The sequence below is a fragment of the Pipistrellus kuhlii genome, unplaced genomic scaffold (genome assembly GCF_014108245.1).
Source record: "Pipistrellus kuhlii isolate mPipKuh1 unplaced genomic scaffold, mPipKuh1.p scaffold_m20_p_8, whole genome shotgun sequence".
In the NCBI taxonomy this organism is placed as follows: domain Eukaryota; kingdom Metazoa; phylum Chordata; class Mammalia; order Chiroptera; family Vespertilionidae; genus Pipistrellus; species Pipistrellus kuhlii.
This window is the reverse complement of record NW_023425584.1, coordinates 55,749,498-56,902,930: the sequence shown is the minus strand read 5'-3', so window position 1 is coordinate 56,902,930 and position 1,153,433 is coordinate 55,749,498. Positions and strand designations below refer to the sequence as shown.

General features: G+C 35.3%; 2 protein-coding genes, 1 non-coding gene and 2 pseudogenes across 7 annotated transcripts; 2 read left to right on the top strand and 3 right to left on the bottom strand.

Moving 5' to 3' along the window:
- Positions 1-176,939: 176,939 nt before the first annotated feature.
- On the bottom strand, positions 176,940-179,142 carry LOC118711065 (DDB1- and CUL4-associated factor 13-like). 2 transcript variants are annotated; one of them, XM_045576600.1, is made up of 2 exons: positions 177,838-179,142; positions 176,940-177,783 (listed from the first exon to the last, which is right to left on the bottom strand). In XM_045576600.1, exons 1-2 carry the CDS (start codon positions 179,089-179,091, stop codon positions 177,754-177,756), a joined length of 1,284 nt encoding a protein of 427 aa, XP_045432556.1. In that variant the 5' UTR covers positions 179,092-179,142; the 3' UTR covers positions 176,940-177,753. The 2 variants fall into 2 exon arrangements, with proteins under 2 accessions (XP_045432556.1, XP_036279885.1); XM_036423992.2 differs by having other exon boundaries at positions 176,940-179,142.
- Positions 179,143-184,680: 5,538 nt separating this feature from the next.
- On the bottom strand, positions 184,681-263,893 carry LOC118711344 (annotated as a pseudogene).
- A 311,579-nt stretch (positions 263,894-575,472) lies between these two features.
- Positions 575,473-602,393, top strand: LOC118711343 (annotated as a pseudogene).
- A 14,088-nt stretch (positions 602,394-616,481) lies between these two features.
- FSTL5 (follistatin like 5) lies at positions 616,482-1,143,559 on the bottom strand. Of its 4 annotated transcripts, none has more exons than XM_036423988.2 (16): positions 1,142,834-1,143,558; positions 1,093,321-1,093,462; positions 1,043,467-1,043,500; positions 962,189-962,437; positions 883,881-884,077; positions 868,689-868,809; positions 800,065-800,231; positions 746,524-746,644; positions 718,839-719,000; positions 713,558-713,692; positions 694,239-694,265; positions 687,476-687,594; positions 674,893-675,042; positions 664,673-664,780; positions 658,388-658,512; positions 616,482-619,019 (listed from the first exon to the last, which is right to left on the bottom strand). In XM_036423988.2, the coding sequence occupies exons 2-16, from the start codon at positions 1,093,444-1,093,446 to the stop codon at positions 618,317-618,319; spliced, it is 2,544 nt and encodes an 847-aa protein (XP_036279881.1). In that variant the 5' UTR covers positions 1,093,447-1,093,462; positions 1,142,834-1,143,558; the 3' UTR covers positions 616,482-618,316. The 4 variants fall into 4 exon arrangements, with proteins under 4 accessions (XP_036279881.1, XP_036279882.1, XP_036279883.1 ...); XM_036423989.2 differs by having other exon boundaries at positions 1,043,467-1,043,497; XM_036423990.2 differs by lacking the exon at positions 694,239-694,265 and having other exon boundaries at positions 1,142,834-1,143,559.
- On the top strand, positions 1,082,041-1,082,143 carry LOC118712004. Its single transcript, XR_004985931.1, has one exon. It is a non-coding gene; the product is annotated as a U6 spliceosomal RNA (small nuclear RNA).
- Positions 1,143,560-1,153,433: the final 9,874 nt, after the last annotated feature.

The window sequence follows — 1,153,433 nt, the reverse complement described above, 5'->3', positions numbered from 1 at the left end:
TGATAGCTTTGGGGTTTACTCTGAGTTCGGTGGGGAGCCACAAAAAGAATATTGTCTGAATTCCAGAAAACGGGGGAGAAGCTATGAGGAGATGTGGGGTCTAGAGAAAGCTCTATCAATTGAGAGTTAATAGAATATTTCTAGGTGCTTGAGTAACTGCCATTATTTTGTTGTTGTTGTTGTTTGGGTTTGTGTGTGTGTGTGTGTGTGTGTCAGTGAAATAGGAAGCAAATTTATCATTGTAAAGTAAATACATGTGAGAAATGTCAGAAGTTTAAGGAATGGAGAGTAATAAAGTTAAGTAGACCAGGAAAATTAATGGGTTGTTTAGAACAGTGTTGATATGATATAATTGTGAGAGGATATAAGTGTTTTATTGTGAGATTTGAGAATCATTTCTAGATTTCCATGTACTTGTTCACTGTCTCTTCTTTTTCTTCTTTTTTACTTTTCTCCTCCTTGCCTCTCCTGCTACTGGTATCTTATTAGATTATCTCAGGCTTGTTTGATAGCTGTAAGGAATATTTCAGATGATAAAATAACAGTATTTAAGCAATATTTTAAATATCTACATACTCTGAGTCTTTATCTATATTCTAAGTCTTAAAATTCAATGACTATTTCTGGGGACTTTTTATATTGTTGTTTGTGTTGGTGTCTGACACACATATGCTTTATCTCTGACATTTTGGGAAGGATTCCTGCTGCCTTTGTCTCAGCCCAGGTTTATGACCTCTGCTTCAGGTTGTACATTATATATTCTGTATCCTCCTCACTTGAATATTGAATTGTGTCCTAATGTGCTTTCATATGAACTATTGTACTTCTTTTTGAAAATGCTCACTGCTTTGATTTTCACTCTGAAATTCCGTCCACATGCTACTGAAAATAGAACTGACTATGCTTCATTTTTGGCTTTAAAACATGCAGTGCACTGTAAATTGTGACAAATCTAAAATATAATCTTGGTTAACCTTCCTTGTCTCCTGTTACACACTTCCTTCCTGCTCACCACACTCATCCCAAACAATTTGCTCTTTTCCAAATGCAGCCATGCTCTTTCTGCCTTCAGTCCATGCATATACTTATCTCTGGGCCCTTTCCACTTAGAGATGGACAACTCAACAAACCTAACTCAGGCATCTCTTCTAGGGCAAAGTTCCCCCAATTTTGGGGTATGCTGTTACCAGTTCTCTTATTTGTGTTCCTCTTTCCTTCCTAGAATATTAAGTCTCAGTAGAGCAGAACTTTTTGATTTACTGCTATTTCCCTCATGTCTAGAACTGTCCTTGACTTAATTTTGATACACAAAAACTATTTGTTGGATTAAAAAAAGATATCTTAACCTATATGGCTGAACCTGGAACACAGCAAGGTTTGAATTTGAGTTAAAACCCAGACTTAGCAGAGTGTTTAGAATAAGTTGGGCACCGTGTATTTATTAAGTGAATGAATGAGTATACCTGCATACTAGGCTGGGAATTTTATCTTTTCTCTATTAATTAAACCATTATTTCAGTTTTCTGCTAGGTAGTAGAATTTAGTACTGCTTATGATTAGTATTATTAAAGAGTAGGGAGAAGTAAAAAATCAACTTTTTTTGCTAGTAGGTGAATACCAGTGAATATTCATAAGAGTGAGTTCCTAGCCCATGGACTATTTTCAGTTTCAAAATGCAGCTATCTTTTACTAATTGTACTGGATCCCCCCTCTCTCCCCACCCTTTACCCCAGTGTCAAAGATTCAAAAACAGTGTTAGTTTACTTCCTCAATGTCTTGGCTATGCAATTAAGAACCAAGTTTAAGTACTAACACTGTCAAATGAAATCTTCCAAAACACTGGTGGAAATAGGCTCCCATTTTAGATGAAACCCTTGAAAATACATCTTCTTCAGCTGCCTGGATGTTTTGGTGTGCATCTCTGCCATCCCTCCCTACTTTATGAGCTACTTGAGTGCTGCTGTTTTCTGGCATTCCGTTTCTTTTTTTATGGATTCTATTAGTTGAATCGCAAACTCTACTTTGGATGAAGAAAACAGAATAAAAACACAGTTTGGTTCACTCATCTCTGTTTCTTTCTCCGGCCTCCACACCATTGCAAAGTCCCCTGCGGCTCTTCTCCCCTCCTGCAGATCAATACCTCTTGTCTTAGTTTAATGAACACTCAGACATTGATCTCTCTCAGGTGTTGTGCTGCTTTATGACAAGTTTCTTCCTTACCACCATCTCTTAGCTAACTCAGTGGTGTGCCCTGCCATTCCCTACACAAAGCAGACGGCAACAATAGGAACTTTATTCATCACACCCAGGTTAACGTGTGATATTTTTCTTCCCTTAGGAGAGGAACAAATGGATTTTTTTCCCTCCATTTAATTCTTTAACCTCATTTTTTGGTTACATTCCTCGAAGAATTGTAAAAACAGTTTAAGAGTTGTGTGAGAGAACCGCAAACAGAAGCTATGAATCTTTAAAGGCTTCTGAAACACTTTTCTAAAACCTGCAAGTCACAATGGTATTGTTGGTTATATTTATTTGCTTTATATCTTGTTATCATAGCAGCAAGCCTTTGAATAATTCCTGTTTCCAGAAAGATAAATCAGAGGTGCCTGTCCCTGACAAGTAACTCCTGTTTCCAAAGACAGTGCTCCCTTCTGCATTGTCCTACGCTGGTGCCAAGAGAGGAAATAAGAGCCTGAGGGGAAACACAATAAGGCCATGAAAAATGGCTTGACTCTTGGTATCCATTTGAACAAGTTTTAATGAGTCCTCATGCTCCTGTGACTTTTTTTTTCCCTTGCATTACATTGTGTGTGATTGATTAACAAAGTAACTGACTCTTCCTAAGAAATACCAGATCAATTTTATTTTCTGCCTCATTTACCTGGTTCAGCTCTCATTGCCTTGTGTACCTACCTCCAAAGAATGGCTGGGATCTTAAGCAAACTCTTTCCCCTTACTGTTACATAAGCTAATTGCTAACTCAGTTGTCTTAAAAAAACAACAACATAAAACCTTTTAAAAATATCAATAGATGACATTCTTTTGTTGTTAATTTTTTTTCAAAACATGAACATCAAGTTGCCAGTCTGTCACACTGCCAAAAATATGACACACTCACAATAGGGAGCAGATTCATTGTTTGGGACTGACAGGAAAATAAGGATTGACTCCAGGGTTCCAATTAAATACTGGATAGTACCAGTAAGATGTAAAACTCAGCATCAACACTGACTCCTCATTTCCCCCTGCCAGCAAATCCTTTGTATCCACTTTCAAAAATATTCAGCATCCTACCATTCCTCACTGATCTGACAACTATCACCATCCATCTCTTCTGCAGAATAGTACACAAGATTCTCAATCTATTGTAATTCCACTCCTGCCCTGGAAAAGACTAATTTATGCAAAGCAGCCAGATGATCCTTTAAAATTAAAGTTGGAAGATATTACTCCTTTCCTCAGAACAATCTATTGACTCCCCATGTCACTCACAGTAAAAGTCAGCATCTGCACAAAGGCCAGTAAATTCATACCTGGTCTGGACTGTTTGCACAGTCTGTTTGGGCTGCTATAACAAAATGCCAAATCTCGGTAGCTTATAAACAACATAAATTAATTTCTCACAGTTCTGAAGGCTGGAAATCAAAGATCAGGTTGCCAACATGGTTGGGTCAGAGTCCTCTTCTGGGTAGACTGCTCACTAGTCTCTGTATTCTCACATGGTGGAAGGGGAGATGGGGCTCTGCGGGTTATTAAAATATGAACACTGATTACATGCACAAGGGTTCAACCTTCATGACCTAATCACCCCCCAAGAGACCTGACAAGCCTATTCTAAATTATATCCATTTATAGCCCAATTTTCATCATTTGTTATCCTATTTGCTTTATTTTGTCTCCTCCAGTTATAATGTAAGCTTCTTGAAGTCAGATATTTTGTCTATGCTCTTTATATATCCTATACCCAGGATAGTCCCTGACACGACACTTAATAAATTCTATCAAATGAGTAAAATGCAATTATTAACAACTTTTTATAATGGGAAATTTTACTTTGTACATTATGCAGACAAATCCCAACTCTACCATTTGCTAGGGGGCAAAAAGCACAGTTAAGACTCTCAGGACTTCTGAGAGGATAATATCTGTATGTTGGAGGTTGTGAATTTAACGTCATAAACTCTGACATTTATGAGAAAGTAAGAGTAAGAACCAAAGATTAAATTCTACTGCTGATGTTCATTCTTGGAAAATGTCTGATGTAGATTAATTCTCTAGTTACATCTTCCCTGGGATATTTCAGATTTAGTTCTCATTCTACTTATTATCTAAAATTCTCTCTCCCACCTGCTTTTTTTTGTTAGTGAATTGTTTCCCTGTTATGTTATAATGAGATCACCAGACTGTACTGATACTCAATACATAAGTTACTGTGGAAAATAGCTAATTTCTATAAAATAACTGGTATTTTTAAAATTGTACACTCAAAAATGTCTTTGCTCTGTTTCTTAGCCAAACAAAAATCATCTTCTTATAATTCAATTTCCTCCCCCCGCTGCTCATAAATGATTATACACACACTGGAGAATTTTTTCTCCCTGACAATTCATTACATTGAATGGCACATGCAATATTCCATCTGTCCTTCTAAAGGCATATCAATAATGGGCCACTTTGATTGAACTATCTAGACCAACAATTCATTAATGTGTAACACACTAGCCTGTTGTTTCATTATTGCCCCATTTCTTCATCTCTGTTGTTCAGAGATAACATGAAGTTTCTAGTTTTTTATTTAAATATTAAGCTTCATAAAATACAATTATTTTCTCTCTTAATCCAGTGCTAGACCTATAAGACTATGGGTAAGAAAATCTGTCAGTTATTATGTGATGCTGAATAAGCATGAACCTTTTCATAAACTTTTACTTGGTCTCTATTGCACTTTGCCCTGTCTTTCTCTACATTTTAAATGATTTTTTCTATCTCTCATAGTTTATTAGATGGTGTCACAGTGGAAACCAAGAGATTATTTTCTTCTTCATCTTCTTGGTAATAATAAATTGTCTTTTTATTTTTTGGTGGTTGAAAGTGACAGTGCACTAAATCATTAGATGTTACTTGGTATTAAAGATGAATATGTAAGTAGTAACATCAGCTGATATTCCTAAATGCTACTGGCTATTCTCTACTACTTTATTCTTACTATACATCACCCCTCTCTCTCTTCTAAATCAAAACTATTTTTATATAAAATACCAATTGAGAATTGATATTCTAAGAAGCAGGAGACAAAAATAAGTAGACAGCTATTATGTCAAGTGATGAATCTGATGTCTTCATATAAGTTATGGAAACATCCCCACTGAGTGTGACATGTTGAGTTTAAACTACCCATGAGATATGCAAGACAAGATGGAAATATATGAGGGAAGTTGAAGAGAGATTTTCAATAAAGATGTAGATTTGAATTCAGTTGGTGGTAGGTGAAGCTATGAGGCTGGTTTGTCATTCAGGGAGTAAATGTCTAGAAAAAGATATAAAGATCTAAGCCAGACCATGGAAACAAACAAACAAAAAAAAGCATTTAAAACAATGTGTATAATGAGAATCTACAAAGTTCCTTGAGAAAGAGTAGTCAGGGAGAGAAAGAAGTAATGTCTTAAAAGTCAAAACAATATAGAATTTCAGAAAGCTACTGGTCAATAGCATTAGATGTTTTATAAAGGTCAAGTTAAAAATCAAAGGAGTTCTGCTTGATTGGCTTGGATGATTACTTGCTTTTAAAGAGGGAAATATGACATTTACAAAGTAATTTATATTAGCTTCATAAAAGTTGTTTTTTCCCCTATATTCAGAAGGACAGTAAAAAAAGTCTTCTGAAACTTAATTATAATTATCCGTGGAGTACACAGTTATATTCTTATGTACTAAGGCACAGCAACCTAATGTAAGTAAAGATACTTGTTGAGGGGTGTAAGATAATTCATTGTAAATATAAATAAAATAGAGTTGAATGCTAAAAATAAAAAGGTGATGAGATCAGCCAAAGAACATATATGCATAACCTATAGTCACAGATAACAGTGTGGTGATAACCAGAGGATAGAGGACCAAGTGGGGGCAGGCAAAGGGGGGAAATGAGAGTGTCCACAATAAAAATAAGGAAAAGAGAGAAAAATGAATCTTTTAACCAAATTTATTTGGACAGGAAAGAAGTAGAGATAAGTTCCGGTCATCTTGGGGATGAGTTGTTGGTAAAAGAAAACAGGGAAGGGGTTGTGGCAATGCATGATTTTGTAGAACAGGCTCTGGTCTTACTTGAGAAGTGGAAGACCTTACTGTGCTTCAGTTGCGTGTGACTTCACACTCTCAGGTGAGAGGTTGTACTCAAAGTGTCACGGTTAGAGTTATGTAAGAAGAACTTGGTCTCTTATCTTGATATAAATGGGGGAAATATTCACATTTCAGAACACATCTATTTATCTTCTCTATTATATTTCTTACTTCTGGTTTCCATTTCTAAATATAATTTTTAAGCAAGTAGTGACAGGGAGATAATAAAATATAAGTGTCTAGACTCTTAATTTAGAAGAAAGCCTTGAGAAAATCCCAAAGGTCTTGAACTAATAAAATGGATATAAAAACAGGGCCTCTGAGTACAGTTCAGAATTTTATTTTTTCCATTTTTCTGAGCAAACGGTTAAGGTAAAAAAGAATTGTCATTATTAATCAATACTGTGAAATCTCTGAGGGTTCTGATTCTATGCGAAATATTTTTTTGAGAAATATTTCCTTTATCCTTTTAAAAATATGTTTTTATTGGTTCTAAAGACAGAGGGAGGGAGAGGGAGAGAGAGAAAGAGAAGCACTGATATAAAAGAGAAACATTGTCCCATACACATAATCTTGGCACATGCCCTGATGGGAATGGAACCAGCAACCTTTTTGGTGCACAACGTTTTTGGTACTCAACCAAATGAGCCACACCAGCCAAGGTAAGAAAGATTTTCTAAGCTAGTATAAAACATCTTGAGTTGGAACAGGTTTTATTTTCTGATTTAATGTATTTTTTCTAATATTTGTTAGTAGTTCAGGAAAATGAAACAGGTTACATGCAGATAATACAGTACAGATAGATAAGCTGCCATTAATATGATATTTATACTATCTCACACTCTCAAAAATCCTTCCTTACCAGCAGAATGGATGTAGGATATATATTAATAGTTAGAACTGAACTCAAACCTGATTGTTTTATTCACACTATTGGTTAGGCATGCATAGTAATTTCTCTTAATTTAGAAAATCTGTAGTGTTGATGAAAGTATCTATAATGAACATATGCATTATATGAAAATACCTATCATAGCCCTTGAAACACGAGAGGACCTTAATGAATGCTTATATTTTCTCTTGTTACTTTTCTCTCTCATTTCTTTTGTCTTCCTCCCTCCCTTCCTTCCTCTCTTCCTCTTATCTCTAAATTATTTTTCTGAATAATTGTGAAGGTCTTACTTTACAATCAAAGTCATATTAAGTTCAATATGTCTTATTTCTAATCTTTCCGATCGTGTCAACCTCTGTTAATGAACATGAACATTTCATTTCAAGAAGAATAATTTATTCACTTCTCTCAAGCATGGTTTTCTTTTTTTATCTACATTTTTGCTCATGTAATTCCACCAATAAAAATATCCTCTCCATTGAAATCTTTTAGAATAAGCTATGTCCCTCTTTTTTAGTAAGCCTTCTAACACAACTAGCCAAAAAAAAAAAAAAAAAAAAAAAAAAAAAAGATTCCCCTGGTCTTTTTGAGCATCTATGGTTATATAACCTAAAATTCTATCTTAATCTGATTTGCATCATTATTTGATCCATCAAATGCAATTTATACATAAATTAATTTTACATCACTTCATATTTTTGAAACTAATCACTGTAGAAATAAATCATGATAGATATAAATGTGCTCAGTCTATGGCTGATGATCAAACAAGCTTAAAGAGAAGAAATATCTTGCCAAAAATTACAAAGCTTGTAGGGACAGAGCTGTACTACCAATCAGTCTTCCTGACTTCAAATCCAGTTCTTTAAACTATGCAACTGCATTTTATATGTGCTATAAATATGTTATAAGATCACAGCCAATAAATTATATGAGCCTTCGGGGGGAACTATCTATAGTTTAATATTTGTATACATTTTTTTATATTTTAATCCCATCCACTCATTCATGCATATGTCACATATAAGGACAGTGGAAAAAATAGGACCATTCTTATATATTTTAAAAATATATGTTTTTTTGTTAGAAGAAATAAAATCATACACATTATATGATTTATTCCCCTGAGAAATAAAAATCACTGTGGTCTAGAGAAAGGGAGAGAACTTCATTGCAATCATTTCTAAGTTACAGTCGTGCTGACACAATAGGTGTGAAATTGATCACAATGGTTGTGGAGATACATCTAGGACATGCCTTCAGATGATAGTAATGGGGCATCTGATTTCAGAACAGAAGCTGAGCTATCTTATGGGTATCCTCTTACTAAAATCAATACCTCATTTTTCACTAAATCCTGACTTTGCAATGTATTTGCTCATATTCCTCTGAAGTAACTTGTTGTTTATTTCATATCCCTCTGAACTAACTTGTTGATTATTTGCACAGTAGGTATATACTTCTACTTCCTTAATTAGCAAATTGATATTTTGAGTTGTAATATTTACCAGTTTATTTGGTTTATATTTTGTTAAAATAAAGATGCCTTATTTTATAGAAAATATGATTTTATAGTGCATTGCATTTCTTAGGGATTTTTGATAAACAAAGACCAAACACCAATATTTCTGTAGACAAACACACATTTAAAGCTTATAATGGGATATGATTTATAGTCAAAGGCTGCACTTTTTCTCATGTGACCAAAGTATCATTAAAGGTATACACAGATAAGATCAGAATTTGAAGAAGGCTGAATACTTATTTATAAAAGTATACTTGACTTTAGCTAGAATATAAAAGAATATTGTTTTATTAAAGTTCATTTTCAGTGTCTATTTGAAGAGTTGTTGCATAGCAACTAATTGTTCATGGAACACTAATAATACGTGACCCATGTAACATCACATCTATTATTTTTTTTAATTTAAATTCTATCTTCCAAAGAATCAAGGTAGATAATTATAGTGACTTGAACATTTTAAAGATAAAGGTTCATCCTATTAAATTGGTATCAATTAAAGATCTTAGATATGCCTGTCAGTTTAAAAGGGTTTTAATAAAGATAAATGAGACTAAAACAAATATGTTTTTCAGCTGAGATATTTAGGTCAACCCAGGGAATAAAGACATGACTGATAGCTCATCAACTGATCAACAATTTGTTAATGATATCACCCTTATAAAATGTATGCAATGGTTGATTTTTCAGTTTCACTCTGCAGGTGTTTTGGTGTTTTGAGAAACATTTTCTGTTCTATTGCACATTTCAAATTTAAAATCCTGGTTTATTTGAAATAAAATATGTAAATTTTCTTGCTGGAAAAATCTGGGTAGTATTATATTTCAAGTATGTTTATGCATAGGATTATGATAATTAGTAGAGGCCTGGTGCACAAAATTCATGCATTAGGGTGTGTCCCTTAATCCAGCCTGCACACTCTCCAACCTGGGGCCTCTTAAGGGATGTCTGACTACCCGTTTAGGCCTGATCCTACCGTATCAGGCCTAAATGGGCAGTTGGACATCCTCCTCACAATCTAGGACTGCTGGCTACCAACTGCTTGCCTGCCTGCCTTTCTGGTTGCTCCAACCATTTTTGCCTGCTAGCCTGATCACCTCCTCACCACTCCCCTGCCAGCCCGATTGCCCCTAACTGCCTTCCCCTGCAGGCCTGGTCACCCCTAACTATCCTCCTCTGCAGGCTTGATCGCCCCCAACTGCCCTCCTTTGCAGGCCTAGTCCCTCCCAACTACCCTCCCTTGCTGGCCTGATTGCCCACAACTGCCCTCCCTTGCAGATCTGGTCCCTTCCTTACTGGCCATCTTGTGGCAGCCATCTTGTGTCTACATGGGGGCAGCTTTCTTTGACTATTATGGGGGCAGCCATCTTGTGTATTGGAGTGATAGACAATTTGCATACTACTCTTTTATTAGATAGGATAGAAGTCTGGTGCACAGGTGGGGGCCAGCTGGTTTGCCCTAAAGGCTGTCCCAGATCAGGGTGGGAGTTCCCTTGGGTCATGGGGTGGCCTGGGTGAGGTTCCTGTGGTGGTTTAGAGGCTGGCTATGCCCCTGGCAACCCAAGTGGAGGCTCTGGTATCTGGGATTTATTTATCTTCCATAATTGAAACTTTGTAGCCTTGAGCAGAGGTTAGGGCAGGCCAGCATGGTGGTCAGAAAGCTTGGCTTCCTCCATCACTGGGGAAACCCAAGCCTCCTGCTCACTCAGTGGCTGCAGCCATATTTGTTGGGATTTATTTATCTTCTATAATTGAAGCTTTGTAACCTTGAGTGGAGTCCACAGCCAGCCAGGGTGTGTGGGAAGCTTGGCTTCCTCCATTGATGGGAAAACCCAAGCCTCCTGCTCACTCTGTGGCCGCAGCCATCTTGGTTGAGTTAATTTGCATACTTGCTCCTGATTGGCTGATGGGTGTGGCTTTTGGGTGTAACTGAGATATGGCCAATTTGCATATTACTCTTTTATTAGATAGGATAATAAATAAAACTTCAAAAGGGTTTGATTCCTACCTCTAGTATTTATAGCTAACTAAGTGATTGTTAGCTAGATTGTTGTCTAACTATAATTTCATATGTAAAGATAATAACTACCAAAGAGAGAAGATTTTGTGGGGATTAAACATGATAATGCATGAAAATTTATTTTTATTGTACCTGACATATGGTATATGATTAATTCATGTTACACCTCAATCCTTACATTTCATTTCAGATACATTGTTATTTTATTTGTGGAATATTTCCTGTTGATCATCATTTTTTACAGTTGGTAAATTGGGAAGTGACCTTGTACTTTTGAATTGGTTCTGGACTCATAGAATTCTGATGGAAAACAGTTAATACCCTTATATTCTTATTTTTCCCAATATTAGAATGAGAGGAGCTAGAACTCAACTCATCTGCACCACAGAGAGAAAAAATAATATAACAGTAGTTTATAGCCAAGTCCTTCATCAAAGGCAAAAAACAATTCATGCAACTGGTAGGTCATGTAAAATACACATAGATTATAGTATCATAGTTACATAACATAGGGTATGCATACTAAGTTCACAGGAGGAACAAAGTTGTTAAGGCTAGTAAGCGACATTAAAACCAGCATTTAAAATTTATTAAATAATAGAAAAATTAGATAAATCCAACCATCTACAATTTTAAAAAAGAACAATTATAATTTATTTTATGGCATTCTTAAAAATAAATTGCATAAGTACCACATGACTTAGAGACAATATAGATAAAGAAGATTTAAGAATTCTATTTAACTCCTACCAGTCATATAAAAAAAATTAACATCAATTTAGTGGCTTAAAATAACACAGATTTATTAGTTTGCCATTCTGGAGGTTCAGAAGTCTAAAAATTTCAGAGAGGAAGGGAGAGGGAGAGAGATAGAAATATCAGTGATGAGAGAGAATCACTGATTGGCTGCCTCCCACATGCCCCCTACTGGGAATCAACCCTGCAACCAGTGCATGTACCTTTATCGGAGTCCCCTTCACTCCATAGACCTATGATCTTTTCACGTTATAAGCCAAACGGTCAGGGCTAAAACTTTTTACAAAGAAGAAAAACTCATAGTGCAACATAGCAAACAAGAAATGTTGGGATGACAAAGAGACAGACTAGCCAGGTTAGGAATATATAAACACCCATTTTTCAAGAACTCACATAGAGGTTCAAAAATTGATATGATAAAAGGATGCAGCCTTACAGAGGAAATGAGTCCATGAGGTATTTCTAATGGAGAATGAAGATTTAAACTAACTTTAAAATTATAAGTCAATCATGCTTCTCTTTAAAATTTACAAAATCTCTTCAAAAATTATACTCTGTTTTTCTTTAAGAAACACTCTAAAGTGCAAACCAAGAGAAAAGCCAGATTCTGCCCAAGTCTCCCATCTATCATTCACATTCATTCTATTAACTAAATGAAAAAAGACAAACACTACCCAGTGTTAATCTAATTTACATTTGCTGAAATTAAGAATTGACTATTGCAGATAACCCTATTCTAGTATGTTTCCCTAAAAAGTCCAAAATCCGATTAGTAAACAACATGTTTTGACAATATGTTGTATGGTGGGGTATACTGTAGTGATTGAGAAATTATTCCTTTAGGTTTAAAAAAGATGTGTCATAAACTTCCTTCAGAATAATTTATGCAAATTATGTTTAACTGTGAAAAACATCTTGAAAATTGTACAGTGACGAGGATTTAAACCAGCCCTTTGGAAAAACAGTATTTTATACCACTTTAAAATATAAAACATATGGTTGATTGTAAACTTCCTTTGAAAGCATAAGCAGCATTTTTAAAATCTGATTCCCTTTGTTATCAGTGATTCAGAAACCAACTGTGCATGTACAACCTGTTCAATTTGAGGCTATGTTTGAACAAGAGGCTCAAATTATTTCTGGAGTTTGAAGGAACAGTTTGAGCACTTAACATCACACAAGAAACAATATTAAAACTGTGCAATTTATTTACCTTTAAAGTCTATCCTGGAGCAATTCGTTTTGCTGGGAACAGTTTAACCCAACCAATAACTCCAACCTCTAAATCACACGCACAAAGATGAGGTCCATAATAAATAGTTAAAAAATAAAACAAAGAACATTCTCTTAACCACATGGTTAAAGAACTACCATTCATTCCTTAGTAAGAAGAAACTGGGGTTTGTATTAGACATCATTGTAGAACCACGAGTAGTAAAAAGTTCTATTAATAGGGTCCAATCATGTTAAGTAGACTATTTTCATGAAGTTTGAGGTTGGAACTCTTCCATTACATATAGGCCTCTGTATGGAAAGCAATATGTTTGGAACTTACCTAAGTAATTACAGCCATGACATTGGGTAAATATGATGAGAATTGGATAAATATGCTGCTGAGTGGTTAAATCAGGAAATAAACCTGTTGAGAGTGTATATTTCAGTTTAAGGGTGAAAAAGTACAATATAGAGTGTTTATTAGACCTACCTATTCTAGTCCTTATCCTCAGAGATTTTTACTTCAAATTGTGAAAAATACTTTAAAAGAATGAAATCTTAAGTCTTATTTCTACCTGAATACTGTTATACATCACCTAAATTCTAGATTAAAGTTATTTCTCCACAAGCAAAGGACAGACATGGATGCAAATATGCTATGAAGATATTTCACGGGAAACAATTTGGAAACATATGTGTGGTTAACATGTGGTGCTAGCAGTTGTTATACATCTCCTCTAAATAGACTGTGGGTATGTTAGGACAACAGATGGTCTTTTCACCTAAAGACATTAATCTTAAGGAAAAGAAATCATCCATCAGTTAGACTGAACAGGTGGTACTTTCCTGATTTCTCTGCCCCCTAGATTTCCCCTAGAAAGCAAAGGCTAATTGAATTTTTCTTAAAATGCTCTTATGAAAGCAAAATGAAAACTGGTCATCCAGAACCAAATATAATAGTTAAAAAAAAAAAAAAGGTAAATTAGTACATTGCCAATTTAGCAAATTGGGTTTGGGTATTCCATCTTGTTCCCTTGCCCTAAATGGGTTATTTCAGATCTTAATTTAAAAATGAGCTAGAGTTCTTATTACATGTTTCATAGGTAAGTATACTGAAGCCAAAGCTAATTGTGGGTTAAATAAGATCATATAGAAAGTTGATAAGAGTCCAAGATGTCTAATAGTTTATCTTAATTTTTCATTTTAATAGAGGATCTAATTTTAAAGGTCATTTCCCGTAAAAACTGAAGGTTATATTCCTATGGTGGTCCAAATCACATTGTCCACTTAATCACTTTTTCCGTTAAACTTTGTTTGTCAAGATTTGGTGGAAAGACCATTGGTGTAGAAGTAAAAATACAGTCATTTTGATTCTGCTGTAGGTGAGTCTAATTGTTATTTACCTATTGACTCTCGGCTGGAGTAGGAGTCTTTCATACTAAATGTCACAAACTCTTTTGTCCAGGAAGGCATCATATATAATAAAGAAGTAATATGCAAATTGACCATAATGCCCTCATAAAGATGGCTTCCTATGACCAGGCTAGGAGGGGGATTGGTGAGGGACAACCAATGACTGAATAAGCACGCTGCATGGAGTGACTGGGCCAGTGGAGGGGCTATGAAAGGTGACCAGGCCAGTGGGGGAGGGGTCAGTTGGGGGCAATCAGGCTGGCAGCAGGTGAGCAATTAAGAGCCAGTGGTTCAGGATTGTGAGAGGGGATCAGGCCTAAACTGGCAGTCAGACATCCCCTGAGGGGTTCTGGATTGGAGAAGGTGCAAGCTGGGCTGAGGGGACCCTTCCTCCCCCTTTGCACACATTTTGTGTACCGGGTCTCTAGTTAGAGAGAAAAACCTAATGGAGGCCTTAGAGTAAATAAGAAAGTGCAAGGAAGAGAGAAAATACTTCTTATTTTCAGTTTTTAAAACCATTCTTCTAGTAAGAGCAGCTCTATGCTCCATCTACTTTGGATACTTCCAACACCAGCTATGCAGTAGCCCCTCAAAGAGACTAAGACCAGGCAGTTAAACCCCCTCCAATGGTTCTGAGCACCATTCCCATTTCCCTACCCTCTACCACTACCTAGTGGTCTAAGCATAAGCTAAGTAAAGGAGGAGTCTCCAAGCAATTACTCTATTCTACCAGCTAGAAGTAGAAGATGCTACCTCCTGTAATCAGTATATCTTGGCAACCTTACATATAGAAAAAATTAACTCAGCAGGCCTGATTGCCCAAACCCTGCACATCCACAAAAAGAGGCTTGATTTTAGGACTGGCACTTAACTATTGCCTAGGAGATAAATTCTGAGACCTTGTACTATATTGCCTGATAAGAGTAATTTTGTATGTCTGAGGCTATGGAGTTTGAGATACCAGGTTGATTAGCCTATGGTAACACTGTAATTTATAAGTTTATAAGGAATGCATGCCTACATGACTGACTCCCTAAACAACCATGTACAAGGCTTCAGTAAACTTCCTTGGCTGATACCCTTTGTATATGTTGTCATACTTCATGACTGGGAGGATGAACTGTATTCCTGTGATTTTACTGGGAGAGGACACTTAAAATCTTGTGTCTGGTTTCTCCTGGACTCCATCCAATGTATCTCTTCTCTTTGTTGATTTTAATTTGTATTCTTTTACTGTAATAAAGTGTAAGCCATGAGAATAACAGTTTTTCTGAGTCCTGTGAATTGTTCTAGCAAATTATCAGGCCTTAGCATAGCCTTGTGGAGACCTGACACAGCTCAGTTTCCTCTTGTTGGCCCTTTAAGCTTTGATAACATCTATGTAACAGAATCTTGAATTTATTAATATACACTCTTTTTGAAATACCTTGAGTATATTTTCACGTTTGGATGCTGACTGATATACTGTGTTAATTAATAGCTTCCGGGCATCATTACTCATAAGTGTAATGAATGATTTGTCAGAGATAACATTTATGATTCTGTGGTTCCTTCTCCAGAAATATTTTTGTCTTAAGCGTGAGCCAGTTATGTCTCAAAGAAATATCATTATTGATATTTTCTTATTTTATCTTTTAAGAGACAATGATGGATACAACAGACTCCATCTCTGAAGGTTGCCTTTTTATTTTGTTGATAGTTTTACTGTAAAGAGGCTTTTTAGTGTGATGCAGTTTATTTATTTTTATGTTTGGTGTTAAATCCAAAAAATTATTGCAAAGTGCAAAGTAAAAAACAAAAAAACAAAACCCTTACTTGCTATGATTTCTTCTAGGAGTTCATGACTTTAGTTCTAATGTTTGTGTCTTTAACATTTGAGTTGATTTTTGTGTATGATATAAAACAGGAGTTCAGTTTCAGTTCTCACATGTAGACTTTTCCATTGCTTTACTTGTGTGTCCTTAAATCTCAAGTGAGTTTTATGCAGACAACATATAGTTAGGTCTTGTATTTTTACCCATTCAGCCACTCTCTGTTTTTTGACTGGAAAATTTAATCTACTTACGTATCATGTAATTACTAATAAGTGAGAACTTACTAATGACATCTTACTAATTGTTTCCTGCCTGTTTTATAGTCTTTTGTTTCTTTAGTCCTCTCTTGCATTTTCCTTTGTAAATTCTTAATTTTTCATAATGTTACTCTTTGATACTCTTCTCTTTTCTTTTGCATATTTACTGTAGGTTTATGCTTTGTGGTTACTATGCGACTTCATAAAACTTCTTATAGTTATGATAGTCTAAGCTGATAAAAACTCAACTTGGATCAATAGAAAATTCTACCCTTTTACTTGCACCCTACATGCATTTTATGTAGTTGATGGAAAAATTTGTAGCTTTTTTATATTGTACTAATATCTCTATTAACAAATTATTGCAGCTAAAGTTAGTTTACTACTTTTCTCCTTTAGCCTACATAGAGGTTGGGACATTCAAGTTCATGAAACTTCATACATCCCCAAGTAGATTCAGCCCAAGGAGATGTTTTTGAAGATACAATATAATGAAATTCTAAAATCAAAGATATAAAAAGAATTTTAATAACAGTAAGAGAAAAAAAAAACAAGTAGAAGGAATTGGCATAAGGCTATCAATTTGTTCCCTCTTTGTCTCAGTTTCCTTATGTTAAAAATGGTTAAATATGTATAGCAGTATTGGGAGGATTAAATGAGATGTGTGAGAATAGCCTTTTATAAAATAGGTGCTCATAAATTAAGTTATTAACAATATATTTAGAGTAAAGATAGCACAGTTGTCAAGAATACAGGCTACAGCGTTAGATGTGTGCTTAAATTTTGGTGTAGGAATTGAATGATATCATCATAATAACTTGTCAAGCATTAGGCCATCTGTGGAGTTGCTGTTCAATAAATGTTGAATTAGATTTGACCCTGTAGGAGCATCATCCCATTCATAAAAAAAGCTGAGGATTTGATTCCTGGTCAAACCCTCAGTTATGGCTTTGATCCCTGGTTGGGGCATATATGAAAAGTAACTGATCAATGTTTCTCTCACTCCCTTTTCCCTTCCTCTCTCTAAGCATATCCTTGGGTGAGGACTAAAACAAAAGTTATCATTAGTATGTTCTTTGCCAAGTGCTTTATGTCTTACATCTTTATGTTTAGAATTGTTGTTTACTATGCTCCCTTTACAAATAAAAAATCATCTGCCTCATCTCTGACATTAGAAGATAATCTACTCATTTATAATAATTGAGGCTTTCCTTATTAACTCCAATGCTAACACTACTGAGTAATAAAAAGCTCATATTAAGATATTAAGTGTTAACTTGTATACTAAAGATAAACCATATTGACTTAAAATAGTTTCCCCTTGGGCAAACTTTAAAATTCTTGAAAATTTTGGAGAGAGAAAAATTTTTTTCCTGACAGTGAAAGATTTGCAATTTATATTTGGAAGCATGAGAGATGTTATTTTGCCAAGTTTTTCAGATAAAGTGACAAATAACAACTTTTACTGTTAGTTTATTGATTCTTCAGGTAAATTTAAAAATAATTTTCATTTTCCAGGTGGTAGTATTAACACATGAAGTGCACAATTTGTTTGTCAATGATTTAACAGCAGGTTTGTTCATAATCTATGAAAAACACAGTTGGATGTTTTCTAACATTACCTTTTGTCAGGAAACAAATATGATATATACAGTAAGGCAGATGCCCAACATGTAATTCTAGAATTGTCAGTAAACTTAGGTTAGTTTTGGTGCATTGCTATGAAATCAGTGATGTATAAAACCACCTTGGTTCTAATGAAAAGGGCAGTGGTCTATGAATATTAATGTGAAGGTTTGTTTCCAAAGAACTAAGGACTCAAAGGTGAAATCAATGTAGAAATAAAAAGAACAACAAAGAGCAATGGACAATGGGTAATATACACCAGGCATGGTTGGGTGTGCATGTTGGGGGGGTGATTATAATAATGTAGATTAGAATAAGAATATGGATGATTAAGACTAGTAGCTGAATCCATTTTGAAAGTTCAAATTGGGTTGGATGCAGATTGTCAGAAAGAGAGAAGAATCTAATATGACTGCAAGTTTTTGTTTGCACTTTAAACTGGGGGCTTGGGTTGCCATTTTCTTGAAGAAGAAAAGCCAGGAGGGAGAGCAATTTGGGAAGGGAACTAATGGTATTCTGTAAAGACTGCTGTGCAATTCATTTCCCTACTCTAATTGCCTAAGATTAAACTTACCCAGTCTTAAGCTTAGGCATCTGTTCATAACAATACCTGATTGAGTTCTTCAAGTTTGGAACTGATAAATATGAATAAGGGCAGTCATTGTTGCAAAAAATTTGATCTATCCTATATATTATAAGTTATATATTATATATAGTTAGTATACCTCAGTAACTGTCACACTGGAAAACTATACATTGGGGTTCTGTATAAATATTCAGTGCCTTTTTATTAATAACTAGTGAAAATTAGTCTACATTTTCATGAGGAGGTAATTTTTTTTTCCTTTTTAAGGTCCTCTTCCTCTTACTTAATATGTGTATAATCTGCAATTTCTTGAAATGTCTTTATTAATTGATTATACCTTTCTACCTTCAATGTGCTTTACTAGATTCTAGCTGCCTGATTTGTATTTAAATGGGTAATATATTTCTTTCTTGATATTGTAGCAAAACTATATAACCTTGTGTGTGTGCATGTTTTGTTTTGCTGTTTGTTCTTTGTTTTGGTAACTGTTTCTACATTCTGCTGGCTAGTGCTTCTTTGAGCTAAAAAACAATTTCCTGATTAGAAAGTGAGCTAAAATTAATTTCCTTCATTAGGCAGAAACTTGTTAATATATTTCCTATGTTTCAATATTAAATTTACTCCCTGTTTATATAAATTCAGTGAGTTTATAGTTTTTAAACACATCAATCTCAGTATCATGTAAAAAATACCAGACTATCAAACTGGTAAATATTGTAGAACACTATAATATAAGCAAAAACATGCCCTATACCAAACACCATGTTCTTTCTACGATGTTTCTAGGATGCATCTATCGGGCCTTTACATAGACCATAAGGAAGAAAAAGACGGGAAGATGCCCCAACCATGCTCAAGGGGTAATGATTTCAGTAAAAAATTCATCAGTTTACACTACTAAAAAAGAATGTATTAAAAGATGATTTTCTCTAATCCTGTGAGTATGAGCCTATAATCCATTTCTTATGCAATTTACATAAGAATATACTTAATTGAAGACTTTTCTTATCATTGCCATTTAACTACTAACCTGAGGCAATGCAATCATTCCTTAAATACTGCTGATACTGCTCATATAATACATGGCAATAGTCAATCTTTCTAAAGGCTAACAATTATGGTACAAGACAAAGTAAGTGAGCTTCTTTCCTAGGAGTAGGGGATTGTGAAAATTTAATTGTAGAAGAGCCAAAGATCATTTAGTCTAATATCTTCATTTAGCATCCAAGGAATTGAAATAGAGACAAACTACTCACTAAACTCAGACATTCTGACTCAGAAGTGCTTTCTTTAATTATCAACAGAGAAAAATGCTTTATGTTCATCTGATCTGCTCCACACTGCTTCTGCTGGGCCCATGGAAAACCATACTTGCTAGCTTGCTCAGAGGGTCCTATGACTATTGTGGATAAACCAGTTGTGAACTTAAAGTCCATCTGACACTCCAAGCCTGAAGTTGAGGACAATTTTTCAAATTTTCTCTTCCTTCACAGCAGGTGCCTTGGAAGAGTCTTCCGGTTGAGCTAGCAGGGCCACAGCATTGAAGCAGGGTGCATTTGTGCTGCGTGAGGGCAGCTCTGAGGGGCTTTGGTGAGTGGGAAATAAACATTGGTTGTATTAAGCCGCTGAGATTTGGGGTTGTTTGCTATCCAAGCAAAAGCCTATTCTATCCTGACTAATTGAAGTACTTAAACATGCTAAGGGAGCACTTCAAGATGCTAAATTGAAGCACTTAAAGATGCCATATCTTTGTGAACACTGGAGTCAAAAACAAACAGGGATTCATAAACTATCAAAGCACTGACTTAAAGCCAGATGCAAATAGACAACTATGCAAACTGGGGAACAGTTATTATAAATTGAAGGCATGCTATATGGGGCCTGAAGTCTCTGATTTGACATGTAATATGTTTTATTCCCTTTTAGGATTTACTCATCTTCTACTGCAACTCTACTGTCACATTTAGAAAAGGAGAAATGCATATCAGAGGCATAAAAATAGAATTCTCTCCTGGAATAGACACCACCTGCTCTGTGCGCAGTCTCTCGTTCTCTTTTTAATTTTAGTGAAGTACATTTGACAAGATTATTCTGTCTGTGGAATGCTGTCAATGAGAGAAGTAGATCTGCTTTATTCTGTGGAAATGCGATTAGTAATGATAGTCACAGATCAGCGACACTGTAACTAGGAATTAGAGGATGGTCAAATGATGCCTGTGACTAGCAGTGTGATTAAAGAATCAATCATTGGCTCTGTGAGGATTATGTTGGCCTGTTTAAAAAATAAGTTCAACTTACTGAGATATGGACTCTTATTTTGAGAACTCATGATTGTAAATAAACTGAGTATTTAAAAATGAACTAATGCCCCAACTGGTGTTGCTCAGTGGTTGAGCTTCAGACCTCTAAACCAGGAGGTCACAGTTTGATTCCCAGTCAGGGCACATGCCAGGGTTGATGGCTCAATCGCCAGTGTGGGATATGCAGGAGGCAACCAATCAATGATTCTCTCTCATCATGGATGTTTCTATCTCTCCCTTTCACTCTGAAATCAATAAAAAAAAAAAACAAAAAACATTTTTTAAGAAGAAACTCCTGCTTTAGCTGGTATTGCTCAGTGGATAGAGCATTGGCCTGTGAACCCAAGGGTCCTTATGTTGATTCTGGTCAAGGGCACATGCCTGGGTTGTGAGCTCAATTGTTATTAGTAGGCGTGCAGGAGGCAACTAATCAATGATTCTCTCTCATCATTGATATTTCTGTCTCTCTCCCTTTCCCTTCCTCTCTGAAATCAATAAAAAAATATATTTTAAAAAAGAAACCCCTTATCCTTTAAAAAAGAAGAATTAATAATTAGGCAATAGTTTAATAACACAGAAAGCAATTGGTATGTTGTGTACTTTGCAAAAAAAATATTGGTTTTAATTTACTTGGCAATGGGAACATAGATTATTAAAGAGCTGCTTTCCTTGGTATGGTGACTCTCAGTGAAGAAGACTATTTATAATACATTTAGAAGAATTAATAACTGAGTTTCACTTTTAAAAATATTTAACCATTTTATAAAATTTCTAGTTCATAACTGGAAACTATTTGCATTATATTTACTAGGCATATATGTCTTGTGAATGGTGTTAGAGTCCTCTGCATGCCAGGCATCTGAAGTATCTATACTTGTAATTGATAGTTTTTCACTAAGGAAATAGGATATAATTAACATAATGTAATTGAAATGAATATTTAATTTTACTTAGTGAATATATTTTTGTATATTTCTGCAAGATTATTATACATATATGGTTTGAATAGATAGATACATAAATGGACACCTGGAAGACTTTGAATATATATGTGTGTGTGTGTGTGTGTGTGTGTGTGTGTGTGTGTGTAATTGATAGATAGTTTCTAAATTATGACATATTTATAAAGATAATTGCTATGGTCTGAATACTTATTTGCATTTCTCCCAGTTTCACATGTTGGAATCCTAAATTCCATAGATAATAGTATTAGGATATGGGCCTTTTGGAAGTGCTTAGTGAAGGGGAAAATAAGACATTTTGAAGGGCTAGCTATCTGAATCTCTGCCAGTAACCTGCATTCAGAGGCACACTCTTGCTCGCCAATAAACTCCATTCTCATCTGTGATGCCTGCCCTGCCTTGCAGAACCTATTTCCTAGAATACTCCCATTTTACAGAGGCCATAAGCCATGAACTATATGCAACCCCCTGAGGGGTCTGGCAGCACTGGCACCAGTTAAGCCTCTGAGTGTAATCTCACTTCCCCCATCCCAACTCACAGGGGGTGGGGTGGGGGCTACAAATCCTGCAAAAGTCCAGAAGCCTGATCCATATTTGGAGGACAAAGAAACTAAAGGGAATAAAAAGAAACCTTTGCCCATATTTGTCACTCAGGATTTGGAGACTGAAGGCTACTTTTCTGAATATCCTCTGAGTGCCCAGCTGATTAATTCTCCCCTGCTGCCTAGCAGCTTATTTGTAACATAGTACTGAGAGTTAGATTAGTGTTCTTATAAAAGAGACACTGCAGAGACCGCTAGTCCCTTCCACTGTGTAAGAGCACAGCATAAAGTCTCCGGTTTCTGAACCCAGAAGAGGATTTTCACCAGAATGTAACCATATTGGTACTTTAATCTTGTACTTCCCACTACCAGAAATGAGAAGTACATTTCTGTTGTATAAGCTACTTAGTCCATGGTATTTTGTTCAAGCAGTCTAAATGGATTAAGAAAATGGTATTTTACAAAATTTCACAAACATCTTTCTTTATAAAACAGGATCTTGACACAGGCCTTATATAAAGTTGATCTTCTGCCTTTTAAAGAACAGAGATTCCATTTTAATCTTGGAACCATCTTGGATTGATAACATCCCCAAAGGATATAAAACTACAAATTCTCCCAAACTTTTTGGAGTGTCTGATAGAACTTTTTAAAACTCCCAGATATTTCTGAAGCATCCTAATTTCACTACCTGTTCTTCAACTTTGATTTCTTTAGTCATCCATACTAATAAAAGGGTATTATGCTAATTAGATTGGATAGACCGGTTATCATTCTGGATGTCCTTCCTGACAAAGCTGGGGGCATGGCCGGCCTGCAAATTGCCTGCAGCCCCTCACTCAGGACAATCCCACACCCCAGCAGGTACCCCTACCCTGATCTAGGACCCCTTTCAGGCCAGGCCAGCAGGCCTCTACCTGTGCACCGGCCTCTATCCTATATAATAAAAGGATAATATGCAAATTGGCTCTAATGGCAGAACAACCAGAAAGACCCCTGGACCATTCACTATGAGGCCCACTGACTACCTCTTGGTCCCTCCCCACAGTTATCAGGCACCGATCACCGGATGATGAATGGGAAACCAGGGGTAGTTGGTTTCAAGGGGTGGAGCCAGTTGCAGCCAGCTAGGGAAGATGGCTTTGATCACAGGCCAGGCATAGGGACCGTACCCTGTGCACGAAATTTTGTGCGCTGAGTCTCTAGTATACTATAAACTAGCTACATTCAGAGTTACCCACTGTGCTGCTATAACATAAGGTCACCAGGTAGCTCTCAGTCCTAGAATGGGCTGAAGTTGGGCATTTTCCTTCCCCCAGGTCCATTATGCTTTGGGGAGGAAAGGGTCTGGTTAATTAGTATCTCCTAAAAGACTTATGAACTAAAACAGACTGCTCTCTGGCATATTTCAAAAGTTCTTTTTCCCCTGCCACATACTCGGGGAAACTAGTCATGCTCCTTAAGGTAAGTCGTGCAACATTCGGGTGAGGAGGGGTGTCCCAATATGAGAGGGTTCCTTGGAGTTTTCAACTCTTAGATTTGTCCTCACTGTGCTTCTAGCAATTGGTTAATTACAAGTCAGGTTTTCCTACCCTGGCCCTGGTTTCCATTGCATTTCCTGCTTGTGACTCTCTGCCCTGATACCTGTGATTACAAACAGTGGTTTCCCCTGAGTCATCTGCTCTCTCATAGACCCCAGGAGAGTTGCTTTCTCAGTCTGCTTAGCTTTTTACGTGTGAGCTGGGACTCTGATACATTTTACATGTATAATCCTGTTTAGATATACTTTGAATGCAATAGGTTATTGAACTATTATATCTATACCCATGTAAGCACAAATCCTATAGGCAAAGTTTGATTTATTTTCATAAAGTGAATGCACCGGTTTAACTGGCACCCAGATCAAGAAACAAACAAACAAACAAACAAACAAAAAAACATGACTAGCATCTCAGAAATACCTCTCAATGTATCTTTTTAATAATTCAGCAACTGTATCTTCACCAAGAGTAGCCACTATAAAAAAACAAACCACCACCACCACCGCCAACAACAACAACAACAAAAATAAACAAATACCAAAGGCATTTTGAAATAAAATCTCCAGGTTTTACTTTTCCAACAACCAAGAAAACTCTGTCTTGTGGGAATGGATCAAAATGTTAGAATTTGCTAGTAAATTTTACTTTATCCCTCATCAATATTGTGGTGCAACTTTTAAAATATGCCAAAATCCTTCCATACCCCTTTCATCAAAATGTGGAAACTGTGTTTCCTCCCCTGACTCCGAATTAATTCTGATTATGGAGGGAGAGATGTTAAACACCCTTTGGGGCTACACACAATAGAGTTTCTACTTAATTATCCTGAATGGACATGGTGACCTTAAAACAGTCAACCATCTCTGAGAAAGTCAAACAGTCACATGAAGAAGTTACATGGGGATGTTCCTGCCAACAGCGCCAGATGAGGTTCCAGATGACAGCCAGCATGAAGCTCCAGGTAGGATAAGACAGGGAGCTTTGTGGTGATGCCAACCTCAACCACCAGCTCCCCATAAAAGCAGAGGAGACCCCGGGTGAAAAGCCCCTCACTGAGCCCAGTCCATTCTCCCAATCATAAAATATCATCATAAAATGACTACTCTCTTTTATGTCATTACCTTTTGAAGATGCCTTGCTACATAGTAATAGTAACAGAACCAATTTTTGTACTTGAAAGTGCCATAACAAAAAGATTACAGCATGTGTCATTGGCTTGGAGACAAGATGACAGCTGGAAGCATGTTTAAGGAGTGTTTCAGCAAAAGCTTAAAGGCCTGTGAGGAGAGGCTAAGCAGGATTTTAAAGCACATCAGGAGGGCATGGGGGCTTAAAGGAAAGTGATGAAATATTTTGTGAAGCTGGAAGAAAGAGGACCTCATTTGGCAGAAAAGGTGGTGACACTGTCGTGTGTGATAACACGAGAACTAGGAAATGCACCTAAGCAAGTTGAAAGCCTAACTAAATGGATTTCCAGGCAGAGTATTGAGTATATCATATAGCTTTTTCTAGTTGACTATAGTAAAATGTGAGGAAGAGGTGGGGATGGGGGGAGGAGGCCTGGACAGTAAAATTGAAAGCAATCTAGAAGATAGATAAGACTCTTTAAAAATAAGACAGTTACTCGTTTCTTTTCAGATGGCAAAAATTCTCTAAAAAATAAAAATAAAAAGACTTCTATGCCAAGAATACTTGTAGGGTAAGAGGATAAGATCCTTTGTGCAGAGCTCAAAGAAATATAAAATAGTAACTCATTGAAGCTTTCGGAAATAAAAAAATAAAAATACCTTAGAAGAATCATAATGCAATGTCATGCAAATCCTCTTTATTAACCAGTTAATAAGAGTTCTTTTAATAATCTCAAGGGTGTCATCGGATAGCAGTTTCATTGGGATGTCAAAGCAAAGAGCCTGGGGGCAATTACCTAGAGTGCATTTTGTCTAAAGAGTGAGCTCTAGTAAGATTTATAGAAAGCCCACAAAGATGTTAGAATGCTGTTTCTCTTGAAAGCACTGTCAGCTTGGGCAAAGAGAGAGAGAAAATACAAACTTAAACAGGTCTTTGGATCCCCAACGTTTTTGGACTGAGTAGGATGAGACTCTTTACACCTAGTTATAATATTTGTTTTGTTATGAGGAAAGGATGGATGATTCAAAAGATTAAATCAAGAGCTCAGAAAATGGAGCCAAGGTCCTTGGAGAATAATTTCTATGGAGTAGTACTAAGCGCTAAACAAACACCTGGCCATAGGTGCCCAGCGACCTTGCAGTCCCTGCACACCAGTTACTGTCCCAGGCACTGCAGCTCCCCCTTTTAACATCAGTGTTTATTACTGTAACATTTGAACACGGGTGTATTGGGTTTCTTTAGGGCAGATAACTTGTCTTTTTTAGTTCATAGATGTTTAAGTTGAGGGGAATCTTATCAGAGAAGCTGTTTACACACCAAATCCAAACCAAATCCTCATCTGAGCTTGGATTTCACTCAGATGACAAGATTTTTGGACCCCAAGCTCTTTCTCATGAAATTCAAAGAGGCATTACCAAGGGATTAAAAATTAAAATTTGCTTTGAGTGTTCTGGGAAAGTTGAGTCCAACAAGGCTATAGAAATGTAGTTGATTAAATGCCTCCTCTTCCTCAGAAGGTCACAATGCTTTCTGAGAAAAAAAGGATAATCAAATACATGAATTGATTTTGCATCATGTAAGATGGCATCACCTGTAGTCCAATTTTTTTTTTTATATATGTAAGAGGAAAGTAAACAACTCGTTTCCAGTGTGTAAACAATGGCTGATTTGTAACATAGCCCCTGAATTCTTTGACACTCCCTCCCTTCCCCCCAAGAGATTGGGATCTGTGTTCTTTCCCCTGGCATCTGGATACATTTGTGACTATGGTAAGGACGGATATAATACAGTTTCTTTCTGGTTATCTTGGGACACACACATAGACCATGCTGTAAGGAAGCCAAGCAACTTACAGGGAACTGATGCAAGCAGATGTTCTAGCTGATGACCACAGACAAAGTGCCCGCTGACAGTATCAACCACCAGGCCTGCGGGAGGAAGCTTCTAAACACCAGAGCCCCTACCTACTCCAGCGGCAGGGGGCTCCAAGTCAAGGAGCACCTGGCTGAGCCCCTGTGAATATCACAGCCGTGAGAAGTAATAATGAAATAACTACTGCTGTTTTAAGCCACTATGTTTTGTTGTACAGCAATAGTAACTAGAACACTAGTTACTAATACATAACAGTTGAGTTCAATTTAAAAGTTTTAATAACAAAACATGCTGATTGTTCTTTGCCAACAGTTCAGTTCTACAGAAAATTTATTTTATTTTCTAATGAAGTGTCATTCTGCTTTGTGTCAGGGAGCCTGTGATGATATAATGTCAGGTAACTACAGAAGTTAAAATGATTTTGGCATGGCAATTGATCATATTTGGCAACTCAGGTCTGGAAATTATTTGCCATCTTGCATGTTGAAAAATCAGTTTATATATTGAATGCTTCTTCCTTCCTAAGCAACTACTTTGAAGGATAAAATTTTATAGTATGGAGAAGATGATTATTCAGGGTGCTATTATGCTGCCAGGCTAAATTACTCCAAATCTTTGAATCTATTTATATACTAAAACCGAGGTCAGCAAACTGTGGCTTGCAAGCCACATGAGGCTCTTTGGCCCCTTGAGTGTGGCTCTTCTACAAAATACCATGCCTGGGCGAGTCTATTTTGAAGAAGTGGCATTAGAAGTTTAAGTTTAAAAAATTTGGCTCTCAAAAGAAATTTCAATCGTTGTACTGTTGATATTTGGCTCTGTTGACTGAGTTTGCCGACCACTGTACTAAAACATACTGAGTTTAAAAATGTACTTATTAACATTACATTAACATTTAGGTTCACTAAGAAATTATTTTCAGAAGTTGTTGAACTTGTATCATGTTTCTGATATATTATTTCTTTGGTTTTCACTTATTATTTGATCTCTGCCAATTAGGATACCTAACTCCAATTTGCTAGTGTGTTAAAAGGTCACCACTACTTTGTATTCAAATAACTTAGTCTGTAGTTTCAGAAAATGCTTCCTTTCTTCTGTAAATTGACTGTTAACATGTAGTTTTGAAACCATTTTAATTAATAAGCCCACTGTTTTCCTTTGTGAATTAAATATACTTTCATGTGAGTAGAGAGTGTAATTCAAAGAGGCTCAGAATTTCACCTACAAAAAGTAATCTAGTTTTAAAACCTCATTTAAGCTTTATCTGGCATTACAAAAGCTCAAAATCCTATACACTGCCTTCAAGTAGAAAGTAATAGGATTTCAATTTTGCTACATGGATTTCTTAGTGATGCTTGAAGAGTTTGATTTAACTAGATAAATGCAGTAAAGGGTTGAAAAAGTAAGTGCAAGGAATAAATGTTGTGTGTGTATGTTAGATTATTTAATAGAAAATTTTAATAGTAGTTATGTATCTCTACTAGAGATAAAAGAATTTTATTTAAATTCCAACATGAGTCATTAGATACAAAAAAAATAATAATTTGCTGACAAATGTTAAATACATTGGGAATAATTTCCTCATTATGGTTGTTAAGCAGCTTTCCGTGGAGGTCAGCATTTTCTATGGAATTATGCAGATAAAATCCTGACTGGAAATAAATATATAGCCTCAGAGATCATTTCCCCTCATATTCATTTGAAATAATGTTGAAATCTTATGACCCTTTTTATATATTTGTAAGTTTTCATCTAAAAATTTTCATTACAAGTTTAGATGGTTCCCAGAAATGTAATTTTGGGAATATTATAAATGTTGACATCCTATATAATAAAAGACTAATATGTAAATTTATCGAATGGCAGGATAACTAGTTGCTATGACATACACTGACTACCTGGGCGAAGCTCCTGCGTTGAGAGTGTGCCCCCTGGTTGTCCGTGCACACCCATATGGGGAGTACTGCTCAGCCAGAAGCCCTTAGCTAGCGCCCTAATGGTGGCAGTAGCCTCTCTCACCTCGGAGGCAGTGCGAAGGATGTCCGACTGACAGCTTAGGCCCACTTCCCAGGAGGAGTGAGCCTAAGCTGTCAGTCAGACATCCCCCAAGGCCTCCCAGACTGTGAGAGGGCACAGGCCAGGCTGAGGGGCCCCCTGAGTGCATGGATTTCATCACAGGGTCTGTTACGTCACTTTTTAAGATATAACCAAAGGGATCTAAATATCAGACTGACTTGATATCCTCCCCACTCATATTTAAAAGAAAAACATGACAGTTTATTATTAACACTCAGAATTTTACATTTTCCTCTCAGCCTGAACTATATTTCTATTCCTCTTCTTCTACAGACTAATATCCTAATAATTTACATAATTTTAAATAATTCTGCATGGGATCTCTTCATATAATAAAACAATGAGTTTAAAATGTTATAATTATTTTAACATATGTAACTAAATTTGTAATTTAAAAATTGTACAACTGAAAATCTTTAGTTGTTCATTTTATAATTCTTATATAAAACTTATATATTTGTAAATTAATATATTTATGTATATATTACTGTATAAATAGATTACAATTTTAAAGTCAGTTAATTTCCTTTGACAATGAGTTATGAAGCATTACATCTATTTTAAGGATCTAAAAAATGAACTGTTTTTAAAAATTTGCTGAGTAATTATTAAAGATAAAAGTAAAATATATTGGAAATGAATCTCATGATGGAATAAATCCTGTTCAACATTCTTCAAGTATTTAATAAAATGGAAATTTCAAATTCATTGAAACTAATTAGTTTAACATTTAAATTGTAACATTATTTTGTTTTTGTTGATAGAAAATATAAAATAATAAATATTTTAAAAGATGAAATAGGATTAGGAGTGATTTTAAAGTAATTACTTCATGATATTACTTTGTAAAATAAATCTCAATTATGTTTTGAAAGAAATTACGTAGAAGTTTTATCTGTGAGAATTATTCATTCCATCTTGAAAATGTTTGTTTTCCAGTAATATATGTTATCTATATTTAAAAGAATCAGCATCAATTATTTACACTGTTTCAGTTGTTTGGAGGTGTTTTGTTCTACAGATTTGTCCTAACAGTGGATATTAATCACATAGATCCAGAGACATTTTTGTTGGGTTAATTTGCATACTCACTCCTGATTGGTGGTGGGCATAGCTGAGATATGGTCAATTTACATGTTTGTCTATTAGGTAAGATAGCTAAGATCTGGAAGCAGCCCAAGTTCCCATCAGTAGATGAGTGGATAAAAGAAAGCTGTGGTACCTGTACACAGTGGAATATGATGCATCTGTACAAAGAAGGGATTGCTTACCCTTTGAGACAGCATGGATAGACCTGGAGACTATTATACTAAGTGAAATAAGCCAAACAGAGAAAGCCAAATATCATGTGATTTCACTTAGTTATGGAATTTAATGAACAAAATGAACTGACCAACAAAATAAGACCGAAAACATGGAGGCACAGACAGACTGACATACCTCCATGTGGAAGTGTGTGTGTGGGGGGACACGAGAAGAGATAAAAATCTTTCAGTACTAAGTATAAAATCACTGTAGGTTGGTTAATTTTCAGAAATGTGTATTTTTTTTTTTAGTTTAAATGACAACTTATAGATATGCATATTTAGCTTTCCTTATTTTCTACAATAGGAAACAAACAAAATTTACTCTTTTCTTTAGACAAACATCCCTTATAAAACAAATGCAAAAATCCACAACAAAATGTTAGCAAATTAAATCCAAAGTCTAAAAAATATATACATTATGACCAAGTATGACTTATTCAAGTTACTTAAGCCTAGTTTAACATTCAAAAGTCAAGCAATATAACTCATCACATCAACAAACTAAAAAGACAAATTATAATCATGTCAGAAAAACATTTGAAAAAAATCCAACATCTATTCATGACAAAAACTCTTAGCAAACTAGGAATAAAGAACATTCTCAACTATATAAGAAACATCTACAACATACCTTCATCTTACCATCATGCTGAATAGTGAGAAATTAGATGCTTCTCACTAAAATAGCAACAAGTGAAAGGTATCTTCTCTCACTATCCCTATTCAATGTTATACAGAAAGTCCTAGATAATGAAATAAGACAAAAATAAAATAAAAATCATACAGACTAGGAAGGAAATAATATAACTGCCTTTGCTCATAGATTACATGATTATCTACATAAAAAATCCAAAGGAATCAATAACAACAAAAACAAACTTTTAAAACTATAGCAAAGTGGCAAGTTAATATATAAAAATAAATTACTTTTCTATTACCAACAATGAACAAATGAAATTTTAATTTGAAAATATCATTTTCACTAACATCTAAAAATAAAATAGAAATAAATCTAGTAAAATATGCACAAGATTTATATGAAGAAAGTTATAAAATTCTGATGAAAAAAATTCAAGATCTAAATAATTGGTAATTCATTTCATGCTCATGGCTAGTAAGACTCATTACTGTTAAGATATCTATATAAGCAACACATTCCCAAACAAAATCTCAGCAAGTTATTTGGCTATCAACAAACTGAATCTCAAGTTTACATGGAAAGGCAAAATACCCCAAATAGCAAACAATATTGAAAGTTTATAATCAAATTGGAAAAGTGATACTATCTGATGTTAAATTTATTATAAATCTAGAGTAATTAAGACAGTATAGTATTTACATAAGAATAGACAAGCGATCAAAGGAAAAGAATAGAGAGTCCAGATATAGACCCACATAGTAATTATAAATAAACTGTTATTTGACAAGAGATCAAAGGCAGTTTCTTATATAAAGAATAGTCTTTTCAACAAATTGCATTGGAACAACTGGTCATCCCTATGCAGACACATACACACATGAAATGCCAACTCCTGCCCCCCACAAACCCAAACAATGTACATAGACACAAATCTTATAACCTTTCACAAAAACTAACTCAAGGTGTATTATAGACTTAAAGGTAAAATTAAAACTACAAAACTTCTGGAGGATAACAAGAGAAAATATAGATACATTGGTTTTGGCAATACATTTTTAGATATAATACCAAAAGCACAATTCATGAAAAAATGAGGTTAGATATTATTAAAATAAAAATATAATATTGTGTGAAAGACACTGTTATGATAATAAAATGACATACTGGAAGAGAATCTTTGCAAAACATGATAAAGAACTGGTAATCCCAAAATATACAAAGAAATCTTGTCAACAATAAGAAAACAAATAACACAATTAAAATATGAAAAAATATAAACAGACATCTCACAAAAGAAGATCTACAAATGGTAAGAAAACATACAATAAAATGCTTAACGTCATATGTTGAAAGGGAATTCCAAGTGAAAACAAATAGATACTTATTAAAACACCTGATAGAATGCCTGATATCCAAAACACTGACAATATCAAATGCTTGTAAGGATGGGGAGCAACAGAAACTTACACATTGCTGATGGAAATGCAAAATAGTACCACCAGTTTGTAAGAGTCTGGCCTTTCTTAGAAAACCAGGCATGCTCTTACCATATGATACAGCAATCCCGTTTCTCGGTACTTACCCAAATTAGTTGAAAATTCATATCTATACAAACCCTGCACACAGATGTTTACAGCAACTTTCTTCATAATTGTTAAAATCTGGGAGCAATTGAGATGTCCTTCACCAGAGAAATGGATAAACAATCCATGCTATATTTATATAATAAAATACTTCAGCGATATAGAGAAATGAGTAACAAAATGATGGAGAAATCCAAATGCAATTTACCAAGTGAAGGAAGCCAATCTGACAAGGCTACATGAAGTTTCTACTATATGACATTCTGAAAAGGCACAACAATGGAGACAATAAAAAGGTTCATGACTGACATTTTAGGAATAGAGAAGAAGAATGAATATGAAAAATTAAGGGGATTTTTATTACAGTGAAACTATTCTGCATGATACTGCAATGGTGTATATGTATCATGATTTATTTGTTAAAATCTACTGAAGGTACAACACAAACAATGGGTCCTAACATAAATTATGAACCTTAGTTCCTCATAAGGTTGTCATTAATTATAACAAGTGTACCTCACTAATGCTAGCACTCAATAATAGGGAAACTGGTGGGTGAAGACATAAAATATAGGGGGGGGGATATATGGGCACTCTTCATATTATTTTCTCAATATTTTAAACCTAAAACTGCTCTAAAAAGGTCTGTTAATTTTTAAAAAAAGTTGTTACAGATGCCCAGCTAGAAGTCTTATTAGCAAATATGACAGATTCCATTGCTAGCTAGTCTCTCAGGGACCTTACTATAACATGCATAGAAATATTCCGAGTTTGTTTTTGGATACATTCCTAGATATCCATCTGTTTTGAGCCTTTGTATCAAGACAATTAACTGTTGTAAAGATGAAGATGTATTGCTTTAAATACCATCCAGGCCAAGATTTTTATCTTGCTGATGTGAAAATACATGCAGTATCAAAGAATCAAAAACATTCAAACCATCTTACCTATTGTCTTTTTTTTTCTGTGAAAACAAATAGACAGATCATGCTTCTATTCCATATTTTATGAATGTAAGTTTAAATTGATTAATCCTGCTAAGAAGTTAGTGGAAAATTTCACTAAATTCTGTCAATAATAAGATGGAAAAAGATGTACTTTTTCTTATAATTGTTCATTATTTTTCTCCAACCCTTCATTAGAAAAATAATCTACTAGTAAAATTCAGAAGTCTGAAAAAATTGTACACATATATGTTTGCTATTGCTGCCACAAAAAAATACCCCAGCCTGGGTGGCTAAAACAATAGGTGTGGAGGCTGGAAATTCAAGATGAAGGTGTCAGAAGGTTTGGTTTCTTCTGTGGCTCCTTTCTTTGGTTTGTGGATGGTTGCTTTCTCACTGTGTTCTCATGGCCTTTTCTCTATGTACCTGCATCCCTGGTACCTTTCTCTCTTCTTATAAGAACAGCAGACTCCTTATAAAGACTCCACTTTCATGACCTCAGTTACCTTGAATTACCTCATAAAGGCCCTGCCTCCAGCTTTGTCCTTTTTTTCTCAGAATTGCTATGGCCATTCAGGGTCTTTTGTGGTTTCATACACATCTGAGAAGTTTTTTCCTATTTTTTTTTTTTAATGTCATTGAAATTTTGAGGGTGATTGCATTAAATCTGTACATTGCTTTGTGTAACATGGACATTTTAATTAGACTGATTCATCTAATCCATGAACATGGAATATCTTCCCATTTCATTGTCTTTTTCTATATTTTAATAATCCATAATTTTCAGTATATAGGTCCTTTGCATTCTTTGTTAAATTTATTTCTTTGTGACAAAAAAGAAATAAGGAGGGGATAAAGGTCTGAATTTGCAAAGCGGGATGGAGATTAGATGCACTGAAAAGAAAAATGACTATGATATATATGAAACTTTCTTTTTCATAAACCTAATAGTAATCACACACAAAATACCCTAGTTACCATTAAGTAAACCACATGAAATACCCGTAATTATAATTAGGTTCATGGTAACTACACACAAAATATTCCTGATTACCATTAGTTTTATGAAACATTCTTTTTCATAAACCTAGTGGTAACCACACACAAACTGAGACACATAATGTAAAAAAAGAGGAAACAGAGGGGAAAATATGGAATACCACCAAACAAAAACAACAGACAGAAATACAAAGGAAAAGAACCAATGGAGGCACAGAGCTATCAATATATATATATAATGCCTATCAAAAATCTTTATACATAAACAATTTACTCTGGACTTAATTCACAAGTATAAAGGCACAAGTAGCAGACTGGATCAAAAACCAAACTCAACCATTTACTGTCTTCAGAAGACATATCTAAGCTGCAAAGACAAAGATAGGCTCAAAGTAAAAGGGTAGAAAATTATTCTCCAAGCAAATAGCATCCACAGAAAAGAAGATGTAGCCATACTTATATCTGACAAAATAGACTTCAAGGTAACAAAGGAAATGAGACAAAAATTGGCATATTATAATGATAGGGGACACTACATCAATAAGACATAAAATATAAAACTTCTTGTATATGTATGCAATCAAGGAGCACAAAAGTATACAGAGCAACTACTAACAGAACTAAAGGGAAAAACTGACAGAAGCACAGTCATAGTAATACCTACATACTTCACTGATTGCTCTAGTTTGATCATCCATATAGGAAATCAAAATATATATGCCAAGCAACCAAACAATGAATGACCAGAATGACTGGTGGCTATGATGCATACTGCGGTGATCAACTGACCCTATCAGGGACAGAGTCAGCTAGCCAACCTCCCCCCAGCTGGCCCCACCCCTGATCACCACCCCTCCACAGGGCTGCATGAATTTCGTGCATCAGACCTCTAGTAAAAAAAATATTGACCTTATACATAAATCAATGCTTACAGAGCTTTTCAGCCCAGAACATCAAGTTATACATTCTTCTCCAGTGCAAATGGAACATACTCAAGAATAGACCATATGTTAAAAAGCTTAGAAACTTGAACTGACTGAAAAGTAGTAAGAAATGATAGATCTTGAAAATGACTTCAGGTTTTCTAACTGTGCAGAATATAGTCAAATACTGATGCAGTTAAATATCTTACCCTTTGTTCTCCCTGCATGATCTACAAAAATAATCTGCTTTGTGTTGGTATTTACTGCTGTGTTGCTGACAATTACCTGAAAGAGAAGTTGGGGTGCTTCACTGGGCTGGAAAAAGTTTAGCTAAATCAGAAAGCAGGTCTAATTAAGCAAGTTTATTCTATATCTAAAAAAGGCTAAGTTAACTCGTGCATGAACCATACATATAAATCTCCCTCTAGTGCCAATTACATGTGTGTGTTTCCTTGTCTATTGTGAATTTGGTTGGCACTTCTATTATAGAGGAAGGGCAAATAGGGGTATTAAAATATTTATTCTAATTAATTTCCTTTCAATGTGCATGAATTCGTGCAGCGGGCCACTACTATAACAACAAGAAATACAACACTTTTATTGAGGGGTTGCTTTTTTCAGGGACTCTGGCACTTTACATTTTCACATGCATTTTTAATATTGGTAGTTAAATAGAAATTATTATACCATTTTAAAGAAGAGTAATCTAGGTACCATGGATATCACTCTTAGAATTGATTTGGAGACTTTCAGTGTGGCTCTTGGCCATATGACTTGCTGGTGGCAAAGGAGAGCTGAAGTTACTGGGAGATAAAGTGTAATAAGTACGATAGGAACTCAAGGCAATCAGTCTGAAATCAAAGAGGAGCTGTGGAGAGATACCTCACTGAATTTTAAGGGAACTAGCTAAGATTTGAGTGGTTTTACTACTTCTTTTCCCACCTTCATTCATATGCTATTACTTTGGCAACAATAGGGGGTCTATGAGAATTGCTGAGGTTTGGACATAAAAAAAGCAAATCGGTAAGCTGGCCTCTCCATGGAGGTAGTATTTTTGCAGTGTGTAATCTGGGTGGGTAGGTTGGGAAACTCCTGGCTGATGGTATCATATGTGTACCTAGAAAAATTTGTCCTTGCAGATAAGATTGTTATTTCATGAGTGTAGGTCGCAGCCACTGGTCTAGAGAGAGGCAGGGACTCCCTGAAGATTAATTGTTAATAGAAAAATGGAATCAGTTTCACTTGGGGATAACTGCATAAAATTTTTCCTAAGATTATCCAAAGGGAAAATATGTGTGACTATAAATTACTTAACCCAGCTCAGTGATTGAGGATCAACCTATGAACCAGGAGGTCATGGCTCAATTCCTGGTCAGGGCACATGCGTGGGTTGCAGGCTCAATCCCCAGTGCTTGGTGTGCAGGAGGCAGCCAATCAATGATTCTCTCTCATCATTGATGTTTCTAATCTCTCTTTCCCTCTTCCTTTCTCTCTGAAATCAATAAAAATAAATTACTTAGCAGATCATCCTAAGGTAGAATTTTTCAAAAACCTATACGAATATTTTAATCACTTGCTTAAAATTTGGAAAAATGCTAAAATTTGGGTAAACAAGAATTGCTTAATTAATTTTATTAGGATCTCCATTTCCACACTCTTGAGTTTTCATGTCCTTTCCATTGGGGTTTCCTTGAATAGCTTATTCCTTATGTTTGAGGTCACACTATCTTTGTCATATTGGAAAAATTGCAAAATTGAATTCTGCTGCATTTTATTTATTTATTTTTAATTTTAAAATATATTTCTTTATTGATTTCAGAGAGGAAGGAAGAGGGAGAGAGAGATAGAAAAATTAATGAGGAGAGAGAATCATTGATTGGCTGCTTCCAGCAGGCCCCCTCCTGGGCATCAAGCCCACAACCCAGTTATGTGCCTTGGCAGGAATCGAACCTGGGACCCTTCAGTCTGCACACTCTATCCATTGAGCCAAAATGGCTAGGGCTCTGCTGCATTTTAAGTAGATTTTTACCTGAAGAAATACTGTGTTTTTACTCTAGCCTGTGTCAAATCTTATCATGCAATCTGTTCATCAGGTGAGTAGAGGAATCAATACTTTTTTTGCAAATGAGGAGGCATTGTCATTGTGGCAGGAGACAGACTATGATACATAGGAGAGAACAAAAAGAAATACTGCATACATTTTCAGCTTTTGTTATCCAGCTGCTTCTTTATATTTCGCATATGGGATATGAAGCAGCTTTCAGTAACCTTTTTCAGGGTTAAGAATCAAGAGTAAAAAATAGGATGAGATGTTCACATACACGTTACAATGACCCCTTCTCTCTCAGAAAGAAAAGAATAGCAAGAACCACAGAACTTTTAATAAATACTGTAAATCTCAAACTCTAGATACTTAGGAATTCAAGGTTAAAGATAGAGCTGAAAGATTCCTGTATTCTGGTTTAAAAATATATAAGGCATGATGACTCAATTAATTAAGCTAATTAAGTATATTTGTTGCTTAGCTTTGATAAAGTTTAAGGCCATTTTTGGAAAATGATTTGCCTTGGAAGAGTCTTTTTTGTTTTTTTAATCTTTTGCCCCAGGAAAATAAAGATATTAATTAAACAACTATATTCTTTAAATGACTTTAAAATTAAGATTAAGGGAGTTTAGAGGAAATATTAATAACATATAATTAAATATATTTTGGGGGAAAGCAGTGTATAAAATCTACAGGCTAAATTTAATTCAAATCATGGAACTTTGATATTGAATTAGAACCCAGAATTTCAATTTAATTTACTTTATAAGACAAGAGGTATTGAGTACTTAGAGTATCAAGTAAACATTCATACCCTATGATCATGAAAACTATGCATTGAGATAATCAATGAGATCAAAATTTGATGACAAGCTCTGATCTATTATAACATAACAAAATTAGAACCAACTATATAGTAAAAAGGCAGTATAGGAAGTGAGAAGTCTGAGGCATAAAGCTCACCTTCTCCACTGTTTTGTTTTATACAATAGGATATTATATTACACTTTTTCCCACTTGACCCTTAATTGATCTCTTTGTGTCCATTCTGGCATTCTGCCAAACACTGCCCTCAGAATGATCATTTATAAATAAAAATTCCTGGCCTGGCCGGAGTGTCTTCTGGGCACAAATGGAAGGCAACGGTTTCTCTCTTACATTGATGCCGCTTTCTCTCTCCCTCGCTCTCTTTCTTCTCTCTAAGCATGTTCTTAGGTGAGAATAATAATACTAAAAAATCCAGTAAGATTTAATTTTCTGCTGAATTTTTCTATCTCCCTTCCTCACCCTTAAAGTCCTTAAATAGGATAAATTTCCAAGTACTTATCCTGAGCTACAAGGCCCTGAATGATCTGGTCTTTGGTCCTCCATTCTCACTTCCACCTTCTTCCTTGTGCTTTCTCTACTCTAATCACCCTATGGGACTCTGATCCTCTATATGCTGTTCCCTTTGCTTGGAATATCTTCTACCTTCTTTCATAGTTAACCTGCCCACCATGTGGGGCAGGATTTGTGTTATGAAACACAAATTACACTATACTTTTCTTTTCTGCTCTTTATTGTGCTTTGAAATTGTATTTTTATTTATCTGATTATTTAACACCTTTCTTCAGAAAATGTCAGAGCTTTGGTACACAATGCATCTTTTTACATAATTAATGACATGAGGTTAAAACCTGCTTAGATAGTGTAGTAAACTGATTGAGTAGCAAACATTTTATAGACAGGCTCTTTAAATACACTTTGTTAAAATAGAGAAGATTGGCAGTTTGACTTTCTCTTATATACACTTTAAAATAAAAACGCTTTTCCAAAAGGCCAATTTCAGACTATACCTTATAAAGTCTGTAAAAAACAATTTACTAACATCTACCATAGATTCAGTAAGTTTAGAAAATGATTTTTATTCTCAAATACAGACTTACTACGTGGGGTAAAGTCCCGATATAGAAAATATTATAAGTTGTGTTCTTGCTTTTCTAATTCTGGAAAAATAAAATAAATCTTTAGATACAGGATAATTATAATGGAATATATTTTCTATGTTACTCAATCAAAATGTCAAATGTTAACAAAACAGTTTCTAAATATTTCCAGCAAGTTAATACCTCACATTATCCTTTCATGATTGCTTGTTTGTTTTTCTTTCTTTTGCTATGTTTTATTAGCAAACTGAAAATACTTGTAAAATAATGTAGGATGTTTGGATACATTTGTTAAGAAAACTATTAATCTGAGATTGTAGTTAATGTCTGCTGAGATTTCTTATTGGACCTTCTGGAATGAACTTTCTCCTCCAAACAACCTGATTGGAGTAACCCTGCATATAGACTTGTATGGATGTTAGTCACATTCTTATTGGAGCCAGTTTATCCCATCAATAATCTCAGGACTGGATAGCATATAACATAACCATAGAAAAGAGTAATCTTAGTCATGAACACAGCTCTCATATTTCCAGGATAGCGAAGCTTGGTTGAAATACTTTCTTGAACTCAAGGCTAAAATAACTATAAAATTTTTTATTATTCTTTTTTATTTTTTATTTTTATTCAAAGGTTCCTGGAAATCCTGCTAAGAATTTGTAAACTAGGTACAGGGTCTATCCAGCATTTATAAAAAAAGAATTTGCGAGATGTTAATTGAGAAGAATGTTTAAAATTAATACCATATGTTCAAGTATTCATTTAGTTTTTAATAATGCTTGTTATTATAATTATGTTATGTGGAAATATTACCAGAGTATTCATGTACTAACAATCTCACATGATGAATAGAGAAAGATTAACTTCTTCCTGCTTCAAAAATTAGTTCTAAAATTGCTCTGTCTTTTTCTAATTGAGCATCTTTTCTCAATTAGTCAAAATGCCAGTGATGGTCTTCTCACAGCCCAGCTCCTAATTTAAATTGATAAATGTATCTTAAAACCAATTTTTAGAGACATCTTTATCTCATCAATTCCCGAGTTTCACTTTGGGCTCACCAAAGTTCTGCCTTTTACTCCTTAATTGGCAATCCTGTGCTAGAAAACCATATTATTCATTTTTTTCTCTATATGACCTTAGGGTCCAATTACTGAGATTTCAAATACCTTACTAAGGAATTGCCCCAGCCTCTGTCAGTTACATAAGAAAATGAAAGTTTTTCCTAGAAATTGGCCTTGAAGTTTAAAGGTCCTTTGGCAAAATGTAAACATCAACTGAGCTATTCTGACTTTGCACCAACATCCATGACTAACTTGCTTTTTTGTCTTGCTCTTGGTTAATATTTTCATTTTACAAACTGAAGTCAACTTTTCCTATTACACAGTGTGTTTAAGATATTAATGATGACACCCCCAACCCTGTATGAAAAATACAACAGAATGGTTTGTTTATAATTCTCTGCCACCCTCCAGGAAAATCCATGGAATGTGTTATAAGGTCCATTTTGCTGAGCTTTCAAAAACTTAAACACAATAAAAGAAGCCTATGAGAATACAGCACTTGTACAACTCAGATGGTGTTAAATTTCTCTGCATGCAAAAGAGATACAAAAAGAGGCCAAGATGAAATAACCAGGGAGCTTTAAACAGAAACCTGGGAATTTAAAATCAATATGCAAGAATGAAACAGCTGGACAATAATTGAAAAGAGAAATTAAGAAACATGGTTTAATATGTTATATATTCTGTGACAAAGGAGGTCGCTTTCATTTCCCTTATGTATTCATCAGCAAAACATCTATTTTTCATTTATGCTTCATGGGATGAATTTTGTTTGGGAGGAATGATACACTCCATGAGTAGCTGGGCTATATATCCCCTCGACACAGATGGGTTTCACTGTGTGCTTACTTTATTGTTCAGGACTTTTCCCACATGTCTTTTACGCAGTAGTTTATTGCTGAAGTTTGTTGATCTAGATTACCCTTCCTCTTTACATCTACCTGAGTGCTATGAGCTGAATGTTGGTATTCTCTCAAAATACATATGTTGAAATCCAAGGTAATGAGGCGTGGGCTTTTGGGAGGTGACTAGGCCATGAGGATACAATTATCACTTAATAAAATTAGTTTTCTTCTAAGAGAGGCCACAGATAGTTCATTCACACTTTCCCTCATATTAGGTTCCAGCTAGAAGGTACCATCTATGAACCAGACAGTTCTCACAGGACACTGAATCAGCCAGCATTTTGATCTTGGACCCCACAACCATCACAATTGAGAGAAATAACTGTCTGTCGTGTTTAGCCATCAGTTTGTGGTATTTTGTTATAGCAGCCAGAAGGGACTAGGATACAAAGGTCCTCTTGACAATACCAGTATTTGTTGAACACTGATCTGTAGACCAGGGTCAAGAGAACAACATACAGACACCTGAAATGCTTGCCAAAACTCATTTCCCTGCACATCTGTCTCCAGCTTTTTAGGTTTGATAGTTCTGGATTAGGGTCAGCAATTTTATAAGCTCCCAGATTTGGAAGCTGGATTTAGGGTAAAGAACCACTCCTTTATGACTCTATCTGACCCCAGGCAAGATCACTTAGTTTTGTTAGTGACTTCAAAACCTTGTTCTCTACTAGAGTTGTGCTGTTTGAAAGAATGGGGGGAAAAAGACTTCAAGAAGAATAAGAGCCATAAGATAGTTGAGACTCAAGAAGGCAAAATTATAAGCAGTTTATAAGTTATAGTGAACTTTTTCTACTATGTCAACATGACATATTTTTGTTATATCATATTAAACAAATTGCCAATTCTCTTCCATGCAACTCCCTAAACTATATAAGCTATATAAAAATATTTTCATACCCTACCACTGCCAGTTCAAATACTGGACAGGCAATATAAGCATGTACTCTGGATTCCATCCTCTCTCTCTCTTTCTCAAGGACTTTACTTCTGCATATTCTTTCTTTATTGCATTAGAAATGTCTCTCTTTCCATTGGCTTATTCCTACACTGAGGATAGAGAGGCATGGAATATGCATCTCACATTTTAAAATAAACACAAACTATCACTTTTTTTCTGACTTCAGCTATCGTTCGGTCTGACTGATCTTTAAAACCGAACTACTTTAGCATGGTTACCTTCACTTACTTACCTCTCATTCATTCCTCATCACAATCTAATGGGCCTTGGGCTCCCCTCATCAAATGAAGTTTCCAAATTGTCATATTCAAAATTCACCTCCAAGTTCTAATTTGTCCTCTAAGCAACTACTAATGATGTTCACTTGTTTCTTTATGAAATACTCTCATCTTGGGTTTTATAACAGACTGTCCTGGTTTTCTTCCAGTTGTCCAGTCTCACTTTCTCAGGAACCTTTGCTGGCTCTTCCTCATTGACATGACATCAAAAGTCTGAGATATGGATCTCTTCTCTTCCTTATCATTCTCTTTATCCTCTCTTCTTCCCGCCCACCCCCCCCACCCCTGCACCTGGCTCCTTCCCTATCTCTCCCTCAGTCACCTTTTTTATTCCAATAACAGAAATTTATGACTATTTCTAGTTTCTAATAAAACTGTTTTTGAAGATATGATTTCTCTGAACTTTAGGTCTTTATAGACAAATCTATGTTTTAGATCTCCACGTGTGTGTCAGTTAGGCATCTCAGCTTCATATGTACACAACTCTATTTCCACCTTTCTTCAGACTTGTTTATTTCTGAGTCTTCCACATGTTATTAAGTGTAGAACCATTTGCTAATGCCAACAAAACAAAACAAAATCCTTCTTTCACCCACCCCCCACAAAAAACCCAAACGAACAAAAACAAATAAAAAACAACAACACACTATGCTACTTACTTGATATTTTTCTTTCTTTAACCCCACCTACTAGCAGATGCACATTCAGGAAGATGTTTTGATTTTAACTCTAAATTATGTCTCAATATGTTCAATATGTTAACTTCTCTGTATGTCCTGCCTTCTTAAATTAAGCTAATATTATTATACAAATTTTTTCGCCTGAACTTTTGTAGTAGGTTTCTAATTTCTATTTCTGTCTCTCTCTCTAAGCCATCCTCCACAAACAGAGATTATATATATATATATATATATATATATATATATATATATATATTTCTAAAGAAAAAAAATCATATCACATCATTCCCCAATTTAAAATCCGTCTGTTTTCCTATTGTACTAAAGATAGAATTACACCCCTTACAATGGTCTGTGAGGCCTTTTGTGCTCACAGACCTGAGTAACTCTGCAATTCCTATAACCATCTATTTGAAAGGAGTCTTAGGGATAAAGTAGGCAGGTTTAGGGAGTTTTAGGAATAAAAACAGTCCAAGGGGGAGGAATGAATAGGTGAGGGTTTAGCGCTGCCAGGAGGCATACATTAGCAGAAGGAAAACCAAAGTGCCACAGGGTAAGGAGGGAGGAAGCCATCCATTCACAGGAGATAGGAAAAAGCCAGGGGGTGTGGGGGAAGAAGAAAATAAACTTTCACAGAGGATAGATAAATGCTGGCAAATGGGAGAAAGAGGAAAACAGATTTTCAAAGGAGATAGAAAAATGCTATAAGATAAGGGGGAGAGAAAGAGCAGGGCACCACTTGGGGTTTGGGTTTTGAAGCTGATATTCTGCAAAAAGAGTGACTAATCAGAAGGGACCATCAAGAGACAAAGAACTACTAGAGCCTTTATAAACATTAGCAAAAAAGAACTTAGTGGATAACCCCCGTAGCACCCCCTCCCTAAGTGGGAGTCTGTATTTGCTTCCAATAAATTTCCACCCTTTTCATCTACCACCTTTTGTCTGTGGCTTCATTCTTCCAATCCATCTGGACAAGGACCCATGAAAGAAATCACCTTTGAATCCTGCTCAGAAAACAATGCAAATCATTCCTTCAATGCTGTTACACCATTTTCCTTCTGTTTTTGAAAATGCACAGCTCTTTCTTCCTTTAGAAACTATTCTTCCTCTTCTCTTTGTATGAAAATGTTTCTATTTAGATCTTCTTTTAACATCAAACCTAGAAAACAATTCTGTGATGCCATTCCCATATTGCTTATTTTCTTTCTTGTATATCTATTAATTTACTTGTTTATTCTCTCTCGTCATCACTACAGTTTGCACGTCTTGAGGGAAGTGTCCATCATGTTCACTCTTATATGCCCAATGTGTAGTGTGCTACCTTCTTTACTACTAGTGGAACTTAAGATTCGCTGAAAGGAATGGGTGAATGACTGGAACACAGAGATAATGTCTCCACTGCATTTCATCAGGTGTCTGTACTTTAAAAGCCTAAAAGTAAGTCAATGTATAGTTTACATATAAGTCTACATATTTTAAGGCTTCCTTACATAATTTATCATACAATTTCAAGAAATAAGTTTGTTGAATTGGTCTTCTGATAAATGTACTTTAATTCTCATCGTATTTCTGCTTACATAATTTAATAAAACCTATTTTGTAGTTTATTTTCAAACAGATTTGAGATAAATTGCAAAAAAAAAAAAAAAAAAGCTCTCATATCCTGGTAAACAGAAAGACAAATATTCTTGTCTACACTGATGACGCTGTCTTACAATCACATTTCCAAGAATACCCCAAAAAGGAAATACAATTGCTTGCCAATTTCTGTTAAGAGTAGTTCATACAAAACCAAAGTAATTGTTTTTAAAGATAGGCATTGGAGCTCCAGTGAGTAACTGTTCAAATATTATATTTATTAGATTTACTCATTCACCTATTTAAAATGCTCTTTGCAACCAACATAATCTTAGTTCTGATTAAGATGTTATTTATTTATTTTCCCTTTTTAAATTTTATTTTTGATCACAGTTTGCATTCATTATTATTTTGTATTAGTTTCATGTGTACACACAGTGAGTAGATAGACAGTTATATACTTCACAAGGGTTTCTCCCCAAATTTCTAGTACCTACCTGATACCATATATTCCCCTATGTTGTACTTTATATCCTCACAATTATTTTTTAACTGCCAATGTGTAGCTCTTAATTGATTGACATGTAATTTAATGTGTTGTTTTCAGTGGCATATGGAGGGTAGGAAGATAGTAGGCGAAGTCTATTCTGGAAGGAAAGGGTATTTTATCACGACATTATTTAGAATTCTTCCACATTTTTTATAATAACAAACAAGGTGGATTTCTAGTCAGTTTTACTACTGCTTAAAATTCTTTACAGAAAATGCACCCCATTATTGCCTGTACCCTGATGAATATAGTTCCCAAGGGACTTGCCTCCCATTAGATATGGTATAAGCTTTGGTAAGCTTTCCTTTCTCACTTACAAGAATAGATTAGACAGCATACTGTGAAAAGAGAGTGGAAGATTCTTATAGTGGGTGTCAGTTAAATTGATAATAAGCAATAACGCCCCAGGGGAGATACACAATAATAATTTCTCACAAAAATCAGCAGCAAACTGAAAGTAAAGACAATTTATAACACAAATGACTCTTTAAAAACATCAAACAAAGAAACAAAATCTAGTTATAAATTCCCAGTTAACATAACTATATGAGAATATACTATGATTTTTGAAAATAGATTTGACTTGTACTTTATGGTCATCATCAATGAATACAAAAAATAGTTTCCAAAGTAGAATTAACATGGAGAAAATGTCTTCATTATTAAATAACACACTACAAAACGAAGAGCAACTTCCAAAGTTACTTTATCATTCTCTGAAAAGAACAGTTCAATACCCTCCTCCTTAATCTCTAGCCTGCATTGCCGAAGGGAGAGACCTAATAGTTTGTTTGAGCGGCAGATCTTACAAGAAGTAAAGACACTTAAATCACTCTTCATGCTTATGAACAAAAACATCGACCATCTACACACACAGGTTAGACTTCTTATGCAGAAAATAATAAAAATTCTGCTAAAGTTTCTTCCCCCTATTTCTTTTCTCAATCTTTTTCTCTGTTCCACTTTTCATTTTATCAGTTGGATGTTGCCCACATTTACAGAAAAATCATTTTTTTGAGATTTAAATCAGAATTCAATGTAGACAATACGTTCTTGGAATTGAATCAGCCAATACATTTCAACAGTTTCAAAATGTTAATTCAGCTCTATTATGTTTTAGATATCATTTTACTTTATTTGTACTTTGTTGAACATAAAACCTCTCCTATATTTTGAAAAATGAAATAGAAAATATTAATACAAATTAGATACATATATTCAAATACCATTGAACGTGTCTAAGAAATTTGGCTCCAGGAATAAATTTTAAATAAAAGAAATCCAATTATTTGCATATTTTTAAATTTCTTTCATCAATATTTTGTAGTTCTTATTGTATATAAAAATGTCTATTTATATGTTTTTGCATGTATTTACCCTAAATCACATTAATAGGCTTTTTATTTATTTTTATTGTGGTAAGAACATGTAACATTAGATGTACTCTCTTATAAAGTTTTTAATTGTATAATGCTATATTGCTTACTAGAGGAACAATTTTGTAAAGCAGATCTCTAGAACTTAATGTTGTTGCATAACTGAAACTTTATACCCATTGAGAACAATAAATCCATATTCCCCCTTCACCAATCCCTGGCAACCATCATTCTACCCTGCTTCTATGTGCATGACTATTTTAGAAACCTCATGTACATGAAATCATGCAGTATTTGTTGTTCTGTGACCGGCTTATTTCATTCAGCATAGTATCCTCAAAGTTAACACATGTGGTCATACATGGGCAGGATTTCCTTCTTTTTATAGTTCATTGCATGTATACACCACATTTAAAAAAATATATATTTTATTGATTTTTTACAGAGAGGAAGATAGAGGGATAGAGAGCTAGAAATGTTGATGAGAGAGAAACATCGACCAGCTGCCTCTTGCACACCCCCTACCGGGGATGTGCCCGCAACCAATGTACATGCCCTTGACCGGAATCGAACCTGGGACCTTTCAGTCCGCAGACCGACGCTCTACCACTGAGCCAAACTGGCTTCGGCATATACATCACATTTTTAAAAAATATATTTTTATTGATTTTTTTATAGAGAGGAAGAGAGAGGGATAGTTATAAACATCGATGAGAAACATCGATCAGCTGCTTCCTGCACACCTCCTACTGGGGATGTGCCCACAACCAAGGTACATGCCCTTGACCAGGATCGAACCTGGGACCCTTCAGTCCGCAGACCGATGCTCTATCCACTGAGCCAAATTGGCTAGGGCATACACCGCATTTTTAAAATCTACTTATCTGTTATCAATGGACATTTAGATTGTTTCTACATCTTCATTATTATGTATAATGCTGCAATTAATATGAGAGTGCAAGTATCCCTTACAAAACCTGATTTTAATTATTTGGGTCAATATTTGAAAGCAGTATTTCTGGAGCTTATTATATTTCTATTTTTAATTTTAAAATCTTTTTATTGATTTTTAGGGAGAAAGAAAGGAAGAGGGAGAGAGAAAGAGAAACATCTATGTGAGAGAACAACATTGATATGCTGCTTCCTGCACACCCCCTCCGGGAATCCAGCTCCACAACCAGAGCATGTACCCTGACCAGGAATGGAACCAGCAGCCCCTTGTTGACTGGGTTGATGCCGATCAACTGAAACACACTGGTCAGGGCGGGCAGTATTAACATTTTAACAATATTGATTCTTCCCATATATGAATATGGATTTCTTTCCATTTGTTTGTGCATTCTTTAACTTCTTTTACCAATATTTTGTAGTTTTTATTGTACAAGTTTCACCACCTTGATTCTATTTAAATAGGAATATTTTCTTAATTTCCTTTTTTATAGTTTGTTGCTAGTATATAGAATTTCAACTAATTTTTGTACGCTGATTTTTTATTCTGTAACTTTCCCAAGTTTGTTTGTTAGCTTTAACGTATGTTTTTGTTTTGTTTTGTGGAGTCTTTAGTTATTCTACATATAAGATCAGATCATCTGCAAATATAAATTACTTCTTTTTTTCTGATTTGGCTGCCAATTATTTATTTGCTTATACACTTATTTCTTTATTTAATATTTTTTGTCTAATTGCTCTCTCTAGGAATTTCAGTGCTATTATGAGGATGCAAGTGTGGCCATTCTCAAAAGCCCAAGAACAGATGGCTTCACTGGTGAATTATACCAAACAGTTAAACAGGAATTAACAGTGCTTCTCAATTTCTTCCAAAAAAATGAAGAGCAGGGAATATTTCCAAAACTATCTTGTGAGACCTACAATACCCTGATACCAAAGCTGGATGAAGACACTACAAGAAAACTACAGGCCCCGGTCCCTGATGAACATAGATACAAAAGTATTCAACCCAATACTAGGAAACGGGATTTAACAGCACATTAAAAGGATCATACCTCTGGACTAACTGGGATTTATCTCTGGAATGCAAGGATATTTTAACATACAAAAATCAATTAATGTGATATACCACAATAACAGAATAAAGGAGGATAAAAAGAGAATATTTTCCATAGATGAAGAAAGAGTATCTGACAAAATTCAACACATTTTTCATAATAAATACCTAAACAAACTACGAATAGAAGGAAATGACCACAATATAATAAAAGCCAGCCAACATCATACTCAACAGTGAAAGATTGAAAGCTGTTTTCTTTAAGATTGGTGGGATTTTAATTTCTATTACTATAAAACATATGAGCTGAGTGACACCTTAGACAACATATAATAAAATCTTCTGTTTTGGTAGCTTTGGAAACTTAAACTAACACAAATGCAACTCATAAATAAAATATACTATTGAATTTTCACAAAAAATAATTTGTTTCTTTTCTTGGTCAACAGTTTATCTTTGTCTCAACTTTAAGTTAAAGAAAGCAACTAGTTAACTAGTTTCTACACACAAAAATAAATTTTAGGTATCAATATGTTGAATAGTATGCAATTCTTTTATTACGTCTAATTTAATCATGTGGATGTTTTGAACTCATTGTGACTAAAAGCTACACACATGCTGTGTTTTTCGTAAACTCAAAAAGCTGGAATTCTATCTGAGAAGAATCCAGGCCCAGAAAGGTAAATAAATCTTCCTTCTTATCTTAGCTCATAATAAAGGTGTTTATTGTTTAAAAAAATAAAATAAAGACATTAATAAAAATATTAAGATAAAAAATAGTTTTGTGCCAAATACCTTGGCAATACATAATAAATAACATCCACAGGTGTTCACTTCTAAGGATAGTGCAGTACTGGGAAAGAAGGGGAAAAAGGAAAGACAAATGACATTTCTGCAACAAATTTATCCAATGAACAGTTACCCACTGAGTGTTTAAGTAAAACTACTCTATCAAAACTGATGGCAACAAAACACCTTAGATACATTTGCAAAGATAATAAGAATGAGCATTTTTAGGGTTTTACAACTTATGAAGTGCATTCATTTAGAACAATTCTAACAGTATACGTAGAAGCATGTGAATGCCATCTCTTCCTCAGATCTTACTGGGCTGTACTCACCCTTCTTGTGATGATTTGAGATGATAAAATGCCTGCATTGTGACATCGCTTTAGGCTATTGTCGACCTCTTGGCAATTCAGGAGAAGGAGGATTTATCTATGAAAAGTCTTGTCCCACAAATGTAATAATGCTTTTCATGCACTGTGACTGCAACTTCTGCAGTTATGAGTTGCAACAGCAAAACTAGCTCAGATTTCTTTTTCTTTTTTTCTTCTTCACAATTTCACCAGTAGAAGCCCCCTTCTTGCTGTAGATCTTAGCCACCTCAGCATTTGAGGTTTTTCTTTCCTTAAATGAGAACACCCACCTTTTTACTTAATGATGCCCTTTATGGTTTCTCCTGGGGATATCCCAATTGGCAGCATCACTCAACCATTAGGAAGTAAAAGGAGGGCGATTGAACACAAGTGCTGCAATGCCAGGACAGTGGATGTCATCAAAGACGGCTCCTGATTGGCTAGTGGGCGGCTTCTAACTGGCCAATGGCTGGCCAGAGCCTGTCTGCAGCTTGTCCAGGGAGTGGGTGAGCTAACAGCTTGGGTGGGAGTGCTGGGCTGGGCAGGGGTTGATTCACCTTCTGGGTGGAGGGGGACTGAGCAGGACTCCCCAGATTGCATCCTGCAAACTCCCTACAGGGTGCAAGTTAAAACATAAGTTGGCTACTTCTGGAATTTTCTACTTAATTATTTTTGAACTGTGGTTGACCACAGGTAACTGAAATCAAGGAAAACAAAACTTGCGGAAAATGAAATCTCTGATAAAGGGGTGACTGCTGTATTTTAAAAGGGCTCCTTTTGTTTGTTCGTTTGTTTTTCTTCTGAAGGGAGGGTTTTTCTAATATTCACGATGAGAACCAGGGCCAGCTCTTAGAAGGAAACGCCCACAGTCGTGCCTTCCTCTAACTCCCAGCTGATGGGGTCTCCCTGGAGTTTTTGACTCTTGGTCTTGTCCACACGGAGCCTCCGGCAAGCTGTTCAGGTTTTCCTTGTCTGGCCCTGAGTCTATGGCGGGTTAAAGGTTTCTGCTCAGGTAAGTTGTGATTCTCTTTTTGCACTCTCCAATATTGCATCCTTTTGTGTCTTCCCCAAATCCAAAGGTTGAAAATCTAATGCCCAGATTGATGGTGTTAGAAAACGTTGGGGCCTTGGGGAGGTGGTTGCCTCATGAGGGCCCTCATGAATGAGATTAATACCCTTGCTAACGAGGCCCAAGAGAGGTCCCTGGCCCCTTCCACCACTTCAGGCCAGAGGGAGAAGGCAGCAGCAGCCTGCAACCCAGGCCTTCAATGAGCCCAAGCATGCTGGCTCCCTAATCTTGGACTTTTAGAACTCAGGTTGTTTGTAAGCCATCTAGTTTGTGGTATTTTGTTACAGCAGCCCAAGTAGGCTAAGTCAACCAGTTTGCCCAGTGACCTTACTACTCTTACAGATCTAAGAAGAGCTGTAACTTTTTCAATTCAGGTTTTCACTTGTTAAGACAAGATAGGTGACATAAGCTTTTTACATGTTGTACCAGAAGCCTTAACTCTGATTTAAAATTTTTTTTGAACTGCAAATTTTATCCTTCAATATATTTGATTAGAATAACCACAAACCAGGGTATATTTACTCTATACTATTCACTTTTATATTGCAGATAGTTGTCTCTATAATCTATAAAGCATTCACTAAATTTCTGCCTAGGAAAAATTGTTTTTATTCTTTTTTTAGGTATGTAAACAATTCTCTGCTTAATACCAAGATAATTTTTCTACTTCTTGCAATTAGTTATTTCAGTTTTAGGTAATACAGTGATGAATTAAAATTTCTAATTAGTATAGACTTTAAAAAATTTTAATTCTCATGGAAGTGCCATTAAATATAAGTTGTCTAGACACTTCAACATCAGTCATAGAAGTCACATTAAAGATGCTACTTACTTATTTTGAACAGCATTAAATCTTATTAACATTCCAGTTATATACTTTTAGTATTAATTACTTTGGATATTTGTGACATACCTTGTCAACATGAAGTCATTAGGGGATAAATAGCATATGACACTTTTGTACCAAGTATTTTTCAGATTGCAAGTCTTGTAAGAAAAAGATAAACTGTGAAGACTGACAGCTAACTACCTAAAAATTAATTAAATATAATACTTAGAAGAACACATTATATTTAGAATTTAGCATAGAAAGATAAGTACTATCTGGCATCATATAAAAAATAAATCATGTAATCACAGGGACATTTTTATTTTATAGTTTTGAGAATTATCTGTATTATTTATAGGATATATTCACTATGATTTATTACATGATTGTACAGATTATACTTAACAAAGCAGTAAAATAAGATAACTTAGCACTAAAGTGACCTTCACATCCAAGTGTTGCTGAACAAGTTGTTTTTGTACCATATTTATATTGATAGAATCACTTATTTTGTATAATAAATTTGATAATGACTCAAGTACTTTTCTAATAAGCTACAATATATATTGTATATTTAACTTGAAATATTAAAAGTAGGATATCTTCTTTTCCAGCTGTATTAATGTCCTTGCTGTTGTCTGAACAATTTCTTGATATTATTTCATTAAATAAGCTAAGAGGGTTGTCTCTAAATATATGACTAAAGCTAATTCAATTTTATTTCTTTAGATAATTGCTTTTCCCCAGTTTTATTTGTATCTCTATATATTTGTATCACAAAAAAATTGCAGTCATTTTTTTTTCATTAAAATACAGGTGAAAGTTCAGTAATCATGGCCATTTTTTTGCATTTGTTTTTGCTATTTCTCTTTCATGAAATGTCTTCTTCACTCCTCTCTTTCTAATTCTAGTTTCTACTTCTTGCATATTATGTTGTCTGTGGCTACTGCAGCATGCATTAGTATTGCTCTGCAATGCTAACAACTTTTGTCTGCATTATTAATGGCAATATTATGTTTTTACACTTTCCAGCACATAGTAGGCTTTCAAAAGCTAGTGATTGAAATTATATATTTCAGAATGTACAAGCTTCTGAATAGATTGTGCACTTTGTAAAGATGGGTACATCTTTAATAACATTTTTTATGTTCCTCATAATACTCCTAATTGCCAAATCAAGGCCTGCTTTTCAGTTCTCTGCAGTGAACTTTATATTTCTCTGCAGTGCTTGACAATTTTAAATACTAGTAATCCTATGATCTTAGTATCCTTTGTTCTCTGGACCACATCACTTGCTAGGCTATTTTGTTCAAATTTCTTTGGAAATTTCTTAGATTTGGGTATCCTCAATCTTTTTCCAGTTTTTACCTTGTTCTTTTTTCTTTTGTTATTTTCCTGGCCAATCTTACCTGCTCCATTACTTAAATGATTAGCTTTGCTCTGACAAGAATAATAATAAGAAATATTTATTAAATGCTTTCGTGGTTCAGCAAATTAATTTGTATCCTCTCATCTAATTTTCATCAAGTGCAATGGTATAGGTTCTCTTATTGTTTCCATATCACAGATAAGGAAAATAAGAGATTAAATTTCATGTTCAAAGTTACAAAATTTAACTGTGTTAGAGTCAGATTACAACTATAAGTTACCAGACCAGTACTCTGTATTACTTTCTAATGATGTTAAGTATTGATAGTATCTTTGTAACTCGCTGATTTCTCCTGACTCATTTTCCCTTTGTCTGTTATGAATATCCACTTGAAATGCTTTATGGACAAAGCAAACTCTACTTTTGAAGAGTTAGCATCACTTAAAGCTTCATTATGTTTCCTACTCATGTAATGTAAGCATAACCATTCAGTTGTCCAAGCTAGAGACCTCACAAGTACCTTATTAAGCTTTCTTATCCACACAGGTAAAGAACTTAAGTTCTCTCAGTTCTACTTCAGAAATATCCTTGACATGACTTCCCTTCTTATCTTCCTAAACCCTCATTGTTCCTTTTTTAACTTGAATATTACTATAGTTTTATCTTCAAATTCAACATCAATTATGCAGGTAGAGTTATTTTTGTAGAAATATAGATTTAAATTTATTTTTAATGTAAATCCTTCATTGCTTTCCCTTATTTACACAATACACTTCAACCTTTTAATGAAAATATTCACATATCCAATATCTCTTTTTGACTTGCCTCTTTTACCCCCCACTCCAGTTCCAAGAACCCAATATTCTGGGTCCCCCAAAATTCTAACACTTTAATGAATATGTCATGCTCTCTTGTTCTTCTAGGCCTTGCTTATGTTGTCTCTCTGAGTGATATATTTCCTTCCTCTTGGCCCTGTGGAATGTACCTATCCTTAAGGCATAGCTCAGATTACATCTTCTCTCTGAGACCTTTCTGCTACCAACTCTCACTCCTGCATCTTGAATAGAATCCACTACTGCTTTCTTAGGGCTTCAAATCTCTTTGTACTCATCCTTCTAGACTAGTCGAACTTATTGCAATATATTTCAGTTGTTTATTTGTATGCTGAGGCATGGCTGTATTCTCCCTTGATATTTAAAAAGGTTGGCTGTAATCAGTTTTCTGTTTTAATAATCAAAATGACTGTAAAAAGGTCAATATAAGGTAACTAACAAAAATATTTTCTATTTGTTGCACACAAAAACATATGGTTTCCTTTGTGTTTTATTTTCTTATGTTATGCTTATTAAGTTAAGCAAATTTAGGAATATTATTATGGTAACAGAACAGAAATAATTAGAATTGAAGTTCAAACATAAATATCTGTTTAACTTTATATGTATTCTAACTGTTTGTATTTGACCACAGTGGTAATAACTAAAGACATAAGGTTTAATTCATTAAAGATTTTCTAACCCTTTTTATGCAAATGAAAATATTTTTATTATTCATATACAGTCTATGACATGGACAATTTCACATCCAGTCTCCTTTGCAAATTTTTCTTTGACTTGCACACGTGTCAGTTTAATTAATAATAGTCACTAAGATTTTCTTTGCTTTAGAATTAAATTTATTTACTATTATTTAGATAGAATTAGGATGTTATTTCAGTTGTACTATTTGTTAATTTTTTATTAAAGACATATATTTAACTTCTCTGAATCTCAGTTTTGTATTTTCTAATATAGAGTAAGAATGACTACTTGGAAGTCTGTTTTGTGTATAAAAAAGGGTATATATAAGGCCCTAACCCAAGGCAATGGACATTTATTGCTATTATTGTCACTCACATTGGTATAGTGAATAAATTGTTCCTGTAGTGTTTTGATTATTTTTTTATCATCTCTAATGTCATCATGAATCCTCCAGAGTCATGGTTTAGGGGAGGATTGTCTTTAGCATTTGATTGAATTATGTCTGATGTGTCAAAATGGAAGTCACATGATGAATGTGTCAGTGGAAATGTCTGCCACACAGTTGATTTATGCATGTTCTTCTTGAATTATAAGAGCAACCTTACTTGCAGACATGTCAGAGTTTGAGTCACCTCCTTCTGATTCTCAGTTGACAAGAGATTAATCCTTAGAATGGCAACACCTAAGTTATTTTTAGAATAATTATAGAATTTGTGGCTAATGTTTACTTTTTTCTATTTCTCTACATTGAGGGTTTGCTTTGAAATGGGCTTCAGAAAATCTTTATAATACTTGTACAAAACATTTTTACATATTACTGCATTCTATCTTTATTGTATTTTTTTTAGAAAATGTCTAAAGTGGCTATTCTTCATAAATTCTATAAAGAGAACGAGATCATGTTTCTTAATGTGTAGGATAATTGCCTAGACATATAAAATGGAGATAGCCATATGTGATAGCACAGTAGAACAAAAAGAAATGGTTAAGGCTTACATTTACTTGTTAAAGTTACATTTATCCCTACTCTACTTGGCTCAGTGGATAGAGCATCAGTCTGTGGACTGAAGGGCCAGGTTCGATTCTGGCCAAGGGCACATGCCTGGGTTGCGGCTCAATCCCCAATGGGGGATGTGCAGGAGGCAGCCAATCAATGATACTCTCTCATCATTGATGTAGAGATTCTTTCTCACCTTCTGTCTTCCTCTCTGGAATCAATCAATAAGTATATTTTTTAAAAGTTCCATTTAATAGAGAAATGAAAAAATGGTGCTGGAGGAACAATTTGAGATGGGATTAGCATTAGAGCAAAGAATCACTCCTGTAGAAGAATATGGGATACAGTAGTAAAAATAATCTGGTAGGTTTACTCATATTTAGGTTATTGTTTCCATATGTGCATCTGTCCATTCCAGCTGTTCTACCTATATTTTAGAGGCTTAAAGGTTGAACACTTGAGAGAGCCATGGTATTTTTACCATAATTGTTCATTATATTCAGGTCTAACTCAACAAACAGTAATCAAACACATATCAGGTAGTGGCAGAGTTATAGGGAGAAAATACAGCAAGGCAGAAGGATAAAAATTTCCTAGTCAGGCTTTATAATAGGGTAATCAGAGAAGCCTTAATAATAAGGTGACTTTGAAGAAAGGCCTGAGAAACGAGTGAAAAATCCATGTGGACATTGGGGAAGCTTCTTAAATAGAGTGAAAGCATGTGCAAAGACCCTAAGGTGTTGTGTTCAAGCAAAATCAAGAAAGGAGAGTAAGGGGGAAAGAAATAGGAGATGGAGACAGGCCAGACCACTAGATATTTGTAGAAATTAAAAGGCTATTGTGTTTTTGCGCTGTTAGATCCAGAAAATATTAGAGGAATTTGAACATACATTGTATGAAAGGCAGGGACAGGAGGTAGACTATTAGAACTTTACCGCTTTAGTCAACTAGAAATGAGTTATTTGTGTTTCTGGGAGAGAGTGAAAAGAGATAGTCACACACTGAACATATTTGATGATGAAAAGTATAAAGGTATAGGCCAGGAACTTTTGGGAAACTCAGTGTACAAATGGAACATTAGCTTACCTATGAGCAAAGAAATTGACCTATGGGTGTAAAGATGCAGGTGAATTGATGAAGGAGACACTGGGGGCTTTGTGAAAGTTCTCTTTCAGCTAATTCTATTTCTTTCAATGAAAAATGAAGAAAAAAAAAGACATTTGCTGAAAGTGAGAAAAGGGATGGAGATTTCAGAGGCTAGAGGGGAGGAAAAGAATTGTGAAATGGGCTGGGAGAGTAGAAGGGTGAATGGACTTTGGAAAGTAATACAATTGCTAGTTAGTAATTAAGAACCACCAAGGTTACTAGCTTTGTTTGCAAATCAGATTTTTTTGCATAGTTATGTCTTTCTCTATTCATAGTCTTATGAGTGGATGAGGTACAAAACATGAGTTACATCAGATTTCATCAGTATTAGACTTTTGTCCTGGGAATGAAACAGGTGGGTGCACAACAAAGAAGGAGGGAGAAATGAGGGTCTATTCAGGGAGTGGTTTTATTTTTAAATATATTTTATTGATTTTTTTTTACAGAGAGGAAGAGAAAGTTAGAAACACTGATGAGAAAGAAACTTCAATCAGCTGCTGCCTACACACCCCAGTACTAGGGATGTGCCTGCATCCTAGGTGCACGCTCTTGACCTGAATTGAGCCTGGGACCCTTCAGTCTGCAGGCGGATGCTCTATCCATTGAGCCAAATCATTTAGGGCAGGGAGTGGTTTTAGTGTTGGGCCATGTAATGTACACGGGGACTGACGGGCTTGAGGACATGATCAGTTGAAGGATATATTGGTGTGATTGAAGCATTTTAGTGCAAAGGTACCAGAGAACATGAATTTTACACAGAAAGCATAGTAGTTGGAGAATAAGATGTTTGAAATTGAGATTGTGTAAATTATGGTCATGTGTAATGACTGGGTCAGGCATATGATTGAGGGAATGCAAGAGGTTCATTGGGATAGTATATCATTGAAAGAGGGGAGATTTAGATACTAACTGGATAGATATTAAAATCACTAAAAATAATTTTAAAAAACTAGCATAGGAAAAAATTTAGTTTCATAAATTCAGAAACTAAAATAATTGAGAAATGAGATTGGCTTAGATATCTGTAAATTGCAACACAAACAAACTAACAGTATGCTCTTACCAAGTGAGATTTAAAGATGGAGCTCTTGATTTCTCCCTTATCACAAACCATTTTACCCTGGAGAAACATAGGATTTTGCTGTCTTGTCTTTATGGTGTATCTTCTGCTTCATTCCCCACCCAGAAGAGGGCCTTTATGATGCTAATTATGTTCCTTTTAGCTTCTATTCTATCTCCAAAAAGAGGCGCCTGCTGGTGTTGCCACAGAAACATGGTGGGAATTTTACTGCCACTCTGTCTTGCTCCAGTGCTGCTTTTGCTCCCTTTCCTTGGGTTCACTGGAGAAATATTATTTCCTGAGTTTTAATAGTTTTTATTCAAATCTTATAAAGAAAGAGATAAAACTGGGTTATAACCAAATAAGTTTTGGGAAGCATTAGTTGAAATGGATCTAACTTCTCAGAGCCTTTAATAAACTGGTAGTCTTTGTGACGCTCAGAGAGCTATAATAAACTTTGTTTTTCCAGCACCTTCTATCATCTTGAGGAAACAGTGTTCCCTCAAAACTAATTTTGGTATATTCTGTACTGAAGCTGTGTCAACTTCATTTGCTTTGTGCCTTAGTTTATGAATACATGAATAATCATAATATCCAATACTTAAAAGCACTTTTGGGGTAAGGCAGACCCCCTCCCTCCCTCCCTCCGTCCCTCCCTCCCTCCCTTCCTTCCTTTTCTTCCTTCTCTCTATCTGCCTATTTAATCCACATTACAGCCCACACAATGTGCTGTTATCATTGATCATTATTTTATAGATGAATGAACTGAGGCACAGAGAAATGCAGTATTTTCCCATTCTCACACAGCTGGTAGGCAGTAGAATAAGGATTATGGTCTGACAATTTAGTTCTGGAGTCTGTAGTCAGCTCATTAAGACTGAAAATTAGGAAATTTTAACTTTTGACAAGTGATGAAGAAAATGGTGACCAGAAAAGCATAGCCGTGGAATGCGCCTGCCATGTATCTCTTAAAATATTTGTAAAACAACCATTAAAGAACAGGCAAGATAGAAAGTGTTGTTTGTGCTGATAAAATGCAGACAGACCACTGGATAATTTGTGCCTAATATATTTAAATATATATATATATATATATATATATATATATATATATATATATATATATATATATATTATTGATTTTTTATGAAGTAGAAGGGAGAAGGATAGAGAGTTAGAAACATCAATGAGAAAGAAACATCGATCATGCACACCCCCTACTGGGGATGTTCCCGCAACCAAGATCCAGGCCCTTGATTGGAATCGAATCTGGGACCCTTCAGTCCGCAGGCTGACACTCTATCCACTGAGCTAATCCAGCCAAAGCTTGCCTAATACATTTTGGTATGCTGGGCTAAAAGCCCAAAGACCTAATTGAGAAAGATTTCTGTAATGGTTTTGTCCCATTTAGGTGGAAATAGGTTAGAAATAGTAGCAACAGTACATTTGATTTATTTTTTTAATGTTAAATTTAATGAAGACTAAAAATCCTACATGGATGTGAACCTACTATGTGAATGTATGTGTGTGCTTGTATGTATGTGTATGTGTTTATTTTGTGTTCTGTGTGTGTGTGTGTGTGTGTGTGTGTGTGTATCCTCACCTGAAGATATTTTTTCCCATTGATTTTTAGAGAGAGTGAAAGGGAGGGAAGGGGAGAAACAGAGAGTGAAACATTGATGTGAGAGAGATACATTGATTGGTTGCCTCCCCACACACCCAAACTGAGGTTGGGGAACCAACCTGCAATCCAGGCTTGTGCCCTTCAGTGTGCAGTATGATGCTCTACTACTGAGCAACACTGGCCAGGGCTTGTGCTTTTAATACCTGTTGGCTAATACCAGCTGGGTTTGAAACAGCATCTCTAAACTTTAATCATTTGAGAGCTGATCTGTTTTATTTAATTATAACTGGTCATAGATAAAGATGTCAAGTTTAGAATAGGCCTCAGTAAGTCTAAACTTGTAGCTATTAAAAAGAAGGTTTATAGACACTTCCACATGCATTCAAAAGCTAAATGAAAAGTTTATTTGTATAGAAATAATTTTGCTCGATTGTTTCTTATATGGATATTTTTCTGTGGAAGATTCTATATCATTCATTAGATGACAGTCTTTACTCCTCAGGCCTCCTGAGATAACACACCTGTTTCCCTCCTAAGGTGCATGTCTGAATGTGTATGTGTGACACATGATCTTGACACATTAAAGCCACTTAAGATTTTGATATATAGTACACCATTCTGGATAAATGCAGACATTTTGACTGAGTGTCTCCTCATCTTCGGACACATTCTGCTGTCTCCAGTTTATCCTGAATTGTGCTCTTCAGAGGCATTTGACATCGACTTTGATATGTACATTACAGGCCATGGCATTTTTGTTGAACTTGTTTAAAAGAATTTGAAAATGAATTGGTTATAATTAAAATCTCACTGCTAATCAACCTCTAAAATTGGATCTTAAGTATAAACTTAGTTTTTATTGGTGGTAAAGTTGAATAGAGAGAAGTACTGAGACTAAAAGTGATCTGAGGAAGCCGACTTATTCTCACCTTTAACTGGAAAAACCCTCTAAAGAAAAGATATACATTTTATGGTTTTAAATAATAAATTTATTGGCTTCAGACTATGAGACAAATGAATGGAATTTGTTTTTACATTAGGTCTCTTCTGAGAAACCAGAGGTATCAATTATACATCTAATCTACATACCAATGATTCTTTATTCTTTTTCTGCTCAAGGCTTTTCTAAAGAAAATGCATTTGGTGTTGATAAAATCCTATTATTAGTTTTTTTTTTATAATTAATTTGATGGTAATTTTAGTACTGTTTTGATATGAAGAAAATAGTGTGAAAACTACTAAATAATCACTCTTCGGACATGTTAATCCATGTCTATAATTTTTTGGCAACTAATTTTAAAAACATGTTGACTAATGTATTAAAGATCTCAAAGTGTTAAAGTCATAGTTTTTCACTCTTTTCTCAGCCCATTATTTGTAAAATGAAAAATGTTCTGCATTTATTTATTTTATAGGTTTTATAATTTATAAGGGTAAAGCAAGTCTGCTGATACAACTTTTTAACAGATTCATTACACAAGTGTTAATTGCAACTATTGACTAATTTTGCACCTGTTTTATAGAGGGACGTACTAAAATATTGTTTACTGGCATTTTTCAGTGCTTATCATTACAACATCAGTAAGATTTATGTAGTTTTCTTCTAAGAAGCTTCATAAACCTCATCTGTTTGCATATTTTATTCTTCCATTCTGTATCTTCTAAGAGCCTTTTGCTCTTCTATATCTAGTTATAGAAATTTGGGACAATTCATCCACTTTGCATAGTACATGTACAAATAGTTTTATTCCCATGTATTTGATATTTCTGAAAAATACTTCTCTCTTGGTATATATTTAATGTTACTATTCATTTAGGAATTTTGAATCCAAAGGTTTTATGCATGTTACTTAATCATTTTAAAATATTGGTGAATTTTAAATCTTGCCAAGGGTTCTGCATTTGATTAAAAATGCTCTATTTTGGAGAGGTTAATATATGTAGATTTATATGTGCACAGAAAAAAGATAATGCTTGGAACTACATATATAAATGTGTGTGACACAATCTATATTTTCAGAATAAGATTAGTATAAAAGAATAAAAATTCCTTATTTGTCTTTTTATGTGAACAACAAAGTTGTACACTAAGCACAATCAATTACCAAATGATACTGATGAATAGAGTAAATTATAGGAAAAATTTAAACCAGCTGCTTGGCTGGTGTGTATCAGTTGCTTAAGCATCATCCCATGCATTAGGAGATTACCCATTTGATTCCTTGTTGGGGGATATATTCAGGATGTTGGCTGGATCCCCAAGGTAGAGTGTGCAGGAGGCAGCCAGTCAATGTTTCTCTCTCATTGATGTTTCTGTCTCTAACTCCATTTCCTTTCCTCTCTCTAAAACCAATAAAAACATATAGAAGTAAATTTAAACCTGCTGAAACAGGAGGCCCTGCTTGATATAGAGCTCAAGGAATCTTACCCTGGGTTCTTGGATTCGTAGGAGTGTGTGGATAGAAGTATATTTTTATATAGTTTCCACTCTAATCATATTTATTTGAAGTACTAAACACATTAAAGGAAACATTTCATTAGACTTCCAAAGGAATCCATGGCACATAAAATGTGAAAAAGCCTGAATGGAAATTGATAAACTTCATCATTATTTACAAGGTACCACCCACTATTATAAGCATTTTACTTGTCTTCATTTATGAAATTCTCTCAATCTAGGTGGTAGACACCAATAGACTTAATTTTATGGAGAGGAACTGGGTCACAAAGAAGTTTGGTAACTTGTGGAACGCACACAATCATAATAGGATTTCTGGTTACAGAGTTTGTATCTTTTAATACTTCACTGTCTTTAGATACAATAGCAGTTTGTAAGATACAATAAAATATTTATTTTTTTTTAAAAAGACTATTATAAATATTGACATTATTTGTATTTTAATGTGATTTATTTAAATACAAACTTTTGAAATAGCACATATTATCCTACATAATAAAAGCCCAGCAACTAAAATGGCAGAATGACCAAAAAGATCACAAGCCCTCACTCTGGCCATCAGCTCCCCAGCTAGCAGTTAGGGGTAATCAGGAAGGCAGGTGAGTGGTTAGGGGGTGATCAGGGAGGCAGGCAGAGTGGTTAGGGGTGATCAGGCATGCAGAGGTAGTTAGGGATGATCAGGCAGGCAAAGGTGGTTAGGGGCTATCAGGAAGATAGGCAGGCAAGCAGAGGGGTTAGTGGAAATCAGGCAGGCAGGTGAATGGTTAGGGGTGATCAGGCAGGCAGGCGAGTGGTTAGGAGCAATCAGGCAGGCAGGTAGAGTGGTTAGGGGCAGGTGAGCAGTTAGGGGTCACCAGTCCCAGATTGTGAGAGGGATGTCCAACTGCCAGTTTAGGCCTGATCCACAGATGAGGTTGGCCTAACTAACAGTTGGATATCCCCCAAGGGGTCCCAGATTTCAAGAGGGTGCAGGCTGGGCTGAGGGACACCCCCTCTACTTTGCACTAATTTCATGCACTGGGCCTCTAGTATACTTATATTTGTACATATGTATGTGTATATATATATATATTTTTTTCTTTATTGATTAAGGTATTACAATGTGTCCTTATCCCCCCATTGTCCCTGGACCCCCTGACTCATAACTCATGCCCTCACCCCACTAATGTCTGTGTCCATTGGTTATGAATATATGGATGCATACAAGTCCTTTGGTTGATCTCTCCTTTCCCCCGTTACCCCCCTTCCTCCCATGCCTTTCCTCTGAGGTTTAACAGACTGATCGATGGTTCTCTGTCTCTGGATCTGTTTTTATTCATTAGTTTATGTTGTTCATTATATTTCACAAATGAGTGCTATCATGTGATATTTACCTTTTCCCAACTGACTTATTTTGCTTAGCAAAATGCTCTCCAGGTCCATCCATGCTGTTGCAAATGGTAGGAATTCCTTCCTTTTTACAGCAGCATAGTATTCCATTGTGTAGATGTACCACAGTTTTCTAACCCATTCATCTGCTGTTTGGCACTTAGGCTGTTTCTAAATCTTAGCTATTGTAAATTGTGTTGCTATGAATCTTTTCTGATTAGTGTTTTTCTAGTTTCTTGGGATATATTCCTAGAAGTGAGATCACTGGGTCAAGTGTACAGGTATATATTTTAATTCATACTTGTCATGAAAATTTACACTCTCAGTTCAAAATATGGATTAGTTGCAACATTCAGATTTTCAGTGAACCATGGTATGGGAAGAAGCACCCAAGTGAATATCAATTACGCATAAATGCATTGTTTGTTAGGATTAAACCACAGGTCCTTACCTGATTATCTTCTAGCAATCCTCATGAATTAGTTTGCATTATTTTTACTTAATCCCTAATGAGTCTAACATAATAGTCTGCAAATTGTTCTGAGTTTATATGGCTCTTATAGTTAATGAGGTACCATGGGTTTACTAAATGAATACATCAATAAAACAACTTACATTTTTTGTGTGTGTGTGTGTGTTTTGGCAGGTAAATGATTCACCTTCCTTAACTGCTGAATTTAGGGAATAAGTTTTAAACCACCTAACTTCTAGCCATGAGAGAAATCTAGTGCTTACTGACATGATATATGTTTTATGTATAACACAGCTGGATACATTCATCTTTTGAAAAGTCTATTTTGCTAAAAGAATGTCAAGTACTTGTAGTCCTGCTATATTAGATTTAAAATGAATAAAACAATGGATTACAGTTGTTTCTTTCTTTTTTTTTCTGATTTAATTCAATGTGGCTGTCATGGCTATCAACCAGCCATGCTATTGTTTCAGTTTTACTACGTAGACTAGTTCTTGATTTATTAGCTTTCAGAGTCCAGCTTTGCTGTGTTGTTACATTCTTTTGTCTTGTACAGCTCCTGTGTAGACCTCTGATGATATAGTTTTATTTATTATTCATGCAACTTTCAGGGACAAAAAAGAGACAGACGGGTTCAGAGGTCATCACCATGATGTAAGGTCAAGCTATTTGGCTTTTGAAGATACTTTTGGTAATATTCTTTCTGATTTCCTTACACACAGGGATGGTCCAATCAGTTAAAATCTAATGTAAAATGCTGTGGCCTTTGGAAAGTGAGCCACTCAAGTGAAAAGAAAATTGTTTAAGATATGGCTTACCTGTCCATGTTAAGTCATCTTTTGTAGAATGGGTGGGCACATGGAAGCTACTGTCATCAATCTCCAGAAAGAATACTCTGAAAATAAGGGTTTTTGCCAAGCTGAATTTGATCATTTGTTATCATTAGAGAACTGTTTGTAAAAAACAGAATTTTATTCTTAGCTGACAATGCAAAAACATCTAAGACCTAAATAATCAAGGCTCAACAAAGAATTTTAGGTTCATTCATCAAAGTTTCCCTTCTAACTAGGCAACCAGTTATCATACATCAACCATTCTTTGCACATCCAGAATCAGAGTGGCATGCAACTTGAATAGAAAGTGGCTTTACAGGCAACTAATCACAATTCTTTCACTTTTAGAAGTGGGAAAATTGAATGAATGATTATGAAACAATGAATTGTATCACACTTAGGAAGAAATCAAGAGTTTAACATATTTATAAATTTGGTTCCTTAATATATGCATAAATGTCAGTAGTGACATTAAGAGAATCTCTCTGTGCAAATATTTAATTTATCTCTATATCAATAAGCATTTATTTGAGCAAAGTGCTTGGTTATTTCACTGTACAGTTGCTCTCTGAAACTTTCAACTCTATAAATTAACATAAGAGGTTAATATGCAAATAGACCAAATGGCAGAACAACTGAACAGCCTGTTGCTATGACATGTGCTGGCCACCAGAGGGCATAAACAGAACATGGCAGGTGTTGGCCGCAGCAGGATGGTGGAGCAAATGACCGAGGGCATCAGACCAAGGTGGGGCACCGGTTGTTGCCAGCAGGGCAAGCCTCTGGTGGTTACTGAAAATTCTTTACTCTTGCATGTAATGGCCCTGCTATATGCTCATATCTTCTGCTGGTGCTGGCCCTACTCACACCTGCAGCTGGTGCTGAAGCCACTGCTCTCACCCGCTGCTGGTGCCGGGTGCTGGTCTGGATCACTCAGTGCCATCTGCCAGTGTGTGCAGCAGCTGCTGTTCCTGATCACTCCTGAGGGCTTCTCCACCTCCCCCTGCTCCTGAGGGTCAATTGGGGCAGCAGCTGATGCTGGTCCCACTTGCACTTGCTGCTGACGCTGGCCCCAGTCACTTTGCACCTTCAGTGGGTGTGAGTGGGACCAGCGGTGTCATGGTGTGGGAACAGTGGCAGCAGGTGCAGGGGCTGCTGGTAGGCAGGGGATAGGAGGATATAGAGAGGGAAAAGAGGCATACTGTGGTGAGAGGGACCGGTCAGGAGCACAGAGGGTGGATCAAGATATACCCCTGTGCCTACCACAGCCTCCTAGCCCACAGTTCCTTTCAAGGTGCATGAATTCATGCACTAGGGCCCTGGTACAATCATAATCCTGGTTTCTATAGTTAAAAATAGAAAGTTCTTTCATATCCCATTCTTTGCTTTACCTTTGCCTCGCTTCCTATCTCTATCTTTGAGCTAGTCTTCTAGGTTCTAACTGAACAGGTGTGGCTAGTTTTCTATCCTAAGCGTTACCACTTGGGTGCATGCCACTGTCTCCTCCCATCTGGATGGTTGCAGTCCTAACTGCTTTCTGTAGAGCCCATTCTATACTAACTGCAGGATGAAGGGCATCAATGGCGGGGGGGGAAAGGAGACATCTATAACATTTTCAATAATAAAGATAAATTAAAAAATAAAATGAAAATTATATTATGTTCTTTCCGTGTTTTTTATATCTTCTTCTGTGCTATTTTATATGTCCTTACTCAAGTTATGGATAATTTCAAACTATTTCCTATGGCTGTCTAGAGCCTCCATGATCTTGTTTCTGCTGACATCATACTCCATCACTTCCCCACCTCATGTCCAGTGATTTATCTTACCTAATAATAGACAAACATGTAAATTGACTGTACCCCCACTACACTGCTAGCCAATCAGGAGTGATATGCAAATCAACCCAACAAAGATGGTGGCTATTTGCATGCACAGGCACTGAGTGAAGGGGTCAGGACACTGGCATTCTGCCCCACCCCTGGTCTCTCAGGGCCTCTGGGCAGCATAGGAAGGTGGGGCTGGAGCAAAAAGAGGCGGCTCTGGGGCCTGAGTGGAAAGGGGCTGGGTTGGAGTGGAAAGGCAGTGTTGGCAGCCAGAGAAAGAAAAGCTCATTCTAACATGAATCTTTGTGCATTGGACTTCTAGTATTTGTATATGATTTGTATGACTCTATTTGTATGATGTTCTAATGCTGGTAATTTTTAAGCCTTACCTCTTTCTCTTGTTCTTTAATCCAACATCTGAGCAAACTAATTAAAACGTGAGGTCAATTCACTCTTTAGTGTCAGTGAGAAGTTCAAACCACTGCTCAGATATGGCAATCTTTACCCCTGCCTAACCTCCCCAAACCCTCAGGTCAGCCTCATTTGCATGTTCTCTCCTTTCCATCGTTGCACCTTCATTACATGAGTAATTACTAAAGCTTTCATGTGCTCTTGGTATGCAGTGTCATCAATTTCAACATAGGAACCAAATTTTGAATTGTGGATGGTGTTCATCCTGGTTCTGTGGAGAAGTAAAATAATTTGTTATATTAGTTTGGGAAGAACATTATCTAAGGAAATATATTCTAAAAAATCAAGTAATATGTACAGAGGAATAATCCCCACTTCATTCTGTATATTTAGGAGGACTCTAATAGCCAGAAGGTAGTTAAAATTCAATTAATTATTCTTTGAGTATAATGTATAATCTAATAGTAGAAAAATAAGTCAGTATAGAACTACATAAATATATCTATAATTGTATAATGATAGCAACCAATGAAACATGTATTCCTTAACTAGAGGCCCAGTGCATGAAAGGGAAAGATCTGCTGAGGGCTTGGCCAGATTTATTATGGGATAGCTAGAGGGAAACAAAGGGCATTTTATTGAGATAGCTCAGTACATGAAATGCTGTTAGTTCTGTGCTACTAGACATGGCAGGGGAGCTCAAGAACAAAGTTTTCTCTTTTTAGAGAGGTTGCCAAATCTTAATACTCCAGGCCTTTTGTTATTGTGAAAGATGAGAGTACAGAGTCAGTATACTAAATTAGATATTAAATATGAAGAAGACTTGGGTTTTTTTTAATATCAGAAGATTCTTGGACTAACCACAAACCAGAGGAATCGTGTGTAGAAGAGGCAATTTGCATATTAGGCTTTTATTATATAGGATTGTTTTATGGACAAGGAAGATCAAAGTGATTTTTGACTTCTTAAAGCACCCTAATATGACTTTTGATCATTTTTCTATTACTGACCTACATTTTTTTTTTTTACTTTCCTCTCAATTGGCACAAACCTAAGTCCTGTCATTTTACAGATAAGAAAATCCAAGCACTGCTATTATTGCCTGAATTATAGTTATTTAGCAGATGCATATTTTGAATTTTCGATTCTATAGCTATATTATAGAATTTTTATTACCTTATACAGTGCAAAATAATACTTTAAAAGTAACAGAAATAGTACTTTGACTCCTTGAGCAATTTCATATGAAAAATATTATTGGCATATTGGTAGAAGCTGATAAAGACTTTAAAATGCAGCATTTAAGTAATAAATACTCTTGGTGCAAATTAGATTGTTATTAGAAAAAAAGATTAACTTATGAAGCTAGAAAAAGCTTGAAGTTTGATTATTTCTGTATCAAAATAAGAAGGAAGTCTCTACCATTTAATTATGTGCAGGAAATCTATATTTTTTTTCCTCTCTAACTTGAGAATGATCATATGGGTGCCATGTGCCAAGAGGATATCAGATGTCTTTCAAATTTATGTGTAATCTGATCCACACAAACTATTAGTATAAAATGATAATTTTCCTACTCTGAGTACAGGGATATCTGCAAGCTGATTTTGAAGCAAATCTCTGTAGGAGGTGAAGATATATTAGGTCCTCCAATTCTAAAGTGATCATCTTTATGTCAAGTTCTGACTTTTGAATTCTGAAAAGGGATCACTGTATAAACCAGCATAAACAGGCTAAATAGATTGGAATCCTTGGAGATAAGAATAAGATGGGTGGTGTTGTTGTTTTGTTTGTTTTTGTTTTTGGAGGGATGGTTGGCATGTAAGAGAATATATGCTTATTTAGATATTTCACAGCGATCATCTGTAAGGAGAGAAGGCACAACATTTGCTGAATACCTTTTAAATTCTTCTGAAATGTCATCTCCTTGGAAGCATCTCCAGATGGACCACCTCTTCTTTGTTGCACCCAGCACACCATAGAGCAGTCTCGGGAGAGGGCCTGTGGTGTGTTAAGCCAAGAGTGTAGACTTCCCGTGTTTGCATCCTATCTCTTCCTCACACCAGATGGGGGAACAGAAGCAGGTTAAGTTACTTACATTTTTTGTGCCTCAGTTTCCTTTTCTGCAAATTAGGTATGCATATTTCCTAGGTTGATGAGAAGTTTATCTGAGTTTGCACTTGTAAAAATACTTAGAACCATGCCTGATATATAGAAATCTCTTGATAATATTAGTCTAACGGCTTTTAAAAATAATAATAAAAATTGTGATATAGCATTGCATTTGTATGTCTTTCCCCTTGATTCTCTTCAATGAAACTATAGCTAAATTCACAAAATGCTTTTACAGATTATACTTGTAGGTCCAATCAAGTTGTCTGTGAGCAGTGAATGGTATCTTTGCTGATAATAATCAACACAAATCTATTTTTATTTCTTTTTTCCAGTGTAGCTTATTTATTGAAGAAATTGTATCATTTTGTTATGAAGAATTTCCTATGGTCTGGATTTTGTTAATAGCATTCCTGTAATGTTCCTCTGTCTTTCATATTTCCTGTAAATTGGTAGTTGACTATAAAGAATTGGTCAAATGTATGTTTGATTTTGTTTGCTGGCAAGAACACTTTATAGTTTATTATATCAGGAGGCACATGGTATTTGTCATTGTTTATTTTATGTTGTCAACCATTAATACCCAAATAGTGATATTCTAATTCTGTCATTCCTTGTTCATTAGCTGGAATCTATACTAATCTATACTAATAAAAGGGTAATATGCTAATTAGACCGAGAGACCTTCCGGGTCTCCTACTAGACAAAACCATGGTGGCAGGGCTAAGGCAGAGGTGGCAGGCCAGAAGGGGTGGGCAATTAGGGGTGATCAGGCTGGTGGGGCCAGCAGCGGGGGCTTTTGGGGGTGAATAGGCCAGCAGGAAGGTAGTTAGGGGTGATCAGGCCAGTGGAGGGGGGCAGTTTGGAGTGATCAGGCCAGTGGGGGGTGGTAGTTGAGGGCAAGTGGGCAGGCATGCAGAGTGGTTAGGGCCAATCAGGCAGGCAGGCAGGTGAGCAGTTAGGAGCCAGTGGTCCCAGATTGAGAAAGGGCTTAGGCCCGAACCCTGTAAACCGGCAGACATCCCCCGAGGGGTTCCAGATTGGAGAGGGTGCAGGCCGGGCTCAGGGACACCCCCTTACTAAAAGTGATCATATTGTTTGTTTTGAAATACCTGTGAGTCCTGGTGCTAGTCATGATACTAATAGGTGACACCAGGGCCTGATTTGAAGAGAACAGAAGTTGCCTGCACTAACCAGCATATATGATGATTTTCTATTGTAACGATTCCAACAGCCATGTTTCTCAGCTGCTTTTTGTCCCCTAAGAAACTCCACATTTTCTAACTGGGTTTACTTCCTGACTATTACCATTTTTTTTCCTGGGTTAGCATTTGTCTGGACCATTGGGAGGTCAATGGAGAATGCTCTTTTTCTCCTTCTCTCAGGTATGGTGCTAAGTTAGAATCAGATTATGTTACCCAGTGCCTGTACCTCCAAATGCATTAATAGATGATCTAGTTTACATATGAGACTGCTGGGATGTCCATTTGGTAAAAAAAATAGGAGCCAAGCCACTTAACCATCATATTTAATACCGAGGGGAATGTCCTCAAAAAACAATAAACTGGAATTCACTCAGTTCTTCCTAGGGAAAGGTTCGGTCTTAAAAACTCAACTTGGCTATACTGCAGTTGTCAAGAGAATGGATACCAGCCAAATAACCAAACTACTTTAGGTGGACTTAAGAGAGATGGGCTTGTGCAGGGCACCTAGATGAAGTTCTTCAAGGACATACACAAAATGTATAACCGGGTTGCCCTGCTTTAGGAAAACTATACCAATAACATCACAAAACTGGAAAATAGTTTTTCTGTGACTAGCAGAGCTTGGAATTGAGCTACGACTGTATATGGGGAGACTCAATTTGCAGGTCTGTAATTTGTTCTCAGGGAGTTGAAAAGACAGATTGGATAGCAGCTTAATGTTCTCCTAGAGGAGATAGAGGAGGATGATATAAAGCCAGTCCTCATGGACAAACATTGTGGAGAGGAATGTGCATCATGCATTGCTTTGCTGGGTGGATTGCAGCATCAAGGGCATAATCTTTAGGCAGGAGCAACTCCTACTCCTGATCATCACATTATTCATCCATGCATCCATACAGGGAAGCCAGATCACATCTATTTTATAAAATTGGTAACTAGACCTGCATTGACAGGGAAATTGGAAACACTACTATAAAACTAGAATTGTCTAAGGACTATAAAACTTATTTCACCAATTCAAATGTAAACAGAGGACATAAAAAGATAACATAAAAACAAATGGCTTAGGAATGTGTTTAATCCTGTGGTGATCTGTACAGGTTTCCAGAAAATGGTGTAGCGCGAAACATCAACAGTGATTAAATGCCTAAATGGTAACACAAAGCAGAAATGCAATTCAGTCCTCGGGGACTGTCATTGTTGCACAACAACATAATCAAATCTTCCAGTTAGGGCTGCTATTGTGGAGTTGAGTTAGTTGGCAGGCCTGTTAGACACCACTTTTCTTTTTCATAGACACCTCATTATTTATCATCCCTTCAGTCCTTTTAATTGCTCTGAGCAAAGATTTCTTTTTCCATTTAGCAATGGGGACCGAACCCATCAATACCCAATTTAAGCAAGACGCTCATAAAGACAGCAGTGAAATTACTGCTCTGCTGCTTTTCTAAATATAAAGATGGTTAGGCTTCTAAAACTAAGCCTTCTTGATTGCTGAATAATTCTTCTGATACACAGTGTTTCTAATTAGCTAAATCAAAATCTGTGAAACCACGTTTTGCATTGTTTAAGTGTGTTTGTTAAACTGCAATTCACTTTTATTCATGGATAGCACACAGATAATCTGTCCATATTTTTCAGATAGTTATAAAAATATGAACAATTGTATTGTTTATGAAATATTCAATTACTTAAATTTAATATAAAAACAGCAATTATCTCTTACAAATTAAATAATAGAGATATTTTTAACTCAAATGTTTTCCAAGTACTCAAAATAAGATCTATATAATAATCCAACAAATTCAATTAAAACAATAGGTGATTTCAATGTGGTAAATGTAATCTTGACTAAACTTTCCATAATTATATGTTATTAAGCACTGAATATTTTAATTTCTATAAGTTATAATTCATAATTTCTTATATTAATACCATTATAAAACAGTGGGAAGTAAAAGTAATTTCCCAAAATGTCTTGTCCTTTTTATTAGTGAAATAAAGTCTTAAATATTATTAAACTTAATTATAGTTTTTAATCATTATTAAATATTGAACACTTTTATATTTGTTGGTTTTCAGAAGCCAACGTTTTTACTTAAATATCCATAAGTAAACTGGGATCATACAGTGGAAATATTAAAAACTTAATCAAATAAGATTAAATAGTGCTATGTTACAATATTTTTCTTATGGTTGATAAAATTCTTAATAAATGTATTTTTCCCTCTAATTCTATTTTTGGGACAGAAAAAGGAATAATAAAAATGATGTGAAGAAAATACACTTTCTCACAAATTTACCATGGATTATATCTATGGAAAAAGATTCATTGAATATCATTATGTGAATTTGAGGAGAATTAGTGAAAGGGACAATATTGGGAACTAGATTGCACAGGAAAAGAAAACTCTGAGTGAAAATTTCAAAATAGCTTATGTTTCAATAGGTAAAATACACTTGAAATACCAGACCAGCTTAACGAAGCTTACTCTTAACAGGTCAATTATAAAGTAGTTATAGTTCTTTGAAGTTCCATGGAATGTTTTTACATCATGCCTCTAAGTTTAGCTACTCTTAATTTCCCTTGATATTTTTTATAAATTCTGTTAGTCTTGGTTTATACCTGATCAATCCAGCTAATTAATACTTAAGCATCTAAAATAGTAATATACATTTGACATATTAAACGTGATACCAGTCACTTTTATGATGTACTTTGGTTGTTTCAGGCTTTGTGCTAGATATAATCATCTTTTTAAAGAGAACTAAGACTTAGATATTTAAAGTGACTTGTCCAAGGACAGCTAATAAAGAGTAAACAAGGGCATTAAACACTCAATATAGGACTCTGGAATCCCAGTTGTTTTTTAATATATTAATATATATATATATATATATATATATATATATATATATATATATATATATATATATTTTTTTTTTTTTTTTTTTTTTTTTTTTTTACAGAGAGGAAGGGAGAGGGATAGAGAGTTATAAACATCAATGAGAGAGAAACATTGATCAGCTGTGCAGTGCACACACACCCCTACTAGAGATATGCCCCCAACCAAGGTACTGCCCTTGACCAGAATTAAACCGCAGACCCTTCAGTTCACAGACTGACGCTCTATCCACTGAACCAAACCAGCAAGGGCTCCAGTTGTTTTTTCTATACTGCTAGGTTTAGGACCACATACCAGGACTTACTACAAAGGTAGAGAGAGGCACTAGAGCTATTTTGTGAGTAACAGTTTGTGGGGGTAAAAAAACTAACGACAGGTCATGAGGTAAAGAAGACCCATACGGTTCATGGTGGGTTCCTTCTTGTGACCATTCCTCTCTATTCTTGTGGATTATCTCTTGATTGTAGGGAATAGCCCAGGGAGGGGTGAGATATGACAGAGCAAAGTTTTAGTATCCAATCATGGAGTTTGGGATCAGGTTGAATTTTCATAAGAAAGAACACTGCTTGTATGTTTAGAACCAAAGGTTCAAACAGAAAGACTGCTTCAAATAAATTGACCGATTGAGAGACCCATTGATCTGCACGTATTTAAGAAAACTCTTGAAATATGATTACATAGACAGAGTGACAAGTGCAAATCCAGACATAGCAACTATTTTAACACAGCTTTACCACCCAGAATAAATGAATAGGCCATCCTATATAGAGTGGCCAACCAGAAGAGGAAGTTATGTTTATTAATTACCATGGGATTTTCTTATATACTTGAAATTACTCTGTATGTGTGTGGGTGTGCATGCTGTGTTACAGGAGAGGGGCATTGACCTCTAATTCATTACAGATTTCAGTTTGCTATTTTTTATCACCTGCTCTTACTTAAAACTTAATGTAAAATTCTCAGCAGATAATTTTCACTTGATATTCAATGCATCAATTAATGCATGAGCCTATTAAATTATAAATATTAACATTGACAGGTGATAGACAAGTAACCTTTTTATATAAGAATTGTAGACATGTTTAGTAGTTATTTGCTGTATTTAGAAGAAAATTAACTTAGTATTTATGTAATGTATACTTTTTAAGCATATCATTTATTTTGAACTTCATATGGTACATAAAAGTGGTAAAATTATATTTGTTTTCAAATATATCCCAATAACAAACTTAGAGATCTATTTATAGATGTTAAAACTTGTAATAAATAATACTAAATGCTCCTTCCAGAGCTTAACTATTGGACTTAATAAATGTTGCATCTGAAAAAGATAAGTTGGTTGACTGAGGTTACAATAAAATTTATAAAGCAAAAAAGAAAAATAAAGGTAGAAGAAGAAATGGAGGGAAGGAAGATAGTGTGACAAAGAGAAAAGGGGAAGTAAGGAGAAAGGAGAAAGAGCAAATCTAATTTATAACATTTAAGATCTGCTTAGTTACTATTCTGTCAAAAGTACATAGTTTGTTTATTTGCATGGAATGCTAGAGAACATTGTGAATTTGCATGAATAAGATTATCTGGAAGCTCATATTAAGCTTGAGTTAAAAGTGAAGATATGACAATACTATAAAGGGACATTTCTTTGTCAGGAACTATGGAGCCTTAGAGAAACAGCTCAGGCTTATACTTGTGGGCAGATAGAATTATAGAACATAATGTTGGAACTAGCAAGTTTTGGTGTTGAATTTTAGATTGTCACTTAAAATAAAAATGTTTAGAATATATTTGTGCTTTTGAATAAACTTTATTATTTCATTAAGAAATTCAGTTTTAGAAAGAAAAAACATCTCCAGATCTGAAGGTATAATGTTAATGGATAAAAAATGTAGATTACATTTTTAAATTATTTCAAAATTTATTTAAAACTAGATTACCTAGCCGAAACCGGTTTGGCTCAGTGGTAGAGCGTTGGTCTGTGGACTGAAAGGTCCCGGGCTCAATTCCGGTGAAGGGCATGTACCTTGGTTGCGGGCACACCCCCAGTAGGGAGTGTGCAAGAGGCAGCTGGTGGATGTTTCTATCTCATCAACGTTTCTAGCTCTCTATCTCTCTCCCTTCCTCTCTGTAAAAAATCAATAAAATATATTAAAAAAAATAAAACTAGATTACCTAAACCACTCTCAGCAAGTATGTGAGAAAATTTTAACATTCTATAGATAGATTTGTATTGATATTTTAACTCTTATAGAATTAATTATTAGAATGATTCTGCCATTTGAAACTTCATGTACTAGTATTTGAAATTTTTGTCTTTATCACTACCTTTAGGCATGGCTACATATTATTTTGAAACTGTAGTAAACACAAAGTTATAGCATTGTTTTATCTTTAGACCACTGGATCTCTATTTGTCTCCCTCATAGTTCAATAATATATTAATAGAACAAAAGAATTTATGTGAACATAAAGGCCATATTCCAGATACTTTATAATTTTAAGATAAGCAAAAAGGCAAAGAGCATTTGCCTTTATAAATACTTATATATAGGATAAAACCTATTTACCTTGATTTATTTAGAGTTAATTCCAAATCAAGATAGAAAGCTACTTCCTAAATCATGTAATTTTCTCATTTCAGTCATTCAATGGTATCAAAAGCATTTTGCATTGAATTTTATCTCTGAAAATAATCCTTTATTGTATAGCTAAATATCTGAACTTTCCTTGTTCAATTTCACAGTAACAATGATACAGTTCTCCTTTTCTTTTTATCCTGAAGAAAAATAAAAGTCAACATCGTGGAAAAGTTAGGATGATAAATGTAATTCTATGTTTTTGAATACTTTCCAGAAATGGTTGGAAAATAGTGTTCTGGAGTAATAATTTCTTTTTCTAAAACCTTTAGTTTGGCCCAGCAGTGTTGATGCCTCAGGGCTTCTGAAAACACTTGTGCTAATAATTTACTTAAGGTCATTGGAGCTAAATACTCATTCTTGTGTAGAAATTATTATTTATTCAAATAAATATTATAACACATTAATAAAAACTCACCTCTCTCCTACATTAAATACAAAAAGAAATAATAATGAAAATATGTGGATTTAGCTCTATGACCAGGGTGAAAGATTCTATAACCTCTCTAAGCCACCATTCATTTAGCCATTTATTCATTTAGTTATTCAACCTATGTTTATTGAGTTTCTAATGTTTATGTAATATTTATCTTGACATCTGATGGAAGAGATGTAAAGAGACTCAACATTCCTCAATTTTGTGTTCTAGTTTTGGAAAGAAAATAAGCACAGATACATTTAATTAGTGCCAAAAACAAAGTACAAAGTGAGTAAAATAGCAATGTGTTGATGACAATATATTCAACAAATACTTGAGAATCTCCCATGTGCCAAATGCTGTTCTAGGTATTTGGGACATATCAGTTACTCAAGTAGGCAAATCACTGCTCTGAGGGGCCTACTTTTTCTAGGAAGACATACAATAGACAGTAGGCATATGTAGGGAGCACATTATGATAGCATGTGAAAAGGTGATTGGTCCTCCATGAAAAAAGTATAAATAAGTGGAACAAAAAAATACTGGAAGTGCTGGGAGAAGGATTGCATTTAAAAATATTACTGATTTAAGAGAGGAAGGGAGAAGGAGAGAGAGAGAAACAACAATGACGAAAGCGAATATTGGATTGGCTGCCTCCTGCACGGCTCCCACAGAGGATCTAGCCCACAACCCCTGCATGTGGCATGTGCCCTGATCAGAATTGAATCGTGATTTGGTTCATAGGTTGGCGCTCAACCACTGAGCCACTATGGCCGGGCATGCATTGCATTTTAAATATTGAGGTCAAGGTAGAGCCAGTTACCTTTAGGGATGGGATTCAGTTAGCCATTTATTCTGTCAGTTATTCAGCACATGTTTATTGAGTTTCTATTAGGTATGTAATATTTCTCTTGTCAGCTGACGGAGGAGATGTGAAGAGACTCAACATTCCTCAATTTTGTGTCCTAATTCTGGAAATAAAATAAGCACAGATACATTTAATGGGCATGTCAGTTATAGACTTCAGTAGTAATGCAGGGAAGGAGACAGAAAGGAAGCTGGGTAGGGTTTTGATATGTAGAGGAATATGAGCAGAGGGAGTATTAGAAATAACAACTATTCTATTTCCCCTCTTAAAATATATGAAAGCTGAGATTGTCAAATAAATTTTTAAAATTCAGCTACATGTAATAAGGCTCTTGACTTACAAATATGATAAAGTACGACTATGTTAAGTTGAACATTTCTTAGGTTATGCCCAGATCAGTATGATCCTGTAAGGATTAGGGAGCTTTCTAGATCTACAGTAATTCATCACAACTATGCTGGTTCAGGAATGATGACACTGCAGAACTACAAGACCCAAGGGTGAAGTCCTACTTCTATGACAACATTACTACCCACTGAACTCCATTGTTAATTACATGTAAATGTATTTAAGTAGAAGCTTAAGATGAAAGAAAAGGCAGGTTGCTTTGAGGCATAGGACTGATGTTTCTTTTTGCTCAGCATCTGGTCTTCTCTCTCCATTGTCAAGTAAGGACTGTATGGCTCAGATAGATGAGTTGGCCAAACCAAAACTACTAATATATTTGGAATGAGAGCCAATGTCTCTTAGATCTAATTTTTGGGGCTCTCGAAGTACATAACTCTCTTACTCCATTTATTAACTCCAAAAATATTTATTGAGGGTCTGTAATATGTAAGCTACTTTGGGAAGATCAGGCAATTAAGAGGAGGGAATCCAGAAGGCAGTCAGTGCTGTCAGAGAGCTTTATTCTGGTAGGAGAATGGGAAAAGGTAATATCTGAATAATAACCAACTTAATAGCTAGCTAAATAAATGTTAGGTAATAAGTGCCAAGCAATATGTAAAAACTGAGAGACAGGTAGGTGCTTTTCACTGATCATTTATTTTAGGTCCTGTACTGTTCCAGTTGTTTATGGGTACTGTCTCATTTGACCATCAGCATAACCTCATGCAGGAGCCATTATAATCCTCATTTTGGAAATGAAGGATAAACTGGAATTTCTACAGATGATAATTGTCATAGCTGGAGGAGACATTCAGCAAGCAAACTTCTTAATCAACTTGCTATACTACTTTCAGAGAAGGCCACAGGTGAACCAAGATTTGACAAATATAGAGGTCTGCAAATAGTGCAAATGCTGCAAACTAATCTTGCAAACCAAGTTTTATAGTAACGCAGTCACACCCATTCATTCACATATATTATTGCTGCTTTTGGGTTATAGAAGCAGAACTGAGTAGTTGTGGCAAAGACCAAATGGCTCACAACCTTAATATTTCCTACTTAGCCCTTTACCGAAGAATAATTGCTCATCCTTGGACTAAAATAAGGAAGGGGCCATGCCATGATATATTGATAAAATTTTTCAGGCAGAGGTGAGAACAAGAGAAAAAGCCCTGAAGTGGGACTGTGATTGACATATCCAAGAGAGAGCGATAGTTCAGTGGGGCTGAAGCAAAATGAAAGAGGCAGGTATTGAGAGATAATGTAAAAAATAGTAATAAGATCACTAATGGGCCTTAACAGCCCTGAAAAGGACTTTGAAGTTGGTCCTGAGTATTGTGGGGAGCAGCTGAAAGGTTTTTAGCATAGAAGTGACATGATTTGATGTAGTGGAAACTGTGGTGTTCCTCCCAGGTCCCCCTTCAGGACTAAAGGTCTTACTCCCTCAGGGTATAAAGATGTTGGCAGCAGAAAACCCTCAGGTATCAGTCCTCTCCTAAAATTACCTTAACTGAGGAGAGTTGATGTGCTAAATTAAAGTATGCCTCATTCCTGGGGTAGGCTGTAACAGTGTCTGGTTGATGTGAAAAGAGAAAGTTTCAATCTTACTGTCCAAACTTGGAACAACTTTGCAAGGCCTTTGCAAATTCAGAGCTCCTGGGGGATTAGCCGAGGTCTTCATTTGAGACTGAATTGCAGCTCACCTTCTCCCTCGGTCCAATCTTGCTTTCTTCTCCACAGGTGATGATGTCCAGGGCACCTTCTAATAAGTCTCCTTCACACTCATCTCTGCAGCAGAGTCTGTTTCACTGGGAACCTGACCAGCAATATCTGCCTTTCTTATGAAAAACCTCGCTAAATGCAAACGACATTATAGGTAGGCAAGTGTGGAAGCAGCATGGGCAAATAGAAAAATTGATATGATGATGTGCAGATAAAAATGTGATTCTTACCGGTAGAGTCTGGATTTATTTGATGGCTGTTTCAATAAAACATGTAACTAAATTGGATGAGAGAGAGAGAGAGAGAGAGAGAGAGAGAGAGAGAGAGAGAGAGAGAGCGCGTCTAGGATGGCTATAAGAATTTTTAAGTTGACCAACTGACAGAATATCAGAATTTCTGTCTTTGTGGGTGGATTGGATTAGAAAGTAAATCAGGAATATTCTTTTGTAAGTACATTAGGCCCAAATGTTTAGGGTGTTATTGTTAATGTAACAAATTACTCAATAATATCATGACAATATAATAAAATTTTATTTCTCACTTACTTAAAAACTAACATAGATGTAAAGGTTGAACAATTCTCTAGATACTCTTCCCTTAAAGGTTGACTAAGATTTGCGCTTCTTCTATTTCATAGTTTTATTATATATAGTGCATAACATGTATCTTTAATTAAAGCTGCAATAAATTGATGACATTATTATTTCAATCTTACCAATATGATTTTAAATACAACAATGTAAAACTTTATTTTCCTAGTGGTCAAGTAGTTAAACACAATAACTAGTAAAAATTTGAAGATCCTATGAATGTTATTCAAGGCTAAGAAGTATAGTCTTCTGAGCTTTTATAATTTCATTTCCTCTGTCTAAAAATACCCATTCAAGTACATGCTTTCAAATAAGCCCTTTCAAATAATTAAAAGATGCTTGGACAAATTACATTAGAGGTAAACTTCAGAGTCAGGGTAACGGCTTAGTAAAACTACTTCTCTTAGCATCCTTTTTCATATTGCAATTTCTATGGCTTTTCACTGTACAATAAACTACTTTTTATGACAAATGCGGCATGATGAAAGATCACTTTCAAAAAATACAACTATGTAAAATGTTTTATTCACACAGCTGTGTATCACAGATCATAATGGTAACTGTCATTGATTAAATCTACTTCCTTTGTGTAAACTTATGTTAGTATGAAGAGTGTTTCAATTTTGTTTGCTTTAATTAAACTTACTGAACTCTGGTTTTATACTTAGCTAACAGTAGTTATGGAGTATTTCAACCAAGTGCAATACCTTCTTTTCCTCTATGAATTTCACTGAAAATTTTTTGTTTCTTAGTATTTATTAATATTGTAAGATATATTCCATTTTTAATGTGTTCACTTAGAGATAGTTAATATAGTGAAAACATGAGTTAGCTAATTAATATAATCAATCAATCAAACTACTGATGAGAAACAGAACTGAAAATCCAGTGGTGAGCTGCTATGATTATGACTCACTTTTTTGGAGAGTAAGAAGCATATGTTAACATCTTTTAGAACCATCGAGAAAGGCCAGGTTTATTTTTAAAATACAGAAACTGTCCCTTTGAATACTGTAATATTTGCTTTAAATTTTGGTTTTGGTTTTTGTTAATCCTCACCTGAGGATATTTTCCATTGATTTTTAGAGAGAGTGAGAGGGAATGAAAGACAGAGAGAAACATCAATGAGGGAGAAACACAGCAACTGGTTGCCTCCTGCATGAGCCCTGACCAGGGCCCGGGCTGGAGAGGAGCCTGCAACCCAGGTTTGTGCCCTTGACTGGAATAGAACCCAGGACCATCTGGTCCGCAGGCCAGTGCTCTATCCACTCAGCCAAACCGGCTAGGGCAATATTTGCTTTAGGGTATCTGTTTGTTTTCACTAATGAGACCGCCAGGGTCTCAGGACACATACATTGTTAGTAAATAATTACCCAAAAACTACTTACTTAGCAAATGCATATCACATGCCTGTTCTATTCCAGTGATTGGATTTAGATTCTAATGAAAGAGACATACAATAAACAAATGATTAAGAAATAATAAATGAAAAGTTGTGGTCAACATGGTGCCATTTCAGAGAATAACAGAAATATACTTAACTTGTTTAGATAGGAAGGTAAGGAAAAGTCCATCTAAAAAAGTAATTTTAATTTCAGGCTGATTCCTGATTCTAGGGGAGAAGGTACCAGGCATATACAAAGGTGGGACAAATTATTTCCATACAAAAGCAATCCTCCAATAGAACATGTGGCACTGACTACGTATTGCTGTGCTGGACACTATATGCAAGGTCAATGCAGAATTGCTTTTTCACTACGCTTTGCTCATATTTCTTATTTTCTTACATAGCAAGTCAAAAATGGATAAGATTGGATTTAAGTGATTCTGTCTTCACAGCTTTGTAGAAAGTATTTTCTCCTATTCAGGCCACAAATCCTGTCTTCTTAGCATCATAGACTATCAATTAAAACTAGGTCAGCAACTATAGAGGATTAAAAAAGCCACATTCATATCCTTGACATTTCTGCTGATGTTAGTTGTACTGTTTTTGCTCTGTTGCAGGGCTGAATGCATCCTGGCTTCTCAAATCATTAAAGAATATGTACTTAAACTAATAAGCCAGGTAAGTGGCATCTGATGTTAGAGTCTAAGTTGTATGCTCTGCAGAAGCTGTACTTCACACCAATATATATATATATATTGTTGCACTTATATTACAGCCAATTTCTATGTAAGTATATTCTTTATATTTATTAATCTTATAGGAATATGATTCAGGATTAGAAAGTCTACCATCCTAATTACCATTTAATTAAATTATTGCTTGCTGCAATGCATTGTTATATGAGCAGAGTAAGGTATACATATTATGTAATCAGCCAAAAGATCCGATACCAGTTCCTCTACCGTGTGCACAATGTTTCAAACCTCATTCAACTTACGTATGTTTGAGCAAGATTTTGTGCTCCCTCCACTCCACCCCACCTCACCCCCCAAAAAACCACAAAAAAAAAAAACAAACAAAAAAAAAAACCAAAAAAAAACACCAAGTACTCCATTTTGGTCATGAGTATCCTGACTCTGGTCATTGTTCTTTACATATCATACTCATGCAAGGAAGATAAATAACACCACCCATGACCTTGAGCTCTGCTCTCAGGCAGAGAGGATTCTGAAGCTTAATTTTTGTCATTTATGATCTGTGATCTCAGGTAAGCTAGTTAAATCCCTAAGTCTGTTTAAATCTGTAAAATGGAGGTATCTAGTTTGGAAGATTGTTATCAGGGTAAGGTTGCATAAAATATTTGAAAATTTTAGTACAGTGTTGGCACATGATAAATATTAAAAATTGAATATTATTACCTGTTATCATTGTTGCAGTTGAAAGTAAAGTTGTGCCGAAACCGGTTTGGCTCAGTGGTAGAGCGTCGGTCTGCGGACTGAAAGGTCCCAGGTTCGATTCCGGTGAAGGGCATGTACATTGGTTGCGGGCATATCCCCGGTGGGGGGTGTGCAGGAGGCAGCTGGTTGATGTTTCTCTCTCATCGACATTTCTGGTTCTCTATCTCTTTCTTCCTCTTTGTAAAAAAATCAATAAAATATATTAAAAAAATAGGATGGTACCTGGACAGAGATTTGCTTATAATATTGTGGGGTTTTTTATTACTAAAGTTACTAAAATATATTTTGAAAATAATACTTGTGGTCCTAATAAAAATTAAGGAGCGGTAAGATATTTCCAATAGAATTTAGGTCCCCAAGAAGTGTATTTGTAAGAAAATACAGAGGGTGAAGCGAGAAACTTACATTTATTGAGAGATGGCAAAGCTTTAAATTAAACCCAAAGAAAAGGAAAGATCTAGATGCAGAGAATTTATTCATTTGGTAGAGGGAATATAGTGAGATTCATTTTTAATAGTTTCTATTTTCTCAGTGAAATGTGATACAAAGATATAACCAGAAAGTTGAGAGAACAGAGAGTCTACTATTTAAGTGTGAAATACTATATGAAAAGTCTTTGAGGAATATGGAGGAGCAAATATTACTATAAAAATGCTATTTGATGTGTTATTTGTATCAACAATAGTTAAACTCAACATGTTAAGATTAACTCAATCAATCTCTGTATATTTGTAAATGTCTCTGATGTGACAAATATGTTCTAGGCATTAAAAAAGAGAAGGAAATAAGACAAGATCACAGTCCTGTAAGTTATATCTTTGTGGGAGAGAAATGTTTAGTGTAAACATGTTCAGATATCTAGTGCTCAACAATATATTAGGCACATTTTTCAATTTATTTAAGCTAATTGTGCTGAGATAGATGGGAATAGACTCTAGGTGAGGGATTTTCAGAACTGGTGCTGACATGTCAACTTATTTTAGCCAAATTAGAACAGGAGAAATGGATAAAGTAATTCATATTTTAAAAATCAACATATTTGAGCTCACATATTCCCATGAACATTTCTGCAGAATTATACACTTAATTTTAAGATAAAAACAAAAATTAATGTATCAATATTATGAATAGTTTTTCATAAAATAGTCATTACCTTAAAAGTTACCAGAAGCTTTCATTCCTGTGTGCACATCTGGATAAGAGTGCTTGAAAACTAGTTATGGAAAACTAGTTTTATTTTGCACATTCATTTCAGGCAGGCACCTGAATCATATTAGCAATTACAAATCATGTAAAATATATTTCCTTCACTAGCCTTGACATTTTCTTTTTGAGAAACATCTTCCATCTCCTCCTGAGGGAACCATATGATATAAAAGATTCTCACTGAAAATGTGTACCGAGAATTGTTTCTTGATTACAGTGTCATGCATCACGGTGCTGTGGTTTTAAAGCCTGTGCTCCCCTTCAAAACACTGGTTTTCAAGCATTTCTATATCAGCAACTCAACATGTAGTTGTCCTGAAACCTGGCACTCAACTGGCAAACTGAGATGAATACTTTTTTTTATAAAAATTAGTGTAACTCCTTCAGGCCATCTCATTTTTTTTATGTGGTTTCCAGGACTTTTCTAGTCATCCACAAATAAAATATGTTCTCAGTACTTTTAAAGATTAATAGTTCAGCAATATGTTGTGCAACAGCAAGATCAAATTAAATAAAAGCTGATGCCAAGAAAACTTACATTTTTATTCTGGGATATAAAGAACAACAACAAAAAAAAGTGCATATGGCTCTCAAGCGCCTTTCAACTAGCAATGGGAGAGCAGCTATTCTCCACCTACTAAATACAAACCAAATTTATAATATTTATTTCAAATCCTGCAGTTATTTAGGTTTTATTATACTGAGTGCATTAAAGCCTGTAAACACACACATTGCAAACGCAGATCTGACTCAAGGATATCTATGGTCTATGGGAGTGTAAGCAACCCCTGTGTGAGAGCAGTGATCTGGGTTCCTGGGTGTTTTTACAGCTTTAGAAACGGGGGGGTGGGGAGGCGTTAAACATATAGGAATTTTGGACTACCATCATAGGCTTACAACCTCTATTACTGCATTTTAAAACAATTTCAATCGTGTATGTCACTTCTGAGAATGTCATCCTTTTGGATGTGATAGGTTTAAAACTACACTCATTGGTTCTACATTCTTGTGCCATTTCCTAATGTGGTAATACGCTTGCAGATGAGGAGACTATCTCTTAGGCATCACTTTCAAGACGTATCACAGGGCATGTCAACTCACTGATGACTTAAACCTGCCTAAGGAAGGTGAGCTAAGTATTGAGTGAATTGTTTTCATTCAAGATTTTAAGTCTGCTAAGAACAGGTGATCTCAAAGAACCATTAAGCAGGTCAAACACCTTTCAAGTCTAGGTTACTGACTTTTATCTGTTTTACTTAATTAGGCTTCTAAATGTCCATCAATAATTGATTTTAATCACATGCTGATGGCTTTAGTCATTTCCTACCACATTAGAAAAATACCACAGTTGATTCTCAAAATAAATAAATACAATTTAAATAAATAAGCATAGATTATAAAAAGCTAAAATTTTTAATATCTTTAATGTGATCCCAGAGGGGGGAAAATGCTTTGAAGTGGAATGTTTCACTTATTTATGTAGTTATGAAAATACATAAAATAAATATAAATTTGGGGGAAAATAAATATATATGAAAACCTGGTTCCTTTAGTCTTCACGTGAATCCCTTTCCCATGAATGTAAGCAGTTCAATCTTTAACAGTAAAAACATTTACAGTGTACCTACCCTTGGCAAATAACTTACAAAGCTGGGATTTGAATCCAGGCAGTTTGGCTCCAATGTACATGAAAGAACCAATAGATTATTTCACAAATACCTTTTAAGAATTTCATTATATTGATAATTTACTGCAACTTAATATATCCCAAATAAGCAATGCCTATATAGTACTCTGCTAGATGCTATGAAGTCTCCAACGTGAAATGGACATCAGAAGTTCATGCCCAGTGCCAGGAAAAGCTGTGCTGAAACACAGCCAATAAATAATGAATATTAGGGTTTTACTTATGGATATTATAAATAATTCCACTTAGGGATACTAAAAAGACTTTCGCATGTCGACTACCCTGGTTTGTCAGTGCACTGTTCTAGAAACCCCACACTCGCTGGCAAACCAGGATGATTTGTGATCTAGCATGGCTTAGCAAAAGTAGCTGAGGTACTCAAACAAATAATTGTGCATAGTAGTAGTATCCCAAAGAAGGAATATAACAAGTGTCTATTGATGGATGAACAAATCAAGAAAACATAGTACATATACTAATATACAGTGGAATATTATTTAACCATCTAAAGGAATGAAATGCTAACATATACGATAACAGATTAACCTAAAAAAAGAACTAAGTGAATGAAGCCAAACACAGAAGTTCATATATTGTATGCTTCCATTTATATGTAATATCCACAATGGATAAACTCATAGAGACAGGAAAAAAAAACAACACTTTTGATTGCCAGGTATTAAGGGGAAGATGGATAGAGAGCAACTGTTAATGGGAATAGTTTTCCTTCATAATAATATAAGAATTTTAGAACTATACAGAAATGGTGACTATACATTTGGAATGTACTAAACTAAATTTCACTGAATTTCTCACTTTAAAATGATTAATTTTAAGTTATGTGAATTTTACCTCAATTTAAAAAATGTACTACTCACAATTCCAAGGAACAAATAGAACAATTTTATACATACACTATGCACGGTACTCTATAAAAACTAGTCTTAAAAGGTACATAATTATCATTACTAGGATAATCAATCAGAATTAAACCATCAAGTGACATTATTATAAAATATGTCAGCTTTGCTCTTTTAGTTTCCATAAATATTTCTATGTAACAGAAAAAAAGACACAAATCATATTTTGATAATATAGCCTTAAGATATTCATGAATAGAGGAGAATTAAATAATTATTGATCTTAATTTTTGCTTAGCTATCCCAGTGTTTTTCAACCTTTTTTGGGCAAAGGCACACTTGTTTCATGAAAAAAATCACGAGGCACACTACCATTAGAAAATGTTAAAAAATTTAACTCTGTGCCTATATTGACTATATATAAAGTAATTCTCTTGAATAGGAATCAAATAAACACAAAGAAAGTATTTTATAATTACTTTATTATGAAATATTAAGTAAACAAAATAGTGAAAAGTTATAAAATTCTTGTCTTGTCTGCACCTACGGCACACCAGGCAACATCTCGCGGCACACTAGTGTGCCGCGGAACAGCGGTTGAAAAACGCTGAGTTATCCTATAACATTGCTATCTATGGATCGTCTACAGTGTTATGAGAAAACATAAGGAGCAATAGTCACATTTGCTTAAAAGTATCACCAAACAAAATAGCCTTTGAACAAAACTGACTTGCAAAAGCCATGTGGTAATAGTATTTTAGCAAATTCCCTTTAGGAAAAAATAATTTCACTCTTTTATTTTCAGGATTTAGTGAGAAAAATCAGGTGCAGCTACTATAATTTGCATCAACTGAAGCATTAAATGTCATGATTTACTTGTTCATGGAAGCATATGAAATCAGATGTAATATTCCTACCAAGAAACAATAATCTTACTGCCATTTAAAGATTCTTATTCACTAAGCCAATGGGAAAACTGCAAATAAACCTTAGTAGTTAATCTTTGATCCTATAAATCTTGCTTTCCAGGTTATGACCTTCTTTTTTTCAGTGGAAATGCGGTTTCCAAATGCATCATTGATTTTTCTTACAGCATATCACCTCATCTGTACATGAGCTGATAGGCAAATGAAATTCTAGCTCTAAAATTAGATTTGATGCTCTCATTTTAGTTTCTAATCTTCCATTAGCATTCCTTCACTGACAAGACACATGACTTCAGAACTAGAGCACATAATGATTAGAAATTATAACACAAAAATATATTCTTCTTTATTTGTGTACACTGTTGCTTTTACTATTGTTTAATATTCATTTATTGACAGAGCATGTGATTGCTTTTCTGGCAACATTTCCTCTGACACTTCAGTTTACACTATTCTATCACTTTTCCTGAGTTAAATATAACTATCAGAGCATTTACAATATCAGAAAGAACATTTTATGTGCAACTCTGATTGGCATCCTTGTATTTGCATGGTTTACAGCTCTGAGGTGCATCTTATCCTCAAGTAATCTATATAATTGAGTATGAAATGGCTTTTTCAAAAATATTCATCCAGTATACTTCCATTTAATTCAACAGTTGTTGTTGTTGTTTTTTGTCATTTAGTTTTCTTGTGACTTAGTTAGCTGCATATTCCATGAGCACCAGATAAAAGTCATAAAAACATGTATTAAAATTGTTAGTGACCCCAGAAGCTTCAGTTTATAAGAAATTAATAAAATCATTAATGAGTAATTCATGGGGTGGGGATCTGGGGGCATTGGGGGGAATGAGGACACATATGTGATACCTTAATCAATAAAGAAAAAATATAATTAAAAAAATAAGTAATTTATGATGTAATATGTTATTGTTTTTTATGTAGTCATTAAATTATGTTATAAAAGAACACTCAATCACATGAGATAATATTTGAGACATTGCTTTTAAAAGGAGGTAAGCAGATATTAGGGGGATGAGTTCAGTTTTGTACATGTTAAGACTCAGAAAGCAAATGAACAAATAGTTTTAGAATTTGAGAGAGTGTTGAAAGCTTGTTAAAAACAGTGACAACATTCACACAGGGAGAGAACATAGAGTGAGAATAGAAAGGGCCTAGGACAAAATCCTGAGAAACACCACACATTTAATCAATGTAGAGGAGTAGAAATTCATATACACAATCACAAAAGAACAATCTGAAAGGGAAGATCATAGCCAGGAGAAAGTTCTTTTGCAGAAGTCAAAGTGTGTAGAGAAAAAATCATGATCTACAGTGACAAACAACCAGTGATGTCCTCAAAAATGTTGAACAAGCCAGCAGGGAGTGGGAGGGGGGACTGAGATTAGTAGCATTTGAAGATTTTTTTGGTATTATAAATATTCCCAATATGTTCAATTTTCAAACTACCAACTTGATTGAAGTAGCTCTCAAATTTTCTAAAATTTTAACAATTGGCTCCTTTCAGTGGAAAAAGCTGGCTCTTGCATTCCACTGCATCAAGTTTAACTAAAACAGGCCTAAGGACTCATTAGATTACAAACTTAGGTCATGGAGACACTTTTGTGTGTTTGTGTGTGGGGGGGGGGGGGTCAGGGGGAGATGGAGGGAGTGTGGAGAGGACAAAGGCAGAGGGAGGAACGGTGCCTGAGAGTCCTGAGTACAATGTTCTGTTTTATACCAAAGTTTTTATCCCACATTCTCAGCCATGGAGAAAAACTGAGCTATAGAAAGTACGTTGATGCCCTACCACACTAGACAAATCTTCCTTTATCTTCCAGATACTTGTAGTTGTATAGATTTTTTTTTTGTCCACTGGCAAAAAGATGAGTAAGTTTTTAATTCCATAAATATAAAAAAATACAAATGCAGTAAATACAGTTGTATTCAAAATAAGAATACAAAAAAGCATATCATTTTAAAGTTCAGTGATAGTGCATGTGTAACTAATCTAATAAAGTCTTGATGTTTCAGTTGCTTTTTATCTGAAACTTTTCCATAATTTGGACCCAGTTAGATATTCACATTTTAGAAAAAAACTAGAATCTAAAAAGTTTATATACATAGACCATGCCTAATCTATCAGCTGCTTTTTAGACAGGATCCCTATTCTCAATGTCTTAGTAATACTAAACTACTAAACAATAGTATATATTATTGAGATTTTCACATATCAATTAAATATATTCTCCATCTAATTCTATTTGATATAAAAAATGTCCAGGGCTTTCTACTAAAGCACCACTAAGTGACTAATTGGATGAAGAAAAAGGAAATAATGATTTAAAGGAGAAAATACTTGTACAAGAAAATAAATATTCATACAGGTTTGCATATCTTTAAGAACTCCTCCTCTATATAAGTTCATCCTCTATTAAACCTTAATAATTTCATGTTTTCATTTCATTGATTTACCATACTTAAACAAAACCCAAACCTTAGGTCTCTGTTGCAGTCCGCCCCGCAATGTTGTGAGAATTTATCATTTGTAACTTTGACACTATGACTTCATATATACATCACCGACCTGGCTCATTTACCTGACAGCAGTTCACAAGGCCTCCTGTCACCCAGCTCATCTCCACACACTTCATCTTTTACCAGAGTATTTTCTTTTCCTGCCTGAAAAGAGGCAGACTCAAATATTTTTACTTGATTTTATTACATATAAAAATAATATTTTTATTTTGATGGCAAGTGAATTTATAAGATGTTTTAGTTTGGGACAAAATACATTTCTCATCAGCTAGAATTTGTATATATAATTTTCTTTTTCACAGCATTAAAATCACTTTCTGTGTACTGTACTACACATGAGTTTGATGAAGATTTTCATCCTGGACCCAAAAGGCAGTTGAGATATCAATGCTATCTCTCCAGATATCAAAGCCTGTCTTGTAGCTACTACAGCAAAAAGTCTGTTATTGCTGGCATTGTCCTTTAAGATTTTCCATCCTGTTAAAGGCCTACCAAATTAAAAACACTAAAGTTCTTTTGTTTTGGAATATATTTTGTTTAGATTACATTATCTCTTTTTATTGTTGCTATGTGACTTTTCACCTTGACTTGATGTTAGTTCTGTATTGGCTGGTCTCAACTTTGTTGCTGGAGAGATGTTTTAAGCTATGTTAAATAAGTCCCTGCTGATGGGTATGCATTCTAAAGCATCTTACATAGAATTGCCCATGACGAAAGTGAAATTTGATCACCAAAAAAAATATCTAACATTCAGAATATTTGACCTCATCATTTTTTATTTTGGTTTCAAACCTATTGCTTATTTTTCTTATTCTAGACTTACTCATATAGCACATTTTTAATAAAGGACAGTTACATAAATGGTTATTATTACTTACTAGTGGATTTAGAGGATTGTTCTCTCTTTGCCCCCAAAAGTGAATTTTTTATGTATTTCTTTAGCTCTACTGTCAGATCAGAATGGCTTTTCAAATTTATTGAAAAAAATTTTCATGTGATCAATAGACTAATAGTTCAAAACTTATTTTCACTAACTTAGATTAATAAGCCTTGATAATACATGCTCTTAAAGTCTTATTTTTACAACAAAAATTACTTTCATGAACCTAATGCAAAGGAACAGTCAAATGTCAAATTAATTTCTTGCTGCAATGTTTTCCTTATCATAATACTCATGAGATCATTTTTATTGATTTTTCTCTGCAAATAACTCATATAGTCAATAAGCTCTCTCTGACATTGTCAATAATATTGTTATTTTGAGGACAAGCGAGTTTACAAGGTTTTGGTTTTTTTTTTTGGTTTTGTCTTCCGAAGTTATATCTTTCACTATATCAATTATGCCCATGTTCTTTCATCAAACCAAACTTTGTGAAATTGTAAAAAAATACACTGAAAAATTTAACCCAAGAGTAAAACAGCTTTTTAAATCTATAGTGCTCAAAAAAGTTAGTGAGAAAATGATCTATTAACAGTGTCTACTAAAACAAACAGATAATATTCTAATCAAGAGCATTTTCTTAAAAAATGTATCACATCCAAGTACAAAAGATAATTTCTAATATCAATTAGCATATCCTTACTTTAAATTGGAAACATCATAAGTAAGGTGCATTTTTTTTTTAATATTAGCTCATTGACATCAATATTTTTTTCAGTCTTCCATGCTATTTGATGTTGCAGTTTTTAAAAAGGAGAGATAACTTTTACAAACTTCTATGTCCCTTAAGTACAATACTTGTATCATACTGACAGGCAGACAATATCAGGGGAGTTATTCACACATTAGCTATCAGATGCTTTGGGAAAAAACACAGTTTTCATTGTCAATGTCAATTATTTATTATTTTGTTGTCACAGCCATCACGTACTGCAGTCATAGGATTTCTTTTGCAGAATATGTCCTGTTTCATGATTTAATGTCAAAGCAAACTTTACAGTAGAAAAATATGATGAGTAAATGTAACCCTTAGTAAAAAGTTGGGTATTTTGAACCTGTTATTTTCCTGTTTTTCCTCCTCTTTCCAAATTTCAATAAAGTAGCTAATCAAATTAATTTGTATTTCAGAATGAAATTTTTTAAGTGGTTCATTTTTTATCTAAGAGTATTTTTTGCACATCATATAAATATATTTGTTTTTTACATTTGATCTTAGCCAAAAGGCCAAGAAGAGATAAATACATTTACTTTTTAAGGTGTTCTTATTTATAGGATAGCATCTTTACATCTAAAAAGCTCTAGAAGAGAAGTCAGATCAGTAAAAACATCATAGGGCATCATAAATGTGATTATTAGTTGTCCCAGCATATAATTCTTTTCAGTACCTTTATAACCACCAGTCAATATGTTCAATATAACAATGTCTGAAACTCCATATATTCAAATATATTTTTATCAAATACATCTTTTAATAACAGGAAGATTCATAGTTTTCAGCAGAAATTAATGATAAAAGTGCACATGTATAAAACTATGTGTGTGTGTGTGTGTGTTTCACATTTTAAAATTCATAATTGTGCCCATAATTAGCATACTAGAACTGGTACTCAAATATAATCCAAATATACAAAGTCTTATCCATCACTTTTTCATTTTGTTAATTCTTGGCATAATAAATGTAAAAGACATAGTAGCGCAGGCAGGTATGCACTCTTGTTCAACTATTTTATAAAGAGTGTAACATATTACATAAAATATGCTTCATGAAAAAATATATTAGCACTTCATAGCCTTGTATCAGAAAAAGTCTTGTGGATGACAAGCTTCATAATAGAATTTCAGATGTGGGAACTTTCTCAGAAATCAAATCTTACCATATAATATGTGATAGATAGGTTTGGGAAGTGTATGTAGAATATTAAGCAACAGCCCAAAGACTTCCTAAAGGAAATAAGTAGACATTAAATCAAATAAAACATTGGATTCTTTTAAGAGATTACCAGTCTAGGAAAATAAACCTAAAAATGATGTCTATGTAAACAAGGATGGTACAAATTGAAATGGGATCATGGTAAGAAAAAAATGAACAGGAAACCACTAGTACCACAGAAATGATAAAACAACTATTCTTCTCTGACTAGAATATAGAAGTAGTGGGAAGACTTTTACATCTGCTAAAAACAAAGTATTACCAGAGAAGCCGAACTTTATCATATCATTGTAAAGCCATGTGAAACTTGAGGATAAAGAATTCCAATGGTGTGATACTCCGCATGAGACTTTCCTTCCTGAATGAGCACACAGTAGAGAAAGCTTTCATTCCTGGGGACTATAATAGAAACTTGGGACAAGGCAAGCAAAAAAAAAAAAAAAAAAAAAAGTGAATATTTCCTAGACATGGAAAAAGCAAGCAAACCTCTGGTAAACCTTGTAATGTCATGTCACATTGAAAGAGATCCTGGTGTAAGGAGTGTTTTGATGAGTAAGGCTGGAGGCAGGGCTGAACAATCTTGAAATTTTATAATCATTTCATTTAGCAATTTCAAGTTTATGATGTCAAACTGCCATGGTACTAAGGGTCTCGGCAGTTTCAAAGTCTCAGTCATAGCTTCATGTTCTCAAAGTCACCCCAGTCTAGAAGAAAATATGTGTTGAGTTCCCAAGGTTTGAATGTAGTACAGTTGTGAATTTTGTGTATTAGGTATTCTCTCCTTGAGAAAGAAGCCTAAACTCATGTAAAGTGTTTTAAAATAGAGATAAGCGAGGTCTAACCAAAGCTGCAAATAAATTACCACCCAATTAAATTTCTGATATTAATAAAATTATAAGCCCTTTGGTAGTGCATAAAGTTGAGAATGGGTTGAAAGCACGGTTCTTAGGCAATTTGTGCCTAAACTCAGCAGAACTAAAACTATATCCCAGTAGAAAGCTGCTCACCACTTACTGATTTTATTGGATCAAACTTAAAAACAGAGGAAAAGAAGTCTGAAATAAAATGAATAGTGTCTCTGAGACTTGTGAAAGAATCCAATAGCCTAACATATAATTGTAATAGTAGATGGATAAGACATAATGGTGCAGGATAAAAGTAATTTTTTTCAAAACCCACTATTCTAAGAAGCTTAGCAGAGTAAGTACCAAAGGTAAGGCAAAAGTCCTCAACACAGAAAGAAAAATAAATACATCACATAAACAAAGTGGAACAACAATAAGAAAAACAGCATATTTCAAATTAGAAACAACAGACTCAGGGGGGGAAAAAGGGCAATATCTTTAAAGTGCCCGAAAGAAAAATACAATAAAATAAAAACCTGTCAACCAGCAAATGTATTTCAAGAGCTGGGGGGAGGCTGTATCTCTTACCAAGATGGAATGTCAGGAATTAGATTTCTCTTCTTGCCTCAACCACCTAACACAGTAAAACTATATGAGACACAATGATCATCAAGTCATATTATATCAGAAAGGCATGGACCATAATCTCTAAGAGATGGAAAGCAAATGAAATAATCTCATGACTGCCTCAGTTTAGTGACTGCAGAAAGCCTACAGGACATGGCACAGAGAAGGTAATTCCAGGCAGAGACTCTCACCACCCTGGGTTGAGAAGAGCTTGTCTAGCTGTTTGAAGCAAAAATAATAGCAATCTATTGGTAATTTATAACATTTGCAAAAGTAAAATAACTAACAATAGCACAAGATCTAGAAAAGATCTAAATGGGATTATACTGTTACATATAAAAAAATTTAAGTGAACTTAAACATAACTGTATTAACTACTTTAAGTGTAGTTAATGCACTCCAGCTAAAATTTAAAAATAAAAATCAGCAGACTATATATAAAACAAGACTCAACTATATGCTATTTATATGAGAAAGACCTGAAAACTGGAAGTATGTATTAAGCATAAGAATATAAATGTACCACTATTAACATTTTATAAAATAAACTTCAAGACAAGGAGGCCTGTAGCAAAAATCTCTACTTAAAAAATAACAATAATGGTTAATTCTTCAGGAAGACTTACTGTATTTTTCGGACCATAAGACGCACTTTTTCCCCCCCAGAAGTGGGGGGGAAATGTCCCTGCGTCTTATGGTCCAAATATAGCCTACACATATACTTAAAAAAAAAAGTTTTTTTACTTGCCCAGCTCTGTGTGGTCTCTGTGTGCTTGCCCGGCTCTAAAATGGTTCTAAACGCTGCTGTTTACTTTACAGGGTTGATTACATGTGTTTATGACTGTGATGTTGGGTTTTAATGCACATAAAATATTTTAGGACACTATTTGTTTCAGAATCTTTTTTTCTTCATTTCCCTTCTCTAAAAACTGGTGCGTCTTATGGTCCGGAGCGTCTTATGGTCCGAAAAATACGGTAACTCTTCTGTGTATGAAGACAGAGCTTATATATGTGTAAAGTAAAAATTATTTTAAAAAAAGAAAAGAAGATAAATCTGTAATATTGATTAGAGTTTTATCACACCCTCATGGCAGCTTAGTCAGACTAAAAAGACAAATGAACAAAGTAAGGATGTAGATGACAAACAATGCTGCCAACCACCTGAGGTAACTGATACTTAGAGAACATTATACAAAACAAACACAGAATACACCTTCCCAGGCACGTGTAGGACAGTCACCATAGTGGAGACCTTTAAACATGTCAATGCATTTTAAAAATTGAAATAAATACATATCAGGTTCTCTCAACACAATGAATTTTAATTCAAGAGCAATAGCAGCAAATTATCTGAAAAACTCCCAAGTAGTTAGAAATTAAGCAACACACTTCACGGAGGTCATACACACTTCTGTGACCTCCGTGAAGTGGAATCCCTCTTACTTTTTTGTGTCTATAAGTATAACCAACTATTTTTTCAATGGCAGTCTTCTGAGCTATTGACCTTGCCATTTCTACATAACAATAAAACATATATTTAAAAACAAATGTAAAGTAGCGCAGCTGCATTGAGAAAAAGTATAGCAGTTCCTGAAAGGTAGGGCATGGATTTACCATATGACACAATTGTGTTCCTAAATATACACCTGAAATAAATGGAAATGTAAGTGCACACAAAAACTTGTATACAAATATTCATATAGGAAATAAGTTTAAACAACTCAAATATTCATAAACTGAAAAACTAGTAAATAAATGTGACAGATCCTTGTAATAGAATAGTATTTGTCAATAAAAAGAAGTGGAGTTCCAACATTATACAACATGGAAGTCCCTTGAACTAATACTAAATCAAAGAAGCCAATCTAAAAACCCATGCATCATGATATTCTATTTGCCTGAAATGTTTTGAAAAGGCAAATCTACTGAGACAGAAAGGAGATTAGGGTCGAAGTGGTTGGAAGGAAATGGAGAGCAAGTGTTAAGGGGCATAAGGTTTCTCTTGAGGTATCTAAAATAGATTATAATGATGATGAATATACTAAAACCCTTCAATTGTTTAATGTAACTTGGTAAATTATGTGACATATAAACTATACAATAAATCTGTCACAAAAATACGTGTTGAAATAATTCACCACATTAAAAAATAAGGGAAAATATAATAATCTCCTTAGTACAGAAATAGCATTTAATAAAATTCATTACCCGTTTATGATTTTAAATACAGAGAACTCACAGCAAACTGGAAAAATAATGAGATAGTTCTCCAATTTGAATAATGACAGCTTAATATCATATTTAATGCAGAAAGAAAAAGACTTGTATAAGATAACACGGCAGATTGACTAATAATAGTCAACAATTGCATAGAATACATGTGTTTATTAAAGAGAAAAGAGATTAAATCAATTGTGGTCTCTTTATATAATGTAACACTACTCAGCAATAAAATGTACAGGCTACTTATATATGCAACAACACAGATGACTCTCAAAATCATATTTAATGAAAGGAGCTATAAAAAAAATGAGTCCACGGTATAAAATACCATTACATGAAGTCCAAAATAGGCAAAACTAAGATATAGAGATAGAAATTATGTTAGCAGTTCCCTGCTGTGACAGTTGGGATTAACTTGAAACTTTGAGGAGTAATCAGAAATATATTTTGTTTTCAGTGGTCATTACATTGGAATATACATTAAACAAAACACAAGGATGTTTCTCTTTTTATATAGAGATATACATAATTAAAGCTGGCAGAGGATGATTCACAATACCAGGGCTGGAAAACAATAAGAATGGCCACCAATTTGCTAAAAAAAAGACATTTGCAAAGTAAAATTAACTGTGGAGAAATTCCTTATAACATCATGATCCAGGAAAATAATGGCTGGAAATATGGTAGATTAAAATATAGTTTTAAATTCTTTCCTCAAAATTCAGGCTACAACTTAGCACATGACTATTCACTTAATAAATGCTAGCTTTAATTTAGTTATAAAATATATTTCTCCAGTAAGTAAATGTGGATATTTTGTATTCATTTTTTTATCTTCACTTAGGATATTTTTTTCCATTTATATTTTTAGAGAAGGGAGGAGGGGGGAGACAGAGACATCACTGTGAGAGAGATACATGGAATATTGTCTCCACTCACACACTCCAACTGGGCCAGTGAACAAACCTGCAATCAAGGTATGTGCCCTTGACCAGCAATTAAACCCTTGGCCCTTCTGTCCTCCTCAGGCCAATGCTCGACACTGAGTAATTGGCCAGGGTTGTATCCACTTTTAAGAAAATAAAAATAATTCATTCTTTCTTTTTACTTTATTTCCCCAAAACTGGTACAAATATATGGACAACATACACTAAAATACATCATTTGAGTGCTTCAAGTGCCTTCCACTTCAGCTTCTGTCACTGAATTTGTTATTTCAATGTAATGCATGCTTTGATTCCTTTAAGAAAATGCAAAATACAGGTCGTAACACTATTAACAACATCCAAACAATGCTCATCTCAACACATTGTTCAATTTCGTCAAGAAGAATATACTACTTGAATAATGTTAGGAACATGTCCAAGAAGCTCTAGTCCAGTGCTTTCAAGAGAGGAGTCAAAAGCATTGTCTGAAGAGGTTTACTCTTACGCCTAGTTACAGTTCTCTGGTGATTAATTATGGTGGCCGCAGTAGCCTGACAGAAAGAACTCAGGGGATATAAAGATGATCTGTTTATTTGTTTTTTTCCTTCCACTCTTATTTTAGACAGAGCACAAGCATTAAACAGCACATCTGAAGACACACCAGGTGCTGCTGCTCATAGCAGCTGCAGTGGTGAGTCAGAGGCCAGTAATTCTATGCAGGAACAATGTGAAAGAGCCACTAGTGGCCAATTAGAGTCCTCGATACACACTTTGCAGATAGATAATGAGTAGGTTGAGTAGCATCAGCTTTGGGGAGAAAAAAGAGCAAAATATATAAAACATAGCACTGGGAAATCTTTTATTTCCTATTTACTTAGACACCTGAATTAAAGACACTTTGAAAGAGAGACTGCTGCCATTGGTGATTAGAACACAGGTTTTGAGCTAATATAAAGTGCTTCGAAAGCTAACTGTTTCATACAGATTTGTGTAATATATTAATATTGGTGCTTAAATATGTTATTGGTTTTATTGTTTGTTTTTAAGTACAAACAAGTGAGTCAAAGACCATTTCTGCTTAATCAATTAGTATCTGATTTCATATTAATAAGCATATTAGGATCTATAATGAGGGCTGGGCTGGTGAGTTTTATAAAATTGGCTCCCTATATCTGAAAGAATAGGTTATAATGCTACATTAGCTTTAATATTTCTTCTGACTCTTATTTCTGTTGAGTCGTTCACTAATAAATTATCAGTTGTTTGGACCTTACACTAAAAACCTTGTCTCTTCCCCCCCCCCCCAAAAAAAAAAGTGTATGTTCAGTATTATTCTTACATTATAAGCACGCTACATAATTTGGAAACAGCAAGTCCCTAAGATGGTTTCTTTCTCTGAGGAGTAAGTTGAGCAAGAAAATGTCACATATTATTTATTCTTCTACAAGGCTAAAACTTAAAACAAGTATCACATCTCATTAATGAGTAATCTTCCTCAAATAATGAATATTTCCTATCATATTCTATGTATAACAAGTGCAAAAGGAAAACATTTCCCCCCAAATTACTCTGTGAACATAACGTGAAGTACACACTAATCTTCATTACATGGCAGAAGTTATTTAAGCTACTTAGCTCTTAGGATAACAGTGATTTGAATTTGACTTTAATGTAGAAAACAACTAAAGTACACTTTCCATTTAGAATGAATGGCGTTTAAATGAGCCTTAATTTTAGAACATAGTTATAAGGCACCTTCTGTTTAGAAACCCTGCTGTTCAGATATGATTTTATGTCAGAAAATCCACAGTTACAAATTCCATTTTCTTCAGAATTCCGCCGTGTGAATGGGGCTTTTGAGCAGAATGCTTGCTGTTACCAGCCCCCTCCCACTCACAGGACTTCCTCCTGAATGTGCTTTCAATTAGGAAATCTCAGTAAGTTCATTAAAAAAACAAAACTATTCAACTCTGCCACTTTGAATTATCAGGCCATTATGAAACCCAGTCCCTACTGTTCTTGAAGTTGGGAGTCAGCCAAATAAGAATAAACAGCATGTGCAAGAAAAAAAATTTTTTTTAATTACCTACTTTTTAAGTGTTTGTGCCAAAAGGACAGATGGTATAGGCAACACACACAGGGTCATACATGTTTGAAAGCCAATCACAGTATCCACCTCCTTTCATAAATAATTCCATCTGCAAGCCTTGTAACTATATTGAAAGACATAGAGCAAGTAAATGTATATCTGTGTTTTAATCACTCGGAATGCAGAGAAGGTAGCCTGAAAAGTTAGCAAGTGAAAGAAAGAATAAGGGGCAATAAAGAAGTGCCAGGAGAATATCATCCTTCCATTGTAGCAATTGAAAAGCACAAGGATTTACAACATAAAAAATCTATGCCACTTTCAATTTGTTGTAATCCCTTCTTCATCTATTTCAAATAAGCCCTGCTTCAGAAAAAAAAATCTCTAGTAATCATCCTATTGACATTTCATCTAGACCAAGTGCTAATGAGCCAAAATTTTTCTGCCATAAATTTTACCCAAGAGCTCACCCTGTCACAGTCCATCAAAGAAACAGGGGCAGGCACACGTTCAATCTGAAAATACTTTCCTCTTTCAGACACTTTGTTTTCAAGTGTAGGGGGATGTTTGTTCCCAAATATAGTTTCCCCTGCTCTATTTCAATTGTCTGCCTGACTTACATCTCAATGAAAATAAGAATATAAATGTTCCCTTTACTGTCAATTTGTGCCTTTCTTTATCCTTTCCAAAATCTGATGATTTTCATTCAGGCCAAGCCTTTTAGAAGGAATTTTCCAACAGCAACCAAGCATACCTAAAATAAATAATGGGACTTTTGTAAGGGACAGAACAATCTGAGGAAAGGGAGACAAAGAACTTGTTAAAGAGAAAATCCTTAACTATCTTGAAGCTACTGAGAAAATGTATTTCATATTAATGGTACTTTCTTAATTATATCTTCTTGTTGATATCCCCCCCCCTTTCCTTGACATTGTAACAATCATCACTGTCAAACATATTTTTGTCATTGTTGCTATCTTTGGAGCTCTGAAGCTAATTTATAATCCTAGAGGAGATAGTCAAGCCTTACTTTTAAGATGAACACACCTATTAGTCTTCATTAATGTATTTTCACTGCTTACATGATAAAATAACAAATAAAGAATCACTGAGTTGTGTCATCACTACTTCCTGCCCTTCCAAGAAACAATAGTCATCTAAACTGAGGTAGATATATAGGGTGTCCCAAAAAATGTATATATACTCATACACACTTTAATAGCTAATAATTCAATTTTCACTCCATTTCAGATTTAACAGATTTGAAATAATAGGTGAAGGCAAACTATGCTGAGAAAAAGAAGATTTATCCTAAAGTGTCACAAGACTTTTTTTTTATGGGTATGCATAAATGACAAAGTTTACAGCATAAAACCAGAGCAGTCGACAGATTGAGGGTGCACCAATTCCAAATGAAATGATTCTTGATGTTTGCAATTCCATTGTTTCATGTTATCAGCAGTGCCTATACCAGAACAGTCATCAGTTTGAAAACAGGCATTGACCAAAAATATATATCTATATCTATTCAGTTCTATAGAGTCTTTTATATTTTGAAAATGAAGTCTATGTTAATAAACACTGACTTTATAACCATTTGAAATGTGTATAAATTTTTTGGGGGACACTCTGTATATACAAACATAGTCATTTAAACTGATATATATATATCTCTAATCTGATAACATATTTTAGACACTAACTATATCACCTGCCTCATAAAAGGATTTCTATGCCTTTATATACAACTTCTCAAAAAAACACTAGCTATATTTGCTATTTCACTTCATACCTGCTCACTTCCTTAAACTTATTCTAACCAGGTGTCTGATGCATTGCCCCACAAAACTAATATTATAAGGTCAAGCCTTATGTTTGTGGATTTAATGATCAATTCATTACTTCAGCCTCAAAAATGTCCCTTGTTTAGCCTCAGGAAAACTACAATTTTTGTTCTCCCTCATTGACATCTCTGTCCAGGCTCCTTTGCTGTTATACTTCCTTCACTTGAACTTAAAATACTGAAATGACCCAGGGTTCAGGACTTGAATGTCGTATCTTTTTAACATCCACTAACCCCTAGGAAACTGGATGCCTTCTCCTGGCATTAAATACCATCTATTTACCAAAGACTCCCCAATTTAATTCTTTACCCCAGGCAACTGCCCTGAATTCAACATCCATAGTCACTGGATTTTCACATCGCTGCCTGGATATGTAAGAAAAATTTCAAACTTAACATGGATATAGCAGAGATGACTTCATGATTCCCACAGCTTTGTGCTTTTACTTACAATATAGAGCAGATGAGAAAGAGGTGGCTCAGTCAGCCTCAACATGTCCTTTGCATCCCTCTTTTAAGCTAGGCCTACTTTGCTGGTAGAGGACAAGATGACCTTGGCACCACAGGGGTATAGTAATAATTAATGTCGTTTTTTAACATTCGTTTAAAATCTTGCTTGGCATTGACTTGTATTGACATAACCTTCAAACACGTGGTATCTACAGAACGTATGAAGTGCAATTAACAAGTTTTGCTTGAAAAAGTTTGTGTTTGGTTTGGTTTTTGTTGCAAAACTAGGGCTAAGAAGATGGCGGATGAAGAGCATATTCGGCACTGCATGCTTTACGAGTTCTAATTAGGAAGAAAAGCAAGTGAGGCTGCAAAAAACATCTGTAGTGCTCTTGGTCAAGATGCAGTTAGCGCCAGAAAATGCCAGCGTTGGTTTGAGAAATTTCGTGAGGGAAATTTTTCGTTAGATGACAAGAGTGGTCGAGGCCGTGTCCAATTTTGATCAAGAAGCTCTTCAAGCTCTTTTGGTGCAAAATCCTCAAATTACCCAACAAGAGCTTGCGACAACTTTAAATTGTTCACAAAAAACAATTTCCAATCAATTGCGTGCACTTGGCAAAGTTCAAAAGTTTGGAAAATGGGTTCCTCATGAGTTGACCGACAACAACCGTAATCAAAGAGTTACAATTTGCAGTTCGCTCCTCTCTCGTCAAAACCGTTTGCCGTTTTTAGAGCAAATTGTTACCGAGATGAAGAATGGGTGCTGTATGTTAATTTGAAAAGGCGGCCTCAATGGTTGGACAAAAATGAGGCTCCGCAGCCCACGCCAAAACCTGACTTGCATGCGAAAAAAGTGATGTTGTGTGTTTGGTGGAATTTTAAAGGAATTCTTCATTATGAACTTTTACCATCTACCCAAACCATTACAAGTGCAGTGTATAGTGCCCAATTGGAAAGGTTAGCCCAAGCTTTAAGAGAAAAAGAACCCACGCTGATTAATCGGAAGGGCGTAATTCTTCACCACGATAATGCACGACCGCATACTGCAAGAATCACTGCTGAAAAACTGAGCCAGTTGGAATGGAAAGTTCTCCCTCAACCTGCATATTCTCCTGATATTGCCCCTTCCGATTACCATTTGTTTCGTTCTTTGCAAAACTTTCTTCTTGGAAAAAAATTTAATAATGAAGAATGCCTCAAAAATGCATTGACCGAATTTTTTGCATCAAAATCACAAGAATTTTACAACAGAGGGATTAAAATGCTTCCTGAGCGTTGGGCACAAGTAGTAGAAAACAACGGCACTATATTGTTGATTAAATTTTGTTGTATTGTTTAAATAAATTCAATTTAAAAAAGTATTAGAAAACGACATTAATTATTACTAGACCTAATAGTTCAAAACAGAAAATATAAAGTTTTAAAAATAAAATAATTTTGTGGTAGTAAAAGATATATCAGCTTTAAGATAGTGTTTACTATTGATAGTTATTTTTAGATTAACCAAAATTATAGCTATTTTTATATGCAATATAATCACAAACATTGCCCAAGGGACATAACGTTATGCTAAAATATCTAGATTACTCAGACAAAACCTCATCCAGGAAATACTTGAATTTTCTCTTCATTTTTGTAACAAAATTGTGCAGTTGGTAAATATCCAATTTTTATCTTTTGATACCTTGCTACACAACAATCATTTTATTTTATTCTTGAAAATATGGGCTTTAAAAATTACCCTAGCTGCAGTTGTTTAAATGACTGAAGAATATACTTAATAATCTCTAAAACATATTTCTGGTGACTTTTTGTCTGAATAATTTGGGCAATTTGGGGGAAATAAGTTGAAATTTTTGGGCTAATAGATATCTTGAAGTGGATTATACAGAATGGAGTCGGCCAGCAACACTAAATCACTGGTCAGTTCCATTGTCTGCCTTTTTCTTTGCTATGTAGACCCAATCTAAAACAATCTTCTTGGATCCAGTGTGGCAGTGAGGAAGATTAGTATGGATGCTTTGATGCTTCTGTTAACCTAGTATAGCATTTATTCATTATTTTGTTCCTAAAAACATATATTTTCTATCAGTTGTTATTAATTTGACTCTAGTGAACTCATGGATATCCTCCAAATTATTTGCATTCTATTTTGAGAAATTCCTAAGAAGAATCTGTAATAATAAAGTGTAATATGCTAATTAGACCAGACAACCTTTCTGATGACCTTCCAGATGAAGCCGCAGAGGCCGTGGCGGGAGGGGCGGGGGCAAGGCAGAGGCAGCCGTGGGGATGGCAGGGGCCAAGCCCTTTGCACAAATTTTGGGCATTGGGCCTCTAGTTTCTTCATAAGGATGAATATTTTTTATCAGATTCATAAATGGCATCCATGATTCTCCAAACTTGAAAACTACCAGGAACTAAAAAGAAATTATTTAAAAAATGGGGAGTATACACTTCTGTTTTAATAATTAAAAGCACTTTGTGTTTACATGCTTACATTTTTAAAGTTTCTTTTTTTCATAAAATTTTGGAATCATTTATCTGTAATAGACTGCAATCAAATATTCCCAAAAATGAAAAACAATCTTTTTTTTTTTTCAAGTATTGGAAATTAAATCTAAGCATCTTTCTTTAGAAAATAATCCAGTATTCCTTGTAGTTTTGGAATTTTTCTTTCCAGTGACCGGCATATAGAATATTGTATTCTCTTACATGGTCTGTGGTAAAGAATCTCTTAGTCTACTAACAAACATCGATTGTCTGTAGAAAGTAAATTTTTGCAGTTTAACACTCTTCATAACAGATTTGTGTTACTTTTCATTATCCATTCTCCCTTCCTTTTGTACTTTTTTAAGTGGGAGGTGTTCTTTGTAGATCCATTTATAGAAGCATTCTTTTTGTAATTTAAAAAAGGATGGTTTACTCTTTATTTTTTTAATAAAGGGTTTAAAATAAAAAAATTAATAAATATTTATTTAAAATATATCTTAGACTAGTTCATGCAAATTTAATGTCAATATGATACATGCACATTTCATATTTTAACACTAAATTATTCAAAAATATATCAGCATTTTTAACAGATCTCATTTCTACCTTCCGAAAGAATCCATTATGCCTCATGCTTCATCGATCTCTTTGTTTAGCCACCTATGGTCATGTACCCCCTTTTTGTAGTTGTACTCGGTGTTGCCTTCTAGATTTCCTGGATTCATTATTCATCAATTCATGTCTAAACTGATTCTTACACTAATTGTAACATGTCTAAATTTTATCAAAAGCAAATGATTAAAAATAAATGTTTTTACTGTTTTAATATTTAATCATATAGTGTTTTAGGTTGTTATTCCCTGTGAGTTTTTCTCCCCTAGAAAACTATAAATAAACTAGCTATCTTAAATCTTGCCTTATATATATGGCACCTAATTCCCAGCATAGTTGGTTTTGTCTTATTTATTTTTCATCACTGATTATCCCCTCTGTGCCCTCTTCCACCTCTACCCCAACCCAACAATCACCACACTGATGTCCATGTCCATTATTCTCTCTCTCCTTTTTTTCTCAATATTTTCTTCCCCTCCCCAGCACCCCCAGCTGTTTTTCTGCTCTCTACAAGTCTCTCTATTTTGCTGGTTAGTTCAGTTTGTTCATTGAATTCCTCATTGTTAATCTAAGCACTGAGTATTCTATCAATTTTTAGCCATTATATTGTCCCAGACTATTTTTACCAATGACCTGATGGTGAAAGTCATCTGTGCCATGTTTTATCAGGTAGATTGTATTTATCAGTTAAACACAATCAAATGGAATTATCAGACAATATATCGATAGATGGAGCCTTATTTGAGCATGTGTAGCCTAAAAGTGAGTAGAATCTGAGATCCAGATTTGATGGTAACAATCTATATTTACATTTAATTTTAAAAGGGCAAGAATACACTGTTTCTTGTATTTTCTATCAAAAAGTACTAGACATGACCAGTGTCACTCAGTGGCTAGAGAGTCAACCTATGTACCAAAGGTTTGCAGGTTTGATTCCTGGTCAAGGGGCAGGTACCTGGTTGCAGGTTTGATCCCTGGCCCTTGATGGGGCATGTATGGGAAGCAACCAATCAATATGTCCTCTCACATTCATTTCTCTCTCTCTCTCTCTCCCTCTCTCTCTCTCTCTCTCTCTCTCTCTCTCTCTCTCTCTCTCTCTTTCTCTCTCTCTCTTTTCCTCTTTTCTTCCCTCCCTCCTTCCATTTCACTCTCTTTAAAAATTAGTGGAAAAATATCCTCAGGTGAGGATTAAAAAAAAAAACAAACCAACAAGACTAAACAGCAGCTAAATAATGTATTTAATATACAATAGTATTTCTTCTAAAAATAAGTGGAATGTTATTAACAGGTTTAAACAAAATTTTTTCATAGTGGTCAGTCTCATACATATAACTATAGAATCTATATTTCATTTTACCACACTAGGATAATTGATTTAAAATTTTTTCATTCTTATTTTTTCTACTCTTACAGTCCAGCCATAGAGTTACAAGTTCTGGAAATAGCCGGTTCATCTTTCTTGTAGGCTTGTCATTAAAATGCATAACTTACTTTGAAAGGATTGATTATAATGGTCATCGCAAACTTTGCTAAGAACATATATCGATGAGGATGTAACTTAGCAAAGTCACCAAATTAATAGCTTTACAAGAGGGTTGTAATGACCTGAATTAATGCACAGGAGTTTTATTAATTTACAAAATGCATTTTTTTTTGTATTTGATAATATTCATACAATGAAAAATACTTTATCTGAGTATTTTTTTCATTTAGTTTAAAATGTAGAGAGATAAACAGAAAAAAAAGAGGGGCACATAAAAAAAATCATTATTTTAAAAAATCAAAGGTAGTCCTAAAAGCCATAAAATTTCCTTTTATATAAAGTTGGTTTTCCATTATCATCAGCTTCACTGATCGCTATACAGGTGAGGTTATTGCTTTTTCAGTTTTATTAATAAACCTATTAGCACATAAATAGCCTTCTGGCCTTTACTAAACAAATGGAAAATGAAATAGTTTCATTATCCCCAGGGTTTCATGCACTCCTGGTTATGGAACTATCCCTGAAGGAATGGCTCTGTTTACAAGAAAATGTTTGTTTTGAAGACTTTTCAAATTGGATTCTATTTTTATTTTTGGTAATCTTTAGATTTTTATAACCAGAAGTGTGGTATTATTTGAAGACCTACCTTATTTTATTAAAAACATCTGTTAAAATATTAGAGACAGTGCCAAAAAAGGATAAAGCACGAGTCCTGTCAAATTGAAAACTTTAAGAAAAAGAAATATGAGGATGGGCGTTTCAGTGTCAGAGAAGGTTATTTTTTATACTGCAGTGGTATTTCATAAGAATTGAATGTTTTAATTTCCAAATGGCCTTCAAAGGAAGAAAATAGGAAAACACCAAACTACATACTAGGCCTAATAACATGTACTGGGAAGTGAAAGATAAATAACACACTTTCCATTTACTCATCCATTCACACTTAGATAAACCCAACTCCTTTCCAACCAAGAAGACACTTGTTACCTGCCCTGAAGACCCTGAACAAGACCTCACACTTTACCTACAAAAAACAATTCCTTATCCGCCACAATCTGGTCCATTACATTCATTGCTGCTGTTATCAAATTGCTTTAGTACAATCCTAGTCAGAAAAATATCCAGGATGATTTTAAGAGCAACAATTCTTATATGTCTGTTTTGTGCCCCATAAGCACATTATCATAGCAGCCTAGAGATAATAGAATATCTGTTTAACTTACTGAATTTCAGAGGACTCAATGAAGCTGCAAGGAAGCAAGGAAGTTGAAAAAGCAAGGAAGTTGAAAAAGCAGGGGTTTAAAGAATTAGCTTGATAGATGATCTCCCATTTATAAGAAACAAACTATTGGTTGGATAACAAAATGTGATGTAATGAGACAAGGGGATTATTGTAATTAAACAGTTTTACACTTCATGCTTTGGTATAGATAGTTTAAGAGATTAGAGACAAACTATCTTGTGAATTCTGGGAAATCAGTGGGCAGCCCTCAACTCTGCAGCTCCAGTGTTGAATCAAGTACTTGACAGATGAAGTGCACTAAATCTTTTTTGACTGGATGAATAACTTTATTTTTAAAAATGAATAAAACTCAGGATCTAGAGGGTAAACAATTTCACAATACAGTTTATCCCAAACATATCTATTGAGGAATCTGTATATTCAGAATACTTTATTTCACCATGTAGGTGATTTGAAATTAATAAAAGGTCTGAAAAGTTGTTTAAGATTATTACATCCTAATTAGAAAGCTAAAACCTGAGTTACTTGGAGCATGTTACTTAGGATCTCACAAAATATACACTGAGTGGCCAGATTATTATGCTCTCAGAACACATACTAATCTGGCTACTCAATATACAATATATATACTGAATTCATGCACCAGGCCTCTAATATATAGGCCTGGTGCATGAATTTGTGCATGGGTGGGGTCTGGCCAGCCTGGCCAGGGAGAGAGGACATGGGCGGTTGGCTGGCCTGCCTGCTGGTCAAACTCCTGGTCGAGGGGACAATTTGCATATTAACCTTTTATTATATAGGATATACACTGAGTGGCCAGATTATTATGTGTTCAGAAATCATAATAATCTGGTCACTTAGTGTATAATTTAGAAATGAAAAGATGCAAAGTAAAGAATAAGACATGCCTAATGTGGCTTATCTAAACAGTCAGATAGATTTTGCCAAACATATGTTTAAGGTTTCTATTCAGAACTGGAAATTATATAAATTACATTTCTTTCTATAAAATTTCTACAAAGTTGTAGAGAAGATGTCTGTTTTTTCCTTAGAGAAACTTAGGTATATCCTTCCCAGGGTGAAGTGTTAATTCTTAAAAAAATTACCAAATAACAATCATTAGCATTTTATTACAGTTAATAAAAAGTGGGATAATAACCTAAGCATATATGCCCATGAAAATTCATAACATTTAGAATAATTTCTTTTATAATACATAAAGCTATTAAATACCAGCTATATCATTGAATGTAAAAAAATAATATAATTTTAGTGCATGAAAACCATGACAATTAAATTTTTATTAAAGAGCATTTGAATATATTCTACTCACTTTCTGGCATATAGAATGTTTTGCTGTTTTGTAAAATGTTCACATAAAAATCACAGCTGGGAGGCCTCCTGGTTGCCTTTCTAGTTCTGTTACTTGCTTAGAAAAACCATTATTTTTATCTGTTTGTTTTTATGTTCCCTTTGATCAAGAAGAGTCTCAGTATAGTTTTGTAATGCTCATACCCCTAACTATATGTGTATATGTGAAGAAAAAAAAATACGTATTCATTTCTAAATGTGAATTGACCATCGTGGTATTGACCATCAGTGTTTTTTTAATTCACTTTTAAAGTGATTTCATATCCATTTCCCATTTTTTCTACTTTCCTGAAAGGAGCTACCTCCTGAATTTAGAAAGGACAATGATTCATTGAGATGGTAATTTTCCCAATGTTCAGTGATTCCATTTACTTATCAATACTGCCTTTAGGGTCCCCTTCAGAGATTCACTATCCATTTTCTAATATCAACTGGACAGCAGGCAATTTACGCACAATAACCTCTGTTACATTTCCCTAACACATGAAATTTGCTTGTGGGTAGTAATTGTGTTTTAGATGTGGGAATGTTCACTGGGAGATTAACAATTGGTAAAACCTCTGATGTGGCTGATATAAAGCAATAGAATTCAATTTGAAAAGCTATAATTTCGAGTGATAAAATTTACACTGCTCTTCTTAGTCAATGTAAGATAAAGCAAACTTCCTGCCAGAGGTGATTGGATAATGTGATACATTACCTGATTGCAAAAGGATTCTGGGAAAACAATCCATTTCTCTGTATTAATCTGACATGTTTAGTGTTTTGTCTCTCTCTCTGAATTCAGATGAGGTACCCTGTACCAACCTAATTCTTTTTTATGTGTGTTGTCTATTTTTTCTTTTCTTTTCATTATTATTGTTGTTGTTTCAGTTATTTATTGTTGAAAGTATTACATATGTCTTCCTTTTCCTCCATTAACCTCTCTCTGGCCATTCCCACCCCCCAGCACATGTCTGTGTCCATGGGTTATGCTTATATGCATTATGTAAGTGAAATAAGCCAGTCAGGGAAAGATAAATATCACATGATATTACTCATTTGTGGAATATAATGAACAACATAAACTGATGAACAGTAATAGATCCAGAGACATAGAAGCATCGAACAGACCATCCAACCTCAGAGGGAAGGCAAGGGTTGGGGAGATAGAGCAACCAAAGGTCTTTTCCTTTTTTTAAAGGACAGTTTTCTTCAAAACTTCTAAATAATGACAGTTTTGCAATGTTCTAAATAGTTTTTCAAATGTGTTAACTTTTTATTTGGTTCATTTTCATTTATGACAATATGTGTGGGTGGAAACAGTAAATTGGAAAATAGGTAATTTGGTGAGTTTCAATGATATTTTAATAGGCTAGTATATCTTTACATTTACCTGGCACCTTTCATTAGGTTGTTTCTATATTTTATTTTTGCTTTGCAGTTATTAATATTTTAGAAAAGAAAATTGAAGACAAATAAAATAGACACTTTCTTTTTCACAGCAGGTGAATTAACACCCATAGGAATCCCTCCACTCTGTTCATACAATACAATTGTTTCTCTTCCCTTTCTCATAAATACCCCTAGGCGTCACCTCATAACAGGAACACCTTAGGGTTCTGCCTGAATCAGTGTTTCCCACATAGCTAAGGTTGGGGGATCTGAAATAAAAGCTTGTTTCCTCTTAACTTTGGCCTTTTATTTTTATTTATTTATTTTTTTTAATATATTTTATTGATTTTTTTTTTTACAGAGAGGAAGGGAGAGAGAGACAGAGAGCTAGAAACATCAAGGAGAGAGAAACATTGACCAGCTGCCTCTTGCACACCCCCTACTGGGGATGTGCCCGCAACCAACGTACATGCCCCTGACCGGAATCGAACCTGGGACCTTTCAGTCCACAGACCGACGCTCTACCACTGAGCCAAACCGGTTTCGGCATGGCCTTTTATTTTTAGGTAAACAGATGTGTTTCCCTTTTCTATTTTGGTTTTATTACCTGTACATTTGATGTCATATTCAAGAAATAATTGCCAAGGCAAATGTCAAGGAGCTTTTTCTGTATAATTTCTTCTAGGGGTTTCAATACTAGAGTTTCAGGTATTATGTTTAGCTTTAATCCATTGTGAGTGTTTTGTGTGTGCATAGTGTAAGATAGGGGTCCAGTTTCATTCTTTTACATCTGCATACTCAGTTTTCCTTACACTTCTTATTGCAGAGGCATAGATACCTCTGAGAGGTCCTTAGCTGCAGAAATTTACATGAACTCTCTTTACATTCTTATGAGATAAGCTATGTTGGTGTGTGTGTGTGTGTGTGTGTGAATTGCTGATTGATGATACACAGTTATGCACACAGACATATATCAAAGATCACATCTGGCATCTCACTGGTATCCATAAAGCCCTTCTTCTCTTCTTAAAATGTTCTAATTGAATGAAACTGGGGATTTCCGTGATATAAATGGATACTTCATATGAGAATTGTTTTCTTCTGTAAGCTTCCCAGTAAACAAGATGCTGGAATGAATGGACCTGTAATAAATGAGAATCTACTTTGATACACGGAATATTTTGGCAGACCATTCAGTTAGCCCTGATCCTTACATTTTATCTGAATGCTGATGTAAGGACAGTGTTGATAGACATTGAAAAATAAAGAGTGGAATCTATAATTTCAGTATGAGTAGTGGCTAAAGAAATACTTCAAGGTCTTGATTGAAATATTCTTATCTGCAGATAGAAAGTGTGCTAAGACATCACAGAAAGTGTCATAAGTCATGATCTGATAGATAAAAACATGGAATGATTTAATAAGTCTTTTCTAAAAATTGAATATAAACTAATCAACATATTTGAAAGACTGGTCATTGAGATAAGTCATGAAAATACTATAATTTTGTAGCGAACATCTGTTACTACCTAGACTGTGATAGAACAAAGAAGCCATCATAATTTAGTTTCTATGTATGTCCCAAGATTCTTATTTATAGGCTGAAATAATAAGAAATCATAAAAATAAAATAGAAAGCTTGATGTAAAGATCATAACAAATAAATGAGAAAACTGAAAAAAAAGGAATAAGAAATCTTATTTATCAGGACTCTTGGCAGGCAAAAATAACCTAGTGTTAGATATTGTAGAATCTGGTCTGAAAAATCCCTGCTATTAATTAAATCGCTTAAATAAATTAGTTCATTGTGAGCAGTCTTTAAAAAGGCCTGGCACATAGTGAACATTGTATAAGTATTTGTTCTTATAAATCAATTGGACATCCCAGCAAACAAAGGAATGGATAGAGCAGACAGATGTAGGAGATTCAGACTATCCCTGAGAATGGCAGTGCTTGCCATTCCCAAAGGCGGTGTTTCAGTTTACATACTTTTTTCAAAGAATAATAAAAGATCTTTACAAATCCTCAAAATGACCAGCTGAACTGTACTTTTGCTCTTAGGCTTTCAACTCTGATGTCAAAGATAAGAGCAGAAAGTTGAATTGTAGCTTGCCCTGGAGCCCGGATGAACCCTGCTTCTGTCTTTTCTGACCTGTGGTTACTCTTCATTGGGTAAACTTTTAGCATTTATTTTCAAACCTGGTAGTCACTTCTGGAAAGAGCTCCGAGGCTTTGTTTTCACCAAGGCAGACTTGAATTTCAACACTTGCCAATACAACATAAAAAGGTAATGCAAAGTCTTTTGTAAAACAGTTATTAGAATTTTTAAGTTTACAAAGAAGATAGTAAAAATCAGTTTTATGACTTAGATCTTACATATATGTCTGTTTTTTTTTTAAAAAAAATTACAGAATTGGGTTTATATATTTAAAAAATAATGTAGATAATTTCCCACACAACGTCTTAAATAGGCTGAATGCTTCATATTTAACAATGTTACAATATATGGCTCTACCCTCAAAGCATATACTATGATATTTCTTCTACATCTGTCACTTCAAAAGACTGTTAATACAAGGCACAATCTGGAGAAAATGGTCAAAGAACTAGGTGAATGAATGGACATACTTTTTTGTTGTTGCAGGAACTTCCTGCCATTGTTTCTTAACTCCTCTTGATGAGCTCCATGTCAAAGAAATGTCTCAGGTGCAGATATTAGAAATGGGATCATAAGTTTCCACTGCAGTGACTGAATATCAACCTTTAGCACTTGAGCCTTCTATAAATCAGTGATATTTTTGCCCCTATTCTTATGTTGCACTCTCAGGAACACTATTGTCTATTTACTATTGCCATAGGTACTTTTGGGATATTGGTCTATAGTTTCTCCTTATGATGACTTTGTCTGGTTTGATAATTGTTTAATATAATGAGTTGGACTAATTTATTTTCATAAATAGGAAAAAACTGCATACAATGTTGCTTTAGTCAACTAAAAGAACAAATTAGCTAAGTACTTACAACAAATCTTAAACTCTTATTTTTTCACAATAAAAAAGTGGAAATTATCAAAAGATGGTTCCTTAATTTGAGGACTATACAGATTATTCTTTTATACAAATTCTATAGGTGCAAGTTACATGTCTGAGGTTATATCTCTTTTTTTTTCATGTCTTTTTGCTAATACAAGTAGAATGAAGGATCAATCAAAATTTTATACTTAAGCATTGTTTATTTTAAAATTTCATTTATATCTTACTAGTATAATAAAGACCCATAACTGAATGTTGGAAGTCTACCTATTGGTATGGTAAAGAGAAAGTTTGCACACTAAATAAAAGATGCCAGAACTTTTCCCCTCTGATTTTTATGACTTCATTGTTAGTTTGGGGAAAAGAAAACATCTTTAAGTTGGATAATTGGGGTGTTGCAAGGAGTAGACATTTATAGAAACCAACATTTCTATTTCTTTTCTTTCAAGCAAAATTTTTAATTTTGATGTCATAGGTTTTTGAGAAATAAATATTCCATTCATAAATGCATGACTAACATAATTATTTTCACTTCCAGCTAATATGCCATTCTAGAAATGTTTAACTCTAAGTGTTGGAAATAACAAAGGCTTAACATTTTTAAAATTTTGCTTTATATGCAGGCCACATACTCTTAAGCTCTTCATATTAGATAGAATTTCATCATGATAATGTGTAAACAATGCAATTGGACATGCTAGAGGAATTCAAGAATCAGATTATGATTTCCTAGCAAACAGCAGAAATTTTAAAGTTTTATAAAGCTTTCTATCTAAAAACGATGTGCTTCTTAAAAGCAGGAAAGTCTTACAGATTCACGATCATTTGCCCCCTTTTTATGTAATGCATAGTCATGCTAACTGAGAAATGTACACCTCAGGATTGAAAAGAAATTATTTTAAATAAAAAGATTGTTATGCTATTTTTCAAAGCAGTTTTTGAAAACCTAGCAATGTTTTATAGGGGCTATTGGTGCTATGTATACTGGTGAAATGTAAAACGTATATATTTAAAATTCAAGTGAAAATTTTCTGCTATCCTTTACCCAATAGTTTCAGAAAAATACGAGTGTTTTTTAGTAGTGAGATGACTAAACTTTTGCTTCAAATTTATGTTTAGAGATAGCCTTTGCCCATCTGTGTTTACTACTTTCTTTTCTTTGCACTCCAAAGAATTTCATGTGTGATATTGCCCTGGAGAATTCTTGTTTTCTCTGTTGTTTCCAGGTTTTATGTGGATAACTTTCATACAATGTCTTAAATAGGCTGAATGCTTCATATTTAATATTGTTATAATATATAGCACCACAAACTAAATATGTCATCTTTAAATATCTCACTAAACCAGAAGGACAGTACTAATAATCTGCTTTATCTAGTGCTTATACTTTTAAAAAGAAGGGTTAAAGCCTTGCTTTATCATGGTGGAATATATTTTTAATGGACACATTTCTCTTTAAATCAACATTTCTACTTACAAATATTAGGTAGTTGAAAAGAATAATACTTAACTCTCCATATATACTCAGTCTCTGTACAATCACCAAAGGAGTTTCACTGGAGAGGAAGAAAACTTAAGTATAAACTATGCTAGAAAAAGTCATCAAAAGTAACTACTGTAATAAGGAAGTATATTCTTATTTTATACACAGTGTATTAGGTAATAAACATTGTTAAGTATAGAAAAACTGAAATGTTTTGACTATTATGCCTAGCATTTATGGTCTAAAAGATACATTTTCCCTGCTATTTTTCTTCATAGAGCAAATGGTCCATTATGGATGAATGGTGCCTCAGCTTAAAACCAAGCCAGATTTTAGGGCTAAAATTATTCTTTGGCTTTGATTTTAGAGTCTGTTATCTCTTTGCTAGCTCTTATAATTCACCAAATCCTAAGAATTTTGGGGAGAAAAACAACAAGAATTCATATTTAAGCCTTTAGATTGTGTTACCAATAATATTGTTCACAAGCTGCCCATTAATGTTATTTCCTTTATTTTATTTCCAGCAATTCAGAAATAAACAGTATTAGCATGTATATATATATAAGTTACAGTTCATATATATATATATATATATATAAAACAAAATAATGACACACTTTTTCTATATGTCTCAATATAAATATATTTTATATTTTGAAACTTTTTTCACATGTGTTCATTATCCATATATGTTTCATTATGCTTTTTAAAAAACTTTGTGCTCATCTCACAGACCAGTATACATGCTAAGGGAATACATAAGTCCTCGATTCCATCAATAGGTTCTGTAACTTAAGAAAAACTATATATCATGAGGCCAATTTTACTGTAGACTAACTGACATAAACAGGAGTTAATATCCTATGGCATCTCATCCATGTTATAACAAAATTACATTGAATGAAAGGACATTTTTTGCAGATCTGCTGTATATTAATAATGTGTTATCTTTCATGTTTTCCAGGGTTATATGGTCATAGAGTTTATTTCCCATAGTCTCACTGGGGAACATAGCTTTCAATTCATAATAATGCTAGTGTTGGTTTTAAAAGAAATATTCTCAATAAACAAAACTTAGCTAATATTTAAGCCTTAAATGAACTAAATATTTGTTTTAGGAATGTAATTAGAGACCTGAAACAAAGAAGAAATATACATGGAATATAAAGTTATAGTTGTTAAATGTTTTTTGTTTTTTGTTTTTTTTTATTGATTAAGGTATTACATAGCCCCACTCATACCCTCACACTTCTGGTGTCTGTGTCCATTGGTTAGGCTTATATGCATGCATACAAGTCCTTTGGTTGATCTCTCCCCCTTAATCCCCTCTTCCCTTACCTTCCCTCTGAGGTTTGACCTTCTGATCAATGCTTCTCTGTCACTGGATCTGCTTTTGTTCATCATTTTATGTTGTTCAGTATATTCCACAAAGAGTGAGATCACGTGATATTTATATTTTTCTAACTGGCTTATTTCACTTAGTATTATGCTCTCCAGTTCCACCTATGTTGTTGTAAATGGTGAGAATTCCTTCTTTTTTTTTTTACCGCAGTTTAGTATTTCATTGTGTAGATGTATCAACATTTTTTAATCCACTCATCTGCTGATGGGCACTTAGGCTAGTTCCAAATCTTAGGTATGGTAAATTGTGCTGCTATGAACATAGGATATATGCACCCCTATGTTATAGTTGTTAAATGTTCTAAGTCACTTAAGCTATTGACTGGATTATAAGCTTCAGTTGTGATACAATTAGTAGATTTCATAATCTCTAAAAAAAATTTTTTAGTGTATGGTTAAGTGTACCAGTGTATCTAAAATAAGAAGGTTTACAATAGACTTAATAAAGTTATAAATAAAAGGATAACATAGGATTTTTATCTCTTATAAGTAAAAGTAAAATGACCATACTTTCTCCAGATGCAATTGTTTTAAAGTAGTAATCCTAACTTTATTTCCACCTTTATGTGCACCTGTAACCTGTACCTTAGTCCCCTTTTCTATTGCCTCATCAGTTATGGTAAGAGAGAAGCCACACTTATCCCTTTTCTTTCTATAGTCATGTTTTTGCTGGATCACTGATAACATATATCTCCCCAATAAGTTATCTCTCCCAAATAATTTTCTCTATTTTTATGATTACTGGGAAGAAGAGAGAATCACTTTATGTCCATCTCAGACACAAACGTACCACATGTGAAATTTAAGTGAATCTTTTAAAAATATTTTACATATCAAATCCAAGCCATGCCGAGTTAAGAGACAATGCAAAATCACTTAAGGAGAAGATAAAAGCAACAACAACAGGATCATCACAAATTCAGATTATGAGTGTATTGCATGTTCAATCCTTTTCATGTGAAACATGTGTGACATGCCATGTCATGTTTTATGTCAAGTTATCTCTTTCCTCATTAAATTCTATTCTTTAAAGTCAGCTCTCTTCCCGGAGTTCTCCCTGTCCTATTTTTTTTTAACCTACTATTTCTACATGCCAACTCAGCCACTTCCTGTCATCTCTTGAGTAATGTGAACTGTATCTCCTTTCACAGTGTTACTAGTTAGATCTCCCACTCCCAAGACCTGTTTTTGGATAAAAAGGAGGCAAGAACTTTAAGGCTCCAGAGCAGAAGGAAGAATGAGAAACTGGGATGATTCTCTGTTGTGGGGTTTTCAGTTGAAAACTTTTATCTTATTGTCTCAGAAGTATTTACCAAAAGTTCACATAAATCTTCTCAAGAGGGTTAAACTTTTACCTAAAGCTGCAATGTGTGCTTGCTATAAGGATCACGTCACTCTGCTAGTTTAACTTTGTTCTTCTTATATCAAAATAGTCGGCCCCTGATTTTGGGTAAGTTTTCAAAGCCTCCTTTTATTACTTTTATTGAAAACCACATTGTCCAATTTCTCTTTCTAATTCATAGATTTCTCCAATATTAATGGAATATAGAATTGTAGTCTTACCAGTACATAACACAGTAGATTGGACAGTCATGTCTAAAACATCATGTTTGTATTGGACAAATTCTTCAAGGTTCTTATTTACACTGGCCTTCACAGTCGGATGTCTCTTTTTATTCTACTGTGAAGATCACAATCCATTAGACCAATGGATCAGCAGTTCACCTAATGGCACCCATTTGTAAGATACCTAGCCTAGAAGATCTGTTCCAAAGTGTACTTCTTACTGAAAAATTGATCAAATTAGATGATCTTTCTTGAGGATCTTGAATACAAGACAATCTTTGATTATTGAATAAAAACAACACGTGGAAGCAAAACAGAGAAATACGATAAGAATATCAGTAAAAGGCATGATATACTAAAAACATCTCTAAAGCATTGCCATCGGCACTATAAGACAGAGTTCCCAGAAATAAAGTAGAATGTTAGGCTGTTCATACATTCCGAAACTATGAGTCATCAACTTTGTCACTGCACTCAGGCCTGGATGTGTTACTGCTGAAATTGTTCCCTACACTCCTTGTTTTCCTGTGTATTTTGCAATCATTGCATATTAACCAGAGCAATTTGAGGTGTGTTTTTTTTCCTCTGAAAATTAAAATACATTTTCTAAAAACATTAAAATGAAAGAGTTTTATGTTCAAGAAATTGGTCTTTCAAACTAATTTAAATACAAGGATTGACTGATCATAAAGATAATTTAAATAGTGCTGAAATGGGTTTTATTTGTAATATAGTTCCCCAATGTAGCAATATTATTTAGAAATAAATAATGCAGGTTTCTTAGGAATCTGTTATGAGAAAACAATACTTTGACATTATTTTTTCATGATGAGGATTATTATTGGATATTATTAAGTTTTCAGGTGTATATAAGTTAGAATCACATAAATCTTGACCCAGAATAGTTTATACACCACATAAAAAGAAATGCAACAGAAAGCAATATAGAAATAACATTTTTAATAAAGTTACATGTTTAATGCCTTGCTTTACTGACTGTACATTTATTGGTAAGTCTTAATCATAGCAACTGAAAAATCTAAAATTGCTTAGGTCCAGAATATTATTTTTAAAAAGTTATAAACTATTTCAAAAGCAGGTATTTACTTTTAATACTATTCTCGTACACTGCATTAATCATCATGTGTAAGATAACTTTCAATAACATGTTTTTTATATGCACATAAAATAACTGGTCACTGGGTAATGTCATTTTTATGAAACTATTTAGTCTTTGAGCCATTTATTCTGGCATCAGATGTTAATGATGAAATTATTAGAATATACACAGTAGGATGAAAGTAGGTTTACATTTGTTCATATGAAAAAATATGCAATGATTACTAAATAATAATACAAGAATAAACTGTTTCACATACAGCTGTAAACCCACTTTTGCCCCACCTTGAATACAATTTCACCTCTCTGTATCTTATTTAATGCATTCTTGAAGCTGTAGGATGCCCAAGTGACTCTTGATATAGTTGTAAATTATTTCTTTCTTAGTTTCAAAGAGTAAGATTTTATCATTTAATCAATTTCATTTGAATAGGCATAAATCAATGATGTCAAAGACTAAGATATAGCTAGACAGCATATATCTTGAGGACCATTACAGTTGAAACTGTCAAAAGCCTGGGTTGCAATAAAGCCTGGGTTGCATGCATAAGAATGACTAGAACTCCACCAGTTATCAAACATGTCAAAATCAGATAACTTCAGACTTCTACTGTATTACTATAATTTATTTCAAATGTTTGAGTAAGTGTAAAGGTAACTTTTTAAATATAATTTCTTAAAATTGAGCTTTTGAAATTGATTAGTTGGAAATTATTTTTTCATTTTTAGTGTTACATATTCTGTAATTTGTGTCTAGGCATTCTCATTGTTATGTCGCATAACCTCCACCTCTGTTAATGTACCCACTGGGTGATGACAGGGGTTCCTGGGGAAAGGAGCTGCCTCACATCCAAAGAATGAATAATTCTATCTTTTTAGTATTGGATTCTTCCTTACGTGAGGTTACCATTTAGTGAGCATTCATATGGGACACAAATATGTTTATATTTTTTGCTCATTTAGAGAAATCTATCTATATGCATCCTATATATTTCAATATAGGAACACCATGATCAAATAACCAATGACATGTCTGTGTGAGCTGGCTTCTTTGGATTCTGCTGCCCCTAACCACACACCCCTTGTGTTTGGTCATTGAGTGGATGTCACTTGACCTCTGCTAATTACCTTGTGTTTCTTTTTTATTATTAAAAGCTTTTAATGTTGATATTATTGCAGGTGTCAGCCTCTTTGGTTTATTCTTAATGTGATATTATTTACATATCTTTAGGGACTTAATCTCCTAATTTTTCAGCAGACTAGGTGCTTTTTTATAATATTATTTTTCCTGGTATGCTTTTAATTTTAATCTTTATGTTCTTTCTGTGTTTTACTTTTTATGTCTCTGCTTATCTTCTTCTGTCTGGTAGTTTTGGCATGTTAACTTTGACATAGGAAGTCATGTCAACTTGTTTTTGTTTTTTTTTGTTTTTTTGTTGTTGTTTTTTTATTCTATGTTTGAGTAGCCTGGTTATACTGGCAGGTGAGATTTTCTTTCCTGTGAAGATACTGGGATTCGGAGATCAGTCCTGCATGCTTAGACTTGTTTATTCCTATCAGCTAACAAATATGCTGCTCTATTGAGCGGTAGATCTAGGAAAATGCTCACTTTTAAAAAACTCATCTTTCCTGAGTAGTTCTCAGTTTAAGAACTTATCCGAGGCTCATATCTGCTTTTCTCCACCCTTCAATTAGATACTTTTGGTGTGACAACTGTTCTTTGCTGCCCATTTTGAAACTGGAGCCCAACTGTCCCAGGGTTTCACACAATTATCAATCACTGTGGCTCCAGGCTGTTATTTATTTTTATTTCAATATATTTTCTTTCATTACCTCACTTAAGAAACATTTGTTGTGGAATTTGTATAACCTTATTTCTTATTTTTTTTAATATTATGAAGTTATGTCTAGATTTTTTCATTTTAATACATTTTCCTTTTCCTTATCGCATCAGTTCTCAATTATCAACTCTTGTGACTGTAACTAATTCCATTTGGGCATTGTATAAATTTCAAATGCAAAAATAGTATATATCATGAATGCAGAAAGTTAGGGTTAAAATGATGACATGGAGACTGAGAAAACAGAAATAACACATAATGAAAATTTGTAGATTCTGCCAGTCTTAGCCAGTGATGGAAACCTGCTGCTTCTGGGAGTTTGATATTTAGAATTCAGTAGAAAATGTGAGAAGACATATGAGTCTTGGAATAGTTTTGGAAGTATTGGAATAGTTTTAGCATTTTAAAGAAGTGGGAAATGATACTTTTTTAACGTTTTATTGATAATAGCACATGAAGGCTCATATTTTATATTAGTACATATTTTTGGATAGTATCAGTTAAGTACAAATGTAACTTTAGGTTAAACTATACTTTAAAATTTGAATGCATAGTTTATCATTTGAAAGTAAACATTCTTTAATTTTCTAGTTAATAAAAATATAACCACTCTGGCATGAATAAAATCTGATTAAGATTTTTTGTTAATTAGAAATTAAAAAAACATAACTGGAATTCATGTTTAAATAGAATCTAACAGGAAATTGCTAAATAATAATTTTAAAAACAGATACAAATGAAATACTTAAACCCTGGATCAAGTAGGTGACTTAATGCAAATTTTCTCCTATCATTTGCTCCCCCTTTTTAGTCAACTGTTTAAAAACCAGTGAGTAGGAGATATCTATCACAAGAATATTAGACATAATGCAAATAATTTCAATCTGAACTTGAATTACTGCAAAGTAAAAGAAACTATCTTTGACTTGCGAAGGGAATGGCTTGTGGATCAAGGAGAATATATCAGTGTATATAAAAAGCCAGTGACCGGAATGCCATAACACCCAAACCACTGGTCACTGTGACCCCCTCTGCTGGCCAGCGAACTGGCCAATAGGGGGCAGGGCCAGTCAACCAACATCCTGCAACCATTCCCCCCAGCTGGCCCCACCCCTGAAGGGCGACCCCCACCCCCAAATGGCCTGCAGCCCCTTCCCCTGTCTGGCCCTGCCCCTGATTAACCTCCCTACACCAATAGGGGGCAGAGCCAGCTGGCCAACCTCCTGCACCCATGTTTCCTGCTTGCCCCTCCCCAGATAGGCCCCCGCCTCTCCAATCAGGGGCAGGGACAGCCAGCCAACCACCCATGGCACCCCTCCTCCACAGGCCACTGGCCCCAGATTGACTCCCCACCACATTTGGGGGCAAGGCCAACAAGCTGACCCCATAGCCCCTCCCCACTGCTGGACCCACCCCTGATCGGCCCCCACCAACCTGATTGGCCTATGACCCCCTCACCCAGCTAGCTCTGTCTCTGATTGCCCCCCCTCCCCCACACCAATCAGGGGTGGGGCTGGCTGGCCAGTCTTCCCCGGCCCCATTTGGGGGCAGAGCCAGACAGCCCACCACCCACAGCCCTTCCCCATGGATGACCCCACCTCCAACCAGCCACCCAACCCCAATTAGGGGTGAGACCCACTGGCCAATTGCCCATGGCCCCTTCCCCAGCCAGCCCAGCCCTGATCAGGCCCATCAGGGTGGGCCAGGTGGCCAAGCTCCTGTCTTTTCCTCCTCCCAATAGGCCCAGCCCCAAACTACTGATTGGGGCTGGGCTGGCTAGACCTCACATGTGCATGAATTTGTGCACTGAGACATATATATATTCCTCTAGTGCCTAGCTCAATAATTTATTATTCATTTATTGAACATCTCGTCCTCCGTATATAAGAGAGAATGCTTCTGTTTAGACCATGTAGAATATACTGATAATTAATTGTAGATATATTATTTATTGAATTAGCTCTATATTTTCTCACAAATTTATTTTAAACTAGAGGCCTGGTGCACAGATTTGTGCACTGGAGGGATCCCTCGGCCTGGCCTTTAGGGATTGGGCAGAAACTGGCTCTCTGACACCCCCTGAGGGGTCCCAGATTGTGAGAGGGTGGTTGGTGGTAGTGCACCCCAGAAACGGACTCCTTCCTCTCTGGTTCTGAATGCATCACCCGAGAATCGCAGCTGACAAGTTACCACAGCTTGGCAGCTCCTGTGATGGGCATCTGTTCCCTTGATGGGCATGGCATGTCATAGCTATTGGTAGGATGGTCAAATGGTTGGATGGTTGCTTAGGCTTTTATATATATAGATACGCTTTCAGATGTATTACAGACTGTCATCATTTTTTTTTTTTTATGGCATTCACAAGAAGTAAATAGACTGAAATGCTTCCCTTACTCAGAGCAGAAGCAGAACAGTACTTACCAGGTGTCCTGCTAAACAAAAACAATCTGACAGATGGCAGATGCACAGCAAAGAAAAGAGTCCAGATAGTTTGGCAAGATCTAAGTTCTGAGCATAGGAAAAGTAAGATTATAGAACAGGGGACCCTAGAATAGAGATTGAATGCTATTCTTCATGTTTTATTCTCTTTGCTGGGTCTAGGAATCTTTACTGACAAGAGTGGACTGTAGGCAGAATGAGGTCAAAGGTGTACAGGGAAGTCTTGCCCTTGATTGAATAATACTGGTGTTATTTTCACAGAGCTGATTAATTCTGTCTTCCTAAATTTGATTCATTCACAAAAGAGGAAAAAATATGGGAAAGAAATAAAAAGAGAAGGTTAAAGAGACAGTAGAACTACCAGTGAAGGGCAGCAAAGAACAACCGAATGTAAAGTACTTGCTTATGCTGTCCTTAATTAGAATGAAAGACTTCCCCATTCAAAGGAATGAATGAAAAAGTACATAATTAAATAAGATAGATATTGTTTTTCAAGCTGTGACTGTTTGGAAGTTTTATTCTTTGTTCTCTGTTTTTTTTCTAATTCTGAATTAACAGAGTAAAACCAGGAAGAACACTTTCTCATTTTAATCTATTTTATATCTTATATATTCAGATAGTAGGCAAGAGGTCACTTAGTAATAAATGCTTTATAAAATATATTCTATTAACAAGGCTTATTAAATAATTTTGTTGTGCTTATCTCTCATTGGGTTGCCACCACAATGAGAGATAAGGTGGAAAGTACCCAAAAAGATGAACAAAGGCATATAGGAATCATCATTTTAGTTGGATCAACCAATTTCATTAGACACCCTGGACTCATTATTCAAACTAACAGAGTTATTAATAAAACTATTATATTTCTGATTTTTTGCCAGGCAGACAGTTATGATTATTAAAAAAATGAAACAGTAATCCTCGTTATTTGATATTTGTTCAATAAATGTAAAAGCCACTGAGAACAATATACCCACTTTTACTTATATACAATGTTTATTTTTAATATTTTTAATAATTTTCTAAGTCACCTTTGCCCAAAATAAATTCCAAACTTCACCAATGTTACTTGGGGAGCTTTAAAAAAATTCAGATTACTAGGCTAATTCCAGGCCTTTTGGACCAGTGTTTTTGGGGTAGAGTTTGGAAATGTACATTTTTATGAGATTTTTATGTACTGAAAGATTGAGAGCCATTATTCTGAGCTGGTCCATCAGGTTTCATTTAGCTAAGATCAACATTGTAAGCCTAACTTCAATTTAAATGATATTCCAATTAATTTTAGTAATACAATTAATTTAATAAAGAAGGAAAGCCTGAGCCTATCAGTCTAAAAGAAAAAAATGACTAAAAGAATTCCTATCTATTTTTTGTACCAGAAAATTTTAAAGTAAATTTACTTTATACTTATAGAAGGGAGAAACTAATTCTCTAAATCTCAATGTAGAGATTCAATTTTATCTCAACTGTTTTCCCCAATTTTTCTCCACTTTAATAAACATATTTAAGTTCAATTAAAAATATGTAAACTAAAAGGAAATAGCAAAGCATTATGTCATCTTACTGAAGACTTAATTGGTTGAAAAATTGCAAATGAATAAAATTCTATTGGAAAAGAACAGTTGCAATAGGAAAATCAAGAAAAAGTTTTAGGTAAATAATATGTAAGAAAGCATTATAGATTCACTTAAACAAAGTTTATTCATCCAAAATTTACAATCTAGTTGATACAGGTACTTCCAGGTAATACATTCCCAATGTATTTTCTCAGCGAGTAGTTCTTTTGAAGAATACTTTTTACCAATTCCCCAATGTATTTTTAATATCCTCATGTTTTTAGCATCTCTAATTAATACCTAAGTAAATTCCAATTATAAAGACAAAATATTTAACAGTTTGTGGTTATTTTTTGTTTTTATTGTTTGAAATATACTTGCTCCTTTTTAAAAAATTTTATAATAGAACATCAATGTTTATTATTGAGTGTTGACAATATAGAAGTGTGCGAATTAGAAAAAAGCTCCTTTAATTATAATATCTGGTGATGTTTGTGGTTAATATTTGGAGGTGTATTTTTCCAGACTTGCTTCTATAAAACTAAATGTGTTTGTCTAAATATTTTATGTTTGAATTACATTACACACTCATTGTTAAATACTAATAAATATTGATCATGAATATATTATATTTTAATAAAATATATATTTAACTTTTTTTTAATGTATTTTATCAATTTTTTACAGAGAGAAAGGGAGAGGGATAGAAAGCTAGAAACATCTATGAGAGAGAAACATCGACCAGCTGCCTCCTGCACACCCCCCACTGGGATGTGCCCTTAACCAATGTACATGCCCTTGACCGGAATCCAACCTAGAACCTTTCAGTCCACAGACCAACACTCTATCCACTGAGCCAAACCAGTTTTGGCTACATTAACTTTTTAATGATTGTCTACAGTTACATTCAGTGAATGGGTGCATATGCATTCAGTAATGTCCTATAGTTGGCTATAATGGTATATATATATACATTTATACAACAGGTGATATAACAGTAAACACAAATTACTTAGTACAAATTTTTGTTAGCCATTAGACTATAACCCTGAACATTTAAGTCTTTGGCCAAATTTTATGGCAACTTAATGGTATTAATACAAGAATTGTGACAATTTAAATTACCACAAGCTAAGCTCTAGATAACCCCTATTTCTATATACCTTGGTTGACATTTTTAGGAAAAGGTGGTATTCAGTTGTTTTATTTTAAAAATATTTATTCAAATTTTGCATTTGTTTATACTTCTTTTGCTTATCTTTTTTATTTGTGAAATTTCTCAAGTTGCTCTTTATTGTTAGAAGGAGCTGAATTTTTTCTTAATAATATTTACTATAGCTTTATGTATAGTCATAGATGGATTCTTTCATATATTTGTGTCATTTATGTTAGCTGAAGTTTTTATATACAGTAAAAAATTGTAAAATATTCAAATGTCCAACAATAAATGATTTATTAAAGTTGTCTTTGCTATAGCAGAATACTCTGCAGTCCTTTAAAATTAATATCAATACATATTATTTATATTTTGAATAAAAATGTACAAATAGTACACTAAGACCTCTTTTTAATGTATTATTAATTTACATATCATTTACTATTTTATTTTATATATATTTATTCAGATGCTTAATAGGCTGCTAAAAATTAGTAATTTACTCCATACTGCATCTTTTCCATGAAGCCAAATGGAATAAAATTCCCCAGAGCTATGCATTATAGGTTTTACTTTGTTTATACTTACATTATATCTACCCTTAGGAAATGTAAAAGCAAATTAAACAGATGCAGCAAAGGCAAAATTTTGCTCAACCCCACTCAGCCTTTTGTTTGGCAAGACTGACCAATGGAAAGGAATGTTAAGCCTTGAAGTCACTCCCAGCAGAGCCTTTCTTTGGCTCAGTTTATGTTCTTGAAAAGAAAAGAAAAAAGAATTGCCAAAAAGAAGGAGCCAAATTTTCAAAAGCATTCAAACATCTAAACCTCTAAAGTCATGCAACTTGCTAGCTGAGAACTTCCACTCATTCTCAACCAATGCTATCTGATATGGGATTCTTGATTTTCTTCTGTTCAGACATTTGAATTAAATTCTATGAAGCAGTACAAGGAGCGCTAAGTATATAAAGTCTTCTGCAGGTACAAAAAACAGGTCTGGTATTCCTCCTGAGTTACTGTACCCAGTACACCAAAGAGACATCTTTCCTCTGTGATCGCATTGGGCAATTAAGCAACAATCACCTATGAACTACCAGCTTTAAATGATAGGCCCCAGGAAGAATAATTGGATGCATTAAAACAGGTTTCTAACATTGATGTCTACAAAGCAAGACATAATCTGAATCTCTAAATGCAGAACACCCCCTAAAAAGGAAAGAAAGAGGAATAATGAATATAAACAAAACAAAAAATATATGATCAAAGAGAATAAAACTATTTTTTTCTGTTTTATTCAGCACTGATGCTGAATCTTACATATTTAAAAGAGTGGATAATTTGTATTTATTATCCAATTTAACTAAAATCTGTACTAAGACTGAGGGTAAAAAAATTATTCTTTTACTAGAGTGTTGAATAAATTTGTCAACTTAAAATGCTGCAAACTGAATATTAAAGACTCATTAGCCTAAAAAGATTTTAGGAAAATTTTTACTTATTGTTTTAAAACAACATTTGTTCAGAGTTCAGAATTGTAGTTATGTAATTTTTCTCAATTCAACTTTAAAAAAAAATCCTTATTGTTGAAAGTATTACAGTATTACATATGTCTCCCTTTTCCCCCCATAGACCTCTACCAGCCTGCCCCCAACATCTCTCTCATTCTGTTTGTTCTTACTCATGGTTTCACACTTTCTTTTATCTATTCTCACCTTCTTTCTTTATTCCCTCTCTCTCTTGAGCTCTTCTTTACATTTTAGCATTTGTGTAATATGTCTAAATTATTACTGTGATGGCAGGTTACAGTTTTCTAAAAAGTAAACTTGTATGAATTGAAATATATACTACTAGAGGCCCAGTGCACGAAATTTGTGCACGGGGATTGGGCAGAGGGGTGTCCCTCAGCTTGGTCTTGGCCTGCAAAGACGCCAGTATCCCTCATCCCGGCCTCTAGCCAGAGGTTTCGTCCCTCCTTCCGCAGAATCTCTGGAAAGATGCTTGTCCTGGGGTTTCCTCAGGGCCCTGGCCCATGACGCCCAGCAGCTCGGGTACTCAGGGGCTTGGGCATTTAGGTCTGGCTTCCTCACTTGGCATGGTGAGCATCAGCTGCCATGGGAGCCTTGCCTCAGGAGTCGCCCTGTTGGATCAGTTGGATCATACTACTTGCAAGTGGGTGGTGGGGGGCAGCCTCGGTGGCAGTGATTTGATGTCTGTAGTGTGCCTGCTGGTCAACCCCGCCCCCACCTGGGCACCACACTGGTTCAGTCTGGATTGCTGGCAGGGGGTTTCCAGTCTGTGACTAGGGCTGCAGATAGAAGACCCCAGCACCCATAGGGTTCTGTCAGCATCAGGAACTAGAAATATCCATTTTTCTGGTTCTTCCCCTGCTGCAGGAATGTTGAGCTCAGGGCCCTACAGGCCCCTTCCCTCCAGCCTCAAGGCTAGCCGGGGTGCAGACGCTGGGCTTGAGCCCTGCAGGCCCCTTCTCTCTTCCATCACAGCTGTGGCTGAGATGCTGAGCTCGCGCCACCAGCACCCTGCTCCCAGTCCTCTGGCAAGAGACCCCTCCCCCTCCTCCACCGCCAAGGAGCAGATGCTGGGCTCCCATTGCTGGGGTGATACTGCCAGTGTCTGCTATGTGTGCTGCCATTTTGTTGTGGAGTGGTGGCTAATTTACATATTACTCTTTTATTATATAGACTTTTCTGATGAAATGCTAGAGACACTTGTTAAAATAAAATTGTGAACTTTTAGCAAATTGAATCAAGTTTGACTTTCATTTTTTATTTACTACTCATTATATTTAAAACCAAATATATGTTATGCATAATTCCACCATATATTCTACTGCATAATTAAAGTACACAAACTCAGCTTAATAAAAATATTCTGAGTTTAATAAACATTCTTCTCTTTAAAATACATTTTAAATTATTAAATGATATTGGAATGTAGCCATTAGAAGCATTTATACATCTTCCTCTCTTGCTTAATTACATTTGCAACTCCAGGTTTCTTTAAATTTCACCTAAATTATTTCACTGATTTTTGGTTGTCTTATATTACTCAAAAATAAGAGCTAACATTTTATTAAGATTTGAAACAATCCAACTGCCCAACAATGTAATTTCTAACTATAATAACCATATTTTTTAATTCAGGTTTAATTGGTGTGCTGTCAGTCTAAATGTCTTAATTTTAAATCATAAGTACACTTTAGGTATTAATATAGTTATAGACTGACAGGAAGAGTGCAAGTTTAATTATTAGTATTAAGTTTTAGTACCAGTTTAATTAAAGCATAAATACTCTGTTTATGAATGTTACTTGCATATATATGAACTTCCTCCTTCTTGTGAATGTAATATTTTTGAGAAAAAACAGTAAAAATATTTATTATTTGTGTATTCTGTATTGATGTGCATTACTAAATAGAATTCACATGTTTGTCCTATTTATTACATACCAGAGGCCTGGTGCATGAAATTCGCAGGGAGTAGGCTTATGCCATCAGTTGGACATCCTTAGTGCTGCCTTGGAGGCGGGAGAGGTTCCCACCACCATTGCTGTGCTCTCCAGCCTTAAGCCCAGCTTCTGGCTGAGTGGTGCTTCCCCTATGGGAGTGCGTTGACCATCAGGGGACAGCTCCTGCATTGAGTGTCTGACTCCTGGTGGTCAGTGCACCTCATAGTGACCAAGTCACCATTTGGTCGATTTGCATATTAGCCTTTTATTATATAGGATTGATTTAGGAAAAGTTAAGACTTCTTGAATAAGAATCTTTAAAAAATATTCATAATTATTGAGAATACACTTATAAAAAAAATTTATGTACAATTTTTATAAGTACTCCATTTTTCAAATACAGTTAAAACTTGGGGTTTGGGGATAATGGGGGACTAAGGACACATATATAACAGCTTAACCGATAAATAAATTTAAAAAAAAAGCTTTAGGAGTTTTGAGTTATTAATTATAACTATAAGGATAACTATTTATTGACATACTTATATGTGTAAGTATATATAATACCAAACAAGATACATTTATATTATTATGTCTATGTATAACTACATCTGTAACTATATATATAAAAGCTACTCATAACTGCATAAATTTATAATTATATACAATAATTATATGCAATATATATATATATATATATATATATATATATATATACACACAATAAGTTATCTAGTACTTTATAACAAATTATCCCAGAGCTCATCAACTTAAACCACACTTATTATGAAGTACCTGGATCTTCCACTTGGGGGTATCTCACAGTTAAGGTGTCCACTTACACTCAAGTTTACTGTTGTGTTGCTGTTAGGGCTTGACTGTAAGGATCTACTGCAAGGTCGCCCATCTTTTTGATTGTGGGATTGAGTTTCCTGAGGCTATTGTACTGATAATTCATTTTCTCAAAAGAGGTAGGCTTGAAGGGCTCCTGTAGTAGTTCCTTTCAATATAAGCCCCTCTGTACAGCACCTCACAACTTCGAATGGAGCAAGAGGTCAAGAGAGACTAGAAAAAAAGGAAGTCACATTTGAAACCTACTCAAGACGATGTCCCATCACTTTTGCTTAGTTTATTTTACTATAGATATATAATAAATCATTGCCCAAAGAGAGTGGGAGAGATGGAGCAAAGGAGGGAGGGGGGAAGAGAGAAAAAGAAAAGAGGGAGAAAGAAAAAAAAGGTGGGAGGGAAGGAAGCAGAGAGAGAAAGAGAGAGAAAGAGAAAGAGAGAGAGAGAGAGAGAGGGGGAGAGAGAGAGAGAGAGAGAGAGAGAGAGAGAGAGAGAGAGAGAGAGAGAGAGAGAGATTTATTGCCTCCCACCTGGGATTGACCTGCAGCCCAGGTTTGTGCCCCTGACTGGGTATTGCACCAAAGGCCCTTTGGTTTGTGGGAAGATATTCTACCACTGAACCATACTGGCCAGTGCTAGTTTATTTATTTTAATGCAATTCTGAGGAATTGTGAGGTTGAGGTGTGAAAGTTATGTCTTAGGCTTATTGCTTGTACTATTACTGATATAATGCTTTATTGCTGATGCAGTTTTACTATATTTGTTTTAGCATTAATTAAAATATAAAAAATAAACAAATGATTACTTATTGACTTAATTATACATGCTTTGTCAGCTGGTAAGCATTAGAAGCTTAAATAAAGGTTAGCATAAATCTATGATTATTCTCTTTCTATTGAAAAGATTCAGTGTTTTGGTTATGATCAAGCATCCTACATTTCTTTATAATTGACTGAGTTAGGAATGTAGATTTTTAAACACAACCTGTAATATAACTGAGAGGCATTGAATAAATCTGTTTTTGTAAGCACTATTGTATAGATTAAAATAGCTATAGAAGCACATGAAGTAGGTAAATCTCTTGGAGTACTATTTTGAGGAAACTAATGCGAATTTTCAAATTTTATTAATATTTGTTTTTATATTTTAAACAGTAGTTAGTCAAATCTTGAGATTTAAATATATTTGTACAGCTTAACAGCTATTCTATTTAAATTTAGAAAGTCCTATCATCTATATTAAAAGCTTGTTCTCAATTACATACTGAATTAAATATGAAATAAGATTCTTTTTTTTAATTTTTTTTTTTTTTAATATATTTTATTGATTTTGTACAGAGAGGAAGGGAGAGAGATAGAGAGTTAGAAACATCGATGAGAGAGAGTCATCGATCAGCTGCCTCTTGCACACCCCCTACTGGGGATATGCCCGCAACCAAGGTACATGCCCTTGACCGGAATCGAACCTGGGACCCTTCAGTCCCCAAGCCGACGCTCTATCCATTGAGCCAAACCGGTCCTGGCAGAAATAAGATTCTTAGTACTTGAAATTTATGGTTTCATTATTTCAAAATGTTAAATCCAAAAATATGTTAAAATTCACATTAATGATTTAGTTTTAGCACATACATGTAAATGGATTGGAACTGAAGTTCACTTCAGACTGTAAGTAATAGTCACCCAGAAACACTGCATGAGTTTCATTACCTCCTATGTTGAATAACAGTGAGGCACACAAGGGATCTGAACAATTTGCATAAATAAAAGTATTGTAGCCTAAAATGGTCACCATAAAACTTCATTATGGAGCACTTTTAAAAAACAAAATACGGAAAGATGACCTTGACAATGAAATCCAATTTTCAAGTTAACAATTGCTTTAACAAAATGCAGCTAATTTTCATGCAGGTGTCTTCTATGTTCTTTTTGTATATAACAAAATAGTGATGTAAAATGGATATAGAAGTTATTGAAAACACCCGTGGTATTTAGTATCTTTGTTTAATACACAAGCATGTGAAAATATCAGCCTGTTTTTTTCTTTTTCTAATTTGTTATGATTCCTGCTTTTAAATATTAATATCATCTTTTAAGAAGTCACTTTGGGAAACTTCTCTGGGGGGTATGGTACACAAAATTTTTTAAAGGTAATGGAAACTATGTTTCCAATTTTCTATGCAGAGTGAAATCAGAGAACAAGCCAGATTTAGAGGCTGATTAGTTGTTCTGAATTTTAGAAATTGGTTGAAAATTTTCTGTATGTTATTAGAAAATACAATTAATCTTTAGCTTGAATTTGTTTAATTTAGAGCAACATCCAGGTGATATAAGGTTTATAATCTTACTAGAGGCCTGGTACATAGATTCTTGCGTGGGTGAAAACAGCCCAGTCCCCACTGGCCAGGCCGAAGGACCCACCATGGCAAGAATCCATGCACTGGGCCTTTAGTCTATAATAATAAAAGCATAACATGCTAATTAGACCAGACAGCCAAACGACTTTCCAAAAGTCATTCCGGACATCCTTCTGGACAAAGCCACTGTGGTGGGGGCGGAGGCAGATGCAGCTAGGGGCAATCAGGCAGACAGGTGAGTGGTTAGGGCTGATCAGGCAGGCAGGCAAAGTGGTTGGGGCAATCAGGCAGGCAGGCAGGCAAATGGTTAGGAGCCAGCAGTCCCAGATTGCGAGAGGGATGTCCGAATGCCACAGGGATCAGGCCTAAATCAGCATTCAGACATCCCTTGAGGGGGTCCCGAAATGCAAGAGGTTGCAGGCCAGGCTGAGGGACCCTCCCTCCATGCACGAATTTTGTGCACCAGGCCTCTAGTAGATCTTTGGATAATCTATTCCTGCCCTCCCCCCTTCTCCTTCCCTCTGAGATTCATCAGTCTGTTCCATGTTTTCATGCCTGTGCATTGAGCATCTGCCCCCTGGTGGTCATTGCGCATCATAGCTATCAGTTGAATTCAGGTTGAACAGTCAGATGGCCACTTAGGCTTTTATATATATAAATGAGTATTTAAGATGCACACTGTTTATATTGCACTGCTTTAGAGCTGCCTTCTTAATGCAATACTAGACATGTCATTTTAATTTTAGTTTCTTTTTTCATGCTTGACAATAGTATCGATATATTACTTTTTTAATAGACATTGATTTTAAAACATTATGACAGACACAGTGTTAAAAGTGTTAAGTGTACATCTGCACATGCTAGACAACACCTATACAATTTTATGAAAAAGTCATGTCCATATGTGATCATCATTAGTTTTGGAACTATTATATGAGTACACTGTTATATATATCTGATTACAATTTAACAGCTTTATGACTTTTGAGAAACTTACTATTCTTGAGCATTAAAATTTAGGTAATTCAGGCTGGATGGTATGGCTCAACCTATGAGCCAGAAGATCACAGTTTGATTCGATCAGGGCACATGCCTGGGTTGCAGGTTCTATCACCAGTATGAGGATGCAGGAGGAAACCAATCAATGATTCTCTCTCATCATTGATGTTTCTATCTCTCTCTTCTTCTCCCTTCCTCTGTGAAATCAATATTTTAAAAATATTTTTAAAAACTATGTAATTCAAATAGGTTGCACAGAGTCCATGGAATACTATAAGAAATAAGCTAATTACAAAGATAATATATTGCCAATGCATATAAACTTTAGTCACTTGGAAATATTAAAATGTTGCATAATTGCATGAACCTAATAAGTTTTAAAGCAATTTGAAAGCAGACTAAATGTTTGACCATAGAAAATAAGATGTTAAATAAATGAGAGTTAGAGTGTGAACTGGAGAAGATTGGAGTCAAGGGAAGATCTGTACTTATATGGGAAAGAATTTAATATGTAGCAATATTGAAAGGAAGATTCTAGTATAAAAAGAAGATGGTGCCTTTTACTTTGATGTAGTCCCATTTGTTTATTTTCTCCTTAGTTTCCATTGTCCTAGGAGCTATATCAGTAAAGATATTGCTACAACAAATGTCTGATATTTTGCTGCCTATGGATTCTTCTAAATTTTTTTTATGGTTTCTCATCTCACATTTAAATTCTTTATCCATTTTGAGTTTATTTTTTGTGTATGGTGTAAGTTGGTGGTCTACTTCCATTTTTTTGCATGTATTTTTTCCCAACACTATTTATTGAAGAGACTGTGTTGACTCCACTGTATTCTCTTGCCTCCTTTTTCAAATATTAATTGAGCATAATGGTTTGGGTCTAAGTCTGGGTTCTCTCTCTTGTTCCATTGGGCTAATGTGTCTGTTCTTGTGCATATAAGCAAAATCAATGGATACACACTATAGGGGGTGAGAGCATGTGCTAGAAAGGTGGGAGCAGCTGGGGAGAGGTCAGTGGTGGTGGTGGTGGGGAGGAGACATATGTAAAATTTAAACAATAAAGAATTTAAATTAAAAAAAGAATAAGGTACCTCCAGAGACCATGAGAGAAAATATGTAGTCAGATTTCTGAGAGGAAGAAGAAGATATGATACAGGCTGAGTCAAAGGAACTTTCTGTAGATAAATTCAGAAGCATTCACACATTAGAACAGTAGGGAATAAGTTCAGGTAAATACACATTTATTTATTTGTGGGTGACAAGTAGAGAGCTTTTTGGAGAGATGACTTATTTTTTCTCTTTAAAGTGGACCTGGAGTCACCTGTTAAGGAGCCTGAAAGTCAGAAAGTTTGAAATTGTGCTTGAGAAGAATTAGTTGACAAAGTAAATAGTAATATTGCTGATCAAAACCAAGAGCTAATTGTGGTTGTGACCAAGAGCTCATAGTGGGCTACTCCTCTAGGCAAAGTGGTTACTTCAGGCATGACTCTACCTTGGACAGGTGCAGAAAGACACTTGATTTTAAACAAGGAGAGAGTTCTATAGGAGAGGTTAAATGAAATGGGGAAGGTTAGTAGATCATCAACAATGATATTAAAGGGTGTGGGTGGTAGCTAGATAGAAGAGTTTAGCCCAGTTCTCAAAATAGCTTTTAACATTCATTTCCTCAAGTACGCAAATTACAATTTATGACAGAAGTAACTTTTTTTTAAAGGACTCGAATAATTTAAAAACGTAAAAAGGACAAGAGAAGGGCAATGATAATCTTGTTAAGGTTAGCTATGCATGAACAAATTCAACCACAATGTCCAGATGCCTTCTCAGGAGAAATTGGGAGAGTGTTTTCCTTGTCTTTAAGAAGGCCTATGTCCAGTTAACATTAGTGATGACTGTTCATCTTTTATAATATGTTCTAACCTTTCCTTTGAGAGATTCTTTAAATAGGGAGCTGTGAATATAGTGCTTTAATTAAGCCATCTTTTTTCTTTGATCTTATGGTTGAATCTAACAGCTACAATAGAGCTGAATTCTCTGGAGAATCAGCTGCACTATAATAACATTGAGAATCTTCCCTTATTCTGCATCTTTTAAGTATATATGTTCTATGGTGGAATAATTTATTTTCATCCTACAGCAGAAAATTCTGACTCTAACATTTATCAGATTTGCATAGAAATCTTTTTTTTTTTAAGTTGGCATTGAAAAAGTGCTGATGAAGTAATTTAATACGGTGAAATGTGTGTGTACCAGTATTTGTGTGTGTGCGTGTGTGTGTGTGGGGGGGGATGTGATTATTTATGAGAATTCATACAGATTATATCCTAGAAATGTACAAGTCAAATAGTATATTAAGTATCATGGTGAGGATTTAATAGCTGGAGGCATCCAAAATTCAAAGTTTGAGATAGCAATAAGCATGATTGAAACATGAATAAAGAAATCTAAATAAGAATATTTTGCAAGAATATATACACACTGATTTTTTTTTTATGAAGGGGTATGGTGGGAAAATATGTTACTCTTTCTTTGTTAGGTGTAGTGGAAAGAGTTGTGAACATGAGTCCTGTTTAAATGCTATCCAATTACTGTCTGTAATTCCCACTACTAGCCAGAAAGTATTGCCTTAATCGTGTTCATTTTAACAATGATGAAAATATATTTGTTGTGCTGTGAAAATGCAAGCCATTTTTTTTTCTATAAACTGTTTTTGGATAGTAATGTTCATTGCAAATGATAAAGATAAAAAAAAATTGCTGAGACAAGAGGATTCTATAAAAAAAATGTTGACTGCTTCACACTTACCCAATATAAGTAAACATAAAACAGGTTGCAAAATAATGATGAATTTAAATTTTAGTTAGAGTAAGAAATTTTACTTTTAGTGCTTCAACAATAAATAACTTCTGACAACATAATGATTATGGAAGGAAGGAGGACAATTTCTTATAAAAGAAGGAAAACTTTTGGCTTGACATCTAGAGGAAAGAGTCAACTTCCCATATCCTAGTACATAATACAATAATTCAAGGTAAAGCAAAAAGTTGTGCCTGTGAAAACCAAACAAGAATGTGTTGTGACATGGGAACTTTGCAGAGCTTTATGAAATATGAAACAGACTGGATAAAACAAATGAAACACCTCACCAGTTTGGTTTGCTATCTAAAGGAGGAAAAAAATGTCAACAGTAAGGGAAAATGTCACCAAATGTCAGAACTAGAACTCCTACAAAATAAAGCAGAACATTTTGCTAGGGATAAAGACTACTGCACAGTCCTATTGGAACTCTATAAATCAAATTCATGAAAAAGGGACACCTCAATAGGCTAGAATGTCAACATTAATAAACAGAGTCAAATAGAACTATCACACCAGAGTAGTAATGAAAAAAGAAAGAGAAGTAGAACTGTAATTTCCAGTGGCTAGGTTTTGCAGCAATATATTTGTGTGGTTTCTAGAAGTGGTAGTAATGAATAGTATAAAGAAGAAGAAAGACAGTATTAAGAAATTAAGTGGGTGCACAGAATAGAAAAAGAAGTATTCATCTGTAGATGTTGCAATTTTGTTTTAAGCATGAGCAGCTGTGAAAAATAACTACCACATATTCAGTCTGATTATATGCTAGCAACTCTGCTTGCCGCTTATAAGATTACTTCACTTTATTCTCACAGTAATTTTAGAACTGTGTTAGTATTCTCTTTTAGAAATGAGAAGGCTGGATCAAAAAGCATATATTAATTGACCAGCATGACATAGTGACTAAGTACCTAGCATATAATTCCCGCCAGCACACAATATTGTAATTTTTCTGCTCACCTAGTTTATTTTGGTAGCAAAACTGTGATTTTGTACTCAGAATATGTATACTGAGTGGCCAGAGTATTATGATTCTGAATGCATAATACTCTGGCCACTCAGTGTATTTGTATCTCAAATGCGTACCAAAAGTATTCTAGACTTCTGCTGGAGACCAACCACCTATTTGCCCTGAGCTTTCTTTCAGCCAGTGCAAAGGGGAAAACTGATCAGATGCACGATTTATAGTATATTTGATATCAAATAAATGAAATGCTCAAGAGAAGTATTCTGAGTGGCCAAATTATTATGTGTTCAGATATCATAATGGTATCACAAAGCATAAAATGAAGAATTAGTATTTTAAAAGTAAAAGTATATTTTCATATCAAATGCTTAACAGATATTACCATTGTGAAAATATGAGTGTGATACGGATATTCCTTTGAAGTAATAAACTGTATAAGGTGAACAGTTACCGGTAGAATAATTTGACTCTAGTAGAAACATACTCTGGTCCTGTAGAATTACTGATGATTTAGTCACAAATAATTTGACCTCTGAGTGAGATTCTGTAATATTAGTCTGTGAAAACTTAAAAAATATTTGTCAAACATGAGGGTTTTGTTTTTGTTCAGCTGCTGCTAAGCTATTATTCTGACAGTAATTAGTTGAAGGTTCAATTGCTAGAGGCTTTTTCATAATGGAACCACGTCATTGGCACACAGAGAGATGATTATATTCTAATTGATGGTGTTAGAATGGGCTGCATCCAAAGGATCTAAATCAGTAGATAAGTTATCCAACTTACTTTCTCCCTCAGATTGATTCTGTTTACAACATAGTCTCATGGGTGACCTCACTCATTACATAGAACGATTCTAAAATGGTGGAGGAATAGGAGGGCGTGTAACCTTAAGGCAATCCTTCTCCAATCAAGCTGTTCATCATAGCAACTTGTGGAATTAATAAAAATACAGTTATCAAACAGAGTATACCTCTGTACAGTTCTGATTCAGCTTAGCTGAAGGGCATCTGGACATATAATGTGTTTAAAGGACTAGTTTATTTAGAAGCACAAGTGGTCTTAAAACTATTATAGAGCCTTCTGCATATAAAATGCAAGAAGCTGCTTAAACAAACAAAGCACAGTAACAGAAACAACAGTAATAAAAACTCTAAAGGTAATTCTGATATGTTACCTGAACTGAGATCCCTAGAATGGCACTTATCAAAATGCTGTTGATAAGTATATTTATAGACTTTATATTCCTGATCTGTGTGCATCCATATACACATTTATCATTCTTTCATGCCCAAAGCTATTTGAAATATAAGAAAAATGTGAAATAGATGTAATTACATAAGTCTTAAAACAAAACTTTGCAATGCCATTAAGCAAAAGAGAAGACTTCTAAGTGATTTTTCCCAGTATTATCCTGGAAGGATATATCTCAGACAATGAGAGCAAGAGAAGCTGCGATTCAGAAAAGGATCTAGTGAATGAAATAGAATGAAGTTGTCCCAGGTCCTCTCTATAGGAGCAGCTGACTGCATCTTATGTTCCCTCTCTAAAGACCAGGCAGCTTAAAAAATGTCTATACTGTCCCAGTCATAGAAAGATAAATGCCATATAATCTCACTAATAAGTGGAATCTAATGAATAAAATAAACTGACGAACAAAATAGAGCCAGAGGCATGGTTGCCTGGAACAGACTGAAAAATGTCCAAGTGGAGTTGGGTTGGGGGTCTGAATAAAGGAAGGTGAAGGGATTAGCCAAAGAACATACATACATAACCTATGGACACAGACACCAGTGTAGTGAGGGCCAAGGGAGGGGGAGTCAGGGCTGGGTGGAGGTGGGCAAATTGGGAAGGATCGGGGGACATATGCAAGAGTGTCAACAATAAAAATTTGAAATTAAAAAAGTCTGCAACTCGGGCACATCCCAGGTAGGGGGTGTGCAAGAGGCAGCTGGTCAATGTTTCTCTCTCATAGACATTTCTAGCTCTCTATCCCTCTCTCCTCCTCTCTGTAAAAAATCAATAAAATATATAAAAAAAAAAAAAAAAAAGTCTGCAACTATTCCAATGAAGTGAAAAATCTGTAGCAGGCATTCTCCCTGCAGAGGTATTTGCTTCTAGAGAAGGTGCCTGGGAACCTCTCAGGTGCCTTCCAGTTGATGCTAAAAAACAAGGAACTCAAATATCCAGAATGAAAGCGGTTCACATCATCAGTTCCTGAGGCCAAAAATCTAGATTGGCTTTGATCTATCATTTTTTCTCACCAACCCCAGGAACCCAATTTATCCGACATCCTTGCTGGTTCTAAATGCTACTTTATGGCATGTTGATACACTTCTCTGCATTCCCACAGCTCCCGTTCCCATCTGTGCCAGCATCATTTCCACCCGTGACTGTAGCACCTTTCTCACTGGTCTCATCGTCTGCACTCTTGTGCCATTGCTATCTAATCTTCACACAGATTCCATAATGATATTTTAAAAACATTAAATCATGTTCTTCACTTGCTATAAGCCCTGTTATGTTTCTCCTTGAAACTTGAAATAAAAAGCGAACTTCCTTCAACAACCTAAGAGGTGTTAAGTATTCAGTCCTTCACATCTCTCTTAGCTCCTGTCCTCCCACACGGGAGAGCATTCTTGATTGTTATGCTGTTCTGTTGTCCCAGGTGTATGACTTAGGGTAGAATATGTCCCCTTTGATTATCCAATAGATGTTAAATGGCACTCACAAACCGATAAGTGAACATAATAATTTATGTAAGGTTGTCAATGCTCTACTGCTTGAGACAAACGACTTATCTTTTAAAAATTATGGGTAAAATATTGCAATGACTCAGATGCTGAAAGTCATTACTAGGTGAAAATTTTTGCTTTTTTCTCCTCTTTTTTTTTTTCAGTCTTCATATGTTACTGATTATGTTCCCTTGAGGAAGAGCCGTATTAGAAAAGTTTTCTTTTTCTACTTGTAATAAAATATCCATCATGAAGTAAAGGTAAGCAAAGAAGAAACAGAAGTACTAAACCCTTGATTAGAAATGTAAAATTAATAACTGAGGAATTATTATATAGTTTCCCACATTGATATACATCTGAGATGATAAATTAGCTTGATCAAATATATTCTGCTTATATTTAAGTAAACATACTCGGGGAAGTCCATATTTTCTATGAATGCTATTCAAGTCCCTCCAAATTTAAAGTTCAGGTGATAGATGTTCATGAAATAGTCATTATGGTTTTGGACACATCTGTGGGATTTTTATGTGCATCAGTAAGAATAACATACTTTAAGATATACAAAGAACAGCCTCAAACTGTAGGAGTTATATAGATAATAGGCATTTAACATACAAGAAATAAAGGAAATTGTGTAACTTGCTTTTGTGAAATCTAAGTAATGACATAAACATTAAGCAAAGGGAATTCAGGTTGAAGGCCTGGGGAGAGAGTAGGGTGGGGAGGAAGGAGTCAGTGGGGGGAGGGGGGAGAGACAGCGGAACTATTTTAAAACTTTCAACAATAAAGATAAATAAAAAAAATTTAAAAAAGGATAGCTATTTGAAAATAAAGTTAAAGACTGAGAAAAATCAAGTGATCAGTTAGCACTTCATTTATTTTTTTTTTACTCATGCTTCCATATTAAAATAAGACATTTTAAAATATTTAGAGTAGTATTTAAAATATTTTATGGGGGGATAATGATATGTAATATCTTAATAAATAAAGAAAAAAATTAAAAAAATATTTTTTATTGCAAGAGAAGTTCCACTTTTTGTTTTGAAGCTTGCTAATTTCATTGCTCTATATAGGGGTGGGGAACCTTTTTTCTGCCAAGGACCATTTGGATATTTATAACATCTTTATTGTTGAGAATATTATTGATGTCCCCATTTTTTCTCCCCATTACCTCCCTCCACCCAGTTTCACCACCCCCCCCACCCCACCCAGGCCTTCATTACCCTATTGTCTGTGTCCATTCGTAATGTATATCTATATATAAAAGCCCAAGTGACCATTGCAACTAAACAGATGACTGAACAGGAAGCATGAGGCGACTAGGCCGGCAGGGGGGGTTAGTGAGGGGCAATCAAATAACTGAGCATCAGGCTGCATGGGGCAATCAGGCAAGCAGGGGCATTAGTGAGGGGTGACCGAACAACCAAGCAGCAGGCTGTGTGGGGCGACCATGCCAACAGGGAGGGGGAGGGGGGCCATGAGGGGTGATCAGGTTAGCGGGGCCCAGTTTGGGGCATCCACAGTTTGGGGCATCCAGGCTGGCAGAGGGAAAGTTAGAGGTGACCAGGATGGCAGGGGGCAGTTTGGGGGTGACTAGGTCAGCAGCGGGGGCAGTTTGGAGTGACCAGCCAGTACGGTGGGCATTTAGGAGCCAGTTGTCCCAGACTGGAGAGGGTGCAGGCTATATGGATTTTGTGCACCTGGCCTCTAGTATGCATATAAGTTTTTTGGTTCTCCCACCCCACCTCAGGCCTTCACTACCCTATTGTCTGTGTCCATTGATAATGTATATATGCATATAAGTTCTTTGGTTACTATCTTTCCGCCCCTCCTCCCTTTTCCCTCTGAGATTCCTTCCTTTATCCTTTTGTGTTCTGTGTATTCTAATGAAAAAATTTTATTTGACTAGCTACTATAGAATATAATGATGCTCATAGTTGCTTCCCTATTCATTTGTATTACATCACTCCAAAACAGATTCACATTTTCCCACAAAATTTGGACAAATTGTAACTATTCCAAGTTTTTAATTTTTCATTAGTTATTCTTGGAATATATCTGAGAAATAAGATTTTAACTTTTTCCCCCCATTAAAAATAATAATATCCTTTGTTTTTATGAATGCCTTATTTATCCTAGAAACATGAGACTTTCACTACATTTTTTTAGTAACAAAGTCTCTTTATTTGCTTCCTATGTGTCATGCAATATTTGATTCTAGATTATACTATAATGTAAAGTAATTCAGAAAAAAAGTCCAAGTACAGTTAGGATTTTATCCCCCCTTGTTTTTACTTTAGTTATAGTGCTTGATAGAATATGCTAAGTTTCTAATTTTTCAGCATAACAATGGAATTTTTTGAGCCATGATGAGATTTTCAGGCTTATGAGCAAGGTTAAGAAAAATCTGAGTAGTCATTGAGACTGCAAAGGAGGATACAACCAACCATTAGCTGACATCTGAAAACATAACCAGGAGGTAACTGTCCAGGGGAGGGTAGGAGTATGGGTAGTAAAGAATGGCCTGATCCCAAATTACTTATATTTTGTGTGAAACTATGAATACTCTGCACACATTTTTATTTATTTATAATATTGATTGACAGATTTGATCATTTATGTATAATTTTATAGTTGTATATAGATGTCTAGTAATATATTATAAAAGTTATGCAACTAATCATCCAGCAATTCCACTTCTGGACATATACCCCAAAGAATTGAAAGCAGGGACTTGAAGAAATGGCAATGCATCCATGTTAATAGCAACATTATTTACAATAGTCAAAATGTGGAAACAATCCAAATGTTCCTTTGATACCATTGTGATTAGCTATCTATAATAATAGAAGTGCAATATGCTAATTAGACCTGATAGCCAAACAACCTTCCGGATGGCAATGGCCAAGGCAGAAGAGGGTAGGGCTGATCAGGCAGGCAGGTGAGCAGTTAGGGGCAATTAGGAAGGCAGGCAAGCAGTTAGGTGCACTTAGGCAAGCAAGCAGTTGCGGCAAACAGGCAGGCAGGCAGAGTTAGTTAGGGGTGATCAGGCAGGCAGACAAGTGAGCAGTTAGGGGCAATCAGGCAGGCAGGTGAGTGGTTAGGGGTGATCAGGCAGGCAGGCAGAGTGGTTAGAAGTGATCAGACAGGTAGGCAAGCAGGTAGGTGCAATCAGGCAGGCAAGCAAATGGAGCGATCAGGCAGGCAGATAAGTGGTTAGGGGTGATCAGGCAGGCGAGTGGGTTAGGGGCAATCAGGCAGGCAGGGGAGTAGTTGGGGGCATCAGGCAAGCAGGCAGAGGGGTTAGGAGTGATAAGGCAGGCAGGCAGAGGGGTTAGGAGCAATCAAGCAGGCAATCAGGCAGGCAGTTAAAAGCCAGCAGTCCCACATTGCAAGAGGTATGTCTGACTGCCAGTTTAGGCCCAACTAGCAGGGATTACTGTGGGATCGGGCCTAAAACTGGCAGTTGGACATCTCCTGAAGGGTCCCAAATTGAAGAGTGTGCAGGCTGGGCTCGGGACCGCCCCTCCCCCTCCTGCCCCCTCCACCACCATGCACAATTTCATGAATTGGGCCTCTAGTTTGTTAATAATAGGAAAGTAGCAGAAGAAAGGCTAAGCATTATAGGCATGCTCACGTGGACAGCTACATGAGGAAGGTGCAGTTTTACACTCCCCAGGGAACCACTGGTCCATTCCTTGCAGGTTATGGTAGAAGGGCCTGGACAAAGCGGGAGATGGATACATGAACAGTGTGTCGGGTGATATAGGAAAGGTGCCTGTCAGTGTAACCTGGGAAAAGAGATCAGTGGCTAGATGGGGCCGGGCCACTGCAAGGCCACCAAATTTGGGGGATACATAATCCCCCAAACAAAGGAGTTCACTCTCTTGGTGCTCTTGTGTCTCTCTTGCATTTGCCCCTGTTCCCTCCATAGCCGTGAGGCCCTTAGAACCCCACACACAATGGACTGCAGCAAGGAATACAAACTGAGCTAGCCTGACTGTGTCCCAACATGAAATGAAAACTCTAGGTAGCAGCTTTGATCCTCACTCTGCTGAAGCCACAGCCACACTTCTTCTATGGCAGGATGGAGGGACCTTGGAGAGCCAGGGGTTTGAGTCCACAGAAATAAAGCAGTGGCTCACCCTCCAATGCACGTCTCAGAAAATTCCTTTTCTCGTGACATTGCAAGAAGCCCACTCCCACCAGCAACTGCTGGGGATGAGGAGAGTTCCCCACCGATAACATTTTGAAGGATGAATGGATAAATAAAATGTTGTATATACTTGTAATGGAATATTATTCAGCTTTAAAAAGGAATGAGATTCTGATACCCTAATTTTGCATTAGGCCTTGTCTTACAAGAACTGTTTAAGCAATGCTGTCTCCAGAACATCTTTTCTTTATGCTGTGAAAATATTTATTTTTATCTGTGGCCTTGCTGCATTTTCATCATCTGAGTTCCTACAAACATGCATTGTTTTCTATTCATATTAGAGAGCCTCTGGAATACAGAGACCATGTCTTATTCGTTTTTACAAAAACATGATTTTAATACTTCTCTACAGAGTGTAGCAAACTGTTAAAAATGTGAATAGATTCTTCCATCCTTTTATCCACACTCTCTTGAAATGAGATTCTGAAACTCTTCCCATTAAAATGTAATCTATTCTGATATTCATTCTGGCATTCTTTTGTAATATTTTTGCCCAACTAAGTGTGGTAGAAGTGACTTTGTGCCAGTTATAACTTCAGTCTCAAGAATCATAGCATGCTTAAATTTTACCATTCCCTTGTCAATAAGCACACAGTAGCCCTTTCCAAGGGCTAAGTAGAGCCAACAAGTTTTGAGAGATTTAATTTCCACATCTTCAACTTCCATAAACACTTTTTATGAAACTGTCTCAGAATTTTCCCAAGTTCAAAATATTATTTCTCCTTCTATATTAGGGGTGTCGAACTCAATCAGAGAAGGGGCCAAAATCTAAAATCCAGCCTAAATCACGGGCCGAATGGTTTACTGAACAGTCATAAACTGTCATTGTGATGGAAACTCAGCGGAGTGCAGTGATGACGGCGCGGTGCGGGCCACATTGCAAGGCCTGGCGGGACGGATTTGGCCCACGGGCCTTGTGTTTGACACATGTGTTCTATATCAACAGATACACGTTAGTCAATATTTTGCTAACTTATACTATAGCTACACACACACATACACACACAAAAAACACAGACACACACACAAACAAACAAAAAACTCTCAAATTTCAGAGCCTTACACCAGAAAATTATAAATTATTTGCTATTCTCGCAAATTTTGTTGATTAGTTAAGACTGAGCTCTAGGCTAAGGATCAACTTCCAACATTCTTAAAGTGTCTTATTTTTTTGGATCCAGGCTGAGAGAGCAGCACCATTTAGGACATGGCAGGGGTTAAGAAGTAAGCAAGATATCAGAAATATATAGTGTCTCTCAGAGTTCTGTGTGGTCCTGTCAAATGTCGCCTTCACTCATACTCATGTTTTCCTGGCCAGAGAAGACTCATGCTCAAGCCTGAAAAGTGGGAAAATAGAGATTCTTCTTCTCCATGGAGTCCTATGATTCACATGAAAGCCAGCAGGATTTGTCATTCTCTTATAGGAGATAGTAATAGGATCTGACCCAGAAGTCAATTTCTTCGATCATCCCAAGGAACATAAAAATTTCCCAAGGACCAAATAAAGGGGTATTTCAAAGTTTGGAGTTTGTATTAGGAAGCATAAACCTCTTTAATTATATAGTACTTTTGGTTTTCCCTCTCATTCATATTCATATTCATATCCTTATTCCTATGTATTGGCCGAGTTAGGCTGTTCTGAATTTAAAGCAACATTTATAGTCTTGATATTGACCCTGATCTTTTAAATTTTGACTAGGATATTTTTCATTTTTATGAAATACACAATAAGATAGTTCAAATTTAATTTTGTAAATTTTATTGTGGAATAGTTACGCCAATTATAGTTGAAATATCATAAATAGCTTGAGATATCTAACTTTTAAAACTTTTATTTTTATTGATTTTTAAAGAGTGAGGAAGGGAGAGGGATAGAGGGATAGAAACATCAATGAGAGAGAAACATCATGGATCAGCAGCCTTCTATATTCCCCCACCTGGAATTGAGCCAGCAATCCAGGCATGTGCCCTGACCAGGAATTGAACCAATGACATCTTAGTTCTTGGGTCAACTGCTCAACCATTGAGCCATACCAGCAGGGAAAGATATCTAACTTTTAATACAAAACTAAATATATTTAAAACTATGATGAGAATTTTACATGTCAACTTTTAATGTATAAAGTACTAGTATCACTCCTATATAATACAAGCGTAGTATGCAAATTGTCTCCTCCACTGGAAGTTGTCTGGGAGTTTGACCCAGGGTTGGGGCTGGCCAAGGGAAGGGAGGGAGGCCCTGGTTGGCAGCCAGCAACTGGTAGGTACCATACTAGTGCACAAATTTTGTGCACTGAGCCTTTAGTTTTTAATAATGTATAAAGTAGTGTTAATTTTTTAAAGTTATTTTAATGAGCTGCATAATTAATTAAGCTATTGTCTCTCATTTTCATGTCCTCCCTTTTATTCCCTCTTCTGTGATGTGGGGAGTACATTAACACAAACTTCATTTCTCTGGTTAGCTGAGTTTTGTCTTTTGCCAAAAAAAATGAAGAAGAAAAAATCAAGTAGGAGATTTCAAGACATGAAGATAGAAAAAGTGCTCATTTCTTCCTGCTTTGTACCACCTTACCAATAGTTCTTTCTACCCTCAGCAGTAGTGGGTTTTAGTTTCCAGATTCTAAATAAACTGATACATGCCCTTACCATGGAATCTAAGTTTAATGAGTTTGCTCATGCCCCTGGAATTGCCTCTGATACTTTATTTATTTAGTTGATTTAAACTTGGATATAAAATGATTGAAACACTATAAGAAATTTAAGAGCAGAAAGACATTTTTTGAAAGAAAGAAATGTTGGAGTGCATTTATCACATGTGACCTGCATACCATCCTTCATTACACTCCTAATAGGGCATAGAAGACACTTCATTTACTAAGCTACTTACAAATACATTAGTGAAGGGAATGCCATGATACTTGAAGATCCCTGCATATGACTAGGGGAAACGCTGCCATTAAGATGGATTGTGTATTTTATGTAGCCATTATATGATCTTAGAGTAGTGAGGGTCAAGTGGTGCTACTTAACTCTTATACACAGGTATCTTGATATCCATAAAGTGCAGTAGGGACAGTAGTGATCAGAATGTTTTGATCTACCGAGACTCCTGGGGTAGATCCTTGAATATGGTGATCCTGAGAATAAAACTGATTGGTACCCTACTAAGATATTCCTCATACCCATAACTCCAGGTCCAGGGCCAGAAACTTGACTTGTCAAAGGAGAGTCACAGCCCCTCAGCATGTTTCCACACCTAAGTCACTTTACAGGTTGGAGCATTTCTACTGAAAAGGAAGTTATGTCCCCGGAAAGTTTCAGGCTGTACTATCTGACACAGTATTTAACTGAACTACCAAAGACTTTGTGGTGGCTCATTTGTGTGAATATGTTTTCCATCTTTTACTATGTTTCCCATTTGTTGGAGAATAATTATGGCTCAATACTACAGTGAATTAGTAACTACCGTATTTTCTGGTGTATAAGACAACCCCCTAATTTTACAGTTAAAACAGGTTTAGGCCTATATTCGCTATATAAGACTACCCCCCACTTCCGAGGCAACACCAGTTCTTTTTTTAATTAAATTTTTAATGAATGACCCTCAATTTTCAGTTAACTTTTTTTCGTTTCAAAAGTCGTTTTATACGCCGGAAAATACGGTACACATTTAGTCCACAGATATTTACTGATACTAATCTCCACATCACATATGTCATGGACAACATTATTTTAGATCATTACAAAAACTATGTTAAAGGAGCTTGCATTTTAATTAAAAAAAAACACAGACTAAAGTATGTATCCAGATAACTACTGATATCACTAGAATTTTAATATTCACTGTAATTTATTTTGATGAATTATGGCATAGACCATTCATTAGATGCCATCAACATTATATATTTTTAAAACATAGAAGTAAAAATGGCAACAATTTAGAGAAAATTAAGTTGCTTTTTCTGAGACATACCCAGTATTTTAATTTCCAACGTTATAAGTGTGTGGTAATAAATTAGTTTAACCCCCTCAAAAATTATATTCTCTTTTCTGAAATTTTTCTCCTATTTCAATCTCTATTTCTATATTTCACCTGCCCCCTCCCTTTCCTTTTCTATTTCTCTCATTTTTCTTTCTTTCTCCCTTCTGTTTTTGTTTGAGGCTTTAAGCTCAAAGATTCTGAAATACTAAAGTAGAAGATTAGGTAGTTTTGCTAACCCTGCAGTTTATGTTTATGAATTGACTTACTGGTAAAAAGAGGAGCACTCTGAGATTGGGAAGAAAATGGTTATTTGCAGAATGTGAGAAAATACTTTTAAGTGTATTTTGGATATGATTTATGAAAGAGATCTGTAATGTAAATTAGAGGATTCATAATCAAAGAAGAATCCCTGACACTGCACCAGCTGTTTGAAGAACTCGTATCGATTTATATGAATTCAATTAAAGTGAATACATTTTAAAGTATAAAATTATTTTATGAATACTTTAAATTTTATTTTATGATCTGTTCTTTAACTGACTTCTCTTTTAATGTACAGCATAGTAATTATAGTTAATATTTTATACTTGAAATTTTCTGAGAGTAAACCTTAAGCATTCTCACTAAAAAAGAAAAAGAAGAAGAAGAAGAAGAAGAAGAAGAAGGAGAAGGAGAAGGAGAAGGAGAAGGAGAAGGAGAAGGAGAAGGAGAAGGAGAAGGAGAAGGAGAAGGAGAAGGAGAAGGAGAAGGAGAAGGAGAAGGAGAAGGAGAAGGAGAAGGAGAAGAAGAAGAAAAGTTAACTGTGTGAGGTGATGGATGGATTAACTGGCTTTTTTATTTAAACAAACATATGCTCTTATCAGGCAAAACTTCTTGTTTTAATTCCCTATCACAGATGAATAAAATAAAATTGAAAACGATAAAGAGGTAAATGTAAAATATCCCAAATACTGAGAAAAAAATTGAAATATACCACTTAAGATAATTTATGTTAAGAAAAGAAAGCTGAAGTTTTCGGCACATGTAAAAAAGGATGACAGAGAAGATGGAAATGGAGTGGCACGCAGGGCTGTGTTCCAGGCTGAGCATCCCTCAGAGGACCTGGCCAGGCTGCCAGAGGTAGATTCCTCTTTGACATGTGCCAAAGGTTTGAGCATTACATATCTGAGAAAAAAGAAAAAAGGCTGCAGTCACTCGGGTCAAATCCCAACTGCTTCCTGTGCATATTTGGAAAAAATATCAAACAAATCATTTTTCTCCTTCACAGCAAGTGGTGAGGCTGATATTTCCTGCTCAGAGATAGGGCTTGCCTTATGAAAACATGTAAGAAAGTGTTCTTGAAATACCAAACACTTTCATTTAGCGAAATAACTTCTCTTAAAGTGTGTGTGTGTGTGTGTGTGTGTGTGTGTGTGTGTGTGTGTATGTGTAGTGTAGTGTAGTGTAGTGTAGTATATGGTTGCCCAAATTCCCACCTTTGACTTTGGAAGTCTTTGGATAAAAGCTGTGTATCTTTTTTTTTTTCCTACTGCATACATAACATTTTGTATTAGTTTCAGGTGTTAATCATATACTTTATAAAATGTTTCCCCTGATATTTCCAGTACTCAACTAGCCTCATACTTAGTTATTACAATATTATTGACTATTTTGTAACACCAATCTTACCTTTCATTCCCTTTGCCCTTTTCACAGGTTTCCCAACCCACCTCCCCTCTGGAAACCTGTATTTGTTATCTGTATCAATGAATCTGCTTCTGTTTTGTTTGTTCATTTATATAGTTCTTTAGATTCCACATATAAGTGAAATCATACAGTATTTTTCTTTCTCTAACTGACTTAATTCAGCTAGCATAATACCCTCTAGGCATAATCATGCTATTGCAAATGGTAACATTTTGTTTGTTTGTTTTTATGGCCAAGTAATACTTCATTGTATATATGTACTATTATTTTTTCTATCCACTCATCTTCCAAAGGACACTTGAGCTGCTTCCAAATCTTGGTGCTACAATGAACATAGGGGTGCATATATTCTTTTGAATTAGTGTTTTGGGTTTCTTCGAATATATTTCCAAAAGTGGAATTGTGGGTCATAAGGCAGTTTCATTTTTGATTTTTTGAGGAAACCTCCATATTTTTTTCCATAGTGGCTGCACTAATCTACCTACACATCAATGCATGAGGGTTCCCTTTTCTCCATATCCTTAACAACACTTGTTGATTTATTGACAGCTATTCTGACAGGTGTAAAGTCTTATTGTGATTTTTAATTTGCATTTCTCTGATGATTAGTGATGTTGAGCATTTTTTATGTCTATTGACCATCTGTACTTTTTAAATCTATTCTGCCCCATCTCTCATTGCTTTCCAAATCCTATATAATAAAGATGTAATATGCAAATAGTCGTTACTCTGTGAAGCATAAGGACTGACCATGTAACATCCAGATCAGGATCAGCAAGAGGGTGGGGCAGAGAGCTACAAGCGGGCAGTGGAGAGCTATAGGAGCGGGCAGGGCAGCAAGCTATGAGGGGGTGGGAAGCTACAGGAGGGTGAGGCAGCAGGCAGAGAGCTGCTGGAGGACAAGAGTAAGCTACTGGCTAGCTACTGGCGCTTGCATTTGTGTGCAGGGCTACTAGTACTAAATTATTCTAGCTGTGCCACTGCAATTCACAGTCCTTAATCATTAAAATGTTCTTTATCTACTCCAATTGTTCCTTTCACTTTGTTACTCAGACTGAAACTTATTTCTCATGTGAAGACTCTGCTTATCCTGTAACTCTGTCACATGGTGGCTAGATACTCATCCATATCTTCCTGGTTCCTCATTATTATTTCTAGACAAATCTCATTATCTCCTTCTTAGCGCACTCATATCTAACTCCCCAGTCATCAAGCTATATATATTTACAATGTGGTCTTTCCTTGGCGCCATCCTCTACTGATGACTCACTCTTGTTCTTCAAAATTTTAGTTCCTATCTCATTGCCATACTGTATAGCACGACTTCTGTCATAATCAGTGGTGATTTGACTACCCCTGCAGAAAATGATTTTAATATGCTCATTACAATTCTTTCACTTCCTGTCCTTCCACCCTATATACCATCCTTTCTCAGCCACTCCCAACCTTTGCCATTGGCGGGAGTGGCTGAGATACAAGCCCCTGCATTGTTCCACTTCACTTTTACCACCGCCTCTTTTCAACTCTCAGCACTCTGACAGTTCTTTGACTCCATTACTATATATAATTTACTGATCTTATTTCACTTGACTGCTTCTACCTAGCTCAAAATGTCATTTCCCTAATTACTTATATTACAGTCCTTCATCTGTTATTATAATCACTTTCTTGCTACCCTTAAATTTCCTTGCTCCTTTCTCACTTCATGTACTCACTTGTAGAAATGCCAACTTGATTAACAGCCAATGCTCTGACTGATCTGTGCCTGCACAGCCTAATAGAACTGGAGAAAATTATACAACCAGCAACAGCTTATTAGGAACATTAAATTTGCAACCACTCCCTTCAATAGATCCCTAGTGCTGCTTAGCCTTCTTCCACTTACTAGCTCACTTAAATAGACTTCTCTGTCAGTGAACTTCTAATATTTTTTTTCTGTATTCTTACTCTGGTCTGATTACCTTGCTTTTCATTGTAAAGAAAATAGAAGCAATCAGAAAACATTATTAACATTCTGCCATCATAATACTCTCAACATTATTTGTTCCCATACAAAATGAGTTCCATCCTGTAAACATGAATAAGTGAATCAATTGTATGGGCATTATATCTAGGTTTGCCTGGGACAGATGCACATATTCTCAAGTGGGTGGTGGTTTGAGAAATAAATACAACTGTGACATTGTGATGGATGATAAAAAAAAAAAACAAAAAAAAAAACAAAAACAAAAAAAAACACACCACCTATATTTGATCTCCATTTCTGGTACAGAACTCCTAAATCCCTTGGAATTTTCTAAGTTATGAGAACTATTGTGTCATTCATTATGTTAATTAGGTGACTTTTGGGTCAGCACATAAAGATGGGGGCAGGTTGCCAGTGGAGCAACCAGTAAGTAATCTACTCTAATAACTAGAATATGTCTTTGAGTTCTATGAGCTGCTCTAGCAAATTAATCAAATCTGAAGAGGCCGGTGTTTTCATCTGTAGCCAGTGGGTCAGAAAGACAGGAGAAAACCTGAACTTGAAGCTGACATCTGAATTGGAAGCTGGTCCCAGGAACAGTCTTATAGCTTTGGACCATATTACCTTTTGGAGCTGATGCTTCAGGTGTCATTCACTCTTCCTCTAGCCAGGCTTTGTTCCTACCAAGGTGACCAAGTATTAATATTTACATTTCTGTATTCAGTGATCACTTTTTAGGCCACATTTTATTAATGCTATCAGCGCCATTTCAAAGGCTGACCCCTTCTCTTTTTAAAACGCAGTCTTTACTAGTCACTCTAGAGACATAACTGTTACTCTGTTTATTTCCTATCTCGTTGGCTTCTGCATTTCAATTCTTTGATAGTTCCTGTGCCTCTCTCTGACAAATAAAGATTGTTGTGCACTGATATTAGACTTCTTTTGATTCTCAATTTAGATGGTGTGTTAGATTGATTGCAAAAGCCCTTTTCATTTATTCCTAACCTGAAACCATGCTCATCTGCAGTGTGATGCCATGGCTCTTGTTATCTGAAGGTGGGGTCTATCCCAATCCCTTTAGTCTAGGTTGTCTTTACCAGAGTGAGATAGAGGAATTATTACTCTTTTAGGACAGAATGAATGGACCTGGAGATTATTATACTAAGTGAAATGAGCCAGTCAGGGAAAGACAAATACCATATGGTTTTGTATGTGGAATCTAATGAATAAAAGAAACTGACAAACAAAATAAAAACAGACTGACAGCTGTCAGAGGGGAGGGGAGAAGGAAGACTGGATGAAAGAAGGTAAAGGGATTAGCCAAAGAACATATATGGCCCTGACTGGTTTGGCTCAGGGGATAAAGCATTGGCCTGTGGACTCAAGGCTCCCAGGTTCGATTCCGGTCAAGGGCATGTACCTTGGTGGCAGGCACATCCTTGGTAGGGAGTGTGCAGGAGGCAGCTGATCAATGTTTCTCTCTCATCGATGTTTCTGGCTCTCTATTCTTTGCCCTTCCTCTCTGTAAAAAAACCAACAAAATGTATATATATATATTAAAAAAAAAAAAAAAAAAGAACATATATGCATAACCCACAAACACAGACAACAATGTAGTGATGGCCAGAAGGAAGGATGGTAGGGGCTGGGTGGAGGTGTGCAAAGGGGGAGGAGATAGGGACATCTGCAAGTGTGTCAAAATAAAGTTAAATATATCTGGGATTCCTTAATTCTCCAAAATAATACATCCATATATATCACTTCTGTCATTTAGGAGAACATAAATCAAGTACAGTACTAGAAACACCTATATTTGAGCACTCTATCTTTTAAGATGTTATAAAGCAGTCTCATCTCTATTTTAGTTGAGAGGATTATTCTTTACTCTTTAATATATACTGTACCATTAAATATGTATATTTCTCTTTTAGAGAGGATGACAAGATGGCATTTTAATATGAAAAAAGGACTAGAATTGGTTAAAGTATTTTCTATAACCAAGGTGGCTTTATAATAGTACATTGGTCAATATTACCTGTTAACCCAATTTGGTTTGCTGTTGATAAGGAAGTGTGGTAAAACATTAGCAAAGACATTGTGAGATCACTTTTGGTTTTGATAATTTTATGAGTTGATAGGGAACCTCTGAAAGCACTTTGCTACCATATTTTGCCATTCCATCTAGAAATAAATTCAGTTTTTTTCTGACTGCTTTAGTACTGACATGTTCATTTGAATTTAAGATGTTCTCAAATCAAACAAGCATACAAACAGTAGTAAAATTTAGCCATAAAGAGTGAATTCCCTGACTGACATAAAGGAAGCAATTGGGACATCTGAAGGGAACACATGTCTTTAGATCACTGATGACTTTCACTTCCAAATGCTGATTTTTCAGTGTCATGATAACCTATCTGTAATGAAGTATCACCCCAGGTGTTCATAGATTATTCTTTACTTTAGGTTACTTTCCTTCCTCTTTTAATAAAATGGATCAAAGGTCTAATTCAAGGAGAAATAATAAAAAAATAACATATACACTTGAATCTAATATTTTCATGGGTCTTTTAAACAGGCTTAGACTTTGGTAATTTCTCATTCCATTAAAGAGTCTTTGGTACCCTTTGAAGGGAAATGTATTATTGTAGTATCAAACAGATTTGATTCCCAACTTCATTGTAACAAAAATGAAATACAAAAATTTAATTGTACTGTGCATTGAATATGTTTATATGAAATAAGCACAGCCCAGCCAGTGTGGCTCAGTGGTTGAGTGTCCACCTATGAACCAAGCAGTCACAGTTCAACTCCAGGTCAGGGCACATGCCCAGGTTGCAGGCTCAATCACCAGTTGGGGGTGTGTAGGAGGCAGAACAGTCAATGATTCTCTCTCATCATTGATGCTTCTTTCTTTCCCTTCATCTCTGAAATTAATAAAAAATATATCTAAAAAAATAAGCACCAATATATTCACATATGTAATTTTAATTTTAACTATATAATCACTGCTTTTTGTTAAAGGGATGTCATTTACTATAAAACATAATTGAAATAAATAATTGAATTAAATATTAAGTAGATGTGGTGGTATTCATTTGTCTATGAGTATTTTTAAGTAACTCATTAATATATCTTAACACAGCCGAAGGCGGTTTGGCTCAGTGGTAGAGCATCAGTCTGCGGACTGAAAGGTCCCGGTTTCGATTCCAGTCAAGGGCATGTACATTGGTTGCAGGCACATTCCTGATAGGGGGTGTGCAAGAGGCAGCTGATCGATGTTTCTCTCTCATCGACATTTCTACTGTAGCTCTCTATCTCTCTCCCTCTCTGTAAAAAATCAATAAAATATATTTTAAAAAATATGTCTTACCACAGAAGTGATAAATTATATTTTCCAACCATAGTTTATCACAGTAAAGAATTTTTCTTAAAGAATCACTTAAGTACTGTAATAGATGTATTAAATCTAATAACTTACTTTTTTTAAACCTTAAAACTTAGGCACTGAATTTTAAGTCAGATTGGTAAATATAAATCAGATTGCTTGGGTTCTAAGACATTCCCTGGAAGAAAGTTAGGCACTCTAGAGAAAAGTTTAATATCTAACATACCTAAAAATAAAAATAAAAAAGATGTAGCTATATTTTAAGTGTTTTTTTATCTGTGTAAATACTTGAACATTTTAACTGGCATGCAACTCCATGGAGTCTTATATTATTTCAACTTAGTGTTTCATTATTTCTCATAGTGAGATAGTTGATGTGAAATGCACATATATGACTACAACTTGAGTTCTTAAAGCTTACCATATAAGGAATAATGCTTATTATTTCTCTGTTGTATCTAGGCTGTACATGCAACATATATTAAGTTAAAAATAAGACATAATCTTGGAGCTTTGTTTATATAAGTTCATTATTAGAAGAAACACACAGATATTGTGGCCTTATTGAAATATTCTAAACTATTGATTGAGGGCTGTTTAAATGTCAGAGAGAAGCCCTAGTAATTAGATTACCAGCAATGGTCTCTTTTAGGAATCCCCCCCCCCCATTAAATAGTATTTCTCTCTCTCTCTCTCTCTCTCTCTCTCTCTCTCTCTCTCTCTCTCTCTCTCTCTCTCTCTCTCTCTGTGTGTGTGTGTGTGTGTGTGTGTGTGTGTGTCTGTGTGTGTTTTATCCCAGTGTATTTCAAGTTTGCTTTTTTGTTTTATTTCTTAGAAGGAAAAATGATTTTAAATGGTCCTTTATTTTTGCCTAGTGATGTTAGAGACCAATAGTAGTCTTTTTTTTTTTTTTTTTTTTATCAGTATAGCAGTACAGTAGTCTCCCCTTATTCATGGTTTTGCTTTTGTATTGTCTGTTATCGTGGTCAAACACTGTCAGAAAACATTCGGTGGATATTCCATAAATAAACAATCAAACAAGCAATTTATAAGTTTTAAATTACACACATTTGTTCTGAGCAGTGTGAGGAAATCTCATATGATTTTGTATCAACCGGTGTTATTCTACCCAGGACAAGAGTCAAGGCTTAGTCCAGTGTCCCCATGATGAATGCTTCCCTTCCCTTAGTCACTTAGTAACCATCTTTCTTGGTTATCCCATTCACGCTTGTGGAATCACAGTGCTTGTGTCCACCTACACCTTATTTTACCACATAATGACCCCAAAGCACAAGATTAATGATGCTGGCAATTCGGATATGCCACATGATGTTACCTTTAGCTTCTTTCACTGAAATTTTGAAAGGAGAACTGAGATGTTCCTTTTTATTATGATGATTTTAACTTGATTTTTCTTAAAGTGCTTCATTCAGGTGAAAAGGTAAAATTCTCAACTAAGTAAAATAGGAAAAATCTCGTACTATATACCAAGTTTGCTAAGATCTATGGTAGGAATGAATCCTCTATTTGTGAAATTGTGAAGAAGAGAAAAGGATTTTACATTAGTTTTTCTAAAGGAAAGACCACATTTACATAACTTTTATTATAGAATATTGACATAATTGTTCTATTTTATGTATTAGTTATAGTTGTTAATTTCCTACTGTGTCTAACTTATAAATTAAACTTTATCAGAGGTATGTATGTATAGAAAAAACATAGTATGCTAGTATATAGATTTGATGCTCATTGTTTTAGAGGAATCCTCTGGGGGGTCTTGGAATGTATCCAATATAGATAAGGGGCAGCAGTGCTAATTCAGCATGATGTGATACTAACTGAAAGGTGACAATGGTGTTACCTTTAGTTTCTTTCACTGAAAATTTGAAAGGAGAACTGAGATGTTTCTTTTTATTATGATGATTTTAAATGTATATATTTTTTAAAGCTAAGTATCTTGACTTTTCTTTTTTAATATTTTAAAAATATATTTTATTGATTTTTTACAGAGAGGAAGAGAGAGGGATAGAGAGTAAGAAACACTGATGAGAGAGAATCATCAATCAGCCGCCTCTTGCACACCCCCCACAGGGGATGTGCCCACAACCAAGATACATGCCCCTGACCAGAATCGAACCCAGGACCCTTCAGTCCCCAGGCCAATGCTCTATCCACTGAGCCAAACCAGTCTTGGCTATTATGATGATTTTAATTTGATTTTTGTTACCACTTAAAACTTTTTTGAGTGATACAAAATATTATTTTTATCCCTTTTTCTAGTCTGTCTTTATTCAGATCTAGGTATTATTTCATTGTAGGATGCTTTCTAAGGGTCTTTTACCCTCTGTTAACTCTATAATTTGCTAACATAGGGTAAAATATTACATGTGGCCTCATTAAATATATAGATATAATTAATATTTCTGCCTTCTATACTATCATAAGAGAAATAAAAACATACATAAATGGATAAAATGTGTTTTATAGTTTGTCAAAAATTCTAAAAGCAAATTGAGGTAAAACAATGATCAATAACAGAATTATAGAAAAAAAAACAATAAATGGCAAAATATGGAGAATCTAGAACCCTTGAATGTTGTTGTTGAAATTTTTTTTTTCAAATGCTCTGGAAAATAGTTTGGAAATTCTTCAAACTATTAAACATAAAATGTCCACATGATCTAGCAATTCTACTCCTAAGAGTACACAAGGGAAATGAAAACACATCTCTACAATAGACGTGCACACAAATGTTCATCTTATTATTCATTAAATCCCCAAACTGGGGGGAGGGGGGAAACAACAAAACACAACCTCAAATGCCCATCAATTGATGAGTCATTGAGCAAAATTAAGTATATTCACATGATGTTATACTAGATGACAATGAAAAAGAATAAAGTACCAATACATGCTATAGCATTGATTAGCTTCAAACTTATGCTAAGTGAGGTTACAAAGGACTACATATTCCATGATTCAAGTTATATAAATTGTGCAGAATTAGCAGATCTATAAACAGAAAATAAACTACTGCTTTGCTTAAGCCTAAGGGGAAAGAGGAGAGAGGAGATAAATAGGAGTGAATACTAACATCTGTAAGACTTCACTTTGAGGTGGCAAAATGTTCTAAAATTATTATGCTATGTAATTACCCAATATTTTGTAGTTGTCCCATGGATGTCTTGATAAAACCTCCTACTCTAATGTCTAGAGAAATTATGCCACATATACCAGGAGAACATAAAAAGGTTTATTACTCATTATGGGACTCTCTAAGGACAGCAGGGCTGGCACCAGACAGTCCAGGTGACAAAGATGAAGAGAGACAAGTGGCTGACTTTAATTGTGGCTAGGAGGTGGGGCCAGAGGGAGGGTACTTGCTCACAGGACAAGGTTAATGTGATTTGATCTTTGAACCAGTGCCAAGGGAGGATAAGTAATGGTGCTCTTGTTGACTTACCCATATGTGGAAAAAGAGGGAAGAGGAGATAAAGGGGTAGTGTTTGAAAACTTAAAGGTCAAACATTCAAAATGGAATCTTTCTCTTTAGTCCACACAACTCTGTACTTATAATAAAAACAATGTAAAATGAGTTGTACATTTTAAATGGATAAATTTTATGGTATGTGTACTGTTTCTTAATAAAGCTATTTAAATTTAAAAAAAAATCACCTAGCATTCACAAAATGTTGACTAACATATATAACAAACAGAAATCTCCGATAATGCTGATAGGAATATAAAATGATAAAACCACTTGGTTAAATGCTTTGGAAGTTTAAACATCAGCTGATCATTTGAGTAAGCAAATCCAATTTAGCTATTTTAATCCAAGAGGAATAAAAACAAGAATGTTCATAAGATCTTCCCACAATCCATCAACAGGGGGATGGGTGCACACGTTGTGGTATATGCACACAGTGGACCAAAGTACTGCTGCCTGCAACAACAGGGGTGAATCTCATAGACCTTACACTGTGTGAAGGCAGCTAGAAACAAAAGAGCTATATTATTCAATCTTTCCTACATTCCTGAATAGGCCAAACTGACCCATAGTGAAGATAAAAAAGTGGTTATGTCTAGTGGGAGAGAGGAACCAGTTAAAGCCACAAGGGAAATTTCTGAAGTGATAGAAATGTTCTATAGCTATCTAGGGCTTTGGTTTAAATAAGTCAGTTAATTTGTCAAATGCATACAGTTTAGATATGTAAAGTTCAATGCACATTAATTTTACTCCCCAAAAGACTACAAAATGGTAATAATTAGGTAAGGAAGCTTGGAATTGGGAGTAGGTACTGATGGAATTGGGAGTAGATATTGAGTTATTGAAACTAGGAGATGGGTACATGAGATTTATGATACTATTAATGGCCTGGTACACGATACTACAAGTGGGTGGTTCCTTCAGCCTAGCCTGCACCCTCTCCAATCTGAGACGCCTTGGGGGATATCCAACTGCTGGATTAGCTCCTAACCACTTACCTGCCTGCCTGATCACCCCTAACTGCCCTCCCTTACCTGCCTGATCTCACCCCTAGTTGCCCTCTCAGCCTGATTTTACCCCCCAACTGCCATTTCCTGCTAGCCTAGTTGTCCCCAACTGCCCTCCTCTGCTGGCCTGATCTCACCACCAATGGCCCTCCCCTGCCGACCTGATCTTGCCCCCAATTGGCAGCCCCTGCAGGCCAATTTGGTTCGAATTGGTCAATTTCTATGTCAGTCAGTCTCAAAAATTCTGTCTCCTAGGCAGCCATTGGCTCCTCACAGTTGACCCAGATTTGCTTCTGATTGGCCAGTTTCTATGCCAGTCATTATCTCTGGGCCTATCAACAGGGCCTAATCAGAAAGGCAGGGCTGATCAGCAGGGAAAGAGGAGAGGCAAGTGCTGGTCAAAGGCTGCTGCAAATGCTACAGATCAGTCCCTGCTTCTCTCTTAAGGTCTTTCTGAGCCTGATTTGCAGCCTCCACAGCAGTCACTGCTGGGTCACCAGGCCTGCAGTCACAGTAGTTATGGCAACCCAGCAGCTGACTGCAGGACTGACTTCCAGATTGGTGTTTTGACTGTCCAGTTTCTATGTCAGTCAGCGTCTCTGAGCCTATCAATGGAACCTGAGGACTGGAGAGAAATTAACACAGGGCTGCTGGCCAGGCTTGGAGGGAAAGAGAGGCAAGTGCTGGTCAAAAGCAACCTTAGACGCTACAAATCAGCCCCTACTTCTCTCTTCAGATCTCTTTCTGGGCTTGATTCAAAGCCACCTCAGCAGTCACTGCTAGGTCACCCAGCCTGTAGTACTGATTTTCAGATGGTCAGCCTTTGGTTGTGATAGGTTATTAGACCCTGGCTCTTTATTATAGAGATATGATTTGCCTTGTGTCTGTTTGAAATTTCCCATAACCAAATGTTTTTTAAAGAGTTTCATGGCAAGGATAATGACAATTCCTGGGAGATCTTACAAGTCTCTACAAAGGGAAATGATATGGCAGACTAATTCTCTGACAGTGTGTTGCTTGCTCTAGTGAATTAGAGACTTTATCATTGGTATAGAAGCATGCAAAGTTTCAGACACTTGAGGAGAGCTTATACCGTGAGAATATACACCTAAAAATTATTAATTCATCCCTTTGAAAGGAGGTACAGCCATCTCCCAAACACAAGGTTTACTGTATGGGATATCTCAGTTTATCCCTTTACATATTTTTATCCATTTTGTAAAAGAATCCATTTAATATGTATTGCTGTTTCTAATTATGTAATCGTGGGAAATGCCTAAGCTTTTAGTTTTTAATTCATAAGACTATATTTATGAACTGTTGCAAATTTAAAATATCAAATATTTTACTGATGCATATATACATAGAGTCATACCTTTAGGCATTGACAAAGATTTGACTGGTGATATCTGCTTTTGTTATATTCTTTTTGAAATTATAGGTCAAGTGAATTATTCAGGATTATAGCATAAACTTGCTGCATATTTAAGAGTTGTTCTGAATTCCTAATTCCCAAGTCAACTCTTCACTAAAATACATTTTCTCTTTTCCATATTAGAAAGTAACAGCAATATTTGAATAGTCAATATCATGCATAAAGTAAAATGTGAAAGTATTGCTTTAGAAAGCTTACATTTCATAACTTCAGATGTCTTTTAATGTTTGAGTTTATATATTTTCTTCAAAAATATCAAATCAAATAAAATAAATATGTATTTGATTCCAGCATAGATGTAAATATCCACAGTTTCAACCTGGTGTTTTGTGCAATTGCGTGTATATCATTACCTTTGCTATTATTATTATCATTTTACTTTATTTTTGAAGGATCAGAGGAGTGTAAGATGAATAGGATTTGTTATTTAGACTTCCACATAAATTTAAGTTTATCCTAAAATAATTCATCAAAAAAAAAATCAATGCAAATTTCCATAAGCTTTTATTCCAAGCAGGTCAGCAAGTAGAATCGAAATAAAGCTATGCCTTAAAGTCATAACACATGAAGGTCAAGTGGTATAGTTGAATCATTAAACGTTGACAGTTTAGTAAAAAATATTTGTAAATAGGATCTTCAGAATTCAGAGTTATAAATAATGGAAAGTAAGGCCACATCTTTGGAATGTAAAGAGCAAGAATGAGAGTGCTGGTGAATGTCAGGACATAGGCCAACTGCAGTACGGAAATAATTTTGTTTTAAGGAAACAGCTCCTTGCCCTGGCTGGTGTGGCTCAGTTTGTTGGAATGTTATCCCATGCATCAAAGGGTAGCGGGTTCAATTCCTGGCCAGTGCACATACTCAGGTTTCAGGTGTGAACCCCATTCAGGGCACCTACTCTGAGGCAAACTTGATGTTTCTATCTCAAATCCTCTTGATTTTTCTCTCTTTCTCTTCCTCTCTCTTCATCTCTCTCAAAATAATCCTTGGGTGAGGATTTTAAAAAAAATTTAAAGAGAAAGAAAAGAAAACAAAGCTTGTCCTCAGTTCTCACCTTATTTTTACTCTCTACCCCTCATTCTCAGAGGTCGGGCTCCACTAGCCTGACAGTTGTCAGCAAGGACTAGAAATCAAGATATGGCTTTTGGGAAATTGCTTATCAATTTTCTTTGCTGACTTTGTTCATCACTCTCATGCCCCAGGATTCAGACTGCTGATGTTCTTTTCTCCCTCTTTATTCACACCTTTGGAGTTTTCATCCATTTCTTGTCTTTAAATGTCTTTTTTTGTGTGTGTGCTGATGAACCACAAATTATATTTGCCTCTCCCTTGAATTTCAGATGCACATATTCCTGCTTATTTGACATCTCTATTTTGTTGTCCAGTAGGTTATCTCTAACTTAATGAATGCCCCACTAATATATGTGTGTGTGTTTTATTTCCTACCTTCAACTATGCCTCTCCACATTCATGCCTGCCTCAGAAAAGAGATACTTTATTTTTCTAGTTACTCAGGGCAAGCAACTGGGAGGCATTCAAGATTCATCTTTCTCTCATATATCACATTTAATCTGTCTACTACTGATGCTACCTTTGAAATACAACTAGAGTCTAAAGCTTTCTTACCCACTTTTCCTCTATTATCTTGACCCACGCCACCATTACTGCTTAAATTATAATGGTTTTCTATTTACTGTCTTCTTTTACCAATACTTCACTCAATACAGAAATAAGAATGAACCTTTAAAATTTTAAGCAAATAATGGCACCTCTGTTAGATCTCTCCAGTGGCATCTTATTTCATTCAAAGTATAGACCACTGTTTTTTAAATGTCTTTCAAGTACTATAATGTATGGGTACTTATTATTCCTATGACCTCAGTTTCTGTTTCTCTAACTGTGTTAACTGGATAGTACCCACAGTGTATTATTTGAAGTTCCATAAACATAATAAGCATTTCCCCACCTCCTTTGCATTTGTTCTTAGGAGAAATGCTATTTCCTATACCTCTGTCTTTATGTGTGTTTTTTTTATGTCTATGTCCAAATATTGCCTTATAATTAAATTTATCTTCTCACACTCCATATAAAAATTACATCTTCCTTAATATTGTCAATATATCAGTTCTTCTCAACTTGATCTATAGATTCAATATAATATCAATCAAAATCTTAGCAAGTTATTTAATGGATATTGACAAACTGATTCTAAGCTTTTATGGGGAGGTAAAAGACCCAAAATAACTAACACAATATTGAAGGAGAACAAAATGATAGTACTCAAATTCAAGACTTACTATAAAGCTACAGTAATGAAGACATTGTGGTATTTGGTGAAAGAATAGACAGATAGATCAGTGAAAAAGCATAGAAAGCCAAGAAATAGTCTCCTATAAATATAGTCAACTGATATGTGGTAAAGGAGCAAAAACAATACAATGGAGTTATCCTCAGTTCCTTAGCTGCATGCCTTCCAACTTAGGCAGTTTGCAAACTGGTTATATGCTGTCATCTAGTCCAACAATAGTGTGTGTTGCTCCTTGTTTCATTTAAGAAGTCACTGGAATAGGTCATGCTCACTCAGGATACTCTCCCTTTGGATTTAACTCAAATTCAAGTGATAAGGACACTTAATTGTATCTACAAAATCCATTTACCACGGAATGTAGTGATATAATTATGGGGATAATAGCCATCAAATGCAGAGGTCCCCCTACTGAAGGAGAGGGATTGTATAAGGTCAGGAGTTACTAGCGGTTATCTTAAAATTCTGCATCCTACATGAGAATTAAAAGAGGTATTGATATTAAGCTTTAAAAAAGGTACTGTAGGTGAAGCCTTTTCCCATGCCTTAAACACAGAAGATGCATGATAACAAATCTCTCTCTCTCTCTCTCTCTCTCTCTCTCTCTCTCTCTCTCTCTCTCTCCCTCCCTCCCTCCCTCTTTCTCTTCTCTCTCATCTGTATTGTTGAGATTATTACAATGTCCCTCTTTTTTCCCCCCATTGCCTCCCTCCACCTGGTTCCCGCCCCACCCCAGGCCTTTGCCACCCTAACTGTCTGTGTCCCTAGGTAATGCAGATATGTATATAAGATCTTTGTTTAATATCTTCCTGCTCCCTCATTCTCTTCTCTCTGAGAATTGTCAGTCTGTTCCATTTCCATGCCTCTGATTCTATTTTATTCACCAGTTTATTCTGCTCATTAGATTTCTTATTCATTTATTTTGATTTTTAGATTCAGTTGTTGTTGGTATGTATTTGTTGCTATTTTGTTTTTCATATTTTTTTAAATATATTTTTTCTTCTTCTTCTTCCTCTTCTTAAAGAATACCCTTCAGCATTTCATATAATACTGGTTTGGTGGTGATGAACTCCTTGCTTTTTCTTATCTGTGAAGCTCTTTATCTGACCTTCAGTCCTAAATGATAGCTTTGCTTGTTTATAGATCCGTGCTCTTCAGCATTTTGAATATTTCTTGCCACTCCCTTTTGGCCTGCATGGTTTCTGTAGAGAAATCAGCCTTTGGATGTATGGGCATTCCCTTGTAGGTAACTAACTGTTTTTCCCTTGCTGCTTTTAAGATTCCCTCTTTGTCTTTAGCCCTTGGCATTTTAATTATGATGTGTCTTGGTATGATTTTCTTTGGGTTCCTCTTGTTTAGTACTCTCTGTGCTTCCTGGACTTTCTTTCACCAGGTAAGGGAAGTTTTCTGTCACTATTTCTTTAAGTAGGTTTTCAATATCTTGCTCTCTCTCTTCTTCTGGCACCTACATGTGAATGTTGGTACACTTGAAGTTATCCCAGAGGCTCCTTATACTATCTTCATATTTTTGGATTCTTATTTATTTTTGCTCTTCTGGTTGGGTGTTTTTTGCTTCCTCATATTTTAAATCATTGATTTGATTCTCAGAACTCTCTACTATTGAATCCCTGCATATTATTTGTTATTTCAGTCAGTGTATGCTTAATTTCTGACTGGTTCTTTTCCATGTGTTTGGAATTCTCATAAGATCCTTAAAAGACTCACTAAATCCCTTGAAGGTTTCTAGAAGATTCTTGAGTAACCTTATAACTGTGATTTTTAACACTATATCTAATAGTTTGCTTTCTTTCATTTCTTTCATTTGTAACATGTTTCTTTGTCTTCACATTTTGGCTGCTTTCCTGTGTTTAAGTATTGGAAAGAGCTTCTATGTCTCCTTGAGTTGGTAGAGTGGCCTTGTGTAGTAAGTGTCTTATAAGGCCCAGTGGCTCAGCCTCCCCAGTCACCTGAGCTGAGAACTCTAGCTGCACCCCTTTGTGGGCTGTGTACCTAGACTTGTTGTAGTTGAGACTTGATTGCTGTTGATGCCACTGAGAAGAATTGACCAATTGGCTGTGAGGAGCAGATGCAGCTACAGAAGAAGAGCTGCTATGCAGGAGACACCACTATGGAGCAGGACTTGCTTCAGTGGGGTTTTGTTGCTCACTGAATCTGCCCCTTGAGTGTGTTATTTATGAATATGAAAAGTTGTAATCTGGTATGATCTGACACTGAACACTGGGTACAATGGCTCTTGGGTCTCCAGGGAGGTGCAAAATCAGCCACTGCCTGGGGCCACCCAGCAGGAGCTACAGAGCGATCTACAGATTCTTCCTCCCTGTGTTGGATTTGGAAGTGCCCAGATGAGGCCCAGTTATGAAGCAAGGTGAGCTGGTGCTGGTAAAGGGTCTAGGGCCTATTATTGATTTGGGACTCCCTGACCCAGCTGCCACTTCATTGAAATTTTCAAGGACAGCCCATTCATATGCAAAAGCTGCTGCACACAGCTGTATTGGGTTTGTAACTTGGATGAGGTGGGGTTTTAGAGAACCATGGCAGAGCAAACAGAAATGGCTGCCTGTCAAGTCCTGTCACTGGAGAGGTTCCAGTATAAGGACAATGATCCCTGTGACTACCTCCGTCTGGGAGAAAGTCGCCCCCAAGTTCCCTGATGCCAAACAAATGTGTCTCACAGAGCACCTGGCACTGGAGCTCAGAGGAAGCAGGATCTTGTAATTACAGTTTGTGGTGCAGGCCTTTTAAGAGGATCAACAGGGTCTCCAGCAGGCTCTTTGTCACTGATCTCCAATCCAAACCAGCTAGGGCAGGCATTTCTCTTCTTATTTTTCTGGATTTTAACTGCATAGCCCATAGTTATGGGGACTTTTTTCCCCCCAGCTCTGGGACCCTGGACTGGGGGTCTGTGTGGGACTGGAACCCCTCCGGGCAGCCTCTGCAGAGCTGACCTCCCTCCTGATTAAAAAAGCAGCACACGTGGGTACCTGACCAGCCCATTCAATGCCTCTGCACCTCCTACCAGTCTCAATGTGCTTTCTTCTTTACTTCTCTAGTTGTAGTTCTATTTAGCCAGCATTCCTGTGTTCTGGATAATGGCTGTTCTGTATGCTAGTAGTAATTTTGATGTAGTTGTGGGAGGCGATGAGTACAGGCAGTTGCCTATGCCTCCATCTTGGTTTCACTCCTCTTTTTTCTCTCCTCAGGGGTGTTAATTCTCACCCGAGGATATTTTTTCATTTGTTTTTAGAGATAGTAGAAGGAATGGTAAGAAACAGAAAGAAACATTGACTGTGTGAGAGAGACACATCAGTTGGATTCCTCCTGCACGTGCCCAAAGTGGGGATCAAGCCCGCAACCCGGGTATGTGCCTGGACTGGAATCAAACCCAGGACCCCTTCAGTCTACAGGCCAATGCTCTATCTATTGAGCCAAAGAGGCTAGGGCAGGAGTTTTTTTCTTATTTTCCTGTATTTTAACTTCTAAATAGATATATGTTTATACTTTTGGGAGTAGCTTTTACTTTTCTTGTATTTATAATTTAGAAAAATTACTGATTATACAGATCACATAAAAATAGTCTCAGATCTTGAATTAAAGAAGACACTGATAGCATATGTGAAATACCTATTCTATTTTACCTCCATTTTACTTTACTATTTCTTCACTGGAGCAATTTTCCCATCACATCCCTTAAGGGACTGATAAAATTGGACTTATAAGATGTTGCAAAAGGAAAATTCCATGGCCTTCAAGTACAAGCTACATTATTTCTTATCAGATCAATGTTCTGGCAATGTTGCTTGTAAGTAGATATACTGATTTAATCTTAACATCAGTCAGGTGAGCTGAGTTTTGCCTTGGGCTATAGGATAAAGAATGCATCTTATTTTGCTATTATAGTTAAAGTCAAGTGTATTGGAGAAAATAATCAGATTTACAGCTATAGTTAACAACATTACTCTGCTTCTTTGGCAAATATAATTTCATAACAAATAATATTTTTAATCTTCACCCAAGGATATGTTTTTATTGGTTTTAGAGAGAGAGGAATTGGGGGATGGGAGGGAAAGAGAAATATCAGTTGAGTCGGGGATCAAACCTGCAATCTGCACATGTGCATTGATCAGGAATCAAACCTGTGGCCTTTTGATGTACAGGACGATGCTCCAACTACCTGAGCCATACTGGCCAGAAAAACGAAAAATAAATTTAACCAAGGATGTAAAAAGATCTATATTCAGAAAATTATAAGGCACTTTGAAGAAAAAAATTGAAGAATACACAAGTAAGTAGAAGCAAATACTATGTTCATGGATAGGTAGAATTAACATAATTAAAATATCCATACTACCCAAAGTAATCTGTAGATTTAACAAAATTCCCATCAAGATACCAATGGCATATTTTACAGAGCTAGAAAAAATATTCATAAATTTATTCAAAAAAATATTCATAACTACAGAAGACCCTGAATATCCACAGCAATCTTGAGAAAGAAGAACAAACTGTACTACAACTAATCAAAACAGCATGGTGCTAGCATAAAAACAGACATACAGATCAATGGAACAGAATAGATATCCCAGAAATAAATACATGACTTTGTAGTCAATTAATATTTGACCAAGGAGGCAAGGGGGTAAAGATGCACAGAGCCTGTCATCAATGCATAATTTATTGTGCAGAAATAAGTAACTGAATGAAAATATTTAATATCTATATTTATTTATCTCAAAAGCAAGCAAAAGAAGTTTATGGACTTTTATCAGATTTATTATTGCTTTTAGCAATAACTGCATCTGTTCCTAATATCTCATTCTCCCCTATTGGGTGACATGATGAGGGCAGATAAACCTTATGCATAGAGAGGGTCCATACTGGAGAAGAACTTACACAAGAATTGCTATAGAGCAGCTTCTTCCCTCTTATCCTTATTTTGCTATCATAAAGGACTTCTCCCTGTGAGAATGGGGGAAGGTCCCTAAATGTTTACAGTACTTTTGGAGGTAAACATGTGAATTGATCTGAGAAAAATAAACCTGTAAATCTCTCTGCAGGTTTCCTACTTGCCAGGCATGTCAGGAAGTTTTACATACAAAGCCCTGATCATTAGGAAACATTAAAACATTGTTCCTGATTTTGTTTGTTTTTCGTGGCATGATTTATATCAAATTTTCTACTAATATACCACTCCATCAACCATTCTGATTACTATTGCCAACAGGGGACAGGGCCTATATGGTTCACCTTATATAGCACTTATCGAGGCTATTAGCCACAGAACTCAGAGCTAGAGTGTGAGACTACCCAGCAGTGTTGATCTCAGCCATACCCTCTAGAGGCCTCAGACTCAGCCAGCTAAACAAATTCCATTAACTTTCAGTCTACCTTACTTTAGAAAGCCATGTGGCTTGACCTGTCCACCTGGCCTGAGGCATTAATCCAAAGACAGCAGTGAATGTAGTAATTTGCACTGACTTCACCTTGGCCTACAGAGAAAGTCTGGGGCAATTTATCTTTCATGAAAAACCTAGCAATGAGTTGATGCTGACCTCATTCACCTTCAAGGGCAGAGGTACTATCATGTATCATTTTAGTTAAAGTTAGGGACAAATTTCATATTACCCTTTCTAACGAATTGACTCCCACTATAGGTAAAACTGCCCACAGAGTGTGCATCTGAGATGTTCCTCAAATACTGGAATGTATCTGTTAAATACTCGTAGGTACAAATTGCAGATAGTTCCACAGACTAGAATAGCTAGAGAATATAGAACGTGGTAGGGTTTCAACTTAACTAAACAAAGAAGCATTGATTGGCTGCCTTCTGCATGCCCTTTCCTAGGGCTTGAGCCCACAACCCAGGCATGTGCCCTGAATGGTAGTTGAACTATGCCCTCCTGGTTCATAGGTCCACAGTCAACCACTGAGCCATGCCAGCAGGGTTTAACTGAACATTTCTGAGACAGGTTCTTTAGTTCAAAAGCCCCAGATAGCCAGTGTCTTTGATTTTGTTTAGGACACTGCAGTTGGAGATAAGGTTTTTCCCCACAGGGATGGAGACCACTTTCTCATGTATAGACAAGATAATGCTAAGAAAGAAGAGCTCCAGTCTTCTATACCAAGTTCATCTGACAACCAAGGCACTAGTTTTACATATTTTTAAAATTACCTTCCACTTTTTCAGGCATAGCATTCACTCAAAGTGAATATTCAAGCTGGAGAGTCACCAGGCCTGCATGAGTCAAGCATTTAATTTCAATAAGAGCTCAGTAGCAAATCTGATTTAGTTAAGGATCTTGAGATGGAGAGATCCCCTTGAATTATCTGAGTGAGCTCAATATAGTCTTGAAAGTAGTAACAAGAAGGAGACAAAGGATCAGAATCAAAGAGAGATGTTAGAATGAAGCCAGAGGGTGGAGAGATGTTTGTTGCAGATGAAGGAGGGGGCAGGAACCAAGAAATGCAAGCAACTTCTGGAAATGAAACACACAAACAACGAGACACATAAAGAAACTGTTTCTCCCTTTAAGCCTCCAGACACTTGGATTTTAGACTTCTGACCTCAAAAACTATAAGAGAGTAAATGTGTGTTGTTTTAAGACACTAGGTTTTTGGTATTTTGTTACATCAGCAATGAGAGAGCAATACAGTTACAATGAAGTTACCAATATGTTAATACACAAATTATGATCTTTATGTTCCTATTTGAAACCATGATCATGTTTAATTTTATCACATGTTTACCACTAATTTCTCAGAAATAAATTTTAATTTTACAAAATTTTGGGAATAGCGTCCACTATCTTCTCTGAGAGACTGTCCAAAACAAAAATCAAAGAGCAGATGATATTCGGTTCAAATATAAAAATTTTGGGGTGGAGTCTATAGCATCAGTTCTTTTTTAAAAAAAATATTTTATTGAAATTTTACAGAGAGGAAGAGAGAGGGATAGAGAGTTAGAAACATTGATGAGAGAGAAACATCGATCAGCTGCCTCTTGCACATTCCCTAGTAAACATGTGCCCGCAACCAAGGTACATGCCCTTGACCGGAATCGAATCTGGGACCTTTTAGTCCACAGGCCGATGCTCTATCCACTGAGCCAAACCAGTTTTGGCAATATAGCAACAGTTCTATCACACACACACACACACACACACACACACACACACACAAAAAGGTTATAATCGAATTTATCAGTTTACTTCGGCTAAAATGTTACACATGTGTTAAGGTCAGAGGTCAGAATTGGATCTTTTATTTATGTCTTTCATTCTGAATGGAATGGAAGTGATAAAATACTCCTAAGTTCCCTCTAATTATTAATTGGAGATATACTGTTCTTTTAAATCCTCTCTTTGTTCTGAAGGCAGTTTGGTAAAGAAAACACATTCTAAAAAGTTAAATGCTCCTAAAAAGTATTTTACTCACATACTTAAGTAAATATTAAGGTCGGTTTTGTGTGTGTGTGTGTTTGTGTATTTTGTTTGTTTGTTTGTCTGTTTTGTCCTAGGTAGAGTAGATGTGATGACAGTGGTTAAAGGGCTGCCTTCCATAGAATATTTGACAGCTCCTGCAATCAGAATGTAAAGTGATATACATAGTAAGCTCCGCTGGGATCTGATTTGAGCATGTGATGAGGCACTATGGCAGTGTTTGAGGCTGGAAAAGGGTCAGCTCTAAATGACATACATGAGCACATCAGTCCCTGGATTGGTTTCTTTTCAGCTACAACTTGGGCATTTTTATTAAGACACAACTTTCCTTATGATTGGCACTTTATCAGAGTCCTTTAAATCTCTCACTCAAACAGAATCCTGGCAGGTGGGTCTACCATATTTGTCCATGGAATATGTGTTGCCATGTCAAATCCTTAGTGAATAGAGCTTTGGCCCCAAATATGTGTTTGTTTAGCTAAAGCAATATTAATTTTTTTAAAAGTTAATAATTTAGGATGGACACACACTCTCAATTTATCACATTTTATACTATTCCTTGTAATACCTAACCACTTCCTTCTTTTGTGTAACCTGCCTGGATCATAGATACATATGATTTTCCAACCCCTGCACTAGCTCTGCCAATTAAATATGGCTCTTCTCCCAATTACAGTATGCGGTGAAAGCACCTGAGAGCAAGGAAGTTGTCACTCACTGTTTGTATCCTTTTCCTCACAACTTTTCCCTTCCCCATTACTTTAAATAATGATCAGTAAACATTAGTTCAATGATTGATGTCAGTATGATTTTTACTATATCTGTCTTTAAGATGTCCTAACTACAGAACAAAGTTAGGATCAATTGATGTAAAGAAAAATATTCTCTCAAACTCCTACTAGAATGATGGAGAATAATTTTACAAATAACATTTTTATCTCTTGAAATTTTTCTTAAAATAACATCTGATTTTTCCCCAAGCAGGAATCATTTTCTATTTCTAGTATTAATATTTTATTTAGTGGTATCATATTTTTAAGTGCTATTAAACATAAGAAGAATTAATTGTTCTATGCTGCAAAAGGTGGTTTTAGGATGTAATTTTAAATTAGAAATTAAAAGATTACTTTTTTATTTTTTACTTAATTTTATTAGGTTAAAAAAGATCAGTTAAGAAATATAAAAGCTTAAACTTATAAAAGTGTAAAAATTATAAAAACACTACAGAATATGTGATTTATTAGCAACTTTCTGTAGCAAACATACATAAACAAAAATAATAAAATAGCATAATTACTGCATGATTTTAAGATTGAAAAATCTTCTATATATAAATAAAACGTAATGTCTATAACAAATTATCATATTGTAATACTGTTTCCAAAAATTATTTTATTATTTTTATGATTTAGAATTTAACACCTTATATTTATTTTTATTTATCTTTTACTTAAAACTTGTTTGGCTTAGATAGAAAGTTACAATACTCTAATACTAAACCACAGAATTAAGTGTGCATCCTGTCCATGCGAAGATTACTACATGGGAACTCCAATATTGTGTTGCTATTTCTGTGACACTGGGAATGTTTGTAAATGTCTTTGCTGGGATAGAAGATCTAGGATACATATTATAACATCAACTATTTTATGTGTTAAATATAAAACATTCATAGCAAAACTATGAAGAGTCTTTTAATGATCTCACATACTCTTGTATTATTATATAATTTTAAAAAATTATAAAGGTTTTCTTTTAGTAAATACTAACCACTAGCCCCAGCTCTTGAGTTCCTATCTTGATACTTTCATACATGTTCGTTACATATCTTAGCATATATTTCATCTTTTTCTTTATAATGAGCTCCTAGAGATCTGAGATCTTTCATTATTTATCTTTGGATCACCAGCTCCCAACAATACAGTGTTATAAGAACAACTACATGAGAGAATTAAGTGGTATTTTATTGTTTAATGGAGTTGGGCTCTCTTTGAGTTAGAGTAACTCTGTGAAGTCTAGACTGTGTAAAATGAACTCTCCTATCATGGGCATCGCAGTCCCTTTTTAAAGTTCTGACCTGTGACATACTTCCATGAATCCTAAAAGAAAATCCACTTATTCTCAATTACTGATATTTTCTTCCATTTAGAAGACCACTTGTTCTCTCTGATGCCTCACTCCCCACTCACTTTTCACCCAGGGAAGTGAAATGATTGTTGTGTTATTTTGAGTTTGGTACAGACCATCAGGTATCTCAGTTACTCTATTCTGTGAAGCTGCCTGCCTGCAGAGAGCAGGTCCTCTGATTTGCTCCCAGCCAAAGAGGCTGAGAGGTCAAAGCTCTGTCTAATTGGTAGATAACCTGGAGGTTGTCAGCATGACCATGTCTGGGCGGATTGTCTGTCTAATTCTACAACTCACTATTAGAAGTCCATAATTGCCTCATACCCAGGCAGTATCACATGTGCTATTTTGGTCTCACTTTTGTCATGTTCTTTCGCGCTTTAGGGTTCATGGGGAAAGGTCCCCAGAAGGGAGCTCTGCAGTTTGGAGAAGATAAATTCAAATCAGAGGTGAAGTGTTGGTAACTTGTAAATCAATCAAAGAATTTTGAGACAAGAGGAGAACGGCACGGATCAAAGTGATTCGGCATGACGGAGGCTTTGGTGCTGCCAGGGAAGGGACTTTAAGTCTCCGTGGCGCTGAACTAGGAAAGGCAATGAGGATTCGTTGTTACAGTTAGAATACCAGTGGTGGTTTTGCATGGAAGTTTATAGTGGCCTATATTGTGCCACATGGTTTTTAACTGCTGTAGCCTTTAATTCCAGACTTTAAGCAAGTGGACCACAAAGAGAAAGCTGCATTAACATGGAGTTAAATGGAAAAAGTTTAAAAACAGGCTCTGGGATTTATGAGATAGACTATTGTAGATTGACCTTACATAGATGGACTATGTTGTAAGTGGGGATGAGTTTGGAGTACAAATATTTTTATATACATTGGCAAAAAATAAATAAAAATTCTGTTTTCTCCTATTACTAGCTATATCTGCAGGATGGGACATTAAGGCACCTGTCTTCTACCTGAGAAACAGAGCACTGGTGAATTTCTAGATGCAAATGGCTTAGATGTCCTTGTCATATTGCATGCTGTATTCAGGGACAGGAGTGAACGCTGTGTGAGATGACCTTTGGATTTTTGTGGCTTCTTCATAGGCTCAAGTTTCACCCCAAAGGACATGACGTGCAATTAGATTTTGTGTTGATTTATCTATCTATGATTTGGATTCCCAAATCAAACTATTTTGAGGAGCACATGGCAGGAATGTTGGTTCTCCTTATTATTCTTGGGCATATGCTTCACAAGCAACATAGAAGATTCAATTCGAGAAACCCCTGAGGACAATTCTTAAGCTAAACAAATACCGTGATTGCACAATACTGAGTTTCAGAAGCACAGAGGCTCAAATGGAAAATGCAGTTAAAATTTTTGAATATACCAAAAAGAAAATGGAATACACTCCATTTAAAACCTGGTGACTGAAGCAGTCTCTGTAATAAATTTCTGAATTTTAAAAGAAGGCAGAAATGATTCCAATGTATTCTCTGAATGCTAGCCTTCTTCCCCCACCCACCATACACACACATCATAAAGATGGATTCTCATTAAATAACATTGATTGGCAGCATGATAACAAAGCTACAATTACCAAGCATTGGATCCCGCTCTTATATGGGATAATGTAATCCTGGTAACACAGCTGCTATATGCTTTGGAGACTGGCTTGCTATCTACATTCAAGGCATGTAGTGTCAGTTCCTTGTGAGTATAGTATAGCCTTACTGTTGGACTAATACTACTCAACTAATTATTTTGTTTAGATAATTGCCTAAAATATTGCACACATATTTTTAATATTTTTAAACTACTTTCATAGACTTTTACTTTATCAGGGATAAGAAATTTGTTGGGTTTTAACAGAATGATTGTGATTCTGGGCTACAATAGCTTGATGGTAAAGTAGCTGAATGCAGAAGAAGAAAGCATGAGCATTATCACTGACATGTTCAGGTTTCATGAATCAGTCAGGGAATTAATGTTAACTTGCTGACTGAGATGTTTTTTTTAAAAAATAATGTTATGTTTAGGCTCATCTCATCATATAACTATAACTGACATTTCCTATCATGTGACCCTTTGAGTTGATTGCTTTTACCCACACAGCTTTCTTTCTTAGATTTCAGCTACAGTATTGCTGTTCAGTTTATTGCATTACTAACTAATAAAACAAAAACTTGAGGAAGTAGAAGGGATAAACAATACTGATAATCTATGAGATAAGAATTCATTAAAATATTGACATGTTATGTCAAAGTATTTTAATATTTTCATCATTCCCAAATGTCTGATTATCACTATGGTACAAGTTTGAGCAGTTTCTTAAACACAAAAGTGGATATTCACTTTTCTTATTGAAAAGACAATACATTTCATAATTTATTTTTAAAGGGCAAACATGTAGTTTGAACTTAGAAAGCAAATTCAACATAAAAATTTCATTATGTAGAATACACCAAGTTTTCAGTTTTCAAGTTGACAAGCCTTTGGTGAATTTTTTAGTTTGATTTTAATAATTGATCTCTCAACTTAAAAGGAAAAATTTTTCTAAATGGATATGGATTGATGTTCTCTTTGGATATACTTTTTTTCTGAGAGAAATTGGTTGATGCTATTTATAAATGTGATTATAAGGTTCATAGATATGTGTATTATTAAAAATGAATGGTGGCAAGAGAAGCTTTAGTTTTATATGCTGTGTATTTGAGTTTTATTGTAAAAAATGTTAGTAAGAAATAATAATTAAACTAGGAAATATTTGTATTTCATATTCCACCTACATATATGAGAAGTCATTTTTATACCTGCGTAAATATCTTCTTCATCTGATGATGACCATGCCACCTTGATCTTAAGGAGAGTAAATATTCATTGATTTCATATAAATTGAATAATTTATACAAATTGACTGGCATTTAAACATTATATCAAAAAGATTTTTTTAAAAAAAGTAACAAATGCAGCAACGTGATTCAGCAGGGACTCTTTAAAAAGCAACAACATTTTTTATGTTATTCAAAAAAGAAAATTTAGAGTTACTGAATTAAATATCAAGTTGTCAACATTACTTCATTCACCAGAGTTGCTCATTAGCAAAATAAGTCTTTATAACATGGTTGTTCATGTTAGAAGTATGTAATGAGTTAAAATAAGAAAACATATAAAAGCTGTCAGCATTTCAAAGCAAACTCATAAACAAATATAATAAAAAGTATACAACCATCTTGACTTACATGCTAATTAGGATGATTTTTTTTATCAGTTAGCAAATAAAGTTAGAGGTAAAATATGTTGAATCATTGGACAGAGTGGAAAATTTCGGAGAAAAAATTAGCCAGCTACACACCCTAAAATACATTAAATCTGCTCGAAAATACTGCAGGAAAGCTCAGTTTTACATTTAGCAGCATCTTTAATAAATTAATATTGCACAATACAGTTACCATGGAAACCCAAACTTTCAGTGAATCTATCAAGTGATAGATCTTCTGAAGTTTAAATTGAGGAATTTGAAAAGAGCTCATTTTATCCATGTACTCGTGTCAATGGATGACAGGAGCCAATATGCTTATTCAAATTTCCTGCAGTGGCAAAAGCCAATCCTAGAAAACTAGCACTAGAACCCAGTTTTGTTTTTTTAATTTTAATCAAGTTATCAGACCCAGAATCAACCATCTGGAGATAGCACAGAAACCCAAAAATGGTTACGAAAATGACCAAAGTAGTAACTGAGAAATTGCTTATATAAGACTCAGATCCCAAATCCAAGGACTAGAAGTTTTTCTAGTTGAAACATGAAGAAGTCATATGACTTTGCCCTGCTGGGGGAGCCTCCATATATGGACAGGAGATAGAGACACTCAAAAACAGCCAAATGTACCTTAAAGCCAGTAGAGAGCATTCCCTGGTTTTCAACTCAGATCTTAATAGAAAATGTACCCCCTACCCACACTCACCAAAATTCTGACTGAAATTTAGTACATTTTCTTTCTTTTTTCCCTGAGAAAAAGGATGTTTTATTATTGTGACTTAACCATAATTATAATTATCATCATTTATGAAAGTTACATAAATGCAGGCTGATTCAAAAAGCCAAATATAAAGTACAGAAAATAAATTAAATTGAAAAATGTACTGACATAATTCTTCTACATGTTATGCAAAATCCTAGCAAGAAATGTTACAATAATTATTCAAAGTAATACGGGAGATGTTTGGTCTTAAATGTAAATTTAAATGCACAATGTCTATAATAATAGATCAGAGTGTAAATTTATATTTGCAATTTCTAACAGAAAAAAAATTAAGTTAAGTTTGCAAATACTCTGTGTTCTTCCAGGAAATAAGGAAGCAGATCAAGGATCAAATGTTGCATAGTGTTATCAACCAGGCCACCTTGGACAGGTGATTTTTCAGGGTCGCTAAAATGAGCGATGGTAAAGCTCTAGAAATATAACCAAACCATCTGCTGTACTAGAGCCAGTCCAGCTGGCCCCTTGAACAACGCAGGGGTTGGGGTTCTGAACCCATGAGCAGTCCGCAGATAACTCTGGATCAGCTCTCCACATTCAGATTCCCGATCTCAAGTAGAAAATTCTGTTTTGATCTACGGCTGGTTGAATGCATGGATGTACAGCCCAGGAATATGAAGAAACAACTGTACGTTTATTGAAAAAAAAATATCTGCATGTAAGTGGCTCCAGCCAGTTCTAAACCCACGTTGTTCAAGGGTTAACTGTATTTTTATCTGTAGAGTTTACAAATCAAAATGTAACAAATAATTATGAGCCAGTATTGGCAGGAATACCAAGCATTATTTCACAACTGCCACTACGTGCTTCTTCTTCTCCGACACCATGGGCACGGACCCAGGCTTGCTGTGCTTGAGGCGATTCACTTCCTTCTGCCGTTGAGCTTCTTTCATGACGCGCTGTTCTTGGATCTGGCTGTAGATCGGTTTCGGTAGATGGCGGTGGCGAGCGATACGTTTTATATGAGGATGATATCGAAATTTCTCCTTCAACTTCTCGTTATAATCTTTGGCTGCTTTTTCTCGTGATGTAAGCACGCCCAATTTTTCCGAAGCATTAGCTTTCCACAGACGAATGTTCATCTCATCAGATCCACACATGATGTACTTGCTGTCAGAAGTCCATTTCACACAGATGACATGCTGCATTCTCTTTGTGTGATAGACTTCCCTGCTCCTACTTTTGTCCACAGGAAAGATTCGAATGGATTTATCAAAGCTAGCGGACACAAACTCCTTCCCAGTAGGAGAGTAATCAACGTCCAGCACCGCAGACACGTGATCCATGTGCACCATCACAGGAGTGTCCAGTGCACGCATATCAAAAGTATATAAGTTGTAATCTTCATTCGCTGCAGTAAAAATGAAGGCTTCCATTGGGTTCCAACAAATTGTATTTGTTCTCATATCTAAGATGACCTTTTTCAGAGGAGTAGCTTGCCTCATATCATATAGTACTATATTCCTGTCAGAAGCACAACTTCCCAAGAGAAATGTCTCAATTGGGTTAAATTTAACACTACTGATACTGTCATATCCCCAGGTCATTGAACATATAGGACTGGTTTTCTGTTCATCCCAAATGTCTACTTGCTGTCCACATGTGGCAAAAATTCCTTCTTTCCAGTGATGGTCAATTCCTGTGTACACTGTCTTTCCTAATATTGTATGCAATGGCTCTTCCTCTTCTCCAACGCCTGGTCCCTCCATTTTCCACTGCTTCACAGTTTTGTCATCACCAACAGTAAAAAAAGAACTGCCACAAAAACGAGTACATATTCCTCGTACAAAACCTTCATGTGCCTGTATCGTACGGATACAGTTTCGTTTGGTCAAGTTCCAAATTCTGACTTCTCCATCACACGCCCCAGAAAGGACAGTGGCCAGGCTCTTTGGATGCTTTGCCAAGCAATTGACTCCGTCTCGGTGACCATCCAGAGAAGCAAGGAATGGTTTTGCAAATACCCGTTCCAGTTTGGTAACATTTGAAGCTCTTACGTATTCTCGCGGGACCTCAAAAGGATGTAAGGTAGGATCATAGTTTCTTGGAACTCTCTGCAAGTCCAACTTGGTTTCGCTGACATAGTTGTCTGGGTTCCGGCTCAGCATCTTTACCTTCATCTTGGCAGCCCGGGCTCGCCCACTCCATGAGCCTTTCCCTCCTTCCGGGTTCCGGGACTGAAATTTAGTACATTTTCTTGAATAAATATTTGTTTCTTCATTTTCTTTATGATTCTCCCCAGACACTAAAACTCCAGAAACTTTAAATAATTGTGTGTGTGTGTGTGTGTGTGTGTGTGTGTGTGTGATTTCTTCAGTTAAATGATAGCTTGTTAAGAGGAAGGCTCATCACATTAATTCTTTTAATGGCTATCTTAAAACTTTTATATATTAGAGTTATCACAGATGAATTTTCTTCTCAACTTTTCTTGTACATTCATTTTTCCCTATGCAGTGATTCTATGGGAATGAGGTTTAATAGCAATATTATTAGACTAGAGGCCTGTGCACCTGTGGGGTCCCTCAGCCTGGAATGCACCCTATTATAATTTGGAACCCCTCGGGGGATGTCAGAGAACTGATTTTGGTCCAATCCCCTCAGGCCAGGCCGAGGGACCTCACTGGGCCTCTGGTAGGCATATAATATCTTTGGTTAATCTCTTCCCACCCTTCCTCCTCTCCCTGTCCCTCTGAGATTCATCAGTCTAGTCCATGTTTCCATGCCTGTCGTTTCCACTCCTGCCCCCTGGTGGTCAGTGAATGTCATAGCTACCAGTCAGTAGGTTGAATGGTTGGCTACTTGGACAGTCACTTAGGTTTTTATATATATAGATAATTTTATCTCATCTATTGTTTTGTTTTGTGATCAACCCATCGTCTTTGGTCATTGCTGATATATTTTCTTATGTTTAATCAATTAGTTATTTATATTTTTATGTTCTTTGACTAAAGGAGACATTTCAAGCTGGCTTTAAGCTACTGTATATTTCTTCATAAACCTTTCCATTTCTGTATTGCCACAGTCTCTTGTTTTTTCCCCCAGCTTCCCACACCTGTAACTTTTAGTTTACTTCCCTTTTTCTTTACTTGAATTCTAAACTTTGTAATTCCTCAGTGCTCTTTCTACACCTTTTCTCATTTATTAGTTTATCATTTATTTCAGTGGACTTAATCTCTAAATTCCTCATTCTCCAAATTTGATATTTTAAGCCAAGACTATTAGACTAATACATGTGACTGTATACATTGACTGTATTTGCTAAATGGAATTTACACTGTACTACAAATATGTTGCCCTAAATTTGGAACACATTTATAGATTTTTTTCTAGTTAATATCATATTACAGAATAACAACCAATCATAAATGTTGCATCTCTTTTTGAAAATTTCATAACTTTATTTTTCTTTACCAACTATTGTGTTAATTAAATAATCCTAAAATGATTATTTTTACAATTAAATGGGGCAGGGAGGCCATGAAAATGGCCAAATTACCCTCATCCCTATTTCCAGTTTTATCAAACAAATTTAAAGAAAATTGCCAGCTTAACATCATTTTCTCAATTCATTTTTTTAGGATGACTTTTTGAGAAATCTATAACACATCGATTCATTCTGTCATTCCATAAGGGCACATCTTCAAGCTCCACTGCTTTTTTTTTTTTTTTTTTTAACCTGAAATACATTTGTCCATCACTTTAGCCTATGGCTTCAATAAATTTTCATTAATTGTTTAAGCTTCAGAGTCCACAGTGATATCAAATTTAATCTTGAAGTTAATTTTAAGGTAAACTTTATGACTTATTTAATCATGCTTTTTATTATATTGCTTCTGAAAAACCAATATCTCTTATAAGTTTCAAAATAGTTTTGATGATTTTTCTTCACGTTTTAATAAAGCCCTGAATGTTCTCATTTCATATAGTCAGGAATTCTGACTCACACAAAATATTCAGATTTGTATGTTAAATTCTATTTTTAGTACTAAGCACCATATTTGGAATCATCACATGAGTACATTCCATAATTTTAAATGAACTGTTCCTACTTTTGTTCTAATAATCCAATAATTTGGGTGAGATCAATACTATCATCTTCTACATTGTGAAAATCATTTTAGGATTTATTCTTACTTTAATTTGTCCTGAATTTTTCTCAGTATCTTATTAAGCATCATGCTTTGATTTAGAGTTTGCTGAGATTATTTGGGGAAATAAATGTTTATGTTTACCTATCAAAGTGTAAACTGCTGTTTTACTTAACAGGTAATGGGTACTTTGTAGATTTCTATTTCTTACTCCTTCTATATCTACCGTGGCAATATAAGATTTTCACTTTCTATTTTAGTTTTAGTATTATTCCACATTTCCTCATGTGACAAGCATATAATCTGAAAAGAAAAAAGGAAAGAGAAAGTTTTTAAAGTTCCTTATGATCTGGATAATGCTAACAGAATTGTATAATCTGCAAAGCCACTACTAAAGAGAAATTTAATTGTATATTTCATCCATGTGCTTTCAAGTTATCTTTTTATTTATATTTCAGTGTTGTCTAGGCAACATATTATAGGATCTCGCTTTTTTAATTCACTTTATTTTTTAAATTTAGAGTTTTTATTTATTCTTATTTTTTCTTTATTGATTAAGGTATTACATATGAGTCTGCACCCCTCATTCATCCTCTCACCCCACCCTGGTGTCTGTGTCCATTAGTTAGGCATATATGCATGCATACAAGTCCTTTGGTTGATCTCTCCCTCTTACCCCCACCCTCCCCTACCTTTCCTGTGAAGTTTGATTGTCTGATTGATGCTTCTCTCTCTCCAGATCTGTTTTTGTTCATCAATTTATGTTGTTCATTTCATTCCACAAATGAGTGAGAACATGTGATATTTATCTTTCTCTGACTGGCTTATTTCGCTTAGCATAATGCTCAGTTAGATTTTATAAAATGATAACATTAATATAAGTATGGTATGTTAAGATTTAGATCTAGAATATATGATTTTATTTTTCTGTCCCTATTTTGTGTTCCTCTGTGATTTCTTCCTATATTATTTTGGGTTATAAAAATATATTATTGTATATATTTTTGTTATTCTGTTGTAACTATTGACTTTTTTTGTGCTTGTTCTAGAGCAGTGGTTCTCAACCTTTCTAATGCCATGACCCTTAAATACAGTTCCTCATGTTGTGGTGACCCCCAACCATAAAATTTTTTTTGTTGCTACTTCATAACTGTAATTTTGCTACTGTTATGAATCATAATGTAAATATCTTAGCTTTCTGATGGTCTTAGGTGACCCTGCTAGTGGTTCTCAACCTGTGGGCTGCTGTAGAGCCTAAGGCAATTGGAAAACACAGTATATTCTACTATTCAGTGAGATTCCCCACCCTCCACATACTGTATTTTTCTTATTTTTTAAAATATATTTTATTGATTTTTTCAGAGAGGAAGCAAGAGGGATAGAGAGTTAGAAACATCGATGAGAGAGAAACATCGATCAGTTGCCTCCTGCACACCCCCCACTAGGGATGTGCCCACAACCAAGGTACATGCCCTTGACCGGAATCGAACCTGGGACCTTTCAGTCCACTGGCCGACGCTCTATCCACTGAGCCAAACTGGTTTCAGCCACATACTGTACTTTTCATATCCAAATTTCCCACTTGACTTTTTTCTTGTAGTTTCTTTTTCATCAGTGAAAATCATGACTATTGATTTTTCTTTTTCTTAATTTTATGTTTGCTTCCCTTTACTGCCCTCTGTCTTTAGTATGTTGGTTTTGGCCTGCACACTTATGCATTATTCAGAGGTTAGTCTGAGACTTATACAGGTGGTTCAAATGTCAGTTCAGTGTTCAAAGGCCTCATTATGGGGTTGCATTAGTCCCATGCTGTGTAGCTAATCCACGTGTGGGTTTATATACAAAATTAGGGCATCTCTTTCAGCTCCCTTCCTTCTGAATTTATCCGGTACTCTAGATCTGCAGAGGATCCTTCCTGTGGTTCCTCTTTCCTGGAAGATGGAATTGCTATGGTTGTTTCATTCTTTCCAGTCTGCTGCAGGTGGCTGCCCCACCCTCAGGTAAAGCCATGAAAGAGAAAACAATAACCACAGTGACCCTGCAGAATTGATTCCTGTGTGAGTTTTGATACCCCAGCACAATCCACTCTGCTTTTGATCCCTCTTTAAGTTTGCCTGCAGTTGCTTTTTAATATTTTATACAGAGATTTTAGATGTCATAAGTGGAAATATTCAGTTTTTGAAGCTCAGACCCAAATTGGAACTTATTTTCATACTAGAGGTCTGATGCATGAAAATTGGTGCATTGGCGGGGGGGGGGGGGGTGCAGGGCGGGGGAGGAAGGAGGGCAGAGTGGGCCTGTACCCTCTCACAATCTTTGACCCCCTCAGGTAGGTTCCCTAGGCCTGGCCTGAGATCAGGGCCTATTGGGGCTTTCCTGCAGGCAGCTGGCCCGCCTTCATCGCTGCCACTGCATGCCATCTGTGGGGCATAGGCCCCCCACCCCCACCCCCTGTCCCTGCCACCAGTAGCCTCCCTCTGCAGCAACAAGTGTGAGGTGTGATGACTTGGGTGGCCTGGGCCTCCCTCTGTGGGGTGATAGCTGGCCAGCTGCACACCTGTCTTTCTTTCTTTCTTTCTTTCTTTCTTTCTTTCTTTCTTTCTTTCTTTCTTTCTTTCTGGTTACTAGAAACGTTTACTGAGCAACACAGAACTAAGTACTATGAAGGGTATATCAGGATGGAAATGCACCACACCCCGCCCCTGCCACCCCCAACACCTAGAGACTACAGTACTTAGAAGTTACACGCAATGGCCATAACTGCTGAATATCTGTAACAACAACAACAGAAAAACATAGCATATTTATACTGTATCACATTGAGTTATTTTAGAAATCAATTTATTGCTTGTATAAAATCATTTTTGGTTAAAAAAATTATATATATATATATATATATATATATATATATATATATATATATATAAAAGATAGCATACAAAACATATGCAGTTGAAAGCCCTGCCAGGACCACCAGTCTGTAAACATTCAGTGAGTATGTGCTGTGGAAGGGCGCCTGTGCCTCGTACCCACAGCAACTCTAGCAGTGCTGGCGAGGGTGTGTCCCGCTGCCACTCTGGGCAGGACTGAGCTGGACCACAGTGGGTGGATACAGCAGGCCCAGAACTGTGCCCTTCTCCAGCCTTGCATCAGAATCAGGGTCAGGGTCAGGGTCAGGGCTGGGGGCAGGCAGATTGCAGTTTCACTCTGAGTTCCATACTCAGCCTAATTTTGGTTTACAATTCATGGTTTTTCCTGGCAACTCAAAGGTCTTTTGGGTGGTGGGTTCCCTGGCGGAGAGGCCAGAGAAGTGCCCACAGCTGCCTGTTTGGGCATCTCTCTGGCCCAGAGGCTCTGTCCTGCCTTCTGAAAGCCTCACCCCAAGTAAAACAGACTCCCCTTAGGACTGCTTTAGTCTCAGCACTTGGTCCTGGGTTTCATCAGCCTAAGTTTCTTCCCCTGGTGTGGCTGATCTGAGTTTCACAAAAAAGCCTGGCTGATGTTGGCTGTGCTGAGGCTTATTGATGAGTTTTTCATGCAGCAAGGAAGAGCTTTCTGGGACACTCCTCCTCCTTCTTTTCCTCAATTCCTCCTCCTCCTCTTCCTCTTCCCAGCCCATGGTCACTTCTTCTCCAGCTGCTCCAGCAAGTGGGTTGCCTTCTGAGTCAGGGGCCTTAACACTGTCGGTCCTGACAATGCATGTGGGGTGATGCCAGTTGAGCATCAGGTTGAGCTGCTGCTGCTTCTGCTTCAGCTCCTCCATCTGGGTTTTTAGCTCCGCATTCATGAGCTCCAGCCACTCAGATTCCTGCTGCAGAAACTCCTTCCGCTCCTTCTTCTTGTTCTGCCGCTCCTTCTTTGTTCTTTTCCTGGCGCTTTTTCCTCCCCTCCTCTTCCTTGTCTAGCTCACTTTTCACAGGTTGAGGCCTCTTGCCCAGTTATACCTCCAGGAAGTGCAAAGAAGCGAAGCTGGCCCCAGTGTTGTGGATGTCAGCCTATTTCAGCTCCTCTGCAGTCAGGGCTGAGTTGGGGAGTCAGTCAGCGGGCTGTGCCCTTGGCAGAAAGCCCACAGTCATGGGAGGGTCTGGGATCTGCCCAGGTGTTAGAGCAGGAGGAATGGCAGTCCAGCCCTGCAGAAGCCGTGTGGAGAGGCAGTGCAGGGCCTGGGCCAGGCTGCAGGTGCCATGCCCACTCAGGAGCTGCAGTGGTACCAGCCCTGAGCATCCACCACTTCCAGCGCCTCCTGTCTCAGCTGCCAAGTGTTCCTTCTGCAGAATGTGGCCTGGATCTCTTTCTTTAAGGTTATTGATCCTGGGACTCTGTCTGCCTGCCTCATTGCTTCTAACCACTCACCTGCCTACCTGATCACCCCTAATCTCTCTGCCTGCCTGCCTGATTGCCCCTAACTGCTTGCTTGGGGGTGGAGCCCACCCTGCGAGGGGCTGTCTGCCTACCTGATCATCCCTAACAACTGGCCTGCCTACCTGATCATCCCTAACCACTTGCCTGGTTACCTGATCATTCCTAACCGCTATCTAGGGCAAAGGGCCATGGTGGTTCTGGTCTCTGGTCATTACACCATTATGGTCCATGGGCTTTTATTATATAGGATTTTTCTTAAATATAAAATATTAGAACATTTTTTTAATTAATGTAGGCTGTCTAGTTCCAAGCCCTCAATTTACAAACAAGGAACTGCAAACCTAAATTAAATTTCATTAATATACTGAATATTATGTAGACATGAATATAATTTATATTCTCAAATAAAGTGTTATATGAGAAACACTTATGAAAATTGGAGATTCAGGTAAGTAATTAAAGTTTTTAACAATTTGAAGTAGAATTTTTAAATTTTTTTTCCTTTAATCAACACATTAAGCACTTACTAAGTGCCAATCACTGCTTCAGTTTTAATTGCGCAAAAAAAAAAATGTTGAAAGTTAAGAGACACTTATTGAAAAGATATAATGATAAGCTTTACAAGTGTAATAGTGTTTATAATGTCGGGATAGAAATTAAATTTTCAACAATCAACCTAAAATTATTCTTAACAAGTATGCTAAAACTCACATTAGAACATATTTTATGCAAGAGCACTCACATTGAAATTTACTCTCATTTATTATGGTGTGTTGAAACTGTGTAACCTCAGGCTTTTGGTTTGTGTGTGTGAGTTTTATATGTTTAAGGACATTTTCATAATTTTTAAGAAATTATTTTTGGTTATTGTCAGTGCAGAAATATAGTGATTTTGACAATAACTGAACAAATGCTATGATGCCCAAAACTCTGGGAAAAATATAAAACTCTACCACTTTGGATACAAGATGTGACCCTGAACCTTCTCCCCCAATTATATGAGACATTATCATCTCTGGGAACCTAAAAATCAGGACGACTTTCAAGAAATGTTCACATTAGCCGGGACCGGTTTAGCTCAATGGATAGAGCGTCGGCTTGGGGACTGAAGGGACCCGGGTTCGATTCCGGTCAAGGGCATGTACCTTGGTTGCGGACATATCCCCAGTAGGGGGTGTGCAAGAGGCAACTGATCGATGACTCTCTCTCATCGATGTTTCTAACTCTCTATCTCTCTCCCTTCCTCTCTGTACAAAATCAATAAAATATATTTTAAAAAAAAGAAATATTCACATTATATAATTCATTATACCACTTGGTTGATATTGAGCCCAATTAGCAATGATTACTTAAAGACAAGTTTTGGAAAAAAAATACGTCTCAAAGTGACTTGTTTAATATTCTGCATAGTCCTGATATTATTGAAGTGTCTATGTCAAACTGATTTTGATGTCCTGAAGTAAAACAAATGATGCCAGTATGTATTATCCAAGATATCTGGAAGAGGGAGGATCAAAAAAAAACTGTCTCCTGTCCCTCCCTATCCATATATGATTGTTAATAAATTCATTTCTCACTCTGGTGTGGCTTTATTTTCAAGTGGGAGGAGGAGTAAGTGTTTTTTCAGGAACTTAGGAATTGTAATTGTTGCTGTATGACATGTGTAAGTAGGAAACTACATTATACTCTTCAGGGTTTAGAGATTGTGGACTACTTTATTTGGTAATTAGTTACAGTGCACAGGTTCCCTCTAAACACTTTCAAAGTCTATGAATGTCTCTTATAAACTATTTTGTTTGGTAACCTCAGTCTTCACACTGGCAGGCCATCAGTCCAATGGTTGTAGGGCATTCCCTAATGGATTTTTTATCTGGGCTGATAAAGTGTTCTTTACTTAGTGTACAAACCTGAAAAATCCTAAACTAAACTAAGACATTTCCAACAACTTAATTAAGACCTTGAAATAAATGGCAACACAGGAGAGAGGGTATTAAATTATCTGAACAAGCTTAAACAAAGATTTGGAATAGAGGCATTTACCGAGACACTGAGTTTGTGAAACTGTATTTAATCTATTCTCCTATGTAATTAAAATTTGGACTGGACATAAAATTTTGTTTTGGATAAGTATGTGATGACATTTTAGTGTTCTCTAACTTTCAGTGCTGTAATTGAGAATATGGATGTCTTATTCATCTTAATCCTTTCCTTGTAATGTTTTTTTCTTTCTGAACTATGAAGGATACTTCAACATTCTTCTTTTTTTTAATATATTTTTATTTTTATTAAATAAAGGAGAGGGAGAGATAGATAGAAACATCAGTGATAAGAAAGAATCATTGATTGGCTGCCTTCTGCATGACCCTACTGGAGATCAAGCGGAAACCCAGGCATATGCCCTTAACCAGAATTTAGCTCAGGACCCTTCAGGCTGCAGGCCAATTGAGCCAAACCATCATCATTCTTAATTTCTAAAATTCACAAAGATATGCATTTATTTGGATCCATTTCTATTTGCTACACTAGCTATTTACTTAATGGGTCCTTATGGTAAAAAATGTTTCTGACATCTGAAAATTTTATTGAATAATTTCTTTGCTAATATTCCCCAAATTTTGGTGTTCTATTTTTTTTTTCTTAAAAAAATACTTTTTATTATTTAAACCTTTATCTTTTTGGCTGTTTCCTTTCTTATATGTAGTCTACCATTTTTTCATCTTTTCTCTTTTTATTCCATTTTCTCACCTTTATTTTCCAGCCTTTCTATTGGACATTTATTTTTGTTATTTTATTATTTAATTTTTAGTTTTCAGTGCCTTTTTTTTTTTCTATGAAGGGTCTTTTTTTATAGGAGGAGCCTATTCTTTTTTCATAGATACAATGCAATCTCAGCTCTTAAATGTTATATCAATGCTAGCACCCTTGATGACTCATTTCCCTACCTATATGTATTTTCTAAGTATTACTATTCCCTGTTTGCTTTTTTGTTTCTGTCTTATTGTTAGATTTTATTTTCATTAAGTGCTGGGGATTCCTTAGCTATCTCAACATATGTAATAATTATCCATTAAAAAGATGTTTGGGGTCACCGTATGTGTAACTGTGCTTTATCAACTGTAAATTTGATTGAAGTTTAATCTAGTAGGGCTGTTATAGTTAGAAAACAACAATAAAGGTATCTTTAGGTCTTTGATCTGAGGCAATTTCTCCCAGGGAAGATGTCTTCCCTCTGCCAAAAGGATTCTAATTAACTAGCATCTTCGTTCTGGGAGTTCTTGGACCTTAGTGAGTGAGGGATGATGACTGTGTGATTTGTTCATTAATGACAGTATTTATTAAACACTTTGTTCACTAATGGTAGCATTTACTAGCATTGAGCACTGATTCTGTGCCAGGTGCTAATTTTAATGCTCTTCTTTATTTTCTCTGTTATTTCTCATATAACACTATGAATTAGGTACAAGAATTATACATATGTCACAATTGGTAAATTAGAATCAGATACAGTAAATGGCACATCTAAAGTAACAAGAAGAGCTGAAAACGGTTTGGCTCAGAGGTAGAGCGTCGGCCTGCGGACTGAAAGGTCCCGGGTTCGATTCCGGTCAAGGGCATGTACCTTGGTTGCGGGCACATCCCCTGTGGGGGGTGTGTAAGAGGCAGCTGGTCGATGTTTCTCTCTCATCGACGTTTCTAGCTCTCTATCTCTCTCCCTTCCTCTCTGTAAAAAATCAACAAAATATATTTAAAAAATAAATAAATAAAAAATAAAGTAACAAGAGGAGAAAGTCGTGTTCATTTTTCTATAGAATGGTTGCACTTTATTTTACTCCCCTTTGATCCTCCAACTAAAGGAATTCAATTTCCAGTTTGTCTGTTAAAAAGGCTTATTGAGATTTTTATTTGTTCATTTGTTTGTTTACTTACCATGTTTTCTAACCTTTTCTGAAAGGAACATCATTGCCAGACATATGTTCAGACATATTTTTCTTTCCATTATATGTGACTAGAGGTCCAGTGCACAAAATTCGTGCAAGGGGCTCAGTCCTTGCAGCTCTGGCTGCCTCATGGCCGTAAGGCTCCACCTACTGGTCTTCCCAGAAGTTTGTTCTGGAAGGTCATTTGGAAGGTTGTTCCACTGTCTGATCTAATTAGCATATAAGCTCTTTTTTATATAGGATTATAGGAAAATGGATGAATTATATGGCATGTTGTGCTTTGGTCTTTGTATATACACTGTGCTTCCTAATCCATGAGAAAGTTTCTGATATTCCTATTATGCTATGCTCAAAATCCTTGAATGAAAGAGAGCTACATGATTGTTTTCTTTTTTCTTTCTGTCTACTGCAGTATAATTATTTCTCTGCCTTTTCATAAAATTATTTCAAATTTTCTTAGAAATTGTAGTCATGATTTAATAGCAAAATTGTCAAGGCAATTTTGTTACCTATTCATGAAGAAAAAAAAATGCAAAGTAGAAGTGAAATATAGATGCTAAACTTTAAAAGATATAATTTTTATCTTTTGTTAACCAAAGCTAGGTGAAGGGTAAAAAAAGGGCCATCTTATATACCTCACAGAAGTGATTAAATAACAAAGTAAGGGAACAAAGTATTTCAATTCTACATATTGTGAACATTGATTGCTATTCAAAAATTTTGTGAAACACTGAAGCTGATACTGAGAACACAGAAGATGCTACTAATACAACAGTAGAATATAAGCTTAAGAATATAAGTATGTGGTAAAATAAAACAAAGGAGAAGAGATACAATTGTTAAGATAATTAATTTTGAATAATACTATAGTTCTTAAAATAATGATAGCTCCAAATTATGTAATTATGTCTTTTTTTTTACCTTTTAGTATTTTTATACTTAGCATTGCAAATAGTGACCATTTTATTTCCTTTTGTTTTCTTTTATCTTTGCATTAGCTATGGATTTGACATATACTTATACACCAGGTTCATTTTTGGCCCATGTGGAAGAATTCATCATGGCTGTCATTCTTGAGTATAAGTACAGTTTTAATGCTAGATATTCATTACTCCATTGCATATAAACCTTTCTTTGAACTGCTTTGATCTCTTCTCTAGCCTAGTTTTCTAATTAAATGTTCATTAAATCCTAAGAACTAATTGTTTTAAATAATTTATATAGACTCAGTTTATTTTATTTTCTATCAAGTTATTTCTATATTTTAAAGAAAGAATTCTTTATCTATTAACCAGACTTATTTTGTCTTGTCAAATTCTTAGTTTACTATTTCCTAAATTTGTCATCCACTGGTTCCTGTAAAATATTTTATTGGAGAGTGTAAAATATTGAATTTAAAATGTTCTGTAAATGCCATAATGATATCCCACTAAGATAATTACTTTATATTTATTGAAATTGGATTTATTTTTACTACTTTTGTTTATTGTCTCAATTTGGACTTGTGTCAGAAATTGCTGTGTAATGTGAAAGAAAATAACCTTATGTGCAAGAAATGCATAATAATCAAATGGATAATTATATTTATAGACATTTACTTTAGTGGTTATTGGGGAGAGGCTATTTTGCATTGATATTGAGAGAGCACATAAAAATATTAAACAAGTATGAGAGCAAGAATAGGATCAGATAATGCTATTTTCTCTTATAAAATAACTATTTGTCCCTCACAGATGGTCATAACCCTCTTTCAATGGGTAAATAAAACCTATAAATCTTATTCCAGAAATAAAATGTAAAACCACTGATTTTTCTCTTCTTTATTGCCACGTCTGTAGTACAATCCCCAGGTATCTTACCTAGAATTCTGCCATTATTAGCCTCGTCTTTTGTCTCCCAACTTCCATTTAAACAAGGTCATGTCACCACCATGGTAAAATTCTTTCATTGGCTTTCCATGACAGTCAGGGAAAATGTCCAAACTGTTTATGCAAACCTGAAAGCTGAAGGGTCAGCTGTCAGCCTACTACCTGATTCTTTATTCTACAACATTTTCCTTTCATAATTGCATCTTTATTACCCTGACATTGATGCTCTTTCTCTCACACGCCAAGCTTTTCTTCTAGGTCACAAAACCTGTATTGCCTTTCTCATTCTTTGCCTCAGCTTGAATGTGACCTCATCAGAGGTGATCTGTCCTAGGTTGAACTTTTTTTCCATCACATTTTCAGTTATTCTGAATCAAATCTTACAATTTTTTATAATAATTATTAGAAGCCTGGTGCATGAAATTCATGCACAGGGGGTAGGGGTCTCTAAGCTCAGCCTGCACCCTCTTGCAATACAGGACCCTTCAGGGGATGTCCAACTTCCAGTTTAAGCTCTATCTCCATGGAGTGGAGGGGGTGTGGCAGTGAGAGGTAGGCCAGCCCTGCCTTTGATTGGGGGATGGGAACGATTGGGGATGGGGCTGGCTTGGGGAGGGTCCAAGGGAGGTTGGTTGGCTGGCCACAACCCTTATTGGTGTGTGTGTGGGGGGGAGGCGATTGAGGGCAGTGCCGGCTGGGGCAAGGGGCTGTGGAAAGTTGGCTATCCAGCCCCATCCTAAATTGAGTCAGTTGGATAAACACAGTGCATATCATAGTGACTGGTCCTTCCAGTCATTCTGGTCATTTGGTTTCTTGGCTTTTATACATATATACATATATACATATATACATATATACATATATACATATATACATATATACATATATACATATATACATATATACATATATACATATATACATATATACATACATGTATACGTGTATACATGTATACATATATACACATATACACATATATACATATATACATATATATAATACTCAGAAGTACTATTGCTCTTTTATTTATTTTTTGTCTTCAAATATAGAACATAAGCTCCATTATCTGACAATATAGTGTTAGCACTTATTTTAAATTCACCTTACATATTAAACAAGTTAATATTTTAGCCTCTTCACAATAGAATTACCAAACTTTGACAATGTCCTTGAAATAGGAATTGTAGAAAGAAAACATATTATTTCCTTCTCTAGTTCCAATGAAATTAATGAAGACATATTGTGTGATTTAGTTGCTCACCTTTTGGAGCTAATGGAGTTAAGACTTTAGTTAGCATATTGTAGCTGAAGCATGAGAGTGGCAGAGTCCTTTGAGTGGACTGAGAAGATGGTAAAACTATTATCGTTCCATAAGGTCAAAAAGAATGTGTGAACGAGCAGGATTGTCTGTCGACACAGCATGCAGAGAGTAAGGTAAACAAAATATGAGGGAAATTGAAAAAAATCTCTGAGAACGTTATTCTATATTACACTTAGCCTACTAGTACTAAAAGAAAAGCAGTTACTTTAATTACTAGAAAAAAATTAATGTTTCTTTACCCCTAAGTCAAACCCTGGCAAATTCTTACACTTAGAAAATACCAGAATAAGAAAATGTATGCCATGAACTGTTTAAATAATACATCATGTTGGAACAGCTTTTATATTCCCTGGTTTATTGATTTACGATGTGTTGAATCATCCTCCAAGTTATCCCCAAGTGTGGTTATAACCACACAATGAAAATACAGAATTATAATGGTGGGGGAGACACCTTAAAGGAAGGTTACTCTTATAGCTATTGTTAGTTTATTTTTTAAAATATTTTGAAACTATAAAAATAAAAAGGATGTTCAACTATATCTATATTTCTATACTTATATTTATATTTACATATCAGTGTAATTATGTATGAGAGACTATTTTTGTCTTGTTGGTTTATTTAAAAGGTAGGACAAAAACTGTAATGATACCACTTGCCATACTTATTTTTTTCCCTTTTTTGATTGAAATAAGATTTTATTTTAGGAGTAATTCTTCTTTTAAAGGTGGATCTGGAACAGAAAACATTTTAGTGAACCCTTAATTTTGCCCATATAAAGAAAATGGTTGTCCATTGTGGAAAGCTGCATGAAGTAAAGCAACATAAGAACAGATGTTTAAAAAAAGATGACTATTCTGTTTTATAATATAAATGATGCCTTTGCAAAACATGAGACTTGTTAAGAACGTTTGTTCTGTACATCTGGAGTTGGTCTAGTGTAGTATCCATTCCTGTTAAATTGTGCTTGTTGTTAGAAAGTAATGGTTTACAGAATATTCAGAGCTTGAATACAAAGGATGGAAGAATTGTTCTTAGAAATATCTATGTGTTATTCTAATTATTGTCAGACTAGAGGCCCAATGCATGAAAATTTGTGCAGGAATAGGCCTTCCTTCACTGAGCTGTTGGCACTGTCTTCCCTCCTATAGCTGCCCACAGGCATCCGGGGTCCCGGGCTGGCTTCCTTCTGGCCCTGGCTTGGTCAGGAAGGACGTCCAGAATGATGTCCAGAAGATGTCTGGTCTAATTAGTATTTTACCCTTTTATTATAATTGATAAGAATAGATATCAGTGAAAGTCTACTTAGGAAATACAGATTAAATCAGGTATTTTCAAGCCAAGGTAACTTAATTCAAGAAATTAGTTCAACAAGATGATGGAAGGGCTGAGGATGATAACAATAGTAATTGCAGCCCAGAAATTAGTAATAGAAGATGCCACTATCCAAGAGTAGGGAGTGCACAGGGAGAATATAAAACACACACACACACACACACACACACACAATTCTGGATTGAGCTTGAACCAAAGCAGGCCAATCTTGCAGGGGCCAGTGTCACAAAAGGAGGGTCAGGCCAGTGACAATGAAATTACATGAAACCACTGCTAGATCCATTGCTGGATGCAGAGAGAAATGATGAGAAATACACTTGATTTCTTTTTTATTGCTCTCATTTTTCCTTCCTTCCCTTTTTCCTTCCCTCAAATCTCCCACAATTGTCTCCTATGACCAAATCTATCAAGAATCCAGCAGTCAGGGAGCCTTTGAAATGTTGCTTTCAAGAGAAAGGCAAGAAATGGATCTGGAAGTATTTAAGCTAATGATAATCACAGAGGACTTCTTCTGTGCTTTCACAAGAGCATCTTTAAACGTTTCAACCTGGGCTTAGATATTTTCTGAATAATCAAGGAAAGCTTCTTTACCTAGGAGGAGCTTAGTGAAGAATCATAGGTCCTGACTGAGGTTGTTGTGGTGATGTGAGTGGTGAATTTCATTGGAGGAGGATACCACTGAATGTAAGGATTGAGAATTGGCTTAAAAAGGAGTAGCAAATGTAAGAATATCGGGCAATTGTCTCTGAGAATTCATGAAAATAATAAAAAGCTATAGAGACCTTTAAAGGAGTTGGTTTCTGCTTGTTATATGGATTTGGACTCAAATATAGTAGTTTTAATTTAAATTATATTATTTGTTGGTGCATCACTATGTTAATTGAAATATCTGAACAATGTTTTTAAAAAGCGCTAGATACAAGTGCATGGAATCCTCTAGATAGAAAGTATCTTCTAAATTCATATTTAGTACTTGAAATTTAATTATAAGCTATGAGTACTAGAAAAAAAAAGAATTAAGAAGAAATCAACTCTTAGGAGAGTCTATCAGCAAAGCCCAAAGCCCAGAGCATACTAGTGCATAGAAGGCTTATAAGTCGTGTTGCTATTTAAGAGGTACATAAAGGAGTCTCAGAGGCTGAATAATCTCAGAGGATAAAGCCAATATCTTTTGATTGTAAAGACATCTTTATTCATGAATGTAGGACTGTTTAAATCACAGTGATTTTGAAGAACATTATCTATTCATTGAGCTATGGCATATATTGGGTTTAACATTTCACGTTTGTCATTAAGAGTCCTTCACAAATTTTTTTGAAATTATATTTTCAAAATGATTTTTTTACATTAACTCTACCATCAATTGAATTTAAATGCTTACCGATTTCTAAACACATGTTGCATTTTGTCATTTTTATCTTCTTTACCCATCTAAACTTATCCACCCTAAACATACCCCCTTTCACTGGCTAGTCTGGTTCTATTCACTTTTAAGATCACATATACAGTATATATTTATATGTAACACATACCTATTTAGGATCTTCTATGCTTTAATCATTAGACTTAGAAGACTGTGCAGTATAGGTAAACTTAATAGACAATATATTTGCCTTTAAAGATGTTGTGACTTAAAGGATATGGGCAGTAGTATGCAAATGCAGTGATATCTGACACAGGTTCTAGTGGATTTGTATTCCATCACATTAGCTAAATTTGAACTATGTCTGCTACAAATCACTTTCCTGTATGGATCTGAATTACAGTTGGCAAGTGAAGACATTTGTGCAGGATTTGGAAGGTGGAAGTGAAGCAGCAGCCATTGTACTATGAAAATGGTGAAAGGTATCTATTGTCACATCCGTTGTCACTTTTCTACGTGGTCACTTTGCTGGCATGGGGCTGCACCCAGTCCCCTAGTTCCTCATCTCGTTCCAGCTCTTCTTTCTCATATATTCCAATTCTGGTCCAGCTATGCTGTGGGCAGCACTATTACAAGATGACAGCTTCTTTTTCAGGTCATATTCATGATCAAGGTTGGTGGTTTGCAGTCATGGATTCTGTGCTATCTCATGGGTTCTAGTGTTTCCTCGCTCTCCTACTTCATGTCTGTCATTTTACTGACTTCTTACCTTCCAGCTGTTTCAGACTGATCATTAGTTTCCGAAGAGCCTTCTATACAGTTTGTCATATGCTCCCACAAGTGCAGAAAAGTTAATTTCAATAATATAGCCTAACTCTGTATCACTCATATTGTTTTTGCACTCTTGATTAATCACTTGTTCTGCAAATGGTTCCAAGAAATGCAACCTTAGGACAGGTTCCCTGAAATATTTATCTGATGTGATTAGTTCTAATGGCATAAATGGTACTGTTGACAGTGGTAGAGGGGCTGCCTGTACATGCCAAGCTGTGGCAAAACGTTCACTTATATCATCATACTTACATTAAACTCTTGTAATCAAATGCCTGCAGAAGGCAATAGTGAGGGTAACAAAGTAATTGCCAACAGTAATAGTTTAGTGAAAATAAAGAGTATAACATAATTCATTGGTTGTTTCTAATTGTACTGTAATGCATAGAGCGGGAGAAATGCAATTAGTTCGGGCCTTTAAATTCACAATTAGAGGTCTGGGAAAATGATCAGAAAATTTTGTAATCGCTCTACAATAAATCTTTATCCTCTGTGGATTCAGAGACAAGATGATAGAAAACAAACCTTTAAGTTAATATTGTGGGTAGTTGAAGTGCAACGCACAATGAATTCAGGATCTCACAAGTATTCTTATGTAAAAATTAAGCCACAGATTGTATCGGAGTATGACCCTGCAAAATGGGATGAGGCATATGTGTGAATTCCTGTAAAGCTGAGAACCTTTATTGCTAATTTTGCGGATACTCTTCTGCCTGCACAATCTTTCCTCACCTGAGGGACATGGGGTCCCCTTGCTTGAAGAACCAACTACCATGAAGGGAATTGCTGATATTTTTAAAGACTATACCCACCACCTTTCATTGCTTCTAGAACTAAATTAGGTTCAACTGTGAAGGCCACATGTGGCAAGTTAGAAATGGTATCTTATGAGGATAATCTAAAAAAAACTTAAGATTTTTTTCAGCTTATATCAATGCTTTCTTTTTTTATTTTTATTTTTTATTGTCTAAAGTTTTACATATGTCTCCTTTTTCCCCAGCTGCCCCACCCCCCAGCCATTCCCACACTGGGCAAGCTCCCACACCCTCAGAGTCTTAATGTAAGTGAGGAAAGAATAAAATTATGTTGGGTCAAGTCATATTTGTTGACAGATATTCTGGATTCATTGTATTAATTCTATCAGTTAGGGGAGTGTGAAGAGATTTTCAGGTTGTTTGATTGAAACATGGACCCAAAGGTAATCAAAACTGAATAAAACAAAAAGGACAGAACTTCCTTGATATACTGTACAAGAAGGTACCCACAAGTATAGAGCAGTTAAAATGCTAAAGTAGATTTATTACATGAAAACTACCCACATAAGAACATCCAGAGGACATTGCCTTTACCAAGGTTATGATAAATACATTTTTGGGGAAAGTATACTGGGTTCCTGTAACTCATTGGGAAAATGGCATTTTAGAGTGTCAGTGACCAAGTTGTGGTACTTGGTGCCTGAGACAAGATGCACATAGTTATCATTCTAGGTGGCAAAATAACAGCAGTAAGCTAAAGTACACTGACCAGTAGAGATGATTTATTTTGGCTAGTTGATCCTTGAAGAAGGCTCCTGTTATACTGCAAAATATTTATATTATGAAATGCTATTATTATCTAAAGTTACCTGCCACCATTTATCAGGATGACTGATCATTTGGTAAAGAGACATAATCAGACTTTGTGAAGAAAACTAGATACTGCCTCTCAGCTGTCGTTAAATCCTAGACATCTGGAATGCCATGTGATTCACCAGTGAGAGGTTTATGGGGAACAGACCTAAGTCTTGGCTCAGGTACATCATACTGCCCCTATGTGTCATGAAACATTATCATGAAATCTGACCTTTCTGTCATGATCTGGTTTCTGTTTAACTTACCAGCAATAAAGTTAGGCATGCATTGCAGTACCAAGGAAATTAAAAAAAATCTGATGAACAATATTAACTGTTGAATATAATAGAATCAGAGGTATGGAAGGGGAGTTAACTAACGATTCTTGGGGAAAAGGGGAGAGAGGGGCGTGGGAAGAGACTGAACATAAACTGTGCACCTATGGATGAGGACAATGGGGAGAGGGGAAAGGGCAGAGGGTGGGGTGGGAACCTGGTGGAGGAGAGCAATGGTGGCGGGGTGGGGGGAAAGGAACATTTGTAATAATATGAACAATAAAAACTTATTAAAAAAATAGATTCAAGCAAATTCTAGCAGTATAAATATGCTGCAAAAATAAGTGACTCAAATGTTTATGGACCTTATTACTACATTGCCTCTTCCCTCTCAATCCATACCGATATCAGTTTCAGGAGTTCCCTATGACCAGTTGACGTAGGAAGAAATAGATGGTGGACATAGAGATATACTGGCACCCCCTAAAGTGGATGGCTGCAACACCACAGCTCCACACAGGGGTGATTCTGAAGGAAAGAAAAATCTTCCCATGGACAGACTTTTGAGTTGTGCATTAGACTGTTCATTTTGCCCAGATGGAAAGAGAGAATGCTAAATGAAAGACCTACATTCACTGATGAGCAGTGGCAAATTGTTTGGCTGGATAGTGGGGAAACTTGGAAAGAATAAAATTAGAAAATTTAAGGCAAGGATTTTCGCTGAATCAAACTATGAATAGACTTTCCCAAATTCACACGGAATGTGAAGATATACACGTCCAACGCAGGTGTTAACCAAGGAGCAATCTCAGCAGAAGAAGGTCTTAGGTGGGTAAAATGTCCTGTTAACATCATTCAACTTTCTCCCAACTATACTGTCCTCACAAAATTGGCTCATGAACAAAGTGGCAGTGACAGCAGGGACTAAGTTATGTGTAGATTCACTAAACAATATTCCCTTCTAAGTTTATGACTTGCCAACAGCTAGTTGGTACTTACATCCACACTCAACAGGCACAGTGAGCTTCAGATATGACATCACTCTCCAAGGGATCCATTAGCTACTTGTGGCAGGTTGTCTACACTGAGTCGTCCCATCTTAGAAAAGACAGTTTTCATTTACCCTGTATGTGGATTTACTTGTCCTGCCTGCAGTGCTTCTGCTTGTTATTCATGTAGTTACAGAATGAGTTATTCACCATTATGCCATTCTACACCGAATTGCTGTTGATCAAGGGGCTCATTTCATACAATAAAAAGTTTAACAATAAATGCATGCTCATGGAATCGACTGATCTTATCATATTTTGTCTCATCCTGAAAGAGCTATCCCAACTGAATAGTAAATGGCCTTTAGTAAATTTCCATATAATGCAAGCTGATGGCACTATTTTCCAAGGCTGGGATAAAATATTGGATAATCCAGCGTATGTAAATGTACTAAATCAATAACAGATATATGGTGCTCTTTATGTCATAACTAAGGCTCACAGAACTCCAAGGGATTAAATGGGAGCAGATTCTCTCATTATTTCTAATGATTAAACAGCAAACACTTTGTTTTCCATTTTCACAACCCAGACTTCAGCAGATACCCAGATCTTAGTGAGGAATGCTTTCAGCACGGGACATGACCATGGTTTCATTAAGTTGGAAGTTGAGAGAGGTTGTCACATGGCCTTTTGGACTCTTCGTTCCAGTAAACCAACAGTAAGATAAGTGAGTTAGTATATTGAATAGGGTAATGGAACTCACTATCAAATAGAAGTTGGGTTATTGCTACCATACAATGGGAGCAAGGAAATGTATGTCTGGGATAAAAAATAATAATAATAATATCAGATACCTCTTAAGACTCCCATGTCCTATGGTGAAGTTAAGAGAGAAAAGTTACAACCCAGGGCAGGCAGGACTGCTATGACCAATATCCTTCAGGGTAAATTGATGGATACCCTGCAATGCAAGGACTCATGAATAGGCACGTTGCTTGCTTAGGGTAAATGGAATATGGAATGGATATTGGAAGAAGCAAATCTAAATATATAATACACCAGCAATGAAATATCAAGTAAGGAATGTAATAGTTATAATAGTTACTTGTTTATTTTTATATGAACACATCAGTGAACATATTAGGTATGTTCTCCCTCCATTCCATTGCCTTATCAGTTTAAATAAAAATGTTTTAATGAGAATTAGATTAACATTCTATATCAGAATCTAAGGATATCAAAGGGTTTGTGAAGACCAATAAATGATATAGGGGGCTTTGTAGCCTCTTTGGGGGAGTTAGTGTGTTTTGAGTTGTACAAGGAATAATTGTATTATGTTATGTGGAAGTGACTTTAAATTGCCCATTTGGGGAAGTGAAAGATAGTTAAAAGAGGCCATCTGGTATGGATATCTAGTTGATAAGAGATGGACAATGGATATTTCATATTATGTTAGCTTCGATGAGTTAGAGGTACAGTTCCCAGAATTTCTTCCCTTCATGGTACTTGGAGTAATTACAAAAATAAAGGCAGACTTGAGAGAATCTCAGTGATCAAAGGATGATGAAATACCACAAAGTATTGTAAAAGTAGTAAATCACTATCACCCTGGGTCTTAACGTCGCTGGATATAAATTCTTATTCATTAAATATGTATTTTAACTGAACGTTCTCTTTTGTCTTCATTTCCTATTAATGTTAAGTGTTAAAAATATTCTGAAACTAGTATATTTTATTTATTTGCATTAATTCATTTAATGTGTACTTATTTAGCACACAAGCGTTCACTCCTTTCCTAATCTGGATGTAAATACATAAATAAATATAACATATTTTTTCTACCTAAGATATTACATTCTCTCATATATTTTAGTGGAATGAAAAGTAAATAAATTTCATTTTAGAATATGCTAAATACTGTAAAAAACAAGGAAAATGTACATAAGTAGGAGAATGCAGAAGTGCTAAGGTTCAGGATGATAGCACACTATTCAATAGGGTTATCCAGGTTCATCTCACAGATAAAGTGAAATGTAAGGTTAATCTTGAAAAATATGAGATAGTCAGCCAGTCAATTGTTTGGGGTGAAAAAATCCCAGTCAAAGGAGATATTGTAGCTAAGAACAAAGACCCTTAGGTTCAAATGGGCTTGGAGTACTTGACCATACTCAAAGAGGACAGTGTGACTGGAGTAGAAAAGAGAGAAATAGAGGTGACAATAAAGTCTTGAGAACACGAGGAACAGATCATGTGGAGTCAAGAGAGAGTTTTTTAATGAATGAAATTATAAAATGGTTGTATGCTTATAAAAACATTTCAGTAAAGAAGAAAATGTAATGATGCAAGGGAGAGGAGGTATTTTTTGGAATTCTATCCTGCGTTTAGGTGACAGCAGATGGGACCAAATGCACAGAAGTGTTCACTGTCTTATCTAGGAGTGCAGGTAGTTCTTCTATAGCAACAGGAGGCACAGCAGAGTAAATGGGCAAGTGCTAGTAAGTTGTTAAATGTGATGCTGTCATCAAGTGGAAATCCTACTCTGATCATTTCTTTCTCCATTATAAGAAACATAGTTATCTAATTAGAATGAATATAGGAAAGGAGATCTGAAGATGTGTGGGATGAGAAGATATTGGTAGTCTAGAGAAAACAGGGGTAGGTTTTGTAGTCGGAGTTTGGAGGAACATTAAAGGCCATCTCAGTATTAGAGATTGTGAAGCCAGTCTTTATGTGTATTGGTATTTCATTAGCCATATTCATCTGTGCGGTGAGTTGGATTTCATCATAACTACTGTTTGCCAGAAAGGCACAATGAGGTGATAGAGAAACAAGAAGCTTGAAGGTTCTGCAAAGATGGGGTTTTAATGAGGGATCATGAATTCTACCTTGCTTCAGTGATATTAGCATCTGCCAGTGGTGATCTTAGGACAGTGCTTTCCAACCTGATAACACAGATAAATCCCATGCAAGCATTTTTAAGATATAGATTCGCAAATTTAGAATTCTATATTCAGTAATTTTGGGAAAGATCCTGAGTATTTGCATTTCTGTCAGCTTCCCAGTTGATGCCTACGCTATTGTTAAGTGGTCTCTCTTTTAAAATACTTTTAAGGCTATTTTGTCTCTCCCTGACCCCCTTATTCTTTATTCACATACTCCTGAGACCATCTCTCTGCATTTCATGTATTCATTAAGTATTCATTATTGGTCCATTTATAATATATTCATTCATACATTAATGTTAATCTATTTGAAATTCCTTCATACTTAACTATTAATTATTTGACATGAGCACGTAACTCATTCTGTTACAATTATAAACAGGTTCAAGCAATATAGCCACCTCCTCATTATAGCCACCTCCTCAATATTTTTATCAGTCTCTCCTGGCTAAAGCTTTGGTTAGACTGCTCCTAATTTTTTACTAAATTTTCAAATGATGATGTAATCTTATGATTATAATTACTCTTTACAAATCATTTCTAAGGTTTATATTGCTTTTGTAGTCTAAAAATGTAAATGGATTTAATATTTTTCTAACAAAACTTTCCCAAAGCAAACTAACATAAAAATTAATTAAAAGTATTTATCCACAAATATTTATAGATCTTTGAACCTTTAGGGGAAAAAGAAAATTTGTATCAGAAAATTAATGGCAGTGTAAGCAAAGCTATATTCTTCTGGGGGGGGGAAATCCGTGGTTACTTTTAAACTTCGGTTGGTACAAGAAAACACACGAGGAGGTTTTTTCCAGGTTAGCATGCCAGATTTGGCAATAGGATGAAGTTATCTTTAAAGAGAGTCGACAGGACTCCAGAAGGAACATTTGGTGAGGAATCTGCCAACTGCCTTTATTACCTTCTGAACTCCCTGTAAGTTACAGGTACTTCCAGCTTTGTTCTGCAGATAATTCGAGCTCCATCTGTGGTTGATGAATATTTTTTAGTATGCTATTACAAATTATGGCTTTTGGCATTGTTACACCTTTCCCATGAAATTCGACTTCATAAAATATTGTGTTTCTTAATTCTGTGTATATTTATGTGGCAAGAAATGCACTGAGAGAAATGGGGGCATTATTTTCTGTTGTAATTTGTTGGTTGGTTTGCATCCTAAACAAGGTTGTTTTAAATTGTATGCTGAAGTAGGTGATTATTAATTCTTAGTTATAAATTCCCAACAGAGTCCATAGTAAATGTTCCCTAAGGAAGTCAGAAGTATCTGTCAATAAATTTTAATTCATATAAAACCTACCTAGTAAATATATAGTTATTCAGTTTGGTTTGATAGAAGGACAAGTTGATGATATTATGAATAATTTTTGCAATGCTCAATTTTTAACTAATTATAATTCCCTTTTGGTAGAATTATTTTCATAAGTTAAGAGAATTTAAAAACGTTTTGTAGTTTGATGTTGCATTACTTTCTAGATACATTCCTGAAGTAGTTTTAGAACATGCACTATTGTATCACAAATCTGTTTTATAGATGGCTCAGAGGCCTGGCAGGTTAATTACAGCAAAATCTTATTATTAAAGCAAGTAATTGCATCCTACATAGTAAATTTGGAAATTAAATGATTAAAAATACAGATAAAAGTGTACAGAGCATTAATTAACACATGATGCAAGTCCAAAACAGTATATGGCATCAAATAAGTAGAGGGTTTTGTTTTTAATTTAGCACTTTAAAATTTATTTTAAAATTATAGTTAACATCCAGTATTATAACAATTTCAGGTGTACAACATAGTGACTAGGCACTTATATACCTTATGAAGTGATCACCACAATAAGTCTAGTACACATCTGGAATCATACACAGTTATTATAAAATTATTGACTGTACTTCCTATGCTGTTCTTTACAACCCATGACTTATTTTATACCTGGCAATTTGTATTTCTTAATCCCCTTCACCTTTCCCTCCATCCTCTCAGCTCCCCTCTGGCAACCATCAGTTTTTCTTTGTATCTATAAGCTTGTTTTTGTTATTTTTGTTCATTTTTTGTTTTGATTTTTAGACACCACATATAAGTGAAATCATATGGTATTTGTCTTTTCTGTCTGATATGTAACTTAGCCTAATACCCTCTAGGTCCATTCATTTCTTTTTTGCTAATGTCAGGATTTCATTTCTTTATATAGTCAATAAATATTCTATTGTATACACACCACATCTTTTTTTAAATTCTTTATTGGTTGAGGTATTACATCACATCTTCTTTAGTCACTTATTTACCAATGAAGTTTCTTCCACATCTTATAAACTGTAAATACTATTGTAACGAAAATATTGTAGGAGTGCATATATCTTTTCAAATTAGTGTTTTCAATTTCTTCAATTAAATGCTCAAAAGTGAGATCATGGGGTCTTATGGTAGTTTTAATTTTAATTTTGTGAAGAACCTCCACACGCTTTTCCATAGTGACTGCACATGTTTATAGCCCTTCCACCACCATTGCTCAACATCCTTGCCAGCACTTATTCTTAAATACCTTTTTTATAACAGCCATTCCAACAGGTGTGAGGTGATCTTTTACTGTAGCTTTTATTTGCATTTCCATGATGATTAGTGTTGGTGAGCATCTGTTTATATGTCTGTTGGCCATCTCTGTCTCCTCTGGGGAAATGTCCATTCAGGTCCTCTGCGCATTTTTAAATCAGATTGTTGAGTTCTAGTCTAAAGATCCCACTAAAACATTATTAGAACTACTATGTAAATTTAGTAAAGTTGCAGAGTACAAAATTAATGTTCAGAAATCTGTTGCATTTCAATACACTAATAATGAACTATTAGAAAAAGAAACTACCGTATTTTTCGGACCATAAGATGCACTTTTCCCCCCCCAGAAGTGGGGGGGAAAAGTCCCTGCGTCTTATGGTCCAAATATAGCCTACACATATACTTTAAAAAAAAAGTTTTTTTACTTGCCCGGCTCTGTGTGGTCTCTGTGTGCTTGCCCAGCTCTAAAATGGTTCTAAATACTGCTGTTTACTTTACAGGGTTGATTACATGTGTTTATGACTGTAATGTTGGGTTTTAATGCACATAAAATATTTTAGGACACTATTTGTTTCAGAATCTTTTTTTCTTCATTTCCCTTCTCTAAAAACTGGTGTGTCTTATGGTCCAGAGTGTCTTATGGTCTGAAAAATACGGTAAGTACAATCCCCATTTACAATTACATCAAAAAGAATAAAAATTCTCAAGAGTCAATTTAACCAAGGAGGTAAAATGCCTGTTCTCTAAAAACTATAAAACATTGATGAAAGAAATTGAAGACAAAAAAAAGAAAGAAATATTGAAAAAATATCATTATAATGTTCATTCTACTTTGAGTATTATTTAACTGATATTTTTAATTGATATTAGTATAGCTATCAGAATTTTCCATTGGTTAATGTTACCTTGAGTACATTCAATTTCCCACTATCCTTTAACAATTGAAAATGACTGGTATTACTATAGCTACATGGTTTTCTTTAAGTATTATCTTCCTGTTTCAATTTTTTGTATCCTTATGGTTTAAGGATGTACCTAATTAAAAGCATACAGCTGGATTTTTTTTTCTTTTGCTATGTTATCTGGAAAATATTCTCTTATCAGCAAAGCTCTTTCCTAATAATCACTTCTTGTGCTTAAAAAAAAAAAATCTTTATTGTTTAAAGTGTTACATATGAATCTCTTTTCCCCATTGACCTCTTGCCACTCCTTTCCACCACCCCAGCACATGCCCTTGACCCCGCCCCCTAACTAACTAAGTCCATGGGTTATGCTTATATTCCTGCAGGGAACTAATACAGCTTAACAAAAGAAAGATAAATTATCCATCAAAAAATGAACAAAGGACCTAAATAGACCCCTTATGAAAGAGGACATAGAGAAGGCCAAGAGACATATAAAAACCTGCTCAAAGTCACTAATCATCTGAAAGATGCAAATCAAAATGACAATGAGATACCATCTCACAATGTCAGAATGGCTATCATCAGTAAATCAACAAACTACTAGTGCTGGGTGGATGCAAGGAAAAAGGAACTCTTGTGCACTGCTGGTGGGAATGAAGACATGTGGAGCCACTGTGGAGAACAGTATGGATTTTCCTAAAAATATTAAAAAAAATAAAAGATTTAAATGGATCTCCCATTTGACCTAGCAATACCCACTTTTAGGAATATATCCCAAGAAACCATAAATACCAATCAGAAAGGATATATGCACCGCTATGTTCATAGCAGCCCAATTTACAACAGCTAAGATTTGGAAACAGCCTAAGTGCCCATCAGCAGAAGAGTGGATTAAAAAACAGTGGTACATCTACACAATGGAATACTACACTGTGATAAAAAAAAAAGAAGGAATTTTTACCATTTGCAGGAGCATGGATGTAACTAGAGAGCAATATTTTATCAGTCAGAATTTAATCAAGAATCTGGAGAAGTGAACATCTGTAAAATATGGCAGATCTGATTTGCTGGTGTGGATAGATAGTGGAAGCTAAGAAAATTCTATAGAACTTTTTTTGTGATACATATTTTAAAACCAGATAAATAAGGAATCTTTTAAGAAAGATTACAGCCCTAGCCAGTTAAGCTCGGCATTTAGAGCATCAGCCTTCAGACTGAAGGGCCCCAGGTTTGATTCCAGTCAAGGGCTGGAATACAGGCTCCTCCCTAGCCCAGGGCCCTCACTGGGGTGCATATAGAAGACAACCAATGATGTGTTTCTCTTGCATCAACATTTCTTTCTATCTTTCCCTTTCTCTTCCACTCTCTCTAAAAATCAATGGGAAGATATCCTCAGATGAGGATTTAAAAAGAAAGAAAAAAAAAGGACTACATATTAAATGGAAATTCTAAAATAGTCCAAAAACTATAAAATAAATTTAAATAGTTAATAATTTTCCTATAACAAAAGCACCTACTCCAGATAGTTGTTCTAACTAGCCCTATCAATATTCAATGATCAGAAAACCTAAAACTGACAAGAATTCTTCCAGAGAATAAAAAGAATAATTATTTATCAGTTTCTTTCATGAACTATTATAGTACCAAAACTCCAAAAGGGACACCAATAGGGGTAATCAGAATTCTGATCACAGATGCAACCATTGTAAAACTCCAATTAAATATCCTAATAGAACCAAAAGTCATGAACAAATTGGTTTAATCTCAAGAATGAAAAACTATTTCAATATAATACAATATACTAACTTACCAAAAAGAGAAATAGAACCCTAACTAAAACAAAATGCAATAATGTGATTTATATATTTAAAGAGAAATGTCAATAAAATATTTAAGACTCACCATAATTATAAGGGGGGAAGTGACAGCTACTTATCAACATACATAAAGTTAATTGCAGACAGATTGAAAATATAAATGTGAAACTCTATAATTTTAGAATTCCTAAGAAAATATAGAAAATGTTTTAAGATCTTAGATAATTGGATTTTTTCTAAAGAAGGCACAAAACAAGCAGAATCATATGCAAAGATTATAAAATACATTTTGAAACCCTCATAAGGGGCTTTATGTTGTAAATCTACACACCAGAATTGTTGTGTTTATGATGTAAAGAAATTGTACAAATGAATAAGACAAGAAACCTAAATAGAAAAAATAAGCAAGAGATATAAAAAATAGAAAATTAAAAAATTAATTAATTTTTTGAAAAATAACTCAGGAGAAGACATACTGTGGCCAATAAATATAAAAAGTATGCTTGTTAGTAATCCAAGAAAAGTACAGTATTGATGCAATGACCATTTCACTGATTGGCCAACATATAAAAGTCTAAAAAAATTTTTCCTAGGATGAAGAGAATGAAAACACTTACATACTACATATCGATATGAGTTTGGCATTCCAGCAAAATTTAATGCAATTGAACTTATTTAAGACCTCTGATCTAGTAGCTCAATTCTTACACAATATAGGCAAAGACATGTACTGGAATCCTAAATTGAGGCATTGTTTTCAATATAAAATACAATCTAAATATCTTTCAATAAGATAATAAAAAAATAAACTATAGTATTTTCTTGTAATGGCAATTTGTAGGCAGCAAGGACTCTGACTTAATTAGTGCTATATCTATTAAAATGTTTTTGTTTGTTTTTTTTTCACAAATATCAGACTGCTAGGTGCACAGTGGTAGGTAGACACTCTTCAGTTGCTAAAGAGAACACACAGATCCCAGGATGTCAATGGTTAAAAATCTACAGTTTATTGCAGGAAAGGTTATGAAATCACAGCAACACTAAATTAAGGGTTTATTTTATAACCCAAAGCTGTCTCATAGCATAATGTCTTAAAGATGCCAGGCTCTACCTCCTGTTTTACTCCCTTCATAAGAGAGAGATAGCTAAATATAATTTTACATATTTCCCTTGGATCACAAATCATCAAGAAGTGCACAAAAGACCTTGGAATCACCGAGTGCAAAATAGAATTTTGGGTTCTTTTATCTTATTACCCAGACAAGCATATTTTTGCTATGCAACTAGCTTAATGGTAAAACCACTGCCTTATCATTATCAATCTTCCTATTACCAATAAGCAATACTACCAAGCTGGCACAAACCACCCTGGAGTTCCTTGTAGCAATGATTAAAAAGAAACACTAGCAATCATTATGTTCCATGATGTTACCAAGGTTAGTGACACGCATGCAAGAATAGTAGCAAAATAGTTCCCGTTAATCCCAGGACTGCGGAAATCAACCTTTAGAGCACACGAGGATAGACAGTGTACCGTGTACAATCCTTTATAAAGTTTGAAGTCCTGCTATACAAGGCACATAGATGATAGCTTGGGGTAAGCATACTTCTAAAATCGTTTGAATATATGTTAAAATGTAAGATATAAAGCTTAACATATGTATTAAAGTGTAAAGAAATGCACGGATATTGTAATCACTAAGTAGAGCATCATCATAATTTTGCATAGAGGGAAGAGCATTTGTGCAGAGAGTTGTATTAATAGACCTTAAACTCTTCTATTTCTTAAGCTGTGTAATGTGATGAGTATCTGTCTATTCACTATATTGGCCTTGCAAACTTTTGTCCCAAATACTTAAAAATGTTTTTTAAAAGCCTGGAACAGGAAAGTAATAGAATGAAAGAACGTGTGCAGAGAGTTGTATAAATGGACCTTAAATTCTTCTATTTCTTAAGCTGTGTAATGTGATGAGTGTCTGTCTATTCACTATAATGGCCTTGCAAACTTTTGTCTCAAATATTTAAAAAAACATTTTTAAAAACCCTGGAACAGGAAAGTAATAGAATGAAAGAATGGGTGGTAAACAGTGAATTTGTTTAAATACAGAATCAAGGATAAACAAACATTATAAATTGTAATGTAACTTTAAAAAATACCCTGGGTATTTATAGAGTTGTCATGGTTGTCATAAGAGTGACGATGATTGACAGAAGGAAACACAAACAGGAGATAAAGTAAGGAATTTTAATGTGAATTAAGGGTCTAAGAAATCAAGAACGATGTATAAAAATGGTTACTCAGGATAAGATTTGCAGAACCACCGAATCAAGCGGAGATGCAGCTGCTATGGGCCCTCATGTTTCCCATTAAAATAGACCCAAAAGGTGATGATGCCACCATGGGGGTAGGAAGCAGTTTCTCTAAGTTTGTCCCTAACCCTGCCTGTTCTGTGATACATCTCATAATTCGGCTGACAAGAATAAATTTCTAAATTAAACTACATCAGACCGGAGGATGGGAAGAGACAATGAGTTAACCAGTTATCAGATAGCAGGCAGAAACGAAGAAAAGACTTCTCACAGTCCTGAATGTGTGTTGAAACTTTGAATCAATTTCCAGGTGGCTATTTCAGCTCTTACCTAGAGAGAGTATCTGACCTCTGGACACCACGACATCTGCTTTTGCGTAAACTTTCTGGACTGTTGCCCATACCCAGTCCAAAAGCAGCAAGTAGTTCTTCCTTAGGGACTACGCACCAAGGCTACATGCTCAACATGACACGCCTGGCCCCAAATGACAGTGGTTACACTTCACCTTCTGCCCCTTCTTATCTACAGCGAATGTAAATTCTTGGAAAATCACTTCCATCTCTCTTCCCCGAACTCGCTGTGTAAAAGAACTCTGTCAGCCCCAGGTGGGCAGACATGTTTTCTTCTTCAGCTAGCCCTGCTGCTGATGGTTTAGACCTCAAGCCCCAGGATCTGGTCCTTTTTATGGCCGGCATCTGGCTAAATATACCCTTTTAGAAAAGCTTCCAGCCATGAAGGTGTATGTTTAATGGGGCCCCTTGCTGGCTGGCTGGCTTGAAGCAATCTGCTGTAAACTACAGTGCGTGTGCATCGCTCTGTAAGTACTTCTTACTCTCGATACAGACGCATCAATTCCTTTTATCTACCTTCTATGGCTGCTATTAGCCAGGCCTGTAGCTGAATGTTCTACTTTCTATCCATACCATAAATATCAAATGGACTCTAAAACCTTCCTGGCACTCTCTAGCTCCTTTATTCTCTTGCACTCTTAGAAGACGGCTCTATACCTCTTCAATGTCTCCTCAAACTTCCTTTACATCTTCCACTCTCAGCTCATGAGCCTGTGTCCATTTTACTCAGAATATTAGAGAAACCAGAAGAGGAATTCTACATGCATTACAACGTTACCCTTATGCCTAATGCATGTATTCATCGTTCACTTTCTACACTGAGATCAGTTGTCTGTACTCCTCTTATCTATGGTTTAAATCCCAAGTTGTATGTTTTATCCCATCCTCTCTCAACTCCTCAGTGAGAGGAATATAGCATATACATTTTTGTCTTGTGCACTCTCCAATATATTTCCCTCTCTGATTTGTCATTCTCAGCATAAAATTAAAAAGGAATTCTATTATTTCTTCCATCATCATAACCCTCTGTCTGTCTTGTAGAAAACAAATGGAAAGAACTGCCCATACTTGGTATCCCCCTCATCCTCCCCTTCCTTTGTCTAATAAACATTGTGCAATGAGTTCTGATTCTCTACAGCTGAACAAGCACCGTCCCATGGATGTTACAATTGTTTACATGTTGCATGGGGGACAGTGGATGCCCCTCTCTTCCTTCCCTTGAATTCTAGATGACACACTAACCTAGTTTTCTTACATCTTCACTGGTAACTTCTCCTAATCAGTCTCCTTCACTAATTCTTCTCCTTCTCCCTAAACCAGGCGTCTTCAAACTACTGCCCGCGGGCCACATGCGGCCCGCAGAGGAGTCTGATCCGGCCCGCCAGGTTTTTTGGGCAGTGAGCGCAGCCGAGGTGTTACAGTAGGAATTAGTAGTTCATATAGTCCGGCCCTCCAGCTCTCTGAGGGACCGTGATCTGGGCCCCACTTTAAAAAGTTTGAGGACCCCTGCCCTAAACTGTTCACATTGGAGTAATCCTGGGCTGCATCCTTGTATGTGCATTTTAGGTTACATCTATTTCTCGAACACTCTCTCCCACTTCTTCTTTTTTCTCTGTCATAGGTTTTGCAGTCTGACATATTGTATGCTACTTTCTTTTTATTGCCTATTTCCCTTTCCTGTGGTCTAAGCTCTGGGAGGACAGTAATTTCTCTCTCTTCTGTTTACTGCTCTATTTCCAGTACTTAGAAAAATGCCTGGAACAAGGTTAGTACTCAGTAAAAATCTGTCGAACAAGTGAGTGTTTAATGTGCCTCTTTTCCTGACACTGTAGTTTCCAATTTTCTCAGAATAGTGGCCAGTAGATAGATGTTACGGGATTGGGAAAAGCCTGTTGAAAAAAATAAAATAAAAGATTCATAAATTTTAAGGATTATGCATGGATCAAACAATTGGCTACAGTTATCCTTAAATAAATTGTATGTTACTTCCCACTACTCACACACAAATAACTGAGGGAATTGTATTACTAAATGAGGCCCAGTGATGAGTCACTTTAGTTTTCAACCCATGATTCTATTTCTTGGCTCTCAAACTTATACCAAAAAAGTGAATTGTAAATACTTTGCTTGTCTGAGGAGAAGAATCTCTCTCAAGGCCCAAGTAGGATATGTCCATTTAGGAAAATGGACAAAGAATATACTTCCCCAAAGCAGGAACAAGATAAAGAAAGAAAGACCTTTCTCAATTGTAAGAGTTACTACTAGATTGAAGAATTGCTTAATCTCAAGTTAAAATAAATTTATATTGCCTTAGCTTCCTGCCCCAAAAGCCTGAAATTTTGGGAATGGGATTTTAGACACAGGAAATAACTAACAGTGAATTTCAGATGATTCAATAAAATAAAATTACTTCAAATATTGTAAAAAACAGTGACCTACTTGACCAAAAATTATGTCAAAATAGTACAAAATATTATTTTCAAAATATCATACTTTGCTAGACAGCATTCAATCAGTAAAGCAGAAACCTTATAGACATTTAAATCAGAAAAGAAGTTATATAGAAAATGTGGTATCAAAAAAAAGCAATTCTGGAGGAGTGAGAGAATACACCACCATTTTTCACATTAACTGCTATACAGGAGCATAAGAAAAAAATTACGTGGATGTAATAAAAAAAATGTAAGCTAAGTGAAATGAGAATTCCCAATATGTTTTATTTCATGTTTATCTGAAATCAGCATAATCAAGGACTTGACATTTTCTCCATCGACAGATGGTCAATGAAATGTAAGTCACTCTACATATCCTGTATAACAGTCGAGGACATAATTGCTGTTTGAATTTATTTGCAAGAAAATGCATTACTTCACTCATCACACAAACACATTGACATCTATGTTAGATGGAACACATATTAGCTATTGTAGCCACTAAAAACATAATATATACACTCCCTCAGGAAACTAATGTTCTAGTTGGGGATGATAATAACAAAATAAAAAGTAAAGTGATATATGTGGTGATATATGGAAGAGAGTAAAGCAGGGGAGAAGACCAAACTAGAACAAGTAATATAATTTGAAATATAAAATGGTAATACAAACCTGGGTAGTATAACATTCATCAAAAAATCTGAAAAAAGGGAGGGTATAAACTCTGTAGGTATCTGAGGCAAGAAGATTCCAGAAAGAGAGAAAGACAGCCAACAAGGCAAAAGTCTGGCAAGCTAACATGATTAAAAAACAGTGAGGAGACCTGTGTGGTTGGAGCAAAGTGACCAGTGCTGAATGAAGTAATATAACAGCAGAGCTGTAGCAGTAGCCAGATCTGATAAGATTTTATAGGTCAAGTGATTTTACATTTTACTCCCCATGAGAATAAAATGATGAGGAGTATACTGGTTTGGTTTAGATCATTCTCTCTGGGTTTTGTGTTAAAAAGGGATATAGGAGGACAAGGGAGAAGGAAAGTCGACCACTTGGGAGGTTATAGCAATAATTCAGGTGGGAGAGCAACCTGGTGATTTGGACCAAGTAGTTACTGGTGGAGGCTGTGTGAAGAGGATGGACATATAGGGAGAGGGATAGAGAGCTAGAAACATCAACGAGAGAGAAACATGAAACAGCTGCCTCCTGCACACCCACTACTGGGGATGTGCCTGCAACCAATGAACATACCTTTGATTGGAATCCAACCTGGGACCTTTCAGTCCCCAGACCTACACTCTGTCCACTGGGCCAAACCTGTTTCGGCAAGAGGAGAGTTTTTTAATGCTTTACTAGTGTAGAGAAAAATATTTAATAATAGCTTGGATATAAAGGACAAAATGAAAGAGAATATTCTAAAAGAAATGTAAGATTTATTTTGTCTGAATAACTAGACATAGTAAGTTTCCATTTACTAAGATGGAGAAAATTATGGGAGAAAAAAGTTTAATGGTGGAAATCCAGAGTACACAGTAGTTTAATGCATTTGAGTGGAGATGTCAAGTAACTGGCTTACTGTGCAACTCTGGGTAGATATCTTAACCAAAAGTATCATTCTCAAAGATATATTTAAAACCCGTTGAATTGACTGAGCTGATAGTTTAAGTAAAAGGTAAACAAAAAATCACTTTGACTTTAGCAAAGTTGATATATGGAGAGATAGTTTGTTGGGTAATAAGAGTGAAAATTAGTGAGTTGAAGAAAAACTCAGAGAAGACATGGAGCTAGCAGTTTTGTTTTTAAAGTATACAGCAGGTAGGAATAGTATGGTGTAGGAAGATGGATTTTTATGATAAAAAATAAGATGTGTAATGAACAAAGGGGAAATAATATATCAGTGAGAGGGAGAGTGATTCCTGGATTTATGTCTCTGAGCAAAAGAAAAATAGATAGGATTTAATGAACAAGTGGAACCATCAATCCTTATTATAAAGTGTAAGGACAGAATATAGAACAATGGTGGATGGGTTGGAAATGGGATTCTGGGTACATCTAGAATTTCTTTTCTGTGATTTCCTTGGTGAAATGGAAAAAAGGCAAGAGTGTGATGCGAGTGGTGGTCATGTAGTATTTTGAGGAAAGAGAAGCTAGTGTAAAATCCTTCTTAGAGAGAGTGGGAGAGGTACTGGGCTGGGTAATTACTCCTACAATTGCCAAGCCACATTAGAGGCCCACCAGAGGCCCGTGGTCATGATTTTATTGAGTCCAGTCAACAACTTCAGGTATTTTTCTTCAAGCACAGGCTTGATGGACAGTTCCCAGGCTTGGGATTCTATGGACAGTTTTATGAGCCAAATAGATTACGTAGGCTGCTGAGGATGTTTCCAGGGAGTGATAACAATGATAAGCCATGGATTCTAATCTGGAAGTAGAGACAAGTGAGGATAGGATAGTGTTGAAGACTGGAAAATAGGTGTCAGGATCAATGTATTATCGGTTTCTGTGGGGATACATAATAGTAGAGTCAAGTCACTCCAAGACGTGATGGAGATAAGCCTGAATAGATTTCCCCAGGGAAATCCAGTGACAGTAAATAAGGTATATTTTAAGAAAGTAATCCCCAAAACAGGGGGATAGAAAAAATACTTACAGTATAAGAAAATAATTTCTGCCTGATTATGCTTTAGCATTTAAAATCCACAATTCAAGTTTTACCACACAAAAAAGCATTAGAATAGACTTTTTAAAAAAGCTATTTTGCACTTTAAGATACATATCAAGTACTCAGGGCATATAGTTTCAAACTACTCATTCCATTTTAACTACATACCAATTTCCATAGCCTAAGAATTAAAATAGAATGATTTTATTTCCATTTCAATGGGGAAAACATGGTTTATTGAAGGATGGGTGTTAGTTGTGAGTATATAAGAACAAGTACAATAAAAGTGTAAAGAGACTGGTAATTTCAAAGAAGTTGGAACGATTTAAACGCAAACTCTATAGCAATGGGATAGGACTTAAGGAGCAAATCACTAACTTAAATGAGAACCACAGCTGAGAGTTGGGTATATTTCTGAAAGAGCATCTTTGTCTTTTGTGCTTTTCTTTTTATCAGGGGATGAGCTAAAGATGAGCAACTTGCAGAACTTAGGTGAGAGACACAATAAACATTCAAAACGAAATTTCCAAATTACATAAAATTGGACAAAGGTAGGAGTTCACTCCCAAAGAACCATTTAAAACCCAGCTTCATTCAGGACAGTATAGCAATAGCAGTAGCTAATTATGCCTCGCCAAAGACCAAAATTTGGCAGCTTTCAGCTATCTTTTCCAACAAAAGGCTGCTATCAAGATTGTTCATGGTAAATGCTTTTAATGAAGCCCCCGTGGGCACGTTGTCAAGGCATACACATGTCATTTTGCATGTTCCTCTTTTGAAAATGACATGAAAGTTGCTGGGAACACCTCGGGCCACACTCCTCTGGAGAACACGAGCCTTATGCTTCCTCTAACGACCATATCCATAAGACCTAACTACTGGTACAATTTCCTGCTGAATGTCTTGTTGTTGCCCCACAAGGAGTAGAGTTACAGTGATGTATCAAAGCTGTTTTATGAAAATGCCTATTACTACTGTCTTGATTTTCTACCTTCTGAGTTTTTGACACCTTTTTTTTGAAATTATTATTATAAGGATTTGGAAAGTACTACAAAGAAACTATTACAAAAAAAAATTCTCAGCTGGAGCAAAAGTAGTTTTCTGAAGAATTTATCCAGCTCATCAATTCGTTTAAATCCTGCGATGAGTTCTCAATTTGAAAAAAATACATATTTCTGCAAAGGAGATGTTTAAAAGAACATGAATACAATGGCTATGTGTTTACTTTTTTAAAAAAACGTTATGCAGCATATTCCACATAGATTCACTTTTATAGGAAGTAAGGGCCTAGAGTCTTCTTGTTTATTATAAGAGAACTAGAGGTCCAGTGCATGAAATTTGTGCACAGGTAGAGTCCCTAGGCCTGGCCAGCAATCAGGCCAATTGGGGCCTTCCTCCCCCCACGTGTGGCTGCCAGCTTCTGGCTGGGGCTTTCCTTCATTCCATGCCTCCCTCTGGTAGTCAGCGCACATCATAGCGAGAGGTCTAACTCCCAGTGGGTCAAACTCCCAAGGGAACAATTTGCATATTAGCCTTTTATTATATGGCATGAGGCAAAGAGGCCAGGAAAACTTTATTCATTTTTTTACTGCTCTTTCTCCATATATTTACAGTATTAATATATTTAATGGAATTCAAATAATGACTATGAAATACTACAATATATCAATATTTATATGTTGTTCATTTTTAATATGGAAAAGGAGACCAGCAAGTTGGTATTTTGTTATGGATTAATATGCCCCAAAAGTAATAGGTTTACTTCAGATTTTTTAAATAACAAGATGACATTGCTGAGGTTTTTTGGTGGATAACACCAGAGTCAGGGATAGTATCAGTTAAGGTAGGCTGGGGTAACAGACAGGCCCCAGATGTGCAATGACTCAAAACCAGCACATTTATTTTGGGTTCATATGTTGGGATAGAAAATGGAGAGATTTTTCTTTATAATAGGATTCAGAAACTTGGGCTGATGGAGGCTCCAACTTCTTCAACATGTGCCTTTGAAGGTTTTCCTGAGGGTAGAATCTACATAAGTCATTAGAAAATGGGATGCTGGGTACATCTAGAATTTCTTTTCTGTGATTTCCTTAGTGAAGTGGAAGAAAGGTAAGAGTGAGATGGTCAAGTAAGCATTTTGAGGAGAGAGAAGCTAGTGTAAAATCCTAGTGTCAAAGAGCTGGTGACAAACACATGGAGGTTTCTACGGGCCATGTGTGGAGGAAGCACTCACCATTGCCTCTCCCATGGAGTCTGGGTCTACACAGAAGAGAACTGATTACTAGCCAGGACTCCCTGCTTAACAGATTGCAAGCAGATCACAAGAATTTTCGCTTCATATTACACAGTATTTTACAAAGTATCATACTTTAAAATGATATTAGCGTGTAAAAACATGTAATAAATAACTTCAAAATGCAATGGGTATTTCATTTTAAAGCTTGCCTTTAACATTTATGTAAAACATTGTTTTTTTTTGTACTCATTCAGTAGAAACTTATCTAGCAACTGGGTAAAGCTAGCAATGAAATTAGTGGTCTGCAATGTGTTAAGTATCTCCCTTAAGGCCTTATCAATATGTAGGCCTTATAAATGCTACAAACACATTCAGTGGGAGTAGTACAATCCACGTGGAGTAATCATCCTAAATAATAAAACCCTAATATACAAATCAATTGAATGATGGAATGACAGGTTGCTATGATGCTCAAAGCGTGCTCCCATGGGGAGAGCCCCACTCAGCCAGAAGCCGGCTCAGGGCTGGTGTGCACAGACTGGTGGTGGGAGCCTCTGCCATCTCCACTCTAGGCAGGTGGTGAGGAGTGAGGGGTCCTGGACTGTGAGAGGGCACAGGCCATGCTGAGGTGCCCCCCCATGCATAAATTTTGTGCATCGGGCCTCTAGTATTTAAGTTTAAAACATCTACAATTATTGACTAAGTGTGACATTTAAGAAAATGTAAAATAGCTACATAGCACTAGCCAGTTTGGCTCAGTGCATAGAGCATTGGCCTGTGGACTGACGAATCCCAGGTTCGATTCTAATCACAGGCACATATTTTGGTTGCAGGTTCCTCCTGGGCCCAGGCCCTGGTCGGGCACATGCAGCAGGCAACCAATTACCAATCGATATATTTCTCTCACATCGATTTTTTTCTTTGCCTTTGCTTCTCTCTTCCACTCTGAAATTCAATAGAAAATAAACAAACAAACAAATAAATAAATACTAGTAAATAATAAAACATAATAGCTACACAATGTCTCTTCTATTGAGTCTTCTGTCATTTTCCTAGTTTGGTGTAATCTCTTTGACTATTGGATCCTGTGTGATAATCCCCAGTGTTCCTTGTATCATTTACACTGGTAATTTCCTTGTCAGAAATGATATACACATTTCAAGGAATTGTTATTTCTAATATGTACAGTTTACATTCTACTCTTTAACAGAAATTATATATTTATTTCTTATGCATACAGCTACAATAAAAAAAAATAGGTGAAATGGTAGAGGCGTAACATTCTTTTAAATTACAATATTCTAATCATTCAATAAAAATATTTTATTAAATTTATACTATGTCCCATGCACATTACTAGCCCCTAGGGCTGCAAAGGATACTTTAAAGACATTACAGCATAATATGAAGATATTCCTATAAGACTTATTAGAAAGCAGTATAAAGACGAAATATTTAAAATGTCTCTGCATCTTTTGATTTTGAATTATTGATATGGGAATATTTTTAAAAATCTCTTTTGACAAAATTATAAAACTAAACAGTTTTGAGCCAAATATTATTTTAAAAATTCTCTATTGCCATTATTTTAAAATACATCATTTTCTGGTGATAACAATAGTCATTCTACTTTAATTTATGTGATTTCAAAATCACTGAATTAAATTTGGTGGTAGAGTCAAGCCAGATATCTAAGCTTCTTCCTCATAGAACTAATGTTAAGAAGAATAAAGGCAAACAACCTAGGAAAACACACTGAAACAGAGAGAGAAGGTGCCAAGCCTCATGTTCTATTCTTGTTGAAATCATTTATCACTGAAAGATAATATTTTTTAATTTTTACAAGTCTCTTTATCCATGAAGATTTCAGATCTCCTTTCTCCATCCTACACATAAAGGGAGCAAAAATTAAAGGTAGGTAAAAGAAACCTAAAAAGAAAATAAAAAAAATAAAAAACACCTGCAATGATTCCAGCACCCCCCAATCCCCAGCTCTCTCTCTCTCACACATACACGCAGACACAGACCTAGAAGTACAATAAACACCCTTGAGGAAAGAGCAGACAAGTTTCAATCTATCCTTATTACTTCTGTCTCTAACCCAAGGCAAAAAAATAATTTCGGGATCTCACTCATTTTGTGGCTCTGAGCTAAAAAATAAATAAATAAAATAAGTTGAATGGCTATATCTAGAGGTAATAGTTTTTATCAATACTGAAAACAAGAAAGACAATAAAAACAATCCTTTTTGGAAGAAAGACAAAATGCAATCCCAAGTAAATTAGGTCTTCCAGGTGAATGGCAAGCAGTTTTACAAAAGGGAAACATCTAAAAACTATAGTGACAAGAAACAGACCATTGGTTGCCATGGGCTAGTGAGTTGAAGGAGGGGATGAAATATAAAGGAGAACTAGGAAATTTTTAGTGTGAATGAAATGTACTAAAATTTATAGATTTGTACAAACTATTAACATTTGTACAAATCTATAAAATTGAACACATAAAGTAGCTAAATATTGTGGTGTGTACATCATAGCTCTATAAAGTAGGCTAGAATTAAATTGACTAAAAATGGAAATAGTAAGCATAAAATAAATAGCCAAAGTATAGTAGCCCCGATATTTGGAAGTGCCTCCTGAAAACAAAAGCTGAGGAGGAAGAGATTGTGAGCTGAGACTTGAATGAAATTTATAGAGGGTTAAGATGTCAACACAGGAATATGAAGGGCACACAATTCAGTCCACAGCACTGAGTGTATAATTGGCATTGACATAGTTGAGAATTGGAATAAACTCCAAATGTGTCATGTGGGGTACAAACTATTATAGTGGGGAAAAGCTAAGTGGAAGCTCTAAGACTACCCTCTTCCTTCCTTTGCAAGCAGGAGAGTGAATCAGAAATCAAATTTCACCCTAACCCATGTAGCTCAGTGGATAGAGCATTGGCCTGTGGACTGCAGGGGCCCAGGTTCCATTCCGGTCAAGGGCATATAACTTAGTTGTGGGCACATCCCCAGTTTGGGGCATGCAGGAGGCAGCTGATCGATACTTCTCTTTCATCAATGTTTCTAACTCTCTATCCCTCTCCCCTCCTTCTCTGTAAAAAAAAAATCAATAATATATATATATATATATATATATATATATATATATATATATTTTTTTTTTTTTTTTTTTTTAAGAAATCAAATTTTATCCTTAGATGAAATTTGGTGGGGATGAGCATTACCATTCATGATATAAAGGATGCAGAAGAAGTAGTCCCTGTCACATCTCAGCTTAATTCACTAATCTGGTTCTGAGAGAAACTGACTGAATTTTTTTTACCAGGAGAGTAGATTCAATCATACAGGAGCCATTAATCTAGCCGGTGTGGCTCAGTGGTTGAGCATCAACCTGTGAACCAGGAGGTCACGGTTCAATTCCCGGTCAGGGCACATGCCTGGATTGCAGGCTTCATCTCGTGTTGGGCATTCAGGAGGCAGCCAATCAATTATTCTCTCTCATTATTGATGTTTCTCTTTCTCTCTGTCCTTCTCCCTCTCTTAAATCAATGGAAATACGTTTAAAATAAACAAACGCAGGAGCCATTAGAGTAGCAGCTATGTTTAGATGGCATCATTGTTGGAACAGATTAATAAACCTTAGCACATGGCATATTAGCCATTGTTTTGGTGAGTGTGTTGGTTTGTATAGATTTTTTTTTTTTTTACTCCCTCAGTCTGTGAGGATAGAGGATCAGAAGTAATTTACATTCATGTGGAATGGACAACAATATTCATTTATAGATTTTCCACAGGGCTAGGTTAACTATCCTGCCTCTGCAGTAACAGAGTCCAAAAAGAGCTGGGCCATTTGTGCATCCCTCTGAACATTGCACTGATGCATTACGTTGATGACATCATGCTGTTTGGGCAGGACAAGCAATATGCGGCTAATATGCCAAAGGTCTCAGTAAAGCCGTGCTCCAGATCAGGGAAGATGAACTCTGTGAAGTGCCAGGGACCTGGGACTCAGTAAAATTTCAGGGCCTAGTGGTCAGGGACGTGCAAAGACAGTTCCTACAAATAAGAGACACGTTGCTGTACTTTGCATATTATTATCACAGAGAGAAAAGCACCTGGTATATTTCTTTTGCATCTGGACACAACACATTCCCCCACAGGCATACGGTGCAGGCCCCTACATTAGAAGACAGGAAGGCTGCCAAACTCAGGTGAGGCCCAAAGAAACGAGGCACTTAGCAGCAGGTTCAGGCTGTCATAGTAGCTGCCCAGAAGCTTGGGCAGTATGATCTTCCAGACACTGTGTTATTGCAGGTCTGAGTAATGGGAAAAGGTGCAATTTAGAGTGTATAGTAAATTCCAGTGGAAGAATCACAAAACAGGTCTTTAAGGCATTAGGTGGGATGGGGTCATATCACTTGCAGTGATAATTACATACCTCTGTCAAAACATCCCCCAGTATATTAGTGAACCCTGGTAGAAACAGAGTATTTGATCATAAGGTAGCACATGGCTGTGTCTCCAGAGCAGACTATCATAGCTGAATATCATAAGTGAGGGTAGAGTATTAGGCAATAAAGCAGAGAGACAGATAATGAAATGCATGGTAAGATAGTGGACCAGCAGGGTCTGATAACATAATTCTAAAGGAACACTGCCTGTTGTAGGAAGAATGGACCATGGGGGAATGAGTGGACATGGGAAGTAGATCGTTCAGAGGGGATGAAGACTTTGAGTGGTAACAGTGCAGATGCGAAAAGTTATTATCTTCTGAATTTGTTTTAGATATAGAGGCAATAATAATGACAGATTGAATGTAGAGAGTGATTTGTGGCAGCATTTCTCAAACTAACATTTATATGAATTGTCTGGGGATGCTGTTAAAATCCAGATTCTGAATCTATGGGTTGGAATAGGAGCACTTGATACTGCATTTCAAACAAGTTCCAAGGTAATGCAAAGTTACACTTTGCATGCCAAGTATCTAAAGTTGTGCCTGAGGATAATTCTGCATGTTTTGAGCTATATAACTAGTTGGATGATGGAATAATGCAGAATAAGGAGCTGCTGGTTTGAGGCAGTGGACTGAGCATTTTGTATGACCAAAATAATTGTAAGATTGTCATTAAATATCCATGTTGAGATTATGAAAAAACAACTGACTATGTAATTCTGGAACACAGAAGAGAGTGGAGGGCAGATTTCATATTTTAGGGTCATCAGTTTGAAAATGGTTAATTGAATGAGATAATTTACAGAGACTGGTTTGACAGACACTCAGATTGGGCCAAGTCTTGAGCTCTGAGTTTTTCTTACATTAACATTAGGAAATATAAACCATGCTCACAAGTTTTTAGATGAAGAAACTACCAAACAAACTCTCCAAAAAATCATCTGGAATAAAAATAAATAAATAAATTAATTAATTAATTAATTAATTTAAAAAGACCCAAATAGCTGCAGCAATCCTGAGAAAAAAGAACAAAGTACGGGAGATCTCAATACCAGATATTAAGCTGTATTACAAAGCCACTGTTCTCAAAACAGCCTGGTACTGGCACAAGAACAGACATATAGACCAATGGAATAGAATAGAGAACCCAGAAATCGACTCAAACCACTATGCTCAATTAATATTTGACAAGAACATACAATGGTGTCAAGACAGTCTTTTCAATAAATGGTGTTGGGAAAATTGGACTGATACATGCAAAAAAAAAAAAATGAAGACCAACAACTTACACCATTTACAAAAATAAAATCAAACTGGATAAAGGACTTAAACATAAGACAGAAACCATAAAAATATTAGAGGAATCCACAGGCAACAAAATCTCAGACATATGCCAAAGCAATATATTCACTGATACAGCTCCTAGAACAATGGAAACTAAAAAGAAAATAAATATATGGGACTACATCAATATAAAAAGCTTCTTTATAGCAAAAGAAAACATCAACAAAACAATTAAAAAGTCCACTACATGGGAAAACATATTTGCCAATGTTATCACCAATAAGGGTTTAATCTCCAACATTTACAGGGAACTCATACAACTTAACAAAAGGAAGATAATCAACCCAATCAAAAAATGGGTAACAGACCTAATAGATACTTTTTAAAAGAGGACACAGGAAAGGCCCAGAGATATAAGAAAACAGTCTCAAAGTCACTAATTATCCGAGAGGTGCAAATCAAAATGACAGTGCGGTACCATCTCACATCTGTCAGAATGGCTGTCAACAAATCATCAAATGACAAGTGCTGGTGAGGAATCAGAGGAAAAGGAACCCTCCTGCACTGCTGGTGGGAATGCAGACTGGTGCAGCCATTGTGGAAAACACTATGGAGTTTCCTCAAAAAACTAAAAATGGAATTCTCATTTGACCCAGTGATCCCACTTCTAGAAATATATCCCAGGAATCCAGAAACACCAATCAAAAAGGATATATGCAGCCTTATGTTCATAGCTGCATAATTTACCATAGCTAAGATTTGGAAACAGCTTAAGTGCCTATCAGCAGATGAGTGAATTAAAAATAGTGGTACATCTACACAATGGAATACTACGCTGCAATAAAGAAGAAGGAATTCTTACCATTTGCAGCAGCATGGATGGAACTGGAGAGCATTATGGTAAGCAAAATAAGCCAGTCAGAGAAAGATAAATATCAATGATCTCACTCATTTATGGAATATAATGAACAACATAATCTAATGAATAAAACAGATCCAGAGACAGAGAAGCACCAATCAGACCTTCAAACCTCAGAGGAAAGCTAGGTGAGGGTGCGGGGAAGGGGGGGAAGATCATCCAAAGGACTTGTATGTATGCACATAAACCTGACCAATGGACACAGACACCAGTGACGTGATGGCATCGGGGGGTGGTAATTGGGGATTAAGGACACATATGTAATTCCTAATCAATAAAGAAGAAAAAAAGAGAAGAAAAAAAGAAATCTGGGAAGCCAACTGAAAGAGCTCCTAATGACCAAAGGTGGAACAATTTGAGGGAGGAAAAATTAAGTTGTACTGGATTATAAGCAAAAGAATAAAATAAATATCCATGTGAAAAAAAAGAAACTGCTAAAATTATACTTACTGCTTTTTAAAAGCTTTTACTAAAGGAAGAAAGCACAATATTGCAGCTATTTCAAAATATATAAAAAATGTCAGAGGGTTATTTTAGATTATTTTGGAAAAGGAAAGAAAAAAAATAGACAAGTAATTTTATTTACAAAATAAGCAAGCAATATCATTACCATATTTTATTAAATAACATCTTTTCTACCACCCCCAAAGTATGAAAACATCAGCCTTGAAAACTTTCTCAAAGCATTGGAAGCATTCGCAGTTAATATGAACCTCAATATAGAGGTTTATATATCAGATAACTGCAGACAGCTTCAGTGATACAATAATTTGGAAGAAATATTATTTTTATCTCTCACATTGAGTGAAAGGAAAATATGATACAGGCACTCTGCCACATACAATTGACCTTGGTTAATTTTGGAGTTAATTGTTTACCTCAACCTCATTAGATAACCACCAGGCTCTAATATTTTCCTTCCATGGTTATATCTTCTGACTTGTACATAGCTTTTCTAAACAGCTAAAGGAAATTATTTATAAGCAGAGTGTGAGCAATGTATTTTTATATCTAAGTGAAGTACATAACTTTTAAATTAATGCTGATTTTATCTGACTAAATGAACACATTTCTGATTTCATATTTTTAAAGATAAAAGATGGGGATAATATTGTGTTGTACCTGTAAAATCCTAAAGCATTTGACAAAATTTTAACTTCCATTCTAATGAAAGTGGATGGGTCTTTTCTTTTTTTTATTGATTTTTTTACAGAGCAGAAGGGAGAGGGATAGAGAGATAGAAACATCAATGAGAGAGAAACATGAATCAGATGTCTCCTGCACACCTCTATTGGGGATGTGCCCGCAACCAAGGTATTTGTCCTTGACTGGAATTGAACTTGACATCCTTCAGTCTGCAGGCCAATGCTCTATTCACTGAGGCAAACCGGTTAGGACTGGATGGATCCTTTCTTAACAGGAAGGTAGGCTAGTTAGATATAAACAGCGGGAGACAAAGAGAGAAGAAAGGAAGGAAAGAAATAGGTAGAAGAGGAAAGGGAAAATAATTTTTACTAGTGAAATACTGGAAACACCCTCATTAAAGTCAAAGAGAGCAAACAGGGGCCCTATTGGCATTTTCATGTTTCACTCTGGGCATACTTACAAATGCAGTTACTCAAAATCAATGTGTGTGTGTATGTGCATTGGGGAAAATGTAGTGTAAATGTGTATATTCTTTTATATTCTTAAATGAAGCAAGTGGTGTCCTCTTCATATGAGATGATCAGATCAGATCAGATGTATAGCTGCAAAGCCCAAGAAAATCAGCTGGAAAGTCATTAGGAACAATGTCAAAATGAAGCATTCTGAGTAATTTCATATATATATATATATATATATATATATATATATATATATATAGAGAGAGAGAGAGAGAGAGAGAGAGAGAGAAATACCCATTATGAAAAAAAAAATACTGAAAAGTATTATATAGAAAATAACCCAATTTTTGAATATTGAACTCCATAGCATTTAAGATATATAAGAACATTTAAAAATCCCAAATGCCAAAAAAATAAGTTTTTACTAAAATAAAAAATGGACAATAGATCTGAATGGACATCTCACTAGAAAGATACCCAGACAATAGATCTGAATGGACATCTCACTAGAAAGATACAGAGATTGTTAATAAGCATATCAAAAAAATGCTCAATATCTTATGTGATTAAGGATTTGCAAAATAAAACAACATTGAAATATCACTACACATCTAATAGAATGGCTTCAATCCAAAGTACTGCCAGTATCAAATACAGACAAGGATGTGGAGCAACAAGGACTCTCATTCACTTATGGTGGAAATGCAAAATAATGCAGCCATTTGGGAAGACACTAGCCATTTATGACAAGCTGAACATAATCTTACATTCATTCCAGTGGTTGCACTCCTTGGTATTTACACAAATGAGCTGAAGCCTTAGGTCCCAACAAAATTTTGCGCACACTTATTTATAGCATTTTTATTCATAATTGCCAAACACTAAAAGCAATCAAGATGCCCCTAAGTAGGTGGATGCATAAACAAATGTTGGTACATCGATATAGTGAAATGTCTTTTAGCATTGAGCTATTGAGTCAAAGTAATGTGGAGGATCCTTAAGTGGACACAGCTAAGTGCAAAAGGCCAGTCTGAAAAAGCTCCTGCACACTATATATTTCCAGTTTTATGACATTCTGAAAAGGGCAAAATATAATAGAGATAGTAGGAAGATCAGTGGTTTGGCAGGATATGGGAGGGAGAGGAGTGAGTAGGTGAGGTGGAGGGGATTTGTAGGGTGTTGAAGCTATATTGGCAGACACTGTAAAGATCTGTAAAGACACGTGGTATATTTTATGTGCCAAAACCCATGACACTGCACAATACAAAGAGCAAACTGTAGTGCAAACTATGAAATTAGTTAATAATAATAATGTATCCATATTGGTTATTACTTGAGACAAATGTATCATGCTAGATGCTAAATATGACAAAAACATGGAAAAGGGATGGGAGGTGATCTCAGTACCAACTGATTAATTTTTCTGTAAACCAGAAACTGCTCATGAAATAAAGCCTTACCTTTTTTTTTGAAAGAGGATGAAACAATTCTCAAAGGCTTAAAAAGCCTTTTTATGTAAGTTTAGTTGATTCCTAGAATATCACAAAGTTTGTAGTAAAATATGTTTCTATTATTACCTTATACCTGTGAGAAATTGAATTTTGTGATTATGCTTTAAACAGAACAAAATAGAGATACATTTGACTCAACATAGAAATAAAATTTATCTTCCTGGACAATTATTCTGAATATTGAGCAGATAATAAACACAAAACTGTATCAAATAATAGATGAGAGCATTTGTTGTTTTATAATGTATAAGAAGATAAATGTAAATGTTTACTTCTATCTTGCATTCAATCTAATTTCAAAATGTATTTTAGTTCACTTTTTATGTATTGGGATATAAAGTGGAAGTATTATATATAAATCAAATTTTGATAACTTAGTAAAAAAAGAATTCCCCCCTGAGACTTTTTATTGTTTTGTCTACATCAATTCAGACATGCATTCTACTCTTATTAGTGTTCTGTGAACACACTGTTATAAATGTTTTCAAGCCCAAATATTTTTTTATATTAATTGACTCCCGCTCAAATTTTGACAGCAGCTTCTTGGAATATATGTCTTCGAGTTTAAATAGAAACAATGCAGTTAAGGCCCCTTTTTCTTTGAACGTTTTTCTATAAGTTCTGAGTGTCTTTATCTTGTTTTTCATAAGTATCTTCTTCCATTTAAAATAAGCTTAAGGTGGCTAGTTTAAAAAATTGTTTGAATCATAAACCTTTGTTTCATTAAAAACAAATCCCCGCAGTCATTCATCATAGAGAATATTTATTTCTTAGAGTTGCCTAAATGAGAAGCAAGTTGCAAAGTGACTTGCAGTAGTTTTCTTTGTGACGTTTAATTTGGGCCAGTGTTAATTTTCTCTTCCTATAGCCCACCACTTTGAATGTGTTTCTCCTAATCATGATTATCTAGGCCCTCCTTCTTTCTCAGCTTTAGATTTATGGACTGCCCCTTCCTTGGAGATGCACTGAGGGATTCCACAGTGAATTTTTAATATGCCTTATCATAAATGTTTTAGATAAGTCATCTCAAAAACTTAGCATACCAAGTATATTAAAAACTGTTCAACTTTTTATATTAGAGGTGTAACAGAGGAAAAAAGGATCACTAGAAAGACACCTGGTCTATTTTAAAAATGCCTTGAATTTACATAAAAATTATTAGAAGTATGTTGTTTATTTACAAAACGCACATACATTTGCAGAAGTGCCACACCATCCAAGAATAATAAGTCAGTGAGGTCTTTTTGCAAGTTCTTTTCACTCCGTATAAACTGTAGATGTCACGTGTGTTTGACATTTCTGGTGGGATAGGGAGAGGCACATCAAAAGTTAGCGACAATCAAAAGTTAAATCCTCATCTGTGGTGAGTGATATTGCCAAAAATAAGTTTTCACTAATTTATGTGATGAAATATCTTTTACCCACCACCCTTTCTCAGATACATGTGAGATATTTATAAAAACATCTGAATTCTTAGCTAAAAGGCATTTCTTATAAGATAATTTTCATTAGATTTTAGTATAATATGCTATCATTATGCAATAAATAACTAAAAATAATATATTTGTGTCACATGTCAATTTAGATATATTTTTAATTTGTTTTCTGAAAATTCTTATTACTTCAACTTTCTCAGACTTTCCGAGATGCTAAAAGGAACAAATTAGTTTCTTTTCTTAGTTCAGCAAATTCATTTTTGCTCTCATTTATTTTCCTCAAGATTCAGCATTCCGTGAATCTTTAGGTCTCCAAGAGTTGCTTTAAAATATTGTCAGTACTAAAATATAAAATCAATTTTTTATAATCACATACATGTGAAATTAAGGTTCTGTGAATGTTATTTATTTGTTATGCTGCTCAGTAATTGCAGTGTTTATTTGATCTTAAATATATCAGACTGCCCACATAGTAAAGAATTGAGTTTCCATTGATCTAAGAGCTCTAATTTAGGTATTCTCTAAGTCTTAGAGCTTTCTATTCAATATTTATTAGTTACATACGGCATATTATCTATTTTAATGAGGGTGTAGGACATCAGGTGATATAAAATCATGGGGCACTAGGCCGAGTTATGAAAAAGATTTCAAGAATCAAAAAAATTGCCTTATTAGAGATGCGTGTTAAAGTGCTGAGAAAATAGTTATGTTCAGAAATATCCAAAATGAGCACATGGGCGAATTTACACAAGTATTCTTGTGTGCAAACTGCAAATACTTCTTTCTTATTACTAGATGTGCTTTTAAAACAATAATACTGTATTTTCTAAGCTGTTCCAGTGCAATTAATCATGAAACAGTTTACAAAATTTACAGGGATAATCTAATTGTATTGGTGCTGAACTTTAATGCAAACTGTTAATGCAATCAACATCTTCCCCCCAATGATTTTACCAGCTTAGAAGTTTAGCCAATAGTGACTGAGAGAAAGGAAGTAAAGAGTTTCAACCTTAGGGAAGTATTTTGGAGAGTTTTCAGCAGAAGAATGTATTGCTGTAATCTGTCTTCTTCTTCTTCTTCTTCTTCTTTTTTTTTTTTTGTAGAAAATTATGATTTTTTACTTGATGTCCAGCCCACAGCCATATTAGATTGGGGGGAACCATATTCTCTAAGATATGTATATTATTCATTCAACTGATACTTGTGTAATGCCCAATACCTACAAAGCATGGAGCTAGGCTCAGTAGGTACACACTTTATAACCTTATCTAGGCCACATCACTTGTGGAAGTCATTTCTGCTGCTCACCTACATCCCGCTCTCCCTTTTCAGTGCAAGATATAATGGATATGGCTAACTGCGATCACAGGACTAGTCCTGGCTGAAGCAATGTAAGTCACCTCTGGATCAGATCATGTCATGAAGACAAGGTCCTCTAGCTTCCTTTCCAATGCTGCTGGGATCTTGCAAACACACTCGAGATCCTTCATCATTTTGGGTGCTTGAGTGACTGTGGTGAGCAGGGCCCACCTGCTGACCTCACTGGACACACAACATAGGAAAGACACTGTACTCAGCGACCGCAATTTGGAGATTATTTGTTACTGCAGAATAACAGATATATTACTGTTCAAACAAGAGAGAAATCTTCAAGGCCTATCCCCTTCCTCTTCTGTTTTCAGATTGTATAGAAAAGCAGAATCTGTTTCAAAATTCAAGTGCAGTAGGGACTGAATAAAATCTTGAACTGTAGAGGGTGCCTGCAGGATAGACAGATTCAAACTCTGAAGGAGAAAGGAATAAAACAGAATAACTTTTCAACAATAGTGAAATCTAACCATTCGTGAAATATAGCTGAAGAGACTAAAAGCAATTCGAAAGGTATCTATAGCAATTGGTATAAGCATACATTTGGAAGCATTTACAGTCTCCCCTACTCAGATTCTCAGGGAAACAAGTGTGACTTCTCTAAATGTTAAATGCCTCATTTGTGAAATTAGATCCTAGAATTCTAAAACACACACACACACACACACACACACACACACACACACACACACACAAAACAAAACCTACATTATCCTGATTTTCCACTAGTTTATATTATCACCCTACATGGTTGAAAGGATGGGACATTCTCATCCATCTTTGATAGATGATTCAGTTAATGCACTATGGTATGATTAACATTTCTGAAAAACAACATAATTATTTGGGAATTCAATTTAACTCACAATCCAAGATGGAATCTATGATTGGAAATATCATTATCATGCCTTCTAGTATGAGTGACTTGAAGATCAATGTATTTTTGTATAAAATGTAGCAATTAACACTTTGTCATCTCTAAAACTAACCCTTACTAAATTCATTAGTCAGTTTAAAAAAACAAAAAAAAAACAAAAAACACACATACACTTATGTTTGTATTGATTTTAGAAAGAGAGGAAGGGAGAGGGATAGAGAGATAAAAACATTGATGACAGAGGCATATCAATTAGCTGCCTTCTGTATGTCCTGCACTGGGATTGAGTCTGAAATCCAGTCAGGTATGCTGATCAGAAATTGAACCAGGGACTTCTTGGTTCATGAGACAATGCTCAACAAGTGAGCCACACTGTTCAGGTTCCACCAGTCATCTTTAAACTTAACAAGATATTATCAATTCAGATAGAACCTGCCTGAAACATTTGTTAAACATAAATTTGTGTTTAGAGTTTAAAATTTTGCTTTGCTCTTTTTTTGAACTTCAAAGGACATGCAGAAAAGACTCTAAAATTCTTTTTATGCAATTTTGACTTTCTGCAATCCTAAAAAGAACTTTGTCCATGTCAGGGGATTTTACTTCTAAAGGTTATTTCTGTCTGGTTATTCTTCCAAAGAAATAAAATTAAATTGTTTGGTATCTTCCTATTCAGAAACTACAGTGCCTCCTGTAACTTTTTTTTTCTTCACTTATCACATACATAGAATCTAGGAAATAGAGGTATTTATGAAGACTATTCTATATCTTTCCACCAACCAAGAACTATTAAGACAATTCTTAAATCCTTTGATAGAAATTAGTAAGTTTATTGACATTGCTTTTTAAAGAGGCTAATAAAGTAAACTTTTAGTAACTAAATAAACAATAATGGTTATGAATGATTGACAGTGTCTAGATATGACCAAATATATCAAATAATCAAAACTATGTTATATGTGCCCTAGAATATAAAGTATTGAATAAAAATGCCTTGAATCATGAGCTATTGAATTATTCTAATTGGTGTACTAATCTGCAACAAGGAGAAAATGTTCCATCATCCTAGCATATGGTAATAATGTATAATAAAAATTTTCTTTCTGAACACTTTTTGGCAATTATAAGATAATTATACTTAGCCTTTTACTATTTCACAAATATGCCCTTTCTCTACCCTGTGACAATTGATTTGAGTCTAAATTAAATTCCTTTAAGCTGCCAATCTTGTTGAGCTCCATTTTCGCTGAGTACTATTAAATCAATTATTAATATCCTATTTCTATTGACTGATTGCTGGCTTGCAGTTTCTTAAGAAGTAATAGATCTGAAACTAACATTCATTTCTCCCCCTTCTTTTATAATTTCAAACTGCAATGGTTATGGCTTCGTTATGCCCTATTTCCTATTTCAGATAGTTAAGGAAAACTTATTTTTAGTGAAAACTATTTGGGGTGACATTGGTTAATAAGATCACACAGGTTTAAAGTATGCATTTTATGATACATGCTCTGTATATTTCATTCTGTGCCCACCTCCCACGGTTAGATTATCTTCTGTTGTTACAGAAGATGGGATAAAAACCAACTCACGCTTAGAGAAAGGGAGTTACATTTTACTATGCGCAGGCCCAGTGAAAAATGTGTCTTCCAAATTCTGCCCCCCCATATGGAGAAAACTTTTTCTGTTTATATCTTTCTTAGTCCTTTTGTCTCCCAAATTTGGAATGAGACTTCCGGGCATTCTGGGAAAGAAGGCCTGCGTGCTGGGAAGGGGCCATGAGACCGTATCTCAAGGCCTGGCCTGGTGTCAGCACTGACAACTCTGTGGCATAGGCCACGGTCTCTCTGGAATGGGACTACTCTTATTTTCCTTATTATTTAAGCAAGCAAGTGTTTACAGAAGCCAAAATAGCAGGGTTAAAATTTCAAACAGCAGTTTTCATATAAGATGGATGCTTCATTTTCACCTATATTTGGCCCTTTACCATTTACTATGCCCCACCTCCTTTTCTGGTAACCACTGTACTGTCTATGACACATGTGTCAAACACAAGGCCCGCGGGCCAAATCCGTCCCGCCAGGCCTTGCAATGTGGCCCGCACCGCGCTGTCATCACTGCACTCCGCTGCGTTTCCATCACAATGACAGTTTATGACTGTTCAGTAAACCATTCGGCCCGCGATTTAGGCTGGATTTTAGATTTTGGCCCCTTCTCTGATTGAGTTCAACACCCCTAGTATGAGTTTCAGTTTTATTATATATCCCACTTATTAGAGAAATCATATTATTCTTAGCTTTTCTGACTGACTTATTTTGCTTAGCATGATATTTTCAAGGTCCATCTATGTTATTGCAAATGGAAGTATTTTGTAGTAGTGTTCCATAATATATATGTTCCACATCTTCTTTATCCTACCCTATATGGAAGACACAATGTGTTGACTATAATGAGTAATTCTGCATTGAACATAGGGGAATATATGTCTTGTTGAATAAATGTTTTGAGTTTTGGGGGTAGATACCCAGAAGAAGAATTGCTAGGTCATATGGTAACTCTATTCTTAATGTTTTAAGGAACCCCTATACTGTTTTCCTTAGTGGGTGGACTAGTTTACATTCCTACCAGCAATGAATGAGGGGTTATCTCATTGTAGTTTTGATTTGTATTTCCCTAAGCTAGTGAATTTGAGCATCTTTTTCATATATATCTATTGCTTATTTGTATGTCTTCTTTTTAAATTTAAATCCTGTGTAATTTATTGTGTTGGATCTTATTTTTAGGTTGGGGAATCTCATTTAAAAACAGATAACTAGATTTTTTCTGAGCAATGTCTATCACAATATAAATGACTCCTTTTAAATTTTCAGGTTAAGGAAAATTTGCGGTTCTCAGCTCATTAGATATCATTTGAAACTTGTCCTTGGGTTAATATATTTTTCTATTATAAAAATAACTTTATGGTTAATTTATATATAAAGAGCTATATATGTTTAATCTAGTATATAATTTTCATTTAATTATGAATCATTCTGAAACATTTTTTACTAGTGATAGATAAAAAGAAATTTTTAACTAATTTCCCCACTTTAGGAAAATTAATTTTGATTCTAGCAATCTAATTCTAGCAGTCTTTTGAATTGCAAAGAACCCAATTGGCTATTTATTCAGGAAACATGCATAGATATACAGATATGTAGGCAAAAGATCCAATTAATTAAATTATTTTTTTAATATATATTTTACTGATTTTTTACAGAGAGGAAGGGAGAGAGAGAGAGTTAGAAACATCGATGAGAGAGAGTCATTGATCAGCTGCCTCTTCCTACTGGGGATATGCCCACAACCAAGGTACATGCCCTTGACCGGAATCGAACCCGGGTCTCTTCAGGCCCCAAGCCGACGCTCTATCCATTGAGCCAAACCGGTTTCGGCTGATTAATTAAATTCTTAACAGTATTCATTTTGCATGATTCTATTTTAGTGTTTGCTTCTTATTTTAGAAATAACTATAGAAGTGAGAATCTAGCTTTCAAGTTTGATATACATTAAAATGTATAAAAAGTTATGGTACTTGACAAATAATAGATCAAAATATCTTTTTAAGAAGTCTACTGCCAATTTTCTATTTCAATCTGATGAAATTTTAAATACATGAAATTGAGTAGTTGTCATTCTTCAAATCTCTTGTTCACTATTAGCTATAACCTGTTTCTGCCATTGACTTTTTTTTTTTCCTCTCTCTGAGCCAATAAAAGTAACTGATTTGGATTGCTTCTTCCTCACTTACAAAAATACTATTCTTTAAATGGGTTTAGTAATGAGCAGCTGTCTAGCCAGATATGAAAGTATTCAGGGAAAGATAAAATAAATATTGCTATATAATATTTTTAAATCTTTAATTAGCTTGAAAAAACAAGTGTTGAATATTTGAATTGGCTAAAAAAAGAACATTTTAAATAGCTTGTTATGACTTCCAAGCAAAGATTCAGGCAGTGTTCTTGCTACTGCTGCTGCTGACTTTGTTTCAACATATTTAGTTGAGTGGATACACTACATACTTTATCTTCTCTTGTCATGACTGCTTGGGCTTCTCTAGACTGTGACAGTTTCTCAGACTCCCCTTGTTTCTGATGACCTTGGCAGTTTGAGAAGTGAGTAATGGTTAGATGTTTTGTAGAATGCTCTTTAATTAGGGTTTTACTGATTTTTTTTTTTAATTGTTAGACTGTGGTGATTTTTTGAGGGGAGGAAGACCACCGAGACAAAATGCCATTTCATCACATCGTGTCATGTTAACATTACTTATCACTAACAATATTAAACTAGATTACCTGGATAAAGTAGTGCTTCTCATTTTCTTTACTGTAAAGTTCCTTTTCCCTCTTTCCATGCAGTTCTTTTTGACAGGGAATCACTCTGAGGAGCCCTCTCTTAAGGCGTGTTCTACCTTCCTGAGAGGAGAGTTATCTACATAAATTATTTTAAATTATTCTGTATGGAATATTGATCTGTTCTCCCCTATTCTGCATTCATTCATTTATTTATACCAATATGGATGCATGAAAACTATTTTAAGCTTTGGGTTATAATCCATTTATGTGTTGTTCTTTTGCCCAAACTGTTCCAGCTCTGGCCTCTGGTAACCCTTTCAGCTGGTTTCTGTGTCCCATTAACATGCTCTCATCTCTCTAATTCATGAGTATATCCTTTCTGGTCTACATGAGGCTCATCTTGTCTATTCCTTGTCCCAGCCCTAGAATTTCTCCAAGGAGACCTTGTTCTTCCTAGTAGACAATAGTATCAGAAACCAAGATCCAGACACTTGCTTGTGCTTATTGCTACTGGTATGAACTACTTTGAAGACGGAAAATAGTCAAAGACTTAGAATCTTATAGAAAAACGAAATCAGTTATCCCAGAGGACAACATTGACCAATGTTCAGCAGCAGTGGTTGGCTTCTCTGCTACTACCTACATGTGACCATAAATGTGTCAAGGTAACTTCTGGGCCTCAGTTTCTTCGTTGGCAAAACATGCAAAATTACAAGACAGGGACTCTCCAGGGAGACAGAAAACCCAGATTTGCAGAGTTGTATAATCTATAGTTTGCTGTTTTTCATTAGGGAAATAATCCCCAGAATGGCTGATTGCTAACTACCAATTAATAGGATTGCAACAATTCCTGAAAAATTAATTACTGGTTGTCTCAAGTTGGGATAAGCCGGCTGCAACCACATCACAGGCAAGTCATACACAGGAACTCACAAGCACATACACACAAACCACATACACACACACACACACACACACACACACACACACACACACACACGTTTTACAATTAGGAAAGCGGTTTTAGTCTTTAAAAGCAAATTAAAATTAAATATGCCACCGGAGGCTGCGGGACGAGGACCCATCCTATGGCTCTCTCTCCTAATCTTGAGCCTGAGTTAAGGCCAAAGGTTCCTGAAGCAGTTCTTCTCTGAGCCGCAGCTAGGCCAGCCTAGATCCTGGGGGGATCGGTAGGGTTCCCTGTGGTACAGGGGAAAGGAGCAGGGCAAGACCAGGTGTTGGGCTTTGTTTTTTTTAGCACCAGGAACCTCTGCAGCCTGCGTTGGAGGGAACAGAGGTGGGCCCTGCTTCTACCTGAGCAGTCTGAGAGGGACTGGAAGCAGAAGACTCCCTGCACAGGATGAGGTGGCATCATAGTCCTGCCCAAGTCACCGGAGTGTGATTCTCAAAACCAAAGGCATTTTCCCAACACCCTGTATTGCCTCCATTTTACTGAGAATAAACATGTGAATAACCATGCCCCTCAGGACAAGGTGAGCACCCCCTATTTGTGTCTGGGCCTCCAGTGGTCCCAGAACTCTGAGTTTTCTCCTGGATGAAGATCTGCTCCCTCCGTGCCCCTCAGACTACTATTTACCACCTGCTGGTCAGGGGGCGACCTGGCAGGAAGTGGCTCTCAGCTTCCACGACACCATCTCCATCTCAGAAGTACCTGCTGGTTGAGCTCTTTACTAGTGTTGTTCAAGGCTGCTAGAGCTCCAGGAGACATTGCTGCTAGTTTCTTTTGGAAGACACAGTCATGGGCAACATGGATACCCCCAACTTCATGAGCTCACCCCCAAGCCATGGACCATTGACACCCCAACTTTCTTGATGGGATTCCACTACCACCATATAATGTAAATATAACTGTAATATAAATCTAAAAGTTTTAGGCATAGAAACCAGGTATCTTAATTCTAAATGCAAATCCTGAATCTCAGTATCTTTATAAAATAGAGATGATGATAATAGATAGTACTTTTCCATAAGAGTCATTACTGTCACAGAGCACTCAAAAATATTAAAGTTTTATTGATGTACTGTGATTATAATATAATTTACAATAAAAACGTTTAAAACCCAAAGGATTGATTAAATATGGTCTAATTCTATGCAACCAATGAAAGTTCTTTTGAATGTTACATTTATTCTGTCTTTATGCTTCCTTTTGTTTTCAACATTTTCTATTGTGAACAATTTTTAATTGTAGAATCATTTTAGAAATATATTTACAAATGATTGTGCCATTACTTGTAAACATAATGATCAAATTAGTCCATCTCTTATGTCTTCCAGATCTTGATCCAATAATTTCATTGCTTTTACTTAATGAAAATGATTCACATATAAAGTGATTGAAAACTTTCTAATGTTACTTTACCTGTGTTGTGTATGTTGTTGTTTTTTCTCTTAAATATAGTTTAATTTGGTTCTGCAGTACATGTTTTTGTTTAAATGTTTCACTTTCCTTAATGGTAAATACTTTTTTCTTAGTTTCTTTCACCTTCAGTAATGTTGGATTCTTGACCTTTATGTCTAACATTAGCTTGACCTTTAAGACACCCGGTAACACCCAGATGTGCTGAGTAATTACAAAGAGACTCCCTATTGGAAGCGCTTTCTACCTTCCAAGGAGAAAGGGCCTTCAGCCTTATTTCCCAGGTGAGGAACAGAGGGCGGACGGAAAGTCTGCTTTCACTTACTGTAAATGCTAAGGGCACACTTTATTTTCTTCTGTGATCCCAAGCCCGCTTCAACTTTTATGCTTTCGCCACAGGAATTCTGACATGCAGGATGGCTTAAAAAACAAGCATTGTCAGATCTATTTGTCATGTCGCCTCACTCTCTTGGAGCCATACGTTTAAAACCAAGTAGAGTTTGGGATTTAGAATTCATATAATCAGAATTGCTTAGACTCTGTCAATGCTCCTTGTCCCGTGTTTGTTCATTTACTTTCCTCTCTGTTTTGGTCATATACCTTCCATTTATCCTACTCAAGATGTAAAGGACAATAAAAATTTAGAAATGTAATTGGTGACAAGATTACTTCATGAATTTCTTGCGTGTCAGCAAGTTTTTCAAAGTACTTTATTTCTGTCACTACACATTTGTACAGGTATTATGCAATCAAAAAAAAGAAAAGCGTAAAAGCTGAGAATCTTGTCCCATTGGAAGACACAATGCCTCTGACAATGTAAAAATAAAATCAGCTCTAATTATTAACTTAAATTTTTGGAATATTATAGAAAATACAACTCAAAGGTGAAAAATAGGTAGGGTTGTAGCTATACTGTATAGACAGAATGTGTCATAAGTTTGATGCTTCATTCTGCATCCTGTGATGAATTTGCCAGAGCTCCCTAAATACCTCACATACAACTTTTTTTTTATTAGATTATATAAAGTTAGTAGTTAGAACTGTTTTTCAAATACAGTTTTTTAGTAACAGGGTGTCCTGTATTTCATTTGGTAAATTGGGATACCCTAGATTGGACTCTTTTTTTTTTTTAATTATGAATATTAAACACATTTAAACTATAATTATTTTAAAATATATCTTTTTTTGCAATTTCTAATTCTTTTAGTGGAAGATATAAGTATATGCAGTGAATATTTTTGTAAGAAATATAACAGAAATAATAGGCAAGGAGAGGACATGTTGCAGTCTGCAACCCGGGGACAGAGTCCTTACCCGACCCTGATCCTGCTGGCACCTTGATCTTGAACGCCTGGGCTCCAGAACTGTGAGAAATAAGTTTCTGTTGTTTAGGACACCCAGCCTGTAGTATTTTGTTATGACAGCCTAAGCTGACTGATACAAAAAGAGAATTTTGTTAAAAATGCCTTCATCTAATCACCTCTGATACTGGCCATGCCTCATACAGCTGGCAGGATCCAAACCTCAGGGATACACACAGCTTTGGCTGTCTCACTAGGTTTCTAAAATTTGAGAACAGAATTTACTCTAAAATGTCGGATTCATGAAAACACGACTAAAGCTCTGTGTGATATGTTGTTTATTATTACTTTTGTCAGGATTTTTAAAACTATACTTAATTTATTGGCCATTCTCTGTGTCCACTTACAATCCTGAATCAAGGTGTAGTTTCCTTTTTCATTGAGAAAACAGAATTAGGGCAACATTTCCTTGACTCTTGCCAAGGTTCATTTGTTATAAAACCAAAATTTAGAAATTGTGCCTTAGCTGGTTTGGCTCAGTGGGTAGAGCATCGGCCTGCGGACTGACAGGTCCTGGGTTCGATTCAGGTCAAGAGCACATGCCAGGAGTTGTGGGCTCGACCCCTAATAGGGGGCATGCAGGAGGCAGCTGATCCATGATTCTCCCTCATCATTGATGTTTCTATCTCTCTCTCCCTCTCACTTCCTCTCTGAAATCAATAAAAATATTTTTTTTAAAAATTAGAAATCAAATTCCTGTTGTGTTGTAAATATCATTCCAAAGCAAACAGCAAATTATTCATACCATGGCAATAATGGGTGAGCTGCAATAATTTTGACATAAGAAGTTTTTCAAGTCACATGAGCTCCTGAATTGTTTTTATATTTTTTGTTTGCTTGTTTTCTTTTTCCTTCTTTCTCTTGTGTCCTCGTTAGTGAAACAAATTTGATATGGGATACCAAGTTCTCTATAAGTCATCTTGCACATTTTTTAATACTTAAAAGAAAAATTATAGTAAAAATATGTCACATAAGTGTATTATAATATATCAATTTAATAATTACTTTTATGGGGAAAAATAATTCTGTCATCATCATTCGGTTTATTTTGTGGTGTGACACATATAGTGAAAAGGTCATGCTACAGATAAGATTTCAATTTGTTTCCATTTAAATAAGAAACACACATACTTGGGTAGGGGTATGTACACGTGTGTGTGAGCTTCATTTTCAAAAGTAGTCAGCAAATAAAAAATTTAACCATTTTATGTTCCACATGTAGAATAAAAAGGTATATAAGGGCAACTGTGATTCAAATAAATCTGCATAATTGAATAAAATTGAGATCTGTAGACATGATCCAAGAGAATAAGTATTCTTGTAATAACCATTCAAGCAAGATCTAATAAGCTTTGTTTCTATAGGCCAAGCGATTTTAAGAACATAAAAAAAAGGAAAATGACTATGAATTATATTGCCAGAAACGTCTCATTATCCTTATGGAATAGAATTCATAATGAATGCAAAACCCAGAACTCTGCATGTTCCTTCTCTATCATTAATATGTATGAGACATAGTTAACAGCAAATTTTTCTTAGAAATTCTGGGTCACTAAAATTATTTCCTAAATAGCATACAGGTAGATGTTTCACAATTTTGATTTAACAAGTTGTGAAGTGTGGTAGCTGTTAACCGACTATTATAATTTATTTTCCCCTTACTTCTCCATTATTGATTATTAATCCCATATCATTTTAGAAACCTGTCTAACTGTTGCCAGAGGAATTAATGGGCCAGATCTCCTAGACATGAGTAGGCATGAGGTTCTGGTTCCTAAAGTATCTCTGAAATAAGAATTTTGAGAAACCCCCATGGGAGAATGAGATGTGTAAAAAGGCTTTTGTTGTGTGAAGTCACATTTTTTGGGTTCCAGTGTCTCCTGCCCCTTCTTAAGCCAGTCCTGAAAGAGGTACAGATGGGGCTCCGGTCGAGCCAAAAACAGGGCCAGAGGCCAGAGTGTCTCCTCCATGGCATAGCCGGGTATCATTCAGTGTCCAAGCTAATTAAAGTCCATTGTGGATCACAGTCCCCTGCCATAGGAGAGCCAGAGACCAGAGAGAGAGAGGGAGAGAGAGAGAGAGAGGTAGAAAGATAGAGAAGAGGGGAAGAGGGTGTTCTTCTTGGTTTTGAAGTGTAAATATTCGAGTTTTTGCCAGGCCTGTGTTGCTGAGTGGTTGAGTGTTGACCTATGAACCAGGAGGTCAAGGGTGGATTCCCAATCAGAGCATATGTCTGGTTTATAGGCTTGATCCCTAGTAAGGGGTGTGGAGGAGGCAGCCAATCACTGATTCTCATAATTAATGCTCCTATCTTTCTCTCCCTCTCCCTTCCTGTCTGAAATTAATAAAATATATTTTAAAAATAAAAATTCAGGTTTCACACACTTGCAGTGGCCACGTCCATTCTGGCACCTGACTCGCTTCCCAGGAGTGACTGATAAGCAGGCACCTTCCCACATGGCTCAGTCCTTACTGGGCCTGCATCTAGACTGTCTTTGTCTAATTCCTTCTCCCATCAATCAGCAGGGAATAGTCTTGGAGAATGTTAAATGTAGCTTTTTGGCAAATGCCTATATAGTTATGCCTATATTGTCTATAGTCTTTCCATTTCTTTCCTTTCCTGTTAAACAATAATTACAATGGCATTATAACTAACTACCCTTATAATCTTTAACTGTATTTGAATTGTAATACATTACATGTATTTCTGTCCTCTAAAAAAATTACCTTTCTCTCTCTCTCTACTTCTATTTCTTTCTCTCTACCTGTCTCTAATATTAATATCTTCAAGATAAATTTCTATTCATAAAATATCATTTATTAAATGTTAAATAATGCATAATCAACTTTAATGATTTTCACATGCTTCTAAATGAAACTGACTTCAAGACAATAACCAATAAGATTTTTTTCATTTTTATTCAGTATACTTGTGTAAGGTTGTTGTTTGAATTTCAGCCAAAATAAATTAATAAATTGTTTTATTTTTTAAATTTAATATTTTGATTTTTTAATTCTAATATTCTACCACTATGTTTTCAGATATAAATTCAAAATTATAATGAAATGTTCTGATCTACAAAATAATAATATAACAGGTTATTTTATCAGTCATTTCCCAGACTAGATAGTTCATCAGCTTTTTAGAGATTATCCTTGAGGTTTTTCTTCAATGTATATATTGATGCCAATCATCTATATATACTAGTTCTATGTCTAAGAACAAAAACATATGTATGACAGCAGACACATTTATATTGCAGAAATTTACTGAGTGTTCCAACACAATATCAGTGGTTATCTCTAAAATTGTTTTTGTATATCTTATCTAGTGTTTAAAGAGAATAGAACAAAAATACTATCAACTCTCATGGAAACATTTCATCAAGAAATATTTCACATGAATGATATGGTTCTTTAAAGCAACTCTCAAGATGATCATGAAAGATTCTATAAAATGCTTTTTATACTCAAGAAGGCTTCGATTAGAGTTAGTCTTCAGCATAAAAACACAAACACCATTGATTTTAGATAGTAACATAAACCTAATTTTTTATCAACAAAACTTACCTAGTCCTTCAGCACACTGTCTTATGGGACATTGATCAACAACTTAAAGAGGCAAACCAAAATTTCCGAAATGCCCTTGGCTATTAGAAAAATGATTATAACCACAATTTACAGAGAAATATTGAAAGATCTGTTAAATCAAAGGTAGATATGTATTTTTTTAATCACTTAACCAAGTTTTATTAAATTTTCTTTTTCTTAGAGCTTAGGAAAGCTAACCAGTGAAGGTCCTTTGATAATAACCTAGCTAGAGGTCAGTTCCTCATTTTACAACTCAAAGGTGGTAAATAACATTCAAGCACACAGAGCTGGAGCAAATTAGAATTCTCAGCGGAAGTTCCACATTCAGTGGAAGAAAATATCAATAAGGAGCTTAACATCATCAGAGTAATGACCATTGTAAAGCCACCCTGAGGGGCTGGATCATCTCCACATATAGAAACAATAAGTTACTCAAATATACTGTCAGAACAGTATGCAGCTTTGGAAAGAGGGCGAGATGAGTACATTTAACTCATCTGCAGGGTACAGAGGTTAAAAATTGGAACAGAGTAATATGGGCATTTACCATTGTAAATAGGCTGTGTCTCTCTAAATATAGGGTTTGTCTAAAATTTAGCCTGTAATTCAGAGCTGCTAACAATGCCAGGCCTTCAAAACATAATTTAGACAATTAATTGAATCATTCATACCAATCAGGCAGGGTCTTTATGAGTACCTTGAGAAATGTTGCACAGTAAACATGACTAGGTACTAAATAAATACTTGATTAATATAATTGAAAGTTTAAGAAATTTTTCTGCCTGGACACATTACAACAAATGATGTTGATATTTTACTGAAATGTTACTTTTCCTGTAAACACACACACACACACACACAAAACACACACACACACACACACACACACACACACACAGTGGCAGTTTTGGAATAAGGATATGGCAAAAATCTAAGCTTAAAATAACAATACATACTGAAAAGAGCATTTGACAATGTATCAGGGAACTAAGTTTTATCAGTAATTAACTAGTTTCTTACTTGTAGTTTTCTTAACTACATTCAGGGATTACACCATGATCTCTCAGGGCTCTTCCAGCACCATATTATATGTTTCCTGATATATATATATATATATATATATATATATATATATATATATATATATATATATATTAATGAATTAGTCACATCATGACAATCATTACAAGTATAAGAAGACTCAATATGGATAAAAATAATTTCAGAATATCATTAATCATTTCTATTAATGTCTAAGAGACACAGTTAAAAAAGATCTTTGGGGATTAGTTTGATGACTTTGTCACAGAACAGTTAATTAACAAAATCAAGTCAGTATATCATCCAATAGTGACTGGGACCCAGGCAGGTGTCGGCTCTTTTTTTTTTTTTTTTCATTAAAATATCTTTTATTAATTTTTTACAGAGAGGAAGGAAGAGAGACAGAGAGCTAGAAATGTCGATGAGAGAGTAACATTGACCAGTTGCTCTTGCACACCCCCGACCGGGGACGTGCCCGCAACCAAGGTACATGCCCTTGACCGGAATAGAACCCGGGACCTTTCAGTCCGCAGACCGACGCTCTACCACTGAGCCAAACCGGTTTCGGCAGGTGTTAGCTCTTGACTTCATGTAAGAAAGAATTGATGATAGGTGTCTAGCTGGTTTTGAGAGCACAGGTATTAAAGCCAGGGACAGCGATACAAAGGGAATTCTTAAGACAGAAGAGGCATAATCACAGCAACAGGAATGAGCCAGGCTGGGCTGTGTGGACTCAGGAAAGGAAGTTCCAGAGGCAAAAAGAGAGCCTGTAGAGATAGGTTCAGGGGTAGTCTGGATGAGCTGCTGCTGCCTCTGCTCCTGGTTGCAAGTCTCATGGGGACCCTTGGACTTGAGGAGAAAGAAAGTAAAAGTACACACCCACGAAAATGAGAAGCAGAGGCATGCTCCAAGGAGAGTGTGCACTTGGTCCTGAGTTCTTATTTGTTTTTTTAAAGGCAGGGGAGGGTCTTAACAGACTATTCAATAGCTCTGCAGGTGTGTTCTTTTATCTGCTGATGCATCAAAATGAGCATATGGGAGAATTTGGGGTCATTCTCTTCTCAGCGTCACTGCTTTGCTTTTATCTAGAGTCCGTCTGGCTCTAATTAGGTTTTTGATATTTATTTCCCTGACTTCATCCGTTACTAATGGCACTCACTGGGTCTGTTATTTTTCTCCTTGGTGAAAATGATTTAAGCTACTCACTCTGATTGGGGAGGAGAGGTGTAAGCCATCTTCTAAGTGTCCTTGGTTAGGGAAGATAAGATCTTGCCATTTATTAGCAGGTTGTTCATTGCTCAGTCTTGTTTAATTATCTTGTCTGTTTCCCTCATCCCACTTGCCAAGGAATTTTTAAAGCTTCTTACTGTCCTGCCTCAATTACAATGAAAGTTCCCTTTAAGACACAGACCCTATTTTGAGCATACTCTATCTAAGAGGTTAAAAGTTGTACAACTCATCCATCAATTATTTTTAAATGTCATGCAAAAAAAAAAAATGGGATGTGAAAATATGTATAATAATTTAGGCCCTATGTATTATTATATTCAAATAATCCCTTCAGGTAATTTTTTTTTCTGCAAAATGTAGAAGCTAAAGGGCTACATTAGAAATCTCTCTGGTGTGTAATGTTGAAAGAAATTGAACTATAAGCTTTAGGACAATATTTGCAAAAGTTAAATGTGTCTTCCATCAAGAGGACAATAGACATTTTCTCACCTCCTTCCTCTCTCTCTATAGTGGAAAAATATGTCTTGGAACTAGAGAATTGTATGTGGTAGAAAAATTTCAGAAACCTATGTATAATTTATATGGGTTTCTGGACAAGAAGAAAACAGCAGGCAGGAGGCAGTCTTTGGATACATACTAGCTTTTACCTCCGTAGCTGACATCAGAGATAGACTCATTTATCCTTTCCCAGATCTTTCCAGTTAACTTTCTTTTACTATAGAAAGCTGAGCAATTATAGATGGAATAGTAGAAGTTACTGGTTTTCCTTTTCTGAGAAAGTTGTTGAATGGACAGTTATTATTTGGGAGTTGTTGCTGGCCCTTTGCAAGCTCTCTTTATAGACAGGCACACTTGGTACCACCAGAATGTTATGGGTATTGATCCTGGTACTGTTAAATCTTTTAAATCTATGGTATGACGGAAATTCATAGTGTCTGAACCAACTGGTCAGAGCAGAGCAGACTTTCATGTATGAAGTCCAACTTTCCTGTTATTGCCCTGTTCTTCAGAGAATAGCCATTAAATAGCAATGCCTGGTTGAGTATCCTTGATGATATTATAAAATAGGATTAATGTGCAAAAATAGTATGTGAAACATTATATCTGCTTAATTCAACTAAGAGAAAATTTTTTGAGTGTTTTAGTTCCAATATTGATAGTATACATATAATTACATACTATGTTTCTTAATGTGAAAGTGGTGATATAAGCCTAAGTAATTCATCATCCCTACTTTTTTTTTTTTTTTTACCAATTTTTATGATATATAAAAAACAATACAAAACTGGCCCTATGAGGAAAATCCATGTGTTTGAAAAGTTTTTCACACAAAAAAATGCAAATATTTGGATTCATTTCTAGATATTTTTGTGTTATAATTTCTTCCTAAAATACAAAGTCAGGCAATTTAGAAAGTGTTCGTGTGGAATTTTCAGCTTGAATATTCAGAAAACATATGGATTAGTGTTTGGAGGGACATGCACAAACTGAGTAAAAGTTTGGCAGATGGAGCTGTAATAAGTCACTAGAGGTTGGAAACCAGGAACTATAGCAGAAGCTATTGAAATAGTTTTGTGAATTACTCCAGAAGCCCTTAGTTCAGAAGTAAAAGGAGAAAGCAGATGGTGGAGTTTAAGTTGGTTCAGAATCAGTAAGGCAGGAAAGACAAAGAGACACAATGAATTTAAAAAAAAAATAGACAGTGATCTTGGAAAAGCTGAAAACAAGGTTTTCTCTAACTACATTCCTTCCAAGAAGAAACATTTACTGCATAAACTACTTCTGTTCTGATATCTGGCAAACCCAAATATAAAACCAGGTTTAATGAACAAAATTTGTCTGGAGATAACTTCTCTAAAAGCCGGTTTTCTGAATTTTGTGAATATGAGACCAGCACTCTGATAGTCTTGCAGATTTTGGTTAACTTTTTGTACTTAAAAAAAAAAAAAAAAAAAAAAAAAAACTTGGAAGACTTACTGTTTAGATTCAACTATCACTGTCTTGAAGACATTTTTCTAGAAAAAGCAGCCCAGACTGCAGTGTTGAGGCAATTTCATTTTCCCAGGGGATCTAGTTGAGGTGCCAGGGGCTGAGACCAAGCATTCAGAACTGCAGAGGATTGATGCTGCTTTTCAATGTCTTTGGGCTTTAGTTCAAGGTGAACATACTTGGATTTGTACTTTAATTCTTTTGGGTTCCAAATAAAACATAAGTATTTTTCAATTTAATAAAATGAATGTGCATTTCATTGAATTCTAAGTTACAAAGTATTTAATTACTTCTGGGAGATTTAGAAAATTAAAGCCCTTATTCTTTTTTTTTTTTAATATATTTTATTGAATTTTTACAGAGAGGAAGAGAGAGGGATAGAGAGTTAGAAATATTGATGAGAGAGAATCGTCGGATCAACTGCCTCTTGCACACCCCCTACTGGGAATGTGCCCGCAACCAAGGTATATGCCCTTGACCGGAATTGAACCTGGGACCTTTCAGTACGAAGGCCGACGCTCCATCCACTGAGCCAAACCGGTTTCAGCCTAAAGTCCTTATTCTTTTAAAAATATATATTTTTATTGATTTTTAGAGAAAGAGGAAGGGAGACAAAATGAGAATATCTCAATGTGAGAGCAAGACATCAATTGGCTGCTTCCTGTATGGCCCCTGCCAGGGACTGAGCTCCCAACCCAGGCATGTGTCCTGACTGCACATTGAACCAGCAACCGCTCTGTGCTTGGCACAGTGCTTAACCAACTGAGCCACTCCTACTGGGTTTCAGAAACTGATTTTTATGATAATTGCTCAACTTGGCCATTCGATGCCAGTAAATAGGGCATACATTCTAATTTCAAAACCATGGGTGGTATAGCTCATGATTACCAATTACCTGGAGAGATTTGTCCCCCCAAGAAATACTCTCTAGTCTTTCTTTGCTGGTAGATAGGTCCATTTACATTGTTTACTCTTTTATAAGCCCATCCTCTATGGAGCCCTTCAAGTATTTTTGTCTAACAACTTGCATCTCTCATGAGCTCAAGTCAATACGGACCCTTTGTCCCACCCCAAAGTAACCAATCCCCTCCCTCAACTACAATATATGCTGACCAAACTTTTATTCTTTCCCTCTATATTTCTGACACCAAGGGTTTTAATCTAGCTACTTTTTATTTAAAGCTATGTATTTAAAGATATGTTAAAATTGTATGTGACATTTCTAGAGATTTGCAGTGGGAATGGTTTCTGGCTGTCTATTAACAGATTCCTGGAACCATTAGTTTTTATTAGCTAATGTTAAATATTCAATCTTTTTTAGTTTTCCTACATTAATTAGTCTAATCAAGTTTGCTAGTTTCTGAGATAATTATGGTAATATATGCTTTACAAGAAATATTCTCTTTTAGATTTCCAAATTTCTTGTTATAATATGAAACACATCTTTTTACATATAGAGAAATGTTAAGGTTTTTTTGAGGGACTGCCACATTCTAGGCACTATTCCATGCATCAGGGATATAATGATAAAAAATAGATATTTTCTTTGTCCTCATTCAGTTTACATTCTCATGGGGGATTTTTAATAAGATCAAATAAATAAATATATCATGTACTGTAAAAATCCTTAGGCTACATTCTATTTCTACACAAAGGATGTGCAAAAATAATATTGCTTTATAAAAGACAAAAATATTTTACAAACAATGCATTGAGATAGAAAGAACAAAAAGCTGGGCAAGGAGTACATTTATAAAATCAGGGGCCAAACAGTATTGTATTAATCTGCTATCTTTGATATGACATTATTGTTGTTTATGATGACAATGATTTGGTAATGTTCTTCTCATGATTGTTGCCTTGTGCTATTATATTGTTGTTACAGTTTGAAGAAATTCAAGAAAGGAAGAAAGGGAGAAATGTAAAACCATGAACTTTTTTTCTTGCTTCTGCCTCTGTCTTTTCTAGTCAAAATATTCTTTCCAGAGGCCTTCCAAAAGACAAGTGCTTATGTCCTATTGTCCAGAACTCTCATGCAATCAGTTCTGACTCAAAGGAGGCATGGATTCTAAACCTCAGGCAAAAAGAACAGAATTATAAAAAATGGCTTAAAGCATGCATTGACAGCCTTCTTATTTACAGGGCCAGACAGCTGTACTTTAGGCTTTAAGAGTCCAATAGTCTCTGTTGCAACTACTCAGCTGTGCTAGAACATGGCTGCTCTCCAACGTAGTTGACTTACAAGAGTAGGCAGTGGGCCAGGTTTGGCCCAGAGGCTTTGCAGGTTTGAACTGATTGTGATTCCGTTCCCTGAGGCAGGGCAAATTTTTGCTCCAAAAAAGAAGGAAGAAAAGAACAACATGGGTTCTTTTTTGCCAAGGAAGAACAGAGTGTCAAGGGGAATGATCACAAGTATTAAATTTAAATTTATTTATTTTCAGTTTTGGTTCCTTTATGACAAAAGCATTAAAAACTATTTGTTTTAATTTCTCATTGTAATAAATCATTTTTTTCTATGAAATTTGCTCCTTCTTAGAGCTAACCAGATATTTTAATTTTCTAGTATTATTTTTATATATTAAGTTATTTAAGAATGGCTGGTCATGGCTGGTAGACTCTGTTGGTTGGAGCATCCTCCTGTGTACTGAAGGGTCACTGGTCCCATTCCCAGTCAGAACAAGTACCCAGGTTGCAGGCCTGAGCCTTGGGCAGGGTTCTTGCAGAAGGCAGCCAATTAATATTGTTCTCTTGCATCAATGTTTCTCTCTCTAAAAATCAACAAAAACATATTCTTGGATGAGGATTTAATAAAAAGAATGGATTCTTCATTTCTAAATAGTAAAATTCTTTGTCACACATCTTTTTGTTTCAAAATGGAACTTGTCAAGATCAGACAATGTCTTGAAAAAGTTCTGAAAATGTTTTTAAAGATTTTATTGCAAACAGGTACATGCATTATTTATATTATTTGTAAATTTTCCAAAAACATGCATGACAAAAAAGTTATATATTTTTATGCTTCGATAAGTACACATAAAATTATATATGTGTGTGTTACGTTAAATTCTAAATTTTCTTATTAAAATAGAAATTGTTCAAAATGAACATCATTTGTATGATATTTATACAAAGCATTCTAAAATAGACAAAAAAGGTTTGATGTAAGGAGCATACGTATATGTGTATGAGGTGATGTTTGTTTTACTGGCACTTAGACCCATCAGTGCCTTCCTCCCCTGCTATGGCAGTGGCTAGAAATGTTAAAACACATTTTCTTCTCTCTTTTGTAGCTATGAATAGCTACTACTGTGAATATAACACAACTACATGGAATCTGGAGGTGAGTCAAGTGTCATCCTCATGCATTCTTGCATTATATAATTTGTACAATAATATAAAAAAATTACATAATATAGCTTTTCATCCTGATTAGTTCTCTATCTATTGCTTTCCTTTCACTTGTGTTTTCCTGGCCTCTTTTTTCCCTCTGTATCTATCAGCTCAATGTAGAAGACCATTGTTGGTATTTGAAAGGAACTTGGTGATTAAACATGAGTGAAAGGGCCGAAACCGGTTTGGCTCAGTGGTAGAGCATTGGTCTGCGGACTGAAAGGTCCCAGGTTCGATTCCGGTCAGGGGCATGTACATTGGTTGCGGGCACATCCCGGTAGGGAGTGTGCAAGAGGCAGCTGGTCGGTGTTTCTCTCATCAACGTTTCTAGCTCTCTATGTCTCTCCCTTCCTCTCTATAAAAAAATCAATAAAGATAAAAAAAATAAAAATAAAAAACATGAGTGAAAGGGTAAGTGAGGGGAAGTTAAGGATTACCACTAGACTATGGTTTCTAAGTTACTTGACCCAAGTGGCCATCTGGAACCTAGAAAACTACTTTTACTTCCACTTCCTCTACAACTGTGCATGCTCTGGAATTAGTGCCAAGTTACAAAACAAAACAAACAACGACCAAAAAAACACCACAAACCAACTATCCAACTAATTCAGACTCTGGAATTAGTGCCCAGTAACCAACCAACCAAACAAATAAATAAATAAACTCATAGAATTCGTTTGCCAGAAATCACATTTGCAAGGAGATGGCACTTACCTCACGTCTAAATCTGTGCCATTGCAACTCATCCACAGAAGCTGTGTGAAGTCAGAACTCTAACTTCAAGAGAGGAAGGGAAATGTATTTTTCCTTTTCCAGTCACTGCTCTACTAAGAGAGAATGAATGTATAGGATGGTATTGCACAAAAGAAGCAATACCCGATGCCTATGTTATTTATAGCCAGTATATGTATAATCACATCATTTAAGACTAGAGGCCTGGTGCATGAAATTTATGCCTGGGGTGGAGGATGTGTCCTTTAGACCAGCCTGCACTCTCTCCAATCTGGGGCTCCTTGAGGGATGTATGATTGCCCATTTAGGCCTGATCAGTCCGACATCTCTCTCACAATCCAGGACTGCTGGCTCCTAATTGCTCGCCTGCCTGCCTGTCTGCCTGCTTGCCAGCCTGATCACCCCCCACTCCCTTGCCAGCCTGATTTATGCCTAACAGCTCCCCTCCTGGCCCAATTTCCCCTAACTGCCCTCTCCTGCCAGCCTGATTGCCTTAATTGTCCTCCCTTACAGGTCTGGTTGCCCCATACTGCCCTCCCCTGTAGGCCTGGTGCCCCCCAACTGCCCTCCTCTGCTGGCCTGATTGTCCACAACTGCCCTCCCCTACAGGACATCTTGTGGTGGCCATCTTGTGTCCACATGGGGGAAAGCCATCTTTGACCACATGAGGGCAGTCATCTTGTCTATTGGAGTAATGATCAATTTACATATCACTCTATTATTAGATAGGATGTTATATGTAAATGTTAGAAGTGAAATTATTTCTTTTCTGCCCAATATGACAATATCTTTTTTTGTAGAAACATTAGCCTTTTCATTTTATGGAACATTATGGCAAATTGACAGTTTTTCTTCCCTGTTATATTATGAATAAGATGAGTTGAGTGAATATGTTATTTTCTTCTGCCTGCCTTGCTATTGGTGATATATTCACAAAATTCTCAAGCTGTGATTCATATTCTTTAAATATGAAAAAAGACACCAACAATTTTATTACCAATATTCTGCATGCTTCCTCTCCTGGTAAGTTATATCCTTATGAATGTAATTGTTTTTTCTCGCTCATCTCCAGAAGAGACCTTTAGAGAGTTGTAAAGTCTCTTCTTTGTCATTTATCTTCTACTCTTCCTTACTCTCTTTTACTCTTATCCTTTCTTCTCTCTTTTCCCATCAACTACTTACCTCTAAATCTGTGTGCTTCACTGAGATAATGAAGTACTTTTAGCTTCATAATCAGTATTTAGAACTATTAAGCCAGTGGTTCTCAACCTTTCTAATGCCATGACCCTTTAATACAGTTCCTCATGTGGTGGTGACCCCAACAATAAAGTTATTTTTGTTGCTACTTCATAACTGTTATTTTGCTACTGTTATGAATCGTAATGTAAATATCTGTGTTTTCTGATGGTCTTAGGTGACCCTGCTAGTGGTTCTCTACCTGTGGGTCGCTAGAGTCTATCACTAATTCTATTTTAAGAATCTCACTTGATTCTTAGTGACCTCTTCTTCAGGAGTGCATTGTTGTCCATTTGGATTTCATAATATTTAAATAGATTAATAGTACCACTATTGATCATCATTGTTTTCTTTCCTCTATATACAAATTATAAAGGCAAGTCAAGCAAAATTTTTTTTAGTATATTGACTCTAGATAAGTACCAATAATGAGACATAAGAATATTGTAAATAAATATAAAAATTAGAAATAAAAGAAAGAGGAAGTTGGAAGAAAAGAAGCATTGATGTATAGGGGATATCAGGTATTGAGGTTTTTGAATAAATGTTATTTCTAGTGATATGAAGGTCATTTTATGATTCTGTCACAGGGTTACTGAGATGGATTAGATATTTAATAATTTTGTTTATAGGAAATTATTGGTAAAAGTGTTTTATAAATTCTAAAATGATATAACATATAAAATTATATTTGATCTCCTTCCCTTTGTCTTTGTATGCTTTTTTATCTTTTTCATTTTTCAATCCTATTATTATTATTTAATTATTGCATTGCCAGAGCAAGGTAACAGTATCAATGTTTAATTATCAGTAATAATATCAATGTGTTGTTTGTTTAACATTTACTAAATATTAAAGGTGTTTTGAAAATAACATAAACATATAGAATGCAAAATATAACAACTATAAGCTTCCATGTGCATTATCATTCTGATATACATTATTAGCAGCAAAATATATAAAATATAAGTCCCACATAAGTAAAGAATATTTATCAATTATAACATATAAAATAATAGTATTTAACTTTATTTTGATGCTTGCATATAAATTTGTCATTTGTGCCATAAGATCTGAAGTATATTTTTAGTAATTTTGCAGCAGCTGATAAAGTTCTTTTTAACTACTCTAGATGAGTCTTGACGAAGAATTAGTTATAATGTAATTTCAAATACTGTCCCCTTGACTCCTTCATTTTCAAATAATTTCATTTTTTGCTTGATACTTTTGAGATCTCCAGATTCATTATGGATAGATGGATTTTTCCAAGTAGAATTAATTATACCATTTTTATTACAATCACATTAATTTTTAACTTAAGAAAGTCTTTACCCTAGAGGAAGAATTATTATTTCATTTCTCCCTTTGTTTATTATCTCTCATTCTTCCTTTTAAAATTTCTGGATTATAAGACGATCCACAATTTGAATGTGTCCATCTAAATTGATAAATTTTTATGTTTCATATATTTTGAAAATATAGACATAATAAAATTTTATAATATAAATTGTGAGCATTTTATAAAAGGCAGTATGTACAGGAACATAGGATTTTAAAAATATTATGTTATGATCATTGTATCCGCTCTTATGACCATGATTATCCTTTGATATTTTTAAGTTATGTTGATAAATAACGGGGTGAAGGAGATCATGAGTAAGATATACAAGAAAGAGGAAAAGGCCATCAAGATTTAAATTTTAAAAAGGATTGTTAAAGTGGACACAATTTCTAAAACAGATATTGATAATTCCTATCTATCTATCTATAATTATCTATCACTCTGTCATCTACCTATTGTTTATCCTATCTAATAAGAGTGTAATATGCAAATTGGCTCTAATAGTGGAACAACCTGGAACGACGGGTTGCTATGACATATACTGACCACAAGGGGGAAGATGCTCAATGCAGGAGCCGAGTCCTGGTGGTCAGTGTGCTTCTACAGGGGAATGCTGCTCAGCCAGAAGCTGGCTCACAGCTGGACAGTGTAGAGGTGATGGTAGGAGCCTCTCTCGCCTCCGCAGCAGTGCTAAGGATGTCCAGCTGTGGCTTAGGCCCACTCCCCTAAGCCATCAGTCGGACATCCCCAGAGGTCTCCCAGGCTACCAGAGGGATGTCTGACTGCCGGCTTAGGCCAGATCCCCAAGGGAGTGGACCTAAGCTGGCAGGTGAACATCCCCCTAAGGATCCTGGACTGAGGGGGCACAGGCCAGGCTGAGGAACCCCCCAAGTGCAGAATTTTTGTGCACTGGACCTTTAGTTTATAATATTTGCATCAATTTTTTCTCAGACTTTTTCTAAGGATAAAACACGGAAGACTAAAATATTTATCTCTGCAATTTGATGCTGATTGAACAAAGATTGTCACTTCTTTGTGAGGTCAACAACCATATAAAACAGTACTCGTAAGCACTATAAAGTTTCACATTTACATTTGTGCAATTTGTTCTTATTTTTTATTTAAATATCAGAAAGTAACAGGATATTGTCAAAACATTTATGGAATTTAGAATAGCTTCCTTCTGGGCATTTTGTCAAGGGATACTCTTGGAAAACATTTTTTTTTTCTTATGAGAAAATTAAGCAGATAATCTATTTTGTTCTCTTTTTAATTTCATTTTAAATATCCTTCCAGCAACTAAAAGTATGATTTAATAACTAATCTTTCCTCCAGTGTTGTGACATCATTTTGTATTTATTTTTGGACAGCCCATGTTAATTTATATTCCCGCTTGCACAGTGGTTTTAGGAAGTCCATAGGTATAATTGGATGAGCACTGTATGGATCTCTCTAATTAGAAATTTCAGTAAGTTGAGCAGGAACTACTTCTACTCAGATATGCATGTGTAATTTCCACTAAAGTGAGCAAACATAACTAAGGGCAGTGTTTTCCCCTTTGAGCACTTTGAATTCTATGTGCTCCAGATGCTAGGGAGACTCCTATGACTATTCCCTTATTCAAACTGTTGATTTGTTATGGCAATATAATTCCTCATGAAATCACTTGTTTGTTTGAATGAAGTTTTGTAGACACTCCAAAGTAATATAAGTTCTGGTTATGGAGGCGTTAACTTTTCAGTGATGGAAGAAATTTTAGCTAAGTGAAATGAAAATATTTGTCAAGACCATCATGCTCCTAGTTTGATGATTCTGGACAGGATGCTGATACTAGCTGGCAGAAAGAGATGAACATCCCTACAGATTAAAATGCAAATTTTATTGCTGAAAACAGCAATACTCAGAAAGGCCATAGAGCCTTTCAGCTTTCTGACAGCAGCTTGCAGAATCAGTGCACTGAATCACTCAATATCTTTAAGTGTCTATCCTATTCTGGAACTCACATTAACATCTGCTCATGCTGCACCCATGCCAAGTTCTAGTTTTAAGACTGTACAGACTTTAAGATTAAATAACTATTGGACTAAGCACTTATTCTGGAGTAGATTTTGATTGTATATACTCTTATTTTACTCTTATTTTATATATATATTTAAATTTTTAAATATATATATATTTACATACATACACATACACACACTGGCCAGATTATTATGCATTCAGAGATCATAATAATTTGGCCACTCAGAGTGTGTGTGTGTGTGTGTGTGTCTGTGTGTATGTGTATGTACACACATAGATAGATAGATAGATAGATAGATAGAATGATAGATAGAGATCTTAATCTTAGATATTTAATTTCTGCTATTAAAAACACCACCATTTGAATTTGATATTTACTGAATTCGAGTGTTATATTGCTTACAAAATATAAAATACTTTAATTCTGCAGTGAAAATTAGAGGCAGAGGGATTTATTTAACAAAGACCAAGTGCTTCTTAGACACAAGTGCCTCAACTAGGTTTGAGTAGATTCCCAGAGAAACATGAAATACTCTGTTTTTCAAACACTTCGAGTTCAGCAGGGACATCGCCCCATAAACTGCTAACTCCAGTAAAATGTGATAATATCTTGTTTAAATAGCACATTCTAGCTGAAGATTGATTTTGTTGTAATCTTTCTATATAGAAAAGTCACTCCCTCTAAGTGGAATAAAATTTGATTTTAAGTTGGTCCTTGGTAATACACATCAGAAAAAGTGGTGTTTAGTAGATAATCACAAAATCTAATGCTGTCATCATCTTATAATTACCAGTAGTTCTTTAGAAGAGTGATACTAAGAATACCCAATTGGATCTTGCTGATGTAGGAAACATGGTGAGGAATTTGAGGCTCCTCTTTATAAACTTCATGAGGTCTTGATTTATTAGCTCACACTGTCTGGTCCTTAGAGGTTTATTGAAGTTCACTTAAATATAATTTGATGTATAATCTATTAAAAAACATTACTTTTAGAAATAATTTTCCCCCAAATGAAATTCTCAGAAGGAGACTTTAATTTTAAATATTTAAAATACCTGTTACCCTCTATACTTTGAGTAAAGCCAAATTTTTACTTTTGCCTGTATTGTGCATAGTGTAATCCAGGCTAAATCATCTGTAGATGTTAAATATGTAGTATATTTTATATTCATTTTTTATCAACCAGTATAATTACAAGTTACTATAAACCATCAACATTTAAGTTAATATGGCTGGATAAAGTTTAATCATAAATGTATGTATGTAGAAAAATCCTTGCATGTATTTTGAATTCAAATTAAAATGATGAGGTAAGTCTTAATTATTTATGTTTTAAATTTATTCATGCCTCTGTATTTCTTCATCACTTTGAATAACATAGAGTTAATTACATTTGATTTATCTTTAATTCTATTCGTGTGTGGTTTATAATATTCCCTTTTCTATTACTTCTAACTTTTTACTGAGAGAGAGAGAGAGAGAGAGAGAGAGAGAGAGAGAGAGAGAGAGAGAGAGAGAGAGATTTGTTTGTTTTTCCACTTATTTATGCATTAATTGATTGCTTTTTATATGTGCTTTGACCTGAGATCAAACCTGCAACCTTGGCATATTAGGACAATGCTCTAATCAACTGAGCTGCCTGACCAGGGTATTATCTCTAACTTTGATATAAGACTTTAACAGTATTTTAGACAGTATGAATAAGGGTTTTTAAGGCACATTTCTGATATTTTCTTCCATTTTTAGCGTTTAATATTTTCTTATTTTTCATTACTGATTTTGAGAAGTATGAAACATATGTCAGATTTTATAAACACATTTCTAGTTTGCATGTAGCATAAATCATTCTATGTGGTTAATAGCCCAAATAGAGGCTAGAAAACAAATACATGTTAATGCAATATTTGTTTAATACCTAAGCTTTTATATCCTCCCCTTACAGGGGGAAGATGTACTACTGTGAAAGTTGAGAAGGTTGAGCATTGACCTGTAATCTGAGGGCATAAAATTACATCAAAGAATCATCACAAACCAATGTTGATCTAATTTTTCATTCAGTGAGAGAATGCAAGTATTAAAAATTAACGGATGCCATCCTTAGGCTTTAAAGACACTAATAAAACAAACTGTGCATGGAAGTATGAGGTGGCTTCAGTAAAGTCCTGCTCTCTTAATAGTCATTTGTAATTAAAACTGTTGAATAAGGGGAGTCACTTTGTCAGCAAATGGCTCTGCATGCTAATGCAAGCTATGCTCCCTGAGTTCAGCCGGAATGATGGGAAAGAAAAGGTCTCTCTTTCTATAGATTCTTCTATGAATAAAAATTTCTAAACATCAAAGATTTGTAAAAAGGACCAATTTTGTTTTACCAGATTTGAGATTTACATATGTCTGATATTTTAAATTGGTAAAGTGTAAAATAAGTACTAGTATATCTATTCAAATAGATATATCTATGAGTTGGGGAATACACACACACACACACACACACACACACACACACACTTAAACTCGGTAGTCATGGCTTCATTTAATATTTTTCCTCCACAATTTTTTATTGATGATTTTACACTGAGCCTTTATGTTCTCTTTCATCTAACTCACAGGTTTAAAAAGAGGGCTTAGGCCAAGCATACCATCGCTCAAGAATTCAACTTACAGGCCACAGAATAAGCCTGATGATTTCTAGCAACTATAATTTTAATGACACTGTTGTTAAAAGTCACTGATAGGAAATAATGAACACATGGCTGATATGTTTTAAATGCTAATTATTCCATTTTTACCTAAGGGATGAAAAGGCTGTTCATTTCCTCTGGCAAAGCTTCTTTTACAAAATTCTGTGGCTTTAATATTCAATTTGATACTCCATATTATCATATTTAGGTCATGAAATACATGCAATATTTTAAAGTGAACTTTTTGGGTAGAGGTCCCATTATAATATTTTATCATGGTTTTCATAGATTTTATGAATTTCAAAGATACAATATTTATCTAAAAATAATATGTAGTTGAATTGAGAAAACAGAATAAACATGAGTATGAAAGGCATATATATATATATATATATATATATATATATATATATGTGTGTGTGTGTGTGTGTGTGTGAAAGGCATATATATATATGTGAGTATGAAAAGCATATATATATATGAGTATGAAAGGCATATATAGATATAAACATGAGTATGAATATATATATATATATATATATATATATATATATATATATATATATATATTTGAAAGGCAACACAGAAAAGCAAAAGTTTCAAAAGATAGTGCAGGACAGTCCAGTGGTGGTGTATGTAATAATGAGACTATATAACATACTTACAGATGTTATAGCTGTGTACTGTAGTTGACATTGATTGAATATTTGCTGTCTATCAGGCAATGGACTAAGCTTTTCATATCACTCTATTCTCACAAAAATCTTAAAATTAGGTAACAAGTCTTATGAGTTCAGACTTTAGAGACATTTCTTTGTAATGAGAGGCCTAACATTACTTTTGCAAGTTGAGAAACGTAGCCTGTGTCCTGGTCACTCGTACTAGAAATGTTACTTAAAGTATAGAAAAGGGAATTATAAATAAAGAACTCAGTTTTGGGGAAAAGGTGTGGCAACAGATTTGTAAAGACATCATTTGGAAGCTACTCACAAGATCAGTTTGGCAGTTGGGAAATAGTGAATATAGCATCTGGGAACTGTTATAATTTCAGAATGAGGCTCCAGAGAATTTTGTACGTGGTTAAGATTCCTAATCTTATATATTGCTTAAATATGTCAGATATTGTGTGAAAGGCTCTCTATATAAGAAATAATAACACATTATTCTTCTAAGAGCCAGAAGAGATAGATCTTTTTATTATCTCCATTTAACCATTAGCAAAACTGAAAGACAGAGTTTGATTTGCCCAAGGTCAAATGAAGAATAAGTTGCAAAGTGAATTTTCTCATAGAGGAAATGGGGAATCACGATATTTGATCAATTTGTGGAGGCGATGGAAAAATTACAAATTAAAGAGTACAGAGTTTTGGGGACTAGTAAAATGGCAGAATAATATTACCACTCTCAAAATAGGAAGTTGGAAAGGGAATCCCGTAGGGAAGACTTAACTGAAATAACATACTTTCTTCAGTATTATCAGACATGAGGGAACTAGAATAAATTTCTCAAGGGCACTATTATAAAAATTGAATCAAGACTTACTCTTTTTTCCTTTTTAATTTTACTTGACTCTCCAGGAAGACAGAATCACTATAAAATGTTAAAAATCCTCAGAGAAATAGTTCTGGATGTCGTATTATTATAAAATAGCCTCTAGTTTACATGTAACTGTCAGGCTTTGATACACAGTCAATTCATTTATATATTCTCAAAGTATAAAATGAAAGCATGGTCTTGGGAGAGGAAGAAGAGGAAAAGCCTGATAGTATATTTACACCAAAAAGAAAAGTGCCAACAAGAGGTCATTTCTGTATTATTATTCTTCACTTGTCAATGGGATTGCATGGTAGAGTGTTACTGAATGATATGTATCATCTGTTGAGGGGAGTAAGGCCAAATTGAAACTATAAGTTCAAGTCTGGTCCTAAGACTTACTATATTGACACCAGGCATATCTGCTTGAAAGTCTCACTATTTTCATTTTAAACATGTAAACAATTTTAGAGGTTATCAGATTATTGATTTAAAAGGTAGTACATGTAAATGTACTTTGAAAGTTATAATCTAAATGTGGAGGGTTTGTATTATAAGCCCATGGGTGACCAGTGTCAAGTAACAGACAGACACTTTTAGCAGGGAGGATTGCAGGACTGGATGAAGAAAACTGATTTCATTATGACACAGGGTCAAGTTACCTGGGCCTTGAATTACACATTACAGAATGTAGGTAAGGTGGCATGTTGAATCAATAGCCAGATTCATTTTTTTTGTTTTGTTTTGTGAAGGTGCCTATATTATCCCATGTTTTATTTTAAAGAAAAACCATTAGGAACAATTTATTTTCTACATTTCCCTAGGTATCAGAGAAAACAAAACAAAAAATTTGTGTGTGTGAGGTTCTGTGTGTGCCTACAGAGTCTGTAAGTTAATCAAACTTAGTAAATTATTTCTGTAATTAAATTTTTTCAATCTGGCCACCCATTTTCTTAATATTTAATTCCACTTTATTATTATTGCAGCATTCTGACACTGTATTAGACTTTGAAATAGTTACTTGACTATTTTAAAACATTTCTGGCTGAGACTGGTTTGGCTCAGTGGATAGAGTATTGGCCTGGGGACTGAAAGGTCCTGGGTTCAATTCCAGTCAAGGGCATGTACCTTGGTTGTGGGCACATCCCCAGTAGGGGTGATGCAAGAGGCATCTGATCGATGATTCTCTCTCATCGATGTTTCTAACTCTATCCTTCTCTCTTCCTCTCTGTAAAAAATCAATAAAATATATTATTTAAAAAATTTATGTCTGATATTTATATTCATTATCAATATAATATTACTGACCATTCAGAGAACTCCAATTTGAAATCTCTGTAATTCATAATTAATTATAAAAAAGAAAATATTGTAAATTGTTGAACTTCAGCCTTAAAAACACAATGTCTAACCAGTCAGAAGTGCCCCTGGAGAAATATTTTTGACAATAGCATTATCCACCAACATTAATTAGGTTGAGAAAGACTAAGACTGACAATTACTCTCATGGCTGCTCAACTAACTGGTCACTGTGCATCCTGGCCTTTTATTCATCTTATTTCAGTGGAACAAGATGTACACAAAACTATTACCTTCAAGCTGAACAGATTGGAATAGACATTTTATTCTCATCAGAATGCAGCAGTAGTGGAAAAGAATGAAAATGAGAATAAAGTAGAAATAAAAGATTGGCATAGAGAAAGAAAATTCTGTTATTCCTTAATTCATTTGAGGAAGAAAAGGTGTAAGTTTTGTTTTCCCATCACTGTTTAGGTTGGCATCTGACTATAAACATAATTGCTTTGAAGATGTCTAGGTATGATTCATGCCTCCTTAAAGAACCAAGTCTGGTCAAAAAGGAAACAGATGGAGAGGACACAGATATATAGCCTTCTATGAGCTTTGTCACTACATTGTCATTCAAAGCATAAGTCCACTGAGTTTAAAAAGCATCACAAAAAGTATGCACCACTCATTATAATTGAGCTATATACAACTGTGTCATAAAACATAGCTATAGTTTTAATAAAGATCCTCAACATATTCTGCTGGGTGATTTTCATTAAATTAAAAAGATATGTGGAATAAATCCAGTTTAAGGAAAGCAGATGTTTTATTTTATATTTACCAGACTTGTATTGACATCTAATTATTCTACATGTGGAAATAAATACGTACTGCAGTTTGTTTCCCAGAATTTTTTTTTTTTTTAAAGTTGACAAGTGGGACGAGTAATAAACATGGCAGCTACTCCTTATAGGAAATTCTTTGCAGTTGTCATGAATTTCAGTTGTGAAATATTGTCACTAATTGAGAAGCCTAATTTGAATGGATAATATTTTTTAACATATTTTTATTGATTTTTTACAGAGAGGAAGAGAGAGTTAGAAACATCAATGAGAGAGAAACATCGATCAGTTGCCTCCTGCACACCCCCCACTGGGGATGTGCCCACAACCAAGGTACATGCCCTTGACCGGAATCGAACCCTGGGCCTTTCAGTCCGCAGGCAAACGCTCTATCCACTGAGCCAAACCGGTTTCGGCCAATACGGGGTTTTAAAATAAATTATGGGGCGCCCAAAAGATGAAATGATATGTAGTTCTTATAAAAGAGTAAAGGCAATTTATATATGATTAATCTTAAAAGTTTTTTATGATATGTGCATATTTTAGAATAGGGTATTAGTATAATCTTATTTTATGTAAATCATAATAAATAAATTGTTAAATTAGTGATTACAAATTAAAACATAAGTTTTGGAACAAAAAAACATAAACTGTAATTACATCTAGAAACTAACAAATTAGAATTGATACAGGGAGGAAACTTCTAATATTTTTCTTCTCCTCTTTTGTAAAATTGGAAAGATTTTAACATGATGAAATAAATATTAAAAGAAAATATGTTCTTTTAAAAAAAATAACTATTCCCCTCACTTTCCTCCTATGTGTTCACCTTTCATAAACTGTAGCTTCACGTATACTGGTCATTCAAAGAATCCAAAATACTCTTTGAGGACATATTTCAAAGACTATGATTTTCATATTATTTGACAATAAACATTCTTCTGTAAGAAATTTCTATATCTAAGTCACCAAATTTGGAAACTGATTTCTGAATATGATTTTTAGGGAATATGGTATTTAGGGTTCCTGTTTTAAATCAATTAGAATATGATAATGATGTACATTCAATTTAGATCTCTCTTAGAAAACATCTATAATGATTTTTTAATGACTACCTTAAAACATTTTCAAAGTTCTAGGGTATTTAGCCTAATATAATTTTAAATTTAACAACTTTTTTTCATAATTTATATTGTGGAATGTTGCATATATATATAAAATAGTCAAAAGAAAATCATTTACATCTTAGATTAAATATTTAACCAAGTGGAAATATAATTAAAATGACCATTGTATAACATGAATGAATTTCTCTGTGTAGATTGAGCTTTAGTTTTCTTATTTGTTCCTGTGATTATTAGCCTTCAAGTATTTAATAATAAACCAATATTATTTATTTAAAAAATTCTAAATCTAATTCTATATAACATAGTAAACACTATGGAAGTGTTTGATACAGTTATAGTAGATTTAGAATTAAATCATAAGTGATCTCCATCCTTCACGGATTCAAAAGAAATCAGATATTAATGGGTTCATAACTAACATCTGAAGTAGCAAATATACATATTTTTCTAAAATGTTTTATACGAAAAGAAAAATGAAAGAGGTATATTAGTAGGTTAAGACTTTTAGAAACAGATAGATAATGTGTAATAAAGGTTTGGTGATAGAAGGTTGAGATTTTATACATGATGATTCTAATTTTATCATTAAATTGGAGAGAAAAAAAAAATCTGTGTTTGGGTCAAAGAACTTGAATTTAGTGATAAAGATATAGTAACACCATGGGGTAGAATTAAGTTTCTACAGAGGGAATAAAATATTTCTAATATCAACAGGAGGCTTAAGGTCCTCTCTGTTACCTTTATTTTGCTTCCATCCTCAGTTTCTGTCTTGAAACTTCTGCTTGTCCATGTGAGTGAATGAAAGGGGAAATTCTCCAGTCCCAGTGGTGGGTACATGTAATCATATTAGCCTATTCTCTGTTAAAATAGCATTGCCTGTGTTCCCGTTTTTCTAACATTAAGAAAGTCACAGTGGTACAGGAGAATTAAACTCCCCATTGCTCTTGGGAGCAAGTTTCTTTGAGTACCACTGACTTGAGCAACTTCAGAAGTCCCCATGGGAGACTGAGGTGTGGTAGAAGACTTCATTTGCGTGGAGTTACATTCCTGAGGTTCCCAAGCCCAATGGCCCTTAAACCAGTCCTGAAAGAGGTGCAGCTGGGCTTTCCGAAGAGCTAGAAGCAAGACCAGCATCCAGAGCTTCCTTTCCATGTTGCAGTTGGGTCCAGTTCAGCATCCAAACTAATTAAAGCCCATTAGTCCATTCTGTGGGTCCCACATGGTCCTGAGCCATGTGGGTGAATGCAGGGGAGTGTGCCCCCGGAACACAAGGAGACCAAAATATTTTAATATGTATATCTTCGCCAAGCAATTATGAGTAATGATCTTAGAAGTTACTTTCAATGTAGGTTCAGGGCACAGGTCTCCAGGGTCTCCTAATAGATACATTGTCTGCTACTACTTGTATGGATAAGACATTTGATATGAAAATGAGTCGCTTATGCTTGTGTAAGTTTTTTGGGTCCTATTTTTTGTTATTCAATTGTTATATTGATAAAGGAGTACAAGTGAAGGTATTTCAAAAATCTATAAAGTGATTTTAGACACTTTTAGGTAGTAATGAATCTTTTTTTAAAAAAAAAAAATGTGTGTGTGTGTGTGTGTGTGTGTGTGTGTGTGTGTTTTAGATGCACTCAAAATCTATTATTTCCCATTCTTTATGAACAAATAAAGGGAAAAACTCTCCAAATTATGATTTATTAAAGAGAGATATCACTACTGGGATGAAAATACTAGAATCGGGGTGTCTTTCACATCTGTGTTGATTGCTTGGGTCAGAAATGAGATAGTGTAATGTAAATAAGACAATGGATTAACTTCTAAGTAGTAGATGAAAGTTGCATATCACTTCATGAAAAGCTAGAATAAAAAATCCTCTATGTGACTCTATGACAGAAAGTATAGTGTGAGTCATTGCCGCATTGAATAGTAGGGGAGCTTCTTAAAATCCCAGTCTTCCTTCAATAGATCATCTTACAGGGGGAAAAAAAACAAAAAAGATATCAACCTTTCCATAACCCTGAACATGAAATGAGAAATCTTACTAAAAACAGCTGCAGCTGCTTTTTCATGAGAAGAGGAGGTGATGATGTGTTAACAGATGCTCAGCTTTTCCCTTGGTGACAAAGCATATTGGTGATTTCAAGTAAGGCTGACATCTCGAAGAAAGCAATTAGGTTCTTTGTGAGTGATGGTGGTAAAGAAACCAAAGTAATTAGGACAGATTAAAGCAAAGAAAGATAAATATCTTGCCCAAAGAGAGGTCGAAGCTACATGACCACAATTACTTTGGCAGGAAACAAAGCAGTACATATGGTCTTGGGCAGCAATGCTTTCTCCCAACTGTATATTTCACTTAAAATGATTATTAAAAGCCTGTAATTTAAGATGTCATATGTAGTCACATCAAGAAAGTGTATTTGGTGAAAATATTTGCTGATGGTCTTTTAAAAGACAAACAATTTATGGGCGTGCTTCAAAACTACTATTTTTGAGAGGAACTTGTAAATTTTAGAACAGACTCTCGGAGATCATCTAGAAACTCCTTTGACAAACACATTTGCCTATTTATACATTATTGCTAGTCTGCTATCATGGTGTAATGGGCTAGCATCCTAAGTGTGATTTGCTGGCAAAAGATAAGTACATAGGCAAGAACATATAATATCACTTAATTTAGGCATTGAACCAATAAATGCACCTAGAAGAGTAGCTTAATCGTAGATTGTTTAATTTGTCTTAAAACCCAAAATTAAAGGTGAGAGTATTTCTATGATTCAAAGATTAGATAAGTGAGAAGTTGTGTAAGACCTAGTGTCAAAGACACTGATTAATAAACCAGCCCCTTCAGCAGGGATTACATTTTCAGCTCCACTCTATCATGGTCAGCTTTGGGTTGATATGAATAATTCCTGTCTGTCAACTAATACCAGATTCTTCTCTTTGAGATAACATGACCCCTCCTTCCCCCACCATACACAGGCATAACGCTTCTATCAATAGATGAAGCTTAAGAACCTAGAAGATACATAATATAAGGATGTAGGAATAAAATTTGCAAGTATTTAGAAAAAATTAACCAATAATAAAGTGACAAACAGTTTTTTCTGCTACAAACTCTTCTCAGTTCCCTTTTTTATACACACATTTTAAATGTGTAGACCCTTTGGGGTTTTAAGAAAACAAAGATTGAGAGACACATCTACTTTACTATGGAATTTTGAGAATTCTCATAACTAATATCGATGCTATAAAACTGCACTAAATTTAGAAAAATTGTAAAATTTTACCAAGGCCTCTCGACTCTATCATCTCCTGCCAACACCGTGGCAGCCCTCACAACTATACAGGCTAATGTCAAGATTTCTGATGCTGTTTTTTGGAAAGCCTTCTTAATTTTTTTCTTTGGTGATTCACTATTCACAGCACTTGAAAATAATTTAACCATCATAAACTAAATATTTCAAAATATACTTTTTTTTCTTTTTCACAGTATTGAAGTAAAACCAAATGATTAAAATAAAAAACAATAGTGAAAAACAACAAACAGTATATTAATTGAAAATTCAGGGCCATTGAAAGTCTTCTTAAGAATGACTGTCAGGGAGCATAAGTGTTACATATGAAAGTGTGTTTTCCCTCAGTATTTGATTTTGTTTAAGTAGACATTTTAACACTCTTCAACAAATACAATCACTGTTCTATTAATTGTTAAAGTTTATATTTTTATGATTATAAAATAGATTTTAAAATGTATAGATTATTTGCTAATTCTTAAAACCTTCAATTTTATTTTTTATTTTTGTCAATCTTCACCCGAGATTATTTTTTCCCATTGATTTTTAGAGAGAGTGGAAGGGATGGGGAGAAACACAGAAAGAGAGAAAAACATTGATGTGAGAGAGATGCATCGATTGATTGCCTCTGGCACACACCCTGCCCAGAGCCTGAAACCAAGGTATGTGCTCTTGACAGAAATCAAACCTGGGATCCTTCAGTCCACAGGCTGATGCTCTATCCACTGTGCAAACTGGATAGGGCTTGAAACCTTCAATGTTAGAATATAAGATTGATGAAGGATGTAAAAATGTAAAATAAATACATAAAACTATGTTTCTAAGACCTGAAGTATTTTTTTTAGTTTTTTTTTAATTAGATATTAATAACAAGTATAAGTGTAACTTGTGACTAAGACAAATATCTTTTGAGTTTAGAAAAATAAGCTCATTGAGTGCAGAAATGTGTCAAATTTTAATAATTGTATATGTTACTTTATGAGAAAGAACAATTTAAAGGCTATAAAAAGGAAAATAATTATAATAATTTGAAGCATAATACATAAATTTAAACCTATTATGAAAACTCTAAGATTTTTAACATTCACAATTTCACTTTAGGTATTTTCCTATAACTAAACTGCTTCTTTGATTCTCACAAATTTGGATTCCAGATGTGATAACATATGAATGAAGCAGCAATTCCATTGGGAACCTGATGAAATAATCACATCACTCAAAGTCATGAAGAAATATCTAATATACAATTTAGCACAAATAGATTATATTATTTTATAATTTAATTGGCAAATATAGCTATTCAACTAAAATGATAGTACTTTTACATTCTGAGCAAGAATTTAGATAATATTTTCATGTTAAAAATTAGCATTAACCATTGTAAACCATTTTTCAAACATTGATTCAAATTTTAAAAGACATGAAAATGAGAATAAAAATTGCTTATTCAATGCAGAAAAAATAATCATATTGGTTTACCTTTAAAATTTGAAATGAGTAGATATGGAATAGTGGGTGATTTGGAAGGTATTAAGAGAAGGATGAAAGTATTCGTTTTGATATAAGTTTTGCCTCATATTTATTAGAACAGAGATTTGTGAAATGAAAGTAGTATTTAGAAATATGGATCTTAACAATGACATAAAGGAGGTATTAAACAAAATGACTGTCCCTGTAATAAATCAGTCTTCAAAGGTCGAACTTTGAAAGATGAAGTGACATAACATGAGAGCTTCACTAAAAGAAGAAACAATTTATCAGTGAACAGACACATCCACAACTCCGCAGAATTGTGAAAACAAAACATATTTTGGTCCCCTTAAAAGCAGAAGTGATTCCCAAGTCAACCCAGGAACTGACAAGCAATATGTAACATAGATTATCTCATCCCTTCCTGATAATATCTCTTTGGATAAACACAGAGCCATCATAACTGATATCAGTCTTCTCATCTTAATTAACAGAAAGCCATGAACCATATTCTAGAGGGATTTTCCATTCATTGTGCAACTCATGTACTTGGACCATGAGCACAATTTTGTATTAAACATACTTTTTATGCTGAATTCCAAGTGGGTTGATAACCCACTGAAAATGTAGGAATTTTCAAAATTACCTGTATTATTTATCTTCCACTCAAGCACCCAATGACTGCAATTGTTACAGAAAACCGAAGAAGAACAAAGCAAAACTGAGAGAGATGGAGTTACATTTATTATGTGCCGGTCCAGAGGAAAATGTATCTCAAATTCTGGGCCCCAACATGCAGGAATTTTCCCTATTTATTTGATTTTACCTTCTTTGTCTCCCAAATATGGAGTGTTTCTAGCCCCCTTTTGCAAGTTCTTAAAGAGCCCTTATGTGCTGGGCCTTAAGACCTCAACCAGAGGCCTAGCCTGACACCAGCACTGATAACCTTGTCTGGGGAAGGTTTAATGGCCTTGCTGAAGTGAGAGTAATCTTAGCAAGCAAGAATTTACAGAAGCCAATTAGCAGGGTTAAAATTTCAAACAGTAGTTTTTATATAAGATGGATGCTTCACAATGAACAGAAACCAACCTAAACAAATTGGGGCCAGACCCCAGTACTTACTTGTTGAACTTGCCAAACCCAAAGGTGTACTTTATCCATCATCCCACTGACATCAGCTTTCTGATCTTTACATTCACAGATTATATAACAAAAACTGCAAATCAAGAAGAATGCAGAAGGTCAAGTACACATGTGCAAAGCATCCAAGTCAGGGAAGAAAATATTGACATTGTATGCAGAGTTAGGGATAGCAGCAATATCAAGGCATAATAAGGGATGTAACCTTTCAAGCAATACAAAATTTAAAGAATCCAAACTGCATCTAAAGCATATCTAATACTCAGAAGAATGGGAACTCCAACCTGGTCCAAAGGTCGGCAGAGAAATAAGTGGATGCTAATGCTAAGCATCACATATATTAAGTCAGGTTGTTGTATATCAATTTAATTTTGTAATTTTCAACCCTATCAGATATAAAGAAAATGTTTTATGATGTTTACTTTGAGAAATCCAGCTTCATTTGAATCTTATTATAGAATCCTATGTTCATGCCACATCTTACATTATGACCATACACTTAGTTTGAAGCATATAACTTTTCCCCTCCTCATTTTTAATTGTAAGTCATAGTCTCAGTAAACTGTGAAGCACTCAATTCTTGGTAGATATCCTTGTCTTGAAATTTGTTATTATTTCAATTTATTTTGAAGATATTACTTTTCTTACTATATTTATGTATATGTGTATTGATTCATCTTGCTTACACAGAATTTGAATATTCCCAAATCTGTTTAATCCACAAATTCAAATCTAATGATTTTTAAAAAAATGTTTTTATTCTGCTTTTAGGTATTAAAAAAATACTGACCAGCTTATTAGTAGATCTGACAGCCTTCCAAGTGCATTACTAGAGTTCTACTTGATATAACCCAAAAGGTCAATGCATTAAAGCTTATCAGATTTTTTTAAAAGGTAGTACTAAAAGCAGAGATAATAAAATAAGTTTTCAGAATCAAGTAGAATTTAAATTGTGTTTGCACATCTTATAAAATATTGAAATGGGTTTTCATGGTAAGCATAAAAATTATCTACAAAAGATTTAATAAATGGTGCTAAAGATGTCAACCCATGTTCTCTCTTCCCTCCTCCCCCTATGGAAAGTTAAACTTGAAAACAAAACTGAGAACAACTCAGTTGCAAAATGGGCAAAGACATGATTTATTTGAATGAAAATTTGAGTTATTCATTAAGTGTAATCTAATATAATAATATTTATTATGTAATTCTACTACTTTTATGTAATATCAGTTATCTCATTAGAATTAAGTTTAAAGTCCTTTTCAGAAAGCTTTTTTTTTAAAGAAGGGTATCATGTTCTCATAAAACTAATAATTGTTTCTTAACCTGATATCTACTATAAGATGTTTTAAATCCTACATCTGACTTAAGGTTGAAAAACTACTTATAAAATCTTGTTAAAGTTACTTTTACTATTTTTCCTAAACTTTTGTCTCTGCTAGAAAGCAATTACAAAGTAATATAGAAGATCAAATTCACATTAGAAGTTAAGTCCCCTCCATTGAGGCTCCATATTTCTCCTGTGGGTGCTTCTGAAATTCAATGGTATCAGCAGCTAACATGGCGAGAGACAACCACTGGGACAGATGAGACCAGAAATGCATACTGTCTTCTTTCCATTTACGTCCACTGTGAAGTGGGACACATTGTCAGCCTTTCAAATCAGGCTCAACATCTGAGGTTTCTAATTTCTTACTGTTCAGGTCCCATAACCCAGTTTGATAATGCTTGCAAAGTATTATATATTCCCAGACATTTCTGGGCTATGCATTTTATTTCTTGCTGCGCCATATACCTGATTCAGTTTGGCAGCACTGACTGCTGCCTATTACAAACTGGCATTAGGGTCTTTCTCCTTCAAGAGAGAACGCTGTGGTTAAGATAGACTATAGAATTGAATTGGTGTAGGGCTAAGAGTTGTTAAAGTCTAGTCTAGACCACAGGTCCAGTGGTTTTGTGTTTTGTTTTGTTTTTAATTCCTTATGTAGGTCATGTGATTCTACTACTTTTATGTAATAACAGTTATCTCATTAGAATTAAGTTTAAAGTCCTTTTCAGAAAGCTTTTTTTTTTTTTTTTTTAAAGAAGGGTGATCATGTTCTCATAACACTAATAATTGTTTCTTAACGCGATAGCTACTATATGATGTTTTAAATCCTACATCTGACTTAAGGTTGAAAAACTACTTATATAATCTTAGAAGAAAGTCTTTCACAATTAAGAGATCTAGTGAGTTTATATTTCTATTATTGACTAATTAAATTTTTAAAAATATGTATTAACACAATTAGAGAAATGGAAACTACATTAATCTATTTTAAACAATCTAGATTTACCCTGCTTATGTATTATGGCTTAGATTTAGTAAATTTATCATCTGTTATTAAACCTAAAAAATTACTTGAGATGTAAAATATTATTTTGTTTTAAATCAGTCAAAGTGTAGGTTATTTCATTAAAATATTTATATTTATAATTATATTGAGAAAATGATCTTTCTCAGTCCTTTTGATAAAGATCACCATATGGTAAACTGACAATTTTGGTTTGATTATCCATTTCCTAGAGCTGCTGTGCTGATTACAGAAAATCTGTATTGCTGGGATCAACATGCATAAAATTAAACAATGTTGACAAAAAACAGAGCCAAGTCCAAAGCATAGGTTATATACTCAGAAAAACAACATGCAGAAAAGGGAAGGATAGAAATAGATATCTATATACATGGTGGGCAAAAGTTAGGTTTATAGTTGTCATGATAATAAATAATACAATCATAAAATAAATAATAATACAATAATAAACTCTGTTCTGTGTACTCTCAACTGTAAACCTACTTTTGCCAACCTCTGTACAGTGTCTGGAACTGAATAATGAATTCTTATGAATTGTTGCTGAACATACTAAAGGTATTATAGATTTTCAACTTGAATAAAAGAGAAAATTTTAATGCTATCTTCTAGGAAGGAAAAATAGTAGGTTTAATTTCCCACAAATTTTTGTTGACCCTGTCAAAGAGAAATTTTTCATCATTTGTATGTACGTATATTCCTTTAGTCATGTATATATTTTTAAGTTGTGGAAACACTACCAATAAAAGAAACCTAAAGCTAGCTGATAGACAAATTAAAAAGTTCCTCATGCCTTTTATTAGCCACTGAGTTTGTAGGTAGTTCTAACAATCCCCTGTTTCTCCAACCCCTTGCTTTGGAATAGATATTCAATATTATATAACAGAGGTCTCATATTGCAAAACAAAAAGTTACATTAAAAAATCTGTGTTTTTTTTCTTCTAAATATTTTCTTTTTCTGAATGATATGGCTTATTAATTAATAATTTTGTTTTAATCCACAAAAGCAGAGACTCAGGTTGGTTATTTAATTGTCCATTTTTTGCATAAACAAAGTTGGACATGTCTGCATTAAAGTCCTTGCTTATATCTCTATATACTTTCATTCTGCTCTTTATCTTAAAAAAATGCATAGAATTACATTTATCTCTTTCTCTACACATTTATACCTCTATATTCTCTTTCTATTGTTTTTTATTTTATTTTATTTTCTAAATAAATTAACTGATTAATTCCATAAGGGATTGATTAGAAAATAACAGTTTTCTTGACCCATCTAATGAAAGCCACTTACTCCTTCATTTGGCACTCTTCTTAGTCACATTGCATAAATATTCAATTCACGTATTTTAATATCCATATACGATGTCTATGATGCTATAAAAGTGATATTTAAAATTTCTATGAATGAAAAATAACATGAACAGACACATGTTCTGCTGTGTCCTCCATTAACCAATTATTAAAGACAAAAACAAAAATCCAACACAAAGTTCAATTCTGTAAGCATGCATACATGGTAAAGAGCTGGCCTCTAATGGAATGTTCACCATTATACTCGGTGAAATAGTCCTATATAATAAAGAGGGAATATGCTAATTGACCATCATACCCTCACAAGATGGTGGCACCCACAGCCACAAGATGACAGTGCCCAGTCCCCTCAGCTAGGGGCCTCGGGTCCTCCTGCACCCCCTACTGACTAAGGCTCAGGCAAGCAGGGCCCGCCAAGGTGCAGGCAAGCTATAATATACAGCTGCCCAGGGCCAGCACAAGGTCCTAGCAGCCTCAGATGGTGGCTGCCCAGCTGCCCAGGGCCAGCCTGAGGCTCAAGTAACAGGGGCTGGCCAAGGTTTGAGCTGCCGGCAGTGGTAGCACAAGAAGTGTGATGGGAGTGTCGCCTTCTCCTGATTGCTGTGTTGCCTCCTGCCCCTGAGAACTCCCAAACTGTGAGAGGGGGAAGGCTGGGTTGAGGGACACCACCAGTACATGAATCCATGCACCAGGCCTCTAGTATTATATAAAGGGGCCTCTTTTAAATTGTAGAATTAAAAAAAAGAGAGAATGTGGCCAGTGTTGTTTAGTTGGTTGGAGCATCATCTTGAGCACTGAAAGGTTCCTGATTAGATTCCCACTCAGGGACATACCTAGGTAGTGGGGTCAACCTCTGGTGGAAGTAGATATAGGATGAAACTAATTGATATTTATCTCATACAAATTTATTTCTCTTTCTCTCTTCCCTCTGTTATCTCTAAAACCAGTAAAAACATATTTTGGGTGAGGATTATAATAAGAGAGAGAGAGAGAGAGAGAGAGAGAGAGAGAGAGAGAGAGAGAAAGAGAGAGAGAGAGAGAGAGAGAGAGAGAGAGAGAGAGAGAGAGAGAGAGAGAGAGAACCACATTCCAAATTAGCAATAACATGTTTTTCCTTTAGATTCAATGAATAATGTTTTTTCTCAGTTTTGGAATGTACCAAAATGACTGAGTTCTTATTTATAAGATTATTCTGTTCTTGTGAATATTGTTGAAGGTATAATTATTCCTTACTGTCAGGATGTTAAGTATATATTTATTAAGTTCCTCTTCACTTTGGGTGACAAAATGCTTTTTCTATTTTGAGGTGGTTTGTGAGATTCTAAAGCCAGAGTTTACATGCAAAGTTTTCTCAGACTATTACCATAAATGAGAACCAACTAGATCTTTATTACTCTGAGAATTATTGATCCCTGCTTAGCAATTTTAAAATCAATTAATATATCAAAAGGTTTATTTCAACAAATGTTTACTAAATCCCTTTTTCTAATAATTGGGAATATAGCCTTGAACAGAGAAGTTGCATGCCATTGGAGACAGTTTATAACTCAATAACTACATAAATAGTGGCACAAGAAATTAGACCAGATATTCAGATTCTACACAAAATGCAAATCGGGGTGATATGGTATAATGACACTGTGGCTCCATTCAATTGAGTGGTTAAAAAGGAGGCCTGTCTGAGAACATAACACACATATCCCAAATTAGAACTGTTCATGGGAAGACTGAGTAGAATAATATTCCAACAAAAGGCTCTAAATTAAGAATGTGCTCCATGCATTCAATAAATCAATGCAATGTGTCTGGACCATAGAAATAAGAAAAAGGGATTATTGAGTGAGATCATCCTTCAGATTGTAAGAAGGCAGATGATTTAGAGCTATTTAATTTGAAGGAAGTTTAGGGTTTATTTCAAGTGTCAGTGGAAGACACTTGGAAGATTTTTCCAACTATATGGGGAAAAGTATATAGGGATAAAATGTGATCAGAGAGAGTGCATAATTAATCTAAAAAGAAATTATGGTGATCAGCATAGTGCTAAAGAGCCAGTGCATTGTAGTGATATTAGACATTAAGGTAGATTTTGAAGAAAGGGAGGACTAAGACTTACTGAAGTATTGGAGTAAGGAACAGGTAATACTCAAAGACAGTTCATCAACTTGTAACTTGAGCAACTGATTGAATGTGATGGCCCCAACTGAACTGGGGAAGGTTAAATTAGAATGGGTTCAGAGCATCAGGAACAGGAATCAATGATTTTTTACATATTAAATTTGATATTATTAGAAGAAATCTACATGAACATGGTTAATGAGGTTCAAGGAATTCATATATAAAATCAGCAATCACCAACATACAGCCCAATTTGACAAGCTAGTTGAAATGGAGAAAAGAATAGTGTAATGAATGAAAGGATATAACTTTTTTTTTTTTAAGTTAAGCCCAGCCGGCACAGCACAATTGTTGAGCATCAACCTATGAATCTGGAGGTCATGTTTGGGTTACTGGTCAGGGCACATGACCAGGTTACTGGCTCAATCCCCAGGATGGAGCATGCAGGAGACAGCCAATCAATAATTCTCTCTCATCATTGATGTTTCTGTCTCTCTCCCTTTCCTTTCCTTTCTGAAATCAATACAAATATTTTAAAAATTGACAGGAGGGAACCTGGAATATAAGTAAAGGGACTTATAAATGCAGGGTAAGTGCAGGAATATTTCTTCCATGATATCAAATGAAAGACAGAAAATGTGCAGTTGCTCCTAATAAAAAGTGAAATTTAGATTGTTTTCTCAGTGAAGCATGAGATAAGGTCATTAGCTGAGAATGAAGAAAGAATAGGGTTAAAAGAAAATTAAAAGGGATATAGAGAATAAGCAATGAAGATTTTGGGTGGTAGAAAACTTAAAACATATATTGAATATAGTCATATTTTTGAATAATACAAACTGATCATTTAGAATGTGTAGTCTTAAATTTTAGGTGAAGCAAATCAGTCTGACATGTGCAGTCATGGAGAAGGCAGAAAATTGAGTATAATTAGATATCAGGTGAAAACAGATGGCAAAGGGGAAAGGGAGTTAAAAGTGTTTGCAAAGGTGTTGTATAATTATGGAGCACTGAATCTACATTGAATAGGAAATGAAATAAAGATATGGGTTGGAGAAAGAATTTCATAAAAAAATCTATTACACTTTTCAATAAGATCAAAATGCTGGTAGAAAAGAAAGTGAATTAGAATGATAGGAACCATGTTTAGAGAGTAGTTTTCTGTTTTGTTTTACCTATCTCTGAGTCCTAATTTAAGTGGTGATTAAACAAAAAGAAATTTAAAAACTTTAAAAATAGAAGTGTTGTTAGGATACAACAGAGTTTCTGTTATAAAGTAGTAGATGGACATAATGAATAATTTGAAAATTTGAGGAAATTTACCAATTATAGACCTGCCAGTCAACATATATCATAGGACAATTTTACAGTTATATGAGGAATTTATATCAGATTCACATCTATGTATAATGAGAAGTGGACCTGGAAGCTTGGGTTTCTAATGGTGTATAGGATGTATGAGGCTCAGGAAGTTAATCTGGTAGCTTCTTATATGGAAGGCAAGAAGCCAGTTTAATATGAATGATGGGGGGCCTCTGAGCAATATTCATTTCCATCCTGAGGGAGCAGTAGCCAAGGTAATGAGGGTGAGTGAGCGCTTGCTTGGGAGATGGTTTCCTTTAGACAACTTGTTCTTCTGAGGGCCTTTTCATTCAACAGCCTTGCTCTGTGGCTCATAGCTGCTCCTCCAGTTGAAACCAAGGAACTTCCTCTCTTCTAAAATGGCAGAATATAGTTGAGACTGGACAGATAGAGGCCTACATGCAGCTTTATTTCTGTACGACAAAGATGTGAAGAGAAATATATATCAATGTGATTTAATATAGTTTAATATTTATCTATGGGCATCATCAGCCATGGATTGTTCATCACTTAATAGTAGACCCCAAATTTTTTCCATGGTGCAAAAGAATGAAATATGTATACATACACACACTACACGATAATAAACACAGATATATTTACTCTACACAAATAATACTATATATTCATTTATAAATTATAAATATGCACATTGACCCTACTATATATGATTAATATATACAAAACTAGATGTTAAAAAAACATATTGGGAATGTATATAATTAGAATTCTGATAGCTTCCTCTCCACAAAGAGCATGCCTAAGTTTGTAACTTATTAAAATTTAAAACAAAGCTACCTCATTTGGGGGTCACTCAGAATATACATTGTTTAAGAAACTCCCTGTCAAAATTATGTAAAATTAATTCAGAATTATTGTCAGATGTTCTAGTATATACAACAATATATAAAATAAAAATATATTTTAGTTTTGTGAAAAATCATGAGAAAATCTCCTAATACTCAAAATAGATAAGAATGAACCTATATAATAAAATATAATTTTTAAGAAATTAAGCTTTGTGAAACTTGAATTCTGGATTTATTGCTTAGTATGAGGTATTTTTGTTTGTTTGCCTTTGACTGCTTTCAGAGTTAACATGTATGCAATTTAAATCTTTTTAATGCTCTAAATGTTATATGTATAAATCCAACATTGGTCATACTATGGCTTGTAATATGATTCTTCTATCTTCAGATTCACTCTCCCCCTTCATCCCCATTGCCCTACTTGATTTAAAACCCAATCATTCCATGTTTGGTTTGCTTCAATAGTCTTCTTTTCTATCTGTTCACACTTTCTTATACCTTTGACCCGATCTGTGACCCGTCACCACATTTTTTCTAAATTTAATTCTTGTACTTCAAAACTGTCATGATTGCTAAGGTGCTGCTGATACTTATCACATTGGATTCTAATCCCTCAGAAAACATTTATCATCCTCAAAAGTTTAAAAAATCTTTCTGGCTTTCTATTATCAAATTTATCTTCCTTATATACAAACATAGAACCTTTATTAGAAAAGTTTCAATTTCCTGTTTTACCCCGAATGGTCCATTTTTATTTCTTATTCTGAGTTTTGTTTGATCTTTCTATTCAGGCTTCACTTTTTGTGATTCAGTCTGTGTACTATGGGAAAATATATGTAACTCCAAAATTCATCTCTAAGAAAGCAATATTGATTTTAAGAAATTATCTTACATAAAGGTAGAACCATGATAATGCCTAGAGACACAAAAATAGACTCTAAAATTGCATTCACAGGAAAATGGATCTTATAAAAAGGAGGCACTATTGTTTGAATTGGGATATGTGAATTTAAAGATAAGACCTGTACTCACCCTCAGATGTTCTACATAATAAAGAGGAAAACAATTTTAACTTCTCAAAATATGGGAAAGAAATAACATTTCTAGCAAGGTTGCCACTGTGTAGGGGACACTTGAGAAGAAATCTGAGTAGGGACACTGGATATTGAAAAATAGATGTCTAAGAAAATGTTACATTGATTTCTATTTTAGAAATATGGTATATAAATTTCCTTCTCTGTACACACTCTTTGGTAAAATCTACATTACCCAAATAACTTTGTTTTAGTTAACATTTTTGCAGAGAATGAAAAAGGTGCTGATATTCATTTTTGGAGTGCTATGAAAGAAAATGGCATGCGAGGCTTTAGAAAATAAAAGATGAAAGGTTAGTTGGAATCTTAGCCACAAATGCCCCATAAAGTACAGTAGGTACCATCAGCTTAATATATGTTTCCTTAACATTTCCACTTGATAATTAGTATATCAAGACCACAAAATGGAGGCCACCCAGTAACTCAGCCCATGTCACAAATCTAAAAGTTAGTCAGCCTGCACTATTGGGAAATACCTCTCAAAGAAACCTAGCATACACCAGTCACAATTTTCCAACTTAGCTCTAGCTTGATTACCTTACCCCAGAACAGCAATGTTTAATCTTTTTCATCTCATGATGCATGTAGACTACTACTAAAATTCTGAGGCCCATAGAAAAATATATTTTTTTCTGATATAACTAAAAAAGGTATAATTTTGCTTCATTCACAACAGACCTCTATTGCTATTATTATTTTTTTATTTGACCACCTAAGGTAATGGAAGTCAATCCCCCTAACTAAATAATCAGGTATTGTAGCACACCAGTTGAAAATTGGTGCCCTAGAAAATAAGACCGTCTAGCCTTGTAAGGAAATCCCCAACCACCTAGCTAATCACACCATTTCCACATTGCCTCTTCTCAGACGCTCTCTATAAAAATCAAGCTTGCCCCAAATCCCTTGGGAAAAGTGTTCCATTGCTTGTGACTCACTATAGTCCCACAATCCACGGATTATTTTCCTTTGAATAAGAATATCAAACTAGTCACTAAATTGCTTTAGTTTTGTCACTTGACATACCCTATATAGCTTCCCTCTTAATTTAACTTTTCTACATAAATTATCTTAGCAAATATTAAAATACTAAATATACTTCTATCTATACTAGAATTATCCTATTTTATTTTTATAGATCTTGTTTTCTCCATTATACTATAAGAAATTTAAAGGCAAGAAAATATAACTGATTTGCCAAAACCGGTTTGGCTCAGTGGATACAGTGTCAGCCTGCGGATTGAAAGGTCTCAGGTTCGATTCCGGTCAAGGGCATGTATCTTGGTTGCGGGCACATCTCCAGTAGGGGGTGTGCAAGAGGCAGCTGATAGATGATTCTCTCTCATCTATGTTTTTAATTCTCTATCCCTCTCTCTTCCTCTCTGTAAAAATCAATAAAATATATTTTTTTAAAAAGAAAAGAAAATATAACTGATTTTTTTATCTTTAGACTTTTTATAATGCTAGTATTTTAAAGTATAATACATGCAAATAGAATGTATACATGTGGTTTATTTTTTAATATTGCATCATTTACAATATTTAGCTTCTTTAAATATTAAATAGTAAAAATACACAAACATTAATTTTTAACAGTGATAACTTACATTTTATGAATTATTCTGTTTAGGTAAATATAGAAGAAGAATTATTGTATATGCAGGAAATATTGCCAGAAAACTAAAATCTTACATTATTTGTAATCATTTTGTATTTTAAGCTTGCATTTTGTAAGCTTTCTGTAGCTTTAAGAATCACCAATGACAGCGATGGGTCCTGAGGATAATTTGGTGTGGACAGATGGATAAATGCTAACATAACTATTGAGGCATCCAGTGGAGCTCATAGTTTTGGTAGTTCCCTCCACTGCCCCAGAAAGTCTCTGTATCAGACAGAAAATGTCATTGCAATTAAGCAAAGTAAGACCATTTTCCAGATCCTGGTGACCAATAGTATTGCTGTCAGTAAACATCCTCATTAACTTTTAGGGTATTGTTTAAATTGCTTGGCTTATTGCTTCTTTCTCTCTATCTTTTCTCTACAAGTGAGGGTGAGAGTAAACCAAATTATTAGTAAACTAATTAAATTGTTAAATCAAGAAACAGAATATGTTATAAGCATAAATATTGAGTCATACTTGAATAAGGAAAAAACCTTTTTTACTACATGACTTTTGGTGAATTTATGCAAACAAATCAAATTGGCAAAGTAAAGTAATAGACATTAGAGTTATGAAAAAGATCTATCTTCAAAGAATGAAATATATTATGAAATTTTTATTATCTTTGACAATGTATTTTTAAAATTTTATATATGGGCAGGCTGTGTGGGGTGACCAGGCCAGCAAGGGGGTTAGTGAGAGATTACCAAATGACTGAACAGCAGGCTGCATGGGGTGACCAGGTTAGTGGAGGGAGCAACCATGAGGGGGAAACCAGGCTGGCAGGGAAGGCAGATGGGGGTGACCAGGCTAGCAGGGGCAACAAGGTCATTGTAGGGGCAATGAGGTCAGCAGAGGAGGGCAGTTGGGGACAACCAGGCTGGTGGGTGGAGGGGAAGTAAGGGGTGAGCAGGCCAGTGAGGGTGGCAGTTAGAAGCGACCAGACAGGCAGAAAGGGGGCACTTGGTGGTGACCTGGCCAACAGTGGAGGGGGGTGGAGGGGGCAGAGAGGGGTAATCAGGCTGGCAGACAGGCGAACAATTAGGAACCAGCAGTCCAGGATTGTGGGAGGGATGTCCAACTGCTGGTTTAGGCTGAGAAGACCCCCACCCCCACCTCTGTGCACAAATTTCATGCATTGGGCCTCTAGTATTTTTATAATATTGGTTAAAAGTTACCTCTTCTATCAAACTTCTTTATAAATTGCATGCATATATGTAAAACAATATATGTGTGAATGTGTATTTGTGTGTGTCTCCTTATCTATTATCTATCTATATCAAATCACCAATGACTGTTATAGAAAGGGAGATAAATTAAATTGAATACACTTTTATCACTAGCATAACTGTTGCACTGAAATGCTTACTATTTACTGAACTTGAAATAAAATAAATTTTAAAAATTAACAAATGATAGAGAGTTGAGTCTGAGGTTCCTATCTTTAAGCCAGAATTGAAAGTGGTAAAATGGTTCCAAGGTCTGAATAGCTGGGACTGACAAGATTTATCATCAGTGTAAGGCTAGAATTCTGTAAGATAATCACTTGGTTGGCCACAGCACTAAGTGATGCAGGCGGCCTTACTTTTGTCTCTTATCTTTTCTATACCCCAGAAGAATAAAACAAACACTATGGCTCTAACAAATCACTTTACAAAGATTTGGAAAGGAAGCAAAATGAAGAGGCATTGAGTGTTAAGAAGTTGAAAAGTTTATGGGTTTTTGTAAGAATAAGAAGCAAGAAAGGAAGGATGTGAATTCCATAAAGTAATGTCATAACATTATGGCAGTTATGACTCTGTTGTCCCTCAGATTCCAACCCAACCCTCTCGCCTTTGACAGCTGGGTCTCTATGATGGTTTAGAGTAGAGGATGTAGGTGGGGACCATCAGGCAGAAGAAAGAAGGGGTCTGCTCCTCCCTGTTTGCTTTCTGTGTGTTCTAGCAGAAGCTGTTATTCATAGCAGTCTTTCTAACCATCACAAATCAGTCTTATTATCTCCTCAGAGGCATTGACAGCAGCCAGCCCCACTGATGACTCAGAGGACTGGTTCCCAAGCTGTAGGAACCCTTTGCTAGTTTGGAATCTCTACCTCTAAGAAGCATCACTTATAGCAGATTTGTGTTCCATGTGGGTTGCTCCTCTAAGCTTCTAAGTTTTAATTATTCAAACTCTTCCCTTTGTGCCTCCCACTCTAGTGGGTGGTAGGCATTTCTTGCAATTGCCCCCCTCATGACCCTTTGCTATTCCACTAGAGGCCCGATGCTTGAAATTCATGCAAGGTGCTCAGCCCTCACAGCCCCAGCTTTGTCAGGAAAGGATGTCTGGAAGGTCATTCAGCTGTCCCGTCTAATTAGCATATTATGCTTTTATTATGATGGATTTTTATTTTTTCAATTCTTCAATACCTAATTAACAATTCTTAAAATACAATATATTTTTATTGATTTCAGAGAGGAAGGAAGAGATAGAAACTTCAATGATGAGAATCATTAATCTGCTGCCCCCTGCATACCCCACATGGGGATTGAGCCCACAACCCAGGCATATGCCCTGATGGAGAATCGAACCATGACCCACTGGTTCGTAGATCAATGCTCAACCACTGAGCACTGTTGGCTGGGCTGATTATCAATTCTTAATATTAAATTCTCACTGTTGAAACAAAAAGGAATTGCCCTACATATAAAAATAAAATAAAAGTTCTCAAGGCAATTGATATGAAACACTGCAGATTTTGGCTGCTCTATTTTTATAAACAAACTCCAGATACCTAAGATTGATCTGGATGGATTAACCTTGACAGAGGCTAGTGGCAGTGCCACAGATTCATATACACCAGGCAAGAGTTTGCAATGGCAAGGCTGCCTGAAGCAGCATATTACAGAGACTGCAGTGTTACTTCATACTTTGAAATGTTAACAGTTCCATTGACTTTTTCACAATGCTTACCTCCTCCTAATCAATGCTTTTAATATCAGATGATTATGCTGTTTTCAGCACCGAAGACTTTATGGCCATGCACTGCTGACACGGAATTTTTGGACTGGAACATGCGGTGTACCTGTGGACTGGAACCCGATTCTTTGTCTGCCAGAGTCGAAGAATGAATCCATGGACAGAAGGTGGTATAGCAAAGGTGGAGATTTATTGAAGAACAAGTACAGACTCCCACATGGGGAGAGGGAAAGAGTCCCACAGAATGGACTCCCAGGTGGGGAAGGGGAAAAATGTCTTCCCTATGGCTTATAAAAGCTGCAAATCCTGGCCTTGATATCCCCTCTGATTGGTCACTATTCCCTTAGACTGGTAACTATAGTAACTCCTGGGCTCAAAGGTTGAACCTTCTGAGGTTATTCCCCCACCCCCTCTTTCCTTATCACTTTCCTATTCCCTTGGGCTTTCTTCTTCCCCTTCTGGATGAAGGGTTTCCTTCCCTTTATTTTGTAAATATAGACCTTTTGCTGTTCCCCAGCTCCCTCATTCTATGGAAATATACCTGTTGCAGCTTTTCAGTTTCCCTATTTTATGGAAATACAGCTTCTGTTGCTATGCAGCCCTGTGTTCCTCCATGGTCCCCTTAATTCCCAAAATTTCCTAAAGGCTGTATTTTTCATCCCCCAAAATTTCTGTTTCACTGCTACATTATATTGTAAAAGCATTAACATTGGGGATATTCATGTGGTCTGTTTTTCAAGTTAATGGTAAGAAATTACATGACCTCAGATCAGTTTTATTCTCGTGTTGTGACCTAGTTAAATATACAGCATTACATTTTCCTCAATAAACAACCAGTTTGTTGTTTTCTCATTAGTTCATTTCCACATGTCCAAACTCAACAGAAGCTGTAGCTCACTACACTTTAACTTTTTTGTTTTCTGAAAGCATGTAAAATATCTCCTATAAAATGTCTAACCTGTAATCACCTTTGCAGTGCATTCTCATTGCCCATTCTTTAAGTTTATGGCTCTAGTCCTATAAGTAAATGTAAGTCTTTCCAAGTATGTAGGACTTCCCCTCCTTTTATGACTCACAATGGAATATATTGCAGTCTTCACCAACACTTAAACACAAATTATATTATTAATCAATTAAACAAAAACACTTTTCTAAAACTTAGACACAATTTTAGGCATTAAGGAAGACCATAAATAAAGTTAAAACAACTCCCAAATCTAAATTTGCAATACTGACCTCTCATGGTTTAGCCCTACAGTTTATTTTCTTGATACTGAATTTTTGGACAGGAACACACAGTGTTCCTCTGATCAGGATGTTTTCTGGGCTCTTTGTCCATCGGTGTTGAAGAATGAATTCATGGAAGATGGTATAGCAAAGGTGGAAATGTATTGAAGAATAAGTACAGACCCCCACGTGGGTAAGGGAAAGAATCTCGCTGCACAGACTCCCATGTGCAGAGGGGAAAAGAGTTCCACCACAGAATCCCTGAGGAAGTGGAAAGATTCCCAATTAGTTTCTTTTTTTCTCAGCTCATAAAAGGCTGCAATTCCACTGCCCTGATATCCCCTCTGATTGGTCAATATTCCCTTTGATTAGTTCACTACAGTAACTCCAGAGCTCAAAAGTCAAACATCCCTCATTGTTTTCCCATTCCCTCTGGGCTTTTGTCTTCCTTTATTTTGTAAATATAGACATTTGGCTACTCCCAGTTCCTTGCCTTATGCAAATGTAACTGCTGCCTCTCCCTTATCTTAAGGAAATGTAACTTCTCCCAGTTTGTAGCCATGTGTTTTTTTCCATGGACCTCTTTAATTTTTTGAAATTTCCTAAACCTGTCTATATCCCCCTAAAATTCCTATTTCAGTAATTTTTCCTGTTAGTGCCTTGAATTATTTACATATATACATTATAACATACCTTCTTTCTCCATAATGTATTTTCTTTGCATGATGTTTCAAAATGTCAAATCTAATATGAGTTATTCCTCATCTTTATTCAGTCAATGGCAAAATTATATTTGGTCTTAATAAAGCCTTCTAAATCACCTTCTTGTTCAGCATGCTGATGAAGCAAAAATTTTAGAGAAATAACAGTAGGCTTAGGGATTTTTTTTTTTATAATTGGGGTCAATGGGGGGGTGGGGGGGAAACACAGGAAGAAGGTACATTTCCATAAGAAAAGGAAGCAGCAACAGGTATATTTCCATAAGACAAGGGAACTAGAAGTAGCCAAGTAAGGTCTATATTTACAAAATAAAGAGAAGCCCTTCTTTTAGAAAAAGAAAGCCCAAAGGGTACAGGAAAACAATAAGGAAAGGCTGGGGAGGGAGAGGGGACCTTTGAGGTCAGGAGTTACTATAATGAGGAGTCCAAAGGAACATTGACCAATCAGAGGAGATATCAAGGCACCAGGATCTTCAGCCTTTGTAAGCTGTAGGGAAGAGAAACTTAGTTGGACCTTTTCCCTCTCCCTACTTGGTAGTCCGTTCTGTGAGACTCTTCCCTCTTCCCACATGGGAGTCTACTGAGTCTACTTGTTCTTCAAAAAATCTTCACTTTCTCTCCATCGATTCTGTTGGCAAAGTCCATATTCCAGTCCAAAAATTCAGTATCACTGGTAAACAAATTCAGGCCCTCATTCTCCCAATAATATTATAGACAGTAGATGTCCCTAAAGAGTTTTCTTTCCTTGGTATAATCCTTTTTCTTTCCTTTTCTTGGTATAATCCTTTCTAAAAATCCATCTATAATGCAGTTCTTAGAGCACATGTGTCAAACACAAGGCCCGCGGGCCAAATCCGTCCCGCCAGGCCTTGCAATGTGGCCCGCACCGCGCTGTCATCACTGCACTCCGCTGCGTTTCCATCACAATGACAGTTTATGACTGTTCAGTAAACCATTCGGCCCACGATTTAGGCTGGATTTTAGATTTTAGCCCCTTCTCTGATTGAGTTCTACACCCCTATCTTAGAGTTCAAGATAGTTACTACCCAACATCTAGACCAACTTGTGAAAAAAAGATGCTTCATAAATAGCTTCCATATGATTAAATACCCTTTTAATTTCCAATCTCACCACTGGATCAGTTTGCACCAACTTTATCCATTACAGGAGCATTATTGTCTGTGTTTTCACAACAGCCTGCCTTGTTCTTGATTGGCTTTTATTGGCTAGATCTTACTTTTTGCTCTTCTCTTGCCCTTCTGAGACTCTTATACATACATGTTAGACTGTTTTATATGATTCCACAGGTTAATGAAGCCTTGTTCAGTTTTCTTCACTCTTTTTTCTCTCTACTTCTGTTTGGATAATTTCTATTGTTATGTTCTAATTTTCACTAATTTTTTTTTGTTTTCTTTTTTTTCCCAGAAATTTTAATCTGTTGTTAAGTCTGTTCAGAGAATTTATGTATCCTATATCATGTGTGTTATCTATAATAATAAAGCATAATATGCTAATTAGACCATCCTTCCGAACGACCTTCTGGATAAAGCTGGGGCTATCAGGGAAGCCCAGGTTCTGGGTGCCAGAGGGAAGCCGGTTCCAGCAGCTTAGGGAAGGAAGGCCTACTCTTGCATGATTTCATGCATCGGGCCTCTAGTATATTATATAATGTTCAAGTTCTAAAAGTTCAATTTGTTTTTTTATATTTTATTGATTTGTTACAGAGAGAAAATGAGAGAGATAGAGAGCTAGAAACATTGATGAGAGAGAAACATCGACCTGTTGCCTCCTGCACACCCCCTACCTGGGATGTGCCTGCAACCAATGTACATGCCCTTGACCAGAATCGAACCTGGGACCTTTCAGTCTACAGACCAATGCTCTACCACTGAGCCAAACCGGTTTCGTCCAATTTGGTTTTTTTAAATACCTTCCATGTCATTTTCATCATCCTCATAATTTATTTTAAATATTTAGAAATATTATAACAACTATTTTAAAATCTTCATTTAGTAATTCTACCATATAATTTCCCCCCCAAAATTACTGTGTAGCTCTCACTCACTAAGTCTCACCCCTCCCCTCATTCTCCCATGAGGCATGCTGGGAGACATAGTTGAATGCAAGTTGCTGATAATTTTTGTTTTTTTATATGTTGTCACTGAGAATTTACTTTTTCTGACTGTGGTTCATATTTGGCTACTTCTACAGGTCTACTTTTTTTTTTTATCATTTTATAAAACATTAACAATGTTTTATTATTGTTGTTTTTAAAATAAGTTTTGTTACTTTTAAGAATATAGGAGTATGATTTATCCAATCAATAGATAAATTGCTTCCCAATAAGCTCAATTTTATTGAGATTTTTTTTTTTTTAATAAAATTTACTGGAGTCAGTAGCTTTATTCTAGGTCTACTTTAGCAGTGGTCCTAAGGCATGACACCTCTAGTAAATCTTCTGAATGCTCTGAATATAGAGTGAAGTTTCTCAGTCTTAGCTGGTTGGAACTCTCCACACGTTCCAGCCCTACGTGAGTTTGCAAATGTGTTCACCAGGAGTGAGACTTTTTTTCCTGGCCTTCTGAAATGTCATTGGCCATACCCACTGATTAATCTTCAGTTAAAACATAATTATCTCCTCTTTTGATTTCTGCCCTTCATATCCAGTTCTTTTGACCTCTTCCAAACTCTGATTCTCCCTAATTTGACAAGACTCTAAGGCACTTTAAGGGCTGTGTCCCCTACTTCAGACCAGAATTTTCCTCCAGGCAGGAAAGTGGGCCTGGTCACTTTGTTCATTTTTCCTCTGTCAGTGGTTACAGTTCCATGTTGGTTAATTTCATTTATATCTGTATATTCCACTTTCTATTTGTTTACAAAGGAAGGACTTGGACAAGGACTGTTTGTTTACACATACTGACAGAAGAGGAAGTTGCTGCATCACATTTTATTGCTGTAGTGTCAACAATTCTGGTTTCAGAGATCAATGCTCACATTAGTATTGGGATCAATATGTGACTTTGCCCACTAATCTTTTCAGAAACTACATTTCCCCCAGAATTCACAGAGACAATGTCCTATTTCATTATCCTGTTTATTCATCTTTTGGGTTATCTTCAAACTAGGTCCTGTTCATTTAGTCCTTCTAGCTCTTTCCCAAATATACAAGAAAATTTAAAATCTTAAATGACTGGTATTATTAGGATTCTTTCACGGGAAGGCAAAGGAAATGGAGTATAAAAATAGCATTGGAGGAGCACAAACAGCACACAATGGCTGGAAATAAAAGTTCAAAATGCCTAAATATAGAGAATACCTGATAGCAGAATAAAACTATATTGTGGATAATTTCAGTTCATCTTTTCATTTATATTCCTCAACACCTTCTTACTAGTCTACTAATATTTATTCTAATATCAGAAACAGAATGATAAAACAAAAACATGGTTCACTCCTTATATATAATATATTCTTTAACAGGACAATATACCTTGATAAATATGGAAATGATGGATAATTTTAAATTTTAATATGTGAAACGAGGGTAGAATCATATGTGTGGAGAGTTCAAAGAGAAATGACGTAGGTAGATTGGGGGAAGTTCTCTGGGGATGTGACAATAAAACTGAGGTTCAAGGGCTAATCTCTATTCTTCCCTCTATCATATGCCCCAAACACAAGTCACCACTTTTTGTCTGTTGACCTTCCAAATTTCTCTCTAGTCCTCTTGTTTGTGGGTGAAAGCCTTCTTTATACTTCACTTCAATTTTCATAATATGCCTCTATTTACTCTTCTTAACTTTAGATGTTAACTCTGCAGCCAGAATATGCTTTCTTGAATACATATACAATTATTTTTACTTAAAATTCTTTAAGGAGTCCCTATTGCCCTCAAGGAAGATTCCAGAATGCTTAGCACACTTCATGATCAATCTGTGGTTGCCTTTCCAACCTCATCTATTTTTTAACTATGATTTGCAAAAAAATATATATTGTATTTTTTTACCCTCTATATCTGGAAACCTAAATCAGTAAAATCTGAGATCCATAGAATTAGTTTTTTGGGAAAATACAGTGGGCTATGAAATAGGAATTTTAGGGGGATATAGGCAGGTTTAGGGATTTATTTATTTTTTAATTCAGGGGGTCCATAACAAAAACACAGGGCTACAGAGTTGCAAAAGGTAACATTTCCATAAGATAGTGAACTGGGAGCCAGCAGAAGTTACATTTCCATAAGATAAGGCAACTGGGAGTAGTCAAAAGTCTATATCTATATCTATATCTATATCTATATCTATATCTATATCTATCTATATCATCTATATCTACCGTATTTTCTGGCATATAAGACGACTTTTGAACCGAAAAAAAGTCAACCGAAAATCGAGGGCAAAAGACCAAAATTGCACAAAAATTACCTGCAGATCTTGACGGCAAAGTAAGTCTTTTCTTTGAAGTGGGGGGTAGTCTTATACAGCGAATATAGGCCTAAACCTGTTTTAACTGTAAAATTAGGGGTCATCTTATACGCTGGAAAATATGGTATATCTATAGCTATAGCTATAGCTATAGCTATAATCTGTATCTATATAAGTCTAAGCAACCTTTGCAACTGAATGACCAGAACATCTGATCAACCAGTCACTATAACACGCACTGACCACCATGGAGCAGGCGCTCAATACAGGAGCTGCCCCCTGGTGGTCAGTGTGCTCCCATAGCCAACTTCCCACAACCCCTCCCCCCTAGCAGCCGGCCCCCCCCCCCCCCCCCCCCCCCCAACTAGGTCCCAGTTGGGAGGCCAGCTGACCAACCTCTCAGGGTTCCTCCCACTGGCCGACCAGCCCCCTGATAGGCCTCAAACACTGGCAGATCTAGGGACCCCACCTGTGCACAAATTTGTGCACTTTGCCTCTAGTTTACAAAATAAAGACAGAGGAAGAAAGCCCAGAGAGAATGAGAAAACAGGAGGCTCACAAGCCCCATGTGAGGTTTGACCTTTGAGCTCAAGACTTGCTAAGTGACCAAATCAAAAGGAGGATAATTGCCAGTCAGCGGGGATATCAGGATATAGGGACTTGTAATCTTTATAAAGATTAACCATGGAAGAAGGGACTGGGTGGGACTCTTTGCTCCTCTCTGTGTGGGAATCTGTGCTGTGAGATTCTTTCCCGTTACCCACAGGGGACTGTACTTGTTCTTCAATAAATTTACACCTTTACTATACCATCTTTGACTCTGACACATAGAGAGCCTGGGAACAGTCCTGTCCAGGGGAACACGACATATTCAGTCCAAAAATCTTGTATCAGCTAGATACATATCATTAAAGAAATCCTATATCCGGAGCATGTTTCTCTAGTGTCCCTAGGATTATTTTTATTATGTCTTCCTCACACGGTGAATATTATACAGAAGGCTGTATTTTCAAAGAATCACTTTTTTCAAAAAAGTGGGGTTACATGTTTCCTTTTTTAAATGTATTAATTTTTAAGAGAGAGGAAAGGAGGGTGGGAGAAAGAGAAAGAAGGAGAGCTAGATTGATTTGTTGTTCCATAGACTTATGCATTTTTTTGTGCCTGACGAGGGACTGAATTTGCAATCTTGGCATATGGAGTCGATGCTCTAACCAACTGAGCTACCCAACCAGGGCAATGTGTCTTCTTATCTGAATACTTTGATAAGTAATAACAAAACAGAGCCACGGCCGCACAGCTCTGAATTGAAAGACAGGGGATTATATTCCTATAATGCCTAAACTTCCCTAGACTGTCAGCAAATCTTTGTTGAATTTATAAAAATATAAAGCTTCTGCATTTTACATGTATACAATATAGCTATATAGCTGGTATTTGCTTAAATTACATTTGCATACAAATGTATTTGTTCTGACTCATTTTCATTTTAAAACAGAATCAGGTATGAGGTAGCACAATCAAAATACCTATTCATTTGTGATGCTCAGGTTGTTGGCAATGAATTTATTTTCCCCAACAATATATTTGCACACAAAATACACAACTACATGTTATTTCCCCCAAATTCCTTGATTCTGCATAAGGCACTGATGAAGACATTTCATAGTTATTTTTATGAAGAATCACTTGGACTGAAGTGTTTTGAAAATATAAGATATTATAACAAAATTGTGAGAGCGCTATACTGTTTGGCATTGTGAAATGTGCATTAGTTAAATTAACATACATAATTAATATAACATACATTAGCTATTGCTAGAGAGTAATACAAGAATTATAGCCTAATATTTAAGAGAAAAATACCAAAATCACTATTTAAATTAAAAGTCAGCTGTGAACCTTTCTCACATGTATTATCACAATGTATTTTTATTTTAGTAAAGTGATTAGTGATATAGCGGTATTATTCTATGCCATATTTAAAATTTTGGAATTTTATTTTAGCAGACTTGCAAACCCTTCAACTAAGGATTTAACCACAAAGGAAACATGGCCTAAGTACTAGTCATCCAGTATCAAAGTAGTAGGCAAGCTGTGCTACGTCTGCTTGATAACAATGAATTTTCAGAAATTCAAAAGCTTTAACAATAATATATTTTAGAGATAAGCATGTGTTACATACTGTGTTTGAATGACCTTGTGTGAAAAAGAAGTCACCTTTGTTTTGCTTTCAAATAGGAAAGTCCTGGTTTTATTATGCTGCATCCCAGATAAGTGAAATAATTTGAGTGAGGTTTTTCTTGTCTTTTGTATTGGTAAAGTTAAATTGTTGTCTTATAGGCTGAGTTATTTTCTCATTCATTCACCTCTGGAATCATCACCTAAGCTCTTTATAACCTGAAATGCTGTAGGAAGTTATTTGAAATATTCATAAGGTGAACCATGCTCTCCAGGAGATTTAGGGTAAATTGAGACCAATACTACAAGATTAACTGCAAAAAGTGCAAAAAGATCTATTAAGAGAATGAAAAACAAGACACAGAATAGGATAAATGTTTGAAAATTATATCTGATAAATAATTTGTTTACAAAATATACAAAAGCTGTTAAAAATTGAACTGACAAATCAAAGAACTTAGTTCATAAATGAGCAAAATATCTGAAGATACATCTCCCCAGAAAAGATACCCAGATGGTAAGTAAGTTTATGAAAAGATGCTCAACATCACGTTATTGAATAATTGTAAATTAAAGCAAGTACTACAGCACATCTCTTAGCCTGACCAAAATTTGAAATGCTGACAGCACCAAATGCTGGTGAACATGTGGAGCTACAGGGACTTGCACTGTTGCTGGAGGAAGTGAAAAATGGTACAACAGCTGTGGAAGACCATTAGGCAATTTCTTTTTAAAATAAACATATATCTGTATTTGATCCAACAATCATACTCTTCCACATTTACTCCATGAAATGAAAACTTACATTCATACAAAAACCTGCACACGAAAGTTGTTATCATTTTTATTCATATTCTCCATTAGATGGATGCAACCAAGATGTCCTTCAGTAGGTGAATGGATACATGCACGGTGGTGCATCCAGACACTGGAATCTGATCTTGCATTGCATGACCAAGTCATAAAAATCACATGAAGGATTCTTAAATGCATATTGCTAAGTGAAAGAGGTAAGTCTGGAAAAAGCAATGTTCTCTACTATGTGGTTTCCATGACATTAAGGAAAAATCAAAAACAATGATATAATGTCAGTAGTTGGCCAGGAGTTCAGAAAAAGGGAGAAATGGGTGACTAGATGGAATATGGGATTTTCAGAGCAGTGAAACTGCCCTGTAAGATGCAGTATAAATAAAGAAAATGATGCATTTATGAGACATTTGAAATGATTTATTGTTTGGTCATGTATTAAAGAGAAATTCATAATCATATTTCTATTGTATTGTAGCAATATGGCTGAAGAAAATAAATATAAGAAAAACATTTGGAAATAGAATAATAATTATGGTATATAAAAGGTTTAAATTGCCAGTGGGATATTCACTTGGAGATTATACTTAAATTACAAGATTTTAGGAGAGAGTGTATAGAAAAAGTTGATGGTTATTATTACATTTGTGTACTTTGAAGGCTGTTGTTTCAGATAACTTTTCTGTATAACAAACCATTCTAAAACTTAGCAGGTTAAAGCAATAGAAGCAGTTATTTTAGGTTATGTAATTGTAGGTTGGCAAACTATCTGGCTGATTCTTCTGAACTGGATCATTGTTTGTTAATCTCAGCTGAGCCTCCCTATAAATCCTTAGCTAGTGGCTGTGGCTGGGCTATTTACCAATGCTGTTCAAAAATTATACCTTAAAAAGCTTGGAGTACTGCTCATGTGATCTCATTTTTCAGCTTACTAGCCTAGGTTTGTTCATATGTTCTCAGAATTTTAAGAGAAACCTACTTTCCCCCCACCCTATAGTATTACAACCCAGCACATATTCAATTATAACCTGGACAACTGAATCTCTTTCTCTCAAAGTACTCTATTATCTTCAGGGTTTCTTAGTTCAGTCAAAATCTACTAGAAATATATTTCTATATTGCAATCATTATTATGTAAAATAACATATGCAACTTATTTTTTAAAATATTTTAAAAGGAAAATTGTGTTTCATCTGATACATAAAAACAAAATCCATCATAATCAGTTGTAGACTGTATAGCAAATATTACTACCTTAATTTGATTCCTGATTCACTCATCCTACATTCCAACCTCTACAAAATGTCTCATTTATTTCATACCTCCATGTCTTTGTAAATGCTGTTTCCTCTCCCTGGACTTCCTAAATTTAACATCATTGTATGTTGGCTCTCCTACTTTTTCTTCTAATGCCAAATCACATATTACCACTGTATCTGTGGATAGAATAGAATATATAAGAATAAATAATATACCACCTTAGAGAGTAAACACATATAATCATTAATGCAATAATATCTTCTACTAATATTGGAAAACGCTTTGAATCACTCATAGAATAATATGCATTGTCCTTTTGTGATATGACTTTTGCTCTCTGATATTACTTAACCAGTCTTCTTTTCCCCCCAAAGCCTCCATTTCCTTCAAATAAATTAATATTTACTCTATTTTGCTAAAAATTCAACTCATTTATTAGCTTTTATAATGCTTCAAGAAATACAAAACTATGAGTACAACTTGCTTTATGAAGGTGACAATTTTTCTGTCTTTTTTGCCCAGTCAAGGAGTTACTCTATGTACTACAGGGCTCTATGCTTTAAAGAATTCCCACACACTTCTTTTATCCTCAAACTTCAGTCAGTGTCACTGCTAGAGAGGTGAAAAAAATGTTTTGTGAGGAATTAAAGCTGAGGAAAAATAAACACACAAGCAGAACAGAACAGAAAGGACAGAAGATGACCCTGGTGGATAATCAATGAGACTAGTTCAGGAACAAATATCCTGGGAGAGAAGTTATAGAGAAACATAACCAACTCTTCAGGCATCATAAGAAGTATCAGTAATAATAGTGGTGGGGGGCGAGGGTTTCAGTAGGGCCTTGTTAACAAAAAAAACCATTGAAAACTGTAAAGAATTTTTGTGAGTTTATTTGAGCCAAACTGTTGACATATGCTGGGAAGCAGAACCTCAAGGATTGAAATAATGCTCCGAAGAATGGCAGGTTACATTTCTATATTTATACATGGCAATCAAAGGAAAGGGATGTAGGTGAGTTACATGAAATTCATTGGTGATAGATTAGGGAGGTGGGACAGAGCAAAGCGGGGAAACCTCTGGGATTGGGTAAAAGGTGAACTGATGGACCTGAGCTCCTGTTACAGAGATGGATACAGGATACTTTAACATAATTAACAGTTGACAATTAACTTGATAACAATAACAATGAGGGGATGTCTTGAGGCCATTTGTTATGCCCTGAGGGGTCTGGGGTAAAAAAGGAAGTTACAAGTTACCCAGACATCTCACAGATATGTTATCATAGAGGCTGGAAGGCAAATGGGCTCAGTAAAGAAGATCTAAGTTGATCTTTGTCAAGTGAAATATTGGTCTAGAGCATGACTACTCACTATAACCTGTTTGTAGTTAGATATTTAATCTCAAACCATCTTTTGTGGTTATTTTAGGTCTCTGAGTTTGCAAGAGTGCCACGCAGGCCTCCCCTGAGCTTGTCAGGTTAGCATGTGCCTTTTTTCTTTCACAACCTGAAATGGAAGCTGAGCCATTTTATTTGGTTAAGAGGACAAGGTGACTATAAAAGGCTGGAGGGTGAGGAACCTGAAGGGCTATATAGGTTTGAATATTAAAAGCATTTTACATGTATTCAAACATATGCAAACACTAATCATCTGATCAGGTGTGTGTTTTCGTTTATTATTTTAATTTAAAAATTCTCAGAAATATTGATTTTGATTAGAGCTGGCAGACAAAGCTGAAGAGGAATTAATAATGACAATTTGCAATAACAATCCAGACTACAGAAGCTGCTGCAAATGAACATTTTTGTTAGGTCTGATCAAATAATTGAATTGATACCTTCTCCCCTGGGACCTGACCTTCAGGCCACTTCACAATGGACATTCTCTTTAGCTTAGACCACATTCCACTTGCTAACACCATTACTTCTACCCTCCAAAGTTCCCCAGAATCCGGACCTGCACAGAATTCTCTGCCCAGAAAAAGCCCACTTAAAGTCCTTTTAAAAAACTCCTACTCCCTGTCTTTGGGGGCTGGTGTAATTTTGGGGCTCAGCCCATCTGGTTTACAGATAACTTAATCTACACATATAAAGAGTTAATGTGCTAATTGCAGTTAACGTGTCCCAGTAATGGCCAATTTGCATATTGACAGACCAGCAGGAGGATGCGCATGCAGCAGAGGGTGGGTGGCCAGAGCAAAGTTCCCAGGGGTCTTAGGAGAGTGCCTGACAGGAGCCCAGACAGCAAAGAAGGAAGAGGAAGCAGCCACAGGGAGCTCTCCCAATCCCCCTGCATGGACACCCTACCCCAGCCCCACACCCCTGGGGGGACATGGAGGCTGACCGGACAGGGAGAAGACCCAGCCTTGGGGGGTAGCTGCAGCCCACATCTCTGACTCCCCATCTCTTCCTGCCACCCTGCCAGGGATGCCCACAGCAATAGCATGTCAGCAAACAGTCAGCACCCCTGAGGCACTTGGGACCCACAGCCCACTGCTGCCAGGCCCCCTGCACTGGGGCTGGGCATGCCTCTCCTCTCTACAATTCCACACTTGGATGGAGGCAGGCCTGAGTGATCCCCAAAGATCAGAGACATCCCCCCTCCCTTCTCCCGCAGCAGCACTGGAAGCATGGCTAAATCTGTCCTCCTAGCCAGCCTGGCTCCACCCTGGCCTGGCCCCCACCCAGCTCCAGGAGATTGGAGCCCCACCCTGAGCAGGTACTGCTGTGAAACAATTTAAAGTAGGGGTGTCGAACTCAATCAGAGAAGGGGCCAAAATCTAAAATCCAGCCTAAATCGCGGGCCGAATGGTTTACTGAACAGTCATAAACTGTCATTGTGATGGAAACGCAGCGGAGTGCAGTGATGACAGTGCGGTGCGGGCTACATTGCAAGGCCTGGCGGGACGGATTTGGCCCGCGGGCCTTGTGTTTGACACATGTGATTTAAAGCATGGCACCAAGAGGGAAGGTTTGACAGTTACTCCCTTTTGCCCCCTAATGCCCCCTAATGCCAGTGCCTCCAGAGATGACCTCTGCTACAGGGCTGCTGGCCAGAGCCCACCCCTCGAGGCCTGAAAAATCCTCTGCAAAGCTTCCATAGCTACAGTCCCAGGACACAATCATGCCCTCCTTCCCAAATCAGCACCTGCTACCTATGAGGGTACCCGTGGGCTTAAAAATAACAATCCCTTCCCTTTTAGGCATCACTTACTTGAAACATTTCTAGGTTTATTAGCTCAGAACCTTCTCAAGACAATCCAGTGAGGTAGGCGGAGAAGATATTACAATTCCCACGGTATAAGCAAATGTATTCAGAAATGAAGCTCAGAGAGGAAAAGTGTCAAGCCCACAGTGGTTTTCAAGGTGCAACCCATGCCCCACAGGGGGGAAATTTGATTTTAAGGCGGGGCAATTGGTAAATGAGTTAACAGTGATTTTTTTTTTTTTTTTTACATTTGTTATGGTTCTAGGGGCCTCATCTACAGTGTATCCTACATAATAAAAGGCTAATATGCAAATGACCGAATGGTTCAATGATCGGTCACTATGATGTGTGCTGACCACCAGAGGGCAGACACTCAACGCAGGAGATGCCCCCTGGTGATTGGTGTGCTCCCACAGGGGAAGACCACTGAGCCCGAAGCAGGGCTCATGACTGGCGAGCACAGTGGCAGTGGTGGGAGCCTCTCCAGCCTCTGTGCCAAAGCTAAGGATAGCCGACTGACAGCTTAGGCCCACTAAGCCAACAGTCAGACATCCTCCCAAAGCTGCCAGATTGTGAGAGGGCACAGGCCAGGCTGAGGAATCCCTCCACAAGTACATGAATTTTGTGCACTGGACCTCTAGTAAATTCTTAATTCTTTTGTCCTTTTGTGTTCCTCCTTCGGTGACCCTAACACATTTCACAACAAAATTCAGGGAAGAAAAAAAAAATGGGGGTGGCAATTGTATAAGATCAAGGAACAAACAGACATTCATGAACAAGAGACTAGAGAAAAAGATGAAAAATAAATACCAGCCAGCTCGGTCTTTCCCCACCATGTTTTCTAGGTACATCATGTCTGACTTGAGATTTGCTTAACCAGCTTCCAGAATAATTTGAAGGTTTACTCAGTCATTGAATCCAACACTGAAATTGGGAGAATGATTTGCTCTATAACACAGCAAGACATCATTTGGGAATGTGTATGTGAGAAGTATAGGCTTGATAAAACCTCTGCAGCACAAATTCAGAAAGCTGCATCTTGGTTTATCTCCAACAGACTGATTCATAGTCTAAGTACTGTAAAATCGAAAGAAGATGTTGTTTGAACTTTGATACCTAGTCAGACAAATCACAAAGTCGTTTTTGAACTGTTAGAGGGGATGACATAGAAGCATGCCCACAGGAGGCCTGAGAAGCTCTAAATTATTTAGTTAGTAAGGCAACCAACTTGCTTGATCCATTGCCTGGCAGTTTCTTTCTTTTGTTTCGTTTCTTTGATGCTGTTTGGGGAGCAAGCACTATAATATCCTGTGCACTTGGCAAGCGCCATTCCCCCCTCATTATTAGTGTCTCTTTGTTCAAAGGATGTTTGATGTATGTGGCAACTTTTGAAACCTTAAAAACGAATATAAAGAAACATTCAAATAATGCTTGAAATTCACATCAAATACACATCGATGTTTCAGAAGACACAGAAAATTCATTTTGGATAAAGGAAAATAATTAACCTTGGAAAAATTTACAACCTTTGATTGAAAAAAAACAATTATGGCAGGTTTATTTGATGTGGACTATCCCAATGAAAAACAGTTATCTCTGAGAAAATACCTGCACTGGCCGCAAGATTGGCAGCATTTTGCCTCTCTCTGAATTAGTTTGTATATTTTTCTTAAAAAAAGTATTTTTTAACTTTATTTTTAACTTACTACTGGGATAGCCATATCAAAAGCATTTTCATATTTCTGCCACAGCTGCTTCAATTGGTTTAGCATTTACTTCTCAAGAAATAGTGTTGTAAAAGTTTAAGGTGAATGAGGAAATAGAAAAGAAACACTTGATATATTTCTTCATAATTAAACATAATTTTCTTCTATATTGAAAACCAAAGGTGAAGAATAGGATTAAAATGCACTAAGTTTATTTTAGAAATTATCAATTTTTAAAAAAAGTATTTATTTAAAAAATAAAATAAAAACATCATTATTGCTCTTACTAAGTGGCAAAGAATTTCCTATTTCAATCATGAATAACAAAGTCATCTTATATAATAAAAGGCTAATATGTAAATCAACCAAACAGCGGGATGACTGGTCGCTATGACACACACTGACCACCAGGGCACAGACACTCAATGCAGGAGCTGCTCCCTGGTGGTCAATGTGCTCAACAGGGGGAGCGCCACTCATCCAGAAGCTGGGCTCACAGCTGACGAGCTCAGTGGTGGTGGCAGGAGCCTCTCCCACTTCCGTGGCAGTGAAAAGGATGTCCGGCTGATGGCTTCAGCCTTGATCTCAACCCCCTGAGGGCTCCTGGACTATAAGAGGTTGCAGGCCAGCTGAGGGATCCACCCCCCCAGCCCCCCTATGAGTTCAAGAATTTTGTGCACAAGGCCTCTAGTAAGAAAATAAATAAGTGAGGAAAATGTTAGAATATCTTAAAATATCTAAGAGGAAAATGTTACAATTGTAGTGGAAAAAATTCAAAAATAATATTTTCGAATCAATATTGGAAATTGATTTAATATTTTAACACAAGAATGAATGTAGCCAAGGGCACTGAAAATTCTCATCAAGTACAGATTAAGTCTTATTTAAAGCTGCTTACCACAGACAAAACACTATTTATGGGTTCCCTGTTTTGTTTCACTTATTTTTCTATCCTTTCAATAATACCACACTGTCTTAATCCCCATAGTTTTTATTAAGTCAAAGTTAGGTAGTGTCAATTTTCTGACTTTTTCTTCTTCAATATTGATTTTATTTTTACACATAATCTTTTGAATTGATTTAACAATATTTACAAAATAATCTGGTGGAACCATAAAATTCAGTAGTAAACAATAATATTTCTAGAATCTATCAGTCATACCCACCTCTTCCATCCTCACTAGTACATTTCTCCTTAGCTTTATCTTGTTTCCAAAACTCTTTGATCATGTGTTCCTTCGATGTTTTTTAAAAATTTCTCATTGGCTGTCAAGAATTGTATCTTTATGAGTATTTTATAAAACATTGGATAATTGGTTACTTGCTTGATTTATACTTTAATTAATAAATTATTGATGGTATTATTATTAACCTATACTAATAAAAGAGAAACATGCAAATTAACCATTGCTCTGCTTCGCCCACCAGCCAATCAGAGCAAGTATGCAAACTAACCTATCAAAGATGGTGGGTAAATTTGCATACACAGACAGGGTGGGCATATTTTAACATGAGAAATTTGTTAATAGCAAGTATATTTATTAAAAATAATAAATTATTCCTTAGCTGTATAATGAAAAAATTGGCTTTCACCTAAAGAAATTTGACAGTTACCCTTAGTTTTCAGAAGTAATCTCTCTACCTTTGAAATGTCATCAAACCTTTTAATTTGTGATTATTATGATTGTTAAAAGTCATACACCATCTTTTATTAACTATTAAAAATGTTGGTAGGTAATAAAATTTAAAGAGCTATAAAGCTTAATTTTATGCTCTTATCTATATACATAAAAGGCTGATATGCAAAGTGTCTCCACAGGAGTTCAACCTGGAGACAGGGGTTTGATTGCTGCTGACCAAAGGCAGTGTGGAACGAAGGCAGGCCCCTGCCAGCAGCCGAGGCCTCGATCAGCCCTGATTGCCAGTCAGGCCTAAGGACCCTACCCATGCACGAATTTCATTCACCAGGCCTCTAGTATTAAAATAATAGTCTTTGGTTTATATCTGTGATTTATTTTTATCAGTTTTAAAAAGTATATTTTTTCATTTTTATATAATTGAAACAGAAGCATTCTATATTCAAAATATGACATTTTTTTATTTTATTTTAAAACCATTCAGATTTTTTCTGTTCTTATTTCCTTTTGGTTTTCATTAAAAAACAAACTAAAGATAATTTCTTCTATTTCAAAATGACTCCTTTAGATTTTGATTTAAATTACATTAAACACATAAGCTATTTAAAGTATATTCAATCTTTCCACATGAGGATAGTATATTTCACCATTTTTTTTCAAAACCTTTCCATCATTGCTACAAATAATTGTGTTCTTTTCTTTTGATGGCTCAAATATGTTTCTTATTAAGATTATTTCTAGGCATTTTGTTGTTTTTTAGTTGCCAATTTATTCAGTTATCTCGTACCTAATATGTAGCAGGCACTTTACTATATAGTTAACATACTTCGTTAACTCTCTCAAAAAATATTGACTAACTTAAAGGCAAGTCATGCATGTTCTTTGATGATAACATACCACTACCGCCAATTTTTTAAAAGTTTCATTGAGCTGTAAAATATCCCTTGAATGTCATTAATGTTTCCTAATCTGACTTTCTCGGATGGAATACATTACCCAGAACCCTTCTAAGGTGTGGTTCTTTTTTCTCACATTGGTCTATGACAGCATTAACTAGATACCTTCATTGATTTTTGTTGCTTGTTCCAGACATTAACACTCTTGCCTTAAATTATATCACTATGTTTTCTTGTTATACACATCCCCAACATCCATTTCATTCCCCATAAATTCTTAATATACCTCACTGATATATTTCTTAGTGGTTCAGTGGCTACATATATTCCAACCTCCCCCCCCTCCCAACATACTGTCTTTTCAGTTTCTAGAACTTCTGGCCACCAATAATCTTCACTCTACTTTTCTTATTTGTTCTGAAGACTTTGTCATTAGCAATAAAAATCTACTCTTTGTATCTGTCACGTTCTAACAGGCAGAAGGCCCATTAAATTTGGCATAATTTATCTGAGATTTATTTATAAGATGGAAGGCTATTTGAAAAGATATGAGGAGAAAACAAGGGAATAGCAATTATAATGCTGTAGCATAGAGTTAATAGCAACCGAGTTATATTACTCCTAAGTCCCAAAGAATCATCCTAAAATAAGGGGATATTGTCCAGAGAAGACAACATTAGGAACAGTGGATTGCATTGAGGAACAAAACCAGTCTTCGGAGATCTAACAGAAAACGAGTCCATAAATTAGATATACTGATATTCTCCCCTCTGCTGGATTTTATGTTTGGTTCTTTGGATGCTATGTTTTTCTTGTGGCTAATACTGTTTGGAGGAAAATGCAGCAAGCATCTGTATCTATGTGAAAAAGTAAGAGATTGCTAGTGTATGAGACAGAGAGAAAAAGAGAGAAAGAGACAGAATCTTGTACATCAAGGCAGAGAATGTCTGGTATTCATGCTACATGGTTGGTACTCAGGCAGGTTTTAATTTCAGATATTTGGAGGGCACTTTATGACTTTATAAAGTTGGCTAAAGTAATTATTTTATTTGTGAGAATAAATACACTGTGTATTCCAAGAAATGTCACATTTTGAAGTTAGAATAAGACTAAGAGCAATTTTTAATTAGAGCCTAGAGTTGTAGTATATTTTCTGATCAGGAATATTTTAATAAATAAACATAGAAAGTCTACAAATTAACATTTTATGGTATCTGTAGTTAAGGGTAACTTGAAGGTTTTGCCACTGGTATAACCAATAATAAACGTGATTCCTAATTTTCAGGCTGAAACATAACATTTTATTTAACCAGATATATGTGAGTAAATGCTGTAACATATAAAGAAAGTTACACACAAACAGGCTAAAACTAATCATTAAAAACTAAAAACAGAGCAAAACAAAAAAGTTACAGGTAATAAGACAAAGTAATAATAGTAAAATTATTGAGATATAATAGATCCTTTCATATTCTGATGTCACCCCAGATATTAAGATTCTAAAAATATGAAGCTATTACTTGAACATAAAATACAGTGAAATTAACCTTTCTCTTTCTTTGTCTTATAGGAGACATTGTGTCATAATGAGCAATGAGTTTAGTTGAATTTTGGGGGTTTTAGTCATAACTTTTGCTTATTGTGATCTGGGAAGCGAGATGGGGCACAGGAATTTAAACCTCAATTTGCAGGTATAATTAAATAGTTTGTGGCATTCAAATATTCTAGTTAACAATAACTAGGAAGGCTAACAAGACAGAGACCCTATTAGCTTCAAGTCAGCTGCAAGTGTCTTCACTGGGAACTGTAAGCATGAGTGCATCTCAGTCCCTGAAGCAAGTTGCAGTAAGGAATCAGGCCCTGCCAGCCATGCTCTCACATAGTTCTTCAGTCCCAGCTGAGGTGTTTCCATTTGCAGACTTCTTTATTTGAACCCTTTGACTGAGGCCTTCCACAGGTGTCTGTTCAGGGCTCTCTTTGCAGTGAGATGACAGCTCCTCCCCCCCCCACCCCCACATTTAAGCTGATCCACCTGCATTATTCTGTGTGGAAAAATAGAAGAAAAAGGAGATGGAATCAGTGCTTTCTCTGGCTTAGCATCTTGTACTATATACTATCACAGTGGCTGATTAAAGGCTTGACTGTTCATTTTATGGTGGCTTATTGTCTTACTGAGATATGCTAATACCTGATAGCTCAGATTTTTTTGAATTCAACTGAGATTCTGATAGCATACATTAAACAGATAATCTTTGCTGAGATAATGAAAAAAAATATCATAATGACAAAAACTAATCCTCTGAAGAAATCACTATTCTAAATACAGAAGCATAATTTATGTAAAGCAATACTTGACAGAACTTAAAAGGTAGTGGATGCCACCTACATACCTTTCATAACAGCTAATGCAACAGGCAGACAAAGCACCAATAAGGATATAGTGCATTTGAAGAACATAATTAACCAAAGTTCTCTAGCTTGCATACTGGAACACATTACAAGTCATTTTGAAAATAATTTGGCAGTGATAACTACAGCTCAATGTATGCATATCCTATGCCTCACTATTCCACTCCTAGGAAATTACTGTGAAGAATGTATCTATTTAACAAGGACATGCACTGGATGGCTCATAATTTTATAACAGCAAAAGCCTGAAAACTACCCAGTGTTTATCAAGAATAGTTAAATGATTGTAATAAATATTTACCCAATTGAGTATTGCTCAGCAAAAAGAAACAATTTAATGGCTACCACTCAACAATTTGGATAATTTACAAGTACACTGTTTAGCAAAAGAAGTCAGATAATGAAGCACATGTACTATACAATTTCATTGATATGAAATGATAAAGCGTGGAGTACTGATCGCCACTATAATAAGTCTTGATAACTGTTGTCCTTTAGCAGGAGGACACCATGAGTGCCCCCTTTTTTACTGGTGATGTTTTATTAGTAATGTTTTCTTTAATCTGTGTGCTGGTTGCAAATGAAGGTTGAGCTCTTGATAGGTACACTTTTTTCAGTATGCATTCCATACTTTAATAAAAAATTCAAAATGTCCAAGTCATGTTGGATTTTAGGAATTCAACTAATTTAACAATGATAACATACAAATAATCATGAAAGAAAATATATTCTATAACCCTTATTATCTATGTGAGGTCCATAGGATAGGGCTTTAATCTTTGCATGAAAACAGACTATGTGCTTGAATCAGACAAATTGTATTTCTACTGTCATAGATTAGGAGCTCTGGACAATAAAAGCTGCTGATATCATTACTGCTACTACTGCATCCAGAAAACGAATGCAGCTGCCACAGCTTTGCCCAACACTTTCCTCCCTACCACCTTCAGTTATAAATAATTTACTTAATTCTTTGTCCTTCAATTCTTAATTCTCTGGGCTCTGAGTCAGTGTGCTGGTGGGTCACTCACAGCCCCACATTCTATCTCTGCGAATCCTGGACACTGAGTGCTAAGCATTTCACAGGCAGATTTGCTCTCCCTCATGGAGAGGGAACTTGCCCACAAGTAGGACCTGGAGGCAGAGGGGGTATTATATATTGAGTTTCATATCTTAATGTATTTGTGTCAGATTGTTTTATCTCAGGCTGGTTATGCTATTACTGTATTTCCCAGAATTCCTTTCTTGTAAATATTACTGGGTTAGAGTTCACTAAAAATGAAGTTGAGCAGGATTTAGGAGGTAGAGAGAAGCAACAACATTTATGCTTTATGGGTAAGAAGTGGTGAGAGATGGCTCCTCAGAACACAAAGAAGCAATGACTCTGAAGAGCCAACAGCTTTCCGTAGGCTTTTACCCTGGTTTCTATAGCAATTAACAGCTGACCCTTGAACAATACAGGTTTGTTGAACTGACTGCTGTGCAAGCCTGGTGCAAGCCAGACTGCTGTGTGGGAACTCATCTGGGAATATTTTTCAATAAATACTATAAATTAACTTTCCTTATTGATTTTCTCAATAACATTTTTTTCTCTAGTTTACTTTATTGGAAAAATACAGTATATAATGCATAGAACACACAAAATATGTGTTAATAGGCTGCTTATGTTATCATTAAGGCTTTCAGTCAACTCTAGGCTATTATCAGTTAAGTTTTTTTGGGAGTCAAAAGTTATGCATGGAGCCGAAACCGGTTTGGCTCAGTGGTAGAGCGTCGGTCTGCAGACTGAAAGGTCCCAGGTTCGATTCCAGTCAAGGGCATGTACATTGGTTGCGGGCACATCCCCGGTAGGGCGTGTGCAAGAGGCAGCTGTTCGATGTTTCTCTCTCATCGACGTTTCTAGCTCTCTATCCCTCTCTCCTCCTCTCTGTAAAAAAAATCAATAAAATATATTTTTTAAAAAAAGTTATGCATGGATTTTGGGCTGCATCAGGGATGGGGGTAAAAACCCATACCCTGCATTGTTCAAGGGTCAACTGTACTCTAGCACGTTCCTCACTTACAGATTTAACATGAGGGAAAACTGGTTCAGTTGCTCCAAGGTGAAAGGATATTATCAGAACATACTAATACTATGGTTTTCATTGATTAAAAACTTGCTCAATTTTTTCTCATGTAAAATATTTTAATTTATAAATTAATAATGATTTTAAAAAAACCATCGAGAGATAATGAAAGGGCAGTGAAAATGCTCTGTATGTTACTATTATGGTCGACACATGTAATTACACATTTATCTAAACTGACCAAAATATACACCACTTGCCTGGTTTGGTTCAGGGGATAGAGCATCAGCCTGCGGACTGAAGGGTCCCAGGTTTGATTCTGGTCAAGGGCACATGCCTGGGTTGCAGGCTCAATCCCCGGTAGGGGGTGTGCAGGAGGCAGCCCATCAATGATTCTCTCTCATCATTGATGTTTTTATCTCTCTTCCTCCCTCTCCCATCCTCTCTGAAATCAATACAAATACATATATACATCACCAATTGTGAACGCTTATGTAAGAAATGTGGGTAATAATGTGTCAATGTAGGTCCATCAATTATATATTTCTATATCAATTCTACTTCAATAAAACTGTTTAGAATATATTTAAAAAAACACACACACACACAAATGTAACATACCAGTGGGGAATGATGATCATGGGGAAGCCTTTGCATGTGTGGGGACACAGGGTGTATGGGAAAATCTCTGCCCTTTCCCCTCAGTTTAGCTGTGAACATAAAACTGCTCCAAAAAGTCAGTCTTATAAAAACATTTCTGAGAGTTTTAAAAATCAGTCTTTCTTCTAAACCTAAGAAGTTTATAAAATATAGGTTAGGAATTATATTATCTTCTGTCACATGTAATAACTTATTATATTTTAACCATTAAAATATATCAAACACTTGCCAATCTTAAAAAAAAGGAATGAATAAATATGAGTTAAAATGCACACGTTGCAAAACAATTTCTAAATTTATTTTCATTTTAAGAATATTTTTAGAATAAACCTTTTGCTCTCTAAAGGTAGTGATAAATATTTAAAGTATTTTAAAAATTTATAATATTTAAACTATTAGAATGTTTATCTTAAGTTATATCAATTATGAAATATGTTACATTAAACTACTATTTAAGCTGACTCTATAAATAAATATATCCCTTAACTTTTTGTACATTTCTTTTTTCTCCTGAAAATGTGGTCGTGCAAGATGACCTATACCCTGGGCAATAGTTTTATTCCATTTTATGGCTACAGCTTAGGTGTCAGAAAGTGAATATGAGTATCATAAGTTTCTCATCCAAAAAGGAAGGTCATATTTATGATCCAATGTGAATTTTCAATCAGTTGAAAATACCAAGAAATATGTTCTTTACATATAGGCCTGTTTTATTTTGAAACCTAGGTAGAAAAAACAAGACTATGGTAAATGATCAAAAAACATTTGGTGAGGTTTAAGTATATCTAAAAATGTAACTTCTGATTTTGGTTAAAAAAAAACATGATCAACTACATGTTTATATTTTCTGAATCAGTTTATTACTAACTTTATGTCTTTATATTGCATGTTCGTATAACTAATCATCTTTAAGCTTTCAAATAATTGAAATATTAAATTACTTAGTTTTATTACCTACCTAAAATATCTTTGAATTTATAATATGTTAGAATAGTATTGAGTTATTTCTTCAAAAATTATGAAATCAACTTAGACATTATTTTTCAGATTGAAATGGAGTTCACCTTGATATAATAAAAAATTACGGAGATAAAGTATTATTAGGTTTTGTGAGCATTACAAACTTAAATAACACACTGACCTTAGCATAGTTTCATTGTAACTGATCAACAAAACATCTTTAATTGCTATCCAATGTCTTACATTAATATAAAAAAAAACCCCACATATTTGGCTATCTATGACTTAATGTATTACAATATATAACTCGGGTCATCACTGCAACCCAGCTGTTTATTTTCCTATGATTTAGAATCAAGTTCATGTTCTTAAAAAGGAGAGAGAAGTGGGTGATATTAACAAAAACAAAACAAATAAAACAAACAGGCTTCGTAAGGATGGTTATGAAAAACTTACATTAATAAAAGAGAACAACATTGGGTGTTGTCTTCTAAATTCAGAGTACTTAAAAAACACCTCACTTCTGAACCATTGGAAGAAAGCAAGCTAAAATTTGATACCAAATATTTCCTAGATGATTTTGTGATGCAGTGTAAATTGTAGGAAGTGAGGGAGACTTAAACTCTGACAGTTCTCAGTATTGAGGCACAGAAAGCAAACAAAATATAGTCCCCATGGCTTCAGAACCTCACGCTGTCTGAAATGCCAGAAGTAGTATTTAGCTCTTTCCTTTTTGCCTTATTGCACACTGTCCCCAGGTGATGCTGTGTGGTATAAATTAGACAGACAGTGTATTGGATCTACTTTCAGTCTTTCCTCTATAACACACAAGGCATCACTTTTAAGGTGTCACTTCAGAGGAAGAAAGACAGACTAGAGCAATATTTTAAGCCTGACTGGGTAAAATATGATTTGGAAAACTTCACATGCCTTATTACTCGAATAGCTCAGCAAGATAACCAGTACATTGGATGCAATTTTAACTGTGATTATTGAGTCTGTTTTCTTGTATTTGCATGAAATCGTCTGGAATAGACACATATCACTCATGAACAAAGTTATGTTTTGCCCTCACTGCCATCGATATCTCCAAATCGTGATACATGCAGATCTTTGAATTTCTGCTGCATCACGGAGCCAGAAAAGAGACAAACAATAGTGAGATTGGAATAATTTGCTCATCTTGTGTATCTTATAGTTATCATAAGTCAGAAGTTAGGCTATATATATATATATACTCTACATTTATGTAAAGGATAGATTTAAAGTTACCATTAGAAGGAATGGGACCAAGAGACACACATATTCATTCAGTCATAGCAGGTAACATTTCCATAGCGAGAGAGAGATTGTAGAAAATGTGAATAAATGAGTTTACCTTCTTATAAAATTACCAAGAGTTTCTAGAAGAAAAGAGTTTTATATATATAATTTCATTTTGAGAAAATGTACCTCGTTGTAGATTAGCTTGGGTTCTTTTCAGAAAAAGAAAAGAAAAAAAACAAAAAAACAAACCCTGAGATAAATGTAAATCATATGAAATAAGGAAGATGTGGGGTCAGTATTATGCCAGTATAAGACATCCCTCGTGTGTCCACCTTTATTCACAACTAATTAGACATCCATTCATAAACAATAGTGTCTGTGTGAGAGTTGTGGGATCCAAAACCACAACCAGTAAACCAGGAGGACACCATGCATCTGGTAATAGGCACCCAGACCTCAGTACAGGCTGGTAAAGCAAGGGCCATCGAACCTCTCCCTACCCTTCCAGGATCGAGGAAAACCTGCAGAGTGCTAATGTGGGCAGAAACCCACAGACCAGAGAAACTGCAGAAGTCCAGTCTTCCCAAAGAGAGATTACAGCCTTCTATTGGAGCAAATCTAATAATAAGATGAGCTTGGAAGCACTGGAGATGTTAATGGGAAACTCGGCCAGCAGGCACCTTCCCCAGGGTGACATTGTGTGGGATCCTCTCATGCTGGGGAAGGGAGAGCAGTGAGTGGGTGAGTGGGTGATCCCCAGCAGCACCCAGGGTACTGAGATGGGACCTCCGTGACTGGGAGGAGGAAGGAGGTTGGTAAAGAAAAGGTAAGAATATCAAAAGGCACTAAAGGGACACATTTCCTGCACACTTCACTCAGGACTTCCACGGGAAGTCTGCCCAGGAAGCTCTGGGAGAATCTGACAAGATAATTTTCCCCACTGGGACTGTGGGCACTGCAGTGCCCCAAGTGCTAAACCTATACCTCCCTCTACACTGCACAGGCTTGTGAAACTCACCACAAAATGGGGTATGCCTATATCCTAAGTGAGATAAGTCAGAAGGAGAAAAACAGATACTGTATATCACTTTCTATTTGGAATCTAAAGATGATGAACTTGTAAAAACAGAAACATGATGCTTACCTAGGGATTGGGGAGATGTTTTTATGTATACAAAAAACAATAGTCAATAATGTTGTATTTCAAATGTCAAAGTTCCTAAGAGAATAGATTTATATTGCTCTCACTGAAGAAAAGAATTGATAATTATGTAATGTATTAGAGGTGTTAGCTGATGCTAGAGCGGCAATCACATTGCAATATATAAACTTATCAAATCAATACATTGTACACCTTAAACTAACATAATGTATCAATTATATTTCAGTAAACAAAGAAATAGGGATGCATACAGATTTTTGAAATAGAGTAAAGTAGCACAGCATTCTAAATTTGAAATTGCTTTTCCCTAAGTACCAGAGTTATAGGGAAAACTACACTGACTGACCAGATTATTATGATCTCTGTATATCCTATGTAAGGATAATAAAAGGCTAATGTGCAAATTTTCCCCTTAACCAGGAGTTTGACCACCAGGCAGGCCGGCCAACTGCCCATGTCCCCTCCCCCTGGCCAGGCTGGCTGGACCCCACCCATGCATGAATTCATACACCGGGCCTCAAATGTATATATACTGAGTAGCCAGATAATTTTATGTTCAGAGATCATAATAATCTGGCCACTCAGTGTATATGTTCAGTGAGTAATGTCATCAAATAATTTTTTTTAAAAATTGTAACTTCCAAAAGTTTCTGGTAAAATATACAAAGATTCGTGTCTAATCTAAGGCAATGGAGAGGGCAGGTGTATAACAGAACTTGTCTGCTGACTTCAGGTTTTAAGATTCTTTAGGTCAACTATAGAGAAGGAAAAGGGGTTCCAAAAGCAGGGATGGTGGCTGGGTTTCACCTGAGAAGAGAGTGCTCAGCCATCTGACACTGTGTGGGTAGCTGCATATGTGATATAAGCCAGACTTACCCGACCTGCTCACCTTTCATTACTTCAATTATTGCACAAACAGCCCCTCTATTCTTTGTGAGGCTACGATTGTCCCTCAGAGAAAGGTAAATGCTACAATACGGAATTGGGTTTATCCTCGGGCCAGAAATTCCCACCCTTCACCATTGACTAGAAGGCTGGGAAGGTGGTTACTGTCAGACTCGTTTTTGGTCCCATCATCCATAAAAGGTTGCAGCCTGCCTGGCAATGAAGATTTCCAGGTGTCTCTTATCTGCCTTAGCCCCAGTCAGGCTCTGAAAGGCTTCTTAGACCCCAGGAGATCAGGCATCAGGGGAATTAGAGACTTTGGATCTGAAGGATGGGCCTTGACAGTTTAGTGTGTCCCAGGAAGTCTTCACCACGTTTATCTCTGTAAGGTCCAGACACCCGCCAATCCCAGGGAGCCCAGCTATGAAGGTTCACAGCCCATGTGTGCACAGCTCATTTCTGAGCACACACTCCTCCGCCCCCTCGCCCAGCTCCCTCCCGGGCCCCTGCACTCAGGCTTCTGGAATCTCTAGGCCATTTTCCTGGGCCAGTGGTTCCTCACACCACATTCCTGATGCAGAACTAGGAAAGGAGTTGGAACCAAACTGCTAAGAGTTCTGTGCTGGGCCTCTGTGAGTCTGGGCTCCAGGGTGTTTCGCATCAGAGGACTCCCCTGTCTGGCCCAGGAGGCAAGGCCAAGATGTTCAGGTGAAATCTGACTTCATGCGACTGACCACTCTAATTTGGAGCAGCGAGATAGACCTTGGAAGCCCGGTGAGTTCCCCAGAAGCCCCTGCCTATGGCCTGGCCCATAGCCACCCGGTTCATACGTGGTGGGGGATTGCAGGGAGCCTGATGTAAGGCGCCATCCCAGGTGGCTCTCATGTCCCTGGGTGCCTGTAGTCACAGCATCCCTGGCCCACCTGGGACATCAAGGCCAAGGAGTTCTGGGGAGATCTGGCTTCAGGGACTGGGCTTCTTTATCTTTGTTTTTACTTTTTCCTAACCTATTACCCTAAGTGTAGGTCTAAATCGGTAATTCCTCCAGGAGTATTCCTAGAGAGGTGGTTTTTTTCTGTGTCTCATCATCATTTGCTATTTCATAAGTTCAATTTGGAGCTCATGTGTGTAAATCCTAAATTTCTGATTAGCTCATCCACAATAACCCAAAATGAAAACATAGTAAATTTCTCACTTGGGTCTTCATCTTAGTCATTATAATTTCTGGATTTTTGTTTCACTAATCATTTTCTTGTATAGTCCATTATATAACATTTGTTACAAAAGCACAAGAAACTTGAACAGTAATCATCATTTTCCCGTGGATGATTCTTTCAATTCATCAGTTTAAATAGGGTGTTTTTCTCTCAAATGTAATACCATTATAATTTGAAAATATTTAAAAGTAGAATTCTTATATCCATATTTTCTACAACATATTTGGGCCAGGAAGGGGAAAAAAATTCTTTTTTCTTATTGTGGCATTTTTCTTTGTATTGCTATTTTTCACTGTCATTGAAGTACTTCATTGCATAATGTCATGCACTATCTTTGACTCCATGTTATATATATATATATATATATATATATATATATATATATATATATATGCCATATTTCTTGAGAAGTTTTGCATTTATTTAGTCTATGTTTGGAAACCATTTATTTCTAAATTCTAAAGTAAATTTCTCTCTCAGACTTCAGTTTATTCTGTATAGTCATTTTCTCTTCTATGAAATCTCTCTGTATTTTACACAATTAGTTACTACCAGGAATGATGCCTCTCAAGTTCAGATACTATTGCTGCCCCATTCAGACATGTAGGAATTTAATGGGTGTTCACATGGCTTCTAGTAGGTAAGAAAGCCAGAGAGTTAGGGTATGAGTGGTGAGTGGCCTTCATAGGGCCTGTATTTCTAACCCACCACAGCACCATTTTACCCTCCTGTTGATGTGGTTTCTGTGTGGTCCTCCTTTTATCCATCCTGGAAATTTCCAAGTAGGAGATAAAAAAGCAGGGATCAGGGAAAAATTCTAGTGTCTGAACTCTATCGCTCTCCTCTTTCAGTGGCCTCCCTGTCACCTTCCTAAAGTATATATATATATATATATATATATATATATATATATATATATATATATAGTAACTTACCGGATAGCCTTCCTTTTGATCCATGGTTGCATTTCAAAATCAGGCAAGAATTGTAATTCCTCCATTAGAAGTCTATTTAAAAAATTAGCACTAAATAATTAGTAATGAACCCCACATTCTGTGGAAGGACCAGATCTAGGGTTGTGGTTTCTGGCAACACCATCAGAAGCTATAGTGATTTATTTTTTCTTCTCACCCACAGCATTTTGCTTTTCTATAGAAATGCTAGTTTTCTATGTTTCTTAGAATTTATTTCATAGAATTTAAGGTTAACCTATTTTCTTATATTCTACCCTATTTTGTTAGTTTCTTCAGCCCCCTTTTGCTTTTCTGAAAGACTGTTCAGGCACCAAGAATAGAGTAGGTCTCCTGATAAGATGAATTGAATGGAAGAATAAACTATATACCTTCCTCTAACAGGCAATTGAAGTCTAGTTATTTCATCATAAGATCATCCTTTGTTCAAAGTGTTCTTAATGATGTTACTTCAAGTATATTGTCTAGCAATTATATTTGGATTTACTGCTGCCTCAGACTTTCTATAATAGAGTGGTAGACAGCACATATTTTCTTTTTATCCATCATTACTTTCAGCATATTAATGTGATAGGCTTGATTTTTTTTTAATTCGTATGAATTATTTTAAATTATTTTTAAACCACACGACATTTAATTGTAAAATACAATCTTTCTATTCACTCTGGTTTTTAGGTTAGTCATAACATCACAATATTAATATTTGTACTTGATGCATTGTGTTAGTTTTTCAGTAATGGCCCAAATAGTGATTGTAGTCATCAATACTATTGATGGTGGGAATTGAGTTATTTCATACTAAATATGAAATTATTGAAGAAATCTGAATGCGGTTTTTAATGAAGTCAATGCAAGTGAAGAGGGGAAAAAAAAAGAGCATTCCATGTTGTAGAATTTGAGTAACTCTTTTGAAAGTGGCATGTATAACATACCTAAAGTTGATAGGGAGAGTCAGAAAACAAAATCTATAATTTTTTAAGTGTTTGAAGAAATAGGATATGCAGAAGATATCTTATAAAGAGATAAGATATTCATTTACAAAATGAAATGATTGCTTTAAAGGAACGTTGAAGATTACAAGCTTTGAAGAAATTTATTTGAAGTTTTTTCTTATTATGAGAAATGCATACAGGGTGGGGGTGGGGGGAAGAAGACTAGTGGACTTGTGGATAAACTTATAACCAATTTTAGAAGGGCTTAAGAGGAGCAGAAACTCTAGAGTCCAAGGCTGAGAGTAAACATTTAGCTTTAATAGATAGAAAAAGATATCTAAAGGGCATGGCAATCTCTAGTGAAAGTTCAAGGAACTGATCATCAGTATAGCCCTAGAAATAACCACAAAGTACTCACAGTCCGAGTTGTTCCATGCGGAAGTACAATTTTCTCAATTTCATTTTTATAAAATCATTAGAACCTGAGAAGAGTCGTGTTTTCTGGCACTGATAGTTTTCATGTGATTCCAGTTGACTTCTGAAGAGAATGCGTGTTATGTGACCTGGATAAAATTAGACTCAGATGCAAGCACCTAACCTCTCTGGACTTGGCCAGTATATGTCCATTTATTATTTGTTTTTTTTACTTGGAATTCTTTGCTGTATTAAATGTTGACTTTAAGTTTAACTGGAATTATGGCCAAGTGGTCCTTCAAAGATTCACTCAACTTGAGGACGTTTGTGAAATGTCTGAAATAGACTTTAACATATCACAAAGAATTTGATGCTAGAGTTCTGCAAATGTAATTTAGTTGAATTCTCTCGGAAAAGTTGATCTTGAAATAAAATAAAAAGAATGTTCAGGCTTATCTTTGTGGAAGTCTTCAAATCATATAAACCCTTCAACCATGAAGGCTAAATAAAAGGTACTACTTAGACAAGAAAATACAAACTTATTATAATGTGAAGCATAAGCAAGGAGAGGAATGACATGTTGATTTATTCAATATTAAAGTTTGAAAATGTGTATGCATGATAATTGAAAATACTAAATATAGTGAAATTGAATGGTGACATGAATACCTAAAAATAGCTACTAATGAAAAATAAAAATAAATACAGAACCACTTCCAATACCAAAATATGTATTGGTAGGAGTTCAGCTGGGAAAGAAGAACCAGCAGGTGATATAGTTTGAGATTCATTGCAATAACATGGTTTATATATGTGATTATGGAGCTATCCAAAGTCTATAAGGAAGGCCATCAGGATGGGCAGGCTGGAACTCGTGGGCATGAGCTGAAGCTGCTATGCACAGACAACAATTTTTCTTGTTCAGGAAAATCTCAGCTCTGCCTTTAAAGTTTTTCAACTGATTGACTCAACTGATCATGTATTTTAATTACATCTACAAAATACCTTCAGACTAAGGCATACATTAGGGCTTGATTAAATCACTAGGGACTACAACTTAGTCACGTTGACATATCCAGAGACTGTCACATACATTTCAAAATAAAGTACAGGCACACCTCACATTATTGCACTCACCTTATTGCACTTTGCAGATACTGTGTTTTAATCAACATTGTGGCAAAACCCTCTACCAGCAAAGAAATTATAACTCCCTGAAGGCTCAGATAATGGTTAGTATTTAGCAATAAAGTAGTTTTTAATTAAGATATGTACAATGTTGCCGAAACTGGTTTTGCTCAGTGGATAGAGCTTCAGCTTGCGGACTGAAGGGTCCCAGGTTCGATTCTAGTCCAGGGCACTTACATTGGTTGCAGGCACATCCCCAGAAGGGGTTATGTGGGAGGCAGCTGATCGATGTTTCCAACTCTCTATCCCTCTCCCTTCCTCTCTGTTAAAAAAAAAAATCAATAAAAATATTTTTAAAAAGATATGTACAATGTTTTTGTAGACAATATACTATTGAACACTTAGTAGACTACAGTAGTGTGTAAACATAGCTTTTATAGACCCTGGGAAAGCAAAAAATTCCTGCAACTCACTTTTATTGTGGCACTCAGTGCACTGTGGTAGTCTGGAACTAAACTTGCAATATCTCCTAGGTGTATTTGTGTATTCACTTTAGGATCCCACTAAACAGTCTTTGATTTAAATAGGATAGGACTTGACAATATTTGACTTTCACCTTTTCACTTGTATGTACTTATTTTGGATATAAAGCTACATTTACGAAGTTAGATTGGCTTTGAACTGCTCTTTAAAACTTTAAAGATATATTTCAAGTGATATTGCCACAAAAAGCCTTATTTCTGTGAACCTCCCAGACAATGATGTTTCCACATATAAAAACGAATCTTACCTTGGAAAAAGTATAGGAGAAAGACAAAGAAAACAACCACAAGATTAAGTAAGTATTGCAGCCCAAACAGCTCTCATAATAACCTTAATTGCCCTTTTTACTCACTCAACAATGGTAGTGTATTTATGTCACAGTCTTGCAACATGCTGCTTTACCAAGTCAATACAGATCTTTATGACTGAAGTATAAGAAAGAATATATGGGGTAAGTTTTGACATCAATTTGAAAGACATCCATTTTGTCCACTTCCATAATTTAGAAAATCATTATTTTTTCCCAATAGACCATTTGAGGCTTTGAAAGAGACTATTGGTATTGCATTGTCAACAATGAATTAAGAATATGGTACTTCAGATAAGTATTAAGTTAATTGCAGAAAATAAAATAAAATAGACACTGGACAAGCTCAACGCATTTGCTGTTTGTACCACTTAAAATCTTTAAGATGACTTATTTTACTTTTGATGATAGGATTTTAAAAAATGAACACATACCTATATGTCATAGATACCTTCAAAAGTAAAATATTTAACTCAAAACAGGGCTAAGCATAAAGTAATGCATGTGTATATACAAATATATATACATATAGTATATATGCACAATACAGAAATATGCACAAATATGTGTATTTATATGAACATATGTCATTATGTAAGTGTATATGCACAGAAACACATTAAGGAAAATTATATTCAATGTGAAGATGGGACTTAAATGTCTAGAAAGATATATTTTTAAATTACAAATTGAAATGCATTTTGGAATTTCACAAAGTTATTGGAAAAAGTCAGACAATCATTTAATCAGTATGATAGAAGAAAGACTGAAATACCTGTATTATGAATAACAATAAAGAAAGAGTAAATATCATGGTAGAAAATCATAGAACCATAAATGGAGAGATTCAAACAATACATCACAATATTCAGAATTAAAGATAATTCAGTTCTTGAAAAGACATTTGATTTACTTAAATATATTAATATCAGATATAACTAATTCATTACAGGGAAATAATGATATAATGATTAAAAAATGCCCAAACTGAGCTACCAGGCCAGCACCAGTCAATCAATAAAAAAAGCCAAAATGCATCCCCCAAATGCAGACCCTAAATTTGAATACAAACAAACGCTATTCTAACTTTATACACACTTTATATAACATTTATATAAATACATAGAAAAAATTCATATTATTTTGAAAACCACATTTTGATTGTACACCTTTAATGGAACATATCCTAAGCACAAGAAAAAGTAGAAAACCAGCTTGAATTTTGGCAAGTAACCTTGATGGAATGGTATTCAATTTGCAATTCTGAACCTATTTCATCTGCATGGTGTAAAAGATTGCGTGAACAAATATATGGATAACACTGGAAGCCATATTTATTACTGAGAAAAAGGAGAATAAAAATTGAGGAGTTATATCTGAAATATATATATTATATGGAATGCTCAACAGCTAAGAGGGTCATGTCAAAAAGACAAGAAGCTAATTTGAAAGAGCTCCTAGTGGCCTAAGTTTGGGTATAATAAGCATCATTGTCATCATTTTATTATAACATATTTAATAACGGATTTAATAAAAATCCATCAATCTATACTTATTATTTTTTTAAAAGCAAGAGTATATCCCTTTTATTATTATAATTTCTTTTTACATTATTTTTCAACCTAGATTCAGGTAACTACCAGTCTCTGCCATGAAAGGAGGAGGGTGCTGCACATAACAATAGGCAAAAAAAGCTTTTAGGAAATAATTTTTTTTAAATTGATCTATTACAATTTTTCAATTTTCTTGAGTACATTGGAAAGTGAGAAGAAGATAGGAGAGCAAAGTGGAATTTTAAGCAACCAGACTCCAATTACCTCAGATTTAATATACTTTCATATTTTTTCTCCAAACAAGTACAAAGGAGGTTCAAGTACTCTGTGTGGATGCCTTTCCATACCTTAATATATATATATATTTACTCCCTGTAATCCTGGCCAGTGATTATCTAAGCTTTCTGAAGCATATTAGGACTCAATTATGCAAAATAATCAAACAAGGGGGTAACACAGAAATAATGCTTGTATCTCAACTATATTTTCAGAATCTAGAATTGCAATTCAAGATAGAGAATATGCAGTGGGGGGAAAAGGTAACAGAATTTGAGGAAAAGTACAAAATGCAGAATTTTAAGATTAAAAGAGCTCCTTGGAAGAACACCGAAGAAAACAGCATGAGGAACAGAAAAAGGGAAGAGGCCCAGTACCTACACCAATTCTTTCCTATGCTAGCCTCCTATTGTTTCTCTTCAGCGTGTGGCAGCATTGCCATCCCTCACGGTTGGGGTAGAAAGCAGACTAGGGTAGAAGGGATGTGGGATGTTGTCCCGCCCTGAGGGACAACAACGGGGGCACACAGGAACCACCTAAGAGAATGAAGCAAACAAGGAACGCGAAAGAATGGAGGCAAGACAAGGTTCTGATCAAGCCTCAACTTTATTCTTTGAAATGGCAGTATTTATACAGCAGAAACAAAGTGGGGCAGGGTTGCCTATGCAGAGGGGTCTTTGCGTAACATTCCAAGGTGCAACATTCCAAGGCTGGGCTATCTAGGGGGGAGGATCAAGAAGGGGAAGTTGCTAAGCTGCAGGAAGATGCTAAGCGGCAGGTTAATCTTATCTTCTGGCCAAACCCTCAGAGCACCGCATAACTTCTGCATAACTTCTGCTAGAAGGAACTTAATTCTATTTCCTTAAGACAGAGTTGCTTGTCTCAACTCTGATGGCTCCCAACAGGATGTGCTTTCCTGCCCACAGTAAGGATTTGAGTTGACTTTGGTATGTTGATTAGATGTGAACATATATATGACTGATTGGGTGGGTCTTCCCTCCCCTCCTGCCCCACCACCATGTAAGTTTATTTTGTACTGTTTCACTAGCTAACATCTGTTCCCCACATTTACCTTTATTTTTGTTTCATTTATTTTATCTTTTGTGTCCAAAAGTTACATTTTTGGTAGTTAGTAATGAGATGTTTTAGCCATGTACATAGAAGCAAACTGCATTATAATAAATAGTTATGAGATAGAGGCAAATATGTTCTCAAAATCCTCTCCTTGTTAGAGTTCCCATAACTGAAATTATCTGTTCTTTCTCCCTTTTTTTTGTCCTTTGCATAGCTACCATTTGCCTATAATATGCTTCAATAAACTATTATAGCAGTTTGCGATAAATTTTTTAAGTATTTTTCATGGACCTGTTTCCTTTTGAGATGAGGATGCTAGCATACTTATTCTTACTCAAGAGGAAAGACAAGACATTTCTTCTTAGGGAAGAATACATAAATGATGATAAAACAAGAAATCCCCAGTGTAACCGTTTATTTAAACAAAGACCACCAACAGATGTTAAAGCCATGGAGTGAAAGATTGCAGAGAGAAAAGTGACATGTCCATCTTAGATTTCCCTCTCCACCTCCAAGGCTGGCATAGTAATTTCTGGATCTCTCTTCTGCTAAACTGTTGAACAGCCTGGAAGTGGTCAGAGATGGTAGCCTTATAATCAGCAATGGTTATTATGGATAGAGTACAACAGATTTCAATTTATAAGTTCATTTGTGATACTTAACACTGAGTTATTTCATATGTACTGAATGTCTGATTACATTCCAGGCATAGTACCTAATTTGGTAATATACAGATTAATGAAGTGCACTTTCAGACTTTACATTGTTCAGTTCTAGTAAAGGAAACTCCAGTTTCCTATTATAAATAATTGTGTATATTATAGAAGCAAAAATTTGGATATCTCTTGTGAGCATTGGAAGAATCAGAGAGAGTTCTTTAAAAAAAATGAAGCTAAACTATAAAGAATGAATAAAATGGACAAAGTTAAAAAGGGAATTCCTGTGAAGACATGACACAAAGAAAACAAGACTTGAAACTGCTAAAAAAATAAATATAAGCGGCTTGGTACTAGTATACTATGCAATACTATTCACCAAATGGCAAGCAATGAGGATGAGTTTGAAAGTTATGCCAATATATATATATATAAAAAAGCTGCAGTGTACATAAGATGTTGTGGAATTGTGCACCTGAAACCTGTATAATTTATTTAACCATTGTCAACTCAATGAATTCAATAAAAAAGAAAAAAAAAAAAAAAAAAAAAAAGGCAGAGCATGTCAGCAGAAAAATTTAGTTTCCCTGAGTCACAAGTAGCCTTTCCAGGTACACAGGCTGGGTGGTAGAGGGGGAGAATGAAGAGGTTATTAAAGATTTCTAAGGACTGGGGAAAGGCCACCATGCATTCTACCTCTGCACCTGTGGTTCAATGCAGACAGTTCTGTTTGGAGGCACGGAGGCCTTCTGACCCATGCCAGATGGTGTAGGGCCAACCCAAAAGCAGGCAGGGCAGTTCTGCAAACCCAAAGTTCAGAGCTTTGGAACCCCAAAGAATGTGGGTGGGGCCCAGAGGCTGAGAAGGATGCCCTGGGGTTGGATGTGCTCCTGTAGTCTCTTCTCTCCGCCTTACTCAGGCTGGGGGGGAGAGGGTGCCAAGCTTCTCACCCACCATCACAGCTACTTGGGTCTGAAAGTTTCTGCCTTGAAGACTACTAGTTCCATGTAATCTCAGCCTGGAATGCTATGAGGACTGGAGACAAAAATTACAGAGAGGGCTCCGTATACATATACATAACATACATAGGGACTTACATAAAAGTCTACCTAGCAGAAAACAATGTTTTAGGTATGTGTGTGTGTGTGTGTGTGTGTGTGTGTGTGTGTGTGTGTGTGTGTGTTTAATCTCTACATCTCAGGTGAGCAGAACTGCATTATTTATCTAATTTATGGCATATTTTCTTTCCCATTGGTCAATGTGTTGTTCACTTGAGTATGTATATATTTGCTTGTTTTAAAGAATACTAGTATATCTATATACTTCTCACCCAACATGAAAAATAAAATGACAATAATTCATATTCTTCTATGTGATCCTACCTGCTCAATTCTCCTACCTTCCCACAAACCAATATAGCCATTCTCTTAATCTTATATTTATCATTTTAAAAAAATAGTTTGTTCACATTTTGAGATTTCTATTAAGTATATGGTCTCAGATATTTTGACTATTATAATAGTATGCTTCATGTAATCTTTTGGGAATTTTAAACCAAATGCTATACTAGTAAGGTTAATCTATATCATCATGACTAGCTGTATAATATTTCATTGTTTGAATATTCCATACTTGATTTGACTATTCTCCTGTTGATGGGTATATCTTTTCTATTTTGGATAGCATTGTTATTAACATACTGAATATTATTCTAGAATACATTTGTACTAGCTTTCTTTTGTATGTGCTTATAAGTAGAATTCATGGATAGTAAAGGTGGAGATAAATGTTAAAATTTATAAGATAATGTCAAATTGCTTTTAAAAATATCTGTACAAAATGGCTTTTTTCAATATTTGCAAACTTCCAACAACAATTTATAAAATTGCAATGAATCACATTCTTCCAAGCACATGGGATTGTCTTACTCTTAGATTTTTTAAATTTAAAAATATGTAAAATCTAATCTTATTTAGTGTTAGTTTACATTTATCTGGTAAAAAAATGTGATTGAATATCCTTCAAATCTTCATCAATCATATGTATTTTATCTCATACAAAATATTTTTCATGTATTTTTTTATTTCTTAAATTAGGATATTTGTCATTTTGATACTGCTTTGTAAGAGTTCTTTATATATTTTTATTGGAAATATCTTCCTCTGATTTATAACTTGTATTTTCAATTTCTATAAAGTAGCTTTTGATTTAGAGACTTTTGCATTTTAATGTAATCCCATTTGCCATTATCTTGCTATATAAATAGTAATTTATTCTACTTAAAAAATTCTTTATTATCTAAAGCTCAGAAATAAAACCAATTGAATTTTATGTTAATTTAAAAAAAATACTACTTTTGACATTTAACTTCTTAATTCATGTGGGTTTGACTTTAATTAGTAGTCTGAGAAAGGAATCCAATTTAATTTATTTTATATTAATATTATTTATCTCCTCTATTTAATTTTTAATATTTCCAATTTTTCTTACATATCTTTCAAGCTAACTCATTGTATTTCAAAGAATTATAAAAATTGTCTGTCCCTCTGTTATATTTTATAGAAAGAATTCTTGAATCCTGCTTATTAAGATACTGTAATAACATATAATACTTATTGCCATGGTTTTATATGTCTTCATATGCTATAATGCAAGGCCTCCCATATGTGCCCTTCATTTATTTATTTTTCTTTATATTTTTAAAATATATTTTATTTATATTTTGCAGAGAGGAAAGTAGATGGAGAGAAAGTTAGAAACATCAGTGAGTGAGAGCCTTCTGCACACCTCCTACTGGGGATGTGCCTGCAACCAAGGTACATGCTCTTGACCAGAATTAAACCTGGGACCCTTGAGTCCACAGGCTGATGCTCTATCTACTGAGCCAAACCAGTCAGGGCCCATGTATGTCCTTTATATAAATGTTTTAAATATTATCAACTGTCATAAAACTCTGTTAGCAATTTAAAATGCATAGAATCAACAAACAGAAAAAATTGGTGAAAAATTGATTGCTTTGTAATATTTTTTTTTTCTATCCATGAATGTAGAATTTCTCCTCATTATGTAAGAAATAGAAGCCCAGTGCATGCACTGGAGTTGGGGGGGGGTCCCTCTGTCCAGCCTGCCCTCTCTCACAGTCTGGGAACCCTCAGGCATGGGAGGCAACCTGGTGATCAGGGGAAGGCAACACCCCCATCATACCTCTGCTGCTGCCACTGCAGACAGCACAAACCTCAGCATACCCTGGTTACCTGAGCCTTAGGTGGCCCTGGGAAGCTGGGTGATTGCCACCTGAGGCTTGCCTGCACCTCAGGCTGGCACTGGGAAGATAGGCAGCCACAATCCGGGGCTTGTCTGTGCCTCAGGCTGGCCCTGGGAGGCTGGGGTTTCTGAGGAGAGTGGGGGACTCTAGAGGCAGGCATGTAGAGCAGCCAGGCCCAGCTGGGGACAGGCCTGGCCATGCCACATGCCCGCCACCCCAGCGGGGCTGAGGGGACTGGGTGCTATCATCTTGTGGCTATGGGAGCCTCCATCTTTGAAGGCATAGCAGTCAATTAGCATATTCCCTCCTTATTGGCTATGGGTGCCACCATCTTTGTGAGGGTGTGATGGTGAATTAGCATATTCCCTCTTTATTAGATAATATATTTTTGTTTAGTGTTCCACATGTTGTATCCCAGGTGCTGTGTCCCACAGTAAAGACAGCTTTTAATGGTGTTCTTAGGAAAGCAGGAAAACACCTGGTGCAACAAAACCAGCAAAGAGTGCTCTTGGAAATTACTATAGACACTCATCTAGGTCCTAGGTCAACCACTGAAGGAAGCTTGAAATTCAGGTTACTGTATAACAAGGACAGTCAGTCATTTATATTGCTCATAGAACAGTAAAATGTGTTCTCAGCTGCTGCAAAACAAAATATATTTTTGTTTCCCAAACTGCAAATGCCATGTTAAATTTTGGTAGTACATTAGTTTCCTTGAGTATTACACATGTATAATATCAGAGTAGGAGTTTTATAATGACCAATTATTTTTTGTTAATTTTCCCTGTCATGGATAATTAGTGCATTTGTGAATGTTGAACATATACTATAGTAGGCACTCGGTATATATATTAAATATTTGAAAATGAAAACTGAGAAGTAACTACAACATGGCAAAACCTGGCTTTCATTGAAAAACTACCTAATTGAAAGCAATTCTTGCTTTATAATCTATGTATCTGAGATTTAGATACACACATAAAATATTTTGATAGTTATGTATGATATTTAAAGACAATCATAGCCAGTTTGTTTCATGGAGAACACACATAAACACATAACATTTACTTTATTTGTTGATAGTCTTTGCCTAAATCATTGTTTTCCAATCCTCAACATATCCTCATGAAATTCTCAGTTCCTAGAAAATTCTTATCAGTTTCCAGCATTACAGTTTATGGACTATAAAAGGCAATTTTTATTCAGACCTTTTCTCCTGTACCCCTTGCAGAAAAAAAACAAAGAAGAAAAACAGTAAGAAACAATCTGTGATAATTAGCAAATCAAACTTAAGGATCAATTAAGTTCAAGTACTCTTTTTTAATAGTGTGGAATGATGATTGCTGCTACATCTTTCTCAAGAAGGAGATAACAGTAAAATTGAACATGACAGTTCCACTTTTGTGGCAATTGCTAAACAAGAAAAATGTTACACATAAAATTTCAGTCTCAGTTTCTAATGTTGGCTCCTTTTCTGAAATTATACTTTGTAGGATATCTAAAATGAAATCAAACAATTTCCTAAATTTATTCTTACTGCCCATGTTTATGATCTAAAATGCTGCAGGGGGGAAAAATTTCTTAATGTAATATATCAAGAAAATTATATTCCATCAGTATACAAAATTATTGGTATTGTGAGAAAAAGAGCAAACCAAGTCAACAAACTCTCTTCTGTAATGAATTAAGAAAAATAACCTGTAGTTTTTAAACTATTTATTTCACTTATGTTAATTTTATAAAAGTGAGAGATTAAAGAAATTTTAAGACTTGAAATTAACAGGATAATATAATAAATGTAGACCAAGAAGTGTATTATATTTGACCAAAATCCTTTATGGATCCAAGCTCCTAAAAAAAAAAAAATGAAAGGGAGCCCACTGTATTGAAGAATATATTTGTGAAGATACATCTGATAAAGGGTCAATATCAGAATACATAAGGAACTCATACAACTTAAAAGGAAGACAAACAACACAATTTAAAAATTGGCAAAGGTCTTAAATACACACTTCTCCAAAGTGAACACACAAATGACGAAGAGGCATATGAAAAAATACTCAAGGCACAGATCATAAGAAAGATGCAAATTAAATTGACAATAAGGTATCTCACACAGAATGACTATCATTAACAAATGACAAGTGCTGGATAGGATGTAGAGAAAAGGGAACCTTACTACACTGCTGGTGGGAATACAGACTGGTAAGCCATTATGGAAAGCAGTATGGAATTTACTAAAAAGAAAAAAAAAATAAAGAAAAGAAACTGCCATTTGATTCAGTAATCCCACTCCTAGGAATATATCCTAAAAAACTGGAAACACAAATGAGAAAGAATATATGTTCATAGCAGCACAATTTACAATGGCTAAGGTCTGGAAACAGCCCAAGTGCCCTTCAGTAGATCAGTGCATAAAAAAGCTGTGGTACATTTACACTATGGAATGCTATGCAGCTGTGAAAAAAGAAGGCTTGCTTACCCTTTGAGACAACATGGAGGGACCTGGAGAGTAGTGAGCTAACTGAAATAAGCCAGTCAGAGAAAGACAAATATCACATGACCTCACTCGTATGTTGAATCTAAAGAACAAAATAAACTGATGAAGAAAACAGATCCAGAGACATAGAAGCATGGAACAGATTATGGAATTTCAGAGGGAAAGGCAGGTAGTGGGTGGGTAGGAAGAGATTAACCAAAGAACTTTTATGCATATATGTATAACCCCTGGGCACAGACAGTAGTGTGATGGAGACCTGAATTTGAGGATGGGTTCAATCTAGAAAGGGTAAGTGGGGAATAAAGGGAGACCTCTGTAATAATTTCAATAATTAAGATTTAAATAATAATGATAATTTTTGAAACAAATTTTCAATGAGGCACAAAGTAGAAAGTGAAAACCTTTGTCTCAGTCAGCTTAGGTTTAGAAGGCTTAATTGACTCAAAAGTTAGACAGGGATAAAATATCTATGTATTAAGTACATTTATAGATTCTTGTAATTATTAAATTAGGTTAAATTTATGAAAATGCTTTAGTGGTTTTGAAAGATATATATATATATATATGGTATCTAAAATAAAGTGTCATTGGTAAAGTTTATAGAACAAAAGTATAGAATACCTTAAGTTTTTTGTTCAAATTAGAAGAAAAGCATTATTAATACATTTGAAATCTCTCATTTTTAAAAATATGATTTTAAATTTATTGATTAGTGCACTACCAGAGGGGAGTGCTGCTCAGCTTCTGGCTGTGCACTAACCACCAGGGGCAGCTCCTACCTTGAGCATCTGCTCCCTGGTGGTCACTGCACGTCATAGCGACTGGTCATTCTGCAGTTTGGTTGATTTGCATATTAGCCTGTTATTATATAGGATAATGTTTGTGAGCTTCATCCATGGTGTTATGTGTAATTCTCATCTCTTATATCTAAATGGTATATAATATGACATTGCCTTAACTTACCACAATTTAATTATCCATTCAGCTCTTGATGGACTTTTGAATCAATTTAATTTTTTATTATTATGAATATTGCTGCAATGAGGATTATATGTATGTGGCTTGAAGAATGTATACACACATTTCTATTAGGTTTTTATTGCCAAATGGTTTTCTGGAGTTTAGTGATCAAGTTGCTTGCTCTTAAAATGTTTGTAAAATATAATGACTGAGGCTGCTGTCAATTAGATTCTCTCTTTACGTTTTTCTTTTTTTTAAAAAAAAATATATATTTTATTGATTTTTTACAGAGAGGAAGGGAGAGAGATAGAGAGCCAGAAACGTCTATGAGAGAGAAACATCGACCAGCTGTCTCTTGCACATCCCCTACTGGGGATGTGCCCGCAGCCAACGTACATGCCCTTGACCAGAATCGAACCCGGGACCTTTCAGTCTGCAGACCGACGCTCTACCACTGAGACAAACCGGTTTTGGCTCTTTACCCTTTTCTAATGGCACAGAGAACATGGATGAATTCTCAAAACCTAGCTATGGGTCAGTTTGTGACTATGAATAATGAAGGGGGAGGCTGCTGTTTCATTACCTCTCCCCCCCTTTCCAGTGCCAGGTCTGAACCAAGAATTTTCTTTGAAATTTCATCTATGGGGCGGGGGGGATTCTTTTTCCATTTCCCTTACAATAAAGATGTAACCCCATAATATTTAATATATATTAAAAATATAGCCAAAACCGGTTTGGCTCAGGGATAGAGCGTCAGCCTGTGGACTGAAAGGTCCCGGATTTGATTCCAGTCAAGGGCATGTACCCTGGTTGCTGGCACATCCCCAGTAGAGGGTGTGCAAGAGGCAGCTGATCGATGATTCTCTCTCATCGATGTTTCTAATACTTTATCCCTCTCTCTCTTCCTCTCTGTAAAAAATCAATAAAATATATTAAAAACATATATATAATATTTAATATATATTAATGCTAAATATAATATTTTAGCATTAGATTTCTGTTTGGTTAGGCCCTACTGTTTATTATTTGTTCTCTTGCATTTCAAAAGAGCATGAAAGTATATTTCTCAAGTTTCAAAAGAAAGGCTATGCCAAAGTTAACATTGATACTGGCAAACCTCCAAAGGTCACCCCCTGTGTTGAAGAATGGTTTTGGGATTTATATATTTGCTTATATACATGCAGATTTTATATAGATGTTATATATTTGATAAATATATGTCATATGTGTGCATATATATTACATATAATACATATATATATGATGCAGGAAGGCTGGCAGGCCAATGGTTGGGAGCCAGCAGTCCTGGATTGTGAGAAGGTTATCCCAGATTGGAGAGGGTGCAGGCTGGGCTGAAGGACACCCCTCCTCCACCCATGCAAGAATTTTGTGCACCAGGACTCTAGTTATTTTATAACTGAGAAAAAATAATCCTGCAATATGCTTCCTAGATCTTAAGACAAGCTGATATTCCTAATATTGGTGCACTCATTTGACTGTAAATGGATTATATGGCCCACTATGCACACACCACCCATAAAACCTTTTAACTATTTATGTAATAGTCATAGGCAAGGCCTAATCTTATGTACTACACTCCCAATAAGAGATTCTATAGTCCCTATATTAATATTGTTACTTGTTAGGATAAATTAACCATTTAGTCTTGTCATTATATGATGATTTTTCCTTTTTCCTAACACTAGCCTGAATCTCCTCACAAGAATTAGAAGACACAGACCATATAGAAGAAACATCATGAGGTATTGCTTTAAATTTTTCATTTTCTGATAAACATATGATAAAGATTCTTTTCTTTTTAATCTATAATCTTCAATTTTTCAGGTTTCAACTATACTTTTACAATGGGATAAGCTTACAAAAACCACTGATGTCCTTTGTTAAAGGGCATGCGATTATTTTTTTTTCTCATTTCAACTGAAATATCAAGCCATTATTTGCAGGCAATGCCATTGCCAAGGTTTATAATGATTCTGTTGAAAATATGATATGCATATACATTGATGTTTTTCTTTGCAAAACTACTCAGAATGGTTGCAATACCTATTGTAGTTAATTTGCTTTTGTGTAGTAACAGTTACTTGCATAGTTCAAAATGAATAATCTGTCTTTCCACCAGGTTATAATTGTATACATTGGGTATGTAAAACTGGAATATTTCTCTGGCTTTTGTCTGAGGCTATTTTAGTTGATAAATTTTATTATATCTATAATGCAGATATTAGAAGATACTTGGATATTTACTAAGAATCTATGCTTTGATACCTTCTATACCAAACTCTTTCTTCCCGATTCCTCCTAAATTCCTCCAGTAGCACACATGAGAAACTTTGGAAAAAACTTTGACTCCTTTTCTTCTCTCACCTTCCAAATATAATTCATTAACAATATTATCTCCAGTTAAAACTATATGAAGAATAAAAGAGTTTCTCTCTGTGCACTGCTATTATCCTATTACAAGATGTCAAAAGTTCTAGCTTAGGTTGTAGCTGTATATTAACTGGTCTTTCTGCTTGCAGATATAGATTCTAGCCTCAACAGAGTAGTTAGGTGATCCAGGTTAACTGTGGGATACATAATCGTACTTCTCAACTGAAAACACTGTAATGGTTCCATTGTCATAAGACTGGAAAGCAAAGTCCTTACATTGAGCTCTAATACCTTTTAAAATTTGCCTCTAATCCATTCTTCTATGTGTGCTTGCTCACTCACCACCAGGCATACTGTCTTAATGCTTTTTTAAATTCACTTGGCAGATTTATATATGCTCCGGGGTCTTTTCTTATTCTGCTTCCTGTCTAGAAGAGTCTTGGAGAAACAATTTAATCTTTCTTTTTTTCTTTTTCAAGTCTAAAAGTCCCATTCTCAAAAAAGCCTTTTATATGGCACCATTTAAAATTATAAACTGATGAACCAAAAGATAAATATAGAGACAGTAAAGCAACAAGCAGACTGTCAAATTACAGCGGGGAGGGGAGGGAGATCTGGGGGAGATAAGAAATCAACTGAAGGAATTGTATACATGCATATAAGTACAACCAATGGACACAAAACTCTGGGTAGGGGGAGAAACTAAGATGGTGGCGTAGATAAACAACTGGCCTGCCGCTCGCACAATAATTTAAAAAATTAAAACTAATATAAAGGACATCTATCATCCAAACCCATGGGAAGACTAGCTGAAAGAGAGAGGAGCACAGGTGCTGAAAAGCTGAGGAGCCTAGGTACTGAGGTACGCGAACTGGGCTGGTGGCGAATCTGGCTGGTAGTGGGCGACTGGGCGTGCGTCTTTTCTTTTCAACCCGAAAGGAAACAAGCTCCCAATCACTTTGAAATCCAGTTTCTGGGGATGTGGGGGACCCAGATGCCTATGGGAAGAAGCTGGTCTGTTGGCCATCGGGTCCAAAAGTGAGGGCGACTCTTACAGAGGTGCGTGCAGCAATCATTATTTACTGCTCTGGATCACAGGGAATCAAGACTTGGAAACACGGAAGGACCGGGACAGGTGACGGCAGATATTGCTGTGAGTTACTCCCCAACCTACTGAGACCCAGCCCCACCCTGAGACCCTGCCCCACCCTGAGACCCTGCCCTGAGGCCCCGCCCACACATTCTACAGACCTACCCAGGCACCACAAAACTACTTTTACATATGAATGGCCTGTATTGAGGCAGCTTAACCATATATAAACTGCAACAAAACTACCAAGTCCCAAGCAAACAGGAAAAAACTGTAGTTCTCCCTGTAGCTCTTGCAGAGCCTCTTCAGACAGTAACTGAACTGAATCCCATTGGAGATCCAGAAGCCAGTGTTCCTAGTGGTCATTTTCAACCACTCACACCCATAAGTGACGCATTCAGGAGACAGACTCAATGAGCACCAAAGTCCCACAGAAACAAACCATGTTTCCAGCGCAGCAGGTCTTCCTTTATAGACAGAGTGGATCCTCACAGACATTTGGCCTGGAGATCAGTTCCTCCCAGAGTACCAACAGCAAACAAGGCTTAATTACACCAAGACTTTGCACTCAGCCCACAAAGGGATATACCAAAAGCGACCACCCCAGGTGATTGAGGAAGCTGATAGGTCACCTACCACACAAAGCCACTCCATCAACACAGGAAGGAGACACAGAAACATGTCACAAATGGGAAAGATAGAGGAAAGTAAACTACTGGATGACACAGAGTTCAGAATCACATTTATAAGATTACTCAAGAATCTTCTAAAAACCTTCGAGAAACTTGATGAGACCTCCAAGAAGCTTGGTGAGACCTTCAAGGACCTTAAAGAGAATACCAAAAAAAATGGAAAAGGACCAGTCAGAAATTAAGCATACATTGTCTGAAATAAAGAATATACAGAAACTCAACTACAGATCAACATACCCTAAGAATCCAACCAAAGATCTGGAATATAAGGAAGAAAAAATCACCCAACCAGAGGCAGAAAGAAAGAAGAATCCAAAAGTGTGAGTTCAGTGTAAGGAGCCTCTGGGACAGCTTAAAACGTACCAACATCCAGATTTTTGGGGTGCCAGAGGAGAGCGAGCAGGATATTGAAAGACTATTGAAAGAAATAATGATAGAAAACTTTCCCTACCTGGTAAAAGAAATAGACTTACAAGTTCAGGAAGCATACAGAACTCCAAACAAGAGGAATCCAAAGAGGAACACACCAAGACACATCATAATTAAAATGCCAAGGGCAAAAGACAAAGAGAGAATCTTACAAGCAGCAAGAGAAAAACAGCTAGTTATCTACAAGGGAGTACCCATACAACTGTCAGCTAGTTTCTCAACAGAAATTATGCAGGCCAGAAGGGAGTGGCAAGAAATACTCAAAATGATGAACAATAAGAACCTACAACCAAGATTACTACCCAGCAAAGCTATCATTCAGAATTGAAGGTCAGATAAAGAGCTTCACAGATAAGAAAAAGTTAAAGGAGTTCATCAACACCAAACCAGGATTATATGAAATGCTGAAAGGTATTTTTTAAGGAGAGGAAGAAGAAGAAAAGTAAAGATAAAAATTATGAACTACAAAAAGACATAAAATACATACCTATCAACAAATGAATCTAAAAATCAAGTGAATAAAAAATCTGAAGAACAAAATGGACTGGTGAACATAATAGAATCAGGGACATAGAAAGGGATTGGACTAACAATTCTCAGGGGGACTTGTGAGGAAAGAGATTAGACAAAAATCTTACACCTATGGATGAAGACAGGGGTAAGGGTAAGGGCATGGGGTGGAGTTGGGAATCAGGTGGAGGGGAGCTATGGGGGAAGAAGGGGGAAAGAGGAACACATGTAATAATCTGAACAATAAAGATTTATTATAAAAAAAAAAAAACACAAAACTCTGGGGAGGGAGGGCATGTATGGGGGGGGCAATGGTAAGATATGTACACAGATAATAATTTGCCGAAACCGGTTTGGCTCAGTGGTAGAGCGTCGATCTGCGGACTGAAAGGTCCCGGGTTCGATTCCGGTCAAGGGCATGTACCTTGGTTGCTGGCACATCCCTGGTAGGGGGTGTGCAAGAGGCAGCTGGTCGATGTTTCTCTCTCATCGACGTTTCTAGCTCTCTATCCCTCTCTCCTCCTCTCTGTAAAAAATCAATAAAATATATTTAAAAAAATAATTTAATAAAAAATAAAATAAAATAAAATTTACTCTATATCCTACTCATTGCCTCCTCTAACTTTCTCAGTGGTATCTGTCTCCTTCTAACATGATATTTACATTAACATTTTATTTTCTGTTTGTTTAATCTGCCTCATAACCAGTAAGATGTAAGCTTCATTAGGACATTTGTGTGTGTGTGTTTTTTGTTTGTTTGTTTTTCACTGCTGTAACTTAAGCTCTTAGGGTGCAATGCCTCTGTCATATCTTTACAAAACTAGGTTTTCAGAAATTGCTGTAACAAAAAGGCAGTGTCACATGAAAATAAACATGAAACAAAAAACAAAAGTGTCAGTGTCTAATTGGATTCCAAAGTCTGCCAAACAGATACTACTAAATTGTTAGGGCATAAGTGCTAATTAAGTTATGCAAGCATAAAAAACAAACATAATACATGCTACTATTAGATATTTATTTTGGCTTTAGAGCACCACAAAAATATTGCCATGATGCTAAGAAATCTCTGGGTAATATGGGTTCTGAGAAAACTAAACCAAATACGATCAATTCTTTTCCCAGATGCAATCAGAGAACTGATTCTTCATTACACTGGCCAGCCATTGGCTTGGAAGGATTTCTGATTGCCTGAGGCTGATAGAAATCACACAGTTCTGTTTCTAGCAGGTTGCTTTATGTCCCCAGTGAACTTTACACTCCATTTGTTGTCAGTGCATCAGAAAGACCGGAGAGCTGGGACTTCATCAAGTCAGAGAAGAGGTTGTACCAACACATTTGTTAGCTACTAATAATGGTTTGTGTAATAAATATCAAGGCTTTCTGAGGGTTATGCATGCTCAAATTAGTTTAAATAAATGTGCAGCCTAGGTTTAAAATCTAAGCATCCTTCTAACAATCAAAATTTCTTCCCTAAGTGGGAGGCTTTCTCTATTACATAACTCATAGGACAGCGTACTTTCTAGATCTAGCCATTTTAGGAATAGAAGCTTTATACACTTAGTAGCTGGCAACAGAATTCCTTTTAGAAATGAACATTCTCCATAAGAATACTTTGTGAACGTAGATTGTTGTCATCATCTAACTTGTAAATCAATGTTTTGCATGTGGAAATAGAGAAATGAAATGTTTTTCTTGGATATAAGAAGGGGGGAAAATAGAAAAGGAGAGTTGATGAGTATATGAAATGGGGAAAGGGCAAAAACCACCTTTATGTTTCATAAAACAAAACAAAACACATAAAGTGGTCTGTGAATATTCATGGGTGGAAAATCTAAAGTGTATCTTAAGAATCATAATGCCTAATGTGTTTGCTTGGAGGTGATCTACAACTTTTCCAGATATTCACAAATATTGACTCCATGCTAATTTATTCACAAATGCTCTAAAATTTTTTGTGTCTATTTTCTTCCCTTTATTTCTCTATATTGAATGTGGATACTGAGGGAGTGAAAGCTCTTCCTTTTGTGCATCAGATATTGAAACATGAGTTTAGATATAGAAGGGACCATAAAATCATCGGTAGTTTAGAACCCAAAGAAATGTTAACTAGTTGAATTTCTCTACTTAAAGCAGTTTAAAGGGTATAAATAAAATTAGGAGTGTGTGATAGTTAGACTTTCTACTTATAAGCATTTCATTGATACTTGAATAAATGCATTTTCTTAATAAACTCTAATTTTAATGAAAAAGCACTTGTTTTGTCTTATGACTTCCACCTGCCTGGCATATTGTAGGAACTAAATTAAATTAAATGAATATTGAATGTTGTCAATAATTTTTGTGGAGTTGTTAAGTTCTCCACTGTCATCTAGTCCAGCATACAGTATTATTTATAGACTTGTTCTGGTACAACAAATGAATACAATGTAAGCCAATTTCTCATATTTAAAATACAGTGAAAGCTCTTGGTAGTCATAGACTGTGATTTATGGATCACTATATCTCTAACATTTAATACAGTGCCTGACATTAGTGGGTTCTTTATCAACATTAGTTTACTGAAATGAACTGAAGGAAAGAAAAGTATGTAGTCATTCCTACCCACTTGCCTCTGGCTTCTGTCCCATGTCTCATAGCTTATAGAGATGGTCATTGTTCACTCATTATGGTTTCATATTCTGAAATCCTTAAAAGATTATTCCCATAATTTTAAATGGAATATGATATTATTCTGAAACATTTAAAAATAATAAATTTATCACAACAGTATTAAATTATATAGTTAACAAAAATTTTTCTTGGAATCTGAGGAATTTTTATTTTTAATGGCGAGTCAAATATTTTTTTTCCTAACTCTGTATTGATTATTGAAATGGAGGAAGATATTTTGTGTGACAAATTTACAACACTGATTAATAAGCATTACTATAAATAGCATAATGCTCAATTTCTGAAAATTATTTGTCAGCAGTGCTTTTCTACAGAGCTGCTCCTGAACACTCCAAATAAATTATCTCCTTAAAAACAGTAGATTTTCAATAAAAAAAAACAACCTGAAAATTGGACTCTACAATTTGAGTAGAAATGGTAAAATATCACAATAAATTTAAATACCCACTGTGAAAAACAAAAATTAATATTTTTAATTTCCTTGGCTTTAAAATTACAAAACATTGTAAAATAAGTTAATAAAGCAGTTAAAATATTTTACTTCTTTTCCTAAAATTATGATGTGCTAGGTTTTTGTTTTTGGTTATATATGCACTTTTTAATTTCAAAATAATTGCTCTGGCCATTGTGTCTCAGTTGGTTGGAGCATCACATACACGGAAATGCCACAGGTTCTATTCTTGGTTAGTGTCCATACCCAGGTTGCAGTTTGATCTTCTCTTAGTGTGTGTACAGGAGGCAACCAGCCAATCTTTATCTCTTACACTGATACTTCTCTCTCTTCCTCTCCTTTTCCTGCTCTCTAAAATCAATGAAAACAAAACATATCCTCAGATGAGAATTAAAAACAAATAAACCCTGTATTTATGAACAGTCTAAATTGAACTTTATAAAAGTCCCCTATAACACAGATTTTAGGCTTTGCAGGTTAGGTGGTTGTAGTTGTCACTCAACCCTGTCACTGTAAAGTGAAAGCAGCAAAACAGACAGTGATAAAGAAGTGGGTGTGGCTGTGTTCAATAACACTATTTACAAAAACAGAAATTTTGTCAAGAGGGTATAGTTTGCCAACCCCTGGTCTAAGTGGACACAAAAGAAAAGGCTTTAGCTTAAATATTTAACCTGTGCCTGCTGTGTGACTTTGGTGTCAAGAAAAATACTTATGAAGTCAAATAACAATGTAATGTAATTATATGGAGAACTACTGTATTCCAATTGACCTCTCATACTCTAAGGGTGAATTAAATATGTCCAGAAGCTGTGCTTATCAGATATTTCTAATGTTAACTCAGCACTACTAAAGGTCTTTGGTGGAATATTTCACCATCACAGTCATTCTCCTACTCTTTATTTGCATAATATTTGCCCTCAATTTTATATAGGTTAGATTTTTTGAACACTGTCCAATAAGGATTAGTGTCTTCAGAAAAGATTTAAAAAATTCCTTCCAATAAAATTTTGGTGATGAAAACTCATTCCATCAGATAAATTACTTGGGCATAAAAGAAAAAAATGAAAGTAGAAATGAACAAGTATTTGAGACCTTACTTAATTTGTATTATTCTAGTTCAGAAAAATAATGTCTGAATTTTTTTAAACTTATTTAATGATCAAATATTTTTTGATGAATAGTAAGCCTTAATGTTTTTAATCAGGGAAATGCAATCTGACAGCAATAAATATTTAGTTTTGGCAAGATCAAATCTATCTCCAACCACATAAAGGATAGACATTCCCACATATATGTGCACACATTTTCAGTGAATGAGGGTTATTCTAATTTACTTATTATGAATTAATTATGAGGGACAACTTAATGTAGATTTAGTTATTAATGTATTTATATAAATGTTAACATACGTATTAAAATTTTATAGACAAAAATATTAATATATTTGCCATTAAAGGGTCAAATGAATGATGTTAAATTCTACCTTTCTTTTCTTCTTCCTTCCTTTCTTTCTCTTTCTTTCTTTCTTTCTTTCTTTCTTTCTTTCTTTCTTTCTTTCTTTTTAAATTTAAATTTTTAATTGTTTAACGTATTACATGAGTCTCCTTTTTTCCCCATTGAACTCTCCCCAGCCACCACCCCCAACCCCCAGACATGCCCTCACTCCTTACTGTCTGTGCCCATTTATTCTACCTTTCTCAATCATCTTCTTTTAAGGCCACATTAAATTAAATTGCTAATGATTAAGAAAACAAAACAAAAGTAAATACTCCTAATTTCTCATTTCTTTACATCCTAACTAATAAAGGGGAAATATGCTAATTGATCCTCACACCATTGCAAAGATGGTGGCGCCCACAGCCAAAAAGAAGGGAATATGCTAATTGACTGCCCCACCCTCAAAGATGGTGGCACCCGCAGCCAGAAGATGGTGGTACCCAGTCCCCTCAGCCTCACTGGGGCAGCAAGGCACATAGCACGACTGGGCCCGCCCCAGGTGGGTCACTCCAAGTGCCTGCCTCTGGATTCTCCTAGTCCCCTCAATCTGCCAGTCACCCAGGGCCAGTTCAAGATGCAGGAAAGCCTCAGATTTCGACTGCCCAGCTACCCAGGGCTAGCCAGAGGTGCAGATAACCAAGGCCAGCCAAAGCTTGTGCTGCCAGCAGTGGCAGCAGCAGAGGTGTGATAGGGCGTCACCTTCACCTGATCACTGGATTACTTCCTGTCCTAGAGGGCTCCCAGATTGTGAGAGGGGGCAGTCCAGGCTAAGGGACCCCACTTTCCAGTGCATGAATTTTCTTGCCCCAGGCCTCTAGTTCATTAAACAAACACATGACAAAGCTCCTAGTGAGTCAGCATCATGAACTGAATGATGATAGTGCATGGAGAAATATACATTTCCTGTGGAGCTTTAAATGAAAAGAGAACAACTCTTGACCTTCATTTCTGAAAACTTTTTGGTCATAAAATACAGAACCAGAGAACTACCTCAAACAGCTCTTTCAAGAAGCAGATGAAAGAAAGAGTATCTCTAGTAAAATTTTTTAGAGTTGAGAATGGATTTTATTTTTATTTTTTTATTTTTTTTTTAGAATGGATTTTAAAGATACGAATCAATAGGTTAGAGGAAAATAATAACTTAAATTCAAAGATGAAAACTAAATGTAAAACACTACTAGTACAGCAATTACTTTTTAAAAATATTACAAGCTCTTATTAATTACACAAAACTTGATAACGTAACATTTTTCCAATATGACTTTTTATTCATTCACATATTGTTATTACTACAGATATATAGTAAGTACCAATTTTGAGCCATTTGCTGAACAAATCATTAGGACAGAAGCAGTAAACAACATGCCTATCCTTACGTAGTTTACAGCACAGGTCATTTATATTTAAAGACATAGATTTCAACCATAAATGGAATATATACAGCTCTATAAAGGGGGTAGGGAGTTGGAGGGATAGAAAGAAGCCCAGAGAAAAAAGGGGTCAGTCTTATATAAGAGAATGAAGAATTGCATTAAGGTTATATTGAATTTTAAATGTATATTGAAAAATAAGACCTTGATATTCAAGAAAGTCACATTATTTTGGAAGAAGAGAAAACCTTTCTAGGGAATGTTATCTTCATGAATAAGTACAACAAGCCATAAGCATAATAATAGTTTTTTATAATATTATTTAATAAATAATATTAATCTATAATCCTTTAATTAACTCTCCCCCCAAAAAACAAAACAAAAACCTATGGTGGCCTCCATTCCTACTATATACACTTCTTCATTAATTCACTCATTCATTTATTTATTCATTTTTCAATACTGATATGTTTTAATGCAATTTGGATTTGACAGAAATGATTTATCAGGTATCAAACCAATTTTAAAATTTTATACTCGTTTTTATATGGTAACAGTGGCACTATATTTTCCTGAGTTTTAATCCTCCACATAGCAAACAAATTCAGTTGATTTTTCTCAGCACTCGGCACAGAGTGGTAGTTTGGAAAATTATTTCCTAGCTTGCTGTGCATTGAATGCTAACAGGCTCACAAATGGAATGCATTTCCTTTCTGTTGGCCACAGAAAAGCCACTGCAATTTCAAGGGCCTTGGGACCAGATTCCTGATGTTATTTACTCTTATTTCACAATTAAATTCTTAGAACTGGTCTCAGATAAAATATTTGCATCTTGTTTTCCCCTGAGATGATCTGTTTGGAAGTATTGTGTTTCTGGGAGATTTGTCTGCAACAAGTTCTGTTTTGGTTAAATCTCAGAGGAAAATTGATGTTTATGTGTGACTAGGAATTAACTAAAAATAAGACTAATTAGTTGTTTCTATCCTTTATAATACAGTTTGGTAGGTACTCTTATTATGTTATCCCAAAATACTGCATAAATCTGCTAGGAAGATGATAAACTGGGTCTAGTCTGTCATCATATTCTTTCCCACACTATTCCTACATAGGTTGTTTACTTTATGTTTATGATAAAGTTGTTCATAGTTGATAAATCACATTGATTATTTATAAATAAAAATAAGTTTAAAATAATTATATAATGAAATTGAGAAAAAATATACTCTGGTTATATTTTTATCAGAGACTTTACATTAAAATTTTTTTTCAAATTTTCTGAATCTACTTTGGTTTAAATGTGTTAGTTTAAATTATAATTTCTCCTCTTTTGAAGCCAGGTACAAAAAAATAAAAATAAAAAAATCACATATTATATGATCCTTTATATGATACTAGAGGCCCGGTGCATGACATTCGTGCATTCAGGGGGTAGTGAGGGGGTTCCTCAGCCTGGATGGGGAGAGGGCCAAAGCTGTCAGCTGGACATCCTTAGTGCTGCCACCTTAGGCCACTGCAGCTGTGCTCCCCAGCCAACAGCCAGGCTATGGCTAAGCTGCGCTCCCCATGTGGGAGTGTACTGACCACCAGGGGGCAGCTCCTGCATTGAGCGTCTGCCCCTGGTAGTCAATATACATCATAGCGACCAGTTGTTCCACTGTTCAGTCGATTTGCATATTACCCTTTTATTATATAGGATATTCAGAGTAGGCCAGAAAGATTAGTGGTTACCATGTTGTGGCAAATGGCCCATGAGAAAGACAGCCAGGCCCCAGAAAAATCAGGAAAGTAAACCTTTATTACGAAGCACTGCTAGTCCAGGGCCTGATGCAAAGCCTAAACTGCCAATGTGGGGAGGTTTTGATGTATATATATTATATTTTCTTGTGGTAGCCCCTTGGGGTGGGCTTTTCAGCTCTGCTCAAGTCAGTTAGAATGGGGAAATAAGATCACTGTTTAACTAGAATACTGAACTAGGCTATAAGTCCCCAAAGTTGTCCCCCTATTTTCCTTCTCAGCCAAAGGTTGAGGGAGGTGGGAATGTGAATGTTTGCTTAATGAATGCACAGAATGTTTTCTGGGGTGGTGAAAAAGGTGAAAACTAGAGAGAGGTGGTGGTTGAGCACTGTTGTGAATGAACTAAATGCTAGTGAATTGTGCACTAGTTTAATCTTATGGTATGCTATCTCCATTTCAATGAAAAATCTACATGGAAGTTTTTAGTATGCATTTTTATTATTTTATTTGTTTTTATTGACTTTACTGAGGTAACACTGGCTTGTCAGACCTTACAGGTTTCATGTGTACAACTGAATAAAGCACCATCTGCACACTGCTTTGTGTGCCCATTGATTGCCCCAAGCAAAGTCTCTTTCAGACCCCATATCTCCCCCCTTTGCCACCTCCACCTATTCTACTCCTGCTTTTTCTTCTAGCTATTACCACACTGTTGTCTGTGTCCATGTATTATCTATGTTTTTTGGCTACTCCTTTCACCTTTTAGTATGTATTTTGTAAATGACCAATTTAATTAAAGCTAAATATTTTAAAGATTACTTCTCTTTATTTTTAACTCATTTTTAATTATAATATTCATAATGTTATAAAAACCCTCATGATTTATTCTCAGGTATCTCATATTAATTTTTTTGATGATTTTTGATAATACTTTGTTTATCCACTTATGTTTTTACCATCCCATTTCTTATAAAATACAATTCTCCTGTTACTTTCCCAGTGATATTATACTTACTTTTTGACTTGCCTGTTCACTGTCATTTGAAAAAAAAAATCCAAAATTCTAATCATTTCTTTGACTTTCCTGTCTTCTTCAAATTATGCTGTAGAAATACTCATCTTTTTCTGTCAGTCATATCTTACTATATGTCTCTCTAAATTAATCTAGGGACTCCTCTTTTTCACTTATATATTACTTTAAAGTTGAATCTCTGCATTTTATGTAAATATGACACATTTTGACAGGAGCTTTTATTCAAGAGTTCAAAAAAAATGAATCCATAAATAGAGATACACATAATATAAATTTATATTAGAAAGATATCTAAATTCATCAGACACTGTATCAATAAGATTTTATTGAGTAGCTACTTTGTATTTAATTTGATGTCATGATTCTAGAATAATTTACAAAGTATTTACAGAGATAAAACTGAAATGATACAAAACAATTACAGAAAAACATAAGTGCCTTTTAGAACAGTTTGACTTCTGAATGTGTACAATGATAAGTGTGATATTTAAAAAAAAGACAAATATATCTCCTCATTTGAAATAGTAAACACTTTGTCAGATATGATTTACATATTAGAAATTTAGCTCAAGGAGACAGGTTGGAGACCAGTTAATCAACTGATTACTTGATGTAACAGACAGGTAAGGGAATAGAAGTGGCATTGCTTAAGGTTCCACAATGTACTTATCTATGAAACAGGAATCTTACATATGAAATACCTGTACCCTGGGTGAGCCTGGATTCTAAAGGTCATTTGTTTTGGTTTGTATTTTTGCCTTTTACAAGAACACAAAAAATGCTCTGGAAATGTGATAATCTCTACATGAGAGTGATTTCTTCATTTATTTTAATAATTTGTATTTGTTTATTTTATTTTATCGACATTATCAAACAGCTATGTCTCAGATACCCATAGTGCTGAAATACTAATGAGGGGGATGATCAAACTTTCAAAGTTTCCACAGTCCAAAGCGGGAGAAAGACAAGTTAATTGTGATGCAATGCAATGAGTGCACTAGCATTTAGTATCATAGGGGTAGGCAGAATTATGTGGAAACACTTTCATAATTGAAGGCAGTTAATGTATGCCTGAGTCTTCTCTAGTTAAGAATTGATGTTAGTCAGATAATGAATTGAAGTAGGGTGTAGGAGTAGCATTCTAGGCAGAGTACAAAGCTTGTGGGAAATTAAGAAGGCAAACCATGTCCCATAATATGTGACAATTTGCAAGTAGTAGTTTAGTAACTTTCTTAATGAGACATAATTAGATAGGAACTTGGCCAGGAAGCAAGTTGTATGTAATAGTTTGGAGATGATTTTTATTTTGAAAGATATAGGAGAGTATAGAAAGTTGAGAGAGGGATTGGTGTAATCAGTTTTTAATTTTAACTTTTTGATACATTGTAGAGTCAGATTAAAATGTGCAAAAAATAAGAACAAATTATTTATTTTAGGACTGCTGAAAAGAGGTCATGAGGGCATGAGTCATGTAAAATAGACAAGCAAATAAAGATGTGAAAAATATTTAAAAGTAAAATCTATATAATTAAACTACAAAGCTAGAATAATTAATTGTGGTATTTACATATAAATAGAGGTATGGTGAGTGGAAAAGAATAAAAAATTCGGGTGTTTCAAAGTAGTTCTTCACAGATTCAATTCCAATGATTTGTAATAATTCCAGGAGAATTTTAGAAGCATTTTAAAATTAAATTTCATGGGTGACATCCTATATAATAAAAGGCTAATATGCAAATTGACCAAAGTATGGAATGACCAGTTGCTATGACATGCACTGATCACCAGGAGGCAGACGCTCAATGTAGGAGCTGCCCCCTGGTGGTCAATGCACCCCCACAGGGGGAGTGCCACTCACCCAGAAGTCCTGAGCTAGGCTCATGGCTGGCAAGTTCAGCTGCGGTGGTGGGAACCTCTTCCACCTCTGTGGTAGCGCTAAGGATGTCCAACTGATGGCTTAGGTCCACTTCTCATGCCATCAGTCAGACATCCCCCAAAAGCTCACAGACTTCAGGAGGGCACAGGATGGCTGAGGGACCTCCACCTCAAATACATAAATTTTGTGCAGTGGTCCTCTAGTTGGTTAATAAGATTTGAACTATGTATATGTGAAAGGTAAGATTACATGTTGTATATAATCTAGTTAAAGAGACAAAGGGAGATAGTATTTCCTAATACATGCATGTATTATATAGATGACCACCCCTGGTGGTCAGTGCATGTCATAAAGATGCATGATAAGGGTTAATAAAATTGTGTACAGAGAAATAAAATCAGTGAAGTGTATTTATCTATAATAATAAAAGTATAATATGCAAATTGATCAAAAGACCAAACAGAAGAATGACCATCTGGATGACCTTCCAGATGACCACACTATGACACTCCCTGGTGCCAGGCCAGACAAGGTGGGTGTGATGAATTGGTTGGGGGGCCCCACCATAGTCCCTCGTAATCACCATGCTGTTGTCTGAGTCTATGGGTTGTTTTGTTTCCATATTTTCTTTGTTTTGTTTTGTAACAATGTCACCCCAATAAATTCAGTGGGGAAAAAAAAAAAATTACTATTAGAGAAAAAAGTTTTTAAATTAGTATAAGAATACCCAAGTGAAAACTGCTAGAATATCTCAGTGAATGGTATTAGAGATAAGAAAAGGAAGCAGAATCATGAGTCAATTAAGAAGTAAAAACAAAAGGACTTTGTGACTCGGAGTGGAGAGGGAGAGAGAGGAGTTAAGTTGGCTACAAGGTCAAACAGACACCAATGGTGAATGCAGGACAAAGGACTAAGTAAAGATGTTGTTTTTAAAAAATATATTTTATTGATGTTTTACAGAGAGGAAGGGAGAGGGATAGAAAGTTAGAAACATCCATGAGAAACATCGATCAGCTGCCTCCTGCACACACCCCCACCGGGGATGTACCTGCAACCAAGGTATATGCCCCCAACTGGAATCAAACCCGGGACCCTTCAGTCTGTAGGCTGATGCTCTATCCACTGAACCAAACCGGTTTCGGCAAGATGTTATTTGTTAAGAATTTATTTTAGAGTGAGAGGAAGGGGGAGGGAGAGAGTTAAATATTGATTGGCTGCTTCTTGCATACGCCCTACTGGAGATTGAGACTGAAACCCATGCATGTGCCCTGACCAGGAATGGAAACAGCAACCTTTTGGAGCATGAAATGATGCTCAACCAACTGAGCCACACCTAAAGATGTTATTTAATGTTGACTATGTTGAGCTTGCCTTTCATGTGAGAAATCCAGAAAAATATTTCCAATAAATATTGTGATATAATCTCAGTTTAAAGGAAGATGCCAGAGAAGCTGATATGAGTCTGCGGGAGAAAGCTAATGAGAGGAGGTAAAGTGGGAAATGGCAGGTGTCCCTGCCTGTGTTTATGTGAAATTATTTCCTCCTTACAAAACAGCACTTACCACAGCTCTAGATTTTCAGGGGGTTGTTTAGGTGCTTGGTTTATATATTCCTATTGACATTCTGGCAGGAGGTAATTTAATAGCTTGTTTACCATTCTAATTTCAGTGCCTAGCATAGCCCTAGAATGTTTTAAAGACTTAATAGCTTTGTTTTTTTTAATATATTTTATTGATTTTTTACAGAAAGGAAGGGAGAGAGATAGAGAGCTAGAAATGTCGATGAGAGAGAAACATCGACCAGCTGCCTCTTGCACACCCCCCACCCGGGATGTGCCCGCAACCAATGTACATGCCCTTGACCGGAACCAAACCCGGGACCTTTCAGTCCGCAGACCGATGCTCTACCACTGAGCCAAACTGGCTTCGGCAAGACTTAATAGTTTTAAATAAATCCATAAATAGAGAAATGGATGAAAATGTAAACTTGAGGCAAGCACACATTTAAAAGCTGTAGGGAGAAAGAGGGACAGATGGACGTGACCGTAAGAGAGTAGATGAACAGTTGAAAGGAAACATGCAAGTATGGTGTTAAGGAAGGTAATGGAAGAGAGAATGTAAATAGGTAAGCGAAGAACTCTGCAGTTCAAATAGAACAGAAAGCCTCAGTACGTAAGAACTGAAATCAGCTGGTTTAGGCAACAGAATCTTTGCGATAGCAGAGTTATTTCCACGGCGTGAAGAGCTACATCAGAATGCAGTGGACTAGGAGGGAGAGTAAATGGAAGAGAAAATTAACACAGAGATTGCAGTCTACTCTCTTCATGTGAGTGAGGACGTACAGAAACCGAAGACTTATTACAATGAGAGGTGGGATAAAATAATATTGCTGGATTTTGACTGCACTATTGTATCTGGGAAATTTTCACAATGTTTTTAAGGTAAGAAAGTGCAAGTTGAAGATGTTGAAGAAAAGAAAAGTAAAAAGAAATGACAACTGAGGCCAATTCCCTGTTGAAAGGAAATTTTTTTTAGCAAAGGAAGTAAAGCAGAGTTGAGCACTTTATAGTAAATGAAATGGTTCTTACATGTATTCTGTTGTGCCTGGCTGGGTTGATCATGGTTAGAAGGCTGGCCCAAAGACATCTATGACAGGATATATATTTTTATGATGGCCACATCCACATCTAATTCTTCTTACCTCCTCCCCTTATACTCTGGTTACAGGTTCAATTCCTGGTCAAGGACATGTACCTCAGCTTCAGGCTTGACCCCCGATCCTAGTCAGAGCATGTGTGAGAGGCAACCAATTAATGTGACTTTCTCACATTAATGATTCTCTCTCCCTCTCCCTCTCCCTCTCCCTCTCCCTCTCCCTCTCCCTCTCCCTCTCCCTCTCCCTCTCCCTCTCCCTCTCCCTCTCCCTCTCTCACCTTCTCCTCCTCCACACTCTCTTTAAAAAGTGGAAAAAAATATCATTGGGTGAGTATAAAAACAAAGAATTCTGTTGCTATTTCAATAACATATATATGGAAGAATTGTCCATTTTTATCCTATCCTTAGTATTTGACAATGAAGATTATATTATACTTTTCATTTTTCAAATCCCTTTGCATACACATGATAAAAAAAAAAGCATTTCTTTTTATTTAGTACACATTAAACATAAGAGTTTCCCTGGATGGTACCATGTCATATATGCAGAGTACTCACTACTATCTCACTGATAATGTCTAAAGAAAAAAATGAAACATTTGCATAAAATAACTCAAGGTCAAAATATAAAATAATGATAATAAATAGGTGATACCACCCTTATTCATAATGGCTTTTTGAACTTTGAAAATTTATTTTTTAAAGTATATTTCAATACATAAATTTATATGCATGCTTTGTACAAATAGTTATATTTCAAGAACGAACGATTCTAAAAAAAAATGTATGCCTAGCACCAGTATTTCAGATTGTGATTTTCATATTAGTCTGACATAGCATTAGTAACCATAGTGCACTGAATCATGATTTGTTAAATATTTACTCTCAGAATATTTAAGCTGGTCATATTTACCTACACAAAGTTAACATTGTGTAGGTAAATATATAAGCATAATCAGTTATGGACAGCCTCTTGAGTAAATTGCTGCTTAGCAATATACCAACTGCCTCAAAGACTTATTATTTGTTGTTCTCTTGATAATACTTCTTACAATTCATAGACTATGTTGAACAAAAAGAGGGTAAGAATATGTTTCAAGGATTAGTATAAGTGTAGAAATGCATTTATCTGTGATGTTAATGTTAGACTGCCTACAAAATTGATAGTGTCAGTGTCATAATTAAGCTTTTACCTTAAAGGAGAACTGAGACATTTTTTAAAGCAAAAAGAAATATCTTTACATAAAGGGATTTTAAAACTGAAAAGTATAATACAAGGTTCTTTTTAAAAATGCTTATAGATTTAGACTTGAGAAAATAACTATAGTAGATCATGAAATAACGTTTTTCTAAGAAGGAAGGAAGTAAAGTAAATGATGATTGTGACTTAAGTTCACTGAATAGCAGATGGAGTTATTAGTAGAGGACAAAGATAAAAGGTAGGAAATAAAGAGGAGAAGTTAGTGGGGTTAACAATCTGGGAAAATATCAAAGCATCAAAACTAAAAAGGAAGAAGTGTCTATTCAAAGATGAATCTATTACACAGATATACTGTGGGTGTTTTAAAATCAGAGTAGTTTCACTTGAACACTTAAAAAATGAAGAAGACCTTGTAGAAAAATGTGAAGACCTAAGTTGAATGGAAATATCAGAATAGATATATCAGCCTTGAGGTATTTAAACAAGGGCATATAGAGTAATTTTAATCCACTGAATTTTAACAAGATCTTTCTTATGAAACATTTAGAATAGAAATTATACATATGAAAGATGACCTTTTATTCTGATTTTCTTTCATTAATGGATAATTTGTATAAAGAAATATCAAATAAAATGTCTATTTATTTTATAGCATACATAGAATGAATTTTAGAGAAAAAAATATATAGCATATAATGGAAAAGTAAAAGAAACATTTTGCTGGATATTACATTATAAGAGATAAATTTAAATAGTAAATATAGGAACTAAATTAATGTATTATAGTAATATTTAAAGTAACAAAATAGGCATCTTAAATGTGATCAAATTAATTTATTAATTTAATGAACATCCAGTAAACATATGAAAACATCTGCCAGCTATTTAAGATTTCTTTCTTTCTTTCTTTCTTTCTTTCTTTTTTTTTTTTTTTTTTTTTTTTTTTTTTACAGAGAGTAGTAGGGAGAAAGAGAGAGAGGGGGAAGAGAGAGAGAGAGAGGTGAGAGAGACAAATCAATGGTTGCCTCCCCACTGACCTCATGGGATATCAAACCTGCAACCAAGGTATGTGCTCTTGACCTGGAATCCAACCTGAGATCCTTTGGTCCACAGTGCTGCCACTCCACTACTGAGCCAAACTCTGCCAGCTATTTTAATATTTATCAGAAAGTACTAAAATGTACATAAGGTAGATCTCTATAACAAATTTCAAATGATAAAATATTTCATTTAAACCTAGGCCGTCTGTGTTTGTCATTGACTAGCTTTAATAAAAGAATAAACTTCCCTGTATCTTCATGATAGAAGATAGTTGTACAACATCTAGCAAGGCACCCACCAAAGTTCAAGCTATGCTCCTATTCACACACTGACTGGTAGACAGGAACAGTGTCTTTCTCAAGGATTACATTTCAAAGGGTCCTGAGAAGGACAAGTCCTGGGTAATAAAACTGGCAAGAGGCATATGTACTACTATTTATAATAATTTAAATGAGACAAACAAACAAAAAACGTATTTTCCCAAAGAGAAAAACAAATACACGTTTTCTAAGTAAATACTCTAAGAAAAGGGAAGAATGGGACCCATGTGGTTAAGTCAGCTGTGGTGAGAGGAACATCAGGGGCTGGGAAGCAGGAAGAAGATTGTCTAAAGTTTCATCAGCCCTAGCTGGTTGGCTCAGTGGATAGAATGTCAGCCTGTGGATTGAAGGGTCCTGTGTTTAATTCTGGTCAAGTTTGCAGGCTCCATCCCTAGTCGGGGGCATGCAGGAGGCAGCCAATCAATGATTCTCTCTCATCATTGGTATTTCTCTCTCTCTTCTTCTTTCTTTCTCTCTGAAATAAATAAAAATATATATTAAAAAAAGATGAAAAGAATGGCAAGTACTTCTTGGTGGTTACTTAAAAAAGAATAAGCTTAGCTGTACATGCCTGAGTTATTCTCGATTTTACATTGAAGATGCCTCTATAAACTTATACTCACACATATGCATATACTTTTCAAATAAATTCCAAAGGTTAGTTCTCTAATTAAAATGAGAGGAAGATTTTAGTGGGTATTTTATATATTCCATAATATATATGCACATTTAGGTGCATGCATTTATATAACATCTAACCTTATCTGAAAAATTCTATGACACCTAAATAAAAGTGTTTTTTTTTTTTGTATAACATATCTAAAATCTTAAGACATAATTTTAGGTATATAATCTTAACTATATTTAATAAATTTATATATATACTTAAGATAATATATAATATATATTATTTTAAATATTACATTATATATATAATCCTAAATTAATAATAATATAAGAATTATTAGTAATTTAGAGTATAGATTATAGCTTTGTTAAAAATAATCATGAGTATTAAGATCTATGAAAATCAGAAGCTATTAGTTCTATAAAGATTTGGAACCTTTAATAAGGTAGTAAAATATTTATAATACCAACCCAGAAACATTTGACAACTTTTAATATGACATAAATATTATAAATATTAGTGATATGTTATTTAAAGAGCATTTAAAAATGTAAATGGCTAGGCATCTCATTTCAACATAATATTATTCTAAATTGTAAATTTTCTTTTACTTCTTAGCTAAAATTTAAAAGCAGTAATGAAAGGGGTAGCAAGCTAGTTTAATTAGGCAGGTTTACAAAGTTTTAGCAATGAAAAAGGATTAAGGGGGGAAGGAATACATAATGGAGACTTGGAGGTGCCAAGGTGTTTATCTTATTTGCTCAGAGAATAAATAAATGGAATAGGCAAATAGAAATACATCTGGCCTGGATAATTCAAGATAGCCATAAACAGGGGTATCTCAGGCCTGAGCAATGAAAGTGACCATAAGTTAGGCCAAAAGTGGCCCTGACCTGAGTAGCTGGGAGGGCGTTAAGGTAAGGCTTTCTCTGCCAATACAACTAGGAGAGCTATAAGGTAAATCAACAGTGACTCCAATCAACAAGATAAGTGGGGCAGAATATGGGGCACACCACGTGGGCTTTGAGCTCCGAAAACTAACTCTATGTAGCAAAATGACCAATAAGAAGGGGTCAGTTTCAGACAAAGAACTGCAGCCTACTTAATGTCTCAAGGCAAAGAAAGCAGCGGCCACCCTTCTCAGGGGCCCTCTGTCCGTCCAGGAGGGACAGAGTCTTGGGCTTAGACTTCAGAATTAAGTGTGAGAGGTAGTGTCTGCTTGCGATTAAAGTCTCTGTACTTTTCACCTATCACCTTTCATCCATGGCTTCATTCTTCGAAACCATCGGGATGAGATGCCGGGAATTCAGGGCGTTCCACTTCAATTTCCGTGTTTCAGTAAGGTTTAGTAAGTATAATTCATGCAAAATATGTTAATTACATCTGAATACTTTCATTCATAACATAGTCAAAATAATTATTTTCCCCCAATTTTTTCTGGCTTCTGGTATTTAAAACAAAGTGCATTGCATTGATTTCATGTCTTATTCACCGATCTTAACACAGTGTCAACATAAAAATGTCCAATCCTATAAGAATTTTTATGAGTTTATTTGAGCAAACTAATGACACTTGCCGGGAAGCAAAAATCTCAACTGATTAAGAAAATGCTCCAGAAAATGGCAGTTTTTACCACTTATTTTATATATCATAATCAAAGGGGAAGACACCGGCTGTTATATGAAATTGATAGATTAGGAAGGTGGGAGAAAGTAGAGTGAGGATGGAACTGGATAAAAACTGAAATGATAAACACATCTTTCTTTGTTTTTAAAATTTATTTATATTTTTGAAAAGTATTACATGTGTCCCCCTTTACCCCCAGGGACCCTCTCTGCCCCTCTGCTCCCATCCCCTGACCAGGCTTCTTTTTAAAAAAATTTTTTTAAATTGATTTCAGAGAGGAAGGGAGAGGGAGAGAGAGACAGAATCATCACTGATGAAAGAGAATCACTGACTGTCTGCCCCCCACTGGGGATCGAGCCCGCAATCAGGACATGTGCCCACGACCAGAATCAAACCAGGGACCCCTAAGTCTGCAGGCCAGTGCTCCATCCACTGAGTCAAACCAGCCAGGGCTGACCAGGCTCCTTTTAGATGGGTATAGGATAGTTAACAGTCAACAATGAACATAACAACAATGACGGGATTTGTGGTCTCAGCCCTATAGTGATGGTTGTGCCTTGAGGGATCAGGAAAAAGGGAAGTTACCTTGACATTTCAAAGATATGTTATCTTAGATGCAAAAAGACAATAGGCAAGCTCAATTAAGGTAAAGGTTGACCTTTGTCATAGAAGATTCTAGCTAGGACATGACTACTGCCATGAACTGCTTTTAGTTAAAAAGTTTTAAAGATAGGCCATTCTGTGTAGTTACTTCAGGCCTCTGAGTGTATAAAGCTGCCATGCAGGCCTCCCTGGGCTCGGCAGGTTTGGGATGTGACCCCTTCCCACCCACATTGGCAAAGATGGAGGGGCAAGGTAAGCAAACGTCTTTTTGGTAAATATGAAGGTATTTTCCATAGGCAACGTTGTTAACATTATTGAAAATCATATTCTATGTTTGTACCACAAATTACTGCTGTTGTATTGAATTCAATAAAAAACACACACATTATTTGGTTAAGTCAAAATGCTCATGTTTGTAAAACTAGAGGCCTGGTGCATGACATTTGTGCCCTTGGGGGGGGGGGGGGAGTCCTTCAGTCCCTCCATTCCCTCCCCCCCTTCCTGGGGCCCTTAGCTCTGCCACAGAAGCAGGAGAGGCTCCCACCTCTGCCACTGTGCTTTCACTTTCTAGCCATGAGCCCAGCTTCTGGCTGAGTGGCATTCCCCCTGTGGGAGCGCACTGACCACCATTGAGTGTCTGCTCCCTGGTGGTCAGTGCATGTCATAGCAACCAGTTGTTCTGCCATTTAGTCGATTTGCATATCAGGGTTTTATTATATAGGATTCTTAAAAAGGCAAAGCAAATCAATCTATATCAAGAAAAACTGGATAAATGGATGTCAAGGTTCTGAGATTTTAGGCAACAGTTGGCTATAAAGAGGCATAAGAAAATATCTGGAATAAAGAAACTTTCTATATGTTGATTATATCAATATATACGTTTCTAAAAGATTCTTAAGTGGTTCCTTAAAAATGGGTGCAGTTTACTGTATATAAATTAACCAATGGCACCAATAAAATAGAGTGATGTGAATTGTTAACTTCTCAAGATTCTATTTAGCATATGGACTAGCTTATTTTACTTAGCATCATACTCTCTAGGTCCCTCCATGATATCCCAAAGGGTAAGAGATCCTTCTTTTTTACAGCTGCATATAATTCCGTGGTATTGATGTACCCCAGATTTTTTATCCACTCATCTATTGATGGGCACTTGGGATGATTCCAGATCTTAGCTATTGTAAATTGCACTGCTGTGAACTTAGGGGTTCACATATTCTTTCTGATTAGTGTTTTGGGTTTTCTACGACACATGCCTAGAAGTGGGATCTCTGGGTCAAATGTAACACCCATAATATCCAGGGCATTAGAAAATAGATAATAAAGAATAAAAACCTTATATGTATTGGGTCGGCAACTAAGTACTTGCGGATTTTTAAAAGAAAATCAAAGACAATTTTTTCATGGAACTAAATAACTTTATTCTGTAATGTATTGCCCATTTTGATCAATGACCTTTTACCATCTTTCAGGCAGCATCATAATCCCACGTTCAAAAAACTTCTGGTTTTTATTAGCAAAAAACTGAATCAGGTACGATTTGACATCATCATCATTATTGAAATTTTTACCATTCAAGGAGTTTTGTAAAGATCGAAACAAAAAGTAATCAGATGGTGCAAGGTCAGGACTATATGGTGGATGTGGCAAAACATCCCAACCAAGCTCCATTAATTTTTGCCGAGTGACCAAAGATGTGTGTGGCCTTGCATTGTCATGATGGAATATAACACCTTTTCAATTTGTCAATTCGGGCCGCTTTTCTTCAACTGCATTGTTTAATTTCGTTAGTTGTTCAATGTAGACATCAGAATTGATCATTCGGTTGGGTGGTAAGAGTTCAAAGTAGACAATTCCTTTGTAATCCCACCAAACTGATAACAAAACCTTCTTTTGATGAATATCAGCTTTTGATGTTGTTTGAGTTGGTTCACCTGGCCTGCTCCACGATCTTTTCCGCTTGATATTGTTGTAAACAACCCATTTTTCATCGCCAGTTATCAGTCGTTTTAAAAATGGATCATTTTCATTACGTTTCTTTAGCAAATCGCAGCTGCTAATGCGTTGCATTAACTGTGATTCTTTCAGTTCGTGAGGAACCCATGTATCGAGTTTTTGAACATAGCCAAGTTGTTTTAAGTGATTTTCAATGCATGTATGTGATACATGAAGCTTCTCTGCAATCTCACGTGTTGTACTGTGACAGTCCGAATTGATTATTGCTTTGATTAGAGCGTCATCAACTTCAACTGGACGACCAGAGCGTTTTTCATCTTTGAGTGAAAAATCACCAGAACGAAATTTGGCAAACCAATTTTGACACTGCCGTTCTTTTAAGGCTTCGTCACCATAAACAGCACATAACTTTTTATGAGCTTGCAATGCGTTTTTCCCTTGTGGAAATAAAAAAGCAAAATATGACTAAAATGTTCCTTTTGATTTTTCATTTTTCAATGAACGCCAAACGAAAACTACAAAACAGATCAAAAAACTTTTTTCACTGATTAACAGCTGAATAGCCAACTACCAAATAACAAAATGTGTTTTACATTTGTACTACATCTGCAAACCTAAAAATTCAACTGAAGCCATATGTGTGTGAAACCCGCAATTACTTAGCTGCCGACCCAATAGTTTCTAAAATGCACATATGACTTAACAATATATATTAAAAATAAGTATATTCATGGTAATTCTTCTAGAAATTTAAAGAAAAGGTTAAAATATGCTTTTTAGCCTTAGCAGGTTTGGCTTAGTGGATAGAGCGTCAGCCTGTGGACTGAAGGGTCCCAGGTTTGATTTCAGTCAAGGGTATATTCCTGGGCAGTGCACATACTCTAAGTGGTAAGATAGATAGGTAGATAAATATATTAAAATTAAATTAAAATGTATACGTTATGGTTTGGATCAGTGGGTAGAGTATTGGCCTTGGGACTGAAGGGTCCTGTTTTCAATTCTGGTCAAGGGCACATGTCTGGGTTATGGGCTCGATCCCCAGTAGGGGGTGTGCAGGAGGCAGTCGATCAGTTATTCTCTCTCATCATTGATGTTTCTATTTTTCTATCTCCCTCTCCTCTCTGAAATCAATAAAATTATATTTACAAAAAAAGAATACAGTGTTCTGCGTTCCATTTCCAAGGATTCTGATTTATTTGTTCTGGTCTGGGTCACAGGAATTTGTTTTATTTTTACTTATTTATGTTAATATGATTTCAACCCCACAGACACATTTCAAGAACAATAGTAGAATGTTTGTCAGTTTGGATATGTCTAATGCTTCCTCATGAATAAATCCAGTTTATTCATTTTATTTTGGCAGAAATATCACAAACATGAAATAGTTTATTTACTGCTTTTTGAATTGCATTTTATTAGGTGCTATGCAAGTGCTGTGGTCCAATTACTGGTTATGTAAACATTGTAAGCCAGACTTTAGCAGTACCTGCCGGTTTTCTCTACTGCAAAATTATCCATGTTCCCTTTGTAATTAATAATTGTTTTATGGAGTCCTAGCTGCTTTGGCTCAGTAGATAGAGTGCTGGCCTGTGGACCAAAGGGTCCCAGGTTCAATTCCAGTCAAGGGCACATACTTTGATTACTGGTTCCTCCCTAGCCCTGGTTGGATGCATGCAGGGGTCAACCAGTCAATGTGTCCTTCTCACATCAATGTTTCTCTCTGCATTTTCCTCTCTCTTCCACTCTCCCTAAAAATCAATGGAAAAAATATCCTCAGATGAGTATAACAACAACAAAAAATGATTAAAAAATCATAAAACATAATTATTTTATAGGAAATACACATTGAGATTATGTAAATGGACAATGTTTGTTAAATTATTTTTAGCATTCATTATTTATTTTTACCAGTATCAGTTGTATTTGATGAGATATAATCTATTATATTTGTCCTGTATTTGACCAATGAGAGGCCCTTATATCTATAATATCTTTCAGATATATTACAGAGACCATTTGTGCCCTACAAAGCCTAAAGTATTTACCCTCTGCCCCTTTGCAAAAAAAAGTTGTCTAGCCCTACTATTAATCGCTTGATTTTTTTTTCAGGTATTTGATATGCAACATTGACAATTTCATGTTAGGTCTATCAGGACTCCTAATTCATCTAATGTTTATGCCCAGTTCCTGTTTGTATTTAGTTAGAATTAGCAGCCTTGGCAAAAAAAAAAAAAAAAAAAAAAAAAAAAAAAAAAGCAACTGTAGAAGATGTGAGTTCAGAATAGTATACTACTTCAGAGGGCTTACATGTAGCAAATAGTTCTACGTGGAGGTACATCTTCACCTGAATGAATAGCTAAAATATAAAAAGGCACATAGGTTAGCCATTATTTTTATTCGTAGATTTCCAAAGCTTTCATTGTTCCTAAGTTACAAACTTTTTTTTTTCTTGGTTCTTTGCTGATTTTCTGAGATCTTAATGAACTATTAGTTTATTTTGCATGCAATCAAATAATCCTAATAAAAATAATTCCTCAGACATCTGTGCTTATTCTTGAATCTAAAATTAGAGCTCTGATGCTCAGTAAGCTAACATCGCAGTGTCAGAGCATGAAGTTTAAAGTCTTTGTGTTTGTCTTACTGACTAGTGGAACATAGTAATATCTATGTTGGATATTTTCTCCAGTATAAGTATCTGTCATGGACATGTGTACATTTTTTTTTATTGAAGCACAATCAAAGAGATGACATAAAATATAATAAAATTAAAACATGTAAACATTGCATTTGTAGCAATTAGTAACAAATAAAAAAGGTGTTTGTGTGGAGGACAAGGAAGACATGTCCCCCCACCCCCCCTTTTTTTTTTCTTTCTTCTTTTTTTCTGTATCTCATAAAGGACAGAAGTCCTAAAACTGAATCATCGTGGCTGGTCTACACAGAGTTTAAACTGAAAGCTCCCATCCTCCCCATTTGCAGTGCACACCATAAATCTCTGTAAGCTCAGGCTTCTTCCCCGTCACTGAGATCACTGCCTTTTATCTTAGGACTGTCATTTTTAATACCCGAAGTGAAAGACCATTTCTTACATTTTAGTCTTCATAAACTCCGAACTTGGGCAGAAGACATTTCAGCCTTGAAATTCCAAGTGGTCTGAGAGTCAACACATAATAAACTATATAACAAAAAGTGCTGGTTTATGAGTTTAAAGGTATTTACTTGCCTCTGATATAAATTGTGAATTGTTGCTTCCTTGGGACATATATTGCAAAATAAGTATATGGATTTCTTTTTTTTTCAGGAGAGACATAAGGAAAATTATAGAAGTCTAGATTTTGAAATCATGAAATTCTAAAGCTATTTAATCCATATTACTAATTTTACTATACATATTAGTTTATATTATCTTGATTAAAATATTAGTGTTAGAATGTTGTCTAAAAGGACGTAAAGTCAATCTTTTGAAAACATTTGAGTTATTATTTGAAATGTGGAATTTCCAAGAAAAGTAAAATAATTAAAATAAAAATAATATATTAATGCCACTGAATTTTTAAAAATGTACTATTACTTTCACCGAAAAGTAACTACTGCAAAAATAATCCCATTAGTGTAGCTGTATTATACAGAACAATTTGCAAATGAAGCTAATCATAAACATATTTGTAGTTTATAATGTCATAATGAAAGGATATAGTATCTGGAAACATGGAAAACCAAACTCCAGCATATTTTTGGCTTCAACAATGCAATTAAACAGCATATTTGAGTAGGAGGACTTAAAATTTTATACAATGTGAACTTGTGTTCATAGTCACAAGATACCTTTGCAGATATTTATTAGCTTCATTCCTATGAGTAAGATCCTGATATTCCAATCTTGGCTTTGGCATGCCCTGGTTAAGAGTTAAATTATACAATTTTACCAAATCTTAGTCTTTCTATTGATAAAAATGTTCTATTTCTGAGGATCAATTTTGGCTCATGTTGATAGAAGTAAAATGTATTGTGAAGTGGAGAAATGCTGGACCCTGCTTTCTGATACATATTATGAAAAGTAGAGACATCTGTAAAATACTGGTGAGAATCTTGGGCTTGATCTTTTTATATAGGCCTACATCTCACTATCATTTGAGGTATGAGAGCACAGGAATATAAAATTGATAATAAATAACATACAAGGCACCTTCTTAGATTATATAGTCCCTTTCTTCCTGAGTGATCAAAGCATTTCAAAGCCTTCATACTACTTAATACAAATTGAAATTCACAGAGAGAGTGTAAAGGATCTAGGGAGTGTTTAAAAATCCACTGCAACTGAATTAGAAGCAAAATGGTTCTAGAACATCAATCCCCTACTCCCGAATTTCAGATCAGGCTGCATTTTAATAAAATATCTTGATTCTTGGTTTTGTGAAAGGTCCTTGGATAAATTTCTTTAAAGAGTCCTGCCTGCCTGTTCTTCCATTATTTTAACAAGTTTCATTACCATTTCAATTGGAGGCACAGATATGTTGGTTATTGAAAACATATGTATGAGTTAAATAGCTATGCATATGTAATACTGTTTATTTAATAGGAATATTATTTATTTTCTTTTAAAAATGCAGTGGAAAAAAGCAATGTAAAATTATGACTGAGTCTATGTTGGTAAATAATAAAACCTGGAATATTTTTTTTTCTTGATAGACATTTTCACTTTTGGCTAAACATCTTATATTTACTTTTACATAAATATTATTGCACTAATATTCTAAAGAAAAAAAATTCTGTAATTCATGAGAATATATTTTATTTATTTATCTTAATTTTTAATTGAGTTTACTGGGATGACATTGGTTAATAAAAGTACATAGGTTTCAAGTCCACAATTATGTAATATATAATTTGTACATTATATAGTGTGCTCACCCAAAGTCAAGTCCCTTTCCATCACCATTTCTTCTCCCTTTACCCTTCTCGCCTTTTTTTCCCCTCTGGTAATCACCGTACTGTCATCTGTGCCTGTGAGTTGTTTTAATTCCTTCACCTTTTTCACCCAGCTCCTCTAGTCCTCCTTCCCCTTGACAGCTGTTCTCCATTTTTATGAGTCAGTTTGTATTTTTTTTTTTTTTAAATCCTTACCTGAAGATATTTTGCCATTGATTTTTAGGGAGAGTGGAAGAGAGAGAAAGACAGAGAGAAACATCGATGTGAGAGAAACACATTGATTGGTTGCCTCCTGCATAAGTCTTGATCAGGGCCCAGGCCAGGGAGGAGCCTGTGACAGTGTATATGCCCCTTGACCTGAATCAAACTAATGATCCTTTGGTCTGCAGGCTCATGCTCTACCCACTGAGCCAAACCAGACAGGGCAGTCAGTTTGTATTTTATTTGTTAGTTTATTTTGTCCATTAGATTCCACATGTAAAGTGAAATCATATGGTTATTTGTCTGTGACTGGTTTACTAATACTCCATCCTATTTCAAAAGGTAAAAGTTCCTTCTTTTTTTTATTTATTTTTTTATAGCTGAATAGAATATAAAAAGAGCTTTCAGAATACACATAGTATCTTTTGTTCCAGAGGATCACATCATTAGTACCTTAGTGAAAGTATTTTTCAGTCATGATTGCCATATTGAGGTAGAATTATCAAATGATTCATTTGTTTGTGGAGGAATAAAGTTTTTGATAGCAAATTCTATCTTTATACTTATCTTTCTAAAATATAAAATAAGGTATAAATTCAGTATTATAACTAGAATTGTTAACCTCAAAAAAGTTTTTCTAACAGTTTTCTTTAAATATTTTCCAGTAAACACATATATACATGCTGATAATATTTTGTCATAACAGTATATGTGTCAATATTAAGATTTTAAAATACCAGCATTTAGGTAAATTACACTTCTATTCTCCATTTATTTTTTAATCTCCGAGTATAAGTATACCTCTCAATTTATTTTTTGAGATCTCTACTACAAATTACCTCTGCTATAACATTTCAGCAGAGCACAAAATATTTATCTCTATAAGCAAAAAGAAAACATTGGAAAAAAATTTTAAATTATTACTTAACACATCAGTGTTCACTGGCCTCATTCCTCCCATGGTGGTACAACTCTGGACTTAATTGGTTGTTCCAAAGAAGTGAAAATAATACATTTTTAAACCTATATCGTACTGCTATGAGAGCCATTTTTTTTTTCCTTAGAGAAAAATATGTTGTTTTATAATAAAAAAAATAAAGATAAATAAATAGGTTTTAGAGGATATTTTGTATAGGAGCATATTAAATATTTGCAGAATACAGTATAGGTAGAAGTGTAATACATGCTTGTTTGTAAATTCTGTCTAAATAGGTTAATTATTTAGGATTATTCAAAGCCAACTAAACAATAAGCATGATTTATAAGAGGCTTTTTTAGTGTAATGCTTCATTACCTTTAACTTGCAATAAATATAATAAATGAAACAATATGTTAAAATCTATTCATATTGGACTTGAAAGATTTGATCATTTTAGAAGCTTGAACAAAGTAGTAGAACTAGTTCTGAAATTGACATACATTATTTATTTGCTGAACATGGTTCTAGATAAATGGTTCGAAGTACTTAAATGTAATTGTATACTTCGGTTAAGCATACTTAGTTGTTTACCAAATGAAAGCATCTCTTAAAATGTTGTAAGTTTCTTCTCTCCTGCTCAGTCATCCTCTACGTCCAACAATCAGATGATTTTCAGAGCTCATATTTCTCCTCCTTTGTCAACTCAGCCTAGCTCACTTTGTCTCAGTCATTACATAACTGATTCTTGTTATTTCACTTTCCCAAACATGCCAAAGTTGTTTGTTTAGCTGCCCCCACTGCAGGATGTGCTTTCCTGCCATCTCTATCCATCTTTGCATTGATGGTTCCTTCTTGTCATTCCAGCTTCAACTTATTTATGGAAATATTTTCTCGTCCATCCAGATAAAATTGTTACTCAATCATTATCATCATACTTATAATCCTGATATATTTTTACTTAGTTCAGACATTGTCTTCATTTTTCTTAAGCTTACCCACTAGAAAGATTACTAAATGTAAAGGAAGGCATTATTTGATCAGTAAAATGTTGTTCTCTTTCCTGTACTTCAACACTTGGCCACAACAGAATGCTTAAAATTGAAAGAATGTTTGTTTAAAAGATAAATATGTTAAAAGAAAAATGAAGTAATGGAAAAGTTTTGCCTATCACACTGCAACTATAAAAACACAAGGGGCCAGTGCATGACTTTGTGCACCCTGAAAGTAACTGTGGGCCGTGAGGCTGTAGCTCATCCTCCACGCCCCAGCCTAGCCCCTCCTGCCATGGCCCCCAGTCCTCTGTCTGCCAGTAGTCCCACTCTCGTTGCCACCATTCCCATGGGCTGATGGTGCCAGCCCCACTTGTACCTGCTGATGGCACAGAGCAATTGGGGCTGGGCCCCAGCAGTGGGTGCAAGTGGCGGCTGCTGCCCCTAATTGCCCCTCAGGAGCAGGGGGAGATGGAGAAGCCCTCTGGGGTGATCAGGGCTGGCAGCTGCCACTCGCACCCACTGATGGTGCTGAGTGATCAGGATCAGTACCAGGCACCAGCATGTAGGTGTGAGCGGCGACTCTGGCGTCAGTTGCAGGTGTGAGTGGGGCTGATGCTGTCAGTGGGTGTGAGCAGTGGATCTGGCACTGTCAGCAGGTACAAGTGGGGCTGATGCTGGCAGCAGGTGCAAGCACAGGGTGGGACCACAGCACATGGGAGCAAAGAATTTTCAGTAACCACCAGAAGCTCGCCCCGATGACAGCGATCAGCACCCCACCTTGGTCCAGCACCCCGCTTACCTGCTTCACTATCCTGTCAGGGCCAATGCCCGCCATGTTCTGCACACACCCCTGGTGGTCAGTGCACGTCATAGTAACTGGTTGTTCCGCCGTTTGGTCTATTTACATATTAGCCTTTTATGATATAGTAAAACACTGCTAATGAGCATATTGAAGAAAAACCACTGAGTAGGGGAAATAGATAGAGATACAAGCTCTTTAACGGGCAGTTTTTCAACCTGTACCAAAAACAAAAAATGTAAATATCTTTGTATCTCGCAGTGCAGCTATGGAACACTATTTTAAAAAAAACACACACAAAAAACCAGGACATTAATTTTGCTAAATTGACTAATATTCATATTTCATAAACAAAAATTTAGGGAAATTAATATAGCCATTAATGAGAATACATTCATTCAACTTTTGTTTTAGCACTTATTTGGCCAGACATCTGGCATTTGGTCTACATCAATGAAAGAAATGATGTCTGCCTTTATGACACTTATATTCCAGATGAAAAACAGAAAGTAAACATTATTCATAATAAATTGAGTACACTAAAAATCAATGTTATTTTTTTAAAAATGCATACAAAAAAATCCCTCAGAACTAAGTAAGTTGGACTGAAACCCCAGGGAAAACAGTTAATTATATTTGTATAAGAAGTGTTTTATGTCCTCTCCTGTCATCCTCACTTTGACCAGAAAATAAAATTGGGGTGGATTAATTTTTGGACTTTGACATAATTTAAGAATTTGCAATTTCAGCCTTATTTCAAAGGGTAAGATGACTGGATTTTGGACTTTAGTTTCTTCTAAGAGGCAATATAATATAATTCCTTTTTGAGAAGCAATGTTGCTTGTTAAGTAAAAACTAAACTCTTGAATCATTGCCTGGCTACAAACTCAGGATCCACTCTCTACTAGCTAGGTAACCTTGGATAAAATGCTTAGCCATTCTGCACAATTGCAAGATCAGTGGGATCAAACTAAAAACATTCCTGTGAGAATTAAATGCGATGTTATTTATAAATTACATTGAGCAGGTTCTCAGACACGGTAAGTACTCCACATGTACTTAATTCTAGCACAGTTGAACATTAAGTTCCAAATGTTCATTTAACATTTATCTTTAATTTCCCCCTGGAATTTGATGATGAAAAGTCTTTTTTATTTAATCAGAACCATTTTTATTCCTCATTATATATTTGCATACTTTGGGGTAAAAAGATTGAAAGTGTGCAAGATGCATTAACAAATATGGATTGACAATGAATTAGTAACTTTTTCTGTGTACCTGTCGCAAAGAATGACCTGCTTAGTATAAACAATTAAAAGTTATTTAGTCATTGAAGTAGCTCACAGCTTCAAATATGAAAACTTTATTTCTCTGAAAAAAGAATTCTGTGGTTACAGCTCTTTGATCATTTATTTTACTCGAGCAACCATTTGCCTGCTCACCTCTCAAATCCCAATGCATACATATATTTTTCTTCAAACAGCACATTTTTTTTATCTTCTGTTTCTAAAGAGTACTTTTATTTCTCACCCACAACACAAAAGATGTTTTTATAACCTTATTTATATATTTACCATATTGAAAACCTACTTGTGGTATTTTTATCTCTATTATATTCACAAAAATTCCTGTGTCTTCCAGACTTTAAGTGGAATATATGCCTTTATAATTAAAGGACCCTAATGCACAAAGCATGGAGTACTAAAAGCAAACTGCTCTGAACAGTGAGTTTGAGGGTATTTATAATCAGTTGAATCTGAAAAATGAGTATTTACAGTTTCAAATCTTAAATTATTTCTTTTCCATATTAAGTTAATTTAGAATCATTCTTACAAATAAAAGCTAAATGTTAGTTGCTCATATGAATATTGTTGAACAAGGACTAAAGAAAACATAATAGCTACATATTTTTTCAATTTTTGAAAATACTTATTTATAATTTATGTTTTAGTTAGGAAAGCACAAATACCTGAGTTTTTCTGCTTAGAAAAATAGGCAACAGTGATAGAATAATATATTATGTTTCCAAAATCTATATGGGAGTCATTTGGGGGAAAATGAGTTACCTCATCATTTTTGAGATAAATCACAAAGATTTATAATCTATTCTTTCTATTGATGATTATCTGAAATGTTTTATTTTTATTAGTATCATAATATCCTTAATAGCTAACAAAATCCACATTTAAAGAGATTCAAATGGGTATTCTTACATTTATGCTGGTTTTTCTCAATTCACAGACTCACAGGAAAATGTTTTTAAGTGTATTTTACATATTTGAGCTTAATAAAGTAAAATGAGCTTCATAAAGTAAGATAATCTATAAATTGAAGAATCAATAAAATATTACAATTGAGTTGGGAACAATGGTCTTGTTCTAATAAGGGCACTATTCAAGGTGTGGGCACAATTATAAGCAAGATTAAATAACAGTTTTTATATGAATCTAGAGCTATCCTGTAAAAGGAAACCATTCACAGGAAAACAAACAAAACAAGGAAGAATAGGAAAATAATGAGAGAGACTCAATGAACTAGAAATGTAGTCCTAGGCTTCCAGGGATGCCTGCAAGTAAGGGCACGGAGACTGCTGGCTGGTTGTATTCTGAGATCCTATTGTGTGAGTGCTTTTTTTTTTTATAACCCTGAACAGGTCTGACAGATACTACTTGTATATATGCAACTGTAGCTTTCTCATGGTGCATTGGAGACACCCCCCCCCCCCCCCCCCCCCCCCCCCGTGACTCAGTCAGCAATGATGAGACTCCCTTAAATTTTGTCTTTACATCTCTTCCAAGATTCAACTCTGATATGTTCTTAACTCTTATCCTGGACTCCACAATCTCCTCACATCTGGTTGCATATTAATTGTATATTCTAATCAAACGAGTTGTGAACCCCTCATTTCTATGATTTATCTTTCATGCATACAAATTAAACATTTTACAAATTTTAAAAGTCCTCATCAATCTCTATAGTTATGTCAAATAGATGGGGAATTTTATACTTTGTGGAATGTCCAAGTGCAATTATATTAGATATGTGGTTTTCTGTACTATATATTTATGTACAAGTTTCTATAGTCCACACAAAATTTCAGTTTATGAGGCACACTGCAAATAAGAATGCCTCATTTAAAAAAAGTAGGTTAGATAAAACTAGTTTAAATGTTATTCAATTATCTGACCCTTCTTTGTTATGTTAGCGATCACAGATAAGTGATTTCTTATTTTCCAGACTAAAGGCCCGTGAACAAATTTGTGCATGGTTGGGGTCTATCCAGCTGGCCCTGCCCCATGGTTGAACTCCCAGTCGAACCTCTGGTCAAGGAGATAATATGCATATAAGCTTTTTATTATATAGGATTATTTCCTTGTTAGCATACTTTTAGTATATTGTATGTGTTTTAAATTTGCTTTTAAAATATCATGGTATTTATTAAAATACCTACGGTGCCTGGCCAGTATGGTGCAGAGGTTGAGTGTCAACCCATGTACAGAGAGGTTGCCAGTTTGATTCCTGGTCAGGGCACATGCTTAGATTGTAGGCTTGATTCTCTGTAAGGGGCTTGAGGAAGGCAGCCAATCAATGTTTTTCTCTCATCGATGTTTCTATCTCTCTATCCCTCTCCCTTCCTCTCTCTCTCTAAAAATGAACTAGAACATTTAAAAAAATTAAAATAAAATACCTGTGGTATCAATAGTGACTTTCCTTAAATCTGCAGATGTTTTACACAATATGTCCAAAAGATGTTTTTAAAAGCAAATGGATAGAAAGAAAACCAAAAGTGTCAGTTTCAAACAAGGAAATTTTTCTTGTAATACTATTTGATTGCTATTGCCTCATAATAAATATATTATTTATTTTTAAATTGAAAAAAAAGTATAATAGCAGTACAAACTTAAAAAAATTCATGTCATCAGGGTAAAAAAATATGGTCATCTTGAAGATGAATGATTTTGTTACTGTAACCTTTATGCTTAGACAGATGTGACCTTAAACATTTACACAGAGTTAGATTTTTAATGGATCGATGTGCCCAGTTATATGGACTTACACATAATTTCAAAGTCACTTACTTTTTCAATGTTATTGATATTTCCAAAGTATCAGCTTTTCATTTTGAGTTAATTTTTGTGAAGTGTAAGGTCATTTTCTACGTCCATATTTTTGGATGTGAATGTTAAGCTGTTCAGCACCATTTATGAAGAGACTATCATTCTCCATTGTATTGTGTTGGCTTCTTTGTGGGGATCTTTTTTTCTGAACTCTATTCTGTCCCATTGATCTATTTATCTGTTCTTTTACTAATATCACATTGTCTTGATTACTGTCACTGCATAAGTCTTTAAGTCGGATAATGTTAGTCTTCCGTTTTCTTATTTTCCTTCAATATTATGCAGTCACTTCATTTTAAGTTATAAATTTGATCATATTATGTGCCCATGTTTAAACTCTTAAATGATTTCCCATTGTTCTTCTAAATAAGCCCCAAGTTTGATTGATTCTTTGATGTTGTATTATTTATAATACACTTTTGTATACCTTGTACCAAACTCAATCACACTGCACATGAGTAAAGTGGCCCCTCTGTGGTAGCTTCAGAAAAGGTCACACTCACTTCAACCACAGGCCCTTTGCATATACTGATTTGTGAACTTGAACGTGTCCTTCCTTCTACTGACCACTAAATTCCTAGTAATTTTTCAATCACAGAGCAATTGTGATATTGACCTCAGAAGATAAGCCTTCCTGTGTGGGGCAAAAACAGGTTCACAGATGTTTGTATGGAAAATAATATGATAGATAATACAATAATTAAAAATACAAGACTGTGTTTTGTGCACTCACAACTATAAACCTACTTTTGCCATACCCTATATTTCTCAGAATCATATGATTCTTGAATTGCATTCATGGTACTTCCCCTTTTACTAACTTGCAATTTTTTAGCTATTTTTTTTATTTGAAAAATAACATATCACTTCTACCAGACCATAATATTTTTTGAAGGAATGTCTATGCCTCTTTTCCTCATTGTAACACAGTGCTGACATTAAAGGATCCAGGTTATTAAATGCAGAACCTTACCTGAATGTTTGACCTTGTTTTTCTTAGAGAAAGCTGCTGCCTCATGTTTTCTATGGGAATCAATGAATTCTGATATAATATGACACAATGTAAAGTCTGCTAGAGTTCCAAAATTAAATATTATTTTATATGTAAATATTTTCAATGAGTTGTAATTATTTTAATTATTAACAAATGCAATAATGCTATAGCACTTGATATTGTAAAGATTTCTATAGTTTTTTAAATTTATATATTTCTCTTTAGGTAGGTGGTCTCTTTCTATATAAACATATAAAAACAAATAAATGATCAATTTAGTAAGCCAATATTTATATTTATCCAGTGTTTTCCAATCTAGCTCTAATATGCATATCTGAATTTGCTTAGATATTTAATTTTTCCAGCATTCTTAACACTTAACAAGCCTTAATGCTTACCAAAGTTACCAACTGAGGTAATTTGACAAAACCTTGGAGATATTTGGGGTTCTTACAGCTGGGGTGGAAGTGCTACCAGCATCTTGTGGGTAGCCAGGAATACTCCTATGAATTACAAAATACACACATCAGCCCTTGCCCACACCCCAAGAGAGATTTATGCAGCTAAGAATAGCAATATTTGAGAAACCTTGCTATATGCAGTCCAAACTAATTCTGTGTGTGTGTTTTTTTACACAAATTTCAAGATAAAGGGAGAATTCTCATCAAAGATTTCTCTCAATTAACCAATTGGGAATAGGGAGCAGATTGAAAGATGAAATCTATTTTAATAAAACAATGTCTAAAACATTTTTCTGATGTGTCATTTTGATTAAAAAAAACATTCCATTTTGATATCATTTTTATATGCAGAGTCCAATTATCAAGTTCTAGAGTAATTATATTCATTATCTAAATGCTTATCACATTTTGGCAATAACATCGCTGATGCTTTATATAAGTTTTACTTCCTTAAAGGAATTTTACCTCGGCTACATAAAGATATATCTTTAGTCCTAGCTCGTTTGGCTCAGTGGATAGAGTGTCAGCCTGGAGACTGAAGGGTCCCAGGTTCGATTCTGGTCAAGGGCACATGCCTGGATTTTGGGCTTGATCCCCAGTAGGGGGTGTGCAGGAGGCAGCTGGTCAATGATTCTTATTGATATTTCTCTCTCTCTCTCTTCCTCTTCCTTCCTCTCTGGGAAAAAAAAAATCATATATATGTGTGTGTGTGTGTGTGTGTGTGTGTGTGTGTGTGTGTGTGTGTGTGTTTGAAAAAAGATATGTCTTTAAAAAGCAAAACAATTTTTGTTACCCTTTGAATGAACCCATTCTCCTGATTTTGAGTCAGAATAAAGTTTCAGAAACTCAAACTTTTATTCAGGTGGACACAGGTAAACCATTTTTCTTTGCAGATGAATTACTTAATATATTTTTCCTTGACTCATTCAAATATATTGACTGACATATTTGAGAAATGCTGTGAGAGGAGGCATGTTTTCATTGATTTATATTTCCTAGCAGGATCTGAATTCTTTATAAATGAAGATCTGTGTCTCTGATTGTTGTCTCTAGGTTCTATTGTTTTTTTTATTTTATAGTCCTTTGAATTGATATCTTACCTTTGGGAGATTCAATTAGATTTATTCTAGTCAGAAGCTAGGTCTGTTTCTATTTGCTCTTAGCAGAATGGTTTCAATTTGGTGTTCCTTTTTGTTATTATTCATGGGATCCTTTATAAAAATCTCCTTTGCATGCAAATGCCACTATTTTCCTTTGCCACTTGAAAGTCTTTGGAAAAAATGCACTCTAAAGTACAGACTGAATAATTAATTTTCTATATCCCTAAAGATGATCTGAGGGACACATGCTAGATTTGTATATCAACTACTCTCCCCAAAAGATTCCTAACTTGAGTATGTTTGTTATTTGTTTTTGTCATGAAGTGTAACTCATCAAATGCCCAAGAACAAAGTCACTGATTTTCTTTACTAACTGGTAAATACCTAATTTTAGAGAATTTCCTAATAAAATTAAAGTAATTTTATTTTGAAAAATGAAACAAAACAAAAATTCTATACCATTAGTTATAGTAATCTAAACCCCTATAGCTGACTAGTTGAATTCATAATAAGCTTTTTTTTTTTTTAAACAAAGATTCTACTTGCTTCTTCAGCCAAAGAGAAAGAAATCTGAACTGAATGTAAGAGGGATAACCGAATTTACAGACTACACTAGGTTACATTATATTTGTGATTTCCCCTCTTAGATGCCTTCACGTTCCTGATAAATTATTGGCAATAACAATAGAATTTTAAAACACTGATAAGGAAGTCAATGATCTCTGAGTGTTTTTATAAGAATTATCACCCAAGTCTTATGAAATGTCCCAGATTTATCAATAGATAATGAGCCTTAGAAAATTTTGGGGTTGATATATAAGCCATAGGATCTTAGAAATAGGCATCCTCTAGATATTGTTCATATTGATAATAACATGCCTATTTGTGACAATGCAGAGATATTCTAAGCAAGGGGGATCAAAGGGCTCCTTTGTTCATTATATCAATATTTCAACACATTGTTAGGAAATTGATTTTGGAATAGACATTAAAAATATAACTTTTAAAACAATCTTTATAGTCCTTATTAATTTCTAAGCAATATAGACTGACATGTATGGTGTCTATATACTCTTCATTTCATAGCACATCTTTCCTCAAAGGCAGAATTACTAAGTTATGAATAGACTAGTAACTTTGTTTTCCTTTTTCATTCAGAATGCAGTGATTAATTAGGAAAATGATTCTTTATTTTCTGTGAATTATATTAATTTTGAAAATATAACCCTCAATTTCATTTTTAGTTGTGACATGAAAAAGGCATCAGAGATTAATTCTCCTATTTATAATTGAAATAGGTGAATTCATATGTATCTTTCAAAACTTTAGTTATATGATACATATAAACCAAAAATGATACATGATTTTTACAAGTATTATAGTCTACATATTATACTTATTTACTAACCACTTTATTGTGCACTTGCTAGGTCTGACACATCACCAAATTATTGTCTTACATGTTTTTAAATTCATTACTTCTGATATATTTTTGGTGATAATTACAAATGTTCAAAACAGGATGACACTCTTCCTTAGATAAAAATATTTTATTTTTTGTGAGTTTTTTTTCTCCATTTTGGCTCAATCCTTCCCTCTCCCAACCTCCCCACTCCCAGGATCTGTCCACCATCTCTTTATAAGGCTGTCTCTATTTTGCCTATTAGCTCATTTTGTTCATTAAATTCCATATATGAGTGAAAGTATGTGATCCTTGTCTTTCTTGATTGGCTCACTTCACTTGGCACAGTAATCTCCAGATCACAAAGTACAAGATTTCCTTCCCTTTTTCCAACCCAGTAGTTTCCCATTATGCAATTGTATAATAGGTTTTTTATCCACTCATCCACTGATGGGTACTTGAGATGCTTCCATATCTTGGCAATTGTAAATAATGCTGCAATGAGTATAGGGTTGCATTTATTGGAATTAGTGTTTTTGCCATTTCCCCCCCTAGAATTTGATGGCTTAGAGATGAAATATAGATATCTAGTTGTAATGGTGTTTAAAATATATTCCCTAGTATAAGCTATCTAACACTAGTAGTTCATATTGGCAAACTTTGTAAGTATTTGTTGGTGAGTCAATCCCAGGTTGTTAGGTAATAGAGCAGAAGCATATAAGCCCAAGATAATATAATGATGATAAAGAACATAATTATGATGATGTTCTGCATTCTCCTGAAGGGTCAGCAAGCAGCATTGAACTTAATAGGTCCTTAATAAATATTTGTTGAATAAGTAGCTGCCTGAAGGAATGGATTTTTGTTTAATTCCAAGCTATTAATATGCTTAATAGATGTATATTATTAGATGATGAATATTTGCATATAATTCTTGTACAAATTTGGAGTAAGGTGTCCTGTCTCAGCATTATTGACATTTAAAAGCAGATCATTCTTTACCCTGGGGATTAGCCTGTAGTTTGCAGAATATTCAGCAATATCTCTGGCTTTTACTCAGTACTCAATATCTCTGGCTTTTACTCAGAAAAGTAGCGCTTTTCCTTTCCCAGTTGTAGCAATAAAAATGTGCAGACAATGTCAAAAAATCTCTCAGAGAAAATTACTGATCTGGATGATTCCTCATTAACTTTCATAACTATGACAGAATATGGAGTTAAGGAGAAGATAATTCTAATTTTTTATTTTTCCCCCCAAAATTTAATAGAATTGATTTCTAACCATAAGTTACTTTTAGATATACTTATTATTAGGCATCAGTTGGACAGCTTTTTAAAATCTATATTTTTTTTATTTGATCCATAAGTAAAAGGTGCAATAAACTGACTATAATATGCTTCTTCATAATTACTTAATGAACATGTTTGTCAATGTAAAAAGAAGCTAATATTCCATAATCCTTCTCTATTTGGCATATTTTTATTTTTTTAATTTTATACACTTTAATTTAGCAATTCCACAGAATATTCTATATCAATTCCATTCCTAATTTGGATTCAGTAGTTTGTAAATGTATGGCCTTGTTTTGTTAAGAAATGTATTGTTATTTCTACTGCTTACCCTTACCTCACTCATTTAGATAGCAACTATGCCTTTTTATTTATATGCTTACATTATAGGGATAATGCAGATTATACTAAGATTTTTAACATCTGTTGCTTAAGTAGACTTTTGTGTAATGAGAGTATAGAAAATGGTCTTAAAGTCATACCTTTTAAATGACTTTCGGGTGCTTTAGACAGAAAAAAATATCAAGTGCTTAGATTGCTTTTTGGATAGTGAAGCTCAGTTACATGGCTGATCTAGGAGTTTGTTTTCATGGCTCTGGTCCCATTCCATTGCAGAAAGTCCAGGACTGTGGAAACCTGAGGTGGATACACTGCTCTGGTGAGGCCAAAATTCCGGAATGAAGCCTAACCTCATGCCTGCATGTTTACGTGGTAGACTTAGTCACTATAGGTTACATTTTATTTAAATATTTGAAGTAAATTTTAATTGAATAGTCTTATAGTATATGTAATCTCTTAGGTCTGACATCTTTCACTCAGCATATATATTTTGAGATTCACTCAATTGATAGCATGTATCAAATATTTATACTTTTTAATTGATGGGTAGTATTTCATTGTATGGACATACCAATTTCTTTATTCATTCACCTGTTCCATGAATATCACAAACCCAACAGAAAATGAGAAAGTGACACAGAGTAATCTATGGAAAAGTCTTTCTTACACTGGTGAGTTTTGTCCTCTTGACAACTCAAATAGCCTTTATTTTAAACCAGGGAATATATTTAAGAGTTATTATCATGACAATCATGCAGAAAATTCCCAGGTTAAATTGAGCTCCTAAAAAGAATTCTGCCACCTTGTGAGTCCAAACTAAGTCAGTCAAAAGGCATACACTTTGGGGCCCTGGCCAGAAAGCAATGTGGCTTTGACTGCAGAATCAGGGGATTCAGAGACTGAAATAGATGCTATCAATAAAAATGACCTTGCTGTGCCTGTGGGGACACCAGAAACATTGCCAATTCATTTTGTGAGCCTCGAGCAGCTTCCAAGGTTAACCTTGCTTGATGTAGCTGCTGTCTTCTTCTATGCCTGCTGATCCCTCACTTCCTTTCTAGCTCTGACTCCACTTATTTAAGGAGAAAATGGGTGGGGCTGAAGTCTGTCCCCAAAAGGCCATATGCATTTGTGAAGTAATTCAGGAAGGAGAGAGTCTTAAACATTTATGGCTCTTTTGAATACTGGCACCCAAATGCCATCTACTTGCTCATTTGGTGGTGGGACCAGCTGTATATAGATGATTGAGTTAAGGCAAGGTTTGCAGTAATGAAGAAGCTAATGCAGCTGTGTGATACCAGTTCATCTTATCTAATAAAGAAGGTATATGCAAATTGACCATCACACCATCACAAAGATGGCAGCACCCACAGCGGAGGTGGGGTTTCTATAACACAAGATGGCTGTAGCCACAGTAGAGGCTGAGTTTCCATAATGAGCCTTATGGAGCAATTAGTAGGGACCTGAGGTGGCATGGTGCCCAGCTGGGGCAGGGGACCTGAGGCTGTGCCCTCTGCCCGGTGGGGCTTGACAGGAGACCTCAAGCCATGCCCCCCATCAAGCAGGGCTTGATGAGAACCTCAAGGCACAACCCCTGCTCCAGTGCCATGCTGTGGGACTTCAGGTGGCACTCCCCCACCCCAGCACAGGGCTGGAGACCTGAGGGTGTGCTGGGGGAACTTTAGCTGTGCCCCCCTACCTGGCATGTGCCCGTGGACCTGAGGCTGTGCTCCTCCCTAGTAGGGCTTGGTAAGGGCCCTGTGGCTACACCCCCCAACCCTGCAGGGCTTGATGGGGGCCCTGAGGCTGCACCCCCTGACTGACACTGGGCCAGGGAACCTGAGGCTGCACCCCCTGATGGTGGTGCTTGACAGGACTGGGGCCAGCTGGGTCTGAGTCTCCCACAATTTTGAGGTGCCACGGGTGGGTGGGGACTTGATTCTGGGTCCCATGCTGCACCCCAGACTCTAACAGGAGGAAGATTTTCATTTTCATTTTACTAATTTTATTTCATCTCTGATACTTCTATTATATAGAAAGGGCAAATAGCAATATGAAAATATTTCCTCTAATTAATCCCCTTTTAATGTGCACAAATTTCATGCACGGGGCCACTAGTTATATAAGTGTGACTACATGCACTGAATATATAATTGATATTGATGTTTTACATACCTGTACTGTGCATAAAGCCATTCTCCCTATCAGAAAGAACTGCATATAGAAAAGTTTTATACCTTTGAGACCCCACAATCCTAATTGTTTCTTTTTGCTGCAACTCTCTATGACTGATGGTTTCTGTCAATTGGAGTCACTGGTAAAAGGAGACAGCCCTCATCGAGAAGCACACCTTGAGGTGGACTAGTCACCTCCCTAACAGAGGTACTAGGTACACCTCTGGAAATGCAACTTGCTGCTGGGCTTTTCCAAAACTGAAGTCCTTACTTGTAGAGGCCTGTGGTTCTCTGACTTGATATTTTTTTTGAGGGCTGGCTGGAGTGGTCAGTTCAATTCAAAGACTACTTGCCAAGTGGGAATTACATATTCAAGAATGAGGCTGGTCTGACTACAGGGACATCTCAGTTTTACATGAAGAAGTGGCAATTTTCCCTTCACAGAAAATGCTATTCCTAATTCTGTCAGTGGGAGCAAAGCCACCAGCTCAACAGGGCCTCAAATTCACAGAGATTCCCTTCAATGCCCCCGTGTGATTCACTGAGGGTTTGGCTAAACTTTTTATCAGCGAAGTCCACAGGGCAGCTCTGGCTGCTCCACCTCAGCAACAGCTGTGCAGAGACACAACTGGCTGCAGTAGCTCTACCAAGTGGACAAACCGTTACCATTCTCATACAGGCTCACACTCCTCTCAGTGGAGCCTAATATATATATTTATCATGTATAAACAATACATTTATACTATATAATAAATCATACAGTTTAAATATTTAATATTCATTATTTATTCTCATCATGTAAGCATTTTATCTAGTGACACACACACACACACACACATATTCTCATTATAAGTCGAGATATCTGTGCTTCCTTCTCTGTACATTTCACTCTTATAGATACACTCCCTCCAAGTAGATCTTTTTTTTTTCTTTCTGTTATTAACACTGCTATAGGGATCCTCGTCCCCCCTGCCCCCCCTGTATCTCCTCACCCATTCCCTATTCCCCTTTTTGGCCTTTACACATTGTTGTCTGTGTCCATGTGCTATGGGTATATGACTGTATGTTCCTTGGTTAATTTGTTTTAGTCCCTCCCCCTCCTCTCTGAGATCTGACAGTCTGTTCCATATATTCATGCCTCTGGCCCTATTTTGTTTACCAGTTTATTTTGTTCATTAGAGCCCACACGTAAGTGAGATCATATGGTATTTGTCATATTTTTAATGTCTCCGGGGCTTTTGCCAATAGTTGAGCTGTTTGACATGCCCCTTGGGAACCTACCAACTGGCAGATAAAAGTAACTCTCTTTGGGACACTCATGTCGGCCTCCATGTAAAGATAGTCTTCTGATCAGATGAAATGTAAACTGACTATTAATCAAACCTCCTTATCCTAGAATTTCACTGATTCACTATCCAGGCCTGTTGCTGACTGGATTCTTTATCATATGCAGCATGGGAAGAAATCTATTATCACGTACTAGAACCCAAGTAAAGCATTCTGTTTCTGATGCAGAGGTTACCTGACCTAGACTGAGACTCTTGACAGAAGTTGACACATTTGTCTCATTGTGTAGATGACTGCACTGTAAGAGGCATGGCCTTTGCCTCTTCCTTGCTATTGCCAACATCAACCTTTTACTTCTTATTTGGGGCTAATTATGGGGACTTAATGTTGACATTTTTTCAGGATAAATATTGATGTTCCAATCCAATCAGCTGATTTCAGGATCACAATCATGATATTTAAAATTAATCTGTGTCATGCTTTTAGATTTCTATGCTATTTGCAGTCTGATAATGGTGTCGCTCAACAAAAACCACTCAGCAATGGCCTTACAGAAAAGGTCAACCATCCATATAATCCACAAGTATTTATTAAATACTAAAATATTTTTATCCAAAATTGATCCCAAAATACTTCTGACTCTAACCCCTTCACCACCTTGTAGAGTGCACACCTTAGAAAGGCATTTTGGTCAGTGAGTATAGCTGTACTCTAAAAGGGATCATCTTCACGTGGCCAATATCTGGGTTATGATCAGCATAAAATAATTGGAGGGTTATAAAAAGCTATTTTGAAAATTTTGAATTCTGTCATTGCATATTGCTTCTTTATTTCCTTAACAATACTCTGAGTGACAGTGTGGCCAAAGGGAGACCTAGGGAACTAACATTAAACCTAGTTTCAGCCATCTGGATTTTCTTGTTGGATTAACATGGTCATAGATCATAAAAATAATTACCATTTGATTTAGTACACAGCTCACCAAAATCACCTTCAATTGCCTATGTTGGTCAAAGTGTGAAACATAATCAGTTTCTGTTAGTTTTATAGAAATGGCCTTACCCTTCTTGCATCCGACTCCTTCAAACCAAAGTTCTGGTTGTGAACAGGAAGATGGCGCTACAAGAATGGTGCACACCCAAGTTTTGGTAATTTAAGAAGAGAAACAACACTGTCGTCTGGAAGATACATGGAAGGAAAGCAATTAATGGTCATTGTCATTCAGACTCACTCCTGAAACCTTCTTCATGAAGGAAAACATCTGGTGTGTTTCTCCCAAATAGTTCCAAGCAGCTTAAATTTGTCTGACTTGGCTTTTTTATCCCTCCCCAGAGAAAACTGAACAAAAATTGATCTCCATTCTTCTTAATCTTACTGAGAAGGCTATCAGAAACATCAGAGAATGTCCCCTATTGAATCACCAACTACATAAAACATCTATTAATACCTCTAGATAGCCTGAACATTCCCATAGATGTCACTCTGTAATTTGATGGGGTGGATGAATGTCATTCAGCAGGTTTCATGGACAAATGTCCTCAGATTCTTACTCCAAAATCAAGAACTAGACTAATTTTTTTAAAAAACGAATTGGGAAGTGCAAGTTTTAACGGCACTCCTTGAGGCCAATGTTAGTACTGGCAACCTTTGTCCCCTCAATGAAATAGGTCCCACTTGAAAGAGGGTAATTATTTAAAAAAAAAAAAGCACACAAAAACACCACAAAACTTTCTTTGCAGGGCCAACATATGCACCTTCAGGGTTATTAATTTTGTGTCAAAGCCAAATATTAACTTACCGCCCTCCTGAAAATATAGAGATGGATATCTTCGAGGTGAATATAAGACACCATCAACAATTTAAGAAAACTATTGGTAAATTATGCCAGACTGATCAATCATGTAGATGACTCTCATCTAACCCGAGGCTTGGTTAATTGGATAAGCTTCTTGGAGAAATAACTGACTCCTTATTTAAGCAGGCAGTTATCTAATGTTCAGCATCCAATTAGAAAAGGTGCTGTGAACTTTGTCCTTAATTTTAGTTAAAGTAATCAGTAACACTTGGCCCTAGAAGGCATTGGATCAGTCCCAGCTTATTGGTGAGGGTCATTGTAGTTGTTTTGGGTGCCCTAGAAGTTGTCCTTGAGGGTCAAGGCAGAGTATGCACAATTATCACTACACATCAATGTACCTGGGTCAATACTTTGGCCCTAGTGTAAAGGTCAATACGGAAATGTAGAAAGAATTCCACTTGGGTTTGCAAGCTAGTCCTTGGGAGATTTTGTGATTTGGTTAGCCAATTGGTTTTGCAGTCCTGAGGGTCATGATTGAGGTCAATTCTGCAAGATGGTCTCATTCTTCTTTTAGAGTCCTGTTGATAGTAGCATTGACTAAATGTTGAAATAGAGAAATTAAACATATTTGGTTCCAGGGTCTTTGTCAGATTAATGAGAACAGCTCATGGAGCATGCACACGGAGACATTTGCCAGAAGCCAAGACAGTATAGAAATAAGTTATTATATTATTGGTAGGAAATTCTCCATGGTTATCTACCATTTCTACATGTTTTCTGAGCACAGGGGCTGAGTACTTTCTTCTGAATTCTTTTTGAAGAATGTGTAAGTCACAGCCCTGTAAGATAGAGTAAAGTTCCTCTCTAGAGCGAAGTCCATGTTTTCTTTCATCTTTGGAAGATAAAAGTAGTGCATTCCTTTAGAAGAAAGGGCAAGTGTGCTTACTGTGCAATAGAATAAAGATGATGTCTTCCTGTACAGTATACATGTTTATTGTCTACTATAAAGTACTAGAGGCCCAGGGCATGAATTCATGCACCAGTGGAGTCCCTCAGCCTGGCCTGTGGGAATTGGGTTGAAAATGGCTCTCTGACATCTCCCAAAGGGTCCCAGATTGTGAGAGGGTGCAGGCCAAGCTGAGGGACCCCATCTGTGCGCGATTGGAACTGGGGAGAGATGCAGGAGGTTGGCCAGCTGGATAGGGATCTTGGGAGGGTACCAGGGTGTGTCTGGTCCATCTCGCTCAGCCCTGATTGGCCTGACCCCAGCAGCAAGCTCACCTACCAGTAAAAGTGCACATGATAGTGACTGGTTGACCAGTCGACTGTCTGCCCACTAGTGGTCAGTGCATGTCTTAGTGAGCAGTTGAGCAGCCTTAGCATATCATTAACATATTATGCTTTGATTGGTTGAATGGCTGACCAGTTGACTGGACACTTAGCATATTAGCCTTTTATTATAAGGCATTTTCACTCCCTAACTTAGAGTTCCTGTCCTAAACTCCAATCCCACTACAGATGTCACCTATTTCCCTTTATGTTACCCTTTGGGTTTTGGAGTTTGGAGACCTAGAGGAAGATAATGCTGATACTCTGGCTACTGCTATTGCTATGAGCAATAAACTTTTCTTTATCTCTGATGCACTATTTTTACGTCTTTTGTCAGGATGCATGAAACTGTAGTGTGCGACTGGGCTAACATTTTAACTTTGATATGGATAAAATTTTAATCACTTCACAGCTCATGACACTGTTTCTTGTCCTTTTCTTATATTGTGCTACTATTGACATGCCTCAGTAAATTGGAGAAAAGATGCCTAAATCTTAATATGTAGGTTATAAACCATAAAAAAAGAGATTAGTAAAAAAATAAAGGAATTTTTTCTATTCTCAAAATGAAAAAAAAACCAAAAACAACAACACACAAAACAAAACATCAGGGAGATTGGTTAAGATTATGACTAAATATTACTTAGATCCTTGAACTAGAGCACAGCAGCTTGCTAGGCTAAGATCCAAGATGTAAGATGGTATATGTAAACTGTAATATTTACAGGAGGAATCCTGTGAAAGAAGGTTCTTGAAAACAAGTCTTACAGTTAAGTTTTACATATAATGTGGTGGAGAGCAGTATAGTAAATAAAGCTGAATAAATTGCCTATGTCTATGCCAATAACCTTAAGTAATGCACATTCACTTGTGTTGTATGAGAATACCATTAACGTTCTAATACCCCTATTTCTCATACTTTTAAAGATCTATTTGGTTTATCCAAGAAGAATAGCATGAACACTAGAAGAATGCAGAGCATATGTACTTGAAAACCAAAGACTGTATATGTAGTTGGAAACTAATGATATTAGCAACAGATGTATATCTGATAAGATAAATTAGAGTCCAAAAGCCCAGCATGGACAGGGCATAATTATAAACCAGGAGTACAATGATCCTCTTATGATAGAATGCCTCCAGTTATAGGCTTTTGAACATAAATCTTATTATATAAAGATGTAGTGTTGCTTCTTCCCTCTTGTTATTTACTATGGGTATCTGACTTAGATACGTATATCTGCCTTGGGATATCCCTTTGACCCATTTGTATAAAGCCTATCCTAGTAATATATTCCATCAAATATAACCATGTTATTTGTTGATTCACTCCTGAAAATTCATGAAGCCACACTCATTTTATTTTTTATTTAACAAAAAGCCTAATTTTAAGTAATTATAAAGCTATTTACCATAGAGATGTCTTGAATTTAAGATTTATTTGTCATTTTTATTTCATCAAAGTAGGCTCAGAAATCTCTTAGTTTCAGATGAATTTTTGTTACTAGCTGGGTATTTGAAAGCCAAAATTGGAAATTTTAATGCTTAAGTCCACATTTTATAATGTGAATGAAAAGTTTAAATATGTATATTAATGAGTGTAATTTTATAAGCACACATAGAAAGGAAGAAGTGACTCTCTCAATTAACTACATTTTATCAGTAAAGGGTCTTATTTGTTTTAGAAACAATGGCAAAAAGACTGGTTAACTTGTCAAAAAGAAGATTTTTTAAAATCGTTATCAGTGAACACCTCATGAAGCCTACAATGTCATAGTGATAAAATGGCCAGAAACCAGATTGTTTAGGACAGACAAACAGTAAGATCCACAGCATTTTGACATTCACGGATTATTCTTCTCAAGCTTCAGGTGTAAAATGGATGTAATATTCTAATATACTTAGCTTACAATTCTTTTGAAAAATATTTAGGACTGCGTCCCACACATAGCAATCATTCAATACATATTAACTATATTTATTTATATTGTCAATGGGCATTTTTATAAGCAATACTGCTGTGGGAATGTCTTACTTTCACTGAAGTGCTAGAAAGAAAAATAAAGTGAAATTAAGACTCAATAAATTATAAAATAAGTTTTATTTTATGGTGCTTACATTGTGTTGTCAAAAGATATATTTCCAACATTGTATAGATATAATGATAATAATAATCTATACTAATAATAGCCTAGAGCCAATAAGACCTAAAGGACCAGATGGACGACCAGTCACCAGGAAGTACATGAAGCACCTCTTGGTCCCTCCCTGTGGCTCACAGGCTCTTATCACAGCAAGGCTGGTGGCAGGTGGGGTGAGGCGGGCACAGTGAGGTTAGGTTGTCAGTCTCCTGCCCAGGGCTGGGCTGGAGTCCTCACAACCTCACTGCTACCTCAGCAGCTGCAGGTCAGGCCCAGAGAGAGTCCTGGAAAGAGAGTCAGAGCCTGATGAGCAGCCTCTATGGCTACTGGTGAGGCCCAGAGAGAGATAGAGACAGGGCCTGATCAGAAGCTGCCGCAGCTTCTGCCGAGGCCTGGAGAAATAGAGAGGTGGGGCCTGATCAGCAGCCACCATGGCTGCTGGCGAGGCCTGGAGAGAGAGAAAGAGGCAGGGCCTGATCAGCAGCTGCTGTGGAGGTTGTTGATCGGGCCTGGAGATAGATCCAGAGAGAGAGACATCTGTCAACCAAGTGTTCTGGATTTCCCAGAAGAGCCAATGGCTGCCTATGAGGCAGAGCTTTAGATGCTGACTGGCATAGAAACCAGCCAATCAGAACCTAATCTGGGTGAACTTCGAAGGCAGAACCTCAGGTTGGGGCTGAGGAGGGATTTTAAGGCCAACAGCTGTTTGGTATAAGATGTAAGAAAGCAGTTCAATTTTTTAATAACTGGTTTGGCAGTATAGTGCCTTTGACTGGCTATCAGTTCAGATATAGGGATTATATGTTTTGTCTTCAAAGAGCATCTCCTCCTGCTGAAAAAGCCCTGCCTCCCCATTTAAGCAATCCTATCCTATCCTATATAATCTATCTATACTAATAAAAGGGTAATATGCTAATTAGACAGGGTCTACTGGCCATCTCGAGATATCCGACTTCCTTCCGGACAAAGCCATGGTGGTGGGGGCTGAGGCAGAGGCAGTTCATCCCCTAAGGGGTCTCTGATTGGAGAGGTTGCAGGTTGGACTGAGGGAACCCCTCCCTTCCTGCCTGTGCACGAATTTTGTGTACTGAGCCTCTACTAATTAAATAACATATCAGGCTGCCGAGGACTACGCTTAGTTAACGTGACCCATTTGGTCATCTTGTTTGAGACTATTAGAACCTGACTGAAACTGGACACAAAACAGGTCCAGGCTGCCTGTTACTACTTGAGCCAATGAAGCACTGACATGGTTAAATCTTATATGAGCACTTATTCCAACAGTGCAAATTTAATTATCTTATAACAAAACTGTTACTATGTGTGTGTGTTTTTTTAATTCTTACCTGAGGATTTTCCCCCCATTGATTTTCAAAGAGAGTGGAAGAGAAGGGGAAGGGGGAGAGGGGTAGATAGAAAGGGAGAGAAGTAGAGAGAGGAGAGGAGAGGAGAGGAGAGGAGAGGAGAGAAGAGGAGAAGGAAACATTCATGAGGAAGAGATATATCTATTGGTTGCCTCCCATACAGAAGAATAGAATCTGCAACCCAGGTACATGCCCTTGACTCAGAATCAAACCCATGACCCTTGGGAGCTTGGGCTGATGTTGTAATCACTGCCAATAATGTGACTTTATCTGAAACATAAGCCAATTTCAGTGATAAGAAGAGCTCTTTCCAGAATATGTGTTAAATATTTAACACAACAATTTAAATATTTATTTAAATTTCTTGAATAGTTGCTTGAAACATTTATTTATTTGACTATATTTTGGTAAACCTATATCATATGTTTTTACTACAGAAATATTCTCTTTCTAGTATAGTTTGTAAATTAAGGGAATTAATGTTTTTATTTAATTATAGTAAAATAACACCTTAACAGCTTTACTATTTTAATGTGCTTCTATGGTTCAAAGGAGTGTATTTTATATTTTAGCACTCAGAATGTGAATCTTTAAAGGGCTTATTTGTTAAACTTCTGTGACATATGTGGAATTTGTGTTTTCCTGGTTAAGAACACAAAAATATTTATCTTTTAAATTGTTCTTTTATTTCAGTTATTCATTTGAGTTCATTTGCAATATTACATTATATCACAGTATGTTATATTTACATAATTTAATTTTAATTTAGAACTTTGTTAGTAAATTTCTAAAAGATATTTTCGAAGCTTTATTATTGAATAGGCTGTTCATCAATTATGATGGTGTTTATTCATTTGAAGAGTAAGGTTTATGGTTTTCAATATTGAATCTAGTTCTGCAAATCTGATAGTCCAAGGACAGTAGATTCAGAGCAGGTCAATATCATAAGAAATCCCTGTTTAAACTGCAATTATTTTAATTGATTTTCTTCTTTTTTTCTTTTTTAATAAAAGCTCATCTCAATTTATTACATTCAAAGTGTACAAAATTGAAAGAAAACACAAAAAACTGTGCTCTCTAAAACTTGACAAACTTTCTGTAAAGAGCCAGAGGGTAAGTATTTCAGGCTATCCTATGCCAAATAGTCTATGTCACACCTGCTTACCTCTGCCACTTTAATACCAAAGCAGCTAAATAATAAATTAAGGAATGGGTGGCTATGTTTCAGGAAAATTTTATTTGTAAAACAGGCAAAAGATTTGGCCTGCCAGAGTGTGCCAATGAATGCTTCTCTTTAAAAAATAAAAATACACACACACACACACACACACACACACACACACACACATGACTTTATTGATTTCAGAGAGGAAGGGGGGACATAGTCATAGAGGAGGGAGACATAGAAACATCAATGATGAAAGAGAGACATTGATGAGAGAGAGACATCGACTAGCTGACTCTTGCACATTACCTACTGGGGATGTGCCCACAACCAAGGTACATACCCTTGACCAGAATTGAACCTGGGACCTTTCAGTCTGCAGGCCAACACTCTATCCACTGAGCCAAACTGGTTTGGGCAGAAAGTCACATTTCTAACAAGCCACAGATAGCAAAGAACCGTGCTCTCCTTCCCTTCTCTTCCTACTGGCTAGTACAACTTCCATGATAAGGAAATGCACTTCTATTTTGTTTAAGCCATTGATATGTTGGCCCTTGTGCAACATCCAAAATTATGTCCTAACCATTACAGTGGTCATCTGTTCATATTTTAAAATATTCTACTGTGTGGTTAAATTGTGAGGATTAGATTTTTATTGAATTGTTTCTAGGACATTTTCAACAAAGGGTAAATATATGTCTATATGAATAGAAATTACATACTGATGAAGAAAAACAGGTTTAAGGAACAGGAAAATGATTCACAATAAAGAAGTATAATTATAGTTTTTAATGGGAAAAATGATCATATTATGAAGTGATCCATAAATTAAAGTAACAGTAAGATTTTATTTTAGTAATAAAGTCTCTTCTGATGCTTTATTATATGTATGGGGAGTATTAATAATGTAATGCTCTTGGCTCCTCTCTGCCCTTTTGTTCATTCTCCTGTAGGTATCTGGCTGATAAGAAACTTGGCTTGACTCAGTCAGCCCTCTATCCTTATTTTTTCTTGTGAGGAAGTTACTTACAGAAAGCCCACGTTCTCATCTTTTTCTCCAGAACATGCAGCTTAAGGGGAAGACTCTGATGAATGTGTGTGTGTGTGTGTGTGTGTGTGTGTGTGTGTGTGTGTGTTTTGTGTGTGCAAATGTGTGAGTAGGAGGAAAGGATTACAAGAATGTGCCTTTGGAAAGAAAATTACTGTATTTTTCGGAGCATAAGACGCACTTACTTTTCCCCCCCAGAAGTGGGGGGGGAAAGTCACTGCGTCTTATGGTCCAAATATAGCCTACACATATACTTTAAAAAAAAAAGTTTTTTTACTTGTCCGGCTCTGTGTGGTCTCTGTGTGCTTGCCTGGCTCTAAAATGGTTCTAAATGCTACTGTTTACTTTACAGGGTTGATTACATGTGTTTATGACTGTGATGTTGGGTTTTAATGCACATGAAATATTTTAGGACACTATTTGTTTCAGAATCTTTTTTTCTTCATTTCCCTTCTCTAAAAACTGGTGCATCTTATGGTCCGGAGCGTCTTATGGTCCGAAAAATACGGTACATTTATAGGAAACTGGCCTTTGACTTTTAGAAATAGGCAAGGAGTACATTTTCAAGGGAAAAACATACATATTGACTGAAATATTTTTTTACTGTCAGCTCAGAAGGCTTTGGCTTCTGAACTTTCCTGAATGGGCCTGACATTTTACATTTAGCAGCTTGCAGACATTGATATTGGATTATGAAGCTGAATTTTACAGCTGTACTTCAGCCTGAACAATAAATTTTATCTATAAGGTCATGTAGTATCATGCCCTTAGTGGGTGACTATAGCTTATGCAATTTTTTTTTCTTCAAAATGAGTAGGTTCTTTTTCTTATTTTAAAAATATATTTTTATTGATTTCAGAGAGTAAGGGAGAGGGGGATAGAGATAGAAACATCAATGGTGAGAGAATAATTGATTGCTGCCTCCTGCGCCCCCTCTACAGCGGATTGAGCCTGTAACCCGGGCATGCGCCCTACCAGGAATCAAACTGTGACCTCCTGGTTCATAGGTTGATGCTCAACCTCTGAGCTAAGTCTTTCCCTATCAAGACTAACTCTACCTCATCAGGTATTAATGAAGTGAAGATTCAAATAAGACAAAATAAGTAGTTCAAATGTTGTTGTTGTTTTTAACATGAGGAGTGAGAAAAACATATGCTACTGTAAACTACATTCAGCATGTGATATGCAGTACTGGTGAGGTCCCAGCATTACATTTTAGGCTCATTTACATAGGCAACTCATAGTTGTTCCAATTTCCATTTTCCATTCAGGCAGTGGGAAATGCAGAAGGGGGAAAGAGGTGTGAACTCATGGAATCTGTGTGTAGGTATAGGAGTCATCATCTGTCAGTCTCAAATTGGCTTTATCTTTTCTACTAACATATGAAGTATAAATCATTTTTCATGAGATAGATTTATTAGACCTAAGGATTTCTATACCGAGTTGCAACAGACACAGTCACTGTAACTCAGTTCCAATTCATTTCCCAAAATAGTTTAGATTCCTTGTAATACAATCCAGCCAGGTTCAGTTTACGAATCAAAAGCTGCCAGAAACACAGTGTTTCAGGGACATGAATATTACTATGTTTTGAATATGTTGGAAGGAAACAAAATATACTCCAAATAAGTCATGTTGAATCGAACTACCACAATTACAAATCTCTAAAAATTTTGCACTCAGGCAGCAATGCTGTTTTAATGTCTCTTTCTAAGGGAGAAGACATATGCATAGTTGGATACTCCCCCGCATTCTTATAGTCATGCTCCCCATGGAAAACAAAGTAGTCCAAAACCAACCTTTTGCAGGAATATATTTCACAAGTGAATTTAACAGTACAGATGTTAAATTGCTCTCAGCTGGTATTGGTTGTGATTCTGGTGAAGCAGAAACCGGGATTATTAAAAAAAAATTTTTGCTTAGTTTTTCCCACAGATAGTGTTATGTTCTCAGTATGATCATACATCAAAATTAGGAATCAGACCTAGCTGGTAGGTCTCAGTGGATAGTTTTGGCCTGCCCAATGAAGAATCCCAGTTTGATTCCAGTCAAGGGCATTTCCCCAGGTTGTGGGCTTGATCCCCAGTAGGGTGTGTGCAGGAGGCAGCCAATCAATAATTCTCATCATTGATGTTTCTCTCTCTCTCTTCCTCTCCTGAAATTAATAAAAATATTTTAAAAATGCATTAAAAAATAGGAACTGTATTCTAGGATCCTCTGCCTACTCTTGCAGTATTGTGTTTTATGAAAAATACACAGTTGGTTATTCAGATTATCAAAATATAATTTTCATATACACTAGGTCTTTATCTATAGGTTCTAGGGCACAGCTCCCCAAACCCTTGGAATTGCCTAAATGGTGAGAGTAATATTGTTATGTTAATGAGGTGATTTTTAGAAGGCACATAAGGGTGGGGCTGATTGTCAATGGAGCCAACCATGTGTCTAGACACCCCTGGCAAACTTTTTTTTTTTTCTTTCAAGGGGCTTTTGGATTTTTTATCACATCATTCTTTGGCCACACGAACTTATCAAGTTAAAAATTAACCTGCTTTATTATCAAATATTTAATTAATTCTCCCCTAATGCCTTGGCAGGGCCAGACCAAATGATTTTGAGGGAAGCCCTCTGGTTTAGAGGGTTGAAACTGTTAGTTCCAACTGTTAGTGCCAGAGAGTGGAAAAGGCCTAGGATCTGAATCAATTGCCAATGCCAATGATTTAATTAATTATGCCTATGTGATGACCCCGCCATAACAACCAAAATAATGAATGGTAGGTATTTGGAGAGCTCCTAGGTTGGAGGTTGTGGAGATTTAGGGAGGGTAGCACTCTTGGAAAGGACATAAAAGTTCCACCCATTTCCCACATACTGTGCCCTATACATCTTCCATCTGGCTGTTTCTGAGTTGTATCCTTTTATAACAAATTAGTAATCTAGTAAGTAATATGTTTTTCTGAGTTCTGCTAGTCACTCTAGCAAATTAATGGAATCAAAGGAATAGGTTATGGGACCCTCTGATTTACAGAGAGTTGCTTAGAAGTATATGTAGTACCCTGAACTTTTGATGGGCATCCTGAGTTAGAAAGGATCCACAGAACTTCCAATTTGGATCCCATGGGTCAAACAGGTTACAGCCTGGGCTTGGGACAGATATCGGGAGGAGGGGAAGTCTTGTAAGACTGACCCCTCAACCTATGAGACTGATAGTGTAAGAATTGAGTTGGATTGTAGGACACCCAGCTGGTGTCCCAGAATTGCACCCCCCCCCCCAAGCATGTTGACATTGGATTAGGAATCTTAATTAAACTCTATAAAAGTGAGGTTCATGAGAACTTTGAAACTATATTTATGTAATATATGAGGGTTTGATGGGGATTATATTAATCTATTGAGAGACAGCCCAGCTGAAAGAAATTCTAGCCCCATGTTGGTATCTGGCTGAGACTGAACAAAATAATAATAATAGTAATAATAACAGTAATATTATTATTATTATAGCAAATCCTCATCTTTTAAACTTTTAACTCACTAGGAAAATAAATCAATTTGGATTTTAATGTTTGAATTTTTACACTATGTACTTTGATTTTTATGCATTTATTTTTTAATACATTTTTATTAATTTCAGAGAGGAAGGAAGAGGGAGAGATAGGAACATTAATGATGAGAGACTCATCAGTTAGCTGCCTCCTGCATGCCTCCTACTGGGGACAGAGTCTGCAACCCTGGCATGCGCCCTGACTAGGAATTAAAACTTGGCTTCCTAGTTCATATGTTGATACTCAACTGTTGAGCCATGCCAGTTAGGCAATTTTTGAGAGGTTTTAATGTTTGTGTTTCAATTTATTCTTAGATAGTTGATAATGGGAGGGATTCTTTTTAATTACTAGTAGCATTTTTATATTTTTAGCATTACTATTGGAAAATCTTTATACTGTGTATCTTGTGATTGGGGTATTCTTATGCCATTTACTTACAGTATAAGACTTTTTATAGAAATAATGTGCTTAAAAGCTGAACCTAGTATGGAAAGGGAAGTAGAATATAAAGTAACTATATGGACTTGGCAAAGAGTACCTTTGAGATAGATTTAATTAATTCACTGTTCTTTTATAATTCATTTTTCCCGTGAGCCCAAAAGGGACAGTAGCAGTTATTAAGAACTTGGTCTTGTGAAAATTCAAATAAAACTATAAGTGGTTGATCTAGTCCCTTGAAATAGATACCCATATCCTTAGTTAATTGTGGTCTTAAAAATTAAGAGCAGTGGATTAAAGATAATACAAATAGGAAAATATTAGGAGGTAAACCTGCATTTACTATGCCATTTTGTTACCAAAGGGAACATTTGGACTATAAGTAAGAAATGCTTTGAACTTAAGAAATATATTTTTTCAGTTTTATTAATATGTAGCATTTCATATTATATATTAATATATATAATTGACATATAGCACTATATACAATTGAAAGAAAAATTTATGTGTTCACTTACAGAGTTTATATGTTCAGTGCAGAGTTTAAGTCAGCCTGTAAATCTGAAGCAAAATATAATTCAAAATAATGTTCATGTCTAGGTGATAAAAAGTTCCCATTTCTTAATAAGGATAATTTTACTATATCTAAAGAGTAGAGTGGAAACAGTAGAATTTAAATGATAATGTAACCTCCCTCATTTGTAAAGATTTCTACTTTTATTTATCTTTTCTAATTTACTTTTTTTCTTCTTGAAAGAGGGCACAATTAGTAGGCAATAGAGAAACAGGAAGTAAATTTTGATACTATCATTACATAGAAGGATTTTCTCATTATAGAGTTTCTCTAGCTTTTATCTGTGTTAAACTGCCTTTCATTAGGTGTGTATTTGAAAATTATAGCAATAATTTGTAGAGGATCTAAAGATTCATTTGGGATTGGACACAAAGGAATGGATAATTAGTTGGTGACCCAAAGGAGCCTTTTGTCTCCATGAAAATGGAGCAATATAGCCCAAGGAAGTGGATCAAAATTAGAATCCATTGTATAACATTCTAGAAACTTTTTAAAAGGAAAGAAGGCACTGTTAAATCATAGCAGGAAATGAAATGTGTTTTCTTTAAATGGAAGGAAGGTGTCATTTATAGGCATATGGCATTATGCTAAATATATGAGGTTAAATTTAGACTAACAAAGTTTGATGGCTTAAGAGAAATAAAATCATGGTTATCTGAATTGAAAGGGGACAGAAAGTTTATAGAAGAGAAATAAAAGTAAGTATAAGCATCTTTTGTTTTCTGTTATTTACATTTATATAGTAAATGAATTACTGAAAAGTCTGTAAAATTTTTCTTATAAATTAATTCCTTCACATTTTTTATTCTTGCAACAAGTCTACCTTATTTAGTTTACAAAAGAAATAGTTTAAATTGATAATGTGTTAAAACCATGCTATGGGCATATCAGTAACTTCATGTAACTATTCTGGTCAAAAACTCAGAAATACTAGTCGCTCCTATTTCAACTCTAGTGAAACCACAGTTCTTTCAATTACCTGCATGGTCGTCCATGATTTTCCAACTCCCCCCCACAAGTACGTGCACTCTTCTTTTGTTCTCCTTCACTCATTATAAAAATATATGAAACAAAAGTAGATGAACAAAAAGGGGAAAAATATCCCCAATCATGATTGGGCATTGCAACACACCTTTTTCAGTATCTGATAAAATAAACAGACCTCCTTCATACACACACAAATGAATAGGGAGGAGATGACTAGGGGGTGGGGTGGAGTGAGGGGATCGATGGAGGGGAAAAGGGGACATGTGTAATACTTTAAACAGTATAGATAAATTTTTAAAAAATGAACAACACATTCAATACAGTTGACCTAATTGACATATGAAATATTATAGCTCAATGCTGCAAAAGATGTACAATACAGGAAAAGTTTAACAAAAGAGATAAAATGATGGAACATAAAACAAGTTATGAGTTACAACACATTTGAAAACAACAAATATAAAGAATTGTGTTCCCTTCTTATAATGGAATTAATGTAGCACAGAGTACCAGAGAGTTAAGTGAAAAATTCTCAAATATTTGCAAATTAACACACTTAAAATATCAAATGAGTAAAAAAGAAATACAATAAAATTTCAGTAATATTTTTCATTGAGCAATAATAAAAATCTTCAGTCTTAAATCTTGGGGTATAGCTTCAGCGGTGCTTATAGCTCTAAATGCATATAATAGAAAAAAAAGAAATGCTAAAAATCAATAACCAAACATTAGATAAATTTCAAGAAGCTAGGAAAAGACAAAAAAATAAAGATAATATATAAAAGAAGATAGTATATGTAAGAGCAGAAGTCAATTAAATGTCAACCACAAGTTTAAAAGAAAAAAAAAAGAACGAAGCTGAAATCTTGTTAACATTAATAAAATGGATATACCCTTAGAAGTGTCAAAGCAGAAAAGAGAAAGAATACAAAAGCTACCAAATAAGAAAAAGATTACATCAGGACAGAATTTGTAGATATTAATAGATAAGAATACATCAATATACTTTGAATATTTATTTAATTTGGAAAATTCTTTGAAAAATACAGTTTTCCAAAATTGACATAAGGGAAATAGAAAATCTGAATCATTCTATATTTATTTTTAAAATAAAAGATTATTTTAAAATTTATTAAAAAAGAAACCTAGCCAGAGAAAATTTTCTTTAAAAATCCTTCCAAAAATTTAAAGAGCAAAGAATAGCCATTTTAAACAGATATAAGGACCATTTCTCAATGTGTTTTGTAAGGCCAGCTGAAGTCCAATAGCAAAAATTGACAAATACCTTATTAGGACAGTTACTGGATTATAACTCTCATGAGCCTAGTAAAAATACACTAAATAAAATGTTAACAAATCAAAGGCAATGTTGTGTTTAAAAATAAAATCCATTATGACTAGATATATTCCAGGAATACAAATTTGTTTAACATTTGAAAATCAATCAGTGTTGTTTAATACATTTACAAAAGAAATGCATTATACTGTCATGTGATAAATGCAGAAAAATGTTGTATAAATTCAATACTAATTCATGAAAAAACACAAGTAAAAAACTTTCATTAAGCCAGGAATAAAAGGGAACTTACCTTTTTTAAAAAAGCATGTGTTTAAATTAGACTTTTATTGATTTCAGAGAGGAAAAAAGGAGAAACAGAGACATCAATGATGAGAGAGAATCACTGATGGGCTGCTACAGGCCCCTACTGGGAACTGAGCCCTGGTAAGCTTGCAACCTGGCCATGCACCCTGACCAGGAGCTGAACTGTGACCTCCTGATTCATAGGTCAATGCTCAACCACGGAGTCACTCTGCTGGCCCAAGGAAGAGAACTTTCTTAATATGATAAAACATACCTGCCAATAGGAAGGAAGGAAGAAAAGCAGGGATGAAGGGAAGAACAAAGTACACAGTATACAGTAGGCACTCATTAAATATTTGTTAAACAAGGGAATAAATTCTGGATAATTTTATACACACTAGATTAAAAAAAGAAGAGTTTAGCAATGTAAGACATTGGTGAGAATATAGAATAGGGGTGTCGAACTCAATCAGAGAAGGGGCCAAAATCTAAAATCCAGCCTAAATCACGGGCCGAATGGTTTACTGAACAGTCATAAACTGTCATTGTGATGGAAACGCAGCGGAGTGCAGTGATGACAGCGAGGTGCGGGCCACATTGCAAGGCCTGGCGGGACGGATTTGGCCCGCGGGCCTTGTGTTTGACACATGTGATATAGAACATTGGGAGTTTTCAACCACTGCTGAAAGCACGACCAATTGTGAAAACAATTTGATAGTAACCAACAAAATCAACATGCCCTTGCCTGCTGACAAAGTAATGGTACCACTGGCCTTATACCCTTGGGAAACTCTTGCATATGTATAATAGGAGATTTATTAAATAATATTTACTCAAGCATTATTATTAAATAATATTTACTCAAGCATTATTTGTAATAACAAAGATGTACCCAAACAAAACATTCATTAATAGCAGAACAGATAAATATGGTCTGTGATATTCATACAATGGAATACTATACCACTGTGATATTAATAGACAGTAAAAACTAATCACAACAACAAAACCCAATACAAAAAAAAATATAGGAGTATTAGCACTCAGTTCAGCATAGTGGGAGTAGGGACCAGGAAGATCATGTGAAAGACTGTCTGGGGTTTCACTAAATATTTTCTCCTTTTGTACAATGTAAGGCTAGACTATAATTCTAATGCTCACAGGTAATTCCTTGATACTGTTTTATACTTCTGCTTAATGGAACATGTTTTGACTCATAAAATCCATTGACCTATGTATGCTTCATGTACTCTCAATTCCCTTGTCTTCCATTCAAATGAACGATAACATACATTAAAATATTCCAAGACTTCAGTATGGCACAGTACATAGAACCTTGATTTCTGAATGACTGTGTTACAGATATGGGGGTTGTTGAGTACAGTGGATACCCTTTGTTGATTTATTTAGGAAGGAACTGAGGCCAGGTGAAATTAGAAAGGTTAGACATGGAACTTGTGGGTCATCATCGTTTGGACTTAGAGGTGGTTAAGTGTTTTAACATTGAATAATTATTCTCTAAAATGTGCTTATTTCTTTCCAGATGCTTACTCATATGTATTCTATAATTTTCATTAAAAACTTGTATAATTATTATATATAATTTATCTATACATACATATATATCATATCAAATTTTCCTTCTGTACAAATCAATGTACTTATATCCTCATAATATCAGCACTTAGATCTCCAATTTGCTTGTTTGGCTGTGAAAATGCTAGGTAAGAGAAAAGAAATAGTATTAAGTTCATTGCAGGTAGTCCCTGGTTTAATTTTTGTAAAAAACAAACAAACAAACAAACAAACAAACCAAAAACAAAACAGACAAAATATCAAAGAAAAGGTACATTGAAATAGTTAGTATAAACAGATTCATTTATTTTTAATAGCCTGCTCTTATACACCTTTTGAAAATTACTGTGAAAATATTAAAAATTCTTAAAATATTTAAAGAAAATCACAATTTTGGAGAATTAAAACTGTGCTTTCTACTCTTTTGCTTTACAGAAGTCAGCATGTCTTTTTGTTACTTTTGTTGCTGCTTATCCTTTCGCTATTTTCTTTTTATTAGAAAATTTAATGTGCCATTATATCATTTGGCTTTCACTTGATATGAACACAACATTTATGTATTTTCTACTTTTGTTCTTTCTCTGCTATCCAGGGAAAACATAGTATATTTGTCTCCAAAACTACCACAAATATGAGTACAAATAACTTTTGCTAAAAAACACATGCCAGTACTAGTTCTGTGCTGTTATAGCTCCAAATAGAGTTTATCTTCTATTTACGTTTTAAAATGTACGTTATATGATCATCCAAATGGAAATATTAAATCAAAACTTCCCACTTGATTTCTGAAGGAGGCCTAAAGATATGCCAAGATCTCAGGAATCTGTAGTCTCGCACCTGTTGGGACAGGAAGTGAATGTAGGGAGCTGGTTGTTCATGTGATGGAAGTGAACAGTGAGGGAACCAGACATTAACAACAGCAGGAAGCCACTAACTCTCCCACCCAGTTTGCAAGCACCCTCTGATGCATCAAGTGCATCTGGAAGCTTATAGACAAGGGTGCCTGGAATAACATTTGCTGGGGTAAGCTTCGTTGGCTTTTTTTCTTCCTCCTTCCCTCTCTCATCTTTCTTTCTTTCCCCCTCACCCCTCTTTTTTATGCATAAGAAAATAATTTTATTATTATAATCCTTATTAACATTAATTTAAGTTAAAAAACTCAATCGCTATGGCCTCCATTCAATATTTTCTGGGGGATTTTTTCAAATGTTTCTACTCTATTCTCAGCATTATCTTCATTCATAGCAATTTATGTTATGTCCTTTTTAAAATTATTGTGTGGGCTTTGTACTTGAACACCCTATACACACTAGAAATTAAAAAATGTAAAATAATATGAGAAGAGGCCTCAAATAAATTATGGTAATTTTCTGCAGTTTAAAACATGGATATATCAGTGTTAAATGTTAATCTAATGCAACTTTCTTCATTCCAACTCCGTTTATATCAAGACAAAGGATCTCATTGATGAGATACACTTTAGTGAGAGGCATATAATTAACACAATAGAAAATTGACCTAAGAATTCAATTAAATAGGCTCTTGTATTCCAAAGATAAGTCCCAATTTTTATCATAGGCTCTTTCTTTCCTTCTGAGTATCAGCCTTTCTTAAGCGTTTAGAATCAGGGTTGGTTGAAAGATGGTACAGAAATATTGACCTTGGCCTCACCTGTGTAACAGCAAACCTTCAGGGATGTCATGGCATTGTTCCCAATTATAAGCACATTGTAAGATCTTTGGAAAACAGAGTTCTTAGAAGAGTTTATAGTGCTAAAAGAGCATAAAGCCCTCACAAAAGTGGCAAACTCAAGTTATGAATCTTTCTTTCCTCATGGGTATGTGGGATCTTTGTGGACAAGGGAGACCATGACTGTGTTTGGGGGTCAATTGTCATTTCTAACTAGAAGTCAGTGCATGAAATTTGTGCACTTGGCCGGGGGGGAGGGGGGTGTGTGTCTCTCAGCCCAGCCTGCACTCTCTCCAATCTGGGACACCTTGGACATCCCTCTCAAAATCCTAGACTGCTGACTCCCAACCACTCACTTGCCTGCCTGACTGATTGCCCCTAACTGTTCCTGCTGGCCAGCCTGATCACCACCTAATCACTCTTCTGCCAGCCTGATTGCTCTCCTGCCAACCCTCTCCTGCAGGCCTGGTCCCCCGCAACTGCCCTCCCCTGCCAACCTTGTCACCCCCAACTGCCCTTCCCTGCTGACCCAGTTTCTCCCAACTGCCTTCCCCTGCAGCCCTCATCCCCCCCCCCACCACCACCACAACATCCCTCCTCTGCAGGCCCGGTCCCTCCACAACTGCCCTCCCCTGCTGACCCTGACACCCCCAACTGCCCTCCCCTGCAGGCCTGATCACCCCTATCTGTCCTCCCTTGCTGGCCTGGTTATCCCTAACTGTCCTCTGCAGGCCTGGTTTCCCCAAATGCCCTTCCTCCCCTGCAGTCTTGGTCACCCCCAACTGCCCTCCTCTGCTGGCCTGGTTTCCCCCAACTGTCCTCCCCTGCTGGCCTGATCACCCACAACTGCCCTCCCCTACCAGCCATGTTGTGGTGGCCATCTTGTGTGAGGGTGTGATGGTCAATTTCCATATTGTCTCTTCATTTTATAGGATTTTGTGTAAGGTTTTCATAACTTTGCCAATGTATTTTTTATTTTGTTAAAGTATTGCTTGTGACATCTTTTTGTCCCATGTACCAATCCTTCTGTAATAGCCACATACTAATGTTTAAGGGAGTATAGTTCCCTTCAAAATGCATGTCTTTTTTCTTAGCTTTATTCTCTTTCTTTAATTAATAGCATGTAATTTCTCTGTGTATCCCATTTGTTTTACTGTTTTGTTGTGTCTTGCTCTAATATATTCAAATATATTTCTCTTAGCTCTAATGTTTTCAGTTATTGAATTGTTTGATTACCTAATTTCTAGACTTTCAATACTTTGTATCTTTTTAACACCTTAAATTTTATAAATGTGCTCTCTTTATAGTTTTTACAAACTATATGTACATAGAAAGGATAAAAAGTCTTCATTTCTTTTTTCAATACAGAATATTGGAATAGGAAGTTACTAAGATTATTTGAGATTATTTAATTATTTAAGATTGCCTTCAGGCTTGTCTTCTTACCAATGCCGGATGAATAAGGGAAGGTGTGTATAATAGAATTCCTAGTAGTATACCTTAATAGTGACAAGAATAAGAAAAAATAACAACAACGACAACAAAAAAAAACTGTGAAGCATAAAAAAGCACAGAATATTTTAAAAAGTGGCAGAGTGGAGAGATTTTAAAAAATATTCAACAATATATTTATATAATTAATAAAACTCTAATGCTTTGAAAAGAAATACTATGTGAACCTATTCCAAAATTCTGCATCTCTTCTTTAAAAGAGAAAATTTACTATCCATTGATTATGCTGGTTATTTCAGATTTACCTCAAATAACTGATTTTACATAGGTTTGTTTAGATTAATCTAAAAATTATAATTGGATGAAGCATCAGCCATCATATTCATAAGAATTTCACCCTCTATTGACTTAAGTGCTGTTAAATTATTTTTTTGATATTCTCAAAATGGTGGGTTTTTTTTTTTTTTGTGGTAAACTTTCTCCCACTTTCATCAGTGTCAACAATAGCACCTTCTCCTTTATTTGAGATTTCTTCTATCACTGTTGTTTCTTATGTAACTTTGCTTAATTTCTAGGGAAAAACATATATGTACACAAACACCCCCCCACACACACACAACATACAAACACAAGATCTATAGGTATCAGATCTATTGCAAAAACTTCACCCTTTAGTTCTCTTATTCTACCACTATTTTTTTTCCCCCTCTTTTTAATTCCTCAAGTAATTTCCATTTGTTTTATTTATTCCATGCTCATTATTATATTATTCTGCACACTGGGCTATTTTTCTATGTAAAAATTTTGCCTCTAGAGGCTTCTTTAAAAACAATTATTAACATCCCTTGAATAACTACAAAAGTTTTTTAAAAGCTTCTTCATGTTATAATATTTTTTTATTGTAAATATAGGGTTTTTTTCTATTTATAATAAATCCAATTCACTAGTCATTTCCTTCAACATATTTGGAGATATGGGAAAATAAGTTTAATCTTCTCCAAAGCAAAAATTATCTGTATTATTTTAAAAAAAATTGAAAACTCTGTTTTTAATATATTTATATTGTATATATCCTATATAATAAAAGGCTAATATGCATATCTACCGAACTGCAGAATGACTAGTCTCTATGATGTACACTGACCACCAGGAAGCAGACGCTCAATGTAGAAGCTTCCCCCTGGTGATCATTGCGCTCCCACAGGGGGAATGCCTCTCAGTCAGAAGCTCTGAACTAGGCTCATGGCTATTGAGCATTGATGGTGGTGGGAGTCTCTCCCGCCTCTGCCTCCACCCTAAGGATGTCTGACTGCCAGCTGTAGGCTTAGGCCTGCTCCTTGCAGAGAGCAGGCCTGAGCAGTCACCTGAACATTTCCCGGGGGCTCCTGAACTGTGAGAGGGTGCATGCTTCGCTGAGAAATCCCCCCCCCCCCCCCCGCACATAGTGCACTGATGTTATGCACCAAGCCTCTAGTATTTATATAAACTCAAGATTTGTGCATATTGTATACTTATATATGTGGTGTTTTTTGTTTGTTTGTTTGTTTGTTTAAAGTTTTATTGTTTAAAGTTTTACATATATCTCCTTTCCCCCTGATTGACCTCCCCCCAGCCACTCCCACTCCCCAGGACAAGCCCCTAACACCCTTCAACATTTCATGTAAGACTTGTTTGGTGGTAATGAACTCCTTCATCTTTTTATTGTCTGTGAAGCTCTTTATCTGACCTTCAATTCTAAATGATAGCTTTGCTATCATGGTTACAGATCCTTGCTATTCAACACTTTGAACATTTCTTGCCACTCTCTTCTGGCCTGCATAGTTTATGTTGGGAAATCAGCTGACAGTCATATGGACACTCCCTTGTAGGTAACAAAATGCTTTTCTTTTTTTTTTCTTGCTGCTTTTAAAATTCTCTCTTTGTCTTTAACATTTGGCATTTTAATTTTGATGTGTCTTGGTGTGGGTCTCCTTGGGATCCTATTTGGGAGTAAAAATTTAGTTAAAAGCAAAATAGTGACTGTTTAATTAAAATAAGAAGAGAAATATTATTAAATTTGGTAAAGATATATCTTTGTGCAATATCACTTCATTTTTTTGCAATCATTATATACTCTTCTCTCCTGCATATGAACTGTCCCATAAATTTGAATTTTGCATCTTATGTACACTAAGACAGCGTTTTTCAACCGCTGTTCCGCGGCATACTAGTGTGCCGCGAGATGTTGCCTGGTGTGCCGTAGGTGCAGACAAGACAAGAATTTTATAATTTTTCACTATTTTGTTTACTTAATATTTCATAATAAAGTAATTATAAAATACTTTCTTTGTGTTTATTTGATTCCTATTCAAGAGAATTACTTTATATATAGTCAATATAGGCACAGAGTTAAATTTTTTAACATTTTCTAATGGTGGTGTGCCTCATGATTTTTTTCATGAAACAAGTGTGCCTTTGCCCAAAAAAGGTTGAAAAACACTGCACTAAGATAATTCAATTCCAATGTAAAGATTTGAATGTGTTTAGATACCAAGTCTGTATTTTGGTATGCTGCGAAAGAATTTTCAACAAGATTCCTCTTAGGTTATATCTTTTCATCAAAAGTTACCTTTTATTTTTATGGTAGTGAAAAAGTACAACATGAATACATAAGAAATGCAAAGTAGCATACAAAATAATGATCTCCCTCTGAGTTGAACTGTGCTATCCTCATCATGATTTCATTCTAACTATTCAGAGACACACAATAGCCCATACTTTTATTATTATTATTATTATTATTATATGGTCTAGAAATGTTATGCAAATATAAGAGCTGAGTATTTTTTTAAAGAGAAATTCTGATCTGAGATGCAAGACATTTTAGTACGGAGAAAAGCATTTTATCCTCCCAATTGGTGATCCACAAATGGTTCTCAAAAAATGAAAAATAAAAAGATTATGTTTACTTTTCCCTTTACCTTATAACTGGATCCATGGCCTTTTCCCAGAAATGTATGTGAAGGAAAAGAAACAACACAGCAACTGAAGCACTTGTGAACACCGTCTTATAGTTATTTCTGCACTTACAATAAATAAAACAGAACTTTGGAATTATATTGCTCAAAGACGAAATCCCGTTATGATTCTGTTTTCAAAGAAATCTAATTGTAAAACAAAATTTAAGAATCAGTGGCCACAAAAATGTTAGTGATTGATAAATAATTAAATTTTAGCAAAAAAAATATTGCATTGAAACTAAAACAAAACAAAATACACATTGTGATCTTGGAAAAGCTTTGCTTTCTTAAATGTAATGAAAAATGAGTCTCTATGAGTTCATTAGATGTGCTACGTTACAGTATGGCCTCAGCAATGGGCTGTGGTGCACTTCCAAATAAATGATGGTAGATGAAAACAGAAAACATGGCCAGAGACTTCCAGTAATTCCAATCTCCGTTCCACCCAGATGCGTTTTATATAACATGAGATGCCTCACCAATCTGAACTTTTATTATGAAATATGAGTTCATTTGTCTCAAATTCTAAATACTTTCTAACTTTCTTTTAAACTCTAAATGTGAATGGGGTATTTTATACACCTTATGTATGGGTCTATCTTTTAGAATCTTTCAAACATGTGCATTTTCAAAATGCCAAACAATACACTATTCATTAAACATATTATTGACATTTTCTTGCATGCAACAAAGATGTCAGAAAAATAAACATGACTTGTTTAAGCAACTCTATCAGATTATCAGGTAATGCTGTTTTATATTTTAAGTGACCCCCAAAAGGAATCCAGGGCTATATATCTTCTACAATAAGTTTCCTCAATTGTACTTTTTTGCTAGAGGTGATATTTTGTACCACATTCTTTAGGATAAACTTCTATTCCTTAAACATTCCAATAAGACAGATTATAAATTTCAGTAAATCTGTTGTTCAAATTTGGTGAAAGGCAGATTTCTTTACATAGTGTGTGAAATATAAAAGAACATGTCAATGTGATTCTCTTGAAAAAAATATGATCATTTCCAATGTTTTGAAAAGCTGCTGTGATATTAAGAGAGAGCTATCAGTCTGAGTGAAGGGCTGTAAAGCTCAGTGTGGGACGTAATCTCATTTTAATATAAAATGTATAGAAGGTATTATTTTTCTGAATAGCCATTATAGTTATAATCCAGAGTGCCTTCATTGTGGCATTAATATCTTGTCTCATTATGGGGCCACATAATTTGTTGGAAGCTATATTTATAACAGCATTTGAAGCTGAATATCCAGTTTCCATAGTATTAATGAGTGTTAGCAATTAGTTTATCTAAATTCTGAAAATCTCTTTATATTATTTTCTCTTTCAATTATAGCCTTTATTGCCTGGCAGTAAAATATTTATTAAACTCCTATTATAAACCAAAACCAGTGCTAAGTAATTTGCTTACAATTTTCATAATAAAGTAAATTTTATTATAAAATTTAGACATATTCTACATTAATAATTAATAGATTATTTTAATTATATATATATATATATATATTTTACAATTGAGTAAACTTAGAATCTAAGGCCAAATTGAATTGAGCAAGTTTATTATTATTCATTAAAAACAGAAGGTTGCCCCCAACTGCCCTCCCCTGCATGTCTGGTCTCCCCCAACTGCCCTCCCCTGCAGGCCTGGTAGCTCCTAACTGCTCTTCCTTCTGGCCTGGTCACCCCTAACTTCCCTCCCTTGCCAGCTTGGTCCCCCCCACAATTGTCCTCCCATGCAAGTCTGGTCACCCACAACTGTCCGCCACTGCAGGCCTGATTACCCCCAACTGCCCTCTCTTGCAGGCCTGGTCCCTCCCAACTGCCCGCCCCTGCAGGCCTGGTCGCCCACAACTGCCCTCCCCTGCTTGCCATCTTGTGGAGGCCATCTTGTGTCCATGTGGGGTGGCCATCTTTGACCACATAGGGGCAGCCATCTTGTGTTATGGAGTGATGGTCAATTTGCCTATTACCATTTTATTAGATAGGATATATTTTAAAACAAAATGTAGCAGAATAAAAGTAATTTACAATTTATATTAAAAAATTTTGGTATATAAAAGCCCTTATAATTAAAAAGAAGAGAGTATAAAATACTTAAGATCATAGACATACTTGTTTGTGTCCAATACCATCTGTTTTCTCATGAAAATGCTAAATCTTGATTGTGCAACTTTCTAATACTGTATAATAAATTTTGAAGGCTAAGTGCTTTGGTGCCATGTAAAACATGGAGTTTGTCTGTTTCTTTAATTCTTCACCATACAAAATTTAAAGTTGCTAAACTCTTTTCTCAAGTAAAAATGAGGTATTGATATATTATCCTATCTAATAAAAGCCTAAAAGGCAAATCAACTAAACCGCAGAATGACCAGTCCCTATGACACACACTGACCACCAAGGGTCAGATGCTTAATTCAGTAGCTGCCCCCTGGTGGTCAGTGAATTCCCACAGGGGGTTTTGCTGCTCAGTGCTAAGAAGCAGCAAGCAGGTGGGCAGTTAGGAGTGATGGCTCCTGGACTTTGACAGGGATGTCCGACTGTGAGAGGGTGCAGGTCAGGCAGATGGACATTCCCCCCTCCACAATATTCCTGTGCCAGGCCTCTAATATAATATGCAATATCAATACTCAATTTCACCCAAATTAGTTAGAAGACATAAATATGAGAGTGCAAAATACTTAGTACAGTGTATTGTTATCTAATAACAACTCAATAGCTATGATGATTAGTACTATTTATTATTACCAAATACCAGCTAGAATTACTCCATAAATACAGTCACTTAATTTTCATTGAATATCATATAAATGTATAACAGATGGAGAATTATTTATAATCTATTTCAGGTGTTCTTCAATTAACATTCTTATAACCATTAAGTTTCATGATCAGGACTCAGGAATGTTTTGAACGTAGCTTCCTTATTAGAATATCCATTATTTCCCTAATGTTTGTAAAAAAAAAAAAAAAAAAAAAAAAAAAAAAAGTTATATTTATCAATATGTGCCCTTGGGGGCTACACATTCTATAACTTTATTTGGACTATTAAGTTGGTCTATTGCCCTATAACAGAAAAAGAGATACTCTTCTATTTAAACATGTAAAACAGCAGTTCTTTCTAGTTTCAAACTAAATCCTTAGATTCATTTTTGAACTAGCTGATACTGTGAATAATACAATCTATAAGAAATAAACAGAGATATAACATTAAACATGGATTATTGGTTTCATTTCTTAAAGCTGATGCAGACTTGCTAATCAGGAAAAAGACAGAGGCTTGCTATTCTGAAGGAAAAAAAATTGCTATCGTTTACACTAAATTGGTATTCTTGTTGCTGACTAAACTACAGTGGCTTTCATAAACTGGCAGAGACTCTGGGCCATGTGGGGGCGAGGTGGGCGACCGTAAGAGAATAAAGTTAGACTTTTATTCTGTGCCAGCACTGGATGTGCTAGACAACTACAAAGCAAATGCCATCTTTTAGTTCTTGACTTAAAATATAAATTCTAGTTTATGTATTCATTGCCTAGACAACTCTCCAAGGTGTTTCAATACACAAACTGTTCCTGTACCCAGAGGCACCTTCTTTTATGACTTTAAAAAAATGCATCATTTCCAAAAAAATTACCTCTATTTTGTTATAGTGTGGGAAACTGAGCATTTAATAGGAATTTTTTAATATTACCTGCTTCTTTAAACATAAATATCGACAAGAAAAATTCAACCAAAATGTGTTAAAAATCACATGAATACGCACAAACATCTCTTGTCACTATTCTTACCATTTCATCCTCAAATATTAATGTTAGAATGAATTTCCACAGTTAACTGTAGGTAGCCTTTTGGGGCAGGTAGTAGGTAAGCAGTATTTATAAGCTGTTTTTGCGAGTCTATAGTTTTGAATTGATCTTGCTGCTTCCAAAGAGTAAAAAACCAGACATAGTCACTAGGCCATTTGCAAAAAGCAAACTATATATATATATATTTTTTAAATATATTTTATTGATTTTTTTACAGAGAGGAAGGGAGAGAGATAGAGAGCTAGAAACATCGATGAGAGAGAAACATCGACCAGCTGCCTCTTGCACACCCCCTACTGGGGATGTGCCCGCAACCAATGTACATGCCCTCGACCGGAATCGAACCTGGGACCTTTCAGTCCGCAGACCGACGCTCTACCACTGAGCCAAACCAGCTTCGGCTATATTTTGTTTTTTTAAAGTCACAGGTAAAAATAAGGAATTTTTACATTTGCACATGATAGTATACTTTTCAGGAAAGAAAGATAACATTTTTGTTTAACATTTTAGGCACATTGAATAATATCTCATGCACTCACATTATGTTTTTAGTGTTAAGCATAAGCAGATACTATTTTGTCCCTTGAACTGCATAGCAATGATTGTTTCATTGGGCTAATCCTATATAATAAAGATCTAATATGCTAATTAGATCAGATGGCAGAACGGCCTTCTGGAATGACCTCCTATAACAACCATGAGGCAGCCTCTATGGCGATCAATGGGGAGAGGGGGAGGAAGGGGGGAGGAGGGCAGTTCCACGATCAATAGCCCCCGCAGAGGGTGGTGGCAGCTGGAGCTGTGAGGGCCTACACTTTCATGAAGTTTGTTCTTCGGGCCTATGGTGAATTATAAGCCCCAATATTATCTATTTGCAACCTCCGAAGAGCTATTTCATGCTTTCTCCTTCTAAGAGAAAAATGTAAGCCATGGCATACTCTTTTATGGGAAATGCCACTTTAATGAGAGGAGGGGTAGGTGGGTGAGTTACAGGAATTAAATTTAAAAGTTATTTTTTCAATGAAAACACTAATATACTTAACTAATTATTGAGATTATGTTACAATAAGTATACATTAGGCAAAGATGAGAGATTTTGTCTGCATCACATATTTTATTAGTACTATCATGAGGGTATCAATGGCCCTCATTTTAGTAAGAACACTTTTGTGGGCTGCTTTCTCTAGAAGCAGATGCTAAGATGGTGTTTGATATGCATGGTATTCATCGGGTATCAATATCTGTGGAAGGAAAAGGAAAGAAGCAGATTTGAGGAAATGCTAAAGTCTACCTGCAATCTAAGCCTGAAAAGATTCTCAGCCAACCTTCCAGAATTTTAGCTGTATATATGGCTCATCATAGATGAGCAGCTTTTTAACTTGCAACATAATCAGTCTTTGAATGTGGCCTGCCCTGGGAGGACAGGCTAAAGCAATTCTGAAGAAACCGACAGCTGCTGTGGATGCTGATAGTTAAGACACTCAATCTTCCCTCAGAGGCTGATTTAGTTAACACATTTCTGTACCCATCAAAGTCCATCCCACCGACCACTCATCATTCATCTCCATTCTCTACTGTAGTCAGCTTCTACCTTTGCCAGTATCAGTGGTTTCTCTGGTGTTGTGACCTAGACCCTGATCACTATGTCCTTCTTTTTCTTTTTCTTTTTTTGCTTATTTTTGTTTTGTTAATTCTCACCCAAGGATATTTTTCCATTGATTTTTAGAGAGAGTAGAAGGGATGGAGGGAGGGATGGAGCAGGGGAGAGAGAGAGAGAGAGAGAGAGAGAGAGAGAGAGAGAGAGAGAGAGAGAGAGAGAGAGAGAGAGAGAGGCAGTATTGTGAGATAGACACATCGATTTGTTGCCTTCCATATGCACTCTGACCTGCAACCCAGGCATGTGCCCTTGACCAGGAATCCAATCCATGACCCTTTGGTGCCAATGCTCTAGCTACTGAGAACCATTGGCCAGAGCACCATATCCATCTTAAGCTGAGGTTCATGAAGGAGCTCATTTAAGCTGAGGTTCATGAAGGAGCTCATTTGCAGTTACAAATGGGAAAGTGTGTACCAGTAGGCACCAAGTGGATCCTATGGAGTGCAGGTACACATGCCCTCCCTGCTGTCATTGTGTAATAGCAGCCCTTTGTCTTTCGGAGATGATCAGAGTCCATCATCCTTGTCAAGATGCTGACTGCTGCTCTTGTCTACTGATCCCCAGACATCAGGTAACCTGAAGTGCCTGTGTGGCAGCCAAAAATTATAGTTCAATGGGACTCATGTTATGACCCCTGATGAAAGAAGATCGCTTTGGGCAAAGAAACTAATTTTGCAGAACATGAGTTTGTGAGAGCAGAAAGTCAAAATCCCTCAGTGAGTTATTGAGAGTAATGGTAAGTGGGGATAAGTCCACCTTTTATCTTTATCAGACTTATTTGTTTTTCCTTTTGGGGATACAATCACATAGAAAGGCCTTTCATTCAGTGTGTACACTGTATCCTGGAAAATATGTAGCCTAGTATGTTATCGGTGGGAACGGGGAGGTATCAACTTGCCTTCAGCAGATTGTTCAAGTGTTCTATCAGCCAGTCACTTCAGGGTGTTGCAGTAGGTGATAAAAAAGATTTCAACATCATGGAGTAAATCCTATACTTTCTTTGCTATTGAGTGGTTCTCCTGATCTGATGTGATTTATGTGGCTTACGCCCTCTGCGTAGCTCAGGAAGTAGTGCACACGGAAACCCTCTGGATAGGAAAGGCATACCCATGTTACACAGTGTGTCTGAACAAACCGATGGGCTCATCAAAAAGACTTCAATATGAATGTGTGTAGAAACTTTATTTGTAATAGGCAACAATTTAAAATTATCAAGATATTTCACAATAGGTAAATGGATAATATAATGCAGTGCTCCACAGCAATTAAAATGAAGAAACTATTGATACAAATAGCATTGTGAATGAATCTCAGAATCATTCTGTTGAGTGAAAGAAGTCAGCTCAAGAGTACATTTGCCTAATTCCGTTTATGTAAAATTAAAGAAAATGCAAACTGATATTTGGTGGCAGACAGTAGATCAAAGGTTGCCTTGGGTAGTAGAGGGGTGACAGGGATGGATTATTAGGAGCAGAGCACTTTTGATAATGATTGATATGTTCATTACCTTGAGTGAAATAATGATTTCACAGGTATATATTATAGCAAATCTTATCACATTAAACACTTTAAATATGTGTAATGTAATTAATCTTCAACAAAATTGTTTGAGAAGGAAGGTATAACAAACTTATCGACCCCTCACATGCTTATTTTCAGAGTTAAGTATAAAAAGTAAACATAAAGTACTTTGCACATTTAGGTGCTAAATAAATGTTGGCTCTTATTACTAATAATAAATAAAACTAAATTACTAGCATTAAAAATAAAAATAGAAAAATGCATTAGTCAAAAAACAAATTATGATACATTAAAAAAACTGGAAACTGAATGATAATGAAAATACATATTAATAGAAATTTAAGAAGGTGGGTTGCAATAAAAATGGTAATTTGAGGGAAATCTAATGCCATAGTATTTAAAATAGAAGAAAAAACAAAAAATAAAAACGTGAATTTATTCAAATAAATTGTGAAAAAAATTCTGGCATGTGCTGGTGGGGTAGGGGTGCGAGTAGGGGAGGATGGAGCAAGTCAATGGGGGAAAAAAAGGAAACATAAGTACTAGTAGTTTTAATATTTTTAATAATAACATAAAATTAAAAAAAGAAAAATCAATAAATTAGATTGTATAAAAAAGAAAATATAATAAATAAACTGGTGTGGTAGATTAGAAAAGAGAAGCAGGCTATGGTAATAGTGACTGTTTTAGGACACATAAAACATTTCAAGATAAGTAAAAAACAACAAAAAAATCTTAGCTTCTATTAATTATGGAACAGGTATTTTGGGTTAATCTAATACCTTAAGAAAATGAGGGGATCAGCTTAAAATGAAAAGGGAATAGTTTAAGTCAACAGAAAGCATTAGAGATCATAATCCCCATTCAAAAGGAGCTAAGCACCCTTCCATCCAGGGAGATTCTCCCTCACCCAGGAAAGAATCAGGAAGAACCTGTTCTGCATCCCTCCTCTAAAATGAGACTCAGATTCTTATTCCTATTCATGACTGCTGCTCATTTCAATGTTTTAGTTGTAATTGTGCACTTCACTAAAACCAATTTCAAATAATACGTTTAGAACTAAAAGTGAAAACAAATGTTTATTTTCAAAGTGTAGTATATAGAAGTCTTAACTGTTTCTAAAACATTTTATTCTTACAGTAATAACTATACCATGGCTGAACTAATTCTTCCTGAGTTTTGACTAACATGTCCTAAATATGCTTCAAATGCATTAATCACCCAATCTGGTCATGCAAATTAAGGTGAAATTTTTAATCTACTAATTATATCATAATAGTATACAAAAGAGCAATATGTTTTTAAATCCATAAGTATATTGTTAAAAAAAAAAAACTGGAAAGATAGAAATTGAAAACCCATTGGGAACAAGAAAAAAAAAAAATAAGATAACAGATCTGGCCGGTATGACTCAGATAGTTGGGTGTCATTCCATACCCCAAAAGGTTGCTAATTAGATTCCTGGTGTGGGCACATGCCTGGATTTCAGGCTCTATCCCAGTAGAGAGTGCAGGAGAGAACCAATTAATAATAAGCTTTCACATTGATGTTTTTCTCTCTCTCCCTTCCCATTCCTCCCTATCTCTCTCTCTCTCTCTCTCTCTCTCTCTCTCTCTCTCTCTCTCTCTCTCTCTCTCTCTCTCTATATATATATATATATATATATATATATATATATATATCAATAAACTTTAAAAAGTTAAGGTAATAGCCGAAACCAGTTTACCAGTTTGGCTCAGTGGATAGAGCGTCAGCCTTTGGACTGAAAGGTCCTGGGTTCCATTCCGGTCAAGGGCACGTACATTGTTTGCAGGCACATCCCCAGTAGGAGGTGTGCAAGAGGCAGCTGGTCGATGATTCTCTCTCATTGATGTTTCTAACTTTCTATCCCTCTCTCTTCCTCTCTGTAAAAAAATCAATAAAAAATATATTAAAAAAAATATAAGGTAACATAAATTATGTAAGAGAATCTTCACGTTGGTAAGTCATTTTATTTCCTCTTAGCACAAAAAATACTCATTTAGGTCTGGCCAGCATGGCTCAGTGGTTGAGCTTAGACCTGTGAATCAGAAGGTCAGAGTTCAATTCCTGTCAGGAGACATGCCTGGTTTGTGGGCTGGATCCCCAGTGACAGGTGTGTAGGAGGCAGCTGATCAATGATTCTCTCTCATTGATGTTTCTATCTCTCTCTTCATTCCTCTCTGACATCAATAAAACATATTTTTAAAAATACTCATTCAGTTTTACACTTGAAATGTGATATAAAATTTAGTAATAGCTTATTTGCAATGTTTTAAATACATGAATAAAAATTCTATATATTTCAAAATAAATAATTTTAAACAATTATTTTGAAATTCATATTGCTCCAAATTTAAGGTTAAAATAATGCTCTTACAAAAATTTTGTTTTACAGTCTAAAAGAATATTATTTGATAAATTACTTTTAAAAAATGGAAAGAGAGAAAGAGAAACATCAATGATGAGAGAATCATTGATAGACTGCCTCCTGCACACCCCCTACTGGGGATCAATCCTGCAACCCTGGCCTCTGTCCTGACTGTGAATCTATGACCTCCCAGTTCATAGGTCAGCGCTCAGCCACTGGCCAGGCAATAAATTACTTTTAATATATTCGTGACATTGATAATTCTACTTGACTTGTGTTTTCTCTTTTTCTCTGATTCTTAGTGTCTAAATGTTGCTGAAAATTAATATAATGAATTTTTAAACACACCTGGTAAATTTTTTATAATACCAACCCCATGCAGCTAATCACAATAACTGATATTTCTTTTTATGCACAGTGACTAGAAAAATATATTTCCAACATTTAAAGATTACAATAATTGAAAAAATTTATTGAATCACTCTTATAAATGTTAGAATTAGCTTTCCCCCCCTCCCCCACACTTTTCTTTTCTTAGAAACATTACAGATGCAAGTAGTCAATCTTCATTATCATGCAGTATGGTTTCATCTACTTACAATGAAAATTTGCTTCACTGCAGTTCATTACACAGCTGATTTTCAACATTTTTACTATCCCATTGATTCTTCATGAAACCATATCATTGCCCAATGGGATAGACTAAATTATTTCATTTAGATCCTTTTCTATCACCATATTAATAATGTATTGTGCAGCTGGTAAGATTTATTATTCTCAGATATTATGTGGCTCACAACTTTTTCTTCTTCATCTTACTCCACAAAATACAATGAGAGCACTATTACAATTGCAAGAGTTTTAAATCATAGTTGAGAAAATAACATTGTTTCAATATTTCTAATAAATATGGGATATAGTATATACATGCGATAATATTGTATTAGCATCTTTATTCTTAAAGTGTACACTTTTAATCGATTTATTATACTTGCAGAAAAGAATACCGTATTTTCCGGCGTATAAGACGACCCCCTAATTTTACAGTTAAAACATAGGTTTAGGCCTATATTCGCTGTATAAGACTACCCCCCACTTCCGAGGCAACACCAGTTCTTTTTTTAATAGACCTCCTCTCTGACTCTGACCAATCTGAGCAGGCTTTATAAAAGAATGCTACACTGTGTTCTAGTAAAAAGCCTGCTCAGATTGGCCAGAGTCAGAGAGGCAGTCTATTAAAAAAAGAACTGGTGTTGCCTCGGAAGTGGGGGGTAGTCTTATACAGCGAATATAGGCCTAAACCTATGTTTTAACTGTAAAATTAGGGGGTCGTCTTATACGCCGGAAAATATGGTACATATTAGCCGAGTAGGGCATTAGTACATTCATACATGTGGAACTTTAACACTAAATCTTAAGCCCGTAAGTGAAATTGTTCCCTCTTTTACTCAAGCTAATCAAACTTTTACTTTGTTACAAGATATAAACGTGAAATATATGTAGACTAAGTGTGAATGGCTGCATCTACAAAAACATGTGAAATACAATTGTGATGTATTGGGAATTTGGATATTTAAATACCACAAGTGACTTTGCCAGAGATAATGTTATATTTGCATGATGGTAGGTAATCCTGAATAAACATTTTAAAGAAATAAAATTATTTCCTCAAATTTAATGGTAGATGTACTTATGAAAATCACAGGGTTTGTTAAAACCAGGTATTATAACACAAACCATTTACAATTATTTCTAAATTAGAGTTATCTTCTAATTTCAGATAATTTGGTGTTTTTCAATGATCTGTGAAAAAGTGGTAGTGTATTCACAGGTTGAAAGACATCACATATGAAGAGCTTATTCAAATCAATCCTTGGAACATAGTAAACCCTGATTAAATGAGAGTTTGTGTTACATCATTTATTATTATTATTAAAATGGTATTACGTTGATTCTAGCCACTTTACCTTTGGAAGGTTTACACCGTTGTGTAACATTGGCACCTGTAAGCTGTCATGTTCTGATCCCTGTTATTATAAATCTACGTTTTTTTTCTGTTCATACTAAGTGTAAGAACAGTTTAAATTGAATATGATATCCTTAAGAGTTTACAAAATCTCATCTTGGGCCACCGTTACTGAGAAAGGCTACATTATAGACAGCTGGTTTGGGACATTTGAACCAGTAAGGCGAGACTTCCTTACACTGAAGTAGATTGCACATGAACTGGGAACAATATCCAGAGACAAACGCAGGTGAAGAAATGTGTTGTTTGACTAAGGACTGACACCAGGACACACACAAAATGGATAATAAGAAAGAATAAAATAACCTCTTCTGTTCTTTCTGGGCCCTGAGAGAGCATTAGAGGAGCTACACTCTGTTTTTTCCATGTGTTTATGTCAGTGTTGAAATTTAACATTGCTCAGAAACTCGAAGCTGGTTATCATATTACATATTCCACCCACAAATACAAATCTGGACCAGAAAAGATTTGGACTCATCAATATGCATGGAGGTCAGGACATTTTCTTCCTACTGAGATGATATGACAGGTGCTAAGGAGCCTTTATTAGCCTTGTCCAATTATCCTCAAGAAAATTACAAATAGTTCTGTGGGGAATAGGGAAACCAAGTTACAACTACCAGAGTGGAATGCATAACTGAATTGGTAGGTTAAACTCTACCAAATTACTAACAATTCGAAAGAAACAGATTTAGAAAAATTGAAATATTTTGGTTCTGGATCTCTCTCTTTTAATTTGGTGCCTTCTTAATTTGGTTAATGCTCAGAAAAGGTTCAAGTTGCTCCAGGGAAAGTGAGAATAAGATTATTTGTTTCAGTTAATAATGTATGCAGTAAAATATGACAGAGTAGATCAATTAATTGTTTTCAACATAACATTGAATGAAGCTTATCTCATTTTGATTCTGCTAAAAAGCCTGGAGCAAATTAGCATTAAGTCTTTTCTTTAATACAAACTTGGACAAAATAATGTAAAAGTTAGGGGTTTGTAATGAATTCTATACATTTAGGTGTAATAACATACAACATTGCTTATTTTCTTGTTGATGATTAATCCTTAATTAAAAATCAAATTGGTACTTGAGAGTAAGCTTTTGTCTGCATTTTTACACATATTTAGAAATCTGTGTAAATATGTAGCAAAATAGGTTGGTGGTGATGTCACTTCTTATCTGCACTGATATTTTGAAAACAAACATTTAAGGAAGAATTTGAGTCTGAAAGGAAGCTAAGGGATTCTGAACTGCAAATTATTTTGATCTCAGAGTCTTCATGCTTTAAGATACATATTTTCCAATATTATAAATTATTGCTATTATTTTGAAATTGACATACACACACACAAAAAACACACACACACACAAAAACACCTAAGCAGCAATTTTTGCTCAAAGTAATAAAACAAATAAAGATTCCTAAGGATTTTTAATTTCCTACAGTTAAACTATAGAAATGCATGTGGCCACTTAACAGGCGTCATGTGTTGAAAGGGAAAACAAAACAAGTCACTTTCACAACCATAATGGGTTTGTTTGTTTGTTTGTTTGTTTGTTTTAAGCATTACCTGGAATATCTGGTCCTGTCACAGGAAAAGAGATACTAAAATATCTTGGAATGAGTGGCCATATATTACACAAATATGTTTAAATTAAAGTAAGTTGTGAAGCACAGCTTGCTTCTTGATTTACTTGTGAAAGAACTTGGTGCTCTAAGCAAGGCCCCTGACAAGGTATAGACCACAGGTGGTACTGGTGAACAGATCACCATCGTCCAACTCATTCTGTCTCATAGTCATGGGTGCACTGTTCTGCTCTGCTCCCCAGTTGTTTCAGCTAGCAAACACAAAAAGATGGTTCAATCACTGGGCCAAAGTAAAAAATCACTGTTTCTTATCCTTGCTTTTGCTTATCTCATGTTATTACTCCTTTTTTCTAAGTGAAGAAAGATAATGCATTCACTTGTTTTTCTTTTATGAAGAAATAATGAATTTTCTTTCCTAAGGGTCTACATTTCACAGAATATAAGGAAATTTAAAAAAATAGAAAAGAGGACATAAAATATTTTGTCCTTCCATTTCTATTTTGAGAGGGTCCTTTCAAAATGTTTTATATATCACAACCAAACAAAAAATTATAATAAATACAGTATTGATTTATATATAGATGGATAGATAGATATAGATAGATATAGATAGATATATATATTTAATATTATAGTATAAAAACTAATTTCATTCTGTGTATTACTGAAATAGCAAGCAGAATATGGTTTGTTTTCTTTGGATATATGCCAAAATTAAATTGTTCCGTTACAAGAAAGTTAGTGAATTCCTGCCAACCCCCAAAGAAACTAATAATGTGTACACTTGTAGTCTTGGTTGGTAACACTAAAGACAGAAATTTAGAGAACACATCCAGCATTGCAATAATTTATTGTTTTGAAAAAGAAATTGCAAAAACTTTGTACTGAGATAAAACGGATTGGCAGGTGAATTATGTTTCTCAACAGAGTAATTTTAATGATTTTGTACAGATGGTAATGTCACTCTCCCTTAAAATGGATATCTGGTAGTCCCAGTCAAAAGGACAATGAAATAGGGTGATAAAGGTTATTTCACTCTCAGAGTGTTGGAAACTTAAATTTATCTTTTTTACATTTAACTTTTATCATTAAAAACCCCCCCTCAAAATGGTTAATGTTTTTGAAGAAAAATACCTTGCAAGTTACTTTCTTTAAAACTAAAAGAATATTGCCTTATTTTACTCTTTTAAAATCTAGTTTTTGGCCAAAACCGGTTTGGCTCAGTGGATAGAGAGTCAGCCGGTGGACTGAAAGGTCCCAGGTTCGATTGCAGTCAAGGGGTCAAGGACATGTACCTTGGTTGCGGGCACATCCCCAGTAGGGGGTGTGCAAGAGGCAGCTGATCGATGATTCTCATCCATGTTTCTAACTCTCTATCCCTCTCTCTTCCTCTCTGTAAAAAATCAATAAAATATATATATTTTTAAAAATTTAGTTTTTGTCATGATTGAAAAAAGTAAGTTAGGCAAAATATTTTATGGGTTGTGTGTTAGTGTTACAAAGTATCCCTTATGTTATTTCATATCTTTGTGTACATTCAGGGATGTCTGAATTGCTAAGGTAAATATCTTGTAAATCTTATATTATTATGATTACTTCTCTTTTTAATCTAAATCTTATATTATTATGATCACTACTGACCACTCTGAATTTGTGGAGCATGTTGATGCTTTGGGTTTTGTCAATAGAGGGATACATGTGCCACATGATAAGACAGAGTATAATAAGAAAAGATTCAGAACACAGAATTGGAGACAGACTGCTTGGAATAAAGTATTTTTTTAAAAAAATTGGTTTCAGAGAGGAAGGGAGAGGGAAGAGAGATAGAAACATCACTGATAAGAGATAATCACTGATTGGCTGCCTCCTGCACACCCTCTACTGGCAATCAAGCCTGCAATCTGGACTGAACACGTGCCCTTGACCAGGATTGAACCATGACTTCCTGGTTCATAGGTCAGTGCTCAACCAATACCCACACCAGTCGGGCTTGGAATCAAATCTTAAAACTTATTTTGACTATTTGAAAGTGGTATATTCTTTGCATTTCTTGTTTTCTTCAATAATAACTCTGTCTTTAAAAGGCCCTTTTATAGTTAAAACTCTGTAGAGTAATAGCTAGTGCATAGTAAGCTCTCAATAAATGTTAGACATTTATATTATCAACTAGAGGCCTGATGCATGAAACTCATGCAAGTGTAGACCTTCCTTCCCCCAGCTGCCGGCTCTGGCTTCCCTCTGGCACCTGGGTCCAGGGCTTTCCTTGAAGCTTCATCCAGAAGGTTGTCTGGAAAGACATCTGGTCTAATTAGCATATTACACTTCTATTATTATAGATGTGCTGTATATTTTAGCATCAGATATTCTTACCTCAATTCTATGTTATTGGGTATATTCCATAATTAGTTTTATAGAGATGTATGCAGAATGGGGCACATATATAATCAGAATTTAGATGTTATGGAAATAACACTTTTCCCTTATTTCTCAGTTTTTACCTTTTTATTTAGCATTATAGAGGGGTAGACAGATTATTCTATTAATGAGCCAATTTTGTATACCAGGCAGTATTTTTGAGGTTTCATATGTCAGTTATTAGTTTCTAGTTGTTCCTAAATTAGTTTTCTGTGACAGTTAAATCTAAAGTGAACACATATCTCATAAAAGGATAATATGCAAATTAATTATCACTCTGTCACAAAGATGGCAGCAACTAGTCCTTTTATGCCCTGCCAGAATACCCCAGTCTGGGGGGAGGATGGCTGCTGAGAGTGGGCAGCATGGGTGGCCTGGCAGAATGTTTGCTTCTTTGCTGGAGTGGACACGGACAGGGACAGAGGGGCCAGCCCTCGTCCTCCACTGCTGAGCACAAGCCTGGAGAGGAGATGGCGGGCCCGTCTCCCACAGAAGCAGTGGGGCTCCCTCCCACCTCCCACAGAAGCACAGCAGGTCCCGCGCAGCAGGTCCCTCGCAGCTCCCGTGGGTGTAATGTAATGAAAAAACATATGAATAGAAATACCATTTTTTCTTGTACTCTAAAACCCTTATTCCTAAGTATCTATCTTGCTACTGGTAGAGGAGGGAGGGTGTATTTGTAACTGTAGAAGTTGTAGAGAAGGAAAGAATGATTTTAACAATAGTGAAAACTTTTTAACTTTTCTAAGTTAAAATAATGTTTGCTCTGCTTAATTGATTTCTTGACTAGAGAGCTAACCCTATACTCATTATACAAAAAGCAGGCAGGGAGATTAGACAGTCAGGTTTTCCATTTCCTTCATGCGACTTCTGGAATTAGCCCAAGGTTCACAAGTGAATAAAAACAAACTTTTAAATTAATACTGTAATTCTTTATTAGACTCATTAATAATTACTGGCCCTTCCAATTTTGACAAGAGGTATAATTTTTATTGGTCTTATTGGCGAATAGACTTTTGCCTATGGTAATGTTCTTGTCACACTCTCTCGCATGCTTCCGAGAAAAATAACAATTAAAGTTAATAGAGTATTTATCATTATTTCAAAGCTGTACTCTTTTTTTTCTAATATGCAACTGCTAAGATCTGAATGCAACATTTGCATTTAAATTAATTCTAGGCGGGATTAAATGGCAGTTTGCAAAGCAAGTAAAATAAGTGTAGAAATATACCTGATTTAATAAAATAGCTATTATTTATTTAGTCCTTTAGGTATTCCATATATTTTGGTAATATTGCCTTCGCTTTACTCTTTATAAAAAAGCAAATAGTTACCTGAATTTTAAACAATTAAGAAACAGAGTTCAAAATTATGCATACATGGAATAATGTGAACTTTCCATTTTTTGACTTTTGTTTTTAACAGAGGTAATTGTATGATTTAACTAGTAAGTGACTGAGCCATGCTTAGCATCTGTAACTTCCTGCCTTTTTGGCACTTTTCACTATGTCTCTGTCTCAGGTTGTCTTGGAAATATTTCCAGTGAAGACAGAAACTTTTGTAACACATTATACTTTAGGAAAGCTAGATGTAAAAATTTGAAGGAGAGTCCCATAATTATTCATTTCTAAGCATAGATGTGCTTTAAGAGAATTTACATTTAGCTTTTTAAAGGTTCAGCTTTAAGTTTCCTGATCCATGTTTTACATAAATGTTTTTATAATGCTGTTGGTTTTAAGACATATATACCTTAGAAAGGAAATATTAGAAAGGAATATGACATATATCATAACTGATTAAAATCTACATGTTCAAAATTGATGTGCACAGAAATTATATTTCTTTTATAAAATATATTTTATTGATTTCAGAGAGGAAGGGAGAAGGATATATATAGAGAGAAACATCAATGATGAGAAAGAATCATTGATGAGCTGCCTTCTGCATGTCCTCTATTGGCGATCCAGCCTATAACGTGGGCATGTGCTCCAACCAGGAATCTAACCATGACCTCCTAGTTCTAAGGTAGATGCTCAGACACTGAGCAACACTGGCCGGGTGGAAATTATATTTCTAACTCCTGCTTAGATGTAGTCGTTACAATATGAGACATTAAAATTATTCAGGTGCGAAAAATTTGAATAGAGGAAAACCTGGAAGAAAAAAGTAAAAAAAAAAAAAAAATGTATGTGACTTTAGATAAATAATCCTTGTTTTGTTATTATATATGTAATAATTTTGGAATAAAAAACAAGTGAAGAATTAAGCCAGATAATTTGTAAAGTTTCATCTACCTTTAAACTTGATATTTCAATTCAGTTCCACAAGAATTTAATGGTTAGCTACTATATGCCAGTCACAGTGGACCCGTTATTGTGGAGCCAACTAGATTCCATGAAAAATCTTAATTGCAGTACATGCTGGATTAACCCAAACTAAACTGTGATTTAGTCTAATTTAAAAACAAGTGTTATGGATAAGCTCCATTCTCTACCACCTGAAATAAATATTACTTTGTTCCCATTTTCAAATACATGGGTACTTTCTTTTCTCTAAATGTGAATATATAATTTTATGATTCTCTTTTGAAAGTAACTTAATTACATTATATGTATACTAGATAAATGACAGCATTAACACCTAATTGTAGACATTTTTTTCTGAAATCAACCTGTTAAGTTCTTCATTTGAAACAATGCTACATATAGTATGTGCAATATTTATGTTAAAATACAGTGTATATATATATAAATATTATAAATATACTGTCTGACATACTGTCGAATGTAAACTCTCTCTGTGGCCAGAGTATCAAGGTCTCATCAAATCTGAGACCGTTTACTTCTACCAAAGTTAACAACCTCTCCCCATTCAATTGTCAAACAGTCAGTTCAATCATTCTAAACATTTCAAATAAAAGCAGTTTTTGCTTCCAAAGATTGGCAAAGATGTATGCATTGCTACACTTCTCCATTTTAAGCCTATACGTACCACAAAGGCTGATCATTACACCAGAACATAATATATTGATTGATATCATATTATAGTCACTCAAAATTAACCTTTATTCCTTTATTCCTCCCACCTGCTCATTTCCCTAATATATTCTATCTGGATGTAAGCTCAGCTTCATCAGTCAACACATTTTTAAAGTCTTTTTTTTTTTTTTTTTTTTTTTTTTTTTAGCATTGTGCATTTAGGTATTAGAGTAAATTAGAACATTAAAAAATTGGATTGCTTCTATATTTACTTTCAGTATCAAGGCTGAGTTTTTGCTTTATTTCTCATTTGAATTAGCTAGACTCAATTAGACTATATTACTATTTAGTGTGATGCATTTAATAACATTTTGTACAAATATCAATTATCAAAGTAAATTATGTTTTCTTTGAATTTGGTTTTCAGGCAATAAAATATCAATGTGAAGATCATAAAATCATTATATTTTGATTTCAGATGCTTATAATATCTTTATAATTAATTTTATAATATTTGTTAATCATATCAAAGCAGACTTGTTAGAAAAAAAATTAAGATAAATATCTTGCAGGGAGAGAAACCAACCAATTATATATGAAGCATTTGTGTTTGTGCTTGTATTTGTATTGAAATATATAATCCCACACATCCCCATAGCATCTCGACAATAAAAATAAGTTCATATCCAAAATATATTTACTTTAACTCTTGACAAGTGACTAATTAAAATAAGTGGAAATTTTATTCTTCTATGTAAATAAACATCTTTAGTATTGGTTCCCCAAACTGGAACATTTAAAAAAATATATATATATATTTTATTGATTTTTTACAGAGAGGAGGAGAGAGGGATAGAGAGCTAGAAACGTCGATGAGAGAGAAACATTGACCAGCTGCCTCTTGCACACCCCCTACTGGGGATGTGCCCGCAACCAATGTACATGCCCTTGACAGGAATCGAACCTGGGACCTTTCAGTCCGCAGGCCGATGCTCTACCGCTGAGCCAAACCGGTTTTGACTGGACCATATTTTACCATGATGTTATTACAAACAGTTGGGGAAGCAACTGTAGATTTAACAAATATAGAAATGACCACAATATTATAGTAAGTTAAATTTCATTGTATATATGTTTTTCAGATAATTATCCATTGCCTCATAACAGATTATTCCAAAACTTTGTGGCTTAAAACAACATGCATTTATTATCTCAGAGATTCTGAGGGTCAGTACACTGAGTACAGTTTAGTTGGATGGCTCTCACCTGGTATCTCTCACTCTGTTATGATCAAGGGGTCAAGCAGGGCCGAAGTCATTTTAAGGGTTGATTGGGGATGTTCCACTTCCAACTCAAGCACAGCTCTGTTAGCTGGTTTCAGGTTTTTACTTGTAGGAGATATCAGTTCCTTGTCATATAGGTCTACTCCCAACATTGTTGCTTGATTTATTAAAAACAAGAACTGAAAGAAAGAGGAGGGTGGGAGGGAGGATGGGAAGGAGGGAGGGAGGATGAGAGGGAGGGAGGGAGGGAGGGAGGGAGAGAGAGAGAGAGAGGGAGAGAGAGAGAGAGAGAGAGAGAGAGAGAGAGAGAGAGAGAGAGAGAAGGCAAGCAAGACAAAAGTCAGCCATTTTGTAATCTAATTTTAAAGGTGACATTTAGTTGCCTTTCCCATGTTTTGTTTGTAGAAAGGAAACAAGAGGTTCCAGCTCATATTCAAGGGGTAGAGATTGCACAAGGGCAGAAATACCAGAGGCACAGTCTCAGGAATCATCCTAGATGCTATCATCCTAATTTATAAAAACCCAGGGTCCATAATGACCAAAGACTCGACTAACCAAAAGCCATGGCGACCCAGTACTGACTGCCCCTGCTGCGGGCCCCGCAAATCAACACTGACTGCTGAGGGGACTGCAGACCAGGCCCAGAGAGAGGCCCAAAGAAAGTGGCAAAGTATGATTTGCCTCTCTTTTTCTCTCCAGGCTTTGCCAGCAGCCTCACCTCTGTTTCTCTCCTTGCCTCCATGGGGGCTGCTGATCAGCCCCACCTCTCTGATTAGGCCTGGAGATAGGCCCAAGACACTGACTGGCATAGAAACTGACCAATCAGAACCAAATCTGGGTGAAGTGTGAGGATCCAAAGGCTGCCTAGGAGGTGGAGCTTTTGATGCTGAATGGCGTAGAAACTGATCAATCAGAACCTAATCTGGATCAATCAGAACCTAATCTGGGTGAACTGCAAAGGCAGAACCTAAGATGGAGGCTGAGGAGGGATTTTAAGGGCAACAGCTGTTTGGTGTAAGGTGTAAGAAAGCGGTTCAATGTTTTTAATGACCAGTTTGGCTGTATAGTGCATATGGTTGGCTATCAGTCCAAATATAGGGATTATGTATTTTTGTCTTTAAAGAGCATCTCCTCCTGCTTAAAAAGCCCCACCCACCCCCATTTAAGCAATCCTATCCTATATAATCTATCTATACCAGTGGTTGGCAAACTCAGTAGTCAACAGAGTCAAATATCAACAGTACAATGACTAAAATTTCTTTTGAGAACCATATATTTTGAACTTAAACTTCTTCTAACACCACTTCTTTAAAATAGACTTGCCCAGGCAGTGGTATTTTGTGGAAGAGCCACACTCAAGGGGCCAAAGAGCTGCACGTGGCTCAAGAGCCGCAGTTTGCCAACCACAGATCTATACTAATAAAAGGGTAATATGATAATCAGACCGGGTCGACCAGCCATTTTCCGGACATCTGAATTCCTTCTGGACAAAGCCATGCTGGTGGAAGCTGAGGCAGAGAGGGCAGTTGGGGATGAGATCAGATCAGCAGGGGAGAGCCACTGAGGGAAAGATCAAGCCAGCACGGAAGGGCAGTTGGGGAATGAGATCAAGCCACCAGGAGAGGACAGTTGGAAGAAACCAGGCAGACAGGCAGAAGCAGTTAGGGGCGATCAGGCAGGCAGAGAGGTTAGGAGTGATCAGGCAGGCAGGCTTAGGGGTTATAGGCAATCAGGCAGGCAGGCAGAGGCAGTTAGAGGGAATCAGGCAGGCAGGCAAGTGAGTGGTTAGGAACCAGAGGTCCCAGATTGCAAAAGGTTTAGGCCTGATCTGCTGGTTTAGGCCTGATGCCTGTGGAACAGTCAGACATCCCCTAAGGGGTCGCCATTTAGAGAAGGTGCAGGCTGGGCTGAGGGACTACCCATCTCCTCTCATGTACGAATTTCATGCACTGGGGCACTAGTATTCATATACTTATGAATGCATACTTGTGCATCATTTTTTTTTTTAAATGTGAGCTGCATGCATAACTTTTTAGAGTGCATATGCTTCATTTTCCTATCAAAAATTATGTGGGCAAACTGATCGCCTAATAAATGTTAGCTAAAGTTAAATTAACTCGATCTCAGTTAATATCTAAGCTAACTCAAATCTCTTTTAGAAATTTACCTAATGGGATAAGTGCTGTCCTCTTTATATGAATGCTTTACAGACTTGACTTTCAATAGTCAACTAGGGGGAAGCTAAGACTACAAGTGATCTCTGCCTGGGACTTATTCTCTGATAGAAGGATTTCATACACGCATTTGAAAAGTTTTCAGTGTGCTGTTTTGCCACTTACATTACCACTTACGTTATCTTATGGGCAAGAAAGAGCTCCAGAGTGCCAATAGCGCATATTTAAATGCTCCTGTTTACGTAGTCACACGAGGAACATCCACACTGATGCATGAAATAATGGAATTGCATCAGTAGCGTTGAAGAGTATTTCTTTTTTATTATTTCTGTACATTTGTCCAGAGCACTGCCCATATTTAAAAACAAAATAAAACACTAAAAAGTCATGTTAACTAAGTGGAGTTAAATACTGTGCACAGGACAACGCATAGCTTCTAAATAATATTCAAACACCATATAACCTCAAAAGTAAAAAGAAAAGAAAGAATGAATATTTCCCCTTCAATTGAATGACATAGACATAGACAGACATTCTGTGAAGATGACAGGTAAGTCCATGAGTCCTCCCCTTTTAACTTCCTCTGTCGAATTATATCCCTCCAAACAAGCTACCAATATATTTTCTATCCCTGGTCTTGCTTTTTGATCTGATCTATTCTTTCTATGATCTGAATTCTACATTGAATCATCCAGAAAGTGCATTCCATTTATATTATTTTTTTAAATATATTTTTTATTGATTTCAGAGAGGAAGGGAGAGGGATAGAAAGAAACATCAATGATGAGAGAGAATCATTGATCAGCTGATTTAATGGGGACTGAGCCTGCAACCTGAGCATGTACTCTTGACCGGAATCAAACTCAAGACCCTCCAGTCTGCAGGATGACACAATATCCACTAAGACAAATAGATCCAGTTTACTATTTATAATTTTAGTCTTATAACTGTACTAGTCATAATGTTTTACATATGTCTATTACTGAAATGGGAGAGATTTGTAATCTGCACCAGAGTCAGAAAATGTTATCTTGTGACTATGTTACTCATTTTTTTCACTGTTATTTTTGTATCCTTCCATGATCACTAATCAATAATCATTCACTCAGTAATCTATATAAATCCCTTAGAAGACATTGATAAACATGGGAAATTGATAAACATAGGAAATTACCCTCCTAGAATGAATCTTCAAGTGAGAGGTAACAAAGTTTATTGAATGCATCTACCACAGAAAGCAAGATTAATATTATTAACCTTTATGTGCCTACCCATCTTGCTTGAGTTTTGATTGGCAACTTGTTTCAGCAATTTGGTGCTTTTCATTAAACTTAGAAAATAAATTTTTCTAAAACCTTATTATTCCTCTAAATTATTTCCTACACATTCTTTCTTCTTATTGGGGCTCAAATACATGTTTATTAGACTATTTAATATTAGATCCTTAATGCTCATTGTTCTTTAGCTAACTTTTTAACCCTCTGCTCTTAAGCTTCATTAAGGTGCCATAAGAAGAACCTCTTCTTGCATCTGAGCCAGATGGTGTGATTTTAGTAATTATTCCTGAAAATGTGCTTTTTTTTTTTTTTTTTTTAGCAAGTCCCAAATGATTTTGTAAATTATCTAACATTCTGAATGATTCCCCTTACATCAACACTACTTATAATAGATTCAGTTTTTCTGGAATTGAATGTTGACCCCATATAAGTGATTAAGTGATGTATGTGTGTGTGTGTGTGTGTGTGTGTGTGTGTATGAATGTATAATCATATGATTATCCTGGAATTTGATAGACTTGTGACCCCTTTTTTTTTTTTTTACTGGAAATGAATTACACAAACTTTAATGAATTAAGTATATCTTCTATAACTTGCATGTTTAAAATATTTTCTTCTTTAAAACAATAGGAAATGTTCATAGTGATCATTCATAAAATCTAATCAGGTGTTTGGGTTTTAATTTTAATCCAAACATTTTATGAATTACAATTATTTCCATGTGCTCTCAAAAGGGAATCATTATAACAGAAAATATAATGTGCCAATAGACTTATAGGAATTATTTCACTAAAAAAATTATTCCTGTAATTGAAATTTCTTACTTTGAAAGTTAAAAATCAATTTTATCAAGTTCAATTTTATTTTAAACTATTATTATTTAAGTAGACTTTTTATAAGTTAATACATTGAGAGTCAGATAATATGCAATTTCAACCTTTAAAGTTTAAACATGTGCCAAAATATAATATTGCTGATAATACAGTAATATTTTATTTTAATAATCTTTAGAATTGGAACAACGCTATTTTATTTTATTAAATTATCTTTGGTGTAATAGAAACATTTTATTATTCATAAATAATTTCAGGAAATTTGAGTGTCTTCATTAAAGTGTCTCCTCTCAGTAGATAGATAAATGATAGGCAGACAGACATAGATATATGGGTGAAACCTGGTAAATAGATATATGGGTGAAACATGGTAAAATATTAAAAATTGATACTGAATTTAGAATTATACAAATTGTTGTAATGTTTAGTTTGTGGTTTTTTTCCCCCTCAGTACTGGTGGTGAAGTTAGAAGCTGAGTGAGAAAAATTAAATGTTTCATATAGTTTTCATTTAATATCCCAAAACAAAGGGACCACTCTACTCACATAATTTTAAAATATATTTTTAAAATAAGCATATATGATTTAAACCTGCAAACTCTTCAACAGAATAATTTTGAATAGATGGTTATTATATACTATATGGTTATTATATAGTATAGCGTAAAGAATATTTAAGAAATAATGCACAACTTAGGTCTATTTTATAGAGTATGATAGATAGCAATGTGACATGATTGACAGTTGATATACATGTTACCATGCTTCCTCACTGTCAGATAAGAAAACTAAGCATCAGGAAAACTTCCAATACCAACAGAAACACACTCCTTATAATATGACTCACTGAATCCCAAGCTTCTGACCTAACTCTATCTTTATGAAACATTCAAGGAAGGCAAATAAGCATAGTCCACATGAGCTCATTGCTATCACATCCTGCAGCGTAAACCAAACAGCAGCATTCCCTCTGAGGATTAGGTCTAGGGGAGAAAGGGCAGAGCACATTTGTACACCTAGTTCCCCCTTTTCTCTCTTTGTTCACTAGACTCAACAAAAAAAGCCCATTTGCTCTAAATCCATGCCTTCAACATGTCATCTCAGGATTTAATTTAGAAACTCTCATGCTTTCTTTAAATTTTTAATATCCAATCAATATTCCTTAGAATTCTTAGTGATTCTTGCTGAAATGTAGGCCTATGAGAGGAGATGGCTGGCTTCCTTTTAGATAATTTTGCTTTTTAAAATTTATTTATATTAAAATAACAGTACATTGATATGATTAAGTTTCTACCTAAAGTTTATTATATTTAAAATAAAACATGAATTTGCATTTCAATTCATAATTATTCATAGGATGACTTTGAATTAAATCAAACACATGGACTCAATTTCTAAATATCTCTGCAATTATTATCTTCTTGAATATATTTGGGCTCCTCAAGACAATGGCTTTAATTATAGCTATGAAAAATGAGTAAATTATAGTAGACATATTACAATCATTGACAGAGAAACTTACCAAACCCACCATTTTATGCTATGGATTTTATTTTTCCCAATACATTTAAGAAAAAAAAAATCTCATCTTCTAATCTTTGAGTCATTTTATTGTATGACATTTTACATCAGCTAGGTAATTAACAAAACAACAATTCTAGATATGTAAAAAAGAAGACATTTATAAAGGACCAGTAGAAAATTCATTGACATGATTGAAATGAAAAAAGAAAGAAAATGAAGTTACCCAAAGATTAAAAATACCAGGAAATATCTACCCCCTTTCATTCTGAGGAAACTGTCATTTGTTACTATCCTTCTAGTACCATGTGGGATGCTATCCTTGCTAAGGTAGGACCACCTGACCAAGGCTATGATTTCTAAGAATGAGTTCTGTAGTACTGTGCTGCAGTACTAGGCTGAGAGACAACCTTCTGACACTGGGAAAATGTTCTGAGGTAGAGAGCTAAAATTACCAGAATCCCCTGTATTCAATTATTACCTATTGCTATTGGGCAGATACTGCTCCCAACATGAATGGAAAAAGAAAGAGTATTATTTTCTCCTTCTTCAACTTCAAATCCTACACTATTACTACCTCCCTTTGACTAACCAGCAGCCATGGCAAGTTTGTGAAGAGAATATTGTGAGGGTCTTATTTTTCATAAAATATGTAGCATTAAACAGAAGAGTAAAAAATGGGGTCTATAACTATAATCCCAAATGAAATAATTATCTAGTTTCTTTATACATGCAGATTTGCATTGGCTCTAATATTTGTCTTAACTTAAACTTATTTCTATATAGATGAGTCCAATATATAAATAAAGTGTTTAGTTTAACTTTATAGGGATTTACATTTTGTAAGGCTTTGTGGCAAATTGTGAAAACAAAATAATAGTTTTACTTACAGAAGATTTATCAATAATGCTTAAATTATTCAAGTACCCTCTGGGATTTTTGTATCAACAGTGTTTTCTTACTATAAAGATTATAGGGTCAAAATCAATATGTACTAACAGAGGAAAGGTTGTAAATGATTTTAAATTAATATCACTATCAAATACAACTCCCCTAATCATACCCATGTCCTTGAGTAAAGTCAATATTATCTGTATCTGAGGTCAAATCAGAATTAGTTATAAAATATGAGTGAAAACTTAACCTATATAGTTCTGAGCTACTGAGAGTCCAGGACTATTTGTTACCTCAGCTTAATTTTATTTATTTGGAATTTTAAACACAATAACATATTCTTCCCAAAAAATAGACTTTTTACTTTTTATATTAGATTTTTTTTTGGGGGGGGGGGAAATGGGGCAAAACATACTAGGAAATAAAAGCACAAAAGTAAGAGTGAAGATATTAAAAATAATGTCAGGCAAACAGAAGTTCAAAGACAGTAATACAAATATCTAAATTGACACTGTAATTCTCTTTTATTAACAAGAGATATATCCCAAGACCCCCAGTGGATAGTACCAAAGCCTATTATACTATGTTTTTTCTTATACATATGTATACTTTTCAGCTTTTATTTGGCATACTCTTGTGCTTTGGAGCCATCAGTAAAATTAGGGTTAAATGACTATAAGCAATGCAATAAACTGAGAGGGTAACTAAGTGACTAACAGGAGGGTGGGTATCCAGCAAACCTGACAAAGGGATGATTCACATACTGAACATATTGAGATAGCATGAGATTTCATCATGCTATTCAGAATAGTGGGCAATTTAAAACTTATGAATTGTTTATTTCTAGAATTTTCAACTTAACTTTTAGACTATAGTTGACTACAGATACTGAAAATCATAGAAAGTGAAACTTTGAATAAAGGAGGAACTACTGTTTTTTATGATGATGACAAATGTAGGATGGAAATATAATTATAATGAACTTTGGTGAATACAATAAGCTGTGAAATAAACACATCCTATCTAATAAGAGAGAAATGTGCAAATTGACCATCACTCCAACACACAAGATGACTGCCCCCATATGTCAAAGATGGCTGCCCCATTGGACACAAGATGGCCACCACAAGATGGTCAGCAGGGGAGGGCAGTTGGAAGAGACCAGGCCTGCAAGGAAGAGCAGTTGGGGGCAATCAAGCCTTCAGGGGAGAGCAGTTAGGGATGACCAGGCTGGCAGAGGAGGGAAGTTGGGGGCAACCCAGCCTGTAGGGAAGGGCAGTTGAGGGAGATCCAGGCCTATAGGGATGTGGCCTGCAGGGGAGGGCAGTTAGGGGTAACCAGTCCTATAGGGGAGGGCAGTTAGGGGCAATCAGGCTGGCAGAGGAGCAATTAGGCTCAATCAGTCTGGCAGGGGAGTTGTTAGGGGGTGATCAGGCTGGCACCAGAAGCAGTTAGGGGCAATCAGGAAGGCAGGTAGGCAAGCAGTTGTAAACTGGATTGTGAGTCAGATGTCTGACTGCTCATTTAGGCCAGATTCTATTGGGCAGTCAGACATCCCTTGAGGAGTCCCAGATTAGAGAGGGTACAGGCTGGGCTGAGGGACACACCCCCTGTGCACAAATTTTGTGCACAGGGCCTCTAGGATATCTTGATAAGGTAGAAGATATCAATATATGTAACTCAAGACTACATTGACATCATCATCATTATCATCATCATCATCATTATCAATTAGTTTGAAAAATAATCATATAAAGCATTTAAAAAAGTGATAAAGTAGACACACAGAGCACTTTACAATATTGAATGCTAATGAGGATGGAGGGGAGCAAAGAGTGGAAGGAAAGTGGAAGTGAGGGAATAAGGAAGAAACAAATTACTAAAAATAAAAATAACTCTTATAAAGTAAGATACATTATGCATTTATCTATTTATATGAAACCATGTATGGATGTGTCTTTGTGGAAAACTAATTACAACTTAAGTAATTTTTAAAAAAGGTAAAAGGAAATTGACTTTAATAAATACATATAGAGCCTGGCTGGTATGGATCAGGTGGTTGAATGTCTACCTATGAACCAGGGGGTCTCTGTTCCAATTCCCAGTCAGGACACATGCCTGGGTTGCAGGCTTGATCCCCAGTGTGAGATGTGCAGGAGGCAGCTGATTGATGATTCTCTCTCATTGTTGATATTTCTCTCTATTTCTGAAATAAATAAAAATACATTTTTAAAATGATTCCTACTAGTATACATATACATGAAATTGATATGTTTAACCTTGACAAAAATCAAGGTTTTGTGTAGAAAATGCATAGTAATCAGGCCATCAGAATCACTCTTCTACAGTTCATTGTGGGAATTACTCTTTCACCACAGTGCTTTTGCCTTCTGAACCTAGAAATAGCACAGAATTCTTCTCTACATAGGGTTTCCTTCAAGTAACTAGTAACAACCAACAGGTTTTATCCCTGTCACTTCTGGATGAAAGCAGCTCTACTTCAACTCTCACTTGTCTGAAGCAAGCTGAATTGAGTGTCAACAGATAAATTGTGTCAAATTTAATGTCATATCTTTATTTATTTTTTTATTCAATTTAATTTAAAAATGACATACCTAATCTTGGAGGAGAAATTCCTCTCTGCTTTGCTTCGCTATTCATGAATTGTTTTAGGTCCTTACTATTACACTCTGCCTTAAAGATATAAAAGTTAATTATACTGCACAAAATATATGCTCACTGATGGTCATCAGCTAAGAACACATTGCGAATACTCAGTGGGATTCTATTAAGGAGAGATCTGTGGCACTTCCTCTTCCCTTATCATTTTATTTATGTGTTTTGGCACATCATATTTTCCCCTTCCTAATATGCTTATTTATCTTGTAGCCATTCCACAACATTCAGTATATGTTCCTTATAGCACTTGATTAAAAGTACACAAACTCTATTAATCCTACCGAGCCCTATGGAATCATGCAGTGTTCTACATCATTAGAGTTTAGGTCACAGTCTCAAATTTTTATGACTCAAGATAAACTCCAAGCTATGAAAACTGATGTGAGTCAGATAATAAAAATTGAAGCGGCAATATAATAAGGAATTTTAAAAGCATTAATGAGTAAGCATAACCATATAAACTTTTAAGGACTAAAAATATGTCAATAAACTAAAATGAAGAACAATTACAGTTAAATACAAAGGATATCCAATGGAGCTAGAACTACTCTTTAAAAAGATTATTTGAGATGAGAGTTTTTTAGGCCTAGTAAACTCATGATAAGAAAATATATAACAAAAACAGATCCAGAGACACAGAGAAGCATCGATCAGACTGTCAAAACTCAGAGAGAAGGCAGGGGAAGGTGGGGGTAAGGGGGAGAGATCAACCAAAGGATTTGTATGCATGCATATAAGCCTAAGCAATGGACACAGACAACAGGAGGGTGAGGGCATGACAACAGGAAGGGTAGGGGGTGCAAGGGGGGATGAAGACATATATGTAATACCTTAAAAAAATTTAAAAACACACAAAAAACATAACTATCATATTTAGCTTATGGTCTGAGGCCTTCTTGTGTTGTTGCTTTGTTTAAGTTTTAATTTATTTCATTTTTGAATATTCAAATCAGAATTGAAATGCAACTAATACTTCTAAAATAATGCACTATTGTGTAAATCAACTATTTTAGAAATTTTAAACATTATAATTACTTTTAAATCTATATCATAATTAATCAAAATTTAATAGTTTAACCTACAGTAGTACACATGTGTTATGCACATAAGCATTTATAATCATTTTTACAATTTTGCATGTGTTTCTAAGCACACAAAAAGTGTTCTCATTTATGTATTTACTCTCTGCAGCATTACTCATAAGGTGGAGTAGAAATCTAAGTTGCATTCAGACAATAAGTATCATTTTTATGTAAACACCAAAGAGAGAACAAAAGAAAGGTATCTTTAATGGTAAGTTGATTATCATAAATATGATCCCTTCTTTTCAAATGTGAAAGAATTAAACAAGCTTTCTGAAAACAGTGTACATTTCACTGATCTTCATTTCTTACTTTAGAGCAGCGATTTTCCACCTTTTTTATCTCATGGCATAGGTAAAGTAATTACTAAAATTCAGCAGCATACCAAAATATATTACTTTTTTTTTGCCAATCTAATAAAATCAATGTAATTTTGACTTATTCTTACTGGATGACTATTGTGTTAGCTGCTGTGATTTTATTTTATTTTTTACAGTCTAATGGAAAAGAGGTCAGTGCCCCTGTCTAAATAGTCAGGTACTGCATGTTTTAAAAATCCTTGGAGCACATCAGTATGCTGTGTCACATTGGTTAAAAATCCATGCTTTAAAGAAATGTTAAATTAAAAAATTAAAAACTAGATTTGAAATAAGGTACTATCATATATCATTTTGTTACCTTTACCTTTTCTTTTGTGTAATTATTTTAGTTATATAGAATTTAACTCCTGTCATATCCAGATTTGCAAACTATAATGAAAAGAGCACATTAATTTTCATACAATATACCTCCTTTGTCTTTGGGATCAAATCTTGAAAGCCTAGTCAAAGAGATGTTTACGCTTCTATAGGAAATGATGTATTCTATGTGGAAACCCAATGAATGAGGGAATTCTTATTTAACAATTGCGCATTGGTAGTCTTACCCAATGAAAGCAATGAAATTGTGAAAATATATACTGAAATCATGTAATTTTAAAGAAATAAGACTGAATAAAACTAAAATTATGTGATTCTCAATGAGACTACTTAATGGGGAAAAATACATTTACCAAATAATTAGAACAATCATAATAAAAAGCCTATCTAATAAAAGAGTAATATGCAAATTGACTGTCACTCCAAGACACAAAATGGTCACACCCCCATGTGGTCAAAGATGGCTACCCCCATCCCATGTGGACACAATATGACCACCACAAAATGAGCAGCAAGGGAGAACAGTTGAGGGGGACCCAGGCCTGCAGGGGAGGGTGATTGGGGTGGGGGGACCTAGGATGGCAGGGGAGGACAGTTAAGGGCAATCGTGCCAGCCAGGGAGTAGTTAAGCATTGATCAGGCTGGCAGGGGAGTGGTTAGGGATTGATCAGGTTGACAAGCAGAAGTGATTAGGGCAATCAGGCAGAGGCAGGTGAGTGGTTGGGAGCCAGCAGTCCTGGATTGGGAGAGGGATGTCCAACGGCCCAATGGGATGAGGCCAAAATGGGTGGTTGGACATTCTTCAAGGGATTCCAGATTTGAGAGGGTGTAGGCGGGGCTGAGGGTCAATTCCCGCCCCATGCATGAATTTCTTGCACTGCACCTCTAGTATTCTATAAAGGATGAAAGTGATGGGTAAAGACAAATGAAGAATAAGAGTGATATTATTTTTTTATTCATTAATTATATATATATTTTAAAGTGTTTGTAACTTCCAGAAATCTTTTTTGGGGGAACATATTTTAAATCATATCTGTATCCATCTTTTTAAAAATTTTATTTCATAGCTCTTTGGAAATGATATCATTCCCTCACTATAGGAGAATACCAGCTCTTGATGTCAGCTAGGTTTCACAACTTCTCATGTACTATGGTTTGCAAATCTGATTCTCTAGGAAATAAGAATATGCTAAGTAAGAAATAATATTTCAATAATATAGTCCCTATAATCTAAGATAAGAAATGTTTTAAAACTATATGCATCCTGAAATATTTAAATTAAAAATAAATTATAAAACAATTTCTAAACCACTTAATAAAGTTGATTTATTTTAATAATCTTAAACTATTTTATTTTATTTTATTTTACTTTATTTTATTTTATACAAAGGAGATTAACCCAGAATTCTATACCTTATAATAATATCCATGGAAAATGGAGGAAATAATGTTTTCTCAGGAGAAAAAATAGTGAGGATACATACAATGGAACTCCATACAATAATGAGATTAAGCCTTATTCTAATTATATATAAAGACATGATGAATGGTACAAATATTGAGCAATAGGATCCAACAGAAAATAATACTACTCTATGATTGCTCTCATACAAGGTTAAAAAACAAATTTATGCTGTTAAAAGTCATCATGCTGGAGGAGCTCAGTGACAGACAGGTAAGGCTCCCAGGGTACTTTGCTAGTCATATTATATTTCTAAAAGCATCTTAATTATCTATCGAATGTAAAATGCTCCAAATTATGATTTAGTACAGTAACATTGTTTTTAATATTTTTACATTTTAATGAAATTTCAACACTTTTTCAATTTCTAGAGTTAGCATTATTTATTGCTGATCATGACTTTCCTTACAAAGAGTATTTGAGTATATGTATGTATGTTTTGAAGAAGTATATATTTTAATCAGACTCTTAGTATAGGCTTTTAATTTATTTTTAATTTTTAATAGTTTTATTTATTGATTGACTTTTTTTTTAGAGAGAGAGATAGGAAGGAGAAAGAGAGAAACATTGATTTATTGTCCACTTATTATGCAGTCACTAGAGGCCCAGGGCATGACATTCGTGCACTAGGGTGGAGGGTCCCTCAGCCAGGCCTGCACCCTCTCACAGTCTGGGAGCCCTCCGGGGATTCTGTCTACATGTGCTCTGACCAGGGATCAGACCTACAACCTTGGCCTATGGGAACAATGCTCTATCCAGTGTTTCCCAAACTTCTCTCATGATGAGAATCACCTGATGGAGTTGTTAAGATACAGATTCCTGAATCCCAACTAAGAAGTGCTAAACTAGAATTTTTGGAAACATATAGGTAAAATTGTATACTTAACTTAGTGCTCTAGTTGGGATTAATAACTCCACCAGGTGATGCTCGTCATGAGAGAAGTTTGGGAAACACTACTCTAACCCAATGGTTGGCAAACTCATTAGTCAACAGAGCCAAATATCAACAGTACAATGATTGAAATTTCTTTGGAGAGCCAAATTTTTTAAATTTAAACTTTTTCTAACTCCACTTCTTCAAAATAGACTCACTCAGGCCGTAGTATTTTTTGAATGAGCCACACTCCAGGGGCCAAAGAGCCGCATGTGGCTCGCGAGCCGCAGTTTGCCAACCCCGGCTCTAACCAATTGACCTACCAAACCAGGATGGTTATTTTAAAGTTTGAATATACTTTCCTCTGGGAATATCTGAAAAAAAAATGCTTTTTATTATTAAATGGACATTTTATTGTGCATAAAACATGGTAACTCATTTTTTCTCAGTGGTTTGAAGTCTTTACATTCACTTCTGTCTCCCACAGTTACTAATGCACAATTTATTGATATATGGATTTTCTTTCTTTTGAAAGTTACCTGTCTTTTTAATCTGGTAGTTTTGAATTACTTCATCTTTTCAATTCATATATTTATTTACTTAAAAATAGTTTGAAGGGAGAGGGAGAGAGAGAGAGAAAGGTAAGAGCACAACATGGATTAGCTGAGCTGCTGTTGTAAGAGTAGGCAAACATGAAGAGTGAAGGGGAAAACAGTTAGGAAAACAATCTTTGGATGCTCTTATATCAAGGAGGAGAAAGGAAGTCAAATTGTATATTCATGAATTATAAAAGTGTGAGAATATTTTTTAAAATGCTGCTATGTTATTGCAGTTGTAACCCAGATGAAGAACAACTGGTAAGCTAAATTATATTCAAGTTAGTAATGTCTTTGATTGTATCAACAGACTTGGAAATTAATTGACATGAAAAAACTAATATAGCAAATTATTATTAAATTGAAAGAAATATTACTGAACTCAGCATGTAGGAATACTTATCTAAAACTATAACACATTTAAGTATATAATGAAGCTCTCAAGGAAATGCGGTTCAATGATAATATAGTGATGTTTCAAGGCTTTAAAATGTAATCAGTTTGAGAGTAGGACAACTAGTATATTTCACCATGAACTGCTGTTAGAATTTTACTAATTAGCAAGTGTTTTGACAGGTATTATGCTACCAAGTGTTTTGGGACATCCTTTGCTTTCTGCTTCAGATATTCTATTTAACATGATGAATATAAATAGTATTCTTAACCTGCATATTTTGTATTCCCTTTAAAGTACATCTCATAAATTCAAAGCAGTGGGTGTATTGTAAAATCTAATTAGTTTCAATTTTTCTGTCTTTTTTGTTTTTTTCTACTAGTAGTGAGAAAACATGCCACATATGGGTAATATGCCTCTCTTTAAGTTTTGTAAAAATTATTACAAAACTCCTAGAACTTAAGTTGGAAAATGTTAAAAAAAAAAAAAAAAAAAAAAAAAGTAGATTGACTCAAATCATTAGGGAAACATTTAGTGCAGTAGAGCAGTGATTCACCAAGTTTCAGGCATTGGTGGCTTAATGCAGTTAGTACAATGTAATTTACACTCAGGGAGTAGTTTATACACCTGGAAGGATCTAAACCATTGCCTACTTAATTGACTTGATTTTTAAAAGAGAGATGGAGCACCCTAATATTTATGTGGAAAGAAAATTGGGATTAAATGACCTATTTGAGGACAAAGAGAAAAATTAATTACTGAAGAAAATCTTAATTATTTTTCTTATTCTCAATGTTCTACTTAGGAAAAAAAATCATTATGATGCAAACCTATCCTATATAATAAAAAGATAATATGCAAATAGACCGAACAGTGGAATGACTGGTTGCTATGTAGTGCACTGACCACCAGGGGACAGAAACTTGACACAGGAGCTGCCCCTTTGTAATCATTGAACTCCCACACAAGGAACGCCACTCAGACTAAAGCTGGGCTGACAGCTGGCGAGCAGGGGCCCGCCTCTATGGTAGTGCTAAAGATGTCCATGGGGAGTGGGCCTAAGCAGTCAGTTGGACATCCCTTAAGAGTTCTTGGACTGCCAAAGGACACAAGCCTGGGTGAGGGGACACCCCCCCCCACCCCCAAAGTGCATGAATGTTATGCACTGGGCTTCTAGTTGAGTGTAATGCTGAATTTTGTTTAGGTTGTACTTTCAAAAGCCACAGGTTAATATTATATGAAACCCTAAACTCATATAGTATGTTTGTCATTTACATACGGGACAAGTTGTAGATTCAGCAAGTTGTAAATTCAGCAACCCTTAAACAATTTCTCTGGAAGGTGTCAGTTAAGAATCATATATACTTCCTCCCAGGAATGCAACATGATCAGTTTTGATTTTAGAAAATATATTTTTCTCTTTAAATACTAGTTGAAAAATTAGGCTTAATTTTTGGATCCATGAAAAATGCACAACATTAAACACTAGAATCATGCTCATTGTTATATGCTCTAACTTTGAAGGTTCAAGGAGAACAACAATCAACTGAAGGAAAAGAAAGGTTATTGCAGTGAATGGGTTATTGGATGGGACAAATAAAATGTTTCACCTTTCAGAGTGGCCCCAAGATCTGCCATTAAAGTAAAGGAGAAACTGGTTGAAATTTTACATTTTCTTAAAGCCTGAGGGTGGGTTACAATGACAATATTGAATAGCTGGGAGCCAGAAACACACATAGAATGCACACTCATGTGTGAAAGAGAGGCTAAGGGACTGCTTGGCTATTGGAACCAAGGAGCAACCCTGTTCACCTGCCTCCTTAGGCTTTTATTGTAACACAGCTTGAACTAAAATAAACTATTAGATACTATCAGCAGGGTAAGCATCCTTGAGTAGACACTTGTGTCTATATGTCCTTTAAGCAAGGACCTGTCTAAGTAAACGCTCGAGGGCTCAGACTTGTTTGCAAAAGTCAAAGCAGAGGCAGGTGCCTTCAGCCAACTCCTGTCCCATGCCTCCCCACACAGCCTTAATATTAGAAGTACAAAAATGCCAGGAGAGATGTGATGCCTTAAATGTTGCCTCAGGATTTTTTATTGTTACAATTTCAAAGTAATATTAATATTAATAATAATAATATATGAAATATGCTAATTAACTGGGATGCCATAATGGGTTGACTAGACAGGAGGAGGTTGCGCGTGCAGCGTTGGGGGTGGGTTGGCAGGGGCCTTCATGTGCCTGCGCTGGGGGAGGGCCTGATCAGCAGCAGCCAAGGCTGCTCCTAGAGCCGGAGAAGAAGGCAGGGCTGGACTTGCAGTGGCCTCGGCTGCTGTGAGACCCAGGGAGTGAGCCAGGACCGGATTGGTGACTCAAGGGTGGGCAGCAACATGTGATTTCAAATTGTGTGATTTTGAATTGCATGCTGGGCTCCTAGTAAAATATAAACTGGATATTGAAAAAGTGTCATTTTCAATTCTAGTTCAATATTAAAAAATAGCCGAGACCAGTTTGGCTCAATGGATAGAGCGTCGGCTTGGGGACTGAAGGGACCCAGGTTCGATTCCGGTCAGGGGCATGTACCTTGGCTGCGGGCATATCCCCAGTAGGGGGGGTGCAAGAGGCAGCTGATCAATGACTCTCTCTCATCGATGTTTCTAACTCTCTATCTCTCTCCCTTCCTCTCTGTACAAAATCAATAAAATATATTTAAAAAAATATTAAAAAATAAACTTTGCTAGCTCATTAGAACTTACAATGTCATTACATATACTAACTAGTAAGTTAATACAAATTCTATATATTTACCATGCCCATACTTTAGGAGTTGTCCTATCTCTTTTACAAATTCTAAATACAAAAATGAGAGATTGGCCATATATCTAACTGAAATAGCAGAATGATCTAATATAAAGATAAGCACATAATCCCTAGCATCAAACAACAAACTCTGGTATGACTCTGGATGCCAGGTATGACTTATCTTTATATTAGATCATACTGCTATTTCAGTTAGATATATGGCCAATCTCTCATTTTTGTATTTAGAATTTGTAAAAGAGATAGGACAACTCCTAAAGTATGGGCATGGTAAAATGTTACAATTTCTAACACTTTGCAAAGAACATGTCTTTGTTAAGTGAAGGCAGCTAGCTATAAGAACTATACCAATCATTTATTTTATGCCCATAAATTTGTTAAAGTTGTACTTGTGCAGTGTTACAAAACCTTTTTCAAAAAATGTTGACATTGACAAGTAGTAAATAGTATGAAATAGAAAATCAGAAATGAATCAAAATGGTTTTCCAACTACAATGTGTTTTTATAAGTTCTATATTAACTAAAACATTGTTCTTTCTTTCTAAATAATCTTCTGCCACTGTTTGGAGAAATATCTCATTGTTCATACCCTTGTATTAATTATAGCCTCCCAGTTACTATGCACATTTAACAGTAACAATCTTTGACTCTCTTCCATTGAATTAACCTTCATATACACTGTTTATCCTTAAAATTATTCAATTTCCAGTATTTCTAATTAGACATTCTAGCTCTGGCCAGAGCTTTTAATAATCTTATTCTTCCCATCTCCCCAAGCACTCGGTGACCTCACTCGTTACCTAAAATAATTTCTATTTCAATTATCACTGCATATCAGAATCCAAAACCACCTCTTCTTCTCTGTTTCACTCTGAAAAAAACTGGCTCTCCTAGCTCATTGTAAAATCATTTAGAATGTCATTCTTCTCATTCTCTCTTCTATTCACCAACTGCTTTCCAATTCCCTACTCATTGCATTCTAGTTTCTGCTTTCGTACATTATTGAAATTAATTTTCTCAGGGCACTCATTTATTTCTTAATTATCTTTGCCTTATTCATGTCCCAAGGCATTATGAAAAAATGACAAATGGAATGCCAATCTTGAATACCGATCTAAATAGTGGGGTGTATAAAAGACGGGCAACCATTTATTTAAAATTATAGTTTAAAAAATGTTTGTAAATGAAAAATTATATGTTTTAAATGTCTGTGAACTGAGCTTTGAGCTTGTTGTTGTTGTTGTTTTTGTTTATAATGAGAAAAAAAGTAGTGGCAGTAAAGATTAAATGACCATTGTTTGAGAGGAATCAGCATAACATAACAAAAACAACAAAGAATAATTAAATGTGTGAAATTTAATTAAAAATTTAAATTTAAACCAATATAAAGATACTTAGAAGTAATTTGAGTTTATCAAATTTAATAAGTTTATATATATACAAGTGATGTCTATCAATGTGCCAATAAATGGGTTATATATCTAGTACATAAGAAAATAAAAATCTACCCAGAGAACACAAAATAGATATCAAAATTTAAGTATGGCTCTAGCTAGAAGACAGATCCCCAAATATGGTTGGAAACCTTCAGGGGTGAAAAAGGCAATCAATCCACAGTAGAAGTAGGAAAAAATTATTCAAATTTATACTTTTTATATATTGAAATTAAAAAAAGCAAGTCCAGTTTATTAGCAAATTATGATAATAATATATATATATATTCGTGCCTATCTATCCATATATATTAATATTTACATCTATATCAACTACCGTATTTTTCGGACCGTAAGACGCTCCGGACCATAAGACGCACCAGTTTTTAGAGAAGGGAAATGAAGAAAAAAAGATTCTGAAACAAATAGTGTCCTAAAATATTTTATGTGCATTAAAACCCAACATCACAGTCATAAACACATGTAATCAACCCTGTAAAGTAAACAGCAGCATTTAGAACCATTTTAGAGCCGGGCAAGCACACAGAGACCACACAGAGCCGAGCAAGTAAAAAAACTTTTTTTAAAAAGTATATGTGTAGGCTATATTTGGACCATAAGACGCAGGGATTTTTTCCCCCCCACTTCTGGGGGGAAAAAAGTGCGTCTTATGGTCTGGAAAAATATGGTATAAACTATCTATAAAAATAACTTTAGTTCTTTAATGAGTAATGGTTATCGTTATCATCCTTATTTATGCTTATATTTCAGAGATTTCTAGAGAATTATTATTCTGAAAATGGCCATATGGATATACATTATATTGTATTGTTCTTACATAAATTTAAAAAGAATGCTTCAAGAAAGTATTTCTAGCCGAAAGTGGTTTGGCTCAGTGGATAAAACGTCGGCCTGTGGACTGAAAGGTCCCAGGTTTTTTTTTGTTGTTGTTGTTATTTTTTTTAAATATATTTTATTGATTTTTAACAGAGAGGAAGGGAGAGAGATAGAGAGCTAGAAACGTCGATGAGAGAGAAACATCGGCCAGCTGCCTCTTGCACAACCCGCACCGGGGATGTGCCCGCAGTTGATGTACATGCCCTTGACTGGAATCGAACCTGGGACCCTTCAGTCTGCAGACCGATGCTCTGCCACTAAGCCAAACCAGCTTCTGCCCAGGTTTGATTCCAGACAAGGGTATGTACCTTGGTTGCAGGCACATCCCTGGTAGGGGGTGTGCAGGAGACAGGTGGTTGATGTTCCTCTCTCTCATAGATGTTTCTAGCTCTCTATCCTTCTCCCTTCCTCTCTGTAAAAAAAAAAAAAAAGGCAATACAATATATTAAAAAAAAAAAAGAAAGAAACCATTGCTAAAACCACTAAGAATAGGAACACAACAAGCAACCTGCAAATGAAAAGCTCATTTTTATATACATATATATTATCATGGGAAGGGAACAATGATGATTATATTTCAGTAAATATTGGAAGAAATACTTTAAAAACTTTGCATTTTTAAAATAGTGATTAGCTCTATTTGTGTATTGTGTCAAAATCTTAGTATGAAAATTCTGTTATTATATATATATATATATTCCACTAGATGCCCAATGCATGAAATCTGTGCAAGAGTATGCCTTCCTTCCCCTGGTTGCTGGCACTGGCTTCCCTCTGTCACTGGGACCCGGGCTTCCCTCTGGCTGCCAGCTTGGTCTGGAAGGTGGCCTGGAAGAATTACACTTTTATTATTATAGATGTCATTTCAGCACAATAGTATAAGGCATATGTTTCCAATGCTGCAAACATTGATAATTAAGTTATATAAAAACCAGGAGATCATTTTGTTAAAGGATTGATAAAAAAATGTATAAGAATTTTTGAAAAGCACAACGGCAATAGAAAAGAATGTCAATGAAGGTTTAGCTTTGTTCTTTATTGTTGGAAGAGACAGTTTGAAACCACTAACTATTATAGCTACAAGTGTGATAAATCTGATTAGCAAAAGATATATAAACATATAATGGAGATTTTATGGCACAGTCAAGAATTTTTAAGAAACTAAATTGGATTTGAATGCCTGTTATCCCAAATTTATAGGCTGTCATTTAGAATGCACAGTGAATTGAAGGATGGAAATTCCTCAATATTGTTTCTTTCTATAGTAGGAGGTTCAACTTCGTATAAAGAGTATGGAAGTGCCATTCCCTTAGTAGCTTAACATTTTCTTATAACCATTATGAATCTGAAACAAAGTTATATACAAATACAATATGTTGTCTTTTAGGAACTTACAGAAGGAAAAAACAAATTATGATATAATAAACAAGAGCAATAAAAATGTGATCAACAAAAATAAAATATTTTTGTGTCTTGGGAATATATTTGATTAACAAAAAGAGTAAGAAAAGCATTAGAAAAACTGTGAGATCAAAAGGACAAAGGACAAAAGCAAAGTCAGCTGCTCAGGGCTTTTAAATACTCTATACATTTTTGTTTAGCAAATGGTTACACAGCAACAGGCACTTTTCTTAGAGTTTTGCAAATATTAATTCATTTAATATTTATAACAACCTTGTGATCTATGTACTAATATTAATAGCAATTTTCAGAAGGCAGAATGGAGGAATGGGGGTGAGGTATGATTTCAAAATGTAGAGCTTTATTGGCACGAGTCTACCTACCACACATAATGAATCACTATGTGAGTTGTCTGCCTCTTTACTTGATCAAATGATTAAAAACATGGATTCTGACAGAATTCCCTAATAAAGTTGAGGTGTCAAACATTACCTTTTTATTGTAGAGAAATACATAAAGTGATTTAGAGAGAGAGGAATATTCTGGGGGGAATATCATATGATTTTCTCACATACCTTTCATTGTCTCTCCAAAGATAATCTGAACGTAGCATTGAGAAAGTTGATGAGGCAAGCACAAGCACCATTAGAAAGTACTGAAATTTCTCCCTACCCAAGGCTGGCATAAGGTAGGTGACACTATCATTGATATTCGCTCCTTGATTTTATGGGAAACGATGTACTACTCTCAGACTGGAAGAAGCCGAGCAGTGCTTCAGAATTGCCAGAAATAAGTTAGGCCTCAGGTTTTAACAACAGGGATTTGAGACTGTAGTTAAGTGATATTGAAGTATCAGTAACTTAAATAATTGAATACCACACTAAGGGACTACTTAATTTATATAGCAGAAACTAGAGGTCTTTTAAACGGATATAGTTTTGGTTGCCATGAAAATTAATGGCCTCTGCTCCAATTCCCAAACATGAATAAGCTCACAGTTCCAGCACCTCCCAAAGGAAAATTATCTGAACTCAAGAAAAGATTTTTCAATCACACTGCAAATTTGCACATACTATAAATCTTATTCCTAACCTTCCCCAAAAGGACCAAAGCTGTCTACTAGGGTAGCAGGGCTCTAGGAAAAGAAAAATAAACCGATCTTGGAACTTTTTGAAGGTTTCTCTAAACTGATGTTTTTCTTCAAAAACCAGAGTAACAATGCAGTTTGCTGGTCAGGCTTAAGGGCTCAGGATGGTCAAGTATATGTGATTTAGCAAAAAATCTCTTGAAGTGACCCCAGTGCATAAAGAGTCAGTGAATGACAGATTAGACCAGATATAATTAGAAATGTCAGAAGCCTTCAATTTGCTACCTAAAACTTTGAATCATATTTATCATAGGAGAAAAGGCCAGTTACACAGGCCAAGTGCCAGGGAGTTTCAACTCTGTAGCAAAATTCAAACCAAAAGCAATACTGCAACCCTAAGTGAATGACAAAGCTATTCAAAATTAACATTTTAAAATATTATTTTAGTATTTTATTCATTAATGGGGTGACATTGATTAATACAATGATGTAGGTTTCAAGCATGTAATTCTATAATACATTACCTGTATATTACATTGTGGGTTTACTACCCAAAGTCAAATCTCCTTCCATTACTATATATTTAAGCCCCTAACCCTTTACTACCTCTGCCCCACCCCACTATCTCTCTGGTAAACACCATTCTGTTGTTGTGACTATGTGGTATTTTTATTTTTTAAATAAATTTATTTATAGCTTTCAGATTTATACCCAATATATGAGTAAAATCATGTTTCTTCCCACACACAATTGTGTTCTGCAAATGCTAAATAAGCATATTAAATGTTTGTGTGTGCACACAATGCTCTAAAAAAAAGTATCTGGGAAATACCCAAGTTTTATAAAATAACATAATTTTAATAGCCAATTGTTCAAAGGAAAACTACAAGTAAAATTAGAAAATATTTTGAACTGAATGATAAGGAAAACACAACATATTAATACTTTGCAATGTGCATAAATAAATGTTTAAGGGAAAGCCATATATTTTAATGTTATAATAGAAAAAGGGTACAGAAATTATCTGATTCTACTTTAAGAAATTAGAAAAATCATAGGAAATTAAGAGAAAATAAAAATAAATAATAGAACACAGTTTGAAAAAATAATGAAACAAATAAATTGTTTTTAAAAGCTTAGAAATTTGGTAAACAGTTAACTATATTGTAAAAAAGTTAAAACACGAAAGGAGACAATGCAAATTACTGAAATTAAAAATGAAAGATGTTCTATTACAGAGTAAATGCACTGTAAAAGGATGAAAAGAATATAAACAAATTTATATGTGACTAATGGCTTAGATAAAATGAACAAATCCTTTGATACAGAAGAGATTCATACTGACATAAGAAGTAGAAATCTGACAAGCTATATATTGATTAAATAATCGAAGTGTTACTTTGCAAAAAAAGTTTGCATTAAATAATAAGCAGAGACTTTTTTAAAATGTAGGTGACTATGAAATGACTGTTTGATAAAGAGACCTTAAAGATGAGGGGAGAGGGGAGACAGAGGAAAGAATAATTATGCTTAGGAGCAATATGTATAAAAGTGCCTAATAGAAAAAATATATTTATTTACCTTGAGGAATTGAAAGAATATCAATGATTTTGGAGTGTGGTAAGGCACAGCGAAGGAGATCATTTGTAAAGGTTGATTAAGGATATTCTGAGACTCATAGATTAAAAATACATGTAATAAAAAATACAAACAGACTCAGATAGAAAGCAGACTGACATCTGTCTAAGGGGATGAGGATTTTGGAGCTAGGTGAAAAAAGTGACAGTATTTAAAAATACATGTAATAAACTATTCTGTCTTTAATAAATAATTTAAGATAGGTTATAAATAGAATATATAAATATAACATTAAAGTCCTTCATGTATTTATTCAAAAGTCATTTCATTATAGGTCATCCGTGTTGCAATCTTACCTGATAATTTATTTCCTCAACCCCTATTCGTTGAAACTTTCTATTTACCCTTCTTTGCTGAGTTGTTTTTTTCCTTTACCTATTTACTTTTTCTTATCTGTCTTCTATATGGGAGTATAAACTTCATAAAGTAGTTTTTAGAACTGTTTTTACTGATTACTGCATTCTCGTGTTTAGAGAAGTTGCTGGTACATAGTAAATTACCAATAATTTTTAAGGAATTAATGATTAACAGCTGAAACATGTATAGTGCATGGTCATTAAATTAAAATGCAAAATTTGGGCTGTCAACACAAAAAGTATACACAAGTTCTTATTAAAAACAACAAAAGAATGTAGATCTATAACTTTAGGATAATACATTTCTCTATGGGATCTCATGCCTTGAAAATGTGTCATAATGAGCAGTGTGTCTTGAACAATTTTAAGCAAAAGGAGAATGACTTTTAAGTATCTTTTCCCAAGGACTTTGAATGGGATAAACTACTTCATTTCAAGTGCATAGTGGTCATCATCAGTCCTTCAATACCAACTCCAATAGTTCACTTTATTTAAAGCTAATATGGATGGAGGCCATATTTATGCAGGTAAGTTATTCATGCACTTAAGACACTTCCAAATCTCTCTAAGTTCTTTTCCCTACTGTGTAATAAAAAATATCACAATTCAAATGGGATCCTTATGAATAGTTATATTGGGTCGGCAACTACGTAATTGCGGATTTTTTAAAGGAAATCAAAGACAATTTTTTCATGGAACTAAATAACTTTATTCTGTAATGTATTGCCCATTTTGATCAATGACCTTTTGCCATCTTTCAGGCAGCATCATAATCCCACGTTCAAAAAACTTCTGGTTTTTATTAGCAAAAAACTGAATCAGGTACGATTTGACATCATCATCATTATTGAAATTTTTACCATTCAAGGAGTTTTGTAAAGATCGAAACAAAAAGTAATCAGATGGTGCAAGGTCAGGACTATATGGTGGATGTGGCAAAACATCCCAACCAAGCTCCATTAATTTTTGCCGAGTGACCAAAGATGTGTGTGGCCTTGCATTGTCATGATGGAATACAACACCTTTTCGATTTGTCAATTCGGGCCGCTTTTCTTCAACTGCATTGTTTAATTTCGTTAGTTGTTCAATGTAGAGATCAGAATTGATCGTTCAGTTGGGTGGTAAGAGTTCAAAGTAGACAATTCCTTTGTAATCCCACCAAACTGATAACAAAACCTTCTTTTGATGAATATCAGCATTTGATGTTGTTTGAGTTGGTTCACCTGGCCTGCTCCACGATCTTTTCCGCTTGATATTGTTGTAAACAACCCATTTTTCATCACCAGTTATCAGTCGTTTTAAAAATGGATCATTTTCATTACGTTTCTTTAGCAAATCGCAGCTGCTAATGCGTTGCGTTAACTGTGATTCTTTCAGTTCGTGAGGAACCCATGTATCGAGTTTTTGAACATAGCCAAGTTGTTTTAAGTGATTTTCAATGCATGTATGTGATACAGGAAGCTTCTCTGCAATCTCACGTGTTGTACTGTGACAGTCCGAATTGATTATTGCTTTGATTAGGGCGTCATCAACTTCAACTGGACGACCAGAGCGTTTTTCATCTTTGAGTGAAAAATCACCAGAATGAAATTTGGCAAACCAATTTTGACACTGCCGTTCTTTTAAGGCTTCGTCACCATAAACAGCACATAACTTTTTATGAGCTTGCGATGCGTTTTTCCCTTTGCGGAAATAAAAAAGCAAAATATGACGAAAATGTTCCTTTTGATTTTCCATTTTTCAACGAACGCCAAACGAAAACTACAAAACAGATCAAAAAACTTTTTTTACTGATTAACAGCTGAATAGCCAACTATCAAATAACAAAATGTGTTTTACATTTGTACTACGTCTGCAAACCTAAAAATTCAACTGAAGCCATATATGTGTGAAACCCGCAATTACTTAGTTTCATCAATGGTACTTTATAATGTATATAAAGTACCATCACAGTGGCTGCTTTATTATGACCATATGCTAATCATTTCTTCTCTATTATGCATGTTAAATGGCTAGGCAACATTTTCAGCATACTTAGATTACTCAGTATGATTGCAGTCATAACATAATGAATGGTTAAATATGAATCGTAGGTTAATGTATTGCTTAAAAATACTGAGGATGATTTTGTTAATAAGCTTGTCAGATTCCTTTTATTCAAATGATTTTCCATCGAAGCACTTGATAACTAACATGGTACAAAATTATCCCAATTAGAGGATGATGTAAAAAGGTAATCCTTTCAAATATCTCTGGACTTTATTGTTCACAAAGAAGGAAGAATAACTATTTTACTAGTATATTTCTGAAAGAAACTCCTTTCTTAACAAAACAAAAATAGTCATGTTATAGCATGTGTTTGCTTCAAAGCCTCATGTAATTTTTTCAGAAAATAGGATAACTGTCTCGGCTGTGCCAAAAGTTGAATCTTCTCTATGTGAGATGATTACTACATGGTTTTTCTGAAAAACAAAAAGAAATCCAGAATCAAATACAGCAACTAAATTTAGGTAACACAATGTCCACCCAAAGTCCACCTTTAGAGATGTGTAATTTTAGGTTCATAAATAAGTACCCACATTGTAAAATGTAATTATTTTAATAAGAATATTATAGTAAATTAGAATTTTCTTAAAATATTGATAAATAGGAAGGACTCAGGTAAGTGGGGAAGATGTTTCCCCCACAAAATAACCCAAGACTTTAATATGCACGCAATTAGATCTCACTCTGCAAATGTACTTCTCAACCATGCAGACTTATTTTATATGGAGTATTATTCCTCATGAGAATTGTGGAAATTCCTTCATAGTTTTTCATTTTATGTAAATGATCTTATGATAGTTATTTAATATAGCTTTTTTTTTTTCCTGGGAGGCATTTGCCAAGATGTTTTTTTTAATAGGTAAGTGTAACATTTCAAAAGAGTATAAGATAAATCATAGATAAAGGATATAGCAAAACAATGATTTAGAGGAATTAAATAAATAAAACACAGATGCTATTATATTGTTTCAAACATATTTTTCATTAATTAAATGCATATTTTGGCATTATTTGATAGGTAGATCGATATTTAATGCTGTCAGAGATTCATAAAAATATCATTTTGAGTTAAAGAGAAGGAAAAAATTTTCAATACCTATAAACTATTTCCCTGGGAGATAATGCACTTCACTTCAACTTAAATAGCTTCAAAAAGTAAATAAAATAAAATGTTGTGACAAAGGAACTGAAAATATTCTTTAAACTATTTTAACATTTAAAACATTAGTCTCCACAATTTTTTTTATCAGTATGGCATGAAACTTATAGGGTATTTTTTAGTGAATGTCAGTAATTACATTTTATTTATTAGATTATCTTATAAATATGAAGATGTTTTGATTTTATTTGTGTGTGTGTGTGTGTGTGTGTGTGTGTGTTTGGAAGCTTACTTTAGCAGGACTACTCACTCATCCTAACAAAAGCATAAATGTCAGCTCTGCAGCTTGTTGCTATGGTTAGCTTCAACAAGAATGTCAGCAGAAGTGACAGGGCATAAAGTGATTCTGAGTGATGACATTCCTGTTGATAATAGATTGGCTCCCATGTATGCTGCAGCAGCTTTGATCTCTGAAACCTCTCATTTCTAAAGAGAAAAAAAAAAGAGTGGAGAACCCCACTACACTATGATGGGAAATTTCAATCTTTCAAGTAGTGTCAGAATTATCTTCAGTTGATTTAAATGTCATGCTTACTTTATTTGTTGAATTATTTTTGCAATATGAGTACAGCCAAAGATGAACTCTGATCTATAGAATCAGGCTCCATAGTCATCATTAATTTCTGAATGTACTCTGTGGCTTGCAAATAGTAAACATTAATGATTAGTTTGGTATTTTGAACCGAATTACATGGAGACAGAAGAGAAGTATTTTCTGAATATGCCACAGATTATTTATACACCATAGTCTTGGCTTCCTTGTGCATGATGAGAATTCAGCAGTCTCCATTAGCAAACAATTCTTCATTTATTTTAATGATGACATTTAAAATAAGGTAGAGATTGTCAAAGTTTCTAGAAATCACCTTGTCGGGTTTTATCAACATAATCTTAATTTAATTAGATGGAAAACCCTTAATATTAATTAGTTCTTTCAAATTATAATATTAGAGTCAATCTTTATCTTTAGAACCTATTATGCTTAATGTAATCTTAATGGATTTAGCAATTAAAAATTACTTAAGCCCTAAATAAAATTTGTTTGATAGCTAGGTTTTACCTTTTTTTGCAGGTTTTGACAATTCCATTTATTCATTATATTTATGAAATTTTCTGAATCTGTATGATTTAGAAATACAAAGGTCTGAGAAATATTTGTAGTAAATAGAACATAATTATCAATTTATTGATACTATAGCAACAGAATAAATAAGATTTAACATTGAAAATCATTTGGGAGCACATGGAGATACCTATTCTAGTGAATGAGACAGTTTGTGTCTCCAGGATATTTACTGTGAGTAATCAACAAATCAACACATATCCCCCCAACCCCCTGGTTTTTAGATAACCTCTTAATCTAGTATGGCATTCAAAAATGAGATGAAACTCAGGAATTATGTGATTTGATTGTATTACATAGATTATTCATCTTTTTAAATTTGCTTGTGCTTACACTTAACCTTAGGTAAACCTATGGTACAATGATGATCTCATTATTTCTCTCAGAATAGTAAACCCAACTATCATTAGGCATTATTCCTAAACCCAATGTGATGTACAGATTTTCCCCATAATAACTAAATTGTGTAGCTGAACACCACAGGAAAAGGGCATAAATAAAATATTCGTTGACATGCAAGTAATAAAAGTATACTTAACTGCTAAAACTCTCATATTTGTGCTGTCCATGAGACTGTAGTTGACATTTATTAGGTTTTCATCACTCTGCATATAGCTAGCACTTAAGCCAGTCAGGTTTCTTTACTTGGTGAGGTAATCCAAACATTCATTTAGAAGGAAGGATCTGAGTCCTCAACAGGCCTTGATTTATTGAGTTGCTGCTGTATACTCCCATTAAAGTTGGTCATGGAAATACTGAGAGGTATCTCAGTGAATACCACAGATTCTAAATATGTCCCTTCCTGTTCTAATTTTGTAGCAGAAAACTAATACTGCAAGTCAATTTTATGGTTCAGTGAGTTAAAGCTCACTCAATTCATGATGCCAATACACCTAAGTTATATGTCCAGTCTCTGTTATTGCACAGTAGAAAGATCAAAGCTGGCTTTCAAAGAGAGAATAGTTATCACTAGGGGTAGGCATGATTTTGTTGCAAAATCTTTGGAATCAGAACAATAATTATTGTAGTGGGGCTAACCAAAGGGCCCAGAAAGCATCACTAATTTGTGATTGGTAATGTGGGCTCCATTGTGTACCTGCTAGATTCTTAGGCCTATTTTTCAAGAGGATTTCCACTTCAGTTTGAACCTGTTGGAGAGGCATCTATTTATCTTTGATATCATTCAAAAATGTGCAGCTTACCGAGTTAAGAATGGCTTGGCACAGGAATATGGTTAAGTGGTTTATGTTGCCTCTAAAACCCAAAGGGACTCAGGTGAATTTTGCCACTTCCTCTGTGTTAGTCTGTCTCTCTCACTTTAGAGGGAGTTTCCCACCATGTTCATATTGTTGAACTTCTGGAAACTTTAATAATCTGATAGGACCCAGAATTGTTATTGGATGTATCTCTTACCATTATCATACATATTTTTACTAGAGTATCTGATTAGTTGCTACGTTCTGCTTACCAGATTCCATTATTTTGAGTTACCAGTAGTGGGAAGCCTGATATTCTGCAGAATATTCCCTTAAAATTCTTTTAAGACAGAAAGCATGAGAGCTAATGAAGCCCTGAAATAAGACAAGGAAGATACTAGCATACTGTTATTTCTGTCTGATAAAAGTGAATTGCTTCTCCTCATCTCTGTAATTACTTTGGAGAAAAATGTAATTTCCAGCAACTTCTTGGGAGTGAGTTGATCTAGTAAAAAAACAACATGTAAAATAGCAACTGGATTTGGAGTCATTATCTGCTTGTTTTAAATAACAAACACTCCATGTGGCTTTGCACCAGCCAAATATATCAGTAGAGTGGAGAACTAAGAGGAATCATCACTCCTCTATCTTTTCATTTTTTACAAGAATGTGTTTATCCCCTTTATTTATTTTTTCCTTTCTATTAAATTTATTGAGGTGACACTGGTTAATATAACTACACAAGTTTCAGGTGCACAATTCTACAACCCATCATCTGTACCCTCTATTGTGTGCTCTCCACCCCAAGTCAAGTTTCTGTCCATCACTACATCCTCCTCCACCTGCCTCCTCCTTCCTTGACCCTGGAAATCACCACCCTGTTGTCATTTGTCCAATTCCTCCAAGAATGAGGTGTTGCTTATATTTTGCTGTATTGTTAAGAAGGGGAAGTGCTGAATATCATCCACTTAACTATCCCCTCTTTATCATAACACCTTAGTTATCAAGGAGCCAAATGCAGGAATTCTGTAATTTGTTCATTAGGTCTATTTAAACTATACCAATTCTGTTGTGAGAATCATTGTTTTACAGAACTTGGTCAAAGCTTTATTTATTATTTAACCTCCATAAACATTCACTCAGATCCCTAATTTCCAGTGAGGTAGAACATCTTTTAATATTGGTTATAGGTATGTCATCTTGGGAGAGGTGTATTTTCAGGTATTCTGCTCACTTTCTGATTGGTTTGTTTGTTTGATATTGAGATTTATACGTTCTTTATATATTTTGTAAGTTAAACTGCTGTGAGAGCTACTATTTGTAAATATTATCTCCCATCTGGTTGGCTGCCTCTGTTTTGTTGTCAACCTAAATATAAAACCCAAAAACAATGAGTTACATAGAAGAAAATATAGGTACCAAACTTATGGACCTAGATCCCAGAGAACATTTTGTGAACTTGACCCCAAAGGCAAAAGAAGTAAAGGGAAAAAGAAATGAATGGGACTATATAAAGCTAAGAGCTTTCTAAGATTGATGGTGCTCATATCATTAACACATTTTTCAAAGATGGGAAAAAGGACTATCCTTGGGTCTTTTCTGTAAATACCTATGGGTGGAAGGCAAATGAGTTTTACATAATATATCCAACACATCATTTGAATCTCCACATTTCTTTCTCTACATTAGACCAAATGAGCTCAGGAGTTTTAAAATCATTTAACGTAGATATAACACTGTTAAATCCAGGCTTTCTTTGTGCACTGAACCGCACAAAGTATTAGGGCTGCTTCCAGCTGCTGAAGCAAGTACATTGAATCCCTAAATATGATAAACTGTCTGTATATAGATTTCAGTTAAATTCAACCATATCCTTTAGCTTAATACTCTCAAAGTACATCCCCACACAGGCTCATAAGGTCCTTGCTATTAAAACTTGGAAGATATTGCAATCCCTTTGCTGTATAAGGGAATTTTGCTCAAGACTTCACCGTGCTCCTCCTGGGACCAGACTTACATTATAGGTTTGGAGTTCATAAGAGGTGAGTTATTTGTGTTATCAAAGGTCTTCAATTCCAATCTTTGGGTCAGAACAAAGACCATTTACTTCTCAGAAACAGGATCAATAATAGCAGTATTTTGTGTCAGTTTCTCGAGTATCAGGGCCCACAAGGTACTTGTTAATAGCTGCATGGTACCTGCACTTGCAGTGGGTGCACTGTCTAGAAAAAGAACCTCACATATAGGCCTCATGGTGAACTGTCTATAGGAGAGAGAGAGAGAGAGAGAGAGAGAGAGAGAGAGAGAGAGAGAGAGAGAGAGAGAGAGAAGGGAATGGTATTTTACCCTTTTATTATTCTGGAAGGTTTTTGAGGAGAGACATTCTCTGTCTATGATATTAAAAAAGCTGCCCTCTCTGTCATGAGAAAGACACTGTCTATATCTTCAAAGTACAATATATTTTCTATTCATTTGCTATGCATAACCAAGTTTTCATGATAAATTGGACATATTTACTCACGATAGCAAAGTCTAGTAAGGGGATATATTTCAAATAAGCAAATATCCTTGCAAAGATTATCAGTGCTCTTCTCAGAAGATCTGCTCCGTGACCATAAGATGCTCATAGAGAATTGTAACTCAATTAATCATTTTACACATAATCATTTTAAAAATATATTTTTATTGATTTCAGAGAAGAAGGGAGTGGGAGAGAGAGATAGAAGCATCAATGATGAGAATCTTGATCAGCTGCCTCCTGCATGCTCCCTACTGGAGATCAAGCCTGCAACCCAGACATGTGCCCTGACCAGAATCAAACTAGGACCTTCTGGTTCATAGGTCAGTGCTCTACCACTGAGCATCCATTGGACTGGACAGATGTAACTGTAAGTATTTAAATAGAATTCATCCAGCACAGTTACTTTTATAAAATAACAACATCTGTAGAGAATTATTTAAATAACTTTTTAAAAAGTTAAATAATAATAATAATAATAATAATAATGATAATAATAGGACTTTTTGAGAACTCTTTTGAACAACTAAGAACATTCTATTCTAGTCTTAACTATGCTACTTATTATTCCTTTCAGATTAGCAATTCATAATGGAAACAAATCTAATAGTTTCCAATTCCTAATGCCTGATAGATAATAATGAATCCTATATGAAATCCCATGTATTTCCTCCTCTTCCCATTCCCACCTTTTCCATAATAGTTCATGGAAGTAATTGCTATAGTTGTTGTTTTAAAATTCTATACAGTGTAGGGCAAAAGTAGACTTACAGTTGTGAGTACATGAAACCCACAGTTTATTCTTATATTATTATTTATTAACCAGTGGCCCGGTGCAGGAATTATTGTATTGTTTTCTGTACAACCAACTGTGAACCTACTTTTGCCCCTCCCTGTGTAACACAAACTATACCATAAAAATATCAATTCCGGCCGAAACCGGTTTGGCTCAGTGGATAGAGCATCAGTCTGTGGACTGAAAGGTCCCGGGTTCGATTCCGGTCAAGGGCATGTACCTTGGTTGCGGGCACATCCCCGGTGTGGGGTGTGCAGGAGGCAGCTGGTCAATGTTTCTCTCTCTCATCGATGTTTCTAGCTCTCTATCTCTCTACTTTCCTCTCTGTGGAAAAATCAATAAAATATATTTTTAAAAAAATCAATTCCCTACATAATAAAAATTACACAATAAGAGACACCAAGAGATTCCCCCAGGGAAAGTAAACTTATATTGACTTGGTCCAGAGCCAGTAGATTCCCTGAAATAAACTGTGTCGATGCTAAGAATAGAACTTTGCAGGAGCCAACCCATAACACTCAAATACAGTTGGTGCTATGTAAAAAATTACAATTTTAATAAAAATACATGTCTGCATTTATCATTTATTATTTTCATAATTAGGTAGCCATCTGGTTGAGCAATTTAAATGTATGAAAAATGTTAAGTGTTATTTAAAGGGATATATCAGACTTTTTATTTTTAAAAATGTAATTTTTATGGGATCTTTATAAGTTATCAAATTCAAATGCTAGTAAATATTTGATGCCCTTGACAACTAACTGACTTCACTAATCCTTAAAAAGGACTCATTTCATTGAAGACAATTATGAAACTTTTTAGTGGTACATCTAAATTGCTCTAATATTTTATTACAAGTAAAATACATATTAACATAAAATATATCATTTAAACTATTTTAATATGCACAACACAGTGGCGTTTAGCACATTTACAATGTTGTACAACTATCACCACTGTCTTGTTCCAGCGCATTTTCACTCCCTGCGCCCTCAGGGAACTGTAGCCTTTACTCAGTCATTCTCCATTCTCTCTGTCCCTAGGCCCTGACAATTAGCAATCTACCTTTACTCTGGACATCTCATTTAAATGTAACCATACAGTATGAAGTCTTTGCTTTCTGACTTTTGTCATTGAAACAACACTTGGAAGGTTTGTTCATGTTGTAGCATGTATCAGTGCTTCATTCACTATATGACTAAATAGTATTCCATTTTAGGAAGAGACTACATTTTAATATCCATTTCTCTGTTGACAGGTATTTGGTTGTTTTTTACCTCTTGGCTTTTGTAAATAACTGCTACCGTAAATATTCATATGCAAGTTTTTATTTTAACACGTGTTCAAATCTTTCAGATATATAGATAGATACTTAGGAGTGAGATTGCCATCATATGCTAACTCCATCTTTAACATTTGAGGAAGCGCCAGATTATTTATAACAGCAGATGTGCAGCATTCAAGATTCTCACCAGAGATGTATGAGGCTTTCAATTTTTCACTTTCATCACTTCCTTGCCTAACTTTGTTCTTTTATTTTATAAAAAATTATTCATCTTTTTAAAATATAATATTTATTTATTTATTTATGAGAGAGAGAGAGAGAGAGAGAGAGAGAGAGAGAGAGAGAGAGAGAGAACAGAAGAGGGAGAGACAGAGAGAGAAACATTGATGTGAGAGTGGAACATCCATAGGCTGCTTCCTGCATGTCCCCTATAAGGCATCTAAGCAGCAATACTGACGTGTGCGCTCGACCTGGAATCAAACTGGCAACCTCCTAGTGCCATGGTTGGCAAACTGTGGCTCAAGAGCCACATTTGGCTCTTTGGCCCCTTGGGTGTGGCTCTTCCACAAAATACCAAGGCTTGAGCTAGTCTATTTTGAAGAAGTCATGTTAGAAGTTTAAGTTTAAAAAATTTGGCTGTCAAAAGAAATTTCAGTTGTTGTACTGTTGATATTTGGCTCTGTTGACTAATGAGTTTGCCTACCACTGTCCTAGTGCATGGGATAATACCCAGCCAGGGCTGTTATTTTCTGTTTATAAAAGTTATTATTGCCATACTTCTGGGTATGAATGGGGTATCTTATTATGGTTTTGATATGTATGTCTTTAATGGCTAATCACATTTGACCCGTAAATGGATATGATTTTCAACTATATGTTTTCTATTGAATTTAAAGACCACATAGGAAGTCAATTATATAATTTTAAGGCCTCATTTCCAGTACTTAAGGCCAGGGTTGGCAGAGAGCGCCCTAGAAGGGCCCTGGCAGTGTTTGGGAACCGGGAGTGTGAAAGGACAGGGTGCTCTGAAGGGGGCACGAGAAGGGTGCTCTGAAGAAGCCAGGGGCATAGCAAGGCAGAGTCAAGCGGTGATCCATCTAAACCTGGAGGAAACCCCATGGTTACCATCCTGCTGTGTATGCCTGTGTAGGGAGTGGCCAAGCCTGTATCACTCACATTACTTTGTGTCATCTTTAAAACAACCTTGTGATAAAAGAAAATATTAATAATAAGGGCAACTTAATGATAGGGATGTGTGTGTGTGTGTGTGTGTGTGTGTGTGTGTGTGTGTGTGTGTGTAAGAATCTAGGAAAGCCTGACCAGTGTAGCTCAGCGCTTGAGCATGGACCTAGGAACAAAGGCTACTGGTTGGATTCCTGATAAGGCCACATGCCCAGGTTGCAGGCTTGATCCCCTGTGGGGGTGCAGGAGGTAGCTGATCCATGAGGTTCTCTCTCATCAATATTTCTATCCCTCTTCTTTTCCCTCTTCCTAAAAAATCGATAAAAACATAATTTTTTAAACAGAATCTAGGAAGTATCATTATAATGAGACTCACCTGTAAATTACGTGGCTAAGACTACTATTAGCACAAACCTAGTTCTATAATAGACATTTAGGACAAAAGTTGTATACTGGAGAGGGGGAAAATGCCTTGCCCTTTCCTTGCAAAAATCACGTTTCCCCCAATTTTAGCATTCTCTGATCTGTGGAATTTTAGTAAAAGTTGCATTATCCTCTTATCACTGCTACATTCACAATGACCTATATATACTGAAGTCTTTTCTTTTGAGCTTTCAGAACTTGTGATAATCAGTTCAACACTCTGGTGCTTGTGCCCTTCTTCCAACTTCCATACCCATTAGCCAAATGCCAAGGACAAATATTATATATCACCTAGAACAGAGGTCAAGACCCAGGCAATAACTGTTTCAAGTTTTGTGGACTTTGTGACTCAATATGCTGACTCAATGATTCAAGATATCTTTTTTTAAAAAATTTATCTTTATTGTTGAAAACACTACAGATATCCCCTTTGTTTGTTTGTGGTAAATTTCCCCCCATTGATCCCCTCCATCCCATGTCTGCCCCTCCCAGGCCTTCCCCACATTATTGTCTGTGTCCGTGGGTTATGCATATATGTATATTTGTTCCAGGTTTATCATCCCCCCCCCCCCACTCACCCCCACTCCTGCTTTCCCTATGAAATTCATCATTGTTATAACATCCTGAAAAACTGTCTGGCCTGATGGGAAAAAGACCTTACACGATTTACCTAATCACTGAAATCATTATATGAATACACTAGTTAAGTTTTTGTCTCTCTGACTCATAGACTGTTTTCTAACATTTCACTAGCCCACAAGCCTCATTTTTGCTGCAAGACGGTACTAATAGGCTTAGCCAAGAGGGGGCACGAGAGGGAGACTGCAGGAAGAAGGAGGGACTGGATTGCTTGTTTATATCCCAGGGCTTTTTTAAGGCTCTCTGTTCCATCAGCAGCATTCTAGCCTCTTCTCTTCACCACAGCACTGACATTTATTCTATTAACAGTAGTTGAATTCAGTCTATGGTTTTTCCAACATTTGCATAATCAACCTCAGGTCGCAATATAAATTTTATTATCTTTTTCTAGGACATATAATCCTTCTTCATATTCTGAGAGACCACAACACTGATTTTCTAGGTTTATATACTCACAGGTTTACTATCAGAGAGGAAAAAAATGCTAATCTCACTTTAATTCTAATTGAAACATCTCAGAGAATTTCTGAATCATCCACTTCAAGTCACATGGCCAAAATTTTTACTCTTTACTGTGTTTAAGGTCAGAGATGTTCCCAGATAGAATAAAGCAAAGCTAGATAAACATATTAATAGATTTTCACTATACCTGCCCCTACTCTAATCACTATATTTAATACTTACTATAAAATTATAAATTTCTATTGTGCCTCTCTTCCCACTTTTAGTCAGTACATTTATGATATATTCATGAATATCCATCTTTATTATTAATATGTATGTATACAAAGAGCAGGCAATACCTATTTTCTCCCTTAGTGTGTCTCTATTGCTTGGTACATTGGTGGGCTAGTAATTGATCTTCATTTATTAGGAATGAATTATATTTTTTCTTTTTATACAAAAAAAATTCAGATCCCAAGTGTTATTATGTATTCATTCAATAATGAATTCCATAACTGGGAATTGCAACTTAACCTAAGGATGCTTCGCTCAATTAGTTCTCAACTTCTGCTCTTTCACAACAATAAATTATTAATATTAGCCTCATCCTTCACTTTGGACATGCCCTGGAGCCCTCCAGCAGTCCCTCTATGCCCCCTGATCGTGCACTGGTGGGTCTCTGGGCCTTCTCACAATCTGAAACCCTCAGAGGATGTAGGAGAGCCAGTTTTGGCCTGATTTTTGCAGGCAGGTTGAGAGACACCACCGGTGCATGAATCTGTGCACCAGCCCTCTAATAGTTAATAATATTGTATTGTGTAGTTGAAAGTTGCTGACACAGTAGAGCTTCAATGTTCTCACAAGAAAAAATAAATGTAACACTATGCAATGAATGTGTTAACTAACCTTATTGTAGTGATCATTTCTCAGTATGTGCATGTATCAAATCATCACATTTTACACCTTACAATGTTTTATGTCAACTATATCTCAGTAAAGCTAGAAAAATTACTAATAGGATGGTGTCTCAATAGTTGCTATGATGTTTAAGCTAATATTCATTATTAAGAACTTAACTAAAAAGTTAATATATTCCCACCTGACTGGTGTCACTCAGTAATTTACCATTAACCTATGAACCAGGAAGTCATGGTTCAATTCCCAGTCCCACATTTTGGGCTCGATCCCTATTGTGAGACAACCAATCAGTGATTCTCTCTCATCACTGGTGTTTCTACCTCTCTCTCCATCTCCCTTCTTCTCTGAAATGAATAAAAATGTACTTTTTTAAAAAAGTTAATGTATTCCCAAATCCTTACTTGGGTTGCTTAGAAATGTCTTGTTTTATAAATGGTGAAGTCTAAAAAATCACTTGAGGGGGGAAATGTACACCTGTACATTTCTTCATTGAGCAGTGGCTATCAGTCATCAGGTTCTGAATAAACATAGGTTTTTTTTTCTTTTCTTTTTTTAAAAATTTTTTTATTGATTTTTTTATTTTATTAATTTTGTACAGAGAGGAAGGGAGAGATATAGAGAGATAGAAACATCGATGAGAGAGAGTCATCGATCAGCTGCCTCCTGCACACCCCCCGCTGGGGATATACCAGCAACCAAGGTACATGCCCTTGACCGGAATCGAACCCGGGACCCTTCAGTCCCCAAGCCGACGCTCTATCCATTGAGCCAAACCGGTTTCGGCAAACATAGTTTTCTAAACTGAGACTGTTCCAAGGCCCAGCCTCATTCCTCTAAAGAACTTGGGGTGCAGTGAGAAGGAAAGGACCAAGATGACCAAAGTTGAGGTTTGTTGTTCTTTTTTCCTTTTTGTCTATGTGTGTGTGTGTGTTTAAGAGTCGCTGTTACATGAAAACTCTCTGAAGTCTGATAAATAAGACAGCTCTGTTTTACGAATATTACAGATTATAGCAGAGGGGAGGGCTTCTCTCCATATCAGTGAAACAAATTCCAAAGAGCCTGGTATGGACCTAACAGCACTTCAGTGGAGTTTGTCAGATCTCAGCCCTCGGCACTGCCCCAGCTCCATCAGCAACATAGAAGGCCCTGCAGGCAGCTCTGAACATCTTTAGGCCACAGCAATAGTAGCAGGGGATTTGGCTGGCCTTTAGAGGCCTGGGCAGGTGAATTTTATCAAAGAGAAGCAGAGTCAAAGCAGAAGGCAAGGTAAAAGGTGATGGTCCTGTTAGTTGACGGCTGTGCTGTGATGACAGAACCACAACCCCCGTGGGTCTGAAGGAATAAATAGGCCAGAAGCTTTGATAGTCTCCTCTGAGTAGAGACATGAAACTGCTCTTAGTTCCAGAAAGTGTAACCCTGCATTTACATCCGGTCCCTAAATAAATAAACAAACAAACAAACAAATAAATAAAATAAAAACTGGGTCCCTTATGCAATGTGACAACTTTGTCATAGTTATTCACTACACTGATTCACACATAAAATACTCTACCAAAATATAAGATTTATTTACACCTCTCACTTTAGATGTTACATGGGACACCACACTAGTTCATTTCACATATGAATCCTGAAAGTAGATAATAGGGTATGTTTCAAAAAAGTGTGTATATTATACATTTATGGAACCTGTTTCCTTTTATCATGGAATAGCCTGAGTGGAGGGAAAATTAGAAAATTCCAGATTTTATGAGCCTCTGGGTTGCAAAAGTGTTTTAAAAACCCAAGATGTCCCTGCATTTGATGTATTTTCCTTTGGGGCTTGAGTAATAAACATAGATATATGCAGGGAAGAATTTTATATCAAGTTTTAATGAAAGGTTAATCACTTCAGCAGCAATAATTTATTTACTAGGAAAGGCATTCTAACTCATAACTGTAAGGTTTGATATGTGTTTCCATTTATTAAGAGGTAAGGAGAGACAACATGAAAATAACCAAAACTTACACTGTAGCTATTAACTGTTTGATGTTTACTGATGCTACTAGATTTCTGTCAAAATAGAAGCTCACTTAGCTGACCCTGTTTGAAATTGACTAGTACTGAAATCTGATTAATTGCTGCAGTAAGGCGGTAATAAACATAGGTTATTACAAGTTAGTATCATCCAGAAGGAGACAAAGCCCATGGGTATAAGTTGGTAAGTATGCCACAGAGATAGCAGGAGGAGAGTAAAATTATATGCAAGCAACTGGAAACTTTATGTAATAGATTGTTTCTATATTAGAACAACATAGACAAAATCCCTTAATTCTTTAAGGAAAACCTCAGAGCATCAAGTGGCTAATAGTTTCTTTACAAATATGTAAGGCCAGCTATGATAGATTGGAAAGTAGTCATATTATTTCTGTTTCATTTATGTTCATGTTCTTTGCAGAGTAACTTTGCAGTTAAAAAAAAAAGAGAGAGAGAGAGAGAGAGACAGATACTTTTTGCTCCTTGAATTTGAGCTGATACAGTGACTTGCTTTGGCCAAGAGAGAGGAAAAGTGATATTATAGTGTTTCCTTGCTTCAAACTCAGAGACCATGCATTATTTCTGTTCACTCTCTTGGATTCCTACAGCCTCCATATGAATAGAACCGGACTAACCTCCTGGAAGAAGGGGGCCATGTGGAGCAGAGTCAGTCAGGGTTCTAAGCCAAGGCCCAAGACGTGAAAGAGCTCATATACACTCAGTAGAGTCACACCTCACCAGACTTTCCAGCTAAACCCCCAGCTAATGGTAGGACATAGCCAAGGCCACCCCAGGCCTACCAGGTCCATCCTGACCAGGGACTCATGAGCTAAATGAATGTTTATGGTTTTAAATCAGTGCTGCCTCTTACAGTGGGTGTTACATAGCAACAGAAAACTGATCTATTGCTGAGTATATTTGTGTTGGAAAACATGACCAAAATTGTATATACTATTATGTTTTCAGTAAGTAAAGGACCTAAGCCATAGCATGGTTAGCACAGTTTTAAATTTTTTTATGTAATAAAATAATCCAAACACATAGACTAATGTAACCTATATTCCCTACTTCCTAATTCCTTAAAACAATATTGTTATAGGTACCTCTCACCAGCACCAAAGAGGTGTCACTGAACAGCCCCCTGAGCCAGCGGAAAGGGCTGTCCCCAACCTCGATCCTTGTCTTTTCATGTAAATGAATTTATACCAGAGACCTTGACTGCATTGTGAAAACCCAATTTATTAAGGCAATTAAAGCATGCACCTTTATTGAAAAAGCAAAGCAAGCAAACATATATCTGGCTTATGAAGCACAGGCAGGCTCTCAGCTAACTTGAGAGCCAGTTAGGTGGAGGGGGTGCCTGAGGTGTTATACACACCTCACACCCCCTACCCCCATCTATAGGCTTTAAAATTCCTCAGCTAATTATTTTGGTACAGATTCATTTTCAAGTTATCTTTTTTTTTTTTTTAACTTTGTTGTGGCTTTCTCATAATTCATAAAAAGCACCTGGCAACTCTATCTTGCCAAGCCTTGATACCATTCACTTCTTTGCTTAGGGGGTAAAAGAGTTCTTTTTTTTTTTTTTTTTTTTTTTTTTTTTTTTTTTTTTTTTTCCTTTCCCCTTTCCTCTCGCTTTCTGCATTCATTAGGGAGGTTTTCTTGTTTGTTTGTTTTCCCATTTGCTCTGTGTCTTTGGCTGGGGGAGGTAATGGTTTGTTAGTTACAAGCTGGTTGCCAATGGCCACTCTGTTTAGCCTCATTTTAACTTTCCTGTCTCCTTTTCCCTATTCCTCCTGCCCTGGAACCCTGGAACAATATTACCTAGCAGAGTAGTTTGTGCATATCCATCCATTGTATTTCACCCTTAGATTCTTAATGCAGCACTCATACCACCCCTGTTTTTCATTTGTTCACTATTTTTGATGGAGAGCTAAGGGATGCCTAAATTTAAAATTTGAACCATGTTTCTGCTTTGAAATACAAGGCTAAAGTTAATTTCTACAACTTTTCAACCCATTTGTTTTCAAATAAAGTGTTCTTTGTGTTTTAGATCTGGGAGAGGGAAGCAGCAGCTAATTAAAGGCTTCAGGAAAGTTAGCCTGAAACTTTCTTCTTTATCTACCCTATGGAACAAAAGCGTTATTGATGCTGAGGGATATTTCAACAAACACTGGGCTCCTTAGGGCACTGGAGAGAACTATTGCAGCTGGGCAAGGGAATTAAAGGATAAACATTTCTACTTCTAGGAGAGAGGCAGCAATGCACCAGAAATGCCCCCTGGGAGGGGCAGAGAGACTTATGGAACTACCCTTTTACAGAGTAGGGGCACAATGGTTTCCTTACTTAGAAAAAAGGAAAATGCTTCGAGTAGAATATTGATGGGAGCGGAACAGGAGGAGAATAAGAATTAACTGAAAACTGAAAGCAGAGGATCCCACAACCAAAATGTAAGGAGAAATGTGGCAGGAAGTAGGCGATGGGTATAAAGGAAAATAACTTCAAGGAGACTCATGAAAAAGCATAGCTTGTGTAATAAGTAAAAGCTGACTGACTCTCTCTCTCTCTCTCTCTCTCTCTCTCTCTCTCTCTCTCACACACACACACACACACACACACACACACACACACACACACACACACACAATCTGTACTTATAGATACAGGTAAAAAATTAGGATAACTTTTTTTTCCCTTGGGGAAAATATTGTTGGGAATTAGACAGTCTATCTTATGTTTTCAGAGAGTAAGTTACTTCCTGATCCTTACTCTTCTATCAAAACAGCTTTGGTTACTTTAGCTTCATGTGTGATTGAAGCATGTGAAGATGCTCCCTTGTACTTCTGAGCACTAAAGTTTGAGCTACTGCAATGAATAGAAAGTGTCAATACACACAGCAATTACTGTTGAACTAAGTTATGAGCAATTCCTATCGACTGTAGCATTGTTTTATTTAAGGTTAAGATTTAGTCAAATTCATCTCCCCATGTGACAACTCAAACAATTCTCTATCTCTCATTGTGCCCCTACTCTCAAGAAGAGTAGTCCCATCTTGATCTTGAGAGTAGTAAATAGTCCTCTCATGCCTTCAGGCTTCCCTGCCTCTCAGAGTTAGGCAATGGATATCAGTAACTGAAACAAAAAATGTTCAGTGGACAAGAAAATATATTATTCAACAAAAAGACTAAAGAGATTTGAAAGGTATTTTTGAAATGCATAAAAACATATTAAATTAAATATTGAATATTGATGGTACAGTGTTTTAATAAAAATAGTCTGTTCTTGTATAATATTAGATTTCTTAAGGGTCACAATAGCACATTTTATTAAACACATCAAAATTATTTACTGTTTCTAATTATAATGTTTAATTTTGTGATATTTAAAATGCATACTTTGAACTGGTTATCATTTAATATTTATTTGGCAATGTACCATATATAATTAATAAAGTGAATATATAATATGTATTTGAAATCTAATAATAATCAGCTTTTAAATATGAAATAAGAATCTTTATTAATATACAAAAATTCCCTTTCTCTGTGAGTATGAATATCAATATTTCAAAACTAAAATTCAAATTAACTTCTTATCTAAATTTTTCTATGACTTAATCTCTTCTTTCAGCATTCCTAATGATATAAAATTTTAATAACAAAACAATGACTAGAAAACATTCCTCTGAAATGAATAAGGCCTTTCTATATAATGAAGCATATACAGTAGAAGAAAAAAAACTGTCTCATTTTCCTTTCAACTGAAACAGGAAATTCTTGAAAGGAAAAGAGATTCAGTTGATAGCTATTGTTTATATTTTATATGAAACTGGTTGTCCCTTTTTTTTAGTACACTCAGAAACTGTCATAGACTGTATGCTACCTACCCACTAGGTAAAAGGAGACTCCAGGTTATGGCGAGGGGGGAAAAGTCCTGTATCCAACCCACAACACTCTTCAGACTGAAAGGTGTGGGACCAAGAGTAACCAGATGGGACAACAGGCAGGAACCAGAATTCTCTCCAGCAAACCTACTTAGAATCGCTCCAGTTATGTCCTATTCTGTCCTGTCTCAGGTATACCATCAAGAGCTCTGTTTGCTCTGCTTTAGCCACACACTTCTGGTCCCACGCCTGGTAGTTGGAAAGAAGAGGTAATGAATATGGTTATAGAGATAGGAAGGAGCATAGGAGTGAGTTCTGAATAAAAGTTACGAAGAATTGACAAAAATAGGAACAGGAGCCTGAATAAGGCTTTTTTAATGGTCTTTACTGCCCTGGCATCTGAGATGAAAAATCTGAGCGAGGGAATGAGGCACTAGCAATCCACCTTACTGTACTGTGGAATTGGAAGATTGATGGTCTTTTCTTCTTCTTGTACAGCAAATCGGATACATGAAGAGAGTATATGGCCTGCCTTAGCGCAGTACGTTTATATCTGATTTACAAGCTGCATAGGGCTCTCCATCAAAGTAACAGAAAAGATTTCAGTCTTGCTCAGAATGGCATTCTGAGTTTTGTCTTAAGAGTGAGATGTGATTTAAAGTGCATCACCTTCTTGACAGGGAAATCAAACCCCTCCCCACTGACTATTTTACAACTTATTTCAAATAAGGCCCTCTATTTGGCTTGTGGCAAGTATGATTTACTCAGTTTTGACAGACTTATTTTGAGGCTCACAGTAGCATCATCAAATAATGGCACTGTTCTGAAAGGGAAGCTACTAACTTTTGCCTTTGAGCATTTAACAGCTTATCACAGGGATCACATTGCAACTACTGAAAGGTCTACTGCTGCATCTAGAAGGTTTCTCCCACCTAAGGCTTTAGCTCACACTTAACCTGGTGAATATAAATAATACATAAGAATGGGAGGCTGCCTAATTTTAGATTAAGAAAAATTGACTTATACTTTAATAGGAAACTCTTTGTGTTTGCTTGCCTGCCTGATTTCCCATAACATCTTCTGCCTGCCAGCCTGATCAATGCCTAACTGCTCCCCTACCAGCCTCATCACCCCCAAATACCCTCCCCTGCTGGCCCAATGGTCCCATCTGCCCTTTCCTGCTAGCTTGATCATCTCAAACTGCCCTCCTCTGCTGGCCTGATTGGCCATAACTACCCTCCCCTGCCAGTCATCTAGTGGCAGCCATCTTGTGATGTCATGAGGGTGAGAGGGTCACATAGGCTCTTATTAGTATAGATAGGCATAACCCATGGATACAGATTATAGTAGGGTGAAGGCCTGGGAGGGGATGGGAGAGGAGAGAGGATTTCAATGGGGAAAAAGGCAAGATCTATAATACTTTAAACAATAAAGATAAATTTTTAAGAGGAGAAAAAATAGGTAAAGAACTTGCATTTTCACATAGGAAGATAGCAGCATAGCCAATCAACATTCAAAAAAGTTCTACAGAATCATTACCAGAAAAATACAAATTGAAATCACAGGCAACTGTCTATTAAATTATATACACAATTATATATTCCCCAGAGTAACTAAAATGAAAATTATTGGTAACTCATTACAGTCATCATTGCAAATTGAAATGCAAATTGATGCAACAGTTGTGAAAAACTGTTTGGTTACATCTACTAAATATAATAAACATATATTCAACTAGGACAAATAATATCCTACTCCTGCATAACACATAACAAGAGAAACAAGTGCCTATGTGGACCAAAAGGACATAGGAGAATTCACAACTTTATTCACAATAACAAGATGTGTGTCAATAGGGAAATAGACTAGTACATGTTCATATCTATATATATATAAACAGGGAATATACTAATTTGCACAGATATGCTAATTAGTCTCCACCAGTCAGGCACTGAATAGTCATGACCAGTCAGGCATGGCCCAGGAGCAGCCCCTGGCTGGAGTGTCCACTAGTGTGGGAGCCCTTGGCGCTGCCCTGCCAGGGGTCGTGAGCAAGCATGCTGTGCCGCCTCTCCTGGGAGTAGCCACCAGTGGCAGTGGCACCCATAAGGATCAGGCCTAAGGCAGCAGTCGGACATCCCCCAAGGGGTCTGTGATTACAGACAGCAATTGACCGTGATTGCCAGCCAGGCCTAGGAACCTGGGTGCACAAAAAACAAAATTTTGTGCCCTGGGCCTCTAGTATTTATATAATCTATCATATTAACAAAACAAGTCATAAACTTTTCCATATATACATAAAACCATCTAATAAAGAGATGGGAACTGCTTTAATCTTCCTTAATCTTAATAAAGGGTTTCTATTTTTTAAAAATCCTTCAGCAAGCATCATTCTTGATGGTGAATTTTTGAGAGCTTTTGCACAGAGATCATTAATAAAAGATGTTCAACTATCAGATGTCTTATTGAGTCTATTAGATATTCTCTTAAAGAAAGAAAAAAATTAGATAAAGATTAGAAAAAAAGAAAAGGACTACATTATCAGATATCATAATTACATATTGGTAAATACTAGAGGCCCAGTAGGTTCCCTTGGCCTGGCCAGCTTTCAGGGATGATCAGGCTGCCACACCCAGACCTGATTTGGGCTGGCTTGCCGGTGGAAGGGACCATGGGATGTTAGCTGGCTGGCTCGGGGGAGGGGAGGGTTTGAGGGAGGTTGGCCTGCTACAGAAGGTTGATTGTGGGAGTTCACTCACCACTAGGGGGAAGCTCCTGCATTGAGCTTTTGCCCTTTGGTAGTCAGTGCATGTCATAGCAACCAGTCAACCCATCATAATGGGTTGCTTTGGCTTTTATATATATAAATAAAATTTGGAATACCGTATTTTCCAGTGTATAAGACGACCCCCTAATTTTACAGTTAAAACATAGGTTTAGGCCTATATTCGCTGAATAAGACTACCCCCCACTTCAAAGAAAAGACTTACTTTGCCATCAAAATCTGCAGGTAATTTTTGTGCAATTTTGGTCTTTTGCCCCCATTTTCGGTGTACATTTTTCATTTCAAAAGTCATCTTATACGCCAGAAAATACGGTATCTATCAATAAATTAGAATTAAAAGTATGCTAACAATAATAATTATTTTATAATACCTAATATTATAATATAAAATAAATATAAACTTGTAAGTTCTAGTGTTTTTTACTATGAAGCATAACCTAACTTCACTTTGTGAGAATAATGTTTCAATCCTTTTCATGTATAAAATAAAATTCTAGAATATGACAATCCATTTCTTAGTCTCTAAATTTACAAATGTCAAATGAAACACGATCCTGCCAGTTATTTATCAACATACATACTTTTATATTTTTAAAACTTAATATTTATTCTCAAGATTGTTGGTGTAGGGTCATATAGGTCTTTAGGCAATCTGCTGTTCATATTTAAATATATACACAGTGATGGACAAAAGTAGATTACAGCTCCGCTGTTTATATGGAAAAGGATGTCTGTCATGATTATCATAAAAGCATTATTAACTCAAAAGAATGTCACTAAGACACAGTAAACCCACATTTGAGGCCCTTGTATATATTTTTTAATTTTATACTAGTGGCCCGGTGCATGGACTTATGCATATTGAAAAGAAATCGGGAGCCTACACCCGCGTGCCCAGAGAGTTTACACATCCCCATAAGCCATGTGGGGATTCTGCCCTCCTCCCCAAAGCTTCCTGAAAAAAAATATTTCCAAATGTCCCCTCTGCAGCCAGGGTCATACCTTGCTGTCCAGGAGGTCCCCAGTGGATGCCTTGGGCCATGCTAGATGTTTTCCACCGCTTGGAGCCAGGTAAAATATGCTCCAATGTGAACAATATAGAGTTGAGGATCTTGTGGGGCAGGGGTGCTCTGTTGCCCATGCCCCCACCTTCCAGGTCCATCTCTGTTTGACTTTTACCCCAATTGTCAGTCGCCATCCGTGGCCACTGTTATATTGCTGCATTCCTCTGAAGCTCCAGGGCAATTGGTAAGAGATGAGATTAGATCTCGATGCCTAAGGTAGAGTTTCAGGAGCTCAGAAGTTATACCAGGCTCGTCCTGGTTACTCTGAGTGTCTGCACACCAACTGTCCTCTTGGGCTTATAACTGCAGGCTTATGGGGTACCAGGGATGTAGCAGTACACTAAGCGGCAGGTCGCTGGGGAGGAGCCTGAGCCAGGGCCAGATGCTGCGCCACTCCCACTCACCCAGGTCCTGCTGTGCCTGCTGCCACCACTGCTCCTACGTTAAGCATCTGACTCCTGGTGGTCAGTGCGCATCATAGAGACTGGTCGACTGTTCCAGTCATTCCAGTTGTTCAGTCATAATGGTTGCTTAGGCTTTTATACAGAGAGATGGGGATCATTGTCCATAGTTTACTCATTTTCTTCTGAAAATTTTCTGTCATATTAAGTTTACATAAATTGAGGATTGGATGTTTGCCTGTTTAAATTTCTATGCTTTATATGGGAGTGAAAAATATAATTATATTAACATTAATTTTAAATTGACAGAATATAGTTATAGTTACAGAAAAAAAAAATTGGAAGTTTCCATTACTGGCCTGTCCATTCAAATAGCTTCTTTGTTTTTCTGTTTCATTTTAAATGTATATTTTATGTAATTAACTCAAGAAATTTATTTATTGTAAATTTATATTGAAAAACAAACACTTAAGTGTATTGCTCTATCTAACAGTTCACACATGGTGGTGGTTTAAAGGCATATATTCTGTATGGCATGATGGATTGACACTTTGTTCCTCACATGTATCAATAGTTACCAACATAAATCTTTTCAGAGGTCTGTTGTGAGTCCAAATTCTCAAATGAGATTTATTCTTAAAAGTCTCTTCAAACTTTACAATGTAAAATGCCATTTGTGTTAGTGGTTATGATGAAATAAGAATTATATTTTAACAGAAAATTATGAATATATAAAGAAGGCATAAACATCTAGATCACAAATTATCAGTACTGTTATGACTGCAAGAAACCATTATCCAAATGTTAATACAGTTGCTATTCCTTATGACAGTTGAACAAGATAACTTCATGAAGGGACTCAAATCTATTTGCTACATATGCTTGGATTTAATATCACTATAGGCAGCTGCTCCCAACAGGATAGTTGGACTTAACTGTAGATATTATGAAGAACATAGCTGCCTGTCACATGATTAGAAGCATTTATTCCTCTTGGAATGAGGAGCTTCCTAACTAGTAAGGCGTATATTAATTTTTAGAGCATTACATAATTTTGAAGATACTGTGTCCAGAGATCAAGGTGATATAGAGGGCTAAGTGATGATGGGGTTTAGCTTAATTATTTAAATATATATATATTAAGACTTTTCTTAACATAACTTCTTTTTTTGTAATATATTTTTGTTGGTTTCAGAGAGGAAGAAAGAGGGAGAGAGATAGAAGCATCAATTATGAGAGAGAATTATTTATTGGCTGCCTCCTGCACAATCCCCTTTGGGGATCGAGCCTGCAACCCAGGCATGTGCCCTTGACCAGAATCGAACCTGGAACCCTCCAGTCTGTAGGCGGATGCTCTATCCACTGAGCCAAACCAGGTAGGGCAGTAGCATAACCTCTTGATAACAACCATGGAATCCAGAATTATTCACATTTGGGCTTGAAATGTACCTCTGTTTTTTATTAACTATGTCAACTGGACAAAGTACCTAATCTCTATCTTATTTTATTTTTCATTGAAATTAGAAACATAATTTCTCCCATAGGTGGTTATTCTGAGGATTAGGAAAAAAGTTGAATTAATTAGAACTAACTTGTGGAAGAGTGAACTTATTTACATTTATGTTTTCATTTGTTTTATTTGTTCAATGATCATAATGTAAGTTGAAAAACTAAAACATATAGAAAAATTTATTCCATCGAGAGTATTATGGAAATGTATTTGTATTTGCCTCATAATGAATAGTTAATGATTTTAGCTCTCCTTCAGATATACTTGATTTGTTTTACACAGAACTTCTTACAACATGGGCACTTTCTCCTTTCTTTTTGCCATCACAATCCTGCCTTCCCTGTGTGTTTATCTTAAATCAGTGATGTTACAAATTCCCATTTCCTACATGAGAAATTCACAGACACTGCAAGTACTTCCATACCTACATATCGAATCAGTTTCTACAGACTTCTGAAATTGGTACCCAACAGAGTTTTTCTTGAACTATTTTTAATCGCTATATTTACTGTTCTTATCAAGGCCATCATGATCTCTCTGTAATTGCTGCCTGCTTGATAATTTACCACCTGTCTCTTTCCTTCCAGTTCCATCTTTATTATTATGAATAACTATCCAGCCTTCTACAATAAAAAGCCAGTGTCTCCATTTATAGTTGAGACCACTTTCAGTCTCTTCACTAAAATGTAAAATTAGACTAGTTTTATGGTCATTCTTCTGCAGAATTCTACTTTTCCCACTACTAAAGAATTCTGACTAGCTATAAATATACTAGACTTTCTCATCTATTGTATATAACCTGTTTATCTATATATCTACCTATCTATCTTTTCTGTATCAGTTGACATAACCTAGGTTAAAATCTGATATAAAGGATTGCCAAAAATCTCAAATAGTGGCTCAAATCAACAAACACTGGTTTTTTGTTTTTTTTTCACAATCCATGTCTGCCACCAGTTGAAAGTATTCTATTGTATGTTCATTGAATTCCTTTAGGGCGGCTATGAAGCAGCCTCCATGTCTTTTAAGTTTTAGTTTAGAGAGATAGATAAATACATAAATTTTTGTTGTTCCACTCATTCATGCATTAATTTGAGCCTGCAACCTTGGCATACTGGAAAGAAGCTCTAACCAACTGAGCCAGGGCCAAGAACCCTCTGTCTTGACTGTGGGTTGTTGCAATGCCAGAGCAATAGAGATCTCTTGAAGGTTCTCAAACCATAAATTCAATGTCTACCCCAGAACATATGTTAATATATATTATATCTTGGGCACACTCAAGGAAGCTAGGAAGTGCATCCATGTATCCAGAAAGTAGAGTTGAAAATATTTGACAAATTAATAATTTCCAATAATAATCTACATTTTATCACTAAATATTCAGTTCTTCCCATTGGCAAAAGATAGCCACCCCATCCCTGAAGGAAATAACCCAAAAGCTTAGTCCAATAACAATGTCATCACATCAGATTTAAAGGTTAGCAAGTTTGAGGGACACGTACTTATCTCTTAATCAGTGTTCCCTCTTGATCTAGAAATCTATGTACTAAAAACATAAGTTTCATTTCCTCTCATATAACCTTACCACTGGTTTTTGCTTTCTGCAGTTTTAGTCACCACAGTCAACTGTAGTTTGAAATATTGAATGGAAATTTCCAGGAAAAAAAAGCACAAAAAAACAATTCATGTTTTGAGTGCTGTTCTTAGTATTATGGTGAAATCTTGTGCTATTCTGCTCCATACCATTTGGGACAAGAATCATCCAGCATATGCTGCCATCCCTCAGTTACTTAGTCCCCTTTCAGTTATCAGATTGACTGTTGTGGTATTGCAGTGTTTATGTTCAAGTACCCCTTATCTTACTCAGTAATGGCCTCAAAGTACAAGCGTAGTGATGGTGGAAATTTGGATATGTCCAAGATAAGACTTCAAGTGGTTCATTTAGGGCAGTGGTCAGCAAATTCATTAGTCAACAGAGCCAAATAACAACAGTACAATGATTGAAATTTCTTTTGAGAGACATTTTTTACACTTAAACTTCTTCTAACGCCACTTCTTCAAAATAGACTCACCCGGGCCTTAGTATTTTGTAGAAGAGCCACATTCAAGAGACCAAAGAGCCGCAGTTTGCCAACCACAGATTTAGGGGAAGGTGAAAGTTCTCCCCTCAATAAGAAAAAGAAAAAGACCATATGCCAAGGTTACTAAAATCTTAGGTAAGAATGAATTTTATGTTCATGAAACTGAGAAAGAGGAAAAATAAATTTGTGCTGGTTTTGCTGTTCCACCTCAGACTGCCAAGGTGAGGGCCACTGTGCATAAGTGCCATAGGTTTAGTCTCAAAAGCTGGTAGTGTGAGTCCTCCAACTTTGTTCTTCAGTATGTGTTGACTACCTTAGGTCTTTACCTTTTCATATTCAATTTTTAATTATTTTGTTAATATCTGCAAAATAGCTTGCTAGGATAGATCAAGCTGACCACAATTGGCATTTTAGCAACATCAAGTATTTCAATTTATTACTATGGGCTATTTCTTCATTTATTTAATTTATTCTTAGTGCATTTTTGTGGCTTTCCACATATCAATCTTAGATTGATTTTGTTAGGTATATACCTAAAATTTATTTTTTCATTATAATATTGTTTTATATTTTAAATATCAGTTGTTTCTTTGTGGCATATAGAAAGGTAATCATATTGATCACTTTGTATATTCATCTTATATACTGAAATATTGCTGTACTCACTTATTAGTTACAGACCTTTAAAAAAAAAAGATATTCTTGGAGTTTTCCACATGGGCATTATTGCACCTGGAAGAAAAAAAAAAGCATTTCTATCTTTTCTTTGTACAAATTGTATACTTTTCATTTATTTATTTTTTTCTTATTTTAGGTAGAACTTTCTTTTTGTTTTTCTTTTTTTATTGTTTAAAGTTTTATATATAGTAGTACAGATATCTCCTTTTTAAAAAAATATATTTTATTGATATTTTACAGAGAGGAGGAAGGGAGAGAGATAGAGAGCTAGAAACATCGATGAGAGAGAAACATCAACCAGCTGCCTCCTGCACACCCCTACCAGGGATGTGCCCGCAACCAATGTATTGGTCGGCAACTACGTAATTGCGGATTTTTTAAAGAAAATCAAAGACAATTTTTTCATGGAACTAAATAACTTTCTTCTGTAATGTATTGCCCATTTTGATCAATGACCTTTTGCCATCTTTCAGGCAGCATCATAATCCCACGTTCAAAAAACTTCTGGTTTTTATTAGCAAAAAACTGAATCAGGTACGATTTGACATCATCATCATTATTGAAATTTTTACCATTCAAGGAGTTTTGTAAAGATCGAAACAAAAAGTAATCAGATGGTGCAAGGTCAGGACTATATGGTGGATGTGGCAAAACATCCCAACCAAGCTCCATTAATTTTTGCCGAGTGACCAAAGATGTGTGTGGCCTTGCATTGTCATGATGGAATACAACACCTTTTCGATTTGTCAATTCGGGCCGCTTTTCTTCAACTGCATTGTTTAATTTCGTTAGTTGTTCAATGTAGACATCAGAATTGATCGTTCGGTTGGGTGGTAAGAGTTCAAAGTAGACAATTCCTTTGTAATCCCACCAAACTGATAACAAAACCTTCTTTTGATGAATATCAGCTTTTGATGTTGTTTGAGTTGGTTCACCTGGCCTGCTCCACGATCTTTTCCGCTTGATATTGTTGTAAACAACCCATTTTTCATCACCAGTTATCAGTCGTTTTAAAAATGGATCATTTTCATTACGTTTCTTTAGCAAATCGCAGCTGCTAATGCGTTGCGTTAACTGTGATTCTTTCAGTTCGTGAGGAACCCATGTATCGAGTTTTTGAACATAGCCAAGTTGTTTTAAGTGATTTTCAATGCATGTATGTGATACATGAAGCTTCTCTGCAATCTCACATGTTGTACTGTGACAGTCCGAATTGACTATTGCTTTGATTAGGGCGTCATCAACTTCAACTGGACGACCAGAGCGTTTTTCATCTTTGAGTGAAAAATCACCAGAACGAAATTTGGCAACCCAATTTTGACACTGCCTTTCTTTTAAGGCTTCGTCACCATAAACAGCACATAACTTTTTATGAGCTTGCGATGCGTTTTTCCCTTTGCGGAAATAAAAAAGCAAAATATGACGAAAATGTTCCTTTTGATTTTCCATTTTTCAACGAACGCCAAACGAAAACTACAAAACAGATCAAAAAACTTTTTTTACTGATTAACAGCTGAATAGCCAACTATCAAATAACAAAATATGTTTTACATTTGTACTACGTCTGCAAACCTAAAAATTCAACTGAAGCCATATATGTGTGAAACCAGCAATTACTTAGTTGCCGACCCATTACATGCCCTTGACCAGAATCGTACTTGGGACCCCCTCAGTCCGCAGACCGACGCTTTACCACTGAGCCAAACCGGTTTTGGCATATATCTCCTTTTTTTCCCCATTGATCTTCCCCCAGCCTCCCCTACCCCCTGTCCCATGCCCTCATCCTCCCCATCCTCTCCCCAGTGTCTTGTGTCCATTTGTTATGCTTATATGCAAGCATACAAGTCCTTTGGTTGATCTCTTCTCTCCCTCCCCCCCCCCCCCATACTCTCCTGCCTTCCCACTGTAATTTTACAGCCTGTTTGGTGCTTTACTGACTCTGTATCTGTCTTTTTGTTCATCAGATTATAATGTTCTTTATTTTCCATAAATGAGTGAAATCATGTGTTATTTTTCTTTCATTTCCTGGATTATTTCACTTAACATAATGCTCTCCAGGTCCATCCATGCTGCTGCAAATGGTAAGAACTCCTTTTTTATAGCAGTGTAGTATTCCATTGTGTAGATGTACCATAGTTTTCTGATCCAGTCATCTGCTGGTGGGCACCTAGGCTGTTTCCAAATCTTAGCTATGGTAAATTGTGCTGCTATGAACATAGGGGTGCATATATCCTTTCTGACTGGTGTTTCTAGTTTCTTGGGATATATTCCTAGAAGTGGGATCACTGGGTCAAATGACAGTTCCGTTTTTAGTTTTTCGAGGAAACTCTATATTGTTCTGCACAGTGGCTGTACCAGTCTGCATTCCCACCAGCACAAGAGGGTTCCTTTTACTCTGCAGCCTCACCAACACTTGTCATTTGTTGATTTGTTGATGATAACCATTTTGACAGGTGTGAGATGGTACTGCATTGTCATTTTGATTTGCATCACTCAGATAATTAGTGACTTTGAGCATGCTTTCATATGTCTTTTGGCCTTCCTTCTGTCTTCTTTCAAAAAGTTTCTATTTAGGTCTGTTGCACATTTTTTTATTGGATCATTTATCTTCCTTTTATTAAGTTGTATAAGTTCCCTGTAGATGTTCGAGATTAAACCTTTATCAGTGATAACCTTTGCAAATATGTTCTCCCAAGCAGTGGGCTTTTTTGTTGTTTTGTTGATGGTTTCTTTTGCTGAACAAAAGCTTTTTATTTTGATGTAGTCCCATTTGTTTATTTTCTCTTTAGTTTCCATTGCCCTAGGAGCAGTATCTGCGAAGAAATTGCTTCGGCATATGTCTGAGACTTTGCTGCCTGTGGATTCCTCTAGTATTTTTATGGTTTCCTATCTTATATTTAAGTCTTTTATCCATTTTGAGTTTATAAAACTAGACCACCAGTTTACACCATACACAAAAATAGGTAGAAGTTTCAGTACTATGTTGAATGAGAATGACGAGAAAGGACATCCTTGTCTTTTTCCCAGTTTTTATGAAAAAGTCTTCATCCTTTTACCAAGACTTTCATAGTACTCTTATTTATCCTTTTAATCTCTATGGGCTCAGTATTAATGACCCCTCTGTTATTTCTGATATTACTAATGTGTATCTTTTCCCTCATTTTCCTTGTTGGTTAGACTAAAGATCAATGAATTGTATTGACTTTTTCTATAAATGAAAATTAAATAATGTTGGTGAATAGTGTTGTTGAGGTCATTTATAACTTTAGTGATTTTCTGCCTACTTGATCTTAACTGTTAATGATAGGAAAATGTGGATGTACCCAATTATGACAATGGTTTTATCTATTTCTATCAATTTTGCTTCCTATGTTTTGAAGTTGTGTTATCAGGGGCATAAATGTTTAGGATTGTGATGTCTTTTTGGAGAACTGATCTCTTAATCACTATTTAAAGCCCGTTTTATAATCTTTCATCTTAAGTATGCTTTGTCTGAAATTAATAGAGATACTCCAGCTTTATTTCATTGTTAGCATGGTGTATACTTCTCCATCACTTTACATTGAAACTAAGTCCTTATATTTAAAGTGGCATTCTTGTAGAAAATATATAACTATCTTGCTTTTTTATGAATATATTTTATTGATTTTTTACAGAGAGTAAGGGAGAGGGATGGAGAGTTAGAAACATTGATGAGAGAGAAGCATTGGTCAGCTGCCTCCTGCACACTTCCCACTGGGGATGTGCCTGCAACCAAAGCACATACCCTTGATTGGAGTTGAACCTGGGACCTTCCAGTCTGCAGGCCGATGCTCTATCCACTGAGCCAAACCAGTTAGGGCTATCTTGCTTTCTAAAAATTAAATCTAACTTCTTTTATTTGAAGTATTTAGACCATTTATTTCAAAAAAATTATTGATATACTTAGACTAATATCTGTCATTTGTGTTTTTTTTATGGGCTGCCTTCTCTTCTTCCGTCTCTGGTTTGCCTTGATATTTTATGTGATTTCATTTATTTCCTTTCTTGGCCTATCAATTGTACTTCTTTGAAACTGTTTTGATGCTGTCCTAGTGTTGACAGTAACCATTTTAACTAATCTAAATCCATCTTCAATCATTGTGTTAGTTTTTCTACTGTTTCTGTATACCTAGTGTGTTTTTTTATGGTGTTTTATTTTATATTTGGTCTGCTTAATATTCTCTGAGCTTCTTGCATCTGTGGTTTGATGTGTGTCATTACTTCATATATTTCTTTTGTCTTTTTCTTTTGGCATTTCAATTCAACATATGTAATACCTTTTGATATTGTTCCTCAGTAGTTAAGTGTCCTGTTTTTGTTTTTGTTGTTGTTGTTTTATCTTATTGAATTTTAGTTTCAGAAGTTTCTATGAACTTATTTTAAGCTCACTTATTCTTTCTTCACCATGTAAAATCTATTGCTTAGCCTACCAAAAGCATTTTTATTTTACAGTATTTTTTTATTTCTAGCTTTTACTTTTAATTATTTCAGAGAGAACCTATTTATATTCCCATTTGTTGTCTGTGTGTTCTGTGTGTTCCATTAGATCATTTATCAAATTCATCTTAGTTATTTTAAGTTTCCAGTCACATAATTCCAAATATATGTGCAATATATGAGTCGGTTCTGATATTTTCTTTGCCTCCTCAGGCTTGTATTTCCTTGCATTTAATTTTGTTGTTGTTGTTGGAAACTGGACATGATATATCTAGTAACAAAGATTCTTTCCTTAACCAAACTATAGTCAGGCTCCTCTTAATCTTTTTTCCCCTCTGGGCTTAGACTTTTGGACTTCCATTACCCATCCCCATTTTTCCCCCTTTTTGTAAGATTCCAATTAAGTTGGTTTAGCCAGAATCCTCCACCCTCAAAATCCAATGAAACCCTTCATCATTCTTTACCATCCCCCAGGGGAAGGGGGCCAGATTGGAATAAAATATCTTAAAATCTCATATCTGATAAAGGATTTTTATCCAAACAATCTAAAGAACTTTCAATATTTAGTAATAAGAGAACAAGCAATTCAATTTAAAAATTGGCAATAAAGTGTCAAAAATTGACACTTCAGAAAAAAAAAAGGAATGGCAAATAAGGACATGAAAAAAATGCTCAATATGATTATTTACTAGGAAAACAAATATTAAAACATTAGTGATAAGCACTACATTCCAAATAGAAGACCTATATTTAAAAATCTCATCATACCAAGTATTGGATAGGATGTGGAGGAATTCAACTTCTGAAATATTAAACATGACACTAAGACATTGAACAATGCTCTTGGAAAGCACTTATATAATAGTCTACACTAAAATATAGTGACATAAAGAACACTGGTCATCTTGGGATGGGAATCATGAAGGGGACAGTGGAAATGCCAATGTTAGACTTTTGGGGTGATGGATACATTCATTATCTCAATTATAGTGATGGTCAAACATGTACTACGTGTCAAATTGCACATTTTAAGAATGTGAAGTTTAATCTGTGTCAATTAAACCTTAGTAAAACTATTTTTAAAAAGAAAAATTATGTATAGAACTACATTTGTAATTCAGTTAGTTTATTACCTGAGCCAATAACAGATTAAATAAATGAGGATTTTATGCTTTTTTCCCCAGTGTAGGCATTTCAGGATTCCATGCTTTCATTAATATGGTAAGCTTCTTAAAATTTTTCTGTTCAACTATTATTAGTGTTGAGCTTTTACCCTATAAGCTCAGAAATATACCTCTACACCCAGGAATCAGGGGCATGTCCTAGGCAAATAAAAAAGGGAGAAGCCTTTGTCAGCTGACCCTATTTTAAACAGGTATTCCCATTTTTTGTTCAGTTATTTAACCAAAAGTTCCATCCTATGGCAATTTCTCACAAGAGAGTCTGTGAAATATAGCTCTCATTTTCTTTGCTTAGATTTACACATTGGCTCTCCAAACTAAATTGAGGTTTTTATAGTTTCTGTTAGTAATGAAGAAGGCTGGAATGGATATTGGATTAATAACTAGCAGTGTGTGCCAGAGGCATCAGTAGTCATTTTCATAAGTAGGTTTGGGTACAAGAAAGAGAAAAGTTCTCAAGATCAGGAGTTCTCCATCCCCACCTGCCTCCATCCTGACAGCAGTTATGTATGTGCACCACATGAAGGATAGATGATTATGTGAACTGAGGTGAAAGGAAGAGAGTGATGTCTCATGTAGCCTGCTATATATGGAAGAAATATAGAGTACCTCCTCCCAAGTGACTAGATAGCAGAGTACCCCACACAGTAGAAGTGGTCCCCCCAACAGTATGTTCCATTAAAAAAAAGCCAAATACACATCAGAGTGTCATACACTACCTCTCTAGCCAGTGTCCAAAGGAACATGTCAAGAGAAATATCAAGTGAGAAAAATGCACTACATGAATGAAAACAGGCATTACCATGCTTGGAACAAGAATTTAACAAATGCATAAGAAATCATGCATATTAAAATTGAACTGATTTCCATTGGCTCTTTTTTATTTATTGGTAGACTGAAATATTTCCTTACTTTCTAAACATTTTAAAATATGTACTCTAAAGTTCTAAGAAGCATGTTGAAATATGTATTCTATTCAATATTAAAAATATTTTTGAAATTCAGAGAAGATGAAATGTCATAATGAAAAAAAGATGCTATAAACAACTATATCAATGATAAAATTATTACCAGCCAGAAGTTATAACTTTTATGTCATATAGTTCTATTTAATTTGTGCCAATATATTTATGAGCAGTTTATATGGAATGAGAAATTTTTAAGAAGTTGTAAATTATCAAAATTGAACCAAGAATAAATAGAAAGACCTTAGTGAAGCAAAACAGTTGGAACAAAAATCTAGGATCTTACATCTGAGGTGGTCCAGATCATTTTATGGAAGCAACTTGCCAACTATCATAAATGGATAGTTCAATATTATATACAACTAGAGGCCTGGTGCATGAAAATTCATGTGCTGGTAGGACTTCCTCAGCCCAATCTGCCCTGTCTCACAGTCTGGGAGCCCTCAGGGAAGGAGGTGACCCAGCACTGTCCCCATCACACTTCTGCTGCTGCCACTGCTGGCAGTGCAAGCCTCAGCCAGCCCTGGTTACCTGAGCCTTGGACAGGCTGAGGAGACTGGGCGCTGTCATCTTGTGGCTGTGGTGCCACCATCTTTGAGGGCATGGCATTCAATTAGCATAATTCCTCTTCTTGGCTGTGGATGCCACCATATTTGAGGGGCTGGCAGTCAATTAGCATATTCCCTCTTTCCTAGATAGAATACTCCCCAATATGAAAAAAAAAATTATTATTCCAAACGTAAGATATTCAATAAATTTAACACTTTTGAGGTATCAATATGATCAGAATATGATACTTAAAGAAATTTAAAGAATTGTCACACACAGTTATAATTTTCACTTTCAGAAATAGCTTAAAAAGAGATTGCAGGCATTTATTCATTTATTGAAGTTTGTTTGAGTCTAAAATTGCAAATGAACTTAGAGACAAGTTTCGGGCTATTCTGTAGGATAATATAAGATACAAACTTATTTTCTCTTGAGCTGAAAAAAAAAAAAAAGGTTTGAAAGGAAAATGTATTTGTTTCCAGATGAATTATCTGTGAATTTTTTTTGTTATTCTTTCATTTACAGGATGTTAAAGACTGCGCTTTCTCTAACTGGTATAACTTTCTAGCAGGACACAATGATAACTCTGAGGTTTGCTAGTATTATTTAGAACAAGAAGAGCTTTGCAAAAGACTTTGAGTGAGTGTAAATGAACCATATCAGATTTGCTTAGTAAAGTTGTGCTAATGCATCTTGAAATCTGTGGTATGTCTTTGTTAAACCCAATGAGGAGGAAATGGTGCATGTCATCTCTGATCTTAATTTGAGAATGAATGTAATAGCATTATGAATGCAGAGGTTGCTTTGTATTTGGTGACACATACAAATATTTTGTAAAGGCTCATTACAGTTTGCTTGGCATTGATTTATTAATGTGGTGAAAATGAAATAATCTTAAATAGCAGTGTTTGATGGGCAATCATGTAGGAAAACAGAACAACTGGAGAAAGCAGCAGCCAATATTGTCTGGTTTCAATAGTCAAAAGAAACCAAAATAATAATAATAATTGGTAGATAACAGATAGAATGTCAGAATAGATATAATCATATTTATAATCCTGGTACAAATGTAAGTTTTCTTTCAATAAAGGTAGAACTGGTAGCTAAAACTGGTTCATTTTACAATTTCATGAATATTTTGAACAAGCACATTTCTACTTCACTTTTGCCAAATAATCCTACCACCAGCAATGAGAGATTCCATTTTCCCACATTCTATTCAATGCTTAGTATTGTTTTATAGTTTGTGTGTACCATGTTTATGGTGTGAAAATTAAATCAGTGTTGCTTTCAATTTCTTGTCCTAGAATTCCAAGTTAGATGAGCAGCTTTATTCATAATTAATGTTAACAAATATGAATTTTTAGTCATACACTTTGACTGACTTTTTATTTGTTTGCATTTTTTTACCACTGGAAAAAAATAGCTTTTCTATATTCTAAATATCAATTCTTTGTTGAATTTTCCAGATATTAATATGGAACTTAACACTGGCCCTAACACTTTTAGTTTTTTAAACCTTTGGTCATTCATGTGTTTGCTCAGTTTTCAAGAAATTCAATCTTTCCCTTTTCTTTTTCTTTTTTTTTTTTTTTTTTACTTTTTTATAGTCTAGTAAGTGCTTCTAAAATGTAAGAAGAAATCCTACAAATGGATAATAAAAAAACCAATGCAAAGAAAATTTACAAACTACAAAAATGGTTTTCTGAGATTTTTTGTTTTATTTTTGCTATATAAAAATATGTTGAGGATGTAAACAAAATACCCTTTTTAATGGGCACATTTAATAGCATTTCCCTGAGTGACAATACTGCCTGAGCACCCCAACCTACCTATTTCCCCAAGTATTTTAGTAAATACTTCATTAAAGTATTTTATCCTGCTTTTCACAGATAAAAGTAAGGCTAGCTCCTTTCCCTTGCCCCAGTTTTGTTGTTGTAGTAAGAACACTTAACATGAGATTTATACACTTGACAAAATTTTATATGGTCAATGCAGTATCATTAATTATAGACAAATAGTGTACAACAAATCTCTAAAACTTACCTTGCAAAACTGAAACTTTTTGCCCATTGAATAGCAACTCCCATTTCTTCCTCTCACCAGCCCTAGGTGAGCAATATTCCACTCTCTATGTCAGTGAGTTTGTCCATTTTAGATACATCCTAAAAGTGGAATTATACTGTATTTGTCATTCTGTGTCTGGCTTATTTTATTTAGCACAATGTCTTCCAGTTTCATCAACCTTGTCACATATAGTGATATTTTTTTAAAGACAGAATAATATTCCATAGCATGTATTTATTGCATTTCCTTTATCCCGCTATCCACTGATAGACATTTGGATTGTTTTTTTGGCTATTGTTCATAATACTGCAAGGAAGATGTTAGTGCAGAAATCTCTTCGAGATCCTAATTTCAGTTCTTCTGTATACCCAAAAGAGGGATTGTGGAATCACGAAGAGTTCTCTGTTCAAATTTTGAGAACCTCCATATTCTTTTCTATAGCAGTTGCACCATTTTACATGCCCAATAGTGCACGACTTCTCCATTTTGTAACAAACACCTGCTAGCTCTTATTTTTTATACTAACCATCCTAACCTATGTGAAGTGATATCTCTTTATAGTTTTCATTTGCATTTCTGTGATGATTAGTGATATTGAGCATCTTTTCTTATACTTGTTGGGCAATTGTATGTCTTATTGCTTTTTCTTTATTATTTGTGCTTCTTAGTACCTTTTAAGGAATTGACCTAAGGTGAATTAATGGAGTTTTTCATATGCTCTTTCTAATACTTTATAAGTTTTGCTTTTGATAATTAAGCATTAAGTACATCTAGCATTTGTTTTACACATAGGGTACAATTGTAATGTTGACTAAAATATAAAGCACTTGATAAAAGTGTCAACACAGAAAGAAAAACCACAATACAATATGTTGTTAATGTTTTAATGCAAAAGTTATTCTTACAATAATCAGCATAAAGAAAGAGGGTGGGGTAGGGAAAAATGGAAAGATGTGGGGATAGATTATAGTCTGGCTATCCATGTAAATAAAGGTACAAAAAGATAAAGCAGAGGAAAAACATGGTGAAGTAATCCAGTTCCCAAAGATTCTAGAATTCACATTTGTTTTCACATTTTAACGTTTCTGGCAGTTTTCCTCTTTCTTAATAGTACACAAAATATGGTGTGCCTTACAGTCAACAGCATCTTAGATTTGATGAAGCACTTTAATAAGGTTTTCCAAGAGCTGGAAAGAGCATAGATATTTACATTAATAAGCCCCACTGACTGCCGAATAGGAACGATGATGAAAGACATACAGGTAGACAGATCATGGTAAAATGTCAGAGCCCCGAAAGTGAATTAATGCAGGGACAAAAAGAACCGAACCAAGAAGTAAAGAGAACGAGACTAACATCATTTTAAGCAACAGCTTTGGAATACGGAGAGTAAATCAACACTTTCAAAACAAAACTAAAATAATTATGGACAAAGGCAAGACTCTGTGAAGACACAGGAGGAGGATGGTCATCTGTAAGCTAAGGGGTGGGGTCTCGGGAGAAACCATCCTTGCTGGCATCTTGCTTGGTCTCAGACTGGGTTCAGCACTGTGGGAAATAAGTGTCAGGAGCTTTAGCCACCGGGCCTGTGGTTTTGTTATGGCAGCCCAGCAGACTAGCACAGAAGTGGGAATTCAGGAGGGAGGGGGAAGGGGTGTGGCCTCTGAGGCCCCTCTAGGCAAGGCTGCAGAGCTGGCCTTGGTCCAGTGCGGTCTGGGTGTTCAGGGTTACAGTTGCCCACCGTGGCAGCCTCTGCAAGTGCCTGCTGTAGATGGGGATAAGCCCTGGATGCCCCGGAAGCCGAGTAGGCAGCAGGTCCCTCGGAGCTGCCTCCCTCTGAGTGTCCTGGCTCCGATCTCTGAGGGGGCCTGGCAGGTGGGCACAGCCAATGCCAATCCACAGAAGCGGGCAGGCGTGTTCTCCCACCTGCGCTGTGGAAAGCACTCCCATCACCTTCAGCCAGGTTACTTGGTAAAACGCCTGTCCCCAAAGTGGTGTTGTGGATTTTAATTCTGCTGAATAGACACCACGACCTCCGCTTTCTCCTTGAATCGGCAGGCGGGTTCCCCCTGGGCGGGTGGGCTGCCAACCAGCCAGGGCGCCTTTTCCACCCATGGGGGGAGGACACAAGGCTTGCAGGGAGGGCTGCGCACTGAAGTGCAGGCAGGTGGAGTGGGGTGGATGGCTTTTCAGGGTGAGGGACATGGGTCATACTGGCTGTCAAATCTGCAGCTTGGAGGGCTGGACCTGCTCAGGATCTTCCACAGCCGCATGCACATCTCGCCCAGCTAGCCTTGCTGGGGCTGAGGTTTTACTGCCACCCCAATGCTTCCCCTCCCCTCTTTCGCGCCCTTCTGTTCACCTTTCACCAGGAACACCCTTATTATTGTCCCACTATAGACTTGGAAATGCTGTAGTGAGAACAGGTTCATGCTTTTCTGGTTCTTGGTAAGATGAAAGATTGGTAGCTGTCCCGAGGCTCTGTAAGTGACAGGGAGCTAGTGTTCCCACACACATTTGCTTGTAATTTTATCCCAAAGCAGACGCATTAGGTTTTCTGGCTGCCTTGTGTGGGTTATCAAGAGTGGAGGCATGATTCCTTCAGTTTTTGTAAGAGAGGATGGAAACGTCTGGACTTGCCAGGAAACATTGGCCTGGCCAGTCCAGTTCCCTTTGGTCCTAAAATATTCTGGGGTTTTAGCTGCTCCCCTTTCTTTGCTGGGTGTCCCCTGAGCCTTATCCTGCCCCGACCAGGCTCTCTTTATTATCAAGCATAAATGAAGTGGCACAAATGGAGAGTTATAAGGAATTGAGAAGAAAAAAAAAGTTTTATCTTTTTTTTAAAGTATATCTTATTGATTTTGTACAGAGAGGAAGGGAGAGAGATAGAGAGTTAGAAACATCGATGAGAGAGAGTCATCGATCAGCTGCCTCTTGTACACCCCCTACTGGGGATATGCCCGCAACCAAGGTACATGCCCTTGACCGGAATCGAACCCGAGACCTTTCAGTCCCCAAGCTGATGCTCTATCCATTGAGCCAAACCGGTTTCGGCGAGTTTTATCTTTTAGTTAATTTAATTTCACATTATTTCTTTTTCATATGCATATAAATGTATTTATTCTATTTACTTCATCACCCAAACTTTTTCTATTTCCTAGATTCCTTAAGGAGAAAACATTGTTTTAATTAAAACTTTATTTCCCTAGTAACCCAGCAAATATCTAAATCATAATCTACAACCTAAACAGTGAAATATTTTAATTAAATACATCAAATAAGAATCACTAGTCTTTAAAACATTTTAATGATCTAAGCATTTTCATGACAATTTTCAATTAACTCCCATCTAAATATTTATTCTGAAATTGCTTTCTCTCAAAAAATCATTAGTCAGGACAAAATGTAAATGTTTTACTAATCAATGCAGACATAACTGTTTTATTAAACTACCTGTACTTTTAAATTATTAAACTATTTTTATTTGAGTCACTGAAGAGGTCCAGTATACAGACCCCATCATATTATATTGATTTTATGAGTTAGCTTTATTTCAAGCACTGGCTCAAGAGAAAAATCTTTCTGAGCATGAACAAGCCAAGTTTAAAATGAGTGCTTGGTCTAAATCCATGTCTGAATCACATTTACAGATACTTCTGTTCCTGCTTCTTTAAACAGTTTCATTGAAGCTAAAAACTATATACTGGCATAAAAGCTTCAAATTTTATTTGTATTGGCAAAGAAAAATATAATATTATAACAGAAAGAAAAGCAAGTTTATGTCTAAAATGTGTATGTCTTGCTGTATTAAGAATATTTCATCCCAGTGATTAAAAATAAAATGGAGCCCTGGCCAGGGTGCTTGGTTGGTTGGAGTGTTGACCTATACTTCAAAAAGGTTTCAGGTTTGATTCCTAGTCAGGGCACATACCTAGGTTTCAGGTTCCATCTCTGTTGAGGGTGAGTATATAAAACAACCAATTGATGTTTCTCCCTTGTATTGCCCTCTTTTCTCTCTCTCTCTCTCTCTCTCTCTCTCTCTCTCTCTCTCTCTCTCTCTCTCAATAAAAATTTTAAAATAATTAAAATATTAATAGTAATAATTAAATATACATAAATTAGTTAAGATTCATGCAACTAATTTATAGCATTCCTATTAAAAAAATAAAAGAGCCGAAACCGTTTTGGCTCAGTGGATAGAGAGTCCGTCTGCGGACTGAAAGGTCCCAGGTTCAATTCCGGTCAAGGGCATGTACCTTGGTTGTGGGCATATCCCCAGTAGGGAGCATGCAAGAGGCAGCTAATCGATGACTCAATCTCATAGATGTTTCTAACTCTCTATCCCTCTCTCTTCCTCTCTGTAAAAAATCAATAAAATATATATTTTTAAAAAATAAAAGATTAAAATAACAATATGCATTGCCTAAAAAAACACTAAGCCAGACTATAAAGAAATGTTAGAGTAGACCATTATTCCTGTACTTAGACATAAATATTTTGTGTTATTCTTCTGCATACACATTGTTTTGAACTACCATTAGAAAAACAGATAGTTATTCACTAATATAAATAGCACAGATATGCCTGGGGAATAGTACTAGAAGTGATTATGTAAATCACAGATGTATATAAGAGGATCATAATTACTGGTAATTATTTAAGTTGAAGGCAAAACAAAAAATAAACTTAGAGTTGGCAATTACATAAAATCCAATGTGTGTTTGAAATATTTGAAATAGTTGCTGTCATTAAAAGGTATACTAAATAGCAAATAAGCTTGTAAGGGTACATAAGTAATATTATATTAACTTTTTTGTCAAGTATAAATTATTTTCCTTTATTACCAAATAACTTTCAACCAATTTTTTTAAAAGAGCATTTTCTTTTTAGGTATCAAGGATTTTGTTAGTTTCTGATGTAAAGAAATGGTTCTCATTTTTCAGCCTGGAGAATGGTGTTTGCTGTAGAACATTGCTAACTGCTCTTTAGTAGGTAAAGCACATACAGAAATTTTCATGACTCAGAGAGAAAATTATGAAGGCTGTTTTGTTGTTCTTTTAACTTATTGAGATAATTCGTTTTTTATCCTTTAATCTGTTTACATATTGTATTACACTGATAGAATACTCTAATTTACATCTGTCTTCAGTGCTTTCCTGCATCTATGATCATAGGTAAGGTTAACTTTAATCCCCTCTTGTTTCTCCGGTTCCTTACTTGGCTTACTGTCTGAGTTGTTTGTTTTTTTGTTTTGGTTCGTTTTGTTTTACATGCAAATTGGTGATTGAGGGGGTTCCTGTGAGGCTGCTCTGAGGGTTTTTCACTTCATGGAGATTGGTTTTTGCCTCTGCTAAGCACTCTGAATAGCTCCCACTGGAATCATTTTAAATTAATCTTCCTGCTTTGGTTTTGATGGGCTTTACCAAGAGGTAACCTCAAACCCCACATCGTTTTAAGTATAGGCCTCTGTTTACAAAGTTTTATATTAAAAAACATCTTCATCTAGCATCTAGGTAAAGCAGACATGCTTGTGTGTGCCTCCTTTGCTGGCAATGCAGGTTTGTATTTCTCTCTGAGTATTCTTTCACCTAGGATGTTTCTTTAAAGGCCTTGTCCTTATAAGGGAATGGAGGGAAGTTCTCATTTCCTTGCTTTGTAGGAGCCTAAAGCCTTGTTTTTTCTGTCCCCTGTGATTCCTAAACCACTAGTCTCCATACTAGGCAAATACTTTGAACATAAATGTGGATTTATTGCTTGATCACTCATGTTCCCCTGCTATTTATTTATTTGCACTTATAAATTCTGTGGTTCACCTGGAATCTGTGATAGCACAGATGCCCTGTCTCTCCTTGAAATTCTGGTATTCTCATTTCTCAAGTGCACAGTTATCTGGGGGAATTGCCACAGGCTCCTTCAGGGAAAGATCAGGGCTATATTCCCTATACATATTGTATTTATGGTGATGTTACAATGTTCTTCCTCAAGATGCTCTTTCCTTCTCTTCCATCATTAAATTTGGGTTTTTTGAACTATATTATTTGTAGAAACTTGGTAAAGAATCATCATTTTCCATTGGGATACCTGACACACTGACCTTCTCACTGACTCTCAATTTTATCTTGATTCTATAGACCAAACAATCCTCTAGTTGGCTGGTTGCTTATAATGTATCCAGGAACTTTATGAACTCTTAAAGGTCAATGTATTGTCCTGAGAATCCAGGAACACTGCATATCCTCTCTCCTCAGGCTTACTGCACATTAGGAATTAAACCATCTTAGGTATGAAGGTAAAAAGGGTTATACCCTGACTATTACCATTCTAGAATTCTATCAACCATGTTGAAATTTAAGAAACACTGCTCCATGGAAAACATCTTTCATTGTTAACTTTGACTAGAATAAGAGAGCCAAACACCTACACATTTGGGGAATTTCTTGAAGTTTAGGGTAGATTAAAAAGATTTAATAGTATTCAACCACTCTTTTTGCATAAGGGGAGGACAAGAGTAGGACATTTTACTAAAGGACAAACTAGTCCGAATAATGTAACTAATCAAGAAATGATCTACAGTTTATAAAATAGTACAGTAATTATGAATGTAGCCTGTCAGTTATAAGTCTAATCTTTCTTTATCCACCCTCATGAACACAGAATTGCTTGTGAGGAGGAGAAAAGGCTATAATTACAGCAGCAATGGCTGTTTTCCTGTAGCACCAACAAGTAAGTAATAATCTATAAAACTCTGTAGCTTGAGCAGAAATGATTTGGGTCCCAGGAACATAGTAACAAAAATATAGAGTGCTGCCCTCTCCCACACTTTTTTCCAGACCTCCAACAAATGGCATTCTTTACAAAAGGAAAATGTCTTATATTAATAGCAAAAGAAAAAGAAAAGCCAAGTCCTCATTAAATCAGTTACTGAATTTTTGTTTTAACAATTGGCACCATAAAAACAAAACAAAACAAAAAAACCAACACAATAGTTTATTTGCAAAGCTTTACTTACTTATGATTTCATACTGCTGGTGTTTAAGAGTGAGGGGTTACTCTGGTAAATTGGGTACTTAGCAGTGTTTGTAACCAAGTTAGATTAAGTGAATAGAACTTGTTTTTGAACTCAGACAGAATCAGCAACTCTGCCACCATATTAACTTCTTGAGAATGGTGAAGATGATGAGAGAAATTCAAAATTGAATATTATAATAATAATCTATGGAATCTGTGCTGGATGGCATATCTACAAATACCACTGATTAAGATGGTCATTGGTAAAATATGAAATGTAGTGAATTCAACTTTCTAATGAGAAGAAAGGCTACTAAGGTTAAATTTAATGGTTTGCATGGATAGGAGGCTGAATAAAATATTGTCCACTAGTATCTTCAGAGAAGTAGTCTATTGTGGGGAAAAGGCAATATAAGTTGCCTTCTTTAATATAAAAATGATCTTCTTTCTTTAAAATCCTGATGACATAAAACACAATTTTACACTTTCAGGTAGGGCAAACACTGAGCCTGCTACAAAAAACTGTTGTGTCAGTGGCAATAGTTTGTATGATTCAGATTCTTTTAATAGCCCACTAATTTCAGGAGTATGTACAGAATGTCTAGCATCTTAATTTACCAATTGAATATACCAATATTTATATTTTAATATCTACATTCTTTCTTAGTATTCATTTCCTGAAATTAATTAACAATGATGAGAACTGTGCAATCCTATATTCTAAGTCATTTCACATTAGAGAAATGTTTGGATTACTGCCATTCAGTTTCTATAATTCTAATTTTCTCTATCTTCATTTTGGAGATATTGAAGCTTATCTTTTAAAGTTGCTAAAGACAATATGCATAAAAATAACAATGACATCATACATTTGATGACATATCTACCAAAATAATACATACTAAATATTCTGTACTATCTAGGTGGAAGTATATAGAGCTACTATTTCTTCATTTTTCTTCCCTTGCATGAATGCTTGCATTTATTTATTTACTCATTAAACATATAGTAACTGGGAGACTATTATTTTCTCAGTCATTGTTCAAGCATATGTGTATTAAGGGTCCTGGTCCTCATGAGCTCACATTATAGGATACGCTTGTACTTTTTCTCTTTCTCTTCCCTCTCTTCATTGTCTTTGGTGTCCAGTGATTGCTAACCAGTGGAAGTTTATAGAACTAAAATAATAGTATAGAGATCTGTGAATATTTTTACAGAAGTACAACTTTTGATACATTTTGAGCTATAAAATGTATTGCAATCGGGCAATAAAGATAAATGAATAAAAGCAAGCATAAAATAAGGAGATGAATTTGGCTATTATGTGAATAAATAGGTCATTTATCAGACAAAGAGTTTTTGAGATTCCATTTTTATTTGAAAATGTATATGCACTTGAAAATAGGTATTTTGAACTACTATAATTAAGTGGCCATTTATATGCATTAATTTAGCTAGAAAAATCACTTTGTCCAATGAAATAGTTGTCTGACTAGACTTAAGAAATTGCAAAATGCTTTTAAATCAAGTTCTGTCCTCATAAGGGAAAAATAATAGTGCAGGTTTCTCCTTCCTGTTTTTCTTTACTTGTTCCTCCTTCTCTTCCATTGTTTCTCCTTCTCCCTGCTCTCCCTTCGTCCCTCTCATATTCCTGCTGCTGCTTTTGCTCTTACTGCATCTGCTTCATCTGCTTCACCTATTTATTTTCCTCTTCCTCTTTCTTTTTTTAAAAATATATTTTTATTGATTTCAGAAAGGAAGGGAGAAGGAAAGAGAGAGAGAAACATAAATGATGAGAGAGAATCATTGATCAGCTACCTCTTACACACCCCACACTGGGGATCTAGCCCACAACCCAGCATGCCCTGACTGGGAATGGAACCATGACCTTGTGGTTCTATGGTTGACACTCAACCACTGAGCCACTCCAGCTGGGCTCTCCTTCCTAACTGCTACCTTTTTGTTTTTCCTTTCTCCTTTTTCTTCATTGATTTTTTTTTATTTCTCTTCCCTTTCTTCATTATCTTTTTCCTCTTATTTTCTTTCTTCCTTTTTTGTTCACCTCTAATTATTTATTTAAAGAACACTCTTACCTGGCCCTAATTGGTTTGCCTCAGTGAATAAAGTGTTGGCCTGGGGACTGTTTTAAATAGCATACCGAATAAAAGAAAGTGCAAATACCCTAGGATAAATAGCCTGGGATTTGAGCATTATACTATAATTACTAACATAATTTAACTCTAATACCATCTAAAATTGAGTTTAATTACCTAACAAGAACAAAAAAGATGGATTACAGCATATGAGCTAAAAATTACACACATTTTTTCCCCCACAAATGCAGACCTACAGCAGAAACACTTTGCTAACTACAATATGTTAGACATTTACATAGCAACTTGAACTCCACATTACAATTTTAGATCACTGAAGCTTAAAAAGGTGAGCAATAGTTTTGTCAACTATTAAATATCACAGGGATATGTTTTATATAGTTAAAAAATGTAATTCCTTTTCATCTTCCATTATATGGCTGTTGCATACTGATAATTTTTATTTTAAAATCCCACATTAACTTTCTTTTATTACACTACTTATTCTTTTATATGTGTTTGCAAAAAAATTTTTTATAATGGCACTGAAAGTCTATTTTTGATTTCAGAGAGGAAGAGAGAGGGAGAGAGAGATAAAAACATCAATGATGAGAAAGTATCATTGATTGACTGCCTTCTGCTACCCCGGACTGGGGATGGAGCCCACAACCAGGCATGTCCCCTCACTGGGAATTGAACTGTGACCTCCTAGTTCATAGGTTAATGCTCAACCACTGAACCATGTCTACTGGGCAGCACTGAAAATCTTAACCTGATATATTTATCATGTGTCAAATGTGAGAATGTTTGAGACTACTTATGGTAAATGCCTATGATTTCTACAATTCAGTTAATAAATTTTCCTTGTATATATGTTTTTATTCCTTGATTTTCAAACATGGAATATTTATTTTAAGTTTTTAAAAATATCTATTTTATTGACCATCTACAGAGAGGAAGAGAGAGGGATAGAGAGTTAGAAACATTGATGACAGAGAATCATCAATCAGCTACCTCTTGCACACCCCCTACTGGGGATATGCCACAACCAAGGTACATGCCCTTGACTGGAATCGAACCTGGGACCCTTCAGTCCACAGGCCGATGCTCTATCCACTGAGCCAAACTGGTTTCGGCAAAACATGGAGTATTTTAAATAAAATGTATTTTAAACTAATGGTATCAATATTGTTTTTATAAATAATTTATATATTATTATACAAATGTCAATCTAGGAGAGGCACATTCTGTGTTTCCCCGAAAATAACACATCCTCTGAAAATAAGACCTAGTACATGGAAAGATAAGACATCCCCTGAAAATAAGACCTAGCGCAACTTTGGGAGAAAAAATTAATATAAGACACTGTCTTATTTTCGGGGAAACAGGGTATATGAATATCTAATGTAACTAGGGGCTCAGTGCATTAAAATTCGTGCCCCCCCCGGGAGGAGGGGGGCATGGGTGAGTCCCTTAGCCCCACCTGCACCTTCTCCAATCTGGGAGCCCTCAGGGGAGCTCTCTCCAATCCAGGAGTTTCTGTCTGTCTTTGCAATCATATGAGCAAATTGCCTGACACCCCAACCCAGTTTGGTTTGGTGCTCACAGAATAATAGAGGCATTTTATTTTTCTTTGCTTCATTGGTGGAGATTTCTTGGAAGTTTTAGGATATCTTCCCTTTAATTTTTCCCAGATGCTCTGATTTTGCTTATGTCTATCACCTTTGCTTTCCCTCCATCCCCCACTGCAACAGTAAGTTGCTCCAAGCTCACTTTGCTCTAGTGTCTAGGAGCTCTTTCTGCCACAAGAACTATGATTCCCAGCATTCCTGGTGCTCACCACACTCTTGGTTTTCCCTTCTTGCTCTATCTCCATCCCATGGCCTCCCCCTATGCCAAGTCCTCTGAACTACCAGCTCTCCCACTCTGCTCTCTGTCTGGTGGCTTGGGGAGCCAAGTTCTCCAAACTGCTCTACTTTCTACCAGCTCTTCCACTCTACTCTCCACCTGGCGCCTGTGTATGCAAATTAACCCACCATCTTGGTTGGGTTAATTTGCACTCACTCTTGATTGGCTGGTGGACATCACAGAGGTACAGTTAATTTACATGTTTCTCTTTTATTATATAGAATATGACACAATAACATATTATGCAGATAATATATTGCATATGGCACAACATAATAATGTATATATAATGTAACATATACATATGTGTATTCACAAATAATTACTTTACTGTGAAATTTTTCTGTAGAAAGAATAATGCCACTTATGTGTGCGTTATCACAAATTGAGCACTACAGAAACCTAACAAGAGAAGCAGAATATTACCAGTGCTATAAAAGTCACCTGTGTATCTCTCCCTAATAATAGTTCATTTGCTCTCCCAAAGTAAACTGCGCTCCTGCAATTCACTGCTCTGCGGTGAAAAATGGTGCTTGTTGACTTCACTTAGAACCTGTTGTGGGTAAAGGAAGGGAGAGTGAGGAACATCTGTGAGAGCGTCAACAATAAAAAAAAGTGTAATGGCTTTTTCTAAATATTATATATTACTCTTTTAATAGCCATATATAATGAGAGTAATGGTGATTATCATTTATTAAACACATAATATGTGTCACTTAATTCTATGTCATTTATACAATATAATTTTATCTCATTTTTATAGCAACTTTCCAAGCTAGATCCATATTGTCCCATTTCACAAATGAGGAAACAGGCTTAGATATATTCAGTGATTGCTTGAGTGCACACAGAGAATTGGTTTGTCAATTTTCATAGCCAATGTGATATTAAACATGACACTGATACCCACTGAGAAAGCCTAATTTCATCAATAAATCATCTTGGCACTTAGAATCATAAAAGTCTTTGGAAAAATATCTAATTGAGATAGTGAATTAATTGAAAGAAAGCAGTGTTTCATCAGATCAGTAATCAATCAGTTAAAATTGATAAACTCAATTGCTTCCTATAATAAAATTTAAAAACATTTTCTTCTGTCCACTTAAATATTTATTCAAAATATGCCATGAACTATTGGGAAGGACTTAGTTTTAAAAACTAGACTCTATATTATACTTTCTTTGAAATAACTTTTAAGTAGTAAGATATAGATATAAATAGCATGTAAGTAAATTTATTTTTATACATTGGAAAGTGTATTTATATAAGTGATATGGATATCATTGAATAAATAGCAAGGCATAGAAAATAATGGAAAGAGAAAAAGAATAAAGAGTTAGAATAAAAATAGGTTATAATATGACAGAAAAAAAAATCCCCAAATGTTAAAACAGATGACTTGTGATTATACTTCTCTCTACCTAAAAGCCTCCGGAATTAAGCTCCTAACCATCACAGATGGAATAAGGCCTAAGCCAGTAAATTTTCTCCATAAGCTAGTGTGAGTTGGTTTGCATGTGAACAGCCCGGGGTAGAAGACACAGACATGATATTTATTAAGATAAGAAAGGATTGCCGAAACTGGTTTGGCTCAGTGGATAGAGCATCAGCCTGCGGACTGAAAGGTCCCAGGTTCGATTCTGATCAAGGTCATGTACCTTGGTTGTGGGCATATCCCCAGTAGGAAGTGTGCAAGAGGCAGCTGATCGATGATTCTCTCTCATTGATGTTTCTAACTCTATCCATCTCTCTTCCTCTCTGTAAAAAATCAATAAAATATATATTAAAAAAGAAAGTTTCTAGGATTAGTAGTTACTAAATGCATATTTCTTTTCTTACAGGTGTGGAAACAGAACCAGAGTCAGATGTGTGTGAGTGTATGTCTGTGCACGTGTAGATTTGTTTGACTATTCTTACAATACCAGTGCCCCAATTCATCTGAGCAAAGAACAAAGTATTGATAATCTATTGGAGACATCTAAAATTCTTTAGCCTATTACAAGTGCTTTAATTCAAATACAAAAAATAAACAAATAAATTAGTGGAAAGCAAATTAATTTCAGGAATAGCAGATAGCCTAAATTCATTAATGATAAAACATTCAATGATTTAATATATTTTCTGATGTAATTGTGAAATAGGGTTATAAAGCAAAGTCTATTCTAAGTAAAAAGAGGAATCAGTCCTAAGAAGAAACTGAAGAAAGACTGTTAATAATAAAAAAAATTTAATCAATTTCACAAAGTTTACTTAACTTTAAGAATGCACCTATATATAGAGATTTTAAGTGTAATTTTTAGGAAACAATTATATAAAACTATAAAATAAAATGGGCTGTAACTAGTTGATACCAGATTGTGATAATCAAATATTTGCATCTTTTCCCAAGTCTGTGATGTGACATCACAGTAGTAACTTGAAATTTATTATGGTGGAAGTATTTACAGTACAAAAATAGGCAAACACAAAGCAACTGGGCATTTTTTTCTCCCTAGAGAGTTGCTATATTAGCATTTACTTTTTAAAAACATAATTGTGGTGATATTATTAATACTGGCATTTCCTTTTGATATATGATTTTTGTTATAATTCTTAAATGTTCCTAATTTTCTTATGGAAAAATGTTTTCTCAGTTGAAAAAAATTAATCAAAATGTAGATTCATTCAACCTATATAGATTTAATGTTTATTAAATATTATTATACATTGCCCTAACTGTTCTGGCTCAGTGGCTAGAGCATCAGCCTGCAGACTGAAGGGTCCCAGGTTTGATTCTGGTCAAGGGCATGTAGCTTGGTTGTGGGTACATCCCCAGTGTGGGGTGTGCAGGAGGCAGCTGATCGATGATTCTCTCTCATTGATATTTCTAACTCTCTATCCCTCTCTCTTCCTTTCTGTAAAATCAATAAGATATATTTAAAAATATTATTATACATCAAACATCATATATGTGATACAGTGTCTGTCCTCCTGCTACATAATGTCTTGTAAGAACCTTTAAATTACATTGCTTAATGTAGCCTTGTTTGTAGCAGGTCATGTAATTTTGTGCAGACCCACAAAACTGGAGTGTAATTCATTAATGTTTATTATATAGTAATAAAATTGAAGTTAAAAAGTTAAAAAAGAAGAATTATACATACTGTACTAATAAGCAGATTTGGAACCTGTCAACTTTAATGCCCTCAATTTAAGTAGGAGTTAATTTAAGTGAAAATGGTGGAAACAGCATTCTAGGTCAAAGGAGATAAACAATAGGGGCACTTCACTATAATATAAATCATTGCAATGATGTAATATTTCATTCATTGAGAAAGTCTCAATGAAGAGTGAATGTGTTTGTGTGTGTGTGTGTGTGTGTGTGTGTGTGTGTGTGTGTATATATATATATAAAGTTATATATATATACACACATACATATACATATACATATGTGTGTGTATAGTCTTAACTTCAGCTACACTAAAGAATTCCAAATTAATCAAAAAAGCTGTTTCCCCTTTTGTTTCTCAGTATTCAGGTATATTCAGTCTTTTGAATGGAACAGTACTTCCCAGAGGGGACTGTGAACCAGTTTGCTTCCAAACCTTTTATGATGCTATAAGGAGCATGATTTATTTTAAAAAATTGTTTGACATGCACATACATCAACACTTACAAGTTTAGCATCTAAGTTTATAATTTCATTGGGTATCACATCACTGCCCTTGAGGAGAGTAATACAGCCCTCAGATCAAAGAAAGATTGGAGAAATATGTCAGCAAAAACGAAAGAACAAGAAGGAACTTGTGGTTCCCTTAAAATGTTCCCTTAAGATTTAAAATCTTAGCTACTTGTCTCCCAAGCCTGTTTCAGACATTCAGCTCAGTGTTAAGTCAGAATTTAGCTGACTTTAGAACTAACACCACCCAACTGTTTAATTTCATGTAAAAGGGAAACAGTGCTAAATGCTTACTAGTAGGTATGCCTGTTATTGTATGTTAAGTTTTCTTTCTAAGTGACAATCTTTCAGTTCTATAGACTCTTAAGTCTGACTCAAAGTAGCAGTTATTGGAGTTATTGGGATCAGAATTGCCACATCATTCAAACAAAGACTCTGGGCATCTTTTCTCCAGACTCATTTATCGGATACACATTAACTCACAGTGCTGTGGGCTTGGCTGATAGGCATATTGGCATTAGGACACTACACTGTTCCTGTCTGTGTTGACGTACAAATTGTTCCTTCTGAAACACATTTCCAGTTGGCTAAGGAAGACATTTCCTCTTGTTTAAGAGACATTTGATTGAGATTGTTACCTTTGAAAGTAAATCTGGGTGAGGAAAAGTAAACCTACATAGTAAGAGGAGAGGAGATTATTTCACTGCTAAGATTTGGGTATAACCTTTAGGACATGCCCCATGAATAGATTAAAAAATATTGTCAAAACAATCCTGCTCTATTGTTTAAGATAAATTAAGCAGGATAACTGGTTGGAGTGTAAGCTTTGCTCATTATTAGTAATAGGACTACCATAGACAAAAATCTATATATGAAGTTTTAAAATATGAACATAAACAAACAAATGATCCAAAACAAAGAATGAGACATAAGCATAACACTGTATAGAAGTGAAACTGTTTTAGAGAACAAAGATAGAATATGGGTAGTTCTGGCTCCTAGTATCAGCACCTTCAGCAATAAGAATGACAGACACAAGAATGACACTGTATAGAAATGAAACTGTATTAGAGAACAAGATAGAATATTGGGTAGTTCTGGCTCCTAGTATCAGCACTTTCAACAAAAGATGACAGCAATGAGGAAGTGGCACAAAAGACTTGGGAAGCAATAAGAAATAGTGTATAATACATGGTCTTAGGTCTGTGATCTTGAACACAGGGGGGGGGAACAGTCAACAATGTGAATGTAAAATCACAAAATTTAATCTAAATGGATAACTCTGTAATGGAGAGTATATAGAGAAAGGGAATTTTAAAGCAGAATACAAGTAGATTTCAAATAATAAATCAAAACTTACCCAAAACGTGTAACCCCAACTCTAAACTCCTAAAGATTTGGGAACACACTTTCCAGTATGAGTTATACTTTTATCAGTATCAAGGACAAAGATTGCTCTAAGAGTAATAATTATTTTTATTTATATTTATAATTGGTAGTATAATTCTATTTTTATCTTCAGGTTGGACTGTAGGATCTTGGATTATACATCAATCCTAATAGAATGACACCATGATGTCAAAATCATGGTACTGAAATTGTGAAAATTTGGACTCTGAATAAGTCAATGAACCTAAAATATAGAAAACTGACCCATTTGTTGAATGTATTATTAAATATTTAAAATAGATGGTTATATTGTACAAGGCTGAATACCAAGGAGGAAGTGAAAACAAAGTGGTTGCTTTTACTTTTGAAATCACTAATGTGGAAATATTTGAACAGAAAATAGAACAATTAAATAACAGTTGAGTCAAATTCTGTCCAAAAAAGTTAACTGTACTTGGTCTTTATAGGTCTGAATGCCTTTTTTATTAAAGACATGTGTTGTGATGACTTGGAAGAAAAAAGGATAAGATACTTTTAGATGGAAAGGTAATTTAGGAACTAAAGTTAAACTATGATAAGTTAAACTAAGATAAGTTAAACTAAGATAAAGTTAAACTAAGATAAGTTAAACTATGAGAAAAACAAGGGAAACTGCTATATTATCAAATAGCTAAAGATCAATAGTAAAAAAAAAATTATATAAAAATTAAAAAGGCAAGACATATACTGGGAGAAAAATGGTTTCCAATCATATCCTGAAAAAGTCAAAATACATTTTAAATATAAATCTCATTTTTAACTTTATTTTTATTGTTGATACTATTATAGATGTCACCATTTTTCCCATTTTTGCCTGCTTCCATCCAGTCCTCACTTCCCCTTCCCACTGTCCATAGCCACACTATTATCTGTATCTGTGGGTTCTACATATATGTTTCTTGGCTAACCCCTTCACTTTCATTCATCCTGTCCTGTGTTTCCCCTATGCCCTTCACCTATGACAGCTGTCAGTCTGTTTCATGTTTCCAAGCCTATGTTTTTATTTGTTCATTAGATTTATTTGGTTTATTTTGTTCATTAGATTATACACATGATCGCTTCTCGGCCTTTTGGCTAAGATCATGTGTAGATTATACACATGAGTGAAATCATATGGTATATTTCTTTCTCTGACTGGCTTGTTTCACTTAGAATAATATTCTCCAGGTCTATCCATGCTTTCATGAGGGGTAAGAGTTCCTTCTTTTTAATGTCCACGTTGTATTCCATTGTGTAAATGTACTATCAGGTAGTCTGATACCTTCAACTTTATTCTATTTCATTAAGATTACTGAGGCTATACAGGGTCTTTTTGGTTTCATGTATATTTTTGGAATATTTGTTCTAGATGTGTGAAATATACCATTGGTATTTTAATAGAATATATCATTTTTAACTTAAAATAACTTTTTACATTTTGTTTTGTATTTAATAAATATACTGTAGTATCTGGATTCCTATGGAATTGAGCATATTGTGACAATACTGGGAAATGTAGTGTGCAATTTTTTTTCAAATTTATTTTGAGAAATAATTGACATATAACATTTTGCAAGTTTAAGGTGTACAACATGTAGATTTTATATATTAATATATTTTGATATGATTACCACTATATCTTTAACTGACATTTGCTGTACATATAGTCTTTTGACTCTCACTGAGCAAATATAAGAATGGGGTTTGAGACTATCATTTTACCAAGAGATAAAGAGGATTCACCCCCTGTGCTGGGATTAATACCTTGCGTGGAACTATCTTTCCCTGTTTCGGACTCAGTGTGTGTGTCGTATGACACTTGGCTAACCCAAATACTATATCTGTCCCCTATGGAAAAGGGTTGGGATTCTTCATTCTACAACACAAGAGAGTTGCATCTTTCTGTAGACTGCCACTGGGAAGGACCCCATGGCCATGGCGGACCGTAACTCACTACTAAGCTGGTCTCGCTCTATCTCTTCTCTATGAGAGTAAAGCGTCAATCCACCCAGTGACTGTATTATGTTTTCATTCATGACTCCATTAGCAAGATATATTGGGCAGAGTGTTCAGACTTCTGCTACTGCTAAAAAAGTAGAAGATGCCTCTTGCATGTCTACTATTCTATGGCTAAAATGGAAATAAACAGACCAAATTACTACAGAGGAAGAATTGCAAAAAAATAATTAAAAATCTAAAGAAAATATTGAAGATTTTCTGATCCCTTAGCTACATGAACTCACAGATTCTGTGGTATTGTAAGAAAAAATGTTGGGATGGAAATGAAAGTAGAAGTAGACAAGCATATGTAGATAAACTTGGTAACAGAGTGATTTATCAAATTTTCTTATATAGAATAAGCATTTTTCATTAGACATAGAGAAGGCATGTTTATACAGGTGAACTTTGAAATAAATACTAAAATAGGAAGTTTCAGTCAATGAAATATGATAATATGACAATCTTTCAAATAATAATGGTCTTGTTTATCACTAATATAAATACTAATCTTGATAAAATATTGATAAAATAATAACAGGTAAATCCTATGTTGTAGCGGGAATAGATTTATATATTTAAATCTAGATGTGATCATATCCAATATGGCATTACTCTTCTTGAAAAATGTTAATTTTCACTTCAATTTAATCAATCAATAGGTTAAACCATTCATTTTTTTAAAATAAAATAAAATGATAAAATAAAATAGATATGATTTGATGCAAGCCTGGAATGATGGCAATGAACTATAATGTTATTCATCTTTCTTAGCATTGTAAGAGGTATAGAAACACATTTTGTCCTCATTGAGAATCTAAATATTATGTCATGTGAGCTTTGCAAACTTATAAATTTGTTGTTGTTTCATTTAATTGCTGGTGGATGCCCTTCTTTACTGAGTTCATTAGTTTTATGTACCTCACTATATTTTCCTGAACATATCTCCTTCTGTTTTGTGATTTCATGCTCTGGCCATCCTGCTGTTTTTACTGCTATGAAGTGATCTGCTCTAAGCAGACAAATATCTCTTGCAATAAAACACTCCCTACTAATTTTGTTGCTTTTAAAGCTGATGTTATAAATCACTTTCTTAATTTAGGAATACCATTTTCCTTCTCTAACCACTTTACTGCTACTTCTGGGAGCAACAGCAAAGACTATATCCTGGCTTACTGGGTTGCTTCATGATTCTATTCTTAACAAACAGCATTGATAAAAGAAATCATTTCTGCCACAGGAAGGCCAATATAATAGAAGATTACTTAGAGATTAGCCCATGAATGGTCTTTACCAATTGAATTTGATTGCTATTCAATGTCAGCTAATATAGGGATTACTTAAATGTATCTTGTTCAATCATATTTATTTGTGGCAGTGATAGACATTCATTTATTTCTCATTTGTCAATCCTACTCCTTCCTACCACACTTCCTGTGTTTTGCTTACATAGAACTCCAGAACAAGCCAGTCTTTATGCTGCTTCAAAATAATTTTCGAAGTTTATCTTCCAAAGCTATTAAATAGGACAAGGGTTTCAAGGTCTGGGACATTCTTAACAAATGCTATTCTTAGTAAATGATGTAAGAGGCAACCAATGAGTTCATGAATAGGTGGAACAACAAATCAATGTTTCTATCTCTCCCTTCTCCTCTCTCTCTAAAATATCAATAAACTGAAAAACATTTATGTGAAGCATTGTATTTTGCAGACCGGCTGTGAACAGGATGAGCTTAACAGGAATCCAACCCAGTAAGTGTAGTCAGTTGACATCAACATGTAATTGATCAAATAGCATATATAAGCAACTGCTAAGTCTCTCTTCCTTAGTCACAGTTTGGATATGAATCCCGTCTCCTTTACTAGCTGCAGGTAAATAAAACCACATTGAGAGAACCAAGTCTCATTTGAATAGAGCACCCCAAGTGGGGAATCCTTTCAGATCAGTAACCAAGGGAGGTGCTTGGATTTCGCTAGTAAACCAAGAATATGGGATACTTTTACTGGGGGAGTTTATTGTCTACTTAGGTTTCAGAAATAAACTTAAAAGAATAAATATAGCCGAAACCGGTTTGGCTCAGTGGATAGAGCTTCGGCCTGCGGACTGAAAGGTCCCAGGTTCTATTCCAGTCAGGGGCATGTACGTTGGTTGCGGGCACATCCCCAGTGTGGGGTGTGCAAGAGGCAGCTGATCAATGATTCTCTCTCATCGATGTTTCTAACTCTCTATCCCTCTCTCTTCCTCTCTGTAAAAAAAAAAAAAAATCAATAAAATATATATAAAAAAGAACAAATATAATAACTACAAATATTAATAGGGAACAACCGAGTTACTGAATAGAAATGGTGGAGTGTAACTTATGATAGAGCGATTAGAGACAGTTTCTGGTCAACCATCATTGAAGCAAAGTCCTAAAGAATATTCAGGACTAAGTATTTAACAGGACATAAGCCCACAGGGCAAAGATACTATTGTGAAAGAAGTCATGAATGCCATGGGAGAACCCTTAGGAAGACACCTTGCCCTGAGATATAAAAACAAACTTAATATCAAGTAAATAGAGGTTTGAAAATGTTTGTGTGGTGATACCCTTTTAAATGATTAATAGAGCACTTCACTTCACTTCGGCCTTTCTGTTTTTTTGTGCAAAGCAGATTTCTGTTAGGAGCGAAACTTGGCTTCTGTTTATCTAAATTTAACTGAGAAGAGCTGACACTGTGTGAGTCAAAAATTTAGTTAAAGTAAATTGCTGTCACAGATAAATTCTGACATCTCAGTGTTTTAAGTGAGTTAGTTCATTAACACTGAGAAGTGTGCCTTAACACTTTTCACACATAAAGTTTATTGTGGGTGAAGTTCTGCTCAATAGAGTTATTCAGGAACCCAGATTGATGGTGTCTCTATCTTCTTCAACATTGGATTTCTCAGATCACCTTAGATTAAAAAAAAAAAAAACGTTGTCAAAGGGAGAGAAACAGAAAGGACTGACTAAACAACTAAACAAGATTTTTATTTTATTTTATTTTTGCAAGGGACTTGGTCTGGAAATAGATTTTATCACCTTTTCCCATATCCTGTTAATTGAAAATTCAGTCAAATGACCACAACTAATGACAAGAATGCCGTAAAATGTAGTCATTTGTGTGCTCAAAAGGAAATTCCAGCTTTGGAGACTAGCTAACTAATCTCTGACCCAAAGAGCAACACTGGTTCTTTTCAATGCAACTGCAATGTTTTCTGGAAACAAATTTCTTTTTTAGGCTAAAAAATAATAATAATAAATTGCTATCTTTTAAATTCAGTTTGTGTTATTAAATGCTATTCAAAATCAGTTTACAACATCAAGTTATAAAATATTCTAAATACTGTCCATCCATACCTTTTAAAAATGTTTTATCATTTTATATACTCTAGCTTATATTATTAGAAATTTACTTGTAAACTTATGAATATTTTAAGGTTTATTTATCAAAATGAGATAGGCTATGCTAGAGTAACAATCTGTTATTAACGCCCTCCCCTCCCTCGTTGCTTAACACAATAAAAATTACTTCTTGCTATATATCCATGAGGGACATTGGAAGGGGTCTGCCTTATACAGTCATTCAGACAGAATTTGGATCAAATAGGCTTCTTTGACCATTGTAGAGAAAATAAGTATATATACACAGAACACGTATCAATTCCAATACTTATAGTCTATTTTCCAGAGCAATGTATGACTTCCCTTCTAACTTCAAACTGGTCCGGAAATATGTGGAAAAACGTTAATTTTAAATGAGCAATATTGTTTCTCAGGATGTGTATTTTCTTTTTTAATTTATCTTTATTGTTGAAAGTATTACATATATTCCCTTCTTTCCCCCAATTGACCCTCAACACCCCTCTTCTACCCCTCCCAAGGCCTTCACTGTACTATTGTCTGTCCATGGGCTATGCATACATGAATATAGTATGTCCTTTGTTTAATATCTTTCCACCCCACATCCCTTCACTCTGAAATCTATCTGACTGTTACATATTTCAATGTCTCTGGATCTATGGAAATATTAGCAAAATTTTATGGGCCCTATTTATAAGAATATAGGGGAGGCTGGATGGAGGTCAAGGGAGAAAAAGGAGACATATATACTACATGTAATCCTTCAAACAATAAAAAAATGATAAATAATAATAATAATACTTTAAGGAAAATTTTGGAGTTGAAATTGTATCTATAAGAACAAAAACTAGTCATAGCTAGTAGAAATTTATCTGACTCTGTTACACCTGGTATCCTTATATTTTGAGTGGTCTCATCGAAGGCTATACCAATGGTACCAGCAATGGTTGGGGAAATGAATGTCGATTTCTACATATATGATGTATCCCCTTTTCTACTCACTGGTCCCAACATCTGTGAAAATCCCAAGATCAATACTCTGGAATAAAGTTATTCCAGAGACAGAGGAGTTGATAGTGAAGCTAGAAGAAAAATGGATAGAAAAAAATGAGCTTATCACCTCAAGAGTATGTGATGTAGAATTTGATAATCTTGATTTAAGAATTGATGCAAGTATGGTTGATTTTTTTAATTTAATGAAAATTATAAAGTCACACACTTAAAGATTTTCAGCAAACCTCAAACTGTATATATAAAAAGGAAATTACATCAAAGCATATCATAATGAACTTATAAAACAATAACTCAGAAAATATTGAAATAAATTACAAAAAGGAATATACAAAAGAAAATTAATGGTTGATTATTAATAAGAAAGGCAAAAATGTAAGGAAGCTGTGATAGAATGATGTCTTTAAAGTGTTGAAATAAATTTCTGCCAACTTAGAAACCTCTATTCATTGAAAATATTATTCCAAAGGAAAGTAGACGTAAAGACTTTAGAGAAATAATAACTGAAGAAGTAATGGCTAAGAGACCAATACAAAACAAACATGAAAGAAAAATCTTCAGGTGAAAAAATAAATGATAGCAGATAGATATTTAGATTTACACAAAGAACAACTATGGATATAGAAAATATGGGCCAAATATAAATATTTTATAAAAATAATAATTGCCTGGCTGGGGTGCCTCAGTGGTTCAGTATTGACCTATTGCAGTTCAATTTTTGGTCAGGGCATGTGCCTGGGTTGTGGGCTCGATCCCCAGTGTGGGGCATGCAGGAAAAAACCAATGATTCTCTTTCATCATTGATGTTTCTTTCTCTCTTTCCCTTTCTCTCTGAACAATCAATAAAAATGTATTAAAATAATAACTGACTACTTAAAGAAAAAAATATTTTTTTCTGAGGTTTAAAACCAATGTCAAGAAAAAATATGTGATAAAAATTACACATAGTTTCCAACAGTCCCACCTACTCAGTAGTTTTAGAAGCTGTGGACTCCAAATCCATGGCCCCAAATTATCAGAATTTCATTTATTAATATTAGCTCTTAAAAATTAAATTATTTGATTACTCAGTTTACTTTTCCTCAAATAGATCACTTAAACTTAAGTTGTGCCTATTTAAAACAAAAATAAGTTAAAAGGAAAAAATGTATTAAATTATGTAGTAGTTTGGCATATGCAAAAGAATATATAACAGAAAGATCATTGTATATGCCTTGATTGGAATCCTGGTACGCCAAAGCTAGATTGAAAGACTTTAGAGAAAACATTAGGGCTAAAAGGAACTTCCAGAGCTGTAGAATCCAGCTCCCATTAGAAGAAATAGGTGTGGAAGGAGGCAGTTTATGTGGAGCATGTCATGGATTAATCATGGAGCCATACTCTGTCAATACATGGTATAGCCATGAAAATATGAAGCCTAAATCCTTTCCTACATGGTACTGAATTCATTTTCTGTCCTGGTTGTGAGAACCTATGTCTGTGTGCTCATGACGCTGGCTTGTGTTAATATATACGAGGAGTAGCATAGTAATAGAGATAGAAGATAAGTATAGAGTAATTTTGCATATGCAAGTTTCCTTCTCCCTCTATGTTTGTTTCACTGCAACAGACATTATTGTTTACATTTATGTACAGGTTGTTAAGTTTATATCAGAAAATATGACACTAGGAAACATTTTCAAAGATATCTAGGTGAAGGAAAGATAGAACTAGTCTTATTCAGATCATGTCCGTAGTAAATACACAGTGAGGCATTTCATCTCTTTTTATAGTGTCATCAATAGTCTTGTCTAAGTTTCCAAGTATGTATGAGACAGTCTTTAGAGTTATATTTATTTATAGAACCAAATGTGTAATTAAAGTGTCCCAAGGAAGTGAAGTAAGTGTCAGTTTGAGCCCATTGCATGTCATCTAATCAAATTTCTTAAATTAATGTTCCCAGTGAACGGTGTTTCCTAGAGGTATATTGGCTAATGTGGGAAGTGAAGATGCAGATTAATTGAAAATCAATTTATGGAATAGATAAAGAGCTCTTAGGTAGTATGCCATTGGCAGGTAAGCTTAAATCGTTTGGAAAATAAAAGCAAAGAAATGATAAACGCACAACATTTCTTGGTCAGCATTCATCATGTAACATTCCATAATTTCATAATTATTCCTAGGTGAATCATTACTTGAGTTTATGTTAGCAAACATATTATTTGATTTTTAAAACTGTGCTGGTAATTATTAGGTTTCTGAAGATTTATTTTGTAGTGTTTATTCAGTTGGATATTCTATCATTTGGAATTTGACCCTATAAATTTGGGATTTCTATATGCTCCTGGGAGTATTCTCCTTTTAATGAGACATTTATAGTGCTGGGCTATTAACATGAAACATTTCGTTGAAAAGGTCATTAAAGATCTAAATTCATAAGCAAGCCTATTTAAATGATGAGCTATAATGGAATTTTCATGAGTACTAGAAAAATCCTGAAAGATGCATTATTACTGGAAGTAAAACAGCAAATATATTAGTTTAAAATTAAAATTTTAATTAATTTATTTAGTGAATAGAAACATAAGAACTGCAAGAGATACTTGAATGCCATATGGTTTTATAGTTTTCATATTACCATGTGTTGGTCCCTAAAAGTTCTTATTCAGTAAGACTCTTTGGAGTTCAGAAACCTGCATTTCAAATGTGAAAAACAAAGTCTCCAGGAAATTCTGACATAGCAAATCTGTGTAATTGATAATCAAGAATGCCTTTTATTTCATATACAAGAAAATGATATCCTCCAGCCCACTCCAAAAGAGACCACAGGAAAAAACTCTATTTTTATTTTATTTTATCCAGTTTCTTAGATGTTTAGGCCAGGGAAGAATGCTGAATACTAGTTACTTCAACATGCATGGCAGAGCACATTCTAATGTATGTATGTATGTATGTATGTATATATATATATATATATATATATATATATATATATATATATATATATATTTAATGTACTATATCCTTTCTTTATAAATTTGTGGTATACCTCTTTTAAAAGCCAATGATTTCCCTACTGGGATTGGGACTAAATGGTAGTTGGACATCCCTCGAGAGGGTGCAGGCTGGGCTGAGAGACACCCTCTGCCCATGCACAAATTTTGTGCACTAGGCCTCTAGTATCTACATAGAAGTGTAGTCCAGGTTTTTGTCATCATATTTTGTATGTCTATGTGCATTATAAATTACATTTTACATTTTATTCATTTTTACTAGTTCTCACTAAAATTATTACAAAAAGAAATAATTACATACAGTCCTTTCTACTTATTCACATATTTACTTTTCTGGCATTCTTCTTTCCTTCCAACTGATTAACATTTTTGTTTTGTGTTATTCTTCAACTTGAAAATTATTCTTTAGCCTTTCTTGTCCTGCAGGTCTTTGGGAAACCAAATCAGTTTTCCTAAAAAGTTGTTATTTTATCCTTAGTTTCAAGAGTATTTACACTATACAGTCCTGGGTAGACATAACCTTTATTTGTATTCCTTTCTTTTGGCCTTTAAAAATATCATTCCATTTTTTGTTTGTTTTTTTTTTGCCCTGAATTATTTCTGGTGAGGAGTTGATGGACATTTATATTCTTTCCTCTATGTACTATCGGGTCTAGTAATAATTAATGTCGTTTTTCAACATTCGTTTAAAATCTTGCTTGGCATTGACTTGTATTGACATAACCTTCAAACACGTGGTATCTACAGAATGTGTGAAGTGCAATTAACAAGTTTTGCCTGAAAAAGTTTGTGTTTGGTTTGGTTTTTGTTGCAAAACTAGGGCTAAGAAGATGGCGGATGAAGAGCATATTCGGCACTGCATGCTTTACGAGTTCCAATTAGGAAGAAAAGCAAGTGAGGCTGCAAAAAACATCTGTAGTGCTCTTGGTCAAGATGCAGTTAGCGCCAGAAAATGCCAGCGTTGGTTTGAGAAATTTCGCGAGGGAAATTTTTTGTTAGATGACAAGAGTGGTCGAGGCCGTGTGTCCAATTTTGATCAAGAAGCTCTTCGAGCTCTTTTGGTGCAAAATCCTCAAATTACCCAACAAGAGCTTGCGACAACTTTAAATTGTTCACAAAAAACAATTTCCAATCAATTGCGTGCACTTGGCAAAGTCCAATAGTTTGGGAAATGGATTCCTCATGAGTTGACCGACAACAACCGTAATCAAAGAGTCACAATTTGCAGTTCGCTCCTCTCTCGTCAAAACCGTTTGCCGTTTTTAGAGCAAATTGTTACCGGAGATGAAAAATGGGTGCTGTATGTTAATTTGAAAAGGCGGCCTCAATGGTTGGACAAAAATGAGGCTCCGCAGCCCACGCCAAAACCTGACTTGCATGCGAAAAAAGTGATGTTGTGTGTTTGGTGGAATTTTAAAGGAATTCTTCATTATGAACTTTTACCATCTAACCAAACCATTACAAGTGCAGTGTACAGTGCCCAATTGGAAAGGTTAGCCCAAGCTTTAAGAGAAAAAGAACCCGCGCTGATTAATCGGAAGGGCGTAATTCTTCACCACGATAACGCACGACCGCATACTGCAAGAATCACTGCTGAAAAACTGCGCCAGTTGGAATGGGAAGTTCTCCCTCAACCTGCATATTCTCCTGATATTGCCCCTTCCGATTACCATTTGTTTCGTTCTTTGCAAAACTTTCTTCTTGGAAAAAAATTTAATAATGAAGAATGCCTCAAAAATGCATTGACCGAATTTTTTGCATCAAAATCACAAGAATTTTACAACAGAGGGATTAAAATGCTTCCTGAGCATTGGGCACAAGTAGTAGAAAACAACAGCAACTATATTGTTGATTAAATTTTGTTGTATTGTTAAATAAATTCGATTTAAAAAAAGTATTAGAAAACGACATTAATTATTACTAGACCTAATATTACTTTTTATTCTGAATGTTTTCAGATTGTTTTTTTATTTTTCTGCTGAACTTGTTTAGATCTGAAAGCTGATTCATTTCTACCACTTTTGGGTGATTTTTCTACATTGTGTTTTCAAAATTATTCCATCCTTACAAGCTCCTCTTCCTGGAGCTATTATTGCATATATGTTAGACTTCTCTTCTCTGACAATTGCTGGCTATACTGTATATGTTTCTTTCAATCATATAGCTCTCTGTTATTCATATAGCTTATTTTTGTTTTGTTTTGTCTTAATATACTTTTATTGATTTCAGAGAGGAAGGGAGAGTGAGAGAAAGTTAGAAATATCAATGATACAAATCTTTGATTGGCTTCCTCTTGCACACCCCACACTGGGGACCGAACCTGCAACTTGGGCATGTGCCCTAACTTGCAATTCAGTCATGATCTCCTGGTCCTCGGGTTGAAAGCTCAACCACTGAGCGACCTAGGTTGGGCCATATAAAATATTTTATGTTGATCAGTAATCAAGTTCATTGATTCTTTGCTTATCTCCAATATGATGTGAAGTATAAGAAAACTTTACACCTTAGTTATTATGATAATCAGTTTTAGAATTTTCATTTACTTTATAGATTTCATTTATCTGGTGTAATTGCATATATGTGCATTTATTGTTATCTTTATTTATTTTTTAATAAATTCTTTGAACATTATGAAACATGCTATACTTCTTTGAATCAAATGATATGTGCTTTAAGCTTGTGATCTGCTAAATCTAACATCCAAGATGTCACTAGTATGATTACTACCAACTGCTTATCTTATTACTAGTCACATACTCTGGTTTCTTCTTATATCTAATTTTTAAATTATTATTTTCCACTGAAGCATCTTTGATGATGTATTAAAAACACTATTCTGTTAGCTTTCTCTGGAGTATGTTTATTTTCTTCTGGTAGAGTCCTGTCTATCACCTCTCCCTTAGTAGCCTTTGTTAACTAGAAGATGGAAGGTGTTTGTCAAGCTCTTCTCCCTCAGTCTTTGCCTCACCCACAGAACTTGTCAGGCTTGATTTTCATGTTCCTGGAAGGAAGAATGTAGTCCTTAATTATGCTGTTATATTTACTAAGAAGCCATAGTCTTTCTGATGTCTCTGTTAGATACACAACATGTACAAGAGGTTGCAATAAAATTTATCCACTTTAACTGGTCTGAGCTACCAATGTCTCAAATTGCTGTTTGACCTCCAGAACAGGTTTCATGCTCAGTACCAAAGTCAATGCGGTAAATTGTGTAGAGTCTGTATTACTTATGTGAGACCTGGTCTTTGGCATAAGACTTATTAGAAAATCCTCATGCGTATTTATAGGAATCAACATTGCATGGTCCCATCTTCTTCAGTGGCTGTACCTGCAGAATTCAGCTGCTTGTGCACCCACGCATCCCACCTCTCCCTCTTTATCTCAGTTGAACCATCGTGGTTCCTCCTAGAGAGCAGCTTGCTGGGCCATCATTTGGGAATTGTCTGCTGGTAGAGGGAATGGTGGAGCCATCATAGATTCCCATGCTTCTAGCAGTTGTGTGCTGCCTGCTGCTAACTTATAACTGTTGACATATTTTGTCTGATTATTTAGTTGTTTGCATTGGAGATTCTAACCTAACATTATTGAGTCTGCCATATTTGGAAGTGAAATTTCATGATGATATGTAATATTTGGCATTAACAGAGTACTTAAGAATTAATTGCAGTTTCAAGAAAGATGAAATTTTCACCTTGTCAAAATAAAGTCATAGCTCACATAGTTCAGGACAGAAAGAACACAGAAAGTATATTGTTATCTTACAAGATGAGTCAATGGATGATGTTTAAAGTTATCTAAAACTACTATTTTAATTAAAATGCAACTGAGATTTTAAAAATAACTAACTAAATATTGGGTGGAATAAAAATTGGAGTGAATAGTGAGATATTAATAAGATCAATTCTTATCTTTTGTTGTAATAAGTCTATAGTTCTCATCTAATATTTATAAATGAAGAATTAAAATTATGGAGGTAACCATGAGAAATATCACTTATTAATTATTAGAATAGAATATTATTGAAGGAAGATGGGGAAAAACTAAAGAGGAAATTCTTGCTCTTCGTAATGAATTGAAATTTTATGTGTGCTAACAATTTATAAACTATATATTGAATAACCATATTCATTTTGACATATTTATCACCTAATAATTGGTCAATTATAGGTTATATGATAGAAGATCCTATTTTTATTCCCTATATGATCTTTTCTTAATAATTTACAATTCTTTAATTGAATGTCTCATTTTTATAATTAAAATTCAAAGTTATACAAATATTAAGTACAATATTTGGTTTGGATTTTTATCTCACTCTATCTTCAGGATGTAGACCAGCCCCAGGATTCCTCAGAGACCCAAGGACCCTAGTAATCCACTGTCCCTAACACACCCTAGGGCATCAAACTAATCCCCCAGTGTGTCAATAAATATTTTCTGATGAAGTTTTTCTGTTTTTACCGAAGATTAAAATTATATGTGCTGCAATTGAAATAAAAGCATCTTTCTCAGGATAGAGACTAACTTGTGTCCAGGGCTAGCTAGCTTGAGCCCCTAAACCTCCTTTTTTTCCTCCCTTGACTCTGAAGTCATCTTGTACAGGGGACCCCGGTGGCGGGTGACTGCATCTAAAACATTAAGGGATTGGTGTGGTTTGGTTTCCATCTTCTTCACTGCTACATATCGAATTTGATACCATGCTATTCTCTCAAGGATACCAAGCCACCATTTATTTAGGAAGATTTTCAGCATTTGAAAAAGGAAGTGAAAAAAGCACTCTCAGGGGATGAGTTCTGATACCAGTTAGAAGATGGTAGGTTGAGCCATGCTTTTGAGAATCATAGTTTGGCAACGGCTTGCTTATGCTTGCTCTACACTACTAGAGAGTACTGCTATCTTTACATGATCCATCACTGACTTCTACCATAGACCATAAACATAGTATAAAATAAAATGAACATGTATATCTAACCTGTTTTCCCCCCAGTATATTGTATTTTTTATGTATTTCTGAACTTTATTTCTTTGCAAAATTGCTGACAGTACACATTATTCATAAAGTTATAGTTCCCAAAGTTAAGAGGAAAGGTTCATTTTCATAAAATGACTAAGCTGCTTAGTTTTATTTTACACTTCTCCATATTTTATGACACAAAATAAAATATCTTAGGATAGCACAGTTATGAATCATTTAGTGTCCTAGAATATATGAACATAATTGTCATCTAAGACAATAGAAAATGCATAAAAGAATCTCTGAACTCAATGGGCACATTTAAAACCCTACAAATATTACTGTTCTGTGGAATAATGAGCAAAAGAAAATAGATTGTGTAATTCAATAATCCTCTCCATAAAAAAAATACTGAACTCACAGTCCTGTGTAGTTATTTAGTAGAGAAATAACTCTGATTATTAATATGGGGGTAATGTTTAATATAGTGTGAAAGTCGTCCTGATGTATTCTTCTGTGATAGGATACATTTCACTTTGAGATTTTCCTGAGTTCATCCAAAAGAGAAACATAATTAAAAAATGAAGATGCAATGCTTATTCTCATCACAAATCATACCTTATTACATGCATACTTTTAGATACACATTAAGAAGGTACCCATCATAAATTTTTATGTTGTACATGAAGAAAAGTGGGTAATATTCCAGTAGGTAATAACTTTACAAATTGTATGGAAATGAATGGCACAAATGTGCTGGTGCTTTGTTGAGAAATGTACTGCAGTAAAATGTATCACTTAGCAAGTTCTTTATTCAAATGCTTGTAAGTTCAGAAATCATCCTCAATCAAAACCTTTATTTTTTCCTGGTTCCTTATTTGTTATGAAAATAGAAAATAAGTTAGTAACCAAACCACTATTCACGGGGTATTATTACTTCCCAGTGTTTTTTGAAGTCCATGGATAATTACTTGGAGCATCTGAGGTTTGTAACATACTCAAAACTTTTCACTCCTTCTTCTTCTTTGCCAAGAGTCTCTATACATTGATAGAACAAATAACTCATCCAGGAATAATTGAGGTGCTTTGCCCAGAGTGTTGAGCATTTGGGGAGATCAAATGCATAGTACAATCATGTCAACATTTTTAAGCTGTCTATTCTTTTCCTAATAAAGTGTGCATGGTTAAGTTCAAAGTGTATACCAGCTGTTTTGGCTGAAATTTGGATGGACCCCCTACATCCTTACTGTACCTCTTAGACTTCAGTAGAGTTCTCTGAGCCTATTCTGAACCTTGTAGGGCCCAGAAAACATTGTTTCAAAATCACTAAAGGAAAAGCATGCTTACACTTATTATATAAATGCTTAGTCTCAGTTCCATAATTTGTAGTAAGGGGATAATAATGGCTATTTCCTAAGGTTATAGTAAAAATTAAAAAAAATGAATTTTAAGTGTCCTCAGTGACCCCTTTAAAATAACAAGCTCTAAAAATGTATTAGTTCTCTTCCCCATATATTAACTGACATAGAAAATTACCTGCAAATAATCACATAGATTCCAAAGTAAATATGCTCATTTACTGAAAAACTAAGATATTGATATTAACAGTATGAGCTTACATTGTCACATAGTTCAAGCTATACATCATAGTTATTTTATCAGACTTGAGCAGGCTACAGATCTGGGGAACTAAAGCACTAATTTATTTGATTATTTATTCATTTATTCAATCGCTATTTATGGAGAATCTGTTTTATGGCAGGCACTGTGTGAAGTTCTGGGAATACTAGTACAGCAGTGAACAAGACAGACATGCTCCCATTCCCACAGATAACATGAAACAAATAGGTTAAACACAGTATCTGAAATATGCTCTTACCAACCAAAAACATTATACCTCATAATTCACAACCTGATTCATGATTTTAAATTGTAAACACATTTTTACGTGATCACATAGAATTGAAATAACTCAAGTTCTATTGATCTGTCTTTATTAGTACTGTGTTATCATTGTTTACTTCAAATCCACTGGTTAAATGCAAGAAAATGTAGTACCACAATGTTTGGAAACTTTAATTGAGCTACAAAACAAATTGGAATTGTGATGAATTTGCTCTTTAAAAAATGTGAATATTTTAAAAATTAGAATCTGTGTAATTCACGGGCTCACTGTGTAGCTGAGAATTTTCCAAATTAACTTTCTTAAAGAATATATGTAAAATACAATGTTTGTAAAGTCATGTGTGTATGTGTTTAAATAACATTTTTGTTTTCACAGGCTTTATTTATAATTCCCAGTTTATGTTGGTGATATAATGTTCAGTTGGTTTTATTTTTGCTTACAAATTCTCCGTAGAATGTGTGATACCCTGTTTCCTATACCCACCACCTCAATCTTAGCAAACCACTGGGCCAAACCCACTTGAAGGAACTGTTCTCTCCTTCGGGGACTGACTGGTCAATGCCATAGTATGTCGGCTGGAGCCAATGAGCCTGCACAGCCTTAGGATTATATCCCCTACTAACCCTGATTCATTTCCATTAAATTACAGCACAGCCAAATTATTTCCTGTTTTAAGCTAATCTATCACTAAATCATCATTTGATGATCTTCTAGTTTATCAACAGTAAGGGAGTCATATCCAGTAATATTCCTTGTCTTCTGTTTATGCACAGTTCAAAAAAATTTTTTTAAATACTTCCAACTTGCTCATCTCTGTCTTTCAAATAAGTGAATAGGATGCCACAGGGAAAGTGTTCTTTTATATTATATGAGTGGGATGTGGGCTAAACAAGAGAGAAACCAACCCACATAGTCAAAGAACCCAGTCTTACAATGTGTAACTTTATTTAGAGGCTCTGGCCACAACAGATGTAAATTATATAACCCTGAAGCACGGTAGATGGGCATGAGGGATTTCCTACTTGGAATTAAGGTTTGGGATAGTGGTCAAAGGGGAAAAATAGACCTGAAGAGAGTACTGGAAACATGCATAGGGTGGACTGCACCTGGCAGGAAGTTGGAAATGTGCAATTAGAAATGTACAAACATTTCTCACATTTACAAGAACACAAGAGATATGCTGAAGGAGCCAAATGAAGTCTTACTGATTAATGAAATATTTTATAGATTTCTACTTTTCTGTATAGATTGGCTGAGAAAGGTACGGGTGCTATTTCAGGGAAATGATGTTGTAATTCTAGTGATTATGCAGGTGATTTGGGGCACTTTTGGAAAGAACAGAAAGGAGAGATAATGAGAATGTGGTTCTTCTGATCCTTTGTGGCTGCAGGTGTTCAGACAAAACTTCAACTTGGTCTATTCAGGGGAAAATATTTCACACTGAGATAGCCTATATAAAATGTTTTCAAATGAAAAAAGCTTCTAGAATTAGGATGCATCTGCACTCTTTTTTCTTTTCTTTAAAGATACATCAGAACCTGCATAGCATTGGTCTGGGATAACACCAGGCCACTTTGATGTGGTTAAGGTGGGGAGAAAATTTATTCTTTCTTTACAGGTTTCTGGCTTGAGCCTATTCTGATTTAAAAAAAAAAAGTGAGCATCTATATTTTTTAAAAAATGTTATAGTTAGCAAGAATCATTCACATTCTTTTTGTTGTTGTTGTTAATCCTCACATGAAGATATTTTTCCATTGACTTTTAGAGAAAGTGGAAAGGAAAGGGTGAGAGAGAGAGAGAGAGAGAGATTGAGAGAGAGAGAGAGAGAGAGAGAGAGAGAGAGATACTGATGTGTCACATTGATTGGTTGCCTCTTACATATGCTTGACCAGGAGGACCTAGAGCTTGTAACTAAGATATGTGCCCTTGACTGGAATGTAGATCCATGGTCTATCTCCTGAATCAAACTGGCTAGGCTCATTTATATTCTTAAGGTGAGCCCTAACTAGAAAGACTTTATAGACTTGACATGGGGGAAGTCTCTGTCCATAAGCATAAGAAAATGGAGGGTGGCAGTGTGGATCCACTTTATCTACCCCTAAGCTCTGACCCCAATAACCATGCTCAAATTCCCCAGCTGTGCTCCAAATTGGACTACAGAGAGTCTGGCTATCCTCCCAACCTCATCCCTCTCACTCTCTCAATGGAACAAGTGGGAGAAGTTTAGTGGAAACACCTTAAGTAACAGTTCAGTGAATCTCACAACTTCAATATATCTAAGGTCAAGACATGGCAAAATGTGTTGTAGAATGTGATGTGAATGCATTAAATAGGGAAGTAAGATAAGAGTATGTGATTCATGGCATCCAAAGATGCAACAACTGCCCATAGAAATACCAATCAAAGCAATGGCTTAGGTTAAGAGACAGATGTTCCTTTTACTGCCATTTGATTGGCGTATAAGAATATTTTTAATAAAAGTAATTTTATGTACATTTGTTCAAATATAAAAAAAGGTGCTGTTGACAATCAATGAGATATTTGCAACTATGTATTCAATTTTATCTATGGAGCAGTAACTTAAATAACTATAGAGTTTATTTTTCCTTCACCCTCTCATTCTATACCAAGTGTCTTAGTCCATTCAGGCTGCTATGTCAGAAATAGCATATTCCGGTGGCTTATGAGCAACAAACACTTATTTCTTACAGTTCTGGAGACTCAGAAGTCCGAGGTGAAGGCACTGGAAAATTCAGTGCCTGGTGAAAGGAAACTTCAGGATTCACAGATGGCCTTGTTTTTGCTGTGACTTCACATAAAAGGTGGCAAGGTGGGTCTCTGGGATTTCCTTTATCAGGGCACTAATTGCATTCACGAGGGGTTCCTCTTCCATTACCTAATTATCTCCCAAAGGTTCTACCTCCAAATTCCATCAAGAAGGGGAGTTAGGTTTCAACAAATGCCTTTTGGGAGGAGGGGCATAACCATTCTGTCAGTAGGACCAAGCAACTTCACTCCATTATTTATGCGACTATATTCATTAAAAAAATTATGATATTTGTTGAATCAACACTGCGGTATCTGACATATCAAGGGTTAGTATTTTTAACCTTTTCATTCAATATTACTCTCCTACAGAGCTTTTTAGATTTTTTTTATTATTAATTGCTTAGCTTCCACCATGAAATGTTATACTGTATGTATGACTGTTTATATAATGTGGTCCTTTGGGAGACCACAAACCATTGTAATAGCTAAGACATGTTCACCCCAAAGAACCAATTTTTGTCCCATGAAGGTGATATGGATTCCCTTTGAGGATGCATAGTTTAAATAATCTCTTCGATAAGGCACACATTATATTATTTTCTATACTACTGCCAATATATAAACAAATATATCTCTACCAATTAATTTTTATGGATGTTATGTAAACTGCATTACCTTAAACAATTTAAAATGTCATCTTAGTTTACTGAGTTCAGGTAGGAGGAAGTAGGAAAGGTGGTAGGGGAGGTGACAGAATTCCAGGTCACCCTTGGGCAGGGCGCAGTTTTATATGTTTATTTCTAGAAAATATTATCAAAATGAGTCTATATATAATTGACAATGACCATAATAAAAGCAGCTAATTTGCCTGAAGAAACATTGGGAGAAACAATTAGTCCTTTAAAAAGCAGCTTTGTGCATTCATTATTATCCTCATTCACATCTGTTTCATTATATATGTCTTTTATATGAAGAAGAAGAAAAACACATAGATAATTTTCTATTCACCCTGGAAAGTACCATAGGATGTCAATAATTTTCTTCTGAGCTCTTAATGAAAGGCTTTAAATTTCAATAAAGAATGTTCCTCAATTAGGGAACTCATGAAGAGTTTGCAGCCATTTATTCCCAGACAATGTTGAATGGCATCATTATTCCAAAATTTTCACTAATTACTTAGTGAACAAATGTGAATTATTTTCACAAATAACTCAATAAGAAGATACCTTTATAGTTTTCTTGGTCCTTTAGTATCAATTAATTGACACATGTCTTTTTTAAAAAAATAAACAAACACACAGCTACAATAATATGTTATTGAATTCACAATGTTACTTTTAATAATTTCATCATATCAGTTCTTCAGTCAGAACAAATTAAACCAATGAGCCTATTAATGCCATTGTAAATTATATTGTGCTGTAACCTATAATGTGTTATCTTTTTAACATATAATTTAATTCCTTTTTAATTTTAATACTTTGCCACAAAGTCTAGTCTATGTATACAAGGAGAAATAGAATATGTAAATTCTAATTTAAACACTTTGGTAAAAATAATTTCTGAATTCAGTAAGATAATTCTATCAAAAGCAATTTTTTATTGTTTAAATATCTAGATGATTGCCCTGGTTCTGTATTTCTTTGGGTGTATAAAATATGCTAAAGTAACAAAAGAGAATAACCATGACTTAATATTAGTTAGGTACTTTTTAAAATAATGAATGCATTCTATAATAAATCAAACTTTAAACCTTTGATAATATATTTACTTATTGAATTTAAATACATGGTCATTGAACACACTGCTAAGAACATGGGCTCTGGAATCAAGTTGCTAAATTTGAACCTGAGCTGTAACATCTACTGTCTGGATGACCTTTGACTATAATAATTATTCATTAATTATTTTTTATCTTGCTTTCACTCTCTGTAAAAGAGGGATATTAATAGAATCTAGGTAGAAAGAAATCAGACACAAAACAGTTTTATTGTACTATTTCTCCGTTTCCACAAATACTTTTTCATGACTTCATGTGCAGACACATCACATTGACTTCCTTAAAGGAATCAAAACTGGATCAAATGTTGGCACTTCTTAGTTTGTCTCCCATCTTATAGAAGGCGAGTTTGATGCACATTAAGTGCTCTTTCATCTTGAGCTAAATGGGATAATTCCTTGTTCATAAAAAACAAACAAACATAATGCTAGTCTGCCTTTTGGGTACATCTGGATCTAGACACTAAACATGTGGTATTTTGGCTTATATTTTCCTCTGTTCATCTATCAACTCTGCTTTTCTTTGTACATTGCTTCTTTCTGAATCCTTCATAAGGCCAGAAGTATGTGTGGCAATCCACTTACTGACACAAGTATTCATCTTTATTTCCCTTGATGTTTATGTCAAAACTAGACAGATCCTTTCTGGCAATGTGGAATGGACAGTAAGTGAGTTGATTTGATTTCTCATAAATCCTATGGAATAGATTTGCAACACTAAGAAATAAATTATGAAGCCCAAAACAGCTGCCACACCCACTGTTCCACACCGAGACAGCACAGTATGAGAAGCAGAAACTATGAAGACCGGAAGCTGGGTACAAGGATAAGTTTGGCAATTTATCTGCTGTGTTGATTTCATAAATTTGATTAAAACCTCAGTGCTTCACTTTTACTGTTTTAAAGAGTCTGATGCAATATCCTCTTATATATGCCAGTTTGGCATCTCATAAGTGTCAAGTTATATTTTAGCTAAAATTTGCTAAGTGCAAGTTATTATCACAGTCTTAAAATACTGAGGTATCAAAGGAGTCTTTTTCATTCCACTATGGAATATGATTATATTTCTAGAGCACTTTGGAAACCTAGAGGCTTCAAGAAAGACCATTCTTTTTGGTCTCTTTATAGAGTTGCATATAAATAGTTGGTCACTGTGATATTTGCTTTATGTTTTAGTAGCAATGGCGAAATTGTATGTATCCCAACTGACTTCTTGGGTTACATCTTGATAAAAGTAAGAATACATTACCACCGCACTTTATGCCACAGGTAATTTCCTTTGGATCCTAAGAGAGTCCAGCAATTTTACAATTTCACTTGAGAGAGCCACTTCTGATGTTAAAACAAAACAAAAATAAAACATGGACAAAAAAAAAAAGTTGCATCCATCCAAAGACTTGCTCTGCTCAAATCGCACAGCTGTAAAATGGAAATGAAGCTCTAGAGTCAAATATTTCCTAATTGACTGTTTTAATACCGTCTGTTCATTTGCTGCATTTGGTAATGTGCCACTAACTATGTAAAAACAAGTTAGTTACACTATATTACTCGAGAAAGATGCCATTTTTAGTAAAGATCACGGAAATTTGTTTATGTAGGCTCCCAGAAACATATTAACAAAGTAAAATCATTTGTCAGTGAGAAAATTTTAAATGCATCCCATTCCTCTTCATATTCTGCTTTATTTTGGCTTGTTAGAATGTAAGTATTGAAAATACAGAGGTTTATTTTGATGCACTGAAAAATATATGACATTACTTAGGAGAGAAAAATAATAATTGCCACCACTGCTGAACAATTATGCTTTCTTGTCCCTCGGAGGCTCTTACAGTTTTTCATTTCTGGCTACGAGTGGGAGGAAATTCTTAAAGTTTAGACAGTAACTATCTTAGGACCAGTTAAAAATGAAAAGTAAACCTAACCCAAGTGCTGTTTCCACGCAGACAAAATAGTTGCTTGAGTTCATTCATTGAAGTCATGATCTTGTGACTGTATACAAAGCTAATGAATAAAAGAATATTTTTCAGCCTCAGAAAAAGTCTGTTAAATTGTTCTTTTCTCAGAATAATAAGGATTCAGTTGTGTTCCAAGAATCATACGAGACCTGGTTCCTTTTTTTCTGGGAAAGAAGTTAATTAGGGGAAAAGGAAAGCTAATAAGAACAATTGAGTGCTAGCCAAATGCCAGCTGCTTATCTAATATCAAGTATAGTACCAGGAGTGTTAGTGGAGGGCTTAAATCAACAGGCTTGGGAGTCAGACATAATTTAAATTTTTTGTTGTTAATCCTCACCAGAGAATATTTTTTGCATTGATTTTTTTTAGAGAGAGTGGAAGGGAGAGATAGAGACAGAGAAATAGAGAAACATTGATGTGAGATAGACAAATCTATTGATTGCCTCCTGCACATGCCCCAACTAGGGTTGAGGATAGAGCTTGCAATCCAGGTACTTTCCCTTGACTGGAATTGGACCTGGGACCCTTCAGTTCATGGGCTGACACTCTATCAACTGAGCCAAACAGGTCAGGGCCAAAATTCAACTTGAACCACCTTATATAGTGAAAAGAACCATTTTATCAAGTGTAAAATAGAAATAATACTGTTACCTACATGTTGTGATTTCTATAAGAATTAAATAGCATGTAAAAGCCTTAACTATCTAACATGTACTCAAGAAAGTGCTTTCTATCATGACTTTATTATTTTTGGATTCAATCATCACAGCAATCCTGAGACATATATGCTGTTATCTTATACAAAATAAGAGAAGTAAAGTCTCAAAAATTAAAATGACTTTGCCAAAGATATGCAGCTAGTTAAAGAAAATTACACTTGGATCTTTAAAGCTGACTGTACTCTGCCTCCTTCCCACTTTCCGATGTGAGTTATGCAGCCGTTGCTCTGCCCAGGCCATTCTACAGGTCACACTGTAGAAAATGAGGAGACTATCCACACAGAGAAGGTACAATTTACAATTTTAATGCACATCACAATAATTAAAACTTAACTGCTACTTTATCTGCTGGCACAGGAGAGCACTAAAAAGAATTATCCCATTTAATTTGCAGAACATCCTGAAACATAGACATATTTCTTTTCTGTGTTACCATGAGAAAAGTGATCACAGAGCAAGGGGTTTGTCCTGACCAGACAACCAAATGCGAAGAAGATCCATTACTTGAAACCATGTCTACCATATTCTAAAGTTTTATGATATAAGAAAAAAGCAACACTGATACCCATGAGGGTCCAGTTAAATTTATGTTTTCAAAAATTGGTCTTGCCAACATGAGCGGTTACATTCACCTCTACTCTTAAAGAAATTTTACTGGGTCTTACAACATATATAATTATGACCTCCAGCTTTTATGGCTGCAGTGGAAATAATTGCTAGGAAATTTAGAAGCAAATCGTCTTCTTTTTGGTGTCCTTAGAACAAGAGTACTAAAACTGTTGCTGTTTTCTGATAGGTTTGAAGGAAACTGTAGTCATTCATTTGCATGTGGCTCTCCTGTTTCCCCAGCATTATTCATGGAAAGGCTTTCTTTCAGCCACTGTGTGTTTTGGGGCCCTTTGTAAAAAATGATTTGCACATATGCGTGTGGCTTCATTTCTGGGCTCCCGTTTCTGTTCCACTGATCTGCGTGCCTGTTTTTTCTGCCCATACCATGCTGTTTAGTAAGAATTTAAATAAGGGTTTTGATAAGCTTAATATTATTATATAAAAACAGTTAATGAATAGCACAAAATGAGACCTCTGGAACCAGCATCAGCACTTTGACTTTCACTTTCTATTAGTTGTTAAATATTTGGATTTCATATTGATTTCACTATTTCGCTCACTTTTTTTTTACTAGCCAGTATGCAAACACAGAAATGCTTCATATTTAAATGCATCACCAAAGGGCTATTCTATTTACACTTCAGCTCCTCTCTTTTCTCTTTCTATTGAGGATTTGTATGATTTCACTGGGGTACATTTAATAAGCCAAGAGGAATTTGACTTGTCTATTAGAATAGCTTAGGTAAGATTTATAGTTGGTGAATGGGAATAGACTTTCTGAGAAATGAACAAAAAAAAACACACATAAAATTTATATATATATAGTTGACCCTTGAACACTTGAGTATCGGTGGTGCTATCTCCCTGTACAGTCAAATATATGAATATGAGTTGTGACTTCCCCAAAACTTAAGGTGTCCCTTGGTACCCATTAGGGATTGGTTCTAAGAACCCCTGTGGATACCAAAATCTATGAACGTTCAGCTACTTTATGTAAAACTAGAGGCCTAGTGCACAAAATTTGTGCACTTTGGGGGGGAGGGGCATGTATCACAGCCCAGCCTGTGCTCTCTTGCAGTCTGGAAGCCTTTGGAGAATGTCCGACTGCTGGTTTAGGCCCGCTCCCACAGTCGGGTATTTTTAATTTTGTCATGGAGGCAGCCATGAGCCCGGCTTCTGGTGCACTGACTACCAGGGAGCAGCTCCTTCACTGAGTGCCTGCCCCCTGGTTGTCAGTGCATATCATATCGACTGGTTGTTTCACCATTCAATTGATTTGCATATTAGCCTTTTATTATATAGGATGGTGTAGATCAATCCATCCACTTGGCCCTCCTCATTTGTGGACTCCCAACTGAAGATAAAAAACAACATAGGTACTTAATGAAAAAACTCCACATATAGAGGATATGTGCATTTCAAAACAATGTTCTTCAAGGATCAATTGCATATACTTTTCTTCTAGAAGTATGTATCCTAAGCATAAAATGATAGTTGGTTCATGTTGCTATGGCCTTTGGATAAGCTTATTATCAACCAAAGGAATGACAAATCCATCTCCAGCCTCCAAATAATTTATGAAATAAGGAAAAGATAGTTTTCAAAGTAAGCTGGAGATCATAGACCAATTAGCTAAAGCAGTACCACTGTGATATCATATCCTGTTTATAGAGAGAAAATTAGAGGTCATATTGCCAATACTTAACTCTTCATTGGGTAGGAAAAATTTGACATCTACAATATGAAAAATGTTTTCTTCTACATACTAGAACTTGTTTTGTTTTTGTTTTTGTTTTTGTTTTTAATCCAATGGATGATAGTGGAAGATATCCAATTTTTTATTTAGTTATCCAAGTCCAACTAAATATTTAAAGTTTGCAATTATATGAAAGCTAGGCTTCTTTAAACTGTATCTATGATACTATGTTCCTATTTGCTTATTCTAATCCTCAGAGCTATGCTCCCCAGGGACTTATCAGTGGCTTTCTCTATGAGGAAACACATGGCAGCCAATGGGCCTGCAAGGATATGTAAGGTACCTGGATGAGACTAAGAAGAGTGTCTAGAATGATCCTTATGTGAGGTGATTTCCCTGGGAGCTTTAAACAGCTAATTCTGGGGGCAGAGATGCAGGAAACCAGAGAACTGATGCAAAAACAAGAATAGAGGTAGATGTTTAATAAGGATGGAGCACGTTGGATATAGTAGCAGAATAGTTTTTAGAAGTAACCATGTAGGAGATTGAAAGAATATTAACATGAAGAGGATTGGCTCCTAAAGACTTATACTGTTCATTCTTATTTCAAATATCTGCTTTTTAAAGTTTCTTGGGCTGGATGGTGTCTGCTGTTCTACTGGTTCAGTGTAAAAGTGCCAAAATGACAGTTGAAATTGATTATTGTGATCTTGGCTTCAAAGAGTAATCAATGCAAACAAAAATGCTAGTAGTAAAGTCCACCAAAGAAAGTCTATCAGTGTTCAGATTCTCTATCCTGACAGAACAAGAAACAGGAGTTTGGGAAGATGGAGAGTTGAGAAATAGTACATCTCTCTGTTTTCATAAGTGCTTTGATCTTAGAAGGCAGATGGATGGCAGAAGAATGAACAGTTTGGACACTAATTTCATTGCAGATGGCTCTACAGATACTCTTTTGTGTTACTAGATATTACATATGGTAACAGAATGCTGTTTGGTGGGATGACAGAAGGTTAATAGTCATTGAGGAATTAAACTCCAATTGATTAGTCATGAATACTGGATTGAAGGATAAAATATCTCTCTTTTTCTGTTGACTAATTATATATTACCTGATAAGAGGGCTCATATTGGATTATTCCTTAAGGTCAGGGGTCACTGGTAAAAGACAAACAGAAATTTCTATAAGATTAATGAACATAATGATTCTCTTTTCATTGCTTTGCAATATAATAAATCAGCTTGCCCTATTACCAGGCAGTAAGAAGCTATGTGAAGGGTTTCAGAATCTTTCAAGGCTTTCCAGTGATTCCAGTGAAATAGCAGACTGCTATTTCATTATTTTAATGGGTACTCAAAAACTCTGCATAAAAACATATAACATATAATGGGAAAATTTCTGTGTTAGAGAACTGTGTTATTTCCAGCCATGTCTGGCCCAAACATTCCTTGCCAAAGGATGACAAGAGAACAGATTATTATTTTTTTTCATTCTGTAAGTAATGTTCTTATAATTGTATTATAGTTGCCAAGTTTGATCCTTGGTAGTTTTTGTCTGAGTCCCTTAAGTCAACTAACCCCTCACAATTTTGCCATGTACTTTGACCTTTCCTAGAGCAGCAAATAAAATATTTTACATGTAAAACACATTTTGAAACTTGACTCTAAAAATACCCATGAATTGTGGACCTTTTACATTTTCACATACTTAAATTTAAGGTCTAAACCAACTCATATTTAAATAATTTCAAGATTATTTTCTGACCATAGAAATGTATGTATATACTAATTCATGCAAATCATGGAACATTACTTAATAAAAATTTCTTAAGTTTGTAACAGAAATCTTCCTATATTACTAGGAACTCATTTAGGATTTTCATAACTGCTACTCAAATCATAGAAGTTCTGGTCTTGCCTGGCAGAAACACTATAAAATGATCTTAACTATTAAACTTTTCATCATCCAGAAAATTCAAAATCTTAGGCAAAATTATGTTCTTGAAACTATGGGTGGAAATAACCAGTTTGCTATTTTCTGAGGGAAATACTTTAGATTTATGAATTTATTGAAATGGATATTATACCCAACTTCCAAAATCTAAGATGAATGCCAAAATAAAATAAAAAACCTGATAAATGTTTGGGACAAATGTATTAAAATCTACACTGAATTATTTCTAAATCAGCATACAGAAAATATACAATTATAAAACAAATTTATTCTTTACCTGTATATGAAAAATTACTAAAAGGTATCTAATTAAAAATCCATGTCAACATTTTTCAAAAATTTATTTTTTCTGTCCAATTTATTTGACATGTCTTCTGAAGTTTCCTTTATATCTAAACTAGAGGCCCATTGCATGAAGAGATTTGTGCAATAGGCCTTCCTTCCACTGGCTGCTGGCACCAGTTTTCCTCTGGTAACCTGAGACCCTGGCCTTCACCCAGGCCTTCAGTCTTTGTTCTGGGTGGAGTGCCACTCTTGTAGCTCCCTCCACCACCCGTCCACCCCCTCATAGCAGGGATCCAGCCTTGCCTGGCAACTCTATGCCCGCATGCTTGCTGCCCAGAGGCCTGGAACAGCTATGGGGTGGGGACAGCACCATATTTGGTATGCTAATTTGCATACTCACTCCGGATTGGCTGGTGAATATAGCAAAGTGACAGTCAATTTTCATGTTTCTCTTTTATTAGTGTAGATTTCAATTTAGCAATCTCCCACAAGAGTTTCTTCTTCTCTGCTTCCTCCTCCTTTTCTTAAAATGTTAGTTAAACTGGGTGAGCTAGCCTCTTTTCCAGTAATCAATAATATTTTTGTTCAGATTAACAAATAGTGATGAAAAATAGACAGATAGACAGATACAATGATTCTAGGGATCAGAAATGAGATAGAACTCTCAATTTTCACAAGAATTTTTTTCAAATTCTATATATATTTATCACCTGATAGCTTTCTGATGTTAATTATGGGAGTTGGGGGAATGAAAGCCTAAGGAGTTAGGAATTATGTGGAAAGCCAAAACAGAAATAACCTCTTTACATCAGTATTTTCCTATTTTCACTATGTGTTACATGCACATCCATGACTGTTCTTAAAGAGATATTTATTCTCCTTCCATTAATGGAGTTCTGTTTTATGGTTTTTATTACCCCACTGCAATTCCTCTTAAAGTTTTGTCTTGAAAAATAAGAAACATCCTTTCTCTTATATACATTCCATAAAGTGCAAAGTGCAAGATGTTACAGATAAGTGCTCACATTTTTAAGACCATTTTTTGTTGTTTATTAAAATAAAATAAAGCAAGTTTAAGGTATTTGGCTAGAAAGCATTTCCACACTATTTATTGAAGGTATGGGCACAGCTTCCTGAAAAAGGGATTCTGCCCATTACCTGCTCTTATCTTGGGTTTAATGTCCTATTTTTGTTCAAGAAAACACAAACACAGTATCCATAAAAGATATAGCCTTTTAAAATATGTATTTAGATAACTGTAATACTAAGTGAATTGGTTGGGACCATTAAGATACATGGAAAAATCTAGGATACATTCTTAACACATCTTGGATCTGTTTCAATTTACCTTGAGGGTGACCTTAAAATTATCTTTTTTTGGAACCTCTCCAGGAAATTTAGAATTCATAGTGTGTGTTACCACTCACTCCATTCCTCAGATACAAAACTTGATTATATGGGTGTATTTATATCTGCAAAAAGGAATTTTTAAACAGTTCTAATGTGGTTACCAACACAAAAATTTCAGTATTTATGTAATCTGAAAGAATTCTATTTTCTTTTATTAGTATACATAGTAGTCCATTTATTATAATTACCAATTTGATTCATGTTTACTTATTTACTATTATATAATTTACTAAAGGCCCAGTACATGAAATTTATGCACTAGAATAGGGGTTCCTCAGCCTGGCCTGCCCCCTCTCACAGTCTGGGAGCCCTCAGGGGCAGGAGGCGACCAGGTGGTCAAGAGAAGGCAACACCCCCCATCACACCTCTGTTGCTGCCACTGCTGGTGGCTGGTCCTGGTTACCTGAGCCTAGGACAGCCCTTGGCAACTGGGCAGCTGCCATTTGAGGCTTACCTGTTCTGGGGAAACTGGAGGGCTGGGGGAACTAGGGGACTCCGCAGGAAGGTGCGTGGAGTGGCAGGACCTGCCTGGAGGTGGGCCTAGCCATGCGGCATGCCTGCTGCCCCAGCAGGGCTGAAGGGACTGGACACTGCCATTTCATGGCTATGGGCACCACCATCTTGGAGGGCGTGGCAGTCAATTAACATATTCCCTCCTTATTGGCAGTGGGTGTCACCATCTTGTGAGGGTGTGATGGTCAATTAGCTATTCCCTCTTTATTATATAGGATATGTTGCCTTTATGTTATTTTATAAAAACAATTTGTAACTTATAAAAGTAAAAGTCTTATTATGTGTTTTTCTGAACTTCTTCCCTATAAACCAATATAGAAATATCTTTTTCATCATTGTTCATTGTCATCTTGTCAACTGTCACACTTTTTAGTGTTATATCCAGTTTTATTGTCTCAGTTCTTTGGTCATATCATCTGAATGTAAGGTGGCTACCACAATTGTACCAATCACTAAAGAATTTTGTGATATTTTATCTCCAAAAATAACAGTAAAGTTTAAACATTCCAAATTCATTTAAATTTTGGACATGAGATTAAACATTGTTGATACAATCCTATATAATGAAAGGCTAATATGCAAATCAACCAAACAGCAGAACAAACCAGTCACTATGAAGTTCACTGACCACCTGGGAGCAGATGCTCAATGCAGGAGCTGCCCCCTGGTGGTCAGTGCGCTCCCACAGGGGGAGTGCTGCTCAGCCAGAAGCCGGGCTCATGGCTGGTGAGCACAGCGGGAGTGGTGTGAGCCTCTCCTGACTCTGCTGCTGTGCTTAGGATGTCCGACCCACAGCTTAGGCCCACTCCCGTGGTTCAGATATCTCCTGAAGCTCATGGACTGTGAGAGGGTTCAGGCTGAGGAGAGGGAACCCCTGCTGAATGCACAAATTTCTTGCACCAGGCCTTTAGTATAAAAATAAGCTTTTAAGATTGCCAATGATTTAAAAAACTTCCTGCACTTGTATATGAGTCAAAGTCGATAATGTTTTACATTGACATTCTACAGAAGCAGTGATTTTTGTTAAATTAAAAATTTCCTCTTGTCTGAAGCTAGTCATTTATTAAGGAAAGTATTTTAGAATAAACAATGATGGAATTTCTGAATATACAATATTAGGTTGCCTTTTAATTAGCTGTTTGAGAACATATAAGCTTCTGTTTATTGAGAAAAGGTCTGAATACTATTATTCTTAGATTTCTCATTATTTTAATCACAGAAACCATGATACTTTTCCCCAAAGGTTAATTGCCTTAAGAATTTTGTGGCTCAATTCTTTTTTATTCATTACTTCAAATTCTTTGGAGTGGAAGTGATATTAATCAAAGAATAGACAAAGAAAAAAATTTATAGTTTTAATAAATTAAATATATAACATACATACAGGAGCTTATAGAAAAAGATATAGTTATAAACTTTTAGTTATTGGAACTAGTTTGAATGAAACATTGATTGAATCTCTGTGCACATTTTTTTCAGTAATCATCTTTCCTGAAGTCAAATAATTACTTAAGTGTATCATTATTGAGGCTTATCTCTAATTGACTAGATAGCATATAACACACAGATATTATCTTACAAGGGTTTATTATAAGTTCTCAACTTAAAATCATCCCTACCTTACTCCCTACCCAATAATAGGTTGCTTTGTACCTAATAGAAAAACTTGAGTTTTTAGTATAGCCTGATCTCATCTCAGTATAGCAGGAAATATACATGCACTATTTAGAAAATTAATTTAAGTCACATTGGATCTCTGTTTATCATCTCTTAATACAATTGAGGCATTAGTCTTGTAAATATGCACTTCCCTTCTAATATTTTCAGGCTCTTATTAAGTGTTCTTTTCTTTATATCTTTAAAAATTCTGTTGACCTTAATGTCTTTTTAAGGGTTAATTTAAATTATTTTGAGGACTATTATTTTAATCTCTCATTCAAACTATTTTAGTTGAAGTTTAATTAGAACCTACATGCGCTCCTCATTTTTATCCTCCCATTTGGCTTTCAGTCTTGTACTACTACATATAGTAAAGTCTTCACTTTAGGCATCTATAGGTTTTTGGAAATGATAACAGAACATATAACAAAAATAATTTTGCCAAAGGCTAATTGATAAAAACAAGAGTACCTACAACATATTTCTGACCACAAAAACATCAACCAACTTCTAAATAAAGACCCAAAACATGTTAATATTAAACACTGAAATAAATGTGAGCTATACATACAATTAAGAAAAATTAATCAAAATAAGTAAGACAATGGTCTTCCAACCTGCTTATCCCAGTTCAGGGTATCAGGTGGCTAGAGCCTCTCCTGGCAGCTCACATGCAAGGTTGAGTGAGTTGAGGATGTATCCTGGCACATTGAAATTGGATGGAAATCAAAGAAGAAAAAGTCCAAGAAACCAGGTAACAGTGCTTTACTATCAGGAAGTCCCAAGGTCACAGTCTAACTGCAGGTTGGAAAGCACAGTGTTGTGATGAGAATGGAGAATGAAAGTCTCTCAAATGGACAATAAATGAACTTAGGAAATGAGAATGTTTGACTGAGGAAGCAGAAAATAAAATGAAGATATGAGAAAAACAAATAGGCCAAAAAAATCCCTGCAATTTTATGTCAGCAAAATCAATAACAGCATTGTTACCCCATAAACTACCATTAGTACCAGTATTATCTGCAAAACCATCTGCGAGTAGAATATGAAGTAAATGTGACCTGAATAGTGTAATTTTTCTGTCATTTATTTTAGAATATAGAGTCAATATATGGAGAAAATGCCTAGAAACTATCAGAGGGCATAGAAGAAAGTGTAGCTGATGAAAAGTGAGATGTAAAAGTAGGCATCAAATGAAGGAACTTTTGTATCAATAATAGCCTTGTCTTATAATGTGGAAATACTGACCTTAACATAAACGCTAAACACTGACCTTAACGGGAACATAGACTGAATATATATTTTAAAATTAGAAATGTAACCTAAAAATAATTAACAAAATATATATGATAACAATTGTCAAAACTAAAATTAAAATTTAATAAAAATATTTATATTTTATAGTCCATATTATTATGTCTATTAGCGAGAAAGGAGCCACCATCTGACATGATAAAGAGTACTTACTGTACATCACTAAGAGATCCTAGAAAATTAGCTGGATGCATTGCAGAGGGGACATGAGGATTTCAGCCTTGGAACAGGCGAAACAGCGCTTCTTGTGTCTGGGAATACTATGCTGCTTGCTGATTTCTACCTACACCCTAGTATCTGATCTTATTTTCTTTTTATTTATGAAGTTCTGTGAATTGTAGTTGGTACAGTAGATACCAAAACAGAGACTTGCATTTTTTTGGCCATTAGAGGTGGCATCATACCTAGTGTGAGACCAGTGGAATTGAAGTGGTAATATATGCATACCTCCTCTTCCCCACTTTCATAGCCTGAGATCCAAAGCTAGAAGCCAAACAACATATTTAGGATTGCAGAGCAAACTCACCCACTTGGTTCTTAGAGTAAAACTCAACCTAAATATTGTGGCTAATTAACATTTGGAAAGATGGGAAGAGAGAATACAATTTCTATCATTATTAATACAACTGACAAGTACACAAGAAATTCTATTCAAATGACATTGGTGGAAATTAATTAATGTGGACACGCCTAACTGCAGAAAAGACTTAAGAGCAGATTGGTGGTTGCCAAGGGCAGAGGTAGAGTGGGGTGTGAGGGTGGAAATTATGGGTGAAGGAGGTCAAACTTCCAGATATAAAATGAATAAGGCCTGGGTTATAATGCACAATATAGTGGCCACAGTAAAAGTTGTTAAGAGAGAAGATTCTAAAAGTTCCCACTATACAAACACACAAAAATTATAACTATACCTAGAGGCAGGTGCACAAATTTGTGCATGGGTCAGGTCCAGCAGACCAGGACTGGGCCAGTGGGGGGAGAGGCTGTGGGTGGTTGACTGGCTGGTCCCACCCCTGATTGGGGTGGAGGGGACTGATCAGAGATGGGGCCAGCTAGGGGGAAGGGCCAGTTGGCCAACCACAGTGCCCGTCATAGCAACTTGTCATTCTGGCGTTCTGGTCACTTGGCTTTTATATATATGTAGATGAAGTGATGGATGAGTTAACTTTATTGTGCTAATCATTTTGCTATATATACATATTTAAAACTATTACATGTATATCTTAAATGTATAATCTTTTATGTCTATTATACCTCAATAAAGTTGGGAAAGAAAACACATATTGGGATATGTAGTCTTCTGATATTGTTTGCATAGGTTAGAGGTTATGTCTCCCCAACACCCATCAATCACTCACCCTATCAATACATATAAAGTGGAAGTTAAGTTTCTTCTTCATTGTTGTAATACATCTCCCTTTTTCCTTCCAAGATTTAATATTTCTACCAAGGCTGTTTTGTATTCTCACCATTCATTAGGAATTATAATCAGTCAAATTTTGCAGAACCAAAAAAAATATATATTTTATGTATTTCTTAACTGTCTTTGAGCAGGTTTAAAATTAGGTTTGAAGTCCATATACAGACATATTTTGTTTGCTATATTCCTTTAAACTGTTTTTCAGTTATTATCTTATAAATATTCTTATATAAACTTTTATCCTTTTCTTATATGCAGTCAAATAATAAAAATACATCTACGGACTCCCATAAAATCTAAAATATCTCAGAATATAATATACCTGCTTTTTTAAATGTTGATCAAAGCAGTGGTTATGGTGTATTTTAAAAATTAATGAAATTAGAGAATATCTGTATAAACACATAGCAACACTAAATCTTTACTGAAAGAAAAATTGTACATAAATGAATATATATATAAGCCAGTAGCACCACATAATAAATCAGCCAAAGTATAGTTTAGAATATTTCTAAATGGGAAAAGATATAACTTTATATGCTAAATAAGGAATAAGAATACTGTTTGAAAAATAGCCTATAAAGTCTCTGAAAACTCTTTAAAGAACTTATAAAAAGGGGGTTTGTAAGGCTCATTCTTAAGTTGAAAGAAAAATTGACTAAAACATTCCACAGGAAAACAGAACTTAGTGTTTTACATTCTAACTGCATAGCTTAATAAATAAAAAAAATTATCTCTCAAACATGTTTTTTATGATGGAGATAAATCATTAGAATAAAGAAGTTTGTACTCACCATTGATATAATAACTTCAAAGAAAGCTTTAGCACTCAGTATAACATTTTACAAAAATAATTTATTTCTTCCAAGAGAATAATTCTTACAAGCAGCACATACTTAGAATATCAGTGTTAACTATATCTTCATATTTCAGAGTAAAACATACATAAATATTAATGTAAAATTTCTCTTTCAATATTAAATATAGTAAAAATAAACACAGTAAGATAAATAAATCAAAATCAAAGAAGTGGTTTAAAGGATATCTGAATGTTATGGACTGCGTATTAAATGAGTACAGTATTGAAAGAAATATTAGGCATGACACATGCACCTTTATTAAAGAGTAGTGTAAAATTCCTTAATATAAAAGAAATAATAGCTAAATGTATGGCTTTTTAAGTGGTCAAATTTTAGTAAGTATAGAAAGAATGTTCATTTTAATTGAACATTTTACTTTATTACTTTGTTCATAGTGCTATATAGGTAAGGATTTTGCAGAGAAAGATTTGGAGTTACTGGGAATTTTTGGTTTATACGTACTAATCAAAAAAATTGCTCTAATATAATTGACCGGAATGAACATATAGAGAATGAACATATAGGGTAGTAATAATGGATATGAGATACACTACACAGTTTTGTGTGAATAATATTTTTAAAATTTGGTTTATATTATAGCAAATTCTAAAAATCTCCACAATTGGACATATGGATAATTGGTATATATAATTATGTATGATATAATATGTAATTATGTAGTATATATTTATAATATATAAATTATATGATATGTGTACATATATTCACATTTGTTTGTATACTATATTATTAAAGTTCTAGAGTGTAGGGTAACTCTAAAAGGAAATACTTTGTTGGCTTTTTTAAAATATATTTTATTGATTTTTTTTTTTTTATAGAGAGGAAGAGAGAGGGATAGAGAGAAACATCGCTGAGAGAGAATCATCGATCAGCTGCCTCTTGCACACCCCCTACTGGGGATATGCCCACAACCAAGGTACATCTCCTCGAACCTGGGAACTTTCAGTCTGCAGGCTGATGCTCTATCCACTGAGCCAAACCAGTTTCGGCTAAAAGAAAATACTTTGAATGATCATAAAATTTGTTAAAAACATAATAGTCTTTAAAAAATGTTTCACTTCATAATATAATATAGGAAGTACTCATTTAGAAGCAAATGTAAAATGTGTTTAGATGCATTATTTAGACTTGCCATTTCATTTCTTTGGTAAGCTGTAGTTTGCTATAATTTTAGTAACCTAGCCCCTCCAAGTTACTTTGATGTATTCTCCCTTTGAATGGAATCTTCCCTTTCTCCATTCCAGTTCATCCACTTGAAACAGGTTTGAAATATATTGACATAAAAATCAGAACAAATACTAAGCCATACCTGACCTAATTTTATAGAAGTTAAAAGGAAGATCTGATATAAATATAACTGAATATTATATTTATAGTTTATATTTGGTTTATTCTTAAATAAAATAAAATAATGGGTGTTTCTCAGATATTATAGCATGCAGTAATTTTTATTACCTTTGCAGACTGAATAGAATAATAGATATAAGCGCCTTTAATGTGTCCTGAATGAAGATTTACTGCATGATAAACAACAGATGTTGTTTTTTTGTTTATGTTATGATCTAATAGCCATAGACATCTGAATGCACAGCTTCAATAATTGCATGATAAAGCCAGGCAGCCTGAAGTCTTCAATTAAGGAGAAAAACCAGATCCTTCAGGTCATTTCTGGAAGAATAGAAAACTGCATTGCAATTAGAGTTTCCACTGGGAGAAATAGCTCAATCTAATTCCATTTATAAATAACAAAAGGAGCAAAGATAGTGATTTATCATCAGTCAATGCCAAGAAAAGACACTGAAAAAAAATGACCAGAGAGATTAAAGACAGCATTGATCTGTGTACTGGGATTCCTGACCCAAAACTAAGTGTGGCTTTTATTATATAGGATATGCATTACCAAGGGACACAGACAATAGGGTAGTGAAGGCCTGGGGTGGGTCAGGCTCTAGGTGGAGTAGAGAGAGCAATAAGGGGAAAAGCAGGGACATTTGTAATACTCTCAACAATAAAGATATAATAACAGTGCTTATAAAATATCTAGCTTGATTTATTTATTTTTTCTTTCAACACTAAATTTTTCAGTCTACCCTCTTCTGGAGTAGTTTTTAACAAAAAGACTCCCATAAATCTTATCTCTGTACCTCTATCTGTAATATCTTTTCCTCTGGCTGCCTTCAAGATAGTTTCAATCTTGTTTTGTTATATTGTTGTTGTTTTTTGGTGTTGAATATAACGTGTCTAGGAGATTTAATTGTTTTCATTTTTTAAGAAAAAATAGTGTGCTTGAGGTTCCTGAGCTTTGTGGAAATATGTTTAGCTATTTTTTCACATTTTTTAGAAGAAACACACTCATTATTTCTTCAGGTAATTTTCTGCCTCATTATTTTTCTATCTCTTCTGAAATTTCAATTTCATGTATGTTAGACCATTTGATATTGAATGGCAACAATATATACTATTAATTTCTTTTCCACTTTATGTTTTCTTTGGTTTTAGCTTGGGTAATGTCTAGTAGAATTTCTTCACTGTCACTTATTTTTCAAACTTTATCAAACTTCTTGAAGTCCACTGCCCAAGATTATGATAAGAGGAATGTTGAAAGACTTCCAGAAAAAGAAATTTAAAAAAAAAGGACTACCTAATCTTTATAAAAGATATATGAATCCAAAAGAAGCAGAACACATCCCAAATAAGATAAAAACTAAATTATATCCATACATATTGCAAAAATATGTAGGATGCCAAAGACTTAAAAACATCAACAAAGACATGAGAGATGATATTGCAATAAAAAAATAGAATAAAATCTCTAGAAATTATTAATGGCAGCATCTCAGCAGCTGCAATGAATATCTTTCCTTTCCTCTCTCTCCCTTCTATAACGTAGATTCTAAAACTTGAGAAAGAAGAGTTTGAGCTTGGATGTAGATATTAATAAAAAGAAACTTGCAGAGGTGAAATTATGTTAGTTTTTTTATTTCTTTAAATAATGTGTTCTCTTCAGTAATGTATTGTATATTGATTTTTATATTACTATATATACTTACACATGAAAACACATAAATTAGAGATGGTAAAATTCACAGCCTTTGCATTCTCTACACCTCTATAGAGATATTGTAAGGATCAAAATCTTACTGTTGTGATGGACAAAAATTGGAAGGATGTATTAATCATATTTAAAAATAAAATTTAAAAACATATTTGGTATCAGAAAGCATAAGTATGAATAGCTGTGATGATGGACAATAGTTGGTACATCTCACCAAAACAAATCCTCTGAAACTTCATCAAAGTAGGGGATGGGGTGATGAAGAATGTAGGGAGGGTGAGGTTTAATAGCTCCTCCAAGGACATAATTTAGATTCATCGTGTTTTACTTGACAATCTAAAATAAACATATTTCTTTTAATTTCAAACTTGCTTCTCATTCCATGTGAAATATTGTACAAATAAATCCAACCGTTTATTTATTTAAGCAAACTAAAACAGTTTGTAACTCACACACTGTTCTTGACCCCTCACCTGCCCTTGTCAACTCATCAATTGCTATTGTGTCTACCTGTGTGGTAGGTCAAAGAGGGATATATGGTGTTGGAAAAAAATTAAATTAAATAAATAAAATATCATTATCATCAACTCCTTTCTCTTCATATTTATAACAGAAAATTGTGTAATTCTTAAATCATTTGATTTATTTTGTTAAAACAAGTTATTTGGGTAGGACAATATGTTTCCAGGATGTAGTCAATGTATCAGACAGTCCAGGTCCCTCCATGCTTCCTCCAAGGGTAAGAGATGCTTCTGTTTAACTGCTGCATAGTATTCCATGGAGTAAATGTACCGCAGCTTTTTACCCACTCATCTGCTGGTGGGCATTTGGGCTGTATTAAACTACTTTTGTTAAGTATCAATAGTTAGCAGACTATAATCTCACAAGGAAAGATAATTAGTTTTTCTATTTCCTCTGCTCAATTCTGGGGATCTAGTAAAGTACCTTCCTTAACAGGGGTTAGTAAAACATGTGTAATATCAATGAATTAATTAATGAACAACTTGAAACACTTCTTTTTTTAATTTGGGAAGAAATACAAGGAGACAGTCATTCAATGTATACTGCATCAAGCTGCTAAGTCAGTAGGGACATTGCTGGCACCCACAATATTCTTGCTGTGGCTAGATTTCTTTAGTTATTACTGTTTTAGGGGCCAAGGAAGCCATGAAAATGTTAGATTATGGGAATTCATTGAAATCTGGGGTATGTAGTTGACACTTCTACATCCCATGGGCTCTATGGGAATCTGAGCAAATTATTTACACCCATAAATTGCAAATAACTTACATGTAGGTCTCAGGTTGTTTTAGTTTAAAGGTGACACATATTTTCCTAATCTTTAGAAAATGCTCTCATAAGTTAATACCTTCATTTTATTTTCATTGCCATTTAAATTTGATGCACACCAAAGATATTTATTGGAGATTTTTTTTTTTGGCACATTCATCTAAGACATTAGCAACTTTATGAAACTCTCTAATACATGGAAATTAGAAATTTAAAGTTGACGCAGTGAAAGATAGAAAACCAAATCCTTTTAAACAAAGAAGGCTTTGATTGTGAGGTGTGATGGGGGGAAAAAAAGTTTAACGTAAGTGTAAATTGATTTTATTTATTTGTAGTCACATATTGCCTATTTACTAAAATCTACATCTAAAATAAGCATATTAAAATAAATGTATTTGATGTGTTTTATATACATGGAATTTTGAGTTTCATCATGGTGGGTATCTTTGAAAAGTGATAATGTCAGAACTTTGTATTTATCAAAAGGCTCTTTTCATAGCCAGGAGGTTATTAATTTTTTCCCAAGAAAGTTAATGAAAGGCAAGAGAAAACTCAGATCCAGCTACATCACAGCAGCTGAGGAAAAACAAACAGCTGGTACATAAACATGATTGTAGATTCATTAGAGCACTCATATATAGTCATACCTACCTGCCACTCCTAGGTGAGAAAACTTTTACTTACTGTCAATTCCATAGTGTTGCAATAGCTCACTGAACCCAGAACTGCTTGAAATGTTAGGGAAAAAAAAGACGTCTAAGGCATCCTTAAAGGGAAAAGGAAAATAATTATACCTGAAGCCAAAGAGAAAATAAAGCTCCATATGGCTCCATGAGACCACTGCCAAAAAATAAATTTCCCTAAAATAAAATTATTTTTAGTGTAGGAGTTGATTATTATTCTGAGTACTCTGAAGATAATTCTCCTTTATCTGGAAATGGTTAAAGAAAATACATGTTATATGACTCAATATTAAGTCCACACACATAGCGTTATGTATTACGTGTGCTAGCATTTGAACAGAAAGAATGTGTTTAACTGAACTGGCAACAAGAATGAATAAATATTTACTTTAAAGCCTACATTTTAGGGTGGTGGTGGAAAGAAATGATCATATAATATTATGTACATATATTTTTGCACAAAAAATATTCTGCAAAATAAGTAACTAAATTAGGTACCCAATACACACAGAAAATAGAAGATATGAATAAAAACATGAAACAGTGGCATTTGCAAATAATGGTTTGGATGTCCCAGAGGAAAATTTGTTATAGGGTAAATTTTTCAGAAACACATTTCCCCCCCTAACTTTCCACTGTTTAAGAATGAACAAATCGCAACAATGTATGCAAATATATATATGTATATACATATATTAATACAAAGGAAGTTCCATGCTTGTTTATAAACACCTGCAAAATAAAAATACCTGACTACTTTACAATTTGTAGAAAAATATAAAACACCATGTGATATTGTTGGATGAAACTAAGCTCTTTCTATAAGTTGAACTAGTAGTAGAGTTGATTTTCCTTCACCCATATCTGAAACTATTCCAGATTTACTTAATTATTTGTTTCAATACCTTTCCATGTTTTCATTTTACTCTTTGTAACATGTAAAATAGATATATTCACTACAATTCTTATTTACTTATATTCTAAAATAGAAGACAGTAAATTCCTTAAAATAAATGTAAGTGCTTTTTCCTCCTATTTCAACACCTTTAAAATAGTTGATGTTTTAGAAACAACAATTCAGATGATCTGAGATCTAATGGAATTTTTGTTGACATGTAGGTACCTATGAATACAGAATGTTTCAAAACCTGCTGTTTTCTTGTTCAGTGAACATACTGGCTTTACTGTTTTGTTTCCCAAAATCTTTAGAGACACATAAAAACTAATATTTTATCAAATAATGCCAACATTTTATAATATTGGGAAAACTTAGTTATTTTTGCAACTAAATTCATTAAATCAAAATAATGATTTTTTTTCCCTTGAGAAATACAATTAAACTCATTTTCTGCATAATTTTACTCAAAATTATTTGTATCTCTTATTTATCATGTTAACTTTTAAATGGATTTTCAGTAACCAATTTTGGTTAATGACAATTTTGTACCATTATGAATATTGTGCTTGGTCTATTAATTCAAATATACTTATTATATCTGTGTCACATTTCACAAGATATCAATTTTCTGAAAATATTCATTCTTCTATTAGGTTTTAAGCAAGAACTAATTTTAAAGTATATAATTTTAGTTATTGCCAGTTTATTTTCAATTCACTTTTCCCCCAAGTGTGAGTTTTTATTCTTATTAATCAATTTTTGTGGTTTTCAGATTTAGAAGTAGTGCTTTAGAAAATGTCTCTTCTATTTCCTTGTAACATTACTTATCATTAGGAATTGAAAATAACCATTTGCAGTGAGTAATCCATACAAGGTTAACCACCATATCTTTATCGTTAAGATTTTTTTTTTTTTAATCAGAAGATTATGGAGATAATGAGTACTAAATTGGCCTAAAGTACCAGAGAAGGAAGAACTCTTCATAACTAATTGTCAGCAGACAGTTTTCCCTCTGTGGAAATTGGCCAACTCTCTGTGTGATATGATGATCACTTTTGCCCCAAACAGTCTCTTTTATGGGGGAATACAGTGAAATCTTCAAAGTTACCTGGGTCTAACTAAACAGTTGGAAATTAATCAGTATATGAAACAGGCCACATGTATGAATTTTTTAAAAATATATTTTATTGATTTTCCATAGAGAGGAAGGGAGAAGAGGGATAGAGAGCTAGAAATGTCCGATGAGAGAGAAACATCGACCAGCTGCCTCTTGCATACCCTACTGGGGATGTGTCCGCAACCAGTGTACATGCCCTCGACCGGAATCGAACCCGGGACCTTTCAGTCTGCAGACCGACGCTCTATCCACTGAGCCAAACCAGTTTCAGCCACATGTATGAATTTTATGAATTCACGTTATGAATTCTAGGGTGCCACGTGAGGCTGCATATATGGGCCAGAAAGGCAGAGTGAAATCACCCACCTTCTTAAAGCACTTCGCATGAAAAATGTCACAGATCCAGGAGAAAGGGGACCGAGGAAGTGCTGGCTACACGGGCACAAACGAGTCCCTCCCTCAGACATAAATCAGGTTGTGAAAACGCGTAGGAAGAGGCTAAACAAGCCAAACTCAAACCTGTTGAAGGAAAGGATGATCTGAAAGCTCTGAGGAATCAGAAACTGTTGTGCTCTGAATCAAAAGCCTGAGAAGATCCTCCACTTAGATTTTGGCCTTGTAAGCTCCTACCGGAACAACCTTTTGCAGCCAACAAATAAACTCTTAAATTAAATACTAAACACAACTATCTGAAGATCCCGGAGAGGGAACAAAAGCAGGCGGGCTCCGGTTGGCACTTGGACAAAGGGAATGTCTCTGGGTGAGTTTCCAGCTTTTATGACTTTTAGCCGGAGGCAGGCCGCTGGCAGTGCTACATGAATGGCTCAATCTTCAAAAGAAAATGGGAAGGCTTTATAGCGTGAAGAGTACAGAGTTTGGTCTGAACAGAGAGAAAAATCTCAGGAAGTGAGAGTTAAAGGAGAGCCCTTTCGCGCCCCAACCCCCCCCCCCACCACCACCATCTGTGTGCCAACACTATCTCAATATCTGGATTACCCTGGAGCCACTCGGATGTGGTCAGACAATAAGCAGGGAAGAATTAAATAACAACTTGGGTTTGAGCTTCTTCACAAGACAGTTTTCCGTTTGAGTGGAATCAAAATAACTGCCTGCTATAGCACACAAACAAAATCGATAAATGTTTGATGGGTTGATACTTCTGGCAGCCTTTCTTTGAACATGTTTGGCTTCAACTAGGATGCTTCCTTTAGGTTATATTTTAAGTTTTGTAAGATAAATTATCGTGAAAAAAAATATTTAAAATTATCCTTAAATCGAGAATATTTCAGAGTATTTTAAAATGTGCCTCTATGTTTTAAGCTACAAAATGCACATTCAGATTTCTCTATAACTATTATTGGTGTATTCATTTATATGTATATGGGTTTTATAAGTGTAGTATTTGTTTATTTGGGCCATTTAGACACACCAGATGCAATTTTGCAGGACATTTCTTTTAGGATTGCCAAATTTTTCTGCAAAATACATGGAGCACACTAAAATACAATCTGATACATTTGGATGCATGCATTTTGCAACTTTACATATAGGTACATTTCTTTTTGAAGTATGGAATGCATTTGTGCCATACAAACCAATGAATTTTGTTGATTTATATTTTACACAATATAGACCACCCCCAAATTATCTGTTGGCTATCTATTATCTATCTATCTATCTATCTATCTATCTATCTATCTATCTATCATCTATCTATCATCTATCTATCCTCTACCTATGTATCCCATACAGCAATAAAAATTGAATTACAAATATATTCAAACATGAGGAACACCAATTCTAAGGATCAGTGAAATGAAATAGCACACTTAGAAATGTATATATCTCATATTAGAATGATTTTCTACAAAATCATTTCTGGATCCATATTTTTCTTTACATGATCTGCATGCCTTCAGAGCCTGGTATGGTGTCTCTGTTTGCATGGTGTATTTTCTTGGCTCTGTGTCACAATGCTGGATGAGTCAGTGCAGTGGAGAGCAAGTCCTAGAGCATGGCCAGCCACACATTGCAAATCCCAGAAACATATCCCTACTAAACTGAAAGTAAGACTCCCCAACTCAACCTGTCTTCCTTCACTGAGACCCCCAAAAGTGACCATGCATAGTCCAAAATTAGCCAGAATGAGAGAATAGGTGACAAACGGTCAGATAAACCATTAAGAGGCACTAGTCTTGCTGAGACCGGTTTGGCTCAATGGATAGAGCATCGGCTTGGGGACTGAAGAGTCCCGGGTTCGATTCCGGTCAAGGGCATGTACCTTGGTTGCAGGCATATCCCCAGTAGGGGGTGTGCAAGAGGCAGCTGATCGATGACTCTCTCTCATCGATGTTTCTAACTCTCTATCTCTCTCCCTTCCTCTCTGTATAAAATCAATAAAATATATTTAAAAAAATAAAAAAAAAATAAAATAAAAAAGAGGCACTAGTCTTTAGCAATTGCATTTAAAGTGTTACTTTGGCAAACTACAAAAAACTGTATGAACAAATATTCAGGACCAAAAAAAACACCAAAAACCATGCAAGTGAAAGGACAAAAGTTTGAATTTTATTAGCTTCAGTGAAAATTCACCATTACATACCTGTTGTGCAGCAAGGTCAGAATTTTGCTAATTACTGTTTGAAACCCCTAATGAAGACACCAACAGAAACAAACAAACAAACAAAAAACAAAAAAAACTTAAGAATTTTCATATGGATTCTTGAGTAATAGACAACAAACTTAGCGAAAGGGTCAAAATATACATTGTTCTAATTGACAATGGAAAACAGATCTAATTAGAAATCCTAAAATTATATCTGTGTGGAAATTATTATTATATGCATAGTAAATCTGTACAGTTCAGGTATTTTTAGGTATCCTTTATTTCTAATGTTTTTAAAAAAAGCACAAATATTTTGGAAATTTGTTGGGAGCCTGCAGAGTTGAGGCAAGCAACTCAGTCTTAAGGAAATAGAATTAAGTTCCTTCTAGCAGAAGTTATGGGGTGCCCTGAGGGCTTGGCCAGAAGATAAGATTAACCTGGGGTTTAGCATCTCCTGTCTTCCTGCCTCTTCCCCTTCCTGATCCTCCCCCCTAGATAGCCCAGCCTTGGAATGTTGCACCTTGGAAGTCTTTGCAACTTCCCCTTCCTGATCTTCCCCCATGGACTCTGCCAGGGACCCCTCTGCATGGGCGGCCCTGCCCCCCTTTGTCTCTGCTGTATAAATACAGCCATTTCAGAGAATAAAACTGAGGCTTGATCAGAACCTTGTCTTGCCTCCATTCTTTCGCGTTCCTTGTTTGATTCATTCTCTTAGGTGGTTCCTGCATCCCCCCCGTTGTTGTCCCACGGGTCGGGACAGAAATTCAACATTGTTCTAAGAAAAACATAATCAGCCCTAGCTGGCTTGGCTCAGTGGATAGAGCGTCGGCCTGCAGACTGCAAGGTCCTAAATTCAATTCCTGTCAAGGGCAAATGCCTGGGTTGCGGGTTCGATCCCCAGTAGGCAACAGATCAATGATTCTCTCTCATCATTGATGTTTCTATCTTTCTCTCTCCCTCTCCCTTCCTCTGTAAAATCAATAAAAATATATTAATAAAATATATTTAAAAATGTATTCATTCACCTCATTAGTTAAAACTATCTTTGGGCAATCTTTGCATTTACAACATTTTTACATTGGCTAAGAAAAAGCGACAGAATGACTTTGTCTAGTATTTGAGTGTTTCCACTAAACTATTCTAACTTCTATTCAGCTCATATATTTTATATTTTCTATGCTTCAGCTAAATTAATTTACTAATTTTTATATGTGCACCATGTATTTTCTCTACACCTATGCTCTTTCCTCTTTCTGAGTACATTCAGTCTTCCCTTTTTTGAATCATTCCTATTCTCAAAAATGAACTATTTAACAAGCCATTCTCTCCATGCTTGAGATTTATAGAAAAAAAAATGTATCTTTTTCAATTTTTAATAAGGAATTTATGCCATGCACAAAAATTAGTTCATCTTTCCTACCAACTGCAAGCTCATAAAGCTAAAAGAGCATATATTTTCACTTTTATATCCCTTATTTTTACCTTGCCACACCAAAATAGCTAGATAAAATTATTTGTTAAACAAACAAATACTGTGTATGCTAATAAAAATAACATAGTTAAATCTAACTTGGACCCATTGTGCATTATTTCTGGGCTACCTCTGTTTTGCAACTCCTGGAGTCTTTATTAGATATCTCTAGTTTACGTCCTTAAAAACATGATTCTGCTGTAAGTAAAATGTGCATAATGAACAATGTTTTGTGTACCGTGTGCTGACATTTATTTTTCTTTATTGTTAGATTTAGCTTCAATGCACTGACCTAGTTTGTTTGAAGTTTTGACTCAGTCAAAATAGCAAAAACATTCTTATTTATAGTAATTACATATAGAGTATAAAAGGAATGCTCCCTTGTCTCATAGATCATTAAATACCACAAGGAATGTGAGAGATACACAAAACCCATTCTTTAATAGAACAAGGTTAAGGATACTCCTAGCAGGCTAGAGAGGACTCCTGTAGCTTGACATTGTATAGATATCTGGCAGACAATTATGTAAAGGAAACAGCACATGTGGGAATAAAAATATCCATTCCTTGTTTAGAGAATTAGAACCATGGTTCAAGGGCTGACTGGGGCTTTCGTAGACAGGTTTACCATGAAGGAGGAGGAAGAAAAGTTAGAATGAATGAGAAATCCCTTAGATATGCCACATTTGTAGAAAGCTGTATGTTGGTGAGTGAGTATGGTAAAATAAGGAATTCTGAATAGTCCTAAATCTAAAGGTCTTTAAAGACAGGGAATAATACAGCTAACACAAATTTACAAATATACCTGTGTCAAATAAATTCACTGATAACTAAAGAAAATTTATCTTATTGTTGCAAACTCAACTTAATCACCTGTTTTCACCATAAAATTATGTAAAGAAGTAGCCTCACTGCATGGCTCAGTGGTTGAGGTTCAACTTATGAACAACCAGGAGGTCATAGTGTGATTCCTGGTCAGGGCACATACCCAGGTTGTGGGCTCAATCGCCAGTGAGGGGCTTGCAGAAAGTAGCTGATCAATGATTCTCTCTCATCATTAGTGTTTCTATCTCTCTCTCCCTCTCCCTGTTTTAAATGCTCTGTATCAGGCAGTTTTTTAAAAATCTTTTTTGTGTATTTGTTTGTCAGCTGTTAGTGGCATGGCCAGTCTGTGTCATTGTAGCATTAAGGTGCCCTTCTGATCTTTTAACTCCATTGTTCTACTCCTATTGAGCAGTATGTTGAAAGTAATGATTGGAAATGTTTAGCACTCTTTCTAATAGATGTTTAATACTGCTGCTGTTTATTATTATATCAATATGTCTAGTTTATATTATAGGCACTAAATAAGTTTAGTCAACAATTATGATTCCCTAAATTAGGAAGTCACTTGCATTTAAAGTAAACCAGAGGCCGAAGCCGGTGTGGCTCAGTGGTAGAGCGTCAGTCTGCGGACTGAAAGGTCCCAGCTTTGATTCCGGTCAAGGGCATGTACATTGGTTGCAGGCACATCCCCGGTAGGGGGTGTGCAAGAGGCAGCTGGTGGATGTTTCTCTCTCATTGACGTTTCTAGGTCTCTAGCTCTCTTCCTTCCTCTCTGTAAAAAATCAATAAAATATATTTAAGAAAAAAAAAAAAAAGATTCCTGCAGCTATTTAGTGTCTTTAAAAAAAAATAAAATAAAAAATAAACAGAGATTTGTATATGGCAAGACTTAGGCAAAAATACATGTCCTAGAATATGAGTGAATTATAAGAAAATAATCATCAGATAAATTGAAAAATTATATAAGTCACTTAATTTATTCACATGACCAAATTAAAGTGTTTAACTCATTATACTTGATTTCAATGTATTTTATGTTGCTAAATATTTTTATTTACCACTTGCCCCATTTCAGAGCAAAATTTAATAGTTTATAGATTATTCACTATTTTGTTTATGTGTATTTTCATTAGTAGAGGTAACTTAGAGCACACTAGATTTCAGAAGTGAGTGTTTTAAAATCAAAACAAACTCACAGAAACAGAGAATGGACTGACGGTTTCTAGAGGGGACAGGGGTTTGGGGACTGGATGAAAAGGGTGACAGGATTTTTTTTTTTATTTTTTTTTTAACCATAGTGACACTTTCTTTATAAACATCCAGCAGGAAGTTTCTTCCCATCTTCTCAAGACGTCCCATGAGGGAGGGAGGGTGGAGCTAACTGGTACAGAGCCAGGGCCTGGTGGGGGAAACTCCGGGGCCTTAGCAAGGCCAGGCCAGGCCAAGCTAATAGCTTCAGAGGCTCCGTGGGGCCCAGCAGGAGGGGACCCCACCACCCCCAGTATGAGCCCTTATTTTCAGTGACTGAAGTAAAAATAAGGAGGGTGTTAGGTGGGGTTGAGGGAGTAGCCCCATTGGATGCTGGGCTGCAGGGGCCGTCCTCCGGGAGGGAGAGGTTGCTCACAGAAATGGAGGCAGCTCCTGGACTGGGGGCCAGTCTACTGGGCACTGGAAGACAGTGGCTCTGTTGGGTTCAGCGCTGCTGCTTGCGGCTGTGCTCAGCCACTTGGCTCCCTTCTCGAGCCAGTCCTCCAGGTGGCCCTCAGGGAATTCACTCCCTGGCCTGCCTCCCCTCCCCCACCTGGATACTCAACTCCTGCAGGCATCTCTCTGTCACTGGAAAAATCTGCAAGTGGGGCCAAAGTCACACTGGCCTGTCAGCAGAAGCTTTCCTGCAGGGCCACTTGTTCTGTTCATCCAGCAAGATGACATCTGGAAACAAGCCATACCAGGACTTATTGGCCTTGAGATACTGCAGCCCAAATTAGTAGTCATGGGGATGTAAAGTACAGCATAGAGAATATAGTCCACAATACTGTAATAACTATGTATGATGCCAAGTGGGTCCTAGGAATATCAGGGAGGGAGGGAGGGGAACACTTTGAAAAGTATTAGTATGTGATTGTCTAACCACCATGAAAAAAAAAAATACATTGTTTTATAATATAGGCACAAAAAAAAAAGTGAGTATTTTAAATATATTTCCATATTTATTTAAGAGAGGAAGGGAGAGGGAGAAAGAGATGGAAACATCAATGATGAGAGAGAATAATTGATCGGCTGCCTCCTGCATGGCCCCTATGGGGGATTGAGTCCGCAACCCGGGCATGTGCCCCTGGCCGAAATCTAACCTGGGACCCTTCAGTCTGCAAGCCAGTGCTCTATCCACTGAGCCAAATCAGCTAGGGTGAAAGGAAAAAGTGAGTATTTTAATGCTCAATAAGGAATATTTAGAATATTAGAATATTTAATTCTAATCATGTTCAGAAACCTTAGCAATGTATTCTTATTTGTAAAAGTATCTCTGAATATGCGATAATATCAAGATATATGTAATCCATGAAATAATGTCAGTAATGGAGCATATTTGAGCTGGTAAGTAGCACTTTCAGGACATGAAACACCAGGCAATGCTTCCTTTTCATTCTGCTCAAAGCAAACTTACTTTGATGCATTTGTTTGGAACACTGGAAGTAAAATTAGTGTCTTTACATTCACAATAGACTCTCCTTTGGCCCAAAATTAGTACCACTACAATGCCAGTTATACATGCAAAGTGAAATGCATTATGAAGAAAAGCAAGATTCAGTTATGCGTGAAATATTTGAAATGTAGTCACTGCAAAGAGAGCATACATTAACAGGTATGCAGTTGATAGCTAACAAATTAAATGAATAGTCTCACACAAGAAGGAAAATAAAGCATAGTAGAGGAGCATTTGTTCAGTCAAAACATTAGCATAAACTATATGTAGATTCTGTGAAATGTTTGTGTGTGTTTGTATGTGCATGTGTGTGTTTTTGTGTTATTGTTTCCTAACCTAAAGCTGTGGAAATTTTCATGAGGGCATAGAGGATGACATAAAGGATCCAATAGCTTAAAATAAAAAAAGATTGCCTTCTAATAATGCAATTTAGAAAAATTGGCATAAAGTAAGTGAGGTCAGCTTCCTAGCAAAGTAACTTAAACTGAACAATAATCTGTACATGCTGACTAAAATAGATTTTAATAGCCTTATTCTAATCAAAGTGTGTTTGACATGATCACAGTAGTGATAATTAAGTCAAATATATCTCGTCTGTATGACCTGCATATTTCTCTACCTCATTTAACCCACTCACATACCTCTCTCCCACGCTCTGTGGGAAAAGAGACTGATTTTATTTTTTATAGAAGGCATCAAAGGAACATTCCTTGCTTGCTTTTGGCGTCCAATTGCACTAACAAGAAGTACTTAGCAAGAAATTAGCAGGTGGAGTGAAATTGCTTATGGAATGTTTCCCCTGAACTTATCTCTGCAAGGTAGCTGCAAATTAGTTAAGGTCTTTTTGTTCTTGTTTTTGGGAGGCTTTGATTTTTTTTTTTTTAATGAAAGCTACAACTAATCTATCCAGGTTCTGATAACTCAGGGATAAGGGTGTATTCCCCACCTTTTAAAAGGTTTATTAAACTCTCCTCAGTTAGTGTTATTTCCTGATGAATATATAAACATTTTTTAAGGGAACACATTTGTTACTAAGAATGAGAAAGTATTTACAGGTCCTAAAAAACTGAATTTAGAGAAAGAATAACCTGTCCCTATGTGTGTAGGCCCCTTTGGGTGACAGAGTGCTACCGTCAATTACGTGAGACATTCTTTTGGGAGGGGTAGCCTTTTTAAGCTATCATTGTTGGCATTTTAATGTCATTTAATATTTTGCTTGTGTGTATGCTTATCAACTATCCTTCATGATAATATGCATTTTATGAGGTTTTTTTTTATTATAGATTTATCATTTATTAAGTAATAAAGACATTCAGGTTCCTTACAATCTCATTCTATATATTAATCCCTAAGAGTTTGCTTCATGTGACTTGATACTCTTGTGTCTAATAAATTCTCAATCCACATTCCAAAGAGAATGACTAGACTTAAAAATTTGATAATCAAACCATGAAGTATAACTCATTATGTCACTGTGCAAAAGACCAACTAAACAGACAATTCCCCTGGTGCCATTCCTTTTGAACACTTATCACTCTTAAACTAACATTGTTTTTAAGCTTTCATTATTACCATCTTTTTTTTTCTGTAAATATGGATTTGTGCACATTGAAATGAAATTAATTAGAAGAAATATTTTAATATCGCTATTTGCCCTTTCTCTATAATAGAAGTGTTAACCAAATTCATGAACAATAAAGACAGATTGAAAAACACATGTGTGCAGTTGGCACCAGCAAGAGTTTTGTATGTATCACATGTGCACAAGTCAACTTTGGCTTTTATAGATATAGAATAAATTTGCTTCATTAGACCTGCTATCTGATGTAGCTAAACTTTTTCCAGCCCAGTGAAGCACCCGACTTCTCTTTCAGGTAATTGTTAGCAACACATCAGTAAATATCAACACTAAGCAGATTATTTTTTAGAGAATGCAGGGAGATCAAAGGGTAAAATGTTTAACTGCAGCAGTGGCAGTGTTTGACTATATTCTGTGCAGTGAGAAAACCTGAAGCTCCACCATTTCTTACTTCTTTTCAGTCAGATCAAGTTTCTAAGCTTTCTAAATCTCCATTTTCCTGCTAATGAAAAGAAAACAGAATTCCACTGAGTCTCCTATATACCTACTCCAGGATTTCTGTGAGGATCAAATGAGATGAGACAAGGGAAAACACTTCACAGACATTTGGTTAAAGTGTAAAATGCTCCCATCTGGCTATAAAGCAAGTCATGTTCCTGGGCTGAAGAAATTGCAAAGAGGCTAGTCCCTAAAGAGAGGAAGAGCTGGGCATTGCTCCATGACATCATTATCAGTCAGACACTCAGCATATTAGCCTTATATATATGTAGACTAGAGGCCTGGTGCACAAAATTTGTGCATGGAGGGGAGTGTCCCCTCAGCCCAGCCTGCACACCATCACAGTCTTGGAGCCCTCAGGGGGTGTCCGGCTGATGACTTAGGTCCACTACCGATGGGACCTAAGTGTGGAAATCCCAGAAAACTAGTCCATAAGAGAGCATAAAGCTGAGACTGAAAGGATGAAAAAAACAACAAATATGTGATTGGAAGTAACAATGAAAATAATTGCATACAATAAAAATAAAATATTTGACATTAGGAGAGACAGAGCACAATTTTCTAGGAGGCATTCAAAATAATGACCTCAAAGAATAAAGATTTTTCTATCCTAATGGTTTCTAATTTCTTCTTTCATTTTTATTTTAACAGGCCTAGAGTTTTTACTGAAATATAAGAATTTTTAAGATAATTATCTGCAAAGAACTGTGACTTTCCAAAGACATACCCTCAGTTGGCAAATCATTTGTCCTCACAATTGCTGTGGGAATTTAAAGACATCAAATATAAAAAAAAAATTTTTTCCTGTGCTTTCTAAGTTCTCTCTGAGGCACTTGAGCATATTTGCAAATGGATCTTTTCTAGTGGTCTCCAAGGACTCTTACTTACTGCAGCATTTTGTCTTTCACAGGTGAGAAACTTCAAGTGCTTATAATAATTTTATCTGAGCCTTTACTATCCTTTCAAAGCAGGTGCAAAAACCTGAAAGAGCTGTGATAGTCATCGCTCAGCAAGATTTTTATGTATGTAACATTGAAAGAAAGCTGCAAATTTGATTTGAGATTACTTTACTAAATCCTTAGAGAACTGAGTTACCACTCAGCACCTTGACTAATGTAGGTTATTTTAATCTCAGCTACATGATTATCCATTGTCTGACTTCAAGGAATTTCATTTAAAGTCATGTCCATGTACATATTTTCAAAACTTTTCTTACTCTTATTGATAAATAAGGAAACTAATGGGAGCAGGAATGGGAAAGTGGGGGCTGAGTAGGGGGGAAAGGAGGAGGACACCTGTAATACTTTCAAGAATAAAGATTAAAATTTTTTTTAAGGTGAAAATTAAAACATGTTTGTATTCTATGAAATGAAAAAAAATGAATTAAACAGAAAAAAGTTTCAAATCCATTTGAAAAAATAGAATATAAAATCCATTAGAGCAACGAAAGTATCATTAATTCTCTATGGTTTTGCTAGTGTCTAGAATATTTTAATTGTTCAAAAGAATCTGCTTAAAATAAGTAAATATATGTATAAATGAGTACATATATAAGTAACATATTACTTTATATTGCATATGAATATGTTGTTTTACCTACACAGAAAATATTTTTGATAGAGGGCAACTTGAGTGGGAACTTCAGGAATGAGTTTTAGAATTAAGGCTTTAAATTTCTTGAGAAAAAAAATCTGTGCAAACTTCAAGGTGGAAAGAATGCCTTAATGCATTTTAATGCATATTTTTTCAAAATAAATTTATCAGGCTATAGCAAGACTTCTAGAATGGCAGAGGAAGTCTTTTCAGAAATCTACATTTTCATAAAACATATGACTAAACTGGCAAAAAGTGTCAACTTTGACTTCCCAGAAATCTGGATTTAACCAAGGGCTTACAACTATCTAAACAGTGGTTATTCAATAATAAAAGCTAAATATTTGTTAAAACAATCAGTTTTTTACCTTTTATCTTATTCTATTCCTACCTCTTATTAAACATCACAATATGTAGAGGGCTGCCTGAAAAGGCACATGGGCATTTCTTTAAATTGTTGTCAGCTGAACTCAGGGTAATAGGCAGAGCCACGCCCTGGAAACATGCTTCCCCAATGAGGCTGGACATGTTAATCAGTACTGACTTCTAACCTTTGTCCAGGTATAAGGAGCGGCTTTGATATGTAAATCTAGGCAAGAGCCAGGAATGCTCTGGTCAACTCAAGAATGCAAACAAGCTCCTTTGATCCTAAGTTTTTTTGTGATACTTCCTGGTATTTGGGGATATAAAACAAATCTGCTGCACGGCTCAAGGTCCTTGTTGTCCTACCTCTCCATCAGATAGAATAGCGTCCCACCCAGCTCCCAGCTTTAAATCTTTTCTGCATCTTTCTTTCTATTATTTCTTAATCCCTGGCTGCCTGAAAGAGATTCCTACATCTGGCTCTCAAACAGGGATTCTTAATGGTGCCGGGCACTGTCGTAGTCCACCAGCTTCCGGCCCCGCTTTGCGATGCGCAACCTGATGTCAGGCAACTGGCCCAGGTACGTGTCCGTGGTCAGCAGTGCCTGGTCCACCAGCTTCTGGTGGTAATCCATCCAGAGCAGGTTGTTCACTTAGTCCCTGCCGGGCCAGTCTGCTCATACACCTCCTGCAGACACTCATTCAGCTTCTCGGAGGCCTTGTGCATGGCTTTGACGGAGGCCAGGTAGGTCCGGAGGTCCTTCCGCAGCCGGGTGCCCTCGTTCAGGTGCTTGTTGAAGTTCTGGACACACCGTTCGAACTGCTCATCCTTCGTCTCATTGGCCTTGCCCAGTTTCTGGAGGACCTTCTCCCGCGCCCGCTTGGGCTTCTTCTGCATGTTGCTGGCAGGTAGTCCTCCCACTAGAGTTGGACTACCGCCTGGCCCCCCCATATCGCCAAGTTGAATTTCTTCAAGTCTCAAGTCTCTTCATTTGTGTGCGGCCCTTCTCCAGAACCCGAACCCTGAATTGGAACGCTTTCCACGCAGGCCGTGAAAGAGATTCCTACAGCTGCCTCCACTTCGAACCGGTTTGTTCATCTCTCTTTCCGTGCTGGACGTGGAAAAGGAGATTCCCCAGTCATGTTTGGCCCCCGCCTCATCAGGCCCTTGTAACAGTAGACTACGGGTGTCAAACTCAATCAGAGAAGGGGCCAATATCTAAAATCCAGCCTAAATCGCGGGCCGAATGGTTTACTGAACAGTCATAAACTGTCATTGTGATGGAAACGCAGCGGAGTGCAGTGATGACAGCGCAGTGCGGGCCACATTGCAAGGCCTGGCGGGACGGATTTGGCCCGCGGGCCTTGTGTTTGACACATGTGCAGTAGACTAAGAAAAAAATATAGTATTTGATACAAGTAAGGAAAGTAAAAGATTATAAGGAAGAAATGAGGACTAAGATATCCATAGTGGTTTTGAATCCACTCATCTGCTAATGGGCACTTAGGCTGTTTCCAAATCTTAGCTATGGTAAATTGTGCTGCTAAGAACATAGGGTGCATATACCCTTTCTGATTGGTGTTTCTGGTTTCTTGGGATATATTCCTAGAAGTGGGATCATTGGGTTAAATGGGAGTTCCATTTTTAGTTTTTTGAGGAAACTCCATACTGTTCTCCACAGTGACTGCACCAGTCTGCATTCCCACCAGTAGTGCAGGAGGGTTCTTTTTTTCCCACATCCTTGCCAACACCTGACTTTGTTGATTTGTTAATGATAGCCATCCTAACAGGTATGAGCTGCATAATCGTTTTGATTTGTATCTCTCAATGATTAGTGACTTTGAGCATGTTTTCATAGGTATCTTAGCCTTCCTTATGTCCTCATTTGAAAAGTATCTATTTAGGTACATTTCCCAATTTTTGATTGGGTTGTTTATCTTCCTTTTGTTAGGTTGTATGAGTTCCCTATAAACAGAGATTAAAATCTAATAGGAAATAACATTGGCAAATATGTTCTCCCACTCAGTGGGGGCTTTCTTGTTGTTTGGTTGATGGTTTCTTTTGCTATGCAAAAGCCTTTTATTTTGATGTAGTCCCATTTGTTTATTTTCTCTTTAGTTTCCATTGACCTAAGAGCTGTATCAGTGAAGAAATTGCTTTGGCATATGCCTGAGATTTTGCTGCCTGTGGATTCCTCTAATATTTTTATGGTTTCCTGTCTTATGTTTAAGTCTGTTATCCATTTTTAGTTTATTTTTGTGTATAGTATAAGTTGGTGGTCTAGTTATATTTTTTTAATTTTTTTGGCATATATCTGTCCAATTTTCCCAATACCATTTATTGAAGAGATTATCTTGACTTCACTGTATGTTCTTGCCTCCTTTGTCAAATATTAATTGAAAATAGTGGTTTGGGTCGATTTCTGGGTTCTTTATTCTTTCTTGGGGTTCTAAAAGGCCCAGTGCATGCACAGGGCTGTCTGCATGGTAAGAAATGCCCCTTGGTGTCTCACGTGTGGCTGAATTGGAGGCTCTCCACAATCAGAAAGTGAAGGTTAAAGCAGAGTTGCAAACTACCTACAGAATATTGAACATAGGACACCAAATCAGAAATAAAGCCTTTTGACAAAATCCAGGAGACTTATTGGTTCAAAGTACTAGGGAAATTTATGTCCAATCACTATCTAGCCTCTAAGCTAAATTAACTGAAACATCATTAGTCATAAATGTCAGAGAATACAGACCTTATAGAGTCAGATCAGGAAAATCATTAAAAAAGACACAACAAAATCACCAATACCAAAATTATCTAAGGAAGAGAGAGAATCTGATATCCACACTTGCCAATTGCTATTATGTAAGACATTTTGTTTTTCACAATAAATCATGATTTCAAGAAATGCTAAGGGGAAAAGTAAGAAGGTCAGATATTAGCAGAATTAAAAAAGAATGTTAAATAACTATATATTATGCACTGGAGCATGCTTTAGATGAAAAGACCTGTTATAGATTAAAGGCATAAATAAATTGAAAGTTAAATGGTAGATAAAAATATACCATACAAATAATTGTCCAAATAGAGATGGAGTGGCTCTATTAATATCAGACAAAATATAATGGAACAAAAATTTAATAGAATCAAAGAAGAACATTTTAAATAATAAAACACTCAAAATATCAGGAAGTGCGGGCACCGGTTTGGCTCAGTGGATAGAGTGTCGGCTTGCGGACTGAAAGGTCCCGGGTTCGATTCCCGTCAAGGGATTCTTGGTTACGGGCACATTCCCAGTAGGGGGTGTGCAAGAGGCAGCTGTTCGATGACTCTCTCTCATCGATGTTTCTAACTCTCTTTCCCTCTCTCTTCCTCTCTGTGAAAAATCAATAAAATATATTTAAAAAAAATATATCAGGAAGTTATAGTAATTATAAACATATATGCACTAAATAACAAAGTTCTCAAACACATAAAGCAAAAATGGAAAATACAAAAAAATCTAGAAAACAATGGTTGGTGATTTCAATAATCAACTTTGAGCAAAGTGTAGAATGAATAGTTAGAAGAACATAATGAAAATACATGATTAAAACTATAATTCCATATATCCAAGGGACATCTATAAAGTATTTAACCCAATAATAACAGAACACATTTTCTTAAGTACACATGGAAAATTTTCCTGGGTATACTATATGTTAAATCATAAAACAATAAATTTAAAAGGATTGATATTATGTAAAACATGTGCCTTATCACATGGATTAAATAAGAAATCGATAACAAAAGAAAATGTAGGAAACCCATTAATATATGCAAATTTATAAAACATCCCTAAATAACTAATGGATCAGTGAAGAAATCACAAGGGAAACCCATAATTTTACATGAAAAAATTAAAACACACATACAATATTATGGAATGTAGCCAACATGTTCTTCAAAGTGAAATTTATAGCTATAAACACCTATAAAAATAGCAAATAGAATAAAAATAACCAAAAATAATCTAACCTTTTATTTGAACAATATATGAAATAGAGCACAAATATATCTCAAAGCAAGCATAAGAAAGTATGTAAAATTGATTAGACCAGAAATAAATGAAATGAGATATAGTAAAACATAATGAAAATCAATAATACCAAAAGTTAGGTCTTTGAAAAGGTGAGCAAAATTAACATATTTTGACTTTGACAAAATATAATAACTTTTACTGATAAACCCCCAACAGTTTCAGAATAGAAAGGACTTCCTTAACTTAATAAAGGTCCCCCTATAGATAACCCACAGCTAAAATATTTAATGGTTAAAGAATGAATGTTTTACCTATAAGTAGAGAACATGAAAGAGATCTCTGCTCTCACTTTTTCTACTTAATATTGTATTGGAAAATATATGTGGAGAAGTTTTAAAAATGTTTAAAAAGACTTCTGGATTAGGAAGGAAGGAATAAAATTATCTCTTCATTTATAATCTGATGCATATATTCTTGCATATAGAAAATCCTAAGGAAGCCCCCAAACACTAATACAACTAATAAGTCACTAAGTTTATAGAAGTTTAATACACATAAATAATTTATCCAAAACAGAAACAATTCTACTTATAATAGCATCAAAATAATATAATACTCAGAAACAAATTTAGCAAAAGAAGTGAAAGTATTGTTTATTGAAAATTATCATTCTTTATTAAAAATTTTAAATTTCTAATTTAAAGAAAAATTTTTACAATATCAAAATAATGAAAAGCTGTCACATGTTCATGAATTAAAATACTAAATATTGTTAATGACAAAATTCCCTAAATCAGTCTACATATTCAAAGCAATCTTTGTTAAATAATAATATTTAGAAGAAAATCATCCTGCTGAAAGATTTTGATGCCTGTTCCTTACCCTGTCTAATAGTTGTATTTTAGAATCCTCTATTTGTCAATTCCAAAATATTATAATATCTTTACTCAAAGTCTTGTACCAATCAAAAATAAAATGCTCAAATTTGGGCTCGGTATAGAATGGATGTTCAATTTTCTACTTCCTCACCCTGATTTTACTAGTGTAACCTTGATTCTATAGCAGAAGAGATAAGTTATTCAGTAATATCATAAAACCATTCATCTACATGCAGCAAATTTAGTTTGCCTCTGTGATGAAAACAATTTAAAATCACTGCTTGAAAAGTCCCTTTATTTTTCTGTTTAAAATATTGCTCAAGAAGTAATGATCTGTGATAAGAGCTACAAATACTTTCAAATCAGTTGGTGCTAAAAACAGATTTCCATGACTATGGCAAATTTATAAACCACATCTATCATTTTTAACATCTTAACAAAAAAGAAAGAAAAATGATAGAGTATTTTTTTTTCTTTTTAACACAGAGGTCCTTGTAAACTTTTTCCAATTTATAAAAGTTAGTCACAAATGCATCATATACTAAAATCAAAAGATATTACTTATGAGACAAATTTCCTACCTTATTTTGTAAGAAGACAAAAGATTCAATAGTAATCACACCTGGGCTTCCTACTGATTCAAAGGTGGAAAGAAAGGTTAAGTCTGTTTCTTCAATTAGCCCTAATAATCTATAATGCAAGTAAGGTCTGTAAACAAAGTTGCTAGTAGCGGACCCTAGAAGCAATTTACATCAGCATTAAACACAAATTATATCACATGGCTTTGCATCCTCATAACTCAAGTAGGAAAGGGCTAATATTATTAAACTTATGTAAAAATTAGATTTAGATTAAAAAGACTGCAGAAACTTTGGCTCAGGTGATAGAGCATCAGCCTGCAGACTGAAAGGTCCCAGGTTCAAATTGAGTCAAGGGCATGTACCTTGGTTGCGGGCACATCCCCAGTGGGGGTGTGCAGGAGGCAGCTGATCTATGTTTATAACTCTCTATCCCTCTCTCTTCCTCTCTGTAAAAAATCAATTATATATATATATATATATACATATATATATATATATATATATATATATTTTTTTTAAAGACCACTTTTAACATCAAAGAACATGCAAGTCTTATACCTACCTGAGAGTGGTTACTTTAAAAAAATATGTCTAAGTGAGTTTTATTTTAATCACAGTACCCAAAACCAGGTGTATCAGTTAATAATGCAATTTTTATAATCAAACACGATAATTTCAAGAGAAACATCAAAAGTGCTTTATTCAAAGTAATATACATTGCTAGTTACACATTTCCCCCATCTTTCAGGTAATTTGTGGATATCGTCCCAATAGAACTTTTCTTGTTTTGAGGCAGACCACTAAGAGAACCAATTTTCCACTTCTTCATATGAATACTTACTTTATAAAATTGTAAAAAGGAAAACTATGAGTGATATAATCTTACATCATATATACAAATTCTACTATTATGTTTTTATTATTTCTTCATAGATTTTATTTTATACAGGTATCTTTTAGAACCAATTATCTATTATATGGTTTATCTTGTATGTTCATATTTTTATATAATATTAAAAGGTACATCTGTTGAAGTTGTTTAAAATTAACTATAATTGAATTTCAGTCTATGGTTGTACAATAATATTTTCAAGCATCCCAAAATTAAAGGTTATTTAAGTGTCTCCAATTTAAATATTTATAAAATCTATCTAAATACAAAACACTGGTTGAGGAAAACGTAGAGAAGTTCAATACAATGGCAATCATTTACACACTGCTACTGTCACCTGAGAGCTGTTCTCATTCTGTAATTTTAAGGAGAGAAAATTAGTTATTAAAGGTACCAGTGGGAATGAGGTCTAATCCACTTATATGTAGAAAAAAGTGTCCCTTATTTTCTAGCAGTGGAAAAAAGAAACCATATACTGGACTTTGGAAATTTGGAAGACCACAAAATTTAGATCTGGTGAGGGAATAAATGTATTGAGAAAGTGATAATCCTATATAATGAAAGCATAGTATGCAAATTGTCCTCTCCACTGGGAGTTCTTCTGGGAGTTCAAGCAGGGGGCGGGGTGGCTAGGGGAAGGGAGGGAGACCCTGGCCAGCAGGAGGCACCCAGTGGAAGGGAGAGAGTACCTGGCTGAACACTGTCAGCAGCTAGGGATCCTATTGGTGCACAAGTTTCATGCACTGGGCCTTTAGTTGAAGTATAAACTAAGAAGAGATAATCTGAGGCATATCACTTCTCAATTTATAATTCCATTATATTTCTCTTGAAGCTATATCATATATAGTACTAGCTCACCAAGGAAGTGTTCTGAAGCCAAATTAAAATAATAATTTTAAGAAAAAAATGTGATTTGTCAGTATACTTAATTTTATTTAAAGATTACATTTTTGCCCAGCTGTTGTGGCTCAGTGGTTGAACATCAGACTATGAACCAGGAGGTTTGATTCTCAGTCAGGGCACATGTCTGAGATGCAAGCTTGCTTTCTAGTAGGGAATGTGCAGGAGGCAGCTAATCAATGATTTCCTCTCATAATTCATTAATGTTTATATCTCTCTCTCCTTCTTCTTTCCTCTCTGAAATCAATCCTCCTATCTAATAAAATAGTAATATGCAAATTGACCATCTCTCCAACATACACAATGCCTGCCCTCATGTGGTCAAAGATGGCCGCCACAGATGGCTGGCAGGGGAGGGCAGTTAGGAGTGACCAGGCTGGCAGGGGAGGGCAGTTAGGAGCAATTGGGCTGTCAGTTAGGGGTCGATCAGGCTGGCAGGGAGAAGTGGTTAGGGGCAATCAGGCAGGCAGGCAGTCCTGGATTGTGAGAGGGATCAGGCCTAAATGGGCAGTTGGACATCCCTTGTGGGGTCCCAGATTGGAGAGGGTGCAGGTTGGGCTGAGGGACACTCCTCCCCATGCACGAATTTCATGCTCCAGGCCTTTAGTATAAATAGATTTAACAAATAAAAATAAAGATCACATTATCTTTTAAACCATATTTTAAAACTAATTCAAAGACAGTTTGGGGTATTTCTGTTAATAGCACATGTTTATACTTTTCACCTTTTAAGTATGTTTGCAATTAAAAGTTAAACCGCTGTGGATTGTAGCATCTAACCGGAATGCCTATGACCTCCCTGCAAAGACTTCTTATAGCTTGTGAAAAACCAGTAGCTTTCCAAACAACATCCACTCACTATCAGGCATCCGTGCTCAATCCATTCTTTTCTTGTTAGGGAAGGAAAGGCATACACTGCGGTGACCTCCGAGAGAGATAAGCACCACCGCAGTTCATACACCTGACTTCTCTTCTTGCCTAGAGATAAATCTCTGCCAAGCTGGAGTAGGAAGGAAATAGGAAAGGAAGTTAAAGCTAGGAGAGGCCATTTTTTTTTTATTTTATTATCAATTCCATTAACAAAATACAAGATTCAGAATCTGCAGTCAGTAGACAGTAAATCACATCCTAGCAAACTTCATGCTCACAGAAGCCCTGTGAAAGATTAACATACAGGAATTCCTTTTACTGCACAAACACGGGCTGCAGATAAGGACGGGATTTCTTCTAACTCCTTTGCTGAAAAATTAATGAGCATTCAGGTAATAGGCCCATTTTTTTCTCTCTCAAGCCAAATCAGGAAGTTATTTTCTTTCACAGTAGGAGAGCACAGTCTGGAACCAAATATTTAAACTATAGCTGCTGATTTCAATTCTGTAACTATTCCAATAAATGCGCGTGTTTTTTTCCTTTAAGAATGGAAATATTTTATTCATAACAAGTTTTGAAAGGACTTTTCAATAATAGACTTTAATTCTAATGAACAGTTGTTATGTTTGGTCTTTTTTTGAAATAGGATGGTTGTTATGGAAAGCTTAACATTGGAAGGTTAACAGGCCTGACTTTCTTAAGAAATTAAATAAAATAAATTAGGTCAAGTGACATTTAAGTAATTTTAAGAAAATTTGAAAATAATCTTATAAGCTTGTTGCCATAGCAATTTTCCAAGGAAGTGGGGAAATTCGTTGTTCTGAAGTGGTTCAAAGGTAGAAAAATATAAAAAAATATTTCCAAATCTAAAATTCTGTTCTGTGTAAATATACTCTGAAATCACTTGATATCTTAACCTTAAATTAACCTTTGTTTACTCATGCATATTTCTCTTTTCTGCCAACTCTCACCCAGAACATGGAAGGAAAGGGATTCTGAAAAGCTAGTTCCAGTGTAATCAAATGAATAGTACACAGATGATGGATAAGATTTTGGCCTCTTTAAATATCAAGTTGTCTAAACCCAGCTTTGAGGGTAGGAAATAAGAGAGTATCCAACCTTGAAAAATGCTTGTAGGATAGCATGCATTCAATAGAAGAGAGGTGCAACATTTTAACTCAACTAAGTACAATCAATTTTGACGAAAATCTTGGTGTTTGTATAGATACAACTTTTGATTGTGACTATAAAATGATGGCCCATAAAAACTGACTCCAATATAGAACAGTGCAACATGACAAAGCAAACTACAGATGATTAATGAAGAGCTGTTTTCCTAACTAGCAGAAGTCTTGCATTTAGCAATGAAACAAAGAATGCTTAAACAAAGTAAAGGAAACTGAGACAGATGAAAAATATAACCAGTCATAATAGCAGCAGGAACTAAAGAACAGTAAACAGTCAGTACAGTTTAAAGAAATTAGTGCATAGGGAATCTGAGAGACTTGGGACTGATATGCTTTTAAATATAATTGTCTCAGGAGAAAATGACTAGCTTGAGAGGACAATACATACGGATTTCTAGGGCAGAATGACAAAGCAGAAGACAGAAATAGAGCAGGACATTTTTCTCTAACTACCTTTTGCTCAATAGAGTACTTTAACTGTTCTTGATAAAGAGAAATGAACTAAAGAAGAGAGCTATAAGATCATAACATAAATTGTAGACAGATAGATCAATAGATATTACCTTTTAATGAACTTACCCTCATTTCCTTATAGGGCTATTACAGATTACTTAACATTTGCATTTAATTATTAATCACGATTTAAAGTAGTCTTTTCTTGTTTAACTAGAAATTCTTTTATCCAAGTGGAATCAGCCATTTGGAAATAATCTTGGTGACTGCTGAACTGGCACCTTGACACAGCTTATTGAGCTGACTTTTAAATACAAACTGGCCTCAATGGGTGTTTCTCCAAGAAAGCAGTCTTATTTGTGATGCTGCATGTTGTCAATTGACATTTGTCATGCGTTTCTAACTCTTCAATGCTCTTCCCTGTTATCACTTTGGTTGCAAGGCTAAATGCTGCATTTGCCATTCTTCCTCGAAGTGTGAATTCTGTATCAATTTAAATTTCATAAATGAAGAGTACTTTCATGGGAATTGAAAGTTTATCTTAGACCATTTCCTTGCACTTTGGATGCATGGCCAGCAAGACCTGACATAAATATTTGTAACTGATTCCATATTTTTGTATTTATAAGTTTAACTATAAGTTTCATAGATGTGAGATAAACAGAATTCAGTAATGATGACCATACTTGAAGATTCCTTATATCCTGTGCCTCCAACCCTTCAAGCAGTATTATAACACAAAATGCCTTGTATTAAATTCTTTTTGGTTGAAATTTCTGAAGTAGATTATTGCACTGTTTCTTACATTATGCCCTGACAGGTAAACAAATGCTTCTTAGATTCATCACTTGATTGCATATATTATATATTGGAATCTTAATTAAATACCACTGGAGAAACTGAATTACACAGTTTTAATATCATATTCACTTTATTGGGAAAATATTCCCCATTGGATTGTGGGTAGTGGCTGCAGAGTAGTCTACTTCAAATATCAAAGTTGCCTGAGCATATGGACCGTAGGCTTGCCTTAAACTTTCATGTAATCGTGTCTCAATTGTTCTGAGTCATCTGCCCTTGAAAATATGATGAAGTATGCACAGACATGTTGGACAGAAGAGCTAAGGAGACCTAAGCAGCCATTATGAGATTACTGTCCATTATTATGTTTGAAATTATGTCAAGGAAATGTGACACAAAGTGCAGCTATTTTGACTATGTGATTTTTTTAAAAAGGAAAAAAAAAATAGGGAAAGTGTTTTTAAAATAAATAATTTATCTGTGAATAATTGATCTGTTATTTGTATTTTTATCACTATAATATTCATTTTTGCTTAATATTAAAGATGTACTCATTTGATATTGTTGATAGTATTATTTCACTCAGAATATGGTACCCATTCTCATTCTACTTGCTGGCCTCTATCAGTTTAAATTCATAATTTTTATCAGCCAAGGGCTCAGTCTGCCCATATCCTGAAGCTATGTAATCAGTACACTGGCAATCTCACATAGGGCAGCAGACAGGCTCTGCAGGCAGTCTTGCAGAAGAGCTGGAATGTAGTAGGCAGGACAGCCCTGGTGATGTTAGTCCACTGTGTTGTCCTTATTTCCATCATCACTGCCATCTTGCTATCCACACTAATAAAAGAGAAATATGCAAATTGACTGTACTTCCACAATGCCCACCAGCCAATAAGGTGTGAGTGTGCAAATCAACCCAACAAAGATGACATGTTAATTTGCATATGCAGGTGTGGAGCAGGCTGGTGGAGTGGGGTGCCTGCTATGAGGGGAAAGGCAGGGGGCAGAGAGAGTCAGGAGAAGGGAGGCCTATTCTTTTTTTAAATATATATTATTGATTTTTTTATTGAGAGGAAAGGAGAGGAATAGAGAACTAGAAACATCGATGAGAGAGAAACATCGACCAGCTGCCTCCTGCACACTCCCCACCAGGGATGTGCTGACAACCAATGTACATGGCCTTGGCCGGAATCGAACCTGGGACCTTTCAGTCCACAGACCAACGCCCTATCCACTGAGCCAAACTGGTTTAGGCAGAAGGCCTATTCTTGCACAAATCTTTGTACAACGGGCCTCTAGTCCTATATAATAAAGGGGTAATATGCAAATTGACCAGCACCCCAACACACAAGGTGGCTATTCCCACGTAGTCAAAGATGGCTACTCCCATATGAACACAAGTTGGCAGGAAAGGGCAATTGTAGGCAATCAGGCCTGCAGGGAAGGGCAGTTGGGAGTGACCAGGTCTCCAAGCGAGAGCAGTTGGGGGCAATCAGGCCGGCAAAGGAGGGCAGTTTGGGACAACCAGGCCTGCAGCGGAGGACAATTGGGGGGGATCCAGGCCTGCAGGGGAATACAGTTGGGGGGGACCGGGCTTGCAGGAGAGGACAGTTAGGGGTGACCAGGCCAGCAGGGGAGGGCAGTTAGGTGTCAATCAGGCTGGCAGGGGAGTGGTTAGGGAGTGATCAGGCTGGCAGGGAGAAGCAGTTAGGGGGAAGCAGGCAGGCAGGCAGGTGAGCAGTTGGGAACCAGCAGTCCTGGATGTGAGAGGGATGTCCCAGATTGGAGAGGGTACAAGCTGGGCTTAGGGATACTCCTTTCCCCATGCACAGATTTTGTCTACCAGGCCTCTAGTATCTGTATAACTAGATTCATCCACCTTACTAACCTTGCTCTTGTATGCAGAAATTCTGGCACTGTACCAAACAAAAGCAAGCTGATTGGAGCCTTGACAATCTTCCTTTTGCCAGTTTCCCCAAAATTTTGTTAATATCATCAGTGGCAACTCTTCTAAGCAAGCTACTGCACTGTTTCCTGACTGATTCTAAAAAATGGCTTGTCACCAATTTCCTCACTGTATCATATCTCACCCAATGTTTTCTTTGCTAGCTACAATGGAAACATTTTGGTTTTCTATTTCTAGCACAGTTCTTAGACCTCATGAGTCTCACCCTCTTTAAGAGTAAGATAAGCAGTCTTTAAGTATATAAAAACATAGTTGGGCATGTTTTTCTGCATCTGTAGTTTATACAAAGGTAAATAATTATTAGCAGGTAATATCAGACTATTTCATGTTGGGAGTAAAAGAATTATTGATTGAAAGGGTTCCCCATGGTGTTCTACAACAACAAACTCTTTACAGTTGTCAATTTCTTAACAGACCTGCATCTATTTTAGCCTTTCCTGAAGTTTAACATAGATTAAAAAAAAGCGGGGGAGGGAGGATAAAAGAGCGTTAGTCTTTAACACCTAATGGTTCCACATATTTTTCTTTTGAAAAGAAAATTCACCTGGCACAAGTGGCTGAGTGGTTGAGCATGTCTGTGAACCAGGAGGTCAGTTTGATAATCCAGTCATGGCACATGCCTGGGTTGTAGGCTTGATTCCCGGTAGGAGGCAGGCAGGAGGCAGTCAATCAGTGATTCTCTCTCATTACGGATGTTTCTCTCTCTCTCCTTCTCCCTTCCTCTCTCAAATCATTGAAAATATATTTTAAAAAATAAAATGAAAACAAAGATATATTTTATGTACTGGGAATTAACTTTGCTAACACGTAAATATACATAAGCAATTTATTAACAGGAAAACATTTAAGAAAAAAACATATACAATAAATGGGTATTCATTAGTTTTGTATGAGTGCCCATTACCAAATAAATATTTATATAATCAAAAAATAATCCTATAAAATTTGACTTTCTTGGTCTTCCTTTCATATTTTTAAAAATTCAATAAATTAGGAAAATCATTTGTATGGTTGCATAAAGCCCTGAAAGTTTATAAAGTTTTTTGAGTCCAGGATAAGCCCAAATATCATACACTTTTATTTAGTATGTCTCAAAAAATAATGCCTTTTGAAATGATAAACTGCTCTCATCATTTTATTCAATTACAAAACTATTTTAATACAACATAGTGTAAGATCCTCATAATTTTAAAAAGTAAATAAAACGTATAACTATTTTCAAAGATAATAAAACCGTCTAAAAGTTAATATTGTTCCAAATGGCTGATGGCACTTTGAATGTATTTTTTAATAGAAAATTTCCAATAATAATTGAGATATATATACTGGCATAAAATGAAAAATAGATACTTTGAAATATAAGTCTTTAAATCTAAATCCTTCTTAGTATAAACTTGAAGTTAATATTCAGAAGTCACATTTATTCTTTAATCTATTATTTATTGCCATTATGACTAGGTCACCTCTATATTTTATTCTTCTGTAATTTATATCTAAATGGTCAAATAAGAAAATCCATTGTTAATATAATGCAATTATCTGTAACATGGACCCTGCAGAATCTAAAGCTAGTTTTAGGGAACAAAATCAGTAATAAACAAGTGGGACTACATAAAAATAAAAACCTGCACACCAAAGGAAATCATCAACCATGGAAAAAGCCAACCTAGCCGAAACCGGTTTGGCCCAGTGGATAGAGTGTCAGCCTGTGGACTGAAAGGTCCCATGTTTGATTCTGGTCAAGGGCGTATACCTAGGTTGCGGGCACATCCCTACTAGGGGGTGTACAGGAAGCAGCTGATTGATATTTCACTTTCATCGATGTTTCTAACTCTATCTCTCTCCTTTCCTCTCTTTAAAAAATCAATAAAGTATATTTAAAAAATAAATAAAATGAAAGTCATGAGGTGTAACGTACAGCATTGTGACTATTCTAATATATAAAGAGCCAGGTCCATCATGACCTAAATGTCTGGATGGACGACTGAACACCAGGGTAGGAACCCAGCTGGCATGGCAGAAGTCAGTCCTGCGTCCCAGTGGCCCATGATGGGAGTCGTCCTGGGTCACACCCGTGGCTTGGCCGTAGGAAGGAGCTGTGGGCTCCAGCCACCTGTGGCGCGGCAGAGGGAGGGAGTTGTGGGAACGGAGCCATGTTGCCATCAGACTGGCCTCTGGGTCCCTCTCCCTGCCCACAGGCTCCAGAGAACCAGAGCCACGCTGTCCTTGGACTGGCTTCTTGGTCCCTACCCCTGGCTGGCAAGCTCTGGGAACTAGAGCCATGCTGTGACGGGACTGGACCCTACCCGAGGGGTCCTGGATTGTGAGAGCATGCAGGCTGGGCTGAGAGATCCCCAAGTGCATGAATTTTCATGTCCCAGACCTCTAGTAATTAATATCATATTGTATATTTGAAAGTAAGTAGGCAAATGGATTTTTAAAGTTCTGATAGGCTAAAACATTTGTAGCTCTGCATGTTAACAGATGTTAACTGGATTTTTATTGGTGTTCATTTTCCAGTATATATAAATTTTGATTCACTACTTTGTACACCTGAAATTTATATAATGTTATATCAATTATAGTACAATGGACAAAAGAAGCAGTATGATTGTCTGCCCTTATCTGTGGCTTTGGTTGCTGAGGTTCTAGTCAACTAAGGTATGAAAAAGTTAAGTGGAAAATTCCAGAAATGAACAATTCATTAATTTTAAATTGCACATCATTTTGAGTAGCTTGGTGAAATCTCATGAGTTCTGACTCCATCTGGCCTGGGATGTGAATCATCCCTTTTTCAAGTGTATTTACCTTAAATATTTACCTTAAATCCATTGTTAATATAATGCAATTATCTGTAACATGGACCCTGCAGAATCTAAACCACTTATAGTAGCCATCTAGATTCTTAGATGACATGACAGTGTTTGTGCTCAATTCACCATATTTTACTTAATAATAGCTCCACAGTGCACAGTGAAAGAGTTGTATGCTAGAATTCAGCTATGCCAACCGGAAGCTGTGAAGGGCTTCCTTTAAGTGAAATGGTGAAAGGTCTCAACATAATAAAGAACATTTATATGTTGACGTTGTTAAGATCACTAAAAATGAGTCTTCTATCTGCGAAGTTGTGAAGAAGGAAAAAAAACAAAAAACACTACTTTTCTGTAGCAAGGGCAACAGTGTGATAGCTGCTTAGTTAAGGTGGAAAAGAGATAAACCTTTGGGATGGGAGGCATGAACAGAAAATGTGTTTCAACAGAGAGCAATGTGTTGCACCAGAAAGCAGCAGGCCTATGTGCAGACTTTAGCGAGGGTGGCCTGAAACAAGTGACACCAAGGCATTGACTACAAATGAGGGATTTTTACACAGATTTCAGAATAGATTTGGACTAAAATTTATAAAAATTACTGGAGAGAGAGAGACCATATTCACATAAGTTTATTACTTATATTGCTATATTGCTATAATTAATTTATTATTATTAGTTATGTTGTTCATCTCCTACTGTGCATAATTATTAAATGTTATCAGAGATATGCAGGTATGCATGTATAGGAAAAAGCCATATATATATATATATATATATATATATATATATATATATATATTATGGTTAAGTGCCATGTGCCATTCTGCCATTTCAGAAATCCATTGGGGCTGGATGGTACAGTAGTCTCCATAAATAAAGGAGACTTATAAATGCAGTGTGCTGTACTGTTTGCATACCTTACAATAAGCATTCATTTATAATATAACTAGAGGCCCAGTGTATGGATTTGTGCACTGGTGGGGTTCTTCCACCTGGCCTGGCATGGGCCCTCTAGTAATCTGGGACCCCTCAGGGGAGGTCAGACTACCGGTTTCAGCAGATCCCCACAGTTCAGACCAAGGGACCCTACCAGTGCACAAATCCATGCACTGAGCCTCTAGTATGCATGTAAGATCTTTGATTAATCTCTTCTCGCCCTCCTCACTCCCCGCTTTCCTCTGAAATTCATCAGTCTGTTCCATGTTTCCATTCCTGTGAGTTGAGCATTTGCCCCTTGGTGGTCAGTGTGCCTTATAGCTACCAGTCAAATGGTGGAATAGTCCAATGGTTGAAAACTCACTTAGGCATATCTATATCTATATCTATATCTATATCTATATCTATATCTATATCTATATCTATATCTATATCTATATCTATATCTATATCTATATCATCTATCTGTGTGTGTGTGTGTGTGTGTGTGTGTGTGTCAAGTGCAATGTAATAAGTACAGTTTTAGAAAAATGCAAACAATAATACACAATAAAAAATGTTAAATGCTTTTCACTGAAGAAGGTCCAGGTGTGGTTGGGGGTATTTGAGACTTGATATAAACAGTCAACAATCTCGTTTTGGTACCGTCTCTAATTGTTGGCATGAATTCAATTATTATTTTTAAAAAGTCTGGCCTCAAGTCTTCTATTAATAGGGAGGGACTAGACTGAGAAACCTTGGTAGCCCTTTCAATTCTAAAATCCTGTGTTTCTATAAGTCTGTCTTATCAATGCATTGATATTGCTTTCTAAACCAAAAATCAGGGCATGTGATCTCATGATAAAATTTTGTGTTCTTTCCAGCTGTGAGAGGCAGTTTAGGAGACATCAAATGATGCCAAAATGATGTATGTGAGAAAAGTGGTAGCACAGTGCCCGGGGCATAATAAGCACTCAGCAAATATTAGCTTCCCTGATTTTTACACTCCATCTGTAGACATATGGCCAGAATTATTTCCTAACAGTAAATTTTGATGGAGAGGGGACATGGCAGAGCAATTCTGGAGGAGAGGAGGCGTTAGAAGAGAAATACATACAAACTGATGCCTACATTGTAACTGAAAGTGTTTTCCAATCTTTGTGGCTGACATCTAAGTGTCTTGGTCTATTTGTTGTCTGTTTCTGTTATTTATTTTTTTAAACCTATAAATATATTTGCTGCTTAAGTACAGCTATACATGGAAGACAGCACAGGACTGCTTTAAGGCAGGCATCCTACCTAATACTCACTTGACCAGGCTTGCAGGAAAGAATTATTAACAGCCATAAGTTACCTGAGCAAAATATACGCGTGAAATTTCCTCTGCTCAACAAAAGCACTTTCTATTTAGATACATGTCATAATAATCTGTGGGAGTTTTTCCAAACTACAAGTACCCCTCTCAACCTCTCTGGTGAGTGTGTATGACACGCGTAAGTCTTTCACCTTGTCCCTTCTGGTAATTATTGCTGTTGTAGTATAAGAATATGATCTAACCAACCTTATAGTGAGGATAAGTAATAGTACAAATGGTTGAAAATGTAGCATGCTGTTACATTTCTTTATTATTCCGAAGGACCTGTCAGTCTTATATAACTCTACCCAAATTCCTAATGTATCATCTTTTCAAAAATATATTATAAAAGCAAATGCAATGTACAGCATGTCCTTTAATTACATTATTTCAGTTCAAAGTTATTCATTAGTAAGTTGATGAGATGCTGTAGGATCTCTTGTTTATATCAACTATACTATGGCAAATTGGTTCCAGCAGGTGATCTTTTACTTAAAGTTGTAGAACTTACTGTAGTTTTTTCTTTTGATTCATGTATTAATGAGCCAATACTGGAAATGAATAAAGTAACCATTTTTAAAATTCTCAACATTTTCTAACTGGTTGAACTTGGGACTGTAGTACTAGGTGTACCAGTTAAAAATGGCAGATTTTGTAATCAAAGAAAATATGATAATTTCAAGAGAAATATCAAAAGTGCTTTATTCAAAGTAATGTCTACAGCTAGCTATATATTTCCCCCATCTTTCAGGTTATTTGTGGATGCCATCCCAATAGAACTTTTCTTGTTTTGAGGCAAACCATTCAGAGAACCAATTTTTCACTTCTTTGTATGTTTGATTCATTTTTAATATCTTTAATTTCTTTTCACATTGCTTTTTAGTTTTTATAAACTAAATTTTTCACTTTCTTTGTTAAGTTTATTCTTGTGTTATTTATTCTTTTTTGGTGCCATTACAAGGGAGCATTTTATGTTAATTTCCTTTTTGGAATATTCTAAGTGTATAAGTATACAAATGATTTCTGTATATTAATATTACCTCTCCAATCTTGCTGAATTTGTTTCTTAATTCTAATGTGTATGTGTGTGTGTGTGTTAGGTGAATTCCTTAAAAAATTTTATATGCAGATTAGTTAACTACAAATAGAGATTGTTTTACCTTTTTTTTTTTGAAATATGGATGCCTTTTATTTCCTGTTTCTGCCTGATTTCCTGGGCTAGACACTGTCAGGATTATCTGTTTATCCAGAGACACAGAAGAAGTGAGAAAACAACATGTGTGTGTGTGAGTATATGTGTGTGTAAAGATACTATTTCAAGAAATTGGCTTATGTGGTTGTGGAGGCTGGCGAGTTTGAAAGTGGCATGGCAGGTTAGCAGGCTGGAAACCCTGAGGCAGGAATGAATGAAGTCTTGAGGCAAAATTTCTTCTTCCTTGAGGAATTCCCAGTTTTGCTTTTAAACCCTTTCAACCGACTGCATCAATTCCACTCCCTTTGCTCTCTAATTCTGGATTAACCCAGGGATTTTCAACTGGTGTGCCTCAGCACACTGTGTACCACAAGAATTTCTAAGGCGTGTAATAATACCTAACTAGCTAGTTAGCTGCAAGGACCTCTTTTTCCTTAAATTGTCAAATTTAAAAAATGACAATAGCCAGCACAATAGCTGTTTGGTGTAAATGAATAAAAATTATAGCTGTTTTGTTTTGTTTTTTTGGTCAGATTGCAGAATTTTAGTAATTAGTTTATAGTGTGCCATGAGATGAGAAAGGTTGAAAATTGCTGGATTTTACATTATAAAATACCTTCCTAGCATCGCATAAATTAGTGTTTGATCAAATAACTGGTTACTATGGCCTAAATGGGTTGACACAGTAAAATAATTATTACGCTTCATTACTTGTCAACTTGACATACACATCTCCTTAAATCATAATTAATATCCAAGTAATGGCAATAGGGAAGTCATATATACATCTAACGTGATGCAATTATTCTGAATACAACCAAAATGTATTAACCCTTTCCCAGAAGAGGACTCAAAGTACTCGGGTGGTGCTTCCTCCTCTCTTTGATATTCTGTAACTTAAATATTATGATGACACTATTATGTATTAACAGTACATAATAATGTATTTATCAACCTTTAACATGCAAAAGTATTACCAGTAATACTTTATCAGTAAGTCTAGGTTAGTGGCTACTTCTCAGTCACTAGATCCAGTCAGCATAACATCCTCAATGTTGATTAATGTGACAACTTGTGGAACAGAAGAGTGATCTAGGCCTCTGTGGACAAAAGACAGAGGATGGAAGAGTTGCTCCTTATTTCTGACCTTAGGAGGAAACGGTCCAGTCTTTCATCCTTATTTTGATGTTAGCTCTGAGTTTTTCATAGATGTCATTTATCTATTCCTAGTTTAGTGAGTATTTTCTCATGAACACATTCGTGTTTTGTCAAATGCCCCTCACACCTCATGGCTATTGGCAGGATTATGCGAGTTTTGTTATTTGTTTTATTATATTATACTGATTGGTTTACTATAAACTAATGTAATACATTAATTACAGTAATATATTTCATTTTGGAGCAGGATGTATTCCTGGGATATATCCCACTTGGTGTATGATTTTCTTTTTATATTTTGCTGGATTTGGTTTGCTATATTTTTAGGATAATTGTAATCAAAATATAAGAAATTGTAATCTCTGCTTTTGTTTTCTTGTGATGTCTTTTGCTAGTTTAGTATCAGGATGATAGTGGCCTCAAAATAATTTGAGAAATGTGCACTATTGTCTGTTTTTGAGGTTTCTTTGTCAGTAGGTTTTGATCAATGATTAAAATGCTTCACCTCTTATATATAACTTGAAACCCAGTGCACGGAATTCGTACACGGTAGGGTCCCCTGGCCTGGCCTGGTGATCAGGGCCGATTGGGGCCTTTGTTCATTCCGCACCACCTTTTGGTGGTCAGCACAAGTCATAGCAAGTGGTCAAACTCCCCATCAGTCAAACTCCCGAGGGAACAATTTGCATATTAACCTTCTTTTTGTATAGGATTTAGATTTTCTATCGCTTCTTGAGTCAATTTTTGTAGTATCCAGATTTCTAGGAATTAGTTCATTTTTATCTAACTTACATTATCAGTTGACATACAATTGTTCATAGCATTAACTTATAATTATTTTTATTTCTGCTAGGACAATAGTAATAGCCCCCTTTTTTTTCCTCCTTATTCTATCAATTCTGAGTCTTCTATCTTATTTTTCTTGATTAGTTTGGCTAAATGTTTTTTAAATATGTTGGTATTTTCAAAGATTAAACTTTTGTTTTCCTTTCTTACTGAAATTACTGGGGTGACACTGGTTAACAAAATTCTGCAGGTTTCAAGTGCACAGTTCTACAACACATCCTCTACGTACTGTATGGTGTGTTCACCACCCCAAATCAAGTCTCTGTCCATCGCCATTTATCCCATCATAACCTCCTTTACCTCTACCCCTGGCCTCCCACCCCCCAGCTCACCACACTGTTGTCTATGATTTTTCTGTCTTGAATTTCACTCATTTTTTAATCTTCTTTGTTATTTCCTTTTTCTGCTTGCCTGAGGTTCAGTTTGTTCTTTTTCCAGTGCATAAAGATAGGTTAGATCAGTGGTCGGCAAACCCTTTAGTCAACAGAGCCAAATATCAACAGTAGAACGATTGAAATTTCTTTTGTGAGTCAATTTTTTTAAAGGTAAACTTCTTCTAATGCCACTTCTTCAAATAGACTTGCCCAGGCCGTGGTATTTTGTGGAAGAGCCACACTCAAGGGGCCAAAGAGCCGCATGTGGATCGCGAGCTACAGTTTGCCAACCATGGGGTTAGGTTATTGATTTGAGATCATTATTCTTTTTAAAATATTGGCATTTAAAATTATAACTTACTCCCTATTAGAATTTGTCTGAAGTTTTCTTATGTTCAGTCTATGATTATGGTTTCTAGAAGGAAAACACATGGCTAATGTGCTATTTCATTAGTATATCGTGGTTACCTACTAGCAATATATTTCGTTACTATTGATACTGACCTTGATCTCCTGCTGGGGTAATGTGCTTCAGAGTTTTTTACTGTAAATTTATTATGTCTTCCCCATTTGTATGTTGTACACTTAGGGAGTGGGGATTTATGCTTTACCTCCCTGAGGGCACTGTATAAACATAACCTATTTGAAATTCTTTACCTCTCCATGCCTATAATCTTTTGGTCAGATAATCACAAAACATTGTTTGCATAGCTATCCTATTTTTTTAAGTCAATATCTATCCATGTACTCTAATGAAAACACTAATATCTGGGACAGAGAATTAAAGAATCATGGCACTTCACAATATAGTCTTTTTCTAAATTCTTCTTATCCTACAACTCATATCATAGGTCCAAATTTAAAAGGAATATTTATCATTTCCAGAGTGGTCTTGTATTATGTTACTCAAATTTCTTCTTCGATGCTGATTTACTCAAACTAAAATATCCCATTTCAATCTGACCACTTATTTTTATTTAGAAGAAGGCTTATTAGTTTAGAGTTGTAGGTTGTAATCCTTATTCATTAAAACATGAGTAAAAGTGACACTCAAATTCTATTCTATACATTTTAGATAAAGTATTCATGTTAGAAAGGTAATTTCTCCTGGAAGACACACGACCATTTTATTTGTGAAATCACCTTTGACTTTTTTCTCCTTTGAGAGAATGTGACCCTTCACAGTTTATTTGCTTACTTCTTTTTGACTGTCTGTATTCATTTGAACTGAGATTTCTTGAATCAATTAAATGTATGACTATGGGAAGCTCTCACAGATGTGTAAATTACAAAGTGTGCATCACAGGACATTCATTATACTAAAATAGAACATTTATGCAGAGATAAACTCAATGCACATTAATAGTATGAACATCCAACTGTGACATCCTGATTCACAGTGAAACCAAAATGTGGGGTGCTTGAGCCTGAGTTCAGTCTCGCAAAATGGAAGAATGAAGTCGTGGACAAACACATTAGTGGAACCAAAGTTTATTGAGAGAAGCCAGTCCTGGAAAAGGTGCATCTGGGGATCAGGAACAGGCCAGTGTCCAGAGTTTCCTTTCCCTGTTATGTACAGTCGGGAGTAGTTTAACATCCAAGCAAATTAAAATCTTTTATTCCATGTAGAGTCCACATGGCCATGAGTGTGTGGGCACAGTGGAGTCCATCCCTGCCGTATAACTGTCTAGTGTACCAGAGTAGAGAGAGAGAGGAAGTATGCACACTCTTTTTGTATATGCGTGTTAGTTCCTGATTGGTCCTTTCAAATAATTCCGCCTTAACAAATTCTCAGGATTGGTTTTTATGCCTTACTCTCTTGTGATTGGTTACTTGTAAGCTGCCTGTCTTAGCAACCTTCATACATTTTAAAGTTCATGCCTTTCATGTATCCCCTTTCTTTTCAACCAGTTGAGGTGCCTTAGTAACTCCACCTATTTGGATTCCTGGTTCTATTTCTCTGCCTCCCGGGTCCCAATTCCTGATTACGTAGTATTAATAGCTTCCTTCTGTCTCCTCAATAGGTTGGCACTCAACCACTGAGCCTCACCAGCCGGGCATTTCTGGTGCATATTTGAGGTCTCCTAAAATAACCATGACCTTAGTCCAGTGGTAGGCAAACCGTGGCTCAGGAGCCACATGCAGCTCTTTGGCCCCTTGAGTGTTCTAACAACACTTCTTCAAAACAGACTCACCCAGGCCGAAAACCGACTTCTGCGCATGGGTCACGAAGTTGCAGTCACACTGTATGTGCGTGCCTGCACATGGTATTTTGTGGAAGAGCCACGCTCAAGAGGCCAATGAGGCGTATGTGGTTCATGAGCCACGGTTTGCCAACTGCTGCCTTAGTCTTTATAACCCATGAAATGTTTCAGAATATAATTTATTAATTTCTTTCACATGATTTTTCATTGTACTTAAAATTGTTCCTCTTAATTTAATCAAATCTCACACATTTCAGGATTAAGAATTTATATATGAAAAACAAAATTTTTAAATTTCTTCCAAATGAGAATATCTTTTGATGACTTTGGATCTAGAGAAGAATTTCTTAGACTTAATATACATATTATAAAAATAAAAACTGATAAATTTGACTAACTCTGGACACTGAAGTAAAGAGTATCTTTTTATTTTTATTTTTATTTTTTTATTTTTTATTTTTTTTTAAATATATTTTATTGATTTTTTCTTACAGAGAGGAAGGGAGAGGGATAGAGAGCTAGAAACGTCGATGAGAGAGAAACATCGACAAGCTGCCTCTTGCACACACCCTTCTGGGGATGTGCCTGCAACCAATGTACATGCCCTTGACCGGAATCGAACCTGGGACCTTTCAGTCCACAGACCGACGCTCTACCGCTGAGCCAAACCGGTTTCGGCAAGAGTATCTTTTTATTATCAAAAAAACAACGTAAGGGATGGAAAGATACAATATAGACTGGAAGAAAATATTTGCCTTATATATAATCAGACAGTTGTAGTTAGGGAGATACTGTGTTTCTGTTTATTGGTGAAAGAAACACAAGGGCCACAACAGAATAGTAGGCTAAAGTCATGTTCAAATATTTCACAATAGAAATATATAACTAGACTATACATATTTTAAAAATTCAACTTCATTATTAATATGAAAAATACAAACTATATACCATTTAATTGAATACCATTTCATTTTTATCAGATTGAAAGACATAGTAATACACATTTTTAAAAGTCTAAAGAAATATCAGGGGTGAGTAAAGGATAAAGCAATAGATGGTGTAGGCAGAGTGTAAATTGATGTAAAGGCTCTTAGAAATAATTTGAAAATACTAAGTTGAAGATATGCTGTTTTATTCTTAGAGATATTTTCTTTATATATATATTTAAATATATTTTATTGATTTTTTTACAGAGAGGAAGAGAGAGGGATAGAGAGTTAGAAACATCAATGAGAGAGAAACATTGATCAGCTGCCTCCTGCACACCCCCTACTGGGGATGTGCCCGCAACTAAGGTTCATGCCCTTGACCAGAAACGAACCTGGGACCCTTCAGTCCGCAGGCTGACGCTCTATCCACTGAGCCAAACCGGCTTAGGCAATTCTTAGAGATATTTTCACATAACTGTGCTGATAGATATGTATAAGAATGTACAGAACAAGCATTCTTTCTAAAAACAAATCACTAGAAAGAACTCAAATACCTAGTAGCATTTGAATGGATAAATATGATTTCCATAGTTTGATAAAGCATTGCTATTCAACTGTGGAAATTAATGAACTGCCTTCATATTAATCAACATATATGAACCTTAAAAAGATATTTAATTAAAAATATCAAGTCGCAGAAGAGTACATATGCAAAATTACTTTGAAATAAAGATCATCCATGCAAAATTTTGAACTAATTAAAGCTACATACATATGCTGAAACACTGTGAGACATAAAATAATAAATAACAAAATTTTGTATAATTATTTTCTTGGGCAGGAGGGAGATGGAATATCCCTTTAGAATAGAACCAATGAGAAATTTGGTTACAATGGTAATATTCAATCTAAGTTTGGAGATGGCTCTGGATCCATTTCATTATTAAGTTTTAAAATATTATAATTTTTTTCATTTTTTATATATATTCACACAAAATAAATGTGAATGAGGGAGAAAGAAAGAAAAATAATGAGTAGAAATATGAGATCTATATGGAATAGTTGCAATGGCAACTCTGGGCAAGTTATTAAACTACTAGAGGCCCAGTACACAAAATTCGTGCATGGCGTAGGGAGGTGTCCCTCAGCCCAACCTGCACCCTCTCCAATCTGGGACCTCTCTGGGGATGTTAAACTGCCCATTTAGACCTGATCTAAATGGGCAGTTGGACATCCCTCTCACAATCCAGGACTGCTGGCTCCCAACTGCTAGCCTGCCTGCCTTCCTGATTGTCCCTAACCACTTCTGCCTGCCAGCCTGATCACCCCCTAACCACTCCCATGCCAGCCTGATTGATGTCTAACTGCTCCCCTACCAGCCTGTTTGCCCCTAACTTCCCTCCTCTGCCAGCCTGGCCACCACTAAGTGCCCTCCCCTAAAGGGTTGATTGCCTCCAACTGCCCTCCCTTGCAGGCCTGGTGCCTCCCAACTCTCGTCTCCTGCTGGCCATCTTGTGGTGGCCATCTTATATTCACATGGGGGCAGGACCTTTGACCACATGGGGGCAGCTATCTTGGTCTTTTGTGTTGGAGTGATGGTCAATCTGCATATTACTCTTTTATTAGATAGGACAGAGGCCTGGTGCATGGGAAGGGGCCAGCTGATTTGCCCTGAAGGGTGTCCCGGATCAGGGTGGAGGTTCCCTTAGGTCATGGGGAAGCATGGGCGAGGGGCTTGTGGTGGTTTGCAGGTTAGCCATGCCCTCCTGGCAACCCAAGCAGAGGCCCTGGTATTTGGAATTGATTTACCTTCTACAATTGAAACTTTGTAGCCTGGAGTGGAGCCAAGCCTCCTGCTCACTCTGTGGCTGTAGCCATTTCTGTTTGGTTTTATGTATCTTCTATAATTGAAACTTTGTATCCTTGAGTGGAGACCTAGGGTATGTAGAAAGCTTGGCTTCTTCTAGGGGAAACCGAAGCCTTTCACCTGCTCTCTGTGGCTGCAGCCATCTTGGTTGGGGTTAATTTGCATACTTACTCTGATTGGTTGGTGGGTGTGACTGGTGGGCGTGGCTTGAGTGGAGTGATGTTTAATTTGCATATTACTCTTTTATAAGGTAGGATAAGGTAGGATGCTGGGTATTGTTTTCTTATGTGTATAATAGATGACTAACAATAGCTCTTTTAGAGTTGCTAAGAGAAATAAATGGATTCAAATACATAAAACAACATAGAATAGTGGCCAGCAGCTATTATGTACTCAATAAATGTTAGTAAACAGTAACTTGAACATAATATAAACACCAACTAATTAATGAATATTTGTTTGTTTTGAATAAAATTATTGCAAGAAAAAACTCTACACACACACACACACACACACACACACACACACATAAATTCTCTGGCTGCTACCTACCATTTCAAGCTCTTCAAAATAGGACCTAACCTCCTGTTGGTTCTTCAGACACAATATTTCTGCCTTTTTTATGTGCTGTTTTATTGTTACATAATTCTCTTCACTTAGCTCTTCACATCTTTGACTCACCCTAACAGGTTATTCTAGAACAAATAAGGTAAAATTGTCCCTTCCTAAGGTAGGCCTGCACAACATCCCTAACCAAAATTTCATTCTGGATGAATTTGGTTATATTCCTTCATAGTATGCTTCACAGCAAGTCACAATATTAGTTGTTTGTTATGTCCTTGCATCTAACACACAATTATCTGCATCCCCAAGCAGCCTACTACAGAGTACGTGTTCAATATGTATTAATTAAATAAAGGGATGGATATATGACAGAGCAAGTAAATAAACGAATAATCCCACTCTTACTATTTTAAGGTATTTAACTGGTTTAGAATTTAGTTACATAAATGGCCTGCATTTATTTTCTTCAGTTATCTAATTTAAGAAGTCATGACTTTTTTTATAAAGAATATTTTGTTTATTTTATTTTTAAAAATTTTCCATCGCCACTTATCCCCCCAAACCCTCTTAAACTTCCACCCACCTTTCATTACCACAATCACCACAATTTTGTCTGTGTCCATGAGGATAAATAACCTTTATTTGAGAAATATTTTGCCATATACAACAATTGTGTTAGCAGAAAATTTTAGTAGAATAGATCTAAAAGTCCATTTTAGTCTGCTTTATCAAACATTGAAGTATTGTATTTTTAGCTCAAATGTTGTAATCATTTTTTTCTCTTTAGTTTGTGAAGCATTATTCAGAGAAATATTTTTCAAAATATAGCTTGAGGTATCACTTTTATAAAATTGTTTAACATGGGGAGGTTACCCTATATAAACAATACTAATTTTTTTTTTGTTGCAAAAGTCTATGAAAGACATCTGTGAAGAAAAAAACTAGGAGAATAAACCTTTTGAGAAACAGTTATTAACCACAAAATATACACTTTTAAACTTCCTTTATATGATAATCTAACTTAGTTAGTGATTTTGTAACAGCATTCATACCCATAAAAGAAAGTTGTGAATATTCTTATTTTAAAGTGTGGAAGTTTGAAGCCACATAAAGAAGTCAGATTTGCCTTGGTAATATGAAATTAGGGTGGGGAGTGAGAAGTACATGGAAGCTGATGCAAATATTTATTACTTACAGATTCTGCTTTCTATATTCCAATTTTCCTTTCCTTCATTCTCAGGGAATCTATAATTGTTTTTTCATCCATCAGGGCTGTCCTTAAACAATTTGGATTGCAAGAGTATGAAGCACCTGCAATTATGCACAAAATGGAAACATCATTTAATAAGGAGGTTAGATGTAAATGCATGTGCTACTTAAATGAAAACTAACTTAAAATTGTCACACTAAAAAGTAAATAAATAAGACAGCTAATTTCCAATTAAATAACACAATAAATATAAAGCTACTCTTTGGCCATTTCATTCTGTTACATGTTTTATTATTTTTTAAGACACACTTCATCGGTTCTAAATAAAAATCTTCTACAGCGAACTTGTGCTTAAAGAACAAAAACGACATGATGAATCATTCCTCAGAGTTCAACAATCAATATAAGAAATCGTCCCCACACAGTGAGTCTGTATTTAGTCAGCTACTTCAAATGCGCTTCTTCAGGAGGATCTGGCAGCAGGGCACTCAGTAGGGAGCCACAGTGGTTGCTGACAAATCATTCCAGCTCATCTAGTGATGAGAGCTGGTAAAATGAGTCATAGAGTTTAAACTGATTTAAACTTGCTATAACCAGTTTGGCACACTATACTGTTTAATGACTACATATCAATTAGAAGTACCTAAATTATCTGAAACATAACTTGATGTCATCGGATTTCTAATTTTCACTGATTTTCTTTTACAACTCGTTACTTCTAAAACATAAAGTCTTTGATGTGGGTGACAGCACTGTGGAGTCCTTATGTTTTGATTCATAGCACATTTATAAGCAATATCATCTGAATTTTCCACTTTAATTAAGGAGGAAAGTTACAGCAAATTTATTTAAGTGTTATACTGTGATGCCAAATAAGTTAGGGTAATTAATAACTCTCAAAATGTTTTAATAAAAAATTCACTGATTTTGAGAATTTGAAGAGAAATTTTAAAAATAATGTATGATGATTTTTAAAATTTATTATTTATAAAACAATAAAGCTTATGAACTTAGCAACTCTGCTACATCAACTTTAATTACTGAGTCAGCCACTTTGGGAATGAAAAAAAGAAATGGTTTCATCTCTTGCCTTAACACATCTTTGACATCGGAGAACTATACCTCTACCCTCAAGCTAGTCTCTGCTTTTCTTTAAACATTGCAAGTATTATTGACAAAACATTAGATATGAATAAAAATAGTTGGAAATGCTAGTTTGGCTTCTTGTTTAATGAGAGGCAACAGCCAGAAGTGGATACTATTTATAAAGCACAGACAACCTTAGAATAAGAACAGCTGTAATACTGATAAACACTGACCTTTTGATCAAGTAATTTTATAACCTCACTGGGTCTTCGTTTTCCCTCCTTAAAAAACAAGAAAGAAAGAACTTATAATAGGGTGTTCCTCAAAGTGTTACTTAGGCACTTAAAACTGAGACTACCAACACTATAGAATATAAACTGAATGGCCAGATTAGTATGATCTCTGAATTCATAATAATCTAGCCACTCAGTATATATCCTATATAATAAATGGCTAATATGCAAATTGTCCTCTCAACCAGGAGTTCGGCCAGCAGGAAGGTTGGCCAACCGCCCCTGGCCAGGCTGGCTGGACCCCATCCATGCACAAATTCATGCACCGAGCCTCTAATACACACACACACACATACACACACACACACACACACACACACACACAAAAAGTGGCCAGATTATTATGCATTCAGAGATCATAATAATCTGGCCACTCAGTGTATATATGTAATGTACAATTGTATGTATGTGTGTGTGTGTGTGTGTGTGTGTGTGTGTATACACTAAGTGTATGTTCAGATTATGTTGAACTTTTATAATTTTAAAATATATTTTTATTGATTTCAGAGAAGAAGGGATATAGATAGAGAGTAGAAACATCAATGATGGGAGAGAATCATTGATCAGTTGCCTTTTGCATAAAACACTGAGGATCGAGCCTGCAATCCAAGCATGTGCCTGACCGGGAATCAAACCATGACCTCCTGGTTCATGGGTTCATGCTCAACCACTGACCAATGGTGATCAGGCTAAACTTTTATAATTTTGATCTTATTTAGAGAAACTTTATTTAACTAATAAAGATAACACAATAAGTGATTTACAGGAAGGGGCAAAATCAGTTTTACAGTTGTGAGTACATGAAACACAGAGTTTATTCTTGCATTATTAACTATTAATTATTGTATTATTTTCCATAAGAACAACTGTAAACCTACCTTGGCCCCACCCTGCGATACTGTCATAAGTACATCTATCAGACTTTTTAGGATTTTATCCATTTGAAATATTATTTTTTTAAGTTCCCACTATTGTCACCTTTGTATTTATTCCTGTGAGATGTACAAATCTTGATTATTATAAACACCAGTGCTATGATGGAATGAAAATTAAAATTCAATTTCTAAAGGTAATGTGCAGATCAAATCAGTGTGACCATAGTCTAGCACTGCATATCTTTTCTGCTTCAGTTTATAAATGGTAACATGTTGTTTTCATAAAACATAGAAGCAGCCAAAACAAGCTATTTCTAAGAGCTTTCATATAAAATAAAAAAGAGCCCTCTATGCCTATCACAATTCTAGTGTCTAAAGAAAGGATTACCGGGATGAAATAGTCAAACAGCTTGTTCCATTGAGTATTTAAGGTTGTCTATCCTAACATCGATGAGAGTGCAGTGTGAGTAGGGAGAGGAAATCTCCCAGGTAGCACTTAGAATAAACAAGTACAGCTCTCAGCCTGTCATGCTGAGTGTTTTCCTATGGGGCCTTTATTGTTGCTCAGGGCCTGACTGTCTGAAACACTCCTTTTCTGCACGTATGATAAGGCAAATTTAGTGTCACTCTTCCTATGAGAAGCAAACCTGGCGAGTGAGTTAAATGAAAATACAGAGAGTATCTGGGCTTAATTTGAAATATCAGACTACAACAACAAAAAATATCTGAATGCTTTCCTAGGTCTTCTAAGTCTGGATGCTTAGCAGGCCAGCAATTCCATATAAATATAAATGAATGCTTAAATCTAATCATATTATGAACCTTTTAGTTAATTTAATTTCTTTTGTAGTAGTCTCTGAAAAATATGTGGGAAGGAAAGTAATGTATTCTCATGGAAACATGTATTGGAAATTGTTTTAAATGTATATGCTACAAAATATTGGAGCTTCCACTTGAATTTTTATTTTTCTTAGAAAATTATCTCCATTTCTGCTTCTTAGTTATCTGTGGTTTGAAAGACTATTGGCATTTGTGCATGTGTGTGTGTGTGTGTGTGTGTGTGTGTGTGTGTGTTTACTTCTAGTTAGGGTCATACTTGAGCTCTCTGTGAAAAAAAACACAGGCATTCTAAAATATTGGGAACATACTTCCCTTTAAGGGTTATCAACTTAAGAAAAAAGACAAAGTGCTATTAAATAAATAAATGCATATTAAGCAAAACTGGGAAACTTAATAGTAATTTTAATATTATATATATATAAATATATATATATATAAAATATATGAGAATTGCAACCCACCTGATTTAATTTCATTTATGTTTTAAAAATCTTTTATGATAAAATTATATACACAAATTAGTTGAAGTGTTTCAAATATTAAAATAAAATTAGGAATAAGAAAATTTAAAATAAATTCTGTTTACAGACAATGAAAAATAACTGGAAAAATGCCAATTTATAACAGTGAAAAATACCAATACCTTGCCACAATATGTTCATTTTGTCACAATGTAATTCCTTGTGTGTAGCTCTGTTTTTCAGTCTTCCTTGGGTAAGTGAATATCCTCATATGTGTTTTCATTTGCGTACAAGTGCATGTTTGTCTCAAATAGGTTGTTTTGGTGTAAAAATATGCACGTCTTACTTCCACCAATAAAATCTTTCAGGATATAGCATTATATATGTATCATTTTCCTTAGTTAGAAAACTTCCTCACAAGAGATGTGTTTCAAATTAGCTGACTTGGGATTAAAAAAAAAAAGTAGATTCATACCTATTGGTTTTTACTAGTATGATATTTGTAGCATTAAACAAGTTTTTATTTTTAATCCATATTTTCTTACCCTTCTACTCTGTAGTACTATAGTACATACTGTAGTATTATAATTAGACTTTTTTTAAATGAAACTAAAATCCTATTGAATAATTTGTGTCCAATTATAGCATTCAGAACAATTCATATGAATATCAGTTGAAACATGAAATCCATCAAGACCTTATATACTGTTCATATTATCAAAATTTGTGTTTTCATAAGGCTTTTTTTTCTCTCCCTTGAATTCTAGATATAACACTTTAAATATATATACTAGTAGCCCTGCACACAAATCTGTGTGCAAGTAACTTGCTGCTGCTTACCTTGATGCTGCTTGTAGCTCTCTGCCACAGGTAGCTCACTTCTCCGCCCTCCTGTAGCTCTCCTAGGCTCTGAGCTTGCTGCCTGGCCCTCCTGCTATTTGGTCATTATTCATCACGGTGTAAATACCATCTGCATATTACTTCTCTATTATATAGGAGATATATATATATATATATATATATATATATATATATATATATATATATGATGTTTAGAGAGAGAGAGAGAAATAGCAAGAGGTGAAATATTTCATCATTTATTTTTAGGGCATAGTTAAAAATGGAAGTATTATACAACTAGGAGCCCAGTACACAAATTCATGCACCTTGAAAGGAACTGTGGGCCATGAGGCTGCAGTAGGCACAGGGGCAGGTCTTAGCCCATCCTCCGTGCCCCCGCCCAGCCCCTCCCAGCACAGCCCTTGGTCTTGTCTGCTAGTAGCCCCAATCCTGCTGCTGCCATTCCCACATGCTGATGGCATTGCCCTGCTCCCACCTGCTGATGGCGCAGAGTGATTGCGGCTGGCAACATCAGCGGGTGTGAGTGGTGGCTGCTGCCCTGATCGCCCCTCAGGAGCAGAGAGAGGTGCAGAAGCCCTCAGAGGTGATCAGGGCCAGCAGCTGGTGCTTGCACCCTCTGATGGCACCGACCAATCAGGACTAGCATTGAGCACTGACTGCGGGTGCCTGCGTTGGCAGCAGGTGTGAGCGCCAGGTAGGACTTCAGTGCACAAAAGCAAAGAATTTTCAGTAACTACTAGAGGCTTATCCTGATGAAAGCAACCAGCACCCCATCTTGGTCTGGCACCCCCACTCACCTGCTCCACCACCCACTGCAACCAACACCTTCCATGTTCCGCACATGCCCCCTGGTGGTCAGAACATGTCATAGCGACCAGCTCTTTGTTCTGCCATCAGTCTTTTTGCATATTAGCCTTTTATTATATAGGGTTATTTTTATATTAATGTGACCTCAGTACATAAAGAATTAAGGGAAATCATAACTAGAACATAGATCTTATTTATTTTTTCAGTATCTTAATCCTCTTTTAGGGACTGTATTATGGGCAAGAGGAAGTTATTAACTGAAATTTTACAGTTCAAAATCCTCCTTCTCTACCCTCATTTAGATAGTTTGTAATATTTCATACAAACTATTAGATTTAATATGGCACCTACAGTTCCATTTATTTGTTAAATGCTGAGAACACAGTTGACAATAAAAATTATTTATTGGTGTGACCATTCTAAACAATTCAAGGATAAATCCTGCTGCCAGAGGGACTTTGCTAAAGAAAATTAACAATGTCAGCCATGTAACCTTCCAATATGAGAGACAAAGATATATTGCAGTGGATTCTGAAGAATAACAAGAAACAACAGTTATTCTGAGCTTTTTAAAGCCTGTAGGCCTGCAAATAGCAAAAAAATACATGGCTTAAAAAGAATGCTAAAACCACTAACGGGCATAAATAGACCACTTTTGAAGTCAATAGGGTTTTACTGCCTCGGCTGGCAATGGGACCATTATTGAAACCTTTTCTAACCTTAAGGTCATTGCACTTATTCTTTTTTAAAGACAAGGGATAAATTTTAAAGAAAATAGCTCTCAGACAAAATTCAACTATAAAATAATTTATCTTCAGATTTCAAAATGACACATCCATTTTAAAAACATCATAGTTTCTCAAATTGTTTTTAAAAAACAAGATACTATAATCCTATAGGTGACTTTGAACATGGCAACTTTATCTTATTTATGCATTTTTTTCCCCTTTGATTTTAAGATCCTCTAAGGGAGAGTTTCCTTCCTCTGTTCTCAGCTAGTTCTGATGTATCATGCTATTTTCAGTGTTCTTAACTCTCTATAGGGCTTACATTTAATGGCTTTAGTTCTCAGTGTCATGTTCTTTTCAAATGCCAATAAAAACTAGCTTTAAAAATAAAAAAGCAGGACACAGTTGACTGTTACTTTAATTGGCCTAGCCTAAATAAAAATAGAGAAGTTACTGGTAATCGCTTTTTTTTTTTTACCATGAAAATAAGAAAGAGAAACAGTTGTAATGGCAAGGTATTCATTATATTCCTCATTAAATGCAAAATATTTTTCAATTCCAAATTTATCTGAAGGAAACTTGAACTTTAAAAACAATGGCTGCATACTAATCTTATCTATTCTAATGAGAAGTGTCTAGATAAAGCAGACTTTAAAACACAGTCCATATGAAAAAGAATATTTACAATACAAACTAATTTTCCCTTCTTCCCTTGGGCAACCTGAAGTTAATTATAGCCAAAATAACTCTTGTTTGTCTATTATTTTTAGAACCAGAGAACAAAATTGCTTGCCACTACATTTTTTAATTTAAAAAGCTTTGTTAGATGATATGATTTGAAAATATAATGAGTAATAATAACAGTAAATGAAAAGCCCTGAAGCATGAAAATATTCATGTAAATTTTAAATGCGCATGGTCATGACATGACCCAGATATATTGTTGGAGAAAGGATGTATTTTGATCAAAGAAATTTAATTAAATATTTTTTTGCCTGGAAAATATTCTGCAAAATCATACTTCCCATGCCATTCCATTGCATTTTTGAGAAATACATAATAAATAAAAGTTTAAAGTTTCTTATGATTTATGCCATAATATCTACAAACTTTTTCCACCACTCACATATTTTAGTTCAAATCAGGACAACTAAGCACATCTTTGATGATAAAAAAAAAAAAAAAATCACATGTCCATGCATCATGCAATAGTGAATCTAAACAGAACTGCACTCACCTTATCTAAAAATATCTCTCTTATTTTCCCAGTTAATGCTTTTAATTGTTTAAAACAATTAAAACTCCAGACTGACACATTTTAGTGTAAAATCATATCTAGGAAGGATATTTGTGTATTCTTTCCCTCAACATTCACTTTCATTTTTCAAGGAAGTATGTTGGCTCTCCTGACACACTCTCTTGCCTACGGATGTAATTTGTATATTCATCAGCACTTGCCCAGCTTTTCCCAATTACTAGTTTCATCTTCAAGATGCAGCTGTAATGCAATGGCATCAATTCTTCCATGACCTAGAAAACATTCTTTTAAACTTTCTGACTACCCCCAACCAAGTGGTATGTTAGGAAAGTAAAAATCCTTCTCTGAAGGAAATTGAAACTATATTATCAAATTATACACTGATGTGAAAATGGATGCAGAACTACTTATTCAGCTAGATTAAATTGATTTAGGCATGGTCATGCACCATGACTGGATAACAGAATTTGAGTGAAAATGTTGGGAACTATTTCTAGGCTTGACCCATGAAACTTCCTGTAGCCAATTTTCCATGTCTTTTCCTTTTCTTTGAACATAATTCAATGTCCATGAAGCTCGAAGAGTCAAAAAATGCAGAAGCTCAAGATAAAGTAACCCTGATTTGTAAATCGTTATGAGAAAGAATGATGTTGGCCATCCGGAAGCGCTAGCTTTGGAATTTACCTGAATGAAAAATAAATGCTGCTCATGTTCAAGTCTCTGTACATTTGTTTATTAGAGCAGCTAGCATTCCATGAGTTTGCTAAAATTGCTAACTGGAAATGTCTTGCTGCCTTTCCAGGCACCTACAGCATGTGACATTGGCTTCGTGGTTGGACAATAGTGACAAAAAAATAGATACTGCTAATTATAAAGCTGAGATCTTTATTATAGAATGGCAAAATATTCAGTAAAACTATTGTCCACAGAACTGCTGGAAATTTTGAAATCAGATTATGTGCATTCTGCCCCTGATATCAGGTAGATGCAGTTAAAACAAATATGCTGTGTATTAGCTATGATTGACAGTTTTTAGCAAAAGGTTCTCTAATAAGAGCTGAAGCAATAATTGACTGGATTTTAAATGTACATGTGAATAGAGAAATAAAGAAAGTTATGGATTTGGAAAAGGCTCAACAATAAAGGTTCAATAGATCCCTTAGTTGGACAAGTGTGTTAGTCCTGAGATAAAGATAATTCAAGCTAATATTTGCCTTCCTGAATCCTTTCCTGCAGTTTAGCTCAGATTAGCCAAACTTAAATGCAAAGGGGAGCATCAAATTCATAAAGCAATCAATAAATAAGACCAGATAATTATGCAGTGTGAGAACTTTGTGTGAATGTACTAGAACATTGGAAATGCCTGAAAACATACAGATCAGAAACATACTATATTTTGAGGGAATTGTTTTGACAAAGAAACAATAAATCCAGAATAAAAAAAACCTTGTACTTTTTTATTTCAAACTAGAGGCCGGTGCATAAAATTTCTGCACTGGGGGGTGGGGGAGGTTTCCCTCACCCTAGCCTGCACCCTCTCCAATCTGGGGCCCCACAGAGATCATGCCTAAACCGGCAGTCAGATATCCCTCTCACAATCCAGGACTGCTGGCTCCTACCTGTTCGCCTGCCTGCCTACCTGCCTGCCTGCCTGATTGCTCCTAACCACTTCTGCCTGCCAGCCTGATCATCCCCTAGTTACTCCCTTGGCAGCCTGATTAACACCTAACTGTTCTCCTGCTGGCCCCATTTCCCCCAACTGCCCGCCCCTGCCAGCCTAATCTCAACCCCAACTGCCCTCCCCTGCCTGCTAATTTGGTTCTGATTGGTCAGTTTCTATGCCAGTCAGTGTCAAAAGCTCCGCCTCCTAGGCAGCCATTGGCTCCTCAAATTTCACCCAGATTTTGTTCTGATTGGTCATTTCTATGCCAGTCAGCATCTCTGGACCTATCAACGGGGCCTGATCAGAAAGTTGGGGCTGATCAGCAGCCCTGATGGAGGCTTGGAGAGAAATGGAGGTGCAGCTGTTAGCCAAGCCCAGAAAGAAAGAGGCAAGTGCTGATCAACAGCTGCCACAAAGGCTATGGATCAGACTCTGCTTCTCTCTTCAGGCCTCTCTCTGGGCCTGATTTGCAGCCCCCTCAGGAGTCAGTGTTGGGTCACTGCACTGGCAACCCAGCGCTGACTACAGGACCGACTTCCAGTTGTTGAGCCTCTGGTTGTTGTGGATGTGACAGACCCAGGGTTTTTATATATTGGGATAAATCCTTGGTGTTCAATGTTGCACAAGTAGGAATGTTACTAGAGGAAATAGGTTCTTATGTGGTGTGACGGGTAAAGAATTTCATGGAAGCTCACATAGGGGGAGTTTTAAGCAATAGTGGCAAGGATTTTAAAGTGAAAAGCCACAGTACAGTCTCAGAGAAAGAGAGCAGGCAGCCTATAGGGCAGAAGCTGCCATGAGGTCTTTTTAAACTTCCTTACATTTTCTTAGGTTTGGAAAAGAGCATGTTTTGTTTTGTTTTGTTTGTTTTGTTTTTCCTCAAGCTATCCACCCTCTTTCCTGGCTTTTCCTTGGTTTGTTCTTGTGCCCTCCCCTACACAATCTCTTTCCCTTCCTCTTCTGATCCTATTCCCAAGCTTGTGCCCTGCCCTTTGTATGGTGCCACTGTGGCTCCTACTGTGCATGTGCTTAGTAAAAGGAATTTTATTCCTCTCCCCATTAGTTGGCAGACTCCCCGGCTGAAAAGAAGTCTTCCCTGCCTATTCGGATTGTTTGGCAGAACAATGTCTCTTTTTCTGGTTACTTCTCAGGGTGACAGTAAAGCTGCTTTTTCCTACTTAATCAGGCTGAATCAGATATCGGGTTCCATTCGCTTCCTCCTCCCTTGTTTGTTAATATCTAACTAGTTCCCTGCTCATTCTAACAGAAAGAACCCTGTGAAAACTACACAGTACCAAATAAGTAATTTTTCCTAAATTACACCCACTTCAGAGTTAGCTTTGGAGTGTAACAAACAAGGAAGAATCTGTCAGATAGAAGAGATCCAGTAATCATGAAGAAGGATGTGCAGACAGGAAAATCAGAAGGGTCTCATTAAAGTGATTCTTCGATAGTTAGAGCAGAAGTTCTTTCAATACCCAGATGGTAGGATTTTGTTATTGCTCCAGAAAAGTGATTCCAGTGTGTCTCTCAGTCTCTACCTTTCCAAGTGAGAATTGTTACTAAAGTTTTCCAGGCCAGAATCTTGGTTATATAATCGGAGACATGTGAAAATCAGATAAGGTGTCTTTAGTTTATAGGTTGCCAGACAGTTTGGAACTCACCGAGGTCAAATAGATAGCCTTGAGATCTTGAACTTTGACTTGGGTGAAATATTTGGATGTTTTTGCTTATCTTCTTTGAAAAAGGATTGGTGTTGTTCTCTATTTGGGAACAAGGGTGAATCTGGTATTCTGTGACCAGATTGGTTTTCTGCTGGCAGACAAGATATGTATTTATTAAACCCATTTCTTCTTCATCTTAAAAAAAATCATTTTTATTGATATTTAGAGAGAGATGGAGAGAGAAAGACAGGAACATCAATGAGAGAGAAACACAGACTGGCTATCTACTGCAGTCCCCTACTGGGGATGGACAGCAACCCAGGTTAACTGAGAATTGAACCAGTGACCTCTTGGTTCATGAGTCAATGCTCAACCATTGAGCCATACCAGCTGGGTTCATTTCCTCTTCCTAAAAAATCAATTACACAGTATTTTCTAGTCATTTTTGCATTTGGATGTAATTGAATTATAACCAATATAATATAAGCAGAATTGATGGAAATCATTTTTTTTCTCTTCTGTCATGTTAATTCAGAGAAGCATTGCAACCTTGAAAACCTTGTTGAGATGGTGGGCCTAAAAAAATGGAATTGCCTTGCTCCTTGAATTATCGCTTTGAGAAACATCCATATTAGTCTTTATGCAAGTAAAAATAAATAATAGAAAAACATATAAATAAAATACATAATTAAAATAAGCAAATAATAAACAATAAAATATAGTTCTGTATACTTACCTTTGTGTTTTGTATTCTTATATATGTTTAAGTTTATTTCCAGTCTAACAGTTTTACCTTAGCTAGTTCACATAGGTCACTGCCAGATATTAGAATGCAATAAATAATTTGTATTTATGTCAAAATTGCCTCTTCTGATATATTTATAAGTTTAATATTGTTTATTATTCCATAGATCATCTCAAAAGAATCTAGTCAATTAAAAAATAGTTGTGAGTTGCTATTTGTCTGTAATGCCAGGCTAGTATTAGAGATAAAGCAATGAATAAAACAGAAATATTGTCTTGAAGAGATTAGAGCCCAATGGAATTCAGATACATAAAAAATAATAATAGAATGTGGAAAATGCTATTGTGGAGTAGGAAGGACATCTAAGCAAGGGATAGGTGGTAGAAGAACTTGTAATAACTTAATCAATAAATAGATTAAAATGCAAAAAAAGGATAGATTGATAGATTGGCGTTAATCTAAACAAGGTTAGTTTAGAGTGGAAAGGAGATAGCGGATGTAAAAACCTGTAGGTATCACAGAAAATTAGATCATAACATATTTTATGACATGTTAAAGAGTTGTGATGTTTCTAAAGACAAAAAGACATGATTTATAGGTAAAATTGGAAGAGTATCAATATTGAGTTAGTGCTTTAGAAAGATCACTTTAATTTTTTTGTCTGAATTCAGGATACAGAGGAATATTAAAAATTCCATGTGGGAGAATGCACACCTAAACCTTATAAGGGTAAGGACAATGGGTAAAAAGAGAAGTAGTAATATTTAAGAGTGGAAAGGAAGAAAAATAAATGGGATAGGGTTATTAGGAACATAACTGATAAATAAATGTGTTCAAGCTGGAAAGTAATTAATTAAGATCTTCCAGTTTCTGATTGAGCTAGAGAAAATAGGAGGTGGAATTGATTTTGGGGTAAAAATACGTTAAATTTTAGATATGCTATGTGGAAGGAAGTATGCATTAGCACTCTGAAACTGCTAACTGGAATTATTTTACAGTTGTTCTGGAACTTAGAAATTGAACTTGATGGGAAATAACTATGCACCAGAAATGAGTACACTAAGGTCACAGAAAACATAGCATAAAAATGTGCACAGTATGATATCCTGTAATGTAATATTTGTGACATCCTCAAAATCAACCTTATAAATGTTGCAACTGAGTGGTTTGCTTTTAAATTTAATACTTTAATCCTTACTCGCTCTGTGAGCTTATTTCCATGGAAATGTCAAAGTTGAACAGAAGAAAATTTTTAAAAAGCAACAGTGTAAAATTATATATTTTTATCTGCTTTCAGTTGTGAGACATTAAATATTCTCAAAGAGCACGATTTACTACGATAGGTCCTGAAATGTGCTCACGTTGCAGTCCACACTGTCTCCTCTCAGGTGGGCATTCTGAGGTCTCTTGAATAGCATTTCTAGATAAACCAAGGAAAATGTAATGCAGATGTGTCTATTTCTATGTATGACAGCCACGAGGGCAAGTCAATGGAAGTGCAGTGTTTCCATCCTGTGAAAAAATTACTAACCTTAAGAGGTCACTGATTAGATACACTTAGTAAATGTGTTAGTGGCACGATGTGTATGTTTATAAGATGCTCATAGTAAATGACAGGAAGGAAAAGGAGAAAATTGTAATGTCTCCATTGCAGAAAATGCTAACAAGTCTCCTTTATTTGAAATCTAGTAATAAAACTATGTAGAAACAGTGCAATATACTATATTTGAATTATGTGTCATAAAAGAAACTGACCATGCACAACACAGGCAGTCATTATTCATTTTAAAATGCTTGAGGCATTAGTACATTTTATATCATGCACAAATATATTTAATGTAATTGTGAAGCAATTTAATAGTTTAAATACAATGAGTCCTAGATAATGTAAGTTTGTGGCTACATTCATACTTTTAGGCACAACTGTCTGATGAAGGAAAAGGTTTTGCTATTAAGATTTATTTATTTTAGGTGGCTCTAAAATATTTTACTACTTATTTACTGCCTGGGTTGCCATTATGCATTTATTATTATCAAAATATGTTTTTTCAAGGACTGCATTTTTAGGTTTGGAGATCCTCGATATGTAATAAGTGACTAACTAGTGATATATCTCAGTTATGTCATTCATAAGAATTTCTATCACTGATCCTTAATGAATGGGAAGAGGTGTGTCTCTATGGAAGAAAGAGACAGTTGAGTTGCTGCTAACCTTTAAAAGAAGGTTGGTCTATGTTGTATAGACTAAAGTAAAACCTTTGACAGAGAAATGGGTTTTAAATAGTATTTCTATGGCTTACTTTATTGTAATAATACATATAACATGCAAAATATGTGTAGTCAACTATTTATTTTATTGGCAAGGCTTCTGGTTAATAGTAGGCTGTTAGTAATTAACATTTTGGAGAGTCAAAAGTTATACACTGACTTTTGACTGCACTGGAAGTCAGCACCCATAACCCCCATTGCTGTTCAATTGTCAATTATATATATATATATATATATATATATATATATATATATATATATATATATATATATATATATCTGCCTAAGCAACCAGAATGATCAGAATAACTGGTAGCTATGATGCACACTGACCACTAGGGGGAAGATGCTCAATGCAGGAGCTGCCTCCTGGTGATCAGTGCATTCCCACAGCTGGAGCTCCACTCGGCCAGAAGCCTGGCTCACCACTGGCAAGCACAATAGCAGTGGTGGGAGCCTCTCCTGCCTCTGCAGTGGCGCTAAGGAGTGAGCATCAGCAGGCAAGCAATAAGGAGCAAGCAGCAGGGGGCAAACAGAGCAGAGGCAGGTGGTTTGAAGCACCAAGCACCAAGCCAGCTCGGGATCCTCCCCGGCTGCCTACCACTTCACCTTCTGCTACAGCCCCTGGGGATCTGGCCCAAACTGGCAGTCCGACATTCCCCAAGGGATTCCGGATTGTGAGAGGGAGAAGTCCAGACTGACTTCTCCAACTGGTGCACAAATCTGTGCACTGGGCCTCTAGTATTCTGTCTAATAAAAGAGTAATATGCAAATTGACCATACCTCTGCTACACCCATAAGCCATGCCCACAAGCCACATCCACCAGCCACTCAGGAGTGAATATGCAAATAAACCAAGATGGCTGTGAGCATGGAGAGCAGGAGGGAGGCTTGGATTTTCCTGCCAATGTAGGAAACCAAGCTTTCTGCACACCTTGGCCAGCCTAAGCCTCTACTCAATCCTACAAAGATTCAATGATATAAGATAAATAAATCCAAACAAAATGATGGCAGCCACAGAGCTGGATGGAGAGAGTAGGAGGCTTGAGTTACCCCCAGAGATGGAGGAATCCAAGCTTTCCACCTGCCCTGGCCAGACCTCCACTCCAGGCTAGAAAGTTTCAATTATACAAGATAAATAAATCCCAACAAAAATGGCTGCAGCCACAGAGTGAGCAGGTGGCTTGGCTCTACTCAAGGGTACAAAGTTTCAATTATAGAAGGTAAATCCCAGACACCAGGGCCTCCACTTGGGTAGCTGGGGGGCATGGTTGGCCTGAAAACCACCACAGGCTCCTTGCCCAGGCCACCCCACGCCCCAAGGGAACCCCCACCCTGATCTGGGACACCCTTCAGAGCTGGCCCCAACCCATGCACCAGGCCTCTATCCTAAAAGAATAATATGCAAATTGACCATCACTCCAATACACAAGATGGCTTCCCCCATGTGTTCAAAAATGACTGCCCCCATGTAAACAAAAGATGGCCAGCAGGGGAGGGCAGTTGGGAGGGCCTAGGTCTGCAAGGTAGAGCAGTTGGGGTTGACTAGGATGGCAGAGGAGGGAAGTTGGGGGCAACTGGGTCTGCAGGAAAGGGCAATTGGGGGGGACCAGGCCTGCAGGGGAGGGAAGTTAGGGGTGATCCAGCCTACAGGGGAGGGCAGTTAGGGCAAACAGGCTGGCAGGGGAGCAGTTAGGCATCAATCAGGCTGGCAGGGGAGTGGTTAGGGGGTGATCAGGCTGGCAGGCAGAAGTGGTTTGAGGCAATCAAGAAGGCAGGCAGGCGAGCAGTTGGGATCCAGCAGTACTGGATTGTGAGAGGGATGTCTGACTGGATCGAGCCTAATCATGTTTTGGTCACCCCTCATGAGTCCCTGATTGGGGAGGGTGCTGGGCTGAGGGACTCCTGCCCTGTGCATGAGTTTCATGTACCAGGCCTCTAGTATGCAAAGTGTCCCCTCAGGAGTTGGACCAAGAGACTGTTCACTCACTATGATGTGCACTGACCACCATGTGTGACACGGAATGAAGTAAGGCCCCAGCCAGCAGCTGGGGAAGGAAGGCACTGACTGGCAGCCAGAAGGCCCTGATCAGCCCTGATTGCTGGCCAGGCCTAGGGACCCTATGCATGCAAGAATGTCATGCACTGGACCTCTAGTATGTGTATAACATTATGGGAGGCTCACATGTTAACTTTTAAGTAAGGCAAAAATCTCAGACCTTTCACTGTTTTTTATTTAATACCTACCCATAGATGCTTTCTGGATCCTTCCAGATGTGATCTTTATGCCCTCCAGGGTTTTTTGTTTTTGTTCTCTAGTTTGTTTTTTGTTGTTGTGTTGTTACGATTAGTATATGAACACATTTCCCAATAGCAAGCTATAGAAAGGCAGTATTATAGTGATGGTAAGAAATGCTTTATTTTCTAACCCTTAGGACACTCTGGATAAATGTTTTATTAGTATAAATTGAACTATACTTCAAAACTTTTATTAAGAGTCTGAAATTTTCTCTTACTTTGTTTTTGCCTCATTATCACTTTTCTTTGCGTTTTAAGCATTCCAAAATCATATTTATATCCAATACTTTTTGCCCAATACATTAAAAATTGCAAGAGCAAGGAGTTTTGTATTTAGTAACATTTGCTTCAGAAGAATCATGTCTACTGCATCTGTTCTTGTTTTAAATCAGAGTTAATGGTTTTTCGTCCCAATCAATATTTTTTTGATGTAGCTATAATGTGGAGTTATTTTAGAATTTTTTATTATCTGAACAGGTTATATGTTTTTCTAATTTTTGTACTTTATGCATCGTTTACATAGTTTTTTAAAGTATGATGTGAATAAAAATCCTCTTACAAACAAATACATAGCTATGAAAAGGATTGAAAGAGGTGCCTGGAAGGATTAATACAATATTTATTGAGTTTAAGTGTTTTCATAGTAACATTTGACCAGTACAGTTTGCTTTATATAAAAGGTTATATCATCAAGCACATCATTATACCTCTTGTTAAAATGCACAATTGGCTGGAAAGCCTCTGAAAAAAATAAATATCTGTACTTGTAATTCCCTCTCAAGAGGGAATTTTCTTGTTTCATTTTTAAATTATTAAATGCATTTTTGACCTCCTCTTTAAATAGGCTACTTAATAAAAAATTTAAACCGCTATACATATATTGAAAAGAAATCTCTAATAAATCTTTGATCTTTTTTCATCTATGAAATTCTATCCATATGTGGTAGTTGTGTTGTGCAAAAATGAAAATCAATATTTTGTAAACATATTTTCAATAATGATTTACTTTTCCATAAGTAATATTTCAGTTTGTTTTTTCAAATCAGTTTGACACAAAATAATAATCAAAAGTCAAAGTTATTTGTGTTGTGTATTTGATGATTAAGTAGTATGTGTTTGTGAGTCATGGTATGTCAGAGTGTGTATGCGGCTCTTTTTTTTCCGGGACAATTTATGCTAATGAGTCTGATTAAACATACTTTAAACAAAGCAGAAGTTGGAAGCCATTTCTTGCCAACAGCGAAAGGTGGTCTGTGAAGAGTGACCTGAGCATGTCTAGGCAAACAGCTGGCAAGTGGACCTGGTCCTTTGGGCTCTGATGGGGACTTCCGGGGACCTAGTTCTCAGACGTGTGCTTGATGTGTTTCCACAGATTCCCTCGGTCGACGTGTTTGTAGGTCACGTCCCTGCCTGATCAAAAGCAAACTGGAAGAACAGGGCCCCCATGGAGATGGTGAGAGTAAGGTGGAGGCTCTGGAATAGAAGGGAGTACAGCCTCCCCGTTAACGTGGGAACCTCCATGTTTCTCCATTCAGTGGTTTTTTTTGTTTTGTTTTGTTAATGAATTTGTATTATTTTCAGAGAGGAATGGAGAGAGAAAGAGAGAGTGAGAGCAAGAGAGAGAGAGAGAGAGAGAGAGACATCAATGATGAGATAATCATTGATTGGCTGCCTCCTGCATGCCCCACTGGGATAGAGCCCATAACTGGAATTGAACCAAGACCTCCTGGTTCATAGATTGATGCTCAACCACTGAATCACACTGGCCAGGCCATTCATTAGGTTTCTTGTCTCTAATTATGTCATGCATTATATCTTTCAAAAATAAATGTGTCTTTCAGAGACAGAATGGAATTTAAAAATTTTTAGTGTCTTAGCATACCAATTCATAGAAAATGAGTAAACATTCAATTAATATATATTAATTAGGAATATATAAAATATGATCTAACAAACATGGTAAACTAGAAAGATTACTAAATGTGGTTATAAATGATTATCTCACTTAAAAACAATTACCTTGGGACAGTTTCTCAAATATTTTTCTCATCTATGAAATGAAATATAACACTTTATGAAGTTCTTGTGCTAATTGAATGCAGTAAGTAATACAAAGTGTAAGGCTTAATGAATATCAGTTCTGTCTCTGCTTATTCTAGGGACACTAAATAAGTGCTTTAAAATAAATATGGCCTAATATGTTTAATAAAACTATTTGACCCACCTCATAAATCTTGACTCACAGCCTGCATGTTCATCCCAAATATATGTGATAGTTGACCAGGCTGTCCTGTTTTTTTGTTTTTGTTTTTGTTTGTTTGTTTCTTTGTTTTTCAACATTATCTAGTGTATAACCAGCAACAATAAATGTTAAGAAATATTATTTTTCTAATAAGAATCTTGGAGACACATGGAAACAATGTTGAGATTCACTACAAGATTTTTATTCATCCTGTGTTTCTTATCATAATGTCAGCTCCCACATCGAAACTTCTGTACACAGGAACAATAGGAGGCACAGATCAGCGCCTTCCTGCTTGGATAGGGATGTTATGTAAGCGTTCTCCCTTGAATTTAACAGAATCTTCAGAAATGAGTAATGTCTTAGAAGCGTCTGCTCAACAGATTTCATATATTGATTTGTCTGCTGGCTTGGCTTACTGCTCACACAATAGGAAAATGGCTGATTACCACACTATAGGCATTGTCAGTTCAAAGTTACTTTGTAGGTTTGCTTGGCCTTTTAATATTGACCTATTCATTCTCTATAGAGTATTCGTTTTTCTCTAAAGGTTTTTCTCTCTCTTGTTTATTTCCCATACTTTTCACACATTTTAGAGAAACCTATGAACAAAAGTAATTTTAATAGCTAACATTTATTGAGCATAGATTGCATGCCCTCATGTGATTATTTACTATTTACATCACTTTGAGGTGGATATTACTACAGCCCAAAATTCATAAATGAGAAAATTGAGTCACAAAGAGGTTCAATATCTACCAGCCCGTTTTCCCGGTTAGTTGAACTATTATCTCATTGTATCAGGCTTAATCGCTCCTTTATATTGCTGAGTTTGAAAACCTACAAACTATATTTCTCATTACAGCTGCCTTCTGGTGACATCCTGACAGTAGGGGGCAGTGCAAGTAGGAAATTGCAAGGTAAACACAAAGAAGTGCTTTTTTTTTTTTTTTTTTTTTTTTTTTTTTTTTTTTTTTTTTTTTGCAAGAGCTCTTCCCCACAGTAGCAGCAGTTGGTTCTAGCCTCTGATTCCCTTTTCTCCGCCAGCACCGACATCATTGAACCCCTCCGGCAGCAGCAGGCTACACCCTCCTCAGAGGTCTGAGCTCATGTGGCAGGACCCTTTTCTGACAGTCTCTGTTATGATAATCCCAACCTTTCCCCTTTATTTCTCCAGATGGAAAGCGGTAGATTCTTCTTGCAGTTATTTTTCTGGCTTAACTCAGTGTTGTTGCTTTTTTCTTGTTGTTTATTTATTTTATTTTTAAACATTTTTTACTCGTTCAGCTTACTCAGCACCTGCACCATGAACTCCCTGTTTGATTCCCTCATTTTAAACACCTAGTTTGGTTTCTGTTTTCCTGCCAAGTCCCTTATTAATAAGTTCTCCTGGCTCATTTCTTTGCAATGCTGGGTCTCTTAATTTAGGCCCCTTGTGGGGTAGAAAGGAAATTGTACGTTTTATCATAGTTTTGAATAATTATGGGCATAAGTAAACACATGCATCTGCTTCTTGCATCCTGGATGAGTAATACTCAGTGAAGCTACCCTTTGCTCAGGACTACCCTGAGAGCTGACAGTGCTGACACCACAGCTAGAACTGAGCCAGTAGCATCCTCTTGAGTGTATGTCTTGTGTTTTTTGGTCTCCCAGATTCTGAACCAACACAATTGAAAGGTTTGGGTCTCGCACCAATGACATGAGGCCATCGCGTATCAAAAGAGATTTTTATTTTAGGCACCTGTGTGCAGGTGGGCTGATTCCAACAAAGGAATCAGCGGAGACTGAAGGGAGAGGCAGGGTTTTATTCATTTCTGCTGGCTGCAAACAGTTCTGCTGACTTACGGAGCTTGACTGACGTGTCCTGTCCTTGGCTCTTCCTGGCACCAGATGTCCAGTGGCTCTCTGGGCTATGCCATGCTCAAGGTTGCATGCTTTCTGCAAGATATCTGCTGAACACGATAAGTTTTCTCTGTCTCACTTTATTCTCTTTAACCCTTTCAACTATGTGTGCCCAGAACATGCCAATATTTTTCAATTTTCTATCAATAAAAATACGTGTTTCCATATGTGTGAGTGGTGAGTGTGTGTGTGTGTGTGTGTGTGTGTGTGTGTGTTGCGGAAGGAATGGTGATCCCAAATGCCTAGTAACCTTTTAATATTAATCACTTCCATTGAAGTAACTGACTTACCCACACTGCACATAATTGACTTCTCCATTCACTAGTTCTGGGATTTCCAGTAAATTACTTAAATGGCATGCGCTTTTCTCTAAAATGTGATTTTAAAAGTATCCAACTCAAAGATTATGAGTTCAGTGAGTAAATACATATGAAATGATTAGATTGTCATCTTCACATGGCAATTGTTGAATGAAAGTCAGCTAGTTTTATTGCTGCTATTCCTACTGGATCCTAGACTGACATAGCCTGGAGAGATACGCACTGGGGGGAAAATAACTTCCTCTAAAATATATATGTAGACATTTCCGCAAACTAGAAATTGTTTGCTCAAAAGTGTGGAAACTTATCAGACAATTTCTCCCTGATCCTTGGCCTGTTATTTGGGTGGAAATAGCCTGTGCTTTACTACTTCACGCCTCAGAAGAAGAGAGGCGCTCTGGTGAAAGGAAGTGAGAAAACACTTGCTTCCCCTCATTTCTCCCTTGCCACACGTTCATGGAAGAAATGTTAAGGCAGAGGCCAGTGCCATGGCCATTTGTTAGACTCCTGGTAGAAAACAACTGCAGATCAAGTAAGGTTGCTATGTGGTTTCTTTCATTTAGAACTAAAATTCTCAATCTTAGAAAGAGTAAGTTTCAAATTCTTCAGTAGGAAATGGAGTAGTGCCTACTTGCTCTGGCCCTCGAGTTTTATATGTGTAAACTGCTTTTTACTTTTTAAAAGTATTTTATATACTCCAAATTTATCTTGATTATCCTCCTCGCTTATTGCTGATAAAGTTAAATTTCAGAAGATAAATACCTAAGTGTCATGGCTGAACCAAGGCTGAACTAGGTCTCCAAATGCTTGGCCACTACTGTCTGGGTTAGAAGGAAAGTTTTCCCTAGCTATCTGAAAGGAAAGTGTTCCCATGAAATCATTCATCAGCAGAAACGGCATAAGACAAAGAAGCTATTTTCACTTTTTCCTTTAACAGTGCAAATCCTCTTTGGATTTCTTTCTGTTAGCAAAAGCAGGTGTGAAGTAGGTTTTCTGTAAAAGTGAAGTATAAAGTGAACTTTCGGAAAGTTCACTGTATATTTTGTCCTTTCTTGGAGAAAGAGTCCATAGCTTTTAGTAGATTCACATGTAGATATATGGTTTTGAAAAAGAGGCAATAACCATGAGTCTTCAGTATTACTGGAAGCTGAGTTTGGGACAGTGAAAGGCTTGGGGTCCATTACCAGTAGGTGTGGTAGACACGTTTCCTGTCTGTTGCGCTATCTCCATTTCCCTGTAGGTGGGAAGGACCCAAGTAATTCTGGCTAAAGATGGCTTTTATTCCTCATCTCCTGTGCTGATCCTGCCTCACTGACACTTCTCCAAGGACCAAAGGACTAAATATTTAGTTCAGAATGAATGTTCTTATACACATTCAGTGTGGTAGAGAGACAGAGATTTGACAAAGTGCATCACAAAAGCTCAGCTTTGGCAATGGGGTTATAATCATAGGACACTACATTTTAAAAATAACCAAAACATTAAATCATATTTTCTACTAAAGAAATAGCAAATAGTTATCCGAAGGAGCTCCATTTTTCCTGGAGTAAAATGTGCTGCAGAGAAATAAACAAGATGCAGTCCCATTCCTATGTGACCTCGGAAAGTTTCGGACTCTATTTCTCTTTTGGGAGAGAACTCCTGGCACTGGCACAACGGAGACACAACGAGGCAGGAAAGATATAAGGAGGAAATATGCCACACTGAGACCTCCAAGTCCCTATTTACCCTACAAGTATAAGAATAAAGAGGGTGGTATCTACTTGCATGAATAGTCTGGCCATGTGATACACCCATAACTGTAGTACCTGCACTTTTTAGCTAGTGAGACGGGAAACTATCTCTGGAGTGAACACACCTTTCTTTTTGGATACTGAAAACCAGTATGGAGCCAGGAATCTCTCTTTTTCTTTCCCTCTTTCTCCTTCATTTCCTTGGTTTCACTTACTCCCTCGCCCCACCCTCTCTATATGCCAACAGTTTTCTCTGTAATGTAAAGCCTTTTTGTTTCAGGAAACTTGATGATATTTTAAAGGCAAAACAGCATGCTCTCCTAAGACACAAGAAATGGACAGGCTTCCTTAACTGTTCAGAACAGCAACCAAGATCCTCAAAGGAAAACAAACAAAAACCCCAGTGGGAGGAGGAAGTTGCATGGACACTATATTTCTTAGGTTCTCACTTGTTCCTGATCCCTAAATTTGCCTCAGTGCATCCCGTCGAGTCCTAATTTCTAGCAACTTGACCATGAAAACTTCTGCTCCAGTAAAAACGTGTATACATTAACACCAAGGAAACCCCAGGCGTTGTGGAGAAAAATTTGTCCTGCTTTATTCTGCTCCACTTTCTGGTATTTTTTTAAACAAAACTCAATTTATCAATGTTAGAGAGGATAGAACATAAAAGTAAAGGATGTTGCCATATAAGTTGGAAATATATCCCCGACAACAGCTTCTGGGGCCGATCTGCATAGCAGGCTCTCATTTTCTTATTCAGTGTGAAAGCTAATAAATCTATTTGTGAAAACTCCTAAAAGGCAATCATTTTCAGAAAGAACGAATTCTGGCAAAAGCGATTGTTTGAGCAAATCCAAATGACAAGTGCTTTAATCTGACAACATTTGCAGTTCCAGGGGCGCCATACATTTGGAAACCATAAAAGCAGCAACACATTCTGTGTGGCAAAACATACTGCGCTTGAATCTGCCCCCCTGAAACGTGCTGCCTGTGGTTATGCACAATGTATTAAGCACAGGAAGGATGATAAATTATAAACCTACACGATCTAGTCATTTTGCAAGAAAGCGCTTATTTCCTTCTCCATCCACCTGTTTTTGTTAAACATACTCTCCAAATCCGGTTAGAACTCTACCACCGATAGCTTTCTCATGCAGCTTCTACATTTTTTATTTTTAGAGAGTAAGCATCAGATTTTCCAATAAACATAACTTTTTATGTTATTGACAGCATCAGATAAAATATAAGTATTTTTTCAATTATTGAATTAAAAAAAATATATTTTTTTTCTTATGTGTAGAAAATAATGATTCAAGATGCCCAGAAGGCGAAATTCAAAAACCCAGTTTCCATGTAATTTACTTCTTCGGTTGCTATTTTCTGTTTGGCCCTGGAAGCAGGACACCGAACATTGTGAGAAATGAAAAGTTGATGGTCTTTGCCCTGAAGTTTACAGTCTGAGAATAAAAGCTGGAGCAAAGTGAGGTAAACATTGTTAGAGGTGAGGCAATAAGAGGGGAAAACAATATACTGTGAACTTGGAAGCAGAGACTGTGTTTATTTAAGAATTGCCAATCTCTCAAACTGCCTCCTGCCAGATGAGCCTCCGATGGTGGGCTTAGATGTCCTTCGCCTGGATTTATAGAGACAGCGTTTCATTTGGACTCTGAATCCTGCCTCAACCCAGATGGCAGAGAATCTCCAAGAAAACACACTGATTTTTTGAAGTCACTCCTTCACACACTGTACCCCGACTCTCTTCTTTCCTGTCACATCTAATCCAAAGTTTTCAGCCCATCTTTTTAAACGTCTTCATTATGGTCTGCCTTTCCTGGTCCATAATCAGTCCAGATCCCTGGGACCCACTTTCTTGGCCGGAAGTGCTCAGCTTTCTGTGCTCTGCCTTTTTATACCCCCGAGTCATTAAAGTCCAGCTTCACCCTCACCTCTCCCACCATTCACACACCACACTCTTCCAGATCTCAGTCACTAAGCTATGCAAAGGTTTGCATATTGATTGTCAGCACCTGTTTCTATTGCACCTTCAGTTTGAAAATGAGCTGCCTGAGGAAATCTATGAGGTATCACATACCATGTCTCTTAAAATGCTCCATTTAAAAAAATATATATATTTTATTGATTTTTTACAGAAAAGAAGGGAGAGAGATAGAGAGCTAGAAACGTCGATGAGAGAAACATCGACTGGCTGCCTTTGCACATCCCTTACTAGGGATGTGCCTGCAACCAATGTACATGCCCTTGACCAGAATCGAACCTGGGACCTTTCAGTCCGCAGACCGACGCTCTACCACTGAGCCAAACCGGCTTTGGCAAAATGCTCCATTTTTACTATTAACTCAAAACCAATTCGATGTGATTAAATGACCACTGAGCACACGGTTTCTTAGACAAATTCTTCCATTAATAAATATATTATTATCTTTATTATTGTAAGTATAGTAAATATAAGTGATGGATTGATAAAAGTAAGTGTGATTTTATCTACTTTAAACCTGTATCCTTAAAAAAATGTCTCTGGAATGTAACATTTGTGTTTAAGATACATTTCTGCTGTAGCATTTTTCCTAATTTTCCTCCAATCAGTTCCTCTAATTTATGTGAAGATTGTGATGGGGTTCTCCTCTTATAATTTTTAGTTGAAAATAATACAAGTCAAATTATATATTATAATTTTATCAAACTCACATCATTTTTTTCTTCCTAAGTGATTATCATATGCAGGCAAATAACTGTATTTGTTATAAACTTAAATTATTTCAGATGATATTTAACTTGCTTTTAACTTAAACTCAGTAATATTATTTGGCAAACAATACAATATAAGCTAATAAAATTTTATTGAATTACACTACTTTAGCTAATATTTCAGAAATCAATACTATTTTACAATATCAAAGGGAATAGTGACAATTTTTTTTTTAAATATCTAGAACAGAAGATGTTGTAAAATGGGCTTAAGGTCTCTCTGCTTTTAGCTTCCATCTTTTTTCCACTTTGCAATATACTTTTCTATTTATGTGTTTGAAGCAATAATATGGACTATCTCATTAATATTAAGTTCTTACATATATATTATTACTCACAAGCATTTGTTAGGTGAGTTTTTCATAGTAAATTTATGTTAATGAATAACATTATTTGTCTGAAGTTCATAGAAAAAAATAGAGAGAAAGAGATATATTAGAGTCTTTCCTAACTAAAATATATTTCTACAATAATGCCCACATTTCACTTAGAATGAAATTCAGACTTGTTAGCTATCTTTTATTCAACTTCTCCACTGCCATCTTCATAGGCACCCTGCACTACACCGAACTCAAATTTTTAGCTGTTTTAAAAATGTGACCTGGTTTTTTCACCAGTCTTATCATCTGTCTTCTCTCTGCCTGGATGCTTTCCATTTTCCTCCTAATTGCTAAATTCAAAGCTCTTTTCAAGAGTCGTTTTGTCCTCTGCAACAGATGTGGGTCACGGTCTCACTTGATTTCTTTCTGTGGTCCTATCGGTTCTGTTTCCCTCCCGAGTACAGGGTGAGCCACAGAAATCATCCAGGCTACAGAGCAGGAGGTGCCTCAGCCCAAGGCTGAGACAGGGCCTGGGACAGACTCTGACAGTGATGAATCTGTACCCGAGCTCCAGGACCAAGATTCCGCACAAGCAGCCACACAGGCCCAGCTGGCAGCTGCAGCTGAGATTCATGAAGAACCATCAGTAAAGCAAAACAGAGCCGGAGTGAAAAAAAGTCACCGAGGGCTTTGTCCAAATTGGGCTTTCCATGGGTTCCAGGGGTTACTAGGGGCACTACCCAGAAATCTAAGAATATCCTTTGTCATCGCCAAACCAGATGTCTATAAGTGTGCTGCTTCAGATATAGTCAAACCTTGGTATAAAGGACTTATTTGGGCAAGGGGGTGTCCATTAAAGCTGAAAATCTGTTATCTAATAGATTTTCTGAATGCATATGTTTACTATAGTAAATAGGAAAATTTACTACAAGGGACATTTTCCTTCCTTGCTAAATGTTCATTTTCCTCCCTTGCTAAATTAGTTAGTTTATCTGTTTTTACTTATTGTAGACATGTTTGTGCAATTACAATTAAGTGTGCATGAAAAGTTTAATTTCAAAGAAGAGTTTTCTATATGTATTACTATAATTTTAAATTTATACTTACTAGATCCAATAAATATAAGCATTCACCAACTACCACCAGTAAACAAATGCACACAGCTGGGGCATGGCTGAGAACATCTGGGAACATCAGCCAGCAAGCATTACAACTGTTGCAGAGCCCTAGCTGGTTTGGTTCAGTAGATATAGCATCGGCTTGGGGACTGAAGGGTCCCGGGTTCAATTCCAATCAAGGGCACATGCCCGGGTTGCAGGCTCAATCCTCAGTAAGGGGTGTGCAGGAGGTAGCCGATCAATGATTCTCATCATTGATGTTTCTATCTCTCTCCTTCTCCCTTCCTCTTTGAAATCAATATATTGTATATATATATATATATAATTTTTTTTAAAAACAACAACAACAACAACAAAAAACTGTTGCAGAAATTCACACCACATGGCAACAGAACCAATTACCACACTTGGTACCCTAGATCACGTGCTAATCATTCTGAACATTGTTTACAGGTGGTGACTCTTAGATTTAAATATGTAGTCTCTACTTTTAGATATATAGCATTTATTTCTGTCAGTGAAATTACCATGGTGTTTTCACCAACATATGGCCCATTTGCTAAAACGTGTTAACAATAACAGTGAATTAGTAACAAAAAATAACCTGTTAATTTAATAATAAGTAAATCTTGGTTAAAAGCATTTAAAAATTATCAGGGTGTTAATTTCCACATATAACTTATTGGCCAGAAATGTTGTCCCTTAAATCCAAAGCCTGTTAAATTGAGGTCTGAAACATTGAGGGTTTACTGTACCTGCATAGTTTTGGGGGAAGCCGAGTTAGAGGACTGATCTCAGCAAGAACACTGGCAGCAGCTGAGGAAATTAAAGTTCAAGGTGAAGCTATTGTAAACATTCTAGAAAATACCCAGACTCCAACTGTACAAGAGGAGAGTAAAAAGGAAGAGGTTGATGAAACAGGTGTGGAAGCGAAGAACATAGGATTGGTCATATCACAAATGGGCAGAGAGCAAAGGCAATTGGAGCCCTGAGGAAAAACAGTAATGATATTATCAGTGCAATAATGGGTGCTCAATAAACTGTCGCCACTATTGTTGAGTATGTCATGTTGAGTTTTTAATGAAAGACTAGTAATAACTTAAAAAGTTTCAGAAGCTTTAATTTTTAAAAATAGGGGTTTAGGAACTGTACTTTAAAGTAATTATGATAGAGATTGGTGGGAGTATGGATCCTAGTGATTTCTCAGAACTGACAGCCTCAAAACTCTGTTCCTAAGATGAATGCTGCAGAGATCCTGTAAAATGTAAAATAATTCTTGCCACTTCTCTGTCCAAATATAAGCAATGATTCTTCCGATTACTCAGAGTAAAAGCTGATACCTTACCATCATGACCTGGAGTTCCTTGCAAGATCGACCTTATCATGAATTGGGTTGTATCCCTCCACCACTTCCCCACAAATTTATATATTGAATCCACAATTCTCATTGTGATACTATTTGGAAATATGGCCTTTGGAAGATAGTTAGGTTTAGATAATTAGATTTATATCTGAAGCTGCGCACTTATAGACTTCTGGTTTGGCGATGACAAAGGGTATTCTTAGATTTCTGGGTAGTGTCCCTAGTAACCCCTGGAACCTATGGAAAGCCCAATTTGAACAAAGCCCTCTGTGATTTTTTTTTCACTCCAGCTCTGTTTTGCTTTACTGATGGCTCTTCATGAATCTCAGCTGCAGCTGCCAGCTGGGCCTGTGCGGAATCTTGGTCCTGGAGCTCGGTTCGGATTCATCACTGTCAGAATTTGTCCCAGGCCCCGTCTCAGACTGGGGCTGGCGCACCTCGCACTCTGTAATCTTCAGGTCAGGAGGGTGAGGCCCTCATGATGGGATTAGTGACCTTATAAGAAGAGACATCAGAGAGCTTACTCTTTTCCTTTCTTCCATGTGAGGATACAGAGAGAAGAAATATATATATGCCAGGAAGAGGACCATCACCAGAACTCAACACTGCTGGTATCTGAATCTTGGACTTTCAGCCTCCAAAACTATGAGAAAATAACTTTCTGTAGTTTTAAGTATCTAGTTTATGGCATTTCATTATGGGAGCTCAAACTAACTAATACAGATTTCTATTAACTTTCTGAATTATTCTTTTTTTTTTTTTATCTCCTTTACACCAGTCAGAGCCTCATTTTTTTCTTCTAAAACTACCAGGCGTGACCCTGTGTTAGAATATAGCTCTACCTTTACCCTCTGCCCTAAAATAATCTTTTGGAAGGCATTCACTTGTCAAAAAATGTCATTTCTTTCAAGACATTGTTAAAATCACTTTCTCAGCAAAATGAATTCTGCCTTGCCCTATTTTATACTATCATTACCGTGCACATCACATCTACAACTGCCCTTAGGATTCTCTCACCTTCTTACTTTGCTTTACATTTTCTTCTTGTTGTTGTTTTTAAGTAGAACATATAATATTGTAACCATAATGTATTATTTATTGATTATGTTTATTAGTAAATGCCATTATCTGCATACTCAACTGTAAGCTTCATAAGGAAAGGGCTTAAGGGCTTTTTTTCTTTACTTCTTTTCCCTAAACAAATCCCAAATATATATGAGGATATACATTTTGTTTCTTAAAGATTAAACTTTAATGTGTTTTATATTATCTAAGGTATTTTTTCCTCATAATTCAGAACTAGACTATGCGCAGATTTCATAATCTACTTTCCTTCCGAAATAATTATAATAAGTACTTTATCTACTTTTAATCCTCACTACTATCATTAAAACTTTTGTATGTAATTAGCTTCTTTTTAAACTTTTTTTTGGTTAATGAATAAAACATAATTTCATTAGTTTATTTTTATTTGGAGCCGAATCTGATGTTTCCTAATGTGCCTTGCTTACAACAAAATAGTCCTTGTAAATAACTAGAGTTCTCATCAAAAGCCCCTTTGTAATATATCACAATTCAAGACACTTGGGCATATATCTGTGATCAAGATAAAAAAAAAAACACAAACAAACAAAAAAACCAAACCCTATGCTTGATCTTATATTATAGCGATCATATTTTGTGTATCCCATGGTTACAAACCCAGCTGTTTGAGTTTCAAAAGCTACTACTTTCTTTGATCTTCTTTCAATTTAAAAGTAAATTTCATTTCACAAGACTTGTACTAAAACTTTCTCAAAGTCTATGTTTAAACTATTCCCATGAAATTGGACTCAAGTCTCTGAGAGTGAATTAGATCCTTAGAGAGGACCATTAACACCTTCAGTGCATGTTTAATGCTCAAAAGGAACCCAAGTGGCTCAAAAAAGTTATGTGTCTGATGCCCAATATACTTAGAGAGTTTGACTGAGGGGCCAGGAAGGAAGAGAAAACAGGTACCTGGGAGATCATCTGAGGTAGCTTCTTGCTTCCAGGCAGGTGCATGCTCAGGCTGTTCGGGACAGATCACTTTCTAATTGGTGTTCTTCGTATCCCATGTTCATTTTTTCTTCTCTTTGAAATTACACAAAGCAGTTGTTACAGTGCTATGCACCTGATGCTGTCTAACACTAACAGTTCCTGGATTGAATGGTTCACCTTAGATAATACACTGAGTGGCCAGATTATTATGACCACCTGACATTTGTAGGCAAATTAGCCATACACTGCAATGTATGGGATATGGAAGCCGAAGGCCTGTTCGAACACCTTTGCTGTGTGCAGTTACAAGACAGAAATCAAAGGCATAATGAAAATAGTTCGAGCTCTAGTTTTCCAGATTTCAATGGTATAAAACTGTGATGTAAAACTATACCAAAAATAAACACAAGGTATTTTTTAAATATATTTTTTATTGATTTCAGAGAAGAAGAGAAAAGAAGAGAGAGATAGAAATGTTAATGATGGGAGAGAATCATTGATCAGCTTTCTCCTGTAGGCCTCCCACTGGGGATTGAGCCCACAACCTGCGCATGTGCCCTGACCATGAACTAAGCTTCACCTCTTAGTTCATAGGTTGACACTCAACCACTGAGCACACCGGCTAGGCAAATAAAAGTTTTAAAGAGAATGTCCAAGCTTTAAAACTATTGGAAAGAGATAATGCATTCCAAAAAAAAAAAAAAAGTCCATGTTATCATTCATTATTACACTGAGTGGCCAGCTTATTATGATCTCTGCATGCATAATAATATGGCCATTCAGTGTATATCCTATATAATAAAAGGCTAATATGAAAATATGCAAATTATCCACTAGACAAGGAGTTCGACCAACAGGCAGGGCAGCCAACCACCCATGTCCCCTTCCCCTGGCCAGAAGCCAGACATGCATGAATTCATACACACACACACACACACACACACACACACACACGTACACACACACTGAGTGGCCAGATTATTATGAGTTCAGAGGGCATAATAATCTGGCCACTCAGAGTATTTCTACTAATAGTGCCAGAGTCCAGTATATTTTACTCTAAAGAATGATGAATAGCAGGGCTCAAATATTAGGTCATTCATAGTCTACCTGTTTAGTTATGTGAGATGTTTATGATTCAAAAAGGACAGGGATGTCTACTACTTTAATTTTAAAGTATCATGAAATGTTCACCATTTCAATTCATTATTTCAAAGCTTCAGTTAAGTCTTTAAATATTGCTTGAATCAGTGGTCATTTAAGAAATTAGAGGCAAAAATTCAGCAAATGAGAAATCATATTTCTACTCATACATTATATCATCAATACATTTTATCAGAATACGTGAGGTGAGGGTCATAATCTGTCATAATAGAATGATAGATTGTATTTTCATGCTACATTAACATCATTCAAGTAGAATTTACTTTTTGCTAGGACAATACATTAAAGGTGTACTGATCTTTTCCCAAGTAAATGTAAACTTTTATAATGGAGTGGGAAAAGCTAGCATAAACAAGATTAGTAACAGCAAACCATTCTCCTCCAGCTTGCTGAGCTCCCACTTCTCTGGTGATTAGAAGCATAGACTGTGAAGCCAGGCCTTCTGCATTCATACTGGACTTCCACCACCTAACAGCTGCAGGACTTCAGTCAAGTTATATAATCTCTCTGTATTTCATTTTTCTTAACCAGTGAAGCGAGTATTCATAGTCTCTACTTCACAGAGTTGTCCTGGACATGAAAACAGTTTAAAATACTGAAAGCATGTCATAGAGTCCCTAGAAATATAAAGACCCCATAAGCATTTGGTATTGCTACATGTCGATCCTTTGCATATATTACTTCTTTAATTAGAAGTCATATTTTGTGAGGTTTCCTTGAGTGTCAATACTGGTTCAAATGTCCTGCTGCTTTCGGCTCTAATAAGACCAGAAGTTTCTACTAAAGATCTAAACCTAATGGAAGGGCGTCAGCAAGGTTTCAGCATTGGTTAAAATTCCCACGCCACTTCAGCCGTCTGTTGTAATTCTCACCACCGCAGTATTGTATTCTGAATCACTGTGAGATTCAGAAATAGAGCTCATGAAAAAGGTTTCTAACTTTTTCTTTTTCTTTGACTTGTAGTCTGAGATCCTGGAAAGCAAAGAGCTTCGCTGCTGTTCCCTTGCACAAATGCAAATTAGCTCAGGGCCAGAGCCTGGGAAGCAAAGGCATCCACTTTGTGCCTGCATGAAGACCAGCCCTGCATCATAGCCCGACCCGCGACAGTTTGGAGACTCAAACTTTTCATTAGTGTGTGCTCCCTCCATGCACCAAGCACCTGTCACCTTTCCTCCACCTGCTTTTCAGAAAAAACTCTTCTTCTGAATCTGTTGCCTCCTCTTTTTTCCCCTTCTCTTTTGACTTGTATCTTGTATCTGTGTTGCCTCCTCTTTTTCCCCCTTCTCTTTTGACTTGTATCTTTTGACTTGCTCTTCCCAGGTGACAACATGATCAAACTATTTACAGTGGCTCATATGTGCCATTATTTGTAAAATAAATAAATAGGTAAATAAAATAAGCATAGGGTTGGAAGTCATATTCCTGTGTAATGATTCTAATGAATAAAATATGACATTTGCTCTTAGAAGATGTTCAGTGACTTAAGTTGCATTGAGGACAGCGTGCTGTGCTTGATCAAAAGGGCATTAGTAGCTCTAGCTGGTTTGGCTCAGTGGATAGAGCCAGGTCCCAGGTTAGATTCCAGTCAAGGGCACATGCCTGATTTCGGACTCGATCCCTAGTGGGGGGTATGCAGGATGCAGCCGATCAAGGATTCTTTCTCATCATTGATATTTCTGATTCTCTCTCCCTCCCTTCCTCTCTGAAATCAATAATAAATCTTTTTTTTTTTTTAAAGGGCAATGGTTACTACGGATAACAGTTCCCAGGTTAGGTTTATGGAATTTCATGCCTCCTCTATGTTTTAAATTAATATCGATATGTTTGTGTACTGTGTGTCTCTCCAGTTATATCCCTTTCCCCATAGAGTCCTGAGACTGAGAATTGCAGTGATTAAAATGGAAGGATGATAGAATCCCTTGGAAAGGAGTAAATAACAAAGCATAGAGAATCGAAAGAAAAATGGGCCAAAGCCTAGGTTTGAAGCCACCAAGAACAGCAGTGGGCACAGGGAAAGGCCTTAAAGAGTTTAGTGAGAAGAAAATACTGTCCTCTCGACTCCCCACCCTGACCTACTGGGAAGCAACCCTGGTCTGGAAGTCTCCAGTCTTCACCTGTCTTGGTTGCATATAACCAATACCTGGAGCAGAGCCTAGCAGTAGTTGGCACTGCATAAATATTTCATAAATGAATAAATGAAAGAATACAAGTAGCATTAACAAGCAGAATTTGAAGATTAGTAGTTGAATGTAGCCATGGACATAGAGAATTCTTCTGCTAAAATAGTCAGATTGCTCATATAGGCAATGCCCATTTTTCCTAAAGTAAATACCCATTTGGGGGAAGGAGCTACTCTATCTAATAAAGACAGAATATGCAAACTGATGCAACAAAGATGGCGGCTGGGCAGTGTGCATGCACAGTCATGGAGCAGCCAGGGCAGGGTGGGCGGGTGGGTGTGTGTGTGTGTGTGTGTGTGTGTGTGTGTAAGTAACTACAGGAGGGCAGGAGGGCCCGAGTGAAGGTGGAAGGCAACTTTGGCTGGAGTGAAGCCCAGGTCCTGGATGCCAAAGGGAAGCCCATGCTGGCAGCCAGGGGAAGGAAGGCCTATTCTTGCGCTAATATTCATACATCGATCGGGCCTTATAATGTTAGTATATAACAGCCCACTCATATAACACTCTGTTAGCAAGTGCCCAACCTAGCAGTGAGGCAAAACACAAAGGCAAATGGCCAATTGACAAAGTTCAAAAATTGCCAAACAACTTCAAAATATTTGTTTTATTGGGTTATTTGATCCTCACTGAGCTGAAAACTTCTTATGGACAGTGATAGAATCTCATTCACCTTTGGTGCCTGGTAACAGTATCTGACTCAGAGTCTGCAGGCCTTTATTAATTTATTGAACTAAATCCCAAGAAAGTTTCTCAGGTAAGGCAGCCATCCTGCCATATCAAATAAAGCCCATCTTAATCTCTGCAAGCAGAGAATGCCAGTGTTGTTATTTTGTTAAATCTCCTGTAAAACGGGTAAGGTTAAGCAATTGCTCCTCTAGTGTGAAAGAACCATAGCATTGACACTAATTTGATTTTTTTCAGCGTCGTCCTTTCTATAATTGCATCACTTAGAGTCTGCACCCAAAATCTGTCTTGTCAGTTTGTTGACACCCAGTACCAGTCAGCCTCTCAGAAGAGGGTGGCTCAGTGAGAGAAAGTGCATTCACACCTCCATGATTCAATCAATAGCAAAGGCACCACTTCTGGCAGAGCACAGCTGCCACCTGAGGGGAGAGGCTTGTTTTCTAGTCCCTCCGGCTACCACCTGATTTGATTTGTGTTGAAAAGTATTACTATAAGAACCAACTGAGATGAGGGTGAATGTGTACCAGAGAGGATAGGCAGACATAAATGTTTTAAATAAAATGGTAACTATGGGAGGTAAGATAATGTATAGAAGCAGGGGACCTTAATGTATCGTAATTCTTTCACTTCAAAGGAAAATAAACAACTTTAAATAGATTATCGCCTAATTGAGATTACACACATAAGAAGTACAGTAAGCCCTGGATTTTGCTGACCTTGACTGAACAGACTTCGGATTTAAGGAAGATAGGGACAGTGACCCACTTTTTGGTTGGTACTAGGCTGGTGTAGTCCTTGGTCTTCTTGAATTTCTTTTCCTTGACTGAAGCTCCAAGTGCAAGTAAGTTAGGGCAAAGTTGAACAGAGCCTCAATATTATTGGCTTGTATAGACTCAGTCACCCCTAACTGCCCTCCCCTGCTGACCTGATCACCCACAACTGCCCTCCCCTGCCAGTCATCTTGTGTCCTCATGGGAGTGACCATCTTTGACCAAAGGGGGTGGCCATCTTGTGTGTTGGAGTGATGGTTAATTTGCATATAACCTCTTTATTATAAAGAATATAATAATAATAATAATAATAATAATAATAATAGGTTTCATAGAAAATTATTTTAAGAAGTTTTTAAAATGGGAAATCTTTTAACAAGAAAAAATTGAGTCTAGAAATATTTAGGGACAATTCAAAAATATAATTCCTAAATAAGATACCTCAGCACTTCAGAATAATAAGTACATCTTCTTATTTTAATTTGATTTTTTTGCAAACAGTATAATTTTTTTGGATGGTGGGACTAAGTCCAAATATTCATAACTAATTATATATAGCAAAAAAATAGAAACTGCACTAATAATGGAATAAGAGATTGATGATAATTGGATAACAATGGAAAATTTTATGCATAGTACATAAAAGTAAGAGAAATCATAGGCAAGTTTATGATGTTGCATGTTGGGAAAAACATAAATTCACTAAACAATTAATAGAAGTTTAAATATATATTTTGTTAATTTCAACATTTAAAAAATATATTTTATTGATTTTTTACAGAGAGGAAGAGAGAGGAATAGAGAGTTAGAAACATAGACGAGAGAAAATCATCAATCAGCTGCCTCTTGCACCCCCCCCACTGGGGATGTGCCTGCAACCAAGGTACATGCCCTTGACCAGAATCGAAACTGGGAACTTTCAGACTGCAGGCTGAGGCTCTATCCACTGAGCCAAACAGGTTTTGGCTAATTTCAACATTTAATGGTAAACTTTTTACTTGAATTAATCTCAAAACAGAAATACAAATTTACATTTCAAAACATACTGATATTTTTGTAAGATACTATATTTTTATTTAATATGTGCATGCTTCTTGTGGCAAGGCTGATATATAAAGGATTATCTGCCTCTATATATATAACTGAAAGGTGATGTATATTAATTGAAAGTTAAATAATATATGAAAGGCATTAATCTTCCACAAAACAAACATCATGTTTACATAAGCAATTACATTTAATTTAAGATGGCAAATGTTTAAAAAGACATCATCTATTCAACTGTTCATTATTTGTCTATTAGCTTTAGAGAATTGGATAATATTAAATATAAGATACCTGCCCGAATGATGCTACGTTTAATTGTCACAGTTTAATAACATTCAAAGCACACATTTTACCAGTTATTTGATATTCCCAAAAAGTTAAACATATATTCTGTAGAGACTAAATAATAGTGTGAGTTCAATTAAAATAGCATTTCAATCATCTCACACATTTACTGGCTGCTTAATATGTGCCTACTACATACCAAGCCCTTTCTAGATGTATAAACAAAACAGAAAAACCCTGTTCTCATTGGGCTTCATAATATTCAAGTGTTAGATGGGGTTATGCAGATAATAAGCAAATGTATAATAAATTACATAGTATATTAGATAGCAATAAAAAAGTATTGACATATTAACATTCCTGAACTCTAATCCTATCTAATAAAAGACTAATAGTGCCGGGACCGATTTGGCTCAGTGGATAGAGTGTCAGCCTGTGGGCTGAAAGGTCCCAGGTTCGATTCCGGTCGGGGACATGTGCCTTGGTTGCGGGCACATCCTCAGTAGGGGGTGTGCAGAAGGCAGCTGATCGATGATTCTCTCTCATTGATGTTTCTAGCTCTCTGTCTCTCTCTCTTCCTCTCTGTGAAAAATCAATAAAAAAAAAAAATAAATAAAAAGACATAGTTTAGGCCTGATCCCTCTCACAATCCGTGACTGCTGGCTCCCAGCTTCTCACTTGCCTCTCCCTGATTGCCCCTAATCACTTTTGCCTGCCAGCCTGATTGATCACCCCCTAACAACTCCACTGCCAGCCTGATTGATGTCTAACTGCTTCCTGACTGGCCCAATTGCCCCTAACTGCCTTCCCCTGCCAGTCTGGTCAACCCTAAATGTCCTCCCCTGCAGGCTTGGTCACTCCCAACTTCCCTCTCCTGTAGGCCTGGTCCACCCCCTCCTCCCCCCACTGCCCTCTTCTGCTGTCCTGGTTCCCCCCAACTGCCCTCGAGCCCAACTGCCCTCCCCTCAAGGCCTACAAGAGAGGATAGTTGGGGGGGACCAAAGCCAGAGGAGGGCAGTTAGGCATGACTGGACTAGCAGGGGAGGACATTTGGGGGTGACCAGGCCTGCAGCTAGGACAGTTAGGGTTGACTGTCACTCCAAGACACAAGATGGTTGGCAGGAGAGGACAGTTGTGGGCAGTTGGAGGTGTCCAGGTCAGTAGAAAAGGGCAGTTGGGGGAGAGCAGGCCAGCAAGAGAGGGCAGTTGGGAGGGACCAAGGACTGCAGGGAAGGACAGTTGGGGGTGACCATGGCTGCAGGGAAGGGAACTTGGAGTGGGGGAAACAGTCTTGCAAGGGAGGGCAGTTGCGGGGGGACCAGGCTAGCAGGGGAGGGCAGTTAGGGGTGATCAGGCTGTCAGGGGAGGGCAGTTAGGGATAATTGAGCTATCCAGGGAGCAGTTAGACATCAATCAGGCTGACAGTGGAGTGGTTAGGGTGTGATCAGGCTGGCAGGCAGAAGTGATTAAGGACAACCAGGGAGAAGCAGTGAGCAATTAGGAGCCAGCAGTCACAAATTGTGAGAGGGATCAGGCCTAAACTGGCAGTCGGACATCTCCCCAGGGGTCCCGGATTAGAGAGGGTGGAGGTTGGGTGAGGGACAACCCCCCACCCATGCACAAATTGTGTGCACCAGGTCACTAGTCCTATATAATAAAAGGATAATATGTAAATTGTCCCCTTGACCAGGAGTTTGACCTGAGTTCCACCAGAAGGCAGGGCCATCCCACTAACAGCCCAGGGCCACTCCTCCTGGCTGGCCTCATTCCCAATCTCCCCCACAACAGGGAGCGGCCACCAGCTGGACCCCACCTGTGTGCACAGGTCATCTAGTATAAAATAACGAAGGTTAAAACTTTTTTAATTCACCAACTGTAGCTGTAAATTACTGTAAAATAGCTGTGCAGTGCCCACTCAGTGTCACAGAGAGAGGTACATTTTCTGATGACTATTATTGGAAAGCAAAGCACTTTTCCGTTTACTAATAGGATTATGTGTTGTATTAATTGCAAACAAACAAAAATACGCTAATATGATCAGGTTAAGATTTAGTCTTCTAGGAAGATGAGAAAAGTTACAATGCTTTAAGACTGTGCACGAGAATTTCTCTAGCATGACTTTTAGAACATGTTTCTGTGTATGAAGTTCCCAGGAGAGGAAAATGTTTGGAAGAAATGTGAAAGTAGACTTTCAATAGGTGTTTTTGTTCCCATTACCCATTCATATAAAAACAGCTAAATGGTAAATATATGTATGACAAAAGAAATTATAAGCAGCCCTTTTGAGTTCTTAATGTTATAATGTTGGGTTGTACATTGTTATCTTACATTAGAGTTGTATTGATTTCTGTGACAACAATATTGTTCTTAATATTTTTCTCACATTAAAATTTTACATCTATTTTGTCAGATCTGATTGAATGTACAGTTTCTTATATAAAATATTTTTTATATCATAACCTGTGAATATTTTTTATTGATTTTAGAGAAAGAGTGAAAGAGAATAAGAGAAACATCAGTGTGAGGAGAGAAACTTGGATTGGTGTCCTTCCACATGTGCTGGACTATGATTGAACCTTCAACCTAGGAATGTGCCCTGACAGTGAATCAGAGCCACAACCATGGGATGACGCTCCAACTGAAACCATGTGAAGAACTTTTTAAAAAATAATATATTTTTATTGATTTCAGAGAGGAAGGGATTGAGCCAGCAACCTAGGCTGAGCCCCTACTGGGAAATGTACCAGCAACCTCTTGGTTCCTGGGCCTAATACAGTGCTAAGCCACACAGGCTGAACAAGTTTATTATCTTTTAATGGAATGAAATTTTGACAGGAGAAACGGGGATTAAAGGACAAGGTAATTGATGGTCTTTAAGGCAATTACATTGAAAGTATATATTATAAAATGGGGCACGTTAAAGAATCATACTTGAAATGAAAAATAAGTATGGATCATAAAAAAAGACAGACAGGAAATATCTCAAACATTATTAATAGAAATAAGAAACCCAGAAAGAAGAAACAGATTTAGGTGAAAAAAAGATTTAAGTAGCCCAGGCAAGTGTGGCTCAGTCGGTTGAGAATAGTTCCATGCACCCATACTGGTTGAATTTCCAGGGGGGGAGGGGTGCAGGAAGGAGCCAAGCAATGTTTCTCTCTCTCTCTAAAAATCAATAAAAAATTTAAAAAAGGATTTAAGTAAAAGACAAATTAAATGAAAATACTGAACAATGGTCTATATTTCCAGAGACATGCCATTATGCATAGCAAACCAACATAATTTTCACCTTGTGTTTAATTATATCCATGTAAAGTTGAAGCACTTTTTAAAAAATTCAATTTAGAATCTTATCACTTTTCAGATGCCACTCAAAAGTTCTTCACAACTGCTTGCTGGTCCCCATGGTTCAGTGATTGAGCACAGTCCTATGAACCAGCCAATCAATGATTCTCTCTCATCATTGATGTTTCTATCTCTCCCTTTCTCTCACTCTTAAAAAAATCAATAAAAATAATAAATTTTAAAAGTGTTTTCATTGTCATTTCCCTTTTTTAAAGTTATTGCTGAGTCCCTATTGTCTGGTTTATGTCCAAACTGTTTAAATTGATTTCACTCTTCACCTCCCTTTCTCCCTCCAAAAGTTGATCAGAACCTACTTTTCTTGCTTTATCTATATTGTCTTCTTTACATAAATATTTACTTCCTCCTGTCACTTTTGTTCAAGGGCTATACCACATCTTACACCCATTCTTGGTTTAACTAGAGGCCCAGTTTATGAAATCTGTGCATGGTGGGGGAGTGTCCCTCAGCCCAGCCTGGACCCTTTCTAATCTGGGACCCCTAGAAGGATGTCCTACTGCCACTTTACAGGGACTGGGCCTAAACCAGGAGTCAGCCATTCCTCTTGCAATCTGGGACTGCTGGCTCCTAACTGCTTACCTGCCTGCCTGCCTGCCTGATTGCCCCTAATCACTCTGCCTACCAGCCTGCTCACCCCCAAATGCCCCGCAGCCAGTCTGAGCATCCCCAATTGCCCCCCTGCCAGTGTGCTTACTCTCCACTGCCCCCCCCTGCTGGCTCACTTGCCCCTCCTTCCCTCTGCATTAACCTGCTCTCCCCCAACTGGCCCCCTGCTGGCTTGCTCACTCCAAACTGCCCCTCCCCTCACTATCCTGATCACCCCCAACTGACCCTCCACTGACGGCCTGCTAGCCCCCAACTGGCCCCGCTGGTGGTCTGCTCACCCCTAATTGCCCCCTCCCCCCACCAGCCTGATCACCCGTAATGGTGCCCCCTTCCAGCTTTATCACCCACAACCTCCTTCCCATCCTGGCCTGATCACCCACAATCTCCCCCCTTCCCTTAACCTCTAATGGCCTCTACCTTGGCCTCGCCATCATGGCTTTGTCCAGAATGTCAGGAAGGTCTCCTGGAAGGTCTCCCAGTCTAATTAGTATATTGCCCTTTTTTAGTATAGATAGAGGCCTAGTGCCTAGGTGGGAACCAGCTGGTTTTCCCTGATCGGGGTGGGGGTTCCCTTGAAGCTTGGGATGGCCTGGGCAAGAGGTTTGTGGTGTTTTGCAGGCCAGCCATGCCCCCATGAGGTAAGAGTCCCCACTGGGGGGCGAGGCCAGCCTGGGTGAGGGGCTGATGGCTGTTTGCAGGCTGGCCAAGCCCCCCAGCAGGGACCCTGAGGATGTGGCCAGCCTGGTTAAGGTTTTTTTTGTTTTGTTTTGTTTTGTTTTGTTTTGTTTTGTTTTCATTACCTCCTTGAGCAGAGGCCAGGGCCGGTTGGAAGCAGGTAAGACTATTTATCTTCTATAATTAAAATTTTGTATCCTTGTGTGGAAGCCAGGGCCAGCCAGGGTGGGCGGGAAGCTTGGCTTCCTCCATCACCAGGGGCATCCTGCTCGCTCCAGCTATGTGGCTGCTGCCATCTTTGCTGGGTTAATTTGCATACTCACTCCTGATTGGCTTCTGGGTGTAGAAGAGTTATGGTTAATTTGCATGTTTCTCTTTTATTAGTGTAGACAGTTTTTCTAAGATTTTATATATTGCTGAAAGCATTATTTGCAATAGACGTTTACCAGGATGTGTATAAAATAATGCTTTTGCCCTTCTTGGTAACCAACTTTCCCCCATCTTCAAAAAAGAAGATGTCTACATACCTCAGAAAATATTATAACATTGCATCTGCTTTTTTCAAAGAATCACAATGTCAGTGCTTTATTACCATGTTTTTAAAAAGTGACTCAACATTTGTTTGGTTAATGGTGTAAGTATATGGAAAGGAAAGGATTTTCCTTTGAGTTTCCTTTTGATATTCCATTCTGATACTCATTACTTTAATACACATGAAAGGATGCTAAAGAAATAGAGACTTGAAAAATGTAAAATTCCTTGCTTTAAACATTAAATACAAAGAGAGATTGCGGTGTAGAATTGTTTATAAAAAGGCAAACTAAATTGTATTTTCTTGTTGATCTCAATTCACATGCCTTCTACTCCATCCCATCCCTTTCAAAATAATGGGGAGCACCAGCATGTGTTTGAAGCAACGGGAGAACACACAAAACACTGGTATGCACATAAAAGCATTGACTGAACTCTCAAAATTTAAAAGGTAAGAAGTTTATTCTCCTTTTATCAAGCAATGTCTATAGATGGAGCATCCACATGGTGTAAGCTACCAAAGAAGGATGTGTGAGACGGACTTACATGAAATCATTAGGAACAGACACTTACAATGGTTCAGGTTCACAAGGGAGGAAATTGCTAGAAAGGAAAGCAGGTAAGTAGAAACATAAGCTGATTTTATTCATTAAATCTACCTCCCATAATGTTTCCTTAAGCTAAGAACAAATCTACTGGATCACACAGTTCCGGATGCTATATACACATAAGATATTACATACTATAAAATTTCAGGTTTCTAAGCAGTTTTACACAATTTAAACTTGAGTAAAATTTGTATTTAAAAAAGACCTTATTGGATTACCTTCAGTATATGGAGGTCATTTCAACAGCCCATTAGCATTTTTAGCAGCAACAAAGCAAAAGTAAGTAAAAGGTTCTCAAAACATTACTTTAAGCCTAGATAATGATCTGCTTATTTCAATAAACCAACTCTCTAGTTTTAATCCACTTCTACTGGCCTTATTTTTACCTTTAAAAATGCATTAAAATTTTTTTTTACTTCTATGCAGTGTTTCAAATAAGATTAGTTAGGTTCTGAACTACAGCACAGAATTAGTAAGTGGGTCATTTAAGAGTGACATAGGAGTTTAACAGAAGTTACTTAAGAAACTTATTAAAGAATGAAGTTTTGATGGGTTATATGTAAATAGTAAAGGCAATGGGGACATACATTTTTACTTACCACTGTGGAGCTATCCCCTAATTCCCAATTTGAAAACTAATTCTCCTAAAACACTAATATTCATCTGTTCTCTAGCCAGCTTTTTACTCTCGTGTTAATTTCCCTACATATGTTTTACTCTAAGCAGACAAAAATAATGCTTCTTTAAGAAATGAGAGTTCCTGCTGATGCAACACTGGACTACATGAAAAAAAAAAAAGAATCTATTTTGCTATTAATAAATGTTTGTAAGCAGTTGACATCCCAGACAAACTTACATTATGAACATAATGCGCTCTAGTAATTGAAAGCAAGGTGAGTAGAGAATACATTGCAAACATTTTACCATAATTATTTTTTTCCTCCTTCCTTCCCCATTTTCCATAGCAAGCTGCAGATTATACAGTAAGTGTCAAATAGAGTTTTGTCACCAGTATAGAATCTAAAGCTGACTTTTGCCTTCAAATGATATTCCATTAAACAAATAACTGAAGGCAGGATTTTGTGCAAGAGATGTTAAATATTTCTCTTTTAAGGACAAGAGTTTTATAGTTATGAGTGTTCACTATGCAGCCTTTACCCTTCCTTTTCCTCTTGTGACATTCCCTCAAGGCACAAAAGATTTTAAACAGTGAATGGGACAGAATATTTTGAATTAAGAATTTTAAGTTTCCACAATACCTTTTATTTCTGGTATAAGCATACCAGAAAAGGACAGAAGAAAAATAGATAGATCACCCTTAAAACAAAATGGGGCTGAAAGTCATCTGAAATTCCCTGCAGTTGAGTTTTTTTTTTTTTTAAAGTATTTAAATTCTTATTTTGTTGGCTTAAAACAATTATAGATTTGAGTCTTGTGATTAATATATTTTCTTACTAAATAATGTGTTAAAAATTTCAAATAAACTTATATGACTAATTGTGTACACCCCCCCCCCCAACTCCTCAAAAAATCCATTTTATTTGGGCCAATCGAGTTAACTTGAGTACGAGTAGGATATAAACTTGAAAAAATTAAACTGTAAATTTAAACAATGAATTAAGTGCAATGTACTGGAAAACTCTTCATTCGATAATTATCTAATAGGGCTCCTAGGCATCTCCAACCCAAATAACTGTATTTCCTTTTTCAACTTCAGTGATCTCACAGTTCAGCTTATTGAGCCGTCCGTCTAGTATAAAGAGAGAGTCCTTGGAAGGTGTCATCAGGTATTGCCCAAACAAGCCACTGTCCTGGATTTGCCTGTTCTTCCGGTTCCAGGGCCATTCTTCTGTCTTGAGTGGCTCCTTCAGGCTCTTGATCATCTTGACCTTTCCCGAGGAGAGCTCCACAAAGAGGACGTCGGTCTGCGTGCCAGAGCTCCCGTAGATGTTGTACTGATGGGCTTCCGTAAAGGACGGCTGGAATGCCAGGTCCGATATGTGCAGATTCGTGTGGATATCAAAAGCCTCCTGGATTTCTCCTCTGATGGTAATGTACTGGACCCTCACCAGACCTTTCACGTCATTAATGCTGACAAGATAGTGCCCATCTGGAGACACATATGGAGTGCCTGTCACATCACTGTTGAATCCAATGACTGAGTCGGTTACGCTGTCCACTATGAGCTGTGGGGGAATGGCTCCCGTGCTGTCCGGTTTGCAGCCAACAAAGTAGTATCCTCCCAGGTGTGTGTAGGCCAGCGAGTGAGGAACACACTTATAAATCTTCAAGTTAATTGTCTTGATGTATGACATGGTCTCAAGGTCAATTTTTTGTAGCGCAGTTTCATCTTTATGAAGAATAAATCCAAACCTGAAAAAAAGGAAAACCGAAGTTAGCCAGGAAAATGAAGAGTGGCTGCTGTAAAAAGAAGCACCGTGAACAGTAGGAAGGGCCATCGCAAGTTCAGGTGTTCACTGCCGGACTGTGGAGAGCAATTTGTTTCTTAATTGTCTCTGAGTTCACCTTTAAATTGTGCTTCCATCCTCCTTATTCTAGGCCATTACAGACAAACAATTATAATCCATGCTGTAGAAAACAAAATGATTAAAAGTGGTATATCTAGTTAATTGCAACAAAATAGGCTAAAAAAGTAAACATTTTGTATGTCTTTAAACCTTTGATATTGAACATGCTTGGTTAGCTGCTATAAAAGCCACAACAATAAAAAGCTTGACTATACATCTATTTCACTCATTTCATTTACATCTTATGTTGTCTTATGATCCCCTAATAACTCTGACACACAACTATTTAAATAATTATCTGTATCTTTTGCATTTTAATCAGCCTCAAAGGATAATATTAATAGCTATGGATTTATTATTTTTGATTCAGAACTATTAGACTTCGGTATATTACATTTTAGAATCACCTTGATTACCTCTATGATCTTAACACTTATTTTATTATGCATTTTAAAGACTACTTTATTCACCCTTGCCATGCTTATATTGTTATTGTTTTTAATTGTATTGGTTGTCTTATATTGAATAGTGATGAACTTTGGAGATTTAGGGCATTTTTCTATTACGTTCAATTGAAAAAGTAATAATTAAAATGTTTTTGAGGACATCTTTAATTACATTAATGCTTTTACAAGTGTTTCTTCTGAATACTGGCTGAAAATGATCAAAATCCCTGTCGCAAGGGTAAACATATTTTGAAACCCATACCTATACCATTGGTGGCTTCTTACCAAAAATAAGTAAGTTAAATAAGATCAAATAAGATAGAGTCTACTATGCAACATTATATAAATTACATATTGGCCAAAAGAAATGTGAAGGGCTTTTATTTTTATTAGTAATAATGATTAAAACACTTTTTAATCATATTCAAAATCTTCCTAAAAATAAAAACCAGAAAAATATTGCTACATACTTTTTATAAATGAAAAAATGATGGCATTAAGACAAAGCAAAATAAAACAAACAAAACCTCCACAAACAGCCCATTATGTTGTCATCTGTGCAATTCATGTTAGTATGATAACTAGAGGCCCAGTGCATGAAATTCATGCATGGGGGGATATCTCTCAGCCCAGCCTGCATCCTCTCCAATCTGGGACATCCCTCTCACATTTCAGGACTGTGGGCTCCCAACTGCTCACCTGCCTCTGCCTGATTGCTCCTAACCGCTTCTGCATGCCAGCCTGATAACCCCTAACCACTCCCCTGCCAGCTTAATCAATGTCTAACTGCTCCCCAGCCAGATTGTCCCTAACTGCCTTTCCCTGCTGGTCTGATCCTCCCAACTGTCCTCCTTGTAGGCCTGGGTCCCCCTCAACTGCCCTCCCTGCAGGCCTGGGGCCAACTGCCCTCCTCTGCTGGCCTGGTCATCCCTGACTGCCCTCCCCTGCAGGCCATCTTGTAGTGGCCATCTTGTGTCCACATGGGGGCAGCCATCTTGTGTCTTACAGTGATAGTAAATTTGCATATTACACTTCATTAGATAGGATTCTTACACAAAGTTTTATTTATGTAAAAAATTAGCATTTCCAAAAAAACAAAAATTAGCACTTCCATATACAATATAGAAATATTATATATGGAAATTATATATTCAGGGAAATAGCTTCTAAAATTTAAATATAAGCACATGCCAAACCCCAAATATAAATAAATGTATATCTTTAATATCATAGAAAAATAAGATACATTTTCTCAAACATCAGTCTTATAACTATATAACCAAGGAATGCATAGGCACAAATACTTTACTAAAATAAACAAAATTATAATTGCTTCTATGTTATTACATTGCATTTAGTTGGGAAACCATATTATAATTTTAGCTATGTGAACATAATGAAGAGACTATTTGATGTCATTGGAGAATACAAATTCTTCTATAATATATATATATATATATATATATATATATATATATATATATATATATATATATATTGCCTGACTGGTGTGGCTCATTTGCTTGAGTGTCATCCCATGAACCAGGAGGTCACGGTTCCATTATTTCTGGTCAGAGTACAAGGCTGGGTTTTGGCTTGATTCCCAAATAAGGAGCATGCAGGAAGCAGTCTAACAATGATTCTCTCTCATTATTGATATTTCTATCTCTCTCTCTCTTCTTTTATTTCTCTGAAATCAATAGATACATTTTTAAAATGTTCTAAAAAATGATCCTTTATTCAGGCTGGCATTTCTCAGTGTTCGAGCATCATCCTATGAACCACAAGTTGTGATTTGATTCCTGGTCAGGGTACATGATTGGATTTTAGGCTCAATCCCCATGCAGGAGGTAGGCAATCAATGATTCTTTCTCATCATTTATCTTTCTCTCTCTCACTCCATCTCCCTTCCTCTCTGAAATCAATAAAAATATATTTAAATTAAAAAAAATAATGATCCTTTATTAAGATGTCATATATGTACTGAGCAACTGCTCAACACAAAGCACTAGGAATATATTGGAGAACAACATAATTCCCCTGATTACAAAGAGTATAAATTTTGAGTGATAAAATTTAAAAACTGTTCGTGACTAATGCTTAATTATAGCATTATGCTATACTATTACTTAATAAAGTAACTATTAAATTTTCCATATTTACTTGCAGTATTTTAAAATACCATTTACTATTTCTGGCTTATATCTGGAATTTACTCTTTTCCTGTGTCTTTAATAACTGTGCATATCTTTTCAGTAAGCAAAGCTCATACCATAAGTATTGATAATAAAATTTTGGAAAAAAATTTTCTCCTAATGACAATGGAATGAAGACACATATTAACAATCACTACTGAATGTTCACATTAAAGTATTAATGCACACTGAAGGTTATAAATGCTACCTAATATATTAAAAAGAATTTAAGAAAAAGTTCAAACTGAAAACTGAATCCCATTCTTTTTGTCAGCATCAAAAATATAAAATCCTAAATATCATTACCTGCTCTCATACTTGTATTAATAAATAATTAACTCTGACAATGGAAAATGAATGCTATTCCATCAATGGACAGTCATTACGGATATGTAAGTGTGTAGATATATGAATGTGTCTATCATTTATGAAATTATAAATTATGATAAAAGATATTGTCTTTTTTACCTGTTATACATTGTAAATGTGCTCAGAGGCACAAGCAGTAATATGCACATTTAATAAAAGCAATAAGCCAATCAAGTTTTGGAATTTCAATTCTCCTCTTAACCTTGAGTTTTCCAGTCCCTTTGGGCAATGGTTTCTGAATGCTAATGAGGAAGAATGAAAGAGACAAGCACTAACTACTCTTGAACTATTTTAACTCTGATACTAAAGAATGCACTCAAGTGGTGATATGATCCAGCTTCTTTTGGAGGTAATTAAAATTTAAAAAATGGTCCCGTTAAAAATGCAAAAGCTCCACGTTGGGGTGATAAAATTATGTCTACTTTGGTACATGCACTGCATGCTACTTTAGGACTGGAGATCTAGCTAATAAGCTGATGCATGAGAACGCCTTCCGTTTTTCACTACTGATTTATTGGGTAGGAAGTAGTGTCTCTGATTCAAAATTTCCCTCTAGTACAGATTGATATTCAGAAATCTCCCACTGTTCATTAGTCTGTGATTAATATTTACAGGGCTCTCAACTTCCATGCCTGCTTAGTATAATAAAATTCTGCATATCACAAAGTTGAACACAGTTTGTCTAATATTTATTAGAATGTGTATAAGAAGTTGCAGATTAAGAGATGTGAGTTAAAAGTCATGATTGAAATCACTTTATTTTACTAGGAAAGACTCAAATAATAAAGTGTGACTGTCATTCAGGTGGCATTGTTTGGACTTGTTGCTAGATTTGGTGAGCAGGGTGACAGTATTTTTTTCTCAAATTATTTTCTTTTACTGAATGCTTAGAAAAAAAAAAAAAAAAAAAGAAAATGTTGTAGGCAATTAGATAGACATAAGCAGAGCAAAGATGATGAGCCAGGTACAGAAGGTCTTTAGTGTGGAAAGCCCAAGGTACTTAGCAAGGGTCAATCAATTATAGGGTGAGATCTTGCCTCAGGGTGACCTTTCCTCCCCTAAGAATCATGGCTCATTTGGTTTGGACCCCCTGACCTTTCCTCCCTAGAGATAACATTGAGGCCTCAATTGTATTTCAGCTCCAGGCCCAGATAAGCAGCAAAACCAGACAAGTGACCCCTCGGCTGACCTCAGGACAAGGTGCATTAAATAATGATCCTCTGCCCGGTGTTGACCAGCCAATCAGTGGAGACCTAGACCCTGAAAAGGACACACCTGGAAAGCTGCTGAATATTCTATTAAAATCTTCCTCAGGGACCTCCCCTAAAATCTCCACCCTTAAAACCCCTAGGATGGGGACCCAGTATACTCTCCCTCTCCTGGAAGCATGCCTGAGCCTTTTCCTTCCTCAGGTGCATCACCTTTATCTTCCCCACTCCTAAGCTTCAAGGGACCTTCCTTTACCTCTGTAACTTGTTTCCTAAGCCCATTTCTCCTATTAATTTCTTCTTCTAGGTGGTTTTCCAAATAAATATTCACTTAGTACTGAGGTTGCTAAACTCAGGTCTGGTCTGACCTCGCCAGTCAGACACCTGGTGCTGTCCCCACTGCCCACAACAGTATCATTTCCCCATTATGAATCAAATAAAATATTTCCTATGTTACAACCATCGGCATATTATTATTATAATATATGGATGGGGGGAAATTCACCAATTTTTCTTTTTTGCTAGTATTCACACAATGTTAAAAATAAACATATGGTGTCACTCAAACGTGGCTACCTTTTCCCATTCCTAAATGCAACAATGGTCACATTGACAATGGGATTCACTTATTTTAAAATTTTGCTCTCACTTGTGCCAACAGGATCTATGCCCTGTCCTAATCCTAGCCAATCATCAAATCTCTGTGTTATATTATAGAATAGTAAGAACTAGGAAAATTCTAAGACTAGCTAAACAGGGAAACTGAAACAGATAGTTAAACAGCAGGTTGCCCCAACCTAGTCAATCCTATCTTCCTTAAACCAAGGACCTGTAAGAGTAAATGGTTTACATTTCTCCTCCCCAATCAGAGAATAAATAGCTTAAATCTCCTTACCCAGGAATAGAAAACAGAAATCCAATTGAGGGCCATTTGCCAGCCACACACAAGGACAGACAAATTAAGAGAATAAATCTCATTTTGGTACATCAGCATAAAGCTGATGAATATTCTATTGATCTGCTTCTAAGACCTCCCCTACTAGTAAATGCCCAGCCTTTAAAGCTACTGACAATTAAGGTCTCTGTGCGTTCTTCCTCTCCCTAGGGAGCATACCCATTCCCTTCCCCTGCTCTTCCTCCTACAGGCATATCTCCCCTAACTGCTACAGGACCTCATGAGACTTGCGACCAGAAGAGCAGTAGTAGTATCTTGTTCCAGGCTAACACTCTGAACCTGTCCCCAAGGCCCCCCCTCCCCCTTTTTTTTCTGACTTCCCAGTGAGCCAAAACAGCCCACCTAGGCTCTCCTGTGTCTTATTCTTTTTTTAAAAAAAAATATATATTCTTATTGATTTCAGATAGGAAGGGAGAGGGAAAGGGATAGGGAGATAGAAACATCAACAATGAGAATCACCGATCAGCTGTCTCCTGCACTTCCTGTTGCTTATTCTATGCTCTTCCATATTTCACTGTCCTAAGTATATTTGTGCTGCAGTACATAAGTTCTTGCTTGCTTTTTAACACTTTGTGTTTTGATTGAAATCTTTCCTTCAAGAAGACAAGAACCGAGGTTTCATGTCTTGCCCATAACACTCTCACTTAGACAATCCCCAGATGGGTCTGGTCACAGAGTCTCCAGTACTCCAGTCACTGTCACCCCTAGGCATCTGCCATACTGTTCCACATGCTTTCAAATATATCACCTGATATGCTAATGAAGGAATCTCATAGTTGTAATTAATGACCTTTATGATGCCCCAAAGGTTGGAGTGAAAGAACCCTGTAAGATTTGCAGAATAACAATTATCAATATTTTATCTCCCGAGTCTTACTGTAATACTGCCTGCCACCAGAGTCCCCATAGATTCTTACCAGTGAGTTTTCATTACCCTGACTTTTAATTATTAAGCACTGAGGGTCAATCCCCATACTAGAAGCTGGGGCAGGTGCCATAAGCTACTTCTCCATTCCTAAATTATTTCTTAATTCAAATCCTGTCATCCATACTTCCTCAGATTTTAAAACAAGTCTTTCCATGTATATCAATGAATGCAAATGGGAATTAGTGAGTGGAGATGGGTGTATTTGAGCATAGGATTAGCCACTCTCTTCTGTTATAAAAACAACATTGCTGTAATTTACATATAACAAACACCTCCCCAAGCATTTCTTATGTCTCAATTGTAGAAACCATATTCTTTGAAATAAAATTCCAGAAAAAAAAATATAAGCAACCTAAGGAATTCGTTGTGTTGAAATTTCACCTGTGAAAATCTATATTCAAATCTAGGGTCAAATAGTTAGTGTTTCATAAATAACAGTGAGAATGATTATTAATATCTTGTTTTGCTAATTGTATTATAAGTATCTTATTTTTCCAATTGGAAGATAAAATGCTAATCAGGTAAGAAATTAAAATTATAACCCCCACACACATTATTACTATATAAACCCACACATACAATGGATTCTTGAAATGGCATCTTCAAGCACTGTGTTATAGTTGACAGAGTTTTCATAGGCACAAACCATAAATCTGACATGAGTCCACATTCACTAGTTTATGAATCCCTTTATATTTAGTTGTTTTCTATTATTCTGGACTGACCCTTGTAGGATTGAATGCTGTACCTACTCAAGTACCAGAGGATTTAGTTTTATCTGAACTTCACATAAATAGCTCAATAAAACATACCTGTTCATAAAAAATGGTCACATCCATACACAGAAGCCCAGAGAAACAGAACTGACACATTAGTAAAGATTTAAACTTAGAGCAAGGACAGTTTCTGAATAGTCTTAATGCTTAGCTCTGTTTGAGAAATGATAGTACGTGGATGTTTTCTGTTTTCAAACATAGGTTGAAAAAGCTATGATGAATCATAGGACACCCTCTTACCTGACTTTTATATTATAGAAATTCTATATTAAAGATTTTAGCTACATCATTTTTTCCTTACCTTCATTTTTAGATTATTTTTTCTGAAAAAATAAAAAAAGGAGAATGTGAACACTAAATTCCCTGCATTCTCCCATTTTGATATCCTATATCTCTGATATGTGGGGACTTTGTTTCTTCTAGAGAAAATTAAGGCATGAAGGCATAGTTTAATTATAGTATATTCAGAATGTCTAATTGCTTTAGATAGTTAATATTGGGTCCAGAGATATAGGATATCAAAATGGGAGAATGCAGGGAATTTAGTGTTCACATTCTCCTTTTTTTTATTTTTTCAGAAAAAATAATCTAAAAATGAAGGTAAGGAAAAAATGATGTAGCTAAAATCTTTAATATAGAATTTCTATAATATAAAAGTCAGGTAAGAGGGTGTCCTATGATTCATCATAGCTTTTTCAACCTATGTTTGAAAACAGAAAACATCCACGTACTATCATTTCTCAAACAGAGCTAAGCATTAAGACTATTCAGAAACTGTCCTTGCTCTAAGTTTAAATTTTTACTAATGTGTCAGTTCTGTTTCCCTGGGCTTCTGTGTATGGATGTGACCATTTTTTATGAACAGGTATGTTTTATTGAGCTATTTATGTGAAGTTCAGATAAAACTAAATCCTCTGGTACTTGAGTAGGTACAGCATTCAATCCTACAAGGGTCAGTCCAGAATAATAGAAAACAACTCACTGCCCTTCTAGTGAGTAACTGCACGTACAAAAATGCAGATGAATAATTCTGAACACACCATATACATATGCTCTGACTGATAGTGGTTCCAAGTAAGATTTTTTTCCACTTTAAAATGGTACAAAGCCACATGCATTTGCTAGAAACCATATTTTGATTTTGAATTTGGATCTTTTCTGGGCTAGCAATATGGGGTCTGATACTCCTCGTGTGCTGGGCAGCTACAGTGAACCGCAGATTCCAATCGGCTGTGCAGTTACGAGGGTAAACAACCAGTACTCTACCATGCAGTGTTAAATGCATTTTTTAACTTATAACATTTTGAACTTTTGATGGACTTATCAGGGCTTAACCCCATTGTAAGTCGAGGAGCATCTGTATACAACCAACCATATTTCAAATACCAAAGTTCTCTTATCTTTTCAAAGAGTTTAAGAGCTTAGGGAAAAGATTGACAACTATGCCTTAAGATGCCATTTAAAAAAATTGGTTGCTTTTTAAAACTTACTTTTCAGATTCATGAAAATCTGAAGATATCAGCTCCCTGATCTCACCCATTTTTCTGATTAGGATGTGTTTTATCCAGGAGTTGATAAATGAATCAGAGGTTATGTAGCAGAAGAATGGAAAATAATTTGAATACTGAGGTAGATAGAGGAAATGAAGGTAAGACAAAGGCAAGAACAAATTTAAATCTATTAATTAATCAAAAATATTATCAAAGTGTCCACTGTATAGCTGCAAAACAGAAAAAATGAGTGAAGAAAAAATTTCTATGAGGAACCAGGTTTGGCATGAATTGGATTCTATGGGACCATATTCAGTAATTATTCACAACCTACTATGTTCAGTGTACTTTGTAAAACCTTATAAAGGAAGTGGAGAGGAAATAAGTGATCCCTACTCTTAAGGTAATTATAATAAAGTAGTGGGTACCTATAATTGGATGCCCTGACCTTTAAAGACTGTTTAGAGAACATCTTCAAAGACTAGAGAAGTCTTGGGTATAGCTATATTCCTGTTTCAGCTACTAATTCACATTTTGTTATGCTAAGCTTTCACTTGAAGACAGAGTTTATATTAGTCTGGATCCCGAAAGAAAACAAATTCCAATTAGAATAAACCAAGGAGGGTGCAATAAAAAGACTGTTTACAGAGAAACAGGAATAGTCCACATGGGATAGTGCAATAATATGAGGAAAGTAAAGAATAAGGCTGTTATCACTACTGTGCCCTGGGAGGAAGGAGTTATGTGGGGAGGTGGAGGTGTTTCTTGGTGGCGACTGTGAACTTTGATCTCAAGAAACAGCTGGTCTCCCACAAATCAGCAGGCAAGTTGGGGGATGGGGCTTATAGATTCCAGTCCCATTTTCCTTCTTCATGCAAATCCCTAGTCAGGTTTCTCATTGCCAAACCAACCAGAAGCTGTATTACTCAGCAAGCATGGTGTAACAAGCATGGTGGAGAAGGGTGCAGTGTGTTCTTGGGGATAAAGTTCAAAACATCAAAAACATTTCCCTACCAAAACCAGTTTGGCTCAGTGGATAGAGTGTCAGCCTGTGGACTGATAGATCCCAGGTTCGATTCCCGTCAAGGGTATGTACTTTGGTTGCAGGCACATCCCTAGTTGGGGGTGTGCAGGAGGCAGCTGATCGATGATTCTCTCTCATCAATGTTTCTAACTCTCTATTCCCTCTCTCTTCCTCTCTGTAAAAAATTAAAAAAAAAAAAAAATTCCCTGGCCAAAAAGTCTGAATATCTCAAGCCTACTGAATATACAAAGATAGGTGGAGTGAGGGTTGCAAAATACACATTTAGTTTCTAATTGGGATCATTTGGCACTTCATAAAAAAATTGTGTATTTACATGCTGGAAAAAAGGAAAACTCTTGATGTATTTATTTATTTATTTATTTGTTTATTTATTTTTATCTGAGAAAAATGTTTCTTTAAATAGCATTTTCTTACTTCTGTAAAGTTTTAGAAAAAGTCTCCTTTCATTTAATAGTAAAATCTACACTAATAAAAGAGTAAGATACAAATTGACCATATTTTTGTGAGACTCACCAGCCAATCAGGAAGTGCATATGCAAATTAACACAAAGGTGGCGAGTTAATTTGCATATGCAGAAGCTGAGCAGCCAGGGCATTATCCCAGCTGCTCCTGGCCTCTGGGCAGGGTGGGAAGGTGGAAAGGCAGCTCTGGGCTGGAGCGAAGGTGGTGCTAGCAGCCAGGGGAAGGAAGACCCATTCTTGCATGAATCTTCGTGCATCAGGGCTCTAGTATTTTTAATAACAGCTATGTACTGAATATCTCTACCCTCCCTCCTCCTCACACCAAATGTATTTATTGAAGCCCTAGAGCCCAATGTGATGGAATTTGAGGTGGGCCCTTTGTGAGGAAACTAGGCCTTGAGGGTAGAGCCCTCATGAATGAGATTAGTCCCTTTATAAAAAGAGAAGTGAGAGAGATGATCATGCTCCCTCTGACATGTCAGGAGACAGCAAGAAAATGGCAGTGTGCAAACCAGGATGAGGGACCTGACATGCTGGCCCGCTGAGCTCCGACCTCTAGCCTCCCCTTAATATAAATTTCTGTTGTTTAAGGCACACGGTTTATAGAATTTTGTTAAAGCAGGCTGAACTGATTATGATGGAGACTGGTACCGGAAGTGGGGTGCTGCTGTAAGAGCCATCTCAAAGTGTGGAAGCAGTTTAGACTGGGTAAGAGGTAGAGGCTGAAATGGTTTGGAGGTGGCATGCTAGAAAAGCAGGTATTTCCATGCAGGAGCCACTCTGGGCAATTCTGGTGAGGGCTCCGAGATAAAAGAGGAGAGCTAGAGAGAAAGCCTCCTTCTTTTCAGAGAACACACAAGTAATCATGGCCAGAATGTTGAAATAGGGATGGTAACATCCAATGTGAGGAGAGCTCATATGGTTGTGAGGAATCTTACTGTAAACTAGAGGACAGTCCATTCCTTGTTATAAAGTGGCAAAGAACTTGGTTGAATTGTATGAATGTTCTAGTGTTTTATGGGAAATAGGACTTGGCAAGGAGTCCTATTCAGCTGAGGAGATTTGCAAGCAAAGAGTTGAAGGAGTGACTTGGTTTCTCCTGCCTGCTTATCATGTAATGCAAGGAAAGAGAAATGAATCGAAGAAGAAACTGTTAAGCAAAAAAGACACAGAATAGAAAGATTTGAAAAAATTTCTAAGGTCGCTATATAAAACTTTTCTACAAGGTGACTGCAGCATTCTAAGTGCCAAAGCTAGTCTCTTCTTGTCTCACATTTGCTTACATCTCATTGACATAAAGGACTCACGAGGCCAAGCCTAAGGCCAACATGGAAGGAGACTACACAAAGGCATTGATACTGGGAGATACAACATTATTGGTAGAACAGAATAAAGATTTCATTAGCAAACTCATGTCATACATGACAATAAAAAATGTAAAATTCAAAAAAATATTGTACATCAGTAGAGAAAGTATAAACTACATAATATACTGTATTGAGGTAATCAGCTACCTAATAAGAAAAAATATTTGTATAACTCATTTCTTGCACAAAATAATATCTACATAAATGAAAGTATTCAAATTATAATAATATTAAAAGTCAGCATGAAATAACTGTATTATAACAGTATTATAACATTAGTATTTAAATATTGGGAAAGATGAGACCCTGTAAGGAAGACACTGTGTTGTGTAAGTTAAAAGGTAAAGCTTGATTAAAGGAGACTAGACTTTAAAAATAAACAATGATTAATGCAATCTACAGAATGAGCAGAAACAGAATACAAAAAAGATCAATAGTCTTACTGTAAAATAAATTACTAAAATAAGGAAAACAAAGGAACTGAAAAAAAAAATTAGCAAGCAAACCAATGGCTATTCCTTACATGGGGGGAGCATTAATGGCCTATAAACATCAAAAGATTCAAAACTTCACAAATGAGTAGGTGAAAATAAATTAAAGCTTACAAATGAGTTATTTGTTTTTAACAATCTGTTGGTAACAATAATAAAGTGTGTTTAAATACTGGTGAGGATGTGATTAAATATATTCTCTTACATACTACTGGTGGAAGCATAATTGTTTTAGGCTTTTTGTTAGAATAATTTGTTATTATCTCTGAAATCAAAATATGATTCTGATTTAATGAAGCAATGATATCTTGCAGTATCTTCCCTTAATCAATGCTCATAAAATAACTACAAAGTAGCATGCACAGGATATTCATTCAGCACTGACTATGAAATATCCACTAAATGCAAGTTCATAGTACAGTTATAAAAGTGACAATGTGTTAATAATAATACAGAGATATCTCCCAAACTGTTCATTTTAATTTAGTTTTTTTATTTTTTATTATATTTTTATTGGAGTGAGAGAACAATAGAAACATCATTGATGAGAGAAAATCATTGATCAGCTGCATAAATATCTAAACATTGACTAAGCTAATACTAATTAGCAGCAAAAAAGGGTAAAAATTACTGACAAAGTCTAACTCAAGATAGCACTGATGATATCAATTTGTCCCTGCCTTATGGCATGTTATGAGTTTTACAACATCCTCAATCCATCCTTAATTTTGGTTAATGGTTAAACATAAAATAAACATCTCATAGAAGACTATAATAGTCATTCGATGTAGAAACAAAACAAAACAAAACAAAAACTACCTATGTAGTTTAGGTTATTCACTTGAAAGAAGTAAAAAACAAAAAACAAAACACATATTTAATGTCTACATTTTGAGATTCTCTGAGTCTACAATAAGCTAAGAGCTATGCTTCTAGACTCCTTGGTATAATTTCAGTATTTAGTTCAAAGGGGTAATTTATGTATCACAGTACTATTAGTCAGGTGTTTTTAATCTTTTTACCCAACATTTATATATGAAGACAACCTAGATAATTGTTTAATATATCTAGGATTCATTAGTTAAACTCATTTAAAAGGGAAGAGAAAGTGTTGCAGGTGAGGAAGCAATAAAAGCAAGAAAGCATTCAGAAAACAAATGAAAGAGGATAACAACAACACACGAGCATTTCCAAAAAAAAAACCAAAAAACAAACCTGAAGTTATTTTTTTCTGCATCTGTAAAAAATAAAAGACCTATTATTTTCTTCTTTTAAATATTGATATGAATTCTAATGTCAAGCAAGAATATTCCAACGTAGGTTCCTAATGATTGTAAAATGAAAAGGTGTGTTTTGGAATCACGGGATTTGAGTACTGGTCTCCTATGTACTGGTTTGTGACATTTTGAATAAATTACTTTACCTGAGCCTCTATTCTTCTCTTCTCTTTATTATATATTCTAATAACTCATTACCAGTGAAGATTAGGGAAATATCTGTGTGAAACTCTGATATATTGTAGGTGCTTAGTAAATTATAGCTATTATCATTAATGATAATTGCAAGATGTCAAGAAAACATATTAAAATTACAAATAATGCAAATATTAGTCACTGATTGATTCTTTTAAAAAGAATTTAGATCCTCTCACTGAAAAAGAAAGATGAACACATTTAAGAGCTATGATTTCCCCCCTCAACAGGTTTTCTTGACTATTCACTTCTTTCTGAGGCTCACATAGCTGTTTTGGCTTTAAAATAACTTCTCATCTTTTACCCACTCAAAAAGGTACATGTGCCATTATGGGGGCTAACTACTCAGCATTTCAGCATTCTGGTGCTTATTTGTTTTGATATTATTCTTTATGTCTACAATCGTGGTTGAGTGATAGATAGCTAACATAGATCATTTCTTTATTCAGAGAATTCAGCACCCAGATATTTAGAAATGCTGATTGGTGAAATATTTCTTCTTAGCACATTCAAGCATATGAGCCTATGTTTACTTTAAACATAATTCTATTTGTTTATGATTGATGAGCTTTTTGATGCCAATCTGTCAACATTAAAATATGGAATACCAAATTATTTTCTCTCAAGTCCAGTGATCTAGTGCAATACATAATTGAATTATTATTTTTCCAAGAGAAAAAATTTAAAGGTTCATCTGATAATAAGGTCATTAAATGCTGCTTTTTTTCCCTGATGACTATGAAAGATTAAGTGTATAGTCCAGTTGCTATGGATAATTAAAATAAACAATTTAGAGAACTGACAGTCAGTGACTTTTCACTTAATGCTCTAAACTGCCCTGTGCCACTAACAATTTAAGCTATCATAATGTATTTCTCACAAGCTTTCCCTATTTTTGTTTGTTTGTTTCTACTGAAGATTTTACTGTCCTATTATTTGGTATTTTTATTTTAAATAGGATTGGAATTGTTACCTGTTCTTTTACCATTCCATAGTTTTAGTTCCTTACAAAGTATGGGTTCATCAACACTTATTCTGAGTTAATCTCTGTGAGTTTCAAAAATAATATACATGAGACTATACCCAATAGTGGTGCCCTTTCTAGTCTGTATAAATTGCCCATTTCCCAGATCTGGTTTCAGAAAAATTAAAATTATTTTTAATATTCAGTACATTATACCAAATCAGAACATGGACAGTATCTCTTAAATTTCAACTGTAGCTTAATTCTGAAGCAGCATATCTAATATTTATTTGATTTATTTGTAACTCATGAATTTTGCTCAAAACCAACAATTCATAATGGTCATGCATATTGAGTGAACTTCTCTGTCTTGTAATCAAGGCCATCCATAAAATAACACGTGGCTTATTTTATACTATTTTTCAATAATGCTACCCTATACTCCAGCTACATCTATATGGTTATTAATTTATCTAATATCTTTTGTTCTCTTCCAACTTTTGGATTCCTTTACTTAAGGTGTCCACCTGTTCATAAAGTGGCCTAGGTACTAGAAATATGCTTCTGAATATGAAACAGTCACTGTTCTTAAAGAGTTCAGAGTCTAGGATTAATAATGTGAGCCTGGGCACTAGCTTCATATCCTATCACATACTGATGGTGTAGCTCTCAGTGATCTAGTTTTCTCATCTGTAAAATGGGAAGAGCAATGCAACTGCTCGCAAATGTTTTGTGAGGACCGAATTAATTCAGGTAACAAACATAGCGGTGTATTGCACATATTCACTGCCGTGTATGTTTGTTAAACAAATATTTTAAAAGTAACACTAATGAATACATGTTACCTTAATACAGTTTATTTCTAACTAGGCATGAAATTCCATTAGAAAGTGAACAATTTCCATAGACTATGCAAGTCTTCCTGGAGGAAAAAAAGAAAATGTCAGGAATGGCAGTCAGATGAAGAAGCAGGAAAACACATTTCAAATGTAGGGAACCAAGTAAGCAGCGCAGCCTGGGACAGTGAGTACCAGCTCTCTGGATTACACAAGTGCAGTGTGTAAAGCAGAGAAATGCCTTTCATTCTGTCCTTCAGCTCCTTCATGTGGGCTAGCAGAGATACAGTACTTATGTCTATCACAGACCTTAACACACACTCATCATCTCATGCATTAGTTATGTGATCACATTCTAAATTTCTCTCAAACACTCAGTCACATTTCAACCTACGTCATGCACAGCTTCCAGGATATCTACCTGCACACATACTTTCTCAAGAGTGGAGGAGACCGAAGGGCCTCAGTTGTTTGTTACCAATGGCATTGAAGACACATTCCTATTGCAGTGCTAGTCATATTTTTCACACCTGATGACCTCTTTATATTTAGCCTCCTCTGCCTTTTATCTAAATCAATAATATATACATATGATTTAGATAGATTTTTTTCTAACTGTAACATCTGTATTTTTGTTTAGCATTATTTAAATCTGGAAATTAAAAAAAGCAGTATGGAAAGCACCAAATCGCAAAACAAAACTAAAATCCTCCTCAAGGAAAGATAAATTATCAAATACTGATTAATTATATTTTTTAAATATATTTTTATTGGTTTAAGAAAAGAGGGAGATAAAACAACAATGATGAGAGAGAATCACTGATCAGCTGCCCTCTGAATGACCCCATTGGGGATTTAACCCACAACCTGGGCATATGCTTGACCTGGAATCCAACCATGACTTCCGGGTTCATAGGTCAGTGCTCAACCACTGAGCCAAGCCAGATGGGCAAATGCTGATTCATTCTTAATATCCTGTCCGTGTAAAGAAAAACCTCACTTACCTGAAGGTCCTGTCCTTGGACTTCTATAATAGCTTCCTAACTGTTCCCCACTCCTGTTCTCTTAGACTATAATTTCCACAACACTACAGTGACACTTTCCCAATGAAAATCAGATCCAGTCTCATCTCTGATGAAAACTTTTAATGACTTCTATCACACAGAATAAAGCAACCAGCCTTAATTCTCCAAACTCATATCCTGCCTCTACAGCAGCAGCAGCCTCCATGCTGCTCCTCAAACATGCCAGAGATCTTCTAGTCAATAACTTTGCACTCACAGTTGCCTCTACCTAAAATGCTTACCTTGAAATTAGAGACTTAATCCTGAATTCCGCAGTCTAATTCAAGGATGACTTGGTAAGGTTCTGCTCACCTCCAGTTGGCTTTTAATTGTTTGATATATTGCTTTCATATTTCATTCCCTATCAATGTCCATGAACTCCTTCTTTGAAGGAATCCTGAGATCACTATATATGCTATACATAAAATGCATAGTCGACTGCCCAGCACAAAAGAGCAAGGAGTATTTGCTACTTATTATTGCTGTTCTAATGAGATTCATAGATTTCTGAACAGGGACACTAGTTTTTCCTTTTCAGCTAATGAGACTCTTATTAAGAGTCCAGAACCAATTTTCTGACTTATATTGCCTACATTATTCCAAAACCCAGATAGGTTTGGAATTACCCAAGAGAAAGGGAAACTAAGAATCTAAGGGACTTAAGTTAGAGTGTGGAGGAAATAGTATAGCTGAGGGAATATGAGCATGAAGACTGGGCTTTAAGGCTGTCTATCTCACCACCCTTAAATTCCTCTAGCTGTCTATAACCAAACATACGTCCCCTTCCCCCCAAAAAAGAAAGGTGAGATGAGCATTCCTTTCAAGATGCCTAAATACTTTCCAAAGTGACCTGGGGAGTTCATTTTATCTTTTGGAAACAGAACATACTGCAGTGCAACACATTCCTTCCCCCGAAGGAAAATGAAAGAAGTCATAGTGTTCCCTAGGAAAGGACTTGGGGACGGAAAACACATTACAGCACATTACTACCTGATCACAGCTGCACTCATCTCTCTGGAAAAGCGTCCATATTGTATTTATTACCCTGTACCTGTGAAGGCTGTTTTTAGAGACCACAAGGAAGAACTAATTTTGATGCTCCTTTTAGTTTGCTATAAATTCAGAAACAATTTCACTCCAACAGCTGATCTGTGAATTAATAATGAGAGGCTATAACTTTTTTTCACTACAGTATGTCAAGTACTTCCTTTGTGCTTAAAAATTAATGAGGCTCAAAACTCCATTTCTTTACATGAACCAGATTTCAAAGGCATATGGGGCCATCACCACTATCCCATTATGGACAGTTCTTTCCAAGACCATTTTTTGGCTGGTAAGAAATAAATAAATAAAACCAGTGGAGCTTTGAGTTCAATATGAAATATAATATCACAATCTTTCTTTAAGGACTTCTTAAAACTATTCTCCTAAAAAAATATGTGAATAGTAATTTCTAGTAAAATGTATCACGCTTTATCTCAGAAATGCTGGCTATCTAAAGAAACATTATAACTTAGTCTCTTTAAAAAAAAATATTTTTATTTATTTCAAAGAGGGCGAGGCGCAGAGATAGAAACATCAATGATAAGAGAGAATCATTAAACAGCTGCCTCCTGCATGCCCCACACTGGCGATCAACCCAGCAAACCAGGCATTTGCCCTGACTGGGAATCGAACCATGATCTCCTAGTTCATAGGTCAATGCTCAACCACTGAGCCAGGCCAGCTGGGCTTAATTTAGTCTTTATACAATGTGAATATCCTTGCAATTGTCTTATTGGCTCTATATGTCTACACTTTTATTTGGAAGGTTTTTGTGATTTTAGTATTATTTTGTGATTTTAGTATTATTTTATTTTTTAACTTTATTTTTATTATTGAATCTATTACAGATATTCCCATTTCCCCTTCTTTTGTTTTTGAAGTGGGATAAATCTCTCTACCATATTTTTATTATTTTAACTTGAAATTATCAAGACTAAAACATTAATGAAAAATTCTAGTCCATGATGCCTAATACCTCTTCCCCAGGTATCCGGATATGATATTTTAACTCTTAAACATGGAAATGTCACTGGAACCAAAGTCAACTTGAAGGAGACCTGAGGCAGAGGGTGGTCCTTGACCTTTTCCAGTATTTTATCTTGTCCATCATCAGATGGCCGGGAGGAGAGGAAATAAAGCCCATGCTGAAGTTGAAAGATTGCCCACGTTATCCATAAAAGCAATTCTTATAGTAGTTTTAACATAATTATTTTAATATTGGAAACAGGATGTTAACTTATTCAAAACATTTACTTATGCGATAGCTGTTTGGCTCAGTGGATAGAGCATCGGTCTAAGGACCAAAGGGTCCCTGGTTCAGTTCTGGTGAAGGGCACCTACCTTGGTTGCAGGCTCCTCCTCAGGCCCAAAACCTGGTCAGGGTTCATGCAGGAGGCAAACAATTGATGTGTTTTCTCTCACAGCAATGTTTCTCTCTCTTTCCCTTTCTCTTCCCCTCTCCCTAAAAATCAATGGAAAAAATATCCTCAGGTGAGGATTAAAAAAACAACATAATTGTTTACTTGGAACATAGACGTGACAGTGAATAATACAATGTCCTGAAGGCAAATTCCTCCCCTTCTGGAGATTTTATGTTTTAAGGAGAATTAAGAAGAAAAGCTTAATCCCTTTCTCCTCTTTCCTCTTTCTGTAATTTTTAAAAAAAATAATTCTTATAGTCTTTTATCATTCTACGGTACCTTTTTAGTAATTTTCTAAGAGAATCTTATTTCTTTACTACTTTTCTGTAGAATTCAGTATTCCAATAAGATTTTATAAATGTGCAGTGTATAAGAATCATATTTGGAAGTTAAATTAGACTGAAGGGTCCCAGGTTTGATTCCGGTCAAGGGCGCATGACTGGGTTGTGCACTCAATTTCCAGTAGGGGGTGCAAAAGGCAGCCAATCAATGATTCTCTCTCATCATTGATGTTTCTATCTCTCTTACTTCCTTCTTCACCGAAATCAATAAAAATATATTTTAAAAAAAGAGAAAGTGGCAGAATGCTACTTTGAATCTTTGCAGATATGCATGCTTCAAATGTGTTTCAATTTTAAGAAATTTAAAAATATTAAAAGGTCATATGATATTAGAATTTTTTAAAGAGTCAGACACTAAGTTTAGGGGGAAGCTGTAACTAGAAAATAAAATATTTTCTATCATAAAATGTTATGTTGATACAATGTTTACATTTTCCACATTTATATATTAATATTAACTCTATCCAGGTACATCACATACCAAATCTGGACTGTGTCTGCTGCTGACTGTCTATGAAACAGGCTTAGGCTAGAATTCATTTGAATTCATACCTGTGGTAAATTGTGGTAAACAGATCTGTATTGCAAGTATCAGAGATCTTTGAGTGATTATATATTATATTTAACTAGAGGCCCAGTGCACAAATTTGTGCAGGGGTGGGGTCCAGCCAGCCCAGCTTGAATAAGGGTGGATCAGGGATAGGCCTGTTAGGAGGAGGAGATAGCAGGAGGTTGGCTGGCCTGATAGGGACCTGATCAGGGCTGGACTGGCTTAGGTGAGGGGTTACAGGTGATTGGCTGGTGGGCCCTGTCCCCAAATAGGGTGGAGGGGGCAATCAGGGGTCAGCAGCCAGGGAAGGGGCTATGGGAGGTTGGCTGGTTAGCCCCATCCCCAATTGGTGTGTGGGGGGTCTGATCAGGGGTGGAGCTTGCTAGGGGGAATGGCTGTGGGCAGTGGGCCAGTTGACCCTTCCCCCAAATGGGATGGGGGGCTGATAGAGGGCCAGTGGCCTGGGGGAGGGGCCATGAGTGGTTGGCCTGCTGGCCCTGCTCCTGATCGGAATGGGGGGAGCACCAGGGGTGAAGTTGGCTGTGGGGAGAGGCCAGGGGCCAATTGGGGTAGGGTGGGATGATAGCTGGCAAAGCCAACTGGGGGGAAGAACTGTGGGGGATGGGGGTTCCAGCCAGTCCCACACCCTATTTAGGGGGTGGAGTGTGGTCAGGGGTGTGACTGGCTGGGAGGAGGGGCTGTGGGCTGATCGAGTGGGGTGGGCAAATCAGAGGCAGATCTAGCAGGGGGGAAGAGCTGCAGGGTTTTTGGCCAGCTTCCCTACCACCCATCAGGGTGGGAGAGACCAATCAGGGGTAGGGCCAGCTGAGGGGAGTGGCCACAGGAGGTTTGCCAGCTGGCCCCAACTCCCAATTGGGCTGTTTGCTGGAGGCAGTGGGCATCATAGCAATTGGTCATTCTGGTCGTTTCGTTACCGTGTTCCAGTCACTGGCGTGTGTGTGTGTGTGTGTGTGTGTGTGTGTGTGTGTGTGTATGTATATGTGTATATATATATATGACTATTCATTGCCCAGAAAACTCTTGTTCCAAAAAACATTTGGCTCCATTGAGAGAATGATTAATACTTGGTAGTTCTTCTATAATATCAGAAGATATTAGAGAAAACAGCACAGAGCCAGATGTTCTGGTTGGAGGCAATCTTAAAATCTACAGTTTGCATTGGAGCTAGAGTGACTTTGAAGATGATCTGATTCAATCCCCTAATTTTACAGAAGAAAATCTTTGAACCCAGTGAGATTAAAGGATATACTGAAGTCACACAGCTCTCTTCTTGAAGAGACTGGATTAGATCTTATGTTCCTAAATTCTATTATTTTTCTCACACATGAGTAAAATATTAGTGAGTAGAGCTTAAAAGCACTGTAGAAGATTTTTTAGGTTGATACAAAAGAAAGAGAAAGGTAACTATTTAATAATTTATTGAATAGTCTAAAACAACAAAACGTATCCCTAAAAACATACTTAAAGAAAAAAAAAAGTACCATCTCCTGGCTAGTATCTCAATCTATACTATTTGCTTAATATTATTTATGTTGTGTGACATAAATATTTTTAATCTGCATCTTCACTATATGCAGATATAAAATTTACTAAAATTAACTACATATCAAAATTCTATTCAAAAAACATTTACTTAACATCTATTGTCTATTAGGTACTGCAATGAGTGAACTCATTAACAAATTTTAATACCTTACCTTGAGAGTGCAAAGATAAACAAAGTCCTTTGACATAAATTACAATCTGATAAACACTGAAATAACTGTAATCATAATCAGTTTGGCAATATAGGAAAAAGGAAGAGTAAAATAGATGTTGATAGGTAATGGTGCAGGACAAATCCTTAAACTAACTGACACAATTTGATGTAGGTTTTAAACAAAAGGCAAAATCTTGTAGGAAGATGGGAAGTGCATGTTTTTAGCACAGGAATTACTCTAGATTCACTTCTATTATATGCCCGTTTCCCTCTCTAACTCTGAGGGCACAACTCTTTTAATAAAAGAAAGTGAATTTTTATTTTAATTATCAAGAAAACTGAAACAACCATATTTTCTCTATCTCTAGCTGTGAGTGACTTGAAAATAATCCTATATAATAAGAATAATATGCAAATTGACCATCATTCCCACACACAAGATGGCTGCCCCCATGTGGACATAAGATGGCTGCCAGGGAGGGCAGTTGTGGGAAATCAGGCCTACAAGAGAGGACAATTGGGGGGGGACCCCAGGTCTGCAAGGGAGAGCAGTTGGGGGGGACCCATGCCTGCAGGGGAGGACAGTTGGAGGGGACCAGGCTGGCAGGGGAGGCCAGTTAGGGGTGACCAGGCCAGCAGGAGAGGGCAGTTAGGGGCAATCAGGCTGGCAGGGAAGCAGTTAGGCATCAATTTGGCTGGCAAGGAAGTGGTTAGGGGGTGATCAGGTTGGTAGGCAGAAGCGGTTAGGGGCAACCAGGAAGGCAGGCAGGTGAGCATTTGGCAGCTAGCAGTCCTGAATTGTGAGAGGGATGTCCAACTGCCCATGTAGGCCTGAATCCTACTGGCATCGGGCCTACATGGACAGTCAGACAACCTTCGAGGAGTCCCAGATTGAAGGGTGCAGGCTGGGCTGAGGGACACTCTTCCTCCCATGCATGAATTTCGTGCACTGGGCCTCTAGTAGTTAAAATGATTAACCCTTATTTGAGATAGAAAACAGTAAAATATTTTTCCTAAGAAGTGTCAACATTGCAGAGAAAAGTTTTTGCAGTATTTGCAAGTAATTTCTACTAATTATATTCAATCATTCCTTTGCTTAGCATTCTGAATTTGAACCACGTGCCATGCAATAAACTACATGTTCAGGATAACAATACTATGATTATCTTTCTCTTATTAAGGACCTTATTCTCACAGTGAAGACAAATATGTGAACAAATAATGTCTGAAAAATAGGTTCTGCTGTCTGAGGAGCTTGCATAGAATTCTATGAAGATATAACTTTGAGGGGCTGGAACAGGTTCCACAGAGGAGGTTAGGAGTAGAGACTGCACCAGAGAGCCTGCCATTACGGAAGTACTGTGAGAGGTGCGACAGAAACACAAGACCAATATTGGAAGGAGTCAGTGAGGAGGGGGAAAAAAGCCTAAGAAATACAGTCAATAATACTGTAATAACTGCATGGTGTCAGGTGGAAACTGGAAATATAGTTGTAAGGTACTGTATATGATTATCTGACCACTATATTCAACCTGAAGCTAATATAAAAAATATTGAATAGAAACTGTAATTTTTAAAAAAGGGATTAGGTCATAAATGGTCTTAATCCTATAAAAAGTATTTTACTATTTCTTTAATGATAATAGACACTATTATTATAGTTGTAGCAATGGTTTTATCCTAAATGCAAAGTGAGCAATGGAGTTCAATAATAGAATTTGTTGATCTTATGAAAGCGGAGAGTGATATGGAAGAGTTATCTGAATGGAAGCAGATATCACTTTGCAGGTCTCGTTAGAAAGATGAAGGTAGTACCTGAGGTTGTCAATAACTACCTGTTGATGAAGGGTGACTTAGATGCTATACGTAACAGGAAATAAGAGTTGAAAGTGATACAATTGAGATGGAGGATTATACATTTTTGAAAAGATATATTTTTCCTTTCCTTTCCTTTTAAAAAATATATTTTATTAATTTTTTACAGAGAGGAAGGGAGAAGTTTAGAGAGTTAGAAACATTGATGAGAGAGAAACATCAATCAGCCACCTCCTGCACACCTCCCACCAGGAATGTGCCCGCAATCAAGGTCTATGCCCCTGACTGGAATCAAACTCTGGACCCTTCAGTCCACAGGCCGATGGTCTACCCACTGAGCCAAGCCAGTCAGGGCTATTTCCTTTTCTTTCTTTCTTTCTTTTTTCTTTTCCCCCTTCTTATGTTCCTTATCTATGATCTATAAATGACAGTATGGGCAAAAATAGTGAAGGCAGACAACTCCCTCACTCCACACACATCAAGGCTGATTAGAATGAGAATACCAGGCATGTGTGCAAAAGAAACCCTCAATAAGGAGGATGGAGTTCCCTTAAGGGCAAGAAAGGAGAAGAAAGTCTGTAGATGTAAGGAAATCTAACAAATAGCTGTCTATAAACATGCTGAGGCATCTGAAGTGATTCTCTGCCTATCTGCACATCAGCCATTTGAGGTTTTTTGCATTTATCTCTAAGTGGTCCCCAGCCTATACAGTACTATGGTGTTTTTTGTTCTGATTGTTGCTGTTGTTTAATGTTTATAATATACCAGAAAGAGAATAACAACTGCTACTCAGAAATAAGTGAGCATCTCATTGTACTGGAGGCATTGATAGTGAAAATGAATATCCCATTCAACAAAAGCATTTTATCTAAAATCTTTCTAATGTTGTCTTTCAATTTCCCATCTTGTTGCTTGCTGATGATAAAATAAAATAAAAATAAAAAAAAACTCTGCCTAATTGGCCTCTTAGTTATATGGCTCACAGAATGGTATTTTTACAATGTCCCATGGAAAAAAAATACTGAATTTATAAAAGTTTAAAGAACATGAGAAATTATTTTTCAGTTCTCCAATAAATAAATCTAAATGAACAAAGTATAACTGAATTGAGTTAAAGTATATCATCACTGAACAAGGACTCAAAAGTAAAATTAAATAGATGAATCTAATGTAATAAATTTAATACCATAATCTAAATGCTTAAATTTTTATAGAATATTTAATTATCATGTATGAAATTATGTTTTATAAGAGAGGAGAAATCTTCTCTGATATAATATACTAGAAACAAAAATCTATTTTATAGTTATTCCTTCCTTGGATATTTGTAATAGAAACATGCTTTCTAAAGCCTATGCCAATATTATTTGGTACTAAATGTAAGTATCATTGATTACAGTTTTAACATAAAGGCAGCTATGAAGGAAGCTCTTAAATGATGAAGAAAATTAGGAATGAGCACCTATACTTTCTATTGAAAGAAGAAAATAATTTAAGTAGAAGATAATGTAAGAATTGAAAATATCAGGAGATAGCACTACCCAATTAATACAAAGCACATTTTAAACAATATAGTTTCATTCGAAATTTCCTGTAATGTGATATGCTACTTTTTCAAGTTAATAATAGAAATATCTTAAAAGGCTGCTGTAAACACAATTTTCAGTAATATATCTGAACAAATAATAGATCAATATCTCTCCAAAAAGATAAAATAAAAAATTACAAGGTTACTAAGTAAACCAAGCCAAGGCAAATTTTAAGTGGAGGTAAATGTGTGCATGCATTTTGGGAGGAATGGGAAGTTCAAGGCTTACAATGCCACATCAGAGCCCAAGTGTTTAAGGACAGATACTGTGCTCCAAAGAGATTATGTTGCTCCACAATTTAATAATCATGTGACATTGATTAAATCATAGGCCATTTAATTTTTTTGTAAGTCTGTTTCCTAATTTATAAAATGGGAGTGGTAGTTATGATTAATCCTAGATGAAAACATTGCCGTTGAGCATATTAAACATCTAAAACAGTGCAGTTATTTGTGAACTGATATCAAAGTATCTATTACAACTGATAGGTTGTAGGCACTAACCAATTAGAATGCATGACAACATGGTGCACACTTGCTTCATAGAAGCCTGCTTATTTCACACACGGACACAAAAGTGCAAATTTAAAGTATATGCACAGAAGGTGATCTGAAACTAACCGACACTTTCAAATTAGTGTTACTCAACAATTATTATAGATGCATCAGTCCGTAGGGATGTTCTTTTGTGTATCTCAGGACAGTGTTAGGTAAGTTCTTCAAATAATGGCCAATGTGAGTTGGCTCTTAGGGAGTCATTTACTCATACCACCGTCTGGCACATTTTCTATAAGTGAATGGCGATGAATAATTGCCATTTTCAAAAGCTGCAGGTCTTGATCAAAACAGATAATACCAAACAATAAAATATCTGCTAATATAACTAAAGTCATAGAAAAGGATTAGATTACTTTGCAGGCTTGTCTCTCAAGGCAACTTTTGATTTTACTTTTTCTTCTTAAGCAGAAGAAAAAATAACCATAGTATTCCACAGGAAGCACTGAAAATGAGCATGACACCACTGTGCATGTAACAGATTCACCAGCATACAGACACATACCTTGGTCCCATCCTTAGTTTTGTTTTCACAGATAACTCAGTGAGAGTAATCACATATCTGGACCTGTTGATGAAGTGTTTATTTTCTTTCCCCCTACACCTACAGAAAGTGTCTGACAACCTCATTTTCCCACAGAATGGAGTTCTGTCTTGTTTTCCTCTTGCTGTTCTGAGTTTCCCAATGTACTTCTATCAGGCTGGTGATTTGTGCATTTTGCTCAGAACACTGACCTGCCTCTGCCCTGCCAGATCACATCTCAATGACTTCTTATTTTAGAGAGTTTTGTTTTACCACACTTTCTTTTCAGCCTTGTGGAAATGGAGGTCTTTATCATGGTTGTGACTTCTACCACTAATGGTATTTTATTTCAAAGTGTCTGAAATGAATTACACTGCAGGACTGATATTGAGGGCAGCACATACTGAACATAATAAAAATAACTGTGATTCTTTATTGATATATTTTGAGTACATATTGATATTCTAAGCAAACTAAATAATAAATTTTAAGAGAGTTCAAACATTTACTTGCCTGACGCTGATTAGGTAATAAGCACACACGTTTATAATTTGTTTCCTTTGATACAGACATTAAAAAGAAATTCCCTAGTATTTCATGTGACAGGTATTTATTTAGAATTTCTCCATGTCATTTTTCTTTTTACAGAAATTTCTCCAAATATGTCTAGTCACAGATAAGGGAATTCACAGAGCTCACCATAGGAATGTGTGACTCAGCAATGATTAGGATTGACAAGAAAATGACTGTTGGTTTTGAACCTCTTCCTATATCATATTTGCTGAGGAGTATGATTAGCTTTCTCTTCATATTAAAATTTGGATATTAAAATTCCAAATTAAAATGAACAAGTAAATGAGGCTTCCTGAGCCTTATAAATTATTAATAAATAAACTGAATGTTAACTGCAGATAATACTGATCTTCATTGTGTTACAATTTGGTAAAGTCCTCAAAAAATAAATTTTAGAGATATTAGCCATGGGTTATGTAGGGTTCTAACTCTTTTATAAAGCTTACCAATTATTCAACATTGCTGTGAATTAGTTTGCTACCACATTAAAACTGAGAAACCTATTAAAATATATACTCCAATATGCATTGCTTAGAACCATGAAAAGAAAAATCACTGAATAAATGTCTCTAGAGCATTTTCAGAGTAACATGAAAGACATAAGCCTCAAACAAACAATCCAGGAGATTTATAATGAAATCTCCCTGAGAGAGAAAGAAGTAGATTCTCTAAACCTTAGAAGAATTAAAATAGTCCCAAGGTCCAAGGTTTTGTTCAATCACAAGTTCTAGTCAAATCTTAAATAAAATAAAAAGTTTCCCTTTGAGCAAAGACCTAGTAAATTTTCTCAGCACTTTGAGAAAATGAGGATTTGCATAAGCCATAGAGAAAGATGCTCAGGCTGAATAAATAAGTGGCCCCATCTATAACTTATAATTCACACAGGACTTTGAGAAAACTTACAGATGGCAACCCTACAGGCTTGGTGTTACTCTTGAGCTGACTCAAGTGATCCAAATATCTGCAAACTGAGCTGCCCCCATATGGTGTTACAACTGGTTGATAAGTGGCAACTCCCTTGCTCCACAGAACCTAAGGCCATGGAGAAGTTTTCAGTAATTTGAAACTAGGACTTAGCTCACTGCACTTTTTCCTTTAGCACAGAATCACCATGCCAGACAGACACTCAGAGAAACATGACTAAATACATTCTTTTAAAACAAATATTTACTAAGTGCTCATACATGACACGAATAGAAAAACTTGCAGGAATTAGAGTGCAATTGAGTTCAGCCAGGAGATTGATATAAATTAAGAGACCTAATACAGAATCAGAAAAAGCACTTCAGACAAAATAAATAGTTAAATGGGTTTAATGAATATGCAATAAGAAATGCATGAAGTTTTTCTCCTTTTTTCTTTCCAATGCAGAGTGGTATCACCATAGCTATAAACTTGGAGAGAGGAATCAGTGGTTCTCTGGTGAACTTTGAAATATGGGGGAAATGATATGTATGGAGAAACAGTAAAGAGTTCATTACATTAGTGGTGAGAGGTAAGGGAGTTCAGCCTGGGGCCATGTCTGAGACACAGGACAGAAACATATTAATAAATAGACCTTATGAAGTTAGACATGAGCAGACAGCAAAATATTACTGCAGGGTCTGCAGAAACTATAGATACCACACCATATTTTTTTTCCTCTTCCTCTCTGAAATCACTTACCATTGGAAGAGAAAAATGAAATTGATCTAAGCAATATTAAATATGGGTTAAAGCACTCAAAGGAGTTTGAAGAGCTAGTTTCCAATCTAGGTCCCTGTGAGTCTCAACTACAAATGAGAAATAATGAAAATGGAAAATGCCAAAGGGACTCCAATTATGGAAATTACAGCAAATTTTAGAAAAGGTGGTTTTGAGATAAGCTTTGAAGGGCATATTAAGCAGACAATGAAGAAACAAGGCATCCTGCAAGTAATTGTAGAAAGGCAAGACAATATAATGTAGGTCTGTTGTGGGGAGTTGAGTTTTATTGTAGCAGGGGTGCACAAAAGCAAGAGATGGGGATGTTTTAGAGACAAGCTCAGGCTAACCTTCAGAGCACATCAGTCATCAGGTTTTGAACTCTGAAAATCAACAAAAGACTTCAAAATGCTATCTATACTAATAAAAGCTTAGGTGGCATCTCACCCTCCCAACAACATAAAGTGGCCACCCCCATGTCGTCATAAGATGGCCACCACAAGATGGCTGGCACATGATGGCTGGCAGTGGAGGGCAGTTGGAGGAACCAGGACTGCAGGAGAGGGTAATTGGAGGAAATCAGGTTGGCAGGGAGCAGTTAGGAGCTAGTGGTATCAGATTGTGAGAGGGACATACCCAAGGGGTCCCAGATTGGAGAGGGTGCAGGCTGGGCTGAGGGACACCCTCCCCGCGCGCCCCCTCCCCCCCCCCCCCAGTACATGAATTACTAGAGTACACTGGGCCTCTAGTAATGTATAAAGTGTTAATCCACTGAATTTAGACAAAACTGAGTTTATAACTGGTTCCAACATCTATTAGATAAGTAATTTACCATATGTAGAATAGGGATAAAAATTAATGTAGGTGCTAGTTTTAAATGATACAGTGCATAAAATGTTTTTAGTTCAGTGTCCGCCATAGAGTATTAGTAAGTGCTCAATGTTTCTTAATTACTGTAACAGCCTATATAATAAAGAGGTAATATGCAAATTGACCATCACACCCTCACAAGATGGGTGCCTACAACCAGGCCAGCAGAAGGGTTAGTGAGGGACGACCAAACGACTGAACAACAGGCTGTTGGGGAAACCATGAGGGGTGACCAGGCCAGCATGAGGGGGCAGTTAGGGGCAACCAGGCTGGCAAGGGGGGCATTTAGGGTGACAAGGATGGCAGGTGGGGGAAGTTAGGGGTGACCAGGCCAGCAGAGGGGCCAGGTGGGTGCAACCAGGCTGGCAAGGGGGATAGTAAGGAGTGACCAGGCCAGCAGGGAGCAGTTGTGGGAGACCAGGACAACAGGGAGGGGCCAGTTGGGGTGATCAGGCTGGCAGGAAGGTGTGCGATTAGGAGCCAGTGGTCCAGGATTGTGAGAGGATCGGGCCTAAACCAGCAGTTAGACATTTCCTGAGGGGTCCTGGATTGGAGAGGATGCAGGCTTGGCTGAGGGGACCCCACCTCCAGGAACAAATTTTGTGCACCAGGCCTCTCTATTATATAAATGGACAGTCCTATGTTTTACTGAACACTTTGATGAGTTAGCATAAGGACCTCTGAGAGAAGATGCAAGAGCTATTTTACTTTGCATAATAAAACTCAAGAGTCAGATCTGCACTGTAGAGTGTTTCTAAATTATGTCATTAGTGCTTCATTGATTTTCTCAGTAAAAAAAAAAAAAAAATTGCTGTAGTATCAATCTATTTGGAGACTTTGTTAAATGCTAGAAGGTATCTAGTAATCATATCTGCACAAAATGTTTTTTTTTTATTTAAAAAGTAACCTACATATTTTGAATATAGATTGCTCTTTAAATCCAACCTCATTTCCCCATACAACAAAAATATTACATAACAAATGCAGGCTACTATTATGATTAAGTGATATTCTGTCAAAAGAGGTGCTGGTTTATTTGGTTCGTCCACGTTGGACACAAGGGTCTTTTCTTGTAAGGTTCAGAGCCCTGTTAACACTGGGCCAAGCAGGAAAGCAGACAGGATTCTCTAACTCAAGCAGTAATTAAGATACCAAGCTGAGCACACACAAACAATACTTGGCTTTAAGCACTCAGTGATTTTCTGTCTGAGTATTTTACACTCAGTGTTGGGCTGCACACTATGGTAATGAAGGTTGAAAGTACTGCTTAAAATAAAGACAAAACCATTAAGCATAATCAAAAGAAGAATGGCATTATAGATCAAAGCCTGAAGAGTATGGTGTGTTTATTTCTTTTAGAAATAAGGTGAAGAAAGTTATCAAGTATTTATGTAAAAGAAGCTTTGCACAGATATAAGAATGCCGGAAGGTTTACCAATAATGATTTGTATATGTATGTTCATACTCACTCATAAAAGTATACATATACAGTTTGCTTACTAAACTATTTATGAATGTTCTCATTTTCAGGCAGAGCAGACCCTAGGCTGTGGGGAAGTGAGGACCCCAAGAGACAGTAGGTGCTGACAATCTAGTCAGTGTTTATGTGTAGGAGAGAGAGGGAATGTAGAAGCAAAGAAACTGGGGAAAGAGAAGGTCAGAGTTTCAGGATTTATAAATGGTTCAGATATTCACTATTTGAGAGACTATAGGTAGAAAGAGCTCTAACTTCTGGGGTATTTGGAATCCTTTTGTTTGTTTGTTTATGTGATTTTATTTCTCTTTGTGAGAGTAATTAGCACGTAAGTATGAAGGTAAGAAAAATATTGAACTTCACTGAATTGTGATTTTGTGAGATCTTCATCTAAGATCTTCATTTTTTGAAACAATTGTGATTGCTGCTTATTATTCTAAGACTATACTGTTTCTAAAAATGTATTTAATAATTGATATTTTCAATTTCTGATGTGCTAGGATTTCAATGTAACCAGACAATTTTAGTGCTGGAATTGTATCTCCATACACCTGGCCTGCCCATGCATCAGATCACCAGTGTAGAGTTGGTTTGATATATGGCTAGCCACATATATATATATATAATTTTGCTTTAACAGATTTGATAAAATATGAGGGAGTATGATACACTTTACTTTCACTTTCACAGAATGTTTATTTTTCCCTTGGAGAAGCTTTAAGGAAACATATATCAAACCCAATTCCTTCTTAATCATTTCCTTGCTGTAATTTATAACAGAAAAGGAGTGCTATAGACTTCTCTTCAGGCTGCTAGAATGGTACCCGCTACTTAGTTCAGTTTTCCTCATCTCTGGCAGTGGAGCCATAGCCATTGGCTGTAGGGACTATGACAGATCTGAAACAGGATAAACCCTTAGCTTCTTACTGTCATATGTGACTGCAAGCACTCTTACACCCTAAACCTGTTCTACTGCGGGCATGTCATGAGAAGGCAGGGTTCTTTGGAAAAACAATGATGCTAGGAAAAAATAGAAGGCAGAAGGAAAAGAGGAAGACTAAATGAGAGATGAATTGATTCCAAAACAGAAGCCATAAGAACTGCTCTGTAAGAGCTGAGCAGGGCAGATGATGATACAACATAGTGAACATCACACTTTCACAGGTTTACAGGAGTTGGAGCAGATTTAATGACACCTAACACACACATTCTTACTATATTATTCTCTTTATTCTCTTGTAGTTAGACAGGCATGAGCAGAGTAAGGACCGTATGTCAGATATGGAAGGTGACCAGGGTGGAAAACCTGGATACCTAGAAATGGGCAAAAGGATCTCACTCCCAGGGTGACATTTTCTCCCTTACCATGTCGCCTCATGTGGTAGGAACAAGGGGGCCAGAGAAATAGCCTCATGCCACTGGCATAAAGCCCTTGCACAACCACTCCCTTTAGCACTAAGTCCTCAGGACAATGAGCTTCTGACCTGCATCAGATAATCTTAGCAACAGAGCCTCAGGTCTGTTGACCAAAACAGGATTTTGGTCAAATGAGAAGTAACATCTAGGCGCCAGTTGTATTTCAGCTTCACACACAGAAAAGCAGCAAGGCCAGGCAGAACAATGCCATGCCTGACATCAGCACCAGATGCAATGACTACTGAACCCCTGTCCTGGCACAGAGCTATCAGTGGTGACTGGAACACTGACAAGACACACCTGGAAAGCTGATAATCTCTATTGAGATTCTCCCTTGGGCCCTACCCTAAAATCCCAGCCTTTAGGATGAAAACTCAGCCCCCCCCCCCCCCCAACACCAGTGCCTTCTTCCTTAGGTGTGTCTCTTTGTCTTTCCTTCCCCTAAACTCCAAGGTTCCCTTTTTTTTGCCTCTAACTTGTTTTCTCAGTTCACACTTCACACAGCCTAGTGTGCTCACTTCCTCCACAGCTCACTTCAAATTCTGTGACTTTCTAAATAACCTTTTGCTTGGATTTAAGTCTTGGCTCTGAAATCTTTCTTAGCCAAAACTCAAATACCTAGCTTGCTGAACAGAAGTCCAATCCAGTAACATTCTGGTGCCATTTCACCACTAACAATCTTAGGCCTCATTTGATATTTGAGGGCCCTAAAATAGTGCGTCCAGATACCCTTCTTTCTAGCTCATCCAAATTAAAGAATAACACATGTTCACTTTCCACAGAGTTCCTGAAGTAACCAACCTGAGATATTCATTCAACAGTAACATGATCTAGGGGTAGGTTTGTTGTGGGAAAGGGCAGAGCATTACACAGAAATTTTTTGGACACTCTAGTTGTTAATTTTGTTCATCGAGTTAAGTGCAGAGAGGGGGAAAAGTGTAGGAACTGGAATTTTTAGGTTTTTAAATAACTGTCTATTGCTTTCAAGGTCTCCCTGACACTGATTTACAGATCTTTACAGATCTACTGTATTTGGCTTATTACTTCTCAAGTAATCATTGATTGAAATAAATTATCTCTTTCTTTCTCCTCTCTCCCTCCCTCTCTCTCCTATAAACATTAATTTTAAGAAACTATATAATCAACCAATCAGCCCATTCAGAAAAATGACAATAATAAAAATATCAGTTTCCTAACTGTTCCATTTTTCTCTCTCAAGAAATTGAAACATTTTAAAGGTAGATCTCTAGAGAAATATACCAGAAAGAAACAAGAGGAGTTTGAAATTCTAGGCAACATAATCAAATGGTGGTGTAAGGGTGACTTAAAGGGGAGGCTAGCCTTTCAAAGCACCTCAAATAGCATCACCCAAGCTGGCATCTTCTTTTTCTACATATAAAACTAGTCCTGGAGTGGTATGTAAATAAGAAGTACTTTCCTTGTTGTATTTACTATAAGTATCCTCTGTGATAATTGACATCCACATTCTTGAACTACCTTGGTCTCTAGTCACAGCACTCCAACTTGAGAGGACAAGAGCTAGAGGAAGCATTATTTGCAGATGTTTCAAGGATCAGAATACAAATACATCTTTGCTCACTAAGTGGTACCAGATTTAAATTGCATCGAATATATGATTTAGTCAATAAAAATATTAAACAATTTCTCACTTATAGCCCTAAGTATCCCAAATGTTAGTTGTATCTTAGGTGAAAATATCTTGCTGCTATCATATTCTCTACCTTCCAACTATTTTTATTCACGACAATCAAAAGCTTTAAGAAAGACTTCTGCTAATTCTTGCATTTGTTGTAGTTTATATTTTTCTGGCCTTCTTGGAATCGTTCATTAAGCTGTATCAAGTTTCCCATCTCTGCCTTCATGTAGTTTAATTTTTGTCTCCCACTAACCAAAAAGAAATCATTCTTTGGAAGAATTATAAAAAAACATTTCAAGGGTGGTCCCATGCAAACATTCCATCACTCATTGCTTGGATATCTGCCATCTTATTAGCTTCTCTTACTTTCTCAGTTATTCTCAATCCCCTAATCTTTACCCAAAACTAAAATCAAACAAACAAACAAAATCCCATGATAACATGATAAATTCCTGCAAACCAATTTTTTTTCATTCCTTATATACAAACTTTAGTAGCACCTGCAGAACAAGTTGTAATCTGTACACATATCATGACAAGAAATTGACATTCAAAAAATTTTTTTTCAGAATGGTACCAAAAATATAATAATCAATAATGCAAGTGTCTATTCTTTATGAATTTAATTGCTTTGAAATTAAACACAATGATTATAACACCATTTTTTCTCAAAAAATGTATTTTCAAATTACTTTTTAATTTCTGGCTAATTAAAAAAATGATAACAAAAACCACTAAATCCCCCATGCTTTAGCCATATCATAAAATATTGATAAGTACTAGACTATAATATTATTCAAATACATCTATTTACTTGTAATTATCCTATACAATAAGAGAGGAATATGCTAATTATCCATTACACCATGAGGTGTAAGAACCAACCACGTAATGACTGGATCACAGATCTGCAGGAGGGTGGGGTAGTCAACTATGAGTGGGTGACAAAAAGCAAAGGGGGGCAGGCAGGGCAGCAAGCTATGGGCGGGGGAGGGAAAAGATGGATGGGGTGGTACAGGAGGTCAGGACAGCAGGCAGAGAGCTACAGGAGGGCAACAGAGAGCTATTGGCACATGGATTCATGTGCAGGGTTACTAGTATTATAATAATTTAGTTCTTTGGATAGAAATTATGTGAACAATGAAATATTTTGCTTTGCATTTGTAGGATACTTTTGATTAAAAAATAATAAACAATTTTAATTTTTATAATATTCAACAGACATATTGGTTCTTCTGAAAATTATACATGTATATTCATTTTAACAGCTTATCTTTAATATTACTTATATATGTATTTTTATATAGAAAAAATTCCAAATTGAAATTCTTCATGTAAGAAATTTATATTTTTCATATCATTGCAAAACACACTTCTTTTGTGCTGGATAATCTCCTTAACTTTAGATATATGATTCATGATTTATGAATTATTTATTGAAATCTAAGGTTTTTAAAGAAAATTCCCTATTAACTGCAAATCTGAAAAATGAATGTCTAGCTAATATACAATACATTGCCACTTAACTGCATTGTGCAATGAATTACTAATGTAAAAAAATACATCATTTATTAACTATTCAATGGAGTCATTTCTATGCAAATTAACAAAACATAAGAGATAACCTATTCTTAAAAATATATACATATAGTAATTTGAATAAGTATATTTCAATAAGCATCAGAAAGTTGTTATTAATGCAATTTTAAGTAATTTAAATTTTTCCTAACTAATTTTGGAGGGAAGAATTAACCAACTCACAGAGTGGCGGGGCTTGGTGGGTGGATGAGGACAAATGATGATGGATAGAGAATTGACTTTGAATGGTAAACACTCAACATAGTGTACAGATAATGTCCTGTAGAATTGTGCAGCTGAGACCTATATAACTTTGTTAACCAGTGTCATTCCAATACATTCAATGAAAAGCAAAAGAAAATCTACTATAGAATTTTAATAACCTTTAAAAATAAACTTGGTCAATAAGCATTTATTCAGTCCCTTTCAGAAGCCCAGCAAGTAGCTGGAACTACTGGGGAGACAGGCTAATAAAGCAACCTTTCTCATATTCACAAGTGGGGCTCACAAATGGTTGCATGCTGCTTTGGAGTATTTCTGCATTACTACCTGGACAAACATTCATATTTAAGAACTAAGAACTCAGGGACAGACTTTTGGTCCACTAGCCAGAATGCTATAGTGTTAAAGACCACTTTGATTTAGATAGATCACAGTGTACCATTGGTGTATCTGATAATCCCCAGCCTAGGGCTCAGGTAATCTTCTAATTTCTAAGGAGAAGGAAGGTACAAATAAAACAAAAATGAGGTATTTTCACCATTAAGCTCTTACTCTACAGTATGAAATAGGAATAATTACATGTGGCCTAAGCTGTGGTGCTCAGGGAACGGGAGGGGAATTAAGTGAGGAGCAGAATGAGTGGATGATGGCACTAGGCCCTTATTCTCAAATATTTCTTAGATTTTCATATTAGTTTTCTGAAATTCAAATTCTGCAGGCCATTCAAAAGGGTCCTAAATTAGGTTCTCAAGGATTTTTAAAGTGCTTTCTTGTGAAGACTGATTAGTGGCTTGTCTGTTTTTTAAACTACCAGTTTATCTTTTAATACAGGTTTATGAAGATATTTTGGTTCTCTTAAATTCCTCAAGTCTTGATATATGTTACAGAATGGATTAAACAAATTTGAGAATCAACAACACCAATAAATGAAAAAAAGTGAGAAGAAACCAAACAGGGAAAAATAGAGACTTTTAGCAAAATCGTAAGTAATCTCAGCGGCCTCCGTGCACCAGTGTAGATAATGAGTATTCTGGACAAACTATTATAGGCAACTTAATATTCTAACATTTTTCTAGGCCAACGCTTAGAAACAAGTTAAGTAAGCTGGCCAATGCCACAGAGCCCATGGCAAAGGGTGCTGCTGGACATGCAGGCCTAGATCTGCCTGGCAGGAGATGTAAGTTCTTCTTCCTGCTCTTCGCTGCCCCCACACAATCCATGTGCTCCTGAGGCAGAGCTCGCTGCACGTGTGCTATTGTGTTACACACTGAGAAATGCGGTCAGGAGTGTAAGATATACAGCTCTCCCCTCGATACTATATATTCTGGTTTAGGAAACAGTACAGCGCTTTCTTCCTTCCTTATCTCCAACCCTGTGAGAAACATGAATTAAGTGCCTACAGGTTTTTAGACACTAAGGATATAAAATCCTGACACTTGTCCAGGAGCTTTTCAGATATAGGAGATATAACTTATTTGAAATGAGGGTGTAGCCATCTGAGAAAAAAAAAACCAACAGATTGATGTGCAGAGAGGTTAGAGGAAGAAAACTAGTATTAATTAAAAACGTATTCTGTGTCAGACCTTCTGATTGACCTGGAAATATATGCCAGCTATAACAGTGAGAAAATAGTTTCAAATGCTGAAAAACACAATTCATAACAAGATCAATTTCAGCAACACATATATTTCATTAGAAAACATGGTATGTGAAATCGGCAGGAGAAAGGACCATATCATATCTATCCGTCAGGTTTTCCTGAGGCGGAACAAATGCTCATTATGTTAAAGATACTTTACATAATAGTTTATTTCTGTAAAGAAATGCTACTTTTTATACTTACTCTTCACTTTAGTAACAGGAGTAATTACCTTGAAGTGCAATAGGAAATTTGATCACTCACATTCATTAAAATGGGATCTACATGCAGGTAGAATTGCTATAATTTAATTTAGTATTCTTACAAATATTGGCAAAACACTCACACATTTCACTATACATCCCTAAAAAGAAAAATAGACTTTTAAAAATACACTCAGGAATACTTTTGGGTGTTTCTTATAATATATAGAAATATCTAAAGTACAATTTTTCCTTATATGTATTCAGAGTATGTGGATGTTCTTCTAATTATTATTAGCTCCAAATCCCAGAAGGTCATAATCGTGTTGACCCTAAACAGATGTCATGTTCTGAAAGCATATAAACTATACATACAAACAAAGAATTACATATAACACTTACTGCATCCAGACAGAGTTAAACTCTTACCCTGGAAGCTTTTTTTTTTTTTTTTTAATACCATAAGGACACAAGTTACTTATTGTAAGGTAAAATAAATAACTAAAACTATACGCTCTTAACCCTACTGGTTTCATAACCACAGGACTTTTGCCCTAAATAATTGTATTAACACTGTAGTAGTGGGATAATGGAGTAAATAAAACAAGTGTTACATATTAAATTATTAATTAGTAAAATTTTATCAACAATGAGAAAATATCAAAGAAATATTTATTTATCATAATAGACAATGCAAATAAATAAAATTTTATCTTTATAAAGTATAAAAACATATTTTTAGGTAACATCTCAAGTGTAGCGCCATTTTCAGTTCATATGCTGATTTATTTAGTTTCTGAATTATAGTGTTTGCAGCCATACCTTACAAATTATTATTAACTTTGATGCAAATAATATACTTTTTAGTTTTACTTATTTTCCATATAAGCATGCAATAATTGTGATAGTAGTTATGTTTTTAATCACTTTATTGTTAAGCATATGACAGACATTCTGAAAATAATGGTCAACTGCTTGAGAACTATACTTAAACTCTTACATACTTTGCTGCACAAAAACAAAAACCAGTTTACATAATGTCTTTACTGTGAGCCAAAATTCTGATTCATTAACCCCCCTTTTAATTTTGCAACTTTAATTTTTCATTCTTTCAGAATTCGTACAACTTGAACTTTTAGATGAGATGATCTTTCAATTTAATTTGCAGTATATACCATATACATTGCAAACATTGGCTCACAGGACATAGCTGGAGCAGTTCCCCCTGATGTGAATTCACTTTAGAAGCAGGTCAACATATTACTTTGGCTCAGGTTCAGTAACATTATTAAGCAATGCTTCTTAAAAATTTCAGTAAATTGTGAAGATACATAATTCCAGAAATTGTGAATACCCAAAGTATCCCCCTTTTATTATTATTTTTAAAAAATATATTTTATTGATTTTTTACAGAGAGGAAGGGAGAGAGATAGAGCTAGAAATGTCGATGAGAGAGAAACATCGACCAGCTGCCTCTTGCACACCCCCTACCGGGGATGTGCCCGCGACCAATGTATATGCCCTTGACGGGAATCGAACCTGGGACCTTTCAGTCCGCAGGCCGATGCTCTACCACTGAGCCAAACCGGCTTCAGCAGTATCCCCCTTTTAAACATTTAACTGACTTTAATGAAACTTTGGAGTGAGGTCGCTAGAAATTTCTGCCTTCTCACCTCTTGCAAATACGCAGAGATTGAACATACCATCACCATGTTTTCTCAAAGTGCAGGCCTGAAACATTTCATTTCAACTCAAATGTCAGTATTGTGCAAAAGCCTAAAAGACTCTACTTATTAGTATTGGCAAAAAATATTAACTAAAATTTTGATTTAAAAATGCAACTCGCCCAGCTGGCATGGCTCAGTTGGTTGAGCATAGACCTATGAACCAGGAGGTCACAGTTTACTCCCGGTCAGGGCGCATGCCTGGGTTGCGGGCTGGATCCCCAGTGTGGGGTGTGCAGGAGGCAACCAATCAGTGATTCTCTCTAACGATGTTTCTGTCTTACTCTCACTCTCTGTTCCTCTCTGAAGTCAATTTAAAAAATGCAACTCTATCTTTATAAATTCATTTATGCATTGGGCTTATGGAGAAATATATGACAGGAAATTATCACTAATATTGGTAAAAATTCATCAAGCATATGAGACAAAATTAAATCATGTGCACTTTGTGTGTCTTGTTTGTGTAACTGAAATGTGTGTTAGGGTTTCTTGTGGCTTTCTGTCAAAGTTAGAGAGAAATCTAAAATGGATCATTCATTTCAGACTTACCTCATGTGTGTGATGAGAAGGGTGGTAGTGGGAATGAAAAAGTCGTCCACTCGGTCGAACTGCTTTCCCACGGGCTGGGTGTGGATGGTGTGGTGAGGCACATTCCCACTGGCCAAGGTTATTACCTACACAGAACACACCCTGCTTAGATCTTGGCAATGCATTCCCTTAATAGCATCAGCTTTGTGTGTCTTTAGACAAGAAAATAATCTCTGGCACAGACTCTTTATTACCACCCTCAAAATGAGTATATTATTAAGCAAATTGGAATTTTGTAATTGCTCATTTTTAAAGTAGAAACTTCAGTTTTTACAAAGACAAAAATAGAAAAGAAAACAATTTGTCTTGAAGAGTTCCTGCTTAAAATATAAGATGAATATGTTATTAAACAATGGCTGTTTTATAAAAAGTTAACTTTGCTATATGAGAATAATAAAAGCAAGCATACATATGTAAATAAGATGTTAGTTTTCTTCCTTTAAAAAAAAACAAAACACTTTGTTGAGATATAATTGATGAACAAACAACTGGCCCTCCCATGAAACAGGGGGAAGCATGGCACTGAAAACTCCAAATAAATCATACCAAATGTTTTAGATCTTAGAAGTCCTAGAATAGATAAAATATTATTTTAAAACATTTTCCTCTGCCGGGACAGGTTTAGCTCAATAGATGGAGCGTCGGCTTGGGGACTGAAGGGACCCGGGTTCGATTCCGGTCAAGGGCATGTACCTTGGTTGCGGGCACATCCCCGGTAGGGGGTGTGCAAGAGGCAACTGATCGATGACTCTCTCTCATCGATGTTTCTAACTCTCTATCTCTCTCCTTTCCTCTCTGTACAAAATCAATAAAATATATTAAAAAAAAAAACACATATTTTCCTCCTATAAATGTGTAAAATAACAGATTTAAGTAAGTTTTTATCAGAGCTTTCTTCTTTCCAACTATTCATTAATTGGTTTTTAAAAAGTAAAGAAAAGATAACTACATTTAAAGTTTATTACTCACTAGAGACCCGGTGCCTGTGCCCTCTCACAGTCTGGGAGCCCTTGAGGGAGGTCTGACTGATGGTTTAGGGCCACTTTCCCTGGGGTGTGGGCCTAAGCTGGCAGTTGGACATCCTTAGTGCTGCCGAGGAGGCCGGAAAGGCTCCTGCCACCACTGCTGAGCTCCCAAGTGTGAGCCCAGCTTCTGACTAAGCAGCACTCCCCTGTGGAAGTACACAGGGGCAGCTCCTGTGTTAAGTGGAGTGGGATCTGGTAGAAACTGACTCTCCGACATCCCCTGAGGGGTGCCAGACTGCGAGAGGGTTCAGGGCAGTCCGAGGGAACTCACTGGTGCACAATTGGGGCCAAGGAGGGACACAGGAGGTTGGCCAGCCAGGGAAAGGCTGTGGGAGGGCTCTAGGGTGTGTCCAGCTCATCTTGTTCAATCCTGATTGGCCGGACTCCAACAGCAAGCTAACCTACTGGTTGGAGCGTCTGCCCCCTGGTAGTCAGTACACATCATAGCAAGCAGTTGAGTGGCCTTAGCATGTCATTAGTATATTATGCTTTGATTGGTTGAATGGTCGACTGGACTGCAGACACTTAGCATATTAGGCTTTTATTAAATAAGATATCCTACTATATATCAAATTCTATCAGGGTTTTTGTTTTTTGTTTTCCCAGTTTCTCATACCTCCATGTGTTGTTTTTTGCTGTTTGTTTTTTTACTGTCTCTGCTGTACAGGTGTTCTGTTAGCTTTTTAAAGTATCTTCCTGCCTCCCCCCTTTTTCATATGGCCCCCAAATTAAGCTTCCTAAAATACTGACTGACTCCTTCAAAACTGATTCTCTTCCTTTAGTTTTTATGACAGGAGTACATAGCATTTTTATTTTTAGGAGTCTTTTATTCGGAAAGATTAATTTTCTTTCAATGAGTATATATATTCATTGTGTTCCACTGAAAATTACCATGCTCAGTAAAAATATATAAATTATTAGCTCAGTTATGTTACAGATAAAACAAACAAACAAACAAACAAACAATCAGGAAACAGACCTTTAAATCTTAGTGGCTTATAGAATAAAGATTTTGTTTCATACATGTTACATTCCCTGAGGAATCTGAAGGATATTACCTCTCAGTGTCCCACACTGAAGGAGCAGCCTCCACCTCCCAATGTCACCTCCATCTGGCGGTGGCCTACATTCTGACCAATAGCAAATGTTCCCATCCACAGCAGCTCTCATTTACCAGAACCAGTCATATGGTTCCACCTAACCAAAAGGAGCTCAGTATACACCAGAAGGAGAGAACCAGTGTTGATAGCAACCTTAAAAACACCATACCTGTTTTTTGTTTGTTTTTTAATATATTTTTTATTATTGATTTCAGAGAGGAAAGGAGAGGGAGAGACAGAAATATCAATGATGAGAGAGAATTATTGATTCCCCCAATAGGGAATCTAGCCCACAAGGGCATGTTCCCTGACTGGGAATTGGACTGTGACTTCCTGGTTCATAGGTCGAAGCTCAATCACTGAGACACACCAGCAGGACTATATCTGTGTTTTAATTTTTTTTTAAATGAATATCAGTGATAAAGTTGGCACTGGATTGTAGCTATTCATAATAATGTCTGTAAGACTTTAATAAAGGTGAACAGAGTAATAGGAAAGAACTCTCCAATTTTCTTTTCCCTTTTGATTGTATAGTATAGAACTCAAAATGCATGTACTTATATTTGAAATTAATAATACTTGAGTGACTGAAGCAATAATAATATTTACTGAGAGCTTGCTGTGTGTCAATATGTTTCTAAGTAGTTTCCAGGCATCACAGGATTCAATATTCATACAGTACTAAAATGTGTGCATTGCATCCTAACCTTACCAAAATTACTGATGCAAACTTTGTCATACCAATGAAGGCATATTAACTGAGCACTTATGTGCTTGGCGTAGTCCTGGCTGTAAAAAACTCAAGGTCACTTCCCTAGCTCCCCCGCTATCTGGACTTTGTTCCCTGATGGTTTGGGGCCCTTCTCACTGCTGGGACTGTGCAGGACCAGATGGATGGCCAAATTCAGGACTGAGACGACTAAATGCAAGGATGCACAGATTGATCTGATGCACATTAATCAATATGTCCCATCTTTCTGCAACCCCTGGCTCATTCCTAATGGCATCCTACCCTTGGTCTCTCTAGGTGTGGTGCCTTCCACAGACCCAGAGCCTCCACCTCCCAATGACACCCCATCTGGCTGTGGCCTACTTTCTGACCAATAGCAAATCAAAGGACTTTATTCCACGTTGTTTCTTAGAGATATTTTCTTCTCCAATTGTTTTTGCATTTGAAAAGATATTACAGAGAAATTGTAAAACTGTGTAGATGACAGACTCATGATTTTTAGGACAGCATTTCTTGAATTCTTATTAGGCATGATGTCTTAAAAAATAACTCTGATAAATCTTTGCAAATTCACTTATGAGCACTAATTGGAAAAATATTTGTCTTAAATACCTAAAATCACATTACTTGCGTTTTTATTTATTAATTATAAATATCACAGAAATAACATATTTTGCTTTCATAATTGGCAAAGATTTACAGATTTACTAATAATCAAAAGGAAAACAAAGAAGAAGGAATGTTAAGTAGGGCTTTCTGGTCCTTTATAAAATGTTTTTGCTCCTTCAAGGGTCAGTGGGTACCGTTATAAGATACACAGAATTAAGGCAAAAAGTTGCAGATTAGCCTTTACATTCTAGCATCAATCTCTCTTTCCAGTCTAACTTTTCAGCATGTGTCATAGGCACTCTAGCAAAAGTGAGAGCTTGCTCATGTTTTTGATCTATGAATTCCATTTCTCCAAAGGAAAAGTATTCCCATTTTCATGCAAATCTTAAAGCCCATTTTCTTTGGGGGGTGTTTCCTAATAAACTTGTTCTGTTGGGAGACAATTATCTATGAGTATTTAACATTTTTGCAGAGTCAGATCCTTTTGAGAAAAGGGCACTGGCAAACTTTGTTTAAGGACGATGTCAGTAAAAGTGCCTGGGATGCTAGAGATGGTGTTTTGCTCCTGAGATATTTAGAAACTTAAAGCATTTGAGCCAATTCTTGACATTCTAGGGTACCAACTTGTCCCTCCCTCCCAGAACACGATTTGTATATATTTCTGAGAAATAATCTCTGTCTCTCACAGGAGAGGATGGGCTGAGGGAAGCAGCCTAAAAAAACATAGGGGCACATATTTTCAGGGTCCTTTCCTGTAGTACAACTGTGCTGCACTTGTAGGGTAACATCGGTCTTCCCCACATCACCCAATGGGGGTTGGAGCAGAAGAATAGCTGCTCCATGGGTAAGAAATGATTCATTCTCTGATCCATAGACCCTGCATTTTCTATCTATCTATCTATCTATCTATCTATCTATCTATCTATCAATCACCTATCATCACCCACCATTTACATACATATAGATGTGTGTACACACACCCTTTATGTAAATAAATTTTCTTGTATATTATATTTTAAGATTATTTCTCAATTCCTAAATTTTATTTCATATTCAAGTGTGCCAGAAAACATTTTAAAATTTCACTAAATTTTATTAGCATAATTATCTCTCTCTCTCTCTTTATTCAGAGAAAAAGAATCCATTTTGAGAAGGCTGGATAATCTGTGGAAAGTTACTTAACACTTGTAAAAAGACTTCCCCCCTTTTTCTGCATGTTATTAAAGATGTTTGCCTAAAGTTATTTTAAAATCATACCTATATATTTTATCTTATCAATATTATATTTAAGTACAAACTATCAAAATATGAGAGCCCGTGAGCGTATTGTGGCCGATCATTCAGACAGTGGTCCACAGTGAAGATTGTGCTCTTTCCATCTAGAGATTGGCTATTCTCCATCCTCTAGGCAGGCAGTGTAACTTGCTTCCATCAACAGGCTGAATGCAGTTACTTATGTAAATCCTGGAGCTCAGATTTTAACTGGCCTAGCGACTACCAGTATCTAGTAACCTGGAATCACTATGCGGTGAAGGTGTCAGTCCAATGGATGAGCAAGCACATGTAAGACACACACACACACAAGACACCCGGCTAAGTACTATCACCATAGGCAGAGGTCGGAGTGAGGACGTTTGGACTCCCGGCTCTTATTGACAAATTATTTCAGCATTGCAGTAAGTGCTCCCTGATCTTGCCCACAGAAATACCCAGACTGCCAAGCCATCGAATGTGAGTGGTAAGTGATCCTTGAATTTTATTGAAAACCTCAAGTTTTGAAGTGCTTTGATTTGCAGCAATAGATAACCAAAATAATGTATCATATTTTAGATGCTTCAAATGACACATATTCCTAGTGAAATATAAAATAAACCATTAACTCTGGTAGTTGCATTAAATTATTTCACTTCAATAAATCTGCTCTTTATAAGTTAAACATTGTAATACAGAAAATACTTCAAAAACATTAACATGACAATTAATTTAAAATGACACTGCATTCAACAGATTTACTGAAAACTGGTCAAAGACAAATGACTTAAGACTCTGTAAGAAGAGACATGTTCAAGGTGGTGCTCTAACCACAAGGTGGTTTAGAAATAGAAAATTTGCAGTTTCAGGGCCAAACATTCCTTCCTGTTTTCTCTATCTTTTTCTATTTAAATGTACAAATTGAAAAATTTAAATAAAGTGCCAAAGAGTCATTGTCAAATGTATACTATGTTTTTTCTGCATCTGTCAAGTTCTCATATATGCAACTTCAAGACAGAAGCAAGTGCCACACAAATGACACCACATTAATTCCAATTAGAAATGAGCCTGTGGTCACATAACAAAATTCTAGCTGTTTGGAGGAAAGTGGAGATCTGCTTTGAGACTTTGTCTACCTCTTGTGGTCTCTGTTTCATGTACCTCACCCAATAGGCCCTGTTATAAAAGGAGAAACTGAAAGAAAAAGAAAAAAAAATTCTTATGAAATTTGCAGGGAGGCAAGAAACTGTTGAAAGGTAAATTAGAACTTGTTTTTTCCTAACAGTATCGTTTTTGTCATCATAGGCTATGCTTGTAGCTTAACATCCAACCTTTGATAAATATGTCCTACAATACTTTCCAATTAAAAAAAAAAAGCTGAGATATCAACTTTCTTTTACTTTTTCTGTGCAGATCTAGATGTGATTAAAGTACAGTCCTCAGGTGGAAGGATATAATGGTTAAACGGTTATAATACTCAATGAGATGCTTAAAGATCATTATTTGTTCCAATATAGTGAAATGGACATACCTGAAGTGTTGGAGAAGTCTTTTCCAAGGTTCCCCAGCTTAGCACCCAGACCTGATCATGTGATCTGTCATAGTGTAATTTAACTGGGACAGGGTCTGTGCTTACTGCCTGCAACAAATAGGAATTAAAAAAAAAATGTTTACACACTGAAACGTTAGTTAAAAACTAGGCCAGAAATTATGGAAGAATTCAAGAATTTATATGTCCGATTAAAAACCCATGTTGCTAATTACCTAATTTTCTAAACTCTTACTTGATTAATTTGGAAATGTGATACTTTACTCAAACATGTTTTTATGCCATTTTATAAAGTCTTATGTTCACTCATTACCTATGCAAATTGTATGTCATGGAGAAGCTATTTAAAAAACTCAAGATATAAGTGATTAACATGTGCATTTCAATCAGTTGTTGAATACAGGTGAGAACTAAGTTTATATATTATTAGGTTTTTTTCCATCCCAATGTTGGTTATGGAATTTGACCATCTATAATGCTAAGACACTAATAATATGAGATGTGGCTGTAACTCTAGTAACAGATTCCCTACTTTATTTTCCTTAACGAGAGATCTAAAATCATAGAAACAAGGAGAAGCAATTTTTTTGTACCATACATGATATAGTAAATGTGCTTTTCTGCTAATATTTATAATATTTAGCATTAACTTAAAATAAAACTTCCAGAAAATAAATTGCTTCCAGGCAGTTATTTCACTCACTTTACTTTTAAGCTATTTATATTACAAGCTAAGCCCTTTTCAAAGTAATTTGCTGTAGTACTTGCATAGATAAATTTTATGGCACAAAACAAATTGTATTCAATAAAACAGCCTTTATTCAATATTGAAAGTATTTCTTTCCAAAGCTCTGTTGGAATATCCTTAGAGAATTTCCTAAGTCCTAGTTCAAATCTTAATCCTTTTCTCAGTGGGTTTTGTTAAAGGTAAACTACCGTTGTGGTTGAACATATGGAGATTACATTTTAACTAGCATGTTGGCAATTTAGTCTTACAAAGTATTCTTTTTTTCTTCTAAAACCTTGTTCTGTGTTTTATCTCTGTTTTTGGATTACTGAAGTAATTGTTAGATTTCTGAAAGGCCTATTTAAATATGTCTGTATCAGCGTCCTCCTCCCTTTCCTCCTTGCTAACAGGAGATGGCATTGTTTGGGTATTAGATGGGCAACAATGTTCTCAGGGAAGATAAGCACCAGAGATTCAGGGACAATGACTTATTTCATTGGCCTCTGACAAATACAGTTCCCCAGCCTCTCCTGGGGTTAGGGGTGGACACATGGCATATTCTAGTTTATGTATTATAAAATTACTAGAGGCCCAGTGCACAATATTCATGCACTGGGAGGGAAGGGGGCTTCAGCTCAGCCTGTGCCCTCTTGCAGTCTGGGACCCCTCGGGGCTTGTCCTCTGCCAGCTTAGGCCCGCTTAATGCTGCAGTGGAGGTGGGAGAGGCTCCTGCCACCACTCCTGTGCTCGCCAGCCAGGAGCCTGGCTTCTGACTGAGCTGAGCTCCCTCTGCAGGAGCACACTGACCACCAGGGGGCAGCTCCTGCATTGAGTGTCTGCCCCCTGGTGGTCAGTGATTGGTTGTTCCACTGTTTGGTCGATTTGCATATTGGGATTATATTATATAGGATTTTGATAAATGATTTCTGAGAATAATATTGCATTCCATCTATCAAAAGAGACAATAACAACAAGAGCTGTCCTTGCACCAAGCTTTCTCTTTCTTCCTGTTTTGAATGTTGCCATATGAGAATATTAAGCCTCAATTTAAAAGCCACTTTGAGGCCATAAAGCAATAAACTTAAGAAGGAAAAGTCAACACTTTGAGGATTCAGTCAGAGAAAAATGAAAGGAAACTAAATTATTGATTATAACCTTGAATAGCTGCATAAGCCTAGAATAACTATCCCTAGACTTAATGTTAATTGAAACAATTAAATGGATTTATTGCTTAAGAAATAGTTAGTCAGGTGTTTTGTTAATCATACTGAAGTAAGTACCAGATGTTTCATCTAAATTCTTCATGTACTGATCATTTCAATGCACTTATAGCAAAAAAACCATCATTGACCATTACATTAATAAAGCAATAAGATTTCCTTTAATTTTTCATATTTTCCTCTTAACATGTTAACCTTGATCTATGTATGATTATAATGGTCAGGATCATTGCATGCAGTTTAAAATGGGGTAATCTTTAGATCTTTAAAATATTAAAGATAAAAAGAGTCAATACAAACACCAAAGCAACAATAACAAAGACCTCATTATTATTAAATTTTTCAGAAACAGTTATAAAAAAAAAAAGCAAGGAGCCAGGGCAGTGTTGCTCTGTGGTTTAGTGTCATGATTCAGTTCCAGGTCAGGACATATGCCAGACTTGTGGGCTTGATCCCCAGTGTGAAGCCTGCAGGAGGCAGCCAATCAATTATTCTCTCTCATCATTGATGTTTCTCTCTCTCTTTCCCTCTCCCTTCCTCTCTGAAAATAATAAAAAAATTTTTTTAAAGATCCAAAATCTTTAAATATATTTCAATATTAGGGAACAATTTAAATAAAAATGTCCAGCTCTGATAAATTTCTATTTACCAAGTTCTTACTGAAGCATTGTCTGACAATGGACATATGACAATCCATATGTTATATTAATATCCACATAAAATAGGATATGGAAACAGTCTCTCTCTTACCAGGAGTTATCTAACCAGTGATCATTGAGGCTCAGATTTGATAGTCTCTATTCTTTCCCAAAGTGAGAACCTCTGTGCACATCAAATACCGTTCCTCCGGGTTGATATTTTAATTCCTGACAATGATTGCATATGTTGCCTTCCTATTCATGCCTCATGTATAATAAATATTCTTTTTTCTCTCTCTTTTGGAAGGTGAAAAGAAACTCATGGGCTCAAATATATTTAGTATCATAAACAGAGAATCATTGAAGGTATACACCTGTGTATGAGCATGTACTCCAAAGTAGACTTTCTATCTTAGCATCTTCACTTAAATTTAAGATAATAACAGTAAAATCATAGAAAGTTACTAAAATTTTGTGCAGCTCAGTTTTCTCTATAACACAGTGAACATAGCAATAATAGCAACTTCAAAAGATTGTTGTGAATAGGTGAGGCAATAAATGTAAAATGTGTAGGGTGTGCCTGGTAAATAATAAGCACCATGAAAACACTACTGCTACTATTACAAAAACTAATTGAACTAGAGGCATTTATATAACAGTGAGCATCATAGTGTTGCAAAGTTAGAAATATAATACCCTTACTTAGCAAATGATAAAATATTCATAGAAGAGCAAGTAAATAAACATTGTCCTTGATAAATTTAGAGCTAGAAAGTGAAAGAAGAACTTAAAATGTCATAACATAAAGGTAAGGACTAAATGCCATGAAATCTAAAAGTACAACACAGGATGAGGGATACAAAGAGAAGAAGATTATTTAACTGAGCCTTAAAGTATGAACATTTTCAGGAATGAGAAGACAGACACTATTTTTATTTATTTTATTTTTTATATTTTTATTGATTTCATAGAGGAAGGGAGAGGGAGAGAGAGATAGAAACATCAATGATGAAAGAGAATCATTGATTGGCTGCCTCCTGCACGCTCCACACTGAGGATCAAGCCTGCAACTCGGCCATGTACCCTGACCTGGAATCAAACCGTGATCTCTTGGTATGTTGGCTTGGCAGAAACTATGTTTTTAAAGATAACTTATGATAAAATGTTCCAGGAGGTTCAGAAGCAATTTATGATTGGTTGACTTCAAATCAAGTAAGATATATGTATTTGAAAGAGAAAAATATAAATTCATTTTTAAAACAACTTCAGAATTTTAAAAATGTCAGCTCAATGTTGTCCAAAGTTTTAAACATTTTGTGTTTCATCATTTCTAAGATTTGGTACTTAATTTAGTTTATTTTCCTGATTGGATATAAGAGAATACCAGAACTGAAAAAGATACGCAGCTCAAAATGAAGAAAAGTACATCTAACATATTTTATTGGGAAATGGTTAAGTCTTGGGAAAAAATAGTTTACAAGTTTTCAAGTGTGCAGATATTACACATTTTACAGAAGGGACATTTATATTTATATGGTTTTCCACAACAAAATAATATAACAATGATGAAATTATTCCCAAACATGTTCTCCAGATTATCCTTGTCATAACATAATTTTCAGGAAAATGCACACACACACACACACACACACACATACACACAACACCAAACAAATATTTTCCTACTTACATCATCCACTTTTGAAAGGAATAAAGTACATATGTTAGATTTTACAAAATGTCTGCCAGTATATTCTGGAAATCACTCTAAATGATCAGTAAATTTAAACCATTTACAAGTAAAAGAGAAAGGTGCTATTTTTGACACTTTTTAAATAACTTTCCACAATTAAACCTGTAAGTCTATTGGTAATAAATAGTTAAAACAGTTCTCCACATTTTATGAAAAGGATTGTAAATATTCTATTATCTTTGTTTGCCCTCTCCTCTCATATCTCACAACCTCAGGACACATGACTGCACCTGCCTTTTAAATGCTGACCTCTTTCCGGCTCCTCTCCTGCTACCACCATGCACAGAGCTTCTATCATCTCTAACCTCATTGCAGGATTTCTACCTTCTGACTTCATACTAATCAGTTTTATCAACAGATTTATCAGAGTGATTTTATTTTTGGGTGTAAGAGTGTCATGAATCTGTTCACAACACTACAGCGTGTTCTAATGTCCCTCAGAATAGACCCTAAAAGTCCTTTTAATAACTACCAGGCTGTACCTGACCTGCCACTCCCCAGTCTTCTTTCTTAAACACCCTCACCTACTATTCATCCTGGATGTCTCCAATCCAGCAGCTATTTATACCAAAAATGATGTTAGCTAAAAGACAATGTTCAAGAATAATGTTCATCTTTCACTTCAAAATTAACCTCATAGAATGCTCATTTATTACTTAGTATAAATTTGCATTTGTTTCCTAATATTATTTTGCCAGAAAAATTGTTTTCAAGCTTTTCCTTTAAAAGCCCATGGATATAAGACTTATTTATAGCAGGTGATTTTAATCCTCACCAAAACAGAACAAAGAAGATCAGTTTTGACCTCTTGAGAAATTCTGTAAGACTTTGTTTACATATAAGGTTCTGATATCATAAGTTGGAAATTTTTCTTCCATATCATAAACACTATAATTTTGTACACATAGTAGACTATGCTTGGCCTAGTGATAGATAATTAAGCCAGCATCCTTCATCCAAGGATTTATTGATTTATTCAACATTTTCACAAAGCTCCTTCAAATAACTTAATTAATTTTATTATAATTACATGTTTCAGGTCCCAGAGTCTATATTTCTTAATCATCCATGTAACTACCATTTTCAGAGTGTTAATATTATAACTAGAAATTCATGCAACTGGGGAAGGGTGGGTGTCCCTCAGCCGAGCCTGCACCCTCTTCAATCTGGGACCCCTCAGGGAATGCCCCAGATTGGACATCTCTCTCACAATCCGGGAGAGCTGGCTCCTAACTGCTCGCCTGACTGCCAGCTTGATTGGCCCCTAACCACTTACCTAACAACCTGATGGATGCCTAACTGCTCCCCTGCTAGCCCAATCACTCCCAACTGCCCTCCTCTGATGGCCTGGTCACTCCCAACTGCCCTCCTCTGCAGGCCTGGTCACCCCTAACTGCCCTCCCCTGTTGGCCTGATCGCCACAACTACCCTCACATGCCAGCCATCTTGTGGCAGCCATCTTTAACCACATGGGGGAGGCTATCTTGTGAGAGGGAGAGTCAATTTTCATGTTACTTCTTTATCATATAGGATGAATTAATTTCTTACCTAACTGCTTTGTAAAATAGTTTAACATATGCTATATAATATAATATTCTATCGCACGTTTATAAATATATTGATATAAATATTTTTCTTTTTAAAATATATCTATAGGTATATTGGGATTTTGAGGGAGTTAAGGTTTACAAGTAAAATCAACAAGGAAAAAAAAAACCCTGATAGTGTAAGTAAATTGCACCCTTAAGCAATTTAAAAAAAAAAGGGTTTTTTTTTTCCTTGTTGATTTTACTTGTAAACCTTAACTCCCTCAAAATCCCAATATACCTATAGATATACAAATTCATCAATATTTCCTGAGGGATATGACAAATACAAAAAATTGTAAAAGCATGCTACACTGGTTACGGACCAGTTGTATCAGCTTCTAGAAAGATGGCTTATATTGTAAGGGTGAAATTCTGGGAATAGCACCAAAGAAAGATACACAGACTTGGGGGTTTAATCTTGACATGAAGGAACAGTGTGGCACAGCTTGTTTATCAGTCTGACAAGGAGAGTACCAGCTGGCTAATTAAGTGAACCTAATTTAAACTAATGATGTAGATTCTCAAGATAATGTGCTAATGGCTAGAGGAGACTGCTGATGACACTTAAGAACACTCCCGAGGTGCTACAATAAGCCACTGCTGCATCCAAGCAGAACCTGATTTTGCTCCATGGAAGACAAAATGAGGCCAGTTGTTTATTAGTTAATCATCTGTAGAGCAAAACATCACCTGTATAACATTCTTACAAATTTATGTTTTAACAGAAGAAAAGCAAGAGCCATTTGATGTTTAAAACAATACCAAGGTTATATATTCTATTTAAAAAATTGTGACCTTTTATTTTAAAGCTGCAGATAGAAATAATACTAAAACAATAATACTGGAAATACGCCAGGACTGGTTTGGCTCAATGGATAGAGCGTCGGCTTGGGGACTGAAGGGTCCCAGGTTCGATTCCAGTCAAGGGCATGTACCTTGGTTGCGGGCATATCCCCACTAGGGGGTGTGCAAGAGGCAGCTGATCAATGACTCTCTCATTGATGTTCCTAACTCTATCTCTCTCCCTTCCTCTCTGTATAAAATCAATAAAAAATATATATAAAAAAAATACTGGAAACACATATATCCTAATGGTAATAATTTATCATAAAGTTTGTAAAATCTTATGTTGTTAAGAAACTTTTTTTTAATTTTAATAATAAAGTGTAACAATGTTTAATTTTTTAAATGTTTAGTCCTAAAATGTTTATTTAATACCATGCCACACCATTAATACATGCAAAAAAAAAGTCAGAATTATGATTTCCTAGATAAGATCAGTATTAAACACTAGAACCCTACTTTAATCTGATTAAAAAATAAAGATTAAATTTAAATAAATATAAGGTTATATTTCTATTTCCCCCCCCCCAATAATAGGGCATTTTGATTTTGGACTTCACTGTCACATTTCTATATCCAAATGTTACAATATTCTATATTACTTCCTATGATGTTTGGGAGATGATTAAAGTTTGATTGTAAGTAATATTGTTAGTTGCTTCTGTACAATATACTCAGATTAAAAATAAATAAATAAGCTAGATACAGCACATAATTAGAAAGTCTAATTCAATTTGAATATAAAAAATGGACAGATTAGGAAAGGGTGCTTTATTTTTATAAAATTAACTTTGTACTCTGCAGTTGACTATAACCATGGATATAGATAAAGCTTTAAACCACAAATAAAGTTTTTCAAATGTAATTGTTTTAAATAGTTAAAAATATTTCTTTAAATAACTTTAAAATGTGAATTACTTGAATTATCTACACTGATAAAAGAGGAAAATGCTAATTGACCATACTTTCTCTACACACACAGCCAATCAGAGTATGCAAATTAACTCAATAAAGATGGTGGTTAATTTGCATACACTGAGGGAGGGAGGAGTGAATACTGAAGACAGCTTAGAAGAAAGAGGGAGGAAAAGCGGAAAGCAAGGCGGCTGCCAGAGGAAAGTAAGGGGGGGGGGGGGCGTGTGGCAAAGGCAGCAACAGCTCATGAGGGCACGGTGGCAAACAGACTCCTGCAAACAGGCTCCTAGTCCTATCTAATAAAAGAATAATATGCAAATTGACCAACACTCCAAGATACAAGATTGCCACCCCCATGTGGTCAAAGATGGCTGCCCCCATGTGAACACAAATTGGCTGCCACAAGATGGCCTGCAGGGGAGGGCAGTTGTGGGCAGTTAGGGGTTACCAGGCCAGCAGAGGAGGGCAGTTGGGTGAGACCAGGCCAGCAAGGGAGGGCAGTTGGTGCGGACCATATCTTCATGGGAGGGCAGTTGGGAAGGACCCAGGCCTGCTGGGAAGGGCAGTTATGGGGAAGGGGGGGAAACCAGGCCTGCAGGGGAGGACAATTAGGAAGGACCCAGGCCTGCTGGGAAGGGCAGTTGGGAGCGGGAGCAGACCTGTAGGAGAGGGCAGTTGTGAGTGATCAGGCCATCAAGGGAGGGTAGTGGGGGAGAGTATGCCAGCAGGGGAGGGGAGTGGGGGAGACCAGGCTAGCAAAAAGGGGCAATTAGAGTTGACCAGGCTGGCAGGGGGAGGATAGTTAGGAGCAACTGAGTCAGCTGTGGAGCAATTAGGTGTTGATCAGGCTGGCAGTGGAGTGGTTAGGGGGTGATCAGGCTAGCAGGCAGAAGTGCTTAGGGGCAATCAGGCAGAGGCAAGTGAGCAGTTAAAAGCCAGCAGCCCTGAATTGTGAGAGGAATGTCCAACTACCCATTTAGGCCCTATCCCGGTGTCCCTCAAGGCGTCCAAAATTGGAGAGGGTGCAGGCAAGGCTGAGGCACAAATTTTGTTCACCGCACCTCTAGTTAATTTATAAAACAGAGGGTTCAATATCTAAGGCTGTAAAATCTATACCTTACATGTTTTTAAATTAGAAACTTGAAAAATTAGAAAGTATGAGATGAATTATTTTCAAGTATAAATATTTAGGATATTCATTATTCACCTTTAAGCATGTACTTTGGGGACTAAAATTTACATAGTCTATAATACTGTTAAGACAAATATAACAATGCAATATTTTACCCAGCAGGTGGTAGACTTTGGAACTCATTATCAAAAGATGTCCACATACTGAAATTATATATGGTTACAAAAAGTAAAATTTAGACTAATCAAAGTAGAAACTTTTAATTTTGAAAACAGAGACTCTAATAAATGATATATGTTTAATATTTTAGGTTGATAATTATATTCAACAATAGGCCTCAAGATGTAGGGTTCCTGTCCTGCTGCTGTGGCTCTGTGATTGAGTATCAACCTAAACACCATGAGGTCAAGGATGGATTCCAGGTCAGGACAAGCTAGATCCCTGGTAGGGGGCATGCAGGAGGCAGCTGATCAATGATTCTCTCTTATTTATGTTTCTATCTCTCTCTCCCTCTCTTTTTCTCTCTGAAATCAATAAAAATATAATTTAAAAAATAATGTACCTATCACAAAGAATACTAGATTGAATACACCCCATATAGAAATGTTTATTTTTATAAACTAAGGTGATGTCTCAATTTCTATAGAATAGATTGGTGCAGAATTGTCAAATCATTCTGCTGCTACTTCACTCTCTTTTCCAAAGAGGTATTCAGTAGCCCTGTAATTCAAAATCTTTCTTTTTCACTGAGAGAATATTCAACATGTACATAAATTTCTCCAGAACATGTGAGCAACCCCATTACATACCACTATCTATACCTTACTATTTCAAAAATTAAGTTCCCACATTTTTCCTACAATAGGGATGTTTCTGATATGTTAGAGATATTTGTCTTTGTCATTGACCTATGTACATATTAGTACATTTTTTTTTTACAACTTAGTAATTAATACCTATTAAGTTACTATTACCTAGTAAAACCTTTCATTATCTCAGCCTCTGTTAAGAATCAAATGAGAAAGATGTAATACTGCTTCTAGGATGATAAGCAGCAATACCTTAATTGACCTCTGACTGGGACTCTCCTTGTTCTAGTTAGAATAAGCAACTCTGAGGATGATATGTGTGAAACTAGTGTTATTATGTGTTCATGAAATAAAATTTTTAAAAACAAAAGATATTTAAATTATTTCTTTAATTCATTAAGCTCAAGGAGCAAAAAGAGAGAAATAAGAGCAAGTAAGGCATATATTTTCCAGTTATCCAAGTAATGAAACTAGTTATAACTGACAACCATGTGTCAAGCACAAGTTACCCGGCAAAGGCTATTAAATTAAAGTAAATATTTGCAGTCACTTTCAAAAAGTAGGACTCATTCTTACCTGAACAACCTTTTGGGACTGCACATCAACAATTAGGACTCTGTCCAAGGTTGGCTGTGCAACATAAATGAACTTGTCTTTGACATTAACCGCTGAGGCCCACACACATTTCTGAACTTCATCTCCTTCAGCTTTGGGACAGACTTCATCCTATAATTTGTCAAATAGAAAAATAAGATGAGTATCTTAAAATATAACATGGGCATGGCCATATTTGGTATGAAATTAATTGTTTCTTTACTACTTTTAGCATGAAAAGCTAAACATAACAATTAATAAATATAAATATAGAAAGATAAATTAATCACAACTGTATATAGTATATATTTAAATTCATTAAGTATTTATAGAAATAAACGGGAATGGGAGGTAGTTACTCAGAATGGTTACTTAATTTTTCAATTTTGCCCTGTCTCTGGGCCTGCTCAAGCCTCCGCTGTGGCTTGGGCATGGCCCCCAGCTCTGCTAAAGCCTCCATCCACCAGGGCTTGGGCAGGTTTCCCCTGGCTCTCCTCGAGCCTCTGCCATGGGTTGGGCAAGGCCTCAAAGCAAGCATTCCACCTGGTCGCTCATGCTGACCACTCTTAGCGGTTGCATCCCCTCTCCCTCCCAGGACTGGGGGATTCCAGCAGGGCTGAGAGGACTGGGCACTGCCATCTTTGTGATGGAGTGACAGTCAATTTGCATATTACCCTTTTATTAGATAAGATGATATAATGATCAATACTGATTTATGTATTTTACTTGTTTTATGATATAGACCTGATCATTGATTACTGATATCTAATTTACTGATTTGTGTACTCAGCTAGTAACTCTTAAGCTAAATTAGAATACTCTCTTCTCTAATTCAAATAAAACAATTTTTCATCAGAATTTCCATTCACCATTTGTATTTAGTAATCATGAAACAAATTCCACAAAGTTTTCATTAGCTACACTACTAAATGTATCTTTTAATTTAAAGATAATACTTACAGCAGATAAACCACATTTGGCATTTAATGATTAAAATGAACACTTCAACAATGTAACGCTTCTCAAGAAGCACAACCTTAATATGTGGTCTGCCTGTATGCATAGCATTTGGAAAATAATGTAGAAACCACAGCACTCCGGTGTGAGAAGCTCAGTATGTGGTCTTTCAGTCTCATTCAGGGAGGAACTGGAGTGTCTACTAATTTCTAAGATCCAGTCCAGAGGTTGTCGGGTTCAGCCAGAACACCAGGAACATGAGGGGGTAATGTCTAAACAGCACAGGCTGTTTTAGGCTTGCAAGATATAAGAAACAAAACAAAACAAAACACCAGCCTGAAAATAATGAACAAAATAAACTGATGAACAAAAACAGATCCAGAGACAGAGAAGCATCTTTCAGACAATTAAACCTCAGAGGGAAGGAAGAGGATGGTGAAGGTAAGGGGGAGGGATTAACCAAAGGACTTATATGCATACATATAAGCCTACTCAATGGTTGAGCATTGACCTTTGAATCAGGAGATCAAAGTTTTATTCACATGCCCATTCGGCAGGCTCCATCCCCAGTGTGGGACATGCAGGTGGCTGCGACCAATGATTCTCTCTCATCATTGATGTTTTTATTTCTCTTTCCCTCTTCCTTCCTCTGTGAAATCAATTAAACACACACACACACACACACACACACACACACACACACACACACACACACGAAGAAACAAAGCAAACTAACAGGACAACAACCCTGAAGACTAAACATCTAATGTATGCTTCTGGTCCTTTTGGAGGTATCACATTACTTCATTTCATGGAATGTACCATGATCATTCTATGATGACTATGTGCAGGGTCATCTTGAGTCATGTCCATGGCACCTTTAAGCAGGCAGCACCAACCTGAGGTCAGAAATATGCCCTCAGCACATGCCAGATATAGAGGAAAGTACTCATCAATTATTGAAATGTTATTTTGTAAGGCTAACATTTTCCCTCAGAAATATCTTAAAATTTCTTTGATAAGAACTCATTTTGTGATAATCAAACACTATACAAAATATGTACTTGGAGACATGAAGAGGTGCGAAAAAAGTGGGACCTAAAGTTGATGAAAGGCTCAGCATACAGGGAGATTGTTTACAAATTCTTTGCTGTTGTGTAAAAGCCACCAATGAAATCTGCCAAAACCACAGAAAGTGTGAGTGGCCTGACAGGTAACTGTCAGCCAAACAACTGCAGAAGCAGGAGCAATTTCCACCCCTTTGTTTGCTACAAAACTATTCAACAGTAAAATAAATGAGTCTGCTGGGAATTATTTCTATGTGTGTGCTGTCCCCACTGGATGTCCCTGACCAGAGTCACAATCATTTTTACAAAGCCATTAAAAGTTTCCTGACAGTCAGCCTGAATTTTATTTGCTTCCCTTTATGACATTATTTCTGATTATAGTCTATTAGGTCCCATTTTACAATAGCACTCTTGTTTTTTTAGATTCCATAGATTAATATTTATTTCTGTAAATAAAAATTAGAGAGGGATGTTTTATCTCATGCATTAGGCATTTAATGGAATAAAAGAGAAGCTAAAAAAAAAATACCAGAGATGGAAAATAGGATTAAGATAATACATACTGATAAGGAAAATTGTCACAGATTTTATCAGATAGTATTATGAAATTACTTTTTATAGAAATGTATACTACTTGCCATTCAGAGTGAAAGGGATTAATAAGATATTAGGAATAATGAGGATGAGCATCAATAAGAAAAAAAAAAAAATTTAGTTTACTAGAGCAGCGTTTTTCAACCGCTGTTCCGCGGCACACTAGTGTGCCACGAGATATTGCCTGGTGTGCCGTAGGTGCAGACAAGAATTTTATAATTTTTCACTATTTTGTTTACTTAATATTTCATAATAAAGTAATTATAAAATACTTTCTTTGTGTTTATTTGATTCCTATTCAAGAGAATTACTTTATATATAGTCAATATAGGCACAGAGTTAAATTTTTTAACATTTTCTAATAGTGGTGTGCCTCGTGATTTTTTTCATGAAACAAGTGTGCCTTTGCCCAAAAAAGGTTGAAAAACACTGTACTAGAGGACCAGTACATGAATTTGTGGATGGGTGGGGTCCCTTGGCTTGGTCAGTGATTGAAGCCTATTCAGGGGCTGGCCAGCAGGGGGGAGGATCAGTGGGAGGATGGCCAGGCAGGAGGGGGAAGGGTTCTGTGGGGAGAGGGGCCAGCTGGGCAGGAGGAAAAGGGAAAAGGAAGGGACCACATGAAATTGGCTGTGGGAGTACACTGAACACTAGGGGGCAGCTCCTGCATTGAGTGTCTGCCACCTGGTGGTCAGTGCACATCATAGTGACTTGAGGTTCCGGTCCTTCAGTTGTAATGGTCTCTTAGGCTTTTATCTATCTATCTATCTATCTATCTATCTATCTATCTATCTAGATAGATAGATAGATAGATAATTAGAACTTACCTATTTCCTTTTAGTTTTTTTCCACATTTAATTACACTTTTCTTGTGTATGCATTCACCTCTTTAAAAATTGTAAAGGAATACAAGATATAGTATAAATGATGATGGAATTTTTGGTTTAGCAATTAAAATAGTGTTAATGATATTTGATTTGCTAAACCTAAGTATGTCAGACAGATGAGTATATGCACTCATCTTTTACAGGGCTTTGCCATTTGTATTTATTTTATTACCTATTAAAATACTTTGACCTTAAATCTCCAAATTCCCATCTCTACCATTATTCTCTTCCCTCCTCTTCTTTCTTCTTCTTCCCCTCCTCCTCCTTCTTGTCCTCTTCCTCCTCCCCCTCATCCTTCACAGTTCCCACTTTAGAACAACTTGCATAATTCATGGCAGGAACAAATGTTATTTGTCACACGTAACTCCATTTTCTTTGCATTCAACTCAATCACTTTCTGTCACTATCCCCTTCTCTCACTCTTCTCTAATCATAGAAATGTCTACTGTCCCTTATCTTTGGAAAGAATGGCCCTACATTTTATTTATAAATTTATGTTTTCAAGTCCTCAAACATGCACATCCTCCTGTAATTTAAGAAGCAAATAATAAAACAGCATTAATTGGCTCAATCTTCTTTCCCTTCAATCATTTATACAATTCTATCCAGACTTCACACAAGATGTCTAAAACTTTTCTTCCATTCCCTAACCTTTGATCATACTTCAAACTGGTTTATTCATACTTCAAGATGATGTTCATGATCCTATCATTTCCAAAATGAAAAGTTCTGAAAAGTCACCAGTGGACTCAGAACTTCCAACAATTAGTTTTCATTTCTTGGGGAAGCACTTATTGATCACTTACTATGTGAAAGATATTGTGCAAAGCTATGTTTGGAAGTAAACACATGAATATGAGAGAACACTTGCTCCCAAACTGCTTATCATTCCTGCTGCACTTTGCTGTTTCAGACAATTGATTCTTTCTAAAATGTTCTTTTATTCTTGTAAGGCAAGGATTAGCAAACAAGGGCCTCAGACCAAATTTAGCCCTCTTCCTATTTTGGTATGTGGTCCAGGATCTCAGAATTTTATTTTGTTTTGTTTTAGCATTTTGAATGGTTAAAAGTTAACAAAAGAAAAATACTATTTCATAACATACAAATATTATGTAGGATCAAAGTGTACATAAATAAAGGTTTATTGAAACATAGCTACACCCATTATTTAAATATTGTCTGTGACTGCTTTCATGCTATAATGGCAAAGACCCTATGGACTGCACACCTACAATATTTTTTATTTAATTTTTTTATTGTTTAAAGTATTACATATGTTTCCTTCCCCCACCCCATTGACCTTCTCCCCAGCTGCTCCTCCCCACAAAGCACGTACCCTCACCCCTCTAGTGTCTGTGTCCATTGGTTATGCTTATATGTAAATATATAATTCATTTAATTGATCTTTTACCCACCCACCTCTTCTACTCTCTCCTGCCTTCCTTCTGAGGTTTGATCTGTTCGATGCTTCTATGTCTTCTATATGGACTATGAACAGGTATCAGTTAGCCTGTCATACTGTTTAGCAATAGCATTCTGAGACAGAGCCTAGGGGGGCCTCATTTTTGGGGGATGCCTTATATTTCACTCAGAAAGAAACTTGTAAGTAGGTCTTATTTTTGGAGGATGTCTTATTTTGGGGAAAACATGGTAGTAAAGGTGATTTGAAATTAAATAGAAAATAAATCAAGAAAAGGTAAAACACACACACACATAACCACACATAATCAGATAGATAGATGAGAGATACATTACATAGGTAAGAGATAGATACACAGATGATATAGATAAATAGATGGTATCTATCTAGAGGTAGATAATATAACTTGATTTTTATTAGGAAAGTTTAAAACCCTAAGCAGTTCTATAAAAAAAGGGACTACTAGATAGTAAAATAACAAAGAGTCAAATTAGCAATAATCATGTGGAAACATATGTATAGAACATTTATAGTTGATATTTAAAATATCCTCATTAAAGTTTTAAAATAGACAATAATCAAAGGATTACCAGATCTAGTTGCATGAGTAACAAAAGCACTGCAAAGGCAAGCTAATATTATTAGGTCAGGGTTCTCTAAGTCATAAAGAAAAGCAAACTTCTGATCTTCTCCATAACTTAAAATACAAATGCATTTTGTAATATACATAAGGTGTGAATGAAAACAAATTGGCATTAGTATTATAATGAATGTAGAAATAAGTATGTAATAAACTAGATGACCTAATATGTATACACCCCATTTGGGCACTGAACTACGAAGCATTGTGGATTTATCCAAGGGTGATATATAGATAACCAGAGATAGGTGATGAACCACTGGAAACCTATATTGAGTCAAAGGTGGAGAGAGAGGGTTTGACAAATATGTAAACACTAGACTAGAGGTCTGGTGCACCAAATTAATGCACTGGGGAAGGGGTCCCTCAGCCTAAATTGCAAGAGGGCACAGGCCAGGCCGAGGGACCCCACTATCAGGGCTGGGGAGGGACACAGGAGGTTGCCCAGCCGGGGAGAGACTGCACAAGGACTTCAGGGCATGTCCTGCCCATCTTGCTCGGTCCTGATGGGCCAGACCCCAGCAGCAAGCTAACCTACTGGTCGAAGGGTCTGACTCCTGGTGGTCAGTGCACATCATAGTGATGGTCAACTGTCTTTCCACTGGTGGTCAGTGACTATCAAAGAGAGCGGTTGAGCTGCCTTAGCATATCATTAGCATATTATGCTTTGATTGGTTGAATGGATGACCAATGACCAGACACTTAACATATAAGGCTTTTATTATATAGGATAAGCATTTAATTTAAAATATTCCATCAGTAAATACATTTTTAAATTTTAACTGTCACTTACCATAGCAAAATAAATAAATAAATAAATAAATACATAAATACATAAATACATGAGTCAAGAATGCATATTTTTCAATAATGATGTTAAACACTAGGCCATATCATCTTGAATCATTGAGAAACTGAATTCTAATGTACTATGATTCAAAATGTGGACTGTGAACAGGTATCAGTTAGCCTGTCATTTATTAGCAAGTTGATAATATTACAGAAATTAAAAATAACCATTTAGACTCTTTTATAGCAATTTGACATTGCAATAATATTCATGACATTGCCATGTGTGATCAGTGGACCTGTCTTTTTTAACAGAATTTGTGTTGTTCCTCCTCCCTCAAGTATATATGTTTTTCCCCATTGATTTTTTATAGAGAGTGGAAGGGAGGAAGGGAGAGAAAGCTGCCTCTCAAAGGCAGCCCAACCTTGATTGGGAATCCAACTCATCACCAAGAATCCAACATCTGACCTACAGGCCAACACTCTATCTGCTGAGCCATACTGGCCAGGGCTCCTTAAACAGAACTAGAGCAGTGTGAGTCTTGTTTGAGTATCCTCTCTAATAAAAGAGTAATGTGCAAATTAACCATCATTCCACCACCAAACAAGATGGCTACGGCCACAGAGAGCAGGAGAAAGTCTTAGGTTTTCCTGGCAATGGAAGAAGCCAAACTTTCTGCCTGCCCTTGCCAGCCTTGGCCTCCATTCAAGGCTACAAAGTTTCAATGATACAAGATACATAAATCCAAACAGAAATGGTGGCAGTAATGGAGCTGGAAAGAGAAGGAGGCTAGGGTTGCCCCCTGGCAATGGAGGAAACCAAGCTTTTCGCACATACTGGCCTGCCCAGGCCTCTGCTTAAGGCTACAAAGTTTTAATTATACAAGATACATAAGTCCCAACAGAAATGGCTGCCACCACAGAGCAAGCAGAAGGCTTGGCTCCACTCCAGGCTACAAAGTTTCAATTGTAAAAGATAAATAAATCCCGCATACCGGGGCCTCTGCTTGGGTCACCAGGGGTGTGGCTGCCCTGCAAACCACCACAGGCCCTTCACCCAGGCTTCCCCATGCCCCAAAGAGACCCTCACCCTGATCTGGGACACCTTTCAGGGCAAACCAGCCAGCCGCCAACCGTTCACCAGGCCTCTATCCTATCTAATAAAAGAGTAATATGCAGATTGACCATCACTCCAACACACAAGATGGCTACCCCCATGTGGACACAGATGACCACCACAAGATGGCCAGTAGGGGAGGACAGTTGGGAAGGACCAGGCCTGCAAGGGAGGGCAGTTGGGGGCAAACAGGCTGGCAGGGGAGCACTTAGGCATCAATCAGGCTGGCAGGGGAATGATAAGGGGGTGATCAGACTGGCAGGCAGAAGCAGTTATAGAGGCAAGGAGGAAAGCAGTTGGGAGCCAGCAGTCCTGGATTGTGAGAGGGATATCCGACAGCCCATTTAAACAGGTAGTTGGACATCCCTCAAGGGGTCCCAGATTGGAGAGGGTGCAGGCTGGGCTGAGGGACACCCCCCACCCCCATGCACGAATTTCATGCACTAGGCTTCTAGTATTAAGATAAATAGAAAAGTGAATAATGGAACACTTGAAAAATCAGTGTTTATCAAATTCAACAGAATGTCAAGAATTGTTCTCATTGAGGATTTGTTGCAAATGAAACAAGGACTCTTTTGTACTTGATTAAAATGTTTAGTTTGGGATTCTCACAATATATTTTATAGCCATGTAGAAATATTTACAATCAAGTTTAAGGTATTTATATATATATATATATATATATATATATATATATATATATATAATGCTAGATGTATTATTTTAATCTTGCTTTGTGATATTAAAAAACCCTAAATTTTACAATAATGTATTAAACAATATAATGCCAATGGCTATCTCTCTTACTAGAATATATATGAAACAATGAGATAAAAGTACTTTCATCAATTTTTAATTGGGATCACTGCTTATAACCCAAACAATACAACTGCTCTTTCCCTTTAATTAGATATATTCAATTTATCTCATTCTATTTCCCTTCTCATTTATTAAAATGTCATAAACAGTCTAGTTCATATTAGTCAAAGCATAAGTAGTCACAGCAAGTTAGGGGTTGATTTGCCTTAATCTAGTTTATTTTAGAAAACTGTCATAACACAATTTTGATTCTATTATATCAAGGTGCAGAGGCTACATTTCAGAAATTTTCATCTTTTAACATTTATTGATCACTTTCAAACATGACTCATTTAACCTGCATAATAATCCTATGTGATGAGTAACATTCTTATACCAGTGGAGTAAACAAGGCTTAAAAGGAATATTAACACAGTTCATCTGAGTGTACAGCTGAACATTATTACACTCAGGTCTGGTTGACCTCAATGCCTGTTTTCTTAGTGTCTCTAATATGCTGTCTCTAAAGAAAAACCAGTCCTCAGTTTTTGGCTATGCAATGTTATCAGCTCTATTTTTATTGTGACACTGAAAGCCATAAATACATTCTTCTTATGTTAAAATAAAAGATGAAAAATTCTGGAATGAGGTCTTTGTGCCTTGATTAATTGATTTGCATGTGTTGAACTATCATTGTGCCCCTAGAATAAAAATCTAATGTACTATTCTTTTAAAAGTAGTTTTCGTTTGTTTGTTTGTTTTGATTTTTTGTTAATCTTCACCCGAGGATATTTTTCCATTGACTTTTAGAAAGTGGAAGAAAGGGGGAGACACTGAGAGAGAGAAACATTAATGTGAAAGGGACACATCCATTTGTTTCCTTCTGCATGCACTTCTACCAGGCCAAGGATTGAGCCTGCAACCGAGGTATGTGCCCTTGATCTGAATGGAACCTGGGACCCTTCAGTCTGCGGGCCTACACTATCCACTGAGGAAAACTGTCTAGGGATGTACTCTTCTATGTATACTAGCAGTCCTGTGCACAAATCCGTGTGCTAGTAGCTCTCTGCAGGTCCTGGTCGCTCCATGGCAGCTGCCCAGAGGCTCTCTGTGGCCTAGAGGGTGGGGAACACTTGCCTTGTCGCTGCGGAGACAAAGCAAGCATTCTGCTAGGCCACACAACTTGCCTGCTCTCAGCGTCTGCTCCCCAAAACTGGGGACTCTGGCGAGGCTGAGAGCACTGGGTGCTGCCATCTTTGTGATGGAATGATGGTTAATTTGCATATTACCCTTTTATTAGATAGGCTAATGACTCCTTATTACTCAGATAAAAAATGTTTTTTTAAATGATGGCAATAATTGCCTGACACATACATCATTCTGGTCACATTCACTCATAACTTGGCTGGCACTTATTAATAATCTCTTAAAGAAGACTTAATATGCTATCTAAGATAAAATTACTTTACCCAATTAACATGCTATATAACTCCATTAAAATGCTGCTGCACAATTTACATACTTCCCACTGTTGTTCCCTCATAGTTAAGCTTACAAACTCACAGTCTAATAGATGCACATGATAAGAATTTAAAAGTGTGATTTTAAATAAAATATTAGAAGTCCTCTTTAAGTCTAGGACTTCAAAGACCAATTTTATGAGTTTGTTTCTTTTAAAATCTACAGAGTAACCTTCTGAGGACTAGTTAGAGGTAGTTTACATTACTCTCTTTGGGAAGCACTTGGCAGGATTTCATTGAGCCACAAAGGGACAAGAGCTTAAATTTTCCTCCTTCGGTAACACTTTGTAAGTTAAGCCATGTTTGAATAGAGGCCCACTGAGAAAAGAGTAAGTGGGGCAGCATTCCGATTACCTTTCTAAAACACACAGTGGTATTGAATTCAAAAGGTTGCTCTATGGCTTCCTGGGGAAAGAAATTGCATCATACAAAAGGGCTGGTTTGTATCAAGTGTTTTTGCAGGCAGAATTTGGAGAAATAGTAATTTGATTAGAAACAGAATGAAACGCTGAAAAGAGAAAGTTGAGAATATGACTAGGGATTGATGAAATCCCTGGAGGCTGCACTGCTAGAGGCCAGAGGAGACACCAGCAGAGGAAGAAATGTGGACTATTGTGTTCCCCATTTCTAACCTCAGTTACAATTTCTTGAAACCTATGTATTCTGGACAAAGTCATTACATACACATTGCATTCTAATAGAGCACTAACAGTATTTATTCCTAAAGGTAGAGTAATTTCCATGCGTGAAAATTCCAAACCTGGAAAGCAAGACATTTTAGAGGTGATTTGCATCAGACATCCTGTAGAAACTACCGTATTTTTCGGACCATAAGACGCACCGGACCATAAGACACACCAGTTTTTAGAGAAGGGAAGTGAAGAAAAAAAGATTCTGAAACAAATAGTGTCCTAAAATATTTTATGTGCATTAAAACCTAACATCACAGTCATAAACACATGTAATCAACCCTGTAAAGTAAACAGCAGCATTTAGAACCATTTTAGAGCCGGGCAAGCACACAGAGACCACACAGAGCCGGGCAAGTAAAAAAACTTTTTTTTTAAAGTATATGTGTAGGCTATATTTGGACCATAAGACGCAGGGACTTTTTCCCCCCACTTCTGGGGGAAAAAAAGTGCGTCTTATGGTCCGAAAAATACGGTATGTTGCTCTACAGGCTACTGTTATTCAGCACTTATAACAGGCACAGAATATCTATGTCCCAAAATATAAGACCCATTTATATACAAAATAGAAAACATGTATGTGCGTATCTCCTAAACTATAGAAAATGGGAAACACCATGGTATATGTGAAGAACAATAGCTAGGATATAATAAATAATGGACTAAATATGTATTCAAGATTAAGAGAGTGGTGAGGAAGGATGACACAATAGTTGAAAACCAGAAGAGTCAAAAAGTTAGTAAGCTTGGAAAACCCAGTCATCCTTGAGCATGTAATTTAAACATTTTGCCAAACCTATTTCAGTGTTAGTCCTGAATTCATAAGTCCGGAGTAGAATTCTATCTGTCTAAAGTTCACACTATTGGTGACAAGATGAAATCATGTGTTACAGCTAGGATAAATAGAGCAAGAATCCTATCTAGTAAGGCTACATAACAAAAAAGAAAATAAAAAGATGAAAGTATAACTGAAACCAGGTTCTGTACTAACTCACTATCAGAAGCTGAAGCCTGATGCAATCTGACATTGCACCAAAATTGAATTTTTATTTAGGGCAAGCAAACAGCATCTTGTGAGAGGTTTGATGGAAGATTCTATATGCTAAATATTTCACTTTTTTATCTAAACTTCAGTGGACAGTGAGTTTTTTTGGGGATTGCACTGCTACTCTCAACTTGACCAGTGAATTTGAAAAATATTATATCTATGTTTAATCCTTTACATGAGAAAGAAAATGATTAAAAAATTCATTTCCACTCCTCATGCTCAAGATATTTACTTTCTAAAATCTAGATTAACTAGATTTTTTTTTACATTGGAACTCCAAACTTATAGAGAGCATCTGCAGAGTAAATTTTGATTATGTGATCCTGAATTAATATACTCATGAGATTTTACTTCACTTGAATCAATTCAATGATAAATTATTCTATGAAACATTTCTCACAAATACATTAAAAGAAGAACATGACTTTGTGGTAATTATCAAATAAGAAGTATTATGAGGAGAAAATTATATATATATATATATATATCTATCTTTAAATTTAGAGAATGCATAAAAGAATAAAGAGTCCCACACTCTAAGCAATGGAATTTTCACTAAATTCATTTAACAAGTATTAGTTGACCCCTGCAATGTATAAGGCATTGCACTAAGCATGTTGGGAAAACAAACACTATTTAAACAAGGTCCTTAACTAAAAGAGATAGTAAGCCCAGCTGGTATGGCTCAGTGGTTGAGCATTGACTATGAACCAGGAGGTCATGGTTTGATTCCTGGTGGGGTGTGTACAGGAGACAGCCAATTGGCGATTCTCTCTCATCATTACTGTTTTTATCTTCCCCCCTCCCTTCCTCTCTGATATCAATAAAATATTTTAATTACAAATAAATAATTGGGAATATGTAATATATTATTTTCCCTCAAATATAAAACCTGCATTAATAACAGCCAATATTATAATTTTAATATTTTCCTCCCAACATATCTCATATATGTCTATATTTCATTGTATTTTCAAAATATAATTCTACTTAACAAAACTGCTACCTAAAAATGTAAAGAAATTATTAAAATACTTGCCTGAAATCCGAGGAGCTTTTCACTAGGCTTAATGTGCCTCTGAAATTCACACTCTATGGGTTGTATCACTTTGATTCCATCTTCATAAAAAACATAGAACATGTTTCCAATTCCCAGACCTTATAAATAAAAACACATTCAAAAGCTCAAATGAAATTATTAGAAATCTGTACAGCCAATACTCTGTGCCCCTCATATTGCTGACAGATCAATCTGCAAAGTCGTGTAATGTTAGTAATGCAAACCCTGTGTGACTTTCACCAAATTCCTGAGCAACTTTGTGACAGTAGGCAGACATTCTACCTTATTCTGTCCAGCCTGAAATTCAGTTGCTTTCTCTAATACAACTCAATAATTTTTAAAATATATTTAGAATAACTATAAATGGAAATAATAAACTCTGAGATGCGTAATGTCTGATATCTTCTCTAGTTAATTTAGTTAAGAAAAAAAAAGTACTTTTGAAGAATTCTATTTATTCTAATACTTTTGTTAGAATTCCCTAGTGAAAATAAAATGGCATTATTTGTAGGAATTTAATTTATATACCCTTTTTTAAAAATGAAAAGAATAAGACTTTGAGATTTCAGAAAATAAGCAAATTTTTATAAATATAATCCTACAAAGAGGTCTTATATGTCATTTTTTATACTAGCAGTGTTTGGGACCTATTTCTATACTTTAAAACTTGAATTAATTTAAGATTTTATTTTATTTATATATATATTTATATTATTAATTTTTTACAAAGAGGAAGAGGGATAGAGTTAGAAACATTGATGAGAGAGAAACATAGATCAGCTGCCTATGTGCCCTACTGGGGATGTGCCCGCAACCAAGGTTCATACCCTTGACTGGAATCGAACCTGGGACCTTTCAGTCCGCAGGCCAATGCTCTATCCACCTATCCACTGAGCCAAACTGGTCAGAGCTAATTTGAGGTTTTAGAAAAAACTTCAGTGTACTAATTTAAAGCATAGTTTTTTCCCCCCCACACTACAGATCTAAGTATGTGGGGAGTTAGCTTTTGTGTCACTTTATAAATCCAAACCTAACTGGTGCAGGACACTACAATGGAATACAGGAATGCAGGTGGGGTTACCTGAGGCCTGCACCTGGGAGTGTCTGCATATTCCTGCACTATCTGCTCTCTTCGTTTTCTCTGCTTCTGCCTTTTCCCACATCTCCAGACCTAACTTCATGTATTCCTTCCTTTTCAGATCCTCAGCTGAGTAGATCCTTTCCCGGCTATATTGGGTTCCATAATCATCTTTGTTCAGTCTAATTACACCTTACATGACTCAGTTTTTTGAAATCTATAAACATAACCAAGTAGTGATGTGGTATCTGATGGTCAGATGTCAGTTACACACTACATTCAATGATTACTACGAAGCCCATACCTTTTTTTTTTTATTAGTTTTTGAAATGTATCTTTATTGTTGAAAGTATTTGTATGTCCCTTCTCTCTCTCCCCGCAATAATTTCCTCCATTCCACTCCCATTCCGTCCCCAGGCCTTCACTGTACTAGTGTCTATGTTCATGGGTTATGGTCCACAGAACATTTTGGAATGAACATGACTCTGCCCTCCTTCAGCTGCTGCAAAATTGTACTCCACAATCAGGAATGAGATGATTGAATCTCACACTACTCTATGCTCAGTTTGTTTGTAAACTTTCTTGGAAACCTGCCTGCCCTTTCTCATTACTTTACCATATTCTGCACACAATACAATCAGTGGGATTCCACTTTATTCTTGCACTGATGAAATTTCTGAGCTGTATTTTCCTCTAAAAGCCACTTAATCCATCCAAATCACCCTTCCATTCTGAGAGACTATTTTCTTTCCATTTAAAATATGAATTACACATCAGCATTTTTACCAAGCATAATCTACTTTTTAGGTTATTGAAGAAACACAGACATCATTATGTAAGGTTTAGTTTGTTTTTGCATTTTATTGTTTTCAGTGAAATGTAATTCCTTAGTGTATATGAAATTGTTATGCAACAAAATACCATATATAAGTATATTACTAAAAATAATAACTTTAAAGTGAACAACTATGTATTAATTACTCTACCTTGGAATAAAACTTTACCTATATCTTTTAGAGTCATTTTTTAGTCCTCCTCTCCCTATCCACAAAAGGTCTATTTGCCATTATAATTTTGCTAGACATATTTTGTTCATAAAGAGTTTCATTTAGTATTTAGCAGCAGAATTTATAATATGAATATATGATGCAGACATGTTTATTTTAAATTTGCTGCTATAATATTGCACATATGTACATTTATTAGGAATATAGTGAGAGCAGAACAATATAAATTACCTGATGATGGAGATGTTGATAACTGAAGACAAATTCAGATTTTCATTTGGGCATTTATTAGATTTATTTGTAAAGTAGCAATAACATATTTGCATATATTAATTATAAGTTTCTATGTTCTAATCTTACTTTTTTTTTTTTTTTTGAGAGGGAATGGGAGAATGTAAGAGTTAGACAAATTTCATTCTCTGGATTCAGACGGCGCTAAGGCAAATCATAGTTATAAAACCAACTGTCAGTTGTGCTATTCAGTCATGGGGTAGAGTTAATCAGTCATGTTACAATGACCTGATCTTACAATTTGAAGATAATAACTATACTTATATCATACAGCTGTTGTAAGAATGTAATGAGATGGAGAAATTAAAACATTTAGCAGAATGACTGACACATAGTAAGATTTCAAGAAACAAAAACTATCACTATTTTTATAAGTGACATTATCTCTTATTTGAAACATTAGTGGGAGAAAAACAAATGGTGAAATGTATGTAACCTGAATATGATTACTGTCCTCATGGTTTCCTCAAATCTATACTGTGAGACATACTGCTAAATTTCAGTTTTCCATGGTGTTCAATTATGTGAATCCATGAGCTGCTAAAAGTTCAAATTTATTTTCTTTGAGCAGGTGTCAAAGTTGATTCTTTCAGTGAGTCTACAAAGTTAAAGCTGTTTTCATAATAATACTAAGATGTCATTTGTGGAGTTTTTTGTTTTGTTTTGTTTTGTTTTGTTTTTGATGTGTGTTTTTCTCTCAGTCTCCCAAATGAGATTCTCCCAGAAGTAGAGTCCACTTCTAAATAGACTACAAGACACATGATGTCGAAAGTGATGACCCAATAATTCACTGCAGAGGTAGATATAGGAAGCTAGCATTTCCTGTTCAATCAGACACTTAAAAGATTGGGGAAAAATATGAGTCTCCTCATTGTTTTCTGAAAATATAGCTTTAAAAATAATGTGCTGTTTATGGCTACAGGTAATGGGCTTATTGTAATCACTTTTAATAAATTAATAAATGCCCACTTAATTTTTTTTCTGTTTTAAGTTCTAATATGGTAAACATAAGTGGATGAAAATAACCCACATAGATATAAGCTTACGTGTTCTCAGTCATGCTGGAGAGTGTAACGGGGTCCCGAGTCCCAAGGAGTTTGATAACCATGTAGGTTTTAGTTAGAATTCTCTCCCCAGTACTGCTTTTTATTGTAGGCATATTACAAAAGTTTTTGACTCCAGTGAAAGCTTCCTGGCACTAGTCACAGTAAAGAATGGGAACGTGTGCAGGCTGTTTTTCTTTCCCTTTTTCCATCCCCTGGTGAAGGCAGACAAATGTGCTTTGTCTTTTACAGGTCGATTGTTAATCTAATAGAGTACTGTGCTCTAGAATGTAATCCATATTTGTTGGTTCCTCGTGAGCTTTCTTTTTGCTTTGTTATTCTTTCTATACAGAAAGAGGACATAAGCAAGAATTACCTGCAGTCTCATAAGAAAGCATTATTTTCCAGGGGATTTTCTAATCAATAATGTGCCTTTAAATACATGGACTAGAGAAAAAATGGGAATAATGTGCATTCCTGTCTCAATACATTGAGGACAGCTGCTCAATAATGATAGTGGATTGTGATAACACAAGTATGTTATTTATTATATATAGAAAATATTTTATGTTATTTATACCAACAATAAAATTTGGTTAAATTCTGAATACTGGATGAATATTTAAGTCAACAACAAGAGAGACTGTGTAGTGTTAATTGCCTTTTTCTGACTTAATTTTATATTACTTTAGCATTTAAGTTATAGTGAAGAGCAACTTATAATTCTACAATGCAGTGAGAACTTATGATTATTGCCTTCCTCTGACTTAATTTTACATTACTTGAGAATATAAATTATAGTTAATATTAATCTTTTCACATTCAAATTATCCTAAACTTATTTATATTTTTTGACATATAGAATAATTTTTTTTTAGATAAAGAAAAATATAGTCAAGAATAGAGTGTACACAGTTGCATTTCTCATATTGATAACTAGGCAGAGGTAGACTTATGATTCATGAATGCTTCTATGATTCTCTTTTAGAGCTAAAAATCTTTTCACACATACAGTAGTATCCCAGCATCCCACCACAATAAGATCCTTATATTATGTTCATTTAAAATAAGACTGACTCTTTCATTCTTCCTATAAAGTTTTGAGGAATGATTGTGTCAAGCTATTTATTGGGCAACATTAATCTAGGAAGTAGGTGCCATCTGACACACACACACACACACACACACACACACACCTCTATATACTAGAGGCCCAATGCAAGGGGCTCTCGGTCCTCGCAGCCACAGCTGTGTCTAGAAGGTCATTAGGCTATCTAGTCCAATTAACATATTACACTTTTATTATATATATATATATGTGTGAGTGTGTGTGTGTGTGTGTGTTATATGAGTGATATTATCTAAAACCACTCCTTTTGAGTCATTATACAATTCCCTGAACTTCCAAAGGTTTGCTGAAAAACTGAATTCAAATCTACATGATTAACTTCACATGTAATGATTAACCTAACAAAGGTTATAAGATAATATAGTATTTGTTTGCTAAGTAATTACTATTAGTTGGAATCATGTGTGTGTGTGTGTGTGTCTATCTATATCTATATCTATATCTATATCTATATCTATATCTATATCTATATCTATATCTATATATAGGATAGATAACTCTTGTCCTAAAACTATTGGAATAAAATTTTCTTATATTAAAAATGGTTTCAAATAATAAATCTCAATGTGATGTTCAGTGATATGGAGGCCTCTACTACTTTGGGGGTAGCTTGAAGAATGCTACTGTATTATTACTAGAGGCCCAATGCACGAAATTCATGCAAGAGTAGGCCAACCTTCCCCCTGCTGCTGGCACCAGCTTCCCTCTGGCACCTGCGAACCAGGTTTTCCTCACAGCCCTGGCTTCCTTTGGAAGGTTGTCCAGTCTAATTAGCATATTACCCCTTTATTATTATGTATTGCAAATTAATAATTATTATAAGCAAATAATGTTCATGGTGGTTATTAAACAAAATCAATTTATAAGGCATAATTGTTTCCCAGACTTTAAATTTTACATGTCAAAGATTAACTAGGAGAATTCTTACTCTATTTCAAGTACTGTTAAATCAAATTTGGCTCAGTGAGGTAAGATAACTCATCCAATTTTTCCCAGCAATTAACAAGAAAGGCCAGATCTATGGCATCTGATTTCAAATTCCTTAAGTAATATTCCTTCCTTTATAATGATTAAATAAAATCAATTTTTAAAATGCTCAGAGAAATATTTGTTTAATCTCAAGAGCAAAGATAATACAAAGACATGTTATCCAACAGATATGTCAATGATAATTTCAATTATAATTGAATTTGTACATTCAAATGTAAAATATCTAAGTGAAATGAATTGAGAGGGTATAGTTACACCAGAACCTCCTTAGTTATCTAGCCCTTAAAAAGGAGATTATATAAATTATTAAAGGAACAACAAATACCAAAAAGGAGGGAGGTGGCATCCTTCATCTTTGAGAACAAAATTAAAATGCATATATTTTCAAAAAATTACTTGAATACTATGATTAATGGCCTTCAAAGGTAGCAAAGCCTTCAGCTCATGTGGAAAGCTGTAAATGGGGAAGATAAAGTTTGCTTTGGATGGACTGTGAAAACAATAATTTGTGTCATTGTTTACCTGGAGTGTAATGATTGTATAGACAATTTTCTCCTTAGAATATAATTAAAAACACATTGATGGGCCATTTGAGTACCTGGTCTAACACTTTCCAGCCTTTGTGGTTAAGTACAAAAAAATAAAATAACAACAATAATAATAAATGACAGTAGATACATTTATTGAATGTAGATTATATTTAAAAACTGACAACAATCCCCCGAGTATTAATATCCTTATTTTTGAAATAAGAATATTATTGCATAAAAAGGCACTATTGATGGAAACTGAATTTGAACCCAGGTCCTTCAAGTTTACAACCCATTTTGTTAAATAATTTATTATATTCCCTAAATAAGGCAACAGTTTTTATATTTGTTCTTTCCCTAACGTAATGAGAGCTTATTATGTAAATTATGTTTAACTAAAGATTATTTTATTTTTTAACTTAACTTTATACTCTTAAAAATATTTCAATATATTGTAATTTAATTTCCTGGCTGTATATCAATTATCAATTATGATTCAAGCTGATGAGTGGTATTAATATATTTAATGTAGAGGTTTGCACAAAAATATTGAAATATAATCAAATAAAAATATTGGCTCAAAATAAAAACTGGTTATTAAAACTGATAGTCAACATACATACTAAAAGATTAGGCAAAATAATCACAATATAAGAAATAATAGAATTTAGTACCTTCTTCTCTCCATAATATGTTAGCTACTGCAGCATGTTAAAAAGAAAGAGAAGGAAAAGTGAGTAAAGAGAGCTTCAGTTGCACAGTAATGTAAATAACTATTAAGGAGGTCACAATCTCTGAGACAGAGAATATACATAAAAATACTGAAGTGAATTCAACAAACTACTTTAAAATGAACAAAACAGTAAAAATGCTGGTAATAATTAACAATGTTCCATTCATTTCTTGAAATAGCCTATTCTTCTTTGGCATAAAGATTTTGATAATAAAGAACATTTTATGCATCATTGAAAAGAATGGAATTTTTAAGTTAATTGTATTGAAATGCAGCTTTAGAATAAGCATTGACAGTGAAACTATTTGTTTATTTGACAGTATCATTAAAAGTTACTAACTGATGCCGGGACCGGTTTGGCTCAATGGATAGAGCGTCGGCTTGGGGACTGAAAGGTCCCGGGTTCGATTCCGGTCAAGGGCATATACCTTGGTTGCGGGCATATCCCCAGTAGGGGGTGTGCAAGAGGCAGCTGATTGATGACTCTTTCTCATCAATGTTTCTAACTCTCTCTCTCTCTCCCTTCCTCTCTGTACAAAATCAATAAAAAATATATTAAAAAAAAAAAAATTTAAAAAAAAAAAGTTACTAACTGAAAAAGTTATATTTTTATAATTCTCAATATTCCTAAGTAAGATTTCTTATAAACATAGGTTTTTGAACACAAAAGTTGCTTATTTTAAGTAAATATATGTTTTCACTCTTTCAACAAGACAGAATGATATATATATATACACATATATATGTGTGTGTGTGTATGTGTGTCTTATTAACTTGTTTCTAGACAATATGTTTATAAAACAGTAGAGGCCCAGTGTGCACGAAATCGTGCGCAGTTAGGGTCCCTAGGCCTGGCCTGGCTTCCCTTGCATGGCCTCTGCCGTCCTGCTAGGCTACATGAAGCTCCCTGCTTCAGGATGCTCTGCAATGCTCATGGCCCCTCTACTGCTCTGCAAGGCTCCCCACACTGTTTTGACTGCTAGGTGAACCTTGCAGCTGGATGCTCCCCTAAACTCCTCTCGCCCCACCACTGCCCTGGGAGGCTCCCTCACCTTGTGACTGCTTTGTGGAACTCGATGCTGCCTGGGTGACTGCTCTACTACTAAGCTCAGGCCACTCCGCAAAGCAGCCCGCCATGGCTGCTCAACAGTCCCCAGTCCTACCCAACCGCCAGCGCCCCCTCATGGTGAGCGGCTCCGGGGCTGGAGAAGAGAGGGGACGGAGAGGTGCTCCATGCACTTCATGGTGACCGGGTAGCCTGTTCGGTCATGACGACACATAGATCTTTATATATATTAGGATGGTACAGTGCTAAATCAGTAGTTAAAATAGTGAGATAGAAATAAAGAGATAATACCAGTAGAAATATTTTCAAGGAAAAATATGCCTGCCTTACTAATTCAAAGTTATCCAATTTCTATGTTTTCAAAGCAAAACAATATAAGTAACAAGAAAGTGTAACTAACAGAAAATCTCATACACATATAATTACTCCGTAAATATTTTAACCATCTTAAAGCATAATCACTTATTTTTTAGAAACTGAATACCCATGATGGATATCCAGCACTCCTAGCTCGAGGTTGAAGGACCAAGCATGCAGTTTTCAGCATGTTTTTAAATACATATATGTTTTTAAATACATATATGTTTTTAAATACATATATATGTAGAGTAAGCATTTTTTGTGTGTGTGATTTTGGGTGTTCTTAATTCCTTAAGAATATTTATTCAAACATGTACACATGACATGTATATCTCCTCAGGGGATTTCAAGGTGCTATTCTTGTGGTTTAGAGTGTGTTTGGCATGTATATGAAAAGAACAGTTCTATTTGCAAGGAGAGGACATAGGCCTGTGAAGGGAGAGAACCATGCTAACAAATAATTATGACCATGTGTTAAGTCCAATCAAATAAACAAATACCAGGATCAGTGGCTGGGGACAGGACAGAATGATTATCTCTGAGGGGTAGAGATTGGGTAGCAAATCAGGGGATAGCTTCATTGGGTTGGTGATATTCAAGAAAGATAATGTCATCCGAGCTCAGAAGAGGAATGTGGAGGGCAGGGACTATGGTTAGAGACATTTAAGGTATACTAACATAGCACATCATAATACATCTAGAGAAATTTGAGTAATTGAATATAGTTGGAAGGCAAAAACGTGTACTTGAGGCCACAGTATTTGCCCATGATAAAATCATGAAAGTCTTGTACATGATATCAAGGAGATAAATTTTTCTTCTGGAGGCTCAGGAAAGGTTGAGCCACGATTACCCTTATCATTATTTTTCTAGTTTATAAGAACAGTAATTAGACATATGATCACTCATATCTCCATTCATTCACTTATTGAGTGAAGCCTAGCATATGCCAGATAATGTATTCAATACACAGATTAGAACAGTCCCAGCTCTGTGCTAATAGAGCATCTATTTTAGTTAAGAAAGGGAAAGTGAACAAATAGTACCCAAATCATGGTAAAGAAAAAATTGCAAATTCTATGTGTTATAAAAAAGAAAAGCAGTCATTGGAATGTTTTGAATAGTTGGATTAGACGTAATCTAATCTGAGACTGGAGGAAACTTCCTTAATGATAATGCTGATGGTGACATCCAGAAGATGAATAAGAGCAAATTGAGTGAGAATTTTAGAGATATAATTTATCGATATGGGCAAAAGCATGCACAAACCCTAGTAATATATCAAAGCACTGCTATTTTAAAGGACTAAGAACTTAAAAATAAGGATGGTTTATTTTTAAGATAAACAATAATTTATGAGAAAGTACCAAAAAGTACATGGTTTGTGATATTGATATAATATTAGAGAAGATAAAATTAAAGGCACTACATATTGAACTTAAAATTATATAAATCAAGCACATAGCAGTATAATATGAGGCAGAAACTATTAGGACTGGGTACAACATTGATAAAGCCACAGCCACATTCTGCTTTTTTATTCTTCACTCTTAATGTTTGGAAAATGAAGAAAAAAAAGGACAAAGTTTCAATAGTATAACTTTAAGATTGAATTAATATTTTTATAACAAGTACTAGACTACACAAACAGAAAAGATGTCTTGAACGATTTTCAAGAGTGGCCACAAAGTACATTAGAAAATAAAGACTCTATTCTGTATGTATATGCCAATAAGCATTAATAGCTTAGCCATATTCAGATAGCAATAGAGAAAATATGAAAACATGTTTAAATCCAACACTTTCTTCAATAAATTAAATATTTAAAAAAATAAAATGTAACCACAATTTATATAAACTACAAAAATACTAATTCAACATGTGGGCCCAAAGAGTTTTAGCCAGAAGATAAGGTATAGACTTAACTGAAAGCAAGATAAATGGGTGGATAGATAGATAAGAGGAGAAGAATGAAAAGAGGGAGAGAGGGAAGGCAGAAGGAAGGAATACCTGTAGCTGTAATGATTTTAAATTAATACAGACATTTTACTATAAATTTGATAATCTGGATTTCATAACAAAATCTGAGGAAATATATCTAAATTGAACATAAAGCATAAAATTGAATAAAAATAACCATGATACTTAAAACGGTAATTCTAAGATCAGAATAACCTAAGGATAGAGGCAGGGATTATATTAGTATCATGAATGACCATACTGGATATTTGATTTCTTTTGTATCAGATCAACAAGCCCCGATAAGCCAAGATCTGCTCTTCCCAGATTCTCTGCTCTTTCCCTCCCTGCTCCAGCCAGGCCTCACTACTTGAAACCTTTCTTTCCTACACTAGATAAACCTCAAATGTCAAACCCTAAATGTTGAATCGGGTTACTACAGTACACACTTTCTGCCATACCAAAGAGATCAATATAACAAGTTTTATGAATAAAAGTAATTATCAATAAAAGGAATGTTACTTTATTTGGACTGTTATTTACATATGGGAATGGTTTTGTCATACTAATATATCCTTCATACAATATAAACAGCTACCTATAATAAATTCAGGCTTCATAGCGCCACCCTTAAGATGAAAAACACATAAAGGTGTGTGGGTGCGTGCACACATGTGTGTATGTGTTAGTATATGAGCTCAAAGTCCTTAGCATAGCATAGATGTCTCCCATGTTATGCCTGTGCTATATTCAATGCACATTTCAAACATCAGTCATTTAGAATCTCGTAGTATTTATTCTAATGTTAAAATTGACAGTAATATTCTTAGCAGGATTATTCACCTAATTTCCTCTTAGTTTTTCTTTAAACCAGCTTACATTTTTGTTTATTGCTAGCCTGTGTAGAACCAACTCTTGGGCTTACTGACTTTTTTCTCTACATATGGAATCCCGTGAAACACGAATGCATTCCTTACTATAACACAAGTAAATTTTCTGTTCCAAAAGCTTTTCTTTGTAATTAGAAAACAAAAACCTCACAGTTACTGACCCCCCAGTAATTTAGTACTTATTCATGACAGCTGAAATGTCAAATTCTTTCTGAAGATAACATATGCCTTATAATGAAAATGTGGTTCCATGGAGATGCCTGGACACTAGTAACAGAATCTTTATTAATGTTTTTAATAGATTACCTTATTTTATCTATTGTTGACTTGCTATTATATTCAAAGTAATAAATTTCCTATTAGATATTCTATGTAGAAATACATGTGGAGAATTGAATATCATATAAGCAATAGCAATAAGAGAGTTCACTACATAAGCTATAGTACTGAACAGTTACTAGTGTTTTCCTTGGTTACTCATGTGTAAACTGCTTGGCTTTTCAACTAAATACGAGTTTTGCTTGTCATCTTCCTCTGAAAGTGTAATGTTTTCAGCAGTGCAAAACATTTTTTATTCTATATTTATCTGAGGATAACATTTCAGCTATATGTCTTATTGACTGCTTCTCCTTTGGATTTGAGAAACTGACAACTTTAGAAGACAAACGAAAAAGGATGACATTTATAAAATGTAGGTAAAATTAAATGTAACTGAAAAAATGTATGGTTAATGTTAGGGCAGTTGAAATTTGTTTGAATGTACATATGGAGAATGAAGTGAGATATTTAAAACATACTATTTTTAGGATGGAAAGCTATGTAATGTATGTCAAGTACATTGCCTGCCATATTCCAAATTCAAAACCACTTTTAAGTCAAACTGTCATTCTTTTGGTACTAATTGAAGAAATTGTCCTCTGTGACTATACAGATTTCCAAACTAGTGTCTAACATTAGCTGATTAGGCTATAGTGTCTAACTTCCACTAGGGCATACAACCTAGACACTGGCCAGAAATAGATGGTTTAATTTCTATCTATTGTATTTTTATATAAAAGCCTAAGCAACCATTGCAACTGAATGAAGGACCAAATAGGCTGTGTAAGGTATAATAACTAGGCCTGCAGGAGGGTCAGTGAGAGGTGACCAAATGATCAAACAGCAGGCTGTGTGGGGTGACCTGTCCCACAGGAGGGGCAGTCGGGGGTGACCAGGCTAGCAGCGGGGGGTAGTTAAGGGCAATCAGGGAGGCAGGCCGGTCCCAGATTGTGAGGGTGATGTCTGACTACCGATTTAGGCCCAATCTGCAAGGTTGGGTCCCGGATTGGAGAGGGTACAGGCTGGGCTGAGTGGACCTCCCTCCCCATGCCCCCATGCATGAATTTTGTGCACTAGGCCTCTAGTAAAGTGATAAGATGGGATAATAAGGTACTTTGGTGGGGGGGTGGTGGCTTGAATCAAGAAGTCATGTTAGAAAATAAAAAGCACAGAGAACAAGAATTGTAGACATGCATGGGTAAAGGCACCATGGCATAGAGTCAGGGCTATGATAATTTGTGATAACATACAGAAGGACTCAAGAAGACATGAAAGTCCGGAAGGGACTATACAACCCACAGGAGAAATGAGAGGATCAGCAGTCATCTGACTAGGTAATGTCAGGTTCTGCGTTCTGAATGTGGATACATCACTGACTGCTCCACGTTGCCAGTGTAACATTCACATCAATTCTAAAATAACCTATACTTAACCAGTCTACTCCTGGTCACCAAACAAGCCTTATTGAAGCCAACACAACATAAGAATTGTTGCCATGTCAATCAATGAAAGCCAGCATGCCAAACAAGTAAAAACTATATCCATCTTTTGTACCAATGCCAAACTAAGTGAGCATAGTATCTGCAGTGGCTGTTGCATGATGCGTAAAAAAATATCTCCAGCTTAGTGGCTTAAAACAACAAAAAGCATCTGTGCTCTTGTGGGGTGGGGTGGCTGGGCGGGTTCTGATTTGGGGTATCTCATGGAGCTCTGGGCATCTGAAGCCTTGGTGTGGCTGGAAGATCCACTTCCAAGGGGCCTCACTTGTATGCTGGCAATTTGGTGCTGGCCTTTGGCAGGAAGCTTCAGTTCTTGACTCACGGGATTCCCCCCAAACCTGCTTAAACATCCACACATACTGGCGATTGGCTTCTCCCCCAATGAGTGATCCAAGAGAGCAAGGCAGAAGCCATAAGCTTCTGAAGCCATGACCTGGCTTCAGAAGTCATATCCTTCACCTTCACCCTACCTTCTATGTGATAGGTATCTGAGCTATTTCAATGTAGAAAGATGCTACAAGGGTGTGGATAACAGGAGAAGAGGATCTTTAGGACCGCCTTGGACGCCACACCACATTGGCATTAACAGACTGTTTAAGAAGCAAACATAGTGTTAAGAAAATGTTTCCAGCTAACATCCTCCTAGCCAGACTGCCAACACTTAAACTTCTCTTAATACAAAAATCCTAAACTGACCACAGTTAGAAAGAAACTTGATAGTTCTTAACACAAATGATTGACTGTAGCTTTAACAGGACAAACAATAAACAGGGCATTATTATTATTTTTAAATATGTTTTCTTTAATTAATTTCAGAGAGGAAGGGAGAGAGGCATCAATGATGAAAGAGAATCATTGAATGGCTGCCTCCTGCACACCCCACATTGGGGACCGAGCATGCATCATAGGCAGGTAACCTGACCGGAAATCAAATTCACTCCTGATTCATAAGTGGATGTTGAGTCATGCCAGCTGGTCTAAACAAGACATTATTAAACAATTGCTATTAATGGGCTAAACAGAAGAAAACTTTGCCTTTTAACTCATTCATATACCTTACCCTTTTAAGTAGACAACATGCCCCTTCAGTCAAAAGTTAGAAGCCTCAACAGGCAAGTCTGCAGTCAAATCGAATCTGGCCTTTATAAAGCTTCCAGTGTTTACAATGTGCTGATGAAAGTGAAGTCGTGTTGATTTTGATTTGCTGTTAGGCACAGGAAGCACCAGCCTTGGCCCCAGTTACAAAATGTAAACACTGACTTTCTCAATGTGTTAAATTCCCATCCCATATCGGGGAGGGCCTGTGTGTAATTGGATTAAAGGGATGACTGACAAGTTCTCCCCCCAAGTCCTTTATATTTAGCTCCTGTACAGTTTCAGGACAGAGCCCAGACATCTGGGTTATGAAGTAAGAATTTTCATGTCAAGCTAATAATAACTTTCATAAAAGAATTGCAGTTTAATCATGAAAGAACTTGCAAACTTAAGTTAGGAAGTACCCTGATGGTCCCGGGAAGGTGAGTTACCCGGATTCTGCACGTCTGATTTGTTCACCGACTTCCTATTGAAAAGGATTATTTTGCCCTGAACAACTCAACTTCAGCCTGAGGCCTCTCTTACTGTATTTTTCCTGGGATAGTTTTATTTCTTTCTTACTTAATTATGAAAGCAGTACTTACTAAAAAAAAAAAAAAAAAAAAAAAGGTCCCCTTTTTTGCTTACAATGGCACAGAAGGAATGGCAGGTTCAGCTTAAAATGACATAATAAGCCCAGTTTTGCTGTCAACTCTTTATGATATTGTCATTTATTAATTTATGTTTTCCTAAAATTCTTGGGTGGTGTGTTTCTAGTTATTAGAATTTACCGTCCTGCTTTTAAAATATCATTCAGCTGAAGTGCAAGTCACGGTGTTTTGAAAAACATACATTAGGAATCAGTTCAAGAGTATATTTCAAGAAGAAGGAAAATACAATTAAACTGAAAAATGTCTCAAGTCATCCACAGATCTTTTTAATTTTTTCTGTAATAACTAACATGCTTCTTACTTTGCTCCTTTAAAACTCCTGGTCATAATACTACCTGCCTTTAAATCTCTAATATTTCAGGAACTTAAAGTCTTCTCTGTGGAGACATTGTCATTACTACTTTTGAATGCCTGTAAATGAGGTTGTAAAACACAGTTCTTTCTCATCATGTTACAAAGGAAAATTACGTGGCATCGAATGTCTAAGACTAGGTAAAGAAAGAAATAAGATGTCCCACCACTACATATTAAAATGAGGAATTTGGAGTTCTGCCCATATTATTTTAACACATATATTCTTTATTTGAAACATTATTGCTGCCACTGGGAGCTGAAACACTTCTTTGAATCATTCCAATGGAGAAACAAATGTGGAACATCATGGACGGAATAAACTGATCTGGTCTCCTCTAGTTCTATCTGTCCTCTCTCCCCTTCTTTCCTGTCCTATCCCACACAATACAGATTCTGTGTTAATAAGACAGAACAATGCCAGCTGCTCTTCTTCCCTCCATTGTCAACACTGAAAAAAAAGGACAGAACTAAAAACAGGCACCGATGATCCTCTAGCAGCTGCAGTTACTGGCACAGAGAAAAAGTGGATGGGGTCAAAGATGCTCAGCAGAGAAGTGACAAGAAGAACAAAGAAACTAGGCCAAGTAGTAGAGTGTAGCCAACCGTAGCTGGGGTAAAAGGAACGTTGGCATGGAAATGTGTGAGCATTTTCTGCTGGAGCCTTCTGATATCACAGACTTCACACACATGTAAACCTTAATGACTGCTCATTCTTGAATTGAAAATACCTTAACCCCCAAATAATTTGCTATTAAATATAAATATAAAATATCTACTTTGTAACTCTTGACTAGTCCCATATCTAGCATGGGGTACCATCACTTTTACTTTCCCCCCCTCCACGACCCCCCCCCCCCCGACAGAGAGAGAGGTAGGAAGAGAGAGAGAGAGAGAGAAAATCATCGAACTGCTGCCTCCTGAATGCTCCCTGCAAGCCTGGCATGTGCCCTGCCTGGGAATTGAACTGGCAACCTTTTGGGGCACAGGACGATGCTCAGCCAACTGAACCACACCAGCCGGGGATACATCATTTTTACTCATTGTTCAATCTATTTAAAAAACATTAAAGTTAATAACTGCTGACCCAGAATAATAATAATGCTAATCAGAACAACACTTATTCCGCCTTCATTATTGTGCTAGACACTGTCCCAAGTATTTTAGAACATTAGATATATTAAAATTACATTTCTACAAATGTCTCTAATTGAGTTAATTTTTATTTTAGATTAATCTAAGAGAGCAAAATAGAGCAAGTATGTGTTAAAACATAAGTGGCTAATTAAGTAATCTGGAGTCAAATAATGTTCTAAAAATAAATTGATGAGCCGAGCTTACACTTGCTTCAATATCACACAGAACGTTTTCAGATTCGGGTCTGTGGCCAGAATTGTCTGTCTGGCCAACACTGTACCAATTGTATAGATGGCATGAGGTAAAGGTTGCTCAGAGGACTGTAAGGCATGAAGTTGACAGTAATTAATTTTGCATCTATAATTATATTTATTATATATTTATATTTATTATTATAGATAGAGGATGCAGTTTTCTTCATATCAGTTCAAATAAACCGATTAACCAAGTAACATCACTTTTGGGGAAGTGCTATTATGTCAAACAGCTTTTCAAAAGCTGGGTAAGGGAAGATAATCCAACCTCATTGAATGGTCACACTAATTGTGTCCCAGCAACATGCTGCAATGACTTTTCACAATGTGTATTTCATTTTGAGATTAAATGGTAGACATACAAGACTATTTGATGGTTATTCAAACGTGGTTAATTCTCCCCAGGTAATTAAAAAAACAAAACAAAAATCTGACAAAAACAAAACAAAAATCACACCTCAAATGCCTTCTACTGGTATATGTTAACAATGAGATGTAGAAAAAAAATGCTTATTGTGATATCTGTAGAAAAAAACACTATATAATGAATATGTAGACACTTTATCTTCGTAGGAATATGGCATCTAAATAACTCCTAATTTGACTTTTTCTTTTTCTATACATGCATGTCAAGGCCTCCCTTCATCTAGTTCTTTCCAACAATTCATTCTTATCATGTATTGCAAGATACTAGCAAATATTTTCTGATTATATGTAACATAAAGTCAGTGAATTCCACCATGGACTTAATGAGTCTTCCCTGGGTTTATAATACTTTTTACTAAGTCTCTAGGTATGGAAGTATGAATATATCCACAAAATATCATCTTGAAAGTCATCACTTCAATAAAGACTATGCAATTCATTTGGAATTTGATCTTTCTGTGTCTGCAATCTTATCATGAGTGGCTTGTATGTCTATTACAATTATTTTCTTCTACCATGTCTTATGATTGTCCTTTCTGAACTAAACTGTACTATAGGCTATCTGGGAGAACAGGATTGTCTGATTCAGTGCTATTCATATGCTAGCAACATGGTTTGTGTTTGTTCTTTCCTCAATAAATATTTAATCAGTGAAAGCACAAATGAGCAAACTATTGTTCCCTATAGATTTTTTGCTCTCCTTATAATGAAAACTCTTATTCATTTTTATAAATTTTGTAAAGTCCTTTTTCTAGTAGACAAGAAACAGATAAATTTAGAGTAATTCTGATAATGGTATTCAGGTATTCTGAAGGTAGCTAGCTTCACACAGATTTAACTGTATAAATCAAATTGCAGCCATTGTAAAAAAGTATTTAAATTAAATTAAATTTGGTTGCTATGGAGATGTGAAAGTAATTAAAAAGTAATTATAAATTATAGCAAAATATTAAGTACATGGCAGGTTCTTCCTAAATAATTATCTGGCAATTTGGTGTTTCTCTGCTACCTCTGATTGCTGGTTTGCATAGCAAAGACAAAATCAACTCTAATAAGATAATACCAAAGTGTTTTCCAAAGGGTGGTGAACTGACATTCCTACTAGCAATGTATAATGATTCATTTTTCCCCAAATAATTTCAAGTCTCAGTGTTATATAGCTTTTTTTAATTGGTGGTATTCTTGTGGATGTGAAATGGCATTTTCTAAGTTTCATAGAGATTTTATACTTAGAACCTTCAGTCTCTAAGCTTATTTAGTCTTCATGCCTAAAGTAATATAAAAAAATATCATCACCTGCCTAATTTTATCAAAGTAAATTAGGCTAATTGGCAGTGTGTGATACAAGAGGATAGTAACACTCCCCTAAAGGTAAATAATGTCTTGCCAACAAAATGTAGGTGATAAGTCAAAATAAAAGCTCTGAGTCTTCTTTTGCTTTATAGGCAACACAGATACCAAATTTATTATGATAATTGTAAAGTAAGCTCCATGATTTTCAGATCACATGGCAACTTGTAAGATAATAAGGCTTTATTATTGTGTAAAAATAGCATTGTCTTAGGAACAGTTCTATTTAATGACATTAAAAGGATGTTATTTAAATATATAGACTTCAGATATAAAAATCATAAGGCAGATAATTTCAGTATGTTCTGGATCAAGAGATGAAAAGATTTATGGAATAAGTTTCTTCGCAGCATGTGACAATGTCATTGGCCAAATTGAGAGCATGGATATTAGAATTTATATAAATAATGAAAGCTCATAAGATAATAAATGCTTATCAAGCTGGTTAATCTTGACATGACTCTGATTATCCTAAGTATATTTTATTTCATAATAAGCTTATGAATGTGTAAATGTTTGTGACAAGTATTAGTTTTGTTTTGTTTTGTTTCTTGCTTTACAAAAGAAATGTGAATTGTCCACTCAGATTTAAAATGCTCTATTGAATAATATTCAGTAAATTTTAAATAAAATTAACCATATTTTTCATTTATTAATTTATCTCAGTTTTCCTCAAATATTTGTTTTTATTTGGTTCTTTTTTATTCTAGCACTTAGCTCATAATCATCAGGATGAAAATGTCACCTTGGCTATGATGTCCACACCTTATTTGTAATTATGGATTTTCCTTGTTATTAATTATTCTCTCTCATATTGGGTGAGTATAAAATTAATCAATGACTGCTGTATTTAACTTCACCTATGCCTTTTTATAGGTGATGCTATTTATTGATTTATATTACCTTTTTAGCCTCTGTAAATATTAAGGTCCTACTGACATAATACAATATTAAATCTATATAACTTCTCCTTTTAAATAAGTATCTTCTCTATTTTTTTAAAGAAAATAGTAAATAAAGACTAGAAAAGTTAATTACTTTGTCTCTATTACCAAAATATATTATTCTATTTACAAAATTGTTGATAACATATTCAAACTGCCTTTATATGTAAAAGAGCCATATTTGAATCTGTTTTAAGACCCTTTCCTCTAATTCTAAAACAGGCAAATACTTCTAAAGCATATATATTATTTGAAATATTAAGGTATGAATGGCTACATTTTAGCATATTTCTAAATCCCTGTATTGTGAACTGCACTCATTGCATTTTTATAATGGTTATTAATATATATATGAGAACACAATTTGTTCACTCAGTAATCTTTAAAAAAATATTTTTTTATTGATTTCAGAGAAGAAGGGATAAGAAGAGATTTATAGAAACATCAATGATGAGAGAGAGCCCTAATCGGTTTGGCTCAGTGGATAGAGTGTTGGTCTGTAGACTGAAGGGTCTCAGGTTCGATTCCTGTCAAGGGCATGTATCTTGGTTGCTGGCACATCCCCAATAGCGGGTGTGCAGGAGGCAGCTTACTGATATTTCTCTCTCATCAATGTTTCTAGCTCCCTATTCCTCTCCCTTTCTCTTTGAAAAAAAAACCAAAACAATAAAATGTATTTTTAAAAAAGTGATGAGAGAGAATCACTAATCCAAAGCCTCCTGCATGTCTCATCCTGGGCATCAAGCCCGCCACCTGGCATGTGCCCTTGATCAGAATTGAACCGTGACCTCCTGGTTAATAGGTTGATGCTCAATAATTGAGCCACACTGACCAGGCCATTCAGAAATCTTTTTGTAGAGCTTAACAAATTGAAATACTCTTTTAAAGAATCTTATAATTAATTTTATTTCATAATAGTCAAATTATATTAATGTATTTAAGTTAATCCTTAAGTAAGAATTGTTGTAATAGCCCAGTATTTCCAAATATAATGCTGCCAGTGACAATGATAAAAAGAAAAGTTTTATATGTTAGTATAATATATTCAGACATTAAATTCCAATGTTAGCAAGAAGCTAGATTAATCATATTCCTTACTAAAAATCTAGTAAGATGTGATATAATCTGTGTTTAATGCAGCCATTAGCTTAAAAGCTTTCAATAGCAGCCTATATATGTGCCACTTTTTCATTTACCTTAATCCTAAATGTGAATTATTATCATCTGGGAATTGACTCCCCTTGGAAATGGAAATTTATTAAGTGTTTATGCTACATGCAAGATGTTGTCAAATAAATAATGTTTACTCTTTTAAAACACCTTACCTTTTTCTTATCACCTTCCCCTACTACCTGTTACAAGAACCACATAATTCCCTTTGGCTCATTTCTACTTTTTTACATTCAAATCCTCTCTGTACATCATTCAATTAAACTTTAGTTATCACATCCTATATCTAAGGTAACTGTAGGAGTATAGTATTTTGAAGCACTTTTTTTTTGTAGTTCAATTTATCACATGAGAAAACTTCCAGTGAAGTCTGTTGACAAAGCTGGGTACTGTATTTTCCAATTCAAAGATTAGGATACAAGCAAAACATAAACTCCTTAGCCATATTATTCCTTGTATGAATCGTCCACTCAGTAGTATCTTACGGCTAAAAAAGTAGTAAGAAAAAAAGTGATTGATACTACCATGATGCTCTATTAAGTAGAAAACAGCTGTATGATTACTCCCAAGCTGTAGCTAAGCAGTATAAGTCTGTGTTGTGCCATTTAGCCCAAAAGTTGTAAATCTTTCTCCATTTTTATTGCTATCTACATTGAATTAAATAGCTTTCTTCTTTGATTCTTTGAAAAGAAAAAAACAGAAGAGCATGTTACACATATTATTAAAAATATTATAGGTCCTGGCCGGTGTGGCTCATTTGGTTGAAAGTCATCCCATGCCCTGCACCGAAAAGTCAAAGGTTCATTTCCCTCACAGGGCACATGCCCAGGTTGCGGGCTAGATCCCTAGTAGGAAGCACATATAGTTTCGCTTTGACTCTATGACAAAAGTGGTCTCTGACAAAACAGAGTTGTCCTTAATATTAAATATCTTCATAGTTACATTAAAAAAATGTATACTATATTCTAATCAGCTGAGTCCATTTTTTTAAATGTGAAGAGAAATAATATTTTATACTATTATATAATCACAGATTCCCATTTATCTTCATATTTATGTCTATCTCTATTATCTATCTCTACATTTCTCTCTCTCTCTATATATATATATCTATCTATATATATATAATGTAGAGATAGATAATAGAGATAGACATAAATATGAAGATAAATATCTTCATAGTTACAATAAAAAATGTATATACAGTGTATATATGTAATTCATGTTAAAAAATATTTGATTTCTAACAAATTACTTTATTCTTTAGGCGTTTTAAAATATTTTTGCCAATATTTCTAGCAAGAAATAAGTAATTATTTTCAGAAAATAAGCATGAATAGAGGAAGCGTTACTTTATGTTTTGCACTATGATGAGTGCTTTATAATATCTGCATTGAAATCCCTTAGTGAGTTTTATTCCACATTGCAGATAAGGACATTTAAGCTCAGAGAGATTACATAATAGCCACAAACCACCAGACTATTATGTGGTAGAACAATAATTCTAACTCAGATCTTACTCCGAAGTTCATGCTCTTCTAATAAACCACTCTGCTTTTTAGAAATACTATCCCATCACTATTAAAATGAAAAAAGAACAATTATATTATTTTTTGTGAACATGGGCAAGTCAATAAAATTTTAATATGTACAAATAAGAGTAAATTCATCATTGATGGGTCTGTGATTATTTTCTTTAGCTTTTAAAAATAATGTCTGTCAAAATACATATGTGCCCTGTATAATTAACAAGGTTGTAAGATTGATCTTTATCCACAAAATTACTAGAAGAGAGACCAGAGCAATCCTTAAAATGTGAGTTATAATAAGCCACCATTTTCCTTAATAATATCTCTACCTGATTTTGATTTTGTTTTTGCTATGTAGATCTCTGACAGTTTACTAAGTACTAGTTAACTATTCAAGAGAAACTGTCTTCTACTACATAGATATTCTAACATTTTCAGTTAATTTTCCTGTGTAGCTACTAATATTCTACTCACTTGGAGTACTTATTATTATCCTTGTTCTAATTATGTGCATGCATTTCTAAAATGGACACTTTCATATCAACAGCCAAATATATATTTTCTTATTAACCAGTGTAGCAAATTTGTGAATAAAAAGTTAAAAACTAAAGGCCTTTTTTAAATGAAAAATAAATTTGCTATTTGAAAGAAACTGTATTTGCAGGCCTATAAAAAGTTAGAATATGAAAAAGAATTTGTAATGTTTGAGACATCTGAGTTACAAATCAAATCTGTTAATTTCATAATCAAGACATATGTCATGAAATTTTTCCACATATTATTTTAATAGAAGTTTTATGATTTGGGAATTATGTTATTTTTTGCATTTGTTGTAGGATAGTTATTATGAAAATAACAAAATATAAAAGTCATGGCTTGGTTGTAGAGAAACTAGAACATTTGCACTCTGTTGGTGAGAACATAAAATGGTGCAGCCACTATAGACAACATTATGAAGTTTCCTCAAAACATTAAAACTAAAACTGTCATGTGCTCCAGCAATCCTACTTTTGGGTATATATCCAAAAATATTGAATTAAGGATCAAAGAGATTCCTTAGGTCATGTGTTCCTTACAGTAACTACATTCACAATAACTAAGAGATATCATAACTCAGGTATCTATTAAATTCAAATTGTTAAAGAAAATGTTGTTCATACATACAATGGAATGTCCTTCAGCTTTAGAAAGTAGGAAATCCTACCATTTGTGACAACATGAAGGGGCCTGGCAGGCATCATGCTAATTGAAACAAGCCATTCATGGAAGGACAAATACTGTATAATTGAACTTACATCAGGTATTTAAAAGAGTCAAAATCACAGAAACATAAAATAGAATTGTGGTTGATAGGAACTGGGGAGAAGAAAGAAATGTGTTCAATGAATACAGACTTATAGTTACACATGAAGAATAAGTTCTCGAGATCTGCTGTACAACTTAGTGCCTATCCTATCTTATATGATAAAGATGTCATATGCAAATGGTCATTACATGAAGCATAATGACCGACTGCATAATGACTGGATCAGTGATCAGCAGGAGGGTGGGGCAGCAAGTTACTAGAGGGGGCAGAGAGCTACAGGAGGGCAGCAGCAAGCTTCTGGCTACAAGAGGGCAGTGGAGAGCTCAGGAGGGGGCAGGGTAGCAAGCTATGAGGGGGGAAGCTAGAGGAGGGCAGAGCAGCTGGCAGAGAGCTAATGGAGGGCAGAAGTGAGCTACTGGCACACAGATTTACGTGCAATGCTACTAGTAGTTAATAATATGGTTAAAAGTTATTCAGATGGTAGAAGTTATTTATTTTACCAATGCAAATAAATTTAATTTAAAAACCAAAATTCAATAGTTTTCACTCTTTATACTTGAAAATGTCACATAATTTAAATATAGAAGTAACACTTATCAACATTTTATGACTTAGAAAAAATCCCTCCAAATATTTTACTTGTATTGTTTCTATGACTTTGAAAGTTCTGTGTAGAATGAAGTAAGGCCTACACCACTATATCTTATAAAAACATTAAGTCTGATTTTTACTGCATGCTATAAACATATAATTTCAAAAACTAATTTAAAATTTGTTATTTTGACAACTAAGAGTTTAAAGTGATAATAAAATAAAGTAAAAACATAATTTCAGAAACTGTTTATAATTAAACACATTTATATGACTAAATATATGAATCAAATTACATTAAAATTTCCTCAAATTTACATGCTAGTATATAATGGCTGATTGAATTAAGGTACTATTACAGGTCTTATACCGTTGTAAATAGAGAAATATATTGAAAATTACATGATAGACATTAAAAGAAAATCAAAATACAGAGCTGAAATAAATATCTGGGTCACAAATGTCATCATAAAGAACAAACAAAACTAAAGTCTTTAATTTACTTGTCACCGTAAAATTAATTTTAACAGGAAATATGTTGTAAAGATATTTAGTAGAAATACATAAGAGTGCAGTAAAAATATGGTGAAAATTATTCAAGTCATTATATCCAGCTTTCTTTTCTCTTTTTCTACCCTACTAATTTTCTTTTTAAAATGTTTGTTTGTAATGATGGTTGTCCTAACCAGACCAAATATAGAAAAAAATAACTTGGAAATAAAAAAGATAAGATCCTCCATCCTCATTGGGCCCACTCCTACCTAAATGTGGTCATTGATTTAAAAACAAATAAGAAGATTCCTGAGAGAATGCTTTAGCCTTGCTCAAAAACTAGGTTTAGAGAAGTGTTACCAATCTAGAGGGCTTTCAAAATATCAGGACCCTGCCAAATCTTAGATCAACGGGTGTTAATGGGTAAAACAAACAGAGAAGCAAGTTACAGTTGACTCTTGAATAACACGGTTGAACTTATAGTGGATTTTTTTTTCAACACATACTATAAATGTATTTGTTGCTTCTTTATGACTTCCTTAATAACATTTTATTTTCTCTAGCTCACTTTATTGTAACAACGTAGTATATTACATATACATAAATTGTGTAAATTTATTATTCATGTTAGTAATTAAGTTTGGGAGAATTCAAAAGTTACATGCAGATTTTCAAATATGCAGGGGTGAGCATCCCTTTGTTGCTCAATAGTCTACCATATTTCCAAACCCAATTTCTAAACAGCAATACTGTGATGTGTGTGGACCAGGAGAAGAAAGTGGCTGTGAGTTTGCCTATATAGAGCTCACTTCATAAATGCTATTTTGAGTTCTGAGCAATTCAATTGTAATCAAATATCCATCTGTAGCATCCCCAAACCAACCATATTCCTCTCACCAAGTAACAATTTTAAATAAAGCATATTTCATGATCCCACCAGAAGACATGTAGAATGACGACAAAGGAGTTTTAGCATTAAACATAGAACAGGCCTGGATGACATGGTTCAGTGGTTGAGCATGGACCAGGAGGTCACAGTTAGATTCCCAGTCAGGGCACATGCCCGAGTTACAGGCTTCATCCCAGTGTGGGGTATGCATGAGGCAGCCGATCAATGATTCTCTCTCATTGATGTTTCTATCTCTCTCTCCCTCTCTCTTCTTTTCTGAAATCTATGAGAAAAATACATATATAGGACAGCCCTTTGAGTGGTGATGGTGTTAGGGCAGTGCATGTCTTGTGGTGGCAGTGACCACAGTGACTGCAATGCACCACTGACTGCAATGCAACTGAGAGAAGAGTAAAATTTTAATTTATTAAACCTATAGGATGGGCCTTGCTATATACTGAGACCTTAAATTCCCCAAGTCATTTGGGAGAGGGATTTTGCAAGGCATTTAACTTCCTTTATGAGCAAATGGGAAGACAGGACGAGAAACATCTTATGTACACTTGCAAAAGAAACAGAATCATTTCAGTGTTGTGTTAAAAATTTGACAAGTTTATTTGTTAATTCTTAAATCTATTTTTAATATTTAAAGATTAATATATTTCTTACATATAAAATTTTAATGCATTATTCACTTCACAGTCTTTTGATTCTTTTTAAAAAAAATATTTTTACTCATTTCAGAGAGGATGGGAGAGGGAGGGAGATAGAAACATCAATAGCCCGCAACCTAAGCCATATGCCTTGACTAGAAATCAAATCATGACCTCCTGGCTCATACTTTGATGATCAGCCACTGAGCAACACCAGCCAGGCCTGATTCTTTTTTTTTTGTAAAAAGCTTGATAGTAAAATTGAGGTGTGTGTGTGTGTGTGTGTGTGTGTGTGTGTGTGCGCGCGCGCGCGCGCACACTCAGTACATACGGGTCTTTCTAGCAGAATCTTCTACAAAAAGAGAAGAGATGTCCTCATCCACTCCTGCTTCATTCTTTGCAATACAAGTGTATGCTCCGGTATCTTCATAGCGCACATTGCTTATGTGAACCTCACTGCCATTTGCTGAAAAACAGAAGGCAAATGCAACTTGTAAACTACAATTTCAGTTTTGGTACAGTGCTTTCTGATTACACAGTCAAACAATTTCTTAGCTTGCCCTAATTAAACTATTTTCCTTCTTACTTCCATGCTTTGGAGGCATGCCAAATTACTCCAAAAGCATTCAAGTGTTTCATAAACTGTGCTGTCATTCTATTACAGAGAGCCAGTATTTGATATCAAATGCACACACTTTATATTTTATATTATTTTCCTATTTCCTATATTGCACAAGATGTATTTCACATTGATAAGTATAATTTAATTTATATATTTATTTTTAATATTCAGAATCTATTTTGCCTTGAGCTTTCACAAAAGTTTTAAATAATACCAGTATGGTTAATTTATAGAAGGTTATTAATTATAAAATATAGAAGGCTACCTATAAAATCATAAAGAAATTACCTGAGCTATATATATCATGCATATATAATATGACTGCCACTTGTCAAGTTTCTTATTAAGTCCATATTATATATCAAAAAGTATTAGATAAGAAGAACAGAAAAATAATAATACATGGTTTTTCTGCAAGATCTTCAGTCTTTTGGCATAAATATAACTAAAGTTAACAACATAATATGGAAATTGACAAAGTCAATGTGTAACCAAAAGGTTAAGGAAATCATTGGTCCAACTTTTAAATCTTGTAAAATAATATGTTAAGCTAATCCTTGAATAATGAGTTGCATTCCCCAGTGTGGAAACCTGGATATAATTAAGATTTAATATATGTTTGCAATATGAGGTCCTTTTACATATATTATTTCTCAATTATCTCAACTAACATTTAATTTTTAGATGAAGAATCTGAGACTCACAATGATCTTATGCAAGTCACTCAGCTCAAAGGGAAAGGCTGGCCTTCTGCTCTATCAGACTCTGAAGTTTAGTGTTTATTGTGTTCATTTGTTTAGATTTCCTTTTCTTTTTTTCTTTCTGTATGTGTCTTAGCATGTGCGGTTGTGTGTGGGTGTTCCATGTTATCCAATCTCAGTAACATCATGCACTATGAGGAATATGGCTATTTGTGACAGAGGACAAAACAATCTGTGTGGCTATTTGAGGAAAGATGGTGGAAAACCACTGGGAAAAGCTCTGAATACCATTCCTAGGGATGCCACTGGGACATGGAGAGGCAGGGAGTGTTTGAGGAGAGGTAATTATTCTAATCATCTAAACCTCTTTCTCAATTTATAAACATTACTGCACACCTCTATCCCCCTATTCTTTGTTGAGAATCCTTTGTCCAAAACACAGATGGGCAACATTTTGGTTTTGTATTTGTTTTTGCTGTGAAAGTCCAGATAGTAAATATTTTAGGCTTTGTGATCCATACAGTCTCTGCAGCATCTATTCACTTCTGCTATAGTAGTATGAAAGCAGTCATAGATAATATTTTTTTAAAATAAGTGCGGCTGTGTTCTGAAAACAAAAACAAACAAAAGTTGTTTTATGTCCAAAAACAAGCAGCTTTCCAGACTTAGCTTGGAGGCATTAGTGTGCAAATGATAGGGAGCAAGACCTGTGTTTAATCATGCATCAGCTTCTTGCTTTATGTCTCCACAGACCATACTTTTCTTTCAAGACCTACACACTTAAGCTAAATCTTTAGAGTTTCTCAAATATCAGGTCAGTGTATTTTGTCTTCAAATTCTCTCTTCCCCTAACCCATATGCCTCATTGTCTTTTCTAGCATTTTTAGATGATTTCTATCCTATTGCCAAAACTACCAATTCCCTTATCCATTTATCATCCTGATCCATATGTCTTACTAACCTCCAGAACTAGGGCAAGCTGACATATCTCTGTATCTGGTGTCCCTGTACCTAGGTTTTTTAGTAAATTATGAGACTATTACATTAGAAAACCTACAATGTGCATATTCACAGCTTTCAATTTGCAGGATGTTCAATGCTGATTTTCATTTCACTTGACCTTTACAGTTCAATATCTTTCATATCCTATTCCACTTTTATTTCAAATCTCTACGCTTAGTTCGATGTTTTCCATTTTAATACTAACTTCTCACTCTGAGTGACCTTGCTTTGTAAATAATGAAGTACATAGAAGTGATAAGAAAGTAAACCCAAGTCATTTTGTAACATATCATCACGTTATCTACCTTAAACGTACACAGTGTTATATGTCAAGTATATTTTAATAAAAATCTGAAAAAAATAAAGGAAACCCCAAACGTCATTTCCACTTACATATTCACCTTTACCTATAATAGTAAAAACATAATATGCTAATTAGATTGGACGTCCTTCCAGACAACCCTCCAGATGAAGCTGGGGTTGCAGCCTTTGGGGTCCAGGCAGCCACTGTGGTTGCAAGGGAGGGATCCAGTCAGCCGCCGCAGCTGTGAATGCCTATTTTTGCATGAATTTTGAGCATCGGGTCTTTAGTTTACTTATAAACAAATATTCTCTTTCTTTCCAAGGCAAATCTCTCCTCTTTTCCTGTTCATTTCTACTCTGTTTATCCTCTCCCTCCTCCATTTTCTACATATCTTTTCTTTATTGATAGTTCTTCAAAGGATAAATTGTCCAAAGAGAAAGAAATATCTTCATTAGTCCTAACCTTTTCCAATACCATATGCTACCTTTTCTTTTTCCTCCTTTCAAAATGTGGAAATATATTTTTATGCTTTTTACCTCCTTTTCATTTTTAAATCTACTGAAGACTAATTGCTACAAATACTGTTTTCTTAATGTCACAAGGACATATGAATCACTTGACCCATGAAAACATTTTAATGACCTTCCTTGATCTTAATATGACTCTGATATTAAACTCTTTGTGATCTTTACCTTTCCTTTTTTTAAAAGAAAACATAATATCACCTTGTTTTAATACATCTTCACTGATTTTTAGTCTTGTGTTATCTATCTTTAGTTGCCTGCCAATAAAATATGTCTGCATTCCCAGGATTTTACTTCTTGTCACTAATATATTATCCCATCTATTGCCAGTTATTCAGTTAGTATCTAGACTTGGACCTCACACAGAAACAATAAATAAGCATCTATTGAATAAATGAATAATTAAATATTTATAGTATTTGCCTAAGTGACTGGTCAAACATAGCTATGATGTACAATGACCACCGGGGGCAGATATTCCAAATGGTAGGTTGGTTGTTTCTGGAGTCTGGCAATCGGAACTGGGTGAGATGGGCCACACATGCCCTGGAGCCCTCATGCAGTCCCTTCATGGCCCTGATTGCCCTGACTGGGACTAAGCAAGATGGCCCAATCACCTCTATGTGGACTGGGTGAGATGGGGCAGAAGCACCCTGGAGCCCTCCCCAGGCCAATAGTGCACTGGTGGGGTCTCAGATTGTGAGAGAGCACAGACCAGGCTGAGGGACCCCAATGGTGCATGAATCCATGCACTGGGCTTCTAGTTGCATATAAAGTCACATGGAATTCCTGTACATCTAGATATATCTCTTAGGTTATCCTACTTATTCACTTTTTATTATTTACAATATATTCTCAAAACTTTACCTATTTTGTCTCATTTTTAAAATGGCAATAACTATTTTCCAAGGGTCCACACTCTTTTAATGTTGAGTATTAGAGAGTAACCAACTCCCTAAATTTGCTTCCTATATATTCCTGGAAATAAAGATATATGTTCTTATGATTTACTGCTGTAAAATGAATAAGAAATGACAAAATCAGAACTTTCTTCACTTTAATTTCTATTAATCAGATTATAGCAAATTTTAATCAGTAGATGTAAATATGCAAATTTATTTTGGCTTATTTATATCAACACATATTTTTAGAATTCAGGTTTTAAAGGTCAAAAACACTTTTACATGTCATTTTGACTTGCAAAAATAAATAAGAACATGTTTCAAAAGATTTACTTTAAGATACTGATAAAACATAATTACTGTTAAAGTGGAATAAGATAAGTTTATGCTTACATTTTTAATAAAAGAAAATGTATTTATTTTTAAAAAGATGAACTGAAGGAATTTTTTTAAAATATATTTTTTTTATTGATTTTTTTTTTTTTTTTTTTTTTTTTTTTTTTTTTTTTTTTTTTTTTTTTTTTTTTTTTTTTTTTTACAGAGAGGAAGGGAGAGAGATAGAGAGCTAGAAACATCGATGAGAGAGAAACATCGACCAGCTGCCTCTTACACACCCCCTACCAGAGATGTGCCTGCAACCAATGTACATGCCCTTGACCGGAATCGAACCCAGGACCTTTCAGTCCGCAGGCTGACGCTCTACCACTGAGCCAAACCGGTTTCGGTGAACTGAAGGAATTTAAAGGTATGAAATAAAGAATAAAAAGCCATACAACAGATAATCAAGTAAAATGACTGGTGTTGCTACTCTGGACAATGCAAATTAGATTTGTATATTTTCTTACTAGTATAACCAACATATTGTATATTCAACTGCTTTATCATTATTTTGATTATTTGACATTACAAATATTGTCTGTTTTTGTTTTTCATTTACCATATATTAGTGACTATAATCTATATAGTATTTGAGCAATTATATGTGTACAATAATACTAATAGAATATTAGAACACATAGAATATTTTATATATTAGAATATAATTTCATAACTGAAAGCAATGTAAATGTGAAGCAGTCAGTAACATCTTGATTTTTTTTCTCCCTTAATTTACAAAGTATACTGTGAAATTCTCACTAAAGAGTGTCTATAATATCAACACCCTCTGTCATAGATATATTTAATGTATGATTTAAACATTTAAATAATCACTTCAGAATTGGTTTCTATGAAGAGACCCGATTATTCTGTTCAGTATATCTGTTATAACTCAGAGGACAAGTATTAAAAAGTATATAATTTAATATTTTCCTTATCACCAAAATAATGACATAATTAATCATTATGACAAGACTATTATTTAAAACATTAAAATATTGAGAGACTTTATTTCAAATATAATGTCTTGGGCACAACTTGTTTTTTTAATGTTCATGACATTTAGTTGAAAACAAGTTTCATTTTCCTTTTTATCAAATGATATAAAATGTGACATAAATTTTAGTATAAAATTTCTACATGGTCATTTAAGAGAAGAAAAATGTAGGTAAAAACCACCTTGCAGTGTGAGTTGCTTGGACAGCTTTGGTGTAATATCAATTCCATTCTTCAGCCAACCCAGCTGAGGGTTGGGTATGCCCTCTGCATGGCATCTCAGACTTGCAGTTACCCCTGGCTCTCTGGCCTGACTCTCTGGGTATACCCGGATCACTGGAGGAACTAAAAAAAAATGGAAAAGAAAGCAAATTAGCAACCCATATTTGATTTTCTAAAACAAAGAAATAAAATGTATGGTACAAAACCAGCAATAGTTGACAAATTGAGGGCGCACCGATACCAAAGGAAATTATTCTTGATGTTTGTGATTCCATTGCTTCCTGTATCAGCAGTGCCTGAACCTGAACAATCATCAGTTTGAAAACAGGCATTGCCAAAAATATTATTCATTTCTGTAGATTCTTTTAAATTTTGAAAATGAACTGTATGTTAATAAACACTGACTTTAGAATCATTCAAAGTGCATATTAATTTTTGGGACACCCTGTATGTAGATTATGGAATATTATTCAACCTTAAAAAAGAAAATCCTGTCATTTGTAATGACAGGAATGAAACCAAGGGCATTATTGTAAATTAAATAACCAGGGCAGAGAAAAAAAATTAAAAATGGGCAATGGGTACAAACGGTCAGTTAAAGATAAAAAAGGTCTGAGGATATAATATATAATATGGTGACTAAAGTTGATAACACTATTGTGTACTTGAAATATGCTAAGATAATATATAGAACTTAAGTGTTCTCACAAAATAAAAGGTGAAGAAACAGACACAAGCTCTAGCTGGTTGGTTCAGTGGATAGAGCATCGGCCTGTGGGCTGAAGGGTCCAGGGTTCTATTCTGGTCAAGGGCACATGCACTGGTTGCGGGCTCGATCCCCAGTAGGGGATGTGCAGGAGGCAGCCTATCAATGATTCTCCCTCATCATTGACATTTCTATCTATCTCTCCCTCTTCCTTCCTCTCAGAAATCAATTTAAAAAAGAAAAGAAACAACCAGAAAAAAGAATAAAAGTTAGACTGAAAGCCAAATTCTTACCTAAACAAGATACTTTATAATTAACTTCTATAATCACCCTTTACAACAACTCAATACATAATTTTAAATATAATAAATATATTTTAGAAACACAAAATCTAGCAGAACCCATGAAAAAATTGTACAAAAATCTAAAAAAATTATAGCATTTAAAAAATTAGTACATTATTAAAATATTTTATTCAAATAAAACTGTAAGTTTTCCCTCCAAACTAACGAAGAAATAACACAAATCTTACATAATATATTCTAGAGAATAGAAAGGGTATTTCTTTGGTAGTGTAAAAATGTCTATACAAATCTCTCAATACTTTTACCTTCAAGAGACCACAAGCTGTCAGATATAAGATGGTTAAGATGAGAAATTCTCCTCATTTTACATGTGGGCTGAATTTGATGACTCATTGTTAACAAATAGAATATGGCCAAGTGATGGTGTAAGATAACCAATATTAGGACATAAAAGGTATTAAAGCATCCTCCTAGCTCTCTTTTACTGTTGGAAAAGTCAGGTTCCATGGCATAAAGATAATAAATCAGTCTTATGGTAATGCTCATGTATCAAGTGACAGAGAGAAGCTCCATGCCAACAGCCAGCGAAGAACAAACAGGCATGTGAGTGAGCCATCTTGGAAGTTCTCCGGCCCCAATTAAGCTTTCAGATGACTGCAGCCCTAGCAAGATGTTAAATGCAACCTCAGAGAGAACTACATACCAGAATCACATAGTTGAACTATTCGAAATGTTTTTATCCTATTTCTCCACTATCTCATATCTATTTTTATGTCACTAAATGTTCATTTACAGAAGGGTTTTGCCTCATTCAATCATTGTATTCCCATAGATAGATGAGTGCCTAAAGTACCCCAGAGAATAGAGAAGTCTGCAGAATGTGTGTTACTGGCTTATCACACCCATCTATTCTTTGAATTCATATTTTAGCATTTGCTCTTTAGTATAGCCATGAAAGCCTATATACTCTACATTTTATTTAATAAGAATATGAGTTAATAATCAAGGAAAAACATTCTGGTCCTTAATTGAAGAATTTTCTGCAAGAAATATCTTAGCAAAAGATAATGGATAGAAGTTTTATTCACACAGACCATCATACACTTTTAAAAAATGTGTATACTTTGAACTACCTGACGCATTTTCTTTTCACTCATCAGACCAGCAGTCAAAGATGCAAGTTAGGTAACCAATCTGACACTCTCTTTAAGGTCAGAAATCCAGCCCCAAAATTAACTTTACCACTTTCCTTTGAAGTGACTGGCAGAGCCAATATATATACAAATTTGATAGACTAATGAGTAAATGTTGGCTTTCCAGATTCACTGAAATTATAAAATCATTGCAAACTAGGATACTAGATGAAGCCAAACTAGACCCATATCAACTATAACACGGAGACCAAGAGTGGAGAGAATTTCTCAGAAAGGCCCAATAATCTTTGAGTCTAGAGCTGGAACTTTTCCTTGTATGTTGCCTTTTATAGTCCCAGGACAAAAAAATAATAGACTTCCAAAGCTTCTGAACATTATAAATCTGCTACATCCTTCCCCAACCTCCTAAATATAATTTAAAACAAACACAACACGTAGTAACAAACATTTGCAACAATGTTGTGGAGTTAAACCAAGATTGTATTGTTTTTCACTTTGATAACTACTTGAATAGTTTATTTTGAAATATCAAAAACGTTTTCAAAAATAGTTATTTTAATACTATGTTATCCCTTGGTAACATATGTTTAGGTTCTTTTAATATATCTAGCACATAATAGTTACTGTAACATTTTATTAGTATTATACATAAGTACAAATTAATACCTTTTTAAAGATATTATTTTTTTTTCAGAAAAACCACATTAATCATAAGAAAAATAAAGATATTCTTTCAAACACTCAGACCTAATTTATAATTTCTTAACAACCTGGTGCTTAGTAAATGAGCTTTTAAAAAAGACATATTTAATAAAGGCAAGTGTATCTTGTTATTGAATTTATAGCCAAAGGAAGGATCAATGCTTCTTGCAACATTCTTTGGAAAAGCAAAATATTAAGACAGTCTAAATTTATATGAAAATTACTTAGAAAGGAAACAGATCAATTAGTTCAATGATAATAATGGATTCTACATCATTCATATTATAAAATATAGATATTATGCAAGTCATAATACTACCACTGATGCTCCCCACAGACACTTTTCAAATAAGATGTTTCATTTCTCCCAGCACTCTAGCTATTTCTACTTTATTTATATACTTGTGCATGTGGTGAAAGGAAAACAGTGATCAATAATTTTTATTGTATTGAATTTTTACACCCAAATAGATAATATATGTTTAAAAAATAAAAATACTCTCATATAATATGTTTCTCATTTAGTATACTGGTATCAAATGATCACCTGAAAAATCTCTCAATGCTTATAGAATTGAAGAATAAGTGATTGACATAACAACTATTTAACCTCAGTGACAAACTACACATTTAAAAGGAGGCTATTTTTCCCGAGATACATATTATGAAATATAAATGAGGATCAATGGCAGCCTGAATTAAAAAGTCAATAATCCCCGAGAGAACATTTCAAGTCATTTGTTACAGTCATTTTTAGTTAGGAAGTGCACTCTATGAACTTGTCTCTCCTTCCTATTGGCTGTGTGTGAAAAAAAGAACTGGCAAAGAACACCAAAGGGTTTTGAAATTGGATTTAGAATCCAATTTGTGTGCAGTATCATAAAAATCTCTAAATAAGGTTCCTAATATTGTAAGTAAAAAGTGGTATTTAAAAATAAATGTCTACATACTCTGAAACCTTCCTATAATATTCAATGTCACTAAACACAGTAAGTAGTTTAAAGTAGGTGGCTTTTTTTGATAAAATATTGTCAAGCAATGTCAAATAATATTAATATCAAATAAATGCATTATTTATGTCTATATGCAACCACTTAAGTAGTTGAGATTACATATTATTCCATTTAATTCTATAAAATATAATTAAGTTTCTATCACTTAGACAGAATACAAGATGTAAATATATTAATTGTATTCAAAATAAAATTTAAGAAAAATTAAAAAATTGATTTATTTTGAATTTTAAAATAACAATTTACAAATATTTATTAAGCAACCTCTGAATGTAGCACATTGTGCTGGTGACGTTTTCTCTCTGTCTCATATGCTCTCTTTTACATATTAACCTGTTGTGTGATTGCTCCGTTTGGGTTTTGAAATTAGCCAAATGGAAAACTGGAAAAATGTATTCTTGGTTGAAATCGCCTTATGTGTTACACATTATAAAATAAATGTCCCCGTACAAGTATATACTTAGAATCTAATATAAATTCTGAGTTAGGTTTTTAGCAGTAACAAATAAGGTATATTTGAGATCCTTGAAAAATTATATTTAAAAATATAAAGATCAAATAAATAATCAGTGCATTTATAGTATTTTGGAAAGGTATTAATAATTCATATCAAATAGATGAAACTTCTTAAGGAAGCTGAGCTACCTGTTTTCTATTACCCAGTGTTTTTGTTTGTTTGTTTTTTTAGAAATGCACAGGTGGCTAAATTTAATATAATACAATTGTATTCAATTTATCTAACAGATTATAGATCATAAGCTGTAAATAATATGATGCTATATATGGAGGACTAGTTGCTCTGAGAGTATATACATAAGGCTAATGCTCTTATATTAGCTGTAGAAGTAAGAAACAGAAATGGAGTTCTAATACTAAAAATATTAAATTGAGAAACCTAAAAATAGATAAGCTAAAGAAAATAAAGTATAATTAGTATAATTATATTTTCTTAGGTTTTTCTTTCTGCAAACTTTGGGGTTTATATGGAATCAGTTGTAAGTATCTCTCAGTTCAAAACCAAGAACTATTTAATAATAATAATAATAATAATAATAATAGATAGGTATAAAAACCTATAATAAATAGGTTGATGTTTATATTTCTTGAAAGTCTATAATAAATTTATTGAAATATAATAAACTGGTGCTTTTCTCAATATTAGGGTGAATCTAATAGAATGATTTAAATCCAATAATCCTTCTAATCAAATATTAGAAGGCATCAAATAGAAAAAATAGATTTCTATAATACTAAACCCTGCTGTTTTTTTTCATATTTTTCAACTTTAATTCTGTTATCTGTTTTTAGAAATCCCTGCACTATTGCCAGAAGGTATTGAAACAGCATAATCTGGACACTTTAAAAGCCCAATTTTAGAGGCAGGAGGCAGAGATCACTGACCCAACACAACTTCCTTCTAAATGAAAACAAAAATGCATTTAAGGTGAATGAGCAGGTCACTGGTATGTAAACAACTATTTTCCCCCCTTTTCTTGATGCCATTATCTTGCCTTCTTTTGAAAGAGTCTATCATTGCTCTTCCACAAATTATTCACACAGCTGCAACTGTGAAAAAAGGTTCTAAGAAAGCTTGCGGGTAAGAATATAAATGTGTCTGAAGTAGTGCTGGCTCACAGTGGCATCTGGATTGTTCTGTTTGTATTATGATTCCTTTGTCAATTTAAGCAACTTTCCTCTGAAAAATTACAGACTGGGTTTAATAAATATTTTAAATGCTACAGAGCTTGCCCAATGCCTTTTGTCTCTGACATTATTAAAGCCATCAATTTCTTTTTAACTTTGTCCCAAAGCAGTCGTTTTATATTCATGACTTTCCCACTGTCTCTTGTCAATATTACAAAGCTCTCTGATCACATTATGCAGCCTTCATAAAAGTATAGAGGATGCAACAAATGTTGGAGGCAAAAATATAAATTAACACCAAAAACATTCTTAGGGTCCTAAACTTTTGTGAATTTTTTAAAAATGTGGTCTCTTATTTATCTTGTAGCATTATAAAAACTAACAACTTTTTAAGCTCTTTCGAAAGGGACAGCAGTTCATCCTACTATAACTTAAATCTATTCTGCTGATCCTTAAAGTCTGTGACTCTTCTAAACCTCAATGAAGAAGTCTCACACACCATCATTTTCAGGAATGCTCTCTGTAAACACAAAAGAAAGCACAACAAAGGCATTCAGGGTAATAATACAAATGTTGTTTTTCTAAATCTATTATAAAAAACAAAAACACGAGAATCCATTAAATGAACTGATACATTAAATATTACTTACCTTTAAAATTGGATAGATAATGCTTTATTGTTCTGCTAACATTTTGTAAAAATTTCGTCTCTCAAAATTAAGAAAAAGTCAATTTTCCACCAACTCACCAAATTAGATGTTACTAAACATTTTACTTTAGCAAATGATTTCCCATTTTATATTAAATTGAATTTCATAGACTGCTATATGAGTATGTTTTTATACACTCAGTCATTTCTAAAAAAATTAAAAATATATTTTTATTGATTTCAGAGAGGAAGGGAGAGGGAGAGAGAGAATCATTGGTCCCTGCTTCCTGCATGCTCCCTACTGGGAATCGATCTTGAAAACCAGGCATGTGGCCTAACCAAGAATCAAACTTTGACCTCAATAGGTTGATGCTCAACCACTGAGACAGTGGCTAGGCTCATTATACATTTTGATTTCTTCCATGAATGGCCTGTTTATAGCCTTTACCAATTTTTTCTTGTAAATAACTATGAACACTTATTCAACTAAAACATGTGTAATGATTCTTCATTCCTTATTTGTAGAATATATATTTTCTATGTACCATATGTATTTTGAATAATTATAATAAAGAATATTTGTATTTAATATAACCTTTCAAACATCTATTTCATTACTACTAGATTTCTTGTCTTGCTAAAGAAATATACTGCTACCCACAGTTGTATAAATATTTCCTAAATAATCCTATCCTATATAATAAAGGGGTAATATGCAAATTGACCCTCATACTTTTGCATCACAGATGGCTGCCCCCACTTTGTCACAAGAGGACCACCTCCATGTTGTCACAAGATGGCCACCCCCACTTTGTTACAAGAGGGCCACCACAAGATGGATGCCCCCACATCATCACAAGTTGCTCACCCCCACATTGCCACAAGATGGTCACCATAAGATGGCCACACACACATCTTCACAAGATGGCTGTCCCCATCTCATCACAAGATGGCCACTCCCATGTCATCACAAGATAGTTGCCACAAGATGGCTGCCCCCACATTGTCACAAGATTGCAGCCCACACATCATCATAACATGGCCACCACAAGATGGCTTCCCCTAATCACAAAATGGCCAGCAGGGGAGGGAAGTTGGGGGCAACCAAGCCTACAGGGGAAGGCAGTTGGGGAGATCAGGCCTTCAGGAGAGGGCAGTTGGGGGGACTAGTCCTTTAGGAGAGGCAGTTGGGGGTAGTTGGACCAGCAGGGGAGGTTTTAGGTGTCAATTATGCTGGCAGGGAAGCAGTTAGGGGCAATCCGGCATCCAGGCAGATGAGTGGTTTAGGAGCCAGCAATCCCAGATTGTGAAAGGGATGTCTGTCTGCAGGTTTAGGCCTGATCATGGATCCGAGATTGGAGAGGGTGCAGGCTGGGCTGAGGGATACCCCTCCAGTGTACAAATTTCATGCACTGGGCCTCTAGTAAAGTAATAATATTTAATTTATTTTAACACAATTGTATTTCATATTAGATTACAATCTAGTTTACCATCCAATTTCCACTTTGATTTTCCTCAATTTTATCTCCTTTTTTTTTTACCTTAAACTTAGGTTTTTAACTAATCTTAAATATACCCTAAACTTAAAACATTCACTATTTCTAGCCTTTGATAATTCAGAAGTCAATTAACTGGACATTGCCCCACAGCCCTGCGCAAATCTATTGTCCACATCAGTACAAAAATATGTTTAATTGAAAGTAGGATGTTGCATCTCATCTACTCAAGGTCCTCTGTTACACCACCCCCTTTTATTTTCAGAATAATATCCAAACTAATTGAAAATAAAATGCCCTTTATTTGGTCTGTACTTATCTTTCTGTTAATGCTCTGGTACCTGTCACCTGCAACATATAATTTGATCATGCCCTGGAGGTCAATGGATTCCACCACTGCTTTCAGTTATAATATAACTCCCCTAAATTATTTAATATCACCATGACAATGTCACCAGACAGCATATGGATTGCACTAGCTAGGTAACTATAAACAAATTTGGAAAATTTAAAGGTATAATGTATTCTTTAAATATTATTAAATTTATTGGGGTAATATTGGTTAAAATTACATGGGTTACAAGTGTTAATTCACTTATATGTGGAATCTAAGAAACAAATATATAATTTACACTTATTGAAAATAGGCAATACAATTTGCAAGTAGTAATCTATTATTATATACTAGTAGCCCTGCACATGAATCCATGAGCCAGTAGCTCACTGCTGCCCTCCAGTAGCTCTCTGACAGCTGCCCCACCCTCTTGTAGCTCACTCTATGCCCCTGCCCCTCCTTATAGCTTGCTGCTCTGCCCCCTCCTGTAGCTTTCCTCTGCCCGCTGGTAGCCAGTAGCTTGCTGCCCCACTCTCCTGCTGATCAGTGATCTGGTTGTTACAAGGTTGGTTTGATAAGCTTCACTGTATGATGACCATTTGCATATTATATCTTTATTATATAGGATAACTGAACCAAAATAAAAAAGAAAATGAGGAATATTAAAATAGTAATAGTAGTATGCTAAAGAGTAAATATGCAAACTTTTTATGTTAAAGCATTATCTTTATATTAAAATAGAATTCTATTAAATATAATTTAAAAATGGTACAATGATCTATCTTACCATATAAATATTTATTGTTTATTTTTTGGCAGAAAGCATTTAATATTAAATTTAATTTCTTTTAGTAATTAAATTTATTATCATTTAAAGTGAATGACAGTCAGCATAAGTAAATTAAAAATAATGACCAATACTTATCATTAGAAATATCAAATTATTGATATATACATATGCACACATTCATATGCACATATATACCAATACATATTTTAACACAGTTACAGTATTTAATGTGACATAATAATAATTTAGAATAATCACAAAATAAGGAATGTTTTAGTAAAGTATTCCTATAAGTGTAATGTTTTGGTATTCTTATAAGTGTAAAAGTCTTAAAATTCTTAATATGAAACTGTAGTTTTCAGTCTCATCAATAGATGGCACTACTATTTACCATATTGTTTGCTACACTGTATCAATTCACTAAATAATATATGTTCCTTCCTTCTAAAACACTGACTTTCTATAAACAATTTATTATTTCTTTGACATGATAAGGTTACTTTAAAATATTCACTTTCAAAAGTGATACTAAAATTGCAATATATGATAATTACTATATAGTTTATAATCATCCACAAAATTTTCCAAATATTTTCTAAGAAACCTTTCTATATTATTATTAAGAGATTATGACTCAGAGTAGAGTTAATGAGGAAGATGACTATTTAGTCAAGGGGGTGCTACTAACACTGGGTGTTCTGCTTGCATATTACTTGTTTGTTTTAAAAGTAGTGGTCTCAAATTTTAAAAAATAAGTTTTAGGAAACTCAAAATTTAATAACATAAATTATCTATTAATAGTGATAGAGCACTACTAATAGTCAAAATAATATATTTTTTATTGTTAATCTTATTCCTAACTTTGTATTCTGCAACATGACAGACACAATTATCTGAATTCTGTCATGAAACATACTCCCAAGTCACTAATATAGAAGCCAGCATATAACAACCTCTTACTCACATAATCTGGCAAGCTTATTTAAACTAATTTGTGACCCTAGCTGGTGTTGTTCAGTGGATAGAGCATCAGCCTGCCAACTGAAATGACCCAGGTTTGATTCCAGTCAAGAGAATCATCCAGTCAAGATGTCCGAGTTTCGGGCTCAATCCTCAGAAGGAGGTGTGCAGGAGGCAGCCGATCAATGATTATCTCTCATCATTGATGTTTCTATCTCTCTCTCCCTCTCTCTTCCTCTCTGAAATCAATAAAAATTTAAACTAATTTGTGTGACGTGGAAATGTGGAGCCAAAACAAAGAAGATTCTCAGACCATTACTAACAATAAAATAATGTCTTCTTATCCAAACTGATTTTTCTCTCTCTCTCTCTCTCTCTCTCTCTCTCTCTCTCTCTCTCTCTCTCTCTCTCTTTTGTAAATAATCATATCATAGTTAGCAATAATTGTAACATCTTATAGCAGTGGATCAATATAGAGTATTGGCATTAAATTTTTAGAAGTATTATTGCCTAATAATCTCAACTAAATTAAAACACCTTTGTATTTAATGTATTCTCAGTAAGTAAATTGAAATAAATCCATATGTAGGTTTTTGAGGGGGGGAAAATGCTACTTTCCCAACCATATTTTTTCCCCTGGCTTTCATCTATAGTTATTTATCTATTAATACATGAGTGACAATCCTAATATTCACAGAAAGTTGAAGCAAGCTATGGATGTTTCCCTAGTCCTTTTTGGAATAGTTTTTATTTTGCACTTCCCACACAACTTTTTGGAATTGTCTGACACCTCAAATTTCAAAAGGCTGTATGGGTTGAAAGCATGTCTTTGTTGACTAGTATGATGCCAGAACATTTAATTAATGACTTAACCTGCTGAAAGATTAGCCCAAGTGCTAATTTTAGAGGGGATTGTCTCTTGAGATATAAATAACATGGATGCATGTAGAGTGACCAGCTCTCAATCATCTACATAACGTTTAGTTGATTATTTATTTTAGCATGTTAAAAAATATCCCAGCTCAATAAACAGAATAGGTGAATAAAGTTTTGTTTACTACTTTCTATTTCAAAAAATACAAAACTAAGCCTGTAGAGAATGCTAGCTAGAATGAAATATGACCCTTGGTCTTTGGATATCTAATTACAAAGCTCTATATGCATTAAAAACTTAAAATAAAAGTGGTATAAAATCAAAGTAATTACTTTTAATTAAAAAAATGTTGTGATTCAGGATGCCTGAGGTGGAAGAGGTTACTGTGAGGCACAGTGTTTATTAATAACTTCATGTAAAACATGGAAAATGAATTGAGTCTTAGAACATGGATCTGACCTAAATAGGCCAGAGAAAAAGATACCCAACCATGTCAGTACTCATGCCTTGAGACCTTTAAAAATTAATGTGTGCTCTAAGTATAAACTGCACTAAAAATAAATAAGACATGGGAGGTAAAAGTTGTACACAATTTATGATTAATCTATCATAAATATGAGAAAAGCATAAAAAAGTATTCATTTGGAGAACCCATAAAATCCAAAAAACAGATTGTGCCAAGTATTTTTTCCAGGGCTCTGGGAAACAGAACTCTGTTAGAGCTAGAAATAATGTTAGTGTCATTGTTAAATTAATTTCTAAAATTTTCTTTCTAGTTGGTCAAGTTTAAAAATGACACAGGTATCAAAAATGAAATCAAATTCACTGATATACTGTATGCTGCTAAAGTGTACTAAATGATATAAAGATTAGTGAATGTGTCCAGTCATGACTTGTCATAATGCCTCACATAATATTTTACAATTTAAATGCTTTACTCTTTTGTATTAAACTACAAGTTAAGCATAATATGGAAGAAGTAATCAGAAATAACACACATCAAATGAAAAATTCAAGAAAACACCATCACCAGTAACACTAATATGGCACAGGAAAAGAGATTAGGGAAATGCATTAATTTAAATGAAGTAAAATTTATTTTAAGAACATATGGATTAACAAGTACACATGCAAATTGCAAAAGGTGCTTAAAATCTAATTAAGCTATCTTGAGAGTGCCCTCATGCTAAATCTTTAAGATCAAATAAGCCTCATTATCACATTAACCTTCCTTCGACTCTCTTGTTATACAAGTGTCATTACATTAATTAGCCATTATACTGTTCTTTAAGTGCTGACCACCTCATGAGTGTTTTGTAACATTACCCAGTACTTGTATATACAGAAGTAATCTGTGAAATACCACTCCCATCAACCTGTGTAAACTAGTCCTGTAAAATAAGTCATACTAATTAAATGAGTATACATAAAATAAGATCATAATTTTATGAAGAAAAATGATTCTTTAATATTAAAAAAATAGGATTCAGTATATTCACTAACCCACAAAAGTATGTTCACTTATACCATAAAAGAATTCTGACTGAATGAGCCAACTGTAGGTGAATACAGATTAGTAGTATCTGAGAATGAGTCATCTACTGAAGAGTTTTGCTTCTAACAAAACCTCTTTAAATCATATTGGAAGACTTGATCTCTCCCCAGCCCAAAGGTTAAAGGACTTAAAATGTAAGTCGGGAAACCTAAAAAAATATTAAAGGAATCCACAGGCAGCAAAATCTCAGACATATGTTGAAGCAATATCTTACTTGATACAGCTCCTAGGGCAATGGAAACTAAAGAGAAAAAAAAAATGGGACTACATCAAAATAAAAAGCTACGTACAGCGAATGAAATCATCAACAAAACAATAAGGAAGTCCACCGCATGGAAGAACATATTTGCCAGTGATATCACCAATAAGTGTTCAATTTCCAACATTTACAAAGAACTCATACAATTTAACAAAATTAAGATAAATAACACAATCAAAAAATGGGCAAGGGACCTAAATAAATACTTTTTGAAAGAGGGCATTAGCAAGGCCAAGAGATATAAGAAAACATGCTCAAAGTCATTAATCATCTGAGAGATGCAAATCAAAACAATGAAGTACTATCTCACACCTGTCAGAATGGCTATCATCAACAAATCAACAAAGGACAAGTGCTGGCTAGGATGTGGAGACAAAGGAACCCTCATGCACTGCTGGTGGGAATGCAGACTGGTGCAGCCACTGTGGATAACAGTATGGTGTTTCCTCAAAAACCTAAAAATGGATCTCCCATTTGATCCAGTGATCCCATCTATAGGAATATATCCCAAGAAATTAGAAATACCAATCAGAAAGAATATATGCACCCCTACGTTCATAGCAGCACAATTTACCATAGATAAGATTTGGAAACAGCCTAAGTACCCATCAGCTGATGAGTGGATTAAAAAACTGTGGTACGTCTACACAATGGAAATCTATGCTGTGGTAAAAAAGAAGGAATTCTTACCATTTGCAACAGCATGGATGGAACTGGGGAGCATGATGCTAAGTGGAATAAGCCAGTGAGAGAAAGATAAATATCACATGATCTCACTCATTTATGAAGTATAATAAACAACACAAACTGATGTACAAAAAAACAGATCCAGAGACAGAGAAGCATCAATGCAACCTTCAAACCTCAGAGGTAAGGGGGAGAGATAAACCAAAGGAATTGTATGCATGCATATAAGCCTAACCAATGGACACAGACACCAGGGGAGTGAGGGCATGGGGGGGGGCGGCAATGGGGTGGGGGGTTAAAGACTCATATTTGATGCCTTAAAAAAAAAAAAATATATATATATGTATATATATATATATGTGTGTGTGTGTGTGTGTGTGTGTACATATACATATACATATGTATTAATATATATATATATATATATATATATATATATATATGCAAGAGAGGAAACGAAGTGTCTATATTGTACTTTTTAAGAAAGAGTGAGCTTATTTTACTCATCACTTCTTATATCTTGGGTCCACCTGTAAAAACTATGCATTCTCTTCAGCTCTCTTGGCAAAATCAATGGTATTGGCTCTGCTTCTGTGTACTAAGGTCTATAGTAATGTTCATGACTTGGTGGGTAAATTAACTCATGACAATTAAATAATTGCCTTTTTACTTCAACCACATTCTCTAGGTAGCTTTTCTGTATGCATATGATATTTTATTCTTTATAAGACTCTACTGCTTCTTTCTCTAAATTAGTTCTGAAGATTACAAAAGAGTGTTGTTTTTTACTGATCTCCTAAATGCCCAAAATCTACTGCTTTAGGAAACCTTGGGAAATTCACAAAAAGTGACACATGAACACTAGGAGAAATTAGAACTTTTGAAGTGGATCCAGTAGGTAATTCAGACCTGATGGTATGTGTCTCAGAGCTAGTTTTTTAAAAATAGTAACACAGTTGGCTTCTATATGCTACAGCCTCAGCATGTAGTTTCAGGGCTTTAAGATTTAATAAAAGTGAACTAATTCGATTTTATCTCATTGGGTGACATATTCCCTCATAAGTGAATAGTTCTGTTTATGCAGACAGAGCTGTGACTAACAAATGCAAACTTTGGGAAGCAGGTCATCCTGTGTGTGAACTGTCATATCTGAACTTTGAATCATACTGGTATATTTTAGTTTGGTATTTTAATCAAGGCTAAAACAGGGATAGGCTCTTTGTGAGGTATCAGTAAGTGGCTTTTACTATTTTTTTTTTTTTTACCCAGGTTTATGGGCAGCACTTTTGTGTGTGTGTGTGTGTGTGTGTGTGTGTGTGTGTGTGTTTTGTTTTTTTCCCTAATGCACAGGCAACCAATTTCCATTAGTGTTACAAAGCACTAAGGATAGATTATGGCTTTAAGGTATTAGTAGTAGTTCTAGGTAGGAAGTACCAAACTGACTCCCAGAATTCCATTAACTACCATTAGTTACCAAAGAGAGTCTCACAGAACTAATTTTCTATAAAGTGGGGATTGTTCAAAGGCTGTCTGAGCACTAGCCCACTGCTATGTATTAACAAGTACAATTATCCCCTATTTTCAAAAGTTCACTTGCAAGACCTATATCTTATTGGATTTCTGTCTCATTGATGTTTCTAACTCTCTATCCCTCTCTGTAAAAAAATCAGTAAAATATATATTTTAAAAATGAGTAAATATCTTAGTTGCCTATTTAATAAAACCACAGACAATCCCCAGCAACCTGACAGAAGCAGAGAGAGGGAAAATCTCAAATAGTAGACTACAGTGATTCTGCAATGGAATCCTGAACCAAGAACTAATGAGAAACATTTAGTCATCTTTTATTATTTTTTATTTGTTTAAAATATATTTTATTTATTTTTTACAGAGAGGAAGGGAGAGAGCTAGAAAGTTAGAAACATCAATGAGGGAGAAACATTGATTAGCTGCCTCCTGCACGCCCACTACTGGAGATATGCCCACAACCAAGGTACATGCCCTTGATGGGAATCAAACCTGGGACCCTTCAGTCCACAGGCTGACGCTCTATCCAGGGATGCCAAACAGGTTAGGGCATTTAGTCATCTTTAATGTGCATTGTTTCTGCAAATACTTATTGAGTCAGAACTATGTGTAAAGCACTGTACTAGGCAGCTAAAAGCAGAGAGACAGAGAGCGACAGAGAGAGAGCGGGAGGGGTGGTGAGAAAGAGAGCAGGAGATAGTGAGAGAGAGGAGTGGAGGGAGAGAGAAAAGGAAAAGGGATCTCTTCTAGTGAAAGAAGATGAAAATAAAGTTAAACATCTAAAATAAGTAACGAACCTTATTTAATGAAACCTGAGATGCTATTATTTATATATCACTAACTAAGGAAACAAATACTACCAGTTTAATAAAATGCATTGTATTTTATAGTCATGTGTTGTAGAAAATATCCCTTATCAAAGATGTTAAAATAGGAGGGGGGAAACAATGTAAATAGTATGTGCAACTTGATAGGGGGTAACAGGGCTATGGATAAAGTTGAGAGAGGCCTCAAGTGCGAAAGGTGGGGACGGGGTTTAATTTTAACTGTGTAGACTGGATGGGCTTCACTGAGAAAGTGACATTTAACAACAGAGTTGAAAGAGGTTGAAAGAGCATTATGGAAATCTGGGAAGCCTTTCCAGGCAGAGGGAATACCAACTGTGGACGCTTATCATATTTAAGGACAACAAGGGGGTGAGCATTTAGTGGAACCGGAGCAGAGTTTGGAAGGAAGATAATAAGAGGATAAGAAGTTACTGCAAAATCAGAACATTTTATGGTTTGTTTTGAAGGGCACCCCAAAGACAGGCGATTAGTCTGCAGGGAGCCACTACAGGGTGTTAAATTTATGATCTGACCTCATAAATTCTCGGATACACAAAAGTAAGACTTATATTTTCTAGGCCTCTTTCAAGTGTGTACACAGATTGTGGGAAACAATGTGTTAGAAAGAACAATATGGAGTTCTCATGGCATCCCTGGATGTATTTCAAAGTGACAGTAATTTTGATGGCCATGGAGCTATCCTCTATTACCTAAGGGCACGTGGCCAGAAAATCTATAGAATTAAGACTCAGGGACATCACTGCCAAGATGAAACATACTAAAAGAAATCCAGGCACAATAATGATGGATCATGTATGGCCGTAGGTTAGATATTGTTCTAATGTAAAGACAGCCCTTGGGTGGGATTACTCGAATCAGTAAAAACAAGGTGGGGAATATTTGCTTGAACTGTGAGTATTTTTGGCAGAGCAAATGCAATATTGTCAAATCTCTCACCAGGGCATACCCCACAAGACAATATGTAGAGAAAAACTCAAAAATAAAAATATTTGGACCAGAAAGCAGAGAGCAATAAAAAGAAGGAAGACAATGATTTCAGTAGACTGCCCTATCAAAACTAAAGGAAAGAGTGCAAAAAAGAGATGATTAAAATGCCTGAACCCTCCTGAAAGAAATAATGGAACAACTAAAAAAAAAAAAAAAAAAAGAGTACTATAGAAGCAGGGGATGGAATAGCAGAAATAAATATAGCACAAGGTCTAGGAACTTTCTAAACTGAGAAAATGATAACTGTGGAGCTCACAGTGAGGTTTGGGTCTTTGCTAGTTCCCTGCAGGCACCGTTTTCAGAAACACTAATCTCAATTTCAGTTTCAGAATCAGCAAAAGTATACGTGCCATCTGGAACAATGCTGCTGGAATCCCTATGGAACCAGTTTTACAAATGTAAGTAATTCCATTGTGGCATTAGGTTCAAAGTGCCTTTTCCCAAGGACAACATGATAGCCTTAAATGTTTTCTGAGAGAGGTGACATTGCAGGGTTTGATCTTTCTCCCAGAAAACTTAGGAGCATTGTTTTCTTGTGGCAAGATGAAGTGAGGTGTACACTAAGTGTATTCCCCCCTCTTTCTGAGCTGAGAGCTAGCGTTTCCCCCTTCAGACTCACTATAGAATGCACAAATTGCAAGCCCAGGTTAGCAGTAAAAAATGCCATCTGCTACCACAACGCCTGTCCTAAATATCTACACAATCCTTCACTTTTTGTCTCTTCTGTTGTCTGATAAACAAATAAAAAGGATCCAGTGGAATATCCAGGCCTGAGGGAAGTGATTCCAGAACTATCTGTGGTGGGAATCTTGTTGTGTTTTGTGGAATTTCCCCCCCTTAATTTCTACAGTTACAAGAAAATAAGACCAGTTACATAGATGACATAGCAATATGAAATTATTATAAATTTTTAAAAGCCTAGTCATAAATTCTATACTTTACCTCATAGGTATAGTAATAGGTAACAAATAATTCGCAGATTTGAGCAAGAACATGGAGCAGAGCTGAATTTCACATTGTTAAAGTATGTTTATTAGTCTAAAGAAAAAATTAAGAAATTTATAGTTATATGAAAGAGTGATGGGGGATTAGAAAAGATAAATCTAAAAGTCTTGTTCACTTATTAAAAAGAATATATGAGATATTTTTAACTCTTTAAAGGAAAAGGAAAACAATGACTGTGGGGTTTAAAACATAAAAAGTAAAATGTTTACCAATCCTATATAATACAGAAGCAATATAAAAATTGAATCTCATGCCCTCACAAGATGGCTGCCTACAACCAGGCCATCAGGAGGGTTAGTGAGGGATGACCAAAGATTGAACAGCAGGCTATGTGGGGCAACCAGGTTGGAGGGGGGGGAGGGCAGAAAGGGGTGGCCAGAACAGCATGGGGGGCAGTTGGGGTGTTCAGGCCAGCAGGGGAGGCAACCGAGGGTGACCAGGCTGTCAGGAGGGGCAGTTGGAGGTGACCAGGCCTGCAGAGGGGGCAGTTTGAAGCTATCGGCCGGCAAGCAGAGGTGGTTAGGAGTGATAAGTCTATGGGAGAGGGGCAGTAAGGGGTGATCAGGGAGGCAGGTGAGCAGTTAGGAGCTAGTGGTCCTGGATTGTGAGAGGGATTTTCGACTGCTGGGTTAAACCCAATCCCCAGGATCATGCCTAAACTAGCAGTCAGACATCCCCTGAGTGGCCCCGGAATGGAGAGGGTGCAGGCTGGGCTGAGGGGACCACCATACCCATGCATAAATTTCATGCACTGGGCCTCTGGTATTATAATAATAGATGGAAAGGAGAGATCAAAGTATGCCACTTTAATGTTTTTATTTTATACAAGAGGCCCAATGCACAAAATTCATGCAAAAGTAGGTCTTCCTTCCTCCAACTACTGGTATAGACTTCCCTCTGGTACCTGGGACCCGGGCTTCCCTCATAACCCTGGCTTCATCTGGAAGGATGCCCAGTCTAATTAGTATATTACACTTTTATTTTTATAGATTGGTGAAATATTTGATGATACATAGTAATATGTTTTTGTTTGTTTGTTTACTTTTCCCTCTCTTTTATTAAGGTTCTAGAGGCCTGGTGCAAGAAATTCCTGCAAGGGAGTGTGTGTCCCTCAGCCCAGCCTGCACCCTCTCCAATCTGGGACTCCTTGAAGGATGTCCCACTGCCCATTTAGAGCAGTCCAACATCCCTCTCACAATCCAGGACTGCTGGCTCACAACTGCTTACCTGCCTGCCTTCCTGATTGCCCCTAACCACTTCTGCCTGCCAGACTGATTACCCCTAACCACCGCCCTGCCAGCCTGATTGATGCCTAACTGCTCCCCTGCCAGCCTGCCCCAACTTCCCTCCTCTGCCAGCCTGGTCACCCCTAATTGCACTCCTCTGCAGACTTGATTGCCCCCAACTGCCCTCTCCTGTGGGCCATCTTGTGGTGGCCATCTTGTGTCTACATGGGGGCAGAATCTTTGACCACATGGTGGCAGCTATCTTGATCTTGTGTGTTGGAGTGATGGACAATCTACATATTACTCTTTTATTAGATAAGATAGAGGCCTAGTGCATGGGTGGGGGCCAGCTGATATGCCCTGAAGGGTGTCCCAGATCAAGGTGGGGGTTCCCTTGGGATGTGGGGCAGTCTGGGCGAGGGGCTTTTGGTGGTTTGTAGGCCAGCCATGCCCTCTGGCATCCCAAGAGGAGGCCTGGTATCTGGAATTTATTTAACTTCTACAATTGAAATTTTGTAGCCTGGAGCAAAGCAAAGCCTTCTACTCTCTGTGGCAGCAGCCATTTCTGTTGAGATTTATTCACCTATAATTAAAACTTCATAGCCTGGAGTGAAGGCCTAGGCCAGCCATGAAAGGTGGAAAGCTTGGCTTCCTCCATCACAGGGGGCAACCCTAGCCTGCTCTCTTCAGCTCCATGGCTGCTGCCATATTTCTTGAGATTTATCTTCTATAATTGAAACTTTGTACCCTTGAGTAGAGGCCTGGGCCGGCCAGGGCGTGTGTAAAGCTTGGTTTCCTCCATTGCCTGGGAAACCCAAGCCTCCCTCCTACTCTCTATGGTGGCAGCCATCTTGGTTGGGGTTAATTTGCATATTCACTATGATTGGCTGGTGGGTGTGGCTGGTAGGTGTAGCAGAGTGATGGTTAATTTGCATATTACTCTTTTATTAGATAGTATTATATGTATACATATCTTACCATTGCCCCTCCCACCCTACTCCCATACATACCCTCACCCCTCCAATGTTTTGCAACCATTGGTTAATCTTATATGCATGCATTAAAGGGAGAGGTGGGGGAGATAAGACATAGTGATATAAGTTGTATATTGTAAAAGTACCTTACAGCTTCACTTTCAAAATAAAAATTAAAAACAGGTACAACTAATAAGTCAACAATAGAAAAATGATAGAATTTTAAAATTTATGCAACCTAACAGAAGATAGAATACTAGGAAATAAATGAATATAGAACTAATGTAACCATTTGAAAACAAACTGCATGATGACACCTTTAAGTCCAGTGAGAATTAGCTCAGCATACATATATATGGTGAAGTTGTCCCAAAGCAATAAACTTATCAAGGACCTCTCTCATTGTAAAGGATATCAGAGAAGAACTTGATTCTTTAGGATATACTCATTTTAAACCATTTGGACTTTCTTTAAATTTTATGTTGTAAGAATTTAATTTTGGATATTAATTACTTTGGGCTAATTTATTTTGAACTTTAATCTTTGAAATTTTATTTCTGGGAATATAATAAATTACATATTAAATTTTGAGCATCTCTATGCTCTCGCTATTACATAATTAAAGTTTCAGGCTGTCATGATTTAATCTAATTGAAGATCTAAAGAGCTCTACTGAATGGATAACTGGACATAATTTACCATAGGAAATAATAGAGAGAAAGTATTTTTGGCCGTGGAGTTCATAAATTAATGTACTTTCTATCATGTTTAAAAGCCTTCTGGGAGCAAACATATAATGCCCACCAGTAGTTCTCAGGGGGGACTACAAAAGGGCAGCAATAGTAACTAGGATAAGGCCTTTTCTAAGTAGGAGTGTCCCCAAGAGTAGCTCTGAGAAAATTAGTTAGGTTCAGATAGTTGATTTCAGAAGTGATCCCAGGAAGCATGGGCTAAAAAGAGGGAAAAGTAAGATAAAGGCTAAGAAAAATGAGAGAGAGAGAGAGAGAGAGAGAGAGAGAGAGAGAGAGAGAGAGAGAGAGAGAGAGAGAGAGAGAGAGAGAGAGAGGAGGAAGGGAGAGAGAGGAGGGAGAAAGGGAGGAAGCAAGGAAGCAAGAAAGGAAAGAAATTCATGATATTCATGAGCATGCTATTATTATAAACAAAAGTAGCTCAATCACAATGTAGACCCTCTGAAGAATCATGTACAAGGCAGCTCACAATCTGCCCACAGAATGGGTGGAAAGCTGAGCTTCTTACTCATTGACTGTGTCCCTTCTTGCTTAAGGACTGTCTTGAGGGCATTAAACACCTGGCACATTTGAGCTACCATAAATGCATCTGACAAAGTTTCCTGGTTCAAATAGAGTTAAAAAAAAATGGCAAAAAGACTGGTTTCTACAGTACAAGCTGTCAAAAGACCTCCACCACAGTTGAGGTGGTCAGTGCAGGGTTTGGAGAAAGAAGTCAAGGTTGTTTGCTGCAGGACCTCATGAGGGGTAAGACTGATTTAAGACATGTCTGATCTCTGACCCCTAAGGAGGAGTGACTCCCTGAGGTCACTATAAACTTAATTTCAAGTCAAAAGAGAATAAAGCTGGAGAATATGCAGAAGAAACACACTCTCCCACTCCTTATGTTTCTGGCCAATACAACTGTTTGAGCAGCAGTTCTCAAACATTATAGTCAAAATCATCAGGAGTGTTTGTTATTCTATCTCTTGCCCAGAGCCTCTGATTCCATAGGGATGGCACATCCTGTCCTGATAATTTGCATTTAAAACAACTGGCTGATGCTGGCTGCCCAAAAACCACAGTTGGAGAATCACTGAGACAGAGTAATCCTTCTCTCTCTTCTATCCTTTAATAACTCACAGTGGGAGGATGACCAAGAAGGACAAAGGAAGGCTCTCACTTCCTCCTTTCAGGATCTTACTGTTTGCAGGAAGGTTTTATTTCCAACCCCACTTTGGTGAAACAGAAAGATTGGCAGGGTTAGTAGGGCAGCCTGCCTATGAATGGATAAGAAAATTCCACTCTATGAGGCTAAGGAAGCTGCCCATTATTACCTTACATTTAAGACACTTTCTAACTTTAAATGGGAAAAATAGGAATATTCTATATAGGCACCCTAGAAAACCAGCAGTCTTGTATAGAAATTTCTAACATGAAAAAAAAAAAAATGATATTATGTGTGAAGTCTTAAACAATATGAACTAGAAATAGGTCCATGGTGAATATGGACAAGCTTTCTGCCCAGAGGGTAGTGTAAACACTGAACATATCAAGCTTTCTGTATCATAAGATGAAAATCTAAAGGCAATTTGCTTTATGTAAAAAGAAAAAGAAAAGCATGAAATGAATTCCACTGGTAGAGTCAAGCACCTTTGATTTATACATAACATTTCTTCTGACAAGGACACAGAATCACTCTCATATTTCAATGATCTAATTTTGCATTGTTTGAAAAAAATCAGTTTGATAGACTTTTATTTGACTTGCACCATGGGATATTTAAATAGACTGCACTTCAAAAACACTTTTTCACAAATTCCATTAACTTGTATTTTCAGAGCTTTTTATGGTAATCAATGATATATTTTATTTTTATTACTAATTGACAAATTGTTAAGATAAATATGCTAAATTCCCTATGAAAATCTAATTTTCTAAAGGTCTTTTTAACCTTTTCTGAAAAGTGGATGGAGAAGGGAAAATGAATTAAACTAGTTTTAGAGATTTATTAGGTCCATAAATGTGCAATTTGCCTATCTAATTTGCATTTTCTTTGTATTTTTCCATTGTAAAAGTTCATTCCTAAGTATTCTTTTCTGATTGAACTACAACAGTATTCTGAGTGATCTCAAGTTTACTATACTTATTTATACATAAAAACATATGTTTGAAGTTATGTCAACTATAAAACAACTTAAACCCAAAGGAAATAAACAAACTCACAAAAGAAGGAAGAAATGGCTTGTTTAGCAATTCTCTTATAAGGCTTTTATTTTGTAGCTAATTCTATTATTTCAAAATATTTTATTAGAAAGTGTTATGTTAAGGAGAAAAACCACAGGCCCAAAATGGTATCACTGGTGCTACCATAAAAGCCCATGATACTAAACCTAGATTTAATACCTGATCTAATTGCATTTTCAACCTCTCTTAATCAGTCAGTCTAAAAGTTTTTGGTTACACATCAGTAAAGTAATCTGCCAGGTAGACCCTCACCATCCCCATAGAAGGAAGAGGCAATCTGAATGATAAAAAAAAAACCCTTCCCATTCTCTTCCCCCAAAGTAAAGGTTTCCTGGTCCCCCATAATAAAAACACACTGTAGCAAAATGTTCCTATTATTTGGGGTCTCTATTATAGAAGCCAAAAGCAATTTCTCACTGATACACAATATGTTTTTACTGTTCTTTGGCCCTTCAAATAGGTTTAACTATTAAAAATTATTCTTAAAATGCAGTTATTATCTTTCCTCATTGATAAAAATGCATCAGAACAAGTTTTTAATCAATTATATTTCAATTTGATGAATTAGTGTTATTTTATACTTCATTTTTTCTTTTTAGCTAAAGCCAGAACTGGCAAGATAGATTTAGAACTGCTGAGCTGCCTAAACATTTGTCAAAACTTTATGGTCCATATATTTTTTATACAGACTTAATCAAATTTAAGTAGTTCTGATAAACAGAAATTGCCAGAAGCCTTAAGAAAATGCCTTGAGTGAAGTTATTGGTGTTTTTTCTCCCTTGTAACACATTGTATTATTACCTGACCAATTTGGAAACTATAATAATTTTCTTTACTTAATCTCACATTTCTCTTGGTCTCACTTCTTCCCTTACCCTACCACTAATTCTGTGGCCACTTATTATAATCCTTCCTTTATAAACTTGATTAAATTTCTTTTCTATGTCTCTCTCTGTCACTTATTTGACAAAAATAAAATGCTGGTTAAATTCAAATCACTTTTTTCTCTGATTGTAAATTCACAGCCAACACACTGAATAAAATCATTTGAATGTATATCTTCTCAAGAACTCTGAAAGATCTGCCCAACATAACAACTACATACTGCTTATTTCCATCACCACCCTGTCCTAAAAGGTAAGTATTTATACTAATAAAAGGATAATATGCAAATTGGTCATGACGTCCTCACAGTAACAACTGAACAGCAGGTTGCATGGGGCGACCAGGCCAGTAGAAGGGTTAGCAAGGCTGCATTGAGTGACCAGGCTAGTAGAGGGGCGCAGTGAGGGGCGACTATGCCAGCAGGGTGGCAGTTGAGGGTGACCAGGCTGGTGAGGGGAGAGGGGGCAGTTTGGGGCAACCAGACCAGTGGGGGAGCAATTGGGAGAAACAAGACAAGTAGGCAGGGCAGTAAGGGGTGACCAGGCTAGTGGGGGGACAGTTAGGAGCAACCAGGCTGTCAGGGAAGGGGCAGTTGGGAGAGACCTGGCTGGCAGTTGGGGACAATTAGGGATGAACAGACCAGCATGCAGAGGCAGCGAGGGGTAGTGAGGGGCAACCAGGCTGGCACGCGGGACAATTAGGGTGACCAGGCCAGAGGTGGGCAGTTGTGGTGACCAGGCCAGTATTGGGGACAGTTAAGAGTGACCAGGCCAGCAGGGGGGGGCAGTGAGGGGTGGCAAGTCTAGTGAGGAGGGTCATTTGGGGGTGACCAGGCTGGCGGGGGGGGGGGGGCAATTAGGGGTGATCAGGCAGGCAGGCAGGTGAGCAGTTAGAAGCTAATGCTCCTGGATTATGATAGGGATGTCCAACTGCCGGTTGGACATCCACCCAAGTGGTCCAGACTGGAGAGGGTCCAGGCTGGACTAAGGGGACACCCCCTTTTCCCCATCCCCCTGTGCATGAGTTTTGTGCACTGGGCCTCTAGTCCAACATAATAAAGAGCTAATATGCTAATTAGACTGGACAGCAGAATGATCTGGATGAAGCCAAGGCTCTGAGGGCTGAGGCCCTTGCATGAATTTCTAGTTTTATATAATTACCCTTTCTCAAACCACCAATGTTCTCAAAAATTCCTCATTTTCAATAGTTGGTATTCCAGACTGCACTGGAAAAACCCCAAGTAATGTAAAGATGAATTCCATGTGCTCCCACCCGTAGGGCTTGTTCTCAGTCTGTCTTGCTCGCTGTTTTAATAGATTAACTATTCATTTCCCAAACACCAATTCTTCCATTGGTATAACTACATTACATCAACTCTTTAAGGACTCAACTACTGCAATTATTCCCTTTTCTCTTAAATGAGTTGCTTTTCATTTTTATGCAATGCGCATAAACTTCATTTCTTAAATATGACCTTTTCTCTTTTCTTTCCTTTTGATTCACACTGGCCACATCCAGCACCCTGATTCACCACCTGCCTCCTTCTCCCTTTACAGCCACTCCCTTAATTAGTAAGCCCTCAGGACAAAGAGGTTCTGGTTGCCATCAAATTATCTTGGGAACATAGTCTCAGGTCTGTTGACTCCAGAGGAAAATTTCCAGTCAAACTAGAGATGACATCCAGGCTTCAATTGTGCTTTACTGTTTTGTGTTGTTTATTTAATTTTAAACTATTTTTTACTTCTTTATTGTTTAAAGTATTACATAAGTCTTCTTTTCCCCCCATTGACCTCTCCGGCTGCAGAAAAGCAGGAAACCAGACAAAGCAACATCATGGATTGCACCTCAATCAGGATAAGGCGCACTGATCAATTATTCCCTACCCTACAACTGACTAATCAGTAGTGACCCAACTCTGACCATGACTCTAACTCCCTTAGTCACTGTGATTAGTGGTTTCTCCCCATATAACCCATACCCTCAAAGCTATCAGGGAGCCAGCTCTTTGAGCATTAGCTCACCTGTATCTCAGGGACCACTTCCTATAAATATACCCTTATTCTCTTTGCTGTAAGCTCCTGTTCAAGTCTTCTGATGCACACATGCAAAAGGACTAGTCCAGTAACATTTACCAGAATTTATGCTGGGATTTACCCCAGCATAAAAAAGAACCACATCTGTAATTTTCTAAAACTTCCTCTTTTTGGCTTCACATCATTTTCTAACTACTGCAGCTCCCTCTCTCTGTTCACCTCCAACTAATGTTCAATAATGGTAATATGATTGTTCCTTTTCCCAAATCCTATCTTTCAACATTTATACCAAGGATTTTGAAGTAGAATACATGTAGTAGGGGGTAATAGAAGAGACTGATTTTACTCCCAAGTTCAGTGATCTTTTTATTCCTGGAAAAGGGAAAGCATCCATGCTCAACCTAGGCAATCACTCCTAATGCAGCAGTTATTCTCTTCTCTGCAGTTTTGTTCCCACAGTTCCAGTTACTTGCGGTGAACTGAGGTCTGAAAATATGAAAATTAAAATGCCCCAAATAAACCACTCATAAATTTTAACTACGCATAGTTCTGAGTAGCTTGATGAAATATCCAACAGCATCAATACACCTGCTCAGACCATAAATCATCTCTTTATCCAGATCTCCACACTGTATACCCTCCCTGACCATTACTCACTTAGTAGCTGTCTTGGTTATCAGATCACCTGTCATGGAATCAAAGTGCTTGTCTTTAAGTCACACTTATTTTACTTAATAATGGCCCCAAAACAGGAGAGTAGTGATGTTGGCAATTCAGATATGCCAAAGAGAAGCTAGAAGCAAGTGCCTCCATGAAGTGAAAAGGTAAAAGTTCTCAATTTAATAAGAAAATAATTGTGTGCTGAGGTTGCTAAAATCTAGAGTAATCCAGTATCTTCTAGCTGTAAAATTGTGAAGACAGAAGAAATTCCTTCTTGTTTTGCTCACAACTCAAAGTACAAAAGTGATAGCCATAGAGCACAATTAGTGCTTAATTAAGATGGGAAAGGCATTAATTATGTGCTAATTCTGTGTGTGGAAAGCACGAATAGAAAACATGTTCCTATTAATGGGAACACTGAGCCTATACAAAGACTTCAATAAGGAAAACTCTGAAACAGATGGCCATACTAACATAACTTTTACTATAGTATAGAGTTATAGTTGTTCTACTTTATTTATAGTTACCTTTGTTAAGCTCTTACTGTTCCTAATTTATAAATCAAACTTTATCATAGGTATATATAGGAAAGAACATAGTATATATAGGGTTCAGTACTATCTGTGCTTTCAGGCACACGCTGGGGGTTCATTCTCTGCAGATAAAGGGAGACTAATGTATTGAATTTCTCTTAATTAATTCATAATATTAAGACTGATAGTGGGGAAGAGGGAGCTCTAAGACATCATTATTCCTTAATGTCTAGAAGCCTAGGGAGTTTCTGCCTTCATTTTATAAATCACAGGATGAATTAAAATTTACATTTTATTAGTATAAAAATGAATCAGTATGTATTAATCAAACATACAATTGTATATCACCAATTCAACTAAATAACTAAAATTTGAATTAAATCAGAAAGAAAGCAAAGCTTTGATTATAAGAATGATATCAGCTTAGTTGGCCAATGTTCATAGCTATCAAATTAACCATTAAGAGTACAAATTTTGCTATAGATAATGTTTCCTGTATTATTACTGAGATAAGTGAAATAGATGATCTGGTTACATTTTTAAATGTTTCTTTTTTTCAGTTTCTAAAATTTATATGATTGCTTATTTGTTGATATTCTTAAACTTAAAAGCTAATTTCAACTTTCTTTGCTTTAAATTTTTAAATTAGTTAGAATGAGATACTTTGCAATGATTCCTCATGAGAAAAGTGGTACAGCTTATAGTATTTATTCAACTCAAACACTGTTTTAAAATGAAAAAAGTTTTGCATTAACAGTAAGTCCAAATACTTAAAAAAATTAAGCCTTAATTTTCCAGTCAACAACAATGCTCCTCGACTATCTAAAAAAGCAAAAAGTAATTATAGCAATATCACAATTCTTACCATTCACTTGGAAGATGTGAGTCTGATAGACTTGTTCATAGCCATCTGCATAGCAGGTGTAGTTGCCCATGTGAGTTGTGGTAACCTTAGTAATATACAAGGATCCATCATCTCCAAAGTCCTATAGATAAAAAAGTAAAATTTCAAAAGTAACCTGTTTGTATTGAATATATTTTAAGCAATTTTAAAAAGTGTACTCAGAAGCAAAGTAAAGAGAGTAAAGTATTTTTCTAATTATCAAAATAATCATGAAACTCATATAAAGCTAGGAGACCAGTAATTACCACTTTTGTAAGACATGTTTTGTTTAAAAAGTATAATTTCATTTATAAACATAGCTTTTTAGTATTTATATGAAGTATATAAAGTTATGTGTAAACTAACCCAATTCCCACATACTTTTTTCTAATCCAGTTTACATTTTTAATGAATAAAGATATACTATGTTTTTTCTTAGTTGTAGCTAAAACAAGAGCTCTTAATTACATTATTCACTCTTATAATTGTTCATTTTGTTTTATATCCTATAATTATATATTTAACCAGAAAAAAATTAAACAGGGTGGTCATAGATAAAATTTATAGCCATATTGATAAAACAGGATTTTTTAAAACTCAGAACAATCAATATATTAGAAAAGATTACCATAATATTTCAAAACTATGGAAACAATTACATAAACAGTTTGAAATAAAGAAAGGGGGAAATTTCACTTCTTTGTCAAAATGAAACCTAAAAAACAACTTTGGAACAGTAAAGACTGGAAAGTCTTTTCTTCCATGAAAACAATGGATGTATTGGCAAATTTGTTAAAACCAACTTTTTTAAAATTCTGGGAATAGGCAAAAGCTCACACCAAACCACAGACCACAAATTGTAGTAATCACTTTATAATATATGTGAATCAAACCATTATGTATATATGAATGTCAATTATTTATATAAAACAAAACAAAAAAACCTGGGTAAAAAAAGATGCTGAATCTCCATAAATACTGGGATTTATGCCATCCCTCTCTCCACAGCTGCTTTGGAAGTCTTGACTGACCAGCTTCCTAACTCATCATCCTATCAAACACCTGAGGGCTAAGAACAAGTTTAGAACTTCTCCAATACCTCATCTGTGTGAAACCCTCTGCCCAAAAAGGCCTTTTAAAAAACAAACAAACGAAACACACAAAAAAACAGTTGTCTAACGTGTAGCTACTTACTAATTATGGATAACAACAGGCACCACCACAACAACATAAACATAAAATAAAAAAACAAATGGGATGTCCACAGGGAGATTTAAAAAGATCAGTATAATCCTGGGAATACAGAAGAACATACAAATGTGCAGGGTTGTACCCATGACCAGAAAATATACATTAGAGAATCCCTAATCCCTCATCTCTGACTGACCTTTGTGAAGACAAAGGCAGATTTGTAAATGCTGTTAGGAGCATTCAGCATATGTCAATAAACTGAAGTAGAGCACCTCAGCAAAGTCTGGAGGAATTACTTATCTAAGGTATTTAATTAAATCTCTGTCTGATCATTAGCTCACCACCAAGACAACTGAGGAAGGGTTTCCATGACCATGCGCAGCAAACTAAAGAAAAATAGATCAATTATACTGCATCAAAATAGAAACTTTTGCTCCCCAAAGAACACTATCATGAAAGTAAACAAATAAGTAAATAAAAATGAAAACTACCACACAGAATGGGAGAATTCTCAAATTATGTCTCATATGGTTCTTGCATCCGGAATATATAATGAACCACGAAATTAAATGCATAAATAATCCTATTAAGACAATGGGTAAAGGATTTGAATGAGCAATTTACAATGGGAAATATACTATCTAATAAATAGGGAATATGCTAATTGACCATCACAACCTCACAAAGACGGCAGCAACCACAGTCAATAAGGAGGGAATATGTTAGTTGACTACCACAACCTCAAAGATGGCGGTGCCAACAGCCACAAGATGGCAGCAAGCAGTCTCTTCAGCCCTGCCAGTGTGCATGCCTCTGGAGTCCCCCAGTCTCCTCAGCCCCCCAACTGCCCAGCACCGGCACGAAGGGCCCCACTTCAGTGCATGAATTTTCATGTGCTGGGCCTCTAGTAAGCACATAAAAGGCTGTTCAACACCATTAGTCATTAGGGAGTTGCAAATAAAAACCACTATGAGCCGAAACCGGTTTGGCTCAGTGGTAGAGCATCTGTCTGCAGACTAAAAGGTCCCAGGTTCGATTTCAGTCAAGGGCATGTACGTTGATTGCGCGTACATCCCTGGTAGGGGGTGTGCAAGAGGCAGCTGGTAGATGTTTCTCTCTCATCAACGTTTCTAGCTCTCTATCTCTCTCCCTTCCTCTCTGTAAAAAATCAATAAAATATATATTTTTAAAAACAAACAAACAAAAAACCCCACTATGAGATACCAGTTTACATCCTCTAGACTGGCAAACAAAACAAAACTAAATCCTGACAATGCAATTGTATGAGGACATTTGGAAACACTAGAATCTTCAAATGTTGTTGGTAGGAATATTGAATAGTATAACTACTTTGGATAACAGCTTGGCCATTCCTTAAAAGTTAAAGAAAGGGTCATGATGTCTCTAACAGTTTAATTCCTAGGCATACACACACACACACACACACACACACACACACACACAAAAATGCACCAAAGGGTCATGAGTTTGATTCCCAGTCAAGGCATGTACCTGGGTTGCAGGCACATGCAGAAGGCAACCAATCAATGTATCTTCTACATTGATGACTCTCTCTCTCTCTCTCTCTCTCTCTCTCTCTCTCTCTCTCTCTCTCTCTCTCTATCTTTCTCTCTCTCTATCTTTCTCTCTCTCTCTCTCCCTTCCTCCCTCCCTTCCACTCTCTCTAAGAAGCAATGGGGGGAAAAACGTCTTCAGGTGAGGATTAAAAACAGCAAAAAACACACAAAAAATATTTCTACACACCAATTATACATAGAAAATTCATAGTCGCAATAACTTATAATAATCAAAAAGTAAAAACAACTCAATACCTATCAATTGATGAATAGATATACACATAGTGGCATATTTATATACAATAAAACATTATTTGCCAATAAAAGGGAATAAGGTACTGATATATCTTACAACATTAATATCCAGTCCTATAGAGATAGAAAATAAATTAAAGTTTACCAGTAGAGAGGGGAATAGGAGATGGGAAATGGCTGCTAAAAATATGAAATACTTTTTGGAATGATAGAAATGTTCTAAACTTTGATAGCCATGATGGCTGCAAAATTTTGTGTCTCCTAAAACCATTAAATTGTACACTTTAAAGGGATTAATTTTATACTATCAGAATCATATTTCAATAAAGTTGTTATCAACATATCTTATAATACATAAAGTACTTAAATATAAAAAAATAAATATACTAAAATAAAATTATCATTTTGGCGAATGAAATCTTTATTGAGTATAGAAAAGTTAAAAATCAAGAAGTAATTATCAATATGTTTATATAAAAATACTTCTGTATTATAAAACATTGTAAGCATGAGAAGAAAGATAAGAACAGATTATCTATGCAAAATATTTTTAAAAGCATTGCATTTTGATCCTTATTTATACAGCAGTTATTGTATGCCAGATACTGCTCTAAGTAAATTAGAAATATCTGAGCCATATATCAACCCCATATGAAGAGAATCTCCTGCCCTAGCTGGTGTGACTCAATGGATAGAGCATCAGCCCATGGACTGAAGTGTCCTGGGTTTGATTTTGGTTAAGGGCATGTATCTTGGTTGCAGGCGCAATCCCAGCCCAGGCTGGGTTGCATGCAGCAGGCAACTAATCATATGAAGAGAATCTCCTGCCCTAGCTGGTGTGACTCAATGGATAGAGCATCAGCCCATGGACTGAAGTGTCCTGGGTTTGATTTTGGTTAAGGGCATGTATCTTGGTTGCAGGCGCAATCCCAGCCCAGGCTGGGTTGCATGCAGCAGGCAACTAATTGATGTGTCTCTCTCACATGGGTATTTTTCTCTCTCTGTCTCCCTCCTACCTTTCAACTTTCTCTAAAAATTAATGGAAAAATATCTTTGGGTGAGGATTAACAATAAGAAAACAAAAAGAGAATCTCCTAAAATATTGCAACATTATAGAGGGGGATAATAAGATATAATAAGATATAAAATATTATCCTTAGTATCACTTGACCTCCAGTTAGAAGAACTAAGATTTGACTCCAGGTAGGCTAACTCCAGAGCCTATACTGTGAATCCCTACATTATACGGCTTTCCTTCTCAGCCATTAGACTGAACTAGGAATAAAGACAGGAAAGGGAACAAAGAAGAAAGTCAAGACAAAATGTCCACGACAAAGGTCAAATACAAGGGTAGGTCTGAAGAAAAGAGCCTAAAACTATAGTGAGAGTACAGGTGGAAAAGGAAGGAAACCTGGATCAATTTCCTGAGATCTAAAAACAATAGCATTTTACAATATAAATCAACTACTGCATCTCTTCCCTTTCTCAGTGGCAGAGAATGAAGATGAATATGAGGCTGCTGTAGTACTCATTCTTAAGATGTAATTAAAAATTTTTAATATATTCTATTACAAGTATCACAAAAGTCATGATTTTTCCATAAATTTAGTAACTACTAAGATTTACCATCTAAAAATAATGTTTATTTTCTCTTTCACCTTTTGAACTTACACTTTTTTTTATGTTGATTCCCATGTTTGTTTAATGTATTGCTCTTCTTTTCACTTTCTGTGGAATATTTTTGGTTTGGACTTTTTTTTCTCTCATACCAACTTTATAATTAGAAAGCCCTTTTTTGTTCTGATTTAATGTAAATATTTCCCAACATTGTCTTCTCATCACCTTATATGTGTAAAAATTGTATCTAATCCTTTAATATTTTCTTTATATAAATACAATTATTTAATGAGCATTTTTAATATACTGTAATTTTGCCAGTGTCATTTGTTCAAAAAAACTTTTTTGCCCCATTTGTGATGTTTTATACTTGTATCTTCAAAACATAACTTACTGATATTCCCATAACAGTGTTACAAAAGTATACCTTAAATGTTTCTAATTTTAACATATTTATGCCATGTGCATTTTTGTTAAAAATAGCTTTCCTCTGATTTATACTCACTACAAGTTGATTGCAATCAAAAAAATTACTGGGGGTTATTAAACCTGGGCCCAAAAATAAGGAAAATGTTCTTGCAGAAAGGAGAGAAAGAAATAGGGAGATGAGTGAGGAAATAAAAATAAGAATAAAATTTGGAATTAGAGGAGGAAGAGAATCAGAAGTAGAATAAGAACAAGTAGAAAAATAAGAATAGGAGGAAAAGAAAGATGGAGGAGGAAAAGGAAGGGGGAAGAGACAGGGGAGTCCAAATGGTAGGCTATAGAGGAGAAAGGGCAGGAAGGAAGGAGAAACGTACTATATGCTGTGGCCATCATATTAGCCAGTGAAGAATTACACTGAGTGGCCAGATTATTATGATCTCTGAACACATAATAATCTGACCACTCAGTGTATATCCTATATAATAAAAGTCTAATATGCAAATTGTCCCCTATCCAGGAGTGCAACCAGCAGGGAGGCCAGCCAACCGCCCATGTCCCCTCCCCCTGGCCAGGCTGGCCAGACCACACCCATCCCATGCATAAATTCATGCACCAGGCCTCTAATATTTATACACACACATAAACACACACACACACACACTGAAAAATCATAATAATCTGGCCACTCAATGTATATTTCCTTAATAATTATCAAATAAAATTTCCCAAGATAATCTACACTAATAAAAAAATAAGATGCAAAATTTACTGTATCTTTGCAACACCCACCAGCCAATCAGGAGTGAGTATACAAATTGACCCAACAAAGATGGTGAGTTGATTTGAAGACACAGGTGCCAAGAGAACAGGGGTGGGTGGGACATGAGACTTCTGCAATGTCTCCATGTCCATGGCAATGACATAGGTGTTCTGCACTGCCTGCTCCCAGCTGCTTGGGCCTCTGGGCAGCACGGGTAGGTGGAAAGATGGCTCGGCCAGAGTGAAGGTGGTGCCAGCAGCCAGGGGAAGGAAGGCCATTTCTTGCAGGAATCTTCATGCATCAGGCCTCTAGTTTTATATAAGATTAATCAGACCACATTCCTGCAGCTCCCAGGGGAAATTTTCTTGCAGTAACAAAAAACCTCCAAGACATGCACCACAGGAGCTTAAAACCCAACAAGAAAGTTGTTGTGTAATACAAATGTATGATAAAACTCCCTGCATTACCACAGGCTACTATTAAAAACACTACTAATATGGGAGGGGGGGGCGCGGTGGGGGATTTGAATGGGGAATTGAGGACAAATATGTGATACCTTAATCAATAAAGAAATTAATTAAAAAATACTACTAATAGACTAGAGCACTTAGTCTAATGAATGGAAATGCCAAACAGAAAGGCTAGACTACAGCTATGCCTCCAGTTAGCACTAGAGCAAATAGCTAATATGTAGTACGGTATAATGTTGGAAAGCCAAACTTACATGGAAATCAATTCCAAGTAACTAGAGTTAAAAATATTATCAGATGCCTGAGGGCATGCATCAGTGTTGAGCTTCAACCTATGAACCAGAAAGTCACAATCTGATTCCTGGTCAGGGAATGTGCCCAGGTTATGGGATGGATCCCCACTGAGGGGTGTCCAGAAGATAGACCATCAATGATTCTCTCTCATCATTGATGTTTCTATATCCCTTTCTTTTCCTCTCTGAAATCAATAAAACTATATTTAAAAATATTTTGAGACAGATTATGAGCCAAAAGTAATAATGGGTTGCTTAAAATATATAGTAAGATATCCAGTATGCATGGGGTAGACAAGCACACAAGCATGTATGATATATAGGAGAAAGACTAATCTCAAGAAAAGAAAATCATGGTCAGAACAGAGATGAATCCTTTCACTGGACAAGAATAATTGAAAAGAATTATAAAAATAAAAATATATCTATTATTTGTAATTATGTTCATATTGATATATTCTAAACTGAAAGTAGATTTAAAAAAAACAACCCTTTTAAAATCTTCATAAAATCTGAAATAAATGTGTTCTTTATAGCTACCTGGAAAGCATGGTTCTTCCCTATTTACTCTAATAAAGATACCTTCACTTAATGATCTGAAAATTATCCAAGAATATAACCTTGAGAATGTTTAAACACCCAATGATGTGAAAATTATCCAAGGATACAACCTTGAGAAAACTTAAAATGCATCTTATTGCTATCTGTATTATTCTGCACCATGAAATCCTTTAACTTAGAATATTCTCTAAATTAGCATATAGGTGAACTCTTCTAATCGATGTATCTTTATTCATGTTTTTTCCTCTTCTAAATGGAAGAAATATCTTCCAGATTCATTTTATTTCAACATACAACTTCATAATCACTTTTTCAGGCAGCTTTTTTGAATAAGCAAGACTAATATTCCCTCACCACTTTGAATAAAGCATGGATCTTTTTGCTACACTTAAAATAAAACCCAATAAATATTTATGGAACACTTAAGTATGCCAGATACTGTGCTAAGTAATTTAAATAAATTATCAAATTTCATCTTTTTTTATATTTTATTGATTTTTTTACAGACAGGAAGAGAGAGGGATAGAGAGTTAGAAACATCGATGAGAGAGAATCATCGATCAGCTGCCTCTTGCACACCCCCCACTAAGGATGTGCCCACAACCAAGGTACATGCCCTTGACTGGAATCAAACCCGGGACCTACAGTCCGCAGGCCGACGCTCTACCCACAGAGCCAAACCGGTTTCGGCAAATTTGATCATTTAAATGGCCACTTTAAAATTCACTATTATTAGTCCCATTTTACATATCAGAAAACTGAAATATGCTGATTTTAAGTTTCAAGTCACCAACTGCTGTGGTCTGAATGTTTCTCCTTTGCAGCTCATCTGTTGAAATCCCAGAGACCAATGTGATGGTATTAGGAGATGAGGCCTTTGGAGGTGATTAAGTCATGAATGTGGGGCCTTCATAAATGGGATTAATGTTCCTTTCATTGAAACCCCACAGAGATCCCTGGCCCTTTTCACCATTGAGGACAAAGAAGAAGGCATCAGGTATGAACCAGGAAGAGGGCTGTCACCAGAACATAAATATGCTGGCATCTTGATCTTGGACTTCTCAGCCTTAGAGCTGTGAGAAGTACATTTCTGTTGTTCATGCTACCCGGTCTGCAGTATTTTGTTAATAGAAGCCCAACAGACCAAGGCTCCAACCAAAGCAAGGGTCTAAGATTAACATCCAACCGGTCAGACTGCATAATGGGGCCACATTTGTTATTATGTAACTAGAGGCCCAGTGCACAACATTCAGCACTGGAGGGGTGGGAGGGGCTCAGCTCGACCTGCACCCTCTCGCAGTCTGGGACCCTCACTCCTTTCTGCCCATCTGCTTGCTCTTTACCACTTAGATGTCTGCTTCTTAGTGCTGCAGTGGAGGTGGGAGAGGCTCCCACCACTGCCACTGCACTCACCAACCATGAGCCCAGTTTCTGCCTGAGTAGTGCTCCCCCTGTAAGAACACACTGACCACCAGGGGGCAGCTCCTGCATTGAGCTTCTGCCCCCTGGTGGTGAGTGTGCATAATAGTGACCAGTTGTTTCATCTTAGGCTTTTATTATATAGACTAGAGGTCCAGGGCATGTATTCATGCACCAGTGGGGTCCCTTGGCATAGCCTATGGGGATCAGACCAAAACCAGCAATCCAACACCACCTGCCATCCCTACGTGCTGCTCCTCTCATCCCAGCCCTGCTGCACCTGCTGCTGCTGCTCTGTAGGTTCATTGCCACTCCACTGTGATCTCTGGGTTGCGATGGCCAGCTGTGAGCCATGTGTCTGGCACCCATATGTCACCTGAGTGGTGCTCCTGCTGTGGGAGCACCTTGACAACCCCTGGTTGTCAGTGCACATCACAGCATCATAGCAATAGGTTGACCAGTAGTTTGATCATTTGGTCACTTAGGCTTTTAGATAGATAGATAGATAGAGAGATAGAGAGATAGATAGATAGATAGATAGATAGATAGATAGATAGATAGATAGATAGATATAGATATAGGTATAGATAGATATAGATATAGATAGATAGATAGATTATAGAAATAGATAGATATAGATATAGATATAGGTATAGATATAGATATAGATATATTAATAGATATATAGATGGAACTACCTGGCAGTCAAGGTGCCCCCCTGGAGGGGTCCCAGATTGAAAGAGGGCACAGGCCAGGCTAAGGGACCTCACCAGTGCACAATTGAGGCTAGGAGGGGTGGCAGGAGGGCTCCAGGGTATGTCTGACTCATCTAGCTAAGTCCTGATTGGCCAGACCCCAGCAGCAAGCTAACCTACTGGTTGTAGAGTCTACCCCCTGGTGGTAAATGCATGTTATAGTGAGCAGTTGAGCAGCCTTAGCATATCATTAGCATATTACACTTTGATTGATTGAATGGACAACTGAATGACCAGACACTTAGTATAGTAGGCTTTTATTATATAGTACTAGTGACCTGGTGCATGAAATACATGCATGGGGGTGTGGTGGAGTGGGTCTCTTAGACTGGCCTGCATACTCTCCAATCCAGGATCCCTATAACAATCTAGAACCACTGGTTCCTAACCGCTCAGCTGCCTGTCTGCCTGATGCCCCTTACTACTCCCCTGGAAGCCTGATGCCCTAACTGCTCTCTCTTGTTCACCTGATCCCCCTAATTGCCTAACTGCTCCCCTCTGCTGGCCTGATCCCCCTAACTGCCCTCCGGTGCTAGCTTGATTGTCCTAACTTCCTAACTGCCCTCTCCTGCTGGCTTGATTGTCCTAACTTCCTAACTGCTCTCCCCTCCTCGCCTGATCCTCTGAACTGCCTATCTGCTCTCCCCTCCTCTCTATACCCTTCAGACCCCAGGTGCAGGCATTCTGAGAGTTCTTCACTGCAGCCCCACCCCCATCTTGATTGTTCATTATGTGATGGTGTCCCATCCAATTTGCATATTCCTCTATTATTAGTATACATTCTTAATACATTTACTTTAATCATACCTCAAAATTAGCACTGCTTTTTTTTATATAGATATCTCAGTACTACTCTTTATCTCCATTCTGATTTAGCATTTCTAATAGTTTAATAGTTAATTTTAGCATTTAAATCAAATGTGCAATTTTGATGCTCATGGTTGAGAGTTATGGCCTTACAACAGACTCTCCTGAATTCAGGGATCAAATCTTTTACTTATTCTGAACTCTCATTACACCTTTATAATCTTGCTGCCAATACACTCCATAAATATTTCTTTCCCAATTAAATCTTTATGAGCTCCTACACCATTAAAAAGTTGCCTTAAGGTAGTGATGTCTGGAAAGTCCATAGAAAACTTAAAATCATTTATTTTGTTGAGTCGATTGCTTATATTCTCTTTGAGGCAGTTCAGTGAGGAATTGTGGTGGTGGTGGTGGTGGGAGGGGATCTATAATATAGCACATTTCTACATTTTGAAAATGTATGGCTACTATTGACTATAACCACTTGTATAAGAGTAATAATCAAAACATTTAACAACCTATATTTGATGAGCATTGGTCAATCAGACTTCACAAGGCAGTTATGATTATACTAGAACACAACAGCTGAATTCATGTGTATTTAACCACAAAAATTTATCCAAGTCAGAATGTTAGGTTCTGTCTATTAGAAATGGTAATTTTTAAATTTACTTTCCTACTTCATATCATGTTCCTCCTCATTGTTCTAAATTCCATGGTACCAGTATTACTATATGAGTTTTTCGGTGTAGTATAAATTGTTTTCATATGCACTTAAAATTCCTGTCTCATTTCGAATGCGCTAGTCTGATTTTAGTTTGTAAAAGCTATTTTTCTAGCTTTTTATGTGTAAAAAAATATGTCTTCATAAAATAGCAATAAAATATCCTAAGCAATCATCTACATATTGAAATTGATGAAAGTACTATAATCTAATGATTTATATGATTTTCTAAAAATTATGGAAGCTTCTCACTATATAATTAAGTAATATAAATTTAATTTAGACATTATTTTTAAAACCATTTTTTCTAAAGTAAACCATTTCATATATTTAAAAAAATAAAAAAGTAAACTTATATGGACTAAAATTATTTCAAATTGATAAGCAAACCAAAACTCAAGCAACTGTTTTCTTTGGTAGGAAAACCAACATCAAAATTGTAAAACCATGTGTAACAATATTATTTAATGACATAGATGATCAAATTAATAATTTTTAATTTCACTTAAAGAAACAACCCTGGAAAAGTGTTCATTAATATAACAATGAGTAACAAATTAAAAACCTATCAGTCTTTCTTACAGAACTAGTATTCAAAGTATATATACAGAATCAGATTTGCCATGAAGCTGATAAAGTTTAAGTTTCAGAGCTCCTTATTTGTACAAGCCCTTTCCAAGTATCTGAAAGTAGCTTTGCAATGTGTACATATGGTTTTATATTTGTGTGATACTTACAAATAGATTTATAAATTTCTGTGATTTTTATTGTAATATATACCCAATTTTTATCTAATTGTTATCTATAATTTGTATTCTATGTCTTAAAGCACCTTCAAATGGTAGGTGCTTTAAAACTTCAAGATCCATATCACCTTGAACCACCTCCGGCCATATGAATTACTTATATTTTGACAATACCATGCTTTGTAGGCAAAGAAACAGAAGTCAGGAAGGTTAATTAGCTTATCTATGAAGGCTATTAGGTTAATGATCCAACATTTAGAACTAGGTCATCTGGCTCCAGAGTCCATGTTCTGAAAGCGCATACTTTATAGATAAAATTAAAAAACAGGAAAAATAAACTATATGCTGAAGTATATGCACATTATATACATTTATGATAAAAATAAAAATAATAGCAAAGAATTGGTAAATATATAGCTCATGGTAGGATTATATCTAAAGAAGTAGGAGAATGTAGTAAAGAGGAACCTACCAGGGGCTTAACAATGTGTTGTTAATGCTATATTTTTTAGATACCGTGTTTCCCCAAAAATAAAACATCCTCTGAAAATAAGACCTACTTACAGGTTTCCTTCTGAGTGAAATATAGGGCATTCCCCCCGAAAATAAGGCCTATCTCCAGACTCTTGATATTGCAATAAACAAGCCATTCAAAGACAATTTGTGCAGGAAATTAATGACTACATTGAAAATAGAATGGAGAGAAATCAGCGTGGAAACTTTGTGAAACCTAAACTGCAAGAAGTTGTGACTTGGGTGAAGAATTCATAGGAGAAAATCACTGACAGTTGCATTGCAAATGCACTGCGAGCAGGCTACCTTGACAAGAGGTACTCATTTAAAGACAGTGCTATTGCTAAACATGAGAGATTTGGTCCACTGATTCTGAAAGAAATGGAGTCACAAGAAATTCACCAGGAAATTCAGGAATTGGATTGTTATGATAATGTTCCAGAAGATGATGACATGATTGTCATTGAAAAAATGAGTAAATTCTTGATACTGTAGGATTCACAGTTTGTCTGGTTTGTGTTGACAACTACCGTACTACCGTACCGTATACAGGTAATAAATTTCCTTTATTTTAATTGAACAATAAATGTGTACTGTATTCTTCTCCATGGAAAAATAAGACATCCCCTGAAAATAACACCTAGAGCGTCTTTGGGAGCAATAATTAATATAAGATACTGTCTTATTTTCAGGGAAACAGGGTAGTTATTAAGTCTATAGTTTTCAGTGTTAATTTACTTTAAATTGTACTTATATATACCCTTGGGATGTGTAATTGTGAAATATAAAAGGCTAATTAAAATTTATAGTAGCCTAGCTGGTTTGGTTCAGTGGATAAAGTGTCAGTCTACAGACTGATGGGTCCCATATTCGATTCTAGTCAAGGGCACATGGCTGGGTTGTGGGCTTGATCCCCAGTAGATGTGCAGGAGGCAGCCAATCAATGATTCTTTTTCACCATTGATGTTTTTAGCTCTCTTTCCCTTCCCTTCCTCTCAGAAATCAATAAAGATATATATTTAAAAAAATTATAGTATACCTTGCTTTGGCTAATGTGGTTCAGTGGCTAGAGTGTCAGCCCACACATCATAGGGTCGTGGGCTCAATTTCTGGGCAAGGGCATGTATTTGTGTTGCAGATTCTATCCCCATCCATGTTGGGGAGTGTGTTGGAGGCAACCAATTGATGTGTATCTCTCACATCTATGTTACTCTTCTCTCCTCTCTTCTCTGTCCTTTCCTCTCCCTTAAACTCTCCCTCCCTTACACTTGCTCTAAAAAGTCAATGGAAAATATCCTCAGGTAAGGATTAATAGCAACAACAAAAATTAAACTAGACCTTAAACCATGTATGTCAAAATACACAGCTTCTAAGTTTATCCCGTTTTTTTCTTACTACTCTAAGCACTAGAATGGCACTTCTTAAAAATTTCATGAAGAAAATACTATTTAGATATTAAACTATATTTTGGCATATTTTGAAAGAGAATTAAACCTTATTTTGGTTTCATCAAAAATATTAATAACACAGTACCCAAAGATTCCTGGAATCCTGGTAACTTATGTAATCAATGAGTTAATAATGTGTGTTACAGAATTCCAGCTCCATTTCAGGATAGACTGATAGAAAGAATGTCATACCTATGCAAACAAGAAGAAGCAAGGTAACCTAAAAAATTATACTGATCTAGTGCCATCCCAATGATGGCTTTCAAGGGCAACTGATTAGGGTAAAATCTGAGGAAAGGTGGAGTGAGCCTCCACAAAGACACAAGACAATCACTATCTGGTATAGGCAATAACTCAGCTAGACTAGTGAATTGGGGAAAAAGAGAAAAATAAAATAAAAAACAACAACTAGGCTGCCATACAAACAAGTACAAAAAATCCAACTAACTATTAATGAATTGTTAAAAGCTGCACATGTACGGTTGTGAGTGTATGGAGTCCTGGGAAGAGGGACACTTGCAGCCTTTTCTCCAGGAACCTCCCTGTTTGCTCAGGAGAAAGAGAGGGTGGGGGAGAACAGAGAAAACATTCCTCAGAATGTAGTTCTCCGGTGTAACAGCAACAACTGAGGGAAAATAAGAAATCTTACCTGGATCCTTTTCCCCGGTGAAATATACTCTTAAAATGCTTAAGAAACACAGCTAGCCCTGTCACTTTGAGGGGATTTGGGGAAAGAAAAGAGGCAAGAACTCCTCCTACTTCCACTATATTACAGGTCTTTTACCACTGGGGGCAGGCAGGATCACTGAGAAAACTCAGCTCTAGACTCAGACACATGAACTGCCTAGGGCTGAGTCTGAATGATAGGCTCACACGGAGAGTCTGAAACTGAGGGTAGGCTAAACACAATCAAGAATTTGCTTAGATAATGAATCTAGCTCCAAGCTTAGCCCCAAGGTGACGATAGAGGAATTGACATTGGTAGTGCACTGAAGGTAATTATAGCAACCAACAAAATGGAAACACAGCACAACTCCTCAGTAAAGGCCTAGCAGAAAAAGAGGCATGCCTATTTCCAGGCATAAATTCAAATGGAAATACTAGTACAAAGAGGAAATTAGTAAACAAACAAAACACTATCCAAGAAATGTAGAAAGAAATCAATTTAAAATATTTAATTAGAATCCTAGAAGAAAAAAAGTGAGAGAATGGAGAGAAAAATATATGCAAATGTCTGCTCAAGCATTTTCCAAAAGTAATACATTAAAAGTCAACCTATAAACCTCAAGACAAAAGATAAAGAGAAATGTCATAGGTTGTCAGAGAAAAATACATAATTGTCTTCAAAAAAATAGAAAGTCTTCCAGGTTTTTGATAATAGGTATAATCAGAGTTATTAACATACCTAAAAATTGTATGTAATTTATAGGAGTTAATGATCTATGAAGGATGCTAGGAAAAAGTGGACAATGAGGGAACAATGTCAATTCTACAGCATAAAGAGAAAATTTCAATCACTCATTCATCTATATTCTTAAAAATCAATTAACCAATCAATTAATTATATGAGCATGTATAAATAACAAATATAATTTTAAAAGGAACAATCAACTGGATGCTGTTATATATTGAAACACTAAAATTAATCCATCGCTTGATATTTGAATTCAAATAATTCTCTTTTCTGATCATTTTCTTTCCAGAAATCATTTGTTTCTTATTATCAATGTAATTCTTTATTATTATTTTTTTCATAATCCTCACTTGAGGATATTTCTTTCTGTTGATTTTTAGAGAGAATGAAAGGGTTAGAGACAGGGAGAAACATGTCTAATGGTTGCCTCACACACTCACCCAAACCAACGGAGGATAGAACTTGCAGTGCAGTATGGGCTTTTGACCAGAATCTAACCCGAGACCCTTCAGGGCCAGGGCTCCATGTAACTTTGACAATTATATTTTCAATATCTTCTTGGGTTGAATTCAATATTTAGTTGCATTTAATATTCATTGATAGATATTTTTTTAAAAATTATGGATTAAATAAATCAGCAAATAATATTATGCAAAAATCCACTCTACATTATGTCCATGAATCATCAGACTTGAATAAGAAGTACTCTGGAACCCTGAAGAAAGCAAGCACATTATACAGAAACCAATCAAGAGGCAGAAACCACACATTAGTTTTAATATGGAATTTTTCATTAAAATCTTAAGTGTAATAGGAAATTGGAGTAATTAATGATTGTCTACTACAATAAAAAGGGCACTTGATGAATATAGGAATAACAGGTACGGGGGCCATCACCAACCCTAGAAAAGAGACAGTAAACCCAAGGAAGAAAGCCCTCTTCTGAGGTGTCCACACCCAGACCTCTTTTAGAGGGCGGGCATGTCTATGACTCATTGGAGGGCAGAGAAATTCACAGAGGCCACAGAACTCCCCGAGAGTGTTGGGGAGGAAATTTCTTATAGGAGGTTCCCTGCTGGAAACCACCACTGAACAGCCACTGGTGGTGTTGGAGAAGTCTGCTGTGGGAACCACCGTGAGCTTCTAAAAATTAGGCACTCTAGGAGCTAAGAGACTGCAGAACTGAATGTTCTGCTGGAGTCTATGCACTAAGGAATTCTGCACATAGTGCACGACAGAGCCTGCCTGGAAAAACACACCAGAACTTGGAATAGAAACCCATTTCCTACTATACTGTTTCCCCAGTACTCTCTATAAAAATAAAAACAATAAAAACTAACTGCCACAGGAGAAATACTTATATGATTCAGGTGTATTATTGAAAGGAATTTTAGGCATAATGTAGGCAGGTTTAGGGAGTTTTAGGAATAAAGAGGACTACAAAGGTGAAGGCTATGGAGCTGAGAGAGAGAGAGAGAGAGAGAGAGAGAGAGAGAGAGAGAGAGAGAGAGAGAGGAGGTAATACAGGATAAGGGGAGAGGAAAACATCCATTCACAGAAGACAGGGAAAAGTCACAGGGAATGGGGAGAAAGAGAAAACAAACTTTTATTGAGGATAGAGAAATGCTGACAAATGAGAGAGAGGAAAGAAGATTTTCACAGGAGATAGAGAATTCTACCACTGGAAGGGGAGAGGAAGAGGGGGAACCACGTGGGGTTTGAAATTTGAAACTGGTATAGGGACCTACTGGAAGGCAGTATAAGGAAACAAAGAACTGCAGCATTCATAGCCCTTAGAGAAAAGGATTTTAGTGGGTCACCTCCTTGGGACTCCCTCCCTATGTAGGAGTCTGTATCTGCTTCCAATAAACTTCCACCCTTTTCATTTGTCACCTTTTGTCTGTGGCTTCATTCTTCCAATCCATCTGGAGGACCCATGAAAGAAAACACCCTTGCATCCTCCTCAGGAAAAACCACCCGAGGCATTATTGACTATTTAAGTGTCATTTGTAGAGAGTTAATGCGTTGATAATGAGCACATCAGTTTTCAATATCTCTCAAGGAAAAAAAACAGATTAGGAAAAGAAGTGATCAGTGATCTGGTCAATTGTAGGCCACATGCTTTGCACTACACACACTTCCCATCCTAATCATCCTAATCATCCACTGGCAATAAGGGGAAAGAAAGTGGATAGCATACAAAGAATAAATTCAAAAGTATCCTGAGTTCATTACATTAGTGTTTGCAACTTGTGAAACTTTATCAAGCCATAAACTTATGGTTTATATACTTGTCTGTATCACTTTTATATTTCAATAAAAATTTTCAAAATGAAGCACCCATGTTGCAAAGTTTAATTTCTGATTATAGTTAGCCTGTATGTAGCATATCATAGAATCCATGTACTTAGCACTATTGACTCATTTATTTCTCTATGTTGTAAGTACCTATTTAATTGCAATGACTCTGAATCAAAAACACTTTTATTTACGGGCTCTGGAAAAGGTTGAAAAATAAATAAAATTAATTTATTCTGGAAGTAAACAGTTGCCAATCATTCAAAATATGTTTCTTCCATGATTTATTGGAAGTTCTTAGTTTGCCTCTAACAGAAGGTAATTTCCATTATAAATGCTATCTGAAAGCTGCTCCCAACAGTATTAATAATTTTATGGTAAAAACTAAATGACTTCCATTTTATTCCCTAAGTTCTTATGCTTCCATAAAATTTATTAATTGGAGGGCAGATTCTCCTCACACACTGAAAATTGAAATGATATCACTGTTGAACAGAGAATTAATCCATGTTGTAGGATATAGGTCTTTTTAACAATGTTGTTAACTGATTTCATTGATGACCTTAACTATCATCACTAATGCTTTACTAATACATGCCATTTGCTCTGTAACTTTCTAGTCTTCTCCTCTTTGAATATGATTTGGCTATGTTGCTTGCTCAGGCCAAAGTAACGTTAGCAACTTTGACACAGGCAGAAACTTGAGAAGAAAGATAAGTGCATTATATGACATGGCTTGCTTTCTCTTGGATCTTTGCCATCAACTTGAGAAGAAGGAAAGAGTAGCCTACTGGAAGATGAAAGACTACATGGAACAGAGTTAAATGGTCTCAGCTGAGGCCATTGAAGGCTAGTCGGTTAATAACTTGCCCAACAGCTTATCACTTAGGAGTGGGAAAACAGCCAAGATGAGTCAAGGTCAATTCAGATCAGCTGGACCTCCAAGCTGACCCCCCCCCCCAAATTATGTAAAAAATAATGAATGATTGTGATTTTTAGTCATTAAAATTTGAAGTAACATGCCATATAGATTGCAACATATATTTAGCATAACTTTAACTGGTTGAAGTTTTCTCTTTCACAATTTTTAAATTTAAAAAAATGTGTTTTGTTTTTTAAGAAATAATGTTCATAGCAAGCCACTGGAGTTACTCCATAGGCAAAGTGAATTGCGAACCAAAAATACAAACACACACACACACACACACACACACACACACACATACACATACACACACACCAAACAAACACACAAACAAACAAACAAATACACACTGGGATTCTTCTTTCAATAGCTAGAGACTATTTTTCCTCCATACCAGCAATGAGAGATCCTAAATCTAAATTGCATTACAGCCAAAATACAGACTATTGTATACCATAAACTTTTTAAATTAAAAGCTTAAATATAAAACCTATAAATGCTGAGTCCACCAAAAGGTATAATTGATTACAAAATAAGAGTTAAAACATAACATAGTTATTTAATCAGTATTCTTATTTCCTCATTAAGGGACATTGCAAGGGTTAAATAAAATGTTTTGAAATAATTTGACAAAATTATAATAAAAAGGTGATAATTTAATAAATGCAGACTTTCTGACTGCTTCACCAAGTGTGCACTGACCCACAGTTCGTTATCAGGTGATGTGCTATGTTTGATGTTTATGTCACTTAGGCAATAAAGATACACAAAACTGAACATTTCTGTGTTCTGAATCATTCTGAACATTTGGGGAAAGAACCTGTGATTTGACACTTAGTTAAGAAATACAGTTTATATAAAAAAATATGATTTTTTTTCTGTATGCAGCTAGATGATACCACTGTTGTTGGCTCAGCTGTCTTTTATACGTCAGGAGAGAATTGGTAGTCTCATTCTGCTAATTGCATGCACTGCAGTGAAAATATATATTATATTCTAAAACAATGGCTCTTTTTTATATTTATGCAGTCTGTCTCTTTCTGAGATAAGGATAAATAAGAATTGTAAAAGTGAAGACCATTAAAAACCTTCTCTAAGACAACTATTTTTTTTTCTCCAGGAAACGGTTATGCGGTACCTCTTCTTTGCCAGCCACTGTGAATCTCAGACAAAGATTGCATAGGTGTCTTTTTAAATGTCCTATGGGAAGAGATGCTTTTCTTTTAACTAACCACAAGGAAAATGTATAATTGGTGATGAGGACCTGAATACAGCCAGCTGATTCTTACTCTGCTACTAATCTTAAATAAATTTCAACTCTCAAATTAAATGTATGCTTATGTAGAACAATAAGTCTTTCCAGTATTCATAGGATGCTGGTTATTTATCATCTTGAAATTGTTGTTTTTTTTTCTTTGTACTTATTTTTTCTGCTTCCTTCCACTGTGTTGAATGGTATTACGGCCACGTGTGCATAATACTTTCTCCATCAACCTGTGCTTCTTAGAGAAACTTTGTTGTTACTTTTTGTTACCTTTACAACATTTTGAATCCAACTATTTATTTAGGTCATGAAGTTTTTGAAAAATAAAGTCTTAAATTTGAAACCCAGTTTTGTCACTGACTGGTTTCAAAGAACTTGAGAAAATTGTTTCCTCTTTCTAATTTTCAATTTCTAAATATGTACAAAATGGAAATAAAAATATTTGCTTACTTTATCTCACAAGTAGATGTAATGGAAAAAAAATAAAATGATGCTTTGTAAAGCACATTGTAAAGTGTTATAAAATGTGAGACATAATTTCCTTAATGATAAGGAATTAGTATTTTTTATATTGGTACATCTAATTTTGCATGCATTGCAGATTTCTAAATGGGAGCAAATTTGTCAAAGTAATAAAGGGTAAAATGTTATGATTGCTTCTAACCATTCATCCAACATCAATAATCACTATATTTTTCATGTAGTTGGTAAGCTTAAGATGTTCTGAAATCCTTTTTTTGAGTGAAGCTGGGTATTCTTGCCTCCTGGGGATGGATTGCTTCACTAATGATCTCTTTTCTTTGGGCTGCACAGGCTCAGATAGCTTCATTGTTCAGATAATAGTTTCCCATTCAGAGAAAAATAGGAAAGAAGAGTAGCTGAAATAAGGTTATACTTTATCATTTGAAAATTTTCTACACATTTCTAAAATCATGAAAAGTGATAGAATAAAAAGTCATGACTATAATTCTAAAATCACATCAGAGGTCTCTAAAGTGAACATGGTATAATGCTTAATAATAAATAGTAGTATACTTTGAACATATTTCACACTTTAGGTTTACATTTGAAGGTGGAAAAACGTGTGATACAATGACTCACAATTGGGGATTTAAAACAGTACAGGTATTTGTTGAAAACAAACAAAGAAATCCATGTATTAGTGGACCCAGGAAGTTCAAATTTGTGTTGTTCAAGGGTCAACTAAAATTATTATTAACTTTTAAATTTTGTGTGACTATTGTTAATTATATCTAACTCCATAGTCTTATTCTTGAGGGCAGATATTGTGTGGTTCACTATGTGATCTTCAGCATGTAGCAGAGTGCCTCTATATATGAGTAAGTGTGTAATGGGAATTTGAATGAGTTAATAAAATGGTGAATTATAATTTTTCTTTTTAAAGCTCTCAGGCATTTAGTTGAAAATTATTTACTCTAAACAACATTTTAAATATATATAATGCTGGGGAGTTTATTTTTTCCTTTGACTTGACCTGTTAGTAAGTGATGTATCATTAACTGTGGCAATTTAGATTTACCAGATATTCTTAGATAGCACTTCTCTGGATGTTTATATTTTTATATGATGTTATGTTGCAGCATTCCACTTTTAAAACCAACACATTCACATAAACACTTAAAGTATTTATTTCATTGGATTATGTAGCAAAAAATTTATTTAAAGATGGTTATCAAAAGTAAATTTAATCTTGATATATCATATTATATATCATGTGGTTAGTGTGCAGAACTAAATTGAGTTCAAGCTACCAAGAACTATGAATGATCTGTATCTTTTCTTACTTACAGGCTAATAAGTAAACCTGCCCTAGTTTTGCAGATGCTGTCAGAAGACTTGAGATTCCTGGATCAGAGGCAAAGGTCTTTATTAATCATGGTACCGCAAGCCACATAAACTTCATTCTTGCATCAGTTCTCATTGTGCCGCAAATCCCATGGGAGCAATCCCGAGAAGTCTGGAGAATTCCATAGACAGTGAACACACCTGGCCTCTGTTTTACACGGTAATACTCTTTCTTTTTGCACTACACAAATATTCTTACAAATATGGTCCAGAACAAAAACTGCCTCTGCTCACAAGCCATGCAAAAATATGAGACTCATAGAAAATTATCTTCTAGTGTGTTCTTCTCATACTAATGCAAATCTTGCATCTCATTTTTTTTATTAATATATTTTTATTGATTTTTTACAGAGAGGAAGGGAGAGAGACAGAGAGCCAGAAACATCGATGAGAGAGAAATATTGACCAGTTGCCTCCTACACATCCCCCACTGGGGATGCGCCCGCAACCAACATACATACACTTGACCGGATTCGAGCCAGGGGCCCCTCAGTCCACAGACCGACGCTCTACCACTGAGCCAAACCGGTTTCGGCGCATCTCATATTTTGATATAATAATTTTATTCATTTTCAGAGTAGTACAGGTGTCAAAATATTTTTTAATTTCAATAGGTAAATTTGAGCCCACTAAATATTAAACCAATTAAAAAGTACGCTGTTTATTTGCACTCTTCTTGATAATAAAAATGGATAATGATATGAGGTTTTAAAAATGTCAGTTTTCCTTCTTTTAGATTATATTTCTAGAGTCCACTTGTAAAGTGCACTGTTGGATGGTATAAGAATGGCATGTGGCCTAATCACAAAACAATAGTTTTATTGTAGAATCCTTAAACCTGCAGCAGTAATAAAGTTGACTTACAGGTGTACATCATATCTAACATGGAAAATCAGTGATATCCTGTATCCATTCTCAACATGTGCTACTAGCTTTAGAAGAAAACTGATTCTAGGCCTGTTAAAGGCCAATTTTGCTTTAAATTTGACAAACTTAGTACTTTGATAGCATGACAGAGGTCAATAAATACAATTCAGGTTTCCAAAATCTAAAAAAGAGAGTGAGGAGGACATTTCAGTAGGGTCAACACTTTGCTTGTCTGGTAGAAACCTAAATTATAAATCCAATAATGAGGAGTTGAAATTAAAATTTATGCCACAAAATCTTTCTTAAAATAATGAAGCAGAAGGTTTCCATACCAATATCAAATTATTAATGATCAAATAGTTTTATTTATAATTTGCTTCATTTATATTTGGTTGTGGATGAAGTTTTTCTGTGACAATTTTATGTGTCAAAATTTCTGTTTGGTAATTCCAGGTGCCAATGTAATGGAAAATACCCGATACCTCTATTGCATTCACTGTAACCCCATTTCTCATTCCCAAGAAAAAAAATAGGCACCATTATTAAAATTTAAGGTCATGAAATGAAGAGATAGAATTATTTATCTGATAATTCAGCATACTCATTCTAGTAATAAACTAACACAGATCTGAATAATTTGCCCAAAGACAGAGCAGGTGAAATCAATAGATGACAAGATACTATATAACTTCCTAAAGCAGTCAATTATTTCACTCACCATCTTAATGCCTTTTTTTGTTTTTAATTAATTAATTTATTTTAAAAATATTTCTATTGATTTCAGAGAGGAAGGGAGAGGGAGAGAAAGATAGAAACACCCATGATGAGAGAGTCATTGATTGGCTGCCTCCTGCATGTCCCCCACTGGGGATTGAGCCCACAACCCAGGCATGTGCCCTGACCAGAAATCAAACCATGACCTCCTGGTTTGTAGGTCATTGCTCAGCCACTGAGCCATACAGGCCTGGCTTTGTTTGTAATTTAGATGTCAACCTTCTATCAAGGAAATTGAGATATTTGTCTTTTTTTTTTTCTTTAAAATGCTGCCTGGCATAGAATATGTGATAACAGTTATGACTAATCTTCCATCTGAGAACCAGGTGTTTCCACCAGAAAAAAAAAAATAGATTATCGCAACTGTGGATTCAGAGGAAATAGTGGTGCTTGAGTGAGGACAGGTGGTGGTGGTGGGAGTGGGTAGTATTCAAGGTGATTACAAAGAATAATGCTTTGGACTAGAGAAGTTGTGATGGCAAATGCGGTGATCTTTTAGTCAAAAGTGAAGTACCATCAGAAATATCCCAGCCCAAACTGTGAAACCTCAGTCTAGAGAGGGGACTGACAAAATAGAAGAGAGGTGACCAGGGGTCTCTGAGAGACACTCTACCCATCCAGAGATGTCTCAGTAGCCAGGGCAGTGGATATGGAATTTAAATAGTAGGTGGTACTTGTCTTCCCTTAGATGCCCCTTTGATGCATGAGATAAGATGCAGGCACGTAAACCTGCTGCAGAAAAGACAGATTTGACAGAATTGGCAGTTCTGGATACTGGCATGCTTCACCTGGCTCACCTTACTACATCCTCACACATCCCAGGAGGTGGGCAAATTAATACCATTTTACAAATGAGAAAACTGAGACTCAGAAGGACAAGTTCCCACTGCTAGAGCCCAGAGCCTGAGACAACATTGACTGACTGGATCTGTCCTTTCTAAAAAGGTGCTCAGCCTCTTATTGTACCCAATGGGCTCAATAAAAGAAACAAGACTTTTCCATAGGCCTGTTTTGATAGAGAATGTGAGGGCACAGTTTCATGATGCAGCTGAAAGAGTGGGTACAAATTTGAAATTTCGCATTGGGTGTGGGATAACAAATGAGAAGGAGAACCCCTTATTGAGCCTGTTCGGTGGATGGCTGGATTTCCTATTCCTTGAGGAAGCAGAAAAGGACATAATCTTTCAGTTCTCAGCACTTGTAAAAGTTCTCCATATACACTTCATTCTTGCATCAGTCCTCCTTGTCCCCTAAGTCCCATGGGCCAATAGATGAGATGGAAAAGGAGTATAGTCCACGTCGAGATTAAAAGTATGGAAGACACAGAAACTTTTTAGAGGTTTACTTCAATGAGGGCATACAAAATCTGTAACACATCAGAGGTAACCCCTACTTGTCAACAGAGAACCTGATTAACACAGAGTTTAGGGATTGGGAATTGTAGGGAAAGGCAATGAAGTAGAAACTATAAGAATTATGTGAGAATGGCAAGTGACGTATCTCTTCTTGTCTCAGCATCATCATCTATAAAGTGGAAATATTAGTGATTGCCACATTATAATATTGAATGATTTGATTTGTAAAACATACTTACAAAGATGTCTGTAACACTGCAGTTGTAACATAAAGATTTATTGTTGTCATTATAATTTTAAATAGTTTAATAATTATACCTTATGATTAAGTACTGAAATTAAAATAAACCTGGAGCAAGGTAAAATAGTAACAAATATTTCTATCAAATCTAAAGGGAACTATACTTATTAAATCCAAAATTATATTGCATTATAATCATGTAATTTCATGGAAACTAGGGCTAATAGGTTACAATTTACTAATGTGGCATCTAACATGAAGACCTAATCATAAGAGCACTCAGTAGATAATGATGATGATGGGATAAAAAGAAGGGGCGGGAAGAGGGGAGTAGAGAGTAACACAAGAACAAGGGAGAAGAAAACAGAAAAAGAAGACAAAAATCCCAGGTAAGTTCTACAAATCCACCTTAAGAAAATACATAGGTAAATCCATATATAAAAAATTTTATTTATACTGTTTTTCAAAAAATTTAATTTGAGCTTTCCTTAAAAAAAAAGCACATTTCCTCAGCAAATTTTAAATGATAAATTATAAGTTTTGTTTTGTAACTTTTCTGGAACATAGCTGGTCTATGATCTGACTGATGATATAAGTATACAGAGTGCAGAAAAGTCTGAAGGTCATGTGTAAAATATTTTCTGAAGGCTTTGATTGAAACATAATAAAATATGCAGAGCATGAATTCCAGATGCAGCTCAACTATTTTTCACATATCATTGACTAATCAAATATTTTTTGTGTTGTTTTGTACTTTTTAATTCTTACAGTGACATATTTATTATAGCACTATACATATACATATATATGTATGCACACACACACACACACACACACACATATATATATATATATACATGCATGCATAAATACATATATACATCTTACCTAGTAATAGACAAACATGTAAACTGACCATACCCCCGCTATGCCACAGCCAATCAGGAGTGAATATACAAATTAACCTGACAAAGATGGAGGATTAATTTGCATATATAGGCAGAGAGTGGCGAGGAAGGGCAGGATACCTGCTATAAGGAGGAAGGGGCCAGTGAAGGGAGCTACAGCAGCGATGCTCCAGCAGAGAGCGAGGACTTGCTTGCTCCCATGCTTCTGGGTGGCTGGGAGCAAGGACTTGTGGGCTCCCAGATGGCCAGGAGTGAAGCCAGGGGAAGGAAGGCCTATGCTTGCATGGGCCTCAGGCCTCTAGTGCAATGGGCCTCTAGTATATAGATCTATAAAAAAGATATCACCCCTGGCCATGTAGCTCAGTTGGTTAGAGCATTGTACCAGTATGCCAAGGTTGTGGATTCAATCCCCAGTCAGGGCATATATAAGAATCAACCAATTACACATGAAAACATGCTCAAAGTCACTAATTATCTGAGATATGCAAATCAAAACAACAATGCGGTACCATCTCACACTTGTCAGGATGGCTATCATTAAAAAACAACAAACAACAAGTGTTGGTGAGCATCTGGAGAAAAAGGAATTCTCGTGCATTGCTGGTGGGAATGCAGACTGGTGCAGCCACTGTGGAGAACGGTATAGAGTTTCCTCAAAAAACTAAAAATGGAACTCTCATTTGACCCACTAATCCCAAGAAACTGGAAACACCAATCAGAAAGGATATATGCACCCCTATGTGCATAGCAGCACAATTTACAATAGCTAAGATTTGGAAACAGCCTAGGTGCCTGTCAGCAGATAACTGGCTTAAAAAAAAACTGTGGTACATCTACACAATGGAATACTATGCTGCCATAGAAAAGGAATTCTTACCATTTGCAGCAACATGGATGGAAATGGAGAACATTATGCTAAGTGAAATAAGCCAGTCAATGAAAGAAAAATACCACATGATCTCACACACTTATGGATGATAAAGAACATTATAAACTGATGACCAAAAAGATAGATACAGAGGCAGTAAAGCATCATACTGTCAAATTACAGCAGGAAGGTTAGGGAGAGATAGGGGAGGTAAATATCAACTAAAGGACTTGTAAGCATGCACATAAGTATAACCAAAACACTGGGGGTTGAGGGAATAAATGAGAGTATGGTGGTGGGGGGTGGAGGCAATGGTAAGATATGTACACATATAATACCTTAATAAAAAAAAATGAGGAAAAAAGAATCAACCAATTAATACATAAAAAAGTGGAATAGAAAAATCTATCTTTCTCTTTCTATCTTTCTCCCTCTCTCTCTCTCTCTGTATAAAATTTAAAATGATATGGTCTTATGATGGATTATTCATCTTTAAATTACTTTTGCTTGCAATTTACTTGAGCATCCTAATGTGGAAGATTCACAGTGGGTTTTTTATATTAGGGAGGTCTAATCTCTTATTTTATGTACTGACATTATGGTTTAGTAATTACTTGCCCTCAGAATTATAAAATAATCATATTAATCCAATTAATATGACTATGAAAACTTAATTGTTTTGTATGATTTCTGATAAACTTCTCAATTTTATTCTAGTATAAAAATAAATTATCTCATGCTTAACAATTATGTGATTTCAAGAAAGAAATTGAGCTTCTTGAATCTCAGTTTCCCCTTCTTTAAAATAAGATTAATACTTCATTTGAATAAATAGGTTCACATTAGTATATTTTCTATGATACTACCCATTACTAGATAAGCATTCATTACCTGATAGGTATACAAAGTAAGAAGTAAGCAGAATGGCTAAAGAAGGATTTTGAAATTGGAGCCTTGGAAAGAATTTGAATTTCATTCTGTATTTGCTGTATATGTTTCACAAGTTAACTGGCTTTATTGATTACTAAGAATAAAAATGCTTATGTTGCATGATACATGCACATGAAGTCCCTGGTAAATTGCAAGTAATCGCTCTTATTGTCATTTGTAATTATATTCCAACTATCTATTCAGATTAATTAACTTCTACCTATGCTCTGAGAGCAATTCAGTCCTATATTCTATCCATTAAACAATGCACTATATTTTTTAAAAGTTTGTTCTCAGGGACTAAGTTTCACAATCATTAAACAGTCATCAATACCTTTTCATTGTTTGGTGGTTGACAATTCCAAAATAATTAAGGAAAGTAGAAGCTCAATCTAAATATAGGTCTACAATCAGATTTCCATTACTATTACTTATGAGGACTCAATTAGGAACAGTTATTCAGATGATAGAAACTGTACTCAGTCATCAAAGATGAAGTCATCAGGTAAAATAAATAAAAAATGAATGCCTCTTTAATAATTAGTAATTAATGTATTCTCTTCCTCCAGATTTATAAACAAAGGGTATATAACAAAACAAAAAAAAAGGACTTTTAAACAGAAGTTTTAACTATATCTAGGAAAAATTCTGGTATTTTGCCTCTTTAAATCCTAAAATCTGTAAACACAGAAAATATTTAAAAGGCTGTACAATTCCTTTATTATCCTATTAAAATCATTATTGTTTCATTGTGAGCATATAACTCCCTATAGCTCACTAAGAAATGTTCAAGAAACTGACAGTGGAATTAAACTATCTTCATTAGATAAAATAAACATTAAAATCAAATACTACCAGTATTCTCCATTTAATCCAGTGCCTCTATATTTACACTACCATTATACTTCTGCTACCATCAACATTTTCCATAATTGCATGTGTATAAACTTTTTAATTGGCTATCATAGCAATGCACTACGCTTTCCTTCTGTCAGTGTTATTTTATTATGTCACACCTTTTAAAATTGTTTGGATTCTGGCTGCCACTCAGCAATTGCATTTTCTTACTTCTCCCAGTAATTTGATTTTCAAAAGAGCAATTAATTCCCCTTTTTCTAAGTGTATCTTCAGACTTTATTACTTTATTATTGGAAAGTGTGGAGAGAACTATATTCAATACTTTACAAACCTAATCTCATGTGTAAAAGTTTGTCATTCTCATTTTTTCAGGGAAGAAGAGGCTCTAAATCTCATTCAAACTCTTATATCTAGCTAAATACAGAGAAGGGCTTCCTAAGGCACAGCCATGGTCTTCACACAGCATCATTCGTTCCCTACTGCCCTTCTTGGGTTGCCTTAGCTTAATACTTAAATCATGATGAAGAATGAAAGGTTATATAAACAAAGATTTTTTTAATCTTATACATTTATCACTGAGAAATATTTAAATACTGGAGGCCCGGTGCAGGAAATTCATGCATTGGGGGTTGGGAGGTCCCCTCAGCCCACCCTGCCCCTTCTCACAGTTCAGGAACCCTAAGGGAGGGAAGGAAGGAAGGAAGGAAGGAAGGAAGGAAGGAAGGAAGGAAGGAAGGAAGGAAGGAAGGAAGGAAGGTCATATCCTATGAAAGAAACATCTCAAAAATGCCTAAAGAAAGTTGTCATTTTTTTCATGGGGAAGGTACTGGAGTCTGTTGACAAAAACACCTTGGTGTCTGCGGCAGCTGGCAGTGGCAGAAGCAGTGGGGTGATGCGGCTGGCACCTTCCCCTGATTGGCCTGGTTCCCTCCCACAGAGGGAGGCCTAACTTCTCCCCCAGGGAGTGGGTCTAAGCCTTCAGAAGGACATTCCCTGGCTAGGGCAGGGTATGACATTTCTTAGCCCCACCAGCAAGTGTACCTTCGTTTTCCTCAAGGAGTGAGGTGGAAAAACCCTTGATCACCCTCTTGGATTCATATTACCCAAGTTACTAAGAACACTGCGAGTGGCATACAGGGAGCTTAGCCAATGAGCAGTCAGATAAGGTGTTTCCTCTGCAGCTCAGGTGCAGAGGTGGGTCTGTGTCTCCCAGTGGGGGTGGGTTCCCCTGTGTATTATGTCTCTGCTCTGGGCCTTCCCCCAGGCCCAGTGGGCCATGGGTGGCACACAGTCCCCTCCCACCCATCTGCACACACAGCTTCCTCCTGAATCAGTCATGACTGTTATAGTGTCCCAGATAATTTATATATATATATATATATATATATATATATATATATATATATATATATATACACACACACACACACACACACACACACACACACACACATATACAGATGGATTTATGTCCCCAGTATTTCCTCTAAACATTTCTTTTTATAAACCTCATGAGATAAGAAAACCCCAAGGTTGTATTTGTGAAATCCATGTTGAGACCATTACATATTCATTACTTTTTATAATTTACATAGTTTGCAGGGCAAACTATCTATCAAGGGTATACATAAACAAGCTTATGTTGAAAAATACAAATTATCTTATTTGTTTATATTTCTTCAAGTAGGTCGTTTGATATAGAAAAAAAAGTCAAGGTTTCTTTACTGTAGTCTGAAAATACCCTTAGGCTAAATTATTTTGCTTTTTAAATTGATTTCAGAGAGGAAAGGAGGAGAGAGAAATAGAAACATCAATGATGAGAATCATTGATTGGCTGCCTCCTGACATTCCACACCAGTGATTGAGGCTGCAGCCCAAGCAAGTGCCCTGACCAGGAACTGAAAGGTGACCCCCTGGCTCATAGGTAGATGCTCAGCCACTGAGAAACACAGGCTGGGTGGCTTTGTGTTTTATTAGTTTTTAATTGTCATTTTTGTAAACATACATCCATTCTAATTATTCCAATCATTCTAATTTTATTTTAACCTGTATATGTTAATAACTTAAATTAATGGCCACCAAACAATCATGTATTTAAAATTTTTATATTTTTAGACTCTTTATAAAATGAGTTATGATTATTGTTGTCAGTGAAGATTGTGTACACTTTTTATATTGGTTTAAATGAGTCTGTCAGAATTTTACTATGAATTGTTACTTTATCAATAAAACATTCTCTATGTAATTTTTGATAACAGTTATTATAAATTCACTTTAGGTTCTACATTTAACCAGTCTATTCCTTTTTCCTTGTTACATATTTTTTATAAAAGAAAATGATATAAACACAGTATTGTATTCTGTACTTAAAATGACTGATTTCTGGCAAGATATGACATTTCAGTTCAATGACAGATAGCTATCTGTTTCTATTAAAGAAAGTGCCACTTTTCTTTATTAACTGGAACTTCTAATAAGAACAGAGTTATGGCCGAAACCGGTTTGGCTCAGTGGTAGAGCATCGGTCTGCGGACTGAAAGGTCCCAGGTTCGATTCCGGTCAAGGGCAAGTACCTTGGTTGCGGGCACATCCCCAGTAGTGGGTGTGCAAGAGGCAGCTGGTCGATGTTTCTCTCTCATCGATGTTTCTAGCTCTCTCTCTCCCTTCCTCTCTGTTAAAAAAAATCAATAAAAATATATTAAAAAACAAAAAAAGAACAGAGCTATGCAGAATATTTTGCACTCTTTGCTAAAAAAGCTTTAATTTAATTTATTTGAGGTATTTCACATGGTAAAACTCTCAAGGACTATTTATATATTTCAAATTTATTATTTTTTAAATTAATTCAGGTAAACAGACAATTAATTTTGGAAGAAAAATTTGTAAGTGATGAAAAAGATTATAAGACTGGAATGGCAAAAGTGAAATTTTCCAATACTGGTTATGTAAGACTTTAATATAAGATAAAAACAATGGGGAAAATAAATACTTCCCCACAAGAGTTAAGATAGCTATAAGCAATTAAGAAAATACATATGAAGCAATTACTAAAGAATAACAGCAATCATCTGACTTGTATTTTGAATTGCCCTTTGCCTGGCAAATTGGAGGGTGGACCTCTACTCCATAATTTACTGCACTAAATGTGCTTACTTTTAAAAAATGTTTCTTATATTCATAGGACACTAACGTGTTAATTTTTGAAAACCTAAATGACTTCCAATTCTGAAATTCAGAGATAAGCACTTTTATTTTTATATTTTATTTTTTCTCTGTATGTATGTGGCCATAGATATACCAATGTAATTTGTTTTAGATTTTGAAATTTGGGATATCTTCTGATATAATAATTTAGAGAATAATTAGAAAACACATACCATTATGTGCACTTTAAATTTGATGAATATATTTATTTAATTCTCATATATATATATATATATATATATATGCTTAGTAAAAGTTGCTGTGTGCTATAATAGTAAATAGAACTACAGAATTTCAGCAATTGATGTCTATTGTTCTTATAACCATATCACATTAAAAAACTTTCAATATAAGTTAATTAGTTTTTGTATGCTCATTATGTTAAAGTGCTTGTAGACCTCCATTCCAAAAATTTTGCACTGCCTGAGAAGCAAAATTCCATCTACTACTTTGCAGCAAGTATTTAGAAGAAGAAAGAGTAATGAAGATTAAAATAAGTATTCTCTCTTTTAATCTGCTTTTTCACTTTGCTGTATATTTTTTTATTATATTAGTGTCTGTAGTATATTGTTGATTTTGAATTTGTTAGTTGTATTTTCAATCCTATGCAGAAATCTAATGCAGTTTAGATTGGAAAAAATCAGAGAACCAGGTGTTGTAGAGAATCACATGCAAACTGTATGGGGCCTCCTTGGCCAGTATCACAGCAGCAGTTGGGACTGTTAAGAAATACCTCCTTGCCATTCTAGCTCCTCTATGACAATCAATGACATGTAGTTTTTTTCACTTTGGAATAAAAGGATAAAATATTTATTATATGAAGATAATAGTCTTCAGAAAGTTCTTTTTAGTCACATGCAAATTTAAAGTCTTAATAATTTAATTGTTGTCTATGTTTATCAGTTTTTAATACCAGTATTTTCAATAATTTTAGGAAATATATTTTCATGAAGTATCTTTTATATGAAACACAGGAACTCAAAAAATCTTAATAGTTAATCAGAAGGCATTTTTTTTCTAATTCACCATATTTTTATATCTATTATAGTGCTTAAGAGGCATAAGTAGTGTACAGATAGATATTTTCTCATGTGGATATAATCAAGTACTTTTGGGAAGCATTAAAATGTAATTAGCCAGTTTGGCTTGGTGGATGGAGCATTGCATTGGCCTACAGATCGAAGGGTTACAGGTTTAATTCCGGTCAAAGGCACATGCCCGGGTTGCAGGCTCAATCCCCATTTGGGGGCATGCAGGAGGCAGCCAATCTATGATTCTCTCTCATCGTTGATATTTCTTTCTCTCTTTCTCCTTCTTCTTTCCTCTCTATAGTCAATAAAATATATTAAAAATGTAATTAGCTAAAAATCACATAATTTCTATCCTATATATTAAAAAGCATACATTCATATCTGAAATACAAATTATTAAGAAAAGTTTGAATTTATATTGATACTATCATATACATATGGATTTGGAAATGGTTTCTGATGCCAATTTAGGCCAAAATCATTCATTATTAATTCAAATCTAATACACAAAGAAGTTTCTTTATTATTTATTCATTGAATTTATTGGGGTGACATTGGTTAGTAAATTTATATATTGTATATTTCAGGTGTATAATTGTATAATACATCTTCTGTATATTGTATTGTATGTTCACTATCCCAAGTCCAGTCTCCCTCCATCAGCATTCATCCCCACTTGATCCTCTGAGTGGAAACATTCCTACACAGACAAAATCGTATGCCTTTGGAGTCAACAAACTTGGTTTTTAATTCTGGCTGTACTTCTAGCTTCCGTTGCATGATTTTGATTAAGTTGGTCTCAGCCTCAGTTTATCTTATGCAAATGAGAGAAAAGCACCTTTCCTTAGATGTTTAACATGATTAAAGGAGCCAATTAAATATAATGCATTAGCACTGTCTCTCATGTTATAGGTGCTCAGGAAATGTTAATTTCCTTATTTTTTATTTACAAATTTGGTCTGAAAATCAATAATTTCTAAGTTTTGCGTTGTAGGAACATTTTTCTTAAGGACAAAACAAGAATAAAAAACTAAATTTCAAATACCAATGGATCCTGATAAGTCTACAGGTTTTCTTAAGTATAAAAGGAGAAATACCATCTCAATGATAAAAAAATGACTTGGAAAGATACAAATGGAAGCTCCATGTTTAAAATTATGCCTAAGGAAAAAGTAATACATAAAACATAGTATCAGAGTCTAACTATTTTACTTCCTTAAATTAACCAAATATGAATGACAGCCACATTACTTTTAATGTGCAGAGAGATGCCAAAAAAGAACATTTGAAATCACTTTAGTCCATTAAGTGTAAGATTAAATCCCAATGAAGTTTAAGTTTGAATTTTATAATGCATCTTAATCTGAAACCTCAACTTCTAATTAGTAATTTATTCCTTTTGACTTCCTCGAAGAAGGTTGGCCTTGCCAATATTATGCCCTCAATCACAGTCTGTCACTTATTCATTGCTGGTGCCCAGATCCAGACTACTAATGGACAGCCACATTAGTTGCTGCCTGGGTATACCACAACATCACTAATCTCTAGAAATTGCAAAGCTCTCTATGTTATTGTTTGTTTAGCCTATTCAACTAAAAAATGTTAGTATGCAAATATCATTTTGGTCCTTATTATATGGTTACCCAATAGAGTGTAGTAAGAGGAGGGTTTGGAATTTAGTGAAAGAGCTAAGGCAATATGTATATCGATATGTTAAACAAAGTGAAAGAAGTGATACTGATAAAACTTTAATCAAATCTAAGTTTTTTTGTTTGTCTTTTGTTTTCTTTCTAAACATCAGTGACGATGCATCTAGGTGACAAAACCCTAAGGCTGTCTAACCTAAGTCCCAGCACAGATAGTTTCTCCCTCAATCATTTTTTAAATGTATTTTTATTGATTTCAGAGAGGAAGGGAGAGGGAGAGAGAGATGGAAACATCAGTGATGAGAGAGAATCATTGATCAGCTGCTTCTAACACTCCCCCAACTGGGATTCAAGCCAGCAACCAGGCATGTGCCCTAACCTGAGTGGCAGTCAAATCGTGACCTCCTGGTTCATAGGCAGATGCTCAAACACTGAGCCATGGCAGCTGGGCAACCCTTGATCATTGTATATGAGCGTAACTAATGGACACATATGGGGTGAGGGCATGTCCTGGGGTTGGGGGCAGGTGGGAAGAGGTCAAGGAGGGGAAAGGAGACTTATGTAATACTTTAAACAATAAAGAATTTACATTTAAAAAAATTTAAAAAATATATATATACGTATAAAATAAAAGTGGTCTCTGGGCCTCTGGGACTTTTTGTTGAGCCCCTCTTGGCAGTAAAATGGCTTGCGATTCACCAATCAGTGTCACTTCATGGGGAAAAATGAAAATGTGGGACAGGCAGCACTTTCTCTAATGTGGCTTCTTGCTTATATTTTTGTACTCAATGACTAAATGTTGTATGTTACTTTCAGTTTGGCTTGTGGTATCAATCAGTTACCATGACACCTGGCAGCTTAGCACTCTCCAGCTCAGCTTAGCCCTTGAAGTAATGTACCTTTGAGCCTTTCTTATTGGCAAAACTGAGATAGCAATACCTTTCTCATCATAAGTATGAGAGATGATATAAATGGATTCCCTAGGATAAAATTGACAGTCAGTAACAGTGACCTCAAAATCATAATCACACCCTGGTTTGTTTGGCTCAGTGGACACAGCATCAGCCTGTGAACTGAGGGTCCCAGGTTCGATTCTAGTCAAGGGCACATGCCCAGGGTTGCAGGCTTAATACCAGTAGGAGGCATGCAGGAGGCAGCCAATCAATGATTCTCTCTCATCATTGATATTTTTATCTCTCCCTCTCCCTTCCTCTCCGAAATCAATAAAAATATATATTTAAAAAATCATAACCACACTGGAAACATGAGGGATCTCCAAAACAGTAAGTAACAGTGATTGAACATATGAATCATTTTATACTTTGATATGTAAATTTTTATAAATATGGATAATAAAATATTTTTGTCTTCAAATTACCCATCCTATATAATGAAGAGTTAATATGCAAATTGATCATCACTCCAAAACACAAGATGGCCCCCTGCATATGGACATAAAATGGCCTTTGGCTTCCATATCCTATAAGATGCAGTGTATGGCTAATTTTCCTACAAATGTCAGGTGGTCATAATAATCTGGAAATTCAGTGTATATCAGTTTGTCCCATGCTTCCTTGCTTTGGGTCTTATTTTGTTGGTCAAATCATTTTGTTCATTAGATTCCACAAATAAGTGAAACCATGTGATAAGATTCTGACACAAAATATTTCCAACATTTCTATAACACACTTTTGTTCAATAACAAACAAATGAGCAAACCTTAAGCAAATTAATTCTTTACAGGCCAAGATATTAATTTATCTGATGCACCCGGGTATTTTTCAGTATTGATTTAGATTTAAGGTAATTCCATTCTCCACTAATCTTGTAGTAAGATATACTCTGGTCATGGGTTATTTAATTCTGTGCTTCCTGAATATAATTCATCTATTTTAAGCTTCCTAAAATGCCCCTATAATTAAAATTTCTGCAAATTTCTTTAGAATTATGATCTTATATTTTATTCATCAAGGTCAAAAATTGAACTCACCTAATACTTTTTTGAGTCCACTAATTCATATTTTTTTCTTCTATCAATAATCATGTGACCTATAACACTAATTTGGCACATATTATGTTTTTTATGTATTTATCAACATAACTATTATTTAAAGTGACATATAGCTTTATTGGACATACATGCCGTATTTTTCGGACCATAAGACGCACCGGACCATAAGACGCACCAGTTTTTAGAGAAGGGAAATGAAGAAAAAAAGATTCTGAAACAAATAGTGTCCTAAAATATTTTATGTGCATTAAAGCCCAACATCACAGTCATAAACACATGTAATCAACCCTGTAAAATAAACAGCAGCATTTAGGACCATTTTAGAGCCGGGCAAGCACACAGAGACCACACAGAGCCGGGCAAGTAAAAAAACTTTTTTTTAAAAGTATATGTGTAGGCTATATTTGGACCATAAGACGCAGGGACTTTTTCCCCCCGCTTCTGGGGGGAAAAAAGTGCGTCTTATGGTCCGAAAAATACGGTAATAAACAAAGTATTTTGACTTGACAACTCTAATAAATTAAAAATTTTAAAGCATATTTCATTTATTCATTTAACAAGTATAATTTTAAATTTATACTGAAATAAGATTAGTAATAAAAGCAAGCTGTATATGAAATGTCAGCACATCACTGAAGTGAGAATTCAGGTAAAACGTTTCCTTTAAGTCTTGGTTTATTCTTGACTTATTCTGTTCATCTTCTTCCCTAAACTTACCTCCAAGTTAGAAATACATTGAGTTTATATAAGATTTATTTTAATTTGTGGCAAGGTCAACTCCAACTTCAACAAAAATAACACTTTTTAATTGATTGACATTGAACTGAAGAGGGGCAACCTTTTTTTTTACAGATGAAAAGTTTCAAGTAAACATGGTGGCAATGGTATATTTAGACATTGGTGTTTACTTTTTCCAAGTCCTAAAAATGTATATTCTTTAAAAGCTAACATTAAAAAAAAAAAAATCTTTATTGTTGAAAGTATTACATATTGATATATCCCTTATCCCCCTCATTGACCTTTTCTAGCCCACCCCACCCCAGCCCTTCACCACCCTATTATCTGTGACTTGGGTTATGCATCTATTCATACACATTCTTTGGTTGATCTCTTCCCATCCACCCACCCACATTCCCCCCCCGCCCAAATAAATGGCATGACCATACATATCTTTCTGTTAACATAATTGAATTCTTTTCACTATTCCAGAGATTATAGCTTATATATTCTTCTCTATGAATTTGCATCAGGGAAATATGTTATGTACTATTAAAAGTCTGAGATATAAAGAATATATTCTTATCAATTATTTTTTTTAACTTTTCAATGAGAAGGTAAATATTAAATATTCTTATAAAATAGTCATTGATGTTTTATATACTTTAAATTTTTATTTAAAAGTTGTTTTTTTTAGTCATATATTTAGATATAATAGGATAAAGCCCAATGAGCAAATGAACAAGGGGATTTAAATGAGTCCAGAAGGAATGGAGTAAATATTCCTGTGAGGAAAGGAAAATAAATCGTATTAATATTTTAATGTATTTATGGTATTAGTATAAAGATGTAATGTTTTATATAATATAATTTTTTCACAGGTCTGTATGGCAGGTTTCTGAAGTATCTTTTATTTTTCTACAAAGAAGAAGGTTATGATTAAGAGGGATTTCATATCCTGCCACCATCCAGCTCCCTAAAACATGATAGAGCGATGACTGAGGTATTTCATGCGTGCATATCTCTGTGAGACCAGGAATTATGGTAAGGTCTCTAAATGTCTTAAAAAGGCAGAAACATTTAAGGTACTGCCACCCCTACCCCACAAAAAAAATAAAAAAAATAAAAATCCACCTGTCCCTAATGTCAAATTTTATCATCAAATATTAGCTGACTCTTATATTCAGTTAAATTATAGGAAGTAAAATGCTCATATTTCCAAAATATCATGCTAGAATGTGTAGGAACCAGTGATATATGAAGCTTAAAATATATTTGAAGTATAATTTTAAAAGAGTCAACAATTCTCATACAAATATAAAATGAGCATGAGATAAAGACTTATTTAGCTCCTTAATAAAGAAACCAGTAAGATGGCAAAGCTATCTCAAAGTAAATTTGAGGAGGAGTGACTTATATAATTTAGGGACAGAATGCTAAAATAATTCTGTTGTTAAACATAAAATGGCTAATGTCTTAAATGCCAATAAAACAATTATTTTGTAGTTATATTTTCTATGGAACATAAATTATTTGCATCTTTTTTGAACAATATATGCACAAGTTAGCATACATAATCAGAGATTCTGTGCCCTAATGAATGGAGTGTTTGACCATACTCTGATATGACTTTGAAAGATATGACCCTGTTATATATCTCTATAATGTCATTGATAAATCATGTCAAGCAATTAACTCTAAAGCATTAGCCAGAAAATGGCCCTCTAATTACCTAACCCAGAAAATGAACCAATGGATCACTGAAACAATATTTATCTCAATTTTTTACTCTCTAAAAAATAAGTTGTCCTTGTTTGCCTTATACACATGGTGGCAATTCAATGGCAATTGTCTTTATTTTGGATGCCCCAGTTTTTCAGTCCAAATTAAAATAAATCTTATACCTATCAACTTTAAATCATAGATTATAAAATACCTCCCTGCCATAAACTCATACATATTTGCTGACTTTTTGTAAACACCAATTGATAAGTTGTTGAAGAAGCAGATTCAAGTTAAATTATTAGACTTAAATAGGTCATCATGGAATAGAAATGAATAAATGAGAGTGGTATTAATATTCTCTTTCTGAACAATTGCTGGTTTATTATTTTTAGGCAAAAGTAATAAAATCACAATCCATTTTTGTCACTGGAAAAAAGTTTTATGAATTATAAGCATGTCAGTATAAATATACTTGCATGTTGGTCATATATATTTGAGAATGTTTATTGGAGTTATTTACAATATCATAAATATAACTAATTTTAAAGAGGAAAAACAGTAATTTATAAGCAATGCCAATTAATAAGCTTTATTAATATAACTTTGACTTAACACACCTCTGAATCAAGTTCCTAATAGTGAGAAAAAAAATGTGTCATTTATTAACAGTTTTTATTCCCTTGTCTAATTTTAATTGTGTATATGGTTCAGAAAAAATGTATCAAAAGTCTCCTACCTCTGCTAAAACCTTGCTAGTTAAACAGAAATAATAAAGACAAATCACTGAAGGGACAACAAAATTGGATATTTTTCAACTTCTTTTCAGTAAAATATTATACTAGACGTATCAGTTAACAACATGAATTTTTTTCAATAGATGGAGTTACACATACGTTGATATATATGCAATTTGATATGTATGCTATTTTATTGTATTGAAAACTGGCTCCAAAACTTCATATTTCAAATTTTTGTTAGGTGTTAAAATCATAAATATTTTTATGCCTAACAATGTCAAATTTTATGCCAAAAAAAAGAGCATTTGCTGAAAGTTTTAATTCATTACTTTATTTTGAAGAAAAGTGCTGCTGAATACTTTAGGAAGCTTATGGTGAACATGCTCCATCTCAAAATACTTGTGAACAATGATTTAAATGCTTTAAAAGTGATAATTTCTATGTGAAAGTCAAAGAATGTCCAGGTCAACCAAAAAAATTGAAGACTAGCAATTACAAGCATTATTGAATGAAGATGCATGTCAAACTCAAAAACAACTGCATAAAGATTACACATTTCTCAGCAAACAATTTCTGATTGTTTACAAGCAATGGTACAGATTTTAAAGACAGGAAAATGGGTGCCACATCAACTGAACTAAAGACAAATGGAAACCCAAAAAGTCAAGAGTAAAATGTTGCTTCAATGGCATGAAAGACTTTTTTGCATAGAATTGTGACTAGAGATGAAAAGTAGATTCATTTTAAGAATCCCAAACCCACAAAATCATGGATTGTTCTTGATCAACCATCACTATCTACTGCAAGGCCCTATCCCCTAGTCAAACTCCAGGTGGAGGGGATAATTTACATATTAGGCTTTTATTATATAGGATTGTTACTGAGCAAAAATATCTGTTTATTTAGATCAAACTCTAACTTCTGTTCTTTAAACAAAAGGAAAAATATGAGAAAAATAATAGTTAACAGCTATAATTACAATGATTACATAGTTATCTTTTTACATTAAAAATTCTCCATCTTTTATGCCTTTCAATATATAAGAAGATTTTTATTTTATATGACATAATTGTTGATATTTGGAGTAAATTCCAATATAATTTTTCCTTTGTATTTTAAAAATAAAATATGTAGTGGATATCTTCCTCACAAACTGGGCATTTAAAGGTTAGGGAGAAAGTGAACTATAATTAGAGTCAACTATGAAATGAATTGTAGAGACTTTTGAGTGTTTGTAAGACCAATTGGCATAAACTATATATCCTTCAAATGGTGCTTGCTATTCTCCTTTGCTATGAAGCTGATAACTTGCTTAAAGTTGTATGTATGTATTATTTGTTTAAATTATAATTCTACCTTCATACACAGACCAAAATGACTGGAGAAAGATAAACTACAGAGAAACCCAAAATTATTATTGAAATTATGCAGTTAAAAAATCAACATAAGCATTATCTTGTGCGTGCGTGTGTGTGTGTGTGTGTGTGTGTGTGTGTGTGTGTGTGTGTGTTGGTTTATATAGATCTTGTATTGTGAAATAAATGAGTTAATATGTTTTTAAATTAAAATGTATGATAAGTATTAAGTATTCATTCAATGTTATCACTATTATAGACTACAAATGTAAATTTATCGCTCTATAACCAAATGCAAAAAACAAGTTCTGTATAATACATCATGGGGCAAAAGCAGGTCTACAGTTGTTCAGATATAAAATAAATAAATAAATAAATAATAATACAAGAATAAACTCTGTTTAGTGTACTCTCAACTGTTAACCTACTTTTTCCCCTACCCTGTACATTGAAGCCGTTTATTAATCTATTGCTTTGTTTACTCTTAGACATTCTGATGGTCTGTCACTTCACTGAATGCACTATGCTATCTTGGTGACTTTCCCAAAACTACCTATTTGACACTCCTTCATCTAGCTATCATCCAAACCTCAAGACTAGTTAATCTTTAAAGTTCTTCTATAACTCTGAAAACTTAAAATGGGTTTCCCTTTTCTATTTTTCATATATTTGTATACAAAATGTACAAATGCACACATTTATGAAACAGTTGCATATTGTAATATTAAATATAATAGAGTTGTTGTTTTTTTATTCCTTCAACCTGTGAGATTTTCAAGACTAAAATGATGTCTCTTGTAAGTATGTCCTCAGCATTTATCTGAGTGCCTGAAAAAAGATAGCAGTGAAATCAATGTTTGTTGAATGCACGAAGATTATACAATGGACAAAATTTTGCTTCCCTTCATGCTTTGCTTACCTCCCCCTTACTGAATATAATAGATTACACTGAAGCTGTAGTAGAAAATCAATATGCTTAATGAGAAATGTTATTAAAGAAATTGAATCTGGAAATTGTTGAGCTGTACTAGGCTTAAGTAATTGATTGCCAATAAACATCAGGTGATTTATAATCTAGCATGTGACTACAGTAAGTAAATAAAATCCCTGATAAGGTTTTAAATAGTAAAATGTCTCCAAATAAACCCAATATAGCAGTCCCCCTTATCTGCGGTTTCAGTTTCTGCTGTTTCAGTTATCCACGAATAACAGTTGTCCAAACGTATTAAATGGAAAATTCAAGGGAAAAAATCCTAAATTTGAAATTGCACACCCTCTGAGTAGTGTGATGAAATCTCATGCCTTCCCACTTCATCCTGCCAGGGATGTGAGTCATCCCTTTGTCCAGTGCCCATGCGGTATATGTTACTTGCCTTTTAATCATTTAGTAGCTGTCTCAGTTATCAGATTGACTGTCATGGTATAGTTGCTCTGGTGTTCAAGTAACACTTATTTTATTTCGTGATAGCCCCAAAATGCAAGAGTAGTGATTCTGGAAATTTAGATACGACAAAGAGAAGCTGTAAAGTACTTCCTGTAAGTGAAAATGTAACTACAATACAATAAGATATTGTGGGAGAGAGGCTGCATTCACAAAACTTTCATTCCATGTATTGTTATAATGGTTTGATTTTATTATTAGGTATCATTATTAATTTGTTACTATCCCAAATTTATAAATTTAACTTTATTATAGGTATGAAGGTATAATAAAAATGATTATATAGAGAGAGTTTGGTACAATTGATGGTTTTGGGCATCCACTGGGGGTCATGGAACAAAGTAAAGGAGGAGGGAATATGGTAATGCATAATTACAAATATAAAAAAAATAGCACTATGTCATTTGTTATTTGTACTTTAAAAATGAACTCATATGTGTCAGTACAGTGCTAACATGAAGTTAAATAAGCAAAGGTCTTTGTGCTAAGAGTTTCTAGTTCATAGAAGAAAGACAATAATATTCATGGTTTTATTATTATGCAACATGTACTACATTTATTGTACAAAGAACTTTTAAGAAGTCAAATTTAGTCCTAAGAAGGATTTGTCTATTCTTAAAGGATGCACTGGATTTAAGCAGATGACAGGGACAAGGGAAAATTTTTCCATAGAGAAAGGAATGTGTTCAAAACTGGTGTTAGTTTAACAAGACTTTGGAGAGGCTGTAATAAAAAGTGAATATGTGTAAATACAAGGAAGATTTAATAGAGAAACAGGAATCATAGATGAAGCCAAAAAAATTTTTTTGATATATTTTATTGATTTTGTACAGAGAGGAAGGGAGAGAGATAAAGAGTTAGAAACATGGATGAGAGAGAGTCATTATCAGCTGCCTCTTGCACACCCTCTACTGGGGATATGTCCTCAACCAAGGTACATGCCCTTGACCAGAATCGAACTAGGGACCCTTCAGTCCCCAAGCCGATGCTCTATCCATTGAGCCAAACCGGTTCTTGGCCCAAGCCAAAATTTTTTAATCTTTTTTTTTCTCCTAAAAGCTACAAGAAGCCATTAAAGGATTTTAAAGAGTAAAACGAAATGGTCAGATGTAAATTTATGAAGATTTATCTGGCTGTAATAGGAAGTACAGGTTTATTTTTAAATGTATATTTTTATTTAATTTATTATGTTACATTGATTAATTAAATAGGTTTCAAGTGCACAATTTTATAATATATCATCTGCATATTATATTGTGTGTTTGCCACTCATAGTCTAGTCTCTTTCTGTCATCATTTATTTCCCCTTTACTTTCTTCTACCTGCCCACACCCTGCTTCTCTCTAGCAATCACTATGGTATACTATTTGTGTCTATGAGTCTTTTGGAAGTTGTGTGTGTGTGTGTGTGTGTGTGTGTGTGTGTGTGTGTGTGTGTGTGTGTTCTTAATCCTTTCACCCATTTTACACAGGCCCCTTTACCCCACATATTACAGCTGTCAGTCTGTTCTCTGTATTCACATATAAGTGAAATCATATGGTATTTGCCTCTCTGACTAGCTTATTTCACTTAGCATAATATGTTCTAAGCCCATCCATGATGTCACCAAAGACAAGATTCCCTTCTTTATAACAGGATAGAGTAGTATACCACAGCTTTTTATCCACAAATCTACTGACAGGTACTTGGGTTACTTATATATCTTGATTCAATGAACACAGAGATGCTATATTTCTTTGAAGCAGTGTTTTGGGTTTCTTTGGATGTATCCCCAGAAATGGAACCTCTGGGTCATAAGGCAGTTCTCAATTTTTAGAAGAAATTCCACATTGCTTTCCACAGTGGCTGCACCAAGCTGCATTCCCACCAACAGTAGACTAAGGTTCCTTTTTCTCTACACTCTCACCTATACTTTATATTTGTTGATTTATTGATAATAATTTTTGACAGGTGTGAAGTGATATCTCATTGTGGTTTAAATCTACATTTCTGTGATGATTAGTAACATTGAACATTTTTTCATATGTCTATTGACCATTGTATGTCCTCTTTGGAGAAGTGTTTATTTAGCTCTTTTGCCCATTTTTTAACTGTATTTTTAGTGTTTTGTTTTTTTATGTTGAGTTGAGTTCTTTATGAATTTTGTATATTAACCACTTATCAGATATATCATTGGCAAATATATTCTACCATTCAGTGGTTTATTTATTAATTTTGTTGATGGTTTCCTTTGCTGTGCAAAATATTTTAGTTTGATATAGTTCAACTTGTTTATGTTTTCTTTTGTTTCCCTTGCCCAAGAAGTTATATAGAAAAAATATTGCTATAAGAAATGTTTTGGATTTTATTGCCTATGTTTTCTTTAGAATTTTTGTTTTTGAATTTTACATTTAAGTCTTTAATCCATTTTAATTTATTGTGTAGATTCAAGTTTGTTATCTACTTTTTTGCATGAATATGTCCAATTTTCCCAATACCATTTATCGAATAGACTATTTCTGCCCCATTGTGTGTTCTTGTCTCCTTTGTCAAATATTAACTATAAAAGTGTGATGCATCACATACACAAAAGGAAGGATAAAAATCACATCAAATCAACAGGCGCAGGTGCAAAAAGAAAAACATTTGAAAAAATTCAGCACCCATTTATGATAAAATCTCTAAGCAAAGTGGGAATAAAGGTAACATACTTCGATATAATAAAGGACATATATGACAAACCCACAGCCAAGATCATACTAAAAAGAAAAAACCTAAAAAATTTCCCTTAGGATTAGGAATATAACAAATGTCCATTTTCAGTTCTCTTATTCAAAATAGTACTGAAAGTTCTAGTCACAGCAATTAAATGAGAAGAATTAATAAAAGGTATTTAAATTAGAAAGAAAGAAGTAAAACTCATTATTATTTGCAGATGACATGATACTCTATACAGGAAATCCTAACAACTCCAAAAAACAAACAAACAAACAAACAAACAAAACAAAAAACAAACAAACAAACAAAAAAAAAACCTAGTAGAACTGCCCTACCTGGTTTGCCGCAGGGGATGGAGCATCAGCATGCAGACTGAAGGGCCCTGGGTTCGATTCTGTTTGAGGACACATACCCAGGTTGCATGCTAGATTCACAGTGGGGGGCATGTAGGAGGTGGCCAATTGATGATTCTCTCTCAACACTGATGTTTCTACCAGTATCTCTCTCTCCCTCTCCCTTTCTGAAATCAGTAAAAACATATATTCTTAAAAAACAAACAAACAAAAAACAAACAAACAAAACTATGAGAACTGATACCTGAGTTCAGTACAGTAGGAGGATACAAAATTAAAAATCAGAAATCTTGGGCATTTTTATTTATTTTTTTAAATATATTTTATATTTATTTCAAAGAAGGAAGAAAGAAAGCAAGATAGAAACATCAATGATGAGAGAAAATCATTGATCGGCTGCTTTCAGCATGAACACACTGGGGATCAAGCCTATAATCCAGGCATATACCCTGTCTAGAAATTGAACCTTGACCTCTTGGTTTATAGGTTGACACTCAACCATTGAGCCTCACTGGCCTGGCAAAGATTGGCGGCATTTTTATACACTGATGATGAACTACCAGAAAGATAAACTAAGAAATCAATCCCATTTACAAACAACAACAAAATAATAAAGTACTAAGGAATAAATTTAACCAAAGATGTAAAAGACCAGTACTCAGAAAATGATAAGGATCTAAAGAAAGTGAGGAAGACACAAATAAGTGGAAGCATATACCATAACCATGGATGAGAAGACTCAACATCATTCAAATGGTCCATACTACTAAAAGCAATCTATACATTCAACACAATTCCTATCAAAATACCAATGGCATATTTTACCAGTATAGAACTAGAATAAATATTCCAAAAATGTGTATGGAATCAAAAGACCTTGCATAGCCTCAGTAATCTTGAAAAAGAAGAAAGTTGTAGGTATCACATTACATGATCTTAAACTGTACTACTAGGGCATAGTAATTTAAAAAAAAAGCATAGTAATGGTATAAAAACAGGCATAAACATTGTGTCCCCATAAGTGTATGCTGCTGATAACTCAATTTTGAAAGTCAAATATGTGTGTGTGTGTGTGTGTGTGTGTGTGTGTGTGTGTGTATATATATATATATATATATATATATATATATATATATATAAAACTTCTATTGATTTTTTTTCTTAAATATATTTTGATTTTACACAGAGAGTAATTGAGAGGGACAGAGAGTCAGAAATGTCGATGAGAGAGAAACATCGACCAGCTGCCTCTTACACCCCCCCCCCACTGGGGATGTGCCCGCAACCAAGGTACATGTCCTTGACCGGAATCGAACCCGGGACCCTCCAGTCCGCAGGCCGATGCTCTATCCACTGAGCCAAACCAGTCCTGGCCTTCTATTGATTTTTTACAGAGAGGAAGAGAGAGGGATAGAGAGTTAGAAACATCGATCAGCTGCCTCCTGCACACCTCCTACTGGGGATGTGCCCACAACCAAGGTACATGCCCTTGACCGGAATGGAACCTGGGACCTTTCAGTCCGCAGGCCAATGTTCTATTCACTGAGCCAAACCGGTTTTGGCTCAAATGTATTTTAATTAAAACTGATTTATAATTAATCAAAGTGTGTCATAGATTTTGGGGCAACACCCTATAGATCAATCAAACAGAACTGTATGTTTAAAATGAAAGGGCTGTCTCAGTAGGCAAACATAATGTTTGAAGGTGAGAAATGATAAAAGCTTAAACTAAGGCAGCCATAGAAGAAATAAGATGACAGAATTGATTTAAGATAAATAAAAAAGTTAAATTCACAAGGTTTTGTGGCAGATTAAATTTGAGGAAAAAATGAGAAAGAACTGTAGCAGGACTCCATTTTCTGGTTATGTTTCCATGGAATAAGAAAAAAATAAAATGTTTTGGGTTTTGGTACAAAGATATTATTTTCAATTGTGCACATTCTAATAAAAAAGATGGTATTGTCATGTTTCAATAGAAATATGACGTGTAATATGTCAGCTTAAATGTAGCAATTAAAACCATGGCAGCAAAGACATAATAATGAAAAAAAGGAAAGAAACATGCTTTATCAACTTAATAATCTGTACAATTATTTTGCCCAGGCTCTTATTGAAAGACAAAAAAAGAACATCACAATAAAGTCATGTTTTCCTATTAACAGTCCTCATAAACTTAAACAATTTTATCTTCCATAATTTAAAAAATAAACATAAAATTAAAAATTAAATTACCAGGTACTCAACAAACTTGAAATATTAATATTTCTTTTACTCACTCACACATGGACATTTAATTTTACATATTGCTACTTGCTAGAACAAGTTTCAAAAGAATATGACCAAAGACATTTGAAATATTTTTAAATTACTGATTTTAAGACTTCTTTGAGAAGTGAATTGTAATATGCAGTGCTCTATTATATGCAGAAAAAGGTAATTTAGGAACAATATTCCTTTTCAAGCAGCACACTGTTTGACAATATTTATGAGTACATTAAATTTCACCAATTCAACAATTAGTATTGAAACTGTATAACATATATTTAGTGGGAAAAGAATGTTTGCTGCATGTTTTATATGTGTGAAAGAAATTCAGCTTTCTCAGCCATGCCAATGCTCCCTTTTATTTGGCTTGGAAGATTTTGTATCATAAAGATTCTCTGATTGTAACTTGGATTTTAAGAGCCTCAATGGCCTCAGGCTTATATTAAAATGAATAAGTGGTAAAGATGACTTGGAAAGAATGTATTATATTACAAACATTAAATGCCCACATTTTTAGTTGAGGGGGTAAAGAAATTGATTTTTTATTACCTAGAAAAGTCAATAGCTTTCTTTTTAAATAACTACTTTAATGGTATACTCTAATATGTTTCATATTTTAAAACAACATTGCAGGGTTCTAAAAGTTAAAATGAAAGCTGGCTAATTAAATTATTTTATTGGAAATGAATAATTTGGGGTCTGCTACCAATTAATAGCCAAAAGGGTAAAAATGTCCCTTTCCTATATGTGAGAATTTTAAAATTCAAGGAGGTGGTGGTTGTATTTTCACACTGTTTTAAATTTGAAAAATGAGTAACAGACTCAGAATTTTCTACTCCTAAAATCACTCCTTTCAGTCTCTGGGAACTAAAGATGACTTGGAGACTTTACTTCTAAGTTGGAAGTATGGTACATATGGTGAAACGTTTTTTATAAGAATAAATTGTAATATATTTATTCTTACCTGAGGATATGGTTTTATTTATTTTTATTTTTTCTTTAGAGAGAGAGAGGGACGGAGGGAGGGAGGGAGAGAGAGAGACAGAGAGAGAGAGAGAGAAAGAGAGAGAGAGAGAGAGAGAGAGAGAGAGAGAGAGAGAGAGAGAAGAGAGAGAAACATTCATGTGAAAGTGAAACATCAATGGTTGTCTACAATACTCACCTGAACATGAAACTTAGATATAGGCCCTGATTGGGAATTTGAACCAGAAACCTTTTGGTATACAGGACAATACTCTAACCAGCTGGACGATACATCTAGCCTGAGCAAGATGTAATATTATTTATTAAGTAATGAAAGGCTTTAAAATCCAGACAAATAAGGAGCATTTTATTATGCTTTGAATGTTATCTACCAGAATTAGTTTTGCCAAATTTGAACTAAAAAAAAACCAAAAACTCAAAACTCAAGCACTTTAAAATACCTAGCAAGCTACCACACCTGCAATGGGATTTGGGTTTGAATTAAAATAATCATTTCAATTGTTTTATTGTCTTTGAGTATGTTTTTAAAAAATCAACAGAATGCTTTGATTTAAGTGGAGTTCAACTATACATTGTGAGAATCATGTATGTATAAAACTATCTTAAGAACCATCAGAGGAAACTCATCCAAGTGGATACAAAAAAGAAAAAAAATAGTAGAATAGTTAAGGAAAGGCCTATAAAAAAACAAAAACAATCAAAGAAATAAGTTGAAGTCTGACATAAATACCAAAGACATAAAGATGCTATGCAGAATTGCTTTGATCTGAATTAAGATGGATAATCATATTGAATCAATGAAGAAAAACAAAAACAAAAAATCATAAAGTAGAACACTGTATACTCTTGGATAGCCTTTGATAGGGAAGTAGAGATTCCTCTCCTGTCCCTCCATTGTAACAGAAGGCTGAGCAGTGTGCCTATGTGAACAATTGTATTTACCAGCCTCCCTGGTACAGTTATTGCAGTTATTGCTCATGAGCGACCCATAACCAGTTGTGGGATTTCCAGAAATAAGAACCATTTATCTTGGACCTGCTTTGTACGGCTGTGGACCTGGACTATAGATTGATGGAATATAGATTGGTGGCTGGAGCTCCAACAGCCTTCTTGAACCCTGACATGACCTGAAGATGAAAGCCATGCTCTTGGAATGTCAGGAAGAAGGTAGGAGTTTGAGTTCTAGATGCTTTGTGGAGCAGTCATGCCAGCTGTGGACAATATATTTTATGGAAAAATAACCTCCTGTGGATTTAGTTCACTATTTTTTTTAGTCTCTTCTATTCAGTGCTGGACACAACTCCTAACACAGGATAGATAGATGTAGAAAACAAGTTACAAAACAAATACTAATAGTGAGAAAACAACAGGAATTTGCAAGGGAATTGATTAAATTCACATGAATAGATTAAATTTTTAATCTCAGTGATATAAACCACTGTATCACTTAATAAGAAAGTGGCTTAACCACTTTCAAACCAATTTCAGCTAAATATAGTGCCAGTTTTAGCAAATACATATGATAAAGTTGAATGTCAGATAGACAAGAATAATTTTTATATAAGAATATCCCATGAAACATTTGGTACATACCTATAACAAAAAAATTATTTATAGTATATCTGAAATTCAAAATTACCTGAGAATTATGTATTTTATCAAGTTTACCTATAAAAGTTGTTGAAAGACATAATAATGTATATTATATCAGGTTATTTTCAAAGAAATAATATATTCATGGGGCTCCACATTTGTTATTAAATACAGTCAGCAATGCCATATTGAATCAAGCTGTAGATAGTGATAAAATAAATAACATTTTATTGAACACTTGATATGTGTCATTGGATTTAATAATCAACTCTCCTTTTATAGACAAATAGATTGAAGCTTAAATCGTTTCATCGTGTTACATAGCTAGTAAGTTATACAACTAGAACTGAAATCTAGGTTGATATGGCATCATTTGATTTCAGTGTTGAATAAAGACCAGATTATAATGTAATTTAGTGAACGGTGAAAAATTTAGAGATATTATAAATAAGATACACACAATAATGACTAGGATTTTAAACCTAATTTCTCTCAGGAACAAAGAAAATAAAAATCTCTGCTAGAAATTTCTCTTGGTAAGGAGAGCAAATCTGAAATAGTGCTACATTTTATTTCCTCTCATTTCTTCACTCTTCTCTGCCAGTCCTTCCAATTCTATCCTCTAATGATGTTTCTCTCAAGAGTGTAACCAGCTTTAAGAGGCTTATCTCAATAGTTTTCTCACACTCACAAAAATGAGTTTATTCTTTCTTCAATTTTTGCTTAGGAATTGGGAAATTTAACTTACTTTAGGGCACATAACTCGCAAGAAACTGGATATTAATTGAAATCCAGACAGTCTGTAACTCCAGCCCTTCCTGCAAACCACTGTGTCTATATTCTCTCTAATAGTTAAGTGATGTCCTTTTATTCATTTGGTACAAAAGAGAAAACAGGCAAAATGAAAAGGCTCCAAACATCAGTTGAATATCAATCAGTATCACACATAATATCAGAGAATATTAAATCTGTTCATAAAATATAGGGACAAAATTAGTAGGAATATAATTTCCAAAGGGCAATATACATTTACAAAAATCTCACAGATCAAGTTTATGATCTAGAGTCAATCAGCTTCTGTAAACACCCCAGAGGCACCATTCATTAGGTCAACAACCTTTGGCTTCACTGTCTTAGCATAGGTATCTTCAGTGTCAATAAAGGATAAGAATCTCTGCTTCATGGAGTTATTTTTAGGGTTATGAGATAATGAGGTAGTGAAATAGTAAGTAGTAATATGAATCCATTCTATTAAATGAATAAAATTATCTTTGTATAATAATTCATGAAGGGGCTCTTCTTCCACATGTAAGCATGGTCTAGGTGGATATAAAAGTGAGGAGATGCATTTTTAAATGGATATAAAAATTATGCTATTTAAAAAAGGTATTTGTATATTAAGTAAATATATAGTAAGTCCTACCTTACATGTTAAATAATTAGAAAGATTATTGCAAATTGTCACTGATTCCCTTTGGCATGAAAGGCACTTATTTTTTAACTTTACATAATTTAATGAGAATTAAACCCACTTTTGTGGAAATAGATAAAATAATAAAATGTTATAAATATGATTCATATCTGAACTTTTAGAAAGTATACTTTGATTATAAACAAAGTAAGGATGTAATTCACTACAGTAAAATTATCTTATAATTCACTACAGTAAAATTATCTTGTTATTAGATATGGATGTCAACATATCAGACAAAATACATTTTAAGGAGATATACTTATAGATGTTTCTTAACATAATAGATCCCAAAAATTAATTAGACCTATTGTTACTGTCAAACAATGGAACTCATTCTAGCTAGTTTTAAGCAGAAAGGAGACTTAATAAAGATATAGAGAGTTCACAGACTATTTAGGAGAGCTCTGGGGAGTGAGAAGCCAGAAATACACAAGCAGTACAGTGGGACTGGCCCACTGAAGGTACCATTGAAGCTGAACATCTGAGCTTTTATGTCTGAAGTTATTTACATGGTGAAGGCCTTATTTAAGCAGAAGTAAATATAAAATAAAGTACAATTCTTAATATTTTATAATTGCTTTAGTTTATATTGGTAAATGGATTAAATTTATTTAGATCATTTGACAGTTGAAATTTTAGTACTAAACAGAAAACACCAGGGTTATATTGGGAAATTAAATAAATATCTCTTCTTTCAAAAATATATTTGGCTATTCTCTGCAGCTTTATTTGAAACTGGTAGTTATGTCTACACTCTAGGTTATGAATGCTTGTTCAATTTAACTAAATATGGCTTGAAATAAAATTGAAACTTTTTAAAATATTGAAAGTGTTTTTAAAATCCTCAAAATGTATCTATTCTATGAAATGTATCCAAAATAACTGTATCCAATAAAAATCAATTTATTGATTCTAGAATTTATCTGATATTTACATATATTTTAATTACCTAACTTTTCTATAATCATTCTAGAAATCTGGAACTTTTAGAACATACTCAAAAATTAGGAAGAAAGCAAATTAATTTACAAGATACATGCACAAGCGTAGGTCCACCATTGCAAGTTGTCCACAGAACAACACACATAACACTCTTCCTTACTTTTGAAACAATATAAATGAGCTTATTTTGAGATTTTTCAAACCATAACATCCTAAAGTACATGGTCTTCTGGAAAATAATAGTGGAAAGGTTGATAGTAATGACAGAGATGCTACCTAATAAAAAAGAATCATGCAAATTGACCTCACCTTTGCCACGCCTATAAGCCCCTCTTAAAGAATATTGCATGCTCCTGAGATTATAGCTTTTCATGCCACAACAGTTTAACAGCTTAGAGAATTAACATTATTGTACTTATATTCTCTGAGGAAAGTTCCCAAAGAACTTTAACATAAGTAAATTGAGAAAAAATTATCAAAATAAACAAATTTATATTTCAGAAGCTACCAGTTTTTGAATCATTGAGGATATTATAAAATATTAATTAGTAAGATGTAACAAACAGGAGTGACTCTTGGGCCTGTGTTAGCAGTTCTTTATAAAGCAGCAAAGAATAAGGCGATAGACAATGGCTTTCTTGAGTGATTAAAAATAATTAAAATTTATATGCAAAGAGATCATAAAACAACAAAATCACCAAGGCAAAGGATTGTACCACCGCATTTCCATAGACATCCCCTAACATAAAATTTCTACTTCTTTTCAACATATAGGATGATCACTTTTTGATGCTCACTTTCAGCAGATAGTATGAAAGAAACAAAAGAATACTGGGAAGTTTATTCTGCTTTAAGTGTTGTGTTTTGTTTTGTTGTTTTTTTTGTTTGTTTGTTTTTTACCTGTGGAACTATACCCTACACTGAATTGAATCTACATTATGAATTTATAGGAGTGAGTCAGAGTGGAGAAACATGTTGATGTGATGTCATACCTATTACAGTGCTCCATAACCTGCTTACCACACATATACAAGTGATTTAGATAATTTCAAATCATCTACAGAGCACTTCCTGGTCAGTAGAATGAATATGACAATGTGTCAATAATTCTCTTCTACTCTGCATCCAATATTCATTAAGCTCTTCAGACTTCACAAAATCTAGAGTACATTATATGACATAGACAAGTTACAAAGCAAGGTCTATTGATGTACTCACATTGATGTCTTCCAGATCTAAGGTATTTAGAATGATATTGTTTCTCTGCCAAATGATGGGAGGTCGCAGGGCTCCCTGAATGGCACAGCTCAGAACAGCGCTTTGTCCCACAGTTGCCGCTGTAATGCTTACTTTCTGATCTTCAGGCAGACTCAACTGGATAACTTCTATAAAAAGAGAGTGTCAGTAATGTTGATGAGCACATAGTTTGTATACACTTTTTAAATACTAGCAATTAAGGCTTGTGATAAAATAAAAAAAGAGTAATTTTTTTTCCAATGAAAGGTCAGAATGACATTTCCATTTAATTGACTGACAAGCATCCTCATGAGGGAAAGAACTATTAAACATGAAATGAATATCAGAAGTAGAGTTATAAGTCTGGCAGTTGCACCCAAAAGAGAAATGAATTATTTAACTGCCAAAGTGACAAGTAGTGTGTCATTAGCATTGAAATAAAAATGATATTGTTTATTCATTGATAGATTTATATTGTAGGTAAGCTGAGATCATTGCTGGCTGTCTTCAGAGAACACAGGCATAGCTGAATAGATAAAATACATCATTATGCTGGGAAACATAAATTGACTCAAAAGGAATAAGATTTATTTGCAAAGTTGAAGAAGGAAAAACTGAACTTCACCAACCAAAGAGCAATTAAGTGAAATTCTGATAGTTGCCTTTATCTGATCTTTAAAATTTAAAGCTAATTATACTATTTTAAAATAATCATTAAGTACATTTCTTGTAATAATTATGCTGAAGCAAACATATAGTTTATAATCTGGTTTTGGCTTTCCTTTTCTGTTTTCAGACAATCCTTACCAACTTTGGAAATTAATAACTCTGTTTTAGTCCATTCTCCTGAGAGATGATGACTCAAATAATCCTACCAGTTTTCATCCAAGTGATAACTACCCTTTACTTTTTAACTGACTTTCACAAACACTCTAATTTCTGAAGCCATGATTTAGTCTTGCATTTTGAATTTGTTCAATCTTATCCAGGTTAGAAATATCACAAATCACTATTCTAACTGAAATTTCTATGGTAGTTAGGGGCACAATAATTGTCCTTTGTTTCTTTGTTAGATTGATGACATTTTTCATGGGTGATTGAGTGGTGTATGTAAGTGGTGCTATACTTTGTACTAATTATGATCAGGTGCAATCATTGATGTCTCCTTCAGAAACCCCCACTCTAATTCCCTTTCATCATTCTACCTTCTATCCTGTATTACTCTTGAGGAGGAAGAAAAATACTAACAAATAAATTTAATAAAATCTCTATATACAAAAGCCAAATGACAGGAATGAGAGACAACTGGAATGACTGGTAGCTATGACACGTACTATGGTGGCCAACTGGTCTGATTTGGGCCCCAATCACCCCCCAACCTCTTGTGATCCCTCCCCCAGCTAGCCCAGCCCCCAATCAGGCCCACCACTTCAATATGGGGTGAGGCTTCCCGGCTAACTGCCCAAGGCCCCTTTCCCCACCGGCCTGACCCCAATTGGGCCCCCATTCGTGGTGGGGCTAGCACCCAACCTCCAGCATCTCCTGGCCCCACCCCTGAACTTCCCCCTTGGTGGGGCGGTTGGGGGAGAGAGCTGGCCTGATACCACCAGTGCACAGATTTATGTACCAGGCATCTTGTATTTATAGAATAGATCTTTAATTTGTTGGTACTATAACAAGTTTAAAACGGCACACATCTTTTATCAGAAAGCCAGAATAATTCCCTGCATACACATGTTAGGTTAATGTTGTGATCTCAGATGTCATGGATTAGAATGGAACAAAATGGTTTCAGATGTCTATGGCAGCAAAAGCCAAACTCCTGAGACATGATCTGGTGCAAAAGAAAAGAGGATTTTTCAGGTGCCAGTACCCGGGAGAATGGTGGATTCCACTCCCAAAGATTATCTCACCTTCCTTCTCAATCCCACGGTCCCTATAGGGAGGGGTGGGTTTTCTTTTTCTATACTATTACCTTTCTAGCTTTTTTCATGCTCAGACACTGTCCTTTCATCTTTCTAGCCTTTGGCATGCTCAGTGTAAGAATATTCCCCTGCATCATTCCTGGCACTCCACAACTGTACGGTAACAGGATCACTGGCTGCCACACTATTTTCTGGTGAAAATAACAGAAATATACTGACTTTTGTATGTACTTATATAAATTCTAGTATCTAAATCTAAAAGATAAGGTTATTTAAGTTATCATTGTTTTGTTTTGTCAAAGAAGATGGCAGGCATACTTTTAAGCCCTAAAAGAGACACTCAGCCCAAGTTTATTTTTTTGGTCATTACATCACTGAATGAATGAAATAGACAACAAGCATCTTGCTCAGTCAGTTGTATTGCCAGTTTAATGTTCCCTCATGGCATTTATCTGTATTCACATTTTATTTCAGTGTTTTTTAAATAAGAGCATAAGAAATACTTTCAATTTGCTTTCTTTAATACTCATTATGCTATATATACATACATACAATTATGTATTTACATAAAATCACTAAAAGAAACTATATTTGACCAATTAAGCATAGAATAAATTAAAATTTGCAGTGTTTCTTTTTAAAAAATGAAAATTATAAACTATAGGAAAGGAAGAGAGAATATTTTAAAAGTAATAGCATTATGTAGAGTATCATATAAGAATTATTTATAATTTTCCAATAACATTCCTAAATTTCAGCATCTTGTCCCTATTAAATCATGTAAGATATAATGGAACATCTGGTTCTAAAAACAGCATGCTGGCATTGGCTATTCTGACATTTAGAAATACAACTGCTATTAAGTCACCTCGGAATCTCTTCACTAACCTCCTGTATCTGGTATTAGGTTCCAGGTCACTTGAATTGGGTGAGATTTGGGGAGTTACACATTACAATGCTAATTAGTTCATATTAACACATTAGAATAAATGCTGAGGTTTGGCATAACGTTATATGAGACAACTTCTTAAAATGTAATTTTTTGAGAAGTTGCATAATTTGAAATAAGAATTACTATCCACTCAGGAATATTATCATGCAAAGCTTTTTATTTAACTTTAAATTGATTTTAAGATTATCTCAGTAATATTTATTATTAAATAATGATAGGCATTTTGAAACTATGTAGAACTTCTCTCCTACATATTTCAAGCTATGTGTCAACTCTCTCCTAATATATTACATAGAATTACATGTACAAATTCAATTATATTCACTTATTACTTATCAAAATCGAGTGATCCATTTCTTAAATAATTTAATAGTAAGATTTATTTTCTCTTCATAACTATTGTGCTCACCTTTCCTAATCTTTGTGATAGTTATTAACAAGTAAAGATTTTATCTCTCAAAATCACAAATGTTAAACATTTTTATCTTTAAGTTCTAAATTTTATCAAAAATGCTTTCATGATGAATAAAAGACATAAAACATATCATACTTATGTTTTATAAATGGTTGTTATATCTAGAAATGCATAAATATTCTGAAACAATACCTATGAATCAATCTATAAATGAATTTAAAACTGATTTTAAGAGCTACTGGTTGTCTCTGAGTATGTGTATATTTGGGTGATTGTAGTTTAGTATAGAAATTTGAGTTTCAAAGAACAATAGTGAAAATAATCCTTTACCAATTATGGATAATTTATATCTTATAAATATGCATTAACAATGGCATATTTTATTATATAATATTCTACCCACAAACTCCTTATGTTGGTTATATACAGACAACTGCTTTGCAACAACATACATCAATCATTTTAGCACCTGCTTCATTCCTTCAGTTCCAATTATAATGCACTTTTGAAAGGTTTTTAATTAAAATTATCCATTGTACAATATCAAAAGTAATCTGATGCCATGGCAAAAGGTAAAAATAAAAACATATAGGCTAGCTATAACAAATAATACTGAGCATTAAAAAAATACTTCAGTACTATTTCCAGTATGTAAATTGTGCATTCTATCAGAGGCCATTTCAAGTACTCAAGAAAATAGCTCAAGCTATGGTGTTTCCTCTGATCTCATGTTATGAATGAAGACTATTTTTGTCATTTCCAGACCAGCTTTTTTCATTTGATTACTACGAGAGCTAAGAGCTTGTAAAATAGTTTCTCCCTGCAGGTCTCTTTCTCATTTTCACAAGTTGGCTTAGAGGAATATTAAGAGAGTACTTTAAAGGAATAAAAAAAAAAAAATGTAAGTCTCCTCTGGCAGAATCTGAAGCCAAAAAGACAAGTATAGTTGAACACAACTTCAACCATAGCAGGTAAGTAGTAATAAATAATTTGTTCCAATAGCAACGAGTTAATAAGAATACTAATAGGAATTTGGGTAAAAATATTGTAGTATGTGACTAAAATAGAACAGATTGGGAAAAAATGTTATGAATACTTGTGATATGCCAGTTGAAAAGCTGAAACTGGTTTGGCTCAGTTGATAGAGTGTTGGTCTGCGGACTGAAGGGTCCCAGGTTCTATTCTGGTCAAGGGCATTTATCTTGGTTGCTGGCACATCCCCAGTGGGGGGTGTGCAGGAGGCAGCTGATCAATGTTTCTCTCTCATCGATTTTTCTAACTCTCTATCCCTCTCCCTTCCTCTCTGTAAAAATCAATAAAATACTTTTTAAAAAAGAGGTAATTTTAGTAGCTTTACTTGAAAATAAATTATTTCAATATCACAAGAACATAATTTATCATAAAAATTATGTACCTCTAAATAACTATAACTTTTCAACTTCCTAAATTCAAACTTATATTGAATATTTCATTTAATCCACTTAAATGCTAGTCTTATATAATCTTATTGCCCTGATCATGCTCCTATAATAAGAATGAAGCCTAGGAAAAAAAATTCCCATAATATTTTAAAATAACATATATTTTCCCTTCTCTACTTCACTAAAATAAATTACTAATTAAAAACATAATAATAAAATTATTCATTCAGAAACACTTCACACAAACAAAAAAAGACAGAAATCTTAGGTGGAATAAATGAGTTATTCTTATAATAGAAAATGACAATTACTCAAGGACAAGCTCCTTAACTAATTGGGCTATTCTGGTATTATCTTTTTTGAAGAAATAGTTTGTTTTAAGATACATGCTAATGCGTGAGAGAGGCCAAGACATACACTAACTTATTATGATAAAATGTCTAGAACTTTTGATACTAATTACTTATCTATAAACTATTATATGCTTGCATTATAATTTATACTATAAAACTTCAATAAGAGTAAGGATGGAATTATTTGAAAGACATGAACAGGACTTAGAATCACAAGCAGAAATAAAAATATTTAGGCATTAGAATAAAAAGGTCACTTTTTCCTATGTCATTGGTGGGATTTAAAAATAATGGGAAATATATAAAAATACTTCAACAGAATATATTCTGTAAAAGAGTGAAGCAAAGGTTTTGTGCAAAAGTAGAGTTTCATTTTTATTCTCTCTATAACTGTAATGACAATACAATATTATACAATAGATATGACTGTATTTTGATAATACTTGAAGTAGTTTTACATGTTAACAATAGTCAGTCTCATTTTCATTTTTTTATGAATTTGATATTCCTTCTGATGTCTCATGAATATAGCACAATTACTATTCAACTTTTCTGCTCAACTTTCTTTCTTTCAAATAATTATATACATTTGAATTTTAAAGTGAAACATGTGAAGGAGAAGCCTATTCATTCAGTGATATGTATGACATTAATAACTGGAAAATAATTCTTTTTTATGAAGAATAGTTTCCATTTGACACCTGACCTAAAAAAATTGTCTCCAACAGAAAATTAGATAGCTGCCCAAAGTAGTTAAGTTAATTTTATTATTTGGAAAACTTTAAATTTGCATACAACTGGATGATTTTAACATTAAAACTGTGTAGGCTGGAATAATAAGACATTGACAGTTCAAGGTATATTCTGCCAAAGTTAACATTTCTTTACAAGTGAGTTGCTCCTTGTTGAGCTAGTGTAAAAGAGAATAAATGTCAGATTTACTGAGCACTATTTTTCAAACATTGTCCTAAATATTTATTTTACTTCATTTAATACTTCATTTAATCTTCAAAACCACCCTATGCAGTAAATGCTGATGTGATCCTGATTTTTTTTTTTAATTTCTGATGCTGTTATATTAAAAAATATATTGAAGCTTTAGCAGCCATTTTGTGATCAAATAGGGACTTCCCCAACATATTAAGGATGGCTAATGCAAAAACCGAAAGAGTTCTGATCCTTAATCAGAACTGGCCAAAAGAAAAAATATTTGTCTTTGGACATCTTGCAAAGTAGTCATCTTGAAAAGATACATGCTACTGACAATGAAGTTTGAATAGCATGAAGGATAAAACCCAGATCCAAGACATGACTTCGATGCCTGCCTCAGTTTAACTTTCAATATACACTATTTGGCCGAAACTGGTTTGGCTCAATGGATAGAGCGTCGGCTTGGGGACTGAGAGGTCCCGGGTTCAATTCCGGTCAAGGGCATGTACCTTGGTTGCGGGCATATCCCCGGTAGGGGGTGTGCAAGAGGCAGCTGATCGATGACTCTCTCTCATCGATGTTTCTAGTTCTCTATCTCTCTCCCTTCCTCTCTGTACAAAATCAATAAAAATATATTTAAAAATATATATATATACACTATTTGGAAGCTTTTGACAATTATTTAAACTTTATGACTCTTAATCTTTAAAGTAAAAATGGCCGCTTTTAACCATATTGTAAAAATAAGAGATCACATTTTAAAATTACAGAACCTGGCCTTTAGAAAACTCAGAATATGCTGCAGCTGTTAAGACTTGGTGTGGGGGTTGGAGGGAATGAGAAGATATAAACTAAGAACTTATATACATATACTTTTTTATATTACCCATGGACACAGGTGATAGTGGAGTGAAGGCCTGGGGGATTGGTAGGGGCTGAGATGAGGCGGGTAAACGGGTTAAAGTGAGACATCTGTAATACTAGCAACAATAAAAAAAAATGTATATTTTTAAAAAGTAAAGAACTATTGAAGTATCTGTAGCTTAAGATAGGCACCATTTCACCATGTTTAGGGACGAAACATGATCACTTTGAGAAAGGAACTGTTTATGTAAAATCATATTGATTTTATTTTCATAGATATTACTTAATAAGAGGAAAAACCCAGGCTCATGGCTCATCAGGCAGCTTATGCTCTACTTTGGCTCTACTCTTGCATGTAGAGTACATGTCCTTGAGGTTGTACTTAAATATGTGCATATTAAAAAAATAAAAGACTATGGAACATAGTAATAATCACTCTCTCCCTTAAAATTATGGAATATTGGTATAAAAACATTATATGATTTCAGAAAGTGATATTACACTCTAAATACCTGAATTACTAAATGCATAAAATACTGAATTAACTTTCCATCTTTAATAATTTTAAAAGGTTTTAGTAAACTAAGAAGAGAAACTGCATAGACATAAGAAGGAGATAAACTAACATGAAGAGTTTGCTGTGTACCTTCATTTGTCAGTCAGGGTAAAGCAATCAGCTAATCAATACCCATTTCTGTATGTTAACAGTGTGCTCAGTGGTGTGTTAAAAAGCCATTAGAGAAAAAAGGAAAGAATGTTAGCCTTCAACTTATTCCTTCAACTTATCTCTAGAAACCCCAGGATGTTAATGTTGGAGTCAATCAAATGACATGTTATTTGCTCTTTCTTTAATAAATTTAAGGTTTTTTTTCACTATTTTTAAGATTACTGTCAGTCATACAGAGCTCAATGAATGAATTATCCCCTGCATTCAGTGTAATAGAACCAGAGACTTTCAGACTGAAACACACACACACACATAAAACAAAAAAAAAACAAAACAAAAAAAACACTTTAGTATTGTTTGCCTAATTAAAACAATTCAGATAAAAGAGATTGCTACTTGCCTTAACATGCTGCTATTACTGATAAAACTGAAAGTAGGTTCCAGAGCATTTGCCTTCACTATGAAGTTTTTCAGTTAAAGATTCTCTAATATGTTACAGCAAATAGATGTGAAAGATGGGGAGCTGGCCACTGGAGTTGGACATTTTGGCAGCTCTTCACAGCGTCTGACGAAGGGGTCTCAGCTATGCAAATCCAGAAACAAATTTAACAATTCATTCAGAATTAATTAGGCTATTGGGGATTACTGAACTAATAAAAATCACAGAATATCTTTGTTCAGATTGGAATAACAATTTATTCATTTATACTTGGGATGACATCAGGTTTAGTCAGCTGTGAGCCTGGGAATCTCTTTGAATGCACAGGTCAACAGCTTCGCAAGATTGATGAACAGAAAGTTACAAAAAGAGAATCTGCTATTCTCAAACCAGTCAAGCTCTAATCAGCTAATGAATTGCCCTTTTCAACTCTAAAGACATTTCTGTCTACAGAGCCTTTCTTTTTCTTGTCAATTCCAAGTTTACTGAAAAATTCTTAATTCTTCTTAGTTCTTGCCTTCTTTTTTTTCTTTTTTCTTTTTTCTCTCACAACATGCACATCACTCATATGTTTGCAAGAGGAGCATTAACTTAGGTAGGCTGTAAAGGAGTTGAATATATTAGCGTTTTGTTCGTGTTAGCAGATGTTTACCACAGTCCTGGGCTTGGCAAACTATGTCCATGGGCCAAGTCTAGCCCACCATCACGTTTTTACATAGAAAGTTGTATTGGAACTCAGCTATACCCATTCATTATTTATGCTGGCATCTAGGGTTGCTGCTCTCAGCTATACACTCATATACTACAAACTAATATTTAGGCTGAGTAAATGTTATGGGCCATACTGTTATACTGCATAACCTAGGTGTGGGGGCATGCTATACAATCTAGGTTTGTGTGAGTGGCTTCTATGAAGTTCACACCACAATGAAATCACCCAAGGACAAATTTTTCAGAACTCTCTTCATTGTTAAGCCATGTATTACTGTATAGTAGGGGTGTCGAACTCAATCAGAGAAGGGGCCAAAATCTAAAATCCAGCCTAAATCGAGGGCCGAATGGTTTACTGAACAGTCATAAACTGTCATTGTGATGGAAACGCAGCGGAGTGCAGTGATGACAGCGCGGTGCGGGCCACATTGCAAGGCCTGGCGGGACGAATTTGGCCCGCGGGCCTTGTGTTTGACACATGTGCTGTATAGTCAGAATTGACTAGCTGATACAGAAAATTTATGTCACGCAGAAACTAAAATATTTGCTCTCTGGGCCCTTTACAGAATGTTGCCTAGTCCGTGAGACACTATGTTTGCTTGTTTCTACATTCCTTGCACATGCCTTAGTAATTTAAATGTGATCTATTGAATTCTACTCATTGTTTAGGTTCAGAACACTAAGCATAAGATAATTTGCATGCAGAATACCTGGAAACTGCTCCCATTTATATATATAGACTAGAGGCCCAATGTACGAAATTCGTGCAAGAGTAGGCCTTCCTTCCCCTACTGCCGGCACCTGCTTCCCTCCGGCACCTGGGACTTGGGCTTCCCTCGCAGCCCCAGCTTCATCTGGAAGGTCGTCCAGAAGGACATCTGAAAGGATGTCCAGTCTAATTGGCATATTATGCGTTTATCACTGTAGGTGAGTTTGTAAGCAAGCAATGCATTTTTTTTAAATCTTCTTTGAGAGGTATGTAAATAACAAATATATGTTTTATAATAACTATGACAGTTGCTACTCCTAGAGTACAGTGCAAAGTGTAAAAATGAGTTAAATATGTCCTGTCCAAATGTAATTTATTACTCCCTGATAGTAGCATCCCATGGGGTCTATCTTATCCAACTTTATCATGTAGATCACATTTGTCAAACACAAGGCCCGCGGGCCAAATTCGTCCTGCCAGGCCTTGCAATGTGGCCTGCACCGCGCTGTCATCACTGCACTCCACTGCGTTTCCATCTGATTGAGTTCGACACCCCTAATGTAGATTGTAGAACAATTATCATTCCTTCTCTCTTTTACATCCAATAAAAATAGTGATGCCCAGGGCACATTTCTCAGCCAGTAGGGAAGCAATCAGATGATCCTGTGTGAATTTTTCACAGTGCTAATCTGTGAACAAGCTTGATTTCCAAGAAAGCGTTTACATTTGAATAGGCAACGTTTTAATTCAAATGTGACTTGAACCACCAAATGCTTTGGGGAAGAAATGCTTTAAAGAAGGAAAATCTTCCAAGGAGCATTTGCCAACTCTGCTACCCCCTGACTAGGAAATCAGAGGGACCAAGATCTGACCAAGGCAGGCTTATTCCTTCGCTTTGACTAAACTTTAGACAAAACCTATAGAGATTATAAACCCCTGTCTTAGAGCATTTATTTTAGGAAATTTAAAAACTTTGTAAAAACTTTATCTATCCTTTTGAGGTATAAATCTTCTTGACAATCGTACAACTTTGGAATGTCTTTCTCAAGGGCCTTTGAAATATGGTCATTAAGTAAGACAGTGTCCCTACACCAGTCTCTATGGAAGTGTAGGAGACTAAATCTCTAGTAAGTGCCAATTAACAGACACCTTTGGTCTAATAAAGTTGATTAACTTCACCTCCACCCTTTTGTCCTTCAGCAATTTCCACTTATTCATTCCAGAGCTTGTATCTGCTACCCATTGTTTCGGTGGAGTTGAGTTCAGTCTCTCTCCCTATTTTCATAGTCTTAACTCCTATATGAAAAGCATTGGATAAACTCTTCCTTACCTTTTTAACTTATCCGGTGCATTCTTTCATTGACAATCAGAAATTAGGTTTTCTTTTCAGGAAAATCATCAATATTTGCTTATCTTAATTTCCTCTCATTCATACTTAAGACAGAGGGAGTTTACAAAGTATTAATGAGAGGACAAGTAATATATATACACTAGAGGCCCAGTACATGAGATTCATATACAGGTAGGGTCCCTAGGGCTGTCCATCAACCAAGGACTGCCACAGCCTTTATTCATTCTGTCCTGATCTATTATTACTTCTCCCCAAACAAACCAAAATAAAAACAAAAACGCTACATTTAAAGATTTTTACAATCCTATGATTACTCATACAATGATGGGATTTATGTCATTTAGAAAGCTAGGGATGCATCTTTTCTGCATATGATGTAGTTTGAATTACTTTAAAATGTACTTCTCTTAGGACTTCCAGGCATGATTTAAAACAATATCACTACCTTGAAACTACAGGTTTTTATGAATCCTCTGTAAATACTGTACAATTGGAAGCTCTGTCAAATCAAATGCTACCTAAATGCCTAAAAATTCAGATTTAGGGTCATTTATTATCAGAACAACATCAAAAAAGACATAAACAATTATACACTTAACACAGTGAGTGTGAATAGATGCTCTGTACATAGATTGCTAAAATTAATGTACTAGAATTAAGTTGCACATATTAAAAGTACATTTACATAAATTAGACCTGGCATGGTTTTAATTTAAATCCATATGTACAGGTCTCAGATTTGCTAAAGCATATCTGCTTATTTGAGAAAAGGAGTCCAGTTCAGCAAATATCAGACTCTACATTTTGTGGCTATTTTTTTTTTTAACATATAAAAATGTCAGTCTTTTATACCAATTCAATATTTATAGTAAGTTTCTTGAATTTGTGGAGATTTTACTTAGGTACCCTATTTTTTTATCTTGCTTATTTGAGGAAATTTTTGAACAGCACTAAGTAGGAAAACTAAACACATTTCTTTTTAATAGTGTTACAGCAAAATAACCAGACGGGAAAACAGACCACCACGTATTCAGGGGATGCAGAAATTCACCTTTACTCCAGAAGCAGTGCTGCTGGTGCAGGGAAATCAACTCCCAAAACCGAGCAAAATCCGTCCTGCTGAACCCAGTTATATATAACCCCAGATTCTGTTACTTGCTTTTGGGTCTATGTGGGAGTTTTTCTAAAAGTTATTTTGCTGAAAAGTAGGTTATAATAGTCTCCTAGCTGACACCAGCTGCTAACACCTAGGCACTTGGTTACCGTTCAAAGCCTACGCAACTTACTGTTCCAGGATGTGGGTCTGCACAGTGCAGCAAGGGGGTAGAGGTAGGCTGATTATACATAAGCAAGCATTCTGTTACAGCTGAGGGTGGGCTAAGCTGCCGTCACAACAAAAGTTGGAGGCAAATCCAAAAAAGATTTTCAGTTATCCTTAAAAAATAAAAGCTTAAACTGTGATTTGCCTCACATATAAAAAAAAGTATAATAGTTATTTTTGGTTAAATACAATAGATAAAAGACTAGGTCAAACTCTTCTGATTATTTCTAGCCTTGGATACTATATTCATTTCTTGTAATAACTACATGTTATCAGAGTTCAGTTCAATTATGATACTTAAGTCTGAATTTTGTATTATTAATTTGTGATATAAAATATATAACTTATCAGATTGTTTGTTCATTATAAATATTATTTTTTGATGGTATATTTTTTAAAAATCATATAAATTAGCAGCATATTTCAATGTACATTTATAAAATGTCAACAGAAAAAAAACATAGTATTTTAAGCTTTATAATCTGTTTCATTTATAATTAAGGCTATTTTCAGAAATGACCAAACGCTGTACTATGTATAAAATTATTAACAGCTGGTTTTGTGTTGGTTGAATGCTAGTTAGTATACAATAAAATGAAACTAAAGGATTAGCGCAAAAGCAAAACACTCCATAGATGTTCACTATTGATAAAATTCTTAAAATATGTACAAACACACACACACACACACACACACACACATTCATCTGTATATTTGGCAGGAAACCAACTTTTAAAGTTTTACAGCATTAACATTGTAACAAAAGGAACCTTTTTGGGAAGAGAGCATAAGTGGGAATGAATAAGATGAAGAAAGAATAAAATAAAAAGAGTTTGTGCAGCTAATCCAACAGGAGAAATATACAGAATAAAAGCCAGGCAACTGAGAAAATATTTTGTGAAGAATCATATCACCTATTGCTTTTTCCCCCTCCAGTGCTACTGGAACCTTTGATGTTAGTAATACAAGGAATAAGAAATGACCCATATCCTTTTTATATTTTCATCCTTCTTATAAAAAAATGAAGTTACTCCAAGACTCAACAGCCAAAGAAGCATGGTTCAGCGACATATTTTGGACTGTCTCAACCTGCTCTGAATGCATAGCTGTCATATGAGTATGTCAAGGGACACCCTCTACTTCCCCCTCCCACAGGCTTATTTGATTGGTGTGTCACATATTAAAGAGGGAGCTACCGAATAAGTTAGGAGTCAAGTCTGCAGCTTTATAGTTTATCAGGAAAATGTAACATGGGCTCCCAATGTGGAGAAGGCTCCAAGGGGGAATGTTAACATTGCCAGAGTAACATTTCAGTCAAGACAGGTTCTATTCTGCTTAACAGGGATGCAAAGAAATCTTGTCCCCAGAAAAATCTTTCAGACTTAAGTATCCAGAAGCCTCAGCTCTCAGATTTATAATCTCCTTTGACTAAGCTGAGATATCTCCTAATAGATTAGTAATACAAGCATAGGTTTAAGGACACCTCCCTCAAATGACTATATGTAATATAGGATATTTTGTAAATATTTCAACTTACCATTAGATAAAACTCTAAATAAATATGTTTCTAATCATTTCAATAAAAAGTTAAAAATGTAACAACTGATAAACAATTACTTAACTGCTCTTTATCAATAAAGTGATCACATACATTATTTAAAGTATGTGGAAATATATCAATTAGTAGTATTGCCACCATAAAAAATAATAAACCAATATAGGTTTTATTTTATTTTTTAATATGGTCAAAAAAGTGTATCAATAATATTTTCTAAATGCGTATTTACTAATATCCCATTTATATTGGAAACAGTAATACAAATGAACACATAGAACACAATATTTCCTATTATTGCCCAATTATCAATTTAATATTGTATAATTCAAACTTTTTAGATAATTCAAACTTTTTAGATAATTAGAAAACTCACCATTTTGTTAAAATGACAATCCAGAAACACACTGGGATCCTTAAATAATTCCTCTTATACTCATAAAGACCAAGTGTTGTAATTACCATAGTTAAATAGAAAGCATTTTATATAATCCATATTTTTTATCAAAATTCTAATTTAGTAGTTTTAAGAAGTAAGGTTTTAATGTATTATCATGAAAGCATAAAGCTGGATGTAGTAATCTCCCAAAGAGCACAATATTAAAATTCTAGTGAGAGAAATAATTATTATAATTTTCCCCTAAAGGCATGTTGTATAATTAGATTTTAATACATTGCTAAGAAATACTTACTTAAATGTGCTTTTAAGGAAAAAATTAAACCCCAAACCTGCCTGAAATAATATTTATACACACACACACGCACACTTACACACATATGTATATATATGCACACATATATGTTCATGTGTGTATACTATTACATATCACACAGTTGGATATATTCTCAGTTTCCAATTTACAAAAACTACCCTTGTAGAAATCCATTAAATTAATTAAAGGTATAAATATTAGAGAGGATTGAAGGAAATTATTATAAATATGCTCTCTTGGTTTTTCTTCATCAAGAAAAACAGAATAGTCCTAACTGGTTTGGTTCAGTGGATAGAGTGTTGATCTGCAGGCTGAAAGGTCCCAAGTTCGATTCCTGTCAAGGGAATGTACTTTGGTTGTGGACACATCCCCAGAAGGAGGTGTGCAGGAGGCAGTTTATTGGTTTCTCTCTCATTGATGTTTTTAACTCTCTATCTCCCTTACTCTCTGTAAAAATAATAATAATAATAATAATATATTTTATAAAAACAAAGAAAAACAGAATATTCACAACAATTTTGGCCCCATTTTTTTCAGAAATTTAGGCTTCAAGAAATGCAAAAAAAGAACAGCAAACCAATATAATTTCTAATCTAGTTTCTAAGGTGCACATTCTTTCAAGTTTAGTTATTTATCATTATTACTACTACTGATAACATAAATTACCCAAATAAATCATTAAAATATATAGAAAAAGAATGTTCTAAGTAAATGAGTCAAGTGGAATTCAGAGCATGTTGTATCATTGTGTTTGATCTACAGAAAGATGAGTATGCATTTATCAGGGCTACAGATACATTTTCAAAATAGCCTGCAAAAGCCAGTAGAAGGTACAGAAAAGTTTCAGAGTGATGAAAAGTGAGAAATGGGAAAAGAGCAATACAAGACAAGATTTAATTTAGATAAGTGAAAGGTAATACACAGAAGTGCCAAGAGAAAGAAACAAATTGAAGTGTATTGGATATGGTTTGGAGATAAACTATAGATTTTATGGGATAGATTTTGCTACTTAACAGAGAAATAAAATCTAAATAAAATATAAGTTGTACATTAGTGATATTATTACTTTTTTATTTATACACTTAAAATTTATTTTTAGCAAATAATAACAACTTTAAGAACAATAATGCATTTAATAGCTAAAATTTATTGAACTCTAAGTACATGTTAGTCATTGTGTTGCATTTTTATCTCAGTATTGAACACTCAGTGTTGAAGCATGTAGTATTACTATCCTCATTTTACTGATGGGGTTTTAGATCATAGATTAAGTAATTTTCAATGTTGTATAGTCATAAATAGTAGAACAAGGATGATGTTTTTAAAAATAGCATAAAATGTACAGAAGAGATAATAAAAGGAAGCATGCAACAGCAGTGAATATTAATAAATAAAATAAAGGGTTTCAGTAAAACATGACTTACACAAGTGACAATAATAGCTAATATACATTGAGTAGTTATTATGTGCAAATGAATACTGTTTTCCATGCTTCACTAGTTTTTTGTTTTGTTTTGTTGTGTTTTTTGTTGTTGTTGTTGTTAATCCTCACCTAAGGATATTTTTTCCATTGATTTTTTTTTTTTTTTTTTAGAAAGCATGGAAGAGAAGGGGAGAGACAGACTTAGAGAATCATGGAGGTCTAAGAGACACATCAATAGATTGCCTCCTGCACACGACCTGACCAGGAGGGGATAGAGCCGGCAACTTAGGGGATAGAGCCGGCAACTTAGGTACCTGCCTTATACCAGAGCCCCTTTAAGTCCTCACAATGATGTTCTATCCACTGAGCAAAGTGGCTAGGGCACTAGTTTTTATTTATGTAATCATCACAGATTATGTGAGTTAGAATAATTATTCCATTTTGAAGTTAGGGACACTAAAGCAGGGAGCAAGGGTATAACCTGCCTAAAGTCATAGAGCCATTAAGTGGTGAAAGAATCTAGCGCTCCCACCGCAGTTCCAGGAAAGTGTTATCATTATGCTACACTGGTCCTAGCATTTATAAAGACATGCAAATACACAGTAGAATACAAGTTAGGAATACTTCAATGTGAAAATATGGCGATTACTGAAAAAGTATTTCCCTCGTCAATAATATCAAATATTAATAAATATTTATTGAAAACAGAAAATAACCTAAGTTAAAAAAAATTTAGAATAAGCATGAGCTCATTGAGAAAATAAAATAATAAAACAATATGATCTCTTACTTCCATCATTGATACTACTTATTGCACACATACTCTATTCTGAACAATATTTTGGTGTGAGAAATAGATTTTTGGAACAGACAGATATAGTCCTATCCTCACAGTGCATATATTCCAAAATATAAAAACTACTATTATAACAAAGCTAAAATATTTACACTTTCATTTCTAATTATATTCTTTCAGTTAGTTTTTAATAAAAACATAATAAAAACATTATATAAAGTTAAAAGCAATTAAAAACTTTTCTTTACATATATGTTTATGGAAGAAAAAGTCTGTTAAAATAAATATAATATAATCTATATTTCAGTTTAGGTATCTAGAGCTTTAAGATTTAAATGAACTAGACTTAATCATGATACTAGAGACAAAGTCATCTCCCTTTTTTAATATAATTTTATTGATTTCAGAGAAGAAGAGAGAGGGAAAGATATATAGAAACATCAACGATGAGAGAAAATCACTGATCAGCTGCCTCCTTGTACTCCCCACATGAGGGTTCTAGCCCCAACCTTGAGTGTGCCCTGACTAGGAATCAAACCATGACCTCCTCGTTCATAGGTCGACACTCAATCACTAAGCCATACCGGCCAGCCAAAGTCATTTTTCTTACTTGTCACATGATACATTCTGAGCTTTAAATCTACTTAATTAGATTAGTGTTTGGGCCAATTAGTCTTCTTGTGTGAACATAGTCCCAATTCTAAGCTAGTCTTTCTCCCTTCCACAACACATTTCCTCCTTCACCCATCATCTATTCCTTATTTATTATAGCTTTAGGTCCACTAAGGCTCATACTTACTAAGACTCACTTTTTTAAATCTGTTTAACTAAAGGCTACCCACATTCAGTTGAAGTGACACAGCAACAGCTTTAATTTTTCTGCTTGTTTGTTTGTTGTTGTGTTTTTATCTTTCTCTGCCATCTTCATTTGGAAGGTCAAGGATGTGGTATAGACATTCATTTCCAAATGATATGAATTTTCTACCTTCTTAGGTATTAGAGGGGTTTTTATAATGTTTTATTTTTCTTTCCATTACCTAAAAAAAAATTTGGTAGAAGAATTATAATAAATTGTATATATTTTTTACATATACATATTATTAAATTTGTAAGTTTACTCAAAAGAGACAATGTCTCTAAAAAGAAGTATTTTGTCCATCAAGAAATTTACAAATAATTATCATTTGTATGTGACACGCTAACAGTGGCATTACGAAATCCTAAAAAAAAAAAAAAAAAAAAGAGGTATGAGAGCCTGAAATAGCAGGATTCAAAGGAATACCATATTTTCTACTCTCCCATGGTTGTAAGTCCCTCTCTGACACTAAAGAAAAACACATTAAATCATTCAGTTCAGTGAAGTGCAGCACTGCAAATAGTAATAATGTGCAGACACATCCAGAAATCAATCTGAATTACAGTCAAAACAAAAATTTCATTCCAGGAGAGAGTAACCATGGAAATCAATTAATGAAGCAGCTAAACCCAGCCCTGAGTCATGTGTATGTGTATCAAGTAAAAATAGCCTCTCTCCCCTCTTTCTGACATATTATATATTTAAGTATGTTTCAAAGTAGGCCCACATATGTTCTGTGATTGGTGGTTCTAGTAGTGTTGAAAAATTGACCAGGCCATCCTCCTACTTAAAACTATCAATGGTTTCTCTTGAATTCCAAAATAAAATATAAGCTGCTTTAAGTCATTGTAATTGTTTTGTGATTCACACATCATGTAAGTAAAACCTCATTAAAATTTGAAAATAATTTTGAATCAAATGAAAGTTTAAGTCTGCCTGAAGTTGATGAGAAGGGCAAAATAAACATTGCAGAGTGATGATCATTTGTTATTTTATTACGTGGCCTAGCTAGTTCATTTGAAGTCTATCCTAAGTTGCCGTTACTAATATTTCCAATTCCTCTGTCCCATGCTTGGTCATGCAGTCTTTTAGGACAGTCCCATAGACATAGCACATTTATTAATGGTCATTCACCCATGGACAGTCTTCCCCCAAAATGGAGTGCCACCGCAGAGTATCACTTTAGAGTGAACTTGAGATTTTATACCTTCTGCACTTCATTTCACATCCTAGAATGAGAGAATAACATCAAACCTGCTAATTATCATATGGCTATAACAGCCATAGCTATGCCTGGCTCCAAAGGCAACAAACATTTTTCTTAGGCCACTCTGCCGTAAGATGCTAAAAGAACCCACTGTGATTAAAAGATTATTGACGGAACTGATTGCTAAGCCTCTCTTGCTTTGTGACAGAAACCAACACAAAGCTGAACTCTGCTTGCCCTAGTCCTTCCTCCGAAATATAACCAATACTTAATTGCAGTGGACTGAATTGTGTTCTCAATTCATTATGTTGGAGCCCTAAACCCTAGTTCCATAGAATGTAAATTTATTGGGACATAGGACTTTTAAAAGGGTAAACACTTTGAAATGAGGCCATTAGGTAGAGGCCCTAACCCAGTACAACTGGTGTGCTTATAAAAATAAAGAGATACACCTGGGATGCTTGTGCACAGAATGACAACTGTGTGAGGACCCAGTGACAGGGAACAAACTGCAAACACAGGGAAAGGACCTAGGAGCAACCAAACTTGCCGCCATTTTGGTTTTGGACTTCTAGGCCCTGGAACTGTGAGAAAACATATGTCTGTTGTCTAAGCCCTCCTTCCCATCACCCCCTCCACTCCTGTCTGGGGCATTTTGTTATGGCAGCCCTGGCTGCCTATGTTCTTCCTTGTCACAGCAAGTTAGTAAACTTAAATTTCTTTGATTTCAGGTATGTTCCTGGTGGTCTTTATCTGATGGGCTTTATCATCCAATTCCCAAGGTTCAAAATCATCCTTGAGCTCAGGTCACATGCCTAGAAACAAAAAGCCTATGACTTCTCTCCTTTTCAGTTGGCATAGTTTTATTCCATGTAGGTAGACCTTTCTAATATTAGTCTAATGGGTTGCCTTGTGTTAGTTACACTGGCTTTCATTTGGTAATTACCCTATTTTCTAAAATCTCAGACCCACTGTTGCTAAACAACTAATAGAAGAAGTGATATACACCTTTGAACACTTCATGATGAATTCACAAGACAGTCATAAAATAGAAGTTAATTTCTTTATTACCTGGTACAGGGTTGAGACTTAACATGTATACAATGATAAGTCATTGCAGACACAGATCTTCTTCTTCTTTGAACTTGAAAATGCTAAAGTGAGCCGGGACCAGTTTGGCTCAGTGTATAGAGCATCGGCCTGCGGACTGAAGGGTCCCCGGGTTCGATTCCGGTCAAGGGAATGTACCTTGGTTGCGGGCACATCCCCAATGGGGGGTGTGCAAGAGGCAGCTGATTGATGATTCTCTCTCATTGATGTTTCTAACTCTCTATCCCTCTCTCTTCCTTTCTGTAAAAAAAACAATAAAATTAAAAAAAATCAATAAAATATATTTTAAAAAAAGAAAATGCTAAAGTGATATGATAGAAACACAATTTTTAAAAAATATATTTTATTGATTTTTTGTGTACCTACAACCAAGGTACATGCCCTTGACCAGAATCAAACCTGGGACCTTTCAGTCTGCAGGCCAACACTCTATCCACTGAGCCAAACCGGTTTCGGTGAAACACAATTTTTTATAGCAAGTGCATCCCTTAATGTATATGTAACCCTTGATTTTTTAAGCATGTTCAACCATAAACCTGTTTTTCACATATTATTAGCACTTTATGAAAATGCATTTTTGGGAATGTTAGAACTGATTGTTAGCTTCAGCCTAAGTTTTATTACAAAGGCAATAAAGGACAAATGACACACACACAAAAAAAATCAAGATATTTTCCCCAATCAATAATTTTTATATAAAAAAGGTTTAAAAATACAAGTAAACTAGGCATATATACACACAAATAGACTTTTAAGAGTATCAGAGTCATTATTGACTGATATTTACCTAAGCATTTTAAACACAAATCCATCAGTCAATTGCTTAAGTGTACTTCTAGAAATGCTACCTGTTGTTAATCATATAAGAAAACAAAATTTGAGCCCACATTATCTTTCTGAGAGATGAGACCATCTGCTCTCTCATTATGAACCACTAAATGGTTGTTCCTCTGTACTTTTGCTCTTGCTGTTTTCTCTGACACTTTCTTAACTCATTTTTATTCTTAAAATGTAGACATTACTTATTCAAAGACAGTCATCCATCTTTTACAAAAGTCTTCAATAAATTCCAGATTGGCTTTATACATCTGTTTACTCTGATAGTCCTATTATTATATCCACTATAATATTTAAATATTATGTTGTATTTCTCAATTAGATTAGATTATTTTAAAATTATCTTTCTCAATAACTTTTACACTCCTCAGATACAGGAATGACGTTTTATTTATATTTGGAACTCTGTAATTATATATAAATTAATTTATGTATATATTTATATTTGTAGCCCTAATACTATTGTAATTAACCTAGTAGATTCCAATTTCCCTGATAACAGCTCTACATAAGCACCTTGGACAGCCATTAAATGAATGCTGAAATAAGCTATACATGTTCAGACAACCAATTAGAAGAGATGAAAGTCTTTTTATGAAGTATGGAAAAAGATTTACCCTAAAATAAATTAATATGTAGTATCAACATGTACTGTTACACACAAAAAGCACACAAATCTAAAGTTGACAGAAGTATTGATTCTGAAAGAAAAGAAAGCACACTATAAGGAAAGCATAAAGAAAATTCATTTTTGACTTACAATGAAAAGAACTTGTTCTGAATTCTAAGCCTCTATGCCCCCAATTTTTAAAAAAATCCTCATCACAGATTTTTTTTATTGATTTGAGATTGAGAGAGAGATAAACATCATCAGTTGCCTCCTGTAGGCATCCTGATTGGGGATCAAACTGGAAACTCAGATATATAACCTGACTGGGAATAGAACCCACAACATTTTGGTGGATGAGACAAAGCTACAACCAAATGAGATTCCTGACCAGGACTCAAATCGCATCGTTTGAATTTCAGTTTGTTCACCAATAAAATCCTAATAATAACACCTGCCCTGCCAGCCCTTTAGAAAGAGTTACTGTGAATATCAAAAGTTAAAAGATACATAGTACACCTCATTAGGACATCATGAAAATATTAGTTTAATTATGTTTATGGTCACAATGATCTATACTAATAAAAGGGTAATATGCTAATTAGACTGGACATCTTCCAGACATCCTTTCGGACATAGCCAAGGTGGCAGGAGCTGAGGCAGAAGTGGTTAGGGGTGATCAGGTCTGCAGGGGGAAACAGTTAGGGAGTGATCAGGCTGGCAGGGGATGGAAATTAGGGGCAATCAGACAGGCAGGCAGGTGAGTGGTTAGGAGCCAGTGGTTTCGGATTGCGAGAGGGATCTGACTGCTGGTTTAGGCCCAATCCCACAGGGCCTAAACCAGCAGTCGGATATCCCCTGAGGGGTCCTGGATTGCAGAGGGTGCAGGTTGGGCTGAGGGATCCCCCATGCATGAATTTCATGCACTGGGCCTCTAGTATTTTTTTTTTTGGGGGGGGTGCTCTAGTATTTTAATAAAAGTGGAGGTACTACACTTTTTTGATAATAGGTTTATAGGGTAATCACGTATGTATCACTGATTTTATGACTGTGAGTTGAGTTTATTTTAGAATCTGACAAGGGTGGACAAGGAAAAAATGGCCTACTCTACTGGAACCTTTTAAAACTTAACTGCTAAGATCTATAAAAATATTAGTTACATATAGTGGTTTAAAAACTGAACAAGTACTAGTTAATAGTAAATATAAGGAACTCCAATAAGCAGCAGTCTGAAAGCAGGTTATATATTTTTTTAAATTTTATAGATAAAAATGATGTGATTTTTCTTATTTTTATAATTAATTATTTAATAAATTTGGTAACTTTAGGAGCAGAAATTATTTATCATTACTTTTCTAAATATTTTGTTGAGAATGGATTAGATATCTAAAAATGTTACTGACTTATCCAAGCTTGAAGATGTAATCAGTGCTTAAAAAAATTGGAAAGTAAAAGCACAATTGTCAACCTAATGCTTTTTCCATTAGAATAACTCTTACCATAAATCAAGAGAGAAAAATTACAAGATAATAACAGAATATTTGCTAGTATTGAGATGTCTCTTCTGCGTTTTTTATTCTTCTACTGAGTGCATACATCATTTGAAATAATATATTTACAGATTAAATACATTAGCTATAATATTTTTGCTTTTTAAAAAGTGGTTTTCAAAGTTTACGCATAAAAGCATACATTTAATAAACTTGGAAAGATCACAGTTATCATATGTAATAAAATGCTAATATGCAAATTGACCAGATGGCCAAGTAACTGGTCATTATGACACATACTGACCAACATGGGGCAGATGCCTAATGCAGGAGCTGCCCCCCTCCTGCTGTTCCATGATTGGGTTGTTAGTTGGTCTGTTGTTAAGCTTCACAGCATAAGTACCAATTGCATATTCCATTGTTGGATGGCCTTCATAAGGCTCTTTCATGCCATATGTAGAGCCTATGTTTTTCAAAATTTAACTTATACCAAATGAAGTCATTTATATATTTTAAAGGTTTCCAAATAAATAAATAAATAAATAAATAAATAAATACTATCATTTTATATTTACCTCCTTTCTGGAGTTATGAATATGTTGTTTAACTATTCCTGATAGTTCTAATGAATATGTATTATTTTAGTAATTGGGAAAAGAAATAAATTGTATAGATAAAAAATGGCTTATCTTTTTATTTGCCTACCAGGCATAAATATGATGCCAATTCTATAACCATGAAAATATATAATAGAAGCACTTTTTTTCTAAATAGATTTTTTCCTGTGTTTAATTTACATAAAGCTATGTACAATATTATACAAAATATTTGTAAAATGTCAAATAGAAGCCAATGCTAATAATTTGCTGATCTGCTTTTTTGAGGTTATATATCTGAATCTAATATCATTTATGGAGAAAATCCAGTATGCATTGATTACTTATAATCTAAAGTGACAGAAAATTTTGCCACCTTCAATATGTCAGCTGCTATTTTTCATATCATAGGTTGAACAATTTCCATGGTCCTGAGACAATTTTTATAAATAAAAGTGTATTCTACTTTTATTACTGATAATTTTTAACATATTTCAGATAAAATTTTTCAAAATCTAATTTGATAAACAATTTCAAAGACATAAGTATGCATTTTGAGAAGTGCATCCTATTTTTAATATAATTTGATTGTACTGTCATATGAATTATTTAAATAATACCACCTTCCATTTATTTAAAAGTCTTCTAATAGAATATGTGTCAAGAAAAGATAATGAATCAACAAGAAATAAAATTAATTTTCAAATAATATGTTATAAATGATGATAATATTGAATTAGAAATGTAAAATTGTTGATTATATCTTACTAACATTTTTGGACTGTTAGAGTGGAATGGGAAATGAAAAACAATATGAACATTTTAATGGGAATTATAGTGGCACTAACAGTAAAGATCATTTCAATGTTACCTATTTTAAAACTTTTAATATTTTAAGCCATATACTTCTTAGAATATACTGATTATTTGGTTAGTTTAAGAACATCAACATATTATGGTTAAATAGTAAAACACCTTGGGCAATAATGGCAATAATCTTTCCACAAGGCAAGTTCAGGGCTATATCTGGTCTGGTATTAGATGTTGCTTATTCAAAGATCCTTAGAGCAGGGAATCAATATTCAGAGTTGCTACAGTATATTTTCCAAATGGCCATGTTTCTTCTCAATTCATCCTATAGAGTCAATATTATCCAAATACAAAAATTACATAAGAACAGAAATTACATAAAAGTATCTCTTATTAATATAGATGCAAAATTTTAACACAATACAAGCAACTTAATCCTATATAATAAAGAGCTAATATCCTAATTAGATAGGACAGCAGAAGGACCTTCCAGAATGACCTGTGGGTGGAGGTGGGCCGCAGCTGAGGCAGAAGGGTCTGTGAAGGCCTACTCTTGCATAAATTTTGTGCATTAGGCCTCTAGTCAGCAATATATAGAGGATATACATTATAACCAAGTGGGATTTATTTCATAAATCTAAGATTGGTTCAACATCTGAAAATGAATCAATGTGTATCAATAGAATGTATTGAATGCATCAATAGAATAAAAAAAAAGCATGACACATTTGAATAGATGCAGAAAATACACTTGACATAATTTATATCCCTTGCAATAAAACACTAACTAACTAGAACTTCAGGAACACTTCCTAAAACAGATGAATATCTATGAAAATCCCACAGCTGAGATCATACTTAATTTGAAAAAAATTTTCACTTTCTTCCCAAGATCAGAAGAAGAAACATTTCTCACAAGTTTTTTTTTTTTTTTTTTTTTTTTTTTTTTGTGTGTGTGTGTGTGTGTGTGTGTGTGTTTATATTATAGAGAAGTTTCAGGTGGATATAGACTGACTACCAATGGGAAAGGATTTCTTTTAGGGAATTATAAAAATGTCCTAAAATTGATTGTGGTATAGGTTGTACAACTATGTGAATATACTAAAAAAAAAAAAAAAAGAATCATACTCTTGAAATAGGTTAAGTGAATTCTATGGCATATGAATTATACCTAAGTAAAAGTGTTTTTAAAAAGTAATAAGTATAGGGGCATAACCTGTTATGTATAAAAAATGCTAGTTAACTATTCTTAATTTCAATTAGGTTAAAATATTTTACCACAGGTTAAGCTTCCCACAAGTATCTGTGTAAGAATCACCATAGACTTCACAAAGACAATAAAGGTCTCATCACAGAGTTAAGTCAAGACTGAGTGACTTTAAAAGGGAAAATAAGAGGCTCAATGCCAGTAGTTGCCTGATATGAAAACACAGAGTTGCCAGTCCAAGTGAAATGTTTCCTAGCATAATGCATAGTCAATAAATTCAGAGAATATGTAGGAACTTCTCTTAAACAACTCTGTGATTTGAAACAGCAACTATTTTCTGGTTAACTTATTGTATATAAATATATAGAAATGATTATACAGTAAATTATCCTATATAATAAAAGTGTAATATGCAAATCAACCAAATAGCAGAACAACCAGTCAATGGTGGATAGGAACAGCGAGCAGAGAACACTAGGCCAGCCAAGGCACTTGCCAGCAGTCAGAGGGAGGGGGGGGGGGCAGCAACCAGCTATGTCAGAGAGATGATTGGGGGGCCCGCCCAGTCGCCTTCTGCAGAGGGAGGCCACTAGTGCAGTTGTGGTGGGATGATGGGGCCAGCACCAGGATGATTCCACAGAGAAACTCTGGGTGAAGGCCTAAGTGGGGTGATGGGCATAGTGCTGCCCCCTGATCCTGATCAGCCAACCAGGTCACCTCCATGGGGAGCGGGCCTAAGCAGTCAGTAGAACATCCCCTAAGGACTCCTGGACTGTGAGATGGTGCTGGCCAGGCAGAGGAAGACACCCCTCAGGGTATGAATTTTTGTGCACCAGGCATCTAGTGAATAATGATAGTTAATGATGTGAGGGCAAAAACAAAATACCAGTATATGTTTTACTAATATTCATGTTATTCTTGTTCCTCCAGGAGTGTGAGAGGTGGCACTGCATAGAAAACTGAGGTGTGGTGTGGAAGTTTCAGAGTGTTGCTCAGAACATGCTCTATAGGCAGTTTTGCCATTTTCTAGTTAAGGCCATTAGAGAAAAACTGGGTAATACAAGGTCAAATAAATTTTTTTCTTTGTGATATTACTTTGAAAAGTAATATTCCTCATAACTTTCAAATTTTATTTCACAGAAAACCCTTGAATTATTTTCAGAGTGAAAAAATAATGCATGCCTTTGGGGGGAAAAAAGTAAAGCTTAACATAATCTGAAGTCCTACTAGAATAGTGACAAAAATATATTGACTATCCATGTAAAATCACAACACATATACACTCACCTCTGTACAAATACCTTCATAGATATTTAAAGTTTTCTATTAATTATATTACTCTCCACATGGAATTTCATAATTTACTTTCATTCTGAACATTACAAAACAGACATATTTTCACTTAAATATCTCTTCATTTTTGGTAGCTTTTCTGTTTGTTGTTGTTGTTGTTGTTGTTGTTGTTATTGTGGGGATTTTTTTCTTTCTATAGTATGTTTTATTTAATTAGTCCACTATGGATGGGGGTTGGATTATTTTATATTTTCTATAGTTAGATTTGGAATTGATTATTAAAAGCTATGTATGGTTTTATCTTTTTTACTTTACATGCCAGATTGCACCCCAGAAATATATTATTTTACACTCCAACGTAACATGCCTTATCTATAGCTTGTGAAAACTGTGTTGCCACTTTTTTTAAAACTATCAGAAGTAAATATTTAAATAATCTAATTTTAAATTTTCTTTATCTATTTACTAGTAGGCTGATGAGTTTTTCCTATGTGTTGGTCACTTGCATTCTTACTTTTGAAATTGCCATTTTCCCAGAACAATCTTCGGGAAAAACTGTTTTTGGAAATTTCCCAGCTGAAGGGACTATGGATGGAGTGTGGGCAGAACTCATTAAAGTGTGTGAAACAGTCTGAGGTCACCTCCTGACACACTTTCTCACACAAAGACAATGTAAACCCAAACCTGAAACCCTTATTCGATTTCCTCCAAACCAGAATACACAAAGAACATTATATTCTGAATCTGTGGGAATATTTTTTTTTCCTTTTCTGTTAAAAGTGAACTCCATCTTCCTTAATTCTACATCCATTTCCTACGTAATGTTCAGATATAAAACATTTGCGAACAATATACACAATGAGGGCTATTGTGAGATATTAAAAAGAAAAAGAAAGTGGGGATTCAAATCTCTTAATCCTTTAACAAATCTTCTAATCCACCTGCCTGTGTTGGAGAGTGATTAATGCTCACTCTGTGATCAAGGTTTGCTATGCTGCTCACTGGAGTCTCACTTCTTGCCTTAAGTCTGACACTGTCATCTTCTTAGTTTCGTGGTTTTTTTCCAATATCACCTTTACTTCTTCTAGAAACACAGAATTAGAAAGACATTAACTCTAATTTAAAATGCTTTAGATACAAGCCATGGTTTCTGCACAGGGAAAAATAAAGTTTGCTTTATTTTTGATGATCTTTTGATGATAGAAGCAACCTTCTGGAATGACCTTTCAGATCAACCAGTGGGGAGAGTGTGGGGCTGCAGGGCCACAGGCAGCCTGGGTTTAGAGGACTTAGGAAGCCTACCCTTGCATGAATTTTGTGCATCGGGCCTCTAGTCTAACAATATGTAGGTTTTCCCCTCTATTAAAAATGGAAACTGGAGTGCAGAAAGTACATTAGGATGGCCATTAAAAACTGGTGATATTATTGACCATTACGTCATTTACAAAAAAAAAAAAAGCCATTTCACATAGTTTATAAATCAAAGCATTCTTGTCTAATGTCCAAGTATTTGATAATAGTTAGCCTTTCTATCTTTAATGAAATACTCTTTTCACCTGGTTTTCCAAATTACACACTCTAGTTTTGTTTGTTTCAAATTTCATAATTTTACTATTTGTTCACTTCTCTTTTTATTGAATGTTTTTTCATTTTCCCGACTTTTAGACAGTAGAGTACAGTAGCACTCACAACTTAAAATATTCATATGAATTCCTCAGTCTTCAACAACTCTGTGTGGTTGTTTCAATGCAGATTTCAGAGTGATTTGAAAATGTTTATGGCTAGAATAGATAAAAACTAATAGATTAACACTACATTTATTGTTTTTATTTTTATCTGAGATGGAAATTCACTTCGTTGGAATAGACTTTCCCTATGTTTTGGAAAATAGGCTTTATTAGACCTAGACACAATGATTCAAAGACATCAATCTAGAGACATGACCTAAATGCCCATACTTCAAACTAAGAAGTTATATTTTTGTTTGTTTATTAATGGAAATTGGCAGATCTACATGTCTGCAGATAATATTTTCTTAGATATTTTGTTTCATAAACAAATATTTAGACTATGTTGAAGACTTAGACTGTGGAATTCCTACCTCTGAGAATATAGATAGGAAAGGTGATCTCTTCCTTTTTATTATGAGAAACTATGAGTGGTTTCAGTGGCAGTAACATGCCTATGTTAATGTAGAGCTTGAAGTGATAGCAAGCCTTATCCACTCTGGCTTATGCCCCAGTAAAGAGCTTCCCAAAAGAGACAGATATAATGTCAAACACATGTATACCTCTCCTGTCAATGTTAAATGAATACATCTTACCTAATAATAGACAAACATGTATCAATAAATTGACCATACATCTGCTATGCCCACAGTCAATCAGAGTGAGTATGCAAATTAGAAGGCCAAAGATGGTGGCTGCCCAGCTGCTCCAGGCATGGAGTGGCCAGGCTGGGCAGGATGCCTGCTATGAGAAGGAGGGAGGCGGGCGAAGGAATCTACAGGACTGGAGTGCCACAACTTTGCTCCGGAGTCTGCAGCAAAGAGGAAGATGCAAACTCTGGCCAGAGCGAAGGCCTGGGTCCGGGGTGCCGGAGGAAAACCAAGGTGCTGGAAGCCAAGGGAAGAAAGACCCATTGCATGAATCTCTTCATGCAGTGGGCCTCTGGTTATCAATAATTTCCACTTCAAAACCTCAATAGAGTCAAATAAACAGGACTGACCTCTTATGAAAATTGAGAGCTTAGAATCGAATAATTGTGCAAAGGGCTCTATTTAAGTGAAAAAAATACATTTCTTGTGATCACTCCTATATAGGTTGGTAAGTATAATTTTTAGGTATAACAATGTAACCATTTATTTTATTTTTGAATTAATGTGAAAAATGTGTTTTTAATGTATCCCAATATATATTTTTAAATTTTATCATATTATTTTTATTTTATTTTTATAAGGATATAATTTTATTATCTTTCTATATAGTTAAATTTTTTTTTACCAAATACATATTCACATATGTAAAGATATATCTATTTTTCCTATTTAATAGGTTATATATTATAGTTAAATAATTTTTTACAATATAAGATATTTGACCAATATAATTTAAAGTATGTATTATATCAATTTGATTTGGGAAATAGTTTTTCCAAAATGTTATAGACTTTTATTATATGTTATAGCATCTTCCAGAAAAAAAAAATCTACATTTATTGCCTGATGTTTAAAATGATTACTTTTTGTGCCTTTCAAAAATCAAATGACATGCTTTAAAAATAATTGTTATATTGCATTTATAAATGTTATCATGAAATTTGTTAAATTTGTTGTTTTAAAAGAAATTTCTTTAAATATAGTGGTTTTGGCTGACCTACAATTCAGTAAGTGAAAAAAGAAAATGGAAATGATCTTTAACATGTTTTCAGTTTAATTATTAATGATATTGGAAGTCTTAGAGATATCTATATATATTATGTATGGAATTCTTTGCAATTAATGTATTTTCCTAATCTATGAACAGCATCTTGGGGCAATTTGACATAATTATTATCATTTTTATGTTTCTCATTAAACAGTTTGATCTCAAAACTAGTATTTCTTATATCCCCCATCTCTAAATCATGGACTATTAAAGTATAAATTATATAATGCTTCTAAAAATTAAAAAAAAAAACACAAAACACTAAAGCATTTATACCACAGCAGCTATACTCTACCAAGTAAAAATTTTAAGGGGGATCTGTATCCATATATGCTTATTTTATTTTTAACACATATGTTTACTTGAGATTCAAATTAAGCATTATATTTTTGGTTCAAAATAATAGAAGATTAAGTCAAAACTCTTTAAGATTACTTTGGAAGCTAATAGAAATCCATTGGTTGCATTTGGAAAACACTGATACTAACAATCCATGTACAAACTTGTATTTAGTGGCATCAAAATGAACCCTCAAACTTTATTTGGTTAAAAAATAAGCTTTTTTTTTAATTGAGTCAAGTAGTGGGGTCCAAGCCCCACATGTCAGGTGTTCCTCCCTCACAAAGAACAACTTCTGAGCTTTTGTAATATAAAGTCTACAGGAATCCCTTTTGCAATATAAAGTCTAGAGGAATCCCATGAAGACTGTGACCTCATGGACTATGACCGAAGATATAGTGCATCAGAAAAATAAAGTGAAATGAAAATAAAACAAACAAACAAAAAAAAAAAAAAACCGCACCATCCATGGAGACAAGATTTTCTTTGAAATAAAGCTACATCATAGAAATATTTCTAACACTTCCTTTGGGAAAGATTACATAAAAACTTATGAGTGAATTTTAAAATAGTTTGCAAAAGGATAGTCTAAAGCAGCATAATCAGGTATCGTTATACTGGTTAGCCAGGGGTCAAAGTAATTGAATTTTAAAGAGGCACAAAGGATATTGGGTGAATTAAATTATAATCAGTGAATGATAACATCTTATACATAATATGGATGCAAATATAAATTTTAAAACAGACTTTTAGATGTCTTTTTCTTTCATTTCTCTCTGAAATAACGTCTAGCTTCTACATCCTTGCTTTAAGGATTGTGTGGGTGTCTGGGATAAGTTCCCAGATATGTTATCATTGCATTATTTTTATCTTCTCACTGATGTGAATATATAGCTGGGAAATTAAATGCAAATGCAAACATTTTCCTCAGTAAAATTCTTCCTACTCTATTAAAAATCTCTTATATTTATTTGTTTTAATGATGAATTCTATTCAATATCTGTCATTAAATTTTAATTAATTCACAACATGGATCCAATTCAAAGTCAATAGTCAGGTCATCTAAGTTTTTTTTAAATATTGCTTTCTAGGCTATAATGATCAAATGTTAAATATTTTTTTCTCTTCTCTACAGATGAATTTCATTTGATGTTCAGCTCACATTCTATAAATTTCCTTTTAGTTCACTTATTTTAACTGAGTTTCCCTACCATTGTTTCCAATACCTTAAATATACTGACATATGTAAATTGCAATGATCTATCTATCTATCTATCTATCTATATTTCTATCTATCTATCTATATAAAAGCACAGCAACTGTACAGGGGAACGGCCAGAACTACTGGTTGACCAGTGTCTATACCACTCACTGACCAACAGGGGGCAGACGCTCAACACAGGAGCTTCCCCAGGGTGGCCAGTTTGCTCTCACAGTAGGAGCACAGCTTTGCTGACCAGAATGAGCAGCTGCTCCCACAGTGGGATGATACCCGCAGGTCATGCCCCCCATCAGTGCATGGATTCATGCACTGGGCCTCTAGTTTTTATATAATGGCACTGCTGGTCTATCAATATGCAGAACTTATCCCATGAAACCTAACTAGCTACTTCCTTCTACTAGATAATTTCCAGTGTAATCATTTTCACAGCTTTTATTCACTAAAGGATATTGAATTATATTCTTAGCCAATTTTTAAAAAAAGTATATATCTCATCAGGCATGATTGGTTAGCTTTTACAGCTAAATATAATGTCACAAGAAGGAAACCATGGAGGAATGTTAATCCATTTGGGCTCCCAGAATACCACTGAGACTTCTGAGCTCTGAATAGCTTAAAACATGTCTTTGTTAAAAATACTTGATTGAAATCCTTACTTTAACAGAATCTGACCAGCTACATTGCTTTCGAGAGAATATATAATTTTACAAGAACAGAAATCTTCAAAGCCAAATCCAGGAGTCAGCCAGAAATTAAATTTCTGAGATAAGAATGAATTTATATGCACACTTAAGTCTTATTTTCCTGCAAAGGTGCTATTTGTAAAGAAATGAGGATATATATACATTGAAACTATTTAGTTAAAAGTCAGGATTCTAAACACATCTGATTAGCAATTCCCCTATCTACAAAAATATAGATTAAAATAGATAATCCAAAACATAGTCTGATAAGAAAAAAATTTACCAAAACATAGTCTGAATAGAAAAAAAAAATAGTAGCATATAGATGGATTGACTATAACACTGACTATGTTTAACAGAAAAAAACATAATTGGACAATTTATGCTTTTCATAAAATAGGTAATTGGTTCTTCTCCTTCTCTCTGTTCTCTGAGTAAGAGATCAATGATCTATACCAAACAGAATATTAGGCAAGGTACAATGTCTTCAGGGTATCCTAAATTTTGAGACTTTTGTTCCCTTTGCTGTCTGATAATTATTCCATATACCTATATGAAATTATTATTTAAAAGATAACAACTGGGAATTTGGGGAGAAAAATATCAAATGTGCACTGGATCCTCAGAGGTAAAATGGGTTCAAAGGCTAGAATAACCTGAAAAACTGATATTTGGGCTTAGAGGTGTGAACATCAATATACACATGCATCTATTTCTCTAAAAGTGGATATTAACCACTATCTAGTGTGCACTACACAGAAACAATATCTGCACAAACGTCTGTATTATGAGGGGGAAAAAAACAACAACAAATAAACCAACACTAGATTTTGAAAATAGCTCATAATCAGAGGGGAGGGTTCCCAGGAAGAAGAAACATGTATTTCAAAATAATTTTTTAAAAAATTAGTGTTTGAGTGCTGAGTGAAATTTAAAATAATATAAAGGAGAATTATAAGGCTATTAAAAGACTAGTATTTTTGAAAGAATATAAAGGTGAAATGACATAAAGAAAGCAAAATAGCATCAGCAGAATTAAATATATATATACACACACACTCAAGGCAATAAGAGCTTTATCGTGCAAATATCAAATGAATTTGTTGAAAACAAACTGGAGGAGATTTTTCTGACTATTTAAGGAAAATAAAATAAAATACAAATGAATAGATAAGGAGAACAGAGAAGAGGTCAAACTGAACTGGTATCCATGTTCCTGGAAAGATACCAGAACAATCAAAGAAGGATTTTTAATAAGTAATGGAATTTTTAACAGGAAAAAAATATTTCTTTTGGGGCCTATAACAATACCTCTGTATTTGGATCACAAAATCTCAATATATTCCAGACAAGATGATTTTAAAAGTTAATGAAAAGATATTCATATATAACTAAAATCTTCACATGTATATGTCTTTGTATGAATATACTATATTTATGGAGGAATAATCATTATATATAACATAACCATAATATATAACATACTCATAATATATAATCACAATAGCTTGCTATCTCTGAGCACAACAAAAACTAAGAAGTCTAGTATAAGTCTGGAATTAAAATAGTTACCATCTAAAATGTTACTTGATGGGAGAATAAAACATGTGAAAATATCATGTAATAAACAATTTATATAGAAACATATTTGTGAAAAATACAGAAAGCATATGGGCAATATAATTCTGTGTATAAATGATAATCTTTATAATTTGAACAAAAAATTTTAAAAATTGTCAGTACTTCAATCCTTGGAGTCATCTGGATATTCAAGGAGAAAGTTATTTAAATCATAGAAATGATGATAATACTTACTGAGTACTCACACTGTCCAATGTTGTGAGCACTTTAAATATTTAGACTCATTTAATTCCCATACAAACCTAAGAGGAAGGTAGTATTATAATCCCATTCCATAGCTGAGAAAGGAACACACACTAATAACTAATTTACCCAACATAAAAAGGGCAGCAGAGTCAGGATGCAAACACAGGCTATCTGGCTCCCAGGACACTAAGATATTCTGATTTCACAATGGACTCAAAGAGAAAATGTTGAATTTTGTGGCATGGGAAATGCTGACGTGATGATAATTGAAGAAAATTCAAATGTAACTCTAGCACATAATCTGAATCTAATTCTGTGGGGGCAGGGGTTTAAATGGACTGGAATTGGGCAAAAGTAGGTTTATAGTTGTTAATATGGAAAACAATACATTAACTTATAAATAATAATACAAAAATAAACTGTTTCATGAACTCATAAATGCAAATCTATTTTGCCACACTATGTGTATACTTTGAACATAAAAAGTGGAAGAAAATATTAATAGAGGTTTTGACTCTACTAGCATCACCTATGATTATTATTTAAACAGCATATTTTATGAAGACTATATTGTACTTTTTCATTATCATAAATGTTAAATGAACACTATTTAAACATAGCTAATTTACTAACTAGCTACATAGGTAAATAATTCACCTGAAAGTTGATATCCTCAAAATGCTGCAGTTAAAGGAGGACATTTTCAATCAAGAAATTCTAACCTACCAAGAATCAATTACCACTCTGGAAAGAAATCAATATGCAGATGAAACCTTTCATGTAATTTTTATTGTGTCTGTCTGGATAAAGAAAAACAATGAAGTACACTGAAAGTATAGTATTTTTTGCATTGTATATAGAAATGTTAGTTTAAAAATATATTTTAAGGAGATATTTTTATTTTAGAGAATGGCATTGCTGCCTATCCTAGGAGGCAATTATAATACTTTTGGACTGAAACAAATGTGAAAATTACAGTGGCTGAGGATTTACCCAGGTGAGGGATCCTGCTATTCCCTGACCTTATCAAGAGTTTTGACAACTGACTTCTTTATTTCCATGGACAGATTCTGTATTTTGAGATAATGGTTGTCTTTAGTAATTCTTTGTTTCGATACATTTTTACATGATTTGAATCATTGTTAGTCCTTCACTACAAGGGCGCCAAAATCACATATAAAGGGAGATTACGTGTTAGCATACCTACTCCTATTAGATTCAGTCAGAATAATTTACAGTTGTAGCCCCAGTTAGACACCTATCATTCTGATTGAGTAGCTTTGGAAAGGAGGTAAATTATTGAATAAAGCAAGGCTGGCCTATTTATCAAATACCAATTTACCTTAGTCATTTTGACTGAATGGCCAACCTACCAAATTGCTGAAGAGTTTTCTCAGTTTTTACTTGTTCCCTGGCAGCTTTTGTCCCTGACCTTGACCCTGTTTCTTTACATGAAGTTGGGTAGAATATTCTTTCTAGTCTAATCTGTTGTCTACCCTGTTTTGAAGTATATGCCCTTGTCCCCTTATGTCCTTCCCATTACCCAACTCAGCATTAGCCTCTCTTTGTCATGAAAGTAGCAGCAGGGAAGTGGCAACAGATAAAAATTTTACATGTAAGAGATAGCTTTCTGAAAAAGGTGACTCTCTAGTTTTGCAAAATCTGAACTAGACAAAGGATAGGGAAGGTTGTTCAAGAGAAAGCTTTATAAAATCATGGATGAAAACAAAGCATGGCCAATTCCAAATGTGTTGAGTCAAAATCTATGAGGGTAGAAAATGCTACAAACAGAAGAGAGGGAAACAAGCAAAATTATGCTCAGAAGTTAAGCTGAGTCCAGATCATAAGATATCTCAGCTTGATTCTCAAAGTCATATAGATTTATTGTAAGCTAGTAACAGTTTTGGAATTCAGAGATATCACCTATTAGGAGCTTAGAGATCAGAAGTTAGCTTGAGAATCCTTGAAACAAATATCAATTAGGAAAGGTTGCAACAATCCAGTCAACAAATGCTGAAAGACCAGTCAGTTAGTAAAGATGTGGATGAAAATGGGGCATTTTTGAGAGGTATTTAGTTAAATGGAATTTTACTGTTCGTAGCTTATTTTAGGACAGAGATAAAAATATACTAAAGGCAGTGCAAAGATTTGTGCCTGGAAATAGGTGCTTACATCACAGGGGAAATAAGGGAGTAATGATAGCTTGAAAGAGATAATGATGTTAGATTATTTTGAATTTTATGATGTCATTCAAGGGAATATGTATGATAATTTATGTCTCTCACTTTCTTCTCTCTCTCTCTCTCTCTCTCTCTCTCTCTCTCTCTCTCTCTCTCTCTCTCTCTCTCTCTCTCTCATCTTCCCCAATTAATTGTAGAGAGAAATAATTTGTCCAGAAGAGAACTTGCAGGTACTGAAAACATTTCATCACTAGAAAATAAGGCTTTCTGTTTAGCCAGTATTGCTCAGTGGTTGAGCATCAACCTATGAACCAGGAGGTGACAGTTCAGTTCTCAGTCAGGGCACATGCCTGAGTTGTGGGCTCAGTCCACAGTGGGGTGGGTATAGGAGGCGGCTGATCAATAGTTCTCTCTCATCATTGATGCTTCTATCTCTCTCCCCCTCACCCTTCCTCTCTCTGAAATTAATAATTTAAAAAAGGAGGCTTTTCATCTACTCTCCAAATGTAGACAGCTTTACTGGCATTTTATAATTTATCTGCATTAAGGCTTCGATTTCCACCACTAAATAGTCAATATTAATGCCCATAGTATGACACGTGAATAAGAAAAAGGCACATAGTTGTAATAATTGCTAGGGAGGTATTTAAAAATAATAAAAACTGGTAGGCTAGTGGTCAAAGTACCAATGTTCTGCCTAGATGAACATGTAGACAATTGGCTGCTAAACTGAAAGGATAAATTGACACAGGACTTAAGAGGGGGGGGCTGAGAAGAAAACAATCAGCATATTAGATACTTCTTACTTGAAAGTCAAGGCTATTACAACCTCTGAAGGATGTGAATGTCACTAACTGTGGTACTCTGTCACAAAAGCGGCCAAGAGGAAGCCACTATGAGAAGGTGGGTTTTCTGTGCCGATGACATGCACCCAGCAAAGGGTACATTCTAGAAAAATATCTGCTCCTGCTGCCAGGACTATCTAAATCTGGAAGTTCCTCTGGATAATATAGGCTCAGTAGCTCTGGGAAGAAAACAACAGCCGAACTACTGAGCATTGCCAAGCCCTCACTCTAAAACCTTACACACAAACTAACTCTGCAGCAGCTGGGACATGATGAGCAGCTGCAAAGGTGATACCTGTCTGTGTAGCCCATGCTGGTGAAATGGGACCTGCCACACAACAGATGCACAAAATAGATCTCCGGTTTTGGTCTCAATGTTATCCTATACCCTAATGGGCATAATAATGGCCCTTCAAAGATGTGTATCTTCACCCCCGGAATATGGGAAGACCTTATATGGTAGGGGTGTCAAACTCAATCAGAGAAGGGGCCAAAATCTAAAATCCAGCCTAAATCTCGGGCCGAATGGTTTACTGAACAGTCATAAACTGTCATTGTGATGGAAACGCAGCGGAGTGCAGTGATGACAGCGCGGTGCGGGCCACATTGCAAGGCCTGGCGGGACGGATTTGGCCCGCGGGCCTTGTGTTTGACACATGTGTTATATGGCAAAAGCACCATCCATAAAACAAACAGATTATCCTGGGTCAGGGCTAATCCAGACCTTGTTCTATTCACAACTCCTTCAAAGCAGCAAACTTTCTTCAAATGAAGTCAGACAGAAGTGCCAGAAAGGGAAACCACAGAAATCTGAAATATGAGAGGGATTCATCCAGCCATTGCTGGAGAAGAGAATGACCCTAGGCTGATGGCCTGGAAGTAAAAGAGGATCTCAGTCCTACCACTGCAAAAAAGAAAAAAAGAAGAGGGGGAAAAAAGAGAGAGAGAGAGAGAGAGAGAGAAAATAATTTGGTGGCCCAGTCAGATGTTTCAGTAAGTTGAAAAAGCTATAGATTTTCAAATCAAGGCATATACCTAGGTTGTGCCTTTTATCCCCATTCAGAGAATGTACAGGAGGCAACCAATCTCTCTCTTTCTCACTCTCTCCCTTCTCTCTCTCCCTTCTTCTCACTCTAAAATGAATAAACATATCCTTAGGTAAGGATTAAAAAAATGAACTTGGCCAACAGCCAGAATGAGCTTGTAGCAGATTCCTTCTTAGAGCCCCAAGCAAGAACCACAGCCTTCAGTACACCTTGACTTCACCCTGTGAGACTCAGCCCAGGACTCAACTGATCAAGATGACACTGAGACGTCCCACCTACAGAATTGCGAGATAATAAATGTGTTTGTTTAAGCTGTTATGATTACAGCAATTTATTATGGCAGCAAGAGAAAACATAAATGTATTGATGTGTGATGTTGGAAGAATGTAGATGTCATTAATAAAATTATGATGTAGAGATAGCACAATGGAAATCATTAAGAGCTCACAAAAACAAATAATCTGAGATATATTTTACTTCATCTTGAGTATTCCACACCAAAAAGGGCATTGAACAAAAGGATGAACACAATTTCAGGTGACAAAAAAGTTCACCCACATTAAACCACCTTTTACACATGAGTCAGTAATATCTACCAGGTAAGCTATTTCTGATGACAACTATGTAGTAACATAAAAATTGAAAGCAAAAATTAAAATATAAAATATGATAAAGGCTTGGAGAACTTTACTGTAAGTGGTAGGTTATGTTCTTTCACGTATCCTAATAACATATTTTCTTTTTATGTTAAGAATTTTTTAAAATGTTGACATTATTGCAATTATGTTCCTCCTCAACCCCTTTACCCACATCCACCCAATCCTGCCTTCCCCTCCCTTGGTCTTCATTACACTACATGTCTGTATCCATGGGGTATGCATATAGGTTCTAGAGCTAATTCCTTCATCTTCTTTATCCAGTTGCCCACACACAGCTCCCCTCAGGCACCAGCTAATCTGTTCCATGGATCCATGCTTCAGGTTCCATTTTGCTGGTCAATTTATTTTCTTTGTTAGATTGCACATATAAGTGAAGTCATATGATATTTTTCTTTCCCTGATTCACTTATTTTACTTAGCATAATACTCTCCAGGTTCTTTCATGCTATCACCAAGAGTTCCTTCTTTTTTACAGACACTTAGTATTACATTGTATAAATGCACCACAGCATTTTTATCCACTCATCTGCAGAGGGGCAGCATTTGGGCTGCTTCCGGATTTTGGCTATAGCAAATAACACTGCTATGAACATAGGGGTGCATATGTTCTTTCTGATAATTGTTTCTGGATTCTTAGGATATACCCAGAAGTAGCATCTCTGGGTCAAAAGGCAGTTCCATTTCTAATTTTTTGAGGAAACACCATAATGTTTTCCATAGTGCCTACACCAGTCTGCATTCCCACCAGCAGTGTACAAAGGTTTCCTCTTCTCCACATCCTCAAAGGCTCTTGCTGTTTGTTGATTTATTGATAGAAAAAAATCCAACAAGTGTGATGTGGTATTTCTCTATAGTTTTTGTTTGCATTTATCTCTCCAATGATTTGTGACCTTGAGCATTTTTTTCATACATCTGTTAGCCATCTGAATGTCCTCTTTGGATAAGTGTCTATTAAGGTCCTTTGCCGGTTTTTTTTTCAGTGGATCTGTTGTCTGGTGTTGAGTTGTATAAGCTCTTTATATATGTTGGAAATTAACCCCTTATTGGATGTATCATTGGTGAATATGTTCTCCCACACGGTAGAGACTGTGTTTTCAATTTTTTGATGGGTTCTTTTGCTGTGCAGAAGCTTTTAAACTAATAGATAGGATTTCAAAAGTCTTCCCTAATATTATGAAATGAATATGCTGCTATGTTCAGTTAACATAACAATTGCTTCAACTCATTCATGCCTTCCCTATGCACATACACAATCCTCAATCTGGGAATGGCATCAAAAATCCTAGAAATCAGCCACAAAAGCATGATAGACCTCTGATCACTTTTTGGAAGCATTACCACTGAAGCCAACATGTTGGGAGGTAAGCAGAGCCTGCCTTTACATCTCAGTTCTCAATTCAGAGAGCAGCATGTATATTTCACCTGTGCTTTCCTGTTGTTTCTTCTAAATGAGACTGAATCCCTGCCGGCTCCCCTCAAGTCCAGATATCCTGTCAGGGAGTATGGTCCAAATAACAAAACGTGTTTATAAATTTAGGTCTAAGAAAGTTTTGCTGTATATTCTCTAGCCTAGCTCCTCCATTTTTATAACCCCCAAATAACTCCCATAAAATGAAAGTTTTACTGTCCTCTACTCATCACTTTTCTCTAAGTGAAAGTTCAGAAGTGTGTGGGAACCAGCGGTGGAGGCAGTTGAGAATGTTTTATGATGCTGAGCATGTCACATTTTAAGCTTCATGGGTTTTAAGCACACACTTCTAAATGATTCTGTCTCATACCAAATCTTTCTAGCCCAGCAATCTTTAAAAAGATGGAAATTACCACTTCATCATGTTCAATGGTATCTGATTTTTTTCCTTTTCAGTAATGTAAAGATATAGAAAGGAGAACAAAAATAGATATTTTGTCCAGCTGGCATGGCTCAGTGGTTAAGTATCTACCTATGAACAAGGAGGCCACTGTTTGATTCCTGGGCAGGGCACATGCCAGGGTTGTGGGCTCAATCCCCAGGAGGGGGCATGCAGTAGGCAGCTGATCAGTGGTTCTCTCTCATCATTGATGTTTCTCTCTTCTCTCTCTCTCTCTCTCTCTCTCTCTCTCTCTCTCTCTCTCTCTCTCTCTCTTTCCCTCTGAAATCAATAAAAATATCTTAAATATATATATACAAAATTACATTTCACTTAAATAAGTTACTTTATATTAAATAAAATACAAACAAATTGGAAAAAAAAAAATATATATATATATATATATATATATATATATATATATATATACACACTTTAAGTAAAGGCAATTCTGAATTATGAAAATCTATTGAGCAATGGAAGAAAGTATTTCTTGTATATTTTAAGTAAAAGCAAATGAATTATTCATTTACTTACACAGGCATTTATGTTGAAATTGGCCGGCAGCAGTTGGTCAGTGATTAAAACTGAATTTCACCCTACCTGATTTGGCTCAGTGGATAGAGATAGAGCATTGGCCCGAAGGCTCCTGGATTCCATTCCAGTCAAAGGCACGTGACCAGATTGCAGGTTAGATCACCAACAGGGAGTGTGCAGGAGGCAGCCTATCAATGAATCTTTTTCACTGATGTTTCTATCTCTCTCTCCCTCCCTCCCCCTTCTTCAATGAAATCAAGTGTGCATGTGTGTGTGTGTGTGTGTGTGTGTGTGTGTGTGTGTGTGTGTACTAGAAGCCCGGTGCACAAAATTCATGCATGGGGGGAGGGGAGTTCCACAGCCTAGCCTGCACACTCTCCAATCCGAGACCCCTCAGGAGATGTCCAACTGACTCTTGCAATCTGGGACTGTTCACTTGCCTGCCTGCCTGATCTCCCCTAACTCCTCTGCCTGCCTGCCTGATCATACCTAACCACCTCTGCCTGGCTGATTGCCTCTAACAACCTCTGCCTACCTGCCTGATCACCCCTATCTGCTCCCCCACTGACCTGATTGCCCCTAACCACCTCTGCCTCCCCTTGAACTAGGGACCCAGAATTCCCTCCTCAGCCAGTTGCAGGCACCCAGGGCCGAGGCTTCCTTCCTTCTGACTGGCTTCAGGCACCCAGGAGCCGGGCCAGCTTCATCCTGGCCGGCCAGAGCCACAGGGGACTGTGAGCAAGCAGCTTCACCTGGGGAAGCAGCTAAGGGACCCAGGCTGGTTCCCATTCCTCTGTTGTGAGCTCATTTGTGCCTGGCTGGTCCTCATTCCTCTCTCCCATGTACAACAAATTTAGAATAGAAAGTATCATGTATTTAAATCTAAAACAATTTCTTATAGGTGATATTTTCCAATTTGTATTTTATTTAATATAAAGTAACTTATTTAAGTGAAATGTAATTTTATTTTTAAAATATATTTAAAATCACTTTCATAAAGAACATATTGAGTAATTCATGATTTTCCTGAATTGATATATCCTTAATAATTGCCCTCTCTTCTTCATATAAAAAGCTAGTGTAGAAAGTTTGCTGCTGTCAAAATCTATCTTCAATTGTTGACCTTTCACTTCCATTTTCATCTATATTCTCCCAAATCTAACCAAGTCTTCTCAAATGATACATTGCCTCATTAGCCAGAATATTGGGTCTAAGTGTCCATAAATTTTGATTCAACACTAATGTACATTTTTTTTTTCCTTGCACTTCAATGTAGAAGCTACAGAGATTTCAAATTTGCAGCTGAATTTTGAATTACCAGTTAGGTTATGTTAGATAATAAAAAAATTGTTAATGAAAATACTAATATTAAAAATAGAAGAAAATTGGAATTTGGGAGGTTGTAAGTATCTATCCCAAAATAAAGTAGCAAAAACAAACATGTTGCTAGAGCCATGTAAAGGAGAAAAACATACGTATATTAATTTTTAAGATCATCTGTTATTTTTGCTTTATTTTTAGACTTCCCTACAATCAACCTTCTGTACCAGAAGGGAACATTTGTTATAGTTCATGAATCTATATTGATATATCACAATCACCTAAAGTATCTATTTTTGGTGTTGTACATCTTATGAGTTTGAGATCATTTATTTATATTATACTTTTTATGCATAGTTTTAGTCACTATCAAATAAGATTTCTTGTTTATTACTATTATTTTTAATCACTATATTAAATTTTATTTCTGTTTTGAGATAAAATTGATGTAGATTAACTACATGTTTTTAAATGTGTGTCATTTGATGAGTTTTAATATGTATGAACACCCATGAAGATATTAGCACATACTAGATAATGAACAGATCCATCACTCCCAAAGTTTTATGTATCCTCTTGTACTCTTCCTTAGATTTCCCCCATCACAGCCTCACACCATCCTCAGGCAAACATAGACTCTGTCAAAATACATTGGCTTCCATTTTTTAAAATATTATAAATGGAATCTAGTATATACTATTTTTTTCTCTAGCCTCTTTTACTCAGCATCATTATTTTGATGTATTGATTTTGTCATGTATATCAATAGTTGATCCAACAAATAGTTACTAGACTTATTGTGGTGATTACTTTGTAAGGTATATAATTGTTTACTGTTTCCATCTCCCTAATGATGGATGGTACTGAACATGTTTAATATAGATATTTGTCACTTGTATATCTTCATTAGTAAAATGTCTGTTAATTTTTTGCCCATTTTTTAAATTGAGGTTTCTGTCCCCTATTATTAGGTTGAAATAATTCTTTACAGTTTCTAAATAAAGCCATTTGTTGAATATATCATTTTAAAATTTCTTCCCATTCTGTGGTTGTCTTTTTATATTTGTAGTAGTTTTTTTTTCTTCATTATTTTGTACTGGTATTTTTCATGATTTTGACAAGCAATTTAATAATATTTTGTAGTTTATTTTTAATATCTACATATTAAATTCTGCACACCCACATTATTAGTACTTTATGTATTTTAAAATGTTTGATAGTTTTAGCTCTAAAATTTAGGTCTGGTACCTATTTTAAGTTAATTTTAGTCTATGATTGTGGTAGGGGGTCATAGCTTATTTATTTTGCCTGTGAATCTATCTAGCACTATTTGTTCAAGAGATTTTTCTTTCCTCATTGTATGGCATTAAGATCTTTGTCAAAAATAAATGTACCATATACATGTGCTGTTTCTGGACTACTTTTTTCTATTCCATTATTCTATGTGCCTATTTTTATATTCATGTCACCTTATTATTATAGATTTATAATATATTTTCAAATTTGATATAAATCCCCCAGGTTTTTATTTTATTTATTTACTGTTATTTTTAATTAAATAAATTTAGAGTTGATATTGTTGCAGAAATTCCCTCCACCCTCTTTCCTCACCTCCAGAAAAAATATATGTGCCCCGATGTTTATAGCAGGATTATTTACAATAGCTAAGATCTAGAAACAGCCCACATGCCCATCAGCAGATGAATGAATTAAAAAAAAAAAAAAAGGAAAGCTCTGGTACATTTACCCAGTAAAATACTACTTGGCTGCAAGAAGGAGGAACTCTTACCCTTTGTGACAAGTATTGTGGACCTGGCGAGTATTATGCTAGGTGAAATAAGCCAGTCAGAGAAAGACAAATTCCATATAATCTCATTAATATGTGGAACATAATGAACAAAATGAACTGATGAACAAAAGTGGAACCAGAAACACAAATACATAAAATGGAGTGGCTGGTGCCCAGGAGGAAGGGCGTGAGGGTGCCTGGATAAAGAAGATAAAGGAAATAGCTAAAGAATATATATGCATTCCCCAGGTTTGTTTTCACTTTTGAAAACTAGATTTGGCTATTCTAGATACGTCTTATTTCTACATACACTTATAATCAGGCTGTTGATATGCTAGTAGTAGCATTTTGGTGTGTGTGTGTGTGTGTGTGTGTGTGTGTGTGTGTGTGTGGTGTATTAAACTCTAAGTCCTGTGAATTTAAAAAAATAAAATGTCATGTCTGCACCTCAAATTAATGTACAGTTCTTTAAGTAATTGTCACTTACAGTGTCTCATATCCTCCCTGGACAATATTATAAAATTTACATTGCCAAAATTTGAATATTTACAAAATGGACCTTAGAGGATGGAGGAAATTTCCTAGAAAAATACTACAGAGCAGAAGAGCATGGAAGGTTAGTGACCAGGGACACTGAAAAGTCATTACTTTGAACTCTGTGGATGCTTCAGCTTTGCCTTATGGGAAATGTCATATTTAAAGTTAAGATTGCAGAAACCGGTTTGGCTCAATGGATAGAGCGTCGGCTTGGGGACTGAAGGGACCCGGGTTTGATTCCGGTCAAGGGTATGTACCTTGGTTGCGGGCATATCCCCAGTAGGGGGTGTGCAAGAGGCAGCTGATCAATGATTCTCTCTCATCGATGTTTCTAAGTCTCTATCTCTCTCCCTTCCTCTCTGTACAAAATCAACAAAATATATTTTAAAAAAATAAAAAATAAAGTTAAGATTGTTCTTTTCTATTCCAACTTATAATTCACCTCAGTAAACCTAATCCTTTATTAATACCTGGCATGCCTATAGAGCACTGTGTGTTAGTTCTATGTAAAATAAAGAAAATGGATAGGAAAGGAAAATAAAGAATGACCTTCAAACAACATTTCTGGATTCACACTAAGGGAGATAAACACAATCATGATGAGTCAAAAAGGAATTTGATTCTACAATGGAATAGGAATCACAGGATGGATCACAGAATATGGAGTAATTTCTTGTAGAACTATCTACCTTATAAATTCTGCCACAACAATATGAAAATATAGAATATTCTCATTACCTTTCAGAGTTTTCTTATTATCAGTTGGACAGAGACATGAAGTAGGTCTTAAACATTATGTTCGGCATATGTACATTAAATTAAAAGGATAAAAGGGAGATCAAGAATCAAAGAGAGCAGCACTTCCACCTAAGGAAAATCAATATATTTCCAAACTGAGAAACCTCACTAACTTAAATTTTTTTTAATGTTTGATAATATCAAATGCTGACCTCTATTCATTGATATTTTAAAGAAAAATGATAGCTCAGACAGTATGGCTCAATGGTTGAGCATAGACCTCTGAACCAAGATGTCCTGGTTTGATTCCTTGTCAGGTCATATGTCTGTGATGTGAGCCCAATTCCTAGTATGGGACATGAAGGAGGCAGCTGATCAATGATTCTCTGACATTATTGATATTTCTATCTCTCTCTCCCTGACTCCTTTCCTCTCTGAAAAAAAAAAAAAAGTAACATCTTAAATCTATATCAATAAAAGGGTAATATGCTAATTAGACCAGGAGCCTTCTGGATGTCCTTTTGGACAAAGCCATGGTGGCAGGCTGAGGCAGAGGATGTTAGGAGGTGGGGAGCAGTTGGGGGCAATCTGGCCAGCAGTGGGGGGGTGCAGTTAGGGGTGATCAGACCTAAAAGGGTTAAGTTGGGGGCAAGAGGGAAATCAGGCCGGCAGGTAGGTGAGTGGTTAGAAGCCAGCACTCCCAGACTATAAGAGAGTTGTCACAGATTGGAGAGGGTGCAGGTGGGGCTGAAGGACACCTTGCCTCCCCCCCCTCCATGCACAAATTTCGTGCACCAGGCCACTAGTAAAAGAATATAAAGAAAAATTATTTAAAAGGGAGAGCACTTTTTAGCTTTCTCTTAATCAACTACTTTGTAATATGCTTTATAACTTCAAATCTAAAAAGGCCAAATATGACACATTTAAATATAATCATGATTAGTTTTAAAGTTTAAAATTTTAAGACCAATAATTTTAAAATTTCAGGACTATTCTTTTGACCATATGATTAACAGGTAATTATACAGATTAAGGCTACAAATAAAAATAAGGAAACTATTTTTACTGATTTCAAAAATTATTATGGATATATATTTTAAAAAGGAAAACCTCTATCTGATAATAATTATGTTATACATTTCCTCTTGTTACAGTGAATAGGCCTATATATCCTTTTTGCCTTACAAACTAAATAATTTTCTGGACAACACTTAATTTACCCTGTCATTTTTGTTTTTCTTTTCTTCTTTTAATATATACAATATATATATATATATATATATATATATATATATATATATATATATATTTGTTATTAAGGTATTACATATGTGTCCTTATCACCCCACTGCCCCCCGACCCACTCATGTCCTCACCCCTCTAGGTCTGTGTCCATTAGTTAGGCTTATATGCATGCATACAAGTCCTTTGGTTGATCTCTCCCTCTTCCCCCTACCCTTTCTGCCTTCCTTCTGAGGTTTGACAGTCTGATCTATGCTTCCCTGTCTCTGGATCTGTTTTTGTTCATCAGTTTATGTTAACTGAGAAAATAAGAGGGAAATGGTCCATTAATGAAGTTCTTGTATTCAAGAGTAGCTATTAACCTTTAAATAATCCTAACAATATGTCAACTTATGCTGATGGCTTTGGAACAAAAAGCTTTTATAATACATGTGATTTGGCTCAATAATTGTGAAATAACAATTCAGAATATACTTAGTAATGATTTTTCTCAATGACAAAATAAGAAAGGTCAGGAATGAACAGAGGGAGAGGACGCTCATTAACTCTTCCAGATAGCACATTTTAAAATAGCCAGTAATAAAAGCATGGTATGAGTAAAGCTAAAATAATAGGTAGGAAATCTGCCATTGAAACTGAACTAGAGACAAGGATCATCAATATAATACACTGTGATCAAAGCATAGCTGGTATTATGTTATAGCTTATCAAAATGAATAAAAACATAACTAGAATGCCTACCAGAAAGGTAAACAACTTAATTGGTGTTGATCAAATTTAAATGATAATGCTTCATCTACTTGGAAAATTATATGCTAAATCAAAACTGTGTGGCTTAACAAAATATTAAATTACAAAATAAGCTTTTGATTATTTGCAGATTATTTGATAATACTTAGAACACTTCATTTTGTTTTTCTGACTGTTCTCATTTATTTGCATATTTTGGCTGAAGTAAGATTTCCTTGATGATATAAGTTGTAATCAAGCTCTTTTATAAGTGCTCTGTTATTTCTAAAATTTACATAGAAAAACATTCTTGTCCCAAATTCACTTAAATCAGTATTTGGATAGGAAGATTTCAAAAACATTATTTATATATTCATAATTAAACTGTTTGAATTATTTATTCATTTTCATGTTTCAGTTATTAAAAATGTGTATGATGTGACTACTTATGTTATGGGTTGAACTGCATCTTCTCAAAATTCTTATGTTGAAACTAGAGGCCCGGTGCATGAACTTCATGCATGGAGAAGGGGTGTCTCTCAGCCCAGCCTACCACTTGAGGTATGTCTGACTGCCCAGTTAGGGCAGACCCATTTGCCCCTAACTGCCCTCTCTTGCAGGCCTGGTCACCCTTAACTGCCCTCCCTTGCAGGCCTGGTCACCCTTAACTGCCCTCCCCTGCATGCTTAATCACCCTTAACTGCCCTCCCCTGCAGGTCTTGCCCCTCCTCCCCCTGCAACTGCTCTATCCTACAGGCCTGAATTTCTGCCAACTACCCTTCCCTGCAGGCTCTGTTGCCCCCAACTTCCTTCCTCTGTTGGCCTGGTCCCCTGCAACTTTCCTCCCTGGCAGGCTTGATCACCACCAACTGCCCTCCCTTGCAGGCCTGGTCTCTCCCAACTGCCCTCCCCTACTGGCCATCTTGTGGTGGCCATCTTGTATCCACATGGGGGCAGCCATCTTGTGTGTTGGAGTGATGGTCAATCTGCCTATTACTCTTTTATTAGATAAAATAGAGGCCTGGTGCACAGGTGGGGGCCAGCTGGTTTGCCCTGAAAGGTGTCCTGGATCAGGGTGGGGGTTCCCTTGGGGCATGGGGCAGCCTGAGCAAGGGGCCTGTGGTGGTTTGCAGGCTGGTCACGCCCCCCCTCCCCGGTAACCCAAGCAGAGGCCCTGATATCTGGGATATATTTACTTTCTACAATTGAAACTTTGTAGCCTGGAGTGGAGCCAAGCATGCTGCTTGCTCAGTGGTGGCAGCCATTTCTGTTTGGATTTGTTTACCTCAATAATTGAAACTTTGTAGCCTTGAGTAGAGGCTTAGGCCAGCAAGGGCAGGCAGAAAGCTTGGCTTCCTCTGTTGCCGGAAAACGCCTCTCTCCTGTTCTCTGTGCTGTAGCCATCTTGGTTGGGTTTATTTGCATACTTGCTCTGATTGGATGGTGGGCATGGCTTGTGGGTGTGGCTTGTGGAGCAGAGTGATGTTTAATTTGCACATTACTCTTTTATTAGGTAGGATACCATAATTTGACAAATGGTACTGAAGTACTGGAAGTGAATCCAAGTAACAATGTAGAGTGGGCCAAGTAGGGACTATAGTTCTGGTGAGAAGCCTAGTCTAGAGGTACAGCATATACTAGTAGATTTTAATCTCCAAAGGAGAGTGAGTGAACTAGATTAGAAGAAGAAAGTCACAAGGCAGCACTACAGAAACTTCAACCTTAAAGTAGAGACTAAGAAAATGCATCATTAAACTCAGGAATAATCCCAAATAGATAGATTTCCAGGGAAAAAAATGGTGACTGGAAAGGACAAGGAAAGCAAGCATTTACAAATGAGGAAATAGTAAGCAATTTCACATACTGAGAAGACATCAGGTAAAACACATATTCCATTGGGTCTAGTAACAAGCAAGTTAATGTTGACATTGGGAAGAGCAGCCTGTTTGAAGTGGTAGCCTGGGATTTAGGTTGTGAAGTAAATACAGAAAAGTTAATATAAGCAACTGTAAAAGTTTGGATAAGAAGAGAATACAAATAGGATGGCAGTTGGAAGAAAGCATGCTGCTTAATTGGAAGAGAATTTACATTCTTAAAATTATTAATGCAAGGTAGCCATCATAACATGATAGATCGAAAGTATACTGTAAAGAAAAAATCTCTTTTAGAATCAAGTCTTAGAAGGCATAATTTTAAAAAATGAAGAGAGCATCATGCAAATAGAAGTGTTTACCTTATATTGTAATTAGAGATAATGAAGAAGAGTGTGGATTCAGATAAAAGGATGAATGTGTCTGGAAAGTATGACCTGTCTTCTCTTTACACCTTGGGGAGTTCCAGCACTGCACTAATAGATGTCAATAAATAAAAATTAACAAAACTGACTCAGAATGAGGAGCTAATTGCTTCTTGGGCCCCCAGGGCAATAGTAGAAAGCTCTTCATTCTACTCAGTAAGTAAAAATATTGGCGATAAAAGTCAATGTATCCTTCGATTATTTACATATAAATGATGAAGTATTTACAGATATACTTACTTTTATTTTTAAAAATTATAATTAAATATACATAATGTGAAATTTACCATTCTAAGCTTTTAAATGTACACTTGGCCATATAGCTAACTTCTTTGGAAAAAAATGTCTACTCTGTCCATTTTTATTTTATTCAGTATTTTTATTGTTTAAGTATTATAAATAGTAGCATATATGTCTCTTTTTCCCCCCATTAACCCCCCCCCTCTGCCTCCTCTACACCCTGGCACATGCCCTCACTCCCCACCCCAATTTCTGTGTCCATTAGTTATGCTTATATACACACCTTTGGTTAATTTCTTTCCCCATCCCTCAACCTCCCCTGACTTCCTGCTGTAGTTTGACAGTCTGTTTGATGCTTCTTTGTTTCTTTATTTTTGTTAATCAGTTTATGGTGCTCTCTATATTCCACAAATGAGTGAGATCATGTGATATTTATCTTTCTCTGACTGGCTTATTTCGCTTAGCATAATGTTCTCCAATTCCATCTATGCAGTTGCAAATGGTAAGAATTCCTTCTTTTTTACAACAGCATATATTCCATTGTGTAGATGCACCACAATTTTCTAATTCACTCATTTGCTGATGGACATTTTAGGCTGTTGCTGAGTTACAGAAGTTCTTTATATATTCTGGATGTTAAATCCTTATCAGATGTTTTACAAATATTTCCTACCTTTCTTTGAATTGCCCTTTTCACTCTGTTGATAGTGGTTTTTTTGATTTATAAAAATTTTGTTTTTTTATGAAATACTATTTATCTATTTTTGTTGTTGTTGCTTGTACTTTTGACATCATATCCAAGATGTTATCAACAGCCAAATCCTATGTCAAACACTTTCCTCTGTGATTTCCTCAAATAATTTTTTTAGTTTAACTATTACTTTCAGGTCATTGATCCATATTGAGTTAATATTTGTGTACAGTATAAGGTAAAACTCTGTCTTTTTCTTCTTCTTTTTTTAATGTGGATATTACATTTTCCCAGTATAATTTATTCAAAAGACTTTTATCCTTTGAATGATTTTGGCTTTCTTTTTAAAAAACCATTTGACCATGTATATGAGGACTTCCTTCTGGGCTCTCCATTCTATTCCATATGTGAGTCTTTACATTGGTATCACAATTCTTTAACTGTGGCTTTATAGTAAGTTTTAAAATCAGTTAGTGTGAGACCATCAACTTTGTCCTTTACTAGCAGGATGATTTTGACTACTCAGCAACTCTTGAAATTCTACATGTATTTTGGAATAGATTTTTCTAAACACTTTTCAGATGTTGACAGAGGCTGCATTGTCTATATAGGTTACATGAATAAGAAATGCCTTTCCAATATATTTTAAATCTACTATATATGTTACTTCTTTCTTCAAAATATCAAAAATATGTACAGGTAAAATTTACAAGTCAAATTTGTTTTTATTTATTTTTTATTGAATTTAATGTGGTGATATATATAATAAAAGCATAATATGCTAATCAGACTAGGTGTCCTTCTGGACATCCTTCAGGTTGACCTTCTAGATGAAGCTGGGACTGTGAAGGAAGCCTGGGTCCTGGGTGCCAGAGGGAAGCCGGTACTGGCCGCTGGGGAAAGAAAAGCCTACTCTTGCATGAATTTCATGCAAGTTGGTTAATAAAATTATACAGGGTTCAAGTGCAAAATTCTGTATTACATCATCTGTAGGTTTGTATTGTTAAACATGTTAAACATAACATCCCAAGTCAAGTCTCCTTCCACTGCCCTTTAGCTTCTTATACTTTCCACCACCACCCCTTCCCTCTTGCAATCACCATACTGTTATCTGTATCCATGAGTTTCTTTCTTTCTTTTTTTCTTTGCTTAATCCGTCACCTTTATAACCCAGTCCATAACTCCTCCTCTAACAGTTATCAGTCTGTTCTCTGTATCTCTGAGTCTGTCTCTTCTTTTTTATTTTGTTCATTAGATTCTACATATAACAAATCAAATGTTACTTGGCTTTTGCTGACTGGCTTATTTAACTTAGCATAATACACTTTAGGTCCATCAATTTGTTGCAAAAGGTAAGATTTCCTTCTTTTTTACAGACTAACAGGTGTTCCATGATGTAAATATACTGCAGCTTTCTTAATCCACTAATATAGACTCGGGCTGGTTTAAAATTTTGGCTATTGTAAATAACTCTGCAATGAACATAGGAATGTATATGTTCTTTCTAATTGGTGTTTCAGGTTTCTTTAGATATATTCAGAGAAGTGGAATTTCTGGGTTATAAGAAACTTCCATATTTAATTTTTGAGATTGCCTGATATCAGACTATGTTATAAGGCCCTGGTAATCAACATAGCATGGTACTGGCATAAAAGCAGACCTATAAATCAATAGAAAAGAACAGAGAGCCCACAAATAAATCCACATCTTTTAGTCAATATTTGACAAAGGAAGCAAAGACATAAATGGGGTAAAGATAGTCTATTCAATAAGTGGTGTTGGAAGAATTTGACAGATACAGGCAAAAAATGAAACTAGATCACTTTCTTATACCATATACAAGAATAAACTCAAAACAGATTAAAGACTCAATGTTAGACTAGAAACCATAAAAATCCTAGAAGGAAACATTGGCAGTAAAATCTCAGACATTTCTCATAACAATTTTTTTTCTGATATATCACCTCACACAGGGAAACAAAAGAAAAAAATAAACAGGACTGGGTCAATCTAAAAAGTTTTTGTACAGCAAAGGAAACCATAAACAAAACGACAAAAGACAAGAATGGGAGAACATATTCACAGATATATCTAATGATACTTAAAACTCAATACCAAAAAAAAATAAGCACTCCAATTAAAAATGGGCAAAGGACCTGAGAAGATACTTCTCCAAAGAGGGCATACAGATGGTAAATAGACACATGAAAAAAGATGCTCAATGTCACTAAGCACCAGAGGAATGCAAAATAAAACTACAATGAGATCACCTGACACCTGTGATAATGGCTATCATGAATAAATCAACTAACAACAAATGTTGGCAAGGATACTGAGAAAATGGTACACTCCTACACTATTGTGGGAATGCAGATTGATACAGCCAGTGTGGAAAGCAGTATGGAGGTACTTTGTTTTTAGAACTGTAAATTTCATATGTCATTCCTTACCCTGATAGATGAGTCAATAAGACTCACAAGATTTTCAAAATGAAGAAATATGCTGTTGCATCTATTGGGTCGGCAACTAGGTAATTGCGGGTTTCACACATATATGGCTTCAGTTGAATTTTTAGGTTTGCAGACGTAGTACAAATGTAAAACACATTTTGTTATTTGATAGTTGGCTATTCAGCTGTTAATCAGTAAAAAAAGTTTTTTGATCTGTTTTGTAGTTTTCGTTTGGCGTTCGTTGAAAAATGGAAAAATCAAAAGGAACATTTTCGTCATATTTTGCTTTTTTATTTCCGCAAAGAGAAAAACGCATCGCAAGCTCATAAAAAGTTATGTGCTGTTTATGGTGACGAAGCCTTAAAAGAACGGCAGTGTCAAAATTGGTTTGCCAAATTTCGTTCTGGTGATTTTTCACTCAAAGATGAAAAACGCTCTGGTCGTCCAGTTGAAGTTGATGACGCCCGAATCAAAGCAATAATCAATTCAGACTGTCACAGTACAACACGTGAGATTGCAGAGAAGCTTCATGTATCACATACATGCATTGAAAATCACTTAAAACAACTTGGCTATGTTCAAAAACTCGATACATGGGTTCCTCATGAACTGAAAGAATCACAGTTAACGCAACGCATTAGCAGCTGCGATTTGCTAAAGAAACGTAATGAAAATGATCCATTTTTAAAACGACTGATAACTGGCGATGAAAAATGGGTTGTTTTCAACAATATCAAGCGGAAAAGATCGTGGAGCAGGCCAGGTGAACCAACTCAAACAACATCAAAAGCTGATATTCATCAAAAGAAGGTTTTGTTATCAGTTTGGTGGGATTACAAAGGAATTGTCTACTTTGAACTCTTACCACCCAACTGAACGATCAATTCTGATGTCTACATTGAACAACTAACGAAATTAAACAATGCAGTTGAAGAAAAGCGGCCCGAATTGACAAATCGAAAAGGTGTTGTATTCCATCATGACAATGCAAGGCCACACACATCTTTGGTCACTCAGCAAAAATTAATGGAGCTTGGTTGGGATGTTTTGCCACATCCACCAAATAGTCCTGACCTTGCACCATCTGATTACTTTTTGTTTTGATCTTTACAAAACTCCTTGAATGGTAAAAATTTCAATAATGATGATGATGTCAAATCGTACCTGATTCAGTTTTTTGCTAATAAAAACCAGAAGTTTTTTGAACGTGGGATTATGATGCTGCCTGAAAGATGGCAAAAGGTCATTGATCAAAATGGGCAATACATTACAGAATAAAGTTATTTAGTTCCATGAAAAAATTGTCTTTGATTTTCTTTAAAAAATCCGCAATTACTTAGTTGCATGGTGTTTTAGCTGAAACTTACTTTTTTTGAATAGCAGACTTTTTTTTTTTTTTTTTGAACTTGCTTCCTTTATCGCTGTAGAATATAATTTGTAAATTTAACTTGCTTAGATTGGGACAAGTTCAGAACCATTAATCCTGTTTTGCTCAACAAGGTGCAAATTCTACCACTATTACAAGAACATAACAAATATGTTTTTTATTATTAAATATTGTGTTCTTTCATGAATAGATGATTTTTTCACATTACAATAAGAGCAGTAAAAGCATATGGTCAAATTCCATAAGGAATGAGCCTATCCTGTGTAAACTTTTTTAGATAGTATGAGAATCCTATACAATTCATATAAGAAATCTAAAAATTTCTGACTATGATATATTATGCATCCAACTACTATATATAAACTTAAGGTTCCAATGAACTTATAGAGTCAAAGTTAACATAATTTGAACCTTCTTCAACTATTATCAAGTTGGGTTATGTTTTTTATAACATAATAAAATGGATTAGCAACCATCATATTATAATAACTTCATCCCTCATTTACCTCTTTCTACTTGTAAAAATGTGATAAAAGGTAAAAATAAGTATACCAAACTCCATATTACATACAAACATTCATAAAAAAAATCTGGTAACCAAGCCAGCAGTTTCTATTAGGGAGGTGACATGAGGCATTAATTCTTCTCTAACTACTTGAGGCCTCTCATAGATGCTACAAGAAACCTAACAGCTGTTAATGATCTAATTGACATAGGTCAGTTCTTAGCATTTTGAAATTATGTCTCAACTAAAATAATATTTTAAAAATGATAAACTGTTCATAAAACTCTTTCAGTTCAAATCCACTAACACTTTTAGAGTTACATATCTTCTAAAAATAAGGACACTAATTCAACTGATATTGCTTCTATGGAAGCAGTTATATATGATTATAATAAAAAATTTGATAATAATCAAATTTTGGGGTATTAGTATTTTATGAATAGCTATCTCTGTGTGACAAAAAAATGGTAAAAGGCCACGTATCAAAATTATAAAATGAGAATTAAAAAATGAGTTTTAGGGACAGGGAATATCAGATGCAATGTTTTTTGCTTTAGTGGAGTCAGCAACAGCAAGAGTGAGCAGTTTATGGAGGGGAAAAAATTGCAATTCTGTGCTAAAAGGGTAAAAAAGATGACTGTAAGCTTGGATTTTGAGAAATAATTTTAATTAAAATTGATAAAATCTACTATCTCCCTGAACTATCATTATGTCTCAAAAATCCTTAGATTTCAGCAAGTGACAACTTGACAAGTCAAGTTTGAAATAAAAAAAGAGAAAAAGTTCAAAATCCCAAAATACTGAAAAATACTGACTGAAGGGGAAGTGTAGTCTCACATAAAAATCTTTTACAAGTGCTATTTTATCGATATATACCTTTAACTAAATGTGAAAATGTGCTACTTTTCAAGTTATAAAAACTGAAATGCAGTGCTAATATAAAACATTTTGTAACACGATAGTATAGCAAAGTTGCTTAATTACAATATGGAGTGATAAAAGCAAGAGAATATTTATAGTCAATGGTGTTTATAGCACTTTTATCTGTTGTTTAAACATAGTTAAAAGGTGTTAAAATGTTTAATTTTACATTTTCAGTTGAATGTCAAAATGTCTGCAAAGAACAGGATAATAATCTACACCTTTAATGAGACTTCACAAAAAATAATATTCTTTATATAAGAAATGTGACAACCCATGGGGTGGGGGGGAACACACCATGTTCAATATACAGTAAGATAAACTGATCTCAAAAGAAAATGTTACTACTTTGTATAGTGTGGAGTTGTCACCCATTACTTTTTAGAACGTTAATATAGACAAGTTTATAAAAGACGATTGTAGTAAAATAAAATGTGTCAATGGGAATATGAAGAAAACATATACCATTAAACACAATCACTGGTTCTGATCTTCACTTTTTTCAACTAATTTAGTTTACCATTTCTGTTGTCATTTTTCATCGGAAAGAAAATTAGTTAAACTTTTCTTACTTGAATCACTCAAAATTTGGCAACAAATTGCTCAAAACTAATTTTCCTTAACAAAAACCGATTGTATCACACATGTAAGGTTTTCTAATATAATAATATGTTACATTAAGATTTCTAGAGATAATGAGAATATTTATTTTCATTTAGCTTTGACAAAGAGCTGTTTAAACCAAACTTATTTAGATATCTTCTTGTTAAGCCACAACAAACTTGTTGATATGATATTATTAATACTAACTTTACATAGTACAATATATACATATATATATATATATATATATATATATATATGTATGTATATATATATATATATTCCAATATTTTTCTAGAAATTATTAGTCTTATCATTCACCAAGCATTTGAGTATTTTCTCTTAAATATTACTTAAATACACAACCTCATATTTACCTAACTAGAGACCAGGTGCACAAAATTCATGCACAGGGTGGGTCCTTTAGCCCAGCTTCCATCATCTCCAATCTGGGTCCCCTTGAGGGATGTCCGAATGCCCCTTTAGACAAACTGGAATCAGGCCTAAATGGGCAGTTGGACAACCATCTCACAATCTAGGACTGCTGGTTCCAAACCACTCGCCTGTCTGCTTGCCTGTCTGTCTGATTGCCCCTAACTGCTTCTGTCTCCCAACCTGATCACCCCTACCCATTCCCCTGCCAGCCTGATCAATGCCTAACTGCTCCCCTGCAGGCCCAATTGCCCCTAACTTTCCTCCCCTGCAGGCCTGGTATCCCCAAATCTCCTACCCTGAAGGTTTGGTCACCCTTAACTGCCCTCCCCTGCTGACCTGCTCCCCCTCAACTGCCCTCCCCTGCAGGCCTTTTCTCTTCCAACTGTCTTCTCTTGCAGGCCTGGTACCCCCAATTCCCCTCCCATGTAGGCCTGGTCCCCCCATAATTGCACTCCCCTGCAGGCCTGGTCCCCCCAAACTCTTCTCTGAAGGCCTGGTCCCCCTAACTGTTCTCCCCTGCAGGCCATCTTATGTCCACTTAGGGGCAGCCATCTTTGACCACATGGGGGCGACCATCTTTGTGTTGAAGTGACGGTCAATTTGCATATTATCCTTTTATTAGATAGGATTATTCTTTTTCACATTTATGTCAATATATTAGATTATTACATTTACCTTAAATGTCTGTATTTTTCTGGTTTACTGAAAAATAGAAATGAACATAGAATCACATTATATTATGATTCTATGTTCATTTACAAATAAAATCAATTATTTACAAATAAATAAAAACAATATGTTATTTATTTACAACTAGAATATGTTTGACCTCATATTTAAAATAACTAAAATAAAATTGTAGCTAGACTTTTTTCTTTTTTTTTAAATGTATTTTATTGATTTTTTACAGAGAAAGGGAGAGGGATAGAGAGCCAGAAACATCGATGAGAGAGAAACATCGACTAGCTGCCTCCTGCACACTCCCCACCGGGGATGTGCCCACAACCTATGTACATGCCCTTGACGAGAATCGAACCTGGGACCTTTCAATCCACAGGCTGACGCTCTATGCACTGCGCCAAACCAGTTTCGGCATAGATAGACTTTTTTCTTACCTCTCTAATATTATACCATCCAGGATGGAAGCCAGTATGTGGCTTTAAAACATTTGAAATGTGGCTAGTCTAAATTGAAATGTGCTGTAAGTACAAAATATATATTGATTTCAAAACTTGGTAGGAAAAACTGTCAATTATTTTCTTAAATTTTACATTGATTGGATGTTGTGATAATATTTTTGGGTACAATGGGATAAATAAATATTGTTAAAATCAATTTCAGTTGCTTCTTTTCTTTTCTTTTTTCCACTACCACTATAAAATTAAGAATAAGCCCTAACCAGTTTGGCACATTGGATAGCATGCCTGCCTGTGGACTTAAGGGTCCCAGGTTCAATTCCAGTCAAGGGCATGTACCTTGGTTGTGGGTATATCCCCAGTAAGGGGTGTGCAGTAGGCAGATGATCAATGTTTCTCTCTCATTAATGTTTCTAACTCTCTATCCTTCTTCCTTCCTTTCTGTAAAAAATCAAAAATATATATTTTTAAAAAATTAAAAATTATTAGAATGAATAATATTTTTATTGTATTCAATTTTAAATGGGCAGGGTTAATATTTAGGGAAAGAAATGATAGTTTGGAAATAATAATAAAGGGAGTGTTACAATCAGAAAATATTAATTTTATAATTTTGGTATCTTTACACAATTCAAGTCTTTAAAAATATGTGTTAAACTATATTTATCAATGATGAGATATGTTACCAATATTTAATTAATTGAAAATATGTAAAATTAAAAAAAATTCTCGAAGGTATAAAATTAATATAGTCATACTTTAATAGAATAGTTATATATATATCTCAATATATATCAAAGTAATCTAATTCAATGATGGAATTATATCCATTCCTATTTTTTATGCCTTCTTTTTTAATTTTCTACTACAATAAAAATATATATACATTGTTAAAAGTGATATGGAATTATGGCTGAACTTTTAGTAATATGTGAGTTTGCTTAAATTGAGTAAAATTAACTTCCTCAGTTTATTTCCTTTTTTCAATAAGACAAAATAGGTACATACTAAGTCTATATAATAAAGAGATAATATGCAAGTTGAACACACAAGATGGTTACCCCCCATGTGGTCAAAGATGGCCATTCCCATGTGGACACAAGATGGCCACCACAAGATGGCTGGCAGGGGAGGGCAGTTGTGGGTGATCTGGCCAGCAGGGGAGGGCTGTTGGAAAGGACCAGGCCTGCAAGGGAGGGCAGTTGTGGGCTATCAGGCCTTCAGAGGAGAGCAACTGGGGGGAACCAGGCCTACAAGGGAGGACAGTTGGGAGGGATCAGGCCTACAAAGGGAGGGCATTTGGGGGTAACCAAATCTGCAGGGAAGGACAGTTAGGGTGACCAGGCTGTAGGGGAGGGAAGTTAGGAGCAATCAGATTGGCAGGGGAGTTGTTAGGGGATAATCAGGCTGGCAGGCAGAAATAGTTAGGGGCAATCAAACAGGCAGGCAGGTGAGTGGTTGGGAGCCGGCAGTCCTGGTTTGTGTGAGGGATCTCCAACTGCCCTTTTAGGCCCTGTCAGGCCTAAATGGGGAGTAAGACATCCCTTGAGGGGTCCCAGATTAAAGAGGGTGCAGGCTGGGCTAAGGAACACACACCCCACCCCCCATGCACAAATTTTGTGCACTGGTCTCTAGTATGAGATACTCAACTTAAATCATATTTGTATATTAGAGGCCCAATAGATGAAATTTGTGCAAGAGGCTTGGCCCTGGCAGCTGCAGCAGCTTGCTTCAGCCCTCACAGTTTCTGCTTAGTCCAGAAGGTCCAAAACCAATTAGCATATTATGGTTTTATTATTATACTAGTAGATGTTAGTGATAAGGCCTATTTAAAGCTTCATGTTTCATATGATTATACCTATCTAACTTCTCTGTAAAAGTGGTAGAACTCTTTTAAATGAGAAAGTGTATCTTTATTATGGTTAAAATAAAAACAGTGAAGAGAATAATAACTATGTAGTAAAATAAATTTAGCAAAAATGTATTTTCTAAATGCTAACTTCCAAATCCTTGAATTTTTTTTTAAAAATTAATTTTAAAAGAGTAATAGCTTACATGTGTATAATTATTTTATATTATATATTTTAAAAGCACTTGATTTTATATTTAATAATAAGAATCCCTTAATAAATACATACCTCCTTAAAGGATCACTTGACAGAGAAGAATCTTACAAACATTCAACTGAAAAATATAAATGAATTGCATTTTTTCAAACTAATCTAGAGAAGGGAATTCGGTAAAACAACTACTAATTCCCTTGAATTGTTGAACAAGATTTCGCTAATTCAAAATTAAATTCCAATAGTGCAAATTCAGTTTGGAAATTGAGATGTTTCAAAATGAACCAGAGGCTTTGTTAAGGTGCAGTGACTTTGTGACGCCCAAAAGACTTGGCTGAGGGGCAGCTGTGTAGCTGGGGATCTCCACAGTAAAGTCATTATGAAATAGATGTACTCAAGATAGGGCTTCAGAACCACTCAAGAACAATGCAAGGCTTGATTCAAGGACTTTTTGAGAAATTGACATAAAGAATCTGGGGTAAAAAAGTGAAAGTACCCATGAATTACAAAAGTGCTTTTGAGAGTCCAAAAATAGCCTCAGGTAAACTTTATCCCAGATATTACAATGATATGAGGCAAAAGTAGTTTTGAGTCAGATGCACTAAGTGGTGGTTGATAAGATATCATACACTGTATAAAACAAGAATGACTGACCAATTCCCATTTTATTGCTGTTTTACTTTTTTTTTAAATTTGATTTCATTTTGTATCAGAAGAATCCTTACTCTCTGTATCTATATAACAAAAAGAGTCAATACTTAAGAAATAAAGTGTTTCACTTGAAATAAAAGAGAAATTGAAAGATCTTATTGTGTCTGCTATTTGGAGTTACAAATAGTTAGGTCAGCAAACAAAATTCTCTAGTGGGAGATCATTGTGTGAAGAACACCAGAGGTTTCAGGCTAAAAAGAATCATAACAGCACACCAGCTACAACAGATTATAGTAATCCAACACTGGGGAGAATAGGATCATCTTAAAATGGGACGAATTTAAGACAATTTGTCTTTCTTAAGTTATGTAGTTCAAATTGGTACTGCCTTACCACAATGCTTCCTTTCCATTAGTTGTGAGTGTTTAAAAGTAATTCATCTTGTTTAGGACCCAAACACTGTCCTTTGGAACACATGTCCACAGGTTGGGCCTCAATAATCAATCTTTTGGAGAGTTCCTTTCCCAACAAGGTGTACCAAACCCAGATATAGTAACAGTAACATAACTTGGAATTTACCTGTTAGCCAATGTTACTAGTTGTATTTACATCAAACTGTGAGGGCACATTTATAAAGTCTAACAGAGACAATTATAATTACACAAACAAATATGTCAATTAATTTTGTAATCCAATGATATAGTAGAGCTATTTTTCCAATGGGTCAATTAAACTTGCTGCAAGGCTTCATACTGAAATGATCTGTGTATTTTTTAAATAAATTAGGAGCTATATCAATGTCTAATACAGCATTTCCAAAATCAGTGTGGGGTTTTTAATGGAGCTAAATAATAGAATATTACCAGGACTGTGCAAGTCCACCCCATCTTCCTTCACCTCTCCCAAGGGCAACCATCATATTAACTACTAAAACCACAGATGAGTTTTACTTATTTTGGATTTTATCTAAATATATACTTGCTGTATACTTACGTATGTGCTCTGCTTCTTTGCTCAGCATAATTTCCCCCCCAACTTTTCAGATCTAACTTCTCAACCACCAGTACATTTGCTTCTAATTCTACATCTCTCCTGAAAATGCTATGAGCGAAGTCACCAATGACTTCCTTCTGCCATATCCAGTTCTCGTGCATTTGTCCTAAACTTGCTTGTTTTGAACTTAGCCTTAGATTATTGGTCAATAGTTTATATTTTTTTAACTCTTTAGGGATAGAAACATGAGTGATGAGAGAGAATCACTGATCAGCTGCCACCCTCACAGCCCTTACTGGGGATCAAGCCTGCAACCTAGGCATGTGCTTTTGGCCAGGATTGAACCTGGGACTCACTCTTCAGTCCACAGGCCTACACTTTATCCACTGAGCCAAACCAGCTAGGGCTGGTCAATAGTTTCTCATTGAAATTTTATAATGATGTATTCCTTTGAGTTTTTTCCTACCTCCATCAATGTTTTGCTGTTTAGTTTTAGTTTAGTTTTCTTTTGCCCATCTCTTTCTCTTTACATACTCCCCTTGTATAACCCACTTCTTAACAGATAATCAGATTTTAACTACATGCTTCATTATTTTTTAATCCTCATCCGAGGATATGTGTTTATTGATGAGAGAGAGAGAGAGAGAGAGAGAGAGAGAGAGAGAGAGAGAGAGAGAGAGAGAGAGAGAGAGAGAGAGAGAAACATTGATGTGAGAGAGAAACACTGGTTGCCTTTTGCACGCATCCTGACTAAGGATCAAACCGTGCCCAGGGTATATGCTTTAATGGAGATTAGAACTGCCACCTTTAGGTATACAAGACAAAGCTCCAACCAACTGAGTCACACTGGCCAGGGCCATGTTTCATATTTCTATATGTCACCAAAGCCCTCACTTGAACTCTAGGCCACAATATTTTCCAATCAAATGTTTCTATTTGAATATGCCAATGCATTAGTAAAAATCAAATAATTTTTAAAATAATGTCAAAATTCTGGAGAAAAAAAATAAGAATATCATCTAGTGTTTATTGGTAATATTAAAATAATTCATCTTATTCAGAAAGGAAAAGAAGGCATTTTATAGAAGACTTCAGTTGAAATGTGCTGTTTGCTTTTTTACCATCAATGTTTTCCTGTTTGCAAGTTACCGGTTATTTTACGTTCTTCTATTTAACACTGTGGCAGAAAGAATACAAATCTAAAACTCAAGAAATCTATCATTTTATCTACCAGTAAATCAAGATGCATTTCTTAACTATACTGGCCTCATCTCTTTTTAGGAACTGTCTGGGAGAATGCATTCTGGATGAAAAAGACGATTACTCTTTACTCTTCCTATATCTGTCGTTTTTATCACTATCTGCCTAACATGATATATTCCTAAGGGAAAGGAATTTTATCTTTTCAAGTTACTTTAACTACCACAATACTCTATACACATAGGTATTTAATATATAATTTCTGAATAGATTGCTTTCTCACTATTGTTACACATTTTTTTATTCAGGGTACTACCTAGATTTTATAATAGACTTTTTAAAATCATGTCTTTATATGAAGCCTGTCACTGACCTTCACAATGTGGTTTTACTTGTCCAGTGCTATAACAGATGGAATGAAAGAAATAGAAATATATATTCTATTCAAATTTAAGTAAAATACACTTTTGTTAATAAGGACACGTTAGTTTTGCTATCTCTAAAGGGTCATTATATAGCTTCATAATCAGTTTAAACAAGGATGTAACACTGAAAATGTAATAGCTTTTTAAAAAACTGCTTGGAGAGGCCACAGGAATATTAAGATATCTCATATAACTCCATCATTACTTAAAAAACATCGAATTTCCTAAATAAGTATGTCAACATCATTTTATCGTTGTTAAAAGACAGTTTTGTGATTATCCAACAAAAAGGCTTATGATTGCTGATTACTAGTTTCATTACCTAATATCTTTGTGACTCAGAATATTAAAAAATGTAGACCCTTTGTGTTACACAGAAATTTGACCTAATGGCAGAATCATTACAATATTAATTTCACTGCATTTACTATAAATAATTTCCATAAAATGGTAACCATGTTACCTCTAAATAGTTAAGAAAGTCCGACAGTTTACTATCCAAATCAATAGTTCCCTAGGATATCCTGGCTCCTTTTTAACAACGTTTTGCTATTTCTCTACTGAGCACTTTTACGGGGATTCAGGTTTCTGAATTGCAGAATTTGATTTACCTGAACAATATACTGACTACCTTGCCTTCCTTAGAAACTTCAAACCATATCCCCCTAAACAGTATTATTTTTTCTCATGATTGGTGCAAACAGCAATATTCTAGGCTAGATACTTATTTCCTGATATTGCCAGGGATCATTATTCAGTCTTAGCTGTGCTGTCATAAAAATAACGTATTATTCACACTCATTTTAATTGTGTATGTGTATTTTTTTTTAGTTTCCAGCTCCACCATTCCACCATCAACAATAAGTATATTTTGAATAAAAAACCTTACACAAATATATACATTTGATTATCTTATCTTATAGAGGCTTGATGAATTATGTATTAAAATATTTTCTGCTATTGCTACCTCTTTCAACTACTGCTATTTAATCATATTCATGTATTTTCATAGAGGGGTGGTTTACAGGAGTTGACAGATTAGACTGAATGCTTAATAAGTATATAAATAGTAATAATAATTTATACATTAATGTAGAATTTTAGACCTTAAGCAGATCTTGCAGTTGGACTAGTTACTGTAAATACACTGGTATGTCATGTGCTTCAGCTTTTATTTATGTTATTCTTTGTGTCTATTTCCCATCTCTCATCTCCCAAAGTCCAAATCCATTCATCCTGCAGACTAACTCAATTGCTACCATCTTCATAAATCTCCTTGATTCCCAAAGCTGGAGATTATATTCTCAATTCAGTTAATATCTTTTGCAGGCCTCTCTATGACATCTATCCCCTTCTAACTTGCTTAATATATGATATATATCATATAATTATATTATATTATTAGGAGCCTGATGCACAAAGATTCGTGCTAGAATGGGCTTTCCTATCTCTGGCTGCTGGTACCACCTTTCTACTCCAGCCCAGCCCCTTTCCACTCAGGCCTAGGAGCTGCCTCTTTGGGCTCCAGCCCTACATTCCCACACTGCCCAGAGGCCCTGAGAAACCAGGGTTGGGGCAGAATGCCTGTGTCATCGCCTTGGCAATGATGCAAGCATACAGCCCTTCACTCCATGTCTGTGCATGCAAATTAACTGCATCTTTATTAGGTTAATTTGTATATCACTCCTGATTGGTGGTGTAACAGAGGTACAGTCAATTTACATGTCAGTCTATTATTAGGTAAGATGTATATTATATTATATTATATTATATTATATTATATTATATTAATTATATTTATAATATAATATAATAAACTTATATTATAAATATAATTTATAAATAATTATAAATTATATTATTTATAATTTCTCCCCTGATGAGCCATATCTTCTCCCTGCCACCCTGAGCACACAAAACAATATTTACTACACTGTGAAGATTAATAGAAAATACTAGTACATAGACTTCATAATTAGTTTTCTGTTTAAGTTTATTCACATAAATGTGGACTAAATAGACTGCTTTGTTGTTTTATGTAAAATGTAGTCTAGCCTTTAGAACAATGTTAAAGGATAACTGTTTACTGGGTCATCTCCTCTTGTATTCTGCCTTGTCATTTATAGTGGAAATTCAAGTTAATTAAAACTGAAGAACATTAGTGATATCTTGTCTTAAAGTTTGTAATGTGCAACAGTTTCACAACTATTAATTTGATAGTATCTAGTATTTCATAAAATATAATTCACTCTATTAATATAAAATTATTATATGACTATAGGCCTGAAATTTGTGTACTTGGGTGGGAGAGTCCCTCAACCCAGATTGTGAGAGGGCACAGACCAGGCCAAGGGACCCCCACTGGTGCAAAATCAGGGCTGAGGACACAGGAGGTTGGCCAGCCTGGGAGGGACTGGGGCAAGGCTCCAGGGCATGTCCAGCCCATCTCACTCAGTCCTGATTGGCCCAGGAGCAAGCTAACCTACCAACTGGAGCATCTGCCCTCTGGTGGTCAGTGCACATCATAGCAACTGGTTGACTGCCCCCTGGTGGTCAGTGCATGTCATAGTGAACGGCTGAGCAGCCTTAAAATATCATTAGCATATTATACTTTGATTGGTTGAACAAATGACCGGGCAACCAGACACTTAGAATATTAGCTTTTTATTGTATAGGATAAGTAATGATTATCCTTATTTCTATGGGTTTTCAGAGACATAAGTAATTTCTCAATATCAAGCTGTTGATAGATGGCAGAAGCCTAATTTAAAAAATATTTTTATATCAAGTACAAATTCTACTTTCTGCCTTTTGGGAAATATATATTAAATATATGATACATTTGGAAAGCAATATGTAGGTGCGCACACACACACACACACACACACACATATGCGTGTGTGTGTGGGGGGGGTATTTAATTATATAATAAAGATGTGGTACATATATACAATGGGATATTACTCAGTCTTAAAAGATGAAATACTGTCATTTGCTACAAATGGATGAACCTTGAGAATATTATGCTAAACAAAATAACCTGTCAGAGAGAAAAAGTTAAGAACCATTTGATTCCATTCATATGTGGGACATAAAACTGTAATCAACCAATGAGCAAATAAGAAAAATAGAATCTCAAAGACATAAACAACAGTTTGGTAACTGCCAAAGGGAAAAGGGGACAGAGTCCTTGATGGTCCCAGATCTGTCTCTTGCCTCAACAGTGTTTAGATGGAACAGACCCAGGGACACCCCTTTTCCCAGCCTCTGACCACCTTCTAGTATCTTCTCCAGTTACCACTTTTGGAACCACCTCAGCCATCTAGCCTCAGAGATCAGCCCAGCTGTATTTTTGTTTTTGTTTTTGTTTCTGTTTTTTACCTTAACTTCTTATTGCCAAATAACCATGAGCTCCCAAATTCCTCAGGATTATTCCACAGAGGTAGAGACTGCCATCAATCGCCTGGCCAACATACGTCTGTGGGACTCCTACAACTACCTCATTCTGGGCTTCTATTTCAACTATGAGGTGTAGATCTAGAGTAGTGGTTCCCAACATATGGGTCACGACCCCTTTGGGGGTCAAATGACCCTTTCACAGGGGTCGCCTAAGACCATGGAAAACACAGATATTTATATTACAATTCATAACAGTAGCAACATTACAGATTACAGTTATGAAGTAGCAACAAAAATAATTTTATGATTGGGGGTCACCACAACATGAGGAACTGTATTAAGGGTCGTAACAACCACTGGTTTAGAGGAGGATGTGAGCCACTACTTCCTCAAGTTGGAGGAGAAGCAGCTCCACGGCACTGAGCATCTCTTAAAAATGCAAAACCAGTGTGGAGGCCACATTCTCTTCCTGCTGAATCCTGCCCAAGATGATTGGGGCAAAATCAGTAAGCCATGGAAGTCACCAGGCCCTTTTGGAGCTGCAGGCCCTGGGTTCTACCCATGGAGGCCCTCATCTCTGTGACTTCTTGAAGAATTATTTCCTCAGTAAGAAGCTGAAACCCATTAAGAAGATGGGCGACCACCTGACTAACATCTGCAGGCTGGCCAGCCCTTCGACTGGGCCGAGCAAGTATCTCTTCAAATGGTTCACCCTCATGCACAAATAAGAGCCTTTGGAGCCCAGAGGCCTATAAGGGGCTCCTCAGCATCCCCTGGTGTCTGGCTTTTTCCTGAGCCTCTCTCTGAAATCACTAGCCATCCTTTAAAGCACTCTGGAGCCCTCTCCCATTCATTGGACCAAAAGGAAATAATAAAGTTTTTTGTAGCAAAAAACAACAACAAAAATCAAAACAAAGAACGGGTGCCCTAACTGGCACTGGATAGAGCAATGGCCTGTGGAATGAAGGGTCCCAGGTTCAATTCTGGTCAAGACATTGGTTGCGGGCATTGGGCCTCCCTCTGAAGGGGTATAGCTAGTCAGCCCTGCACACCCGTCACAGTGTCACTGGCCAGTGGCCTGGGCCTCCCTCTGCAAGGCAATCTTGGGGTGATGACAAGGCCCTCCAACCAATCACATTGCACTCACCTTGACTTTCCTGGAACCAGTGCATGTCATAGTATGGTCATTTGGAAGGTCGTCCAGACAGTAGTTCTGCTGTTCAGTCCTTCTATCAATTTGCATATTATACTTTTATTATTAGAGATGTCACCCCAATACATTTAATTTTAAAAATATGTGAAAAGCTCTATTCATCTATGTTTGTTTCCCAACAAAATAAAAATAAAGTCAGTGTGCAAATAATCAAACTGTTTTTTATTCAACTGGTCAAGTACCCCTACTCTGAAAAAGCCTTAAAAGCTTCCTTGTGTAATTAATATCTTAAACAAGAATCAGGGTTATTGTATATTTCCAGCTCTTCTTTTAAGAACTATGAAGCTCCTTAGCTTTTACATATACTTTAATATAGCCAAACACGTAAATTATTCAATTATATGACTTTTCTTAAGGCATAGCTAGTATTCTGAGACCAAACAAACATGCACTTTTGTGTAAATAAACAGAAAAACAAAAAAAACAAAACAAAAAAAAAACAAAACAGGGATTAGAGAATGATTTTTATACTCACGGAATATTCTATAAAATTCTTCCAGAGCCAGGTGCTTGTCAGAGTTAAAATCATCGTATTTCAGTAGATCATACAAAGTACAATCTGAATTATCCTTGCGAAGTTCTTCCTGCTTTATCACCTGACAAGACAATTGCCACACAATTATATCTGTGTCTTAACATTTCTATAGTATTATTAATTGTATGTAATAATCAACCAATAGGTCATTTTAAGTGTGCAGTTCCGCAAAGAATTGGATCTAAAAAAAAATCTGGTTTTCAGTTACCGGACAATTATGTTTAACTACCTCAAAGATATAAAGTAATAAAGTTAAGATAGATACTTGGAATTCAGTCTGAACTTTCTAATACAAAATTCTCACAGTAGGACACAGAAAAATCTGAACATTAAAAGGTTATTTTGTATTTTGCCTTTTTACTTTGTCCCATTTATTCAAGAAAATACCTCCACATGAAAATTACCTCCTATGTCTCAGTGACCTGTGTCAAAATAAAACAGGGCTCTTTTCCAACAGAACAAGTGAAATCCTTTGTCCCAACTTTTGTCCTTGTATTATTTGTGAAAAATGAAGTCACACTTTCTTTTCTCCTCTGCCTAAACTCCTCCCTGCTGGAAGTGCAGCCATTTGGGATTGTGCATTAACTCCCTTGGTCACAAAGGAGCTATTAAGCAAATGACTGTTTCCAGGAGCCAGATAGAATTAATGCACCAACTGATGATGAAAATCTATCCAAGCGTGGGCGGGTGAGGAAAATCATACAACTGCTTTTCTACTCTGTGCTCTGACCTGAGGACTGAGGCTGGAGGCTTTTTATACTCCACTGATTTCGACTATTGCCTGTCATATAAAGGAGCTCCCCAAGATTTTTCAAACATTCCTATTCATTCCGGTAGCTGCGTAGCTGCTCCATGGGCTTCCATATTCCACAGACAGGGAGGCAATAGTTCAGATTGCTTGGAGCAGTGCATCACCGTGCATGTTTTTTAAAGGTTAAATAGTGTAATCAGAAAAAATACAGGCTATGAAGTCTGCTAGCTCTGGATTCAGGTCCTGCCAATGCCACTTAGCAGCTCTATAGTTTCTGGTAAATTACTTAACCATCCCTCAGTTAGACATTGAAGATAGTAACATCTGTATCTTGTGGTTGTAATAAACATTACACACAAGCATCCATGCACACATACATATATGCATGCATATGGTCAGAGGCAAGACAACATATAGTTTTCACTGTAAAAAATAATCATAATTCACTGCAGATTTTCACACCAGCTTGAGCATTTTATGGTTATGCATTCACAATGTACTATTTTCTTTGGGAGAGCAATATGTTTTCAATTTTCTTTGTATATCGATGGTAGATTTGTGATTCTAATTTCTAAAGATTCTTGGGTGCCATTGAGCTATTTTTCACCCATTTTAGAACACTTATATCTGAAAAGTTCACTTAGGTATGAGTGTGTAGAAGCTGTAGAAGCAGCTCTGAGGACGGGGCTTAGATGTGTGACTAGAGCATCCAGCCCCATCTTTAGCCACCTGAGGGATAATATGCAATGACAACATATTCACTGCCAAATATAACTTTGACAACATAATGCCTTCTCTATCCTTATACATTGTATTCAAATTTCATTGGTTAAGCTCATATTTCCTGCCTTTGAGAGGGAAGGGGGAGAAAGGCAAAACATATGTCTGCCTTAATAGGTCCGTAGAAATATGTATTATTGATAGCAGGTATTAAACTCTACACTTGAGTACAGGCCAGCTGGAAGATGAACAAACTACCTAATGGCTTTAGCCATCTCTCCTATGAGCCCAATGAGAAAGAAAATACTGCTTTTCTACTGCAACAGAGCTCTCAGTCATTCTCCATCTGTTATTTGTTAGATCATGGAAAAGGACTTTCCTTGGGTAGGAGGGGATTCAGTGTCTTTGATCTTACCTCACTATGTTCTTCCTAAAGTTCTGTGATGTTATCATGGACATTTTGGGATGCAGTGATACCAGGGTTTGGTCAGGTATTTTAATAATATTTTCAGTGGCTTTTATTCTCATACTACATGTAATGAGATTAAGACGGAAAAGAAAGGTGAGGGGAAATCTTTCATCATTTCCTATCTCATTTCTGTTTTAATATTTTATTCTAATTAAATCACATATTAGACAAAGAGAACAAACCTTTACCTTTTTCCTGAAGGCTGGCTCTAGCTTGATCTTGATTGATCACGATTATGGAGCTTAAACTGGGCATACTAGTTTAATGAGCATGCAACCAAGGGGTGCGGGCTGCCTGTCACTACTTGAGCCAATTAAGCCGAGACAGGATTGAATCATAAATGAGCCTTTATTTCAATACTGCCAGCAGGATGGGAGAGCAGCAGGTCATCCACAAAAGTCTACTCTACCCCTCCCCATAAGCGAACTGCTTTTATTGGGTAAGAGAACAAAAAAAGATTGTGGGAAAGTAAAATCACAGGCATGAGGAAGTAGGCACAGTATAACCTTCACAAACTACTGGCAATGCAGGTTGCAGGGTGGGGGAACTGAAAAGTGCAGGCACCTCCAGGACTAGATTGTTTCAGCCAGGAGGTTGTAAATCTTTCCATAATAATAGGTAATTGTCTGGAAAGGAGGAAGGACTGCATTGTGATGTTAGCTCCTATGTCCCAGGACATAGAAATGTTAACCAAGTTAGAATGTACTTTCTCTAGTCAGAACACAACAATCATGGTTAACAGAGCATAATTAATATTCCTTAAAATTATAGCTAGTCCCAATAGTCTATTTATGCCCTAACAGGAGGGCACTAGGAAAGCTCATGGTCTAGCTAATGAGCTTTCTAAAAACCCTGTTCATCTCTACTGGGCCATGTCCATGCACAGAGAGAAGTGATTCATTCCTCACTCATCAATGTTTTAAATATGTGCTTTCCTCATTTATTCCATTTTTGCTCAATGAAATAACCCCCTTAAAACATACTTCTTCATATGTTTTTTTTCTCCTGTATGTTTCCTGATGGTACTTTGTTATAGCCTGGGGTGTTTTAAATGAGGGACCTACTTTCCTATGAGCTTTCAAAAGCATGAAATAATTGCTTTATATATCCAGAATTTTAATAGCCTTGAAGTGATGGGTATTTGACTGTTGAGAAGAAAGCATGATAGAAAATCCAAGCAGATTTCTTTCACTGGCACATCGCAATACATTAAACATTTTTTTTTGACACAGGGGATCCAAACTGGTAGGACTTTGATAATTCCCTGAACTTCTTTCATTTTCTGTTTGGCACATGCTTCAATAACTTCTCATTCTGGGCTCCTCAAAAGCACACATGTTAATTATTTTTGAACTAATAATTCATGATAGGACTAGAGTCGTTGACTATTTTGTCATTTAGGTATCTGTGATGATCCCTAGTCGACCACTCATGATTTTATGTTTTATATTGTAGAATAGTGAAGATGTTTTCTAAACTTGCCAGTGTTTTGATGAAATATTTAAGATTGCAAAAATTAAAATATTTTATACAACATCTCCCCCCTACCCCCAACAACTAGAGCTTGAATGTATGTCACTAAAGGAGCTCAGGCACACAACATTCAAAGAGGGGTTGCATTTAGTATCAACATAATAGAACTGTCAAATTTGCATGTGAAATTATAATAACTCAGAGATGACTCAATATTTTGGTACTATATACTTTTCATTACAAAACAGAAAATGCAAAAAGAAAAAGAAAAACTATCCCTCTGCAAAATAAACTATTCTCCTTTGTATTCATTTCCATTCATTTATTCCATCATCCATTCAACGGATTATTTTTGACTGTCCACTATGTGTTAGACACTGCTCTAGTTCCAGAAAACAATCAAAAGAAAGACATACAAAAACCCCTCCCATGTGAGATTTATATTCCAGTAAATGGGAATCAAAGAAACATACATGTTTAACATAGAGTTTGTCAGATGATGATAAATTATCTAAAAATAAAACTGGAAAGAATAGAAAGAATCAGAGGTGGGTATAGAAAATTGTCTCCCTGCTATAGAGAAATGTATGCATTAGATTTTTGGACATATGGCATGACTTGGAAATCCAAGATTATGATACGGATACTCCTAAGAGATATAACAGCTCTGGCCAGTGTTAGTCAGTTGGTTGGGTGCCACCGTATGCACTAAAAGGTTGCTGATTTGATACCAGGTCAGGGGTGCATATAGTCTTTCTGATGAATGGTGATTTGGGATTCTTAGGATATACTACTAGAAGTAGGATCACTGAATCAAATGGCAGATCCATTTTTAATTTTTTGAGGAAACTCCATATTGTTTCCATAGTGGCTATACTAGTCACTATTCCCACCAGCAATATACTAGGTTTTTTTTAATCTCATATCCTTGCCAGCACTTGTCATTTGATCTCACTTATACGTGGAATGTACTGAACACAGTAAACTGATGAACAAAATGCATCAAGAGACATGGAAGCATGGAACAGACTGGTAAATCTCAGAGGGAAGTGGGAGAAGGGTCAGAAAGAGATTAATCAAAGAATGTAAATGCATAGATGCATAACCCATGGACACAGACTATAGTGCAGCAAGTATGGAGAGAATCAATGGGGCAGAAAAGGAATATCTGTAATAATTTCAACAATAAAGTTATATATATATATTAATATTTATATATATATAACAGAAATAGCTACCTGGGTTGGTTCATCTTTCAGAAAAAAAGGAAAATAATTATAGTCTCTGCCTCCATTAAGATAATATTATAAAGAGGATGAGTGGGAACATGTAATCAAAAAATTAAATAAACAAGATAATTAATTTTCAACAGTGCTTCCAAAATAAAAAAGGTGAAAGGATGAATAGTTATTATTTTAATTATAATTATTTAATCATATGTAACTGATGTCATTCTATAATAGACATATTAAAAGAAAAGAACTAAATGAAAGTAATTAATTTTTACATTATCTGTTAGGTTTTCTAACATGCCTAACATATTAGAAAACATTAAAAAATAATATAGGGCCAATATTAATTATTTTGAAATACTAGCTAAAGAGATAACATTATTAAAACTCTGCTGAGAAGAAAATTATTTTATTTTTAAGACCTTCTATACAGTTCATAGGGGCTCTCTAAAAATGCTTGCCAAAAACTTAAATCCACCTTGACATGTAAAAGAAAGGATGCTACAAATAATGTTTATAACTAAAAATCAAAATGTTAATTTTTCAGTTTTCTTTTGCATATTATGAACAGCATTTGAAAAACATTTAAAATTAGTTAGCATTAGCCTAGGCAGTTAGTTATTAACAAAGGAAGGGAGAAGATAGAATCAGACTCTAAGCCAAAGTAGGACAGGATGGGAGATTCTTCTGCTGAGGCATGTGCAATTAAAGCCAGGATGGCACTGAGAAGCCTTCTACTAACCACTTGAGCAGTAGAATCCAGGGGACCAAACAGAACTATGAGGCATGCACAGTAGGAGCTAAAAAACAAACAAACAAACAAACAAAATACCCGGTGACAATAAAGGGGAGGAGTCAAGCCTGGGAAAATCTGGGCAGAGGAAGGGATAGGATAAAGGCATGAGACCATGGAAGATCCAGAACAGGGACTGGCTATCCAGCACAGCCCTTGGAAGATTCATAAAGGAGATTCCATAATTTGAAGGAAAGCCTACTCTCTCCCAAGCCAAGGAAATGAAATCACAGCTTAACAAAAGCTAGAGGCACGCACTCCCTTTCTCTTTCTATTCCCTCCACAGCAGCATGCAGAGCTGGGTGTGGCAGCAGCCCAGGCCAAAGTACAGCACTGAAGGTCGGCTAGGGGAACAGAGACTAAGCTGGACTACTGAAGCTTCAGATGCTTATGCTGAAATAATGACACAGTATCCCTGGGCCCTGGCCCTCCTCCTCAGGCGTGGGGAGCCTGCAGCCAGGAACTTCTTTCCCTGCGGGAGCCAGAGCTGAACTATTATACCTGGTCATGGATGAGGCAGCACAGCAGCCTCTTCAGGGGCACGTATGCCCTGCATGTCTTTCCACTAAATCTTGCCATTCCAGCTCAAATCCTCCTAAGCCGTGAGTCCCTGAAATTCATTTCCTGGACTTAGCAAGGACTTATTTCCAGACCGCAGTCTACCTCCAGCAAGTTACTTATGCTTCCAGATACAATAGAAACTACTGGTTTTTAATTGTAGCCCTGAGCTGCACCAAAAGAAACAATTACAGGTTTTACCTTTCTCTAAGTCCTAGTTGCTGCTGTGATTACTCTGAAATCTTTAGCACTTGGAATGATATATACCCTTGCTGCTAGGACCTAAGTAATGGCATTGCCAGTGCTTTTATAAGTCAAACCCCTGGTTTCTGTGGCCTTATTTTGAATACCTGATTGGCTTATGCGTTTTCAAAACTTTAAATAGAATTAATTACTGGGCATTTCCTGGAAGTTCTCTCTTATTCTTTTTTTTTTTTTTTTTAATCCATACAAGTTCTTATTTATTAGTATTCAATGTGTTACCACTAAATTAACTTTGTATCTATGAGACAAAACAATTCTTACCAACCTCATAGTGTTAAATAAATATGCTGACTAGACATCAGAACCTTTTAAAACAATCTCTACAAATGTGATAAGCTTTGTAAACTCAAAATACAGATGAAGGGTCCACTCCCTATGTAACATTTCTAATAATTTTTAAATAAAATTGTTATGCATGAGAAAATTGCACCACCATTGCCATGCTCATACTTAAACATATCTGGTCTTATGTATGCCTGCTTTTTATATAATTTTGTAAATGTATTCACATATGGTAGTCATTGAGCAAATGACTTTTTAAGTCAAATATGTATAACATAATAATCTGAATCCTGTGAACAACTAGTTCTTTTTATTATTTTAATAAAGAGTTGGCATTTGCGCACATTAGAGAAATATTTCATTCTCATATGCAATCCTAATGTGAATCAGCTAATTAAGATGACAGAATCTAAATGAAGAAAAAGCTAAATCAATATACTTGATACAGATGCTTATTTAAACTCAGAATCATGAGAGAATGACTTTGCTTACTTAAGTTCTACGGGTGATTATTTTATGAAATGAGGAGAGATGTAAGGAGCAGATTTTCCAAGCTGTCAGTAACATTTCAACCCACAGACATTAGCCAGGCCAGTGTGGATCAGTGCTTGAGCATCTACCTAGGAGTCAGGAGGTCACAGTTCAATTCTTGGTCAGGACACATGCCCAGATTGCTGGCTCGATCCCCTGTAAGGAGCGTGCAGGAGGCAGTCAATCAATGACTCTCTCACACCATTGTTATTCTCTTTCTCTCTCCCTCTCTCTGCTTCTCTGAAGTCAATATATATAATATATTATATATATATATATATATATTTTTTTTTTGTTTGTTTGTTTGTTTGTTTGTTTTAAGGCCATTAAATTGAGGCTCTAATTCAGAGGTGCCTACATAAGCAAACAAAAATCTAAGCTTAGAAATGCCTCAATGTTATCAAATGAAAAAAACAAGGAAATCCAATTATTAACAGACATTTGGTTTAAACTACAGCCAGTCAATTATTTCCTTAGTATAATATGATTTTGCCTTTTCTATAAAAGTTTTCCTCCAATTCCCCTCTGTGAAGTGTTTCTAACCACTTCCAGTTTGGCTGCCCGTTTTGAGATAATCTTTATTCAAATAAACTCTGAAAATTTTAATATGCCTTCATTTATCTTTTAATAGTGCCAACAAACTTAAGGATGACATTGCAGTAAGTGATGTCAGCCTGTGTATCACCTCATCTTATCATGAGAATCAAATTTATAGGACCATAATGCAAGAAATAGTTATCCATTCTCCTCTAAATTTAGACAAATTCCTTTGTGCTTCATACCCTAGCTTACCTCTACAGCCCTATGAAATCCAAGTTTCCTCATATGGCTGGGCACATTTCCCAATCTGATCAGATCTCTATAACTTTCCAACTCAAACCCATCAAAGTGCCCGCTGGGAAACTGGCTCTCTGACCAGGAAATTAGCTTTTGCCAAATTCTTCACCATATTGACTTTAAAAGATCCTGGCAGTTTCTTAAGAAAACGAATTGTCCAATCATTTTAATAACTGGAGGATAACTTTTCTCTCAGATCCATTCCATCCCAGTGTAATAAATATGATAAATAACTACATGCCTCCCTATTGGCATTTCTTGATTGTTTCCTCATCTAAATCAGTCTTCACCAGATGATTGATTGATAGCAAGGTAGAAGATAGAAGATAGATACATAGATAGATAGATAGATAGACAGATAGATGATAGATAAGTAGAAGGAATGATTGATAGATAGATTGTACTCTTTGAAACCAAGGTCATTAAGCTACATGATTCCCTGTATTTTCACCCCATAATTTAAGAATGGATAACGCTCTGAATTCACAATATTTTTGCCCACTTTTATTTAGTATTTCAATATTCCTAGTGACTCCAATAGCTGTGTGAATAAATGATGCAGAGAAGTTCTATGATCCTTTACATAACAAATGATCATTAACCTTTTCTTTTACAATGACCTTTCCCTACATGCCAGCCTGTCAGGCATTACAAATTCATATATTTTAGAAATATTATATCTACTTAAAACCACAAATGTGCTATTATGGAGCTGCATGCCTGACCACACTAGTCATGTCTATGACTTTAGGGGAGACACCAGTTGTGGTATGTATGTATTTATGTATGTATGTATGTATGTATGTATTTTTTATTGTGATGAAAAATGTGTAACATAAAATTTTCCATATTTTTACCCCCAATTATAGTTCACATTCAAAATTATTCTGTATTAGTTTCAGGTACACAACATAGTTGTTAGACAATCCATATCCTTTACAGAGTGGTCCCCTGATATTTCAAGTACTACTGCCCCCCCCGCCTCCCACCCTTACACAGCTATTATAATATTACTTTTTTTTTTCATTCACCTCTCCCCAGCCACTCTCAACCCCCAGCACATGCCCCTACATCCCTAGTGTCTGTGTCCATTGGTAATGCTTATATGCATGCATAAAAGCCCTTTAGTTGATCTCTTTTTTTTTTTTTTTTAAAGAAAGGAAGGGAGAGAGATAAAGAGTTAGAAACATCAATGAGAGAGAAACATCGTTCAGCTGCCTCCTGCACACCCCCAACGGGGGATGTGCCCACAACCAAGGTACATGCCCTTGATGGGAATCAAATCTAGAACCTTCCAGTCTGCAGTCCGATGTTCTTCTCACTGAGCCATACTGATTAAGGCTAGTTGATCTCTTATCCCATTTCCCACCCCTAACTCCATCCCCATCCCATCCTAACCCCCACCCCACTTTCTCTCTGAGGTTTGAGAGCCAGTTCTATGCTTCTCTGTCTCTGGGTCTATTTTGTTCATCAGTTTAATTTGTTCATTATATTCGACAAATGAGTGAGATCATGTGATATTTATCTTTCTCTGACTGGCTTATTTCACTTAGCATAATGCTCTCCAGATCCATCCATGCTGTTGAAAATGATGATTTCCTTCTTTTTTACATCACTGCAGTATTCCATTGTGTAGATATAACACTATTTTTAATCCACTCATCTGCTGATGGGCACTTAGACTGTTGTTAAATGTTAGCTATTGTAAATTGTGCTGCTATGAACATAAGGGTAGATATATCCTTTCTGATTGGTTTTTCTTATTCCTTGGGATATATTCCTAGAAGTGAGATTACTGTGCCAAATAGGAATTTCATTTTTAATATTTTGAGGAAACTCCATACTATTTTCCACAGTGGCTGCAGTCTGCATTCCCACCAGCAGTGCAGGAGGGTTCCTTTTTCTCCACATCCTCACCAGCACTTGTCCTTTGTTGATTTGTTGATAGCCATTCTGACAGGTGTGAGATGGTACTCCATTGTGGTTTTGATTTGCATCTCTGGGAGGATTAGTGACTTTGAGCATTTTCATATGTCTCTTGGCTTTCTGTATGTCTTCTTTCAAAAAGTGTCTATTAGGGACTTTGCTCATTTTTTCTGTTATTATTATTGGATTGTTTATCTTCCTTTTGTTAAGTTGTATGAGTTCTCTATAAATTTTGGAGATTTAAACCCTTATCAGAGAGAACATTGGCATATATGTTCTCCCATGCAGCTAGCTTTCTTGTTGTTTTGTTGATGGTTTATTTTGTGTGAAGAGACTTATTTTGATGTAGTCCCATTTATTTTCTCCTTAATTTCCATAGCCCTAGGAGCTGTATTGGTAAAGATATTGCTACCACATATATCTGATATTTTGCTGCCTGTGGTTTCTTCTAAGATTTTTATGGTTTCCCATCTTACATTTAAGTCCTTTATCCATGCTGAATTTATTTTTGTGTATGATGTAATTTGGTGGTCAAGTTTCATTCTTTCTCATGTATCTATCCAATTTTCCCAACATCATTATTGAAGAGACTATCTTAACTTCACTGTATGCTCTTGCCTCCTTTGTCAAATATTAATTGAGCATATTGGCTTGGGTCAATTTCTGGATTCTCTGTTCTGTTCCATTGTTCTATATGTCTGTACTTGTGTCAGTACCAGGAAGTTTTGAGGACAGTGGCTTTGTAGAATAGCTTGGTATCTGGTATTGAGATCCCTCCTACTTTGTTCTTCTTTCTCAGGATTGATGTGGCTATTTGGATTCTTTCTTGATTCCATATGAATTTTTGGATAGTTTGTTGTTACTCTGTGATATATGCTGTTGGTATTTTAACAAGGATTGCATTGAATCTATAGATTGCTTTGGGTAGCATGGACATTTTAATGATGCTGATTGTACCAATCCATGAACACAGTATATTCTTCCATTTGTTTGTCTTTCTCTATTTTTTTTTAATGTCCTATAGTTTTCTGAATACAGGTCTTTTTCGTTCTTAGTTAAGTTTTTTTCTATGTATTTTAATTTTTTTGTTGCAATTAAAAATGGGATTTTTTTTTAAATTTCTCTTTCTGTAAGTTCATTATTGAGAAAGAGAAATTATAATCAACATTCTTAACCACTATGCCATGATCATAAAAAATATCAAGATGCATATTGCATCTTAATCTTTTTTTATTTCTCTTCTGTTATTACCTATTTAAACTCTTCCAGATTCTCAACTGTAAATGAAAAATCTATAAGTGTGCTAAATAAATTTTGTCATAAAAATACAGGTCGTTTGAAAGTTCAAAATTTCATTTTGTGATAAATTTACATTTTATTGTTGGGTATTTCCAACATACAAAAATCAGCCTCATACTGGAAGACTCAATGTTCAGTATCAACAGTCCCATCAAGCTGGAATGGTGAATAGGTGGATGGACTGGAACTATTTCTAAAACTCATCGGTTTATTTTAGCAATTATTTTTTTGGTACGGTAATTTGTTAACTATGATACTAAAGATCTTACCTCTTTATATACTGTTTTTTTCTCTCAGCTAGAGTCTAATTTACTTGAAAATCTGCAAGAGCATCTCTAGAATAGGTATTCACTATGTGAAGCAAGAATTGAATATGTGCATCCAGCTTTCATGCTGCATTTATTATATAAAACCTCAAAGCCAAATTATGATCTTTAATTTTTACTTGTCATTGGCAGTGTCATATATTACATGTCACATTTTCTGCTAATAATAGCTTGTAAATTATTAATAGACACCATTAAGATCCTTTCTCTCTTAACTCAAAATTAAATTATGTTTAAATTTTATATTAATTTATGATACATGTTTCCAAGTTTATGAGTAAAGTTTATATGTATTATCCTATTTAACAAAAGGGTAATATGCAAATGGCCAAATGGCAGAAAAACTGGTTGTTATGACACTCACTGACCAACAGGGAGCAGGTGCTCAACACAGGAGCTACCACCTGGTGGTCAGTGTGCTCCTACAGCTGGGCTCATGGCTGGCAGACACAGTGGTGGTAGTGGCAGCACTAAGGAAGTCAGACTAAAGGCCCACTCCCCTCTGTGAGCAGGCCTAAGATGTCAGTCAGTCAGACATTCCCAGAGGGCTCCCATACTGTGAGAGGACACAGGCCAGGCCCAGGGACCCCTGCCCTGCCTAGTGTATGGCATATATGTTTTGTGCATTGTCCTCAAGTTTGTTACAAAATGACATATAGGTTCTTAAAAAGCATTTGCAACTTAAAAATACACAAGTCAAAAAATAATTGTGTAAATATTATTCTATAAATAGCTAGAAATTTATTATATCTTCTCCAGAGTGTCTATTATAATTTATTTCTTTTCATAATTGATTGTGGATAGATGAGCTACTAACCTTTCCAAGATAGAGTGCTGAAGGAAACAGTGACTTATGTGGTGTGGGATGTGTACAGAAGGAAGTCAATAAACATTAATGTTAGGAAGTTAGACATGAGCGACTGGGGTGGGGCCTGCCTTGGGGTCCTGAACAGGAGTCTCTGGCTCACACTGACTTCAGACTGCCTATCTCTGGGCAGTCCAGCAGCCAGAAGACTTCCACAGACAGGTAGGTGCAGAACCAGCCTGTTCTTGGTACAAGCTCGGAGGGAAATGACATGATCTCAAAGCTACATTTCTAGGGTCCTGGACTAATTGTAATAACATTTGCATTGCAATTTTGATGCCTCCTCCCCCCTGCGGGCTTTTCTGTATGCATTATGGGTAATGGCATGCACAGAAGAAATATAGTTACATAACCCTTTTCTGTCAATCATCCCTGAAAGCAAATAAATAAGACTCCGCCCAGAAAATTATTCATATAAACCAGGAGTTCTGGGGCCATTGTCTGTCTTGACTAGCCTGCTCCTCATTTGGAGTGTATCTTCAATAAAGCCCACTTTGTTTTACTTTCATTTTCATTGACCTTAAAATCTTTTCTGGGTTGATGAGACTAAACCAAGGTCCCAACTGGCAACCTCAATCGGTAACACTACCTTTCTAGATTCTTGCTTGTAAGTACTTCATAGATGGCCAAGAGACCAATGGAATTCTGCAGATAATCTCTGCTCTCACATCACAACTTTCAGATGAATTAGAAGGACATTTTCAGACATAAAGCAAGTTCCAATTAAAGGTAAAAAAACTAAAGTAAACTTTAGATCAGATGAACTTTATTATTAAACCTATTGAATTGTGTCCTTCCAAAATATATATAAAAGTCCTAACCCCCAATACCTCAAAAAGTAGCCTTGTTTGAATAGTGTTGTTAAAGATATAATTACATAACTTAAGATGATGTCATGCTGAAGTAGAGGTGGCCCTTATCCAGTATGACTGGTATCCTTTTAAAAAGAGGTAAGATGATGTGAAGACAGGCACACAGAGAAAGCAAAGGGACTATGGAAGTGGAGACCAGCATGCCTGGTCCTCCCAGAAGCTGAAAGAAGCAGGGGAAATCCTCCCGCCAAAGGCTTCAGAAGGAGCATGGCCCTGCCAACCTCGGTTTTGGACTTAGGGAGATTGAGAGAGAGGTTGTTTTAGTCACCCGATTTGCTGTACTTTGTTATGGCCATCCTAGGAAACTAATACAAACTTGAATTTAGTAGGCATTTCAAACATGTAAAGATTTGGGCTGCCACTGCCACTCTGTAATGACTAGGAATTTCCCTTTTGGATTTAGATGAGGGTATTATGATAATAACAGGATTTGGTCAGGTCATATTTTGTACTCAATCCAATGATTACAGTGGTAAAAAGGTTATTAAAATTAAAAATATTATTAAAGTAAGAAATAAGTACAAAACCAAACCACAATTTTCCAATATATCAGACACATATAGGTCAAGATGGCATGCCTTAATTATGCATTCATTTTAATATAATTATCTTGTTCTATCTAATTAGTATAAATATAAAATTCTAAAGTGTTTCATCCTGGGTATATAACAATACAAAGGGCTTAATTAAAAGTTTTCTAATTTTACCCTAAAATTCCAGAGTTCAGTTGCTTTAATCCTAGTTCCTGGGACTTAATGACTACTCAATAAATGTAGGCTGAATTTAAAAAGATAATGAAAATGATATATATTTTAATTAACTGCAATGACAAGAACTATAGTCAACTTGCTCACGAGGTCACTTTAATATTAAGTCTCTAAACTAAGTTGCATATTCCAAACCTTAGAAATACTTTCATGATAAGACCAATATTCTATAATGTCAGATTTTTAAAAAATAAGCCATGTAATTAAACATAATGGATAAATGACATAATGTTATGGAAATATACTATTGATTTCTTTTTGAAAACTATACTAACTGCTATACACAGCAGCAAGATACCAGTATACCTGAAGATAAACTAACGTGATAAGTCAGCAAAATTCCTAAGTGTTATCATCATTTTCCTAGACACTCTATATTAGCTTTTTCTCTCTATTACTTCTGGAAACCTGTATTTATTTCTGGAGAAGTTGTATAACCCTTCTTCTACATTTCCAGTACTATCCAGGACCAGTTTATATTCTTTAAAGAATAAGTTATTTTTAAAGCAAATAATATCCTATCAGTCTCAGTGATACACATGTAAAAATATTTCTATTTTTTCAAATGGCTCACATAAAGAACTTTTGTTTATTAGTATATTCTCTTTAATAACAAATTTTCTTTTACAGGTATCATTTAAGCAACAAATTTCTAAGAAATGAAATTTAATAATATGGACTTAATATTAAATACAAATTAAATATATTATAATTGAGCCTTGATTAATGAAAAAGTACTGCAGTATGTTCATAATTCAATATTATCTTCAGTCATTTATTTACATTATGTTATAGAGGTGCTCAATAGCTGGTCAATAGTTCCACTGAATACTGAATAAACAAGGTTTTGTTGGCTATAGAAAATTAAACATTACAAAGACTCCAGAATATACCTGAAGATATCTTATAAATTCTATAAAATAGAGAACTGGTAATTCCTTTATGTATTTAAGGTATAAAACCCTCATTTTTTTAACTATAAAAGATAACATAAAGTTGCTTGATATTAACATTACTTATAGAGTAGTCAAATTTTACTTTCAAAATATTGCATACTCACATCTCAACTAATATAGATTATACACTTTATTAATATAAAAGAAGTCCACATAAATGTAAAAACATTGTAAATGCTATATTTAAATCAACTTAAATCATTAATCATACCTGAGTTAGTTCATTCATATCTATAAGTCCATTACTGTCAGCATCAAAATATTTAAACATTTGATCTACCAACATCTTCTTCCGAGATATGTCATCATCATTAGGGTTTTCATTTTCTTGTGTAATATATTTTTGCTTTTGTAAATCTAAAAGCATCCTTTTCATCTTGCTGTATTCAGTGGCCTTGCAGTTATCACCTGTAACAAAAGAACTAAGTTATTTTCAAAGCAATATTATGGAAAACAAATCATTTATTTTATTAATGTTTAGAAGTTGATATCTAAGAGATACCATACTTTGTAAATAGTTGTATAGTTTACAACTTATACAAGGAAAAAAAATAGGCTATTTTCATGATAAGTTAGAAACATTTTGTCTGTATCAAATTTAATAAGAATATATTTAATGCCTATGTTTCTCTATGTCTAAGTCATTTGTTCTATAAGGTACATAGAAACACATGATAGCTCTCACTGGCTCCAGTGCTTAAATATATCTTAGCTTTAATCCTCATAATACATCCCTATATTGAGAATTTCACAGGTTTTGAACATGAGGCACAGGAAGATGAAATGACTTGCCCAAATCAAAGGGCTAGACTGTGCTGAATTTTGCACTTAAACACATATATCCCAATATATAAAAACCCAGGGTCATAAGATCCAAAATGACTGAAGGCTCGGCCAACTGGAAGTCAGTGCTGAGTTGGAGTGGTGACCCAGCACTGACTTTTGTAGCCTCCGTGGCAGCTGTTGACCAGCCCTTTCCTCTCTTTTGCTTGGGGCCTGAACAGCAGATGCACCTCTTGGGCCTCAGCTGGGGCTGCTGATCAGCCCTGCCTCTCTGATCAGGCCCATTGATAGGCCCTGAGATGATGACTAGCATAGAAACCAATCAATCAGAACTTAATCTGGGTGAACTGTGAAGGAAGAATCTAAGGTGGGGAATGAGTAGGGGCTTTAAGGGCAACAGCTGTTTGGTGTAAGTTGTAGGAAAGCAGTTCCGTTTTTTTAATGACAAGTTTGGCAGTATAGTGCACATGGCTGGCTATCAGTCCAGATATAGGGATTATTATTTTATTAATTTTTTGTCTGCCAAGAGCATCTCCTCCTGATGAAAAAGGCTACCCTCCCCACCCCACTTTAAGCAATACTATCCTATATAATCTAACTATACTCCTAAAAGGGTAATATGCTAATTAAACCGAGTCGACTGGCCATCTTCTGGACATCTGACTTCCTTCTGGACAAAGCCATGGTGGTAGGGGCTAAGGCAGAGGCTGTTGTAGGAGATCAGGCTGGCAGGGGAGGCAGTTGGGGGCGATATCAGACCAGCAATGGAGGGTAGTTAGAGGTGATCAGGCAGGCAGAGGTGATTGAGGACAAGATCAGGCCGGCAGGGGAAAGCATTTGTGGGTGAGATCAGGCCAGCAAGGGAGGGCAGTTAGGGGCATCAGGCAGACAGGCAAAGGCAGTTAAGGGCGATCAGGCAGGCAGGCAAAGAGGTTGGGGCAATCAGCCAGGCAGGCAGAGGCAGTTAGGGATGATTAGGCAGGCAAGGCAGGTGAGTGGTTAGGAGCCAGCAGTCCCAGATTGTGAGATGGATGTCCGATCGCTGTTTTAGGCCGGATCCCACAGGGGTTGGGCCTTAACCAGCAGTCAAATTTCCTCCAAGGTGTCCCCAGTTGGAGAGCATGCAGGCTGGGCTGAGGGAACCCACCAACCCCATGTATGAATTTTGTGCATGTGCCACTAATGTGGCTCCAAAATACTATAGCACATTTTTAATTGGGAATATCTTAATAATATTTGGGTTTGTTTTGAAGAAATTTATTAGTGTGTGTGTGTGTGTGTGTGTATTTACATTTTTTCTTAATTCTGTTTATAATGCAACTAGGCTCATACTTGTATTCTTTCAAAAGTAGTTATTTTTCAGCTATTCATTTATTTCTTCTTTTAGAGTACTTAGTATAGATAATGTTATGTATTTGCATTTTATATCTTAAAGTCTTAATCTTTCAAATTTCATCTTCCCAACTAAAGTATAAGTTTATTAAAGTAGTAATGAATTATATATTTTTCATATATCCCATATTATAACCATAAGAATAGTGGGAGCATCACCATTAATAAAAATAATTGCTTGATATGATTTTTTTCAAAAGTAATTGCAATCCTTCTAAAATCTTCACATGATTATTTTACAAAAGATTTTACTTACAATGGATTCATGCTGATGTCTTCACAAATAGTGTACTAAAATTAATTGCATATCATGGAGACCAAATGTGATGTAAACTATATTACAGAAAATATAGTTTATAATGTAATTATAAATTAAAAATTGGGTATAATATCTATAAAATTTTTATGTTGTATTTTTAGGGGGAAAAGATAACTATAGTTATGGTCAACAGTGACAATTAGGATTTGGCAGAATCAACAATTTAGAAAGAAGATTTCTAAAGAATCCTATCTAATAAAGAGGTAATATGCTAATTGACTGCCATGCCCTCAAAGAAGATGGCATCCACAACCACAAGATGGTGGCAACAATCCCTTCACCCCTGCCAAGGATGCAGGCTTGCGGCAAAGGCAAGCCTCAGATGTCGGCTGCCCAGCTGCCTAGGGCTGGCCTGAGTTTCAAGCAAGCCTCAGATGGTGGCAGCCTAGCCGCCCAGGGCTACTGGATGGCTCTGGTAACCAGTGCCGGCCGGATGAGGCTTGTGCTGCCAGCAGTGGCAGCAGCAGAAGTGTGATGAGGGCTCCTGGAATGTGAGAAGGGGCAGGCCAGGCTGAGGAAACCCCCTCCAGTGCATGAACTTTCATGCACCAGGTATCTAGTTTTAAATAAAGATCTAAGAAGCATGGGTTGAAAAGCAATATTTGAGGTCTCATTCTCTTTTTAAGATAGGACAGAAAACAACCTCTGCTAGAGAATGAGAAACTATCTTATTTCTCAAAGATAGTGAAATGACTACTGTTGTTCATCAATTTTATTGTTCAGCAATACTGTCAAGAACTTCATTTTTCACAAAAAAATCTAAACTTTGTGATGCAGATTAAGTTAATTTTGCATTATTCTGTTTTCAATATAGAATAATAATAAGAATATGTTTTCATAACAGGAAAAAAACACTGACACAGAGAGAAGTAATCAAATCCAGATGATAGGTAGCAATTTTGGTGTCCATGAAAGTGGAACAAAATAATCCTTCAAATGTGTGTATGTAGGGGTGTGTGTTCTCTCTCTGTGTGTGGGTATGCTTCAGAAATAAAGAGAAATGTGTGATGAAAGAATGTGGAAAATGATAATAGACCTTTCCAATAGTGCTGCCTGGGATTTCTGTATTTGACTTTGCATCTTTATGTCCTTTCATTTGACTGAAGGTGCAAAAGTGGGAGGCAGGGTGAGGTTGGAGGGGCTGTCCTCGGGTCATAAGCAATGTGGGCATCAGAATGTTGATGAGAAAAAAGATGGAAAATAGAATTGAAATGCTAAAAACCTTTTAAACAACATTTGAAATTTAGGGAAGATAATACAATTTGGGTTTTTGCACTCAAATTTTGATCTAATTAAATAATGTATCATCATGATGCTCTCTGTTAATACTTTTGTTTCCAAATTGAAAGTCTCTTAAGTCCAAGCATTGAAGTATTACTGGAAATCCAAAGAAAATAAAAATTAAAAAAACTCTGAAGTTAAGGAGTACATATTCTATGATAATGTATGATAAGCCAGCCATTATAAACTTATGTAAACATATAATTTAAATTTTAATAAAAAAATCTGTCATCTATTTTTTAAAGTAATAAATAGATGCATCTGTTATTAATAATAGATTACTTGTAATGCAGGCTTCCAATATACAGTACTATAAACTCTGTACCTATTAAACCACTTAACTCTCACATTAATCCAAAAAGCTAGATAATATAATTATCACCATTTTACAGATGAGGAACTAAAGCATAGAGAGATTATATAAATTGTTCAAAGTTACAGAGCTAGAAAGAAACAGAATGATTTTTACACAGAGGCAATATCTTTTCTATCCTTTATTCTCTGTTTCATCTTCAGAAATGAGTTTTAAAATCAACTTATACACAGATTCAGTAAGTTTGTCCAAGGATTATTGGTAAAGTAAGAAATAAATATAATAATAAACTCAAGGCAATATCACTGCTTAAATTACAGGTATAGAGAGCAGAACTCACAATGGGGAGGGGGGAGGGAGTATATAAGATACAGGAAAACTGTAAGAAAGTACCACAAAGGAGGGAGCTAAGGGGAAAAGAAGTTATCAAGAAAGAGGGTCTTATGAAGTATCAAATGTTTCAGAATAGAAGATAAACAATAAGCCATTACACTGCTTAAATTAGAGGTGGTTGATGGCTTTAAAGGGCAATTTAATGAATAACTAGAGCAGAGTTCATATTACAACAGCTACGGAGTAAAAACAATAAAGTGTGGATTGGGAAATATTGATATTTGCTAGTTCCTGTCCTTTCAAAAAGTTTAAATGTGAAAGAAAAAGAACCAGCATTATTAACGAAGAACAATAGATATTTAGAAAAATAAACTTCAACAGATATGTAGAAAGAGTGTCCTCATCCAGAATAACATTAGACAGGGAGGTAAGACATTTTTGTTTGTTTATTAGCTTGCTTTGGTAGGTTTCCTTTCTCAACACAGTCAAGGCTGTGCTAGCTTGGGGTTGGTCAGGGAAAGAAATGCTTCCCTGAGGCATGTTCTGCTTTGGGCAAACAGGAAGAAGCCTGCTCTGCTGAGCCTGCCCAGACACTGAGAACAAGACAGAGGAGGTCCCTGCATGGTAGTACCCATATTATCTTTCTTACTGTGACACTGCCTCTGCACCCACTCCACTCAGAGTCATTCTACCAGGGGTGTTAAAATCCACCTGTCCTTGCAGGGCCTGAAAGATGCAAAACTCTGACATTCAAAGGCCCAATCTGTGTAGTAGGCAGTGCATCTCCAAGTCTCCATGGAATTACATTTTATATATCTGATTGTACAACCATCAATTTTGAGTACATATGTGCTAAGAATTATAGGTTATATACATATCAATTATGCTTACTATTATGTTTTTCAAAGGCTTAATTTGTTCCTCTCTCTTTGAAATTACACTTGTATCCTTCCCTCCCATCCATCACTAAAAATACCAATTCCCTTCAATGCAAAAATATTCAAACCTAACTATAAAAGAATTACATTTTTCTCTTTTAATGATTCTAAATTTCTAAATTTCTATTTAGAAATTAATCAAATTAATTTGGTTCTTATATAAACTGAAATCTTAAAAATTCAAAAAATAAAATTGGATACCTTTTAGTGCCAAGTTTATTCATTATTGGAATATATAATGAAACTATTTTGTTCCTCAAACCATTCAATAATTGCTAATAGAATTTTTCCATATTTTTAGAAAAGTTTGCATTTATTGCAAAGTCATAAGTCAAAAATTAGTATATAGATTTAATAAGATAATATGAAGTAAATTCAGCATAGAAAACTATTATCTTCATATTAAGATGTAGTTTGTTAAACTATATGTAGAATCATTGATTGGCTGCCTCCTGCATCCCCTCCATTGGGGATTGAGCCTGCAACCCAGACATGTGCTCAGATCAAGAATCAAATCATGGCCTCCTAATTCATAGGTTGATGCTCAAACACTGAGCCATGTCAGCTGAGATACAGGACATTTTAAAAAATCAATAAATAACTGTATTTTATAAGATATATTAATTCCTTTGCCCTTCCTCCATTCTCTCCAAAAAACAAAATTTGCTTTTGTTTAATTTATTATCTCATTAAGCACTGTTGAAGAAAAGTGAATAATTAAAAACAATTAATTCAATTGCCATGCTTACTCATTTATTCTGAAATTAATCTTATTGAAATAAAAGTATTTTGAGCTAAACATTCATTGTCTAAGCACTTCACTACTTATACTTTGTCAATTATATGGCACATTGACAACTGTAAATTTATATAATAGTCTGTAGTAAAAACGAGTTTGATTTTCTTATTTGGCAAATGTGATTATGTATTTGATTCAATATAGGTGCTCTAATAACCAAGTCACTTTGCTCTATTAAACCTGGGAAGACATGAGCTTAATTGTTTTTAGGGGCAAGATTAGGTGCTCCATCCTCTGTTTTCAACTATATTCTTCAAAGATGACACGCTTGGGAGTGAGTGTGCAGCTTAGCTATTACTCACTGTTACCATTTACCTCCCAAACAGTCACATACTATAAGTAAACATGCAGAACATGCTGACAGAAAACACAACAAAATAAAATAGAACACACTATGATGGTGAACTCGATAATGTAGATTGCTCAAAAAATAAGTTAAAAATGTAAATTTATCTTATCAGAATAAAAACAACTTATAGTATTCATTATCATAACTAGTCAAATGTATTATTTTGATGCTCAGTGAATTTTCCAGTCTTTTCTGTCACTATCTTTAGAATAAAAACCTATAAAATATGTGCTTCATATGAAAAAGCACACCTTTTATAGAAAATATGACAGCTAATGCTATTAATGAGTATGTGAATTAAGGTTTATTTCTAGCCATTTTTTTTCTGCAACCTATGTACAAATATTTTGTACAAGATATGTCAGAACTTCCATCTTTTCACAGTCCTATAATTGCTCTAAAATATAAGTGCATATTGCCCAAAATATTACACAGCATGGATTTTATCATTTGTGTGTGTGTGTGTGTGTGTGTGTGTGTGTGTGTGTGTGGTAGACTGTGTGTTATAGAGCTTTAAGTTTTGATTTCTACTATCTAGTTTATATTAATTCTAGGAATAATCTATCCATATAGATAAAAGTCTAAGCGACCTTCCAACCCGGCAACTGACCAGTACTGGCTGACCAGTAGCTATGAAATGCACTGACCACCAGGGGGCAGACACTCAATGCAGGAAGTGCCCAGCAGTGGTGACTTGGCAGCTACAGTTCTCCAGTGACAAGTCCAATTCCAGAGTGGAAAACCACCATCTCGCAATCGGAGACTCCTTAGGGGTTGTGGGAGAGCCAGTTTCAGCCCAATGCCCGCAGGCCAGGCCTAGGGATCCCACTAGTGCATTAATCCATACACTGGACCTCTAGTGTTATATAAAATACATTCTTTAAGTTTTAAATAATTTGACCATCATTGTAAAAAAATTAACCAGGTTACAAAAAGTTATTCTCACAGCATCAAATATAGTCAAAACTAAGATTCACATAAGTGCATTAAGAATAGGTTTCTTAGCCTGTTCAATATGGCTCAGTGGTTGAGCATTGACCTAGGAACCAAGAGGTCACTGGTTCTAGTCCTGGTCAGTGCACATGCCTAGCATGTGGGTCTGATCCCAGTAAGGGCCATTTAGGAGGCAGCAGGAGCAGGTGTAGGAGGCAGTCAATAGAAGATGTTCCTCTCTTAAGTTTCTATCTCTATCTCTCTTCTTTTCCTCTTTCTCTAAAATGAACAATAAAAACTTATTTTTTTTAATAAAGGAATAAGGTCTCTTAGAACTCTTGAACACTAAGCGATCATGTTCAATAATTTTATCACAACATTCAAAGATGTTGTTTTCAATGAGAAGTTTATTGTTTGTATTGATATTATAAACATTATGCTATTTATATCTATGTAGCAAGAGGCATATAATGGCTTTATATTTAAAAAGCAATTATTGTGTACTGTAGTGTTCTAAGATTTACAGATAATTCATTTAACATTAATAATGACTCTATGAAGTAAGTACAATTATCATACCACATTTTTAAAAACATAGTAAGCCCAATAATAGATGTGGCATTTAACTTTACATGAAAAGTTGAGAAACATTTGACTCAAGAATTATAAGCCCAACACTCATAAATTAACACAAGATTTTCTCATGCTGTATACACAACTCAAAAGGTGCATCTACTGTTCTCTTGAGAAAATAGAAACCTTTAAGTGTTCTTTCTTCAATGTTATTCTAAAAAAATGTGTGAAATTTTTCAAAAACATTAGTCTTCTGAAGACTGCCATCACACATGAAAGCTGATATTCATACAGAATAATAAAGCTTTTATTGCCACTTCATATAATAATACATTGAGACAGAGAGTGTTTTGGTTGGTAAGACTTTTAATTGTTCCTACCATCATTAGAAAACACTACACATAATAATGACATGAATGTTTCACTAACCCCACCTAAAAATTATGATTATATATGTGCATAGCAAGATGACATTAAATAAAAAATCTAAATCAAATAGTGATAGTATTACGAGGACAACTAGCTAGCAACAATTAGAGAGAAAACTTTTAATACTTCTACATGGAAAATATAGATAAAGCAGCAATTAAGAATAGTACCTTGGTTTAAAAAAACACACAGAAATATGCTCTAATAGGAGTATAGTAATCTTCTTTAAGAATTACATTTAATGCTAAATTTATATACAATAGAACTTTTAGGTTGAGTTCATTTCTCCCTGAAGTTTATCGATAAGCCTTAGGTTGTATGGCCAGTTTGGTGTTAAGAGTATGATCATATATATTTTCTGGTCACTGAACATTCTAATCTGCCAAGACAGTATCTTTCTTGTCTCCTAATATCGATATCTCAGGTATCCTTTATTAACCACAGAAAAATACAGAAGTGATAGTGAAAAAAAGGATTTCTTTGTTGATATATAGTCTCTAATACACACATACACACATATATGCACATTATATATATTATCCTTTTTATTTTATTTTTTTTGTTAAGCAAACAAAGGATATAATAGGAATGAATGGGCATCAAAACCTTGTCATGTTTTTACCCTTACCTTATCTAAAAAAAGATTAATATAGTATTGATCATTACTCCATGACACTCACAGCCAATCAGGAGGGAATATGCAAATTAGAAGGACAAAGATGGCGGCAGCCACAGAGCAGGCCAGAGCAAGCAAGAGGCTTGAGTCATTGGGTCACTCCTGGCGATGGAGGAAGCTTGACTTCCTGCCCACACTGGCTGGCCGCTGAAGGAGGGGCCTGTGGGCAGCGGCCACAGACCCAGTCTAACAGCACGTGAGGTTTGGATCACCTGGGCCAGCCACCAGGGGAGGGGTCTGCAAATAGCCATCAGCACCTCACCCAGGCTGGCCACACCATCAATGGGTTGAGGAACCCACCTGGGGGACATGGCTACCCTTAAAACAGCCCTCAGCTCCTTAACCAGTCTGGATCCCACTGGGGGCATGGCCAGCCTGCAAACAGCCATCAGCCCCTCACCCAGGCTGGCCACACACCCAGCAAACTGCCTGGCAAAATCATTCCCTAAGGGGGTGTGGCTGACCTGCAAACTGCCTGAGCCCTTCTCCCAGGTTGGCACTATCCCTGGTGGGGTCCCCCACCCAAATGGGAGAGTGGCTGGCAACCAAACCACCACAGGCCCCTTGTCCAAGCCCCTCTGCCCCCCCCCAAGTGAACCCCCACACTGATATGGGACACCCATCAGGGCAAACCAGCCAGCCCTCACCCACGCACCAGGCTTCTCTCTATACTAATAAAAGGATAATATGCTAATTAGACTGGGAAACCTCCCAGGAGACCTTCCGGATGTTCTTCTGGACAAAGCCATGGTGGCGGGGCTGAGGTAGAGGTGGTTAGAGCCCAAGAAGGGAGGAAAGTTTTAAGTGATCAGGCCAGGATGGGATGGCAGTTGTGGGTGATCAGGCTGGTGGGGGGTGGGGCCATTGGGAGTAAGCAGACCAGCAAAGTGGCCAGTTGGGGGCCAGCAGGCCATCGGGGGGGGTCATTTGGAGATGATTAGGACAGTGGGGGGGGGCAGGTTGGAGTGAGCAGGCCAGCAGGGGGGCAGCTGGGGGCAAGCAGGCCAGTGGGGAAGGGAGGTAGGACAAGCAGGCCAGCAGGGGGTGGGGGGGCAGTTGGGGGTGAGCAGGCTAGCAGGGGAGGTAGTTGGGAAAGAGCACACTGGCACGGGAGGCAGTTGGGGGAGATCAGACTGGTGGGTGGGCAGTCTAGGGCAAGCAGGCCAGTAGGCAGAGTGGTTAGGGGCAATCAGGCAGGCAGGCAGATGAGTGGTTAGGAGCCAGCAGTCCCAGATTGTGAAAGATATGTCTGACTGCCAGTTTAGGCCTGATCCCTGTAAACTGGAAGTAGGACATCCTTTGAGGGGTCCCAGATTGGAGAGGGTGCAAGCCAGATTGAGGGACAATCCCCCCTCCCACTTGCATAAATTTCATGTACTGGGCCACTAGTTCAACTATAAATGGTCAAATACCATCACATACTAGTACTAAACATCAGAATAGCAATAATCATAATGTTGCTGCTGTTGCTGTTTTATCATAGATATTTTCATATAGGCTTAATTTTGAAGTAGGTTAATATTAATAAAATTTTTATAGGTTGTTAATTCAGAAATAACTTTTTATTTTATGTATGGGGGCAATTTCATTTAATTAAATTTTCTTATTTCAATACAATGATCATGTATAAATGATTTATCTGAATACATGTCACCAGTAAAAAGCCGTGTCCCTGTAGTAGTCACAACTATGTGTTGTCATTTCTTCTTTTTAGCATTGCTGACCTTCAAAAGACATTGTACAATAATAGGAGTATCATATATTTAATATTTTGATTAGTCATAGCATAGATGCTAGCTAGGATCAATTACCTCCCTGCTGTCCCCAAACCAACAAAATAAACACAAATGATTTTGCCAATTTGTCTCTTTGTAAAAGAGGATTACCTGGTGTTCTCAAATAAGTCCTGGCTCTGTTATTTAAATAGTTAAATGGTCATAAGGAGAATTCTTTACCTATATATGCATCAGCCATTCTCTACTATGTAATGATTTTTGGAATATTATCAATACAGGCTCCCATTTTTTATGAAATTAAAAAATAAATAACTCATATAGGATATACTACATGTTAAAAATAATTAGTTTTAAATTATCTATATGAAATGTTCATTGTTTTGTTTTCTGGAACATTATAATTGCTAGTAGTTCAAGATGTCAGCATTGTCTTAGAAATATGACACTATTTGACATGTTCTTTTAATTCAAAATTAGTCAAACAAGTAACAAAAATATATTGAGTTATGTACTTTTCTATGGGTATGTATAGTGTTTTAACAATAGCCTATAAAGACCTTCACTAAATAAATTGAGTACTTAAGAAAGGCAGAGGACACACTATATAAGGGATGTATGTAGGAGGAGGTAAAGTAATTAATTCTAGAAGGCATGTAAATTAAGTGTAGACTATATATGACAGCAGTATAAATTGGGCTTTTGAGACAGAGAGCAAATGAATATACAACCTTTCTGATTGGGATTTTGGGTTTCTTAGGATATATTCCTAGAAGTGGTATCACTGGGTCAAATGGCAGTTCATATTACATTTTTGTAGGAAACTCAGACTGTTTTCTATAGTGGTTGCACCAGTCTGCATTCCCACCAGCAATGTACAAGGGTTCCCTTTTCTCCACATTTGTCATTTATTGATTTGCTGATGGTAGCCATTCTGACAAGTGTGAGGTGATGCCACCTGACATTCTAATTTGCATTTCTCTGATGATCAGTAACTTTGAACATCTATATTATAAAAGGCCTGTGGCCCTAATGCCTTAATGACCAAAGACCAGAGTGGGTGGGCAGGGCTTTGAGCAAGGCAAGGTGGGCATGGGTGGGCGGAGCTGAGCGATTTTGTGTACTGGGCTTCTAGTTTTATCATACAATCTATTTTTCAAAAAGAGAAAAACACCTACTCACTGATGCAAAGTAGGTGGAAAAATCTGAGGAAAATAAGATGTTGCCTTTATCTGAAATGAAAAAACTTTTCTGTAAAATCCAGCTGACATTTTTATTTCACTTTATATAGGATGCATGTGTGTGTATGTGTGTATGTGTGTGTGTGTGTGTGTGTGTGTGTGTGTGTATGTGTGTAAAACCTGTGGTTATATTAATACAAGTAATAAGTGTGCATATGAAGATATATTCCTTTGATATGGTACCAATTTATGTTTAGAAAAGTTTATAGTTGCTTTATCAAAGATAACTTTCTAAAATAAGAAGTTGCTATTTCATTAATTTGACTTTTATCAAGTTAATTTTCCTACAAACTAAAAGCATATGAGTTTTGAATACACTTACATGGGGGGGAAAATAATTAAAATGTGTGAAATTTCTAAAGACAAGAGATGTAAAATTCCTAATTTTCACCTTATGAATAAAAGATAATCACTTAAGTTCTTGTCCTTTTCATGTATGTTTTCAGATGAAAATGAATTACAAACTCCTTGTTTTTAAAGTCATCCATTTGTATAAGTGAGTTGTAAAATTATTTAATAATTGCATTTTAAAACCATTCCTGGCTTTCAATTTTCTGAGGAAAAAAGAAAATTAGGATTTTTCTTTACATAACTTTGCATTTATTCAATTTCTTGATTTAGTTCCCTGTTTTGAGCAGTGAAAACAAACAAACAAACAAACAAAAAACACCTTCTCCTTGAAGATAGCATACATTAAGATTAATATACTTATATTATATATTCATGTATATTCATGTAATACAAAATATACAATGGTTTAGTGCTTTTATTTTCCATTATTAAATTTATTTTTTCTTGGTTCAATAATTAAAATAATGACAGTAGCTTATTAATTTATATATGAAGACTTTAACTTTGTACAGTTTAAATGTTGTTTAGACTAAATTGTGTTTTCTCCTGTAGTTTGGTAAAAAGGTTTGGAAAAGAAAGAAATTATTAGATGTCTCCAATGGAAAAGTTTTCATTATTTATAACATGAATTTCTGGGTTATCTAACTTTAGCCTTTCGTTGTCTTTGAAGCATTTTACTACCCTGTAAATTACAGATAACTGATACCGATGAAAAATAACTCTTGTCTATGAATTTGCAAAATAATTCTACCTGGTAGAGATTCTGTTGATTTCTCTAGCCCCTTTTGTGGAAAAAAAAAAATCCAGGGATTCATGACTATTTGTAAGTTTATTTCTACAATGGTTTACTCCATATATCGATAAATGTATGGCTTTTTTTTTTTTTTTTACTTTTTTTTTGAACTGATTATAACATTGACCTAGTTCCTTCATAAATAATGAATTAATTACAATTTAATATGTTTATTTTAGATCTACATGAGAATCACTTTACCTTTAAAAATAATATTTTAACAGTCTAAATATGTAATTTTTTTCTTAGAATAGGATTCAAAGTGCTTAGGATTATTTCAGTTACAAGTTATTAGACAGAGTAGGCAAAGGTACATTTACAGTTTTACATACATGGAACAGTTTATATTGTATTATTATTTATTAATTACTATATTATATCCCATATGAAAAACTGTAAACTTTTGTGCCACCCTGTATATCATTTTACATATATAAATAAATATACAGAGCTGAATTTGAATATATCTCCAGCAAGTTGAACAAAACATAACAATAATATATAATGTAAAAAGCAAACTTTTAAAACATCTTTTAATTTTTCTATCTTTATTACTACAGTACATGAAATAAACTTTTAAAAGTTAGAATTCACCAAGTGAATTAAATCTTTACCTTTATAAAACAAATATCCTAAACTTATATTACCAGTGTATTTCAGTATGTAGTTATTTTATTATTTTAATCATTATAACATAATTTTTAGAAGAAAATGATATTTCATTATGGTACTATGACATTAAAAACAAAGTTGTTTTTTTTTTTAATAAGGTCATACCAGAATCTATTATAACTTCCTGAAGACCCAACCTTTTGATTGGATGGATTCAAAAATATTTTCAAATTACTATGCACTTTTAACAGGGGTGTTTTAGACTTGACTGCACCTTCTCATGAATGAAGAAAGGCACTCACCTGCCTGCACACAACTCTTGGTACAAAGCTTTGCAAGCAAATATTGTCTTTGTGCAAAGAAGAAATCACTGGTGAATACAACTCTTTGTGTAAAGAAGAAAGCACTTCTTGGTTGAATACAAACCTACTGCAGAGTGCCTAGCTTGAAAAGTAACATGCAATGGTTTTCAACCCCACTTCCTGCCTTTATCAAGTGGCTTTCTGCATTGCACAACTGATGGCATCCCTGCATTTATTGTTTTGTACTAGGCATTATTTCTGTATTTTTATTTTAAATACACTTTCTATTATGAATTCTAACAAGGACCTTTTTCATGAGCATCTAATTTTTATACCATAATTACTCTATCATACTCTTTCATATCTAATGTAAAGAGATCTGACCATAATGATTGAAATCATGATTAAAGTACCATGAAAATAGTGCTTTTAAAAAGTTACTTCATTGGAGAAAAAATATCCGATCGAGAAAATCACCAAAGACGTGGTTAAAAGAAAATGGTGTCACTATTTTGTCAATAGTATTCCAACCGAAAAAGGTGCTGTTCACATATTTTGCATTTTTCTTATTCTTAGCAGACATTCTGTGGAGACAGTACACCTGATGCCACTGATTGATTCCATTTCTTACCTGGTCATGGCCCCCTAAGGTGCAGATAAGACTTTGGCAGATATTCAACACTTGATTCAGGATGAGGTCCCTAGCACAATTCTATGTTTTTGAAATTCTGTCAGGTTTAGAGACTAAATTGAAAGCTGTGTGAGGCATGATCTGAAATTTTGTGTTATTTTAATGGCCCCTCAATTCATTCTTACATGATCTTTCCCAGACTTGGTCTCAGGAAAGAAAATCTGGCACTTAATTTGTTGAAAAATGTCAATCATTCTGAAAGTCCATTTCATCGAGGTTGTCCAGTTTATTGAAGTAGAGTTGCTCCTAATATTTTTTTTTCCTTAAAATCATTTGTGTGTCTGTGGGGTCATTTATTACTTCACCTCTTTCATTTCTGATTTTGTTTATTTGGGCCCTCTTTGTTTCTTGGTGAGCCTGGCTAGAGGTTTATCAATCTTGTTTATCCTTTCAAAGAATCAGCTCTTGGTTATATTGATCTTCTTTATTGTTTTGTTCAATATGTTGTTTATTTCCACCTTGATCTTTATTATTTCCTTCCTTCTGTTTATTCTGGGCTTTTCTTGTTGCTCTCGTTCTAATTCTTTAAGTAGTAGAGTTGGATAATTTATTACCATTTTTTCTTGTTTTTTGAAGTAGTCCTGTAAAGAGCTATGAACTTCCCTCTCAGGACTTGCTTTCACTGTGTCCCATAGATTTTGGATTGTTTTGTTTCCTTTGTCATTGTTTTCCAGGATGCTTTTTATTTCTTCTTTTATCTCTTTGGTAACCCAGTCATTGTTTATTTTTTATTTGTTTTAATATATTTTATTGAGTTTTTACAGAGAGGAAGATAGAGGGATAGAAAGCTAGAAACATCAATGAGAGACAAACATCGACCAGCTGCCTCCTGCACACCTCCCATTGGGGATGTGCCCGAAACCATAGTACATGCCCTTGACCAAAATTGAACCTGGGACCTTTCAGTCCGCAGGGCAACAATCTATCCACTGAGCCAAACAGGTTTAGGCAACCCAGTCATTGTTTAATAGCATGTTATTTAGCCTCCAAGTGTTTTATTTTTGTCATTATTTTATTCTAGTTGATTTCTAATTTTATGCCATTGTGATCTGAGAAGAGAAGATGCTTGAAATGATTTCTATTCTCTTAAATTGAAAATACTTTGCCTGTGTCCCAACATGTGATCTATCTTGAAAATGTCTCATGTGTACTTGAGAAGAATGCATATTCTGTAGCTTTGGGGTGGAATATTCTGAAGATGTTAATTAATTCCATCTGAGTCATTTAGGATTGCTATTTCTTCACTGATTTTTCATATAGAGGATTTTCCATGATTGTAGATTGCTATTTTAATCTCATTTTACTAAAATCTTAAGGAGGAAATGATATAAATCCTTAATCTTAGTTGACTTTTTTCTATCCTTGATTATTAATACATAATATAATTCTTCACCCCTACTATTAGGTAAATTAACAAAAGACTTTTTATCATTCATCTGATTATAGCATTAATTTCCTAACTGCATAACTTGCAACTCTCTCTGCTTTTAATCTTGCCAACTTCAATTTAATTACTATTAAAGTAATCTATAAATTAATATTTTTAGGTGTCTTTTCTGTGCCAAGTCTTTAAATAGTTCACCATTCCTTTCTATATGAAGTCCCAAAAGAAACATGTGATGTAGTCCCACTTTCCTCAACCCACTGAACTCTTCATGTATAATGTGGTTACGTCAGGTACTTTCTATTTTAATATATTTTATTGATTTTTACAGAGAGGAAGGGAGAAGGATAGTTAGAAACATCAATGAGAGAGAAACATCGATCAGCTGCCTCTTGCACACCTCCTGCAGTGGATGTGCCACAACCAAGATACATGGCCTTGACCAGAATTGAACCTATGATCCTTCAGCAGGCAATGCTCTATCCACTGATCCAAACCAGTTAGGGCTACATCAGAAACTTTCAGAATTCTGAGACCTATTGGCTGTTCTATTTCTTTCATCAAATATTTCATTCTGTGTATTTAGTAGGGTTGTGGTATAGAAAGCATATTGAAGATGCACAGTGAGCATTATGTTTCACTCAATTTAAATGTCCATACACATAAAACAATTATTATAAATTGGGTACTGTAACATTCTGGGAACTGCTAAATGATATTCAGTACAGCATTTAATTTTCATAGAGTAGTTTGTTTATGTTAATTTGGTTTTAATCAGGTGAAACACTACTCTTTAGGACATAGTCACTATTAGTTATTCTTGCATGAAAATGATGTCTTCTCTAAAATTAGAAATTTAAATAAATATTTAGCCAAACAACTGATCCATTCTGACGATTAAATTTCAATTATAAAATACACGGAAGGCTATCAGAAAAAAAGGATTTTAAAACAAAAGGTGGATTCTGTTTTATAAGTACTGGGTTTATGAAAGGATTTCACATAAATTTTTAATGGAAGCAATGCTCTCAAGAATAAGAAATTACTTATCTCATAAATAACAAAGTTTATTTGTTGCTTCGGTAATAAGGTATTTTTGAAGGACTTTCTATCAGAAATGTCTCAATTATAAAACCACCAGAAATATTATAATCAAAAATATAAAAGCAGCACAAAAACATGTTAAGCTGAGATTTCAATTTCATTTTGTCTCTTAATTGTTATGTCCATCATATCTTATCAGATACTAAACTCTCCAAAATAGTTTATAGTCTATAATATTTGATGGTATGCAAAGTGCAATACCATTATAGTTAAAGCTAAAACATATATATCCTCCATTTTTAAATACTATATATAATATTCTGTCTAATACAAAAACTACCCAATAAGATAGATGCTGTGATGCTTTCATATTTTGGATTTGAAAACTGTAACGCATGGAAATGAGTAATTTTATCAGAGTGATAGGTTTTAAGAAATAGTACAGCTGGAATTTGAATTTGGCTAAAAGTATGAGCTACTTTAAGCCTGCCAAGTGATAGTGATCAACATGAGACAATGGTAACTAAGGAATGATTACAGTTGATTATACAGCCTCCTGTTCTACAAAAGCTTCCTTCATAATCTAAGAAATAAGCAACATATCTAATAAATGGAGAATACACTCTTTTTTAAAAAATATGTTTTATTGATTTTTTACAGAGAGGAAGAGAAAGGGATACAGAGTTAAAAAGATCGATGAGAGAGAATCATCGATCAGCTGCCTCTTGCACACCCCCTACTGGGGATATGCCCACAACCAAGGTACATGCCCTTGACCGGAATCGAACCTGGGACCTTTCAGTCTGCAGGCTGACGCTCTATCCATTGAGCCCAACCGGTTTCAGCAAGAATATACTCTTTTTATCAAAAGTTTACCAACTTCTGTCTAATATGTATATTCTGCTAGTTAAAATTTTATCAAGAGTTAAAAATAATAATTTTCATGTGAATTGATAAAAAGGGACTTAATATTCATGAGGACATAGTGATTGAAAGCATTAAGATATGTACTATATTATCACATTGTGGTCTAAATGCAAATTCTGAGCTCCAGTCAATACTTAGTGAATCAGAAATTCTAGGTGTATGGCCCTAGAATCTGTTTTAACAAACTCAAGTTTTACTCACATTGGTATTCAGTCACAAGAATATAATCCAATGATGGAGCTTATTTAAAAATATAGAAAAGCCCACAAATTTTAACTACACTATAGATGAGCCAACCTAAAATATTAGCATGACCTAGCATGCTAAATACAAAAGTGTTTGTTGTAACAATTAGTTAATCCTCTCAAATAAAAGAGCTATATGCAAATGAACCATCACTCCGTTACACCCACAAACCATGCCCATAAGCCATGCCCACCAGCCAATCAGAAAAAATATGCAAATTAACCCAACCAAGATGGCTGCGGATACACCATGGCTGGCCCAGGCCTCCACTTAAGGCTACAAAGTTTCAATTGTAGAAGATAAATAAATCCCAGATACCAGGGCCTCCACTGAGTTGCCATGGGGCATAGTTAGCCTGCAAACCACTAAAGACCCTTTGCACAGGCCACCCCATGCCCCAAGGAAACCTTCACCCTGATCCATGACACCCTCAGGGCAAACCAGCTAGCCCCCACCCATGTACCAGGCCCCTATCCTATCTAATAAAAGAGTAATAGGCAGATTGACCATCACTCCAATACATAAAATGGCTGCCCCCATTTGGTCAAAGATCCTGCCCCCATGTGAACACAAGATGGCCATCACAAGATGGCCAGCAGGGGACGACTGTGGGAGGGACTAGGCCTGCAAGGAAGGGCAGTTGTGGCTGATCAAGCCTGCATGTGAAGGCAATTAGGGGTGACCAGACAGGCAGAGGAGAGAGGTTGGGGGCAACCAATCTGGCAGGGGAGCAGTTAGACATAAAATCACGCTGGCAGGGGAATGATTAGGGGCAATCAGGAAGGCAGGCAGGCGAACAGTTGGGAGCCAGCTATACTGGATTATGAGAGAGATGTCCGACTGCCCACTTAGGCCCAATCCTAGTAGGATTGAGACTAAAGGAGCAGATGGACATCCCTTGAGGGGTCCCAGATTGGAGAGGGTGCAGGCTGGGCTGAGGTACACCCCCTCCCCATGCACGAATTTCGTGCACAGGGCCTCTCGTAAAGAAATAAACATAAAAATATTTTAACTTCTAAACTGAGTTAAGTAAAAATTGTGGGGCAGGAAGGAAGATGAGATTTAGGTTCCTGAGGTAAATTATGATGGGCTATAATATCACTACAGTAAATTCTAATAAAAGCTCCAGAGGTGAGCCCTCGATCAGGTTGGATATTGAAACCATCCTACCTAATAATAAACAAACATGTAAATTGATGTACCTCCACTACACTCACCAGCCAATCAGGAAATCAGGAGTTATATGCAAATTAACCCAACAAAGATGGTGGTTAATTTGCATGCACAGTGACAGGGGCAAGCAGGGTGCTTGTGTCATTGCCATGGAGATGATGAAGGTGTTCTGCCCCATCCCAGGTCTCTCAGAGCCTCTGGGCAGCATGGGGAGGAGGGACCAGAGCTGAAAGAGGCAGCTCCTGGGCAGGAGCAGAAAGAGGTGGCTCCAGAGCTGTGCAGGTATGAAAAGGCAGTGCCAGCAGCCAGGGAAAGGAAGGCCTATTCTAGCATGAATCTTATGTATTATAAGTATTATATATTATTAAATGACTGATCTAAATTTTAAAAAACTAAGGTGCCTAGGTTAGGAACCTAACTCCAATATATATTAGTTGTGAAAGTATGAATGAGGTATTTGATATTTCTATGCTTTAGATTACTTATTTAATATAGTACTATCAAAACCTAACTCATACATTTTCAAAATGATTAAACAGTATATGTGAAGAGCTCAAAGCAGTTTATGGCACATAGCTAAGCCCCTCCATTCCAAATGTTAGGTTGTTTTTCTAATATAAACAGAATACTTCACATAGTAATGAGCGCAGTATGAGAGATCAAATAAAAAATACTGATACTCCTAATTGTTTGGGTTAGAAACAAGTGATAATAATTCAGTTTAAAGAGATACTTTTATGATATTCTGAGATTTTAAAAGGTAAAATGCATGAAAAAAATAAGGTTTCTTGCCTGAAGTATTTTGAGAGTAGAAGTATGACTCATTCACACTTTCACAGCTAATACATATTGGAGTTAGGTTCTACTCTCAAAATACTTCTTATCTATCCCTATTCTCCAGTAAATATTTTTTCCCATAGTCTATATTTTAGAACAATGTATGACTTGCCTGACTCCAAGAAGAAAATGGGGAAGTAAATGTAATGTAAACATAAATAACAACCAATTATAATTGAATGATCACCATGTTACAGATACAAAACTGAGTATTAACACATCTAGTATTTGCACACTATATTATGAGATAACTATTACCTCTTTTTTAAGGATGGATAAATTATGACAATGGGGTGTTGAGTAAGTCTCCAAAATGGGAATAATCAGTGTATATTGAAGCTAAAATATAAAATCAGGCAGATAAATTCCAGAATCTACATATTTAACCACTGTGCTGTGATTCAAGCCACTTGAAATAAGGATGTTTACAAAGTAATATTGAGTCATAGCCATAATAGCACTTCAAATATTGACATAACATTCAGGACATCTGTTCAAATTTAGATTACCATATCATATTGATGTTGTACAGAATGCCACAAATGGGTGAAGATTAAACTTGGCTAACTAATTATTGAAAAAGAGATGTCTCATCTTAAAGCACTAATTATACATTTTATTTTTACCACTGAGATAAAATCCCTTTCCCTCCTTCATCCTGTTTGTTCCTAATCACTAAGGATCTGGAAAACAACAACAACACTATCTTGTTATTTTTTAATAAATAGTTCAAGATAAGAAGCTTATGCTATAAATTTTCACTCAAATGAGTAATTACATTTAAAGGGCTACATAGAGTCAATAACACACAAAACCCACCCAGGCCGGAGAGAAGCACCTCTTACAGAAGACTCTGAGAGGAACATTTCCATGTGACACTTCCTTCCTTCTTTATATGTGAGAACTGTACACCTGCTCCTGTCAGCAGCTTTCCCCACTGGCCTGGCCAATTTTCACCTTTCAATATTTATGTCAAAGGACATTTCAGAGCCTTCATGAAGACTAAATTTAAATTTTAAAAGAATCTTTAAAAGTGGAAAACCTTCCTCAAGCTGACAGATGGAGATGAATACACAAAGACCACCCTTTTCTCTCAATTGAGACAGAACTGCTCCGGACTTCTTTAGCTCTTGAAGGGCTAACTTTTCATCTAGATTTTTGTTGAGTACAACTTTGATAAATTAGCGCTTCCTGGTGACTGAAATAGTAATTGGAAATTTTTAAAGCTCACTTCTATTAGGGTTCAGTCACTGTTTTAATTCAGAAAGTGTCAGGAAAAAAATTATTGGTTTTAAAAAATTGAGCAATAAACTGCAACAAAAATGACTATAACACGTTGTTCCTCCGGTAGTATAAATATCTTTGCTATAAACAGATATTTTATCTAATTCTTATAAGACCTCACACAATTTATAATAAAATAACAGAATTAGTGACTATTATAAAATACATTCTGGTGATAGTTTGAAGTACCTGGTGAGTTTATCATAGGCTGTGTGACTACATTAATTTTAGCTCTTTAGATGGGAGTGTGGCAATACTGAGAACCATTAGAAGGTAATGATAAATGGCGGTGGCCATGTTTCATTAAGCAGCTGCAGGGATTGGTATCAGGTGATGGAAAGTGCTACACCTGTCACATTATGGAGAAGAAAAATAAATAAAGCAGCATTTTACAGTCACAGTTTTTTTTTTAACTGTTGTGAATATCTTAATGTTTAGATTTTTGTTGTTTAAGCATTTTTTTTGGGGGGGGGAGAGTGTTTCTGGGAGGAATACTATGCAAACTATATATTTCCTACATGACCTATATTATTACTCCTTCCTAATCTTTTCATGTCTATTATACAGCATAATTGGAAAACAGGAGGGGTTCACTTTGGGTTTATGTATTCATCCAATGTACATTTATTTTGGGGGGAAATGAATGGGATATGGCAGTTCCTCTGTCTTATGCTTTCCAGGGGCCTAGGGTTTTCTTTAGAGGGAAATCTCCTTGGAAAAATATGAGGAAGAATTATTGCTGCACTATCAAGGGTTCCTTTTAGTTTATCACTCGATGCTCCTAATTGGGAAGCAAAACCCTCTTCTTCCAGACATTCTAGGTCACAGATGTAAAATCCCTTATCTAGCACATTTAGTTTTAAGTATATTATTATCAGAATTTTCAATATGATTGATACATTCTTTTGAACTGCAGTTGAATATATCATTTCATTAGTGTGTTATATATACATATTTATAAGTATCCTACCCAGCTAATACAATATGGGTAATAACAATACAAAAAAAAAAAGGTTTTTGAGAAAAATGTCTCTCATAGCAGGAATTCCATCAAGTTTCTTGAACACACGATGAGCTGTGATTGAAATGGATGAAAGTCAGATTAAAAGACAGATTCCCGATGTGCCTCTAGTACTAATGTGCTTCCTTCTCCCCAGCAAATAAACTGCAGGATATGGCATTCTTTGAAGATATATTTTTTCCTTATTTGCACAGTATTCAAGGATAAAATCTTACTTTATAATAATCCATGGCCAGGGAATAAAGCCATCTAGTAATTGAAAAGTCTCATGTCTGTGTACCCTTAATAAATATAGTGTATTATTCTTTACATGCAAAAAAAAGAGTATTGTGGTTATCATTTAGTAGTTTTTATTAGGAAAATAATGGATTCTACCGATTCTCCTTTCACATGTTCTTGAACATGTAGCCACTTCATACCCACACTGCTTCTGTTATGTGGCTAAATAGGTACAGTCTTTGGTCATCAGAAGGAAGAAGGTTAACTGTCCTCCACAAGACTTAGCTCTAGGACATTAATTATAGTCAGTTTAAGCATTTCTATAAAGATATAAAGATACTGTGTGTGTGTGTGTGTGTGTGTGTGTGTGTGTACATATTGATCATATTTCTGAATCTAGCACAGTCAGCACATTTATAATTTTTCTAACCAGAGGACCCTGGCAAATGATGAAGTAGACAATGTACTCAGGGAAAATGAAATGAACTCTCACTTTGCTCTACTGCAATATCCATTCATCTAGTTAGGTGAAAAGATATAATAAACTTTATTGCATGAGCAACTTTATTAAGCCCATATGTTCCATCCTTTAAATCCCATACATTATCTTTATTATTATATCAATACCTAGAGTGATTTGGTGTATTTTAAGTAAAATTTAAAGGCTGGTAGGTACTATATCTCAAAGAATGTCTTCAATTCATGTATTGCTCCTGGAGGAAGATAGGAGACTAAGAATACAAATGCTGCTATTGAAAGAGGAACTCCATTCATATATGGACTGAAAAATTAAAAAAAAATATATGTGTTCCAAAACTAGTGATACCATGAAATTATTTAATAGAATGAAGCTTCCTGAAATTCACACCTGAAGAAAGCTTACTTGAATATATTTTGAATCAATGGTTTCAAAATACACTATCTGTGAAGTTATTTTTCTCGTATTTATCATGATAAGAATCTACAGAGAGAATTAAAGTGTAAGTCACATATATTGAGCTCTGAGCTTTTCTGATATCCTAGTACCCAGTATATATTACTTACACTTGCTGGTTTACAAATTCAGTGAAGAATTAATCTGCTCTGTTGAAAATAATGTTCCATGACTTCTGCATAAGGCATTCAAAAAATTGCTTAAACTTTTATTCTATTTCTGTGCATGGTAGTGCTCAGTGTTTATCACTGACTTCATGATTGATTAACTTGGTAAAATTAATCTTCTAGCATAATAAGCTTCAGAGCATGCCTGAAATCCATCTAGAAAGGCTCCATATAAATAAAACACTGGAATGTAATAGGTTATAACTTCTTGATGAGAGCTAATATGCAATCTTATGGTGTTTTAATATCTATGAGCCTGTGAAACATTGATTATCAAATATTCTGTTACTGACTTCACAATAGTCAAAATTTAAAGTTTTAAGTTTCAAATGATTAAAAATCACACAAACGGTGTGTACATCACTTTTCTTATATCAAATAAGTTTGCATAAACAGATGCCTTTTTATATATGAAGATATTGATCATTAATTTGCATTAAATACTAAGAATATTTTATTAATTTCCAATGGCTTCCTTAAAAATATTACTAATTGTGTGGTTTGAAACAACTCAAATTTATTATTCCATGGTTTCTCCAAGTCAAATGACTGGTTACAGTGCAGTTCAGCTGGGTTTTCTGCTAAAGGCTTAATTCAGGTGTCAGCTAGATTTCCCTCCTTGCTAGAGGCTCAAGAGATAACATCTGCTTCCAAGATCATGCACTCTGCTGGCCAAAATAAGTAATTAAAATAGTGGTTTCCTTGCTGTTACCCTTAGCACATGGGGCTTCCCATATGTCAGCACAAACAATGGCACATTAAATCCTTATCCTTCAGCTCTCTCTGATGCTACCTTCTGTTGCATCTCTCTGATTTCAGCAGGGATGAACTCTGTACTTTTTAGGACTCCTATAGTTACACCTGCCCCCAAAAATATAGCTCTTTGCTTTTAGGACTCTCATGACAATTGTATCTGCAATGTTCCTTTTGCTGTGTAGCATGATATATTATATTAACAGATTTCAGGGATTGGAATGTGGATAGCTTTGGGGGTAGAGGGCAGCTTCACTATACCACAGATTTTCTTAAAGTTATTTCACATTTAATTATTTTCACTATTAAATTATTTCAATTGCACTTTATTATCAAGCTCTAATTACTCATTGCTGTTAATTGAAAAAAATTACATGCCAAAATATATTTGAGAAATACTTCACATAACCAAACTTGTTCTGTATAATAATTTTCTTCAAAGTAAAGCCCAACTATCATACTTTCTCTGTTTATACCACTATTCTTTAAAATATGGGTATATTTTATCATCCTTTAAATGAAAAAAATGAATGGAGATTTAATAAGGATTTGTTGACAGCTGCAAATGGCTGGAGAATTTTGAGGAGGTAAGCTTAAATATAAATTTCAAAGATTGAATTTAGCTTCTTAATAGAAATAAAGGTTAATTGTTCGTGTGGTTAAATATCAGTTGAGACAGAAAGTGTAGCCCATTTTGAGAAAAACTCATAACACATTAAAAAATTCTGGACATCAAAATATGGAAAACCTAAAATCTATAGACCCTGAGGTCAAAGGAAGATTTCAGAGGCCATTCCTATCCCTTATAGTATATTGATGTTATCATGTGCACAGCACTGTGGTAGCACTTTATGTACATTAACTCATTTAATGCTAAAAAATCCTACAAGGTACATGTAATTATTAAATATATTGTATATATTTTATAGATAAGAAACTAAGTCAAAGAGAAGTATTCAAGTTATACATTAAGTATTAGAAGTGCTTGAATAGACACTCGACATGAAGTTCTGTAAAACGTTTCTGTGAAATACATTTGTGTCTGTGTCCATTTCTTCCACTTGCATACCACTGTTGGGCATTTAATCTATGAAGAATCAAAGAAGGATCAAGAGTAATTGGAGGGAAAAGTAGAATGTGTCAATTTAAGTGAGGAAGGCTTGAAAAAGAAAAGTGTCTGACAGTGAAGGACAGATATTATCAGCCTAAGTAAGAAAAAGACCAATAAAGCTGTCAGACATAGCAAGAAGCAAACCACTGATGACCATAAAAATGCCCTGGAAAGGTGGGAGGAAGGCCTAATTTCAGTTGGTTAGAATCTGAGTTGATTAGAGGTAGTAGAAACAGTTCAGTATGGCTATAAAAGAATAAAGAAAGTTGGAGTCAAGAGAGATAGGTTCAAGGGAAATCTCATATATATTTTATATACCATAGATTTTATGCACATACACACATATACACACATTTTTATGTTTAATTGTTAAGAAAAGAAGAAAAAATTAAAGTTAAGAAGTTAGAGGAATATATTCTATTAGAGGCCCAGTGCACAAAATTTGTGCACAGTAAGGGATCCCCTCACCCAGCCTGCACCCTCTCAATCGGGGACCCCGTGGGGGAAGGCAGGAAGCACTCACTGTGTGACTCTGTCAACCCTGTCCTAAACATTTTACACGAATTTCTCCTCTAATCTTCGAAAATCTCTAGGACTTATTTTTAGTCTCCATTATTTTTATAGATATGTATTGCAAAATGGCTAAATTGAGAAGAAATGAGCAATGTGGGCAGTGTCTTAGAGGACATCTTTTTGTTGAATAGTGAGCAAGATGATTCAAAGAAGGAATAACCAGAATGCCCACAGCAGGACTGAACAAATACAATTTCACTGAAGTCAAATCAGAAGAGGGTTAAAATATATAAACCATATAAATTTTTGCAGGATAGTAAATTATAATATTTTTAAAATAAGATTTTAAAAATGTTTTCCTTTCACGCAGATGACAACAGTTGAATTATTAAGTGATTTATATATTATGACAGCCTTTTAATCGATTATCTATACACTCTACAATTGAATCTAAATTCTCCTCACTTGACTTTCACTGAAACAAGCTACAGAGTTAATCTTAAAATAACTCGGCTAAGAAGGGAGTGAATTTTGCATAGTGTACAAGTCACCTGAAAGCACAGAGTTAAAATCATAAATAAAATGTTAACCCCATCAAATTGTATTTGATGTTCAAAACAAGACAGGGCTTTAAAAAACACGATTAATCATGGCTAATCTATGAAACTACTGAAAACATAATACAATACTGAGATGTCATTATTCTGTTATAAGTCCAAATATTTCACACATAATTCAACTAAATATCGAATGTTACACATTATGTGCCTTAGCATCAAATATTTGTATTAGGAATTAAATATAAACTTAGAATTATCTAAAATAACAAATATTTCCAATTTAGCACCACTAAATATAAGTCAAATGTTCTGAGCATCACTATCCCTAAAACTACTTCTACTACAACCCTATGAGTATTTTTCACTAGGGAGTTAAGTGTTGAAGTGATACTTGACAATGATACTCGGGAAATATTTGAATAAGATACAAGATTAGTTATATTTAGCAAAGATTAGCTTATCCATACATTTTATTGAATGATTGAATAAATGTTTGAACTCTGTATCTAATTCTACCTTTGCAGTTATAATATGTATTGCATATAATTGGTACAGCACATACTTATTAGTGTTTATAGTGTTCTGTAATTAAGATATGTATGCAAACTAAAATAGATCAACAGAGAAATAGAGACAAATATTTTGCTTTGGCCTAGCTATGGACAGGACCAATGCTAGTAATCTCAATTTATGTTAAAGGCTACAGTAATACAAGTAAAATATGAAGCCTTGTCCTTTTTCAGGTCTCAGGTAAAGATCGAAGTTATGAGATGAATGAGCTTTTAGAACTCTGCACTTCGTATGTGTCAAGGCTAATGAATTTAGATTATTGAGAAATAAACTCCAAAAGGAAAAACTAGACAGAGAATTTAAAAAGCTTTAGTCACAATAGAAATGCTGTGAAGAGGAGGCAGTCACCATGTTAGGGAAGAAAGTCTTTGTGCATTTTACATTCAGTATTTCTCTGGTGATAAAAACTTCTGGGCAGGACATTAGTGAAAAAAAATCCTTATAGTATGTGTATGCATTATACATATGTTATATATGTGTTATAAACATATATTATATATACACACTTGCTTATGAGTATAAATTTATATAGTTCTGATAGTGAAGAGCAAAAACTCTTCAAAATGTTAATATTAATTAGTCATCAAAATAAGAAAATATTAAAATTTTTCATTGTGTTAATCAGAACTAAAAGAAAATTAGAATCAAGCGATTTTTTTTTCAGGATTGTCAGTGAATAGAAGGAATTCTGTATAAACAATAGCAGATCAAAAAAATAAACATGAAGAGAACCAGATATTTTAGTTGGGAAATCAACACAAATCACATTATGATGGATGTATACACTTAACTATGATAGTATGCAATTCAATTTTATAATGGTTTTTCTCCAAGATTACCTGTTTTAACCATTTCTTATGAATAAAATATAATTTCCAGTTTTGTTTTCAGCCATCAAATAACAAACACCTTGTAAATGAGAAGGAAACAAGAATCCATTTGGCTACTGCACCAGGAGAGACCCTAACAGCAGGTGATTACAATAAAAACACCTTGTTTTTATATAGTTAACATCTGTGCTTTCTAAATGGTAAAGTAAATGAACATAATGGATATAGTTTTGAATTCACATTTTGCCACCTGCCTTTACACAAGCGTATGCAGAATGTCTTCAAACCATACAGCCAAAATTTCAGATACATCCTGCCAATTTCCCTTAAACAATTATATGCATCAATGACAAGAAGCAAGCACATTTTGTAATTTTGTTCACAAGAAATGAGCAATAGTTAAGTTAATAATAGTGAAAGGCTAGGATCAGAAGCAATTTTGAGATGAATAAAGACTAGGAAGCAAATATTCTGTGAATTCCAGAATTACTTATTTTTTAAATGTTTTTCAAATATTTAAAAAAGAACAAATATCTGTGGATTTTTTAGGTGATATATTAACATTCTGGATTTAAGTTAAGTAAACATACTTGATATTGTACAGGCAGAATTCTTTTTTTATTATTTATTTAAAAATAGTTTTAACTCTTCAATATTATTTACACATCTTTATGAACCAATATTTACATATAAGTAGAACTTTATGCAAATATTTATAGCCATTAAATAAAGTTTTAAAATATATTTTTATTGTTGACATTATGATAGATGTTCCCTACCCCAACCCTCACTTTGCCAACTCCCCTCCCTACCTTTCCTTTAGCCTTCATCATATTGGTGTCTGTATTAATGGGCTATGCATATATGTGCTTTGGCTATTCTTTTCACCTTCTTTCACCCAGTCAGTACCACCCACCTCCCCTCTGAATTCTTTTTCTGGTTACTTAGTCTGCAATTATAATTTAGAGAATAATCAACCAATTGTTTATAGACATTTTTTTGAGCTTCTGGAACACCTAGTGTATTTTTAAATTGTGTACTTTGAAGATAAATGAACATGTTGCCAACTAATTCCAGAGATTTTGTTACCTGTTATGATGTGCTTTAAAGTTGTTGACATGGAAGATTTAATAGTAATGATATCTATAATTGGATTCTTAAAAACTTGAGTGTTTATTGTTTTTGTTCATAACATTAAACTTGAAAAAAACTCACCATGCTCTACTTAAAATAAAGATTTTAATTAAAAATAAAATTGTATTTGTTGGTATACTTTTTTAGTGAAAAGAACACTTGATTATGAGTGAAGAGAATCCTAGTTCCTAGATCCATTTATTTTGCGCCCTAATGAAGGTACTTAAAACTCTAGTCTTAAGATTATCTATCTACAGAAAGAAGGCTCTATAGTTAGTAGGATTAAACTGAGGATGCTCTTGTCTGTTTCAAAAATATAAAATCAAAGAGAGAAGTGTCCCCTGATAAAGTGTTTGGGGAATATTAGTCATTCTAAATGTATTCACAATGAACCTCAGAACTCAAAATATTAGAGACTACAAGAAATCATGAAGAAAAACCTGAAATCAATCAATCAACCACTAGCATTTCAACTCTCTGGTCTCTAGGATGCTGCACTGCTATTTTAAGGTGAAAAGATGACATGGCATGGCATATGGGTACCTAACAGCAATAAATTCCAATGAAACTTAGTATATTTAAAAATCACAATTCTTCATGTTCTCTAAAAGTTAAAATGAGTCTTTCATGACTTAGGGTTAAGGAACATTTGCCTTTTTTATTTTCATTCATAAATATTAAATCAATGGATACACTGTAAATTCCTGTTGGACATTTAAATTTAATTTTTCCCCTTTGAAACATATGTCATATTGTGTCACTGATAATATAAGCAGGCACCATCTGTCTGCTTTTTAAATTGACATTTTTTACCACCTGAATGCATTATTTTGTGTCATTATGGGGAGAAAACAACACAAAATTTGGAAATAAAATGAAAAGTTTCACATCTCCAAGGTTACTTTCTGTTCTATTAGAAAGTACATATGATTCATATAAAAACATTTTTAAATGCTATAATTTTATGTTTATTTTAATTACCAATTCCAAAATTGTTGCATTGTAATATATTTGAGATTAAACATAATCCAACGAAGTTAAATTTCTTTCTGTTGTTCCACATCATTGTAATATTGTTCAACATCATTGTAATATTTCATTCCATTGTGTATTTCCACAAGATTTTACTTTTAAAATCTAAGGACTGTTTTGTAATAGTAGTTCTTAACGTGATGTCATTTATTATAATTTCTATTATATTCATAAGACATATACTTATGAACATCATATTAATGCTTCAGATAATATACCATATTTTCCGGCATATAAGACGACCCCGTAATTTTACAGTTAAAACTTAGGTTTAGGCCTATATTCGCTGTATAAGACTACCCCCCACTTCCGAGGCAACACCAGTTCTTTTTTTAATAGACCGCCTCTCTGACTCTGGCCAATCTGAGCAGGCTTTTTACTAGAACACAGTGTAGTGGGGGGTAGTCTTATACAGCGAATATAGGCCTAAACCTATGTTTTAACTGTAAAATTAGGGGGTCGTCTTATACTCAGGAAAATACGGTTTATGTATTAGAGGCCTGGTGTACTAGTTGGTGCACCAGTGGGGTCCCTCAGCATGGCCTGTGGGGATCTGCCCAAAACCAGCAGCCCCACATCTCCAGCCGCTCCTGCTCATCCGAGCCCTGCTGCACCTGCTGGGGGCTCACTCCCAGTCATTCCTGATTGGGAGAGGCTGGCATTGTCACAGTGGTACTTGCCAGCCATGAGCCCTGCTTCTGGTGCCCATTGGTCAACTGAGCAGCACTCCCACTGTGGGAGCACACTGATCCCCAGGGGGTAACACCCACATCAAGCTTCTGTCTCCTGGTGGTCAGCGATCATAGCAACTGGTTGACCAGTTAACCTGTCATTTGATCTTTTCGTATCTTGGTTGCTTAGGCTTTTATATATTTACTAGAGGCTCGTTGCAGGAAAATTCCTGCAAGAATATGCTTTCCTCTGGCCTATTCCTGCAAGAACAGGGCTTCTTGCTGCTGGAGAAAAGCGGAGAAATCTCTGCTGACTTGCTCTCTCCCTTCTCTGCTGTTTCCCTCCCTTCTGCAGTGCTTTCTTCACTCCCTTCTGCAGCATTTGCTTCACTCCCTCTGCAGCACTTGGCTTCCTTCTGTGCTGCCTTCAGTGTTCACTCCACCCCTGCATATTCAAATTAACCTGCCATCTTTGTTAGGTTAATCTGAATACTTGCTCCTGATTGGCTGGTGAGCATAGTGGAGGTATGGTCGATTTGCATCTTTCTCTTTTATTAGTATGGATATATGGATAGATGATAGATAGATAGATAGATAGATAGATAGATAGATAGATATTCTGCCATCATTAAAATTAAAAAATATTTTATGGTCTTATTGACAATTTGCCAAAAAATATATCTTAAAAGCCTAGAAAAACAACTTGTGATTTTATTATCCTATTAAGTAATTTGGATAACAGTAAGGAGCATTGCCCAATTAACATCTTTAATTCATTTAACAGATTCTTATTGCTTCCTGCTTAGCATGTGTGAGGGATAGGTAATTTAGAAATGATATATGCTTGATAGTAAGACTAGTCTAAAACTATAACATATACACCAACCACTATGATATAACATGGTGTTATGATAACTTTAGGCATGGTATACATTTGCAAGTCTTGAGGACACTTCAGCTGAAAGGATTACTAGTCAATCTTTGTCTCAGGGCAAGGACAAGGGAATAATTTATAGATGATATGAATACTGAACTAAAAGAATGAGCTGAATAGCCCAGCCAGTGTGGCTCAGTGGATGAGCATCAACCTATTAATCAAGAGCACATGTGTCAAACACAAGGCCCGCGGGCCAAATCCGTCCCGCCAGGCCTTGCAATGTGGCCCACATCGCGCTGTCATCACTGCACTCCGCTGCGTTTCCATCACAATGACAGTTTATGACTGTTCAGTAAACCATTCGGCCCGTGATTTAGGCTGGATTTTAGATTTTGGCCCCTTCTCTGATGGAGTTCGACACCCCTAATCAAGAGGTTATGGTTTGATTCCATGTCAGGGCAAATGCCCAGGTTTCCAGCTTGATCCCAGTGGAGGGTGTGTAGGAGGCAGCTGATCAATGACTTTCTCTCATCACTGATGTGTCTATCTCTCTCCCTCTTCCTTCCTCTCTGAAATCAATAAAAATATATTTATATATAGAAAAGAATGAGTTGTACAATAGAATAGTGATGTATTTTTAATGAGAAACAATAAAGACATATTTAAGAGTGAATAAATAATGTTTTTACAAGGAAAGCTACAATATTTCCCTTTAAAAATTTTTTTTTAATAACTGCCTGGGTATTGATTCTATACTTGAGACAAACAAACAAAACAAGGGGGGCTGTTTTTGTGAAACAGAAATGAGTTAGTTCTGGATCTATTGAGTTTAAGACAACTGTGCGGCCCCCAATTGAATGAAGATGCTAATTGTTTTTTGGATCTATTAATTTGGAAGCTCAGGTCATATTTACTTTTTTTCTTTATCCTTGTGAGCACATGAGATAGTTAATATTTTTAAATTGTAAGCCTGAAAAATCAGTATAGTGTTAATTTGTTTTGTTTTAAATCTATTTAGCTAAGAAATTTTTATGGTGAGCACTATTATATGCATTTATTTACACTGCCTTTATCTCTTTTGTTGAAAAGTCTGGTCAGAAACTATTGCCAATATTTTTAAATTTTATTTTATTATTTAAAGTATTATAAATAGTAGTAAATATGTCTTCTTTTTCCCCGATTGACCTTCCCATGGCTTCCCCTACCCCCAGGACATGCTCTTATTCCACCACCCCTGCCAGTGTCTTGCATCCATTGGATATGCTTATATTTTCAACTTAAGAGTTGATTTAAATGATAGTGGTATTTTAATCCATGAGAAAATTATTATTTATTTAAAGGTAGGCTGTCAAAGGGAAAGACAATTCTTTGGAACTTAACAGAGGTGATGTTGAGGTTATCCAAAGAGAGTATATTATTTTTAAAAAATGATATACTCTAAGTAAGGGGTCAGAGAAAGACCCTTTTGTAGGAACAAAGAAGGAGAACAGGGAGCCCATGAAGAGACTAAGATGTTGTTAAAGAAATATTTAGGGAAATGAAAGTATTAGTGAAATAAAAGTATTACAATATTTAATCGGTGATAATAATAGTCCTATTTATTTTTGTGCAACCATGATTCATGAAAAGGAAGTCCAATTACATAGCAAGCCCTATTGTTTGGCACACCATGAAGAAAACAAAAACACTTTATAAAGGTTAACTTTTACTGCTGCATTGAAGAAGGTTAAAGAGACATTTTATAGCCTATGTCGTTGATGCATCTTCTTCATTATGCTTCTAATGTCTTTTTACATACTCATAGAAGCCGTGCTGACTCACTTGAAATTATGAATGCCTCTACATTTATCAAATACAGGTTATATTTGACTTTCAAGGTCAATAAAATAAACACTAATGTATCACTATGGAATTCATAGAATGTTAACCACTTGATGATGTTTTCCCATATTTTATTGATAAAAATATAAATGAAAGAGGAAAGGAAAATGCTAGCTTGATTGTTATAGTTTCTTAGTCACATCTTTATATATTTGAGGGCCGAAGTGGGACATGTATTTAAAGTGAGAATTAATAGATTTCAGCATTGGTCATAAACAAATTGTGAAAGTAGAGAATATTATGTAAGTATGTATCCCAGTCTTTAATGAATATTTTTTTTCTGTTTTACTTAGCAGGTATTCACCTAATTACTTTAAAATAAAACAATAGAAAGTGTACATATAAATCTGCTGATATTAAAATTATTAAAACTATTATTTTTTAAATCAGTTCCATTTTATATCTATACTAGGGGCCGGGTGCACAAATTTGTACACCAATGGGTCTCTTGGCCTGGCCCACGGAAATGGGTTTTCTAACATTCTCAGATTGTGAGAGTGTGCATGTCAGGGCAAGGGACTCCTTTGGTGTACCATAGAGGTTGGGCAGAGACTAAGGAGATTGGCCAGCCAGTGAAGGACCTTGGAAGGGCTCCAGGGCATGACTGGCCTGTCTCTCTCAGTCCCAATTGGCTGGACCCCAGCAGCAAGCCAACCTATTGGTTGGAGTGTCTACCCCCTGGTGGTCAGTACACATAAAAGTGAGTGGTTGAGTGCCTTAGCATATCATTAGCATGTTACACTTTGATTTGTTGAAAGGTCAACAGGTCAATCGGGCACTTAGAAAATTAGACTTTTATTATATAGGAAAATATGTTCTAAAGCATTTTCATATTTAATATTTGAGACTCAAATTGCATAGGTGAATATGTGGGATGATTTTTATTTACGCAATAGATATTTATTGAACAGCTTTCTAGGAGTTGAAGATATATTGTTAAACATAACTATGATCACTGCTCTCAGAGAGCTTATAATTAGGAGAGAGGATGCAAGCAACAAATACACTAATTACATACATAAAATCTTAAGTAATGTTCACTGCTGTTCCTAATTCTTCAAGGAGTTACTTAAGAATAGAAAAGTGACAAGTGCAGTAGAAGCCATGTAAGACCTTGCTTAATATTTTAGTGTTTAGTTGGCTCTTTAATAACTGTGTTTGATGCTGAGGAGGCTTTGGCATCCACTTAAAGGGCCTGAACTGACATGCTGGGCTGAATTTGAGGATGTCTTTACAAGGAGCTTCAGGGAAAACACTATGGGACTTTGCATGGTGTCAACTGAAGGACTTCAACAGAGCTGGGACACCTTGTGGCATCAATACAAGTATTAATAGCTGCAGATTGACAGCTGGTACCAAGTAATCAAAAACAGGTGGCTAAATGTGAACTGAAATGTGATGGTGATTATTGTATTTTGAAGGTGCAGTCTGTGAACCTTCCAGTGTGTAATCAGAATGGCTGTTTGGATTATTAAAACTATAGGCTCATTAAAACCTGCATTTCTGACTTCACCAAGTCAGCTTCCATATTTGCTTACATAAGTTTAAACATCCGTTCTTTTGTATAGTTCACTTACACAGTACGGAGAACTGACTATGAACCTAAAGATGCTACTCCAAAAACACCAGTGTAATCATTCTTCCAGGTGACTGCTCAAATTAAAAGTAATACAAAATAGCCGAAACCGGTTTGGCTCAGTGGTGGAGCGTCGGTCTGTGGACTGAAGGGTCCAGGGTTCGATTCCGGTCAGGGGCATGTATGTTGGTTGCGGGCACATCCCCGGTAGGGGGTGTGCAAGAGGCAGCTGCTCAATGTTTCTCTCTCATTGACGTTTCTAGCTATCTATCTCTCTCCTTTCCTCTCTGTGAAAAATCAATAAAATATAAAAAATAAAATAAAATAAAGCAATAAAAGTAATACAAAATAAAACACCTAAAATAAAATTTGTTTATATTTGATAAATGAGCTACTTAAAAACATGCTACTTAATAGTTGCCATCTATTTATTTAAAATCTATCATGTTTTAAGTCTAACTTCAAAGTTACTCCTAATTAATGTTAATAAGTTAAACAATTGTATATTCCTTTAACTATATATTATATCCAAAAAAATTCATTTCTCTTTTATTTCCCTTCTTAAAATATTCTATCCTATCAAAGAGAAACAAGTCAGCTATTACTGATTTTTGACAAATCCAAGTTGTTTCCTGATGTCATTTATTTCTCTACTAGCCATTTTATTAACTCTTCTAATATCTTGTTATGTTCTGAAGCTCACATGTAATTTCATAAATCAAAACAATCTTTTGAAACTATATTTACTTTGATCTGTCAGGAGTTTCACAACAGAATCACTAGTGTTCTCAATAATTCTTTCTCTACTACTTCTAAGGGGATCAGAATGACTTAAATACATATTTTCTAACTTAATTGTGTTTTTAACATTTTAATCATTTTATGTGATTTAATATATCTTCCTTAATTTTTTAAGATATTGCAAAATAAGCACAACAGTTTTTCCAGCATTATAGATATATTAATGACATATAACATAAAACTTGAAGGTGTACAATGTGGTAATTTCATAAATACATTTATTGAAAAATAGGTACCACAGTAATGTTAGCTAAATCTCCTGTCCACTCACTTATTTTTTGTGGGTGGTGATAACATTTAAGATATATTCTTTTAATAACACTAAAGTATATAATATAGATTGTTAATTATAGTCACCATGATGTACATTAGGTCCCAATGAGAAGGCTAAAGGCTAATAATTCTTTCTATATCACTGAAGCATAGTAACCTTTATTTTGTAAAAACTGCTGCTTGAATTTCCACTAGACGTAAAAGGTTTTTTGTTCTGTGAATTACTTCTGCTATTATTGGCTCTAATGATAAGAAAAATAAGCTCAACTGTCTGACTTTGCAAGCTGCTCTGCTGCCATCCCTAGCTACTCCCATATCAGGTGTATTTTAGTTATCTGTACTCAAGGCTACTGAACCGTGTTATACTCAAGGCTGCAAGCTTCCTGCAAGATATCTTCTAAGCATACATAGGACTCTTTTAAAAACGTGCAAAAGGAAATGGAAGCCCATATTTAAGAGACAAAGACATTAGAAAAGACATAAAAGAAAAGCTTCCACCAGATTGCTTTGCTCAGATTTTGGAGGTGACTCTGCTGAGTCCACCAGTGTAATAAAGCCGTGTAACTACATTTCTCTAAGGGTTGCTTGGTTTTTCTCTGGTCTTCTATAAATCCAGACTTCATCATCTTATAACTGGAAGCTTGTACCTTTTGACCACCATCTCTACATAAATCTCCATTTACCACCCCCTACCACCACCATTCTACTCTCTATGAGTTCAGCTTTTTTAGATTACACTTATAAGTGAGAACATAAAGTATTTTCCATTCTCTATTCAACTTCTTTCACTTAGCATAATGCCCCCAGGGTCCATCCATGTTGTTGCAAAAGACACATTTTACTTCTTTGCTTATGTCCATTGTGTGTGTCCATTCTTCCATGTTAGGACACTTGGGTTGGCTTTTGTAAATAATGCTACAATGAACATAGGAATGCAGATATCTCGTTCAAACAGTGATTTCAATTCCTTCAAATATACTAGTATACCTAGATATATAGCTGCATCATATGGTAGTTCTATTTTTTATTTTAGAAATTACTATACTCTATTCCACTATGACTTTACCAGTTTACATTTATAGCCACATTAGACAAGGGTTCCTTTTCTCCACTTCCTTGGCAGCATTTGTCATCTCTTATATTTTTAATAACTAGCCATTCAAACAGGTATGAGGTAATGTTTCACTGTGCTTTTGCTTTTCATTTCCCTGATGGTTATCTTTTTATGCATCTGTCGGCCATTTATATGTCTTCTTTATAAAAAAAATATCTATTAATACCTGTTTCCAATTTTAAAATCAAATGGTTTTGTTTTTGCAGTTGAGTTATATGAGTTTTTATGTGTTTGGGATTGTCTTATCTCATAGAAGGTTTGCAAATTTTTTCACCCATTCTATAGATTGTCTTTTTTATTTTGCTGATTGCCTCCTTTGTTGTGAAGAACTTTTTTTTTTTAATGTGTATATCAAATTTTCCCAAAACTATTTATTGGAGAGACTATTCTTTTCCTGTTGAGTATTCTTTTCCTGTTGAGTATCCCTTGTCAAATATTTGTGGACTGCATTTATGTGATTTCTTTCTGGGCTCTCAATTTTGTTGCATTTGCCCACGCCTTTGTTTTTATTCCAGGACCATACTGTTTTGATAAGAATGGCTTTGTAATAAAGTTTGAAAACAGGAAATGTGAAGCCTAGAGCTTTGTTATTCTTTCTTCTGATTGCTAGATATGATTACTTGTTGTTTTCTGAATAGTAACATTTTTCCATAAACATCTTTTACACACTTTGTGAATATCCTCTTAAAAGGCTGAGCTGTATAATTATCATACTACTTAGGTAAATTACCTTGTGCTCCTTATTCTTGTCATGGGTTATTAATAATTAGATGACAATAATGCACCTGGAAAATAGTTGCTTGATTTTGTATTTACAGAATGTTAAAACAAAACAAAACAGAAAACAACAAACACTGTTCTTATGAGTTCAACCATGCCAGACTATTTATTTACTGAGTTTAATACCCAGTTCTTCAAATTACATGTCTGGGAAACTATGTAATGTACTTTAGTACTATGAGTTAGGTAATTAATGTACTCATTTTAATTAAAATAACTTATTCCTATCTATCGTTCAAGTCAACTAAACACATTTTTTTTTTCCTTTTGAGTTTTGTTTTAAGGTCATTGTTACTTTTTATTCATACCTCTTTCCTGCTGTGGTAAAGGGAATGTGACCTTAAAACAAGCATGCACAGTGAGTGTCCTTCCAGGCTTCAGAGTACTTAGGAGGTGCCTTCCAGACCACTTTACACATCACACTGGAAAATGACTCTCATTCTTTAATAGACAATTGTATTTGTTGCTGTAAATGATATCAAGGTTGATCACTCACTTTGTTCACCAGGCATGTGAGTTCTACTTTAAAGAAAATGTATTTACCACCACTGAATATATTAGAAATGTTTATTTTAGGACTCAAGTGCAATTGCAAAAGATAAACTCTAGACATGTTTTCAGAAATGTAGATATCTTTAGATTATCATTTGATGGTTATAGTATATAAGTTTATAATATGGCCCATAATTTAATTACTTTACAAATTTATAACATTATTTTTTGCAGGTATCTTTAAGGGTTTTGTCTGATGTTAAGAACAGTTAGTAGGCCGGCACCGGTTTGGCTCAGTGGATAGAGCGTCGGCCTGCGGACTGAAAGGTCCCGGGTTCGATTCCGGTCAAGGGCATGTACTTTGGCTGCAGGCACATCCCCCGTAGGGGGTGTGCAAGAGGCAGCTTGTCGGTGATTCTCTCTCATCGATGTTTCTAACTCTCTATCCCTCTCTCTTCCTCTCTGTGAAAAATCAATAAAATATATTTAAAAAAAAAAAAAAAAAAAAAAAAAAAAAAAGAACAGTTAGTAGTAGTAGCGTGTATGTGTGTGTCTGTGTGTGTGTGTGTGTGTGTGTGTGTGTGTGTGTGTGTGTATACTAAGACAGAGTACAGGTAATTCCTAGTCTATGGTGTTAATATTGTTGGAGAAATCTTCAAAATGATTTATCTCACCAAGTAAAAATTTTTTAAAAAAATCAAATATACTAATATTTTAAATCAGTCTGTATTTTCAAAGTGACTTCTTTGTTCAAAGTTCTGAAATTTTACCAAATATTTACCATATGTTAAAATTCTAAACTCAATATAGTATTTAAACTTGGCACAAATACTTCTCAGTGATTATATTACAAACAATACATAAATAAATTCCAAATCTTGAATATAAATTTATAGTAGTTTGCTAGTTAAGGTGTCACGTATTTTCAAGTTTTCATTAGTACTCAAACACTAGCAATGATGATTTCACATATTGTTACCCTAGGAAACACTATATGGATAATAACTCCATAGATATCTGTGAAGAAAATTCATAATGGTTAACCAACAACAATTTATTATTATTTCATTTTTGGTTTTCTTTTCTTTTTTACTCTTCACAAGAGGACATGTTTAAAGAGAGGGAAGGAAGAAAGGAGGGAGGGAGGAAGGGAGGGAGGGAAGAAGGGAGGGAGGGAGGAAGGAAGGGAGGAAGGGAGGGAGGGAGAGAGAGGTCAATCGATAGCCTCCTGTGAGCTCCCCAAGTGGGATCAAAGCTATAACCCGGGTATGTCCATGACCAGGAATTGAACCAACAAGGATGCTCAATCAAGTGAGCCACTCCTGCTGGGTTTATTTTATTCTTAAAACCACAATATCAAGTAGGTTTTATATTATGGACATTACACAGATAAGAAAACTGAGGTACTGAAAATTTGAGTATACAAATCAATAGGACAGTCAAATTGAATGAAAGATTAGAACCTAAACAGTCTTATCTACATTAACAATACTGCTTCATTATACAATCATAAAGTCAAATATTACTGAGTTAGGAGTCTAATGTGATTGTTTTTATGCCTGATTAAGAAAAAAAAATGATTTCTATTAAAAAATAAGTTAATGTGTGCATCTGAATATCATTTGAAACCCATATTTAATCCTTAAAGATCTCAAGTTATGCTTCAGAGTTCTAACAATCTATGTTAGACTTTACTATTACTTGAAATAGCTGGTTGGAGTATTATGGGATAATCCTTTTAAAATTATGCAAACTTTAAAACTGAGGGAAACACATATTTAATATAAGAATAGTCACAGTATTTTTATTGGTATTTAATTCACATAACGTCTACATTAAATAAAATATTTAGGAAATATCAATATCTGAGGGAGAAAAAAAGCAAAGAAAACACTAAAATGGCTATCCAAAGTTTAATTCAAAGTGTTATTAGAGAATTATTATAAAGAAAATGAAGAACTGGTAATTCTGTTATGATGATAAAAAGAACTTTGGTTCAGTGATTCTAATGTACAAGCTATGGCTCTAAGCATTATTCATGGATTAGCTCAATTAACACAGCTCTTCTATGTGCCAGCTGCTATTATGATTATTTTACGAATGAGGAAGCTCACACAGGATGGTTAAGTCAGTTGCTCAAAGTCACATAGATATTAAAGAGGCAGAGCTGAGATTTAACTCCAGTTTACATGGCTCCAGGCTGGCTCTCCTGAGCACCACCCTTTACTGGCTGAAGCCGACACACCTCCAGGATCACTGCTAGTTGCTTTTCAGAAAGCAGTTTTGTTTGTGTGGTTTTGGTTTGTTGATTCTTTTTCTCTCTTTTCCTGTTTAAGTGGTATTAGAGTAAATAACTTCCAGGTTTACTTTGGTATTTGTAGCTATAATCTGAATATTTAACTTTCAGCATAATATTAAAATAATTTATATTTTAAAAATCTAAGAAATATCAGACAGCACACACCGCTTTATTTTTCTTAATATTTGGTTTCAAGAAAATACAATAGTTTGTGGTATTACAATATTACAGTAATGTTAGGATACTAAAATGACTTACTATTTTTCAAAAATGTGCCATTCTTTATTGTAAGCAAATAAAATATTTGTATACATTTGGAGAAGAGTAAGGATAAGAATTTGATGATTTGAGTGAAATTACCCATATCTCCAAGGACAAAAATGATTCCAGTACAAATCTGGTCTACTGTAGAAACTATTATTCCTATTAGTACACATGGCAAAGATAAAGCTTAGAAAACTTAAATTCATTGCTCACACTAATTTGGCTAGTAACTGATAGAATTTAAGTTGATCATTGTGACTATAGTAATTTTTATATGGGATATATAGAAACGTAGACACTATCTTCTTAGATTTATAACATAAATATAGATGTGAATTTTTTAATATAGCTTATGTTGTTATTATAGTGTCACTACAAAACCTGTCCGTTTGGAGTAGGGGATCTCCAATAGAACCTGACCACACAAATGCAGGTGTACATAAAAACAAGCAATTGGAAAAATGAAGGCTCAAAATGTCTGTCTTCATGATAAACAACCAAAACAGAACAATGTATGCATGTATACACACACACACACACACACACACACACACACACCTCTGCATATTTATGTAAATATAATTTATAACCTCATATTTTTGCACACCTGAAATAATTCTAGATGCCAGTATAAACATCATCAGAATATTTAAGTGCCAGCAAAATATTGTGTAGTAACAAAAACATTAAATGTTAGTTGTGAGTAGTATATTTCACTTTGCAAGTTATACCATTTATAATTTTTGCTTCTCTCAAAGTTAACTCTGTTAAGACAGGTATTTAAAAATTACCATAGTTTAATTAATTTTGTTAAATAAAACTAGTATCATGACCCTCAGCCTTTTAAGGTGCTAATTGAATATATTATTTCAACAGAATAAAATATAAGATGTATACATGTATTAAGCATAACCAATGGACACAAGACACAGAAGGCATGAGTGGGGGGAGGGAGACAAAGAGGGGATAAGGACACATATGTAATATCTTAAACATTAAAAAAAGAAATTATGCACATACATTCTAAATAAAAAGGACTGTCAAATATGAAAGGACCTAAAATAACTTATTTGAAGATAATTGAGTATAATTCAAGACAAAATAAACACATACATAAATAAAAACCAACCCTACCAAGCATTCTACCTTTTAAAATAAACAAAGGTGAAATTAAAATGTCTTGTTTTCTTCTCTTCTCGTGGTTTACATAATTTAAGTATTATTTCTACCATTAAAATGAGAGAAAAATTGGTTTCCTAATAGGTCCCCTGAAGACTTCTATCAAATTAACTGGGACTCATTTTGTCCAGAACATCCATTATATTAATATAATATATTAATAATTCACCTTTAGGGAGGTTGTAATGAAAAATATACAACTTAATCATGTAGATGAATAAGTGTTAAGTGCCTTGCTATTTTTTAAAGGAAAACTTTAATCTTTCCTAAAATTCAATAACTCATTTGTTGCTTTTTCTTATGTATTTGATAGTTAATATTGTTGACATAGTCAAGAGGGCAAAGTTAGGACTTGGGTAGATATTACTAGTTTTCATCTTGTTTAGAAAAATAAAGAAAAACTGATTTCAAATGTTTCTATGCATTTTAACATGGCTTAACAAGGTTTGGGCAAAAAATAGACAGGAGGGTATGTAGATTCTACAGTAGACAAGACTGTTTAGGTTCTACCATCCAGTTGCTATATAACATTAGATAAGCTACGACTTCTGAGACTCACTTTCCTCACCAATATGATGAAAGTAATAATAATCTATATTCTTAAAAGATAGGAAAAAAACAAAACTACCTAAAGAAGTCATATTTATAAATGTAGATCCTAATACACACACACACACACACACACACACACATACATACTGCTTGGTAGTTATAACTTTTAAGTTATACACAAACTTATTCTGGAACTAAGTTAGGAAAGAGGGTGGGGCTGGCCAGGAGGAAAGGTAGAAAGCCTGCAAATCCTAGGAAGGACTGGAATTGATGGACACAACCCCAGATGAGTTGGGCAATTAAATTTTTCATTATGGAGAGGAAAAAGTGACTGCCAGTAACTTCCCTATTGAGAAGAACCTTTGCTCAAAAGAGTATATTCAGTCCTCAGAAGCAGCTCCCAGTATGGAATGAGTTTTCCAGTAGACAATCTCAGCAGCAAAGAGTAGCATAGTTCTCTGGACCTGTGCTGCGGACTGCTGGCAAGTTCCTACGTGATAATTACTTTTGGCAGCGGTTTTGATTATAAGCATTCACATCCATTCAGAATGATTACATGCCTCTTCAGTGGCCTAAGAGAACAAAAGATATTTGATTTCATAGTGGTGATGGGGGAATTTAATTCTCCATGGGGATTACTGTTTTTATACCAACAAAAAGACCAATTTATAGACAAGCATACAATTCTTGAGTCAGACAATGTGAATTAAATGATAAATACTAGGAATAAATGAATTGTGTTAAGCTACTGTGTAAAATAGTAGCTGGTGAACTATTATAGATAAAATTATATAGTGCTACATAGTATATATGTATATCTTAAAAGTAATTTTAAAAAAACAGACTTATTTTCCATATACACATATATTCAAATTACTAAAATTGAATTTTAAAATATTCTAGCTTAAAACAAGCCAAATCATTTTTCTAAATCTAAATCTGATAATAATTAAAATGTAAATAACAGTATAGCTAAGCCAATCTTCACATATCTTCTAAGGAATACAGTTCCCAGGATTGTTGTTTTTTGTTTTTTTGGTGTGTGTGTGTGTGTGTGTGTGTGTGTGTATGTGTGTGTGTTTTGTAATTTTTTTTTTTGTGTGTGTGTGTGTGTGTGTGTGTTTTCCTGTCAAGTCCTATTACTATGTTCTATAGCTTGGAAGCAAAGATTGAGAATGTTCTCAGAAATCTGACTCAAGGCGATAATATTAAGGAGAAGAGAGGCTGATTATGCCCTAATTGAGCTATTTGGGATAAATTAATTATATTGCAATAAATATAAAGATTAAAATTAGCAAAGTTTTATGCCCTGAGCTATGTAAACACAGGGCAACATTGCCATCAGCTATATTTGAAGAGCTTTCTAAATGGTACATTCAGAGCTAATTTGTATTCCCTTGAAATTTCACAACAGAAGAAAATTACATATCCAGGTCCATAAGGAATACATAGAAACAAAACAAACCTCTCCTTTGAGTATAAACAAGCTCATTTATTTAATATAATATCAGTGTGCTTATTTGCAATCAGAGTCCTAAATCACATTTGCTTCAAAATTTATAACTACATTACAAATTCACAAAAACTCCCAGAAATTGAGACCTAATTATTCAATTCCAAAAAAATATATCAGAAGTGCAAGAAAAAAAGATAAAAAGGAACAATTGTCCTAGAATTATACTTGAAATTTATAGAAAAGATGAAAACATCTACCTACTCAATATGTTTTAATATTTGCTCTTTTTCTGATCACATAGCAACTTGATTATTATGCTATTAGAGGCACCAATAATACCACGTTAGTTAATTCAATAACATTTAATTTTTTTCCACTAAAATTGGTAAAAGAGACAATTCAAAATTAAATGCAATCTCATTTCAATGGATATCTTTTTCAATTTGTACACATTGAAGTGTGCATAATTTCTGCTGGATTGGGAAGAAAGGTTCACAGAAGGAGGAGATGGCACTATGAAACAGCACCTAGGTTTCAATAAGAAATAAGGTTCAATGGGGGGGGGGGGGATTGAAACATTTATTCCTGGCCCATGTGGCTCAGTTGCTTGAGCCTTATCCTGTGCACTAAGAGGTCATCGATTCAATTCCTAGTCGGGGCAAATGCCTGGATTGTGGGCTCAATCCCCAGTAGGAGGCATGTGTGAGGCAGCCAATCAATGTTTCTCATCATGTTTCTAACTCTATCGCCCTCTCTTAAGTGAATAAAAAAAAAAACATTTTTAAAAAGTAAAATATTATACTAGTAAACTTGCTGATTGTTTCTTTGTTTGCTTGTTTTGTAAATGCTTATATGCATCATGTCATCAAGGACCTTTTTGCTTTATAGAAACACACCATAAAGCACGTATCTCTGTAATAGAGAATACCAATAGAGAATAGAGAATACTAATCATTTGTAAAAGTATAAGTAACATAATTTGGTGCTCAGAGAACAGTGAAATACTTCCATTTGGAGGATGGGGAAATTATCTTGTATCACAAGTCACATAAATTATCTTTAAAAGTTAATTCAAAGCAAACTTTCCAATATGGAAAATTAGAAGGAAAGCATAAGGAGAAGCATGGTGGTGGGTAAATGTGTATGCATAAGAGGATGAAGAATATCACAACCAAGTAGCTTTTAGTTTTCAAAGGTATATTTCAAGGAAAATATTAATGGTATTTTTAATTATAAAATTAATGAAATACTGACTAAATAGCATCCAAGTGTAAACATTTTTTAAAAAGCTATATTGAAATATTGTGTGTTTTTCTGTATACAATTATCAAACACTTTTTGAGAATATAATTGTATTGGAATAAATACTGCCCTTAGAGAAATAAGAGTGAACAACTTAGCTAAATATGTGTCTTTCTTTGTGGAATTTATATTTCAATGGGGAATAAAGAGAATTTCTGTTTATATAAATGTCTCTATTTCTTATTTATTTGTATATTTGTATATGAATTGTGTGTATGTGTATGCATCCACAGAAGTAAGCAAGCAAATAAGTACTGTAAATTCAAATATTCATAAGTATTATATAAAATAAAAGGGGAATGGACAGTATGGATGGGAGATAAAGAACTATGTAACATATGAATGAGTCCAGAAACCTGAAAGTTTAAAAAAAGAAAAAGAAAAAAAAAGAGCTTTTCAAACACCTGAGGAAATAAGGTTTAGGCAAAGTACACAAGACCCTGAGGCCAGAATAAGCTTTGATGCTAAAAGAATGAAAAAAAGAAAAAGAAAAACAGACCAGATCCACTAAAGCAGAGTACTTATTGGGAGGAAATGATGAGAAGGGAAGTCCAATATTGTTGCAGAAGCTAGATACATGTATGTGTGTGAAGTCAGGAATTTACACGGAGATCACTTGGGAATTAATTGACTGGGATATTCCAGAGTGAGAATGGCAGTGGCAGTGGCAGTGGCATGATCCGACTTGGCTTTTAACAAAACCGTTCTGATTGCAAAGCTGGATGCAGAGAGGTGTTGTTTAAAACACTGCTACAGCGCAGGTGAGAGATGAAAGTCGGTTGTCTCCTTAGTAGGGGAGGATGTGATGAGAAGTGACCAAATCTGATACCTATTTTGAAGATGTTGGCTAGATCCCCAGCTGATAGGTGGAATGTGAGATGGGAAGACAGAGTGGGGTCTAAATCAGTTTCTGAGTTTTGATCTGAGCACCTCAGTAAAAATATATTTAATTCTATCTAGAATTATTTTTTTTCTAACATCTCCAAAAGACAGTTCTTAGGGAACAATTACGTGTAACATTCGTAAGCGCTACCATGTGGTAATCTGCCTGAAATGCTACCTCCTCCCAGTTCAATCCCCATCCCTTTCATTAATCTGACTGCTAACCTGGTACTTGTTCCTCATACTTAATATAAATTATTTCTCTGAAAGCCTACATAAGTATCTATTAACACATTTATCTCATCTTTAATTATTTATTTTTCAATTTAACAATTTAAGATCTGCATCCCCACTATAAAAGCTTGAAAAGGACAGGGACTCTATTATGCTCACAGATTATTCTCAATACTAGTGCCTTGCAGACAGTGGGAAGTCTGTGAGTCTATAATTAATTCTCTTTTGTCTTTCCTCCTATTTTTTTCTCTAGTTCTTTTATATGGGAGCTCTTGCCATCTGTTTTTATCAGTTTTTGTCTCTTCCTTTGACCATCAATTATCAGTTAAGTGATGGGACTTTTAGTTTAACTTTTAGCTAACTGCCAAATTCAGAGTTCTTCTGGATAACCATTCATCCCCTCCACCGAAAGTCCTTGACTTGCATAATTCACTTTCATAGAACTATAGTAAGGGAGCCCTTACTTTTTCTAGGTACTATGATAGGCACTGAATATAATGTATTGCACTAAAGCAGACAGGAGCCCTGCCACTCTGCAAGTCAAGTTCCAATGGAGTAGAATCAAATAATCCCATAAAAAAGCCTGACCTCCAGTCCATGTTAGTTAACCTCTTCCATCTACACTGCCTTGAGCTGCTTCACTCTGAAATCCTAATTCTAATTCTTATTCCTAGACCACAAATACTATCTCTCCACCATTATCATTCACTGGTTCTGCTCTATAAATACACTGAGCTATCTGCCATGTGGCCATGCATTTACTCCTATATGAGTGCTGTGTTCCTACTGTGCTTCCTGTTGTCTCTTCTCTTGATATCCCATGGAACTACACTCTCGCCTAGAACTTTATCTTTTTTTTTCATTTTTATTGTCTAAAGTTTTACATATGTCGCCTTTTTCCTCAATTGACACCCCCACCCTCAGCCATTCTCACCCAGAGCAAGCCCCCAATGACCCAGTGTCTGTGTCCATTGGTTATGCTAATATGCATGCATACAACTTTATCACTTTTAACTCTCAGCCACAAAATCTTGCAAACCACAATCTGTAATACATGTATATGGGTTTCATTCTCTATGTTTATGGGTGCAGTTGAAGATCGTTGGTGAAAATCTCATAGAAGTTTTAATTAGTGGCTTGGCAAGTTTGACGGGACCAATATTGTTTAGGCTGGCCCATATGACTCAGTGCTGAGCATCTGAACCAGGAGGCCACAGTTTGATTCCTGGTCAGGGCACATGCCCAGCCAGATTTTGGGCTCAAACTCCAGTATGGGGGGAAGGAAGGAGGCAGCCAATCAGTAAGTCTCATCATTAATGTTTCTCTCTCTCTCTCTCTCTCTCTCTCTCTCTCTCTCTCTCTCTCTCTCTCTCTCTCCTTTCTTCCTCTCTGAAATATATATACATATATATATACATATATATGTATATATATATATGTATATAGATAGATAGATATGGATATATAGATAGATAGATAGATATGGATAGATAGATAGATAGATATGGATATAGATAGATAGATATGGATATATAGATAGATAGATAGATATGGATAGATAGATAGATAGATAGATATGGATATAGATAGATAGATATGGATATATAGATAGATAGATAGATATGGATAGATAGATATGGATATAGATAGATAGATATGGATATATATATATATATATATATATATATATATATATATTGTTCAGTAGAATTTTTTTATGTATTCCTTGTCAGCTTTCTCTTATTTCCACCCTCTCCCAGAATTTTTCTTAACATTCTTTTCTAGTCTCTTAGCAGATGAAATTGCTTACTTTTTAGAACATATGATCTACCAAAAATGAAACCCTCAATTTATTACTCCGGGGCCTGCATACCTACCTATCATCACAAACTTCTTCACTGCCTCCACTGCTGTCCTAGAGGAACAGATGGGCACCTTCCCCCTTTCTTCACATTATATTTCTATACTTATGGTTTACAGACGTGCTAACTTACAAGCCTCATAAGTACTCTCTCAGCTCTTAACCTTTTCTCTTTGATTTATCATACATTTCACCACCAGATTAACCTTGTAAAACATATTTCACTGGGTTATATACATTTACAAAATCTTCCAAAAGTTACATTAAGCTTTTAATATATTTCCCAGCCCCCTTCCCCCTCCTGACCAATTAATTAAAACTCTCCGTGACCTAAACTTAATGGTAACTATCTAAAGTTGTTTTCTAAAACTATTAAGGTAACATAAAAACCCCCAATTTCTTAGAACTTTTTTTTTCCCCCTAAAAAAATCTGTATTTTTTATTTTAAAAATTATACTTGTTCAATGAACAAGTATAAATTTAAATCAAGAAGGCAGCTATACAAAAAGGCATAGCAGTACGTATTGTGAATAAAACAATGAATTAGACAGGTCTGTTACTTGCCATTACTAGGCTTATAGCCAATCTGAAGCAATGAATTAAATGTTATCATATTCAAGTTCAGTGGGCTATGCAACATGTTGGAAGGATATAAACCTCAGAGTGACATGTGAAGGTGGGATGTCAAAGAAGGCTTTGAAGATTAAATACCAATTAAGAGCAGCAGAATAAGAAGACTATATTAAATAAAAGAAAAAAAAAAGAGTTATACATAAAGATGAGTGAGGCACAGAGTTGAATAAGTAATGATAATACTGTATGCCATGTTAAGCACAGTAGGAACACAGCACTCATATAGGAGTAAATGCATGGCCACATGGCAGATAGCTCTTGATATTTTAACAAAAACATGGGGATACTTTAAGAATTTAAGAAATATTAGGGTCAGATTTGATTTTGGGGTTGGGATTCAGGATATAGCAAGTTTCCAGGGACTGAAACATGGAGGCAAAGAGTTAGATTTAGAGGAATCCATGTAAAAGGCAATGGTCGCATCCATCAAGATAGAGGCACTGGGCTCTAAAATTCTCTACCCGTAGATAGATAGATACAAAGTAATTGAACCATTCCCCTAGTTTTGTACATTTATAGTCTGTCTGGTGAATCTCTAAGAAGGGAATAAAGTGTATAACATTTCTTACATGTATCTCCCTGTATTTCCCCCCCCCCCACAAAACATCCCACAACATTATATTTATGTGGCCCACACTTAGAGATGCTGATATAGTGTTATTTAGCAATGGATGAAGGCTAAGGTATGCATCCAAAGCAATACAAGTATTGCACAACCCAATGGACCTTAGATGTATAGTACACATTTATCACTACCTACAAAAACCAGCATGTTATATTTTTCAAATTTACAAAATCTAAGTCAATATTACCACCAAAGATGCTTGAGTATCCTTTCTTTGTTCAATGTACTATGTACTAAGTCTATAAATATTTGTGTTGATATTAACTCCTTTTCTGATTCTGCTGGAATGTGCTATATTTTCTTTTCTTATCATTTTAAATGATAGCTGGGTGGTGGTATCAGTTAAATTTGAAGAATTATTCTGACATTAATCTTCACTCAAATATGATACCAAAAGTTCAGTTGGACAATTTTTTGGGAAAAAATATTCAGAGAATGCTGTATTTTTTATAGGTGGAGGTTGACTCTTCCTTCTGGACTCTTGTTAGAGAAGCAGCTGAAAAATTTAGTGGGTCAACTTTAACTCACTTCAGACAATCTTTGGAAACTGCTTTCTCTCTTTAATTCTCTGGTGATAAATGTAATATAATAATAGTTGACAGCAAGATGGAAAGAAAATATATGAATATATAGAATAAACCACTCCCAGACAATCTGATCAATGCTTGTGGCTGTGACTAAGAAATCATTTCTCCCTTGATGCAAATCCAGTTCATTCTATCCCACTGGAAAGTAATCTAACCTCATTAGTCTTTCCTCACCTGGTAAAACTGACAGGGCATGTGCAGGGAATTCCATCCTTCTTTAGTAGGAACTGCTCTGCATAGATCAAATTAACTCTCAGTGGAAATGAATTTTTATGCAAATACTTACTTCCCATTTGATAAATGTTATAGAAAAACATTTAAAGCAATTCATTTATGTCTAGATAAAGTACATGTCTTTCATAATCTTGTAAAATATACTCTTTTCTATAAAGTAGTGCTATTTTACCTTTGCTTTCAATAAATGAAATAAAATATAACCAAAAATACATAAATATTTCATTTATGAACATGAAATATGTACTTGAAATAATAATTATTGGGCCATTAACAGTTTTAGTGTAGTAAAAGTAGTTTAGTAGTTTCTATTTCAATTTCAATTTTAAAGAATTAATATGATCTCACCTGGCTGTGTGGCTCAGTGGTTGAGTATCAACCTATGAACCAGGAGGCCATGGTACCATTCCTGTTCAGGGGATATGCCCCAAATGTGGCTTGATCCCCAATTTGGGGTATGCAGGAGGCAGCTGATCCATAATTCTCTCTCATCATTGATTTTTCTACCTCTCTCTCCCTTCCTCTCTGAAGTCAATAACAATATTTTTTTAAAAGATATCATCACTACCAAAATCAAGCACGTAATATTTTTATATCAGAGAAGATGCCATATTCAAGCATGCAAGAATGATCTATAAGAAATCAGTGTAAGAAAAAAAATTGTAAAGAACTTGCAAATTTTGAGTGGTTGTACCTTTTTTCTTTTCTAAAAGTAAGTAGAGAACTTAAAAATGCACTTTTATTATAATCCAAACAATCTGAAAAAAATATAAGTGATAAGCCTATGAATAAGTGAAGGAAGTGTGAATCATCAATTCTCCCTTGATTACAAAATACTCTTTGTACCAAATGTCAGTGATAACATTACAATTTCACTTGATTAAACTGACTCATCTGTATATATAAAAGGCTAATTTGCTATGACCAGTAGCTATGGAATGCAATGACCAGCAGGGGGCAGACGCTCAAGCAGGAGCTGCAAAGCTGCAGTGACTTGGCAGTGGTGGTTCTAGGTTGTCACACCCTAAAACCAGAGTGGAGGGAGCCGGATTCCTAGCAGGCCTGTGCAATTCCACCTTTGACCTTGAATTTTGTTGTTAATGGGGCACTGTTGGCCCCAGATCTGGTATAATGCACACTTGCATTTGTGTTCCACACCTTATATGACAGCAACTTTGCAGAGTGCCCTTTTGCACTCCGAGACCCCTCTGAGGATATCAGAGAACTGGTTTCAATCCCATCCTTGCAAGCCAGGACTTGGTGGAGGGACCCTGCTCACTCCACAGACACTCTTTGAGCCTCTGTGCCACCCCAGGTGAGGTTGGCAGGGGAGGGACTGAAAGAGGTTGGTTCCAGGGAGTGTCTGGTCTGTCTGGCTGAGTCCCACCCTGCTGGCACATTCTAATTAAGTTTCCTATATGCACGAATCCATACATCGGGTCACTAGTATGTAATAATCCCTAAATACACATAAAGCCAATTTTATAGTAATCCATGCTCCTCTTGTTTTATTATCATTTATGATACTTTAGCATACATATTTCAATGGAAATATAAATTATGTATATTTTTATAGTGTTGCAGGTATATAAGAAGAAACATAAAAGGGCAGTGTTAGGAAATAGATGGTTTTGCTTAGGGATAAATAAATGATCTTATTAGATGTAAATGGTGAATAATAATGATAGGATAGGTAGGTGTATGTCAGAGGGTAGGAGTTCTTGGATTACAGACTGACTTTTACATGTGATAACAGAACAGGCATGTTTTACCAAGGGGTTTCAGGATAATGAAAATTTGTATTCAGCTCATGGAGGAAATCAATACAGACAAAGAAAGTAAAGAAACAGAAGAATCAGTTAGAGGTTGTTGCAACAGTTTCAACAAAAGAAATAGAGAACATTGAGAGGCTGAATGAGGTGTGAGAGGCATGCTGGCATTGGCAGACTGGAAATGATGCAAGCCAAAAAAAAATAAGAGGGTGTCAAATTTATCTGGGAGAGGAATAAGAGAGTTAGCTTTTCCAGTTCTTGATTGCCATGAGAAGTGATTTACCCCACCCTCTCTCACTTTTACCAGCTCCACTCTTGAGGAATAGAGTCCTTTTTCTTGCTTGTATTTAGAAAGCATAGTTCCACAACCTAATTGCAGCTCTTCTCATTTTCCCCCTTGAGATTTACCTATCTGCCAACTCGGCTGTTCCTGCAGGAGCTGCAATCTGCTGGAGAAGGACCTTTGTGCCACTGGGATGGGCCTGGCTAAATCTGTGGTCAGGGTTTTAAAAACCATTAGGCTCATAAATCTAAAGTTATGTCTGCCAACCTTGATTTTATCAGTGGAAAAAATAGAAGCCTCTGTTGCTGAAATGTATTGTAGGTCAAGTGGGTCCTATTTAACCACCCAGCCTGAACTTTCCAAGAGCAGTGTGGACTCTTACTTTTCCACAGGTTAGGTTAACATCAAACAAAGTATTTCATACTTACTTTTTGGAAACTCACTATTTCAAACTAGATCCTGAAATGCCTTCTAATTGAAGGAGTTAGGTAAAACCCTGGGGGCAGTATCCATAATATAATATAATATAATATTGTGCTATTGCTGAGAAATGAAACTTAATTCTGACAACTCTAACTGGCAAAAGAGTATGATTTATCTATTTAATAACTCAAGACCAATACTGATAGTTTAATAACTGAATTTAAACTCAATATTTTGTTCTATACTCACCACACATGCGTGGGTATACACAAGCAACACATACATATGTGTGTGTGCTTTTTGTGGTAGGTTTACATTACATACTGAAGCTGGGAATTCAACAGCATTTGGTAATACACTCTATTGAGTACCTGGGACACCCTATATAACAAGTACATGAAAAGCAAACAGCTTTCCCAACAACTACCTCTGTTATCCACATTTAAATCAAGGTTTAATGCTGATTTTTCTGATCCTGACATTTGAACCCCAGCACATTCTTTGACAATTACTTTTTTTCTCCCTGAGTGTCAGCAGTGTCCTGATGTACTAAATACCTTGGTGGGGGGAGGAGGGAGTGCACAAGTCTTAACATTCTACTAATAGCAGGAAAGAGCTCCTTAGGTCATTGTCTTTTTGTTGTTGTTGTTGGGGGTTGTTTTGCTTTTTTGACAGAAAATTGATTTCACCTACACTGGCTTATCTGATCCATCTGGCTCCATTACAGTCACAACAAAGGTTACAAACACAGCCTAATGCTTTATGGTCAGTTGTATAGTTAGGTTTAGAAAAGACTTTCTTGTCTATTTGAATGATTTCTCCAGCATAATTTCTTGATTCTGAATATAGAAATTCCTTAAATGTTAATTTGCATTTTCTCTCAAAGATGATTTATTAACCAGGTTAGCAGGCATCTATGGAATTTTATAAAATGACCTCCGACTAATATAAGTAGCCCCAAATCCATTTCTGTCTGATCACTTAAAATTCCTACCTGATCAGTCATTTTTAAGAAAGAAATATTCAATAGCCTTACATATGATCAAAATAATGTTTTGATGTGTGTTATATTTGATCAAATAGTATTCAGTTTATTCACATCCTTTTTTTGTTCAGTTTCCTGTTACTTTCATCGTCTAGTCCACCTTTTTCCAGACTCTGTAAAAGCCGTATTTTTTTTTTCTCTTACAAGACCTAAGCCAACAGTAATGGACTTTAAGCTGATCACCTGTCTTATCTTAAATTGTTCCTCTCTAATTCAGGATTTTCTAAAATCACTAGTGACCTACTACTTGAAAACCTCAAATCCTCACCTAATCCTTGACATCAGATTATTTGGAAACTGAATCTGCTGTACCAAAGCAAAATTGTAATACCTGGAAAATTGAAAACATTCACACAGCTTTGGCATCTTTCTCAGTTAAGAGATTTTCTTTTCTTATCTGTTTGCTATTTTACACCATTAAATGGTGCCATTTTTTTAATGGTACTATTAAAATATCCATAATATATATTTCAACCCAATTATATTATGCAAGATAATTACAAATCCAAGATAATTATTGCAAGTTCTAATTAAGGAATAAGAAAACTATAAATATTGATAAATAAGAATACTATAACTAGAGTATTTTCTACTTAGATCAAAAACATGAAACATAAAATAATTTGTGAACATGTTTCATCTTCATTTTTTTTCTTCTACACATTTTAATTTCCTTTTCCGGTAGAATAATGATTTCACAGAACCTGTGTTATCTTTCTAGTTGAGAGTAGAGCCACAAACTGCAGCATTATCAGTAGGATTCTCTGGTCATCCATGTATTAAGCCTAGTGCTAAATGGTTCACTAAAATTTATAAATAGGTTGAATTCATTTTGTCTCCAAAAGATACCTTTTCCAAAATGTCCATACATTATTCAATTTGGGTCAATACTTAATTATTGATTTTCAGGGAAATAATTGCTAAAGAATAAATAGCTCCTCTCTTAGTGGGTTAAGTCTGTTAAAGATATGTTTTGGATATTTGTAAAGCAAATAGTATTCAGGAATGTGTGATTTCCCCTCCCCCCTGCCTATACCACAATATTAGTTTAAAAACAAGAGGTAAAAGCAAAACACAAACTTCTAGCCTTCAGTTCCTCATGTAAGGATCTTTTAAGTCACCAAGCTGTCCTAATTGTAGGACTATAGTATGCTTCTCAGCCCCACCCCCACACTACCTTGCCACCACATTATATAAGAAATTGTATTTCAATAAATAAGATACACTGAAATAAATATCTTCCATGTTCTTCAGTCATATGTGAATGTAAAAGGGCCAGTGCTTTAAGAGAAATTAAGAAACTGTTTCTAATGTAAAAGAAAAAGTGCACATTCTGTTTTAGGTTACAAACATGCTATACCTGAAACTGGAACACATCACAAATATTTGTATAGGGATTCGTGAATCTCTGGGTTGGTTGTCAATACAACATCCTGATATAAACTTAATCTAGAAAGATTATAGCATTGATTAAAGACTACTGTTTAAATATATTACTCAAGCTTGGACAACTTAAGCTTTAAAATAAGTAAATTTATGATGGCTAGCATTTTATTGTCTTGGTAATTTATAGGTAATGCAATATTTAATGGTTCTGAAGAAAGCCTGTATAGCAAATTCTTAAATCCCAAGTCCCATAACAGCATTAGCAGGTTAGGCTGAGAGTCATTTAATTTAAATTAATGTTGCATGTTTTCAGGGGTATCAGACAGTTATTTAAGCACATATAAATTAAATTAAGCATTCAGACTACAGACCAAGAAAGAAAAAGAAAAAAACCAGGAGAAATAACACCAAACAATTAAAGCTACTTTGCACATTATTGACAAAGTGTTTTTGTCTACTTCAGGGTCCCTATATTCTATATCTATCTATCTATCTATCTATCTGTCTGTCTGTCTGTCTGTCTATCTATCTATCATCTATCACCTACCTATCTATCCATCCTATTTATACCATTGGGTGTCTTTACTTCCACAATTTTAAATGCTTCTCAGATGTTTTCACCTTTTGCTATTACATCCTTAATGAAAACTATAGCATTTTTAAACATTTTTTTAATATTTACCTCACTTAATATTTTCCAAGATGTAGTGTACTTTATTTTCTAGTATATTTCTACTTGAATACATACATGATTAAAATTGATGAGCAATTTCATTTATTAGTCAAATATTCACTCATATTCAACTGGTGATCTTCCAATTTAATTCACTTGTTCCTTACGACTAATATTTATAAGACTGATTACCCTCAATTATTCTTCTGTAGTAAAGTGTTCAGTAGGAACCTCACCTAGAATAATTTATTTAACAGGTGAGGACACCTACATTTAGAGAGGATAATACCTTGTCAAGATACCAACTCATCCAGTCCCTGATTACTAATATTCACTACAGTTTCTATTTTCTTTGTCTCTTTTTCCCTCCATTAACCCATTGACTTCACCAAAGTCCACCAGAAAGTTGTCTCAGTACTGATATTAATCTCTCTCTTCAACATAAATTTATCCTACCAAAGAAGCCCATTTGAATGATCAAATTTAACTGACAGTGCAGCTTCAATTTTTTTGACCTGAGAAATCTAACTTGCAGTCTACATTAACTATCCATGTTTATGGATGCATCTAGGATTTTGTTTTCCTTATCTGCTTGTTTTCCTAAGTCTTATGCTTGAATATCTGACACTCTCGTTTCCTGAAATTATAAATTGCGATGCTTTCATTTCAGTCATGTCATTATCTGAACTATCATATGAGAATGTATATGACTAACAATAACTTTTCCAACATAAACCTGCTTTCATTTGCTTACTTTTCTAGTGATGGTCCCATGTAAGCTCAATGCTCAGTTTGTTATTCAGAAACAAATCACTGGTCACACTATTGTAATTCAAGATGCATTCAGTTACTATTTACTTGGTTTTGGAAAACAAGGGCTAAAGTTTCTAAGTTTGTTTAAAATGTTATAATTCTCAGTTCACACTCATTACTCTAGGACAACAGCAGAAATTTTTTCTTTTCAACAGAAATTATAATTCTAGTTATCTTTCTAATATATAAACCTTGTAGAATTCTATAAGTTCAAACATATTTAACATATCTATTCACACATTCTCACAGCTTTTCGAATTTGAAGAATTAACCCAAAATTAACAAAGTATTTCATATAATTTTTAAGAATTCTCATATCAAAAGCTTATTTATAAACTTTTGCACATGGGAAATATCATTATATATTTATATCATTATATGTATGTGTGTGTATATATATAGATAGATATAGATGCGTATATATAAAATTATATATACATATATATGTGTATATATATATGTATATATAAAATTAAAATACTTCTGAATGTCATGATTCTTAGACCTTGTACTCTGATCATTTAAGTTAATAGTTAAAAGAAGAATAAAAATTGAAATTCTTCAGATTTTCATTTGAAAAATATTTCAGAAATCAAATGACATTTTGTATCAATATCTTTTTTTACTTAACTTTCATTAAAAGAAATATTCAAATATTATGTGTATATTATAAAAAAACTCTTTGCCATAATGTTGTATTCTCATGCTGCAGATTTTCATATCTTTTTTCTTGCAAAAAAAGTAAAGGAAACTATTTTTAGTCTAATATAAGTCTGTGTTTTCCCACCATAGTTAAAATTTCTGTTTTAACACTTAGTCATACAGTAAAAAAGAGAAATGTATTCCCTCAACAGCCATTTACCATCTGGTTAAGCAAATACACTTAAAGATACTTCTGCAATTGTGATCAAGTAATGGCAGATCTAAGAGCAGACAGAGCTTGGACTCTAAAATGATGATTGTACAGCTGTAGTTGGCATCATTAGAGACCAATAAAATCTTTATGTTCTGTTTGGATGGCAAAGACCTTTATCAAAGAGATAAGCTTGAATGGCTAAATAACAAAGAAATGATCCATATAGCAGTTGTTTTAAATTTAAGACAGATAATGGAACTTCTAAGTCATAATTAGCTTTTAGCACTGGAAAGAATATTCTCAAGTTCTATATCCCATTCTAATATTTCAAACTTGTCATCTTACCATAATTCTTTGTTTAGGATGCTGCTTCCTTTTTCTAATGCCATCAATATAAGCTAAAGACTTAAAATAACCTTTAACAGCTAAACCACTGGTATTATCAGAATGCTTCCATACTATTTCCAGTTAAATAGCACAATTAGAAAAACAAGATTAAAAGTCTTTTGCCTAGTAAAAACTAAGCAGACATACATTATTATTTATCAGGTAATTCAAAAATGTTTCCAAACACTGAATATTGCATTCTCTGTTAACAGTGTAATTCTTTGTAGATATATAAAGTTTATTAAAACAAAACAAATGAGAGCAGCATACTGCTGCCTGATTTGCAGTATCAGTAGTAATCCCTTAGAAATCACTCTTACACATTTTCAGTGATCTAAATTGACATTGGGAATTTTTGTTAATCGGTATTTATTCCCCTTTCGCTAAAGATTCATGTTCTAAACTGTAAGATAAAAACAACTTTTTACTTTATTAGTCAGACTTTTCTAGGGGATGCCTGTAGAGCTTAAATTCTATCCATTGTTTAAAAACAAACAAAAAACACAGTGATGTTCTAAATCCTGTATCTATAAGCTATGTTAAAAAAATCATTGAAGTTAGGAGCTAGTATACAGTTCTAAGTTTTAGAATTTTACATGAAGAATTTTACACTCATCTAACTCAATATTATGTCATGGATGAAGAAGGTTTGTTCTACGATGAGTGTTTAGATAAAGTCAAGAGTAAGCAGTGGAACACAGATCAATGTGAGGCCTCTCTGACTCCAGATTTCAATTTCCTTTCCATTACACTATAATGTTATTAATCCAGGCTTTAGAAAAATCAGGACTCTTCTTCATACTCACATAACTACAGGACCACCACCTATGTCAATTTTAATGTAGTATTTGAATCACTCAAAAAAAAATAATAATCCCAAAACATTTTTTGGTCATCTCTGTTTGACTGTGGACAAAGATACACATGCTTCTTTAAAATGCATTTAAGTAAACACACATGCACCCACACAAATTAATTCATGTGGCACATATTTATACTACTAGTATATCCCATGTTATACATAAAGCTTTAAGACAGGGAATTATTTTCTTCATGAATGTGCACTTTATTTAGTATACCTCTCCTGGCTACATCAGTACTTGTCAAAACTAAATAAATGCTTGGAGAAATCAATCATAATGATAGTACTCATGTACAGGGTACTTACTATCTTTTTTTGTTTGTTTGTTTGTTTTTTAAAGGCAGAGACAGGTTTAATGGTGCCAGCTTGTCTTTTTGTGTGTGTGCATTGTTATGAGTCCTCAAAAAAAAAAAAAAAAGTGGAAAAAAGGTTTAACAGGCAGCACTTCATACAGATATCTTAAGCAGTAGGCATTCACATCTCCACACGAAAAGCACACCAGGAAGCACAGCCCACCAGCCACTCTGGATGTTTCTCAGAAGATACCAACTGGGCTCCAGATGCTGTGGCCCATGGCCCAGCTCCATCCTTGCCTATGGCTGCTGCCCACTGGGTGGAAATGTCACAGCCCAGGTGCAAAGCCAAATTAAGGCAGACAAATCTTGCTTTGTCTTCTTTTTTTTTTTTTTTTGAGTAAGAGTTAATATCTTTGCATTTAAAATTTATTTTCTTTCAACCTTAAATAGTCCATGCACACATACAAACACCAAAAACTACATACTTGTGATGTGCTCAACGGCATCCTCTGAACCTGGAGCTACACATTATCAAAGCTTAGAAACTCGCAAACCTCTGGGCCCTTCTCTGCGAGGGAGGAGACCCCACACTGGCCACCTCTCCCCTGCGGAGAGCCTGCGGAGTCTGTGAGTGAAGGGTGGACAGGAGGCCTGGTGCTCACCAGAGGGCTGGCTCAATGTTTAGATCAACAGGCCACCTCCCAGCGCAAGCTCCCCACTGCCCTCTTCTGCCCACGGTGGCATTTGATGCTGAAGTGCATTAAGTTTCTTGAGATGCTTCCATTATTATTCCGAAGAAGTCTTTCAACAGGCAAGTCCCCTGTTCAAAGCAAATCTGAACCCTGTTGCTGACTTTCCAGTTGTCACCCTGGTTGGAATGTTCTGGTACTTGTTCCCTTGCTGTCTCCCTCTCAGGGGGAAAGTGGAGTTTTCTGAGGGCCAGGCTCCAGTGGTTCTGGGGTCCTGGGGCCTCAGTGCTTTGCAAAGCAGTAGCAGGACCAGTGGCCATGCCTTGCGTAAGTGTGGGCTATTCTGACAATTTCCCTGGTCCCCTTCATCCTCTTCAGTGCCACTGTAGCTTCCCCTCTCCCCAGCCACTGTGCCCTGGTCCTCCCTCATCAACAGGCTTCCCGGGAGCTGTAGCCGCTGTTACTGACTCCTGGCTCTGCTCTAGCCCGTGTACCACAGGGCAGCCTTCAAGCCTGTTGAGATTGCTCTCAAAGAGACCAGCCTGGGTTCAGAGTGACACCCAGAAGAGGTGGTGGCCCCGCAACGCTAACATGCAGTGAGGACCAGGGAGCTGCTGGGAAGGAAGAGCTGTAGGTGCCTTCCTCTTCTGCCCCAAGTGGCTTGGATGGGCAGCTCTGGTTTTGCGGTCTGGCCTGCTTGGACTAAAGCTAGTGTGTGCTCCTTGCTCAGTCTCACCCAGGACCCCAGAGGTAGGAGCAGCATATCCAGGGCCTGGGCACTGCTGGGGTCTCTCCCATGGATCCCGCCCCTCCCATTGCCAAATGCTCCCTGTTACCTTCTTTAGAGTATCCAATCAGCACAACCACCCTGTGGGGTAGGTACTGTTATTATCTCTATTTTTCATATAAGAAAATTCAGATTTGAACTTTTGGCTAACTTACCCAAGGTCATATAGTTAACAAGTGGCAAAAGCACAATAACTAGACCACAATGCCCATTCTCTTAGACACTTTTACTATTTCACAATAGGTTAGGCATGCTCTTTTTCCCATGAATAAGGGGGGGAAAATCTATTGTTGCAGTTCTTTCTATCTTTCAAAGAAGCATTTTTTTTTTAATGTTTCATGTCTTTTTATTTGGAACCAGCTTTTAAGTGACATTTATGATTCACATTTAACTGAGGAGTTCAATTAAATTGCAAGACTTGCCACACTGTTAGCAAGTAGCAAGGACAGAAATTGAGCCCAATGTTAAATCCAGAGCAATTTCAACTAGAGAAATGTGAAGCTGAATTTAAACAGGTTTTTGGATTGCCTGAGACCTTATCCACAGCAGTTGTAACTGGCATACAGTACACAATGTCAAAGCAGGAATAGAGCAAGAAACAAAAAATAAAATAATAAATTAATTATTTCAAATTACTTTAAAGAGTATTTAACTGTAAAAAACTGTGTGATAAATACACATCTTGAGTTTAATCCTCACTAAAGACTCTTAGAATTATTTTTACATGTCACACACTCACAATATGTTTGTGCATCCTAATCACTGGCCTTTAAGTGGGCAGTGGTGAGATTCAGAATTAGTTTTCCAGACTCTGAGGTTTGTACTTTCTGGGAAACCGCACACAAAAAATAGAGAGGAGCATATTTCCTGTTTTCCTTCCTATGTTATTTTCCCTTAGACATATGACAATATTGGGCTTCCTAGATGACAATGGACCACCATCTGCATTGCAAGAGAGTAAGCTTCCGCTTTAATTTATATCAGTGGTTCTCAACCTATGGGTCTTGCTACTGTTATGAATCATAATGTAAATGAGGATCTGGATCCTCAGTGGGACAAGTACTGAGGCATATCAGCATAACACAAATGCCAGTCTTTAAAAAAGCCACTGTTCTGCCAAAACCGGTTTGGCTCAGTGGATAGAGCATCAGCCTATGAACTGAAAGGTCCCAGGTTTGATTCCGGTCAAGGGCAAGTACCTGGGTTGCGGGCATGTCCCCAGTAGGGGATGTGCAAGAGGTAGCTGATCGATGATTCTCTTCCATCAATGTTTCTAACTCTCTATCTCTTTCTCTTCCTCTCTGTAAAAAAATCAATAAAATATATTTAAAAAATAAAAATAAAAAGCCACTGTTCTAATGTTATAATATCTATAAAAGTAAAGTGTACTATTACTGTAAATGTTAAGGTTTTACATAAATGTGTGCATGTACATATACATAACTATTTTTAATTTATGAATTACTTAACTCTTGCCTACTATTATAAATTTATTATATGACTATCCCGGTAATGAGCAAGTTGGCTGATATTGTGCTTTAACCAGCTTGCTATATAAAATTTTACTTTATAAGAAAATCAGATGAAAGATTACTCTCACCCATAATAAGATGTGTAAAACATTTTTAAAATATAAATTCATTTTAAAAGAATGTAAACTAGGAAACATGTTTCATCAAGTAATAAGCATTTTATAGAATATATTATCTCACAATACAGCCGTTTTAGTTTAAAAATTAATTTAGTTTCAAGTATAGCAGACAATTTTAGTGGTCAATAACATTCACCAGTAATGCAACTTCACATGTAATAGGTGGTGTTAGGACAGAAACAATGGAACTTTGCATGCTTACCCAGAGGTGCTATGAGTACATCACAGACTTTCTGTGTCCAGTAAAACATCTCCAGAAGCACCTCTTTTATCATAGTTGTTCCCTCTTATCCATGGAGGATATGCTCTAATACCCACATTGGATGCCTGAAACTCCAGCTAGAACCAAACCTATTTAATGTTTTTCCTATATATACATACCTATGGTAAGTTTAATTTATAAAGTAGGCAAAGTAAGAGATGAACAACAATAGCTAATAACATAGAACAATTATAACAATACATTGTAATAAAAGTTATGTGTATGTGGTGGTCTCTCTCTTCTTAGCAAACTATTACTAATTTCTTTTATCCTTTTTCACAATTTCAGTAATAAAAATTGTTCTGACCTTAGATCTCAGCAGTGTCGTCATACATCTTTTTTTTTTCTTTCCTCAAGTTGAAATGTTCATCTTTTCAGATAAGGGACATACTTTATAGTGTCTCTTTAGCATATCTGAATTTCCAGCATCTCTACTTTTGTGCTTTGGGGCAATTATTAGGTAAAATAGAGGTTACTTCAACACAAGCACTATGATGGTACAACAATGGATCTGATATCTGATAACCAACACTGCTACTAAGTGACTACTGGGCGGGACATCTAAAGTGTGGAAATGTTGGTCACAGCAAAGATTCATAGCGGGTGAGGTAGAGTGCATGAAGAGCGGTTTTATCCCAGTATTCAGAATAACTGGCGATTTAAAATAGGCTTTGTTGGAATTGTCCATGTGATACTTTTGGAACATGGTGAACCACAGGGTAACTAAAACTGTGGAAAGTAAAGCCAAGGATAAGGGAAGACTACTGTATAAGAATATAAAGCAAATAATCCACATTTATTTTGTAAGAAGATTATGATCAGACGTGTATCTTAGATGAAGCAAAAATCAAACCCAAACATTAGTTCTTTTGTTAATGTGAAAACTGGGGATGCACAGTAGGCAGGTATAAAGGAAGAATATTGCCTTTGCCACTGATATCCAAATCCAAGGACATATGATAGAATGGCTTAGTAGAGTGGCTGAAATTAGTTGATTGTTGAGGACACTGAGCATTTAAAGCACAACCAATTAGAAGAAAAGGAGGACTAGACTGATTTGTGAAAGAGGCTTTCTTCTAACCCAGATATTGCCTAAGCCTGGAAGCTTCTGGGAAGCCAACTTTGGACAATGTGTTTTTGTTTGTTTGTTTGTTTAATATATATATTTTGATTGATTTAGGTCACAGTGTTTCCCAAAGTGTGGTACGTGTACCCCCAGGGGTAAGGGAAGAATTTGGTGGGGTTATGTGTTGCACCAGAGTTTGGTGGGGATATGCACTGCACCATGCTTAGCTGAGCCTAATTCTATGTTCTCATGAGTACGAGGGGTACTCAGGGTTATGAAAATTATAGAAGGGGTACACATATGTCAAAAGTTTGGAAAACACTGACTGGAGATGAATGGAGAGGGAGAGAGTGACAGAAACATCAATGATGAGAAAGAACCAATGATCAGCTGCCTCCTGCATACCACCTACTGGGGACCAAGCCTGCAATCTGGGCATGGGCCCTGACCAGGAATTGAACCATTACCTCCAGTTTCATAGGTCAACACTCAACCATTGAGCCATGCCAGTTGGGCTGGACAATGTTTTATCTTATGATTTTGGCATATAAACTCTGAAAGTAGAGCCCAACCTATGCAAACCTATGATCAGTTCAGAGTCAAAATTTCCCAGCTCCTGAGTCACTAGGCAAGACAGATTGTGCCATAGAATAATGGAAAAGAGACTTGAGTGTCCCAAGGAAAAGACATACCTACTAGTACGTGTCCCAAGAAAATGTAAAGAAAACAGCTAGAGTCAAACATGTCCTGTGAATGCTCCCTGACATCTTAAGATTAATTATTGCTTTCTTCTCCGTTTCTAGTGGCTGGTGGTGACATGAAATAAAGAGATTACACTAGCATCCAGGAGTTAGGACAAAGTAACAATAACAGTAGAATGATAAACATAAAAGGATTCAGGTTAGGACTTTGGAAAAAGAAGACAGATTTTTGAAACAGCTAAAGGCTCTAGCTCAAATCGATCCATTCACTCTAATATGAATGGAAATAAGGTTGGAATAGAAGCTTTTCTTTTTTAAGCACTTAACAGTTTGGTCCTCTTGAGCTTCTTTTCAGAAACAGGGTCAGAAGATTGGGTTGTAAATGGGGTCAGTGCCTTGGCCTCTTCCAAAAGCAACAGTGTAATGATTTATGTGTGTCAAAGCCACAGCTTTCAAGTTTCAGACAACAATGTTCTCCTTCTGGCAGGGGGGTGGGGGTGACTGCAGGAGGGGGTGGGTGCAAATAGGCTTTGTCTTTGAGTAACAACCCATCTTCTGTCTCTAAAAGTAGATTTTCAAAATATCTAAAAGTAGCCACTGTCTGCCTCCTATTGCTTGTAAGATAATGTCTAGTTGTCAAGATAAGATTTCTACTTATGTATTTATTTGGTGTACAATTCTGACGTTGAAATAATTAGCAACATACAGAAAGGGTCCGGCATAATCTTTCCTTAATGTATTTCATAAGTATGTTTAAATGAAATGCACCTCCACCCCTGCTGCTTCTAGTAGATGGAGATGCAGAAGTGACAAATTTATACAGGAGTCAGTGTGCATGTTTCATGTGGAATTAATGAACAAAGCTTGTTGCTATGTTGTATATACGGAACTGTTCTGGGCTCTGGAGGTTGTGCCAATGTGTCATGTAAATGTTTCCACTTGCTAAGAATTTTAAAGGCCGAAACATGTGCTATGTCATTCAAGGATATTTTTCCTCAGGATTTGAAAGTAAACTTGCCATAAATTTAATTCAACCCCAAATCACACTCTTGTGTTTTGTAGACTGTCGCTGCAGCTAAATGTCTTACTTATTATTTTGAATACTGGAAAACATACCTATCCCAATTCTACATGTTCTTTTGTAGTCCCTAAAAGTACTTCTAATGTAGGACTATTAGTATTTTCACTTAAAAAATAAACAATGATCAGTTTTATCTTGTAGCAATTTTGAAAATAAGTAAATGAAGGAATTCACAAAATAAATTATGGCGTTTGATAAGGCATAAAAACTCCACCTCAAAGCTAGAGGATATGCTATTCTGTACTTCTTTGGGAGTAGATGAATGTCCAATGGCCAGAGAAATACAATGCAAATGAGTAGTCCCAAAAGTCTTTCTCCTCCTTACAATAGTCACTTAGGCAAAACATGACATGTTCCACAGATAATGACAGTAGGTTGTCTGGGTTTTTATATGCATGCATTAGCTTTGACATACACTGCATCACTATACCTTACCTGATATCATCACTCATCTGAAAGTAAAGTGAATGGCCATCATATTCTAGGTTGGTAGAATAAACTTAGTAAGGTTGAGTGTATAAATTCTTATAAAGGATCCCTGCCTGCTTATTAAAAACAATATGCAGTGCCTTTCAGAGCTGCAGGAATTCATTTGCATGATGAGCAGGTAAAATTGCTTTTAACTTCCCTGTTTTTGTTTTCTTAATTTGATTGTTTCATTTTTTGCTGAATATGGTTCTCATACCCCTGCTCTATAAAATTCGGACTTCATATTCAGTAATAATAAACTGCCAAGAGTCAAAACTAAAAATCCATAGACAACAATTGTATTCAATCTGGCATTTGTACATTATGGGAAAACTTGGTTTCATCAAACAAAAGGTAGATAGATTTGTTTTGTATAAGTAAGTTCATTTATCTGAATATCAGCTACATTTGCTAATCTATCCTAAAAATGATATTTTTCCTGCAATGGGGAAAAGTACCATTAGTCACTAATTAATTGGTTTAGCCCTCAACTTCACCCACTTGGCAAAAGTAAGAATTCTCAACTTCACCCATTTGGCAAAAGTAAGAATTGTGTAATCTCCAATACTGATAAACATATATGCACCCAATGCAAAAGCACTCAAAATACATTTTTAAAAAACCCTGGAATATATAAAGAGAGAGATCGTCAACAATACAATCATAGCAGGAGACTTTATGATATCACTGGATAAATCCTGATGTCACTGGATAAATCCTTTAGACAAAAAAAAAAAAAAAAAAAAAAAAAAAAAAAAAAAAAAAAAAAAAAAAAAAAAAATCAGCAAAGAAACAGCAATTCTAAATGTCTCATTAGATCAGAAGGACTTAATTGACATCTTCAGAACATTTCACCCCAAAGCATGGAATATATGTTCTTCTCAAGTACACATGGCACATTAAAAAAAAATAGACCACATATTGGGACGAAGGCAAAGTCTCTCCAAATTCAAGAATACTAAAATCATACCAAGCATCTTCTCATACCACAATGGCATAATAATAGAAATAAACTACAATAAAAACAATAAAAAGTCAAATACTTAGAAACTAAATAGCATGCTATTAAATAATGATTGGGGTTACCAATGAGATTAAAAAAAAAAGAAATTAAAAACATCCTGGAAATGAATGACAATGAAAACACAACAATACAAAATCTATGGGACACAATAAAAGCAGCTCTGAGAGGGAACTTTATTGCTCAATAGACCTATCTAGAAAGAAAGAAAGAAAGAAAGAAAGAAAGAAAGAAAGAAAGAAAGAAAGAAAGAAAGAAAGAAGAAAGAAAGAAAGAAGAAAGAAGAAAGAAAGAAAGAAAGAAAGAAAGAAAGAAAGAAAGAAAGAAAGAAAGAAAGAAAGGAAGAAAGAAAGAAAGGAAGGAAGAAAAAATGGTAGTATATCATTTAACTCTACAACATAAAGAATTAGAAAGAGAGCAATAAGAAAGCCTAAACTGAGCAGAAGGAAAGAGATAATAAAGATCAGAGCAGAAATAAATTACATAGAGATTTAAAAAAATACAAATGATCAACAAAACCAATAGCAGTTTTTTTGAAAGGATAAACAAGATTGATGAACCTCTAGCCAGGCTCACCAAAAAGCAAAGAGAGAAGACCCAAATAAACAAAATCAGAAATGAAAGAGGATAAATAACAACAGACCCCGCAGAAATACAAAGGATTGTTAAAAATACTATGAACAACTCTATTCCAGCCCTAACCAGTTCGGCTCAGTGGATAGAGCATCAGCCTGAGGACTGAAGGGCCCCGGGTTCCATTCCACTCAAGAGCATGTACCCTGGTTGCAGGCAGATCCCTATTAGGGGGTGTGCAGGAGGCAGCTGATCAATGTTTCTCTCTCATTGATGTTTCTGGCTCTCTATCCCTCTCCTTTCCTATCTGTAAAAAATCAGTAAAACATATTTAAAAAAACAAACAAACTCTATTCCAACAAACTAGACAACCTGGAGGAAATGGACATATTCCTAGAAAAATACAACCTTCTAAAACACAATCAGGAAGAATCTAAAAATCTCAATAGGCCAATAACTATGGGAGAAATTGAAGCAGTCATCAAAAAGCTTCTAGCAAACAAAAGCCCGGGGCCAGACGACTTCACAGGGGAGTTGTACCAACCACTTAAGAAACAACTAAAACATATCCTCCTCAGACTTTTCCAAAAAATCATTAGGAAGGAACACTTCCAAGCTCCTTCTATGAAACCAGCATCACCCTAATACCAAAACCAGATAAAGATAACACAATGAAAGATAATTACAGGCCAATATTCCTCATGAACATAGATGCCAAAATCCTCAACAAAATTCTAGCAAATTGGATCTAGCATTACACCAGAAATATCACACACCATGACCAACTAGAATTTAACCTAAGGATGCAAAGATGGTATCGATACAATATCCACAAATGACTAAACATGATACAGCACACAAATTCAGAGATAACAATATCATAGTCATATCAATTGATGAAGCAAGAGACTTTGACAAAATCTATCACCCTTTCTTGATTAAAAACCCTCAGCAAAATGGGAATAGAGTAATCATACCTCAACATAATAAAAGCCTTATATTACAAACCTAAAGCCAACATCATACTCAATGGGCAAAAAATAAAACCATCTAACCTAACAGGAAGGAGATAGGGATGCCCACTTTTACCTCTGCTGTTCAACATAGTCTGTAAGTGCTAGCCATAGCAATTAGACAAGAAGAAAAAATAAAAGGTATCAAAATTGGAAAAGAAGATGTAAAACTGTCATTATTCACAGATCACATGATACTCTACATAGAAAACTCTAAAGATTCCATCAAAAAATCATTAGACTTAATGAATGAATTCAGCAATGTACAAAATTAATGCCAAGAAATCTATGGCATTTCTATACAACAATAGTGAACTTGCAGAAAGAGAGATTAAAAACCAACAACAACAAAAAGCCCATTTAGCATCATGCCAAAAAAATTAAGATCTAGGAATAAACTAAGGAGGTAAAAGACTGGTCTGCAGAAAACTACAGGAGACTGAAAAAAGAGATAGAGGAAGACATAAAAAATGGAAGAAAATATTGTGTTCATAGATTGGTAAAATCAACATTATTAAAATCCCCATAGAGTCTATGCAATCTCCATTAAAATACCAAAAGCATATTTCATAGACCTAGAACGAACTCTCCAAAAATTCATCTGTAATAATAATAAAAAAAAGACCCCACATAGGCACAAAAATCCTGAGAAAGAAGAACAAAGTAGGATGGATCTCAATACCAGATATCAAGCAGTATTACAAAGCCTCAGTTCTCAAAACTGCCTGGTACTGGCACAAGTACAGACATATATTGTAGATCAATGGAATAGACTAGAGAGCCTAGAAATCAACCCAAACCGTTATGCTCAATTATGACAAAGGAGGCAAGAATATATTGATATAATGGATTCAAGACAGCCTCTGCAATAAATGGTGTTGGGAAAATTGGACAGATACATGCAAAAAAATTAAACTAGACCACCAACTTACAACATACACACACACACAAAAAAAAACCTCAAAATGTATAAAGGTCTTAAATATAAGTTGGGAAACCTAAAAAATATTAGAGGAATCCACAGGCAGCAAAATCTCAGACATATATCAAAGCAATTTCTTTACTTATACAGCTCCTTGGGCAATGGGAACTAAAGAGAAAATAAACAAATGGGACTACATCAAAATAAAAAGCTTTTGCACTGCAAAAGAAATCATCAACAAAACAAGAAAGCCCACTTAATGGGAAAACATAGTATTTGCCAATGTTATCACTGATGAGGATTTAATCTCCAACATTTACAGGGAATTCATACAATTTAACAAAAGGAAGACAAACAACCCAATAAAAAAAATGGGAAAGGGACCTAAATAGATACTTTTTGAAAGAGGGCATTAGCAAGGCCAAGAGACATATGAAAACATGCTCAAAGTCACTAACCATTGGAGAGATGCAAATCAATACAACAATGAGGTAAGATCTCACACCTGTCAGAATGGCTATCATCAACAAATCAACAAAGACAAATGCTAGAGAGGATGTGGAGAAAACTTCCTCCTGCATTGCTGGAGGAAATGCAGACTGATGCAGCCACTATGGAGAACGGTATGGTGTTTCCTCAAAAAACTAAAAATGGAACTCCCTTTTGACCAAATGATCCCACTTCTAGGAATATATCCCAAGAAAGTAGAAACACTAATCACCCCTATGGTCATATTGGCATATTTTACCATAGCTAAGACTTGGAAACAGCCTAAGTGCCCATCAGCAGATGAGTGGATTAAAAAACAGTGGTATATCTACACAATAGAATACTATGCTGTGGTAAAAAAAAAAAAATAATAATAAAATAAGGAAATCTTACCATTTGCAATAGCATGGATAGAACTGGAGAGCATTATGCTAAGCGAAATAAGCCAGTTAGAGAAAGATAAATATCACGTGATCTCACTCATTTATGGAATATAATGAACAACCTAAATGGGTGAACAAAAAACAGATTTAGAGACAGAGAAGCATTGATCAGACCATCAAACCTCAGAGGAAAGTTAAGGGAGTGTGTGGGTAAAGGGGAAAGACTTGTATGCATGTATGCAATCAATAGACACAGACACCAGGAGATGTCTGGATAGTAAAGTAGGTATACATAGTAAAGCATAGATATCATAATCATACTGTCACGGAGAGAGATGGAAAACGTGGCTTTCAACTCTTTCTTTAAGTATAATTCTTTTTTGGGAAAATAAAAAGCCTAGTTAAACCCAATTCTTCATCTTCTCAAATCATTAATCTAAGCAGCTGACTACATTTATAAATATAATAGAAAAAAGTACATATTCACAAAACACTACTCTCTCTAAATTTATGAGCAAAGTAACAGATACCATATGGTTTTTAAACCTGTTGGAAATTCTATTATATTCTCTTAGATTTTTCTCCCTCTTTCCTTGTTTATTATTTTATAACCTTTTTGTTTTATTGTCCTCAAATCCCCATAATCATCTTCTTTGCCACCTTCAACTGATGCTTTATTTCTTATATCATTATGAAAATTCTACAGGCCTAGTGCATGAAATTTGTGCAAGGAGTTGGGGGGTCCCTCAACCCAGTCTGCACCCTCTCCAATCTGGGACCCCTCAGGGGATATCTGACTGCCTCTCACAATCCAGAACTTCTGGCTCCTAACCACTTGCCTGCCTGCTTGCCTAATTGTCCCTAACCCCTTTGTCTGCCTGCCTGATAGCCCCTAACTGCCTCTGACCTGCCTGATAGCCCCTAACTGCTCCCCTTGCTGGCCTAATCACCCCTAACCGCCTCTGCCTCATCCCACACCTGGGACCCAGGCTTCCTTTCCTGTAGCAGGCTGCAAGTACCCAGGAACCTGGCTGGCTTTTCCTGGGCCAGCTGCAGTCACAGAGGACCATGGGTGCGCAGCTTTTCCTGGGCCACAACCAACGTTCTTAGGACCATGGAGTGGGCAGGTTGTCCTTCTCCCAGGCCAAAGCAGCAGGCACTGGCATCCAGGACTGTGGGACAAGCAGCTTGTCCTTTCCCGGGCCTCAGGCACAGGTGCATCCACTGACACATGGGACTGCAGAGCGGGTGGCGGGGCCCTCTCCCAGGCCGCAGGCACAGGTGCTGGCGCAGGCATAGCCACTAGTGTCTGGGACCAGGGGTTGGTGGCTTGTCCCTCTCCAGGGACACAGACTGGTTCATCCCCATTCCCCTCTTGTGAGCTCATTTTTGCCTGGCTGGTCCCCATATCTCTCTCAGGAGCTCATTTGTGCCTGGCTGGTCCCCATTCCTCTCTCCCCAGTGTCCAGTGTCCAGACACAGAAGATAAGACTGGAGGACTTGATGACCATTTGCATATTAGCTCTTTATTATATAAGATAACAAACCATATGGGAACAACATATTTTTATATCATAAGATATAACCATCTGCCTGCACCTGAAAGTGCTTATTTTCCTTTCCTTCTGAATCCTAGCTTTCATCTAACTCAAAATATGCCCCTTATTCACTGGATCAAGTTCTCTCTAGTCAATCCAAAGGATCTGCTTTGGCAATTTCTTTTTTTCTTGCCCTGTATATTTCCCGCTCTCTGCTTCATTATTCCCATTCACAGGTCTCCCTCCTGACCACTACACATGTGTCTTTATCTGCACTACATATGCCTACATATATCTGGTGTCTTCTAGAGAAACACTCATCCAATGAGCTTCCTATTCTTGCTATCTCACTTCTCAGCTTCTCTACATACTCTTACCAAAGTTAACCATGGCCTTAATCTTTCAAAATTCAATGATTATTTTCCAAACCTCATCTTATTTGATCTCAGCAACATTTTATTCAGCCTGTCATTTTATCCTCCGTGGGAAACATTTGTACTTAGCTTCTGTGTATCTACATTGTGTTGGTTCTCTTCTCTATCACTGGTGACTATATATTCACCTCCTTTGCTTGTTCTTCCTCCACCTCCTGACTGTTGAAAGTTGAAGTACTACAGCATTCTCTCCTCAGCTCTCTGCTTCCCAGTGTGCACTTATTCTAGGGTTTATCTGAACTATAGAGTACCTTGCCTCATCTCTTTATTAATCCTAGCTAAGAAAGACAAAAAATGCAAATTGACCATAATTACACAACAAAGATGATGGTGCCCACAGCCAATAAGGAGGGAATATGCAAAGTGACAATGACAAGGAAAGGCAGCTCCAGGCTGGAGTGAAGTCAGAAAGGCGGCTCCAAGGAAGTTGACTTCTCCTCTTATATCAAAGAGGAGAAATTATATATATATATAAAAAAAAAAGTTCCTCACTTTGTAAGTTACAGAAATATCACATTCAGCATTTGAAAATAGTTACAGAGCAAATAAACATGATAAGTGAAGGTGTCAGTGAGGGGTAATGACTGATACAATATTTAAACAGCTTCAAGATGGAAGACAAATCATTTCTCATTTTTCCCTGTCACTATTGAATATTGTGCTTAATAACCATTACTGAAATATTCCTATAGCCATAGAAAATACAAAATAGAATATTAAACAAAAATATTTCTTTTATAATTTGCACCTAAAGAAAAATGATATAACATTAAAATGTACAAAAACAAGATAAGACTATGTATTTGAAAGTTAAATGTAGTTCCTATATATTGTAAATGGAAAAATTTGACCAAAATTATGCAACAAAGCACCAAGTCAGATAATAAAGTTGTGTTTGCTAGAGGATGGTCAGAGTGTAAAATAACATTGTTGTAGATCTAATAGGTATTATATTTAGAGACTAAATGAAATTATGTTCTATTATTTGAATAAATAAATAGAATAAAGATAAAGTTTATATATTTTAGAATATTATAATATTTTATGAAATATAATAAAAGATTGTGCATAAAACCAAAGCCTTATAAAGGTATACTTTAAAAAATAAAGCAAATGTGAATGAGCACATTACATTGACTGATATATTTTAAAGCATATTGGCAGCCTAGTTTTTAAGCCTACATTCTACAAGCCTCATCTTAAAAAAAAAGTTCTGGTAAAAGAACCAATTTTAAAATAATGAAATATGAATGTCTACCCAAATTATACCAAAAAAAAAAAAAGAGAACACAATGTCAGATCTCATTCAAAGAGCACACATATAGCCATAAAAACCATATTTCCCAAGTTGTTATTGTTTGTGATGCACATTTAAGTGCACAGAACATTTGCTTTTATGAGTTTTATTCTCAACATAGTAAATGGCAAAAGAGTTTTTGTTCAATTGACTTTCTCATAAAAGGTTTAATTCCTCATTTGGCACCGGTTACATTTTGACTTTCCTATTCCAGCTTATATCTGCATCCCAACTAACTAAATTCTGCTGTGGATGACAAACTGGCCTGTGTCAGAGAGAGGGAATTATACCTGTTATAAGTGATGTGGGATTTTAGCAATTAGAGAGCCTTTGGAAGTAGAGGTGGGATAGGAAATGTCATTAAAGTAAAACTATCACCATAAGTAACAGCTAGGCATCCTATAAAAATAGAAAGTCTTAAGCTATGTTAAGCATCAGTATAAACTATTTAATGTCAATAAACAAATAATATAATATTATAATCCTATTATAGCTGGTTTCTTTGCAATCAGATAAATGTCAATATAACTAAATTAGAAAAATGTTATGTTCGCAGAGGTATTATGTTTTCTCTATAGTTCCACAAATATTTAAACATAAAGATAATTCTTAGTGAATTCATGTCTATATTTTATAATCAGTAATAGTAAATGCTGAGCACAGTACAGGAACATTTAAATATATTACACAAATATAGTAAGAGGATATATAGACATAACTATCAATATATATACAAGTATAAATCTAGATATAAACACACACATATATTTATTTGATCTATATTCTAATCTCAAATTTAAAACAATGAATCAATATATATGATTTTATAAATAGAATATATTTAAATATTTAAAATATAAGTACCAAACAGAAGCATAATAAATTCAATATAAGAAACAAATAAAACATTAAAATTCAAACAAACAAACAATAAATAAATAAATAATGCAAATTCTACTTTCTTTAAAATTGTTTTAAGTATCTGCTAATATTTTTCCAGCTCAATTGTTTTTATTAAATACCGTAATTTTGAGATAATTGTTGAGTTACATGCTGTTGTAGATAATAATACAGAGAGAGTGTATGTACATTCTGCCCAGTTTCTACCATGGTTAACTTTTTACAAAACTATAGGATTGAGCAAAAGTGGGTCAACAGTTGTATGTATGCAAAATAATACAATAATTAAAAATAATAATACAAAAATAAACTGATTTGTGTATTTACAACTTTAAACATACTTTTGCCTATCCTTGTATAATATAATACATCATAAGCAGGATACCAACTATGATACTATCTATTGCACAGATTTCTTGTTTTACTTGTATCCATTTATTTATGTTCTACTCAATTTGACCATGTGTGTTTGCCCTCCATAGCCAAAAGATACAGAATAGTAAAGATCTGCAAACATTTTTAAAAATTAATTTTAAGGCACTTGTGATTTTTTAAAAACAGAAGTTAATAAACTTATCTGAAAAGATCCAAATAAAACACTTTTTAGGCTTTGCTGCCCATATTCTTGCTTTGCAACTACTTAAATGTTCTTTTATAGTGCAAAATCCCCCCAAAATAGTTCCTACACAAAAGGCTGTGGCTTATTCCAATAAAACTTGATTTGCTTCTTCCTTTGTACCACTATTAGAAACTACAGCTTAAATGCCACAGAAAATATTATTCATGGTCACAAGAATTCATTTTAGCCATCACAACAATGCCAGGCCTTCAGTTATACAGAATCTTCTTTTATGTCCAAAACTTGGCCAATTGTACACACAAAGGCAGGCAATTTATTGTTTCTTCCATATTACTTAAGTTCTGCTGAAAGTAAGCCCTTTTATGACTGATATGTTAGGCAAAACATCGAAACAAATAAAACAACAAACAACAGATGACAAATTCTGTGACTTGGAAAATGTGCTAACTAACCCCCCAAAATAAAATAAATTTTATTTATAATGAGAACGTATTTTGAAGCAATTGTAAATCTTCTAACTATGCTTAGTATACATGTGAAGGACCAAAGTTCTTGAAACTGCTGTCTATAAAATCATAAGGAAGGCAATATTTTCTGCTATATCCAGTTCATGTTCCTCCATGCTGATTTACATATGAGTTGCATTATGCCTAAGCATCCAGAAATAAAGCAGAACATTAAATACGCCAGGTTTTTTCCCCACATGATACTTAATACCATATATTTCCATATAATCAGTTCTTTAGTGTAAGCTGGACAAAACCTCAGCTGGAGAATATGACTCTAAAGTAACTTAATAACATATATTTACATAGTTTTATGATACTATTCATCAGTGGAATAGAAAAATTCTCACTGTATCATCTCAGGTCCAAATTACAGAAAAAATACTCTTTTATGAGCTTTAAAGCAGAATGTTAATGGAATCAATTTTAGTTATTTGTAAAACAGATTTGATAGAAGAGGGGAATAAATTGAACTTAAAACCAAAGTACCTGCTCTTATTTCTGTCAAAGAAGAAGAAAATTTAATATCATAAAATTCTCAGAACATATAGTAAAGGTGCACACAGGTCATACTGGTAAGGAGACTATTCTAATATTTTTTCCTTCATTTATATCAGAGGGTTGTTAGTAGCCACAATCACTATATAGCACTTCATTGGTGTCATTTAAAAGCTATGTATAATTTTTCTCATCACCTGGGAAATAATACTTTATGTGTCCTACCAAGATTAAAAAAGGACAAATTTCAATAGTCATTTTACCATAATTGGTGAACAAAGAAAGTGTAGTAATATATTTGAAACATGAATGTAAACTAAAATTAAAACATCCAACAAGTTTGTAAGTGTAAATATAGTTCAGGGATAGATAGTCTGGAAACTGGGCCATGGAACCAAAGATTCATAATCAGATTGATCACTGGCCTATTCAAATAACAAAGCTTATATATCCTATACAATAAAAGGGTAATATGCAAATTGACCCTAAATGTGGAATGACCAGGACCAATGGTCACCATGATATGCACTGACCACCCCAGGGCAGACACTCAATGCAGGAGCTATCCCCTGGTGGTCAGTGTAGTCTCACCCGGGGAGCTCTGCTCAGCAACAATCCAGGCTGAAGGCGGCAAGCGCAATGGTGTTGTCAGGAGCCTCTCCCACCTCCTTGGCAGCACTAAGGATGTCTGACTGCAGATTAGGGGAGCAGGCCTAAGCTGGCAGGTGGACATCTTCTGAGGGCTCCTGAGCTGCCATAGGGATGTCTGACTGCAAGCTTAGGCCCAGCCCCCCAGGTAGCGGGCCTAAGCTGATAGATGAATATCCTCTGAGGGGTCCCAGACTGCAAGAGGATGCAGGGTGGGCAGAGGAAACCTCCCCACACCCACCGAGTGAACAAATTTTCGTGCACTGGTCCTCTAGTATTTAAATAATGCATTAATGTTTTAAATAAATAATATATTTAAGACTTTAGAATTTTAGTCTGCCTTATGACTATTAACAAACAAATAATTTCTCCAGTACAAAAACAATAAATCAAATAAGTTTGTAAGTAAACAACTCATTTAAAAATGTTCAATGATTTATTCCTATAGCATGTTAAAATAGCTGTCATATTATTATACTAATTTAGCAGTACCCACCATGAAAATAATTACCAATACTTTAAAATTTTAAATTATGGCCATCTCAGATTTACTAAGTTTAGCATGAGTTTTTCACAATTATTTCAGTAGACATCTATTGGTTCAATACCATTTGAATTATGTAGTACAAATGAAAGCATGCTTTTTAATTAGGGGGAAATGAGATGTTATCACGGCGTGACTTGGCATTCACTATTCCCTCAGTTCCACTCCAGGTGCTTCTCACCGGCTGGGTTTGGCCTGTTGACTGAATTGGCCAGCCACCCTGTGTCTGTAAGATAACTGCATGATTGGGAAGCCATATGGTGCAATGCTATAAGCTATATTAAAATTTGAGTCATATTTTGGCCAGCTTTGTTGTCATAACTGAGATTCAGAATTGTATCCTTGTACATTTCTATTCATTTGCTGCTTACTGGTGTAACCAAGCTCACGTCTTTTTTCTTTCCCTTTTCAGACATTTGCTGATATAAAATTGTGTTAGTTTAAACTTAAAGGCACTAGTTGAGAGAAGAGAAAAACAAAACAGAGGGGGGTGACAATTTAGGTTCACCCTGCATTTACCTTTGAAGAAGCAGTCTTCACTGTGAACAATGGTGATCTTTTGTTTCTTCAGGCAAGCAGCTCTGTGCACTTCACAGTGGTTTGCATAGAATTCGCCATCAGATCCACACACAGGTTTGTAGTGCCGTTTGCAAAGGTTCATGCAGGCACATTCTGCTTGCCCTGTCTCTCTGCTGAATACACAGTGTCTTCCCAAACCACAGTATTTATTTTCGCAAGATACCAAATGGCCTTCCTGAATATGGAATCCTGAGGATCAAAAATAGAAAATCATGTTGATTCATATGCCCAAATAATATATCCCTGTCAGAGTTTCAAATGAAAAAGAAATTGTCTAAGAGAAATACAGTCTAATCAGGGTTCGGCTGTTGCACTCAGTGGAGAAGGGGCACAGAACTGGCAGATGAGCCCCTCAACATTCTTCCCTTCTCTCCTGCTCCCCTTGAGCTTTCTTCTCTCCCCTCTATGAGAAGTATGGTCCTTAGAACAGGTTTCCAAAGGTAAAGCCCGAGTTCAAGGCTTGGCTCTACCATTTATTTGCTTTACATCCTTGGAAAAAACTAATTATCTGGGCCTAACGGTCCATCTGTAAAAAGGGGATAATAGTGTAGACCATCTCCTAGAGTTGTACAAAATACTACGTATAGTAAGCCACAGAAAGCACATCCTTAGCACACAGTAAATATTTAATAAATGTCAACTTTTACATTAGCAGATTTCTGGATAGGGGAAATAAAGTATATGCATATAAAGCAGGAAATAGGAGATAGGAATGAAAAATAGTGCCTTGAAAAAGTTCTTGGTAGATTCTGACAGCTGATTATTTCTTGTTTTGACCTTTGCCACCAATCACTTAAACAATTCATGACTGAATTAATAAATCATGGATAATTCAAAATGTTTTTTACTTAGTCACTCTAATAATCTCCACTGGCATAAGAAAAGTATAGATGGATCCAGCAATCTTACACTAAAATCAAACTTTAATACCCATGCTTTTATAGCTGGAACTGGATTTTCTCCTTTGAGATATTAGAAAATTTTAATGGTCATTAAATTATATACATATATACTTTATGTCCCCTGTGCTTTTGTATTGGCTATTTTCCCTTTCACCCCTGGATGGTATCAGTTTCCAAGTTTTAAAGCTCACCCAGTGCCCCCTACCCTTCTTCTTCCTTTATCTTGCAGCATGCTGTCCTCTGTGTGTTTAACATAAACAATCTGGCAGCTTGGAGCTGTCTCTGCCCCATTTATATATATAAAGATATACACCTGCATATATGCATATGCACACAGACATAATATGTATATACACATGCATACATGCACAAATGTATGTGTATATTTAATATCAATGACACCTATGTATTGCAAAAAGGAGAGAAAATATTTGAGAAGTTATAAACTTAAATTACATTAGTCATCATAAATACTTAGAGTATGTTTTCAGCTTGTTAAATAAACAATATGAATAAATTATGTAAAATAATCCAAGTATTTAATATGATACAAATATTGATATATGAAAAATAATATGAAGCAAATTTTTCTTCATATTATTGCTTTTTAATGTTCATTCAATGTAAAAAAAGAAAGTCTAAAATTATGTCAATCATAACTATAATGTAATGACCAATTTCAATTTGGAAAATCTTTTTCCTCATCCTTATACCATATATGTATGCCTCTGGTTGATATAATGTTTATAGTGTTCAAATTCCATAACTCAGGAATTTGACTCACATAAATGTATTTTGTATAATTTTATATCTTATATTTTCTTTATTTATTAATTTACTAATGAAATTTTTCTTGCTATCAAATAAAGAGTTTAAGATTTATCAAGAAACAATTTATTTTTATTACCAATGAGTTTAATGTTTTTAAGATAATCTGGTCATTATATATTTTAGTCACAAATAAGGTGGCTACTTAAACAGTACAATTAATTTCCTTTTTGGTGAGGAATGGTCTGTTGTAAAATGAAGTCATTTTTGGTATATCTAGATTGAGTATCTTTCCCAGTTCAGAGACTTATAGTATTAGAATATTGGCTATTTTATAGAAGTTAATGAACTATTTATACTAGCTATAAGCTGTGAGTTACATGTAGCTGGAATAATTAAAGAAATTTTAATTGATTCATATGTAATCTAAAAGAAAATGTGTGTTATGTAAATGAAATAACTAGACATATCCTTTCTGACAGTAATTATCCATGAGTAATGCTGAACAAAAGTTTCAGATGAGATCAAATAAATTTAATCTTATCAACACATCAAAATTATTTTGTGTACAATCAGTCAGATATTACATTAAGTGAATTTTAATCATGAACTTATATCCTGCTATCTGATAGTTGATAAAATCATATTTGTTCCCATAAATGTACTATATATTTAACAAGTACTTCATTTTATAATTTTTATACCTTCAGAGATTCACAGAAATTCCTCAAACAGATTTAAGACAAACAATTAAGAAGTGCAAATTGGTAGTGAGAAAATAGTCACGGAGATATAAAGCATAGGGAATATAGTAAATCATAATGTGATAACTATACAGAGTGCCAGGTGGGTCCTAGAAATTTCAAGGGGAATACTATAAAGTATACGACTATCTAACTACTAAATTGTACTCCTGAAACCAATACAAAAAATATTGAAAGTAAACTGTAATTTTAAAAAATCACCTTTAATTCATCTAAAAATAAATTAAAAATGAAATAAAAAAACCAAAACTGTAACATTAAAAGATGACAGAGATCATGTCATAAAGTAAAATAATTCTATGTAATTCTACAGATAGTACAGTTAAGACCTCACAGACAATGTCACAGTTGAGGTGATGTTTGAGAAATGGAGTTCAGTATGAAACAAACTGATGCTGAATTTAAAACAGTAACAACAAAGAAAGGGAAGAACCAGATTTTGATGAGTCAACTACCTCTAATGATTATAGTGGTAATACACATACTTGATATAGAATGCCAAGTTATTTTAGGTGTTATATCATAAAAATATATAGTAGTAAAGTAAAAATGTAAGTACTGTTTAAAAGAACAACAGATTTCTGGTCAAAGATTAGCAGATTACAGTCTGCTTTTACACTTCCTATTTGTCTGATCTCAACTGAGTCTGATATTCAAATAGTAAAGAATCAACTAATAAATCACCCATATTTACTTTCATCCAAACAATCATTTCATTTAAGAATACTTGTACTTTTTAGGTTAAGAGATTAAGCAAAGAAACAAACAAAATTCATAAACATGGACAACAGGATAGTGATTATCAAAGGGAAAAGGAGGTGGGAGGAGGTAGAAGAGGGCAAAGTGGGGATAAATGGTGATGGAAGGACACTTGACTTGAGTTAGTAAACACGCAATACATTATACAGATAATGTGTTACAAAATTGTACACCTAAAACCTATACAATTTTATTAATCAATATAACCTAAATAAATTCAATAAATGAATATATATAAAAGCCTAAGCCACCAGCTGATGGGCCAGTAGCTATGATGCACAATGACCTCCAGGGAGCAGATGCTCAATACAGGAGCAGAAACCACAGTCTTGAAAACATGGAACAGACTAATGAATTTCAGAGGGAAGTGAGAAAGTGGGAGGGCAGAAAGAAATTAACCAAAGATCTTATATGCATACTAGAGGCCTGGTGCATGGATTCATGCACCAGTGAGGTTCCTTTGACTGGCCTGTGAAAATCAGGCCAAAACCAGCTCTCTGACATCCCCCTAAAGGTCCCAGATTCTGAGAGGGCACAGGCTAGCTAGGGGTGTCGAACTCAATCAGAGAAGGGGCAAAAATCTAAAATCCAGCCTAAATCGCGGGCCGAATGGTTTACTGAACAGTCATAAACTGTCATTGTGATGGAAACGCAGCGGAGTGCAGTGATGACAGTGCGGTGTGGGCCACATTGCAAGGCCTGGCGGGATGGATTTGGCCCGCGGGCCTTGTGTTTGACACATGTGGGCTAGACCAAGGGACCCCATCAGTGCATGGATCCGTGAACCAGGCCTCTAGTAAATAATAAAATAATTGTTTTTCAAAGCATAGTTTTCTAATAAAAGCTAATGTCTGAGAAATATATTTAGTAATATATCTAGAATGCCTAATAATTAAAGTTCATCTACATTAAACAACCACATACTCATAATTCTCTATTTAAAATACTGTATTTATATATTCTATAAGTAATCCCAGCTATACTACATGTAACATTATTTTTAACCTAGATTTTTTAATTACTCTTTTTTCCTAAGGTTTTGTCATCTTTTATTTTTGTGTCAGGTTAATATCTACAAAAGTGAACTTTCTAATCAGAGTATTTTATTTGTATTCCAATTGTCACTACAAGTGTGATTATAGATAATTAGTTCAAATAACAAAGCTTCTGTTTCCTCATCTAACTAGTACACAAAGAAATTCCACATTGCTCAGTGGTATGGCTCAGGGATTGAATTTTGATTTATGAACTAGGAGGTCACAATTTAGCTCTTGGTCAGGGCACATGCCCAGATTGCATGCTCCATCCCTATTGTGGAGTGTACAGGAGGCATCTGCTCCATAATTCTGTCTCATCATTGATGCTTCTTTTTCTTCTTCTCTCTTCTTCTCTAAAATCAATAAAAATATATTTTTGAAAAACACTAATAAAAAGGGAACTCTACATGTATTATTTAGAAGAGGAAATAAAATGCAGTAATAAAAATACTCATGGTATCATATGGTGGTTGAGAGGAGAATGGGAGATGATGCAATGAAAATGACTGGAATAGAGTATGTGTTTAACAAATATAGTTACTATTATTAAGAATTATCATTTACTATAAATTTGAAATGTTAAATATATTGACTTAAAAGCATTGGAATAAATAAAAAACAGCTTTTGATACCTCTAGTTTTTATTACACCTACTGGAACGTATTTACAGAAGTATTAAAATGTGTGTTTCCAAATAATACACATAATTTTTTCAAAAGTATCAACTACATATATATATATATATATATATATATATATATATATAGAGAGAGAGAGAGAGAGAGAGAGAGAGAGAGAGAGAGAGAGAGAGAGAAAGGTTCCATTTATATTATTACATTTTTATTTAGAAATAAGTATAATATTTTGGTAACATTTTGGTATGCACATATGGAAAAGTGTGAAATTCTACAGTAACTCTAAAACACGAATACCTGTTACACACTGCAAACTCTAACAAAACACATTCAGTCCTCAAAGACTTCATGACAACTGGCAGTTCAAGTTAATACATTACTGCCTGCAGAAGACTGAGCACAGTATGATCCTATCATGACCTTTGCTGATTGGGCTATGCATTGCCTGTTGCTATTTTGTATCTGTCAAAACAAGGCTGCCTTCCTAAAAGTTCCCCAGTGTGCCATGACTGAAAGACAATTTGCATGCTACAACATCTGTAGCTCAGTGAATTTGGAATCTTCTTCACCATCTTATTTCAGACAATCCATTAGACTTCAGCAAGAACCTGCATGTTATGCTGCCATCAGATTTATAATTTTAAAAAGGCATTTAAAAAGGTCGGGTATTCAGTTTAATTTCACCCATCCAAATTATATTTTATGTTTAATGAAAATAAATGTTTGCCAGTGAAGATGATTTTTAATGCATCATTTCAAAAAGTTAGTTAATTGGAGATCACTAACTAACATGGCAACAGTTACTTCTTTATTATTATTCTCAAATACAGGATTATGATTTAATTATGACAACAGAACTGGTACTTGTGGTTACACATTTAGCTAGTAAAAATACTTTCCTCACCCGTGTGATTTATTTAGATCAGAGAAATGGGTTGGAAACCAATGAAATCGCATTTAATAATTTTACTAGTAACTAAGTAAAAGTAAATTATTTCATTTTATATAACTCTATGCAATCAGTTGAAAGACATATACTAAATTATCTGTGAGACTTAAAATATTTCAGGATTTGAAATAAATTCAAAACTTTAAAATATGTTATTTCTTATTAAAATTTAAAGCAATAGAGAGAATATTCTCAAATAATATATTTTCAAATAATAATAAAATGTTAAATAGAAAAATAAAAATTAGAAGTAAAAATCAAACATTGTCATAGAAGGGTAGATTTGGCTAGATAGTCCTCAGATTATCATTATAATGATGATTGTTACACTCAGACCAGCCATATGGCTAACAGGGAATCAAGATAGAGATGAAAACATAGAAATTTCTGTTATTAATATAGGATCAAATGACTGCTCAAAGAGGAATATTGCTTTAGAATTTAACCACCTTAATTTTAAAATCTATTTAAATAAAGTTTTTAATATGCTTTATTTCTCTTGAAAAATACTTTTCTTTATGAAAATGAATAATTTAATGTCTTTTGTGTTTTTAATATAAGATATATTAATTTTTAGCATTAATAGGTTACAGCAAAATGGAGAGGTAACTACAGATAAGTCCATACACCAGTCAAAAAAGAATAACTATAGTATAATTTTCATTATGTGAGCTTAGAGTAGTTAAATCATACAGACATAAAGTAGAAATCAGAATGAGTTCCATCCCAAAAATAATTCCTTCCTCTTCTGACTTGAAACAGTAGACACAGATAGGTGTTTTGGAGATAAAATAGAATGCAAAATCACAAACCACAATATACATGAAATGGGGTTATATAGTACACTCACTTTAGAGTATCCACTGTTTACCCCAGGAATCACATGGCTGCTTGGGATCTGTGGCTCACTACCACTGCCCCAAATCATGAGAGTAATTTGTGCATGAGGTGGGGGTGTCCCTCAGCCCAGCCTGCACCCTCTCCAATCGGGAACCCATTGGGGATGTCCAACTGCCAGATCTCTGCAGTATAGGGCCTAAACCAGAAGTCAGACATCTCTCTTGCAATCTGGGACCCCTGGATCCTAACTGCTCACTTGCCTGCCTGCCTGATCAACCCTAACTGCTCTCCCCTGCTGACCTGGTTAATCCCAACTGCCATCCCCTGCCAGCCTGATCTCGCCCCCAAAGACCCTTCCCTGCCAGCCTGGTAGACCCCAACTGCCATCCCTTGCCTGTCTCATATCGCCTCCAATGCCCCTCCACTGCTGGTCTGATCTTGCCCCCAACTGCCCTCTCTTCTGGCCTGATCTTGCCCCCAACTGCCCTTCCATGCCAGCCTGATCACTCCTATGGGCTTCTGCATTGGCCCCCATCACCATAGCTTTGTCCGAAATGAAGTCAGATGTCCGGAAGATGGCCATTTGATTTGGTCTAATTGGCATATCACCCTTTTAGTAGTATAGATAGGTTATATAGGATAGGATTGCTTAAATTGGGGAGAAAGCCATTTTAATCAGGAAGAGATGCTCTTGGAAGACAAAAAATACATAATCCCTATATCTGGACTGATAGCCATATGCACTATGCTACCAAAACAGTCATTAAAAAGTTGAACTGCTTTCTTACATCTTACACTAAATAGCTGTTGCCCTCAAAACCCCTTCTCAGCCCCCACCTTAGGCTTTGCCTTTGCAGTTCACCCAGATTAGGTTTTGATTGGTCGGTTCCTGTGCCAGTCAGTGTCAAAAGCTCTGCCTCCTATGCAGCCATTGGCTCCTTGATCTTCACACAGATTAGGTTCTGACTGATCAGTTTCTATGCCAGTTAGCATCAAAAGTTCTGCTTCCTAGGCAATCATTGGCTCCTCGCACTTCACACAGATTAGATGCCGATTGATCGGTTTGTATGCCAGTAAGCATCAAAAGCACTGCCTCCTAAGCAGCCATTGGCTCCTCACAGTTCACCCAGATTAGGTTCTGATTGGGTGGTTTCTATGCCAGTCAGCATCTCTGGGCCTAACAATGGGCCTGATCAGAGAGGTGGGACTGATCAGCAGCCTCAGCAGAGGCCTGAGAGAAAGAGAGAGGCAAGGGCTGATCAATAGCTGCCACAGAGGTTATGGATCAGACCCTGCTTCTCTCTCCAGGCCTCTCTTCGGGCCTGATTTGCAGCCCCTCAACAGCACTGACTTCTGGATGGTCGAGCCTTTGGTCATTTGGGATATTATGGACTCTGGGTTTTTATATATTAGGATGGTACCGCAAGTGCAAGTTCAGGAAAATGTCAATGTTTGAATAAATTTTCTACTAAATGCACCTCACTTTTGTAAGGTAGGTTGAACCATTGTTAGTCAGGTAACATCTGTATATATATATTTAAAATCTCATTTAGCCTGTGTCCTGCTATGATTTCTAGGTTTTTGGTCTTACTGATTTATCTCTATTTTGTACTCTACAAATATTTTGTCACTCCATTGTTTTCCACTTTCTGAAAAGCCAACTTGGTTTTTTCAGTTATTCAATGTTTATGATGTCTACATATTTTGAATAAATATTTTTAATTCATTGTTTAACCAAAATAAAGCTTTTTCTGTTATTTTAAAAGATTATTTTATTAATGTTGTTGCTTAATTGCCTTCTCAGCATTCTGAGTATTTTGATACTGGTATTCTTCCAATCACTAGCTTTTAGTTATTTTTGAACCATTGATAAACTCTCTACAAACTCGTGTTTGTTTGAACAAAACAACATACTATAATATACAGATACAGTATTATAAATGTTTTAATTTTCATATGATTAACTTCTCTAAACTTTTATAACATGTATAATTTGCTTAAATAATAATATTGCCTTCTACTTTACATTGTTGACAGGCAGATGTGACAGGTTTTAGTCTTAATATAGAAGTTATTTCATGATCTTGGCACCTCACTTTCCCTACCTGCCAATGTATCTGGCATTGAAGTTCCTTTCCAGTGGTTTCTCTTATTATGCCTTTTAGGCTGCAGGGCCACCGGATCTCATCAAGCTAATATTTTGTGGAGTTGATAACTTGGCAACTATTCTTGTTTCAGTCCTCTATCCAACATTGCCTTCTTGGATATACAGGTTATGCTATAGAACTCCCTACAGAAAAGTAATCACCTACATACTGGTAAGTATACTAAGATACATGTCATTTGCGCCGAAACCAGTTTGGCTCAGTGGGAGAGCATCGGTCTGTGGACTGGAAGGTCCCAGGTTCGATTCCGGTCAAGGGTATGTACATTGGTTGCGGGCACATCCCTGGTAGAGGGTGTGCAAGAGGCAGCTGGTCGATATTTCTCTCTCATCAATGTTTCTAGCTCTCTATCTATCTCCCTTCCTCTCTGTAAAAAATCAATAAAATATATATTAAAAAATAAAAAGATACATGTCATTTGCTTAGGTTCTAAAGGGCATTATATTTTAGTAGAAATCTGAGATAATTAAAATAATTATTTTATAAGGTAATAAAGTAACATGGAAGATACAAAGTTATCTGAATTTTAGAGGAAAAAGACATTTATATTGAGGAAAATTGATATAATATTCCTAATGGAAGTCAGATTTGATCAGTTTTTGTTTTTTTTAATGATTTGGATATTGACAGTTGAAACTTGACTGAAAAGGGAAGAGAACGGGAGGACATGAGAACAATATTCTATGTCTCATAAAACTCAACTCTGGTGTCATTTTTATAGTACCCTTACAAGGTGTTTCAGAGTGATAATTTCCTAATTTAGTAAGGCAATCCTTATTACTATTCCAATAAAGGAAAGCTAACAAAAACTGTCGTATATCTTTTTAAAGATCTATTTTAAAATAATTACTTACCATATACTTTTTAATTACTAAAAAGCATCAGCAATATACATATGTTTCTATATAGTTACTTTTTAAAGTGTTAGCTCTGGTGTGGAAAATAAGAAAACATCTCCAAATCAAGTTTCCCTTCTAATAATAACTTGCATTTGTGTATGGTGACTAAAGCATTTTCTTAAGCATTTTTCTACTTTGATATTTGTAACAATCATTTGAAATAAGTGCTATTTGTTTCCTGTTTTACAAATAATGAGGAAACTACCTAAATGTGTTTTCTTATCATGTCCTAAGCAACATAGTTGGTAAGTGATAGTTCAAGGCTTCAAAGTCATGTTTGTTTGAATAATTAACCACGATGCTATTATGCCTGGATTTTGTTTCTATTAATTTTTATTAATTCTGGTGGAATACATAGGAAATGTACATTATAGAAAATTGTAAATATAAAACTTAAACTTATTAGAAAGTCTGGAAATCTGAATGTGACAACCATCTATGTAAAATAATCGATGAAGATATAAGTGAATGGTAAGAAAAACAAGGGATAGTTGAAAATATAACAACTTAGTCTTTGGGAAACTTTTTCAAAGGGAGTGGGAGCACCTTCGTCCTTAGTTATAAAAGAAATGGTCACTTTGGAAACTCTCATTTGCTCACTAGTGGTTAGAAGCATTGGAGCTAGAATTCTGATGTCTGGGTTTAGAACCTGGCTTCATTAGTAACTGGTTGTGTAATCTTGGAAGTTTACTTGGTTTATTTTTGCTTTAGTTTTCTCATCTGTAAAATCTAGATGGTAGTAAAACTGGTCTTAAATAGTTATTACAAATTAACACCTGTAACCCAGCCAGCATAGCTTAGTGGTTGAGCATCAACCTATGAACCAGGAGGTCAAGGTCCAATTCCCGGTCAGGGCACATGCCCAGATTGTGGGCTCCATCCTTTGCGTGGGGCATACAAGAAGCAGCCCATCAATATTCTCTCTCATCACTGATGTTTTTCTCTTTCTCCCTTCCTCTCTGAAATCAATAAAGATATATATTTATAAAAATGTATTTAAATACATGTAAAGCCCATAAAATAGTATGTGTCAGGTAATAACGGCAACATTAATGTTAGCTATTACACAGATCAATGTTATTGTTGTTATTTTATTTCATTCTAATAAACCAAAAAAAGTAGGGGTTTCCAAAGGAATTACAATCCAAAATCCATGTGCTATTTAAAACCCATTGAAACTTTATGTGATACGCTAGATTAGCTCACAAACTGTACTGAACCTTCAGCTACTCAATAGTTTGGTACCATTTCGGTGATATTTTATAGAAAATAATCATTATGTATAAAATGTTCTTAAACAAAATGTGGCTAGCCATTTAACTCTATAGCTCATTACTACATTCCTTCTATTGTAGGGCATTTCCAGTGCATATTGTCAACTTAACAAGTAGTGAAAGTGACAACTCTTCCAGTTCTTACTTAATGATTATTTTTGGCATAAGAGTTCCAGCAGGGCATTTGTAAGAGGTCAGTAAAAGAGAAGAATGAGAACATCAAGGTAGTAGGGAAATAAAACTTTGCAGACTAATCATTCTTCTCAATTTTGATTCCCAGAGAATTTTTGTTTCCAATTTATTCTCGGTTCTTGGGAACACAGATTCAGTGGGGCAGATCCCCTGCTTTTCCTCAACAAGGAATGTACAACAAGGCCAACCACCTCATGATGTCTTTCTGAAATAGGACTTCATATATATCTGGTGACTAATGCCTGTTCTCACAGAACTAAGGAAGTTGGTGGTCACTGAATGTGATTCTGTTAGCAAAATTCTGATAAACATATAAAGCTACGTAGTCAGAGCCATCTTTCTATTACCAGGAAGAAGTAAGCAAAGGTTGGAAAGTTTATGGAACTCTTCTAGAGAAGAGGAGGACTTTTTTTTTTTTTAAGCTTCTGAGTATCACATTCTGTCTCATTTGCTTATAACTTTGTTGCTTCTCACTTTCAGTCTTTTTTGCCCTATATTAGTTTCCTTTTACTCAACTTTTATCCAATTAACATTTTTCTTCATACATTTTCACTAGTCCTAATGCAAAGAATAGGAAAAATTTGTACATCCTTCACAAATAGTCTTATGAGTAGACTTACAGACCCTCCCTGAACTTTAAGAAAAAAGAAAGAAACAAAAACAGAAACTACCTTCCCCAACAGACAGCTTCCTTTAATGAAATATAGATTAAAGTTTACTGGATAGTTGTTACTTTGGGGCACAGTAGAATTTAAGGAAGCAATAAAGGTTCTTTTGCAGCCTGGCCAGCCTGGCTTAGTCGTTGAACACCAACCTATGAACCAGGAGGTCACCCTTGGATTCCCAGGCCAGGGCACATGTGCAGGTTGTGGGCTCTCTCCCCAGTGTGGGGAATGTGGGATGCAGCCAATCAATGATTGTCTCTGAACATTGATGTTTCTCTCTCTCTCCCTCTCTCTTCCTCTCTGAAATCAATAAAAATATATTTTTTAATGTTTGTTTCACATGTATTTTACACATATGCATGCATCCCTCAGGTATGTCTAAGTGCCAGTTTATGTATATATAATACACATAATCTAAGTATGTGTAAGTTTATTGCTGTGTATAGACATTAGTATACTTATACTTTCCTAAATGCACTTCTGCTTTACTTTGGCCTACTGAATACATGAACATCATTTTGCTCCCTGCTTAAATCTTTCAGAACCACCAAATAATATTTTAAAAGATATATACAAGAATCAGGAGAACTGGAGAAAGAAAACAAAGTATTGGAAGTTTGAAAGCACATGAATAAGTGGCAACTGACTTAGTAGCCCTAATCTCAAAATTCAGTAAGCAATCTCAAAAACCTCTTTTACTGCACAGATACCTAAAACAAACAAAGAAAAAAAAAACATAAATTAGCAATACCAAGTACTTTAAGAAATGGGAATGACTGTGATTTTAAAATATAGAGGCATGCTGAAAACTGTGTGAGAAGTTGTTGAAGTACTAGACCCCCTCCACTGCACAGCCCTGGTAAACGCTGGAGCTCAGCTGTGAAGAACACTGAACACTTAATGCACGAGCAGCAGTTCTCTTCCCCAGTGAACTCCATCCCAGAGTCCTGCAACCTTGTTGACACCCATCAACTTTGAGCAGGTGATTCAAACTCTTCTCTGGGAAATGTGTAACCTAATATTGAGAGTTCCTTAAAAGTGATCCACCCAAGTCACCCACAGTGAAGTTTACAATCCAAAACCTTACCCAGTGCTCAGAAATTCAGTCAGATATTTTATGCTCTTGCTCTTGCTAAAAAACAGAAAGTCAGTATTAACTGAACACCTGGGTAAACTGTCCAAAATGGAAAATAAGGTTAAAATAATCAGATAAAAACCATTGTAAAATGAGGATATGCAAGGAGAAAAATAGTAATTTATATCCATGTAGAAATAAAGATAATAGTTAATCCCTAAAATAAGAATAAGAAGATCCTTTATAAAAACTAAAAAGAACTATTGGAATTTAAAAATCTGATAGCTAAGTGAAAATTTCAACAGGAAGTCTGGGAAATAAAGTTTAAAAAAATATTACAAAAAACACTTAAATAGAAAAAATGATAATATATCAGAAGGAAAATATAAAACAACAGAGACTTCAATTCCAGAATTCCAAAGTCCAAATAATAGAAGGTACAGATGGAGAGGAAAGAAAAACAGATGGTAGGAAATAATTAAAAATAATTAATAAAATTATAAAAATATTCACCAGAACTAAAGGACGTGAATTACCAAATTCAGAGAGTTCACTCAGTCCCCAGAAAAATGAATTAGAATAGATTCATAACATAACACATTGTGAAATTTTAAAATATTGAAAACAAAGAAAATTTTCCACAAGTTTCCAAAAAGGAAAACAAAATGTTCAGTTATTCAAAAATAATGGATTAAGAAGCAGAGTCCTTGCTCAGCCTATGAATCAGGAGGTCAAGTTTCAATTCCCAGTCAGGGCACATGCCCAGCTTTCCAGCTCAATTCCCACTTGGGATGTGCAAGAGGAAGTAAATCAATGATTTTCTCTCATCATTGATGTTTCTATCACTCTCTCATTCTCCCTCCCTCTCTAAATTTGAATAAGGGAATGCTTGATACAGTAGTTGATGTTGCATGCCAAAATGTTAATTCATTTGTGGAATATATTTAAAACAACATAAACTGATGAACAAAAACAGATCCAGAGACAGAGAAGTATTGATCAGACAGACCATCAAACCTCAGAGGAAAGGCAGGGGATGGTGGGAGTAAAGGAGAAAGATCAACCATATAACCCTAACCAATGGACACAGACACTAGGGGTGTGAAGGCATGAGTGGGGAGATGTGGGGGGATGACGGGGGGATAGGGACACATATGTAATACCTTAATCAATGAAGAAGAAAAAAATATATATATATATATTAGTGGCCTGATGCATGAAATTCATGCACAGGGCTGGGCCCTCAGCCTGGCCTGCATCGTCTCCAATCTGGGACCCCTCGGGGGATGTCCCACTCAAAACATCAGGCCTAAATCAGTAGTGGGATATCCCTTTTGAAATCCAAGACCACTGGATCCTAACCACTCACCTGATCACCCCTAACAACTCTTCCTGCTGGCCTGATCAACCCCAAATACCCCCCCACCCCCCACCCCCGCCACCCCCCGCTGTCCTACTCATGCCCAACCTCCCTCCCCTCCTGGCCTGATCACCCCTAACTTCCTCTGCCTTGGCCCTGCCACCATGGCTTTTTCCGGAAGATCTGCCAGAAGGTCTCCCAGTTTAATTAGCATATTATCATTTTATTAGTATAGACATAAAAAGAAAAACAGCCAAAGCTGGTTTGGCTCAGTGGTAGAGCATCAGTCTGAGGACTGAAAGGTCCCAGGTTCGATTCCGGTCAAGGGCATGTACATTGGTTGTGGGCACATCCCCGGTAAGGGATGTGCAAGAGGCAGCTGGTCAATGTTTCTCTCTCATCGACGTTTCTAGCTCTCTATCTCTCTCCCTTCCTTTCTGTAAAAAAAATCAATAAAATATATTTTTTTAAAAAGAAAGAAAAACAAATCACCAAATTGTACTATATTGTTAAATGAAATGTGTGTGTGTGTGTGTGTGTGTGTGTGTATTTTTTTTAAACATATTTGATTTTTTTTACAGAGAGGAAGAGAGAGGGATAGAGAGTTAGAAACATCGATGAGAGAGAATCATTGATCAGCTGCCTCTTGCACATGGGGGTATGCCCACAACCAAGGTACATGCCCTTGACTGGAATCGAACCTGGGTTCTTTCAGTCTGCAGGCCGATGCTCTAACCACTGAGCCAAACCAGTTTTGGCTTTGTGTGTGTATTTTTAAAGTGATATATACATATGCAGATAGATATTGAAAAATCATTATATAAAATTTTCATAATTAGGGTACAAATTTTACCTCTGAGAAAAATTACATGAGAAAATTTGTCACATAAAACATTGGTGCACTTCATCATTACTATATAGCAGTTGATTAAAATATGAGACCATTGGTAGGTTGGAGCAGAAAAATGTCCAATGTTGAGAAATAAAAAAATTGATTAAATAAAATAGTTTACTAACATGTGTGTGTTTTTTTTAATTATGCATCCTAGTGGCGTTTTTTTATTTTTATTTTTTATTTTATTGATTTTGTACAGAGAGGAAGGGAGATAGAGAGTTAGAAACATCGATGAGAAAGTCATCAATCAGCTGCCTCTTGCACACCCCCTACTGGGGATATGCCCGCAACCAAGGTATATGCCCTTGACCGGAATCGAACCCGGGACCTTTCAGTCCCCAAGCCGATGCTTTATCCATTGAGCCAAACCAGTCCCGGCGAGTTTACTAACATGTTACATAATAAAAGGAATATCATAATGATGTATATGATGTATATCAGATATCAAAATTATTTTTCCTGATTTCCACTTTTTCTAAGAACTTTGATTATAAGGTTTCTACAATCAAAATGAAGAGGAGCCAGCCAGTGGAGAGAGAGCATGGCCCCAAATTCCTGGGTTTTAAAGAGGGACTTTCTGGGTGGAGACTTTCCTTTGCATTCAGGGATGATTGACATACCTATATTTCTTCTGGGCATGCCATTACCCAACATGCATACAGAAAATCCACATGGGTGGGGTCAAGACCAAAATGCAAATTTTATTATAATTAGCCCAGTACTAATAAGATCACATTGTCCTTTGAGGTTATTTTGTATTCTTCTGAACTTGAGCCAAGAAACTGCTCTGAACCTGCCTGCTGGCAGTCTACTGGCTGCTGGTCTGCTCATAGAGAGAAGGTCTGAAGAAATATTGGTCTGGCCCCTGTTCAAGACCCCAGGGCAGCCCCACCCAGCTACACCTAACAATCAGATTCAATTTTTGCTCAAAATATTTCTTAAAAAATTCAATATGCCTCTATCTATGTTTGTCATTTATTTCTGTGAAGACCTCCTAGGAATCTCAGAGTTGGTATGAAGATTATTTAAAATAAAGACATTTGAGAGTCAACAGATGTAGAAGGAAGCCTTCTCTGAGTTTACTTTATCTGACTAAAATCAGGCTGCCAGAAATTTCCTCTTCAAGGCAGGTTCACTTCAGGAAGAAAAACAAGAATAAAGCTACTGAGGAGAGAGAGGGAAGCTAGGTAGTCTAGAATCTGGACCATGGGGAGGGGGAGGAAGCAAAACCAGGGAACCAAGCTAAGTGGAACTGCTAAGGCAATTTTAGGCGTGGAAAGAAGAAAATGTGTGAAAGACAAACTTTAAATGTATGGATTGTTATTAAGATAAGCAACTTGCAGATAACCAATCACAAGGCAATAAAATATATAAGCCAATCCCAATGATGTTGCTAAGATAGAATTCTTTGAAAAGACCAGTCAGGAGGTAACAAGGCTGTATCCACAGCCTAAATTAAAAAGTATGCACTTCCTCTTCTCTCACTCTCTTTCCCCAAAATGCCAGATTCTTGGGTTGATGATAGGAGGTATGCTCCCCTGTGCCCATGTGACTTATGGCCATATGAGACTCTATACATGGACTAATAGACTTCAACACCCCACTGTAACAAGGAAACGAAGCTCTGGACACTGGCCTGCTCCTGGAACTCCAGCTGCACCTTTTCCAGGAATGGCTTCTCTCAATAAACCTTGATTTTGCTAACTGTTTTTGTCCAGGACTTCATTTTTGATGTGAGATAACAAACTTGGACTGAAACACCAATGTTTTAGTTTCATTATCATAAAACCCTGAAGAAGATGAAAAGATCATTAACCTACAGAGGCAAAATTAAAGAAACTTTATCTCCCCTTGTTCTCCTAAAAACCCATTGTTGGTCTTTTCTAAATAAACCTTTAATTTCTTTCTACACCTTCCCTTTTTCCTATTTCACTAGGTATATGAAGTTCTAACTTGACTCATTTAACCAGCCAGCTACTCTTACTTGGCTCCACTGTGCACAGTATGTATATATACAAGCCTTTTTCTCCTATTAATCTGTCTGTGTCAGGCCCCCAGTATGGGACACAAGAAGGCAGAGGAAAAGTTGCTTTCCAGTACTTACCTTCAAAAAGTACTCCTTTGATCACAATAAATTAACATGTTGGAGCACAAAGAAACTCTCCTTTACCTTCAAGGTTCTAATAATCAAATAGATGAGAAATAGATTCATAAGAGAAAAGATAAAATAATCCAATTTAATAGATACATAGTATGGGAACCTCACATACATGAGAGTCAGAGACCCTATATGCAGGAGAGGCTTAGAGATAGAAAGGGGGTCTAGGTATATTTACTGAAATATTGTGAACTGTAACTGAATGGTGCCTTGATCATTTGGAAGAACACCAGAGAAGATCCATTCTTTGATTTTTGATTCTGTTTTCATTTTAAAGTTAAAATTCTTTTAATTAAAAATTTACAGTAAGTGAAAGAAAATCATCCCAGCTGACTATTAATCATGCTAGCATAACTTCTGTGGAATCCTCAAAGTGTTTTAGTATATGTACACATCTGAAAAGAGGAGCAAATGTTTGAACTGTGATTTTTTACATTCAATTGTAACTAATGTTTGAATTTTAAACTCTGCAATTAATTTTGAACCTTTAGAGGGGAACCTCCGTTTCAGCCTACAAAAATAGGAAATATGTTTATCTTACTGTTTTGTTTTTACTACAATATGACCTGGTCTGTACAATTTAATTTAAGAACAGCGTAACTGTGCAGAAATGCCATATTTTTCACATAACCCTTTCTCTTTTCTGTCTGTCCACTCCATTTCTTAATCATTAAGCCCTTAGGATATCAGATCCTGGTCAGCATCAAAATATCTTAAGAATAGCCTGAGGTCTGTTGACCAAAGAAACAGAGTTTTGGTTAAGCTAAAGAAATCATCTTGACTCTAGTTGTGTTTCAGCCCCACACTTAGGAAAGCTGAATGACCCTAAGGCTCACACCCATATGCAACCAGACAGAACAATGCCATGATGGATATCAGAACTTGATACAATGATCATCAAGTCCCTACCCTGGCTCCAACCAACCAGGAAGCCCACAATTCTAACTTCTTTAGCTAACATGATTAATGATTTCCCCCCTATGAAACCCATCCTCCTGAAAGCCATTAGGAAGCCAGGTTTTGAGCACTGGCTTACCTGTGACTCTGAGTTGTATGCTATTTCTTCAATTAATAAACCCTTACTTTCTTGACTACAAATTCCTTATCTTGTTTGATTGGGATTTGATACATGCAGACAAATGGACCCCTTTAATCCTTTAATAGCAGTGGATATATGATGCTTCAGAAAGGCCTTCAAATAAGAATGCACACACCTTGACTATAGCCAACTGAAGAGGAAGGATACCCAAGCCACATTCTGTTGTTTAGAATTTTCCTTATCTCTAATTTGAAGTTGAAATGGAGAGTCTACTATTATAGATGGTTTCTGTATGTGGTTGAAGAATTCTAACATTTAAAATTAGAGAATGTGGGTTTGTCAGAGCTTCTATATGTACAGAGCATGGGCATCTTTCTGCTGAAGGAATGGACAGAGAGAAAGAAAATACTATCAGGATATTTTTTGAGTCCATAGATCCTGGTTGCTATTCCTACCTGCATTTTATATAGAGGTCTACATTATGCCTTTGGTTGGTTTCCTGAGACAAGTTCAATGATAAATACACTTGTTCTTGTCATTATTTAAAACAATTTAATTTCTGTCCTTGCAAATACAATTATAAAAGCATTAAATTATAGTAATGACACTATGGAGAAAACAAATATTGATGTCATATTTTAGACATAAGTAACATTCCTTGACTTCAGCATACCAACAGGAATATGGTATATAAGTGGATATAAATGGTTGATGTCCTACTGCTTAATATACATAATGGATGTGGAATTACAGGGCACACATGAGAATGCTCAGACTAATGGATTACCTTTCTGTCTAAGCAGTTTTGTTCCATAAATATCACAAAGCCACACATGTTCATTTCTATTGCTATACCTATGTGGTTTCTTGGTCCTATTTTACATTGTTTTAAAAATTTACCTGCAAAAGTTCACACAAAAAACATCACAGTAATATAGGTTCTACTGAAAAATTAAAATTCACACATTCTTATCCAGAGAAAAGCTAACTCTGTTTGTTAAACTACAGATGACAAATGTGTTAAAAGATTTTAGCATAGATGACATATATTTACTATATATCCATATAAATGTGCATAAATACATAGAAAATACATAGACATAAATGATTGTTCATACCAGTATTTCTGTATTTACTTTACTCAAAATAATTTCTTAATATAAAATGTGTCTTTCTTATTTCTACACTGAATTTATTATGAATAGCTAATGGTAATTATGGCTGAAAACAATATTATATTTTAAGCAATTCTTTCAAGAAAAGACAGAAAATTATTAATATGAAAATGCTCCTTGAATTCCTCTTGCTATTTCTTTTTCTCTTCCTTAAGAACAGGGTTTATGCTTGTTGGCATATATGTGGGGGGATGTTCACTTTATCTAACAATTAAAGGATAGATAGTAGTGGAAAGAGGAGAGAGAAAAATACCTCACCAAGGTTTGTGTGAAACATTTGTAGGAAGAAAATTCCAGGACTGTGGGTAGTTGCCAAAAATGTAAGAATAGATAGAATGGTTTTGGGAAGTATTAGTGTAGATTATGATAGATATAACATTAGCCACAGTGAAACTAGCTTTATACAGCACAAAATATCTGGCCTTATAACTCAAAAACCGGGTTGATTCTGGCTTTAGGCATGGCTGTTTTCAGCTATGTATCTATGTCATATTTTTTTTTTTTTACTCTCAAACTGTTTTCCTTAATATTGGCCTTATTGCTTTCTGCAGTACTCTTTTCACCCAGGAGCAATAATTATTCCAGGTTACTCTACATTTACATTTTATCTTAAAGAGGAGATACCATCCTCTCTGGATCTTAGCCTATTCAAAAGATTTCTAATTGGCCCTAATTAGACCAATGCTCATCTCTAATCCATACAACTAGAATAAAAGGAGTAATCTGATACTTCAGGTGAGGTGGCAAGTATCTTCATTTTTTGCAGTAAAATAAGGACAGGTTGCTAAATAGCTTTACCAGACAGAGAAAAGCAATATCTAAAAGGCAATATTATCAGGCAGAAAAAAAAAGATTACTTCTTTTAATGGTATTGAGAGACAGAAGTAAAGAAAGGAATTCCTTTATTTATTCCTGTTTAACGCTGGTAATTTACAGACACCAAGCTATGTGTTTTCTCACTCTAAGAAAGTTTACATGCATATGTAATATAAAAACAATATTAAGCTGGAACAAAAGAATGGAATTTGTGGCACAATAAGACTTCTTACAAGATCTGGGATAGGAACTATAGATGAATGACAAAATAAAAGTTTTGTTTTAGGAAAGGAAGAATAAATGTCTATGCTCACTCAGTATTATTCATCTAATAAATTTGGGGTTATGATATATTTAAATCTGGATATTTTTATTTATAGATTTAGCTTGTTTTAAGATAGAATTTATATATCAGTAAATGCCTAGATCTCAATTACTCAGTTTTCATAGCCTTATATACTTGATATAAATATTACTCACACCAAGATATATATAATATTCCCATTACCACATCAAGTTCACTCTGCACTTTTCTGATCAATTTCCAAGTTCAACTCTCCACCCCAGAGAAAGAAGCACCGTCCTGACAAAGTTAGTGCCCATAACATTGTTAGGGAATGTTTTAATTTAGTTTAAATCAGAAATAACAAATAAACTTTAGGTCTTATAATAACTTAATGTCTTATAATGTTTTTCATCATTATACTGAAACTAGAGGCTCAGTGCACAAAATCTAGGGTGGGGAGGAGGGAAGGTCCCCGCAGCCCAGCCTGCACCCTCTCCAATCCAGAACCCCTCAGGGGGATGTCCAACTACCGGGATTGAGCCTAAACCAGCAGTCAGATATCCGTCTCATAATCCTGGACTGCTGGCTCCTAATCACTCACCTGCCTGCTTTCCTGGTTGCCCCTAATTGCTCCTACCCCTGCTGGCCTGGTTGCCCCTCACTGCTTCTGCATACTTACCTGGTCACCCCTTACTACTCTCGCTGCCGACCTGATTGCCTCTAAATACCCATTCTGTTGACCTGGTTGCCCACAACTGCCCTCCCACACCAGCCTGGTCACCCCACATAACCTGCTGTTCAGTTGTTTTGTTGTCCCTCACTAACCCCCCTGTCTGCCTGGTTGCCCCACACAGCCTGCTTGTTAATTCATTTGGTCGTCCTTCACAAACCCCCTGCCGGCCCACCAACATGTAGTATTCCCTTCCTTCCCCCAGCTGCCTGCAGCAGCCATGTCACAGGCCTCCTCCCCTTCCCTCAGCTGGCCCCAACCCCACCCCCTGGTCAAATTCACAGAAGAACTTATGTTGAGGATACAATTTGCATACTATGCTTTTATTATATAGGATATTCATAAAATATAATTGTAAGTGGGTGTATTCGCACATGCATGTCCATAGGGGAAGTAGATAATTACAGCAAATGTGCTTAAGGCTCACAGAGACATACTAGAACCGTGATTTCTATCAGTAAGAAAAAGTTTTGTTTGCTTTGAATCTCATGTCAGTCAATGATATCAATGATAAAGTATGTATTTGTTTATTTTTATTTAATTATTTTTATTTAGCTTTTTATTGTTTACTGTATTACATAAGTCTCTTCCCCACCAGTGACTTCCCCTGTCGCCCCTAAACCCAACACATGCCCTCATCCCAAACCACCTAGTCTGCGTCCATTGGTTATGCTCTAATGCATTCATAGGTGTCTTTTGGTTGATCTCTTACCTCCTCACCTCCCACTTTCCGTCATAGATTGGACAATCTATTCAGTGCTTCTATGACTCTGGTTCTGTTTTTGTTCAGTTTATGTGGTTCATCAAATTCCACAAATGAATGAGATCATGTGATATTTATCTTTCCCTGACTGACTTATTTTGTTTGGCATAATGCTCTCCAGTTCCATCCATGCTGTTGCAAATGGTAAGAATTCTTTCTTTTTTTTACAGCAGTATAGTATTCCATTGTGTAGATGTACCACAGTTTTCTAATCCACTCCTCTGCTGATGGGCATTTAGGCTGTTTCCAAATCTTAACTATTAAAAATTGTGCTACTATGATCATAGGGGTGCATATATCCTTTCTGATTGGTGTTTCTGTTTTCTTGAGATATAGTCCTAGAAATGGGATTTACTGGGTCAAATGGAAGTTCCATTTTTAATTTTTTGAGGAAATGCCATACTGGTTTCCACAGTTGTTGCACGAGTCTGCATTCCCATCAACAGTGCACAAGGATTCCTTTTTCTCTGTGTCCTCTACAGCACTTACCCATTGGATTGTTGATTTGCTGATGATTCTGACAGGTGTGAGATGGTACCACATTGTTGTTTTGATTTAAATCTCTAAGATGATTATTGACTTTAAGCATGATATTGTACTTAGAAAACCCTAAAGACTCCATCATAAAACTGCTAGACTTAATAAATGACTGCAGAAATGTAGTAGGATACAAAATTAACACCCAGAAATCTATGGCTTTCTTATACACCAATAATGAACTCACAGAAAGAAGAAATAAAATAAATAAATAAATAAATAAATCCCATTTACTATTGCAACACAAAAATTAAGATACCTAGGAATAAATTTAACCAAGGAAACAAAGGACCTGTACTCAGAAAATTATAGGACATTAAAAAAAGAAATAGAAGAATACATAAACCAATGCCCATCCTACCCAAAGCAATCTATAGATTCAATGCAATCACCATTAAAATACCAACAGCATTCTTCAAAGATCTAGAATAAATTTTCCAAAAATTCATCTGGAATAAAAAATACCCCAAATAGCTTCAGCAATCTTGAGAAAGAAGAATAATGTTGGAGGGATCATGATACCAGATATCAAGCTATATTACAAAGCCACTATTTGCAAAACTGGCTGTAACTGACACAAAATAAGACATATAAACCAATGGTACAGAACAGAGGACCCAGAGATGGACCCAAGCCTTTATGCTCAAGTAATATTTGACAAAGGAGTCAAGAGCCTACAATGGACTCAAGACAGTAAGTGGTATTGGGGAAACTGGATGGATACATGCAAAAAAAATGAAACTACACTACCTACTTACACCATACACACAAAAAAACCACAAATTCAAAATGGATAAAGGACTTGAATGAAAGATGGGAAATCATAAAATTCTTAGAAGAAGACATACGCAGCAAAATAGTAGGTATTTGTCGTAGGAGTATCTTTACCGTTATGGCTTCTAGGGCAAGGAAACTAAGAAGAAAATAAACAAATGGGACTACATCAAAATTAAAAAAAATTCTGCACAGCAAAAGATACCATCAACAAAACAATAAGAAAGCCCACTTCATGGAGGGACATATTTGCCAATGTTATTTCTGATAAGGGTTTAATATCCAAAATTTATAGGGAAATCATACAACTTAACAAAATGAAGATAAACAATCAAATTTAAAAAATGGGCAAAGAACCTAACCCTTTCCAAAGAGGACATATAAAAGGCCAAGAGACCTATGAAAACATGCCTTCAAGCTATTATTATTTACTCATTAAAAGCAATGAAAGCATAAACTTTGTGATTGAACATTAAATTAAAAATATGTGAAAAACAAAGCTTTATAGCAATAGGAATATAAAATAACACAGCAAATAATCAAAGGTGTGTAAGAATTTAAAGTGGCTAAATAATGGATCTTCTCTTTAATGTGACACCATTCATCTTACTAGCTTTGACCAGACTTTTAGGTATTATTCTCTTCTCTTTCTTTTCCATGGAAAAAAAACTTTTGACATTTGTCAGACACAATCAATAGTTCTTTTTTGACCTTATTGAAAAATATGCCTTAGGGGAACTAGAGATGTAAAGTGAAAGATAAAAATCCAGACAAGGTAAAGAAGAATATGATGCAGTGGTTTTCAAGTGATCATTAAAGACTGATTTAGAGTCACTAAATAAAAGCTTAATTCATCTGATATAATAAAAGCCTATATAGTACATAGCTGAAACTATTAGCTAAGGTTTGCTTTGGATATTGAATAGCTACTTAGAAAGTATAATAAATCATCTCATCTTAAATTTAAATTCTTATGTAGTGAAGAGATGCCACCTGGCTTTGAAAATAAACATCTTAAAGTTCTTAGATTCACTGTAAAAGTCAAATCAACCAAATGGTGGAAAGATCAGTCAGCAGGGGTGGGGGTGGGGGGCAGTGAGTGGGTGGTGCAAGGCCAGCCAAGGCAGGTGCCAGCAGGCAGAGGGAGGGGGCGGAGATCAGGGGACAGCAGCGATTGGCAGCAGTGGTGGCAGAGCAATGGGTGACAATGCCAGAGCTGCCCCTGGTCGTCAGTGCATTCTCAGATGCTAGGCTGAAGGCTGGCAAGTGCAGTGGTAGTGGCAGGAGCCTCTCTCACCTTCATGGCAGTGCTAAGAACGTCTGACTATGGGGGTAGCGGGCCTAAGTAGTAGTCAGACATCCCCCAAGGGCTCCCGGACTGTGAAAGGGCACAGGCCAGGCTGAAGGACCTCCACCCCAAGTGCACAAATTTTTGTGCACTGGGCCTCTAGTCATAATAATAATAAAATACTGCACAGTGCTTTTAGCAAAGCCATAAGAAGTAGCTGAAACTGTTAGTTAAGGTTTGCTTTGGTTATTGAATAGCTACTTAGAAAGTATAATAAATAATCTAATCTTAAATTTAAACATTCTTATGTAGTGAAGGGATGCCACCTGGCTTTGAAAATAAACATGGTAAAGTTCTCATATTCACTGTACAAGTCAACAAATTCATTAAATTTGTTTATTTTTAATACATAATTAAGAAAAATCTAGGTATGGAACTAGAAATAAAATGATAAAAGTGTTAATAGATATGTTTTAGTTTCTATCAAGGCAGTTAATTGCAACCTCACTATTAACTGCTTCTGAAACTGCTGTTATATAACTAAAATGCAGCCATTACAGTCATAACTTTAAGAACTATCGTTTTATTAAAAACATAACCCTATACAAAAATATGATGGGTTTATAGAGAACTAAGCATACATTAAATTATATGACCATTTACTCTTGGCTCAAGGCAAGTTTCCTTATCTTCAATAATATAAGACAGAAATGATTTAGACATGTATCTGCCTGAAGGCCCTGAAGATAAATGGCTGATCAAAGGATTATTTCAGTTCGCTTTCTCTCCTTAAGAATGTATTATCACAGGCACTCTAAATAGGTCCTTTAGAGCTTACTGTAAAAACATGGCTATTTGCTTTCTACATTTAGAAGATTCATATTTGAATCTATAATATATTGCATGAGTCTGTGGATTCATTCGAGTGCAAAACTTCAAGACTAGAACTGTAGCCCTAGCTGGGTTAGCTCAGTGGATAGAGTGTCTGCCTGCAGACTGAAGGGTTCCAGGTTGGATTCCCACCAAGTGCACATGCCCAGTTGAGGTGCTCAATCTCCAGTAGCGGGGCACGCAGGAGGCAACCTATCAATGATTCTAGATCATCATTGATGTTTCTATCTCTCTCTCCTTCTCCTTTCCTGTCTGAAATTAACATATCAATATATATTTAAAAGAGAATAGAACTGTAAATCTTTCTGTTAACTTTACAATTACCTCCTTTAAATCTTTGTAGGTTCAGATAACTATAAAATATAAACTTCCTAAAACTTTTGGCAAAGACAGGGGGCATATGTAATAGTGTCAACAATAAAAATAAATAAAAAACAATTAAAAAAATAAAAATAAAATTCTATTCTATATTCCAATAATTTGTGACAAGTTGTGCTTGAACAATTTGAAAACCATTATAGAAATATTTCCCTTATGAACAATACATTTATTTTATAATATAAATGGTTTATAAGAAACATTGCTAACTTATAAATTATATGTTTCACCCATTTCATAGAACTGAGATACTTCTTTAGGAAGGTAGGTTAGTCTTACTTTGATAGACACAAATAACAATCATTCTGTGTTATTTTAATAAAATTGCACAATTTTAGGTCAACTTAGGATTACAAAACACATCTTTTCAGAAACTGGATAGAAATATTCTAAATCCAGAGGGAACTACAGTAAAATTGCTTCACTTGATGTATCTCAAACCCTGTAATTATCCCACAAAGAGATTTTATTTTCTTTTTCTTTTTTTTCAATGACTTTCAAATCTCTCTCTATATATAATTGTAAGACATATAACTTAGATATATAACTTTTGTAGAATCTGGTAACAGTTCAAAAGAGTACATTTCCATTAGAGGTTGGTTTTGCCAATGTAAATTATGTCCAATATAGAGAAGATAAATAATTTTTTAGCATAAGAAACAGTTATGAAAATTAAGAAAATTCTAATTTCAGAAGATAGAACTTCTCTATATTACATTATTTGACATTGAGGCAATAAAAGTTAAATAAATAATAAAAAAATAACCTCCAATTAAATAATGTAAATAAAAACAAAAACATTATAAAGAAATGCTGTAGTACATAAAACTAAAATTAGAATTTTGAGAAAACTAACAAGTAGAGGATATAGAATTTCATACACAAAAATTTTATCTCTATATACTTCAATATTAAGCAAAAATCTTGAAATAAATTAATCTAAATATTTAATATAATAAATTGAAATTGAGCAACAAAATACATTTAAATAGAATCTCCATATGACCCACATCTAGCAGCCTGCCTGAGACAGACTGTACTGTTCTGCAAACAGAATCTGCATGTGGAGTGTGAAAAAAAAAAAAATAATGTCCAGCTTAGGACATTCAGTATCTATCAACCTTGTACTCAAGGTGGTCATGTAACATGTTTGATTAATAATAAGAGAAATATAAGATAATTAAAAGTTGTGACCAACAAAAGAGAGAGAGATGGCTGGAAATACATGAGCCTTAAAACTGTTAGAATGACAATCACATTCTATATATGGCAGAGAAAGAAAGACAAGAGAATTTGGGGGGTGTGGGGAAGATGGTGAAGTTGTTCCAGTTACCTTCTTTATGATGAAGAAATAAATAAAAAATAAAAACAATTAATATTAAGTTTCCATGAGATTTATTTTACTAATGGCCAATTGGATGGAGAATTAAGAAAAGACTGAATAGTAAAACAGAAATAAAATAATTTCAAAAGTAAGTAGAATACAACAAAGTTAGATTCTTAAAAATGTAAACATATAGTGTCTACTAAAAATAAAAGTAGAAGGAAACATAGACAAAAAATATGAAAACTGATATATGGCACACAAAATGAGTTTACAACTATTATAGAAAAATACAAAAATAAATAAATAAATAAATAAATAAATAAATAAATATTTAGGGATGCATGCCTCTCTAATCTCCTCAAATTAAAAAGAAGAATACTGACAGATTTTATCAAATAAAAATTATATATTTCTGGCCCAGCCAAACAAGGGGTCACAGGTTCAATTCCTAATCATGGCACATGCCTATGTTGCGGGTTCCCAGTGTGGAGCATGCAGGAGGTAGCCAGTCAATAATTCTCTCTCATCATTGAGATTTCTCCCTCCCTCTGCCTTCCTTTCTGAAATCAGCAAAAAATAAATAATAATAACATAAAATTTATATATTTCTGTGTTTCAAAAAATATTAAAAGAGTAGAAAATATTAATGCATTTAACACAAAAAGGATGTTTCTATAATATATGTAATTACTATAGACATATAACACATTGTTTAGTGAAAAAAATGCAAATAATCCTGTCAAACTTTTCATAGAAAAAGCTCAAATCAATATTTCTTAAAAAGCTGATTCTTTTTATTGAAGTCATGCCGAGGTTAGATATTGAGGCGATGAGAGAGACATGTGGCAAAAGCCTTGGCCACCCTATACCAGTCAATAAGAGTAAGTCCTCTTGCATAAAGTAACAAATTTAAGATATCATTACATGTAATGTCCATCATTAAAAAGAGAAAGTTAATGCTATTTGTGAGATAGAATTAATGAACACTTAACTAAATATATTTAAACTATACAATTTAAATTGTTCTATAAAAATGTATACATTAAAAAAGTTATAAATTAAAGTATAATTTATAAGTCATCATCTTTTTTCAAATAATATGACTTTTCATCATTGACCTTAAAGAGTGAGAACATATATTTTTAAAAATTATTTATATACATATACACATCTTTATTTTTCTAGCATTAAAGGATTGTAGAGGTTCATGGATATGTTAACAAATTTTTATCAAAATTGAAATATAATATTCAAGGCTTCAATTACATGTCATTTCCAGAACTCTAGTTACACACACTATATTAGGTTGCTTGAAGTTAGCCTACAGCTCAATGATGTTCTTTCAATTTTTTTTAACTCTTGTGTCTATTTTTGTTATGATTTGGATAATTTTTATTAGTATGTCTTTAATGTTAGCAATGTTTTCTTCTGCATTGTCTGATTCACTACTAATCCTGCCATTCTATTTCATAGAAACATTGTAGTTTTCAAAATTAAAAGTTCAATTTTGTTTTTAGTTGTATCTTCCATATTTCTAATTATATCTCACGTTTCCTATAGTTCCTTGAACTTATGCCTAAGCAACTGTTACAACCAGATGACCAACCAGTATCTATGATTATGCACTGACCACCAGGGGCAGATGCTCAATGCAGGGGCTGTCCCCTGGTGGTCAGTGCACTCCCACAGTGGACCAACCTCCTACAATCCCTTCCTACAGCAGCCAACCTCCTGTGGTCCCTCCCCCGAGCCAGCCAACCCTGATCAGCTCCAATCGCTGGCCAGGCACATGGAACCCAACCTGTACATGAATTCCTGCACTGGGCCTCTAGTATAGTTAAATTTTCTTTTAATCCCCATAGATAGTAATGCTATAATCTCTGTCATGGGTTGGTTTTAATTGATATTTCTTCTCATTGTTGAGTTATACTTTACTGGTTCTTAATCTGTCTGGTAAATTTTGATTGAATAGAAGGCACTGTGCACTTTTCCTTCTGTGGGGCTTGATATTTTTGTATTCCTGTCAATATTACGGTACTAAAATTTTCTTCTGTGATGTAATGAAGTTGCTTGGAAACAGTTGGATCCTTTTGCAACTATCTTTTAAGCTTTGTTTAACTTAGTATAAAATTTGGCTTATTTCTCATACAAAATGCTTTTGAGTATTCTATCCAATATTTTCCTTCTTGAATTACAAAAGATTCTACTTTGGATGGTAGGAAAAGGAACTAAACCTAGTCCTATGTGAGCTCTATAAATTGTTCTTTCTAATCCCTTCAACTGCTTTAATCAATTATAAATCATTCTCTCACATGCTTGCACTGTTCAGACATCCAGATTTCTGTTCTGTGTAGTTCTCTGTGAAGCTCTGTTTCTTCAATGCAGGGAACTGCTGGTTCTTTCAAAGATCTCTTTCCCATGGGTTCTTTCAAAGATCCCTTTGCCATGGTCTAGAAACTTCCCAGCTTATCACTGGGGGCTAGCATAGTTACCACATTTTGATTGCCTGTCTCTCAGGAGTCATTTTCTTTTGTTCCTTGATATCCAATGTCTTAAAAAGTTTGTTTATATATTTTGTCCTTATTTTTTAGATATTTCATATAGGGGCTCAATCCTGTCCCTGTTCTTTCTACTTAATTATAAGCACAAATATTATAAGTGTGACTATGTAATCTTTTAAAACTATTATTTTATGCCAAGTGACAAGACCTTTTTTTTGGCAGTATGGTCTGCAAACACTAATAACTTGCAATAAAATATACCTATTTCATTACATCTAACAAACCCCCCCCCCCAATTTTAACGTGGATGGAATAATTTAATTTACAGGATTTTATTTGTCATTTTTGTAGTGGCTAAATAAAGTCTTATAATGAATGACATTCTACATTCAGTGTAAAATCATTATTTAATGCATAATAACTACATGTTATGTTAAAAATATGTAGACCCATACACAACAGAAAATATAATAAAAAAAAATAAGATAATATTAACAATAGCAAAGAAATCAGGCAATCTGTAAAGTTAGTATATTTTTGTAATGTAACACCATACTATATTAACAAAAAGTATCATGTTAGGAGAAATACCATATATTTAGATTAGAGATGTTTCTTGGTATACAAATAATGTGGGAGATTTTGTTTTTCAATAATGTTTCTTTCCTCCTGAGTTTTGTGCCCTAAAATTTATTGGGTGAGAATTGGCTGTCTGAGAAAGCTAATTCAGAGGTGTGCTATTGAATTAGCCTTTAACACAAACAGTAATTCACTAAGTGCTGTCCTGGTTGCCTAGAAGAATGAACTATGCTTTAAATTTACATCTAGGGAGCAGTTTACATTGAAGACTAATCCTGGCTTCCTCTAATGCTTAGCAAGACAAAGCTAGCATTTCAAAGTATTCCCAGACCTAAAATAAAACCACATGGAAACACCAAATCAAGCAAAGTAAGGCAGATATGCACTTATTATCTACAATGTAATTAAATAAAAACAAGTTTCACATTTGAATGTTCAGTTATCCTTCTTTCCTCTTCTGTATTTATTCCTATCTTAAAACATAAGTAGGGGTTGACATATACAAAATTTTAATATATTCTAACCAGTGATATATATACATATATGTAAATTATACCGTATTTTTCGGACCATAAGACGCACTTTTTCCCCCCAGAAGTGGGGGGGAAAAGTCCCTGCATCTTATGGTCCAAATATAGCCTACACATATACTTTTAAAAAAAAGTTTTTTTACTTGCCCGGCTCTGTGTGGTCTCTGTGTGCTTGCCCGGCTCTAAAATGGTTCTAAATGCTGCTGTTCACTTTACAGGGTTGATTACATGTGTTTATGACTGTGATGTTGGGTTTTAATGCACATAAAATATTTTAGGACACTATTTGTTTCAGAATCTTTTTTTCTTCATTTCCCTTCTCTAAAAACTGGTGCGTCTTATGGTCCGGTGCGTCTTATGGTCCGAAAAATATGGTATGTGTGTACATAATATATATAATATATAAATATATATGTATGTATGTATATATCTTATATAATCACAAAGTAAATGAATATCAGAATGATCAGGATGTTTCTAGCTAATATTATATATTTGTTTTGTCATTACATAATATGCTATATAACTGGCTAAAAATAACTGGGAACTAACAGATTTCAAATTATTAACTACTAAGAGATCCAGCACACGATTAAATCATGCACGTGTAGGGTCAACTAGGCCTAACCTACCTTCAGAGCCATGTCCACCACCCCACAAAACCTCACATGTTCTGGGGATACTGCCAGGCCCTGCAATGCTCCAGATGTTCCACCCGCGGTCGCCGCGGGACCCATTGATGCATGGTGAGTCCAGTAGTTGGTCATTACACTGACAGCATCATGACCCAGGAATTTTATGATATCCTATCTAATAAAAGAGCAATATGAAAATTGAGCTGAAACTGGTTTGGCTCAGTGAATAGAGCATCGGTCTGCAGACTAAAAGGTCCTAGGTTTGATTCAGGTCAAGGGCATGTACCTTGGTTGCGGGCACATCCCTGGTGTGTGGTGTGCAGGAGGCAGCTGGTTGATGTCTCTCTCTCATCGATGTTTCTAGCTCTCTATCTCTCTCCCGTCTTCTCTGTAAAAAAAATCAATAAAATATATTTAAGAAAAAGAAAGAAAATTGAACATACCTCCGCTATACCCACAAGCCACACCCACCAGCCAATCAGGAGTGAGTATGCAAATTAACCAAACCAAAATGGCTGCAGCCACTGAGAGAGCAGGAAGTTTAGGTTGCCTACATAATGGAGGAAGCCAACCTTTCTGCCTGCCCTAGCAGGCCCAGGCCTCCACTCAAGGCTATGAGGTTTCAATTATAGAAGATAAATAAATCCCAGATACCAGAGCCTCCACTTCGATAGGGGGGGGACCGTGGTCAGCCTGCAGACTACCACGGGCCCCTCATCCAGGCCGCCCCATGCTCTAAGGAAACCCCTACCCTGATCCAGGACACCCTTCAGGGCAAACCAGCTGGCCCCCACCCATGCACTAGGCCTCTATCCTATCTGATCCTATCTAATAAAATGATAATGTGCAAATTGACCATCACTCCAGCATATAAAATGGCTGCATCCATGTGGTCAAACATAAGTGCCCACATGTGGACACAAGATGGCTGCCACAAGATGGTCAGCAGGGGAGTTGGGAGGGACCAGGCTTGCAAGGGAGGGCAGTTGTGGGTGATCAGTCCAGCAGGGGAGGGCAGTTGGGAGGGACCAGGCCTGCAAGGGAGTGCAGTTGGGGGTGATCAAGCCTATTGGGAAGGGCAATTAGTGGCGACCAGGCCCGCAAAGGAGGGAAGTTGGGGGCAACCAGGACTGCATGAAAGGGTAGGGAAGGACAGTTGGGGGGACCCAGGCCTGCAGGGGAGAGCAGTTGGGGGTGACCAGGCCTTCAGGGGAGGGCAGTTAAGGGTGACAAGGCCTGCAGTGGAGAGAAGTTAGGGACAAATAGGCTGGCAGGGGAGTGGTTAGGGACAAGTAGGCTGGCAGGCAGAAGCAGTTAGGGGCAATCAGGAAGGCAAGCAAGAAGCTGTTGGGAGTCAGTAGTTCTGGATTGTGAGAGGGATGCCCGACTGCCCATTTAGGCCTGATCCTACCTGGACATCCCTTGAGGGATCCCAGATTGGAGAGGGTGCAGGCTGGGCTGAGAGAAACCCTCTCCCTCCATTCACAAATTTCATGCATCAGGTCTCTAGTTGATACATAATACTTTCCATGTGTATATCATTATTTGCTATTTATTTCAAGACAGAAGTGAACCTCTTGCTAAACTATCTGCTTTCAGTCAAATACAAACATCAAAGTTCAATTATGAATTGGAAATCTAAGCTTATAATCTAAGACTGGAAAAACTCATGACTCACAATGGAAATAAATCAGGGAATGCAGTGAGTTCTTCTGTAAGTGAATATAAAAACTTTAATTTTAAATATTGTTCTACATATGTATCTTACTAAATATTGATATAACCACTTGGTAAAGATTTCTCATGCATAGTCTTTTGATTATATGTGCTTTTAATTTGTTTTCTTGTGTTCTTTATTTTGAAAAAAAATAACTTGAAGAGTTAACTTTGGTTATAATAGATCTTAAAGTTTTAAATGGTACTGACAGTTATTATACCTGGTAATTATTTAACAAGAAAGGAGCAAAGAAACTAGATAATAAAGGATTAAGGGAATGGGTCTTTGGAAAACAAGAATTATTATTCCATGCAAATAAAGACCACTCATCTCCTGTGTGAGTCTTAGAAAATGCTTTATCTCAAAACATTCCAATAACCCTGCTCCCATGAGCAATGGAGGAATTTCATCCATTTATACAGCTGTGCTGAAATTTAACATTCTCCAGGTCTATTATCCACAGGTGAATAGAAAAGGGACTGGACAAAGGCAGTTTAGATGCATGTCTGGGTGACATGGGAAGCTGCTTACCAGCCAATCACAACTAGAAACAGGTAACTGGCCAGAACAGGAATGGCCACTGAAAGGGCATGGAATCTGAGGTACATAAGCTCCTGAACAAAGGGAGTTTTGTTCCATCTATTGGCTCTCTTGACTCTTGTGCTCTAGCTTTTGAAGTTCCCATGCTCTGCACTCACTGACCTGCTTCAAAGCCATTTGGACCCCATGCAATGCACTGATGAACATTAACTAGCCTGATGCTATATCAGATCCAGCTCTACCATGGAACAGAAACTCTGGACACTGGCTCTGCTTCTAGCACTACTAAAGCTGTACATTTTTCCAGGACTGGATTAAGGGAATGGGTCTTTGGAAAACAAGAATTATAATTTCACGCAAATAAAGACCACTCATCTCCTGTGTAAATCTTAGAAAATTCTTTATCTCAAAACATTCCAATAACCCTGCTCCCATGAGCAATTGAGAAATTTCATCCATCTGATCCTCCAGCAACAATACTATTGCATAGCTATTAAATTTACTGGTATCTTGGCCATAATGGGGTAATAAGGAAATAAATAATATATTAAATATTTCATATATATATATATAGGGCTCAGTTAATATATATATATATATATATATATATATATATATATATATATATACATACTAGAAGCCTGGTGCACACATCTGTGCACCAGTTAGGTCCCTTGGCCTGGCCTGCACCCTCTTGCAATTTGGGACCATTGGTGGGTGGGTGTTGGACTGCAGAGAGGAAGAGAGAGGGATAGAGAGTTAGAAATATTGATGAGAGAGAAACACTGATCAGCTGCCTTCTGCACACCCTCTACTGGGGATGTGCCTGCAACCAGGGTTCATGCCCTCATTGGAATTGAACCCAGGACCTTTCAGTCTACAGGCCAATGCTCTATCCAGAGCCAAACCAGTTTTGGCTGGACTGCTGGCTTTGACCCAATCCCTGCACTCCAGGCCGAGGAACCCCACTGGTGTATAAATTCATGCACCAGGCCTCTAGTATGCATAAAAGATCTTTGGTTATCTATTCCCACCCTCACCTCTACCCTCTTCCCTCTAAGATTTATCAGTCTGTTCCAGGTTTTCATGCCTGTGTATTGAGCACCTGTCCCCTGGTGATCAGTATACATCATAGCTACCAGTCGAACAGTTGCTTAGGCTTTTATATAGAAATATATGAACATACACATATACATATTATTCTAAAGAGCATTCTCTCTTTATTGAATAGAACTCACTTTATACTAAATTGAAGTTCTCTTAATCATAAAAACTGTTTTTTCATTTCCCAAACTGACCATTAGCAAAAGAAAACTCTATGGAACAGCACAGTATCAACATCTCCCAAGTAAAAATATGGTGGTGATTAAGCTTTTTTAAAATTATAAAACCAAGTTAACACCTCAAAAATAATTAAAATGATGTATTTTCTTCTAATTTTAATTTACAATAGTATTATTCTTATCTTTATTGCATGACCTAATCCCACCATAATTATTAAAATTTATAAATAGATATTATAATTATATATTTGCTTGATTATGCAAATTGGGTGAGCTTACATAATTTTGAACAAATTAATTTTCTACCACCAGTTCAACATGTATTTTAGTTATGCTTAATAGAGTAATATGTGCTAACTATATTATATTGTAATTGTTAATATTAGAACATATTGTATATTTATTTTAATAGAATATTTTTATTTTATAAAAATTGAGTCCGAGATACAGAAAAATTCAAATATGAATAAAACCTAATATTTGTACACTACTCTCAAATTTAAAAACTTCCACAGTATTATTTGAAAGTTATAGAATAAAATGTCATGACTCATATAAAGATTCCTAAATATTAGATTGTAAGCCCTATGAGAGTAGAATTTCACTTACTTCTAAAAATATTTTTCTCAGAACCTAACATTATTTTTAATGTGTAATTTTATATAAATTAGAAAATATTTTCTTCTTGCTACTATAGCCAAGGCTGTTCTTTTTCTAAAATTAAATAAATCTATTTTCTTCTATGGTAACTCTCCAGAATACTCTAGTTGGTATCTTCCTGTTAACTCAAGAATAATTGCCCATTATGCTCATTTGAAAATTGAATTTACAGACATTGTATAAGAGCATCTTCTATTATTACCTTTACTGTTGGTTATCTGCCATTTAATTTTCACAATTTGATGCCCTGTCCTTTTAGTTCCTCTAAGGTAGGCACCATGAGTTATATTTAATTTTGCCACTGAGACAGCTTATTAACTGAGCCCTTATTATATTTAAACCACTTCTATTTAGATAATCACATGTGCTACTTCAGGCATGGTCATAGAACTAAAGAACCTTCATTTCCTAAGGCACTTAAAGGACTTAATTTAAATACATTCATACTCCAGCTGAGGAAGATTGATATAAAAATTTTATATGCTAGATTTGTGATTTTGAGATCAGAATCCATTTATACTTTCTTCAGCTAGTTCCCTATTATTATAACCATGGATAAACTAGCCATTCCTCTAAAAGCTGAACTTTACCAACAGCAGTATTATTTTTATAACAAGATATATGCAATTAATAAGTACTGGTCGCTTACTATATAGAAATAATTAATGGATGTACTGTTTGAATATATGTAATTTTAAAAAATATATATTTTATTGATATTTCACAAAGAGGAAGAGAGAGGGATAGAGAGTTAGAAACATCAATGAGAGAGAAATATTGATCAGCTGCCTCTTGCACACCCCTTACTGGGACGTGCCCTCAATCAAGGTACATGCCCTTGATGGGAATCGAACCCGGGACCTTTCAGTCGGCAGGCGGACGCTCTATCCACTGAGCCAAACTGGTTTTGGCTGGATATATGTAATTTTTACCAGCAAAAATAAAAGTTATTTTAATTTATGAGAATATTTCAAGGGAAGAAAAAAGTGTGTGTGTGTGTGTGTGTGTATGTGTGTGTGTTGGCTTTGGGGTTAGAGCTAAGTTTGAATTGCAGCTCTGCCATTTGCTAGTAATAATTTGTTCAGCTCAAATTTACTACTAGTAAAGAAGGAATACAATAACTACCTCACAGACTTGTAGATTAAATGAAATTATTAAAGTAAAATGTTACTTTACATTTTACAGAATAGCTGAGTGCAATACATGATAGTGATTTTCTCTTTTCCCTGTACTTTCTGTAAATGGATACCAAATAACTATAAAATAGTCCTCCTTTGTTCTAGCAAGTTCATATAGTCACCCACAAAACACAAACATGTTCTTTATATAAAATGATACATTTTAAGTCCCCTATATATTGTATATATCGATACTTAGAAGAAGACTTTTTAAGAAGTTTTGTGTGTGTGTTTTGTTTTGTTTTTAATTTTAAAACAATAAATTAAACCAAGCATACACAGCTCATCTCCTCATTTGCAGGGTTATTTATTACATTCTGTATAATGCATGCTGTGACTGAAATGGTAAAACAGCCATGGTCACTCCTTGGATTGTTGAATTCCCTTGTAATAAATGCTCAATTTTAAAGACTCAATTTAGGAAAGAAACTTAAATTAGAACATATGCTTGAATACTCATATAAAAATACTATAACACATCTGCAATCGTGCCAACAATAAAAAATACCATAACATAAAAAATTAGATTTTCTGTAAGAATATGCATTTATGAACTGTTTGTTTTGAATGTCTGACCTTTTGTGAGAGCTTGATTCAATTTTGTAGAAAGATTTCCTAAAATTTTACTTTTCCACTGAAGTTTGCCCAACCATTGTTTTCAACATAATGTATTTACTTATAATAATTATTACCATTAATGAATGAGCTTGCTTAAGTATTAATATACTATACTATGTTTAACAATTCAAAAGGCATTTTTTTTTCTATTCATCCTTGACACATGTCTAATTGTAACGTATATTGAGCAGTCATTTAAACAATTTCTGAACTTACTAAAAGATTTTGAAAATTGGTTGTGATAGTGAGTTTATGAGAATATTTGCATTTTGTAATATATAATATCTTTCTGAATTCTGAATTATATACAAATTTGTATTTCTAGGACAAAGGATATCAGGAAATATAATAAAGAAAAAAATTAAGCTATGTCATTTTTTTCTCCAGTTTTATTTAAACTGTACGGATGTTAATACCAACTAATCATACTTGCAATGATTTAGGCCTATACTGAAGTCTAATGTGTTCCTAAAACACTATTGATATAACATAAAGACACTATACTAAGGGTGTTTTTTATGATAATTTGAAGAACATCCCTAAGAGTTTGTTTTGGATTGGTAGTCATCTGACTGAGGTGGAAAATTTCAGGTCGTATTTCACCTCTAGCAGAAAATGACATCTTCACACTTCAGTTCACTGATATTGGGTTTTGATTATTTAATTAACAGTCAATTTATCAAATTCTCTATGAGATTCTTCAGAGCTTAGCAGCAGCTCCTTAAACATGATTTTTAAATTACAAGTAGGTTATTATGGTCTTCCTCTCAAAACCACATCATACAATGAAGCTCCATTATGTTAAAATAAAAAAATACAAAGCTTTAGCTATTCTAGAAAGTAATTATTTGTTATTTACCTCAAATCTCAGGTTCTGGTATATAGTAAAGTGGGAGATTTAATAATATGAAAGGTTAAATACTTTAAAGACATCCCCCTGCCCATGGTTTTTCTTTTCCTTATTACCACAGGAAATCATCTGATGGATATTTGGTCAGTTTACTGGGCTCTTCAATTAAAACCGGTAATATTTAATTTATAGCGTTTGCTTCATTCTTAGTCTATAAATATTAACAGCTTCCTGTGTTTGCCTTCTAGGAAGCAGCATGATAGTAATAGAAATTTGTGAAACGTGGTTTCTGTTTTCTAGTTGTAAAAGTTACATTTTGGAATGAAACACTTCCTAACGTTGTAAATATATGGTCACAATTCCTCAAAAAGTTTTTCTGAGTTCCTAAAAAAGTATAATCATTTCTTTGAAACAAATAAGGCTCTCTTTAATTGGTGGTCATCATTCTATTGCTTCTTTTTTTTTTTTTTCTATAGCACAATGATGTTAACTTAATAAGAAGACAATCAGAATTGATGTGAATTATTCAGATGTCTCCTAAAGCTTTAACAGGTAAAGGAGAAATTATCAACAAACATACATTAATTGTTTTGGATATTTTCTTAAAAACACATGCTTATTTATAAGAATGTTTAGCCGAAACCAATTTGGGTCAGTGGATAGAGCGTCGGCCTGCGGACCGAAAGGTCCCAGGTTCGATTCCTGTCAAGGGCATGTGCCTTGATTGCGGGCACATCCTCAGGAGGGGGGGTGCAAAAGGCAGCTGATTGATGATTCTCTCTCACCAATGTTTCTAACTCTCTATCCCTCTCTCTTCCTCTCTGTAAAAAATCAATAAAATATATATTTTTTAAAAAGAATGTTTCCATTTTTACTATTCCTTAGTCCTTTACATTACAAGGTGGGGATAAACAGGATGGCAGGGGAGCAGTTAGACAACAATCAGGCTGGCATGAGAGTGATTAGGGGTGATCAGGCTGGCAGGCAGAAGCAATTAGGGGAAATCAGGAAGGCAGGCAGGCAAGCAGTTGGGAGCCGGCAGTCCTGGATTGTGAAAGGGATGTCCGACTGCCGCTTTAGACCCACTGGGATTGGGCCTAAACTGGCAGTCGGACATCCCTCGAGGGGTCCCAGATTGGAGAAGGTGCAGGCTAGGCTGAGGGACACCACAACCCCCAGTGCACAAATTTTTTGCACCGGGCCTCTAATATATATATTCCAATATATACATACATATACACACATGCATACATACATACATATATATACACACACACATATCTGTATGTATGTATAGATATATATATGTGTGTGTGTGTATATACTATATATATATATATATATATATATATATATATATATATATATATATATATATAGCCAGTGTCCGGGCCCACTAGGATGACCAAAGACTGGTCACCATGATGTGCATTGACCATTTCTTGGTCCCTCCCCCTGCCCCCCGACCCCCTCCCTACCCCAAAGTCTCTGATTGCAGCATGGTGAACAGGGAACCACAGTGAAGGGAGCAGCAGGGCGTAACTGGTGAGCGGGCGTAATGGCAATCTCTTGGTCCTTCTCCATAGCCTACAGGCTGCAGGGAACCTGAGCCAAGCTGTGATCAGGGAACCACTGGGAACTGAAATGAGTGGCAGTGGAGTGAGACTGGACAGCTGGGAGACAGTTGACCTCTTGGTCCCTTCCCAAGACTCAGGCTCTGATCACAGCTTGGTGAATGGATTAGTGAACTGAGGTTAGTGGCAGCAGGGCAAGGAGAGGGCGGAAGAGAAACCTCTTGGTTCTTCCCCTTGGCTCATGGGCTCCAGGCAACCAAAGCCATGCTTATGTGATCAGGGAACCATGGCGAACCAGGGGGTGGTGGTATTTTGCTTTGGAAAAAAGATCAAGTTATTATACTTCTCACTGGGAAATTAGGCTCAAGGGAAGAAAAGCACAGTGATCCAATATATTGCTCAAAACATAAAACAACTCTTCCCTCTATTTCATTGAAACTAAAATACAACCAATTGTATTATTCACCTTTATTTCAGGTGCAACTAAGAAAAATAATGCCTATTCATATAGATGTATTACAGAATCCTATAGGGAAACCGAAGAGAGAGAATGTAGTCTCAGGATGAGTAAGGGAGGAGGGTATGGTATGTGTTTGGAAAATGTAATTCATTTGTTATTCATATAGTGTAAGAGAGTACGTTTATGAGCCAAAAAGGCTAGCGGGGACAAGACTCTTGTGTTCTGGCCTCTAAAATGTGAACTTGTTTTTATGGAAATTCAAGAAAATTATTTGATTTTTTTAAATTAAGCACAGTTGTATTAATGTAGAAGACATTTTTGAGAAAGAAAAAGTGAAATAAAAGATTATTATAAACTATTAAAACAGTCTAGCTCTGGCCAGTGTGGCTCAGTTGGTTGGAGCATCATTCCATACACTGAAAGGTGGCAGGCTGTATTCTGGGTCAGGACATATACTCACATTGTGGGTTCAGTCCCTGGTCAGTGCATGCTGGAGGCAACTAATCTGTTTCTCACATCAATGTTTTTCTCTCTTGCTCTTCTTCTCTCTCCAAAATAAATCAATAAAAGCATGTCCTTGGGTGGGGTTTTTGTTTTAGAATTCCAAATGGACATAATGAGGGCCTGAAGCAAGATCATGGTATTAGGAATAAAATGGTAAGAACAGATTTTAAAAACATGAAATATTTACAACTATAGAACTTATTCCATATTTGGAAAATGTATCTTAATTATAGAAATGAGAATATTTTCCAGAATTGGAAAGAGATTCTTTGCAGGTTGGAAAACTTAATTGTTTCTGAATATTAATGAGTTTGAATTTGGGAAGTAAAGAGCAATAGGAAGAACACAGATTTGTGAACTATAGTGTTTAAATTGCAATACTTGATGATAACTTAAGTTTCATTAGGGCAGATTACATTTTCTTCAAGACATAATTTTTTCAGAAGACTTAATTCACATAAAATTATATTGTTTTAGTTTTCAAGAGTCTAGATTAAACTAAGAGAAAAAGAGCAAAATATTGTTTTCTGGAGAAAGCATCTGTACAGTGAGAACAATATTCTCTATCTTGCACAAAATACTGTCAGACTGGAATATTGAGCAGAACATTTTCTAAAATGTGCAAAATTTAAATCCACATTTAAAGAAAAGGCTATTAGAAATAGAATATCAGAAGTAAAATCCCCATGATAAAGCATGCAAATATTCTGACTATAGCCTCTGAAATGCAGAAAGAATAATATGACTTCAATAGATGATTGAACAATAATTTATATTCTAAGCAACTCTGTATTAGTTATATTTGAACAATGAAATTCAAGTGAATAATGTAGAAATTAGAGTTAATAACTGGTATGGATTTTATTTCATTTGTGTACTTTCTGTAAGTGATGTAATTGCATAAAATGAGAGCTAGCACATCATTAAATGACTTTTCTCCTGAGCCTATAAATTATTTTTCTAGGAAATGATAATAATTTTATCTTAGTGCATAAGTCAATAACTATCATAATATCATAACAGCAATGGTAAATATTAAAAGCTAATTTAAATTTTATATTTTGTTCATGTAAAATGATTCAGACCAGAGATTTCATGAGATAAAGAAGAATTTTCAGATTAGATAACAGATTTGATAACAGGTTGTCAATTACCTCTGAAAGTGTATATATACATATATCTATATATATATATGTGTGTGTGTGTGTGTGTGTGTGTGTGTGTGTGTATTTTTTCATTTTATATAAATATAAAAATGTATTTTTTAAAAAATGATTGCCTCAGCACGGCTACGTGGAGTCACTGGATTACATTGCATTTCATTTTCACCCACATTCATCTCAAATGGGAAACATCAAGATTAAGGAGATATTCTTCTATGAAATAAAGGTGGCTAATTCTCGCCCAGCATTTGTGGTTCAGTGGTTCAGCGTCAAACTATGAATCAGGAGGTCATGGTTTGATTCCCTGTCAGGGCATATGCCCAGGTTGTAGGTTCCATCCCTAGTAGGAGACAGGCAGGAGACAGCTAATCAATGATTCTCATCATTGATGTTTCTATCTCTCTCTCCCTCTCTCTTCCTATCTGAAATCATTTTTTTGAAAAAGGGTGATTCTTGGGAAGAGGAATAGATAATACTATTTCTTGCTTTGTTCACCACATATAATCATGAAAGCCTCTCTTTGATGATTTTGTGTTAAGAATAATTAATTCAAATATGCATAGAGGCTGATAAAGATTGAAATAATTTATTTCTCCCAATAATAAATATCAAAATTTCTCAGTGTGGAATACAAGCATGAATACATTTTTTAAATGTTTATCAGGTAACTTTAAAGTTATGTTTGAGAAATGTGCATATCTAGTTAACCCCAAGGGACCTGTGAAACAGAAGACAGCCTTCCATAATATACAATAATTACAAATCCACCCAAGACTGAGTTCCCCTGATTCAATCTTTAGTACTTTCTAGATAAGCAATTTTCTTTGGAAATGAACATCATCTTTTCTATTTTCCATGGTGACTATTATAGCTAATTTATTTTATTCATTCAGAGAGAGCACTTAAAAGCTCCTAAAGTTATAAAATCCCAATCATAAATGAACTAATCATCTCTTTATAATGAGCCACAACTCACCAAACCAGAATTAGGCTGATCAGAAAGTTTCCCTGCTACAAAATTCTTTACTAATCTATATCCTGATTAGGGATTGAGAACCCATCAAGCATATATGTCTATTCCATTACCACAGGAATTACCATATAAAATCTGTAAGTTATTTTGATGCTGTCATCACAATGCAGAATCAATTTATTACTCATAATTGTCCTAACAGGATCAAAAGTAAACTAAATGTTATTGGTCTTTCCACTTTTATTTAAATTGTAAACATGCAAAGACAATCTATTGTGCCTGTTTAAGGCAGATTGTATATAACAGCCATTAAAAATAATGGCTATTAAGAATTCTTATTAACAATACACAAATCATGGTAACTTTCTGGACTTATATTCTGTATGCCTCACTTAAATAAATTAAAATATAAAAAGTTCAAATGTATATGCATATACTTTGTTTTGTGATGCTATTGATTATAAAATGTTATAAAGTGTTAATGTTTTCTAAAGTGTTAAAAATAACCCTTAATAAAAAAATAAAAAAAAACTTTTAGTGGACACTTATTAAAGATACATATTCTTTTGTCTAAATAATCATTTTAAACTGATTTACATCCTTAATTTTCATGCGGAAAATAATGCATCACTTTTTATGTTTATTATCCTATATAATAAAAGTCTAGTATGCAAATTGTCCTCTTGGGTGGTCATTCAACCAGTTCAATGGGGAGACGAGGAATTAGACCACTTGCTATGATATGTGCTGACCACCAGGTGGCAGCGTGAACCATGGCGGGTGGTGATGATGCTGCGCTGGTGGTGGGCAGCAATAGAGGCTCTGCTGACCAGGAATGAGAGCAGGACTCAGTGGGATGGTGGAGCAGGTAAGCAGATGGTACCAGGCCAAGGCAAGTACAAGTGGGGGCCTGATGACCCCATCAATCTCTCCACAGATGGCGACCAGCAGGAGGGACAGAGCTGCCACCCAGCTCCCAGGCACTGAGGGAATAGAGTGGGGATGGGTATCAAGCCTGATGGATCACCCCACAGGTGAGGGTGGTGGAACAGGTAGGGGGTGGTGCCAGGCCACAGCGGGGTGCCAGGAAGGGCTGCAGGCGCCAGCTGGGTCCAGATACTCACAAGCCACCCTTAGGGAGCACATCCATGCATAAATTCATGCACCAGGCCTCTAGTTTACAATATAAGAAGAGTTTAAAATTGCACATTGCCCTCTTCCTTCCTTTCTTCCTCCCTCCCTCCTTCCCTTACTACCTCTATTCCATCCTTCCTCCTTCCCCCTCCATGCACTTGAAAGTAAGGCACAAATGTCATGAATGCTACTTCTAAGTACTTTAGCATGTATCTCCTAATAATAAGGATGGTGCTCTATATAACAGAGCATTCTTGTAACACTATATACCATTAATATTATATACTGTATAGTCTACACTTAAAATTTCAAATTTCTATGATTTGAGGGTTCTAGACTCTAGTCAAGCTTCATACATTGCATTTGGTTACATGGCTCCTTAGTTTCCTTTCCCCTAGAATAATACCTCTGTCTCTTTGTCTGTGTTTTAAGGAGTATATGACACTTGTCTTCTAGAATATTTTACATTATAGATTTGTCTCTTATTTTCTTCTAATCAAATTTAAGTTAAAGTTAATTATTTTTGGACAATATTTCTATGCAGGCAATATTGTATACTTATTGCCACATATTAGTAGGATGTTTTATAACTGATGATTTCATTTATTTCTGAAGTTAAATAGTAAATAAAAAATATCATAATTGAATAGATATAATTTTTCTCTCTCAATCAAAAAGCTAATTCATATTGAAATATTTGTATATGAATATGTTGAGGTCCAACAAACTTTCAGACGATTTATTAGATTATATCTATTTAATATGTGATAGATTAAATAATGGGAGAATGATTCATTTCTTCTTTTGGGAGCTGAACTTAGCCATGTAGCTTGCTTTGATCAATGAGATGCCAGTAGATTTAATAAAAATGTCTTTATCCAATTGTGCTTTTATTCTTGCACTCCTGACTTTTAACATAAGAAGAATGTGACTTGGATCGCCACTAGTCTAGGAGAATGAGAAACTCAGGAGATATATCTGAATCCAATCTGTGGACTGGAGCAAATACACATGAGGGAAAAATAAATGTTCTTTGCATATGCTACAACATGACTACATAACCTGAAATCTAGCACACACTGATGATTTTTATTTGATTTAGTAATTACTTTGGGGTTTGTAAACATTATGATTCTCTAATTTTTCTTCCCTTTCCATATTTATTAACATGCCTTAAAAAACCTCTCTCTCTCTCTCTCTCTCTCTCCCTCCCTCCCTCCCTCCCTCCCTCCCTCCCTCCCTCCCTCCCTCCTTCCTTTTCACCCTCCCTCCCTCCCTCCACTAAACATGCCCTCAGGTGAGGGAGGATATAAACAAAACACAAACCAACATCAGTGAAGATACCAAAGCTAACAGAAGAATACAGAATCCACAACAATATTCCTACTCAATGACTTCAACAAATTCTAAGCTTGCAGGATGAAAGTCTTCCATGGAAGAATTCATACCTGAGCATACCTTCAAATAAAATGCCCCATGAGCAAAAGATCTGCCACATTTAACCTGATTTTGAGAGATTTAATAAGGCTCAGACCACTAAACATGATCAAATTTAAAGTTTACCAAGACCACTTTTGTCATCATTTTACAGACTAAAAAGTGAGTCTCAGAGAAGAACCTCACCTTAAATTATTTCAGTTTGAAACTTCAAACTGAAAGTACAAAGAGCCTCTACAAATTTTATGGTTGAGAAAATAAATGATTGAACTTAAAAACTGCTAAAAGAGCAACAGAGGAAATTCATGAGAGTTCAAATATGCTTCCAATAAGCTGTAGCATTTTCTTTGATTTACAAAATTGGAAAGGGAAATAGACCTAGAGAAAGTAGAAAAGTTCAGTCTCATGAGGTAATTAGCAAGATACCTTTGTTTCATAGGATACAAATCACAAAGCCAGAGGGTTAAAATAGGGAAGTCACAGACAGCGGAGCAGAACTAGGCATCCCCACTGTGTTTCAGCTAACAGAACTGAAAAAAGAAGATGGATAATTTACAAACAAAAAGCTGATGTAGGGCAAAAATGCAACAAGTCAGGAATATGGGTAAATAAATTTTAGTGACAGGTAATATTTCTCACAAAGAAGAAATTTAGATTTAGATTAGACTTTAGAAATTTTTTACCAATTAAAAATTGCCACCTTTTAATTTTAATAGAAGCTAGTTGGGTTTGTTAAAATATGGGAAACCCCCTGGAAAAACAAATTTCTTTACTGCATCTACTTTTCAGATTAAAAAAAATATCTGATGTACAATAACATTTTGAAAATAGCTACCCATATACACATCCAACAATTTATGAACAAACAAGTTATTTCTCAGATATTTTCCTCTTTTCTGGTGATTTATTTTAAATTCAAGCAATGTAAAATGCAAAGTCTTTGTACCTAAGGTTGCAGCAGAACTAATTCTAATAATGAAACCACCACTTACATTAAGTCTGAATCATTAGAGGATTTTCAAATAATTTCTTTTAAATGCAAATAAGATAATCATATAAGTGCATATATCAAGTAGCCCTTTCTGGTCATCATATTCAAAGGAATGCAAATATTGACTTTTCTGATAACAAGTGGGTCAGATTTATAAGCATCTGATGGGAAGCTATAATCATGCTGTGGAATGCTCCTCAACTCCTCCAGTGAATGCAATATATGAGATATGACAAAAATTTTAGCTATCTAATAATCACTTTCTCAAGTTAGAAGCTAGGTCTGCATGCCCAAACTTGCTATCTTCACCACCTGGCAATGATCACATTGCAGCTACCAGGAACACATTAATAATGGGGCCCCAGAAGTGAGTGAATGAAAATAGAATTTGTGATAAAAAAAAATAAGTCTCTAGATGTGGACCAAATTCCCAAGACAAATTTTCTAACAAAAGTTACTGTCATCATTTTGGAAATACTATTAAGACATCACAATGAAAAGGCTATTACAATATTCAAATTAGAGAGACCATGTTTTAATTTCATATATTTCTGTATTTTATTTTCATGTAAACTAGTTCACAAGATGCATTGTGAACTATGCTTCATAATTTCCATCCGAGTTTATATCAGATAATTGGACTTGGTAAGCAGAGAGAACTGAGTACCAAGAGAACCAGGAGCACTGAAGCTGTGAAACCATGTTGGTGCCCTCAGGACCAACTATCCTCAACTCTGTAAGTCCTTTCTCTCACATGGTCAGTTTGATACTTATGCTGGAAAGTAATTATTTGGAGAAACTTCAAATATTTAAGAATATTTTCTTAAAATTTTAAGATATAAATACAAGTCAACCTTCATATTATTACCTCATTAAAAACTATTTATCAAATATCTATTATATACTAACTAGGAGCCCACCACAAGATTTGAAATCATGGGAGGATCAAAATCACCCTTGAGTTGCCGGTCAGGCCCTGCCTCACTCTCTGGCCCTTGAAGCAGCTGCGGCCACTGCTGATCAGGCCCTCCCCCAGTGCAGGCATGCGGAGGCCCCTGCTATCCCTTCCTGATGCTGCGTGTGTAAATAACCTACTCCTGCCGGGTCCACCTGTTATGGCATCCCATTTAATTAGCAAATTTCATATATATGTGTGTGTGTGTGTGTGTGTGTGTGTGTGTGTATATATATATATATATATATATATATATATATATATATATATATATATATAGCCAGGGTGGAGAGCACTGACCCAAATTAGTAAAATCCCTGTCCTCAAATAGCAAACAATAAACAGGATATATATACACGGAAATTATCAATTTTGTGAAAAGGGACAAAGCCACTAAGAAAGAGAAAGCAGCAGAAGAAGAGTGGAACTGTTAGGAGAATTAAAATATTTAGTTTTGTTTGTTTTGTTGTTGTTTAGAAAGTTCAGTCGGGTAGACCTCATGAAGAAGATGGCCTTTAAGCATGAACATCAAGGATATAAGGAAGTAAACAAGGTTCACAACTCAGGAAATAGAGATTCAGAAAGAGGGAGGATGAAGTGTAAAATCCCCTGAAAAAGACCGCCTGGTGTGTTCTTATTCCAGGAGCATCCAGGGTGTGGTGCAGCAGGAACAAAAGGAATGAAAAGAAAGTGAGAAGGAGGGCAGAGAGTTAAGCAGCTGGAACATGTTCTTGTGAGTAATTTAAAGGTCTTCACCTTCTTGCATGTGAAGTAGAGAGCATGCCTAAACCAGTTTGGCTCAGTAGATAGAGCTTCAGCCTGAGGACTTAGAGGTCCCTGGTTGAATCCAGTCAAGGGCTTGTACCTTGGTTGTGGGCACATCCCCAGAGGGGCTTGTGCAGGAGGCAGCTGGCTGATGTTTCTCTCTCATAGATGTGTCTAACCCCCTATTCCTCTCCCTTCAGCTCTGTAAAAAAAAAAAAATCAATAAAATAAAATAAAATAAAATAAATTAAAAAAGAAGTAGAGGGCCTTAGAATTTGAGCAAAAGACTGACTATCTGAATCACTGGCTGCTAGACTGAGAAGATTTTGAAGGGGGGAAAGGGCAGGGCACAAGGAGCCTAACTCAGATAATGGACCTTTAATTTTATTGCAAAAATTATTATAAGTTAATTATGTATTTTCTGTAAAAATAACTTTATTATACACATCCATGTACACACGCAAGTATTCATATTCATATTCACAAAAGCTGAAAATTAGATAAAAATCATTTTGCTGTTGCTTTTATTCACTACCATTCCCTCTTCATTCTAATCTACATGAAAAAGTATTCCAAAAAAGGTATTCTTAATTCAAAAGCCTGCTCCTTGAAAGATTCTTTCTTTGATGAGCCTATAATAATGTATGAAAGTCCTATGATTATGTAGCTCTAAAGCCTTTAATCTCAATATACAGCAAAAGCAAAGAGTATATTGTTTTCCATGTACTTTTACATTATGATTAAAACTCATGTAAAGGGAAATTTTATTTTATCATTTTGAGGACATGCATTTCCAGTTAAAAATTCTAATTTTTAAAAAATATTATGTACCATTTATCTTATGCCTCCTAAGTAACTTTCAGATGTTTCTTTTCCTTAATTGATCTTGTTGCCATTCAGTGGTAAAGTTAATTAATAAGCCTTTTAACATTTTAAAGCTATAACACAATCTATTAAGAGTCTTCAGATAGGAGTTCAGTTGTAAAACAATATCATGATTTTTTTTCAGTTTGTGCACCAAACATATTATGGAATTATTGAAAAATAAATAATTATTGACAAATATTTGCTTTTTAAAATCATCATTTACAATTGACATTTAAAGCCATGGGTTTGACCACTTGATATTATATAGGGCATTACTCAGACTTTATAAAGAAACACACACACATGCACGCAATACCTATGAAATATATCGAAACATATTTCTACTTGAATAGCCTGACATTTCAAACTTTTCCAATCCAAAACAAAATACTTTCTCCACCTCCCTCTACCTTCCTGTTCTCAATTAACGGCTACTCTTTCCTTCCATGAACTAAGTCAAATCTTGCAGTCAATTCTGATCCTTCTCTTTCACTCAAACATTCTCTTAGGAAAGCTTGGTCACTCTATTCAAAGTTCTAAATTCCCCCACAGCCTCACCGTCTACTGCTTTTGTCCAAGCCACCATTCTCCTTGCTTAATTAGAAGATACTTTTAACATCACAAAAATCACTTTTAGGATAGATGTTATCACAGGGGAATCTTATTTTTATAGTTAAAAATACGTTCCTCATTACAGTAGGCATTTATGTTTAAAGTGTGAAATCACTCCAATAAAATTTATGAGTATAGTCAAAACACATGCTAATTAGATCTTTCCTAAGATGAGTCAGACAGATGTATATTGTGGTTTTATTTTATAGTTTTACTAGAGGCCCAGAGCACAAATTCACGCCCGGGTGGAGTCCAGCCAGCCCAGCCCCAATCAGGGCCCCAAATAGGGTAGATCGGGGCTGGACCTGTCGGAGGAGCAGACAGCAAGAAGTTGGCCAGTGGCCTACCTAGATCAAGGCCTGGTCAGGGCCCCTATCAGGGTCAGGCCAGCTCATTGCATGTGATTGCAGGTGTATATGTGTGAATGTGAGTGTCTAAGATGGCCTTATAATTCCTCTTAGTTTGACTAAATTTTAGACAGGCTTTTTCCTGATATATCTCTGGCCTCCCTTTTCTTAAGGCTTTTGCTTTAGAAAAACTTTGATTATAAATTCTTTCCTTTTGAGCCGAGACCGGTTTGGCTCAGTGGATGGAGCGTCGGCTTGGGGACTGAAGGGTCCCGGGTTCGATTCCGGTCAAGGGCATATGCCTTGGTTGTGGGCATATCCCCAGTAGGGGGTGTGCAAGAGGCAGCTGATCGATGACTCTCTCTCATCGATGTTTCTAGCTCTCTATCTCTCTCCCTTCCTCTCTGGACAAAATCAATAAAATATATTTAAAAAAATTCTTTCCTTTTGATTCTTTTGAGGTATAATTCTTTTACAACCTAAAAATGTTTTTATTTTATTTTTTAATGTGTTTTTATTGATTTCAGAGAGGAAGGGAGAGGGAGAGAGACAAAAACCTCGGTGATGAGAGAGAATCACTGATCAGCTGCTTCCTACATGCTCCCCACCGGGGATGGAGCCTACAACCTGGGCATATACCCTGATGGAATTGAACAGTGACACTCTGGATCACAGGTCCGTGCTCAGCCACTGAGCCACGCCAGTCAGACTGGAATTTTTTTCTTAAAGCCTCTGGGAGCTATTTCCTGAAAATGTAGTCATCAAGGCAGTGTCTTTATCATCAGGTTTCTGTGGGTAGTGGGCACACAATGCAATTTACAGATTACGTATCAAAGGATTATGCACTTGAAACCAATATAATCTTATTCACTGTTGTCACCCCAATAAACTTAAATAAAAAATAAAAAGAAAAAGAAATATATTTAGCTTAAGATAGTGTACATATATTAACTTTAATTTTGTAATATAAATTGATATTGATGAGAAAACAAATTCACTTTAAAATTATCTTGTTTTGTCTACAGTAAAACTCTAACTATGGAGAGTAAACACTTTAGAGTGCCACTAAAATATTTGGACTCATCAGCAAATAGACTGCCTAAATAGTCTAATAAGAAGAGAATCACTCTATTCTGGGAAAAAATAACTATGCATTATGTTCGCACAAACAATCATTTAATTAAAACACTTTAATGTGGCTGAATTATGACTAAGATAGTCAACAAATTTTATATCTTAATTTTAGAAATAAAAATTCAACTATAATATCTGTTATTTAAATTTAATAGCCTACATAACATAATGATGACAAAAGCATATCTGGAGCCATTTCTTCTTAGACAAGTCCTGTGAAAACCATCAAAAACATCTCTCTCGTCTAATATAAATCCAGAAAAGGTTTCCAGAGGTCAAATTCACTTTGATTTCCTAGGTAAAACACAAGTAGATTTTAAAATACAAGTAACGCTTATTGCTGGATTTCCAGGCATCATAAGGTCAGCTGGTTCTAAATGATTGAAGATTGAATTGATTGTGACGAGCTGATCTGATATATCGGAATTGAAATTATTTTGCTTTGGGGCTTTCAGAAGAACAGATGTCAAGAAGTTTGACTTCTGGCAGCATCAGCCAAAATCTCTGTGCTTACACTCATGCCTACCAGGCACAAAGACCCGAGTATCCATAAGGGTGAAGAGTTCATGCCTTAAAATTGAAGATTAAATATTTTCCTTTTCCATCATACTACTTACAGTCTTCAAAGAACTAAAAATTCAATACTTCATTTTATACACACACACACACACACACACACACACACAGTAAAATAAAATAGCAAAGCTAAGAGTAGTATTCTTGGATGATTGCACAAAATCACCTCTGTACAATGAGCTTTCTATTCTAATGGGAGATTGAGAAGTGATATTAGTAAAATAAATGCTATTATTTCCTAGAGAGATGGTCATAATTTTAAACTTCCTTAGAGAGGTGTGGAATTAGATGCAATATGTGAACCACAGGAATCACAGGCCTTAGTATAAAATAAGAAAACAGTAAAGAGAGACAGAGAGAAAAAGAAAGAGAGAAAGAGAGAGAATGTGCCTGGGAATGTTTGTCAAGGTCTTAAAACTCTAAGTATTGGAAATGGATTACTAAATGTAGCAAAAATTACATAAAATCAATAATAATTGATATTCCATTGATTCATATCTTTCAGAAACTAGGTATGTTAGAATAAGAGGATCCACAAACATGGTTGGTTTTTCATTTGATTTCTAAAACATATCCACACAACAGCAATAATAAGTCCTGAGATTTTGCCATTTTGATTTAGTTTCATAATAATAAATAAGAAAGAATTAGTAGCTACCAATTAGTATCTACCTCCTATGAGCCAGGAACTAAATACTGCATTTGATATTGTTATCAAATTATTTTACTTTAAAGAAGAAAACTCCTCAGAAAACTATTTAGTGTATTGGATACAGTATAAGATAGTAATCTAGCAAACCATTATTGATGTTATATTCCCTCTAGGGAAAGAAAAAGTATTTTATAAGTTTGTGTATGAAGAACATCTTGGAGTGGACTTAAGGAAACGTTTAGGAACTTTAAGGACTAGTATGGACTATGAAAAAAAATCATTCTTAAATAGCATTTAAGAGTCATGAAATCATGAATTTGAATCACAACTTTAACCATTAGAGATAGAAAATGTGCTAATTGTTTGGTTGGTTGGCTGAAACAGGGATCAAAAGGTGGTCCTCTGTGAGTGAATCAGAAACATCAGACATGTCTTGGTTTAATGTAGAGGAAGGCTCTGGGAGATTCAAATTTTACAATGAAGAGAGTCCAGAATACATAGGCACCATGTTATCTGTAAATACAGTTTGCTTCTTTCTACTTGGATAGTTTAAAAAAAAATTTTATGTCACTGTTCTAGTTATGTCACTGTTCAGTACTGTGCTGAATAAAAGTGGTGAGAGAGGTATGCTTATCTTGGAGAAAAGACTTTCATCTTTCCACCAGTGAGTATAGTATAATGTTAGCTGTGGGCTTTCATATATAGGCTTTATTACACTGAGGTGCATTCCCTCTCTATCATTTATATAACTTTAATTATAAACTTCACACAGAAGCATTCCATTCACTGACTAGGTAAGGGTCTCATATTTGTGATTGATGTTGCCATAACTCCCTCTGCTTATATGTGCATTTTCTGTCCTTAAACCATAACTTCAATGAGGCATGCTTTATCTATTATTGTACCCTCAGTAGTCTCCTCCTTTCTGTATTATTTAATTATTTAATGTGTTATTAAAATGGTGAGTGATAAATAAACACAGGGATGGAATACAGTCCAGAGAGAAGGGGTGAAATGAGAAACCCAGGGTGATGGGGGTGGAATCCCAAGAAACCTCAGAGCTTGAGAATGAAAAGGAGCTTTTAGGGGTGAAATAGGCAGGTTCATGAAATTTGAGGAATTGAGGGGTCTGTGGAAAAAGCACAGGGCTGCCCTAGCTGTTTGGCTCAGTGCATAGAGCATTAATCTAATCATAGAGCATGAAGGGCCCCAGGTTCAATTGCGACCAAAGGCACATGCCCAGGGTTGCCAGCTCGATCCACAGTAGGGGCCATGCAGGAGGCAGTCAATCAATGATTCTCTTTCATCATTGATGTTTCTATCTCTCTCTCCCCTCTCCTTTCCTCTGATATCAATAAAAATATATATTTAAAAAATTAATAAAGAAAAAGCACAGGGCTACAGAGATACAAAAGATACATTTCCATAGAATAAGGGAGCTGGGAACTGCAGAAGGTACACGTACAATATAATAAACAAGTAATATGAAAATTGACCATCACACCCTCACACAAGATGGCTGCCCCATTTGGTCAGATGGCTGCCCACATGTGGGCACAAGATGGCCACCACAACATGGCCAGAAGAGGAGGGCAGTTATGGGAGATCAGGCCAGCAGGAGAGGGCAATTGCGGGGAGGTGGGAAGGAACAGGCCAACAAGAAAGGCCGGTTGGGGATGACCAGGACAACAGGGAAGGGCAGTTAGGGGTAACCAGGCTGGCAGAAGAGGGTAGTTGGGGGCAATCAGGCTGGCAGGGGAGCAGTTAGGCTTCGATCTGGCTGACAGGGGAGTTGTTAGGGGGTAATCAGGCTGGCAGGCAGAAGTGGTTGTCAAAACCAGTTTGGCTCAGTGAAGAGAGTGTCAGCCTGCGGACTGAAAGGTCCCAGGTTCAATTCTGGGCAAGGGCATGTACCTCAGGTATGGGCACATCCCCAGTAAGAGGTGTGCAATAGGCAGATGATCAATGATTCTCTCTCATCGATGTTTCTAACTCTCTATCCCTCTCTGTAAAAAATCAATTACATATATATATGTGGTTAGGGGCAATCAAGAAGGCAGGCAGGCAAGCAGTTGTAAGCCAGCAGTTCTGGATTGTGAGACGGATGTCCAACTGGTGGTCTAGCCCCAATGCTGAGACATCCCCAGAGGAGCCCCAGATTGGAGAGGATGCAGGCTGGATTGAGGGACACTCCTCCCCATGGTGCACACATTTTGTGCAACGGGCCTCTAGTTTACAGAATAACATAAAAGGATGCTTTCATTCAGAGAGAAAAGAGGAAAGCCCAAAAGAAAATAGGAAAACAATAAGGGAGAAGAAGAGGAGAACCTCACTTCTTCACACAAGGTTTCAGCTCTGGAGTTGCTATAGTGACCAAATCAGTGGGAATGGTGACCAATTAGAGGAGAGATCAAGGCACAAAAACTGTCTTGCAGAAAAAAAGGGTCTTAGTGGGACTCTCTCCCTCTCCCCAAGTCTGTGCTTGTTTTTCAATAAATTTTCAACTTTAACTTTCTCAAATTCTGTCCATTTTTTCATTCTTTGACTCCACCTGAACAAAAACCCAGGACCATCCTGTCCAGAGGGAAACCATGAGTCCCAGTCCAACTTTCATGTCTCAAGAGGAATGTAAAGCCAGTAAAAGAGAGAAAAGTAAATAAAACAAAGGAGTTGGAGGAGGAGAATATTTATAAACATGTTTTTTTCCTCTTTCAGTTCCTTCACTCATTAGTTTTGGTAAATTGAGGAACAATAATATAGGTAATAAGTATGAGGCACAATTCACAATTCTGTTTCTATATCATGGCATTTATTCCTCAGAATAACACTGTGGGATAGGGTCTATTTACAACTCTACTCATTCAGAGAGAGGTTCAGTAACTGACCTAAGGAAACATTGCTACTAACTGTACAATACCCCCTTCATACACATACCCAATTAACTAGAGATAGCTATTTTTATATCCTAATCCTTGCCAATTTTCATTGGATAAATCAAATTAAAATGATTATTTTGAATAATATAAATAAGAACTATAAAAGAGAGTGAGATGCTGTAGTGTCTCAACATAAAAACTGCATTACATTTATATTTGCAACAGAGACCTGGTACATGAAATTCTTGCATGGGCGAGGGGGGTGTCCCTCAGCCCAACATGTACCTTCTCCAATCTGGGACCCCTTGGTGAATGTCGAACTGCTGGTTTAGGCTCGATCCCTGCAGGATCAGGTCTAAGCGAGCAGTTGGACATCCCTCTCACAATCTGGGACTGCTGGTGCCCAACTGCTTGCCTGCTTGATCGCCTCTAACTGCTTCTGCCTGCCACTCTGATCACCCCCTAACAACTCCCCTACCAGCCTGATCGATGCCGAACTGCTCCCATGCTGGCCTGATTGCCCCCAACTGCCCTCTCCTGCTGGCCCAATTGTTCCCAACTGCCCTCCCTATGGGAGGGAACACAGAGAGCACATAACACTATGTTAGTCCTTGGGATATTTTGACTTTTGATAGGTTATCAAAATCTTCTTTTCAGGTGGTTAGGCTCAAAGGGATTTAAGGAGGTGGCCCCCTTTATTTGGAACTTGTCAGGCCCACAATTAAGAAACAGGATTTCACCAGTGGTTGATAACCTATTAGTTATTATACAGAAGATGAAAAAAAGTAAGATAATTATATAACTCAACGATCTAAATTTACTCATGTGAAATAACTATAAATTACCATAGTGTATACAAGTATTATATTTACCAAGATCAAGATGTATTTTTCAAATAAAAATTGTAACAGAAAAATGTGGTTTGCATTGTAACTAAGTATATCTCCTTCTGTAAACTTCGAAGTACTGAGACAAAGTATTGCACCATATTTAACTCATTTAAAAAAAAAAAAGGGTGGGGGGTAGAAATAGTTCAGGCTCAACCATAGTAAAAATTGGGTATGAATCTTTGCTCTGTATTAGCCATATACTGGCTAACCACACATGGGTAAGTTCATTGAAGTGTATTCATAAGTAGAATACTACCCTGTTTCCCCAAAAATAAGACAATGTCTTATACTAATTTTTGCTCCCAAAGATGCGCTAGCTCTTATTTTCAGGGGATGTCTTATTTTTCCATGAAGAAGAATACGGTACACATTTATTGTTAAATGAAAATAAAGGAAATTTATTTCCTGAATATGGTATGGTAGTACGGTAGTTGTCAACACAAACCAGACAAACTGTGAATCCTACAATACCAAGAATTTACTCATTTATTCAATGACAATCATGTCATCATCTTCTGGAACATCATCATAACAATCCAATTCCTGAATTTCCTGGTGAATTTCTTGTGACTCCATTTCTTTCAGAATCAGTGGACCAAATCTCTCATGTTTAGCTTAGGGGGGTCCTTATTTTCGGTGGGATGCCTTTTATTTCACTCAAAAGGTAACCTGTAAGTAGGTCTTATTTTCGGAGAATGTCTTATTTCCGGGGAAACATGGTATATAGCAATAAAAATGAGTAGGCTGCAGCTTCAAGCAATTAGAAATAAGTAAAATTAAACTTATTTTCGGAAGTTATCATAGTGGTTAAATTCTGAAGCTGCTATGAGAGGAACTGCAATGGAAATGATAATATTCCATTTAGTGATCTGTTATACTTGCAATTTATTTATTTTCTTATGTAAAGATGATTTACTAAGAAAGCCATCTTTAATTTTTTTTGTTTTAGTCCAGAGATGATTTATAACTCATGTATCATTATGACAGGGACAGAAAACTTATTCAAGTTCCATAGAAACAATGACATATTGTTGTTGTGTTTGTTCATATTATATAGAAATAAACAATGAGTTATTAAATACAATTTCCAGGAGATAGACAACGTTATCCAAAAGACAATGAACTCTATAGAAAAAAATGCTGGGCTCTGTCTCCTTTAGCATGAATCACTTTAGATCATTTTTTTTCTTAATATTTAATATGGAGGATGAATTTACTAAATGTAGGCTTGATTTACATAGTCTTTCTCTAAGATAGTAATTTGCATTATAGTATTTTAAATTAAACAGGTTTAGTTACTCAAGAAGCTATTAAATGCAAGGATTTTTCTCTTTTATCTATTTAGCTGACATAAAGGGATTTGATTTTGTAAAAAAAAAAAAAGAAAGAAAAAAGATGAAACGAAAAATTGACCTTTGATTGACAGTTGTTTCTAATATTCTGCAAAAAGTGTGCGATAATTACGTACATTTAAACCACTCTAGCAAGAGATGTGTGGTAAAACCTTCTAGAAATGTCATTCCTTTAACAATAATGAGAACTGACAGCTTGGGCCACCTTTTATGATAATGTGGCATGCAGCCTTGTTAATCTGACCCATTGAAATAAATGAAAAAATGTACTTGTGCCCCAGTATAATTGTTGGCAGCAGCATTTTAGCAGGCTTTAATTTGCACTTCACTGTAACATCTCCTCTCCCGGCTGATGTAAATGTTCACCAGAGCTGGCACTATGAATAGCTTGCTAGGATCTGGGGCAGGGGCAAAGGAGTGTACTTGGAGTGAACGGGAACATAACCTTAATTGTTAATGAAATGCAGCAGTTCTATGAACAGTCAAAAGCATAAAATAAATACAATAATTGTTTCAGTAGAAACCTGCATAATGCAAAAGGCTACAATTATAAGCACTCCTTAGATACACAGATCAAGGCTGCAGGGCTCTGACTGTCCTTTAAATAACCAGTAGACAATATAGAAGAGAATAATACATCTTAATATATAATTAATATTTAAAAGCATTAACTCATGGACTTGAAGCTAATAGCTGGCATGAAAATAAAAATAATAAACTGACATACACAAAAATAAAGATTACTTTTTTTTTAAATCCTACATTATCCTGTGCATGCATAAAGATTCCACTGTCATTCAGTATTCTGTGTTACATCTTATGTGCCTTATATAAATAATGGTTCAACTCAATGTACTTCTGACCATCATTCTACAAATTAGGTAGCATAGTGACAGGCAAAAAAGAGAGAGAGTGCCATGATATTGTTAGTGTTTGGGGAGGGGGGTTATGTGTAATTTTAAGCAAATTTTCTTGTTATTTTTTGTCTTCTTTTGTTTTAAGAAGTAGAACCAATTACATTTTTTGATAATGTTCTTATATCTTTCCTGGTACAGAATATAAACCTAGTATATGATGATTCTGAAGCATTTCTTGATGCTTTGTTTCTACTTGCAGGTTAATTTGCTTTTTATAGAGATCAGCACACTGATCTTAGGAGTTTAGGAGACAACACTATTTCACAATAACAAGGTTGCCTCATACAATATAATATATCAGACCCCTTTTCCCATTCCCTCATGCATTTGTATATCTATAAAGTCGTACATTTTCTCAGAGCTCCCTGAGGTGGTGAAGCATTATTGCTAAAGATCACAGAGAAGTTAAATAGGCTGTAAAATAATATGATAGTTATGCTAAAGATAAAACGTTATAAAGAAACATACGAGAAACAATTCACATGCAATACTACTCATGTAGAATTTAATGAAGAATGTAATGACGTTTAGTGTGTTCACAAGGTTTTACAACCATCGCTACAATCTAATTTTAGAACATTTTTATCACTCCAAAAAGAAACTCCATGCCCTCTATACATCATTGTTCTTACCACTCTTGCCCTAGGCAACCACTAATATACTTTCTGTAGTTATGGATGTGCTAATTCTGGACATTTCATATAAATGAAACCATTCAATACATGACCTATTGTGTCTGAATTCTTTCACATAGTATAATGTGTTCAAGATTCATGCATCCATGTTGTGGCACATAGCTGTACTTTATTTCTTTTTTTATTACAGAATATTCCATTGTGTAATACAAACTTTATCCACTTAAACATTTAGATTGTTGTTGTTGTTGTTTTTGGGGGGGCAGGGGGGCTATTTTGAGAAATACCACTTTGAACATTTGTGTAAAAGTTTTGTCTGGACATATGTCTTTTATTTCTCTTGGGCACATACCTAGGAGTTGTATTGCTGGGCATATGGTAATTTGGTATTTAAGCTAATTAGATTTTTAATGCTATATGGCACAATAGAAGCTGGGAACACTAGAACAATTTACAGAAGCCCCTAGGAAGGAAGAGCACATTTGTTTCACTGCCTTCTTACTTGGCTTTTACTGTTATGGGGAGAGTGCATGACAGTGAAAACTAGGGTGCAATAATGCCTAGGAGAGTGGGGGTTCAGAGTTAGAGGAACTCTCAAGTCAGACATTCAGTGCAATGCTTGTGCTGAACTATCATTCTTTTTACCAAACCACTAAGATTTCTATCCACAGGCACATATAGGGTTATATACCAAAATATCTGACTTGATTTTCTAGTATAGGCTCCCCAAAAATTGGCCACTAGACTAGAGACCATATTTTCCAAATAAAACCAAAGCATATGTTTTGGCATATGGACTAACAGCAGGACAGAATGTATAAAAGTATTTTATACTTTGTATGAAATTTTAAATTTAATTTTTCCTGTGTTTCCAGTCTTGTCTCTGTTCAGCCCACTAAATGAACCTGTAGTTGTCATTTTACTATCTTAACTCCTAGACTTAGTTTAATTGCGTCAATTGCTTGGAACAGGTGTCCCTTTGATAAATACTTTCAAAACTTTGCCCAATTTTCCAGCACTATATTAAATAGCCTTCTGCTGTTTGTTATTTCTAGTGTCTTGTTTATTCTGTTGCAATATTTCTTTCCATGTGTATTTTAAAAAGTATCTATCTATCTATCTATCTATCTATCTATATATATATATATATATATATATATATTTCAGAGAGGAAGGGAGAGGGAGAGATAGAAACATCAATGATGAGAGGAAATAATTGATTGGCTGTCTCCTGCATGACCCCTACTGGGAGTCAAGCCCTCAACCTGGATTTGTGCCCTGATCTGGAATTGATCCATGCCCTCCTGGCTCATAGGTAGACATTAAACCACTGTGCAATGGCAGAAGGGTTTTCCATGTGTATTTTTGACCTTTTAAATAGATCACAAGCTTCTATAGGACAGGTAAAATATTTCATGAGTTTGATCTTGGCTATATAGTCGACTAGGCAAGTACTTTGCATTTATACTGGTGTTCTATTAAATGTATGAGAGTGGGGGTCAATGGGAAGATATAAACACATGTAATACCTTAATAAAAAAATGGAAAAAAAGATATATACTCTAAGTCCCTATGTGATGCCCCTGGTTTGAAAAGCAATAGACCTAGTGTACATCAAATATGGATGAACTCTCAGTGGGGGTAACTCTGAAAGGGAGCAAACTGAAGTTAGATGTAAATTCTAATATCACCTTCCAGGTTAAGACAATAGAAATATACAATATTTATCCTGAGGATATGCTACACACAGAATTCTTGATGATTTTGCAAAGGTGAAAGTATTGAGTTTTAGTAAGCATTATTCCAACTCTTCAGATTAACAACATTTGATAATCTTGCATGGATGTAATTTTGGGTGCCTTAATACAATTTTAAATGTCTAACTTCTTCAAATAAATATGCATTATTAGTGAAAACAAAAAAAATCACAATTAAAAATGAAATAAGATGATACAAATTTCATTTCAGTTATAGCTCAAAAACATTCCATTTATTTCTTCAATTATAAAATCTGTAGCAAAATATTAATTAAAAAGAAACAGTCTGAAGCATATGCATTTTTATTCTACTCTACTAAGAAATTTTGGTAGAAAAATTCTCATTTGACAAAAATTGAAAGTTACACAGATAACTTTATTTTATATTTTAGTTAAATTAGATAAGACATTTAGATATAGCAAATGCATTTCAAATGAGTAGCACATAGATGAGTATTTAATAATATTAAACTGAAAGTTTATAGATTTTTCCCCAGAATCATACTCCCACCCCTTCCTCTGTGCAATATATTTCATTAGAAGAACTATAGAATTGGAACTTTTTTTCAGAACAGAACCTCTCAGAAAAGCTTCAACAGTGTCTATTAGAGTTCAATCATTCCTTGTGACCACTAGAATAGTTCTCCTGAGATTTGGGGAATAAGAGTCTTGAAGATCAAGGAATAAAGATAAAGTAGAGGAAGCTTGTGCCTCTCCTGATGTTCCCTTCCATTTGGAGAAACTCCAACAGTGTAACACATAACTCTCCTGTTTGCATTCCTCCCTAGGGAGAAGGCAGGACTAATGTGAGAGATGTGAGAAATGAATTATGGGAAGAACAAAACAGTGTGTACTAATTCTGCTTATTCCCTTTATATTTTTTTGTATAAATAAAAGATTATTCTCCACTTGCTATGATTTAGGTTTTACAGGTCAGGGTCATGGCACATTGCTCTATTTCAGGCATTACTAAACAAGAGTCTTTTTATTTTCTGTAGAGGCTTAGTTTCGGCCATGTAAATGAATTTTAGGTTATCAAGAATTCTTAACTCCAACATTTGTGATTTATTTTTCTGCCTTAACTGGTCATTGCAGCATAGGAAGGAACTGTCCATGGGCAATTTTTAAGAGATATAAACATAGGTTTGCAAACAGCAGGCCTTCAGCAGAAGTGTTCTGATCTTGGCAATGGCACCTGGCATCTTGGATTTAAACAAAATAGAATCCACGTGGATCTCAGAAACCAAACTGTACTGTTGGTGGGCAGAAAATGTCATAGCACACTCAAAAGATTCCTAGGGGCAATCCTCAGGAATCCTGGCTCTCAGTACATTTGGTGGCTTGACTTGCATAGACTATCTCAGTGCAAGTGTGGAGGCTGCCAATGAGCTGCACAGACCTGAGTCATCAGATTTAACTACAGCAAGAGTCCAATTTTATGGAAAAGGGAATCTTCCTGTACACCTACCATTGAGACTTTAAATGGCTGACTGCTTATGTACTATTTGCATTTTGATTTTCAACCCTGGCTACAGGGAATGGCTTTTATACTTTGAGGTAGCTGGATTTCGAGCACCCTACATACTAAAGAGGTTCTGGTTTTAAATCATTATTGTCTGGCTTAGGTTTGATTCTTCAAATTTAATTTGCATTTAGAGCTAAAGAGGAAACAGCAGAAGAACTAGGCTTGAATTTATGGAGTCAATCCACATGCCTGAGATTTAAAAAGTAACAAAATAATCTTAGGTGATGAAGTTCCATTTAGTTAGCTATCCAAAAATTTGTAGCGCCTTGAGAGAATGTGTTTGGTAAATTCGTAGAACTGAGACCATAATAAAAGCACAGCATAAAAGAGATGTATGTTAAGAAAGCAGATGGGATGATGACAGATTCAGTCCATGCTGTGGCTAAATGGCAGTATCTCCTGGATGGGATTATCTAAGCCAAGAAAGTGAAGGTGCACAGATTTGTTTGAACGCTAGATCTATCTGGCAGACACAGAACAATATACTGAATCTAAAATCTTTTTTTTTTTTTTTTTAAAGCATGGACAGGAACGTAAGGATTGTAAGAGGAGCAAAGCATTTGGACCTAAGAAATAGGTTTTTAACATAGTAGAGAAGGAAAGAGACCCAACTTTATAAATAGGTTTGCAATGACTTTTCTAAAAAGAGAAGCAAAAGAGTGGGAAAATAAATAAGTTATTTTCCATCATTGCCTATAAAACATCATGTAGAAATACTTTTCAAGATCTGACACATTCGAAGTATGAGTGATAGTGACTTGAAGGACTCACAGCAGACCTTCACTCTGTTCTTAATGCAAACTCTTAAGCCAATAATAACAGGTTAAAGTTAGGAATCTTCTGAGAGTGATGTTAGGATCAAAATGGGAGTAAAACCTTCCCTAGGAGTTAAGATTCACATGTCTAACCTATTCCACAGTGATCGGGCAATATAATGGGCCTCTCCTGGCCAGGCACTGTAAATGTTGGTCCATAGAGAGGAGGTTTGGTCCCTAAAAAAAAAAGTCCACGTTCATTGCAGCAATGGTGGGCCAGAAAAAATAGTCTTCAAGGAAAGAGGAAAAATACTGGATTCAGTTAGATTCGTTACTCCAGGTATGCCTTTGGATTGGCTTCCTGATTGAATGACTCAAACAAGAACTTGTGTGCTCCCTTAATTATAGAGACAGTTGTCACTGCCCTCAATATAGACCTTGCTATTATTCTGTGATGTCCTGCACATGCCCCAGTAACATATGCTACACCACACACTGCACACTGAGGCACAGATCCAGCTCAGAATGTACACATATACTACCTAAAAGTGTGGGGTAGCTAGTGCCCATCTAGCAAGCATTGAGTAATAGATATGGAGGACAGGGGATAAATTCAGATAAATTGTTCTTCCTTTTTTCCCCCATTGATGGACTATTTGCAGATGAAGTGGCTTTGTGTGGTGTCATTAGCAATATCCTGTGAGATGAAATAACTTGAGTGTCAGAGTGTATTCTGGCCAGCTTGTAGAGCACTGCATCTATATCTCTCCAACATTCTCTTTCTTTCTGTCTTATTTTTCACTTCTCCTAGGGATGTACTTACCATAAAACATTAATACATAAACCTTTCCAAAGGCTCTACTTTTAAGGAAAATTCAGTTAAGATAGGAAATTAAAAGATTTTAATATGCTGGATAAAGAAGAAACTGCAATCAAGACTTATTAAAGACATTTCATTGTACATTTACTGTATATGTATGTTATTATGTATTGCATATTTTAAACTCGAAAGAAGGTGGTCATGTCTCAACAGCCATTATCTGAGAAAGGAAAGCATGTTCATAAGAGATTAGTTTTCTCCCAGTTAAGATAAATACTCTGCCATCACCTCTTCTTTACTTTTTATTTGTTAATTTTTAAATAACTGTGCCATAACCTCTTGATGAAAATCTTTGTCTGGTTAAAATTACTTCCAAAAGTTAACAGATATGGGCAAGGGAAATATAATAACTGGTATTTTAGAGTGGCTGAAATAGGTCATGTTTTCACTCACTAGCCTCATTTTGTTCAGACAGCATTGAGGTTATCCATGTATAGTCTGTTGTCTCTGAAGAATAGACACAACGGACTTGGAACTGGGCTAACTGAGATTCTGATTTGAGAGACTCATACCAACCCAGTGGAACACAAATGCCCAGGTGGACACTGCTAATGCCCTGCTACAACCAGATTTTGACATCCCCCAGGGCTCATGCTGACCAGGATTAAAAAAAAAAAAAAAATTAAATTTAAAGTGGCTAGATAAATTTATGTTTTTGAGTTTTAATTCATTTGGGTTTTAATATCCTTAGATTTTAACTTACTTTGGGGATTTAGTCTTCTGCTTAAATTTCATTAATGCCTTCCCCAGGCTTCAAACAGGAATGAGATTTACAATTATATTTGAGGTTTGACTTTATTTTAGAATATGTTTAAAATTCTATATAATATTGATATGCAATTTTAGGTCAACTATAGTTCACAACATGGCCTGGCATAATTTGGGAAGTGAAAAAAAATTGGAATGGATTTTCCAATTTGCAAGGAGTAGCCTTAGAGTTCAAGCTATTTTTTTCTGAACCATTTTAGCATCTTCTGGGGGGAAATCTACACCGATCATCATACATCACTAGCACTGGTTGACACTGGCTTTCTAACTTCATGAACTCCTATAACTGTCCTGATAATTTCTGAGGAAGAAGCTTACACTGCAGTTTGGACATAGGGTTAATAATTTAATTAAATTATGTAAAAGTAGTTTTAAGAAATCTGGATGAAGATGATAAAATTCTTTTTCCTCTTATTCTCTAGTAATTTTCCTTTCAAGTCAGTCTCTTACAAAGTGCCTGTGTGGTTACCCATGCAGGTTCCTCCTGCTGTGACCGAGATCAGAGCGCCTATGGTGTGCAGACCAAATGCCAGATGGTCTGTATGCTGTCATCCCGTAGATTACCTGCCAGCACATTCTTCCCAGAATGACCAGACAATAGCCAAACTCTTTGCATCATGTCTACCTGACCATGCTTTTGTTTTTGTCAGATTTCACTGAAGTCTCAGAACCCAAAAGTATTAAGTGAAAGCATATTATTTCAAAGAGTATCTCCTGATATTTTCGAATTGTATTATATTATATCGCGCACTAAAATATTATAAAAGATACCTTTTTCCTACGGGATGACTATGTAAAGGGGAAGTTATATTAGATGTGCAACAGAGGTGCTATGACTCAATGCATGGTGTATATTGTTGAAGAGTAGTTTAATGAAGGCTAATCTTAGAACACCAACAACATTGGTATCCTAGAAGGTGCATGTTTTTCTGCAATTTTAGCTATTTAATTACTTATTTAAAATATAGTTTTATTGATTTCAGAGAGGAAGGGAGAGGGAGAGAGAGATAGAAACATCAATGATAAGAGAGAATCTTTGATCAGCTGCCTCCTGCACACCCAATACTGGGGATCGAACCTGCCACCTGGTCATGTACCCTAACTGGGAATTGAACTGTGACCTCCTGGTTCATAGGTTGACGCTCCACCACTTGAGCCACTCTAGCTGAGCTAGCTATTTTTATATGCTTAGCAGATCACTTACTAAGTCAGCATAATAGGATTAATAGAAGATGGATTCCATAAGAACTGTAAAATATGTTAGAGAAGAGACAACAGTGGGTAGCACTTTTCCTAATACATAAAGATGGATAACAAGTTTATAAAATTCAAGGTTCTCAAAATGTGGATTTATCCCTTGTAAGCCATTATATCTCCAAATGTGGTCCCTTTTTCTAAGCTTCCCCTAATGCAAAGTTTTCAAGAAGCACTTTATTTGTTCTCTTGGTCCAGGACCCACAACTTTTACATTTGGGCCTGTTTAAAAGATTTATTAAGCAAGACCATGCAAGTTGCTGTAGGTTGAGTTAAACTACATAGATTTTACATTGTTATAATATTGCTTTTCATTTAATTTCTGAAATTCTAGTGATGCCTAATGTACTTAGTGACAGTAATTTAATAATTGCTTTCATATTTTGTAACATATTGAGTAAAATTAATTCTTCAATAATTATAAAGTTTTCTTGCTTATCTATTTTAGTATAACCTGGAAACCAAAAATGCAGTTTAATTATTTCTCCCTTCACCATGTTGTATGAAATCCTGCTTATCATAATTTTTGTCTACCTATACTTTCTCTGTGTTTTGTGTCTAATAGGTTTACCTGTCTTTAATTTAAAAAAAAAAAAATGCCATCTGCTAGTTCAGTGTCCCTTCTCAAGTTTGAGAAAACAATCTAAATAAGTCTAGAGCCAGTTCCTGTTATTTTAAAGCTCTACAGTTAATATTTGATTTTGATGGTGTTATATATTTCCTTTTCTTTCATTTTAGTCTAAGTAGATCTGTCTTCTTCACTAATTCGTCCCATCAATTCCATATTAATAATATTTTGATAATGAAACATGGAAACAAATAAACAATCTGTTAAAAGTCTAACTTGTCTACATATTATTAATAATGTGGCTGCAATAATTAATCCACAAATATCTAAATAGCTTTATCCTAATCAAAGATTTAAATAACTTCCTATTGTTGGTTCTTTATCCTTTAGTTATGTTCCACAAGTTATTTTGGCCCATAAATCTGACTATGTCAGCATTTAAAAACTTTTCTTTCTGAATCTAAAATTTGATATTTTTATAATATGGCACACATTTTTTCTCAACTGTGAAAATATTGATAGAATTTTAGTAAAACATGTGTAATCCCTAAAGCTTCTTATGAAATAAAAAGTTTATATTGATCAGTATTTATGTATGTTTTCATTAAAAGATTACCTAAACATATGACCCAGATACCAATTCATTTTTAATTCATAATGGAAATGTATGTTTCCACATTTACAAACCTTAAGTCTTAATATTAAAAAATATGTATTATGTATGGAAATAAATGTAAAAAGTAATAAAAGACTTAATATTTTATTTCTAGATTATACATATAAAAAGATTCAAAGGGCAAGTCTTTGCTATTGTTTAAATATATTAATAGAACACAGGTAAAATAATTAATTTTGTGAAAAATAATGTTTCACATTTCTACTTGGAATTAGTCTAACTAATTATTCCTGGGCTGCATTAAATGCTTTCATGTGAAGGTATAATAACGTTTTGTAACTAAATATGTTTTCTAGCTTATTCTTCATTTATTCACAAACATTTTTTAAATGCCTTTTATGAACAATGCACCTGCCAATACAACTGTTATGAATGCATTATTTAAAAGATAACTATAAAAAATCTGGTTAATTCCAAAACCGGTTTGGCTCAGTGGATAGAGTGTTGGCCTGAGGACTGAAAGGTCCCAGGTTTGATTCAGGGCATGTACCTTGGTTGCGGGCACATCCCCACTAGGAGGTGTGCAAAAGGCAGCTGATCGATGTTTCTCTCTCATCGATGTTTCTAACTCTCTATCCCTCTCTCTTACTCTCTGTAAAAAATCAATAATATATATATATATATATATAAAACTGGTTGAGTGTGTATGTGTTTTATATACATAATAGGTTTTTAAAAGGTGAAAAGTAAATTGATTTTACATAGTTAAGTATTTAAGAAGATATATACATTTATTTTAAATATATTTTATATATACAATTATAGAAAGTATTATGAATTGAACACAATATTTAATATTCTATATAATATTATAATTTATATGTGCAACTATACAAATATTTACATATATTCATTAACAAATTTTTTATTATAATTAATTAACATTCTCTGAATACCTGTGTGATTCATGGTAATATGCTATTTCTCATATATTATTGTATTTGGCTCTCATAAAAAAAAAAGAAACACAACATTGTAAATGAGAAAATTTATAAATAAATGGAAAATTATATGATTTATACATTTTTGTTTCCAATTTCGCTAAGTAACACTGCACATTTATCACTTGAATAACCAGAGTTTATGCCCTGTGCATAAACTCACACTGTGGATAAAGCTAACCACTTTGGTTGTAAAACAAAATGAATTTAAAGTAAATCTGTTTAATCAAAATTATATCCAATATTTATAAAAATAGGCAATTAAAATGAGTGCTGTGAATGATATTTTCATTGAAGGGTATCCTTCTCCTTACTACACATATCTTTCTGATCTTATCCAAGATAACTCATGATATAGTTATCATATAATTCCCCAAACTTTAATTCATATGTCAAACAGTAACAAAATTGTTCCAACCCTTCTATATGTAATCATAGTTAGTCCTCACAACAGCTACATTACATTGGTGCTATTGGTTGTCTCTCACTCAGAGCAGAGAAAATTGTGGCTCAAAATAATGGTATAACTTGCCTACAGTTACATGGCTTGTGAATATCAAAAGCAGTATTTAACACGGGCAGATTAACTTATCACATGTTTAATTGATTATGTTTAACCAGGCAGAAAAGAATAACAATATTTCCCATTAAATAACAAATTTAAAAAGTGTTTTAATTAAAAATTATGCTTTTTCTACTCATATTTACCTCGTGCCCTTTGCCTATTGAACAAAAAGATTATTGCCTTATTGGGCCCTTTATAAGACTCAATATAATGTTTTAATTTCCTTTATTTTATTTTATAATTTGTGTTGAAGTTAATAAAATAAATCTTTCAATCGTTTAAATCATAGATCTATTAAGTTCTTTATTTTAGGGCAAATGTCTAAGTTTTTCTCCCACTTAATTATTAGCTATGAAGCATTAATTTTAAAAATAAATATTTTTTTTATTGATTTCTCAGAGAGGAAGGGAGAGGGAGAAAAGTACAGAAACATTAATGAAGAGAGAGAATCATTGACTGGCTGCCTCCTGTACTACCAGCACTGGGGATTGAGCCCACAACCCTGGTAAGGGCCCTGACCAAAACAAAACCATAACCTGGTTTATGGGTCAACACTTAACCACTGAGCCACACCTGCTAGGCAAGCATTATTATTATTATTTTTTTTATTCTGACATTTAAATAACTAGCCTATTTATTTAACTGTTGAGTGGGCAGAACTTTTCCATTTTGCAGTCAACATGTAATTTACATTGGTTACTATGCAGTTCCAAAGAATGAATATATTCTTATATAATGACTTATTCAAAAAAGAGAAATATTTCACTTGCACTAGGATTCATAGAAAATTTCTGAAAATTGCAAGTCCAAGTGAAAGCAGTAAATTTATTTTAAATTTAGCTTTAGGCATTTATTAGATGTGTAATCTTGGGTTTGTTACTAATTAACCTTCAAGATTCATTTTCCTTACATATAAAATTGTGTTTACTTCTCAGAATTTTAAAAAATATATACTATGTCAAAGAAGGAAAGTAAATAAATAGATGTGTAGATAAATATTAGCTCTTCTAAGCCTTTAAAACAAAACAAAAAAAATACAAATACACAAACAGAAAATAAATATATATATATTATCACTTAATATTATTATATTATTTTATTTACACAATATATGGTATATTATATGCTATAACATATATTATACAATTTATAATACTTAACATCATGTATAATCTACACAATAACCTTCATATCATGATTTTTTATTTTGTTTTGAAAAAATATATTTTATTGATTTTTTACAGAGAGAAAAAGAGAGACTCATCAATCAGCTGCCTCTTGCACACCCCCCACCGAGGATTTGCCGGAAACCAAGATAATGCCCTTGACCAGAATAGAACTGGAGACCCTTCAGTCCACAGGCTGACGTTCTATCCTCTGAGCCAAACCGTTTTGGCCATATCATGATTTTTTTAAAGAAGAAACTTAAAACACCATTTATTAAAAATTACAGTGGAATAATAATGTCTACCATACCTGTGAGAGGATGGCAATTTAAACAATAAAGAAGTAGGATTCTCACATAGAAAACCAAGAAAACTACCTATAATTTTTTAGGTAAACCTTAAACTGCAACCCTGTGTTCTTAGTCATCCTATTAAAGCAATGGGCTCCATTTCCCTGAGAAGATAAAATGCTGATAAAGACAAAATAGGAGGACAACACATGACATGGAGTCCTTCCTTATTAGGTTTTTCTGAGAGTTTTATCCTAAAAATTAGAGCTAGTAACAGTTTAACCTCTTAGAGTAGGAGTTTGTCCTTTTCTCAGGATAATTGATCAGTTTCTGTTAACATTTTTGCTTCCACCCCCCTTTAGTACTAGCGTCTCACCCTATATTTCAGACAGAAGTCTAAGTAAAGTAGAGAAAGGGATCAGTTAAAGGAGGAAGAGATGAAAATTGTGTGCGCTCTTTTGGGATTTTCACTGGTTTTTGGTAAACAGCTGGTATCCTATAGTGTGGGCAGATTTTCTAGGAACTGCAGTCTAAGATCTCAGAAGGCAGAATTTTTTTTTTCCCCCCTGTTGTGCCCACTACTATATCTCCAGTGCCTACAATCGTATTTGGAACATAACTGGTGCTCAACACAAAATTTTGAATGAGTGACTGTATGAACCATCACTGCATCTGACTTAAGAATGCCCTACTGCTATGCTTGCAAGCTGTAGCATGTGGCTGAACACCACCTGTGTTTACTCTATAACTTGAGCTCAACACCTGGTACCTCCAAGCTATCCTCGTCTGCACCAGCCTTGCAGGTATGTGTCCTTCCTGGATTCTTTCCCAAAGATCTGCTGCAGAGGTCTCTGATAATCCCTTGGCTGCTTACTTTTTCCATCCCTAATCCTTCGTGTACCAGAGAGGGTGGATGGAAGCTCTTTGTTTCAAACAATAGAATGTGCACTATTTAAGTAAAGGAGACCTATTAAAGGAAATAGAAAGTAACTCATGGTATTGAATAAAAGGGCTGTTTACTCTACTCTTAGAAACAATGAAAACCACACCACAAAACTGGAATATCAGTGTACTGCTTCTGCCATTATCAGGAAAGACTGCATAAGGAAGCTGTCAGATCTGTACTGTCTTGCTGCTATTATCCAAGAAAGAAATATTTTTCCCCCAAACTGTACTTGTTTTCCAAAAAGAATTTCATAAAAGACCATGCTTGCTTGAATTTGATAGGAGAAATCCAAAACATATCCAGAAGTTTAACTGTAAGGAAACCTGAGAATGTAACTTTTAAATGAGGACTCCAGAAAAAGTCAATAAACAGAAAGCATGGTAATTGATGTTTGAAATGGCTGTTGAGTGACTATTTAAGAACCAATAATATCCATACTTCCAAGAGAAGGATACTAACATTACTTTTGCAGAAATATATGTATATACATTTATTAAAAATCCACATATGCCCAAATAGTAATGATGGTTAATATAAAGATATTGGCAAAATAGTTGTGAGCATTAAACACAAAGTATATTCTTATATTCTCATTTATTAATTTGTATTATTTTCCATATGAACCACTGTAAACCTACTTTTACCCAGCTCTGTAAAAAGATTAACAGTAAAATTTACTCTTTTTTGTATAAATAAAATCATTCTAAGGATTATATAAGATAATGCATGAGAAGCACTTAGTAGAAGAACTGGCAATAAAGAAGTGCTCATAAATGTTAAATATTCACATATATATATAAAATCAAGATAAATCAAGTGAAGTGCCTTACATAGGGCCTGGCACGTATTAATTAGACAGAAATTGTGAATTACTACAATTAATCTTTTTAATTCTCTGAATTTATTTGACTTTTAAAATGAATACACATTAATATTACAGAAAGAAAAGAAATTATGTCTTTCTCTCTGCATTTATCTCTATGTTGTATGTTTATAGCTCTTTTGCCATAGAAGCAAATTTAGAAACAGCTCCCCTTCCATGGAACATCAACTTGAGGCCGTGAACAGGAGAAGCCTACAGATGTTTTTTTTTTTTCTCCTAATTTCACTTGCACCCCCAAGGATAAGCTAGGAAAAAACACTCTCTGAATGATGGTCCTGGTTGTGGTGATGGTGGTGGGTGGTGGCAATTATAAATGTTTACCTAAGAAATTGTTTATTTTGTTGTGTTCCCCTACTATTCTAAGTACTGTGAGAGACAAATTTCCATGGATCTCTTGCATGTCTGCATGTCTTAAAATAAGAAACACTTTCTTTTCAAGGATTCTCTATAGATAATATCTTTGGAAGAAAGAAAGAATGCCTCCCTCTGGAGCAAGAGGCAAATAGCTTTGTAATAAAGCAAATGTAATAAAGAAAAGTTATCTGGCCTTAGCAGGTTGCTCAGTGGCTAGAGTGTCAGCCTGTGGCCTTTAGGGTCCCTGATTTGATTCCAGTTAAGGGAACATTCCTAGGTTGCTGGCTCAATCCCCAGTAGAGAGCATGTAGAAGGAAGACAATCAATGCGTTCTCTCTCATCATTGATGTTTCTATCTCTATCTCTTCCTCTCCCTGTCTGAAATCAATAATTTTTTTAGAAGGTATCTGAACAGGGCAAATGTGTTTCCTGTTTATTAGAAGACATTTGCATTCTTTAAACTGAGCTGGGTGGCGAGAGGGAGGGAGAGTGGTCCTTTCTTATAATGCAAACTGCTTCATAGGCTGGTATCATCTGGCCCTCTTCCCATAATCCTGTGGGAATTGCCACAAATGCTGGTACACTCCTTACTGCTATAGCACTTTGTCTCTGACATGGGAGCCTCATGTCTTTTGCCAGCATCCAGGCAACTATTAAGCTCACTAACTAGATTGTGAAAAGAGTGAAATATCAGATACCGAACAATTCTTGCTATGTTCTCTGCATTTTATCACAAAATAAACCTATCTAGAAGGAACTATAATTACCCACATTTTGTACAGATGAGGATATCACTAGACTAATGTATGCTAATCTTCCATATGTTTATGTTCAAATCAATGTCCACTACATCATATTATATTTTTTGTTTTGTGAAGCTTCATACATCATAATAGGAGGGTCTGCTGAATCAAGTGATGAAGGCTTACATCTGGATGTGTAGAGTTGCTGTAGCGCTCGGGTGTTGATCTGTGAGTGCCTTGTGTGGGGTCTGGATGAGGTTGGTTGATGTATTTGGAAGTGTCTTATGTGTGAAGTGTATCCTTGGGCATGTGGATGTATTATTGATTTGAGAAAATGCTAAGTAATTGATTTACTATCTGAAAATTTTAAAGTTCTGAAAGTTTCAGGTCTCTTGCCAAAAAGAGGTTTTAAAGCTAACACCTTAATTTTAATGGAGAAAGGGGAGGACAAGCCCTTCCCACCCAGAACAGGTAATCCAATTCCAGCCAGCAGCTATCTTTAAACAATGTGTTCATTTACATTTGAATGGCTGCGCCTTTTGATAGCCTAAGGGCAAGTTTATATGTAAACAAGTTTGCTTCTCAGTTCTCAGGGCAGAAAAAACAAGGTTTAAAATTATTAGATTTTAAAATTTATTCTTAAAAATATAAAAGTTTATTAATTAAAAAAACAAAACAAAAAAAACAAGGAAATTAAAAAACCTGATAAATAATATCAACTGTTGATTATAATAGAATCAGAGATACAGGAGGGGAGTGGTCTGAAAATTCTTGGGGGGGGGGGGAGTGGTAGATGCAGGAAGAGACTGAACATAAACTGTGCACCTATGGATGAGGACAATGGAGGGTGGGGAAAGGGCAGAAGGTGGGGTGGGAACCTGGTGGAGGGGGGAAGAAAATGAGGAACCTTTGTAATAATATGAACAATAAATATTGATTTAAAAAAAACAAAACAAAACAAACGAACAAAAAACACAACTATGCCCTAATGCCAAAAAAAAAGAATAATGTGAGCCTAAGAATAAATATGTAAACACCTCAAGCTTATTTAATATTAGTAAGTCAGATGTTTCCAAGTTTGGAAAATAATGTGGATTATAAGCTAGAAATATGCAAAATGATGAGGCAAAGTAAAATCAACACAAATAAATAAACAAGTAAATAAATAAAATCAACATGGTGAGGGGCAAAAAGGGGGTAAGGACGAATAGGTAATACCTTAATCAATAAAGAAAAAAATCAACATGTCCTGGCCTCTAAAATTAACATTTCATGAAATTAAAGCTTATTTTTTCATAAATATGTTTTTACCACTGGCGTATTAAAAATGGTTGCAAATATTTCAAAACATATTGAAATAAGACTCACATAAACCAAGAGTTTTCTTTCTACTTAAAGAGTCATATACTCTATATCATTTAATCCTTAAAACAAAATTTTGTGGTATATTATATTGATATTGTAAGTGAGAAAAGGAGATTGAGTCCTTAAGTGGGGGATAAAAAAAATTGAACCTAAGCGTGCTGAATCTACACCCCATGATAGATCTTGAGAAGTGTTATAAATCAGTACTTTTCAGTGTAACTCTAGTGCTTTGAATTAGAACAGCTGTTTCCTAAAAGGGGGAAAATGGAGGGAAAGAGATCCTGGGTAATAAAGAAGGATCTCTTACCTTTTGAGACAGCATGGAGTGACCTGGAGAATATTATGCTAAGTGAAATAAGGCAGTCAGAGAAAGACAAGTTTCACATGATCTCACTCATATATGGAATCTAATGCAATAAATAAACTGTGAATAGATCCAGAAACATGGACATTTGAAAAATCTCAGAGGAAAGGTGAGTGTTGGGTGGGTTGGGAGAGATTAACTGGGGGAATTATCTGCATATATGCATAGCCCATGGACAAAAACAATAGTGTGGCAAAGGCTTGGGGAGGGAAGTGCATATGGGATGGAGAGGGTCAACAAAGACATCTGTAATACTTTCAACAATCCAGATGCATTTAAAAGTATAATATATATGTTTAATAAAGCAAAGGTAACCCTCACCAGAGGATTAGATGGAGATTTTGCAATATTGCAGTCTATATCTGACCACTTTTCACTGATTTTCCAATATGCAATGGATAAGGATTCCATGTTCCAGTAATTTAAGAAACAATGATATTTTTAGAATGATACAAAATTTTCCAGTAAAAACATTTACATCTTATCATCTAAGTAATTAAAAAGATGGTTACCCATCTAATGAGCTACAAGCATGAAATGGCCCAAATGGTGTGGCTCAAATGGTTGAGCATCAACCTGTGAATCAGGAGGTCAGGATTATATTACAGTCAAGGCACACTGCCAGAATTGTGGGCTCAACCCTACCCCCAGTGGGGAGCTTGCAGGAGGTAGCCAGATCAATGATTCTCTCTCATCATTGATGTTTCTATCTCTCTTTCCCCTTCCCTTCTGAAACCAATTTTTTAAAAGTTTGAAATGCATCTTACAAGTATTTAAAAGTGAAATTATTTTATCTTTTACATAATAGGTAAAACTCCAAGTTAACTAACTCATCAGAGTTGGACAAATGGTATATTTACTTTGTCTCATATAAGTCACTAAATGTAATACTACTTACAGTCACAAATCTTTATTATATAAAATATATATCTTTCATACTTCAAAAAAATTCAAATATCTTACAAAAACTTAAAACCTATTACATTAAATGTTAATTTATGAACTTTGATAAAAAGGAAGAAATATTTCTTTAAAAAGCAACTAAATATATTTTCTTTAATATAGTCAAATTTTATGTTGAAAGTGCTTGGGGACACAAAGCAAAAAGGGAAAACTGTCGAAACCGGTTTGGCTCACTGGATAGAGCCTAGGCCTGCGGACTGAAAGGTCCCAGGTTCAATTTCGGTCAAGGGCATATACCTTGGGTGCTGACACATCCCCAGTGGGGGGTGTACAAGAGGCAGCTGATTGATGTTTCTTTCTCATTGATCGTTCTAACTCTCTATTTTCCTAACTCTCCCCTCCTCTCTGTTAAGAAATCAATATATATATGTATGTATGTATGTATGTATGTGTATATATATATATATATATATATATATATATATGTATATATGTATATTTTTTAAGGGAAAACTGATTAACCATTAATTTTTTATTGGTAGATAAAATAGGAATTTGTGACCAAAAAAAAAATTCAATTTTCACATGACCATTTCAAGAACTGCTATTTCACAAAGACTAACCATTGCAAGTGAAGTTATTTTGAAAAGTTAAAAAAAATAATACCATCAAACACATTTTGGTTAATATTACTTGACATTTTTTAAAACATGACATTCAACTATTTCAGAAGATAGCTTTTGAAATTTTTAGAAAACATATTTTGAAAACAATTTAGCTCTTTTAAAAGGCTAGAATAAAGATATTCTGTACTGGTGATTGAAGGAAAGATCACTGTTGAGCAGTGCAAGTAAAAAAAAAAATGATTGGATTATTTAAAGAAAATCCAACAAACAATATCTATTGATATTACATACAACATTAAATTATTATTTATTCAGAGGAAAAATCCAGTTATTCTGGGTTCTCCCCAAATCACCAAACCTATTATGCCTTCATTTATTTCAGATAGCAAAGTGAGCTTCCCAATTAATCACACAGAAACCAAAATATGGGGGTTGGCAAAAATAGTTTACAGTTGTATGAGAAACAGAATTAAAGTTATTGTAATAATCAGAACCTGCCTGTCTTTTTCATATGAACAACCTTAATCCTACCTTTGCCCATCACTGTAAGTGACCCATTGGAGATGATTTATTGATATGCTTTGGAAAATGAAAGAATATATTCAAAATGGGGATAGAACAATAATGTATTTGACATAATATAAATTAAGCCCTTCTTGGCACAAGTGTAAAATACATTCAGATACTTTTTGAAACCTCTTCAGGTGAATGATAATAGAGAAGAATATTTGCCTTGCTGTTTGCTGAGGCATGAAGACATGCATCAGGATCATCTAAAATTGTACCAAGTTTTTAATTTTTTTTTAAAGAATGAAAAATAAATATTACTTAATTCTCAGAGAAAAGTTATTGCCTTCAATGAAATCTATACTACTTAAAAGTTGTATTGAATAAGGCATTTGAAGTGTTTAGATTATGCCCAGTGGATATAATTCTATTAATTTGCTTTTATTTTATGGAGTTATACTTTATAACTTAAATTGTTTAACAATTTATATGTTGACTTCAGAGAGGAAGGGAGAGGGAGAGAGAGATAGAAGCACCAATGATGAGAGGGAATCATTAATCAGCTGCTTCCTGCATGCCCCCTACTGGGACTAGAGCCTACAACCCAGGCATGTCTCAAGACTGAAACTGAACCTGGGACCTTTCAGTCTGCAGGCCAATCAATACTCTATCCACTGAGCCAACCGGCTAAGTTATAAGTTGTTATATTTTTGAAAGTCTGCCAAAGTAACATTTACTATCCAAGCAATATTATATTTAGTGACTTTCAAAATTTGCATCTATGCATTCACTTTTTAAAAACTTACATTACCACAGAAATTCACAAAACATCACTTGCATGAAGAAATGTTACCATATTTTAATAGTAAAAGAACATAAATGGAACAGATGTCAGCTAATAAAATCAGAAAAGTCTGACAATGTGTTCATAATAATTGAGAATTATGTTTTTAATTAATTAGTTAATCAACAATGAATTTATATCCCCATTGTTAAGTTAGGTGTATAGAAAAATGTATTGAAGTATTTGAGATACTCATATTCTAATGAAACACTTGCCAGTTAGTCATATGTTATTAAATTGGACATACATATTGGCCCTTTTTTTGCTTCAAGGTAATCAATAATTACACATAGAATACATTTTGCCCTCATTTAATTTACAAAATGTGTTTTAAATAAAACAAATACAGTAAAAAATAGAATTGTTCTGATATAATGCAATTGTTAAGGTAAGAACTCTAAATTATTACTCTCTCACAAAATATGTTGTTTAGCAATTATTTTCACAAATCTGCCATAAGTACATTTGCTTGGGTTTATTTAAAATTACTGTTCACCAAAAGCAAACAAATAAATAAAACTATCAATTATTTTGTTGACATTATCTAGAGGTGAATTTTCTTGTCTTTTAGATACTTGGACTTCCTAAGGATTGTAACTATTGAATGTGTTAGACAAACCCACGTTTTTCACAAATCCTGCAATTGTTTGCCTCAGCAATAGCTTTCTAAGTTAAAATACCAACTTATAATGTGTAACATTATAATTTGTCAAAAATATAGTAACTCTGAATTTCACAGAATATTTAAGAATTTCCATTTCAATTATAACTTACTTTACTGGCTATATTTTATTTCTTAAACACAGAGATATTGAAACAATTAGAAAAAGAGGCTCATAGAGAGCTCATATATATGACTTACCATCTTTTAGTTTTACATAATATTTTTATTTGTTAATGTAATATGGCAAATGGCTTTTAGAAATAAGAATTTTATTGTCCATTCCTATCCACTCACTATTTCCATCTAGCAACCTGACCTAATTTTTAGAGACTTACCCAAAATATAACTAGGAATGAAAGGGGAATATACCTTATTTTTATCATTTTCGAATGGGAAGAGTGAAGAATATCCATTTAAAAAGAGAGAAGGGAGAAATTGTATGATGAATGCAGCTGGGAGTTGAACAACTAAGTTGACAGAATTTTTAAGATATCTCCTTAAAATATGTTATTATTTCATCACTGAGAACTATAGAATGATTTTCTTAAATACCAAGAATAAAGCAATCACAAATTAAAATATTGTCTGGAATAATATTAGGAGAGAATAATTGATTTTTGTGATCCTTACATTAGAACTATTCTTCAAAGGGAATTAATTACTAATAATACTTATAAAATAAAAATCACACTTGATTTTAAAAGCTTAGTGTATCCTAGTTTAACATATCCATAATGTCACTGAAGAACAGTGTGAAAAATGACTTCCTAAATAGTGAATTCTTTTTCAAAACTGTAGGACTGTCTTAACTTCCCTGCTATTATTCCCAATGAACTTCATAGAAGGATGTCAAAATACTGTAAACCTCAAAATTGTGTACTAAATATTGGCTTTAATTCATGTAAAAATAGGCAATTGAAGCAAAAAATATTGAGAAACCAATAGTATATTAACTATTGGATCAAAATTCATTTTATTGAGTAAACTTCATGTAAATGTAATATTGGAATACGTAAAATATGAATTTTAATGGTATTTTGAAATAATTTGAGCATAAGAACTTCTGAGAATGTCAAATAATTAAAGATACAATTGAAAGTTTCAAAATATTTCAATATACATCCCTATATGCACAGAGAAAGAAGGGATCTATTTTCATTAGAGTGCTTTGGGTGTTAATATAATTTCAAGTCATGTATATTATGAGGGTGAGACTTGTCACATCAGAAAAAAGCATAGAACGCATGAAATTAGAAAATTAAAGACTTCCTCTGCTGACATACCTGGTTATGTAGTAAACAAGATCTGGCAAATGAGATTTCCAATTTGTCAGAAAGTCCAGAGATTCCCTAACTGAGAATCGGTTACTAACATCACATGAAGACATAGCTTACATCTCAAAAATTAGTTACCAAGAAAAGTACAATATTTAATTTTCAGAATTTTTGTCATCTACCAATGGGTAAACTATAGCTTCTATGGCTTAAATGTTTTCTATTAATATTGCTATTTAAAACCATTTTAAAGGGTTATCCATAATTTCCAGTAAGATAACATTCCAGATGATTCCTATAAACTGTCAAAAATGTAGAGTTCTTTTAAGGAGAGCTAAGCAACAAGTCTTGATGTGACCATGCATCTCTGACTTAGAATCCATAGTCTAGAAGCCATGTGTGACAGTTCAAAAGCATGTGTCAGCCAGTAACATTGAAAGCAGTGACAAGCAACATCTTAAAAATTGTATTACATTATAAAAGAAAACATGTTCCTAGACAGCAGTTGGAAAATAATTTCCACTACTTAGGATGATATGATTTATGTACCCCAAGGCAATAAAGCGTCAAAAAGAAAGCTACACTAAACTTGGTTCAATATAACAGAATTATAAATGTGATTTAAGATTCACCTGAAACACTAGGATGTTTCATGAGAAGGACTATGTGCGCTCAGTATGCTTACAATGCTTACAGCATTTAAATGCACACCATCCTGCACATCTTGGAACAGAAATTCCCTTTTGCAACACAAAAGCATAAAACTTCGAGTTAATATGAGTGTTTTGAGGATAAGTAAATGAAATAATGTCACATATAAAATAACAAACCTAGCTGTAGTTTGCTGAAAAAACAACCCAAACAGTTAGGTAAGAATACCTTCTTCCTAGAGTCATTTATTAGCTCTATGGGCAAACTCCTAACTTAACAATGTCTTTATGGGGAAACATGTCTCCCTATGTCTGACTAGAGTTGAGTATGCCACACTAAAAGCTATCCCTGATTTTAGTATATAAATAAATATTTTCTTGCTTTTTCATGGAACATAAAATGACTAAATAATTGTCCATGAAGTGTATTAGAAAAAGTTCATCTGCTAAATCATTGATGTGACAGAACACCAACTCTATAGTCAATGCTCGGTGGAGGAATTCTATGAGAACAGATGAAGGAACACAGAAAATTGTGTTAAAGTTTCCCCCAAGGGTTCACAATGGCTTTAAAACCACATTGAAGATGGATTCTGTTTCCCAATTTTAACTAAATTTCCAAAGTAACATCAAACTTTTTATAGTTATTCTCCTATGCTTACATGAACTTATGAGACTATAATCTTAAAACAATTATTCCTTACCTTTGATTCTTGAACTTTCTTGACTTTTTTCCTGCTGGAATTAAAACAGAAGTAGATCAAAATCTGTAAATATATGTTCAACAGCCTGCTATAAAATATTAATATAACTAAAGACTTGTCTAAATGTTTTGTTGTACATATGCCCAAGAGTGATTGTAATATAATGCTCACCTTACCAAATATGTATGCCAAATATTTTATTAGAATAGTAATCAATTATTCTTATTGGACATAATTTTATTAAAGAAACCAATATATTATATGAATATAAATGTATAAATAAATGAACAAATGGTTAATGAATAAAAAATAGCTTGTCATGCCTCTCAAGTGCCTTAGGCTATTCCATTTAATTCAAACGTTATGAATGATGTCTTCAGAATTTGCCTTCAACATCTCTACATTAATCATAAGTTGTTGGTGAGGGACAAAGTTTAAGAGCAAACAGTGAGAATTCACTAAAAAACACAAAAGACATTTCAACTGTCTTTCCTTCAATTTAACTTAGACTTGGTCCCTGTCTCACTGCTCTAAGGCTAACGTTGACAACAAATTCTATTACTTATTCAAAGGCTGCTTCAGTCAGACCTGTCTTTCAATTTGACATACTCCTTATTAGCTACCAGGCAACTCCAAAAGAATTAGCTTGTGTTCAGTTTTTAAGTAGAAATCATGCACTCTATGACTTCTCAATTAATATTCATGCATAGTTTATTCTGTCTAAAAGTTTCAGGGTTGCCACTAAAAATAACTTTGAAATATATTTCTAATAAAAAATGACAATTGCATGTGTGTATACACACACTCATACACACACACAAACACATACACACATTGAACTGCAGAACAGTATTAGTTCCAATAAATTTTGATAAAATGTACATACTTAATAAAAATATAAATAATTTATTTTGCTAAAAGCTTTAATGCCAGAGTCAAATTTTGAGAAAGTGCCGGTTGACAAATGTACATTTATTGGACCAGCTAACACAATGTCCTATTCTATTAGACTTTAACACTTTTGTGTTCTAAGTCTCTTATCCTAACTCTTCCAGTCTTTGTATTTGAATGCTATTCTGTCTTTGTTAATTAATTGAGTTTCCAGTTATTTTTTTTAATTTAGAGTATCTGCTGTTTATTTAAATTAAAATATAAATTAATTATTTTAAATATAAATTATTCTCTCATAATTATAGGACAAGCAGGCTTAAATTTTTCAAAGAGGTATTTATTAATCAAAATACTCTGTCTCTCCTCTTATACTATTCATTTATTTATTTAGTCATTTATTATTTCAACAAATATATCAATATATAAATGACTTTTATGTGTCAGTCACTCTCCAGATAACAGGATATAAAGGATGAACAAAACGATTTTCAACAACGAAAACAAACACAAACAAATGAAAAAAGAAAAAAAAAGAAAAAAGGATGAACAAAACAAAACAAAAACATGTCATTATTGAATATACTACACAATGGTATTAAGTATTACTTATTTCTTTTATTTTTAAATTAAATGTATTGTGGTAGCATTGGTTAATAAGTTTACATAGGTTTCATATAGCCTTAACACACTATTATATTTTATTTGTTTCTTAAAATAAATTCTCTACTGACACATTTGTATATTCTTAAAATTACCAATGAAAATACCCTTAAATATTCTACAAACTAGAAATGTTTAAGAATATTGTCATTAAAGAAGATAAATTAAATATTAATTTATTGGACTGGGAACAGACTTGTAAAGTAAGAAGAAAAATAAATTACTCCATTTACTGCCAAACTTGTATTAGAACTCTTTTAGTGGTGACTTATATATAATACATAGTTTAGGATTTTGAAAGTAATGTATTTTTGACTTGCTTCTATGACTATATATTGCATTATTCAAAAGGCGAAATATATTCTCCACAATTTTAATTTACAAATTGTTTTAACTGTCAATTTTAAAATAAAGAAATATTAAGGCGAAATTGTGATTGTTTAATTATGTGAGAATTCTTAAGTGATCAGAAATTTTTTACCTTGACCTCATGATATATTTTTAAAAAATACACACACACACACATATATATACATATATATATACACACACACACACACACACACACACACACACACACACACACACATATATATATATATATATATATATATATATATACACCTAAGTGACCGATTGGCTGACTAGCCAGTAGCTATGAAGCATACTGACCACCATGGGGCAGACATTCAATGCAGGAGCTACTGAGCTGCACTCACTTGGCAGCCTTGGTCCTTGGGTGATAGACCCAGAACCAGGGAGAAGGGAGCCGGATTCCAGTGTGCATCTCCTGAGAACCACCCTCTCACAATCCAGGACCTCTTGGGAGATGTCAGAGAGCCACTTTCAGCCGATCCCTTCCCTGCAGGCCTGACAATGGGACCCTGCACTGGGCCTGTAGTCTATAATAATAAAAGTGTATTATGCTAATTAGGCCAGAGGTCTTTACAGACATCCTTCTGGATGACTTTTCAGACAAAGGCAGGGCTGTGAGGGAAGCCTAGGTTTCAGGTGACAGAGGGAAACCGGTGCCAGCAGTTGGGGAAGGAAGGCCTACTCTTGCACACATTTTGTAAATCAGGCCTCTAGCATTCTTATAATAAGAATCCTTAGTTCTTGTTTGTAATAGCAGAAGGTCAATCTATCTCTTGGTATAACTCAGTTTTAATATTCCCTTAATTTATTTTTTCTGTATTGATAGAGTGATTTTGTCTTAAAATAAGAAATATATTTTGGCCAGGTATCAAATCTAAATAATAGCAAACCATTCATGTTTTACTTTGTACCATACCATTTCTTGGAAGAATCCCAAAGTGCTAAATTAATTATATAACTAAACTCCATGAAATTCAGATCAATACTAGAAATGAGCAAATAGATTCTTGCAGATAGTATAATAAAGATTAACAACGACATCTGGGCAGAACTATGGGTATAAGAAAACACATAAGTGTATGATAAGATCTCTTAAATATTTTTAAAAGAACAACATAATAAATAAAACGTAGGTAATCCGGTATAAAATTAAGACAAGATGAGGCACACAATATTTTTTAAACTGATGTGGTGAATAGGCAAACTAAAATCTAGCCAAACAAAATAGATGCACAGGAAGCTAGTCCTTTAAATTAGCAGAATGTTATCACTCTGGAAGATATTATTAAAGATTTTGTAAACCTAGTATTTGAATTTATGGAATAACTCTCAGTAGAATCTGATGATGGGTATAATATCATAATAAGTATCTTTGATCAAAAGTATCTTATGATAAAAAATTAACTAGATATCAGGCCACAGTACTGTCAAACATAGTTTACCTCATTTATTCTTTCTCACTAAGATGCACATGCTCTTTAAGAAGAAAAGCAACCACCTGAATGCTAACTGCATCATCTCCACCAACACAGCATTGAGTTATAAACATTAGACCACCAGTGAATTGTCCTCCCATTCTACATGATACTGATTAAGTCACTCTAAAGAAAAGGCATCAACCCAAAACAGATGCTCCCCATCAATACCTTTTTTTAAAAATTGAACACAAATAATGAACCTATATATAAACATAAATTTTTGTGGTAAACATGCATAAAGATAAATGTTACAAATTCTAGAAGTCTGCCAGGTTTAAATTACTTCTCAGAACTCTTTCCTTCCTTTATTGTTTGCTAGACAAATACCACCCAACAAAAATTACAAAGTACTAATTTGCAGTAGAATAGTCATGTTCGGTATATATTTAAAACTTTCATGTGCTAGGTGATGAAACTATTCAATTTTTTATATTTATTAGAAATATTAAGTAATATGGATTATAAATTCATCAAAGTTGGGAATAAGAGGCTATTTTATTAGAGCCATGCCACACAATCTTGTAAATATCTTCTGGGCCATTCCAATGCATGAATTCCCATGAACATAAGAGCTCCCCAGGCCCTACACACACACACACACACACACACACACACACACACACACGCAAACACATTTTACAAAACATACTTTTATGAGCTCATTTCACCATGAAATGCCTGAAAAATAAGAGATATTGGCAATCATATCTATCCTCCTAAATATTGGGTATATTTTGGAATGGTAAATTTTGTCTACTCAATTTAATCACAATCTTCTTAATGTTTATTTAGCAAAATTTCCCCTATAATTTAAATCTGTGGTCAGCCAATTGTGGCTCGGAGCCACATGCAGCTCTTTGGCCCCTTAAGTATGGCTCTTCCACAAAATACCATGGCCTGGGCAAGTCTGTTTTGAAGAAGTGGTGTTATAAGAAGTTTAAGTTTAAAAAATTTGGCTCTCAAAAGAAATTTCAATTGATATTGATATTTGGCTCTGTTGACTAATGAGTTTGCCAACCACTGATTTAAACAATGTTCTTGATCTATTATCACTTCCACAACAAGCCTCAACTCTGATTATTCTATCTAAAACAGCACCCTTGTTACTATTTGATTTCCTTTTCTTTCAGTAATTGTTACTATTTGATTTCCTTTTCTTTCAATAATTGCTACTTCCAACAATAAAATATATTTATTTGTTCATAGTATGTTCTCTTTACTGGAATGTATGTTCTAAGAACTGGAGACTTTGCAGTCCTAATTGGTATATCCACAGTATCTGGAAGAGTATTTTCAAGAGAGTAGGCACTATTCTTAACTAAATCTCTGAACTCTAGAATTTAACAGCCTGGATGGGGTACAGGCACACACATGAAATATTTAAAATCAAATGTGACATTCAATAATTAAATTATACATACAATCTAGACAGCATAGTAAAAAAAAATACATTTTTTCTTAACTGAGGCAGGGGAAAGGAAGCTTTGAGAATGTGTTTTACTGGAAAATACACAGAGAGATGAGAATATAAAGATAATTAGTTGATCTCTATACCAAAGGGAAGAAGGGGATTCTATGCAAAATATACAGCATGAGCAAAATTACCAATTCATGAGAGTTCATACAACAAAAGAGCAAACAGTGTGCAGTGGTAATCAGAGTTGAGATAGTAAAGTTAGGATGATCAAGAGACATACACTAGAGTTTTATAAAGGAATCTTGAACTAGAACTAAATTTACTCATCAAATATCTTCTATATTCTATAATATCTATCTATGTTTTCTTACATAAATATTATATATTTTTAAATTTAAATTATTTATCATTTAAAGTATTACATATGTTTCCTCCTTCCCCCACCATTGACCTCTCCCTGGCAGCTCTCCCCTCCCCTCCCCCTCCCCCCCCCCCCCGAATATATCCTCACCTTCCTGTCTGTTTCCAAAACTTATGCTTATATGCATGCTTACAAAGTCCTTTGGTTGATCTCTTACCTCCTCCCCCCTAACCCTCCCTTGCTTTCCCTCTAAGGGGTGTTCTTTTTGATGCTCCTATGTCTCTTGATCTATTTTTGTTAATCAGGTTACATTGTCCTTTATGTTCTACAAATGAGTGGGATCATTTGTTTTCTTCTCTGACTGGCTTATATCGCTTAGCATAATGCTCTCCAGGTCCATCCATGCTGTTGCAAATGATAAGAGTTCTTTTCTGTTTTACAGCAGCGTAGTATTCCATTGTGTAAATGTACCACCATTTTTTAATCCAAGCACTTAGGCTGTTTCCAAATCTTAGCTATTATACTAGTAAATTGTGCTGCCATGAACATAGGAGGGCATATATCCTTTCTGATTGATGTTTCTGATTTCATGGGATATATGAAGTGGGATTAACTGGGTCAAATGGGAGTCCCATTTTTTAAAATATATTTTATTGATTTTTTTTACAGAGAAGAAGGGAGAGGGATAGAGAGTTAGATACATCGATGAGAGAGAAACATCTATCAGCTGCCTCCTACACGCCCCCCACCCATGTGCCCGCAACCAAGGTACATGACCCTGGCCAGAATCGAACCCGGGACCCTTCAGTCCCCAAGCCAACGCTCTATTCACTTGAGCCAAACCGGTTTTGGCGGGAGTCTCATTTTTAATTTTCTGAGGAAACTCCAAACTATTTTCCACAGTGACTGCACCAGTCTGCATTCCCACTATTAGTGTACCAGAGTTCCTTTTTCTCCGCATCCTCCCCAGCACTTGTTGTTTGTTTATTTTTTAATGATAGCCATTCTGACAGGTGTGAGATGGTACTTCATTGTCATTTTGATTTGCATCTCTTAGATGACTGGTGACTCTGAGCATTTTTAAATAATTTTAAATATTAATTTTATGTTTTATTATGTAAATTTATTTGTATTTACATTTAAAATAAAAAACAGTGATTATTATGGGGAATTTATAATTACATTCATCAATTAAATCTAGTCATAAGCATCAGATAGATTTTTTGTCTAATTTTTTTTTAACCAGGAGTGTGTGAGTTCAAGTTAAATTGATAAAACATATGCAAAAACAATCGCTATGTACTGTGTCAAAAACATTTGTCCAAAGAGTCACAAAGGACATCTTTGGTTGATGGACTCATGAAAGACATAAACAAACTGGATCTTAAAAGGTGACCAGCATTTAATTAGCTAAAGAAATTATGAACATCCAGGGCAGAAAAAATAACTTGTAGAAATAAGGTGCTAGGTAATGAGATATGTTAGATAGAAAATAATACAGAGTCATTAGCACAGCATATAGATAAGTAAACAAAGAGAAATTAAAAATCCGTACCTGATACACATGAGGAGACAGAATGAAGCAAGGTGGGCAGGGGTGGAGACAGTAGAATCCGGGAACCCAACTGAAATTACTAGGACAACACAACTGGTTGGGGAAGGAAGGGTGTGTGTGGGAGACAAACTTTAAAAATGGCTGAATACTGCTAAAACAGGGATCATGCTGATAACCAATCACAAAGCAGTAAGGGCTATAAACCAATCCTAAGGATGTTGCTAAGGCAAAATTATTTGAAAAGACCAATCAGAAGCTAGCAAGGCTGTCTTCAATTCCACAAATTAAAAGGCCTGTGCTTCCTTTAGCTCTCTTTCTCTTCTCCCTTGCACTCAGTGGGTTCCTGATGTTTGTTCCAGTGGTGGGGGAGTACTTTCCTGCACTCACATGGCTTATGGCCATGAGGGCCTCCACACATTAGACTTTCTTTTCTTTTTTAAAAAAATATATTTATATTGACTTCAGAGAGGAAAGGAGAGGGAAGGAGGAGTGAGAGATAGAAACATCAATGATTAGAGAGATCGGCTGCCTTCTGCCCTCCCCACACCAGGAATCAAGACTGCAACCCAGGCCTGTGCCCCTGACTGGGAATTGAACCCTGACTCCCTGGTAAACAAAGCTTGATCAGGAGCATGTAATTGAGTAGGATCGAAACTCATGAGAATGCTGTAAACATCTTGACCACGCCCTTTCTTTGCCTCGTGGCATCTGCTGTAAAATAAAGACACTTGTAGTCCGTGGAGCTGCTGGCTCCCCATCAGGGAAGCATTGTCCCACCGAGTCCCAGCTTTCCTTCTCTTATCTGTCTATTCTCAATCCTTTCATCGCCCCCACTCAGATTCACCTTTGGCCATGCTGGTGTGGTCTGTAAATAGGCCAAAAGTAAAAGGAACATAATGGGATCTCAGGTATAGTATGCTTTTTCTGTGTAAAAATTTTACAGAGGCTACCAATAAATAACATTTATTAATGAGAATACATTTTGAGGGGGGAAAATCCCCACTATATTCTGCAATTATAAAATAAAAAAATTTATAGCCAGGTATCCAAGATAAACCTAAATTAATGTAAGATATTCTGGGCTCACGCAATCAGGGACTTAAGGGGGGAAATAAGCACAACAGAGGTCAACAGCATGGAGTCTAAGCATAAACACATGTGGTGCCTTTCCAGTTAGGCAGAGAGATTCATTACAAGGTTTTATAACAAGATGATTGAGGCTTGTGTAATAAAAATAAAAGAGGGAGAGGAAAAAGAAATTAGTAAGGAGGAAGGAAAGAGAAAGAGGAGGAGGAGGAAGTAAAAAAGATTAAGACACAGAATAGTCTTTTTTAAATTTTTTTTATTAAATTATTATCTCTGTACATATAGCATTGCCCCTCCCCTCATACATGCCCTCCCTTCCCAGAGTTTTGTGTCCATTGGTTGTACTTATATGCATGTATACAAGTCCTTTGGTTGATCTCTTCCTCAGATCTCCCTACCCTCCCCGTTGTAATTTGACAGTCTGCTTGTTGCTTTACTGTCTCTATATCTATCTTTTAGTTCATCAGTTTATAATGTTCTTTATTATCCATAAATGAGTGAGGTCATGTGGTGTTTCTCTTTCATTGACTGGCTTATTTCACTCAGCATGATGTTCTCCAATTCCATCCAGGTTGCTGCAAATGATGAGAATTCCTTCTTTGTTATGGCAGCATAATATCCCATTGTGTAGATGTACCATAGTTTTTTGATCCAATCATCTGCTGATGGACACCTAGGCTGTTTCCAAATCCTAGCTATTGAAAATTGTGCTGCTATGAACATAGGGGTGCATCAGAATAGTCTTAATAGTTGGCAAGCAAATTTGAAGTTCTTTATACATATTTTTTTTATTTGAGATGACCACTAGTCATGTCTAGCTTCCTCTACCTATATCCTCAACTTGAGGTCCATGGATGATGGACATCTCTAGGATGATGCCCACTGCAGCACTGTTGGTGGGAAAAGGTGTTGGTAAAAACTGATGTAGTCATTCTTAGGAGAACAGATTTGTATTATGGGATTCAACAATAGAAGCTATAATAAAATGGCATGCAAATATCTTTAAAACAAATTACTGAGTGAAAATTAATCAATTAAATCAAAAGCAATAATACTATTTATGTAAATCCAAACACAAAGGCATAATAAAATACATTTCATGGGAACATATCCAAATAAAAATTACCGTAGTCATAAAAAATTAAAGGAAAGAATTAAGTAGAGAATGAGAATAAAAAAAGAGAATAGTGAAAATAGTGAAATTAATGGGATGGTGGATAGGTAATTGATAGGCAGGTAAATAAGTTGACAGACAGATGCATATATACCTGTCAGCATGCATATCCTTGAGTGAGCATTAACACACAAAAAAGTATCTAAAGGATACATTCTATTTTCTAACATGAAAATTCACTCTTTATTGTTTATCAACATAGCCATATATATATTAAACTTAGAATATAATGACATACTTAACACACAATTCAAGAAAATATTACTTTTATTTATCTTCACTGTTGAAAGTATTTCAGATGTCTTATTTTCCCCCATTGACACCCTTCCCACAAGCTGTCCTTCTCCCCAGACCTTCACTGCACTAATGTCTGTGTCCATTTAAGTTTGAACAGGTGGTCAGGTAAAGAATATTGGGGGAAAGTACAGAACAACCTAAACAATATTTTAACATCTTTTTTCCCCCTTACTTTGGTATTGGATTTGTAGTGGTGAATTAGTTATTTCTATTGTTATTGTTTACCAGAAATATGTGCTAATAAATTTAATGAAAAAAAATTCTCTAACTGCCAAATTCCAACAATGTAATAAAAAGTCTTACTTAAAGCATCAGTCATTAATTTCATTATCATAGAGAAACTATGTTGGTTTGTGAAGACATTTGATACTGTGTGTCAGCACAGGCATATGACTCCAACTGCTGCTTAATATAAAAAGACCCTTGCAGCAGGTTGTAAATAGGTCCTGAGGGATGAAACAACCCAGCTGGAGTGTGTGGCCCACCTGCCCAGTTAGCACTATGGCTGAAGCTGCTGACGTGCAGTTTCTATTTTTATCTAATCTTTAAATTTCAGTAACCTCATTTCACTAAATCATAGCTTTCCAGATTGTAAAAGCTTTCCCTCTGCTTATTCATTTTTAATCTAGATTTCCCTGAAGAGCTGTCTGTACTTATAGATGGCTACTATCCTGATAAACTCTCCAAATCCTCTCCCATTACATCATTGGTAAAATAAAACAAAAACCAGATACACAACAAACAACTGCTAAGCTAAACTTTAGCAAAAAAGAGTGAAGGAATCACTTACTTGTTTTCATTATATTAAAATTTAAATTGTAAAAAGATTTAAAATTAATAATTTTCTATTGTTTTTAATATTTTTGTTTATGCATAAATCTGTTTATGCATAAACTAGTTGGTCAAGTTTGTTTTAAAAGGCAATAAAATGCACCCATGAGTTTATTAAACACTAGAGGCCCGGTGCATGAAAATTCATGCACTGGAGGAAGGGACCCTCAGCCCAACCTGCCCCTCAGTTTGGTAGCCTTCAAAGGTGGGAGGCAACCTGATGACCAGGGGAAGGAGATTCCCCCATCCCATCTCTGCTGCTTCCACTGCTGGTGGTGCAAGCCTCAGCAGGCCCTGGTTACCTGAGCCTTGGATGGCCCTGGGAGACTGGGCAAGCTGACATCCAAAGTTTGCCTGTGCCTCAAGCTAACTCTGTTGGCTGGGGATACTGAGGGTGTGTCTGGCTGCACCATGCACCTTCCCCCTCCCTCCCAGCTGGGCTAAAAGGACTGGGGGACTCCGGTGGAGCTGAGGGGACTGGGAGCTGTGATCTTTTGGCTATGGGTGCCGCCATCTTTATGATGGTGTGATGGTCAATATGCATATTCCCTCATTATTAGATAAGCTTTCTACAATTGCTCCTTAAATATTAGCTTTTTTTCTATTTATAGTCAATTTGGTTTTATATTTGAAAGATTAAAAAAAAAACTGTGGTGTTGGCAATAGCAATATATTATTGAATAGTATAACAAGTGCATTCTGAAACAGTGTTACATATTATGAGAACATTTTAGTGTTTAACAAATTACCCATATGGGTGCGTTGTAAAATGATTTCATTCATAGTTAGCAGCTAGTTAGGGTATATATATACAATGATTGTGAGGATTTGTGTAGGTAATGAGTGAGATACAAGAATATGAGAAAACAGTGATAGATGAAGAACTCATATGATATGTTCTTTGATATAAGTGATGAGGAGGCCAGCTAATTTTCAAGAGTTAGGAATAAGGCTAGACTGGAAATATGGAAGTTATATCTTAATTGATTGCCTTATAAAAAGCAAGGACATCAAATGACAGGGAAATGCATCAGGCTATATGCCAATTTTCCAAAAGTGAGAATAAATCTGATAAAATTTATATTTTCAATGTGTTTTCTATTCATTTAGAATATCTTTATATTGGCATACAATTTAAATGGAGCTAGATTTCTAAAGTAATACAAGGAGGATTTACTATTTGCTTAGAGCAAAAGAATAATGTAAAAAGATGTGTTAAATTTACACTATTAACTCAATAAGAGGGGGGGGAAAATCAATGAGTTTGCAGATGTTAAATGATATTAATTCATTATTACATCCAAAATAATAGCATAATTGTATTAGCCAGTTAACTAATTCTTTGTTCTTTGAGCAGATGTGGTTCAATTAATTTCTAATTAAAGAAAAGAAATATATCAAGATGTATTACAAAACCCCTGTTCTCAAAACTGCCTGGTACTGGCACAAGCACAAACATATAGATCAATGGAATAGAATAGAGAGCCCAGAAATCAACCGAAACCATTATGCTCAATTAATATTTGGCTTTTACATACAATGGAATCAAGACAATATCTTCAATAAATGGTGTTGGGAAAATTGAACAGATACAGATACGGATGCAAAAAATAAATAAAAAAATGAAACTAGACCACCAACTTAAACCATACACAAAAATAAACTCAAAATGAATATAGGACTTAAACATAAGACAGAAAACCATAAAAATACTAGAGGAATCCACAGGCAGAAAAATCTCAAATGCCAAAGGAACTTCTTCATTGATACTGTTCCTGGGGCAATGGAAACTAAAGAGAAAATAAACAAGTGGAATTACATGAAAATAAAATGCTTTTGCACAATAAAAGAAACCATCAACAAAACAATAAGAAAACCCATGGCATGGGAGAACATATTTGCCAATGTTCTCACCATTAAGGGTTTAATCTCCAACATTTACAGGAATCATACAATTTAAGAAAAGGAGGATAAACAACCCAATCAAAAAGTGGGAAACAGACCTTAATAGATTATTTTTGAAAGAAGACATATAAAAGGCCAAGAAATATGAAAACATGCTCAAAGTCACTAATAATCTGAGAGATGCAAATCAAAACGTCAATAAGGTACCATCTCACACCTTTTAGAATGGCTATCATTAACAAATCAACAAAGGACAAGTGCTGGCAAAGATGTGGAGAAAAAGGAACCCTCCTGCATTGCTGGTGGGAATGCAGACTGGTTCAGCCACTGTGGATAACAGTATGCTGTTTCCTCAAAAAACTAAAAATGGAACTCCCATTTGACCCAGTGATCCCACTCCTAGGAATATATCCCAAAAAACTAGAAACACCAATCAGAAAGGATATATGCACCCCTATGTTCATAGCAGCACAATTCACCATAGCTAAGATTGGAAACAGCCTACATGCCCATCAGCAGATGAGTGGAATAAAAACTGCAATAGAATACTATGCTGCAGTAAAAAATGAAGGAATTCTTACCATTTGCAACAGCATGGATGGAACAGGAGAGCATTATGCTAAGTGAAATAAGTCCGTCAGAGAAAGGTAAATATCACACAATCTCATTCATTTATGGAATATAATGAACAACATAAACTGATGAACAAAAACAGATTCAGAGACAAAGAAGCATTGATCAGACTGTCAAACATCAGACAGAAGATAGAGGAGGGTGGGTTAAGGAAAAGAGATAAAACAAATGACTTGTATTCATGCTATAAGTCTAATCAATGGACACAGACAACAGGGGGTGAGGGCATGAGAAGGGGGCCAATGGGGCAATAAGGACACATATTACCTTAATCAATAAAGAAAAAAAAATTTAAATAATATTTCAAAATAATTGAGGAAATCTTTTTAAATAAGGTAAAAAATGCATAATATTTAAACTTATGAAACAGTTAGAAGGCTATATCCATATCTTTACAATAATAGTCAAAATTTCTTAAAGTCTGAAAAAGCAGGAGAGTTTGAAACAATCTAAAATTAATTGATATTTAAATCTCAACAGGTGTTGAATGACTAAGATTTGTGATACAACAGAGGTGAAGGAGAAGAGAAAACCTTAGGCATCATGTGTAATTTCTTAAACTTACTGATAGTCAAAATTTTTCAGTTATCACTACTGAAATATTATCCCTAGAACATCATGCATAATAGAAGAAATACATCCTTATATATTAGTCTGTTGTTGTTTTAAAGCATTTAAATCTTAAACTGATTTCAGATTCAAATAAATATTAAATAGCAATAGGATAATCTTGTTAGATTCAAAGCTCTAATTTATAGCCTTATATTGGAAATTTAGATGGAGAATAAAAAATAAGTTTAATTATTATCAGTTATATTAAATATTATTACTATTTTCAAGTGCAAATAGACACCACATTCTGTCATATTATTATATCATATTAATCAGCCAAGTTAGTACACAAATAATAAAAAATGTCAGAAGAACTCAAGAGTCACATGGAATACTAATACTATTAATAGATAGTCAAGACCTAGAAATAGTCAAAGTGCTCTTCAGTATGTGAGTGAATAAAAACAAAACAAACAACAACAAAAAACTGATACATTTACACAAATACTACTCAGTCAGTCATAAAATAAATAAATAAATAAATAAATAAATAAATAAATAAATACAACAACCTCACATTTTGTGACAGCATTTATGGATCTGGAGATTATTACGCTAAGTAAAATAAGCCAGGCAGAGAAAGATAAATACTATGTGATTTCTAATGAACAAAATAAACTGGGAAACAAAATAGAAACAAAGGCATGGATACGTGGAACAGACAGATTTCAGAGGGGAGAGAGTAGCACGTGCAAACTCAACACAAACAGTGGCCCAAAACAGGAACCCATTTTTTCCCTCATTAATGTTATCAGAAAGACAATATTAAAGGAAACAACATTATTCAAGAATCTTCCATATACATTTTTATTCACAAATCTGAGTTGGAAACTCAGTTCTTTTTGCTCACTCTAAGCCTCATTTCCTAATTTTTTTTAATGTTTTCTAAAAAATATGAAATAATAAGAATAAAAAAGGCATATGGTTATCTTAATATACTAGTAGATATTTAAGCAGAAAACAACTCAGGCAAGTCGTTTTCTTATTAGAATAGTGGAGTCATATACTGATGAAGAATTCTTGATCAAAACTAACCTTTGCATACCTGCATGATTGTATCCAGGGCTTGTTGCTAGAAGAGGGAACTTTTATCAACAGATGTTATATGTGATGGTAAATTACTAAGCCATACGGTGCCCAGGCATTTGTTCATACAGTATTCTGTGTTTGTCTGTAAGGCTGTTTCTGGATGGGATTAACCTTTGAATCAGTAGGCTGAGTAAAGCGGATTGCTTTTCTGAGGGCAAGCTTTATCCAAATAGTTTGAGGCCTAATTAGAACAAAAAGTCTAACCCTCCCTGAAAAAGACATTATTCCTTTTGTCTGACTCCCTGGACATCCACTTTGGCTTTTTTCTGCCTTTGGGAATTCAGTTGAAACACTTGCTTCTACTGTTGCCAAGCTTTCCAACATTTGGACTCTTAACTACAACATTAGTTTTGGGGTTCAGGCCTTTGAGTCTACTGGGTCTCCAGCCTGCTGACTCACACTGCAGATTTTGGGACTTATCAGCCTCCATAACCATGTGACCCAATGCTTTGTAATAAATCATACATATTATATGATTATATATCCTACTACATGCATGATTATATATCCTACTTGAGGCCTGGTGCACAACATCTGTACACTGTGGGGGTTGGGAAAGGTCCCTCAACCCGGCCTGAACCCTTTTGCAGCCCAGGACTCTCTTGTTCCTTACCACGCACCTGCCGCAGAGGCAGGACAGGCTCCTGCTAAGGCCATTGTGCTCATCAGCCACGAGCCCGGCTTTGGACTGAGCAGCGCTCCCCCTGTGGGAGTGCGCTGGCCACCAGGGGGCAGCTCCTGCTTTCAGTGTCTGGCCCCTGGTGGTCTGTGCGTGTCATAGTAACTGGTCATTCCACCATTTAGTCAATTTGCATATTAGAGCTTTATTATATAGTATTATTCACTTTTTGTGGAGAACTATGACAAATTCAGAATGTAAAAATGTACCTTAATAATAATAATAATAATAAAAAATCAGTGTTAATCCTTATGCTAGTATTTGTGTATATTGGTATAAACTCAATGTAATTCACATTGACCAGCTTAGAAAACTTGTTTCTTGAGTTTTGGTTTAGAAAATTATCTGACTAATGAAATTTTAAACAACACAATAAAGCTGTTTATATAAAGATAACTACAATGTACTTTATTGTGCTATTATCATTAATCTTTGCAAAAGTAGAAAAATTCTACATCAAAAAAAATATTTCTAGAAGGAAAGGTAGGACCTAAGCAGCTGTAGTTAGAAAATATGCTTTTGATTAAAAAGTAAACAGATATTTGACTATAATAGCAAGTGTAAAAGATAAAGAATTGTTGTACAGCAAATATAGTTTATTTTGGTTAATTACCTTATATCAAAATAGTAGATAATGGAGAAATTATAGGAAAGTTAGTGGATCTAAATAAAAACCTACCCTTTTTTTTTAGTTTAATAAAATCTGACAATTGTATACACCTCTATAACCACCACATAAAACAAATTAGAGATCATTTTCATCATCCCCAAAAGTTTTCTCATGTCACTGTCTAGTCAATGTTACTCCCTGATTCCCTACCAAATATCATTACTCATGTTCGGTCATAAGCTACTGGCCTGAGTTTCTTTGCCATATATTGCTAGAATTTACAAAGGTTTATGCTTTAAAATATATATAATAAAAAGATAAAACCTGCTTGATCAGCCAAAACTGGTTTGGCTCAGTGGATAGAGTATTGCCTGTGGACTGACAAGTCCCAGGTTCGATTCCGGGCAAGGGCATGTACCTTGGTTGCAGGCACATCCCCAGTAGTGGGTGTGCAGAAGGCAGCTAATTGATGTTTCTCTCTCATAGATGTTTCTAGCTCTCTATCCCTCTCCCTTCCTCTCTGTGAAAAATCAGTAAAATAATAAATAAAAAAAATTTAAATAAAAAAACCTGCTTGACCAGGAGAGGTTTAGGTTTTTTCTGATGAGCAAAGCTATGAAAACCTGCTTATTTTTGGAATTCTTGCATGCAATATTGAAATTATTGCTGTACTCTCCTTTTACAGAAATAAAGTAGTATTAATCAGGAAATATTTGTAGTAGTTGCAACTTTTTCTCAAAGCAATGAAAATCTAATCTCGAGAGAATTCTGAGATTTTTCTAGTCAAGGAATTTTAAAAACAAACATGATGCTTTTATTGCTTCAGCTTTCAACGAGAAAGCCCTCTATGCTAACATCTGACTTTTTACTTGCATTTATAATATCAGTTGTTCCTTGCTTCTGAAAACTGTTATTCCATTATAAAAGGAAATGAAAGTAGTTTCAGCCCAATTAGTCTATCACAAAGTCAGCTGGATTATATACCACTACTTTCCAATTTTAGATAACTCTAAATTATGCCTTTTGTTACTTCAACTAATTCTCCAGGCATAAGTATTTTGTTCACCACTTAGTAATTTATAGATTTATCATTTCCCCTTTCCTAAGGAGATTTTAAAATCCTTTTCTATAAGATACATTAACTTTTATATCATGATCATGCAGTTTCCTTTGAATATGTCTTATTGTTTAAGAGATGGTATTCTTAATAACACTAAGTTTCATTTAATTTTAATTTGATTCTTTTCTTCAGTTTAGTTCTAAATTTATCCATATTGATTTTGCAAGTGTGACCTTAGGATTTTTTTTTTCAGTATAGACTGTAAATTTTCATATGGTATACTAATGGCACTATGTACCAAGGGCTTAATAAATATCTGCTGAACTGACAATGTATATGTGTGCAAAGCTATGACAACCTACTTATTGTGCATGCAATATTTAAATTCTTGCTATAATGAAGTAAATATATATTTGCTTAATTATTAATATATTAAATTCTGTAAAATATTACAGACTTAATTGTTTCCCCTACTATGTAAACATTGCATAATTGTTGAAATCAGTGTCTATTTTACATAATATGAACTTCCTATAAACATGTCCTATATGTTTTCTTCTTTTATCTTATAGGATAAGAGATGAACAAAAATGTTAATTTAATAAAAGGAAGATATTATTTTCATTTTTAGGTATATGGGAATTTAAGTCAGCATAACCTTTCCAAGGAATTCATGTTCCAAGTAAGATTTTTCAGAGTCAACTTCACTACCTTCCTTTGATTTGTCCCTTATCTATGTGAAAACTGTCCAAAGCTGATCAGGAGATTTGTCTGTTATTGAAGATCAACATCAAATAATATAGTGATAAAATAAGAAAACAATTTAAAGTAGAAAAGAAGGGAGAAACGACCAATTTCCCAGACAAAATTGAGTATCTATAAATAAATAAGGCAAAGAAATATACTATGCAATACTAAGTAGAGTGAAATGATTAAAACAAAGGTAATGTGGCTCCTAGCTTCAGATCTATTGGAAACTACCCCCACCTCCCTCCAGCATCACATAAATATTCTGGTAAAAGTTTACATTGAAATGCATACCTGAGCTTTCAAGAAAGAAAAAACAAAAGGTACTAGAAAAACAATTTTTGAAAAGTGAAAATTAGGTGCCAGAGTCAAAATGAATAGTGCACATTTCATTAGCTGCTGCTACAGCAATTCTGGGGCTTGAGATATATTGCTCACATGAAGCAGGAGTGCAACCTTGAGCTTCCAAAAAGTGATTTGGAGGTTTTCTGTGATAATTGCAGAAAATCTGCACCTTCAGTGGGCTGTTCACTCAGTGGAAGTCTGACTAGGAATATTAGAACAAGAAGAAAAATATCTCTGATTAATTTCTGGAGGATTCGGGAAATATCTAAAAACATACAAAATTAACCATAAGCCCAACAGGGTAGGTTTTAAATATGAAATATCTGTGCTATAGGAAAACCTTGGAAAGACACTGACATAAAATTTGATTCTGGCTGAATATATTTCTAAAGCCCCAGGTACAATAAAAAACAAGTTCTTTCTGGAGGGACACACCCTAGGATGTACTCCATAGATTGTATTCCTCTACTTTCTAACCTCCAACCTCTTGTCAATACTGTTGGTCAGATAGACTGAAAGGTAAAATTTGTAATTCTCAAACTTCCTTTTCCATGAGGGTTCATAGGTGATACATTTGCGTAAAATTCGGAATATAATTTTTTAAATATATTTTATTGATTTTGTACAAAGAGGAGAGGAAGGGAGAGAGATAGTTAGAAACATCGATGAGAGAGAATCATCGATCAGCTGCCTCTTGCACACCCCCTACTGGGGATGTGCCAGCAACCAAGGTACATGCCCTTAACTGGAATCGAACCCGGGTCCCTTCAGTCCCCAAGCCGATGCTCTATCTAGTGAGCCAAACTGGTTTCGGCCGGAATATAATTTTTGAGGCAGAGGTTACCCTCCTGATGCTATTGCTGCCAGAAAGCAGTTACATTGAGTGTTTGAGACAGATGATGCACCTAAAATTGGCATGCCAGTATCCTGCTGTCCTCTCCATGAGGAGCTGAGGCAGAAGCAACAGACTGATGCCATGTTCCAGTGCCTGATCATCAGGGCCATGGGTATGAGAGTCAGCTGCAGTGGCAGCACCACTAACTTCCTGATGTCAAGAATTAAGTATCTGAAAATTTGCACAATTTGCAAGCTAACAAGTTTGTCCCCCACACTATAACAGATGCTGGCATAAGATCCCAGTTTCCTGGATGGTAGGCAAATCACTGTAAAACTATGGCACAGCTCAAAGCATGAACCTCACGTACTTTTCAGCTCCCATTTTTGCTCATGTCCCACTACTAGAGCGATGGGGAGACACCCAAGCAGATGCTACACACTCTCCTTAGTTAATATGGCCACATATGGAGATAGGCTAATAGAGATACATAGGCTGTCCCACTTGTCTCAAATTAGCCATCCCTGCAAGACTATCCCAGATCCAGAGCTATCTGTGGGATTGGTTGAGATCTTTGTTGAAACGTCATTGTAGTTAGTTCCTGCCTCTGCCTGATCCTGCTTCCCTGATTTCTTAATCTTGGTTTACCTAAGAGAATGCCCCAATTGGATGCCTGTACCACAATCCTTACCCCAGCTCCTGTTTCTAAGACACTGAATTAAGACATACACTGTAGCAGGCAGGAGACTATTCTCGGTATTTTCAAGCACCAATACTTGAATATAGGTATTAGAAGCTTACAAAATAATTAGGTCTGGAGGAGTACAAGACTGAAGCTCCAACTGGGCTATTAAATCAAGGAACACCCTACTGTAGCACAAATTGCAAAGTCTAATGTTGGGAAACAGTTCTCTATGGGTTTCTGATGTTGTTATACATTTTGTGAGCAAGGCATATACTGCCTTCTTTTTCTGAAGTATCTCGTCAGAGATGTTTGTATAGTGCACAGTTTGGGAATTTAGAGATACTCATTCTCTCCAGAGCAGAGAGCAGGATTGTTTAATTTTCAATATAATAAAAATAATGTTTATTGCCTTTAGGAAAACATCCATAGGTTTGCTGGAGCCCATTATAAAACATATAGGACCTCTAATTTCTGGGCTATTCCTGTAAGACAAACCCATAAGTGTTCTAGGTGGATGGGGTGGAGAAGAAAAAATATTTAAGTCATCACCGGAGATCATGTGGAATGAGGTACCAGTCAAAGGCAAGTCATTGGTGCATAAAATAGCAGGTCAGATACAACATTGTGAAGGTAAAGATGAATATAAAAATGAGGTGGAAGCAGTGGCTGCCCTGGAATAAATAGTAAACATTATACTGTAAGTGCTTCCTGCATTCAGATGAGAGGACCATAAGGTTATAAAATTGCCCTTATCAAAATCCTATACTTTGTAGACACAAGGCTGATGTAGCCAAAAATTAGCTGCAGAATCTAATTTATAGATTGCTGAATTACAACATAAGTTGATTTTTTTTTACTTTATCCTGTATATGAGACCAATGAGATGAAACAGATTCCTGAACTTTAGAGTGAATACTTGGAGATGCCAGTACAATCAACTCTATATGCCTTATCAAAGTACTCCTGCCATGCTTTAATACACTATAATAATTGCAGTTGCAATAATTACCTAACAATGGCATGCCATATTTCCCTGCCCCATTCCTACCTATTGGTGTCATATCCAATATGCTCTAGAGAGAACAATTTGATTGAGAAGGAAATAGCTAACACACCAAAATAATTTCAACAACTTGATAATTTATAGCAGCAAAAACCTGAAGAATATGTGTGGGGATAAATTCTAAAAGTAATGAATAAAATGACTTTAGGTTAGGCCACATTTATTAATACTGGTGTGATAATGAGCATTCAGGATTTATTAGACTAGTTTTAGAATATCATAATCGATCATTTTGCTTGATTTTTTTTTACTGAAACTAGAATGCTCAGTAGTACCGTATATTAAAGAATGTTGAGAGTACTGAACTTCTTTGATACAGTGCAAATATTAAACTGGAATAAAATAGTTAGATAGAATAGATTTGCCATAAGCTACATACTCAGGGTCTGAAAGGCCAGAGTGTCTTTATGCATGCACTGCTGAGATGATCACCAGAAGCTTTGAAAAGTACTGTGGCTATGCCAACAGCAAAGATCAACTCTCTTTGATTTGGTGTGTGTACTTACAGGGACTAGCCAATTGCCTGTGGCAGGTTGATTACACTGGTCACATTGCACCATGGAAATCTTAGGGATTTTCCAAACTAGAATAGGCAATAATCCAGTATGGATTTACCTTTCCCATCAGCAATATTTCTGAAATTGTCACTTTTTTAATTCACCAAATGTCTTATTTCCTGCTATATACCTCACACAATATTGTTGTGGAGCGAATAACTTATTTTCATATGAAATAAATAATCAAGATGGCCATGAAACTCACTAGTCTTATCACAAACCCCAATACCCAGAAGCAGCTGGCTTTACAGATAAGTGTAATAGTATATTTTATTGAGTACTTAGTTATGTTGCCAGCTAGTTATAAACAATGGCTTGTGAATTGATGGTACAAGATGAGGTAGATATGATAAATTGATAAGTAATATATAGTGTTGTTCTCCTATAATATCAAAGAACAAAGTGATAAAAGCAGAAGTTTTTCTTACTATTTCACTTAATAACCTTTTCACAAAATATTACTCATTCATTCTCCAACTTAGAATTCTGTTACTTTAGTATTCAAGAGAGAACTGCTCCTACTAAGGCACTTACAAAAATTTCTTCCATCAAATTGGATATTCAAATTGACAACTGTATATTTTTATGCAATTGAAACGAAGAAAATTGAAAGATTGGTTATTATTCTCAGAACAGGCTTGGGGGCACAGGCATCTCTCTTGAACTCAGAAGACACTGTAGACTAGTTCATAGTATATTCACATGCTTTGGTAAATACAGACAGAAGGTTAGAGCAACCTAATGCAGAAAAATAAATTACAAAAGACTCAGGAATTTCAGAAAAGAAATGTGAGCCCACCATTCGGGGAAAGCAATAACAGAACTCTGATGGCTGAGACATTCTCTAAGGATCCAGAAAATAATGGAGGCGAGATGCTATATCACCAGGTTGAGAATCACAGACTACAGAAAATACCATGTTTTCTGCCTGTATTCTGTGTCTACTATAATAAATATCAACCGATTTGCTTACATATGGGTCTACTCTTCTATGATTTTAAACAAGGTATTGCAGGTGATGGTTAACATATTAATTTAGCTTTCAGGTTAGAGCATATCAAGCTGATATTATGACTAAATTAGTGTAATGAATATCATCCCAAGATACATACTATGATAAATAGAACTCAGTGGGTCTCCTTCTGAGTAAATGGACTTATGTCATCAGAGAGATGGCTGCAGTACATTGTAGGAAAAATCACTTCTGAAGATGGAGAATAGGGTAGGAGTGGAGAGAGGATTTTTAACTGTATCTGGGTTGCCTCCCCCTCCCCCCCCATTCCCATTTTCCACTATAAAAAAATCTGGAAAATTTTAATGTCTCTTTAAATGGTTCAGAGCACATGGTTTCTATTATATGATATATCCTATTCCATCACATGTATTTAAAGGTTTATTAAAATCCACTAAAAATACAAATGTAATAAGGGCTGATTTATATTTATTTGTCTCTACAGAAAATGTAAATATTTGGATATGGTGCAATCACCATTCTTTAGAATAGAGGCAGGACAACTTCAAGACCCTTTAATTCCCAAAGAGAAAAATTATATTAATGAGAATGGGAGCAGGATTTAAGAAATTTTAATTTATTTAAAGAAAATGGAAGAACAGATGAAAAATTGCTTAATAAGAACATGTGATACAACTGAATTCAGAAGAACATTTAAAATAAAGGACACTTTAGATTTGATAAAATTCTAGTGTGTGGTATGAGGAAAACTTATTATTGGTTTTAGGAACACAAGAGACTGGTTGAAGAGATAAGATTATAAAATACATTTTAAGAAAATAATAAATGATTATAGCAGACTAAAGATGATATTAATTGAATGGAAAAGAAAATGTGTACATTCCTGAAGGTATTATCACTTTTTCTAAAAGTAAAACAACTAAAATTGTAATCAAGAAATTTATACCACTCTCCCCCTAAATGATACTTCCTGTCTTGTGCAGCATGAAACTTTAAATACTCCGTCTTTTTAAATCACTCACTGAGCACATTTCTTAAAACAACATAGTTTTGAGATTATTTGTGTGTCAGGTGCTCACTCCCCTTCAGATATAAATTTACTTCAAGTAATTTTAGGTATACTTTTGCTTATGATTTTATTATAGTTACTGATTTATCAGTAGCCCTGCACATGAATCTGTGCACCAGTAGCCCTCCGTGGGGCCTGGCCGCTCCACACAGGCTGTCCGGAGGCTCTCTGCAGCCCAGAGGCCCATCTGCAGCCGGGCGTGGCACGCTTGCCTTGTGGCTGTGGCGACGAAGCAAGCGTTCCGCCAGGCCATTCGTGCTGCCCACTTCAGCGGCTGTCACCCTGGGACTGGGGGACCCTGGAGGGGCTTAGGGAACTGGGCTCCACCATCTTTTGGCTATGGGTGCTGCCATCTTTGCAATGGAGTGATGGTTAATTTGCATATTATCCCTTTATTACATAGGATTTTTTATGGCAAATTATGTAAGAATGTATTCAGAGCATGTTTAATTTGTGTCCTAATATTATATAAATAATTAAATCTCATGCTGCAGGGCTTACATTGGTTGCTAGATGGTTTTCAGTAGGTATTTTTCATCAAAGCACAAAATTGTGTAATGACAAATTAAAAGGGAGAGGAGTGCTGGATTGAGAGTCTACTATCTATAATATTACTCTATAGGTACTGAAGTACAGCATCGATTTGGAAAATTCTACCAAAGTAGTTTATTCTAGAGGTTCATTTTAAAAATCATAGATTGATATTTTTCCTACAATAATTATAAAAGAATTATTTTTTTTTCTTGTCTGATATATTGCATTTCATTATTTTGTCTCTAAATTATTAATTTTAAATTTTTATCTTGTTACATTATTACAGAAGCCCCCTCTCTTCATCCCCCCATTGACCCCCTCCGCTTCACTTTTACACCTCCTCAGGCCTTCACTGCACTATGGTATGTGTCCATGTGTTATGCATATATGCATGTGTGTTCTTTAGTTAATCTCTCCCCACCCCAACGCCCTTTCTTCTAAAATTGGTCAGTCTTTTTCATGCTTCTATGTCCCTGAATCTATTTGTTCATCAGTTTATTTTGTTCATTAGATTCCACATAAGAAAAAAGAATATCAATATTTTAAAATTTAATTTGAACCAACTCCCCATGCTTATAAACTTGCACATGTTCTATTTGTTTTTAAAATTGTTTTATGTGAACTTGAAAAACATTATGCAAATTAAATATGAAGTTCTTAAGTACATTTTGTTCCACTGAAAGTTCTAAATAAATTAACCAAAAGGGCCTTCCTGTACTTAATTTTCCAATATATGAAAACATTACTGTGACCTAAGAATAAATAAACCTTGTGTGTGTTTTTTTGTTTGTTTTGTTTTTAATTATTGTTTAAAGTATTAAAATTGTAGTACATATGTCTCCTTTTATTCCCCATTGACCTTCCCCCAGCCTCCCCAACCCACTGGCACATGCCCTCATCATAACCCTCAGTGTCTTATGTGTGTAAATGATGTCCATTGGATTGATGTTTTAAAAAAAATAAATTAATTAAATTCCCAGACTAAAAAATAAGATTAGGTTGATTAAGCTGAAAAGTTCATGCTTTTATTCCTTCCCTTTAAATAACTTTCACTTTAGGAAGAATTATCCTTTATCTTAAGGCAAATATTTAATCACCTTTCATCTAATGCCAACATCTCAGGGACTAGCAATGTTGGAGTTTACACAAAATAAGAGTTCCCTGGTCAGTGACACCAAAATGCTTCTAACAAGCAAATTTTCCAATAAAGCAGATCACAACTGACACCATATAATGGATCACAGTGAAACTGGGAGTTCAAAGGACCACTGGGGGAAGGCCCTGTGCTAATGAAGCAGATCAGAGGCAATATCCAGTCAGAACAATTTAATTCTCATTTGTTTCTGGCCTGCCATTTGGTTAGTCAAAGGCCAATTTGTAAAGTCATTCTCTGTCAATGAACAGAACCCAAATAAATCAAACAATATCTGGGAAATGAAACGCAGCTAATCTTTTGTCTTTGCCCTACCAAAGCCAAAATAAATACATATAAGTAGGAAATAAACCTTATGCTTTTCTCAGGGGAGGCAGATAATAAAAAATACGAGGTAACTGCCAAAAGTATTCTATTTACCGTATTATTTAACTAGAGGCCTAGTGCATGACGTTTGTGCACTCAGTGGGTGGAGGGTTGGGGGTTGGGGAGACACCCCCTCAGCCAAGCATGCATTCTTTTGCCGGGATCCTGCCACCACTCTTGCCAGCCTTCAGGTCCAGCTTCTGGATGAGTGGGGCGCTCCCCTTGTGGGAGTGCACTGACCACCAGGGGGCAGCTCCTGCATTGAGCATCTTCCCCCTGCTGGTCTATGCACACCATAGTGACCAGTTATTCTGCTGTTTGGTTGATTTGCATATTACCCTTTTATTAGATAGTATTACACCATAGAGATAATATAATAACTTGGTAAACAATGAATTATTTTTAGTATGGAACCTTGTCCACACATATTATTTTTAAAAAGTATGTAATATGAAAATATAATTAGGAATAAAATCACTTAAGCTTCTGTCTTCTCTCTCACTATACCACACACACACATTTTCTTAGACAAACAGATTTACAGAAATATACAATTCAAAGATTTCTAAGCAGACTTCAATAACAAATAAGCAGCCCTCAGTCCTAATGATATAACATTTCAAACAAGTGACACATATACTTTGCAGAATTATTTTGAGCACATAATATTTTGCAATGTATGGATTAATCTTAACATTTAAAAACTGAGGTATTTCACACCAAAATATAAAACTGAATTATTTTAATACCATTGGTATTATCTGGTTTTAAAAAGTTAAAATTTAAGAAGTTAAAAAGATGGCTCAGCTGTGAAGTCATCTCATTCGGGTGTCTTTATCAGTGTTGATCCCTAATCATCTTTCCAATTTCTTTTAGAATAGTTGGAGAATATATGTTATCTGCTTTCATTTGAGTTGATACTGAAAATTTGCACTTTTATAATGATGCAATCAATTTTGTCTCATTTTTAAAATTACTGCAATGGAATTGCACTAAGAATTGCTTATTACTCTTTGCATTTCTCCAGGTATTACCTATGATTGTTCACACATTTTATTGATCAGCCTTAAAACAGGATTATACATTTCATTAGTGAGTTAAGAAAACAGCTTTTAAAAATGTTTACCTATTCTGTTAATTTTTCTCTATCATATTAATTTCTGATTTGACTTTGTCATGTCCTTAATTCCTGATTTTATTTTATGTATTCCTTGTCTAATTTTAGGTTACATATTAAGTTTTTTTTTCTTTTCAAATATGTAATAAAAATGTATTTAATATATATTTTTTCTCTAAGTAATCAAGTTTCTCACAATACTCATCAGGTCCAGTCTCTTCATTTAGATCACTTATTTAGTTGTCAGAATTATTTGAATTTGCAATCACAGAACATCAACACATTAACTAGGGGAACTCACAGATTGCAGCATATTAAAAAAAATTAAATCCTTTTGATGCCACAGTCATATTAAGTTTAACCCATACCAACTCAAGTCCAAGACATGTGGTATATATTTTTTTCTTTTCTTTTTTTTAAGACAAAGTGAAATGTAAATTCACTGACTCAACTTCATATGGCTTCCAAACATACCCAGAAACTATCCACTAAAGCAACACTTCTGTCAATACATACCTACAATCTAATTTCATATCAAATACAAAGTTAAAAGGTAATTTTGGAGGCACCTCATAGTGAGATTTTTATAAGGTTGTTAAAAGGGCCCTATCATTGCTTTGTGAAAAATTTATTTGGAAAAGAACTTATAATTAAATATTAATGTCATAAATAATATACTATTTCATTCCTTTTTACACTTGGAACAAAATGGTGCACATGATCTTTTGCAATAGAATTAATGTAGTTCTGTTGAAAATATGCAGGGAACATGTGGCTACTAACATTTATTTGATGACTGTCTTGTATTTAATGGCTAAGCAAATTTAATGAAAGTCTTTAAAATGTTGAGATCATAAAAAAACAAAGAAACATTACCTGCCGGCCAGTGGTTGAGCATCAACCTATGAGCCAGGTTTGATTCCCTGTCAGGGCATATGCCCCAGTTGCAACTTAAATCCCCAGTGAGGGGCGAGGAAGGTACATATGGGAGGCAACCAATCGATGATACTCCCTCATTATTGATGTTTCTATCTCTCTCTCCCTTCCTCTCTGAAATCAATAAAAATATATTTTTAAAAACAACAAAAAACATTTGAAGCTCTTTGACAGATTGGGGGGAAAATGTCTGTAATAAGTGTTACTTTAATATATGAATCAATACTATCCTATCTAATAAAGAGGGAATATGATGATTGACCCTCACATTGTCACAAAGATGGTAGCACCCACAGCCGATAAGGAGGGAATCTGCTAATTGATTGCCCTACCCTTAAAGATGTTGGTGGCACCCATAGTGAATGAAGGAATATACTACCTGACTGCCATGCCCTCAGAGATGGCAGCGCCCACAGCCTCAAAATGGCCTAATCCCCTCAGCCCTGCCAGGGCAGCAGGCACATGACAAGGCTGTGCACCTGCCTCCATAGTCCCCCAGTCCCCTCAACCCCCCTAGCCACCCAGGGCCGGCCCAAAGCACAGGCAAGCCTCAAATGGCAGCTGCCCAGCCACACACAGCTGCCCTAGGCTCAGGTAACCAGAGCCAGCCTAGGCTTGTGCCGCTGGCAGTGACAGCAGCAGAGGTGTGATGGGGCATCTTCTTCCCTTGATTGCAGGGTTGCCTCCTGCCCCTGAGGGCTCCCAGACTGTGAGAGGGGGTAGGATGGGCTGAGTGATATCTCCCCCCCCCCATCCAGTGCATGAATTTTCATGCTACAGGCCTCTAGTATATTCATGTAAGTTAAGATACCCACAGAGAAAAAGGAGCAAAGAAAATTCAAGCATTTATGAAGTATAAAAATAATATTACTTAAAATATTATTTCAGCTTCAGTATAAGGAAACTGGAAGATAATTTTTGAAAAATAATTAAATATGCCTGACTGGTGTGGCTGCCATAGAACTTGTGTTGTATGGAGTGGAGCATAAGAATTCCTGCCTTGTCATGGTGGCTCACAATGTTAAATACTTGAATGATGATTCATCCTACCTCTAAGTAGTCAGTCTCCTGGAAACTAAAATACAGGGCTTTGGATTTGTTACCTTTGAAATATCCACTTCCTGCTTATATGATTTTGTTCTTAAAAATTTCATAATTTACATAAAAAATTGTCAGTTATATTAGGTAGAGGCTCCTGAAACTAGGTTTAAAAAAAGTAAATGTAATCACTATTTTTCAAAACATTACAGCATGTTAAGCAGGTGATCTCTGAAATTGAATGTGTTATTGGCCTCAGGGCATTGTCAATGTAGTTGCTAGATACAATATTTAATAATATTTCCCCAATTCCCTTAATATTTAATAAATTCAATACATTCTTACTCAATCATTATCAAAATACAAGCTTTAGGTATTTAATTTCTCAAGCCACCAGGCTAAATCTAGAACTTCATAATATATTGAGAATGTACCCCCCACAACTTTTCTTTTTTTCACATTGTTTCTAGCTCACATATTACTGCATTACTTTTATATTTCTTCTCTCCTTTCCCACTCTCCCTCTTCTTGTCGCCCCTTTATTTTTGCTATTCTTTCTCAAATTTAAATATTGAAAATAGTATAAATATTGAAAATAGTATTTGTTTACTCATTTATTTCCTGACCTTATTTACATTCCACTGGCAACATTAACAATATATAGGATATTTATAAAATTGTCAGTTCTGGCATAATGAATATGTAGCTCGCTGTTATTGTTTTAAAGCATTATTGCTCTGTGGGACGCTTTTAAATATTGACACTGGCTAAAATAAAATTCCCTTTTTGTTACTTTCTTAGTGCTGAATTTGTGGCAATCTTAGTGGTTCAATTCAAATGTATTTTGCCTTGAGACTTTCTTTTCCCTCTTTTGCTTTCCTTTTGTCTTTCAAAATGTTTATCAAAATGAGAGCTATAGATTTTTATCTTTTTTCAGAGTTCAAAACTTTATTCCTAGGCACTCAATAAATACTTCAATTTTGGAAAATAACAATTTTAGATTTTGAAAGATGAAGTATATTCTATGGTTAAATGAAATAATGTATTATATTTGAATAGTTGGTTAAATCAAAGAGTATAAGTAATATCTTCGCATTTTTCATTATCTTGTGAATTACCAAGGCAGGACTATTTAAATATATATACTTTTTTTTAAGTGGTAACTTGTTTGTGATAGAAAATTTATTTATGTTGTATCCACAATGATTTAATTTTTCTGGTGCACCGAATGTTGATTCTAGAGTGCCTAATATGAGTCAAATTTAATAAGAATGAAAACAAGAGAAAAGGAACGACTAATTTATTATTAATAAGTTAAGTAATTTGAAACAAATGTCATATTCAGAAGGAAGTTTGAGTTTACTTGAGGGAAGATCACATCTAGAGACTTGGTTGTGTCCCAGGCATCATCTCAATTCACAGGGAAGGAGTAAATGCACTACATTCAATAGAGTATGAAGGCAGAGGACTTGAAGCCAAGTTATATAAATAATGGTTAATAAAACTAGAGATTTTCAGCTTGAGGAACAGAGCATTTTAGGGAATCTGATAGCCATGTTCAAATATTTCCAGGGTTTCTCTGTGGAAAGAATCTTAACTATGTTATATATAATCCACAGAGCAGAGTGAGCATCAGTAATTGAAAGCTTCAAAGACATAGATTTTAGTTCAAAACAGCATGTTTTCAAAGCTGCAATGAAGAGTTTTATCCACTTATTTGTGGTTGCGAGTTATTCAGAGTAACTTACTCTAAATTGAAAGACTATTTAACAGGCATATGTGAAAGCATTTAATTTAAAAAAATGATTATCCAGTATCCAGATGATTTTTAACACATCAAAACACATAACATACTGTAACATCTAAAGATAAGGAACAATTATTATTTAAATGTATGGATACTTATATTTTGAAATTTTGATTTAATTTGGTTGTAAAAGGGGAACCGTTTTTTTTATTTATTTATTTCAGAGAAAGGAAGTGTGAGGTAGAGAAATACAGAAACATCTATGAGAGAGAAACAGCTATCTGCTGCCTCCTGCATGCCCTCTACTGGGAATCAAGCCCACAACTCTGGCATGTGCTCTGACCTGGGATCGAACTGGCAATCTCAGGGTGCATGGGAGAAAGCTCAACCAACTGAGCTACACCAGTCTGACAAAGGAAATTTCTTTTTATTATATGTTAAAATCTTGAAGTGAGGAATACGGAAACATTTTGACACATGCCTTTTCTTTAAGGCAATAGTTCTTAAATGTCATCATGAGTCAAAAATATTAAGAAGGCCAATTAGTTTATTTGGGTGGGACCTGAAAATTCATATTTCTAAGAAATTCCCATGGGATGCTGATGGGGTTAGTTCTCCAACCACACTTTCCGAACCACAGCCTTAAGGAAATGGTTTTGAAGTATTACTGCTAATTTTCAAGCCCATTAAGCTTATAGCCAGACAACAGTGCAATCCAAGCCTCAGATTACTGTTCAGAATTACTAGCTTTTCAAAAATATGATGAACTAAAATAAGGTTTGATAAAAATATGCTTTACAAAATGATGTTTTATAAAAAAAATTACCAAAATATTTTATTAATCTTTAAGATGTATGAAATTGCCAACATTTTATTATGTTTTCTTCTTAAGCCCCTTTCATTGACTTCTCAACCCTAGGATAATATTCAAAGGTTTTATTATTATTTACAGTATTTTCCCATTACCTCTATGCTTCTCTTCTCTTTAAACTGAGTAACTGTCTTTGCCTATTTTCCTATATGTTAAAAACATTTAACCTTTGAAAACATTAAACTCATTCTCAGAGTTTTTTTTAATATAGTTATCTTTTCTCCTGCATAGAACACATTTCCCCCTTCTTTTTACCAAGTAACACCAACATTTTTCTTCTGAATTTCCACTAAGTGGTTTCTTCACTTACTCCACTGCCAAAACCAGGTTCAATTACCACTCTATACATTTCCATTGCACCCTGCAGTTGCCTCAATTTTTGCTTGAAAAATTACCTATCTCTTTGAATGTATAAGGGCTATCTATCTACTGTTGAAATCTCTGCACCAATACATACTTACATTAAGGTATATTAATATTGGGAGATTTAAAAAGTAAATTAATATTGGAAATTTAATTGAGAGATAGGCATCCTGCTTAATAATCGTAAACTAGTATCAGTTATGGTTATAAGCAAATATATTGTCTTAATTATGAACAGGACCAATCTGTCCTGCACAAAGGTGTTGCCTCCTTCTGGGATTTCTTTCACTATAAGTTGTCATTAAAAGTTTATATGCATCTTTCCCCAGTCAACCTGCAATTAAAGGGATAATTCAAATATTCCCTCTAGAAATTCTGTTCTTATTTGTTTGGAGTTCGTTCTCCCAGAACCTATCTGTGGCTTCACAGATTTTAAGTTTAATTTTCCTCTGCTAATATCATGGGCATATTATAGGCAATCACCCATCCTATGCATCACACACTTACAGTATATCTACTTACTGTTGCTGCATTATTATTTTCTTTGACCTTTCAACATTTGCAATCAAATAGTTACCAAAGAAGTGAGTTTCCCTTTAAATGGGACCATTTTTTTTATTGGTTATATTCAAATTATATATATTTTATACAAAATATATGCATACCTTATACTTATGTATCTTTATATATGTGTGTATATTTTATCTATGTGTCTATTTTATTCAAATATATGTATATTTTATGCATACATTTTAAAATTTTGAAATATTAAAAATGTTATACATATTTTACAAATCTACATTATCTCTTCATATAATCTTATTACATATAATTTCTAAGTTAAACATATATTTGTGCTTTTTAAACTGAACTTTAGTTTATACAGGAACCAGAAGCTCTAATTTAATTTTTTAAGGAAATAGATAAGACATCTGCAATTTTATTTTTAATATATTTTTATTGATTTCAGAGAAGAAGGAAGGAGAGAGAGATAGAAACATCAATAATGAGAGAGAGTCATTGATTGGCTGACTCCTGCACAACCCCACTGGAGACTGAGCCCACAACCCGGGCATGTGCTCTTGACCGGAATCGAATGTGAGACCCTTCAGTCCGCAGGCTAATGCTCTGTCCACTGAGCCAAGCCAGGTAGGGCAAGACACCTGCAATCTCATATGCTCCCAGATGATTATGAAAATCTTTTAAGATTTAATTTTTGTAATCTTTACCCAAGGAGAGAGAGAGAGAGAGAGAGAGAGAGAGAGAGAGAGAGAGAGAGAGAGAGGATTGATCGGCTGCCTTCCACTCCTACCCCAGACTAGAATGGGGGCTCAACCTGCAACTCAGGTATGTGCCCAGACCAGGAATTGAACCAGCAACCTTTTGTTGCACAGGATGATGTTCAACCAATTGAGCTGCTCCAGCCTGGCAATCTGTCAAGATTTATAACCACTGTTTTAGAGTCCCTTAGAGTCAATATACAGCTATAATTCTTGAAGTATTCTTAAATCTTTAAAAAGAAACAATTCTGACAAAAATACAAAATATTGTTCTGCAGGTATATGCAATGTTTCACCATGAAAACACTAATTATAATTATTATGTTGAAAGTCAGTAGTTATTATACTTTGTGGCAGGTATTAGGTAAAATTCACAATAGATGATCATTTTCTTTGCCAGAAATCATTTTTCCTGGTTTATATTACTGATGACAATAATAAAACAATAATAGAAGTAATTTTAAAATTATTGCTATGGACTGAATGCTTGCGTCCCTCAATATTCATATGTTGATGACAAATTTCTGCTAATAACATGTAGATATTCAAGATATTTGAAGGTGAAGGTTTTGGTGGGTAATGAGATCATGAAAATGGGAGTCCTCATAAATTGGATCAGTGCCAATATATGTGTGTGTGTGTGTGTGTGTGTGTGTGTGTGTGTGTGTGTGTGTATAAAACAACTGAGAGCGCTCATGTCCTCTATGTCCCTTGAACATGTGATAAAATAACAGGAATACTGTCATTTATGGACTAGTGAGATACCTCTCATCATACATCAGATCTACTGGCATGATGTTTGACTTCTTAGCCTTCAGAAGTGTGATAAATAAATGGTTATGACGTCACAGATTTTAAGTTTAATTTTCCTCTGCTAATATCATGGACATATTATAATTAACCACCCATGGCATTTTTATTATAGCAGCCCATACGGATTAAGACTATCATTTTCCTACAGTTTGAAAAGGGAAAAAGAAGGTACATTAGCTTCATTTAGAAAATTGATGATACTAGCAGTTGGCACATAATTCAAAAAATAGGTAAGCCTATGTCTTTCAGAAGCATAGAGGTCTATACCTTTGTAGCTCAGGTAATGTTAGTAAACATCTAGGTTTAGCAAGTGTCTAAAATTAATAATAATATTATAAGAAAAATAAGATATTCACAAAGTTGAATATTAAATAGCACTTAACATTGGAAGGTACTACAAGTGCAGGTGGGAAAACATAGCAGTAACATAAGACTTTGGTGTTCCAATCAATACAAATGAAAACTACCAACCCTGTTGGTGTGGCTCAGTGGTTCAGCATCCAACCATAAACCAGGAGGTTATGGTTTGATTTCCTGTCAGGGCACAGGCCTGAATTATGGCTCGATCCCCAATAGGAGGCATGTGGGAGGCAGTTAACTGATGACTCTCATCATTGATATTTCTACTTCTCTCCCTCTCTCTTCCTCTCTCTGAAATCAATAAAAGATTTTTTTTTTTAAAGAAAACCACTGAAGTGTGGCAGTGCTCTTTATTTTTATTTATTTATTTATTTTGCTTTGTTGATTTTGTCATTGCTTCATTGTGTTCAGCTAATTCTTCACTTCTGGAAAATTTGGACTAGCCTAAAGACTACTAGGTCATTCAAATTGCCAGTTAAAAATCCCAAACTTCTCTTACAGAAAGTATCATGCTTCCCAGGGGCAGGCTATCTTTCAGAGAAGTGTTTTCTATAGTAAAATCTTGTTTTGCTAACTACCAGCAAACATTACAAAAAGTAAAATGTTGAATTTAATCCTAGTAGGGATTGAGGCTAGAAGCTGTGCTTCAATGTCTTATTTTAGACTATAATTATGAATACCATATCTGAGAGATTTTTATATTAAACTAGAAGCCAGATACATGAAATTCACGCAAAGATCTCAGCCCTTGCAGCCCCAATTTCAACTGGAAGGCCACCTGGAAGGACATCCAAAAAGTTGTTGGGTTGTCTGGTCTAATTAGCATATTATGCTTTTATTATTATAGATTATTATAGGTAATTAATTAGGACCTTTGCTGTTTATAATAGATACAAAGGCTATGGGAAGTTTAAATTGATAGTCACTATTTTCTTACATGTCAAAAGAGGGATATGTCTTCCAGAAAATCTTAAACTATAAAGTTATGAGATTTGTTTATCATTAGGGTAAATTCATAATTGAAGAAAGAGCTTTTCTGTGTCTGATATTGCTTACTAATTTCCATTGTATTATACTTTCAAAAATGGCCTTAGTAAGAAATTTTGGAGCCTCAATTGTAGTATTTTGTTCTTGAAAGATGAATATTCAGTCATTTAATCACACTGTAATTATTCTACTGAACATTTGTCAGTAGCAGCAATAATAAATCATCTGCTCACATCTCATTTCTTTCTATGTAGGTAGACAAAAGGAAGATTTGAAATTAAAATAATTCCTAAGAGCAACTCTGAAATATTTTATAAAAAACAGATATGTTAGCACAAACACTTTGAAATTACATATTAAAGTTAAATACATGGCAGCCCTATGACCTCACAATTATACTCTAAGAGAAATGAATATACATGTCTAACAAAAGGCATTCACAAAAAAGTCACAGCCCTAACCAGTATGGCTCAGTGGATAGAGCATCAGCCTGAGAACTGAAAGGTCCCAGGTTCAATTCCGGTCAAAGGCATGTACTTTGGTTTTAGGCACATCCCCAGTAGGAGGTGTGCAGGAGGCAGCTGATAGATGTTTCTCTCTCATCCATGTTTCTGACTCTCTATCCCTCTCTCTTCCTCTCTGTAAAAAAAATCAATAAAATATATTTTAAAAAAAGAAAGAAAGTCACAATAACCCCCAAATGGGAACAATTCAAATATCTATCAATAGTGGAATGCATAACCAATTGGGATTTTTGTGTAATAGGATATTGTAGAGCAATAAAAACAATACATCACTGCCACCTTCACCTTTAACATTGTTAGCTTCAAGAAAATCCCAAGTCCTTTGGTGTGTGTAGCAGGAATAATTCTAAAAGTCACCAGAGCAGAGTTTTCCGAATTGTGTTCCCCAGAACATCAGAAGGTATTCAAAAATTTCAATAGTCCATTTATTTGGAAAATTCTAGGTTAAGCAAAGTTTAGAATATTTCTCAGGCTTTAATATACTTTTGTGCATTGTGGATTTCCACAGAAGCATAATAGGCAGTTTTCTCCGAATGACTTGGTCATTAGAATCCATTTTCAGCAGAACATTTCAGAGAAATAATGTTCTCAGGGGCAATGAATATAGACTTCACTGTGGTGAATAAGGGACTTTATTATAACATTCAAAAGGACAAAAATTATAAGATTTTGAAGAACAGTTACCAAAGAGAGGAACATTGAACACAACAATAGGTTCTGAAGTATAGCATAAAAAATTGTATTTATGTTTTAAAGGAGGTGCATTTTATTATATAGTGAAGGTCTTAAATAATGGCTGGGATTTCACAGTGAGAATTTCAAAGGTATTGCGTTTTGGGGAAAACACATAGTTATTTGGAATATCAAGTGTTGAAGAAAAGTTTCTATACAGGAATGGTAAATCCAGTAGACTTGGTAGAAATATACTTGTGATGGAAATATTTCTAAATATAATACCTAAATATCCTACGTTGTAAGTCCTATGATAGATCAGAAAATATATTAATGTGTTAGGTCCCTATCTACTCTTTATTAGGAAAACAGAATTTTATTCCAAAATCTATTATTACTTGATTTTGAAACTGGGGCTTGTAACAATTAGGGCATACATTTTTATTAGCAAAATGAAGGTATTAGATTTATAGTCAGATAAGATACATTTTACTTTAACTTTCACTAATGCTTTTGTAAAAAAATGTCTAAATAAATGAAATTATACTTCTAAAATACTTAATTCATCTCCTAGAAAAAGGTGTTTATCCTTGATGTTTAGTTTTAGCTACGCTTTATCCTTTGAGGATAAATTTGATTTTTGGAACTAGGTAAACCATTTGAAATTATAATTTACAAAATTACTAAGTAATTGAGAACACTCAGTCTAATAATTTAATTTTATAAGCAACAGAAATATTTTACTCAACACTTTTTATGAATCAAAATAAATCAGAGATGCTCTAGATGAAGTAGGAGTAGAGTCAAAAGGCTTTTTGCTTAACTGTCTGCTCACCTTCCATTTTCTTATATTATTATTTTGTTGTTGTTATTGTTATACCCATGTAACCTTAAAACTAAGAATAAAATAGAATAGAAACTAGTAAACTGGTAATAGTAATAGATGCCTACATATTAGCACTCTGTTAGGATCTTCAATACTTGATTAATGTATGTTCCCCCATTTGTAGGAAATAAATAGTTCTGTGAACAAGCAAGGTGGCCTTAAATTCTTTTCAATATATTGTTTAAATATAACAAGCTTAGCCGAAACCGGTTTGGCTCAGTGAACAGAGCGTCAGACTGCGGACTGAAAGGTCCCAGGTTCAATTCCTGTCAAGGGCATATACATTGGTTGCAGGCACATCCCCAGTGGGGGGTGTGCAGGAGGCAGCTGGTTGATGTTTCTCTCCCATTGATGTTTCTAACTCTCTATTCCTCTCCCTTCATTTCTGTAAAAAAATCAATAAAAATAAATGTAAATATAAATATACAAGCTTAGTAGAGTTGTAAAATTTATTCACATATATCTCTTAAGTGTCTATAAATCCAAAATAAAATCTCTATGTATAAGAAGATAACGTGCAAAGTGTCCCCACAGTTCTATCACTCACTATGATGTGCACTGACCACCAGGGGGTGTTGCGGAATGAAGGAAGGTCCCAGCTGGTCGCTGGCAGCCAGGGAAAGAGGCCCTGGCCAGCAGCCAGAAGGCCCCGATCAGCCCTGATCCCAACCAGACCCAGGGACACTACCCATGCATGAATTTTGTGCAGCGGGCCTCTAGTATAAATATAAAAAGCTAATAACTTTTAATTAAAATGGTATTGGTATAGAAAGTAGTATATTGCTGAAACCATATTAATACTTGCCACCTACCTACTGACAGAAATGTAGAACTTAGGAGAATGGCCAAGACTGATTTGGCTCAGTAGATAGAACGTCGGCCTGTGGACTGAAGGGTCCCTAGTTCGATTCCGGTCAAGGGCATGTACCTTAGTTGTGGTATATTTTTAAAAATATATTTTAAAAAAAGAACTTAGAAGAATGAATCTATTTTACTTTCTTATTAAAAAAAGGAAATAGTAATTTATTTTAAAGACTTGTTAAAACTCTAAAACAATGCAATAATACAAGATAATTTATTTCATTACAATAATTGTGTGTTCTTTAACTCTTCCCTTTCCTAATTGAAGTCTTAATTCCTTCTTTTCAATGGTATCTCTGCCATTTCTCCTTTGCATATCATTAATCCTCTCAGAAAAGTGAGTTATAGAGATGATATACTATGGAAATACTATTTTAGACCTTAAATTGAGTGTGACTGATTAACTTCAGCAGCTCAAACTAATTGAAGATGAATGCCTTTTTTTTTTTTTTTTAAACAATGAAACATCAGTATCAAGAATATTATGGTTGCTGAAACCAGTTTGTTTCATTGGTAGAGCATCAGTCTGTGGACTGAAAGGTCCCAGGTTTGATTCTGGTCCGGGGCATGTACATTGGTTGCAGGCACGTCCCCAGTAAGGGGTGTGCAAGAGGCAACCGATCAATGTTTCTCTCTCATCAATGTTCCTAGTTCTCTATCTCTCTCCCTTCCTCTCTGTAAAAAAAAATCAATAAAATATATTTAAAAAAAAGAATATTATGGTGTAGAATAAAATATACTAATTCTAAATATATACATGATAGAAATATATAATATATAAATATACATACATATCTTCAAATATAATATAATAAATATTTTAGTCATATTCTATTTGTATTAGAAGTTATACTTTTTAATTACTATTTAAACATTTAAAACTTTTGCCCAAATGTGTAAATATTTTATTGTCTTCATGATGTTTTCCATGAAAGCTCATCAAGGAGGCTAACAGTAGCTCTATCTTGTTTTAAATTTTACAATGACATAAATATTTTCATAAATAATTAGATTTCTCTGAAGCACCTATGAAAAATAAAGCACTTAGACAACTGAATAATGAAATATTACAATAATCCTTGCTTCAAAAGCACATATACTAAAAGTGGAATGATACAGAGAAGATTAGCATGACCCCTGCACAAGGATGACATGCAAATTCCTGAAGCTTTCCATATTTTAAAAATTATATTACAAGTAATGGGAAAAATATTTGAACAGACAATTCACAAAACAAATTGTGAATGACCAGTATACAATGAAAAGATGCTCAGTGCCACCAATCATTAATGATTAAAACAAAAATTGCCATGCCCACCCAGATGGGTTCACTGGTAAATTCTACCAAACATTTGAGGAAGAAATTATTCCAGTTCTCTACAATCTATTCTAGAAGACAGAAGCAGAAAAAATACTTCCTAAGCGACCATCATTACCTTACTATCAAAACTAAAGAAATTACAAGGAAACTAAATAACAATATATCATGTGAATATATTAATAGATGAAAAAAATCCTCAATAAAATAATAGAAAATGGAATTTTAAAATGTATAAAAAGAATTATGCACTATGAATAAGTGGGATTATAACACATGCAAACTGATCCAACATTAAAAAATTTAATAAATGTAATCAATCACATCTCCAGGGTAGAGAAGAAAAATCACATGATCATATCAACAAATACAGAAAATGCATTTGACAAAATTCAATACCTATTCATGATAAAAACTCTCTCCAAAGTGGGAATAAAGAAGAACTTTCTCACCTTAATTAAAGAATATCTAAAACAAAACAAAATAAAACCCTACAACTAACATTACACTTAAGGGTAAAGAACTAGAAGCATTAGTGCAAATATCAGAAACAAGGCAAAAGTACCTTCTCTGACCACTCCTGTTCAACACCATATCAGAATTGTCTTATAATGCAAGAAAAGAAAATAAAACATACTCAAATTGTAAAGAAAGAAATAAAATTGTCTTTGTTTGCAGATGACAATTAACTATGTCAAAAATTTGAGAGATTTGACATAACTCCTAGAACTAATACGTGATTTAAAGTAAGTTTGCAAGAGAGTTGTAAATGTATGTCCACATAGAAATGTGCACACAGGCCAAAACCGGTTTGGCTCAGTGGATAGAGCATCAGCCTGCGGACTGAAAGGTCCCAGGTTCAATTCTGGTCCAGAGCATGTACCTTGGTTGCGGGCACATACCCAGTAGGGGGTGTGCAGGAGGCAACTGATTGATGTTTCTCTCTCATAGATGTTTCTAAGTCTCTATCCCTTTCCCTTCCTCTCTGTAAAAAACTCAATAAAATATATTCCAAAAAAAAAAGAGAAAGAAATGTGCACACGTTAATATACAGAAATTACTAAAACTCCTTTATAACAGCAATGAGGAAGTTGAATTTGAAATTGTAAACAATGCCATTTTCATAACACCCCAACAAAAAATAAAATCTATAAATATAAACCTGACAAAATATGCATAAGATGTATATAAGGAAAACCATATACTCTATAAAAATAGTCTATTAAAACACCCAGAAAAAAAGACCCGTACCTAGAGAAAAAAACAAACACAAAAACACATTGCCAGCATTTCTGATAGCATATGTAAGCAAACTTCTAACAGCATCTATTATCTACATAAAGAGGAAATGTGCAAATTAGGCTGGAACTCTGCAACAGGTCATGACCAGACAGGAGTGGGTTGCACACACAGGTGAGTGGAGATGGAGACAGAGACAGAGGGGCCAGCCTACAGCCTCCATGGCAGAGTGCAGGCCCAGAGAGGAGTTGGTGGTCCCGCCTCCCATGGAATCAGCGCAGTCCCTCCCTGTTACCAAGGAAGCCACAGGGCTCCCATGGAAACAGCGGGCAGCCTACTGTGCTTGATATTGCATGATGGGCTACTAGTATTTAATAAAGCATTTCTGTTGGATGTTTCCATTCATTGATAGTGTAGTGATTGATAACCCACACAGCTGATAAACTTGCCATCACCTTCAGACAACCTGGCAGCTAATTCAACACTGTAACCAAACATGTTTTCCTAGTGCCTAGTCCAGCAAATATATGTAGTCACCCCCATTTATTTTCCTGTCACCTAGAGCCTAGAAACCAAACCTTGCACTGGCTATCCCTGAAGCATTGTTCCCTGGTTGCACATTTAAATAAGGTCTTGAATAGTGTTTTCAATCAATTCATTTGAGATGTTTGCTACACTAATAACCACAGACAAATCAATACATGCATTTAAGAACCCAATTTGAATTGTTTTGCTCAGAACCTTGTGTGTAGTAAGTACTTAATAAATATTTGTTGAAATAATGACTGAACATACCTTTTTGTTGATAAAAACTGAACTTGAAGAAAAGCCTTAATTTAGGGGGCAGTGTGTTAAAGGAAAATAGAACTTTCTGTAAGACAGGAAATCAAATCTTAGCTGAGCAGCCCCTAGTAGTGTGACCTTTACCAAAGAACTTTGCCTTGTTTTGTTTGTTTCCTAGGTTCTCTAATCTGATATATATAACTTACTGAGTATTTTCTATTGTTGTGTGGCTCTAAAAACAAACTCTCATTTTACATACAGGAGAACTGATGCCAGCAATCAGCAGTGAGTTATATTAGTTAAAAAGAATACCAATCTTTTCAATTGTAGTTCATCTCCACTAATAAAAGAGTAAGATGCAAACTGACAATACATTTGTGATGCCTACCAGCCAATTAGGGGTAAGTATGCAAATTAACCCAACAAAGATGGTGGGTTAATTTGCAAGTGCAGGCACTGGGTGGCCTGGGGCAGGGTGGAATTCTTGCGTCCTCGCAGGCTTCCACACTCCTCCAGCTGCTCCTGGCCTCCTGGCAGCATGGGAAGGCAGAAAGGCAATTCAGGGCTGGAGCGAAAAGGCTCAGTCAGAATGAAGGTGGTGCTGGCAGCCAGGGGAAGGAAGGCCCATTCTTGCACAAATCTTTGTGCATTGGGACTCTAGTATACTATAAAGTTTTAATCTCTTAACCATGCTAAATGTCAAGCTCATAAATCAGGATATTTCTTTCATTTATAATATATATCTTTGCTAATTGAATTCACAATAGAATTTTAATAATAAAAGATATACAGGGCATCTTATAATTAATTTACACGTTGGAGTAGTGAATGCAAATGATAGCTTGACAATGCATTAATATTAATGGTTAGGTAAATGTATTTTTACTCAATTCTCCTGTTCAAAACAACCACACTTTTATATTTTGATTAGGACTTAGCTCAACACAATTAATGTAGATTTGGGTGAATTAATACCTTGTTTTTCTTTAGCAAATTGATATGATCCAGCACTATCATTTCCAGATACATGGTGAGAAAATATAACTATACTTAAACACAAGAAGGCTTTCTTTGGAAGTCAATCAAAAGAAAATAAAAATTAAAAAAAATTATTTCTAGGTCTTGATATTTTGGTGCTTCTGCATTAGTAAAAGCAACAGTAATGCTTCAGAGAAACAAATAAAGCCATATAGCCGAAACCAGTTTGGCTCAGGGGTAGAGGGTCGGTCTGCGGACTGAAAGGTCCCGGGTTCGATTCCAGTCAAGGGCATGTACATTGGTTGCGGGCACATCCCCGATAGGGGGTGTGCAGGAGGCAGCTGGTCGATGTTTCTCTCTCATCTATGATTCTAGCTCTCTATCTCTCTCCCTTCCTCTCTGTAAAAAATCAATAAAATATATTTAAAAAAAATAAAATAAAATAAAGCCATCTATTTTTTTTTTAAATGTCAAGATAATTTTTGTTTTTAATTACTGAGTTTGTTTTTAATTATGAGGAAGCCCTGTGACTCTGGTACTTAAAATTAATTTATTTTTCCCATGTTCCCCTTTACTCTTCACCACCAATTCTGCTCTCCATTCAGACCAAATAATGGTCTGAATTGCTTCCTGACATATGAAAGAACATATGACTATTTTAAAGGGCCTTCCCTTGAGCATCCTTCAGGCAGTCAGATGTTTCAGATGGAATGGCACAAATGTTCCTCAGTCAGGAAATAATGCTCCTGGGTTTGCCTGAAGGTTCCAGCTAAGCAGTCGTGGCTTTGATGAGTTGTTTAATGTTTGTCTCCTTCCCTAGAGTTGTCTCTTGCCACTCTTTGTGAGTCCACATCTATCTTTTTTTTTTAAATACTGAGTAAAAATCACCTCCCACAAGTGGTTTATTTGAATTGCACTGTGTTACGGTGCATAGTGACACTCTCTGGACTTATTAAACCATGCAAACTCTTTGGTCCATTTGTAACTACTCTCACAGGTAAGCAATTCGATTTAGGTAGTAAAGGAATCATAAGGTAATTTTTTTGTTTGCAGGAGTAGATCTGCATTGTAAAGCTGGACGTAGTATTCTCCAGTCACATAAAATGTCAGCATTTTAAGTTCTTTAAGTGGTCCCAGTAGGAATTCTCAAAGAGCACTCTTACTGTCCTAAGATTTTCCCCTCAAGCCTGACTTTGATTATGGTCTTCTGCAAGCAATGTGGCAGTGTGATCAGTACAGCTGGAAAGAAAAGGGATGTAAGATATGGTACCAACCCTGACAGGATTTACAATCAGTCAATAAAGGTATATGGTAACAAGCTAAAATATTAATACACACATATTTCAGGGTTATAAATACAATAGGAAGTTAAATTGAGATGGGAGATTATGACTCAGAAAAAAAGAAAAAAAATTATATACATACACACACACACACACACACACACACACACACACCGCATTTTCCGGCATATAAGACGACCCCCTAATTTTTACAGTTAAAACATAGGTTTAGGCCTATATTCGCTGTATAAGACTACCCCCCACTTCAAAGAAAAAAACTTACTTTGCCATCAAGATCTGCAGGTAATTTTTGTGCAATTTTGGTCTTTTGCCCCTGATTTTTGGTTAACTTTTTTTCGTTTCAAAAGTCGTCTTATACGCCGGAAAATATGGTGTGTGTGTGTGTGTGTGTGTGTGTGTGTGTGTGTGTGTGTGTGTATAGCTAATATGCAAAGTATACCCTCGGGAGTTCAACTGGGAGACTGGGAGTTAGTTTGCTCTCTCACTATGACATGTACTGACCACTGGGGGTGGCACAGAATGAAGGAAGGCCCCAGCCAGCAGCAGCCAGGAAAGGAAGGCCCTGATTGGCCCTGATTGCCTGCCAGGTCTAGTGACCCTATCCAGGCACAAATTTCATGCACCTGCTTCTAGTCTATATTAATGGAAGGCCTGTGACCATGACACAATAATGCTGTCACAGCCAAAGGAGCAGCAGCACTCGCGGTGAACAGGGTGGGGCTTGAGCTACTAGTGGTGGAGAGCTACAAGTGGCGGAGGGCGGGACAGCGAGCTATGAGCAGCGATGGACAGGGCAGCCAGCTAAGACAAGCAGAAGCAAGCTACTCGCACATGATTTCGTTCGCTTTGGGCCTCCAGTGTGTGTGTGTGTGTGTGTGTGTGTGTGTGTGTGTGTGTGTGTGTATATATATATATATATATATATATATATATATATATATATATATAAAACCCTAATATACAAATAGACCAAATGGCAGACCAACCAACCAACCAAACATTTGGTCACTATGATGTGCACTCACCACTAGAGGGAGCGCACGGAACATGGTAGTCATTGGCCATGGCAGGGTGGTGAAGTAGGTGAGCACCAGACCAAGGTGTGGTATCAGTCCCTGTCATCAGGGCAAGCCTCTGGTGGTTACTGTAAATTCTTTGTTCCCGTGCTGCATGCATTCCCACCAGGCACTCGCACCTGCTGCCAGCACCAGCCCTGTTCATAATTGCAGCTGGGCCAGAGCCACTGCTCACACCTGCTGCAGGCACTCAGCACCGGTCCTGATCACTTGGTGCCATCAATGGGGGCAAGTACCAGCTGCTGGCCCCAATAACCCCTGAGGGCTTCTCTACCTTCCCTTGCTCCTGAGGGGCGATGGGACAAGAGCCACCACTTACACCTGCTGATTGCACCATCCCGGCTGGCTCCATGCACTCCACACTGTCAGTGGGTGCCCAGAACCATCAGTGTGTGGGAGCAGGGCTGCTGGTAGCTAGGGGGCCAGAGGCTGTGGCAGGAGGGATTGGGAAGGGGTGTGGAGAATGGGTCAAGCTGCCCCAGTGCCCGCCTTCCAGCCTCATGGCTCATAGTTCTCTAGTAGAGAATAAAAGAGTAAGGACATCGCCAAGAGTGGAAGTGAAACTGAAAGTCAAGATGGTACAGCAAAAAGAGCCCAGGATTTGTGGTTAGGTGATAGGGATTTAAATTCTAGTTCCATCTTTATTGATGAGAATAGACTGTGGATATGTTGAGATAACAACACCCAAATCTCAGTTGTTTAAAACCAAAGTCGCCCCCCCCCCCGCCCTCCTTTCACATTACTAGAGAATCACTGATTAAGCACATGTTTGATTCATCCTAGTTGTTTAGACTTTAGATATTTAAGCTGACACTACCTTGATCAGATTTGTTTGCCATGCTGGAGGCAAATGAAAGTTCAGGATGATTTTATAATGATAATGTTTAGCCCAGATGCATTGCATGGCAGTGCTCACTATTCACTGGCCAGAACTAGACACAAAGTCTCATTCAACCACAAAGTGACCAATAAATAAAATTCTTATTATTATGTGATCAGAATAAGGGAGAATAGGAAATATATGACCTATAGGTCAAATTATTACCTATACGTCAAAAGTACTAATTGGGAAACATATGTATTAAATCCTGAATCCTGCTTCCTAACTTGCTCACTGTGTGAAATTAAATGATTACTAAACATTTGTGAACTCCAATTTCCTCATCTATAAGACAGTAATAAAACTACTTACCACATAGGAATACTCAAAATTAAATGATCGACTATATAGAATGAACCTAACAGAAAACTTAATATATAGTAAATGCCTGAGAATATTAAATTCTGTAAAGACCTCTCTGCAAACACCAATACTGCTGATGGTTCAAAATTTGGGAGACTTCAGGAAGTTCATTACTCGTGCACATGACAAGGAGACCAGCAATTAGGGTGGTCTCTATGCATCCCAGGGAGTCTTCCTTGAGAAGATGGCCCTAAACCAGAGCTACAGCAACATTTAGAAGAAGACATGCATGTCAATCTGACAAAGAAATGCACATGGGAATACTGTGGTTGTGCTTATGGAGGAGCAGGAGGAACAATCTGAAAGCACATTAGATGGTTTTTCTCAAGGTCAGTGTATTGTTGCTTTATCTTCATTATCCAATTTGTTTTTTTCTGTTTCCTTTTGTCAATCTCAATGATTTTGTCTGTTCCCTCTCTTGTCCTTGGGAAAGTTACTTTATTTCTCCAAGATTTAGTGATTTCATTTGGATAAAAGAAATACATTCTCTGCATCACAGGACTATTATAAGATTACATTTCAACAATCACTTTCAACATGAAAGCACCTAAAACAGGAGAAGTATGCACTGTTTACTTTAAAATAATCTGTAATCACAAAAGGGTAATGAGACCAGATATCTTTTGGAAATCATTATGGACGTCCTTCCTGTTGAAGCTGGGCCTGAGGGAAGCCAGTGAAGGGAAGCCAGTGCCAGTGCCCAGGTCTCAGGCTCCAGAGTTGGGGGAAAAAAGTGCTGGCAGCTGGGGGAAGGAAGGCTTACTCTTGCCAAATATTCATGCATCGGGCCGCTAGTAATAAATAGCACAACCATTTTGAGGGTTTGAATTTAGTAACTGTATTTTACAATTCTAGAGTGCTAATGAATCCCTGTATTTAACATTCCATAAATGCTTGTTGAAGAAACACACTGTATAAAATACATGATTAGCTCTCTCACACATATTGTGGACTATAATTAAGATTTCCATAATCAGAATGATGAATGTATGTTTCTTGTGTGTATCTTGAAACACAAATATATTTTCAATCACATTTATGTATATGTGTATTTGTAAAACTTATAAATATGCAGATGTATTTGTATTTATATCTACAATATGTCTATGTAATCTCAGAAGTCTCACATTTCACTTTTTGGTCCCAAGAAGGGATTCATTACACAGTTGACACACAAATATTTGGCAAACATGAGGTCTATACATATGATTTTATTAGATTCAATGTACTAAAAGTTCTCTGAGGAAAATATGGAAAATGGGTAATCAGAACTGGAGATTAATTTTATTGATTATCCATGTTTTAGTTGTCTAGTCAATAACTAATACTTAATATTAATGAGACATAATCCAAATAGAAAATCTCTTATGCATTACCTCAGTCTTATAGACATGTAGAATTTATATATTTTTTTTCAAGTTAAATAAATCTATGTAGGTAAAAAAATAAATAGAAAACTATGTAATAATATTGAAATATATATAAAGTTTTTAAGCATTGTTTTGTTGATTTTACTCTGATAAAATGATAAAAATATAAATATAAATCTAATTAACTTACCAATTGTAATTAATAAAATAATTATAATGAACTACATAATTATGTATAATTCACTACATGATACAAATACGTGTATCATCTTAATTTCAGTCTTATTCTAGTCAGGAGATGCAGTAATTCATTTTCTATTTGTTGAATTTTTACCACCTGCCAAAGATACAGGTGTACAGCAAGATGAATAGTAGCTTACATCCTAATGGAAGGAAACATTAAAAAAACAAAACAAAACAAAACAAAAAAACACAACAAATAAGTGAAATATATATCTTAAGGAAGGGTGAAGAGTTCTATGAATAAAAATAAATTTTAAAAGTTGGAGAGAGGGAATGGATATGGCTATTCCATTTTCAATTATGGTCTGGGAAAGCATTAGCAATCAAGTGCTGTGATGAGAGTCAGTGGATAAAAGGACGACCAGGTATTTCTAGAATCTAAATAATGACTGATACAGACAAAATATAAAGGCTATAATGAGATTAATATTCAAGGTCTTGGGGAAGAAAAGGTAGTTCCCAGTGGTCAGGTGGGGGTTGGGTGTGAGTCAATATTATGTGGTGGTTCTTGCAGGGGCTTGCACAACTCAGGGTGCCTCTCTGCTCCTCTCAAATACACCCTTCCACATGGTCACACAAACTCACTCACTCACAAGTAGTAAGCCTTTTGTCGCTTAATTTCACTTCTCTCCCAAGTTGTTTCAAAGTTAAGTACCACCACGACATTCTCTCTCTCTGTTTTAAATACCAGCAATCAAGTATTATTCCTAGTTAAAGATTCTCAGAGATTCAATTTAAGAGTATCTACTGTGTTCATGGCACAGGAATAACAGGACTAGAAAGTCATAGTTTTGACCTCAACATGTATTACTTAGAGCAGACACACAGTACAGAATAAATATTCACTGGATATGTTGGAGAATGAGCCAATATGTTGTATTAATAATGTGCTTTGACAATATTCACAAAGGTGTTATTATTTCTAATTATTGGGTTAGGAAAAAACTGATTATTAGTCCCTGAAGTAGAGGACATGAATAATAATTTAAATATAGTAGAACAAGGCCAATCTTCCCTTGTATTTACCCAGACTAGAAACTTTAAGAACATATTCATTTTTTACATGTGACTAAATTTCTACAATGATATTTGGCATTGAATTATACTTTTACAGTTTCCTTATTTCATTTTTTACTTTTCTGGCTATTAAACCTATCCTGAATGTTATGCCTAGCTAATTAATATATTAAATGAATTCATGTATTCAGAAAATTCCTTAACATTTATACAAATTTTGATTTCTCATTTATAAGATGAAAATAGGTACATCTTCTTAAGATTGTTTTGAAGATAAAATAATATAATTCAGATCTTAGCTTAGTTTTTGCCACATAAAAATGCCAGGAAAGCTCAGTCATTTTATTAAGATACCAGAGGCCTGTGGCACGAATTTGTGTACAGCTAGGGTTCCTTAGCCTGACTGGCAATCAGGGGCTCGGTGCTGATTGGGGCCAATTGGGGCTGATATGGTTGTCTTGCCCAATCCTGTTAGGGCCTATTGGAGCCAATCGGGACCAGCCAGCTGAGAAAAGGGACTGCAGGAGATTGGCTGGTCATGGGAGGTTGGCTGTGAGAGCACAATGACCACCAGGGGGCAGTTCCTGCATTGAATATCAGCCCCCTGGTGGTCAGAGCACATATAGCAACCAGGAGACAGTCGTTTGGTCAACTGATCCAGTCAGTCAATCGGTTGTAATGGTCACTTAGGCTTTTATATATATATAGATTATAATATTATGAAAGAACTTAGCAAAAATATATATAATGTAAGTAGCAAAGATGTGTGTTGAATGTAAGAAAAAATTAATATATATATATATATATATATATATATATATATATATTTATCTTTATTGTTGAAAATATTACATATGTCCTCCTTTTTCCCCCACTAACCTTTTTCAACATGCTCCCATTCATCCCACCCACCCTCACCAACCACCCTTTGTCTATGCATACAACTTCATTGGTTGATATCTTCCCACCAAACCTCCCCTGCCTTCCCTTCTACGTCTCTGGGTCTATTTTTGATCATCAGTTTATTTGGTTCATTAGATTCCGCATATGAGTGAGATAATGTGATACTTATCTTTCTGTGGCTTATTTTTTTATTTTGAAAGTTTTTATTAAGACAAGTAGTATAAGACATTTAAAATCTATATTTTTCTCTCATAATTAGTATGTTTTCTTCTTTCTACTTTCTATGAAAACCGAAATGTATTATAAACTTCTATTTAATTTACTTAAGTTTGCTATTTATACTATCAAGATCTGTTATTAAAATAAAATAACTAGCTTAATTTATTGTTAATAATCTATATAATTCATATTATACCTAAATGTCTATTTATTCTACATTTGAATATATTTAACATAAAGATGTTTCAATATTTCTACAAAAATAAATCCTTTACCAACCTAAGCATTTGTCCACAGTATAAAAAACCTTATAACAAATGTAAGAACATAACACTTTTACTTTAGTTTTAAAGTTTTAAACTTAAAATTAATGTGGAAATAAAATGATTAAGTCTTAACACATTTAATTATTTTTATAAAACTATTACTACTTGTTAACTTTAATAATATATTTTTAAATGAGCGATCTCTATACTTTTCAAAACTCTAAATTTATAAAATCACTACCATTTTGTGTTTTAAAATGTGTATTTTTCATAATGTGAAAATTATATTCTGAACCCATATTCTTAAATAAGTGCTCTTGAATGAATAAGAAACCAAACAACTAATAGTTTAGCTCCTAATTACTAGGACTTACGAGGTAATTCAGAATGGTGACTGTACCTTGTGTCGCAGTCTTATTAGAGGTTGATAAGATTTAAGTCCATATCCTACTTCTTTGCTTGGCCTTCCTTCTGACTTCAAAAAAATGAATCCAAGAAACAAAACAGCTGACCAGTACTTAAACATCCTTTTTGCTTTTCACCTGTGAAAATTAACATTACAAGTAATCAGAAAATCCATTATATATTGAAAAAATGTATTAAAAGTGCAAAGAAATATCCACAGACCAAATAAAAAATTATCAGCAATTACCAACTGAATCCATAATAGATAAGCATCTCCAAATATAAATTAATATAATCTTATCATAACAAATACTGTTTGCTTTTTTCATTCATATATCCCTTACACACATTTTATTAAGTAGAATATAGGGGGCAATAAAAATGCATTGAGGAAAAAATTAATAAAAGCATGCTGAAAATTTTTAAAAAGAAAAAGAAAACTGAACTATGCATAAAATTCTAAGCATCCATATAGAATACAATTATCAACATATTTATAAATCTTAAATTCTTGTTTGAATATTCTTAATAATTGATAATGCTTAATAAAACTATAGTTATTATAATTCACTGGTACAGACTGGTAAGAGATTAAGAAGAGAGTCTACTAGAGTAGTACTTCATAAACTGAGGTACTACAGAAATTATGCAAATGGGTTATATTAAGTTATGGACACATTTTTCCAATAGTATTAAAAAAAAGCATCTCTTTAAGTAAAACAAAATAAATTAAAAAGTGAAAACTGCAAATATATCTAGAAAATCGTTTTATAAGTGCTTTCAACAAAGATTCCTATAACTCTTTTCAATGTTCTATGTTTTTGGATATATCAAAAAATTGTAAAATTTTACTAGAGGCCTGGTGCAAAAAAACTGTGCACTGGGGGAGAGGGGCCCTCAGCCCAGTCTGCATCCTCTCCAATCCAGGACCCTTTGGGGGATGTCCAATGTCTTTGGGGGTCAGGCTGAAACGGCAGTAGGACATCCCTCTCACAATCGGGGACAGCTGGCTCCTAACTGCCCCCCACCAGCCTGATCACTCCTAAGTGCCTCTGCCTGCCAGCCTAATCTCTCCAAACTGCCCGCCCTGCTGGCGTGGTTGCCCCTCACTGCCCCCCATGCCAGCCTAGTCACCCCTCACTGACCCTGTTGCCAGCCTGGTGACCCCAAAAGCCCCCCTCTGCCGACCTGCTCGCCGGATCATCCCTCACTGCCCCCTGCTGGCCTGGTCGCCCCACGCAGGCTGTTGGTCAGTCATTTGGTCCTCCTTTGCTAACGCCACTATGGGCCTGGTCACCCTAAACAGCCTGCTCGTCAATCATTTGGCCATCCCTCACTAACCCCCCTGCCAGCCTCGTCACCCCAGGCAGCCTACTGTACAGTTGTTACTGTGAGGGCATCATGACCAATTTGCATAGTATGCTTTTATTAGTATAAACAAACACTAAGCCCTTTTACAAATAGTTCAATATTTCACTTCACCACTTTCACCACATCTTTGTACATATTGAGGCAATAGAGGAGCTCTCTCTGCTCCTCAGCCAAGCTGTATATTTGACTTCTTGAGCAACTTAACCAATTGACTAACCCTGTCAGTAAGGAGTTGTGTATTTCATTCTGACCACAGTCTGCTTCAATCATGTTTTTATGTCACTAGCAAAGTAATAGTTCATTTCTCAAGAAACGGTCATTTTACTTGATAGCTATGACACCCCTCTCTCCGGTTTCTATAGATTTTATGACAATTCTTCAGTTCTTTTTATAAGTAAATCCTTCTCTTTTACTTAGTTATTAAATATTATAGTTTATTAAATCTCATTGCTAGCAATTTATCCTACTCCATTCAATCAGCCTAGGCTTTTTCAACATAGTCTATAGTTTTAAATATATGTACTGCTTCCCACCCACCCAATCTCCAGACTGGTATAGTTAGCCTACTTAACAGCTCCATCTTTGTTTCAAAAGCTTCTTCTCATAACACACGTGTGAAGTCATGCTTTCCCAGATTTTCATTTATCCATTTACTCAAGCAGAAACAAAGAAGACATCTTGGATAGCTTTGGTTTCCTTACCTTCATACTAAACACACCAGTGAGTTCTGTTATTTCTACCTTCAGAATATATCTCTGAGTATCAGTTTCTCGCCAAGTCTACAGTCACAACCCAGGCTCATGCTATCAGCACCACTTCTTCCTAATCTGCCCCAATGACATCCCTACTGTCCTTCCACATTTATGTACATGAATCTTCCAGCCATTCTCCACACAGCAGCCCCAGTGAGTACAAAAATTCCAACAATGACATTATTGCCCTTGTCAGTAATTTTAGAATATACTGATTTAACTTTAAGGTAAAAACAAAATTATTGACGTAGCCTGCAACTTCTCAGCATGTCTTTCTTTTTCTCTAAATAACTGCTTTTCAGACACACTAACCTTCATTCAATTCTTTAAAATTATTTTTTCAATTCTTACTACTGGCTTTTGTATTCTAGTGCCTCCACATGAAATTAAATCTCTTCTTTCCCAATTATCATCCAAATGCCTTCACATATCAAACATACCCTTCAAAGATCCTATCCATAAAACCAAGCCTGAGTTACACTTCCTAGTCACTCACAATCAGGTCAGTTTTCCTTCACTTCAGATCTTCTGTTTATAATTATACAATATTAATATGATTGCTTAAATGTTTGACTGCTTCACTAGAGTATACATATATCTGTTGTCTTCTTCAAACTTCATAAATGTAGGGATAGGATGATTTTTTCAGATTAGGTCATATGGGTCTAACAAATCAACTAACCCTTACTAGACATTCAATAAATAAATGCATAAATGGATGTCACCTTGCATTCAAGGGTAAAAGAAGGATCCTGTTTTCTTGCATTCTGACAATGTATGGAGTCCCAATTTTCACTACTGCTTACAAAACTAACCTGAGAAAAATAAATAGTTTCATTTGTAGTCCATCACTTTGCTGTCATTTTTATGTATAGTCTAATTATTTGCTCAGATGTCAATATGAGCTTTTAAAACCAATGAATGGAATATCTTAAATCCAAGGTAGATCAAAGAATAAAGCAAATGAAACCAGCTCAATGAAGATGTTTTCTCATGTATCTGAAACTATGCTCCTTTTGTGGTCAACCAGGAGAGGTCAGAATAAGGCATGTTCCTTCATGACTCTGGGTAAAGATGATGTCATATATTTATTAAAAGTGCTCATATTGCTCATGTAAGGGTTTCTTTTCCTCTTTTCTCTTTTTTCCTTCCTTCTCTCCCTCTCCCTCTCCCTCTCCCTCTCTATCTTTTTCTACACACACAACACACACACACACACACACACACACACACACACACACACTTATGTAAATAATTTGGGGACACCCTGTATTTCTATATACATATATGACTATAATTATTTCACCCACTATAAAATATACAGCAAATTAACAATTAATTTTAACAAATGGCCAAAAATCTCTTAAGCCTTGGGTGATTAAACTTCAACTAACTACTGAAATATTTTCTCTGCCAAAGGCAATAGGCTAGGAATATGTGCTTTAAGAAATTTTACAAAGAGTTTATAAAAATAACTCAGTGTGTTCATGCAGCACATGCCACCTACTTGTACTATTTTAAGTAACTTCTCTTGTATTGTTAATAATGATTAATTTCTTCATTGATAGTGTTATGAATTTCAAGTCTAAAATTTCTTAATAATAAAAAGTACAAAAATAAATATATAATATAAATAATTTATTTCAGCAAAAGCTTTCAAACAACTGGAGTAATTTACTTGGTGTCAAAGCTAAAGTGAAAGAGAACTAATATTAAAAGTCAAATAACTTTTTTTTAAAGGGAACTCTGATTTCTACTGCAGATAGGCATTTGAGCTCAGCAGTGAAGTGTTAGACAAGACAAAGAACCAAGACTAGTTTCCGCATTTATCTTATGCTAACAGCTACCTTGTAATAGTGTCTCAATAGAAACATTACCAAGAAAAATAATTGAATCCAATTATATAGTTATAAAATAACAATCTAAACAAAAAGATAGCTCTTCTTGCCAAAACTGGTTTGGCTCAGTGGATAGAGAGTCGGCCTCAGTAGGGGTCCCAGGTTCAATTTCTGTCAAGGGCATGTGCCTTGTTGGGGACTCATCCCTGGGGGGGGGGGGGGGTGCAGGAGGCAGCTGATTGATTGATATTTCTCTCTCATCTATGTTTCTGACTCTCTATCCCTCTCCCTTCCTCTCTGTAAAAAAAAAAAAATCAATAGAATATATATATATTTTTTAAAAAGATAGCTCTTCTTTATAGATGCTCAGAAACTAATTGTCGTCTTCTGAACTTTCTTCAGCTAAACGATCCAAAGATTTCATTATTATGTCTTTAAAAGTTTACTCATCCACAGAAGGTGTTCTGGAAATTGTTTGTAAATCAGCAGTAATCAGTCCCATGGTATACTGGCTGGTGAGCTCACTTTCTCAGTATAGTAACCTCTAACAACCTGTTAGGTTTTCATAATTAATTGGCAGATTGTTGACAGCTCAGTAAGAACACAGAATGCACTTGACTGAAACAAACCAGCTAATAGAACAGATGGTGCAATAATGATCCTATGACTTTTCCTTGTAACCTCAACATTTATATGGAAGCATCAAAAAAGGCCTCATTATTAACTTTGAGGGAAAAAATGCACATGTACCTAAAAAAGCATCTGCTTTACATTATTAGATTTAACAAATTTAGACTTACAGATGGTAAAGAAGATGAACAGAGGTTTCTCTAAAAATTAATATATTTCCCTGAATCAAACTTTTATCATTCAGTGTGCTGCTTATGGCAGTAGGATTTATAATAGAATAAAGTAGTTATGTTATTTAGTAGATTCAAATTTGAGAGATTTGCATTTGCTTACACATTCTCTAGAACCTTACATTTAATCACACGAGAAAACAAACTAAGATAGTGGAAGTATTGCCTTAGGAACAAAAGTAGCATTTGAGATGGGTAAAGATGGTGTGGAGTTGTGCCATTGATTAGAAAGAATGTCAAGATGAAGCAAATCCCTCACATCATCAACATTGTTACATCTTGCAGAGAAGCCAAGTATCCTGAGGGTTTCACTTCGTATCCTCACTGATTCTCACGCTACCCAAAAAAATTACCACAAGCTTTCAAGAAAAGCGAAGAGGTCCAAAGACTAAGCCATTGGGCAGCTTCAGTTGAAATAGAAGAGTACATGCTGCTAGGAAGTAGAAAAAATAGAAACAGTGAAATGGTCAATTTGAAAACCAGAATGATAGAAATTTTCATTGAGACAGGATGACTAGAAGCCACTGCTCTTGTCATCAATCTGACCTGCTATATTTTTACCAGTTTGTTTGCTATTCTCTGCATCCAACCAGAATATTCACTCCATAAAACAAGACTCTGTTAGTCGCTTGTGTCAGTTAGAAAAGTACCTAGCACACAGCATGAGTTCAATAAATATTTTTGATAAATAAACGAATAAATTAATGACGATAATTAATTTGAAATAGTAGGAATACATTAAGGTCCTTAATGTTCTTCATGTAATTGAAAAATAATCATTGAAACTGACAGTAAAATCAAGTTAGAAATTAAGTTGTGGTTATCCCAAAAAGTTTTTTCTTTACACCTGGATCAAAATTGAGCTTTCAATGGGCAGTTCCTCTGGAAAAGCTTCTTTTGTTAAGGACAAGGCAACCTTGTCACTGCTTAGAGCAACTGAAATTGAAAGGACCACAGAGACATCTCTTACACTGATCGGGCAAGTCGACGATAGCAGCTGTTTCCCATCTCTGATGCACTCTAACTTCATACCCACTCTTTGAACTCTGTGGACGAGTTCTAAAGCAATATTTCTCTTAGAAAACCATTCCCCAAAGAATCCAGTTTTACTATGGGTAGTATATTCTCTCTATTAATGTTCCAACTTCAGATACTAATTCTAATTAAAGAACCAAACAAAACAACAGCTAAGAGTCATTGCCTGCATGTTGTGTAACAACAAGGGAGAACAGCAAATGAAAGGTCACGTATATCCCACTAGACATAAGGGGATGGTACCTTATGGTATTTAATTACGTCAACATAGTTTCTTATAGGTATTATTACTTACACTGAACCAATATATAAAGAGAAACATATCAAGATAGTGTCCAAGTTTAGAAAGCTGGCTAGTGTCACAACAGGTATCTGACCCCGAGACTGATTCCAATCAAATTTAGCCCATTGTTCTGTTTTTCTACTCTTAAAACACACATAAGGTGCAGCACAGGAAATATAGTCAATAATCTATAATAATAAAAGTGTAATATGCTAATTAGATGGAACAGCTGAATGACCTTCTGGGTGTATTTTGGGATATTTTGACTTCCAGATGAAGTCAGGGCTGTGAGGACCGAGGCAAGCCACTGCAGCTACAAGAACTGAGTCTTTGCATGTATTTCATGCATTGGGCCTCTAGAATTGTAATAATTATGTATGGCTATTTGAAATATCAGGGGACCATTTTGAAAAGTATGAGTGTCTAACCACTATGCTGTACATCTTAATCTACAAAACAATATTGAATATAAAGTGTAATAAAATTTTAAAAAAAGACACATATAATGATGCAGAAATAAAGAGACAGCTGATAATATAAAGAAAAATAGCTAATGTTTCAGACTGAATTCTACTGGAAAGAGAATCGTTCACTTATATTTCCTATAAATTAAGGTAAGTGAAGATAGAGGATAAACAAATGCAGTGATATGAGGGAGCAATAGCTATGTGACTTCTATTTCCAGACTACCTGGAGAAGGGTTTTTCAAATATCTATGGAGCCACTAGCAAACATGGAAGTTCCTTCAGTTCTTAATTATATGATTACTAGAGACCTGATGCATGACATTCATGCATCACATTCTGCATGGCCTGAACCCTCTCACAGTCTGGAACCCCTTGGGGGATGTCCGACATCCCGCTACCTAAGCATGCTGTCAAACATCCCCTGAGGGGTCCTGTGCTGCTGCAGAGATGGGAGAGGTTCCTGCCACCACTGCTGCACTCGCCAGCTGTGAGCCTGGCTCCTGCCTTGAGTGTTTGCCCCTGGTGGTCAGTATGTATCATAGCGACAGGTTGTGCAACCATTCGGTCAATTTGCATATTAGCCTTTATTATATAGGATTGGTTCATGTTGTGAAGATGTCTAAAACTAGTAAATGTAATGTTGTATGTTGAAAGATTATAACATGCAGTACAACTTTTTTCTCAGCATCTGGGATAAGAATAGAATTAAATGTGTTAAATAATGAGAATTGTGGTCATTAAATCGATTTCACTCTTTCAAAAAAGAATGAACTTTAATTCAATGACATCTAAATCCTTAATTTGGTTCAACAAAACTGTCCAGATTTTAATCAGTCATACCTTTCAAAAGCCAGCTTAATCTGAAGCTGAGAGAGAAGCTCAATGTACATGAAATATATTCATGCTGTTTTAGAGAAACTGCAGTGTAAAATGTACAATGTAATCTTTCATTGGGAGAAAGTATTCATGTTGAATTCTATTTAATTTTTTAAAAAGACTTATACACTATGCTTTTAACAAATGAAAGTTCCACATTATGGAAAACATTTTAGGTGGGAAATATTTGTTTTCTATTATCATCCCTGCTTTGCACAACTATTGATGCTGCAGCTATATTAATTCTTCAGACTAAAAACATTTTTAAATATAATATTTAAGTACAATATAGAACACAAACAACAGAACTGAAAAACATATTAGAGACCTAGTGTAACCCCTTCTTCTTTTAGGTGAGGAAAATGAAAAACAGTGAGAATAAGAGGTGTGCCTGTAATGAAAATAACAGGGCCTAGGATGCAACTGTCCTGATTCCAGGTTCAGTATTTTTTTAAACACTGAAAAATGTGTGACTTTAATCTATTCACATGTACAAATGCTTTAGTGTCCAAGGGGTCACTTAGAAGCTACATCTCTTTAAGCCCCAACAACTTTGTACTAACTACTCATTAGAGTTTCCAAAAATCTACTGGAAGGACACCAGCATCAACATCTTTAAAGAATCATATTGTGCCATGACGGTTTGGCTCAGTGGATAGAGCATTGGCCTGCAGACTCAAAGGTCCCAGGTTCAATTCTGGTCCAGGGCATGTACCTTGGTTGCAGGCACATCCCCAGTAGGGGGTGTGTAGCAGGCAGCTGATTGGTGTTTCTCTTTCATCAATGTTTCTAATTACCTCCTTCTCCCTTCCTCTCTGTAAAAAAATCAATAAAATATATTTTTAAAAAAGAATCATATTAAGTGCAATTTTTGGAAAAAATTGTCTATATGTTTCTTCAATACAATGATCACCACTGGATAGTTGTATATATTTATTATTAAAGTTACACATATAGTGGATTACAGTTGTGCTTATATAACTGCAGTTACACTTAAGTTTTATATATTTATATAAAATATACCATATTTTCCGGCGTATAAGACAACCCCTTTAATTTTACAGTTAAAACATAGGTTTAGGCCTATATTCGCTGTATAAGACTACCCCCACTTCTGAGGCAACATCAGTTCTTTTTGTAATAGACCGCTTTTCTGACTCTGGCCAATCTGAGCAGGCTTTTTTTCATTTCAAAAGTTGTCTTATACGCCAGAAAATACGGTAGTTAAATGTACAATTTCTATACATTATATCCTATACAATAGAGGTAATATGCAAATTGAACATCACTCCAACACACAAGATGGCAGCCCCCATATGGACACAAGATGACCACCACAAGATGGCTAGCAGGGGAGGGCAATTGTGGGCGATCAGGTGGACAAGGGAGGGCAGTTATGGGTAACCAGGCTGACAGAGGAGGGCAGTTGGGGGCAACCAGGCCTGCAGGGGAGGACATTTGGGGAGGACCCATGCTTGCAGGGAAAAGCAATTAGGGACAACCAGGCCAGTAGGGGAGGGCAGTTGGGAGTGACCAGGCTGGCAGGGGGTGGCAGTTAGGGGCAACCAGGCCTGCAGGGGAGGGCAGTTGGAGGGACCTGGCCTGCAGGGGAGAATAGTTGGTGGCAACCAGGTTGGCAGGGAAGGGAAGTTAGGGGTAACTAGGCTGGCAGGGGAGGGCAGTTAGGAGCAATCAGGCCTGCAGGGGAGGGCAGTTGGGGGCAATCAGGCTGGCAGGGGAGGGTAGTTAGGGGCAATGTGGCTGGCAGGGGAGCAGTTAGGCATCAATCAGGCTGGTAGGGGAATGGTTAGGGGTTGATCAGGCTAGATCATGACAGATACATTTATATCTAAAACTTGAAAGAGAAATATATGGTTCTATAATAATGTAAATGTTTATGGTTGTAGTTAAAAACAGTTACATATAGTACCGAATATATATATATATATATATATATATATATATATATATATATATAATTTTTTAATACAACTTTGACAACTATAAAACAGAATGAACTTTGAGTCTAGCTGACTTAATCAAAACATTTCTTTAAATTTTATAACCTTACAATAGGTCTGCGCTGATACCTCAAACTTTGAAAAAACCCAACATACAGTGACTCATATTCAATCTCCCTAAGAACGTTATAGTAGTCAAAGATATACTATTCAATATGTGTAGCCTGAAACTAAATTAAATATTTCCATTTTTATGATGGCCTTTAATAGATAATGTTAAAAATACACTTTATTCAATTCTTTTTATACATTGTACTAAATGATCTGCTGTCAGTTTTTTTTTCACAGTGAATAATCTGAGTTATTTAAAAATATAATTGATCTTGATATTCTGATTATATATGTTGATACATACACATAATGATCCATCAAACTTCCTCCTTGCTGAAATCCATGGTCTATGACTAGGGGTGTCGAACTCAATCAGAGAAGGGGCCAAAATCTAAAATCCAGCCTAAATCGCGGGCCGAATGGTTTACTGAACAGTCATAAACTGTCATTGTGATGGAAACGCAGCGGAGTGCAGTGATGACAGCGCGGTGCGGGCCACATTGCAAGGCCTGGAGGGACGGATTTGGCCCGCGGGCCTTGTGTTTGACACATGTGGTCTATGACACTGTACAAAATGAATGCTTAAAATCATGTTCTAATATTGTCAAGATAATGTGATATATCTCAGCACGCTGCACTTAGCTTTTCTGTACTGTATGTCCCCCAGGTTTATGGGTGAAAGGTAAAAAATGAAATAACTTCAATATTCTTCTCATATTCTTGGATGAAACTTATTTTATATGTTGAATTTCTGAGTTTGAACTAATTTTCATAGAAATCGGACATCAAAAAAGCCATTTTTTCTTCTTGTGGTTGATATACTGAAAATATCTTTTTTTAAAATGATACTAAAAGTATTTTTTAATGTTGAGCAGCAGCATGCTTTGGTAGAAAGAACAATAGATTAAAAGTCAAAAGATATGGATTTTACTAGTGGCTGTGCCCCTAAAATGATCTTAACACTTGCATTATAGTTCTCAACCTCCTGTAATCCAGCTTCTACCAACTCTATTAAGACTGCTTAGACAGAAGTGACCCATTTACTTAACCTTTTCTCCATTTAGTTTCAATCACAATATTTTCATGATTTAATTTCACCTTTCTGGCCATCTTCTTACAGTCTCCTTTTCCACTTTCTCTCATTCACCTGATCTCTTAGAGCTATACGACAGGCTTAATATTTTAAATTAAAAAAATTTTTAAATCAGTGTAATAAAGAGATTTTTTTCTTTATTTTTAATACTATAGTCAAGAACAACTTAAGGAACATCTGTAGTCATGGTAATATAAATGGAAAGTTATAAAAACTACTTAATTCTTTTTAAAGTAATAAATGGAAGTAATTATGCAAAATAAAAGTAATCAATCACATTAATGTTAGTTTTTGTGGATTTTAAAAATTATTTCCTCCTAAACATGATGAGTATAACTTATAGCACCTTGCAAAATTTTAGCTAAAGATGACCAACTTAATATATGGTTTGTGTGAAATATCTCTTACCCTACTTTGAATCGAAACTACAACAAGTTGGCTTGGTATAATATGAAAAAAAAATGAGGCTTTAAAAGATAAAAAATTAATAAGATATTGTATGACCTTGAAGATGTTGCCCCAGTTCAAGAGAAGAGAAAATCATTACAAGTTCTGTCTTCTGAATTCATTGCCATCTACCTTGCTGAGCACTTAAAATGTAAATTAAAGAAGAATGCAGCTCTTAGAATGGACTGCCTAAAATCCCAAAGGTACTATGTTACAGATTTTATTTGCTATTAAAAAAAATTATTGCAATTTTGTCAATGTCAGGCAGATTTTAAGTTCAACCTATTCCATACCAAGGTTTCTAGCAGCCTTAGTTCTTTAAAGGGAGACTGCATTTATTGTACAAGAGAAAAAGTATTCTGTCACAGTTTAACAATGTAGTGCTACTACACAAGGAACAACTTAATGGGCTCTGCATTTAAAACTGAAATGCCTTAGGGAAAACTACCCATTCATCCTGGTCAAGAGTCTCAGAGGTATTCTAGCTCATATTTAGAAAAGTGTGAGACCCCAAGAATGGAGTCCATGTTAGTAATAAAAGTCACTGGGACCCAGGGTATTTTCCAGAATGACCTCATGCCTCCCCAAAGGGAGATCTGAGTCACCCAGGAAAAATAGATTAATGCCATCTAGTTCCATATGAGGTTTTTCATAAAGTTTTTCACAATCAAAACCTCAATGTTTTCATGCACAGTACTACTTTTTGAACTAAAACAGACGAGTAGTTAAAACTTTCCAATAAATTCCTAATGGGAATGAAAAGAAATCATTTCATCTAGTTCTGTGGTCAACAGTGGCCAATGATTAAAACAGAGCAAATGTTAAGTTAGTTTTCAGCAAGTGACACACACACACACACACACACACACACACACACACACACAAAACACCTTGTATTTTATTTTATACTGCAGTTTAAATTTAAAATATAAACTACAGGTTAAAGGTTGAATGAATATTTTAAAACAAGTTTATCATATTTGGAAAGAAAAAAACTGAAGAGAGATGAAAACACAAAGCAGTAATATGTTTTGTAATTCTAAAAGTATCTATTGGATATTTACCCTACTTCAGGCACAAGTACACTATATACTTTCACATTCTTGATAACAAGATATCAACACAAAATCTATTCCTTTAGGTAGACTATACTATCATACAGTAAACACAAAAATAGGTGAGGCCAACATTAGGGAGTGGAATTGCATCTGAAGCCTGGAGGAAAACTAGCTCAGGGAATGCCACTTCCATTCCTCAACTTTGGCTTCTAAGTTCTTTTTTCTTTCTGTTATTATTTTTCCTTTTTATTTTATTTTATTTTATTTTTTCTTTATTAATTAAGGTATTACATATGTATCCTTATCCCAATATTCCCCCACCTATAGCTCATGTCCTCTCCCCACTACTGTCTGTGTCCATTGGTTATGCTTATATGCATGCATACAAGTACTTTGGTTGATCTTTTCCCCTATACCCATCATCCCCTGCCTTCCCAATGACATCTGTCAGTCTTATCAATGCTTCTCTGTCTGGATCTGTTTGTGTTCATCATTTTATGTTGTTCATTATATTCTACAAATGAGTGAGATCATGTGATATTTATTTTTCTCCAAGTGACTTATTTCACTTAGCATAATGCTTTCCAGGTCCATCCATGCTGTTTCAAATGGTAGGAGTTCCTTCCATTTTATAGCAACATAGCATTCCATTGTGTTGATGTACAACAGTTTTCTAATCCACTCATCTGCTGATAGACTGTTCCAAATCTTAGCTATGGTAAATTGTACTGCTATGAACATAGGAGTGCATATATCCTTTCTAATTGGTATTTCTAAGTTTAAGAAACCATCAACAAAACAACAGGAAAGCCCACTGCATGAGAAAACACATTTTCCAATGCTATCTCCAATAAGGATTTAATTTTCAACATTTACAGAGAACTCATACAACTTAACAAGAGGAAGATAAACAATCTAATAAAAATGGGCATTGAACCTAAATAGACCCTTTTTGATAGAGGACATATAGAAGACCAATAGACATATGAAAGCATACTCAAAGTCACTAATAATCTGAGAGATGCAAATAAAAACAACAATGAGGTACCATCTCACACCTGTCAGAATGGCTATCAACAACAAAACAACAAGTGCTGGGGAGGGTGTGGAGAAAAAGGAATCCTCATGCACTGATGGTGGGGATGCAGACTGGGGCAGCCACTGTGGAGAACAGAATGGAGTTTCCTCAACAACAACAAAAAAATGAAACTCCCATTTGACTCAGTGATCCCATGTCTAGGAATATATTCCAAGAAACTAGAAACACCAATCTTTTTTTCTTTTAAATAAAATTTGAATATATTCTCTACTTTTATTTTTAATTATAATGTATTCAATATATCAATATATAATTTTTAATAGTTTGGAATAAAACTTTAATATTTTAAGAAAACACCTTCTCTACACAAAATGCTAAAGTTCTTCAGTTTAGTTTTTCAATTGATTTTAAAAGATTTTAGATGTATTTGTTTTTATTTTATTTTTACTTTTGTTCTAGTAGGTTATAGTTTTTGAAAATTCTATCTTATTTAGAATTCTGTCTTAGTTAAATGTTTTATGTTTTCTTGTATCTGTTTTAATTTTTTAAATTTTCTATTTTATTTCATTTACCTATCTACACCTATACAAATACCATAGATTATAATTATTAGAGTTTGATAATAATCTTTAATATTCAGTTAGAAGCAACTTAGATGCTTTTCTCTTCCAAGTACCTTTTGAAGGAGTACATAAAATTCTTCATCAGAGCTTGTTATGATTTATATCTAGAATTTATATAATCCAAAGTGATTTATCACAGATAAGAGACAACAATCAGTGTGACACAGAGCTGAACTCTGGTGGTACATATATAATTACTTATAATAATATGTCTAGAATATTTCAAGGCACATGTATAGGAATATTGCTGGACATAAAATTTCCTAATACCTATAGAGTTCTTCCCAAGATTTATTGAAGATTATAATCAAATAACTCCATATAGCTATCCTATTATAAAATATGTAATAAAGATACCTAGCTTTAGAAAATGGGATAAAGCTAGTGTTATTTTTTTTGTCCTGATCAAACAGTGTGTTTTATTACTTAGTATGCATACTTTTGTAAGAACATTTGCAAATTATATCTTTTTCTCATTGTGAAAATGACTTTATATACAAGAGATTGGTCACACTTTGGCTGTATGTCATCTTCAAGTTAAATTTAGCTTTCAAACCTCATTGCTTAAGATTTTATCTGTTTTATGTTTAATTAACTCATTCATTTCGTTCAAATCCACATTTTACATAAAGTATAATGCTTTGAATATTGTAGTGGCAACTTATTATCATTTGGACTTAGAGTTTAAGAAAATGTCTCCCAGAGAACTCAGCTCAAGTTTAATATTCCCAAATAAATCTCAGCAAGCGTTCATATTATTTACAAAAATAAGTTTAAAAAAAACTTTTATGCTGTATTTGAAGTTACATAGGAAATTCATAATTAAATTATAGTACTCAAAAACATCAAGGGAACAGTAGGTGCAGTCTGTCTCAAAGAAAAATCTTAAAAACAATGCTATGCAACTGTGAAACCTTTTAAAAATGCCCTTGAACTGTATGAAAGCATTAAGAGAAGGCATCTCTCAACTCCACGTCAAAAACAAAATAAAATTAAAACAAAAAAATAAGCTAGTATATTTAAATAAAATTTAACTTAAATATCCCATTTTATATAAATACTAGAGGCCTGGTGCATGAAATTAATTCATGAAGAGGAGGGGGAGGGGTGTCCCTCAACCTAGCCTGAACCCTCTCCAATCTGGGACCACTCAGGGGATTTCCAACTGCCTGTTCAGGCCTAAACCAGCAGTCAGCCATCCCTCTCACACTTCAGGACTGCCAGCTCCTAACTGCTTGCCTGCCTGCCTGCCTGCCTGCCTGCCTGCCTGATTGCCCTTAACCACTTCTGCCTTCCAGCCTGATCTCCCCCTAACTGCTCTTCTGCCACCTTGATTGATGACCAACTGCTTCCCTGCTGGCCTGATCACCCACAACCACCCTCCTCTGCCAGCCTGATCTCACACAATTGCACTCCACTGCTGCAACCTGCTTCCTCTGTTAAGACTGGCCTCCTTTGGATTGTGCAGAGCCACAGGACCCCTAGGCCTCACCATGAGGAGTGGCCATCTGGCCCTGCCTCCACTGTGTGCGTGGCCATCTTGTGGCAGCCATCTTGTGACAACATCATGTGAGGGCATGACACCACCTAGGCTTTTAATATATAGGATCTGATACAAATGCTAAATTTAAATAACTAGTAAAATAGAATTTTCCAAATTTAATAGCTTTGGTAATAGTACTCAGAAATATATCTGCTATGAAGGAAAAAGAGGAAGAGCTTGATCAAACAACAATCAATACTTTTCAGATTTGCTCAACTCAAGATTTAGAATGTGCCCTTTATAAGGTGTAACATGCTACTACTATAAATATATTTTAAGTAGAAAATACAATAAGATCACAAATATGAAGCAATAGAATTCTAAGAACCTAGAGGAATAAAGTCCACACAGGTAATGAACATTTTTTTTCATTTTCTGAAATCACGCTGCCATTTTAAACAACAAACTGAAGGTTGTGTATGTAAATTGATTGTATTATCCTAACCCTGAACACTTGATTGAGTATTTAGCAAAAAAAAAAATTTAAAAAACCCCCACTATATCTGTCTTTGATAAAGTTTCGCAGTGTTTTATGTTTTCACTGTTATGAGTTCATTCTTAGGAAGAAAGAATTTCCCTATATCTGTAACTTTAATATCACCTGTATAAAATTTTTTCATCATAACTATAAATTCACCCCTCATCAAGTGCATAATAAATAGATTCAGGATTTTGAAAATTAGTCTTTCCAAACAAGCTCAATCAAGCTTGAACACTATGAGCACTTTCTATGCAACTGATTAGGAGAATTCGTGAGCTAAATATATATGACCTATGCAAACAGAGACTTATTATATTTACAATCATATTTTTAAATGACTGATAGTCTATATAAAATTAGAAAAAGCTCCAAGTGAATTTGATTATTTTTTCTTCCCAGCTTTTTGTGTTTATATATAAGCTGTGTTAGCTCAAGGAGAACTATAGAAAAAGTCCTTCCAGACATGTAAGTACTACAGAGTTAAAACAATAAAATAGTAAGAATAGAAAATGTTTGGTGAGTTATACCTTATTGAAGTCTCTATGTTAAGTAGGAATGAGTAACTCAACTTAATGCTATGAAAATAACAAGAACAAACAACTTAGACTGAAGTGTTGTGGTTTGGCTAACATGACCACACTAATAAAAGATTTCTATCCTTTTTAGTCATGATGACCAAAAGTCAATAATTCTAATTGATTATCAATTTACTATAAAATAGGCGCTGGTTATATATATTTTAAATGTTTACTTTATCAACGTTTTCCTAGTTCTTATATGTTATGAAGTATTAAATATGATCAATAATTATGTCATAATATTTATGTTTACTTTGATAATTTATTTCCTTAGACACAAATTATTCATTATTGATGTATGAATGTGAATAATAATGGTGGTATCTTCAAACCACATTATTCATTAGATATGTAAATAATATTAAATGAAAAAGAAAATTACATTTAATCATCTGTTATTTTAGAGAGGGATATTTTCTAACCCCAAAATATGTAACCAATGCAAAGATACCATTTGAATTTGAATAATTTGTCTTGTTTTAAAATATATATTTTATTGATTTTTTACAGAGAGGAAAAGAGAGGATAGTTAGAAACATGGATGAGAGAGAAATATCGACCAGCTGCCTCCTGCACACCCCCTACTGGAGATGTGCCCACAACCAAGGTGCATGCCCTTGTCTGGAATCAAACCTGGGACCCTTCAGTCTGCAGGCTGATGCTCTATCCACTGAGCCAAACCAGTTAAGGCAATAACTTGTCTTATATTTACAGCAAATTTGGTGATTTAATAAGTTTACATACCACTGTCTGCTGTGTTTACCAAAACATAACACTATTAAAAGACATAAGAATTTACTTAAACAAGCAGGAACACATTATCACATAGTCAGCCCTTAAATTAAATAGAATTAGAATCTCAGATGATATGTGGGTAACTGAGTGATCATTGGACATGCTTTCTCGTAAGAGAGAGTAGGATGTTCTGTTATTCGTGGGCTAATAAAGCTTTAATTATATCTTACATTTAACAAATTAATCTACAACAGTGTTTGAACTTACACAGTGAAAAATATTGATTGTGGTTATAACAAGGTCACAATTTTTCAATGTCAAAATCAACTAGGTTTTAGAATATGGGGATCCTTTGGCCACTTAGAGACTAGTTCACCTTCTCTAAAACTGGTCACCTGGTGACATCACTTTAAATTGAAATACGTTCCAAAACATATTCCCTGGTTGTCTAGAAGGCATGACTAAGCCATTCAACTCTCTTTACTGAGATTACAGTAATGGATTGTCACAATGATATAAAATTATTCTATGGAATTGGAGACTACCTTCAATATCAGGGTATTCTCACTGAGAGAAGATTCCCTAGCTAGAAAGACACAAGAAGAATCAGAATGAAAGTCAAAAGCTTCAGTCAGGCACAATGAGAGGGCCAAGACATGTCTGTACAGATACTGTTCTACACCATCCTATCTAATAAAAGAGTAATACGCATATTAACCATCACTCTGCTGCACCCACAAGCCATGCCCACCAGCCAATCAGGAGTGATTATGCAAATTAACTCAGCTAAAATGGCTGTGGCCATAGAGAGAGCAGGAGAAAGGCGTAGGTTTCCCCAGCAATGGCAGAATGCAAGCTTTCCACATACCCTGGCCAGCCCAGGCCTCTGCTTAAGGCTACAAAGTTTTAATTATAGAAGATAAATCCCAAGGAAAATGGCGGCAGCCATGGAGCTGGAGAGAGCAGCCAAGCTTTCCACCTGGCCTGGCCAGCCTAGGCCTCCACTCCAGGCTACAAAGTTTCAGCTATAGAAGGTGAATAAACCCCAATAGAAATGGCTGGGTTTAGCTCTCCTCCAGGCTACAAAGTTTCAATTGTAGAAGATAAATATCGATATATCCCAGATTCCAGGGTCTCCACTTGGGTCCCTGGGGGGCATGGCAGGTCTGCAAACCACTGCAGGCCCCCCAGGCCGCCCCATGCCTCAATACTGATCCGCAACACCCTTCAGGGCAAACCAGATGGCTCCCACCCATGCACTAGGCCTCTATCCTATCTAATAAAAGAGTAATATACAGATTGACCATCACTCCAACACACAAGATCAAGATAGCTGCCCCCATGTGGTCAAAGATCTTGCCCCCATGTGGACACAAGATGGCCACTACAAGATGGCCAGCAGGGTAGGGCAGTTGGGAGGGACCAGATGGCCAGCAGCGGAGGGCATTTGGGGGTGATCAAGCCTGCAGGAGAGGGCAGTTGGGAGGGACCCAGGCCTGCAAGGGAGAGCAGTTGGGGGGGGGGGAACACTAGTCCTGCAAGGGAGGGAAGTTGGGGGTGACTAGCCTGGCAGGGGAGGACAATTAGAGGTGACCAGGCTGACAGAGGAGGGCAGTTAGGGACAATCGGGCTGGCAGGGGAGTAGTTGGGCATTAATCAAGCTGTCAGGGAAGTAGGTAGGGGGTGATCAGGCTGGCAGGCAGAAGCAGCTAGGGGCAATCAGGAAGGCCAGCAGGTGAGCAGTTGGGAGCCAGCAGTCCTGGATTGTGAGAGGGATGTCCGACTTCCCATGTAGGCCTGATCCTGGGCAGTCAGACATCCCTCCAGGGGTCCCAGATTGGAGAAGATGCAGGGTGGGCTGAGGAACACACTCCCCCGTGCATGAGTTTTGTGTATCCGGCCTCTAGTTACCACATAACTGACTTCCCTAGTCTTTGCCTTACCTTTCTTCCCATTCAAACCAGCAGATCTTACCCTATGCCCAAAATGATCAGATTTGGGTAGCCAAGAGACTTTAAGGCAGGGTGTGCTTGTTAAAGGTTTTCAGGCCTAGCCAAACAGATTATGATCCCAGGGTTCTTGAATGAGACCCAAGGATTGGCATTTTAAACAGGCATCGTAAGATTATTCCAATATTATTGGGACAAGTCCTATACTTGTGAAAAAGTACTCTGTACTATTTGCTGTACTCACATAAGAAATATATTAACCTATAAGCACATGTATTAAGCTTGCATACAAGGTCTAGCAAAATATTTTTGTGTTAGTATTTTGCTTCTTTGATGAAACTGAGTTTGAAGTTTCAGTGCCTGAATATTGGTTTTGTTCTTGATCTAAGCAGGGGCAGGCAGACTTGTATCTAGTAAAAGTACCTTCATTTACACGAGTAGGAAAGAGAAAAAAATTAGCGTTACAGTGTTCCATTATAGTTACAGTGGTAAAATATTGCAAGCTTTAGAATTAAAAAAACAAAACACTACACATTACAACTTCAGATAATATTGTTAATGTTAGTGGCATCAACAATACCTACCCTGCAAATGTTTTTCAGAGTTTAGCAATAAGGCATCTCTGCTATAGGTGAACTATGAAATAATCTTCAGAAGCATGGAGGAAAAGTTGCAATCAAGAAAATTGTGGGTATTTGTACTTCTTACTGGAATTTTGCCACCTGCTCTCTGTGCAGAGCTAATTCCATCTTCTCTTCTAGAGGAGGTTGTTTGGCTTACCAAAAATTATCAACCTATGAACTCTTATATGTTACAATTTTTTAAAGTCTGAATTTTAAAAAAAAAATATTAGAAATAGATCAAAGCCATTTCAATGTGTACAGGAAAGTGGCAGTAAGTAATTCAGAGATGGTTTCAGAACCTGAGATTGCTAGTTAATTTAAGTATTTTTATATGCATTTGAGCTTTTAACAATATTCATGCTTCTCAAAACACTAAAAGGAGGGGAGGAATGAAAGTTTGGTCTGTAGTTGAGCCACTGACCAAGCAGGTAAGTGCCTTCTCCAACGTCACACCAGTTGAAGGCCACGCCCTAAATTTCAGCTCATCTGGTTCCTACTCTTCTCTACAGGACACGAAGCAGAAGAGGTAAATGTGCACCGTTCTGACTGATGGCTTTTAACTCCCTGTGCTTCCTTTCATTCTTCCCAACTCCATTTCTTGTTTTAAAGGCATTTTATGTAACATCTTATTTTAATATAAGCATTGAAATATCCAGACACTTTAAAATGCAGCCCTTCTCTCAGTCTAGTCAGTTGTTTCAGCTGGCGTGAGACATTTGGTAGACCTGATAAATATATGTAGAGTGAAGGCAAAAAGCTCTGTCATAGGTAGTTCCCTTGAAATTATAAACCTTTCTAAATTTGTGATAATTGGTACCATAAAGAGATGCTTCATTTCTTCTGCGTCTGCTTTTAAGGAACATTAAGTAAGCAGCTCTAAAATATAAAGGACAGAGATTGAAATGCATATTTATCACTTCTTTTTCTGTTAGGATCCTAACTACCAGTTCTCTGTTTTGCTTCTCCCAAAAGAAACTAGACTCAGCCATCAGCTCATTTGGTTAGAGCCCAATCCTGAAGTGCCACAGTTATGGGTTCAATCCCTCATCATGGAACATAAAAGAATGAACCAATCAATCTCTATTTTAAACAAGTTAACTGGACTAGTACTTCATTGGAAGCCCACCTAATCCTGGGAGCTAGGGAACTGAGTTCTGCTCCCAACTTGGTGCCATGTTGGGTAAATCACTGAAACTATTTTGGTGTGTTTCAATTCAGCCAAGCATGGGACCTACACTGAATTATCTTTATGGCTTCTTAAAGCTCAGAACTCTCTTTTCTTTATAGTTTATTTTCTCTCACATTGACCTATGGGCCCCCACATTGTAAAGTGTTGAAGAATAAGAATTATTCTGGCCAAAACCGGTTTGGCTCAGTGGATAGAGCATTGGCCTGGGGATTGAAAGGTCCCAGGTTCGATTCTGGTCAAGGGCATGTACCTTGGTTGCGGGCACATCCCTTTAGGGGGTGTGCAAGAGGCAGTTGATGGATGATTCTCTCTCATCGATGTTTCTAACTGTCTATCCCTCTCCCTTCCTCTCTGTAAAAAAATCAATAAAATATATATTAAAAAAATAATTATTCTGGACATTTTAAGCATGGTGATATCTCAGATTATGGAGGCTTGATCTAAGTGTGCGGTTGGAGAATAATTTTAGGCAGATGACCGAGAGCTATGCTCAAGATGCAAAATATCCTATTTTGGAATATATGATTACACTGTCCCTATAGTGTCTCATCTCACAACATGTGTTTTTATCTGCAATTGATTAATGGGCTTCAGGCTAGCAATTACACTTTTCTGTTACATGACATAGGAGACTACCTAAGAATCTTTTTTAAATGTTTTAATTTGTTTATGAAATGTATCTGAAAGAAGGAAAAAAGGTCTTGGTAGCTCATGGGTTTCCAAGGTGAATTATTTAACAATGCAATTGCATTAGAAGAAATTTAGTTTAACCCCTTCTCATTTGGCTCCTGGAGATCATAATTCCAGAGTCCCTTTCACTTGCTAAAAAGAAGGGAGAACAGCAAAGGTATTATCCTACAAAGGCCTCAGAGGAATTATTTTAATAAAATGGAATCAGGACTGCTGATCTCATTTTCCCATAGCTGTTCACAACTTAAGCTCATGGAATGGCTGTTTACCACCACTGATGTTTATAATCAGTGTTAACACGGGAAACTTAGACAGTCAGCCAGGCAGTCCTTTTCCTCTCTTGTTAACTGGGCTTGTTATTACCATTTCCTCCATTTCCTGGAGGATTCATGTACATAATCATATCAGCTGCTAAACGGGTGGGAATTGAAGCTATTATACATTTTGAAAGCAAGCTTAGCATGTCCCAACTTAAAAGGTACATAAATTAATGCCTTGCACTCCATTTTTTAAAAAACCTATAGCAGCTTTAGTGTTTTGGTGGATGTGTGTTGTCAGCATAGTACAAGTTGAGTTTTAGCAGTTATCTATTTAATTAGATCATTATGGAGCCAATCAGAATAATAAAGTCTTTAAAATGGATTTACTCAGATTTTGTTAATGTTATTTGTTGAAATTATTTTGTTAAGCTCTCAATGTTTGTCACACTACTATTCTGAGAAAAATAACACTTCCATTTCATTTATATTTGTAATGTAATTAATAAGTATTTATTAGAATAGAGTTGTTTATTTTTATTTTTCACGTTTTTATTATTTTAAAAAAGATATATCATTGTAGTCATTTATTTTTAAAAAACACACATATGAGTAAAAAATACAATAAAAATTACTGGTGGTTCCACAGTCAAGTCAATGATATATAGTATTTTGATGGATATCAGTTTTTTTCCCCTTATGCATATTGCCTAAAATAAATGCCTTATAGTTCAACCCATTTTAATATGGCTTCATCCACCACTACTTCACAAAACATTATTTCACTGAGTCATTTACTAAACTCATTGTTGTTAAATTTATTGAAAATCTCTAAATTCTTTATGTCTTGGCTTTCCCTAAGTACATGGGTATCATTGTATGTTTCAAGCTCTATAAAGTCAGGGATCACCTGTCTTGTTTATAATTGTCCAGTGCTAGTATAGTGCTTGGCACACAGTATGGTTCCTTGTGTATTTTGTTAAAAAATGGATGGTCATATTCATCATCTTTAAACAGTACTTCCATTTTATTGCCTGGCAATAAACCTGTGGGTTTTCCATCATTTATCTGAAAGGGTGTTTAAAATCTCTTATATTCTGTTGTCCCTCTCTCTATGTTTTTAATGGTAGTGACTTTCTGTTCTAGATCTTCATCTTTCATGCTGTACCTGGCTTTCCATGCATTCTTGTTATTTCAATTGTCATCTAGAGGGTTATCTTTTCTAAATAAAATTTCTTTCAAGATTTAGAAATATGACAGCTTATTGTAGTTTTCCACTTGACAAGCACAAATATATCTCAGAAATAATATGTCCTAAGTCAAAAGCTTACCTTCTCACCACCACTATCCCCCTCCCCCCGAGCCCTGCTCTCGGCAAATAATTACATCTCTGTGCGATGTCTATAGGGAACTGTTATAACTGAAATGGGATTGGCTAAAAGGGATGACAAGACCCCAGTTGCAAGTAAAAAAAAAAGAAAAGAAAAGAAAAGAACTGAAGGCAATCTGGATGAATAACATGCCCATGGTGATTACTTTTGTAGTAAATGCATCAGCAAAGCAAAGAATGTACTAAGCGTGTGTCAAATGTAGGATTCATAATACAGTTTTGGATGGGATATAAGAACTCCTGCCAAATGGGTTTGGATTGAGAAGGAGACTTGGTTAGTGTATTTACCAAAAACCTGGACAGAATTCTGAAACAGGAGACTGAGTCAATGAGCCAAATAAGTTGTAACTCTGCACCAGACAATCCAGCCTGTGAATATAGCCATTTTTATACCAAAGAAAGTTAATCCAATTGGCAGTATTATTGTAGAATTATGTATTACTTACATAATGAAATATTTTCCAAAGTGCATTCCACAGAGCATTAGTGATATATTAATTGTATTTATATAAGAAGGAAAGAGACTTAAAGGTCAAATAAAACTTAGGACAGGTGGGATAAACACAATTTAGTAAAACACTTCCCAGATACTTCAATGTGATAGTGGGTAATGGAAACACCAAGAGGAAGTTGTGGTATGCAGGGTCCTAAAAAGTATTTAACAAAAATTCCTATTTTTTTCCCAAAGAACATACTAAGGGATAAATGTTCCTGTGGTTACACTTTGAAATAAACTGTGATAAATGCAGATAACCTAGTGACATATACTGAGTTCTAAGTATAACAAGATTTTTAAAATGCAATATATTGAACAACAAAGAAACCAAGCTTAAAATAAAAGTTTTTCTCAGCGATTTTACTATGTTGTTAATGAATCCAGTTATCACAATCCTCTGAGCAAAAATTTAATAAGAGATGGTAGATATTTTGTATGATCATTATATGTACCCTCCAATTTCAAAATGCATATTTAATTGTTCATAAACACCAAATCTCTCTCAGGCATTGTCTGGTTCACAGCCTAGCAAAGTCCACTATTTAAAGCTTGAAGATTGTCCAGTCATCCAACAGGCTAAGGTCTAGGAAGTTGTTCACAGAAACCATAGCAAGAATATAACTTTTGCTTTAGAAGCAAGGAACCATAATTAGATATGGACAAATGCAATAGCTACTAGCTAGCCATCATTGATGCATATACCTAAAATTTCATAATCTATGGAACCACACCTGAAATGTGTCTCCTTACTACATTAGAATCTCTTTGAAGAGGGCTGTCCCTCCCTCCCCCTTTCTTTTTCTTACTCTGATTACTAGTTCAGAGCTTGTAACAATAAATGTTTATTAAATTATTAATTAATTGAGTTGTCTTTCTGAGTTGGCAGTAGCATTTTACATTATTTATAAATTTAAATAAATCAGCTTGAATATCAAAATTTTGGGGCAGTTCAAGATGATTGAAAAAATATTGCTTTCTTTTTCTAAAGTTGGTGTTAATTTTAACTAAATTAAAAGTAGTATATATTTTAGCAAAAAAGTAAAATAATAGCAAACACAAATTCACATATCTGCTCTCCAAATTATTCCACATACATTTTCAAGAAAGACAAAAAAATATATTAAGGGATAATATATGTTCGAAATGTGTATCAGTGACCACAGCATCCTGGTAAACAGGTGATTCTCTGTTTCAGTGAACATTCAGAGGGCTAGGAGGAAAGTCTACCCCACTAAAAAGGGAAGCAAGGACAAAACCTGATGCAAACTTTTAATATTATACATACACACACACACACACACACACACACACACACACACATGAATATAAATAATCCACACACAAGCACATAGTGGATATAAATATAACTAAATATAAGATGAGCTTCCTCTCTCTTTAAATGTACTAGGTAAAATATGTAGTTCAACAATACAGCTCTAATTTAAGTATAAAGCACTTTTTGAGAAATCAGTATAATGAAAAGAATACTCCACAGTGTTCAATTAAGTAATTAACTAAATTAATTAATTTGATTGGTATCCTATCTAATAAAGAGTGAATATGCTAACTGACCCTCATACTGTCACAAAGATGGCAGTGCCCATAGCCAATAAAGGAATATGCTAATTGACTGTCCTACTCTCAAAGCCTGTGGCGCCCACAGCAATATAGAGGGAATATGCTAATTGACTGCCATGCCCTCAAAGATGGTGGTGCCTGCAGCCAAAAGATGGTGGCACCCAGTCTGTTCATCCCCGCTGGGGTGGCAAAAGCAGAGCAAGGCTGGGCCCAACACCAGGCAGGCCTGGCCACTCTGAGCACCTACCTCTGGAGTCCCCCAGTCCCCTCAGCTCACCAGCGTCCCAGGGCCAGCTCGAGGCACAGGTAAGCCTTAGATGGTGGCTTCAAAGCCACCCAGGGCCACCTGAGGCTCAGCTAACCAGGACCAGCCTAGGCTTGCCCTGCCAGCAGTGGAAGCAGCAAAGGTGTGATGGGACATTTATTTCCCCTAATCTCAGGGTCACCTCCCTAATGGCTCCTGGACTTTGAGAGGGGACAAATAAGGCTGAGGGCCCCCCTCAAGTGCATGAATTTTCAAGCACTGGGCCTCTAGTTTATTACAACAGCACATATACATATTAAAAGATAGTGGTGTTAATACTGAAGTTCATCTTTGCACATGCAGGTATAATTCCCTCGATTAAGTATAAGATAAAGTATGACAAAAAAAAATTAGCAAACTAAGAATAGAAGGAAACTATTTAATCTAAGCTGTGGCTCAGGGGTCAAAACAAAAGAGCATAGCTCAATTCCCTGTCAGGACTGCATGCTCAATCCCCAGTAGGGGGGAGCTACTCAATGATTCTCTCTCATCATTGATATCTCTCTCTCTCTCTCTCTCTCTCTCTCTCTCTCTCTCTCCCTCCCTCTCTCTCTTTCTCTCTCTCTCTCTCTCCCTCTTCTTCTCCCTTCCTATCTGAAATCAATAAAAATATTTTTTAAAATGGCATCTATTTTTAAAACTAAAAGAAAATTATTAACAATATCATAAGTATTAAAATAATCCTAAATAAAACCAGTAGCCCCTAATTGAAGAACAAGAAATAAAACTAAATCTATAATTTGGAAATTTAGAGAAAACATTGTGATTATCTGCATATGCATTTTTGTTGAAACCAAAAAAAAAAGTTGGCATGTAACACTCAATTGCACTTCTTTAGGCCACACTAGTTAGAAAACATGTTTTTTTTTTAATTAACATAAAGAGTATCAATTAAAAATACATTAATGCCCCTTATAGAATAAACAAAAACATTTTATTGAAAACATTAAATGATATTAGATAACATATGACATTGACTACATTTTGGGAAGTAAAACTCTCTATCATAAATATATCAACATTCTTCAAACTGAGCTATAGACTCAGAGCAATTCCAATCAAAATCCCAGTGGGATTCATTTAACTTGATAAGCTGTTTTAAAGTGCATATGAAAAAAAAAAATCCAAGATTTTTGAGAGATCCCTGAAAAGGACTGGGTGGGGGAATTGGCAAGTGGAGAAAACGTTGGAAGGGTGAAGTGACAGGCTATCTGGCTATAGCAAATCACCAACAGTCTGAGCACATTGAGAACTTAAAACTGAACAGTGTATTTAGTAATGAGCAGGATATTGCTCAATAGGATTAATAAAGTGGATTCAAAAGAGGTTTTATTGGCCCATCTGATGTGGCTAAATGTTTGTGAACTAAAAGGTCACTGGTTCAATTCCCAGTCAGGGCCTATGCCCAGGATACAAGTGAGATCTTCAGAGGTGGGTGTACAGGAGGCAGATGATCAATGATGTTTATCTTTAAATTTTCTATCTCTCTATTCTCTCCCTCTCTCTCTAAAATAAATAAAAATATATTTTATGAAAGAGGATATATTTGAAGAGAGAAATTTGAGAAAGTAGGGATTGCTTTTTGAGGAGTTTACCATAAAACTAAAAGAAATGGCCCTGGCCAGTTTGGCTCAGTGGATAGAGCATTGGCCTGTGGACGGAAGGGTCCTGGGTTCAATTCCGGTCAAGGGCATGTTCTTTGGCCGTGGGCACATCCCCAGTGGGGGGTGGGCAGGAGGCAGCAGATCAATGTTTCTCTCTCATTGATATTTCTAACTCTCCGTCCCTCTTCCTCTCTGTAAAAAAATTAATAAAATATATATTTTTAAAAACTGAAAGAAGTGGAATGATGGCTGATGGATAATCATAATCAAAAGAATTTTCCTTATTTGTTGGGTTTATAGAAGAGAAAAAATGCAACGTTCTTTTATGTTGATGAAAATAGTCTAGCAGAGCTGAACAAACTGATGAGGCAGAAAGGGAAGAGAGAGTTCTTGGAGCAATGTCCTTGAGAAGCTAAGAGAAAATGTGATACAGTAAATGATATGTCCCACATTTTTTTTTCTTCAAAAGTAGATGATGAAAGAACAAGAAAACATTCTCAATCATATGCATGCATACCTGCATGAACTTTATAATATAACTAAAGGTCGGGTGCACGAATTCGTCTATGGGTAGGATCCCTTGGCCTGGCCAGAGATCATGGCCGATCAGGGCCAATGAATGCATGGACCAAGGGAGGTTGGCCGACCACAGGAGGTTGGATGTGGGAGTGCACTGACCACCAGCTCTTACATTGTGTGTCTGTCCCCTGATGGTCAGTGCATTGTCATAGCGACTGGTCTACCAGTCATTTAGTAGACCAGTTATAACAGTCACTTAGGCTTAGATAGATAGATAGATAGGTAGACAGATAGATAAATAGATATATATCTACAGCTGTTTAACAATTTCTTAAAATAAAAGGTGTTCTATTAGAAAACAACAACTCTGATATCCAATGGGAGGTAGATAACATGAGAAAAATTAAAGACCACTTACTTTTCCTAGGTAATAATCTGTTGTTTATATTTAATTTTGTCATTTTGTTTCTAGTATAAGATATTAAATTACAATAATTCAAAAATATAAGTTTAAAGCTTATTGTCAGTAGCCTAATTTGTATTAAGACATTTACATATACTTTCTAAATTTAAATTAATTTAAATTTGTGTCAATTGTATTTTATTTTAAAATTTCAATTATGAATTCATATTATCAGATACCAATATTCTCTATATATTTTAAATGAGAGAAAATTATTGTTATTCAAGATTAGTATTATTACCAAAAACAATCTTACTTATGTTTAGTGATCAACATAATTGTTATGCTCCTTGTTAAAAGAATATATAACTGACATCATTACTAACATAAATATCCAAAGCAAAGTATATTCTTACCATTTTTTTCATTTAACTGAAATAGTTCCACGTCTTCCATAATTGTTATAAGTTGTACATTTTTGGAGTACTGTGATCTTTAAGTCATCATACACAGTTTAAAAAACCTAGGCTTTGAATCTCAGATCCTATCAGCTAAAGTGACATTGTTACATTCTATCTTATTTCTAATCATATCTTACACTATATACACAAATACACACACACATATACACACACAGGGAAGCATGATTTCACAGTTTCTAATCATAATTTTTGCTGAAGTGCTTCTGTTTTCTCTCAAAATTATGGAATTGGATTATAAACATTACTGTTCTCACAATATTGTATATTTTAGAGTCAAAATTATTTACTGGAAAAATTCAAGACCTTGAAACTCCAAGGGTGATGCCCCAATTTCAATGCTTCCATAATTATGTCTGAGACAAAACCTGCTGGCAGAATTGAAAGATTTAGTTATGGTATTGTGAATGCAGTGAAGAGTGGTGATAGGCCTTCATTGGTCTCAGTGGGAAAAAGGACTTTCCTAGAGACTGGTCTGCAGGGGATAAACAAAGCATATTCTAATGTGATTCTAAGTTAATGAACTTTCAAGCATGCAGGAAAGGAACCAAATTCAAATACACACATCAGTGATTTATACAGCTATAACTTAATTATTTGGGAGGAATTTCTATTTGTGTTATATCTTCTATTATCGATGTAACTCAATTGGATTGCCTTCTTATATTTGCATTTTAATGCACTAAGAGGATTTAATTTGAACTTTTTCCCAACAAGACTACTCCAAATGGAAATTTATTTCTAGGCTACTCTTAAAGCTCTATCCCATTCATTACAAAAAAAAATGTCAAAATATGCTATGTTGCATGTAATCACTCAGGATATGTGATTAGTATGGAATCAAACTCAACTTAATTTTTTAAACAACCTTGTTAGCTCCGGAGGCACAATCCAAAGTTTTGCTTCATCATCAGGTTTTAAACATCAAAATTTAAATATCATGGTTATTTTGAAAATTTGATTAGACAAATATAACAATCAATAAGAAAAAAGTGAATGATTATTGCATCAAGGAACTACTAACAAGGTGATTTTTGTCAAATGATTTAAACTCAATCTATTTCAATTTTTGTGGGATGATTTGAAAAAACTGGTAAAACCAGCCTCACTTTATGATGTCCTTATCCCAACATAAGATCAGAATTTGCCATAGAAAGGGAAGAAAACATGATCAGACACCAGCCCTTTAGGCCTTCCAGAAGGAAGGGGTGCTATTGTGCCTCCTTTTTTCACTGGCCAAGCAGGTCATATGATCACATCTAACTTCAGGAAGATAAGCCAGTGCAATCTTCCCATATGCACACATGGTGAAGAGAATTTTTAAAAGTGGTGTAAAATATTTATACCACAGCACATGTCCTATAATACTGTGAAGCTTGTAATGATCTTTTATGTACATTATGATTTTCTAAGGCTGATGTGAGACTATATTAATTTTCTAACTCTTTGTTCACTTTTAAGTGGGTTATTTTAGCACTAAATTTCTATGAACATACCTTAAAATATTGTATGATACATGTTAACTTAGGATAAACTAAAAATATTTCACAATTGCACTGCTAGTATAGTAATTAAGATTTTGATGCTCTTTTATTACTAATAGTGATGAAGAAAATAATGATTTTTGGAACCCAGACCTTATCGCTTTCAGTACGTTTCTTTCTAACACTTGAAGGCAGATATGTACAGATCAATGTCATGTCTACCTATATCACTATCTGTGTGTGTCTTTATCATCCATCCATCCATCTATCTATCTATCTATCTATCTACCCATCTGTCCACCTACCTAATGAATAGTTCTTTTTCCTTGAAATAGGCTTTGGGATTAATCTATTCTAATGTACAATAAGAATCAAATAGAGAACTTCCTTTCTAGGGTAAATTCCTTAATATTAACATTCTGTCATATGTTTGGCAAATGGATGTACAAATCTATGATTTTCAGATTAGTACATAATTACTCATAATCCACAAAATAAATTACTATATCCACAGCTAAAGGAGCTTTATTATCACATATAATTTAGCTAGCTCATTTTAAAATACTTATGTAATTTTATGATTTACAGAAAAACTGCAAAGATAGTACATATACCTCATGTTAATTAGTAAACATATATCCCACACCTAGCATACTGTTTGTAAACATTTTGCATTACTATGACACAGTTGTCACAATAAATAAATCAACACAAATAAATTATTATTATTAACTAGTCTGTACTTTCTTGTGAGTTCCTTAGTTTTACCTAATGAGCTTTTTGTTTCCCTAGATCTCATTGAGGACATCACACAAGATTTAATAATCACACGTCTGTGGGTTCTTACTGCCATCTCACCGTTTTTTCCAATTTTTACCTTTTCACAATGATGTAAATAGTCTTCTTTGGGAATTAGTTTCCAAATTTATGTATTTCTTTTTAAGTCACTGTTGCTAAATTAACTCAGAAATGTTGTTTTTCAAATAATACCAATCAAGCCCAACATCAAGAAACACTTCACAAGAAGCTGTTTCACAACAGGCAAATAATGGATTTTAAGTCTGTGAAAGTTTTTGAGGTTTGGTTTTCTAAGCATGTTCTATAATATAAGTTGTAAGGATTTTCTGTAATACAGAATTACACATTCACTCCATTGCTGAGAAAATACAAAACAGAGAGAATAACTCAAGTTGGATTCACAGTTTTATATACCATTTAAGTTAAAATTATACTTGAGATCAATTCACTATACTTTCTCTGGATGAAGAGGATTTCAGAAACACCTTTTATTATTTGTATTGTCTCTTTAAGCTTCTCATTTTTTAAATTAATTTGTATCTACCGAATTTATGTTCTAACTATATGGACTACATAAGTAATTTATATTCATTTATAACTATCTGACAGACTCAACTTCATTACATAAACCACAATCTGGGTTACTTAGAATTGTAGGATTACTGTCCAATAATTAATACAATTTTACATTTAAAAATAAAAAATACTTAGAACTGTTAGATTACTGTCCAATAATTATTGATAATACAATTTTACATTTAAAAATAAAAAAAAATGTTGAGTCTCTCAGAACCATCCTTATTAGATGAATTTATGAACAAATTAAACTATTCCACAGTGGTTGAACACATTTTTTAAATTAATTATGTATTTTTCAAGTGTACACTCTGATACATCATCTGTATATTGCATTGTGTGTCCAACACCCAAAGAAAAATATTCTTTCATCACTAATAGTTGACACCCTTTACCCTTTACTATCTCCCCATACTCCTTCCCTCTGATGACCACCACACTGTTGTTTGTGTCTATGAGTTTTTGTTAGTCTTATTTGTTCATTTGCTACTTTCAGTTTTATATCCCACATATGAGTGAAATCATATGGTTCTTGACTATTTCTAACTTATTTCACTTAACTTGATATACTCAAGATCCACCCATGTTTTCAGTATTTTATCTTTTCTTTAATCCCCCTATACTGTTATTGATTTCAGAGAGGAGGGGAGAGGAGAGAGATATAGAAACATCAATGATGAGAGAGAATCATTGATTGGCTGCCTCCTGCACATCCCTACTGGAGATCAAGCCCACAACTTGGAATCAAAACTTGACTCCCACCTCACAGGGTCAAGCCCAACCATTGAGCCATGACAAATGGGCAGTATTTCATCTGTTTCATGCCTGAGTAGCATTCTATTGTATAAATGCACCAAAATGAAATTTCAGAAAAATAAATGGAGTGCAGGAGGCAGCTGGTCGATGTTTCTCTCTCATCAATGTTTCTGGCTCTCTATCCTTCTCCCTTCCTCTCTGTAAAAAAATCAATAAAATATATTTTTTTAAAAAAAGAGAAGAAAAATAAATGGAAAAAACAGTTCCTTCACAAATGCAACAAACAATAACATATGTAGGAATAACATTGACAAAGGATGTGAAGGATCTAAACAATGAAAACTACAGAGTATTCTTAAAAAGACACAATAGTTAATATGTCCAGATTATCCAAAGTAATATACAGATTTCATGCAATCCCCATAAAATCTAAATGGAATTTTGAAAAGCAATAGATCAAAACATCATCAGAGTTGTATGGAATCATAAAATACCCCAGAATGCAATCCCGATATCACACTCTCTAATTTCAAATTATATTACAAAAATCAAAGCAACATAGCACTGGCAGGAAAACAGAAACAGAGCAATAGAAAAAAAACAACTTAAGAGCCCAGAAATAAACACACTTGTGAATGGGCAACTTATTTTTGACAAAAATCCAAACACATAAAATGGGAGAAAAGAAGGGATCTTTAATAAATGTTTTGGCAAAATTGGAAAGCTCCATGACAAAAGAATGAAACTAGACTACTGTTGTCCCTGTATACAAAATAAAATAGATCAAAGACTAATTCTTTCCAGTATTCACTAATATAATTTAAAAATCTATCATTAAAAAATCTTCAAATTCAATTAAAAATAAAGTGAATAAAATACACTATTTGTATTTTTTGTTAGATGATTATTATGTTATCCTAAATTCCTTCTGTGTCTTGAATCTGGAGCTTTATTGCATTTTCACCTATCATATATGGTATCCTATCTAATAAAAGAGAAACATGCAAATTGACCATACCTCCTCTATGCCAATAAATCACGTTCACCAGACACACCCACCACCCAATCAGGAGCAGATATGCAAATTAACTCAACCAAGATAGCATTTAATTTTCATATCCATGTACAGAGCAGAGACAGCATAGAAGGAAGCCAAGTGCTGTAGAAGAGAGCAAATGTGCAGAGAAGCAAGCAGAGTGGCAGAGGCTGGACAAAGGCAGGTGGGGCTGCAGAGAAGGGAGGAAGCATGTGGGATGGGAACAAGGGAGAGAAGCAGGCGGGCTGGCAGAGACTGCTGCATGAAGTTCTATTTCAGAAATCTTCCTGCAAAAGGCCTCTAGTCTATATATATAAAAGCTAAGTGAACAACCGAACAACCAGAATGACCAGACAACTGGTCACTATGATACACACTGCAGTGGCAAACCAGCCTGATCTGGGCCCCAGTCATCCCCTCAACCTCTCTCAGCCTCTCCCTCTGGCCATCCCCACTTTTGATCACCCCCACCCCAATTTGGGGAGGGTTTGGCCAGCCAACCCATTGCAGCCCCTCCCCTGGCCAGCCCTATCCCCAATTGGACCCCACCCCAACTGGGGGTGGGGCTGGCTGGCCAATGGGCCATGGCCACTTCCCTACTGCCAGGGCCTGGCCTCAAGTGTAAGTGGCCCCAATTAGGGCTGGTGGCTGGACCCCTCCTATGCATGATTTTGTGCACCAGAACTCTAGTGAATGTATGTGTGTGTGTGTGTGTGTGTGTGTGTAAAGTTCTAGTGGATCTTCAATTTAAAATATATCAACATAATACTCAATTATAAGTATACTTAACTGCCTATTAATTAGTATGGTAATTGCAACTGATTCAAATGTTTTAGAATATTTATATTATACATTATTAAAATAGAATAGTACATATTTCAAGGTAAACATGATTGAAGTTAATTACTATCAATAATAAAATATCATAGATGTAGTTTGACACTCCCCCAAAAATAACTGTGGTCACTGTAAACATGAACATTTTCTACAATGTAGCCAAAAATAATATTCAACTTATTGTAATACATATGATTTATTACCATACTTTGATTTTCTGAATCAGGCATCATTAACTTGCATTTCAAAAAGGAAAAATCTACCAAACCATTTTATAAATCAATACAGTGTATATATATTTGGAAGTGAACTTAAGTGCTATAATGATTACAATAATTAAACTCTTTAGAAGTATTCATTTAGTACTCAACCTTAAAAGAATATACATAAAAAGGAAAACAAACAAAACAATGCTTGATGTTACTCTATGTAAGCTTTTGTGAAGAAAAAATATTTCAAAGTAAAAATCAAAGCCTTTTGTTTGTATAATAAGCCATGTAATCAATGTTAGAAAGCTCATAAATGGAGTTTTGTGTTCAAAAGTTATTATAATTTCAAACCCCCAATATGAAGTATCTAAATGTATCTGCTCAGGGTTATACATAAAAATCTGGAAGTGTGAAGTAATTGAAATGAGACATACATGAACTGTTTAATCTTAGTTTCTCTTTATCAAATTAAGTAATAATAAAGATTTCCGCCACTAAAAAGTCAATGTAGATTCATTCAATTTGTATACATACTTATATTAACATTGTTATAAATACATATAAATCTGAATATTAATAGGAAAAATAAGATTATTTTTTAAAATATTTTTGTTCCTGGTAAAAAATGCTATTTCATGACTCTACTTAATTTGTAAGTCAGCTTCAATATGAAGTTCAGTTCAATATCTGTTTCTAAAATAAAAATTAAAAAATTTGGAGATTTTCAGAAATAGAAGTTCTGATATTGAACCATTTTGTGATAAGACATGCATGGAAAACAAGGAGATAAAATTGCATTAATAAAATTAGTTTTATCTCCTTTCTAAATTAGGAAATGTTTTCACGTATAGTGCTTTTGCCTTAAGCTAACAAGTTAGAATTTCTCAATTAAAAATAATGACTAACAAGGGTTGCTTTGGAATAATATATCTTTGTTTAGAATCTTAGATACTCAAAAATGAGTCACATTGAAGAAATACTCATGTATGTGAGAAACCCAAGTGCTTTCTATATATCTATATATATATATATATATATATATATATATATATATATATATATATAGAGAGAGAGAGAGAGAGAGAGAGAGAGAGAGAGAGGGAGCAAAAAATATATATTTTATTGATTTCAGAGAGGAAGGGAGAGGAAAAGAGACATAGAAACACCAATGATGAGAGAGATTCATTGATCTTCTGCCTCCTGCACACCCCCTACTGGGGACCTAGCCTGCAACTCGGGCATGTGCCCTTGATGGGAATCAAACTCTGGACCCTTCAATATGCAGGCCAATGCTCTATCCACTGAGCCAAACCAGCTAGAGCAAACTGTATGTACTTTTACTGAAGGCTTTAGAATTAAAAAAGTCATATTTCATGGAAAATATGACTCTAACATTATAGGGTACTTAACATATAGACACGCAGCACTGAGTCTTGAACTTGGGAGGCTCATATGTGACAGTGTGGCCTTAACCTTCCCAGAAGCCTTGTGCTCAGCATGGGTTCTACCTTAAAAGCTCTTCTAAAGTTTTAGTGACATAATTGCTCAATAAGCAATTATTACTATTTCTTAGAATCTAATTTTCATTGACTATATAAAATCTAGGTAAAATTCTCTTAGATTAATGGTCAAAGGACATCCAGAGAAAAAGTAGAATAGAATTATTTCTAAGAAACGTACAAAACATCACATTCACTAATAAGCAAATGCAAATAAAATTCTGAAAGCACAGTTTTGAATTTGTTAAATTAACAAAATCAAAACACATAACACTATGGTCAAATATCTCAAACATTACTAGCATAAGTGGATTGATGTAATCATTATAGAAAATAATACCGCAGCCGGATAGAGCGTAGGCCTGCAGATTGAAAGGTAACAGGTTCAATTCTGGTCAAGGGCATGTACCTTTGTTGCGGGCACATCCCCAGTAGGGGGTGTGCAAGAGGCAGCTGATGGATGATTCTCTCTCATTGATGTTTCTAACTCTCTATCCCTCTAGGCTCTTCCTCTCTGTGAAAAATCAATACAATATACTTAAAAAGAAAAGAAAAGAAAAGAAAATAATACCACAATAGCCATTTCCACTCTTAAGAACAATCCAGGTATCATACTAAGTAATTTAACTTCTAGGAAAATTTTATAATAATAAATTTGAATGGATTTCAAATATGCATTTCAAAAGTTTGTAGTTCACTCAGCATTAATATAAAAAGTGCATGTCAAACAATAATAAATAATGTATAAAAGTTACTAAAATGCAATTTTAATATGATCATAATAAGTCACATATGCTGCTATATGATTTAAGGGTCTTATATAAAAGGCAATTAAATTGGAAAACAATTATGCAAGAAAATAAAAAATTAATTTAGTTTAAATCAATGCTAAGACATTATTAGTAATAAAAGTGTTTCCTTTTCAAGAATGTTGCAATTTCACAGCTCATTTTATAGCACAGTAGGTTTAGGTTATGTTTGATACTCTCTAATACATTTTAAAAAATTAAATTTAAAGTACTGCACTGGCCAGGTGGCTCAGTTGATTGGAATGTTCTCCTGTACTCCGAAGGATTGTGGGTTTGATTCCCAATCAGGGTACATGCCTATTGGGTTTCAGATTCAAGGCACATATGGGAGGCAGGCGCTCTCGCGCGCGCTCTCTCTCTCTCTCTCTCTCTCTCTCTCTCTCTCTCTCTCTCTCTCCCTCTCTCTCTCTCTCCCTCTCTCTCTCTCTCTCTTCCTCATTCTCTAAAATCAATGAAGACATATCCTGGGGTGATGATTTTTTTAAAATGTTTAAATTAACATGTTTTATATTTTCAGCAAGACTAAACAATAAGCAACAGAATCCCAATAAAAATGAACAGAGATAGTTGTTACTTTTAGATTTATAGGATATAAAATTGGAAACATGGCTCTTAGTATAAAGTTACTAACTGAAAACATTAAGAATTTTTGAGGGCTGGTGGTTTTGGTTTGGTGCTAATTTTTAAACATTTGGAAGGATGTTTCTATAGCGGCTTGGATAAAACAAAAACCTATGTTTAAGTCTAATATTTTTAAGCTAACCAGCAAAATGTTACAGTATGGTATGTTATATTCTTAGAACTATTACATATTTAATTTAAGGCTAATGTTGTTTTATATAAGTCTGTTGAATACTAGATATCCACTTTTTAATATATATATATCTCTTTATTGTTGAAAATATTACAGATCTCCTCTTTTATCCTTATTGACCCCTTCTAACCAGAACCCACCCCCTACCCCAGGCCTTCACCACCCTATTGCCTGTGTCCATTGGTTATGTCTATATGCATGCTATTTCATGTTTTCTTTCCTGTATCAAGAACTCTGTACCAAAATCTAAAAACTAAGGCAGTGAAAGCCTCGATATCACAGAGTGGGATCTTCAAAGTGTTTGAACAATCTATATAAATGGAACCCAATTACCTTTTGTAATAAATAGGACAAAACAAGTTAAAGAGAAATGGTGAGACTTCAACTATTTAGTCATGAATTTCACAAATTATAAACAGGTTATCTTGCACTTAAATATATCTTCATTTCCTCTACAGGAATAAGACTGCTTTTGAAGAAAAACACCGTGACATTAGACAGCTAGGATCACCATATCCTTCATGCCCTCTTGAGCTCCCTCTACTGATTTTTAGACACTTGTTAACCTAACCGAGATGTTCAACAAAACAAGTAATTAATGAGATGTCCAGTCGAGTGCTAGCATCGAGAGCAGTTTTCACAGCTGGGCACACAGTTCTACTCCAGACATTATCAATTAAGTTGTACAATTTGTTCTAAGATAGGAAAACAAACTCAGTGAAATCCTTTCACCTTCCTCAGGCCTTAGGACACACAGAGAAAAGAGACACTTAAACAAAAATATAAATAATCATAGAAGGTATTTTTGGACATCTTTGTGATCATGAACTATAAATATGTAGATTTAGCATAGAAAGAATTTTTTTTTTAATTTTCCTTCACCTTTTTTTTTTTCTCCTTTACCTTTTAATTTTTTTTAGCTCAATTAATTATGGCTTCGTGAGAAATGTCACCAAAGAAAATAATTCAGGCAAAGCACTGGCACTCTGTGCAAGTTCCTTCAGACCTTACTTTTTTGTAAATGCACTAACCTTTGAGACTCTATCAAGGAATTGAGATATTGTGCATCTAGTAGCATTTATTTTCTAATGTTGTACATGTATTTTTATTACTTTCATTTTCTTTTGATTCTGCCTTACATGATCCCATGATGTCACAGTATTTGTAGAAAGGGTGCAATTACATAATAACTCATAAACATTGTGGTTTCTCAAGCATGTGCACAATCCCAAAAGGCATTCTAAGCATTTCTCTTTCCCTAACAATGCCACAGTGTCTTGGATAATGGATCATTTGATGTAAATTCCAGCTCACTGGATCACTGCCTCAAAGCAACATAGATTTTAGAACACTTAAGTTTTTTATGAAAGAATGTGGAGGTCTGAGGAAATAAACTATACAATGCACAAAGAGTACAAACTAATTTTCAGAAATTAGCTTGAAGTCCCAGTATTTCCCTGCAGCATGCTTGGTATACTACAGTGTTTAAAAATGAAAATTAAATTAATCAAGTCTAACTAACATAGTTCAAATACATGGTGTGGCAAACAAAGTGGGAAGCCAGCCTGTCATGCATAGCTCTGAGGTTGAGCATTGACCTAAAAAACAGGAGGTCACAGTTCGATTCTTGGTCAGGGCCTAGGTTATGGGCTTGATCCCCAGCGTGGGGTATGCAAGAGACAGTGAAGCAATGATTCCCTCTCTTCATTGATGTTTCTATTTCTCTCTTTGTCTCCCTTCCTCTCTGAAATCAATAAAAATGTATTCAAATATACATACACACACATATATGTGTGTGTATGTATATTTGAATATATATATATATATATATATATATATATATATATATATATATATATAATTAATATCAGAGAGGAAGGGAGAAGCAGAAAGAGAAAGAAACATCAATGATGAGATAGAATCATTGATTGGCTGCCTCCTGCATGCTTCCTGCTAGGGATGGAGCTCACAACCCAGGCATATGCCCTTCACCAGAATTGAACCCATGGCCCTTCAGTTCACAGGCTGACACTCTATCCACTGAGCCAAACCGAATAGGGCAATAAAATATATATTTTTTTTAAATGAGAGAAGCTAATAATCTTTAATGAGAAAATCACAACTAATCATCTTTTTTCATGATAGAAGCCTTTCCATTTTTGCAATAATTAAATTAAAAAACAAGAGAATTACTCTAAATAATACATACAGATGGCCAAGAGGTATACAAAGTTGCTCAACATTACTAATCCTAAGAGAAATGCAAAGCAAAACCACATTGAGATGTCACCTCACACCTGTGAGGATGGCTATCATTAAAAAAAAAAAAAAAAAGATAATGTATTGCTGAGAATGTAGGAAAATTGGATCCCTAGTGCTGTGTTGATAGAAATGTAAATTGATACAGGCACTGTAGAAAACAGTATTAATGTTCCTTAAAAAATTACAAAGAAAACCACTATATGACAGATCAATCCTATTTCTGGTTATACATCTAAAAAAACTGAAGCAGGATCTCAAAAAGATATTTTTATTCCCATGTTGATAGCAGCATTATCCTATATAATAATCCTATAAAATAATAGAGAAATATACAATTTGTCCAGGACGCCATAACGTCACAACTATTCAGTAAAGGGGATGCACAGCAGCATGGGTAGGTGAGGCCTTGCAGTGTCAAGGACAGTGGTGTGGCCATGGTGGGGGTTAGGCCGGTGCATGCAGAGGGAGGCCTCTACTGCAGGCCTGCCCCCCGGGGTCTGCAAGTCTCCACAGGCCTCTGCAGGTAATCACCACAGCCTGGCCTGGGATCCACAGGTCTACCCCAGCTCCGGCCTACCTCTTTGGGGCAATCCATCGAGGAGCCCTGGATGTGTGGGCGGGGCCTACCTCTTTGGGGTGATGTATCTCAAGGCTCCCACAGGTGACAGGGCACAGGCCAGGCTGGGGCATCCCCCCCCCCATCAAGTGCACGAATTTTGTGCACCAGACCATTGGTTTTCAATAGCCATAAGTAATGTTAACTTACCATAAATTACTTAATGGATCCCTCAGAATGACAAAGTTGGCACCTAAGATAACCTGGATCTTAGGTAGCACTCTTACCCTTAGTAATTCTTTGCCTGTTCTACTTTTCATCGTAACACCTATCAATGTCAGACATTACCCTTTGTCTTCAATGATAATTAAATAATATTAAATAATGTGATAAATTCTAAATCACAAAGTTTTGTATGCAAGAAAGGAATTCCTAGGTCTTTTCATTTAAAAGGAGCTTAAGATTAATTGGGAAAAACAGCCTAAGACATGTTTTTAAAAACCGAGTTGTCCACTGCATAGTTCAGGTCATTAATGCTGCAGAGGAAAGAAATTAGCTCAATGGTACTAGATCAGTGAAGACAGACTCTGAGGCTCAAGCAGAACTAGAAGCAGATATGCAGGCAGACTTCTAACATGAATCCCAGTGACACACACTTACCTTATCTGTAGCCAGACCCTTTAACTTTCTTTTGACCAATAGAATATTACTAGGTGATGTAATATTGCTCTTTTGGTTATGTTATGTTATGTTATGTTATGTTATGTTATGTTATGTTATGTTATGTTATGTTTTATGTTATTTGATAAAGAGGAGAGATTTTAAGATGTACAATAATTTAGGTTCCAAATCAGTTGACTTTATGTACATTCAAAAGGAGCTTATCCGAACTGGACTTGACCTAATGAGGCGAGTCCTTCAGAGGTTGATCTACAGGTCAGAAACGGAAAGAGTCATTGAGATTATTATCTGGCCTTGAAAAAACAATCTTCCATGAATTCTGGGCTGCAAAGAAAAGACATCTTGCCAAGTGCCAGTGATCTTGGAGGACCTTGAGTCTCAAAGATCCCAGCATTGGCTGAAAATTGATGTGAGATCCTGAGCAGAGGACCTAGCTAATATGTATCCAGACTTGTGATTCATGAAAATTATGAGCTAATAAGAATTTACATTGATTCTTATTCAATAATAACAAAGAAATACACACATGTAAGGAATGGATATTTTAGCGATGTCCACAGTGACACTGAGATGCCATTTATTGCAACAAAAGTACAGACTCTGAAAAGTACATATGCGCACACTGTGATCTTATACCATGAGGAAACATGGCTGAACACAGAGGAGCTGGGTATAGGCCGGGATTCTTGCAGACATGACCGTCCAGATAGGTCATTGTGTTTGTATAGAAAGGACAAATCATACTTAATATTTTGATACACCTCTGTTTTAATTTTTTGCATTGCACAAATTAGAAATTTAAAAATCAGTTTGATTATTTGCAAGGTGTATGATCAATTAGAATGATCTTGAAACAAGCAGAGAATTTCAACTTATAGTAAAAGCTGAAGAGCCAATGATGATTTCTGAACACAGTGACATTTGGAAGCTTACTCTAATCAAGAGGAATTTACAAGATGTTTGAAGTCTGTATCAGCAGAGCATAATAATTATGATCATGCAGCTGGTTCAGACAGAGCTTGGTCAAATCCCAGCTCTGTGGGCAACATAACTCTTTTAAGATTTGGTCTCTCAACCTCATAAGGTGCTTGCGCATATAAAACAAAATAATGTTTATTTGTACTGAACACCTTTCATGGCATATTATGAATATGAATCATCAAAACTTTAGTGGCTATTATCATTTATTATTACAGCAGAAGAGACAAGAACTAGGGAGATCAATGTAAAGAATGTGAAAATAATTCTGGTTGAGGGAGAACAGTCTGAGTCAAGGTAAACTTACAGAAGAAGAGTATAGAAATAACAAATTAGCTAAAGCAACCTTTATAATGTTGGGGACTCATTACCGTATTTTTCGGACCATAAGACACTCCGGACCATAAGACGCACCAGTTTTTAGAGAAGGGAAATGAAGAAAAAAAGATTCTGAAACCAATAGTGTCTTAAAATATTTTATGTGCATTAAAACCCAACATCACAGTCATAAACACATGTAATCAACCCTGTAAAGTAAACAGCAGCATTTAGAACCATTTTAGAGCCGGGCAAGCACACAGAGACCACACAGAGCCGGGCAAGTAAAAAAACTTTTTTTTAAAGTATATGTGTAGGCTATATTTGGACCATAAGACGCAGGGACTCCCCCCCCCCCCACTTCTGGGGGGGAAAAAGTGCATCTTATGGTCCAAAAAATACCGTATATATAGCACTAGTAGCCCTGCACACAAATTCATGTGCCAGTAGCTTGCCAGTAGCTCTCTGCTGCCATCCAGTAGCTCTCCACCCGCTGCCTTGTCATTCTATAGCTCCCCTCCCCTCACTGCTTCCTCATAGCTTGCTGCCCTGCCCCCTCCTGTAGCTCTCTGTCAACCACTTGTAGCTCACTGCCCCACTCTCCTGCTGATCCCTGAGCTGGTAGTTACACAGTTGGTTGTTACGCTTCACAGTGTAATGACCATTTGCATATTATATATTTATTATATAGGATAGTAAGCGTGTTGTAGGTTTAAAACACCTATAAATTTTTACACTTGGGTGGATGACAAAAAGAGTGTCATAAAATAATGGACAGAAAAATTAGATTTGGGGGGCCATGTCAGGAATAAGATGATGAGTTCATGGAGTTTGTGCTCTCACCTTCAAATCAGAGTTAAAATGTCTAGAAGACCTTTGTAAATACATTAAATGGAGTTCCAATCTGGGTCAACGCTATAGAATTGGGAGACATCTGTGAAGAGAGAGTAATTGTAGCTGCTGGAGTGAATGGACTTCTGCAGGCTCCACAGAGAATGAGGAACTATGAGTTAAATTCAATGTATACAAAGTGGTATAGAAAATTCAAGATTAAAAATGTTTATACCACTTTGGAGAAGTGTCTGTTTAGGTCCTTTGCCTGTTTTTTAATTGGATAGTTAGGTGGGATTTTTTTAATGTTGTTTTTATAAGTTCTTTGTAAATTTTTGATATTAACCCCTTATTAGATGTATCATTGGTGAATAATATGTTCTCCCATACAGTAAGTTCCCTTTTCATTTTGTTACCGGTTTATTTTGCCATGCAGAAGCTTTTTAGTTTGAAGTAGTTACATTTGTTTATTTTTCCTTTTGTTTCCCTTGCTGTAGGAGATATATCAGAAAAAAATATTGTAAACAAGAGAGGAAAAAACTCATAGACAAAGACAACAGTGAGCTGTTGCTGAGGATGAAGAGGGGTCACAGGAGTTGGAGGAGGGTATAGAGGGGATAAATGGTGATGGAAGGAAATGACTTGGGGAGGTCAACACACAATACAGATGATGTGTTGTAGAACTGTTCACCTGAAACCTGTGTAATTGTTTACCAGTGTCACCCCAATAAATTCAATTAAAAAATGATTATATCAGAGTTCATTTCAAAAGTAAAATACAGAGTATTGCTAACCAATATGTAAAATGCAGGGTTTCCCAAAAATGTGTATACATTTTAATAGCAAATAACTCAATTAATTATCACAATAAATTTTATGTCAATAAAAGCTGACTTTATAATCATTCAAAGTGCACACACATTTGGAGGATACACCTTGTTAATAAAAGCCCTATAAACTTTCTCCACAAATCAAACTTTTCTATGTCCTTTGGGATCCATCTAATAAGGAGAACCCAAAACTTGGATAATGAGGATTCACTATGGGATGTGATGCAACTCTGTGGCTCACCCAGGAGCTGTGTTATAATTACTGCCACCAGTGCTCACCTCTTTAATCAGACTAAATGTTACATGAAAACAAAAACATAAAACTCTTAAGACACATTAACTACTCTATTATAGTGCTTTACATTCTATTTGAAATGCAAAGATAAATATTGTTTGATGCTAATATTTTGAATAGTCTATGAAATCAAATAAAATAACACCTCTCTATAACATTCAGTATGGAGGGAAACTTTTTCTTCTTTTTTTATTACTCCTCACCCAAGGAGAGAGGGGAACAATGATGTGAGAGAGATATATTGATTGGTTTCCTCCTGCACATGGTCCAACCAGGTCTGGGGCTCGAGGTATGTGCCTTTGACCTGAATCGAACCCAGGACCCATCAGAACACTGGCTTATGCTCTATCCACTAAGCCAAAGCTGCTAGAGTGAAAAAACATCTTATAATTAAAACTTTGGAATTGTGCATTCTAAAGAATATATGCTATTAAATAATTTTGAACTTGGTTTAACTGATTAATTCACCTATTCCTGGTTGTGTGACCATGGCTAGAGAGGTGGAGAGCTTTGATCTGAGTTTCTGTTTTCTAATATCTAAAATTAAGATCAAACAAAATAATAATAGAATAAAGATAATATTAATTTTTACATAGTTATGTACTAATAAATGTTAAATGACTTAATATGGATAAAATGGCCTAATATGAATAAATAGTAATACTATAGATGGGAACTTTTTCTGTTTTCTTTCTCTTCTTAAATGTATAAGCAAATCAAAGACCTTATGTTTAAATATCAATAGGTAATCTATCATGAAACCTCAAATGTGTTTAATAGTAACAACTTATTGGATCTCTTTCTTTAGAAAGTTGAATGGACTACCTTCTTAAACCTAAATGAGACAGTTCAGAGTCTGGTTGACACCAAGGTCACAGCAATTATGGTGGCTTTGAGAAAAAGGGCCACATTACCATAGAGTGCAAGGGGGCATTTGTCTTTTCATGAGAACAAGAACTTTCACTTTTGGGGTTTTAGAAATTAAGAAAAATAAGTCACTGGTGGTCATGAAGACACTGTCTAATGTGTTTGGTGGAAGTGGTCCAACCATGAAAGGTAAATTACTTCCATTTCATCATCATCTTTAGGGAACATAGTTGAGGTTTGTTGTTTTAATTGCTACTGTAGGTATATTTTAATTACTACCTTGGTGAGACACAGAGAAAATATATCACTAAAGTAACTTTCTCTTAACTGTCAATTACAATGAACATATATAAATAAAACTTAATTAAAAAGTATTTTCAAATCTTTTGCATTGTGCTTGAGAATTACTGGCAATGTTAAGAACTAGTTATAAGTTGGAAAAATACCCTCTGTATTGACATGCAAATGAACTCAATGAGCAACTACTTTGCTTTAGAGATTTACATAATTTGATAACAAAACACATAAAATTAATATTAATTACTTGGTTTTAAAAACAGAAAGTTCATAGTTAAGCTGTTGTTAGGAATAAAAATGTTTTAGGTGTAGAAATATCCAGGCTTTTTCCTTAGAGGTATATGGCTTATTACCCAAAGAGGTGCAGGAAGTAAACCTGAAATGTATTTTTTAGAGAATAACTTTTAGAATTCCTATTTTCTCAGAATCAATGTAGTACTGTAAACTCTTTGTTATGTACACATCCATTTTCTTTCTAATTCCTGGCAAATTTTCATTTCTAATTGCCCCTTTCCTCGTCAATCAGCATGAGAGCTCCTAAATGATACTTTCATGCCAAAAAACTTGTGTAGGCTCAAGCATACTAGCCTAAATAAAAATAACAATAATTTGATGACACATTTGCTACTAATATGTATATATAGTATGATAGCTTATTACATAAATTATTGTTATATTAAGCAGCATTTGTTGAACTTAAATATTCCACATCATTCTCATTGCATGTTTATGGTAGAGGAGACTCTACCAAAATTATACTCACACATTTGTGCTTATACTATTGTTTAATTCCTCTTTCAGAAAATTCAGTGGAATACTGAAATTCTGAATTTGCCAAAAATACTATCTCATCCATTACAATAATATTAACTTCCTCAATATCAAGGTAATTAAAGCTCAAAGGGATTAATTGTTTTGTTGTTGTGATGACCTATTTGATGGAATAGGATATTCCACTAGGGATCCTACAGATCACCTCAAGTAGACTATACCCAAAGGACAGTAGAGGTGTTGAAGCAGAAGTGATTAAGTCTGTTTGGCAAAGGATAATTATTCAAAGACCTGTTAACAATGATATTAACAACAGGAAGTACTTTTTTCTAGCCTACTTATTCATAAAGGTCTTTTGAAATTGGTAATATATTAAATAATAAAAATATTAAAGTTAGTATGGCGATATTGAGCAAATATGAAGCACTAATAGGAAACTACTATTCAAGATCTTTGGTCGAATTGATAAATGAGCATTAAAGAAAGAAAACTTTCAATAAACTATTATTCACATAATTTCCTGAACTAATTTAATGTTACTTTTAAAAAGTCAATTCACTCAAACTTTTTAGCATATTTTAGGCTTGTTATAATTTTCTGTATTTCTCTATTGTACATGTTAGTAGATAAAAAAAAGAAATAAATATGTAGCCTTGATAACTTATAACCCAAACTGTTTTAACTTTAGATTAAATCTCACCAAACACACAGTTACCTTATTTGTAAGAAGAAAGACATATGTCCGGCCATATTTTTTAATTTTACTTTTGTCTAGCTCAATGTGCTTTAAGAAACTTAGAAACAACTAAGAAAGACAACAACCTGAGCATGTCATATAACGTAACTCAATTATTTCAGTAATTTTTCTATGCACTTTATAAAAGTTCATCATCTTGAAGTAAAAAGTTCTATATACACTTGCAGTGCTATGTAAGGAAATGAATTAGTGCTTTAGCAGGCTATTCATTACTAGATTGAACATTCCTTTGAATTTTACATGGACAAGTTATAACTCCAAAACATGGTCATTTTTGTGGCACAAAGAACTAATGAAGGGCCATCATATTTGAATATATTTCATGGGTGTCTTCAAAGATGGTAATTTTATTTGTTTACAGTAGAAATCATATACCCTTTCCAAGTAGTATTTTCTATATGCTAAATTTTGGCTAATTATGGTCAACAAATTTTATCTTTTCAGAAGTAAAATACAAAGGCCAAATATGTTTTAAAAAATAAATTTAATTGAATCTACCTTTGGCTGATTTCATTATTGTCAGTTGAATATTTTGCTTTCAGCATTTAAGCAAAAAACTTGACAATATGAAACTTCATTTGAAAGAATTCCAGATATTGGTAGTTCAAGATAACCATTCATACTTGAACAAAGACATACATTTTGAAAACTTTATGCAAAAATAAGTCAATGGGATACTCATACAGTTGGGTGAATATAGTGTGTGTGTGTGTGTTTGTGTGTGTGTGTGTGTGTGTGTATGTATTGCCTTTCAAGTAAGTTATAAAAGTAAAATATATATTGGTGTTTCAATATAAGAAAATAAAGTTAAAATCAAAAGAAGCCACAATTCTGTTTGAAATTCCACAGTCTGAATATTTATACCAAGATAATTAGTTTTAAAGACAAAATAAAAAATGTATAGAAGAATGATGCCACATAAATTTATAGAAGTCTGTTTGATATCAGCTTCATGGCTCAGTGTTTCACATGCCCTGTTTTGCCCCTTTACCTGCCTTGTTTTAAAAAATTTGTAGGAATATTTAATGTAAGATCACATGACTGACATAAATACTACAAAGAACATCTGCTTAGGGCAAAACATGAAAAAAAAGAAAAAAAACCTTAAAGGAATTTACATTTGACCTCGAGTGTTTGCAATAATATCCATTCCTGGTAAAAATTACTCTTGTGTAGGACTGTGCTATAAATAAAATTAAAAAAATCTCTACCCAGAGGAATTATTTTAAATTATAAACTCTAAAGCTAAAGTTTATCCCTGTAAGTATAATGCAACTATAGTAGAAATTTTTATAATTAAAAATATAAAAATGCTTAAACTCAGTGTAAATCTTTAATTGCTGAAAAACATAGCCTTAGTCAGTTAAGCAATAATTACTAACTCTGCAACAGCTTTTATTTTACCCATTACTATAAATATAGAACACTGGTTGCAATGTGAACTCTCTTCCATGAAATGCAAAGGAACACCTACCCTAATCATTTCCCAGCCATCATTTACACTTAATCTGATGTCACTAAATGTCATAAATAAAAATCATAATTCTGTCTATCAAACAAGCCATCATGTGTTTCAAAGTCTGAACAGTAATGAAAAACACACAGCACCAGCTAACTTCTATCATTTAATAATCATTCACTGTGAGAAGTACTATTTGGTGGTTTTCTGCACTGAGTTCTTTCTCCAGACACACTTGGAACACACTGCCAATTGACAAAAGGAAAACAGCTTCAAAAGAAAATCTAAGTAGAGAAAAGCTCTCTGTTAAGCATGCAAGAGGTTAAACATTGCTGAAATAGCGAGACATTTTCTCAACCCACGCTTCTGAGTTCCATTCAATTACCAACAGCAATAGCGACTATAATACAAACTAAAACTGTATTATTAAATCAGAGCTTCCCATTTACATACAACTCTAACCCGAGGGGGTGGGAGGGGATGACATTTACTAGTCAACAGCAGAACAAACAACCCCCAACTTGGAAATGCACATGACCTTGGGGTATAGAATTTTCAGAGACTGAGTTTCACAAGTTTTATTTGGATCTGCTGCATAACAATACATCCAAATAAACCTAGCATGGTATAACTGCTCCTATTCCTAGCACCTCCCCTCCAAACATGTTAAGAGAGCTCTGCACTTTGTAGTCTAGGCTTTAGATACCAGAAGTAATATTAATAAATCAGAAATCAGTCCACTCACACATGTCTTTAAGAATACATTTGTTTTAAACAACTTGTTGGTTGACTTATTTATTGAAATTTATTAACATATTTGGGGGCTTGTGTTGAATTTTTGCTGCTCCTTGAGAAATGCTGGAAGGATTGCTCTACAAATGTTTATATTTATAAAGCAGGATGTAACATGATGACATTAACTTCACACAAAAAGCAAAGCCCTCAACTTCCTCTCTAGAATCCAGTGCATAAACACCAATAGATGTTCTTGTAATAATAATGATAATAATCATTTAAATAATTATTGCAATCACTGTCAAAAGTACCATTTCAAATTATAAAAATAAACATAACTTGCTTTTAAATTTTTATGGCAGTCTGGGTCTCTTTCTCCCCTCCTCCCATTTATAATAATTTATAACAATATTTTTCTTACCTTATTTTAACAGTCAAAAAAGTCTCCCAGAAAGATCCCTAGAAGGTGTGGAAATAGAAATCACAATAAAAATAATAATTAAAAAAAAACTAAAAAGATCCTCTTGGCTGGGAAAAGATGAAAATAGTTTGGTCTAAAACTATAGAAATCTCCAAAGTCACGCCTGAATGAGCGCCCAGGTGGCAAAGACAGGACTCTCTCCCACGTCCGTCCGCTACCACACTCCTTTGTCAAGTTGATATAGTCCTGCTGGCGAAGCGGTCCCGCAGGGCACACAGGGTGCAAGAGGGCGTTGCCTCGAGATGCCTGAGTGACTGCTCTGCTCGCGTCCCCAGGTTCAGCACCCACAGCACGGCGGACAGCGCCAGTTCCTCTCACCTCCAGGTTTGTCTCAGTCACTGAACCCGGCTGATTCTAGCACCTCCTCCCTAAGCAAGGGCTGCTGTCACTCACCCGGACGTGCCCCGCCCCCACAGCTGACGTAACTATTTTGCATATCAACTCAAGGAGAGGTGCGGGGGGCCACCCCCTTGACTTGGCTTCTGCTGGGGTCAGCTGAGGCATTCCGGGCGGGAAATTCCGGACTTGTGATCAGCCTGGGCATCATTGGACTTCACGCTCCATTCACAGCCAGTCCTGAAGAAACTGGATGCTTTGGGTGTCGTGTGGCTACAGCCTCTGCTTTCCCTGGGACTGACGGGTCTGAGCATCCGAAGCCCACCTCTGGCACAGCAGCTCCCACGGGAAGACACGAGGAGGGAGGAGGCGGTGCAGCCCGGAGAGGAGAGGCTGGGGGCAGGGGTAGGAAGGGACTGGGGAACAGACTGAATCTGTACAACCACTCCCAAACAACCCCTGATCCTTTTGATCTTCGTGGTCAAACTTTCCTCCTTTCCCCTCCGTTTGTTTACTGGGAAGGATGTATTCGGTGTTCCGTTCCCTTTTCCTCGGTTCACGGAACTGCTAGAGGGAGTCTCTGCAGCAGAAACTTGTTCTGGAGGAAAACATGCTTCGAGCACCAGGAGAAAATGTGAAAGCTGGCACTGCTTACCATCATTCGTAAACAGAATCTTTTTCTTAGTGTTTGCTAGGAGGGTTTCATAATATAATGATGAGACTTCATGTATTTTCCTGTAAAATGTCAGCACACACCGCCCCCCCCCCCTCTTTATTCTCATGGCTTAACTATATCATCGAGCTAAATGGAGCTGGAGATTACAAGGTTAAAATAAAAAATCATTTAATAATGAAAAAAGTGAAAGTTCTCAGCTTCTCCTTCCACTGCCAAAATCCTGACGGTTATGCAATATTTATTATGTCTAATATATCAAATTGTTCTATGAAAGATGGGGTATGCCGGAAGCATTTCATAGCCTTTAGCAATCCTCTCAGTATATGTGATGCTTCTTGTCCCAGTGAGGCTTGAAGGGCCTTGACAGCAAAGGAAGAGGGGGTGCCATGCCAGCCCATTCCTGACTGCTTGAACTTGTAAACAAACAGTGAACTGAACTGATCAACCACCCAAAAGGCTTATTATTCACATATCCCCATGTTGTACCTACAGCCATCAGGACTTACTCGTATAAAAAAGGGGGGGGGGAATTAAAATTAAGACTACATTTTACCAAGTTGATTAAAACTTCTTTCACTAAAAAGTTTACTCAAGAATTTTATAGCATTTAATACATTGTTTTCCATCAAAGTGCATACATACTGATAGGTGCTGTATTCCTGGGGAATAATAAAATTTTGCACTGGATCTACTCATAAGGTTTTCCAGGACTATGTTGAAATGAATACATTTGTTTATTTTTCCTGTGAGAAAAAATAATAAGTTTGATGTTCTGCAGTGTGTGAGAAATTGTTTGAGGAAGCAGATCTGCTTTGTGGGCATGTATATTCAATTTTTTTCTTAAGATTCACTGAAACAGGAGCAAAATTGAGGAGGGAAAGTATTTTTGTTTTTGAGGGAATTTTCTTTTCTCTGCATTACATCCATTTTCTACAATCTTTCTTTTCAGCTTTCTTCTAGAATTTGTCCATCTCTTCCCCAAATATTAAATTTTCTGGGTACATCACTCCAACACGTCTAGGCCATATTACATCCAGGTAATTTGCAATGTTTGATTTTCTTTGACAACTATTGATTTTATGTAAATGTGTAAATGATAAGTGTCATACCTTTCTGCTCTGCTTATTACATAGATGTACACACACACAAACACACACACACACACACACACACACACACACACACACACATTCTAAAAGCTCCTCAGTTCCCCAGGTGATTCTAATACTGATTTCGGATGCCAGGGTAAGGCATGAAAGCTGACTTTTAGAGGCAGATGGGTCTTCTGTAGTTACAATAACAATAGAGCCAACTGTATAACCTGTACTTAGGAAGATCAAAGCACATATCTTATGCTTCTTTTGGAAATGCCACATGGCATCTTTTGTTCTGCTTAATAACAACATGCCAAAATGTCAGCAAAGACTTAAAAATTCATGGTGGAAATATATAGAGCATGTTACAAAAATTCTTATAAAATTCCACCAAAGTCATAAGTTGTTTAATAGACACCATTATGCAGTTCACTTCAGTGATCATATTGTTTGGGGCTATGGATTCAATTAAAGCAGGCATAATATTATTCAAAAGCCTAAGGGGATAAAACTGGAAAACAAAACTATGCTTCAAATATGGAAATTTAAAAAAAAATCTCATCTCTAAAAGAGAGAGAGAATTAAAGAAAAAAAGACAAAGAAAACTGGGAACTCACACAACTTAACAAAACTGGGAACTCACACAACTAAGCAATCCAATTCAATCCAATCTAAAAATTAGCAAAGGATCTAGACACTTTTAAAAGAGGACATACAGAAGTCCAAGAGACATATGAAAACATGCTCAAAATCAATAATCATCTGAGAGATGCAAATCAAAACAATATCTCACACCTGACAGAGTGACTATCATCAACCAATTCAATGAAGGACAAGTGCTGGAAAGGATGCTGAGAAAAAGGAACCTTCTTGCACTGTTAGTGGGAATCCAGATTGGTGCAGTCACTATGGAGAACAGTATGGAATTTCCTCAAAAATTAAAATGGAACTTTCATTTGACCCAGTAACCCCACTTCTAGGAATATATCCCAAGAAAACAGAAACACCAATCAGAAAAGATAGTATATGCACCCCTATGTTCATAGCAGCACAATTTACAATAGCTAAGATTTGGAAACAGCTTAAGTGCCCGTCAGCAGATGAGTGGATTAGAAAACTGTGGTGCATCTACTCAATGGAATACTACACTGCGGAGGGTGTGGGGGAAAGAACTCTTATTATTTGCAACAGCATTGACGGAACTGGAGAGCATTATGCTAAGTGAGATAAGCCAGTCAGAGAAAGATAAATATCACATGATCTCACTCATTTATGGGATATAACAAACAACATAAACTGATGAATAAAAATAGAACCAGAGTCATAGAAGCATTGAACAGACTGTCCAAACTATGAGGGAAGGCAGGAGGCAAGGGCATAAGAGATCAAGGACTTGTATGCATGCCTATGAGTCTAACCAATGGACACAGACAGGGTGGGAGGTGGGAGGGCATGTGCTGGGGGTGGGGAAAAATCAAGTGTGGGGATGGGGGGAAGGTGACATGCAATACATTAAACAATAAAAAAAATTAAATTAAAAAAAGGAAAGCAATAGAACTATTTGTGATACATTCATGAAAGTGCACTCATCCAGAAAGGTATTGGGACAACTGCACCTTCCTAGGGGATTCAGGCTTTGTTCTGCCCTAATTGGCTCTTAGGGACTGTACTAAATTATATCTAAAGTCCCTTACTTTTATATCATTCTGTTACCATATATTAGAATTAGAAAACTTCAAAAATTGTATATTAGAATGCAAGGTTTTAAGAACATTCCTCTAAGATGCAATAAATTGGCAACTGTAACTAAGTCCGTGAAAACGGCACCTGAGGGCAAGTAGTTTGGGAAGTGTGGAAAGGTGACTAGTGGCTAATACCAAGGAAGAAGTTAATGAGGTCAAACCTAAATTCTATCTACCCAGGATGAAATTAAGAGATGACTGAAGGAGTCTGTTCCAGTATTTACTTGTTTATTGATAATATAATAAGCAATATTATAATCATCTCATACATTTAATAATAACTGTTCAGTATATTTAAAGTAATTGTAAAGTAACAATAAAATGTAAGGCATGTAGAAAGTGATTAAATTGATTTTTAGTTGTAAATTGCCACTGGAAAGATGACAAAAATATTAAGTAAATATACTCAATCAAAATATGTTTAAAGCAAATGACCAACATCTACTTAAGGATTTCAATTTAAGTAATCTACATGGACATCGTAAAATATAATACACAGAAATTATGAAGATCGTTGTGTTATTGTCTTATATGTGTATACTTATACTTGTAGGAAAGATTTAGCTTTTAATCATATTACCTTCCAGTTCTCTATATTTGGACTCCTGTAGAGGCATCAGATTTTATAAGCTCCTTTCAAATTATAATTATTATAATGTATTTGTAGCACATGAGTAATTAGAATTACTCCAAAGATAATAACAGGGTATACTTCGTTAATTTTTAAGTTAATTATGAGAAGGTTTGCTGCAAATTCAGAATATGCTTATTTTTAAAAGCAAATATTCACTACTTTTTTACAGAAATTTTCACTCTTAATTTTGAAAGATAAAATAAAGCAGAACAGGGAAAAAGTCAATCATAAATGACCAATGCTTCCTTAATTAAAAAGAGTAAAAAACAATTACAATATAAGCACAAAATATATCTGTTACAGATCTCAACTCCTGCAACATGAGCTTCTTCTATATAATTTGCTTTCTTATGACACATACATGAACATAATGTTTTTAAAAGAGTTGAATGCTTCATTTAACAATTAGTTCTCATGAAAAAAATAATTTCTGAAATTAATTTATGTTCTTACTTTTTTAGGTTTTTAATGACAATTCCAAATGCTAAATATGCAAAGTTTTACAAAAGTTTTAGAAAAATTTTGATACTTACATATATTTCCTCTCTTTAACTTCCTCTTTTGTTTTACTTTCTTACTTCCATCATTTCTTTCCTTCTTCCTTTCTAACTCTTGTTTCCTCAGGGCCTTTCCCTTTACCTATCTTTTATTTTAATAGTCTATTAATAAAACATTGATTAATAATATACCTTCCATGTTATGAAATGTTTATATACGGTATTATATTATTGAGTGGAATTCTGATGCACTGCATTTAAATCTAAATTTCTTAGGTAACTCAGAATTGTGATCTTCAATGCACTTTGTGTGTACGGGAGTGGGAGAGGTATCAGGAGAGAAGCATTCACTAAAGAGGATTTTCAAATATTTTTTTCTTTAAAATATGGACATTAGACTTAGGATATGCTTCAAAACCTAATATATAAATCCTAATATATAAAGCTACAGACTAAAGAATACTATTAAGTCTCTATCTCTCTCTCTCTCCCCTCTCTCTCCCCTCTCTCTCTTTCTTCTCTCTCTCTCTCTCTCTCTCTCTCTCTCTCTCTCTCTCTCTCTCTCTCTTTTTCTTTTATACACACACACACACACACTTCTTTTTTTTGCCTAAGTATTATTTGCAATAAACTATAGTTTTTATGACTGTGTTAGTTTAATTTTAAAACCTCTTAATATATGTTGAATAAAATTATGTTTTTGTATCCACTGTCTATCATAGTATAGGCAATGTGTTAAATTTGCATAAGAAATGGTTATATTTTTCACCAAGAACATGAAAGTCTATTTTTCTTACTAGTATTTACTTTAATGCACAGGGATATGCACTAAGGGAGATTATTTTTATAATTTTTACTTATGAGTACACCATCATTTCATAAAGGACTCAGTCTTTTTCTTGGATACAACTTTTTATCCTCTCCATCAAATTCTCAGATCAATGGACACTTGAACTATTTAGTTCTCACTGTGCAAATAGGCTTTTCAAATTCCAAAAGAACCTGGGCAAGTGTATAACATGATAAAAGTTATTGGTTCAACAAATTGGTGGATGATATCTGTTTGGAGATAACATTAAATACAGAAATGATAGAACATGTTTCAGGAAATGCTATGTAAATAAGAAGCTAAAGCTTACAACATTAAATAGAATAATCTAGATTGGGTTTTAAGGAACATGTTTGCTTATGTCATCAATAATTTGGGGTTCTTTGTTGTCAATAATTATAACCAATAATTTGGAGTCATTGAAATTATGAATTTGGATTAAGAATTAAATCCTGATGGCTATTCACAGGACTATTACAGACTACACTGAAAAGTAATACAAAAAAAAGGTAGTACAAATCTAATTTTTTTTTCTTATGATAAACATGGATCCTTAACTTTTTAAGTTTTGTATTCTAAATTGAAGTAAAAAGTAAAACTATATCTTTACCTAGCCTGTTAAGGGAAATTAGCATTAACAGACAGATATACCAGACTCATTTTTGTGTTATCTAATCTAGTTTACTATGTTCCATGCACTTGGCCCAGCTGGTGTGGCTCAGTGGTTGAGTGTTGACCTATGAATCAGGAAGTCATGGTTCCATTCCTGGTAAGGGCACATGCCTGAATTTCAGGCTCAATCCCCAGTATGCAGCCTACAGGAGACAGCCAATCAATGATTCTCTCTCATCCTTGATGTTTGATCTCTCTCTCCCTCTCCCTTCCTATCTAAAATCAATAAAAATATATTTTAAAAAAATAGTCCATTTGCTTTTATCTTCCTCTTTTAATAGCTCCTTTTTAAACATACTTCTTACAAATTATAAAACTATGAATTTTCCCCAGAGCTGTATTTTAACTTTTTGGTTTGTTTGGTAAATAATACTTTCTATTTCTTTCTTAGTCAGGAAACAATGTAAATAAACTTTAATAAAAGCTGTCATCCTGCTGAAACTGGTTTGGCTCAGTGGATAGAGCGTTGGTCTGTGTGACTCGTTCTAGGTTCAATTCCAGTCAAGGGCATGCACATTGGTTGTAGGCACATCCCCAGTAGGGGGTGTGCAGGAGGCAGCTGGCTGGTGTTTCTTTCTCATTGATGTTTCTAGCTCTCTATCCCTCTTCCTTCCTCTCTGTAAAAAATAAATAAAATATATTTTTTTAAATAAAAACAAATAAAAATAAAAGCTGTCATCCATCAGTATGTCCATGCACAGAATTCTCAGCTCTTCTGGATGGTGTAAAAATGAGTTTTTCTATAAAAGGGAGGACCAAATGAAATGAAGGATTAAGAAGATATTTTTGTAGAAAGTATCATTGAATAAATAAAAAGTGTTTTTATGTAGCCACATGTCTATACAATTTGAGATTGCTTCATTAGGAAGATGACAGATATAGACATGAGCCTGCAAGAAAATCATTTGGATTTTAGTAGAAAAGAAAAAAATAATATCTGGAGGAAATGTTTTTGGAAATAAAAAACAATGTAGTTCTACTTTCCAGATTTATATGACAAATACATCTGAATAAACCTTAATGTTAAAAAAATATAAAAGTAGAGAACTATAGTAAAATAGTTTCCATTAGTAGAGCTCAATGCACACTCTGCTAATAGCTAGGTTATAGAAAATGATAGGAATTATAGTAAAATCAGAAAAATCTAAAGGCCTCAGCTTATTCAAGCAAACTCTTTATAAGTCAACCTTCTCTTTTTATGTGATTAAATTAAGCTTAGAATGATATTTACACACTATAGTTTTGGCTGAACTTACTGAAATTAGGAATAATAAATTTAAGTGGCTTAGATGTATCACTGATTTCACTGCAGTTTTTTTAATCAATTCTGGATTTTTTTTTCCCTTGTCTTTCTTCTGTTATTTTAATAATCACTGTTTGGGGGAGGTAATTTGGCATTTAATAATCTTAAGAGTCTTTGGAATCTAAAAACGTGCCTTTTCACAAGTGTAATTGAACCATGAAAATAAAGCATAAGAATTTACTGATCCCTCAACAGATGAGTTTACTTCTTATAGTTTTTGTGTTTTAAGAGATCTCTTAGGACATCTATTGGCCGATGTTAGTATTGCATATGAGAATTATAGCACTGCAGTGTAAATTCTAGAATTCTGTGCTTAAAAATAATGATTTAAATACATGATAATAAAGAAATCTGTGATAGCCCTAACTTGTTTGGCTCAGTGAATAGGGCGTTGGCGTGCGGGTAAGAGTCCCAGGTTCAATTCCAGCCAAAGGCATGAACCTTGGTTGTGGGCACATACCCAGTGGGAAGTGTGCAGGAGGCAGCTGATCAATGCTTTTCTCTCATCAATGTTTCTAATTCTCTGTCCCTTTCCCTTCCTCTCTGTAAAAAAATCAATAAAATATATTTTAAAAGAAGAAATCTGTGATGGAAAATTTTCATGTGTGTTATTAAATTTAAAGTATTAATCAAATGTATGAAAAGAAATATGGTATGGAACTCAGTCTTATAAACTTTTGTAACATGATATTTACATTTCAACATTCTCAAAATTTACATTGTCTCTTAGAATCTACATGTCACTTTTTGGATTAGCTGCTTTCAGTTTTCAATTTAAACTTCTGGATTTTTTAGGAATGTCAAAATAATTATCCTTTTACATTCAAAAGAAGTACACAGTAATATTTTACATTGTAATCTGAGTAGAATGATAAGGGTATTGAGAATATGGCTATAAATCTTAAGTTCTGAAAGATTATATTGTGTAAGAAGATATACTGTTAGAACTGAAAATAATTTGTATATTTGGCAAGATATAGAGGTAATTTTGCAAAAATATAATAGCTACTTGTTAGACATTAGGTACGACAATGAGAAAGGATGGAGAAAAAAATCTGGATTTTAAAGTCCAGCATCTCTGTATGTTTGTGTAATATATACTATAAATATAAATATGTGTGTAATATATAATATAGTATATAAATTAATAACTATTATCACTAAAATTATAATAGTTATAATTAATATAAAATAAACAATATTGGAAGTATACTGCTATATGAAAGATCACAGGTAAAACTTAGTAGGGAAATGTCACAAGTAGAAAGTGACAATCCTGAAAGAGAAATAAGGACAAGTTGGTGAAATGAGCAATTATTGCTTATTTTTCATTGTTCTTTTTAGCCTTCCTTGTCTGTAACATCTTTCCAGAGCATATGAGCCAAAGCAGCATTTGTCCCAGTTTGTTCTGAAAAATGGTACTAACAGGGTCTGGAGAAAAATATAGTAGGGAAAAAACAGACACACATATATATAATCTAATAAAAGGGTAATATGCAAATTAGCCACCACTCCATCACAAAGATGGCAGTGCCCATAGCCACAAGATGGCAGCACCCAGTCCTCTCAGCCCCGCCAGAGTCCCCCAGTCCCAGGGGGGCAGCCACTGAGAGCGGGCAGCATGACTATTCCATGCCCAGCTGCAGAAGGGCCTCTGGGCTGTGGAGAGGCTCTGGGCAGCTGGTATGGAGCAGCCAGGCCCCACAGAGAGCTACTAACGTATGGATTCGTGCTCAGGGCTACTAGTGTGTGTGTGTGTGTGTGTGTGTGTGTGTGTGTGTACTAGAGACCTGGTGTACAAAATTCATGCACGGGGCCAGGGAGGGGGTGTTCCTCAGCCCAGCCTGTACCCTCTCCAATCTGGGACCCCTCGAGGGATGTCCGACTGCCTCTTTAGACCTGATCTTGGTGGTATTGGGCCTAAACCGGCAGTCAGACATCCCTCTCACAATCCAGGACTGATAGCTGCCAATTGCTCGCCTGCCTGCCTTCCTGATTGCCCCTAACCGCTTCTGCCTGCCAGCCTGATTGATGTCTAACTGCTCCCTGTCAGCCTGTTTGGCCCAACTTCCCTCCTCTGCTGGCCTGGTCACCCCTAACTGCCTTCCCCTGCAGGGTTTATCGCCTCCAACTGCCCTTCCTTGAAGGCCTGGTGCCTCCCATCTGCCCTCCCCTGCTGGCCATCTTGTGTCCACATGAGGGCAGGATCTTTGACCACATGGGGGCAGGATCTTTGACCACATGGGGGAAGCTATTGTGTGTTGGAGTAATGGTCAATCTGCATATTATTCTTTAATTAGATAAACAAGATTGGTATGTCTTTAACCAGACTCATTAAGAAAACAAGACAGAGGACACAAATGAATAAAATCAGAAATTAAATAGAAGGAACAGAAATACAAAAAAAAAAAAAAAAAAAAAAAAAAAAAAAAAAAAAAAAAAAAAAAAAAAGTATAAGAAAATACTACAAACAACAATGTTCCAACAAATTGGACAATCTGGGAAAAAATGGATGCAGTCTTAGAAACAATCGTCCAATTCTGAATCCAGAAGAATCAGAAAATCTCAGCAGGCCATTTAGAACCAACAAACTCAAAGCAATCATTTAAAAACTCCCAACAAACAAAAGTCCTGAACTAGGCAGTTTTACAGGTGAATTTTATCAAACATTCAAAGGACTAATACTTATCCTTCTCAAACTATGAGAAAAAAATTAAAGAGGAAAAAAGACTCCCAAGATCATTTTATAAGGCCAGC

What these genes read in the sequence shown, in the direction of transcription:
- LOC118711065 (XM_036423992.2), bottom strand. Translation starts at nt 179,091, where the DNA reads ATGAAGGTAAAGATGCTGAGCCGGAACCCAGACAACTATGTCAGCGAA.
- FSTL5 (XM_036423988.2), bottom strand. Translation starts at nt 1,093,446, where the DNA reads ATGTTTAAGTACTGGTCAGCTGTTTTGTTTCTTGGATTCATTTTTTTG. An exon ending in TAGATCTGGAAGACATCAAT is followed by an intron (nt 746,645 to 800,064) that starts GTGAGTACATCA and finishes TTTTATCTATAG; the next exon opens with GACTTTGGAGATGATGGATC. An exon ending in CAAGCAACTCACACTGCAAG is followed by an intron (nt 713,693 to 718,838) that starts GTGGTTTTTACC and finishes TCTGTTTTTCAG; the next exon opens with CAAATGGCAGTGAGGTTCAC.